The 1,044,501-nt window shown below is 36.0% G+C and overlaps 1 protein-coding gene, 3 long non-coding RNA genes and 3 pseudogenes across 12 annotated transcripts, besides 12 other annotated features; 4 read left to right on the top strand and 3 right to left on the bottom strand.

Annotated features, from left to right (window-relative positions):
* Positions 41,701 to 42,422: an enhancer, noted in NCBI's record as "H3K4me1 hESC enhancer chr4:99125201-99125922 (GRCh37/hg19 assembly coordinates)". NCBI's record gives its function as "activates a minimal SCP1, AML or CMV promoter by ChIP-STARR-seq in naive H9 embryonic stem cells {active_cell/tissue: H9 hESC(naive)}" and the evidence as "EXISTENCE:reporter gene assay evidence [ECO:0000049][PMID:30033119]".
* On the top strand, positions 42,341 to 65,741 carry LOC105377340 (uncharacterized). Of its 3 annotated transcripts, none has more exons than XR_001741771.2 (4): positions 42,341 to 42,772; positions 59,955 to 60,049; positions 61,236 to 61,341; positions 65,540 to 65,741. It is a non-coding gene; the product is annotated as an uncharacterized LOC105377340 (long non-coding RNA). The 3 variants fall into 3 exon arrangements; XR_939013.3 differs by lacking the exon at positions 65,540 to 65,741 and adding an exon at positions 62,700 to 62,941; XR_939014.2 differs by lacking the exons at positions 42,341 to 42,772; positions 59,955 to 60,049; positions 65,540 to 65,741 and adding exons at positions 59,873 to 59,912; positions 62,700 to 62,941.
* Positions 65,742 to 102,995: 37,254 nt separating this feature from the next.
* Positions 102,996 to 805,223, top strand: STPG2 (sperm tail PG-rich repeat containing 2). 7 transcript variants are annotated; one of them, XM_011531886.4, is made up of 14 exons: positions 102,996 to 103,430; positions 112,013 to 112,125; positions 113,869 to 114,027; positions 117,880 to 118,044; positions 137,167 to 137,279; positions 140,408 to 140,519; positions 259,479 to 259,586; positions 265,154 to 265,313; positions 274,032 to 274,192; positions 302,465 to 302,575; positions 405,540 to 405,699; positions 533,658 to 533,773; positions 797,584 to 797,732; positions 804,938 to 805,223. In XM_011531886.4, exons 1-13 carry the CDS (start codon positions 103,322 to 103,324, stop codon positions 797,719 to 797,721), a joined length of 1,725 nt encoding a protein of 574 aa, XP_011530188.1. In that variant the 5' UTR covers positions 102,996 to 103,321; the 3' UTR covers positions 797,722 to 797,732; positions 804,938 to 805,223. The 7 variants fall into 7 exon arrangements, with proteins under 7 accessions (XP_011530188.1, XP_047306074.1, XP_016863538.1 ...); XM_047450118.1 differs by lacking the exons at positions 113,869 to 114,027; positions 259,479 to 259,586; XM_017008049.3 differs by lacking the exons at positions 137,167 to 137,279; positions 140,408 to 140,519.
* Positions 103,170 to 103,269: an enhancer, noted in NCBI's record as "active region_21732". NCBI's record gives its function as "activates an Ori minimal core promoter by ATAC-STARR-seq in GM12878 lymphoblastoid cells {active_cell/tissue: GM12878}" and the evidence as "EXISTENCE:reporter gene assay evidence [ECO:0000049][PMID:35858748]".
* Positions 134,876 to 135,701: an enhancer, noted in NCBI's record as "OCT4-NANOG-H3K27ac hESC enhancer chr4:99031922-99032747 (GRCh37/hg19 assembly coordinates)". NCBI's record gives its function as "activates a minimal SCP1, AML or CMV promoter by ChIP-STARR-seq in primed H9 embryonic stem cells {active_cell/tissue: H9 hESC(primed)}" and the evidence as "EXISTENCE:reporter gene assay evidence [ECO:0000049][PMID:30033119]".
* DUTP8 (deoxyuridine triphosphatase pseudogene 8) lies at positions 197,360 to 197,973 on the bottom strand (annotated as a pseudogene).
* Positions 220,148 to 221,129, bottom strand: RPL5P12 (ribosomal protein L5 pseudogene 12; annotated as a pseudogene).
* Positions 222,183 to 222,682: an enhancer, noted in NCBI's record as "H3K4me1 hESC enhancer chr4:98944941-98945440 (GRCh37/hg19 assembly coordinates)". NCBI's record gives its function as "activates a minimal SCP1, AML or CMV promoter by ChIP-STARR-seq in naive H9 embryonic stem cells {active_cell/tissue: H9 hESC(naive)}" and the evidence as "EXISTENCE:reporter gene assay evidence [ECO:0000049][PMID:30033119]".
* Positions 322,203 to 322,404: a silencer, noted in NCBI's record as "fragment chr4:98845219-98845420 (GRCh37/hg19 assembly coordinates)". NCBI's record gives its function as "represses an EF-1alpha promoter that drives an FKBP-Casp9 reporter gene in an ReSE screen in K562 erythroleukemia cells {active_cell/tissue: K562}" and the evidence as "EXISTENCE:reporter gene assay evidence [ECO:0000049][PMID:32094911]".
* Positions 329,048 to 332,054, top strand: CRYZP2 (crystallin zeta pseudogene 2; annotated as a pseudogene).
* Positions 342,095 to 342,643: an enhancer, noted in NCBI's record as "NANOG-H3K27ac hESC enhancer chr4:98824980-98825528 (GRCh37/hg19 assembly coordinates)". NCBI's record gives its function as "activates a minimal SCP1, AML or CMV promoter by ChIP-STARR-seq in naive H9 embryonic stem cells {active_cell/tissue: H9 hESC(naive)}" and the evidence as "EXISTENCE:reporter gene assay evidence [ECO:0000049][PMID:30033119]".
* Positions 468,021 to 468,521: an enhancer, noted in NCBI's record as "H3K27ac hESC enhancer chr4:98699102-98699602 (GRCh37/hg19 assembly coordinates)". NCBI's record gives its function as "activates a minimal SCP1, AML or CMV promoter by ChIP-STARR-seq in naive H9 embryonic stem cells {active_cell/tissue: H9 hESC(naive)}" and the evidence as "EXISTENCE:reporter gene assay evidence [ECO:0000049][PMID:30033119]".
* Positions 483,980 to 484,274: a silencer, noted in NCBI's record as "tiled region #6700; K562 Repressive non-DNase unmatched - State 24:Quies". NCBI's record gives its function as "represses a minimal TATA promoter and a strong SV40 promoter by Sharpr-MPRA in K562 cells {active_cell/tissue: K562}" and the evidence as "EXISTENCE:reporter gene assay evidence [ECO:0000049][PMID:27701403]".
* Positions 612,136 to 612,720: an enhancer, noted in NCBI's record as "NANOG-H3K27ac-H3K4me1 hESC enhancer chr4:98554903-98555487 (GRCh37/hg19 assembly coordinates)". NCBI's record gives its function as "activates a minimal SCP1, AML or CMV promoter by ChIP-STARR-seq in naive H9 embryonic stem cells {active_cell/tissue: H9 hESC(naive)}" and the evidence as "EXISTENCE:reporter gene assay evidence [ECO:0000049][PMID:30033119]".
* Positions 612,721 to 613,305: an enhancer, noted in NCBI's record as "NANOG-H3K27ac-H3K4me1 hESC enhancer chr4:98554318-98554902 (GRCh37/hg19 assembly coordinates)". NCBI's record gives its function as "activates a minimal SCP1, AML or CMV promoter by ChIP-STARR-seq in primed H9 embryonic stem cells {active_cell/tissue: H9 hESC(primed)}" and the evidence as "EXISTENCE:reporter gene assay evidence [ECO:0000049][PMID:30033119]".
* Positions 657,441 to 658,640: an enhancer, noted in NCBI's record as "P300/CBP strongly-dependent group 1 enhancer chr4:98508983-98510182 (GRCh37/hg19 assembly coordinates)". NCBI's record gives its function as "activates an origin of replication core promoter dependent on BRD2, BRD4, P300/CBP, MED14 and CDK7 cofactors, with strong dependence on P300/CBP, by STARR-seq in HCT116 cells {active_cell/tissue: HCT116}" and the evidence as "EXISTENCE:reporter gene assay evidence [ECO:0000049][PMID:35650434]".
* Positions 745,759 to 745,888: an enhancer, noted in NCBI's record as "active region_21731". NCBI's record gives its function as "activates an Ori minimal core promoter by ATAC-STARR-seq in GM12878 lymphoblastoid cells {active_cell/tissue: GM12878}" and the evidence as "EXISTENCE:reporter gene assay evidence [ECO:0000049][PMID:35858748]".
* On the bottom strand, positions 756,308 to 879,546 carry STPG2-AS1 (STPG2 antisense RNA 1). The gene is made up of 6 exons (NR_102713.1): positions 879,484 to 879,546; positions 807,051 to 807,118; positions 804,913 to 805,062; positions 782,880 to 782,927; positions 756,660 to 756,698; positions 756,308 to 756,476 (listed from the first exon to the last, which is right to left on the bottom strand). It is a non-coding gene; the product is annotated as an STPG2 antisense RNA 1 (long non-coding RNA).
* A 141,560-nt stretch (positions 879,547 to 1,021,106) lies between these two features.
* LOC124900737 (uncharacterized) lies at positions 1,021,107 to 1,026,535 on the top strand. Its single transcript, XR_007058195.1, has 2 exons — positions 1,021,107 to 1,021,371; positions 1,026,262 to 1,026,535. It is a non-coding gene; the product is annotated as an uncharacterized LOC124900737 (long non-coding RNA).
* The last annotated feature ends 17,966 nt before the right edge of the window (positions 1,026,536 to 1,044,501 follow it).

Genomic DNA, 1,044,501 nt, shown 5'->3' with positions numbered 1-1,044,501 from the left:
CTATTTAAAACAGTAAAACAGCTCAGTAAAACAGTGACTTGGGTGACTAAAGGTTCCAGGTTCTCAAGACACCTGGTATGATAGAGAATTCATGCCAAAACATCTTACTGCAGTACATTTATTAAGTACCAACTACATACAGACAATCGTTTAAACAATGACTTTTTTTTTTTTTTTTTTTTTTTTTTTTGAGACGGAGTCTCACTCTGTCGCCAGGATGGAGTGCAGTGGCACGATCTCGGCTCACTGCAACCCCCACCTCCAGGTTCAAGCGATTCTCCTGCCTCAGCCTCCTGAGTAGTTGGGACTACAGGTGCGCACCACCATGCCCAGCTAATTTTTGTATTTTTAGTAGAGATGGGGTTTCACCATGTTGGCCAAGATGGTCTTGATCTCTTGGCCTCGTGATTTACCTGCCTTGGCCTCCCAAAGTGCTGGGATTACAGGCGTGAGCCACTGTGCCCAGCCAATGACTTTTACATTGAAGGAAAGGAACTGGACAGGAGAGAGAAGAATGAAGAAATTGATACTGGTGGTTTATTTTTCTCACACAAAATTTTTAACCACCAAATCAGCGAGAATTAAAGCTCTTAGTATTTGACAAGACCTCTAGATGATAAAGAGATCTGCTCTAACTCCTAGTCTTCGGGTGTATGTTACATACATTTATTTATTTGTTCACTCATTTACTTAATGTTTGTCCCAGAACTTCTGGCATACATTTTGTTTTTTGTCTTTGTTTCGTTTTTTATATACAGAATGACATTCAAAACACACATTTTAGAAGTGAGACAAATATGGTTCAAGGATTCACCAAATTTTACACTAGTAGTGAACAATAAGCTAAGCACCCAGGTTTTCCACCAAAAATGCTTCTTTTAAGAAGTTCTTCAGTTACTGAGATGGAATTTAATCAGGCATAAAATGCTCAAAATAAAACACAGACATCCCCCCAAACAAAAAAGCACAACAGGACTTGTGCCATCAGGGGAAAAGCATGACGTCCAGTTGCTGAAGTCAGATAACAGTATGCCGAGTTCAGAAATGACTGGTGGGTGGCTTGCAGCACTAGAAGTATCACTCAAAAGAAGAAAGTTCTTGGAAACGGTTGTCTTCTTAAAACAAATAAGCACATTGGACCAGCGTCTTACAGGCAAATCCTAGAATTTCTACATGCAGTAACATAGGAAAAGAAGATCTTTTTGGTTGTTTGGGAGCAATTATAAAATGGGCATTGGATGTAGGAGTCTGCAGCTTAGTGGAGAAGAGTTCATGCTCTGTTTTTTTCTCATAATTCAGAGGCTCCTTCTCCTCTGCTGTCCTCTAAATACTGGTGGCCTCCCTTCCCTTTCTTTCTCTTCTCTTCTCTCTTCTACACACTTTCCCTGAATGTCTCCATTTACTCCCAAGACTATATGTCATCTCTGATCTTGACACTGAGCTCCAGATGTGTATATCCAGTTACCTATAATGATACTTCCTCTTGCATATCATAAACAATTCAATTTTTAAGTGGTCAAAATAGACATTTTGATTATCCTCTCACCCTCAGTCTGCTCCTTTCCCATTCCTTACCATCTCATTTTATTTAAACCAAAAACCTAGAAGCCATTGTCAGGTATTTTTTTCTTTTTAGACAAAGTTTTGCTTTTGCTGCCCACGCTGGAGTGCAGTGGCACCATCTTGTCTCACTGCAACCTCTGCCTACTATGTTCAAGTGATTCTCCTGTCTCAGCCTCCTGAGTAGCTGGGATTACAGGCGTGTGCCACCACACCCAGCTAATTTTTGTATTTTTAGCAGAGACGGGTTCACCATGTTGGCCAGGCTGGTCTTGAATTTCTGACCTCAAGTGATCTGACTGCCTTGACCTCCTAAAGTGCTGGGATTACAGGCATGAGCCACCGCACCTGGCCTTAGAAGTCACTGTTGATTTTCCTTTTTCTTTCTCTGTTGCCCTCACATTCGATCCGTTGAATTTCTCCTTCTTTCAAAACATATTTTGCATCTATCCAATTCTACTGTTATACCACCTTGGTCCAAGCCACCATCTTCTCATGTCTAAACTTTTTGAAGAGCCTCCCAGTTAGTCTTCGTTCCTTTTATCTTGCCCACTTACAATCTAATCTCCATAGAACAGTCAGAACCATCATTATAAAATATAAATCAGGTCCATCACTCCCAAGCTTAAAACCTTCCGAAAACCTCCTACTTCACTGATGTGGTTTGGATTTGTGTCCTTGACAAATCTCATGTTGAAATGTAATCCCTAGCATTGGAGGTGGGAGATGTTTAGATCATTGGAGAATATCACTCATGAATGGCTTAGCACTGTCCTCTTGGTGATGAGTGAGTTCACACTAGATCTGGTTGTTTAAAAGTGTGCAACACTTCCCACTCTCTTTCTCTCTTGTTCCTGCTCTGGCTATGTGATGAGCTTACTCCCACTTCACCTTCAGCCATAACTAAAAACTTGCCGAGGCTTCCCTAGAAACTGAGCAGATACAGGAGCTGTGCTTGTACAGCCTGCAGAATTGTGAGCCAATTAAACCTCTTTTCTTTATAAATTATCCAGTCTCAGGTATTCCTTTATAGCAACACAAGAACAGACTAATACACTCACTTAAAAGAAAACCCAAATTTTTTACCCTGCTAGTAAGACCTCAAGTGATCTATCCTATGCTTGTATTTTTGTCATCATTTTAAATCTTTTCCCCTTACACTTTGTTTCCCGAACATGCCAAGCACATTCCTACCTTAGATATTCTCTCAGTAAGGAATGCTCTTTCCTCAGATATTTCTATAACTGCCTCCTTCTTGTCATTCCCATCACAGATCAGGTATCTTGGAAGAATTCAGTTGCCTCATTTTTATAATGTATACAAACAAACAAATCTAAAATCGTCATTCTATCACATCATCCTATTTTATTGTATTATAGCCTTATTCTTTACTGGTATTTTGTTATTTTGTTTGCTTGTTTGTTTTTTCTCTGTGCTAGAGTGAGACAACAATGAAAACAAGGATTTTGTCTTTCTTGTTAACTGTCACTGTTAGAACAGTGCCTGGCATGATTTTCTTTTAAACATCAATTGCATGCTCTAACTGACTGCAGTGGAAGAGACAGCTTTAAAGATTAAATAATTATTAAAGAATTAAAGAATATTATAAGCCTCATTAAAAAGTATCTCAAATCTAATGTTACTTAATGTGAGAATGGACCATATTCAACAACATTTGTTTGGTAGTGGGAGAGATGTCTAATGATATACTGTTTTCTAAAATATCTTCATAGCTTTAGACTTCTGATTCAGAGAATGAATGAATAGGCTCAAGGAGCACTTCTGAGCATGTGCCATGCTGGTGACATTGATAGGATTATATAGGAGATACCATTGTGGAATGGAGCCACCTCATTTATCCAGCTTCTTATAAGGGGTTGGGAGAAAAAGACCACAGAAATAGTACTAAAATAGCAATTGCAGTAGTCCCCCCATTATCCAAAGAAGATACATTCCAAGCCCCCCCAGTGGATGCCTGAAACCTCAAATAGTACTGAACTCTATATATACTGCACTACGTTTTTTCCTGTAAATACATACCTATGATAAAATTTAATTTATAAATTAGGCACAGTAGGAGCTTAACAACTTCTCCTTGGCATATGTTTGGCTTCTCTTTGGCATATCTGAAATGCCAGCAGCATTACTCTTGTACTTTGGGGTCATTATTAAATAAAATAAGGCTTACTTAAACACAAGCATTTCCATACCGATACCAAAACAGTTGATCTGATAACAGAGACAAGCTGACTAAGGGGCAGGTGGGTAACATCTACAGTGTGGGTACACTGGACAAAGGCATGATTCACATCCCAGATAGGTTGGAGCAGGAAAATGAGAGAGTTCATCCTGCTACTCAAAATGATGGCAATTTAAAACTAATGAATTGTTTGTTTCTGGAATTGTCCATTTCATATTTTCAGACCACAGTTGACCACAGGTAACTGAAGCCATGGAAAGTGCAACTGTGGATAAGGGGGAACTATGTACAAGAGAAAAACAGGATAGAGCTGGATAGAATTCAAATCAATTGCCTAAACAAAGATCAGTTATTATAAATATGATTAATGCCTTTAAAGAAAGTTTCAATGTAAACATTGAGGCAAACATAGTTAAAAGGAATCACTTCACGTATACCTTCAGGCCAGGCCACTAGGTTTTTAGCTCTTAAATAAACCCAACTGTGAGATACTGCTTAGAAATATAGACTCACTACAAGTTTAATGGGAAAACAGAGGAAGGAATGATATAGCAAACAGCATTAAACTGCTGTTTCTGGGAAGTTTTTCTCATATAACTGCCTTATTTCTTTTGGTTCTGGCTCAGAACCTCCTCAGCAGCCTTTCTAACCACCTTACTGAGGTCCTCCTTTCCCTTTCCCCCTTCTCAAAATCTAGCCAGCTTGCATATATGTCTTAGCAAGCAAAATCTAATTGCCAGCCAAACTATGACCACCTATTTTTCCTCAAGTGCATTGTAGGATGGTTAGCACAGGGGTGCGGGTGGGGAGTATGACTCAACTCTTCAGAACATAATATAATAGACATATATGAACATATTACAGATATGCTCAGAAAATGAAAAATAATCCAGTGCTGTCAGAGTTCAAACTTTATGTTGGAGATTAGTTGGTAATAAACCTGAAAAGGTAGCTTAGAGCATGATCACCCTTGAATGCCACTCCAAGCATTTTGACTTTGTAGGTCAAGGAGAATCTTGAAGATTTTTTAACAGAGATGTTTCATGATCTGATTTGTGTTATAGGAAGATAATTCTGGGAACAATATGAAAGATAAATTAGAGAAATAGCCCAACCAAAACAGGAATACGGTTGCAGCTATTTTGAAGGTATTCAATGATGACAGTATAAAATAAAGTATTGGAAACGACATGGAGGAGAAAATTTCCAGATACATTTTAAACTCAAGAATCTTTAGAATTTTATGTTTGGTTACATGTAGATGGTGAGAGGTTCTCTTGTTTCTAGTTTTGGCAACTGGTAGGAGAGCGATGCAATTAACCAAGTTAGAGAACGTAGACAATGAACAGCTGTGCTTTTTTTTGAGACAGAGTCTCGCTCTGTCGCCCAGGCTGGAGTGCAGTGGCGGGATCTCAGCTCACTGCAACCTCCACCTCCCAGGTTCAAGCGATTCTCCTGCCTCAGCCTCCCGCGTAGCTGGGACTATAGGTGCGTGCCACCACGCCCGGCTAAATTTGTATTTTTAGTAGAGAAGGGGTTTCACCGTGTTAGCCAGGATGGTCTCGATCTCCTGACCTTGTGATTTGCCCAACTTGGACTCTCAAAGTGCTGGGATTACAGGCGTGTGCCACCGCGCCCGGCAGCTGTGCTATTTTTGTGTATGGTTTATGATTTGTTTTTGTGGGCAGAGATAATGATTTAGATGTCAAACCAGACAAATGTGAGTAGGAACACAACATACCCACATGAAGATTTACAGCATTTGGAAATGCGGGTATGGGGTTTAAAGTAAAGGTTAAAGTGAACGGAAATTAGCTGTACAGAATGATGGTGAAAGCTGTGGAAAAAGATAAATGTTGCATGAGCAGGTATGGAGCTGGAAGAAAATAGTGCTTAGAACACGTATTGCATTTAAGAAATCTGTGGGAAAGGCTGGGCGCAATGGCTCACAATCCCAGCACTTTGGGAGGCCGAGGCGGGCGGATCACAAGGTCAGGAGTTTGAGACCAGTCTGGCTAACAAGGTGAAACCCCGTCTCTACTAAAAATACAAAAAATTAGCCGGGTATGATGGCGGGCGCCTGTAGTCCCAGCTACTCGGGAGGCTGAGGCAGGAGAATCGCTTGAACCCAGGAGGCGGAGGAGGTTGCAGTGAGCTGAGATCGCGCCACTGCACTCCAGCCTGGCCGACAGAGGAGACTCTGTCTAAAAAAGAAAAGAAAAGAAAAGAAATCTGTGGGAAAATAAGAGCAGAGAAACAGGTTGACAAGGAGTGATCAGGAGAAGGATTGTCAGTGAAAAGGAAACTATTACTTTTGAAAAAAGAAAGAACAATGTGAGAACTCAAGGAAAAGAACTGGGATAATTTAGAAGTGGTTAGATTTTTAATCACAAATTTTAATTACCATAAACTGTTTACTTTTGATGTAAATATTCCAAAGTATAGAAAAAAATAAATAAACTATTCACAGTTGTAAGCCTTGATTGTAGTGAAGTGAGGAAGAGGGAGGATAGAGGAAAAGTTTCAGCTCTGAGAGTGAGCTGGATGGAGCAAAAGAATTATCATTTTCAGGGCACTTTTGTGTGGGTCCAGAAATCTAAATTAGACTTCTCTTCTTTCTCCATATCTTTTTTATTAAGGGTCAGTGAACTTTTTCTATAATGGAGCAGGTAGTGCATATTTCAGGCTCTTTTTGGGATACACTCTGTCCCCCAGCTACTCAACTGTGTCATTGAAGAGCAAACGCAGCCTTAGACAATATATAAACAAGTGGGTATGGCTGTGTTCTAGTCAACTTTTGTTTACCAAAACACATGATGGGCTGAATTTGTCCCACTGATGACAGTTTGGTGATCCCGGTTCTTGATCAGTAACAGCAGACAGATTGATATCTGGTTAGGTTGGGACATGTTGATCTTGATTTTTCCTATTTAACTCTCAGTCTTCTACAGAGGAGGTTCAGTTTTGCCCAGCTAAAAATCACTTTTATCTTCAGATTTTGATCTCAGTATGGTAAACATCAATCTGGTGATCTCTGAAGATCCAGAAAGTGTGATGATCTTGTTACACGGACAAGATCAGTTTGACTTTGTTGAGGTAAAAACCTGTTTGATTAACTAACTATTCACCGGTCTTTGATGTTTCTTGGGATCCTGACAATTACATGCAGTTTTTGTGACTCCTTCATTATCTTTTTAGTCTTCAATTTAATTGATAAATCAATGTATGTTAACAAATAGACCAATCCCATTGATAAATATTAGTTATGTCACAATTACTTGTCTTATTTGTTTGTATTATTAATCAATACATTGCTTATATAATATCTATTGCTGATCACTGCATTAAAATGGGCTCAAAATGCTCAAAATAGGTGACTGTCACTTTTTCACCCTTTGCCAATATTTCCTGTGTGCTTTATTCAATTAGTCTTTCTCTTTTCATCATAGTTAAAAATACAATATGTATTCATTCATTTATTCATTGAAATCTTGAGTGTGATGTGTCAGGCAAAATGCAATGTGCTGGGAGTACAAAGACAGTCCTGCTAAATTTGTGCCCTCAAGATGTTCCCTGTTAATAGATAATAAAGATTCCAGGAGGAAGGAATGTTCAACAGCATCAAATATGGCAGAAAATTTAAACATGGGAAGTTAACAGAGGCCATTAGATTTAGCAATGAGAAAGTCATAGGTGACCTCAGAGAGAGTTTTAGTAGAATATCAGTGTAAGTGGACATAACTCTTAAATTCTTCATACCCTCACCTATACTACTATGCTCAGATTCCCAACACAGCATGAGAGCAGTCTGTTTTTCAATAGAGCTTGTTTGTTGAACTCTTTCTTTACTTTCCTGGTGGATTGGATCTCAGAGCTGTATCAATAAGAATTCTTAGTTGTAAGCAACAGAAACAAGCTCTGCTAAGAATAAGTAGAAAAGGATTTCGTAAAGGATATTGGCTACCCCCCAGAATCTCTAGAATGGAAGTCAAACCAAGCTTGGAGGTTACACAGGAAACCAACTCTGAAGTCTGAAGCCAAGCTAGTCCCATAAAGGCACCACTGCCCAGATGCTGCATCTCAAATAGCTGCCAACATATAAGAAACACTAACTATGGCTACTATAGAACTGCTACCACTGCAGCTTCTGGATTGGATTCCGCACAGTGCCTGCTTCCTTGCGCCACTAACTCCTGAGTCAAAGTGGAGCCTGGGTACATTTTATTCTACCTGCAAAGGAAAGTAGGAAAGAGAGTATCTAGCTTCTGTGTGGGGCAGGGAGTCTTTGTCTCCCATCAAGATTTATAAGGTAGAGAATTCCCCAAATCCAGAGAAGGACTCCAATGCTGGGCAGTCAAAAGAAATGACAAGTGTCTGCTACAAGAATTCAGAAAGACATATACAGGTATCCTTCACTTCTCTTACTTCAGCCTGAGGCTGAGAGTCAATCTCAAACAATTCGTTCTGTACTTTTTCCATCCCTGTATCTGTAAAACAATAGCATTCCTCAGTCCAAGAGAGAAAACATAGCCCCAGAATTCCAAAGGTCCAAAAGACCCACAAACTTTCTTAGCCCCAAAAGGCAAAATCCTGAAAGCTCACAGGCTAAAAGATTTAAAGCCACAAAAGCCAACAGACCAAAAATCCATGACTCCCTCAGCTTCCTTTAATGCTCCTATAAAAGTTTTAATCCAGTCTTTTTACCCAAAGAGATAAAGGGAGAAGAAAGGAAAATATCTGTTCTTTGCTCTTCTAGGCAAGGTGTTCTCCCCCAGCTTTTCAGGATATTTTCCTATTCCTCAGGCTCACCTTTACCGTTGTTCCTGGTTTGGGATATTTTATGATGACGCCATACTCCTCTCTCCATACCTTCCTCTACTGAGTGATTTTAATGCCTTCTTCCTTCACCCTTTTCTGAGGTTAATGAAAGGATAGGATGTGGGATGAATAGTGACCACAATATTCATTCAATACAATAGTCAGTGAATACCAATTTTTTAGAAAGGTAGGTAGCATTTGTTTTCCCAGATCCTCATCCCCTTATGGTGCAAAGTGAATTATATTGGATTGACAGGATTTTTTTTTGTTTTATATTGTATATAACTTATCCATAGGTGGGAGTTTGTCTTTGCTTTGTGTATGAGGTTCCAAACTGGCATCCCTCAAGTCAAATTCTGCCTGCAGATTTGTTTTGTGCAGCACATGTGGTTTTAAAACATTTTAAAATCTGAATACCTTTTGACTGGTGTAGCCTCTTCAGTTCTCTACAGGCTGCACCACTCTCTGCTGCTTCACGCATTTATGTTTTCCACTTTGATCTTTGAAAGCCTTTGCATAGAGGCCCCTGCTAATGCTAATCTACAGTGATCAGATCTCACTTCCACATTGCGGCAGTTAGCCTCGATTGCCATTAGATATTAGTCTGTAGCTAACTTGATTTTTTAAATTATCCTTCTCATTCTTGGAGTAATTTGCTAATGAGTATATAAAAATGTTATTTTCTTTGTTTTTTTTTATTGCCTTTCCATTGGATTCCAACTGTGGCAACTTTAGATTCCAACTGTGGCAACTTTAGATTTTCTAAAAATTATTTTTATTTAGCCACATTGTTTACCTCCTTCTGCAAGATAGATACCTTTATCCCTAGATAATTGGAGGTAATGTAGCTGATCGAATGTTATCAACTCCTCCTATGGAGCCAGTAAGAGGTCCAGGCTAAATCTGAACACAGGTCCACCTGTCTTCGGAGCCTGTTCTCCTTCAGCACCTCTTTGCTTCTCGTCATCACTTTGTGAGCACTGTGATCACTTCTTCCAGCACTGACAGCTACTTTTAGATTTCCAACCAATTCCTTCCCATTAGCAAGAATCAGACACATTGTTCACAGAGCCTTCAAAAAAGATGGGTAAACTATGGTTATCTCAGTTGATTTCAGAGGAGATATTTTGGAAGTAAATATATTTTGTTTTTTCGAGACATTAAAAAAATAATTTTCTCCTTCTCTCTCCATCTGCCCTAAAAGAGGAGGAGCTTACATATGGGTCAAGGACATAACTTGCCAGGTGCCAAGTTACTCTAAATGCCGTTGGACTGTGACACATGTTCCTGCAGCTCTCTTCTGCATTGTCTTCCCTCTTGGCCCTTCCTTTGTGCTTTGCTTTCTTCCTGTCATGTCACTGGAATAATAAAATGGAGACTGGATGCGTTTTCAGACCTCCCTGACTTTGAAAGGCAATGTGGAACAGAGTGTTGGCCCACCTTTGATGTGAGCCTTAAGATAAAGCAGTAAAAGGAGTTTTTGAGGCTTTCACGTGAGTCCAGCATACTCCATCAGAGTGAGAGACGAGATCATACACAATAAAGAGTGCCTTTGCCTGAAATGCACCTCAGGATTTGAGCATGGCAGCTGGCTAGGAAGCGGCCTTCAGGATGCTGGCCATATGTCTGTCTTCAGAGATGGATCTAAAAACACATTCCATTTCCTGGACTCTAAATCATGGTTGATTTGCTTGCTATAAAAAATTCATTTTGTCTTATTGTTTTAGATTTTCTACTCTGCATTTTTAATTTCTATTACCAAATAATAAGGTTACTCCACCATAATTCCAATGTGTCCTAATTGTGTTATTGAGCGTAATTTTCTGATTTGCTATGCTGGCATTGCTATAAATTCTGAGAGACATCGAATGTTTCTTTTATTTCCCCTTAATTGCGTCTTACATATTTTTCTTTTCTTTTTTTAAATTATAGTGGTGAGGCATACTGACTATTTACTTTCATGATAAATTTCTATCTCAAAAAATTAGACTTCTTTCAATGCAAGTTTTATGTTTTTTATGTTAATCTGTATCTAATAAATTTAGGATAAAATTCCCCTCACTGTCTTAATTGACTGCCTATAGTGTACGAAACAGTTTGGCTTTGGAAATAATTGTTGTATATATATAAAACTAGATTTTTCTTATTGTAGAAGACTCCTGATTTTAATTTCTGTATCTTTCTACTTTAAATTCATCAAAGATAAGTGTCTCTCTGAAAAAACTGTAACAGCACTGTCCAGTAGAATTTTCTACAGTGATGGAAATGTTCCATAGCTATGATGTTCAATATGGTAACCACCAACCATGTGTGGGTATTAAGCAGTTGGATTGTGGCCCATGCAACTAAAAAACCAAATTTTTAACTTAAAATTTTAACTAATTTAAATTTAAATAGCCATATGTAGCATGATTAGACAGCACTGACTAGAACATGCCTTCTAAAGTTGGTTTTGATAGAAGAAATAAGACCTTGTGTTTGATAGATCAGTAGGGTGACTATACAGTAATCTATTTGTAATAATCTATTGTATATGGCAGGATAGCTAGAAGAGAATAATTTGAATGTTTCTGGCATAATATTTAAGGTGATAGATATTCCAATCACACTGATTTGATCATTGGAAATTATATAAATGTATTCAATTATCACATGTACCTCTAATAACTTTATTATTGGAAATATGTACATCTACTGCATAGCAATGAAAAAAGTAAGTTTTTTAAATGTATGCCTTCTATTTCACTCCTTCACATTTCAAACTTGATACATCAACAAAATATTAACACTTTATTACCCTTGAGCTTGTGTGCACAATGGAAGTAAAAATGTAATATTCCTTGACATTAAAGGCCGCAGTCTAAAAGACCAAGTTCAGATCTGAATAGGTTCTTTTGTTTCTCTGTATCCCCAAGAACAACTGAATTTAAAAACATGAATAACTTCGTTTCAAAGTTGAGTGATACAATCATGGTTTCAACTTTTCTATCAAACCAGCATTATTTTACTCTTGTGCATGATGTACCAGAAAGAATATTGGCTTAGCGTTGTAAGATTCATGTTCCATTTACAGCTCTCTCATCTAGTAACTAGGTGACCTTGGCCAGGTCACTTACCTCAGTTTAAGTTTCCTTATCTATAACGTAGAGATAATGAGCCCTATCCTACCAGACTTAGATGCTTGGTGAACCATTAAATGTTAAATAAATATAAAGTATTATTAATATTGTTTACAATGACTATTGTAATTATTAAATCAATCTGTCTGGGAGCTTTAAGGCTCTTAGTTCAAAGCTACTAGATTTTTTTTTTTTTTTTTGGCTGGTATTTCTCAAACTATCTGTGGGGACAACCAAGTTTTTGAATTTCCAATTAGTTGTGGACCAATACCAACATATTAGAAATGAATTACTTGAAAAATTAAATAAGAAATAATGTTTTTAGATTTAATAGACATAAAATTGTTGTTAAATTGCTATAAAAGTTGCCAAAACTATATTCTGGGTTTTTGAGCTTACTACACCGCAACCACTAACAGCTTGTAGATTAGCACCAGTACACAAAACTCACTGTGAGCAGCATCGTTCTAAGCAATCCAGGGCTACATAGTTAATAAAGTATTTAATATAATATATGCATTAACTTACCCATTACATTTAAGCCATCACATTAATTGGTTGGTACAAAAAGTAAGAATTATAGGCGAATTAAGAACTTCTATCCTTAAAAAAAAGTATTTAGCTCAGAATCTTAATGATTTATTTGTGTGGAATTTGTCATTGAGAGGGAGATATATATCCCCATATAATATGAAGAAACGTAAAATCCATAAGATCTGTGGAAGCATGTAGTGATAAATATATAGTCTACTTATTTATCATTTATTTAAAAACACACAATCACACCATATCAAGTAATGTGTTTGTTTACACAGAAATTAATATGCTTTATCATGTACAATTCAAAAGATGAGGCAATTGTTTGTGTAATAGGGCTTAACACAGTTTCTGTTAGTTTATTAAACAGTCTTACCTCCCCTGCATTTTGTAATCCTTCCAAATCTAAATAAGTACTTTCATGATTAAAATTTGTAGCTGGTTTAAAAGCATACATTTTCACTGATTACAATATAGTAAATTAAACATATGTATTTGCCAGCTTCTTGATTTCTTATGAAAAAACTCAGTTCTGATGATAGGACTATACAAATCTTTCTTTTTAATTAAAATTTATGAATTAGACCTCTTTAGAGAAAACTATGTATGTGTTTGATTTGAGTAATTGATTTGTCCCCTCTAATTAAGTGATATGGATATGGACTGGATACGTTTCTTTTCTTAGATCCTCTTAGTTGTCTACCTCCAACCCTCCTTGCATATAGCCCCTTAAAACAGCTGTCGCTCACCAAAAAGAGATGAAGCCAAGAAACAGACTGGGTGGATGTGCTTAGGGCAGTTCGGCCTTCTCAGATTCACTAAGAAGGCTAGGCTGTAGTTGTGCTTTAAGGACCTCAGGTGAACTTCAGCATTTTAAAAATACTTAAAATGGGGGGCTGAGTGTGGTGGCCCATGCCTGTAATCCCAGCACTCTGGGATTTCAGAGGCAGGCAGATAACTTGAACACAGAGGTTACAGACTAGCCTGGGCAACATGGTTAAACCAAACCTGTCTCTACAAAATATACCAAAAATTAGCCGAGTGTGGTGGCGTGTGCCTGTTGTCCAAGCTACTTGGGAGGCTGAGGTGAACTAAGCCCAGGAGGTTGAGGCTGCAGTGAACCAAGATTGCACCACTGCACTCACAGCCTGGGTGACAGAGTGAAATCCTGTCTCAAAAAAGTGAAAATATGTAAAATGTTTTTAGTATGCACAGTTGATTATTTAGAAAGACTGTAATGCTGGTTTTGTTGATTTAATTATTACAATATATTCGGTAAACACTTAATGTAGATGAAAATTGTATTATATGGCAACTACAACTACTATCTACTTATTTGTTCTTTTGCATATCATTATTCACTTACCAAAGGTACTTAAAGGCTATTTGTTTATTTATAAAATATTTCAAACCTGTGAAAAATAGGATAATGAATACCTTTATCTCCATCACTCAGATTTAAGAAATTCTAACATTTTGTCAGATTTGTATTCATTTTTTAAAAACTTATTTATTTTTCCCTTTAAGCTCTGTTGAACTTGATATTCATTATTTTTTTAAACATCACATTTAAAACTTTCTATGTAGGCTCCCTCATTTCTTTCCCTTCTCTTCTTTCCTAGAGACAAGAACTCTCATTCCCGTGTCTGCTTTTATATTTTTACTATTGTGGCTGAGACATCTGGTGGGCTCAGTGCCTTATTTACTCCTTCTGTACATTATTTACTCCTTGGGCATGTGGCCACATGAATAAACTGCATTTCCCAGCCTCCCTTGCAACAAGACATGACTAAATTTAGGGACAATTGCACATAAGTGGAAGTGATGATGCAACTTTAGATAACCTCTTTAAAGATGCTTCCTTTTTCTCACCGGCTGGAAAGTGGTAACTCAAACAGCCTTGGAAGCCACATGTGAAGGCAGAGCCACCCTGCCAGTCAACGTCCTTGGGTAACCTCATGGAGCAAAGTGCCTCTGTCTGCCCTGAAAAGACAAATAACCTTTGGTTTAATTAAAGAAACTTAGTTTATGTAAAATTTATATATCCATAGTTATATAATTATATGCGTTTTTATTATATATATACGTCCATAAACAATTTTATGTAAGTATTTTGCATATTTTAAAACTTTACATAAATGGTCTCTGTAGTATCATTCTGCAACTTCTTTTCACTCAACATTAGATTTTTAAAAGTTACCTATGTTAGTTTATGTGGTTCTAGTTTATTCAATTTAATTGATGTGGTATTCTGTTATTTGAATATACGCTTGACTTTTACATTCCTCTGATGAATTATATTGACACTTTTTTCACATTTTTTACTATTACGAAAAATGCCACAATGGACATCCTTGTACCTGTCTCATTTTTTACTATTATGAAGAATGCTGCAACGGACATCCTTGTACATGTCTCCCTGTGCACATATCTGAGATTTTCTCTAGAGGATATAAATAAAAGTGTAATTGATAGGTTTATGCATCTTCAACTTTAGATTTAGCCTGTTCTGCTACCAATCAAGTTTCTGTGATGTGAATTAGATTTATAAATTGGTATATAAAGAAATGATGTCAGTAAAATCGAGTCACATTTTCTCCAATCTTTTAATGTTTTGTGTCATCAAGTAATAGCAGCTGAATGCAAATTACACTGATGCCACTGCACTTACAAACTGTGGGAGAATACAGTGTTGTACACTGTGCTCACCCACTCATATTCTTCCCCTTGGCTTATATACTGGCTGTTATTGGTTTTTAGCTTTCTTATTTTATTGGTTTTATTCTTATTGTGTTGTTTTAATTCTTATGTCTTATTCCTTCTAAGATTTTTTTCATTTGAATTACCCACAACTTTTTTCTGCTAAGTTGTTTGTTAAGACATATATGAGTATTTACATATACATATATATGTTTTACATCTATGTATCAAACATTTCCTTCATGGTCTGTAATTTGGCTTTTGATAATCTCTTTCCCTATCCTCTCTCTGTTTTATTCTAAGTTTTGCTTTTCATAGTATTCCTTCTTCAACTTAGAACAGATTTTTCTGTATGTTGTGTGATAATTTTAACTTTCCATATGGATAGCAATTGTACCAACAAACTCACTGACGGGCCCATAACTCCCTCACTAGTTTGCAATGCCATTTCTGTCATAATTAAGTTTCCATTTAGGCATGAAACTGCTTCTGTGATCTTTATGCTTTTCATGATCTATCACCGTGTGTATGGCATGCTATTTGGCATTCATATTCTTAAAAGAAGTTATGCTGGGCGCGGTGGCTCATGCCTGTAATCCCAGCACTTTGGGAGGCCCGAGGTGGGTGGATCACGAGGTCAGGAGATCCAGACCATCCTGGCTAACACAGAGAAACCCCGTCTCTACTAAAAATACAAAAAGTTAGCCGGGCGTGGTGGCGGGCGCCTGTAGTCCCAGCTACTCGGGAGGCTGAGGCAGGAGAATGGCGTGAACCCGGGAGGCGGAGCTTGCAGTGAACCGAGATCGCGCTGCTGCACTCCAGCCTGGGCGACAGAGCAGGACTCTGTCTCAAAAAAAAGAAAAAAAGTTATGCTATCTGGGAATGTAAGTTTTCCCAATTTGTCCTTCCTGAAAATTATCTTGCTTAATTATGATCCTTTGCTCTCTGTGTGAAATTTTAGATCAGCTCTCAGGGTCCATGAAAAATCCATTTGGATACTTTCATTAGAATTACATCGAATTTATAGATTAATTGGGCAAGGTTGACATCTTAACAACATTAAATTTCTCTAATATGTGCATGGCATATTTCTCCATTGAATCAGGTCTTCTTTGTCCTCTTTCTTGGTTGTTTTGTGTTGTTGTTCCCTGAACAATAAGATAGTGAAATTCGTTAATAGTTTTTTAATAATCTTTGACAATTTCCTCAAAAATTATTCTCTATATATACTGATAAATTTATTCTTGTATGTTCTTAGGCTAATATGTATTCTTAGGCCCAATATATGTCTTTAGGCTTTTGTGACTACATTTTCAAATTTTTTACAGCTATATGGAATGCTATTGATTTTTATATGTTGCTTTAAAATTTTTTTCTTTTATTAATTCCTGCTGTCATTATTTTATTACTTTTCCTTTTCATTTATTTTTTTGAGACTGAGTTTCGCTCTTGTTGCCCAGGCTGGAGTGCAGTGGCGCAATCTTGGCTCACCGCAACCTCTGCCTCCAGGGTTCAAGTGATTCTCCTGCCTCAGCCTCCCAAGTAGCTGGAATTACAGGCATGTAATTACATTACGCCACTACACCGGCTAATTTTGTATTTTTACTAGAGACGGGGTTTCTCCATGTTGGTCAGGCTGATCTTGAACTCCCGACCTCAGGTGATCTGCCTGCCTCGGCCTTCCAAAGTGCTGGGATTACAGGTGTGAGCCACCGTGCCCGGCCTAGTTTTGCTTTTTAAAAAGTTTACAACACTGTTCTTTCCCTAGCTTCCTGAGTCAACTTAAGGCATTTAAAATCAGGTTTACTTATTTTTAAATAAATGCATTTAAAACTGTACAATTACTCTACAATTATTGTTTTGGTTGTATGTCACAGGGTTTTTTTTTAGTATATTACATTTTTTTCATTTAATTATAAATATTTCATCATTTTCACTTCCATTTAACTTATGAAGAACTTAGGAGTGCATCCTTTAGTTTACAAATGTATATCTATTTTTGCCATTATTGTTGATTTATTATTTAATATACATTGTTATTGTTTTGTCACCTAATAGATGCTCAATTTTTGTAAATGTTCTAAGCATGCAAGAAAAGAATATGTAAACCCATAGGGAGCAGGACTCTATACCTTACATCATGTTGTTAGCTTTATTGTTCAAATCTTCTATATTCTAAATTTTTTGGCTGTTTGTTGTAGTAGTTTCTGATAAAGAGGCATTGCAATCTTCCATAATGACTATAGATTTTGTTAATTTTTGCAATTCTATTTTACATGTTTCATGGCTGTTTTGTTATTGTAACGTGATTATTTTAACATCCAGGTGGCTGTTTTGTGTTACTATTTTGTTATATCATTTTTTTCTATTAATGTTCTATTTTGTATAGCCCTTTATTTATTTTTTATTTATTATATTGCTAAAATAACCTTCCTCTGGTTAGTATTTGCATAGGGTATCTTTATCTTTTCTTGTTAACTGTGTGTACGGTCTTAGTTTAGTGTATTATTAGCAGCCTAGAGTAAGGTTTTGTTGTTTAATCCAATCTAATAATCTTATTTATTATTATTTCTGGTATATTTGTACTGATTTTTACTATCTTATTTTATGTTTTCTCCCTACTTCTTTGTTGTTGCTTTAAAAATTTTTTTCTGTCTTCTCTTGGACCAAAAGTTTTCCATTTTCATACTTTTCCTCTGCTGAGTCATGTATTAGTGATTTTATATATATGTATTACATACAAATTATACTAATTTTATATATGTATTACATACCATACACATATGTATGTTAGTGGTAATCCTTATTCACATAATATTTAACTATAATTTTTTATACGTTTTAAGTTATTTGCCATTTCTATGCTTCTCCAAACATGAAAATATTCTTAGCATGCTTGAGTTATTTACTGACTACACTCTCCCATCCTGTTATGATTGTTATTTTATTTTATTTTATTTTATTTTGAGAGTGATTTTTCCTCTTGTTGCCCAGGCTGTAGTGCCATGGTGCGATCTTGGCTCATTGCAACCTCTGCCTCCGGGTTCAAGTGATTCTTCTGCCTCAGTCTCCCGAGTAGCTGGGATCATAGGTGTCCACCACCATGCCCGGCTAATTTTTTGTATTTTTGGTAGAGATGGGTTTTCAAAAGTAGTGTTTTTTTTTTTACAGTCAATACTAATATTAATTAACTTTATTTTTATTAATTTTTGAGCGTATCATTTAAAAAATATAACTTGCATCCCTGCTGGTTTTATTTGTTGCTGAAGGACATTCTTTGTTAGTTCTTTTAGTGAGAATCCATGGATAAAAATCTCAGTCTTTGTATATTTGAAAATGTATTTTAACCCAAATAATAGTTTAACTGGATATTAAATTTTAGGTTCATAATTATATTTCCTCATTGCTATACAGGTATTACTTCATTGCTTTTTGGCACCTATTATCGCAGAGGAGAGGCCCGCAGGAGGACAAAATGTGTTCTTTTTCTCTCTGGTAGCTTCTAATATTTTCTCTTTATTCTTGTTTTTAAAATTTAAGCTTACTGAGGTATAGTTTATATAGAATGAAATTTACTGTTTAATGTGTACAGCTTGATAATGTGATAATATAGAACATTTCCATTGACCCAAAAATTATTTTATGCTCCCTGTTATTTAATCCCTCTTCTACCTCCGATCTGTTACAATGATCTGATTACCATCTCTGTGGATTTACCTTTTTCAGAATGTTATATAAATGGAATCATACAGAACTCAGCGTTTGACTTCTGTCTCTTAGCATGATGCTTTGGAGGTTTATCCATATTCTTACATGTATTGGTACTTTGTGCCATCCTACTGCTGAGTTGTATTTCATTGTATGAATGTACCACAATTTGTTTACCCATTCATTATTCACTAGTTGATGGACATTTGAGTTTTATCCAGTTTGGAGGCTATTATAAATAGACTCACTACAAACATTCTCCTACAGGAGTTTGTGTAAACATGTTTTTATTTCTCTGGAGCCAGTATTTTGGAATGTGATTGCTGAATCATACAAGAAATGCTTGTTTTACTGTATAAGAAATTGCAAAGATGTTTTCCAAAGTGGTTGTCCAATTTTACATTGCTATCAATGATGTAGGAGGGTTCTAGTTAGGTATGCTAGTAGTGTGCAGTTGTATTTTATTGTATTTATTTATTTATTTATTTATTTATTTATTTATTTATTTTTGAGGCAGAGTCTCACTCTGTCGCCCAGGCTGGAGTGCAGTGGGGCAATCTTGGCTCACTGCAACCTCTGCTTCCCAGGCTCAAGTGATTCTTCTGTTTCAGCCTCCCAAGTAGCTGGTATTACAGGCATGCATCACCATGCCTGGTTAATTTTTGTATTTTTTGTAGAGACAGGGTTTCGCAATGTTGGCCAGGCTGTTCTGGAACTCCTAGCCTTAAGTGATCCACCTGCCCTGGCCTACCAAAATGCTGGGATTATAGGTGTGAGTCACTGTGCCTGGCCTCTATTTTTAATTTTTATAAGTTCTATAATTGTCACATATATCTATTTCTTCTTTTATTTTTGTATCCTTTATTTTTTCTCCTTTTGTTTAAAATTTTTCATTTTTGAAACTTTACCTTCATATCAATTAACTTACTAAGAATTTATTTTAATATCTTTTTTAGACTGTTCTCTAATTTCATCTGAGATCAGTTCATCTGATTTTTTATTTTATTGAGTGTTGCTGTTGGCTACACACACACACACACACACACACACACACACAAATATGTATTTTGAAGTTTCACTTTACGTTTCTCTCTTACTCTCTCAACCTCTGTGTTCACATCCGCTTGTCTGGTGGTTGTATGGTCGCCTCTGCTCAGATCCCCTGGCTCCCAGGCCAAAATCAGATATCGTATGAGTTTGGAGTCTTTGGTACACAAATATTGACTTGGTAATATTGCAGATTTGTTTATCAAGCCAGCTGGTGTCTTGCTTTGCGTCATATTCAAGGAACTGTGCCTATTTTTCTCCCTGCCTGAGCCGAAAGCTTCAAATGAAGTATGAACAAAGCAGCAGATACAACAATGCTTTGTTATTCCCTTTTAGGAGGTGAGTTCCACCTCAGGATTTAGCTTTGGGCAATGGATGTAGTTTCAGCAATGGATGTAGTTTCGGTCTTCTATCTTGCATGGTATATTTTCTGGCCCTGTTAGCCTTCAAAAACCAAATTCCAGCCACCAGTGCCTATTCTTGGGTTCAGAATCTAGCAGAGGTTGTGGCATTTCTCTTCTGGTTCTTATCCATGGATATTTATCTTGTGTTTTGGTCTGACTAGGTCTTTTTGGTTTTCTTTCTTAATGTTTTTATCTATTACATATACATTTTTGGTGCCGTATGTTGCAATGAACACCTATATTTAGTGTCATCTTAACTATAAATCTCTCAACACTCTTTTAAAGCCTAAAACTTCACGCTTTCTCTGCACCAGAAGGATGAGATGAGAAAGGAAGCACACTTAGAAAGATTCTCTGCATAAACTACACTTTTCACTTGTATAAGAAGTTCTTCTGTCCAACTTTTGTGTGGAAAGGAAATCATAAATTGGGTAGAAATGTAAGGTTCCATAATCTAGAAAGCTTCATTATTTCTTATAAGCAAAAGTTCATTTTATGGCATCCTAATTGTGGCCATTATTGTGTGGCTCTGGAAATTCTAAAAATGTCAAGTACATCCATACAAATTATACTCTATGTCTGGATGCAGTGGCTCACACCTATAATCCCAGCACTTTGGGAGGCCGGGGCGGGAGGATCGCTTGAGCTCAGAAGTTTGACATCAGCCTGGGCAACACAGCAAGACCTTGTCTCTACTAAAAATTAAAAAGTTAGCTGGGTGTGGTGATGTGTGCCTGTAGTTCCAGCTACTTAAGAAGCTGAGGTAGTAGAATTACTCGAGTCCTGGAGGTCAAGGCTGTAATAAGCCATGACCGCACCACTGCACTCCAGCCTGGCTGACAGAGTGAGGCCCTGTCCCAAAAAATAAAGTAAATTATACTCTAAAGTTAAAAAACAATATGACTGTCCAGTCCTTAGAGTTATCTGCCATAACTTTCCATAGTACTGTTGAATGGCATGGTAGTTGCCTTCTATCTTTTAATAGTTTTATTTGTAGTTCACTTCAAATATTTGTCCTTTTTTTAAAAGTTTTAGCTTTCTCCTTATTCCTTTATTAATTATAAAAGTAAGTGCTTTAACTGTAAGTACATACATAAAAGTAAGCAGCCCTCTATATTAACCAAGTTTACTATCAATTAGAAAATTAATGTCACTTTATCTATTTCCTTGTTTGTAAAAGAAGCCATCTTTGTTTTCTATTGCTGCCTCTTCTGCCAGATGCCTATTGACTTCAATATGGATGGCATCGTGTTCGAGAGGCCAAAGAGGAGACCTGGAACCAGCAAATGAGACATAGGGCTTACTGAGAGGACTTACATACAGGGAAGTGCAGTGGTGGTGGGCTGGATGGGAGAATTGCAACCAATTGTAAAAAGCATGCAGTTTATATTGCACTTTCACTTAGCACCCTCCCCCTAGCAACCTCCACTAGGAAACCTTCCTTTAACCCAAAACAAAGGGCCTTGATCCTCAGTATGGCCTGTGCTCCATGGAATGGACTGGGGGTTCAGATGTTCTTCATAGAATAAGGAATAAATTTTCAGGTTGGCCACTCCTGGATTCCTTAGCTTGAAACTTGGAACACACCCTCTTCTTAGATTGTAAGGTCATTCTCAGGGTAAGCTTAAGTTAAGCTATTGTTGACAGGTGCATCTGCTATATATTGCCGTAACAAACTGCCACAGACTTACTGGCTTAAAACAATACAAATTTATTATCTTACAGTTCTGGAAATTAGAAGTCCAAAGTGGGTCTCTTTGGGTTGAAATCAAGGTGTTGGCAGTACTGCATGACTTCAGGAGGCTCTGGGGAGAATCTGTTTCCTTGCCTTTTCCAGCTTCTAGAGACTGCCTTCTTTGCTTCTCTCATGACCCTTGCCCCCATATTCAAAACCAGCACCATAGCATCTTCAACTCTTTCTCTGGCTCTGACCCATTTGCCTCCCTCTTCCACTTTCAAGCACTCTTGTGATTACATTGGGCCCACTTGGATAATCCAGGGTACGTGCCACATCACAGGTTCATCTGATTAGCAACCTTAATTTTCCTTTGCGATGTGACCTAACATATTTACAGGTTTTTGGAGATTAGGATGTGGGCATCTGTGATATATATCTTCTGTCTACTGCAGAAGATATTATCACTCCAAGTGAGAGGAAAAAAGTGATTATAAATGATATTGAAATAAGTGGCTAGACACTTGGAAAATTAGGGCTATCTACCTTATTCTTAACAACATAATCCAAATAGCTGGATCAAAAGCTTAAGTTTTATTAAACAAAATTATAAATGTATAAGAAGAAAATGTGGCTGAATAAGGTAGACTTTTAAAAGAATATCATGAAAATTAGAAGCTACTAAATGAATAATTCTAAAGTTACTACATAAAGATTTGTACGAAAAATAATCTCAAACATAGTAAACAATAATCAGTAAACCACAAACTAGAAAAAAAATTGCCAAACATCTGCTAAACAAAGGACCAGTATCCATAATAAACAAAGAGCTCTTAAAATCAATAGTAAAAAGGCACCGAAACCAGTAGAAGAATAGAAGTGAATGAAGACAGTTGCAGAAGTATAAATGAATATCAAACATACACTTTTTTAAACTTTTGCTTTGAGCATGTTTGATTTTATAATTCAGAAACAAATTTTTAATGTAGATTTCAGAGTAGGTAACTTATAATTGTCCTTCCTGGTCTATCAAGGATTCTAAATTTTATAAGTATTCTATGAGATTCCTATTTGTACCAACATAAGAAGATAGTATATACCTACTGAATAACGTATAACAATTTTGACTCCATAAATAATCACAAGTATTTACATCTTGCTAAATTCATATAACTAAATTTTTATTGAATACATTAAAATATAGAAACAAAGGCCGGGCGCAGTGGCTCACACCTGTAATCCCAGCACTTCAGGAGGCCAAGGCAGGTGGATTCAGGAGATCGAGCCCATGGTGAAATCCCATCTCTACTAAAAATACAAAAAAAAAAATTAGCCTGGTGTGGTGGCGGGTGCCTGTAGTCCCAGCTACTTGGGAGGCTGAGGCAAGAGAGTGGCATGAACCCGGGAGGCAGAGCTTGCAATGAGCTGAGATCGCGCCATTGCAATCCAGCCTGGGTGACAGAGCGAGACTCTGTCTCAAAAAAAAAAAAAAAAAAAAAAAAGAAAAGAAAAAATATCACAATGATTACTTTCTAATAGTAATTTAGAAGGTAGCCTAATTACCATATATTAACATTTTGAACTGTAAACTAAGATTAGTGTGAGGATTCCTTATACTTTTAGAAAACTACTTAAAATTAAAAAGCTTTTTTCTATCTTAACTAGTCATTGAGAATATTATCACAATGGTTTGGTAGGCATTCAAGAATTACAATTTAGTAAAGTGTTTTAATTAAATTCTATCTTAATTACAATTTGCTTTATTTTATTGCAGTGGCAAAATGCAAATGTTTCTCATAGGAACTTTCATATTCAAATTCAAAAATATTCTCAAATCCAGTGGGATTTATTATAAACATTAATCTTTCCTTATTTTTAGGTGGGTGTGGCCAAAGTAGGAGCTATTTATATACTACTATGCATTTATGGGAGTCTTTTGTTTTATTACTCTTATTAAGCTAAATGCTGTCATGAAAATGATACTGTTTTTACCCAAGGCAGACAAAAGTTTCATTTCAGATAAGGAATATATTCTTGAAAGGAACTACTACAGTTCCCAAACAGAGAGAATGATTTAAAATGATAATGCAAAATAATTTTACTTTCATAATCCAGTATTGCTCTTTTAGCTTTAACATTTTCGTTTAAATTCTTGAACAAAATTCATTTGATACACTTGTTATGTAGATGTTCTTTTCCCTGGAGGATTTTTCAGAATATTACATCAGCTTGTGTTTTCCAAGTTCCCATATCTGAGAATTTGAATAGAGGCTCCCAAATAGATTATAGCTAAGTGAGACCTCATTATCGAAATACATTTGATTTGAATTTATGCCCTAGGATTTGAATCTATTCATCATCATTTCTTTTCTGGCCCCATTTATCAAGGTGGCTCAATATTTTCCACAATTATCATTTTTAGTTAACATAAACAATTTTTTAAAAACACACCTATCATCAGAAATGCAACCAATTCTATCTGCATTAGAACTGTCATTTAAAGAGAATAATTGGTGACTTAAACTATCTATTTAATCATGTATATATTATACAACTTCTTAAAAATACTCAGAATATTTTAATACATAATTTCCCACAACTTCCGAATTAGACATTCACACAAATTAATTACTCTTCTGTAGATGTTCCATAGACCCTGTCTACGCTACAAAGAGATGCACATGTCTGTAGTTTTCAAATTATCAAGGATGATAGGAAAACAGCATGTCACAGATGCAAAACTGTCTTCATCTTTAGGAGCACCCCTCTTTAATTAAGTTTCCAAAAATGTCTAATCACCTAGGTTTTCTTAACAGAACTACCATGTGTTTGCAGGATGATTGAGAGCTTTATGAATTCGTGGTCTTTTGGTCCTGAGATATTTTTTAAGTGAAGATAGATGTTAAATTTTTATTTCCACTGTAGCCTGGATTATAATTTTTTTTTTTTTTTTTGAGACGGAGTCTTGTTCTGTCGCCCAGGCTGGAGTGCAGTCGCGTGATCTCGGCTCACTGCAACCTCCGCCTCTTGGGTTCAAGCGATTCTCCTGCCTCAGCCTCTCGAGTAGCTGGGATTACAGGCACATGCCACCATGCCCGGCTAATTATTATTATTATTATTATTGTATTTTTAGTAGAAACGGGGTTTTACCATGTTAGCCAGGCTGGTCTCGAACTCCTGACCTCAGGTGATCCACCCGCCTCAGCCTCCCATAGTGCTGGGGTTACAGGTGTGAGCCACCACACCCGGCCTCTTTTTTTTGAGAGGAAGTCTTGCTCTGTCACCCAGGCTGGCGTGCACTGGTGAGATCTTCGCTCACTGCAACTCCGCCTTCCAGGTTCAAGTGATTCTCCTGCCACAACCTCCTGAGTAGCTGGGATTACAGGCGCACACCATCACACCCGGCTAATTTTTGTATTTTTAGTAGAGAAAGGGTTTCACCATGTTGGTCAGGCTGGTCTCGAACTCCTGACCTCAGGTGATCCACCCGCCTCAGCCTCCCAAACTGCTGGGATTACAGGCGTGAGCCACCACGCCCAGCCGGATTATAATATTTTAGATTTTTTCTATTAAATAAAAGTAGAGTGTATGAGTGTGTGTGTTAACTAGGATTTGCGTCTAGGGGCAAAATGCAGAAGTTCACACAAATTTTGGTTTTTCAAACTGTGAGTTAGAAAAGAGTAGTGATTTATTTATTAAAAGTATATTTGAAATATGGTTTTCCAGTGAAAATTGCAAAACATGGAAAATATTTCCCATTTGTCCTGAGTTGATGCTATGACTCCTGGCCAATATTGAGTGATTTGAAGATGCATGTTGTGAACATCATTTGGCCATGTTATAGGAAGAAGAAACTTAATTTATCCATAGATTTTTATAACTCACCAAAGTTCACTTTAGTAATGCCCTCCCTTTTGTTCTGATATTTTTTAAGACTTTATCTTATTCAAAAAATTGCTCCACCAGCTTTTCTTCACGAGGTACGACTGAGGAGGGAAAGATTCCCTTGGGATACAGTCTCCATTGGGGTATGAGGAGCATTGGGTAATCTCAGTCTTCCTGTGTACTGGTGTGGACCCTCAGGATTTGGGCTGAGGACCTGCTAATTTTGCTGGAACTGATCTGCAATTTTGTTAGATTGGGTGTTCGCTTTCCTAGCCTTAGAAAGATTGTTGGTCTCATACAATTTTTGAAAGAACCAACATGAGAGGTTTTTTGTTTTTTTTTTTTTTTTGAAGTGAGGTCTTGCTCTGTCACCTAGGCTGGAGTGCAGTGGTGCAATCACAGCACACCGCAGCCTCCACCTTCTGGGCTCAGGTGATCCTTCCATCTCAGCCTCCCGAGTAGCTGGGACCACAGGCGTGCACCACCACACCCAGCAAATTTTTCCTATTTTTTGTAGAGACAGGGTCTTACTATGTTGCCTAGGCTGGTCTCAAACTACTGGCCTCAAGTGATCCCTCTGCCTTGGCCTCCCAAAGTGTTGGCATTATAGGCATGAACCACCAAGCCCGGCAGTACATAAGACTTTTAAAAGAACAGTTACTCTTATGGCCCTGCTAAGAGTTAGGAGTGTTTGGTAATAAAGAGTCTGAATTTAAACAGGGAAAAAGATTTGTTTTATTTTTTTCCCAATGAGTTCAGCTGTGGGCATTTTTTATCTATGGAAGATGTAACAGCTCTGTTCTCCCATGAAAGCCATGATGGATCATAAAGTTTTCAAGCCTTGCTCAAAGATCACAAGACAATGGGTGAGGAAATTGGACAATAGGTCATTTCAATACTTTTTTCAACCAGTGTCATATCCTACCAATGCAGAGGGACATAAAGAAATATGATTGAGAAACTGGGGAGCATAAAATTTGCTGGTGCCTTCCACTCAAGGATCATCTCTTTACTGCCCAAATATAGATCAGCCTTTCTCTGGATGTCAAACTATTGCACTTATCACAACTTCACTAACAACAATTATAACTAGAGAATTATATATATAATTATTGGTAAGTCTTTCTCATTAAATGCTATGTTCCTTGAGGACAGGGAACATGACTGTCTTACTGCCACAGACCCAATACCAGGCAGACAGTCGATAATGCATACTTGTTGAATGAATTAATGATAGTAAATTAGGTGGAAGCAAAATCACCCTGCAGTTCCTTCAAGCTATACGTGCATGAAATTGAATTTAACTTGTCTTCTACCCCCATGTCCTTCAAATCTGTTTTTTTCCTGTATTTATTAACACTATTAATAGCATTATAATTTTTTGGTCTTCTAAGTTAGAAAGCTCAGAGCCATACTACATTCGAAGTCTTCCTGAATCTATGTCTAATTGACCTTTAAATATTTTACATTTTGCTTTAGACTGTCTCTAGATTTGTATTCTTCTCTCCCTTTATAATACCATGATCTTAATCTAGCTTTTATCATCTATTATCTGAAGCACTGAAACAGCCACTGAATGTAACTGTTGGCCATTAATTTCCACGCATTTCAATCTATATGATGCCATTGGTAATATCTTCCAAAACATTTGTGTGTGGACACATTTCTGCTTATCATATTTTCATTGATTCTGTATTAACTAAAACATAGTCTTACATCACTTAAAGAGTAGTCCTCAGTGGGAACGATACTGTTCCCTAGGGATATTTGCTAATGTGTAGGGACATTCTTGGTTGTCTCAGAGATTAGAAGTACTACTGGCTTTTATTGGGCAGGGGCTGGGAAAGTTAGATCCTGCAGTGTGTGAACAAAGAGTCTTTCTCAACAAAATATTGTCCACATCCTGCACAACTTTCAAGTGTCTCCCTAGCAATTAATGTAGGTGAAAATCTGTTTCAGCATATAAACAAGAATTTTCTAGAAATGGAAGTATTGTGTAAATTGAGGGAAGCATTTACTTTTCTTTGTTCAGAGTTTTACAAAATTTGTTCACCATTTTGGAGAATCTTACCACTGGCGGTAGATGCTGCTTGGGATATTTGAGTTGCCAAAAATGTACCTGCATTGTGGCTGTCACATTTATGATATGTAACTATAAATAGATGCAAGCATCTGACTGCTTCATGTTTTCTAGTATAGCTGTGCCTGAGCATTGACATACTGAAATAAATACTATTTTATTACAAATTACTTTCCTCTCTTTTCTCTTATACAGATATGATGTTAAATATTATATTGATTGTTTTTGAAACTATGCATAGGTTCGTTTTATTATCCATGAATTTCATTTCAGGGGAGTAATAGGAGCAGATATTTGTTAATAGTAAGAATTGTTGCATTTAAAATTATATGTGATAAAAGATCTTAGATTTATTCACATTATATTCAGGGGAGCAAAGAAAATGGAATTTCTTTATTTTCTCTAGGGCTGATCCTATATTTCCCATAAGCCTTCACTTACTGTGTGGTGGGTAAAAAATTTTATTCTAAATCTGTGGACATAATCTAGTAAAACAATTTTAAATATCCCTTTGGATTAATGCATAGTCACTTAAGGTAGCATGCTTAGTCTCTCAGATTTCTTCTTTCTCCACTGTTCCTCTCCAAGAGTCTCTAAGGTGGGAGGAGAAGGCTGTGCACTTCACACAGCCTTTGGTAGTGAGGAAAGAAGTTCCTCACTCCCTGTGTAATTGACCTCATCCTAGGTAATGCTTGGCTTTAAATGCCATTTATATGCTGCAGATGACCTGTAGACTGATCTCCCATCTCCAATTCTAAATTCTTCTTCTCTAGACTTGTATATCTTTCTCCTAACTTGATATCTCCTCCTGGATTAATTAGCATCTCAAACTTAACACAGACAAGGCAAAACTCTTGATTCCTCTCTGTCTCAAATTCATTTTCTACCAAGCCTTCCATGGCATTAAAGGTCACTGTACCCCATTGCCCACGACAACAACGCAAACCCACAGTCTCCAGTCCCCTCTTTTTTTTTTATGTGAGACGGAGTCTTGCTCTGTCACCCAGGCTGGAGTGCAGTGTCGCCATCGTGGCTCACTGCAACCTCTGCCTTCTGGGCTCAAGCGATTCCCCGCCTCAACCTCCAGAGTAGCTGAGATTACAGACATGGGCCACCATGCTGAGCTAATTTTTGTATTTTCAGTAGAGAAGGGGTTTTGCCATGTTGGCCAGGCTGTTCTTGAACTCCTGACCTCAGGTGATCTGCCTGCCTTGGCAAAGTGCTGGGATTACAGGCAAGAGCTACTGCACCCAGCCTTGTTTTACTTTTTCTAAGTGCTCTTCCCTCTTATGCCCCACCCTTTACCTCCAATCCCTCTGCTGCCTGAAAGCATGAACTGGAAGGAGAGGGAGACATTACCGATGCCTGCCTTCCTCACTCTGCCTGTTTCTTTACTTTCTGCTGTAATCCACGAAGATGCAAAGGGGCAGCTCTCCCAACTTAGCCTTTCTGTCTGGATCAGATCTCCCTCATACAAACTATACAGACTGGCTTTTGAAATATTAAGGGGAGAAACCAAGAAATTTAGTAAATCCTTTTCTGTCTCTTACAAAACCTTACAAAACCTTGCTCTCACAATTACTATCCTCTCGTGAAGGTCAAAAAAAGTCTGCTTTGAGACTCAAAGCAAATCAAAAGCCACTTTACAGTATTTCCTCTTCATTGGTACGATAAATCTCATGAGTTGACTTTGAAATGAGAAGAATACAAAGGAGCATGCTTTTACAGAGACATTACAATGCATTAATTTAATATTTGTAAAATATTATCTCTCCTACATGGATAAAGTACATCATAACTTCATCCCGATCTGCTTTATTATCTTATTCTCATTTCCTAGTATTTTCCATCTGCTCACAAACTCTCTTCTTTTTTTTTTTTCTTTTGTGACTGAGTCTCCCTCTATTACCCAGCCCGGAGTGCATCGGCTCACTGCAACCTCTGCCTCCCGGGTTCAAGTGATTCTTGTGTCTCAGCCTCCCGAGTAGCTGCAACTATAGGTGTGCGCCACCAAACCAGGCTAATTTTTAAATTTTTAGTAGAGATGAGGTTTCACCATGTTGGCCAGGCTGATCTTGAACTTCAGCCTCAAGTGATCCGCCCACCCCAGCCTCCCAAAGTGCTAGAATTACAGGCATGAGCCACCACGCCTGGCCCAAACCCTATTCTCTATACACATAAGTTTCTTACCATTTTCTGAACACTACCTACTCCATGAATTAGCACAGCTGTTTATTTTGCCTAGAATATCCTTATTCAACTTACTCTCCTCTTGGCGAAGTCTTATCCTTTCAAATTTAGCTCAAATGTCACCTTCCAGTGAAGCTTTCTCCTACCAACTTGTATTCTATAATGTCATAGCAATATATAAATATCACCACTGTATCACATTACTGATATATTGTAATTTTTTCTCTTTTTTTTTAGAGACAGGGTTTCACTCTGTTGGCCAGGCCAGAGTGCAGTGGCACAATCATAACTCACTGCAGCCTCAAACTCCTGAGCTCAAGGGATTCTCTTGCTTCAGCCTCCCAAGTGGCTGGGACTACAAGCATGTGCCATTCCACTTGGCTAATTTTTCTTTTTCTTTTTTTTTAGACTGAGTTTCGCTCTTGTCTCCCAGGCTAGAGTGCAACGGCATGATCTTGGCTCACTGCAACCTCCACCTCCGAGGTTCAAGCGATTCTCCTGCCTCAGCCTCCTAGGTAGCTGGGATTACAGGCATGTGCCACCATGCCTGGCTAATTTGTTGTTGTTGTTGTTTTTAGTTTTTTTTTTTGAGACCAAGTTTCGCTCTTGTTGCCCAGGTTGGAGTGCAATGGCAAGATCTCAGCTCACCGCAACCTCTGCCTCCCAGGTTCAAGCGATTTGCCTGCATCAGCCTCCCAAGTAGCTGGGATTACAGGCATGTGCCACCATGCCCGGCTAATTTTGTATTTTTAGTAGAGATGGGGTTTCTCCATGTTGGTCAGGCTGGTCTCAAACTCCCGACCTCAGGTGATACACCCGCCTTGGCCTCCCAAAGTGCTGGGATTACAGGCATGAGCCACTGCACCTGGCCTTGGCTAATTTTCCTAAAAATTTTTTGTAGAGACAGGTGTTGCTATGTTGCCCAGGCTGGTCTCAAACACCTGGCCTCAAGTAATCCTCCCACCTTGGCCTCCCAAAGTGCTGAGATTACAGGCGTGAGCCACTGTACCCAGCCTATAATTATTTCTTTACCACTAGTTTGTTCAGTCCTTTAATAGCAGGGGCACAGTTTCTCCCATCTCTTTGCCAACAGCCCCTAGTATTCTGGTGAAACGTATCTCCTCTGTTATTATTTAATATAGATAGCAGAACAAATTTAAACTTATTTAGGAAAAGGTTACTGAATTCCTGCAATAATGTAATTTTTCCTTTAATTTGCTATGTGAAAATGTGAAAGCAACAAAGAATAATAAGAAAGATAGTTTTATAAAATTACCTCTTTTTTATGCAAACGATAAATAATTCATGTTAGGAAAAAACATCGTGATGAATTTTTAAAAATTCACCATTCTATACAAACTTCAAAAAGAATTATAAACTAATATTTTAAAAGTCTCACCTATTCTATTCTATATTAATAAACAATCATAATGTTTTAGATAAAATATTCCAATTATGCTTCAATGAATGAATATACAAAACTAGATTAAGAAAGGAAAAATCAAGATAATAACTAACTGTACAATTTAAACATCAATTAACAACAAAATAAAAGGTTTTTGTTTTATGAAAAGAGTCAGATAACATGCCCATGGAATTGTATCCTATCTTCTTTCCTTCATTTTCTTCTTTCATAATGAAATAAAAGCAGGACTTTATCACAAGTAGGAAAAAGTACATCAAAACAATGAATGTGAAAGTCATTACTCAAGGGAAGGCTATGTTCTCAAGAGGTTAAAGCAGGAGCTTGGAGACATTGACTTTTCTTTGATGCCCTGTGCTGCTTTGTTCAACCAAAGCATTTTTGCTGTAACCCACACCCATTGTGGTCTTGAGGCTGTTATTTTTTTATTTGAGCTTTAGAATCTGAACATATTGCATCTTTACCTTTGTAAAACTCAGCAACTGTAAGAGGTAGCATTTTCTTTAAAAGACTTGAGAGCATGGCCTGCAAAATATTTAGGTTTTTCACATAGATATATGTAGTAGATTAGATAATGTTCCCCCCACATTTGTGTTCACCCAGAACCTCAAAATGTAACCTTATTTGAAAGGGTCTTTGCAGATGTAATTAGTGAAGGATCCCAAGACCAGATCATACTGGATTAGGATGGGTCTTAAATCCAATGATAGGTGATTTTATAAGAAAAGGTGAATATGCATAAAGACACAGAGAAGAAACCTATGTAAAGAGGAAGGCAGAGATTGGAGTGATGCAGCTACAAGCCAAAGAATGCCATGGATTGCTGAAAGTCACCAGAAGCTGGGAGAGGCAAGCAAGGGTTCTTCCCTAGAACCTCCAGAAAAGACATGGCCTGTTGACACCTTGGTTTTGGAATTCTAGCCTCCAAAACTGTAAGAAAATAAATTTATGTTGTTTTAAGCCACAAGGTTTGTGGTAATGTTACAGCAACCCTAGGAAACTAATATAGTAGAGTAGATCATTCTTAGCCCCTACTTTATCTTAGAAAGCAGAGAGGCTCAGGGATTTTGTAAGGAAGAAGAACTCTTCTTTCTATGAACTTTCCCATCACTGTTCACAGCAATATAGTCCTCTTGTTTTTCCTCCTCTTATTGTTATCTGATATATAGATGACTGTCCCTTGTGAATTATAGAGTCTTTAGAAAACATCCCTGAAGTCATCTTGAACTAGATAATATCTGAGGACTGAATAAGTGGGGTTTCCATAAGTTTTGCTCAACTGTTTTCAGAGATATATAGATGCTACAGTCCATGACTACTGTGTACAGTAGGGTAGGTTGTATACTGCACAACTCTAGGTTGTGCTATAATTGACATTTATATCAGTGTCAATATGCAGAAGAGTCAAACAGTGCACAGTGTGAACAGACATATAGCGGATGTTATTTATAAATATATATTCATCTAAAAGCATTATTGAGTTAATAGCAATTATTTGTTAAATATTTTTCTCCATCATTGGATTTTTAAATTACGACTATGATCTTGTAGGTGGCTATGAATTTCTCAAAAAGATGTCCTTACATAAAAAATATTTGTTGACTTTGCTACCCTAATAAGCCCAGAATCAGGGAGTCCTTTTTATCTGTCCCTATCATTTGTTACCCATATCAATCAGTCCAAAAGCTTTGCCCATTCCTTCTTTATAACATTCCTTAAATACTATCTGCCTTCTGCATAATAACCACTTTACTCCAGGTGTTCAGGACCTCTGGCTAGAATAACTATAATCAGATTCCTATATTAATTTTGTTTTCCATCTCTTGACTCCTGTTTATTCATGACAGAGTTGCAGATTAATCTTTGCAAAAATAATTTTTTTATTTTGTCAGTTCTCTGGTCAGAAACTCTCACTGACTTCCTTTTACTTGTAGAATTAAATCCAAGTTTCTCAGTCTTTCATTCAAACCTCTGTTTACTTATTCTGTCTGATCTCTTTTTTTTTTGCCAGTTCCTATCACTGTTCTTTTGAAGTTGGTGAATTGACTTCACAATAATGTTAAATAGCAGCAGTGAAATTTTGATTTCCCTCTATTGCTTCCCATTTCCATCTTTTGGCCTGTCATCCCTTCAAAGGAAGTTCTAAAAAGAACATACCTGAGTTAAGAAAGAAGACCTGGCTTAAAATTATTTATTCATTTATAGCTTTAGAGAACCCGTTTTATAAAGACATTTGAAAAGAAAACAATGTAATGAAAGTAATTGTTCTTTGTGAGAGCTGATAATATGATATAGTTATTAAAGAAGCAAAAAACTGTCAGTTACATATTTATTAGTAGTAATCAATTATTATTATTATTATTTTTAGAGACAAGGTCTGGCTCTGTTGCCCAGGCTGGAGTTCAGTGGCACAATCATAGCTCACTCAGCCTCACTGTAGCTGGGATTACACGTGTGTGTAACTATGCCCGGCCACATCAATTATTTCATTTGATCACAAAATATAGTGATGACAAAACATTAATTAAAATTAGATTTCAAGGCTGGGCGCGGTGGCTCACGCCTGTAATCCCAGCACTTTGGGAGGCCGAGGCGGGTGTATCACGAGGTCAGGAGATCAAGACCGTCCTGGCTAACACGGAGAAACCCCGTCTCTACTAAAAATACAAAAAATTAGCTGGGTGTGGTGGCAGGCGCCTAGTCCCAGCTACTCAGGAGGCTGAGGCAGAGAATGGCGTGAACCTGGGAGGTGGAGCTTGCGGTGAGCCGAGATCGCGCCACTGCACTCCAGCCTGGGCGACAGAGCCAGACTCCGTCTCAAAAAAAAAAAAAAAAATTAGATTTCAAGAAACTTCCCATCCAAATTGCATATTGTAGCTTAACTTCAAGAACTTATTTTTAGGCCAGGTGTGATGGCTCATACCTGTAATCCTAGCACTTTGGGAGGGTGAGGTGGGAGGATTGCTTCAATCCAGGAGTTCAAGACCAGGCTAACCAACATGGTAAAACCCCATCTAAAAAAAAAAATACAAAAATTGGCTGGGTGCAGTGGCTCACACCTGTAATCCCAGCACTTTGGGAGGCTGAGGCAGACAGATCACAAGGTCAGGAGTTCGAGACCAGCCTGGCCAACATAGTGAAACCCCGTCTCTACTAAAAATACAAAAAAATTAGCTGGGCGTGGTGGTGGACGCCTGTAAACCCAGCTACTTGGGAGGCTGAGGCAAGGAGAATTGCTTGAACCTGGGAGGCAGAGGTTGTAGTGAGCCGAGATCGCACCATTGCACTCCAGCCCGAGTGACAGTGAGAGACTCCGTCTCAAAAACAAAACAAAACAAAACAAAAAAACCCACAAAAATTAGCCCGGTGTGATGGCACATACCTGTAGCCCCAGCTACTAGGGAGGCTGAGGTAGGATGATCACCTGAGCCCGGAAAGTTGAGGTTGCAGTGAGCCATGATCATGCCACTGCACTTCAGCTTGGGCAACAGAGTGAGAGCCCGTCTAAAAAAAACCCTTATTTTAAAAACATTAAAAACATTTTGATTTCTCATCTAATCATAATTTTGAAAGCATTATTGTCACTTTCCAATGATCATTATACTAACCAGTAAAATTTCAGTCTTTTCCTTTTACATCTCAGATGAAAACAGGTCTTCACATTAAAAAATATTTGCAGTCCTTCTAGCTGAAGTTTTTTCTTTCTTTTTTTTTTTTTTATCAGGCAGCATCCTGAGCCAGAGTAGGCTCAGAGAGACTCCAGGCTAATTGAGTATTAATTAATATACTGTTGCTAATAATCCATACTTTCTATATTAATAGTGAGGTTTATTATATATGAAATGTTACTCATAGTAGATATCATTCATTACTTAATAAATGAAACTTCACACTTACAAAATTGACAAAATAGGGAGCTAACACATTATCTGAAGTTAAGATATTTGCTGGAGGAATACAACATGTATTAGTCACCTATCTGTTCAGGTCCATTAACATATTTTATTTTATTTATTATTTTTTAATATTTTTAATTTTTAACATTTAAAAAGTATAAAAGGTAGGAGAATTCTGTGAAGAACCTGGACATACTCAGGCAAAACAGGATTCTGCAATAGAAAGAAATAATGAAAGAGCAGATCATGGAGTAGAGAAGGCATTGCTAAGGTCTGCCCAAATGTTCAAAAACCGAAGGCAAAAATTGCTGATCACTAGGTGCCTTGCTCATCTGGAATGCTATTATCTGACGATAGCCAGCAAACCACAATAATGATCACCATAGCAATCTTTTCCTTCTTGAAAGCTCTGGACTCAGCCAAATGGAGAATTTGTTTTCCATGGTAATACCTCTCCAATTCTGTAATTAAAATAACAAATATCATTTTGCCAAATTAGCTTTTCAGACAGTTATATAGAATCCCATCTGTCCTTAAAGAGTTGGGTACCTGAATAATCATTTTAATACTGTTTTAATACAATTGCTGGAAAAATAATAATTGTGTTTTGGCTGCAACAATCCACATTTATTAATTGAAGCTGCAATAATACTAGTGACATTGGCAGAGTAGGAAAAAAAAAACCCGTATGTTAGTTAGGCTGGTTCTGAATATCTGTTTTCTTTCCTTGTTAGTGTTTATCCACTTGGAGCTGAATGAAGCATAAAGGCCAAATGAGAATCTGGCAGTTATTCAACCAGAAAATGTCAACAAATCAGGAAGTTTTCATCTAGAAAACTTTGCCCAGAAATAGATGTTAGAAATAATGGCAAAAAATAAAGGTTAGAAAAAGCATGAAATGAGTTTGGACATCAAAAATTGACATGTACACCTATATACATTGTTTTATTCCTTGTGAAAATGTCGGGAATGTCATCATTTATTATTGGCTACATGTTAACAACTCAGGGTAACCTATCACAGTAGCAGAGATGAAAAGTACTCACGCTAGACTTAGGAGGTGGAAGTAATGGTCAGGAAAGTAGTGTATAAAAATGGTGAAAGAAAACCAACCACGGGAATGAGGGGTGGGTAAGAGACAAATAAGAAACTCTCCCTTGCAAACTACATATGACCCCAAGTCTATGCGAAACAACATTCCCATATATTCTCTGACCAGGGTTGCACCAAAAATGGGCCCATTGAAGACCAGTAAGAAAAAAATTACCAACTTCAGCTACTATTTTGCAATAATGCATGTTATATGGCGTAAATCTGAACTAAGCGTGCATCTGCTCACACAGCCTTAAAGCATATAAAATCCATAATAATATTACCATTCCACAACAAAAACATGGCCTGGCACAGTGGCTAACACCTGTAATCCTAGCACTTTAGGGCTGAGGTGGGAGGATCTCTTGAGCTCAGGAGTTCAAGACCAGCCTGGGCAACAAAGTGAGACCCTGTCTCTACAAAAAAATTTAAAAAATTAGCCAGACATGGTGGCATGCACCTGTAATCCCAGCTACACAGGAGGCTGAGGCAGGAGGATCACTTGAGCCCAGGACGTCAAGGCTACAATTAGCTATGTTTGTACTACTGTACTCCAGCCTGGGTGAGAGAAAGAGACCCTGTCTCAAAAACAAAAACAAAAACAAACACAAAAACAAAAACAAAAACGTGACAACTACCACCAATTCTAAATTGGATGTAATGCAGTTATTGAGCATCTTAATGAAGTCTATTTCCATAAAATATTACAGTAGCATTTCCTGCATGACAGTGTTGCCTGTATTGGGCAGTTTTATGAAAGTTTTATCTTACTCCCTTTTATGGAAGGCCAGGTTTGGGTGCTAGTTAAGCAGACAGATGGACTACGGGTTAGATTATGCAATGGTTACCTGAAGTAGGAGGAACAGGAGCCAGAGTGAAAGCAAGTGGAGTCTCAGAGAACTGAAAATAAAAACCAAGAAAACCAAATTTGTTATCCTTTTCAAGAGATAATCCTAGGCCAGGAATAGGAGACAGGCCTGGGGACAAAAGTTCAGGGCCACTAGTGTAGGGATCACTTATATGATGGCACTGGTATTCAGGAAGATTCTCTCGTTTTAATTTAAATTATTAATTTTATAGAAAATATGCACATGATAAAAAATTAAACAAGTACATAGAGCTATGAAATGAAATGTGAAGTCCCCCACCCCCGTCTCACTTCTACTTCCACTCTCCAAATCATTGTTACTAGTTTCTTACATATCCTCCCAGGAATTTTCTATCCACATGGAAATATGGAATTTTTACTTTAAAAATTATTATATTTATGATGAAGTTATATTAAAGTGTAAATGTAAGTCAGGTAATACCTCAACAAACAAACAAAACAAAAAACAGAACAAAACAAAAAAAAACCCACGAAAAGTTCCCCAGTAAAAATCTACAAAATAAGCATAGTCCTGAGAATCAAAATCCAAACAAAATGGAGCATTCATTACTAGTCATTTTTTATTATGGTCAATGAAAATTATAGGGAACAAACCAGTTAATTGAAACCAGATAGAAAGACATTGAATATCCTTAAAGCAAACATGCATGTGCCTTTTAAATTCTTTTAAATAACAATGGAATCATGCTGTTAGCTGCTTTTGTACCAAGCTTTATTTTCTTTAACAATATTTTTTTTGGAGAATTCCATATCAGCCTATATAGATTTATCTTAAAGTTCTTGATTACTGAACCATTTCTATTATACAGATTTGCTGTAATTTCTACAACCAGTTCAATATTAGTGAACACTGAGCTAATTGCAATTTTTGCTTTCAAACAATGTTGCAATAAATATTTTTTTTTTGCACATTTGTGTGAGTGTATCTGTATAAGTTCCTTTTAAATGTAATTACTGTATCAATTTTTTTTTTTTTAAGACAGGGTCCTGCTCTGTCACCTGGGCTGGAATGCAGTGGCTGGATCTCGGCTCACTGCAACCTCCACCTCCTGGGCTCAAATGATCCTCCTACCTTGGCCTCCCAAAGTGCTGGGATTACAGGCATGAACCTCTGCGCCCTGCTGGCCTACTGTGTCCATTTTAACACTTAAAATTTTAAATTCTAACAGGCCTGGTGTGGTGGCTCATGCCTGTAATCTCAACACTTGGGAGGCCTAGGTGGGAGGATTTCTTAAACCCAGGAGGTCAAGACCAGCCTAGGCAACATAGTGAGACCCTGTCTCTACAGAAAATAAAAAATTAGCCAGGTATGGTGTTGCATGCCTATGGTCCCAGCTACTCAGGAGGCTAAGGTGGAAGGATTGCTTGAGCCCAGGAGGTTGCAGCTGCAGTGAGCCATGATCACACCACTGCATTCCAGCCTGAGCTGGAGTGAGACCCTGTTTCAAAGAAAAAAAAATTGTCTGGGCCTGGGGTGGCTGATGCCATTAATGCCAGCACTTTTGGTCGCCAAGGTCAGGGGGATGGTTTGAGGCCAGGAATTTGAGACTAGCCTGGGCAACATAGTGAAACCCTCTCTCTACAAAAAATACAAAAATTAGCCAGGCATGGTGGCACATGACTATAGTTCCAGCTACTTGGGAGGCTGAGGTAGGAGAACCACCTGAACCCGGAGAAGTTGAGGCTGCAGTGAGCCGTGATCACACTACTGCACTCCAGCATTGGTGACGGAGTGAGACCTTGTCAATAACAACAAAAAAACTAGATAGATGATAGATGATAGATAGATAGATAGAGAGAGAGAGAGAGAGAGAGAGAGAGATAGAGAGAGAGATAGATATTGACAATTTGTCCTTCAAAGAAATTGTACCAATTTACATCCATTAATGCAGAGGAATGTGCCTGTTTCCCGAAAGTTTCCCCATGACTGGGTATTTCAACTTCCAATTCTTTGCTAATGTCCTAAGTGAGAAAGGTGGTATATCAATTTTTAAAAGTCTTTCGAATTAATTGCAACTGGTTGATTATTTTTTAATAAGATTCTCAGCTATTTTTATTCCTTTTTTAAAATAGAGGAATAAGATAGACCACATCCATCTTCTCTCAAAACCCTCCTATGGTTTTCCATTTTATCCAAAGTAATGTTCATAGTTCTTACTGTGTTCTACAAGACCCTAAAAGACTGGCTCCTGACGTCCTCTCTGACCTTATCTTTCAATCCCACTCCTTTTCCCTCTGCTCCAACTATACTGGTTTTCTCACTATTCATCAAGCATGTCAGACATGTTCATGTCTCAGGTTCTTTGCTTTTGATGTTCCCTCCGCCTGGAATTCTTTTCCCTCTGTAGCAGCGTGGCTCACTCACTTCAGCTCACTGCTTGGTGCCAACTTTTCAGAGAGCTCTTACCTTACCATCCCACTGAAAGTTGCCTATGCCTCCCTCATTCTGTCTCTTCTCACCCACCTTTATTCTTCTTCATAACACTCTACCTGAAATGTTATCCATATATCAGTGGTTGTCAACAGGGGAGAGAGGTATTTGGCAATATCTAAAAATATGTTTGGTTTTCACAAGTGGGGAGGGTGATTGCTACCATGGGCATCTAGTGGGTAGAGACCAGGGATGCTGTTAAACATCCTACAATGCACAGGACAGCCTCTCACACAAAGAATTATCCATTCTTAAATGTCAATACTGCAGAGGTTGAGAAACTCTGCTATACATTCTTATTGGTTTATTGTCTGCCTACACTCTGCCAGCAGTGACGATACCTAAAATATTTAACAACTAAAAGGGGTGTGGGCATTGACCAATAAGAGTAAGCACAAGTCATAAGCAACTAGTATGGCTATACAAGTATTCACCAGCTAACTGTTAGCCTTCCTACTAGAATTAAGACTCATGAAGGAGACTTTTTCTGTGCCTGCCTCATTTCTTAGTGAAGTAAGTATTTTAAATTGATCTACAGGTCTATAGACCATGCCATTTATTTTGTCTATTTGATTGCCTTTTTTCTTATTGATTAGCAAGTCTTATTTGTATATTAAAGAAATTAAGATTTTATTGTCATATGTTGCAAATAATGTTTTCTTCAGGTGGTTTGTTGTATTTTGTCTTTGTAGTAAGATTCTCTTTTTCTTACAGGCACTTAGTCTTACAGGAGATCTTAGTTTTTATGCAGTCAAATGTAAACTATTCCTTAGTGACTTCGGATTTTCAGTCTTCCTGTTAAAAGCCTCCTAGTCTAAGGTTGTAAAAAAAAAATTCTCTGTTTTTTCTTTAAGTTCTCTTATTATTTCATTTTTACAATCAAATATTTACATATCTGGGATTCATGCCCAGTTTTTCAATATTGGTCTGTTGAACAACTGATTTTCTCTCAGTAATTTAAGGAGATATATTTATTAATGCACTGAATTCCTATTTGTTTTTGGGCTTACTTCTGAATGCTTTAGTTTCACAAATCTGCCTGTTCTTTGGCTATTAATAACATTCATTAATATTAAAGCTCTACACATATTAATACCTGATAGAAATATTTTCCCCATATTAATTTTCTTTTTAAGAAATTTTCTGTCTTTATTCACACATTTATTTTTATAGGTGAGCTCTAGTATTATTTTTGCAAATCAAAAAATAAAAGAAGACAACTCTTTGGAATTTTGTTAGGGATTACACTGAATCAACTTATTAAACTTTGGGAGAATTTTCATGTTTATAAGATTGGTCTTTCTATACCAGATCAAAGCATATCTCCATTTATTTAAAGTTTTAAAAATTCCCTAATTTTTTCTCCAAGTAGATTCTCAGTTTTTACTCCTAAGTATTTTAATTATGAAATCTGATTTTGTAAATGGGATGCTTTCTTTCATTTTATTTTCCAACACATTTTTGTCCAGAGGGTTTTTTTTTTCTTTTTTTTTAAACTGGGTACCAGGCACATATGGAATAGAAGTGTGAAACTGATTTAAAAGCACAGAGTTAAGACATCAGTTTACGTTTCTGGCTATATTTGATTTTTTTTTTGGGTCTAGATCTCATCTTACTTCCCAGTTCCCCATTCCAAAACTAAGAATGCCTTATCTTACCATTCAGCCAATCTTGTATCTCAGCATCTTTCCCAGTTAGCCAACTTCCTACTGGCCACCGAAATACTTTGAGACTTGTAAAACAGGCTACATTGTTGTGTTTTGGGTTTTTTTTTTTTTTTTTTTTTTTTTTTTTGAGACGCAGTTTCGCTCTTGTTGCCCAGGCTGGAGTGCGATGGCGTGATCTTGGATCAACGCAACCTCCACCTGCCAGTTGCAAGCGATTCTCCTGTCTCTGCCTCCCGAGTAGCTGGGATTACAGGAATGCGCCACCATGCCCGGCTAATTTTATATTTTTAGTAGAGATGCGGTTTCTCCGTGTTGGTCAGGCTGGTCCCGAACTCCTGACCTCAGGTGATCCACCCACCTTGGCTTCCCAAACTGCTGGGATTACAGGCGTGAGCCACTGCCCCTGGCCAAACCAGGCTACATTGTAAATCTACATACTGATTTCTATGTTTTAATTCATTTTGTTTTCTAATACTTTGAGTTATGTGGATTTTTAAAAAATAAATTAACTCTATTTTTCTGCTCAATTTTTATGCTCCCACGGAATCAACAGAACTCTTATCTAAGTTTTGCAATATACGCAGCTTATACTCAGAGACACAAGAATACAGGGAGTCTGCCGAAACTCTAAAACTGAGCAGATCTGGAAACCACAACTTTTATTTACCAGTTTGGTCTATATCTATTAGCAATCTCATTCTTGTATTTGCAGAAACGTCAATGTCTGCCTACTGTGGCCTCCCCACAAAAAACTATTCATAAAAAGAAGTGAAGAAAGAGAACTGAAAATTATATGAAGGCCTTTAGCATCAGAGGTTTTCTGTTATTGTACTTGGTTTTTCTACCAAGCACTTGTTTTGCAGTCTAAGGAACGCCTATTTATTACTGCTGCAATGATATCCTTTCTTTGTTCAGATCTCTTCAGCACTGTACAGTTATACCATAGTTTGGTTTCAAGTTTATACAGACACACGTTTAGCCTTGGATCTCCAAAACTGACTATGTGCTAGTTTCTTAGGAATTGAAGTAGCTTAGGAACTTCTCACTTCTCACATGTGCTTTAACCAAAACTGCTTATTCTAGATGGCTAGGTTCGTGAGTTGGATGGGTCTTAAGCCCAAAGCACTGAGGGAGACTTCTATTTCAAAACCTTTGATGCCATTTTCCAATTAAAAATCTTGAGCAGAACCACCTCAATCTGTCAGAAATTTTCTAACGACGTTAAACCTCAAAAGGGAAGTTAGTTGTTCAGATCTTCACTCATTTTTTTCTCCAAGTGGCTCCTTCATTAGTATGCAAATTTTCCACACCCTACCCTAGAGGCAAGCTCTGCATACCAAGAAATCTTGACAAACATCAGGTTATGAGACTTCCCCCCAAGAGAACAGGTGCCTAACATCTTACACAACTAAGAGCAAAAGAGAGAAAATCTCCAAGAGGATAGGCTACAGGTACGTAAAGCAGTACATGCTGCCAGCTTGTCACTCAGCGTTCTAAATTCAGCCTCACTTGGAACTCTATTACACATGCAGGCCATCAAAAATCAGAGCAGGCCAGACGGAGATGAGAGTTTCGAGAGAGAGAAATGGAAATCTGTGGAGGTAATTGCCTAAAACTTCTCTTGGTGCTTTCACTTTGTCTTTATGGTGTGTGGGAGGATCAGCCAGGTGTAAAAGATGACAGACAGAAGGGACACTATGAAACTGTAATGGGCCTAGTGCTCAAGTTTTTAAAACAGTCCACATAAGCTCTGTTATGGTTAGAATACAAATGCCACCTTTTTTTAGCATTAACATAATTATATTCTAACTCCACATGTTGTTTTAGGCATCTCATTTACCAACATACTTGGACATCAGATAGGCATAAATTAAAGTATATAATTTGTAGTGCATAAAAATCACAGAAATGCTTATTGATTCCTAAATTAGGATAACATATTTTCACTGGTGCAGTCTTTTTATCAATAAATCGTAATTGAATTTCCAAGTTAGAGCCTGCAGGGCAAATGTGCTCTAGTTTTTTTAGGTTTCCAGAGACACTGAGCCTAAACATGAATATTCCCTCACTAAATGTAACTGGATCACTTTGCAAGAAAGATGCTTCAATTCTCTTAATTTATTCAAATGAATATCATTCATATATTCTAAGTCCAAGATTTTCAACTACTCTGTAAATGTAATTAGCTTTTCTTATAAGCTATATTCCAACCAGTAGAATATTATTGAATATTATTGTTTCTCCTTTAAATGCATTCTCAAATTTCAGTCCTATTTTTAGTACAGTCACACATTAAACCTTTACCTGTGTGTTATAAATAAAGTTTCGGTGCCGCAAAAGAAATAGCACTTGAATATAAAATTTTCTTTTAATTCTCAGCAAGGCAAGGTACTTCTATAGAAGGGTGCACCCTTACAGATGGAGCAATGGTGAGCGCACACTTGGACAAGGGAGGGAAGGGGTTCTTATGCCTGACGCATGTGGCCCCTGCTGCTGTGTCATTCCCCTATTGGCTCGGGTTAGGCCGCACAGGCTAAACTAATTCCAACTGGCTAATTTAAAGACAGTGATGGGGTGCATGGTTTGGCGGGAAAAACGGTTATGCAGAGTAGAGAATGAGTTAGGGCAGAGCAGGTAGCAGGTAATCGGAATGAGTCAAGGTGGGGCAGGTGATTGAAATGAGTCAGGGTGGAGCAGGTAATCAAAAAAGGTTGCTTTATGTGGAAGTTAAGTTTAAAAGTAGAAGGCAAAGAACTGAACATACTGATATATTGATTCTTTGAAAAGAAATTTAGAACTCATATCTAACATGTGGGATAAATAAAAATTAAAAAAAAAATTTAAATGACTATTCCCTTTAGGGAATTTTGCCAACATTTTTTAGAAAATAAAAAACATATGCCAAATACATTAATGGCATAGAAAGCCATTGGAATAATACCAACATTTAAAAAGTAATATTCAGTATTTTAACATTTTGACTAGAAGAAAACAATGGTTGATGCAGTCACTTTGGAATTTTAGTTTTAAATGCCTCTTTTTATGGGAAATATTCAAGGTTAATATATAATATTCTTAAAATTGTGCTTCCATTAATATGGTCTATTTTCATTGTATTTCCTCAAAAACAGACCCTGAAACAAGAGCTTAGGTGCAGATGGTATATTCAGGAGATAATTCCTCATGGCAGGCAAATTGAGGAAACCAAACCAAGATAGAGAAGCAGGGAAAGCCAATAAAAAGTGCATGAATGAGCAAAGTACAGTAGTGGGCAACTGGGGCTTAATTTTGTTGGGATCCCCAGAGAAAGTGTGTATGCCATATATGGAAATAAATGAAGACCAAATGAGAACAGACAAAGCATATATTCAGACCTTGATATAGCAAGAGAGTCAGGCATCATCACTTGTGTTTTGGTAGAGACTCATCACTTGTGTTTGGTAGAGGCAGGCATAGGAGTGGAAAGCTTTATAGTGGTAAAAAGAGAAGGTTTCAGGTATGCCCTGATTTGAAGCTGTTGGCTTAAGAAAGCTATAGGTAGGCTAAACAGATTTGGGGCTTTCTGTGTGATTGATTGGGGTGCATATTTGGCTTTCTCTGGCTGGTCCTAATTTGGAAGCTGGGACAAAAATTAGGGAAGCTGTCAGTTATTAATCGAGTCCTGGCCATTTTGGGCCAATTGTTATAGGGATTATTGCTTGACTTACTGGACTGATTTCTGGAGATAGTGGTCTGACTTCCTACAAATCTGACTTACAGATAATATCCTAGCTTTCTGTAGATATGGTATGATTTCCTAGGGTGCTTGCTACAGATTGTAGGTCAGAGTTCTATTTTCATATATGGTCTGGCCATTGTCTATATATATATATAGAGAGAGAGAGAGAGAGAGTCTCTCAAATGCTTTAAAACTGTCCTGTGGGAGGCTAGAAAGCTTGGGGCATTTATCCATCTACTTCAAACTCATATTGATTGTTGTTGCTTTGAGTGACTTGGGTGGAGCAGACTCCCACAGTTAGTCCCAGAAAAAACCCTAAGGCAGAGAAGAGACACACAACATTTGAGGTGGTAAGCTGTCAGCATGTTGAAACTGTCTCCTACAGGTGACCTATTCATAAGTTGATTACATCTGCACAGACCCTATTTTCTTTTTCTTTTTCTTTTTTTTTTTTTTGAGACAGAGTCTCACTCTGTCACCCAGGTTGGAGTGCAGTGGCACGATCTCAGCTTACTGCACCCTCTGCCTCCCAGGTTCAAGCAATTCTCCTGCCTCAGCCTCCCAAGCAGCTGGGACTACAGGTGCGCGCCACCACGCCCAGCTAATTTTCTTGTAGTTTTAGTAGAGACGGGGGTTTCACCATATTGGCCAGGCTGGTCTTGAACTCCTGACCTCATGATCCACCTGCCCTGACCTCCCAAAGTGCTGGGATTACAGGCATGAGCCACCGTGCCTGGCCTGACCCTATTTTCAAATAAGGACACATTCTGAAACTCCAGGTAGACATGAATTTTGGGGGAACACTATTCAACCCAGTCCAGGAGGTAAGAATTAACTTGCCCAAATATGATTCCCCTGTGGCCTCCAAAAAAAGAAAAGGAATTGACCTTCTACAAAGCTGTATGAAAACTGGCCACAGCCAAACATCGAGGCAGTGAATCCTGGTCAACCATAAGACCTGCCCTTAGGCTCCTGATTATGCCAGGGGAAGGGCTCATGTTTGCTGCAAATATGAAAGCTGAGTTCACAGACTAGGGCTGGAGCCAAAGTTTTGCAATGTCATCTTGTTATAGTATCCTGGTCCCTGATCGCCTGAGAGTAGGAGACAATGCTTCCAAACAGGCAAAAGTCCGCACACCGGGGATTAGGGGCCCTATCCCAGAATGTGACATTAGACCATGCTAGCACTCTGTGTTCCACTTTACAATGCAACAGGGGACTGCATGCTTGTTACTGCTCCTGTCTTCATGAATTTTCCCCAGTAAATTTTGCTCTAGCAGATCTGGTATGTGTACTGACTGGCCATTGGTCCTTTTTTGCATAACAATATCTTATTTTGTTTAATTGCAACATCACTCTCTGAGATAAATATATAGTGATCACTTTTTTTTTTTTTTTTTTTTTTTTTTTTTTGAGATGGAGTCTGGCTCTGTCGCCCAGGCTGGAGTGCAGTGGCGTGACCTCGGCTCACTGCAAGCTCCGCCTCCCGGGTTCACGTCATTCTCCTGCCTCAGCCTCCCGAGTAGCTGGGACTACAGGCGCCTGCCACCACGCCTGGCTAATTTTTTCTATTTTTAGTAGAGATGGGGTTTCACCGTGTTAGCCAGGATGGTCTCGATCTCCTGACCTTGTGATCCACCTGCCTCGGCCTCCCAAAGTGCTGGGATTACAGCTGTGAGCCACCACGCCCGGCCTCATCACTGTTAATATTACTTAACTGAAGCAAACTCTCTTTAGCCGATGAAGCAGAAAAGGGAGTTTTGAAAAAAAGACTATTGGTTAGCTCACAGAAGCATTTGGAGGCCTGGAGAGCTAGACTTGAAGTTAAGCTCCTAGGAACAATTCTGAAAATCACATGGCAAAGTTGGCGCGGAGAGGAAACTGCTGCTTCTCTTGCTGTCCCACAGAGCACTAGGGAAGGTGTTGCCAACTCTCAACTCCCTGCCTGGGCCACATCTGTGCCTGGAACTTGACCTTGAAATCACTGAGAAACTAAACTGCATACAGTGTTGTTGCTACCACCACAAGACGGCAGCATTGTTGTCCACTGTACCAGAAAAATGGATTCTGACTGGAGCCTTCTTCTTGTATGCAAGATTTTAAAACAGTCCACATAAACTCCGTTACTTACCTGTCAAATTCTTACATGTGTGAATCTCACAGGAGAAGTCAAAGTCACTGTCATATTCCTAGGCCCAGCAGTAAGAGAGGCTGAGAATTCAGTTTTCTGCATTCTACTTTGTGGAAGCGGGACTCTAAAGACTGAGGATTTTCCAGTATGGTAAAATTGTTTTCAAAATATGCTGGGTAGTCAGAAAACATGACAAATATCCGTGTCCAATATAGTAAGCAACTTTATTTTACCTGTGAGGCATCTGAAAATCAGGAAATTTCAATAACATGTCTAAAATGTTACACAGCTAGAAAGGGTAGAGTCAGGCTATAAATCCAGGTCTGTCTGACCTTAAATCTCGCATTCTTATTCGTTGCTTTTTTGGTCCAAACCAAAAACATATAGACAGGTATACATCCTCATACATGGAATTTTCAAATAAGAACAGTTCTGTTATTATTACCAGAGTATTGACAGTGTTGTTCTAATGGGAATTCGTAGTGTGCCTCTGCTTTTTGTGCGGGTTTTTTTTTTTTTTTTTTTTTTTTTGGTGAGGGGAGAGGGGAGTCTGCTCATAATCCCTTCTTTATTCTTCTGGTAATAGCAACTCTTCCTTTGGAAAGCCATCCCTCTCCAAATACATATAGACCCAGTGGGACCGTTGTCACAGCATTCTCATTACATCCTTCAGGAGTGGTCATGCAGATTAGGCTGTCTGACCATCAACATCACCCCCTTGGCCATAGTGATTGTCTTGGGGATGGGCATATTACCCAAGCTGGGCCAATAAGAATTCTTCCTGGTACTTTTGCTAAAGTTAGTGTTCTAAGAGACCCTCTGTGTTTGGCTGAATAATCACCTCCCCAAATATGTTGATATCTGAATCCCTAGAACCTGTGAATATGTGACCTTACACCATAAAACAGATTTTTTAGATATGATTAAATTGAGAATCTGGAGATGAACAGATTGTCTTGAATTATCTGGATATTTCATTTGGGGTGTGCTTGATATAATCGTAGGAGTCCTGACAAAAGAGAAATAGGAGATCAGAGTTAGTTGAAGGCAACATGACCATGGAAGCAGAGACAGGAATGATGCTGCCACAAACCAAGAAATGCTGGCAGCCTCTAGACCATGGAGAAGTCAAGAAATAGATTCTCCCCTAGAACCTCCAGAAGAAACCAGCCCTGCCCACATCTCAAGTTTTAGCCCTGTAAAGCTCATTTTGGACTTCTGACTTCTGGAACTTTAAGAGAATAAATTTTTGCTGTTTTAAGTCACTAAGGTTGTGGTCATTTATTATAGCAGCAACAAGAAGACCAATACCTCTTCTTCCCAGAACAGTAAGAGAAAGAGGCACAGAGAGAACAATAAATATGATAATAATTATAGTGATGATACTGTGGTTTGAAACCCTTGATTTAGTTGTGTCTGAGCTAGCACCGTCTCTGCATATTGCAGTTAGTTGGCCTATACATTTCTTTTAAGGGACAAGTAATTTGTATTATATTTCCACTACCTAGAACAAAAAGAGTCTTGACAGCACAAGGTAACTATTTCATTTTCAAAGTTTCCAATTTGTAAAATATAAGGATCATCACCATAAGAGAGGGTGAAAAAAATATATATATATATATATGAGGAAAATGAGAGTATAAAGCAAACAATTTTCTTCTCTCCCTTGCACACAAGTAAAATGGATTAATTGAAAAAAGAATGTTTTCTGAATGCATTAGTACATTCAAACTAAGAACATTCAGATGGAGACAGTATTAGAAATGAAAAATGCTAAAAAGATTTCTAAAGGCAAGAGAAAGTAAAGTCAATGTTTCAGTTAGTACTGAATTGAACTTGCTTATTGTCTTTGGATAAAATAGCAAGCACTTACCTTGTGAATCATTAAGAATCACTGACTTCAAGAGTGAAGTTGGTATCTTGGCCAAATACAAATTTTGTTCTTGGTTTAGGAGAATTCATTTCCCAGAAATATTTGACTGATGTGGAATTTAAAAAGGAGAGTTATGTAGATCTTTAGGTAGCATGATTGATTGCAGCCCAACACATGGTAAATACAGGATACAGTTTTACATTAATAAGTCACTTCAGATAATACAACTTTTATCTAGTTTGGAAGGCATTTATTACTTTAGTTATATGTGCAAAAGCAATTCAAGCAAAGGAACACAGGTACATATTTACTTTGACAAAAAGACGGTTTATTTCTATGTGGGAAGTTTGCATTTATTTTTATTTTGGGGGGCAACATATAGAGAAAGAAAATATTCCAGGTTGAATCAGTGTTGGTAATCAAAAGAATGAAAAATATTACAACTAGATTTACTCTGCCATTTAAACATAGGTAAAAGGTGTTTAAAACTTGAATTCAATAGTGATTTAAATGTTCGTATTAATTTTACTTTAGTGTAATTTAGCTGGTCTGAAGCTATATAACTTTTCATATTTATTGATAGTTTATTATATGCCAGACACTATGCCAAGAACTTTACACACATTATTTCATTTCATTGTCATAGCAACCCAATGGAATAGGTATTGTTTTTATTTTTATTGTATAAATAATAAAATTGGAGCTTTGAGAGATTAAGCATCTTCCCTAGTATCACACAACTAGGAAGTAGAAAAGGTAGGTTACAAATGTGGGCAGTAGGATTCTACAGCTGGTACTTCGGAGCCTACTCCCTAAATCAGTAATACCAGACCAACTCCAGCCTGAAATTACGTATATTACCTTTGTTTCATTTATATCCTTCTGGTGTTTCTGCTGTATGTTCCAGATATATACATCTTTGTGGAAATACATGACTAATGACTGTCTTATGGACCTATAAAAATACTAATTTGTTAAACATCATAAAGGACCTAATATGCCCAAGTAATTATTTTTCATGGAATAATTTTTAAAAATTGGACTACTTACCATTTTTCTATATAATTAATTGAGATTGATTCTAAACTGATATTTATATATCTCCTTCCTCTTAAATATTTGAGTTTCTCAGAGGTGTGTCCAAGGCTTGTTCTCATATTCTACTTACAGAACGCTACCTGCATGATTGCATCTGACTTTATAATTTTAACCACCACTTATATTCAGATAACTTACAACTCTGTTTCAGTAGCCCAAATCTCTCCCCCCAATCCAGTTGCTTAATGATCATCTCTGCTTAAAGATCCACAGACACCTTAAGCATGATTAAACCAGAATTCATTATCCCTTCCCCCTTGACCACATCCTTTTTGATTGTGAACCCCTCTTTTTTTTTTTTTTTTTTTTTGAGAGAGGGTCTTATTCTGTTGCCCAGGTTGGAGTGCAGTAGCCCAGTCTCAGCTCACTGCAGCCTCAACCTCCCAGGCTCAGGCGATACTCCCACCTCAGCCTCCCAAATAGCTGGGATTACAGGTGTGTGCCACCACCCCTAACTATTTTTTTGTATTTTTTATAGAGACGGGGTTTCACCATGTTGTCCAGGCTGGTCTTGAACTCCGGGCCCCAGTGGTCCTCTCACCTTGGCCTCTCAAAGTTCTAGGATTACAGGTGTGAGCCACTGCACCTGGCCTTGTGACCCTCTTAATCCCTTTTTATTTTCTGCATGCCTTGTTCAGCTAGTGCGGCCACTATCCATTATCTAAGCATCTTTGATTTCTCTCCTCTCTTTCACATCTTTCTTACATATCCAATCACTAAATTCTAATAATTCTACCCTCCAAATGTGTCTCTTATTTTTCTATTTTTTTTTTAATCTGAAATGGAAGAAAGTTTAGTAGTTCATATTTTCATTATCTCTATAGTAGCTCTTCTTTTCTGGTTTCCTCTTCTTCACAGACATCCTGCACAGAGATAGGTCTAGAGGATTTTTTACTTCTGACCAGGCAGAATCATCTTGTGTTTGTTGTTGTTTTTAATTTTGAAAGGAGAGCTTTATTTCTCATAAAAGATTGTAGCTGGCAGGGTGGCCATTCTAATAGGCTGGGAAACATGCACAGCCTCCAGGCAAAAACCAACACTTGGAGGGAGGGGAAAAGGGAACGGGAATTCATGCCCGAACTAGGTGGCTGAATATACGTATTCAATAAGTTATTGGACTCATGAATATTTATAAAAGGAGAAACGCACATGCGCAGTTGAGCTTCATTCATCTTCATGGGTAACATGTTTAAAAGATGGCGATGTTAGCATAACTCAAGGGTGGAGTTTTCCGCCCTGTGATGTCAAAAAGTGAGGCAGAGGACATAAAATCCCTTACTACACATTCTCACATTCTTCAAAGACTGGCCAGAACCACTTCTTAGTCTGTGGTCTCTTAAGCAAAAAAGAAGGGCAATCTCAGGAGGTTGTTTGAGATCAGTGGTGCAGCCTTTTGAAAGGGCTGGTTTTTGTTTACCCCTTAGGGAAGAAAAGGCTAATGGTGGTTAGTGAGGGAGATAAGGTATAAGGAGGTGTGTCTGACCTCCAATACTATCATGGCTGAGAACTCAGTTTTCAAGGTTACTCTGGTGTCTTCTTGGCCAAGAGATCGTCTGTTCAGTCTGTTGGGGGGTTAGAATTTTATTTTTATTTCTCATTTTCCCCCTTTGTCTGAGATTTGCTAGAGGCAGCATCTACAGCTAAAATTTATTTTTTCCCATATTGTTGCCAGGGTGGTGTGGCTACCTATCCTGGTTCCAGTCTGTCCCTCAGTGGCCTGGAAGTTCAAGGGACTTAGAGCTAAAAGATTTACAGCAAATTAGACATTCTAGGCTAGAAGGGAATGGAGGTGGACAGGCACTCATGAACCCTTAAAACCTTTTAAGCAACACAGGAGTCAAAAACTAAACCCAAAAGCAGGATTACAAAGTTGACTTATCTATAAAGTCTATGCATTGAGCTACTGTAATCTTGGTTTTAGTTAGATTTGTAGCAATTAGCTATATAAAACATATACATTTTGCTAAAACATTAAAGCTAAGGAATTTAGAGACTTTTGTTGTGCTGCAATGTGTTTTGTGGTCTCTTTAGCAATTTGTCCTAAAGTGGCCAATAAAATATTTTTTGTCATCTCTATTTGCATAAACTGCACAATTAGGAACAATTATACCCAGAAGGCTCTGTCACTGTTGTGAAAAGTAAAAAGTTCCTCTTCAAAGTTTCCCTTTTCGTTAAAGAATAAATAAGTGTTAGAAATAATAGTTTCTTTTAAAAACTAACTTCCTTCAAGCTTCCTTGCTTTTTGCTAATAACTCTTTGCTAAGCCCTGTGTAGCTGTTACATATAGTAAGGGAATAAGTACATTCTATGTCCTTGTACTTCAACCAAGTTATTTATTCTGGCCTATAACCTGCTCAGACGTATCTGAACATGCCCAGGCATTTCCTGGCTTACAGCCTACGCCCCTTCCTTATTTGGAAATGTTATTGTTCTCCTAGTTTCCCATAAACAACCCCCTTCCTTTCCTTGTTCTCTGTCGCACATTTGCCTGTTTAGGAAAGTTTTAAGTTTTTAGCTAATCGGGATCAGTCTAGATTGTGCAGTCCAGCTCCAGCCAATGGAGATAGGACACAGCAGTAAGGACCCAATGCGTCAGGAATAAAAACCTCTGCTTTTCTTTGTTCAAGGTGCTCTCGTGACAATCAGGCTTCCAAAAAGCACCCTTTCTGCAGAAAGTAAAATTGCCTTGCTGAGAAAATTCTTTGAGCGCTAGTTCTTCTTTTTGGCACCAAGGAACAAGCATTTATTTCTAACACTAGGTATCTTGATATCGTCTTGGTAATTCTCTTTTAAGCAAATAGACTAGCTTTTATCAGACCTACCCCCAATGTCAACAACAGCTTTAAAAGAAACTGAATGAAATAAAAAAATTTGGTTTGAAAATATCAGAGAACTAGGCAACTGGGAACTAGGAACCCATCAACCAAGATCTTGGAAAGAAGACACAGAAATTGAGATGATCCTAACAGTCTTTGTTATTTATCCCCTCAAGGAATTTGCTGATTGTGGGTGGTATAGAATGAGGGGATTAGAAATTAAACAGAAAGCCAGGCACGGTGGCTTACGCATGTAATCCTAGCCCTTTGGGAGGCCAAGGCAGGCGGATCACCTGAGGTCAGGAGTCAAGACCAGCCTGACCAACATGGAGAAACCCCATCTCTACTAAAAATACAAAATTAGCTGGGCATGGTGGCGCATGCCTGTAATCCCAGCTACTCAGGAAGCTGAGGCAGGAGAATCACTTGAACCCTGGAGGTGGAGGTTGCAGTGAGCCGAGATCATGTCATTACACTGCAGCCTGGGCAACAAGAGTGAAACTCTGTCTCAAAAAGAAAGAAAGAAAAAAAAGAAATCAAACAGAAAGCATTGACCAAGAGATTCATTAAGCAGAATTTTTATCAGTCTTATGATACTGGGGAGACAAAATTTGGAGTTCAGCATCCATCCAAGGCAAATGACTCTTGTAAACACTCCAGATTTTTTAGTGAAACCTATGGAAGGATAATCCTAGGAGTGGTGTAAACTGAAAATACAGAGCCATTGCAAAGACTAAAACTCAGCTGTTAGGCTGGGCATGGTGGCTCATGCCTGTAATCCCAGCACTTTGGGATGTAGAGGTGGGAGGATTGCCTGAGGCCAGGAGCTTGAGACCAGCCTGGGCAACATATCAAGACCATGTCTCTACAAAAAAATTAAATTAAATTAAGTTTAATTTTTAAAAAAGAAACTTAGCTTTGAATCAGTACCATCACAGAATATATTCAGGTGATCTAGCTCTATTTGACTGCCTACCAGAAAAATAAAAAGTAATCTCCAGAGAAAGAAAACATCATTGAAAGCTTCAAGTTATTACTACAACTTTTCATACACAATGCCCAATATTTAGTAGAAAATTGTAGGCATACCAGGACACAGAATAAATGACCACATCACAAGAAAAAAACAAAAACCGGCCAGTTATGATGCCTCATACCTGTAACCCCAGCACTTTGGGGAGCAGAGGCAGGAGGATCATTTGAGGCCAGGAGTTCAAGACCAGCATGGGCAACATAGGAAGACCCCACCTCTGAAAAAAATAAATTAGCTGAGTATGGTGGCACATGCCCGTGGTCTCAAATAAATAAATATATAAAAAGAAACAGGTGGCCGGGCACAGTGGTTCACGCCTGTAATCCCAACACTTGGGGAGGCCAAGGCGGGCAGATCACAAGGTGAGGAGTTCGAGACCAGCCTGACCAACATGGCGAAACCCCGCCTCTACTAAAAATACAAAATTGGCCGGGCATGGTGGTGTGCACCTGTAATCCCAGCTACTCAGGAGGCTGAGGCAGAAGAATCGCTTGAACCCAGGAGGCAGAGGTTGCAGTGAGCTGAGATTGTGCCACTGAGCAACAGAGTGAGATTCTGTATCAAAACAAACAAACAACAAAAGAAACAGGCAAACAAACACATAGAGATCCACATATTGTGTTTATTGCACATGGGCTTCTTTTATTTTTATTTTTTATTTTTGAGACAAGGTCTTGATCTGTCACACAGGCTGGAGTGCAGTGGTGTGATCATGACTCACTGCAGCCTCTACCTCCTGGGCTCAGGTAATCCTACTGTCTCAGCTTTCAGAGTAGCTGAGATTACAGACACTCATCACCACTCCCAGCTAATTTTTAAATTTTTTTTGTAGAGAGAGGGTCCCACTCTGTTACCTAGGCTGGTCTCACACTTCTGGCCTCAAGGGATCCTCTCACCTTGGCCTCTCAAAGTCTTGGGATTACATATGTGAGCAAATGCACCTGGCCCTATGATCTTTAAAATAACTATCAATTAATATGTTCAAGAAAAAAATATGAAAAGATAAGGAATTTCAATAGAAAACTGGAGTCTATTAAAAATTTTGTGGAAACTGTAGAAGCAAAAATTATAGTAACTCAAACAAGAATTTGGTAAACGGGCTTAATAGCAGATTAAACATGGTTTAAAAGAGAATAAATAAACTGGAAGAAAGGACAGAAAAGAATATCCAGATTGAATTATGGTGAGAAAAAGAGGTTAGACATGCGGAAAACAGCATAAGAAAATTGTGGGACATGGTGACACATTCTGATGTACGTGTAATTTGAGTCCCAGAAGAAAAGGAAAGAGAATAAGCAGAAGCAATATTTGGAGAGATGTTGACCCAAATATTCTAAAAGTTATGGAAGATATCAGGTCACAGAATCTAGAAGGGTTATGAACTCCATTCAGGATAAATTCAAAGAAAACCATATCTAGGAGCATTACAGTCAAACTGCTGAAAACCAAACACAGAGAAAAATCTTAGAAGCACCCAAAAGAAAGAAAAAGTCTTTTTAAGGAAGCAACAATATGACTTCTCAACAGAAATAATGGAAATGACAAACACTAGAATAGCTTCTGTAAACAAATGAAAGCAAATGCCTTAGAATTCCAAACTAGCGAAAATGTCCTTCAAAATTAAAAGAAGATGAATCATAGACCTAAATGTGAAAGTTAAATAAGATTTCTAGATTAAGTTATAAGAAACTGTCTTAATGATCTTGGGATAAGCCATTATTTCTTAAACAAAACATAATAACCAGAACAAACAGACTTTGAAAAATTAGAAAGTCTGTTTTTTAAAATTACATTTAGGAATTTTAAAATTAGACTTTTTAAAAATTAAGTACTTATGTTCAGCCTAAGACATCAAGGAGAAAAAAAAGCCAAAAATCAGAAGAATATGTTCACAATACATATCCTCCAAAAGACAGTTATACACCAGAAAAGCTAAGAATAAAAAACCTTACTATCCCAAACTGTTAAGTGACGATGTGGAGAAACTAGAACTCTCATCCATTGCTGATGGGAATGTAAATTGGTACAACAACTTTGGAAATTGTTCGGCAGTATCTACTAAGGAGTTTACCATGTGACCCGGCAATTTTATTCCTAGTATATTGAGTGCTTGTGTTCACCAAATACATGTACAAGAAAGTTCATAGCAGCTTTATTTATAATCACATACATCTGGGAACAATGATACAGCAATGTGATACTGGAAAAACCAACTGTGGTGTATTGATACAATGTAATATTATTCAGAAAACTACTGCTACATGCTACAAAAATGGACAAATTTCATAGACATAGTGTTGTACAAAAGAAACTAGGCACAAAAGGCTACTGTATAAGCCTGTTTATATGAATGCCAAAAGAAGGCAAAGCGAATTAATGTTTATAGAAGTCAGGATAGTATTCCTTTTGGGGAAGTATTCATTAGAAGAGGCATGAGGGAGCCTTTGATAGTGCTGAAACTATTCCATGATCTGGGTTGTGGTTATGTGAATATGTTCATATGTAAAAATTCACTTAGCTGTAATGAAAGACTTTAAGAAAAACAAAAATTGAGAGAATTAATCAATAGTAGGTATGCAGTAAAAAATAATAAAGGGAATTCTTCAATCAGAAAGAAAATGATTCCAAATGGAAGCATGAAAATTCAGGAAGCAGTGAAGACAGCAACGTAAAAGGTCAAATGTAGGTGAATATTAGCGATATAGAACAATATTATTAATGTGAAATGGCATGTATAATTATAGAATTAGAATACTTGAGGTCAGGTATGGTGGTTCATGCCTGTAATCCTAATCCAACTGGGAAACCTAGGTGAGAGGATCTCTTGCGGCCAGGAGCTGGAGACCAGCCTGGGCAGCAAAGCGAGACACCCATTTCCACAAAAAAAAAAAAAAAAAAAAAAAAATAAACAGAAAGAAAGAAAAAATTAGCCAGACATGGCAGCGTGTCTGTAGTTTTAGCTACTCAGGAGGCTTAAGTGGATTGCTTGAGCTCAGGAGTTTGAGGTTGCAATGAGCTATGATCACACCACTGCACTCCAGCGTGAGTAACAGGGTAAGACTTTGTCTCTGAAAACTAAACCAAACCAAACCAAAAATCCCTTGACAACAATAGCACAAAAAGAGGAAAGGAATAGTTAACAGAGTTAAAGTGAGGTGTTCTAAAGTTCTGTTTTTTTTCAATCATACTAAGTTTTCAAAATCTAGAGCCTTTTACCTTTTATAACATATCTCAATTTATACTAACCACATGTCAAGGTCTCACATGTGACTACTGGCTAACATATTGAACATCCCAGATCTAGAGCAGTGGGTCTCAAGAGAGGACATTTTGTCCCCCAGGGGACATTCATTCATGTCTAATGACATTTTTTATTATTATAATTAGGGGAGGGAGAGTGGTGCTAGTGGTATCTAATGTGTAGAATCCATGAATGGTGCTAAAAATCTTACAATATACACAGAATGGCCCTCCCCAAACCCAAGAAAGAATTATTCAGTCCAAAATGTCACTTGTAACATGGTTGATAAACCCTGCTTTAACATAACCCATGAAATAAGAAAAAGTATATAACCAACAAGCAAATAGTGGGAAGGGGGAAATAAATAGCAACAATCACTTCATTAATTCCAAAGAGTAAAAGAATGGAAAGAAAAAATAAATATAGAACAGGTGGGACAAATAAAAAATAAATTATAATAATACTGGTAAAATTACATTAAATATTAATGGATAAATATTCCAATTACAGACTAAAATTTTTAGATTGAGGCCGGGTGCAGTGGCTTATGCCTGTAATCTCAGCACTTTAGGAGGCCAAGGTGGGTGGATCACCTGAGGTCAGGAGTTTGAGACCAGCCTGGCCAACATGTGAAACCCTGTCTCTACTAAAAATAAAAAAATTAACCAGGGATGGTGGTGCGTGCCTGTAATCCCAGCTACTCAGGAGGCTGGGGCAGGAGAATCACTTGAACCCGGGAGGCAGAGGTTGCAGTGAGCCGAGATCATCCCACTGCACTCCAGCCTGTGCGACAGAGCGAGACTCCATCTGAAAAAAACATGTATTATTAGATTGAGGAAAAGGTTTCTAATTATTTGCTGCAAAGATGAAGGTAAAATGGTTAAAAATTCTAGAACATGCAGATTCTAACCAAAACAAAACTGGTAAAGCTATACTATATCAAAAATATTTTAATGCAAAATGTACTACTAGAAGCAAAAAAAAAAATCATAATGATGCAAGGGTCTTCCATCAGTATGATAAAAATGATTACTTAAAATGCCATATGACCACATGACTTCACTGATATATATTTTTCAGTGTCTCTCCCAATGACCTTGGATAAGGCTCAAACTACAATATGGCCAAAAAGATCCTCTGTGAATCACCTGCTTCATCTCTAACAGCTCATGTCATTTTTTCCTCAAAATTTATGTTTAGGAGTGTTGAAGAACATGCAATTCCTCAAAATCACCACATTATTTTATATTCTCTATGCTTTTGCTTATATTGGTCCCTCTGCCTGGACTGCTTTTCTTTGTGGAAATTATCTGAAAAAGTTCTATTTATCTTTCAGAGATGTATTCTGCTATATCCTATGTAAAGCTTTTCTGATTGACTCCTGCACATAATCTTTCACTCTTCTGCATACCGCTGTACCTCATAAGCATTTTTTAAAAATCATTTTTTGTAATATATTTGCTCCTGTATTCTGCCTTTTCTTCTAGCCAGCAGGAAGTATCAGACAGTCATTAACTTTTACAGAACTCAATTTATTTGTGTTGGTAAATTGCAGTAACCTTAGAGAGATACTTGCTATAAAATTGTCTGAATTGTATTTTGCTGAGAAATATATTTCTTTTAGATTCAGCTAAGATAACTTATAAATCATTTGTCTAATGATTTCAATTAGTATTTTTTAAACTAAAACCTCATTATTTTTTATTCTTCTCTCATTTTATTAATTTTATACTTAAGAATGAAGTCATGCAAGCAGTTAATACAACTAGTTATTCCAGTACAATAACTGAGAAAGAGTGTCTATTTATATTGCTCTTTTGTTATGGATTACTTGACTTTTTTCATAGCATTGTTAGTTTTCTAGACTGATTTAGCCAAATTGTAATTAGTAAATGAATTAACTTGAAAATTTTGCATTTGTATATATTTTTATAAAATGTATGAATCCATACTATTTGAGAATTTATAAAAATTGTTTAAAGCAGAACTATTAACCGGGGTGCCATCATTAATAAAAGCTGCAATGACAAGGTTTGAATTTCTGGATGTGTTTCGGCTGATTCTACAGTTCTTTCTGCTAGACTTGCAAATTAAAATAGCCAAAGTAATTTCTTAGACGAATTGATTTATAAGCAGGCTAATGATTTTTCATGATGTTAAAATAGAGGACTTTCAGATTCATGTTGTAGGAGATTGGTTAAGAATGAAAAATTTGTGTCAAACTGCCTAGCTCTAAATTTAAGCTTTGCCACATTTTGCCTTATATAATCTTGAACAATTTGCTTAACCTCCCTAAGCCATAGTTTTTTTTTTCCATTTGCATAATACAGATAATAATTTATCTATTTCATAGATTATTTTGAGGTTTACATGACAATATAAGTAAGATATTTAGCAGTTTCTGTTACATAGTAAATACTCAAAGATGAGCTAATATAACAGATATAGCTAAGTAAAGTCAATAAAACATATAGTTAATTTAAAGACTATTTTACAACTACCATGTATCTAAGTACTATTTATTTATGTATTTATGTATTTATTTATTTATTTAGTGAGACAGGGTCTTGCTCTGTCGTCCAGGCTGGAGTGCAGTGGTGCGATTACAGGTCACTGCCATCTTGACCTCCTGGGCTCAAGTGATTCTCCCACCTCAGCCTCCTGAGTAGCTAGGACTACAGGTATGTGCCACTACACCTGGCTAATTTTTTTTTTATTTTTAGTGGAGATGAAGTCCCAGTATGTTGCCTCGGCTGGTCGCAAACTCCTGAGCTCAAGTGATCCTGCCACCTCGGCTTCTTAAAGTGCGGGTAGTACTGTAAGCCACTACACTCGATCTTAAGTACTATTAATAAAAGCTACCATATAGTGAGCATTTGTGCTAAATATTTTATATACATTATCTCATTTAAACTTTACAATAACTTTGGGAGTAGTTATAATGTCCTTATTTTATTGACAAGTTAACTGAGGCTCTGAGAGTATATGTCCAAAGTTATATATTTGGTAAGAATATTTTGACATGATCATTTGGAGCAGACATTTTAAGGTCAGGAATATTTTGGTGCAGTCTATAGGAAAAAATCTCTAAACTTTCTACTTTCCCCTGCCAAATCGAAATAGCTTTATTATGCTTATTTCCAAATTTTTTTTAAAAAAGAACATACATTTTGAAAACAACTCAGGCAATATAATAAGATACAAGAATCACTTATAATTTCACCACTCAATGGTAGTCACAGTTAATATATTTGGTAAACATAAATTGTAGACACTACTTGCCTATCAAATATCCATTCTCTTCTTATTTCTTAATAACAGATCCAAATTTTTGTTTGGATCTAGCTAAAATACTTACCTCCCCAGACAAGCAATGGCCCTGAGAACCAGTTCTGGCCAAGGAGATGCAAGCAGGAATCACTGAGTACGCGCTATTGGGAAGGCGGCTGACTTGCCTAGCAACCACCTCTTGTCTACATAGTGTGCAAATATGCTAGGAGTGCAGTCATTTTTTTTTGGCCCAAAAGACAAAAATTGCATGCAGTCTGGCATAATGAAGCCTGAGTCCCTCATGGCATCATGAAGCCCTTTGATCAGTCCTGAACTGCCTACAGTGGAAATTCTTGTTATAAGGAAAAAAACCTTTCTGATTAAGCATTTAAATTTTAATCTGGTTTCTGTTACATGCAATTAAAAGCAATCTTAACTGATACACTATCATTCTGGAGTGCTTTTTCCTATTTAATTACATTAAACATTAAAAGATAACCTTCAAATAATTCCTATTATAAAAGGTAACCTTATTATATAATTATAATTTTGCAATAAACAATATTCATTTGTATGTCATTCAGGCAGACTCTTGGCTGCCAACCCAACAACCATGTCTCCTACATTTATGTTAACAGAATTCTAATTTTGTTTAGATAGCATTTTGTTCAGCCCCTGGGATAAATCTTGATTGGTGTATATAAAAATTATAGCTATCCTTTCTCTCTTGCCAGTAATTTGTCTAGAAATGACAGTGTAATGCCACTCTGGTCAATGAGACCTAAGAGGAAGTCTACTGGAAGACATCTGGGAAAGATTTACCATCCTGAAAAAAGACATGTGAGAGCATTTTTTTTCCCTCCTTCAATTTCTTGAGGTTGTATTGTATGAAGACGTACTGTTTGGAGCTACAGCAGCCATCTTGTGAAAATAAAGAGAAATATTATTGGCACTGTAGTGATGACCTAATGTAGACAATCTGTGACACTAACCAGGTTTTCTTGTAACATAAACAATAAGTGGGGCAGGCGCAGTGGCTCATGCCTGTAATCCCAGAACTTTGGGAGGCCAAGGTGGGCAGATCACCTGAGGTTGGGAGTTCAAGACCAGCCTGACCAACATGAAGAAACCCCGTTTCTACTAAAAATACAAAATTAGCCCAGCATGGTGGCCCATGCCTGTAATCTCAGCTACTCGGGAGGCTGAGGCAGGAGAACCGCTTGAACCCGGGAGTCAGAGGTTGTGGTGAGCCAAGATCGAGCCATTGCACTCCAGTCTGGGCAACAAGAGTGAAGCTCTGTCTCAAACAAAAACAAAAACAAAAAACAATAAGTGTATTTATATGCTTTAAGCTTCTGTTAATTTTTTTTATTTGTAGACAAAAGCATTCCTATTGACATGTTTATTCAGAAAACATTTATTATTCATTTTCCATGTGTCAGAAACATTATCAGTAAACATAATCAATTATTTTGCCTTCATACAGCTTACTTTTGAAGGGAAAGTAATATTACATAAATAAATTATATCATAAGTAAGTTATAGTATATATTAGAAAGCAATAGGGGCTACAGAGAACAGGAAGACAGGAAAGACATGGAGTGTGCAAGTGTTGGTTGGTCAGGGAAGGTCCACTGAGAAAATAATGTTTGAGGAAAAACTCAGAGTTGGTAAGGGAGTTATCTTTGTGGATTTCTAGACAAAGAGAGTTTCCGGCAGAGAGAACGGCAACTGCAAAGGAGCTGTGATGGGATGGGAGAGTGCCTGGCACCTTCAAAGAGTGCCAAACAGACCCCTATGGCTACAGCGGAATGGGAGAATATGAACAGAAACTGGCCAAACAGACCTGGGAGGACAAGATTGCCTGGGACCTAGTTAAGACCTTGGCTTTTATTCTGAATAAGCTGAATGGTCATTCAAGAATTTTGCATAGAGAAATAACATGATTCAACTAACATGATTCAACTAGAATCATATAAACTACTGTTTTGAGAATAAATACAGAGGAGTGTATTGGGGTCATGGCAGTAGTTATGCTGAAACAAAGAGACCTGCCAAATTACAGAGGCTTGAATAAGGTTTACTTCTTGGGATGTTGGTAGTGTGGTTCTGTTCCATGTGGTCAGTCAGGGACCAGATTACATGTTTTGTTGTTCCCTATCCTTTCAATCATGTTTTTATCTTGCTTGTGTTCACAGGATCATGACATCTTGCAGAAAAGAGGAAGAGAGAATTTCTAGGACAAATGGCTTGTTTTTTACATTAGAGATGAACCAAAAGTTGCACACTTCACCTCTGCTCACATCCCATCCTTCTTAATCATATAGCCACAACTTGCTTCAAGTGAGACTGAAAATACAGTCCCTAATGGGGGAAGAGGTGATGACCATGTGTACAGCCTAAGTTTTTTTTAAGAAAAAAAAAAAAAAGGGCCGGGTGTGGTAGCTCACACCTGTAATCCCAGCACTTTGGGAGGCCGAGGCGGGCAGATCACAAGGACAGGAGATCGAGATCATCTTGGCTAACATGGTGAAACCCTGCCTCTACTAAAAATACACAAAATTAGCTGGGCATGGTGGCACGTGCCTGTAGTCCCAGCTACTCAGGAGGCTGAGGTAGGAGAATAGCTTAAACTTGGGAGGAGGAGGTTGCAGTGAGGCAAGATCGCACCACCGCACTCCAGCCTGGGTGACAGAATGAGATTCTGCCTCAAAAAAAAAAAAAGAAAAAAATTAAAAAAGAAAAAAAGAGAAACAAATTGGTTGGAGGCCTATAAGTTTATGCTACAAGGACTAAAGATAGAACCAGAGGGAGCCTTGGACACCATTGCAATAACATCCTAGTACATGACAGTGTCTTGGACCATAGTGGTAGGAAAGGAGATGAGGAGAAGTGGTCAGATTCTGGATACATTTTGAAGGTATATCCACTAGGATTTGCTGATAAATTGCATGTGATATATGAAAAATATAGAGGAATTAGGAACCTGTCTACTGTTTTTAGTCTGAGCAACAAAAATAATGGACTGGCTAAAACTGAGATGGAGCAGAGTATGGGTGAAGCTGGTGGCTTAAGGAGGAAAATTATGGGTTTTAGATATAATAAATATATGGCTAATTCAATATATAAATGAAGATGAGAAGTAGAAAGTTGAATATTATATGTTAATGAATATATATAATTTTTTTTTGAGATGGAGTTTTACTCTTGTTACCCAGGCATGTGTGCAATGGTGTGATCTCAGCTCACTGCAACCTCTGCCACCCGGGTTCAAGCAATTCTCTGCCTCAGCCTCCCAAGTAGCTGGGATTACAGGCACCTGCCGCCACACCTGGCTAATTTTGTATTTTTTTAGTAGAGACGAGGTTTCTCCACGTTGGTCAGGTTGGTCTCAAACTCCTGACCTCAGGTGATCCACCTGCCTTGGCCTGTCAAAGTGCTGGGATTACAGGTGTGAGCCACCATGCCCAGCCATGAATACATGTTTGTATTCATTTGAGAGAGCTATTGTTTTTTTATTTTATGGAGACATAATGTGTTATTTAATAAGCACCTATTAATGGAAATATAGTTTTTCCCCAGTTTTTAGAAAAACTAGTATTAAAAGTGCTCTGATTAACATTTTTCAACATTTATTTTTGATATGTGCCTTCCTGAAAATAGTTAATATAACAGGACTGAATTCCTGTCCTTAGAAAGGCCTGCTTATAAATTTGACTTTTGGTTGATGTCTGGTAACAGATTTTGCAAGGGTTCCTATTATTAACTGATAATAGTAGCTCACTATGCCTAACCTTTTTGTATAAACAATATGGTTTTTACTGAACACCTATTTTCCTTGTGTGTCTGGAATTTTGGTACATGCCAAGCAAAGGTTGCCTATGTGATCCATCCCCAGTAAAAACCGTGGGCATTGAGTATCTCAAGAGCTTCTGTGGTTGGTGTTTCACATAAGTTATTGTAACTTGTTGCCGGGGAAATTAAGCATATCCTGTGTGACTCCTCTGGGCGAGGACTTTTGAAAGCTTGTGCCTGGTTTTCCCTGGACATTGCCCCATGCACATTTTCCTTTTGCTGATTGTGCTTAGTATTTTTTCACTATAATAAATTATGAGTATGAACATATGCTGAGCCCTGTGAGTCCTCTCAGTGAATTACTGAACCTGAAGGTGGTCTTGGGGATTCTCCAATTATTTCCTTAGGCTACATTCTCAATGCTAAAATTGCCACTCATTTAAAATCTGATATACAATGCTAATCTACTCCTACCAGCAATGTTGGCATTATCAACCTTTTAAATGATCTATCTAATAGGTGAAAAATTATATTTTTGTTAATTTTCATTTTAAATTTCTATTTGAAACCTCTTCTTTGTACCTATTAACTAAATTTTTTCTTTAGCAAAGATATATACTTTTCCTGTTTTAAGCTTCATTTAAAACTCCAATTAATGTTTTTAATCCTATTATTTAGCTTATTATTTTTCTTCAAGGATATTTAGGGCTCAGGAAGAAAGTTAGAAGCCATTAAGTTCTTTAAAAAGTGCTTTTTAGGCTAGACATAGTGGCTCATGCCTGTAATCCCTGCACTTTGGGAGGCCGAGGCGGGCGGATCACCTGAGGTCAGGAGTTAGAGAACAGCCTCGCCAACATGGCAAAACCCTGTCTCTACTAAAAATACAAAAAAAATTAGCAGGGCGTGGTGGCATGTGCCAGCTACTAGGGAGGCTGAGGCAGGAGAATCGCTTGAGCCCAGAAGGCGGAGGTTGCAGTGAGTCGAGATTGCACCACTGCACTCCAGCCTGGGTGACAGAGCAAGATTTTTTCTCAAAAAAAAAAAAAAAGTGTTTTTATTCCTCCTTTCATGTACTGCTATTTATTCAAGACCTAAATATAAAGATGCAAGACAAAGGGAAGTTAAGAATCTTCTGATTCTTAACTTTGTGTTGAGGAAGGATGCCATAGTTAATTTTGTCCTGCTATAAAAGAGTACCTGAAACTGGGTAAGTTATAACGAACATAAATTTATTTTCTCACAGCTCTGGAGGCTGGGAAGTCTAAGATCAAGGATCTGGCATATGGCAAGGACTTTGCTGCATCATCAGATGGAGGGAGACAAAAGGACAAAGAAGCAAAAGGGGTTCAAATTTGCCTTATTATAATGGCATTAAGCTGGCTCGTGTAGGCAGAGCCCTCATGGCCTAATCACATCTCAAAAGTCCCACCTCTTAATACTGTTACAATGGCAATTAAATTTCAACATGAATTTTGAACAGAACAAACATTCAAACCACAGTAAAGGAAAAACTATTCTCTATTTCTATTTCTATTGGTATTAGGATGAATTTAAATGATTTTCTGTGCTTCTGGGTAGCTGAGAAGGTAACAGGTATGCTCTTTAGGAATTCCAAGTGAAAGGAGTTAATGAAGGTGCTTCGTCATGGAGCAGTTCTCCCAAAACTTTGTTGCTCCAACAGTTGTGAAGTGGAAAGTACTATATGAAAGTTTGAATTATTGGTCCCAGCTTTTAAACCCTCTGCCCATGATGAGAGTATTAGCCTTCTCATCTGATCTGTTGAGTCTCCTCAATTCTCCAACATGCTGACCCTTTCTCAGTTCTCCAAAACAATGGTAAGAATAGGCTGTATGTTTTTAATGTTTGATTCTGATAACAACACAGATAACTTAACACTGGACAACTGGCAGGTCTCAAAGTAAGTAAGCTGAAGCCCTTTCCTAAGTATATCCTACTGAGCTCCTTTTTCTGATATCCTGGCTTAATTATTGTGGCAGATGTTTGTTTTCTGTCCCACATCTAATTAGCCTGCTCTAATTCTGCAGAAACAGTTTACTTCTCAACAGAAACCTGCTGCCCCTTTCCAAAGCCAAGTCCCCTAATTTCTGACTGCCATAAAAGAAAAACCTTTTCCTTTCACCTCTTCTAAGAACTACTGTTTCAGTCTTTTCCTTTGTCATGATGGCCTGTTCCCAGGAAAATTAACAATGGGAACATGGTGCAGTAAACCCTACCCTCTGATATGTGGTCTTATTCTTTGGCTTTCCCAAAATGAGTGCTCTGTGGTGGAGCAGGCAGTACAATTTCCAAATGTGGGTTATTTAGTCTTGAAAAATAACTTGTGTGAGACCACATTACTACATTACATCAGTGTGGGTCAAACCCAATCTAGCTGCTTTACAGTCTTGTTGAAATGGGAAGCAGTCTGCACAAATTTCCAGTTCTTGCTTTGTCTTCCTGACTTCATTTGAGCAACATAAGCTCTCTCTCTCTCTCTCTCTCTCCCACAAACACACACACACACAAACACACACACACACACAAACACACACACACAGAACTAGCAATAATATATTTGGTGCAAGTTTATCTCATTGGAAACAATCTGCTGCAGGCATAGATTTGGCAAAAGATATACGCCATTTACATTACAAACAGAACTCCTAATTTCTCAGGCTGAGGGGTTTTACTTTCCATCTCTTAGTAGGTAGAAACTTATTGCAAACTTTAATGAAGTAATTCTCAAAAGGGACTCTCCTAGAAAGTATTTAGAATTTGTGAGAGATGTTTTTTCGTCACAATGATTGGGTGGCACTACTGGCATTTAGTGATTGGGAGCTATGCATCTTAAATACCCTGTACTATGAGAAACAGTCTCATTAAACACAAAACTGCTCTGGGTCTTGCACCACTTTTAGATGTCTCACTGCATATTTATGATTTGGAAAGCCTGTTTATAATTTTCTGAGCCTAGAATCCAATACCATTCTACCTATGAACAAAAGTATGTTCAGAAGATTTTTATATGCTTGAAATTTTTTAGGAATGCAACTATGGGGCAAATCTAGGGAAAATTGTAGTTTTTTCTTGTAAATCTTTTCAAGGGTTGTTCACCATTTTGGAAAATCCTGTCACTGACATCCAACTCTACCCCTGGTATTTGAATTGCTGGTATAACTTACTCTGATCAGTTAGCATTTATTGCCTCTCTCATGGTGATTTCAAATGTCAAACAAATATAAAGAAAAGTATCCACATTTCAGCTGAATATTTTCTTATGTCTTTTAATTGCAAACTTTTCATGGTAATAGGTGCAAGAATCGACCTACTTTATAGGTCTTCTTGTTTAGCTGTGCTTATAAATTTACAACAATAAAATGTATTATTTTATTTTAAACTTAATTCCTTTTTTTGTATTACAGACAGGGTACTAAATTGTCTTTTTATAGTGAAATTGTATGCTTCTTCATCATGCCAACAATGAGTTGCATTTCAGGATAATAAAATGGTTACTTCGAAGCATTTGTTCTAAACACAGCGTGTTAGGTCTGATAGGCTGAAGAAGCACTGGTTTGAAGGATGTTTTTTCTCGTCTGTATCAGGAATTCTAAATAGTCTTGGTATCCATTCTCAACCTAGAATTATTTCATCACAAATGTAAAACATCTTAAGAAGTTTGCAATCTAGTTGGGAAGGTAAAACAAAGACATGTAACATTAGACAACAATGAGGTACTCATGACATACTAACCTAGGCTTTCTCTAGTTTTGGGTTTTTGTTTTGTTTTGTTTCATTTTACAAGTGTGGGCAGATTTAAATCTTGACGATATTTCAGAACTAAGCATCAGAAGCACATAGAATTTGCAAAAGTAAATTTGACACGTACTTAATCATAATGCATAATTTTTATTGTCCTGAATGATAATTAGGAATCTGTAGTAAGACATTTTTTAATGACTGCAATTATATTATTGTTATAAAATCAAACTGTTTTTCTCTCTTTTAAAAAGTTAGTTTTCCTGATATTTTTGAATATAAATGATAAATATTAAGTTTATCTGACTCTATAGGCAGTTTAAATTTGATCACACTCATACCAACTAACGCATTTAAAAATCCAAAATCTTGGATTTCTACTTTACAGACTTATAAGGATTAAATTGTTCAAGTTTATATTGTTGAAGATGAATTATGTCTCTCAAACCTTTTCTCTTATTTTTGAGCCACAACTCAGGACAAGCAAGACCACACTGCTCCTACCTGTCTCCTCTGCCCTAAGTGACCTCGTCACATGAAGAATAAGAGCAGAGTGAACAAAGTGGTTAAGGGGAAGGTCCAGGGTTAGGGAACAATGCATTTGGTACTTTTATTCATGTCTTCATTCACGAATATTTGTGTGTCCTTCTTGGTGCTAGTGGACAACATGCCTGTTCTTTCTTTCCTTAAGGGCCTGTCTGAGAGTACAAGGGAACACAGATGGGGCTCTGAAGCTATGGATATATGCCCAGACTTGGGATAAAATATTTTTTCAGCTTTTCACATACTGCAAGTGCTAGCTTTTGTTTTTAGTTGTCAAGTACGTTAGTCAGGTTACTGGTCAACTCCCATCACTTCTTCTAGTGGCAAAGGTTATCTCCTTGGGTGTATGGCTCAGACCAGGTCAGTGAGAATACCTCTCCCTATGGTGAGGTAGGTCATGTGACCCAAGTCAGTATTTTACCAGGAATGTTGTAAATGGAACTAACTTTTGAATACCAGAGTTAGAAATTTATGAAAATAGATGCCAATAGTTTTTTTTCTTGATCTTGTGGAGAATGCCTATTTGCAGTAGGAGATAATAAAACACCAGAGAGGGCATAGATCAAAGGAAAGAGAGAGAGAGATAATGGGAGAAAGAGAGAGAGAGAGACAATTGCGGGGGAGAGAGAGAGAGACAATGGGAGAGAGTGAGAGAGAAAGAGAGACAATGAGAGAGAGAAAGGGGGGTAGAGAGAGAGAGGGGGAGAGAAAGAGACAACGGAAGAGAGAGAGAGAGAATGCATTGAATACCATTTCCAGGTCTGAGGTTCTAAAACCTGACACTCCTTAGTGTTAGTGTATTAAGGATTCTGGACAGAGGAGGCTGCCTCTTCAACTCAGTATCACACTTCACCATCTGGAGCTCAAAGCAGCACTGTTCATGCCCAGGGCACAGAATGTGTCTTACATAAGCAGTTCCTTCAACCTCTGGTCCCCAGGTCCTTATCTGATACCAGCAATGTCCTCAACTCACATCTCCCAAGAAAGGCAACCATTTTCAGGTTTAGAGGAGTCTTAATCTCAGGAGAGACATTCCCTCAAGGGAACTAAATCTGTGGAAATGCAATTCTTGTCTACCAAGTAAAAAAGCTTTTGCATAACTAAACAAAATCCTGTCTTCTTCTAATTCTGCCTTTGCTGTACATTTACATAACATTCAAGAGGTTTAATCAGAACAAAGTAGCCAGTTGTCTCTGATCTATTTCCATGTTTTTGTGAAACAAAAAACTGTTGGCGGTTTTGAAATGGCAGTTCTTTCAGCTCTTACTCTTCTAAAGCAAAGTGTCAAGACTCAGTTCAAGCTCGAGCTCAAGGTACCATCATGCCCCTTTCTTCCCCTTAGGAGTTTGTGCAAGGAGTTCTTCATAGCTTATGCTCTACAAATGGGAACTGAGCCCATAGGGATGGTAGTGTAGGTGACTTTCTTTCCCATTTTCCTCCAGATATCACTGTAATGTTCCTGGGAAGATGATGAACATCTGAGTGGGGTTATTCTGTGAATAGTTAGAAATGTAATACTGAAATATCATGAAATGACAAGGTAAGAAAGAGAAATTTAAGAGCAAATGCAGTGGAGGTAAGAGTTAATTAATCTGTCATGTGGTGGATTCAGAGTGCTGTGACTTTAAGAATAATTGTGGCACACTTTTGGGGACAGATCCAGAAGCCTTTAAATGAGACCAAGTTAGGGCATAATGTAGTTCATTAGTTCTCCTTGGTTGGACTTCAAGGCCTCCTAATTCCTTGTCTCACCTCTTCATATCATTGCCAAATAATAGCTGCAATCCTGATCAGCCCCTTTCAACTTGAGTTCTCACAATAGCCCTCTCCTCAGTCTTTATGTTTTTGCCACTTGCCTGGGTTCCTGAAATGGCCCTACTGCTCTTTCTGCTTTTGCTATTGACATTAAGAGCATAGAGGAGATTCTGGCATGACATATGACACAACACAGCTTTAATATTAGGTTTTTATTTCCTATGATGAAAAGCAATGGGCATTTAAAAGAAAGATGCATAATAACTACAATTAGGTTTATTTTAGGATGTCACTGGAAGGGAAGCTTAAAATACACTGGATTTCAATTAGAGTGTGAGAATTAATAATGGAATTGACCTCAGTCTTTCCTCATTATCATCTCATTCTTTAGTAAGAGGCTGGGAGCACACACTGAGGTAGATTCAGAGTTGGGTGTGATGCCATAGGTACATTGCATGGTTAGGAGAATCTAGGGTGTAGGACTTCTGCTAGGGATGGCTGTATTAAATATTGCCATTTTGGAGTTGTGGTGTGTCAGATTCTATATGTTGGTTCCTGTGTTAGGGTTCTCTAGAGGGACAGAACTAATAGGATAGATATATATATAAAGGGAAATTTATTAAGTAGCATTAACTCACATGATCACAAGGTCCCACGATAGGCCATCTGCAAGCTGAGGAGCAAGGCAGCCAGTCTGAGTCCCAAAGCTGAAGAACTTGGAGTCTGATATTCAAGGGCAGGAAGCATCCAGCACAGGAGAAAGATGTAGGCTGGGAGGCTAAGCCATTCTAACCTTTCCACATTCTTCTGCCTGCTTTTAATCTGGCCACGCTGGCAGCTGATTAGATTGTGCCCACCCAGATTAAGGGTGGGTCTACCTTTCCCAGCCCACTGACTCAAATGTTAATCTCCTTTGGCAACACCCTCACAGACACACCCAGGGTCAATACTTTGCATCTTACAATCCAATCAAGTTGACAGTATTAACCATCACAGCTCCCATAATGCCCACTCCACTCCCTCCATTTCCCACCTGCCTTTTTCTTTACTTTATTAGGGTGTCTGTAAAACCTAAAGACTCAATTGCTCACCCTTTCTTGAAACTATGGTGGCCATGTGATATGTTTCTAGCCAATGGATTATAAGCAAATGTGATTTGGTGCCATTACTTTCCCTCTCTTCTTTTTGCCTGGTTTGTGGTTTTGAGGCCTAGAGGCACTGATGTCATTTGGTACCATGAGGCAAAGAGTAAAAGAAAAATGACAGTATGGTAAGGATGGCAGACCAAAAAGGTAGAGAGTGCATGGGTGCCCAATGGCATTGTAAGTATCAGCCCAGAACTTCTACCCTGGGATTTGTGTCACCTTGTGGCAGGCCAGGTCTCACTAACACAGGCCTTCATAACAACTGTTTCAGTACTAACTGAGTGGTTAAGTTAAATATTAAAAGCTGATAGAGCCAGTGCCCTTATACAAAGGCTGGAATGTAACAAAAGCCCACTAAGAGTTTTGCCTAGGCCTTTTCTGGGCCTTAAAGCATGGTAAGGTAATGAAGGAATTTCTTAATGGGACCCATTTAGGATTAAACAAGTTTTATTGGGGGCCTGAAGAAACTCCCCAGACTTCCACAAACAAGTTTACTGGGGACTAAAGGAACTCCCCAAACCTCCATAGCTTAGCAGTAGACAAAATAAGGATAATCACCCCAGGATCTAGACCCATTTAGATTAAGTAAATTTACTGAGGCTCCAGAGGAAGGTCTTTAGGATTCACATCTTAGTTATAGATTATAAGAAGTTAATCACTTTTGTCTTTAGATGAATATATATAAGCTCTGGAAAACTTTGTAATTTTGATTTGGTCGGTGACAATTTCCAGGCCTTCTCCCTGTAACCAGTTACAGATATAAACTCTCTTCTCTCCCAGTTCATCTGCATCTTGTTATTGGGCCATGAGAATAAGCAGCCCGACCCTCGGTTTGGTCTGGGAATAAAATGAGCCAGTAAACTCCTATTTCTTTAGGCCAGTGCTTCCGACCCTTTTCCGTGTCTCACCACACATACTCATATGCTACATGTGGGTAGCTAGACAAAGCTGCTTAGAACTGGAGACAATCTGTGCCTCAAGCGACTACCCAAGACTAAATGATAAATATCTCAGCTTACTTTTAACCATTTCCTATTCTCAGAGAATTTTGATGTGAGCCACTTTTTAAAAATTTTTACTTATTTATTTTTTCTTCTTAAAATCCAGTCCAATTTAGCAATGGGGGGTTATATACCAACTTTAGTGACAACAGTGTTAATAAATTCTGATAACCCACTACCATCAGACTAGCCTGGTTTAAGCCTCTTTTCGTTATGGTTTCTCTTCTCTGAAGCTGAACACATCACAAATACACTGGAATTTGAAGAGGGTGTTGGGAGGCAAGGAGGTAAAGGTTAGCCTGAGAAAGAGGGAATGGTTTGGTAACTTAAAGTCATGATGAAGGTGACTACCTAGTTAATCTTTGTGAGGTAAAAGCAGGAAATGTGGCATGTACAAAATAAATTATCTTAAAGGATAATTTCTTAAAGGATTTCTGATTTAAAGAATTCAGGGGTCAGTTATTGTGAAGAGAAAAACAAAGTAAAGGCTCTGCAGGAGCTTGGCTAGTGGAATGGGGATGAAGGTCTACAGAGTCAAGGAAGGAAAGAAATATGAACTAAAGAAACTGGAGCTGTGAAATTCCCTCAGTATGTAGAAGATACTGGTGTACAGAAAGAATATGCTGTTGAAGGATGAAGGTATCAAAGGAGAAGGAAGAAGATTTTGCTAGAGGAGAACTATAATGCTTTGAAGTGGGAGAAGAGATTTGGACTGAAGATATACATTTCTTTTTTTCTTTTTCCTTTTTCTTTTTTTTTGTTTTGAGACGGAGTGTCACTCTGTCGCCCAGGCTGGAGTGCAGTGGCGAGATCTTGGCTCACTGCAAGCTCCGCCTCCCAGGTTCACGCCATTCTCCTGCCTCAGCCTCCTGAGTAGCTGGGACTACAGGCGCCCGCCACCTCGCCCAGCTAATTTTTTTGTATTTTTAGTAGAGACAGGGTTTCGCCGTGTTAGCCAGGATGGTCTCGATCTCCTGACCTCGTGATCCGCCCGCCTCGGCCTCCCAAAGTGCTAGGATTACAGGCTTGAGCCACTGCGCCCGGCCAAAGATATACATTTCAAATGATGAGATTGGAAGGGAGGGTGCTGGCTCTATTATCTGGAAGTAGCATTGGGAATATAGGAGAAAATCAACCATATATTTTTCCTTTTCCTACCCTTGTTCTCCCACTTACTCACTTGACCTTTTCTTGCTCCTCCTGTGGTCAATTTAGTTCAGATTGCAACACTGGAAATAAAATATACGGATGAGTAGATTTCTCTGAACTGTCTTTCCTGATTAGGAGTTAATAACAATTAAAAATAATTATTATAATTATATGTAATTAATATATGTATAATATATACCTATGTACCTATAGATAATTTAGGTATTATGGATAACACATTGTTGAACATATAATAGGTGTCTGACACCATTCGAAGTGCTATACACTCATGTATTAACTCACTTAACCCATCAACTTTGTGTTAAAGTGGCATTGAGCATTATGATTTGGTTTGTGACAAGGAATGCTGGACAATTAAGGGGATGATTTTATTTGGGCAATTGCAATAGGGAAAACATTCATTAATGAAAAACATTAAAGCATCTCAAAGAACAGGGAGAGGCTTGGGGTTTTATAGATGCAGATAAACAAAGGAGCCATATGAGAGTTATGAGGAAGGATGGAGACAGCTTCAAACATGTGAGGCCAAGGTTGTATTTTGTAGTTAGCCATTTCCTCAAATACAAAATGGTACAAGGATTTCTTTCTTTCTTTTTTTTTTTTTTGAGTTGGAGTCTTGCTCTGTCACCCAGGCTGGAGTACAGTGGCATGATCTCAGCTCACTGCAACCTCTGCCTCCTGGGTTCAAGGATTCTCCTGCTTCAGCCTTCTTAGTAGCTGGGACTACAGGTGCACACCACCCCACCCAGCTAATTTTTGTATTTTTAGTAGAGACAGGGTTTCACCATGTTGGCTAGGATGGTCTCGATCTCCTGACCTCATGATCCACCTGCCTCAGCCTCCCACGGCCTGGGATTACAGGCGTGAGCCACCGCGCCTGGCCCAGTACAAGGATTTCTTAACAATTGCTGCTTAGAACACAGGGCTCAGAACACTATCAGGCAGTGGAAGAATGCAATGAGTGTATGAATGTAGCATACAATTTAATGAAAACTTTCAAACTCTACACCCCTAACTCAAACATTTTGACTTAAATTAAGGGTTATTATTCTACAAGTTAACTAAAATTATCTACTTAGGGTCATCCTCACTGCTACATTTTTTAAAAAGCCAAATAAAATTGAGAAGTTATTATAATACAAAATGACTACTTAAAATTTTTAGCTAGCCTCCCAAATGGTCTATTTTTGGTAATAGTGTCAACAGTGAGAGGCAAATCAAGAAATTATCAATAAGAAAAATAAGATTGCCTTCTGAGAAAGCTACTCTTAGTGGCTTAAAAACAAAAAACCGGGAACAGTGTCGTCTAAGTCATCCCCAGACCTAAGCAATAGTTATCCCGTTAGGTTATCCCCATACCTAAGCAATAGTTGAGTACCTACTCTATGCAAAGCACTATTTGCATAAATTTGTGACCTTGTAGGAATCGACTTGGAGACTTTGTAGAATTGCAGAGCTAAAGAATTTGAGAATACTCCAAAACTCCAATCAAAATAACCTGGCCGCAGTCTCAAGAGGCAGGTCTAGAATATGATTAACATTTAATAAGTAAAACCCTAAGCAGTGGTATTATGCCTTATTTGGAGAGACTGTATAAACAAAAAGGTAAATTCTATCTGGAGTAGAGAAAATGGAAACCCAAAATGAAAAGTTGCTAATACCCACTCAAGCATTGTCAGGGCAGAGAATGATCAGGCTGATGAAAGTGTCCTGGTGAGGTGAGAGCGCCAAGCTTCTTTAACCTGATTCCATTAGCCATTTGAATTCTATAACTAATGTTCCTATTCTAATTCCATGCTTATTAAGCAACATTGTAATTCTAATTTGGCTTCCTGTGGCTGTCAGAGCGACAAATCTTGGACTTAGTGAGATTTGTATTGTCTGTACTAACCATGGCAAAATTGAACTGCAACCATGCATTTAGCTATTTCTTTACAGATACATTATTAACTATTCCACCCTGGAAACTGAGAGACTGAGAAACAGAAGCAGTAAAATGGCTAGAATTATATTTCAGGTATACTGTATATCTCAGGCTGCAGTGTGAAGATGGGATTTAAAAAATACAATACTGTAATCAGGCAGACAAGTTAGAAGTGTGTTGCTGAGATTGTCCAGGCAGGGGATAATGAGGGCCTGAACTAGGGGTGTGTAGGATTATAGGAATGTGGAGCCAAAACAGGAAATATTTCTCTGCACCTGATGACCAGTCCTAGATACTATTTTCTAAATCTACTCACTTGATAAGTGAGCAATATTTTCTCATTATTTAGATTTTAATCACTCATTACTTATGAAGATGCAGGTTTATTACTTGATTGATTATTTTGCTTAACTACTATTTAACTTTTTAAAATTTAATTTTTCTTTCATAAAATTCTTTAGATTTTGAATAACAACAGAGTCAAACTATTGAGAATAACCAACAATGGCAATAGGGGCGTTTAAACACTGAAAACCAAATAGAACAAATTGAAATACAAAGCAATCCTATTTTACTTTAATGTAATGCATTAATTTTGGTCTGACCTTCAGCTTTGATTTACACAAAGTTGCCTGGGAGACAGAATTTACTGACTCAGCATAGACCAAAGGACTTGTGTTGTAAGAATCTGAAGATTTAATTCTAAGGAATAGAATAAATTCCTCCAGAATTCAATCAGTTCAAAGGCTCAGAAAAATAATTTTTAAAATAAGACTAGAAGAGCAATTCATAAGCAAACTCTATGGAAATATTTTTCTTCCTGGTGTTTATTTATTGTACAGTAAGCAAAGATAATAGCAACAAAGGACTTACAATTTTTTCCATGGACCAAAGATTTTTATAACCCAAACTCAAATTCGAATGATGTACAACTAGCATCTCTTAATTACCTTACAAATCATCTTTTTCTCATTTTCTTTTCTTTTGTTACTCTCAAATACTTCTTAGTATGAAAGTAACATGTAAGCACTATAGCACTGTGAAAAGGATTCTGAAATCAGATCTGGGCTTTTACAGTAGCCCTGTAACTGACACATCACATGTTCATAGCATTTTTTTGAACTTTAGTTTTCTCTTCCATAAATAAAAAATTACATGATTCTTCTAAGGATTAGATAGGGCCAGATTATACATTAAGCACACAGTGGATGTAATTCTCTCTTATTCCACAAGTTGTTTTTAAATATGATAATCATTTACACTGAATTTTGAATTGATTTTACAGGTGTGCTCCAAAAGATCAATGCAAAAAAATCCATACTTGGGCCAGGCACAGTGACTCATGCCTGTAATCCCAGCACTTTGAGAGGCTAAGGTGGATTGCTTGAGGAGTTCAAGACCAGCTTGGGCAACATAGTGAGACCCCATCTTTACAAAAAATAAAAAAAATTACCTGGGCCTGGTGGCACACATGCCTGTAGTCCCAGCTACTTGGGTGGTGAGGTGGGAGGATCACTTGAGCCCAGGAAGTTGAGGCTGCAGCGAGCCATGATCAGAACACTGCACTCCAGCTTGGGCCACAGAACAAAACCCTGTTAAAGATATAAAGAAATAAATAAATAAACAAATCCATGCTTACTTCAGCTTTCCTGAGCACATGTGAGGCTGCCCTTTCATTAAAGTCTATAATCTATACCTGAAATATCTTTACCTTTTTGTTCAGTACTGCCTCCAACTCATAGGAATGCTTAATTAACTGCAGACCAAAACCAAAACAATTTAAACCTTATAATAAGCAAAGGGGAATTTAAGAAATTACAAAAATTCTTGAAAACGACAAGTACTAATTATCCCTAAAATTTCTTACAGTCTTCTTATTTGTGTTATCTGTTTTTTGTTTTCCAGCACCATGCTGTGCCTAACACAGTGGGTATGACTTGAAGGAGCCCTGTAAGTAGGCAATTTGCTGCCCATCTCATGGAGGGAAAAGGTGAAGAACATCCAACACTATTTGCAAAAGTAGATTCTTGCAGCCTGAGATGAATTTTGGGTCCCACTGCTGCTAGAACCAATAGAATCTTTAGTCCCTTGCAGACATCCCCTTTTTCTCTCTGAGCACAAACCACAGATGGGCCGCTCCTCAATCTAGGTCAGAATCATACTGGCCCTAGATCTGTGGTCACCTTGTTTTTCTTTTTTGATAGATGTTAAGGGTCAGAGCATCTTAAGCTAATACTTGATCTTAGTATGTCTTCTGTTCTTTTTGATTTGCCTCAGGAATATTCTTTAGCCAGAGGCGTATGTGAGTTTTTTTTTCAGGTAGAGTTCAGCTATTTGAACAATTGATTTAAACTAGTGTGTGAACCTCTTCTCACTAATGGCCAAATAGCCCATAGTAGCAGCAGGTTCTTCCAAATTTGAAATGTTTGCTTCCTTTAAAATCTCCAGCATAATTCTCATTTTTGGTCTGCAGGGAATGGTTCCTAGAGTTCTCAGCTCAGCTGTCTATCAGAGACAGATGAAATACCATGAATTCAAGGAGTCTCTGACTATTGCCTCTTTTAATTATTTCTCTGCAATGGAAAGTAAAAAGTCTATTATTAGGTGACAACTGATTCAGGTAATCAATTGGATGCTAAACTATCCCATACACAACAGGAAACTTACATGGTCTCAACTTATCCAGTCACAAATTACCAATTAATTATAAAAGGAAAACTAGTAACTTTATAGGGGAGCAACCTGGCAGACAGCACCTTAATTGAGTGATCAAAGTTAACATCACCAATAATGGGACTGAGTGGAGAAAACTCAAACGGTTTTCCTCTGCTTTCACACTACAACAACACAGAATATTTCTGTGACCAGATGTGTGGGTTCCCCCTCTCCCTGCCACACCAAGGAGTTCTGTAGCGGACACCAGCTGGATATCCTCTAATTCAATTCAATTCATTTCTGACAGTATCTTCCTGGAGATCCCATGATTGAGGGCTCAGTCTCCAAGACTGCCTCCCACTCCCCACTTCAGATGTCAGTCTCAAGTCCTAGGTTGTTTTACCTGTGCTTCTGACAATTGGTTATAAATTGGGGTCTCATGACCGCCTCCTCAGATTTGGTTAATTTGCTAGAGCAGCTCACATAACTCAGGGAAACATTTACATTTACCAGTACACTATAAACGATATTACAAAGGATATAGATGAAGAGATGCATGTGCTGAGGCATGGGAAGGGGATGTGGATGCCCTCCCCAGGTGAGCCATCCTCCAGGAGCCTCTATGGTTTTGGCTACCTGAAAGCTCTCTGAACCCCGTCCTTTTGGGTTTTTATGGGAGCTTCATAATATAGGCACTATTGGTTAAATCATTAGCCATTAATGATCAACTTAACTTTCCTCTACCCTCCTCAGAGGTGAAAGTCTCAACCTCCTAATCCTGCCTTAGTTTTTGCAGTGACTAGCCCCCATCCTGAAGCTACCTAGAAGCTGCCAACCATCAGTCAATTATTAGCATACAAAAAGACTTTGGGGATTCTAAGGATTTTAGTTGTATGGGTTGGAGATCAAATAAAGCATATACTTTATAATATCACAGTGACAAATAGTCATCAAGTGCCTCCTGATGAGAAATACTGCTAAGAACAACATGAAACTTATATAGTATTTCTGCCAAAAATACATAACCTTAATGAAACCATGAGGACAGCTCAAACAAATCTAGAGGGAGGGATGAAGCAAAATGGCTGAATAGAATCCTCTACTGATCATTTTCCCAACAGGAACACCAACTTTGACAACTATTGACACAAAAAAACACTTTCATAAAAAACAAAAATCAGGTGAGTAACCAATACCTAGTTTTACCTTCATATCGCTGAAAGAGGTACTGAAGGGGGTAGGAAAAACAGTCTCGAATCACTGATATCACCCCTCCCCAGTCCCCTGGCAGTAGCTTCATGGCAAGGAGAGAGAATCTGTGCTCTTGAGGGAGGGAGAGCACATTGAATTCAGTGTTGCCCTGTTACAGTAGAAGGCAAAACTGGGCTGAACTCAGCTGAAGCCTACCTACAGAGGGGACATTTAGACCAGCCCTAGCCAGAGGGGAATTGCCCATCCCAGCAGTCAGAACCTGAGTTCCAGCAAGCCCTGCCACTGTTGGCAAAAGTGCTCTGGGACTTTAAATAAACGTGAAGGGCAGTCTGGGTCATTGGGACTGCAGTTCCTAAGCAGATCATAGTGCTGAGCTGGGCTTGGAGCTGGCAGACCTGGAGGGCATACAACCTACTGGGACACCAGCCAGGGTGACTAACGGAGTGCTTGCATCTCTCCTCCCCCAACCCCAGGTAGCACAGTTCTCAGCAAAGAAAGTAAGTCCTTTCTTCTGCTTGAGGAGAGGAGAAAGAAAAGTAAAGAGGACTTTGTCTTGCATGTTGGACATCAGCTCAGTCATAGCAAAATAGGGCACTGAGCAGAGTTGTGAGGCCCCCTTTCTAAGCCCTAGCTCCTGGATGACGTTGCTAGATGAGATCCTGGGCCAGAAGGGAACCTTAGGCCTTGAAAAGAAAGACCCAGTCCTGGCGGCATTCATCTCCCGCTGACTAAAGAGCCCTTGCACCCTGAATAACCAGCGGTGATAACTAGGGAGTATGCCATGTGTGTTGGGCTGTGAGACATGCTGACTTTAGTGGTGACCCAGCACATTCCCAGCTGTGGTGGCTGCAGTGAAAGACTCATTCTGTTTGAGAAAAGCAGAAGGAAAAGTAAAGTGGACTTTGTCTTGCACCCTAGATACCAGCTCAACCACAAAGGAGTAGAGTAAAAAGCAGGCTTTTGGGGTCCCCGCATCTAGGCCTAGGCTGCTGGACAGCATTTCTGGACCTTCCCTGGGCCAGAGGGGAGCCCACTGACCTGGAGGGTGAGTCTCAGGCCAGGTAGCATTCATCATAAGTTAACCGAAGGTAACCCTTGGGCTTTAAGGGGACATCGGTGGTAGTCTACTCCAATCAGTTGCAGGCTTTAAGAGAAAAAGACAGAGGTACCTCATAGAAGAGAGAATTCTGGCAGCAGACGCCCTTTGGACTCCAATTCTTCCTTGCCAGTCTTCCCTGAGTCTCTAGCCTGCTTGCCTACCCTGAAGATTTTGGAAGTTATAACCCCCACAACTGTGTAGGCCAATGCCTCACAATAAATCTTTCTCTTTCTTGACACAGACAGACACACACACACACACACACACACACACACACACACACACACACACACACACACACACACCTATTGCTTTTGTTTCTGGAGAAACCTGACTTACATAGTTCTCTCAACAGGAATAGCCTTGCCAGCAAGACAAATGTACACACCCAGTGCTTAGATGGGCTTACCTGGGTGATTCCTCTTTTAATCTACTTCCGTAGCCAATCAATATCTCCCTTTCCTTTTTCTGGATACATTCATTCATCAGCTATATTAATATAGTTAATAAGGAATAGTCAACTGTTGCTTACTTGTCTTGGCAAGAAGTCTGTCTTTCGAGTGACTTGACCTATAAATTGACTATATGTAAACACATAGTTTACCTCTTTAAGGACAATCTTATTTACCCAATATTCAAATTCTTGTGAGACCATCACTGCAGCACTTTGTACTAATGACAGTAGAAAGTAAATTAATGTTTTACTTATAGCTGCATTTGAAGTTGGTATACCAGACATTTCCTAGACATCAATGGCTAGTCCAATTGTGTAAGATGATGTTTGGGAAATCTCTTAAGCATTGTTCTTCCTTGTAATTATTTCACTTGAGCTTAGGTATCCTGCTGTTGTATTATTTCCATGTGCCTGCATTTGCATATTTCCATTGTGATAAACATCTGCACTCATCTTTACTTTCTTTTCTCCTGTCTTAGAAAATGAAGTGTCCCTCCTACTGCTCAACCCACTGCCATTTGCCTTTTGCCTTTTCCCCACCTAAAGACTGAAACGATCTTTACTGAAATAATGTATTAAAATTGCCAAATTCACTGGAGTCTTGTCAATCTTTATCTTACCAAATCTCTCTTTATTTCTGATTGTTGAACAAACACTTTTCAGAACTCTATCCTTTCTGCTCTTGGCTTCCCTGACATTATTTATTCTAATTCTAACCACATATGCCTATAAGCCCTGGACAATTTTATTATTTTCCTTGATAGGCTCCTCCTCTTTTGCTGCCAAATCATTAATCATGATTTGTTTCTGTCTTCAGGCACTGCTTTTCTCTCTTTTTCTCCTCATGTTGGATGACCACTAACATGTTTTTTATTTATTTATTTACTTTTTTGGGGGGAGACGGTATTATTACGGATTTGAGTTTTATTATTACTCAAATCCGTCTCCCTGAGCGTTCGAGGACAGGAGTTTTTAAGGACAACTTGGTGTGTGACAGGAAGCTAGTGAACCGGGAGTGCTGATTGGTCAGGTCAGAAATGAAATAACAGGAAGTCGAAGCTGTCCTCTTGCACGGAGTCAGTTCCTGGTTGGGGGCCACAAGATCACATGAGCCAGTTTATCAATCTGGGTGGTGCCAGCTGATCCATCAAGTGCAGGGTCTGCAAAATACCTCAAGCACTGATCTTAGGAGCAGTTTAGGGAGGGTCAGAGTCTTGTATCCTCCAGTTGTGTGACTCCTAAACAATAACTTCTAATCTTGTGGCTAAATTTGTTAGTTCTACAAAGGTAGTCTAATCCCCAGGCAAGAAGGGGGTTTGTTTTGGGAAAGGGCTGTTACCATCTTTGTTTTAAACTATAAACTAAGTTCCTCCCAAAGTTAGTTCCGCCTATGCCCAGGAATGAACAAGGACAGCTTGGAGATTAGAAGCAAGATGGAGTTGGTTAGGTTAGATCTCATTCGCTAAGTTATAATTTTGCAATGGCCGTTTCAATCCCTCCCTGTGGGTTTTATAACACTTTAATCTCAAGATGTTGGCTAAACAAGATGAGAAACAGGCAGAGACCACCCTAACTTCTTCCTGCTGATCAGGGGCATAGTGGTGGTAGGCGTTGACCCCAAGGTAAGAGGAGTGGAATGTCTTTGCCACTGTCTGAGCATACTCACTTAGGCCTGGCTGTGGTTCCAAGGCTTGCATGGCAAAAACGTTAGTATTGTCACCTATAGTTTTAGCACCACATTTAAAGGAAAAGCATACTATAAGATAAACAATGGGCATGAGGGTAAAGAGGGCAATTCCCAGTTTTAAAGTAAAGATTTGAAAACATTAGTTTGGGGACTTGTAGTCCACAAAGAATTTAGGATTTATTCCAAACTGCAGGGAAAAAACAAACAAACAAACAAAAAACAACCCAAGAACAGCTAAGAATGTATATTATAGTCTTTTTTAAGCACAATTTTTCTCTCTCCAGTCCCCATTTTTATTAAAAGCAAGTCATGATAGGATTGATTCATTTGCAAACTAAACTTCAGTCTTATACTTGGCCTGATTATTTGTATAAAGTACAGCAAGAATAATTATTTTTCACATAGGCTCTTTAATATTGGCTTTGCTGAAACTTTGTTCTATAAGGAATCTGAGGTTGTACTTTTTTTTTTTGAGACGGAGTCTCGCTTTGTCACCCAGGCTGGAGTGCAGTGGCATGATCTCGGCTCACTGTAACCTCTGCCTCTCAGTTTCAAGCAATTCTCCTGTCTCAGCCTCCTGAGTAGCTGGGATTACAGGTGCGCCGCCACCAAGCCTGGCTAATTTTTGTATTTTTTTTTTAGTAGAGACGGGGTTTCACCATATTGGTCAGGCTGGTCTCGAACTCCTGACCTCAGGTGTTCGCCCACCTTGGCCTCGCAAAGTGCTGGGATTACATGCATGAGCCACCATGCCTGACCAAAAAAAAAAAAAAAGTACTTTCTAAAAGCCTTGAAGCCCAGCTACAGATTTATCTATGCCTGCAAATGCCTGTGAACTCCTCACTTTAAGGTCCCAAGATAACCTGGGACTTCTGGGCCTATCAGAAAGTGACATTCCTCACTTATCACAGGTCAGGAACCCTGTACAGGGACTGTGTAGACAAGGCATGAGGCCAGTTTTCCTGAGGGGCTTTTATTGGCTCTATAAGTCCACTTTGATTCCTTAAAGAATGAATGACATTTTAGTGAAAGCCTTGCTAAAATAACCAGTTTCTCCAATTGTGTCCTGTTAGTAAAGAAGACAGATTCTTATTGCACTTATGCAAATAATCATACTGCCATAAGTTGAGAATACTCACAGAAAGTTTCTAAATCCTGAAGAAATCACAGAGGGAAAGCAATATGCTCCAAATGTTGTTCCCAGGAGTACACTTTACTCACTTGTTAAAAGTTGCAAATAGGTCAAAAGAAATAAGTTCTCTTGAGTCTGAAAACAAGAGGATTAGCAATGTTTAACACATCAGCTCTCCATGAGAGTCCTAGAAATTCCATTTATTTCCTCTATTCCAATAGCACAATTTTTAAAGTTATCAGAGATCTGCACTTAGAGTCCTATATCTGATTATAAACCACCTTTTGAAAAGGACCAAAGCAAGACAAAATGTCTGTGGATGACAAAAGTTTTAGGACAGCCACTATTAAAGCTACAATTGACTAGGAATTTTGGTTGCTTTTGTGACATACAACAAATTTACATAACTATAGCTGTTAATAACGTACACTAAATCATATCAAAATTATTGAAGTTTCCCATAATTTTGGAACACGTTCTAATAACATATTTATACAAATACAGCCCAAAGAAAGCCAAGCACCATTTCATATTTGACAATGCTTCCTGTATAATTTTTATACCAAATAAGCCAAACATATCATTTTTGAACTTCTGGGGACCTAATGTCTAAAGGATTAATTAGGTCAGAAAATGACATACTATATAATTTGATTTTAGAAAATCTGTCAACTATCAAAGGTTTAAAACACTGAATATCACAAAATAGAATAACAGGTTATTCATTTATCCAAAGTGGTAACTCAAAAAAATTTTTTTAAAAGGCAAAAACCTTTACTCTGATAGAAGAGACTTAGTTTTCCAAACAAGACCCAGTGAAGACAGAATGAGGCCAACTGAATGTGTCTCTTCTCTCTCCTCCCCTTTTTTCCTCTGCCATTTACCCAAAGGGGCAAACAAAAACCTTTCATTTTCTTTTAATATTACATAAAAATCTTTTTTGAAAGAAAAAACCAGATTTTTTGTTTGCTTTAATGCATCTTTAATGCTAAAACGAGTTTCTAAATAAAACTTTGTAACCCTATCCAGTTTTAATTAGTTTGACTGCTGGGCACAGTGGCTCATGCCTGTAATCCCAGCACTTTGGGAAGCCAAGGTGGGTGGATCACCTGAGGTCGGAAGTTCCAGACCAGCCTGACCAACATGGAGAAACCCCGTCTCTACTAAAGATACAAAATTAGCCGGGCATGGTGGTGCATGGCTGTAATCCCAGTTACTCAGGAGGCTGAGGCAGGAAAATTGCTTGAACCCAGGAGGCAGAGGCAGTAGTGAGCCGAGATCACGCCACTGCACTCCAGCCTGGTGACAGAGTGAGACTCTGTCTCAAAAACAAAACAAAACAAAACAAAACAAAACAAAACTAAACTAAACTTAGTTTGACCATAAGGTAAGATTTTCATAAAGTTTTTGGAACCCTTTACAATTTTTCTGTTAAACAGTAGAACAATTTTCTAAGAAAACCCTGTTATTCAGACACATGGGCCCAGGTTCTGGCCCTGCATTAATGTGCTTGTACTTTAATGTTCAACCAATGGAAAAAAATTAAATTATCCCCTTAAAATCTTAGCCAAATTGCTCATATCCACCAAACTTTCTTTCCAAGACCAATCCTTCACAAACCCTTTTCACCTTGCTTAAACCTTCAGTTTTGTCCCATTACTCTTTTAGGTTAAGACAATCTTTAAAACCCTCTGAACTAGACAAAATTACATTTTAACAAAAGCCACATTCCCATGCCTTCTTATAAGCTTTTACCAAAAACACATTCTACTTTCCTTATGCACCTTGTATGTAAAACTGTCTCTTTAGTAGTCTCAATTGCATGTTACAATGTTAACTTTTAACAACTTTTATTTTTGGGGAAAACCTGATAAGTAAGCTACTTTAATTATGTACTAGGTGTGGAGCCTAGGATGTCAGACAGAAATGAAGATAAGGTTTGTCTCTTTCCAGCATAGCCAGGGGGCATGGTTAACTCCACATGTCCTCAGGCCTCATCTAGAATCTAATGCTCTAAAGGAGGTAAATGGAACAATTTTCAAAAGTCAAAGAAGCAGTTTATGACCTTAAAGCATTTAGCAAATCTGATATCTGACCTTAATTTAGACCAAATGTCTACATTTGGAAGACATTTTCATTTTGTCAATAATCTTTAAAACTGTCTTTATTTCCAAAAGATTACTAAAGTCACATGAACAAAAAGGCATTAAAGTTTCTATTTTTCTGACAAAATATTTGACTTAAGTGCTTATTTTTCTAAGCCAATTAATCAGAGCTCTTTTTATATAAACACCACACACATAACACATATTAATACATAGACAGAAAGAGAGAAGATTCAGCACTTGTAAGATTTTTCATTTACCTGTTTCTGTTTCTTTTCATTTTTTTTTTTTTTTGAGACTGAGTTTTGCTCTTGTTGCCCAGGCTGGAGTGCAATGGCACAATATTGCCTCGCCGCAACCTCCGCCTCCCAGGTTCAAGCGATTCTCCTGCCTCAGCCTCCCGAGTAGCAGGGATTACAGGCATGCACCACCACATCTGGCTAATTTTGTATTTTTAGTAGAGACGGGGTTTCTCCATGTTGGTCAGGCTGGGGGGTCTCGAGCTCCTGACCTCAGGTGATCCACCCACCTCAGCCTCCGAAAGTGCTGGGATTACAGTCATGAGTCACCACACCTAGCCCATTTAGTAGTATCTTAATTGGATTACTGGCTTCAGGGTAGAGCCCTTGGAGGAACAGGGTCAGGAAAGTATGTAGTTTCTAGAGCCCAATAAGCAGGCACAGCTGGAAGGCAAAGACAGATCCCCAAAATTAAGGGTGCCATTTTATACTGGATCCTGGATACCCCAAAAGGAGGGAAATACTATGGGAGAAAATAGTGCAGTGCTTCTACCATGCATTTCATTGCAAGGCAACCCAAAGCTAAACAGTCCATTTTGTAATCAGCTCATCCTCCATTGGAGTCTCTTTCAGTGGGGATTGGGGATGTTTCCATATATTTTAGGTGGCTAAGAGCATGCTTCTCTAATTGAAACATCAAAGAGCTGTGTATCCCCCCATAAATGCCATTAGCCATCCCCAAAAGTATATTTCCTGCCTAGTTAGTACACACCAAGTTTCCCTTATAATGTGAAGTAATTTCTGATACCCACAAAAGTCAAAAGCATCAGTTAAAACAATGCAAAACAGAACAGAGCCTTCGATTTTGAGAGGGATCTATTCTCATTCAATTTCTGGGCTTCTGTGTGGAAAACAGAGGTTTTTCCCAGAATGGGGTCTGTGGTGCCTCCTCTGCTTTTCCCCAGGAGTCCCAGGCTGTTAGAATTTATCTTAGTTTCTCTGATGTGGGTATCAAGAGTGGCAAGAAGACAAAATGGAGAAGAACAATTTAGTCTTCTGAGTAGAAAAAACTTTTTTTCGGAAAAACACGATTCAAGAAGAAAAGAAAGATAAAGTCCTCTTAAATAGATACAGCTTGGATATTTGTTTTTAATTAAGCTGATATTTACTATAGAGCTTTGTTTCTAAAAAAAAAATTATTTTAAGTCTCTTATTACCGACTCTAACCAGGGCAGCCAATATTTCTGGCTTTTGAATTCTACCACAGGTAACTTCCCACATGAAATTAATAAGTTGTAACTAAGGTTATAACTTAACCATGCACGCATAAAGTGTCTCAGAGAGATGGTAAGCAGTTTCTTTTTTTCTACAAGATTTAGAATCTCCCCAAGGGTAGTTTAGAGAAAGGAAAATCCAAGACCGAAAATCAGAAGCTATCCAAGGGGGAAAAACCCTCAACAAATGGCAAAGTTACACAAATAACAAGCCAGAAAGGATTCATTCCAGTAGCCAAGAATTGAACCCAGGCCACCATTGTCAAAAGACAAAGGCTTAGCTACTGAGCTACACAGCATGGAGCAGTTTCTATTGCTCTTCCCAGAAGAAGTCTAGAGTGGCCAATTTCAATCTTGCAAAGGCTCTTAACTGCTCAAGACAATTTTTAGGGCTAACTATGACATGAACCCCCAAATTCTTGTCCTCTGGATGGCAGAAACCAAGAGAAAGTATCCTCATATGGTCACAATGTTAAGCTCTTAAAAACACAAAACTAGACAGAGAAATTTCATTCGGTATTAGTTTCAGGGACCTGGAGAAAAAATTGTAACCGATCACCTTTCTGGGCTGGATGGAAAGCAGGCTTATAGAGGTCCTAAGCACATGTTCTATCCTGTGATACCCCTGTCTCCATTACAGACACATTCTTAGCACAAAGTAAACCAGATTTGCTGCAGCCTAAGACTAGTCTCACAAATCCTTTTATTTCTATTAATCAAACTCTTGCAGAGGAGACAAATAATGATGTTTATCATTACACACACACACACACACACACACACAGAGACACACACGAGAGAGAGAGAGAGAAAGAGAGAGAGAGTAGAAACGTGGCTGGTAAGAATTTCTTACCCTTTTTGCTGGCACACCAGGTTTCTGGGTTTCCTTTCTCTGCAGTTTCCAGAAGAATGGAGCAAGCTTTTGATGGCCCTGCTTGCTGTGCTCAAGCCACCTTACAAAATGAAATTACCCTTTTCTGTTTCATGAAACCATAGGCAAAAGATTCTCAATTTTGCAAGATGCTGCCCAATGGGCTGCATGGGGCATTGAATTAGCATTTTCCATCCCAGTCAAAGCAAAATGCACATAACAAAATGGACACTAGTCACCTTGTTCAGCACCCAATATGGACTTGGCAAGGCTCATACTTTCTCCTGTTGGTCCCTGTTGTCTTTGATCCACTCCAGGTGGGGAGGGATGATCTCTGACTGGTAATTCAATAGGTGGCCTCTGGGCAAGATGAAGAGCAGATACTTGCCCCAACTCAGGCCTGTTGAACTTTCTTCAGGGCTCACCAAATGTGACTAGACAAGTAAGGAGGGTTCTCTGAGTTAGGCCTGGTGGAGTTCTGTCAGTAATTTCTTTTGAAATCCCCTCCACGTATACAAACACACACAAAGACAAAATAGACAGAAGGACTTCCAAATCAAGGTCCTTATCCAAGAATTCCAAGAGTATCCCTTCCAAACTATCCTCCTATTCTCCATTTGAGAACTCTCCCTGAAATCTTCCTGACTGAGAGCTTTCCCAAGACTCTTACTACTAATTAGAGAGAGCCAACCAAGACTCCTGAAGGAGCCAAACCGAGACAGACACTCTACCATGGGGGAGCAGAAAAACTGAGACATCCGAAGGGGCCAAAGTGAGACAGACACCCCTGAATGGGGCCATAGACAGACATCTCACCATAGGGCTACAGAAAAACCAAGACCTCTGAGGGAGCCAAACCAACTGGGAGGAGGAAGGAGGCATTGGCAGCACCTAAAATACTCACCAAACCAGACACCCCATAATGGGGCTACAGCTATAAACACTCCGTGACAGGGCTATAGACAGGTACCCTGTGATAGGACTACAGTTACATATACTCCATTGTGGGGCTACAGACAAAGACACCCCACCATGGGGTACAATTATGGGATGTCTCCCAGGACTATTTCTCTATATCAATGAAGTCCATGCACACTGGGTCAGCAGCACCCTGCCAGAAGAGACAGTACCAGAGTCAACCTTAGTCCAAGAGAACTAGGCCACTTAAGGAATGCACTAGTTGTTCTGAGACTAAAGAGGTATCACACCTTAAAAATAACCAGTTATGAAGCACCTGCATGCTTCAAGAACTGAGTTGCCAGCTATCTGTATTAGTTTGCTAGGGTTGCTGTAACAAGTAAATACAATCCAGGCAGCTTAAGCAACAGAATTTATTGTTTCACAGTTCTGAAGGATAGAAGTTTAAAATCAAGGTGTCAACAGGGTTGGTTCCTTCTGAGGGCTGTGAGGGAATAAGTTCCGGGCCTCTGTCCTTGACTGGCAGATGATCCTTTTTTCCCTGTGGCTCTTCACATCATCTTCCCTCTATGTACACCCGTGTCTAAATTTCCTCTTCTTATAAATACCCCAGTCATATTGGATTAGGGACCACACTGAATGCCTTATTTTAACTTCAGTACCTCTGTAAAACCCCTCTCTAATTAAGGTCACATTGTGAGGTACTGGGAGTTAGGACTTCAACATATAAATTTGGGAGGACACAATTCAACACATAACACTATCTGAAACATTCTCTGGAAAGCTCCTCAAGGAGCTTTCAGCCTAGTATGTGATATATACATTTATTCTCTATCTTCTATTCATTCAACTTTGAATTTAAAGAAAAAACACTCAGTTGCTTTCGTAATGATGATAATATGAAGTATTCACATTGCACTAATTGTAGTTTCAGGTGTGTCTGGTATGGCTGCACTAATTGTAGTTTCAGGTGTGTCTGAAACTACATTGCACTAATTGTAGTAATTGTAATACATTGCACTAATTGTAGTTTTAGTGTAATTGTAGTGTAGTGTAATACATTGCACTAATTGTAGTAATTGTAATACATTGCACTAATTATAGTTTCAGGTGTGTCTGTAGTTTCAGGTAGTGTCAGGTGTGTCTGGCAGTTTCAGGTGTGTCTAAGTTGGTACTTTCTAAAAATAATGATCTTAAATACATGTCTCAATCACTTGAGCTGGCCTCTGGATCCATCACTGGAGGGAGGCTACTGAACCATGGGCAGGTAGCCACAAGGGCAATCCTAGACAAGTCACCAAATTTGCAACTACCCAATGGGTTCACCTTGCCTGCTGCCTAGACAGCTGATTTATCAAGATAGGGGAATTGCAATAAAGAAAGAGTAATTTACACAGAGCTGGCTGTGTGGGAGACTGGAGTTTTATTATTACTCAAATCGGTCTCCAAACATGGTTTTTATTTTTATTTTTTTGAGACAGAGTCTCGCTCTGTGGCCCACCCTGGAGTGCAGGAGGGCAGCCACAGCTCACTGCAGTATCGAACTCCTGGACTCAAGTGACCCTCCCACCTCAGCATCCTGAGTAGCAGTGACTACAGCCATGTGCCACCATGGCTGGCTAACGTTTTTTATTTTTTGTAGAGACAGGATCTTGCTATATTGCCCAGGCTGGTCTTGAACTCCTGAGCTCAAATGATCCTCCTGTCTCGGCCTCCCAAAGTGCTGGGCTTACAGGCATAAGCCACTGCACTCAGCTCCTGCTAACATGGTTTTTAATATATCTTGTGAGCTGACTTACAAGTCTATATCTCAACCCTGACCTTTCCTGTATTTATACTTATTTAACTAACTAGATACAAATTCCTGAGTATTGGCAATGTTTTGGCATTTCATACTATGAAAATAAAAATTCACTTTTGTTGACCAAACTTTAAATTTTGTAACCATATAAATTGGTATTAGGTAGAATTTTTTCATGTCATTACAGAGATATCTTCCTTATAATCTTTATTGAATTTGTTCAATTTAATTAGATATGCAGATTTAAAAGGGAAGAAAATTAGATACATGTGTGAGAAATTAAATAAATATATAACTACAGCTGGATATATCAGATTTAAATCAATTCCCCAATATGAAGGAAACAATAATTGAATTCAAGCAAATATTGAGACATATATTTAAGATAATTATTTTTAGAAAGTACCAACTTGGTATTATACGAAACACAACTGAAACTACAATTCATGCAATTTGAATACTTCATATTATCATCATTACAAAAGCAACTTAGTGTTTTTTCTTTAAATTCAAAGTTGAATAAATAGAAGATAGAGAATAAATGTATATATCACACATTAGGCTGAAAGCTCCTTGAGGGCAGAGAATGTGTTTCAGATAGTGTTTATGTGTTGAATTGTGTCCTCCCAAATTTATATGTTGAAGTCCTAACTCCCGGTACCTCACAATGTGACCTTACTTAGAGAGGGGTTTTACAGAGGTACTGAAGTTAAAATAAGGCATTCAGAGTGGTCCCTAATCCAATATGATTGGGGTACTTATAAGAAGAGGAAATTTAGACATGGGTGTGCATAGAGGGAAGATGATGTGAAGAACCATAGGGAAAAGAGGATCATCTGCCAGTCAAGGACAGAGGCCTGGAAATTATTCCCTCACAGCCCTCAGAAGGAACCAGTCCTGCTGATATCTTAATTTTGGACTTCTATCCTCCAGAACTGTGAAACAATAAATTCTGTTGCTTAAGCTGCCCAGGTTGTGGTTACTTTGTTACAGCAACCCTAGCAAACTAATATAGACATCTGGTGACTCAGTTCTTAAACCATACAGGTGCTTCATAACTGGTTATTTTTAATTTGAGATATCTCTTTTAATCTCATAAAAACTAGTGAATACTTTAAAATTTAAATCAATCAGATGACATGATGGAACAAAATAGTCAATGTAAGTTGGTTACATTAATTGCTTTGGTTGCAAACCGTATTTATGACTTTAAGACAATCTTTTATCTTTCCTTTAACATTAGTATTTGGTTTGTAACATAGCAAACATATAATCTTTTAAAATTGTCTCTTTCTGAAAGTTTTGTATACTTCAATAATAAATCATACCAGACAATAAAACAATAAAATTAGAATACTTGGCTTTCATATTTAACATTCTATGCATTTATCCTTTACCATACCTTTAAGAAAAAAACCTTTTAAAAAAACTTGTCATTTTTCTTGATTAACTTTTTTCTTCCTGAACAAATTTTTCTCTTTTGCTTTACATATTATTTTAGGACAAAGACCCTTTATTGAATAATTATGGTATTTCAGATGCTATGCTACATAACTTCATATTTTGTATCATAGATAATTCTCACAATAACCCAGTGAATTGGGTATTAGTACTTCTGCTTTTTACCTGAGGAAATACAGGATCAGTGAGACTAGGTAACCTGCCCACGGTTATACAGGTAATAAGCAACCAGACCACCAGACCATGGTGTTATCTTGTGTCTTGTTTCTATGCCCAGTGTTCTTTCACCTAAAACTGTGTTTCTAGATATAATTTGACTAGTTTTATGTCAACAAGCCCATCAGTTAAAATATTTTGTCTGTAAGTAATAGAAACCCTGACTCAAACTCATGTAGACAATAAAGAAATTTATTATCTCACATATTAGCAGCTCCAAGGTTAACCTCTTCAATGGCATGAGGATCTAAAGTTGCCCAATTTCTATTCTGCCTACGTCCTATACATTATTGCCACATAAGGTTTATTCTGTGATTGTAGGGTGATCTAGTTTTCAGAAATTCTGTCAACATAATCCTCTACATCGACAAGTCAGCTCTAGCCATTAGGTCTAGACAATGCAATATCTAGAGAAAGAAGAGACAACATTTTGTTCTGCGGCTCCTTCTTAGAAATAAGTAAAATAAATACCTAGAAATATTTACTTAGAAATAAGTAAAATTTCCCTAGAACTCCTAGAAGTCTCTATTTTACAGCTCTTTGGCTACTGTGTTAGCTTTCTACTGCTGTCATAACAAATTACCACACATTTTGTAGCACCAAACCACACTTATTTATTATCTCGCAGTTCTGTAGGTCAGAGTCCTGGGGGGCACAATTGGGTTCTCTATTTAGTGCCTTACAATGCCCAATCCAAAGTGGAGGATGGGCTGGGCTGGGAGGATTTGAGGAAGAATCTACTTCCAAGCTCACTAAGTTCATTGACAAAATCCTGTTCTCTGTGGTTGTAGGATTTTGTCCTTGTTTCCTCGTGGGCTATCAGTTGGGGATTCCTCTCAGCCCCTTGTGGCTCTCTGCATCCCTCATCAGGTGGTTCCCTTGAATCCTTCTCATGCTTCAACTCTCTCTGACTTTCCATTCTGCCATCAGCTGAAGAACCTCTCTGCTTTTAGTGCTTATGTAATTAGATGTGGCCCACCTGGATAATCTCCCTATTTTTAGGTAAGCTGTGCCTTATAACATAACTTAGTCATGAGAGTGCCATCTCATTATATCTGTAGTTTTTAGGAATTTGAATGGGAAATCTCTGGGGAGCCATTTTAGAGTGATGCCTACCACAGCCACAGTTGGGTCCTATGTCCTTTTCTGAACTAATCAATGACAAAGGGAATGAATTACCATAATTTGCTCACATAGTCTTCTGGGATGGAATGGAAATGTTGGGGAATAAACCGCAATGTCCATTATATAACCACATTATAATGCTTCTCTTAAAAGTGTTGAATGGGTTCATATATTCTCTATACCATATATTGATATTTTATTTTTACAAATACTATCATCTGGATAGTACTCTTTTCCTCATTATTTTTCATGATGTTTAATACATGGTGGTTAGAATACTGGTTAAAAATTATTTTAGGAGAGACAAAAAAGAGGCTGTGTAAGTACAGTTTTAGTATTCAAAAACAAAAAATTCTCTCCATCCTATCATGGTAAATTATCTTAAAAAGAGAGAGCTGGCCGTGCACGGTGGCTCATGCCTGTAATCTCAGCACTTTGGGAGGCCGAGGCAGGCGGATCATGAGGTCAGGAGATTGAGACCATCCTGGCTAAAACGATGAAACCCCGTACTAAAAATACAAAAAATTAGGCGGGCATGGTGGCGGGTGCCTGTAGTCCCAGTTACTCGGGAGGCTGAGGCAGGAGAATCGCTTGAACCAGGGAGGTGGAGGTTGCAGTGAGCAGAGGTCATGCCACTGCACTCCAGCCTGGGCGACAAAGCAAGACTCCGTCTCAAAAAAAAAAAAAAAAAAAAAAAAAGAGGGAGAGAGAGCTGATTAACTTGTTGAGCTTATAGATAACAGCAGCATTATGGCTATAATTTGGGTTTCTTACAAGTCTTTCTGTAAAACATTTAATAGGATTATGGCAGATATAGAGAGAATATTAGTCCAGCTGTTATAGATAAGCTGCCTTAGGTACCTGGGAACAACTTCCTGTAAGAAACCGCTGCCCACTTAGTATTACCATTGAGAAACCATTTACAGACACAACCTTCAACAGTCTCCGGTACTTCTTTAAGAGTTCCTCTGTAGGAATTGTAACTTCTTTTCATTCCCCCTCCCCTCCACATCCACCACCCTGCTCTGTCTAGTTTGTTGCAATGTAAAAGAAATCTAGCTGTATACCATGTCCCTCCATTAATATGTAGAATAACTTGCGACAGTGTATTTAGCAAGGTAGATGTCATTTTCTCTACTTCCTCTTTACATGTGAACTTCTAGAAGCTGTTACTTTTGCCCAAGATGATGACTTTCCTCCTAAGAGAAGAGTTTTTCATCAGGCAAGAATATCTAAGTAGGGGCATTTCTCTCTTAGAACCTCTTTCTACCGCTGTTGATTGCACCACCTAGCAGGAGTGTTTGCCATCTAATGGCAAGGTAGGACTACTCCAAGAGCCTAAGCCACAGTTGGAAGATGGTCCAAGTGCAGTGTACATTCTGTTTGTTTGGCTGATGTGCTGTGTCTTATATGTCAAAATGTAGCTTAAGGACTGATAAGTTTTCTGAACTATAAATAATCCCAGGGAATGAAGTGATAGTAAAAACACTGGACAGATCTGGGACTTTTGTGGTAAATATGGTACTTTAAAGGAATAAGAGGTCGACTGAATGCTAAATCAAGTAGACCTTAATCATTTCTGATTGTTTCTAGATCAACTTTTTCATTTTTAGGCTTGAGGAAACTAAGGTCTAAGGCAAGCAGTTAGTAAAAATAAATCAGACTTGTGAGCGTTTAGTCTTTCTAGTACCTTATTTTAAGCATTTGTAGTCAATGGAACCACCAGTTCACTTTATTGTTGGATAGAGTTTTATTATATTATCAGTAATACTATAAAATGTACATTTGATACAAATTAATGTTCAATATCTGTAAGTTTTTGCTGCATTTTATTATAGAGAGATACCTATTTACTTTGGGTAACAAATTATTCATGCAGGGTTGGGATTCTGGTTATTCTGTTAATGAATAAGGATATAAAATGTGGTATATTAGAAATATTATATTTTCAAGAACTTTTACCTTTGTTATATAGGTTTTCTGTCAAATTATTTAAGTGTAACTGTAAAGTTAAATTATTTTATATGTGAATAAAAGGATGAGTGATTTTATTAGCATAAATTGGTGGAATTGTGCCATCTAGTGCCCTTTACTAAAAATAAAAAAACCTTTTTTTTTTAAGATTTATTTTTCAGTTCTAGAATCTCAAAGTTTGAAAATTAAAATAAGTCTAGACATCTATTTGTCTATCCCCTAATATTACAGATAAGAAATATGATTACAAAAATAAAAACAAAATTAGGACACATGTTACTGGAAGAGTGTATTTCAGGCACAGGAAAATATTCTAGCTAATCCCTAGGAATTAGTGTGGTCATTCCAAGCATTTCCTAAGATTTGTTTGCTTCATCTAGTATAACATTCTCTGAGGAGTGTACTAGTGAGGAGGGGACTGAGAAGAGTTGTAAGGAGGCTGAAGACTACTAGATTATGAGATTCTTATTGGAAGGGAGGAAAGATCCACTGGAAGGGAGGAAGGATCCCTTGATGGCTGAAGCCTTTTCTTCCCTTCCTTGCCTTTCCCCTGTCTGCTGTATTGTTACCCCAGACCCTACTATGAGAACTGGGAGAATCAGGGTTGTGTGTGTGTTTTGATAAGAGCAGGAAAAGAGAAGTTAAAGGTTGCATTATGATAAATAGGGGGAATGTGAGAGAGAAGGTAGAGAAAAAACATTTTATTTTAGTATATTGGTAGCTGACACTAATTGGTAGAATGCTTTGCACTTACATATTCCAAGGTTTGTTTGCATGAATTTGAAATTACCTGATTACTTTTGAGACCTAACCTTTATATATTAAAAAAAAAAAGGTGGGGGTGGGAGCTAATAAGGGTAAATTTGAGTACCATATATAGAAGAGTTGTGCAGAAACCTAATGATGTGTAATGAATATCAATTCTTTTCTACTACAAATATGTTAGGAAACATTTCTGCAGCTACCTACCCATATATGTAGGACATATGCACATCACTTATATTAGTTATTACACCTGTTAAATTAGGCTAAAGATTTATCTAGTAACCTTCACTTAACTATTAATCATATACTGTGCTGTGACTTCTATTATGTTCTTGACAGTTTTTGTCTCTTGAATTGTCATTTAATTTATGTTTTTGGGACTTGTGCCAACAACTATATATACATATCTACATTTCTATAGAAATGTTATGCATAACTCTCAATGTCTTGTTCATAGTAGGCAATTAATAAATACTTGTTATTTACTGGGCTTCAATAGAATTTTCCATTACCCTGGAAAAAACATGTTGTCAACAAATCCTTTATATTACAACTGTGAAAATAAAGTATGCTTTATCAAACATCAGAGATTTTACAAGCACTCATGTAACTTAAGGTAATTTTTTTTATTTTTAATTGTGACAAAAAACATATAACATAAAATTTACCATTTTAAAATGTGCAGGTGTCTAAGGTTATGCACATTTACATTGTTGTGCAATGGATCTCCAGAATTTTTTCATCTCATAAAACTGAAACTCTATACTCCTCAAACAGCTCCTCATTTCCTCCCCCACACACCCTGTCCTCTGGCAACCACAATTCTACTTTATGTTTCTATGAACTTGACTACTTTAGATACTTCATATAAGTGGAATTACACAGTATTTGTCTTTTGGTGACTAGCTTATTTCACTTAGTGTAGTGTCCTCAAGGTTTATGCATGCTGTATCATGTGACAGGATTTCCTTCCTTTTTAAGGCTGAATATTATTCAAGGTAATTATTTTTAAAGTACTTAGCCTGAAGTCAGGCTATCCTTAGCCTCTAAATCAATGAGAACTACAAATCAATTTAATACGGTTTGTATATATAATAGAAAAATATAGCTACCTATATTTAGTGAAACACTGTACCATGCTGAGACAGAATCCCAACAATTGAGAATCTCCTAAAACTATAATAAACTCCTTTGGGACCATTATGCAAGACAGTAGCTTTTTACAAATGCCATGTAAATATATTCTTAAACTTTGTTGTCAACAATTTATAAGTTGAGCTACATGAGATTTGAACCTCAATATAGAGTTTCCATTTTTAACATCCTGAATTAAAAGAATGAGAAGTGCCAAATTCATCCATTTTCAGTTTCTAAAAGCACACATCATACTTTAAAAAGACTTTTTATTTATTATTCATTCGACGTTCTTAGAAAGAAAAGTAAAATGCCTTACCATTCCATTCATATTTTTAAAAAGAAAGTACTGCATTTTTTATTGTTTTCCTTATTCTCATACCATTACAAAAATGTTTTTTACATTCTTAGGTGGTTGAAAAGATTTTTTTAAAGAATAATATTTCATGACATGTGAAATCATATGAAATTCAAATTTCAGTGCCCATAAAGTTTTATTGGAAGATAAACACACACCACACAGACTCACACACGAGCAAATTAACATACATACACTAGAAAACATTTCCGGATTCTTTCTTTAGTTCTCCTGATCTATTTGTCTTTTTCTATGCCAATGCCACATTGATTTGATTATAATGGCTTTATAGCCACTGTATCTTCTGATTCATGGAAATCAGAGTTATTCTTCACTATTCTTTTTTTCATACTCTCTATTCCCCCACATTATTATATCAAAAAATCAGAGGGATTCTAATTGGAATTATATATTAGTTTTGGGAGAACTGATATTTTAATATTGTTTTCCTATTTAACTTTGATATCTTTCCATTTGTTCCTATCTTCTTTGTTTAGATTCTATGCCTTTCCTTTGCATAATTCTGTCATTATTTTTGTCTTTATTGAAAATGAGATTTTTTTCCAATTTCCTTTTTAGGTAATTGTTAGGATAGATAAAAACTACTGTTTTTTATATATTTAACTTTAATATGGTCACTGCACTTAATTCTTTTATAATCTTAGGGTAATTTATTACATTTTCCTGTACTGTTTTGGCATCCAATTACATCATAGGCAAAAAGAGATATTTTTATATCTTTCTTTCCAACTAATACCAGTTATTTTACTTAATTTTGTTGTATTCAATGGACACACCACTATTTTAGTATATGTACTGTCGAAGCAAGCATGATACACCATTACTAGATAATAGTAATAATGATAGAGGCATTTCTATTTATTTTTTATTTTAATTGAAATAGTTTTAGTATTTGCTGGTTGGGATAATACTTTATTGATTTTAATTTTTAAGGTATTTTTTATTATATTAAAATAGTATTCCTCAAATTCCATTAAATGTAGAATTATCATTACAAATAGCTCTTTAATTTTATCAAATGCTTTTCCTTTTTTTTTTTTTCACTTTGGGAGGCCTAGGTAGGAGGATCACTCAACTGTCCTTTCTTCATCTATTGATATGAACATATATTATTTTCTTTGATAATTTATTAATGTAGAAGATTATGTAGTGGTTTTCTAAAACTGAATTATCCAGGCAATTAGAGAATTTACTTATTTGGTCTTAATATATTATCATACAAAAGCATTGCTAGATTCTGGTTGCTAATGTTTCATTTTATTTGTTAGATACACATTTATGGTAGAGATTGATTGTATTATTCTTTTTTGGTGGATTCTTGAACATGTTTTAGTATTAAAGTTATATACATTCATGAATAAAATGGAAGGAATTCTTTACAATATGGAATATTTTAAATAACATTGGAATTATCTCTTTTTTAAGTTATGTAAGACTTAGTTGTAATTTTCATCTGGTATTCATGCCTGTTTTTTAGGTAAAATTTTATTTCAGAAAAGTTTTAGATTTTTAGAAAAATTATAAAGTACAGAGAGAAACTCAATCTATAACCCATAGAGAGTTTCTGCTATTTGCTCCTATAGCAGGCAGGAGTTTGAGATTACAGTGAACTATAATGGTACCATGGTATTCCAGCCTGAAAGACAAAGCAAGACCCTGTCTTCAAAAAAAATTTTTTTTTGTGTATGTGTAGATGGAATTAGCAAATAGGAAGAAACAATGAAACAATATTAATACATTATTAACTAAACTCCATACTTTATTTGGATTTCTTTAGTTTTTACCCAATATGCTTTTTCTCTTCTTCACTGCAGCCAACATATTCAGTATTGAATCAGTTTAATTTCTTGGACCTTATTCTTGTTCAAGCTTCATTTTGAAGTTTATTCTGGTATAAGCCAGCAGGGAGAAATGGAAAGAACCTAAATTTTGAACTCCAATAAATCTTAGCTCAAACAAAAATTCCATCTATGGAATTACTAATACAGTAAAATGTTTACATAGTGTGGTTAATTAGCATTAAAACTTTTGGAGGAATTGAGAAATGCTGAACCAAATTATTTCATATTTATATGTAATTATAATTCTGTGTTAACATATTTTTTTTAGTATACTAATTCCAGACTATTGAAGAAATATTTACAATGAGAGATAATGAAAAAGATTTATTTTTCTCATTAAAAAATATTTTCCAATCTTGAAATACTGTGTACCATTCTCATTACTGAACCATAAGGAGGAAATAATAGCTGGGAAATATAGAGAGTAGCCACAGTCATCAAGGAAATAGAAATTTTCATACTATTTGAATTGTTTGAAAAGGAAATTCAAACAATTTTCTTTTTTTTTTTAATTATACTTTAAGTTCTAGGGTACATGTGCACAACGTGCAGGTTTGTTACATATGTATACATGTGCCATATTGGTGTGCTGCACCCATTAACTCGTCATTTACTTTAGGTATATCTCCTAATGCTATCCCTCCCCCCTTCCCCCACCCCACGACAGGCCCCGGTGTGTGATGTTCCCCCTCCTGTGTCCAAGTGTTCTCATAAACAATTTTCTTTTAAGACAGGGTCTTGCTTTGTCTTCCAGGCTGGAGTGCGGTGGTACCATCATAGCTTGCTGTAATCTCAAATTCCTACTTGGCTAATTTTTAATTAAAAAAAAATTTTTGTGTGTGTGCAGGTGGAATCTCCCTATGTTGCCCAGGCTGGTCTTGAACTTCTGGCCTCAAGCAATCCTCCTGCCTGGGCCCCCCAAAGTGCTAGGATTAAGGATTACAGGTGTGAACCACTGCACCTGGCCTCATAGAAACTTTTAAAAGAAAGATTTTTTTTTGTTAAGAATGCAGAATTTTGAGAGACCAATTACCAAATTATGAAGAGTATATAGGTTGCACTTCAGTGTGTAATATTTAGGTAGGATCTGGCCAGAAGACCCACAAACACTGGGGTCCTGCCATTGATCAGCTACCCATCTCTGTGAAGTCCTTGAGGAAAAAGCATTCACTCAGGAGGCAGGCAAGGTAAATAAACAGTGTTTTCCTAGCTGGTACTCAGAAACTCTCCCATAGAGGTCTGCAAATGAGCTAGGAAGGGTGCTATGAAGAACTCCCTTTGTCTAAATTAGGTTACATTCAATGGCTGAAAATCAAATCAGACAGAAAGCATATAAAGCCAGCTTTACCATTTCCATTTCCAATCTCCAAAAATATGTATATTCAAGCAAAGAGTAATGTAGACTACTGCAGACAGAATGGCCAGACAGGGCTTGAAATTCTGCATCAATGCTTACGGCAACCATGGCCTAGACCTGAGTATGCAGTTTGGGTTGATATCCTTGTTTGGATCATCAAGGTCAAATGATGTCCTTAAGGACATAGCGGGCAAATTTACAAGCACCACTGGATTATCATACACAGCACATGAATTTTTCTCTTTCATCTCTGTGACTCTTTCTAATATGTCATAGTAAATATCTAGATCTTCTGAATGGGTATAGGTGGCAGCTTGGAAAATAAGGTTAAAACAACATTGAGAGAATTATGAGGGTTTCTGACAGAATGCAGGGAGAATCGAAGTTGGTGAGATGTTTCCAAAATATTGCAATATTCATTTTCCTACCATTAAAAAAAATCTTTGCCACCTCTCGTTTTGGATTATACGTCTCTTTCCCCATTAGAGAGAGAACACCTGAGGGCAGGGACTTTCTTATGCCTTTGTATCCTCATAACTTAGCAGGGATGGAACCTACAGTATATGCCAATTCGTGTTTTTTAAGTGCATAAATAATTTAGCTAGCTATTGAACAGAAAAAAAGGTACTACAGATACATCCTTGAGAAGCATATAGCCTCGCAAGGAGAGGGTTCCGACCTATATGGCACAATGAAGCCACAGTAAATGTTGCACAGGATTGAGTGGCAAATCGTGTATTACAGAGTATGAAAACTATAAAAACTTGTAGTAGGAACAAATTAACGTACTGTAGACCATTTGGAGGTGAGGTATGATCAAGGTAGGATTTGTCTAAGCCTCTGAGGATATTTATAATCTGGACAGAATTCTTGCTAGAAAAAACAGCCTGCGAGATGCAGAGGTGGATTCTGACATAGATTCCTTAAGCCCCAAGGACAAGCAAGGTTTCTTTTGCCCAAGGTTCAGAATCATTGGTTTGGTGGGGTGGACTGGGCTTTTTCAGTGCCTTCGCTTTGCTTTTTAAATATTGATGAATCAGTATTGTGGTTACCTGGCATACGACAAAAGAGGCAGCTTTCAGTCACTTCCACGGCTTCAGTTGGTGAGCTTTTCGCCTCCTTGCCTGGTGTCCTCATTTCTTTTTTTTTTTTTTTCTTTTTTACCCTTATCTTATTTGTTATTTTTTTTTCTGGGTTCTCCATTTCTTGTCACTGCCCTGAGCCCTGGGTTTGTCTTAGCAGTTTGGACTATCTACAGGTTAAGATCAGAGGTGCCTTTTCTCTGTGAGTACGAGTGGGGCTGCAGTAGAAGCGGGGGAGAGCTTGCGGAACCCCAAGCTCTCTGCTTCATGCTACTGCATTTTTCTTTACTAGGTTCTGTTGAGTCGGGAAGCAGATCAAGGTCAAGTTAGTCCTCACCCTTCCTAACGCGTTTTCTAAGGTTCTTCTGCATACTTAAAAAAGTTCGGGACCTAAGTAGTTACCGGGACCCCAAGAGCTACGAGGTTTAGGCCTGCCTTCTTCAAGGCGCGCCGGGTTCCGGGTAAAAAGAGCCGGGAAAGGGTGGCTGCTCGGTGCGCATGCTCCGAGGGCTCGGCCCAGGAAGGCACCTCCACTTCGCTCCCTAGAGACTGGGCCCGCCTCCTCCCCAGAGACTGGGCCCGCCTCCTCCCCAGGCTTCCGGGCGGAGAGAAGTGGGCGGAGTCAGGGCCGGAAGCACCGGGGCGAGCGTCTAATCCCTAATACCCAATTTTGGTGGCGTGCACCTGGCAAACTGATGATTGTGTGGGACGTCTAATCTCTAGTCGCTCACCCCTCTACTTTACCACAGAGCTAGAAATCGATTTGAGGAAATCTGGTATCAATGAGCGGGCGGGGAGACAACCCCACCCCTAATTTCCCTGTTTACGGAAGTTCTTTCCCGGCCTCCTCAGACTGGTGTCGGCTTCCTTTTTCTCCACACTTCTAGCTACCTTGTTTTTATCGTTTTCGGCACCTGCCCTTCCCCAGCGCCCCCACCACCCCGAGCACTATGTATGATCGGGCTCCCCGCCTGCTCAAATTGGCTGAAGGTGGCAGCACTGAGGCCCATGTGGGTCCTGGATCCTACCAGGTACCTTTCCTGAAGCAGCAGGCGACAGGTAAGATGTAGGAAGAGGCAGAGCTCCTGTGACAGGCATCCTATCTTCAGCCTGCTCCGCTTCTGCGTGCTTGTGAGTTAAACATAGAGCGGAATAGTACCATTTTGTAAACATAACAAAACATGAAGTAGGCAGGGAAAACACTATACTTTTATTTTACAGATGAGACTGATAGTATCACTTGTCCCATTTCAAAAGGCTGGTGAGCATATGGCTAGGACTTTTGATTCCGCAATAGTTGTCTACATCCTACTTTTGATTGTGCAGTTTAGGTCTAGGATTTTGATTTCCTGGCTGTGTTGACATAATATATGAGTCTCCAAATCCTGTGCCCTTACCTCCCGCTGTCTCGTTGCTTTGTAATCCTGCCTGCCTCACATCTTTCCTCCCATTAACCAGAGACATTTATTTATTAAGATGTAGCTTATATTTCTATTTTGCAGTATTATTTAAAGATAGTTCCGTTTTTTTTTCAGACAGATTTTTCTGACCGTCCTCATCTCTTTTAACACACTTCAGGGGAGCCCCTTTTCTCCACATTCTGTAAAGAAAAATTATATTTTTGACCAGTGGAGTGGGGATGGATAATTTAAATAATATTTGCTCTCCTCGTTTGTTTGCAGTTAGTGACTTAGTCAAAAATAAATACATCAATTTTGCTTTCTACTTTTTCTATTCTGGTGATTTTCTGGAGCTTAATACCGTCCAAATGATAGTTTTTCTTAACCTACATTTTCCCCATACCTACACTATGTATTTTCAAGCAAATGCCAGGATCCATTATTCTGTTACATAACTGATCAGATAAGGGAAGGTTTAGGTTTCTTGGGGTGGAGTACAAATTTGACTTCTGTCAGTGTTTCACATGTTGAATTGTACTGCTTCACAGTATCTGGTATCACTATTCTTGCAGCTTATTCTATCTTTATTTTAATGGAGTTGGGCATTATAAGCATTAATTCCCCTAACAATGGCTAACAATGACCCCCTGTGACACTTTGCAATCCTTAATTTTGACATAACTGACCACTTTATTCTTGGAAACACTTCTTTCCAAAATGTAACATCATTTCCTCCTGTTTTTTTTTTTTTTTTTTTTCCCAACTACTGTCTTGGAAGAGTGTCTGGGAACATGATTGGGACCTAATAAACATTTGTTAAATGCCGAATCAGGGCATCATCTTCTCCCCCTCTCCAAGCAGTCCTTCATGGCCTTCTTTAAATGTTTTTATGTTTCTTGTTGATGAAAAGAGTCAAACTCTGTAAAATATTTTAAGAGATTTATTCCGAGCCAAATATGAGTGACCATGGCCTGTGACACAGCCCTCAGGAGGTCCTGAGAACATGTGCCCAAGGTGGTTGGGGTACAGCTTGGCTTTATGTATTTCAGGGAGGCATGAGTTATTAATCAAGTACACTTAATAAATACATTGGCTTTGTTCAGAAAGGCGGGACAACTCAAAGTGGGGGCTTCCAGGCTATAGGTAAATTTAAACATTTTCTGGTTGACAATTGGTTGAGTCTATCTGAAGACTGGCATCAAAAGAAATGTTCAGGTTAAGATACAGGATTGTGGAGACCAAGTTTTGTTGTGCAGAGGAAACTCTCAGATAGCAGACTTCAGAGAGAGGGAGCAGGTTGTAAAATGCTTCTTATCAGACCTAAAAGAGTGCCTGGCTCTTAGTTGATTATCTCCTGCATCTGGAAAGGAAGGAAAACGAAGGGGAAAGGGTATTCTCTATAGAGTGTTGATTTTTCCCACAAGAGACTTTGCAGGGCAATTTCAAGGTATGGCAAGGAAATATATTTTTAGGTAAAACATTTTGATTTTTTTTCCTTGTCTCATAATGTTATGCCAGAGTCAGATTGGAAAGTAAGCCACTATATATAGGATTAAATAAAATCCATCTGATAAGAATGTATAGTTTGTAGGGCGTGACTCCCTAGACCCCTTAGATAGGAATTTGGGCAAAATAAAAAAAATCAGAGCTTAGTCCTCATTTGACACATCTTTAAATGTTTATGTACTGTACTTCCAATCCTTTGCTTGTTACTTTTCTCGTGTGTACTTTCTCATTTGCTATCCATATTCTGATTCTGATGACTCCCAGAAGGAAATCTTAAGAGATACAGGTGATTTATGTCTCTAAGGTGAGCTTTCTCCTAATCTTTCGGCTTTCAACACTGCCAATCACTTTTGTTTGTTTTTCTCTTCTTTTTAATTCTTTTTTTGTTGCTGTTGATGTCCTTGAGTCATAACCAGTTACTTTTTTGAACATCTCTACCTAGATGGTCTCCGGTATCTGAAGTTTTAAGTGTCTGAGCTCATAATTTTTTCCAGCAATACTGGTCCCTTTTAAAATTTTTTTCCAGCAATACTGGTCCCTTTTTAAAAATTCCCTATTAGTCTATAATAAACTTTAAGTTTTGGAATTATTCTAGACTCTTTTCTCCCTGACTACTCCTGTTGATCATTAACACCTAATGATTCTATCTTCTCAGTGCCTGTTTGATTAGTTCCTCTTTTCCATTTAGCTGTCCTTGACTTAGTTCAAGCTCTCATTATTTCTATTTTGAATTAAACATATAAAATATTACTTGTTTTTCCTTATTTCAGTCTTCAATCCATCTTCTATCTTGTGGCAAGAGTGATCTTTCTAAGATATATTACATTATTTGTGAAAAAAAAATCCTTTGTAATATCAAGGTTAACATCTAAACTCCTTAATGTTGTTTATAATGTTCTTCATGTTCTGGGCCCTGACCTCATCTCCCACACCTCCACCTCCACCTGACCTACATTTCAGCAATTTCAACTTTACAGTTTTCCTAAGTTCATGCTCACTCACCTCTGTGCCTCTGTATCTGCTGATACATTTGTCCAGTACACTGTTTTCTTTCTTCACTTGGCTAATTTGTATTTATTCTTTGAGATTCAGCTAAAGTGAAGTTGTTCACTGACTACTCTTTCTCAGGTTTTTCTTCTCTGACTCCTTAATGACCTTTATAGCACTTTGATTCTATATTGTAATTAATGTTAACTTATCTGGCAGACCCACTAAAATGTGAGCTGCTTGAGGGCAATAACCACGATCTTTACTCCATTATTCCTAGTTTTTAGGTGAATACCATAACACATAAGTTCAAAAACAAACAGTAATCTTGAAATAAAATTAAAATATAATGAGCCACATATAGCGTAATTTAAAACTCTTGTAACTTGTAACTTTGCTTAGAGAGAAGTAAGGAGCGTGTGGTAAAACCCTTTTACTGTTTTATAGGATAGTGTCTTGTTGATCTATGAGATAAAGTAGGAAATTCCATGCTGGGGAAATTTGAGCAGCTGCATCCTATACATTTTGTTTTAGCAATACTAAGAATATGCTGATAATCAATAGAAGGAACAGGTATCTCTTTAGTGATTTCTCTGCTGGATTCTCTGAAAGATAATTTAAAAGTAGCTACCATCTCTTTCCTAGGTACAAACTACCTCACCTACCTTTAGGACCAGTAACACGTTGGACTATGCAGAAGTGTACAATTATTTCAGCTAAGGGTCAGGTTCATTTTATGGAGTATGATGTGAGAAGAACAGATGTAGGGACTTTATATAACTTACTTGTTATTTTGAATTTCACAAGAGGAAAAGACCTTAGAGCCTTAGATACAGATACTCTTTATTTCCAACCGTTCTCTCCTAACTGCTGTTCTCCCACTGTCCCCTCACTGTAGCCTGCTTGGCCAGGCCAGTCCTTCAGGGTATTGTCTCTACATTTTCCCCAGGAAATTCTTTTTACCTTAATTGAAACTCGATTTCCGTGGCTGTAGGCCATTTGATCAGGGAGAATCTCTCCTACCCAGGAATTTCAACCTGAAGGGACAGGACTAAGCTGCTTTTCTTTCTGCTTTCATGAGGTAGGAGAGAGTGGATACTCAAATTCGAGATTAGTGAGAGCTATGCCTGAATTTCTTAAGATTACCTGAGAAGCAAACATCTCTTATTAAAGTAAATATTCCCCAGAGACAACCAGCCTAGTATAATGTGATAAAAACATACTCCTTTTACTAATGTGACTACTCCTGGCATTATCGTGCCAAGGAGTATTTCATTGCTTTTTGGCTTATTTATGTAATAAATATCAGCTGTATATCAGTTATATCTATTGGTTCTCTATTAGTTAGCTAAGCTGGGTGACATCATCTCCTAAAAATATTCTTTCCCAGATTTCTTTTTTGGTGGGGGAGTGGTTAGCTTTATCTGCCACAGAAGGATAAGCTGGCTATGGTCTCATACCTGTGCCTATGTGCTTATGCCAACAATGATAATTTTTTCTTATTTGCCTATCAGAATATAGCTGCATCAGGGAATGCAATCTATCTTTTTTAAAGTTTAGATAATAATATGTATGTGATTGCTGTATATGTTGTTGTCCTGAAGATGAGTACATATTTCAAAGATCTAATTACTGCTTATATGTGAAAAATGCCGTTTTCTTTGTTTTGTGGCTGTAGTTGTGACTATAGAATTGGTCCTTTAATCACATACTGCCCACCTTCTTTCTCAGCGTAGACTGACTTTTATTGCTTCATACCAGTTTGATTTATCTTCCTCTGTTGGTGCCTCAAACTCAATATATCCCAAACTGAACTCATTTCTTTCTTCTCAAATCTCCTCTTCTATACACTTAATTTCTTCTTTCTGTCAGTTTGATTTATAATTTGTAGTTAGCACTTCACTTGTCAATATATCCATATGTCCCATATCAAACTCTACCATCTCTAATTCCCCAGAACACTCTTCTATATTTTATACTTTAATTATTGGCAGTGATTTTTGTAGCATAATTGTCTATTTGTCAGGCTTACCCACTACTTGAGGGCAGAGTTTTATCTTATTCATTATTGTACTCTCACTGCCTATCATACATGCATGTCTCCCATACATAATAAAACATTCACTATTACAGAATGGATGACTAGTTTAGAATATCATTTGTTAATTGGTCACCCTCACTGTAAACATTAGGCACACAGCTATGAATAAATAAACAGGTAAGTTCCTTCTCTCATGGAGTGTATCATTATAAACATTTAAATTTTTTGTAGTTTTACTTGTGCTCAATATTTCTCGTATACTTTTATTGACAAAAGATTCTATATAATTAATTTTGGAAAACTTCAATGAAGATTTTATGAGTACCAGCTTTCTTGATTCTCTTTATTGCCCAATTATTTCATATATATGTATACTCTACCATTAATAATATTAATAATATGTTGAGTACATGGCTAGTGTATTTTTTTTAACTTTTATATGAATTTCAGTACTCTGCAACTAATTTTACATTTGTTTAAGGTAGATTCATTTAGGGGCCCTGCTGTGTTCTGATGCCAACTACCTCAGAAGTAGCCTGGGTTTCACTTTCTTAGTTTTCATATTTATCTCAGATTACCTTAGTGTTCATATGAACCTAAACTTAAAACCCTTTTATTGTGAGATAGAATACTTACATAGAAAATCACATAAAATATAAATGTAGACCTTAAAAAGAAGATATTCAGTTAAAAAATAGATCTGCCATCAGTGGGAAGAGGAAAACAAAAACAAAAAGCAAAAGAAAACAGAAATAGAACATTGCCAAAATTTTCTTTTTGGCCTTTTTTATTTCAATGTTTTCTTTCTGCCCTACAGTTAAACACTATCCTGATTATTATGGTAATAACTTCCTTGCTTTTCTTTATGAATTGTTAAATACTGTTGATGAAATGACCCCTTTATCATTATGAAGTATATCTTTTATCCCTGTTATTCCTTGTTCTAAAGCCAGCTTTGTCTGATTTTAATATAGGCACTCCAGCTTTTTGGATTCATGGATGCATGTTATAACTTTTTCCATCCTTTTAATTTCTGTTTTTATGTCTTAAGAGAGTTTCTTATAGACAGCATAAAGTTTGGTCTTACTTTTTTATTCAATCTGACAATCTCCGCCTTTTAACTGAGGTGTTTAGAACTTTTATAGTTAATTTCACTATCAGTATCTTCGGGTTTTAATATGCTCTTTTGCTATTTGCTTTCCATTTATCTCATCTGTTCTTTTTCCTTTTTCCCTACTTTTGTTGCAGGAATAAAGGTTTTTAAAAAATAATTCTTTTTTTATGTCCACTATTGGCTTATTTGCTATACCTCTCTTGTTTTATTTTTAAGTGGTTGCCTAGGGTTTACAATATGTATTTCTAATTTATTGCAGTCTACCTTCAAATAATATTGTACCACTTCATATATAGTAAATAAGCCTCACAAAGTATGCTTCCATTTCTCCCAGCTCACCCTTTGTCCTATTGTGGTTGTACATTTTACTTCTACATCTGCTATAATGCCTCAATAAATTGAGACTATTTTTTGCTTTAAGCAATTGCAGACAGTCCTTTACTTATGATGATTCAACTTACATTTTTTTAAAATTTTGCACAATGGTGTGAAAGTAATATGCATTCAGTAGAAACCAAACTTCCAGTACCCACACAACCATTCTATTTTTCACTTTCAGTACAGTATTCAATAAATTACATAAGATATTCAACATTTTATTATAAAATAGTCTTTGTGTTAGGTAATTTTCCCCAACGTTAGGCTAATGTAAGTGTTCTGAGCATGTTAAGCTAAACTAATCTATGCTATTATAGGTTACGTATATTACATGCAGTTTCAATTTACTATATTTTCAAATTACAATGGTTTTATTGGGAAGTAACTCCATCACAGGTCAAGGAGCACCTTATTTTTTAAAGGGATTAAGAATTGAGAAAAAATGTATTTTATTAATCCACAAACATTTGTTATTAATTTCATCTAGTGTATTTTTTGTTTTATAAGTTTGATTTGGGTCTTTTTTATATCTTCCCTTTATCTTCTCATCATGTTCATCTTTTTTCTACCTTGTTGAATATATAAAGGATATTTATAATAGATTATATATAGTATTCTTGTCTGCTAATTCCACCTTTTCATTTCTCAATCTGTTTCTTTTCATTGACTTTTCTCCTCTTTATGGGTCATATTTTCCTGAGTCTTGAAAGTACACTCTCTGGTAATTTGTATGATTCATTTTATATGTAGTTTGAGTGTGTATGTGTGTGTATTTATATATGTATTTGGAATGAAATCTGGTTCTTGTTCTCTGGCTATTTACCCTGAGTAAGTAGAATGTTTCATTGGTGTCCTGAATTTCTCAGCTCTACCAGACAACTGTTGCCTTTTCAAAATGAACCTTGGCTTACTTTTAAGGATTTCTGGTCTTGTGGTCTTTGTAACTTATTTGAAGGTCAGTCTGCCTTCTTTCCTCCCTTTCCCTTCCTTTTACCTTTCCCTCTCCTCTTCCCTTCTTCTCTGATTTGGGATAACCAGCTAAAACCATCAGTCACTAAATTAACACCTTGAATTTTAACATCATCCATGAAGTTTTTCCTGATCATCTCAATGTGGATGAGAACTTCTCTTCTTTCTGAATTTGCATGTGTCTTCCATTATGGCATTAGAGATGTTTTTCCTTTTTTAAAATTATTTCAATACTTTTCTCAATGCTTCAAGATATTACTTTTTTAGAGGTAAGATCTATATTTTGCTCACCTCTTTTATGTTGCAATACCTAACACAAATAAATAATTCTTGACATTGGTTGCATTTTAATACATGTGGGCCTCAAAAGAAACACATTATTTTATTTTAAATAGAGTATCTTTTATTATTAGTCCAGATTAGCAAGATTTTTTACTATATTGATTATCACCATACATTCTTACAGTAGCACACATTTTCCTTTAGTATACAAGATTTAGTGCAAAAGTTTTGAGTCTTCACTTGCATTCTTTTATTACCTGTTTGAATATAGCTGCTGCTCTATTCTCTCCCATCTCTTCTTTGATATCCACATTGCTTAAACACTAATAATTTTTCCAATACAGATCTTGAATTTTTTAGTACCAGTTTTTCAGTAGAGTGTTCAAGTTTGTATAATCTTATAATTACTTGTTCCAAAGAAATTTGTGTCTTGTATTTGTAAACCTTTGTTTAGGGTCAGCCAATCAAGAAATATTTACTGATACAAACTATGTGCCTAGGCAAGGAGACATGACCAATTATCTGCTGTAAACCCACTTTAAATTATTTCCATCTAGGGTGTCTTTACAAGTTTATATATGATGTTTTCTGCAAATAATATATGCTATTTAAAAATATAAAACAATGGTCTTCTGAGGATGAAAATGTTTTATCAGCTAAATATAATTGCCATTTTCATCCCCACCAAAAGTGATTAGAAGATAAGAGTGCTTTATTTTCTTTAGTTTTTTTTTTGTTGTTGTTCAATAAGTCAAGTTCTTTAGGTTCTTATATTTAATATATTAATAAAAATTCTGATCTTATATCAGATTTTAAAAAATGTAATAACTTCTCTGACTAGACAGTTCTGAAAATAAAGTCTTAACAATTGAGGATACTCATGATTATATATATTTTGAGCGTTTTTCTCTGAAATCCTTGGACTCTTATCTTATCTGCTGGTCATATGATTTTATTTTTATAGGTAGTAATGCACCATTTCTTTCTTTGACTGCCAGAGAAAGTACTTTTACCATTGCCTCTAGCATTGAGAAAGCTGTTCCAGGTCCAGGACACTATAATGTTTCAGAAGCACAGGTAACTTTATAGTTACTATAATTGACTTAATAAAACCATGTTTTCTTCCCTGAATAGACCAAATGTCATTTGTTGTATTTTATTTTCTGCTTATATTGTCTTCTTTCACTTTCAATTTATATTTTATAATTTGAATAATAGAAAATAAATTTATTCAATGTTGGTTGCATGATTGGGTTGGATGTTTTTCATTATTCTACATATTCTATAAGACACAAAACATTGTTACATGCTATATGGTCCTTGAGAATGAGAGAATAGGACTCTTGAATGAATTATGGCCCATGGAAGTTGTGCAGATAGTAAAAATGCGTAGAAGAGGAATGGCATTAGAGTGAAAGAATTGGTTTTTGTGCCATGCTTTAAAGCTATAGCCATTGCCATTGTCTCATCTGTCTCCTGTTTCTGCACAGTCTCAAGAATCTGTGACCAGATTATCTTCAATGGTTCATTCATGTTTAGAAATAGTAGATATAACTCTGATATCTTCATAGTCATGAGTATCACCTTTTGCCATTTTCACATAAATTTTGCATTTATATGTATTGGCTCCTAGCTGATCCCAGCAGACCTTTAACTCACCTGTTGGAGGCTCAGATAAAGTCCTTGTTGAAGTGATCGATATAGATGCAGGTTGCAGTTTGATTTGTATGATCATAGAGCCTATGGTAATGGCTTTTAAATTATCAAAATTTGGAAAGTTCTCTTTTCACAGGATTTTACTTTTTGTTCAACTTGTTAGTGTTTTTGTAAAATAAATCATTAAAGTTATTTTTATACATCTATTCTTTAAACATAGAAATTCTGATCTTTTTAAAATAGTAATCAAGTAGTGAATTGCCTATTTAAAAATAAAATTTGACTCAGTTTTTAAAAGAAGGCCTCCTTGGTATATTTCTTAAAAGCTGAGTGAAGTTGAATAAGGTACCCGCTAGAGATAGGCTCTGTGAACGGTGACTGTGAACAACTGGACATGTGAAAAGGGCTATTTGTAGATCAATGACTTAAAATCTTAGCTGATCAATCAAATGCCAGCCACTGTTATCATAAATCATCTTTTTGAAATGATTGCACTGTAATTGTTTACAGGAATCTTTATGATGTAATTTCACCCAAATTAATTGGATATTAGTCAATTGATAATTTTCAGATTCTGGAGAATCCAGATAGGTAGCATGGAGAGCCCTGGAAGATTCCACTCAAATGTTTGCTCTGTAATAAACAATGTTTAAAATTAATCTGAACATAAAACCAAGCTGTTGCTAATAAGTCTTTATAATTTTTTCTGGAAATGACCAAAATGTTATTCATGAAAATAATTAACACTAAACAACCTTGAAAGGTTTGCTTTTTCCCTGCAATATGAATGCCAACTTTTTTTTTTTTTTTTTTTTTTTTAGTTCATTTCAGGGGTAAAAATTTTTCTAAGGGCCTTTATTCTTGCTCTACAGCTTTACGAATTCCCATCTCTGATTTCTGTTTTAAAAACAGTTTTCTTGCACTCTCTCAAAGTGCTCCAAGTACAGCAAATTTTAGTTTTGAGTTTCAAGTTAAAACTGACAACTATAATTGCTATCTTCTCTTACTATCCCCTTTTACTAGAACTATATCCTCAGTCAATAGTAAACTTTCTTAGCTTGCATTTTAAAAATATTTTCTGATAATGATTAATATTTATCAAGTAGAAATTAATTGTAAAGTGCTTCTTTTATATATCAGAAGGTTTTTTTCCCTCCATTTTAGTGTAACATAAAAGGAGGCCATAGTCTACAAAACCGGGAGAAACGTTTTAAGAAGTTTATTTCAGATAATCCAGGACCAGCAAGCTATGATCAGTTTTATCCTAGAACACAAGATATCATGAACAGAAAAGTATTAGAGACCAGAGAGCATCTTCAGTCAGTACGTTTATATTTTAAATTATACTTGTTAATGACATTTTTTAGTTAAAATAGTAAAGGTTTAATATTTTATGTGATATGAAGTACATTTAAAAAGCCTTCCTATAAAAATTTATTAGTGTTTACATTTTAGTTATTTTATAAGTAAATAAACTTTAGTTTTTAACTGTATTCATATCTAACTTCATTTTTTGCTCCTAGCAAATCTATAGTCACTTTCAACATCTGTGGTGAATAAAAAGTAAGGGAAATTTTACAAACTACCTGAGTGGTTTACCTATGTATAGAGGAAACTCTGTGTTAGTACTGTTAATAATATATTTCCTTCCTGGTGGCAAGGAAGGAAAAAATATAAATAATATAAGTTAAAAATATGATTCCTGAAGTAAAAAAGCTTAAAATTTATATGGGAGGTAGACAAATAGGTAGCTGCTAATTCAAGACAAAATGTGACAGTTGCTAAATGAATGATCATGTAATGAAATGCCATAGGAATTTAAAGGTGGACTACTATATTATGTGAAGGCATAATTTATGGAAGATTTATAGAGGAGGTGGGTTTTGACATGGCATTGAAGAATAGAGTTGGAATCTGGATCCCAAACTGGAGTATTACATGAGTGAAGATACAGAAGTGGGATTTTTATGGAAGGTAGTGAGAAGGTTATTTTAATTGAAATGAAGAATTTGTGCAGAATACTAGTATGTGGTATGTTTAGAAAGGTACATTGGGTGCTATATAATTAATAATTTTTACATCAAAGGCTACCTCTTTGAAATAAATGCTATTATTGAGCAGATTTGGTCACTGTTTGTTTAGAGTGGTTCCTTCTCTTGTCATAACTTTTTCATGTAGCTCATATTACATTTTAATCAGCTTTTTGCTTAGGAAGATATGTTTTAAGGCTAAGTACTTTGTTGAATAATATCAGTGCAATGACAATGAGGTTAAATTTTGTAAGTATATTTAAATTGCAGATATTTCGTGTGTGGGGACAAAGTAAATGTTCATTTACTTAGGGAGTTTATCAAATATATTTTGAGTGACTGTGTGGCCATACATAATGCTAGATGTTGGTAATACATAGAAAAAATCATTGCTTCCTGAGATGTATAATTTTAACAGGAAAATAACGAATGAAATTCAGTATAATACTGTTAATGAAATGCTATCTTAGAGCCATAATACAGTGTTCACTAGTAGCTCAAAGTAGAGAGTCTTTGGAGGGAATGGGGGAAACAAATTGGACCTGATCTTGAAGAAGGATTCACCGAGTAGTTAAAAAGAATGGGAAAAAATAGTAGTTAAAAAGAATGGGAAAAAATATTTTTTCCCACTTTATGTGCAGAAAAAACCACATGAATAAAGACACTGAAGTGTTTGATAGTGTGATATATTCCAGGAAAGAACAAAGTTCTTTAGAATGGAGTACAGGAGCGAAGGGAGAGTTGTAGGAATAGAGACTGGAGGTAGGGGCTATATTTTGGAAAGTCGTTTTTTTTTTGTTTTTTTTTTTTTTTTTTGAGACGGAGTCTCGCTCTGTCTCCCAGGCTGGAGTGCAGTGGCGTGATCTCGGCTCACTGCAAGCTCCACCTCCCGGGTTCACGCCATTCTCCTGCCACAGCTTCTTGAGTAGCTGGGACTACAGGCACCCGCCACCATGCCCGGCTAACTTTTTGTATTTTTAGTAGAGACGGGGTTTCACCGTGTTAGCCAGGATGGTCTCGATCTCCTGACCTTGTGATCCACCCGCCTCGGCCTCCCAAAGTGCTGGGATTACAGGTGTGAGCCACTGCGCCTGGCCTATTTTGGAAAGTTTTGACATCACACAAATTCTTTTTAAATATATGGAAAGGAGGGAAAGCCGTTCAATGGTTTCTTATTTTAATTTGGTAATTAATCCCATAGGTATTACTGAAACTACTTAATGGTTGTCTTTAATTTGATAAAAAATAAAATTCTGGCTGGGTGTGGTGGCTTATGCCTGTAATCCTAGCACTTTGGGAGGCCAGGGAAGTGGGGGCAGATCACTTGTGGCCAAGAGTTTGAGACTAGCCAGGCCAACATGGTGAAACCCTGTCTCTACTAAAAAACTACAAAAATTAGCTAGGCATGGTGGCACATGCCTGTAATCCCAGCTACTTGGGAGGCTGAGGCACGAGAATCACTTGAACCCGGGAGGCAGAGGTTGCAGTGAGCCAAGATCATGCCACTGTACTCCAGCCTGGGCAACACAGTGAGACTTTGTCCCCCGCCCTCCAAAAATTATATTAAAAAAGAAAAACGACTGGGCACGGTGGCTCGTGCCTGTGATCCCAGCAGTTTGGGAGGCTGAGGTGGGCGGATCACCTGACGTCAGGAGTTCAAGACCAGCTTGGCCAACATGGTGAAACCCCATCTCTACTAAAAATACAAAAAAATTAGCCAGGTGTGGTGGCATGTGCCTGTAATCCCAGCTACTTGGGAGACTGAGGCAGGAGAATCGCTTGAACCCAGGAGGCAGAGGTTGCAGTGAGCGGAGATCATGCCACTGCACTCCAGCCTGGGCAACAAGAGCAAAAACTCTGTCTCAGAAAAAAAGAAAAAGAAAATTCTGCCAGTGATAGTACGTTTATAACATAATTCTACATGGGCATGTGAACATGCAACTATAGCATTAATTTATTCATGCAGAAACTTCAGGAATCAATATATTCTTAATAATTTCAGTGTCCCAGTAACTAAATGCTTTAAATGCCAGTACTTTTATTTGATACATTTTATATTAATATTTGTAATATATATTACACCTTCATGTTTTTATTTAAATTATAAAATATTTTCCATTAATCCAAATTTCGATAAAAGGATAATCACCCTAAAACTTCTGACTCTAACATTAATTTTCTGTTAATTTTTGTATAGCTTCTTTTGGTATTAAATTATATATGTATGTGACTTTATACATTTATATATAATTTCACATAACTTAGCTATATTCATAGTTCACTTTTATATTTTGCTATTTCCATTTAGCATTACATCATAGATATTTTCCTGCTATATAGCTTGCATACTTAGGACATTTATACAAGACTCAGGAAATGTGGAAACAAAAAGTCAGGAGCTGGGAAGGAATGAAGCCAGAAAGTATTACTGAAAAATACAAAGTTTGTTTTTGCATAGTAGATAGTATAATAGCATGATTGTTGATGTGAATAGGATTGCCTGTTTTTAGAATTAGTAATGGTGGCTTTACTAAGCAAGATAAATAACTGACCCAAACGAGAAAGAATCTTTGCTTCTTATGATGACTTTAATAGTTATCTATTCTATTCTATTCTAAATTTAATAGAAATACATTCTCTTGGTTTAAAGGTGAAGCAACAGACTTGAATTCACTCCTTTAAATTACTTTTACAAAACATTTTTGGCCAGGCACAGTGGCTCATGCCTGTAATCCCAGCACTTTGGGAGGCCGAGGCTGGCAGATCATTTGAGGTCAGGAGTTCGAGACCAGCCTGGCCAACATGGTAAAACCCTGTCTCTACTAAGAATACAAACATTAGCCAAGCATAGTGGTGCATGCCTGTAGTCCCAGCTACTTGGGAGGCTGAGGTCGAGGGGAGAATCACTTGAACCTGGGAGACAGAGGTTGCAGTGAGCCAAGATTGTACCACTGCACTCCAGCCTGGGTGACAGAGTGAGACCCTATCTCAAAAAAAACAATAACAAAACAAACATTTTTGTTTTATATCATGAAACTCATTAAATCAATATTTAATAGTTGCCTTTTAGTAACTTTTAATATTTGGTTCTTCATTCCCCTTCCTCTTGCCTTGGAATAAATAATATAAAATGTTTTCCTTGCAGAAAATTTCAAGATCACCTACACTTACCAGAAGTGTTGATGTTCCTTCAATTCCTTCTTGTGGAAAGTCATATGGTTATCATATTAATGATGATGGCAGTATTATAAAATGTTTTCCACCTGCTTGTGACAGTACACTTGGTCCAGCATACTACAAACCTCAATTTGTAAGTATAATGTATTTCATATTGACAATTGGAAAATTGTTTATGATTTACATATGGGTTTCTTTTTTTCCTGGCTTATTTCTCCAAGAAAAAAATGATTACACGTTTTAGTTAATGGAACACTAATTGTGGTAACAAATAGACCCCCAAATTTTAGTGGTTTAATACAGTAGAATTATTTTTCCTCATTCACATGGACATTCTCGTTAAGTGACTTTCCTTCATGCTGAGATTCAGGGACACAGGATTATTCCAGTTGTGCTTCTGTCATCCTCTAGGGCCTTGTTGTCAAGTGTATCAAGCTGGCAGAAGAGGATGGGGAATTATGCTTGGAAGTTTTTGTAGGCCAGGCTTGGAGCTATAGCCAGTCACATGGCCATACTTAACTGCCAGGGAGAATGGGAAATATAGTCTGTGTATCTCAGAAGAAGAAGGAATGGGTATAAATTATTAGGAGTCTCTGCCACAGTGTATAATCATAAATAATACATAGATATTATTTTTCTTAATTTGAAAAGAAAAAACATTTTATTTTTAAAAGAATTTGAATCTGAGAATGTAAACATCATTTATTCCAGAAATGATTATTAAAAAAATAAGGAGCTTCTCTCTGACTGAAATATCAGTTACAATATAGCTAATTCATTTCATCCAGAGTTTAAATTTCAAACCTGACCAGAGTTGTCAAGATTTCACTGAGACAGTTGAAATGTATGTGTTATCCATGAATACAGACAATGAAGATAGATGGTATGTCTGATTTTACTCAATTATAAGACAGAAATACATAGTACTTCGAACCTATGGTATTTTTGTGCTTTAATGAGATGTAGAAGAAGTAATTCTAGTGAGGAAAATTCTAAAACTAAGCATATATTTAAGGAAAGGCTGAAGAGACACCTTGGGCAAAGAAAAGGCATTCTCAGTATTTATCTTGATCTTTATTCCCAGTATTCTATAGTTATTTGTTGGTATGTGACTACATCTTTGGGCTTAGACATAAGCACCTTCAAAAACCATTTGGTTTGTGGCAGTAGCTACACTGGGAAGTTTTTGGGGTTTTAGATCCTTTGAACCATTAAAATCTTTTTTCTTAAAACATTTTAATTGTAACTTATTTCAAACACATAGATACTGTGAAAATAGTAATGGATACCTATGTACCCATCACACAGATAAAACACAGGTTAAAATTTCGTCACATTGGAATGAGCTTTATTTTAAAAAAATATGTTATTACGATGTTTGCCCCATTCTCCTGTCTTCATTCCTCTCCCTTTGCCACAATAAACATTAAACCTTCATTACATATTCATATATGAATAATAATATATATTGTTTTATGATTTTAAAAATTTAAATAAATATTATCTGGTGTATATGTTGCTTGGTTTTTTGCTTACTGTTATATTTTCCAGATATAACCGTATGAGTATATTAGATCTAATTCATTCATTGTTCCCAGTTAGATGTTTCTTTTTAAAAAATAATTTAATATTTTGAAATAGTTTCAGACTTATAGAAAAACTTACAATAATAATAATCCTATCCTTCACTCAGATCCTGCAGGTGTTAACATTTTATCACATTTGTTGTATCATTTTTTCTCCCCATATATTTATATTATTATTTTTATTAAATCATCTGGGAGTACATTTTGGATATGACGCCTCTTTACCCCTAAGTAGTTCAGTGTAAGTGTTCTAATAACAAGACATTAAACACTAGCTGAAGATGGCCAATTAGAAGCAGCTGTGGTCTGTGGCTCTCACTGAGAAGAATGAAAATGGCAAGTGAATTCACCTTCAACTAAGGTATCCAGGTTCTCTCATTGGGACTGACTAGGCGGTTGGTGCAACCCACAGAGAGTGAGGAAAAGCAGAGTGGGGTGATGATGGCCCACCTGGGAGCTGCATGGGGCAAGGGGAGCTCCCTTCCCTAGCCAAAGGAGGCAGTGAGTGATTGTGTTACCCTGTCCAGGAAACTACACTTTTCTCATGGATCTTTGCAACTCATGGACCAGGAGATCCCCTCGTGAGCCCACACCACCCGGGCCTTGGATCCCCAAGCACAGAGCTGTGCAGGCTGACGGGGGCCACTCAGGTTGGCAGCCACTCAGGCATGTGGCCACTTGGGCAGGCACTGAGATGCAGGAGTTGTTTTTCATACTCTGGCCCAGGGAATTCTGGTGAGGCAGGAGATCATCCACTCCTGTAGGAAGGGGGCTGAAGCCAGGGAACCAAGCAGCATCATTCAGTGGGCCCCCCTCCCATGGAACCTCACTAGCTAAGACCCACTGGCTTGGAATCTCTGCTGCCTAGCAGCAGCAGGCTGGAGACTGCCTAAGATGACTGAGTTCCCCAGGGGAGGGGTGGCTGCCATCTCTGCAGCTACAGTTGGCTGTTTTCTTCTGCCAGTGCCAGAGAGACTGGTCTGTACTGGGAAGAATTCCCCACACCACGGCACAGTGGGTGTGGCAGACTATAGCCAGACTGCTTCAAGTGGGACCCTGATCCATCCCTCATCACTGGTCAGGGCCTCCCCATGGGAATTTCAGCAACTCCAGCCAGGGGTTTATGGACAGGACTCTGATCTCCCTGGGACAGAGCCCCTGGCGGGAGGGGCAGCCACAATCTCTGCAGTGCACTGTATTTACTCTTTCCTGCCAGCTGGCCCTGGAGAGTCTGGACAGTCTAGACAAGGGGGATTCATCCCAGTTCAGCACACCTGCTCTGCCAAGGAGTGGCCAGACTGCTTCTTTAAGCAGGTCCCTGATCTTGTTCCTCCTGTCTGGGTGAGACCTTCCAATAGGGGTTGCCAGACACCTCATACAGGAGTGTTCCAGCTGGCATCAGGTCGGTGCCCTCTGGGACAGAGCTTCTAGAGGAAAGAGCATGCTGTCATCTTTGCTGTTTTGCAGCCCCCATTTGTGATGCCTCCAGGTGGGGGAGGGACCTAGGCAAATAGGGTGTGGACCCCCAGAAAACTGCAGCCCTACAGAGGAGGGCCCTGATGTTAAGAGACAAACAAACAGCAACAACAACAACATCAACAAAAAAGACCCCACAAAAAACCCCATCCAAAGGTCCAGCAGCCTCAAAGATCAAAAGAAGATAAGCCCACAAAGATGAGAAAGAATCAATGCAAAAATGCTGAAAACTCAAAAAGCCACCATGCCTTTTCTCCTCCAAATGATTGCAATACCTCTTCAGCAAGGACACAGAACTGGGCTGAGACTGAGATGGATGAATTGATAGAAGTAGGCTTCAGAAGGTGGGCAATAATGAACTTCACTGAACGAAAGGAGCATGTTCTACCCAATGCAAAGAAACTAAGAACCATGATAAAACTATAGGAGCTGCTAACCAGAATAACAAGTTTAAAGAGAAACATAAACACCTTGATGGAGCTGAAAAACACAACATGAAAACTTCACAGTGCAATCACAAGTGTCAATAGCCAAACAAACCAAGTGGAGAAAAGAATCTCAGAGTTGAAGAGTATCTTGTTGCAATAAGACAGGCAGACATGATTAGAGAAAAAGAAATGGAAAGGAATGAACAAAACCTCTGAAAAATGTGGGATTATGTAAAAAGACTGAACCTATGACTGACTGGCATACATGAAAGAGATGGGGAGAATGGAACCAAGTTGGAAAACATACCTTGGGATATCATCCTAGAGAACTTCCCCAAACTAGCAAGGCAGGCTGACATTCAAATTCAGGAAATCCAGAGAACCCCAGTAAGATACTACATGAGATAAACCCAAAGACACATAATCATCAGATTATCCAAGGTCAAAATGAAAGAAAACATGTTAAGGGGCAGTCAGAGAGAAAGGCCAAGTCACCTACAAAGGGAAGCCCATCAGAGAAAGAGTGGACCTCTCAGCAGAAACCCTACAAGCTAGAAGAGATTGGGGGCCAATATTCAACATTCTGAAAGAAAAGAATTTCCAACCCAGAATTTCATATTTGGCCAAACTAAGCTTCATAAGTGAAGGAGAAATAAAATCCTTTACAGACAATCAAATGCTGAGGGAATTTGTCACCACCAGGCCTGCCTTATCAGAGCTCCTGAAGGAAGCACTACATATGGAAAGAAAAAACCGTTACTGGCCACTACACAAACACACTGAAGTTCACAGGCCAATGACACTGTGAAGCAACTACATAAAGGAGTCTGCAAAATGACTGGCTAGCATCATGATGACAGGATCAAATTTATACATAACAATGTTAACCTTAAATGTAAATGGACTAAATGCCCCAATAAAAGACACAGAATAGCAGGCCACATAAACAGTCAAGATCCATCGGTGTGCTGTATTCAAGAGACCTATCTCAGGCAAAGACACACACAGGCTCAAAATAAAGGGATGGAGGAACATTTACCAAGCTAATGGAAAACAGAAAAAAGCAAGGGTTGTAATCCTAGTTTCTGACAAAACAGACTTTAAACCAACAAAGATCAAAAAAGATAAGGGCATTATATAATGGCAAAGGATTCAAGTCAACAAGAAGAGCTAAGTATTCTAAAAATATATGGGCCCAATACAGGAGAACCCAGATTCATAAAGCAAGTTCTTAGAGACCTACAAAGAGACTTAGATTCCCACACAATAATAGTGGGAGACTTTGACATCTCACTAGCAATATTAGATCATCAAGACAGAACATTAACAAAGGTATTCAGGACCTGAAGTGAGCTCTAAATCACCTGGACCTGATAGATATCTACAGAACTCTCTACCCCAAAACAACAGAATATACGTTCTTCTCGGCACTACATGGCACTTTATCTAAAATTGATCACATAATTGGAAGCAAAACACTCCTGAGCAAATGAAAAGAACTGAAATCATAATGAACAGTCTCTCAGACAACAGCGTAATCAAAATAGAACTAAAGATTTAAAAAGTCACTCAAAACCACACGACTATATGGAAATTGAACAACCTGCTTCTGAATGACTCCTGGGTAAATAATGAAATTAAGGCATAAATCAAGAAGTTCTTTGAAACTAAAGAGAACAAAGAGACAATGTACCAGAATCTCTGAGATGCAGCTAAAGCAGTGTTAAGAGCGAATTTATAGAAATAAATGCCCACATTAAAAAGCTAGAAAGATCTCAAATCTACACTCTAACATTACAACTAAAAGAACTAGAGAATCGAGAGCAAACAAACCCTAAAGCTAGCAGAAGACAAGAAATATTATCAGAATGGTACTGAAGGAGATAGAGACATGAAAAACCCTTCAAAAAATCAATGAACCCAGAAGCTATTTTTTGAAATTAATAAAATAGATAGACTGATAACTAGAATAACAAAGAAGAAAAGAGAGAAGAATCAAATAGACACAATCAGAAATGATAAAGGAGATCTCATCACTGACCCCACAGAAATACAAACAACCATCAGAGGATACTATAAACACCTCTGTGCAAATGAACTACAAAAATCTAGAAGAAATGGATAAATTCCTGGATGCATACACCCTCCCAAGACTGAACCAGGAAGAAGTTGAATCGCTGAATAGACCAATAATGAGTTCTGAAATCGAAGCAGTAATAATGAGTTCTGAAATCGAGGCCTACCAACCGAAAAAAGCCCAGGACCAGACAGATTTACAGCTAAATTCTACTAGAGGTACAAAGAGGAGCTGATACTACTTCTTCTGAAACTATTCCAAAAAAAATGAAAAGGAGGGACTCCTCCTTAACTCATTTTCTGAGGCCAGCATCATCCTGATACCAAAACCTGGCAGAGAGATAACAAAAAAAGAAAACTGTAGGCCAATATCCCTGATGAGCATTGATGCAAAAAATCCTCAAAAAATACTGGCAAGCCAAATCCAGCAGCCCATCAAAAAGCTTATCCACCATGATCAAGTTGCAAGGTTGGTTCAACATATGCAAATTAATAAATGTAATTCATCATGTAAACAGAACTAAATACAAAAATCACATGATTATCTTGATAGACACAGAAAAGGCCTTTGATAAAATTCAACATCCTTTCATGTTAAAAACTCTCAATAAACTACATATTGAAGGAACATACCTCAAAATAATAAGAGCCATATATGACAAACCCACAGCCGATATACTAAATGGGCAAAACCTGGGAGCATTCCTTTTGAAAACTGGCACAAGACAATGATGCCCTCTCTCACCACTCCTATTCAACATAGTATTGGAAGTTTTGGCCAGGGAAATCAGGCAAGAGAGAGACATAAAGTTTATTCAAATAAGAAGAGAGGAAGTCAAATTATCTTTGTTTGCAGGTGACATGATTCTACATCTAGAAAGCCCAATTGTCTCAGCCCAAAAGCCTCTTAAGCTGATAAGCAACTTTAGCAAAATCTCAGGATGCAAAATCAGTGTGCAAAAATCACAGGCATTTGGTCGAGTGTGGTGGCTCACGCTTGTAGTCCCAGCACTTTGGGAGGCTGATGCGGGTGGATCACGAGGTCAAGAGATTGAGACCATCCTGGCCAACATGGTGAAACTCCGTCTGTACTAAAAATACAAAAATTAGCTTGGCATGGTGATGCACGCCTGTAGTCCCAGCTACTTGGGAGGCTGAGGCAGCAGAATTGCTTGAACCCTGGAGGTGGAAGTTGCAGTGAGCCGAGATCATGCCACTGCACTCCAGCCTAGTGACAGAGTGAGACTCTGTCACACACACACACACAAAAAAAATCACAGGCATTCCTATACACCAACAAGAGACAAGCAGAGAGCTAAATCATAAATGAACTCCCTTTCACAATTGCTACCAAAATAATAAAATACCTAGGAATACAGCTAACAAGGGAAGTGAAGGACCTCTTCAAGTAGAACTACAAACCTCTGCTCAAGGAAGCCAGAACGGACACAAACAAATGAAAAAACATTGCATGTTCATGGATAGGAAGAATCCATATCATGAAAAAGGCTATATTGCCTAAAGTAATTTATAGATTCAATGCTATTTTCTTTAAACTACCATTGACATTCTTCACAGAATTAGTAAAAGCTATTTTAAAATTCATATGGAACCAAAAGAGTCTGTATAGCCAAGACAATCCTAAGCAAAAAGAACAAAACTAGAGGCATCACACTAGCTGACTTCAACCTATATTACAAGGCTACATTAACCAAAACAGCTTGGTCCTGGTAGAAAAACAGAAATGTAGACCAATGGAACAGAATATAGAACTCAGAAATAACATTGCATATCTGATCTTCAACAAACCTGACAAAAACAAGCAATGGGGAAAGGATTCCCTATTTAATAAATTGTGCTGGGAGAACTGGCTAGCTATATGCAGAGAACTGAAACTGGACCCCTTCTTTATGCCTTATACAAAAATTAGCTCAAGATATGGATTAAAGAAATGTAAAATCCAAAACTATAAAAATCCTAGAAGAAAATCTGAGCAATACCATTGAGAACATAGGCACAGGCAAAAATTTCATGACAGAAATGCTAAAAGCAATTGACACAGAAGCAAAAATTGACAACTGGGACCTAATTAAAGAGCTGCTGCACAGCAAAAGAAACTTATCATCAGCACAAACAGACAACCTACAGAATGGGAGAAAATTTTTGCAATCTATCCATTTGACAGAGGTCTAATATCCAAAGTCTATAGGGAACTTAACCAAATTTACAATAAAAAACAACCCCAGTAAAAAAGGGGCAAAGGACATGAACAGACACTCCTCAAAAGAAGATATTTGTGTAGCCAACAAGCATATACAAAAAAGCTCATCACTGATCATTAGAGGAATGCAAACCAAAACCACAATGAGATACCATCTCACACCAGTCAGAATGGCGATTATTAAAAAGTCAAGAAACAACAGATGCTGGCAAGGTTGCAGAGAAATAGGAATGCCTTTACACTGTTGGTGGAAATGTAAATTAGGTCAATCATTGTGGAAGACAGTGTGGTGATTCCTCAGAGATCTAGAAGCAGAAATACCACTTGACCCAGCAATCTTATTACTGGGTATATACCCAGAGGAATATAAATCACTCTATTATAAAGATACTTGTGGCTGGGCGTGGTGGCTCATGCCTGTAATCCCTGCACTTTGGAAGGCCGAGGCAGGTGGATCATGAGGTCAGGAGTTCAAGACCAGCCTGATCAATATGGTGAAACCCCGTCTCTACTAAAAATACAAACATTAGCCAGGTGTGGTACCATGCACCTGTAGTCCCAGTTACTCGGGAGGCTGAGGCAGAAGAATCGCTTGAACCTGGGAGGTAGAGGTTGCAGTGAGCTAAGATTGAGCCACTGTACTCCAGCCTGGGTGACAGAGCAAGACTCCATTTCAAACAAAAACAAAAACAAAAACAAAAAAAATGCATGAATATGTTCATTCCAGCACTATTCACAATAGTAAAGCCATGGAATCAACCCAACTGCCATCAATGATAGACTGGATAAAGAAAATGTGACACATATACGCCATGGAATACTATACAGCCATAAAAAGGATTGACCATAAAAAGGAACAATGTCATGTCCTTTGCAGGGACATGGATGGAGCTGGAAGCCATTATCCTCAGCAAATAACACAGGAACAGAAGTCCAAACACAACATGTTCTTATAAGTGGGAGCTAAATGATGAGAGCACATGGGCACAAGGAGGGGAACAACACACACTGGGGCCCATTGGGGGTAGGTTTGGGGGATGGAGAGCATCAGAAAAAAATAGCTAATGCATGTGGGGCTTAATATGCAGCAAACCACCATGGCACATGTTTACCTATGTAACAAACCTGCACATTCTGCTGATATACCCTGGAACTTAAAAAAAAAAAGGCATTCTTTTTTATAACCATAATGCAGTTATCAAAATCAGGGCATTTCATTCATTATTATGAAAAATATTGCTAATTACCTCAATTGTATCTTTTATAGAAAAAAAGATTTTTGATTCAGAGTTCAGTCTGATATTACATGTTGCATTTAGTTGCATGTCTCTTTAGAATCTCTTAATTTGGAACAGTTCTTCAGTATTTGTCTTCTTTAATCTTTACTTTTTTTTTGAAGAGTACAGTTTATTTATTTTGTAGAATATGCTTCAGTTATGGGTTTGTATATATTATGAATATCTGAAGGTTTGTTTAATATTTTGGCAGGAGTACTATAGAAGTGATAGGTTCTTAATATATCATGTTAAGAGTAACAAGGTATTTATCTCATAAATGATTATGTTAACTTGAGGTGGTGACTTCTAGTTTTAACTCATGTAAAGTGAATATTTTTTGAGGATTACTTTAAGACTAAATAGATATTTCATTCCTCATCAAACTCTTACCTATTTCTCATCAAACTCTCACTTAATAGTTTTAACATCTATTGATGATTCCTGAACCAGTTTTACCATGATGCTTATCAAATGGTGATTTTCTAACTCTATTTTTTAACCTTTATTTGTTGGCATTTTACTATAAAGAAGAGCTTTATTTTTTCCCCATTTATATATTTATATCAGTATGGATTTGTGAATTCCTATTTTACTCAAAGTGCTATAATTTATTTCTTTATTGTTTATTTTGAGGCATTAGTGATTCCAGATTTGACCCTTGGGAGCCTTGTAAGCCACTTTTTGTGTCCTTTTGACATGTTCATATCATTCTTTGAAAATTTCCTTACTTTCTGGCATAAAAAGATATTCCAGGTTCATTTTATTCATTTGCTTGCCTGAGCCTTGCAATCAGCCACTTCTTTAAGGAGCCCTACTTCCATAGCAGCAGAATGTATTTCAAAGTAAGATCTGTATACTAGGTACATGCATTGTTACTGGGTGTTATGGCTTCTAGGTCATCTCAATGGACAGAGTAAGAAATCTATACTTCTTCTTTGTCTGTTAAAACCTGTGAGTTTATACATATACCTCCAATTTCAGTCTAACACTACAGGTTTATTCTAGACTTTCTCTTTCCATATTTGACTCGCTACTTCCACAGTAAGAAACCTAGCTCCCATTATCCAGAATTATGTACCTATTTGCTTAATCCCATAGTACATTGAAAGTAGTTTTAGAATTGGTAAACTATCACTGCAAAAAAAAGAGTTGAGATTCTACAAGCTCTTACCTTTGGGTGACCTTGAGGCTCTACACAAGCAGGAAGTGATGGCTAAACACAGATTTGTAAATTGACCGCTTGAGCATTAAAATTATGCCTCAACACATGTACAGAGGGCCTTGGCAAAGGTTGGAGATTTATTGGTTCAAGGCACTTAAGAAAATTTTTGTCCAGACATTACCTGACCACTCAGCTAATTAGGCTGAGATTTCAGTGTACAAAGAATACAGAGTTTAGAGAATTAGTCTTGGAAAATCACTAAACAAACCCTCAGGGTAGGAATTCTGATCTTCATAGTTGTCACATTATATCATACAAAATATCTGGTTTCAGCAAAGAATTTTGAGACATGCAAATAATAAAAAAATGGCCCATATACAGAAAAAGAAATTGTTCTTGAGGAAGCCAAGGCATTAGACTTCTTAGATAAAATTTTTAAATTAGCTATTTTAAATATGTTCAAAGAAATAAAGCAAACTATGTCTGAAGAACTAAATGGAAGTATAAGAATAGTGCCTTACCCAATAGAGAGCATCAATAAAGAGATAGAAATTATAAAAACAAACCGAGTAGAAATCTGGATTTGAAAATTACAATAATGGAAATGAAAAACTTTCTAGAGGAGCCCAAAAGAAAATTTGAATTGGCTGAAGAAAGAATCAGTTAACTTGAAGACATGTCAATTGATATTATGCAGTCTGATGAACAGAAAGAAAATAGGATGAAGAAGAGTATTCAGAGCCTCAGAGATCTAGGGGACACTGTCGAGTATACCAACATACACATAATGGGAATCCCAGAAGCGGAGGAGAAAGAGGAAGGAGAAAAGAGAATATTTGAAGAAATCATGGCTGAAAACATCCCAAATTTGATGAAAAAACATTACAGAAAGAAGAAGCTCAACAAACTCTAAGTAAGATTAATGCAAAGAGATGCACACCTAGACACATCACAGTCAAGCTGTTGAAAGCCAAAGACAAAAAGAAAATCTTGAGGGCAGCAAGAAAAAAGTGACATATCATATAGAAGGAATCCTCCAAAAGGTTAATAGAAATCATGAGGTCAGAGGGAGGGGGATGACTTATTCAAAGTGTTGAAAAAACAGACTGCCAATCAAGAATTCCAGAATCAGCAAAGCTATTCCTTGAAAATAAAGGAGAAATTAAGACATTTTCAGATAAATGGAAGCTGACAGAATTTGTTGCTGGCACACCCCCTAAAAGAAATACCAAATGGAGTCTTCAGGCTGAAATGAAATGTTATCAGACAATAACTCAAATTCACATAAATAATTAAAGAACAATGATAAAGGTAAATATATAAGCCAGTATTATTTAATTTTTGATTTTTAAGTTTTTAGAAGAATTCCTATTGATTATGGAACAAACTAGAAATAATACATTTTGTGTTTAAATACAGTAGTAGGCAGATATTTTAAGACTAATGGATTGTTTCATGCTATAAAACTTTTGAAGAACCAGATTAATTCTGGTAACATGAAAAGTAAGGATAATATAAGTTACATGTTTCCTTTTCTAACCATAAGAATTCCCATTTCTTTCTGGCCATGGGAGTTTTTGTCTCAAGAATATTTCATTCTCTCTCTCTATGACATACCTGGTCTTCTAGGCCTTGACTGTCCCATCATCCTATTAATAACAATGTGACAATTAATCTTCATTAAGATATTTAAGTATCTTAAATATTTGAGTAAGATATTCTTATGTGAACAATAGGTTCAATTCTGTAAAAACTCCAGTGAAATGGTCTTATGATTTGATATTAGGATATTCTCCCCAAGGTGACGGACAAGTTATGCAAAGAAGTGTAATGGAGCCAGACTTCCTGGTTATGTGTCCTGACTCTACCACTTAATAGTTATTAGTCCTTGGCCAAGTTACTTAATCTTTGTGCTCAGTTTCCTTACCTAAAATATCCTGAGAAAAATAACTATGGTCTAACATATTGGAATAAGTATTCTTCACAATTAGTCATAGATTCTTGGCTTTAGCTTAATAATTCCCTAATCACTCATAACTTACATCTCAAAATGTAATTCTTGCTTTAAGCTATTTTTTTTTTGTTTCAGAATAATGTGTCATCTATTAGAAGGCCACAATGATGCCTCCAAGCTTCCCTGCATGTATAAAATCCTTTCCCCACATGAATAAGCATTACTTAGACATATAAAACTTGATTACTTCCTGGCTAAATTATTATTTATAGAAATAAGGAAGAAGAAGAAGACATTTATTTGATGACCTAATTTATTTGATGGCCTAATTTAATAAGTATTGAATCAATACAACTTATTATTTATTTATTGGAATAAAAATCTAGATGTAATTTAAAAACATATAAAAACGTAGTTTTCTGTATCAGTTAAAGACATAGTTCATAATATTCAAGAAGATTCAGCAAAGTTTAATACAAACGGAATTGTGATATTTTTTGAAATCCTCATCTTGTATTTGAGAGAACTAGAGATAGCGTGGCAAAGCTCAGTAGCTGAAGGCTTTATTTTCTTCTGTTTCTCCTGCAGAAAAACACAGGTTCTTCACAAACTACTGCCAAATTGATACTGTAATAATGTTAATTCAAATCTTATCTGAATTTTCGATAATTCTGGGTAACTCTTTGCTTGCTTTTTGAAATAATATTTAATACTATATGTGGGTTTAGTTTCCAGAGGTGCATATTGATAGAAAATTAAGAAAATAATCCAATAGATGGGTAATTATTGTGATTCTTTCTTAACTGGTGAATCACATCTGCTGAAGCTGTCTAATAAAGCTTAAATACAGAATTAAGAGTTGTGTAAGACTCTAAGTGACAAATGTTAAACTTTAGCTAAATTTAATTTGTGAAGAGAAATTCTACAAAAAAGTTATTTTATATAACATTTTGAATGATAAAGTTTAGCTTCTTTCTTCTTTTAGAAGAGCCCAGGTAACTATTAGAAATCTATTTTTCAGAGGTGTATTTCACAAGCAAAGTTTGTGATTGGAATGATGATACTGACATATTTGCTAATGATAACATGCTGGGAACTACCTGTGTGCTGCCACACTGGAAAACAGTTCATTAGTGTTTGAATTATTGCACTTTGGGCCTTTTAATTCTTCACAAATTCTATTTCCATATTTAATTATGGAAAGACATGGGGGAAAGTTGCATAGCCCCATCTTCATTTATTTAATTGTCAGTGAGAGTGGCAGTTAGTAATTCTTCTTCAAATTATAATATAGCATTTACTTAAAATAATGCAGTTCCATGCTGAGTTTGCTTCAATTAAGTCATATTTTATTTGCTAATGATTTTCAAAATTGACAGTGACCTTGAAGTTGGTATTGCCAACACTTCTTGACATAAAAGAAACTGTAATTTAGAGATAAGAGTGCATCAATTTATCCTTTGTTTTCTGTCTGTATTTTTAAAAGCCTTTTAAATTTCTGATTCAACATCTACCTGAGTACCGCAGAGGTTAATGAGTTAAGTACTTGTCAATTCATGTGGTTTAAATGAAATGGATATTATTGTAGACACACACACACACACACACACACACAAAAAAAAAAAAATGGATATTATTGTGGGGTCTTAAATTGTGTGTGTGTGCACATGTACACATACATAATCTTTCCTCCTACTGGATTACTATTAGAATTGTGAAACAATTGAATCATAAAATCTCAATAATGTAAATTCACTTAAAGAAAGCTTCTTCAATAGAATCCTGCTCAAGGTCTTGAATCCTTGCATTAAAAGAGTTAATACAAAACCTTAACATGATTTTAGGCTATAAAAATGTGATGTAAAAGATGACATCAAAATGCTGTATTTTAAAATACTGATTTTTTGACAAATGTATAGGCTATAGTAAATCAACATATTAGATATGTTCTTGTGTGAAATATATACAATGTCTAAAATATCCAGCATGACTATATTATATTAGAATGTAGTTTCACATTTTGTACTTCACTGTCTGTTATGGTCATAATATAGTAGAAAAAAATATGCACAATTATGATGTTCTGCTTTATTTCTGAGTTAAAAATAAACTCTAACATAAATGGGAAATTTCATTCTTTCTGCCATCAAAACTGCCTATGTACTTTAAAATCCATGGTTGTATTAGGTAATTGCATTTGAAAGGTGATCTGGAGCACTTACTTTAGCAAGAGAAAGTGTTGTTTGGCTAGGTTCTCTCTCTTCCTTAAGTTCTGTTTGGCACAGCAGTCTTTGGAATTGCCACTGACCCTATAAGAAGAGGAGAGAGGAGTGTTTTCAACTACTCTAGTGGATGCTAGGGTTTCTCCGTGCTCTTTTACTGGCATGTACTGCTGTGCTGGACATGTCAGACTCTGCCACTTTTGTAAGTCATTCTGCTAAGTTTTATAGCATTTGTCTCTGCCCCCCTACACCCACCAAACCCAATGCCTTTGGATGGTCTGACTCCCTTATTTCCTTTTGTGTTATACTTAGGAATTCCAAAGTAGTGTATATATACCCTATGTGTTGCAGAGATTTGTGGGATAGCTCTTTCAGTTTTTATTCATAGCTTTGTTCCTTCAAGGACATGACAAGGGGCTGGGCTTTGGAATTGTGTATCAAATTAGAATCCCTACTTGTAATAATAATAATAATGCTATTAAGAATAATAATATATTACTTTGAGATAGTGCTTTATAAGACTGTCACTCATCACTCAGTGTTAAAGCTGAATGTCCATAGTGAAGAAGGGCAAATGCCTTTCTGCTCTTTGTGTTGCAGCAGAAGGGATTTGCAGATCAATAATTCAAGCCCACTGAGACCACGTACAGTGCTGGAAATATTCCTAGAGGAAATAAGGATTAATCCTTTTTATTTATATAACACATTTTCCCAGGCTTCATTGGATTGGAGTTACTAAAGAGAGTTGCAATAATGTTAATAACTTAAATACCATTTTTTTTTGTCTGTAACTATCAATGTAGAGGACATATAGCCTTTTGCAAAGTTCTTCTACCCATGTATTTCTAGACATCCCTGGGGGCTGTCTCAGCTATGCTCCCGAATAAGTCTCTTTCCATTGAGTACAGCTGCTGTTCCACCAGGCACTTCAGTCTCTTGCCATATGGTGCTCTCTGCTGGGCATTTCCACCAATGTTCTCTTTCACAGCTAAAGCTGCCGGATTAGCTGGGATAAAGTAGGGGGAGGATGATGATGTCTTTCTTCGTGTTATACTCTGTTAGAAAGGTTCAAAAGTAGTGCAGGTTTTTTTTTTTCTTTTAGCCAATATTTTAATGAAACAGTTGTTTTAGTTTTTTTTTTTTTTCATAGTTTCTTCACACTCAAAAGGATATGAGGCATAAAGTCATTGAGGATTGTCTGTGTTAGAACGCAAACCCAGTTGACAGAAAATCCCCAGTATTTAGCATTGCCACTCTTTTGACACTAAGATTTTCTTACTAGGTGTGGGGCATCATGATTATCTCCTTCTTCTCATAGGATTAGTTTTTACATTTGCCTTTTGGTTGTTTTGCTTTGTTCACCAGGTATTCCAAAACATGTCTGAATTCTACTTGGACATAGCAGACGACTTCTTGTTTCTCTCTTCTCAGCTCCAATATTCTCTACCACCAAAGAAAGAAACAATCAAGGGGATTTACTAAAATCAAAGCAGGATAACTCTTTAGAAAAACTATAATTTTCTGTACACGTTTGCATCTATGAAAAAAGAATCAACAAAGGTCTCATTTTACTTCATGCAAACATTAAAGTTCTGTCAGAGGTTGTGTTAGTCTTTGTATTAGGATTCTGCAGAGAAACAGAACCAATGCTTACACAGTCATGTGTCAATCAATGATAGGGATACGTCCTAAGAAATGCATTGTTAGGTGATTTTGTCATTGTGTGAACATCATAGAGTATATTTACACAAATCTAGATGGTATAGTCTATGACACACCTAAGCTATATGGTATAGCCCATTGTTTCTGTGGTTCAAGCCTGAATAGCATGTTATTGTACTGTCTGGTACAGATTACAAAGATACAGATACACAATGGTATTTGTGTATCTAAATACATCTAAACATTGAAAGGGAACAATAAATATATGGTGTTATAATCTTACGGGCTCACCATTGTATATCTGGTCCATTGTCATATATGCAGTCCATCATTGAAACATCATTATGTGGTACATAACTATATATGTGAGATGGGGTTTATTCTGGGAATTGGCTCATGTGATTATGGAGGCTGAGAAGTCCCATGATATGCTGTCTGCAAGCTGGAGAAATAAGGGAGCTGGTGGAGTAGCTGAGTTCAAGTCTGAAGGCCTGAGAACCACGGGAGCTGATGGTATAACTCTTAGTCCAAGGATAAAAGCCTGAGAACCTGAGGGGCTGCTGGGGAAAGTCCAAGAATCCAAAGGCTAGAAAACCTGGAGTTCTGATGTCCGAAGGTAGGAGAAGATGGGCATCTCAGATCCAGAAAAGAGAACAAATTTACCTTTCTTCTGTCTTTTTGTTCTATCTGGGCCCTCAGCTGATTGAAAGGTGCCCACGACATTGGGTGAGGATGGTTCACTGATTCAAATGCCTATCTATTCTGGAAACAGCCTCAAATACATACCCAGAAATAACACTTTATCAGCTATGTGAGTATTCCTTAACTCAGTCAAATTGACATCTAAAGTTGACCATCACAATCCGCATTTAATTTTTTCAGGCCAGGCAGATGTAGAAGGGAAAGTTAATTCTATTGTGCTTATATATTATAATGTGTGGGGGCTAGGTGTTAGTGGTAAGTTCAAGGAATTTTAGTGTGCGCCAGCTTCTTTTTGGATTTTGTTGTGGCACCTCAAAGCTTTCTGGAGTGGTGCCTCTCTAACTAGAAAGTCACTAGGGGCAGGGGAAAGTGCTTTCAATTTAGTTTCAACTACATCTGCCAATAATAAAGTGGAGGTTAGCATTCTCCTCATCACTTAATGTAATGGCACTGGTGCACATCTCCAAAGGTGCTAGTAGTTTTGAGAATTGCCCCCTACTCGCTACCTAAGAGTTTATCTCCAGTTTCTGTTTTTTTGGGGATGTTAAGAGGGTTCAGCTGAGACTCTTTTCAAATGTAATGAGGTCCTTTTCTGGTTCTGGGGATGTTAAGAGGGTTCAGCTGAGACTCTTTTCAAATGTAATGAGGTCCTTTTCTGGTTCTGGGGATGTTAAGTGGGTTCAGCTGAGACTCTTTTCATATGTAATGAGGTCCTTTTCTGGTTCTAGTCTTTGCTGTGCTATATCTTCCAGAAAGTCCTTAAAGTTTCTGGCATGTGAAGTTTCTAGCACTTACTTGTGTCTATTTGATATACTTCTTTTAAAATTTTGGAGTCGGGTGGGGCAGGTATGGATTTGATTCACCATTTTGTACTGAAATTATGCTTTTGTCACTAATGTTGCTACTTACTGCATTATTATTGCTTATAATGGTAACTGAGAGAGGTTGGTTCCACTGCTGTAGAATAGTAATAGCCACCTAGAACAACTTAGCGGTTACAAATCCTTATGGGTATGCAGCCAGCTCAATTCTTGCCTCCTCATAAGAGAGAATTCAATCGAGGGGCATAAGGCAGAGTGAGAGACCAAGGCAAGTTTTAGAGTGGGAGTAAAAATTTATTAAAAAGGAAGTAAAGAACACTTGGAAGAGGGCCCAGCAGGTGATTTGAGAGATCAAGTGCATGGATTGACCTTTTAACTTTGGGTTTTGTATGTTGGCATGCTTCCAGGGTCTTGCATTACTTGTCCCCTGAGTCTTTCCTTGGGGTGGGCTGTTCACATGCTCAGTGGCTTTCTAGCACTTGAGAGGGGCCACGTGTGCAGTGTGTTTACTGGAGTTGTACACATGCTCACTTGAGGCATTCTTACCTTTCCAGTTGAATGCGCCTAGAGGGTCATATGCTGGTTAAACACGGCCATTTTGCCTTTTAGTGTGCATGTGTGAGCCCATTCGCGCAACTCCTGAGATGTTATCTGGAAGCTGCTGATCACCAGCTTCAGGATTTTTCTCTTGGGAGACTGCCTTTCCCTGGTGCCAGCTGCAATGAATTATTATTTTAGACTGTTAACAACTGCCTGACCATCACCTGATGGTCGCCTGACATTCTTGGCTGGGGGGGCTCTCTCTTACCCTGCTCATGTCAGGCTGTCTACCTGCTGTAACAACTTGACACATTGTTAAACTATATGTTATGGAAATTATAGTAAATACCATTAGCTTAAAAATATGTTTTAAAATATTCTTAAATGATTTCTCAACTAAGAATGTTTTAGGTCAAGAGGATTCCTGTAAAAAAGAAGCTACTGTTGTGTTATGCTTTATTGTTTTAGTTTCTGGTGAAACAGTGTGCTTAAACTTTTTATGGTTCATGCTTAATTTTAACATTTATTGTAGTGGGTATAAAGGAAAGATGATTATTTCTCATGTCACAAATAATTTCTCTGTCATTAAAAGACTGATCCTGTCTTTAAGCATTAGCAATAAAATGAACTAGGGTAGTGTTTAATTTATTGTTAAGTATTTCTAACTCTGTTTAAAGGTTACATTAATATGAAGTTATGTAATGACCATTGGTGATGTTTGCATTTTTTCAATCTGTTTAGTTAAGGTAATTTTTAATAGGTATTTCTATTTCCCAAATAATGTTATCCCCTCTCTCTTTTTTAAATGATGAGGAGCTAATTTTCATTTTTCTTAAGGTTTTAGATTACTGGGTGTACTGCCAAGAGCAAAGCTGTTCATATTGGTTGAGAATATGCTAATGTTAGAGGTACTTCTCTGGGAACCCTAGCTGACTCAGGAGTGGAATGGGAACCAACAGTGACAACTTAGCCTGGGATCTATCCAAGAGCACTTTAGCATTTACCAGTGGAACCCCCTTACTGAGGCTATCCTTGCTTTAGATTTAGACTTAGGTAAAGCCAAACATTGTTTCATGACTTATTTAAACTATGTTTCATCCTCACTTTTTAAAACTTTTTATTTTTTAGGATGTTTCCAATGCAACTTTGAAATACAAAGGTATACATTTTGGCAACTCTTCAGGAAGACAAGAGTTACCTAAAAAGTCAGGTCCTGGTCCAGGACAGTATGATATAGTCCAGTAAGTAAAAAAATATAGTATACCTTTAATGTAGCTCTTGACTAGAAAAGTATTTTAATAATTCAGACTAGGCTATGCTGTAAAGAAAGGAAAAATTAGTATGAAAAACTCCAAGAAGTATTACATTTTGGTGTAATGTATATGAAAGTTATTGATTTTTTAAATTATACTTTAAGTTTTGGGATACATGTGCAGAACATGCAGGCTTGTTACATGGGTATACATGTGCCATAGTGTTTTGCTGCACCCATCAACCCATCATCTATATTAGGTATTTCTCCTAATGCTATCTCTCCCCTAGCCCCCCATCCCCCCAAGTTAATTGTTTTTTTATAAGCCAAATCTTGTGCTATCTACTATATATGCATTAACTCATTTAATCTTCACAGCAAGCTTTGCATAGTTAATATTGTTACATCTATTTTATCAGTAAAAAATGCAAGGGTTAGAGGGGATAAATAACATGTTCAAGATCATGCAGCTATTAAATGGCAGAGCTAAAGTTAAATTGAAGCCCGTTTGATTATACAGCACATGTAGCCATGTACTAAAATATACTGTCCTTAATTATAAAGTAGATAAAAGATCAGAGAAAATGTAAAAGAAGGTGACCCAGAATTCTCCATTTTATCCCTGGCTCTCATCTTCAGTCCTCTGACTACATGATGGATTTAGAAGGCATTCTCAGTCAGTGTAAGTCCGAGAATATTTATGAAGAAATACATTTCTGGCAAAATAACTCTATTTTCTCCTACTGCCACAGTCAGGTTTTAGACATGAGTTCATGGAAGGCAAAATTGAGTAACAAATACCACGTTGTCCTCAGAATCTACTACCCTTTCTTATAATTAATTTTTTAAGGGTCCAGCTTATCTGCCTGATTCTTTTTCTTTCATAGCATAAATTTTCTCCCAAGAAGCCCCAGAGTGATTACGTACTCAATTAATTTGCTAGACAGATCAGATATTTCTGTTTACTAGCAGTGGATGTATTTTAGGATCTTGCTTGGACTCCCCTGCTACTGTTCATTCATTGAGTAAACATTGTTTGAATTCTTGCTATGTGCCAGTTCTGAACTTAGTAACTGAGAATAACAAGAATAAAACATGGCGTTTGTTTTTGGGAATTTATACTCTAATCCATTATGCTGTTCACTTTTTCACTCTCTTAATATGGAATATATACCTTTGTATTTTTATTCTTTTAGTAGTTATGCTAGAACCTTAACATGCATATTTAGCTTAATTAAGTCTTTACTTAATATTATTATTATTATTCCAAGCAAGACAAGGTCTGTAGAATACTCTAACACATATCATAGTCTTCTTGACATATGCTTTTGTTCTTCAGTATTTTAATCCTATCCTTTTCTTCTGCCATATTGGCTGATTTGTGCTCATGCTCTCTCTCTCTCACCGTCTCTCTTTCCCCTCTTCTCAGTTTTATTGAGGTTTAAATAGCATAAATCAAAATTCATCTTTTAAAATGTATATCATTCTGTGATGATTGTTTTCATTCCATTTCACTATACTTCTGCCTGAGTACCCCAGGCATACCCGGGACTGTAAGCAGTGTTAACTGATTCTGCTTGGTGGTTTTTCCTACCAGTCTGTTTTACTTCTCAACCTTGTCCCACTCTCATTCCTCCCCCATTTGTTGTGCTGTTGCTTTATTTGATCTTTGTTATTTCTCCTGTTTTTCCTCTTCTTCCATTTGTGTTTTAACCTGAAGAAATGTATGAATATGGATTTCATTCCTGACTGCTTCAGTTACTTCACCGTTTTTGTAATTTGTTTGCTCTTTGAGTTAGCTGCTTTCACTGTATCTTTGACTTGTAGTTGTCTCAGTTCCTTCTGGCAGTTGATATTTTCTACTTGTTTTTTTCTTTCTTAGACTTTTTGTTTTATTTAGTGAGTCAGAATTATTCTTGGAGGCTTGATTCAGTATAAAAGTGGAGATATTTGGTTACTCTAAATGAAAGATAAGTGTATAGGTCTCTTTTTGGTAAAGATACAGACCTAAATGATATGTGACATTTCTGATATTCCACATATAAATTTCTTATCCATAAACCTTTCTGAGGTTTGAAAGCGGTTTATTTGTTGAGTTTTTAGCAAATAACAATCAGTGAGGAGGTGAGCCTTTAGCAGTGAGCGGGGATGGTAAGTGCATATTAAATCATAGCACTGCTGAACAAAGAAAGTAATAGCAATTACATAACTTTGTATTATATATTTTTTAATCTGCATATGTTTGGTATAGTTTGTTGGAAATGTTGGGTATCAGATTTTTTTTGAAATTATCTTTACAAAATAGAAAAAATAGTAGTGTGGTCTGTATAGCCTGTTTAAATGTGATTCTTGCAATAATAATAGCTAACAGTTACTGTGTGCTTATTATGAGCCATGTATGGCATTAACCACCTTACATATATTGTCTACTTTAATCATTGCAACCTTGAGAATTGGTTATTACTATTTCCAATTACCAGTTTCCAATCACCAGATTCATTGGGTGATGAATCTGAAGCTTAGAGAAGTTAGTTTGCATAAGGTTATATAACCAATAGGTAGCAGTAGGTAGCAATGCTGGGATCTTATTAGGCTGTCTAACTCCAAAGCTGGGGCTCTTGCTCACTGCTTATTTAGTTTCTGATTCTTTCTTGAGGTTGTCTGAATTTCAATGAAAAGAAGCTTCCTTTTTGTTTTCATAGATCTTTATGCCCTTTTCTGATTATTTTATGATATAAATAGCATAGGGCTATTTTCCTCTTATTTTGATAATAGTTGATTTGGAATTTTAGACTTTTAATGGTACATAGACTACACAGGAAACTTTTTTTTAGGGTTAGCTTTTTGTTCAATAAATACCAGATCTTATTTTCTTTTTGTAATAATTATTCAGATAGGTTTATAATAATGATCTGAATTGGAAAAAAATCATAACTAACCAAGAAAACTAATACATTTTACAAAATTTTGAATATATTGGTCTAATATACCTAGATAATCTTATTATTCCATAGTTTAATTGCAGGACATGTTGCTGTAGAAAGAATTTCTTTGCTTACATAAATATTTATAGGTTTAAAATTGAGAATTCTTAATTTCTATTTGAATTTTCTGAAGGAAAAAGACATCATATTATGAAAATGTTAACATCAAGAGAGATCAACAACAAAATTATTGTTCATTTATCCCACGACTATATGAAATAATAGTATTGCAGGAGAAAAAAAAGGTAAGTTGAAAAGTGGCTAATGCATATATTTTCCCAATTTTAAGATCATTGAATCCTGTTATCACAAGGTTACTGTGCTCTTTGATCTAATGTGCCTGATAGCTAATCGTCATTCAATGAATATTGTAGAAGGAAGTATTTATTATTTCTGTCAAGTGGTTGCTGTCTCTGCTTGAAAACCTTCTTGCAAAGAACTCATGACTCCTAAGTTGGTTTTTTAAATGATTTAAATGCAAGAAAAATGAAACAAAGGGTAGAACACAAAAATCCCTGTGAATTTTCAAAAGCCAAATTTTACAATCCCTACATTATTACCATTTACTGCTGGTTTTTTTCTGACCCAGTCAGATGTAAGAGGCCTCTAACTGGATCCAAGCCTGTTAATTAAGGGATCAAATCCCATCCTGGACCCAGTCCCATTTCTGTTAAAACGTCCAAACCCAGTTTGGAAGAGAAATTTGCTCAAAGAAACTCAGAGAGCTCAAAACACAAATTCTTGGAGCTCTGAACTTGGGAGAGAGAACTTACCACAACCCTCAGCCGCTCTGAGGAATCAAGGACACAAGTGGGTCCTTGCAGGGTCCTTGCAGCTACCTTGCTTGTTCACTCAGCATTCCTGGGGTCATTAGAAGCTCTACTTTGGACCCCGCTTCTGACACCATCTGTTAAAAGGAAAACTTTAACCGAATTTAAAGGAGTGTGATTGAGCAATAAATGATTTGTGAATTGGGCAGCCCCCAGAATCACAGTAAATTTAGGGAGACTCCAGGGATGCCTTTTGGTCAGAATAAATTTATAGACAAAAACAGGGAAATGACACACAGGAATTGAAAGTGAGATACAGAAACAACTGGATTGGTTATAGCTTGGCATTTGCCTTATTTGAACACAGTTTGAACACTCAGCAGCGTATGAGTCTTTGAAGTATGGCTGCTGGGATTGGCCAAGACTCAGCTATTGTTACAGGTACATACTACTAAGTTAGGTTTTCAATCTTGTCTGCCTATTAAGTTAGGTTGCAGTTTGTCCACAACAATGGTAATACTAGATATCTTGGGGTGTTGGGGAGTAGATGGGGAAACATGTGAATGTTCTAAAAAGCTGAAGATTTGATTGCTTCTTAGTGTGTTCCTTTCTAGTGAGATCTAATGTACAGTTTAAATTTGACCTTACATAAGGGTAATTTACCTCTAATTACATATATGCTCTGAAATACATAATTTAAAAAATGTGAGCTTACCCAGAGGCTTGTTTATTATTAAATGTAATGTGACTCTTTCTTTTGAAAATCAACTCTGTGAAAACAAGTCTGATAAAATAAGAATTTTGAAGTATCAAAGAGAATTTATAATTAAAGCAGAAATGTGAAAGTATTGTTATTTTTGCATATTTAGTATAATATAAAATAAACGCTTTGCTTAAAATTGAAGATTTGTACAATCACTTTTTCTATCACAGTATCTTAAAACTAGAGAAATAAAAATCAGAAGAATCACTTTTTATTTCTTTACCTTATACATAGTAAAAAGAATAAGGAATTAAACTGAATGAACTGGTTAAAATATAGGGGCTTTATTGTATGTAGCATTTTCTCAGTGCTTTATTGTCATAGCAAATATTTGTTCCTAAGGTGTAAAAAATTTTAATTTAAATTTTCAGGCAATGAGGGAAGATGGAACCTTATTCATTCCCTAAATTCCAAATTTTTTGGCTTATAAAATGCTAAATGGTAGTTTCTCCTGATTATTTTGACATGGAACCATTAAATTTTCCATTGTTTTGTTATATACACAACTAAATGCTGACACTGATTGTGCATGTTTGCATGTGTTTGTATAGGCAAGCAAGTAGGAAAAGGCAGGGATGATTTAAAAGTGAATTTGGATGACTGTGTCACTAGCAGAGGTGGTCATCACAGAAGCTACTCATTATGATGAGCAGATAATGAGTTCAGCTTCAGACAATTGAATTTGGAGAAAAATTACCAATGGACAGTAGAAATTTGAAAATAGAATTTGTAATAGAAATTATGGGTAGAGATACTGATTTGGCAGTCATACTCATGAAGGTGATAATTGAAGTAATGAGGTTGCTATAGAAGAGAATACAAAGATGAGAAGAAAATTAAGAACAGATCCTGGAGGAACACAGATTTTGAGAGTGAGGCATGATAGAAGAGCTAGAGGAGAGATAATTAGTGAAGTAGGAAGTGAATTAGAAATTTAGATACCAAGGATAGAGATTCAAAAATGAAAGATTATAGAAATATTTTTATTTTTATTTATTTTATTTTATTTTATTTTATTTTTTTGAGATGGAGTTTTGCTTTTCTTGCCCAGGCTGGAGTGCAATGGTACGATCTCGGCTCACTGCAACCTCCGCCTCCTGGGTTCAAGCGATTCTGCTGCCTCAGCCTCCCAAGTAGCTGGGATTACAGGCGTGCACCACCATGCCTGGCTAATTTTGTATTTTTAGTAGAGACAGGGTTTCTCTATGTTGGTCAGGCTGGTCTCGAACTCCTGACCTCAGGTGATCCACCCACTTCAGCCTCCCAAAGTGCTAGGATTACAGGTGTGAGTCACCACGCCCAGCCCTGAAATATTTTTATAGAAAGATGGTCATGATAGGTTAGTAAATAAAAAAGCAAATGCATAATATGATTTTTATTACTATTAATAAGTGTATGTACATTTAGTCATAGTAAAATATTTATACTGTTTAACTCAAAGTGGTGAAATTATGGGTGACTTTTATCTTTTCTGCTTAGTTGAATTTTCTGTTGTTTTATAATGAACATGTTAATTAAAAAGATAATGAAATTGCAATAACTGTTTAAAAGAAGAGCTCATGGAGAGGAATGCAGGACAAGAACAAGGCTTTATATTTAGTTAATGAAAGGTATTGAGAGAGTATGTATTTTAATTATTGTGAGTATTGAGAGAACAGTTTTTGTAGCAGATAAAAGTTAGATTCCATGGAATAAGGGAAATGGGACCAGGCAATAGAAACATTGAATATATAATATATATGATTATAATTATTTGTTATATATTATATTACATGTTAATATATTACATGATATATTCCATATTAATATACATTATGTTGTATTGTTATATATTAATATATGTTATATATATTATGACAATATTATATATAATATTCAATGCCTCTACCACCTTCTACCACCAGAACTTTGATGGTAAAGGGAAGAAGAAAAATCAGATGGTCGATTGAAAAGATAACAGAATGAGAGACATTTTAATTTTGGGGGGAGCATATTCTTAGAATAGTTGAAGGATCCAGTGGGAATAGAGGAGCTACAGAAATGCATTGAACTGATAATTAATAGGGTAATGTTCAGAAGCAGATGATCAAAGGGACCCAAGGCATAAACAGCTAGTTTATATTAAAGAGGAACAGAAATATCTCTTTTTTTATGAAAAGGAAGAAAGAATGGATGATGAAAGAGATCAGGGATTAGAAAGCTTTTTCTGTAAAGGGGCAGATATTAAATATTTAGAATTCGTGGGTCATATAATCTCTTCCACAGCTACTCAACTGCTGTTGTAGCACAAAAGGAGCCGTGGACAATATATGGATGAATAATATTCCAGTAAAACTTTCATTTACAAAAGCAGACAGTAGCTGGATGTGGGTTACAGGCCACAGTTTGCAGATCCCTGAAAGACAAATATAGAGGCATATAGGAGATCCAGTAATTTTATTTGGATAACCTATGTTGTTCTGGTGATGTATTCAATGAAGTCCTCTTCAGAGGTGAGGGAGGTAGGTATTCAGTAATTGAGAAGAATGGAATACATATCATAATGAATCATAAGGAATGTGACAAATAAGATAAATAAAATAGTTGCAGGTGGAAGAAAAAGATCCCATTTTACAGTGGTTAGCACAAGCTCATTATTGACAATATGAGGGCAAGAGTAGAAACCTGTATTGTAGGGCTAAGCATTGCCAGAGGTTGGAGCTATAAAGATTGTTAAGTGGCAAGGGTTTGAGAGAATCAGAGCTTCCAAGGCCAGTATGGTTAATCTTGGAATCAAGGCTAAGGTCGGGGGGGAGGGGGAAGATAATGAAATCATAAGGGGATTCATGGCTTGTAAGAACAGGGAAGAATTGAGAATTGTGGTTACTGAGGGTAAATGTTAGAGTTCAATGTCATGGAGAAGAAATTGTTTCTAGTGGCCACAAATCTTGAGTGTTTTCTGTCTATAGGTAGCTGAATTGGAGATTAAATTTGTGATCAGGTGATAAGGGAACTGTAAAAATTTTTTTTAGTTCTGTTTACAAAGCTCTCGCAGGAATTGCTACGCTGCTGCTCTTGCGTTGTACTGGGCTATATTTAAGGTTGGGTGATTCTGATGACTGGCCAGTTTTCTGGCTGCTACCTAGAAAATGAGGCTCAAGCTCTTTTTTTTTCTTTCTGGGAATCACAAGCCTATTTTGGATAGATCACTCCTTCACACCTCTCAGCTTAGCACTTAGCCTTGGGATGGGCAAGTAGAAAACTTAGGGCCCATTCTCAAATTATTATGTTTAAATCTTTTGCTTTTCTTCCAACTCCCTTACTCATGGGATCTTTCTCTAGGCAAGGAGAGAAAATGCATGGGAAAAATGTCTCTCCCATGGTGCTTTCTTCTTTTGCTTTCATGCTTGATCCCTAACTTTTTATGATTTCTGGAAATTGTCTCTTATTCTGTATATCTTTCATAGTCTTAGCTGCCTAAATGCAGCTGAACAGAAATGAGAATATGGGAAGAGATTTCAGTGGCAAAGTGCTGCAGAATTTTCAATAGCTGCTATGAACAAAGAAAAAATCTGGTAGGCCAACTGGAGAAATGTCTTAATGTGGGATCCCAGGGGTGGTAAAAGGCAAGAAGAAATAACCAGTTTTAAAGGTCCAAGGAAAATAACACTTTGGAGTACCTCTCCTGCACATTAAGAGCAGCTGAAGGAGGCGGGGTGCAGTGGCTCACGACTGTAATCCCAGCACTTTGGGAGGCCAAGGTGGGCAGATTGCTTGAGGTCAGGAGTTTGAAACCAGCCTGGCCAATATGGTGAAACCTCGTCTCTACTAAAAATACAAAAATTAGTTCAGCATGGTGGCACGTGCCTGTAATCCCAGATACTCAGGAGGCTGAGGCACGAGAATCACTGGAACCTGGGAGGCAGAGGTTGCAGTGAGCCGAGATTGCACCACTGCACTCCAGCCTGGGCGACAGAGCAAGACTCTGTCTCAAAAACAAAAAAAAAAAAAAAAAAAAAAAAAGAAAGAAAAAGAAGATATGACTTGGGAAGGTTGGTAAATTTGGTGTGTGATAGGCCTAATAGCTTCACTCCATTTCTTGGCTCTTTAAGTTCAGCAGATGCACCCTTACAATAGATGGTACATAAAAATGAGTTATAGGTAGTAAGTCCTTGAAATTGTCTTGGAATGCTCTTTGCTTATATTGAACCCATTCCTCTTTCTCTTGTTTCTCAAGATTTCAGATTTCCAGGTTGTTTTGACCCTTAATGCTTAATGGTGTTTTTGTCTGAACTTATGATTAATTTGAATAATATTATTTCTTGTATATGGAATATTTTTTGATATATTTATCTAACATCCTCAATTAAACCATAGTTCTTAGAGGACAAATATCTTACATTCTCTTTTTAAAACATATAGTGAAGTGAGGTACCTATGTTTAGTAATGCTTTCTGAATGAATTAATTACAGATCTGAAAAATGGGCAGTTTTATTTAAAATTTTGAATGTAGAGAAATAATTCTTGGGTTTTTTTTCTTTCTTTGTATTTATCCTATTGCCTAAGCAGTATAGTTTTAAAGTAGTAAAATAGTTTAAAGAGTAAGTGCTATAGTATCATCATTTTTTATGTTTTTAATTTAAAATTTTTGTGGGTACATTGGTATATATATTTATAGGTACATGAGCTATTTTGATATAGGTATGCAATGTGTAATAATCATATCATGGAAAATTGGGTATCCGTCTCCTTAAGCATTTATCCTTTGTGTTATAAACAATCCAATTATACTCTTGTAGTTATTTTAAAATGTACAGGTCAGTTGTTATTGACTATAGTCCCCCTGTTGTGCTATTAAATACTAGGTATTTAAAAACATTAAAAAAAGTTTTTTAGAATTTATTTTGATTTTTAAACTTTGCAGGTACATAGCAGGTATATATATTTTTATGGGGTACATGAGATGTTTTGATACAGGCATGCAATGTGAAATAAGCACATCACAGAGAATGGGTTATCCATCCCCTTAAGTGCATATCCTTTGAGTTATACAATCAAATTGTATTCTCTAAGTTATTTTGAAATGTACAATTAAGTTATTATTGACTCTAATCACCCTATTGTGCTATCAAATAGTAGGCCTTATTCATTCTTTCTATTTATTTTTCGTACCCAGTAACCATCCCCACCTCCTTGTGAGCCTCATCCCCTGGCCATCCCAGCATCTGGTAATCATCCTTCTGTGATCTATCTATGTGAGTTCAGTTGCTTTGATTTTTAGATCTCACAAATAAGTGAGAACATGTGATGTTTGTCTTTCTGTGCCTGGCTTATTTCAGTTAACATAATGACCTCCAGTTCCATCCATGTTGTTGCAAATGACAGAATCTCATTCTTTTGTATGGCTAAATAATTCTCTGTTGTGAATATATACCACATTTTCTTTATCCATTCATCTATTGATGGACACTTAAACTGCTCCCAAATCTTAGCTACTGTCAAGAGTGCTGCTGTAAACATGGGAGTGCATATATCTCTTTGATATATTGATTTCATTTATTTTGGCTGTATGCCTAGCAGTGGGGTTGCTGGTTCATATGGCAGCTCTATTTTTAGTTTTTTTTTTGAGGAACCTCTAAACTGTTCTTCATAGTGGTTACACTAATTTACATTCCCACCATCAGTGTACAAGGGTTTCCTTTCCTCCACATTGCCACCAGCATTTGACTTTTAGAAAAGGCATTTTAACTAGGGTGAGATCATATCTCACTGTAGTTTTGATTTGGATTTCTCTGATGATCAATTATGTTCATCACCTTTTCATAGGCTTGTTGCCATTTGTATTTCTTCTTTTGGGAGCTATCTATTGAAATCTTTTGCCCATTTTTAAATTGGATTATTAGATTTTTCCCTATAGGGTTGTTTGAGCTCCTTATATGTTCTCGTTATGAATCCCTTGTCAGATGGGTTTGCAAATATTTTCTCTCATTCTGTGAGCTGTCTCTTCACTTTGTTGATTGTTTCCTTTGCTGTGCAGAAATCTTTTTAACTTGATGTGATACCATTTGTCCATTTTTGCTTTGGTTACCTGTGCTTGTGGGGTATCATTCAGGAAATCTTTGCCCAGTCCAATGTCCTGGAGAGTTTCTCCAATGTTTTCTTTTAGTAATTTCATACTTTGGAGTCATAGATTTAAGTCTTCAATCCATTTTGATTTGATTTTTGTGTAAGGCAAGAGAGAGAGGTCTAGTTTCATCCTTCTGGATATGGATATCCAGTTTTCCTAGCACCACTTATTGAAGAGACTGTTTTTTCCCCAATGTATGTTCTTAGCACCTTAGTCAAAAATGAGTTCACTATAGGTGTGTGGGTTTTTTTTCCGGGTTCTCTATTCTGTTTCGTTAGTGTACATGTCTGTTTTTATGCCAGTACCATGGTGTTTTGGTTACTGTAGCTCTGTAATATTGAGGTTAGGTAACGTGATTCCTCCAGTTTTGCTCTTTTTGCTTAGGATAGCTTTAGTTATTTGGGTCTTTTGTGATTCCACATACATTTTAGGATGTTTTTTTCTTTTTGTTTCTGTGAAAAATGTCATTGGTATCTTGATAGGGATTGCACTGGCTCTGTAGATTGCTTTGGGTATCATGGGCATTTTAACAGTATTGATTCTTCCAATCGATGAACAAGGAATATCTTTCTATCTTTTGGTGTCTGCTTCAATTTCTTTCATCAGTGTTTTATAGCTTTCATTGCAGAGGTCTTTCACTTCTTTGGTTAAGTTAATTCCTAGGTATTCAATTTTATCTGTGGCTATTGTAAATGGGATTACTTTTTTTGATTTCTTCTTCAGATTGTTCACTGTTGGCATATAGAAACGCTACTGATTTTTATATGTTGATTTTTACCCTGCAACTTTACTGAATTTATCAGTTCAAATAATTTTTTTTGTGGAGTCTTTAGGTTTTCCAGAATATAAGATCATATCGGCAAACAAGGATAATTTGACTTCTTCCTTTCCAGTTCGGATGCCTTTTATTTCTTTCTCTTGTCTGATTTCTCTAGCTAGGACTTCTAGTACTATGTTGAGTAACAGTGGTGAAAGTGGACATCCTTGTCATGTTCCATGTCTTAGAGGAAAGGCTCCCAGTTTTTCCCATTCAGTATGATATTGACTGAGGGTCTGTCATATATGGCTTTTACTATGTTGAGGTATGTTCCTTCTATACCTGGTTTTTTGAGGGTTTTTATCAGGCAAGTATGTTGAACTTTATCAAATGTTTTTTCAGCATCAATTGAAATGACCATATAGTTTTTGTCTTTCATTCTGTTGCTATGAGGTATCACATGCATTGATTTGCATATGTTGAACTGTTCTTGCATCCCTAGGATAAATCCCACTTGGTTATGATGAGTGATCTTTTAAGTATATTGCTGAATATGGTTTGCTAGTATTTGTTGAGGATTTTTGCATCTATGTTCGTCAGGGATATTGACCATCAGGCATAGTTTTGTGTTTTTGATATGTCCTTGTCTGATTTTGGTATCGGGGTAATACTGGCCTCATAGAATGAGTTTGGAAGTAATCTCTTCTTTTCTATTTTTTGGAATAGTTTGAGTAGGATTGATATTAGTTCTTCTTTTAATGTTTGGTAAAATTCAGCAGTGAAGCCATCACGTCCCAGGCTTTTCTTTACTGAGATACTTTTTATTATGGCTTTGATCTTATTACTTGTTCTGTTCAGGTTTTGGATTTCTTTGTGGGTTAACCTTGGTAGGTTGTATGTGTCTAGGAATTTATTCATTTCTTCCGGATTTTCCAATTTACTGGCATATAGTTGCTCATAGTAGCCACTAATGATCCTTTGAATTTCTGCAAATTCATTCCTTTGCATGATCTTTGAATTTTCTTTTTTACCTCTGATTTTATTTATTTGGATCTTCTCTTTTTCATAGTTAGTCTGGCTAAAGGTTTGTCAATTTGTTTATCTTTTCAAAAAACCATTTTTTGTTTCATTAATCTTTTGTATAGTTTTCTTCATTTCAAATTCATTTATTTCTACTCTGATCTTTATTATTTCTTTTCTTTTACTAATTTTGGGTTTGGTTTGCTCTTGCCATTTTAGTTCTTGAAGATGCATCATTAGGTTCTTTATCTGAAATTTTTCTACTTTTTGGTGTAGGGGCTTATTGCTATAAACTTTCCTCTTCTTAATGCTTTTGCTGTATCTCATAGGTTTTGGTATATTTCCATTATCATTTGTTTCAAGATTTTTTTTTTTCTTTTTTTGAGACAGGGTTTCACTCCTGTTACCCAGGCTGGAATGTAGTGGCATAATCATGGCTCACTGCAGCCTTGACTTCCTGGGCTCAGGTGATCCTCCTACCTCAGCTTCCTGAGTAGCTGGGACTACAGGTATATGCTGCCATGCCTGGCTAATTGTTTTTGTGTTTTTGTAGAGACGAAGTCTCCCCATGTTGCCCAGGCTGGTCTTAAACTTCTGGGTTCAAGCAATCCTCCTGCCTTGGCCTCCCAAAGTGCTGGGATTACAGGTGTGAGCCACCATGCTCAGCCCATTTCAAGATATTTTTAAACTTTCTTCTTAATTTCTTCATTGACTCACTGATCATTAAGGAGCATATTGCTTAATTTCCATGTGTTTGTATAGTTTCCAAAATTTCTCTTGTTATTTATTTCCAGTTTTATTCCATTGTTGTCAGAGAAAATACTTGATATGATTTCATTTTTTTGAATTTTCAAAGACTTTTTGTGGACTAACATATAGTCTATTCTTGAGAATGATCTATAGGCTGAGGAGAAGAGTGTGTATTCTGCATTGAGTGAAATGTTCTGTAAATATCTCTAGGTCCACTTGTTCTATAGTGCAGATTAAGTTTGATGTTTCTTTGTTGATTTTCTCTTTGGGAGATCTGTCTGGTGCTGAAAGTGGGGTGTTGAAGTCTCCAGCTGTTATTGTATTGGTGTATATCTTTTCTTTAGCTCTTATAATATTTGCTTTATATATCTGTGTTCTCCCATGTTGGGCACATTTGTATTTATAATCATTTTATCTTCTTGCTAAATTGACCACTTTGTCATTATATAATGACCTTCTTTGTCTCTTCTTACAGTTTTTGTTTTGGAATCCATGTTGACTGATGTAAGTATAGCTACTCTTGCTCTTTTTTGGCTTCCATTGGCATGGTGTGTCTTTTTCCATCCTTTTACTTTCAGTCTCTGTGCATCTTTATAGAAGTGTGTTTCTTGTCGGCAGCATAACACTGGGTCTTTGAAAACATCTGTTCAGCTGCTCTATGTCTTTTAATTGGAGAGTTTAGTCCATTTACATTCAATGTTATTATTGATAAGTAAGGACTGACGTCTGCCATTTTGTTATTTGTTTTCTGGTTGTTTTGTGGTCTTCTCTTCCTTTTTTCATGCCTTCCTGTCTTCCTTTTCGTGGAAGTGATTTTCTTTGGTGGAATGCTTTAATATTTTGCTTATATGTTGTATGTTTTTTGATTTGAGGCTACCATGAGGCTTCCAAATACTATCTTGTAACCCATTATTTTAAACTGTTGTAATTCTAATTATATAAGCAAATAACATGCAGAAATAAACTAATAAAAGCACTACACTTTAATTCTCTGTTTTTTTAACTTTTTGTTGTTTTTCCTTATGTCCTATTGTACTACCTAGGTCTTGTAGTTGTTATTTTTTATTGGTTCATCATTTGGTCTTTATACTTAGTCAAGTATAAGCTTATTTTAACAAGCATAAACAACTATATACTTTGTTAAGTATAACACTGTAATTTCGTGTTTGGGAATTTACCTGATGTTCTATTATACTGTGGCTAAGCTAGCACTCAAACTATAATATGAAGTCCTTCTTGACCTACACTCCCCTTTCCACAGGCAGAGGAGCCTCTCCCTGTGTCCACTACCACCACTGATCCATGGGGGTTTGAGGTGGAGGGGTTGTGCTAGGCCACTGCCAATGTTCACTTAAAGCCCAAGGGCTCTTCTGTCAGTTTGTGATGAATGCTGCCTGGCCTGGGACACACCCTTCAGGTCAGTGGGCTCCCCTCTGACCCAGGGCAGGTCCAGAAATGCTGTCCAAGAGCCTAGGCCTGGACTCGGGGACCCCAAAAGCCTGCTTGTTGCTCTACTCCACTGGTCGAGTTGGTGCGAGACAAAGTCCCCTTTACTCTGCTTTTTAAAAACAGAATGAGTCTTTCACTGTAGCCACCACAGCTGGGAATGTGCTGGGTTGTCACTGAAGCCAGCACATTTCAGAACCCAAGGCACAAGGCAAACTCCCTAGTTATCACTGCTGATTATTCAGGGCCCAAGGGCTCTTTAGTCAGCAGGTAATGAATCATGCCTTTGCTTCAAGGCAGCAGGTTTCCTTTTGGCCCAGGGTGTGTCTAGAAATATCATTCAGGAGCTAGGGCCTGGAATGGAGGCTTCACAACTCTGCTCAATACTCTATCCAAAGTCCTCTTTACTCTTCACTCTCTTTAAGCAGAAGGAAGGAGTCACTTTCATTGCTATAAGCTGCACTGCCTGGGATTGTGGGAGGCACGGCACAAGCTCTCCTTTAGCTGCACCAGCTGGTATCTCCCTAGGTCCTGTGCTATCCTAGCTTCCTGGCTCTAAACCCAGTCTACTACTATGAATTGCCTAGAAATTGCAGTCCTTCTGTCCTAGACTGTCTTTCAAGTTTACTTAGGACCCCAGAGCACTTCACTCCGTGTAACAAGACTTCCTGAGAAACTCTAGTTCCAACCACTGGGATGGGTGATTCCCCTCTGGCTAGGGCTAGTCCAAATGCTCCTTCTATGCATGGGTGCTGGCTGAGCTCAGCATGGCTTTATTCTCCACTCTGACAGGGCAGCACCAAGTTCAATGTAAAGTCCCCCAATTGCTGTGCTTTGCCTCTCCAAAATGTACTGATTCTGTCTCTGTGCTGCATGGCTACAGTTGGGGGATGGGGAAGGAGTGACATCGATGATTCAAGACTATATCCCCTGCCTTCCTCAATGCCTCTTTTAGCGTTATGAAGTCAAAACCATGTACTGTGATTGCCACCTGGGTTTTGGTATTTGTGACGGTGCTTTTCTTCATGTAGATAGTTGTTAAAATTTTGTGTTCCAGCAGGAGAGATGAATGGTGTAGGCTTCTATTCCATCATCTTTATCCCCCTCCTATAGTATCTTTGGATTTAAGCATTTTCTGATATTGCAACAAAATGTGTAATAATATGAATATAATATTTTAATCAATGTGAGTTTTTTAAATCATAACTGTCCTTGAATTTACTTAATTTGTACATGTAGTATTGTTTTAATATATCTTTTGAATATTTATGACATTATAATTTACTGAGAATTCCTGTTAAAAAACACAAATATTAACTTTTATGCAACCTGAATAGTTCACTAAGGAATGTCTTGCCTTTGGCAATGAAAAATTTTTTAGTATCTTTCTTAATATTAACAAAGTCTTTAAGATAAATCTTTACTATGCAAAAACATTTGGTAATTGTTTCTATTGAAGTTCTTTAATTTGGTAATACAAAATATATGAAGTTGCTGTGTTAGCTTTGTATTAGGTCAAATAACTGAGTACAGTTTCACTAGGTGGCGCCAATACTTTGGCTCTTTATTGACATAACACCTTATTTATTCATTCATTTCTCAAATTCATTAAAACAAATGCCTAAAAATTATGTGGCAAGATACGAAAATTTGCCTTGAAGTTCATTTGAGCAAATCCTAAACTGGAAATTTTAGTTCTTTTGGCAGTTCTGCCAAATGAAAATACCTTGGAACTATTTAAAAATATTATTTAGATTCTAGCTGCAAACTAAGTTATTTCTATTCATCTATATAAATTTATCAAAATTATTAGACTTTTAAAAGTTATATTAAAAGATGTTATTTATAGACTAGGTTATTCTCTTGATTAGTATAAAATTTTAGGTTACATAAAATAATTTACTAATATAGATCTTAAATAGAAAGTTTTAGTTTCAAATAAGTAAAATTATGCTAAACAGGTTAATAATAAGGACATGAAAGGGAGAAATAATTTAAAACTTTCTGTGTTTTTTTCTTTAATGGGTGGATTATTCCATTAATTTCAATGTAAACATTTTTACTTTCTTCCTTATCATTGTTAGTCTTTAATATTTATTAAATTATCTGGTTACTTGGCTTTATAACAGGCACTTGGCAATTTATTACTGTTAGTAATATGTGGTAGTGGCCTTGGTTTTGAGGGTGAACAGAGACTTAAGAAGACTTGCACATAATTAAACACGCTTTTCCCCCCAAACCTAAATTAGTTGTTCATGTTACAGTTACTGTATCTCAAATTCTGATTGCTCACTTTTCCCATTTTCTAAGGAAAGTTTTTCAATTTTTAAATTATGGATTTTAAAGAAGTGAAAAAAGTGTCAATAAAGATGGAAGGGTTGAATTATTAAAAGATAAATGGACAAAATTATATGTGAGAGAAGGAGTGAGGAAGAGATTGAAAATATTTAGTTATTGCTTAAACAATAATTCAGTATCTTTTGGGAGAGCACCTTATCTCTTCAAGTCTTATTGTAAAATAGTTTGTACTGCACTGAGTGAGTTTTATATACCAAAGTCATACTCATTCATGGTAAAATTTTAAGATGTGTATAAAATAAATAAAACCTTTTGTATTTATTTATGGTTTAGTGGTAAAGAATTCAGACTTTGGAATCACACTGCATTCAATTTCTTGCTCCATCACATACTAGGTGTGTGATATTTTGCTATTCTAAGCCTCAATATTCTTCCTTTTAAGTCTCTAAAATATGAATAATAATACTCTACAAAAAGGTTATTGTGAGAATCCAATGATATCTGAATATATATGTATATACACACAATGCTTAACACAGTGTCTGACATTTGTTAATATTCAGTAAATGATAGTTATTATTACTCAATGAACAATTAATTGAACACCTATTATATGCTGTGGATAGAAAGATGATGAATAGGGCAAAGCTTCTTGAATCAAGGAGTTCACATTCCTCAATGGAAGATACAAATATCTAAACAATTATACAATGAGATCCAAATAAAGTCAATGAGGCTTAAAAGGAGAAATGCGTTGATTTTGCTTGGGGAATGATAGAAATCAAGAAAGGATTCTAAAGTGTGTTAGAGTTATATTTTGAAGGACAAGTAGCTATTTGTCAGACGGAGTACAACATTCCAGGCAATGAGGATTTGTAAAGCCACGAAGGTGTGAGAAAGCAACTTGTATTTTTATCTATAGGAGATTTTGGGCCGGTAAACATTTTAAGCAGTTGATTCATGAACAGATTTGTAATCTCAGAAAGTTAGAACAGGTAATTGTTAGGCAAATGGATGGGATCTGAGAGTAGAGAGAGAGAGGGAAATCATGAGGTAATGCATAGTGGTTCACATAGTGAATGCCTGTATTAAAATAGTTAAATGAGACTGATAATGAGGGGAAAGTACAAATACTTAGGTGTTAGCATTGATTTTATCTAGTGATTAATTTGATGTGGGAGGATGAGTGAGAAAGGAGTATTGATGATGACTCTTAGATTTTTTGCTTAGAATACTAGGTAAATGATGATATGGAGATTTGGACAGAGAGGATATAAGAAGCATGTGACATTTTGTGTGTGTGTGTATGTATTTGTGTGTGTGTGTAGCTGTGTGTAGTATTGGAGAATCAGGTTATTTTTAGCATCTATTATATAGGCATAAGTGTCTTGAAGGTAGTAAGAAAATTGAGGAGGATCTCAACTAGAGATTTAGGAACCAGCCTTTGCATTAAATTACACAATCTATAGGGATTAGGGACTTAATCTGGGATATTTAGTGGTAAGTGGAGGAAGGGGGACCTAAGAAAGAAATAAAGAAGAAGGATTGAAAGTGTCAGGATTAATAGATGACACAAACAAAAGGAAACATATCCCATGCTGATGGTTGGGGAGAATCAATATTGTGAAAATAACCATGTTGCGCAAAGCAATCTACAGATTCAATGCAATTCCCATCAAAATACCATCATCATTCTTCACAGAATTAAGGTAAACAATTCTGAAATCCATGTGGAACAAAAAAAAAGCCTGCATAGCCAAAGCAATACTAAGCAAAAAGAACAAATCTGGAAGTATCGCATTACCAGACTTCAAATTATACTACAAGCCTATATGTACCAAAAATAAAACATGGTACCAGTATAAAAATAGGCATGTAGACCAATGAAACAGAATAGAAAACCCAGAAATAAAGCCACATACTTACAGCCAACTAACTAATCTTTGACAAAGCATACAAAAACATAAATTGGGAAAGGACAGTCTATTCTATAAATGGTGCTGGGAAAACTGGCAAGCCACATGTAGAAGAATGAAATTGGATCTCCATCTCTCACCTTATACAAAAATCAACTCAAGATGAATCAATGACTTAAATTTAAGACCTGAAACCATAAAAATTCTAGGAAATAACATCAGAAAAACTGCTTTAGACATTGGCTTAGGCAAATAATTCATAACTAAGACCCCAAAAGCAAACGCAACAAAAACAAAGATAAATAAATGGGACCCAATTAAACTAAAAAGTTTCAGCACAGCAAAAGAAATAATCAGCAGAGTAAACAGAAAACCCACAGGGTGGGAGAAAATATTCACAAACCATGCATCTGACAAAGGACTAGTATTCAGAATTTACAAGGAAGTCAAACAAATAAACAAGAAAAAAATAAATACTCCCATCAAAAGGGGGGCAAAGGACATAAGTAGAAATTTATCAAAAGAAGATAGACAAATAACCAACAAACATGAAAAAATGTACATCGCTAATTATCAGGGAAATACGAATTAAAATCACAATGAGATACCACCTTACTCTAGCAAGAATGACCATAATTAGAAAGTAAAAAAAAAAAAAGATGTTGGCATGGATCTAGCGAAAAGGGAATACTTTTTCACTGCTGGTGGGAATGTAAATTAGTACAACCATTGTGGAAACAGTGTGGATATTCCTTAAAAAGCTAAAAGTAGAACTACCATTCAATCCAGCAATCCCACTACTGGGTATCTACCCAAAGGAAAAGAAGTCATTACATGAAAAAAAACACATGCACATGCATGTTTTTAGTAGCACAGTTCGCAATTGCAAAGATATGGAACCAACCTAAGTGCCCATCGACCAACGAGAGGACAAAGAAAATCTGATATATATACACCATGGAATACTACATAGCAACAAAAAGGAACAAATAATGTCTTTTACAGCAACCTGGTTAGAGCTGGAGGCCATTATTCCATGTGAAGTAACACAGGAATGGAAAATCGAATATTGTATGTTCTCACTTATAAGTGGGAGCTAAGCTACGAGGCTGCAAAGGTATAAGAATAATATAATGGACTTTGGGGACTCAGAGGGTAAGGTTGGGAGGGGGGTCATGGATAAAGACTACCTACTGGGTACAGTATACAATGTCTGGGTGATGGGTGCACCAAAATCTCAGAAATCACCACTAAAGAACTTATTCATGTACACAAAATCATCTGTACTCCAAAAACTATTGAAATTAAAAAAAAATGGCAGGATTAGAATGAAGAAGGAGTGATCTCACAGGAGCCAGAGGGGGACTGAATTTCAAGAGAGTTGTTACTACCTGTTTTATATATTAATACCTTGGGTTAGTTAATAAAAGTGGGATCCAAAGGCATCCAATGAACTTTGCAGAAGTTCGATATTATTGGTTACTTTAGCAAAGCACTGGACTAAGTTGAAGACAGCAGATAGCAGTGGATTGAAAAATGGATGGGTGGAAGAGAAGAATGGTTGGATGGAAGAATGGATGGATGGTAGGGAAAAGAATTATATGAATATAAACAGCTCACTCTTTCAGGGAGCTTGCCTGAGATGGAAGGCAGAGAATAAGCTCTTGAATGGCTAGAGTTTTTTTTTTTTTTTTTTTTCCCCTAAAGGAGAGATTTTATAGTCCTTACCAGTATAATTTTCTATGTATATTATTTACCGTTTGCTAATTTAGGAATACTGCCAAAATAAGATCTAGGTTTATGATTTTAAATAACTTAATAATAATTGAATTATTATTATTTAAATTCAAGAAGCATTTATTGAAGTGAGTATTTTGTTCAGCATTACACTAGTTTCATTAGGGTTTTAGAAGCTAAAAAGAAACTTTGTTTTTATTTGTCACCTAGTTGGAGACATACATCACATACAGGAAACAATTAGAAAAAATACATAGTGTCTCCTTTAAACATTTGGTGAATGAATGACATAAATCTCTAAGGTTTAAAAAGAGCATATATGTGAAATATAGGGCTATATTGAGTGAGATAGGCTTTAGTCAGAGAATACTTCTTATCATGAAATACTAAACTATTGTAATCTGATCCTAATTACCTCCCCAACTTCTTCTTTCACAGTTTTTCTGTATGCATCCTATACTTTAGTCACATTGAACTACCTTCAGTTTCCTGAACTTAGCATTATTTCCCTCATCCCATCCCTCTCCCTCTGCATAAGCCAGTCTTTGACCTTGAATGCTCACTTTCTTGTCAGGTGGCTGATTCCTGCTCATTCTTTGAGATTCAACTGCTGGTATTCTACATATATTCCACTCATGGCATTTATGATGTTATATTATTATGGTCTATTCCCATGTCTGTTTCTGCCACCAGATCATTCCATTCTTGGAGTCAGGGATTAGGGCTTATTAATTTTAAATCCCAAACACAAGATGGATTAAAAGAATTATTGGAGGCCGGGCACGGTGGCTCACGCCTGTAATCCCAGCACTTTGGGAGGCCGAGGCGGGCGGATCACAAGGTCAGGAGATTGAGACCATCCTGGCTAACACGGTGAAACCCCGTCTCTACTAAAAATACAAAAAATTAGCCGGGCATAGCGGCGGGCACCTGTAGTCCCAGCTACTCGGGAGGCAGAGGCGGGAGAATGGCGTGAACCCGGGAGGCGGAGCTTGCAGTGAGCCGAGATTGCGGCACTGCATTCCAACCTGAGCGACAGAGCCAGACTCCGTCTCAAAAAAAAAAAAAAAAAAGAAAAAAAGAGAGAATTACTGAATTAAGGGATACAATTATATTGATCTGAATTTTAAAGGAAATCTTGGATTGATGGAGACAGTGGATGAGGGCATTTTGAGTAGAAGTAGAAAACGTGTAGCTGGCAGACTAATATGGTTGGCTAGTGAGACTGTCTTGGTGAGTACTGAGAACCCTGATTAAATAAATAATGGAGGGCTTTTAATAGAAGCTGGGGATGTACAGATTCTATATAAATTATTTTAGTCATTCTTAAGCAGGAAAACGTGAAGTTTTTAGGTTATTCTGATAGTTGTTCATTTTACAGAACTCTCTTGTTGTTCAAATTTAATGCATTCTTGAAAACATGTTGGATAGCATATTTTTGGGTAGCAGGAACCTGTATTCTATTATCTTAAATGAGACGATAATAATATATCCAGCCCATGCAAGATTCTAGGTTGATTCCTTAAATAAAACGCTCTTATGTGTCTGTATAACAATCACCCAAGGATTTCTGAAAGTTATTTAAGACATGTTATTTAATTTTTCAAAAATGTTTATTGAGCTCATTAGTATGTTTGTGTGCTGTTGACAACGATACTATTCTATATCAGATATTATTTTGTAATTTGCAAAAAAATTCTATAATGTAAGTAAACAAAATAGTATGTTATAGATAGTGAAAGTATCTGGATTGTTTGGGTTGGTTGTATCCTTAGTCATTTGGCAGACCAATAAAGTGCTAAGCCTGAGGAGCAGGGAAAGAATGGGAGGAGGAAGAAATATGATAAGATGGTTGCAATAATGCACTATACTTTAAACAAAACCAGTGGCAATATCATCAGGACAATGGTTAAGACTGGAAACTGCTTAGATTTGTGCAGGGCACCTTTTTTTTTTTTTTTTTTTTTCTGGCATGCATCTGTGGATTCATTATAACAGGTTTCTATTTGTCTATTAAGTTTTGGATGTTTGGCAAATCATTATTTAAATATTTGGATTCAGGTAGTGAGAATTTAGATAGTGATGGAGACCTATATTTAATGATTTTCTTTTAAAAATGAAATGAATTTGTTTTGGTGGAGTTGTAGGTGTTTAAAATTTGCTAAATCTTATTATATGTACATTTATATATATGAAGCAGAGTGCTTTCTTACTATTGTGTATTTTTAAAAAATATTTTTCTTCCTCTTTTTTATTTAAAGTCATCAGCACTGAAAAACTATAGCACGGACTTTATGGAAGGCAGATTTTGGTTTGAGTTCTGCTCTAATTTTACCTAGCTGTGGGCCCTTGGGCAAATTACTTAACTTTTATAAGGCTCTTCTGTGAAATGAGGATTATCTTATAGCTTGTGAGAATTAATTTCAACCAGTGCAAATGTGCATACTTTAGTATATATTATAGTGATAAAGCTTACTACTTTATTCAATAATTTATATTTTCTACAATTCTGCAAATATAGCAAGTTTAAATTAATGGTACATATAATACTTTTCTTTTGGATTGTACTCCACTGATACACATTCATTTAACTGAGTCAAGGTGAAACATTTAAATTCTGTTTTAAATTTTTTTATGTGCTCATCTGAGCCGTTGCCTACCTTAACACAAAACTGTTTCATCTTTATACTGGAACAAAATATTTATAAAAGGAACATGAGGACTGTGATAACTACTGATTAGGCTTGATCAATATGTATGGATGTGATAATTTTAATACTCTTGAAGAACCCATATTATAGACTCATTTCCTTGGATTCCTTTTTTAATTTAATGAAATAACATATTATGATTGCTTAGAAAAAAGCTACCGGAACTAATAAGTGAGTATAGGAAGGTCACACAATATGAGATTAACATAGAAAAATAAATTGATTTCAATATTCTAGTAATGGAAAAATAAAATAAAAACACCATTTAAAGTAGCACCTCAAAACATAAAATACTTAGGAATACATTTATCAAATTATGAACAATGCCTCTGCACAAAAAGTATAAAACATTGCTGAGAGGATTCTGAAAAGATCTAAAAAAGTTGAGATATATGCCATATGTTTATGGATTGAAAGATGCAATACTATTAAGATGTCAGTTATTTCCAGATTAATCTACGGATTCAATGTAATAGTATCAACCCAATCAAATTCCTAGCAGAAGTTTTTGCAGAAATAAACTGATTATAATGTTTAGATGGAAAGGTGGCAGATTTATACTACTTGATTTCAAGATTTATAATCAATCAGGTAATCAAGATAGTGTGTTATTAGTATTAGGATAAACATATAGACAGTAAAAATTAGAGAGTACAGAAATAGATGCACACATACAGGTTAACTGATTTTTGACAAAGGTACCAAAATAATTCAAAGAGGATGGAAAGTCTTTGCACAAATAGTGCCAGAACAACTGGATATCCAAAGAAAACCAAACCAAACCAAACCTTAAAACATAATTCATCCCATACAAAAAAATTAATTCAAAATGGGTCATAGATCTATGAAACTTTTGAAAGGAAAAATACTGGAGAAAATCTGTACAATTTTGGGGTAAGAAAATGTTATTTAGATAGGGTACAAAAAGTATGAACCATAAAAGGAAAAAGTTGATAAAGTGGACTTCATCAAAATTAAATACTTATGCTCATTGAGTCATTATTAAGATAATGAAAAGTCTAGCCAAGACTGGGAGACAATATTGCAACATATCTATCTGACAAAATAATTGTATCTAGAATAATAAAGAATTCTTATAACTCAATACGAAGACTAAGAACTCATTAAAAACAGGCAAAATATTTGAACTGGCACTTTATAAAAGAAGACATAAGAATGGCAAATAAGCACAACAAAAGTTGCTCTAAACCGTTTGTCATTAGGAACATGCAAACAAAAATGACAGTGACATACCAAGGCACCCCCATTTAAATGGCTAAAGTAAAAGAGACTGGAAATATCAAATACTCATAGCAATATGTAGCAACTAGAACTCTTCATACATCCCTTATGGGAATGTAAAATAATAAACTCACTCTGGAAAAATTTGGACAGTTTCTTAGAAAGTTAAAATATACATACTGTGTGGTACCACAATTTCACTCCTATTCGTGTAACAGAAATGAAAATATATGTTCACCAAATACTTATACAAATATTTTCATGGCAGCTTTATTTGTTATTATGACTATTTCCCCAAACTGAAAACAACCCAAATGTTAATCAGTAGGGGAATGGATAAACATAAATTGTGGGATATTCATACAATGTAATACTATTTAGCACTATAAAGAACTACCTATAGAATGACTCATTCATAAAACCACATGGCAAATCTCAAAAATATACTCTTGAGCAAAAGAAATCAGACATTAAAAATACTGTATGATTTCATTCATATAAAATTCTAAAAAAGACAAATCTATAATAACAGAAAACAGGGCAGGCAGATAGTTCATGCCTGGAATTCAGCACTTTGGGAGGCTGAGGCAGGAGGATTGCTTGAGCCCAGGAGTTCAAGACCTGGCCTCTGCAAACAAACAAACAAACAACAACAACAAAACAGCTGGGTGGGGTAGCTCATGCCTGTAGTCTCAGCTGCTTGGGAGACTGAGATAGGAGGATTGCTCGAGCCACCCAAGAGTTGGAGGCTGCAGTGACCTGTGCTCATGCCACTGTATGCCAGTCTGGGCAACAGAGTAAGACTGTGTTAAAAACAAAAAAGAAAATAGATTAGCTGTGGAAGAATTGTCTGAGAATTGGCACACGGAAACTTTTGAGGTGATATTAACATTCTATATCTTCATTACGGTGATGGTAATAGAAATTATGGATCTGTCAAAACTCATATTGTTTGCAAATTACATTTGTGCTGTATGTAAATTGTATGATATGTATAGAATATAAGTGGTGAGAAGGCATAGATTTTTGTTTTTCATATTTTGTTCACTGTGGTATCCCCTCTTCCTGGAATACTCCAATATTAATAGAATTGTATATTTGAAGAACGAATTGATAAATGTGATGGAAATTTGGGTTGGATAACCTATAAACACTTGCTTTTTGGCAGTATTTTTATACAGTCTTTTTCTGCTTGTCAATCTTGGGTATTTTCCCCATTATAATAGTGTTTTCATATTTTCCAAGAATTTCTATATATGAAAGGGTTAAGCTCCACCAAAGATTTGCTTGGCTTATTTACACTAAAGGAAAATTTATATCAATGTGACATTCTAATTATTTGGAAAAAATTAATTCTGATATACCTAAATTCTTATTTAGTAGTGAATTCCAAAGTTATCTTTTCATCAGAATTTAAATTCACAGATTTACCATTTATTTTTCAGGATTTTAGTGTTTAAGAGTCATTATTACATGTGTTAGTTTTCTGAGATGGGACTGATTAAGGTCTTGAGAGAAGGCTAGTGGAAGTGGGGTGAAAGAGAAGAAGAAGTGAAGGAGAAGAATGGTACAGGATGATATTGGGAGGTAGACAGAGGCCAAAATAGGGCTTTGTAGGTCTTGATAAGAAATTTTGATCTTATTCTTAGGACAATAAAGGGTTTTATGTAGAAGAGAAACATGCTATTTATACTATAAGGGCACTAGAATGGAGAGATCCAGAGTAGAAGATTATGGCAATAGTGGCAATACACATGGAGTAGATTTATTTAGAGTACTATTTGGATTGTGGTAGAAGGGCTTTGTGTGCCAATGTAAGGGCTTTGTGCTTTACTGTATTGGCAAAAGGGAGTCAATGAAGAGTTTATCAAGAGAGTGGCATGATTAGATTTGTTATTTAGGAAATGTTTGACTTATTAAGAGTGGACCAGCCGGGCGTGGTGGCTCACACCTGTAATCCCAGCACTTTGGGAGGCCGAGGCAGGCGGATCATGAGGTCAAGAGATGGAGACCATCCAGGCCAACGTGGCGAAACCCCGTCTCTACTAAAAATACAAAAAAATTATCCGGGTGTAGTGGCGGGCGCCTGTAGTCCCAGCTACTCGGGGAGCTGAGGCAGGAGAATGGCGTGAACCCGGGAGGCAGAGCTTGCAGTGAGCCGAGATTGAGCCACCGTACTCCAGCCTGGGCGACAAAAAAAAAAAAAAAAAAAAAAAAAAAAAAAAAAAAAAAAAAAAAAAAAAAAAAGTGGACCTGCACATGGGAAAGATGGGAAGAAAAGCGACCAGGTACACGTTTCTTTAATAGTCCAGATAAGAAATGCTGCAGCTCTGGGTCTCCTGTCTGTGGCAGTACTTTTCTCATATTTCCTTTAAAATAAACAAGGTCTTGAGTTGCTCCTTCTGTGTAGGGGTTATAAAGTGGGGTAGGACTAAACCGAGATGTATCCTGGCTTGAGCGCTGTCATAAGGTGAGTGTCTCTTAATGTAGGAAGTGGTTTCAAAATAAAGGCCTAGAGAAATTCCCTGAGGCACTAGAGTAGAACATAGTTGCAGGGGGTTTGCATTGGGTTCAAGTGACCTCATTGGTGGGTTGGAAGTATATTGGTAAGGATGTCTGACTGTCTTCATAACTTTCTCATAAACTTGCTTCCTCCTATGAGACAATGCTTCTCAGTTCTTAATACTTAATTATTGTATTTCTTGGTAAGGGCTTTTAGTATTTACTGCACTTAAACTTTTATCATAGCCTCTATTGAACTAAACTATTTGTCATGGCCCTGTTTATCAGTCTTGGGCTGAACTAATTAATAACTTCTTTTTGCTTCCTTTGCTAAGTTTATAAAGCTCAAGCTTTAATCCCTACTCAGTCTCCTTTATCTTAGTGTTATGCATTAGAAGAGTTTGCAGCATTCTAGCCATCCTCAAGATTGAAATGTTTTCAAGGATTGAAAATACTGACTTTTAAGACAGAGAATCTTGCCCTGCTGGCAAAGATATGGGGAGCCATGACCCATGAACACAAGTCATGTCTCTAAGCAAAATGAAGTGTTTAGCCACGTCTTTAACTTTCAATAAAATCTGATGCCATGTCAGAATAATAGTTCATGTAAAGCTGAATCAAAGCTATCCAGAAATTCTCATGGTTATTTCCATTGCTTATTCTGGGATTCTCCAAATAATGGTCTCCCATCAGTTTTTTTTAAAATTTGTTTTGAAGAAAAATTGATAATTTTTTCACAAGAGAACCCCCTTAGCTTTTATCTCTCATTTTCCCTTGACTCATGCATCTAGAAATGGAAACTCAATGGACGATGACTACCTTGCATTAGGAAAAAATACACTGTATCTTCTGACTTTGAAGGAGTTGTCAGCCAGGGATTACTATCAGGAGGAGGGCTCAACACACACTGATACTCCAAACTGACCTCACAGATAAATCAATATCGTAGTTCCTTAAAAAAGTTGAAGTATTTGCTTTTAATCTAGAACACTTAATTCTGTGTCAACACCCTTGGTTAGCCTCCAGGAGACTTGACCCTCACAGAATACCTTTCATTTCAGTTGATTCTCTTATCTGGAAGTTTTGCAATCATTAATTTTTCCTTGCTCTCAGAGCTGAGGGGACATGGTAGAGGGCAGCAGCTTTGAGAGGCAGGACAAGGACATAAAAGTGGCCAAGGCAGCTTCTAAAATTTAGATAAGGATGGAGGGGAAAGCTCAAAGGTAGAAGCTGATTATTGAGTCTGAGGAATAAGGTTAGATTATTAGTAGGAAAGTGAGGAAATAGTTTAGTATCTAGGAAAATCAATAATTGGTTGGTAAACATAATAAGAAGTGGCTTAGGCAAGGAGTCAGAATGGAGATCATGAATCGTGTAAACATGTTGAGTCCCATTTTAAAGCACTGCTGGTTGCATGTTTTGAAGATGGGCATTATGGCTTAAAGGCTAGACTATATCACACCACTGAACTTGGCACTTCACCTTTTTCTTTTTTTTGAAAAGTACGAAGACATCAACTTATTTTTTCAATGTTTCCAACTCCATTTATCATTTGAGATGGGCCTCCCTTGTTGATAGCCTGCTACACATACATGTATATATGTGTGTATGTATGTATATTTGGTGCATGTGTTCACATGAATTGTGACTGTTAATTATTGGCAGGTAATGAAGTTTAGTCATGGGTACCTACTTCAGTAAACTGATTTGCTGTAAGAATAAGTGGTCCATTTGTGACTGAAGCAACAATAGGTTATCTTAAGTCTTTACATAGAAAGTGAAACTGGCCAGATGTGGTGAGGCATGCCTGTAGTCCTAGCTCCTTGGGCGACTGAGGCAGGTATATTGCTTGAGCCTCAGGAGTTTGAGTACAGCCTGGGCAATGTAGCGAGACCCTGTCTCTAAAAAAAAAGGTAAATAAAGTAAAATTTATAACAATATAGTTTATAAACTATAAGAACTTTAAACTTAATTGAAAATTATTTTACATTAAACAATTTTTACGTAATTTTCTTTATATGTGAAATGTGCTTTTTATGTTGTGTTTTTACTTTTGGATTTTATATATTTACTTTTTATACATACTAATTTTTCTAAGGACCTATTTTAACATTAGATTTTCTTTAAGAGCTTAGGTATAATGTAATACATATTTTATTCTGAAAAACAACTGCATAAGTTATGATTCTTAAGTATTACCCACAGCATATTTCCGAAAGTAAAATGACCATCTCTATAAATTTTTAATAGATATATACATTTTTCATAGATTGGTATCTCTAAGTGAATATTCTTTTTGGAATCTTGAGTAAAATCATTTTATATTGACATTTAAAAATATTTTAAAAGCAACATTTTAGAGAGATTGATATTGATTATAAAATTACATGTAAATGTACCTAAAGAGTTTTATGACATAGAAAATATTACCTTTTTTGTTTCTCATATGGAATATTGCTATATCACATTATGAAGTTGATATCTTGTGGGCCAGTCAGTGGAGAAGTTTTGGAGAAATTAATTTCTCAAAAATGCTAGCAAGGTTATTTTTAAAGACAATCTAATAAACAATAGTAATATTGTTTAAGAATTAATAAAGAGAAGTAGTAAAGAGTGAGTATGTAAGTGAAAGTGAAAAGAATTTCTTGGTAGGACAAATGAGTACCTGAAATACTCATCTTTGCTTTTCAAATTAAACTGTTTAGGTTATCAGTCAGTCAAAAGTGGCAGGTAGTGACCATTAGGAGGATTCATTAACACCCTGCAGCCAGCTTATACTGGGTGACCCACATCTGTCTTCATTAGAAGTTTTATCATTGTCAGTAGTGAACAGATGGATCATTATTGCCAACACTGCCCTTTGGGCCTACCTGGAGGACATGCAAAGTCATCCTATACAGGATACATATCCACATTTGCCTACTATGGTGTGAGAACAATATTTTTTGTAATGGTGATATATTGTTTATTTTAATCAACAGGCTGCCCATGTAGATTAATATTTGTAAACAGTTTATGCAAAAGTATTATTTTGGCAGAGGGAGAAATTATTTAAATGTATATATATAATATAACTATTTTGAGCATCCAAAAAAGCTAGGATATAATTGAATTGTAAATTAGGCATGGGCCAATCATAAATTTTCATTCAGATAATCTGAATTTAGTAGTATATTGAAAGGCTTTAGTAGAAACATAATATGCAATAATATGGTTATTATTCGTGCTTCTACATCATAAATACAGTATATTTCAAGATTTCCTTCCATTATCTAATAGACTTACAATACCTTTTAACATATGATATTAAATTCCAAATTTAAGATATTTAAAATCTTAAAGACATATGTATATATAATCAGTCTAATTGGTTAATATGAAAGGGAAATCATTCTCTTAGTCTTAAAATATGCAATTTTAGCATTGAATTATATCTTTTGAAAGATTGTCTATTTCTTTCTGTGGTGGCAAGCACTTTTGTAAGAGCAGATTAATTCCATTTGTTGTAACATCCTGGGTGTAAATGATGGGAAGATATCAACTGTGCACATTTATCTTTGCACTCTTTGCACACCTGCTTTTCCTTTTTCTTTTCTTTTTTTTTTTTAAATCTATTGCAAGGCTTTGTTCATTAACGTTCAGGGTCACCACAAGTGCCAGCCACTTGTATATACTTAAAACACTGAAATCATGAAAACTATTCTATGAGATAGTTACTCTTTACATAATACTGTAGAATATTGTTTTAAATATAGTATGTTTTATTTAGAAATCTGAAGACTAGGGTCCTGGGGAATTGGAATACTTAGCTATTCAAGGAATTTATTTTTTCCTTAAATGTTATCTGCTAACTAGTGGTGGAATTTATGTTTTTTCATATAAGTTTCCAAGAAAAATATATTATGAAAATTCCCAAATTATAATGATAACAAAGGACCAGATTTCCTTTAACAGTATCCATAGGTGAAGATATTTGCCTAAGGAGTTTAATGAGTGTTTAGTAGAAACACAGTTCCCTACTTTTTGTTCAAAAATGTATGTTTTCTTCATGAGCGTTCTCTTTTGCTCTTTTTTTTCTCTCTCTCTCATTTTGTGGTAATCAACTTGCTTTACAGTTGGAGAGAAACAAACATTTTTTTAAGGATCATATTTGAAATGACAGTCAAATTCTGTGTCTGAGATAACATTTATTTTATTTTGGGGAAACTGTCCTTGTATTGACATTCAATTTATCCAGGAACAAAGAGAATGAAAGAATTAAGAATATGTTGGAGGGCAATTGCACAATATATTTTTTCTACCATAGTGATTCTCTCTGAAATAGCTAAGTGTAATAGGAGATCACATCAATAATATGAAAATCTTTAGCGCTGTCGGGGTAGGAATTTTAACATTGGTGAACTTTGCTTTTTAACTTCTATGATATTTGACTGGTATAATTGGACACTTAGGATTTATCAACGCAACATGTAATACATTTTTAGCATTTTTATCTTGTGTGATAGTTTTAAAAATAGTTCTACATATGTAGTAACATTTCTTTGTTTATCATTTTTCTGTCTAAATTTATCTTTTAGGTTGTGGGGCACTAATTCTCAAACTTTTTGGCTTCAGGATCTTTTTATACTCTTAAAAATATGGAGGGCTGGGCATGGTGGCTCATGCCTGTAATCCCAGCACTTTGGGAGGCCAAGGCAGGCGGATCACCAGGTCAGGAGATCCAGACCATCCTGGCTAACACGGTGAAACCCCGTGTTAAATACAAAAAATTAGGCGGGCGTGGTGGTACGCGCCTGTAGTCCCAGCTACTCAGGAGGCTGAGGCAGGAAAATTGCTTGAACTGGGAGGCAGAGGTTGCAGTGAGCTGAGATCGTGCCACTGCACTCCAGCTTGGGCGACAGAGGGGGACTCTGTCTCCAACAACAACAACAACAACAACAACAACAACAACAAAACTATTGAGGACGCAAAAGAACTTTATGTGGATTACATCTAGTGTTTCTTATTGTATTAGAAATGGAAAATGAGAAACATTTAAAATACAAAAATACACAAGTGTTTATGAGAGAACAAAAGTCAACTAGGCAAACAAAATCTTAGTATTAATATGAAAATAATTTTGATCTTGAGGATTATCTGAAAGGACATCAGGAATCTCGAGGGGTCGCTGAAGATACTTGAGAACCATGATTGTAGGGTGTTTGAAGTTAGAAATAGTATCATTTTGTTTGTTGATTAAATGTCTAGACCAGAAAGTAGTTAATACATATTAGTAATAGTAGCAACAATTCTGTTACTGTATTTGTTATAAAGTTGTAGTTTTAATGTATATGTAGGTTTTAATTGAACTGTTTTTTAGTTAAAAATGTAAAATTGTATCCTTTCTTTAAACATATAGTGAAGTTGTAATTTGGAATAAGAATAGCTTTTCTAACTATACCTGTTAAAATTATAGTGACCTTTAGAGATATTGCTGGCATTTGCGACTCTTACATCAAATGTCTTCCAACATTATATACTGTCAGCAGGGAACATGAGGATTGACTAGTTTGAAATGGCAGTCTTAGGGAAGGACATAAACTTTGAAATATCTATAACTGCTTTTAATGTCAAAAATCACACATGACCAATCTCAACATTTATTTTAATTCTTCTAAAATCTCTACAAATTTTAAAAATTATCAGTTTAAGGATTATCTTCTTACTTAATTTCCATCAAATGTTTATGTGGAAACAAACATGTTGATATTTTCAATTGTGATTAAAAATATGAGTCAGAAAGTAGCAAGCTGTTTATGAGATTAAAGTTACATCAATTTTAATAAAATTTTGAAAGACTTTTACAGATTAATCTGGATTTTTAGTTCTTTCAGTTTTTCATATTGGATTACGTGGATGGTTCACTACTCATTTGCTGCTTCTTTTTTTTTTTTTTGAGACAGAGTCTCGCTCTGTTGCCCAGGCTGGAGTGCAGTGGCATGATCTTGGCTCATTGCAAGCTCCGCCTCCCAGGTTCATGCCATTCTCCTGCCTCAGCCTCCTGAGTAGCTGGGACTACAGGCGCCCGCCACCACGCCTGGCTAATTTTTTGTATTTTTAGTAGAGATGGAGTTTCACCATGTTAGCCAGGATGGTCTCAATCTCCTGACCTCGTGATCTGCCCGCCTGGGCCTCCCAAAGTGCTGGGATTACAGGCGTGAGCCACTGTGCCCAGCCTCATTTGCTTCTTTAATTCTTTTAAAAATTGTATGGTCTTTTCTTCTCGAAGATTTTAAAGGTGCCCTCAAGGGTTTCAGACCTCATAGTTAAACTCCCTAAAAAATATAACTTTATGTGATATTATGCAGGATAGAGTACTTTTCTTAATCTCCAGAGTATATTCCTATTTTTGAAGCTGCATTTTATTATTATGTAACTATTTTTTTCCTTCTCATTTAATACTATTCAGTCACATACTTAAGTATCTTAGAAAGAATGGTGAAGGTTTTTGTTTTTGGTGATGTTGGAGTAGCTTGTATCAGACCAAATATCCCATTGAGAGAACAACTATAGAAGCTTGATAAATTATATGACTACAAAATAGCTGAATGCAGCAGAAGCAAATAAAGGAGATAAGACTTAAGGGATAAAGATTCCAGAGAGGAGGGGACATGCATTGATGTTAACCTGACATTCTCTGAAACTTTTTCTATCAAGGCATCTTTTTATTTGTAAGTGGCATTGGACAAATGGCTAAGATACTAAGCATAAAAGGCTAGTAAAATCTTCCAGCAGTTTCACAGGGTTAGGAAAGCAAAACTTGAAATTTAGTCAATGATTCAGGAACCAAGAGTATTAAGTAAAGGGAAGCACAGAAAAGCAATCCTCACATGCTGTGCTGCTTTTCCCCTTGGGACATTTGTTTATTTCTAAGCTAGGCAGGCAGGAAGTTACAAATCCAAGTAGAAAGAAAGTGGGAGCTAAAAATGTAGGCTAGATTTGGTGGTCTCATGGTGCTCCTGGGAAGACAGAAAACAGGAGGAGGCACTACCCAGAAAGAGGGACGCTGGTAAACACTTCAGATTTTCAGGAATAAGAACAAATGGGAAATACATCAGCAATCACAAAGATTTAAACTCAGTGTCAAAATTTCTCAATCCCTGATGGACCTAAGATGTTCTGCCCCTATTTAACCTCAAGACAGACATTAAATCCTCTCTGGAGGTAGATAACATAATTCAGAGTTTATATTTTTTTCTGTATATAATATACAGCACTTAATTATAATCCAGGAAGACACCAGAACCCCTAGTTGATCAAGATATTTAACTTCTCAAACTTTAAGATAATTGTGATTAAGCTGCTGAAGAATTAGGAAAGAGATGAAGAATTTAACAGATAACTGAGTTTATAAAAACATCAAACAGATTTTAGTAATTATAATACATAAAACGAAGAATGCCATTGGTGGTTTTAACAAAAGATTAGAACTGGAGACCTCTTTGTCATTTCACTAATCCTAGTGCAAAAGAGAGAATTAGTAAGCTTGGAGACAAGTTCAGTGGAAAATATTTAGACTGAAAAACTGAGTAAAAGAATAGAAGGTATAGAAATGACTGCAAGAGACATTGGAACATATGTGTAATTAGAGTCTCAGAAGGAGAGAAGGGAGAGAATGGGACAGAAGTATGATGTGAAGATACGGGATGGTCATATGCCAAAAGGGATGAAAGACATCAACCTTTAGATTCAAGAAGTTCTACAAACTTTAAGCAGGATAAATACAAAATAAACCCCATGAAGGCACAACATATTAAAATTGCTAAAAACCAAATACAAAAAGGAATTCTTAAAAATGATTGGAGAAAAGAGACAGCTGTCTTCAAAGGAGCAAATATAACCTCTAGATGACTATTCAACTGAAATGATGGGAGACCAGAAGACAATGGAATATTATTAAAGCGATGAAACCAGCTTATCATTTTATACCCAGAGATATCATTCAGAAATGAAGGTGAAGTAAGGATGTTTCTTTATCATGAATTACATTTTAATAAAGTAATCTAAAGAACTATAACAGGCAAAGTAATTTCAGTAGGAAAGTTATTTTTGTGTCAGTTGTTTTCAGCGGGAACTGAAAGAAAAGAACATACCAAATATATACACACAGATCCTCAGCACCTCTAAATAAAAACAAAAATTATCTAGGGGAGCAAAGATCTGAGGGGAGAGGATTTCTATAGTTTGAAAGAGATTTGCCAATGATTCTGATATTATTCTCCTTTACTCCTATTTTAGAAGTTGATTTTTTCTCTTATAAGCAGTGATATATATTGTCTCCTTCCAAATTTTACTTAAAATATACTTGCAATGTGCCTATAACAAGGCAATAATGCTTTAAAATATGCAGTGCCAAATTTGTGTTGTATTTTATCCTTAATTTTATTATTATTATTACTATATATATTTTTTGGGATGGAGTTTTGCTCTTGTTGCCCAGGCTGGAGTGCAATGGCACGATCTTGGCTCACTGCAGCCTCCGCCTTCCAGATTCAAGCAATTCTCCTGTCTCAGCCTCCTGAGTAGCTGGGACTACAGGTGCCTGCCACCACGCCCAACTAATTTTTTGTATTTTTAGTAGAGATGAAGTTTCCTCATGTTGGCTAGGCTGGTCTTGAACTCTTGACCTCAGGTGATCCACCTGCCTCGGCTTCCCAAAGTGCTGGGATTACAGGCATGAGCCGCCACACCTGGCCAATTTTATTATTTTTTCTATCATCAAAATTATTTATTGAATTATCAATGTTATGAACACTGCTGTGATATTTTGAGTATTAGACATACATTGATAATACACAGTATGAAAATTCTAGCATAGTGCCTGTCATGTATATATACTATATTCTAACTCAGCTGAGTTAGAATCTGTGTATTAGACTCTATGACTGGATTACAAAGGAGTAGGAGAAATAATTTTTAAATATGTGTTTTATATTAATGTACAAGACAGGACAAGTGGAAAAAATTCTAATACCTCTTTTATCTAGCAGTATTAACTATGTGAAACATAGCAAGACATCTGCAAATAAGTATAAAAAAACTCCTTAAGCAGCATGAATGAATGAATAAATAAATAATAATACCTGTGATAACCACCACGTTTTTCAGGCATTTTAACCACCTGCGTCTCATATATAGCATTCATTCTTCACAACAGTCTTTTGAGGTATTATTGTACACGTTACAAATGAGATTACTTGAGATAAAGAGATTAAATAGCTTGCTCAACCTCGCACGACTAATACGTGTGGAACTAAGGTCAAGCAATAAAGCAGGTTCAAAGTAGTAGTGTGTTTAGAGCTGCTAGGTTGGCTTGCTACTCTTCCACAGATTTGGCTGATAAGGAGATAATAAGCCCAAATGGATTTAGACAGTTTAATACAGCAATAGTAACATCTTGGCTCTGGTTTCCTGATCTCCTAGCCTAATGGGACAATGTGAATAGGGTCAAATGTTGTCTGCACACACAGTTGGGGATGCATTATAGGAGAGAATTACTGAAATTAGTGGACTCTTGTTTTGTTTTATTTTATTTTATTTTATTTTATTTTATTTTATTTTATTTTATTATTTTCCCTTCAACTTTTATTGTAAGTTCTGGGGTACATGTGCAGGATGTGCAGGTTTGTTACATAGGTAAACAAGTGGTTTGCTGCACAGACCAACCCATCGCCTTGGTATTAAGCCCAACATCCATTAGCTGTTATTCCTGATGCTGTCCCTCTCTGCACCCCACAGGCCCCAGTGTGTGTTGTTCCCTGCCATGTGTCCATTTGTTCTCATCGTTTAGCTCCCACTTGAAAGTGAGAACATACGATGTTTGGTATTCTGTTCTTGTGTTAGTTTGCTGAGAATAATGGCTTCCAGCTCCATTCATGTCCCGCAAAGGACATAATCTTGTTCCTTTTTATGGCTGTGTAGTATTCTGTGGTATATATGTAACAACGTTTTCTTTATCCAGTCTATCATTGATGGGCATTTGGATTGATTCCATATCTTTGCTATTGTGAATAGTGCTGCAGTGAACATACACGTGCATGTGTCTTTGTAATAGAATGATTTACATTCCTTTGGGTATGTACCCAGTAATGGGATTGCTGGGTCAAATGGTATTTCTGCCTCTAGATCTTTGAGGAATTGCCACTCTGTTTTCCACAATGGTTGAACTAGTTTACACTCCCACCAACAGTGTATAAGTATTCTTTTCTCTCCACAACCTTGCCAGCATCTGTTGTTTTTTTGACTTTTTAATGATTGCCATTCTGACTGGCATGAGATAGTATCTCACTGTGGTTTTGATTTGCATTTCTCTAATGATTAGTGATGTTGAGCTTTTTTTCATATGTTTGTTGACTACGTGAATGTCTTCCTTTGAGAAGTGTCTGTTTAGGTCCTTTGCCCACTTTTTAATGGAGTTGTTTTGTTCCTGTAAATTTAAGTTTCTTGTAGTCGCTGAATATCAGACCTTTGTCAGATCGATATATTGCAAAATTTTTCTCCCATTCTTTAGGTTGTCTATTCACTCTGATGATAGTTTCCTTTGCTGTGCAGAAGCTCTGTAGTTTAATTAGATCCCACTTGTCAATTTTTGATTTTGTCTCAATTGCTTTTGGCATTTTCATCATGAAATCTTTGCCTGTGCCTATGTCCTGAATGGTATTGCCTAGATTTTCTAGGATTTTTATAGTTTTGGGTTTTCATGTAAATCTTTAATCCATCTTGAGTTAATTTTTGTATAAGGTGTAAGGAAGGGGCCCAGTTTCAATTTTCTGCGTATGGCTAGCCAGTTCTCCCAGCACCATTTATTAAATAGGGAATCATTTCCCCCATTGCTTGTTTTTGTCAGTTTTGCTGAAGATCAGTTAGTTGTAGGTATGCAGTCTTATTTCTGACTTCTCTGTTACGTTTCATTTGTCTATGAGTCTGTTTTTGTACCAGTACCATGCTGTTTTGGTTATTGTAGTCTTGTAGTATAGTTTGAAGTCGGGTAGCATGATGCCTCCAGCTTTGTTCTTTTTACTTAGAATTTCTTTGGCTATTTGGGCTTTTTTTTGGTTCCATATGAATTTTGAAATAGTTTCTTCTAATTCTCTGAAGAATTAGAAGAACTTCTAGAGTTCATTGTTTGAGTTTGGACCCAGAGAGCCCCTAAACATGTAAATGGTAGTTTAATGGGAATAGCATTGAATCTGTAAATTACTTTGGGCAGTATGGATGTTTTCATGATATTGATTCTTCCTATCCATGAGCATGGAATTTTTTCCATTTGTTTATGTCATATCTGATTTCCTTAAGCAGTGGTTTGTAGTTCTCCTTGAAGAGGTCCTTTACTTCTCTTAGCTGTATTCCTAGGTATTTTATTCTATTTTGTAGCAATTGTGATTGGGAGTTCAATCATGATTTGGCTCTCTGCTTGCCTGTTGTTGGTTTCTAGGAATGCTAGTGAATTTTGCACATTGATTTTGTATCCTGAGACTTTGTTGAAGTTGCTTATCAGCTTAAGAAGGTTTTGGGCTGAGATGATGGGTTTTTCTAGATATAGGATTATGTCATTTGCGAAGATAATTTGACATCCTCTCTCTCTATTTGAATACCCTTTATTTCTTTCTCTTGCCATATTGCCCTGGCCAGAACTTCTAATACTATGCTGAATAGGAGTGGTGAGAGAGGGCATCATTGTCTTGTGCCAGTTTTCAAGGGGAATGCCTCTAGCTTTTGCCCATTCAGTATGATATTTGCTATGGGTTTGTCATATATTTCTCTTATTATTTTGAGGTATGTTCCTTCAATATGTAGTTTATTGAGAGGCTTTAACATGAAGGATGTTGAATTTTATTGAAGGCCCTTTCTGTGTCTGTTGAGATAATCATGTGGTTTTTGCCTTTAATTCTGTTTGTGTGATAAATCACATTTATTGATTTGTGTATGTTGCACTAACCTTGCAACTTGAGGATGAAGCCAACTTGATTGTGGTCGATAAGCTTTTTGATGTGCTGCTGGATTTGATTTGGTAGTATTTTTTTGAGGAATTTTTGCATTGATGTTCATCAAGAATATTGTGTTACATCTCTGCCAGGTTTTCGTGTCAGGATGATGGTAGCCTCATAAAATGAGTCAGGTAGGAGTCCCTCCTTTTCAATTTTTGGAATAGTTTCAGTAGAAATGGTACTAGCTCTTTTTTGTACCTCTGACTCTCGTTTTATATCAGAGCTGCTGGCAAACCTGCCCATCCTTACTTCCAGGGAATGACATACTATCTTTATTAACCTGGAATGTAGCACTTCTACCCTTGGAAGTGGAGGTAGGTATTTTTACTTTCATTACCCTTAAATGCTTTTGGTGGAGGTGGTGTCTCTATATTTACTATCTGAGAACATGAATAAATATGTGCCGTAAGTTACTGTCTTCATCTTTCTAGGGCCATCTGCTTATACAAATCTTGAAAAGAAAATCCTGGAGCATGTTGACTGTTAATGTCTAGATGTGTATGGAAATGTGAGAGATTCATGGAGAATTGTCTCTCAACAGTTAGAACTCAAACTCTGTTCTGTAAGCAGCACACGTTTTTGCCTCTATTTTTCATGCTTTTTTTAGCTTAAGAGGGGCCGTTAGGACTTACTGCTCTTTAGGCATCTGTCAACAAACTTTCTGATATCCCAGCACACAGACAATTAAAATTGCTGATTAAGGGCACACTAATTGCAACAAATCATGATGACAGATGGGGAAAAGGCAAAACTTTATAAATAATATATACAAAAATTAAAATATAGTTTCCTACAGTTATTTATTGTGGCGTAAAAGTTTGCATATCAGTCATTTCTAAGATAATTACTACTCGATGTCTAAAAAAACTTAAAAACAATTATTTAAATGACTCTTTTCAATTATGTATAGAATATATGTATGTGGAACACCAAATTCTCCTATGAAGAATAATAAATTAGATAGTACAGTGCAAGTGTTTTACAGCTTATGATCAATATATTTATATAGATGATCCATTATACTAAATTGCACAAACATACTCATATCTTTATTTATACATTTTAATACATTTTTAAAAATGTAAAAATGTTTGGTTACTTAAATTCTGAAATTCAGTGGCATAAAGTGGTTGTCACCCTACAGTCTTGTGCTGCATAATGATATTTTGGTCAACAATGGACTGCACGTATGATGATGGTCCCATAAGATTATAATACTGTATTTTTACTGTACTTTTTCTATGTTTAGGTATGTTCAGATACACAAATACTATTGTGTTACAATTGCCCACAGTATTAAGTACAGTAACCTGCTGTTTGGGATTATAGCCTAGGAGCAATAGGCTATACTGTATAGCCTAGGTGTGTAGTAGGTTATACCATCTTGGTTTGTGTAAGTACACTCTATGATGTTTGCACAATGATGAAATCACCTCACGACACATTTCTCAGTAAGTATTCCCATCGTTAAGTGATTCATGATTGTACTTACACTCCTACACACAACTTCTGGAACACATTGTTTGAGTCTGGACCCAGAGAGCCCCTAAACATGTCTAAGGGAAGAAATGGATAATTTTCTTCTCCTGATTTTGGTTCATTTTAATATTATCATGAAACTCAGGAGCAATTCAGATTAGTGGTCATTTTTAAATACTTGCGTTTCATTCAATAATTTATTCAACAGATATTTAATAAGCTTCTAACAAATCCTAGGTACTCTGTTAACCTCTGGAGATACAATGGTGAACAAATGTACATGTAGTCTCTGTCCTTAGAGGTTTATTGTCAATCTAGCAAAAAAGCATCACAGAAACAAATGCTAAGAAGGGATACTCTAGGGTTTTTAGAGTTTAAATAAAGGAATTTGACCTAGTCAAAGAAAAGGAAAAGAAAGCTCTTCTTTAGAAGTGATGTTTGAACTGAGATCTCAAGGAGAACTTGAAATAGAGGAAGAGGTAAGGAAAGTGTGTTCCAGGTAGAGGGAACATCAAAGGCCCTGTGGTGGCAAGGGGGATAGGATAGCCAAGGGAGCACAGCCTGGATGTTACTTGATGTTCATACAAAAAGGAGGTATACAAAAGATTATGAATTACTTTGAAAAACCAACAACTTTTTGTGAAATAAAGATTAGGTTTGGACGCCTGGGTCATCTAGGATACACAATCAGGAAAATTTATCAGAGAAGTAAAAAAAATAACCCTGCTTTTGTTTTCTTCTAACTCAATGATAAGTGACAGATGGGATTTGGGATAATGATAGAAAAATATCTTACTACAGAGACTTAAGAATGAGAGGGTTCTTTTTTATAATAACCAATAAAGCATGATATGAGCAAGACTTCAACCACCAAAACTAAGTTTAAAGATACATGTTTATCAGAAAACTGCTTTTGTTTCAGTGCTTATTGTTGAAACCTTTAAAAAACATATTAGCCCTATCCTTCGTCTCTTTTAACTTTATGCCTAATAATTTAGTACAAACAATACATTATCTGGGTGAGAGTTCTTTCAAGATATAAAGTAAGACATTAAACATATTTTTCATATTGATATTGCATTCCTTTCCTGCTCCAAAAACTTTACGAAGCAAATAAATCTTGATATTATCTGAAAGCCTGTTAAGACATTAACTTATTTTAGTATCAGAAGCACAGGCTCTCTGGCTTCTGGCTGTATAATAATCAGCAATACTGTTCAAAAGGTTAAATCATTTAAATACTTATCTTTAATAGCTAAATAACCCTGGTTGGCTCATTGGATTGGCATTTTCTTTAAAATTGAATATATAGGAACTATATCCATATTTCTGCTGTAAGTTTACTTCAAGCTCAAATAATTTTTTTAGTGTTTACATTGAGGAGTTTCAGAGCTTTATCAATCACTCTTCTAAGGTACAGTTCCAGCATTGCTTTCTGTAAAAAGCCTACCTCTCTCTAATAACCACATATACTTTTAATTTTCCACTGTGTAAGTGTTTTCATATAAAGAGAATGATTGACTCTTAGAGAACTACACTAATTGTTTAGATTTCTAAAAATGAGAGGGGTGAGAAGGAAACATTTTCTGAATGTGTTGTTTTAGTTGATGAGGCCATGTTTAAATGTTAGAAACATTTTCTCGATGTGTTGTTTTAATTGATGAGGCCATGTTTGAATGTTGAGTCTTTTGACATCCATAAATGCCAACCTCTTAAAAAGAGAATTGGATTTCTCTGTGTTTCTGAATACATATTATATATTTAATAAAAAGAACCATAACTGATATTGATTGTCAGAAATAATAAGCTTGTAAATAAATAAAGCAGTCACTCGAACAGTTACAGGTAGAGAAAATGAATTAGGCAATTTGAATACATACAGTACTCTTAATAGTGAAAGTGATTTATGGATATTACATCTTTTTGACTCACAAACAACAGTAGTTGCTCTGGTAGAAAGAAGTATATATTTACTGTCATTTTTGCCGTCTTTTTTCAGTGTTCCTACAGATTAAGATATATTTTCTTGTTAGATATGGGTAAGGGAATGTGACATAAGCTCTTTTTTTATTTTATTTTTTTTTAAAGATGGAGTCTCTGTCTGTTGCCCAGGCTGGAGTGCAGTGGCACGATCTCAGCTCACTGCAACCTCTGCCTTCCAGGTTCAAGCGATTCTCCTGCCTTAGCCTCCCGAGTAGCTTGGATTATAGGCATGCACCACCATACCTGGCTAATTTTTGTATTTGTATTAGAGATGGAGTTTCACCATGTTGGCCAGGCTGGTATCAAACTCCTGACCTTGGGTGATCCACCCGCCTCAGCCTCCCAGTTGTGAGCCACAATGTCCAGCCAAGCTCTTTTCCAAATAGAATAAATATTAAAGTGTGACTTTTCTCTTTATGTTTTGACAAATAACTTATGCATTAATACATACTATATCCCATACTGAATTTTCCTTTTATGAGAGTCAGGTTGGATGACATTTGCTAAATATGTAATTTTGTAAAATTTTTAGCCACTAAAGTACTTTACATACTTAGATAGGTTATATGTTTAAATATATTATAAACAATATATTTTTGATATATGAAACAAACTTCTCTCAGCCTTGATAGGTATATATAATATACATATTTGATATACCTACTTGATAGGTATATCATTAAATTATTAAATTTAATGATGTTAAATTATTAAAATATGTATTTTCCTACTTAATTTTGAAGCAATTTTGGAAAGTTGTTCCTAGAATATACTTCTCTAGGTAGGTGTATCAAGATATATACTTGGTAGGTGTATCAGGTGACAGTGAAATGAGCTTAGTCCATCTTAAATATAAAGGAAATTTATTGGTAAATTTTTGGATAAATTTAGCTCAGGCCCTGTTTCAGGACCCGAAGAAGTCATCAGGATCTGGGTTTTTCTCTTTCACTTCTGGGAACCTCTTCTGTACTTGTTTTATTCATAGATTGGATTTTTCCTTATGGTGGCAAGGTGGTTGTTGCAGTGATAGCCTCACAGTCTCTATTGTTCAAGTATAGTTGAAAAGAGTGAGTCTGGCTCCTCGCTAATTCAAACAGAAGTCAATTTTGAATAAGTTAATATCTTATTTGTTTGTGATGTTCATTCACATGTATTAAACTCTAATATACATTAGGATCAGTTTCTGGGCTATTTGAATTGTTCATGCAGTGAATATTGGGCAGGGCTATTGTGGAAGAAATCTATTTTTTATTGTCGTTATAACTTCTAAGTGGCTATAAGTGGTATAGAAAAAAGATTTTATTTTATATAATTATCCAGTTACTGGACCCCTTACAAACTATTTTTTCTTAATTTTAAGAAATATTTAAATTATTATCTTAGCTTTTCTAGATAATCCTGTCATTAAAATGGTAATTTGCCTTCCACCCTTGTCAGTATTATGTTTGGTTTCCTATTTTGTTGCCTTGAATAGAAATTATAGCATAGATAATATTAAATAATAATGGTGTTATCTGGCATTTATTCTCTTTTTTATGGGAATGCCTTTAGTTTTTCCCATTAAGCATAAGGTTTGCTTCTTGTTTAAGATGAATATCCTTCCTTTAAAAAATACCTTTTCAAATTAGCTGGTCTTAGTGGCATGCACTTGTAGTTCCAGCTACCGGGGAGGCTGAGGTGGAAGGAAGGCTTGAGCCCAGGAGTTTCAGGCTGCAATGAGCTATGTTTGCACCACTGCACTCCAGTCTGGGTGACAGAGTGAGACCCTGTATCTAAAATAAATAAATAAATAAACTTTTAGTACTGATTTTATAAAATTTTTTAATTTGGAATGTATGTTTTGTGTTTTTTTGTTATCTAATAAGGTCATCATGTGTTGAATCATGAATCTCACTAAACCTACTGACAAGACAGATACATTGAGAAATTTTCTAACATTAAGCCACTCTTGAATTACTGAATGATGGTAGACAATATACCGCTGAATTTATTTTGCAAGTATGCAACTTTCTTGAAGAAGGTCTGCCAGGTTATTGTTTTCCCAGTAGAGAATGCCTCATGTTTATGAATACCTGAAAGCCATATAATGTATATCCTCTAAACCCAATATGAAGTTTTAAACAAGATGATGTGCAGGAAAAGGAAATTGTTTGAATATAAGGAATCTGTTTTAACATTTTACATCTTAAATATAGTTTGTTACATATAGGGTCTTAGTCACTACACAAAAATGTAGGTTTCAGGTTGATGTATGATAGATTATAACTGTTTTTAGCACAGAACATTTACTTTTTAGGAAAGAATTAATGATGTTATGCAGCTGAAGTCTGTGTTTTATTTGGATTTTTGCGCCTGTGATATTAGTCTGTAGTAGCGATAACAAGAATGTCAAACTATGGTGTCAAAGTTGTTTATTTCATAAAATAAATTAGGTAACTTCATGAACATTTCAGAGAGCTTCGTGGCAAAATTTTCTTACTGAAATCATTTTTGAATTATTTGTTGACTTTTATAATTTAACTTTTACATCTATTTTTTGTTTAATCAGATTTTCCTACTTAATTTTGAAGCAGTTTTAGAAAGTTGTTCCTAGAATATTCAATTTAATATATTCATTTTTATTAGCATAGCTTTATATAGAGTTAGATGTTTAAAAACTTCCATATCTTTTATTATATCACCTTTCTCATTCCTAAAATTGTGTTTATTCGTGGTTTCTGTTTTCTTCTACTTGTCTTTTTTTTGAGGCAGGGTCTCACTCTGTTACCCATGTGCACACCACCACACCCAGCTAATTAAAAATATATTTTTTTTGTAGAAACGTAGTCTCACTGTGTTGCCCAGGCTGGTCTCAAACTCCTGGACTCAAGAGATCCTCCCACCTCGGCCTCCCAAGGTGCTGGGATTACAGGTGTGAACCACTGTTCCTGGGCTTCTTGTCATTTTTTTATTGTCATTTTTGTTATTATTATTTTATTTTGATATAGACTTGTCTATATTTTTTTCCCTCAAAGTGGTGAATTTACTTACCAATTGCTTAATTTTAGAGATTTATTCTTATCATTTTCTTTTTCCTGCTTTAAACATCTTAACTTGAATGCTTTTTCATTATTTCCATAAAAGTACAATTCTATGATTTAATGTCTTGGAATAGTTTTGGCTACATTGTATAAAATTTGATAGGTTGTGATTTTATTTTCAGTGTTATTTAAATGTTTTACTTTAGATTGACTTTTTTTTTTTGGGATGGTGTCTTGCTCTGTCACCAGGCTGGAGTGCAGCGGTGTGATCTCAGCTCACTGCAATCTCCACCTCCCGTGTTCCAGCAATTTTCCTGCCTCAGACTCCTGAGGAGCTGGGACTACAGGCATGTGCCACCATGCCCAGCTGATTTTTGTATTTTTAGTAGAGACGGGGTTTCACTGTGGTGGCCAGGATGGTCTTGATCTCTTGACCTTGTGATCCGCCCACCTAGGTCTCCCAAAGTGCTGGGATTACAGGCGTGAGCCACCGTGCCCAGCCTAGATTGATTTTTTTTAAACAATAGGTATATATAAGACTTTTTCATTTTCAAAGAGGTTGTATTTTTTGATATTAAAAAGAAACTTTGTTATTTCTGGTTTTACTGTGTTAGAAGATGAAGCCTGGTGTGCTGGCTCATGCCTGTAATCCTAGCACTTTGGGAGGCTGAGGTGGGAGGATCACTTGAGCTGAGGAGTTTGAGACCAGCCTGGGCAACATGGTAAGACCTAGTCTTTACAACAAATTTTTATAAAATTAAAAAAAGAAGATAATAACTATATAATTACTACTTTAGGCAGTTTAATGAATTCTTCTTTGTGGCTTGAAATATACTTAATTTAATTAATATCCAATGGATGCTTGAAGTGGTATATTATTAGATTAGTACAAAAGTAATTGCGGTTTTTGCCATTACTTTTAATTATATAGTTACCATCATCTTCTTTTAATTCAAAGTAACGGCAAAAACTGCAATTGCTTTTGCACCAATCTAATAATTTAATCTTATTTTTTATATTATAAAATTTCTAAATTGTATCTGTGAAAGGTTGAAAAAGTTGTGGATATCTCCCAAATAATCTTGTATATGTGAATTTTCTTTTGTATTTCCAACAGTTTTTGTGTTACCTATTTTGAAGTTATGTTTTCCCCTGTGAAGGATTCTCGACTATTATATCTTTATTCCAAATACAAGTTTTTTTGTTTTTTTATACAACTTTTATTTTAGGTTCTGGGGTACATGCGAAAGTTTGTTACATCGGTAAACATGTCATGGGGGTTTGTTGCATAGATTATTTCATCACCTAGGAATTAAGCCCAGTACCCAATAGTTGTCTTTTCTGCTCCTTTCCCTCCTCCCACCCTCCACCTACAACTAGACAAACAGCAGTGTCTGTTGTTTGCTTCTTTGTGTTCATAAATTCTTATTTTGCTCCCACTTATACGTGAGAACACATGGTATTTGGTTTTCTGTTCCTGCATTAGTTTGCTGAGGATAATAGCCTCCAACTCCATCCATGTTCCCACAAAAGACATGATCTTGTTCTTTTTTATGGCTGCATAGTATTCCATGGTGTATATGTACCACATTTTCTTTAACCAATCTGTCATTGATGGGCATTTAGGTTAATTCCATGTCTTTGCTCTTGTGAATGGTGCTGCAGTGAACATTCATGTACATGTGTCTTTATGGTAGAATCATTTATATTCCTCTGGGTATATACTTAGCAATGGGATTGCTGGGTCAAATGACTGTTCTGCTTTTAGCTCTTTGAGCAATCACCATACTGCTTTCCATAGTGTTTGAACTAATTTATACTCCCACCAACAGTGTATAAGTGTTCCCTTTTTTCCACAACCTCACCAACATCTGTTATTTTTTGACTTTTTAATACTAGCCATTCTGACAGGTGTGAGATTGGTATCTCATTGTGGTTTTGATTTGCATTTCTCTAATGATCAGTGATACTGAGCTTTTTTCATTTGATTGTTGGTTGCATGTATGTCTTCTTTTGAGACTTGTCTGTTCATGTACTTTGCTCACTTTTTAAAATTTTTTTTTTCTTGTAAATTTGTTTAAGTTATGATATGGTTTGGCTCTGAGTACCCACCCAAATATAATGCTAAACTGTAATTCCCAATGTTAGGGGAGAGACCTGGTGGGAGGTGATTGGATCATGGGGGCAGATTTCCCCCTCACTGTTTTCATGTTAGTTCTCATGAGAGCTGGTGGTTTAAAAGTGTGTGGCACTTTCCCCTTCACTCTCTCTCTTCCTCCTGCTCTGCAGTGTGAAGAAGATGCATTCTTCCTTTTTGTCTTTCACCATGATTGCAAGTTTTCTGAGGTCTTCTGGCTATGCTTCCTGTACAGCCTGTGAAACTGTGAGTCAATTAAACCTCTTTTCTTCATAAATTACCCAGTCTCAGGTAGTTCTTTATAGCAGTGTGAGAACAAACTAATACAGCATCCTTATAGATGCTAGATATTAGACCTTTGTCAGATGCATAGTATGTAAATATTTTCTCCCATCTGTAGGTTGTCTGTTTACCCTTTTCATAGTTTCTTTTGTTGTGCAGAAGCTCTTAAGTTTAATTAGATCCCACTTGTCAATTTTTGCTTTTATTGCAATTGCTTTTGGCATCTTCGTCATGAAATCTTTGCCCATTCCTATGTACTGGATGGTATTGTCTAGGTTGTCTTCCAGGGTTTTTATAGTTTTGGATTTTACATTTAAGTTTTTAATCCATCTTGAGTTAGTTTTTGTATATGGCAAAAGGAAGGGGTCCAGTTGCAGTCTTCTATATAAGGCTAGCCAGTTATCTCAGTACCATTAATTGAAAAGGGGAGTCTTTTCCCCATTGCTTGTTTTTGTCAGCTTTGCAGAAGATCAGGTGGTTTTAGGTGGTGGAGTCTGATTTCTGGCCTCTCTATTCTGTTCCATTGGTCTATGTGCCTGTTTTTGTACCAGTGCCATGCTGTTTTGGTTACTGTAGCCCTGTAGTATAGTTTGAATTTGGGTAGTGTGTTGCCTCCAGCTTTGTTCTTTTTGCTTAGGATTGCCTTGGCTATTCGGGCTCTTGTTTGACTCCATACCATTTAAAAATAGTTTTCTCTAGTTCTGTGAATAATGTCTTCGGTAGTTTGATAGGAATAGCATTGAATCTGTAAATTGCTTTGGGCAGTATGGCCATTTTAACAATATTGATTCTCCATATCCGTGAGCATGGGATGTTTTTCCATTTGTTTGTGTTTTCTCTGATTTCCTTGAGCAGTGTTTGTAGCTCTCATTGTAGAGATCTTTCACCTTCCTGGTTAGCTGTATTCCTAGGTATTTTATTCTTTTTGTGGCAGTTCTGAATGGGATTGACTTTCTGATTTGGCTGTTGGTTTGGCTGTTGTTGTGTATAGGAATGCTAGTGATTTTTGCACATTGATTTTGTATCCTTAAACTTTGCTGAAGTTGTTTACCAGCTAAAGGCAGTTTTGGGCTGAGACTGGGGTTTTATAGATATAGAATTATGTCATCTGCAAACAAAGATAGTTTGACTTCCTGTCTTCCTATTTGAAGAGAGGATGCCCTCTATTTCTTTCTTTTGCCTGATTGCTCTGGCTAGGACTTCCAGTAATATGTTGAGTAGGAGTGGTGAGAGAGTTCATCTTTGTCTTGTGCTGGTTTTCAAGGAGAATGCTTCCAGCATTTGCCTATTCAGTATAATATTGGCTGTGGGTTTGTCATAGATGGCTCTTATTATTTTAGGGATGTTTCTTCAATATCTAGTTTATTGAGAGTTTTTAACACAAAGGGGTATTGAATTTTATCAAAAGCCTTTTCTGTATCTATTGAGATAATCATATGGTTTTTGTCTTTCATCCTGTTTATGTGATGAATCATATTTATTGATTTGTGTATGTTGAATCAACCTTGCATCCTGGGGATGAAGCCTATTTGATCATGGTAGATTAGCCCTTTGATGTGCTTCTGGATCCCATTTGCCAGTATTTTGTTGAGGATTTTTTTTTTTTTTTTGCATTGATATTCATCAAAGATATTGGCCTGAAATTTTCTTTCATTGTTGTGTCTCTTCCAGGTTTTGGTATGAGGATGATATTGGCCTCATAGAATGATTTGGGGGAGGAGTCTTTCCTCAATATTTGGGAATAGTTTCTATAGGAATCGTACCAACTCTTCTTTGTAAATTTGGTAGAATTTGGCTGTGAATCCATCAGGTACTAAGCTTTTTTTTATTGGTAGGCTATTTATTACTGATTCAGTTTTGGAGCTCATTTTCAGTCTGTTCAGGAAATCAGTTTCTTCTTGGAGGAATTTTCTTCTTGGAGAAGAAAACTCCAATTTCTTCTTAGAGAATTTCACCCTCTCTCCAGTCTTGGGAGGGTGTGTATGTCCAGAAATTTATCCGTCTCTTCTAGGTTTTCTAGTTTGTGTGCACAAAGGTGTACATAGTAGTTTCTGATGTTTATTTTTAATTCTGTGGCATCAGTGGTAACATTGTCTTCATCATTTTTAATTATGTTTATTTGGATCCTCTCTATTTTTTCTTTATTAGTCTAGCTAGCGGCCTATCTATCTTACTAATTTTTTCAAAAAAAACAAGCCCTGGTTTTATTAATCTTTTGAATGGGTTTTCATGTCTTGATTTCCTGCAGTTCAGCTCTGTTTTTTTTTTTTTGTCTTCTGCTAGCTTTGTGGTTGATTTGATCTTGCATTTTCTAATTCTTTCAGATGCGATTCTTTAGGTTGTTAATTTGAGATCTTAATAAACTTTCTGATGTGGGCATTTAGTGCTATTGGTATGATTTTGGTTTTTCTGAACTTGCTGAGGATTATAAGTTTTAAGTCCAATGATATGGTCAATTTTAGAGTATGTGCCATGGAGTGATTAGAAGAATGTATATTCTGTTGTTTTTGGGTGGAGAGTTCTGTAGACATGTACTAGATCCATTTGGTCCAATGTTGAGTTCAGGTCCTGAATGTCTTTGTTAATTTTCTGTCTCAATGAACTGTCTAATACTGTCAATGGAGTGTAGGAAGTCTCCCACTATTTTTATTTGAGAATGTCTCTGTCTCTTTGTAGGTGTCTAAGAACTTGCTTTATGAATCTGGGTGCTCTTGCATTGGGTACCTGTATATATAGGATAGTTAGGTCTTCTTGCTGAATTGAACCCTTTACCATTATGTAATGTCCTTCTTTGTATTTTTTGATATTTATTGGTTTGAAGTCTGTTTTGTCTGAAATTAGGATTGCAACCCCTGCTTTCTTCTGTTTTCCATTTGTTTGGTAGATTTTCCTCCATCCTTGTATTTTGAGCCTATGTGTGTCACTGTGTGTGAGATGAGTCTCTTGAAGACAGCATACCAATGGATCTTGCTTTTTTATTTAGCTTGCCACTCTGTGCCTTTAAATTGGGCAGTTTAGCCTGTTTATATTCAAGGTTAGTTTATGTGTGCAGATTTGATCCTGCCATCATGATGTTAGCCGATTATTTTGAAGACTTGTATATGTGGTTACTTCAGAGTGTCACTGGTCTGTGTACTTCAGTGTGTTTTTGTAGTGGCTGGTAATGGTCTTTCCTTTCCATATTTAATACCAGAGGAGCTCCTTTGGGTACTCTTGTAAGGCAGGTCTGGTGGTAACAAATTCCCTCAGCATTTGCTTGTCTGAAAAGAATATTATTTCTTCTTCACTTTGAAACTTTGTTTGGCTAGATATGAAAATCTGGGTTAGAATTACTTTTCTTTAACAATGTTGAATACTGGCCCCTGATCTCTTATGGATTTTAGAGTTTCACCTGAGAGGTCTGCTGTTAGTCTGATGGACTTCCCTTTGTAGATGACCTGACTTTTCTCTCTAGCTGCCTTTAACATTCTTTCTTTTATTTCCACCTTGGAAAATCTGATGATTATGTGTCTTGAGGATGATCTTCTTATGAATATCTTACTGGGGTTCTCTGCATTTCCTAAATTTGAATATTGGCCTCTCTAGCTAGGTTGGGGAAGTTTTCATGGATGATGTCCTATGTTTTCCAAGTTGGTTCCATTCTTCTTTTCTCTTTTGGGGACACCAATCTGTCATATATTTCATTTCTTTACAATATCCCATATTTCCCAGAGGTTTTGTTCATTCCTTTTCATTCTTTTTTTCTCTATTCTTGTCTGCCTGGCTTATTTTAGAAAGCAAGTCTTCAAGCCCTGAGATTCTTTCCTTCACTTGGTCTATTTTCCTATTAATACTTGTGATTGCATTATGACATTTTTGTAGTGTGTTTTTCAGCTCTATCATGTTGGCTATGTTCTTCTCTATACTGGCTATTTTGTCTGTCAGCTCCTGCATTGTTTTATTATGGTTTTTAGCTTCCTTGCATTTGGTTTCAATGTATTCCTGTTGCTCAATTAACTTCATTCCTATCCATATTCTGAATTCTAGTTCTGTCATTTCAGCCATCTTAGCCTCAGCTTGGTTCTGAATCCTTGCTGGAGAGGTGATGTGGTTATTTGGAGAAAAGAAGGCACTCTGGCTTTTAGAATTTTCAGCATTCTTCAGCTGATTCTTTCTCATCTTTGTGGGCTTACCTACCTTCAATCTTTGAGGTTGCCTACTGTGTTAGTCCATTCTGCACACTGCTGTAAAGAACTACCTGAGACTGGTTAATTTATGAAGAAAAGAGGTTTAACTGACTCAAAGTTCCACAGGCTATCCAGGACACATGGTTGGGGGGGCCTCCGGAAACTTACAATCATGATAGAAGTGTGAAGGGGAAGCAAGCACCTTCTTCACATGGTAGAGTGGCGGGAGAGAGAGAGAGTAAAGAGGCAAGTGCTACACACTTTTAAACAACCAAATCTTATGAGAACCTACACACTATCATGAGAACAGCAAGGGGGAAGTCTGCCCCCATGATCCAACCACCTCCTACCAGGCCCCTCCTCCAACACTGAAGATCATAATTCAAGATGAGACTTGGGTGGGCACACAGAGCCAAACTATATCAGTTGCTGACCTTTGGATGTGTGTGTTTTTTTTTTCCTTTTTGATGACCTGGAGGGTTTGATGGTATAAGGTAGATATGGCTTCATTTATGGGAGATATTAGGGGGCCAGCACACAGCTCCCAACCTCTGGATGGTGTGCTCTAACTCTGGGGAACTTGTATTGGTCCCCGACTTTGTTCTCTGGCTTGTTGAGGCTTAGAGTTCACTGCGCTGGGGGCACCAAGGTGCAGCAAAGTGCTAGCTGATGCAGGAGTTCCTTCTTCCTCGTGGGCATTCACCACAGTGGTGGAGGCCTGGCAGCTGGCGGGGAAGCAGGGGGCCTCTGCTGGAGACTGTGTGCTGTTGCACTGGAGGTGGTGTTGGCTTGGGGATGGGTACTGGCTGGAGAGCTCTGGGTGCCTTCTCTGTCCCCCACAAGCAGGAGTGATCACTCAAGGTGTGGGAGTTCTCTGTGCAGTGTTAGCACTAGGGTGTGGTGCTGGTGGTGGTGGGGCTTGTTGGCTCTGTGCCTGCCAAGGCTTCCTCTGCAATAGCTGTTTATTTGGGGGGGGGCAAAGCAGACTTCACTCACATGTGCTGGTGTTGCAAGTAAAACAAAACCTGCCTGTGCAGACACATACCAGCAAAGTGACGTGGGGAGTTGCCATGGGCTCTGGGGGAAAGCTGCCGTATGGGGAGGGAGTATGTGGGCTGGTGTATGGCTGTAAGGGCTGCCTCTCTGGAGCTATCCAGTGTTCGGGCATGGTCCACCTGTGCAGAAGCTATGGTGTGGGCTCCCAGAGCATTCAAAACTGCCCTGTTAACAGGCATGGCCAGGCTGGGCCCTGAGAGAGGCCAGCAGACCAAGGGTTGCTCAGGTCAGACCAGGCCCGTCTGATTTCCAAGACTTCCCTGAACAGATCAAGTCTGACAGTTCTCCTAGGGCTAAAGTCTCTTATGGGAGCAAATCAAGCCTAGAGGGATGGCTGTCCCTGGCTGTGTTCTACTACAGATGCTCTGGCATCAAATCCTCTGGGCTCTACTTCAGCTGGCTTGCTGCCCCACCACTTCTCTAAGCAGCTCTCTCTGCCACCTCAAGTGTCCATAGTAGTTGAAGGGTCCCTTCCTGCCATGGTTTCAAAGGCCCATGGTGAGAGTGGGTTGCTCCTTGCCAGTTTAACTCACCCATTCCCTCAGTGCTGTTGCGGTTCAAAAATGAGTCTGGTGCTCTTAGCCCATGTGGGGTTCCTAGCTTTCTCTCCGTTCAGCCCAGCTTCTGGGTCTTTCCTCCATACACTTTCAGCACCTTCCCTCTGAAGATCTGTTAAAAAACATGGCAGTCATCTCAGTCCCTCCATGGGAGCTGTTTCACTTGTCTGCATCTAGTTGGCCATCTTGCCTTCCCCATGCAAACACTTAATTTAAATCTCCTCCACTGCTGTCTTGAAATTCTTAGTGAGTTTTGAACAAGGAATTCCACATTTTCTTGTTGCATTATGTCCCAAAATTATATTGGCAGTTCTCTTTTGGTTTCTCTGCTATAATCTAGGATTCTCCCATTGGCTGTTTCAGGTCTTCATGATCTAGTCCTCTCCCAGACTTTTTGTGATCCAGCCTAGTCTCAGCTTTCCCTACCTCAGCGTAGCTTCTAGGAACATTCCAGTAGGAGTGCCCTAGCTGTAGACTCTATTTCTGGAGAGTGAAGGGCTAACAGCTATACATTTTTCTGGAGAGTAAAGGGTTAAGTGCTATACACTTAATGTAGGACATTAGTTTTGTCCTAGCTGTAGACTTCAGAGGTTTTTGACTATAAGACATTTTGCTCAAAATTATAATAAAAAATTTTATTAAATATTTAGCATGTTTCAGTCATTTTATGGCTGAACTTATAACTTATTGAAATATTGTGAAAGAAACTCCACCAAAGGAAAATTGCATCAAATCACTGAATAGAATATACACAAGCCTCATTATTTTAATTATTTTCAGAGCTAGTGATTTGTTAATATTTTCAATAACAAACTTTCTGGATGGATGCAAGATGGATCTCAGTTATAAGAATTTTATTTTACAGTAAATGTAGAATTTATTAAGATTAAAATTTTTAATAACAATTTTTGAGTTAAAACATTAGCAGATAAAATAAAGATGATTTACCAAAGAATTTTGAGCTCTAAGTATCTTGAGTGGTCACATTTAATAGTCTGTAACAAAACAAGCTTGTTATATTAGTTATTTTTGCTCACAATTATAATCCAATGCAAAGGTTATTTTTCCTCACATTCATAATAATTTAGGGGTGTTCCTTTTGAAGAACAACTGTCCTCATTTGTATTTTGATTCTTTGGAGTAAATTGTAAAAAATGTAAATTGCAAAATTAAACTTTATATGGAGTAACACCTGTGCTTTTTGTACCCTGCTGCATGGGGTTATGCGTTGTGATTTGATTATTGCTAAATACCAGCTGTTTTGCATGAAAGTTATAAAAACATAGTGATCATAAAGTGATGGTGAAAAATAAAAATTGGAGCATGACCTAAGCTGTTTTTCTCTTTAAAAAATTTATGTTCTGAACTATGATATTTTCCCCTGTATCATAAAAATTTGTTGTATTTGTAAGGAATATGTCTTAAAGAGACCAGAGAAAGATTTAGCCAGAAGTTAGAGGCTTCAGGATAAACCAGATAAGTAGATAATAAATTTGGTTTGAATTATAATGAAAGCTCAAAATGGAACTGCTACAAAATTCAGGACTAATTTAAAAGTCTTTAGTAGTTTATTTATTAGAAGCATATCATCCAACAAATGAATTTGCGGATTAAAGCCTCTGAAAAAAATCATATATAACTATCTTTGTTTATTTTGTGAAATGAGATATATACACAGGATTTATATATCTTTAGCTTTCAGTGAATGAACATTTACCATAAAATGTTGCCAAAAGAAACCAGTTAATGTTTCCACAATTATGTCTCAAGGCAATTAATGCAATTCTTGTGAAGGACAAAGATAAAATTATTGGTCATCTAAACTGATGTACAGAAGAAAATGGAAGGAGGAAGTACATTTGAAGACAGGCACTAAATAAAAGCCTAAAGTCAGAGAAACTGTGTTTACTTTTACTCAAATTTAGATTTTTTTTTTGTTATTTGCTTTTATAAGTATTTAGAGATTGATTCTTAAAGGTTTTATATAGCTATAGTTAATGGCTCTAATAGAGTTTGTCTCTGCTGGAAGTGTCTATAGAATCCAGAATATTAAAGGATATGGAATGACTATGCCTATACTCTAAGCAAGGGATTCTGAACGTATGATTAGCAACAGATGTGTTTACATGAAGGGTTGAGAGTGGATCTCTTGTTGCATGTTTACATTAAGTTCTCATAAAAATCAATTATATTTTTGGGAGACTATTTTGATGTTATTTTGGGGGTTAATGGAGACTAAGTCCTATTAATTATGATATACCTAGATTTTTATACCACTTTAATTATTTTTTCAAATTCCTTTTGATCATTTTGTTGTAAGAAATTGGAAAGGTATGGTATAAATGGGCCTCAGGCCTTCTGTCTGGCCTAACAAACTGTCAGGAAAACTAACCAACTAGCCAGCCATTGAGAACTACTGTTTTCTAATGTTTCATCAGTCCTTTTATATTCCTCAAAACTTGAGAGGTAAGGTATATCTTGATGTGATTTCTTTCTGAGAATAAGACTGTATTTTCCCTTCCTCAGTGAGGTTAGGGAGGGAAAGGACAGGATTCAGTCACCGAATTTACTATCTCTTTGAAAGCCAGTCAAATTTAGCATCGGGTGGTTGTTACTAGCTATCTTTTAATAGGTGGTACTTATTTATGAGTATATAGACATACTATACAGATTCTTCTCCAGAATGGGTCATTGGTTCAATGCCTACTAAGTAAGTGATAGCCACTGTGTTAAGTATTTTAAATATGTGATTTTATTTAATGCTTTCTAGTCACCAAACATTTGCTTCTGTTAATTATCCTAATTACTGCCTAAGGTATATATTTTTAGCCTTTTATATTTTCACATTTATATTGATGTATATTAAAATGGAGTGCTAAATGTGAAGAATGTATTATTGAACTTTAAAAAAGTCATCAACAAAACATAAAAACATATTTAATTTAAAACTCTATCATACCTATATGTATATCCTTAGACAGAGATCTGAAAGGATGTTGACCAAAATATTAACAGTGGCTAGTTACCACTTGGGGTGGAGCAGGAGGCAGGTGTGAGAACTCAATTAATAGATAATATTTTTAAAATGAAAAAAACTAATGAGCTATTTTTATTGTAATACAAGACTAAAGTTAGTGAATATTAGCTTTGACTTGATAAGTTCAGGTATATTCCTCATCTCAAGAGATAAACAAATAAGAGCCATAAGAAACTTGTCTCCAATAAATGCCTTAAGCAATAAATTACATGGATTGCCAAAAAGAAGGGCTTCTGGGGATAGAGGGTTTCAATCTCTATCATATCCTTTTTCCCCACTTGAGAAATTTTTGGGAGATAATAGGTTTTATAGTTGAATGTGAATTTGTTTCTTTTTTTTTTTTTTTTTGAGACAGAGTTTTGCTCTCGTGGCCCAGGCTGGAGTGCAATGATGCAATCTCAGCTCACTTCAACCTCCGCCTCCCGTGTTCAAATGATTCTCCTGCCTCAGCCTCTTGAGTAGTTGGGATTATAGGCTTGCACCACCACACCTGGCTAATTTTGTATTTTTAGTAGCGACAGCGTTTCACCATGTTGGTCAGGCTGGTCTGGAAATTCTGACCTCAGGGAATCCACCTGTCTCCCAAAGTGAGGCTTGAGCCACTGCGCCCAGCGTGTTTCCTATTTATGTATATTGGCCAGAGCTTTTGTTCCTCTATGATGCTCTCAAGCAATATGTCCTCTCTTCTTCTGCTTGACAATATGCAGAACCTCCAAAATCTTTGTCTTAGGTTTGTTTCCCATTGCTATAACTGATTATTACAAACTAGGTAACTTATAAAGAAAATAAGTTTATTTGGCTCATGATTCTGGAGACTGGGAAGTTGAAGAGCATAGCACAAGCATCTGGCAAGGTGTTTGTGTTATATCATAATATGGTGGAAAGTATCACGTGATGAGAGCAAGGGAGCATGTCAGCTCAGGTCTGTCTTCCTTCCTATAAAGCCACTAGTCCTATCATGGGGTTCCCACCTTGATGACTTTATCTAATCCTAATTGCCTCCCTAAAGCCCCATTTCCCAATGCCATCAACATATGAATGTGGGGATTAAATTTTCAGCAGAAAAAATTGGAAGGACATATTCAAACCATAAAAACCTTCATTTTGTGATCGTTTTTCTTCTGTGCTAGAAAAAAATTTTGCAAATATTGATAAGGTAGCATCAGTATAGATGATCAGGTAGGTACTTCAGTTTTGTTAGGATCATCTTTAACTTTGATAGAATTAATTTTAACTTTGGCAGATTAGGGAACTAACTTCCTTTGGCATTTCTAGCTAGCTACCTAAGGTGGATCTCTCATTAGTTAGGCAAAGATGTGAACAGGATTCAGCAATTGTTTGGATTTCTGTTGATGGGGAGTGAAGACAGAGAATTCCTATTCTGCCATCTTCCTGACATCAATTTTTTTCCTTTTTTTTTTTCTTTTTTTTGAGATGGAGTCTCTCTGTGTCGCCCAGGCTGGAGTGCAGTGGCACGATCTCGGCTCACTGCAAGCTCCGCCTCCCAGGTTCATGCCATTCTCCTGCCTCAGCCTCCCGAGTAGCTGGGACTACAGGCGTCCGACACCACGCCCGGCTAATTTTTTGTATTTTTAGTAGGGACGGGGTTTCACCATGTTAGCCAGGATGGTCTTGATCTCCTGACCTCATGATCCACCCGCCTCAACCTCCCAAAGTGCTGGGATTACAGGCGTGAGCCACCGCGCCCGGCTTCCTTTTCGTTAAAAACATTGGTATGATTTTTCTCTTTTATTAGCCTCACTTTTTTGATGATTGTCTTTTAGCAGATCTAGTTCAAGGTGGAAACCTTAGAGATGAGCTTTTGTAGGAATTCAGGCTCTCCCTCAGATTCAATGTTCCTCAACTCCTGTGAGTATGGTCAGAGGCTGTAATGAGCTCTCTGTCAGATGCCTTCTCACTGAAAAGCAGCCTGGCCAGTATAAGCAAGGATTCAGGAAGAGAGAGGGGCAGAACCCCCTTTTTTTTAAAAAATAAAAAACTTAATGTGAATAATGCAAAACAAACACAAAAGTGGAGAGACTATTATCATGAATCCTCATGTGCCCATCACTCAGCTTTAATAATTTTCAATTCATGGTCAACCATGTTTTATTTCTACTTTCCTTCTTCAATTATTTTGATGTAAATACCAGATATATATTTTAATCTGTAAACATTTTAATATGTATACCTCAAACATAATCACAATGCTAATATCATACTTATAAAATGAAAATAGTTTAATATCCTCAGCTAGCTTCTTTGTGTTCAAATTTTCCCAATTGCCTCATATTTTTAATAAATTTTGTTTTAATCAGAATCCAAATAAGATCCATACATTGTAATTGGTTGATATAGTTCTTAATTTGTAAAAATACATATGCTTCCTCTCTATCTCTTCATTATATTATATTTATCAAAATAAGTTTATTATTCTCTTGAATTTCCTAGTCTGGCTTTTCTGAGTATTTCCCAATGGTGTCTTTTAGTATGTTTCTTTGTCTTTTGTATTTTCTATAAATTTGTAGACTAGAGGCATAATCAGATTAATGCACAATCCTTTCAGCAAGACTGCTTTGTAGATGGTATTGTGTACTAAAAAAATCAGGAGGGACATAAATGTTTGTTTTCTCTCTCTTTGTAATATTGGTGGCCATTGATGATCAAAATCTAGACCTATTATTTATTAGGAGTTGAAGAATGGCCATAGCCTATAAATTTTAGTCTTATTAGTTGAAATAAAACTGTTTACTGTTGGAACTGTGGTATAGTACATATAGAAAAGGCAAGATACATGCTTGATTTTTAAAATTTATTGCTTTTCAAAAGATAAATTGTTGCTTAGCATCCTCCAATGGTGATCATTTATTTTTTAAAAACTATCATTATGGATTCATAGAGTTAAATATATGTGTTTCAATAAGTATTCTTACTGCTGCTCAATATGTTCTGTTTTTGATAGTTGGGAGCCTTTGGATTTAGCTCCTGGGTTCTTTTTACATAAACCAAGCAATCTTTGATTCCTTCCTTGCTTTCTGGTATAATAAAATGTTTAGTGTTATCCTTAGTGTTTATTTTTATTCTGAAGCTGAGGAAGCTCAAGCTCATGCAGGTTAAGTAATTCAACCAAAGTTTTATAGGTAGTAAACAACGGGCTTGATATTCTGACCCAGCTACATTTTATTCTAAAACTTCAAGTCGAGTGTTCATTAGAGACCCTTCTACCCCACAAATTTAATTCTTATTTAGCATTATTTAACTAATTATAATTTTGACAAATTCTGCTTTAAAGGAAAAAGGAATTAAGTTTTTTTGTTTTTCTTTTTAAGCAAAAACTCTTTACTTTTAAGAAAAAGGTATAATTTTTTCATTTACTATTCTTGGCATAAATTTTGATTTTTTCCAGTGAAACCAAAATCTCCTGAACCCCCTTCAGTATCATCCAAGTCTTGAATATCTCTTTATGTATAAAAAATTCATTCATAAATGAGCTGTGCAATCCAATCATTTTTTTGACTTCAAACTTTTCTTTGCCAAAATTAAACATTATATCACCAAAATTTCCTCTGTAGTCTTTATATGACACCAGCTCCTACATCTATAAAGTGTTTTGCAGCCAAGCCAGACCATAGAGCAACTATTCCATAACATCCACATGCAAGACATATCTGGATGTCTGTTTTCACAAGAACTTTGTCCATAGGTAGTATTGTATAATAATAGGCACTGTATAGGTCATAGTCTGTGGTCCCTGTGGATCCCTGAGTTGAGTCTGCGGTGTGCTCAGGGAGCCAGGCAAAGTGGGGCTGCATGCCACTCTCCTCCGCAGGGCTGGCCTGCTTCTTGAGGGAAATGGCAGGTGTCTCTTCAGAGCAGGGCATGGTAGAGCCAGAAAGCAAGCGGAGGAGACAGCCCAGGGAACAAGAGAGCACAGGATGAGCACTGCAGCAGGGAACCCACCAAGATCTCTCAAAATTTTTTATGTGTACTTTCTTTTGTTTTCTGCATCAAAAAGCCTACATATAACATTAACTGCTCTTTCTAATTTAAGATAAACTTTGTTCTTCAGATAGGATTAGTTGCTTTGCTACTTTCTCTAATTATATGAACTCTAATCCAGGATAGTGTCTTATTATTCTTGAAAACCTGGAGTTCCTCTGTAAATTCTTTTTCCTATTTTATCTTATTTTATCTTGTAGATTAAAAGAGAAAGCCAAGAGAATCTGGGGAAGATTATAATACATTGCTTCATCCTTTCCAAGCTGGAGAGTTATGCCTTCTGCCCCCTTGGTCTGTACATTCCCCAGGATATTTATGTGCACTAGAATTACACTTAAAAAAACCATACTTTTGTCCCTAGCATCTGAGTCAGTAGGGTTGGTAGTCACTTGTATAGTTTTAGAGTTCTTCTGGTGACCTTAATACTACGTTTAGTTGAGAAATACTGTCTCCGGTCTCTATAATCTCTGTGAGAGTTTTCTTTTTATCAGGAAAAATGTTGTCATCTACATTTATGTATCACGTATCCACTTATTTTTTTAGCTCGTGTTTAATCCATACTTTATTAACATTTTAAAATCTCAGAATAAATTCTTGAAAAGTTTGCAATGCAGAAAAATATGAAGAATATTATAAAAATTGTTGTATTTAAATACAGAAGTTTCCTTTGGTTATTTCTAAAAATACAAGACCTACCTTTTCCTTGTGGCTGGCTCTAGCAATAAAACCAGGTCTTCAGCTTGTCTTTCAAAGGAGTTTGTTCACGTATTGAGTGCTCCAACTTTTATAGCTCCTACATGAGGGATTGGCTTCTAAATCATCTAGCTGTGGGAACTGATAGGCCTCTACACTTGTGAGTCTTCTAGGACCACAGAGAATAAAGATGTGGATTTAAACAGGCGCATGAGCACTTCCAGCAGCTATCCCATGAATTTAATGCAGAGTGAATAGGCAGAAACTCCTAGATCCCCGTTTCTCCCTGGAAGGGATTTGCCTGCACAATTTCCAAGCTGCTGCCTGTGGGTCAGGTTTCTAACTTGCCTGCATCTGGGAGCTGATGAAACAGGTAGACCTCTAGGGAAGTTTAAATAAGTGTATGGGCGCTCCTCATGCTTTTTATCCCTGTCCTGCTTCAGTGATAAAATCAGGTCTCCAGCTTCTCCTTGTCAGTTTATCCACACATAAGCATGCAGCTTTTAAAGCTCCTACTTGAGGGGCTGGCTACTTGAATCACCTAGCTCTGGGGCTGAATGGTTCTTGGCATTTGGGAGTTCCCTGAGACCACATAGAACGAAGAGGTGGGTTTAAATGGATGTGTGAACATTTCTAGTGGCTACTCCTTCTGGCTAGTGCAGAGCAAGAAGGCTACAACAGCTAGCTCCCAATTTCTCCCTGGAAGGGGTTTGACTACACACCTAATGTCCTAACATTACCAGCTGCTGCCTGTGGGTCGGGCCTTTAATTAGCTCACATCTGGCAGCTGATGAAACAGGCTATTTGTATTTCTCTGGGAGACTAAATGAGTGTGTGGGAAATTTCTGTAGCTCCTCCTTGTGGTTCACTCAAGAGATAGAACCAAGACTCCAGCTATTCCACCTGTTTCTGAGAGCAGATGGAAGCCAGGGGTGACAAAAAGCAAAGCAGTGGGTTTAAAGAGTGTGTGGTCTGAATGAGAGTGGAGATGTTTGCCACTGATCCTCTCTCCATCTTAGAGCAGAGTGAGTGAGATAAAATTAGCTACCAGTTTCTCCCTGAGGAGAAAAGGAACTGGAACACATGTCTAACTCCTCAACTTTTTTGGCCGCATCTTGAAGGACTTAATTCCATACTGACTTTCTAGGGGCACTGAATGGGCTTGGCACACCCTAATCTCCTGGGGGACGGTAAGAGCAAAGATGAGATTTTGGACAAGCTCACTGGTTTCAGAGGCACCCAGAATCTCTGGCCAGGCTGATTGGTTAGGTTCATCTCCTACACATGGCCAGTCTGACGAGACTGGGAGAGTTATAGTCTAATATGCCAAAAGCAATAAAGAGAGTCAAGGAAGATGAAGAAATAGGGAAATATGTTCCAAATGAAATAACAAAGCTCCAGAAACTGGCCCTCATGAAATTTAGATAAGTAATTTATCTAACAAAGAATCCAAAATAATGGCCATAAGGATCCTTACTGAGATCAGGAGAGCATTGTATGAACAATGTGAGAATTTCAACAGAGATAGAAAAAAGTCAGACAGAAGTGATAGAGCTGAAGAATCCAGCAACTGATCTGAAAAATTCAGTGGAGATGTTCAATAGCAGACTAGAGAGAACAGAAGAAATGATCAGTGAATTTGAAGACAGGTCATTGGAAATTTTCTAATCAAAGGAGCCAAAAAAAAAAAAAAGAATGAAAAAACTATGAAGATCACTTAAGGGACTTATGGATACCACTCAGCAGAACAATGTATACATTATTTGAATTAAAGAAGGAGAGAAGAGAAAGAGGAAGGGATAGAAAGCTTATTCAAAGAAATAATGGCTGAAAAATTTCCAAACCTAGGGAAGAAAATAGTAATCCAGCTCCAGGAAGCCCAAAGGACACCAAATAAAATGAATGCAAAGAGGCACAACATATACAAGTGGTCAAATGCTAGAGAATTTTGAAAGCAGCTAGAGAAAAGCAACTTGTGTACATGGGAGCGCCATAAGACAATCAGCAGATTTATTAAAATAGATAAATAAATAAATAAATATTTTTTAGCAAAAATCTTGCAGGTCAGAAGGGAGTAGGGTAATATAATCAAAGTGCTAAAAGAAAAAAATGGTCACCCCCAAATACTATATGAGCAAACCTATCCTACTAAAATGAAGGGGAGATAAGGACTTTTTCAGGCAAATAAAAGCCAAGGGAGTTTATCACCACTAGACTTGTTTTACAAGAAATGCCAAAGGGAATTGTTTTTTCAAGTTTGGTGTTAAGTTTATTCTATTTTCTGTATAACTTTAAGTACATGAAGTTTATTTCCACAGGCCTCAGGAAATGGATAGAAATCACAGGACAATCTCTCTTCCCACCAAAAAAAGTTGGATATTTTGGTGTTTGTCTTAGAGGGAAAAAACTGAAATTTACATTAGCAGTGCTATGCAAGATTCTGACATAAATCAAGACCTAAAACCAGCGTGCAGTGGAGGTTCTAGTCCTCTGTTCAGGTGCTTGGACAGAAGCCATAAGCTGATGAGCATGACAGGGAAAAGGAGGCAGTGAAGACAGGTGACAGGCACCTAGCAGGGAAGGAGGATTCAGGAATGCCAGACTCCTTGGAATGGGGTGTTGTTTTTCCTTTTTTTTTTTTCCTTTTAAAGTCATCTCTGTAGGAAGGTGCTGGGCAGGGATCCCAGAGAAAGCAAGGGTCCAAGACTCCTTTAGCTGCCCTGGATGAAGGGCACTGCTACAACAGCTAGTACTGGAGGCTTTCCTGTCTCATGGTGAGGCAGACCTAGGATAGAATAGAGAATAAAAGGAATGCTTATGGGAAACAATTTTGTGTGGAATGCTAGATGGCCAAGCCTCAGCCTTCGGTCCAGTGCAACCCTTGCCTCACTTGTCAACAGTGAAAAATTAGTTTGATTAGAAGAACCATCTGGAAACATACCAGCTTCTGCTACCTTTCATGCTCATTGTTAGAAAAAGATTAACCAGTGTGAACATTCTGATCTGTTAATTCCTGGGACTGTTTTCTTCCCAATAGACTGTTTATTGGTAGAATAACCCCCAAAAACTCAAAGCTAAAATGCATCATCATCAGTCCTGGTCAGCAGTTCCTTAAGAATGGACTGGCGGCATGGTTGAGCTGATATGGAAAAGCTGCACCTTCCTGCAGAAGATGAACTGACCTGCTCTCCCACCCCAAATCTCTCAGCCTGAGGTATATTTCAGTGAAGGCAGGTAGCTGTGCTTCTCAGAGCAGAAAGGTAAGTGCAGAAAGGTAGAGAAAATCTAGAAAAGAACCATCTTGATACAGATTTATCCCAAGGTGTGAAGGGAGGGCAAAGAACCCAGTGGCACTTCGCTTATCCAGCAATTTCTGTCACTGTTGTGACCAAATTGCTAAAGAGAATTTTTAAAGTTGAGATGAAAGGATGCTAAACAGAAACACAAGAGTGTAGGAAAGTATGAAACTTGTTGGTAAAGGTAAATACATAGATCAAAAGAAAGTAGTATATTACTATAATAGTGATGAGTAAATCACTTTTAATTCTACTATAAAAGTTAAAAAGTATTAAAGACAATGGTAACTAAATTATGCTAATATATACATAACAAATATATGTAAAATTTGACAGCAATAGCATATATTGTGAGGGGAGGAGAGGTAAATTGTAGCTGGAGGTCATTATCCTTAGCAAACTAATGCAGGAACAGAAAACCAAATTCTGTTTGTCCTCACATATAAGTGGGAGCTAAGTGATGAGAACTCATGAACACAAAGAAGGGAACAACAGACACTGGGGCCTACTTGAGGGTGGAGGTGGGGAGGAGGGAGAGGAGCAGAAAAAATAATCACTGGGTACTAGACTTAGTGCCTGGGTGACAAAAAATAATCTGTACAACATACTCCCATGACATGAGTTTACCTATATCACACACCTGCACATGTACTCCCAAACCTAAAAGTAAAAAATAAAAATAAAATAAATTCATAAAAGAATTTAGACAAATAATCCTAATTGTTTTAAGTAATTTTTATTAAAGAAAAAAGATGAAAGTATTAAAGACAATGATAACTAAAGTATGTTAATGCATATGTAATATAAATACATGTAAATTTTACATCAATAGCATATAATATGCGGGAGGAGAGGTAAATTGAAGAGTACTTGGATGCAAGGGAAGTTACATTGTTATCAGCCTAAAATAGACTATTATAAAATATTTTATGTAAGCCCCTTGGTAACCACAAGGAAAATACTTATAAAAGTTACACAACAGATAAAGTAATCCAAACTGTCAATACAAAAAAACACAAAAGACAGCAAGAGAAAAAGAGGGACAAAAGAACTACAAGACAAATAGTTAATAAATAGCTAAGAAAATAGCAATAGTAAATCTTTATTAATAATTATTAAAGATGTATATGAAATAAGCTCTACAATTAAAAAGATAATGGAGTGATGACTAGATTAAAAACAACATCCAACTGCGTGCTGTTATAAGAAACTCACTTTAGATTCAAGGATACACATATGCTAAAAGTGAAAAGATGGAAAAGGATATTCCATGCAAATTGTAAATGAAATAAAAGAGGAATGGCTGTAGTTATGTTAGAAAAGTACGCTTTAGTAAAAAAACTATCTTTAGAGACTAAAAGGTTACTTCACAATGATGAAAGGGTCAATTCAGTAGGAAGATATAACCATTGTAATATATGCACCCAACATTTGAGTCCTTAAATATATATAGCAAATATTGACAGATCTGAAATGATAAATTGATAGCAATATAATAATAGTAGGACACTTCAATACCCTTCTTACAATTTGATAATAGTGGGGGACTTCAACACCCCACTGACAACACTAGACAGATCATTGACACAGAAAATCAACAAAGAAACACTGGACTTAAATTGGACTTTAGACCAAATGGACCTAATAGAATATTCTACTCAATAACTGCAGAATATATACATTTTTTCTCATCAGCACATGGAACACTTCCAAGATAGATTTTTTCAGGTCAGAGAAGAAGTTTCAATAAATTTTTGAAAATCAAAATTATAATACATATTTTCTTAACCCATATTGAATTAAAAGAGAAGTCAATAACAATAGGTGCTCTTGAAACTTTACAAATACATGGAGATTAAACAACAGGCTCCTGAAGAATGCAAAATTAAGATAAAAATTGATTTTTTTTGAAATGAATAAAAATGGGGACACAACATACCAGAACATCTGGGACACAGCAAAAACAGTGTTAAGAGGGAAGTTTATAGTGTTAAATGCAAACATAAAAAGAAACACCACAAATTAGTAACCTACTGTTACACCTTATGAGTCTAGAGAAACCAAAGCAAACCAAACCCAAAGCTAGCAAAAGGAAAGAAAGAACAAAGATCAGAGTAGAACTATATAAAATTGAAGTAAAAAAAGTACAAAAAAATCAATGAAATGAAAAGTTGTGTTTTTGAAAAGACAAAATTGATAAACCACTCACTAGACTTACCAAAAAAAACAGAGAAAATCCAAATAAAGAATCAGAAATGAAAAAAGACACACTTATGAATGATCTCATAAAAATACAAAAGATTATCAGAGACTGCTATGAATGACGATATGCCCACACACTTAGAAAACCTAGAGGAAATGGATAAATTCCTGGAAACATATTATTTCCAGATTGAACCACGAAGAAACAGAAATTCTAAACAGAGCAATAACAAGTAGTGAGATTGAATCAGTAATAAAAAATCTCCTAAGAAAAGAAAGCCTAGGACCAGATGGATTCATAGCCAAATTCTACCAAACATACAAAGAAGAACTTGTACCAATTCTGCGGAAATTATTCCCATGTGTTGAAGAGGAGGAAATCCTCCCTAACTCATTTTACAAAGTCAATGTCACCCTGATAGCAAAGCCAGACAAGGATATAACACAAAAAGAAAACTACAGAACAATATCTCTGATGAACACAGATGCAAAAATCTCCCACAAAATACTAGCAAACTGAATCCATGAGCACCTCAAAAATGTAATACACCACGATCAAGTGGGTTTTATTCCAGAAATGCAAGGAGGGTTCAACATATACATATCAATAAATGTGATTCATTGCATAAACAAAATTAAAAACAAAAAACTATATGATCATCTCAATAGATGCAGAAGCAGCATTTGATAAAATTTAGCATCACTTCATGATAAGAACCCTCAAAAACTAGGCATAGAAGGAACACATACCTCAAAATGATAAAAGCCATAGGCAACAAACCCACAGCCAACATCATACAGAATGGAGAAAGGTTAAAATATCCTCTTCTCCCACAAGAAGTGGAACAAGACAGGATGTTCAATTTTACCACTCCTATTCAACATAGTATGGAAAGTTCTAGCCAGAGCAATCAGGCAAGAGACAGAAAGAATACATCTGAATTGGAAAAGAGGATTTCAAATTATCTCTGGTTGCTGATATGAAATTGTGTGTAGAAAACCCTAGAGCCTTCTCCAAAAGACTCTTAACATTTGATAAATGAATTCAGTAAAGTTTCGAGATATGAAATCAGTGTACAAAAATCAGTAGCATTTCTATATACCAAAAATAAGCTGAGAACCAAATCAAGAAATCAATCCCATTTACAATAGCTACAAAAATAATAAAATACCTAGGAATATATTTAACCAAGGAAGTGAAAAGAAAGGAAAATGGTGAAACACTGATGAAAGAAATCGTAGATGACACAGACAAATGAGTAAGTATCCCATGCTCGTGAAATGGGAAGAATCAATATTGTTGAAATACTGATTCTTTTGATTCAATGTTGATTCTTAAAGCAGTCTACAGATTTAATGCAATTCCTGTCAAAATACCAATGTCGTTTTTCACAGAAGTAGAAAAAATAATTCTAAAAACTCATATGGAAACAAAAAAGAGCTCGACTATCCAAGGCAATCCTAAGCAAAAGGAACAAAGCAGGAGACATCACATTGTCTGACTTCGAATTATAGTCTTAATACAAGGCTAAGTAACCAAAATAGCATGGTACTGGTATAAAAATAGACACATAGATCAATGGAACAGAATAGAGAACCCAGAAATAAACCCACATACCTACAGCCAACTTATCTTTAATAAAGTCAACAAAAACATATATAGGGAAAAGGTCCTTAGTCAATAAATGGTGCCGGGAAAATTGGCTAGCCATACTAAAAGAGTGAAATTGGACCCATATCTCTCACCATATAAAAAAATCAACCCAAGATGAATTCAAGACTTAAATGTAAGACCTGAAGCTCTAAAAATCCTAGAAGAAAACCTAGGAAAAATTTTTCCGGACATTGGCCCAGGCAAAGAATTTATGACTAAGACCTTAAAAACACAAGCAACCAAAACAAATAGGCAAATGGGACTTAATTAAACTAAAAAGCTTCTGCATAGCAAAATAAATAATCAACAGAGTGAACAGACAACTTGCAGAATGAGGGAAGATATTTTCGGACTATGCATCTGACAAGGGACTAATATCCATAATCTACAAGTAACTCAAACAAGAACGACAAACCCTAAAAGCCCCAATAAAGAGTGGGCAAAGGGCATAAAGAGACATTTTTCAAAAGAAGATATACAAGTGGCCAACAAAGATATGAAAAAATGTTCAATATCACTAATCATCAGAGAAATGCAAATCAAAACTACAATGAGATATTTTCTTACACCAGTCAGAATGGCTATTATTAAAAAGTCAAAGAATAACAGATGTTGGCAAGGATGCAGAAACAAGGGAACAGTTATACACTATTGGTAGAAATGTAAATTAGTACAGCCTTTATGGAAAATAATATGGAATCTTCTTAAAGAAATAAAATTAGAATTACCATTTCATCCAGCAATCCCACTACTAGATATCTACCCAAAGGAAAATACATCATATATAAAAAAGATTCCTGACATATATTTATCACAGCACTCTTCACAATAGTGAAGTCATGGAATCAACCTAAGTGTCCATCAGTGGATGACTGGATAAAGAAAATGTGAGATATATATATATATATGTATCACATATGTAATTTTAAGGGGTGCAAAGGCAGTTTTGTTACATGAATATACTGCACAATGGTAAATATTGGGCTTTTAGTGTAACTGTCACCCAAATAATGTGCATTGCACCCATCCCTCATCCCTCTTCCACCCTCCACTTTTGTGTATACATATTTACACAAAAGAAATATGGTATATATATATGTATTTCTTGTATATATATATATACACAAAAGAAATATGTATATGTACACAGACATTGGACACTCCCAAAAGTGGGAGGGTGGGATAGATATTTATTCACAAATGATCTATTTAGAAAGTTAAATAAATGGTCATATTTTAAATATTTTTAAAACTTTTTTTCTCCCACGGGGGATTTATTCACATTCATACAAGTAGGATTGTTTTAATTAGTTTTCCTCCAGTGTAGAATTCTATTGTATGACTAGTACAGTTCATTTATATATATACATACTAATATACATTTAGTTTGATTCTAATTTTTTGCTATTACAAATAATGTTGCACTAACCGTCTTTGCCTGTGTCTTTGATACACAAGGGTATATAACCAGTCAGCAATTGCTGGTTTGTAAGGTATGTGCATTTTCAACTTTATTAGCTATTACCAATTTCTTTCCTAATGTGGTTATACTTACTTATTATTTTAACGTTGGGCAGAGTTCTTGTCTCAGCAATCCTCATCAACACTTAGTATTTTCTGACTTCAGAGTGATGGGTATGTGTATCTCTTAGGTTCTATTTCTCTTTTTACTATGTAAGTTGACATTGTTTCCTATGTTTATTTGCTGTTTCTATTTCCTCTTCTATGAATTCCTGTTCATATTCTCTGCCTGTTGATTTTTAGGCAGTTGTTATGTATTCTGGATACCAGTCCTAATGTCTTTTAGATGTGTTTAATATTTTCTAATCCTTGGCTATTCGTTTTACTTTGTTCATGGACTTTCTCTACAGATTTTTTTCAGTATGATCAAATTTATTAATTTTTTTATTCACAGGTTTTATTTTTTGGTATCTTTTTTGAGAAATATTTTTCCTACCTTGTTGAAATAAGGCTATTTTATATTTTCTTTTGAATTCTTGCTGAGATTTGACATTTATGTGGAACACTTTTTTTTGTGTGCATGGGATGTGAGATTCTCTTATTTGTGTTTAAAAGCAGTTACCAAAATATGCCTACGTTACATACTCTTTTCTCCACTGATTTGTAATGGTGCTTCTGTAATATACATTGTACTAGTAAATGAAATAAAATAAAAAAAAATTGTTTCCACTTCTGAGATTTCTATTTGGTTCTACTGATCTGTTTCTAATCTCAAACCAATACCACACTATTTTTAACTTTACAGTTTAACAAATCTTGTATCAAATGGACTAAGATCCCCTATACTGCCCTCACCTTTAATTCTTCCATATGATATATTTCTTGGCTTTTCATAGACATATGATCTTCCGTTATTAATTTTAGAATCTGTTTGTCTCAGTCAAAAAACCAAAACAAGCCAGGTGCAGTAACATGTGCCTGTAGTCCTAGGTACTTGGGAGGCTGAGGTGGGAAGATAGCTTTAGCCCAGGAGTTCAAGGCTAGCCTGGGCACCATAGCAAGACCCTGTCTTAAAAGAAAAATTAAAAAAATAAAAAGCAAAAGCAAAAAACAAAAGCTTCATTTGGATCACATTTATTATACAATCGTCACATCTAAACCATGCTATATCTCTCTGTTTAGATCTATATTTATCTTCTTTCATGATATTTACAAATTTTTCCTCAAAGGTCTTGTACATATTTGTTAAATTTATTTCTAGACACCATGTAGGCTTTTATTTGCTGTTGCAAATTACATCTTTTTAAATCTGTATTTTCTTATGAATTATTGTTGGTATGTAGGAACAATGTTGATTTATGTATTTTGTTCTTTGATCCAGCAACTCTTTAACTTGCTTATGGTTTTTCTATAGGAAGAGTTCCTTAAAATAATAACTTTGAATATTCTTTTTTAATTCTTTTGTGTTTTCCTTGAATTGTCTTCCTCTTTGCTTTCTCACTCCCTTACTCCTTTCCTCTTTCCCTTTCTTTTTTTCCTTTCATTACATCCACTAAGACATACTATGTTGCGTATCAGTGATAGACATCTTTGTCTTCCTGATAAATAGAAATGCTTATTAAATTTTACTTATAGGTATGATGCTGTGGGTTTTTGGGACATATCTTTTATTATCTTCTAGCCTTAATTTTGCTGGCTTAAAAAATACTCATTAGTGTGTGTTGAAATTTATTAATTTTGTATATACATTAAGATGTTTATAAGACTTGTCTCCCTTAATTTGTTTGGGTCATAAAGTATGTGAATACATTTTTCTTGATATTAAAGCATCTTGCATTTGTTATATATTAGTAGTTTTTAAATTTACTGGTACGTTTGCATATGTGTTCATAAGTGGGATTGCTACATGCTTTTCTTGTGTTCTCCATTTTTGGTTTTGGTATGAAGATTTTATAAGTGTTCCCTCTTTTTTTCACTCATTGGAAAAGTTAGCACAAATAGGGAAATTTTCTTCCTTGAAGAATTATTAGAAATTGTTTATAAAACTACCTGGGCCTGGGTGTTTCTTCTTGGGAGAGATATTTGTCTATTACTTCAGATTATTTAATCGACATTGATTTATTCAGGTTTACTATTTTTTAAAGTTAATTTTGCTAATTCTAGTTTGCATAAAGTGGTCAATTTTCGCTAACTTGAAAAATTTTGTGGCTTAAAGCATACAATTTTTATGACTAAGAAAACTATATTTTTAGTTGTGTTGATTTTTTATTCTTAAAATAATTTTTTATACCTTTAATCTTTGTGTCTTCTTTTTTAACTTTTATTTTAAGTTCAGTGATACAAGTGCAGGTTTGTTACATAGGTAAACTTGTGTCAAGGGGGTTTGTTGTACAAACTATTTTATCACCTAGGTATTAAGCCTGGTACCCGTTAGTTATTTTTTTCTCATCCTCTCCCTCTTCCCACCCTCCACCCTCTGAAAGACCTCAGTATGTGTTGTTCCTCTCGGTGTCCATGTGTTCTCATCATTTAGCTCCCACTTATAAGACAGAATACGTGGTATTTGGTTTTCTGTTCTTGTGTTAGTTTGCTGAGAATAATGACCTCCTGCTCCATCCATGTCCCTGCAAAGGACATGATCTTGTTCTTTTTTATTGCTGCATAGTATTTCATGGTATACATGTACCACATTTTCTTTATCTAGTCTATCTTTGATGGTCATTTAGGTTGATTCCACGTCCTTGCTATTGTGAATGGTGTTACAGTGAACATATGCATGCATGTATCTTTATAATAGAATAATTTATATTCCTTTGTGTATATACCCAGTAATGGGATTGCTGGGTTGAATGGTATTCTGTCTTGAAGTCTTTGAGGAATCACCATACTTTCTTCCACAATGGCTGAACTAATTTACAGTCGCACCAACAGTGTATAAGTGTTCCTTTATCTCGAAAACTTCACCAGCATCTGTTATTTTTTTGACTTTTTTTCTCTTTTTTTGAGTATTGTGTTTTTAAAAATTTATTTATTTTTATTATACTTTAAGTTCTGGGGTATATGTGCAGAACATGTAGGTTTGTTACAGAGGTATACATGTGCCATGGTGGTTTGCTGCACCCATAAACCCATCATCTACATTAGGTATTTCTCCTAATGCTATCCCTCCCCTAGCCCCCACCCCTCGACAGGCCCTGGTGTGTGATGTTCCCCTCCCTGTGTCCATGTGTTCTCATTGTTCATCTCCCACTTCTGAGTGAGAACATGCAGTGTTTGATTTTCTGTTCTTGTGTTAGTTTGCTGAGAATGATGGTTTCCAGCTTCATCCATGTCCCTGCAAAGGACATGAACTCATCCTTTTTTATGGCTGCATAGTATTCCATGGTGTATATGTGCCACATTTTCTTTATCCAGTTTGTCATTGATGGGCATTTGGGTTGGTTCCAAGTCTTTGCTATTGTGAACAATGCCGCAATAAACATATGTGTGCATGTGTCTTTATAGTAGAATGATTTATAATCCTTTGGGTATATACCCAGTAACTGGATTGCTGGGTCAAATGGTATTTCTAGTTCTAGATCCTTGAGGAATCACCATACTGTCTTCCACAATGGTTGAACTCATTTACATTCCCACCAACAGTGGAAGAGCGTTCCTATTTCTCCACATCCTCTCCAGCATCTGTTTCCTGACTTTTAATGATCGCCTTTCTAACTGGCATGAGATGGTATCTCATTGTGGTTTTGATTTGCATTTCTGTAATGACCAGTGATAATGAGCTTTTTTTCCCTATGTTTGTTGGCCGCATAAATGTCTTCTTTTGAGAAGTGTCTGTTCATATCCTTTGCCCACTTTTTGATGGGGTTGTTTGTTTTTTTCTTGTAAATTTGTTTAAGTTCTTTGTAGATTCTGGATCTTAGCCCTTTTTCAGATGGAGAGATTGCAGAATTTTTCTCCCATTCTGTAGGTTGCCTGTTCACTCTGATGATCGTTTCTTTTTCTGTGCAGAAGCTCTTTAGTTTAATTAGATCCCATTTGTCTATTTTGGATTTTGTTGCCATTGCTTTTGGTGTTTTAATCAAGAAGTCTTTGCCCATGCCTATGTCCTGAATGGTATTGCCTAGGTTTTCTTCTAGAGTTTTTATGGTTTTAGATCTTACATTTAAGACTTTAATCCATCTTGAGTTAATTTTTGTATAAGGTGTAAGGAAGGGATCCAGTTTCAGCTTTCTGCACATGGCTAGCCAGTTTTCTCAACATTATTTATTAAATAGGGAATCCTTTCCCCATTTCTTGTTTTTGTCAGGTTTGTCAAAGATCAGATGGTTGTAGATGTGTGGTGTTATTTCTGAGGCATCTGTTCTGTTCCATTGGTCTATATATCTGTTTTGGTACGGTAATATGCTGTTTTGGTTACTGTAGGCTTGTAGTATAGTTTAAAGTCAGGTAGCGTGATGCCTCCAGCTTTGTTCTTTTTGCTTAGGATTGTCTTGTCTATGAGGGCTCTTTTTTGGTTTCATATGAAATTTAAAGTAGTTTTTTCCAGTTCTGTGAAGAATGTCAATGGTAGCTTGATGCGGATAGCATTGAATCTATGAATTACTTTGGGCAGGATGGCTGTTTTCACAATATTGATTCTTCCTATCCATGAGCATGGAATGTTCTTCCATTTGTTTGTGTCCTCTCTTATTTCCTTGAGTGATGGTTTGTAGTTCTCCTTGAAGAGGTACTTCACATGTCTTGTAAGTTGTATTCCTAGGTATTTTATTCTCTTAGTAGCAGTTGTGAATGGGAGTTCACTCCTGATTTGGCTCTCTGTCTGTTATTGATGTATAGGAATGCTTGTGATTTTTGCACCTTGATTTTGTATCCTGAGACTTTGCTGAAGTTGCTTATCAGCTTGAGGAGATTTTGGGCTGAGACGATGGGGTTGTCTAAATATACAATCATGTCATCTGCAAACAGAGACAATTTGAGTTCCTCTTTTCCTAATTGAATACCGTTTATTTTTTTCTCTTGCCAAATTGCCCTGGCCAGAACTTTCAATACTATGTTGAATAGGAGTGGTGTGAGAGGGCATTTTTATCTTATGCCGGTTTTCAAAGGGAATGCTTCCAGCTTTTGCCCATTCAGTTTGATATTGGCTGTGGGTTTGTCATAAATAGCTCTTATTATTTTGAGATGCGTTCCATCGATACCTAGTTTACTGAGAGTTTTTAGCATTAAGGGGTGTTGAATTTTGTCAAAGGCCTTTTCTGCATCTATTGAGATAATCATGTGGTTTTTGTTGTTGGTTCTGTTTATGTGATGGATTACATTTATTGATTTGCCTATGTTGAATCAGCTTTGCATCCCAGGGATGAAGCTGACTTGATCGTGGTGGATAAGCTTTTTGATGTGCTACTGGATTCGGTTTGCCAGTATTTTATTGAGGATTTTCGCATCGATGTTCATCAGGGATATTGGCCTAAAATTTTCTTTTTTTGTTGTCTCTGCCAGGTTTTGGTATGAGGATTATGCTGGCCTCATAAAATGAGTTAGGAAGGATTCCCTCTTTTTCTATCATTCGGAGTAGTTTTAGAAGGAATGGTACCAGCTCTACTTTGTACCTTTGGTAGAATTTGGCTGTGAATCCATCTGGTCCTGGACATTTTTTGGTTGGTAGGCTATTAATTACTGCCTCAATTTCAGAACTTGTTATTGGTCTACTTAGGGATTCAACTTCTTCCTGGTTTGGTCTTGGGGGTTGTATGTGTCCGGAAATTTATCCATTTCTTCTAGATTTTCTAGTTTATTTGCGTAGAGTTGTTTATAGTATTATCTGATGTTAGTTTGTATTTCTGTGGGATTGGTGGTGATATCCCCTTTATTATTTTTTATTGCATCTATTTGATTCTTCTCTCTTTTCTTTTTTATTAATCTGGCTAGCAGTCTATCTATTTTGTTGATCTTTTCAAAAAACTAGCTCCTGGATTCATTGATTTTTTTGAAGGGTTTTTTTTGTGTGTGTGTGTGTTTCTATCTTCTTCAGTTCTGCTCTAATCTTAATTATTTCTTGTCTTCTGCTAGCTTTTGAATTTGTTTGCTCTTGTTTCTCTAGTTCTTTTAATTGTGATGTTAGGGTGTTGATTTTAGTTCGTTCCTGCTTTCTCTTGTGAGCATTTAGTGCTATAAATTTCCCTCTACACACTGCTTTAAATGTGTCCCAGAGATCTGGGACATGCGTCTTTGTTCTCATTGGTTTCAAATAACATCTTTATTCTGCCTTCATTTTGTTATTTACCCAGTAGTCATTCAGGAGCAGGTTGTTCAGTTTCCATGTAGTTGTGTGGGTTTGAGTGAGTTTCTTAATCCTAGGTTCTAATTTGATTGCACCGTGGTCTGAGAGACAGTTTGTTATGATTTCCGTTCTTTTGCATTTGCTGAGGAGTGTTTTACTTCCAATTATGTGGTCAATTTTAGAATAAGCACGATGTGGTGCTGAGAAAAATGTATATTCTGTTGATTTGGGGTGGAGAGTTCTGTAGATGTCCATTAGGTCTGCTTGGTCCGGAAGTGAGTTTAAGTCCTGGATATTGTTGTTAATTTTCTGTCTCATTGATCTGTCTAATGTTGACAGTCGGGTGTTAAAGTTTCCCACTATTATTGTGTGGGAGTCTCTGTGTCTTCCATTATGACTTGTGTTAGATGGTATCTCGTGATTTTTAAAATTTTTTATTTTTTCATAAGTTATTGGGTTACAGGTGGTGTTTGGTTACATGAGTAAGTTTATATATACCAGAGTTTCTTTTTCCACTCGTTGATTCATAGGCATTTGGGTTGGTTCCATGGTTTTGCAGTTGTGAATTGTACTGCTATAAACATGCATGTGCAAGTATCTTTTTTGTATAGTGACTTCTTTTCCTCTGGGTAGATACCAATAATGGGATTGCTGGATCAAATGGTGGAACTACTTTTAGTTCTTTAAGGAATCTCCACACTGTGTTTCATAGTAGTTGTACCAGTTTACATTCCCACCAGCAGTGTAGAAGTATTCCCTGTTCACCACATCCATGCTAACATCTATTATTTTTTGATTTTTTGATTATGGCCATTATTGCAGGAGTAAAGTGGTACCACATTGTGGTTTTGATTTGCATTTCTCTGATCATTAGTGATGTTGAGCATTTTTTCATGTTTGTTGGCCATTTGTATATCTTCTTTTGATAATTTTCTATTCATGTCCTTAGCCCACTTTTTGATGGGATTGTTTGTTTTTTGCTTACTGACTTGTTTGTTTTCTTTGTAGATTCTGCATATTAGTCCTCTGTCAATTGTATAGAGTATGAAGATTTTCTCCCACTCTCTGGGTTGTCTGTTTACTCTGCTTACTGTTCCTTTTGCCACACAAAAGCTCTTTAGTTCAAGTCCCAGTTATTTACTTTTTTTTATTTTTTATTTTTTTTGAGACAGAGTTTTGTTCTTTTTGCCCAGGCTGGAGTGCGGTGGCATGATCTCGGCTCACTGCAACCTCCGCCTTCCGGTTTCAAGCGATTCTGCTGCCTCAGCCTCCTGAGTAGCTGGGACTATAGGCTGGGACTACAGGCCACCACGCCCAGCTAATTTTTTGTATTTTTAGTAGAGATGGGGTTTCACCATGTTGGCCAGGATAGTCTCCATCTCTTGACCTTGTGATCCGCCCATCTCAGCCTCCCAAAGTGCTGGGATTACAGGTGTGAGCCACCATGCCTGGCCCATTTACTTTTTTTAAAATTGCATTTGCTTTTGGGTTCTTGGTTATAAAATCCTTGCCTAAGCCAATATCTAGAAGGGTTCCTCCAATGTTATCTTCTAGAATTTTTAGTTTCAGGTCTTAAATTTAAGTCCTTAATCAATCTTGAGTTGATTTTTATATAAAGTTAGAGATTGGATCCAATTTCATTCTCTACATATGGCTAGGCAATTATCCTAGCATCATTTGTTGAAAAGGGTGTCCTTTCACCACTTTATGTTTTTGTTTGTTGAATATCAGTTGGCTTTAAGTATTTGGGTTTATTTCTGGGTTCTCTATTCTGTTCCATTGGTCTATGTGCCTGTTTTTATACCAGTACCATGCTGTTTTGGTGACTCTGGCCTTAAAGTATAGTTTGAAATCAGGTAGTGTGATGCCTCCACGTTTGTTCTTTTTGCTTAGTCTTGCTTTGGCTATGCAGGCTCTTTTTTGGTTCCATATGAATTTTAAAATTTAAGTCTTTAATCTATCTTGAGTTAATTTTTGTACATTGTGTAAAGAAGGGGCCCAGTTTCAGTCTTCTGCATATGACTAGCCAGTTATCTCAGCACCGTTTAATGAATAGAAAATCCTTTCCCCATTGCTTGTTTTTGTCAAGATTGTTGAAGATCAGATAGTTGTAGGTGTGTGGTCTTATTTCTGGGTATTCTTTTCTGATCTGTTGGTCTATGTGACTATTTTTTTGTACCAGTATCATGCTGTTTTGGTTACTGTAGGCCTGGACTCTAATTTGAAGTTGGGTAGCATACTGCCTCTAGCTTTTTTCTTTTTGCTTAAGATTGCCTTGGCTTTTCAGGCTCTTTTCTGGTTCCATCTGAATTTTAGTTTTCCCTAGTTCTCTGAAGAATGTCAATGGTACTTTAATAGAAATAGCATTGAGTCTATAAATTTATTTGGGCAGTATGGCCATTTTAACAACATTGTGGAAATTTCTCCCTTGATAATGTATAAAGCCAGATACAATACTGAATTTCTGGGGAATTGCATAGATTATTGCCACCATCAGAGACTTGGAAGACTCAGGAGTAGAGATAGTTATCACATCTCTATGTAATTTGCCTATGTGAGCTGTGCAGAAGCCAGATTAATTTTGGGAGGTGACTGTGGGTCATTATAGACTTAATCAGATGGTGGTGATAGAGACTGCAGCTGCTTTCTCAGATACAGCATTTTTACTGGTGCAAAACAACATAGTCTGGTATATTGATGGCATTATGCTGATTAGATTTGAATAGCTGTAAGTAGGAAGAATCTTGCAAACCGGATAATGGAAGATTAACCCCATGAAATTTCAGGGGCCTCTTACTGCAGTGAAGTTTCTGGGGTCCAGTGGCCTGGATAATGTCAAAATATCCCCTCCAAGGTGAAAGACAAGTTGCCATTCCTTCCACCATCTACCATGAAAAAGAGTTACAACTCTTGGTAGGTCTTTCTGGGTTTTAGAGATAATATATATTGCATTTGGGTGTGTTACTTTGGCCTTTCTACTGAGATACTGATAAGTGTGCAGTTTTGAGTGGGAACCAGAAGAAGACAAAGCTCTATAGTACGTTCAGGCTGCATTGCAAGCTACTTTTTCATTCAGGCCTTATGATTCAGCAGATCAAATAATACTTGAAGTGTTCGTTGCAAACTGGGGTGCTTTAGAAAGCCTCTGGAAAGTACCAATATGAGAATAAGAGCACGCAACCCTAGGATTTTGTAATACTTCTATGTCCTCTTCTGCAGATAACTAATATAAAATATAAAAGCATGATACAACTGTGCTATTTCTAATTAATATACTTTGAATGTGTAGATACCCATGGGCTAAAAGTAAAAGCATGAAAAGTGATATATTGTGCAAGCATCAATAAAAATGCTGTAGTGGCTATATTAGTATCAGATAAAATACATATAAGAATAAAGAGTATTACTAGAGATAAAGAGGGATATTTCATAATGAAAAAGAAAGAGATCATCGAGAAGACACGGTAATCCTAAAGGTATATGCATGTATAGAGATTCAGAATGCTTGAGGGAACAACTGACAGAATAGAATGGAGAAATAAAGAATTAACAATTATGGGTAGCTATTTCACTACTCTGGTCTCAATAATTGATAGAGTGAGACCTCAGTGAGGTTATAGAAGATTGAACAGGACTATTAGCCAAGTGTGACCTAATAAGCACTTATAGAACATGCCACCCAATATGTTTAAATATGCATAATACGCATATTTCTACATGCACATAGAACATTTACCAAGATAGAACATTTTTATTAATAAAACAAGTTTTAATATATTTAAAGTATTGAAATAATAGAAAATATGCTCTCTGATCACAAAAATGTTTACAAAAAATAAATCACAGAAAAATGTCTGGAAAATTATTATAATTTGGAAATTGAGCAACATACTTCCAAATAAACCATAGGTGAAAGAGGAAATTATGAGGAAAATCAGAAAATATTTCAAGCTATGTGAAAATGAAAACATAGCATATTGACATTTGTAGGATAAAATCTTGTATTTAGTGGGTAATATATAGAATTAATGCTTATATTAGAAAAGAAGAAAGATGTAAAATCAATGTACTCAGCTTTCACACTTAGGAAATAGAAAATAAAAAAGAGAAACTAAACTCCAAAGAGGAAGAGAGATAACTGAGTGGAAGTAGGTGAAATAAAATTCTGTAGCTCTGTTCTCCACAACGAAACAAGGAACTATTAAATGAGGTTCAAAACATCTACTATAAGAAAATAAAACTAATTTATTCATATCTCTAAAAAGAAAATTATCCTAAACAGACTGTTGGTAGAAATATGGACGTTAAAGATACTTACTGCTAGTGAAGGATCAGAAGAAAATGAGGAAGACATTATTTGAAACTATTGGAAAGGGGATTCTTGTTATAGAGTGGTAGAAAGTGTAGCTAAATTGTGTCCTACATAATTATGTGGAAACTAGACTTTGTAAGGAATGTCCTTGGATTTGGATAAGGAGACTGCCAAGTGTTGAAGGTGTGCTGAGGTTTCTTCTTTCTGCTTATAGTAAAATGTGACAGGAAAAGCACAAATTGAAGGAAGAACTGTTAAGCCAAAAGAAACCAGGACTTGATGATGCGGGAAATTTCCAACCTATCCAATTTGAAAAAGACACTCAAATTCGAAGATTCACTTTCAGGAAAGCGAGTTCTGGGGAGAAAACTGAGGTTGTGGTTGAATTATCTTTTGCTAGTGCCTTGGAAGGATCTAGAGCCAGAGTATTCAGTCACACAGAAGCTCTTTGAAGAAATCAGGTGTATGACTCATGGATCCCTTCAGCCATCTCTGAAGAGGCCAAAAATAGACCTGCATTATCTAGGAAAGACCTGTAGAGGAGCTGTTGTGTGGAGTGAATTCCCATGACAGATGTAGGAGACTCAAAATGTTCATGAGATTTTATATCAATAGCAGCACTGCCAGCTTGGACTGAAAGGGACAGAAAGAAGGATACATGAAGGAAGACTATTGAGACTCTGGAATTCTAAAGGCAGGAAGCAGGCTGATAAAACTACTTATGCTGAAAGCAATGCTATTCTTCATGAAAAAGGAAGATTGACTCCAAAGTCAGAGCCATCCTATTCTCTGAGGGTGAAGCTGTGAACCACACAGGTTATTCCTAGGCCTTGAAACTCAATGGAGTTTTCCTTACAGGGTTTTGAGATTGCTTGAGATGGCTGATTTCTTTTTTCTTCCCATTTTTCTTTTTTGAATGGAAATGTTTGTCTGGTGTTCTACACTTATTCCATCTTGTATTTTGACAGCTGTTAACTTGTTTTCTAGTTTTGCAAGTCTACAGATGGAGATGAATTTTGCCCTAGATGGATCATATCCAGAATTTCATCCATATCTGATTTTTATTTTTCAGATGATGTGAATTTGGGTTCTTTGAGCTGATGAGATTTAGATTAGATTTCAGACTTTGAGCTGCTGTTGTAATGAGTTAAGACTCTTGGGAATATTAGGATGGGATGAATGCATTGAATGTGAGATGAATGAATCTTTGTGGGCTAGACTGCTTACTGTGGTAGAATTATATCCCCCTAACGATGTTCATATCCTAATCCCTGGAACTTGTGCATATGTTATTTGACATGGTAAAAGAGACTTTCCAATGTGATTAAGTTAATAAATGTATGTTATTTTAAGCTACTAAATTTGTGGTATTTATTAGAAGAGTAATAGAAACAAATACCTCTTGTCTTTGGAATTGCCTTTCCCCTGGGAACATTGGCCATTTTCAAAGGAAGAGCCGTCTGCATCTTACCAGTCTGAGAATCTGCCTGATAAGTTTGACAGACTCATGTGGTCCAGAGGGCACAACCTGGTGAATGTTCCTTGTGTATCTGATAAGATTCAGGCAAGAGATAGAAAGCACACCAATAATGTGAATGTTGATAATTTAATATTTAAAAATTAGTTAAAAATGGTCAACTACTTATAATGGAAAACTAGACTCTATACTAAAACAGCTTATGTAGGAAGCCTCTACAAATGTACTGTCTTTAGTGGGATTGGGTAAAGAGAATGAGAAAGAGAGAGAGAGAAGGGCAAGAAATACACTAAGAACTTGGAAGAATCACCTCCCGCTCCTAAGATTGAGATCTCACTGGAGAGGGCATAGCTATGGTTCACTGGGTGGCAAAGAAGTTCACTGGAGTCAGTGGACCGGAGTTTATCTGTATGTAGTTATCAACTGAAGTAATGGCAGATTGGGGCTTGTCTACAGGAAGCTGTCCTTGAGGGTTCCTGAGAAACTCAATGGGCCTCCAGCATGTCACTAGCAGGCACACCACAGAAGGAAGAAAATACACTAGAATTAGGAAGTGAAACCCCTTCCTTTACCATGACATACAATGTCCATCTGGTGCCCTCTCTTGCCAACTAATATTAGACAAGCTGGCAAAAGAAATTTGTACAGGGTCCAGATCCAGTAAAACCTAGGCCAAAGAGGATAAATGTCGAGGCAGAGGAATAAATCGGTAACTAACACGGTACACTCCATTTTTTTTTCTGTCCATACTTTTATTGTCTTTATCTGAAAATCTTCATAGAAAATTGTTTGGTTTAGCTCTCAGCAGCCCACTCCTGAGCTCTTGAGGGGGCTTGCTTTCTTTTGAGCTACCCGATCTTTCTTCTGAGCAAGGGACATTTTGGGACGATTCCACCTCTTTTTAACTTCTTTCTTGGGCTTCTTTTCATAGACTGGATTCTCTCGTATAGCAGCATGAGCTTTCCTATACATCTCCATCATGTCTGGAGTTACTCTGTTCTTTATGTATTGAGAGAACTGTTTCTTGTAATTATCTTCATCTTACATGTAATCTGCAACATTCTGCAACATTCTGGCCCACAATGTGCTTCCTGTGTAGTTCTACATAAATTCCTTGCTTTCAGAATCATAACCAGGGAATCATTTGGTACTGTGAGGGATAGACAAGCCTCCATCCACAGCTCCCTTCAGGGTGCCAAAAACTTTATTGCCAGTGGTAGTTCTGGCAAGGCCTGCATCCAAATAGCAGGTAAAGGCACCCGGCGGACCATCAATGCTTTCCACATTGTATTCATCGCCAGTCACCTCCACTTGGCCTTCATAGATCTTGTCCATGCCAAACCTATTGAGTAGCCTGCAGGCCAGCAGGAGGCCAGTACAATACGCTGCAACATAATTTGTTAGGCCATCCTTCATACCATATTTTGGCAGTTCGTGTGCATATGCTGCACAGACTATTATATCCCTGTCTATATGGGCATAAGCAATCTGACAAATGATATCTCTGTTTGTTACACGAACTATCATCCTGTATTTGGGTGTTTTATATTTATTTTTATCCTGTATCACTAAGTGTTTCCAAGCATGGTATTCAGTTTTACCCTTTCCTCGTCTTCTAAATTTCACTTGGTATCTCTTAAAGCAGGCCTTATTCTTAACAACTTTAACAAACTGTGGAACAAAGGCCTGCAGGCCCAGCAGCACTAGGGGGTGGAAAGGGCCACAGCCAATACACTCCTTTTATTAGTCAGCTTCTGTTTCCTTTTACACAACAACGAAACAACTCTGTTTCCACCTAACAAAGCAAAGCTATTCTTTATACAAGTAAAAAAGGTTTGATACTTTCCTTACGAGGAGATATACATTTCCAGTAGTTGTTGTATAAATTACTTGCCAGCTGTATTAATTAATCCTTAAATTCACTTGAACTGCAAGTGAATACTCTTAAAGAGTAAACTAAAGTAATCCTTGATAATAAAGGAGAGCCTTTTTGCTATCCTCCCCATTTTTATTCTTATACCTTTTGGAATACAGATGGGGGTAATTACATTTGCAGTAGTCATTTTATGACCATGATATAGCAAAAAGAAAAGATGTTCAAGAGAATCCTAAAGACCTGAGTTTTGACATTGTTGAGTCTTGAATTAATATTTACATAGCCTATTTCTGGACTTCTTGCTTTATAATACAAATAAAACTTTATTTTTAAAAACAGTATTGGGTTTGTTGATATTTGTGGCCAAATGCATTTCTTCTGGATATTCTTGTAAAACAAACTGAAAAGCCAGTGAAAGTAATTATATTGAGAGAAAGCACAGTGAAAGTAAAATTCTGTCATGAAATGATGCTATCAAATGTTATATAATATCAGTGGCATATGTTTACAATAGCATTTACAAATATGTCAAATATCTGTACAAAAATGTGTAGATACTTTGGTTTATTCTTGTATTAAAATACTAATTCAGAGTATAAATTAACCCTTGCTTATGTGTGCTACATATATATGTGGAGATGACTTTGGCAACATTTGGTTATATTTATCATTGAAAACACAAGCAATGGGAGAAATGGTGTTTCGTTGATTTAATTTTATAGGACATATGGATTTGAAAACTTTCATTGAGATCAGCAGTGACCTATTAATGTTATGGAAGGGTGTTATGTAAATAATAGGTGTTCCAGTTGGGTAGCTATCCACACTCTGATTTGTTCATGGAAAACATTTGATAATCAGCAGTGAAACTACTAGACAAGAGGAATGATGATAGCATGATGGGAGAATAGGAGTTTCCAATGCACACTCCTCTGTATTAGTCTGTTTTCACAGTGCTATAAAGATACTACATGAAACTAGGTAATTTATAAAGGAAAGAAGTTGGTAAGGAGCCAAGATGGCTGAATAGGAACAGCTCCGGTCTACAGCTCCCAGCGTGAGTGACACAGAAGACAGGTGATTTCTGCATTTCCATCTGAGGTACCAGGTTCATCTCACTAGGGAGTGCCAGACAGTGGGTGCAGGACAGTGGGTGCAGCGAACTGTGCGCAGGCCGAAGCAGGGTGAGGCATTGCCTCACTCGGGAAGCACAAGGGGTCAGGGAGTTCCCTTTGCTAGTCAAAGAAAGGGGTGACAGACGGCACCTGGAAAATCTGGTCACTCCCACCCTAATACTGCGCTTTTCCAACGGGCTTAAAAAACGGCACACCAGGAGATTATATCCTGCACATGGCTCGGAGGGTCCTACAACCATGGAGTCTCACTGATTGCTAGCACAGCAGTCTGAGATCAAACTGCAAGGTGGCAGCAAGGCTGGGGGAGGGGTGCCCGCCATTGCCCAGGCTTGCTTAGGTAAACAAAGCAGCCAGAAAGCTCGAACTGGGTGGAGCCCACCACAGCTCAAGGAGGCCTGCCTGCCTCTGTAGGCTCCACCTCTGGGGGCAGGGCACAGACAAACAAAAAGACAGCAGTAACCTCTGCAGACTTAAATGTCCCCGTCTGACAGCTTTAAAGAGAATAGTGGTTCCCCCAGCACGCAGCTGGAGATCTGAGAACGGGCAGACTGTCTCCTCAAGTGGTTCCCTGACCCCTGAGCAGCCTAACTGGGAGGCACCCCCAGTAGGGGCAGATTGACACCTCACACGGCCAAGTACTCCTCTGAGACAAAACTTCCAGAGGACTGATCAGGCAGCAACATTTGCGGTTCACGAAAATCCGCTGTTCTACAGTCATCGCTGTTCTGCAGCCACCGCTGCTGATACCCAGGCAAACAGGGTCTGGAGTGGACCTCCAGCAAACTCCAACAGACCTGCAGCTGAGGGTCCTGTCTGTTAGAAGGAAAACTAACAAACAGAAAGGACATCCACCCCAAAAACACATCTGTACTTCACCATCATCAAAGACCAAAAGTAGATGAAACCACAAAGATGGCGAAAAAACAGAGCAGAAAAACTGGAAACTCAAAAAAGCAGAGCTCCTCTCCTCCTCCAAAGGAATGCAGTTCCTCACCAGTAACAGAACAAAGCTGGATGGAGAGTGACTTTGATGAGTTGAGAGAAGAAGGCTTCAGAAGATCAAACTACTCCGAGCTACAGGAGGAAATTCAAACCAATGGCAAAGAAGTTAAAAACTTGGAAAAAAATTAGATGAATGTATAACTAGAATACCCAATGCAGAGAAGTGCTTAAAGGAGCTGATGGAGCTGAAAGCCAACGCTCGAGAACTACGTGAAGAATGCAGAAGCCTCAGGAGCCGATGCGATCAACTGGAAGAAAGGGTATCAGTGATGGAAGATGAAATGAATGAAATGAAGCAAGAAGGGAAGTTTAGAGAAAAAAGAATAAAAAGAAACGGACAAAGTCTCCAAGAAATATGGGACTATGTGAAAAGACCAAATCTACGTCTGATTGATGTACCTGAAAGTGATGGGGAAAATGGAACCAAGTTGGAAAACACTCTGCAGGATATTATCCAGGAGAACTTCCCCAATCTAGCAAGGCAGGCCAACATTCAGATTCAGGAAATACAGAGAACGCCACAAAGATACTCCTCGAGAAGAGCAACTCCAAGACACATAATTGTCAGATTCACCAAAGTTGAAATGAAGGAAAAAATGTTAGGGGCAGCCAGAGAGAAAGGTCACGTTACCCACAAAGGGAAGCCCATCAGACTAACAGTGGATCTCTTGGCAGAAACTCTACAAGCCAGAAGAGAGTGGGGGCCAATATTCAACATTCTTAAAGAAAAGAATTTTCAACCCAGAATTTCATATCCAGCCAAACTAAGCTTCATAAGTGAAGGAGAAATAAAATACTTTACAGACAAGCAAATGCTGAGAGATTTTGTCACCACCAGACCTGCCCTAAAAGAGCCCCTGAAGGAAGCACTAAACATGGAAAGGAACAACCAGTACCAGCCACTGCAAAAACATGCCAAATTGTAAAGACCATCAAGGCTAGGAAGAAACTGCATCAACTAACAAGCAAAATAACCAGCTAACATCATAATGACAGGATCAAATTCACACATAACAATATTAACTTTAAATGTAAATGGGCTATATGCTCCAATTAAAAGACACAGACTGGCAAATTGGATAAAGAGTCAAGACCCATCAGTGTGTTGTATTCAGGAAACCCATCTCAGGTGCAGAGACACACATAGGCTCAGAATAAAGGGATGGAGGAAGATCTACCAAGCAAATGGAAAACAAAAAAAGGCAGGGGTTGCAATCCTAGTCTCTGATAAAAGAGACTTTAAACCAACAAAGATCAAAAGAGACAAAGAAGGCCATTACATAATGGTAAAGGGATCAATTCAACAAGAAGAGCTAACTATCCTAAATATATATGCACCCAATACAGGAGCACCCAGATTCATAAAGCAAGTCCTGAGTGACCTACAAAGAGACTTAGACTCCCACACAATAATAATGGGAGACTTTAAGACCCCACTGTCAACATTAGACCGATCAATGAGACAGAAAGTTAACAAGGATACCCAGGAATTAAACTCAGCTCTGCACCAAGCAGACCTAATAGACATCTACAGAACTCTCCACCCCAAATCAACAGAATATACATTTTTCAGCATCACACCACACCTATTCCAAAATTGACCACATAGTTGGAAGTAAAGCACTCCTCAGCAAATGTAAAAGAACAGAAATTATAACGAACTGTCTCTCAGACCACAGTGCAATCAAACTAGAACTCAGGATTAAGAAACTCACTCAAAACCGCTCAACTACATGGAAACTGAACAACCTGCTCCTGAATGACTACTGGGTAAATAACAAAATGAAGGCAGAAATGAAGATGTTCTTTGAAATCAATGAGAACAAAGACACAACATACCAGAATCTCTGAGACACATTCAAAGCAGTGTGTAGAGGGAAATTTATAGCACTAAATGCCCACAAGAGAAAGCAGGAAAGATCTAAAATTGACACCCTAACATCATAATTAAAAGAACTAGAAAAGCAAGAGCAAGCACATTCAAAAGCTAGCAGAAGGCAAGAAATAACTAAAATCAGAGCAGAACTGAATTAAACAAAGACACAAAAAACCCTTCAAAGAATTAATGAATCCAGGAGCTGGTTTTTTGAAAAGATCAACAAAACTGATAGACTGCTAGCAAGACTAATAAAGAAGAAAAGAGAGAAGAATCAAATAGACGCAATAAAAAATGATAAAGGGGATATCACCACCAATCCCACAGAAATACAAACTACCATCAGAGAATACTACAAACACCTCTACACAAATAAACTAGAAAATCTTGAAGAAATGGATAAATTCCTGGACACATACACCTTCCTAAGACTAAACCAGGAAGAAGTTGAATCTCTGAATAGACCAATAACAGGATCTGAAATTGTGGGAATAATCAGTAGCTTACCAACCAAAAAGAGTCCAGGACCAGATGGATTCACAGCCGAGTTCTACCAGAGGTACAAGGAGGAGCTGGTACCATTCCTTCTGAAACTATTCCTATCAATAGAAAAAGAGGGAATCCTCGCTAACTCATTTTATCAGGCCAGTATCATCCTGATACCAAAGCCGGGCAGAGATACAACCAAAAAAGAGAATTTTAGACCAATATCCTTGATGAACATTGAGGCAAAAATCCTCAATAAAATACTGGCAAACCGAATCCAGCAGCACATCAAAAAGCTTATCCACCATGATCAAGTGGGCTTCATCCCTGGGATGCAAGGCTGGTTCAATATATGCAAATCAATAAATGTAATCCAGCATATGAACAGAACCAAAGACAAAAACCACATGATTATCTCAATAGATGCAGAAAAGGCCTTTGACAAAATTCAACAACCCTTCATGCTAAAAACTCTCAATAAATTAGGTATTGATGGGACATATCTCAAAATAATAAGAGCTATCTATGACAAACCCACAGCCAATCTCATACTGAATGGGCAAAAACTGGAAGCATTCCCTTTGAAAACTGGCACAAGACAGGGATGCCCTCTCTCACCACTCCTATTCAACATACTGTTGGAAGTTCTGGCCAGGGCAATTAGGCAGGAGAAGGAAATAAAGGGTATTCAATTAGGAAAAGAGGAAGTCAAATTGTCCCTGTTTGCAGACGACATGATTGTATATCTAGAAAACCCCATTGTCTCAGCCCAAAATCTCCTTAAGCTGATAAGCAACTTCAGCAAAGTCTCAGGATACAAAATCAATGTAAAAAAATCACAAACATTCTTATACACCAACAACAGACAAACAGAGAGCCAAATCATGAGTGAACTCCCATTCACAATTGCTTCAAAGAGAATAAAATACCTAGGAATCCACCTTACGAGGGACGTGAAGGACCTCTTCAAGGAGAACTACAAACCACTGCTCAATGAAATAAAAGAGGATACAAACAAATGGAAGAATATTCCGTGCTCATTGGTTGGAAGAATCAATATTGTGAAAATGGCCGTACTGCCCAAGGTAATTTATACATTCAATGCCATCCCCATCAAGCTACCAATGCCTTTCTTCACAGAATTGGAAAAAACTACTTTAAAGTTCATATGGAACCAAAAAAGAGCCCGCATCGCCAAGTCAATCCTAAGCCAAAAGAATAAACCCGGAGGCATCATGCTACCTGACTTCAAACTATACTACAAGGTTACAGTAACCAAAACATCATGGTACTGGTAACAAAACAGAGATATAGATCAATGGAACAGAACAGAGCCCTCAGAAATAATGCTGCGTATCTACAACTACCTGATCTTTGACAAACCTGACAAAAACAAGCAATGGGAAAGGGATTCCCTATTTAATAAATGGTGCTGGCACCTGGCTAGCCATATGTAGAAAGCTGAAACTGGATCCCTTCCTTACACCTTATACAAAAATTAATTCAAGATGGATTAAAGACTTACATGTTAGACCTAAAACCATAAAAAGTCTAGAAGAAAACCTAGGCAATACCATTCAGGACATCGGCATGGGCAAGGACTTCATGTCTAAAACACCAAAAGCAATGGCAACAAAAGCCAAAATTGACAAATGGGATATCATTAAACTAAAGAGCTTCTGCACAGCAAAAGAAACTACCATCAGAGTGAACAGGCAACCTAGAAATTGGGAGAAAATTTTCGCAACCTACTCATCTGACAAAGGGCTAATATGCAGAATCTACAATGAACTCAAACAAATTTACAAAAAAAAAACAAACAACCCCATCAAAAAGTGGGCAAAGGATATGAAAAGACACTTCTCAAAAGAAGACATTTATGCAGCCAAAAAACACATGAAAAAATGCTCATCATCACTGGCCATCAGGGAAATGCAAATCAAAACCACAATGAGATACCATCTCACACCATTTAGAATGGCAGTCATTCAAAAGTCAGGAAACAATAGGTGCTGGAGAGGATGTGGAGAAATAGGAACACTTTTACACTGTTGGTGGGACTATAAACTAGTTCAACCATTGTGGAAGTCAGTGTGGTGATTCCTCAGGGATCTAGATCTAGAAATACCATTTGACCCAGCCATCCCATTACTGGGTATGTACCCAAAGGATTATAAATCATGCTGCTATAAAGACACATGCACACGTATGTTTATTGTGGCACTACTCACAATCGCAAAGACTTGGAACCAACCCAAATGTCCAACAATGATAGACTGGATTAAGAAAATCTGGCACATATACACCATGGAATACTATGCAGCCATAAAAAATGATGAGTTCATGTCCTTTGTAGGGACATGGATGAAACTGGAAATCATCATTCTCAGCAAACTATCACAAGGACAAAAAACCAAACACCGCATGTTCTCCCTCATAGGTGGGAATTGAATAATGAGAACACATGGACACAGGAAGGGGAACATCACACTCTGGGGACTGTTGTGGGGTGGGGATGGGGGGAGGGATAGCATTAGGAAATATACCTAATGCTAAATGATGAGTTATTGGGTGAGTACACCAACATGGCACATGTATACATATGTAACAAACCTGCACATTGTGCACATGTACCCTAAAACTTAAAGTATAATAATAATAAAATAAAATAAAAAAGAAAAAGAAAAGAAGTTTAACTGACTCACAGTCCCACATGGCTAGGGAGGCCTCAGGAAACTTACAATCATGGCAGAAGGTGGAAGAGAAGCAAGTATTTTCTTCACAAGGTAGCAGGAGAGAGAGAGAGAGAATGAATGAATGCAGGCTAAACTGCCACTTTTAAAACCATCAGATATCATGAGAACTCCCTCACTATCATGAGAATAGCATGGGGGAAACCACCACCATGATCCAGTCTCCTCCCACCAGGTCCTCCCTCAACATGTGAGAATTACAATTTGAGATGAGATTTGGGTAGGGACAGAGCCAAACCATATCACCTTCACAGAAACATCAGTTGAAACAACCATCTGTGCATAAAAATATGTTCACAAGCGCTAAGGTTTCCAGATAAGAGTTTACAGTATCTACATGGAGCACATAAATAAGAAAAGATGCATTAAAGAGGGTAGGAAGGACAGTTTCACATTACTGGCATAACCCCTCACCCCAACCTGAGCAGGATAGTGCAGAGAAATGTGTTGGGAAAGGAAGATGAAGTAAGGACCTCACTTTGCCTCATAGTCATGTCACCAGGCCCAACCCAGTAAACCCCAGTGCCAGGATGTACCCAACAAACCTACACTTCAAGCTTGTCATAGCACCAGGTCACCCTGGCAGATCCAGGCTTCAGGCCAACATCAGTGGGTACAGGCTCCAGTACTGCCCTTACAGGCAAGTAACTTTTGTCTGTAGCACTGTCTGTAGCAGTGATGGCTACAGACTCTAGTATGGCCACTGAAGACCCAGGCAAAAAGCCGGTACTTGCAGATCCACGCTCTAGGCCTGTCCTAACACCAAGCCATCCTCAGTAGACTGAGGTACCAGTCTGGCCCTTGCAGATTCAGGCTCCAGGTCCAACAAAGTGCTAGGCCAGCCCCTGCAGACTCAGGCTTCAGGCTAGCACCTGTGGACACAGGCAACAGGCCTACCTGCCCACTGACTCAGGAACCTGGCCAACCTGACCAAGGATTCAGCAGTAAGCCTACCTGACCTGTGGACCTCACCAGTTTGCCTACCAACTGAATATCTTGGTGGGCTGAGTAATGATGGATGTTCCCTGCTGAAGCTTGTTTGTAAAGAGTAGAATAAGAGCCTGTTCCTTCAAATGCACAGACACCAATGAAAGACAGCAATTATGAAAAATCAGGAAAAAGTCATACCACTAAAAGAATAAAATAAAGCTTCAGGAACTAACCCTAATGAAATGGAGATCTATGAATAGCCTGACAAAGAACCATTGTGTTAAAGAAGCTTAGTGAGCTACAAGAGAACACAGATGGGCAAGTAAACAAAATCAGGAAAACAATACATGAAGAAAATGAGAAGTTCAACAAGAAGATAGAATGTATAAAATAAAACCAAACAGAAATTGTGGAGCTGAAGGACACAATGACTGAACTAAAAAATTCCACAGAGAACTCTAATGGCAGACTTGATCTAGCAGGAGACAAAAATCAGTGAACTCAAAGACAGGTTATTTGAAATTACCCAGTTAGAGAAACAAAAAGAAAAAATGAAAAAGAGTAAAGAAAGCCTGTGGGATACAATCAAACAGAACAATATATGAATAATGAAGTTCCAGAGGAGCATAGAAAAAGAATGGGACAGAAAACTACTTAAAAACATAACTACAGAAGAATTCCTGAATTTGGAAAGGAACACAAACATCCAGATCCATGAAGCTCAAATAGCCTAAAATAGATTAAACACAAATGGATAGTCACCAAAAACATTATAATCAAATTCTTTCTGTTTTTAGTTGTACTTTAAGTTCTGGGATACATGTGCAGAGCGTGCAGGTTTGTTACAGAGGTATACATGAGCCATGGTGGTTTGCTGCACCCATCAACCCCTCATCTACATTAAGTATTTCTCCTAATGCTATCCCTCCCCTAGCCTTCCACCCCCACACAGGCCCTGGAGTGTGATGTTCCCCTCCCTGTGTCCATGTGTTCTCATTGTTCATCTCCCACTTCTGAGTGAAAACATGCGATGTTTGGTTTTCTGTCCTTGTGTTAGTTTGCTGAGAATAATGGTTTCCAGCTTCATCCATGTCCCTGCAAAGGACATGAACTCATCCTTCTTTATGGCTGCATAGTATTCCATGGTGTATATGTGCCACATTTTCTTTATCCAGTTTGTCATTGATGGACATTTGGGTTGGTTCCAAGTCTTTGCTATTGTGAACAATGCCGCAATAAACATATGTGTGCATGTGTCTTTATAGTAGAATGATTTATAATCCTTTGAGTATATACCCAGTAATGGAATTGCTGGGTCATATAGTATTTCTGGTTCTAGATCTTTGAGGAATTGCCACACTGTCTTCCACAATGGTTGAACTAATTTACACTCCCACCAGCAGTGTAAAATGTTCCTATTTCTCCACATCCTCTCCAGCATCTGTTGTTTCCTGACTCTTTAATGATTGCCATTCCAACTGGCATGAGATGGTATCTCATTGTGGTTTTGATTTGCATTTCTGTAATGACCACTGATAATGAACTTTTTTTCCTATGTTTGTTGGCCGCATAAATGTCTTCTTTTGAGAAGTGTCTATTCATATCATTTGCCCACTTTTTGATGGAGTTGTTTGTTTTTTTCTTGTAAATTTGTTTAAATTCTTTGTAGATTCTGGATATTAGCCCTTTTTCAGATGGATATATTGCAAAAATTTTCTCCCATTCTGTAGGCTGCCTGTTCACTCTGATGATAATTTCTTTTTCTGTGCAGAAGCTCTTTAGTTTAATTAGATCCCATTTGTCTATTTTGGGTTTTGTTGCCATTACTTTTGGTGTTTTAATCATGAAGTCTTTGCCAATGCCTATGTCCTGAATGGTATTGCTTAGGTTTTCTTCTTGGGTTTTTATGCTTTTAGGTCTTACCTTTAAGTCTTGTATAATCAAATTCCTAAACGTAAACAACAAAGAGAATTTGAAAGTAGTAAGATAAAAACAACTGATTGCATACTAGGGAACAATCATAACATGGTCAGTGGATTTTTCATCAGAAACTTTGCAGGCCAGGAGACAGTGGGATGATATATTTTAAATGCTGAAAGAAAAAAAATGTCAACGAAGAATATTATACCTTCCAAAGCTGTCTTTCAGAAATAAAGGAAAGGTAAATAATTTCCCAGGTGAGCAAAAATTATGGGAGTTCATCACCACTATACCTGACTTACAAGAAACACTAGAGGGATTTCATCAAAGAGAAATGAAAGCAATAACTAAAAATATGACAACACATGAAAGTATAACATTGACTATAAGGAATATAGTCAAAGTTAGAATACTTGAATATTATAATGATAGTGCATACATCACTTGTAACTCTAATAATATAGAGGTTAAAAGTATTTAACAATAGCTACAACAATTTGTTAATGATACATAATATAAACAGTTATGTGCACAGGGCCAAGATGGCTGACTAGAAGCAGCAGCGGTGATGGGAGGCTCCCATCCAAAAAAACCAAAACAGCAGGTGAATTTTGCACTGGCAACCGAGGTATCCAGGTTCTGTCATCAGGACTGACTAGGCAGCTGGCATGACCCATGAAGAGGAAGGAAGAGCAGTGTGTTGCCGCAGCCCACCTGAGAGCCACTGACTCAGGACTGATAATAATAGTCTCTCAGACCACAGTGTAGTCAAATTAGAACTCAGGATTAAGAAACTCACTCAGAACCACACAACTACATGGAAATTGAACAACCTGCTCCTGAATGACTCATGGGTAAATAATGAAGTTAAGGCAGAAATCAAGAAGTTCTTTGAAACTAATGAGAACAAAGAGACAATGTACCAGAATCTCTGGGACACAGCTAAAGCAGTATTAAGAGGGAAATTTATAGCACTAAATGCCCACAAGGGAAAGATAGAAGGATCTCAAATCGACACCCTCACATCACAACTAAAGCACCTAGAGAAGCAAGAGCAAACAAATCCAAAAGCTAGCAGAAGACAAGAAATAACTAAGATCAGAGCAGAACTGAAAGAGATAGAGACATGAAAAACTCTTCAAAAAAATCAGTGAATCCAGGAGCTGTTTGTTTTGAAAAAATTAACAAAATAGATAGACCACTAGCTACATTAATAAAGAAGAAAAGAGAGAAGAATGAAATAGACACAATAAAAATAATAAAGGGGATATCACCACTGACCCCACAGAAATACAAACAATCATCAGAGAATACTATAAATACCTCTGTGCAAATAAACTAGAAAATCTAGAAAAAATGGATAAATTCCTGGACACATATACCCTCCCAAGACTAAACAATGAAGAAATCATATCCCTGAATAGACCAATAACAAGTTCTGAAATTGAGGCAGTAATTAATAGCCTACTAACCAAAAAAAAAAAAAAAAAAAAAAAAAAAAAGCCCAGGACCAGATGGATTCACAGCCGAATTCTACCAGAGGTACAAAGAGGAGCTGGTACTATTCCTTCTGAAACTATTCCAAACAGTTGAAAAGGAGGGACTCCTCCCTAACTTGTTTTATGAGGCTAGCATCACCCTGATACCAAAACCTGGTGGAGACACAACAAAAAAGAAAACTTCAGGCCAATGTCCTTGAAGAACATTCATGCGAAAACCCTCAATAAAATGCTGGCAAACTGAATCCAGCAGCACATCAAAAAGCTTATCCACCACAAGTAGGTTCCATCCCTGGGATGCAAGGCTGCTTTAACATATGCAAATGAATAAATGTAATCCATCACATAAACAGAAGCAATGACAAAAACCACACGATTATCTCAATAGATGCAGAAAAGACATTCAATAAAATCCAATATCCCTTCATGTTAAAAACTCTCAATAAACTAGGTATTGATGGAACATATCTCAAAATGATAAGAGCCATTTATAACAAACCAACAGCCAGTATCATACTGAATGGGCAAAAGTTGGAGGCATTCCCTTTAAAAACCAGCATGAGACAAAAATGCCCTCTCACATCACTCCTATTCAATGTGGTATTGGAAGTTCTGGCCAGGGCCATCAGGCAAGAGAAAGAATTAAAGAGTATTCAGATAGGAAGAGAGAAAGTCAAATTGTCTCTTTTTGAAGATGACATGCTTGTATATTTAGAAAACCCTATCATCTCAACCCCAAAACTCCTTAAGCTGATAAGCAACCTCAGCAAAGTCTCAGGATACAAAATCAGTGTGCAAAAATCACAAGCATTTCTATACACCAACAATAGATAGGCAGAGAGCCAAATCATGAATGAACTCCCATTCACAATTGCTACAAAGAGAATAAAATACCTAGGAATACAGTTAACAAGGGATGTGAGGGACCTCTTTAATGAGAACTACAAACCATCACTCAAGGAAATAAGAGAGGACACAAACAAATGGAAAAACATCCCATCCTCATGGATAGGAAGAATCAATATCATGAAAATGGCCATACTGCCCAAAGTAATTTATAGATTCAGTGCTATCCCCATCAAGCTACCATTGACATTCTTCACAGATTTAGAAAAAACTACTTTAAACTCCATGTGGATCTAAAAAAGAGCTGGTATAGCCAAGACAATCCTAAGCAAAAAGAACAAAGCTGGAGGCATCATGCTACTTGACTTCACACTATACTGCAAGGCTACAGAAACCAAAACACCATGGTACTGGTACCAAAACAGACATATAGACTAATGGAACAGAACAGAGACCTCAGAAATCACACCACACATCTACAACCATCTCATCTTTGACAAACCTGACAAAAACAAGCAATGGGGAAAGGATTCCCTATTTAATAAGTGGTGCTGGGAAAACTGGCTAGCCATATGCAGAAAACTGAAACTGGACCCCTTATGCATTATACAAAAATTAACTCAAGATGGATTAGACACTTAAATGTAAAACTTCAAACCATAAAAGCCATAGAAGAAAACCTAGACAATATCATTCAGGACCTTGGCATGGACAAAGATTTCATGACGAAAATGCCAAAAGCAATTGAAACAAAAGCCGGACAAATGGGATCTATTTAAACTAAAGAGCTTCTGCACAGCAAAATAAACTATCATCAGAGTGAACAGGCGACCTACAGAATAGGAGAAAAATGTTGTAATCTACCCATCTGACAAAGGTCTAATATCCAGAATCTACAAGGAACTTAAACAAATTTACAAGAAAAACAAACAATCCCATCAAAAAGTGGGCAAAGGGTATGAACAGACACTTCTCAAAAGAAGACATTTATGCAGCCAACAAACATATGAAAAAAGCTCAACATCACTGATCATTAGAGAAATGAAAATCAAAACTACAATGAGATACCATCTTATGCCAGTCAGAATGGTGATTATTAAAAAGTCAAGAAACAACAGATGGTGGTGAGGCTGTGGAAAAGTAGGAATGCTTTTACGCTGTTGGTGGGAAAGTAAATTAGTTTAACCATTGTGGGAGACAGTGTGGCAATTCCTCAAGGATCTAGAACCAGAAATACTATTTGACCCAACAATCCCATTACTGATTATATATCGAAAGGCATATAAATCATCCTATTATAAAGACATATGCACACATATATTTACTGCAGCAGTATTTACAATAGCAAAGACATGGAACCAACCCAAATGCCAATCAATTATAGACTGGATAAAAAAAATGTGGCACATATACACCATGGAATACTATGCAGCCTTGAAAAGGAATGAGAACATGACCTTTGCCGGGTCTTGGATGAAGCTGGTAGCCATCATCTTCATTAAACTAACACAGGAACAGAAAACAAAACACCTCATGTTCTCACTCATAAACAGGAGTTGAACAATGAGAACTCATGGACATAGGGAGGGGAAAAACACACACTGGGGCCTGTCTGGGGATAGAGCACAGGGGGAGGGAGAGAATCAGGACAAATAGCTAATGCATGTGGGGCTTTAAAACTAGATGATGGGTTGATCAGTGCAGCAAACCACTAAGGCATGTATCAAACCTGCACGTTCTGCACATGTATCCCAGAACTTAAAGTCAAATAAAAAAATTACAAAGTTATATAACATCAATAATATAAAATGTGGGGGTAGGATAACTTAAAATATTGAATTTTTATATGCAGTTGAAGTTATGTTCTTATTAGCTTAAAATAAACTGTTATAACTTCAGACATTTTATGTAAGCCTCATGATAACTACAAAGGTAAACAGATGTACACAATATAAAGCAAAAGGATTCGAAGCATAGCACTGCAAAAAATCATCAAATCAAAAAGAAAGACAGCAAGAGAGAAAGAAACAATGGATTCTACAAAACAACCAGAAAAAAATCAGCAAAATAGCAATAGTATATTCTTACCTATCAATGATTACTTTAAATGTAAGAGTATTAAATTCTTCAACCAAAACACATATAGTGGCTGAATGATTGAAACAAAAAACCACAAACCAAGATCCAAGTATATGCTGCCTACTAGAGGCACACTTTAGGTTTAAGGACACACATACATTGAATGGGAAGCGTTGGAAAGTATAATCCATGCAAATACTAAACAAAGTAGAGCAAGAGTGCCTCTCTTTATATCAGGCAAAACAGACATTAAGTAAAAAACTGTCACAAGAGACAAAGAAGGTCATTATATAATGATAAAAGGGCCAGGTCAATGAAGAAATTAAGAAGGCAATTAAAACGTTTCTTGAAACAAATGAAAATGGAAATACAGCATACTAAAATCTATGGGATACAGTGAAAGCAGTGTCAAGAGGGAATTTTATATCAATAAATACCTACATCAAAATAGTAGAACGACTTAAATAACTTAAAAATGAAGCTCGGGGATCTAGAAAATTAAGAAAAAAACCAAAAGTTAGTAGGAAAGAAATTATGGAGATCAGAGGGCAAATAAATGAAATCATGACTAAGAAAATGCAGAAGATCAATGAAATGAAATGAAAAGTTGGATTTTTGAAAAGATAAAATCAACACACATTTAGCCAGACTAACTAAGAAAAAATGATAGGAGACTCAAATAAATATAATCAGAAATGAAAAAGACATAACAACTGAGACCACAGAAATCCAAAGAATCATTAGAGGTTATTATGAATAACTATATGCCAACAAACTGAAAAACCTAGAAGAAATGGATAAATTCCTGCACACATACAACCCTGAGATTGAACTATGAATGATAAAGGGGCCAACTCATCAAAAGGATGTGATAATAGTAAAATTATCTGCACTCAACATTGGAGCACATAATTTGATATTAACAGATATCAAGGGAGAAATAGGCAGCAATACAGTAATAGTAAGGGACTTCAATACCACACTTTCAACAATGGATATATCATTATCATTCAGTCAGAAATTCAGTAAGGAAACATTGGATTTGAACTGTACTTTAGGCCAAATGGACCTAACAGACATATACAGAACATTCCGTTCAACAGCAGCAGACTACATATTTGTCACAAGCACACATGAATAATTTTCCAGAATTGATCATATGTTGGACTACAAAACAAGACTTAAAAAATTAAAGAGTGAAACTATATTAAGTATCTTTTTGAATCATAATGATATGAAAGTAGACATCAATGACTGGAGGAAAACTGGAAAATTCACAGATATATGAAAATTGAATGACACACTTCTGAACAACTAACAGGCCAAAGAAGAAATTAAAAGGGAAATAAAAAGATATCTTGAGATAAAAAAATGAAAAAAACTAACATATCAAAATTTATAAGATGCAGTGAATGCAATTCTAAGAGGAAAGTTTATAGCAATAAACGCCTACATCAAAAAAGAATGATCTGAAATAAACAAGCCCAAAGTTAACAAAGAAAGGGAAAGTAAAGATCAGAACAGAACACTGAAATAGAGACTAGAAAATTAATAGAAAGGATAAATGAAAATAAGAGTTGGGTTTTTAAAAAAAGATAAACAAAATTGACAAACCTGGGCTACACTGAGAAACAGAATGTACTCAAATAAAATTATAAATGAAAGAGGATACACTATAACTGATACCATAGAAATTCAAAGGATTACAAGACACTATTGTGAACAGTTGTATACCAACAAATTGGATAACCTAGAACAGATTGATAGCTTCCTGGAATATACAACTTACCAAGACTGAATAATGAAGAAATAGGTAATTGAACAGACCAATAATGAGTAAGCAGCACACAGTTGGTTCATGCTTTTTTAATTCACTCCACCAATTTAAGTGGAGAATTTGGTACATTTATATTCAAGGTTAAAATTGATATGTGAGGCTTTATTCCTCTCATAATGTTGTTACCTAGTTGTTTTGTGGAGTCTTTTTTTTTTCTTGTTTATCTTTGTGGTTTGGAGGAGTTCTGTCATGTTATAATTTTATTTCTTTATCTTTCTCCTTTGTCTAGTGTTTTATAAAACCTGTGAGTTTTTATAAAACTATTTATAAAACCTGTGAGTTTTTATAAAACTATTTATAAAACCTGTGAGTTTTTATACTTCTGTTTGTTTTTATGATGGTGAGTATTGACTTTTTGTTTTCATGTTTAGAACTCCTTTGAGCATTTCTTGTAGGACCAATCTAGTGGGGACCAGTTCCCTCAACATTTGCTTCTCTGGGAAGGACTTTTTTCTCCTTCATTTGTGAAGGTTATTCTGACAGGCTGTAAAATTTATGCTTGATAGCTTTTTTTTTTAATTTCAGAATTCTGAAAATAAGTTCCCAATCTCTTCTAGCTTGTAAGGTTTCTGCTGAGAAGTCTGCTGTTAGTTTGATGGGCTTTCCTTCATATGTGACTAGATGCTTTTCTCTTGCTGATTTTAGGGATTTTTTCTCCACAATGACAGCCTGATAACTGTATGGCATGATGAAGTTCATCTTGTAATTTAATTACTGGTGTTCTTTGGGCCTCTTCTATCTGGATGTTTACATATCTTGGAAGTCTAGGGAAGTTTCATCAATTATTTCTTTAAATAGATTTTCCAAATATTTTGCTTTATTTCTCCCTTGGGAATACCAAGGATTCTTAAGTTTAGACACTTTATTTAGTCCTATACTTCTCAAAGGCTTTGTTTATTGTTTTTATTTTTGTCTGACTGGATTAATTCAAAAGACCTGTCTTCAAGTTCTGAAATTCTCTTCTGCTTGATTTAGCCTATTATGGAAGTTTTCAACTATATTTTATAATTTTTTAATGCATTTTTTATTTCCAGAAGTTTTATTTTTTTTTCCTTAAAGGATATCTATCTGTTTGGTAAATTTCTCATTCATATTCTGAATTGATCTTCTGATTTCTTTGTATTGATTTTAAGATTACTCTTGGATCTCATTGAGTTTCATTAACATCAATACTTTGAATTCTTTATCTTGCATTTCACAAATTTTATTTCAGTTAGGATCCATTGCTAGAGAGTTAGTGTAATCCTTTGGGGTGTGTCATAACACTCTGCTTTTTCATATTCCAGTATTTTTATGCTTATACTTCTCCTCTAGAGAAGCAGTCACTTCTTATTTTTGAATTCACTTCCATTGTGACAGGACTTTGTTTCCTTTAGGGTGTGATTATAATGTATGCTGAGTAGGGGTGTTTGGCTTTGCTTCTGGGTATGTTTGGTGGTGAAGAATCTATGAATTTTTTGATTATAGGTAGACTTAGTGTGATGGCTTTCTCAAATATTGGTTGTAGTGGTGGTGTACCAGGCGGGTGAGCAGGCTCACAGCTTCCTGAGAAGCTGGAGTGGCAGAGGTCACTGGATTGTGTAGACTGACCTCTAGGACAGTAGGTCACACTTGCAGGTAAGATCTGGCTGCAGTGGTGCAATAGGTTTTATGTTTGATCTTTGTTTATCAGAAAAAGCACTCTGGTGTCCCAGGCATAGGCTTGGCTGTGGAACACTCAGTGTTTGGGTTTTACATTCAGCCTTGGAGCAGGGGGTGAAGCTGTACAGAGCTGGACCAGGCAAATCCATACTCGAGTTCCCCAGTGGCAGCTGAGGGAATTGGCTCTGACAGGGATCTGGGGGGCAGTTGCCAGATGCCTGGAGATAAGCCTAGGTGAGGACTGGAGAAACTGCTTCTGCACCAATTTCTTTGCACAGGAAGGGAAGGATGGCCCAAATGCATGGTCCATGTGAACAGGTGTGGGACCCACCTTTTTCTCACACTTCGGAACTGATTGGGCTCAGTTCCCAGTCCTGACCAAGGGAGTGAGTTGGGAAGCTCAGTAGAGTCATACACAGTCTGGCTTTAGATCACAAAGCTATCCTTGGCCTCAAATCTTGCTACCTAGGTAAAATCAGAGCTTGTCAGCAAATCTCTTCCTGTTCTTGTCCTGTGAAGTGGTAGAGTCCAATTACAGTGTCACAGCTGGAATCCATACTCATCTCTCAGTTCTGAGTGTGGAGTCCTCTCCCCTGCTCCAGACCCAACACTCCAATCTCCAGCCTGAGACTCTAATGCCAGTGGCAGTTGCTGCTGCTAGGTTGCTAAATTCTTCCCAGCTTGATATGAGGCTGGATTGAGAATGATTTCCTCCTATCAGTTTCCAGATCTGAGAACATGCATAGGGAACCTCCTAGTGCCTTCACTTCTCACAGTCTCTCACAGCCTTTACTTCTCACAGCCTCTCCTCATGTTAGCTTTAGGTATTGGGAGAGACAATGTGCTTTCCTGTGGCCTGGGTTGCACTGTTCCCCAGTGGAAGGGTGAATCACAGAGGGACACTCTCTTCCTCTTTCCTCTTTGGAACTTTACTCACAGTTCTCAGCCATATCCTGTTGTGCAGGCTGTCTGACCAACTTCTCTTCCCCGTGATGTAAAGTGTCCTTTACTTTTTGGTTGAATTCCCATGATCCTTCATGAATAAAGTTTCACAGTGTGAATCACTACACTACCAGGTGGGTGAAGCATGCTGGAGAACCTTCTAATCTGCCATCTTGGAAGAAAAACAATATTGAGTAAGGAAATTGAATAATTGATTAAAAACCTCTCAACAAAGAAAAGCACAGGACCTGATGGTTTAATTGGTGAATGATAGTAAACATTTAAAGAGTTAACACCAATCCTTCTTAAACTCTTTCAAAAAATGGAAAAAGAGGGAACCATTTTCAACTCATTTTGTTAGCCCAGAATTATCCTGATAGCAAAGCCAGACAAGGACACTATAAAAAAGAATATTACAGGCTAACATTTCTGATGAACAGAGATATAAAACTTCTCAACAATATACTATCAAGTCAAATTAAATAACACACCAAATGAATTATTCACAATGAACAAGTGGGATTTATTTTGGATGCAAGGATGGTTCAACATATTCAAATTAATAAATAGGATATATCACATTACAAGAATAAAGGAAAAAAGCCACAGTATCTCAATAGATGCATAAAAAGTGTTGGACAAAATTCAGCAAAAGTCTCAGCAAATTAAGTGTAGAAGGAATGTACTTCAACATAAGAAAGGCTATATATGACAAACTCACAGCTAACATTATAGTCAATAGTGAAAAGCTGAAAACGTTTTTTCAAGATCCAGAACTAGACAAGGATATTCATTATCATGACTTCTATTTAATGTAGTACTGGAAGTCCTATTCAGAGCTGTTTGTTCTTTAGAGCATGTGATGATTAATACTAAGTGTCAACTTGATTGGATTGAAGGATGCAAAGTATTGTTCCTAGGTGTGTCTGTGAGGGTGTTGCCAAAGGAGATTAACATTTGAGTCACTGGACTAGGAGAGGCAGACCCACCCCTAATCTGGGTGGGCATCATCTAATCAGCTGCCAGTGTGGCTAGAAAAAAGGAGGCAGAAGAAGTTGGAAAGATTTGACTTGCTGAGTCTTCTGGCCTTCTTCTTTCTCATGTGCTGGACGCTTCCTGCCCTTGAACGTCAGACTGAAAGTTCTTCAGGTTATTGACCTTGGTCTGGGCAATAATTTTTTTTTAGCTATTATCCCCTAAACAGGAGCAAACAAAACTAAAAATAAGCAAATGGGATTGCAATAAACTAAAAAGCTTTTTTTTTTTTTAACAGCAAAGAAAATAGTCAACAGAGTGAAGGGACAACCTACAAAATAGGAAAAATATTTTTAAACCATACATCTGATAAGGGCTTAATATCCAAAATATAGAAAGAACTCAAATTGATGGCAACAAAACAAATAACCTGATTTTTAAAATGGGCAAATAACCTGAATAGACTTTTCTCAAAAGAAGAAATACAAATGGCCAACAGTTATATGAAAAAATGCTTAACATCACTAATCATCAGTGACATGGAAATCAAAAGCAAAATGAGATATCATCTCCCACCTCTTAGAAAAGCTATTATCAAAAAGTCAAATGACAGCAGGTGTTGGGAAGGATGTTGAAAAAAGAGAATGCTTATATGTTGTTGTTAGGAACATAAATTGGTACAGCCGTTATGGGAAACAGTATGGAAGTTTTTTAAAATATAAAAATCGAACTACCATATGATCTGGAAATCCCACTTCTGAGTATATAGACAAAGGAGATGAAATCAGTATGTTGAAGACATATCTGTACTCCCATGTTCATTGCAATATGATTCACAATAGTCAAGATATGGAATCAACCTAATGTTCATCAATGGATGACTGGATAAAGAAAGTGTGACACACATACACACACAGAGGAATATTATTCAGACTTAAAAAAGAAGGAAATCCTATTATTTGTGATAACATGGATGAACATGGAGGACATTATGCTAAGTGAAATAAGACAGACACAGAAAGATGCATGATCTCACTTACGTGAAATATTAAAAAGTTCAAGAAGCAGAGAGTAGAATAGTGGTTGTTAGGGGCTGGGAGGTGGAGAATATGGGTCAAAGGATACAACATTACAGGTATGCAAGATGAATAAGTTCTGAAGATCTAATGTTATAGTATAGTAACTCTATTAATTCAGTTTACACTTGAAAGTTGCTAAAAGAGTAGCTCTTAATTGTTCTCACCACACACACACATACACACACACACGTAGTTATGTGAGGTGATGTACATGTTAATTAGCTTGATTATTATAATCATTTCACAATGTTTTCATACATCAAAACATCACATTGTACATCTTAAATGTATAGAATTTAAAATTTGTCTATTATACTTCAATAAAGATAGAAAAAATAATAAAAACTCCAAACCTATATGCCTTCTGATTTTAAAAATTGAATTTGAAACAAAAAGTGAAAAGTATGAATACATTCAGATTGCATTCAGTATGTTGGGGTTTTAAAGTATGGATAATGAATAAATGAATAATTGATACAACCATTTGACCACATTGAAGTAAGCATGTTGTCCAGAAAACACACGATCATATGAGCTTTTGAAATGAAATATAAATCTAATGCCAGTAAGAAGATTATGATTTCATGTAGTCTTTTTAAGTGGCATATATTATTATCCTGAGTGGCCTGAACTCATTACCTCCAAGCCAAAATATTGTGCTTTTAATGTTGAGAATAGTTTCTCAGGATTTTTTAAAACAATCAAACTCTAATACAAATAGCTTGAGTCTGGAATTTGGACTTTTTCCCAGCTCAATGTGTTTTTTTCGTCTTTGGAGAAAAAAAAAACTGATGATGTATTATTTAGCTAATTTGTAAGCCAATTCCAAATGTTCCAACAGAGCATGAGCAACTAATTTCCAGGACTGAAAACCACTTAAGAGTGGATTAGAAATGTAGTCAGTGTTGTCTTCCAAGTTGAAACACCCAACCTTCCAGCTTCTGCCTGTAAAATATTACAACTTTTCATCTGTTAGAGTGCTGACAGTAGTCTTTGAGCCAGCACTCCATAATTTCTGGGCCATTTATGTTTAATATGAATATCCAGACTTATCAGACAGCCATTAAACTGTTGGCACTATTTGTAGTGATCAATGATTGTGAATTCAGAATTTTCTAATTAAGTAGAAGCTAGCAAGAGAAATGAACTGCAAATATAACCTAAATTATAAATTAAGCTGCCCACCATTGAGTTGCATATAGCTGCCTTGGTGAAAGACTGCAAACAATATTATCCTTCTCATTGAAATAAAACTTATTTTTATGCTAATTTAAAAATGTATGGCTGGTTTTTATTACCAAAATTAAGAAACATTTTTTAAAAAGTACTTAAATTGATGATCTTCATGTGCACTAATTACCCATTAATGAGTGTGCACTTTAAAAAACTTTAAAAAACGCTGTTATTAAAGACATAAGCAAAGAATTTCCTTCATCTTCAGTGTTAATTGCCTTGTTGTTTGTCTTAATGTTCTTAGGTAATTACAAGTAGTCTCAATTTAGGGAATGAGAATTTCTCCATCATTTTCTTGACCCTACATCCATATGAAATCCATATTGACATTCCAGCACACAGAGTCAGAGAAAGTTCTTATTCTGGTACTTTTATTACTTGATGACCTCATCTTCATTTTAATAAGATGAATAAGATGACCTTATTCATCTGCTTGAGGGGTCTATACATCTGGCCAGCTGAGCTACTTTCCTACTTCTTTTTCTGATTGCCATTGCCCATCCTCCGTATACTTCTTTGAGCAGAAGATATGGGAAATTCTAATTTATTATGTTCACTAACTTGTGAATATAATAGGAAGTTAGGTATTATGTTTTATAACAATGAGAATTGCAAAGACAAAATCAGTCTTTTTACGCTATCAGGTATTATTTGATGTCACTCAGTATTCTTATTACCACATAATAATTTACTTAAATAAATATGAGTAATTGGGCCCTTTTCCTATACAGCACTTCAGAGATTTCTTCAGACCAATGCAATCCTAGTTTCAGAGCTATTAGTGTGTGTAAAGATCATGAAACCCTGCTACTACTTATAAACATGGACATTATAATTTCATCATGATAATACTATAACTAGGCTTAGAAAATGCCAACTCATTGATCAAACCTCTTTTAGACTTTGATTTCACTAGATCTGGAGTTATGTATATGGAGTAATATATATTTTTTTGTCAGCCCTTATGTCATCCACGTAGAAGAATATTTTTAAATATACTTATACTCTAAGATATTAAAGAGCTAAGTGGGGAATCTGGTGGCTTATGGGCTGAATTTAATCCACAGGTGTATTTTTATAGTTATTTCATAGTTGCTAAAAATTGAGTTAGTTGCCAATGTTTGTAACTTGTGAAATTTCACATACAAATCCAGACTTCCAGTTTGACTTAAAAGTGAACAAAAGAATTTAATAATAGCCAGTTGGGGCTGATTAAATGCTGCTCCTGAGGATAAGCATGAGTGATTTCCTGTACGCCGTTTTCCATTTAGCACTTATTTGCCTGCCTTGTCCTAGCAGGCATTTGAATTCTCTGTCTTTGCAAGTGTAATAATAATTAATCTTATATGGGTACTTTAGCTTCATTTGAGATTTATAACCCTTAACATTATTTCATTTGGATGTGTTTAATTGTCTGTGTATTATTCATTAAGTGATAATGTTTCTTTTCCTTTTAAAAAGAGGAATTTGGACTTGTAAAGAGCAGGAAGACTATACTGACATTAAGGAACTCTGTGGAAGTTCACGTTGCATTGCATAGTAATAAATGTTAATGAACTCCGAACATTTACATAGCACCATTTTACCAAAATAGACATTATAAATCTTGACTGCTACTAGATAGTGTACCACATAGGGTATAGTAATTACAGGAAACCTATACAAGCTATTTGTATAGATTTCCTCTTGGTGAAAAAATTTTGAGTACAAAAGCCTTATATAATTCTTGATTATTGTGGTGAGATTTTCAGGATGGCCACATTTACTCATATTTACTTTACTTCAGAACTTGGGAGTGTAGCTTCAGATTTACGATATTAAATTTTTGACTCAGCTGAATTACTAATACCAGTGGTGACACAAATTGTTACTCAGCAGATGTAATACGGAATCAAAGTGGCTTTTCATCAGTTTTACTCAATTTCATGTTTGGTTAAAACTGCATAAGACAACCATCAACTCCAAAGCAATACTAATATACAGTAAAACCTAGCAGCTTACATTTAAATTCTGCCTTTCTTGATTTACTTGCCTAAATTTATATGGAAAAGCTACTTTTGGTTTCCATTTCTGTTACTGAACATATAGTCAGCTAACTAGTATATGATTTATCCTGCAAAACATGCCCTGTCACCAATTAAATTTTTCTCATTTGAATGGCATATACCCTAAGTGCTGCATCTGAGACCCAGTGACACTTGCAATGGTATTATTGATTAATACAAAGTTAATTTTCAAATTATTTATTTTTACTTAGAGTTTTCCTTACCATGTTTATGTGATTTTGTTTAAATTTAATCAGTTTAAAAGGAACCACATAGAGCATGTTTGTTTACTGAGAACAGAAACAAAGAATGCATTATACTTTCTAAATTAACCAAAATTTACGTTGCAATTATGCAAACAATTGTAATAGATATATGTTCTTTTCTACAGTTTCAAGTCAAATTTATATATTTCTGTATTCAATCAATCATGAGGTTAGATCACTTAAAGAGTTAACTGTATTTAGCACATACTTTTAAAATATAGTCCATTTAAAATAAAAGAACTATTTTCTTTTGTTAAGAAGATAGTGTCAAGTATAATCATATAGCAAAAATTAGGTTGATAGAAGTAGCCTGAAAATATTGTAAGTTTCAAACTTTCATTTTAAGTTGCTTATAAGTTTGTTTTTCCTTATTATAAGATGACATAACAGAAAGAGGATGCTGAATATTATCTTGTTTTTAGGAATTAAAATTGATATATTTTCATTAGCTCTGGAAAATGGAATAGTTATCAGTCTGATGAAAATATTCAATCTAGATGTTAGCTGGAAAATATAGTAAATGATATCAAGATTATATTAGAGTAGAGTCTAAAGAGTAGAATGATCCACAGGTTCATATGGGCCATTATAAAGAGATTAGTGATATTAACAATATAGTATTAAAATGGATATAATACTGAGAACCACATAAATATTACATAATATTATTAGCCGTTTTCACTTTTTTCTCCACAGAAATTCTCTGGACACCACATTTAATTTCATGGCCTCAGATGCCATGTATATACAATAATCACTTCCAAATATACAGATCACTTCCAATGTGTATTTACAGCCCTGACCTCTCCACTGAGCTCCAGACCTCCATGAATTATTGTCTATATGACACCTGCCCCTTGGTTTACAGGAACTACAAAACTAACATTTCAAAATTAAATTAGTTTTTCTCCCAACCTTGCCCTGGTTTCTTTTTTGTTTTTTGAGACAGAGTCTCACTCCGTCACTTAGGCTGGAGAGTAGTGGCATGATCTCAGCTCACTGCCACCTCTGCCTCCTGGGTTCAAGCGATTCTCATGCCTCAGCCTCCCGAGTAACTGGAATTACAAGCCCATGCCACCACGGCTAATTTTTGTATTTTTAGTAGAGATGGGGTTTTGCCATGTTGGCTAGGCTGGTCTCCAATTCCTGACCTCAAATGATCTGCCCACCTCGGCCTCCCAAACTGCTGGGATTACAGGCATGAGCCACTGCGCCTGGCCTTGCCCTGGTTTCTCTTTTCTCTATCTGATAATTGCTTACATTCATTAGCCAGGAGTGTGTCATAGTCACCTCTATGTGAAAGATGGCTAGGAAAAGGGAAGTTGGTAACTAGGATTGTGCTAGAAACCAATACTATCTGTCCCAACCACTTGCAAGCTATGTTGTTTTTGAAATAATTTCTTTGTGGCACAGTTTTTAAAAATCTGTGAATTGAAATGTGCCTGGCAAATACTATGTTCTTGGTAAATATTGTTTCAGTTATTTGTTTCTGCATAGCCAGTCACTCCAAAATGTAGTGCCTTAAAACAAATTGTTATTTTCCATGATTGCCCCAATAATGTCAGACAGGGTTCGATTACTAAAGCAAAATGACAATGCTTAAATCTATAGTTTATTACAGAAAAAAAAATACAAATAGAAAGAGCATTAAAGTTAAGAATATTCTTTATAGTCAAAGACCGTAGGGTTTCAGAGAGGCCAGCGTGAACTTTTTCTCCCCTCTCTAAGGCCATAACAGGACATGCTTTCTGTCTTGGATCAGGAACCACTGACATGTGCATGGAACACCACAGAATCAGGGAGCACAAAATGGAGTCTTGCCAGGGTTTTTTACACTCTGCTGGACATTTAGGTATATTATTACCTAACTAGCACCAACAGTAGAGCCCTCCATGGGTCTCACTGACACCAGGTACAAATAATCACTTTCACTGTTATTGATTAGCAGTGCTCACAAGCTGATGCAAACCACTCCAAAACTCATAGGACCCATACTTACAAAACAATAATATTAATTAGTAGTTTCGTATTTTGACCAGGGATCAGTGCCTTTTAGGTACTTTAGCAAAATGGCTCATGCTGATTCCAAACTTACTGGAGTTAACCTTCTCAGTAGAATGCTTCTCTGGGTTCACTGGGCTTAGGTAGTTTTTCTGATGCATGTAGTATTTCTAGTCCATGTCGTATCAGCTGGGGTGACTCATTTGGCTGCATTCATTTGGTGCTGGGGCTGGAATATCCAAGATATTTACATGTATGACACCTCAGAGGGGTTGGCTGTAATAACTGGGAGTTGGCTGGGCCTCATTTTTTGTCTAGGTAGTTAGACTACTTGTAAGGACGCTCTGGGCTCTGAGAGTGCAAATGTGGAACATATGCATGTTAAGGCCTAGGCTCAGAATTGGTGCTACATAATTTTCACTGTGCCAGTCAGATTCAAGGTGAGGGAAATGGATTCCATCTTCTAATGGAAGCATGGGATTACAGGGATAAGAGGCATTTTTGGTGACCACCTTTGTAGACAATCTATCATGACTCATTATTGTTCTAATTATTATTTTATCATCACCGAACTATTTTCTAGTCAAAGAAGATATTGTCTCTTGACCGCATTTTTGAAATAGCCTTTTTACTGGTGTCTCCGCTTCTTTTCGCACTCCGTTCTTTAATATCTTCTTCATAGGCAGTCGGATTTATCTTTTAAAAAAATTTTTCATTTTAGGTTCGGGGTACCTGGGCAGGTTTGTTATATAGGTAAATTGCGTTTCACAGGGATCTGATGCAAGTAGACCCCAGTGTCTTTTGTTCCCTTTTTTGTGTCCGTATGTATTCAATGTTTACCTCTCACTTACAAGTGAGAACATGTAGTATTTGGTTTTCTGTTCCTGTGTTAGTTCATTTAGGATAATGACCTCCAGCTCCATCTATGTTGCTGCAGAGGACATGATCTTATTCTTGTATTGTATGGCTGCATAGTATTCCATGGTGTATATGTACCACATTTTCTTTGTCCAGTGACATAGTTTCGATATGCATTATCACCCAAATCTCATATTGAAATGTAATTTCCAATGTTGGAAAGTGGGACTTGGTGGGAGGTGATTGAATCATAAGGAAGGATTTCTCGTGAATAGTTTAGCACCACCCCCTTGGTACTGTCCTCATGATAGTGGGTGAGTTCTCGTGAGATCTGGCCATTTAAAAGTAACACCTTCCCCATTGCTCTTTTGCTCCTTTCTTTTGCCATGTAAAGTGCCTACTCCCCCTTTGCCTTCTGCCATAATTGTAGGCTTCCAGAGTCCTCCTTAAAAGCAGATGCTGGTGCTATGCTTCCTGTATAGCCTGCAGAACTGTGAGCCAATTAAATCTCTTTTCTTATAAATTACTCAAGAATTTCATTATAGCAATGTGAGAATGAACTAATACATCCAGTCCACTACTGATGGGCATTCAGATTGATTCCATGCCTTTGCTATTGTGTATAGTGCTGCAGTGATCATATGCATGCATGTGTCTTCATAGTAGAATGATTTATATTCCTTTGAATAGATACCCAATAATGGGATTGCTTGGTCAAATGATAATTCTGTTTTAAGTTCTTTGAGAAATTGCCAAACTGCTTTCCAGCAATGGCTGAACTAATTTACATTCCCACCAGCAGTGTATAAGCATTCCTTTTTCTCTGCCACCTTGCCTGCATCTGTTATTTTTTGACTTTTTAGTAATAGCCATCCTGACCAGTGTGAAATGGTACCTGATTGTCATTTTTATTTGCATTTCTCTAATGATTAGTGATGTTGAGCATTTTTTTCATATGCTTGTTGGCTGTGTTGCATGTTTTCTTTTGCAAAATGTCTGTTCATTGCCTATTTTTTAAAGTAGGCAAAAGGGGGCTGTTTGTTCTTTGCTTGTTAATTTGTTTAGGTAGTTTCCTTATAGATTCTGGATATTAGATCTTTGTCAGATACATAGTTTCCAAATTTTTCTCTCATTCTATAGGTTGTCTGTTTACTCTGTTAATAGTTTCTTTTGCTGCACAGAGCTCTTTGTTTTTGTTGCAATTGGTTTTGGCATCTTTGTCATGAAATCTTTGCCAAGTCCTATGTCCAAAAGGGTATTTCCTGAGTTATCTTTCAGGAATTTTATAGTTTTAGATTTCACAGTTAAGTCTTTAATCCATCTTGAGTTGATTTGGTGTAAGAAAGGGATCCAGTTTAAGGAAGGGATCCAGTTTCAATCCTCTGCATGTGGCTAGTTATCCTAGAATCATCTATTAAACGAGGAGTTCTTTCACCATTGCTTGTTTGTGTTGACTTTGTTGAAGATCAGATGGTTAAGATGGTAGTAGGTGTGTAGCATTCTTTCTGGGCTCTCTATTCTGCTCTATTGGTCTATGTGTCTGCTTCTGTACCAGTACCATGCTGTTTTGGTTACTGTAGCCTTGTAGTATAGTTTGAAGTCAGGTAGTGTGATGTCTCCAGCTTTGTTCTTTTTGCTTAGAATTACTCTGACAATTCAGTCTCTTTTTTGGTTCAATATAAATTTTAAAATAGCTTTCTTTTTTCTAATTCTATGAAGAATGTCATTGGTAGTTTAATAGGAATAGTACTGAATCTATAAATTGCTTTGGGCAGTATGGCTATTTTAACAATATTGATTCTTACTATCTCAGAGCATGGAATTTTTTTTGTCTGTTTGTGTCATCTCTGATTTGTTTCAGCAGGGTTTTGTAGTTCTCATTGTAGAGAAAGAAATCTGCCTCCATTATCCAGTTACCTCCCACCATGCCTTCCTTCAACATGTGGGGTTTACAATTCAACATGAGATTTGGGTGGGGACACAGCAAAACCATGTCTGGTGGGTTCAGTTGACTGGCCTCATTTCTGTTTTCTAGGAGTCACTGGGGACCAGAAATGAGTCCTGGTGTGTGGTAACCCCATGCAGGGTTCCCAGCTTCCTCCCACTTTAGCTCAACATCTGTATTCTCTATCTGTTCATTTTTAGTGCCTTCCCTTTGAACATCTACTCAGGGTGTGCTAGTCTTTTCCCAATATCCTGGTTTCTCAGTGGCAGATGTTCCTCTTGGCTGTGTCTAGTCAGCCATCTTAGTTTCCTATCAATTTATCTTTTTAAAATGTAATCTGACTTAAAAAAGACAACCCAAAAGGAAAATGGTGGATAGGAGGCAGGACTAACTTGCAGCTTCCACTTGGACAGACAGAGCCGTGTGGAGAGACCCACATTGTATACTTTTCCTCCAAGAACTATCACAGAAACATACCGGGAAAGCCATGAGAATTCACAGACACATTGAAGGAGGTGATTGCCACTGCAGGCTTTGTGGGACAGCCAAGGAACTGTGAGTCAGCTTGCTTTCTCAGCTGGGAGGCTTGTAGCCTTGGGCAAGTTCTCATCCCTGTTCACTGGCTTCCTGGAAATAAACTCAGTGCTATTGCAGGGGGTGGGGGGGTGAGGGGGCAATGGTGGGAGTGAGACTGGCCTTTCGGGGTGCAGGCAGCATGGGGGAGTAGGGTGAGACCTGTGGATGCTGGCTTTCTACCACTTTCCTGGTGACCTGTGTGACGCAGCAAAGACAACCATAATCCCTCTGGGAACATAACTCCATTGGCCTGGGAACCACATCCCTATTATCTCACAGCAGCCACAGCAAGTCCTACCCAAGGAGAGGCTGAGCTCAGACACGCCTAACTCTGCCCCAACCTGATGATCTTTCTCTACCTGCCCTTGTAGCTGAAGACAAAGGACATAATCTCTTGGGAGCTCTATGGCTGCATCCACTGCCTGATCCTCCCTATGCAACTGCAGCTGATGTGCTCTTGAAAGTGCCACCTCCTAGCTTGGGGCCGACCAACACAAAACCAGTACACTTAACAAAAATACAATCAAGGACCCTCACAGAGTCCACTTCACTCCCCTGCTACCTCCACCAGAGTAGGTGCTGGTATTCATGGCTGAGAGACCTGAAGATGGGTCACATCGCTTTGCACATACTCCCCTGTACCAGCCTGGAGTTCAGTATCTCTGCCGGGTGGCTAGATCTGGAAGAGAAACAATAATCACTGCAGCTCAGGTCTCAGGAAGCCACATCCCTAGGGGATAGGGGAGGCAATAGAGTTAAACTATACCCTACAACGAATGGACTTAACAGATATTTACAGAGCATTCTACCCAACAACTGCAGAATATACGTTCTGTTCATCAATGCATGAAACATTCTCCAAGGTAGGCCATATGATAGGCCACAAAAAAAGTCTCAACAAATTAAAACAAAATGAAAATATTGCAAGTATTCTCTCAGACCACAGTGGAATAAAATTGGAAATCAATTCCAAAGGGATCCCTCAAAACCATGCAAATACATGGAAATTAAATAACCTGCTCCTGAATGAACGTTGGGTTAACAATGAAATAAAGTTGGAAATTAAAAAATTCTTTGAACTGAATGGTAAGAATGATACAACCTCTCAAACCTGTGTAATATAGAAGTAGAAGAAAAGAAGTAACAAAAATCAGGGCAGAACTAAATGAATTGAAACAACAACAACAACAACAAAACAATACAAAAGATAAATGAAACAAAAAACTGGTTATTTGAAAAGATAAATAAAATTAATAGATCATTAGTGAGATTAATGAAGAAATGAAGAGAGAAGATCCAAATAAGCTTAATTAGAAATGAAACAGGAACTATTAAAACTGATACCACAGAAATACAAAAGATCATTCAAGGCTATTTTGAACACCTTTACGCACATAAACTAGAAGACCTAGAGGAGATGGATAAATTCCTGGAAATAGGCAACCCTTTTAGATTAAACCAGGAAGAAAGAGAAACTCTGAACAGACCAATAACAAGCAGCAAGATTGAAATGGTAATTAAAAAGCTACCAACAATAAAAAGTCCAAGACCAGATGGATTCACAGCTGAGTTCTGTCAGACATTCAAAGAAGAATTGGTACCAATCCTATTGATACTATCCCACAAGATAGAGAGGGAATCCTCCAACAATTATTCTATGAAGCCAGTATCACCCTAATGCTAAAACCAGGAAAGGACATAACAAAAAAAAAAAATAGAAAAGAAAACTAAAGACCAATATCCCTGATGAACACAGATGCAAAAATCCTCAACAAAATACCAGCTAACAGAATCCAACAGCATATACAAAAGATAATCCACTATGATCAAGTGGGTTTCATACCAGGGATGCAGGGATGGTTTGACATCTGCAAGTCAATAAATGTGATATACTACATAAATAGAATTAAAAATCACTTGATCATCTCAATAGACACAGAAAAAGCATTTGACAAAATCCAGCATTCCTTTAGGATTAAACCCTCAGCAAAATCGGCATAGAAGGGACACACCTTAAGGTAATAAAAGTCATCTATGATAAACCCACAGGCAACATTATAGTAAACAGAAAAAAGTTGAAAGCATTCTTCCTGAGAACTGGAGCAAGACCAGGATGCCCACTTTCATCACTTCTACTCAACATAGTACTGGAAATCCTAGCCAGAGCAATCAGACAAGAGAAAGAAATAAAGGGTATCCAAATTGGTAAAGAGGAAGTTGTCAAACTATTGCTATTTGCTGATGACATTATCATATACCTGAAGACCTGAAAGATTCATCCAAAAAGCTCCTAGAATTGGTAAATGAATTCAGCAAAGTTTCAGGATACAAAATTACTGTACACAAATCAGTAGCTCTGCTTATACCAACAGTGATTAAGCTGAGAATCAAATCAAGACTCAACCCTTTTACAATAGCTTAAAAAATACTTAGGTATATACTTAACTAAGGAGGTGAAAGACCTCTCAAAGGAAAACTACACTGCTGAAAGAAATCATAGATGGCACAAATAAATGGAAACACATCCCATGCTCTTGGATGGGTAGAATCAATCTTGTAAAAATGACCATATTGCCAAAGCAATCTACAGATTCAATGCAATTCTCATTAAAATACCACCATAATTCTTCACAGAACTAGGAAAAACAATCCTAAAATTCATACGGAACCAAAAAAGACCCACATAGCCAAAGAAAGACTAAGCAAAAAGAACAAATCTGAAGGCATTACATTACTCGACTTGAAACTATACTACAAGGCTATAGTCACCAAAACAGCATGGTACTGATACAGAAATAGGCACACAGACCAATGGAACAGAATAGAGAACCTAGAAATAAACCCAAAAACTTACAGTCAACTGATCTTTGACAAAGCAAACAAAAACATAAAGTGGCGAAAGGACACCCTATTCAACAAATGGTGCTGGGATAATTGGCAAGCCACATGTGAATGAATGAAACTGGATCCTCATCTCTCATTGTATACAAAAATCTGCTCAAGATTCATCAAAGACTTAAATCTAATACTTGAAACCCTAAAAATTCTAGAAGATAACATTGGAAAAACCCTTCTAGACGTTAGCCTAGGCAAAGACTTCATGACCAAGAACCCAATAGCAAACGCAACAGAAACAAAGATAAATGGATGGGATTTAATTAAACTAAAAAGCTTCTGCACGGGAAAAGTAATAATCAGCAGGGTAAACAGATAACCCATAGAGTGGGAGAAAGTCTTCACAATCTATACATCTGAGAAAGGACTAATATTCAGAATTTATAAGAAACTCTAATCAGCAAGAAAGAAAACAATTTCATAAAAAGTGGGCAAAGGACATGAATAGACAATTCTCAAAAGAAGATATACAAAGGGCCAACAAACATATGAAAAAATGCTGAACATCAATAATTGTTAGGGAAATGCAAATAAAAATCACAATGTGACACCACCTTTCTCCTGCAAGAATGGTCATAATAAAAAAATTTAAAAAAATTAGATGTTGGCATGGATGTGGTGAAAAGGGAACAGTTTTCCACTGTTTGGTGGGAATATAAACTATTAAAACCACTATGGAAAACAGTGTGGAAAGTCCTTAAAAAACTAAAAGTAGATCTACCATTTGATCCAGCAATCCCACTACTGGGTATCTACCCAGAGGAAAATCAGTCATTGTACGAAAAAGATACTTGCACACACATGTTTATAGCAGCACAATTTGCAATTGCAAAAGTATGGAAGGAGCCCAAATGCCCATCAATGAGTGGATAAAGAAAATGTGGTATATATACATATATATATATACACACACACACACACACACACACACACACTGAGTAGTATTCCATGGTGTATATATATACACATATATATACACATATATATACATATATATATACACCACACACACATATATACACACATATATATATGTGTATGTGTGTATATATATGTGTGTGTGTGCGTATATATGTATATATGTGTGTGTATATATACACCATGGAATACTACTCAGCCATAAAAAGGAATGAAATAATGGCATTCACAGCAACCTGGGTGCAATTGGAGACCATTAATCTAAGTGAAGTAACCCAGGAATGGAAACCCAGTCTCACTCATAAGTGGGAGCTAAGGTATGAGGACTCAAAGGCATAAGAATGATACAATGGGCTTCGGGGACTCGAGGGAAAGGGTGGGATGGAGGTGAGGGATAAAAGAATACACTTTGGGTACAGTGTACACTGCCTGGGTGATGGGTGCTCCAAAATCTCAGAAATCACCACTAAAGAATTTACTCATGTAACCAAATAACATCTGTTTCCCAAAAACCTATTGGAAGAAAAAAATGGTAGTAATAATCATTACTGATTATGGTATAGGAATAAAGTTTAAACTGTATGTTTTTTCCCCAGTTTTCCAATCCCTGCACATAATGTGATCAAATGGAAGATTATACTTCAGTTTTTAAAGAAAGAAAATCATTTTTTGTTAGGTTACAGATGAAAAGATGCCATAAATAACCTGTTTCAATAAATTTTAAGCTTTGTTTCCACGGCAGTATACTTTCAAGGTCTGGGTCTTTTTCCTTAGAATAGATGTGATTACTAAAAGATGCTATGGTAGTGATTCATTTTGTGCCAGTCTGTGGTTCTTTACTGTGCTTGAGAATCATATGTGGGGCTTATTAAAAAGTAGATTCCCATACTCAACAAGATTCTGATTCATTAGGTCTAAGATGAGAACTGGGGGGCTATGTATTTAATAGGTTGATATTAATGCAGGTTGTCTTTTGGTCACAATTTGGAAAACAGGATGAACATCACAGCATTTTCAACTTTGAGGGTTGGTCTCCTCAAAGTGTTTTTTCCTTCTTTATAATGTCATAAGTGGAAACCTGCCCTTTAGTGGTCAGTTGTCACAGACTTATTTTGGAGCTTATTTCTAAGTGGCTTATTAAATCTGAAACCTAGCTTTTTAGAAGCAAGGACCTCATTTGATTGTTCTATGTTATTTTAGTGAAGGAAAGTTCAATAACATTAGGATCTTTACAAAAAAGCAGAAGAAAAGAAAAAGGAAGTATTTCTTGAAGGATTCAAGATTTCATTTGTCCATTTATGCAAAAAATTCTTCTTAAGTTGAAGTATATTCATTTATAATTCACATGTAATCTTTTCCCTATGACCTCTAGTAGTGACCACTTACACAACTGTTGAAAATAGTAGAAAAGTAATTCTGGTTTGTTAGTAGGTGATTGTTTTGATCATGTTGGCCTATATAGCACTCTCCCTTTATCTGCACCTTCACCTCCTGTGGTTTTAGTTACTTGTGATGAACCACAGTCTGAAAATATTAAATGGAAAATTCCAGAAGTAAACAATTTGGTTTAAAATTGCATGCCATTCTGTGTAGTGTGATGAAATCTCTCAACTTCTTGCTTTGTCCCACCTGGTAGGTGAAGCCCATTAGTCACTTAGCTGTTTTGGTTATCAGATTGACTGTTGGGGTATCCCAGTTCTTGTGTTCAAAGAACCCTTATTTTAACTAATAATGGCTCCAAAGTGCAAGAATAGTGATGCTAGCAAGTTGGATATGCCAAAGAGAAGTTGTAAAGTGCTTCCTTTGGAAAGGTGAAAGTTATTGACAATAAGGAAAGAAAAAAATTATATGTTGAGGTTGCTAAGATCTGCAGTAAGTATGAATCTTCTATCTGTGAAATTGTGAACAACATTTATTATAATTGTTCTATTTTATTAATTATTGTTATTAATCTTTCTGTGTCTAAAATATGTTAAACTTTATCATAGATATATATGTATAGAAAAAAACATAGTGTATATAGGGTTTCATACTATCCTCAGTTTCAGGCATTCACTGGGAGACTTGGAACCTATCCCTTCTGGATAAGGAAGGAGTACTGTATAGGGAGAAGAAGAATACGGCATATCTGTATAGCTTCAGAAAATAGGCTAACGCTATGTATTTGAATTTATGCTCCCCATATTTCTATATTTATTGCATATTTTGCAGGTTTATATAGCCACAGAATTGTGTAGAAGTTTCTTTTCTTCTGAACTTAACTTACTACAAGTTGATAGATAAAAAAAATCTTACATATCATTGCTGAAGTGCCTCTTTTCTACCAGCCAGCAAATAATGGCAAGAATCTGCTCATTTAAGCCAAGGTGTCATGCACTTTTGGATAACTTTTTAGAATCTAACCTATTTAAAATAAAAGATACTTCTGTATTAGTTTCTCGTAAATTTTTAGTTTCTCCTAATTTTTTTTCAAATTATTATCAGTTTAAAAAAATACATAGGATTTACATATTTTATCATAATTAGAAATGGCTGGCCAGGCGCAGTGGCTCACGCCTGTAATCCCAGAACTTTGGGAGGCCAAGGCGGGCAGATCGCTTGAGCTCGGTTCAAGACCAGTCTGGGGAACCCAAGATCAACATGGCAAAAACCCATCTCTACCAAAAATACAAAAGTTAGCCGGGCCTGGTGGCGCATGCCTGTGGTTCCAGCTACTCAGGAGGCTGGGTTGGAGGACTGCTTGAGCACGGGAGGCGGAGGTTGCAGTGAGATGAGATTGGGCCACTGCACTCCAGCCTGGGTAACAGAGTGAGAGCCCATATCAAAAAACAAAATATAAGAATTAGAAATGGCTAATGCACTTATTTGGAGCCACATTATTTTCAATAGGAACCCATCATCAAATTCATAATGTAGTCAGTGAAAATGTAGGATTCAATTCATGTACCCATCCATTCTTCTTGCAAATATTAACTGAACCCTACTGTGTTTCAGGTACTGTTTTATACTCTAGAGATATAGCAGTGAGCCAAACAGAAAAAGAAAATGACTTGACCTTTCTGGAGCTTAGAATATAGCAGAAAATTTTATTTTGGATAGCAATAAATAATAAGGTTAAAAAAAGCAGAGAAGGGGACATAAATTGTTTGGAGGTGGTAATGAAATTTTAGATTAGGTGGCCTGGAAATGACTCATTGAGAAGGTGACATTGTATAGTGACCTGATTATAATGAAGGAGAAATCTGAAGAGAACATTTGAAGCAGACAGACTGCCAAATGCCAAGGTCGTGAAGCAGATATATGCCTGATCTGTTTGAGGAAGATATGTAGCAAAGTGAATGAGGGGAGATGGTAGTAGGAGATGAGGTTAGAGAGGTAATATGTGTGTGTGTGTGTGTGTGTGTGTGTGTGTGTGTGTGTGACATTCAGACCATATTAAGGATTTGACTTATGTTCTGAGATTGGCAACCACTGGGTGGGTTTGAGAAGCGGAGTGATACAATCTGACTCGGATTGTGGAACAGCTGCTTCACTGGCTGCTATGTCAGTAGACTGAAGATGGACAAGGATGGGAGCAGGGGACAGTTAGGGGACTTTTAAAATAATTCAGGTAAGAGATGGTAGTGGCTTTGATCAGAGTGGTAGTTGTGGAGGTGGAGAGAAGTGGTTGGATTTGGAAATATTATAAAGATAGAAATGACAGGATATAATGATAGAATTTCATTATACATCTAATTTATAAGCCAATTATTCAATTAGTAACTCAAGGAGTAATTCTTTCAGACAAAGAAAAATAGTTTAGGTATGTATGAAGCAGACGATTTGAATTGATAAGTATAAAAGGTACTTATCAATGTAATTAAAATATTTGATGATGAAAAAATAGTACTTCTTAATATTTATTTATATGACTAAGAATATAAAAAACTCAACCTCAGAACTTACTGAATTAATTCTTATCTGTTATAAAGTATCTAGTTAAAAGCTTAATTTCTTACAATTAACATATGTAGTTAAACTATTTCCTAAAGCCTATTTGATGGAAAAAACACGTTGATTTACATACATTTAAAAAGACAGTACAAAATTTTTTAGAGACAAGCTAGCTGTATACTTTTAAATGGAAGAACTAGAGAAGTCATTTTTCATTTTTCTTTCTTCATTTTAGTATTTAATCATGTGAAGAGCTGGATAATTTTTTCTGAGCTTTATCAGTAGAGGGCAGCAAAGTTTCAGGTAGTGTGTTTTCAGGTTCAAGGGCTGCTTTGCTAAGGAAATTTTTTTTGCTGCTCTTAAGTTTGTTCCAGCTTGCCTTTTAATGAAGTGCTTTGGTAATATTATGTAGGAATTCACTTAAAAACTCTGTGGCTGTGGTTCAGATATTTAGCCAACTCTTCCCTTAGGTGCTATAGATACTTTCTTAATGAGAACATGTATTTCTTTTTGTGATTTAGGGAGTACCAGGGCCTGGAAAATATGACATTAAAAGTCAATTTCAGAAGATAGAAAGTATGACACCAAATGCAAATGATGCATCTCCTGCTTTTCTTTCTCAATCCCAGGTAATGGTCTACAGCCATTTTCATATATAGAGTCTAATAGGCATAGTGTGAGGCCAGCAACACATTCAATGATGTTTAAAGGTTATAAGAAGAAAAGTGATATTTAAGCAAATTGGAAATAGACATGGTCTAGGAAAAATATATTGCCAAAACATATGGGTAAAATGAAGTGAAATAAAATTAGAAATACACAGATGAATATTTGAATAGAACCATCTATTAAACATTTTCTATTAAGCAAATTTGCATATATGAATGTTCAGTTCAGTTTATAAGAAATGTCTTCTTTAGTCTGTTTTAAAATATACTTTGCCAATGAATGTGTGGAGTGTTAACATGTAAGCTATATAGGCTTGCATCTCTTTCTGAAAAGGTTCTGAAGGCATTCTGTGGAGCCTGGCCATAGGTCATTTCTACAGCTGCCACTGGGACCTTCACTAGTGATACAACAGTCATAGAGTATATTTTGCAGTAACCATTTCACATACTCCCAGGAATATACTAAGAGGAACTGAAGGTATCTAACATATTTGTAAGGCAAGACAATTATAATACTAGCAAACCTTTATTATGTGGCAGCCTCCAGACCAAAGTGATTGTGATATTTATCCACCTGTGGTATGTATGGCTCTGATTATCTTATTTAACTTGGGAAGAATATTAACCTTCAGGTGACTATAGACGACTACTTTGATTTTATTGTACTTAAGAGACACCTCCTTGGAGACAAGTAGATAGATTGCAAGTATATTTGGAGATAAAATTAACATGATTTTTAATGGGCTAGATGATGTTATAAGGGACTGAGAGGAATCAAGAATGAATACTAGATTTCTGCATCAAGCAACTTAATGATGCTTAAGGTACTACAAGAGATGGATGTGGGGAAGACAGGATATTTTCTGTGTGTGTGTATGTGTGTGTGTGTGTGTGTGTTTGTGTGCGCTCACGTGCGCTTGCGCATGTGCCTGTGCATGCATGTGCGTGTATGTGTACCCTTGATTTTTTAAAAATATGATTTTTACAAATAAAATCTCAGGTTTCATACTATTTCTGTTAATCTGATATATAGCCCTAACCTTACATCACTTGACAATAATCATATTTTAAAATATATTTTTAGAAATAGAAAAGAATATGATATCAATTTGGTTTAAGGGGATGATGGGGAAAAGAATAATGGTTCTGCAGTAAAAGATATGGAAGAGTTTAAACAGGATAACCTGCTAGGGGTAATGTTAATGTTTATTTGAATATGAATAGATACATATAAGTGATTAAGATAGAAAAAGAAATAACACAATTAACAAAGTAGACTTAGAACACAGAATTTCTGGTTTGTAGGAATAAAGACAGATACATTTCTGAGATGCTTATTTTAGTCATTGATTTAGGAGTTGTCGGGCATTTTATCTAAATGCATTGAATTGCCTTATGTCTTCAATTATTAATTTTAAATACACAATATTTCCTTTATGGCAATGGCCCTTACCCCTGGATGCATATTAAAAACATCTGAGGAATTTAAATACATTCTGATACCCAAGTGCCAACATGCCCTTTGCTCTTCCTTCCAGAAATTGATTCAGTTGGTTCAGAATAGGGCCTAAACAGTAATATATATATTTTAATTCCTCAAGTAATTCTAATAAGCAGCCATGGTTGAAAACTATCATTTTATAAACATTATACTTAGCATCTAAAATAATAAGATAGTATTTAGGATAATAAATTTCAGAGTCCTTTTAGTACTTCCAATAATAAATTATTATTTTAGTAGTGTTAATATTTACCTACTTTACACAACTCAAAAGAACATATATGTTGTACTATATTTTTGTTTAAAAAAGATAGGAAAATAGGAAAACATACACATAACTACTTGGCTATATAAACACGATGAAGATAAACCAGAAAACAATGATGTTAGTTATCTACAAGGGATGGTGAGGAGGTAAAGTGCAAGCACTGGTATGCTGCTGTTTATTTGTACTGGCTTGCAAGACCCAATTGTTAAGTTTCCAGGAGTTTTGCAAGCTGGCTGACATTATGTTGGTAGTGTGAAATTAGCCACTGTTGCGGGTAATCAGCAAATGTTGCAAATTGAGACTTTTCTGTCCCAAGTAGCGCAGCATCCCCAACAGGGGGCGTAACACTTCTTTGACTACACTTCAAAAAATACGTATTTATCTTTTGGAAAGATTTCAATGTTTCATATATTAAAAAATAAAAATAAATCAGTAAGAATGGGAAAAGTTAAAAACTAAACTGAAAACAAATGGAAACAAATGAGCAGTTTTATTTCAAATGAATGCCCTTAACTACACTGAAGGGAAAAAAAGAAGTAATAATCCAGGTAACCATAGTATTTGACTATATCAGTCTTCGATGGGGGCTGGAATTGGAGGGTGAGTGGGTAGTGAATGTAAGAATTGGAAACAGGGCGGGTGCGGTGGTTCATGCCTGTAATCCCAAGACTTTGGGAGGCTGAGGCGGGTGGGTTACTTGAGGTCAGCAGTTTGAGACGAGCCTGGCCAACATGGCAAAATCCAGTCTCTACTAAAAATACAAAGATTAGCTGGGCATTGTGGCATGTGCTTGTAATTCCAGCTACTCAGAAGGCTGAGGCACGAGAATCCTCTGAACCCAAGAGGTGGAGGTTCCAGTGAGTCGAGATTGCGCCTGTGTGATGGAATGAGACTCTGTCTCAGAAAAAAAGAAAAAAAGAAGAATTGGAAACAAATTCTTAATTATTTTTAGTAGGTTGGTTTATTGGGATGGTATGGGTAAAGCAATTATAAAACTATCTTAGAATATCACAAGTTTGAGCAAAAAAGTTGATAATCTGAGGTATGGTTTTCATTGTTAAGGAAGGTGCATACAAATATGGATTGGAGGAGGTGAAAGAGGACCTTGTGGGATGGATTTGAATTGAAGGCTTTTATGTGAACTCATGATTTTTAATATATATTTATATGTATGAATATATGCATATATATGTGCACATGTAAATGTATATATGTTCACATGTCTATGTATGAGTGTATATATGTATGTGTGTGTTTCTCCCTCTCATTCTCTGTGAATGTGTGTATGTCCTAGCTCTGTCTGCTAAATGAACTAAGAAGCAAAGATACCCCAGTAGCAAGGGACACATCAAGTGCCCAGATCTTGGTCTCTAATTCTATTCCTACTGAAAGAAAAAGGATTCCTCAGAGAAATAACTGATTCCAGGGTAGGTGGAAGAGGACAGTGTAACATTTTATTTCAGAAAGTAAGTTCTAAACGAGATAATGATGAGAGCATATCACAGGGACATAGGAAACAATATGAAGGGCCCCCCACCTGCTCAGTAATGAATTATAAATCGTTAACATTGGCATTCATGAGTCAATGTGGATAATAAATAGATAACTAAGTACAGTTGACCTCTGAACAATGTAGAGATTAGGGATGCCAACCCTCCAAGCATTTGAAAATCTGCATGTGGCTTTTGACTCCTCCCAAACTTAGCTACAAATTGGCTATTGTTAACTGGAAGCCTTACCAATAACATAGTCAAATAACACATATTTTGTATGTTATATGTGTTATGTACTGTATACTTACAATAAAGTAAGCTAGAAAAAAGGAAATGTTATTAAAAAATCACAAGGAAGAGAAAATATATTTACTATTTATTAAATGGAAGTAAATTACTATAAAGCTCTTGTCATTACATTCAATAGACTAGGAGGAGGAAGAAGAGGAAGGGTTGGTCTTTCTATCTCAAGGGTGGCAGAGACTGAAGAAAATTTGTGTATAAGTGGAACCACATTGTTCAAACCCGTGTTGTTCAAGGGTCGACTATAGATAGGTAAGTAGATAGCTAATGAAATAAATAATTGAAGGAGAAGGGAGAGCACTTGCTTACAGTAGAATGCTAAGTACTTATTATAAATATAGAGGCAGTGTTGAATTTGATCAAAATTAAAATTACCAGTGAAGACCAGCAGACATCACATCTCCAGATATGATATCCTGGGAAAGCCACACATCACCCACCTAGTAGTATGTCCAGAAATGTATAACCTGGATATAATTATGAGGAAATATCAGGTAAGCCTCAAGTAAGTAAGGTTCTATTATACAAAAGGGTGATTCTCCCAAAATGTTAAAATCACAAAACACAAAGGAAGGCTGTAGAAATGTTCCTACATTAAAGGACATAAAAGAGACATGATGACTAAAGCAATATGTGACTCTAAACTAGATTATGTACTGAAGGGGAAAAATGCAGTAGAGGCCTTATTAGATCAGCCGACGAATTTGGAATACGAATCCTAGATTACATGAAAGCATTAGATCATTGATACATTTACTGAAGTTGATAACTGTACTGTGGATATGTAAGAAAATATCTGCATTTTTTTTGTAAATACATACTGAAGTATTTGTGGGTAAAGAGCCATGAAATATGCAACTTTCAAAATCTGTGTGTGTGTGTGTGTGTGTGTGTGTGTGTGTGTAGAGTAAGAGAGACAGAGGAAGAGAAAGACAAACAGACAAAACAGAGATAGAGTTGGCAAAGAAAAAAAGGCAAATGAGGTAACATGATAATAGAGGAATCTGGGTAAAGGTTATACACATATTTTCTGTATTATTTTTATTCATGCATCTTCTCTGTAAATTTGAAATTCTTTTCAAATGAAAAGTTAAAAAGATTATACAATGCTAGCTCACATCTGTAATCCCAGCACTTTGGGAGGCTGAGACGGGCAAATCACAAGGTCAGGAAATTGAGACCATCCTGGCTAACACGGTGAAACCCCGTTTCTACTAAAAATACAAAAAAATAGCTGGGCATGGTGGCGGGTGCCTGTGGTCCCAGCTGCGTGGGAGACTGAGGCGGGAAAATGGTGTGAACCCGGGAGGTGGAGCTTGCAGTGAGCCGAGATCGCGCCACTGCACTCCAGCCTGGGCAACAGAGCGAGACTCCGTCTCAAAAAAAAAAAAAGATTATACAGTGCTATATCTCATGAATTTATAGTTATATATATATATATATATATAAACATTTTATATATATAATGTTAATAAGTTTAAAAGTTAAACTGAATTGATAAACCACTGAATCTAAGATTTTTTTTGAGATATCTAATGATACTGTTGAGTTAATTGAATATACATGTTGAGGAACTTTTTCAATAAATATAATTTGATCACATAAAATAACGTGTTAGATCATATAGTTTTTTATTTATATTAACTGGCAGAATATTTTAAGTATGATCATTATCCCTACACTATCATCTAGAGTCTCATGTTGAGATTATTTTCTTCTAAAAGTCTGTCTGCCTTAGTAAGGCACATAATACATTACTATATTAGTATACAGGTGATTTTACTAAAAGCTATATATTTTATGTTTTGATGGGTACAAGATCTTAGTTCATCTACATTTTCTTCACTCCATTAAGAAATAAATTAACTCCAGATGTTATATTACTCAAAAGGCAGGTTTTAACTCATGAAGTATCAAAATGTACTATACTTTCTTATTGGCATATTTTCCTGTTCTTCACTAGAGATTTTTACCTATGAAATCAATCACCCCGGCTCCTGGCACATATAATGAACCTCGAACTGCTCTCAAGTCTTTGAAGAAAACATCAGGACTGAAAAATATTCCATTTGGTCAAAGTGCTGTTCGATTCACACAGGACATCAGGACAGAGGAAATGCCAGGTTAGCAATTTATCTATATATGTCTACTCTTTGGCTTTATAAAGAAACTTAATGTTCTTAACAAGATGGATACACCAGAGAGTATGTTTTCTTTTTTGTCCTATGGTTGGTGTCATTTTAAGTCAACATTTTTTAAAGCATTCACTATACATTAAACACAGATAAATCAAAATAATATACAGTTTTAGTAAGATTTCAGTTTAACATTCTGCACATCCTAATTATAATTTTCTGTTGTTTTTCTTTATTTGGTAAATTTTCTGATTTTTTTCTTGGCAGATGAACAACATAATATATCAACTATGTGGTCACCATTAGTAATATAATTTATGATGTTCAGTTTTGTTAAACTTTTTTATTTCAGAGGTTTTCAATCATGTATTCTGGTATTCTCAGTGGATATTTTAGTGTTCAGAGCTAAGAATATAGAACCAAAATAAATTATAAAATTGCTGACATACAGTTCTGGGCATCTATTGCTGTTCAACAATCTTAGTCGCTTAAAACAACAGGCTTTTCTATTATATATCATTATTTTGTGGGATGGCTAGAAGGCAAGGCTCAGATGGGTCTGTTATTCAAAGGATGTACTTAGCTCCAGCATGGCTGCCTGAGGGCAGCCTAACATTTAACATGGTGGCCCAGGGTTCCATGAGACCTGACCAGATGCTGCAAGATTTTTTATGACCCAGCCACAGAACTCCCAGGATATCATGTCTTCTGCATTCTATTAGTTAATTAAGTCACTCAGAGTAGCACATATTGATTGAAAGGACATGAAACTTTATCTCTCAGTGAGAAGAGTAGCAAAGAATTGATGGCCAACTTTAATCTACTGTATGATCAATTCCCTGGCTACAAAAATATTTACATTGTTCCTACATGCACCTACTCCTTCTCAAGGACCCAAAAGTTTCATGTAATTATGTCATAATTTCAAACTCCAGGATCATTTTTTAAAAAAATTTTTGAGGCATGATCTCTCTCTCTCTGTCATCCAGGCTGGAGTTCAGTGGCATGATCATAGTTCACTGCAGCCTCCAACTCCTGGCTCAAAGGATCCTCCTGCTTCAGCCTTCTGAGTAGCTGGGACTACAGGTGTGTGCTACAATGCCTGGCTATTTTAAAAAAATTTTCGCCTGGCACGGTGGCTCACACCTTTAATCCCATAACTTGGGGAGGCTGAGGCGGGTGGATCATGAGGTCAGGGGATCGAGACCATCCTGGCCAACATGGTGAAACTCCATCTATACTAAAATACAAAAAATTAGTCGGGTGTGGTGGTGCGCATCTGTAGTCCCAGCTATTGGGGAGGCTGAGGCAGGGGAATTGCTTGAACCTGGGAGGCGGAGGTTGCAGTGAGCCGAGATAGTGCCACTGCACTCCAGCCTGGCAACAGAGCAAGACTCCGTCTCAAAAAAAAAAAAAAAGAAATTGTGGAAATGAGGCCTCATTTCGTTGCCCAGGCTGGTCTTTAACTCCTAACCTTAAATGATCTTTCCACCTCGGCTCTCAAAGTATTGGGATTACAAGCGTAAGCCACAACTCCCAGCCCCGGGTCTTGTCATCTAAGTCAGGTATAAGTGCAGATGAGGATTCTTATTTGTGGTTCTTAAGATACAGCTCCTTCTCTATAAGCAGAGCTGTGAACCAAAGAGAGGATTGTTTCATCCATCATACAGTGGTGGGAGAGATATAGGATAATCAGATCAGACACTCCTGTTCAGGAAGAGGGAAAACTGGAGGCCCACAACAGTCACAGTACCATAGCAATTCTGAAAATCAGCTGGGCACATGTTAGCATTTCCTTGATGAGGATCCAGTAAGGCTCTCTGGGGGGAATGATTTTCTGTGGTTGTTTGTTCTGCCTTTTAGGCTCTTGGTTCTGCTGAGTCATCCTTTTTTCTCTATGAAATAGGCTGTGTTTGCCGCTGTAGCTTTCTCAGCCTGCTTCTATCAGCTTCTTTTCCTTTTTACTCTCATTGTCCCTTTTATCCCAAGATGATACGATTCTTATAAAACCTTTGAGTTTCTTATTGTTTTAATTTATAATCAAATCCACTAGACAAAAGCCACAGTTACATTTTCTTAGAAAAACTGTTTTAAATCACCTGTGAGGCTGTTACATGTTTTGTGTCACCTTTGTCTATTTTGTATCACCTTTGAGGCTATTATGTTTTTAACACCCTTAAGTTGTTAGGGCACCATTGTCTAAGTGAAAAGGCCCAGGATAAAGACCTTAAGATTCTTAAGGCCCCTTTTTGAGAAGTTCTATGAGGGATTACCATAAATATTTCTAAAGGTCTTACAGCCAAATCCTGCTTTACATCTTTTCCTTTAAGCCCCTTCTTACTTTGAGAGATTTTTGTTATCTGGATAGACTGGGGATGAAAAACAGTTTATTTTCAAATCTAGGAAATTCTAGTTCCTTTTTATTTCCTATACATTCTCCTTGAAAAGTTATACACTGTATTACTTTTTATTTATTTTTAACTTTTATTTTAAGTTCAGGGGCACATGTGTGGGATTGTCATATAGGTAAATTTGTGTCGTGGGGGTTTCTTGTACAGGCTGTTTCATCACCAGATATTAATCCTAGTACCCATTAGTTATTTTTCCTGACTCTCTCCCTCCTCCCACCCTCCACCACTGGTAGGCCCCATTGTCTGTGGTTCCTCTCTATGTGTCCATTTGTTCTCATTATTTTGCTCCCACTTATAAGTGCAAACATGTGGTATTTGGTTTTATGTTTCTGTGTTAGTTTGCTAAGGATAATGGCCTGTAGCTCCATCCATGTTTCTGCAAAGGACTTGATCTCATTCTTTTTTATTGCTGCATAGTATTTCATGGTGTATATGTTCTTTATCCAGTCTACCATTGATAGGCATTTAGGCTGATTCCATGTCTTTGCTGTTGTGAATAGTGTCTCAATGAACATACACATGCTTGTGTCTTTGTAATAGAACAGTTTATATTCCTTTGGGTATATACCCAGTAATGGAATTGCTGGGTCAAATGGTAGTTCCAGAAAACTGAACACTTTATAAACTCTTTTCCTTCTATCTATCTATACCTTCTCACACATGGATGAAAGGAACTATTGGCACTTTGAAATTCAGCCTGGAAATTTCCTTAGTTAGAATCTAGCAGTTCATTAGGTATTTTCTTCATTACCTCAAGTATTAGTGTTGCTAAAATTTCTGCCATTGCATAATACCAGTTATCATTTCTCCATGCTCTAATAACGTTTTCCCCGCTGTCTTTCAAGTCATCACCAGCAGTCTCCTCAAGGCCTTTATTCTAACTCATCAGGTCGCTCTAGTTTCTGACCGATTGTCTGATTCCAAAGTCGCTGCCACAGATTTTAGAGTTTGGTTATAGTAATACACTTCGTATAATTGTTTGCTACTCATTCCATGGAGAGATTGAGTCTCACTCTTCTCCCCTTCAGTCTTGACTAGCCCTGGTGCTTTCTTGACCAATGCATGGAGTGGAAGTGATATTCTAGCACTTCTCAGATAAAACCATTTGCTTTACAGATTGATCTGGGCCTCTTGAAACAGTTGGTCTTGGAGCCCTGAGCCCCTATGTTGAAGTATGACTACTTTAAGAATGCCATTTGAGGCTAGCTCAGTAGTATTTATTATTGTAAACTTGAAATAATCAAAAGGGTCAGAATCCAGTTTAAGAGAGTTTATTCAGGTGCAAAGGCTAGAATAGCTATTCAAGTAACACAGACTCCAAAGGAATGGGGTCAGTGCTCCAAAGGTGAAAAGGTCTTGCTCTTATAGTCAGAAAATAAAGAAATTTAATAGGATTATAACATTTTTTTAAAAAGCTGGTTTATGAGTTATAGCAATTTGATTAGTTATAGCAGTTTAGCTATAGCTGTTTTCCTTTTCCAATTTAAAAGAGTGCATTTAATATTCCATCTTAGACAATGTGATAGTCATGCGATCTTTGTGTCAGAGAAGTAAAAGGGAAGTTAAGCTATAATGAAGATCAATAGTGGAGAGGCAAGGGGTCTTCTCTGGCACTTTTTAGTCTTTTACAGTATTTTAGAAAACAACGTGGATAAAGAAAAGGTCAATCTATAATCAGAGGAACAAAAGTTACAGCTGCCTGTCATGTGATTCAGGTTGCATAAGCACAATCCTTTAAGGCTCAAAATAATTTAAAGTTCCAACAGCTTTGATTTTGAGTTGCTTATTTATATATCATGAATCTGAAATCCAAATTATTTCTAAGTATTAACTTATTGAGTGGCCCAGTTACTCTAAGATTGGGTCTTACCGTCAGTCTGATGGTCTAGTATATTACAAATAAAATATTATACATCCTTCAAAGTTAGTTTATTTATAAAGGGCAAGTTAAATTAAGAATGACCTCTAAAACGTAATCTAGAATCTTACATATTTTAAGGATTAGTAAGAATGGCCATCATGGAAATTTGATTTCTTTTCATGTAATTATTAGATTAGAGTAAAGAATTGGACTTGTAAAGCAGTCATAGAGCAGATTTGACCACCTACTGTGGAGCTCCAAAATGTTTGCAAGTTACTACTATAAGGCACCCCTAAACCTTTTAACTCTCCCATAGCAGATCTGATCTGGGGTTCCTGGGCATTTCTATACTTAATGACTCTAAGATAAATATAAGAAAGTTCTAATGTGAGTGAACCATATGATCAGAATGGCTTTGCAAGTCAGATTAAGGTAGTACCTGAGATGTGTATGTCTGAGGTCCCTAGCCCTGAGGATGATATATTAAGTACTTAAGCTCACCTGCAAAGTGCTATGTTATGCTCTTGAGCCAGAAGGGAGATAGATTTGACATAGTTACTTGTTATTTATATATCTTAAGTGGTGGCTCAAATAGTTTTCATTATACTTTGTGTTTATCTTTTTCCTAAACATTACCACTGTAAGAATGTTGAACAGCAGCGGGAATAATATATATTAGCACTTAGGTTTTCTGAGAGTTGGCACAACAGAATTTTTGTAGATATTTTTAGGGAATAGACTAGAACTGGAATATTTGAAAAATTGGGAAGAGTTTGTTTACAGTTAGAGAGAAATCTTATATGTGTCAGAAGTATGAAGGATATTTCTATGCAGAAAGATTTAATCACTTTTAGATCTGGAGTGAACCAAAGTAACGTCTAACCTAGTACTACCCAGTGACACTCTTTTGTCAACTGTTTCTTGCCTATGATGAGAAAAGAGATTCTACCAGAACATAAATCAGCACAACCCTCTCTTCATTCAGAAGGACTAGTTACAAAATGCTTAGTGAAATAGTCAATTTACATTTAGTTGTAAACCCCTTATCTTGTAGATTGTTCTTGGACAAACACTGATCTAATCGATTCCTATTATTTTTAGATAAGGAACTTGAAGCCCAGAAAAACAAATGAGATTTAAGTGAAGTTTCATATCTATTTAGTGGCAGGACTAATTAAGTAGAATGCAGATAACATGAGTACAACCAAGTTAAGTGTTCTTTAAGTATATCATATTGAGTCTGATGGATATTGCTGCTCACTAGAATTGATTTTTTAAACAACATACTCAAATGTTTAAGTATTTGACTGTCTTGATAAAAACTTTTGAACAGCATAGAAAGTTGTATTATTTTAAATGAAAAATATATGAACCTAAATTCACTCAGAACTACCACTGTGGAAAATATTCCAGGTTATGAATATGCACAGAAAAATAAAAGACAAAAATTAAAATAACTTTTGTGACAGGGAGGTCAAATGATAGGATATATTAATTTTTTTGTGAAATGTATTTTATTGCTGCTGTATTATTTGAAAACTTTTTAGTGTTGAGATTTATTTATTTATTTCTGCTCTATTGAGGTATACCTATACATAATAAATATTATTCATTTAAATGTACAATTTGATGAATTTTGGTAGATGTATGTAGTCAGGCAATCAGAATTACAGTAATGTTTTGGAGCACTTTAATCATTCCTAAAAAGTTTCTTCATGTTCCTTTGCAGTTAATCTCTATTCCCACTTCTGGCCCTAGGAACTGTTTCTGCTGCTATGATTTTATCTTTTCTAAATTTACATATAAATGGAATTATACATTATTCAAGCTTTTGAGTCTGCCTTTTTTTACTTATGATATTCTAGAGAAACATTTATATTGTTGTGTTTGTCTTTCTTTTTTATTGCTGAGTAGTATGCCATGGTTTGGGTGTAGCACATTTTGTTTACTTATTCATCAGCTGATGGACACTTGAGTTCTTTTCATTTCTTTTGGGAAAATACCTAGAAATAGAATTTCTGGTCATATGGCAAGTGTATTAGCCCATGTTCATGCTGCTGATAAAGACGTTCCCGAGACTGGGCAATTTACAAAAGAAAGAGGTTTAATGGACTTACAGTTCCACATGGCTGGGGATGCCTCACAATCATGGTGGAAGATAAAAGGCACATCTCACATGGCAGCAGACAAGAGGAGGGAGCTTGTGCAGGGAAACTCCAGTTTTTAAAACCATTAGATCTTGTGAGACTTACTCACTATCATGAGAACAACACGGGAAAGACCCACCCCCGTGATTCAATTACCTCCCACCAGGTTCCTCCCAAGACACATAAGAATTGTGGGAGCTACAGTTCAAGATGAAATTTGGGTGGGGACAGAGCCAAACCATATCATTCTACCCTGGGCCCCTCCCAAATCTCACGTCCTCACATTTCTAAACAAATCATGCCTTCCCAACAGTCCCCAAAAGTCTTAACTCATTCAGCATTAGTTCAGAAGTCCACAGTCCAAAGTATCATTTAAGACAAGGCAAGTCCTTTCCACCTATGAGCCAGTAAAATCAAAAGCAAGTTAGTTACTTCCTAGATACAATGGGGGTACAGGCCTTGGGTAAACACACCCATTCCAAGTGGGAGAAATTGACTGAAACAAAGGGGCTACAGGCCCTATGCAAGTCTGAAATCCAGTGGGGCAGTCAAATCTTAAAGCTCCAAAATAGTCTCCTTTGACTCCGTGTCTCACATCCAGGTCATGCTGATGCAAGAGGTAGGTTCCCACAGTCTTGGGCATCTCCATCCCTGAGGCTTTGCAGGATACAGCCTCCCTCCCGGATGCTTTCATGGGCTGGTGTTTTGTCTGTAGCTTTTCCAGGCACATGGTGCAAGCTGTCAGTGGATCTACAATTCTGGGGTTTGGAATATGGTGGCCCTCTTCTCATAGCTCCACTAGGTGGTGCCCCAAAAGGGACTCTGTGTGGTGGCTCTAACTGCACATTTTCCTTCTACAATCCCCTAGCAGAGGTTCTCCATAAAGGCCCCACCCCTGCAGCAAACTTCTGCCTGAACATCCAGGAATTTCCATACGTAGCTGCCAAGGCTTGGGCTTGCACCCTCTGAAACCACGGCCTGAGCTCTACGTTGGCTCCTTTCAGCAATGGCTGGAGTGGCTGGGATGCAAGGCACCAAGTCGTTACGATGCACATAGCACCAGGAGCCTGGGTCTGGCCCACAAAATCACTTTTTCCTCCTAGGCCTCCAGGCCTGTGATGGGAGGGGCTGCCATGAAGACCTCTGACATACCTGGAGACATTTTTCCCATTGTCTTGGGGATTAACATTCAACTCCTCATTACTTATGCAAATTTCTGCAGCCAGCTTGAATTTCTCCTCAGAAAATGGGTTTTTGTTTTTCTATCATTGTCAAATTTTACGAACTTTTATGCTCTGCTTTCCTTATAAAACTGAATGCCTTTAACAGCACCCAAGTCACATCTTGAATGCTTTGCTGCTTAGAAATTTCTTCTGCCAGATACCCTAAATCATGTCTCTCCAGTTCAAAGTTCCACAAATCTCTAAGACAGGGGCAAAATGCCACCAGTCTTTTTGCCAAAACATAACAAAAGTCACCTTTGCTCCAGTTCCCAACAAGTTCCTCATCTCCATCTGAGGCCACCTCAGCCTGGACTTTATTGTGCATATCACTGTCAGCATTTTGGTCAAAGCCATTCAACAAGTCTCTAAGAAGTTCCAAACTTTCCCATATTTTTCTGTCTTCTTCTGAGCCTTCTAAACTGTTCCAACCCATGCCTGTTACCCAGTTCCAAAGTTGCTTCAACATTTTCAGGTATCTACAGCAGTGCCCAACTTTACTGGTACCGATTTACTGTATTAGTCTGTTTTCATTCTGCTAAAAAAGACATACCCAAGAGTGGGCAATTTGCAAAAGAGAGGTTTAATGGACTTATGGTTCCACATGGTTGGGAAGGCCTCACAATCATGGCAGAAGGTGAAAGGCATGTCTCACATGGCAGCAGACAAGAGAAGAGAGGTTGTACAGGGAAACTCCTATTTTTAAAACCATCAGATCTCGTGATACTTATTCACTATCAAAAGAACAGCATGGGAAAGATCCACCCCCATGATTCAATTACCTCCCACTGGGTTCCTCCTATGACAGTTCCTCCCATGGAATTGTGGGAATTACAATTCAAGCTGAGATTTGGGTGGGGACACAGCAAAACCATATCAGCAAGTATATGTTAACTGTATAAAAATTTGACCAAATTTTAAAATGCGACTATGCCATTTTACATTTATGCCAGAAATATGTGAGGGTTTTTTATTTAGAAAAAAACCCTTAATTAAAAATTACTCAGTTCAAAAGGTGCATATAAAAGCATGCTTATTCTTATATATGATACTTCTAATAATTTTAGGTCCTGGATTTTATAATGTCTTGAACAATACTATAATTGCCAGTGTTAGAAATATCTGCTCAAAGAAACAGAAGAAAAGTGCATTTGGTTCTTCTGTTCCTCGGACTTTCTTCTCGGTTCAGAAAGAAGCTTGTGCTACCCCTGGACCTGCTGATTATCAGGTAATACATTCATACAAAAATAATATTCTTTATGTTGAATATCAAGCTCTTAGGGTTCTCTTGAAATTACATGTTATAATTAATAGAAAAGGATGTCAAATAGTTATTATAACCATGTTCCATATGTTAAGGAAAGTAGGAGAAATATTGAACATATTACATAATAGAGAAATGGCAGAAATAAAAAACACAAATTGAATTTCTAGAGATGAAAAATATAGCGTTTGAAAAAATATGCTCTGGGGATTTGTTCATGGGAAGGTGATCAGAAAGGTGAAGGCACATAAGTTTAAACCACGTAGCACAAAGAACATTTGAAAAAAATGAAGATGCTTAATATAGAGAAGTAAAGACTTAGGGAGAATAAACCAGACAATTGGTTTTAAAATGGAAAGCTTTCTAATATGGAGAAAGTTCTGTGTGACATACGGGATTCTATTTTTTTAAATTATGATTTTATTTTATTTTGTTTATTTTTTTTCATTATACTTTAAGTTCTGGGGTACATGTGCAGAACGTGCAGGTTTGTTACATAGGTGTACATGTTCCATGTTGGTTTCCTGCACCCATCAACTCATCAGTTACATTAGGTATTTCTCCTAATGTTATCCCTCCCCCAGCCCGCCACCCCACGACAGACTACAGTGTGTGATGTTCCCTGCCCTGTGTCCAAGTGTTCTCATTGTTTAATTCCCATCTATGAGTGAGAACCTGCGGTGTGTGGTCGTCTTTCCTTGTGTTAGTTTGCTGAGAATGATGGTTTTCAGCTTCATATCCATATAAAGGACATGAACTCATCCTTTTTTATGGCTGCATAGTATTCCATGGTGTATATGTGCCACATTTTCTTAAACTAGTCTATCATTGATAGACATTTGGATTGGTTCCAAGTCTTTGCTATTGTGAATAGTGCTGCAATAAACATATGTGTGCATGTGTCTTTATAGTAGCATGATTTATAATCCCTTGGGTATATACCCAATAATGGGATTGCTGGGTCAAATGGTATTTCTAGTTCTAGATCCTTGAGGAATTGCCACACTGTCTTCCACAATGATTAACTAATTTACACTCCCACCAACAGTGTAAAAGCATTCCTATTTCTCCACGTCCTCTCCAGCATCTGCTGTTTTCTGACTTTTTAATGATCACCATTCTAACTGGTGTGAGATGGTATCTCATTGTGTTTTGATTTGCATTTCTCTGATGACCAGTGATGATGAGCAATTTTTGTGTCTGTTGGCTGCATTACTGTCTTCTTTTGAGAAGTGTCTGTTCACATCCTTTGCCCACTTTTTGCTGGGGTTGTTTTTTTCTTGTAAATTCGTTTAGGTTCTTTATAGATTCTGGATATTAGCCCTTTGTCAGATGGGTAGATTGCAAAAATTTTCTCCCATTCTGTAGGTTGCCTGTGCACTCTGATGATAGTTTCTTTTGCCATGCAGAAGCTCTTTAGTTTAATTAGATCCCATTTGTCAATTTTGACTTTTGTTGCCATTGCTTTTGGTGTTTTAGACATGAAGTCCTTGCCCATGCCTATGTCCTGAATGGTATTGCCTAGGTTTTCTTCTAGGGATTTTATGGTTTTAGGTCTAACATTTAAGCCTTTAATCCATCTTGAATTAATTTTTGTAGAAGGTGTAAGGAAGGGATCCAGTTTCAGCTTTCTACATATGGCTAGCCAGTTTTCCCAACATCATTTATTAAATAGGGAATCCTTTCCCCATTTCTTGTTTTTCTCAGGTTTGTCAAAGATCAGATGGTTGTAGATGTGTGGTGTTATTTCTGAGGGCTCTGTTCTGTTCCATTGGTCTGTATTTCTGTTTTGGTACCAGTAGCACACTGTTTTGGTTGCTGTAGCCTTGTAGTATAGTTTGAAGTCAGGTAGCATGATGCCTCCAGCTTTATTCTTTTTGCTTAGGATTGTCTTGGCAATGCAGGCTCTTTTTTGGTTCCATATGAGCTTTAAAATAGTTTTTTTCCAATTCTGTGAAGAAAGTCATTGTTAGCTTGATGGGGATGGCATTGAATCTATAAATTACCTTGGTCAGTATGGCCATTTTCACAATATTGATTCTTCCTACCCATGAGCATGGAATATTCTTCCATTCATTTGTGTTCTCTTTTATTTCGTTGAGCAGTGGTTTGTAGTTCTCCTTGAAGAGGTTCTTCACATCCCTGTAAGTTGGATTCCTAGGTATTTTATTCTCTTTGAAGCAATTGTGAATGGGAGTTCACTCATGATTGGGCTCTCTGTTTGTCTGTTATTGGTGTATAAGAATGCTTGTGATTTTTGTACATTGATTTTGTATCCAGAGACTTTGCTGAAGTTGCTTATCAGCTTAAGATTTTGGGCTGAGACGATGGAGTTTTCTAAATATACAAGCATGTCATCTGCAAACAGGGGCAATTTGACTTCCTCCTTTCCTGATTGAATACCCTTTATTGATTTCTCCTGCCTGATTGCCCTGGCCAGAACTTCCAACACTATGTTGAATAGGAGTGGTGAGAGAGGGCATCCCTGTCTTGTGCCAGTTTTCAAAGGGAATGCTTCCAGTTTTTTCCCATTCAGTATGATACTGGCTGTGGGTTTGTCATAGATAGCTTTTATTATTTTGAGATACGTGCCATCAATACCTAGTTTATTGAGAGTTTTTAACATGAATATTGCGGGATCTGGCCAGCAGCCCGCAATGCAACGGGGCTGTCTCTTTGTTCCCAGGTGGATCGGCAGGTCAAGAAATAAAAGAAACACAGAAAATAGTGAAAGCTGGGTCCAGGGGGGTCACTGCCTTTTGGTCCTGTGATGCTGCCAATGCACTGGATATGCCAGCATTTGTTATTAAGTTTAGTGAGGGCAGGGGTAGGTTAGTGAGAGATTTACGGTCATTTGATTATGAGGTGAGATGGTCACATGGGGATGAAGTAATTCTTTGACATAACATCTGTGCAGAAGTACAGCATACAGAAATAAGAATTTACGACATAGTGTGTGCATCAGCAATTCCTAACAGCCTTAAAACAGAAACACTGTCTTTCCATAACCTATGATTAGCACGATATTAATCAGCAGTAACAGTTGCAGCAAAAGCTGTTTACAAACAATCCATAGATACAGGACCTGAAACTAGACAACTGGTTAGACCAGAAATTCTCAGAAGGGAGTATGTCTTAACCCTAAAAAGACCTAGAAGAGCCGTGGCAAGATGAGGGTGTTTATAGCCCTATCTTATCCATATGAACAGGCGCCCTTCATGCGTCTGTTTATAGGCTCTCCACAAGGGTTGCATTCCATTCCCAGAGCTATGAACCTTTGCTTTTTTGGGATAGGAATCTTGGTGATGTGAAACCTCCCTGACTGCACATCCGTTCATAGGCTCTCTGCAGGGGGAAGCACATCACGCGCTGTTGGCTCATTCTGGCAGCCCAGCCTGGCATTGTCTTTACACAATCCTGCATGCAATTTTGTATTTACAATAATCAGTTGCATTTCATCTTTTATTCCATAGCAATAGTTTCAGGGGGTCTCCCTACACATGAAGGCTGTTGAATTTTGTCAAAGGCCTTTTCTTCATCTGATGAGATAATCATGTGGTTTTTGTCATTGGTTCTGTTTATGTGATGGATTATGTTTACTGATTTGCATATGTTGAACCAGCCTTGCATCTCAGGGATGAAGCCAACTTGATCTTGGTGGATAAGCTTTTTGATATGCTGCTGGATTTGGTTTGCCAGTATTTTACTGAGGATTTTTACATTGATGTTCATCAGGGATATTGGTCTAAAATTCTCTTTTTTTGTTGTGTCTCTGCCAGGCTTTGGTATCAGGATGATGCTGGCCTCATAAAATGAGTTAGGAAGGATTCCCTCTTTTTCTATTGATTGGAAGTTTCAGAAGGAATGGTACCATCTCCTCTTTTTACCTCTGGTAGAATTCGGCTGTGAATCCATCTTGTCCTGGAAATTTTTTGGTTGGTAGGCCATTAATTATTGCCTCAATTTCAGAACCTGTTATTGGTCGATTCAGTGATTCAAAATTCGTGTAGAGGTGTTTATAGTATTCTCTGATGGTAGTTTGTATTTCTGTGGGGTTGGTGGTGATATCCCTTTTATCATTTTTTATTGCATCTATTTGAGTCTTCTCTCTTTTCTTCTTTATTAATCTTGCTAATGGTGTCTCAATTTTGTTGATCTTTTCAAAAAACCAGCTCCTGGATTCATTGATTTTTTGAAGGTTTTTTTGTTTCTCTCTCTCCTTCAGTTCTGCTCTGATCTTAGTTATTTCTTGCCTTCTGCTAGCTTTTGAATGTGTTTGCTCTTGCTTCTCTAGTTCTTCTGATTGTGATGTTAGGGTGTTGATTTTAGATCTTTTCTGCTTTCTCTTGTGGGCATTTAGTAGTATAAATTTCCCTCTACACCCTGCTTTAAATGTGTCCCAGAGATTCTGGTATGTTGTGTCTTTGTTATCATTGGTTTCAAAGAACATCTTTATTTCTGCCTTCATTTTGTTATGTACCCAGTAGTCATTCAGGAGCAGGTTGTTCAGTTTCCATGTAATTGTGCGGTTTTGAGTGAGTTTCTTAATCCTGAGTTCTAATTTGATTGCACTGTGATCTGAGAGACAGTTTTTTTGTGATTTCTGTTCTTTTGCATTTGCTGAGGAGTGTTTTACTTCCAACTATGTGGTCAATTTTGGAATAGGTGCAGTGTGGTGCTGAGAAGAATGTATATTCTGTTGATTTGGGGTGGAGAGTTCTGTAGATGTCTATTAGGTCTGCTTGGTGCAGAGCTGAGTTCAAGTCCTGGATATCCTTGTTAACCTTCTGTCTCATTGATATGTCTACTATTGACAGTGGGGTGTTCAAGTCTCCCATTATTATTGTGTAGGAGTCTAATGTAGGTCTCTAAGGACTTGCTTTATGAATCTGGGTGCTCCTGTATTGGGTGCATATATATTTAGGGTAGTTAGCTCTTTTTGTTGAATTGATCCCTTTACCATTATGTAATGGCCTTGTCTCTTTTGAACTTTGTTCGTTTAAAGTCTGTTTTATCAGAGACTAGGATTGCCATCACTGCTTTTTTTTTTTTTTTTTTGCTTACCATTTGCTTGGTAAATCTTCCTCCATCCCTTTATTTTGAGCCTGTGTGTGTCTCTGCATGTGAGATGGATCTCCTGAATACAGTACACTGGTAGTCTTGACCCTTTATCCAATTTGCCCATCTGTGTCTTTTAATTGGGGCATTCAGCCCATTTACATTTAAGGTTACTATGGTTATGTGTGAATTTGATCCTGTCATTATGATGTTAGCTGGTTATTTTGCCCATTAGTTGATGCTGTTTCTTCCTAGCATTGATGGTCTTTACAATTTGGCATGTTATTGCAGTGTCTGGTACTGGTTATTTGTTTCCATGGTTAGTGCTTCCTTCAGGAGCTCTTATAAGGCTCTTGTAATCTCTCAGCCTTTGCGTTTCTGTTAAGGATTTTATTTCTTTTTTACTTATGAAGCTTAGTTTGGCTGGATATGAAATTGTGGGTTGAAAATCCTTTTTCAGAATATTGAATATTGTCCCCCAGTCTCTTCTGGCTTGTAGGGTTTCTGCTGAGAGATCCGCTGTTAGTCTGATGGGCTTCTCTTTGTGGGTAACCCGACCTTTCTCTCTGGCTGCCCTTAACATTTTTTCTTCATTTCAGCCTTGGTGAATCTGACAATTATGTGTCTTGGGGTTGCTATTCTCAAGAAGTATATTTGTTGTGTTCTCTGTATTTCCTGAATTTGAATGTTGGCCTGCCTTGCTAAGTTCAGGAAGTTCTCCTGGATAATATTGTGAAGAGTGTTTTCCAGCTTGGTTCCATTCTCCTCATCACTTTCTGGTACAACAATCAAAGGTAGATTTATTCTTTTCACATAGTCCCATATTTCTTAGAGGTTTTGTTGGTTCCTTTTACTCTTTTTTCTCTAAACTTGTCTTCTCACTTTATTTCATTAATTTGTTCTTCAACCACTGATACCCTTTTGATTGAATCAGCTATTGAAGCTTGTGCATGCATCATGAAGTTCTTGTGCCATGGTTTTCAGCTCTGTCAGGTCACGTAAGGTCTTCTCTACACTGTTTATTCTAGTTAGCCATTCGTCTAACCTTTTTTCAAGGTTTTTAGCTAGCTTGCTTGTGATGGGCTCAAACATGCTCCTTTAGCTCGGAGAAGCTCATTACTGATTCTTTTTACTGATCTTCTGAAGCCTACTTCTGTCAACTGGTGAAAGTCATTCTCCACCCAGCTTTGTTTTGTTGCTGTTGAGGATCTGCAATCCTTTAGAGGAGAAGAGGCACTCTGGTTTTTAGAATTTTCAGCTTTTCTGCTTTGGTTTCTCCCCATCTTTGTGGTTTTATCTACCTTTGGTCTTTGATGTTGGTGACCTACAGATAGGGTTTTGGCATAGATGTCCTCTTTGTTGATGTTGATGCTATTCCTTTTTGTTTGTTAGTTTTCCTTTTAACAATCAGGTCCCTCAGCTGCAGGTCTGTTGGAGTTTGCTGGAGGTCTACTCCAGACCCCGTTTGCCAGGTTATCACCAGCGGAGACTGCAGAACAGCAAATGTTGCAGAATAACAAATATTGCTGCCTTATCCTTTTTCTGGAAGCTTCGTCCCAGAGGGGCACCAGCCTGTATGAGCTGTCTGTTAGCCCGTTCTGGGAAGTGTCTCCTAGTTCGTCTACGTGGGGGTCAGGGCCCCATTTGTGGAGGCAGTCTGTCTGTTCTCAGAGTTCAAATGCCATGCTGGGAGAACCACTGCTCTCTTCAGAGTTGTCAGACAGGGACATTTAAGTCTGCAGAAGCTGTCTGCTGCCTTTTGTTTCACTATGCCCTGCCCACCAAAGTGGAGTCTATAGAGGCAGTAGGCCTTGCTGAGCTGCAGTGGTCTCTGCCCAGTTTGAGCTTCGCAGCTGCTTTGTTTACCTACTCAAGCCTCAGCAATGGCAGACACCCCTCCCCCTGGCTGGCTGCAGCCTGGCAGGTAGATCTCAGATTTCTGCACTAGCAGTGAGCAAGGCTCTGTGGGCATGGGACCCATCGAGCCAGGCACAGGAGATAATCTCCTGGTCTGTCGGTTGCTAAGACTATGGGAAAAGCACAGTATTTGGGCTGGAGTGAAACAATTTTCCAGGTACAGTCTGTCACGGCTTCCCTTGGCTAGGAAAGGGAAATCCCTCAACCTCTTGCGCTTCCTGGGTGAGGTGATGCCCTGTCCTACTTCGGCTTGCCCTCTGTGGGCTGCACCCACTGTCCAACAAGTCCCAGTGAGATGAACCAGGTGCCTCAGTTGGAAATGCAGAAGTCACCTGCCTTCTGCCTCAATCACACTGGGAGCTGCAGACCAGAGCTGTTCCTATTCGGCCATCTTGGAATGGCACTACATATGGGATTCTGTCAAGACCAATAGGTGAAAACTGCAGAGATTCATATTTCAATTCAGTACAAGTAATAACTGAATTTTGTGTAGTACAGTTTTAAGATGTATAGTGTGATTTTAAGACAACAACAGAAGGAACAATGAAAAGCAAACCAGAAAAAATATGTGTAACAATTTAAAGGTAAGAATTGTTATATAACTACTTTGAAATCTGTTGCCCTTAATTGCTGATACATGAATTGTTATTTATTTTATTATATTTGTGGGATTCTTATAATTTAGATATTAGTTTTTTCAGGTTTTTAATGTTCATTAAAACTTATTTTTCTGAGGGTTTTCTATGTAAGTGTGCTCAAATAAGTCTATATTCTGTGCAAACATCTATTTTTATTCTTTTTTTATCATTAAGAGACAATTCTCTGTGTGTTTTGTGTTTCTACACACCTTTGCTTGCACCTCCTTTTTAAGGATGATTGTACATCCTTTTTAAGGATGATTGCCTTCAAAGATACAATGTCTCCCTCCTCAGCAAAGGGTGTGCTTACTGCTCATTATAAAAGATCCACGTTCCCAGAACTCACAGTTTTTCTCCCATTTTGTGTGCTAGTGTTTATTTTGCCCCATCTGCCTTGTCCCCAGTAAGACTTTAGGGCAAGGAGGACTGATGCAAGTGTGCTGTTCTCATGCTGTTTGTTATGCCATGAGGAATAAAGTCCTTTGTCTCTGACTCAGGAGTTTTGCATTTTTCTGTGAAACTGTGGCAGGTCACCTTTGTAACTTGAAGTAGGGCAAAATTTCAGACCCATCATAGTCCTTCCTATTCACATATCATTAACTTACAGACATTTTTCTTTTATTATATTTTGCTCCCACAGGTCCCAGTGGTGCATCTGATAGCCTCCTCAAAATAGCTCTCTAGTTTCTGCCAATTTAATTTATTTTTCATTAAATTTAAGAACATTAAATATAAGAACAAGTTTAACATACCTACATGTACTCTAAATTAATTTTTTTAGATTGCTAGATTTCTAGACTTTCAGTTTGAGTTTCTATCTGTCATCAACCTTTGATATTTGTCTTTAATTTCTATTGTTCATTTAGTCCGATATAAGTATAAATAAATATATATGTGTGTATGTATATTTCAAATACATATATATGTGTGTATATATATTTCAAATACATATATATGTATTTATATATATATGTATTTCAAATAGGGTCTCACTCTTGCCCAGGCTGGAGTGCAATGGTGCAGGTATGGCTCACTGCACCCTTGCCCTCCTGGGTTCAAGTGATCCTCCTGCTTCAGTCTTCTGTGTAGCTGGGACCACAGGCATGGGCCGTTACACCTGGCTATTTTAAAAAAATTTTTCATAGAGACAAGGTCTCACTTTGCTGCCCAGGATGATCTTGAACTCCTGGCACGAGTCCCCCTGCCTCTGCCTCCCAAAGCAGTGGGGTTACAGGGGTGAGCCACCACGCCCAGTATATATTTTTGTGGTAAAAAACATAATATTAAATTTATTAACTATTTTAAGTGCTGATATAAGTATATTTTAAATCCATCATGAATGTTAATAGTTTTTGGAACATTTCTGCTATATTTTGTTTAAAATGTACTAACAGTTCATTATTCTTAGTAACCTGACATTTAGATAAAAATAATTATTGTTTTTTTGTTTGTTTGTTTGTTTGTTTGTTTTTGAGATGGAGTGTTGCTCTGTTGCCCAGGCTGGAGTACAATGGTGCGATGTCTGCTCACTGCAATCTCTGCCTCCCGGGTTCAAGCATTTCTCCTTCCTCAGCCTCCTGAGTAGCTGGGATTACAGGTGTGTGCCACCATGCCTGGCTAATTTTTGTATTTTTAGTAGAGATGGGGTTTCACCATGTTGGTCAGGCTGATCTCGAACTCCTGACCTCATGATCCACCTGCCTCAGCTTCCCAAAGTGCTGGGATTATAGGCGTGAGCCACCACACCCAGCCAGAATTATAGTATTTATTCTTCACTGTAGATATTGAGAAGCCTAGCACAGTGATTATTAGCATGATCTCTGGACTCAGAGTGTTTGAATATACTTTTTTGCTCTGCCACTGATCTCGTGCAAGTTATTTAAACTCTTTGTACTTAGTAAAATGAAGATCATAATAGTACATACCTAAAAGTGTTGTTGCAATACTAAGTGAATCAAAAAACACTTTGAATATCTTCTGGAACACAGTAAGGACTCAGTAAATTTGCTATTCTTGTTGACAATTTAAAACTATCTACAGGTGTAACTAAGACTCAGTTTATAGAATATTTGACAAAATCTAAAATCAAGAGTGAAATATAAACCCTAAACATGTCTGATTTTTAAAAATTCAGTCTGGTAAACCTTGTGTTTAATTGCAGTATCAATTGATTTATGTTTAATTTGATTATCAACATGTTTGTGTGTATACGTATTACACTATTTTATGTATTGTATTGGTCCATTTGTTTTGCCACTTAATTTTTTTTTAAATTTCCACAGGCTATTGGGGACTAGGTAGTGTTTGGTCACATGAATAAATTCTTTAGTGGTGATTTGTGAGATTTGGTGCATCCATCATCCCAGCAATATACACTGCACCCAATTTGTAGTCCTTTATTCCTCTTTCCCTTCCACCCATTCCCCCTGAGTCTTCAAAGTTCATTGTGTCATTCTTATGCCTTTGCTTCCTCGTAGCTTAGGTCTCACATATGAATGAGAACATAAGATGTTTGGTTTTCCATTCCTGAGTTACTTCGCTAAGAATAATAGTCTCCAGTCTCAACCAGGTTTCTGTGAATGCCATTAATTCATTCCTTTTTATTGCTGAGTAGTATTTCATTGTAGACATGTACCACAGTTTCTTTATCCACTCATTGATTGATGGGCATTTGGGTTGGTTCCACATTTTTACAATTGCGAATTATGCTGCTATAAACGTGCGTGTGCAAGTATCTTTTTCATATAATGACTACTTTTCCTATGGGTAGATAACCAGTAGTGGGATTGCTGGATCAAATGGTAGTTCTACTTTAAGTTTTTAATGAAATCTCGATAATGTTTTCCATAGTGGTTGTACTAGTTTACGTTCTGACCATCAGTATAAAAGTGTTCCCTGTTCACTGCATCCACACTAACATCTATTATTTTTTGATTTTTTGATTATGGCCATTCTTGCAGGAGTAAGGTGGTATCACATTGTAGTTTTGATTTGCATTTACCTGATCATTAATGATGCTGAGCATCATTTTCATATGTTTGTTGGCTATTTGTATATCTTCATTTGAGAATTGTCTATTCATGTCCTCAGCCCACTTTTGGATGGGATTGTTTGTTTTCTTGCTAATTTGGTTGAGTTTGTTGTAGATTCTGGATATTAGTCCTTTGTCAGATGTATAGATTATGATGATTTTCTCCCACTCTATGGGTTGTCTGTTTACTCTGCTGACTGTTCCTTTTGCCATACAAAAGCTCTTCAGTTTAATTAAGTCCCAGCTATTTATCTTTGCTTTTATTGCATTTGCATTTGTTTTTGGGTTCTCCTTGGTCATGAAATCTTTGCCTAAGCCAATGTCTAGAAGGTTTTTGCTGGTGTTATCTTCTAGAATTTTTATAGTTTCAGATCTTAGATTTAAGTTCTTGACCCATCTTGAGTTGATTTCTGTATAAGGTGAGAAATGAGGATTCAGTTTCATTCTCCTACATTTGGCTCGCCAATTTTCCCAGCACGTTTGTTGAATAGGGTGTTTTTTTTTTTCCATTTTATGTTTTTGTTTGCTTTGTTGAAGACCAGTTGACTGTAAGTATTTAGGTTTATTTCCGAGTTCTCTATTCTGTTCCATTGATCTATGCACCTATGTTTATACCAGTACCATGCTGTTTTAGTGACTATGGCCTTGTAGTGTAGTTTGAATTCAGGTAATGTGATGCCTCCACATTTGTTCTTTTTGCTTGGTCTTGCCTTGGCTATGTGGGCTTTTCTTTGATTCTATATCAATTTTAGGATATTTTTTCTAGTTCTGTGAGGGTGATGATGGTATTTTGATGGGAATTGCATTGAATTTATAGATTGCTTTTGGCAATATGGTCATTTTCACAATATTGATTCTACCCATCCATGAGTATGGGATGTGTTTCTATTTGTTTTTTGTGGTCTATGATTTCTTTCAGCAGTGTTTTGTAGTTTTCCTTGTAGAGGTCTTTCACCTCCTTGGTTAGGTATATTCCTAAGTATTTTATTTTTCTTGAAGCTATTGTAAAAAGTTTGAGTTCTTGATTTGATTCTTAGCTTGTCACTGTTGGTATATAGAAGAGCTACTGATTTGTGTACATTAATTTTGTATCTGGAAACTTTGCTGAATTCTTTTACCAGTTCTAGGAGCTTTTTGGAGGAGTCTTTAGGGTTTTCTAGGTATACAATCATATCATCAGCAAACAGTGACAGTTTTATTTTCTCTTTACCAATTTGCATGCCCTTTATTTCTTTCTGTTGTCTGATTGCTCTGGCTAGTACTTCCAGTACTATGTTGAATAGAAGTGGTGAGAGTAGGCATCTTTGTCTTGTTCCAGTTCTCAGAGGGGGAATGCTTTCAACTTTTCCCCATTCAGTATTATGTTGGTTGTGGTTTGTCATAGATGGCTTTTATTACATTGAGATTTGTCCCTTCTATGCTGATTTTGATGAGAATTTTAATCATAAAGTGATGCTGGATTTTGTCAAATGCTTTTTCTGCATCTATTGAGATGATCATGTGAATTTTCTTTTTAATTCTGTTTATGTGATGTATCACAATTATTGACTTGCATATATTAAACCTTCCCTGCATCCCTGGTGTGAAACCTACTTGATCATGGTAGATTATCTTTTTGATGTGTCTTTGGATTCAGTGAGCTAGTATTTTGTTAAGGATTTTTACATCTATGTTCATCAGGGATATCCATTTGTAGTTTTCTTTTTTTGTTATGTCCTTTCCATGTTTTGGTATTAGGGTGATACTGGCTTTATAGAATGATTTAGAGAGGTTTCCCTCTTTCTCTATCGTTTTGAATAGTGTCAAAAGGATTGGTACCAATTCTTCTTTGAATGTCTGGTAGAATTCAGCTTTGAATCCTTCTGGTCCTGGACTTTTTTTTTTCTTGGTAAGTTTTTATTACCATTTCAATATCACTATTGGTTTGTTCAGGGTATCTGCTTCTTCCTGATTTAAGCTAGGTTGGTTGTATCTTTCCAGGAATTTATCCATCTCCTCTAGGTTTTCTAGTTTTTATGTATAAAGATGTTCATAGTAGCCTTGAATGATCTTTTGTATTTCTGTGGTGTCAGTTGTAATATGTCCCATTTTGTTTCTAATTGAGCTTATTTGGATTTTCTCTCTTCTTTTCTTGGTTAATCTTGCTAATGGCCTATCAATTTTATTTATCTTTTTTCTTTTTGTTTCATTTATCTTTTGTATAGTTTCAATTTCATTTATTCTACTCTGATCTTGGTTATTTCCTTTCTTTTACTGGGGTTAAGTTTGGTTTTTTCTTGTTTCTCTAGTTCTTTGAGGTGTGACCTTAGATTGTCTGTTTGTGCTCTTTTAGACTTTTTGGTGTAGGCATTTAGGGCTATGAACTTTCCTCTTAGCACTACCTTTGCTGTATCCCAAAGGTATTGTTAGATTGTGTTACTATTGTTCTGTTTGAGTAATCTTTTAATTTCCATCTTGATTTCATTGTTGACCCAGTGATCATTCAGGAGCATATTATTTAATTTCCCTCTATTTGCATGATTTTGAAGGTTCCTTTTAGAGTTGATTTCGTGTTTTATTCTACTGTGGTCTGAAAGAGTGCTTGTAATAATTTCAGTTTTCTTAAATTTATTGAGGCTTGTTTCATGGCCTATCATATGGTCTATCTTGGAGAACATTGCATGTGCTGATGAATAGAATGTATAGTCTGCAATTGTTGGGTAAAATGTTCTGTAAAGATCTGTTAAGTCCATTTGTCATAGGGCATAGTTTAAATCCATTGTTTCTTTGTTGACTTTCTGTCTTGATGACCTGTCTAGTGCTGTGCGTGAAGTACTGAAGTCCCCCACTGTTATTGTGTTGCTGTCTATCTCATTTCTTACGTCTAGTAGTAATTGTTTTATAAATTTGGGAGCTCCAGTATTAGATGCATATATATTTAGGATTGTGATATTTTCCTGTTGGACAAGGCCTTCTTTGTCTTTTTAAACTGCTGTTGCTTTAAAGTTTGTTTTGTCTGATATAAGAAGAGCTACTTCTCCTGGCTTTTGGTGTTCATTTGCATGGAGTGTCTTTTTCCACCCCTTTACCTTAAGTTTATATGAGTTCTTATGTGTCAGGTGAGTCTCCTGAATGGAGCAGAGACTGCTAGTTGGTAAATTCTTATTCCTTCTGCAATTCTGTATTTTTTAAATGGAGCATTTAGGCAATGTACATTCAATGTTAGTATTGAGATATGAGGTACTATTCCATTTATCATGCTATTTGTTGCCTGTATACCTTGGTTTTTTTCTTTACTTTTCTTTTTTTTTGAGACACATCCTCACTCTCTCACTCAGGCTGGAGTGCAGTGGCTCAATCTTGGCTCACTGCAATGTCCACCTCCCAGGTTCAAGCAATTCTTGTGCCTCAGCCTTTCAAGTAGCTGGGATTAGAGGCACTCACCATCACACCTGGCTAATTTTTGTATTTTTAGTAGAGACAGGGTTTTACCATGTTGGCCAGGCTAGGCTCAAACTCCTGACCTCAAGTGATCTGTCCCCCCTCTGCCTCCCAAAGTACTGGGATTACCAGTGTGAGCTACTGCACTGGGCCATTGTTTTTTGTTTTTAGTTGTATTTTTGTTTTGTAGGTCCTGTGAGATTTATGGTCTAAAGAGGTTCTGTTTTGATGTGCTTCTGGGATTTGTTTTAAAATTTAGGGCTCCTTTTAGCAGTTCTTGTAGTACTGGCCTGGTAGTGGCAAATTCTCTCAGCATTTGTTTGTCTGAAAAGGTTGTATGTTTCCTTCATTCCTGAAGCTCAGTTTCACTGGATACAAAAGTTTTGGCTTATAGTTGTTTTGTTTAAGGAGGCTGAAGATAAGGCCCCAATCTCTTCTAGCTTGTAGGGTTTCTGCTGAGAAATCTGCTTTTAATCTGATAGGTTTTCCTTTATAGGTTACCTGGTGCTTCTGCCTCACAGCTCTTAAGATTGTTTTTTTCCTCTTAACTTTAGATAACCTGATAACATTTTCCCTAGGCAGTGATCTTTTGTGATGAATTTCCCAGGTGTTTTTTCAGCTTCTTGTATTTGGATGTCTAGGTCTTTAGCAAGGCTGGGAACGTTTTCCTCACTTACTTCCCCAAGTATGTTTTCCAAACTTCTAGATTTCCCTTCTTTCTCAATTATTCTTAGGTTTGGTCGTTTAACATAATCCTAGACTTCTTGGAAGCTTTGTTCATATTTTCTTATTTTTTTTCTTTGTCTTTGTTTGATTGGGTGAATTAAAAAACATTGTCTTCAAGCTTCAAGTTCCTTCTTCTGCTTGTTACATTCTATTGCTGAGACTTTCCAGAGCATTTTGCATTTCTATTAGTGTGTCCATTGTTTACTGAAGTTTTGATTGTTTTTTATTTATACTGTTTATTTCATTGAATATTTCTTCCTTCATTTCATATATATATTTCACATATATATTTCATATATATTTCACATGTATATTTCATATATATTTCACATGTATATTTCACATGTATATTTCACCTATGTATATTTCACATATATATATATTTATTTCCTTAAATTGGGCTCTGACTTTCTCTGACGCCTTTTTGATTAGCTTAATAACTTTCCTCTGAATTCTTTTTCAGGCAAATCAGGGATTTCTTCTTGGTTTGGATCCATTGCTGGTGAGCTAATGTGATTTTTTGAGGATGTTAATGAACCTTATTTTGTCTTATTACCAGAGTTGGGATTTTGGTTCCTTCTCATTTGGGTAGGCTCTGTCAGAGGAAAGGTGTAGGACTCAAGGCTGTTTTCAAGGGAAACAAGATTAATTTGTCCCATGGGGTGTCCCCTTGCTGTATTATTCTCCCCCTTTTCCTAGGGGTGTGGCTTTCTGTGAGCCAAGCTGTAGTAATTGTTATGTCTCTTCTGGATCCAGCCACCCATCAGGTCTATTAGGCTCTGGGCTGCTACTGGGGGTTGTCTGCGCAGAGTTCTGTGATGTGAACCATATGTGGATCTCTCAGCCATGGATACCAGCACAATATTTGGGGTGTCTCCTGGCTCCTGCAGGAGCAATCTGCTTTTTTCAGTGGGTCTGTGTGTTCTCTCAGCTTTCTTGATTTATTTCTGTGGTAGGTCTGGAGCAAAAGTTCATGGTCTGAGACTCCACACACTGCTCTGTCCTTCCAAGTGGGATGCCATCTAGTTCTGCCTCCTGTCTGCCATGATTCCCATTATCCACTTTTTCTTATCTCTTTCTGTGTGGATTAATCAAATATTATAATCAAATAAAATATTAATCAAATATTTTATTTTATTTCATTTCATCAATATTACATTTTTAGTTTTTTTACTATTCTTTTAGTTTTTGCCATGAAAATTACAATAAGCATTCATGTATTGCAATCCAATAAGAAGGATGACCTTTACCACTTTCTCAATAAGACTGACTCAGAACATTTTAACTCCATTTTGTTATCTTGTATTTTGTTTAATTATTGTCAAACATTTTAAATCTACATATTTTAAGTTTTTTGAATATTATTATTTTGTTGTGTGGATTACTTTTTTTATTTATTTCTCTATTGTGCTTCATTCCTTTTTGCATTTGCATTTTTATGAAAAATGGAATCGTTTTTCTTCTGTCTGAAAAACTTCCTTTAGCATTTCTTCTGGTCCAGGTCTGCTGCTGAATTATTACAGTTTTTGTTTGTCTGAAATGTATTTTGTTATTTTTGAATGATTTATTTTTGAGTATAGATTTTTAGGCTGGTGATTATTTTCAGCACTTTAATAATATTTTGTTTTTTTAGACTTTCCATCTTTTCCATTGAGAAGTAAGCTGTCCAGCTTATTGTTTCTCCTTCCAGAGATATTGTCTTTGGTTTTTAACCTTTGATGTGTCTGAAGTGTTGTTTTCTTTTTAATACATTAGCCTGAGGTTTGCAGAACCTTTGAATCTGTGGGTTTATGTCCTTTATCGGTTTTAAATAATTCTTGGCTATTATCTTTTATGTATTTTGTCATATTTTTTCTTGCTGTCTTTCTGAGACTCTCATAAATATATGTGTTAGAACTATTCACCATGCCTCGAACACTCTTAGAATTCTTCTGTATTAGGCCGGGTGCGGTGGCTCACACCTGTAATCCCAGCCCTTTGGGAGGCCGAGATGGGTGGATCACGAGGTCAGGAGATCGAGACCATTTTGGCTAACACAGTGAAACCCCGTCTCTACTAAAAATACAAAAAAATTAGCCAGGCATGGTGGCAGACACCTGTAGTTTCAGCTGCTCAGGAGGCTGAGGCAGGAGAATGGCGTGAACCCATAAGGTGGAGCAAGCCGTGAGCCGAGATCGTGCCACTGCACTCCAGCCTGGGCGACAGAGTGAGATGCTGTCTCAAAAAAAAAAAAAAAAAAATTCTTCTGTATTACAACTTTTTTTGCTTTCATGCTACAGTTTAGATATTTCCTACTGAGTTATAATTTAATTCACTACTTTTTTTCATCTATTTCAACTACCATTAAATCAATCTATTGAGTTCTTAATTTCAGATATTGTATTTTTTTATTTCTAGAATGCCTGTTTAATTCTTTCTTAAATAATTCATTTCTCAGGACAAATTATTTACGATTTCAACTATTTCTTTTCTATTTTTTCATCTGTTTTATTGAACACATTAATCATAGTTTTAAAAAAGTTCTTGTCTGCTAACTCTAATATCTGGATCATCCATTAGTCTGTTATTTTATGTTTTTTTTCTCTTGATTTTTGACCATGCCTTCTGTTTTTTGGCATGCCCTATAATTTTTAATAGCTTGCCAGATACTGCATATAAAACATTGTAAAGATTCTAAATGATGTTATTTTCTACTAGTGAAATTTCACACTTTCCTCTGCAAGGTAGATACAGGTGAAGATAAAATTACATTAACCCAATTATGAACTGTGCTGATTACATTTTTGCCATTACTTAATTTACCTCTTGGTTGTTTCATTTTCTTAAGTGTAGTACTATGGGGATATCAAACATGAGCCTGATGTTTTTGAGGGTCCTTCTATCAGGTTCTTAACTTTACTCTTTGATGCCTCTGTATTTCAGTTTTTTGGCTTAGATTTTTAGCTTCACACTGCCTTTACTCCTTACAAATACCTTGATCAAGAAATAGGCCATGTGCTTTGAGGCTCCTCAAATGTGCAATTTTGTCATTCTGGCCCAAGAAGACACAGTTGCTTAGCAGCATTTCTCTGCCAGGCTAATCTCAAATTTTTACTCTGTTGCCTTTATCAGAAAATGCCCTGAGGGAGAGTGCACCTGCACACCAGTAGCTCACCTCTCAGAGGTCTACCCTCATCAGAATCGTAGGCTTCTGGTCTATGGTACTTCTACAACTCAATGAGGTCTTTAAAAATAGGATCTTGTTACATTTTGCCTGAATTTCTTTTTAATTATTCATGTAGAAATGTGGTCTTTTGTAAACTACTCATTTCCTCTAGAGCCAAAGCCATCCAATAAGTAATTAATTTCTTGGTAATTTCATTCAAAGTTGGTAACTTTTACCTCCTAAGTACTAAAAACTGCAAAATGTTTTGGAAATTTTTAACGTAATAATTTCTAGTACCATATATATGACAGTAATAAAATTATTGTAGTTTCTTTTTTCCAAGATGGCAGATTGGAGGCAAGTGTTACAATGCCTATTCTATTTGGAAAGACAAAATAGTGTATAGCAATTCTCACTGTGAACTTTTTTTCTGAGAAGCAATGCAGGAACTTAACAGGAAAACTGAAATAAATCACAGACCCTTTGAAAGAAGTGGCAGGCTGGCAGCCCACACTGTGAGCCATGTGAAAAACTTCTTCCTCAGAGTGTGAAAGGCAGAGAGAATGCCTCCAGGATACACACCCCAACTGGGGAACCTGGCAATCTGCCCATGGGGGAACACCTTAACTCTACCCAGTGCTAGAACTGATTTAAGGAGCAATGGGGAATATGAAAGTAGGAGCAGTGTGGGAAGAGCCTTGCAGGCATTTTTGGTCTCCAGTGTGAACCAAGGGAAGCCATTCCTGATTCTGTGTCATGGGGGGATCTCACAAAAATCTTCTAGTTAACTCAGGCAGGGAGAAGGTGGGAAGTGTGCTGCAGCCACAAGTGCAGGAGCTGCACACCCTAGCTTTACAGGCAGACTGGGAGAAGCATGGCCTGAAAGCTGTGGTTGCAGTCTCTGTGGGGAAGGCTTATGGCCTGGGGCATTTTGAGTTCTGAGCATTAAGTGCCTAGAACTTAGACAGCTGTTGCTAGCAGGTGTGAGTTTTGCTTTGCCAAGTGCATGGGAGCTGGACGGGGTTTACTGCCACCTGCTACTCCTGACTCCCTGTACAAACTCATTTGTACATCAGAGGCAGATATGCTCCTCCATAGAACATTACTCTAGTGGCCAACGAATTCCTCTGATGCTCACTGGGGCCACTGCTGCCCTGCATGGGTAGAGTCAGAGCGTGGAGCTACCTGATGGAGCCCCCACCTGGCTTTGCTCCTCCGTTTGCCCTAATAGCTTAACACAAAGGACAGAAATGTTTGGGAGCTCTATAGCTCTGCCCGTCACCTGAGAAACCACAGTATCTCCCCTGGGTAACATAAGGCAAGTACAAATCCCACCACTACTACCACAACTGAGACTCTTTTGCAAGCACCACCTCCTGGCTGGAGGCTGACTGACACAATGCATTACAGTATCTCCAAGTAGAACAACAATGTGCCCAGAAAGGAGAAAACTTGTGCATGACCTCTGCTATCACTATTGTCTGTATCATTCTGGCTACCAACCTGGCTAACCAGAGGTCCTGAGTCTGTCCATGTGACCAGTTCATTACTACCACCACCAGCATTTGAGAAAACCAACACACTAAGGCTATTTATAACGAAGGAATCTCATAGAGTCTATGACCCTCCCCTGCCATCCCCATCAGAGATGGTGCTGGTACCTGATGCTGGGAGACTTGAGGAACTGTTACATCAGTGGATCCCTTGCAGACTTTCCCAGCACCAACCTGGAGTGTGGCAACTCCACTGGGTTACTAGACCCAGAGGAACAGCAGCATTCATAGTGGCCTGGCTCTCAGGGACTCCTGGTCCTAGGCGAAAGGAAAGTATGCCACATTAAGGGGACGCTCCATGGGACAAAAGAATCCAGCTGGCAGGCCTTGAGTCCCAGATCTTTTTGCTGTTGGGAAGTTTCTTTCTTCAGAGGCACAGTTGCAGTACTGGGTTCAGCAGGGAAAGTCTGCAGCTGTACCCCAACAGTCAGGCAGCTCTGGTGCTCATGAAGGGTCTTGGAGAAGGGGAATTCTTTTTCCTCCCATCCACCACTGCAAGACACAACTGGGTCTTCTCTTACAGGTGTTCAGCATGGGTGCACCTAGACAACCTTTTTCAAACATTTCAGGGTGACTGCATCCTGGAGGATGCACCTTTCAGGTTCAGGTGTGGTTGAGAGGTAGAGTCAGAACTCCTCTATACTTGGAACATCAACATTCCTGAAGATGAAAATAGGTGCCTGTCTGATGGAATAGCAGGAATACTGGAACAATGGGTCATGAGTGTGTCTGGAATGTGGATTGCTTTTCTGCTGCCCTGACACAGGGGCGGAGGTAGCTCCCACCCTTTCCCCTGATAAGACCTCAGTGTACTTCTCTGAGAGCTTCTCCCAACCTCCAGCCAGCTCTGTCAAGGCTGGGACCTCTGCCTACCATTACATATTGCATTTACCCACCTGCTTTAATCACAACCAGTTTCTTCCCTGGGACGCCTATCCTACTAGCCTGAAGCCTGAGTTGTTCAACCCAGTAAATAAAATACTGGTGAATAAATAAATTAATTAAAAGCACACATCATGGGGGAATGAAGTAGGCTTCAAGAGACCTCTGCTATTCCAACTCCGTAGGATATAGTGAACTTGCTCACACACTGAGCATGTTGCTACCGAGAAGCATCTGAGAAGGTTATCATGCAAAGAGTCTCTATAACTAAAGCTCTCACACAGGGTCTTCACTCCTGAATGCACCAATTACTGAATTAGGCTACATTAAACTATAAGCTTTAAAGTCACAGTCTTAAGGGGGGAAAAAGAAATAAAAAAAAACACAGTCAAATAAAACATAATTTCAAGAATAATTAGAAGAAATAGTATACCCAAATGAGAAGGAACCAGAAAAATAATTCTGATAATATGACAAAACAAGGTTCTGCAATACACCCAAAGGTCACACTAGTGTAACCACCCAATGGGTTCTCCTTGCCTGCTGCCTGGAGAGAGCCAATTTATCAAGACAGGGGAACTGCAATAGAGAAAATGTTATTAATGCAGAGCTGTCTGTATGAGAGACCAGAGTTTTATTATTACTCAAATGAGTCTCCCCCAAAACTTGGAAATTGGGGATTTTAAGGACAATTTGGTGGGTAGGGGACAGTGAGTCAGGAGTGTTGATTGGTTGGGTCAGAGATGAAATCATAGGGAGTCAAAGCTGTCTTCTTGTGCTGAGTCAGTCCCTGGGTGGGGGCCACAAGACCAGATAAACCAGTTAGTTGATCTGGATGGTGCCAGCTGATTCATCAAGTGCAGGGTCTGTAAATATCTCAAACACTGACCTTAGGTTTTACAATAGTGATATTGTCCCCAGGAGCAATTTGGGGAGGGTCAGAATTGTGTAGAGGTAGCATGAGAGGAGTCCAGCTGCATGACTCCTAAACCATAATTTCTAATCTTGTGGCTAATTTGTTAGTCCTACAAAGGCAATCTAGTCTCCAAACAGGAAGGGTGTTTGTTTTGGAAAAGGGCTGTTATTGTCTTTGTTTCAAAGTTAAACTATAAACTAAGTTTTCCCAAAGTTAGTTCAGCTTATGCCCAGCAATGAACATGGACAGCGTGGAGGTCAGAAGAAAGATGAAGTTGGTCTTTCACTGAAATAATTTTCTCAGTTATAATTTTGCAATGGCAGTTTCACTAGCTCTCTAGCAATAGATCCAAACCAAGATGAAATCTTGGAAATACCAGAAAACGAATTCAAAAGATTAATTACTAAGGTATTCAAGGAGATACCAGAAAAAGGTGAAAACCAACATAAAGAAATTTTGAAAAAATCAGCATATGAATGAAGAGATACATATTTTAAAGAGAAAAAAATCAGAACTTCTGGAAATGAAAGACACATTTAGGGAATTACAAAATGTGGTAGAGGTTTTAACAATAGGCTAGAACAAGTAGAAGAAAGAGTTTCAGTGCTTGAAGACAAGGCTTTTAAGCTAACCCAGTCAGAGAAAAATAAAGAATAAAGAACAGAAATGAACAAAGTTTCCAGGAAATAATAGATTATGTAAAATGGCCAAACCTAATAATAATTGGTGTTTTGAGGAATAAGAGAAAGTATAATGTTTGGAAAATTTATTTGAGATACTAGAGAAAGGTGAAAATTAACATAAAGAAATTAAAAAAATTTCAGGATATGAATGAAAAAATTTCTAAAGAGATAAATATTTTAAAAAGAAACAAATCAGAACTTCTGGAAATGAAAGACACATTTAGGGAACTACAAAATGCAGTGGAGGTTTTAACAATAGATTAAAATAAGTAGAATAATTTTTTGAGGAAATTGAGGAAAACTTCCCTGGCCTTGCTGGTGATTTAGATATCCAAATACAAGAAAGTCAAAGAACTCATGTGAGATTCATTGCAAAAACAAAAAACAAAACAAAAAACAAAAAACAAAACACAAAGGCATATAGTCATCTAGCTATTTAAAGTCAATGTGAATGAAATAATTCTAAGAGCCATGAGGCAAAAGCATCAGGTAACCTGTAAGGGAAAACCTTTCAGACTAACAGCAGACTTCTCAGCAGAACACTTACAAACCAGAAGGGACTGGGGTCCTATCTTTAGCCTCTTTAAATAGGATAACCATCGGCCAAAAATTTTGTATCCAGCAAAACTACGTCATTTTCAGACAAATAAGTGCTGAGAAAACTTTTTACTACCAGACCAGCCCTACAAGAAATGCTAAAAGGAGTCTAAATCTTGAAACAAAAGCCCATTATGCACCAGAATAGAACCTCTTGCAAGCATAAAACTCACACGGCCTATAAAACAATAATACAATGAAGAAAAAAAAGTAAGTAACAATTCACATGTTGATTGGAACAGTATCTTGATATTATGTTGAACGTAAATGGCGTAATGGTCCACTTAAAATATACAGATTGGCAGATTAGATAAGAAAAATCACAAACTAGATATCTTTGGTCTTCAAGAGACTCACCTAACATTGAGGGATTTATATAAACTCAAGGTAAAAGGGTGGTAAAAGTTAATCCATGCAAATGGAAACCCAAAGTGACCAGGAGTAGCTATTCTTATATTAGATAAAACAACAACAAACTTTAAAGCAACAGCAGTAAAAAATGACAAAGAAGATCATTATATGATGATAAAAGGATCAATTCAACGAGAAGATATTATAATTTTAAATGTATAAGCACTTATCCCTGGAGCTCTCAGATTTTTAAAACAATTACTACTTGACTTAAGAGAGGAGATAGAAAGCAACACAATTATAGTGGGGGACTTCAACACCCCATTGACAGCAGTATACAGATGACTGAGACAGAAATTCAACAAAGAAACAATGGTCTTAAACACTCTAGAACACATGGACTTAACAGATATTTACAGAACATTCTACCTAAGAATTTCAGAATATACATTCTTCTCATCAGCACATGGAACATTTTCCATGATAGACCTATATGACACACCACAAAACAAGTCTCAATAAATGTGAAAAAATAAAAACTGTAGCAAGTATCTTCTCAGATCACAGCAGAATACAAATAGAAATCAACTCCAGAAGAAACCCTCAAAACTATACCTATACATAGAAATTAAACAATCTGTTCCTGAATGATTTTTGTGTTAAAAATGAAATCAAGTTGGAAATTAAACAGTTCTTTGAAATGAATAATAGTGACATGAGTCATCAAAACTTCTGGGATACAGCAAATGCAGTGCTAAGAGGAATGTTTGTAGCACTAAATGCCTACATCAGAGCCTGAAAGACCACAAACTGACAACCTAATGTAACACCTCAAAGAATAAGAGAAACAAGAACAAACTAAGCCCAAATCTAGAAGAAAAGAAGTAACAAAGATTAGAGTAGAACTACATGTATTTGAACAAAAAATCAATACAAAATATCAATGAAACAAAAAGTTGGTTCCTTGAAAAGGCAAATAAAATTGATATAACTTTAGCTAGATTAACCAAGAAAAGAAGAGAGGAGATTCAAATAAGGTCAATTAGAAATAAAATTGGAGACATTACAACCTACACCACAGAAACACAAAAGATCATTTGAGATAGCCATGAACACAAACTAGAAACACAAACTATGCACACAACCTAGGAAATCTAGAGGAAATGGATAAATTCCTGGAAACCTACAACTTTTTTAGATTAAATTGGGAAGAAATAGCAACCCAGACCAGACCAATAACAAGCAGCAATATTAAATCAGTAATTAAAAATTGACAACAAAGAAAAAAGCCCAGGATCAGATGGGTTCACAGCTGAATTCTACCAGGCATTCAAAGAATTGGTACCAATCCTACTGGTGAAACTATTACAAAAGATTGAGAAAGAAGGAATCCTCCCTAACTCATTCTGTTAAGCCAGTGTTACCCTGATACCAGAACCAGGAAAGAACATAACAAAAAAAGAAAACTACAGACCAATATCCCTGATGAATGTAGATGCAAAAACTCTCAACAAAATACTAGATAGCTGAATCTATCAGCACATCAGAAAGATAATACATCATGAACAAGTGGGCTTCATTCAAGGGATGCAGGGATGGTTTAACATAAGCATGTCAGTAAATATGATTCATCACATAAACAATTAAAAACAAAAACCATATGGTTATCTCAATAGCTGCAGAAAAGCATTTGATAAAATCTAGCATCTTTTTATGATTAAAAACCCTCAATAAACTAGGTATAAAAGGGACTTAGTTCAAATTAATAGACACCATCTATGACAAACCCACAGCCAACATTATATTGAATGAGGAAAAGTTGAAATCATTCCCACTGAGAACTGGAACAAGATGAAGATCCCCACTTTCACCACTTTCCATTCAGCAAAATACCAGAAGTCCTAGCCAGACCAATCAGGCAACAGAAGGAAATACAGTGCATTTAGATTGCAAAAAAGGAAGTAAAACTATTGCTGTTCACCAATGATATGATTATATATCATAGAAAACCCTAGAGATTTCTCAAAAGTGTTGACTGGATAAGCCTAGAGATAAGATTAGATTTGATAATCAAATTCAGTAATGTCTCAGGTTACAAAATCAATGTACGCAAATCAGTAACACTGATATACACCAACAATGACCAAACTGAGAATGAAATAAACTCAATCTCCTTTAGCTGCAAAAAAGATAAAATATCCTGGAATATACTAACCAAGGTGAAAGATCTCTACAAGGAGAACTACAAAACACTGCCGAAAGAAATCATAGGTGACACAAACAAATGGAAACACATCCCATTCTCACGGATTGCAAGAATCAATATTATGAAAATGACCATACTGCCCAAAGCAATCGACAGATTCAATGCAATTCCTATCAAAATACCAGCATCATTTTTCACAGAATTAAAAGAAACAATCCTACAATTCATATGGAATCAAAAAAGAGCCTGCTTAGCCAAAGCAATACAAAGCTAAAAGAACAAATCTGGAGGCAGCACATTACTGGACTTCAGATTGTACTACAAGGCTGTAGTTACCAAAATACACAGTACTTATATAAAAGTAGACATATAGATCAATGGATCAGAATAGAGAATGCAGAAATAAAGCCAAATATTTACAACCAACTGATCTTTGACAAAGCATAGAACAGCATAAATTGGGGAATGGACACCCTATTCAATAAATGGTCCTGGGAAAACTGAATAGCTACATTTAGAAGAATGAAACTGAATCCCTACATCTCATTTTATATAAAAAGCAACTCAAGATGGATTAAAGACAAATCTAATACCTGAAACCATAAAAATTCTAGAAGATAACGTAAGAAAAACTCTTCTGGACATTGGCTTAGGCAAAGAATTCATGACTAAGTCTCCCAAAGCAAATGGAACTAAAACAAAAATAAACAAATTAGACCTAATTAAACTACAGAGCTTCTGTATAGCAAAAGAAATAACCACCAGAGTAAACAGACAACCCACAGAATGGGAGAAAATATTGCAAACTATGCATTGGGCAAAGGACTAATATGCAGAATCTACAAGGAACTCAAACAAACCAGCAAGAAAATAAAACAGTTTCATGAAAAAGTGGGCAACTGACATGAATAGATATTTATTAAAAGAAGATATACAAATGGCCAGCAAATATATGAAAAAATATTCAACATCACTAGTCATCAGGGAAATGCAAATTAAAACCGCAATGAGATACCACCTCACTCCTGCAAGAATGGCCTTTATTTCTATTATTATTTTTTTGAGACAGGGTCTCACTGCCTTACCCAGGCTGGAGTGCAGTAGTGTGATTATGGCTCACTGCAGCCTTGATCTCCCAGGCTCCAGGGATCCTCTTACCTCAGCCTCTCCAATAGCAGGGACCACAGGTATATGCCACCACACTCAGCTAATTTTTGTGTTTTTTGTAGAGATAGGGTTTCACCATATTGCTCAGGCTGATCATGAACTCTTGGGCTCAAGTGATCTGCCTAATTTGGCCTCCCAAAGTGGTGGGATTACAGGTGTGAGCCACTGTACCCATCCAAGAATGGCCAGTGTTAAAAAGTAACGAACAAAAACCAATAAACAAACCCAAAAAAACAATAGATGTTGGGGTCTTGAAAAGAGAATGCTTATAAATTAATGGTAGGAGTGTAAGTTAGTACAATCTCTGTGGAAAACAGTGTGGAGATTTCTTAGATAACTAAAAATAGATCTACGATTTGATCTAGTAATCCCACTACTGGGTATTTACCCAATGGAAAATAAGTCAATACATTAAAAAGACACCTGCATGTGTATGTTTATTGTAGCCAAATTCACAATTGCAAAGATAAGGAACCAATCTTAGTGCCCATTGACCAATGAGTGGATAGAAAAAATGTGGTATATATACACCATGGAATACTACTCAGCCATAAAAAAGAATAACATAATATCTTCTGCAGCAACTTGGATGGAGCTGGAGGCCATTATTCTAAGTGAACTAGCTCAGGAATGAAAAACCAAATACTGTATGGTTTCACTGATAAGTGAGAGCTAAGCCATGGGTACGCAAAGACACACAGAGTGATATAATGGACTTTGGAGACTTAGAAAGGGGAGGGTGGGAGGAGAATAGGGGGATAAAAAACTACTTATTGGGTACAATGTACACTACGTGGGTGATGGGTGCACTAAAATCTAAGAATTCACCACTGTACTATACATCCATGTAAGGAAAAACCACTTGTACCCCAAAAGCTATCGAAATAAAAATTATTATAAAAATAAGTTATTTTTCAGCTTCAAACAATTTAAAAACTACACAAAAATAATAATGCTGGCTTAGATGTTCTATATTCAAAGGCTTTCACATTTTTAAAAGATGTGACTGTGATTGTTCTATTTTTGAAAGTGATAGAAGCTACCTATATTATCTGGAGTGGATAGGTTGGAATAATATCATGTGGAAAAAAGTGGAGAAGTGCCATCTTCAGCATTTTGGGTAGAGGCAGATCATGTCACAGATACATTAGGTGGGTAATGGATGTTTTAGTAAATTAATGTTACCAAAAAATGGGCCAAGAAAGAAATATGTCTATTAGCTACTATGTGTCAAATTCTGAAATATTAACTATGAATATCAAATTCTGAAACAAAAACAGTAAAATGTGTAAAAAAATGGGAAAATAGATTCTTACCCCTTTTGCATATACAAAGGATGTTGCTGCTGTTTATTCTATTTAATTAAATGAATACAAATAAATTGTATGACAAAATAGAAAGTATCACAAGGATTAATTGCTCATTGAAATATTACATTACTAGATTCCTCTAGCCTATTAATTTAAATCTTCAATGCATATAAAGAATTATGATATTTAAGAGAGTGAGTGGATCATTTTGCTTAGAAAATATATTAACCCAGAATTGCCACAAAATTAAATGGTTAAATGTAAATATATTTTTATTAATAATAAATTGTTAAATAATACTATATAATTGGCTAAGTATCTTATACTAATATATTATTGAGACAGAACTTGCTGGTTATGAAATAGAACATAGCTAATATGTTTAAGTAATGTGTGCAGATCCATTATACTTACCTAGAGGTTCATATAATCAATTCTTTTTCCATTTTAATATCTCATTGACTTACAGCTTTTTCTTTCTGTGTCATATTTTGAAAATTTTATTTGTTTATGAATATGTGTCTTTATTTAATGCCAGATAATACTGATGAACTTCATTGCAAACTTATTATTTATAGTGCCTCTTGTATTGATAAAAATAAATGATGTACTCTTTTTAACCCCTTCTTTCAACAGGAATTTTGGCATTCACAGGGTGTGGGAATTTCTGATGAATTACCTAACTTGACTAACAAATATGCTGCTTTCTTGTCAAGAGCCAAAAGAACTATGAAAGTACCAGATATGGTAAGAATACTCCTACAATCAAATATTTTCATTATCTAGAAATCATGGAGGAGGCTGCATAACATAAACATTATATTAGGACCTGAGTGAGGTAACTGGTAGCGTGCTGTAACCTCCTTGGCTAGACCGATACTTTTATATTTTTAAAGTTCAACAAAATTCTTCAAGCTATGCCAAAGTCCAGAATTGCTATATGAGAGATTATTACATGCAACATCCCTTGTAGGGTCAGAGAACATTCATTCTTAGGACATATATGAAAGCTGAACTTGCTGTGTTGTATATGGAGCAAAAGATTTACTAGGTTCAACTCATTTTACTCATAGTGCAAATGTTTTCTCTTTTCAATGGAATTCGTCTTGAAATCTAAGACTCCCGAGTGATTTATTTTTACTCCTGTTGACCTGTATGTTAAATGGTATGGCTATAAATTTTTCTGAATTTCCATTTTTTAAAATAAATACCTAGTAGTGAGTAAATTGAAAACAGTGAAGCAGATTAAATTAAAAAATTAGTAGTTGAGCAATTCAGATTGAATTTACAAATATATCAAAGTAAAATTTAGAGTTAAAAAGTTGGACCCAGTGATAATGTTGCTAGAGTCTAAATGTTTGTATCCTCTTAAAATTCATATGTTGAAATCCTAACTCCCAAGGTGATGGTATTAGGAGGTGGCACTTTCTGGGAGGTGATTATGTCATGAGGGTGGAGACCTCATAAATAGGATTAGTACTCTTATAAAATAGGCCCAGGCAGGCTCGTTTGCCCCTTTTACCATGAGGACTCAGAGAAGATACTGTCTATGAGGAAGCAGGGCCTCTCCAGATACTGAGTCTGCTTGTGCCTTGGTGTTGAACTTTCCAGCCTGCAGACCTGTGAGAAATAAATTTCATTTACAAGCTACCCAGTTTATGGTATTTTGTTATAGCACTCCAAACAGAGAAAGACAAATGTTACAGTGTAGCCTTTTGTGAACAAGGTGTTATTAAAATACATTTTTGTAGAAATTGGACTATCTTGAGAAGATATTGTTAATAACAAATTTCAAAACAGGATTATTAAACAAGGTTTAAAATGTAGCTAATCAATGAAAACAGAGTATAACTTGCTGAAATAAAATTCTGCTACGTGAGATAATGCCAACAGTTGATTTGTAATATTTTTGATTGTAAAATAACTGGTACAAGATCATGATGAACTAATTTAAGGGAATGACAAATGCAATGCTAGTTAATATAACTCTGAATGTCTTGGAAATAATAGCAATTAGATTAATTTGGTGAAAGCTATTCAGGAGTGGACTTATTATTTTTTTTTCTGAGGCATTATTGGAATCTGAGATGTAGTCAAAATCAGCATCAGGTTCTATTCTATGAGATTTTTGTAATTATAAATTCAAAAGACAGTTTAAAATCATCTAGCAATATTCTTTACATGTAGTAGATTCTGAGTAATTTTTAACTAATAGTGCTGTTTTAATGGATTATTTCTTCATCTTGAGGAATTTTAGAGTTCAACTGTATTTTTCAAGTGAGTCATTGTTGTACACACCTCAGGATCCATTGTGAAGTATGCCATGACTAATTTATTACTAATATAATGCTTTTATGCTTAGGAGTCATTGAATGGATTCAAAGTTATTTCTATCATAATATCACAGGTAGTAGGAAAAAACAATGGAAATTTCTGAAAGCATCCATAGGAAGGCAGTATGTGTATATATATGTATAGATACGTTTTAAATATATATATATATACACACATATATATATTTAAAACGTATCTATACATATATATGTTAAACTTTGTAGTGAAAAAAGATGGTGCACATCTGCTCTAAAGGAAGACAAGTTGCTTCACCAATATTTTTGACTTAATTTACATATTTTTCTTTTAACTTTGTCCCTCTTTAGATCTGAAAACTTCTTTTTAGTGTTCTCTTTTCTGACATGAAACATTTGCAATTAAAATTATTCAGTGGGACTCTGGTTACCCAAGAAGCAGAATAGTTTAGTCACATAGAAAGCTTGGTTTTTAAATCTCTTTTGCAAATGACAATACACTTCAAACAGGTGGGTGTATAATGTGTATGTAATGAAAAATCCAAATTATTGATCTCAAAATAAAATTGAAATAATATCTCAAATGTATAAAGTAATGGAATTAATTTTATTATTTACTTTAAATAAAAATAAAATTTACCTCCCAGGTATTTTACTTATGGATATGCTGCAGTCTTAAAAGATGATTTGATAGCTTAATTTTCCCAGTTGTATCTTTGCATAAAAAATATAGCTCCCTTCCAGACTTCTGGTTTCATATCAAAGACTTATTTCTTTTACAACATCCCAGGGAAATATTTTTTATTCTTTTAAAAAAACCATGACATAAGCATTAGATGATTATAAATAGAAAGAAAATGTGACAAATGGAGGATGAACATAAACAAAACATCTGTTTACTGAGCATTCTAGAAGCAGAATGTTGAGACAATAATTATTTGATATAGAAAACAGAAAGTTGTTTCAAGCTGAATAAAAACATAAGTTACTGATTTGAGGAGCTTAACAGAATGCCAAGGAGGATAAATATAAAAATACCTATGTCCTTTTCACTTTTTTTTTCATTTTCAGAAGATCCTAACTAAAGCAAATATCCTTGAAGCTTCCACAGAGTAAAGTCGCTGGGTAACCCACAAAGGGATGAGAAATATAACTTATGTCAGGTACTAGCTTAGCAACATTAGCCGCATTTCAAGGCTAGGAGATGGTGAAGTAATATTTTCTTAAATTTCTCAGGGGAAATGATTTTGGATATAGAGTTCTCCCTCTACCTAAAGTTTCAATTAAATGAATCAAGAAAATAATTTTCTGACATGCAATAGTTCATAAAGTTTAGTAACTCTATGTCTTCATATGTGGAGTTGCTCCAGTGAAATAAAAAAAGGAAACAAAAGAATGGTGACATAAAGACAAAGATGAATATGAACCGAGCATTTCCTAGACAAAGTAAAGTGAAAATAATTAATGAAGAAGTCATTTTAGCTCATGTATGACATATTCTTCAAGAGGCAGGAGTTTGATGACATAAAATTTGTTACTTGTGTATGGCCACACTACTTGGCTCTGTAGGGAATAATAATGATAATATAAATCCTGCTTTAAAATTGGTTTATTTTAAAATCACAATAAAGTGATACAGGAGCTGAAGGATGAAATAGCTGGTATAAAAAAGAACCTAACAGGTCTAACAGAGCTGAATAACACAATACAAGAATTTCACAATGGAATTGCAAGTATTAATAGCAGAAGAAACCAAGCTGTGTAAAGAATCTTAGAATTTGGAGACTGGTTCTCTGAAATAAGACAGTCAGACAAAACCAGAGAAAAAAGAACAAAAAGGAATGAACAAAACCTCCAAGAAGTATGGGATTATTTTAAGAGGCCAAGTCTGTGAATCACTGGCATCCCTGAAAGGGAAGGGAAAAAAGCAAACAACTTGGAAAACATATTTAAGGATATAATCCATGACTACTTTCCCAATTTTGCTAGAGAGGCCAACAGTCAAATTCAGAAAATACAGATAACTTCTGCAAGATGCTACACAAGAAGATCATCCCTGAGACACAGAAACCTCAGATTTTCCAAGGTTGAAATGAAAGAAAGAATGTTAAAGTCACCTAGAGAGAAAGAGCAGGTTACCTACAAAGGGATCTCTATGAGGCTAACAGCCGACTCTCAGCTGAAACCCTATAAACCAAGAGACTGGGGGCCTATATTCAACTTTCTTAAAGAAAAAATCTTCAACCAAGAATTTTATATCCAGCTAAGTTAAGATTCCTAAGTGAAGGAGAAATAAGGTCCTTTTCAGATAGGTAGATGTTGAGGGAGTTCATTACCACCAGACCTGCCTTACAAGAGATCTTGAAAGAAGCTCCATGTATAGAAAGGAAACACCACTACCAGCTAATATGAAACACATTTAAACACACAGGACCAGTGTGACTGTAAAATAACCACATGAACAAGCCAACATAATAACCAGCTAACAGCACAATGCCAGGATCAAATCCATTCATATCAATACTAACTTTGAATGTAAATGGACTAAATGTCCCAGTTAAAAGGCACAGAAAGACAAGCTGGATAAAAAAGCAAGACCCAATTGTATGCTGTTTTCAAGTGACCCATCTTACATGTAATGACTCTCATAGGCTCAAAATAAAGGGATGGAGGAAAATCTGTCAAGCAAATGGAAAACAGAAAAAAAGCAGGGGTTGCAATCTTAATTTCAGACAAAACAGATTTCACACCAGCAAAGATCAGAAATGACAAAGAAGGGCATTACATAATGGTAAAGGTTTCAATTCAACAAGAAGACCTAGCTATTCTAAATATATATGCACCCAACAAAGAGAACTCAGATTTATAAAGCACATTCTTAGAGACCTACAAAGAGACACAGACTCCCACACAATAAGACTTCAACACCCCACTGACGGTATTAGACAGATCATTGAGTCAGAAAATTAACAAAGATATTCAGGAGTTAAATGCAACATTGGACCATGGATCTGATAGACCTTTTCAGAACTCTCCACCCCCAAACAAGAGAATATATACTCCTCTTATTGCCACATGGCACATACTCTGAAATTGACCACATCATTGGACATAAAACAATCTTCAACAAATGTAAGAGAACTGAAATCATACCAAACGCATCCTTGGACCACAGTGTGACAAAAATAGATGTCAAGACTATAAAAAAATCACTCAAAATCATGCAATTATATGGAAATTAAACAACATGCTTCTGAATGACTTTTGGGTAAATAATGAAATTAAGGCAGAAATCAAGAAGTTATTTGAACATAATGAGAACAAAGATAACACATACCAGAACTCTGAGATACAGCTAAGGCAGTGTTAAGAGGAAAATTCATAGTACTGAATTTCCACATCAAAAAGTTGAAAAGGAGGGGCAGACCCAAGATGGCCTACTAGAAGCAGTGGTGGTCAGAGGCTCCCACTGAGAAGAACCAAAACAGCATGTGAATCCTATACTGGCAACCAAGGTATCCAGGTTCTCTCATCAGGACTGACCAGGTGGTTCGCATGACCAATGGAGAGCAATGAAAAGCAGGGTGGTGTGTCGGCCCACCTGAGAGCCACATGGGGTAAGGGGCACCTCCAGCACCAGCCAAGGGAGGCAGTGAGTGAGCGTGCCATCCAGCCTGGGAAGCTCTGCTTTTTCCACAGATCTGTGCAACCCACAGATCAGAAGATCCCACTTGTGAGCCCACACCACCAGGGCCTTAGGTCACAACCACAGAGCTGTTCAGATTCTCAACAGTCAATTGGCTGGAATCTGGCTAAGAGTTCCTGCAGGGGTGGGTGGCCATCGTCACTGTGGCTGCCTGCTGTCTAAGCCTTCTGACTTAGTCACTGTGGCTACTGACTGCCTAAGACAACTGAGCTCCCCGAGGGAGGGATAGCCATTATCACTGCAGCTGCCGGCTGCCTAAGACAGCTCAGCTTCCCAGGGGAGGGATGACAGCTATCACTGTGGCTGCTGGCAGCTTAAGACACCGGACTCTTGGGGGTGCTGGGCAGCAGCCATCGCTATAGCTCCAGGCAGCTGTTTTTTTCCTGCTGGTGCCAGGGAGACTGGACTACTTGGTTCCAGGAGATATTCCCCACAGCGCAGCATACCAGCTGTGGCAGATCATGGCCAGGCTGCCTTCGTAGGCCAGATCCTGACCCATCCCTGCTCTCTGGGTGAGGCCTCCCTGCAGGAACTCCAGCAACTCCAGCCGGGGGCTTAGGGACAGAACTCTGATTTCCTTCAGTCTGAATCCCTAGGGGAAGGGGTGGCCATGGTCTCTGTGGACCTGCAGACTACGTCTTCCTTCCTGCTAGCTCTGAGGAATCTAGCAGCCCAGATGAGTGGGTTTGCCCCAAGTGCAGTACACCCCCTCAACCAAGCGACAGCCAAAGGGCTTCGTTAAATGGGTCTTGGTTCCTGCGCCCACCCCAGTTGTGCAGCAGCCCCCAACAGGGGTCAGCAGACACCATATACAGGAGTGTTCCTACTGACATTAGGTTGGTGCCCCTCGAGGTCAGAGATCCCAGAGGAAAGAGCAGGCACCCATCTTTGCTGTTCTTCAGCCTCCTCAGGTGACATCTCCATGTGCAGGAGGGACCCAGATGAATAGAGCCTTAAGTGAACCCTCAGCAAACCACAGCAGCCCTACAGAAGAGTGACCTGACTATTCAAAGGAAAACAAACAAACAGAAAGCAACAATAACAGCATCAACAAAAAAGTTCCTACAAAAACCTCATCCAAAGGTCAGCAGCCTGAAAGATTGACACTAGACAAACTCACGAAGATGAGAAAGAATTAACAAAAAACCGCAAAAATTCAAAAGGACAGAGTGCTTCTTCTCCTCGAAATGATCACAACACCTCTTCAGCAAGGGCACAGAACTGGACAGAGGATGAGATAGATGAATTACAGAAGTAGCCTTTAGAAAGGTGGATAATAACATACTTTGCTGAGGTAAAGGAGCATGTTCTAACCCAATGCAAAGAAGCTGAGAACCATGATAAAAGGTAACAGGAGCTGCTAGCTAGAATAACCAGTTTAGAGAGGAACATAAATGGCCTGATGGAGCTGAGAAACACACCACAAGAACTTTATAATGCAAACACAAATATCAATAGCTGAATCGATCAAGCAGAAGAAAGAATATCAGAACTTGAAGACTGTCTTGCTGAAATAAGGCAGGCAGACAAGTTTAGAGAAAAAAGAATTAAAAGGAACAAACAAAACCCCCAAGAACCTTGGGACTATGAAAAAATACTGAACCTATGACTGATTGGAGTACTTGAAAGAGAAAGGGAGAATGAACCAAGTTGAAAAACACAGTTCAGGATATCATCCAGGAGAAATTCCCCAACTTAGCAAGACAGGCCAACTTTTAAATTCAGGAATCCAGAGAACCCCAATAACATACTCCATGAGTAGATCAACCCCAAGACACATAATCATCAGATTCTCTAAGGTTGAAATGAAAAACAAAATGTTAAGGGCAGCCAGATATAAAGGCCAGGTCACCTACAAAGGGAAGCCCATTAGACTAACAGTGAAGCTCTCAGCAGAAACACTGCAAGCCAGAAGAGAGTGGGGGCCAATGTTCAACATTCTTAAAGAAAAGAATTTTCAGCCCAGAATTTCATATCTGGCCAAACTAAGCCTTATAAGTGAAGGAGAAATAAAATCATTTTCAGACAAGCAAATGCTGAGGGAATTCATTACCACCAGGCCTGCCTTGCAAGATCTCCTGAAGGAAGCACTGAATAAGGAAAGGTAAAACTGGTACCAGCCACTCTAAAAACACATTAAAGCACAAAGACCAATGAAACAATGAAGAAACCGCATTAATTTGTGGGCAAAATAACCAGCTAGCATCATGATGACAGGATCGAATTTAATAACATAACAATGTTAACCTCAAATGTAAATAGGCTAAATGCCCCAGTTAAAAAGCACAGACCCGCAAATTGGATAGTGTCCCAAATCATCAGTGTGCTGTATTCAAGAGACACATCTCATGCAGAAAGACACACTTAGGCTAAAAATAAAGGGGTGGAGGAAAATTTACCAAGCAAATGGTAAACAGAAAAAAGCAGGGGTTGCAATCCTAGTCTCTGACGAAACAGACTTTAAAGCCAACAAAGGTAAAAAGACAAAGAGGGGCATTACATAACGGTAAAGGGATGAATTTAATAAGAAGAATTAACTATCCTAAATATATATGCACCCAATACAGGAGCACCCAGATTCATAAAGCAAGTTCTTAGAGACCTACGAAGAGACTTAGAGTCCCATACAATAATAGTGGGAGATTTTAACACCTCACTGTAAACATTAGACAGATCATCAAGACAGAAAATTAACAAGGATAGTCAGGACTTGTGCTCAGCTCTGGATCTAGTGTAACTGATACGTATCTACAGAACTCTCCACCCCAAAACAACAGAATAGACATTCTTCTCAGTGCCACACAGAACTTACTCTAAAATCGATCACATAATTGGAAGTAAAACACTCCTCAGCAAATGCAAAAGAACAGAAATCATACTAAACAGTCTCTCAGACCACAGAGCAATCAAATTAGAACTCAGGATTAGGAAACTCATTAAAAACCGCACTACATGGAAGTTGAACATCCTGCTCATGTATGATTCCTGGGTAAATAATGAAATTAAGGCAGAAATCAAGAAGTTCATTGAAACCAATGAAAACAAAGAGACAATGTACAAGAAGCTCTGGAAAGCAGCTAAAGCAGTGTTAAGAGGGAAACTTCTAGCACTAAGTGCCCACATCAGAAAGCTAGAAAGATCTCAAATCAACACCCTAACATTACAAATAAAGCAACTAGAGAAGCAAGAGCAAACAAATCCAAAAGCTAGCAGAAGACAAGAAATAACTAAGATCAGATTGGAACTGAAGGAGATGGAGATGCGAAAAATTATTCCAAAATCGATGAATCCAGGAGCTGGGTTTTTGAAAAAATTATTGAAACTATGAAGAAACTTCATTAACTTCTGGGCAAAGTTAATGTAGCTAGCATAATAAAGAGGAAAAAAGAGAAGAATCAAGTGGACACAATAAAAAGTGATAAAAAGGATATCACCATTGAACCCACAGAAATATAACAATGATTAGATAATACTATAAACACCTCTATGCAAATAAACTAGAAAATCTAGAAGAAATGGATGAATTCCTGGACACATACACCACACCATACTACAGTAGGAAGAAGTCGAATCCTTGAATAGACCAATAACAAATTCTGAAATTGAGGCAGTAATAAATAGCCTATCAACCAAAAAACGCCCAGTATCAGATGAATTCACAGACAAATTCTACTAGAGGTACAAAGAGGAGCTGTTACCATTTCTTCTAAAACAATTCCAAACAACTGAAAAGGTGGGGCTTCTCCTTAACTAATTTTATGAGGCCAGCATCATCCTGATACCAAAACCTGTCAGAGACAAAACAAAACAAAAAAACTTCAGGCCAATATCCCTGATGAACATAGATGCAAAAATCCTCAATAAAATATTGGCAAACCAAAACCAGCACATCAAAAAGCTTATCCACAACGGTCATGTCGGCTTCATCCCTGGGATTCAGGGCTGGTTCAACATACGCAAAACATTAAGTGTAATTCATCACATAATCAGAACTAATGAAAAAACTATATTATTATTTCAATAAACACAGAAAAGGCCTTCGATAAAATTCAACATCCCTCATGTTAAAAACCCTCAATAAACTAGGTATTGATGGAACATATCTCAAAATAATAAGAGCCATTTATGGCATACCTGCAGCTAATATCATACTGAGTGGGAAAAAGCTGGAAGCATTCTCCTTAAAAACTGGCATAAGATGAGGATGCCCTCTCTCACCACTCCTTTTCAACATAGTATTTGAAGTTCTGGCCAAGGCAATCAGGTAAGAGAAGGAAATAAAGGGTATTCAACTAGGAAGAGAGGAAGTCAGATTGTCTCTGTTTGCAGACAATATGATCCTATATCTAGAAAACCACATTGTCTCAGCCCAAATCTCCTTAAGCTGAAAGGAACTTCAGCAAAGTCTCAGGATACAAAATCAATGTGCAAAAATCACAAGTATTCCTATACACCAACAATAGACAAGCACAGAGCCAAATCATGAGTAATTCCCATTCACACTTGCTACAAAAAGAATAAAATACCTGGGAATACAGCTAACAGGGAATGTGAAGGACCTCTTTAGGAGAACTACAAACCACTGCTCAAGAAAATAAGAGAGGACACAAACAAACAGAAATACATTCCATCCTCATGGTTGGGAAGAATCAATGTCATGAAAACAGGCATACTGCCCAAAGTAATTTATAGATTCAATGCTATTCCCATCAAACTACCATTGACATTCTTCACAGAATTAGAAAAAACTACTTTAAACTTCATATTGAACAAAAAAGAGAGCCCGTACAGCCAAGACAATTCTAAGCAAAAAGAGCAAAGCTGGAGGCATCACACTGCCTGCCTTCAAACCACACTACAAGGCTACAGTAACCAAAACAGCATAGTACTGGGACTAAAGGAGACACATAGATCAACGGAACAGAATAGAGATCTCAGAATAATACCACATATCTACAACCATCTGATCTTTGACAAACCTGACAAAAACAGGCAAGGGGGAAAGAATTCCCTATTTAATAAATGGTGCTGGGAAAACTGGCCAACCATATACAGAAAATTGAAACTGGATCCCTTCCTTACACCTTATACAAAAATTAACTCAAGATGGATTAAAGACTTAAATGTAAAACCCAAAACCGTAAAAACCCTGGGGGAAAATCTAGGCAATAACATTCTGGACATAGGCTTGGGCAAAGATTTTATGATGAAATCACCAAAAGCAATTTCAACAAAAGAAAAAATTGACAATTGGGATCTAATTAAACTAAAGAGCTTCTGCACACCAAAAGAAATTTTCATCAGAGTGAACAGGTAACCTAGAGAGTGGGAGAAAATTTTTTTGATCTACCCGCCTGACAAAGGTCTAATATCCAGAATTTACAAGGAACTTAAACAAATTTACAAGAAAAAACAACCCCATCAAAAAGTGGGCAAAGGACATGAACCGAGAATTCTCAAAAGAAGACATTTATATGGCCAATAAACAAATGAAAAAAAGCTCAACATCACTGATCATTAGAAAAATGCAAATCAAAACCACAATAAGATACCATCTTATGCCAGTCAGAATAGTGATTATTAAAAAGTCAAGAAACAACAGATGCTGGCAAGACTGTGGAGAAATAGGAACACTTTTATGCTGTTGGTGGGAATATAAATTAGTTCAACCATTGTGGAAGACAGTGTGGCGATTCCTTAATGATCTAGAACCAGGAATACCAATTGATCCAGCAATCCCATTACTGGGATATATATCCAAAGGAATACAAATAATTCTATTATAAAGATACATCCACACATATCTTTATTGCAGCACTATTCACAATAGCAAAGACATGGAATCAACCCAAATAACCATCAATGATGGACTGGATAAAGAAAATGTATTATATATACACTATGGAATACTATGCAGTCATAAAAAGGAATGAGATTATGTCCTTTGCGGGTGCATGGATGGAGCTGGAAGCCATCATCCTCAGCAAACTAACACAGGAACAGAAAACCAAACACTGCATGTTCTCACTCATAAGTGGGAGCTGAAAAATGAGAACACATGGACACAGGGAGGGGAACAACACACACTGGGGCCTGTTTGGGGCCCAGGGGGAAGGAGAGCATCAGGAAAAATAGCTAATGCATGTGAGGCTTAATACCTAGTTGATGAGTAGATAGGTGCAGCAAGCCAACATGGCACACTTTTATCTATGTGACAAACTAGCATGTTCTGCAAATGTGTCCCAGAACTTAAAATAAAATTAAAAAAAAATTTGGAAAAATCTCAAATTAACAACCTAACTTCACAACTTGAAAAATTAGAGAATCAAGGATAAATCAACCCCAAAACTAGTAGAAGATGAAAAATAGCAAAAATCGGAGCTAAACTGCAGGAAATCAAGACACGAACAAACATTCAAAAGATCAAAGAATCCAGGAGTTGGTTTTTGAAAAAATTAATAAAATACATAGGCCACTAGCTAGACTTATGAAGCAAAGAGAGAATATTCAAACTAACACAATTGGAAATGACAAAGGGAATGTTACTACAGATCCCACAGAAATAAAATCAGCCATCAGAAACTACTGCAAACATCTCTACACACAAAGTACAAAACCTAGAAGAGATGGGTAAATTCCTGGACACATACATCCTCCCAAGACTTGAACCAGGAAGAAATTGATTCCCTGCACAGACCAATAATGAGTTCTGAAATTGAATCAGTAATAAATAGCCTACCAACTAAAAAAAAAGACCAAGACCTGATGGATTCATAGCTGAATTCTACCAGATGTACAAAGAAGAGCTGGTACAGTTTCTACAGAAACTATTAAAAAAAATTGAGGAGAAGGGACTACTTCCTAACTCAGTCTATGAGACCAGGATTATCTTGATGCCAAAACTTGGCAGAAACACACACACACACAAAAAGATAAAAAAACAACAAACAACAACAACAACAAAAAACAAAAAAACCAAAAACAAAAAAACTTCAAGCCAACATCTTTATTGAATATTGATGCAAAAATCCTCAACAAAATACTTGCAAACTGAATCCAGCAGCATATCTAAAAGGTAATCCACCATGATGAAGTAGGATTTATTTCCAGGATTCAAGGTTGTTTCAACATATGCAAATTGATAATGCGATTTATCACATAAGCCAAACTAGAGACAAAAACCACATGATTATCTCAATAGCTTCAGAAAGGCTTCTGATAAAATTCAACATGCCTGCATGTTAAAAACTCTCAATAAACTAGGTATTGAATGAATATTTCCCAAAATAATAAAAGCCATTTAGGACAAATCCACAGCCTACCTTATACTGATTGCACAAAAGCTGGAAGTATTCCTTTTGAAAACTGTCACAAGACAAGGAAGCTTTCTCTCACCACTTTTATTCAGCATAGTATTGGAAGTCCTAGCCAGAGCCATCGGGCAGGAGAAAAAAATAAAAGGCATCCAAATAGGAAGAGAGGAAGCCAAACTATATCTGTTTGCAGATGACATGATCCTATATTTAGAAAATCCCATAGTATTGGCCCAAAAGCCCCTTCAGCTAATAGAAAACTTCAGATAAATTTAAGGATATAACATCAATCTACAAATGTCATTAATATTTTCATACACCAACAGTAGTCAAGCTGAGAGCCAAATCACAAATGAACTCATTCACAAAGGCCACAAAAAGAATAAAATACCTAGAAATACAGCTAATCATGGAGGTGAAAGGTCTCTAAAATGAGAATTACAAAACACTGCTCAAAGTAATGAGAGAAGACAGAAGACACAAACAAATAGAAAAACATACCACGCTCATGGATAGGAAGAATCAATATTGTTAAAATGGCCATACTGCCCAAAGCAATTTGTGGATTCAATGCTATTTCTATGAAACTACCAGTGACATTCTTCACTGAACTAGAAAAAAACCTTTAAAAAGTCATATGGAACCAAAAAAGAGCCTTAATAGCCAAGGCAATCCTAAGCAAAAAGAACAAAGGTGGAGGCATCATGTTACCTGATTTCAAATTATACTACCAGGTTGCAGTAACCAAAACAGCATGGCACTGGTACAAAAACAGGCACATAGACCAATGGAACAAAAAAGAGAGACCAGACATGAGGGCCATACATCTACAACCATCTGATCTTCAACAAATCTGACAAGAACAAGCAATGGGGAAAACATTCCCAATTCAATAAATGACACTAGCATAACTGGTTAACCATATGCAGAAGAATGAAGCTGGACCCCCTTTTTATACCATATACAGAAAACAACTCAAGATGATTAAAGACTTACATGTGCAACCCAAAATTCTAAAAACGCTTGAGAACAACCTAGCCAATACTATCTTGGACATAAGAACAGGTAAAGATTTCATGACAAAGACACCAAAAGTAATTGCAACAAAAGTAAAAATTGGGCTGGGCATGGTGGCTCATGCCTGTAATCCCAGCACTTTAGGAGGCTGAGGTGGGTAGATTACGAGGTCAGGAGATTGAGACCATCCTGGCCAACATGGTGAAACCTCATCTCTACTAAAAATACAAAAATTAGCTGGGCGTGGTGGTGCTTGCCTGTAGTCCCAGGTATCGGGAGGCTGAGGTGGGAGAATCGCTTGAACCTGGGAGGTGGAGGTTGCAGTGAGCTGAGATCATGCCAGTGCACTCCAGCCTGGTGATAGGGTAAAACTCCGTGTCAAAACAAACAAACAAACAAAAAAACTGGAAGATGGGATTTGATTAAACTTAAGAGCTCCACAGTAAAGGAAACTATCAACAGAGTGAGCAGACAGCCTACAGAATGGGAGGGAATTATTGCAATCTACCCGTCTGACAAAGGTCTAATATGCAGCATCTATAAGGAACTTAAACAAATTTACAAGAGTAAAACAAAACCCCATTAAAAAGTGGGCAAAGGACATGAACAGACACTTATCAAAGGAAGACATACATGTGGCCAACAATCAACTGAGAAAAAGTTCAACATCACTGATAATTAGAGAAATTCAAATCAAAACTATACTGAGATACCATCTGACACCAGTGAGAAAGGCTATTATTAAGAAGTGAAAAAATAAAAGATTCTAGTGAGGTTGCAGAGAAAAAAGAATGCTTGTAGAGTGTTGGTGGGAGTGTAAACTAGTTCAACCATTGTAGAAGACAGTGTGGCAATTCCCCAAAGATCTAAAAACAGAAATCCCATTCAACCCAGCAATCTTATTACTGGGTATATTCCCAAAGGAATATAAATTGTTCTACCATAAAGACACATGCATGCAAATGCTTATTGCAGTACTATTGACAATAGCAAAGACATGGAATCAACCCAAATGCTCATCAATGACAGATTGGAGAAAGAAAATGTAGTACATATACACCATAGAATACTATGCACCCATAAAAAAATGAGATCCTGCCTTTGTGGGAACATGGATGGAGCTGGATGCTATTATCCTTAGTAAACTAATGCAGGAACAGAAAACCAACTACTACATGTTCTCACAAGTGGGAGCTAAATGATAGTTACTTATAAACACAAAGGAGGAAACAGTACACACTGGGTCTACTTGAGGGTGGAGGGTGGGAGAAGGGATAGGAGTAGAAAAGATAAACAGTGGGTACTGGGCTTAATACCTGGGTTGTGAAATATCTGTACAGCAGATCTCTGTGGTACAAGTTTACCTATGTAACAAACCTTCACATGGACCCCCAAACCTAAAATAACAGTTAAAAAAAATAAAATTGGTTTATTTTAAATCAACTACACAAATAAAAGAAGACTTAATTATAAGACAGAATATAAACTTTATAAACCTTAATATAAAATAATAAAGAGATTGGGAGATAGTATATGTTCCATATTTCTCATTTCATAATGCAGAGTTAACAGATGTTAAAAATTCACAAATCAGTATTAGGCCTTATATTAAACTTGTAATGGTACATGCAACAAAACTAACCCAAACAAAATAAAAACAAAAACAACCCCACAACAAAAATCCCTTAAAGACCTAATTACTTAAAGGAATTATTTCTTAGAATGGACCCAGGGAGAGGTCAAAGGAGGACATTTTTACTGTTTATTTTAGACCCTTGTATATGATTATATTTTTGTTTATGAAGTGAAGGTATTATTTTGAAATAAAAGTAGAAGTAGTACTCAAATGATTTAATATGCATTTGGAATGGCACTATGATGTACTGGTATCTGTATTGACCCACTCTCTGAAAATAACAAAACTTCTACACAAAAGAAACAAAACATATTAATGAATTTTTCCAAGAGTTAGAAAGTAAGGAGTACACAATACACAGGCTAAATTAAGGAGGAACCCAGAGTGGCAAGTAAAGTTCTAAAGCTAACTTTCACCGTAAGGGCATTTGCCCTACCAGATGAGTTTAGGTTTTAATTTTTATGGCCAAGGAGGGCCTCTCAGATGGAAACCAAGTTTAAGACTCTTGTAGTGGGTAGTCTCAAAGAAAATTCATTAATACACTAAAACTCTAGTGGTCAACCTATGCAGGTTAAAAGTGAAATGCAAATAAATTTACCCTTTCTACTTACCAGAGGATTGAAAGGAAGATTGCCTGTGTTGAATGTTTTGGTTTTGAGTATGTGTTAGGGGAATCACCCTGAGAATATGTTATATTTCACTTTCATTTAATGAATTAAATTATTAAAAACCACAAAACACTGTGTATCACAGACATTGGTGACATTGATTTTATTAATGAAAATAAGAGCTAATGCTTATATAGTACTTATTCCATGCCAGGCACCATTCCAAATGCATATTAACTCATTGAGTACTATAGTTATGGTAATCTTTAAAAATGAAGAAATGGAGGCGCAGAGTTTAAAGTTTAAGTTGCAGAGCCAGAATTCAAACTGAGGCAATCCAATAGAAGTCACTCTCTTTAGGGTGATTTCATGGCACTTTCCTCTGGCTTGAAAAATTAGGGTTGACTAAAATGAATATGATAGTATTATAAACTTTTTTTGTGATTTTTTAAAAAGCTATATAAGCATAAAGATCTCGGATGTTATTATAAGGTATATAACTTTTTTTAAAAAATGTAATCACTATTGTTTAGCATAAACTGAGAGAGGATTCAGCATCATAAACAATACTGTTGAAGTTAAAACTTTCCTTTAGTTATTGAGAAACTAAAAGTTGACTATCAGGTTAGTGGGAAAGGCAGTAGAAGAGTTTGATATACTTTCTTAGGTCAATTTATGGCTCAGAAAGGGCAATCATTGGCTAGTGACGACTCATAACAAAATATATCACAAAAATTATACCAACATTTTCTAAAAGTTAACAAATGACTTGAAATTTCTTAGAATTATTTAGTGAACAATTTGTGCTACCTTTGTATCACTTATCAGTTATAATACATAGAGTTGAGAATGAAAAGGAATTTAAAAATAAATTTTGATTTATATATTAATTTGTTAATTTGAGTTGTTAAATATTTTGTGTATCATCTCGAGCTAGGTTAAAGTTTAACAGCAAAAGCTTTGGAATTAGAAAAATACTTTTTAAATCTCAGCTCCACTGCCTAGTTGCGTGAGTTTAGGCAACTTCTGTAAATTTCAGTTTCCTTAACTATTAAGTAAGGATAACAAGACGTACCTGATAGGGCCATGGTAAGAATTAAGTGTGTTATTACGTACAACATTTATTTCACTGTGTTGCCTATAGTAGGCTATAAGCCTACTATATTTTTAGCTATAAAAATTGTAAAAATGGTAGAGTTATGTTTCAAAGCTAAGTCAGTCTCATGCCTGTGGTCTCTTTTCATCATTCTATTAATATAATATTAATGAAGAACATGTCTCTTTTCATCATTCTATTAATATAATATTAATGAAGAACATGTTAAAATTTAGTGATGTCTTTTTGTTTTTCACACTTCCTTGAAAGTGAAACTCATCTTTTTAAACCAGAAGCTCCTTTGTCTTGCAGAGGATTAGAATTTCTATGTCAGAAATGCAAAGGCATGGAAAGAATAAGTGTTTTACTTCGGAAACATTTCTTAAAGTTCATTTCAGAGACAATAGTTGTGGGGAGCCATGACTTTATAATGGTTCTTGGGACCAGCAGGATAGGTGGAGCATGTTCTTCTAATGGTGATGGCAGAGATATAAAAGCATTTCTATGAGAAAGAGAATAGGAAAAGTACAAGATAGGGGAAGTCTGGTAAAATGAAAGAGAGAGCCCTTCTTGGATGGGAAGGACATGGAAGGATCAAAAAGAGTAGAAAAACAAGGGAATTGAGATCTGAATTTGAGGTCTGTTTTATGCTCTCTCACATTGTGGGTGAACCCTGGTAAGACTGGAGTTTGGGAAGTAGTGGTAGGATAATCACAGACTTGGGTCTAGAAATCCCAGGGATGATGAAGTATGAACTTCATTTTCTATCTGAAAGTCTGGAAAGGTGTTAGAGTAACACCCTCCTTGTCTCATGCAGTAGGTGGCTACTGCAGATCAAAATGCATAAAGATACATTTAGGTAGAGAGGGCCTATGATCAGTCAGGATCTAGTCAGAAGACAGAACCATACTAGTAGTTTTGAGATAAAATTGTATAAGGAATTATGGATATTGGAAAGCTGAAAAGGTGAAGGAACACTAAGGTATCATGGAGGTAGTGATACAGGAAATGCCACCGTCATTAAGCCTTGAGGAATAAAAGGTATAGGTTAGAATTACTAAAATTTGAAAGCTTGCAGAGATCTTATGGAGCTGGGATTCAGAATTCAGACTTCTGAAGAGGTGTCACAGGTCAGCTGGTAAAAGTGTCTCAGGAGCTCAAAATAAAGATCCCCTGGGCCTGGGACACAGATCCTTGGGATCCTGAAGATAGTAAAAACACATTAGAAATGAATTTCAGCTGAATAAGAATCAAAGTTATTCTGACTAAAAACTGTATTTTGTTACTCTCACTTCTTTCTTTTGTTATACTTTCTCATTGAATATGGAAAATTCTTAGATTCTTGGACAGTTTTTAGGGTTTGCTTTGTTGGTTGGTCTGTTGTTATCTTATTATACAACTAACCACTGATGGGAGACAGCACATTATAATAAATTTTCTTACTGCAGGGCCATCAGTACAAGTAAAGGATTTTAGATAAATGATTTCTGACACACTGAAGAGTGAATTGGTCATAGTGAACTTATATACTTCCTGTACTTCCATTACATTTTAAACTTTTTATAAATTTTTTATTTAATTGTCTAACTTCATTAGCTCAGAAAATGGGTTTGATAAGCAAACAGCAGGAATAAGTGCTGATAGTTGCCATCTTCATCAAGGCCGAGAAGGAACAGTGAAGGAAACTGCTGAACATGATGCACTGTGATAAACCAGATTCTAACAACTTAATTCCTGATTGAGTGCTATTGCCTGTCTGGTTATATAGATTGTGAAGAGAATGCAATTCAGAACTTCTAGGTTAGAACTTTTAGTTCTGGTTATTTTTATTTGCAGTACATAAATCTCAGAAGTAATAGATTTGCAAAGAAATAATTTTATCTTTACTCTTTGGTTGATAACATTTTCTCATGTGTTTTGAGAATGCAATCTGTTCTAATTTTGAAGGTGCCATATTCATTTAGAATGAACAACAACAAATGATTCATATTCTACATAATCTCTGAGAAATAAATTCTGCTGCTGCATCTATGGCATCCATCCAACATTTTGTATCAACAAGTCATTGTTTGGTAGAAAATGTGGGAGTGAAAAGAGGGACAATATATTAAAAATGATACAGAGATGATTAGCCAGGACTTTTAACTCCATAATTTAAGGTCCCTGATGCAAACATGACTTATCTACTACCTCTACATATGTTATAATATGGTATTATTATCATTAAAACCTCTTTATATCAAATTTATGACGAATAAAACATGACATTTAAAAATTGACTTCAAATGTCTAATCATCTTAAGATGAACATATTCATGAAGAGTAAACCTTGCATTAGTATATTTAAACATTTAAGAACTCATATCCCTTTTCAAAATTACCTCCCCTAATGAAGAAGGCTGTCATCTTTAATGCTGGATTTACATGTAGAAATATGAGTCACTGATATGCTTAACATAGTTATACTTTGACCAATTCAGAATATTAAAATTTTGAGCATCTGCTCCTAATTATATACAAAACTATGTACTAATGACCTTCCCATTGGGAGTTTTTAGGGGCAGACAAAAGTCCTATTGTATTACTATAGCATGTGTAGAGGAAAAGGCATTTTCCATCACATATGTTTAAAATGTTTTTATTAAGTAACATCCTATTGTGTCTGGAATTGGTGGGTTCTTGGTCTCACTGACTTCAAGAATGAAGCCGCGGACCCTCGCGGTGAGTGTTACAGTTCTTAAAGGTGGTGTGTCCGGAGTTTGTTCCTTCTGATGTTCGGATGTGTTCAGGGTTTCTTCCTTCTGGTGGGTTCGTGGTCTCGCTGACCTCAGGAGTGAAGCTGCAGACCTTCGCGGTGAGTGTTACAGCTCATAAACGCAGTGTGGACCCAAAGAGTGAGCAGTAGCAAGATTTATTGCAAAGAGTGAAAGAACAAAGCTTCCACATTGTGGAAGGGGACCCAAGTGGGTTGCCACTGCTGGCTCAGGCAGCCTGCTTTTATTCTCTTATCTGGCCCCACCCACATCCTGCTGATTGGCCCATTTTACAGAGAGCCGATTGGTCTGTTTTACAGAGAGCTGATTGGTCCATTTTGACAGGGTGCTGACTGGTGTGTTTACAATCCCTGAGCTAGACATAAAAGTTCTCCACTAGATTAGCTAGATACAGAGTGTTGATTGGTTTACAAACCCTGAGCTAGACACAGAGTGCTGATTGGTGCATTTACAAACCTTGAGCTAGATACAGAGTGCCGATTGGTGCATTCACAATCCCTTAGCTAGACAAAAAGATTCTCCAAGTACCCAACAGATTAGCTAGACACAGAGCACTGATTGGTGCATTTACAAACCTTGAGCTAGACACAGAGTGCTGATTGATGCATTTACAAACCTTGAGCTAGATACAGAGTGCCAATTGGTGCATTCACAATCCCTTAGCTAGACATAAAGATTCTCCAAGTCCCCACTAGACTCAGGAGCCCAGCTGGCTTCATCCAGTGGATCCAGCACTGGGGCCACAGGTGGAGCTGCCTGCCAGTCCTGCGCTGTGCGCCTGCACTCCTTAGCCCTTGGGCAGTCGATGGGACGGGGCGCCCTGGAGCAGGGGGCGGCACTTGTCGGGGAGGTGGGCCACACAGGAGCCCATGGCGGGGGGGGTGGGAGGGGAAGCGCTGCGCACAGCCCCTGTTCCCACCTGTGCCTCTCTCTCCACACCCCCCCGCAGGCTGAGGGAGCTGGCTCCGGCCTGGGCCATCCCAGAAAGGGGCTCCCACAGTGCAGCGGCAGGCTGAAGGGCTCCTCAAGCATGGCCAGAGTGGGCGCCCAGGCCGAGGAGGTGCCAAGAGTGAGCGAGGGCTGCGAGGGCTGCCAGCACGCTGTCACCTCTCAATATTATTATTATCAACACAAGTACATGGGAAACCAGTGTGGAAAACTAACAGTTTTATATAGTTGAAATGACTTTGGTAGAAAAATAAAATGACATTTGTAGAGAAAAGAGGGGAAAAGGAAAAGGCCAGAGATGCAAGGAGGAGTATAAAGAAGGAAAATAATGAGAGAAAGAAATACTCATGTTATAAAGTTTCATAGGGTACATAATGACACCGGGAAAAAAGCAGAAGCATGTTGGAAAAATTGCAAGTGGATTTGGAAAATTGCAATTATGGGAAGGAACTGCTGCTTCCAGAATGTAGAAGCCTATTGAAAAGGGGAAATCCCTTCTTCCCCTAACCTTGCATATGCTGTCTAGCATCTCCTGTTTGCAGGACCTAACAGAGAGCCATCTGGCAAAGCATAAATATGGTTTGCAGATTCCTAGGTTTGGAGCTGAGAGACAGTAGTTTAAAATTTCATACATTTCACCCCATTGGCTATTCAGCATACCTGTGCATTTTTATACATATTTGAACTTCCACACAGCACTACAAACAACTTTTTTTCTTAGTAATAAGATACAACCATTTTTTGTACAACAAAGGCATTCTCAGTTTCTTCAAAATGAGGAGACACAAGTTTTTAACAGTCATTTTTTTCATCTCTGGCCAAATTTAGTCAGGCCATCTAAATATTCTGTTACTTAAATGCTGAATTATACATTTTAAATTTATGGTTGTTGTTAACTGTTACATTATTTTTTCCTTTTTTTCTCCAGCTTTTCTAAGGAATAATTAGGAAATAAAAATTACATATATATATATATGACATACAATGTGATGTTTTGATGTATGTATTCCCTGTAAAATGATGTAATAAAACTAATTAACATATTCATCACCACAAATACATTTTTGTGGTTAGAACATTTAAGATCTTAACAATTTTTAAGTATATGACCTATTATTATTAACTTCAGTCATCATGCAGCTTATTCATCAGAACTTACTCTTCCTATCAGAAACTTTGTAACCATTGGCCTAAATCTCTCCATTTCTTCACCTGCCCTCCAGCTCCTGGAAACCACCATTCTACTCTCTGCTTTTAAGAGTTCAATTTCCTTACATTCAACATATAAGTGAAATCATGCAGAATTTGTCTTTCTGTATCTGCTAATTTCCCTTATCATAATGTCCTCTAGGTTCATTCATATTGTTGCAAATGACAGGATTTCCTTCTTTTTAAAGGTTGAATAATATTACATTGTATATATGTGCCACTTTTCTTTATCCGTTGATGAACACTTAGCCTTGTCGATCTGGATGTTCATTTTCTACTCCAGATCTGCGAAGTTTTCTGTCATATTTTTCAGTAACTTTTCTATCCTTTTTTTCTCTCTGCTCCTTCTGGGAAGTGCATAATGCATATATTGATTCAGTTGATGATGTCCCATATATGTCTTGTAGGTTTTTTGCTTTCTTTTTGTTCCTCTGGGTAATTTCAAATAACCTATCTTCATGCTCACTAATTCTTTCTTCTGCTTGATTTAGTGTACTATTGGAGCTCTCTGTGGAATTTTTCAGTTTTGTCATTGTCCAGAATTTCTTTTTGGGTTCTTTTCCATGGCTTCTATCTCTTTATTGAACTTCTAATTTTGTTTCCATATTGTTTTACTGATATTTGCTTAGTTGTCTGTGTTCTCTTGTAGATCACTGAATTTTCTTAAGACAATTATTTTGACTTGTCAGGCCACTTTGGAAACTGGGGTAGGTCTGGACTATGAGTCTGCAGGAATTGAGCTGGATCCTGGGGCTGCCGGAGCAGGATTGGTAGTGGAGTGGGCCTGGAGCCTGAGGCCATTAGTGCCTGCTTGGTCAGGGGTGCATGGCAAAGTTAGGTGATCACTTCACTCTCCTTCCCCCTATGAGGAGACTATCTCTGCCCACAGTATGCTGCCTGGGCTTGGGGATGGGAGTGACACAAATAATGTAAACCGGTACTTTCTAACCTCAATGCATCTTTTATTATTTCTGTGTTACACCCAGGTGCTGTAATGTCTCACCTGAATTCTTTAGCTCTTGTTAAGGTTATCCACAACATTTTGCTTGTGGACAGTTGTTCAAGTTGATGTTTCTGTAATGAGATGAGTGTTGGAAAGTCCTATTCTCCCATCTTGCAGATACCACTCTTCGTTGTTAATTTCTTGTAAGACTTTTAGAAAATAAAAAAAGGAGGGATAAGAGGAAAGATGAAAAAAGTTAACACACACACTAGGTAAAAAAGTTAATATGCATAGTTGCCACAGTCCTTATGTGTTAACTGGTCAAAGACCATAGGTGATATTTCTTACTTCTCACGTCTATGGTCCTGTCTATGTTTCCTTTACTCTCAGCCAGGTTGTCAGCTGTTCAGGGTTCTTTATTTGTTGGAATAATCTACACCCTTCATTTTTGAAGGATATAAATCCTCTGTGGCACTGCTTTTTTTTTTGGTTGATTTACATTTTCATTAACTCTTAATAAGGAGATAAAATTATTAACAGGAACCTCAGAGAATCCACTGACACCTGCCCTCACTACGTAACATCAACCCAATTTCCACTTGTTAATTGTGATAAGTCACCCCAGTCGGTAGAGAAACTTTTACTTTGGTCCAGTGGCACGAGTAGCATAAAATACTAGTTGGCAGTCTCAACTTTTAGTTTTGTAGAATCAGAGTGTGGAAACATTCCTTCCTTGAGAACCAAGACTTCTAAACAAGTACAGCTCAAAGTTGTAGAGACAAGAGGCAAAAATTTTGTGAGTGTGTGACAAGGCGAAATAGTGAGAAGAGCTATTTGAACTTCTATTCCTTGGTTGCTGGACTTATGAGTTCTGGATATGGGGAAAGACTGCACTAGATTGATGTCTGATACAAAGCCTGTTTTAAATTCTGTAAGCCAGAATCCTGTCCTCTCAGTGTTTTGTCTCTCAATTGGCACCATAATCGAGTTTTTGGCAGTCCTTTCTGTTCTTTTAGGCCAGCTACTTTTAACTGATGAAGATGTGTTAGACCTAGTAAATTCTATGGACATGAGTCCATTGTTACATTTCTTTTCCTCTGAAATTGTTCCTTGATGGGAAATAATATACTGCCTAACATGGCAGTACATAGGCTATTCAATAAATTCAAGGAGGGCAGTGTTGGCAAAAGTAAAAAAAAGTTATAGACAGGGAATGCAAATGTCCTTTCTTATAATGACCTTTTATAGGTTTGGGGGTCAAGGTATTCTGGGTTCTTAAAAAAGAGTATCCCCCTGAATTCACTGGAAGAGTTTTTACTAGGTTTTTTCCAAGATTGAGTTATTCTTTCTTAAATATTTATAAGAATTCACTGTTAAAGTTTCTGGACCTTAGATTTTTCTCCGTGAGAAGGTTTTTGAAAAAAATATTCAGTTCCTTTAATAAATATTGAACTATTTCTTCTTTTGTCTACTTTTATTCATTCAATTTTTGAGAAATATATCCATTTTTCAAATTGCCAAATATATTTGCTTAAAGTTAATCATAACATTCTCTTCTTTTTTTTGTGTTTATGAAAACTATAGTTAAGTTCCCTCTTTTCCCTTTGATGTTGGTGATTCGTATTTTCTTTTTTTTAATTTTTCTGTAATAAGTCTTACTAGGAGTTTATCAATATTTATACTCTTTTTAAAGAAAAACTTTTGACTGTTGATATTCTCTATTATATATTTAATTTCTATTTCTTTATATTTTTTCTTTTGCATTTCTTGTGATTTTCATTTGTTTTTTTTCTAGTTTCTTAAAATGAACCCTAAATTGATAATTTTCAGCTTCTTTTCTTTTTGATTATGTATATATTTGAAGCAGAAATCGCTTTCCTTAATGTGCTACATTAGCTGAATTCTACAAATTCTGTTATGTTGGTTATTTTCACTTAGTGTAAGATGTTTTTTAATTCATGTTTGTTTTTCTATTTTGACATATTTAGAAGTGTGTTTAATCCCTATGTAGTTTTATTTTTCATTATTTGTTATTGATTTCAAGCATACTTCCATGATTGAAGTAGAGCATACTCAATTATTTCAATCTATTAAACCTTGCTTTTAATTTTTAAAAATTATTTCAATAGTTTTTGGGGAACAGGTGGTGTTTGGTTACATAAATAAGCTATTTAATGGTGATTTCTGAGATTTTGGTGTACCCATCACCCGAGCAGTGTACACTGCACCCAGTGTGTAGTCTTTTTTCCCTCACCTGTCTCCCACCCTTCCCCCGAGTTTCCAGAGTTCATTATATCATTTGTATGCCTTTGTGTTCTCATAGCTTAACTCCTACTTATAAGTGAGAACATAGGATGTTTGGTTTTCCATTCCTGAGTTACTTTATTTTGAATAATGGTCTCTAACTCCATCCAGGCTGCTGTGAATGCCATTATTTCATTCCTTTTTTATGGCTTAGTAGTATTCCATGGTGTGTATGTGTGTGTGTATATATATGTGTATACATATACACATACACATATATATTTATTTATTTCCTGGTGAAAATTAAAAAACTAGTTTTTTATTACACATACACAGCATGGACCTATGGATCAGCATGTGACCAATGTGTGTGTGTTTGTGTGTGTGTATGTGTGTGTGAAAGTAATGACCCATCATCACTTTGTGATATATAGAGAGTTCTCCTTAATGCATAAAAAATTCTTAACAGTATACACAATTTCCTGTGCTGGCTTTCTCTGTATTGTTACAATATCAATTCAGAATCCTGAATTTATCTGGAACATCTTGGTTATCTCTGACAATTGTTTTCATCTATTTTGAAGTCTATTTTTATGAACTAGTTTTTTATTTTCACCAGGAAAGTTACCTTTTGTTGGAAAAGATAGGTATAATATAGGAGTTTAGTAATTTTTCTTTCTCAGTCTAATAAGTCTTTTATGAATATAATTACTCAAGAATTTTCACAAATTTACTGAGGAACATTTGCCATGAGATTTAGGTTTTTTTTTATCTTCCTTATATACGCATGCCTTAATTTTAGAAAGATTGTTTATTTGTTAAATGCAGAGTTCTCCATTGTAGTTTTGGTATCATGCTAGGTACACAGTAGGTTCTCAGTACATACTTTTATATTTAAGGAAGAATGCAAGTCAACAGCCACTCTTTTTTTTCCTATGAGTAGTGTCCTACCTCAACGGTGGAATGGATATAGTTATGAAATATTTAATAAGCCTAAAAAGATGAAATTTAGAGGATGTAGTCTAAGAGAAATCCTTTATCTTGTCTAAAAAAAAGTGTCCAGAGAGTGGGTTTTCTTTGACATTGTATTCTGCACCTATTTTAGTGTGCTTTTGTCCCCAGAGTTTATGAGATTAACAGCTCTTTGAGGTTATTTCTATCCTCTGTATCAAGATAGCTTTTAAGATATATTTTTACCTGAATATATTTTTAAAAGCTTAAGTTTATTGTATCTATTTGAAATTGCTACTATATTATTTTAAGTTTTAACCATTATGTTTTGAATTTTTTTTTTAGCCAGGGGTAAATTATGTTCTTACATAAAAATGAAAAAATATGAAAGTCATTTATTGTTTGCTGGTGTTGAACCCGTATTGAGATCTTCTCAATTTGTTCTCTTATTTTAAAAATCTTTTGCTTGCCCCTCGCTTGGCCTGGCTATGGCGGCAGTGCTCTGCAGGCAGTGCCTCTCTCAGTCGTTGCTCTGCAGGAGAGAGAGGCAGGACTGCGGCCGGCACTACCGCGCTGTGATTTGCGCAGAGCTGAAGAAGCCCCTGACGGTTGAAGAGGTGGCCCCCCGCCCCGTCAGGCCTCACGAGGTCACAGTTGATGTCCATTTCTGTGGAGTTAACTTTGCTGATGTTTTGGTCTGCTGTGGTGAATATTAGGAAAGGCCCCATCTTCCCTTCATACCTGGAATGGAGTTTTCTGGGACAGGATTGGAGACAGACACAGATGTCAGCACAGTTAAAGAGGGAGATAGAGTTATTGGCATAAGAAACTTTAAATGTATGGCTGAAGAATGTGTCACTGATCAGAAGAACCTGTGGCAGATTCCAGAAAAGTTCTCCCTACAAGAAGCTGCTGTCCTCCATTTATCTTATGGCACTGCTATTTTTGCTCTTGAGCATCGGCCCATACCCAACCTGGAGAAATTGTTTTAGTGATGGCAGCAGCTGGAGCCACAGGCCTTGTAGTGATAGATGTGGCAACAAATGCTCTTCAGGCCAAGGTAATAGCTGCTGCTGGAAGTGGCGAGAAGTGCAACCTGGTGATGCAGAGGGGCACACAGTTCAGCGTGAACTATAGTCAGAGCAGCCTGAAGGATGCAGTGAGGAAGCTGGTGGGCAAGGGTGGGATGAATGTGGCCATCAACATGGTGGGAGGAGACGTCTTCCTGGAGGCTCTCCACAGCCTGGCATGGGAGGGCAGGATTGCAGTGGTGGGATTTGCTGGAGGGAGCATTGTTTCGGTGCCAGCCAACCTTCTGCTCCTGAAGAAGGTCTCTGTGATGGGCCTGTACTATGGTCAATACAAAGAAATGAACTTTCCCGTCTTCTCCAGGAGCCTGTCTTCAGTGCTTCAGTACTGCCAACAAGGGCGCATCCAACCATATGTTGGAATGGTTTTCAAGCTGGAGGAGGTCAGTGATGCCTTCCTTCATGTGATACAGGGGAAATCCATGGGCAAGGTGCTTCTTGCTGTTAAATAAATCCTCACCTCAGCAGCAAAGTTAACATGTCCAGATCAAAACTCAACATATTTCCCCAAAACCTGATTTCCCTTCTGTGTTTCCAAAGGTGTTACCACTTTCCTTACTAATCCAGGTTTAAAGTCTTGGAGTCACCTTTGATTCCTTTTACTCATTGCTCCTAATTAATATGATAATATAGCTTATTGTCCAAACATGGACCTTTTGGAGAGTAAAAGGGTGCCATTTGTAATTACACTAGGAAAACATATCCCAGGCAAATCAGGATATATTGTCAGCCTACTTGATGCATTATGAAATGCAGTGATTGCCGAGTTCTGTCATTCACACCTCTAAGATATCTCTCACGTCCATATCCTCTTTTCCATTCTGACTAATTATGCCCCATCTGCTATCACCAGTGACCTTCTAACTGCTTTTCCTACCTTTAAATTACTCTCACCCCCTCTATCCTTGCAATGCATTATTGCCATGGTGATCTTCCCGAAGCATAGCTCTGACTATGTCCCATCTCAAAAACCTACAGTGGCTCACCATTGCCTGATGGTGGAGTTCAGACTCCTTGAGCTAGCATTTCATTATGACCATGATTTTTCCCTGCATCACTTTCCAGCCTTATGGTCCACAATTCCACTGGGCCCTAAGTATGTACTGAACTTTCCTGCCTCCGTCATTTTGCTCTGCTTGTACAATTTTTTTCCACCCTCTATCTCTGTCAAACATAAGCCTTCCTGACCTCTAAGACCTACCTTTGTCATGTGCCTTTACCCTCAGGCAAGGGGCAGTCTCTTCTCTTCCTCTTCTACCTTCCTGGAGCTTCCCCAGGATTTGTCACATTCTGCCTTGAATCATAGGGAACAACATGTATAGTGGAATGAACACAGGCCTCTGAATCCAAGATGTGAGTTTAAATCCCAGCTTTGGAGGTGGTTACTTAAGGTCTCAGTGCCTTCATTTTTCTCCCTATATAAAATGGATGTTACAGTATCTACCTCACAGAGTCATTGGGAGCTATATATGCAGTGATTGGGTAAAACACTTGGCACATGGCAAGCAATTAGTAAATGCTGGTTACGTCTACTTCCTTTTCTTCTCTTTTCCCAGTGTATCGTAAATTCCTTAAGAGCAGGCACCATGTCTGATTTACCCTTGTACTTCCCACAGTACTTCCCATAGTGAGTTACCCTTAGTAACTACTCAGTAAGTTGAATTTAATTTAAATTACCTGTAAGTCTTAAACTGTGGGATTAAATTAAGAATATGTTGTCCTGGAAACACCCAAATATCTATCACTAGATGAATGGATAAACAAATTGTGGTATACACATAATGGAATATTATTCAGCCTTAAAAAGGAATGAAATTCTGACGTGCTATAATATGATGAACCTTGAGGACATTATATGTGAAATAAGCCAGACAGAAAAGGACAAATACTATATGATTCCACTTATATGAAGTACCTAGAGTAGTGAAATTCATAGAAACAGAAAGTACACGTTGACATCCCAAATCTGAAATGGGAAACGCTCCAAAATCTGAAACTTTTTGAATGCCGACATGATGCTCAAAGAAAATGCTCATTGGAGCATTTCAGATTTTGGATTTTTGGATTTGGGATGCTCAATTGGCATAATGCGAGTATTCCAAACTCCAAAAAAATCTGAAGTCCAAAACACTTCTGGTCTCAAGAATTTTGGATAAAGAATACTCAGTGTGCAACTTGTAGAATGGTGGTTGCAAGTGGGGAGGAGAGAATGGAGAGTTATTGTTTAATGGTACAATGTTTCTGTTTGGGAAGATGGAAAGTTTTGGAGGTGTGTGGTGGTTATGGTTATGCAACAATGGTAAGGTACTTAGTACTGCTTAACTGTACACTTAAAAATTATAAAAATGATACATTTTATGTGTCTTACAACAATAAAAAAAGTTAAAAAAAATCTTTTCATGACCTAGTATTTTATTTTCCTGGTGAGCTATTTGATGCCTGTTTTCTTAAGTTTAGTTCAGTATGCTGATTCTTTTTTTTACAGTGATGGTGGACCACTATTACAATGTTTTCAATTGGGCTTCAGAGAATCCTCAGATTAGTTGTGTTTACCTTAAAAGAAATTTCTTGGAATATATGATGAGCAATCAGTTTAACTTGGGGTAATAATTTACTTTCAGACAAAGATTACTCTGAAAACAGCTCTATAGAGGGAGATTTTCGTGCTTGTTGGTGTCAAGCACTGTGTGTATCCAGTTCAGATAAATCATTTCAAAGGTTTGATTGTATTGCATGTGTAGGTCTATGTTTCATAGCTGTTACGTATCGTAGAAATTTTACTTTTAGTACCTTATTCTGAATGTACAGCTTTGATTTGAGCTTGAATATTCTCAGGATTTGCAATTATAATTTTATGTTATTTCTGATTGAAATAAACACTCAAAGTCAGGAAGTATCTAAAAATTATATTATTGTAAATGTTAAAATTTTTCTTCAACTTGCTCATTTAAATTTGCTTATTAAATTTAATATATTCACACTTAAATTTCAAATTTAGCATCAGATTATGTAGAACATTTTGGGGTTTATGTATGCACTAGAAAGTTTTAAAATTTGAAACCTATTGATTCTGATATTTGTTTTATTTATCAACATTATGAAGCCCCTATAAGGAATGAGGATTTTTACTCTTTATTCCATAATGTGGAGGTGTGTGTTCCACTACTGATGACCCTTGGGAATATTGCCAAACTTGGAATTACCTATCACTGTGCACTGTAATCTTAATTGATAATTTAAAGCTATACTATCATTATTATATGCGCAAGGAGGAGGAGCTGTTCTATAGGTTAGGAACCCAATAAGTTATTTATGTCTATAGCCTATCGTCTTCCTTGACTTCAGACATATTCATACTTGTCTCTCTGATGTCTCAACTTGGATTTCTAATTGGTATTTCTAATTTTAATGCATCCAAAACCAATCAGTTTTTGTAACTTCTTTATTTGCTCTAATTCCAAACAAACAGCATGTAAGTATTGGAAAATACAGCTCAAGTGATGGATTAGGCAGATACCGGTTTTGAGGGAAGTAAAATTTGAGCTTGTTCTTAAAGTTAATAAAGTGATTGATAAAGATGAAGAAAAATAGAATCATTTGTTAACTTCCCAGGACAGCTTATTTATTCTCCTTCATTGCCTGTTTCTGTCTCTGTCACAACTCTGAATTTTCCTTGAAGCTTATATTATACAAACTATTTTCAGAATAAAGCTGAATTTTAGCACAATTATAAAATACCTATTATGTTGTTAGCATTCTTGGAAGATAGACATCAGCGTAAATTTGTTCTGCTAAAAGAACTTTTTGTTAGAAGCTATCAGGTCCTTCTAAGCTTTATCATAAAGGTATCTCTTTCCTCTTTAGAATTGTATTATTGGGTCATTAGTACAATTAGATGTCTCCATTTTATGGTAGGTCAAAATTATTTGTCACTTATTTAGGCCAGCGTTTCTCAACTCTTAAAAAGCTTCTTAGAATCATCTAGAGAACTTTACAAAATGCCAATGCATGGCATCTCCTAGATGATATCCTGCAGTATGCTTTCCAACTTGATTCTGTTCTTTCTGTCTCTTTCAGGCACCTCAATCATTCATAGGTTTGGTCTTTTTAAATTATCCCAAATTTCTTGGAGGCTTTGTTATTCCTTTTCATTCTTTTTTGTTCATTCCTTCTCATTCTTTTCTCTCTATTCTTGTTTGCCTGTCTCATTTCAGAAAGGTCATCTTCAAGCTCTGAGATTCTTTCCTCCACTTGGTCTATTCTGGTATTGATACTTGTGAGTGCATCGTGAAGTTTTTGTGTTGTATTTCAGCTCCATCAGGTTGGTTATGTTTCTCTCTAAACTGGCTATTGTGGCTGTCAGCTCCTGTATTGTTTTATCTTGATTGTTAGCTTCTTTGTGTTGGGTTACAACATGTTCCTTTAGCTCAGCCAAGTTAATTATTATCCACCTTCTGAAGTCTACTTCTTTCAATTCAGCGGTCTCAGCCTCAGCCCAGTTCTGTGCCCTTGCTGGAGAGGCATTGTGATCATTTGAAGAATAGGCGCTGTAGTTTTTTGACTTTTCAGTGTTTTTGTGTTGATTTTTTTCCCTCATCTTTGTGGGCTTATCTACCTTCGATCTTTGAGGTTGCTGATCTTTGAATGTTTTTTTTGTAGGGTGTTTTTTTTTCTTTCTGTTTTTCTTCTAACAGGCCGCTCTTCTGCAGGGCTGCCGCGTGTTTTGGGGGGTCCACTCCGGACCCTAATCGCCTGGGTCCCTCCCACACCTGACGGTATCACCAGTGGAGATTACAACACAGTAAAGATGGCAGCCTGCTCCTTCCTCAGGGAGCTTTGTTCCAGAAGGGTACGAACCTGATGCCAGCTCAAATATTCCTGTAGGAGGTGTCTGGAGACTCTTGTTGGAGGTCACCCAGTCGGGAAGAACGGGATTAGGGACCTGCTTAAAGAAGCAGTCTGGCTGCCTCTTGGTGGGGTGACTCCGCTGTGCTGGAGAACCCTTCTCCTGCAGACCGCCCAGACTCTCCACAGCCGGCAGGCAGGAAATGCTATGTCTGCTGAACCGTGAAGACCTTTGTCGCTTCTCCCCACCAGGGGCTCCCTCCCAGGGAGATCAGAGTTCTGTCTGGTAAAACCCTTGCTAGAGTTGCTGAAATTCCTCCAGGAAGGACTTGCCTGGTGAGGAGGGATGGATTAGGGTCCCACTTAAAAAAGCAGTCTGGCCACGATTTGCCACAGCAGCTGTGCTGTGTTGTGGGGAATTCCTCCCAATCTGGACCACCCAGACTTCCAGGAGCTGCAGGCCAGGATGGCTGACTCCAGCTGCAGAGATGGCAGCTGCCCCTGCCCCCCGGGAACTTGGTAGTCGCAGGCAGTCTCCAACCTATTGCCACTGGGCGTCTGGAGTTCCAAGCCAGTGGGTCTTAACTTGTGAGGAGCTCTGGGAGTGGGGCCTGCTGAACGAGCCTGCTTGGCTCCCTGGCTTTTCTACAGGAATGGACGGGTGTCCTGCCTCATTGGAATTCCCAGGCACGGAGTATGCAAAAACTCCTGTGTTTCTGTGTGTGCCAGATCAGCCGCTGACAGTCTGCACAGCTCTGTGCTTTTCACCCAAGGCCCTGGTGGCCTGGGCTTGAAGGGATCTTATTCGTGGGTTGCAAAGATCTGTGGGAAAAGCCTGGTTTCCCAGGCAGGGTCGCACAATCACTCACCCCCTTTCTTGGCTGGAGCTGGGAGCTCCCCTTGCCCATGCGGCTTGTGCTTCCAGGTGAGCTATTGCCCCACTCTGTTTTTCCTCTCTCTACATGGGTCACGCCGATTGCGTAGTCAGTACCAAACGAGAACCTGGATACCTTAGTTGAAGGTGTAGAATTCACTTTCCATTTTTGTTCTTCTCTGTGAAAGCCGCAGTTCGCAGCTGCTTCTAATTGGTCATCTTGGCCTGCCCCCTAATTTTTATTTTTTTCCAAGAATTTATAATTGCTTGTTGATACTTTCGTATGATACCTGCTTTAAATGTCTTGTCAGATACTTCTAGCATTTGTTCCATCTTGGTGTTGTCATCTGTTGACTGTCTTTTCTCATTTTAGTTGAAATTTTTTCTTTTTATTGTTATGATGAGTACTTTTGAAATGCGTTCTATACATTTTCAGTATCGTGTTATGAAATTACAGTTTCTATTTACATCTTCTGTTTTAGTAGAAAGTCAGATTATTTGGGTTTAAAGCATATATCCTGGACCACTTTTGTGGGCTGTGGTTCAGATGTCAATTTGGTGCTTAAAAACGCCACAGTACTTTTCTGTTCTGTTTATATGGTACCCAGTGGACTTTTTGAAACATGGACAGTATTCCACATGATAATTTAATTTTCAGAGCTTTTGCTATATTGATTTTAGTTTCACCTATGAGTCTTTTGGGAGTATATGCAGGATTTCATACACAGATTTGAACATTTCCTTTATTTTCCCCGACCTTTCCATAATCTACCACTTCTCAACTATTATCTAGCTGGGAAGAGGCAAGGTGCTGCCTTTTGCTGTTATTTACTTAGTACAGGATGAGTTCGATGACATGGCTCTGCCCAAGAGTTTCTGCAGCACCCGGTGGTGAGTGGGAGGAATGTCACCTTGTTAGTACAGTACCTAGGGAGTCAACAGGACTCTGCATAACAATCTCTACAAAACTTGGTGGGGAAGGGGCAGGATGAAGTTCCTTTTGTGGTATTTCTGTGGAGCAGAGAGGGTATAGTCACAAGTTTTTCTGCAGGGATTTACTTCAGAATATTTACATACAAAGTCATATAATCTATGGAAAGTGACTTTACAAATCCTATGAATATTATTATTATTATCATGTTTTAGTGTAGTGGCATTGGCATCATCAGTAGGATGCTGGATAAAACTGGTGCAAGTGAGTATCCTTAGCTTGTTTCTGGGGGAAAGTTTTAATAATTCACTATACTGTATAATATGCTTAGTAATTTAAAAATATTATTTACCATTTAAAGAAGTCTGCTTCTATTTCTAGTTTATCAAGTGTTATATTAGGAATATATTCTAAATTTTATTAAGCATTTTTTCAAATCTATTGGGTTACTTATGATTTTTTAATTCTCTTATCAAGTAAATTATATTGATTACTTTTTAAATGCAAATTTATTTTTGCATGTGTTGAATAAAATGTAGGTGTTTTTGATGTATCCTTTTAATATGTCACAGCACTATTTACTAATATTTTATTTAGGACTTTTGTTTCTATTTTTGTGGGATGCATTGGTCTGTAATTTCCTTTTTAGTAATTTCCTTGTTAGGGTTTGATGTCATGGTTATGGTCACCACATAAAGTTGGTAAGTGTTGCCTGTTTTTCCATTTTCTGAAAGAATTTGTGTGAGATTGTTGTTGAATTTACTGGTGTAACCATTTGAGGGTAGATTCTTTATGTAAGATAGCTTTTAATAACAGATTAAATTTGGTAGATTTGGTAGATTTAGAAATTATTTTTCATTTTTTTCTTCTGCCAATTTCTTTTCATTTTATTTAAATTTTCAAATGTATTTGCATAAAGTTGTTCATAATGTGCTTTTATTATTTTTAATGTTTCTAGGATATATAATTAACAATTGCTTCTTAAAATTCCTGATTAGCTTATGCTTTTTCACTCTTTCTGTTTGTTTTTGTTTTTGTTTTTGTTTGTTTGCCTTTTGATTGTTTATTGGGGCTTGATGGGTTGTTTATTATAGCAGCTGCCACAACTTATTATTATTATTATTATTATTATTATTATTATACTTTAAGTTTTAGGGTACATGTGCACAATGTGCAGGTTAGTTACATATGTATACATGTGCCATGCTGGTGCGCTGCACCCACTAACTTGTCATCTAGCATTAGGTATATCGCCCAATGCTATCCCTCCCCCCTCCCCCAACCCCACAACAGTCCCCAGAATGTGATGTTCCCCTTCCCGTGTCCATGTGTTCTCATTGTTCAATTCCCACCTATGAGTGAGAATATGCGGTGTTTGGTTTTTTGTTCTTGCGATAGTTTACTGAGAATGATGATTTCCAATTTCATCCATGTCCCTACAAAGGACATGTACTCATCATTTTTTATGGCTGCATAGTATTCCATGGTGTATATGTGCCACATTTTCTTAATCCAGTCTATCATTGTTGGACATTTGGGTTGGTTCCAAGTCTTTGCTATTGTGAATAATGCTGCAATAAACATATGTGTGCATGTGTCTTTATAGCAGCATGATTTATAATCCTTTGGGTATATACCCAGTAATGGGATGGCTGGGTCAAATGGTATTTCTAGTTCTAGATCCCTGAGGAATCGCCACACTGACTTCCACAATGGTTGAACTAGTTTACAGTCCCACCAACAGCGTAAAAGTGTTCCTATTTCTCCACATCCTCTCCAGCACCTGTTGTTTCCTGACTTTTTAATGATTGCCATTCTAAGTGGTGTGAGATGGTATCTCATTGTGGTTTTGATTTGCATTTCTCTGATGGCCAGTGATGGTGAGCATTTTTTCATGTGTTTTTTGGCTGCATAAATGTCTTCTTTTGAGAAGTGTGTGTTCATGTCCTTTGCCCACTTTTTGATGGGGTTGTTTTTTTCTTGTAAATTTGTTTGAGTTCATTGTAGATTCTGGATATTAGCCCTTTGTCAGATGAGTAGGTTGCGAAAATTTTCTCCCATTTTGTAGGTTGCCTGTTCACTCTGATGGTAGTTTCTTTTGCTGTGCAGAAGCTCTTTAGTTTAATAAGATCCCATTTGTCAATTTTGGCTTTTGTTGCCATTGCTTTTGGTGTTTTAGACATGAAGACCTTGCCCAAGCCTATGACCTGAATGGTCAGGCCTAGGTTTTCTTCTAGGGTTTTTATGGTTTTAGGTCTAACGTTTAAGTCTTTAATCCATCTTGAATTGATTTTTGTATAAGGTGTAAGGAAGGGATCCAGTTTCAGCTTTCTACATATGGCTAGCCAGTTTTCCCACCACTATTTATTAAATAGGGAATCCTTTCCCCATTGCTTGTTTTTCTGAGGTTTGTCAAAGATCAGATGGTTGTAGATAAGTGGCGTTATTTCTGAGGGCTCTGTTCTGTTCCATTGGTCTATATCTCTGTTTTGGTACCAGTACCATGCTGTTTTGGTTACTGTAGCCTTGTAGTATAGTTTGAAGTCAGGTAGCATGATGCCTCCAGCTTTGTTCTTTTGGCTTAGGATTGACTTGGCGATGTAGGCTCTTTTTTGGTTCCATATGAACTTTAAAGTAGTTTTTTCCAATTCTGTGAAGAAAGGCATTGGTAGCTTGATGGGGATGGCATTGAATCTGTAAATTACCTTGGGCAGTATGGCCATTTTCACAATATTGATTCTTCCTACCCATGAACATGGATTATTCTTCCATTTGTTTGTATCTTCTTTTATTTCCTTGAGCAGTGGTTTGTAGTTCTCCTTGAAGAGGTCCTTCACATCCCTTGTAAGTTGGATTCCTAGGTATTTTATTCTCTTGGAAGCAATTGTGAATGGGAGTTCACTCATGATTTGGCTCTCTGTTTGTCTGTTGTTGGTGTATAAGAATGCTTGTGATTTTTGTACATTGATTTTGTATCCTGAGACTTTGCTGAAGTTGCTTATCAGCTTAAGGAGATTTTGGGCTGAGATAATGGGGTTCCCTAGATATACAATCATGTCGTCTGCAAACAGGGACAATTTGACTTCCTCTTTTCCTAATTGAATACCCTTTATTTCCTTCTCCTGCCTAATTGCCCTGGCCAGAACTTCCAACACTATGTTGAATAGGAGTGGTGAGAGAGGGCATCCCTGTCTTGTGCCAGTTTTCAAAGGGAATGCTTCCAGTTTTTGCCCATTCAGTATGAGATTGGCTGTGGGTTTGTCATAGATAGCTCTTATTATTTTGAGATACGTCCCATCAATACCTAATTTATTGAGAATTTTTAGTTTGACGGGGTGTTGAATTTTGTCAAAGGCCTTTTCTGCATCTATTGAGATAATCATGTGGTTTTTGTCTTTGGCTCTGTTTATATGCTGGATTACATTTATTGATTTGTGTATATTGAACCAGCCTTGCATCCCAGGGATGAAGCCCACTTGATCATGGTGGATAAGCTTTTTGATGTGCTGCTGGATTCGGTTTGCCAATATTTTATTGAGGATTTTTGCATCAATGTTCATCAAGGATATTGGTCTAAAATTCTCTTTTTTGGTTGTGTCTCTGCCAGGCTTTGGTATCAGGATGATACTGGCCTGATAAAATGAGTTAGGGAGGATTCTCTCTTTTTCTATTGATAGGAATAGTTTCAGAAGGAATGGTACCAGCTCCTCCTTGTACCTCTGGTAGAATTCGGCTGTGAATCCATCTGGTCCTGGACTCTTTTTGGTTGGTAAGCTATTGACTATTGCCACAATTTCAGATCCTTTTATTGGTGTATTCAGAGATTCAACTTCTTCCTGGTTTAGTCTTGGGAGGGTGTATGTTTCGAGGAATTTATCCATTTCTTCTAGATTTTCTAGTTTATTTGCGTAGAGGTGTTTGTAGTATTCTCTGATAGTAGTTTGTATTTCTGTGGGATCGGTGGTGATATCCCCTTTATCATTTTTTATTGCATCTATTTGATTCTTCTCTCTTTTTTTCCTTATTAGTCTTGCTAGCGGTCTATCAGTTTTGTTGATCCTTTCAAAAAACCAGCTGCTGGATTCATTACTTTTTTGAAGGGTTTTTGTGTCTCTATTTCCTTCAGTTCTGCTCTGATCTTAGTTATTTCTTGCCTTCTGCTGGCTTTTGAATGTGTTTGCTCTTGCTTTTCTAGTTCTTTTAATTGTGATGTTAGGGCGTCAATTTTGGATCTTTCCTGCTTTCTCTTGTGGGCATTTAGTTCTATAAATTTCCCTCTACACACTGCTTTGAATGCGTCCCAGAGATTCTGGTATGTTGTGTCTTTGTTCTCGTTGGTTTCAAAGAATTGCAACTCCTGCCTTTTTTTATTTTCCATTTGCTTGGTAGATCTTCCTCCATCCTTTTATTTTGAGCCTATGTGTGTCTCTGCACGTGAGATGGGTTTCCTGAATACAGCACACTGATGGATCTTGACTCTTTATCCAATTTGCCAGTCTGTGTCTTTTAATGGAGCATTTAGTCCATTTACATTTAAAGTTAATATTGTTATGTGTGAATTTGATCCTGTCATTATGATGTTAACTGGTTATTTTGCTCGTTAGTTGATGCAGTTTCTTCCTAGTCTCGATGGTCTTTACATTTTGGCATGATTTTGCAGTGGCTGGTACCGGTTGTTCCTTTCCATGTTTGGCACTTCCTTCAGGAGCTCTTTTAGGGCAGGCCTGGTGGTGACAAAATCTCTCAGCATTTGCTTGTCTGTAAAGTATTTTATTTCTCCTTCACTTATGAAGCTTAGTTTGGCTGGATATGAAATTGTGGGTTGAAAATTCTTTTCTTTAAGAATGTTGAATATTGGCCCCCACTGTCTTCTGGCTTGTAGAGTTTCTGCCGAGACATCCGCTGTTAGTCTGATGGGCTTCCCTTTGAGGGTAACCCGACCTTTCTCTCTGGCTGCCCTTAACATTTTTTCCTTCATTTCAACTTTGGTGAATCTGACAATCATGTGTCTTGGAGTTGCTCTTCTCGAGGAGTATCTTTGTGGCGTTCTCTGTACTTCCTGAATCTGAATGTTGGCCTGCCTTGCTAGATTGGGGAAATTCTCCTGGATAATATCCTGCAGAGTGTTTTCCAACTTGGTTCCATTCTCCCCGTCACTTTCAGGTACACCAATCAGACGTAGATTTTGTCTTTTCACATAGTCCCATATTTCTTGGAGGCTTTGCTCGTTTCTTTTTATTCTTTTTCTCTAAAGTTCCCTTCTCACTTCATTTCATTCATTTCATCTTCCATCGCTGATACCCTTTCTTCCAGTTGATTGCATCGGCTTCTGAGCCTTCTGCATTCTTCACGTAGTTCTCAAGCCTTGGTTTTCAGCTCCATCAGCTCCTTTAGGCACTTCTCTGTATTGATTATTCTAGTTATACATTCTTCTAAATTTTTTTCAAAGTTTTCAACTTCTTTGCCTTTGGTTTGAATGTCCTCCCATAGCTCGGAGTAATTTGATTATCTGAATCCTTCTTCTATCAGCTCGTCAAAGTCATTCTCTGTCCAGCTTTGTTCCGTTGCTGGTGAGGAACTGCGTTCCTTTGGAGGAGGAGAGGCAGGAAACTGCTTTTTAGAGTTTCCAGTTTTTCTGTTCTGTTTTTTCCCCATCTTTGTGGTTTTATCTACTTTTGGTCTTTGATGATGGTGATGTACAGATGGGTTTTTGGTGTGGATATCCTTTCTGTTTGTTAGTTTTCCTTTTAACAGACAGGACCCTCAGCTGCAGGTCTGTTGGAGTACCTGGCCAGCCGTGTGAGGTGTCAGTCTGCCCCTGCTGGGGGGTGCCTCCCAGTTAGGCTGCTCGGGGGTCAGGGGTCAGGGACCCACTTGAGGAGGCAGTCTGCCTGTTCTCAGATCTCCAGCTGTGTGCTGGGAGAACCACTGCTCTCTTCAAAGCTGTTAGACAGGGACATTTAAGTCTGCAGAGGTTACTGCTGTCTTTTTGTTTTTCTGTGCCCTGCCCCCAGAGGTGGAGCCTACAGAGGCAGGCAGGCCTCCTTCAGCTGTGGTGGGCTCCACCCAGTTCGAGCTTTCCAGCTGCTTTGTTTACCTAAGCAAGCCTGGGCAATGCTGGGCGCCCCTCCCCCAGCCTCGCTGCTGCCTTGCAGTTTGATCTCAGACTGCTGTGCTAGCAATCAGCGAGACTCTGTGGGCGTAGGACTCTCTGAGCCAGGTGCGGAATATAATCTCGTGGTGCGCCATTTTTTAAGCCCGTTGGAAAAGCGCAGTATTCGGGTGGGAGTGACCCGATTTTCCAGGTGCCATCTGTCACCCCTTTTTTTGACTAGGAAAGGGAACTCCCTGACCCCTTGCGCTTCCCGAGTGAGGCAATGTCTCGCCCTGCTTCGGCTCCTGCACAGTTTGCGCACCCACTGACCTGCGCCCACTGTCTGGCACTCCCTAGTGAGATGAACCCAGTACCTCAGATGGAAATGCAGAAATCACCAGTCTTCTGCGTTGCTCACGCTGGGAGCTGTTGCTATTCGGCCATCTTGGCTCCTTCCCCTCTTTTTTTGTTAATCGGTCTTACTACATGAGTTTTATTGGTCTTTTAAAATAGCCGTCTTGTGGCTTTATTTTTGATTCTATATTTATTGTACTCACTGTCTATTATTTTTCTCCTTTATTTACTTTATTTAATTTGCTGTTTTTTTTTTAGATTTTTAATTGTATGCTTAGATACTTGATTTTTGGCCATTTTTTAATTTTAATTTTTTCCAGCTATAATGAAGTGTAATTGACAAATAAAAATTGTGTATATTCAAAGTGTACAATGTGATGTTTTGAGATACACACATATATGCACATACATTGTAGAATAATTGCCACAACTAATCATATTATCATATCCATTATCTCATATAGTTTCCTTTTTGTGTGTATGTAATTAGAATAATTGAGATCTATTCTCTTGGCAAATTTCAAGTATACAATACACTGTTATTATTACAGTCACTATGCTGTGCGGTAGGTGTCCAGAATATATTCATTTTGTAACTTCGAGTTTGAACCCTTTGACCACCATCTCATTTTTCTGATATCCTGACTCCTAGTAACCATCCTTCTACTCTGTTTCTATGAGTTTGACTTTTTAAGACTATATATAAGTGAGATCATGCAAACTTTTTCTTTTTAAAGGCTGAATAATATTCATTCATATAAATATATATATCACATTTTCTCTATCTGTTCATCCATTAGTGGCCACTTATGTTGATTTCATATCTTGGCTCTTGTGAATAATGCTGCAATGAAAATGGAAGTACTGATATCTCTTCAACATACTGATTTTATTTCTTTTGGATGTATAGCCAAAAGTGAAGTTGCAGGATCATACAGTAGTTCTATTTTTAATATTTTGAGGAGCCTCTATACTGTTTTCCATAATGACTGTACCAATTTACATACCCACCAAAATATGTAAGAGCTTTCTTTTCTACACATCCTCAGCTACACCGGTTACCTTTGAGTTTTTTGATGATAATCCTTCTTAAAGATGTGAAGTGGTATCTCCTTGTGGTTTTGATTTTCATTTCCCTGATGATTAGTGATGTTGAGCATTAGTTCATATATCTATTGGCCATACAAATGTCTTCTTTAGAAAAATATCTTATTCAAGTATTTTGCCAACTGTTAGTTATTTGTTTCTTTTTGTTGAGTTTATGAGTTCTTTGTATGTTTTGAAGATTAACCCTTATCAGGTATGTAGTTTGCAAATATTTTCTTTTATTCTGTAGGTTGCCTTTTTGTTTTGTTGATTGTCTCCTTTGCAGCGCAGAAGCTTTTAAGTTTTATATAGTCCCACTTGTTTAATTTTGCTTTTGTTGCCTGTGCTTATGATCTCAGATCCATGAGATTATTTCCAAGACCAGTGTCATAGAGCTTTCCCCCTCTGTTTTCTTCTAGAAATCCTGTGGTTTCAGGTCTGACATTTAAGTCTTTAATTGATTTTGAATTGATCTTTTTATATGGTGTTAAGGATCTGATTTTATTCTTTTGCTCATGGATACTCAGGTTTCTCAAGACTATTTATTGAAGAGAATATCCTTTCTATATCATTCATTTTTGGTGATTTTGCCAAAGATTTGTTGATAGTATATGTGTGGGTTTATTTCCAGGCTTTCTATTTTGTTCTATTTTTCTATGTATCTGCTATGTCAGTACTATACTGTTTGATTATTATAGCTTTATAATATATTTGAAATAAGGATCTGTATGCCTGCAACTTTGTCCTTCTTACTCAAGTGTGCTTTAGTTATTTGGAGTCTTTTGTGGCTCCATATGAATTTTAGGATTTTTTTTATTTCTGTGAAAAATGTCGTGAAATTTTGATAGGGATTGCATTGAATCTGTATATTACTTTCAGTAATGTTTTGACAGTATTAATTCTTTACATTCATGAATATAGGGTATCTTTTCATTTATTTGTATCTTCTATTTCTTTTATCAATATTTTATAGTTTTCAGCATACAGATCTTTCACCCTCTTGGTTAAATTTATTCCTAAATAACATTTTGATACTATAAGAAATAAGATGGTTTTCTTAATGTCTTTAACAAATAGTTTGTTGTTAGTGCAAGCATGTGATTTTTGTATGTTAATTTTGTATTCTGTAACATTACTGTATTATTAGTTGTAACTTTTTTTGGGGGGGCAGTAGTCTTTAGAGCTTTCTATATGTAAGAACATGTCATCCTCAAACAGAAACAATTTTGCTTCTTCTTTTCTGAGTTGGATGCCTTTTATTATTTTTTTTCTTGCCCAATTGTTCTGGCTAGAACTTCTAGTACTAGATTGAAGTGGCAAAGTGGGCATCTTTGTCTTGTTCCTGATCTTAAAGGAAAAGCTTTGAACTTTTCCCCATTGAGTATGATGTTAGCTGTGGGCTTGTCATACATGGCCTTTATTTTCATTTTGAGGTACATTCTGTAGTTATGGGACACAATGATATAAATATGTCAATCATCCTAAATTTGTTAATTCTGTTATTCAAGTCTTCCATATACTTATGTAAGTTTTGTTTGTTTATTCAATATGTTACAAGGACAATTGCATTAAAATCTTGAACTTGCAATGTGGATTTGTTTTTTTCTTTGAGTGTTGCCTGATTTGCAAAATCAAAACAAAATAAGAAAGTTTAAAGGTTATTTTCACCTCTTATGTTTTAAAAAAACTTTTATTTTCAGTTTGAGGATACATATGAAGGTTTGTTACATAGGTAAACTTGTGTCACAGAGGTTTGTTGTAAAGATTATTTCGTTACCCAGGCATTAAGTCCAATACCCAACAGTTATCTTTTCTGCTCCTTTCCTTCCTTCCACCCTCCACCCACAAGTAGACTCCAGTGTCTGCTGTTATCTTCTTTGTGTTCATAAGTTCTCATCATTTAGCTCCCACTTAAAAGTGAGAACATGTGGTATTTGATTTTCTGTTTCTGTGTTAGTTTGGTAAGAATAATGGCCTCCAGATCTATCCATGTTTCTGCAAAAGACATGATCTTGTTCTTTCTTATGGCAGCATGGTATTTCATTGTGTATATACACCACATTTTCTTTATCCAGTCTGTCATTAATGGTCACTGAGGTTGATTCCATGTCTTTGGTATTGTGAATAGGGCTGCAGTGATTCATTCATGTGCATCTGTTTTTATGGTAGAATGATTTCTATTCCTCTGGGAATATACCCGGTAATGGGATTGCTGCGTTGAATGGTAATTCTGCTTTTAGCTCTTTGAGGAATTGCCATACTGCTTTCCACAATGGTTGAACTAATTTACACTCCCATTGACAGTATATTAGCATTTCTTTTTCTGCAACCTTGTCAGCATCTGTTATTTTTTGACTTTTTAACAATAGCCATTCTGACTGGTGTGAAACACTATCTCATTGTGGTTTTGATTTGCATTTGTATAATTATTAGTGATATTCAGCATTTTTTCCCCAAATGCTTGTTGGCTGCATGTATGTCTTCTTTTGAAAAGTATCTGTTCATGTCCTTTGCTAACTTTTTAATGGGGTTGTTTTTCTGTTGTAAATTTGTTTAAGTTCCTTATAGATACTGGATATTAGACCTTTGTCAGATGCATAGTTTGCAAAAATTTCCTTCCATTCTGTAGGTTGTCTGTTCACTCTGTTGATAGTTTCATTTGCTTTTGTTGTGATTGCTTTCAGTATCTTTGTCATGAAATCTTTGCCCATTCCTGTGTCCAGAATGATATTGCCTAGGTTGTCTTCAAGGGTTTTTATAGTTTGGATTTTTACATTTAAGTCTTTAATCCATCTTAAGCTGATTTTTGTATATGGTATAAGGAAGGGGTCCAGCTTCAATATTCTGCATGTAGCTGCCAGTTATCCCGGCACCATTTATTGAATAGGGATTATTTTCCCCATTGCATGTTTTTGTCAGGTTTGTTAAAGATCAGATGGTTGTAGATGTGCAGCCTTATTTCTGGGTGCTCTATTCTGTTCTGTTGGTTTATGTGCCTGTTTTTGTACTATTACCACACTGTTTTGGTTACTGTAGCCCTGTAATATAATTTGAATTTGGGTAGTGTAATGCCTCCAGCTTTGTTCTTTTTGCTTAGAATTACCTTGGCTATTTGGATTCTTTTTTGGTTTCATGTGAATTTTAAAATTTTTTTTCTAGTTCAGTGAAGAAAATCATTGGTAGTTTGATAGGAAAAGCATTAAATCTGTAAATTGCTTTGGGCAGTATGGCCATTTTAATGATATTGATTCTTCCTATCCATGAGCATGGGATGCTTTTTCATTTGTTTGTGTCTTCTCTGATTTCTGTGAGCACTGTTTTGTAACTCTCATTGTAGAGATATTTCACCTCTCTGGTTAGTTGTATTCCTTGTTATTTTATTCTTTTTGTGGCAATTGTAAATAAGATTACATTTTTGATTTGGCTCTCAGTTTGCCTATTGTTGGTGTATAGGTAAGGTAGTGAGTTTTGTATATTGATTTCATATCCTGAAAGTTTGGTGTAGTTGTTTATTAGCTGAAGGAGCTTTTGGGCTGAGATTATGGGGTTTTCTAGATCCAGAATCATGTAATTTGCAAACAGAGATAGTTTGACTTCCTCTCTGTTCCTTTTGGATGCCCTTTATTTTTTTCTCTTGCCTGATTGCTCTGACTAGGACTTTCAATACTATGTTGAATAGGAGTTCACCTCTTAAAGTTATCCTTTTCAAAGTCATTCTCCCATTTCCTTTCATTTTCATTATACAAATAATAATTGAATTTTTATATGTGTAAAATGTAATTTAATTATAAAAGATACGAATTTTGCTCATCATTTTTCTCTCTTCCCCATATCCTTTCAGAATTTTAAAATTTTAATTTATCAGCATTTTGATTCTAAATATATGATTCTTTCATTGCACTTAAGTTGTTTGTAATCTAATAATTAAAGCTTTTAAATTATATGGTAGGCAGTGTCATGTAAAACTAAATGCCTCCTCATGGAGATTATGTTAGACAAGGGCTAGATGATGGTTACTGAGGGTACTGTGAAGTGTTTTCTTGTATAGAAACATTCGAGATATTGATATTTTCATTTGTTTTAAGCATTGAAATAACATACCTTTGACATTTATACAAAGAACATTCACACAGATTTTATGATTAAATATTCAATTACTGGAAAAAAAATCTAGAAGTTCAAGTATTAAAATGAAGTGAAGGATTTTTGAGAGTTTCTTATTTTCCTCATTTCCAACAATTCTGTAATTGGACAACTTATTGGTAATTAAGATTTTTTAAAATTTATAAGAGTAACACATGATCATTGAAGAAATTTTTGAAGATAGAAAAATGCAAAGGATACAAAAGCAGACACATATTCCAATGGAACAACTAGAGAGTCCAGAAAGAAGTCTGGATACCTACAACCATCTGATCTTTGACAAAGCTGACAAAATCAAGCAATGGAGACAGGAGTCACTGTTCAATAAATGCTGCTGAGATAACTGGCTAGCCATATGCCGAAGATTGAATCTGGACTTCTTCCTTACGCCATAATCAAAATTTAACTCAGGATGGATTAAAGACTTAAATGTAAAACCCAAGACTATAAAAAACCTTGAAGACAACCTGGACAATACTATTCTGGAATAGGAGTGGGCAAAGATTTCATGACAAAGATACTGAAAGCAATTACACAAAAGCAAAAATTGACAAGAGGGATCTAATTATACTTAAGAGCTTCTGCATGGCAAAGGAGGCTATCAACAGAGTGAACAGACAACCTACAGAATGGGAGGAAATTTTTGTAAACTATGCACCTGACAAAGGTCTAATATCCAGCATCTATAAGGAACTTAAACAAATTTACAAGAGAAAAACAAAACCCCATTAAAAAATAGACAAAGGATGTGAACACACACTTTTCAAAAGAAGACATACATGCAGCTAGCAATCACATGAAACAGAGCTCAACATCAGTGATCATTAGAGAAATGTAACTTGAAACCACAGTGAGATACCATATCACACCAGTCAGAATGGCTGTTATTAAAAAGTCAAAAAATAACAGATGCTGACAAGGTTGCAGAGAAAAAAGAATGCTAACACACTGTTAGTGGGAGTGTAAATTAGTTCAACTATTGTGGAAGACAGGGTGGTGATTTTTCAAAGACCTAAAAACAGAAATACCATTCAACTCAGCGATCCCATTACTGGGTATATATCCAAAGGAATATAAATCATTCTGTTATAAAGACACATGTATGCATATGTTCATTGCAGCACTATTCACAATAGCAAAGACATGGAATCATCCTAAATGTCCATCAGTGATAGACTGGATAAAAAATGGGGTACGTATATACCATGGAATACTATGCAATTATAAAAAAGAATGAGATCATGTCCTTTGTAGGAACATGGATGGAGCTGGAGGCCATTATTCTTAGCAAACTATTGCAGGAACAGAAAACCAAATACTGCATATTTTCACTCGTAAGTGGGAGCTAAATGATGAGAACATATGGACACATAGAGGTGAACAACACACACTGGGGCTTATTGAAAGGTGGAGGGTGGGAGGAGGGAGAGGATCAGGAATAATAACTAATAGGTACTAGGCTTAATACCTGGGTGATGAAATAATTTGTGCAACAAACCCTCATGACACAGCTTTACCTATATAACAATCCTGCACATGTACCCAGAACTTAAAATAAAAGTTAAATAAAGAAAAGCAGAAGGAAAAAGATAAGTTTATATAGTCTTCCCAACTAATAGTAGCAACTGTTAATGTTTTAGTGAATTTTTCTTTCATTGTAATACTGTGAAAATATCTTTTTTTGTAGTTTTTCTTTAATAAGACTATATCATAAACATTTTATGCTATAAACCATTTTCATTAACATTTAATTTTTACAAAATATAAAAATATTTATTTGATGTGAAATTTGCATTCATAAAGATGTCCCATAATTCAACTCTCAATTAAATTAATCATTACTTTTATGTAGGAATAAATAGATAGTGATGGGTGTATTTAAATTCGGCAACCATCCATTATAACTTAAGAATAGATTAGTAACATAGATTTTTTTAGCCATATCTCTCACAGGTTTAATTTTTTAAATTTTCTGTCATCCTTACCTACTTATGTAGTGCTTTTTGCAAATTAAACATCTGCAGCAACTGCACTTGTTTACTTTTGACACTGTTTACTTGGGGTTTTTCTCTTATTTTCCATTTGTGTTCTAAGTTATATAGGCATCCTTAAGTGGTAGTTGACATGTTTGCTTCAGTTTGTATGTAATAGGTTTCATTCCTTCTAGACACAAAATTTTATATTAATTCTATGTTTCTTCATTTGGGTTAGTTATGATGATTACCATAATTCTGTCTCTCTTGCCACAGTGATGAGTTCAGGTGGAATAGGAGCTATGGTGGCCCAGAGAATAACCCCAGATTGTGTTCTATGTTTGGAGAAAAAGCTTGATCTTTTTCTGAATTGTGTAACATATGGATATAAGGCTGCAGCCATTATACTATCATGAGGAAAGCCTTCCTGCAGGAGATGACACTTGGAAGGAAATTGGGCTTACAGACTCAGAGAAAAATGGAATTGAAAAACTTTTAAAGTCACACCTGAAGCCTCTTTACTTTCTTCTAAAGCAGGGATGTTTAGCCTTGTGTTCACACTTGATGTTATCTGGGAACTTGTGAAATTATATTTTAAAGTACCCAAGACCACTTAAATAATTTCTGGGGAGGATGCCTTGGGATATGGGCAAGGGAATTATTTTATAAACCTCTCCAAGTGATTCCCACAGACAGGATTGAGAGCCATTGCTCTAGGTTTTTCAGTAACATGAGCCCGTAACTTACTGTATTATTTAAGTCCATTTGTTTCTTTGTCTGTTTTATGCAACCAGAAGAAATCTCACTGATAGACAAGGGAAGGGGATTTTATTAGAAGAACTTAGGAAAGAAAGCATCACTACAGAATTCTTATGCCAGCATGTAAAATCTAGGTCTAGGATTTATTAAAAATTCTGGTAGCTATTAAGTTCAATTTGTTAGCAAAATTGGAAAAAAAAGGGAATCATGCAAACCATTGCTATGAGATAAGTACATGTCAAGCCATATTTCAGAAGGAATAATTATGACTTTATAAAAGGACTTATTTTGTATTGGCTAATTAATGGAGTGTATACAGAATCGACATACATCCTCCATGCTTTTTTCAGTTGCATAGGAGATACTTTGCAATAAATTAGACTATATCTCTTGAAAGTTTATGTGATATCAGTGTTGATTTATAATTTCTTACTCTTTACGTTATAGACAGAGATTGCCTTTTTGTTTCCTTTGTCATGTTTTAGGTGTAGATTAGGCAGTTCAAAGGTAATATCTTAGCAACAAGCCCTGTTTTTACATTTTTCTGGCACAATGGTAGATTTCTTCTATTATTATTATTACCGTGTCATCACTATCATACTTTATTGCAATTGCTTGGCCCTATATCTAGATTGAATTTTCTTTCTGGGTTATACCTTGAGCCCACAATTATTGTGATTCTTGAAATAAACACAGTATTCTTATGTTCTGTTTGAGCTGTGTGATTTTATTTAACATTTGGTCATATTTATTTAAAAACTTTAGAGAGTGGTTGAAAATCATCAAATTGAGACTGCAAGTGATAGATCAAATATTCTTGCTAATTTTTAAATATTTTTCTTTGCACTGTCACTTGAATAATTTTTAAAACAAATTTAGAAATCCATTTCTTACTCTTTCTCTCAGCTGCTTTTGCTCGCTAGCCTTAGGCTGACAGCTATTGTTGAGACCCCAGTCTCTGAATTAGGATACCAGCATTTGGAAATTTGTGCAAGCTTCCTGAACTGACATAAATTTAGATCAAGGAAGATTTCAATTTAGACACGTAAACTAGTAGGGACAGTGACAACTGAAGATCATATTGAGCATTTGAATATGCTCAATATTAAAATAAGCTGACAGCTGAAGAGCATGGTTAAGATTGAGTAGAGCAGTTAATTGGGAATCCTGAGATAAATGAACTGAGGAGAGAAAAGTTGAACCCATCAGAAATGATCATAAGAAATGGGAGTTGCTAGAAGACAAAGTTACAGCCAAAGTAGACAGAAGGAATTTCTTATCTTAGAAAGGAAATTTTCTTCTATTTTTGAAACGAGGAGGCAGAAGCAGTTGCTTTTGTTTGAATAACCTATATTCAGAGTAGTTACAATGGGAAATTGTACTACATTGTATTTTTTCGTAGATGAATGTTGTGAGGAAAATTGTAATATTTTAATGTAGGAATTTAACACCTTAAATTTCATTTGATATAAGGTGATGTATAAATAAATATTAAAGTTATTCATGAGTCACCTGTATTACAAAAAAGGCATGTGAAAAATGGATTTCAAAAGTGAATTCATATTTAGAACTGGATTCATTCCTACCACAAATCTAGAATATGGTTCATCTTTCATAGTTACATAAGGCCAAACTTTTATACATCTAGATTTCTGCAAAGTATCTTATACTTTTGTTTCTAAACACATAGACCTTTATACTCTATATAATTGAATAGCTACTTTGTTGTTATTGGCACGGAAGAAAACATATTTTAATTTTCCTCTCTTACATTCTGTTTCATACCCCATCGACTTTTACCCTTTCTGTTCCTGATACTAGGGTCCATTATCTTTGCTTTCCAAATTTATAAATAATAGATTTTAGGGGACTCAGACAAATGTAACACAGGTGTCTAGAGATTGCCACCTGTCTCCCTCAACATCCATTCTTTCCTTTCTTCTTATTGGCAGAACCTCTGAATCTTCTGTTATAATAATGTACCATTTGTAACTACATGTAGTTGTAGACTAAGTTTTGGCCGATGAAAGGTAATTTAATTTACTTCCTAACTCTGAATCTGATTTTCTCTTTAGTAAAATAGTCTCCTTCCTTACATTTTCCTGACAGCAGTAAGTTTTTTTACTCTGAGAAATTTCTTGAAAATTGAGGGGATGATTTTTCTTTTCCATTGTTTAGACAATGAGGACAAGGGCCTCATCTAGGGACTGCAAAGCAGTGAGTTGGAAGAGCTTAAATCCCTTACAACTTCTAGGAGTGTTATATCAGCCCTGAATTTCCTACCCCTGGAATTATTTTAAACGAAAGAGAAATAAACTTCTATTTTACTTAAGCCACTGTATTTTGTATTTCTATATTTAATGAAATCTATATTTGATTACCAAATGTTTCAGTGTGAGTCATGTTTTAGTCAAAGTGCTTCAGTCCAAAAATATCATTTTGATCCTTTTTTGGGATCTTTTTTTTGTGGTTCCAAATGAATAGTCCATTATAATTCTTTATATAATCCCACTCATCCTCCTACTCCCAGAAGAATTCTCTCTTTCACCAACACCCTCCGTATAGCACTTAGGATATAGGCCATGCAGTACCCCTGCTATGAGGAACCTAATGAGGAATGTAGTTAGTTTCCCTCCCTAACTGGAAGAAGCTAAGCAGGTGGTATCTGAATGTTATGGTCAAAGGAGAAGGGTAAGGTTGTGGACTTTCAGACATGAATAATTTGATCTTTCCACCAGTTATCTTTTTAATTTAATTCTCTGTTGAATACTCATCTCTTTCTGTTGTTTTTGGATTGGTTCTGGTTCTTGATTTTGCTGTACAAAAGAATTTGAGAGTGAGTCCAAAGTAGAAGTAGGCAAAGAAGTTTATTGGAGAGTGAAAGTACACTCTGAGAGGCAGAGTGGGCTATGCAAAGCAGGTGACAGCTGCTAGTGCCTTAGGGGGATTCTCTTTATGGGAGCTGTACATACATATGCATAAAATACTGGTGAGACCAAATATGCAAAGGCAGCCCTGTGGTTGGTGCATGTGCTCAGCATCTACATGCCCTAACACACATCACAGGTATCATTAGCATATGAAATTTCCACCTAGGTTGTTTTTTAAACTATTAAATGAGGAAAAGGTCACTATAAGCTAAACCTTAAGCTTAGCTGTGCATGTGGGACCTAGGAGAAGTCCCTAGCTCCTCCAAGACAGGAATTTGTAACTGATAGCTTATGCGGTCTTTGGTACTGATTGACTGGAGATTAGGGAAGTGATAACATAAATAAGGCATTTTGTTCTCTTTCCTGGGCCATATAGGGTATTAGGAACTTGTAACTATCTGGCAATAGACTGTTATTCTGTAGGACTGCTTATCTTGCAAAAGAATTAGGTGCTGATGCATGAGAGTGCAAGTGATGTGAAAGGAGCTCACAGGGCTTCACACAAGGGGACAAGTCAGTATGGACTCCTGACCTTACTTATCTGGCCTCATTTTTTCATCTTCTTAAAAATGGACTTATTGTTCTAAGAGTAACTTGCCCACATTTTTACACTGAGTAAATGACCAAGTCAGAGCTTGAACTTGCTTTTGTCTGATTCTAAAACCCATGATTATATCTCTATATTTTATTGCACAAAGATTATAATAGGGTGTGATAAGTACGTTGGTAGAGAAAATTTTAGAGAAAAGTAGATACCTGAGTGGAAGTTATGCAGATGACTTCTGGCAGTGAGGAGCACTGGAGTGGGGTACCATGGGAATAGAAAGGTAGTTCAGGATGAGGAAACCTCTACTACATACCAGATAGCCAGCAATGGGGGATTGGCTGATTTACTGAAAAAGGTAGACATAATGGTTTCTGACTTCATGGAGTTTAAGCATTTTTTCTGCTTTTGTAATTAAATTTATTGTTCTTTCCATTCAAATGAAATATTGCTGTATTATAGTTAAATTTATTCTTCCTTTAGAGATTTAGGTAATTCCAATCCAGAAAATTCATCCTCTTCTTCAAAAAACAAGACTAGAAATGCAGTGCATGCAAAGTTTTACATTATTTTTCTATATTTTCTTTAAGATTTTTTTTCTACTTGTAGGAAAATGAATAAGAGCAAGATATATTTTTGGCTTTCAGATAGGACTGAAAGAAATACCTAAGCAAATTTAAAAAGACCCCAAAAAGCAATACGTTTATAATTTTCATAAAATAACAACATACTATTTATTTATCAATTGTTCTTGCTATTTAGATATATCATTTTTTTTTAGTTACCTGCTTTGGTAAATAAAGCTTTATTTCTTAAACATGCACTCAGGAGAATATATGAAAAGTGAGAGATATTACTGTTCTCAAAATGTCTGTTACACAAAGTTCTCTCATAACCTTTATAGCAGTGAGAATTTGGCATGTGTTTTTAGCTTCCAGCTGATTGAGTTTCTCACATTTTTCTTTTATAAAAGTCAATTTATTTATTTACTTATTTTTAAGAACTTATGTTCTTATACAGATAAACTTTTAATGATCACAAAGTGAGATTAAGTAATAACTTTTTTGACATTTAAGTAGGTTTTGCTTATTAAAAGTTACTCTAGCAAAGTAATGCGTGCACAGAATTTAGTATGTCTAATAGTTGTACAATGCTTTTTATAAAATCAGGCAACCCCTGTTCTGTTCTCCCTTGACTTTCAATTTTTAGAGACAATTATTTCTAGCACTTTTTGGTTTCAGTTCTCCTACCAATATATTTCTAAATTATATGCCTATAATACTAATTCTTAATTTTTTTCAAGAGTCAGTATTATGTACTGACTTATTTCTATGAAAAACGTGAATTTTGATTATTTTGTTTTTATATATTAATTTGTTTATATAGTTTGTACATGTGCTGATGTATATTTCATATCTTGTCATAAGTTTTTTCACTCTCAAAAATTGATATGTAGTAGTTGCACATATTTTGGGGGCATATGTGCTATTTTGATACCTTTATATAGTGTATAATGATAAAATTAGGGTAACTGGGATAGCTATCACTTCAGACATTTACCTTTCTTTGTTTGTGGAACAATCCAACTCTTCTTTTAGCTGTTTTTTGAAATATATAATAAATTATTAACTATAATTCCTTACTGTAGTATTGAATATTAGACATTATTCCTTCTGTCTAGCTGCATTTTTGTACCCCGTCACCAACTTCTCTTCAGTTTTATTAACTTTGTATTAAATGTGGGTTGCCTTTTAAGCTAATGTTATCATTTCTATTTGGATTTTTAAATAATAATTAAATAATTTTTTAAAATTTATGCAACATTTAGAAGTTCTGTCCTCCAAAAGAATCATAAGGACTTGTTCTTTTGCTAGCATGCTTTTCACTCTTTTACAAAATAATTTAAAAAAAATTTTTTTAAATTTGGTGTTGGCAAGTCTTGTGAGTGGTAATGCTGTATTTTGTTTTTTAGTTTTTAGATATGATAACATTTTTACAGGCCCTTTTAAGATACCTTCACCCATCAATCTCTCTCCTAGTGATCTTGTTATGGTAATCCTGGTAGACCTGATTTTTGCCACATTTCTTTATTTTGTGGGAAACATTCAGGATTATCATGGTAACTCACAGGAACTCTGTGACTAGTTCTTGGTTTGAGAAGCTTAGAAGAAAAGTTAGCTAGAAAAAGATTACTCTTTTGAGAATTATGCCACCAATCTGGAAAAACTGATTGCCTTTAATAGCTCCTTATGTCTTTAATTTTCCTTTTATCTTCTAATGTATTTCAAATTAATTAGATTTCTGAAAATTTTGTCTTCCAACTCTTTTTGAGGGAGGGCAAGCATTGCTTGAACTACTTTTAAGAATAAAACAACAAAACTCCTATCCTGTAGCTAACTAATGTGTAGTACCTCACATTATTATCATTTTCGTACTGAGAAAATATTGTATGTCACTCTCTTAGGATTTTTCAAGAATAATATATTAACTATAGTCACCATGTTATACAATAGATCTTTTGGACTTTTCCTACTGTCTGAATGAAATTTTGCAGCATTTGACCAGCACGTCCCCAAAACTCTCTTTCCCCCAAACTTTTTCCCTTACTACCAGCCATTAGTAATCACAGTTCTACTCTCTATTTCTATGAAATCAATTTTTTCAATTCCACATATTAGTGAGATCATGCAGTATTTGTATTTCTCTGCCTGGCTTATTTTGTGTAACATAATGTCTTTGAGATTCATCCATGTTTCTGTGAATAGAAGGGTTTACTTTTTATGGCTGAATAGTTTTCCATTATGTATATATACCGCACTTTCTTTATCTGTTCATCTGCTGATAGATACTTAGGTTTATTCCATATCTTGACTACTGTGAATAATGTGGCAATAAACATGGGAATATAGTTATCTCATCAACATACTGATTTACTTCCCTTTGGGTATATACACAGCAGTAGGACTGATAAGTCATATGTTAGGTTTAATTTTTTGAGAAACCTCTTTACTGTTTTCCATAATTGCTATACTAATTTACATCCCCACCAACAGTGTGCTAGGTTTCCCTTTTCTCTGTATGCTTGCAAACACTTAGTGTCTTTTGCCTTTTTGATAATAGGTGTGTATTAGTTTGTTCTGGCATTGCTATAAAGAAATACCTGACACTGGATAATTTATAAAGAAAACAGTATTAATGGGCTCACAGTTCTGCAGGCTGTACAGGAAGCATGATGCTAGCTTCTGTGGAGGCCTCAGGAAACTTACAATGGCTGAAGGTGAAGGGGAAGCAGGCTCATCTTACATGGCTGAAGAAGGAGGAAGGAGTGGAGGGAGGTGCCATACACTTTTAAATAACTGTAACTTGTGAGAACTTTATCATCAGAATAGTACCAAAATGGGAAATGTGTCCCAATGATCCAGTCACCTCCTACCAGGCCCCACCTTCAACACTGGGGGTTGCAATTTGACATGATATTTGGGCAGGGACAAAAATCCAAAGCATTTTATTCCACCTCTGTCCCCTCCCAAGTCTCATGTTCTTCTCACATTGCAATGTACAATAATCTCTTCTTAACAGTTTCCCAAAGTCTTAAATCATTTCAGCATTGACTCAAAAGTACACAGTCCAAAGTCTTATATGAGACAAGGCAGTGTGTTCTGCCTGTGAGCCTGTAAAATCAAAAACTAGTTACTTCCAAGATACAATTTTGTTCTAAATCTCCTTTTGTTCTAAAAGGGAGAAATCAGCCAAAAGAAAGGTGCTACAGGCCCTGTACAAATCTGAAACCCAGCAGGACAGTCACTGAATCTTAAAGCTCCAGTATAATCTCTCTTGACTCTATGTCTCACCTCCAGAGCACACTGGTGCAAGGGGTCTGCTCCCAAGGTCTTGGGCAGCTCCACCCCTTTGGCTCTGAAGGGCTCAGCCCCCATGGCTGCTCTCAAGGGCTGGCATTGAGTACCAATAGCTTTTCCAGGCTGAGGGTACAAGCTGTCGGTGGATCTACCATTCTGGGGTCTGGAGGATGGTGGCCCTCTTATCACAGCTCGCCTAAGCAGTGCCCCAGTGGAACCTGTGTTTGGGGTCTCCAACCCCACTTTTTCCCTCTGCACTGCCCTAGTAGGGGTTCCCTTTGAGGCTCTGCCCCTGCAGCAGGCTTCTGACTGGACACCAGGGCTTTTCCATATATTCTCTGAAATCTAGGTGGAGGTGCCCATGACTCAACTCTTGCACTCTGTGCACCCACAGGCTTAATACCATGTGGAAGCTGCTAAGGCTTATGACTTAAATCCTCTGAAGCAGTGGCCTGAGCTGTACCTGAACACTTTTGAGCCATGACTGAGGCTGGAGTGGCTGGGATGCAGGGAGCAGTTTCCCAAGGCTGCACAGGGCAGTGGGCCCTTGGGCCTGGCTCACAAAACCATTCTGTTCTCCTAGGCTTCTGGTCCTGTGATGGGATGGGCTGCCCCAAATGTCTCTGAAATTCCTTAGAAGTCTTATTTTCATTGTCTTTACTATTAGTACTTGGATCCTTTTCGGTTATGCAAATTCTGCAGCCTGCTTAATTTTTTCCCCAGAAAATAAACTTTTCTTTTCTTACCACATGAGCAGGCTACAAATTTTTCTAACTTTTAAGCTCTGCTTTTCCTTTAAATATAAGTTCCAACTTTAGGTCATTGATTTCCTCATGTATATGAGTATAGGTTTTTAGAAGCAGACAGGCCACATCTTGAATACTTTGTTGCTTAGAAATTTCTTCTGTTAGATACCCTAAATCATCACTGTTGTGTTCAAACTTCTATAGATCCCTAGGGAAGAGGCACAATGAAACCAAGTTCTTTTCTAAGGCATAACGAAAGTGATTGTTACTCCAGTTCCCAATAAGTTCCTCATCTCCATCTGAGATCTTGTCAACCTGACCTTCACTGTTCATTTCACTACCAGCATTTTGGTCATAACCATTGAACCAGTCTCTAGTAATTTCTAAAATTTCCCTCATCTTCCTGTCTCCTTGTGAGCCCTTCACACTCTTCCAACCTCTGCTCATTACCCAGTTCCAAAGTTGCTTCCACATTTTCAGGTATCTTTATATTAATACCCCACTTCTGGTTCCAATTTTCTGTATTGGTCTGTTCTTGCATTGCTATGAAGAAATACCTGAAACTGAGTAGTTTATAAAGAAAAGAGGCTTAATTGGCTCACAGTTCCACAGGCTGTACAGGAATCCTAGTGACTTCTGCTCCTGCGGAGGCCTCAGGAAACTTACGATCCTGGTGGAAGGCAAAGGGGGAGCAGCTGGCTTACCTTATGTGGTGTAGCAGGAGCAAGGGAGAGAACAGAAAGGTGCTGCACACTTTTAAACAATCTTATCTCATTATAACTTACTATCACCAGAACAGCACTGAGGGGATGGCGCTAAAGCGTTCACGAGCAACCACTGACATGATTCAATCACCTTCCACCAGACCCCACGTCCAATACTGGGGACTATAATTTGACATGACATTTGGGCAGTGACACAGATCCAAACCATATCAATAACCAAATTAGTTGATATGAAAGAGAAGGAAAGTAATTACCTAAAAAGCAGATTGATAGTACTTGTTTAATAGTTTGACGTGAAGAGTAGAAAAAAGAAGGCATAGTCTTTTCCTTAAAATTATTCTTTAGTTTGAGTTCTTCCAGAAACATACGTTTACAGGTTTCCATTTAGTCATATGTGGATATATCTCCATTCATTTTGGCTTTTTGAAGCTTGTTCTTCAGTAGATTTCTTTGAAAGTGCTCACAGGAATTTTGTTCCCTTAGATTTTGCATGTTGACAACACATTTTATTGCCTTTTTACTTTAAAATAATATTGGCTGCATTTAAAATCTTTGGTTCCTGTTTTCTTTTCTTGACTATCTTAAATATGTTAGTTAGTCTGTTTTCTACTGGCATAAAGCATTACTGTTGAAAAGTCAAATAAATGTTTTATTTTTTCCCTTTTAATTGATTTAGTCTTTTTTGCCTCGATGCCTAAATTATTTTTTTCTATAAAGTTCAGTAATTCTACTAGAATACACTTCGATTTTGCCACTCTAGGAAGATTTTCCCAGATGAGTACTATGCTCTTTACATATGTAGCTATAAATTTTTTTCCTCAAGAAGATTTTGTTGAATTATAAGTATTAGTATGTATTCTATTCCACTGCTTTGATTATTTATTTTATACATACACTTTGATCTTTGCCTATTGCATATTTTTGTCATTTCACCTTGAACACTTGGTCATTTCTTTTTAATTGTGAAAAATTGACCTCACTTTAATCTTAGAACATTTTATGACTTTTATTTATCTTTGTGTTTCTTTAAGTTTATTCTTCTCTTCTTAAATAGTTTTTATCTTTGTATTTTTCTTGAGTTTTCTCAAGTTGTTTGTGAGTTTTGCTAATTTTGATTTACAGTTGTACCACAATATGCATGGGGGATTGGTTCCAGGGCCTCCTGCGTATACCAACGTCCATGGATACACAATTCCCACAACTGACCTTCCAGAAACTATGTTTACAAATGCTGGCCCATTGTATTTGTGGAATTCACATCCATGAATAGTATTTTCAATTTGTGTTTGGTTGAAAAAAATCTGTGTATATATGAACCTGTGCAGTTCAAACGCATGTTATTCAGTGGCCAATGGTATATTGTTCATTTATATATTATGCTATTTTCTTCATCTTTAGCTTGCTTTGAAACACTAGGTATCCTGGATTTAATGTGGTCAATTGAATATCACCAATATTTTCTACTAGGTTGGAAAATACATTTTTCACAATTCTATTTTCTCTTTGTCTTTAGGTAAGAGTTTGACTATGGTAACACGTGATATTTAGAAAGTGGAAGTAAAATAGAATTTGTTATTCTGGGGATGTCATGATGCCCAGTTGCAGTGGCATTAGAGATCTTTTCACATACTATTTTATGGTTGTGGCAGCTGGACCCAACAGTCTCTCACTTTTAAATTCTTGTTCTCACTGTTCTGAGTTCTGGTATCTTCACCAACTCCAGGGTTTCAGGCTGAAGTTGTTAGTTACTATTTCTCCAGTTCACTGACTGGAGTCTTCTAAATGTACACTGTCTAGACTTTCCCACATTGATATAAGCTCTAATTTCTATGTTAAGCGTTACGTTTCTGTAGTACCTTTAGTAGCTATTTTTTTAATCAAACCCAGACATATACTGAGGTACAGTTTTAAATTGTTTTTATAATTATGTCTTTCCTAGAAGGCTATCTTTGTCTGTAGGGATGCTTTTCTGCATCTTGTTTTCTTTTGTTTCATAATATCTTTGTGTAGGTTTCTGTAACAGTCTGGTTTTTTTTGGTCATTATGATACCAAATTTGAACCGTGAGAAGGAAAAGGTAGGTCAGAAGAGCTTTTCTAATTTATAACACTAAGGTTCCTCCTCTGGTTGTTTTTTAGAAGTGTTTAAAACTCTTCCCTTGTCTTTTCTATAATTTCTTAGCTCTATAACCCTTCTTTTTTCTAGACCCCTCTTTTTTTGGCCCTTACTTTTTCTTTGCTTCTTTTTTTCTTTACCCAATGTAGAGCTATGTCCTAAAATGAAGCTTTGTTTGTGTATTAGTTTGCTAGTGCTGCTTGAACAAATACCACAGAGTAGATGGTATAAACAAAATAAATTTATTTTCTCACAATTCTGGAGGCTAGAAGTGCAAGAGCGAAGTGTGGTCATGATTGGTTTCTTCTAAGACCTCTCTTCTTGGCTTTCAATGGTCATCTTTTTCTGGTGTCTTCACATGGTTTTTCTGTAAATTGTTATCTGTGTCCTTTTTCTCTTTTTATAAAAAGAATCTCAATTTGAACTTATATTGGATTAGGGCCTTCCTTTACAACACCATTTTAACTTAATTACCATTTTAAATGCCTGATCTGCAAATATAGTCACATTTTGAGGTACTGAGGGTTAGGGTTAAGTTCATTGTAAAAATTTTGGGAAGACACGTTTCAGCTCATAATAGTTTGTTTGTTTTGAAGAGTTTATTGGACCCTGTCTGATTCAGTTGCTTATAACTTATTGTGTACTCCTTGCAATTACCCGTGAATGTGCAAAGCAATTCTCCCTTCCTTTCCCCCCTCTCTTCCCATAATAGTTTGGTTTGTTTTGAATGAGTTTATTGGGCCTGGACTGATTCAGTCTCCAGAACGTATTGTGGACTCCTTGCAGTTGCCCATGAGTGTGCAGAGCACTTCTCCCCACCCCCGCAAAAACTTCTTCCCCATCTTTGCCTCTCAGCCACCACATCCTCTGTTCCTATCTGCCTTCCTTTCTTCCTTCCTTTTCCTATTTATCCTGCATGGTGTTCTCTGAGGTTCTTTGATCATTACTTTTTGAAAATTCTTGGTTATTCTCTCTTAACTATTTCTTCTGAAATATGACGAGAAGCCTTCTTTCTCTCTCTTCCCCTTTCTAAGAGGATTTCAATTACATGAGTATTAGAACATTGACTATTGTCCAGCTCTTGGATTCTGTCTAAAACTTTTTTTCTTCTTCTTGTAATTGACTTGGAATAATTTTTATTGATCCATCTTTAATGCAGTGATTCTTTCCTTGGCTCTGTCGAGTCTAATGATGAATTAATAGGGTGCATTCTTTATCTCTGTTTCTGTTTTTTTCATTTCTAACACTTGTTTTGTTTATAATTTCATGTTGCTGCTAAAATTCTTCATCTGTCCATTCATGTTAGTCACCTTTTCCACTAAAGGCTTTATCATTGGTTATAGTTATTTTAAATTCCCTGTCTGAAAGTTTCAACATCTGGGTCATAACTGTATCTGAATGCTTTCTCTCTCTCTCTATTTTTTTTTTCTTAAAAATTTTAGACAAGGTCTTGCTCTGTCACTTAGGCTGGAGTGTACTGCCACAATCACTGCTCATTGCAGCCTTGATCTCTCAGGCTCAAGCAATCCTCCCACTTCAGCTTCTCGAGTAGCTGGGACTACAGGAGCACACCAACAAGGCCAGTTAATTAAAAAAATATATACATATATGTATGTGTGTATATGTATATTTATATACATATATGTATATATGTGTATATATATATATTTCTGTAGAGACAAGGTCTCCCTATGTTGCCCATGCTAGTCTCAAACTCCTGGGCTCAAGCGATCCTCCCACCTTAGCCTCCCAAAGTGTGGGGATTACAGCGTGAGCCACCATGACTGGCTTGCTTTCTCTCTTGATAATTTTGTGTGTACTTGTGTGTGTGTGTGTGTGTGTGTGTGTGTATGTGGTATGTATGTGTAGATTCTTTACAAAATTTATTTATGTTTTGTAAATTTTGGTTGAAAACTAGACATGTTGTGTAGCAGAGTAGAGAATAAAGTACACAATAATTATGCTTTGATTTGCATACCTTTGCCTTACCTTTTCTTCTGATAGGGCTTAACATGGAGGGTTGTGTCAGTCTTGTTCAGGATTTGAGTTGGTTTGGAGGCTTGGCTTGTTGTTGCTGGAATTTACCTCAGTGCATTGCTAGTTTCATGTTTTTTCATCATTACCTTATGTTTTGGGTGGCTGTTCATTGCCAGAAGGTTTTTCTTCAATATTTCTTTTCCACCCTCAGTTTATGCCTCATATTACTTCTTGCTTAGGTCTTGCTAGTGGTATGAGGGGCATTGGGTAGGTAGTCTACATTGTCCTAGCTTAGCCATAGCTTTAGTCAGATCCATGACCTTGGGTATCTGGCTGGATCTTTCACAGTTGTTTTGAACTTCTACAAAAATGCTATCATTTCCCAGTCCTCCCTCAGAGGAAAGTTTTCTTTCTCCAGGGATCTGCACCTGTGCCCTTGAGGCAACATGGTTTACTGCCTTTCTTCCTGTAGGTTGAGTCTTTTATATCACATGGGAGAATGACCTGGGTGGAGTTTGTGCTTGTTTCACAGTGGCAGCTATTTTCCTCCCCAAGGTCTACACAGTAAGAAATGCTTTCTCTAGTTTTCTACCCTGTCCCTTAATATTCCTTGTGAACATACAGTCCATAGTGTAGTGCTAATTCTCTTTGTATCTTCAGTTCCCCGGCATTCCATATTCTTACACTAGCTAGCCCACACTTAATCTTAAGCAACCCACTGAAAATTTCTCATACCAGCTTATGTGGTGTTTCTCATCATCCTCCTGTACTGCACTCCAGATAAACAGGTGCTTGTGACATGGTATTTTTTTTGTGTGTGTGTGGGGAGGGGGGCACCTGCCTTTCATTAAATTTCAGGCTAATTTATTGCTCTTTTATAGGTTTGAGAAAAAGAAAAGTCAATTAGATTTTGTTGTTAGGATGGTAGTGACACTCATTCCAGCTTTCAATACCCTAAATAGATGCTGAAAATCAGTTTTGAAATTAAAAACATTAAGTCTGACTAACCAAGGGTGAACAGATTTGGAGATTGTGATGGAGTACTATTAGGATATTGTTTCAATAATCTTTATGTTGGACAATGATGGCTGAAACTAGAGAAATGGGAAAAGTATGAAAGTCTGAGGAGTTTTTATGATGTAGCATTTTAAAGTGCACTTAAGTAGGAAATATTTTAGTCTAAATCTTCTCTGATAAAGCCAGTCTTTTAAACCATACAATTTGTTTCTGAATGTTATTTTCTCATGGTAAATGAGGCAGAATATTATTTATGTCATTTCCCAAAGAATCATCTAAGTCATTTTATTTATGACTATAGGAATGTTTTAAACCCTGAGATATTTTCTTACTTGCCCATTTATGAGTTTGGTTACTTCCTTAAAGAATATTAGCCAAAAGTATAGAAAATGCTTTTGCAAGGTCATATTAATGAGTATTTAAGGGAAGAATAACTACTAAAATAACAGCATTTTAGAGATGGAATAGACCTTAGGGAACTTTTAAAGTAACATTTTTACCTTTTAGAGATGAGAAAATTAAGGGGTGAAAAGGTTAAGTGACTTATGGAAAATATTGGAAAAGGATTTCTTGTAAAAAATGAGAGGGTTGGCTTAGATGAGCTCTGTTAGAGAAGGAGCTTTTTGTTTTGTCTTTTAATTTTTAAGACTTAGTGGCCTCTTCTCAGACTTTATTTTATTCACTTTGCACTCTTTACTAGTTTTTACCAGATCCAGGGGACTAGATCCCATTTTTTTTTTTCTTTACATGTATGCCCACTTCCTTTATTTCCTGGGCCTTCTTTGTGACTGAGATCACCTGTTATCTTCTCAGTTTTGCTCTTTTTATTTCTTCAAAATTGGTAAATAAATCCTTTCCTCATTAAGAGTAATTTTTATAGGAGAACAGTTTGAGAATAGCAGCAATAACAAAGAATATTTGAAGCTCTCAAATATTAAAATTATGTTAACAAAAATGCCAGCATCCTTCTGAACTGGTATTGGAAGTCTTGGTGGATGTATAGCTCAGTTACTCCTAAGTGTGTGATATATTCAATCCTGCTCTTCAATTTGAGTATATTCCCTTTCTCCTTGAAGGCTCCTCTTACCAGCATGCAAAAATGCAAAAATGCTCAGGAAAAAAAGTGTTCTTTAGCTGAAGTGGGTAATTTGTATTTCTTAGAAATGACTTCTAGTAATGTCAAGTCTTTATCTACCTCATATATGATCAATTCTTAAAAGACATATTTTCTTAACCACCAAGATCATTTTTAATGTAGGATTATCTAATTTGCGGACTTCCCTAGTGTTCCAGTTATATTGTAAGGGACTCTGAACTAGAAATCAGGAATTCTGATACCCTTCTCAAGGGTTTATTTTCTATACTCTGCTGCTTCTAAATGAAATAGATCTTGCCATTTTTTGTGATGTGTGAAGACAATCTTCTTTCATTCTGTACGACTTTCTATTTGGGCATACTTGCTCTGTCTTTGCCAGTTGCTATTTTGCTTGCTCTGCTTTTTTATTGTTATTATTTAAATATCTATGCATGCAAAATGAGAAGCTTCAAATGAACCTGATCCCATTGAAACAAAATGTAAAGGATCTTTTTTATATTTCACATGTAAGTGAGATCATACATTATTTGTCTTTCTGTTTCTGGCTTATCTCACTTAGCATAATATCTTCCAGTTCCATCTGTGTTATAATGAATGACAGAATTTCCTTCTTTTAGAAGGCTGTACGGTATTGTATTCTGCATATGTATCCCATTTTCCTTATCCATTTGTTCACTGATGGAGACGTAGGTTGGGTCCATAATTTAGCTATTGTGAATAATGCTGCAAAAAGCATGGGCATGCAGATATTTCTTCAACATAACCATTTCAGTTCCTTTAGATATATACTCAGAAATGGGATTGCTGGATAATATGGTAACTCTATTTTTAGTGTTTTGAGGAACCTCAACATTATTTTTTCATAATGGCTGTACTAATTTATATTCCTACCAATAGTATACAGGGGTTCCCTTTTCCTCACCTTGATATCATTTGTCTTTCATTTGATTACCATTCTAACAGGTGTGAGATGATACCCTATTGTGTTTTAATATGCATTTTCCTGGTGATTAGAGATGTTGAGAATGTTTATATGTATCTATTGGCTGTGATGTGTTTGGCTGTGTCCACAACCAAATCTTATCTTGAATTGTAGCTCCCATAATTCCCATGTGTTGCAGGGGGGACCTGGTAAGAGACAATTGAATCATGGGGGCAGTTTCCCCCATACTGTTCTCATGGTATAAGAATAAGTCTCATGAGATCTGATGGCTTTATAAGGGGAAACCACTTTTGCTTCATTCTCATTCTCTCTTGTCTGCTGCCATGTAAGACATGCCTTTTGCCTTCCAGCATGATTGTGAGGCCTCCCCCAGCCATGTGGAACTATGAGTCCATTAAACCTCTTTTTCTTTATAAATTACCCGGTCTCAGGTATGTCTTTATCAGCAGCAAAAATGGACTAATACAGTAAATTGTTACCAGTAGAGTGGGGCACTGCTATAAAGATACCTGAAAATGTGGAAGCAACTTTGGAACTGGGTAACAGGCAGAGGTTGGAAGAGTTTGAAAGCCTCAGAAGTAGACAGGAAAATTTGGGAAAGTTTGGAACTTCCTAGAGACTTGTTGAATGGCTTTGGCCAAAATTCTGATAATGATATGCACAATGAAATGCAGGCTGAAAAGGTCTCAGATGGAGATGAGGAACTTGTTGGGAACTGGAGTAAAGGTGACTCTTGCTATGTTTTAGCAAGGAGACTGGCAGCATTTTGCCCATGCCTAGAGATTTATGGAACTTTGAACTTGAGGGAGATGATTTACGGTATCTGGCAGAAGAAATTTCTAAGCAGCAAAGCATTCAAGGGGTGACTTTGGTACTTTTAAAAGGATTCAGTTTTAAAAGGGAAACAGAGCATAAAAGCTTAGAAAATTTGCAGCCTGAGGAAGCAATAGAAAAGAAAAACCCATTTTCTGAGGAGAAATTTGAGTTGGCTGTAGAAATTTGCATAAGTAATAAGGAGCCAAATGTTAATCCCCCAGACAATGCAGGATAATGGGGAAAATGTCTTCAGGGCATGTCAGAGGTCTTCAGAGCAGCCCCTCCCATCACAGACCCAGAGGCCAGGAGGAAATAATGGTTTCATGGGCCTGACCCAGGGACCTCCTGCTCTGTGTGCCTAGGGACTTGGTGCCCTGTGTCCCAGCTGCTGTAGCCATGGCTAAAATGGAGCAAGGTACAGCTTGGGCTGTGGCTTCACAGGGTGCATGCTCCAAGCCTTGGCAGCTTCCATGTGATGTTGAGCCTATGGGTTGCACAAAAGGGGCAAGAATTAAGGTTTAGGAACCTCTGCCTAGATTTAAGAGGATGTATAGAAATTCCTGAATGTCCAGGCAAGAGTTTGCTGCAGGGGTGGGGCCCTCATGGAGAACCTCTGCTAGGGCAGTGCAGAAGGGAAATGTGGGGTGTGAGTCCCCGCACACAGTTCCTATTGGGACACTGTCTTGTGGAGCTGTGAAAAGAGATCCATTGTACTCCAGACCTCAGAATGGTAGATCCTCCTACAGCTTGCACTGTGCACCTGGAAAAGCTGGAGACAATGCCAGCAGTGAAAGCACCTGGGAGGGAGGCTGTACCCTGCAAAGCCACAGGGTTGGAGTTGCCCAAGACCATGGGGACCCACCTCTTGCATCAGTGTGACCTGGATGTGAAACATGGAGTCAAAGGAGATCATTTTGGAGCTTTAATATTTAACTGCCCTGCTGAATTTCAGACTTGCATGGGGCCTGCAGCCTCTTTGTTTTGGCCAATTTTTCCCATTTGGAATGGCTGTATTTACCCAATGCCTGTACCTCTATTTTATCTAGGAAGTAACTAACTTGCTTTTAATTTTACAGGCTCGTAGGTGGAAGGGATCGCCTTGTCTCAGATGAGACTTTGGACTGTGGACTTTTGAGTTAATGCTGAAATGAGTTAAGACTTTTGGGGACCGTTGGGAAGGCATGATTGGTTTTGAGATGTGAAGACATGAGATTGGGAGGGGCCAGGGGTGGAATGATATAGTTTGGCTGTGTCCCCACACAAATCCCATCTTGAATTGTAGCTCCCGTAATTCCCCCATGTTGTGGGAGGGACCCAGTGGAAGACAGTTGAATCATGGGGGCAGTTTCCCCACACTGTTCTCATGGTAGTGAATAAGTCTCTTGAGATCTGATGGTTTTATAATGGGAAGCCCCTTTCACTTCATCCTCATTTTCTCTTGTCTGCCACCATGTAAGACATGCCTTTGCCTTTCACCATAATGATAAGGCATCCCCAGCCACGTGGAACTGTGAGTCCGTTAAACTTCTTTTTCTTTATAAATTACCCAGTCTCAGGTATGTCTTTATCAGCAGTGTGAAAGTGAACTAATACATTATTTATGTGTCTTCTTTTGAGAAATGTGTGTTCATGTCCTTTGCCCATATTTTACCAGGTGATTTGTTTTCTTGCTATTGAGTTGTTTGAGTTCCTTGTAATGAATTTCATAGAAATGAGTAAAGAGGTGGTTACCAGAAGCTAGGGGAAAAGGGAGAGGGTTGAGAAAAGGGAAGATGTTGATTAAAGGGTACAAAGTTTCAGTTAGACTGGAGGAACTGCATGGTGACCATAATTGTAAATGTATATTTCAAAATTGCTAAAATAATAGATTTTAAATGTTATTACCACAAAAACATGATAAATTGTTAAGGTGATGGATTTGTTAATTAGTTTTATCAATGTTTCTACAATGTATACATAGATCAAAACATCACATTGTACCCCATAAATATACATAATTATTATTTGTCAACTAAAATAAATAAAAATAAATTGAAAATGGACAATATCTTTTATGGAAGATCTTACCTATATTTTAAAATTCTGCTATGACATGGTCCAAATTTTTTCTATTCTCTCTTGCTTATTTCCAGGCTAAGAAAACATAGAGTCTCTTTGCAGAAAATAAATATATTCAAAATTCTCATCGATATAAAATGCAACCTTTAATGAAATACTGTTTATGTAGAAATACCAAGAAAAAATGATATTTATGCATTCTATTGTTTCATCTTCTTTTAAATAATTAAAAAAACTTTTTAAAAAATGTTTTAAAACTTACATAGAGTAGAATATCCTTAGCTTTTTATGTATGTGATGATTAGTATGGAAAAGATATTCAAAGAAAATAAAGCAGTTCCCTAAACTCTAGAAAACAAAGGAAGCAGCATGTAATTTAATGATAAATATCTCTGAGGACTTTATAATTACCTTCTAATATGGCATTTATATTTAGAAAATTAATTGACTCCTTTTTATGGTCCCACATCCAATTCTATAAATATGCTTTTAAGACATCATTGCTTAATTATAAAAGAAGCATTAACAAAGTAGACTTTTAAAATCTGAATTTGCACATTTGAGCATTTCCACTAGGGTTTAAGACCTTTTCTAGACCTTTGATTTGCTATATAAAAAATCGTATATTAAACATTTGCCAACAATTTTCTAATGTGCATTGTAAATACACGATTACATCTGTTTCTTCATATGAGTCTCATAGTGCATACTTAAGGGGATTTTCTTCTACTGATATTCAATTGATTTAATTAGGCAAGTTCCACTAATGTCCTAATTGGAAGACAGACTTTTTAGCATTCGCTTGAGATTAGATTGCATTCATGGGATCATAATTATTCTGATGTCTTGCCACAGTTCATACAGTAGACGAACTGTGTACTGGCTGAATTTTTAATGAAGTCAACTTTTTACTTTCATTTTCCTGAAATTTTTCCCTTTATTTTGCATATAAGGTTGTTTCTCAAAGTGCCTGTTGTTGGTTTTATATTTTTTTCAGTGGTAACTCTCTTTCTAATATGTCCCATCACAAACACTTTAATAACATTTTGTTGTATATTTATGATTGTGAAATGAAAGAAAGACAAATCAATCTTGATCTGAAGATAATGTTGGAAAATAGCAATAAGAAAAATTATATATTAGAGCCCAACTGTGGCATAAAACATTTTGTTTTATAAGTTCTTAATATTTGCATACTAATTATAATTTTTGTCCAATTGTGTCTTATACTAGCTCATCTAAATTTATAATTCTAAAAAACACTGTTATGACCTTGCTATGTTCTAATCACTGTGTTAGCACTGGGGATATAAGGATAACTATAATTTTTCCTCTGGAAGAATTTCATCCAAAAGTGGAATTAATGTCTTAAAAAATTCTGTGGAAAATAACTTGTTTTTTAAAATTATTATTTGAAATAATTTCCTTTTTCATTTATATGTATATTCTACCTATAATTTAATGTCATGATGAATTCCCAGTGTGTTTTTTTTCCTTACGAGTCATTAGGCTCTGATCTTTTTTTTTCTTAGCCCAGCATTTCAGAGGTCTTTGGCCTTTAAAAAATATATAAAATGATGTATGTAGTTGCAATATACGTAAGTATATAAAGAGACAATTATGTATAGCCGCTATGGAAAAACAGGCAGTTTTATTCAAAAGTCCAATAGTTAAAATTTCGCCTACCAAAGACCCAGATATTCTACTCCTAAATGTTTATTCAAGGGAAATGAAAGCAAATATCCACAAAACATCTAGGTGAACGTTTATGGCAGTCTTATTAACCAAAGCCATTATTATTAACCAAAAACTGGAAACAATCTAAATGTTCATTAACTAGTGAATGATCAACAGACTAGCATATCCATATGATGGAATACTAATCAGCAAATAAAATAAATGAAATATAATGTCTTATTTTAGGCTGCTATAACAAATTACCTTCAATTGGGTGGCTTAAATGACAGGCATTTATTTCTCACATTGCTGGAGGCTGGGAAGTTCAAGGTCAAGGAGTTTTCTTGCTGTATCCTCATATGGCGGAGAGAGTCATAACTTTTCTCATGTCTCTTTTTTTTAAATGATCACTAGTCACAACATATGGGCTCCACCCTCATGACATAATTACCTTTTAAAGGCCCCATTTCGAAATACTGTGACATTTGGGATTAGGGCTTTAATGTACAAATTTTGGGGGGGCACATTGAGTCCATAGGATATACATATATACAAGAACATCAAGAACATGAGTGAATTTCAGCATCATAATGCTGAGTGAAGGAAACCAGAAACAAAATACTATGAAATATTTGAATCTGTTTTTATAAAACTCTAGAAAATGCAAACTTATATATAGCCCTAGAAAGCAGATCACTGTTTCCACGTGGATGTCTATGGAAGGTGGGATGGATTACAAAGGAACATAAGGAAACTTTTATTAAAAGGGGTGAAAATTTTTATTGTTTGATTGTTGTGATTGTTTCATGCATGTGACATATGTCAAAACTTAATTGTATACTGTAAATATGTGAAGTTTACTGTATGTCAATTATACATGAGCAAAGTTGCAAAAAAAATTACTTGGGAGATAAGAGAAATTGATGTATGTTATAAAAACACAGAGAAAACCACAGCAATGACAAGCAAAAATAAGTTATTGAAATGATAATGAACATGAATAGTCAACCCCAGGAAATAATGGATTCCCTAAGTTTCCAGTGGAGTTTTAAATAACTAATTTTCATTTCAGTTGGTCAAAGCTTTAAAATTAACCCTTTATTTTGATTGATAAAATTTACTTTTGATATCTGCCTTTACTATTTTGTTTCTGATGGAAAATTCTTCACTGCAAAAGAGGCTATATTAATGTTTTAAGCTTCTCTTTCATTATGTCCATTCTACTTATCCATTGTTTTATTTTAATTACATAATTAGAGAAAAAATATAAAGAAAATACTTTGACTTTTTTTCAAAAATACAATTTTCTTGGCCAGCTTCAGTAATAGAAACTTTCAAAAAATAAAAAATAAAAAGGTGCTGTGAACTTATTAAAGCCCAAGGCTATTTATTGACTGAATAGCTCCATGTATTTAATATAATTAATGTGTTAAGTTACTAATTAGAATTTTAATTTTGCAAGAGATGAAAATATCTTCAATTCAAACATGGTAAGGGCACTGGAGTAGAATGATTTTGTTTTTGTTTCTGTTTCTGTCTCTGGGAAAATCAATTGGATCTAAGGATATGAGGATCTTAGTACTAGGATACTTTTGAGTAGTTTGAAATGAAAGAAAAGGCATGACACATTGACATGTTGTTTCTTCTATATGATATGATATTTTTTAGGATTGTACAACATTACATATTAAAAGAGAAGATACATATGAGAGAAAGCTTTCATGTTCAATAGTGCTTTTTGTTATTGTAGTGTAATTTTTCTACAGTTAAAATGTTATTAGTAATAATCTAAAACTTTTGAACACTGTGTTTTCAGACTAAAATAAAAAAGAACTATAAACAAATGTTGCACTGTATTTAGGAGGTCTGGTTTTCACAGTGGTTTAGGTTAACAATTTTAAGCTACTTTCTCTGTGATCTAGGAATAAATGAAAGAGTAAATATTTTGAAAATAATGGAAACTGTTTCTTATTATTAGAGAAAGGAGTTATAAATGTGGAAAGGAGAAAGAAGGGAAGGAAAGGAGGAAGGAAAAAAGGAAAGAAGGAAGGAAGGGAGGGAGAGAGAAAGAAAGAAAACTAGAATTAAATTGAAATTGGAGATATAATTTGGTTGTATGTGTGGGTACGTGAGGATATAGATATAGGTAATAGGTGTGTACATACGTATATGTGTATTATTTTTTCCTAGCTCTGTGTGCTGAAAGGGTCCCAGTAGCAATGAACATACCTAGTTCTTAGACTTGGAGTTCTGAAATCTATTCATAACTTAAAAGTTTCCAGAGATCCTTAGAGAAATTACTGCTTTCATCGCAGGGACAGGAATATCTGGCTATGTTAAAAATTAGCACACATGAGAAAATAATTAGAATATGACAAAAGGACACAAGAATTAGCTTGAAGGTGCCCCCAACTGACTATATCTGGGGTAATTTGAGCATCAAAATTAAGTAATAATTGTAATAAGTTATAATATAGAAAAAAACAGGAATCTGTGAGTCAAAATGTGTAGATTCATAAAAATGATTGTTTTTATTAAATTTATTAATTAACCTATGATCTGTCATGTTTATGATGCCCATTCATTTTATACAGATTAAAGATATCTTTCCATATTTTGAAATCTAATTTTGCATATTTCAGAAATATTTTAATTTTTGTGTGTGTTTTCCAGATTTTTTTGAATACTTATTCTTACGTGTTTTTTCATCTTCTTTGTTGTTATTATACATAGGGGTTTTCTACTTAGAGTGTCTTCTAATTAATAATTGTTTGTGTATGTGAAGGATATTTGTTTCTGTGTGTTAATTTTGTATCCTTCTACCTTACTAAATTATTTTATTATCACTGAGTCTTTAGGATTTTCCAGATGTGCTATTATATAATTTGCAAATAGATACAGTGTTACTTCTTTAAAAATGTTTAAGCCTTTAGTGATGTCTTTTGTTTTCCTGCACAGGCTAATACTTTCAGTACAATATTAAATATTATTGGAGGTAACACTTACCTTTTTTCTTCCTGATGTTAGTGAAATACCCCTAGCACTTCCTGATTGAGTGAAATCAGTAACTTTGTAACTAAGCATATATATTTTTATCAATAAAGTATTTTATTATTCTCATTTTATTGAATGCTTTTGTTAAAATTGTGAGTAGGTATTAACCTTTGTTAAAGGTCTTTCTAACATTTATGAGATGATCATATGACTGTTCTTTTTAGAGATATTAACATGGTGTATTATGATCAATTTCATAATCTTAAATAAGCATTACATTCTTAGAATAAGCCCCATTTGTTCATGGTTTATTATTTTCTTAATGTTGTATTGAATTCTGTTCACAATTATTTTATTTAGTATTTTTGCATCATTTTCATAAGTGTGATTGGTCTATAATTTTCTTTTTCATATCACATTTATAAGATTTAAGAATCAATATTATATTTCCTTTATGAAAATAATTTGGAAGTTTGTTCTTCATTTTCTATGCCTTAGAACAATTTATGTAGCTTTGAGACTAGGTTTAACAGTAATAACAACTTCGTAGTTAGAATTCCCCAGTGAAATCTGGGTCTGATGCTTTCTTTGTAACTGTTTTTTCTTTTTCTACAAAATTTGACATTTTTTAGCTTTGTGTTTCTAACAAAACTGATGTTAGTAAACTGTATTTTCTAAAGAAATTATTCATGTTATCTAAGTTTTCAAATTTATTTAAATCAAGGTCTGAAAAGTAGACTAGTATGACTTTTTTCATTTCTTCTGATTCAATAATTATTTCCCTGTTTTCAACTGTCAATCCTTACTTTTAAAAAATTATGATTCCCCCCCTTTTTAAAAAAAAATTAGATTAGCTACTGGTGTGATTATTTTGTTAATTCTTTCAAAGAACCAGGATTTTGATCTTTTAAAATTAGATTTATTATTTAAAAAATTCTCTACCTTCAAAATTCCTGCCCTTTTTCTTTATTTCCTTTCTTTGCTTTCTTTTGCTTTATGTGATTGTTATTTTCCTACATCTTTTATATGAGAATTTAATTTATTTTTATTATTTCCTTTAATTGAGTTTTTAAGACTTTAATCACCACTTTTTATATTCCATACATTATAAGGTAGTGTTTTCATTATCATTATTGTTTTCAGAAATTCTATAATTTGAATTTGTATTTTCATTTTCACTCGAGCTATTTAGTATTACGTTCTTTAAATTTTGGATGGAAAGGTCTTTATGGCTATTTTTTTCTATTTTAAAATTTCTTGTTTTATTTCATTATGATCAGGAAGTGTCATTAATATTTCTATTTTATGTACCTTACTGTAGGCACATTCTTTGTGACATAAAATGTATGATTTTTTGGGGGTGAATTTTTTATATGTGTTTGAGAAGTTGTATTTTAGAGTATCAGGCTGTAAAGTTCAACATATATCCTTAAGATTTACGTTATTGGTGTATTGTTTATTTCTACATCTCTGTTTATTTTGGGACCATTGGAACTGTCTTGAACTGAATATTTGAGTTTAATGACTCCTACTAGTATGCTTCTACCTATTATTCTCAAGTCTCCTGCAATTTTTGTTTTATAATTGTCAATGATACATTATTTAATACATGAAGTCATAGTTTTATATCTTCATAGTAGATTGCCTTTTAGCCCAGAAAATGTTCTTCATTACAATTAATACTTTTTGGATTGAATTGTAATTTTTATAATATTATGATCACAGACTTTTTATTATAATGTTGATTACATTTGCCTGGTATACATGCTTCATCTTTGCTTACCCTTTTATTTTTCCCAGACTTTTGAAATCCCTTTGTTTCATATATGTAGTTTTGTTCATATAATTGTATGTATTTTATTATTTTGTTACCTATATGAAAATTATTTTATTTTAACAAGTGAGTTAAGTTTATTCACATTTATTTCTGTGAGTAATATATGTAGTTTCTATTCTGTCATAATATTTTGTTATATCACATTTTCGTGAAAATGTGTAGGCAGGAGCTTTCTTTTTCCTGTCCATACCTTTTGGCTTAGATATTCCTTTAGCTATGAATGTATTATCAAGAACATACATATTGTGTTTTCTGGGAGAAATAATTTTAATCCCTTAGGATATGACATGATTTTAAGAGAGGACAGGGCAGAAGTTATCATATTTGAATAGGACACATCAGATTATTTTGATGATGTTAAATATAAATTAGCACATAAGGAGAAATAATTGTGTGCTGGTTGAAAGAAATACCTGAGCAGAATTTTAAATGAAGGAAGATGTAATTTACAGAGCACTGAATTGCAAGTGGAAGACCCGGGTTCTTGTCCTGACTCTGCCAAACAGTGATGTAAGCAAGTCATATTATTGGTGAGAAGATGACCTACAACTTGTAGACAAATATTTGAGGCTCAAACCATGACTAGATATGAAAAGAAATTAAAAATTATATTATCTGAAATACTCTCAGGAAATTACTGAATACTACTTCATTAGCTTCTTTTTGGAGGGCAGGGCAATACTTCTAAAGGTTATGTTTGACTAGTAGTAGATAATGACAGAACTGCTTTCTAAAGTGGCAGGGTCTGGTTGACTATAGTAGCTTGGCTGCTGAGTAGACTTATATAAGTTTAAGGTTACAGATGCATCATTCTAGATGAAAAACAAAGGCTGAACCCTGCTAATCAAGGGTTGTCTTTTCCATTTATCTCCTATAACTGCATTCAACTCCTAATCTAAATAAATATTTTTTAAAAATCTAAATGTATCAAAATACCTAAATGCTGAAAATGTCAAAAGCTTATCTGTTTAAAAATGCACCAAAATATTTACCTTCTTGTATTGCTAAATAGTTAGTCTACCTGGGCTCTGTAGAACTCTGTAACTTACCTAGGCTCTGACCTAGGTAAGTTAACAGAGCCTTTAACTTTTAGTTTTTTCATTAATAAATAAAGATGACATTTTAGAGGGCATTTTAGAGCTAATTTTAGTTTTAAAATTATAAACTAATTGAATATAGATTATTCTATTCTAATTTACTACTTATTAAATTCTTGAAAATAATATTAAGGTGTTTTGTGTATCAACTGAGAGTATTGAGGACTTAGTAACACTTTTGACGTTAAACTCATCAACAAACAATTTAGCAAAATAACTTATGAGCTCTTCAAACTTTCTTTGTTTCTGGTCCTAACATCTGTTGACCATAGCCATATTTTTCAGAAAAGTCACATGCTCAAGATACAAAACTAATTAACATTGAAAACTATATCAAAAGACTTCTGGTTCTGGCATAATGTGAGATAAGATAACTCGAAATTTCTCTTACTGCAAAAGCTTTGAAATGCTTGATAAATTATAACAAAAAATGTAAGGATGACCTTTTAAAAGAAATTGAGAATATTTATCAGGCAACAAAAAAGGCAATTAAAAATTGGTTTGGTAAACACATGGTTTGACACTGTGTTTATCTTTGTGTTTGGAGGGAGTAGGAGATTTACAGATCTCAGATATACATTCTAACAGCTGTGCAGGAAAAAAAGATGTAGACTTGGAGCTGTCTGAGATGGGGAGTTGTAAATGAGACGGCACAAACCCAGAAAATGTAAAGGAGTACACTCTATGTGAGAAAGCAGACCGGCAAAATTTACTAGCCAAAACAGAAATTTGACAGGAGAGCCTTTGGTTGGAATCTGAGCTCCAAGAATTAAAAAATAACTTCCCTGAGAATTATAACCGTGGGCCTATGCCTCACACAGGCTTATGATCTTAACTTATGCTACCTCTAATGTCTGGGAATCCGTATGCTAAGAAATTAATATAAAAATTGTCCCTGAAAGGAAGTTCCTGTGATAAAAATACGCAAGTCTCCTGAAAAGACATGATCTCAGGCCTGGATGCCTAAGATTTCCACAGATGAACCTCCGCCAAAGATGAACTCACCATCAAAATTATAATATCAATGAGGAAATAATCCACCATGAATTTGATTCAGATGGTACAGTAAATAGCAGAGATAGATAGAAGAATCAGATAAAAACTATGCAAATATTTTTAAATGGCTAAAGGCATAAATAAAAGAACTGAAATATGAGGCAAGCAAGACACTATGAAAAACGAACAGGGAAATTGAAGACAAATCAAGTAGACCTTAAGAATTAAAATATATGGAAGTTATAGTAATAATGTTTTTAAAAAAGTTCAATGAATATGTGTGGCAGATACTTCAAGTTGCTTTTACAATACCCATTTTCTCTTTCTTTTAAAAAATAAAACCCCTAATTTTGTTTGGGTTGGCAATATAATTATTAAACAAACAGACACTGCATTGCTTGGCATCCTTCCAGCAGTGTATCCATGTGATAATGTTTTGGTCAAATTGCTATCCATGATTCCTTCCTCTTTGTTACTTTATTCTTATTTCCTGAAAGGCAACAGAAGGAATAAAATGAAGTATCCATTTTGCTATCATAAGGCAATCATGAGAATCAACCACATGTTAAGGTTGGCAGAGTAGAAAACAGAAGAGCTTGGGAACTGATATTACTATGGGACTGCTGCATCAGTCCTGGACTGCCAACTTTCCGTTGTCATGTTGTGTGATAAAAATAAATTCCTGTTTGGTCAATACTGTAATAAGGCTTCTGTTATGTGTAGCTTTATAACATCTAAAATGGGTAAAACAAAAAGGCAAGGAGAAAGTTAATATACTGGAAGATAGATTTGAAGTAAGTTCCTAAAATATACTAGAGATAATCAGTTGGAAAATGTAATGGAGACATTAGGAGAAAAAAATGAGAATTTACAGAATGCATCTGATAAGAATCTCACAAGGAGTTAATTGAAAATTTGGCAGAGATTATATCTGAAGAGGTCATGGCTGACATTTTTCCAATATAAATGAAAATGTGACTTCTCAGATTCAGTGGTGCTGAATCTAGTTCCAACAAAGATAAGTAAAAAATACACATCTAGATGCAGCATAATGAGACAGCAAAATACCAAAGGAAAAGGAGATTATCTATAAAAAAGCAGCCAAAGATAAAAGATTATCAACAGTTGAGGAGAAAATAATATAATCTAAAAGGCTTAAACAGAAAGTTTATTACAGCATATTACAGGCTTGTGTCAGTACTAAATGGATCAATAAACAGATTCTAGGCTGCACTTTCAGGAATGCACCCAAAGCTACTCCTCAGATCTGGGCTAGCATGGGAACTGCTTGCTGCTCCTGCACAATTAATTATTTACTTGTTTAACTGAGAGGTTGCCAGTATAGCTGCTGGCCCCCAGACCTAGCTACTGCTGCTTGATCAGGAAGCCAAATGCCCAAGTTTTTTTTACCTTGCTGCAACTGTCAGTTTGGGCCACACTGCCTTTAATCTATTCTCCCCAGCAAAGAAATTCTGATACCCTGCCTCCTCTTTCACATAACTCAGTTCCAAATTCAAGCTTACACAAATGCATTTGAATACCAAAAAATCTTATTGAGATCACTAGCTGTGAAAGTTTCCAGGAAATACAGTTTTCAGCTTTATAGTCTCCAAAATACAGCAGGACAGAGCAGAAGAAAGTTGAAAAAAAAGTTTATGATCCCATCTATATTCTGTATCACACATACCAAAAAGGGATAATTAGCTCAACATCACAATTTGCAGTACCAAAAACAAGCCAGAAGACAATGAGATAATACCCTCAGAGTGCCAAGAAAACAGATTTTTTTCAAAAAGAATTTACCCTAATAGACCCTTTCTGAAAGAACTACTAAATAATATACTTCATTAAGAAGGATATCAAACCTAGAGAGGAAGAGAAATATGTAAGGATAAATGATTTTCTTTTAAAACATTTTTTAGTTTTTGTGGGTACGTAGTATGTGTGTGTATTTATGGGGTATATGAGATACTTTGATACAGGCATACAGTGCATAATAATCAAATCCTAGTAAGTGAGGTATTTATCACATCAAGCATTTATCCTTTTTTGTTATGGACAATTCAATTATACTCTTTTAGTTATATTAAAATGTACAATACATTATTGTTGACTGTAGTTACCCTGTTGTACTATCAAATACTATTATAGATCTTATTCATTCTATCTAACCATATTTTTACCACTAACCATTCCCCCTTCCCTCCACTCAGAACTACCCTTCTTGGCCTCTGGTAACCATTGTTTTACTTGAAATCTCCATGAGTTCAACTGTTTTAATTTTTAGCTCCCACAAATAAGGGAGAACATGCAATATTTGTCTTTCTGTGCCTGGCTTCTATCATTTAACAATGACCTCCAGTTCCATCCATGTTGTTTCAAATGACAGAATCACACTTTTTTATGGCTACCTAGTATTCCATTCTATATATGTACCACATTTTCTTTTTTAAATATATATATATTTTTATTATACTTTAAGGTCTAGGGTACATGTGCACAATGTGCAGGTTTGTTACATATGTATACATCTGCCATGTTGGTGTGCTGCACCATTAACTCCTCATTTACATTAGGTATATCTCTTAATACTATCCCTTCCCCCTCACCCTACCCCACAACAGGCCCCGATGTGTCATGTTCCCCTTCCTGAGTCCAAGTGTTCTCATTGTTCAATTCCCACCTATGAGTGAGAATATGTGGTGTTTGGTTTTTTGTCCTGGGTATACACCCAGTAATGGGATGGCTGGGTCAAATGGTATTTCTAGTTCTAGATACCTAAGGAATTGCCACACTGTCTTCCACAATGGTTCAACTAGTTTACAGTCCCACCAACAGTGTAAAAGTGTTCCTATTTTTCCACATCCTCTCCAGCACCTGTTGTTTCCTGACTTTTTAATGCTCACCATTCTAACTGGTGTGAGATGATATTGTGGTATTGATTTGCATTTCTCTGATGGCCAGTGATGATGAGCATTTTTTCATGTGTCTTTTGGCTGCATAAATGTCTTCTTTTGAGAAGTGTCTTTTCATATCCTTTGTCCACTTTTTGATGGGGTTGTTTGTTTTTTTCTTGTAAATTTGTTTGAGTTCTTTGTAGATTCTGGATATTAGCCCTTTGTCAGATGAGTAGATTGCAAAAATTTTCTCCCATTCTGTAGGTTGCCTGTTCACTCTGATGATAGTTTCTTTTGCTGTGCAGAAGCTCTTTAGTTTAATGAGATCCCATTTGTCAATTTTGGCTTTTGTTGCCATTGCTTTTGGTGTTTTAGACATGAAGTCCTTGCCCATGTCTATGTCCTGAATGGTATTGCCTAGGTTTTCTTCTAGGGTTTTTATGGTTTTAGGTATAATATTTAAGTCTTTAATCCATCTTGAATGAATTTTTGTATAAGGTGTAAGGAAGGGATCCAGTTTCAGCTTTCTACATATGGCTAGCCAGTTTTCCCAGCACCATTTGTTGAATAGGGAATCCTTTCCCTATTTCTTGTTTGTGTCAGGTTTGTCAAAGATCAGATAGTTGTAGATGTGTGGTATTACTTCTGAGGGCTCTGTTCTGTTCCATTGGTCTATATCTATGTTTTGGTACCAGTAGCATGCTGTTTTGGTTACTGCAGCCTTGTAGTATAGTTTGAAGTCAGGTAGTGTGATGCCTCCAGCTTTGTTCTTTTGGCTTAGGATTGACTTGGCAATGCGGGCTCTTTTTTGATTCCATATAAACTTTAAAGTTGTTTTTTTCCAATTCTGTGAAGAAAGTCATTGGTAGCTTGATGGGGATGGCATTGAATGTATAAATTACCTTGGGCAGTATGGCCATTTTCACGATATTGATTCTTCCTATCCATGAGCATGTAATGTTCTCCCATTTGTTTGTGTCCTCTTTTATTTCACTGAGCAGTGGTTTGTAGTTCTCCTTGAAGAGATCCTTCACGTCCCTTGTAAGTTGGATTCCTAGGTATTTTATTCTCTTTGAAGTAATTGTGAATGGGAGTTCACTCATGATTTGGCTGTCTGTTATTGGTGTCTAAGAATGCTTGTGATTTTTGCACATTGATTTTGTATCCTGAGACTTTGCTGAAGTTGCTTATCAGCTTAAGTAGATTTTGGGCTGAGTCAATGGGGTTTTCTAGATATACAATAATGTCATCTGCAAACAGGGACAATTTGACTTCCTCTTTTCCTAATTGAATACCCTTTATTTCTTTCTCCTGCCTGATTGCCCTGGCCAGAACTTCCAACACTATGTTGAATAGGAGTGGTGAGAGAGGGCATCCCTGTCTTGTGCCAGTTTTCAAAGGGAATGCTTCCAGTTTTTGTCCATGGAGTATAATATGGGCTGTGGGTTTGTCATAAATAGCTCTTATTATTTTTAGATACATCCCATCAATACCTAATTTATTGAGAGTTTTTAGCATGAAGGGCTGAATTTTGTCAAAGGCCTTTTCTGCATCTATTGAGATAATCATGTGTTTTTTGTCTTTGGTTCTGTTTATATATGCTGGATCACGTTTATTGATTTGTGTATGTTGAACCAGCCTTGCATCCCAGGGATGAAGCCCACTTAACCATGGTGGATAAGCTTTTTGATGTGCTGCTGGATTTGGTTTACCAGTATTTTATTGAGGATTTTTGTGTCAATGTTTATCAGGGATATTGGTCTAAAATTCTCTTTTTTTGTTGTGTCTCTGCCAGGCTTTGGTGTCGGGATGATGCTGGCCTCATAAAATGAGTTAGGGAGGATTCCCTCTTATTCTATTGACTGGAATAATTTCAGAAGGAATGGTACCAGCTCCTCCTTGTACCTCTGGTAGAATTCGGCTATGAATCCATCTGGTCCTGGACTTTTTTTTGGTTGGTAAGCTATTAATTATTGCATCAATTTCAGAGCCTGTTATTGGTCTATTCAGAGATTCAACTTCTTCCTGGCTTAGTCTTGGGAGGGTGTATGTGTCAAGGAATTTATCCATTTCTTCTAGATTTTCTAGCTTATTTGCGTAGAGGTGTTTATAGTATTCTCTGATGGTAGTTTGTATTTCTGTGGGATCGGTGGTGATATCCCCTTCATCATGTTTTATTACATGTGTTTGATTCTTCTCTCTTTTCTTCTTTATTAGTCTTGCTAGCGGTCTATCAATTTCATTGATCTTTTCAAAAAACTGGCTCCTGGATTCATTGATTTTTTTAAGGGTTTTTTGTGTCTCTATCTCCTTCAGTTCTGCTCTGATCTTAGTTATTTCTTGCCTTCTGCTAGCTTTTGAATGTGTTTCCTCTTGCTTCTCTAGTTCTTTTAATTGTGATGTTAGGGTGTCAATTTTAGATCTTTCCTGCTTTCTGTTGTGGGCATTTAGTGCTATAAATTTCCCTCTACACACTGCTTTGAATGTGTCCCAGAGATTCTGGTATGTTGTGTCTTTGTTCTTGTTAGTTTCAAAGAACGTCTTTATTTCTGCCTCCATTTCGTTACGTATGCGGTAGTCATTCAGGAGCAGGTTGTTCAGTTTCCATGTAGTTGAGTGGTTTTGAGTGAGTTTCTTAATCCTGAGTTCTAATTTGATTGCACTGTGGTCGGAGAGACAGTTTGTTATAATTTCTGTACTTTTACATTTGCTGAGGAGTGCTTTACTTCCAACTCCGTGGTGAATTTTGGAATAGGTGTGGTGTGGTGCTGAGAAGAATGTATATTCTTTTGATTTGGGGTGGACCGTTCTGCAGATGTCTATTAGGTCTGCTTGGTGCAGAGCTGAATTCAATTCCTGGATATCCTTATTAACTCTCTGTCTCATCGATCTGTCTAATGTTGACCATGGGGTGTTAAAGTCTCCTATTATTAATGTGTGGGAGTCTAAGTCTCTTTGCAGGTCTCTAAGGACTTGCTTTATGAATCTGGGTGCTCTTGTATTGGGTGCATATATATTTAAGATAGTTAGTTCTTCTTGTTGAATTGATCCGTTTACCATTATGTAATGGCCTTCTTTGTCTCTTTTGATCTTTGTTGGTTTAAAGTCTGTTTTATCATAGACTAGGATTGCAACCTCTGCCTTTTTTTGTTTTTCATTTGCTTGGTAGATCTTCCTCCATCCCTTTATTTTGAGCCTATGTGTGTCTCTGCACACACACATAGGCTCAAAATAAAGGTGAGATGGGTTTCCTGAATACAGCACACTGATGGGTCTTGACTCTTTATCCAATTTGCCAGTCTGTGTCTTTTAATTGGGTAATTTAGCCCATTTACATTTAAGGTTAATATTGTTATGTGTGAATTTGATTCTGTCATTATGATGTTAGCTGGTTATTTTGCTCGTTAGTTGATGCAGTTTCTTCCTAGCCTCGATGGTCTTTACAATTTGGCATGTTTTTGCAGTGGCTGGTACCAGTTGTTCCTTTCCATGTTTAGTGCTTCCTTCAGGAGCTCTTTTAGGGCAGGCCTGGTGGTGACAAAATCTCTCAGCATTTGCTTGTCTGTAAAGGATTTTATTTCTCCTTCACTTATGAAACTTAGTTTGGCTGGATATGAAATTCTGGGTTGAAAATTCTTCTCTTTAAGAACGTTGAATATTGGGCCCCACTCTCTTCTGGCTTGTAGAGTTTCTGCCGAGAGAGCAGCTGTTAGTCTGATGGGCTTCTCTTTGTGGGTAACCCGACCTTTCTCTCTGGCTGCCCTTAACATTTTTTTCTTCATTTCATTTTCTTTATCCATTTGTCTCCTGATGGACGCGTAAGTTGCTTCCAGATTTTGGCCATTGTGACTAGTGCTGCCATAAACATAGGAGTGCAGATATCTCTTTGATATACTGATTTCTTTTCTTTTGGTTACATGGGTATACACCTAGCAGTGGGATTGCTGGATCATGTGGTAGCTCTATTTTTAGTACTTTTTAGGAACCTCCAAGCTGTTCTCCAAAGTGGTTGTACTAATTTACATTCCCACCAACAGTGGCCAAAGGCTCCCTTTTCTCTGCATCATTGCCAGCATTCGTTATTGGCTATCTTTAGGATAAAAGCCATTTTAATTGGGTTGAGATGATATCTCATTATAGTTTTTTATTTTCATTTCTTTGATGATCAGTGATATTGAGCATTTTTTCATATGTCTATTTGTCATTTGTTTGTCTTCTTCTGAGAAATGTCCTATTCAAATTTTTGCCCATTTTTAAATCAGATTATTGTATTTTTCCTATAGAGTTGTTTGAGGTCCTGTATCTGGTTATTAATCCCCTAACAGATGGATAGTTTGTAAATATTTTCTGCCATTCTGAGGGTTGTCTCTTCACTTTGTTGATTGTATCCTTTGCTGTGGAGAAGCTTTTTAACTTGATGTGATCCTATTTGTCTATTTTTCCTTTAGTTGTCTGTGCTTGTAGGGTATTACTCAAGAAATCTCTGCCCATTCCAATATCCTGGAGAGTTTCCCCAAGGAAACATCATGTTGAATGGGGAAAAGCTGAAAGCATTTTCCCTGAGAACTGGAATAAGACAAGGACTCACACTTTTACCACTTCTATTCCACATAGTAGTTGAAATTTTAGCCAGAGAAATCAGAGAAGAGAAAGTAATAAAATGCATCTAAATTGATAAAAAGGAGGTTAAACTATCTGTTTGCTGATGATACGGTCATGTATCTAGAAAACCCCAACGACTCATCCAAAAAGCATGTGGATCTGATAAATGAATTCAGTAACATTTCAGTATACAAAATCAGTGTTCACAAATCAGTAGCATGGCTCTACATCAACAGTGACCAAGCTGAGAAGCAAATCAAGAACTCAATCCCTTTTACAACAGTTGCAATAAAATAAAATAATAAAATAAAATAAAATAAAATAAAATAAAATAAAATAAAATAAAATAAAACTTAGGAATATACCTGACCAAGGAGGTGAAAGACCTCTACAAGGTAAACTACAAAACACTGCTGAATAAAATCATAGATGACACAAAGAAAAGGAAACATATTCCATGCTCATGGATGAGTGGAATCAATATTCCGAAAATGACCATACTTCTCAAAGCAATCTACAGATTTAATGCAATTCCCATAAAAGTACCATCATGATTCTTCATAGAACTAGAAAATACAATTCTAAAATTCATATGGAACAAAAAAAGAGCCTGCATAGCCAAAACAAGGCTAAGAAAAAGGAACTAATTTGGAGGCATCACATTACCGAACTTTAAATTATACTACAAGGCTATGGTTAACAAGACAGCATGCTACTGGTGTACAAATTGGCACGTAGACCAATGGAACAGAATAGAGAACTCAGAAATAAAGCCAAATTCTTTCAGGCAACTGATCTTTGACAATGCAAACAAGAACGTAGAATGGAGAAAGAAGGAACCCTGCTCAACAAATGATGCCAGAATAATTGGCAAGTCATATGTAGAAGAGTGAAACTGGATCTTCATCTCTTACCTTATACAAAAATAAAGTCAAGATGGATCAAATACTTAAATCTGAGACCTGAAACCATAAAAATTCTAGAAGATAACATCAAAGAAACACTTCTCAGCATTGGCTTAGGCCAAGAGTTGATGACCAAGGACTCAAAAGCTAATGCAGGCCAGGCATATAATCACACATATAATCCCAGCACTTTGGGAGGCCAAGTTGGCGGATCACGAGGTCAGGATTTCAAGACCAGCCTGGCCAACATGGTGAATCCCCATCTCTACTAAAAATACAAAAATTAGCTAGGCATGGTGGCACGTGCCTGTAGTCCCAGCTACTTGGGAGCCTGAGGCAGGAGAATCACTTGAACCTGGGAGGCAGAGGTTGCAGTGAGGGCAGATCGCCCCACTGCACTCCCTGCCTGGGCGACAGAGTGAGACTCCATCTCAAAAAAAAAAAAAAAGAAAAGAAAAGAAAGAAAAAGTAAATGCAACAAAACAAAATAAATAGATGAACCCAATTAAACTAAAAATTTATACACAGCAAAAGAAATAATCAGCAGAGTAAATGTACATCCCACAGAGTGGGAGAAAAGAGAAAATATTTGAAAACTATGCATTCAACAAAGGACCAATATCAAGAATCTACAGGTAACTCAAACAAATCAGTAAGAAAACAACCCCATGTAATCCCATCAAAAAGTGACCAAAGGACATGAATAGACAACTCTCAAAAGAAGATCTACAAATAGCCAACAAACGTATGAAAAAAAAGATCAACATTGCTAATTGTCAGGGAAATGTAGATTAAAATTACAATGAGATTCCACCTTACTCCTGCAAGAATGGCCATAATTTAAAAATTTAAAAGTAGATGTTAGCATGGATGTGGTGAAAAGGAAACACTTTTACACTGCTGTTGGGAATGTAAACTAGTACAAACACTATGGAAAGTAGTATGGAGATTCCTTAGAGAACTAAAAGTAGAACTACCATTTTATCCAGTAATCCCACTACTGGGTATCTACCCAGAGGAAATAAGTTGTTATGTGAAAAAGACATTTGCACACACATGTTATAGCAGCGCAATTCACAATTCCAAAAATATGGTATCAGCTTTAATGTCCATCAACCAATGAGTGGATAATCAAAATGTGGTATACGTACACCATGGAATACTACTCAGCAATGAAAAGAAATGAAATAATGGCATTCACAGCAACCTGGATGGAGTTGGTGATCATTATTCTAGGTGAAGTAACTGAGGAATGGAAACCAAATGTCTACGTTCTCACTTATAAGTGGAAGCTAAGCTATGAGGACACAAAGGGATAAGAATCATGTAATGGACTCTTGGGACTTGGAGAGATGGTAGGAGAGGAGAGAGGGATAAAATACTATTGGGTACAGTGTATACTGCTCAGGTGACGGGTACACCAAAATCTCAGAAATTACTGCTAAATAACTTCTTTGTGCAACTGAAAACCACCTGTTTCTCCAAAACTATTGAAATAAAATAAAATAAAATAATAATATGTCATGCTACTCTTTCATGGCCTGTAAGGTTTGCACTGAAAATTCTGCTGTCAGACATACTTGAGCTCCATTCTATGTTATTTGTTTTTTTTCTCTTGCTGCTTTTAGGGTTCTTTCTTGATCCTTGACATTTGGGAATTTGATTATTAAATGACTTGAGGTAGTCTTGTTTGTAGTAAATCTGCTTGGATTTCTGTATCCTTCTTGTAATTGAATGTTGTTATCTCCTCTAGATTTGGAAAGTTCTCTGACATTATCACTTTTATTAAACTGTCTACCCTTATCTCTTACTCTACCTCCTCTGTATGGCCAATAACTCTTAGATTTGCCCGTTTGAGACTATTTTATAGATCTTGGAGGTATGCTTTATTGTTTTTTATTAATTTTTTTATATCATCCAACTGCATATTTTCACGTAGCTTTTCTTCAAGCTCACTAATTTTTCCTTCTGCTTGATCAATTCTGATATTAGGAAAGTGTGATGCAATCCTCAGCATTTCAATTGCATGTTTCAACTCTAGAAAGTCTACTTGATTTTTTAAATTATTATAATCTCTTTGTTAAATTTATCTGATAGAATTCTGATTTCCTTTCCTGTGTTCTCTTGAATTTCTTTGAGTTTCCTCAACTCAGCTATTTTGAATTTTCTGTCTGAAAGGTCATATATCTCTGTTTTTCCGGGATTGGTCTCTTGTGCCTTGTTTTGTTTATTTGGTGATTTTCTTTTATCAGAGCATAATTGAAGGAGATAGAGACATGAATAACTCTTGAAAAAAATGAATGAATCCAGGAGACATTGTTTTGAAAAAATTAATAAAATAGACTGCTAGTTAGACTAATAAAGAAGAAAATAGAGAAGAATCAAATACACACAATCGGAAATAAGGGGATATCACCACTGACCCCACAAAATATAAACAATCATTAGAGAATACTATAAACACCTTTATGACCATAAACTAGAAATTCTAGAAGAAATAATTAGATTCCTGGAAACATACACCCTCCCAAGACTGAAACAGGAAGAAATGGAATCCCTGAATAGACCAATAGTGAGTTCTGAAATTGAGGCAGTGATAAATAGCCTACCAACCAAGAAAAAGCCCAACACCAGATGGATTCACAGCTGAATTCTTCCAGAGCTACAAAGAAGAGCTGGTAACATTTCTATGGAAACCATTACAAAAAGTTGAAAAGAAGAGACTCCTGTCTAACTCATTCTTTGAGGCCAGAACCATCCTGATATCAAAACATAGCAGAGATACAAGAGAAAAAGAAAACTTCAAGTCAGTATCTTTGGTGAACATCGATAACAAAAATCCTTAATAAAATACTGGCAAACTGGATCCAGCAGCACATCAAAATCTCATCCACCACTATCAAGTTGGCTTCATTTCTGGGATGCAGGATTTGTTCAACATACACAAATCAATAAATGTGATTCATCACATAAAGAGAATAAAGACAAAAACCACATGATTATCTTAATAGATGCAGAAAAGGCCTTTGATAAAACTCAACATCTCTTCATGTTAAAAACACTGCATAAACTAGGTATTGAAATAACATACTTCAAAATAATGAGAGCCATGTATGACAAACCCACAGCCAATATTGTACTGCATGAACAAAACCTGGAAGCATTCCCCTTGAAAACCAATCAAGACAAGGATGCCCTCTCTCACCACTTCTATTCAACATGGTATTGGAAATTCCGGCCAGGGCAATCAAGCAAGAAAAAGAAATAAAGCATATTCAGATAGGAAGAGAGGAAGTCAAATTACCATGTTTGCAGATGACATGATCCTATATCTAGAAAATCTCACTGTCTCAGACCAAAAGCTTCTTAAGCTCATAAACAACTTCAGCAAACTCTGGGGATACAAAATCAATGTGCAAAAATTGCCAGCATTCCTATACACCAACAACAGGTAAGCTGAGAGCCAAATCATGTGTAAGCTCCTATTCACAATTGTTACAAAGGGAATAAAATACCTAGGAATACAGCTAACATGGGAAGTGAAGGATCTTTTTAAGGAGAAGTACAAATCACTGCTCATATAAGAGAGGACACAAACAAATGGAAAAACATTCTATGCTCATGGATAAGAATCAATATCATGAAAATAGCCATTCTGCCCAAAGTAATTTATAGATTCAATGCTATTTCCATTAAACCACCATTGACATTCTCCGCAGAATTAGAGAAAACTATTTTAGAATTCATACGGAACCAAAAAAGAGGTCAAATAGCCAAGAAAATCCTAAGCAGAAAGAACATAGCTGGAGGCATCATGCTACCTGACTTCACACTATAGTCCGGGGCTACAGTAACCAAAATATCATGGTACTGATACAAAAAATGGACACACAGATGAATAGAACAGAATAGAGAACTCAGAAGTAAGACCACACACCTACAGCCATCTGATATTTGACAAACCTGACAAAAACAAGCAATGGAGAAAGGATTTCCTATTTAATAAATGGTGCTAAAAGAACTGGCTAGCCATATGCTGCAAATTGAAACAGGACCTTTTTCTTACATCATATTCAAAAATTAATGGAAGATGGATTAAAGACTTAAATGTAAAACCCAAAACTATAAAAACCCTAGAAGAAAATTTAGGCAATACCATTTAGGACACAGGCATGGACAAAGATTTCATGATAAAAACACTGAAAGCAATTTCAACAAAAGCCAAAACTGACAAATGAGATCGAATTGAACTAAAGAGCTTCTGCACAGCAGAAGAAACTTTCGTCAGAGTGAACAGGCAACCTACAGAATGGGAGAAAATTTTTGCAATCTATCCATCTGACAAAGGACTAATATCCAGAGTCTACAGGAACTTAAATTTACAAGAAAAAAAAACAACCTTATTAAAAAGTAGGCGAAGGACATGAACAGACACTTCTCAAAATAAGACATAAATGCAGAAGACAAACACAAGAAAAAAAGCTGAACCTCACTGATCATTAGAGAAGTGGAAATCAAAACCACAATGAGATAATGTCTGTTGGGGGCAGTATAAATTAGTTCAACTATTGTGGAAGACTGCGGCGATTCTTCAAAGACTGAGAGGCAGAAATACCATTTGACTCAGCAATCTCATTACTGGGAATATACCTAAATGAATATAAATCATTCTGTTATTAAGCAGGGAAATACATTCATGTGTATATTTGTTGCAGCATTATTTACAATAGCAAAGACGTGGAATCAGCCCAAATGCCCCTCAATGATAGACTAGATAAAGAAAATGTGGTACATATACACCATGGAGTACAATGCAGCCATAAAAAGGAATAAGATTATGTCCTTTGCAGGGACATGAATAGAGTTGGAAGCCATTATATTCAGCAATCTACCCCTAGAACAGAAAACTAAATATCGCATGTTCTCACTTGTAAGTGGGAGCTGAACGATGAGAACACGTGGACACATGGTGGAGAACAACACACACTGGGGCCTTGTTGGAGGCAAGACGTTGGGGGAGGGAGAGCATCAGGAAGAATAGCTAATGGATACTGGGCTTAATACGTAGGTGATGGGATGATCTGTTCAGCAAACCAAAATTGCACTTGTTTACCTATGTAACAAACCTGCACATGCTGCACATGTACCACTTAACTTAAAAGTTGGTGAAAAGAAAAAAAATCTAATAAAATTGGTACCTGCCTTTTGTTTGGATTGAATGGACATACATTCACATGTAATGTCATTATTGATATGGTAGAATTGATACCTTGATACCTGCCATTTTGTATTTTGCTATGTTTCTCATGTCTGTTTTATTCCCGATCCCCATGTTTTTAAAAATACTTTTTATTGAATGAATATTTGCTAGTGTAAAAAAAGAACTAAATAAATGAGGTATAATAATTATAAATAATATATAAATTATATATATTATATATGATACATTATATTATATTGTTATTATTTAATAATAACTAAAGTTTAAGTAGTGCTTATCTATGTGCCTTGTGTTATACATATTTTAACTCATTTAATCTTTACAACCCAAGAAGGTAGGAACTATTATTATTATTAGACTCATTTTACAGATGAGAAAATTGAGAAATATAATTTGACCATGGTTATATGGTTATATAGCCAGCAAAAAAGCTGACTTGGGGCTTGACCCCAGCAACACAGCTTCAGAGGCCATAACCTTTACTACTGGTAGACATTAACTCCAGTGCATAGGAAAGACTATAAATGTTTGTTGTTAGGCTGATAGACGGATGCTAAAATAGAGTATCATTTAAGAATAGTGGCTCATGCCTATAATCCCAGCACTTTGGCAAACTAAGGCAGGAGGATCACTTGAGCCCAGGAGTTCAAGACCAGCCTGGGGAAGATGATGAGACGTTATCTTTAAAAAACAAACAAACAACAACAATAAAAAACACACAAAACTCCCCACAAAAAGCCCCAAATTAGTTAGGCATGGTGGCCTGTGCTTGTAGTTCCAGCTACTCAGGAGGCTGAGGCGGGAGGAGCTCTCGAGCCCAGGAGTCTGAGGATGCAGTGAACTGTGATCATGTCACTGCACTCCAGCCTGGGTGAGAGAATGAGACCCAGTTTCTAAATAAAAAAATAAAAACAGTATCACTTCCGTAGCATTTTGTTTATACAACAGGGGAAACAGCCTACCAAATTCTTCAAGAGAAGGGAAGGAAGAAGTAAGGATATTCACAATTTTTTTAGATGATCTCTTTTTGATTCGTATGAAGTTAAAAGTATTTTGGATGTTTTTAGATAATTATAGCTTTTAAATGTGTGATGCTGAGAAATAGTAATAGTGCCCTTGGAGCCTTTTTATTGAATGTTTTATTCTTTTTTTGTTTATTTAATCAAGAAACATTTAGTGTCACTAAAAAATGTGCTATTGAATTTGACATGAAATGTAAGCTAATTTGCACAATTCTGTTTTTTCAATATTCTTTTAAAATTTTTTTATTTTACTTTCAGTTCTGGGATACATGTGCAGAATGTGCAGGTTTGTTACATACGTATACATGAACTATCACAATTTTTTGGTGTCACATAAGCACTATAAATCTGGCAACAGATGGGAGTATTGAAAATATATTTCATTCATTAGAAAATATATTTATTTGGCGGGGCGCGGTGACTCACGCCTGTAATCCCAGCACTTTGGGAGGCCAAGGTGGGCGGATCACGAGGCCAGGAGATCTAGACCACGGTGAAACCCCGTCTGTACTAAAAAAATACAAAAAATTAGCTGGGCGCGGTGGCGGGTGCCTGTGGTCCCAGCTACTCAGGAGGATGAGGCAGGGGAATGGCGTGAACCCGGGAGGCAGAGCTTGCAGTGAGCCGAGATCGCTCCACTGCACTCTAGCCTGGGTGACAGAGTGAGACTCTGTCTCAAAAAAAAAAAAAAAAAAAAAAAAAAAGAAAATATGTTAATTTATAGGAACATTAATGTAGAATAATTAGATTTCCTACAATTCAAATGTGCAATTTGCCTTTTTCTATTGAGATCTACAATCTATGTGTCATAACATGGAAAACATAGTTACCTTGGGAGTATGGTAAATATTATTGGGGATCTATATGTCTCTGTCTAGACAATGTTCCTTTCTTCTTGTTCCATACCTTGTCTTACTCATCTTGATTTTTCTCCTTTCTCTTTACCTTTTGCATAGTGTATTTCTCCCTGTTATCACCATTATTATTCTCAGTCTCAATATAACTACATAATTGTTTTTGAAGTAGGTAATGGGATGCTGAGATATTTATAACTTAGAAAAGCAAGGCTGGATCATCCTGCCCACCATTACCCTTACTATTTTGGAGGCAGCTTCCAAATATGAATAGTTCTACAATTCGTCTCACTGACAATCTCACAGGATAAAGAATACAGAGAAATGCCTTGTGCACAGTGTCCTTCCACATACTTCATGGTGAGGGGTGTAAATGAGCAGGTGAGGTTCTTGAGGGCCTCTTAAAGTTAATAATAAGGCTATAAATATAACCCAGCAATTCTGACTTCAAGTTCTGTGGTATTTTAGTAGCACTACCTTAAAATGGTCCCTATTTATATACAAGGGATAGTTCTTGCCATACTGAACCAAAGTAGATGACGTTAAGATTCATTTGATTTTAAAAAGTATGAACATAAATTGATTGGAATCCTACTTGTAGACATTTCTCTAGGGTTAATGAATAATTTTCCTAACTCTGCTATTTAAATTCACACATCTCTCACAACTCATGTTCAAAATTTACTTCAAGTTTATCAAGGTGATTTTTAATGCCATATCCAAATCTGTTCAACTGGTACTAGGAGCAATTATGTCCTTTTTAAAGAATTTCTCTGTCTTTACATTCAACATTGCAAAAGAATTAACTTTTAGACTAAAAGTAGAACTCTGAAGAATGGATATTATGTCAATTAGAGCTATTATAATTGGAGATAATCTGCTTATTCTCTGCCTCAGTAGCATTAGCATTTGCTGGAAGAGAAAGGTTATACAGGCCATTTCTGTTCTTGTATTTTACTTTAATATGCTGAGATACACATTTTTTTCTATAAAACTAATGTCAAAAGTGGTCATGAAAACTTAAGCATTAAAAGTCAAAGTCTACTTTTTGATAGCAAAGAGAAGAAAATGCATCTCACATTAAATATTAATCAAATTTAACTACCTGGAGACACTCTGTAATGATTTTGTGAAAGTTAGTACTTGATCAAGGTTTTAATGGACATATTTCTACTTCTATATCGTTTCTGAGATTATAAATTGTATCCACCTTTATTAGAAACAGGAACATCTTTAGCAAAAGCAATATTTGAAAAATATTTATACAACACAGAAAGGTGAACAAAAGTAAAAGCCAGCTTTGTATTTTTAGGCTTTGCTAAATAAAGAATATAGAACTGATTACATGTGAGGTAAATTTAAGCATTGTATGGGTTGAAAATACTTTCAAGGCATAGTGTCAGCCCTACTGTCATGGAAGAACTTAACAACAAGGCTAAACAAAAAGAAAGCCTCAAGGTAGACAGATACTGTTAGACTCATTCATGCACTTATAACTGACATATTCATTCATTGATTAAAAATATGTGTCAGTCACTTACTGTTTGCAAAGACATTTACCATTCTGGGAGATACAATGGTGTGCAAAATAGAGGCTTTCTGAACACTCAAGGAGCTCTCTCATTCCTATGGTGATGGGTGATATTAAACACGTCATTAGAGACTTGTTTAATTGCAAATGTAATAACTGCTACAAACTTAAGAGCTGTGTATTCTGAGAACATATCAGAGCTGAAAGAGCTAATGAATTCAGGGAAGATTTGAGACCCAAAGGATTAACAAGAATTAGAGACTAAAGTGAATGAACAAACCCTGGTCAGAAAGCTTTTGACAAAGATAGTTCAATATTACACATAGTTTCTGAAGTGAGTTAATTTTTTACAGTTGTAATGACCTCAAAAACAGAGAGCTATTATGACTGAGATTATTAGTTTCTTACCCAGTATTCATTCATTCTTTCTTTCTTGCTAACAGAACCCAATTTTATTTAGAATATCAATGTGCCCAAGTAAAGCAACTACTTTTTTGGGGTTCCCTTGCAGCTTGAGGGTAGTTATTTGGCACAGTTTTAACCAATGCAAAGAAAATAGAAGTTACTAGATTAGGCTTTCAGAAAAGACTTCAGAAAAGGCTTTTATAGTTGTTAAACAATTTTTGGTTTTTACCCTTTCTCTTCTTTATTTTATTTTATTTTTTGCAAGAAGTAGAAAATAAAATTTTAATGGAGGATCAGAAATATAAATAATGACGTGCATATACAGATCATTATAAAGTCTAGATACTTCTTATGAAAAAATTTATAAAGTATAGATAATTTTAGCTAAATTCTGTATAACATTTTAAAAACAAAACAAAAAAAAATGGTAAAATTACTTCAACCTCTGGAAATAATACGTTGGTATTTACAACATCATAAGAAGTATACATTAAGTTTTCTTTTTCTTTTTTCTTTTTTTGCTCTTTGTCTTAGTTTTTTACTGTGCTCTACTTCTTTATTTATTTATTTATTTATTTATTTTTCTTTCCCTCCCCCCTCCCCCCTCCCCACCACAGTCCCCAGAGTGTGATATTCCCCTTCCTGTGTCCATGTGATCTCATTGTTCAATTCCCACCTATGAGTGAGAATACGCGGTGTTTGATTTTTTGTTCTTGCGATAGTTTACTGAGAATGATGGTTTCCAATTTCATCCATGTCCCTACAAAGGACATGAACTCATCATTTTTTATGGCTGCATAGTATTCCATGATGTATATGTGCCACATTTTCTTAATCCAGTCTATCATTGTTGGACATTTGGGTTGGTTCCAAGTCTTTGCTATCGTGAATAATGCCGCAATAAACATACGTGTGCATGTGTCTTTATAACAGCATGATTTATAATCCTTTGGGTATATACCCAGTAATGAGATGGCTGGGTCAAATGGTATTTCTAGTTCTAGATCCCTGAGGAGTCGCCACACTGACTTCCACAATGGTTCAACTAGTTGACAGTCCCACCAACAGTGTAAAAGTGTTCCTATTTCTCCACATCCTCTCCAGCACCTGTTGTTTCCTGACTTTTTAATGCTTGCCATTCTAACTGGTGTGAGATGGTATCTCATAGTGGTTTTGATTTGCATTTCTCTGATGGCCAGTGATGATGAGCATTTTTTCATGTGTTTTTTGGCTGCATAAATGTCTACCTTTGAGAAGTGTCTGTTCGTGTCCTTTGCCCACTTTTTGATGGGGTTGTTTGTTTTTTTCTTGTGAATTTGTTTGAGTTCATTGTAGATTCTGGATATTAGCCCTTTGTCAGATGAGTAGGTTGCGAAAATTTTCTCCCATGTTGTAGGTTGCCTGTTCACTCTGATGGTAGTTTCTTTCACTGTGCAGAAGCTCTTTAGTTTAATGAGATCCTATTTGTCAATTTTGGCTTTTGTTGCCATTGCTTTTGGTGTTTTGGACATGAAGTCCTTGCCCACGCCTATGTCCTGAATGGTAATGCCTAGGTTTTCTTCTAGGGTTTTTATGGTTTTAGGTCTAACGTTTAATCATGAGTGAACTCCCATTCACAATTGCTTCAAAGAGAATAAAATACCTAGGAATCCAACTTACAAGGGATGTGAAGGACCTCTTCAAGGAGAACTACAAACCACTGCTCAAGGAAATAAAAGAGGATACAAACAAATGGAAGAACATTCCATGCTCATGGGTAGGAAGAATCAATATCGTGAAAATGGCCATACTGCCCAAGGTAATTTACATATTCAATGCCATCCCCATCAAGCTACCAATGACTTTCTTCACAGAATTGGGAAAAACTACTTTAAAGTTCATATGGAACCAAAAAAGAGCCCACATCGCCAAGTCAATCCTAAGCCAAAAGAACAAAGCTGGAGGCATCACACTACCTGACTTCAAGCTATACTACAAGGCTACAGTAACCAAAACAGCATGGTACTGGTACCAAAACAGAGATATAGATCAATGGAACAGAACAGAGCCCTCAGAAATAACGCCGCATACCTACAACTATCTGATCTTTGACAAACCTGAGAAAAACAAGCAATGGGGAAAGGATTCCCTATTTAATAAATGGTGCTGGGAAAACTGGCTAGCCATATGTAGAAAGCTGAAACTGGATCCCTTCTTTACACCTTATACAAAAATCAATTCACGATGGATTAAAGATTTAAACATTAGATCTTCTTTATTTTTGAAATAAAAACATTATGACAGGAGCTACAGTCAATATCTTGAGAGAATATAAGGATGAGGGTCACAACCTAAATACGATGCAGCAAAAAACATGAAAGGACCTATAAATACTTGATGATATTATGGAGCTTGTATACCCCTAGATTCCTACTGTCATTTTTCACTAATTTGAGAGAATAGTGGAAAAATTACTCGATAAATTTGAAGGGTAAATTGAATCTTATCTGAGGAAATTTTGTCTTCCTTCTCATCGGACAGCTTTATCTTTTTCTTGCCCTTATGTAAGCAAAGTAGTAAATTTCAAATATATATGGTATATTTGTTCAGTGTGCTATTTATGTTTATGTATTTATGCAAATAATGAATAATAAAATAATTCAGAAGAGTAAGATATCACTTCTAGCTAGGGTTCTCAAGAATGCTTAATGAAAGAGATACTACTTGAACTGGCTTTTACAGTTGTAAATTTGCCTTCAAATTGAAAAGAGGCTTTGGATGCCAAGGAGAGTTTCCTGAAAGTTTTTCCCATAGGCACTGGGGATCCAATGAGGGTTTTTAGCAGTTTATGTCATTTTTAGTACAACAGTTTATTGGCTACTAGCATGCAAATGGTTGGGGACTAGAAGACCTAAAGCTAAAATAAGCAGTTAGTACAACTGCCACGTAATAAGTATTTTGGAGCTCATGCCAGGATCTTTTTGGTAGTAAAGGACAGAAAAGTCTAAGGTGAGAGAGGTTACAATAGATATAACCTTGGTCATTTTTAGATATGCGAGAGAAAGGTGAACAAAAGTAAAAGCCAGCTTTGTATTTTTAGGCTTGGCTAAATAAAGAATTTTTGTAAGTCAATGAGGAAAGAACACATCGTTTGGTAGTTGCAGGTAAGGGAAGATAATAAGTTTTATTTTAAGGCTATCTGAGGATAATGATGTGCAAATGTCCAGAACACAATTGAAACTTTGTGATTCAAATATGACTGGTATAATGTTATGCTGCAGGAATTAGGTTAAGTCTGTTGTGTTATTCCCTATGTGATTTTGACTATCAGCACTTTTTGTTATTATTTTACTGAGCTTTGAAGTATCATGTTTTCCAGTCAATTCTAATTCCTTTCATAAAACAGCATTGGCCTAAATGGTCTTTTCCAGTGTGCCAGGAGAAGATGGAAATAAAGTCAGTATTTTCCATTTTTACATACTACTTACAATTAATACTATAATTTTATATCTATATTAAAATACTTTTTCCTATCAAAATAACACATTCCTTTCTAAGTCATGTATTTTACGAGGCATATGTTTACAATGATGAATATTAGAGATGCTTAAAATGGCAAGGATGACCTTAGTAATTATAATTTGCAACATGTAAAACAAAGATAATTTGATTATCATCTGAAATGCCTTTCTTCTTTATAGAACCAAATTTAAGTAATTTGGATAAGCAGATTGGCAAATTGCTTAAACAAAGTTTTCTGAATATTTAGGCAAACATAACTATATTTATAGCCTATAAATTTTTTCACCATATATATTTGGTTAAAGATTTTGCTTGAAAGTTTTGATTGAAAGTTTGAAGTCTTCTTAAGTCACTTCAATGATAATGACAAGTTTCATTGTAAAAGAAGTTCTATATGACTTAAAATTATGTATTTAAGAATTTGAAATAAAATTTTAGACTAGAATATACTTAACTATGAAATAACAGCTAGAACAAGTTATAAGATATATATGCACAGAAATGGAAGAACATTTATTTCATAACTTGAAAGAGGAAGTAGTTCTGGCTTAATTGCTCAGAATTTTAACTCTAGTGTATTGCAAGAATTTCTTTCATATACCTCTTGCTATTAGACCTAGACCTACTGCATATTTTCGCAGGCCCTTCTCTCCAGTAAGAGTTTGTCTCCTAAGCAAAGACTGAGATTTCACTCTGCCTTTGTGGTCCTGTGCCCTCCATGTTGCCTTCCTGTGTTTTTTTTTTTTTTTTTTTTTTTGAGGTGGAGTCTCACACTGTTGCCAGTCTGGAGTGCAGTGGCACCGTCTCGGCTCACTGCAACCTCTGCCTCCTGGGTTCAAGCGATTCTCCTGCCTCAGCCTCCTGAGTAGCTGGGATTACAGGCACATGCCACCACGCCTGGCTAATTTTTGTATTTTTAGTAGAGATGGGGTTTCACCATGTTGGTCAGGCTGGTCTCGAACTCCTGATCTCGTGATCCAACCGCCTCGGCCTCCCAAAGTGCTGGGATTACAGGCATGAGCCACCACACCCAGTGGCCTTCCTGGTTTTTTGATTGAGAGTCTGAAGTTCCTTTTCCCTTCTTTCCCGTATATTCCACCCTTCAGTGTTTTCTACTTTAGCTTTGTATCTCATTTAGATTCAAAATATGGCAACTATCTTGAGTAAGAAGCTTGTAGTTGTTGTCAGTCATTGCTCTAGTGTGACTTTGTCTCCTAGGCATCACTAGATTACAGGAGATTTTACTCTGTCTTTCCAGTCCAGACCTCTATCCTTTGGCCTGCTTCAGTATTCAATAAATACTTCATAGTAAAGAATCAGTGATGCTGAGTTCAGGCTCCTCTGAGTTCAGGCTGAGGTTCAGGTTCAGAAGTTCAGGCTGCCTTCTCTCAGCCTTTATTCTCTCATAGTCATGCTGTACTATGTGACTTTCAAAAGACCCACAAATTCTTTCTTTTTCTCTTAGAATAATCTGTGACAATACCAGTCTTTAGTCCTTGCCCAGACTTAGTAAATGGCTATGCAAATGGAACACAGCTTGTAATCTCAATTTACATAGGAAGGTCTCTTCTACTTTTTGGAATTTAGCATAAAAATCCTCCTATTATTACCAATCTCTGTTATCTTTCAAACAATAATTTTAAAATTTTACTATTTCTGAAATTTAATGCAGAGGTTTATCAAAATGTACTGTTTATCAGTAATAGTTTATCAAGACTTACTCATTGGTGTAGCTATTTTGATTCCAGATAAAATATGTTAAAACAAAAAGCAATTTAGAAGTAAATAGTCATGGTCGGTCAATAGTTTTAAAATGTTTAATTAACCAGAATAATATGATAATTTAAATTTGTATGCACAGCTCCACATATATGCAAAGCAAATATTGACGTAAATAACTTTAAGGAGAAAAAGACAAATTCAAATGTAAAGATAAACCTATTCTATTTATTTAGATAGATCTATTCTATCTTAAGAGATCGAATAGAATAAACCACCTTATAATGTTGCTTACTAAGAAAAAATGAGAAATGGCTTAAATGAAAAATTTCAGAAATGAAAATAAGGACATCTCTACAGATTCTGAAAGCAAAAGGCAAACAGTTTGCATTATTAACAAGTTTGAAATTTGAAAACTTAGGTGAAATGGACAACAAATCTCATTAAAGAAAAAAAATCCAGAGTTGCTATCTTATCTTAAAATGTCCACTTTTCAAAAAAAAAACTTATTAGATATGTAAATATCAGCTATTAATTTTTTTTCAAAGAATTAATGGAACTTATGATTAAATAATTAAAGAAAAACATGCTAGCAGTGAGCCAATAGAGAATCTTAATAGATAATAGAAGCAAGCAAAGAAACAAAAGAACAAAAATAATTCTAGAGTTGTAAAGTACAAAAACATAAATAAAAAATTTACTAACTTGACTCAGGAGATTTGAGAGGGCAGAAGACATAATTAATTAACTGAAAGATAGATCAATAGAAATCATTGAATATGAGAAACACAGAACAGGATTGAACAATACGAGTAGTTTGAGACCTGTGGGTCAATGTCAAGTATTTTAGCATATGGATAATAAAAGACCCAGAAGGAGAGGTGAGAAAGAAAGGAGCAGAAAAAATATTTGAAGATATAATTGCTGAAAACTCTCCAAATGTAATAAAAAAAACCACTATATCCATGAATCCATGAAGTTCAGTGAACTCCAAGGTGAATACATTTAAGGAGAATTCACACTTAGATACATTATAGTCAAACTAGTGAAAGAGAACAAAGGTGACATCTTGAAAGCAACAAGAAAAAGGAAACTTATATAGTGGAAACAGTATCACTAATTGTAGGCTTCTCATCAGAATCAGTGGAGGTCAGAAATTAGTGAAAAGACATGCAAAAGGCTGAGAGTAAAAAATTTCAAGCAAAAAAATCTATATTTAGTAAAACTATTATTCAAAAATGAATATGAAATAAAAATATGTCTGGATCTTTTACCATTGCATGGTAAAGGAAAATTTTTTTCTGAGACTAAAACTTGAGGTCAATCTTTATTTGCAATATGCTACAACATGGGAGACAATTTAGGGATTGAATGCTCCATTGCTCCATTCCTTTCTGTGGCTGAGGGGTTTACTTGTTGCTGTTTTGTAACCAAAGTTTTTGAAGATCAGAACCTACATGCAGTTTCACATGTCTGAGATCAGAGAGTATACGAAATTTCATATGTCAAAATAGCAGTGAGCCTTGAATGAAATTGAAAAATTCTGAATTTGTATGAAATTAGGAGGTTTCATGCCTCCTGAAACCTCTTGATTCTGGAAAAATTCTGAATTTGTATGAAATCAGGAGGTTTCATACCTCCTGAAACCTCACGATTTCATACAAATTCACAGTTTTTCCAATTTCATTCAGTTGGAAATTCTGAATCCTTTTCATACAAATTCTGAATTTTGTATGAAATCAGACCAAGAAATGTTAATCTCTTGGTCTCTGGGGTTACAGGTCAGTCAGGCTTGAGTTTTAAGTGAGTTATTGCATGGGTATTGAGCAAGTAGAATTTTATAGAGACTTTGACTTGACAGAAATGAATAAAATCACAAAGTATGTGAAATGGTTTTGCCAAAATACAAACAGGCTGACCCACCTTCCTTTGAAGTAGGTTGAAACCAGTGAATTCTTTTTAAACTTCCTGGAACACTGTCTTTATGTGATTCTCAACAACTTAACTACTTTTGATTTGTTTGTAGCTTAAAATACTAGGGAATTCCGTTTTGATATCCCATTAGCATCTCTCTTCAGGCAAGGGAGATATCACTGAGGGGTTCGTAAGTCCTATACCCAATAAAGATATTAATGCCAATGGCAATGATGATAGCAATGAAAGCCAACACTGCTACTCCTTATGTGTCAGAAAACATTTTAAGAATTTTATGCACATTAATCATACAAATTCTATGCTTCTTTATGTTATTTTAGGGTAGGGCTTTGGTTTTCCAGATGAGGAAGTCAGGACACTAAGCCTATGACCAGGATTCATGTTCTAGCTAAAAAATGAGACCAGGAAGATGAGAGCCAGACATTTTTAGCTTTTGTGTTGGGACCCAGATTCTCTGCTGTATAATGTGGAATTTCCCAAATGCAAGAACAGGATTTAAATATTGGTATGAGAAAAAAGTCATGCAATAAGCCAAAAAGAGAAAAAAAAAACCACCAAAAAACCATGAGAAATGTCTATTATATCCATTCTTCATGTCCCTTCTTTATTTTCTATGATGTATAAAGAATCGCCAACAAATTTGATGATCTCATCTACAAATACTATTTTTCCCTGACAATGGTATTCAGCTCATTTAGGGTACTATATGGTATATAGGTGTTGTTTAAATTATTGTTATTAGACAGAGTTTCAGATTTGTCCTATTAATCATCAGCTTAGGATATTTACTTGAAATGTTAATCTCTTGGTCAGATAAAATTAGAATTTAAGATGAGTAGGAAGAGGAGGGAACATCAGTAAAGTAGACAAGAAGGGAATAAGTTTCAGAGAAGAATAAATATACATAGCAGCAGGTGGTCATGAACAAGGGTAGTATACATTGGATTGGTAAGAGAGGCAGTGAATCTACTGGAATTTAAGGAACTAGTTTGACAAACTTTTCCAGGTGTGAACAAACTATTGTTGAAGAACACTGATCACTGATGCAGTTTCTTGTCTTTGCTTCAAGTTATTAAAAAAAATAGTTTCTGTGTGGCAGTAGCCAAACTTATCAATTATATCCAGTCTAGGCACTGGAAGAAGAAATAGATGGTGACACCACGTAGGGTGTTACAGGAAATGGGAACAATAATGTCTTCTGATAAGAAAACTAAAGTGTATAGTAGGCACAATCAAGATCTTCGCAAAGCTTTCCTATTTACACTAGGCATATTGTATGCACAGGATCTCTTTGTGTTTTTATAATCTCTTCCGGTTTCTTTTCACATACCATAGAGGCAGCCCCAAAAGATACACAAATAATCCATGGAAATATTGCCTCTGTTGCTTATTTTCAGCCTAGTTTTACTGTATATACTCTTGATGCAGACAAAAAGAAAATGGTGTCCAGCATTTCTTTGATGACTTACCTATCATGACATTTCATGTTTAACATGGGACTCAAACCAGAAGTGGGGTTTTCATGTAAGAATCCCCTCCCCTAGTCATGATCTTACCATATTTTGTGATTCTTTGGAAGTGGAAGATAATGTTGTTAGCATATGCTTGAGGGTGATAATATGGATGTAAGGAACAAGAAAAAATGTGTTTTCTAAAATATGGCTCCTAGAGGGACTTCAAAAGTATGCTTTCTCAGCATCCAAATTTGTTTGACTTATTTGAAACTTTAAAATACTTCCCTGTTAGCTCAAACCCTGATTGGTCAGGCTTTGTTTTTGCATTGAAATTAGCTTTTCTAGAATAGTAAGATTCACTTAACCCTTTTATAGAAACAGGTACCAAGCTAAGTACTTTACTCATTTTAACTAATTTAATCCTCAGAATAATATTATAAAATAAGTACTATCATTTTTCTCACTTTTCACATGCAAAAACTCAGGAACACAGAGGGTAAGTGGCTTGCTTAAGGTCACATAGCTAGTAAGCAGCAGATATTTGGAACCTAGGAAGTCTAGTGCCAGAGTCCACATGCTTAGCCATAACACTTTCCTGCCTACTGGGAAATCATTAACGCTTAAAAAGTTTTTGTCTTTATACATAATCTAGGTGAATAGATTTCAAAGGAATATGTTATAATTTGAGGAAAATGAGTTTAAAAAAGTTTTCACTGAGATAGTTAGCTAATTGTTTAAGGCATTACTTGTCCAACAAATATATGGCACTTATATTTCATTTAGTTTAGAATTAATTATTATATTTATTAATATCCATGTGGGTTCATGTTGATTAAAAATGTTACTATGACTGCAGTTCATATAAAGAACCATAAATGATGAAAGAGGAAGCCTTCTAACTTAATTGTAATCTATTAAAGATGAAATAAGCAGTCTCATTTTGTAGAATAAGTAAAACAATGTTCACTTACAACAATAAAGCAGGAATAGTTCTGCTGCTTAGGAAAACAGGTAATCATTGCTCTCATTCTTATAAGCAATTTGATTTTCAGGATTAAATTGAATATATTTGATCTATATCATGAAAGCTATTTTTTAAAGAATATGATCCTAAAGTTCATACTTGTGTTTATTTTACTTTAATTTTGGCAAGTAAATTTACATTTTTATTAGGCAGGCTAGATTTAAGAATTCCTTTTTAAGTTTCTATTTTTAATGTTTAATTAATAAAAGTATTAGGATTTTTCTATTCATTGCTTACTGTAACCATCCATCTGGTATCTTCTTGGATATTTTCAGTATAAGATATATTTATGCTCATCTATTAAATTTTTTTTCAGGTTATTCCAGCGCCAGGCAGCTATGATGTTCACAAATCATATGAGATGTCCCAAGTTAAGCATAAATATATGCCACCTCGTAGTTTAGTGGCTAAAAGAAAACATGCCTCTTTTCTTAGTGCAACTCCTCGGTGCCTAGAAAAAGTGACTGATGGGCCAGGTAAGTCTAGAAGTCCTTATAAAGCTATGAGGAAAAAAATTCTAAGGTTTCCATATTAAAATATCTAGAATCATTGATAGGTTCTTGGAGACTGAAAAGTTAAGCAAAATAATGTATAACAAAACCATTTTTCTCATCAGTGCTGTAACAAAATAACATTGAACTAAACAACATTATTTGAGGACCTGCTGTGTTGTACATCATTTTGCTTAAAGTTGCAGTTTCCGAGAAACCATCCATGATGTTATGTGAGGACTTACTGTGATTGTAAACAACATTTGCATTTACCCTGACTCTCTTAAGTGTGTAGGTCAAAAACCAAAAAGGAAAATACTTATTCAGTAAAAGACTTAAGTTATTTTTTTCAAACGTAAGAAGATTTTGGGGGAGGGTGGGTTATGTCTCTTAATTTTACCAAAGACAATTTTACCAGTTTTACTAAAGCTAATAAAGTCATTCAGCATTCTATTAGGGAAAAAAACAGAACTCATAACATGCTAAAGTTGTTAGAGGAGAAAGGCACTTTACCCTGATTTGGAAAATCAGTCATATAGAAGATATACATCAAGGCAGTTGTACAGAATTATTTTTATTTTTTTTCAAATATAAAGAAAGAAGCTATATTAAAAAGATAAACATTTATTTGAGCATTTACAATTCCAAAATTAATTTTAATTTTTAAAATTTGGATGGTCTTAGCTATCAGTAACAGCATTCTTGTTCTAAAGCAGTAACACTTGCTGGAAATGAAGATAAGTCAGTTATTATGCTATTTTACACAGGAAAACTAGATAGAGAACAGGAACAATCATTTTCAACAATAAATTACAGGTGTATTCCCACTAAACAACCATACCATTGTAATGAATTTTTATGAGAATATGGAGAAAAAAATGAAACAGAATGAAGAAACTCTTTTTTCCAAAGTTTTTAATGAAAAACTAAAACAGGAGAATATAACTTATCCAGCAAATAATACTTGGACAGCCTGAGATCCAGAGGTTTGCTTTGTTTCTCATTGCCTTTTAAGAATCAGGCATATTGCCAGCTTATAGATCCATTTTAAGTTGAAATTTCACTTTTTATTTTCTTTTTCTTCTCTTGAGTTATTACACCATGTTGATTTTGTGAGGTTTTAGCTTTGCTGTGAAGTAGGATTCAAACTCCTGTAGTGTGTCCCTGATTACACTCAACTGTGGTCACCCAGGGAAATAAGTTCTTTGAAGTTTCAGCACCATCACCATCATCAAGCACAATCAATTAAATAAGAAATAATATTAATCTCAGGGTCTTATGAAGTAAATTATGTTGAGTATCATATTTCCTGATATTTTTTGTCTGTATTCCTTTACTCTCCTCTGCATAAAAATTCTTACCGATGGAATGCAAAATAAGAGTTTCAGTTAAGTGCCAGGATTGACACTATGACTTTTCATTGCTTCAGTATTTAGCATAGGGCAAGTAAATTAGCTAATTGTTTCATTAGTTTCTGTTTTTCACAGTTGAGATATTTGCCACCTACTTGCCTCATGAGAATACAAAAGATTAATGAGAAATATATTTCAGAGTCATTTTCAGAACCTTTGAAGCTCCTTTGAAGTATAAGATCTTATCATAATATGAAACATGTTTCTTCCTAATGTTAAGCCAACACTAACTTCTAAAATAATTTGAGAGGTAAGGGAAATGTATTCATTTGGAAGACAGTTATTATTTGGAAGTCAAAGACATAGTGACTGTCAAAGTCACTGTACAACTGCAGAGTAGACAGCTTGTGAAATGAAAAGAGTTTATCATGTTGGTTAATACCAGTAATTCATGAAGTTTGCTATCGTGCATCTTAAAGTGGCCCATACTTCAAAGGGATAATAACAGAAACCCCATGTGCCTCTATTATCAACACATTGGAAAAAGCCATATGGACCTCTGAAGCTATTATCTGATACCATGATATATGAAATTTTGTATCTTCTGACATGTAGATATTGTAGTAATTATGGAATTATCCTTTTAAATTTAATCTGCTACCTTAAGGTATACCATCCAAAATTTTGCTCTAAAATAGATTTAGTAGGTGCCCAGGGCCAATTCAATTAATATCATGCCGTATTCTGGTAATTGAAGATTAACTTTCCTTTGTCTAGACTCTGTTACATTGATCTAATCAAGGACAAGATTTAAGTGCGATATTATCAAGTCTCTAAATAGATTCCTAATTTTTAAATAGAGTTTTACGTTTTTTTTGATCAATATAACCAAAAAATTGTCTATTCTTTTTAATATTAATATATACATATTAATATTGTTTTTGCTTTAAAATGAAAATAGCCTGTTTCTGTTTGTAATTTACACCCTAACTTTTGCTAGGGACAACTAATACATGACATCATTTGATTTTTAAAACATCATTGTATAATCAAAAGATTCAGTGATAATAATTCTATTTGTTATATGGTGTGGGGAATGTTTATCTTATGAATGATGGCCTTTCATATCATAATGTTCTTAGTAACAAAATAAGAAAAGAAGTTTCTTTACCCTATTATTTCTCTTTTAAACATTGGTAATTTTGTTTTGCTTTAATAGCAATGGAAAGACCTTTTTTGGTTGGATGCAGAATTTCTTATACATCAGATAAAATTATTTAGTATTGTTATATGTATATATGTGTGTACACATAAATAAAACTATAACATTGTCTGACTTAATTTGGAGAACATGATATGCATATTTGTTACTTGGGTCATGACATTACTAGAAAGAATGCTGTGCCTCATTGAACTTAAAAAACGCACATCGTTTTCTTTCTATCTATATAGAGAATTATTGGAAAATTAAAATTGATTACTGGATATCTTACATTTGTAGGTAAAAGTGTTAAGAACTGAAGTTGATGCATATGTGAATAATTGTAATCTCATGGGATTTATGGAACTTATAAGACATTCAATAACTCATGTTATAGCCATGTATTTATTTCAAATTATTTTACATCTTTATTTAGAAATATGAAAATGGTTTTATTTATAAGTAAAGTTTTTTGGAATATACTTAAGAGGGATAAAACTCATTTTCATTAGTCTAAATTAAAGAAGGAAATAGTACATCTAGACTCAGTATATTGTATACCCTTTAGTGTTGTGTGACTAATAAAACACGTTAGAATTGTCTAATGAAGAAATAATTAAATGAGGCTTATCACATTATAAAGCAGTCTTTTCTTATTACACCAAGTTTTAATTCATGGATATGTAATTGATTTTGTGATTGATCCAACTCCGGTAAGTGAAATTGTTAAGTGGAAAAGTATTTAAGCATCACTTTATCTCTCACATTGACCTGTTTTTAGTCATGGGTTGGGGGCAGGGGTATGCTCAACAAATTTAAAAAGAAAATAGATATAAACATTGTTGAGAGTGTGGAAAATTGAGGAGCCTCATACATTGTGTTGAAAGTATAAATTTATATCAGTGTTTCTTAAGGGCAGGTTGGCAAAATGTTTCAAGCATTCATGCCATTTGACCCTAGAATTCTGCTTCTAAGATCATCCTAAGGCTATTATTGATACCAAAACTTAAACATCAAGGACTTCATTAAAAAAGTAATAAAAACTCCAAAATGTCCTAAATGGAAAGAAAAGTGGAGTTTAGTTAATTTTGATATATCAGCTGACTAGAGTCCTATGAAAATATTAGAAATGTTATATGGTTTTTTTAAACATGGGAAGATCTTGGTAACAAGATAGGATTAATCTTTTCAATCAATTAACAAATATGTATTGAGACTATCTTATGTATTAAGCACTCTTCCAGGGACTTGTGATACAGTAAATATTCTTGTTTCATAGAGCTTAATATTAATGTTAATTAATAATATAATTTATTAACTAAATATTAATTTATTGTTATTAATTATCATTTATTAATTAAATATTGTTAATATTAATTATTAATTAATGAATAATATATGCTGTGATACAGTAAATATTCTTGTTTATAGAGCTTCATTTCAAGTATAAGACATTTAATAAATGAAGAGGTAGATTGACAGATTAATAGAGGAAGAAGGAAAATCAAGCATTTTTAAATTCCATGGGGACAAACAAGAGGTAAAAGGATTGAGAGTTTAGAGTGGATAGTGAATCAATTCCAAATAATGTTAATGGGGAAGGCTTCACTGAGAAATTAATAAAGGCATACCTTGGCAATATGGCTTGGTTTGGTTACATACCACTGCAGTAAAACTAAGATTGCAATAAAGCGAGTCACATGAGTTTTTTTGATTTCCCAGTACATAAAAAATATGTTTAGACTATACTATAGTCTATTAAGTGTGCGATAGCATTATGTCTGAATAAAACAACGTAAATGGCTTAATTAAAAATACTGAATTGCTAAAAAAAACTGCTAACAATCATTTGAGCTTTCAGTGAGTCTTCTTTTTCTCCTGGAGGGTCTTGCTTTGATGTTGGTGGCTGCTGAATAGTCAGAATTTTGGTTACTAAAGGTTGGGGTGGCTCTGGAAATTTCTTAAAATAAGACAACAATGAAATTAACCACATTGATTGACCCTTCCTTTCATGAGATTTCTCTGTGGCATCTGATGTGGCTTGATAGCACTTGACCCACAATAGAACTTCTTTAAAAATGGGGTTAATCCTCCCTAACCCTACAACTGTTTTATCATCTAAGTTTATCTAATATTTGAAATCCCTTGTTGTTACTTCAGCAGTGTTCACAGCATCTTCACCAGGAGTAAATCCCATTTCAAGAAACCACTTTCTTTGCTCATCCACAAGAATCAACTCCTCATCCTTTCAAGTTTAATCATGAAATTTTAGCAATTCAGACATCTTCAGGTCCCACTTCTAATTCTAGTTATTTTGCTGTTTCCACCATACATGCAGTTATTTCCTCTTCTGAAATCTTGAACCCCTCAATTCATGAGGAATGGAATCAACCTTTTTCAAACTTCTGTTTGTGTTCATCTTTTGACATCTTCCCATGAATCATGAATGTTCTAATGATATCTATAATGGTATAGCCTTTCCAGAAGGTTTTAAATTTACTTTGCCCAGATCCCAGAGGAGTCACTCTGTATGGTGGCCATAGCCTTACAAAATGTATTTTTAAACTAAGACTTGAAAGTTGAAATTAGTCTTTGAACCATGGGCTTCAGAATGGGTGTTGTATTAGCAGGCATGAAAATAACACTAATTTCCTTGTGCATCTCCATCAGAGCTCTTGGGTGACAGGTGCCTTATCAACAAGTAGTAACATTTTTATTTTGTAAGTGAAAGCAAGTTTATTAAGAAAATAAAGGAATAAAGAATGGCTACTCCATAGACAGAGCAGCCCTAGGGGCTGTTGGTTGTCCATTTTTACAGTTATTTCTTGATTATATACTAAACAAGGGGTGGATTATTCATGCGTTTTCTGGCATTTCTTAGAACTGAGAATTCCTTCCATTTTTAGACCATATAGGATAACTTTATGACATTGCCATGGCATTTGTAAGCTGTTGTGGCACTGGTGGGAGTGTATCAGTGAGGATGACCAAAGGTCACTCTTTTCACCATCTTGGTTTTGGTGGGATTTAGCTGGCTTCTTTACTGCATGCTGTTTTATCAGCAAGGTCTTTATGACCTGTATCTTGTGTCGACCTCCTATCTAATCCTGTGAGTTAGAATGAGCAACTTAACTGGGAATGCAGCCCAGCATGTCTCAGCCTTATTTTACCCAACCACTACTTAAGATGGAGGCACTCTGATTCAAATGCCTCTGACATTATCCCCCTCCCTTTTATAAGAGAACCCTTAATCCTAAGGGTTTGAGAGGGATGAAGATCCATCTTCTGTAACTTCAGGCTGAACAGGGGCAATAATATTGCTGCCTAACTATTGGGTCTCTTGCATTCAGGGTAGAGAGGAGCTCAGTCAGAAAGTGTAGGTATGGTCAGGGCAATACATAACTCTTCAGTACCAACAAAAGGTGAGATCCATCCCTCTTGTTTCTTCTGAGCAGCAGCCAGAGATCACTGGTTGAACACAGGAATAAGCAGGGTTAGTCTAAATTGTATAAAAAACTCGAAAACAACTGATGAGACTAGCATCTAATAACATGTGTACCATATTTCTTGAAACATATTTTTTTCTCTCTCCAGTCTCCCATTTTTAATAAAGACAAATCATAGTACGACCAATTTGCTTTATTATATTTGGCCTGATTATCTGTATAAAGTGCAGCACGAATAATAATAATTTTTTATGATACTTTAAGTTCTGGGGTACATGTGCAGAGTGTGCAGGTTTGTTACATAGGTATACTTGTGCCCTGTTGGTTTGCAGCATCAATCACCCCTTCATCTACATTAGGTATTTCTCCTAGTGCTATCCCTCCCCTAGCGCCCCACCCCATGACAGGCCCTGGTGTGTGATGTTCTCCTGCCTGTGTCCATGTGTTCTCATTGTTCACCTCCTACTTATGAGTGAGAACATGTGGTGTTTGGTTTTCAGTTCGTGTGTTAGTTTGCTGAGAATGATGGTTTCCAGCTTCATCCATGTCCCTGCAAAGGACATTAACTCATTCTTTTTTATGGCTGCATAGTATCCCATGGTGTATATATGCCACATTTTCTTTACCGAGTCTGTCATTGATGGGCATTTGGGCTGGTTCCAAGTCTTTGCTATTGTGAAGAGTGCCGCAATACACATACGTGTGCATGTGTCTTTATAGTAGAATGATTTATAATCCTTTGGGTATATACCCAGTAATGGGATTGCTGGGTCAAATGGTATTTCTGGTTCTAGATACTTGAGTAATCGCCACACTGTCTTTCACAGTGGTTGAACTAATTTACACTCCCAACAGTGTAAAAGCATTCCTATTTCTCCACATCCTCTCCAACATCTGTGTTTTTCCTGACTTTTTAATCATCACCATTCTAACTGGCGTGAGATGGTATCTCATTGTGGTTTTGATTTGCATTTCTCTAATGACCAGTGATGACGAGGTTTTTTGTTTTTCATATGTTTGTTGGCTGCATAAATGTCTTCTTTTGAGAAGTGTCTGTTTATATCCTTCACCCACTTTTTGATGGGGTTATTTTTTTTTATTGTAAATTTGTTTAAGTTATTTGTAGATTCTGGATATTAGCCCTTTGTCAGATGGATAGATTGCAAAATTATTCTCCCATTCTGTAGTTTGCCTGTTCACTCTGATGATAGTTTCTTTTGCTGTGCAGAAGCTCTTTAGTTTAATTAGATCCCATTTGTCAATTCTGGCTTTTGTTGCCATTGCTTTTGGTGTTTTAATCATAAAGTCTTTCCCCATGCCTATGTCCTGAATGATACTGCCTAGGTTTTCTTCTGGGGTTTTTATGGTTTTAAGTCTTATGTTTAAGTGTTTAATTCATCTTGAGTTAATTTTTGTTTAAGGTATAAGGAAGATATCCAGTTTCAGTTTTCTCCATATGGCTAGCCAGTTTTCCCAAAACCATTTATTAAATAGGGAATCTTTCCCCATTGCTTTTGTCAGGTTTATCAAAGATCTGATGGTTGTAGATGCGTGGTGTTATTTCTGAGGCCTCTGTTCTGTTCCATTGGTCTATACATCTGTTTTGGTACCAGCACCATGCTGTTTTTGTTACTGTAGCCTTGTAGTATAGTTTGAAGTCAGGTAGCCTGATGCCTCCAGCTTTTTTTCTTTTTGCTTAGGATTGTCTTGGCAATGCGGGCTCCTTTTGGTTCCATATGAAATTTAAAGTAGTTTTTTCCAATACTGAGAAGAAAGTCAATGGTAGCTTAATGGGGATAGCATGGAATCTATAAATTACTTTGGGCAGTATGGTCATTTTCACGATACTGATTCTTCCTATCCATGAGCATGGAATGTATTTCCATTTATTTGTGTCCTCTCTTATTTCCTTGAGCAGTGGTTTGTAGTACTCCTTGAAGAAGTCCTTCACATTTCTTGTCAGTTGTATTCCTAGATATTTTATTCTCTTTCTGGCAATTATGAATAGGAGTTCACTCATGATTTGGCTCTGTTTGTCTGTTATTGGTGTATAGGAATGCTTATGATTTTTGCACATTGATTTTGTATCCTGAGACTTTGCTGAAGTTGCTTATCAGCTTAAGGAGATTTTGGGCTGAGACGATGGGGTTTTCTAAATAATCATGCCATCTGCAAACAGAGACAATTTGACTTTCTCTTTTCCTATTTGAATACCCTTTATATCTTTCTCTTGCCTGATTGCCCTGGCCAGAACTTCCAATACTATGTTGAATAGGAGTGGTAAGAGAGGGCATCCTTGCCTTATGCCAGTTTTCAAAGGGAATGCTTCCAGTTTTTGCCCATTCAGCATGATACTGGCTGTGGGTTGGTCATAAAGAGCTCTTATAATTTTGAGATGCGTTCCATCAATACCTAGTTTATGGAGAGTGTTTAGCATGAAGGGTGTTGTCAAAGGCCTTTTCTGCATCTATTGAGCTAATTATGTGCTTTTTTTTGGTCATTGGCTCTGTTTATGTGATGGATTACATTTATTGATTTGCATATATTGAACCAGCCTTGCATCCCAGGGATGAAGCCAACTTGATCATGGTGGATAAGCTTTTTGATGTGCTTCTGGATTCAGTTTACCAGTATTTTATTGAGGATTTTTGCATCAATGTTTATCAGGGATATTGGCCTGAAATTTTCTGTTTTTGTTGTGTCTCTGCCATGTTTTGGTATCAGGATTATTCTGGCCTCAATAAATGAGTTAGGGAGGATTCCTTCTTTTCTATTGTTTGCAATAGTTTCAGAAGGAATGGTACCAGCTCCTCTTTGTACCTCTGGTAGAATTTGGCTGTGAATCCATCTGGTCCTGGATGTTTTTTGGTTGGTAGGCTATTAATTGCTGCCTCAATTTCAGAACTTGTTATTGGTCTATTCAGGGATTCAACTTCTTCCTGGTTTAGACTTGGAAAGGTGTATGTGGCCAGGAATTTATCCATTTCTTCTAGATTTTCTAGTTTATTTCTGTAGAGGCATTTATAGTATTCTCTGATGGTAGTTTGTATTTTTGTGGGATCAGTGGTGATATCCCCTTTATCATTTTTTATTGCATGTATTTGATCCTTCTCTCTTTTCTTCTTTATTAGTCTGGTTAGTGGTCTATTTTGTTGATCTTTTCAAAAAAGCAGCTCCTGGATTCATTGATTTTTTGAAAGGTTTTTTTGTGTCTCTATCTCCTTCATTTCTGCTCTGATCTTAGTTATTTCTTGTCTTCTGCTAGCTCTTGAATTTGTTTGCTGTTGCTTCTCTAGTTCTTTTAATTTTGAGGTTAGGGTGTCAATTTTAGATCTTTCCTACTTTCTCTTGTGGCCATTTAGTACTATAAATTTTTCTCTACACACTGCTTTAAATATGTCCCAGAGATTCTACTACATTGTGTTTTTGTTCTCATTGGTTTCAAAGAACATCTTTATTTCTGCCTTCATTTCGTTATTTACCCAGTATTCATTCAGGAGCAGATTGTTCAGTTTCCATGTAGTTGTGCGGTTTTGAGTTAGCTTTTAATCCTGAGTTCTAGTTTGATTGCACTGTGGTCTGAGAGACTGTTTGCTATGATTTCCATTGTTTTGCATTTGCTGAAGAGTGTTTTACTTCCAATTATGTGGTCAATTTTAGAATAAGTCAGATGAGGTGCTGAGAAGAATGTATATTCTTTTGATTTGGGGTGGACAGTTCTGTAAATGTCTTTTAGGTCCACTTGGTCCAGAGCTGAATTCAAGTCCTGAATATCCTTGTTAATTTTCTGTGTCATTGATCTGTGTAATATTGACAGTGGGGTGTTAAAGTCTCCCACTATTATTGTGTGGGAGTCTAAGTCTCTTTGTAGGTCTCTAAGAATTTGCTTTAGGAATCTGGGTGCTCCTGTATTGGGTGCATATATATTTAGGATAATTAGCTCTTCTTGTTGCATTGATCCCTTTACCATTATGTAATACCCTCTTTGTCTCTTTTGACCTTTGTTGTTTAAAGTCTGTTTTATCAGAGACTAGGATTGCAACCTCTGCTTGTTTTTGCTTTCAATTTGCTTGGTAAATCTTCCTCCATCCCTTTATTTTGAGCCTATGTGTGTCTTTGCACGTGAGATGGGTCTCCTGAATACAACACACCAATGGGTCTTGACTCTTTATCCATTTTTCCAGTCTGTGTCTTTTAATTGGGGCATTTAGCCTGTTTAAATTTAAGGTTAATATTGTTATGTGTGAACTTGATCCTGTCATTATGATGCTAGGTGCTTATTTTGCCCCTTAGTTGGTGCAGTTTCTTCATAGAGTTGATGGACTTTACAATTTGGTATGTTTTTGCAGTGGTTGGTACTGATTGTTCCTTTCCATGTTTAGTGTTTCCTTCAGGAGCTCTTATAAGGCAGGCTTGGTGGTAACAAAATCTCTCCGCATTTGATTGTCTTTAATGGATTTTATTTCTCTTTTGCTTATGAAACTTAGTTTGGCTGGATATGAAATTCTGTGTTGAAAATACTTTTCTTTAAGAATGTTGAATATTGGTCCTCACTCTCTTCTTGCTTGTAGGGTTTCTGTAGAGAGATCTGCTGTTAGTCTGATGGGCTTCCCTTTGTGGATAATGCGACTTTTCCCTCTGGCTGCCCTTAACATTTTTTCCTTCATGTCATCCTTGGTGAATCTGAGGATTATGTGTCTTGGGGTTTCTCTTCTCGAGTAGTATCTTTGTGGTGTTCTCTGTATTTCCTGAATTTGAGTGTTGGCCTGTCTTGCTATGTTGGGGAAGTTATCCTGGATAATATCCTGAAGAGTGTTTTCCAACTTGGTTCTATTCTCCCCATCACTTTCAGGTACACCTAACAAACGTAGATTTGTTCTTTTTACACAGTTCCATATTTCTTGGAGGCTTTGTTCATTCATTTTCATTTTTTTCTCTCATTTTCTCTTCTCGCTTAATTTCATTAAGTTGATCTTCAATCTCTGATATTCCTTTCTTCCACTTGATCAATTTGGCTATTGATACTTGTATATGCTTCATGAAATTCTTGTGCTGTGTTTTTCAGCTCCATCAGGTCATTTATGTTCTTTTCTAAACTGGTTATTCTATTTAACAATTCGTCTCACCTTCTTGCAAGGTTTTTAGCTTCCTCGCATTGGGTTAGAACATGCTCCTTTAGCTCAGAGGAGTTTGTTATTACCCACCTTCTGAAGTGTACTTCCGTCAATTCATCAAACTCATTCTCCATCCAGTTTTGTTACCTTTCTGATGAGGAGTTGTGATCCTTTGGAGTAGAAGAGATGTTCTGGTTTTTGGAATTTTCAGCCTTTTTACGCTGGTTTCTCCCCATCTTTGTGAATTTATCTACCTTTGCTCTTTGATGTTGGTGACTTTTGGATGGTGTCTCTGAGTAGATGTCCTTTTTGTTGATGTTGATGCTATCCCTTTCTGTTTGTTAGTTTTCTTTGTAACAGGCCACTCTGCTGCAGGTCTGCTGGAGTTTTCTGGAGTTCTACTCCAGACCCTGTTTGCCTGGGTATCACCAATGGAGATGGCAGAACAGCAAAGATATTGCCGCCTGTTCCTTCCTCTGGAAGCTTCGTCCCAGAGGGGCACCCACCGGATGCCAGCCACAGCTCTCCTGTATGAGGTGTCTGTCGACCCCTACTCGGAGATGTCTCCCAGTCAGGATACACAGAGGTCAGGCACCCAGTTGAGGAGGCAGTCTGACCCTTAGCAGAGACTCAAACGCTGTGCTTCGAGATCTGCTGCTCTCAGAGCCATCAGGCAGGGATGTTTAAGTCTGCTGAAGCTGTGCCCATAGCCACCCCTTCCTCCCAGCTGCTCTGTCCCAGGGAGATGAGGGTTTTATCTATAATCCCCTAACCAGGGCAGCTGCCTTTTTTTCTGTTCAGAGAGGAGGAATCTAGAGAGGCAGTCTGGCCACAGCAGCCTTGCTTAGCTGTGGTGGGCTCCACCCAGTTCGAACTTCGTTTACACTGTGAGGATAAAACTGCCTACTTAAGCCTCAGCAGTGGTGGATGCCCCTCCCGCGATCAAGCTCGAGCATCCCAGGTCAACCTCAGACTGCTGTGCTGGCAGCAAAAATTTCAGGCTAGTGGATCTTGGCTTGCTGGGCTCTGTGGAGGTGAGACCCACTGAGGCAGACCACTTGGCTCCCTGGCTTCAGCCCCCTTTCCAGGGGAGTGAATGGTTTTGTCTTGCTGGAATTCCAGTTGCCATTGGGATATGGAAAAAAAAAAATCTCCCGCAGCTAGCTTGGTGTCTGCCCAACCAGCTGCCCAGTTTTGTGCTTGAAACCCTGGGCCCTGATGGCATAGGCACTGGAGGGAATCTCCTGGTCTGCGGGTTGCGAAGGTCTTAGAAAAAGTGCAGTGTCTGGGCCAGAGTGCACCATTCCTCACAGCACAGTCCCTCATGGCTTCCCTTGAGTTCAGGAGAGAATTCCTCAACCCCTTGCACTTCCTGGGTGAGGCGATGCCCCAGCCTGCTTTGGCTCGCAATCCATGGGCTGCACCCACTGTCCACCCAGTCCCAATGAGATGAACTGGGTACTCAGTTGGAAATGCAGAAATCACCCACCTTCTGCATCGGTCTCACTGGGAGCTGCAGACCAGGGCTGTTCCTATTTGGCCATCTTGCCATCAAATCCAAGAATGATTATTTTATAGAGGCTTTTTAAATTGGCTTTGATGGAACTTTGTTCCATAAAAGGAATATCAGATAAAATTTTTCTTTTTTTTAAAGCCAAGTCTGGTCATGGGTTTGTACCCTTAAATACCTATAAGTTAGGTAAATTCCTCTCCTCTTGAGGTCCCAGGATAACTTGGGGCTCCCGGGCCTGTCAGAAAGTGACATTCTTTACTTACCACAGGTTAGCAACTCTGGATAGAGATTGTATGGGCAAGGTATGAGGCCATTTTTCTTAAGGGTCTTTTATTGGCTTTATAAGTCAAGTTTGATTCCGTAAAGGAAAGTGTGCCATTCCAGTCAAAGCCTTGGTAAAATAACCAGTTTCTCCAATTGTGTCCTGTTACAAAAGAGAAAATATTCTTATTGCACTTATGCAATAACTATATTGCCATAAGTTAAGAATACCCACGGCTTGTTTTCCAATTTTGGAGAAATCAGGTGGAGAGAAACAAATATGCCTCAAATTTGGTTCACAGGAGTATACTTTACTTGATTGTTAAAAGCTGTCTAGGCCGGGTGCAGTGGCTCATGCCTGTAATCCCAGCACTTTGGCAGGCCCAGGTGAGTGGATCACGAGGTCAGGAGATTGAGACCATCCTGGCTAACACGGTGAAGCCCCGTCTCTACTAAAAATACAAAAAATTATCCGGACATGGTGGTGGGCGCCTGTAGTCCCAGCTACTCAGGAGGCTGAGGCAGGAGAATGGCGTGAACCCGGGATGAGGAGCTTGCAGTGAGCCGAGATCATGCCACTGCACTCCAGCCTGGGTGACAGAGCAAGACTCCATCTCAAAAAAAAAAAAAAAAAGCTGTCTATAGCTCAAAAGTTTCCTTAACTCTGAAAAACAAAACAAAGGATCAGCAACATTTTAAGCAAAGAGTCAAAAAGATTACTTTAGACTTCTATCTTAATTTAGTCCATGCAGTTTAACCCCTGTTTGATGTTCAGGAACATTTCAGCTGTGCCTGAGATTCCTCTAAGTTTTTTCCTCTATTTTACTGTTATAATCTCCAATGTTATCAGAAACCTGCATTCAGGATCACCTGTCAAATTCCTGTAGCTGATTTTAAAACCTCCTTTTGAAGGGGACCAAAACAAGACAACAATTGTCTGTGAATGACAAAATGTCTTAGGGCAACCATAGTCAAAAACATGATTGACAAAGAAATTTGGTTACATCTGTGGCATACAATGATTTTATGTAACAATTACAATTATTACTGATAATATACACTGTGTCTTATCAGAATTATAGGAGTTTCCCATTATTTTGGAATACATACCAATAACATATTTATACAAATACAGCCCAAAGAAAGCCAAACACCATTTAATATTTGACAATAGTTCCTGTATCATTTTTATACCAAATAATACAAATTTCACTTTTGTGTTAGTGCATTATTGATGTCAAATTCAATTCTTAATAAAACCTTGTCGACAAATATATTCAATCTTAATCAGTTTGACCATAAGGTAAGGTTCTTATAAACCTTTTATAACCTTTTACAATTTTTTTAAAGAGCAGATCAGTGCTGTAAGTAACACTTGTTGTGCTTTTATTTCTATGTTCAATTTATGGAAGAACTGAATAATACCCCTTTAACTTTAGCCAATATGTTTGCACGCAGAATCTCTTTACAATTAATTTTTTATAAACTTTCCACAACTTGTTCAAACCTTTATATATATTTTTCTATCTCACATAAAACAATCCTTTAACCCTCTAAATGTAGACAAGAAATTCACATTCCCATGTCTTCTTATAATCTTTTACCAAAAGTACATTCTACTTTCCTGATAGGCCTTGCATGTAGAACTGTTTTCTTAGTAGTCTCAACTACGTGTTACACTGTTAACTCTTAGCAACTTTTTCTTTTGGTGAAAAACTTGGTTAATAAGTGATTGTAATTATGTACCAGGTGTGGAGCCTATGACATCAGACAGAAGTGTAGATAAAAGCTGACTCTTCCCCGCATAGCTAGAGGGCAAGGCTCTCCACATGACCCCAGGCCTTATCTATTATAGAATCTGATGCTCCAAACTAAGTAAACTGAATAATTGAGAAAAGTCAAAGAATCAGTTTATGACCCTAAAGCATTTAGCAAACTAATACATCACCTGCCTAATTTAGACCAAATGTCTAAATTTTGAAGACTTTTATTTTACCAATAATCTTTAAAACTTTATTTATTTACCAAAGATATGTTACATGAAGTAAAAGGCATTACACTTTTTATTTTTCTGATAACATACTTGATTTAAGCTCTTATTAATTTTAAACCAATGAATCAAAGCTCTTTTATATTTCACATACACAATATATATAAATACCCAGACAGACAAAAGATTCAGTAGTTGTAAGATTTTTCATTTACCAGTTTCTTAATTGGATTACTGGCTTTAGAGTGGAGCCCTTGGAGGAACAGGGCCAGGAGAGCATACAGTTTCTAGGGCCTAATAAGCAGGCACAGTTGGGAGGTAAAACAGATTTCTAGAATTTAAGGGTCCCATTTTTATACCAGATCTTGGATCTCCTAAAACAGGGAATCAATGCATCTCCCACAGGAGTCTTATCTCTCAGTAGGGGTCGGGTGGGGACATTTCCATAACTTCTAGGTGTCGAAGAGCATGCTTCTCTGATCAAATGTGCAGAGCTTAGTATTTCCCCATAACTGCCATTAGCTATCCCCAAAAGTAAATTTCCTACCTAGTTATTACACACCAAAGCTCTCTCATAATGTGAAGTAATTTGTGAACTAATTTCTGACACCCCCAAAAGTTAAAGTTGTCAGATAATGCAATGCAAATCAGAACAGAGCCTTAGATTTTGAGTGGGCTCTTATCCACTTCTAATTTCTTGGATTTCATGAGGAAAAGAGAAGTTTTTCCTAAAATGGGGTCTGTGGTGCCTCTTCAGTTTTTTTTACCAAGGAGCCTCAGGCTGTTAGAGCTTGAATATCCACTTTCAATTAAGCTGACTTTTAAACATAGCACTCTTAAAAAAAAAACTTTTAAATTTCTTATTACCTGATTTTAGCCAGGCCAAACAGCCAATATTTCTGGCGTTTGAACCTTACTAAAGGTAACCTCCGATATGCTCAGAGAAAGGACAATTCAACATGGTTTTTGGAGGGGAAGAAAATTAACAAATGGTAAATGTCATGCAGGTATCAACCCAGAAAGGACTCATTCCCTAAGCCAGAAATTGAACCTAGGCTGCCCCCGTAAAATGGCAAAACTTTAGCTGCTGAGCTACAGCATTGGGCAGTTTCCAATGCTCTTCCCAGAAGGAGTCTAGAGCAGCCAATTTTGAGCTTGTGAAGTCTTTTAGCAAGATAATTTTTAGGGCTGACTATTTCATGAACCCCCAAATTTCTGTCCTCCAGATGGCAGAGACCAAGAGAAAGTAGTGCCACGTGGTTACAAGGTCAAGCTCCCAAGGACATAACTGACCAGTTTGCTGTGCTGTCTTGAACAGAGGGCTTATGGGGCCCTAAGCCCCTGTTCTATCCTAAGGTACCCCTCTTTCTGACAGAAAGATACAGAAAGACAAATTCATAGCACAAAATACAACAGATTTGCTACAGTTTAAGGCTAGCCTCACAAATCCTTTTTCCAATTAATCAGAACTTTACAGAGGAGATAAACCATGATTTTTACCATTCATTCAATTTTGAATGATTTTCAAAGTTCATTCATTCAACTTTGAATGAATGGTAAAAATAACTGTTTATGAGAGAGAGAGAAAGGAAGGGAAAGGGAGAAAAGCATTGCCTGCAATGGGATGGGGAAGTCTAGGAGCTCAGGGAGGCCAGAGAAAGACCCATTCACTGCAGCCACACTGAAAAGTTTAGGCAGCTGCTTGTCAGTCACACAGGGATTTTTCCCAGCAGCCCCGTCAACTCTCAAATTTCCCCTTTTAGGGAGAAAAACTCCCCATGTCCCATGATCCTGTACATGCCTAATTCTGCCACCCATAGCCGTCAGCAAAGAGTGAAAGACAGATTAATCCAAAGAGAATAGCAATTAATATCCCATAGTGCCAAACCTGTTGTTAGCCAAGAGGGACTTTACTGAATGGGGCCTCTCATCCCCTAAATCTTAGGAAGGACTCTCACCTCCCTAAGTTGGGTCTCAAACCCAGGTTCAGTCAAGTGTCCTTGCTTTTAGTAAGAGGGGCCTTTAACTCTCTCTGTCTTAGGAGAGACTCTAAATTTCCTAGGTTGGGCCTCGGATCCAGTCCCATCTTTTACCTGGGTAAATTCATCCCACTTACCCGGAGTTAGCCAATTGGTGTTTCACACAGATGATTTTCCTTTGGGTCGGGTGTCTCTTCAGTATCATCCCTTCTGTGGTTCGCCAGAAAGATATTACCAGAAAGGGGTCCAAATCCAGACCCCAAGAGATGGTTCTTGGATCTCACACAAAAAAGAATTCAAGGTGAATCCACAGAGTAAAATGAAAGCAAGTTTATTAAGAAACTAAAGGAATAAAGAATGGCTACTCCATAGGCAGAACAGCTGTCAATGAGTAGTAATACTTTGAAAAGGAATCTTTTTCTAAGTACTAGGTCTCAACAGCAGGCTTAAAATATTTAGTAAACCATGCTGTAATCAGATGTGCATTCACCCAGGGTTTGCTTTTCTATATCTACAGCACAAGCACAATATATTTAGCATAATTTTTAAGGATCCTAGGATTTTCAGAATGGTAAATGAGCATTGACTTCAACCTAAAGTCACCAGCTGCTGCATGAGCTCCAGAGTCAGCCTATCCTTTGAAGCTTTGAAGCCAGGCGTTGACTTCTTTCTAGCTCTGAATGTCCTAGATAGCATCTTTTTCTATTATAAGACTGTTTTGTCTACATTGAAAATCTTTTGCATAGTGTAGCCACTTTCATAAATGATGTTAGCTTGATCTTCTGAATAACTTGTTGCAGTTTCTGCATCAGCACTTGCTTCACCTTGTATTTTATGTTATGAAGACAGCTTCTTTCCTTAATCTTTGTGAATCATCCTCTGCTAGCATTCAGCTTTTCTTCTACAGCTTCCCCACCTCTCTTGGCCTTCAAAGAATCAAAGATAATTAGGGTCTTTCTCTGGGTTATGCTTTGGTTTAAGGAAATGTTGTGGCTGGTTTGTTATTTAATTTAGACCACTCAAACTTTCTCCAGAGATGTAATACCCAGTTTTGGAGATGGTGCCTGGTGGGAAGAGTTTGGGTCATGGGGGTAGAGCCGTCATGGCTTGGTGCCATCCTTGTGATAGTGAGTGATTTATGAGATCTGGTCATTTAAAAGTGTGTGGCACCCTTACCCCCTACTTGCTCCTGTATTTGCCACATAATGTGCTTGCTCCTGCTTTGTCTTCTGCCATAAGTAAAAGCTCCTTGAGACCTCCCCAGAAGCCAAGCAAGTATCAGCACTATGCTTGTACAGCCTTCAGAACACTGAACCAATTAAGCCTTTTTATGTATTACCCAGTCTTAAGTATTTCTTTATAGCAAGAATAGCCTAACACAGAAAACTGATACTAAGAAGTTGGGCATTGCTATAAAGATAACCTTTAAATGAGGAAGGAACTTTGGAACTGAGTAACAGACAGATGCTGGGAGAGTTTGGAGGGCTTAGAAGAAGACAGAAAGATGAGGAAAAGTTTGGAACTTCTTAGAGACTGCTTAAATGGTTGTAACCAAATTCTGATAGTGATATGGACAGTGAATTCTGGGCTGACAAGGTCTCAGATGAAAATGAGAAACTTATTAAGAACTGGAGCAAATGTAACTCATGTTATGCCTTAGCAAATAACTTGTCTGTATTTTAGGGTATCTAGCAGAAAAAATTTCTAAGCAGCAAAGCATTTAAGAAATGGCCTGTTTGCTTCTAACAGCCTATGCTCAGATGCAGGAGCAAAAAAGTAACTAAAAATTAATTTGAATTTACATTTAAAGGGGAAGCTGAGCATAAAAGTTTGGAAAATTTGCAGCCTGGCCATGTAGCAGAGAAAGAAAAAGCATTATTAGGAGATGAATTCAGAGGGGCTATGGAGCAACCACTTGCTGGAGATATTAGCATGGCTAAAAAGAGTCAAGTGCTAATAGCCAAGACATGGGAAAAAGGCCTCCAAGGCATTTCAGAGATCTTTTTGGCAGCTCTTCTTAGAATGACTTGGGGGACCAGGCCTGGGGCTTGGCTGCCTTGTGCAGCCTTGGGACACTACTCTGGCATTCAGGCCACTCAGACCAAGCCTCAGCTCATAGGGCCTCAGGTATAGCTCAGGCTGTAGTTCCAGATGGTTCAAGCTGTTAAGTCTGGAAGCTTCCACGTGATGTTAAGTCTGTAGGCACACAGAGTGCAAGAGTGAGGGAGGCTTGGCGGCCTGTGCTTAGATTTCAGAGGATATATGAGAAAACCTGGGTGCCCAGGCAGAAGCCTGCTATAAGGGTGGAGCCCTCACAGAGAAACTCTACTAGTGCAATGTGGAGGGGAAATGTGGGGTTGGAGGCCCCACACAGATTCCCCGCTGGGGCACTGCCTACTGGAAATGTGGGAAGGGGGCCATTGTCCTCCAGATGCCAGAATGATAGATCCACTTGCAGCTTGTACCCTGCACCTGGAAAAGCTGCAGGCACTGAACTCCAACCTGTGAGAGTAGTTGCAGGGGCTGTATCCTGCAGAGACACAGGGGCAGAGTTGCCCAAGGTCTAGAAAGCCCACTCCTTACTGCAGTTTGCCCTGGATTTAGGATATGGGGTAATAAGGGATTATTTTGGAGCCTTAAGATTTTATGACTGTCCTGCTGGGCTTCAGACTTGTGTAGAGGCTGGAGCCCTTTTCTTCTGGCCAGTTTCTCTCTTTTGGAACAGGCATGTTTTCTCAATTCCTGAACCTCCATTGTACCTTTAAAGTAACTACCTGTTTTTGATTTTATAGGCCCATAGGTGGAAGGAATGCATCTCCAGATGAGACTTTGGACTTGGGGCTTGGGACTTTTGAGTGATGCTAAAATGAGTTAAGAGTTTGGGAACCTATTGGAAAGCATGATTGTAATTTGCAATGTGAGAAGAACATGAGATTTGGGGGGCAGAGGGCGAAATGCCATAGTTTGGATGTACCCTCCAAATCTTATTTTGGAGGTGGGGCCTGGTGGGAAGTGTTTGAGTCATGAAGGAGGATCCATTCTGGCTTGGGGCTTTCCTTACAATAGAGAATGAGTTCTCATGAGATCTGGTTTTTTAAAGTGTGTGGTAACCTCTCTGTGCCACCTTGTGCTGCTCCCACCATGTGATATGCCTGCTCTTGCTTACCTTCTGCCATGAGTAAAACTACCTGAGACCTCCCCACATTGAAGCAGATGTCAGTGCCATGCTTCTGCAGCTTGCAGAACTGTTAAGCAATTAAGCTTCTTTTCTTTATAAATTACACAGTCTCAGGTATATTTTTATAGCAATGGAAGAATGGCTTAACAACTTTCTTTTGATTTGTGTATTTACTGTGGTAGCATTTTTAATTTTCTTCAAGAACTTTTCTATTGCATTTACACTTGGGTAACTGTTTGGTGCAAGAGGTCTAGCTACTGTCGTTTTTGCTTTCAACATGCTTTCCTCACTGAACTTAATCACTTATAGCTTTTAATTTAAAGTGAGAGACCCCTGACTCTTCCTTTCACTTGAACACTTACAGGTCATTGTTGGGTTATTAATTAGACTAATTTCAGCACTGTTATGTCTTATGGAATAGAGAGGCTGGAGGGGAGGGAGAGAGATGGGAGAGTGTCTGGTCAGTGGAGCCATAGGAACACACACCACATTTATAGATTAAGTTTGCCATTTTATATGTGCATGGTTTGTGTTGCCCTCAAAGAATTACAATAGTAACATCAAAGATTGCTGATCACAGTTCATCATAACAGATATAATAATAATAATGGAAAAGTCTGAAATATTGAGAAAATTACCAAAATGTGACGTTGAGACATGAAGGGAGCACATACTGTTAGAAAAATGGCACTGAGAGCTGATAGACTTGCTAATGCAGGGTTGCCACAAACCTTCAATTTAAAAAAAAACAAAAAACAAAAAACCAATCCCAACAGTATCTGTAAAGCACAATAAAGCAAGACACAATAAAATGAGGTATGCCTGTATTTGAGTAACAGCCTTAGGCTTACTAAAAAGTTATGTTTTGGTTTTTCAATTTTTTCATTGTGTTCTCTATGTGAACAAATACTGCTTTATAGTAAGTCAAAAATATATTAAAAATTTAAATGTTTTAACAATAAAATTAAATAATTTAATTTAAATAGTTTAAATGGTTTAAATTTTACAGCAAAATATTTAAATGTTAAAATATTAAATTATTTTTAGATTTTAAATAAATGAAGAAAAACAGTTGATGTTGACAGCATAATTTTTATTAGAAACCAAATATTTAAATGAATGATAGACTCAGCAATGCATAGCATATAAGACAACATTTGTAGGCTTAACCTATCAGGTACTGAGACTTACTTTACTCAGTAATGAGTAGATCATTACTCATGAAAATAACATTGTGATTTCCGTATCACATTCCCACAGGAAATTATTTTAGGAAACAGGTATAATTTATCTTAGAAGTTAATTGAACATATCTCATGAAGGTAGTTTTGCTCACTTTTTCAATAAACATAAATAATACCTTTGATGTAAAAATCACTGTTGTGTAAAAATTAATTATTTATTCTGTTTTCTCAGTGACTTATAATATTCTAGCTTCAGAAGTACTAGAAAGTGTTTCAAAATGCAGTTCATCACTCTTGCTGAGTGCTGTTAACCTACTGCAAAAATGTATAACTTTTTTGGTCATTTTTCTATAGCTGCCAGAAATGCTTCTGAGGTGATAAAATGCAGGATAATTCTGAGTGTGGGCAAAAGCTGGTCAGATCAGTTTTGGGGATTTGTGGATTCTATATCTTTATTCGAAATGATAGAAATTTTATTATTAAACATGAACTAACTTTATTAATTTTCAACCTCAAATTATTTTTGTTTCTTTGGACACTTTTTATATATAATATATATTTATTTATATTATATATAAATATGTATATTTATATAAGAGATACATAAATATATATACAGAGAGAGTAAATTCTCTACACATAATTTGAGAATGATTATATTTGGTAAGAAGCATATATTATAGATAAAATTATTCCATGTATAGTACACAGATTATTAGTTTTCTGATTTAGAATAAAGTAATTCACTTTTTGAGTACTTCTAAAGAACTGAAGACTGGGAAAAGCTTCATTTGAGGAGAGATTGAATATGCAGGGTGGAGTGGGGAGGAGAAAACTGATGAAGTGGTATTTTAGAACATAAATTAGGATAATAGAATTAAAGTCTAAAATAGAGTGGTAAGCCTCAAAGCAGAAAGTGGACTTGGTTTATTTATTGAGATGGGAAGTTAAGTGCCAAGAAAAATTGAAAATACAGCAGTCTTCTTTTTTTTAATGGTTTCACTTTCTATGGCCTCAGTTACCTGAATCAAGTGCAGTCTGAAAATAGGCGAGTACAGTAAAATAAAATATTTTGAGAGAGAGAGAGAGACCATATTCACACAACTTTTATAACAATATGTTGTTGTAATTGTTCTACTTTATGATTAGTTACTATTGTCATTCTTACTATGCCTAATTTAGAAATTAAACTTTATTATGGATATGTATATATAGGAAAAAACATAGTATTTATAGGGTTCGATACTATCCTTGATTTCAGGCATACACTGGAGTTCTTGGAACGTGTCCCCGTGGATAAGAACAGACTACTATAAATAGGTTTTATATCTCTCTATATAGATAATATATAGAAGAGAGCTTTTCTCAAACATCTTGTGGTGTGGCTTTGCATAATGGAGTGATTTATAAATCAATAAAAGCTCACATAGTTTTAAAAATAATAGGGTCAGCTTGGCCTAAGAGGTACAAACAGTATATAAAATGAAAAGAGGCCTTTGGACTCTCAGATTTCTACAGGAAGGAAATGGCCAAAAAAACTCTTTAGCTGTAAACATGGGCTACTTTTTACGGAAAAGGAAGGATGACTCTGAGGACAGAGTATATATATATATATAATTCTGAGTAGATCTGATGCATATAAAAGACAGCTCTTCTACTGACCTTCAAATCTGAATGAAGCTAGTCAAGTTAAGTCCTAAGAAAAATGTGGGGAAATTAGGAAAAGAAAATTTTAAGAAAATATAGAAAATTTTAAATAGGCTTGCCTTTTAATGGAAGAGTTGCCTCTAGAGTTAAAAGGCTTCTTATCACTAAAATTATCCAAGTATAAGCTATCTAATTTAATTTTCAGGAATGCTCTGGGATAGATTTTCTGCAGAGAGTGAGAAGCTGAACTTCAGAAACTTTAAGCACATTTCACGATGTCTAAAGTCTAATAATCCTCTAGATAATGGGGAAGCAGCCAGTGTAAAATGCAACAGTAAAAACTGTGATAGACTATAATGAAATAATTTATTCTATTTATAAGGAAAATTTGGATTTATAGAGAACAGTTCAAGGGGAAATGGCACCATGTCTAAGCAAGTATTCTAAAGTTAAGAAATGTTTTTGCTAATTCTTACAATTTTATCGTGACATTTAAAATAATTCAATACCATTTTTATTACTAATGTAGTTTATAGTAATAGATTGTGAAGAGTAATCATTATTAGTAAAAACAATAATTTATCAGATAGTTCATAGTGCCAGTAGGATCTTTAAAATAAATTTATATTTATTATATGTATATATCATATATATACACACTAATTGAATCTTCATAACAACTGTATAATCACCATGCTTTACAGAAAAGATAACTGAATCATAGGGAAGTTACATAACTTGCTAAAGTCACACATTTCCAAGGTGGAATGTAGCTGGGATTCAAATATAGGCAGTTTGGCATGTGGGCCTGTTCTTTTAACTTCTATTCTTTGTTAAGTACACCCTGTATTTGTCAGAATTCTCCAGAAAAACAGAACCAATAGGAAATATATGTATATATAAAATAATATATAATATATAAAATATATAATATATATTTTCTACACACATGTGTATAAATGTATATTTATATTTATGTATGTGCATATATGAGAGAAATAAAAAAGAAAAAGAAAGAGTGAAAGAGAAAGAGAAAGAAAGGAAGGAGGAAGGCAGGAAGGGAAGGAAGGAAGGAAGAGGGTCAGAAAGAGAGAGAGACAGAAAGAGAGTGAAAGAAAAAGAAAAGAAAAGAAAAAGAAAGAAAGAAAGGTAGAGAAAGAGAGGGAGGGAGGAAGGAAGGAAGGAAGGAAAGGAAGATAGATTGATTCTCCCTTTCTCTGCCTTTTTGTTCTATTTAGGCCCTGAAAGGATGCATGATGCTCATCCGTGGTGAGGAGGGCAATCTGCTTTACTCAGTCTACCAATTCAAATACTAATCTCTTCAGAAACACTCTCACAGACATATCCAGAAATGATCTTTAAACAGGTCTCTGAAATAGGAATGCTTTTACACTGTTGGTGGGAGTGTAAATTTGCTCAACCATTGTGGAAGACAGTGTGGTGATTCCTTAAGGATATAGATCCAGAAATACCATTTGACCCAGCAATCCCATTATTGGGTATATACCCAAAGGATTATAAATCATTCTACTATAAAGACACATGCACATGTATGTTTATTGCAGCACTGTTCACAATAGCAAAGACTTGGAACCAACGCAAATGACTATCAATGATAGATTGGATAAAGAAAATGTGGCACATATATACCATGGAGTACTATGCAGCCATAAAAAAGGATAAGTTCATGTCCTTTGCAGGGACATGGATGAAGCTGGAAGCCATCATTCTCAGCAAACTAACACATGAACTGAAAACCAAACACTGCATGTTGTCACTCATAATTGGGAGTTGAACAATGAGAACACATGGACACAGGGAGGGGAGCACCACACACTGAGGCCTGTTGGGGGATGGGAGGCTAGGGGAGGGATAGCATTAGGAGAAATACCTAATGTAGTTGATGGGTTGATGGGTGCAACAAACCACCATGGCACATGTATACTTATGTAACAAACCTGCACATTCTGCACATGTATCCCAGAACTTAAAGTAGAATAATAATAAAAAAACAGGTATTTGGGAATCCTGTGAACCAGTCAAGTTGACACATGAAATTAGCTATCACAAGTCTACCTCTTGTCAGCTTGGCATTCATATGAATCTACTTAAACCATACTTAATCTCCAAATAAAGATAACAAGATCATACTTCTGCCTAACATAGTGCAGCTATCCTGTGTACAACCAAAAATGCACTAACCTTTTCCCAGAAGAGAAGGTAAAGTCCCTGAGTGATATTTACCCTTCTTCCCAACATCTTGTTACTTAAATGGTATTATGTAAAATTAACAATACTTAAATACCATAATATAAAGTCATTACATCTTATGTTACATGACAAGAGAGTGAGGAAAGAAAACAAAAGATTTTATATATACAGGTTGAGTATCCTTAATCTAAAAATCCAAAATCCAAAATGAAAAATATTCGGAAAGCTGAAACTTTTTGAGCACTGAATGACGCTCAAAGGAAATGCTCATTAGAGAATTTCAGATTTTGAATTTTCTAATTAGGGATGCTAAACCACTAAGTATAATAATGCAAATATTCCCAAATCTGAAAAATTCTGAAATCCAAAACATTTTCAGTCCCAAGCCTTTTGGATAAGGGATAGTCAAGCTGTATATACAAACGTGTGCACACGCATGCACACACATACACACACACACCGGTAAATGTTTCTGTAACTGGTCACATAGTCAAAGCTGGTATTTGTAATTACTTTCTTTCGCTACCATTATGTTTTCTCTTTGCCTTTAGCAAAGCTGACTTCAGCTAGTCATGGTTCTTTACCTGGTGATATGACCCATACCTTCGTTTCTGAAAAGTGCAGGACGTTGGTAGTCCTGCTTGAATTGGGTGGTTGTGCTTTTGCATTGACCTTAATAACAAGGCACAGTAATACTAAGAAATACTGTATTAGTCAGGGTTCTCTAGAGGGACAGAACTAATGGGGTGGGTTTATTAAGTAGTATTAACTCACACGATCACAGGGTCCCACAATAGGCTCTCTGCAAGCTGAAGAGCACGGAAGTCAGTCCGAATCCCAAAGCTGAAGAACTTGGACTCCAATGTTCAAGGGCAGGAGGCATCCAGCACAGGAGAAAGATGTAGGCTGGGAGGCTAAGCCAGTGTAGTCTTTTCACGTTTTTCTGCCTGTTTTATATCCTGTCCATGCTGGCAGCTGATTAGGTACTGCCCACCCAGATTAAGGCTGGGTCTGCCTTTCCCAGCCCACTGACTCAAATGTTAATCTCCTTTGGCAACACCCTCACAGACACACCCAGGATCAATACTTTGCATCCTTCAATCCAATCAAGTTGACACTCAGTATTAACCATCACACTGACCATTTAGCCAACTATTGTCCACAGCCCATAATAAAAATAAAAAAATTACCCAGGTGTGGTGGCATGTACCTTTAATCTCAGCTACTTGGATGGCTGAGGCAGGAGAATCACTTGAACCTGGGAAGCAGAGGTTGTAGTGAGCCGAGATTGCACCACTGCACTCCAGCCTGGGTGACAGAGTGAGACTCTGTCTCAAAACAAAAAACAAAACAAAACAAAATGTATCTTAGAAAGTCCTAAATTAATAGCCTAAGCATAATGGCTACCAGAATAACCAGTTATTTGACATTTTGACATTTAAGGAAGGTATTGTTTTGGTCATTTCATCTTTCATAATAATGTAAGTCACTAAAGTGAAATTAATAAAATATATCTCAACAATACAAACAAAATACATTTGTTATAAATATATCAATAATGTTATGTCTGTTTGGAGGAACTATCAGATCCCATTACTGTTTTTGATTTTTCATGATCTCATTAGGTGTATTATCATTGTAATAATTTAATGGTGTGAGTATATGCAATTCTTTTTAGAGTACATTCTACTGAAAGCAACTTGATATGCTGGAATAAAGATGGACTCTGGATTCTAACAGAATGCATTCTAATTGTGACTTTCTGATTACTTGAATGACCTAACCTTAGCTGAATTTTGCTTATTAGCAGGATTCTCAATTTTCAGAGCTGTAGTTTCTCAACCCATAAAAGGAAATCATTAGTATTTTTTCATAAAGTTGTTGTAATGCTTAAGTTAAAAATATATTAAATATATTTTAAAAATTTAAATGAAATAAAATTGTGTACATTTTTTATTTATAAAACATGCTTTTTTTTTTTTTTTTTTTTTTTTTTTTTTTTTTAAGAGACAGGGTCTTGCTATGCTGCCCAAGCTGGACTTGAACTCCTGGGCTCAAGCAATTCTCCTGTTTCAGACTCCTGAGTAGCTGGGAATATAGGCATGCACCACTGCATCTGACCTAAACAAATTTGAAATCTGTATACTTCATGGAATAGTTGAGTCAAGCTAATTAACATCTATATGACCTCACATACTTATTTTTTATGGTAACAATAAAAATGGATTTAAATCTCCTAGCATAGTACCCATAGCATAGTAAGTGCTCAATAAATGTTACTTTCTTTTTTTAAAAAAGTATCAGATTTGGGAGTACATGTGCAGCTTTGTTACACAGGTTAATTGCATATTGTTGAAGCTTGTTGCACGAATGATCCTATCACTAAGGTAGTGAGCATAGTACCTGATAGGTAGCCTTCCATTTATTTTATTTTATTTTTTTTACTGTTTTTACTTTGACCCTGCACAGTTATACCTAGCGTTATTCAAGGAAAGATTCTTATAATAAGAGATAGGAGGCTTAAGTGGAAGCAGGGAGACAGATGAGAGACTAGTGCAGAAAAGATAGGATGATAGTTTGCAAAAAAGCAGTAGTGGTGAAAGAGTTAAGATTGGGATATTTTTGAAAGTAGAGGTAACAGAACTTGATAGCAGATTGTATGTGTATGGAAATGAGGGAAAGATGACTCCAAGATTTTTGACTTCAGCAACTGGTATTGCCATTTAAGATAGCGACAACTGGTGGGGAGGATGTTTTAAGATGAGATGTAAAAAGAGAAAGATATTCTGTTTTGGACCTGTTACATGTGAAATTCTATTTGAATTGTAAGTAGTTATTTGAACATATAAATACAAAGCTCAGGGAGAATGTCTGGCCTGAAAATAAAAAGTAGGGAATCATTAAATACAGATGCCATTCTATCCATGAGATTGTAGGTGATCTTCTGTGGGGAGAATATTGATTAGGAGGAAAACGGGGCCTAGAACTAAGCTACTGGGGCATTACAATTTTCAGATGTTCAGATAGGGAGGAGGAACTAATATAGACTAGACGTATATTTTGTTCTATAGTTTTTCTTTTAAAACTCTTTTTTACTTTCAAAATCAAATCAATTAACATTTTAGTGATCTGGAAAACATATAACTCAACATGTTCAAATTATTTCAATTCATTATACAAAATAAGTATGAAAAGCCTCTTAGATATACTGAATTAAAATTACTTTATGATATCCAATTTTAGAAGTAAATGTGGAACAGGTTATAAATGTGACTTACTTTTCAGAAACATTTCTGTGAGTTTGAAGGAAATGCTTAGAGAATAGTCCTAATCTGTCTGAACACTAGTATAAAATATTCAAGTAGAGATAAAAGACTTGAAAATTATGACTCATAATCTAACAGATCATCTGTAATTTTTTGAATCTTAGGCCATTGTAAGTAAGATCTGGTAATATGTAAGAAAGTAAAAAAGTACAGAAAAGATAATTTGATTCAAATCTGCATTCTTAATTATCACTATGTTATGGTTAGAAATAAATTAGTATTTATTTTTATCTTTTCACACTGCATTTAACTATTTAGCACTGTGACATTTGTTGGTATTGTATTTCTTCAGTCTTTGATAAATTTTCTAATTTACTAACTTATATTTGTCAGTCGCTAAAAAGGCCTGTACTTTTTTTCTAAAAATATATTAATGAAAAAGTTATCTTTCTGTAAACATTTCATTATACTACAAATGAAACATCTGAATCCATTACAGAACACTTCTGAATTCTTAAAAATCAGAAAACATACTGAAGTTTTAAAGTAATTTTGAATATTTAGATAGGCTAACAATCCTTCCATTACCCTTGCACACTGGCATGCTTATTCACTAATTTGTGACTTTACTGGAACTCCAAGAGATACTGTCAATTAGGTTTCAATTTGTGACTATTATATACTGGAACTCTTAAAACCAAGCCTATTTCAATTAGTTACTTAACAGATATACTTTATTACCACATATTCTCCTTTAGGACATGAGTATAAATTCAGCTTTTTAGAAGTGTAATATTAGAAGCAGTAACCTACAAATTGGTTTAACAAAATCAGTTAAATCTGCCCCAACCACTTATATAACATTTTTTTTTTTACTGCTGCTACAACTTATGAGAATACTGTATTTTTTAGAAATGACAATGGAACTATGTTTAAATAAAATAATTTTATTTCATAAAAAGAAATGAACTAGAAAGAACAATGCCCTTAAAAAATAAAAATGTTTGCTTCACTAAAACCATGTTATGAAGGAAATTCATCAAAGGCTGTTACTTTATTCAACACATGTGTAGATATTGGGTTCTGATATAGATACAGAGCCAACCAGTCATTTTCTGAGACTAAACACTGGCAGACTGCTTTTTCTTGTAGGGAACTGATAATTTAGAAACTAGTTTGCATTTTCAGTATTTGTCTCCAACGGATTTTTTTTTTTTTAAGTAAACTAACCGCCTAAATTGTTAAGCCTTTTTGGGGCAGCAAAAACATCCCTTATTACCCATCAACAACCTGTTTGAACAGTAATTCGTATTCTTTGGGAAAATGTCTTTTTACAAAGGAGCACTGATTGGGCCCCCACTGCTTAACAGATGAACCAAAACAAAAAAGGAACTAAAGGCCTGTACTTTTAAGAAGTGAACAAAAGAATATATAATCTGATCCTTACCATCATAATTCCTGATGAAAAATTCTTAGGAAAAATGTGTTTTATGCCACCATTTACTAATGTTTGTAAAATTTGTTGGTGATTTGTAATGCTTTATAATGGTTTTAAGTACCTGGTTTCTTAAAGCAATAAAATTGCTTGCTTATCCTGTGATAATTTTTGTAAAGAATAGCTTTCTGTAACATTTTATATAAATGTGGAAATAGCATAATATTCAAATTATGGCCTTTATCCCAGTATATTGTCATTATGAGATGCATGTTTGCTTTCCTATTACACTTTATTTAGAATTCATTAATTTAACATAGGCTTATTGAGTAACCTGTGCTGTGCCAGGCACTGTGAGTTCCTGGAAGGCAGGATCTCTATGTCTGTTCATCTTTGTGTCCCAGAGCCTGACTCATGGGAAGGCTTTAGGAAATATTAGAGGAGTGATAAGTACATATTCAGATAATTTTTTCCCAATTTTTAAAATGTGAGCATTGCTTTCTTTTTTTTTTTTTTTTGAGACAGAGTCTCACTCTGTTGCCAGGCTGAAGTGCAGTGGTGCAATCTCGGCTCACTGCAACCTCTGCCCCCCGGGTTCAAGCGATTCTCCTGCCTCAGCCTCCTGAGTAGCTGGGACTACAGGCACACACCACCACTCTCAGATAATTTTTGTATTTTTAGTAGAGACGGGGTTTCACCATGTTGGCCAGGATGGTCTCGATCTCTTGACCTCGTGATCCACCTGCCTTGGCCTCCCAGAGTGTTGGGATTATAGGCCTGAGCCACCCTGCCCGGCTTGCTTTCATTCTTTAGGTATTAGGATTTAGTCCATATGTAAATATGGGCAGCAAAAAGAACATTTTTTGTTAATTCACCAACTATGATATTTAATTTATGTGTTATTTCTGTTTTTGAGTTTTGAAAATTAGTTTTGTTTGATCTTTAATTATGCTATATGTACAAATAGTCATCTTAAGATATATTATTATTCATGACATCTGTGGGTCAAAATATAGCATCATACATTACAATTGTATTAGTTTTTTTATTTTTTTAAATACTAGTGCATTTTTTTTTATTGCTGTGTAACAAATTGCCACAAATACAGTGGCTTAAACCAACACCCGTTTATCAGCTCACAGTTCTATAGATCAGAGGTCTGGGCAGCTCTTTAAAGTTCCCTTCTTTGTCTCTCAAAATGTTGAAATCAAGATGTTGATCAAACTGGGTTCTTATCTGTAGGTTCTAGGGAAAAGTCAGCTTCCAAGTTCAACTAGATTGTTGGCCGAATTAAGTTCTTTAGGACAGAAGTCCATGTTTTCTTTCTGATTGTCAGCCAGTGGGTCTCTCTGAGCTCATAAATGCTGTTTACATTCCTTGAGATATGGCTACCTCCATCCTCAAGCTAGCCAAGGCACATCAAATCGTTCTCATGCTTCAAATTCTGACTTCCTTGTCAAAGGAAAATTCTCTGCTTTTAAAGGGTTCACCTAATTGGGTCCAGCTCATTCAGCTGATCTACATATTTTAAAGTCAAATGGACTGATAGTTTAATTATGTCTACAAAAATCATTTCAAAGTAGTAGGTAGATAAGTGGTGATTTAAAAAATCAGTGATGGGAATCTTGGGGGGGTTTCTTTAGAATTCTGCCTGTCACAACTAGTTTACTCAGTTTTAGTTAAAACGTGCTGCTCTCTCTGTCACCATTATCCATTCCTATAGTCCTTCCTTTTTACAATGTGTTTTCAATTTCTAGTTTCTGTGTTTATAGGACTTGAGATATTTCTATCTTAGTGCTAGTTAGAGCATTTTCATTATTTAATTTTTGTGTTTATTTCCTTCTTCCATATGTCACTCAACAAGTTTTAAATTTAAATTATCAGTTGTAGATGTTTCTTATTTTCCAATCATGTTGTCTAATCTGCATTTTAAAAACATTCATTGTCTTGTCTTTTCTGTTACTGAGAGAAGTATTTTGAAAACTGCTTTTTTTGCCCACTTGCCTATTTCCTAGTAATTCAGTCCATTTTTCTTTATATATTTTGAGACTGTTATTAATTATTTTAACTTCCTGGCAAAGGAAGTTTGAAGTATCACTTTTTAGTTTTAGCTTTTTTGCTTGAGAGTCTGTGTATGCATGTGTGTTTACATATGTATTCTGGTATCAATGAAGCTATATAAACTTTCTTTGGTTTAGTGTCTTTTTTGACATTTTTTTCTTCCTTTTACTTTCAACCTTTCTGTATCCTTGTGCTTTTGTTGTTTCTGTGGGTTTTTTTTTTGGTTTTTGTCTTTTTATATCTAATTTAAAAATTTTTATCTTTTAATTAGAACTTTTTAGTAAATTTAATAATTTAAGTGTTATAGTTGGGTTTAAATCTTCCACTGATGAAGTGTTTCCTATTTCCTCTCACCTGCCTATCTTCTATTTCTGCGTTTTTATTGCCTTTATGATTTGAGTATTTTTAGGATTTTGAAAAATTATTTTAAAATATTTTTATATTAGCTTGGAAATTATACTGTTTTATTTTTATCGTAGTGGATAGTTAGCGATTACCTCTTTCACTTATCAAAGTCAGGTATTAGTTGATGACTTTTATCTTATTCCTCAATAATGCCAGAACACTATAACATTTTAATTTTGTTTATCGTTTTCCTCAATTTCTGCTATTATTTTCATATATTTTGATTTATTTATACCTTAGAACCAAGAACATTAGTATTGGTTTGTATAGGCAGTCAATTGTCATATAGATTTGCCCATTTATACATTTGTTATTTCATTGCTCTGTTTTCTTTTCATCTAAGATACTACCTGTGTTCATTTACCCTCTGTCTGAGGTATACTCTTTAGTCTTTTAGTATGGTTCTGCTGGTGAAGAATTATCTTTTTCTTTTTATTGTGTCTAAAATATTTAAAAATGCATTTTTGGATTTAGAATTATATGTTGGCAGCCATTATTCAGCACTTTAAAATATTCAATTATATTTGGCTTCCATTGTTTCTGTGGAGAATTCAAAAACATCTAAATACTGTCTATTTAAATATTGCTTGTTTGATGATAGTATATATTTGCTTTCATGATGCTTCCAAAATTTTCTCATTGTCTTTGGTTTTTGAAAATTTTACTATGATGTACCTAGCTATTTTTGTTTTTTGTATCCTTATCCTGCTTGATTTACATACTGCTTCTTGAGTCTGTGTCTTGATGTATTCTTTATTTTTCCAGTTTTAGAAAGTTCTTAGTCAGTATATCTCTTCTTTTGCCTCATACTCCTGCCCACTTTTCAATTCCAAATAAATACTTCCTTTTTTTTCCTCTTACAACTTTTTCATTTTCTATCCTTTTGTTCCCCCATGTTTCATTTTGGTATTTTATTGAACTACTCTTCCAGTTCAGCAATTCTCTCTTCTGTGTATAATCTGCTGTTTGAATAATGCATTAAGTTTTTCATTTTAATTATTTTATTTTTATTTCCACGATAGGCAGTATATCACAAAATGATCAACATTTTGGGGCAGTCTGTTCAACTGGGAATCTGTTGTCTATTCATAATGCTTAGTATAACCACAGGGATTTAAGGATTGTTTTTAGATAGAGTTGTGGTATGTAAAGGAAGTAAAATAAGCATATTCTTTCTTCTTCAGGAGCTTAAAGGCAAAAACAGAAAATAGGCAGAAGGAAAGATTAAAAATGCATAAACAAATTTATATACTTTTTAAATGAGTAAATAAACATATTAAAGGAATTAAGGCATTTTGAGAATGAAAGCAAAATTGGTGAAAATCTGAATTATATTATTAATATAATATAATTAATATTGACTTAATATTATTCCAATATTACATCAATGGAAGAAAATAAAGTACAATATCATTTATATTATAGAAAAACATTGGAAACAAATTAACTAATAATAATGGAATATGTAACATAACACAGAAAATCAAGCAACTGGAATATTATTTGATGATAAAAATTGAACAGTTTATTCTACTGCCATGCTTGCTTCTTTAATGTGAATTAGCTCACCTGTTATTTGAGAAAAGGAGAAAGAAGTCAGTAAGGCTCAGAAGTTGTCTTGGTTCATATGCACTTATGTTTTGAGGCAGCAATCTTTGTGATAAACAAGGTTTCTTATGATTAAAGATAAAGGCTTAGCAATTTATGAAGGTCTTAAGAAGAGCATAAAGAAGTGCAAAGATATTTCTTTTTGTATTAAACAAAACAAAACAAAGCAAAACAATGCCTCTCCTCCACAACTACCCATTGATTGATAAAATCTACCTCAAATGATATTTTTATCATTGATGAACCTAGTTTATATTAGGGGTGAATGCACTCACGACCTAGTTCCTGTGAAAGGAGGCATAATTTCCCAGCAGAGGATGGCATGATTGTGATGTCTGTGGAGACTGACTTTTTAAGAGAGCTTTTTTATTTATTATTTATTTTCAACTTTCATTTTAGATTCAGGGGGTACATGTGTAGATTTGTTTTATGGGTATATTGTGTGATGCTGAGGTTTGGGGTATGAATGATCCTGTCACCCAGGTAGTGAGCATGGTACCCAAGCGATTGTTTTTCAATCCTTGTGCCTTTCCTTCCCTCCTTCTAGTCCCCAGTGTCTACTGTTCCCATCTCGATGTCCATGTATACCCAGTGTTTAGCTTCCATTTATAGGCAAGAACATGTGGTATTTGGTTTTCTGCTTCTGAATTAATTAACTTTGGATAACAGCCTCCAGCTGCATTCAAGTTGCTACCAAGGACACAGTTTCATTCTTTTTTATGGCTGCATAGTATTCCATTGTGTTTATGTACCACATTTTCTTTATCTAATCCACTGTTTTATCTAATCCACTGTTGGGCATCTAGGTTAATTTCATGTTTTTGTTATTGTGAATAGCACTGCGTTGAACATACCAGTGCATGTATCTTTTCGGTAGAACAATTTATTTTCCTTTGGTTACATACCCAGTAATGGTATTCCTGTGTCAAACGGTAGTGCTAATTTTAGTTCTTTGAGAAATCTCCAAACTGCTTTCCACAGTGGCTGAAACAATTTACATTCCTACTAACAATGTATGAGTGTTCCCTTTTCTCTGCAGCTTTGCCAGCATCTATTTTTTTTTTTTTTTACTTTTTAATAATAGGAATTCTAACTGGTGTGTGATGGTATCTCATTATGGTTTTGATTTGCATTTCTCTGATGATTAGTAAGCTGCTGTAAAGTGAAAAAAAAAATTAACAGAGTAAACAGCCTACAGAATGGGAGAAAAGTTTCACAAACTATTCATTCAACAAAGACCTAATATCCAGAATCTATAAGGAACTTAACAAATCAACCAGCAAGAAAGGAATAACCCCATTCTTAAGTGGGGAAAGGACATGAACAGACACTTCTCTAAAGAAGACATACAATTGGCCAACAAACATATGAGGCATCTTTTAAATAGATTAGAACAGGCTGGGTGCGGTGGCTCACGCCTGTAATCCCAGCACTTTAGGAGGCTGAGGTGGGCAGATCACTTGGAGTCAGAAGTTTGAGACCAGCCTGGCCAACATGGTGAAACCCCATCTCCACTAAAAGAAATAGAAAAATTAGCAGGGTGTGGTGGTGCGCGCCTGTAATCCCAGCTACTCAGAGGCTGAGGCATGAGAATTGCTTCAACCTGGAAGGCAGGGAGGTTGCAGTGAGGGGAGATCGCGCCACTGCACTCCAGCCTGAGCAACATAGTGAGACTCCATCTCAAAAAAAGGTAAATAAATAAATTAGAAGAGTATTTGTTAGTGTACAGGTTATGAAGTTCTTTTGGTTTTGAGGAGTTCTGTTTCAACCCAATATTTCCCACAAACACTGTTATATTTACTGGAAGAATTTTTAAAATACAGAGATTTTCAGGAACACATATAGTCATGTGTTGGTTGGTGATGGAAATATGCTCTGAGAAATATGTTGTTAGGTAATATTGTCCTTGTATGAACATCATAGAGCGTAATTACACAAACCTAGATGGTATATAGCTTACTACACAGCTAAGCCATATGGTATAGCCTATAGCTCCTACATTACAAACCTGCATAGCGTATCACTGCACTGAATACTATAGGCAACTGTGACACAATGGCAAGTATTACCCCCATAGTGTATCTAAACACAGAAAAGATACTGTAAAAATACAGTATAAAAGATGAAAAAATGGTACACCTGTATAGGGCACTTACTGTGAATGGAGCTTTTGAGACTGGAAGTAGCTTTGGATGAGTGAGTGAGTGCATGTTGAGTGAATGCTGTACCCTTAGGCTACACTATATTTATTAAAATTATTTTCTTCAATAATAAATTAACCTTAGCCTACTCTAACTTTTCTACTCCATAAATTTTCAAATTTTTAAAAACTTTTTTGATTATTTTGTAATAATGCTTAGTTTAAAGCACAAACACATTGTACTGTGTACAAAAATATTTTCTTTATATCCTTATTCTGTAAGCTTTTTTTCTATTTTTAAACTTTAAAATAGAAAAAAAAGTTTCAACTTTTTGTTGTTGTTGTTGTTAAAAACTAAGACACAAACACACACGTTAGCCAGGGCCTACACAGGGTCAGGATAATCAGTATGTCACTAGGCAACAGGAATTTTTCAGCTCCATTATCATTTTATGGGGCCACTGTTGGATGTGTGGTTCATCATTGACCAAGACATTGTTTTGCAGCTCACGATTGTGTATGTTACTCTAGCAGAAACACCTAACTTAATAAAATTATTAAAAGCATGTAGATTACGTTAGATTAAAAGAAGGTATAACATTATATTATGATGAGAATTAATTGGAAACTATGTTTTATGCATATGACAAAGACTGGAAAATAAAGGCAGAAATAAAAACGTTTGGATTTTCATGTTTAGCAGCATCAGTATTGTTATTGTGTCAGAGATAACTGCTACAGATAGGAACCTCTCCTTCTGTGGCGCATAGTTGTCTCTGGAAAGCAGCCTCCCAACCAGTGACTGCCTTTTTAAATGTCTTGTTTAGGTGGGGTACTGTGATTTGCTCTTGCCCACAGAATTGAAATAACGTGACATCGGAGATGAATTGATTAAGAAGTCAGTATTCCCAAGAAGTCAGTGTTCTGGCCAGGCGTGGTGGCTCACGCCTGTAATTGCAGCACTTTGGGAGGCCTAGGCGGGCAGATCATTTGAGGTCAGGAGTTCGAGACCAGCCTGGTCAACATGGTGAAACCCTGTCTCTACTAAAAATACAAAAATTAGCCAGGCATGGTGGCACGCACTTGTAGTCCCAGCTACTCGGGAGGCTGAGGCAGGAGAATCGCTTGAACCCAAGAGGCAGATGTTGCAGTGAGCTGAGATTACGCTATTAACACTTCAACCTGGGTGACAGGGTTAGACTCTGTCTCACCCCAGGAGAACTTGGGAAGTCTCCTGTAGAAGATGGCAAAGCCATTGACAGCCTGGGTCCTAAATACCTGCTTGGAATAGATCCTCCCCCACCTCCACCTCCACCCTCACTGACCTGAATCATGTGGTAAAAAGTTAATGTTTTATTGGGATTTTTAAATTTTTTGGTCAAGAACCTAGTATTTTTCCTTACAGATACAATCACATTGTTTCTAAAAATATTTAACATCTATTTCTCATTTTGAAATACATGGAGTAACTTGTATCAGTGGAATATCTTTGGTGAACATATTTTAAAGAGAATTTGAAACAAACTTCTTATCAAGTGACTGAAAGAACCCCTCTTCCCCCTCCATATATATTTTGGAGGATGGTGGCCATGGTTACATTAATAGAGCTTTAAATAATAATGGATTTCAAATATTGGGTCTTAGTATTGAGTAGGCCTGGAAGCCAAACTGAAGGTATATTTTCCAATAATAGTCTTATTTCTTATTCCTGGCACAATCCAAAAACAAAAACAAGAGCATTATATTTTATGGGGTGGTGAGGGCAGGTGAGTCAGATTGTTAGTTGAAAGGAAGTGACACTGTTATATATAACTAAGTTCATTGTAATAGAGGTGGCTTTGCAAATTATAAAGGAAGTTCATAATACTTGAGTTGATCTTTTTTTACTTCAAATATATTACTGTCACCTAGAATTTATGTTGGTGATGAAAGTGTGTATGTGGTCGTGTGCATGTGTGTGTCAATATGTATACGTGGTTTAATATTTACTTGATAGGGCCGGGCGCGGTGGCTCACACTTGTAATCCCAGCAATTTGGGAGGCTGAGGTGCGTGGATAAACTGAGGTCAGGAGTTTGAGACCAGCCTGGCCAACATGGTGAAACCCCATCTCTACTAAAAATACAAAAACTAGCCGGGTGTGGTGGTGGGTGCCAGTAATCCCTGCTATTTGGGAGGCTTAGGCAGGAGAATCACTTGAACCTGGGAGATGGAGGTTGGAGTGAGCCCAGATCCCACCATTGCACTCCAACCCAGGCAACCAGAGTGAAACTCTGCCAAAAATATATATATTTAACTTCATATATATATGTATATTTACTTGATAGAAAACTAGAAGGAAAATGAGGAATGTTTATAACTCCTTGTCAGTGTAGAGAAAACACTGAAGGAGACCAGAATGGAGTACTTCTGACATCCTTAGTGTGTGCTTTGAGACTCATGGGAGAATGCCATATACAGTTGTCAAATGTTCTCTAGAATATGTTTTGAAAGTAATTTAGATATGCAGAGATGAATCTGAGGTGAAACCACATCATTCAAAATGTCTCCTAAAGGATAGTGGTTTTGAAGAAGAATGTGCTCTTATGGAGAGATGTGGGCCTGAGGATAGGGCACAAAATTAGACTAAAACAGTGTTTCTCAAAGTGTGGTTCCTGGAGTAACAGCATCAAAATCACCTGGAGCTTTATTAGAGATTCAAATTCTTAGACGCTTACCTGACCTAAAGATTCAGACACTCTAGAGGTGGAGTCCAACCAACCTCTGTTGTAACAAGTCCTCCTGGTGATTCTAATGCATGCTAGTTTGAGAAACACTGAACTAAAGCTTAGTCTTATTTGATGTAAAGTTAACGTTACATTGTAATTCCTGTTATGCCAATCCTTTATTAAAGTTTGAAACATCTGTTCAGTTCTAATTGATGGCATTGCAGAGAATAAAGGGATAGGATAGGAAAGGTGAAGCAAGTGAATAAGGGACTAGTGCAAAACTGAGAATGGGTCATGGCCTGCTATGCTGTGAAGAAAGTAAAAAAAAAGGAATGTGAGACAATCCCCATACTGCCTTCCCCAGTGTTCCCCAGTGTATATTATGGGGAAGAAGAAAGAAAAAAAGAGACATTTTTTAAAGGGTTTTAATATGAGCTACTTTCTGCTATAATTTTATTTCTGAACAGCACCCAGCCATGTCATTGGCCAAAATACTGCCCTAGATTTGTGCCTGGTTTGCATACTCACCATAGCTTCTATATTACTGGCAAAAGAAATCGTTGTGCAAGTTCTTCAAATACCACTTCAAACAGAAAGGTTTTTGTTTTTGAGAATGATGTGATAGTAGTATTAGGGTTGATGAAGGGATGTAGAAAGGATGAAAGGGGAAGTAGGAAGGGAAGGAGATAGATTTTCTTAAGCTGGGTGGATGATAAAAAAGTGTAGAAATGGGGAGGTTCCAAGATGGCTGAATAGGAACAGCTCCAGTCTACAGCTCCCAGCGTGAGCAACGCAGAAGACGGGTGATTACTGCATTTCCAACTGAGGTACTGGATTCATCTCACTGGGGCTTGCTGGACGGTGGGTGCAGGACAGTGGGTGCAGCCCACTGAGCATGAGCTGAGGCAGGGCGAGGCATTGCCTCACCCGGGAAGCACAAGGGGTCAGAGAATTCCCTTTCCTAGCCAAGAGAAGCTGTGACAGACGGCACCTGGAAAATTGGGTCAGTCCGACCCTAATACTGCAATTTTACAATGGTCTTAGCAAACGGCACACCAGGAGATTCTCTCCTGCACCTGGCTAGGAGGGTCCCATGCCCACGGAGCCTTGCTCATTGCTAGCACAGCAGTCTGAGATCCAACTGCAAGGTGGCAGCGAGGCTGGGGGAGGGGTGCCTGCCATTGCTGAGGCTTGAGTAGGTAAACAAAGTGGCCAGGAAGCTCAAACTGGGTGGAGTCCACCACAGCTCAAGGAGGCCTGCCTGCCTCTGTAGACTCCAACTCTGGGGGTAGGGCATAGCCAAACAAAAGGCGGCAGAAACCACTGCAGACTTGAATGTCCCTGTCTGACAGCTTTGAAGAGAGTAGTGGTTCTCCCAGCATGGAGTTTGAGATCGGAGAATGGACAGACTGCCTCCTCAAGTGGGTCCCTGACCCCTGAGTAGCCTAACTGGGAGGCACCCCCCATTAGGGGCAGACTGACACCTCACACGGCCGGGTACCACTCTGAGACGAAGCTTCCAGAGGAACGATCAGGCAGCAACATTTGCTGTTCAGCAATATTCGCTATTCTGCAGCCTCCACTGCTGATACCCAGATAAAAAGGGTCTGGAGTGGATCTCCAGCAAACTCTAACAGGCCTGCAGCCAAGGGCCCTGACCGTTAGAAGGAAAACTAACAAACAGAAAGGATGTCCACACCAAAACCCCATTTGTACGTCACCATCATCAAAGACCAAAGTAGATAAAACCACAAAGCTGGGGAAAAAAACAGAGCAGAGAAACTGAAAATTCTAAAAATCAGAGCACCTCTCCTCCTCCAAAGGAACGCAGCTCCTTGCCAGTAATGGAACGAAGCTGGACAGAGAATGACTTTGACGAGTTGAGAGAAGAAGGCTTCAGACGATCAAAGTACTCCGAGCTAAAGGAGGAAGTTCAAATCCATCGCAAAGAAGCTAAAAACCTTGAAAAAAGGTTAGATGAATGGCTAACTAGAATAATCAGTGTAGAGAAGTCCTTAAATGACCTGATGGAACTGAAAACCATGGCACGAGAACTACGTGACAAATTCACAAGCTTCAGCAGCCGATTTGATCAATTGGAAGGAAGGGTATCAGTGATGGAAGATAAATGAATGAAATGAAGCGAGAAGAGAAGTTTAGAGAAAAAAGGGTAAAAAGAAATGAACAAAGCCTCCAAGAAATATGGGACTATGTGAAAAGACCAAATCTATGTCTGACTGGTGTACCTGAAAGTGACGGGGAGAATGGAACCAAGCTGGAAAACACTCTGCAGAATATTATCCAGGAAAACTTCGCCAACCTAGCAAGGCAGGCCAACATTCAAATTCAGGAAATACAGAGAATGCCACAAAGATACTCCTTGAGAAGAGCAACTCCAAGACACATAATTGTCAGTTTCACCAAAGTTGAAATGGAGGAAAAAATGTTAAGGGCAGCCAGAGAGAAAGGTCGGGTTACCCACAAAGGGAAGCCCATCAGACTAACAGCGGATCTCTCGGCAGAAACTCTACAAGCCAGAAGAGAGTGGGGGCCAATATTCAACATCCTTTAAGAAAAGAATTTTCAACCCAAAATTTCATATCCAGCCAAACAAAGTTTCATAAGTGAAGGAGAAATAAAATCCTTTACAGACAAGCAAATGCTGAGAGATTTTGTCACCACCAGGCCTGTCCTACAAGAGCTCCTGAAGGAAGCACTAAACATGGAAAGGAACAACTTGTACCAGCCACTGCAAAAACATGCCAAACTGTAAAGACCATCGATGCTAGGAAGAAACTGCATCAATAACGAGCAAAATAACCAGCTAACATCAGAATGACAGGATCAAATTCACACATAACAATATTAACCTTAAATGTAAATGGGCTAAATGCTCCAATTAAAAGACACAGACTGACAAACTGGATAAAGAGTCAAGACCCATCAGTGTGCTGTATTCAGGACACCCATCTCACATGCAGAGACACACAGAGGCTCAAAATAAAGGGATGGAGGAAGATCTATGAAGAAAATGGAAAACAAAAAAAGGCAGGGGTTGCAATCCTAGTTTCTGATAAAACAGACTTTAAAACAACAAAGATCAAAAGACACAAAGAAGGCCATTACATAATGGTAAAGGGATCAATTCAACAAGAAGAGCTAACTGTCTTAAATATATATGCACCCAATACAGGAGCACCCAGGTTCATAAAGCAAGTCCTTAGAGACCTACAAAGAGACTTAGACTCCCACACAATAATAATGGAAGACTTTAACACCCCACTGTCAACATTAGACAGATCAACGAGACAGAAAGTTAACAAGGATATCCAGGAATTGAACTCAGCTCTGCAACAAGTGGACCTAATAGACATCTGCAGAATGCTCCACCCCAAATCAACAGAATATACATTCTTCTCAGCACCACATCACACTTATTCCAAAATTGACCACAGAGTTGGAAGTAAAGCACTTCTCAGCAAATGTAAAAGAACAGAAATTATAACAAACTGTCTCTCAGACCACAGTGCAATCAAACTAGAACTCAGGATTAAGAAACTCACTGAAAACCGCTCAACTGCATAGAATCTGAACAACCTGCTCCTGAATGACTATGGGGTTCATAACGAAATGAAGTCAGAAATCAAGATGTTCTTTGAAACCAACGAGAACAAAGACACAACATACCAGAATCTCTGGGACACATTTAAGGCAGTGGGTAGAGGGAAATTTATAGCACTATATGCCCACATGAGAAAGTAGGAAAGATCTAAAATTGACACCCTAACATCACAATTAAAAGAACTAGAGAAGCAAGAGCAAACACATTCAAAAGCTAGCAGAAGGCAAGAAATAACTAAGATCAGAGAAGAACTGAAAGAGATAGAGACACAAAAATCCCTTCAAAAAATCGATGAATCCAGGAGCTAGTTTTTTGAAAAGATCAAGAAAATTGATAGACCACTAGCAAGAGTAATAAAGAAGAGAGAAGAATCAAATAGATGCAATAAAAAACGATAAAGAGGATATCACCACTGATCCCACAGAAATACAAACTACCATCAGAGAATACTATAAACACCTCTATGCAAATAAACTAGAAAATCTAGAAGAAATGGATAAGTTCCTGGACACATACACCCTCCCAAGACTAAACCAGGAAGAAGTTGAATTCCTTAATAGACCAATAACAGGCTCTGAAATTGAGGCAATAATTAATAGCCTACCAACCAAAAAAAGTCCAGGACCAGACGGATTCGCAGCCGAATTCTACCAAAGGTACAAGGAGGAGCTGGTACCATTCCTTCTGAAACTATTCCAGTCAATAGAAAAAGAAGGAATCCTCCCTAACTCATTTGTGAGGCCAGCAACATCCTGATACCAAAGCCTGGAAAAGACACAACAAAAAAAGAGAATTTTAGACCAATATCCCTGATGAACATCAATGCAAAAATCATGAATAATACACTGGCTAACCAAATCCAGCAGCACATCAAAAAGTTTATCCACTGTGATCAAGTGGGCTTCATCCCTGGGATGCAAGTCTGGTTCAACATAGGCAAATCAATAAACGTAATCCAGCATATAAACAGAACCAAAGACAAAAACCACAGGATTATCTCAATAGATGCAGAAAAGGCCTTTGACAAAATTCAACAGCCCTTCATGCTAAAAACTCTCAAGAAATTAGGTATTGATGGGGCATGTCTCAAAATAATAAGAGCTATTTATGACAAACCCACAGCCAATATCATACTGAATGGGCAAAAACTGGAAGCATTCCCTTTGAAAACTGGCACAAGACAGGGATGCCCTCTCTCACCACTCCTATTCAACATAGTGTTGGAAGTTCTGGCCAGGGCAATCAGGCAGGAGAAATCAATAAAGGGTATTCAATTAGGAAAAGAGGAAATCAAATTGTCTCTGTTTGCAGATGACGTGATTGTATGTGTAGAAAACCCCATTGTCTCAGCTCAAAATCTCTTTAAGCTGATAAGCAACTTCAGCAAAGTCTCAGGATACAAAATCAATGTGCAAAAATCACAAGCATTCTTATACACCAATAACAGAGAGCCAAATCATGAGTGAACTCCCATTCACAATTGCTTCCAAGAGAATAAAATACCTAGGAATCCAACTTACAAGGGATGTGAAGGACCTCTTCAAGGAGAACTACAAACCAGTGCTCAACGAAATAAAAGAGGACATAAACAAATGGAAGAACATTCCAGGCTCATGGATAGGAAGAATCATGAAAATGACCATACTGCCCAAAGTAATTTACAGATTTAATGCCATCCCCATCAAGCTACCAATGACTTTCTTCACAGAATTGGAAAAAACTACTTTAAAGTTTATATGGAACTAAGAAAAAGCCAGCATTGCCAAGACAATCCTAAGCCAAAAGAACAAAGCTGGAGGCATCATGCTACCTGACTTCAAACTATACTACAAGGCTACAGTAACCAAAACAGCATGGTACTAGTACCAAAACAGAGAGCTAGACCAGTGGAACAGAACAGAGCCCTCAGAAATAATACCACACATCTACTACCATCTGATCTTTGACAAACCTGACACAAACAAGAAATGGGGAAAGGATTCCCTATTTAATAAATGATGCTGGGAAAACTGGCTAGCCATATGTAGAAAGCTGAAACTGGATCCCTTCCTTACACCTTATAAAAAAATTAATTCAAGATGGATTAAAGACTTCAATGTTAGACCTAAAACCATAAAAACCCTAGAAGAAAACCTAGGCAATACCATTTAGATCGTAGGCATGGGCAAGGACTTCATGTCTAAAACATCAAAAGCAATGGCAACAAAAGCCAAAATTGACAAATGGGATCTAATTAAACTAAAGAGCTTCTGCACAGTGAAAGAAACTACCATCAGAGTGAACAGGCAACCTACAGAATGGGAGAAAATTTTTGCAATCTATTCATCTGACAAAGGGCTAATATCCAGAATCTACAAAGAACTCAAACAAATTTACAAGAAAAAAACAAACAACCCCATCTAAAAGTGGACGAAGGATATGAGCAGACACTACTCAAAGGAAGACATTTATGCAGCCAACAGACACATGAAAAAATGCTCATCATCACTGGCCATCAGGGAAATGCAAATCAAAACCACAATGAGATATCATCTCACACCAGTTAGAATGGTGGTCATTAAAAAGTCAGGAAACAACAGGTGCTGGAAAGGATGTGGAGAAATAGGAACACTTTTACACTGTTGGTGGCACTGTAAACTAGTTCACCCATTGTGGAAGACAGTGTGGCGATTCCTCAGGGATCTAGAACTAGAAATACCATTTGACCCAGCCATCCCATTACTGGGTATATACCCAAAGGATTATAAATCATGCTGCTTTAAAGACACATGCACACATATGTTTATTGTGGCACTATTCACAATAGCAAAGACTTGGAACCCATCCAAATGTCCATCAATGTATGATAGACTGGATTAAGAAAATGTGGCACAGATACACCATGGAATACTATGCTGCCATAAAAAAGATGAGTTCATGTCCTTTGTAGGGACATGGATGAAGCTGGAAACCATCATTCTCAGCAAACTATCACAAGGACAAAAAACCAAACACTGCATGTTCTCACTTATAGGTGGGAATTGAACAATGAGAACACTTGGACACCAGAAGGGTAACATCACACACTGGGGCCTGTCGTAGGATGAGGGGAGGTGGGAGGCATAGCATTAGGAGATATACCTAATGTAAATGACGAGTTATTGGGTGCAGCACACCAACATGGCACATGTATACATATGTAACAAACCTGCACGTGGTGCACATGTACCATAGAACTTAAAGTATAATAAAGAAAGAAAGAAAAATTAATAAAAAAAGTAGAAACACATGTGTTTTGGAGCAAGGAAGAGCCCTTTTCAAACCTAGGAAATATAATCATAGAAATTCAGAGAATCAAGGAATGAAATGTCATTAACTAAATGACAAAAAGTCATGGTTAAAGAAATAGGGTGAGATACAAAAACTGAAGATTGTCATTATTATAGTGGCTGTATTTTTTTTCTGTGTATTATTACAAGCTTTGTGGCCAGAAATTATCATTTTTGCAACCATTAATTTAGTCAAGGAATTACAAAACCTGGTTTCTAATTTAAGTTTAATCATTTCCATGTAGTGCACTGTTGTAGTTGAATTAAACAAAAATATGTTCCAGTTAGATATAATATTCTTTTCAAGCAAGCCACGTCTAATTTTGTAGAGCCAATCTTTGGAAAAACTGCACTATTGTTCTAAAGTGAAATTAAAAATCAAACACTTGGAACACAGAAAGAACTTCTTTTATAGTAGAAGCTATAATAAAGGTTTTAAAATAGTTAAATATAGGATAATTGTTATATAAAGTGCAGCTAGACAATGCTGCACATTTATTAAAACTCAACACTCTATGGTATGGTAGTTTCATATGGTAGCTTTAGAGAAGGCTCATATTATCCAATTTGTTATACTTATTGGAGCTTCATTTCAATTAAAACACTTTGCAATTTTCTTATTCTTTTTGAAATATTTTAAAACCCATTAGTGTGTCAGTGACTTGGCATTGCACTCTAATTGCAATAGATTTCAAGTGATAAAAATTGATTTTAGTAGCATACTTTGTAGAGTCAGCATTGGTTACCTGAATACATTACAGTTCTCTATAACTTAAGACATCATTCTGTTTTGTTAGAAGCTTTCATTGTCTGAACTTGAGATTATATGGGTAGTTTATTCTTCACTAAGAGAGGGATTTGCATTTAGAGGAAATGTAATAAAATGTGAAATTCTAAGAAATGCAAAGATATTGAAAATATATTTTAAAAGTCTTTTTTACACATAAAGAAAAATTATACTAACTTAGATTCAATATAGCCATCCCTTAAAGTATAGCATTTGGGGAATGTTATTTTATATGTAACTTTTAATGATAAATATATTACAAAGCAATAACAGAGAAGAGCTCAAATTTTATATTGCTATGAAGCTTTGTGGCTTTACCTATTAGTTACAATCAACAACCTCCAAGCCATGCATTTTTTAAAATAAAAAATTATTGCATTAAAATATATATGGAAAAGTATATGAATTATTAGTGTATATCTCTTTCTTTTTATTGAAATGATTCAGGTCTTAGCCACAATTCTACATCTCCACCCCTATTTCACCTGTTTGCTTTACTGATTTGGGACATATAAACTCTACTTTTGCTTTTTTAGTAAATACTATTGGTGTTGCTACATGCACACATAATAGAGTTTGTATTTCATCAATATCCATGTTCTTTGACTGAACAGTGCTTTAGCTTTACTTTTACTTGATCTTATAAATTATTTTATATAATATATTGCTGTTTAGATTCATGTATATTTATTATTTTCTTCATTTATTGTTTCTTTTTGCATTCAGACCTTTCTAGGGTCATTTTCATTCTTGAAATATATCTTTTAGAAACCCCTTTGGTAAAAGATTTTAGTAATAAGCACTCTTATTCACTCATTCATTCAAAGCTGTACATATTGTGTACTGGGCATGAAGTTTTATATGTATGTAAGTGCATGTAAATATACACATAGATATATGCATATGTAACTTTAATAATTTATATGTATGCTATTTCTCTGTGTGTGTGTGTGTGTGTGTGTGTGTGTGTGTATATATAAAACTCTAATTTTATATATATAAATCCCTGCTTTCATGGTGCTAAAATTCTGAGAGATAGGCAAAAAACACAATAAAATATAAAATACATAGTATGTAGTATGTTACATAGTTGTTAGCAGAAAAAATAAAGCAGAAAAATGTGAAAATGGAACAGATTAAATGACGATTTTAGGTAAGGTAGGCAAGGAAAGTCTTACTGCGAAAGTGACTTTTTTTTTGAGATGGTGTCGCCCAGGCTGGAGTGCAGTGGCATGATCTTGGCTTACTGCAACCTCTGTCTCCCAGGTTCCAGTGATTCTCCTGCCTCAGCGTCCCAAGCAGCTGGGATTACAGGTGACTCCCCACCAAGCCTGGCTAATTTTTGTATTATTAGTAGAGATGGGGGTCTCACCATGTTGGCCAGGCTGGTCTCGAACTCCTGACCTCATGCAATCTGCCAGCCTGGGCCTACCAAAGTGCTGCGATTACAGACGTGAGCCACTGTGCCCAGCCAGGAAAGTGACTTTTGAATGAAGACCAAAAGAATTGAGGGGATATGCAGGTATATGATGAAAAAGCACTGCAAAGAGAACAGGTATTGCAAGAAGGTCTGGCAAGTTCAAGATAATATAGCAAGGAAGCTAGTAAAGTTACAACAGAAAGGAGATTTGGAGATTAGATGTGCCTAGACATGTAATGTATATCTAGATATTGTATGACTTGGTAGGCCTTGCTTCACAGTGGGATGGAAGGCTTTTAGAGGGTTTTGAGTAGACCATTGATAAGATCTGATTTATGTTTTGGCCAAGTCACTCTGGTTACTATAGATTATAGACTGAGGTGATCAACAGTAGAAGCAATTAATATAGGCTATTGTCATAACAGTGAGAGATGATGGTGGCTTCAAGTAGAGTGCTGGCAGTGAGGGTGGTGAGAAGTGTTACAGTCAGTATTTTTTGAAAGGTAAAGCACGGAGTATATGCCAATGGTTCTGATTAGACTGAGAAAAGGGAGAAGTCAAGGATTAATTAAAGTTTTAGTGTCTCCCTAGCAGGGGAGATTTGCCATTATCTGAGATAGAGAAAAACGTTAAGAGGTGCTGATTTTTGAGGGATTATCAGGAGCTTATTTTTGGACAATTTAAATTTGAGATAGCTAGAACTATATAGTATATACTATAGCTTTTTAAACATAAAAAATCTTAATTTCATCCTTATACTTGCAATATGGTTTTGCTGGCTTTATCACTCTATTTAATGTTTAAGTTTTCTTAGCACTTTAAAGAGTCATTCCACTGATTTCAGACTTCCATTATCACTTCCATTTTTACACTTTAATTGTCATCTCTTTACAGGTGATTTGTCTTTTCTCTACCTGTTTTCAAGATCTCTTTGTCTTTCATATTATTTATTTGTCATCTTGCAGCTTAGGCTGGTATTGAGCATTCTTCTACCAATGTAATTTTTTTTCCTTTTGCTATAATCATTTGGGAAATGTTGTTTCTCCTCAGTTTTCATTAGCTTGAATAGCTATGGTGGTTTCATCAACGTACTTTTTTTTTTATTTGTTATGCTTGGTTCTAGATGCATCATATGTATATTTGCAGAAAAAATAGGCTCCTGTATATTGAGATCATCATAAAATAGTTTTTATATGATTACTGTGTCATTAACTTCAAAACAGTTCTATATATGTAATAATAATCCTGATAATAGTAGAGGTATTGAAGTTTGCCTAATCTTTGTTAATCAAAATTGAATACAATGAGAAAAAAATAACACTGCTATATTTGTAAAAAATTTGTAAGGAAAACTTATCAGCTTGAGACTTCAATGTGACTTTAATATATAAACTATATTTCACAGGGATTATTTGTATTCTAAAGTATTTCTGACTTTGACAACTTTAAAATTTCATTTAGTGCTAGGCAGAAAAATGATGTTACAAAAAATTGTAACATCAGTGTCATATATGAAGTACAGATTATAGTCATACTCGTAGCAATTTTATTTCACTATAAATGAAATTCATTGTTCAGCATGGCCTCCTGAACTGTGTTTTCCAGTCAAGTTGTTTTGTAGAAATTAAATTAAATTCATTGCAGGGTACATGCTTTCAGAGATTGTAACAATTCCTATATGTTTGAACTATACAATATATTTTTTTTAGTGTGGGAAAAAGTTCAAAAAGACAGTTTTCCATCTCATTGCACCTTTTCCAAAAAGCTCTCATACCTTACCCACAAGGTTTTATTAAATACAAATTCAAATGAACCTATGTCAGTAAGAAATAATGAAAACACACCTTCAGAAGTCTGCTTTGCTTTTTCAGAGTAGGGACATAAACTGAACTCCCAGGATTACTTAGAGAGTATGCAAAAGTTTGGTAGAATTTGCGTAACTGATGGAATATTAGGAATGCTGAAAAACTGAATGCTATAAGCTTTTGGTTTTGTAGAAAGAATGGTCCCCCTCAACCTCCATGTTCATATCCCTGGAACCTGTAAATATATTAATGTTATGTGGCAAAGGGTTTTACAGATGTAATAAAAAGTTGCTCACCAGCTGTGCTTAAAATAGGGCGATTAACCTGGACTATTCAGGTGGGCCCAATCTAATCACATGGACACTGAAAATTAGAAGAGGAAGGTAGAAGAGCAGTGAGAGAGATGCAACAGAAGAGGGAAGTAGAGGAAAGATTGAAAACACGAGAGAAGCTTGACCTTTCCTTGATGGCCTCGAGGAGGGAGGAGGGGAGTCAAGATCAAAGCAATGAGGGCAGCCTCTAGAAGCTGAGAATGACTGCTGGCCAACAGCTACCAGGAAAATTAGGGCTCCTATGTCTTCATGGAACTCAATCCTGGCAAAAATTTGAATGTCACTTCAAACACATTCTCTTCTAGAATCCAGAAAAGGAACAAAGACCTGCAGACACTTTCATTTTGGCCTTGTGAGACACAGGCAGAGAAACAAGCTGAGATCACCAGATTCTGACTTAAACAACTTTGAGATAATAAATTTGTGTTATTTTAAGCCAGCAAATTTGTGGTAATTTCTTACAGCATCAATAGAACACTCACACAATTGGCAATATTTTATTTTTCAAAGATAAGGGATCTCTGGAAAAGGCAAAAATCTCATCATGCAAAGTAAATAGAAATGATAGGGAAATAATGCACTGAGCACTTTGCTCCAGATGTGCCGTTGTTCCAGATGTAATCGTGAGCAAAAGCAGAAAAGATCCCCGCCTACATGGGTTTACAACTAGTGGGAGTTACAGACTAAAAGCAAATAGAGACATAAATGCAAAGTCACAAGTTACTGTAAAGGCTGATAATTATGTAAATTTTTTTTTGTTGTTTAAACTTTTCATGTAAGGCCTCCTTTCATGGATTAGGTGCCATCATTTAAGTGGAATATCAGTTATTTCTTTAATGATCTGAAATGTTTACATTTTTAGCGGCAAAAGGAGAGAAGACTAAAAAGAAAGAAAATTTGCAAGGAGATCAGAAAAGATTGCTTGCTGTCTTTGCAAAGTTCAGTATCTTAGTGTAATGGGTACAGGCCTAGCCCGCTTTGTACAGTAAGTTGGCTGACGTTTTCCACGATGGTCTTTATTAGTAGTTTAGGAGAGAAACACATTAGAGAATTATGACATCTAACAAGCCTTATAAAATGTTTGTAAAAGTTTTCATTCAGTCAGTCTTAAAACTGAGACTTAATTTTAGTTTTTATATAAATAGTTCGTATATAATCATTTGTATTTTCAGAATTTGAGAATTAATAAAATTTGAATATAGTAAGTGTATGGCACTTACAGTTTATCACTGATAGATGTGATGATGTAAAATGTAGATCGAAGAAAAGACTATAACAATTGTAAATTGATTTTCCCTAGTTAATGGAAACCAAGAGGCAAAAGGAGAGAAGTCTTGAAATAGACTGAAATTACTCTTAACTTTTTTATGTTTGGCTTTAGAAAATGTTATGTTCTAGGTGATGAAACACCTGCATATTGCGAATGCTATATTAGTTATAATTTCTCCTTCATTATATTTTTATTAGTATAAAAATTAAGAAAATTGATATATGAGTATTTTAGTTTTTGATGAGGCACATTTTATTTGAATACCATAATCAAAATAACTAAGAAGCTAGGTATACCTCTTTTTTTCTCTTAATTTCCCCAACTATCCTATGAGAAAGGTAACATTTTCTCCATTTTATGATGAAGAAAGCAAGAAATAGTAACATAGCTATAAACTAGTAATATCAAGCTTGGAACCTGGGTCTGTCTTAACTTCAAAATCAGTGATTTTCCCATGTACCATTCTGCATATCATCAGTTTTTAACATTTGTATTAGAAAAGAAAAAAAAAGTTTGAAACCCAATGGAACAAAAAGTGATACTGAAAAATAAAATGAAAGACTAATTATTTTTAAGAGTTAGTAAAATTGTTAATTCTTTATTTACGTTCAAGACAAGAAGAAGACACACACTAAAAAGATACAAAGGATATATCGAACAAAACATGTCTGTATTTCTGTATAACAATAAATATTTTAAAATTGAATTAACAAAAACTATATAATATCAGGAATTAAAAAGTGGGCATCTTATATGTTCTGCACACATTAAAAAAGCAAGAATGCTAGCAAGGATATAGAGAAAAGGGAACCCTTGTACACTGTTGGTGGGAATATAAATTAGTATAGCTACTATGGAGAACAGTTTGGAGGTTCCTTAAAAAACTGAAAATAGAACTACTATATGATCTAGCAGTCCCACTGCTGGATATATACCCAAAAGAAAGGAAATCATTATATCAAAGAGATATCTGTACTGTGATGTTTATGGCAGCACTGTTCACAATAGCCAAGATTTGGAAGGAACCTATGTGTCCATCAACAGATGAATGGATAAAGAAAATGTGGTACATGTACCTGATGGAGTACTACTCAGCCATGAAAAAGAATGAGATCTTGTCATTTGCAACAACATGAATGGAGCTAGAGAACATTATGTTAAGTGAAATAAGCCAGGCAAAGAAAGACAGACTGCATGTTGTCACTTATTTGTGGGAGCTAAACATTAAAACAATTGAATTCATAGAAATAGAGAGTAGAATGATGGTTACCAGAGGCTGGGAAGGGTAGTGGGTCATAGGGGAAGCGGGGATGGTTAATGGGTACAGAAATACAGTTAGATAGAAAAGATCTAGTTTTTGATAGCACAACGAGGTGATCATAGTCAACAATAATGTATTGTACACTTTTAAAATAACTAAGAGTCTAATTGGATTGTTTGTAACAAAAAGAAAGGATAAATGCTTGAGGTGATGGATACTCCACTTACTCTGATGTGATTATTACACATTGTGTGTTTGCATCAAACTGTGTTATGTACCCCATAAATCTATACACCTACTATGTACCCAGAAAAATTAAAAATATAATTAAAAAGATAAGAATGAATATTAGGAATAGCTATATGTCAATATCTAGTTGCCAAAGAATTTGACAGCTTATATAAAATAGCTAAATTCGTCAAGATACATAAGTTACTGAGCTATCTCAAAAAAATTAGAAAATCTGAGTAGTTCAGTTCTGTATTTACCAAATAAATTGAATTCTTCATTAAAAGTTATCTGATAAGAACATATCAAGCATAAACATTTAAGAAGCAAAAAATAGAGATTCTACTAATTTTTTATAAATGACAAAGAAGAAAATATTACTTAACCTTTTAATGAGGCCAGCATTTCCTGAATAATAAAGCCATACAGATAGATTACAATATAAGAAAACTACAAATTAGTATCTCTCACGAACAGACACAAAATCTTTAACAAAATATCAAGTTGAATTTAGCTTAATATAAAAAGGTTAAATATATTCACATCAAGTCATGGATCCCTGAAATGTGAGGTTGTTTAACAATTGAAAATAAATCAATGCAATTTAACATACTAATGGAGTAAAAGAAAATAAAAACCGATGAGCATAGGGGCGAAAAAGGCATTTAACAGAATTCAACTCTGATTAATATTAAAAATTCTCAGCAAATTAGGAATAGAAGTAGTCTTCCTCAATATGATAAATTGGGAATATGGCAGGAATGCCCACTCTCACCATTGTTATCCATCGTTTTATGTGAGGGTCTAACCCAGGCACAAAAGAAAAAAAAAGTACGAAATATTCACAGGATGATTAAACTGTCTTTATTTGCACATGATACGATTTTGTATGTAGTAAATCTCAAGAGATCTAAAAAGAAGCTGCTAGAACTAATTAGTAAATTCCACAGGTTCACAGGATGAAAGGTCAAATAAAACATCGGAATACAGTAGTCTCCTCTAATCCAGGAAGATACGTTCCAAAACCTCCAGTGGATGCCTGAAACCATGGGCAGTACTGGAATGTACCTATACTATACTATGTTTTTTCCTATAGATACATACCTATATATAGTTTAATTTATAAATTTCCACAGTAAGAGATTAACAACAATAGTTAATAATAAAGTAGAGCAATGCTGCCATAGTCAATTTGATAACTGAGATGGTTACTAAGTGACCAACAGGTGAGTGGCATATTAGCCTGTGTAGCATGAATGCATTGGACAAAGAGATGGTTACTAAGTGACCAACAGGTGAGTGGCATATTAGCCTGTATAGCATGAATGCATTGGACAAAGAGATGATTCACCTACCCTGGAATGGAGCAGGATGGTATGAGATTTCATGCAGAGTTCTTTAAACTCTTTCACCCTACTCCGAACAGTGTATAATTTAGAATGGATGCGTTGTTTATTTCTGAAAATTTTCATGTAATATTTTCAGACTACACTTGACTGCAAGTGACTGCAACCACAGAAAGTGAAACTGCACTAAGGGAGAGCTACTGCATTTGAACTTGCTAGCAATGCAAAGACTGAAAACTGAAATTTAAAATGTGACTTATGACAACATCAAAAATGTCGACTCTTTAGAGTAGAACTTAATGAAAAATATACAAAATCTGAACAATAAAAACTAAAGAAGATCACTGAAAAAAATTAAGAAAGTAAATTAATTGAGAGATATACCATGTTATACATTGGAAAGCATAATATTATTAAAATGAAAATTCTATTCTAAATTCAAAGCAATTTGAATCCAAATCCTGGTAAGATTTTTTTTTTTTTAATTGGCAAACTCATGTCTATGGCAGGGAAAGGGTGATTGGCTAGAAAGTGACACAAGGAAACTTTTTTGGGGTGGTAGAAATATTCTATATCTTGATTGTTATATATAAGCTTGTCAAAACTTATTAAAGTGGCAAATGTTTTATTGTGTGTAAATCATAGCTCAGAGTTGATTTTTAAAAATTGAATATTAGACACCTGTGTTCTTAAACGTTATTTGATTCTTTAGCCACAGCTATGGTAGCAACTCTCACCGACACTAAGTTGAGTAGCTCCTTTCTTGGAGCTTCACTCCTTACTCTCCCTGCTGATTCTCATACTCCACACATCCCTCTTAAACTCATATAGTTTTTTTTTTGCCATGTCTTCTTTTTATGGTCTTCATAAAGATTATGCCTATTGAGTTTTCTCTTTCCAACTCTAAGCAGCTAATCAAAGTATTTCTATAACCTAAAGCAGTTATCGGAGGTCTGGAGCCAGGTGGGAACGAAGATATTTTTGTTGTTGTTTTTGTTTTGTTCTTGTGTTTTATTTTTTATATCCTGATACATGTTTTACTTTTATCTTCTTCCATTTTCTTCTTCACATTTATCTTTCTGTCATAACCACTATAACATTTGAACAAAACTTTTAAAGAGATCCAATCTCCTATTCTAGTCATCACCTTCTTCATTGTATGAACACAAACGTATATACAATTATATTTTACTACAAATTATTGTATAATTTGAAATAGAAGATGCTTGGGGAAACTTATATCAATGACATGAAATCATTCTTTTAATGGTGGTAAAAGTAAGTGGTACGACACTGTAAAGGGAAACCCTCTAATAAAAATAGACTGTAATTACTTTCTCGTGTTTTGACTTAGTACATCTTTATAATATATTAAAATGACTTGGAATTGTTATTGCATTTCACAATACCTACTGTCTAGGGTATATATACTTCTAGGTGAACAGTTTTTAAATATATGCCAAATTTGGTTTTCATTTAATTTCTATTATCAAAAATTTCTTACTGGAAAAATATTATATGACAGTACAATTATAACATACTTGAAAGACTAGTAAAATTATGCTGCTTTTATTTTAAAAGATATATATTTTTGTTATCTAGGCAAGGTACAGAAAAGTATAAGAAAATTGTAGCACCTCTATCTTTTCACATGTAAAACATTTTATCTTTAATTAGAAAGCTCAAAAGCATCTCAGGCAGAATTCTTTAAAAACACTTTTATAGTTGGTGGTTCTTTGAAGAGATACAGAAAGATTAAATTTTGCCAGAAATTATAGATGTAATTCTCATAAGACTTCTCAGTCTCAGGTACATCTTTATTAGCAGTATGAGAACAGACTAAAACATCTAACAAGAATTCATGCATAGATTAACTCATTATATAGTTCTCTTTAATCATTTCCAATTGATTATAAGACCAAACTTATATAAATATTATTTTCTATGTTAATTTTTAGTGTTTTTTTTCTTTGTAATACTATAGTAATATTAAGCAACATGTATCATTGAATAATAGGGCAAAATATCCCAGAGTCAAGTTTCTGCTGTATTCCTACTGATTCAATATAGAACTATACTTTTCTACTTTTTTTTCTTTTTTACTACTACCATTTATACTTGTTTCATTTGGGACAAAAAATATTCAGAAATGACGAAGGAAAGTTTTTTTGGCACTGTATCTTGGTGTCTTAATTCCCTTAGTGATTTTTTCCCATATTCAATATCACAGCATTACTATAGCAAGATAAACACCATATTCAGATCTCTAATAGTGAAATGTTATAAATAATTGGCTAAGGCAATTTGAAAGTGAATCAAGAAACTTTGGTTTAGAAAAAGTAACAAATAGTCTTTTAGTAAAAAGTAGAATTTTTTACACTTAGAAAATATTCCAAACTATGGAGATGTTCTATTATTTTAGACCTAATTTAATGCAATTAAATTTTAATTTTATAAATAAGGAATAGGCCACAGATATAGCATATAATCTTCATTTTTGGCTGATTGATAGATTCTTTTTTGTTGTTGTTGTTGCCTAGGCTGAGTGTTTTTATTTTTATTTGGTTCCAGATACTTTCTGATTTCCTTTTTCTTTTTCTTTTTTTTTTTTTAATTATACTTTAAGTTCTAGGGTACATGTGTACAACGTGCAGGTTTGTTACATATGTATACATGTGCCATGTTGGTGTGCTGCCCCCATTAACTCGTCATTTACATTAGGTATGTCTCCTAATGCTTTCCCTCCCCTCTCCCCCCACCCCATGACTGGCCGCAGTGTGTGATGTTCCGCTTCCTGTGTCCAAGTGTTCGCATTGTTCCCACCTATGAGTGAGAACATGCGGTGTTTGGTTTTTTGTCCTTGTGATAGTTTACTGAGAATGATGGTTTCCAGCTTCATCCACGTCTCTACAAAGGATGTGAACTCATCCTTTTTTATAGCTGCATAGTATTCCATGGGGTATGTGCCACATTTTCTTAATCCAGTCTATCACTGATGGACATTTGGATTGATTCCAAGTCTTTGCTATTGTGAATAGTGCCGCAGTAAACATATATGTGAATGTGCCTTGATAGCAGCATGATTTATAATCCTTTGGGTATATACCCAGTAATGGGATTGCTGGGTCAAATGGTATTTCTAGTTCTAGATCCTTGAGGAATTGCCACACTGTCTTCCACAATGGTTGAACTAGTTTACAGTGCCACCAACAGTGTAAAAGTGTTCCTATTTCTCGAAATCCTCTCCAGCACCTATTGTTTCCTGACTTTTTAATGATCGCCATTCTAACTGGTGTGAGATGTTATCTCATCTTGGTTTTGATTTGCATTTCTCTGATGGCCAGTGATGATGAACATTTTTTCATGTGTCTGTTGGCTGCATAAATGTCTTCTTTGAGAAGTGGCTGTTCATATCCTTTGGCCACTTTTTGATGCGGTTGTTTTTTCTTGTAAATTTGTTTGAGTTCTTTGTAGATTCTGGATATTAGCCCTTTGTCAGATGAGTAGATTGCAAAAATTTTCTCCCATTCTGTAGGTTGCCTGTTCACTCTGATGGTAGTTTCTTTCACTGTGCAGAAGCTCTTTAATTTAATTAGATCCAATTTGTGAATTTTGGCTTTTGTTGCCATTGCTTTTGATGTTTTAGACATGAAGTCCTTGCCCATGCCTATGTCCTGAATGGTATTGCCTAGGTTTTCTTCTAGGGTTTTTATGGTTTTAGGTCTAACATTGAAGTCTTTAATCCATCTTGAATTAATTTTTGTATAAGGTGTAAGGAAGGGATCCAGTTTCAACTTTCTACATATGGCTAGCCGGTTTTCCCAGCACCATTTATTAAATAGGGAATCCTTTCCCCATTTCTTGTTTTTGTCAGGTTTGTCAAAGATCAGATGGTTGTAGATGTGTGATATTATTTCTGATGGCTCTCTTCTGTTCCATTGGTCTATATCTGTGTTTTGGTACCAGTACCATGTGGTTTTGGTTACTGGAGGCTTGTAGTAAAGTTTGAAGTCAGGTAGCATGATGCCTCTAGCTTTCTTCTTTTGGCTTAGGATTGTCTTGGCAATGCAGGCGCTTTTTTCGTTTCACATGAACTTTAAAGTAGTTTTTTTTGAATTCTGTGAAGAAAGTCATTGGTAGCTTGATGGGGATGGCATTGAATGTGTAAATTACCTTGGTCAGTATCGCCATTTTCACAATATTGATTCTTCCTATCCATGAGCATGGAATGTTCTTCCATTTGTTTGTGTCCTCTTTTATTTCGTTGAGCAGTGGTTTGTAGTTCTCCTTGAAGAGGTTCTTCACATCCCTTGTAAGTTGGATTCCTAGGTGTTTTATTCTCTTTGAAGCAATTGTGAATGGGAGTTCACTCATGATATGGCTCTCTGTCTGTTATTGGTGTATAAGAATGCTTGTGATTTTTGCACATTGATTTTGTATCCTGAGACTTTGCTGAAGTTGCTTATCAGCTTAAGGAGATTTTGGGCTGAGATGATGGGCTTTTCTAAATATACAATCATGTCATCTGCAAACAGGGACAATTTGACTTCCTCTTTTCCTAATTGAATACCCTTTATTGATTTCTCCTGCCTGATTGCCCTGGCCAGAACTTCCAACACTATGCTGAATAGGAGTGGTGAGAGAGGGCAACCTGTCTTGTGCCAGTTTTCAAAGGGAATGCTTCCAGTTTTCACCCATTCAGTATGATATTGGCTGTGGGTTTGTTATAAATAGCTCTTATTATTTTAAGATACGGCCTATCAATACCTAATTTCTTGAGAGTTTTTAGCATGAAGGGCTGTTGAATTTTGTCAAAGGCCTCTTCTGCATCTATTGAGATAATCCTGTGGTTTTTTTCTTTGGTTCTGTTTATATGCTGGATTACGTTTATTGATTTGCCTATGTTGAACCAGACTTGCATCCCAGGGATGAAGCCCACTTGATCATGGTGGATAAGCTTTTTGATGTGCTGGTGGATTTGGTTTGCCAGTATTTTATTCATGATTTTTGCATTGATGTTCATCAGGGATATTGGTCTAAAATTCTCTTTTTTTGTTGTGTCTTTTCCAGGCTTTAGTATCAGGATGATGATGGCCTCATAAAATGAGTTAGGGAGGATTTCTTCTTTTTCTATTGATTGGAATAGTTTCAGAAGGATTGGTTATGAGCTCCTTCTTGTACCTCTGGTAGAATTCGGCTGTGAATCCATCTGGTCCTGGACTTTTTTTGGTTGGTAGGCTATTAATTATTGCCTCAATTTCAGAGCCTGTTATTGGTCTATTAAGGGATTCAACTTCTTCCTGGTTTAGTCTTGGGAGGGTGTATGTGTCCAGGAATTTAGCCATTTCTTCTAGATTTTCTAGTTTATTTGCGTAGAGGTGTTTATAGTATTCTCTGATGGTAGTTTGTATTTCTGTGGGATCAGTGGTGATATCTCCTTTATCGTTTTTTATTGCATCTATTTGATTCTTCTCTCTTTTCTTCATTAGTCTTGCTAGCGGTCTATCAATTTTCTTGATCTTTTCAAAAGACCAGCTCCTGGATTCATTGATTTTTTTGAAGGGTTTTTTTGTGTCTCTATCTCCTTCAGTTCTTCTCTGATCTTAGTTATTTCTTGCCTTCTGCTAGCTTTTGAATGTGTTTGCTCTTGCTTCTCTAGTTCTTTTAATTTTGATGTTAGGGTGTCAATTTTAGATCTTTGCCGCTTTCTCTTGTGGGCATTTAGTGCTATAAATTTCCCTCTACCCACTGCTTTAAATGTGTCCCAGAGATTCTGGTATGTTGTGTCTTTGTTCTCGTTGGTTTCAAAGAACATCTTTATTTCTGCCTTCATTTCCTTATGTACCCAGTAGTCATTCAGGAGCAGGTTGTTCAGGTTCCATGTAGTTGAGCAGTTTTGAGTGAGTTTCTTAATCCTGAGTTCTAGTTTGATTGCACTGTGGTCTGAGAGACAGTTTGTTATAATTTCTGTTCTTTTACATTTGCTGAGAAGTGCTTTACTTCCAACTCTGTGGTCAATTTTGGAATAAGTGTGATGTGGTGCTGAGAAGAATGTATATTCTGTTGATTTGGGGTGGAGCATTCTGCAGATGTCTATTAGGTCCACTTGTTGCAGAGCTGAGTTCAATTCCTGGATATCCTTGTTAACTTTCTGTCTCGTTGATCTGTCTAATGTTGACAGTGGGGTGTTAAAGTCTTCCATTATTATTGTGTGGGAGTCTAAGTCTCTTTGTAGGTCTCTAAGGACTTGCTTTATGAACCTGGGTGCTCCTGTATTGGGTGCATATATATTTAAGACAGTTAGCTCTTCTTGTTGAATTGATCCCTTTACCATTATGTAATGGCCTTCTTTGTGTCTTTTGATCTTTGTTGTTTTAAAGTCTGTTTTATCAGAAACTAGGATTGCAACCCCTGCCTTTTTTTGTTTTCCATTTTCTTCATAGATCTTCCTCCATCCCTTTATTTTGAGCCTCTGTGTGTCTCTGCATGTGAGATGGGTGTCCTGAATACAGCACACTGATGGGTCTTGACTCTTTATCCAGTTTGTCAGTCTGTGTCTTTTAATTGGAGCATTTAGCCCATTTACATTTAAGGTTAATATTGTTATGTGTGAATTTGATCCTGTCATTCTGATGTTAGCTGGTTATTTTGCTCGTTATTGATGCAGTTTCTTCCTAGCATCGATGTTCTTTACAGTTCGGCATGTTTTTGCAGTGGCTGGTACCGGTTGTTCCTTTCCATGTTTAGTGCTTCTTTCAGGAGCTCTTTTAGGGCAGGCCTGGTGGTGACAGAATCTCTCAGCATTTGCTTGTCTGTAAAGGATTTTATTTCTCCTTCACTTATGAAGCTTAGTTTGGCTGGATATGAATTTCTAGGTTGAAAATTCTTTTCTTTAAGAACGTTGTATATTGGCCCCCACTCTCTTCTGGCTTGTAGAGTTTCTGCTGAGTTATCCGCTGTTAGTCTGATGGACTTCCATTTGTGGGTAACTCGATCTTTCTCTCTGGCTGCCCTTAATATTTTTTCTTTCATTTGAACTTTGGTGAAACTGACAATTATGTGTCTTGGAGTTGCTCTTGTTGAGGAGTATCTTTGTGGTGGTCTCTGTATGTCCTGAATTTGAATGTTGGCCTGCCTTGCTAGGTTGGGGAAGTTCTCCTGGATAATATCCTGCAGAGTGTTTTCCAGTTTGGTTCCATTCTCCCCATCACTTTCAGGTACACCGATCAGATATAGATTTGGTCTATACATAGTCGTGTATTTCTTGGAGGCTTTGTTCATTTCTTTTTACCCTTTTTTTCTCTAAACTTCTCTTCTCACTTCATTTCATTCATTTGATCTTCAATCACTGATACCCTTTCTTCCAGTTGATCGAATCGGTTACTGAAGCTTGTACATTTGTCATGTAGTTCTCATGCCATGGCTTTCAGTTCCATCAGGTCATTTAAGGACTTCTCTACACTGGTTATTCTAGTTAGCCATTCATCTAATCTTGTTTCAAGGTTTTCAGCTTCTTTGGGTTGGGTTCGACTTTCTTCCTTTACCTCGGAGAAGTTTGATCGTCTGAAGACTTCTTCTCTCAACTCATCAAAACCATTCTCCACCCAGCTTTGTTCCATTGCTGGTGAGGAGCTGTGTTCCTTTGCAGGGGAGGAGGTGCTCTGATTTTTAGAATTTTCGGCTTTTCTACTCTGTTTTTTTCCCCATCTTTGTGGTTTTATCTACCTTTGATCTTTGATGATGGTGACGTTCAGATGGGGTTTTGGTGTGGATGTCCTTTCTGTTTGTTAGTTTTCCTTCTATCAGACAGGACCCTCAGCTGCAGGTCTGTTGGAGTTTGCTGGAGGTCCACTCCAGGCTCTATTTGCCTGGGGATCAGTAGCAGAGGCTGCAGAACAGCGAATATTGCTGAATAGCAAATGTTGCTGCCCGATTGTTCCTCTGGAAGCTTTGTCTCAGAGTAGTACCCAGCCGTGTGAGGTGTCAGTCTGCGCCTACTGGGGGTGCCTCCCAGATAGGCTACTCGGGGGTCAGGGACCCACTTGGGGAGGCAGTCTGTCCATTCCGTGATCTCAAACTCCATGCTGGGAGAACCACTACTCTCTTCAAAGCTGTCAGACAGGGACAGTTAAGTCTGCAGAGGTTCCTGCTGCCTTTTGTTCAGCTATGCCCTGCCCGTAGAGGTGGAGTCTACAGAGGCAGGCAGTCCTCCTTGAGCTAAGGTGGGCTCCACCCAGTACAAGCTTCCTGGCTGCTGTTTACCTACTCAAGCCTCAGCAATGTTGGACGCCCCTCCCCCAGCCTCGCTGCCACCTTGCCATTCGATCTCAGACTGCTGTGCTAGGAATGAGCGAGGCTCCGTGGGCATGGGACCCTCCGAGCCAGGCATGGGACCCTCCGAGCCAGGCATGGGATATAATCTCCTCTTGTGCCCTTTGCTACGACCATTGGAAAAGCACAGTATTAGGGTGGGATTGACCCGATTTTTCAGGTGCTGTCTGTCACCCCTTCCTTTGGCTGGGAAAGGGAATTCCCTGACCCCTTGCGCTTCCCAGGTGAGTCGATGCCTCACCCTGCTTTGGCTTATGCTCGGTGGGCTGCACCCACTGTCCTGTCCCCACTGTCTGACGAACCCCAGCGAGATGAACCCAGTACCTCATTTGGAAATGCAGAAATCACCTGTCTTCTGTGTCGCTCATGCTGGGAGCTGTAGACTGGAGTTGTTCCTATTCGGCCATCTTGGAACCACCCCCCTGATTGATAGATTCTAAAAGCAGAACATTGATAGATAGTAATTTGATATCTCAGTTTGATACTCTATCAGAGATATAATATGAGAAATAAAGTAGAATGGTTAATCCACTATGAATGAAACAACTGAAGAGCAATGATTTTTATCCTAGTTAAAGCAAGTATTAGGGCTCAAAGTATCTAATCTAAAATAATGAAATCTAGAATAGAGAAGTTAACTGAATTTATCTTTTTATGCAACAGAACGGTAGGGATTTATAATACTTCATACATTTGACTGTAAAACCAACCAAGGAGTAGCTTTTATATGAAATAAGAAGGTAAGAAACTGAAAGTTTTTCATTGATTTTGCAATCCTTTTGTCCATTCCCTAGAGCTAATAGAACCAGGTATAGCAACATGGCTGGGAAAATCTTGTGGTGGTCCAGAAAACTGCATTGCTTTTCTTATAGCATAGAGTCTGTATGAGAGATTCCTGATAGGAATTGGAATTTTTGGCTCAATTTTATGCTGCCTGGGAGGCATGCTTAAATTTCCCCTTGGATCAGTTTTTAAAGTCGCATCAGAATAAGACCTTTCTGTCTAATTTAAAGAAAGAGATGATTTTATGGTATAATATTGGCTAAAAATCGACAGAGAAAAAACTGACAAACCTAAACAAGCTGTTGTTGTTACAATTTAAGTATAAGCTATAAGCTGAAGGCCTAACAGTATTCTCTCCTTTAACTAAATAGGAACATCTGTTACTGCATTTTTGTGAAGTTTTTCTTGGATGGATTTTTCAGTACGAAGTGCATTTTAACCATCCTGTAAATATTATTTACTGAGCTCCTGTATAATAGTGATTAATCATCACAACCTAATATATTTGTATAGTACTTAATAGTTTTCAAAGTACTTAAAATCTCTTTTAATTCTTAAAAGAAACTTGTGAGGTAGGCAGCATAGATTGACATTATTATTCTCCTATTACTCCTAAAATTAGTAAACGGAAGGAAACCAGCAAAAAATTGTAGATTTTTGGCATGCACTGCAGTGCTCTTTTAGTTTCACAGTGTTGCTTCTTCAAATCCCACTATACTGAAAAACAGAAGGCAATAGTAATAAAGAACATTTTCTAGTTTTGGAGATTTTTCAGAGATTATCTTTCTGTGATTTATCTATTCAATTTTATTAAAGTACATAGTAGATATTAATGGCTTTAGTGCTTTTTAAGAATATTTGTCTTTCCTATAGGCAATGTCCTTCTGTCCACATTTCCTATTAAAATTTCACCTATCATTCCAATACCATATTAAATGCCACTTCTTCCGAACACTAGACAGATCTCATCAAATGGAACTTTGTTCTCTTTACTGTTCTCCCTAATCCATTCATCTCGCTGTAATATTTTGTTTAGAGAATAGCCTCTTTATAGTTCCTGAGGTTAAAGAATATTTATTTCTAATAAAATTAAAGTAATGGGAGTGGAAAATAAGTTAAAGGAGACAATGAATAGGCAATGGAGGGGAAGCATAATGAGTTGGTTACAAGTACAGACTTTGGAACCAGACTTCCAGAATTGAATCTCAGCTTTGTTACTTATTGGTTGTGTGACCATGGGCAAAGTTATTACCCAATAAATTGTTATTCAATATTGTCATCTGTAAAATTTCATGATACTATTAGTGCCTACCTTATAGGTTTAACTTATAATAATGTTCCTAGTACATTTAAATATATATGTGTAAAAGTACAATTTATGTGTATATACATACATGTAAAATGAATATAGTTAATTCCTTTTAAAAATTTTTACTGAAATACAAACAGCATTCAAAAATTAAAACCATCAATGATATTTTGCATATTTTAAAACAGTAATAATTAGCTGGATGCAGTAGCTCATGCATGTAATCCCAGCACTTTGGGAGGCCGAGGTGGGGAGGTCATGTGAGGTCAGGAGTTCGAGACCAGTCTTGTCAATGTGGTGAAACCCCATCTCTACTAAAAATACAAAAATTAGCTAGGCATGGTGGTGCATACCTGTAATCCCAGGTACCCAGGAGGCTGAGGCAGGAGGATCACTGGAACCTGGGAGGCAGAGGTTGCAATGAGCCAAGACTGTGCCACTGAACTCTAGCCTTGGAGTAAGACTCTGTTTTAAAAATAATAATAATAATCAATACTGATTTCTTTACCATATTGCTCCCACTAGCAATTTTAAAGTCTCTTCCTCTGCTAAAGTTTTAGTGACAGTTTGAGGATTTGTTTTGCTTTGTTGTGAATATTTTAAAATATTGAGGCCAATTTATTCTGTGGCTGGTCCTCCAACTAACAATTTAGACACATTGTGCTTTCATTGCTCTCAAAGTACTAGAATATGAATTTCATAGAGGCAGAGATTGTATCTCTCTTGTTTGCCATTGTACATTCAGTAACCAAGTGTAGTGTTTGGTAAATAGAAGGTGAATAAATAATTGCCTCTGTTTTTATTTTATTTTTATTTATTTATTTATTTTTGCATTTTTTAAAATTATACTTTAATTTCTAGGGATAGCATTAGGAGATTTACCTAATGTAAATGACAAGTTAACGGGTGCAGCACACCAACATGGCACATGTATACATATGTAACAAACCTGCACGTTGTGCACGTGTAGCCTCTGTTTTTATCCTATTCTCTTCACCTTCATCCCTCAGTTAATTTCTCTTTACATTGCAATGCTACTCTCCAAGGGCCATATTTACTTTCCTTCATCTCTTTTTATTATTCCCAGTAATCTACCCTTTCTCTATCATATGCTTTACATTCCTTTCTATTTATGCGCCCTTTTTATCACAACAGGATGGTAAATAGGATAGACTGACTACATTTCAATTTCCGGTAATCAGAATTTAATTCTATTCAAAAGACTATTCATCCAGCTAAAAGACTACAAACCTAGTGGTCAGTCATAGCCAGGTGTAACCATTGCCTGTGTTTGGACATCACTGAGCCGGTCATATGGGAAGACTCCTCAAAGTGGAGACAGACAGCTGGCAGAGGATGCACTTTGCACCTTCCACCTCTTTTTTCTTCTCCCTGGAACCTCAGTAGCCATTTTTACAGTCTTATGTGGTTTTGAGGTTAGAAGATAAGTACTGTGTATTGTGGGAAAGGAGGATGGAAAGGAGATGGGTTCTTCACTAGTGTGGAGCCAACACTATGATCCTATACTGCTGATTTTGTGTGTGTGTGAGAATGAGTTAAAATTCACTTTTCTTCTGGGTTTTCAGATATACTCACCCAAACCTAATCCTAACTGTTAGAGTGAACAAAGTACCACCAAGAGAAAGCAAAAGACAGCAGTGAAGTTGTGGACAACAGCAGGCACCCTGATTTGCATCCTACTCCTTACTGTAAACCTCACCTAACCATTTTAGCAAGAATATAACCATGATATGCTTGGTGTGAGTGAATTTCTTAGGCAAGCCACAAAATGGTACAACCGAGTTGTGGTCAAACTGTTTATTTGTTGGTTTTGACTTGAGGAGGAGGAGTGATGAGGCTGAAGAAAATAAAATGGTTCACTGGGCCATAAAAACAGAATTATAAGGAATTAAGTCCTAAAATTTCCAGAGATGGTAAGAAGGTCCTGTACCCCAGACATTGTGAAATATGGTTTTATGCCAAATTTACTTAAAACTCAAAAGGGTAGGTAATCCACAAAGTAATATAAAGAGAACTGAAGTTACTCCAAGAATAAGTTACAATTACTATATCATACGTAATAGAATACAAATCTTGAGGACTGCTACAAAGTGCTTAATAAGCAAAAGCTTATCTTTAAAGAAATTTTTGTAAATAAAAGACCAGTTTGCTTAAAATGGGAGGAATATAATTACTGAAGGTCCACTGTGGCATTTATTGCAGTCTTTCTGACACACACACACACACACACACACACACACACCCTATATTTTAGAGGCAGAGTCTTGCCATGTTACCCAGGTTGGACTTGAAGCCCTGGGCTCCATAAATCCTCCCTCCTCAGCCTCACAAGTAGCTGGGACTACAGGCATGTATCGTCATGCCAAGCTTTCTGATATTTTTAATAGTTTATTTGTGCCTATCTTTCCTCAATGGGTTGTGAGAAATTTAGGGGTGGGGCATTGTGCTATATTATTCTTCCTTGCATTTCCTACATCACCTTGCAATGCTTAATATTATATAAATGTTTATAAAATTGATGTTTTGGCTTTTTAGTTGAACTTTTCAAAGTATAAATACAGTATAGTAATTTTAGGATAAAATGTGACTATTTTTGCCAACATATTTTCTATTTATTTAAAAGCAGGCTGGGTGTGGTGGCTCATGCCTGTAATCTCAACACTTTGGAAGGCTGAGGTGGGGAGATTACTTGAGCTCATGAGTCTGTGACCTGTCTAGACAATATAGTGAGATTCCAGCTGTTAAAAAGAAAAAACATTTAGCCAGGCATGGGGGCATGCACTTAGCTACTTAAGAGGCTAAGGCAGAAGAATTGCTTGAGCTTAGGAGTTTGAGTCTGCAGCGAGCTATGATTCCACCACTGCACTCCAATCTGGGCAACAGAATAAGACCCTGTCTGTAAAAATAATAATAATAATAATAAATTATACAGTAATTTCAATGTACATATTAGAAATAGCACCAATAATGTAATTTGGTTTTGAATCCAATAAATTCATGATTAAAGGTACAGTCAATTTCTATCATGGAGTTCACTACTGTGTTTTATAAAAAAGAAAATAGGAAAGAATTATTTCTGAAAGGAAATTAAAAGTGAGCTTGAAACTAAGAAAGCATAAAATAGAAAAGGCATATAAAAATGTTTGTTGACGTAATATAAAAGGAGTGATGATACAATTTCATTAATGTAAAATACATAGCTCTTTTTGAATATTGTTGTGTAAGCAACAATTTAAAATTTAAAATTGTTGCCTACACCTGCTACTTCACAATATCAGTTGAGAATAAATTATCTTTAACCTTTCCACCCTTGGATCTAAAAATACAGCAATGGTACAGGCTTCCAAAATGACAAGTTGTCTCTGAATTTCCACCTGTCTCTCTAACATTTTATTTATGTTTATATCCTGTGTTATGTTTAGTAGAAGACAATTGAAAATAGATTAATTTACTTTTGGATGTTTTCTTTTTGATTAAATTTTGAGGTAACAAAGTTGATAATTCTGTTTTTATTTTATTGTTATAATTTTGAGAAGAATTACCAGATAGAACTTTTTCTTGTAGGACTCATGGTCTAAATAAAATTAAATGACTACAAAATAAATATATACTGAGAGGTTATTTGATTAATGTTTTGAAGCTAAGACAGCAAACATTTTACAAAAATTACAATGTAAGCTTATATACAAATACTGTTTTTTGATTTATTGTTTAAATTTTGATAAGCCTTTATTGTTAAAAAAGGATTTATTCTTCCTAAAGTTATCTGCCTAACAAACTCTCTGGTAAAAAGGGTATTGACTGTCAGTATATTCACTATTTACATTAAAAACTGACAGTTCTTAATAATTGTTTTGTATAAACCATTACAAATTGTACAATCATTTCTTAGTCTTGCAACAATAAACATACAATTAAATTTTGATTGATACGATTTCAACATATGTTACACATAGTGAATTTTACTAAAAGTTATTTCTAGAATGCTTACCTGAGAGTAGTCATTCAGATATTAATTATAAATCTTAATGGCATATATCCCAGCTCTCAATTTATTGCCTCTTAGCTCCAAAATTTACCTTTTAATACATGCTCTTCAAATGGACCAAATTCCTTTTAAGAATTTCTCCTTGACAATGAGCATGATGTTGTGTTTTCTCAGCAGAGGGTGCTGAAGGGACATTTCAGGAGGAAGGGGCTCTCCAGTTTCTGGCTGCTGCATGGTGGGTCAGTGGTATGGGTAGTGTGCATCTGCAGCCATCCATTCAGAATGTACAGGCCCTCAGCAATCTCACAGCCCTTTATGGTTCTGGTGATTAGTTTCCTGCTGCCCTTTCAATATAGACCACCACAAGATCAAGCCTACTTTTCCACACTGACACTCTTATTTCTCCCTTTGCACATCCATATCCCAGATCTGTTTCCCATGGTACTCCTGACATAGGCACTTTGTGCTCCAGGGCCTTCTGCCATGCCATGGCTTCTTTCCCTCTGCATGCCCATTTGTCTAGCCCCACTAGCTGTCATTAGTCTGTGCCCCAGCTCCCCATTCCCTCTGCATGTCTGCATACCTTGCTCTGGGCAGTGGCTCACCTCATGGGCAATGTGGGCTCCAAGCCCTCTCCTGCATCGGAAACCCCATTCCTTCTACATGCTCACGTGCCTAGCTATGCTCACCTATGTCCCACCTGTGTCTCCTCTGTGCCCTTCCTGTACTCCAAAAGGATGCTTCCTGCTTGCCCACCAACTACAGACCAGCTCTGGTCTGGGCAAACTGACAAACTTCTTTGTCATCCAGTAGACTGAACTTCACTTTCTCCACAAAGGTCTGAACCCCAACCTTAGGAAGGAGAGTCCCCCTTCCAAGTTTGTCCTTCGTTAGGTACTCTATCTTAGTCCTAGAGCATGGCACAGAGTTTTCTTATATCCTAGAGTTACTCTTTTATCATAGTTTAATAATTCTTCATATTAAACTTTTTCTGTTTAAATCCCCGTGTGCTTCCTATCCCTCTGGATTGACCTGATATTGACATAGTGTGCCTTATTTTATTACCTTGTTATGCCAATAGGATTTGATGACAAATTCCTTGTTCACAAGTACAAGAAATAATGGCAGCATTCAGTATATTCACTTTTCCAAAGTTGAATAATAGAATTTTCCTCAAAACCAAATCTTAAGCTGAACTTTAGAGCACTACTACTATTAGCTTTCCATTCCAAATGTATATATACAGCATGCACTTCTTTCCTGAACTTCAGACTTGTATATCTAAGTGCCTATTAAACATTTTTGTTTGGGTGGTTAATAGGTCTCTCAAAAACACAAATCAAAATACAGACAAAAAGAAAAAAGAGCTTCTAAAAAATCAACTGCCTGACTCATCCCATCCCTGCCTCTTACATCCTGATCTCTGCCTTCCATGTCTCAATAGCGACAATTCCATTCTTCATGTTTCTTAGAACCTTCAGTTTTAGTTCCTCTGGTACTCTCAATCACAAATCCCAGTTCATCAGCAAGTGCTGTGGAATCTATCTTCAAAATACATCCAGATTCCAAGAACTTTTTAGCACTTCTAATGTTAACATTTGGTCTAAAGATCTTAGCTGGATTTCTGCAAGCTAACCAGTATACTTGCTTCTTCCCTTGCTTCTACAGTTCATTCTCATGTTAATTTTTTCTCAAAACCTCTAATAGCATGCAATCTTGTTTAGATTAAAAAAACAAAATCCTTATCCTAGCCTGCAGCTGCCTCTCTGAACTCATTTCCTTCTTTTCTCTCCGCTGCTCATTGCACTCTAGGCACATGGCAGTTCTTTGTGCTTGCCAAATGAGCTTCACCCTGTAATGTTCTTCCTCCAAACATCCACCTGACTCAGTTCTTGATTTCCTTCAGGTCTCTGTTCAGATCTCAGCTTACAGTGAAGCCTTTCCTGATAACTGCACATTTAGAACTCACAGTCCCCTTTACCCTACTTTATTTTATCTGTGGTACTTTTTTCATGTATTTTATTTTATTTTATTTTTTGAGACAGATTATCACTCTGTCGCCTAGGCTGGAGTCCAGTGGCGTGATCTCAGCTCACTGCAACCTCTGCCTCCCAGGTTCAAGCGACTTTCCTGCCTCAGCCTCCTGAGTAGCTGGGATTACAGGCACCTACAACTATGCCCGTGTAATTTTTGTATTTTTAGTAGAGATGGGGTTTTGCCATGTTGACCAGGCTGGGCTCAAACTCCTGACCTACAGTGATCTGCCTGCCTCAGCCTCCCAAAGTGCTGGGATTATAGGCCTGAGTCACCATGCCTGGACTCTTATTTCATATTTTATGTTAATTTATTTATTATTAGTATGCCACCTCCAGAATTTCAACTTTATAATGGCAAGATGTTGTCTGGTTAGTTCATTTCCATATCCTAAAATGGTGCATGGGATGTGGTAGATGCTGTCTATACATATAAATATGTACGTATTCATAAATTTGACATATCTGTGTATTCACATATATATACAGACATATATATGTTTTCATAAATTTGACATGTTCATATATGCATGAGAAACTCTTGTGTTTTCTATATATATATATAAAATAATTGAAACGAAGATGATTTTTTTAATAACTTTTTTTGTGAGGGTAGGCTCCTTTAGTGCTTAAGTATTAGGTCTATTTTATTGTAATAAGGGTACCAGTTGTACTTCAGAATATCCAAAAATTATATCTGATAATCACAAATTATCTGCTATTTTTTTTACTTTTACTACATAACAAACTAGCCTAGAATTTGGAGGCATGTGTTTATTGCCCTTTTGTCTGGGAAAAGCTGGGGGTTGATGAGGAAGTTCAACTGATCTTGACTGGGCTTGCTCACATGTCTGGGAATCAGCTGGCTGTTGGCTGATTGAAGCCGCCCATTGCTGCAGCAACTGGAACACTTATATGTACTCCATGTGGCTCTCATTCTGTACTAGGTTAACCTGAGTGTGTTCTGTCATTGGCAAAAGTGGAAGAGTGCAAGCTACCTTGTGCATACTGTAAACTAAGTATAAAACTCTAAGTCCCCCAACTGACTGAACAAACCATCTCTTGGCCATAGAGACCCCAGAGTAACCTTGGAAACTGAGTTCTCAGCCATGTCAGGATAGGAGGTTGGACACACCTCATTCCCTCTCTGCAGCTTTGCAGCTTTGCTAACTGCTGTTAGGCTTTCTTCTCTAAAGGCTAAACAGAAACTAGCCCTTTCAAATAATGCCACCACTGTTATCAACCAACTGCCTGACACTGCCCCTCCTTTTTTGCCTGGTAAGAGACCACCATCGAGACCAGCCTGGCTAACGTGGTGAAACCCCATCTCTACTTAAGATACAAAAATTAGCTGGGCATGATGGCACATGCCTGTAGTCCTAGCTACTCTGGAGGCTGAGGCAGGGGAATTGCTCGAACTCGGGAGGTGGAGATTGCAGTGAGCTGAGATCGTGCCACTACATTCCAGCCTGGGTGGCAGAGCAAGACTCCTTCTTGGGAAAAAAAAAAAAGAGAGACCACCAAACTATGGAGTGGTTCTGGCCAGTCTATGAGAATGTGCAGTAAAGGTTTAATGTCCTTTATTTTACCTTTTGACATCAGAGGGCCAAAAACTACACCTTCCTATTACTGCCAGTTTTGAACATGGAGAAGCATGAAGCACAATTGCACATGTGCACGTTTCTCCTTTCATAAATATTCATGACTCCTCCTATACCTTATTAAATAAGTATATGTGGCCACCCCACTCAGCATAAATTCCTGTTCCCTTTGCCCACCACTGTCTCCCAATAAAATATTTGTTTCTGGCTTCTGGCCAGAGGCTATGCTTCTCAGCTTGTCAGAATGGCCACCTTGCAGGCTGTAACACTATAAAAAATAAAGTCTCCTTTTCTCTTTTTTCTAAATTTATAAATTGGATTTTATTTAAGTTAACAATATCCACCCATTTTAAGTCTTTGCATTGTGTCTTTAAATTCTCATTGGCCTGGCAAGTCATTTGCATGAACCTAGTATCAAGAGGTTAACTCTTATGTTTTTTTTTTTTTTGAGACGGAGTCTCGCTCTGTTGCCCAGGCTGGAGTGCAGTGGCGTGATCTCGGCTCACTGCAAGATCCGCCTCCTGGGTTCACGACATTCTCCTGCCTCAGCTTCCCGAGTAACTGGGACTACAGACGCCCGCCACCACGCCCGCTAATTTTTTTGTGTTTTTAGTAGAGACGGGGTTTCACCATGTTGGCCAGGATGACCTCAATCTCCTGACCTGGTGATCTGCCCGCCTTGGCCTCCCAAAGTGCTGGGATTACAGGCGTGAGCCATCGTGCCTGGCCAACTCTATGTTTTATCTTCATTATTTCAGATTTTCTCTTCTCATCTCTTGACTCTTAACCTCTGTTAAGTTTCAATCAATTTTTGTTTTCTCAAAAATGCCAGATTGTTAGGAAAAAGCCAAATCAAACACTAATTTTTGTGTGGGCTTATCATATATATAATATGGATAAACTGATTAAAATAACACATTCAAATACTCATTAAGTAATGCAGTCTTCTAATTTAGAAGACAAAACGAATCATTATTTTTATTAAAAATTGCTTCCAAAATTGCAATTTTATGAATGCCAAATATGAATAACAAACTGCACAGAAACATAAATTATGTAATATTTATTTCCTCCCTTCCCTTTGTAATTAAGTACAGCAAATTGTATTTATATTGTAAAATTTAAACTCTAATAGAAGCCAGTTTATTATTAAAACATGCCACCATGTTTAATTGTCAGAGAGATTCAGACTCTCTGTATTATTGTTTCCTATCAAGTGAAATCCATTTTGTTGAGGATAAATGGTAAAAATCTTTAAAAAATTAGCAAGGATGGGACAAAATGAAATCAAATCTTCCCTGTTTCAGTGACTGCACTTCTTCATGGGGTTGTTATAAATATAAAATGAAGGAGCTGATTAAACAAACACATTGTATTTGGTATTTAATCAACATTTTGGTAGAAGAGAAAAATAAACATAATTGGTAATGGGATAGACACTATAAAGCTTCTTTCTCAAATTATCAACAACTGAGTTTCATTTGCCTTTTAAGTCATAAAATAACTGTGACTTCTAAATTTGATGCCAAAAAGTTTTCTTATGACTCATCAAAAATTGCTTGTGTTGCTTATGTTGAATATTTTGAAATTTTAGACATATAGAAAATCTTGTTCAGATTTTAAAAATACTGATTCTTTTAGTTATTTTAAATTCATTATTGGGATTTAATAAATGTTTACTTATTTAGTGGTTGTACACTACCTGCTTGAAAAAATAAATTACAGTGGGTGATACAATTAAGCATATGTTACAATAACTAAAAATTAAATATAATAAAATTAATTAGAAGAGATAGAGGAAACAGATGCTGGCAGCCACAGTTTGTATGTTAATTTTTAAGATGACATTGAATTTATTTATTTGACAAAAACAAAAGCAAAATAAAACTTACTAAAGAGTTATTTTTCTCATAAAAGCAAGCATGAAAATTCTTCTGAAGATGTGATTCATTGATTTTTAATTAAAGATTGGCTTATCTTGCTATTAAAACTCTTTAGTTTTACAAATCCTATATTGGGTGGAAAAATTAATATTACTCAAATGTCCCATTAGTTGTTATGATAAGGCCTACAAATACACATAGACTGTAGATAGATAAGTAGAAATTATGTTGGGCTCACATGCAATAGACGATCATTTCATAAATCTTTGTGTACTCATTAGTATTTTTATTTTTGAATAATGTTTGGGATAAAAGGAATTTTATATTTATTATACCCTATTTTATTTTAAATGTTTAAATCTTTGGGAATAACATGTTTCTCAATATTTGATTGCCACATCCAGTCTGAGACTTAATTTTTGAAGCCTCTGACTTAAAAAGAAATCCTTTCCTCCGTTTGCCAATTACTATTCACAATGGTTGAACAAGAACAGAATGAAAGAAGAAAACCAAGACATAAAGGACAGTTGGTCTATAGGACATGGGGAAAGTCTTTGGTACTTTGTTATAAATTTTGTGCTTTGTTTTAAATAGAGATCATATTAGTTTATTGACCCAACCAATATTTGAATCCTCTTAAACCATCCCTGACTAAATATATTGAGCTATCAGTACCTCCCAATATCAGTAAACCCTTTAAAGCATCCTACAACTTCCAATTTCATCTTTGACCACCTCTGCAAGTTAGAAAGTTCCCTCTAATATTGAGCTCACATAGATTTCCCTAAAGCTTCCAGTAATTGGGTCTAATTTGACATGATAAGAATACTCAGAACAGTTCTCTTACTCTTATATTTGCCCACTCATTAAATATTTAAAGGGTATTACAATGTCTCCACATCTGTTATTTGACAAATAGAACATCCCAGTTCCTTCAACTATTCCTAATATGAAGTTCAAAGTCTTTAATTGTTCAGGTTGTCTGACTCTGAATTAGTTTGTTTGTATGCATTAGTCAGTTTTCTCTAAGCATTGCTGTAGTAGTAAAAACCCCATAATCTTAGTGGTTACAACAATATTTATTCTCATTCACATAAAACATCAGCTATTGGTTTGTTGAAGTTCTTCTCCATATATCTTCATTTTAGGACTCAGTTGGAAGGAGTACCCCCTAAGTTATGCCAATCTAACAGAAGGAAAAAGTGCAAAATTTGTTGAGGAAGGGCATAAATCACTTTTACATATTTTTTAAGCTAAAGCAAATCACATGTCCAAATCTATCATTGATGGGGTGGGAAAATATAAACCTCCCACTGGGATTTACTGTCACATATCAAGTTAAGACATCTACAAGCCTCTTATAGGGAGGACAGCACATAATTAGGAATAATAATGCAATTGTGAACAGCCTCAAAACATGCCCTATCTTTCTCAGTATATCACTTAAAGTGGAGTTTCCTGGATTGAACAGTACACCAAGAGTGTTCTGAGCAGTTCTGAGTAGAATGTGCCTATTATTATTTTTGTTCTACATTCTGCATTATTCAGTCCAAGATTTTAACATCTCTTCAGCAATTGTATTGAATATATCTGTTACTGATCATGGCTAATCCTCATGACCATTCCAAAAAATATTCCTGTATTATACACCAGGTAATTTTATGTTAGCTACATCCTCCATGCTAAGTCAATTGAACACAAACATAGTACCCACTGAGAATTATAATAGAGTATCAGCACTTATAATATTGATATTAAAACTAACTTCAAAACTATGATGGGGCCCTGCATAGTCATTCTGTATGGAGGAGGTTCTAGCACCCCTTTTTCTGGATTCAGCTATGTCTAGGATGCAAAGAAAAAGAAAGTAATGCTTTTCCAATGCCATGTCCTTTGTTGCTGGCTGAGACTCCATGGAATTTAGATTCTGTCCATCATATGAATTAAATAACATACTCTTTCTCTTGTGGGGAGGAATAAGGGAAAGGGTAGAAAGAAAAAAACAGAAATATTTCTTACTATTTTGGTAAAAAAATCCTGTCACCAACTTTTAAACATATATATACTTTTAATTACTCCACCCTCTTCTTGTATAATTGTTTCTTTGGTTTAAACTGGGGGATCTAAAATTTATCTCTGCTGCATTTCATTTGTTGTAGGTTACCTCTCTAATCTGTGAAGGTTATTTTGATTACTAATTCTCTCATCTAACATATTCTCATCTTTCCAGCCTTGTATCCTTTAACCTTCAGAAAACAATTTTTATGCTGCATTTCCTTAGTAATAGACACTATGCTGAGTGTATCAAATACAATAGTGCACGAAATTCATATAGCCCCAACCTAATGTATCTTATAGCTTAAAGGGGAACATCAGCTATTATACAAATATTTTCTAATTGCAAACTGAAGTAAGTGCTGTAAATAAAAAACAAGGTGTGCTGTGAGAGTGTATAAGATGGAATCTGTTCTAGTCTTGAGGTTAAGGTGGTCCACCCTAGGCAAGTTCCATTTGAGTTGAGGACTCTAAAAGTAAGTTCACTCTGCATGTGCATGTGCCTATGTGTGTGTGTGTGTCTGTCTGTGCCTCTGTGTGTGTGTGTGTGTGTGTGTGTGTGTGCATGTGGTGTTGTGGAGGTTGGATTTGAAGAGGGATCCAAGCAGAAGCTCTACCATGTTCTGTGATTCTGAGCATGGAATTCAAATAACTAAAAAAGGCACATGTGGCTAAAATAGGGAGGGGTTAGGAAAGTGGTGCAAGATGAGGATAGAGAAATGAACTTGGGTCAAATTTTGTAGGCCTTGAAGACCATATTAAGGATGTTTCATGATCATCATTATGCAATAAAAATGTGGCTGATATTATCATCTTAGAGTTAAGAAATGTTGAAACCAGCAATGTCAAGAAAAATCAATAGAAATATCCATACTGATTGCTATTGATAAGTAATCAGCAACATTTGCATAATATCACATGGAATGAATTCCCCTTGCTGGTAGGGCTGGTCATAGTTTCCCTCCATGGGCCTGGAGTCTCAGGAGGGAATGCCTCTCTCTAGAATGCCAGAAATGTCTTCATTAGGGGAACAAGACCCCAAAATAAATTGTGAAGCTGTGTTCTGTTAATGATGCCCGGACAATAGGCATAAAATAAGACTATCCTGGCCAAACTGGAATATTTGGTCCCTACTTGTAGGTTCTCTATTTGCCTTAGTTACATGTCACCTATCATAGAAATTTGTGCTGAAATCCAGTAAACTAAATACTAGAAACATGTTGGATGAATTGATATTTAAATATGCTCACAAACTTTAAAATCCTTCCTGCTAGATTTAAATTGTTTCTTGTTTTGTAGACTTCTAGCTTATTTTTGTGTGTAACATCATTAGTCTCTTCTGTTTTAGAATCCAAGGTGCAAGGTTAGGGCAGCATGCTTAAATTGACTACTTACCACCTTTATGCTACACAAGTAACTAACACTATATAGACAACTGTATGCTGGGCTTTATTTCATACTGATCATGGCTAATCCTCATGACCATTCCAAAAAATATTCCTGTATTATGCACCAGGTAATTATATGTTAGCTACATCCTCCATGCTAAGTCAATTGAACACAAACATAGTACCCACTGAGAATTATAGTAGAGTATCAGCACTTATAATACAAAACAAATTTGTCTTCTTTTAATCCACTGTATTTGTGGTAGTTTGTTACGGCAACAATGGGAAACAGAGGTATGTTAAGATTTGTATCCAAAATATAACGTAGATTATTTTATATTCTGAAGGTCAAATTGAAAGAACGTTAGGGAAGATTTAATCAGGAAGCTTTAAATATCAGAGAAAGGAGATATAGTGACATTTATGCAAACACTATAACTGATTATTCCTCTTTTTTAGCCATATAATTTTAGGAATAATATCTTTTCATAATCTGATAGTAATATCTCAGGAAATGAAAATATTTCACAAGAAATCAAAGCATTCTTGAATGACTTATTTTATTGTTTTGAAGCTTTTTTTGCTTCTAATTTGGAATACTTGAAGTTAGTGTGGAATACTTTCCAAATATCAGAGAGGCAATAGCTTTGATTTTCTTTTCCATTGCTGTTGTAAAATAAGATTTTCTCCCTGTATGTTTTCCCCTGAGGCATTTTTAGCTACATGTGTCCCATAATTGAAGTAAGTGTGCATATTTGTTAATGGTGCGCACATCTCTAAGGCAAATGGGATTCTTTTCATAGGGAGGAAGCATCCTGTTAGGCCAAAAACTCTCATTCTTTTAACTGTCCCCATGAACATTCTCCTGTCCCTTCTGTTATCAGCTACTAGTTGTGTGGGCAGAACAGGTCTGAGTCTAATGTTCCCGTAAAGATTGGTCACTAGGGAACAGCACAGAGTGTGCCTTATCTCAAAAGACAAATGTGTTAATCCTGCTCTATTAAGAAAGGAAAAAGATAAATCTGACAGAACAAAAAGATGGAAAATGAGTCATTTTGCTTCTGTGAGGTTAAAAGATCTTTGGAAATATATATTTCTTTCAAAATAAGGAAAAGGAAAGAACTCCTGCCACTTTTAAAAGTATTGTTTGACATTAGCTTCACTGATACAAATTTAGAGACGACTTTAAAACCTCCAAAAATAGAAAGCAGAATCTTTTCTTTTCCTTTCTGAAAACTCAAGGACACTGAGCTGGCATAGATTTTTTTTTCCCAGTTCACTTAGGCTCTGCCATAGTGACTAGTCTATGCTTCAGCTATGCATTTTCCATTTAAATCCCATGTTTGCCTAAACTGAACTTAAAATAGCCACACATATGAGGTAAGCACTTAACATAATAGTAAATCAGCAAAAAAAGCTGTGGTTGAAAATTGTTGCTAAGTGATCTGGAATACTTAATAGAAGTTCCAGGAAGATAAAAGCCTCAGGACAGTATGTAAATTAAAAGGAAAAAAGATCATCATTTCCATTTCTTCAGAAAGAGATTTATCTTGTTCTTTCTTAATTAGAGGGCAAAAGTCCTCTATTTTTATCACTTCTCCCACTGACTATGGCAGGCAGAAGAATAGCTTCCCAAGATATCCATGTTCTAATCCTCAGAACCTGTGAATATGTGTTATATGGTGTATTGGTTTGCCAGGGCTGCCATAACTAAGTACCATAAGCTGGGTGGCTTAAATCAACAGAAATTTATTGTCTCACAATTCAGGAGGCAAGAAGTCTTCAACCAAGATATTGGCAAAGCTTTGGTCACTCCGAAACCTATAGGAGAGAATCCTTCCTTTCTTCTTCTAGCTTCTGTTGTTTGTTGGTTATCCTTGGTGTTTCTAGGTGCATCAATCTCATCTCTGCCTCCATCATCACATGGCCATCTTCCCTCTGTACGTTTGTGTCTTCCTTTCTCTGTGTCTTCTTTTATTGTAAGAACACCAGTCATATTGGATTAAGGGCCTGTCTTACCCCACTGTAAGCTCATCTTAACTAATAACATCTGCAATAAATCTATTTCCAAATAAGGTACATTCTGAAGTACTGTGAGTTGGAATTTCAAGGTATTTTTTTGGGGGGCACAATTCAACCTGTAATATAAGGCAAGGGATAATTAAAGTTGCAGGTTGCTAATTGGTTGACTATGAGATGGGGAGATTATCTTCAACTATTGGAGTGAGTTTGATGTAGTCTCATAGGTTTTTATAAGTGAAAGAGGAAAGAAGCAGAGTCAGAGCCAGAGTGATGCATTGTGAGAAAGACTCAACCTGCCACTGCTGGCTTTGAAGACTGATGGGGGCCAGTAGCCCAGGAATGTGGGTGATTTCTAGAAGCTGGAAAAGGCATGGCATGGATGCTGTCCTAGAGCCTCCTGAAAGAAATGCAGCCTTGCAGTCATCCATATTTTAGCCCATTAAGACCCATTTCCATTTCTGACCTCCAAAGCTGTAAGATAACAAATTTGTCTTGTTTTAAGCCACTATATTTGTGGTAGTTTGTTACAGCAGCAATGGGAAACTAGCATACTGACCCTTGCTCAGAGGTATGCACATAGACAGTAAGGATTTGAGTTACAGTATCTTCTCTTCCAAGATGACCTTCTTTAGATGCTTAGTATTATATTTCCTTTCTGATTCTCATCTGTTTCCATTTCTAACTTATTAACCACAGAATTATTGACTTGTAGGGTTGGATGGAATTTTAAAGACTATATATTTCAACCTACTGTTTTAAGCTTGTGGCTTCTCTATATAATCCTTGAGAGATTATCATATTTCAACTTGTGTATTGTATAAACTGAAATTTACCTTTTCATGAGAATTATATATATCCAGATATGATCTTGCCTTGGCTCATTTACTTACCAGAATAAAGGTACTTATAGCACAGTGGTTCACTTATTTAAAAACATTTACTGAACATATACCTAGAGCTAGATTCTGGGAAGGGTATGGAAGGTAGGGTGGATATGTAAAATCTAAACCACAGTTCTTGTCCTTGATCTTTTAGTCCAGTGGGGAAATCTGAACTTCAGCAGCTGGAGCTATTGTGATAAATTTGCTGATAAAATAAATTGTGAAAAAAGCTTTAGGAGTAGTACATTCTATTTAGATGTGCGAAAATCAATAGATTAACATGAAAGAATTTCCTGTTTGAGCGATAGCCCATAATATAATATGGTAAGTGGTGGTGAGAGTGGCAGAAGATTATACTATAACTATATTGGCTTATGAATGATCTTGGTGTGCCATGAGAGGCTGTAAATAAGGAAGTGACACAGTCTGATTCATACTTGAGGAAACTTATGTTAATTTTAAGAATAGATTGGAAAGAGGAACAGTGGAAGCAGATTAATAGTTAGGAAGCTCTTGCAGTAGTTCAGTTGCCTATAATTCCTAGAGTCTCCAAAACTGGCATCTCTAAAACTCTCTGGCTTATTATAGGTAGAAAAAGGAATGCCGCCTCCTTCCTTAGGATGCACTTTTAGACTGCACCTGAAACTCCAGCAAACAAGTATTTTGCTGGCCACCTTAAATATTTTTTATATTTCCTATGAGTACCTAATTTTTTCAGTTTTATATGAATTCCCCAAATATTACCACCTGGGAATTGCTAAATCCTCCAACCTTCTTTTCTACATACATTGAAACATCCAACCCCTTACTTCCTGACCTTGCAATATTGCTAAAAGTTCTTGATGGCTTACATTCTTTCTGACCACCTCTTGTTTTAATTTCCTCTTTCTGTTCAATTCTTAATATCTCACCACCTGGATTATTTTTTCTTCCCTCTATTAAATTGGTTAAAACATAGAATTTAACTCTCTTTTCCTTCAGTTCTCTCAAAGTACCTTATACAGCAGAATTTACTAAAGATGGATGGTAAAAAGAAGGGGGATTATTTCAGAGACAAGTGACAATGTTATTTTTTTTTCTGAGCCCTGCGTTGTGGGAAAGCAGTGCAAGTTAAGATGTCCTCCCAATTTTTGTGTTCAGAATAAAGGCTAGTGGCAAAGTACCACCACACTGCCCTTACATACTCTAACACCAGTCTCCATTCTTTCTCATGACTCCCATAAGACTTGTGGATGACTTTGTTTGCCTGCCTCTATAAAACTTCTGGCACCCTTCCTTTTCTTTGAGACTTCCCTCACTAATGACATCATCTCTGTAATAACTTGAATAAAACATCTCATTATTTGTTCAGTGCATTTTGTCTTTCTCATCAGCAAGAATTTAATATAAATATTATACGTTCATTTTTTTTCTGTCTTTTGCAGGGCTTCCCTGGCATCTTTATTATCCCCAGCTTCCTGCCATCTTGCTAAATTCTTTTTTTTTCTGTTTTTCCATCTAAAATTTCCTTGTGTCTTTAATTATTGGGTTCTTTACCCTTTTCATATCTGAAATGCCAGAACAAAATAAAACCAAATGTCTGTCATTTTTTTAAAATTTTACTTTAAGTTCTGGGATACATGTGAAGAATGTACTGGTTTCTTACATAGGTTTACATGTGCCATGGTGGTTTGCTGCACCTGTCAACCCATCATCTAGGTTTTAAGCCCTGCATGGATTAGGTATTTGTCCTAATGCTCTCCGTCCCCTCTCCCCGCACCCCCCTGACAGGCCCTGATGTGTGATATTCCCCTCCCTGTGTCCATTGGTTTTCATTGTTCAGCTCCCACTTATGAGTGAGAACATGCGGTGCTTGGTTTTCTGTTCCTGTGTTAATTTGCTGAGGATAATGTTTTCCAGCTTCATCCATGTCCCTGCAAAGAACATGAACTGATTCTTTTTTATGACTGCATAGCATTCCATGGTGTATATGTGCCACATTTTCCTTATCCAGCCTATCATTGATGGGCATTTGGGTTGGTTCCAAGTCTTTGCTATTGTAAATAGTGCTGCAATAAACATACATGTGCATGTGTCTTTATAGTAGAATGATTTTTATAAATGTCTGTTATTTTATAAGAGTCCTTTTGCTCCTCCCACTTTCCCTTTCCCTTTTCTTTTACACATTCCTTGCAGAATGCCCTCTAGGGCCTTTCTATTCTTACATAAATGGCCCCTTAAGGTACTTTAATAAACAAAAATTATTTTTCCTGAAATACCTGTCACTACCTCTTAATATACCATTTTTATTCCAATTAAAAGACTGTAGGCCAGTAATTCAGAAACCCCTAGAGCCTAGACTAACACCTTCAAATTATGTAGGAAAATAATAACCATAATAATTTTAATTAAAATTGTTTAGTATTCTACAATTTATCTCATTTAGCAACATTTACAAGCAACTTTGTAAAGCAGAAATTTCATTCATTGTAGGTGGCTAAGTTTCAGAAAGCTTAAGTGTCTTTCTCTAATTTTGTATGGTAAATTGGGGCTAGTATAGGACCAATGATACAGTCACACATTTTAACCTCACAACTTATTCAAGCTATTGTCTATCTACAACTCTATTAAATATGTACAAGAAAATGACAAAGAAAACATACACCATACAGAAACAGGATGAACTTACTGACCGTTAATAATGCATGAATATATTTGTTTGGAAACTTGATATTTTTGAGCTAGTGGAGGTTTTAGTGTATTTGTATATTAGAGGTGGTTAATATTAATCAGAAGAAGATCTATTGTTTTGTGTTACGGATATATATTCAGATTAGGAGTAAAAATAGAAAGTGTTAATTCATTCAATTCTGGAATGCATTGAGTGACCTAAAGAAGATTTCAAGGACTTTGCAAAGTGTTTATACTTTCTTGTGACCAGAAACCTGAGTTAAGACCATATTGCACTTGAGACTCAATCTCATGGAACAGAGCGTTCACCTAATTGTTAATCACAGTATCTCATCTTGGTGTTAGTGATAATAAAATGAGAAAATGCATTTGTGGTTGAAGTAAGCTTAATTAGAAGAGCTGCTCGTGATCTAATTAACTTTATATGGGGGGAAGGTCTGGGAGGCATTTGCAAAGGGTTTTGGTTATAAAGAACAGATGAAAAGGATGAGATAATGAGGAGATGGACTTGAATTGTAAATAAGAGGGACCATACCAAGTTTTCAACTTCATGGGCAATACGTGTAATATGGCTGTCATCAGTGTAAATACAGAAAATATCTATGAATTCATATTTCTCGTATCTTTCATCTGGTGTTTTTACTGCTTGAAGGGAAGTTCAGGGGGCTTTAAATGATAGAGTGCCTTCTTACAGTGCCTCTTACACATGATTGGTGTAGGGTACAATCTACAGTTGTAGCTTGCTGCCTTGATTATTTTTCTGCAACTTGCTGATAGCAAAGAGGGGTGCATCTACCAAAAGAGAATAAGATAACAAAAGAGGGAGTCAAAGTGATGAGCACATAGAAATTTAAGCAGATATATGTGAAACATTCTTAAATATGTTTTACCTTTTTACCACCGAAATCAGTGGCCTGCAATCAGTTTTTTTTTTCCATTGAAATAAAAAGGAAGAAAATAGAAATAATAGAAATGCTCCTATGCTTCTTGGAGTGATAGGAGGGGACAAGTAATTGAGGGAGTTCTTGCTAAAAGACACTAATTTCCCCCTTGAAGTAGCAGGCAAAATCATTTGTTGAAACTACAGGGAGGCCGGGCACGGTGGCTCACGCCTGTAATAGCAGCACTTTGGGAGGCCAAGGCAGGTGGATCACCTGAGGTCAGGAGTTGGAGACCAGCCTGGCCAACATGGTGCAACCCCATCTCTACTAAAAAAATACAAAAAAATTAGCCGGGCATGGTGGCGGGCACCTGTAATCCCAGCTACTTGGGTGGCTTAGGCAGGAGAATCGCTTGAACCCAGGAGGTGGAGGTTTCAGTGAGCCAAGATTGTGCCATTGCACTCCAGCTTGGGCAACAAGAGCAAGACTCCATCTCAAAAAACAAAACAAAATAAAACAAAAACAAAACAAAACTACAGGGAATTGGGATAATTTATTAAGAAACGCAATCTCATTTTTTCTCTTTCAATAATTTTGTTTATCTAATGGTTTCTCAACAACAAAACATCATAATGTACCAAGGTAGAAGATGTCATTGAGTGACTCATTGATGTCCTTCAACAAGTAGAAAAATTTGGAATAATTCTAGTTGGGGGGAGGAACAAGAGAAAGAGAGGAAAACAACAGAGAGAGAGAGAAAGAGAGAGAGAGAAGAAGGGAGGGGGAGAGTTAGAAACAATCAGAAAGATAGATAATTTTGATTGGTCCAATCGGAAGCATAAAACCTGAATTTGAAGGGCTTATCTATGTCATGGTGCCAGCTTTTTGTCACTCCTCTGACCTGCTAGTGCCATGAATATTTATTCTAACTCTTTAGAGAATTTTTCATCAGGCTGTCTTTCCTAAGACTTCTATCCAAGGACTTTTTAAAATTCAAAACCAAAGAACATGGAATAGATACAGGAACCCATAAAATAACATGAATTTTGCACATCTTTCATAGAGGGTCATCTTCTAAGAAAATAAACTTAGAGAGAGCTTTTGATCAGTCTGTAGCGTATTCAGGGAGCCCAATAAATACAACTTAATATAAAGGTTTAGCTCATTTCTTTAAGAAAGTATTGGTCAAATTTGGGTATGCACACAATTGACAGTCTATTCTTGAGAGCCAGATAGTTTATAAACATATCAAATAAAGTTGAAGAGAAATGAAGGCAGTATGAAGTACATCTTTGCTTTTTTTCTTAAAGAAATTGGCAATTTATAGTCCTAGAGAGAAGAAAATGAAGGATGTCTGTGGAAAATAAGCATATGTGAGTGTAATTAAAGGTAACTCAGTTGCAGAACATGGATGAATTCTTACAATAGAAAATAATACTAGAGCTTGCAAAAGAGCACAGTTTTCCCTCTTTGAACCAGGGTTGCTTTCTATGAATGAGTAATTCAGGTTGAATGTTTTTCAGAGTTTTACATGTTAGACTCTGCTTGCAGTTACAAGTATATTGTTAGTGGGCATGCTTGAATTTCTGATAGACATGGCTAACCATTATCTGCTAGATTTTGAAATATTTTATATCTGACAAAATATAATTAAAGATGCCTGTTTATTAGTTATTTATTAGAGAAATGAAGCCGATAAATGCGAGAAAGTATGCTCTTCCCTCCTCCAAACTTACCACAAAAGGATTTTGTTGAAGTTTGAAGATAAGCAGAAAACTTGATTTAAGTTTATTTTCTGTTTTTGTTTTTTTGCTTTATTTGACCTCGTTAACCTTAGTCATCCATTCACCAGAGTGGTGTTTTGAAAACTGTGGTCAGCAAAATTATTCAGAATTTATTTCTGTGTCATGGTTGTGGTTCGTAGGTTTCTAGGATGGCCTCAATGATTTCCACCTCCTGATATTTAAGGCCTTGCATAATCCCTTATTCTTAACTGTGAATATGAGGTATGTGCAGATGCTGGTAGTTGGGCAGATGGCAGTGGAGGTCTGTAGAAATCTCCTCAGATTGCCTCAATTTTTTTGACAAGATAGGAAGTACTGTAATTGGCTGAGAGTGGTGATTTATGGGGTGAGAAGAGAGAAATTGTGAAATAGTCATTTAGGAGAGTGGGCATCTACATAGACCAGACAGATAAGTATAATTGACTAACAACATTTGGAGTTCATAGAAGTGGGAGTTAGCTACCTGAGTATGGGGATTCAGACTCTCATGCAAAATTTAACTCCAAGACTGCTAAAACACATAATTATAACAAATTTAGTTCAAATACCTTAATAGACTTTTATTTGCAATTCTAGAATCCAGCAACATCTTATTCTATAAAATAGAATGAGTGTTCTGATGAGCTGAGCATAGGAGCTTGGCTTTATAGACAGAAAAATGCTGAGGAAAGCAGCAACAAAAAACAAAAGCGGATTGGGCATTACAGAGTTTTCCTTGGAAAGATTATAGCAGAGTAGACTTTCTTAGCATTCCAGCTAAAACAGGGACTGTTTGAGGATTTGGCTGTTATCTCTTTCAATTTCTTGGAAGCTCAGATAAACCACTCAGTTTTAGCTTGGTGGTGTGGAACTTCTGCATGAGAAACTCCATTTTGGTTTGGTTTATTGAACCTAGTGCAAGAGCTCAGTCCAAACCAATGGCCTCCTATAAAGTTTATTCAAGACCTAAACTTAGTTAAAAAATATAAAATTATTAGAAGAAAACACTATAGGAAATCTTGATTGCATTGGCAGTGATTGCATGGATATGACATCAAAAGTGCAAACAAGGAAAAAATTGATAAATGACCTTCATTAAAAGGCAATCTACTCAATGGGAGAAAATATTTGCAAATCATATATCTGATAAAGAATTAATATCCAAAAGATATAAAGAACTCTTTAAACTCAAAAACAACAACAACAACAAAAACAACCCAATTTAAGAAAATGGGCAGGAGACATAAATAGATATTTCTTCAAAGTAGATATACAAATGGTTAACAAACACATGAAAAGACCCTGACCATCACTAGTTTAGGGAAACACACAATGAGAGAACCACTTCACACCTACCAGGTTGGCTATAATACAAAAAATGGAAAATAAGTGCTGGCTAGGAGGTAAAGAAGTTGAAACCCTCGTGCATTACTGGTGGGAATATAAGATGGTTAAACATAGAACTACCACATGTCTCAGCAATTCCATTCCTAGGCTTATATCCAATAAAATTGAAAGCAGGAGCTCAAATAGATATTTGTATACCAATGTTCATAGCCAAAAGATGAAAACAATTTAAGTGTCCATCAATAGATGAGTGGATAAGCAAAATAAATTATACACATTCAGTGAAATGCAATTCAGCTGTAAAAGGGAGAGAAATTTTGATATATGCTACAACATGGATAGAGCTTGAAAATATGATGCTTAATGAAATAAGCCAGACACAGAAGGACAAGTATTGTACAGTTCCACTTGCGTGAGGTACCTAGAATAGGCAAATTCATAGAGTCAGAAAGCAAAATGCAGGTTGCCAGGGTCTGAGGAGGAGAAAAGGTAGGTTACTATTTAATGGATGTATAATTTTTATTGGGCATAATGAAAAAGTTTTGGGAAGTGGTGGTGGTGATGGTGATAACACAACATTTTGAATGAATTTGATGCCCTTGAATTGTGCATTTACAAATGGTTAAAATTATTAATATTATGCTATGTATATTTTACCACAATGAAAAATAAGAACCCATCTGAGGTTTTTATTTATGAATTTGAAGTGAGTCTAGTCAGTATGGTTGAATATTTTCTTTGCATCACATTTGCAGAGGAGATTGACATGGCAATGAATAATTGAGATAGTTTACATCTGATGGGAAGACACTCTACTATTCATATGGAAAAGGCTTTATGAATTTAGAGAACTAAGAGTTTAGAGTGAGTTATGGTGGGTGGAAAAGGCTTTATGAAGGATGTAGAATCTGAATAGAGCCCTGAAGGGTTTTAGTATTTGGGCATATGAAAGAAGAGGAAATTAAATCTTGGCGAGGGAAACAAGATATGTAAGTCTTGGATTCTGTAATTAGCATACTATATTCCAGGGTAATGGTATGGGCTAAGTATAAGCAAATAATTAATGTAAAGTGGTATGGGATTAGGACATGGAAAGTGATGTAAAGCTGATTTGTAAAAAGACCTTGAATACTAGGGTGAAGAGTTTGGACATTTTCTTCTATGCAGTTGGGTGCCTGTGTGCTAAAGCAGAGAGGTGATATGATACGTTCAATATTTGAGGACAGTTATATGAGTGGCACTATACAGGGTAGATTAAAGTGAAGTAATAAAATATTAAATAAGAACTTTAGAGAAATTGTTTCTCTTCCTAAATCTAACAAAACTAGCTCTGTGACTTTGGAGAAGTCACTTAACCTCTTTAAGCTTCAGATTTCTCATCTGTAAAATTAAGGGATTGAATGCTTCATTATGACAGAATATTATAAAGTCATTTAAAGGTTATACCTTTAAAGCATATTTAGCATTCACTGGTAATATGCTTATAGTAAATATTAATTGAAGGAAACTGTACACTAAAATTTCTATAGAGGAGTCCCATTAAAAATTAAAACTGCTTGTAAGTTTATGTGTAATTATGAACATTATCACTTTAAAAGGGATGTAAGTAAATGCAGCAAAATCATAAGGGTTTTGTATAAGAAGTGATTTCTTCATTATATTTAATGTTTTTAGTTTTTCTAAATGTAATGAGTATGCACTATTTTTTAATTAGAAAAAGTAGTGTTTTTATTGCAGATTAGAACTTGGGAGTCCGGAACATTATCATATTATTGTCAAGGTGTGATAGGGATCCAATGTGGGAAGATGGTTATGTGTATGCCTAGAAAGAGACCCTAAGAAACATCTGAGGGCTATCGGCAGTAATTAGAAGTCCTAATTAGTAATTAGGTGAGAATTAAAAGTCCTCTCACAATCTGCTTTCCTTTCCTTTAGTTCCTTTACTGAAGAGGACCTCTGGAGAAATTTCCATTTACTGAGCATATCTGACTCATTCCAAATTGATTCTCATAAATCCAACTGGGCTCTGACCACTCTTTGGCAATTCAGTTATGTTTGTTTATTTGACACAGTGAATACTCTTCACACTGTCTATTCCAAAGTTTTGGCTCTCTCCTTAAGATACCTAATTACTAAATTCTTTTGTCTTTATTTTCACTTATGATAAAAATTTCCTCGTAAAAATATGTTCAATTTGAACCTTAATCTCCCCCTTATATTGCATGTAACTATTAATAGTGCCTCATTTCACTCTGAAGAGTACATGCAGTTTGGAAAATGAGTTGCATGTCACCATAACTTTAAGAAACATATAAAACTATTTTGTAGTTGTGTTGGGGGTTCCCAAGAGCAATTTCAATACTGGTGATTCACTAGAAGGACTCCTATGCCTCAGAAAAACTGTTACACTTACAAAATTATTTATTTATTACAACAACAGGATATCGACTAAAATCAGCAAAAAGGAAAAGGGAAATGGGGCAAAATCCAGGAGGAACTAGGCACAATGTTCCAGGTGCTCTCTCCTAGTGGAGTTTCCTAGATGTACTAATTTCCCAGTAATCATGTGTGACAAGGAAGAAGTGTTGTTAAACAAGGAAGCTTACTTGAACCTTGATATTCAGAGTTTTTATTTGGGGTCAATCACATTAGATAGGTCTTTCTTGGGAATGTGCAGGGTTTGAGCAACTCAGACCTGCTGTGTGAACACTTTTCTGCATGACACTTTCTGTGAGAATTCAGTTTTCTAAAGTTCTCACCTTGTAGCATCTTAAAGCATTTGTATTATTTTTCTCATGGAGGAAGGAAAGACATGGTGAAAGTAACTGTGATTATTAAGTGTCCGCAAAGCACCATGCTTAGGGTTTGCATGAGTTATTTTATTTAATTTTTACAATAATTCCATTAATGAAGTGTTGCCTGCTTCAAGAGATTATCCTAAGTCTCTCTTCTTTTCTTTTCTCTCTGCTTCTTTTCTGCTGATTTCTTCAAATTAATACATTATATATTTTTCAGGGATCACCACCTAAAATATTGTTCTGAAGTTACTTTCCTAAGTTCCTAGCAGTCATTTACATGAAGCTAATGTTCTTTTTCTCACTTTTTATCTTTCTTGTTACTGCTGCAACAGGTGGTTGATCAGGTCCTTCTTGGAAATCTCTCCTCCCTTAACATCAGTTACATTCACTATTTAGGCTTTCTTCTTACCTCTCCAACTTGTCCTTTGCTAGTTTTATGCTTCTCTTTCCCATTTTTATTCCATTTGATTCCTGGAAATACAGGATATTAGATCATTTGAAACTCCTCACACTATAAAAATGCTAGATAATATATGGCAAGCATCCTTTGAAATGAAGAGATGAGTTTTCTAGAAAGCAAGAACTTTCTAGAGGTGTCCTCTCTTGAGGGCTAAGTAGTTGTTAATGCTTTGTCTTGTGGAATGTAGACTGTTTGGGTTTTGATAACCATGTCAGCTAGATGCTGGTGAGTAGAAACTGATGCCTATATATAAAGCAAAGATTTTCTAAGGGCTCTATCAGTGAAAGGACAGGTTGGCAGAAAAAATCCCATGCACCAGCAAAGAAAAACTGCAAGAAAGCATTCTATTTTGGCCTGGATTTAAAATATAATTCTTTTCTGATAACTCATAATAATAAATCTGCACTTATGCAAATAGCATTTGTATTATATGCATGGTTTTGGAAGGCTTTAACCTGAGAAAATAACATATAAAGTAGTTTTATGGTGGTACCATCCCTAGGATGCTTGGCAGAAGCAAAACCTGTCTGGACGGGAACTGTCCTCAACCAAGGCCTCACAAGATTCTCAGAAATAAATCCTACTGAACGTGACTTCACATTCCATAATTCAAAATTTCACAAGTAAATAGCATTTCTGCAGAGAGAACAAACATCAGAATTAGGCTCTTCTAAAAACTTTAGAAAATAGAATGATCAGATAGACACTACAAAATAGTCTCTTATGTTTCCTAAAATTACAACCACCATACAGTTTGTTCTCCATGTGCATGTGCTTTTCAGAATGAAATGGGGCACTTATTAATAACTGTACACAGGACAAGTGTTCTAATTTGGCATTGTTCCGGGTCAACTGAGATCTATGGTTACTCTAAAATAAATCACTCAAATATTTTTTTACTTTGGCCTACTTTTACATTGATAAAATAATAAAGTATATTCACTTAAATTATTCTATTTCATTTATAATTTTCATTAATTCAGATTGAGATGTTTCTTAAGTTGGCAAGTTCTTACTATCTTGCTATTGCTTTTTTGGCATACGTATTTTTCTTAAGATGACTAGATAGCCAAATATACAGAATAAAACAGTGAATAATGGGTGAGTGAAGCCACTCTTATGGTGATATCAAATAATAAAAAGTAGTGGCAACTTATACTCTATAGTGTTAGTATGACAAAGATATAAAGGGTGAAGGCGCTTGCCTCTTTTGCTTTATTTTGGCTAAAAGTTTCCAAATTTTTAGGTTTAAGTAAAGCAAGATACAATTAGTAGTGGGAAGAAGAATGGAGGATTCTTGAGTTTTTTCCATGTAACCATGAATCACTTTATTTATTTTGTCCATAGACATTGTTTTATGCACACACTAATTTGAAGTCCCTTGTCATGAATCCTCTAGCAACTGATTGGGAACATCTGCTTTATATAAGAGCTTTCCCTAGAGAACAGACACCCAAAACGGATTTCTCCAAAGCCCAGGGTGTATATGAAATTCTATTTATTTTCATGGTAGTGGGGAAATAGCTGAAAACAAATTGGACTACAAGAATTATTTTTCTATCTCCAGGAGTTGGCAAACTCTAAAGACTGCAAAACAAACCCATTTTTGTACAAATCTATTTTTGTACAACTCAGGAACTTAACACGGTTTTGAAGTTTTAGATGTTTGAGAAAGAACAAATCAAAATTAGAATACTATTTTGTGTCAAATTGTATGAAATTCAAATCTTAGTGTCCATAGATAAAAATTCTATTAGAATATAGCCATGCTCATTCATTTATAATTGTCTATGGTGGCTTTTGTGTTACAATATCAGAGTTGAATACTTGCAACAGAGACCATATAGTCTGCAAAACCTAAAATCCTTACTATCTGACCCTTTGTAGCAAAAGCTTGTTGGTCCCTGATACATTTAGTCAGGAAAATGATATGTTCCCTTTCTCTTTTTGTTCTATGACTTTTATAATCAGAAATTTTTACAAATCTGAAGTGAAGTTAGTCTTGTGAGAAAGCTTTGGGTTAGTGTTATAAGTCAGTGAGCTATTCAATTTTCTTTCAATGCACTAACCTTTCTGTTCTTTCTAACTTATAGTTCTAATATCTGGCATCTGAAGTACATTTTAATAAGATTTCCTTTTCACTAAATTGTTTAAATAATGACAAAATAGTAACATTCACATGAAAACTATGAGACACATCTTAACATTTGTATTTTTGAAGAGTTTATCTTCCTCATAGCAGTAATACTGTAAGTTTGTGCTTCCAGTTTCACATGATTCCGCAATAAGAATAAAGGAGGCAGGTGCTTTCCCTCTTTCTGATCTGTCAACCTCAGAGGATTGAATTATGTCCTGAGGCCTTTAACTTCACCGTAGCAAGGAACAGAAGCAGCTCATTTTCAGTTCTCACATGAAAATGAACAAATGTAGAAATGGGGAGGACTTAATTCGTGTAACTCTTTTATGAAGGATAAGACTTGCTCAAATCATCCTAGAAGATTTCCCCTTATGTCTTACTAGCCATGGTTTTAAAAATGACTATATCTAAGTGATCTGCTGGGAAATATTAAACAGAACACATCAAAGGTCATCCACTTGGATATTCAAACGTCTGAATAAAACCAAGAATTTCTAAGCAAAGATGAGAAACTAGCAATGATTGTTGAACAAGAAATCAAGAGTATCTGCCCTAACTTTTAAATTTATATTCCTATTTCAGTAAATTTCCATGTAAAAATGCACGCTTTGTCTTGAAGTAAAAGTAGAAATCATGCACATTAATAAAATATGAGCTTTATGAAATCCTAAAAGAGGTAAAATCTCATGAGTAAAAAGATACTCCCAAGAATGTACAAATATGAAACTGATCCCAATAAAAAAGAAAAGGAAAAGGAATGTTAACATATTTGCATGGCCAGAGAATTGGCAAAGAAAGGTCCTTAAATTTGTAAAAAGTTCAAGTAAAAGGATGTAAAGGAAGGCACACAACCAAAAAAATTGGGACAGAAATTAAATTGTATGTCTTGTGCTGACCTCTTTGATTCTCTTAAAAAATGAGTGTAGTCGTTGAGAGTAGATAGGAGTTTGACAACATGGATTAAGCTCCATTGCCACTATTCATAATTGTGAGACCTGAGAGAAGTTGCTTAATAATCTTAATTTTTGAGTTACTCATTCAATAAATGGGTGTAATAAAAATAACTAATATGAAGTTTTGAAACTTAGCTGAAATAATAGATTGCAGTGCATGGAAGTTTCTGTTGGTTGGTTGACATGATACTTATTTCCAATGTCTCTTATCCCTTGCTGTCTCCACTATAGAGATTAGACAAGCTAAATACTCTCTTTTCCATCCTTTCTTACAGCTAAGGTTGGTTCTATAACTCTACTTTAACTATGAAACCTAAAGAGAAGACTTTTGGGGATATTACTGTAAAAGATTTTTTTTTTTTTTGTATAAAAACAGATTGCACATGCTATCCTTCCCACACTTTTCCTGACTTCAAAATAGATTCATTTATGCATTTAGCATATATTTACCGAGTGTCTACTATTAGAAAGGCACTGTTCTACATACCTGGAACATGGTATATAGCAATAGACACTGTAATCAGAAGATGCAGAGGGATATTTTAGCTTATGAGTTTCTCATTGCTGTGATTATTTCTGGGATACTTTCGAGGTGCACAGAGAGCTGAATCTGCTGTTCCCTTTGCCATATTTAGGTAAAGAAAAGTTATTTAACAGCAACAGTGCTGTCAGTATAATTAGTTTAAACCTCTTAAACCCCTCCTTTCTTTTATTCCACTGCTAGTCATTAATACCTTTGTGATTTAGCTGACTAGATTTTGGATATGTGCTTATCTCATATTATATGCACTCTCTACTAAATCCTGACACAACTGTGACCCAGGACTTTGTCTTTTGTATGTACTCCATGACTGAATTAAAGCTACTTCTCAGTATTATTCTTTAATGAAAAAGTTTTGTCCCTTCTGTTTCTGTCAATTGGAGAAATTATTGGAGACATTCAACTGTTAAGTCAGATAATCACATTGTGAGTATGTTGCAGAGGCAGTCTCAGTGGATAAAACAGGGGAACAAATAATTTTTCAGTACTTTTAGCTTTAAAATTCATGGACTTAAATATGAATATCATTCCAGCAAAGTTATATATAGCTGTGTTTTTAATGTTTTAATGGTGTCTTTTAATTTAGTGAGTTAAAGATACACATTTATATGTTTTATGTGTATACAAGGTAATAGAATATATAGAAGGCTTAGCAATAAAGTAATTATACTGTCTGTAATTCTTATGAATCTGTGTGTTTCATAACTTTTTATTCAGACATGCTTCATCTATCATTATCAAATGACCATCTGTGGAGAGAAAAATAAACCTGATGTAAAGGTTATAACGTTACACAGAAATCAGCTATTGAAACATCTAAAAACTTTCAGAGAAAAAGATGAGATACTTAAGCCTGAAAGATAAATTAGCTCAAACAACTCTCATCTTCCATTACTACATCTTATGTAGAAAACTAGAAATCCAGATGTTAAGATTAACTCTTTATTTTTCTACAAGTATTGAAATGCAATGACATTTGAGAACTTTTATTTTGTTAGTCTTCTAGCTGCTTTTTAATTGACTCAGAGAAATGTTTCATGAAGATAAAATCATAAGCACATATGGTATGAGCTTTCCTCAAGTTTTCTCAACTGAATTTTAATCTAGATTCATTGAAAAATATAGTCCTATGTAAATCAGCATAGCACTGTTTTATTCACCCAAGGTTTTACTAAACTCTAATAGAACACATAATGTTTTCTTATAAATTAAGAGAACAGTTTTTTAGACATTTTATTTATGACTATTAATTTTACTAAAGCTCTTTCATGGTAAAAATGTTTATCTTAATGGAATATATGAAGCTGTGATATTTCATAATTATAGCATAGTTTAAAGTCCTTGTGAATGAATATAAAAAATGATTTTCTAAAATCAGTAGACTAAGGGGGAAATGAAGAGGAAAAAGTATCTTTAGTTTTTAAGGCTATCTTCTGTAGAGAGATTAACACAGAATTTTATAGATTGATTTAAAATGGAATAAAATTAAATATGTCATAATTGCTTTTTATTGATTTGAATTTGATTTATTGGACCAATTTAGGGCACTTTTCTGCAATTGTTTTTTTTTTTGTTTTTTTGTTTTTTTTTTAGTTTTATGCCATGGTTTCTGAAAGAAAGGTAATAATGACTTAAATTTGACTGAAAGTAGTTCTAGCTTAGACTCACGTTTTGAAGTATCAATACAAGTTCGTAATTTATACCATATTATAGGCAAATTTTTCAATCTCTTCTTACAACATTGGTGGCCTAATTTTAGATTGACCAAATAGGCAATTTTATAAGAAACTACTTTTGGAAGTACCACTCAGTATAACCAAGAAAAATGAACATCTCATTAGTAACTGGAGTAACACTTTTTAAAGCATTGCAGTGTTGTTTTATGTGAAGAGCAGATGATAAAGAAGAGAAAGAAATTTACTGGAGCCTTCCATTTGAGCCTTGTAATTTGATTTAATTTTCTGAATACAGTAGTCCTTCCTTAACCACTCTTTCACTTTCTGCGGGTTTCCGTTACTTGTGGCCAACAGCAATCTGAAAATATTACAGTATATTTATAGAGAGAGACAGACAACATTCACATAGCTTTTATACAGCATAGTGTTATCATTGTTGTATTTTATTATTAGTTATTGTTGTTAATTTCCTGCTGTGCCAATTTATAAATTAAACATTATCGCAGCTATGTATTTATAGGAAAAATCATGGTATGTACAGGGTTCTGTAGCATCCACAGTTTCAGGCATCCACTGGGGGTCTTAGGAAGTATCCCCTGAAGATAATGGGGGGACTAATATATAGTAATAAGAATCTAATAGTAAGCAAAACCAATTAAAACTATTATTAAAAATAAAAAATTATATTGCCAAATGTTTAATAGAATTAAACACCTTTATTTAAATATTTATTGGAATTGAATACACATGAGTAATGAGACACTTCTATTCCTCAACTCCTCCCTACTTCCTCCCAACAATTAAAAAGCCATTTGACATCAAGATAAGACCACACAATAATTACCTAGGGGCTTATTTTCATCACAGCTTATTCTACATTACTCAAAATACTACATATTATATATTATGAGTAATATAAATGAAATTATTTTTATAGGAAATAATGTTACAGAAGAAGAAAAGAATATTGTCATCTGGGAAACCATTGTTTCATTATTCTCATATATATGTGGAAAGATGTGATTTAAGAGTCTTCTATAACACAGCTCTGATCATGCCATTCCCTAGCTCACCAGCATATCAAGGCTCACTATTGACTATTATATAAATGCAAAGGCTTCGACCTATGTATTATAGCATCTAACTCTCCTTTTCAGTCCTATTATTTTTTATTCTTCATTCCCTCTGTATTCTAATCCTCTACTGTATCCTCTACATGCCTTATGCTTTGCTATGTAAGAACTTCGCTTATGCTCTTTCTTTCACCTATGAATACTTGCACCTATTTAGCAAAATCCTACTAGCTTTTCTACTCCTATCTAAAATGTCCTCTTTTGGGAAGATTTTTCCCATTCTTCCAAGCAAATGAACTTTCTCACTATTTAGAACCCCATGGAATTAATGGTACTAATCTTCTATCTTGCATTACAGGCATATATGTGCATTTGTCTCATTTCTACTTTCCATTCCATTGAAATTTCTTTGAGGTAGAACTTGAATATTTTTCCTCTTTGTATCCCCTCTAGCACAAAGATGCTAAATAAATTCTGCTTTATTGAACAAATGATATGAGATATGGCATCTTCTTTAACTTGTTTCCTCAGATTAGTCCTCCAGAATGTAAAATGAAAGATCAACTATTGACAGGTGATTCAATTTGGACCAAAATGATTACATCTTTTGTTTATCATACTCTTCCAGAAGAAAAATGACTTAAAATTCAGATGTCTTTGGTTGTGTAAATAACAATAAGTCTATGTAAGTGAAAGAATGGTCAAAATGTAAACATTTCCCTAAAACCTGGAGCTGAGTGTATTTAATGTAATATATCATCCCTTTGCTTACTCTGATAATATTAAAAAGCAACTACTCTGAACAAAGGCACAGTGCTAGGTGTGGAGAATAATAAACTAACCTATTGGGCAACATCACTCTCAAAAATGACTTGTTCACAGTACAACCAAAATCTTCCAGATCTTCGCTCTTGACACTCTGTGATGTATACCTTAAGAGGAAACAAAATAAAAGAAAACTAGAATTGCTTTTCTTACTGTCTCACTGTATACCTGAAACAAAAGGCACTTTATGTTTTTATGACATAATAGCTTTTTTACTTTTAATATATTTCTATTATATATATTTAAGGTATACAACATGATGTTTTATATGCATATACATAGTGAAATGATTATTACAGTGAAGCCAATTAACATCTCCCTCATTTTACATATTATTTTTGTGTGTTATAAGAACCACTAAAATCTACCCTCAGCAAATTTCTAGTATACAATGCAATATTATTAACTATCATCCTCATGCTGTACTTGAGATCTCTAGAAGTCTTCATCCTATATCACTGAAACTTTGTACCTTTTTGCCTACATGTCTCCATCTGTACCCATATCTCAGGTTACCAACTGTTTTACTCTGTTTTTGTTTTTTTTTAAATATTCCACACGTAAGCAAAATCATGCAGTATTTGCTTTTCTGTGACCAGATAACATTATTTGGAATAATGTCCTTCAGTTTCATCCATGTTGTTGCAAAAGGTAAGATCTTTTTAAAGACCTGATAGTATTCCATATATATATAGACACACACACACACACACACACACACACACACACACACACACACACAGTTTATTCATTCATCCATTGATGGACAATTAGGTTGTTCCCATATCTTGGTTATTGTGAACAATGCCAAAATGAACATGGCAGTGCAGCTATCTCTTTAAGAAGTACTGATTTTATTTTCTTTTTATTATTATTATTTTATTTTATTTTATTATTATTATACTTTAAGTTTTAGGGTACATGTGCACAATATGCAGGTTACTTACATATGTATACATGTGCCATGCTGGTGTGCTGCACCCATTAACTCGTCATTTAGCATTAGGTATATCTCCTAATGCTATCCCTCCTTCCTCCCCCAACCCCACAACAGTCCCCAGAGTGTGATGTTCTCCTTCCTGTGTCCATGTGTTCTCATTGTTCAATTCCCACCTATGAGTGAGAATATGCGGTGTTTGGTTTTTTTTTCTTGCGATAGTTTACTGAGAATGATGATTTCCAATTTCATCCATGTCCCTACAAAGGACATGAACTCATCATTTTGTATGGCTGCATTGTATTCCATGGTGTATATGTGCCACATTTTCTTAATCCAGTCTATCATTGTTGGACATTTGGGTTGGTTCCAAGTCCTTGCTATTGTGAATAGTGCCACAATAAACATACGTGTGCATGTGTCTTTATAGCAGCATGATTTATAGTCCTTTGGGTATATACCCAGTAATGGGATGGCTTGGTCAAATGGTATTTCTAGTTCTAGATCCCTGAGGAATCGCCACACTGACTTCCACAATGGTTGAACTAGTTTACAGTCCCACCAACAGTGTAAAAGTGTTCCTATTTCTCCACATCCTCTCCAGCACCTGTTGTTTCCTGACTTTTTAATGATTGCCATTCTAACTGGTGTGAGATGGTATCACATTGCGGTTTTGATTTGCATTTCTCTGATGGCCAGTGATGGTGAGCAATTTTTCATGTGTTTCTTGGCTGCATACATGTCTACCTTTGAGAAGTGTCTGTTCATGTCCTTTGCCCACTTTTTGATGGGGTTGTTTGTTTTTTTCTTGTAAATTTGTTTGAGTTCATTGTAGATTCTGGATATTAGCCCTTTGTCAGATGAGTAGGTTGCAAAAATTTTCTCCCATTTTGTAGGTTGCCTGTTCACTCTGATGGTAGTTTCTTTTGCTGTGCAGAAGCTCTTTAGTTTAATGAGATCCCATTTGTCAATTCTGGCTTTTGTTGCCATTGCTTTTGGTGTTTTAGACATGAAGTACTTGCCCATGCCTATATCCTGAGTGATAATGCCTAGGTTTTCTTCTAGGGTTTTTATGGTTTTAGGTCTAATGTTTAAGTCTTTAGTCCATCTTGAATTAATTTTTGTATAAGGTGTAAGGAAGGGATCCAGTTTCAGCTTTCTACATATGGCTAGCCAGTTTTTCCAGCAGCATTTATTAAATAGGGAATCCTTTCCCTATTGCATATTTTTCTCAGGTTTGTCAAAGATCAGATAGTTGTAGATATGCGGTGTTTTTTCTGAGGGCTCTGTTCTGTTCCATTGATCTATATCTCTGTTTGGTACCAGTACCATGCTGTTTTGGTTACTGTAGTCTTGTAGTATAGTTTGAAGTCAGGTAGCATGATGCCTCCAGCTTTGTTCTTTTGCCTTAAGATTGACTTGGCGATGCGGGCTCTTTTTTGGTTCCATATGAACTTTAAAGTAGTTTTTTTCCAATTCTGTGAAGAAAGTCATTGGTAGCTTGATGGGGATGGCATTGAATGTATAAATTACCTTGGGCAGTATTGCCATTTTCACGATATTGATTCTTCCTACTCATGAGCATTGAATGTTCTTCCATTTGTTTGTATCCTCTTTTATTTCCTTGAGCAGTGGTTTGTAGTTCTCCTTGAAGAGGTCCTTCACATCCCTTGTAAGTTGGATTCCTAGGTATTTTATTCTCTTTGAAGAAATTGTGAATGGGAGTTCATTCATGATTTGGCTCTCTGTTTGTCTGTTATTGGTGTATAAGAATGCTTGTGATTTTTGTACATTGATTTTGTATCCTGAGACTTTGCTGAAGTTGCTTATCAGCTTAAGGAGATTTTGGGCTGAGACAATGGGGTTTTCTAGATATACAATCATGTCATCTGCAAACAGGGACAATTTGACTTCCTCTTTTCCTAATTGAATACCCTTTATTTCTTCTCCTGCCTAATTCCCTGGCCAGAACTTCCAACACTATGTTGAATAGGAGTGGTGAGAGGGGGCATCCCTGTCTTGTGCCAGTTTTCAAAGGGAATGCTTCCAGTTTTTGCCCATTCAGTGTGATATTGGCTGTGGGTGTGTCATAGATAGCTGTTATTATTTTGAGATACGTCCCATCAATACCTAATTTATTGAGAGTTTTTAGCATGAAGCGTTGTTGAATTTTGTGAAAGGCCTTTTCTGCATCTATTGAGATAATCCTGTGGTTTTTTTCTTTGGTTCTGTTTATATGCTGGATTACATTTATTGATTTGTGTATATTGAACCAGCCTTGCATCCCAGGGATGAAGCCCACTTGATCATGGTGGATAAGCTTTTTGATGTGCTGCTGGATTCGGTTTGCCAGTATTTTATTGAGGATTTTTGCATCAATGTTCATCAAGGATATTGGTCTAAAATTCTCTTTTTTTGTTGTGTCTCTGCCCGGCTTTGGTATCAGGATGATGCTGGCATCATAAAATGAGTTAGGGAGGATTCCCTCTTTTTTATTGATTGGAATAGTTTCAGAAGGAATGATACCAATTCCTCCCTGTACCTCTGGTAGAATTTGGCTGTGAATCCATCTGGTCCTGGACTCTTTTTGGTTGGTAAACTACTGATTATTGCCACAATTTCAGAGCCTGTTATTGGTCTATTCAGAGATTCAACTTCTTCCTGGTTTACTCTAGGGAGGGTGTATGTGTCGAGGAATTTATCCATTTCTTCAAGATTTTCTAGTTTATTTGCGTAGAGGTGTTTGTAGTATTCTCTGATGGTAGTTTGTATTTCTGTGGGACCAGTGGTGATATCCCCTTTATCGTTTTTTATTGCGTCTATTTGATTCTTCTCTCTTTTCTTCTTTATTAGTCTTGCTAGCAATCTATCAATTTTGTTGATCCTTTCAAAAAACCAGCTCCTGGATTCATTAATTTTTTGAAGGGTTTTTTGCGTCTCTATTTCCTTCAGTTCTGCTCTGATTTTAGTTATTTCTTGCCTTCTGCTAGCTTTTGAATGTGTTTGCTCTTGCTTTTCTAGTTCTTTTAATTGTGATGTTAGGGTGTCAATTTTGGATCTTTCCTGCTTTCTCCTGTAGGCATTTAGTACTATAAATTTCTCTCTACACACTGCTTTGAATGTGTCCCAGAGATTCTGGTATGTTGTGTCTTTGTTCTCGTTGGTTTCAAAGAACATCTTGATTTCTGCCTTCATTTCATTATGTACCCAGTAGTCATTCAGGAGCAGGTTGTTCAGTTTCCATGTAGTTGAGCGGTTTTGAGTGAGTTTCTTAATCCTGAGTTCTAGTTTGATTGCACTGTGGTCTGAGAGATAGTTTGCTATAATTTCTGTTCTTTTACATTTGCTGAGGAGAGCTTTACTTCCAACTATTTGGTCAATTTTGGAATAGGTGTGGTGCGGTGCTGAAAAAAAATGTATATTCTGTTGATTTGGGGTGGAGAGTTCTGTAGATGTCTATTAGGTCCACTTGGTGCAGAGCTGAGTTCAATTCCTGGGTATCCTTGTTGACTTTCTGTCTTGTTGATCTGTCTAATGTTGACAGTGGGGTGTTAAAGTCTCCCATTATTATTGTGTGGGAGTCTAAGTCTCTTTGTAGGTCACTCAGGACTTGCTTTATGAATCTGGGTGCTCCTGTATTGGGTGCATATATATTTAGGATAGTTAGCTCTTCTTGTTGAATTGATCCCTTTACCATTGTGTAATGGCCTTGTTTGTCTCTTTTGATCTTTGTTGGTTTGAAGTCTGTTTTATCAGAGACTAGGATTGGAACCCCTGCCTTTTTTTGTTTTCCATTTGCTTGGTAGATCTTTCTCCATCCTTTTATTTTGAGCCTATGTGTGTCTCTGCACGTGAGATGGGTTTCCTGAATACAGCACTCTGATTGGTCTTGACTCTTTATCCAATTTGCCAGTCTGTGTCTTTTAATGGGAGCATTTAGTCCATTTACGTTTAAAGTTAATATTGTTATGTGTGAATTTGATCCTGTCATTTTAATGTTAGCTGGTTATTTTGCTCGTTAGTTGATGCAGTTTCTTCCTAGCCTCGATGGTCTTTACAATTTGGCATGATTTTGCAGTGGCTGGTACCCATTGTTCCTTTCCACGTTTAGTGCTTCCTTCAGGAGCTCTTTTCGGGCAGGCCTGGTGGTAACAAAATCTCTCAGCATTTCCTTGTCTGTAAAGTATTTTGTTTCTCCTTCACTTATGAAGTTTAGTTTGGCTGGATATGAAATTCTGGGTTGAACATTCTTTTCTTTAAGAATGTTGAATATTGGCCTTCGCTCTCTTCTGGCTTGTAGAGTTTCTGCCAAGAGATCCGCTGTTAGCCTGATGGGCTTCCCTTTGTGGGTAACCCGACCTTTCTCTCTGGCTGCCCTTAACATTTTTTCCTTCATTTCAACTTTGGTGAATCTGGCAATTTTGTGTCTTGGAGTTGCTCTTTGCAAGGAGTATCTTTGTGGCATTCTCTGTATTTCCTGAATCTGAATGTTGGCCTGCCTTGCTAGATTGGGGAAGTTCTCCTGGATAATATCCTGAAGAGTGTTTTCCAGCTTGGTTCCATTCTCCCCGTCACTTTCAGGTACACCGATGAGACGTAGATATGGTCTTTTCACATAGTCCCATATTTCTTGAATGCTTTGTTTGTTTCTTTTTATTTTTTTTTCTCTAAGCTTCCCTTCTCGCTTCATTTCATTCATTTCATCTTCCATCACTGATACCCTTTCTTCCAGTTGATCACATCAGCTCCTGAGGCTTCTGCATTCTTCACGTAGTTCTCGAGCCTTGGCTTTCAGCTCCATCAGCTCCTTTAAGCATTTCTCTGTATTGGTTATTCTAGTTATACATTCGTCTAAATTTTTTTCAAAGTTTTTAACTTCTTTGCCTTTGATTTGAATTTCCTCCTGTAGCTCGGAGTAGTTTTATCGGCTGAAGCCTTCTTCTCTCAACTCGTCAAAGTCATTCTCCGTCCAGCTTTGTTCCGTTGCTGGTGAGGAACTGTGTTCCTTTGGAGGAGGATAGGCACTCTGCTTTTTAGAATTTCCAGTTTTTCTGCTCTGTTTTTTCCACATCTTTGTGGTTTTATCTACCTTTGGTCTTTGATGATGGTGACATACAGATGGGGTTTTGGTGTGGATGTCCTTTCTGTTCATTAGTTTTCCTTCTAACAGACAGGACCCTCCGCTGCAGGTGTGTTGGAGTTTGCTAGAGGTCCACTCCAGACCCTGGTTGCCTGGGTTCCAGCAGCGGTGGCTGCAGAACAGCGTATTTTTGTGAACCGCGAATGCTGCTGTCTGGTCGTTCCTCTGGAAGTTTTGTCTCAGAGGAGTACCCGGCCGTGTGAGGTGTCAGTCTGCCCCTACTGGGGGGTGCCTCCCTGTTAGGCTGCTGGGGGGTCAGGGGTCAGGGACCCACTTGACAAGGCAGTCTGCCCATTCTCAGATCTCCATCTGCGTGCTGGGAGAACCACTGCTCTCTTCAAAGCTGTCAGACAGGGACATTTAAGTCTGCAGAGGTTACTGCTGTCTTTTTGTTTGTTTGTGCCCTGCCCCAGAAGTGGAGCCTACAGAGGCAGGCAGGCCTCCTTGAGCTGTGGTGGGCTCCACCCAGTTCGAGCTTCCCGGCTCCTTTGTTTACCTAAGCAAGCCTGGGCAATGACAGGTGCCCCTCCCCTAGCCTGGCTGCCACCTTGCAGTTTGATCTCAGGCTGCTGTGCTAGCAATCAGTGAGACTCCGTGGGCATAGGACCCTCTGAGCCAGGTGCGGGATATAATCTCCTGGTGTGCCGTTTTTTAAGCCCGTTGGAAAAGCGCAGTAATGGGGTGGGAGTGACCCAATTTTCCAGGTGCCATCTGTCACCCCTTTCTTTGACTAGGAAAGGGAACTCCCTGACCCCTTGTGCTTCCTGAGTGAGGCAATGCCTCGCCCTGCTTCGACTCGCGCACGGTGTGCTGCACCCACTGTCCTGCGCCCACTGTCTGGCACTCCCTAGTGAGATGAACCTGGTACCTCAGATGGAAATGCAGAAATCACCCATCTTCTGCGTCGCTCACACTGGTAGCTGTAGACTGGAGCTGTTCCTATTCGGCCATCTTGGCTGCTATCACCTTTCTGAATTTATTTTCTTTGGGTATATATTCAGAATAGGAATTGCTGGGTCATATGATAGTTCTATTTTTAATTTCTGAGGAATTGACATTTTACTTTTCATAAGGGCTGTACCAATCTACATTTCCACCAACAGTGTATAAGGGTTCTCCTTTCTGCACACCCTCACTAACACATACCTTTTATCTTTTTGGTATTTGCCATCCTAACAAGTGTGAAGTGATATTTCATTGTGGTTTTGATTTACATTTCCCTGATGATTTGTGATGTTGAGCATTTCTTATATATCCATTGGCCATTTGCATGTCTTCTTTTGAGAAATATCTACTTAGGTCCTTTGCCCATTTTTAAATCGAGTTATTTGTGTTTTTGCTATTGAGTTGTATGTGTTCCTTATATATTTAGGACATTAACCCTGTGTCTATATATAAGGTTAACATACATACACACACAGACACACATATATATAAGGATATACACGTATCCCTATATATTGTAATGATATACACATATCCTTATATATTGTAAGGATATACATGTATCCTTATATATTATAAGAATATACACATCTGTAGATATGTGTGTGTATATATATATGAATATAAATGTATAAATATAAATATATAAATATATACATATATATAAATGTAAATATGTATATGTATAAATATTTTCACCCAATCCATATTCTCCCTTTTCGTTACAGGGATGAATTATATAGCACTGAATTCTGAGATTTTACTGCATCTGTCACCTGAATAGTGTACATTGTACCTAATGTGTAGTTTTTGATCCTATTTCCCTCCCAACCTCTCCCTTCTGAGTCTCTAAAGTACATTGTATCACTCTATTTGACTTTGCATACTCATAGCTTAGCTCCCACTTATAAGTGAGAACATATGGTTTTTGGTTTTCCACTTATGTGTTATTTCACTTTGTGTATGTATATATATATAGATACACACCTATTATATCTGTATACACATCTATATATCTATATATATAACCCTGCATATATGTATATAGAAGTATATATATGAACTATATATAAATATGTAGTTCACAAATATTTTCACCCACTCCATATTCTGCATTTTCTTTTTATTGATTGTTTCCTTTGTTGTGCAGAAACTTTTTTTTTTTTTGAGACGATGTCTCGCTCTCTTGCCCAGGCTGTAGTGCAGTGACGCCATCTCAACTCACTGCCAGCTCCGCCTCCTGGGTTCATGCCATTCTCCTGCCTCAGCCTCCTGAGTAACTGGGACTACAGGCGCCTGCCACCATGCCCAGCTAATTTTTTTGTATTTTTAGTAGAGATGGGGTTTCACCATGTTAGCCAGGATGGTCTCGATCTGCTGACCTTGTGATCCACCTGCCTCGGCCCCCCAAAGTGCTAGGATTACAGGCATGAGCCACCGCCCCCGGCCGTGCAGAAACTTTTTAGTTTGATGTTGTCCTACTTGTTTATGTTTGCTTTTACTGCCTCTTCTTTTGGTGTACTAGCCAAAAAAATCATTGCCAAGGCCATTTTCTTAACTTTTTTTTCCTGCACCACATTTGATCCTTTTAGATTTATCCTTGGGAGGCATGGATGGTTCAATAAACACAAACTTATCAATGTGATATACCATATTAACAGAATAAAGTATAAGAAATATATGATCATCTCAACAGAATCATATGGTCATCTCAATAGAAAAAGTATGTTCTCACTTAATAAGTGGGAGCTAAATGATGAGAACACATGGACACATAGAGGGGAACACCACACTCTGGGGCCCATTGGAGAGTGGAGGTTGGGAGGAGGGAGAGAATCAGGAAAATTACTAATGGGTACCTGGCTTAATACCTGAGTGACAAAATAGTGTGTGTAACAAGCACTCATAACACAAGTTTACCTATGTAACAAACCTGCAACTGTACTCCTGAATTTGAAATAAAAGTTAAAAAATAATTAGCTAAGTGATAAAAAATAAAGCCTATGAGAAAATTCAATATCCTTTTATAATTAAAAATTCTCAACAAATTAGGAATAGGAGGAATATTCCTTAATACAGTAAAGGCCATATAACTCAAGTACACAGGTAACATTATACTCAATGGTGAAATGCTGAAAGCTTTTTATTTAAGATCAGGAACAAGACAAGGATGCCCACTTTTGGCACTTTTAATCAGTATAGTGCTGGAAATTTTGCCCAGAGCAATTAGGCAAGAAAAATAAATAAAATACACCCAAATCAGAAAGGAAGAAGGGAAAATATCTGCTTTCAGATGGCATGATTTTGTTTATAGAAAACTAGAAGATGATCAACTAGACATAGCCAGGAACTGCCTCTCCCACTGAGAGAAACCAAAATATCGAGTAAACCGTCACACTTCAAACAGATCCTTTGAGAGCAAACATTGAAAGTGGATAGAGAAGTGATGCTGACCCTGAGGTAGAGGAGGGAGGGAGCTGGGAACCCTGCATGGAGTTGCTGAGCAACCGGACCAGCACCTGGCCCTGAATAAGTTCTAGGGAAGGGGTGAGTGAAGGAACTGCAGGACAACACACTCTCACCATGGGCCTCTGGGATCCTAGCTACAAGAGCTTCCATGACCTCCATAGACATTTTGTTAAATTAATTTTTGTTTTAATAGCTTTTGGGGTACAAGTGTTTTTTTTTTGTTACACGAATGAATTATATAGTAGTGAATTTGCGATTTTATCTGTCACCTGAGTAATGTACATTGTACCTAATGTGTAGTTTTTGATCCCTATTCCTCTCCCACCCTCCCCCTTCTACATTCTAAAGTGCATTATATCACTCTGTATGACTTTGCATACTCGTAGCTTAGCTCCTACTTGTAAGTGAGAATATATGATTTTTGATTTTCCACTCCTGTGTTATTTCACTTAGAGTAATTGCCTCCAGCTCCATCCAAGTTTCTGCAAAAGACATTATTTCATTCCTTTTAGTGGCTGAATAGTTTTCCGTGGTGTATATACACCACGTTTTCTTTAGCTGCTCATTAGTTGATGCGCATTTAACATTGGTTCCACATCTTTGCAACTGTGAATTATGTGGCTATAAATATACATGTGCAAGTGTCTTTTAATATAATTATTATTTTTTTCCTTTGGATAGATACCCAGTAGTGGGATTGCTGGATTGAATGGTAGATCTACTCTTAACTCTTTAAGGAATCTCGATACTGTTTTCCTTAGAGGTTGTACTAATTTACATTCCCAAGAAGCAGTGTATAAGCATTCCCTTTTCCTCACTTCCAGGTCAACATCTATGGTTTTTGTTACTTTTTAATAATGACCATTCTTACAGGAGTAAAGTAGTATCTCATTGTGGTTGTAAATTGCATTTCCCTGATGATTAGTGGTTTTAGCATTTTTTCATGTTTGTTGGCCATTTTTATATCTTCTTTGGTGAAATGTCTATTCATGTCCTTCACTCACTTTTTAATGTGATTATTTTTTTTTTCTTGCTGATTTGTTTGAATTCTTTTTAGATTCTGGATATCAGTGCTTTGTCAGATGCGTAGCTTGCAAATATTTTCTCCCATCCATAGTTTCCAAATATTTTCTTGTGGGTTGTCTGTTTACTCTGCTAATTATTTCTTTTTTCTGTGCAGAAGCTTTTAACGAGGTCCTGCTTATTTATTTTTCTTTTTGTTGCATTTGTTTTTGGGGTCTTATCCTTGAATTCTTTATGTAAGCCAAATATATATAGCCAACTGATCTTTGATAAAGCATACAAAAACATAAATTGGGGAATGGACACCCTATTTAATAAATGGTGTGCTGGGAAAACTGGCAAGCCATATGAAGACGAATGAAACTGGATCGCTATCTCTCACCTTATAAAAATATCAATTGAAGATGGATCAATGACTTAAATATAAGACCTGAAACTATAAGCATTCTGGAAGACAACACTGGAAAAAACCCATAGAAATTTGAATGGGCAGTGGGAGCTTCCCAGAGAGGAGATGGAGGGAGAGCTCCAGCCTGTGCCAAGCCCAGAAGATTTTGTGAATGGGGCAGCTGCGGCAAAATGCGACCATAGGTGCCTGTCCCTTGAGGCTCTCCATCTTGCTCTGAGCAGCTCTGGCCCCTACTAACTGCAGGGCTGAGAGAGAGCAGGGCTGTCTTTCCTATGGGACTGGGGCCCATCTAATCTTCATGCTTACCTGTCTGTGGGCCCCTCCCAAGGACCCTGCCTGGCTGCCCCTATAAGAGCATGCACAACCTCCACTGCCCTGCCTTAGTGCTATGCTGAGGCATGGGAGCATTTTGGCCCCATGGGGGCCAAAGGACAAAGGGACCAGAGGACAAAGGGGCCAAAGGACAAAGCTGCAGGTCTGGTCCCAAACCCCCAGGTTCGTGCACACAGATCAGGAGTATCTAGCTGAGATCTGTAGATGCAGCTTAAGTGGGGAAGGAGCCCCCATCCTCAGAACACTGAGAAGAGTGAGTCCCAGGTTTCATGGACTGGTGTGGGAGCTGGACGTGCCCCTCTTCTCAAGAGCAGTCTATGAAAGGTGAACCCTCTTTGCCAACTGCAGCCTCTGCCTGAGGGAACCCAGCAGAACACCTAACAGCCCAGGCATCTGGGCACAGAAGGCTTGGGACAAAACTAGATGTTCAGGCCAGCTTCTGGGGCAGACACCGGAAGGAGACCTGGTTGGGGAAGCATGAGCTTCCTAGGCTTCATCTCTAGGCTTCCCAACCTTCCTCTCTAGGCTTCCCAACCCTCACCCAGGAGCATGCTGCAAACGCACTGAAATACAGAAGAGGCACGTGGCTAAAAATCTGTCTGTTGGCCCTTACTCTTAAGTGTAATATACTGGAGGTAGCCTAAATGACGCCACCGAACAAAAATTCTTTGAGGACACATCACCTGTGAAACCCAATGCAGGAATCTAGCCACAAATGAAGATCCTATAGAGAGGTTTGGCCCTCTGAAGCACCCAGAAACAAAGCCAATTGACTATACTCAGCGTACACCACAGTCAAACCCTCAAGGGAATTAAAGAATATAAAAACAAAAAGCTCCATCTCAATGACAGCAACTTGAAAATGATAGAGGAACACTAGCCCTCTCAGATGAGAAAGAATCAGTGAAAGAACTGTGGCAACTGATAAAGTCAGAGTGCCTCCTTGCCTCCAAATAATCACACTGGCTCCCAGCAATGGTTCCTAACCATATTGAAGTGGCTGAAATGACAAATACGGAATTCAAATCTGGATGGCACAAAAGCTCAAGATTCAGGAAAAAGTTGAAATTCAATCCAAGGAAGCTAATAAAATGATCCAAGAGTTGAAAGATAACACAGCCATTTTAAGAAAGAAGCAAACTGAACTTCTGGAGTTGAAAAATTCACTACAGGGATTTCATAATGAAGTTGGAAGTATTAATAACAGATTAGAACAAGCTGAGGAAAGAATCTCAGAGTTTGAAGACTGATTCTTTGAATCAATCCAGTCAGAAAAAAAGATTTAAAAAAAATGAACAAAACCTTTCAGAACTATGTGATTTTGTAAAGAGACCAAACCAATGACTCATTGGCATTTCTGAGAGAGGAGACAGGGTAAGCAATTTGGAAAACATATGTAAGGATATATGGCCACTGTGGAGAGCAGTTTGGAGATTCCTCAAGGAACTAAGAGTTGAACTACCATTTAACCCAGCAATCCCATTACTGGGTATTTACTCAAAGGAAAACAAATCATTCCACCAAAAAAACACATGCATCCATATGTTCATCACAGTGCTATTCACAACAGCAAAAACATGGAATCAATCTAGGCATCCATCAGTGGTGTATTGGATAAAGAAAATGTCGTACATATATACCATGGCATACTACACAGCCATAAAAAGAATGAAATCATGTCCTTTGCAGCAACATGGATGCAACTGAAGGCCATTGTCCTAATCTAAGTAATGCAGAAACAGAAAACCAAATTCCTCATGTTCTCACTTGTATGTGGGATTTAAACACTGGGTACAGGTGGACATAAAGATGGGTCAGTAGACACTGGGGAATACAAGACGAGGCAGTGAGGGAGGGAGGCAAGAGTTAAAAAAACTGCCTACTGCTTACTATGCACTCTGCCTGAGTTATGGGTTCAGTCACACTCCAAACCTCAGCATCACACAACATATCCATGTAACATCCGCATATGTACCCCTGTATCTAAAATAAAAGTTGAAAAAGAAAAGCCCTAAAGACTTCACCAAGGAACTCTGAGAACTAATAAATGAATTCAGTATAGCTGCAAGATACAAAATATACATACAAAAATCAGTAGTTTTTCTAGGCAATAACAGCAAACTATCTGAAAAAGAAATCAAGCAAAAAAATCCCATTTACAATAGCAGGAAAAAAAGGCACTTTAAAATAAATTGGCTTTATAAAGTCTATGCTTCTAAACACTTGTGACAAATTGTATTGCTCTTGTCTGGGTCCTTTAGTATTTTTCCTATGGTCTTTTACCTTAATTCCTTGTTACTCTTGTTAGGAGGGTTTATGATGTTGGATGCAGCCTGGCTTTGAATCTTTTATCTGTGGGCTAGTTCCAATCCCCTTTACTCACCTTGTACAGTTTCAAATTCCTGATTGTGTAATAGGGGAAAGAACTCCTCCCTCAAAATTCAGAGTCTGCAGAGACAGCATTATCAAAGAGACATGCCAAATTCAGTTTCTAATATATTTCTATTTTGATAACCGTTGACAAAATTAATCTGATTCCAAAGTTCTGACTAAATCACTCATATAGGTGGCTTCACCAAAATAAAAGAAACTGTGACATGAGTTATTAGATTGATGCAAAAGTAATTGTGGTTTTTGCTATTGCTTTTATTCATGGGAATTAAAGAATGGCAAAAAACATGATTACTTTTCCACCAACCAAGTACATTCTATTCTCCAAATCTGAAAGATAGCAAAAGTCATATATTCTTCCCTAAAGTCTACCAGTGTCACTCAAAGCTCCTCCAAAAGTTGATAATAGATGCTTTTTTTTTTCAACAGAAATTAGATGAGGGCCTGAGTCTTAGAAATTGGATGAGGATTTTAAGATCTAGAGTTATGACTCTTTTCTGTTTCCTCAGTGAGCCCTGAGAGAGAGAGAGAGAGAGAGAGAGAGAGAGAGAAATTCTTGGGGCCTTGTCATCAGTGGAATGAAAAGCCATTTTTTTCCTCTGTCTTTGTCTCTGTCTCTTTCTTTCTCCCACTCTGCTTCTTTCTCTGTCTCTCTTTCTTTGTCTCTCTGTATCTTTCTTTCTCTCTCTCTCTTTCTCTCACACACACACATGCATGCACATACACACAAACACACAGATTTCTTTGATAAAAAGATTTCTGGAGATATTTGTAGGGATAAGTTAGTTTTTCTTTGCTTGTTTGTACTTTAAATAATATTTTCTGTAGCCTGATGTGGATGTAGTATTTCTATAGGATCTTCTGAGTGGTTTGATCAGGTTAGGTAGGTTGTATGACTCCAGCTGAGCATTCTCCTTATGAATTTTTTTTTTTCCTCAGCTCTGGGTCAGACACTTCAACAGGTATGCTCAGATTTGAAAGTGACTCTCTTTCTGGGCCAAATAAGGCTTTCACCAAGGTTGGATCCTAAATTTTCTTCTGTTTGTGATGATCAGAAATAAATTACTCTGGTCATACAAGAGAGGAAGTAAATACATTGTCAAGAAAACAACAACTTGAAAATAATTCTGCATATAGATTTCTTCAATCTAAAGGAAATAATTTCTACCGAGTTACGTCATATTTTTTGCTTCATAGGAAATTTTAAAAATACTAGTAAAGGTAAATACTGTCATCAGTAAAATGGAAGGTCTTTTTACTAATACTTAGAAATAAATGAACTCCTTGACATCAAAATTATCTCATTTCTTTGGTTATCAATATTTGCTTTTATTGTGTAATTCTATCATACATGTTTCAGACTTACCTCAGCCACTATGCTGCTGAGATTTTTTTTTTGATTAGAGGAGAAAGAGGTTGAAGATAACATAAATGAATAAGTTTCTTGCAGCTGTGGCCAAGTATAGACAATACCATTCCCTATTAACAGAATTCTTTGGTTCATACTTTATGGCCATCTGAAGTTATTACATGCTGAACTGATGAAGCTATTGTCTGATTAGATAATATGCATTTGCTAAAGATGACAGATTATGCAAACTAGGAGAGCACAGTTCCATAATATCCAAAACCAAAGATGATATAAATGGCTTTTTGATGTGAACTATTTAACTATAATTTACTTGGAAATTTTTTAATAACAGTAGAAAAAAGTATAATGATTCTATCTCTGCTTTCATTTGTGCTTCTTAACTGGAATCATAGCTAAAATTTAAATTATAATTTTAGACTTAGTATGTTGAAAACACTAATGTGGCTATCCTGGAAATCAAAAATTTTTAAATTAATTTACACAAACACTAGTTTTGTAAGAAAATTGTGAAAAAAAAAAAGGAATCCATGATCATACGTGTTGGAAATGCACAAGCTGTATTTTTTCTTTATGTGTGAATTAGCATATCACAGGCTCTGATATGACCTGTAATAAACCTGTTTGAACCTTGTTTAATCTAACCTTCCCCAAATTTGACCACAGAATGCTTTATAGTGTGTTATATCAGCTAACATTCTATGAAAACTTGCATTCTGCATAAAAAACCTGGGGGTATATTGCTTCAGTGCTTAGAAAAGCTAGTTTCTGTTTTTTGTGTATGGCTGATAAAATAAACGTTGTCATCTTTACCTGTTTTATCCTATTCATATAGTAAACATATCAACTTTTCACTGACATACAACAAGACCCATGATGGAAAATTAGGTATGGATAATCATACTCATAAAAAAGGTGATTTATTTTAATTTCTAGATGGTTTTATTAAGGAAAATAAATATTAGAAAGATAAATATAAAACTAATATGGAATCATGAGATAGACACATTATTAATTTATAAATACATTTACATATACACATTATATGCCTAATATACTTATTTACATAATTCTACATTTTCAATGACATTTTACTGTAGAAGCCAAACTATAAGTAATTATGTGTCTAATTTTCACCTATTCCTTCTGATGACTTTGTGAATTTCAGAATACACTTAAAGACTCAGATATTTCAGAATGAAGTATAATTCCCTTCTTTTCAAAACCTTGTTTCTATCTCTACAGAACATATAGTTTTAGAAACAGAAGCTATAGAGATAGAATAATGCTTAACAATAATTTCATTTTCAATGAAACATCACAGCAGATGGAATGAAAAGAATCAGTTGGAGGAGGCCTCTTGCCAACATAGGTATATTCTCTGTGTGTGTGTGTGTGTGTGTATGTTTGTATTATGTGTGTGTGTGTGTGTATGTTTGTATTATGTGTGTGTGTATGATATATGCACATAGTACCAAACCAACTTGTATAGAAGAGCTTAGAGAAAAGCAATAAACTTTTCCTTATTAATTCAAAGTCCCAGAAACAAAATTTAAAAATTACTCAGTGATGAGTGAAGTAGAATGCAAGGATTAATTTTCTTTCTGTGGCACCAAAGCCATAATCTTTAATATTCTCAAAGTAGAATATTTTGGCATAAGAATCACTTGGATTTCCACTTCTGCATGTCATTAGTTGCTTAAATTTTGTCACTTTTTAATTTAGTTTCAGATCTAGATCATTACTTTCTTACACAGTTATCTGGAATTTTATCTTTTTAAAAACTGTAGCAAAATACACGTAAGAGAAAATTTACCATCTTAATCATTTTAAAGTGTACACAGTGGCATTAAGTACATTCACATTGTGTGCTTCATCACCACCATCTATCCACAGAACTCTTTTCATTTTGCAAAACTTGAAACTCTTGTCATTAAACAATAACTTCCTCTCTAGCCCCTGACCACTACCATTCTATTTTCTGTCTCTATGAATTTGACTACTTTAGCCACCTCATATGAGTACAATATCATACAAATTGTCTACTTTTTTCTTGAGTTGATTCTCATTTTATCCAAAGTTTCAACCCCTCTGGAGACCTCTTTTCTGGAGCCCATTGATCTGTTTTTGTTTGGATTGATTTTTCTCTAGGCCTGATTTGTATTAAACCTGGGCTTTCATTTTATAGAGGTGGTGGCAGGACTTTATATTTCAAGATATCTTCCTTTTGATCTTACTTTTTTTTCTTTTGCTTCATTGTCTTCTAGAATCTGGTTTTGCTGATGCCAATACGATCAGAAGGCATTTTGATTTTTTTTTCCTTTGTGGGGGACTTAAGACCTTCCTTTTTTTGGAAACATTTAGAATTTTAAAAACTTCTTAATGTTCTACAGTTTCACAGTAATATATCTACGGCTGAATATCTTTCAATGCCTGGACTCAGGTCGTTTATGTTTTATAGTGTCCTTTTACATTTGAAGAATTCTATCTTTTTTAAGCAATCTGTATTTTGTAATTTGTTTTCAGCATTTTAATTTTGTCTTTCTGGAAACATGGATTTTGGTTCCAATAGAATTTTTTTTTAAATATCTTTTTATCTTTCATATTTTTTCTCTCTCTCTGCCTTTTTACTCTAAATTCTGTAAGGGTTTTTGTAAGCTATTTTTCTTATAATTTTCTATACCAACAGTTATGTGCTCCTGGAGTACATTGTTCTCAGAATGCTGTTTGTTTTATAGATGCAATATTATTGTGAATGTATTTCATCATACTATTCAATTTTGAAAGTTATATATTTTCTATATTTTCCTAAACTATTTTTTTTTCTTCAGGGTCAGTTTTTCTATTTATTTTGGTCTTTGTCTTTCATGTGGCTATTTCTTATCATACTTAAGGAAACAAAGACTAAATATTTATCTAGTTTGGGTGCTCTTTGGGTGCACTAAAAAAAAAAGTGGTACTATTCTCTTCTTGGTCTCCCTTTCAGCAACAGTTCTGACTTGCAACTCTGTGTAGGTTAGCAGAGGAAGGGATGTATGTATTATTGGAATTTAAGATGAATTTATTAGTGGACTTTAGGATGAATAAGTAGAACACCCGACTGCCTTCCCACTATCATACCTCATCCTCATTTGCACATGCTCTTTTCTCGTAATAGCAAGTATTAAGCATAGTAGGGGGAGATAGGCAAAAATATATTGCATTCTAAACTGCCTAGTCACCTAAAAGCAAAGATAAATCAACAGGATTTGAGTCAAGAAGAGTTCTGGGAGCAGTGTTTTCTAGGGTATTCTCATATTTCTGTACTGTACTCTTTCAAGAAGTACTTGAATAAAGACCTGCATAAGCAATTTTTAAATTAAATATACCTATTGTGATTTAAAAATCTCAGAAAGTTATGAATACAAGTAACTTTCTTAACTTGATAAAGGCTATAATACTAAGATATTATTCTTAAAGAAAGGAAGACAAGGATACCTACTATTACCACACCTTCTTAACAAAGTAGGTGGTTCACATCAATACCTAAGGATAGAATACCTAATAACACAAAAAGAAGGAAGTATTGGAAGAAAAGATATAAACCTACTTTAAATTGCAGATTATAGCATCATATAGCAAATTTAAAAAATATCCAGAAACTACTAGAACTGATAAGAAAATTCACCACACTTGCTGGATAGAGAATGACTTACACAGCCAGTAACAGTTCTCAATACCAGCAGTGATCATTTTCAAAAGAGTAATGAAATAATGTACAACTCACCGTAAAAATAACGTTCCTAGGATTAAATAAGAAAAAACAATTTCATAAAGAGAATTTTTAAACTAATAATAGACATAGATAGTGGTCTGAATAAATGAAGAGCTATTCTAGGCACTTGAATGTGATGACTTTATATAGTCAAGATATCAGTTTTACTTTTCTTAATCTATAAATGTAACCCCACTTAAGATTCCAGTTGGATATTTTGAAGAAATTAATGATCTCATATAAATGTGTGTAAAAATAAAGGTATATGAAGAGCTTAAAAAAAGGAATAGAGAAGGGGAGAAATTCCAATACCATTTATTAAGACACACTGCAAATCTATATTAATAAAAACTTTGCGGTTTTGTCACAAAAGCAAGACAAATGGATAAGGAAACAGAAAATTCAGAGACAGATTAATGTATATGTGAAGACAATTTATTGTAAAGATGTCACTGCAACTCAATAGGTAAACAAAAATTATTTAGTTGACATACTGGGAAAACTGACAAACTTACTGATATGGTTTGGCTCTGTGTCCCCACCCAAATCTCATCTCAAATTGTAATCACCACGTGTTGAGGGAGGGACCTGGTTGGAGGTGATTGGATCATGGGAACAGTTTCCCTTATGCCATTCTCATGATAGTGTTATCACAAGATCTGATGGTTTAAAAGTGGCACTTCCCTCTTCATGCTCTCTCTCCTACTGCCTCGTGAAGAAGTGCCTGCTTCCCTTTCACCTTCCACCATGCCTGTACATTTCCTGAGGCCTCCCTAGCCACATGGAAATGTGAGTCAATTAAACCTTTTCTGCTTATAAATTACCCAGTCTCAGGCAGTTCTTTATAGCAGTGTGAAAATGGACCAATACATTTACCAGAGAAAATAAGATTAGATCCTTACAAAATACCATGCACAAAAATGGAATCTATATGGATTAAAGACCTAAATGGAAAGGTAAAACTACAAAGTTATTTGAAGAAAATATCAGTGAATACTGATTTTTTAATTAAAAAGAAATCAGATTCAGTGGGTACACTTGCATGTTTGCTGCATGAATATATTGCATAATGGTGGGGTTTGGTCTTCCATTGAATCCGTCATCCCAATAGTGAACACAGTATCCAATAAGTAGATTTTTACCCTTAACCCCTCCCTCCCCCCTTTTGGAGTCCTCAGTGTCTAAGAGAATACTGTTACAACCTAGAAAGTGGGGAAATACTTCTTACTAAAAACTCCAAAAGTAACGACTATAAAAAAAAAATCTAAGCTTAACTATTTTAAAACGAAGGATTTCTCTTCAACATTTGGCATCCTAGGAAAAGCTCAGTAGATGACAGAAAGAAGAAATATCTCCAATATTTAAAATTGGCAGGGACTCGGCCGGGCGCGGTGGCTCACGCCTGTAATCCCAGCACTTTAGGAGGCCGAGGCTGGCGGATCAAGAGGTCAGGAGATGGAGACCATTCTGGCTAACATGGTGAAACCCCGTCTCCACTAAAAATACAAAAAAAAAAAAAAAAAAAAATTAGCCGGGTGTGGTGGTGGGCACCTGTAGTCCCAGCTACTCAGGAGGCTGAGGCAGGAGAATGGCGTGAACCCGGGAGACTAAACTTTCAGTGAGCCGAGATCGCACCACTGCACTCCAGCCGGGGCGACAGAGCAAGGCTCCGTCTCAAAAAAAAAAAAAAAAAATTGGCAGAGACTCAAATATGGACTAAAGAAATTTATGATGTAAAGGAGAACAAAACAAGATATCCCAAAAGAAAATGAAAAAAGTATACAAAAGTGTTTTATAGGTCTATTAATTATTGCTTATTTTATTATTTTCAATAGAAATTCAACTTATTCCAGAAAGACTCATGTTCCCTCTTAAGACTCATCTATTCATTTTTATATTCAGAATATAAAAATGAATATATGTAGAATATCAAAATGAATGTTAACATTTTAAACCCTAAAGAATGACAATTATTCTAACAGACACAAAATAAAACCCCTCAAAAAGTGTGGCAATTATGTGACAAACACATAAGGCTCTGATTTTAATGATGAAGTTCTCTAAAAAGACTGGAGTTACAATTATCCAGTCATTTTTAAGGAAAGGATAAATTCATTTTATAAAACATATTGGCATGGGAAATAATGTAGTATCAGATTTCATCTAAGTGTAGAACTCACCATTTCCCCTCCAGGCTTAAGCAAATATTACATGAGTGAGGGCTCTTGTAAAATGTTATGTTTTGAAATAGATTTCATTAATGGCTTCTAGTGATAATTTATGTCTCATTTATACACAAGTCTTTTCTCATACTAATCATGGATAGCTTATTTGCATATAAATAGATTTCAGTATTTGCTGAAGCAAAGACCAAATATGCTTCTTTTTTTTTTTTTCCCCTCCTGGACATTGTTAAAAAGAAAAAAAAAGGAGGGGAGGGGGACATTGTGATAATTAGCAATCAGGATATATAATAATTTTCTTAATAAAAAATTTTTGTAGGCAACATTCTTTGGTGTTTTTATTGATATATTTCATGTCAAAGGTTGTGACCTCTATTAAAATTATAAAGAAAAACAATCTGCACAGTTTTTGCAGTGATATATGTTTTAAAAAGAGTATTTTGATATTGGTTGTTTAAATGTTTACTCTGAGTCTCTGGATACTGTCTCCTAATTAGGTTTTACAGTTTCTGATGTGTACCATGTTCTGTTTTAGAGAAGGTAAATGTAATTTTTGTAACTGTATTACTTAGCTAAATAAATTCTTTACTTCTGAGCTGTAACAAGTCATATGTTTATTGTATAAATATGTTTTGTTTATTTCAGTTAATAGTGTACAAATGCTAAGCTTTCGGTCATCATATAGTTAAAAATACCAAAATCTTAATTTTTTTTATTATAGAGTATACTTCCTTTCAAAATAAGTCTTATAATAAGAAGACCTTTTGAGTCTACTTTTATTTCAACTAACAATGGACATTAGTGAAGAAATAACAATTAACTCAATGTTTGTAAAAGATATCCATTTGATATTTGCTTCTTGACTTTCAGTATTTGAAATAGGATATGCTCCTGTATTGTTGCACTGTAAGTGAATAACCAACTTCCTCTTATGACACACAATATATCTGAGTAATTACTTGGGGAAATTAAGATAACAGCTGCTTTCTGGTAGATATGATGTCCATTAATATGTGTCTTTCTGACCAGCAGAGGTCACTCCGTGTAAAGTGAATAATGACTTCAGCTTTCAAAAAAGACAGCAAACATGACTGTTCTTTTTGAGCAATTCGTTTTTACTTGATTTCTGTTACTAGCAAAAAATGCTGTTTTCATCTCTTGCTATACGTGCTTGCCTAAATGAGTGAGGCTGTTCCTTGCAGTTGAAAGATTTTTCTAAACATGAAGGCAAAAGTATAATCCTGAAAGAAATGGTTAAGGCACTGTATTTAAATCTGTATGTTTTTGAATATTATACAGATGATTTCTAGTTAAAAATATGAGGGAGAAGATTGTCTCTTAGGGAAGACGTCACATTGCATTCTACCACAGAGAGGCAGCCTTCACCCAAAGATAGGATGTAGTGCTATTGGATTCTAGAAAAATAGCATTTAACTCTAGAATTTGTTTTATTGTTGTTTATAACAGGCTTTGAAAGTAGCAGTGTGTGGCAGCCTTGACAACTAGCAGTGTGGTAATATGGAGATTTGAAGACAACTTGATTTTTAGAATTGTGATATTTGTGCTTTCCTTAAATGTGTTTATACTTACAACTTTTAAAATATATGGGTAAAACAAAAATTACCTCTATTTTTGGTATGCTAGTGAATTAGTAATTAATTCAAAAAAAAATTCCCTAAATTTATCAACTATGCTTATTTATTCCATCTCCTAGACCCAGTTCACCTTTTAGAGAATTGTCATGCTGTGGTAAAAGCATAACATTGTCATTTGATTAATATGATATTTGTTTGGCAAATTTGATGGTTTTGGAGGTGCTGAGACATCTAATGGAGATTAAGAAGGCAGCATGAAGTAGTAAAAAGAGCTGTTAAAACCATAAAGTGAAGCCACAGCTCTGCTATTTAACTCTGTTTCCTGTGAAGTTTAAATAATAATTTTCCCCTTTCTACCCTCTCAGGGATATTCCAAGGATGAAAAGCAGGTACTTTGATCCTTACTCATTTTATAGCTTATGAAAGTTGTTTAACTTCTCTGAGCTGGTTTTTTTAATTTCTATTACAAAAGAGAAGACTAAAGGTGAGCATGATTTAGAGAATTAATCAAGGTCACATGGCTATAGAAAGCTTGAATTTCAATTTAGGTTTAAGATTTATTCTAGAAATAATAGGCTAAAATAACATAGAGATGAAAATATACTTGCAAGCATTGCCTCTTCAGTTATCATGAAGTAAGTTTGCCAATTTGGTCCAAGATTAAAATAGTATGACATCCACATAACAGAATTCATACTGAGTGAAGGATGTATACTGAAAAGAAAGTCTTTTTCCTAGCTTAATACTGCCAGCCTCATGTTAATCTCTTTCCTCCCAGGTAACAATTGCTCTAACATGTTTACAAATATTTATGTGATGTATCATCTAAATGCTATTTGCATATTATAAATAGAAATGCGACTTCAATCCATCTATTTCTTTTCATGGACAATTACTAAAAAGAAAGTAAAATGACAAGAAAATGGTTAAAATGCTTAAAGTCACAGAAGTAGATTCTAGGTAGCTTATAAATTGATTCTTCCTTTCTTGATTCAGTTCAGTTCAGCTCAATAAGCATTTATAGAGGCTCTACCGTAGGCAGGCACATAAGATTCAGATATATTTCAGAGAAAATTATAGTCTCATCCAGAATTTCGGAAGGTTTATTCTTTGTTTGGATCACTGGTTACCAAGATTATTTGAGAGAAAACTGATTTAAAGTATAAATATTTTTAAGAACAACAACACACTAAATTGTAGTTTAGAGGTCAAAACCAATGGGTTTTATTGAAATTGTTTTCTTGGTCCCACTTTCAGAGAATATGATTTATTATTTTGGGATGAATCCAAGGAATCTTCATTTTTACACTAATTGGGATGATTCTGATGTCTGTGGTCCATGAACAACATAAAATATATGATGCTGCATATGATTGTTTTTGTTTTTTAGTCTGATGTGTCATGCCCTACAACAAGTTCAGCCAGAGACCAGTGGAGTAACATTTCTAAAGCTATAGAAGGGTAGTGAATAAACCCTGTGAGCTGTAGGTACTAAAGCCAGATGAAGAATCCCTTAATTATTTGAAAGTAGACATTATTAATGTAAAAAATTCCACTGTTAGTTATCTTGGTTGTAATTAACCAGTGGTAGTCTTATCCAAAATGATTGAGACCAGAAGAGTTTCAGATTTCAAAGTTTTTGGATCTTAGATTTGCATTACTTATACTCAACAGTTCAACATCCCTAATCTGAAAATCCAAAATCTGAAATGTATCAATGAGTATTTTCTTTGAGCATCACGTTGATGCTTGAAAAGTTTCAGATTTTGGAGTACTTTGGATTTCAGATTTTTGGATTAGGAATATTCAGCCTTAGTTGATGAGAAGCTTTGAAAGGGAAGAATGCTGCTGAATTCTCACAGTAGTCTGCTGTCTCTTATTCTAGTAGGACATAGGAACAAGGTTAAGAATATTTACATTACATGATTACAGGATCATAGTGACCAAAGAATACTGTAAGGGTGAAGAAAAGCATTCTTATTTAGATTTAAATCTATATATAGATTTTGGTTCACTAAAAAGGAGGACAAAGGTTACTGAAATATTCAATGGTTAATCTAATAGTTCTTTTTTAATATCCAATGAATGTAAAAAAATTTTGATGACATCAAAGCATGAAAAGTATTGTATCATTCATTTCATCTATAACATATATTTGCTTTAGGCTACAGAATTTGTTCATTTAAGTTGTAAATGAAATATTAATCTTTGCTTAATTGGCTTCTCACTAAATAAATAATGTAGGCTCCTCTTTCTGGAAACTCTAAACTCTTTGACTCTAGCTTTTTCCTAGCAGACCTATACAGGTAAAGATGTTAGCAGCAGATTCAAATCCAAACATATTTAGAAACCTTACAATTTTTAACAAGTTGAGAAAATGGAAAATAGTCACAATTTAAATGGTATAAATTAGTGATTTTCTTTAATGTTTGTGAAGAATTTAGTTTATTTAAATCAAGTGTTTTAATTATTTTTAAAATAAAGTTGGTATTTTATTTAAAGGATTTTATGTGACTTCATCTGTGATGTGACATGTTTTAGCATTATCCTGATTTGTACATGTAATATTCCCAGAGATAAGTATCAGTCTTGACAGAGGGAATGCCTTGCTAAATAGAGTGGTGCTAATTTAGCCCTGAGAATGGTGATCTAAGGGAACTTCAAATATATGTTGAGACTTATTCTACTTTTTTGCCTTGATAATTTTCTTGGTAATATGGCTCCAAACCTTTATGTAAGAACTGTGAAGTATAAAACCAAAATTTAATTATGAGAATTTGCCACTAATATTTCAGGACAATTGTGAAGTATTCTGTTTACCTCGAAGACAACTTCATATTTTATTATTTGGTAATTCTGTTCATTCTTACAAATAATTCATGTGTTACATATTTATGTACTGCCTACTCAAAGTGGTTTTAGGTGAAGGGTGATTATCCTTCCTTCCAGTTGGTTCCTGTAATTCACACAGAAACTGTATTACACCCACATTTATGACTGGTGAAAGTCATTCAAATTTATCTACAATGTATTTACGTTATCACAGAGTGGAAGTATCTTTTTTATAGCAGCAGTTGAAAGACTTCACTTGACAGGGCTTATGGATGTACATTTTGATAAGTATGTATTAGAGGTACACAGATAAACAGACATTGCTGTCTGAAGAGATATTTCAGTCAAGCCAAATCCATATGACTTTGTATTTATATGTCATAACAGTGACAGCCCTATAGCTTAATCAGTGCTAGGAACACATGTTTTAACAGGTGCATGCTTTAGGTAGATGCCAGGAGATGAATTTCTCAGTCTACTTAGTTTGGAGTGCATTAAAATAGTTCATTTCTTAGGGGCTTTGTACACAATAACTTCCAGATACTCTGTAATAACTTTAAGATATCCTTGAACATGTAAAATCTTATTTCTTAAAATATGAAATACCCTTTTGGTTTTTGAACAGATAATTTAAAGGGATGGCAAAAATAAACATGGACATTTTGTTTAAAATTCGTGTAGTATTGGGACTCTTTTTTCTCTTACCTATAGCTCAATTTAATAGACTGTGCAGTTCTATGGTCATCTGAAGTGCCATTTAATCAAATCTAGTCTTAGAGGTAGTGGAAGAGCATTAAACCTAAATGTGTCTCTGGCATTGATGATGATACTTCTTTGTGTACTAGTCTTTTCTCTTTGCTATTACTTCATTTGTAAAGCTGAAGAATAAAATCAGTATGAGAAAATGTGTTCCATAAATGTATAAACTTTCTAAATGACATTTTAAAACCATGAAATTTCAATGGACAATTTCCTAACTGATTTTTAACCCCTTTTTAAAAATTGTACTTTAAGATCTGGGATACATGTGCAGAACGTGCAGGTTTGTTTCATAGGCACCACCATGGCACGTGGCCATAGGCACCACGTGCCATGGTGGTTTGCTGCACCCATCAACCCATCACCTACATTAGGTATTTCTCCTAATGTTATTATCCCTCCCCTAGCCTTCCACCCCCCACCCCCACAGCCTCCAGTGTGTGATGTTCCCCTCCCTGTGTCCATGTGTTCTCATTGTTCATCTCCCACTTCTGAGTGAAAACATGTGGTGTTTGGTTTTCTGTTCCTGTGTTAGTTTGCTGAGAATAATGGTTTCCAGCTTCATCCATGTCCCTGCAAAGGACATGAACTCATCCTTTTTTTATACCTGCATAGTATTCCATGGTGTATATGTGCCACATTTTCTTTATCTAGTCTATCATTGATGGGCATTTGGGTTGGTTCCAAGTCTTTGCTATTGTGAACAGTGCTGCAATAAACATACGTGTGCATGTGTCTTTATAGCAGAATGATTAATAGTCCTTTGAGTATATACTCAGTAATGGGATTGCTGGGTCAAATGGTATTTCTGGTTCTAGATCCTTGAGGAATTGCCACACTGTCTTCCACAATGGTTGAACTAATTGACACTCCTACCAACAATGTAAAAGCATTCCTGTTTCTCCACATCCTCTCCAGCATCTGTTGTTTCCTGATTTTTTTAATGATCACCATTCTAACTGGCATGAGATGGAGATGGTACCTCACTGTGGTTTTGATTTACATTTATCTAATGACCAGTGATGATGAGCTTTTTTTCATATGTTTGTTGGCCACATAAATGTCTTCTTTTGAGAAGTGTCTGTTCATATCCTTCGCCAACCTTTTGACAGGGTTATTTTTTTCTTGTACATTTGTTTGAATTCTTTGTAGATTCTGGATATTAGCCCTTTGTCAGATGGGTAGATTGCAAAAATTTTCTCTAATTCTGTAGGTTGCCTGTTCACTCTGATAATAGTTACTTTTGCTGTGCAGAAGCTCTTTAGTTTAATTAGGTCCTATTTGTCAGTTTTGGATTTTGTTGCCATTGCTTTTGGTGTTTTAGTCATGAAGTCTTTGCCCATGCCTATGTCCTGAATGGTATTGCCTAGGTTTTCTTCCAGGGTTTTAGTATGCTCATATATGGGATATTTAATTTTTAGTAGATTTGTGTCACCTTCATATGAAAAAAGTATTCATAGTAAGAATGATTACATTATTTATAATTTTAGCTCATTATAAAGCAAACAACTTATGAAATCTGAGATTTTGTAGCTTTATTTATAGAAGTTTTTTTTTCTGAGGCCACTCTAATGTACCAAGATGTTCATATTGAAGGGACAGAAACATAGGTTTTTATTTTAAATTACTCACTGTTCCTGTTATGTTCCATTTTTGCCCTGTAGCATTGGTTGACATTTCATAGAGACTGAGTTGTCACAGGGCTGGAAAATATGCAATTATAAGAATCACCTACTCTTGAATTTCCCATTATACACTAGCCATGATTCAGGCAGACTTTTCATAGGTGTTTGATTTGGAATGAGAAGTTTTCTTCCTTATTACCTGTGATTAAAATGTGACATTTTGGTATCTAAAAAGAAGATAGTTTCTGCATAATCTAGCTATGAATGAGAGCTGATGAAGCAATGTAAGTCTTTGACCTGTATCATATAAGCAATAGCATATGTAATTGAAAATGTATTTCAAGACTAAGTATGATAAGGCTTTGTTTTATTTAAAAAATATTCTGTAGCTTAAAGCAGGCTAAGTGCTAAAATGGAGCAAGATGCATATTGAGAAGTTTTGCCTCACTTAATGTTCCTCAAAGGAATTCCAATAAAAAGAAATCTACAATTACATTTGAATAATTTCTTTTCTTTTAATGAGTTATAGCTGTGAATGTAAATATTTATCAGTTGCTGTAGCCTGATGGTAAGGGTAGAGAATAGACTATATTTCTTCATAATTGAAAATGAAAATTACAGTTACAATAGTGTTTGGATAATAGCCTTACCTGTTGCATTAACCTTTATATATCTTTACGGTTAAAACTACAATTTTCAATTAACTGACTATGGAATTATGATGTACCCAGCTTCTGGTGATAGTTTGTGTTTTTTTAATTCTGAATACTATGGTCGATGATATATTTTCCCTTACATAGTTTGTGTTTGAATGTCTGTCAGTAAAGATGTTATGTATGTATATGTGCATTATTCCTCTGCACTATAAATATAAATTATATTATTCCAAAGTTGTGCATGCTATTGTTTTATAGTAAGATGGCATTTGCAAAAACACTTTCCTTATCACTTGGTATATCAAAACACATTAGCTTCCCACAAGGAACTTTAGATAGCTATATCTTAATTGAACTAATATTAAAAATGACTGGGCTAGAGCCTGGATGTCCTCCCTTATTTTAAATACCAGCTTTTCACTTGATGTATCAAAACACATTAGCTTCCCACAAGGAACTTTAGATACTATGTCTTAATTGAGCTGATATTAGAATGATTGGGCTAGAGCCTAGATGTCCTTCTTTGTCTTAAATTTTGAAATGTCCTATATTAATGAAGCTAAAAACATTAAAAATGTTTCATACTAACCTATTAATTTAAAAATATTTTAGATTTTAAAGCATCAACAAGAATGTATTTGCCAAAGTAGGTAGATTGAATTGCATGCTTATTAGGGAAATACAGATAAATTAATTTTGTATTTTATTAATATCATTATATCTACTCTTCTATTTCACTGTTTATATTTATTGTCAATATTCTGTGGCCAAAGGTTTTATTTTCTCTCCCCATACATTGCCTCTCTGATGCCCCCAATCTAATTTCATTCACTACCATTCTTCTGAAATTATATTCCACATATTCTACAGTGTCCTTCCTAAGTCTTCTCTCCTCTTGAAACATTTGATATAGTAGACCTCTAACATTCTCTTGAAACACAAGGTTTGGCATGTGATAGACACTCAATAGTATTGTTTAAAATATGAATGAAGAAAAAAAATTACGTCTCCCTATCTTCTCTCTGTGAAGTCATACTAGCTAGGTTCCATTCACTAGACCACAGGTCCCGTACCCTGGGCCAAGGACCTATACCTGTCAATGGCCTGTTAGAAATCAGACTGCCCAGCAGGAGGGGAGCAGAGGGCAAGTGAGTATTACCGCCTGAGCTCCACCTCCTGTCAGATTAGCCTGACATTAGATTCTCATAGGAGCTCGAACGCTATCCTGAACTGCACATGCAAGGGATCTTGGTTGTACACTCTTCATGAGAATCAAGAATCTGCCAGAATTTACTTTCTAAACTACCACTTTTCATGACTATTTAATCTAAAACTTTTAAGAGCTACCCATTGTCTATGAAAGTGGTTCTCAAAAGTTTTTAGAGATGTTGTGAATAAAAATAATTCAAACCTTTTCAACTTGGGCTTTACCTACAAATTATCCTCTGGTCACTTCTGTAAGAATTTGGGGGCATTGAAGAATACAAGTTGGAACCCATTGGCTTAAGTACAAAAATCCTTATTTAGGATTAGGCCTTGTTCCATGCAAACCATCTGTTTACTACATTTGATTGCTCCATGTGCATTCCATCTTTGCGTCTTGATTTCCGTAATGTTTACTGCCCAGAATGCTATTAAAGCACCTTTCTGCTTCTTTAAATCCCATTTGTATTTCCAAGTGCAGCTCAAGCCCTAACTCCTCACTGAACATGTGAATGAATATTTAGGATATAAGAGTTAAGCATCTTCATTCATGATATAAAAGTATATTGAGGGAGTACTATTTTCTCCTTTTTGGAAATTATTGCTGTAATATATTTAATTATTAGGTAAACAGATGCCACTATCTTATGCTTATTATATTTCAAAGACATAAACCAAATGATTTTAAGCATTCAAAAACAATGGGTTCAAGATTGTTTCATGCTAATTTTATACATTAAGAGCACAAACCTAATATTCATATGACCAAAATCAATAATTTTAAAATATACTTTATCATAATTTTTACATTTGTTGTCTCTCAGGTCCTGCAGCATACAATCCTGTTTTAAGGAAATCTTGCCCCATACCCTTATTTGTGAAAGCATCAAAGCGCTTTGAAGAGTCCAAAGAGATTACTCCAGGCCCAGCAACATATGAGGTTTGTCAATATTTCCTTCTTAACAGTGACACAAGAATAGAATTAATTTCCAGAAAGTACTACAAATGTATATATTAAAGTCCTTTCCATATATTTTATTCACATTGCTGATTAATGAAAATATTTTGACTAAGGAGATTTTTGAAGATGTGGTCTGACATTTAAAAAGAATTATTTAAGAATTTAAGAATTATTTAAACAACTTTTCTATCTCTAAATATGCTTTGCAGTATTCATATATATAATTTATTTATATTACTACAAATATTAAAGTTCACTTGCTTACATACTTGTTTGTATTCATACATTGAAATCTCTTAGTATTTATTGAAATAATTATTTATCAGAGAGCTCACAAGAAAGCCCTGTGGATCAAATAAAATTGTGTGTTGCTCTTTTATTTTCTTTTAATGAACATGGATGCTGTATTTAAGTTCATAATAAATAAAGGTGTCTTTTAACCTATGGACCTTCTGATCATAACCTGAAAGATTTTAGAAACTGTGTTCACAATAGCCCTTTATTGCCCTTTAGAGAATTAGAATGAAATAGGTTCCCCATTCCTACCCTACTAACTATTGAAAGTAAAATATTTTATAGTGATTTGTAACAATTAATTTAAGAGTTAATTCTGAGTGCAAACCAAAATGAATGTTCTTTTTGGGGCTAATGACAAGTTTATTTATATTAAATACATGTTTTTCTCCTTACTTAAAATGTCACAATCTAAGGCCAGGCACAGTGTCTCATGCCTGTAATCCCAGCACTTTGGGAAGCTGAGGCGGGCAGATACTTGAGGTCAGGAGTTTGAGACCAGCCTGGCCAACATGATGAAACCCTGTCTCTACTAAAAATATAAAAATAATCCAGGCATGGTGTCATGCACCTGTAGTCCCAGCTACTCGGGAGGCTGGGGCAGGAGAATCGCTTGGATCTGGGAGGCAGAGTTTGCAGTGGGCCAAAATTGCACCACTGCACTCCAGCCTGGGTGACAGAGCGAGACTCCTTCTCAAAAAAAAAAAAAAAAAAGTAAGTAAATAAAAATAAAATGTCACAATCTAAATACTTTTCAGCATTCCATCAAAGGAGAAAATAAAACAAATGAAAATGAGTAATCAAAGAATTGTTATCTTGTTGGCTGTTGATTCCTCCAAAAGACAAAGACTAATGCCTGCTGGTTAAGCAAAGCTAATTTTATTAGACTTACTTCAGAAAGGGAGAATCTCTTGAGAGTATTAGTACTATTTTCGAAGGTGGAAGTCAAGGGTGGGTATTTGTATGGTTTTAGGATCTATGCTAGGTGACTTAAGGCAAGTCTTGTAAGTGGGGAACTGATTAGGACTGGGCAAAGTTTATGACGTTTGTTTACTTTAGATTGATGAGCATAGTGAGGGAAGGTCTTTAAGTATTGATTAATAAGGTATTGGTCTTGATAAGTTGGGTACTTTAGTTGTTCATAGTTTGATGATATTAAATCATATTACATCTTTAGTTGAGCAATTTCTCTCCTTTAAAAAACTCATTTTAATGGTATCCACAAATAATAAATGTCAGCCAATCTAATGGTATCCTGTTTCATTTTGTGATGCATTCTTCGTAAAGGATGTTCCCACTAGTCTTTCTAGTATTTAAGATATTCTTGCTTTTTCTTTCTTAAGATTTTATAAATTTAATATTATATATTTATACTTTATGATAGATGTTTATTATGCAAAATTATTTCCCATGTCAGAGAAAACATTTATGGGTTTTATATTGTTGTTTGTTAAGGTATTCTTGAAATTTCAAACTATTACATCCTATATTTACTGAACTTCAAGGTAGCTTTTCTGTTGAGAACTGAGTCTGTAATTTTGTTTTTGTCTTCTCAACACCAATTTATTTCCTTGAATAATTAAAAACCTTTTTCAATAAATACTTTTTTCATAATTTTCCTTCTTTAAAGAAGTTACTTTTAAGTTGATGGGTTGATAAATTACTAGGTCTCTTTATTATTAACTTGTTCTTTTATTTTAATTTGACAGTCTCTCATGACTTTAATAAGTTTAAGTTGGTGACTCTTGAGAACATATTTGCTGTAAACTTTTTACGTTTTTTAACAGGAAAAGATAATTCTAGAAATGCATGATATTGATTTAGAATTGCAATTCAGTTATACTTGAAAATTACTTAGCTGTATGATCTGCCATTGAGATAGTTATACATTTTTAATGTCTTATGTCCACAAAGGATCCCCAACTGTCCAATGCTGGTGGTCCATACAATTATATTTGCAAAAATCTGGAGGCTTCTTAAATTGTACACCTATATTTGTAATGTCTGCTTGCTATTTTCATTTTTTTGTAAATTATCTCTGGAGTTCCCCAGGTAGATTTAGTTCTCTCTCCATTTTTGATGGGTGGAGGAAGGTCAGAGTTGCTTTTGGAATATATCTTACTTTGCCCATCTTATTTCAATTACTAGCTAAGCTGTTTGTCTTTGCTCCTTTTAGTTATTGATATTTATTGGATTACTATCATTGACCTTTTTGAAGATCTAATAAAAGCTAGGGAGAAAATGTGTGTATACTCATAAAAAATGTGCATACAATTTTAGAAGGTTTATTAATCTATAAAAGTTCACTTATAATTTCAACTGAGAACTCTCAATATTACATTATGAGCTTCATGAAGGCAATGATTTATTTAATTGTATATGATTCAGGTTCCACCCACAGAATCTGGCACCTAATACTATATTAATAAATGTTTATTGAATAAATTAGCAAAATGGAAAATCAGGATTTTCTTTTCATAAATCACTAATTTTTATCTAGACATAAATTTTTCCTCATTGACTTAGTTCTCAGTGAAAAGAATATGTGTATATTCATTTAAAATAACAGTAAATTTTATTGATTCATTCACATTCTCTTGTTGAATCAGTCTCTTGACCAAAAAACTGTTTTTTTAAGGTTTAGATAAGGCTTCAAATACAATGATCGAGTCAAATATACTGATTTTTTATTTGCTTCAAATATATTGATTTTCTGAAATTTAAATTATACAGTGACTATGTGAGAATATTTTAAAAAGCTAAATAGAAGAAACTTCAATGAATTTAATGTCATAAAATCCTTTAAATATTAGAAAAGATTTAAATATATCTCTTAAAAAAGCAAAAATTCTGCTGAAATTAATTGAAGTTCAATAACAATTCATTTTATGAGTATAATTTTTAATTTTTGCAGGTTACATAATTGCTTGAAAAATCTCAATTAGAGATTAATTTCAGAGTGAATTTTTAATAGCAGAATTGGGTAGGACAATATAAGTGAGATAAAATATTAACATGTATAAATCCAGAACATGTTGAGAATTGGAATCACACTGTAGGTTTAGTTTATTACTTATTTTCAGTTCTAAATTTAAAAATTGAGATTCTTATTGTTTATTACTATAGATTAACACCTTTTTGTTAAAGTCAACTGTATTTAAAAAAAACACTTATTTGGCTGTGATTTTATAAACTAGAAATTGATGCATATGTGATAGTACTAATTAATTCAATTGAGTCATTTACTTTCTATTACTTTGAAATTCTTTTGATGAAAATTGTGCACTTAGAAGTTTGAATTCAGACTTCACATCACATTTTAGATTGATAAACATCCCATGAATATGAAAATTTAGAAAAGGCACAAGAGAAAAATCTGTAGTGCAATTAGTTTCATTTAAATATCTATTCAAGTAGTACAGAAATTAACAAAGATATATTTTTATGAAAAGAAAATTTTACTCAAATGAAAAAATTATAAAGGAATTTATTTAGAAAATCCTTTTGTTAGCAGATTACCCACTTGTCTAAAACCCTCATTCTGGGTAATTTTAAAGAAGGAATTAGTAGGTATTTTTTTTTAATTATGGGATAGAATAATTTTATACTATAGAAATGAGAAAATGCATTAACATATATGTAATTTAATTATATTTTCACCAAAAAATAGAAAAAAGTATTTTCTCTATTGCATATTCTCAGAAAAATAATGTTAAATGGCAGAAAGATATTTTATTGGGAGTATAGCAAGAGATCTTTAAAAAGTTTTCAATTTTTCTATTATTATAAATAGCCTTATAAAGATAGTTTTATACCTGATCTTTGTTCCTACCTTTGATTATTTCTTAAGGAAAAATTCTTAGAATCACTGGCAAACAAGGCTTGCTTCCTATTTAAGCCTAATACCTCTAATTACATGCTAGAACTCATTTACTTCATCTGCTCAAAGAGTGGTGCCAGCCATATTTCCCTTTACTTCATTGGTTTGGATATTATAAGGCATTTAATACATATCTGTAATTTTTTTAGAAATTATTTTTAGTGTGGTAATACTTTAATATCTTTTCATATTTCTTAAATAATTATTGGTCTATTTACGTTGTTTCCTTTGCCAAGTGAATTTTTTTAGATTTTATTTTTCAAAAAAACCATTTGATTATGAAAAGTGGTAATATTTTAAAAAAACATTCCCACATTGCTTTAGTTGTGTTTTTGTCCCTTTCACATTATTAGCTTTAGATGAGTTGCACTTTCATGTTTGTTTTTGCCGTGTATCAAAGACATCAATCTTGGAATACCCTTTATGTCATTAGCTTAGAGTATACATTTAAGAGAGTAGAAAGTCAGACCAAAGTACTTGTATTTGAATTTCAACATAACCACTCATTTGCTGTATAGTAATGGTTACCAACTTATCTAAGAAATTTTACCATGTTTTGCATGCTTGTTTGGTAAAATCTATTAAAAATTGTCTTTACTTTTAAAAATCATTTTGTTAGGCTTAGTGTTTCTTCATACCTAAGTTAATTTATTTAATGCCTTTATATTTTCTTTTGATTTGGATATGGTTTTTATTTTTGTCTTCGATTCTATGCTACCTTATATTTTTACTTTGGTATTAGGTTTGACACATCAATCTTTCTTTCCTTCCTTTCACTTATAATTTGGACTATCATCTTTATTATTCATCCAATTACTATTCAGAAGGCCCTTATTGATGCCCACCAGTCAATATTTCTTTCTAGTGCAGTTATTCTCATACTCTCATAGGTAACTCTTTCATACCTTCTCTGTTCTAAAATCTCTAGTACTTCCCCCCTCCCTCCATCCTCTTTTATTTATTGAAATTATTTTCATTTTTTTGAGACAGGGTCTCACTCTGTTGCCCAGGTTGGACTGCAGTGGTACAATCACAGTTCACTGTAGCCTTGACCTCCTAGGCGCAAGTAATTCTCCCACCTCAGCCTCCCAGGTAGCTGGAACTACAAGCACGCACCACCATACCTGGCTAATTTTTTGTATTTTTTGCAGAGATGGGGTTTTGCCCTGTTGCCCAGGCTGGTCTTGGACTTCTGGAAGCAATCCAACTGCCTTTGCCTCCCAAAGTGCTGAGATTATAGGCGTTAAGCCACCGCACCCAGCTCTCTCATTCTCTTTTAGTTAATGCCTTCAGACATTTTACTTATCATTTCCACATGGTCCTATCAGCACATCACTTTCCCCAACAACATTTCTACATATTTACTCCACTTCTCCTCCTGATGCTGAACTGTCTTGCCTCCTACTTAAGCCTAATACCTTTAATTACCTGCTAGATCTCATTTGCTTCATCTGCTCAATGATGTTGTACCAGCAATTTCTCCCTTTACTTCATTTTTCCCTCTCTGCCAAATCATTCAGGTAAACATACAACCATTTTGCCTATCGTCTCATCTAAAAATATCTCTCAGCCTCATTTTTCCTTCAATTAAACCCCTGTTTCTATATTTTCTTCTTTAAAAAGCTACTCAAAGTACTAGCATACATTCATCGTTTCCATTTTCTCTTTTCTTATTCTCTTTTAATTTGACACTTGTAAGGCTTTCTCCCCAACTACTCCACAGAAATGGCTCATCAATGACTTTCATAAATCTTTTGCCCAATCCTGTGGTAGATCCTGTGTCGAATCTCCTTATTTTACTTAACCTAGCAGCAGCATTTAATATAGTGGATTATTCTTCTTGGAAATGTTCATCCTGCCCCAAGTTGGGTTTTCAGACTACCATTCTCTCTATGTCTGAGTTGGTTTTGGCTGCTTTAACAAACTAACAGAGACTGGGTGGTTTATAAACAACAAAAATTTATTTCTCATAGCTCTGAACACTGGAAAATCCTAGATAAAATTTAGTGTTTTGTGAGGGTCTTCTTCCTGATTCACAGACAGCTGTCTTCTTGCTGTGTCCTCACATGGCAGAAGGGCAAAGGAGCTCTCTTTTATAAGGGCCTAATTCCATTCACGAGGGCTCTACCTCAGGACCTACAAATGCCAACTTTCTAATACTATCACACTAGGGGTTACTATTTCAACATATGGATTGACAGTAAGTAGAGATGGAAACAAATTTTTTAGGGCATTAGTCTCTATATTGGTCCCTACAAGCTACTCGCAGAGGGGTGCTGAGTATATGTGTCTAGTCCTCCGTTATCTGCTTTTTTCAGAAGGGCTACCCTTCCTATGCTTTATATATTATATATGTTAGAAAAAGAGTTCCACTACTTACGAATAAAAAGAAAAATTCAAAGCTACAGTTATAAGGAAAAGGTAGATTCATTGGATCAAGAGAAAATAGTATAAATTGCACTTTGATCACTTGATAGCTCAGATACAAGGATAAAAACTGCTATAAATGTAGTACAAATCTATACTGAAAAAAGCATGTATTACAGTACTTGATATACAGTGGGACTGTATGTTATAGTTATTATATATTAGATATGTTATATATGTTATTGTTACTGTTACCTTTGTTTCATGGCTATATTCATTTATTTCTAGTTTATAAATATGATCCTAGTATGGTATAGGCTCTGAGTCCAAAATGAAAAATCTCTATTCTCAACTATATAGCAATCTAGTAAGGAGAAACTATATATAAACATTTTAATTATAATAAAATAATTATTATTTGTTAATAGGTGAAAGGTACCAATATGATAAAGAATTTCTGGGCTGGGTGCAGTGGCTCATACCTGTAATCCCAGCACTTTAAGAATTTCTGGGCTTGGCACAGTGGCTCACACCTGTAATCCTAGAACTTTGGGAGGCTGAGGTGGGCAACTCATCGGAGGTCCAGAGTTCAAGACCAGCCTGGTCAACATGATGAAACCCCGTCTCGACTAAAGATACAAAAATTAGCCAGGTGTGGTGGTGTGCACCTGTTGTCCCAGCTGCTTAGGAGGCAGAGACACGAGGATCGCTTGAACTTGGGAGATGGAGGTTGCAGTGAGCCGAGATCGCGCCACTGCACTCCAGCCTGGGTAACAGAGTGAGACTCCATCTCAGAAAAAAAAAAGAATTTCTAAGTTAGACAAAGGGAGTAAGACTTCAGAAAGTATTTTATATGAAATATAAAAGAGTAATGGGAGTTTTTTACTTAGACAAGCCAATGGGGCTTTTTCTAGGCAAAGGAAACAGTATATGCAAAGTCAAAGAGGCACTGGAGAATAGAATATCCTTGTCAAGCTTATTGTTAGTATTACTAAAATATAAAATGAATAGAATGATATTAGATATGTAGATAGTATTAGATCACAAAGAGTATCAAAATATGCAGTTTTAATTTTCTCCTCTGAGCTATAGACACCAAAGATTTCTGAGTAGAATTATAGTGTTATATATTAATACAAATCAAGCAACACCCAGTGTTTTATTTTTTAATATTTTAAGATATTTTTTCCATATTTTTTCTTGATAAATTTCTTATAAGGAATGATAAAGCATGATTTAAATTATATATGCTTTTTAATATTGAATGACAGTTTCTAAGTTTATTTCTAATGTTCATATTATCTTTGTGGAAAATTTTCAATTGTAGCTATGAAATATATTTTAGAATGTGACTTAAACTTCTCCGTTTACAAACTCACTTTTATACTGTAGTTTTAATATTTGTGGGACAGTATTTTATGTTATTTGAAAATGTGATTTAAACTTTTGGTTTTAGAAATTGGTTTTGCACTTCAATTGTAAAGGTCATGGCACATTACTTAATACCCCAAAGTGAATGTTTAAAAGCTACCTGTCATTTGCCATTCTAAAAAGGTCTTTGACTCTCCATGGACTACAACCTTGCTTTAATTCTTTTCCTTCATTTCTTCTGACAGAACTCTTGATATTCTTTTGAACTTCCTAGGTCATTAAATTTTAGGAGACAGATTATGTTCTGTCTGGGAAAATCTATTTTCAGCCTATGGTATTAGGCCTTGGGATATCTGTCAGAGGTATGAGCTTCTCTGGGTTGTGTTGAGAGGAATCCAGACATATTATGGAAGTATTTCTTGTATCGGAATAGAGAAAGATCTTTGTATCTTAAGGATAGCTTTCAGCCCAGAAAGATCATTTGGATAATTATATGTTATGGATCATTTACATGGAGTTCATAAACTCTTTCATGGTGTGATGGTTAATACTGAGTGTCAACTTAATTGGATTGAAGGATACAGAGTATTCAAAATACTGATCCTGGGTGTGTCTGTTAGGGTGTTGCCAAAGGAGATTAACATTTGAGTCAGTGGGCTGGAAAGGCAGACCCACCGTTAATCTGGGTGGGTACCATCTAATCAGCTGCCAGCACAGCTAGAATATAAAGCAGGCAGAAAAATGTGAAAGGATAAGACCAGCCTAGCCTCACAGCCTATATCTTTCTCTCATGCTGGATGCTTTCTGCCTTCAAACTTCAGACCCCAAGTTCTTCAGTTTTGGGACTCAGACTGGCTCTCCTTGCTCCTCAGTTTGCAGACAGCCTATTGTGGGACCTTGTGATTATGTAAGTTAATACTTAATAAATCCCCCTGTGTATATATGTATATATACACACACACACACACACATATATATACACACACACACAAATATACTATGCTAATATACTATATATATACGATAATATATTATATATACTAAATATATATACTATAATATACTATATATACTAAATATATATACTATATATATTTTATATATGTTTTATTTATATATGTTTTATTTATATATATAATATATATAGTATATATACTATACACTACTTATAGTATATATATACTATATATACTAAATATAATAGTATATATAGTATATTATAGTATATAGACTTATATATAGTATATAGTCTATATACTATATACTGTATATACTATATATATACTATATACTACTATATATATAGTGTGTGTATATATATAGCATATATCATATTATATATAGTATATATATATAATAGGATATATATATATATCCTATTAGTTCTGACCCTCTAGAGAACCCTGACTAATACAGATTTTGGTAACACAAGTGGTTCTAGAAGAACAGAATATTAAGGATCGAGTTCTTTTGCTGGTTTTGGGGTTCTAGAGTTGGCTGCTTAATATGATTAGATCCCAAAATGCTAAGATTCTACTTCTAATAATATGGAGAACACTGATAGTCCTTGGCATGAACTGTTTAGAGAGCTGTGCAAAATAAATGCATTTGACACTCCTGATTCACTGCTCGTGAGAAGCAAGGAGTCTAGTCAGTCTATACCTAATACTTTTGACCATATGCGGAGAACCAAGGAACATAATGAAGCTGGTTGGTTGCTCCAAACTTCAGTGAACAAAGTAATGAAAGAAAATGATGAATCTACGGATTCTAACTCCCAGCCTCAGAAGCAGATACTGAGCCTCAAATCTGCTAAGATTGCCCTGAGTCAGAGTCTTACCTCCTGTAGAGAAAGACCTGAAATTGTGGAAAAATAGACACAAGCTCTTATCATGCAAGTGGCTGACGTGCAACGAAAGGTGCAGGCACAGCCTCACCAGGTGTCTACTATTAATGTGAGGGCATTGACTGGAAAAGAATGGGACCCTACAACTTTGAATGGGGATGTGTGGGAGGACCCTGATGAAGCTGGGGACACTGAGCTTGTAAACTCTGGTGAAGCTTTTTTGCCAGAACAAACAGCTTCACCATCCCCAGTAGTGGCAATATCTCCTTCTTGACCCATGCTGCCATCAGCCATTCCACCTTTGTCTGAGGAGATAAACCCTGCACTACCTGAGGCAACAGTGATGGCCTCCGGTGAGACAGTTGCCAGGAAAGATAATATTGATTCTCTTCAGGAGCCACCCCTAATGCCCCCATTTGCTTCTAGACCTATAACTAGATTAAAGTCCCAGTGGGTCACTAGAGGTGAGGTTGAGGGTTTGACCCATGAGAAGGTGTGTTACACTTGAAAAAACTGCTTGAATTTTTAACTTATATAAACAGAAATCTGGAGAACAGGCATGGGAATGGATATTAAGGATGTGGGATAATGTTGAAAGGAACATAGAGTTGGATCAAGCTGAATTTATTTATTTGGGCCCACTAAGTGGGGACTCTGCATTTAATGTTGCAGCTCAGGGAGTTAAAAAAGGTTCTAATAGCTTATTTGCATGGTTAGCTGAAATATGGATTAAAAGATGGCCCACTGTAAGTGAGCTGGAAATGTGTGGTATCCCTTGGTTTGATGTAGAGGAAGGGATCCAAATGCTTAGAGAGATTGGGAAGGTGGAATGGATTAGTCTTTAGACCTACTCATCCCAGCTGGGAGGATCCAGAAGACATCCCCTGAACAATGCGTTGTGAAACAGATTTGTGAGGGTAGCACCTGCATCTTTGAAGAGCTCTGTAATTGCTCTTCTCTGTATGTCACATCTAACAATGGGAACCACCGTCACTCAACTACAAAATTTAAATATAATGGGAGTAATTGGATCCCAAGGTGGCAGGGGCCAAGTGGTGGCACTCAACTGTCAAAGGCAAAGTGGTCGTAGCTACTGTGATGGACAGCAGAGACAAAGCAGCAGTCAGAATAGTCTGACTTATGTAGAGCTATGGGATTGGCTAATTAATCATGGTTTTCCTAGAAGTGAAATTGACAGGAAGCCTACTGCATTCCTACTTAATTTATATAAGCAGAAACCTTCTAGGTTGAATGGACAAAAGACTAATTTGAATTATAAAAACAGAATCACGGCCCCTCAATCAATTTCCAGACTTGAGCAGGTTTACAGATCCAGAACCCCTTGAATGATGGGGAGGCTGGGTCCCCTTGAGGGAGGACCCCACTACACTACCAACAATTTATGCTGTTAATCTTTTTTCCATCCTTCCCCATGGAGACCTCTGGTTAACTGTGCATTGGGGAAAGGGAAATTATCAGACATTTTGGGGACTACTGAACACTGGCTCTGAGCTGACATTGATTCAGGGGATCCAATATGTCATCGTGGTCCTCCAGTTAAAGTAGAGGCTTATGGAGGTCAGATAATTAAAGGGGTTTTAGCTCAGGTCTGACTTACAGTGGGTCCAGTGGGTCCCTGGACTCATCTTGTGGTCATTTTCCCAGTGCCAGGATGCATAACTGGCATAGACATACTTAGCAGCTGGCAGGACCCCCACATTGGCTCCCTGAATGGTAGGGTGAGGGCTACTATGGTGGGAAAGGCCAAATGGAAGGCATTAAGAGCTGCCTCTACCTAGAAAAATAGTAAATCAGAAACAGTATTGCATCCCTGGAGGGATTGCAGAGATTAGTGCCACTATCAAGGATATGAAAGATGCAGGGGTGGTGATTCCCACCACATCCCCACTCACCTCTCCCATTTGGCCTGTGAGGAAGACAGATGGATCTTGGAGAATGACAGTGGATTATTATAAGCTTAATCAAGTGGTGACTCCAATTTCAGCTGCTGTACCAAATGTGGTTTCATTGATTTGAGCAAATTAACACATCTCCTGGTACTTGCTATGCAGCCATTGACTCAGGAGCTGCATAAGGCCCTGTCCATAAGGCCCATCAGAAGCAATTTGCCTTCAGCTGGCAAGGCCAGCATTATACCTTTACAGTCCTACCTCAGGGGTATATCAACTTCTGGCTTTTTGTCATAATCTTATTTGGAGAGACCCTGATCACTTTCCACTTCCGCAAGATATCACACTGGTCTATTACACTGATGACATTATTTTGATTAGATCCAGTGAGCAAGAAGTAGGAAACACACTGGACTTATTGGTGAGACACTTGCATGCCAGAAAATGGGAAATAAATCTGACTAAAATTCAGGGACTTTCTCCCTCAGTAAAATTTCTAGGGGTCCAGTGGTGTGGGGCCTTTTGAGATATTCCTTCTAAGGTTAAGGATAAGTTGCTGCATTTGACCCCTTCTACAACCAAGAAAGTGGCAGAATGCCTACTGCACCTATTGGGATTTTGGAGACAACACATTCCTCATTTGGGTGTATTGCTCTGGCCCATTTGTTGAGTGACCCAAAAGGCTGCTATTTTGGAGTGGAGTCCAGTACAGGAGAAGGTTCTGTAACAGGTCCAGGCTACTGTACAAGCTGCTCTGCCACTGGGGCCATATGACTCAACAGATCCAATTGGTTGTGGTATCAGTGGCAGATAGGGATGATGACTGGAGCCTTTGGCAGTCCCCCATAGGTGAATCACAGCAGAGACCTCTAGGATTTTGAAGCAAGGCCCTGCCATCTGTGGATAACTACTCTCCTTTTGAGGGACAGCTCTTGGCCTGTTACTGGGCTTTGGTAGAAACTGAACGTTTGACTATGGGTCATCAAGTCACCACATGACCTCAACTGCCTATCATTAACTGGGTGCTTTCTGACCCATGTAGCCATAAAGTGGGTCATGCACAGCAGCATTCTCTCATTAAATGAAAGTGGCATATAAGTGATCAGGCTCAAGCAGGTCCTGAAAGCACAAGTAAGTTACATGAGGAAGTGCTCAAATGCCCATGGTCTCCACTGATGCCACACTGCCTCGTCTCCTCCAGCCTGCACTGATGGCCTCATGGGGAGTTCCTTATGATTAGTTGACAGAGAAAGAGAAGACTAGGGCCTGGTTCATAGATGGTTGTGCATCATAAGCAGGCACCACCCAAAAGTGGACAGCTGCAGCACTACAGCCTCTTTCTAGGACATCCTTGAAGGACAGCAGTGAAGGGAACTCTCCTCAGTGGGCAGAACTTTGAGCAGTGCACCTGGTTATGCACTTTGCATGGAAGGAGAAATGGCCAGATGTACGATTATATACTCATTCATGGACTGTAACCAATGGTTTGGCTGGATGGTCAGGGACTTGGAAGAAGCATAAGAAAATTGGTGATAAAGAAATTTATGGAAGAGGTATGTGGATGGACCTCTCTGAGTGGTCAAAAATTGTGAAGATATTTGTATCCCATGTGAGTGCTCACCAATGGGTGACCTCGACAGAGGAGCATTTTAGTAATCAATTGGATAGTATGACCCATTCTGTGGATACCACTCAGCCTCTTTCCCCAGCCACCTCAGTTATTGCCCAATGGGCCCATGAACAAAGTGGCCATGGTGGCAGTGATGGAGGTTATGCATGGGCTCAACAACATGGATTTCCACTCACCAAGGCAGACCTGGCTGCAGCCACTGTCGAGTGCCCAATTTGCCAGCAGCAGAGACTGACACTGAGCCCTCAGTATAGCCACATTCCTCAGGGTGATCAGCCAACTACCTGGTAGCAGGTTGATTGTATTGGACCTCTTCTGAAAGGGCAGAGGTTTGTCCTCACTGGAATAGACACTTACTCTGGATATGTGTTTGCCTATCCTGTATGCAATGCTTCTGCCAAGACTATCATCAGTGGACTCACAGAATGCCTTATCCACTGTCATGGTATTCCACACAGCATTGCCTCTGACCAAGGCACTCACTTTATGGCTAAAGAAGTGTGGCAGTGGGCTCATGTTCATGGAATTCACTAGTCTTACCATGTTCCCCATCATCCTGAAGCAGCTGGATTGATAGAATAGTGGAATGGCCTTTTGAAGTCACAATTACAACGCCGACTAGGTGACAATACTTTGCCGGGCTCTGGCAAAGTATTCCAGAAGGCCATGAATGCTCTGAATCAGCCTCCAATATATGGCATTGTTTCTCCCATAGCCAGGATTCACAGGGCCAGGAATCAAGGGGTGGAAGTGGAAGTGGCGTCACTCATCATCAACCTTAGTGACCACTAGCAACATTGTTGCTTCCTGTTCTCACGACATTACATTTTGCTAGCCTAGAGGTCTTAGTTCCAGAGGGAGGAATGCTGCCACCAGGAGACACAACAATGAATCCATTAAATTGGAAGTTAAGATTGCCACCTGGACACTTTGTGCTCCTCCTACCTTTAAGTCAACAGGCTAAGAATGGAGTTACAGTGTTCGCTGGAGTTACTGATGCAGATTATCAAGATGAAATCAGTCTACTACTCCACAACGGTGGTAAGGAAGAGTATGGATGGAATACAGGAGATCCATTAGGGCGTCTCTTAGTATTGCCATGCCCTGTGATTAAGCTTAATGGGAAACTCCAACAGTTCTGCCAATCCAGGCAGAAATACAAATGGCCCAGACCCTTCAGGAATGAAGGTTTGAGTCACTCCACCAAGAAAATAACCACGACCTGCTGAGGTTCTTGCTGAAGGCAAAGGGATGCTGCTGAGACCAGATCGGTCATGGAGACCCTAACCCAGTGGTGCTAGAGGAATTAAAAACACACACAAAGAAATATAGAGTGTGGAGTGGGAAATCAGGGGGCTGGCAGCCTTCAGAGCTGAGAGCCATGAACAGAGTTTTACCCACGTATTTATTGACAGTAAGGCAGTGATAAGCATTGTTTCTATAGATTATAGATTAACTAAAAGCATTCCTCACGAGAAGAAAAGGGATGGGCCGAAACAAAGGGATGGGTTCTGGCTAATTATCTGCAGCAGGAACATGTCCTTAAGGCACAGATAACTCATGCAATTGCTTGTGGTTTAGGAACACCTTAAGCAGTTTTCCACCTTGGGTGGGCCAGGTGTTACTTGCCCTCATTTCGGTAAACTAACAACCTTCAGCATGGGTGTCATAGCCATCACGAGCATATCACAGTGCTGCAGGGATTTTGTTTATGGCCAGTTTTGTGGCCAGTTTATAGCCAGATTTGGGGGCCTGTTCCCAACAAGTTCCCCCTTTTTGTTTTTGCAAGACAATAAAAGCAAAGGTGGCTTTATCACAGTGAGCTACTTCTCGCAGGAATCAGGATTCGCATCTGCAGACTATACAAAGACAAACAACAGAGATTAAAAGCACAATCATCATTGAAATCACAGAGCCTCCAAGTGTTTTTATCCATTGTAATGGGTTACTAGCTGCTAAGCCATCTGCAGCTCCTTCAAGCACTCCAGTTCCTGGCATTAAGGTCAGGGGTGCCTGGGATGCTTTTAATATTTGTTCTTTTAGTTTTGCAACATCCAAAGACAAGTTTGTAGAGTGTCCTTATAGATGCTTTTTAATTCTTTCCCAAATTTTGATCTTATTAAGAGCCATTAATAGTTATCACAAATCCTTATATTTAGCTCCCACAGTGGGCCATATTATTTGAGGTTGAGGTGCCACTATACCACCATGTTTCCAGATAATAAGGTCTTGCTGTACTTCTCACCATTTCTACTATCTGACCATTTTGTTTAGACCAGGTGAACATAGTGTGGCTGTGGCATGCAGACAGAGAGGTGCAATTCAAGCTAAACATTCCCTTAGGGGACCAATCAATAATGATTCCACAGGAATCCTTGCACAGCACCTATGCCTGTTCTGCAATGCAATCTTCCCAAACAAGTATGTTCATTTTTTCTGGCCAGGTCCAATCCTGTTTACAAATAGTTTTTTGAGGGTGGTATGCCTCAATTATAGGAGCAGAAAATTAATTTTTTTGATTATGGGCATTCTTGCAGGAGAAGGTGGTATTACATTGTGGGTTTGATTTGGATTTCCCTGATAATTAGTGATGTTGAGCATTATTTAATGTCTGTTGGCTATTTGTATTTGTATATCTTCTCTTGAGAATTGTCTGCTCTTGTCCTTTGCCCACTTTTTGATGGGATTGTTTTCTTTTGTCTTGCTGACTTGTTTTAAGTTCCTTGTAGATTCTGAATACTAGTCCATTGTCAGATGTATAGATTGGGAAGATTTTCTCCCACTCTGTGGGTTTTGTGTTTACTCTGCTGATTATTTCTTTTGCTGTGTAGAAACTTTTTAGTTTAATTAAGTCCCATCTATTTATCTCTATTTTTATTGTGTTTGCTTTTCTGTTCTTAGTCGTGAAGTCTTGGCCTAAGCCAGTGTCTAAAAGGGTTTTTCCAATGCTATCTTCTGGAATTTGTATGGTTTCAGGTCTCAGATTCAAGACTTTGATCCATCTTGAGTTTATTTTTCTATAAGGTAAGAGATGAAGATTCAGTTTTCTTCTGTGTGTGACTTGCCAATTTATTACAGGACCATTTGTTGAATAGGGTGACCTCTCCACACTTTATGTTTTTGTTTGCTTTGTCAAAGATCAATTGACTGTAAGTATTTGGCTTTATTTCTAGGTTCTCAATTATGTTCAATTATGTTTCATTTGTCTATGTGCCTATTTTTATGCCAGTAATATGCTGTTTTGGTGACTATGGCCTTATAGTATAGTTTGAAGTTGGGTAATGTAATGCCTCCAGATTTGTTCTTTTTGCTTAGTCTTGCTTTGGCTATGTGGGCTCTTTTTTTGGTTTCATATGAAATTTAGGTTTTTTTTTCTAGTTCTATGAAGAATGATGGAGTCTCCACACACAATGCAGTTTGATGGGAACTGCATTGAATTTGTAGATTGCTTTGGCAGTGTGGTCATTTTCACAATGTTGGTTCTATGTATCTATGGGCATGGAATGTGTTTCCATTTGTGATGTCTTTCATTACTTTCAGCAGTGTTTCGTAGTTTTCCTTGCAGAAGTCTTTCACTTCCTTGGTTTGGTTAGATATATTCCTAAGTAGTTTCTTTTTTTTTTTTTCCATCTGTTTTAAAAGGGGTTGTGTTCCTGATTTGATTCTCAGCTTGATCAGTGTTGGTGTATAGCAGACTACTGATTTGTGTACATTGATGTAGTATCCTGAAACTTTGCTTAATTCATTTTTCAGTTCTAGGGGCTTTTTGGATGAATCTTTAGGGTTTTCTAGGTATACTGTCATATCATCAGCGAACAGCAACAATTTGACTTCCTCTTTACCAATTTGGATGAAGAAATAAATTTCCTACTCTTATCTAATTACTCTGACTAGGACTTCCAGCACTATGTTGAATAGAAGTGGTGAAAGTGCGCATCCTTGTCTTGTTCCAGTTCTCAGGAAGAATGCTTTCAACTTTTCCCCATTCAGTATAATGTTGGCTGTGGGTTTGTCATAAATGGCTTTTATTACCTTAAGGTATGTTCCTTCTATGCTGATTTTGCTGAGGGTTTTAATCATAAAGGGATGCTGGATTTTGTCAAATGATTTTCTGTATCTATTGAGATGATCATCTGATTTTTGTTTTTAATTCTGTTTATGTGGTATATCACACATATTGACTTGCAGATATTAAACCATTCCTGCATCCCAGATATGAAACCCACTTGATCACGGTGGATTATCTTTTTTATATGCTTTTGGGTTTGGCTAGCTACTATTTTTTTTTTTTGGAGGATTTTTGCATCTATTTTCATCAGGGACATTGGTCTATAGTTTTCTCTTTTTGTTATGTCCTTTCATGGTTTTGCTATTAGGGTGACATTGGCTTCATGGAATGATTTAGGAAGGATTCCCTCTTTCTCTATCTTTTGCAATAGTGTCAATAAGATTGGTACTAATTCTTCTTTGAATGTCTCGTAGAATTCAGCTGTGAATCTGTCTGCCTCTGGACTTTTTTTGTTGCTAATTTTTTTTTTTTTTTTTTTTTTTTTTTTTTTTTTTTTTTGTGACAGAGTCTTGCTCTGTAACCCAGGCTGGAGTACAGTGGCATGATCTCGGCTCACTGCAAGCTCTGCCTCCCGGGTTCACACCATTCTCCTGCCTCAGCCTCCTGAGTAGCTGGGACTACAGGTGCCTGCCACCACACTCAGCTAACTTTTTGTATTTTTTTTTTAATAGAGACGGGGTTTCACCGTGTTAACTAGGATGATATCGATCTCCTGACCTCATGATCCACCCGCCTCGGCCTCCCAAAGTGCTGGGATTACAGGCGTGAGCCACTGCACCTGGCCTGTTGGTAACTTTTCAAGTACCATTTAATCTCGCTGCTTGTTACTGATCTGTTCAACATTTCTATTTTTTTTTCTGTTTTAATCTAGGAGGGTCTTATATTTCCAGGAATTTATCCATCTCCTCTTTATGCATGTAAAGTTGTTCATAGCAGCCTTGAATGATTTTTTTTGTATTTCTGTAGTATTGGCTGTAATATCTCCCATTTCATTTCTAATTGAGCTTATTTGGATCCTCTATCTTCTTGATTAATCTCACCAATGGTCTATCAATTATATTTATCTTTTCAAAGAACTGGCCTTTTGTTTGATTTATCTTTTGTTTTTTGTTTGTTTGTTTGTTTCAGTTTCATTCAATTCTGCTCTAATTTTGTTTTTTCGTTTCTTCTGCTGGCTTTGGGTTTTGTTTGTTCTTACTTCTCTAGTTCCTTGAGGTGTGACCTTAGATTGTCTATTTGTGCTCTTTAAGACTTTTTGATGTAGGTGTTTGATGCTATGAACTTTCTTTTCAGCACCACTTTTGCTGTATCCCAGATGTTTTGATAGGTTGTGTCACTATTATCATTCAGTTCAGAGTCTTTTAATTTCCATCTTGATTTCATTGTTGACTCAATGATCATTCAGGAGCAGGTTATTTAATTTCCATGTATTTGCATGGTTTTGAGGGTTCCTTTTGGAATGTATTTCCAATTTTGTTCCACTGTTGTCTGAGAGAGTACTTGCTATAATTTGATTTTCTTGAATTTTTTTGGAACTTGTTTTGTGTTCTATCATATGGTCTGTCTTTGAGAATGTTCCATGTGCTAATGAATAGAATGTATATTTTGCAATTGTTGGGTAGAATGTTGTATAAATATCTGTTAAGTTCATTTGATGTATGGTACAGTTTAAGTCCATCTGTCTTGATGACCTGTCTAGTGCTGTCAGTGGAGTATTGAAGTCCCCCAGTATTATTGTATTGCCGTCTATCTCATTTCTTGGTCTAGTAGTAATTGTTTTATAAATTTGGGATCTCCAGTGTTAGTGCATATATATTTAGGATTGTGATATTTTCCTTTTAGAGTAGTCCTTTTATCATTTTACAATTTCCGTATGTCTTTTTTAACTGTGTTTCTTTAAGGTTTGTTTTGTCTGATATAAGAATAGCTATTCCTGCTTGTTTTGGTGTTGATTTGCATGGGATACCTTTTTCTACCCTTTTACCTTAAGTTTATGTGAGTCCTTATACTCACAAGCAGATACTTGGTTGATGAATTCTTACTCATTCTGCCATTCTGTAACTTTTAAGTGGAGCATTTAGGCCATTTACATTCAATGTTAGTATTGACATGTGAGGTACTATTCTATTCATCATGCTATTTGTTGCCTGAATACCTTTCTTTTTTTTTTTTTTATCATTGTTATTGTTTTATTGGTCATGTGAGATTTGTGCTTTAAGGAAATTCTATTTTGGTGTATTTTAAGTTGTTTCAAGGTTTAGAGCTACTTGTATCAGTTCTTGTAGTGCTGGCTTAGTAGTGGCAAATTCTCTCAGCATCTGTTTGTCTGAAAAAGATTGTATCTTTCCTTCATTTATGAAGCTTAGTTTCACTGGATACAAAATTCTTGGCTGATAATTGTTTTGTTTAAGGAGGCTACAGATAGGACACCAATCCCTCCTCGCTTGTAGGATTTCTGCTTAGAAATCTCCTGTTAATATGATAGGTTTTCTTTTTTAGGTTACCTGATGCTTTTGCCTCACAGCTCTTTAAATTTTTACTTTTGTTTTGACTTTAGATAACCTGATGAACTATGTGCCTAGGCAATGATCATTTCACAATACATTTCCTAGATGTTCTTTTAACTTCTTGTAGTTGAGTGTCTAGATCTCTAGCAAGGCTGGGGAAGATTTCCTTGATTATTCCCTCAAATATCTTTTCTAAACTTTTAGATTTCTCTTCTTCCTCGGGAATACCAATTATTGTTAGGTTTGGTTGTTTAACATAATCCCAGACTTCTTGGAGGCTTTGTACATTTTTTAAAATTATTTTTTCTTTGTTGTTTTCAGATTGGGTTAATTTGAAAGCCTTGTCTTTGAATATCTGAATTTCTTTCTTTTTCTTGTTCGATTCTATTGCTGAGACTTTCCAGTGCATTTTGCAATTCTCTATGTGTGTCCTTCATTTCCAGAAGTTGTGATTGGTTTTTATTTATGCTATCTATTTCACTTGAGGTTTTTTTTTTTTTTTTTTCATATCCTGTATCATCTTTTTGATTTCTTTAAGCTGGGCTTCACCTTTCTCTGATGCCTTCTTGATTAGCTTAATGGTCAACTTTCTGAATTCTTTTTCTGGCAATTCAGAAATTTCATCTTGGTTTTGATCCACTGCTGGTGAGCTTGTGTGATCTTTTGGGAGTGTTAAGGAACCTTGTTTTGTCATATTACTGGAGTTGTTTTTCTGGTTCCTTCTCATTTTGGTAGACTATATCAGAGGGAAAATCTGGGACTTGAGGGCTGCTGTTCAGATTGTCTTTTTGTCCCATAGGGTGCTCCTTTCATGCAGTGCTCTTTCCTTTCCCCAGGGATGGGGCTTTCTGAGAGCATGTTATTTCTCTTCTGGATCTAACCACACAGTCAAGCTACCAGGCTCTGGGCTGGTAATGGGGATGTCTGCAAAGAGTCTTGTGATATGATTCGTCTTCACGTCTGTCAGCCATGGATAGCAACACCTACTCCCGGTGGAGGTAGCCAGGAAGTGAAGTGGACACAGGGAGGGTCCTTAAACCTTGTTACGTGGACTGGTTTTGTATCGTTTTGCCTCCAGCCAGGAGTTGGTGATTTCAAGAGCATATCAGCTTTGGTTGTATAGGGAGGATTCAAGCTTGCCCTAGGGTTAGGTGGTGGGTAGGGCCATAGAACTTTCAAGGGATTAAGTCTTTTTTCTTGTGCTACCAGGGCGGGTAGAGAAAGATCATCAGGTGGAGGCAGGGTTAGGTGTGTCTGAGCTTAGACTCTCCTTGGGCAGGGCTTGCTGGGTCTGCTGTGAGAAGTGGAGTTGTGGTTCCCAGTACAATAGAGTTATGTTCCCAGGGGGATTATGGCTGCCTCTGCTACATCATACAGGTCACCAAGGAAGTGGGGGAAAGCCAACAGCCACAGGCCTCACCCAGCTCCCACGCAGCCTGTACCCTGAAAGGCTGGTATTACTTTCATCATGCCCCCACAACAGCACAGTTTATTTCGAGGCAGCTGGTGAACAGGGCTTAAAACTTGCCCCAGGCCATAAGACTCCCAGCTGAGAAAGCAAACTGACTTACTGTCCCATGGGACAGTTCCTCAGCTGTCCCATGGAGCCTGCAGTGGCAATCCACCTCCTTCAAAGGGTCTGTGGATTCTCTCAGTTTTCCTGATAGCTTCCTGTGGTAGTTCTTGGAGAAAAAGTTCATAATGTAGGTTTCCATATGCTGCTCTGTCCATCCAAGTGGGAGCTGCAAGTTAGTCCTGCCTCCTAACTGCCATTTCAAAAGTCACACTAATTGCGTTCTTACAGGATATTGACACTCGGGTGCAATAATGTTTCATCTTCATGGATTCTGTCATTGATATTGACCTAGTCATTTCTGAGAGGATTGATTCAACCTGTTTAAGTGCATGGTTAACAATTCTACTCTTGAAGAACAGTGGGTATGGCAACAAAATAATATGTTCTTCTACTCACAGTTTTTCAGAGTCCCAAGTTTTGCTATTTGCCTTTCTGTTTCTTTCTTTTTTTAATGCAGCTTTCTTTCTTAGCTTTAGAGGAAGTTGAAAGAAAGAAATATTAATGGAATCATGTAAATTAACAGCCACAGATCTAAATGAATAGCACCTATATTCAACCAGGGTTGCTTAAACAAGCTTGAACACCTAAACTCTCTTTCTCCCGAGTGAGTTGTTTGCTAAATATGTTATGGAGAGAGATGTTAGGTGATTGCTTTTCTCAGTACTGGTTAAGAATATTGGACCTTGGAGCAGATTGTCCCTATCAGTTTGTATAATCATTATACATCAGGAATGGTCCTCAGTTTATATACATAGGACCTATTGCCTACTCTTGGTGGTACTATATTAGTATTGATTTGCCCGTATAGATTTCTGGTTTTGCCCTGAGGACTAAAAGTGGCTACCTTCTGGCTACCTCCTGTTGTCAGTGGCCTACAGTTTTGTAACATAGTCCATTTTGTGTCCTGGAAAACATTAATTTCTTGATAATTGACTCGGATATGATAGCTTGAACTTAATTATCCTGAGTCTGAAATATATAAGTCATTTTGAGTAGCTGTTGTCAGTAAAATGTAAAAAAAATCAATTACTCTAATTTACTGAGAAAAAAGGTGATGACAGTTTTCACCTTGTAAAAGTAAAGTGCTACTTTTGTATCTTTAATTATTGGAAGCTGTATTTAGAAAGTGCTGGTCTAGATAAAGTGATATTGCTTCAGTAACTGCTTTATTGATTTAAATATGCTTAAAGTGTAAAATTAGTTTTCAGTCCCCTGAACTCTGAAATATTAATGAGGAGTTTAGAGAAATTATTTCCAATTATAATACAAAAGAAAAATGGAAAATTCCTTTTGAGTATGATTTTATGCAACATAAAATTATGGAGAGAGAAGATATATATTGTTTTAGAGATTTCTATGCTTGTAAAATTTTGAGGTAAAAAAATTAAGACAATCTTAATTATCTTTCTAATTTGTTTTTATGAAAACTGAAGAATTTTCAAGTTAAGACTTCCTTTTGAGAGACTTGTGTCTTAAATAGTATTAAATGATTAAAAACTAAATATGGTTCTTAAAGGTTGTTTATTATGAACAGTTTATTTAGAACATTTCTACAATTAGAATTATGATATCATTCATTCTCTCTATTGTGCCTTGTGTTATTATTAAATTTTCATTAACATTTGTTTTCTTCCAAAGAGGAGAAAAAACTTTTCTAGCAAATGCACCATTTAATAGTCATATAAAATGTCAATCGACTTCCCTATTTGAAAGTTATTAGTAATTGTTTTTGTATACAAAATCGCAAGTATCACAACCCTGATCAATTGTTGCAACATTTTCCCCTTGTAATTAAAATAAACTGTTAAGAGAGAGTAAGAGAGAGAGAAGTAAATCTCCTAAATATACTTCCTGTATATATGACAGTTTTAAATATAACTTTTATCTACATGTGACACATGCTGCTTTATATTTAGTCAAAATATTTATTGTGTTTATTATAAAAAATAAACAGCAAAATATTTACTATGTTTATTAGTTTCTTGATGAGAAGGAAGATAAGGATAAGTAGCTTTTTATAAATACAAAAAGTTTTACATCATTTCTTTTAAAACCTTAAGTGCTTTGCTCTCAGTTTTGTATTATTTTCTTTTTTGTGACCAAAAAGTTGACTAGACAAGTAAAACCACCTCAGACAGCACATTCAGTTGTATGTAGAGGTTATTTAGCCTCTTTTGTGAGAAAGTATAGCACTCAGTACTGAAGTAACAAATAGGGTTTAAAATTATTTTATTTCTATAGCAGAAAATAGGTTAGTTGCAAAGATTAGTGTTTTAGTTTATTTTTAAATTAATTTCTAAAAATGCTATGTATATATCTTTCTGATCTCTTTCCAGAGTGAAGGAAAGACCTTAAATTGGTAGATTTATTATACCAGAAAATAATTTTTTAATTATTATTTGGTGAATGAATACATTTGCTGTCAGTTTATCCTGTAATAGTTAATCTTTATTTTCTTCATTATTCTATAAGATTCTTACTATATTCATTTCTGTACATCCACTAATTTCATTTGACTGCTGAAAGATCAGAGAAACATGTGACCTGAACTTTTGACATAATCTGATACCTATTGGACATAAGTAAGACCTAAGATCTTATTAAAAACTTTGGCATGTGGATCACAAGGTCAGGAGATTGAGACCATCCTGGCTAACATGGTGAAACCCCATCTCTACTAAAAATACAAAAAAATTAGCTGGGCATGGTGGCGGGTGCCTGTAGTCCCAGCTACTTGGGAGGCTGAGGCAGGAGAATGGTGTGAACCCGGGAGGCAGAGCGTCCAGTGAGCCGAGATTGCGCTACTGTACTCCAGCCTGGGTGACAGAGCCAGACTCTGTCTCAAAACAAAACAAAACAAAAAAACCTTGGCATCATTATCATTTTCAAAAAACTCTGAATTGTTTTCTTAAGAATCTAATGTTTTTGTATTTATACATTTATTTTCTTTAATGTGAACTTGCCCTAATTGAACTTTATTATATTTAAGATATTTGATGAATATTTATAATTCCACCTATGTATAAGCTACTCAATAACTTGGTAGAAGTAGTACATTAAAAAAAGCAGATTTTCAGATTTCTTAATTTTCTAGCTAAACTCACTTTTAGAAATTTACTAAAGATTTTCATCATTTGGGTTTTAAATAAATATTTGTTCAAACTATATCCTAGTGTTTGAATAAATGTTATAAGTTAAACTCAGAAGCACTAAATATTAAGATTGAACAACTTCTCGGTTATATACATTTATGAAGATTGCATTTAAGTCATAAAATTTGGGAGTTTAAGAATACTTAATTTTATCCTTTAATATACTCTCTAATTTTATTCTTTTATTGAACATCCATGGCATGCAGAAGACTAAACTAGCACTGTAAAGGAAGTGCTTCCAAAAAATTAATTTAGAACATATACAGGTTCTTTTCCTTTTATGTTATATATAAATTATAATATATTCTAAAGTTCCCTTTTTAGTTCTAATTTTGTCCAGCTAATTTTTTAAGAAGTAAATTCATCCTCAAATCTCTCTCATTTCACACAGTCAGGTGGAATAAAAAGGCTGAGAATCTTAAGATTCAATGCATGGAGCTGGGTGTGGTGGCTCATGCCTGTAATCCCAGCACTTTGGGAGGCCAAGGCTGATGGATCACCTGGGGTCAGGAGTTCGAGACCAGCTTGGCCAACGTGGTGAAACCCTGTCTCTACTAAAAATACAAAAATTAGCTGGGCATGGTGGCATGCGCCTGTAATCCCAGCTATTCTGGAAGCTGAGACAGGAGACTCACTTGAACCCAGGAAGCAAAGGGTGCAGTGAGCCGAGGTTGCAGTGAGGTGAGATTGCACTACTGCACTCCAGCCTAGGTGACAGAGTAAGACTCTGTCTCAAAAAAAAGAAAAAAAAAAAAGATTCAGTGCATACACTTGTACTTATTCTATTGGTTCTGAACTTAAATCAGAGAGCTTATTAAAATGTTAGGGCCGGGCACGGTGGCTCATGCCTGTAATCCCAGCACTTTGGGAGGCCGAGGCGGGTGGATCACGAGGTCGGGAGATCGAGACCATCCTGGCTAACACAGTGAAACCCCGTTTCTACTAAAAATAAAAAATAAAAAAAAAATTTAGCCAGGCGTGGTGGCCAGCGCCTGTAGTCCCAGCTACTCGGGAGGCTGAGGCAGGAGAATGGCGTGAACCCGGGAGGCGGAGCTTGCAGTGAGCCCAGATCGCGCCACTGCACTCCAGCCTGGGCGACAGAGCGAGACTCACTCTCTCTCTCAAAAAAAAAAATAATAATAATAATAATAATTAGTAAAATAAAATAAAATGTTAGCTATGTCATTTGAGAGAAAATGAAAATTTACGCTTGGGAAATTAGTTATAAAAAATAATAATTTTAGAGAAAAAGTAAATATTAGTCCATAACACTAAGTGCAATGGATTTACTACCGTGATATGTTTTATCAAATGGGGTTTCAGAATCCTTAGCTAATGAAAAAATGATTTTAAATTATGATTTTAAAATCATCCAGGAAATAAAAGTATTATTTGTGAACAAATAATTTTAACATTGTCAGAATTTAAAGGGGAGGAGTCACGTTTCAAAGATTGGGGAGTATGTGAACGAATACTCATTACAACTTGAGAATACCAGCCTTCTCCCAGTTTGCCTCTGGAAGGCTGGCATTCCAGGATTCTAACCTCCAGCAGAAGAACGGAAAATTCTTCTCTGAGGAAGTGAACAGCCCTAATTAAAACAAGAAGCAAAAACAAACTGAAAGGTGTTAACATTGAGGTTTTTGCTAATGAAATGGCTAAGCCACAACATCCAAGATTAGGCTGAGAAGCCTTAGCCATGCCCAGAGAGTTTCTAATCAACTTTTAGTTTCCTACGGGTGTGGGGCAAAAAATCAAATGAGCCCTCCAGGATCAATAGACAATTGAGTCCAATATGAAAGACAGAGAGAGAGAGAGAGAGAGAAAGAGGAAAAGAAAAAGAAAAAGGAAAGGAGCATCTTGGAAGACATACATCTTGAAAGGAGAAGAAAACTTTAATCCAACATTAATAATTTTCAGACAGGACACCGTGTTCATGACATGAGAACATTTAGTGGATTTCCATTTTATAAGGAGTGCATTTGAAGACTGAGTGGTGTTATCTGAAATAAGTAACATGCTTTTTCTTGCCCCTAAACAGTCCACGTTCTCTGACCTCATCTACAATTCAATTATACAAATCATATGACATTATGAATTTTGAGGGTCAACCATGTTAAATATTGACAATTTAATATAGTCTGACCTAATACTATTCTCTATTCTTTGTGTTGCACACTGTATTAGTCAGACTGCTCTCCTTGCCTTTTTACAAAAATGGACATTATTTTTAGAGCAGTTTTAGGTTTACAGAAATATTTTGCTGAAAGCACAGTCTTCATATTAGAACCCCAGGTTCTGCTGTTATTAAATTCTTGCAGTAGTGTGATAGTTTTGTTACAACTGATTAACAATATTAAAACATTATTATTAAATAAATTCCATAATTTACATTAGTGTTTACTCTGTGTTGTAGAGTTCTATGGGTTTCTACAAATACATAATGTCCTGTATCTCCCATACAGTATCATACCTACTAGTTTTACTGCCTTAATAAAGCTCTATGCTCTACCTATTCATGCCTGCATCCCTTCCTCTGACCACTTGGCAATCATGATCTTTTTACTATCTCTGTAATTTTGCTTTTTCAAGAATATCATACAGTCACACAGTATATAGCTTTTTCAGACTGGCTTTTTTCACTTCATATGCATGTTCCCCCATGTCTTCCCATAGCTTGATAACGCATTTATTTTATCACTGAGTAACACTCCATTGTGTGGATGTTCCATAGTTTATCCATTCACCTGTTGAAGGACATCTTGGTTGTTTCCAATTTTGACAATTATGAATAAAGTTCTTATAAACATTCATGTGCAGGTTTTTTGTCTATATAAATTTTCAACTTATTTGGGTAAATACAAGTGTGATTTTTGCATCATATGATAAGACTATATTAGCTTCATAAGACGCTGCCAGATTGTCTTCTAAAGTGGCTGTACCTTTTGCATTTCCATCAGCAATGAAAGGATCCCTGTTGATTCACATCCTCATCAATAATCTTTATTATCAGTGTCTTGGATTTTGGCCATTCTGATAGGTATGTAGTTGTATTTTATTATTGTTTTAAAATTACAATTCCCTGATGGCATATAATTTTGGGCATCTTTTTATATGCTTACTTGCCATCTGTATATCTTCTTTAGTGAGGTGTCTGTTCATATCTTTTTCCTATTTTATAATTTTTAAAAAATTGTATATTTTGGATAAAAGTCCTTTGTTTAAAATATATATGTTTTGAAAATGTATTCTTCCAATTTTTGGCTTGTCTCTTCATTCTCCTAATAGTGTTTCTCTCAGAGCAGAAGTTTTTAATTTTAATGAAGAGCAACTTATCAAATTTTTGCTTATATGTGTTGTTTTTAGTGTTGTATCTAATATTCATTGCAAACGCAAAAATTTGCTCCTAGACTTTCTCCTATATTATTATTTAAACGTTGTATGGTTTTGTATTTTATACTTAGGTCTACGATCCATTTTGAGTTACTTTTTGTAAAAGATGTAAGGTCTCTGTCTAGGTTCTTACTTATTATTTTTTGCGTGTGAATGTCCACTTTTTCCGGAACCATTTTTCTTTGTTGAAAAGATTATCCTGTCTCCACTGAAATGTTTTCTCCCTTGCCAAAGATCAGTTGGCTGTACTTGTGTTGGTCTATTTCTGGGCTCCCTATTCTGTTCCATTAATTTATTTAGCTGATACCACACTGCCTTGATCACTGTAGCTTTATACTTTATAGTTAGACTTGAAGTAGGGTAGTATTAGTCCTCTGACTACTTCTTTAGTATTATGTTGACTATTCTGGATCTTTTTCCTTTCTATACAAACTTTAGAATGTTTATTGATATCCACCAGGTAACTTTCTGAGATTTTGACTGGGAATGCATTGTATCTATAGATCAAATTGGGAAGAATTGGCATCTTAATAAAGCGTTTTTACTCATGAACTTGAAATATTTCTTTGTTTATATCTTCGATTTATTTCATAAATGTGTCATAGTTTCCCTCATATATCTCTTGTACCTATTTTGTCAAGTTTAAAGGTAAATGTTTCTATTTTTGCAAGCTAATATAAATGGCATTGTGTTTTAATTTATAAATTCAATTGTTTATTGCTGTTATATAGGAAAGCAACTGACTTTTGTGTATGTTTTGTATCCTGCAACTCTGCTATAGATGCTTATTAGTTCCAGAAAGATTTTGTTTCTTTGAAATTTTCTACATAGACAACATATAATTTTCCAACAAAGAAAATTGTATTTCTTCCTTCCCAATTTATATACTTTTATTTAGTTTTCTTTTTTATTGTATTAACTAGGACTTATACTATTATATAGAATACTAGTGGTGAGAAGAGACATTCATTTCTTGTTCCTGATCTTACGAGAAAAGCATCTCGTGTCTCAACATCAAGTATGAGGCTATCTTTGGTTTTTTGTAGATGTTATTTTTCAAGTTGAGGAGCTTCCCATTTATTCCTAGTTTTCAGAAAGATTTGTTATAAATGGATATGGGTTTTGTCAAATGTTTTTCTGAATATATTGAGATGATCATATGATTTTTTTCCTGATCCAAACTCTTTATAAATATGTTAATGAGAGATATCATTGCAATCACACTAGTGGTATTTACTAGGGACAGAGTCCTTATCTATGTAATGCTTTTACAGCAGAATGTACTGTAGCTGTTTGTCATTGTTGCTAATTGTAAATAAATCTGAAATTATTGATTTATGAAGCATGATTCTCTGGAAATGTCACTTAATTGATGCAATTAGAGGAGTATAAAATGCAAAGCTTTAATGACTGTTGAATAGCTTCCTTTTGTGTATGTAATTCTATGTATGCATCATTTAGAAACCACTTACTTTAAATCTGGGTAAGGGCTCATTGTAATGTGACAAGAAAAGAGAACTGATACAAATATACTTTTGACCATACTGCTTGCTGTGCTTTGAGTAACAAAGTTAATTCGTATCTGACCCAGGAATCTCTTTTTCTTTTTGCCAGTATCATGAAATAGTAACCAGTTAACTTACTAGCTTATAGATAGGGTAAAATGAAATACTGACCCAATACATTTCTACATGACAACAGTTAGCTGGAACTGCATAGCATCTGCTTCTTTCAGTGAATCATATAGTCTCCAGTTTCCCATGGTCCTACTACTGTGGACCACTGTCAGTTACTTTTCTTTTCTAATTGAGTTTTTATTTTCTTATTGTAAAATTAAGAGGGATGATAGAGTAATGGTTAGCACCAAGGACTTAAACTATGATGCCCATGTTCAAATCTGAATTTCACTACATAAACCTGTATGACTTTAGACAAGTTACTTAAGGTTTATATGGCTCTGTTTCCCCATCTGATAATGGTGATGGATATAATAATAGTGCTTTCTTTATAATTACTGTTAAAATTTACCAAGTCAATATACATAAGTACTAAGGATAGTGCTGGACATATATTACAGTAAATGTTAGCTGTTACTATTATGAATTATGTCCCTATTAAAAATGAGAAAGTAAAAGAGAAATATTTGGGTCAAAAACTGCAAATAGGATATTATTCATGGCATAGTTCTGTGTGCTTATGCAAAGTGTATCTGTATTGGAGAATTAGTTTAGTAATATTCCAGATGGTTACAGGAAGCTAGAAACATAACATTACATGGTTGTCTTTGTGATGTAATTTTTGTAATTATTTTTAGGTTTCATGGAAGTTGGCAATAGAAACCTTAATTTTGAAGAAACTTAAAGTAACAGAAACTTAGGTGTAATCTCAGCAATGAGAAAGGACCATCTTATAGAATATTCTAAGCTATCACAGTATGTTATCTTGACTCTCTTGGCTGTGTTCTTTTTTAAATGACATATTTTTTGAGGTTAATAGATCTTTTGTATGCCTAGTAGAGAGTTTACTGTGACCTATATAATTCATTAGATTTGGTAGCATATAACTTTCTGCTTTTAACGTTAACTTGTGGGAAAAAATACACAGAATAGACAAATATCAAGCAGACACATGTCTATATTACAGAGATACTGGGGATTTGATCCTAAACATTTTCAATAATATTGCTTATTATTAATAATCATTTAGAACAATTGTAATTGATATAAATGTTTCTTCCTCAATGATTGCTTGATTCAGATTGGATAGTTGATTATATCAGCAGAACTAACACCGCAAATGCTAAACTGGTAACAGTGCTGTGTGCAGATCATTATGTGATTGTATTGTTACATCACAGAAGAAAAAGACAGACATCAACAGGACATAAAAATACATTAAATAGACAATAATGAATAATATTAGAGCAACTCTGCCACACCTAGAAAATCTATTTTAAATAATCTTCACATAATGCTATTTTAACACATAGATTGGGTTTCTAAAATGAATATGATGACTACCAATTTGATTAAAAACAAAAGTCATGTCTTTTGTAAAATGTTGAGTTGCTTATACAATTAGTTCCAATTGACAAGAAGGAGTTTCCCCTGTCGTGCTATCATTTACCATAAAAATGGAGAATTAAAAAATTAAATTCTGAATGTAGAGTGCCAATTAACGAATATATAGATAATCTAGTGACATCTGTCACAGATTAATTTAAAAAATTTTTTTCTTTATTTTAGGCAGTGAAAATGGCTATAAAATCAGGCTTCACTGATACCTACCATAGCACAGAATTTTTCCCATAAATGCTATTGTTTTGTACTAACTAGAGCACATCCTGAAATATTTTAGTAAATTTCTTTTTCTTGTTCTATATCGAACATAAAATGAACCTCTTCACCTCTGAGGTCAGAGTTACTACTAATTTCAACACTCAATATCATTCAAAATTTGTATTTTATATTTAAGAATAATTATTTTCTTAGACCTTTCACTTTTAAAAAAATTTTCATCATCACTAATAGGTTTCTTTTTACATCTGTATTTCACCAGGAAATTCAGTTTTAATAATCACTGTGTTACTACATATGCAGTTTGAATTGAAATGCAGATGCCAACAGCTTAAAAATAAGTAATACAAATATGTGCCGGAATAAAATCACAAATAACATAAATAAAAACATAGATTTTTATAAATTTTCAAAGTAATTAGAACTTTATATGGTAAATTCATTAAAGTCAAATTCCTATTTTAGTTGTTTCTTCCTTTCTATTATTAGCTGAGTAGGATATAATCTTGGAGGGGAAGAAGGCATAAATAAATGCAACACATTTTATATATTGTTATTATTCAGGTCTTCATGGGTAACAGCGTAATGGTTAAAAATTTACCTTTTCTGATAAGACAGACAAAGGGGGTCCACCTGGCTATTCCATTTCTTCTTACTCTACTCATATCCAGAGAATTTGAGAACTGAGCTCCAGATTCCTCACCTTTAAAATGGGCATGATATAGTGTTGGAAGTTCTGGCCAGGGCAATTAGGCAGGAGAAGGAAATAAAGGGTATTCAATTAGGAAAAGAGGAAGTCTAATTGTCCCTGTTTGCAGATGACATGATTGTATATCTAGAAAACCCCATTGTCTCAGCCCAAAATCTCCTTAAGCTGATAAGCAACTTCAGCAAAGTCTCAGGATACAAAATCAATGTACAAAAATCACAAGCATTCTTATAAACCAGTAAAACAGACAAACAGAGAGCCAAATCATGAGTGAACTCCCATTCACAATTGCTTCAACGAGAATAAAATACCTAGGAATCCAACTTACAAGGGATGTGAAGGACCTCTTCAAGGAGAACTACAAACCACTGCTCAATGAAATAAAAGAGGATACAAACAAATGGAAGAACATTCCATGCTCATGGGTAGGAAGAATCAATATCGTAAAAATGGCCATACTGCCCAAGGTAATTTACAGATTCAATGCCATCCCCATCAAGCTACCAATGACTTTCTTCACAGAATTGGAAAAAACTACTTTCAAGTTCATATGGAACCAAAAAAGAGCCTGCATTGCCAAGTCAATCCTAAGCCAAAAGAACAAAGCTGGAGGCATCACACTACCTGATTTCAAACTATACTACAAGGCTACAGTAACCAAAACAGCATGGCACTGGTACCAAAACAGAGATATAAATCAATGGAACAGAACAGAGCCCTCAGAAATAACGCCACATATCTACAACTATCTGATCTTTGACAAACCTGAGAAAAACAAGCAATGGGGAAAGGATTCCCTATTTAATAAATGGTGATGGGAAAACTGGCTAGCCATATGTAGAAAGCTGAAACTGGATCCCTTCCTTACACCTTATACAAAAATTCATTCAAGATGGATTAAAGACTTAAACATTAGACCTAAAACCATAAAAACCCTAGAAGAAAACCTAGGCATTACCAATCAGGACATAGGCATGGGCAAGGACTTCATGTCTAAAACACCAAAAGCAATGGCAACAAAAGCCAAAATTGACAAATGGGATCTCGTTAAACTAAAGAGCTTCTGCACAGCAAAAGAAACTACCATCAGAGTGAACAGGCAACCTACAAAATGGGAGAAAATTTTTGCAACCTACTCATCTGACAAAGGGCTAATATCCAGAATCTACAATGAACTCAAACAAATTTACAAGAAAAAAACAAACAACCCCATCAAAAAGTGGGCAAAGGACATGAACAGACACTTCTCAAAGGTAGACATGTATGCAGCCAAGAAACACATGAAAAATTGCTCACCATTACTGGCCATCAGAGAAATGCAAATCAAAACCACAATGAGATACCATCTCACACCAGTTAGAATGGCAATCATTAAAAAGTCAGGAAACAACAGGTGCTGGAGAGGATGTGGAGAAATAGGAATACTTTTACACTGTTGGTGGGACTGTAAAGTAGTTCAACCATTGTGGAAGTTAGTGTGGCGATTCCTCAGGGATCTAGAACTAGAAATACCATTTGACCCGGACATCCCATTACTGGGTATATACCCAAAGGACTATAAATCATGCTGTTATAAAGACACATGCACACGTATGTTTATTGCAGCACTATTCACAATAGCAAAGACTTGGAACCAACCCAAATGTCCAACAATGATAGACTGGATTAAGAAAATGTGGCACATATACACCATGGAATACAATGCAGCCATACAAAATGATGAGTTCATGTCCTTTGTAGGGACATGGATGAAATTGGAAATCATCATTCTCAGTAAACTATCGCAAGAACAAGAAACCAAACACCACATATTCTCACTCATAGGTGGGAATTGAACAATGAGAACACATGGACACAGGAAGGGGAACATCACACTCTGGGGACTGTTGTAGGGTCGGGGGAGGGTGGAGGGATAGCATTAGGAGATATACCTAATGCTAAATGACGAGTTAATGGGTGCAGCACACCAGCATGGCACATGTATACATATGTAACTAACCTGCACATTGTGCACATGTACCCTAAAACTTAAAGTATAATAATAATAAAATAAAATAAAAGAAGTCAAAAAATAAAAAATAAAAAATAAATAAAATGGGCATGATAATAGTGTCTATTCCTGTGATACTATGGGTTACGAAAAAAGTATCTAGGCTGTATGGTGCATGGTAAGTGCTGATTACATTGTTTAATACTTTTCTTTTTATAATCAGTAGGTACCTTTTTAAAAAAGAAGACATTTGAATATATCTACCCTAAACTATTAATAAATAATTTGAATTTGATTGTACTTACATATGAATAGTTTTTAAATGTTTTGTGTGCTAATTTTATTCTTACTAAGTGGATCCTTCTTTAGTTTCTCTTCTGTGTTAGTAGAGAAATCTGTAATTTAATGTACATCTATTAATTAGCTATGTGTGCTCATTACTGGCCTTATTTCATAGTGATCCCAAATGGAAAACTGAAAAAAACCCTGTAAGTGTAAATTCTAAATCATGTGTTAAAATACATATGATTAAAATGAACTTGGATATTTTTGTTGAAGCATGTATTTCCTTTTAGCAATTTCATTTATTTTTTTTTTTACTGATATGTTCACACATATAATTACTAACATCTACAAAACATTTAAAGAAACAATTATATGGCTTTTTTCCCCAAAGAACAGTATTTAATGATGTATATATAGGTTTTTCATAATTTTTTAAAACAATTTATACATGCAATTTGAATGAGAACTACAACAATCTCCTAATCTTGAAAATACCTATGCTGGATAAGAGTAGGCTCAGTTGCATATAAAATCAAGATAAAAGTAACTATAGAAATGTCTTCTTTGTAACAAGAGGTAGGGAGCTTAAGGCTCATATGGAGGCTCCATGAAGTCACCAGCATCATGGGCTTCAGCCAGCTCACCATTTAGGAAGCCTGGCCATGTGTCTTCACCCTTCCGGTTCAAGATGGTTGTTCTCGACATAACATCTAAGTTCTATATGCCAGGAGGGAGAGAAAGGAAAGGGTTGCTCTTGTCCTTTTGAAGGAAATAATCCCAAATTTGCCATAAAAATTATTTTTGTAATTGGATAATGATTTTCTTTACTTGCTAATGGCCAGTACTTAGAGATCCATAGCCACCATCCAGCTGTAAAGGGGCCAGTTAAAAGCAGGAATATTAAAATTAGCAGTCTCTGCCATATATGTTTTGGAGAATACAGGTACACATTCAAAAGTGTTGCAGACATCTATTAAATCTGGCTTTATAAACTATCAGAAATTGGTCAGACTATTACAACCCAGTCATCATTTTTTTCATGATTAAATTGTTATAATAGCTATAATTGGTTCTGCATCACCTGCTAAGAAAATGGTAGAGCTATTAAAAAACAGTAAATGCCATGTCATACTACTCAATTGTTCAATACATCAAACCATTTTAGAGTTCTTTTAAAGTGTTTTTACTGAATAGGTAACAATCTTCAGTTTCAAAGAACATTTTATGGTTTATGAGCAGATAGTACCTGACTGTCCATTAGGAGTATTGCTTTAGAACAATATTTATACTAAGTAAAATGCTTCAGTAATTGACTTTAATTTTTTTTACCTCATACTTTTAATTTTGAAAAAACAAAAAGTAAAAACTACTACTATAAATTTGTTAAGGCTTTAAATTGACATAGCTATCTAATTCAGAAAGTTGTTCATATGAGTAACTGTCTGCCTCTTCTTACTCTCTGATAAAAGTACTAAGATATGGGAGAAGCCATCAGAGAGTTTAAAAATGCAGGTTTTTGTCTGTTCTGGTTATAAGTGAAACAGGTCATTTGCCTTGGGATTCAAGAACCTTGTGGCAGTGCAGCTAATGATTTAAATTTAATTAATTTATCAAGGCATAGAATTTTAGAATTCACAGAAACCATTGAGAATACATCCTCCAATATTGTCATTTTATAGTTGAGGCACTGAGGTCTGGAAAGTTTAAGTGACTTGGTAAGGTCATATTAATGAGTTAGTGGCAGTACTGAAACCAGGGCAAGGGTTTTACTGCCTTTTAATCTAATACAGTCTTGCCCATCCCCCCTCCCTCCCTCCCTCCCTCCTTTCCTTCCTTCCTTCCTTCCTTCCTTCCTTCCTTTCTTCCAACTCTATTTTCTGCATTTTAGTAGTATTAGCATAAAAATAGTTGTGTATCACACAGGTTTCAGATGCGGAAAAAGAAAATCAATTTGTTTGGGCAAAAATTAATTTAATACAGGGAATAAGGTGCTTATTATCTTGTTGGAAAAATTGATGTAGGGAACTCCAGGATGGATTTTCAGAAATAACTTGCAAAACACCATGATATAGTCCAGCAGAGGAGCTGAGGCTGCTGCCACACATTTTCACATTTTTAAAACTAGTGACTGGAATCTGAAATAGCTGGTAGGTAAGCTACTGTCACTAACTTCATAGCTGTCGTTTGACATGCATAAAGCTTCTGAATAGTCTCGAATCATACAGCAGAAAACTCCATGTATCAACTATGTGTGCCAGTAGAGCTAAGCAAAAAAATATATATATACACTACATATATATAGTATATATTTAGTATATACTATATACTATAGTATATATTTAGTATATATATTTTAGTAATTATATATACTAAATTTATAAATTTAGTAATATATATAGTATATATATGTTTTATATATATAGTATATTGTCTATATATAGTATACTATATATACTATATATATAGCATATACATATATGTATATATATACACTATATATATATGTATATATACCTATACTGTATATACAATAATGGCCTGTATTTCAATGTTATTACTCTCCCACATGTGTACATTTAATTGTTGGGACCCTATTCCAGAACTCCAACTATAAGAAAGTCTGATAAATGCTGTCTTTAAGTTTGTGGCCACTATAGTGCAAAGTCAACCCAGGAGGGAAGGTGGCTTCATATATAAAGCACGCGCGCGCACACACACACACACACACAAATGCACCCACACATGGAAACAAAACAGAACAAAGAAGAAAATAGAGCTGCAATTTCAGCTGGAGAGCCTTCTCTTATTCTTGGCACACTCAAGGAATACCATTTTAAAAGCAGTGCAGGGCACCGCATTCAAATTTGGAATATGTTGCTTCAAAGTTCAAAGAGGCCTGTCAAGCTGTGTATGATAGGGAATACAGAGTTTTTTTCTTTTCTTTTCCTTTTGGACTTTGCCCCAGGTCGGTGGATTTCCAGGGCTTTCATAAATGTAGCAGGCCTTGAATTTTTATGAAGTTTCAGGCTTGCAAATATAATTAATTCATATAATCATAGAAACTTATACTTCATAGAAATCTTGGAGAATGTATACTTCAGGCCAGGCGCGGTGGCTCATGCCTGTAATCCCAGCACTTTGGGAGGCCGAGGCGGGTGGATCACCTGAGGTCAGGAGTTCAAGACCAGCTTGACCGACATGGAGAAACCCCATCTCTACTAAAAATACACAATTAGCTGGGCATTGTGGTGCATGCCTGTAATGCCAGCTACTCGGGAGGCTGAGGCAGGAGAATCGCTTGAACCCAGGAGGTAGAGGATGCGGTCAGTCGAGGTTGCACCATTGCACTCCAGCCTGGGCAACAAGAGCAAAACTTCGTCTCAAAAAAAAAGAGAATGTATACTTCAATATTATCAATATATACTTGGTACATTTGAGGTCAAAAGAGATTGCATGGCTTTACCTTAGGTAATAACAGTTAGTAAGAGGCACTGTAGAGGGTAGAACTAAAGATTTCTTCCTTCAAATGCTTTTTTATAGTACCGTTTCCCCTACATGTATTATAATTATTAATATGGTGAGAATTTTATGCAACATTTTAATTTCAGGACTTAGATCAAAGTTATTTGAAAATACATATTTTGAATATGAATAATGAATACTTGCTTTGGTTAATCTCTTTAAAACTGGCAATAATGTCATCAATAGCAATGCAGTGCTTTGTGGTTTTAGGCAACTAGTGTTGAAAGGATTGATTGTTTGAATCTAGGGAAATTTGAGAGTTCATGCATTCTAGAACTCTGAAAATATTTTAAGGGTTTGATTGTAGAGGATTCAGCACCATCTTTTTTTATCATGCTGTTCTGTTTAACAGTGAGGAAAAATTCAGTTTGGGCTCCAGAAAATTATACATGGAATAAACATACCCACATGACCATTGCTTTAGCACTTTGGATTATTTTGACCAATTTACTGCTCTTTTGTATCAGGTTTCCAAATACCACCTAGATTTCTACTTCCTCTTATTCTGAATATTATGAATCACATTTAAAATTTACAATATCCCTGAAATAATACGTTGAAAAATTTTCTGCTTTTGTTTCTTCTCTTTTTCTTCTCTTTTTTCAGTATCATCAATGACTCAAAAAATGTGTGAACCTCTGTTACGTGAAAGACCTATTACTCTCACTCTTGCCCTCAAAAGAGCTTTTGATCTGATTAGAGGGACCACACATACACTTGCACAGAGTAGTTAAGAGGAAAAAAGAAGGCTTGAATGGTAAGTAGTAGAGAAGATCAGAGAAGGGAGAGATCACTAGTGAGTGCTTAAGGCAGGTAACACATTTCAGAGAATATTTCAGTCTAGACTTGAAGGATACATTATAATATGCATAATTTGTGTTAAACCCTTTAGGTCAATGTTAGATCCCAAGGACATTTTAAGTAAATTTGTGATAAACTGCTTGACATTTTAAATTTATGGTGATATAAATCATCTTTTAAAGAAAAATTAAATTTAAAACATAAAATGAGAAATTTCATTGCAATGATATAAACCACTTACAAAAAGATACACTTAGAATACATACATATATATAGCAAAATGCCAGAAATATTTTATACACCAGAGTAAAGATATAAGATGTGATAGAAAAATCACATATGTTTCTGAATTTTTATTCTTTTCATATTTAATTATGGGACATTGCCAATGCAGGAAAAAAAAAAATATAAAGCCGTATATTCTTTAATTTAATCCTGGTAGAAAATATAACTGAAGCCAGAGGTTACAAGCCTCAGTTGACAATTTAATGAAGACTTTTGAAAGAAGGGGAGATTCTGGGTGCTTTGGGAAGACAAGCCCTGAGTGAATAATTACATCAGTTTAGACAAAGAAAAGGTCAACAAATACTTATACATTGGTTACTAAAATATTTGTTAAATATATGTTTATTTTTTATCTAATTATGATGAATTTGAATTTTTCCTTAAATCCATTTGCTGTGAAGGCAAAAGATCTTTTCAGTAATAATTGAAACATTTATTTTTTAAAGTTCTAATGGCTGTTAACTTGTTACCATGAACCCATAAATATTCTCTATAGATGACAAAAATGTTTGTTGTGGAATACCTACTTTTTGTTTAAAATTGTTAAGTGCTGTTGTTCATTGGATGCAAGTTTTACCCACCACACTTGTAACATCAACTGACATTGTAAAATCACTGACATTGTTTCCTGTAATTTTCTTAGCATATATGTGGCTTGAGTTGGCTTGTTAGCAGTTTGCATCAGGGTTTTCTCCCTACAGGCTTATTTATAAAAATGTAATGCTTCTAATGCATTCACTTCTGGAAAAGCAACACAGATGTACCTTTCTCTCAGACATTAGGATGTGTTGTACACAATGTAGGTCATTACTCAGGTTCAGGACAAGAATCTGCTGCTAACGTAAAGGGAACTGGGGAAGTTCTAAAAGCCAGTGATTTCCTGATTTTAAAAACAGCACATAGAAAGAAGTAACAAGAAGCCTCCAACTGCCTTTTCTTTTGGATTTTAATGTGAATTTTACATTCTGTTGTCATCTTACAGTCAACATTATCACGTGCCTTCGTGTGACAAGAGAAGATAATGCTCTCCTTCCCCCTGGCAGTTAAATGCATACTGATCTCCTTAGAATAAACTCAGTCATGTTCTCCTGAGATGCACCCCTAAAAGTCCTTTCCTTTGACCCTATATATCTTAATACCTCTGGAAAGTTTCATTGTATTCCTATCTTATGTCATAGCTATTTGTGGATATATACCCACATAACTCTCCTTACTGTATTGGAAGGTTTTTGTTAATAAATAGCTTGCATTAATTTTTACATCCCCTGGAGTTCTTAATACTGATGTAAAGAAAATACTTTAGAATTACTAGTTTGTGACCGGGCGTGGTGGCTCATGCCTGTAATCCCAGTACTTTGGGAGGCTGAGGTGGGCAGATCACCTGAGTTTGGGAGTTCGAGACCAGCCTGACTAACTTGGAGAAACCCTGTCTCTACTAAAAAAAATTACAAAAATTAGCTGGGTGTGGTGGTGCATGCTTGTAATCCTAGCTACTCAGGAGACTGAGGCAGGAGAATCGCTTGAACCCAGGAGGCAGAGGTTGCAGTTAGCCAAGATGGTGCCATTGCACTCCAGCCGGGGCAACAAGAGTGAAACTCCATCTCAAAAAAAAAAAAAAAAAAAAAAAAGAATTACCAGTTTATGTGAAAAATTTAACTTTTTTGAGACAGTTTTTTACCATGTAAAATGGAAATGAAAACCTTCTGTTTAATTTTTTTTGTGACAATCAAAATAATTGAAAATACCTTATAGTGTCTGGCATGTAGTATAGCAGGAGAAGCAGCAGCAACAGAAATAATAGTAATGACAATAATAGTAGTAGTACCAGCAGCAGCAACAGCAATAGTTACTGGATAGAGTTTTTATTTTTTAATGTTTTAAAGAATATATTTTCACACTTTAGTTTTTAGGAATATAGCAATAATAAAAAAAATTCTTCAGGGTTTTCTTTTTGTGAGGCCACTGGTCTAGGTTCTCCTCATAACAATCCTAAGAGATGGATGTTGTTACCATGCCCACTTACAGAGTTGAACTTGAAGCACAGAGAATTTTAGTAATTTTTTCAAGTACATGTAGGTGACAAAGTAACAAAGCAAGGATTCAGCCTCCTTTAGCCCAACTCCTCCAGAGGCCATCTGACACTAAAAGGGTACTCAATAAGTATTCATTGAATGATTGATGTCTGCATGTTTTCAAATTATGTATTTGACTTTACTCTTCTAATTTCTTTGTATATGGGTGCATTTACAGTCTTACACTATACATTTAGTTGTTTTGTGGAGAATAACTAGTGCAACACAAAAACAAGATGCATAATTTGTTGCTAAAAGGCATTATTGTTTTATTGCTGGGAAGCACTGTTATTACACAGTGCAAAATTTAAAAAATGTTATTGGTAAATACGAGGCCTACATATGTAAGTTTATAAGCATGTAGCCATATATTGCTGTTGCCTGTATAATCCACCCAAGAATAACAGTCTCATTGCTTTTCAGTCACATTTCCTATCTAAATATTGGTAGATATATATGACATGAACTAGGAGAGCAAAATATGTGAGATGTTACAAAAATATTATTTGCTTTTCTAGTGGAATCCTTTGATCCTTTTTTAAAATCTCAATTGAGTCCATTTTTAGAAAAGCTGAAAATAAGAGGTTGGGGTATTGTATCTATTGTTTGGTCTTATTACAGTCATTAACTGTAGTCAAGGTGCCTTTCAGGATGAGAGGATGATAGATAGGCCACATTCTCACGATCACATTCACTGTCATGGAGAACAAAAGTCAGGGAGGTGGGAGGTAGCAGAAGACAGAGTGCAGTGGGATACAGGTGCACCTTTTCCAGAGAAGAACAAGATGAATGTTCCCATTGTCACAGCTCCCTGCATTTCCTTAGTCATTAGTGTGACAGGTCTGTTATTGATGACATGACATGGGACCTGTTGTGAAGCTTCATTCCCCTTCTTTGAAGCTACTCCTGTGTCCTTTAAACAGTATATGGTTATCTAATGTGTCAGTACATCTGCCTTCATATCCCAATCTAAGCTATCTTGGTAATGACAGAAAATCACACCACTTGTAAAAAGGGAAGATGATATTAAAGTTTCATAGCTGTGTTAACTGCAATTCTTAGCAGTGGTTTCTTATGTAATAATAGGCAAGGTCAAGAATAAATTTATCTGAGTAAGAGAAAATAGCATAATTTGAGCTCTCAATCTGCTGCAAAAGAATGCTTTGTAGTCTAAAGCTCATCATTTTACTTATATGCTTTCTCCAGTTGCACTATTGAGATTAAGAAACAGTTTCAAAGTTCTGTTTCAAGAAATACTGCATGATATAGATCATTTGAATGGATTATTTAAATTAACTACTTGAGAAAAATAACTGAATGTCCAAATCATGACCAACCACTATTGATTCCATTTTAATAATTATTTGAAAATTATGGAATCTTTTTGGAACTGCTAGGAAATATATTTGATTTTAATTATATGTGTAGGCTTATTTTATAATCACTTATTAGATAATCAATATTGTCCCACTGAGAAGGTATGGGGAAAATCACTCTGAGAAACCACAGAGGTGAAGCATATATACCATTACAGGAAATACATGTTAATAATTTCTAATTTGAATCCTTAAGATTGAAACTTTATTGCTCATCAAAAAATGTTATCAACAATTTAATGAAGTTTATTTTTCTTGGATAGGGTTTTTTTTAAATTATACTTACAATTTTTTTAAAAAAGGATACCTTTTTACCTTTGTTAGGAATATAGCAATAATAAAAAAATGTGCTTTTCAGAGCAATTATCTATAATGAGAAGCCCTTCACATTGGGAATAAATCCAATTTGTTATATATTAAATTTGGCTTCTGTACATGCAGAGTTGCTTTACTGTAACTCTTTTAATATGTATAACCTCATTAGCATTATAATGACTTCATGCTGAAACTTGATGCAATAAACTTTCTTTTTTTTTTTTTTTTTGAGACGGAGTCTCGCTCTGTTGCCCAGGCCGGACTGCGGACTGCAGTGGCGCAATCTCGGCTCACTGCAAGCTCCGCTTCCCGGGTTCACGCCATTCTCCTGCCTCAGCCTCCCGAGTAGCTGGGACTACAGGCGCCCGCCACCGCGCCCGGCTAATTTTTTGTATTTTTAGTAGAGACGGGGTTTCACCTTGTTAGCCAGGATGGTCTCGATCTCCTGACCTCATGATCCACCCGCCTCGGCCTCCCAAAGTGCTGGGATTACAGGCGTGAGCCACCGCGCCCGGCCGCAATAAACTTTCAAAGAAAAAGTTAAAATAAAAATAAAAATAGAACAGAACATCAGTGGTGATGCAAGTCAAAGCTACATTTTGTCAGTACATTACTGGTTTTCTTATTATTCTCCAAACTAAACCTCCATGTTTGATTCTGCAAGATTGTGTCTTCAATAGAAGCATTATTAGTCAATTCCTTCATACATATGCCTAACTTTTAATATACTGGGTATGAGACTATAACATATAACATCCATGCGACATCCAGGTGGCCTTTAGGAGTCCCAAAATATACATGAGTATATATATTTTTGCAGACTAATTAGGTCAGAGTTTGTAAAGTATTACCTTAATAAAAATAAACTCAGCCATCAGAATGTTTGAAAAGATCCTTAAAATACATTTGGCTAGTCTCTTCTCTATTTGCCAAGTATACATTTTCTTCCCTTGTTTCTGAAACACGACTTCTTCCTGATTTTTTTTTTTAACCTCTCTGGATCATTGTTCATGTCCTCTGTAATATATCTTTCTTCTTTACCTGCTGCTTAAATGCCAGCCTATAGCAGTTCCTCAGAATTCTGCCCTGTCCTATTTTCTTCTCAAGTGCTATACCTTTATTATCAGTTTTATACCACTTAATCCAAACAAATTTTTATATAATTTCATTTTTCTTATGAGGATTGGATGTTTCTAGTCTACTAAGATCAGCTTCGGAATGACCCGCTGATAATGTAAACTCTGCTTCCCCCATTAAATCTACTCTATCCTATACATTATTTCAAATTAGAAATCCTGATATCAACTTTAATTTTTCTTTTCTTTTGTTTTTCTTTTCTTCTTTCTTCCTCCCTCCCTCCCTCCCTTCTTTCCTTCCTCCTTTCTTCCTTCTTTCCTTCCTTCCTTTATTCTTTGACCGTGTTCTCATTTCTGTTGACCACTAAGCCCTGTGAATTTAGTCTTTACAGCTATTCTTGAATTCATGCTATTCTTTCTATTCTCACAGTCATTTTTAATCTTTTACCTGGGTTACTGCACAGGCTTCTCATTCTGTTACAGATTTCTCCATCTGACAGTCACAGTTATCTTCCTAAGCCATAGATCTGATCATTTCAATGTTCATTGAAATGACATTTGTATTTCTTTAGTTCAAATATGGTTAATCCCAAATTCCTTAGCCTAGCCATCAAGATGTTTCACAGTCTGGCCACTTGTCTATCTTTCCAGTCTCATTTCCTAGCAATTTCCTATGGAGGACTGCTGGCTAATTCCAGAATATGGTATCTGTCTCTGTGCCTATCTTCCTTTATTTTGGCTTTGCCTGTTGCCTTGAATACCTTACCCACTTTTTCACCTGACACTCTTCTTATTCTTAAGTGCAGTCCTTAAATACTCATTATATATTGCTTTTTAATATATTTAATTAGTTACGTGAATTGACTCATACTATAAATAAACTTTTGCAGTTGGCTCTTTTGAGGCAATATTTTTGAGATATAGTCATGTAAAACATGTAGATGTTATTAATTTAAATTACTGATAATATCCTGTTATATAAATAAATCACTGTTTTCCACTCTACTGAGGGACAAATAGATTATTTTAACTTTTTTCTTTTATGTAAAAAAGGCTGCAATGAGCAATCTTGCCATTGTATCTTTCAGCATATGTGCACGATTCATTAAGTAATTAATGAATTAGTTTCAAATGACTAACCTGGGAACTTTTGAAGAGTAATGAGAGAATGGCAAAATGTAGACACCTGCCATCATTTTCCAAATTTTCTTACTTGAAATGTCCTTGTGTGAAGTATGATAGTATCAAAATACCCAGGTTATACTTGGTTTGGCATGTAGTTATATGATGCAAATAAATGTAAGGAAGGAAGAGTTTGAAAAAAATCTCAATATGAGTTTTTTTGTGCCATATTAAAGTGTGAGATAACATCTTACCCAACTCTCGTTAACATGCCTTACCTGCAGGTAAAAATACAAAATTTGGAAAGTAAATCCATAGCTTTCTTTGTTCTAAGTTATGGAGATAAATTAGTACTTTGGGAATCATTCCTTCCTTACAAATCAAATTGTTTTAACCTCAAGTCTTACTATATACTTGCTTGAAAACTGCACTAGGTTCTACTGTTCCAACTGTCACAAAATACAAAAAAGTTAGCAATTGCATCTGTACTTAAAGTAGTAAGTTTATTCTTCTTTGTTTATGTTTTTATAGCCTTAAAAATGTTTGTTGAAGTATTTTAGTTATTGAAATACACTGAATTAAATTGAAGCCCTATTACATATTGTCGTGGTCCTTTCACTTTACTTTGTATAAGAATTGCCTGAGGAATGTGTTAAAGTTTATATTTCTAGTTTCCACTGTGGATGATTCTGATTCAGTAGTTTGGGGATATTTATTTTCAATTTTTAACTTCCTTTATTTACCACAACTACCACCACCAAAGTGTGCACTGGAAACTGACTGCTTTAGAAACATAGGTTGAGGGCAAGAAGTGGGATGGTGGTAGTGATGATGGTGGTGGTGGTGGTGATAGTGGAGGTGGTCACAATGATGTCAGTGATGGTGATAATGGTGGTGGTAGTGGTAACTATAAAGGTGGTTGGAGTAATGGTGATTTAGGAGGTGGTGGTTCTGGTGGTGGATGAAATGAGCTGACATAGTTCAGGTCTTTGGAATCAAATAGTCTTGAGTTAGAATCCCAGCTCTAATAATATCTTTATGATCTTGGTCAGATTAGTTAACCTCTTTAAACTTTAGCCTTCTTGCTTGTATAACAGATATAATAATTTACCGAGTTCACAAGGCTTAGCATGATACCTGCCCTCTAGTAAGTACACAATAAATGTCAATTGTTATATATCCTAAAGTGGCTTTGTTCTTTTCTCTGATTTTGTAAACAACAGTTTGAGGATGGATTATCTATGGAAGAATGGAAATATGTTTGAAACTCAGGGTCTCTGAAACTCATAAACAAAAGCCAAGAAATATGTGGGCATCTTCTTATCCTAATTTCTGTATATATTACTTATTGATCCTTTAACATCAGAAAATCTAAAAGGCATTTCTTAAAGAAGTATTATTTATTAGGTGTCTGTTTTTTGTCCTGAATCTTAAATCAATGAGAGAGTTGCATGGTAACATTGCATGTTCTAGGAAATGAATTTCATCTTCTCTTGCCACTCTATAACTGATGGCAGTGGTAGGCATCCCATCTAGAGAGGCCACTGCCATGATGCTGGCTGTAGTGTGGGAGGAGTAGCAGGGGCTGCATGGTTCATGGAGCCAATGGGAGCCAGGAACAGGTGGAAGCTCTGACCCCTTCTGAATTTGCAGGGTTGGAATCTTATGCTCCCTGGGTGCAACTGCAGCCACCTAAGCTATGGCTGTGGATCTGGGCATTCCTGTGCTCTTGGGGGCTGGGAGCAAGCAGAGGCCCTGCCCTCTGGGTACAACTGCAGCCACCCATGCCATTGCTGCAGACACAGACATCTCTGCACTCTTGGGAGCCCAGGAAGGCCTCCCCTACCCCCATAGGCTTGTAAGTGCCTGCTTCTGCTGCTTGGCCTCTCCCTACTCCCGGTATGTACCTGCTTCAATCTTGGAGCAAAGTTGAGGCTGAGCCTGGGCACTGTCTCACTCCAGCTGGGTGTGTGTGTGCTCAGGGCAGTGATAACAGGCCAAACCCCTGGCACCTCAGCCCCTTCAGGACTTTGGGCACCAATGAGCATGGGAGGGAAGCTGACGGAGTGCTGAGGGCAGCTTGGTGCTGGTCTGCAGGTACCCCTCCGCATGAACAGCCTGGGCACCATGAACAGTGCCAGGAGGCAGATAGGCCCTGGCTGGAAAAGGGTGGGTCCCAGGTGGTCTAGCCTGAAGTCTAGGGGCCAGGATTCCAGCCCTGTGGACGGGAGTAGGAACTTATAGTACTTTTTCTGGGCCTGCCCATGGCTGTCCATGGACTGATAGCATGTAATTCCTCTCCTCTGATGCCCATAAAAACCTTGGACTCAGCCAGACTCAAAAAGATGACAGGATGACCAGCTGCAGAGGGGAGCTACCCACCCCAGGGTCTCCTCTCTGCTGAGAGCTGAACACTTGTTGGGACATCCTCGCTACAGAAAGGAGCTACGCACTGTTGGTCTCCTCTGAGCTGTTCTATTGCTCAATAAAGCTTCTCTTCACCTTGCCTACCCTCCACTTGTACCTGTACCTCATTCTTCCTGGGTGTGAGACAAGAACTCAGGAACTGCCGAATGGTGAGGCTGAAAGAGCTGTAACGCAAACAGAGCTGAAATACTCCTGTTGCTTGCCATGTTGCAGGCAACAAGAAGAGAAGAGCTACAGACCTTTGGGGAGCCCAGACCTAGAAGCTTCCCAAGCCAGCACTGTGACACCCTCTTTGGGGCTCTGCAGTTCCTGGCATCTCCGAGCTTCTGGGCACCACTGCATTCTCTGATGCCAGCTGTGGAAGCTGCTTACAGTACACCTGGTCCAGCCACAGCCTCACAGGGAGCCAGCACTCATGCAGGCACCTGGTGCTATCCACCCTGCCGCAGCCAGCCTCCCTGCCTGTGTGCAGTGGCTGGACCCCACGCTTGCTCACTCACACACCCCTCGCCACTCTGCTTGCCCTTGGCAGGCATGGGATCCAGGCCAGTAGCACAAGCCAAATACAGCCTGCCCAGCCGAGTGGGCCCAGCAGACCTGAGCAAAACTTGGGCAAAGGTGCCACTGGCCACAGAGGTTTCTGGCTGGTGAAGCATCACCCCAAGGATCCCGTGACATAACTATCCTGCTTTATCATAGGAGATACTGAGGTAAAAAAAATAGCTTCTTATCAGAAACATACACATACACAATTGAAAACTGTGGAGTACCTCACAAGGAAACTTCTTAAAAATGCCTTGCCTAAGATGGATCAAACCTGTAATCTGGAACTAAAGCTGAAAATCTGACCCTTTAAATAGTGTCTGGTGACTGAGATGGGTAGTCCATTGGATATACTGTAATAAACACTGAGGAAATAGAGAAAGAACTCTGGAGCTTTAGCACTTACAAGTAACCTAACCTCTGTGAATTTCTTCATCTTTGAAAATGAGAAAGTACGTGAAGTGCCTGGCTTATATTAGACTGTCATTGATTGTATTCTCCTTGTGAAAGGCAATATGCTTAGTGGTTAAGAGCATGAGCTTTGGAATCAGACAGAATCAATCTTAAATTGTATTGCTGCCACTGCTGATGTCAGTGAGTTTAAGCAATACTTAAGCTCTATATGTGTAGGTTTCTTATTTGTGAAATGCAAGTAATAATTGCATCTACATTTTTGGGGTTTTGTGAAGATTAAATGAGATAAAGGATAGAAAACACTTGGAAAACAAGGACTGCTATATAGTAATGCTTAATAAGTTATACATATCTAAGAATCATAAAAATTACTATCATTTTCTATTTTACCATATGAATATCTATGCCATATGTATATATACCTACTGTCACATCAAGCATACCCATGCATATAAATAACTTTAATTCATGGTATACTATTTTAATAATAACTTTAGGAAATTTTGCATGTAGGGTGCATTATATCATCAGTAATTTAAACTAAGTATTAACATAATGCTTTTGATTATTAACTATAGAATTTGTGTCAAATTTTAAGATTACAAATTCATCATTTGGCAAGGAATTTCTTATTGTTTTAGTTTCATCGCCTTTGCTGGCCGTTTGAAATAGCACAGCAGGCCTACAGATAAAAGGCTAACTTCAGATGAAACAGCTCTCAGATATAGTGAAAAGCTTCCAGAAAAAGTCCAATGACACAGAACTGCCTTTGGGATTGGCAATGATTTGTATCTGTTTTTGATGATTATTATTTTCAATATTAGAGTTAAATATGTCTTAAGCTTTTCTATATGTTATTTTCAGAAGTTTTTAATTCAGCTGTAAAAGATTGGTTTGATAATGGTTAGAGAAGAAATAAATTTCAGAAGCCCTTATAAGCAAGAAAAATTTACTTTTTTGTTATAAAAATGCAATATTTAAAATTGTAACACAATTGTTGGCTATTTTCTCTTATAAACAAATTTTAGGATATTTGCTGAATTGAAGTAATGATTGCAATATTTTGAATTAGTTTTTGATATCTGTAATTATTTGTTTTTTAAATTTTATTTTACTTTTGAAAAATTCCTTTTTCTTTTTCTGTTGTACCAACTCAGATTTTAAAACATGGGTTTATATTTCCAGCCCAAGCTCATATTAACAATAGCAGTTATGATAATAGTGACCTACATATAGTGAGTATTAAATATGCTTGGGCATTAAGCTGGGACTTCACCAACTTTTTCAGTTTATCATCTCAATAATACTATGATATAGATACAATTATGATCCCATTTGGTATGATTTACAGTGACAGAACATTTATATGATTTACAGTGACAGAACATTTATATGATTGCATTATTTAAAATGACAACATGAAATGTTAGTAGTTGGTAAATCATAAAAGATAAATTTTTCTTCAAGATTTGCATATTAGTTCTAGTATTTTATTTATTTTTAAAATAATTTCAACTTTTATATTCGGGGTACATGTGCAGGTTTGTTACATGGATATATTGTGTGATGTTGAAGTTTGGGGTACAGATCCTGTCACCCAGGTAGTAAGCATAATACCCAATAGATAGTTTTTCAACCCACAGTCCCCACTTCCTCCCCACTCTAGTAGTCCACAGTGTCTCTTGTTCCCATCTTTATGTCTGTATGTAGTCAATGTTTAGCTCCCACTGATAAATGACAACATGCAATATTTAGTTTGCTGTTCCTGCATTAATTTGTAGTATTCCATGATGTATATTACCACATTTTAAAAATCCAATCCACTGTTAATGGGGACCTAGGTTGATTCCATGTCTTTGCTATTGTGAATAGCATCGCAGTGAACATACGGGTACATGTGTCTTTTTGGTAGAATGATTTATTTTTCTTTGGGTGTATACCAATAATCAGATTGCTGGGTTGAATGGTAATTCTCTTTTAATTTCTTTGAGAAATCTCCAAACTGCTTTCCAGAGTGGCTGAAATAACCCACATTATATAAGCATTCCTTTTTGCAACCTCACCAGCATTTTTTATGTTTGACTTTTTAGTAATGGCCATTTTGACTCATGTGAGATGGTATCTTATTGTAGTTTTGATTTGCATTTATCTGATGGTTAGTGATGTCGAGCATTTTTTTCATGTTTGTTGGCTGCTTGTGTGTCTTCTTTTGAGAGGTGTTTATTCATGTCCTTTGCCCACTTTTTAGTGGCGTTATTTGCTCTTTGTTTATTGATTTGTTTAATTTCTTATAGAGTCTGGATATTAGACCTTGACAGATGCATAGTTTGAAAATATTGCATTCTGTAGGTTGTCTGTTTACTCTATTGATAATTTATTTTGCCATGAAAATGCTTTTTAGTTTAATTAAGTCCTATGTGTCGAGGTTCATAGAACTGATAAATAACTGCAGTAAAGTTTCAGGATACAAAATCACTATACAAAAATCAGTAGAACTTCTATACTCCAATATTGTTCAAGCTGAGTGAGCCCTCCTTATTCAGTTTTAATTCAAGGTCTTATAATCCACCATTCTTGGCAATGCTTGCCAAAGCTCTGTGGAGACAACTAATACTTGTTCTTGATAGATCAGGCCTAGGAAAAGTAGCATTGGATTGGGAAAAGTAAAGTGTGGAACATAAGTCTAGAGTGGAGAAGTTCTTTTTTTTTTTCTTTTCTGTATCCATGGCCTTTTCTCCCCTATTAATATGACTTTTCTTTTCACTTAAAGTACTTATTATGGAGAGCATTCCCCTTTTAGGAATTAAGATTATAAGGAGTATAGAGAATTTCAGCTATACCCTTTTTATCTCCATTTGTAGAGATATTGATGGCCAATATCCTGTATCTTCTAATTCAGTGTTTGCAAATTGTTTGAAATCCTAGGTTGTTCTTCAAACTTTCAGCCCCAGACAGTATAGCATTGTTTTGATAAAATTTATTTTAGGAAATGATATGATGGATATGGATTGTGGAGGACTGGCCATGTCACAAAGGCCTTAGGACACAACTATTAATCCTAAAACAATCATGCAGTTCAAATACTGGGATCCTCATTTTATTGATAATGTAATGGGCTCAGAAAGGTTAATTAACTTGCCCAAATGTATTCATCTCAAAAACAGCAAAGCCAGGTATCTCTAGTTCAAAGCCCATTTTTGTGTTTCTTTTGTTTTGCTTTTTTACTATATGTAACTTTTTCTCTTGTTATAAATTGTTTTCCTAAACTATCAAGGATGATTCTATATTACCCACGGAATCATTACTGTATTTGTGCTGGCTATAAGTGCATTTTATCTGGGATTTCTTTCATCATTTACTATTAGTTGGCATTTAAGTCATTTGTGTCTTGATGGAAACTTATTTTTTTATATCGGTTTTAGAGAATAATCTTTCTATCCCAAAGCATGTTTTTGTTTATTATTCGTGACTTAGCCAAGTGTGCTCATTCATGCTAGGACTGTGAACCCCAAATCTGAACAAACCTTACTAGCTAGAATATAGCTAATAAAATAATATATATACGGATTATGAAATTATTGTAATTGAAAACTTCATCAATCTAAGCTCTGTAATTTACTAATTTTGTGACTCAAGGCAATTTATTTAACCTTTTGGAGCCTGCATTTCGTTGTCTATAAAACTGGGATAATGACAGTAACGCATTTCTAAAGTTTTTTGGGGATCACATGAGATAATACATATAAACCACTTTGTACCATCCCTGACCCAGACTAAGTGCTTAATAAATCTTATAACCAGATTATACTTGCCTTGCGTGTGAATTGAATGATTATAGCAAAAATCCTAGATCTGGAAATATTGCCATTTTTTAGTAGTCATATTTCAGTAAAGAGTTATCAAGAGAGAACTCATCCTTTCCCATTCATTCTAGAAAGTGTTTAAGAAGTTTCTAATAAAATGTATCACATTTCCTCTTTAATTCTGATAGGATTGTTACAGTATTCTGGTTCTAGTCATTGTATGTGATGAAGCATACAATAATTCTTGTCAAGGCAAGAGGGGTATCTTAGTAGTTCAGTTGCTCAATAGCTGCAAGGCAAAACCTAATTTAACAGATCCGTCAATATAATATAAAGATTCATCTACAGGCCGGCGCGGTGGCTCACGCCTGTAATCCCAGCACTTCGGGAAGCCGAGGCGGGCGGATTGCGAGGTGAGGAGATTGAGACCATCTGGCTAATACGGTGAAACCCTATCTCTACTAAAAATACAAAAAATTAGCTGGGCTTAGTGGTGGGCGCCTGTAGTCCCAGCTACTCAGGAGGCTGAGGCAGGAGAATGGTGTGAACCCGGGAGGCGGAGCTTGCAGTGAGCTGAGATTGCGCCACTGCACTCCAGCCTGGGCGACAGAGCGAGACTCCGTCTCAAAAAAAAAAAAAAAAGAAAGAAAGATTCTTCTACAAATGTCTCTCTCTTTTAGGAGGATCATGTCCAAACTACTGACCAAAGGCTGGAAGGAACTGTATTGTGATGAATTGTTGTTGAAGTGATGGATGTACTCTGTCCCAAGTTCACAGAACATACACTAGTGGGCTGTAGCTTATTTTTCCAGTTATTTTAAAATATGTGTCCACCAGGTCAGCTAAGCTTTAGCAACTCAACGTTTTCTTGGCCACTTACTATTTATTATGTAACAAAAAGGGAGTTATGTCCAATCTCACAGGCAAACTGTTCAGAAGCCCAAAATAGTCATTATTATATCACTGAACTGGTACTGAAACCTACAAGGATTATGTAGTGTGCCAAAGCACTTTGCTTTTTCTCTCCTTATTGCACAGGTAAAGCTTTATCTGAAATAACTCCTTCAAAAGTAAAAAGGTCATTTGTTCCCTAGCTTTCCAGCAAGGTTCATGAGCTGACATAAAGTGTGAGAGTGTAAGAACACACTACCATCTGAGAGTCATCTTATAAAAGACTACTTTGCTTCTTTTTATGAAGTAGATCCCTTCCAGTTCTGTAGGGATCTAAAGTCTATTTTTGTAAATGAAATGATACAACTCCTGAATTAAGCTGTAATTCTATCTTCAGTGCTTTGTAGAAGTTAGTCTAGAGCCTGAATATGCTCAATCCAAGCCAAATAAGATTAAAATGTTACACATACACTGAAGTTATTTTGTTTTTTTACATATATAAATGGCTAATGGATTTATATTTCTGAGGTACAGTCTCTACAAATCCTCTTTAGTTTCACCCAAATAAAGATATGGACTCATCTTGATTCCTGGAGAAGTGATTCCAACAAAACAAATTTTGTTTTCATGGTTACTTTATACTCTTAAAAGCTATTGAGGACCTCTAAGAGCTTTTCTTTATATGGATTATACCTATTAATATTTACTGTAGGAATCAAAACAGAGGATTTTTTAGTATTAATTAATTGTTTTCTCCCCAAAGGAACGTGAGATGCCTAACCAAATAAGTAGGAGAGAGGCACCTGGGGTAGAAGAGGATAATAGGGACAGAGAACTGTAGGATTTATATTCTTAAATGATATTTCTATAGCATATGCATTTATTTTTCAATGTTTGTGTATATTTCTTTAATACTCTCACTGGCTACAATAGGCCCTGCTATGTTAGATTTTAAATTTAGTACGTATGCCCCATATACATGTGTATGTAACTTTTTAAAGAAAATTTAATTTCTTAGAAAAAGCAGTTTTCTACACAAATCAAGTACTCCTTGCAACACAAAGTGTCCCACTCATGTCCACATCCTCTTAGTCTGGCCTCGTACCCAGTCTCTCTTGGCCTCTTTCTTTATGCAGGAAATGTGACTACTGCTGAGATATCCTTTGCTACTTCCAGCTTTTTGAAGAGTCTAAACTCTTCCAACAAAACAGCTGGGATAGTCACTCTACAACTTACCCTGCCCTGAGAGTTGAGGGATCTATTTCTAGGTATTGGTCCTTCACCTATGTCACACTTTCCTGCAGCCTACTAGGCCACGCCTGTCTCTTTACCAAAGTATGACGTATTTTCTGCATATTGTCAAAAGCATAAATTATCCTGCTTTATCTTTAAAATGTTTTCAATTGAACTTAATATATTTGGAGCTAGTGTTGTAAAGTTACTAGTGATTCATCTACTAGAGGACAATGGCTGAAATTTATTGTACATTTTTCTTTAAGAACACAATTTCAAATTTAAAGATTGCAGGCATATGTCATATTTAATCCTGACACAAGAAACAAAGCACATTATAGCAGCTATCTTCAGTTTCTTTATCACTTGAAATATTGACACTCTAATTGTTACAAAACATACCTGTGAAATGGGAGGAAGGAACTGATAAAATCTGGACATTTTAGAAAAATCCATCATCATAGAATTCTCCATATTGGAATGGAAAAAATTAAACAAATCACATATGTTCTTCTTGTAAAATCTCATCATTTTATGCAAGTCACATTTTCTGAAGAAGGAGCAGTTTTGACCATGTTTCTCACACAGTCTTCAGCAGTTTACATGGTACCTCTACAAAGTGAAAACTAATAGATGTTCATAGACGTGTTCATGGATGAGGTTTTCATTATTTTAGCAAGTTCATTTTGAAATCATGTCTTTGCATAACATTCTATTTACAAGTGATCTAGTTCACAAATTTTAGATTTAAATCAGACTCATGGAATACCATAAAAATAAATGACTTGAACTGGATTGGCTGGAGTAATACTTTGAGTTCACATCAAACAATGTTCTAAACCTAAAATCTGTAGGTAAACCACTGCAGTGACCTATTAGTTGAGGAGTAGATATCGGTCAATTCTTGAGCAAGGCAGACTGAGGCAAAGTACCCTAAGGGAATTCACCACCTGAGACTAGGATCTTCAGGCCCACCCCTGTGTGGGGATTACAAGTGGAGGCCAATATTCCTTCTTTCTAAATATTTTAAAGTTATACATCAAGCTAGTAAACTTCTAAATAAAATATTTTATGTCATCCTGCCTTAATAGATATTCCCTTATACTCACCAAAATAAAGAAGAAATATGTGTAAAGCTATAGTTTTATGTTTTAGAGTTGGCATCATAGCAAAGATGATGGAATTTAATTACTCTGCCTATCTGAATGATGATTGGCCAGTAGTATTTGCATGAGTAATAAAATAAAGATATACATAATTCACAGTTACTAGAATTAGCAACTCAACTTTTTTTTGGCCACTTACTATTTATTATGTAACAAAAAGGGAGTTATTTTATTTTTTTATTCCATTAAATTTATTCCACTTATTTTATTCCATTATTGCATTAAATTTATTCCATTAAATTTATTTTTCTTCTTATCGTTTTGGCAAATCACTAATTATGTTGTTATAATCAACATCTTTCACATTATTTTGTTCCTTTGACAGTAACAGTTTAAACTATGATTGAAAAATAAACTGCAATTGCATTAAAAATATACCAAATATGGCTATGTTTTCAAAATTTTAAATCATGTGTAACAACTCATTAAAATTATTTTTCATATATATTTTCAAAAAAGTTTCCTTCTAAACTCATTTAAATTATTTATTAAAATTACAGGGCAAATACAACTTGTAGCTAATTAATATTTACAAATTTAATGAAATCTATAGAGCTGAATTTTCATTTAGTAATCTTAAAATTTAATTAAATCTCATTAAATATTTCCATAAAACTAAAACTATGCACAATACTAGTATTCGATGTCCATCTAGTTGCCAATCTAAAGAAATAATTTCATGCCACGTGCATGTTATGTCATATATTTATATTTAAGGGTAACATGAGCTGTTAATACTCTAAAATGTTCCTGAGCCACCATGTGATGTGAAACTTTTGTGAAGACCATGCTAATTTGTGGTACACAAAGAGAAGCAAGAAGGGGAATGCTCAGTGATATTGAGCAACAATGACTTGTTATATAAGACTCTATTGCATTTGTCCTAATGGAGAGAAAAGATTTGAAAGGGAATTAATATGTCTTTTCTCTTACTTAAGTAATTACATTACTCAAATCCTTCCCACACTCTGAAGCACATCTCTGTTCAATGTTGTCAACAGTACATGCCACAAACCTTCTTGGCATTTGAATGGAATCACCTTTTATTTTGAAGACACAGGGAAAGAAATGTGAATATTTTCCCTTGGGCAAATGGTGTTAGTCATGAGTTGGTTTGTGTTGTGTCATGAGTCAGGATGTGGCAATACTGCAACACTGCAACCCAAGTTACTGAGATACCCATGTGTTCTTTAACACATGTATTTGCAGACTTGAGAAATTCAAGGCCTCTAAGCATAGGGCTTCAGGCAGAGACCCTTCTTGTTTGTGTTTCTACGGGTAGTCCTAAAGATTTGTGTTAATATTACATGGTTGCTGTGACCACTACTTACAGATCCCTGATCTCATAATATGTTTTAAGATATACATTTATGTAGCTCTTGTGATTACTATCAAATGTGGCATCTTAAAAATATGAAATAACAGTATTACTTAATAATTTAGAACAAAAGGTGTGTCCTAAATTATGTTCTAGCTTTGTATCACTACTTGGTCTTAAAAGTGTCTATATTTGTATATATTTACGTATTTTGTTAAAATATGACAAGGCATTAAGAAGCTACATTAATTTGAAGAATTGTATAATTCCCAAATTTAAGAAAAACTAGCTTGTAATAGTGCAGCAAGATGAGTCATGGATATGCTATTAAAACTGAAATAGGAAATAAATAATTCTGCCAGCTCTTTCAAGTGAATACTTCAAATCTCTTGTTTGGTGCTGTAGGCATTATTAAAATATAGTTATAGTGGTTTTATACATTTTTGATCTCGATAAACAGTGGAAATGTTTTCTTGGGCTTTTATTTCATCTCTTCATCCAAAATAGTAATGAAAAAAATTGACATTAATATGAATCAAGACACTAACCAAAGTGAAAAGTTCTACTTTTGTTTAATAGTTCTATCATATCCCTGAAAAGATAAGACACAACAACTTAATTTTAGTGTTATCTACAAAATATACATAAGTAGATCCCACTAGAGAGCTTTATTTAGTAAAACTACTTTAGTCCCTTTCCCACCATTTCTGCACCTCTAATATAGAAAGTCTAGGTCACCTAAGAATTCACGAGGTAGTACTATCAGATAATATATACAAACGTTTGGTCATTTTCAAATGTTTTCACTTTGGCCAATTCACTATGTTCTAAAAGTTTAAGATTCAGCCCTTTAACCACAATAGATTTTCTATATTAGACTAACCATGTTTTATCAGTGAAAATAGCTTCATAATTCATTATGAGTGTAAAACACATACTATATAAAATGCATAGTAGAAAGTAGTGAAAATCATTTATAATTCTATCAGCCAGAGATAACCAGGGTTAATATTTCTCTGTATGTTATTCCAGGTTTAGATTTATACTAAAAATGTATTTTTTAGCCAAAATTGAGTCATACTGAATATGCTGTTTGTTAAACTGTTCTGGTGACAATGATAAATCATGTATAGTTTTTCATGCCCAATATATAGATTATATCATTTTTAATCTGTACAGTATTTATGTATATTATATATACCACATCATTTGATTATTGTTATTTATGATTTTTTTTACTATTGTAAACAACATTAAGATGAACTTTATTTGACCATTTTTTCTGTTGTTGTCTAATGATACATTCAAGAGATTTTATTGACTGCCTGTTGTGTTCTGGCCGCTCTTCTCAGTTCTAGGTGGCAGTGAATAAAGTAGACAGAAGTCATTGCTCTTATGTGGCATATGTTCTAGTGAAGATAACTAATAATAAACAAAATAAATGAGTGAACAAACATGTGGTTAGTACATAGTGATGTGTAATGTGGAGAAAAGGATGCATGGAAGGGTAACAGAAGTGTCAAAGGGTAGAGTTGCAATTGTAAATTGTAATCAGGATGGTCAGGAAGTGGAATTGTCGGATTGATGCATATCAAACCTTGTGAAACACCTTGGCTTATTATTTCTCGGAAGTCTTTTACCAATTATATTTCCACTAATAATGTATGAGAGTGTATTTTTCTCACATCATAAAAAATCACTTTAAAAATATAATTTTAATATGCAAAGTCCAAATATTTTAAAATGTGTATTGCTTGGTGATTTATGATGTTCTTTATTTTTTTGTGACTGTTGAACATTTGTGCATTTTTAATATATATTACCAGTTCATGTCATCTGCTCCATGTAGCCAATGCTGTAGATACCTTCCATTTGTCTGGAGGTGTACCATTTTATTGAGTTCCAGCCAACTTTCAGCATCTCTTTCCTTAAAGATATTCTCCAAAGCTACTCTGCCTTCTCACATAGTAAAACACAAGCACCCTGGAATGAACATTCCATAGGGGCTGCTTTGCAGCAATGGCAGGCAGGAGTTGGTGATAAAAACCTGTCTTCCTTAACCCTTGCATTTATATCTCTGAGGCCAGAGTTCTACACCATTTCCCCAAGTTTCCCTGTGGGATCAAACTGTTACCACCTGCAGTGGTAGCCGATATGATAAAGCTCCCTTTATTAGCGGTCTTTCTTCCCTTCACTATCTCACTTTCCCTCCCCTGCCATTGCTTACAGCACCTCCCACATAAATTACTCACATGTGAATTCTTTTCTTAGGGTCATCTTCTGGACACTAAACACCATTCTCAGTCAACAGTCATTCTACTTGTCCTTAACTGCTACAAACTTTTTCCATTATCAATAACATAATTTTGTCAGTTTCATAGCTTAAAGATATTTTTCTAGTTTGTCCTTTTTCAAAAGTAGTGTTTTCTTGGAGGGAATTTTTGCATTTTTGTTAGATCCAATGTATGTAATTGTTTTCTTTATGTTTTCTGGCTTTAGAGTCATTTTTTGAAAGCTCCCATTTAAAACATAAAAAATAAATTCTTTTGATGCCTTTTAGCACTTTATTGTTTTGTTTTATTTTATTTTACTTTCCATGTGGAATTTTGGTAGAAGAAGAGAGACGTAGAGTTTCAAGGTTTTTTTTTTTCTTCCATATTGATAGCTATTTGTTCCACTACTGTTCATTGAGATGTTACATTATATAAAGTCAAAACTAGTCTTTGGATATGTTGTTAAATAACAAAATTAGACAAATAAGGAAAACTAATTTATCTTTCTTTTCTCATTCTGTGCTGCTACGTGGTTCCCTAATACCTGAGTCTACAATGCCTTTAATACTTGCAATACCTCAGTCCCTAATACATAATACCTGCCTATAGAAGTGAATCTGATAGTATCTGTCTATCTATCTATCTATCTACCTATCTATCTATCTATCTATCATCTATCAATCATCTATCTACCTAATCACTTTGCTAATTTAGGTTACCTTATTACTAAGGTCTCTACTTTTGTTTACATATTTAAATTTAACTCCTACTGTTGAAAAAATTTCTATCTCCTGCTAAAGGTATATGAGGAATCACTGCATTATATTTGGACAAAAACTCCTCTCTTAGTACCCAGTAACTCATACCAAATGATGATGATTTTAGTCTATCTAAGTTTAAGGGCAACCTTAGTAACATTAGTAAACTGAGTTGTTGTGTAATCTACTTAGCTATGGCTAATCTCATCTTTGAAAATTTTCTTTTCTTTAAAACTTTTCATGTTCTTATGAAACTTCACTTATTGTCTATACCATTCATTAAGGTGTTAATGATAGAAGAATTTCTGCTACTTTTTTATGTGTATGTGTATTACTTCTCCCATGACCTACTGGTATCCTTTAGGGCATAATTTCATTTTATTTCTGATTATATCCCCAGTGTACAGTGCTAAGAATGAGGTAGGAAAATTATAATTTTTAGGTAAAAGATGTAAATTTAAAAGATTTAAAATCATGTTTTATAAAATATCATACATCATAATCTAATTAATCTATGGGTATCAAATTGTAGTACTTTTTTTTGTAAGAACATATACTAGCAAGTTTCTCTTTATTTTTTGAATCTTGAGGAGAGCACTCAATGGTCAGAGACAAAAAGGACTGATTTTAAAGGTGAAATCTCTTAATATAAGGAAAACAAGGTGCTTGATATTGTCCATAGTTTCATTGAATTTTCATTTTTCCCTTAAAGTTGTAAAATAGCTCTAAAATAAAGTGTATTTGTAGGACATGTTAGAGGACATGCTAGCACTTTTAACTGTCTTTTCTATGCTTTGCTTTCTTCGTTACAATGTGTAAATAGAAATATTTTTTATAAACTCCATAAAACTTTTATCATAAGTGATGTTTCACGGCCTTTAGATAAAAGCTTTCCTTTAGGCTTATGCAAATTTTTGATACTAGTATTACTATCAGAGTATCTGTTTAAGATTCTACAGCTGTTTTTATTATATGTCAGGCAGTGCAGTTACATTAATAAGCATTACCAAAAATTTCACTCAAGATATTTTTAGCATAACTATATTCACAATATGTATTTTCATATGGCAAGAATAATTTTCCATGAATTTACTAGGAATTATTAAAGACACTTCAAATGTATTTTATATTATGCAACATCCAATGTTTTCAAAAGTGTGGAAAAATCTTTTAAATAATGTGAACTTGTTTTTCATTTCTTGTTCATTTACTTTTCATATTCAAACTTCTCTTTTTTAGTTCATACAACCTTCATCAGTTTGCTCTTAACTATTTCTCATCTTTTACTATCCTGTCAACCATCTCCTATCTTCTTTGCTTTTATCATGTTATCTGTAAAGTGATAAAAGAGGGGAAAATGTGCTTTTGTTAGTTGGAAAATAAAGAACTTGTAACAAAGTCTGAAATGTAAGTTTATTTGATCAAAGTGTGTTATTCTGATGTTTAAATTTTTATTTTCAAACATCTGCATCATTTAGGTATTTAAGTTCAATTCAAATTCTACCTTGATGATATTAATTTTTAATGTTCCAGATAGCTTAATTAACAATGTAAGTTGTAGCAAAATAATTTATTTTGAAATCTCATGATTTTAAGTTTGGAGCTATTTTACACTCAAGATTGATTTTTATAATAACAGTTTAACCTGTTGATACTCTGAGGCTGAGCATTTGTCATAATCTTTTTCAACTGTAAGTTTTCTTCATATTTTTAGATTTAGAATTTTTTTTTTCAAATAAAGACATACAAACAATAATGTCTGCTTTGTATTGGGAAATTATACTGGTCTAACAGGAAAACTGGTCTAACACAGGTAGTCAAGAAACTTATTGATATGCAGGGTTTAAAAATTGAAATGATTTTAAGGCCTCTGTATCTCTACATTTTTAGGAAAAAGTGATGGGAGTGTCTTGTGCCTTTTGTATAGTCTTTTGCTTATATTCAGCAAGAATGTTTTACTATACTCACTGAAGGCTAAGCTCTGATTTTTTTTTTTAATCTTGCCCAAATTCCTATCTAAGGGGCCTGGGGAGCCATGCCCTACAAAGCATAAATTCTCATCAGATGGGCTTTATTTAACCCTATATATCGTGACTTACTTTCCAGTTTGACTCTGACATAACATTACTTGACAAAGAAGAAAATCAAAATATTTTACCTGAAAACATGTTTCTTCTCCATATTTTGAAATGGCCCTACAAAGCCATCTTTCGTGGGAGAAAATACGCACCTGTAAAGAATCTCTATTAACATAGCTGGATCTTATTCTTCTAGGCCCTCCCAATCCTGAAGAGATTAACTGAGAGTTTAGTACCTTTTAAAGGTCTGAATAGGAAACATGTGTCATCTATTGTCTCTAAGGGCAGCCACTTTGAGACTTCAAAAAACTTTGGTCTCCACAATCTTTTATCTCAGCCTGAACATTTCCTTTTTATTGATCCCAGGTCTTTAGACAAACTCGACCAATTGTCAACTAGAGAATGTTTAAATTTACCTATACCCTGGAAGCTCCTGCTTCAAGTTGTCTTGCCTTTCTAGACCAAACCAATGTATTTCTTAAATGTATTTGATTGATGTCTCATGCCTCCCTAAAATGTATAAAACCAAGCCTCACCCTGACCACCTTGGGCAGGTCCATGGTCACTCATATTTGGCTCAGAATAAATCTCTTCAAATATTTTACAGAGTTTGACTCTTTTCATCGACATCTATTTGGTCTTCTAGGATAGAGATCCCCAACTCCTGGGCCACGGACTGGTACTGGTCTCCCTGTTAGGAGACAGGCTGCATAGCAGGAGGTATGTGGCAGGCAAGTGAGCAAAGCTTCATCTGTATTTACAGCCACTCCCCACTGCTTGCATTACTGCCTGAGTTCTGCCTCCTGTCAGATCAGCGGTTGTGTTAGATTCTTGTGGGAGCATGAACCCTATTGTGAACTGTGCATGTGAGGGATCTGGGTTGCGTGCTCCTTATGAGAATCTAATGCCTAATGATCTGTCACTGTCTCCCATCACTCCAACATGGGACTGTCTAGTTGTGGGAAAACAAGCTCAGGGCTCCCACTGATTCTACATTATGGTAAGTTGTATAATTATTTCATTATATATCACAATTTAATAATAATAGAATTAAAGTGGATAATAAATGTAATGTGCTCGAATCATCCTGAAACCATGCCGTCCCCCCTGGTCTGTGGAAAACTTGTCTTCCATGAAACCGGTCCCTGGTGCCAAGAAGGTTGGGGATCGCTGCTCTAGGAGTAGCACACAAATTTAGATACAATTGAACTGGTCTGTTACAACCATTTTCAATTTCAAATGGTTACCTTGGTTAACTTCCTATCTCAAGACAGTGATCTGAATGTCTGCTCCAAACTACATACTGAAACATCTTTTAAGCTTCTTCACTCCCCATTGGTGGCCCATCCTCATCTGCAGGCAAAGCCCAGCAAATCCCTCTGCTGTTTTCAGCTTCTACTGGCTAGAGATTAATCTTCCAACTTTGATAATATATCTCTTTTACATACCTCTAAGGCCATCAATAAGTTAAAAAATCTTCAAGACTATTTTTTTGCCCTAAAAACAGCCTGTGACAGCTAAGACTATTTCAAATTAAAGCCAAAACAAGAACTAAAGAGAAAGAAATGTTTCAGAAAGCAGAGTGTTAAAGAATACCTGTTTTTCCCATTAAATGTTAATATTATTATAGAAACAAAATAACTTTTTCTTGAAGCATTTAACCTGGACTCTGGGTCCACAGGTCTACAAGGTGAAATAATTACCTGACTTATAGAAAAATACTACACATAATTAAGATAATAAATGTTATTGCTCTGTAGTAACAAGAATGGTCGGGATGCCTGGCAGATCAGCAGGATATACATCAGAAAGCATGTTTTTCCTGCTCCTATTCTTTCCTCAAAGCATTTTCTGACAATTAGTGAGGAGTTCTGTAATTACATCTAGCTTTTAGTGAAAAAAGAAGTCAAGTACCATGTTCTGAATTATCATCAGACAATTAGGGTTTGGTTCTATGTATGCAGCAAGTTTATAACCTGGATGTGTAGGATGGAAAGGAAAACCAGAATTTAGCTAATTAAAGTAATGGGAGCTTGACCTGAGTATTAAGACTTGTCTTTTCCAGAGAAGGAGATGCTGACAGTATAATACATTGTATTAATAACATCACCAATAATAATACAACTACAATAACAAGGACTACTTATTTTTTATTTCTAGTTATGAGTTTACTAAGTTTGTATACATTTCCTTGATCTGTCAACAGCATATAAGGAAGACATTATTACCCTTAATTTTGAGAAAATGAGTCCCATTGTCTCATAACCTCAGAAAACATAAATTATGTGTCCATGATCACTAAAAATGGTAAGAACAAAAACTGGAATTTGATTTATGATGTATCTGACTTCAAAGCCTATGTTCATTTTAGTAGTAATAAATTTCATTGTTGCTGAGAGAGTGTTCAGCATACCTTAAGCATAAGATCGATTCAAGTAAACACAAACACTGATAGTAAGTGGTCCAAACCTTTCAGGAAGTTAAGACAGGAAAAGATTTCTTTCTATAGGTACATTTATTCGTTCACTTATTCAGCAAATATCTGTTGAGCACCTTCTATTTACCAAGCTATTTTAAAGCCAGGTAGATACCAGCATTACAATTCTTTGAGATCTGCATATTGCAGCAGATTACTAGCCCACGACTGAGGGATGGGAGAGTAGTGGAAAGCACATGCTTCATCTAGATAGGACTGATGTTTAGCCACCACACACTGGGATGGCTTTACCTGTTGTTGAAATATGTCTATATCTGTTGAAAAGTGCCATTGTTGCAAGCTCACTTTACTCCAGGGCCTTTGCCACCCAGCCTTCCCCTAGGATTACTTCAGACCACGCCAGCAACTAAAGGGTTAATGCCTATCTTAAGTGGGGAGACTTTAGGACCCTGCTTTTTGCCTAAGCTATTATAAGTGGTCAGTCAGTGCCATTGCTGACCAAACTCTCAGATTAGCTCTTAGGTAACAACATGGGATCTCCCTCCTAGTAATGCCCAAGGGTCTTGCCTATCCCATGTTCCAGGGACCTCAGAGTGAACACCATTTAGACCCACACTGGCCCCTGCCAGCCTGCTGGACTACCAGATGGCTCACTGTAGCTCTTTGACTGGCCCATTCACACCTGTTTCCCTCTGCCCAGAACAGACCTAAATACCAAAAGGAAAGGTGGTATTCCTACAGACAGTGCTAGCATCTTGGCGGACAAATGCTTAGTGTCATTTTGGCCCCATGAGGTTGTGGCCACCCACCACTGCTTGGCCCGTCCCTTACCATCCTCAAATTGTGCTTGAGTAGACTGTAGCCCCTTTTGGGACCTTGACTCCAAGAAAGCAGATAGACAGATAGAGAATGGAGCAAACTGGAAGATAGGGGATAATGGGACAGCCTCAGGCAAAGACCAGGGACTGCTGAATCTCCTGGCAGGGTGGGGATTCTAGCAAAGGAGGAGGAAGCAGAGGATGGAGGTAGGCTGCAGTAGTAATATCAGGCCAGGAGGTGTTAGAAGTGCAAATTCTTGCTTTCAGCCTTCTCAGTTAAATATCATCTCTATTTAATTCACTACATGAAAGCAAGTCACAGGCATTAATAGCAGTGATATTAACAATAAATCCAGGATCAGACACAATTCTAAGACATTTGAGTCTTGCTCATTCAACAGGAAAGGAAACTGAAGCATTTGAGTGCTTATTTATAACTTAAATGGCAGAGCCAGAACTTTAACTCAAGCAGCCTGGCAACATGCCCATGCTCCCAACAAGCATTTATGCTACTTCTCATCTGACCAGAATGATTCATTTAATCCAATTAAATGTGAGATTCAGATTTATTATTGTTATGTTTTAGTGGGTGATAGAAAATTGAATATATAAGGAACTCAGACTTGGACTAGAAAATATTTACATGCCATTGCTATTTAGTTGAAGCTGAAAGAAGAGTCAGCACTATGAACAATGTTATTGATCTGAAGAGAAATTCTCTGCTTATCGAGACGCCTAATGACTATCCAGATGGCACCTAATAACTGTCAATTTAATGGTAGAAATTTAATGTCAGAAAAGTTTGGTGCAGTTCTCTATGTCAAATCATAGACTAGACAGAGGCATTACTTAGTGATGGCCACGTCAAACAAAATATTACACCAAATGTTTATAAAAATTAACAAATGATTTTGAAATTATTATAACTTACACTATAATGTATATCACTTACTAAGCAGTTGAAAACATTTTCTGTTAATTTACAGAATATAAATCAATAAACTTTATTAATAAACAGTATATGTATATATTGGTTCACATAAAGCATCAAAGCTTTTGGAATCTGTGAGTGCTTAGGGTGGGGAGTTAGAAAATGCTGATATGAATTATATGTATTGATGCATATGGGAATTTCCCAAAGGTCCTAATGTTCCTGGTTTCCATTATAGATCTATGTTCAGTTAACCTCAATGTATAATTCACACTTTATATAAAAGACTAATTTTTCAAAGTAATAGGATATATTACATTATTGATTTCCTTCATGAAATGAAAGAAGATATACTAAAAAAGAAAAATATTAAGTGGCCGCTTTGCAACCGTAATAAGACTGATAATGAGAAGATAACATGCAACTACATTGATATACAAATGGTGGATAGAGGACTAGATTTTCTTATAATAAATCCTACTTTCCTGCATATAGCCTTGCACTGTGTGCAAATAAAATTTGTTCCTAAGCAAAACTAAAAATTGCTATTTGTCATAGAACTTCAAGGACTCTCACAAATCTTCAAAACCACATATTTTAATTTTTGAAAGCCAAGTTAGGGTCTACTTAAACCAGCATAGAGCTTGTGATGGATTGCACATGGGAAGACTTAGAGCCCATGGTCTTCTCTAGTTGGAAAGAATCAGATCATTGAGCCCAATATTTATTTATAAAGATGAAGCAACTGAGTGAGAGTGATCTCTGGGCTCAAGGAGTGTGTTTGTGTCAGAGTTTGGACTGGAATTTATGTATAATGGAGATAACTTTTTGTAGTATACTGTGTTGTCTTTTCACTAAGTTAAATATAGGTGAGAAAACTAAACTATTTACAGTACTAATTTTTATCTCAGTGAAGTTTTAGAGGGAATCTATAAACAACCTATGCAGTTAGAACTAATTAAGTAAAACTGTAACTAATTTAACTACTGCAGAAGCCATGAAGTTGGCCAGAAAGGATTTGAAAGTGTCCTGAGAAGGATGTCTTCCACATTGCAGTTTGGTGGTAGGACATACCATCTGGCTAATTTCTCAGAGTCTGGAATGAAAGCAACAAAGGGTTGCCAACCCCCCATGATCATAAATGAGAATCTCTGACAATGCCTATTAATTATGTCATAAAATTCACTAAACAAGCCACATTCATATGCCACATGGCAAAGGTTAAAAGGCAGCTAGTGAAGTCTAAGATTCTGGATACAGTATTTGCAACTCTGATAGCCGCAGTCTCTTAGAATATCAATGGCAAAATAAAAAGCCTTCTTGATACTATTTTATGAACTCTATCTTTAAAATTCCAGCTTCACGTCCTTTATCTGAGGAACACCATAGAGCTTAACTAATCACATTGCTGTACTGCTGAATTCTTTTTTTTTTTTTTCAGCAAGATACTTTCTGCTCACCCTAGTCAGCAGCTGCCATGTAGCAGAGGCTTTTTGCCTTGTGAGTGGGGATTTTTTTTTTTAAACTGTAGCTATAAAAAACAATTGGCCATGCTCAGTTCTCCATCTGTCTTTTATGTCCCTCTGGATTACATAAAAAGGCAACAGTTTATTTATAACCTCCAAGTTATACTCTAAATAATATTTGATTAAGGCTAGTTTTTAAAGTTATCAGAGAAATTTCATAATTGTACGTTTAGAATATGAGAAAAAGCACATCTCAGCTTCCTTTAGCTTTCCCAGTACTGCTGAGCCATGCAATTTGCTTGTGCACTTTATCCAATTTTGAGCATGACATTGTGAAGGAAAAAATAACAGCATCCAAAATCTAGTGTTGTCACTGACAAAAGCTTTAATATCTCTTAAATCTGTGTTTGAGAAGAGGGAAGCAAGGTAACTTTACCTATCTTGACCAAAAGTTTAAAGTAAGGAGGCTTTAGAAAACTAGAATACTAAAGGATATGTTACTGGTCTGTTAATTATGCTCTGGTAAGTCACTTTGGTTGTTCTTAAAATGAAAGGATATTGAACATCATTGCACCTTTCCCAAGTGAGATCTGCCTGATTGAAAAATAGATCATGTTATGTTTCGGGTTCCCAAACTCCTGAAAATCAAATGTCCCCTAGTAGTTCCCATGAGTGGTTAGAGCCATGCGATGTTTGCTTGCCTTCTGATTCTTTCCATTTGGTATTAAAAGGTAGGACACGTCAAGTCATTGATCAAATAATAAAACATTCCTCCAGCACAACTTCCAGACAGTTTGTCACAAAAAATGATCCATTTGTTGAGTGTTCATCTGTTGCTTTTAAGGTTCTTATTTGTTTGGCTGGGGACTAACAAAAGGTAATTCATTTGTCAAAAGCAGTGACATGGGAGAGACAGAAGACTTATTTTCTCCATGAGTTCTTGTAACAATTTGTGTTTGGTTTTCTTTGAAAGGGAAAGAAACTAATGTATCCTGATGCTGTATGTGTTTGAGATGCTTTACAAACATTTTTTTTCATTTTATTGTCAAAAGAAATATGTCACTCAGGTACTTCTCTTAAATAATATATAAGCATGCCCATTTTAAAAGGAAAGGTTTTCCTAAAGCTCTATTTGTTTTTCATAGGTTTGTCAAAAGATCAAAGGTTACATCAAATAAGCATCACCCCCTCTTTAAATTTCATTCTCTTAAGTCACTGGACAGGTGGCAGGTGAACTTTGCCATATCAATTCAAGTCTAGACTTTCAGAATTTAAAATACTTGAGATTAGAAAGATTGAAAATCATGTTTAAAAGACATTCATCTCCTTCTTTGAGGTAAATTTACTATAACTTATTTCCTGGTGATTCCCAGTTTGTAAGGCCCAGTTTGTAGGCTATAGGTATTGTTGGAAAAGTAACTATGCCCAAAAATAAGGTGAATTTTACCAAAATTCTCTTTATAATAAAAGAATCTCAAATTCTCTTATAATATCAGACACTCGTAATATAAAGTCCCTTTTGGAAATGACACAATAAGACAACTTCAATCACTGCTAGATATGTATGCTTATAGAAGTAAACTGAAAGAGTTCTTTAAACAAAGAAGGAAATTAGTTTAAAGTCAATTTAATATTAATAAGTATGTCTGGATATATAGCCTCACAACTGTATATTTAATGTTGTTGCAAATAAGCCCTTTAAAGTAACTTACAGAGCTAAAGAGTTAAATGGTTGTATTTTGGAGATTACTTATATATGCAGAATAAATGAAATAAAACTATTGTTCTATGATGCCATAAGAGTATCAAAATCTGTTTCAAAAATGCTGTACTTAAACTACTTAGGTGGAAATTAAGATGATATGCATCAGGAAACTGCTATATGACTAAAATGTGACTGTACAAAGAGGAAGTTATTAATGCCTAAATGCATGTATAGAGTTTGTTTCATTGAATGTGAGAGCAGCACCAAAGAATTTCTCCATAATAATTTAAATAGCCTGTTAGAAAATGGAGATAATTTTGGCAATATCTTTAAAAGGTTGTTCACTGAAATTGAACAACCTCTTTTTAAAAATTTTTCCATTAAAATTTCTACTAGATTAAAAGCTCCATGAGGTTACATTCTAGTATTTCTGGCATATAATATGCATTCAGTAAATGTCTGTTATATAATGAATAAGGAGTTATTTTTAGCAGTTCCATGAAAAAATATATAATTATTCCAAGGAAAAATACATAATCACATGATTGATTGATTCATTCATTCATCAGATATTTATTAGTATTCTGGTCTAGGCATTTTTCAAAGTCGTGGTTAATATTGCTTTACTACTGAAAAGTTCCAGAGCTCTTCAGCTCTTTTGAATTTATTTGGCAATTGTTCTCTAAGGCTTAATTTTCTTTTTTTGTTTTGATTATTTTTTTCTAAAATTTCAGTTTACATATTCCATTGCAGTCTAACATATAAACGTGTAAGAAAAGTTAATATATAACATGAATTTTCTTATATTTTATTGGTTGTGTGATATTTTCAATAAGTTCAGCAATTCAAAAATGGAGAATTAACGTTGTGCCTACGTGAATTGTTTATAACTAAAATCAGTAAAATAATTATGTTACATTCAGTAAAACAACTTAAAATTTTACCATGATCTTTATGAAAACAAGTTATATGCTGCTTTGATTTTTCTAGAAAATGATTTAACATTAGATAGAATGTGCATTAAATATTTTCACTTCCTTGGTCCTGAGAAGTTGATATAATATGTAAATATTTCTATCAGATTTGTTATAAATAATATTTATAGATCAAAATTCATGGCAAAGTACATTTTATATTTTTTACCAAATGTTATTTATCATAAATGCTATCAATAGTACTTCCTAAACCTTAAATATGTCAATGTTTATCACAGAATATGTGATACTAAAAATATTAGTATATTTTCAGTTTATAAAGCATATTCATTTCATAAAGCATGTTTAATGGCATATACTACATATAAAATGTATGAATTATGAGGTTTATTGATGTTAATGTAGACAAAATAATATATTACATGGGAGCATTTTATTTTTATTTTTATATTTATCTGCAGTTTCCATCTTCCTATAAAACACTCTACAAATAGGTCTAATGTATTTTCTTTGGATCTGTTTATGTTGCATAGTAAAAGTCACAAGCAAGTCACTTTCATTTGTCATTATTGCCAATACAATAATTTGGAGAGAAAACAACTTTATGATTTATTGGTTAGAGCATAATAAGTTAAATGCCAAATAAACCATGGAGAATAAAGAATAGGTGTTATTATTTTATGCATGTAATCATGCTTTGATCAAAAACAACTATGCTTACAACTTTCTTATGTCATATTTGCTCCAGGTATTGATGACAGTGAACTATCAAATAAAGAGATAAGGGAAGAGATATTTAGTAGGCATTATTTCATCTTTTAGCAAACACTTCTTAGGAGAAAAATAAGAAATAAAGCAATATAAAATATTGTTTAAAAGACATCAATGAATTTCCTTTTTTATTATAGTACTATATATTTGTATGTATGTTCAATTTTTTTTTCATTTTTTTCCATTTGGACATACAAAAGTTGAAAGAAGTGAGTTTTAGGTTTTAAAAAAATCTGTGTATAACTGCTCTGCTGTCATGGTCTTTGATAAAGTGAAATAATAAAAGTTATAATGAATTCAAAAATTAGCTAAAATTATATTCTATATCTTTGATATTGGTTACAACATGTTCTGCTTCAGACACAATAGAAATAACTAAAATAGAACTGATAGATATGAATGTTCATATATGTCTGTGTGGGTATGTTTATATATATGCATGAGTATACATAAGTGCTATGATGTATCATTAATGTTGAAGGATTGATTCATATGATTAATGCATATTATAAGTAGAATTATTTTATTTTTAATTATTTTCTGATAATATAAATATGGCCTATTTGTGTATGTTGATTTTAAATTTTACAGTCTAACTAAATTAACTTCTTAGTTCTAGCAGTTACATTGTATATTCCTTAGGTTTTTTACATTGATAATAATGTGTGCTAAAAGAGAAGTTTTGCCTCTTGCTTTAAATATTGTGTAGCTTTTATTTCTTTTATCTTTCTTTGTTGTCCTGGCTATCATGTCTAGCACAATATCAAATAGAAAGGGTGAGAGCTTTGCCTTTCCCCCAATTTTAGAGAGAAAGATGCTAATATTTTACTTTATTTATTGAAAGTAGGTTTCACATAGACATTATATATTCATTATAAGATTACTTCTTTTATAAAACTGTATTCTTTTGTTCCTCATAATTCTTTATCTTGCAGGATATGTAGTCTATGTTTATGCCTAACCTTGTTTTTAACCTATTTTCTTGACTGTGTCTCTTTTTTCCCACCCATCCTTTGACTATATCTGTATCTAAATTTTACTATTTATTCTCTGTTTTTTTGACTTAAACATGTGTTTTGAAACGTATCTAAATCTTTAATTTTCAATATGAAAGTTTAACAATTTTATATGTGTTGTATTTAATATATTATAAATTTTTTGTTTATATTTACTTCTTCATGTTCTTTTACCTTTTGAATATTTTTGTGTTTGTTTGGCTCTTTTATTTTCTAAGTTAGAGTTTTGAATGCCGTATATCCTGTTTTTCAATCTACTAGTTTTAACATTAACTATTTGAACATGAAAACACTTGAATCCATATTTGTCAAATTATCAATATCAATATGAAATCATATGATTTATCTCCCTTATTAAAGGTTAAAAATTATTGACTCATTTTAAATATTTATTAAGTAATTCCTTATTGTAGAGAATGTTCACTTTTCTGTACCAATTTTTGGCTTGTAAATTAATTAGTCCTTTAAAGTTAGGTTATTTTCAAACTTAAAAAAATATATATGTAATATAGCATCACTTCTTTCAACAATGCATTTTGACTTTGGCATTCAGTTTTGCAATTACAGACTTATTTATGATTTCATTTTAAGTAATTTAAATGCTGATCATTGTTCCTTTGAAACCACAGTTTCAACTCTAGTTCTTCTCTTGGAAGTGTGTTCATTTACTCAGTGAAGTTATTTGGCCAATAAACTTTCTGGGCACATTCTATATAAACATGCCTTTCTACTGGTGTCACATGTCAATGGCAAGCTCATCTTTAGATTTCCTACTAAGCCCATAGTAAACCCTAAATAACCATTTTTTATTTTTACATTATATTTATCTCTTGTACTATATAATTAACATGTTAACAAAAAATGAACCTATCTCATACGGTTGCTACAAAATGTTAAATAAGTTACTATATGTGAATATTAGAGCTCCTGGCGTAGAATAAAGGCTAAATAGTTATTAACTTCCATTATTATTGTTATCATTACTATTATTTATTGTTATTGTTAGTTTTATTTTTATTATTATCATCATCATATTCCCAAATGGTTCCTTTTGGGAACCAATAATTGATAGGGATTTAAAGAATATAGATTATGTGTATAATCACTAAACGCATGTTTTCCCAAATTCGCTGTCACAGAAGAAACCCTTAAAAATTCTGGAAAAACTTTGGAATAATTTGCAATGTTCAATATTATATATTTATAAATGTTTGTATTCCTTTCAACCGTAATATGTAGCTATGCTTTGTTTAAACCATTTTAATTCATTAAATATCAAAGAATTCTACAATTTTGTCTTAAGACTTTTGAAGTTCTTACGTGAATCAGTTTTTTTTTTTTAATTTATTTTTTTAAATTATACTTTAAGTTTTAGGGTACATGTGCACATTGTGCAGGTTAGTTACATACGTATACATGTGCCATGCTGGTGTGCTGCACCCACTAACTCGTCACCTAGCATTAGGTATATCTCCCAATGCCATCCCTCCCCCCTCCACCCACCCCACAACAGTCCCCAGAGTGTGATGTTCCCCTTCCTGTGTCCATGTGATCTCATTGTTCAATTCCCACCTATGAGTGAGAATATGCGGTGTTCGGGTTTTGTTCTTGCGATAGTTTACTGAGAATGATGATTTCCAATTTCATCCATGTCCCTACAAAGGACATGAACTCATCATTTTTTATGGCTGCATAGTATTCCATGGTGTATATGTGCCACATTTTCTTAAGCCAGTCTATCATTGTTGGACATTTGGGTTGGTTCCAAGTCTTTGCTATTGTGAATAATGCCGCAATAAACATACGTGTGCGTGTGTCTTTATAGCAGCATGATTTATAGTCCTTTGGGTATATACCCAGTAATGGGATGGCCGGGTCAAATGGTATTTCTAGTTCTAGATCCCTGAGGAATCGCCACACTGACTTCCACAATGGTTGAACTAGTTTACAGTCCCACCAACAGTGTAAAAGTGTTCCTATTTCTCCACATCCTCTCCAGCACCTGTTGTTTCCTGACTTTTTAATGATTGCCATTCTAACTGGTGTGAGATGGTATCTCATTGTGGTTTTGATTTGCATTTCCCTGATGGCCAGTGATGGTGAGCATTTTTTCATGTGTTTTTTGGCTGCATAAATGTCTTCTTTTGAGAAGTGTCTGTTCATGTCCTTCGCCCACTTTTTGATGGGGTTGTTTGTTTTTTTCTTGTAAATTTGTTTGAGTTCATTGTAGATTCTGGATATTAGCCCTTTGTCAGATGAGTAGGTTGCAAAAATTTTCTCCCATTTTGTAGGTTGCCTGTTCACTCTGATGGTAGTTTCTTTTGCTGCGCAGAAGCTCTTTAGTTTAATGAGATCCCATTTGTCAATTTTGTCTTTTGTTGCCATAGCTTTTGGTGTTTTAGACATGAAGTCCTTGCCCATGCCTATGTCCTGAATGGTAATGCCTAGGTTTTCTTCTAGAGTTTTTATGGTTTTAGGTCTAATGTTTAAGTCTTTAATCCATCTTGAATTGATTTTTGTATAAGGTGTAAGGAAGGGATCCAGTTTCAGCTTTCTACATATGGCTAGCCAGTTTTCCCAGTACCATTTATTAAATAGGGAATCCTTTCCCCATTGCTTGTTTTTGTCAGGTTTGTCAAAGATCAGATAGTTGTAGATATGCAGTGTTATTTCTGAGGGCTCTGTTCTGTTCCATTGATCTATATCTCTGTTTTGGTACCAGTACCATGCTGTTTTGGTTACTGTAGCCTTGTAGTATAGTTTGAAGTCAGGTAGTGTGATGGCTTCAGCTTTGTTCTTTTGGCTTAGGATTGACTTGGCGATGCGGGCTCTTTTTTGGTTCCATATGAACTTTAAAGTAGTTTTTTCCAATTCTGTGAAGAAAGTCATTGGTAGCTTGATGGGGATGGCATTGAATCTGTAAATTACCTTGGGCAGTATGGCCATTTTCACGATATTGATTCTTCCTACCCATGAGCATGGAATATTCTTCCATTTGTTTGTATCCTCTTCTATTTCCTTGAGCAGCAGTTTGTAGTTCTCCTTGAAGAGGTCCTTCACATCCCTTGTAAGTTGGATTCCTAGGTATTTTATTCTCTTTGAAGCAATTGTGAATGGGAGTTCACTCATGATTTGGCTCTCTGTTTGTTTGTTGTTGGTGTATAGGAATGCTTGTGATTTTTGCACATTGATTTTGTATCCTGAGACTTTGCTGAAGTTGCTTATCAGCTTAAGGAGATTTTGGGCTGAGACGATGGAGTTTTCTAGATATACAATCATGTCATCAGCAAACAGGGACAATTTGACTTCCTCTTTTCCTAATTGAATACCCTTTATTTCCTTCTCCTGCCTAATTGCCCTGGCCAGAACTTCCAACACTATGTTGAATAGGAGTTGTGAGAGAGGGCATCCCTGTCTTGTGCCAGTTTTCAAAGGGAATGCTTCCAGTTTTTGCCCATTCAGTATGATATTGGCTGTGGGTTTGTCATAGATAGCTCTTATTATTTTGAAATATGTCCCATCAATACTTAATTTACTGAGAGTTTTTAGCATGAAGCATTGTTGAATTTTGTCAAAGGCCTTTTCTGCATCTATTGAGATAATCATGTGGTTTTTGTCTTTGGCTCTGTTTATATGCTGGATTACATTTATTGATTTGCATATATTGAACCAGCCTTGCATCCCAGGGATGAAGCCCACTCGATCATGGTGGATAAGCTTTTTGATGTGCTGCTGGATTCGGTTTGCCAGTATTTTATTGAGGATTTTTGCATCAATGTTCATCAAGGATATTGTTCTAAAATTCTCTTTTTTGGTTTTGTCTCTGCCCGGCTTTGGTATCAGGATGATGCTGGCCTCATAAAATGAGTTAGGGAGGATTCCCTCTTTTTCTATTGATTGGAATAGGTTCAGAAGGAATGGTACCGGTTCCTCCTTATACCTCTGGTAGAATTCGGCTGTGAATCCATCTGGTCCTGGACTCTTTTTGGTTGGTAAGCTATTGATTATTGCCACAATTTCAGATCCTGTTATTGGTCTATTCAGAGATTCAACTTCTTCCTGGTTTAGTCTTGGGAGAGTGTATGTATCAAGGAATTTATCCATTTCTTCTAGATTTTCTAGTTTATTTTCGTAGAGGTGTTTGTAGTTTTCTCTGATGGTAGTTTGTATTTCTGTGGGATTGGTGGTAATATCCCCTTTATCATTTTTTATTGCATCTATTTGATTCTTCTCTCTTTTTTTCTTTATTAGTCTTGCTAGCAGTCTATCAATTTTGTTGATCCTTTCAAAAAACCAGCTCCTGGATTCATTAATTTTTTGAAGGGTTTTTTGTGTCTCTATTTCCTTCAGTTCTGCTCGGATTTTAGTTATTTCTTGCCTTCTGCTAGCTTTTGAATGTGTTTGCTCTTGCTTTTCTAGTTCTTTTAATTGTGATGTTAGGGTGTCAATTTTGGATCTTTCCTGCTTTCTCTTGTGGGCATTTAATGCTATAAATTTCCCTCTACACACTGCTTTGAATGTGTCCCAGAGATTCTGGTATGTTGTATCTTTGTTCTCGTTGGTTTCAAAGAACATCTTTATTTCTGCCTTCATTTCGTTATGTACCCAGTAGTCATTCAGGAGCAGGTTGTTCAGTTTCCATGTAGTTGAGCGGTTTTGAGTGAGATTCTTAATCCTGAGTTCTAGTTTGATTGCACTGTGGTCTGAGAGATAGTTTGTTATAATGTCTGTTCTTTTACATTTGCTGAGGAGAGCTTTACTTCCAAGTATGTGGTCAATTTTGGAATAGGTGTGATGTGGTGCTGAAAAAAATGTATATTCTGTTGATTTGGGGTGGAGAGTTCTGTAGATGTCTATTAGGTCCACTTGGTGCAGAGCTGAGTTCAATTCCTGGGTGTCCTTGTTGACTTTCTGTCTCGTTGATCTGTCTAATGTTGACAGTGGGGTGTTAAAGTCTCCCATTGTTAATGTGTGGGAGTCTAAGTCTCTTTGTCGGTCACTCAGGACTTGCCGTATGAATCTGGGTGCTCCTGTATTGGGTGCATATATATTTAGGATAGTTAGCTCTTCTTGTTGAATTGATCCCTTTACCATTATGTAATGGCCTTCTTTGTCTCTTTCGATCTTTGTTGGTTTAAAGTCTGTTTTATCAGAGACTATGATTGCAACCCCTGCCTTTTTTTGTTTTCCATTTGCTTCGTAGATCTTCCTCCATCCCTTTATTTTGAGCCTATATGTGTCTCTGCACGTGAGACGGGTTTCCTGAATACAGCACACTGATGGGTCTTGACTCTTTATCCAATTTGCCAGTCTGTGTCTTTTAATTGGAGCATTTAGTCCATTTACATTTAAAGTTAATAGGGTTATGTGTGAATTTGATCCTGTCATTATGATGTTAGCTGGTTATTTTGCTCGTTAGTTGATGCAGTTTCTTCCTAGTCTCAATGGTCTTTACATTTTGGCATGATTTTGCAGCAGCTAGTACCAGTTGTTCCTTTCCATGTTTAGCGCTTCCTTCAGGAGCTCTTTTAGGGCAGGCCTAGTGGTGACAAAATCTCTCAGCCTTTGCTTCTCTGTAAAGTATTTTATTTCTCCTTCACTTATGAAGCTTAGTTTGGCTGGATATGAAATTCTGGGTTGAAAATTCTTTTCTTTAAGAATGTTGAATATTGGTCCCCACTCTCTTCTGGCTTGTAGGGTTTCTGCTGAGAGATCCGCTGTTAGTCTGATGGGCTTCCCTTTGAGGGTAACCCGACCTTTCTCTCTGGCTGCCCTTAACATTTTTTCCTTCATTTCAACTTTGGTGAATCTGACAATTATGTGTCTTGGAGTTGCTCTTCTGGAGGAGTATCTTTGTGGCGTTCTCTGTATTTCCTGAATCTGAACATTGGCCTGCCTTGGTAGATTGGGGAAATTCTCCTGGATAATATCCTGCAGAGTGTTTTCCAACTTGGTTCCATTCTCCCCATCACTTTCAGGTACACCAATCAGACGTAGATTTGGTCTTTTCACATAGTCCCATATTTCTTGGAGGCTTTGCTCATTTCTTTTTATTCTTTTTTCTCTAAACTTTCCTTCTCACTTCATTTCATTCATTTCATCTTCCATTGCTGATACCCTTTCTTCCAGTTGATTGCATCGGCTCCTGAGGCTTCTGCATTCTTCACCTAGTTCTCGAGCCTTGGTTTTCAGCTCCATCAGCTCCTTTAAGCACTTCTCTGTATTGGTTATTCTAGTTATACATTCTTCTAAATTTTTTTCAAAGTTTTCAACTTCTTTGCCTTTGGTTTGAATGTCCTCCCGTAGCTCAGAGTAATTTGATCGTCTGAAGCCTTCTTCTCTCAGCTCGTCAAAGTCATTCTCTGTCCAGCTTTGTTCTGTTGCAGGTGAGGAGCTGCCTTCCTTTGGAGGAGGAGAGGAGCTCTGATTTTTAGTTTCCAGTTTTTCTGTTCTGTTTTTTCCCCATCTTTGTGGTTTTATCTACTTTTGGTCTTTGATGATGGTGATGTACAGATGGGTTTTTGGTGTGGATGTCCTTTCTGTTTGTTAGTTTTCCTTCTAACAGACAGGACCCTCAGCTGCAGGTCTGTTGGAGTACCCTGAAGTGTGAGGTGTCAGTGTGCCCCTGCTGGAGGGTGCCTCCCAGTTAGGGTGCTCGGGGGTCAGGGGTCAGGGACCCACTTGAGGAGGCAGTCTGCCCGTTCTCAGATCTCCAGCTGTGTACTGGGAGAACCCCTGCTCTCTTCAAAGCTGTCAGACAGGGACATTTAAGTCTGCAGAGGTTACTGCGGTCTTTTTGTTTGTCTGTGCCCTGCCCCCAGAGGTGGAGCCTAGAGAGGCACGCAGGCCTCCTTGAGCTGTGGTGGGCTCCACCCAGTTCGAGCTTCCTGGCTGCTTTGTTTACCTAAGCAAGCCTGGGCAATGGTGGGCGCCCCTCCCCCAGCCTGGCTGCTGCCTTGCAGTTTGATCTCAGACTGCTGTGCTAGCAATCAGCGAGACTCCGTGGGGTAGGACCCTCAGAGCCAGGTGCGGGGTATAATCTCGTGGTGCGCCGTTTTTTAAGCCCGTCGGAAAAGCGCAGTATTCGGGTGGGAGTGACCCGATTTTCCAGGTGCTGTCCGTCACCCCTTTCTTTGATTAGGAAAGGAACTCCCTGACCCCTTGCGCTTCCCGAGTGAGGCAATGCCTCGCCCTGCTTCGGCTCGCGCACGGTGCGCGCACCCACTGACCTGCGCCCACTGTCTGGCACTCCCTAGTGAGATGAACCCGGTACCTCAGATGGAAATGCAGAAATCACCCGTCTTCTGCGTCGCTCAGGCTGGGAGCTGTAGACTGGAGCTGTTCCTTTTCGGCCATCTTGGCGCCTCCCTCAGGTGAATCAGTTTTATTTTAAATATCTTTTTATGTTTCATTTATAAACAAATGAAATTTGAATTAAATTTCATTACTTTATTGAGTATGTTTTCATTTTTCCCTGGAATTGCCACATTAATATAGGGACATATAATTTTCTCTTGGCAGCTTGTTTGTAGCAAACAATATTCCAACTTTTTAATTTGTATATTTAATTAAGTCAATAAAAACTGAAAAATTAATAAAACGTTAAAGTTTTGTATTTGACACTTAGAAGCATCAAAGACTGTCATCCAATGGCAAGTCCTTCTATAAGTTTTAGATCAATTCAATTATTATATTATTATAAGAATGTAAATGGCAGAGAAACTAAAACAACTGATGTGTGTATACATATATACACATGTACATATACACATGCATGCATATTGTAACATGGTTGATAATATTTTCTTATATATTTGGGAGAAATATCTATCTCTGTCTATCTATTGATCTACCTACCTACCTACCTACCTGCCATCTATCTACCATCTTTCCATCCCCCTTCTAAATATAATTAGAACAGTGCATGGCATATAATAAGCATCCAATTGAATTGTTGTTGAATGAATAATTGATAATGTCTGAGGTCATGTTAATAAGCTTCTAATTATAGGATATAAGCTTACTTACCTTATTCTGATCACTTCAACATTTTAGCACCATATTATTGATGGAGAAATTAGTTCTATTTCCACTTCCCTTCCTGGTCTTGGTCACATTGAAAATACATTCTGTATCTCACTGCAGTCTCATATTGTCATTCTTTAGCATGGTGGCTGGTACAGTATTTTTTGTTGGCTCATATTAATTATGAATGTATAAAGCATATTGATATCTGTGAGTCAATAAATGTGTTACATTCTTTTTGAAAACTGCATTTGGTGTATATGTACATTACATTTCAGAGCAAGAACTCAGGATTATAAAAAAAGGTATTTTATTGAAACATGTAAGGCATAAAGTCATTATTAGGTATTAGAATTTCTTCTCACATTATGAGTAAATAGTGATACTAATTGATGATTTTATTAGATTTTTTATTATTATGAACATTAACAGACATTTAGTCTTTATTGCAGCTTGATAGTTTTTCCTTGTAAAACATAGCTGTGATCTATTTTACTTTTCCCATGCCAGTGGGAAGCTCAGAAATAAAAAAAAAAAAAACCAATAAGCTTGTTAAAATTTGTGTGAAATTTTAGTAAACCTAAAAACAAAAAAATCTATTATTACTTGTATATTTTAAGTTTGATAGTGATTTTAAGGATGAAATGGAGTTTATTGCCATAAAAAGGATAACTTACTTTTAACTTTAACCTTTTTTGAAGGTATCAATAAGGAAAGAGAGATTTTATTCTTCCTAAATGCCTAGATTAAGGAGTATTTTAATGTTTATCTCTTTTGAATATAGACTAAATCTATGTGATATACTTTATTAATGTATTCTGATTTGGGAATGTGTTTTTGCATGTGATGGACAAGCATCTATTATTCAAGATAAGCTTTTTCTAACTGTTTTTGTCTTTCATTAAAACATTTAATCTATCTTTTCTTATTTCTATTATAAATTGAGAGATAGAAAAGAAAAAAGTAGTCTACTTTTTGCACAGCACATACCCTTGCATTGTCAAAAATGTCACAGGTTAATGGTACTGCTCAGCTCCATTTATCTTATTCTGACAACTCAACAACCTAGCACAATCTAACAAAAACATTCTTGCTAGACCAGGTGACATTCTCAGGCTTTGTTCCTTTAATATGGTGGCTGTGAGAGCATTTAGTGTGTAATAACTTTGTACAAAATTTTGCTTTAGGTGTCTTCAATATTTTCCATTAAGGGCAAGTGCTTTTAGAATTTCAAATCACTCATCAAATACAAATTCACAGAGTTCTGTTTTACTTTCAACTAACCTGATGATTATCTAAAACTACAGAGATCTTGAAAATTTGTATCAGTTGAGAGCTATAAAAATTACAGAATATATTCTTAATTCTCAAGCTTTTTGTTTGCATGAACCCAATATTTTTTAATGTTGAAAAAGCTAATTTTAACTTCAGAATTGTTACGAAGTCTTGTAAGCATTGTCCAAGTCATTTGGTAAATGATTCTAAGTGTCTGAGGAATATTTTTGCACTGTGTTGATGGAAATTTAAACAAGTTATGACACTTGAATATTTCTAAACTAATTTCTTTCTTCTGAATTTAATATTGAATAATGTCTTGCCTTCTTTGTCAAGGAAATAATAACATTAAGATAGTGGTTCTGTAATACTTTTCTTCTCTATTTGTAATTGCTTATCCTTGATAGAATCTTTTTCCCAATGTAATAGAAAATCAATTCTTTAAAAAGGAAAGCAGTGTCTGGTTTCAGAAACAATATGTACATAAATGTGTGTGTGTGTCTTGTTATCATTTTCAGAGTAGTTTTTAAAATACTTTAAGACTATAGTTCAAAAAGTCTTTGCTTCTTATCTGATCACAGAACCACAAACATTTTATCACTTTCTGCATTCATTGCTTTATATAGTCCATTTTATAAATGTTTTCATGTTTTATTTTTCATATGAATCATGTAGTCTATTAACTGGAGAAATTGCATTTCTGAATCAGTTATTACATAATATTATTCTTTGTTGTATTTTAAATGATTTTTTAGATTAAAAAAACAAACATGAGAAGCCACCTTGAGATTGACTACCTCCTTTAATAGAGCACTCTGTCTTATCTATAATATTTTTACAATACACTTAATTTAATTGTTTTGATATTTCTGCTTTCAATCCATTTGTTTTATGTAGAAAGCTAATATTTATTTTTGCTAAAGGAAGAATGTGTTTTTCAAAATCTGAATTTCAGATTAATCTTCTGATAAGATGTGTGAGATGCAATGTGTTTTAAATGTATACATAAATAACAGATGCTAAAATTATTTTCTATGATTAACAATAAATATCAGAAGAATATAACATTAAGCTAAGAAGTGGAGTCAGTTTTCAGAATACTTTATAGTAATTTATTTTGTTTAAAAAAATTGATCTGATTTCATCTTTGCTACATTGTATGTAATAGTGCTTTTTAATATAATGGAAGTTGGAAGACAGTAGCTAAAATTGCTTCAAGTATACTTTTAAAACAAAAAGTATATTAAAAATAACCACAATTGTTTTGTTTCAAAATTAATAATAACTCTAGGAAATTAATAAAACAAAGCAAATAGAGCCCTTGGACTTTCATCTTTTTGGTAAATCTAAGCATTATTTTGTAGTTCCACAGCAAAATTTGCATATCCTACTGCATCATCATTTTGTGTTTTTAAAATTAGGCAATGAGTCCCATTATTATTTTGCACTGATAAACTTAATTAGTTTTGTCTGAAAGCTGCTCACATATTTATATGGATTATAAACCTAACAGCTGGTGCTTAATACATGGATAATTGTTAATTTATTTAATAACAACTCAATGTCAGGAAAGATTGGTTTCTTGTCTGATTAACAGTTTGATATTGTCTATGGAATAATGGGCATATCAGTTTCACATGGAGCTTTCCAAGGTTTCTGTGCCTTTGCAAATTCTATTTCACTTACAAAATTTCCATTATCTTGGCCATGTTAGTGATTATTCCCACCTTGTCAATTTTGCAATCCTAATTTCTAATCCTACTTTCATTCCTTCTATTACCCTAACATATTTCAAGATGCTACTGCTACTCCCAGATTTTACACATGAAATTAGATTGTTGTCAAGTATTTTCCTTCTTTTCAAGGTTAGTGTTGTAACTTTTACTGTTTCAGACATTCATTCAACCAATAATTATTGAATACCTACTTTGTGAAAGTTAATGTGTTCATGAATTCACTGTATTGGCTCAAATCATTCTTATAATTTTTTTTGTTACGTAATATGAGCCCTGTCATTCTTAAAGTGCATGTTCAAGATTCACAACTGAGTAAATGTTGGAACAAAGCCATTCCTTCCTGTTATCTTCATCTTGTTTTGTTTCTAAAGGAATCCACACTTGTCTATCAGAAGTCCTATAGTGCGTGCACGCACATATGTGTCTGTTTAATCCAGTTTTTTATCTTAAGTAGCAAAAGTGATACTTTTTTCTGCATTATTAATAAAAGTCATTGATTGTAAATGCTTTTTTTCTCAGCAGTTTTTACTAATACTACCTTCATAAAGTAGTTTGCTTTCTTATATAAAATTTGCATGTTAAAATAATTATTTGGCTCTTTCAACAACATATGATATTGATGGCTTTTCAAGGTCTATTACTATTACTCTTATTATTATTATTGGAAAATTCTGTCTCCAATTTTTTTTATATCTTTGCAACCTATGCTACACAAAACTTATTTAAGGTAGTTAACCTACTGAATTAAAGTTTATGCATATACAAATGAATATGGGAAATCAAAGTCAGATAGTAGTGATATTTAAAGATTTAAATATCAAGCTGGAGACAAAATATACTCAAAGTCTTTGCTTTGGAAAGCTTAAATAAGACATTTCCTTTAAAAAATGATGAGCAATTGGGATTGCTACCCCTCAGGTTGTGTATAGATTCCACTTACCAGCACGAAGTTAATCTAGAGTCAAATTGACCATGAGTGACAATATTGTAAAAATCAATATTATTTTATCTATCAGTAAGAACAAAAATATGCTACCAGTTTAACTCTGGTACTTAGACTGTTGGTTGACTGAGGGGTTTTATTTTTGCAGTCATGCCATTAAAAATAGCGATGTTTGTGTGTACACAGGCTGTAATAACTGAATTCTGCTATCTGTAATTGTAAGGTAAATACATATTTAGAAGCATTAAAATATAAACATAAGCTTCTTGCAATTGATGAAATATAGTAACACATTAATTGCTAAGCACAGTGATAAAATAAACATTTAATAAATATTAGAGTATTATGATTTTAAAATACAAATCACAAATTATAGGAGTGTATTTAGTTTCCATTTCTTCAGACTTTCAAACTTTCAGTTTAGTTTTGGTAATATTTATTGAGAATGTTTGCAAAAATCTAGGCTTGTCAATCAGAACTATGTAGTTCAAATTATTCACTCTGGCACAGCTTTATTTTTTGAGCAAGGTAACATGGTTGGTGAAAAATAGACTCATGCAATCAATTTATTATCCACCTTTAAAAGGAGATGTTACGATGTCTTACTCAGTCTCACAGGATTCTTACTGATAATCCTGCTAATATCAGGAGCAATACCTCCTTACACACAGTTCTCCAAGAATACTGTTTGCCTGACTATACTACACACTGAATAGAATGCAAAATTATAATGGCTAATTTTATGTGTCAACTTGACTGGGACATGAGGTGCCCAGATTAAACATTATTTCTGATGTGTCTATAATAGTGTTTCTGGCTGAGATTAGCATTCGAACCTGTGGTCTGAGTAAAGCAGTTTGCCCTCCCCAATGTGGGCGGGTCTCATTCAATCCTTTGAATGTCTGAATAGGACAAAAAGACAGAGGAATAGGGAATTCACTGTCTGCCTGAATGCTTGAGCTCAGACATCAGTCTTCTCATACTCCCAACTAAAACTTATCCATCAGCCCCGTTTCTCAGAATTACATCAACCAGTTTCCTGGGTTTCCATGTTGCAGACAGCAGATCATGGTACTTCTTAGCTACCAGTGTTATGTGAGCTAATTCCTTATAACGAATCATTTACTATTGGTTTTGTTTCTCTGTGGAACTCAGATTAATGCCAAAATTCTCTATGTATCTGTAGATAATTATATCCTTTAAACATTTTACTATAGAAAATGAAAAGAGAAAGGAAACCCACTTTTGGAAATGTTTGGCTAATCACAGACTGTCTCTCAATATGTATGTATAGGAAAACTATTCAAGATACTCTACATTTTGTACTATCTTACATGAGAGCTTCAGAAATGCAAAACTCTCCTCACATCAGTACTTTTCTTTCAAATATAGCTTAAGTATGTTAAGTATCCTAGTTTAACTTAATGTGTTAGCATGGAAAAATTACTTTGCAATTTCATTTTTTAAAAACAGTTTTGTAACACCCAATGCTTTACTAAAATAAATATTTTTTATATTTTTAGAATTCCATATTGAGCAGCACTAGGCAATGAATCTCAAGGTGATGCAAATATTAAGTCTTAGAAGATCAGTGATCTTTTATCTGTTTTGACTGAGTAGGGAATGCCTTTAAATGTTCTTAAATTCTCCAAATACGGACTCTTCAATTTACCAGATATCTGTTTTTTAAAACTTTCTTTATAACTTAATAAAGATTGGAAGAGAAGGACAGGTGGCATTTTAAAGAACAAAAACTGTGACTAACAAGGTTATCAGATGCATTTTAGTATTTGAAAAACAATATTGGTAGATGTTGGATTTGGTAGAGCATGTGAGAAACATTAGTGATAGAACATAGAAAATTAATAAAATGAAAGAATAAGTCAACAACTGGTATTATTTGAAGATGATGTCGACAACATAGAAAAAAGGAACCTATAGACAATAAAATGTGTAAGAAATTTTGCCAACCTGTAGTCATAAGATCTTTATATAAAAAGCAATTGCATTTCTATATCCCAGTAGTGATTAGGCAATGTAAAATTACTTAAAAGCTACTATGTAAATAGCAAAAAATATGCGGTACATAGAAATAAATCTAACACAAGAATTATAAGTAAAAGTATATGGAAAGACATTAAAATTATCTAAAAATGAAAATGGAAGAGGAGGATAAGCAAAAGAAGAAAAGGAGGAAGAGAAGGAGGAGGAAAAATCCAATATATTTGGTTAAAATATCTACATATATTTGAAAATATTGAGACTCCCCATAAATACTAGAATATTTTGGAATATTTCAAATTCCGAAATGAGTGAGACAGACTTTGCCCTGGGGAGAAGTGTACTTAAAAAGAAGACTAATTACCAACTTATGATATAGCAGATGTGTGTACAAAGGGGTGAAGTGTACCAAGAGGTTGAAGACGCTAATTATGTTTAGGTGGAAACAGGAGTTAGTTAAGGAAGACTCCATAAAGGAGATAATAATTTGAGCCTTGAAGAATAAGTAGGTGTTTACCAATAGAGAAGAAGAATATATTTCAGGAAAGGAAAGAAAGTGTAAAGTCTGAAAGAGCATTGTGTATACTGGGGACTGCAAGTAAATCAATATTACAGCTACATATGGCCAGGGTCATTATGGTATATCTGGGTCAATGTACTCAAGGATTTCTGGAAAAAGAGAGTTTATGATATTTTTCTTGACAATAAATAAAAATATTATTTTATATTAAGACACATGTAAATATGTTATAGAGTGAATAACATTTATGGGATTTCATGTAAATTGTGTACTTGAAGATGACTACTTTGCCCATATGATAACTTCAGACCGTGTAAGTAAATGTTAACTTTTCACAGCAGTTATGGATAATTTGCCATCCAACTTTAAGAAGCTCAACTGTAGGTGATAAGTCACTTTCCAAGTATTATAAAATCATCATTTGACCTGGGATCAGTAATATCTGTGGACCAGAATTTGGATAACAGTATCTAATGGATGTCCACAAATGGCTTAAAAGCTAATGTTTCAGGCTGGTGGGAGGCTTGGTTCATGGAATCACAGTGGTTATCACTCTAGTCATCTCCACTCCAGCTATAGGAAAGAAGAGAAGAAATCCTTAGTTAGAGATTCTTCCTTGCACCCATTTGTGTCATTCATATTTCACTGGAGAGAGCATAGACACATGGACCATATTTATTTATCAGATAGACTGAGAAATACAGTCACAGCCTTGTGCCCAATAAGAAAGGAAGAGGCGGCCAAGCATGGTGGCTCACACCTGTAATCTCAACACTTCAAGAGGCTGAGGCAGGCGGATCCCGAGGTCAGGAGTTCAAGACCAGCCTGACCAATATGGTGAAACCCTGTCTCTACTAAAAAGAAAATACAAAAATTAGCTGGGTGTGGTGGTGCACACCTGTAGTCCCAGCTACTCGGGAGGCTGAGGCAGAAGAATTGCTTGAACCCAGGAAGCAGAGGTTGCATGGGCCGAGATTGTGCCACTGCACTCCAGCCTGGGCAACAGAGAGAGATTGGAAGAGGCCAGTTTGCATCTATATACCTCCAAAATGCATTTACTTTAATTATTATAAAGCCCTGTTTATTGCAGCCAAATTCATTCAAGTATATCTGCCAGCATTATAAATGTTTTTCCGTATTGAAAAACATAAAGCTGAATTTTCTAAGATGTCTATTACATTAGTCTGTTTGGGCTACCATTACAAAATATCTCAGACTACATGGTTTAAACAATAGAAATTTGTTTTCTCACAGTACTGAAGGCTAGAAGTCCAAGATCCACGTTCTTTCCAGTTCAGATTCTGGTGAAGGCTCTATTTCTGCTTTCCATATGGCCACCTACATTCAAACATGGCCTTTTCTTTCCTTTTCTTATAAAGGCACCAGTCCTGTTGGATTAGGATCATGACCTCATTCAACCTTAATTATCTGATCTTTGACAAATCTGACAAAAACAAACAATGGGGGAAGGATTCCCTATTTAATAAACGGTGCTGGGAGAACTGGCTAGCCATATACAGAAAATTGAAACTGGACCTTTTCCTTACACTTTATACAAAAATTAACTCAAGATGGATTAAAGACTTAAATGGAACATCCAAAACTATAAAAGCCCTAGAAGACAATTTCAGCAATACCATTCAGGACATTGGCACGTGCAAAGATTTCAGGATGAATATGTCAAAAGCAATTGCAACAAAAACAAAAATTGACAAATGGGATATAATTAAACTAAAGAGATTTTGCACAGCAAAAGAAACTATGAAGTGAACAGACAACCTACAGAATGGGAGAAATTTTTTGCAACCTATCCACCTGACAGAGGTCTAATATCCAGAATTTACGAGGAACTTAAACAAATTTACAAGAACAAAACGAACAACCCCATTAAATAGTGGGCAAAAGACATGAACAGATACTTCTCAAAAGAAGACATTTATGCGGCCAACACACATATGAAAAAAATCTCAACATCAGTGATCATTAGAGAAATGCAAATAAAAACCACAATGAGATCAGAATGGCAATTATTAAAAAGTCAGGAAACAACAGATACTGCCAAGGCTATGGCGAAATAGGAATGCTTTCACATTGTGGGTGTGAATGTAAATTAGTTCAACCATTGTAGAAGACAGTGTGGTGACTCCTTCAAAGACCTAGAACCAGAAATACCATTTGGCCAAGCAATCCTATTACTGGGTATACACCCAAAGGAATATAAATCATTCTATTACAAAGATTCTTCTACATATACGTTCACTGCACCACTATTCACAGTATCAAAGACATGGAATCAACCCAAATGCCCATCAATGATAGACTGGATAAAGAAAATGTGGTACATATATACCATGGAATACTATGCAGCCATAAAAAGGAATGAGATTATGTCCTTTGCAAGGACATGGATGGAGCCGGAAGCCATTATCCTCAGCAAACTAATGCAGAAACAGAAAACCAAACACTTCAAGTTCTTACTTATAAGGGGGAGCCAAACAATGAGGAAAAATGGATACAGGGAGGGGAAAAACACACACTGGGGACTGTCAGTGGGGGTGTCGGGGGAGGAAGAGCATCAGGAAAATAACCTATGCATGCTGGGCTTAATACCTAGGCGATAGGTTGATAAGCACAGCAAACCACTATGGCACATTTTTACCTATGTAACAAACCTGCACATCATGCACATGTATCCTGCAACTTAAAATAAAGTGAAATTTTTTAAAAATTTTTTCTCCACTACCTCTCCAGCGCTGGTTATTTTTTGACTTTTTAATAATAGCCACTCTGACTGGTGTGAGATGTGTTTATGATTTGCATTTCTTTAATGATTAGTGATATTAAGCATTTTTTTCATATGCTTGTTGGCCACATGTATGTCTTCCTTTGAAAAGTGTATGTTCATGACCTTTGCCCACTTTTTAATTTTTTTTCTGTTGTAAATTTATGGTTCTTATAGAGTCTGAATATTAGAACTTTGTCAGATGCATAGTTTGCAGATATATTCTTCCATTCTGTAGGTTGTTTTTTTCATGTTGTCCATAGATTATTTTGCTGTGCAGAAGCTCTTTAGTTTAATTAGGTCCCATTTATCTGTTTTTATTTTTGTCACAATTGTTTTTGGTGTCTTCATCATGAAATCTTTGCCAGGTCCTATGTCCAAAGCATATTTCCTAGGTTATTTTCCAGAGTTTTTATAGTTTTAGGCTTTACTTTTAAGTCTTTAATCTATCTTGAGTTGAGTTTTGTATATGCTGTATGAAAGGGTCCAGTTTTAACCTGCATAGGGCTAGCCAGTTATTCCAGCACCATTTGTTGAATACGGAGTCCTTTCTCTATTGCTTGTTTTTGTCAACTTTGTTGAAGATTAGATGGTTGTAGGTGTGTGGCATTATTTCTGAGCTCTCTAATCTGTTCCATTTGTCTATGTGTCTGGTTTTGTACCAGTATTGTGCTGTTTTGATTACTATAGGCTTGTATTGTAGTTTGAAGTCAGGTAATGTGATGCCACCAGGTTTATTCTTTTGGCTTAGGATTACTTTGGCTTTTGGGGCTCTTTTATGGTCCCATACAAATTTTAAGATAGTTTTTTTTAAAAAATTCTGTAAACAATGTCATTGGTAGTTTGGTAGGAATAGCATTGAGTCTGTAAATTCCTTTGGGTGGTATGGCCATTTGAACATTATTGATGCTTCCTATCTGAGCATGGAATGTTTTTCCATTTATTTGTGCCATTTCTGATTTCTTTGTGCAGTGTTTTGTAATTCTTGTTGTACTGATCTTTCAACTCCCTTGTTAGCTGTATTCCTAGATATTTTATTCTTTTGTGACTATTGTGAATGGGATTACATTCTTGATTTGGCTGTCAGCTTATATGTTGTGTATAGGAATGCTGTTTTTTTACACTGATTTTGTATCCTGAAACTGCTGAATTTGTTTATCTAATCAAGAAACTTTTGGGCAGAGACTATGGGGTTTTCTAGGTATAGAGTCATATCATTGGTAAACAAGGGTGGTTTGACTTCCTCTCTTCCTATTTGGATGCCTTTTATTTCTTTCTCTTGCCTGATTGCTCTTGCTAGGACTTAGAGTACTATGTTGAATAGGAATGGTGAGAAATAACATCCTTGTCTTGTTCCAGTATTCAAGGGGAATGCTTCTAGCTTTTGCCCACTTAGTATGATGTTGGCTGTGAGTTTGTCATAGGTGGCTCTTATTATTTTGAAATATGTTCCTTCAGTGCCTAATTTGTTGAGATGTTCGATATGAAGCGATATTGAATTCTATTGTAACTGTTTTCTGCCTCTATTGAGATAAATAATCATGTGGTCTTTTAAAGTTCTATTTATGTAATGAATTACATTTCTTGATTTGCATGTGCTGAACCAAATTTGCATCCCAAGGATAAAGCCTACTTGATATGGTGGATTAGTTTTTTGATGCACTGGTGGGTTTAGTTTGCTAGTATTTTGTTGAAGGTTTTTGCATGTATGTTCATCAAAGATATTGGCCTGAAGCTTTCGTTTTTTGTTGTGTGGCTACCAGGCCTGGGTATAAGGATAATGCTGTCCTCATAGAATGAGTTAGAGAGGAGTCCCTCCTTCTTAAATTTTTGGCATTGTTTTAGCAGGAATGATACCAGCTCTTCTTTATACATTAGTAGAATTTGGCTGTGAATCTGTTTGGCCCTGAGCTTCTTTTCACTGGTAGGCTTTTTATTACTGATTTAAATTTGGAACTCACTGTTGGTCTGTTCAAGGATTCAGTTTCTTTTTTGTTTAGTCTTGGTAGGTTGTATGTGTCCAGGAATTTATCAATTTTCTCTAGTTTTCTAATTTGTGTACGTAGAAGTATTAATAGTAATGTCTCAGCGTTCTTGTATGTCTGTGGGGTCAGTGATAACATCTCCTTTGTCATTTCTGATTGCATTTATTTGAATCTTCTCTTTATTAGTCTAGCTAGTGGTCTGTCAATCTTAGTAATGTTTTCAAACTACCAACTCTGGATTCATTAATCTTTTTATGTTTTATTACATCTCAATTTCTTTCAGTTCAGTTCTGATTTTAGTTATTTCTTGTCCTCTGCTAGTTTTGGGGTTTATTTGCTCTTGTGTCTCTAGTTCCTCTAGTTGTGATGTTAGATTGTTAATTTTAGATCTTTGTATCTTTTTGATGTGGGAATTCAGTACTATAATAAATTGTGCTCTTAACATTGCCTTAGCGTGTCCCAGAGATTCTGGTATGTTGTATCTTTGTTCTCATTAATTTCAAAGAGTTTCTGGATTTCTGTCTTGATTTTATTACTCTCCCCACCCTCGGTCATTCAGGAGCAGGTTGTGTAAAGTCCATGTAATTATATAGTTTTGAGCAATTTTCTTACTATTGATTTCCATTTTTATTACACTGTGGTCTATGAGTATGCTCAGTATGATTTTAGGTTTTTTTTAAATTTGTTGAGGATTGTTTTATGTCCAATTGTGTGGTCAATTTTTGATTATGTGCCATGTGGTGATGAGAGAATGTATATTCTGTTATTGTTGGGTGAAGAGTTCTGTATGTCAATTATGTCTATCGTTGAGTTCAAGTCCTGAATATCCTTGGTAATTTTCTGCCTTGATGATCTGTCTAATATTGTCAGGAGGGTGTTGAAGTCTCCCACTGTTACTGTTTGAAAATCTAAGTCTCTTCATAAGTGCCTAAGACCTTGCTTTATGAATCTGGGTACTCCTATGTTGGGTGCATATACATTTAGGATACTTAGGTCCTCTTATTGAATTGAACTCTTTACCGATATGTGTTGCCCTTCTTTCTCTTGTGATCTTTGTTTGTTTAAAGTCCCCTTTATCTGAAATTAGACCAGCCACCCTTGATTTGAAAAAAACATTCTTCAAGTCTCAAACTGAGCCAACTAAATAGGGAGAATCTTTGTGGAAATATAATGTGAAATCAAAATATTGAGGCCTTGTGTTTTCTCACTCATTAAGTTTTTAAAGCACTACATAATTATAGATTAGTGCTCAAAAATAATTTCTTTGAAAAACCAACCAAAATATCACAAAGAAGGGAATTTTCCTGCAACTTTTATAACTCTTTCAAAAATATTTATTAAGACTTTGTTACATGCCAGTTATTATCCTAAGCATTGATAATGTTATTTCGGAACCTACCTTTAAGAAGCTTGAAGTCTAGTGGGTGAAATAGTATGTGAATAAGAAATTATAATAATGTGGCTGGGTGCAGTGGCTCACGCCTGTAATCCCAGCACTTTGGGAGGCCGAGGCAGGCAGATCACAAGGTCAGGAGATCGAGACCATCCTGGCTTACACGGTGAAACCCCGTCTCTACTAAAAAATACAAAAAATTAGCCAGGCATGATGGTGGGTGCCTGTAGTCCCAGCTACTCGGGAAGCTGAGGCAGGAGAATGGCGTGAACCCGGGAGGTGGAGCTTGCAGTGAGCCGAGATTGCGCCACTGCACTCCAAACTGAGAGAGAGAGCGAGACTCTGTCTCAAAAAAAAAAAAAAAAATAGAAAAAGAAATTATAATAATGTGATGAAGACTCTGATGTGAAAAGCACAAGGCACTTTAGTAGTACTTAGGAAGGGCAAGAGAGAAGAACTTCAAGGGGTATTCGAAGCTTCTTGGAATGACTAACAGACGGCTTCTGAAGGAGAAATGTTTAATCTGGAAATTATATGTGTTGAGTGGAGGGCATGGGGTGCATTTTGTGTGTTAGGAAAAAGATAACAGGGTACAATTGTTTTTATCAGAGAAACAGCATATGGGAAGGCCCTAGAGGTGCCCAGAGGTGAGAAAAAAAAAAAAAACACTGGAATCATGTCAAAATATTATCTTCCTATCAGCCCTCAAATCAAAACATATAATAGTTCTCTAGTTAATGTTTCAAAAATTTAAAACCCATATTTAGGTTTGCATAAGCTTATGAAGTTGAGCAGGTTACCATGATAAAGCTTCCAGATAGAACATGAAAGTAGTGTCCAGGTACTGCTTTTTTATATTTTCTCTTGGACAAAATGAGGTTTTCATTTGAATTTTGAGATAATCAGATAATAGGCATTAAATACACATATAGATATACACACACACACACATACACACACACACAACCTTTAAATTTTTTCTTTTATTCCAACCATTGACCACTATTTGAATAGGGATACTTTGACATTTATGCAAAAACAGCTTTTCAGATGATCTTCAGCACTTACTGTTTTATCCTTAATAGAAGGGGTATATGTAGTTTTAGGGGAAATGAGAAGGAGCATCTGTAATCAGCCTAGGAAATAAGAAAACAAGAACAAATAACTCCCTAGTTAGGTCCTGTGCCAAATTATATGTCACTTTTGAACTGATGTTTGTAAGTTACTTAGTAATAAATCATTGAGCTATGTTATGTATCTCTCATATGTATGAAGATAGAAATTTACACCCCACTTATATCTAACACCACTCTGTTGATGAATGTCAAGTAACAACTCATAACAATAAAAGGCTTACTAGTAATGGGTGCTATTGCTGCTGTTCTACTTACCTAACAACAAAAGAGAATAAAATACACAGCAAAACAGACACCACAGCATGAGTCCTCAAATTGAACCTAGCAAGTAAACTCCTTGTAGTGAATGAGAAGTCTTGATTAACAAGAAAACAGCATTATATTGAGAAACACAGTGCATCATGTATTTATACACAGGTCACTCTTCAGATGATATTAAAATGTTATGGATGAGCTATTTTCTGAACAAGCTAGAACCATAAAAGTACTCATTTATTCAAGGTTTGTCATTTTCTGATCTATTTTATATTCATGATGTGTTAAAAGCACTGTATTTCCATATCTATTACCTACTGCTATATATTTAACAACTCAAATGTTTTGTGGCTTAAAACATTTTTTTTTAATTTCCCATGATTCTGGGAGTTGACTGGGTTCAGTTGGGAAGTTGGAATTTCCTACTGTGTTGCAATAAGATGTGAGCTGCAGCTGATATAATCTAAAGACTTGACAGAGTCAAGAAGGATCACTTTCATGACTGGAAGTTGATGCTGGCTTCTCACAACATAGCAACTGGGTTACCAGAGGAAGCTTCCCAAAAAGGCGCATTCTAAGAGACCCAGGCAGAAGCTGTAGATTTTTTACAGCTTAGCTCTGGAAGTCCCAAAATATCTTGTCTGCAACATTCTATCAGTAAGACAGGCCAAGAAAGCCACCCTAGATTCAATGGCAGGGAAGTTAAACTCCAACTCAGTGGAGGATTGACAAGTTCATATTGCAGAAGAGCATGTTGGATGCTCTTTGGAAAATATATTCTGCTGAAGTTCCTTAGGGTTACTTACTTTGGTTGATAAGTCTAGACTTTTACAATAAAGATTAACTGCCATCAATGCTGATTCAACAAAACTGAATAATAATAGAGACCTATCTAACCACTATTCTTAAAGACTATGATGTATATCATCATAATGTAGTATAGGGTTTCCCAGTTTCTAGCATATGTATCTCCCTCTATTATTCTGGCACTCTTTCTTAACACTATCTGGACTATATCCGGTGCTGGTATCTAACTCACATTTCTTTCCTGGGCCAACTTGCTAGTGTATCACTTTCTTTTTCACTTAAAGAAAGTTCCATTGCTCAGAAAAGGGAAAGGAATAGTCTGTGTATCTTACTAGCATATCCTTATTCTGTCTGGTTCTTCACTTAGTGAGAAAAAAGAGAGGGAGTGCAAAAAATATTTTGGTTCTGGGAGTTGTCTCTGCTTAACCCTTGAATCTCTGTCAAACCTACTAACGCCACCAAAGCATAAAATCTTAAAAAGTGTTTGCAATGCAAGTGGATCTTCCAGAAAAGTGGGAAAGTTCCTGTGTACTTCCCGGCAAATATAGTTCCTTTTAAATATTAGGGAAATGTAATTGATTCTAATTCTGAACCTTAAACTTGGCCACAGAATAAAACATTTCCAATCTGAGAGCTAGTATTTTTCTTACAAGAATTCAGAAAATTGAATCCCAACAATAAAATATGTACCTTTTTTTTAGGCTTGTAATGGGGTTGATGACACTTTTTTCTGCTTGTTATTTATTAATGTGTGCACTTAATTAATGCCAGATATTGGGTATACAGCTTTAAACAAAACAGACAGAAATCCTTGCCTTCATGAACAACAGTTTAGATTTACATACACACACACACACACACACTTTAAATTATATAGTTAAGTGTCCACATTTTACCTAATTCTTTCTAGCCTTCATTTTCTGCTACAAGAGAAACAAATATAGACTAATTTGGTTAGTTAGCTTTATAAACTAACATACTGGGACAATATACAGTGGCATGCATTTTTAGAATTTGAGAAAATTTGATAGGATAGATTAATTGTATTTATGTTTTTAAACTTCATGAATTTAAAATAATATGCCCCCTTTCTTCCTGAAAACAAAATCATTTTTACCTCTTGCTTATTTTATAATCTGGTAAGGGTCTTTAGAGGGCACATATACATTGGCATACATTGGTTAAATTTTGTTAAGAAATAATTCACTAAAATGTAACCTCCATTATTGTACAAATTTCAAGTCTTTTTGGGGAGAGGAAATTTAGATGTAACATATAGTTGAGCCAAAGTTAACCAAGCCATACTGACATCATCACTAGTGATGTTTTTGACAAACAACAAATTAAATAATCAGTTATCATGCAATTCTGAGTTCCAGCATAAATGGAGTAGAAACAAACCAATAATGCCAAATAGAAAAAGATAAAAGCAATACTAAAATAAAAGTGATATCCTAGTCTCCAAGAGAATGTTACAATGAAAATGAAACTCTAAAGCCTTCTGTTTCTAGATAGATACAAAATCATGTTATTTTTCAAAATCTGTTGTGAATAGTTACAGTTCTAGTGCTACTTTGCCTATGAAAATTGAAGTATAAAAGTTGAAACCTTGGTAGGAAAGAAATGAAAAGTTAGACAGGAAGTATTGATCCCATTCTTTCCTTGCTAATTAAGGTTACATTGCTTAATATTTTTTCTTCTTGATCTCACTAAAAGCATTTAGGAAATAATATGGAATATTTCCAAAAACAAAACATTGGATATTTTAATCATCATGACTTCTTTAGGAACCTTCATATTTCTCTATGGTTTTCCAAATGATCTCATCTTTATATCACCTTCCATGAAAACTGCACTTAACATGGCTTTATTTTGTCTTACTATTAAATATACATACATATATATATATATATATATATATATATATATATATATTTATATGTATTTTTTTTTTTTGAGACAGAGTCTTGCTCTGTCACCCAGGCTGGAGTACAGTGGCGTGATCTCAGCTTACTGCAACCTTTACTTCCCAGGTTCAAGTGATTCTTCTACCTCAGCCTCCTGAGTAACTGGGATTACAGGTGTGTGCCACCACACCTGGCTAATTTTTTGTATTTTCAGTAGAGATCGGGTTTCGCCATGTTAGCCAGGCTGGTCTTGAACTCCTGACCTTAAGTGATCACCTGTCTCGGCCTCCCAGTGTTGGGATTAGAGAAGTGAGCCACTATCTTTTATTTTTGGTCTGCTCAATGGTACACAGCTTTTCATTGTATAATGAAATTCATGAACCATTCCAACATTTCTGCAATATCTGGCCACAAACAATTGATATATCGGTAAAAATATACATTATATATTGTATCTATCATATCATGTACCATGGTAAGTTTTGGGATTTTAAAAATACTATGATTAAGCCAGATGCAGTAGTCATCCTCGCTACTTAGGAGGCCAATATGGGAGGATCTCATGAGGCTAGGAGTTCAAGGCCAGCCTGAGCAATACAGCAAGATTTCGTCTCTAAAAAATTTTTAAAATTACTATCATTAAAACAGTGAATGGGAAAGATTAGTAAATGAAAAATTTTATTATATCAAAAATGCCAATATATTGTCAAATCAAAGATTAATTCTCTACATATGAGGGGTTTTCAAAAAGTTCATGAAAAATGTGTATTTTGAAAAAACTATGCATGGATCTTTAAAAAAATACATTCAAATAAATTCATGCTAACTTGTTTTAATATGTCTGAACAAGATCTAGTTTGAGGCATTAAAAAAGATAAGTCATCAGTTTAAAAAGAGACCCTTTCAAAGCAACATGCATTCTGCTAAAATTGAAGCAAGAACAAACATCACATTTATGGCGATGCTTGAGTGGAAGAATGGTGAAACCATTAATGCTTCACAAAAGGTTAATGGGGACAGTGCCCCCAAAGAAATCCACAGTTTACAAATGGAGAACTCCTTTTAAGAAGGAACAAGATTATGTTGAAGTTGAAAACTGTAGTGGCAGAGTATTCACATCAATTTGCAAGGAAAAAAGTTCACCTTATTTGTACCCTAACTGAAAAGGACTGACAACAGCAGGAACAATAGCCAACACCATAGACATTTCAATTCGTTTAGCTTACACAAGTCTGACTGAAACATTAAAGTTGAGCAAAAACTTTCCATGTTATGGGTATCAAAACTGTTGGACCCTAATCAGCTGCAGACAAAAGCAGAGCTTTCAGTGAAAATTTTCAACAAGTAGGATTCTGAAGCATTTCTTTGAATAATTGTAACAGGAGATGAAACATGACTTTACCAGTATGATCTTGAAGGTAAAGCACAAAGTGATGACTATGGAGAGGTAGAAGTGGTCCAGTCAAAGCAAAAGTGGATAACTGGTCAAGAGTGAAGAGCATGGCAACAGTTTTTTGGGATGCTCAAGGCATTTTGCTTGTTGACTTTCTGCAGGGCCAAAGACTGATAACATCTGTGTAATATGAGAGTGTTTCGAGAAAGTTAGCCAAAGCTCTAGCAGAAAAATTACTGGGAAAGCTTCACCAGAGAGTCTTCTCTACCATGACAATGCTCCTGCTCATTCCTTCTGCAAGAATTTCTATGGAAAATCCTTAGCCATTCACTTTATAGTCCTGATTTGGCTCCTTTGACTTCTTTTTGTTTCCTAATCTTAAAAAAAAAAAAAATCTCTTTAGAGGGCACATATTTTTCTTCAGCTAATAATGTAGAGAATACTGCAATGACATGGTTAAATTCACAGGACCCTCAGTTCTTTAGGGATGGCCTAAATGGCTGGTATTATCACTTTAAAAAGTGAGTTTAACTTTATGGAACTCATATTAATAAATGAATTTTATATTTTTTATTTTTATCTTTTGATTCCCTTTTTCCATGAACTTTTTGAAATCCCCTGGTATACAAGTATATACACATAATACACATTCATTTGAACTAATTGTCATTGATGTTATATTTTATTTCACCATAATGAACAATAAGCCATTATTAGTTGTAGCTGTAGATGAAGCTAGGCTTGACCCAGATCTTATTTTCTAAATACCATTTTTTAATAAAATAAGCCAGAGCTCATTGGGAAAATTATTGATTCTAGGACTTGGGCAATACAACATGAATCTAGAGCATCTTACATAGTGCCAGAAAATAAGAAAGTGGTAGAAAAAAACCTCAAAAGGATAGAAGCATCTAAATGGTCAAAACTGGAGAAACTTGAGCAATAAATAATAATATAGATTATATTTTTGTATTGTACTGGAGTATAATCCATAATATGAAATAAATATACATCAGTTCAGACTGACACAAATTAATGATTTAACAAATGAAGCAGAAGAGATAAATTGTCAATAGAGAAAAATTTAAATATTCTATATAGAAACTTCCACCTCCAGGAGATGGAATGTAAACCATGCCCCCCATTCCCTAATACACACACACGCACGTGCATACACACACACACACACACACACACACACACACACACACACACACGGGTGATGACTAGACAGTGGCTCACTTCCAAAGAATAAAGTTATCATGTACTTTCTTATACAGTGTGATAATAAGGGCATTTCACCTTTTTATTATTCTTCCTCAAAACCCATAACCCCAGTTTAATTATAAGAACATCACACAATCACGCAATCACACACTGAAGGACATTCTGCAAAACACCTGACCAGTACTCTTCAATACTGCCAAGGTCATGATAAGGAAAGACTGAGGAACTATGACAGACCAGATGAAACTAAAGAAACTTGACTAACTGCACTGTTATATTCTGGATTAGATCCTTAAAAAGGAAGAGGACATTAGTGGAAAAACTGTTGAAAAAGAAAATTCTGGAGTTTAATCCATAGTGATGTACCAATGTTAACTTTTTAGTTTTGGTAAATGGTATGTAAGATGTTAACATTAGGAGAAGTAATAGATCAAACACAGGAACTGTGTACTATTTTTGCAATTTTTATGTGAATTTAAAGTTATTAAAAAATAAATGTTTATTAAAATTGGCTTGGTAAACTTTTCTCAGTATGGATTATTATTATAAAATATATTTTTAATTATCATTATATAAATAGTTGAAATAACTCATTGTCCTAAGGCTCATGACATCATTTATTATTACTTTGGAGTACTGCTCCCTCATTATTTTTTGTTTTATTTATGCTGTAGTGTAGTTAAGTATATTTGCATTTACACTATCTACACTTGACTACTTATAATTGAGATCCGTGGTGTGGCAGATTTTCCTCTGTCTTAACTAAAATCTGTCTGATCCTTTTTCTGGGCACACGCCTGGGCTATATTCCCCAGCCTCCTTTGTAAGTGAGACTACATGACTGCCTTCTGGCCACAGTATGGTCAGAGGTAATAAAATGCCAGTTTTACACTAAGGCCATTGAAACTTCCCATATATGTTCATCGTTCTGTTCCCCTCTACAAGCTGAAGAGAGAGGACACCAAAGATTTAGAACTGTTTACTTTGGTACACCTATTTGCAAGAGGATTATAGGGTCAATCGTCTGAGTATTTATAGTGTAATTTACATACATTGCCAATTTGTTTTCTTTTTTTTGCTGAATTATTTTCTAGAATGGTTATACTGATTCCTTCTGGCCAGCAGTAAATGAATCCTTCTGTTTCACAAAATCCACAATGTTGACAATTCTGTTTTCCTTTGTGTGCATGTTGTGTTTTTTTTTGTTTTTTTTTTTGCCATTTTACACATTTTACAACAAGAAAATGTATCTTGTTTAAGTGTGTGGTATTATGGGATAAATAATGATGCCATTCTTAAATATTTATTAACCAATTTTATTTTTTTTGTATGTGAAATGTCTAGTCATGTATTAGTGCCATTTTTCAATTATTAAATTCTTTTCTTGATTTTTAAAGACCTTCAGATATATTAAGCAGATTAAAACATTTGTAATCTTATGTTTTGCAAATATTTTATAACTTACTTGAATTTTATATTGATTTGTAATATATGATTTACATAATTTCAGAGATTCACTCTTTCTCTCTGTGAGTGCTTCTTCTACTTTTGTTCTTACAAAGACCTTTCATAACCTGAAATTCAATACATATTCATTTACATTTTCTCCTCTTTTTAATATTATACTTTTTTTGCATGTAACTATAATCCATATGAAATTTATTTTATTTTGTACTGTGAGGTAATTAATTTTCTTTTTGGTAATAAATAATTAATAGTCTCATAACTGATTATTTACTCATATTTTCCCCACTGATTCATGTCACCTTTATTGTAGGCTATGTTAGATCTATTTATTCTATATTTTTAAATGCTCAGTTCTTACATTATTACTTTTGACACCTTATTTTCTGCAAATTCTAGCTAATTCTAGTCATTGCTTTTGCATATTTAGCTTTCCTAAATCTATTTTACTTCTTAGCTAAACACATGGTTGGCCTAAATGTAATATATTTTTTAATATTATACCACAACTTTAATATTGGAATAAACCAAACTTGCTTTTGGTATAGTCTTTTATTATAAAAGCCTAGATATTGTTTACTGGAATTTTTATTTCCCAAATTAGCATCTCTGTTCATAGGTGAGTTTTATCTGTTTTTTTGTGTGTGTGTTACCATCATCTGGCTTCCTTGTTTTGTTTTCTGTGCTCTGAATCTGTGATCTCTCCACATACTAGATTTGCAATTTCCATGAGGTTAGGGATCATGGTTTTCTTGACCACCACTTTATTATTAGTGCCTAGCAGCCTATCAGCACCTAGTAGGTAACACAGAATGAATGAATTTGTTAAGTTTGTACTTTATCTGTTATTTGAAAGATTAAAAACACACGTTTGAAATTCTTATGTGATAAAAGCCTTGTGAAGGCAGAAATTCTATGACATTAAAAAAATTCTTCATAAATGTTTACATTTTATCTGAGAATTGATTTTTTCCCAGAAAATATTTTAATTCAAATTTTAAAATATCTTAGTGGATACTTATAAATAGTATTATATTATGAATGGAAAAATATTTCACCTATGTGTTTTCTAAAATTTACTTTTATTTTACTGTAGTTCCAGTTACTCAATAAGAATATTTTTATTCTCACAACGCAGTTGCACTATTTTCCTTCATTTATATTATAACTGGCATGTTATTGTTTTTGTTCCTACTGTTTAATGGAAATAGTCGTATTTGCCAGTCATCAAGTATATTGATCTTACTTGCTCTGCCTCACTAATATCCGGTGGTCATTACAATGTTCCTGCCTGATCTGAAACTAAAAGGCTCTGCTACTTAGTCATTACTTTAGTGAGATGTGCTGGACTGGTGCCGGATCTCCTGCTTTCACTTCCTGATCAGCTATGTGACTGTGTAGATTGGAATTAATTTTGGATAATTTGAAGTAATCATGAAAACTATAGCCTAGAAAGTGTGCACTCTTCCCATGGCTACTCTTGCCTTTATTTCCCTCTGCTACTGGCTTCTTTCTAGTAATTTGTTATGTCCAGTACAATTCTGTTTTGAGCCCTGTTAATTATTGGTTTTGTAGTCTCAATTGTAGTAATGGTGGTCAACAGAGAATGGCTTTGAGTTGCACAGAACACTGTTGTTACTCATTAAAGCAATGAATTGTTTACTTTACTTAGTGATAGTTCCATGTCTCTGAGGTAAGAATATGCATTAAGATTTGATTGACATAATTTATTTCCTTCTTTCTAAAGGATTCCACTTAGTGGCTACATGTAAGCTTTAATTATCAGACACTCCCTTTGAAATCAGACAGATGCCTGGCCACTCATCCTAATTTTCACTGCTTTGTTGGTTTTATTTTCTTTCTTAATTTTTAATATCTTTCTATGGAAAAATTGAGGAAGCAAAATTAGGACTTCCTAGCTAGCCAGCATTTAAGCCTGAACCTTCTCAGGAAAATTATCTTTTTTCAATGGAAGATTTGCTTAGTGAACTGTAAATGGTCCTATTATATGATGTTATATGTGTATACACATGTATAACATCAAAAATACACATATAATATATATATACATATACATTTTTGCTCAGTTTTTACTGATGATAAATCAAGATAAAAATGTATATATGATCTTTAATATAAACCCACTTAGGGACAGACGTTTGAATTTGAAATGAATTCAACATGTACGTAACATTAATTCAAATATAAATTCTTACATGATTTAATCTGAATTATATTTGTGATCCTCTAAATTTTTAGAGATCCCTTGAAGAGAAAAATTTAATTTTAATTTCGAAATATATGGAAATTATAAGTAATTTTATTAGAAGCACTTTTTATAGGGCATTACAAACATCCCCATTAGACAGATTCCATGGACAAGAGAGATCATAAAGCTGCATACAATAAAGTTCTTCCTTTCATCTGTGAACTGTGGTTCTTTTGAGCCTCTAGTTTCTCACTGATATGCTCAGGATGTTATGATGATACTTACCTTAATGGACATTTGCTATTTCTGTCTTCTACCTCTTCCTCCTTTCTTATGACAGCAGAATCTCTTCTCCTGAATAGGGAAATGATCTATGCTTGGTCAGAGAACTACAATCCCTTGGCCAGAATGATTAAAGTAGGGATGACCAAATGACTTGGGAAGGTTCTGTGAGACACCACACTGGGAACTTTCTATTTCACATAGTGGGAATACTATCTACTTCCACTACCGGAGTAGGTAAACTAAGAAGATATACATGTAGCTAACATGCTAAGAAAGCACAATGTGTGGATTTTTGTCTTTTACTGTCCGTTTAAACTTAATCAGCAACAATATTCCCTTGCCTCTAGATTAAAAACTCAAAAAGTTCTGTAAGTTTTTTAGGTATTAAAACTTTGTTTTGAAATTTAGTTAAAATATATTTGTAAACATATAGAATTAAGGATAAAAAAATGCTTATTTTAAAATGTAATCATTTCATATTTGCAAACCTAAACAGATGGTATAAAATCCATACCATTAAAAATGTTCATGATGCAGTGTTGTGCTCATGGAATATACCTTGCTGTAATTCTAGAGTTTGTTGTCTCCACATTTCAGGGAGCTGAGAATCTGGTACACTGAAATTCATGAGAGCGACATGCCAAAGCAGTAATGCAGCATAAAAAACCTTTTAGAACACATATTTAAAAAATACATTTCTGCAGGAATGCCTAGATAAAAGGGCAATACAATTTTTCTTTTTCCTGGCTCAAAATGAATGATATTGCAGCTTAGCATTTTAAATGAAGATTTTAAATACAAAACTGAGAGTGAAACATCACATATATCTCTCCTGCTTAATTTTCTGAAAAACAGACTCCTTAAAGTCCCAGCCCACTCTGGTCAGTGTTCTCAATTACAGCTTTTGTAAAGCCGAGGGAAAGTTGCTTTACCCTGTTTACATTTCAACATTTTAGGCACTTTAAAATACAGGACACTGTTGACTCCAGAAGATACTTTGAACACAACCGAAGAAAACCAAAGGTAGGCAAGAAAGACACGTGCACAGCAGCAAATGTACAGCAAGGATGCAGCGATTCCTCCCTTCTCTTCACACGGGCTCAGCTCACTTATACCTGTGCCACTGTTCATTCCTCTGAGCATTACAATGTGATGGCCAAATTTTTTTTTAATCAGTTAGGCACCTTCAATTTTATGCTACATTATTAGTAATACAATGGCAAGTACTAGCCCATGAATTTTCTGCCCACCTTTAGAAAACAGGCCATGTTACAATGTAGTCAGTTTGTCCTGAAACAAGCCTCCAAAGAGAGATTAAAATGTTCCAGTCCCATTTATAATCCCAAAACTGTGAAACTGACTCGACTGCACTTGTTTTTCCTTCCTTTCTCCAGCAGTGTGAAGAGGATATTGTGTAGTTGCTATCTCTTTTCCTTTAACTTGAGCTTCTCCTTGCCTCCTTTCCCCCCACCTTTTAGCTGTGGTTTGGACTTTATAGGGATGGGAAGTATGGACAGGGAAAAGAGAATAGTTCCCACGTGTATTGAATAATTAGTTGGCTTTAAGCCCTCTGGGCTGACAGGTGTATAAAACTGAACCTCATGTGTACTTGTGTGGGGTCTAGGGGCTCTTTCCTAAACCTCTATTTTCATGACCCAGGCAGATACCTATTTATTCTCCTCTGCAGCAACTGGGTAACATCTAGCCTCTTTCTGCTGATGTCCACTTGCCACTCTAGATGGCTGTATTAGACAACAGTCAACACAATTCTATTACGGTTTTCCATCTCTTCTGACACATATTTGATTTATGAGAAAAACTTGTGCATTTCTAGTCTTCAAGGTCTGGCAGTACATGCCAATCCCAATATCCTATCTAGGCATCTAGTTAGTTCGGGCAATGTATTTCCAAAACCTGTAAGTCATTTTCCTAAGGCTCCTTTCTAGACTTGTTAAAAGGATAGACCCCTAACCTTTCTCTAAATGGATGGAGTGAGGGATTTATAGAACAGTGATAGTTCTTTTAACCAATATTTTCTTCCACCCTCTGTGATGCCTTTTACTGTCTTTGATTTGGGTGGTGAATCCAAGAGTTATGGAACAAGTTCTTCAACAATGTTCTTGTAAATTCCTTACATCTACAAGATGGTCCCAGGAAGATCCGCTCCTTATATAAGTCTGGGATCCTAATGAAAGAGAGAGAAATTGAGAGAAACAGTTGCAGAGAAAAAGAGAGGGAGAGAGAGAGAGGAAACACAGCTGAGATAAAATATTCTGAGGCATTGGATTCTGTAGCAGCAGCAGCAGCAGCTGATTTTACCATTTTTATTGTGGCTGCTGCTATTATTGCAGTAATACAAAATTTTAAAATAATGTATATCAAATTGTGGGCAAAATCAATACCTTTTTAAAAGGAAAATCTCAATGAAGTTATTTATTGAAGGTTTCTTTCTGTTTGAAGGAAAACCAGAAGTATTTCCAAAATTTTTAAGTTATAATTATATCTTAGTTTTATTCCTATTCTTTTATCATGTAGAATGGAGATAACTGTAGTTCCATGTCAGTACATCTGATATGAATTTTAGCCTATAAGTGCCAGTACATTTGAAATTTAATTTAAAATATGTCCAACTGTTTTTCATTTCTCTTAGCACTATCTTTGTAAATTGTATTTATAGAATTATAGGCATTTTTTACATAACAAGAAAGATGGTAAAATGGAAGTACTTAAAAACACATATGTTTAGAGGTAAAAGACAAAATAGCATAAAGAGTCTTAAAGCTAAATAATCACCATCATTAACAATTCATTTGGACTCAATAAAAATAATTACAATATATACAAAATAACACATTGTGATTTTTAAAGAATATCTTTCACAAAAATTGCTATGCTAGAAATAAAAACAGCCAGTGAATGACTCAAACTTGTATTACATTTAATTAGTTTTCTTGTTGAAGCACATCTCAGAGAAAATGTACACAGAATTTATATGTATCTCTGAACTTGATCTATCTCTCTCTCTATATATATTTGTTTTTTCCAATAAAATATTTTTACACTTTCTGTATTTTTGGTACAATGCAGCTCACTGATAGAGAGTACCACTTATAGGATTTGCAGAAAATATGTATTCACAGGACAGCAGGCCTCTTAAAGTCTCATGGTTATAGTCATATTCAGTAAGGAAACCAGTTAAAGTCTAAAATAAAATAAACAAAACTTACTTAAAAATAGGAATATTTAACAGAGTCTTTATTTAGAAAATAGTGTTCATTTTAACGAGCATTGCTATGCTTAAGAACACATACAATGATGCAGCCAAAGGTCATGCAATAAAATCACAAAATGCCCCACGTGATGGGAAAAGCACACATTTAAAAATAGGCATCATCAGCATCCTGTATTTTGAAAGGTCCTAAATCATTTCAAATCATTCTAAAGAAGGTGAATAGAGCTGAGCTGCTGCTTTGAAGTAGTTTGTTTTTCAGTTCTTATCTAGGAATAAAAATTAGATCTAAAAATTCCATAGCAGGAGGCTTTATGACACCTATAAAACTCACAGCAATTAAATTGCCATGGCTTTGAACTAGTTTTTTAAATAATTTTTTTTGTGGAACGTTTTGAGATGAGACTGAGGAACTTGTAGTGGGTTTGTTCTTTGTTTCTAAACACAGATTTTTTTTTTCTTTTTTTTGTATTAATGCAAATATTATTGAAATCCCTGATTTGGCTTTGAAAAATGTCTAAATTGTCTGATAGGTATTGAAACTCTCTAAGTTTATAAATACAACCTGATTACAGTATAGGAATCATAATGATTCTAGTATATTTACATATATTGTTATTAATTTCCTATTAGCATCAACAACTTACTGTTAAAACACAATACCTCTATGCAAAACTTCCAAGTCACAGTCATTTCTCAATTATTAATTTAATTGTTAAAATGATATTAATAATAAGTGGCAACATATTTTATTCAATATTCAAAGTGCAGGTCTTAAAACCATGAACTGGATCTTAGTCCCAAATCTATCTATTCATATTTTTGCAATTTTAGACAACTAGCACAAACTTTTTAGGCTTCTGATATTTCCTTCTTAAATGTTTCATAGAGATAGTGTGTGTTTCAAATGCATGAAAGCATATTTTAAACTCTAAATGCTTTCAGCACTACTAAGTATATTGTATATTGAAGTACTTTATGTAAATTTTTCACTAGTTTGGGAAGTTTCCTATGATTTTGGAAATTCTTTTCTTTAGAAAAGTATATTTGATATAGAAGTTCACATCCCTATGCTTGTAAAAGCTAAAAAGGTAATGAAATACAGTGTAGAGCTGAATGTCGTTTCTTTTTATCAAGAAAGAAAAGAAGCAAATGGGTATAACTGTCAAACTAAGTAAATGCATACATGATAGAATTAAGCATTGTTCTTTAATGGGTTATTTTCCGTTACTGAAGGCAGTTTAAAGGTTAATACAGCGTCTTAGGCCAATGGGAGAAGCTTTGGTTTATTTTTTAGAGAGTATAAGGATATATTCTAAAGTTCTATTTTATTTACTTTTCCTTAAGAAGACGAGGGAAAAGGAGAAGATATTTGCTGTCTGTAGTATTTCTTAAAGAATACTAGACAGATTATCTTGCCTTTGAAATGGAGAAGGGAAAGGCATATTAAATATGATTATGCTCAGATACTTAGTATGTTTGGTTTAGAATGTAAGATAAATCAGAAGCAGCCTTTTTGGCAGCCAGACCTGGCCATTAAAATATTTCATTTCTCAAGTATTATTAACAAATTTATCTCTCTTCACATTCTAAAGCCTTATTTCTTTGAATTTTCTAGAAAAAAATGAGTCAACGAAATATGAGCTTTTACACTAGAGAGAACCGGTAAAGATTGGGCTCTTTTCTTATGGGTAGCAGAAGGGTAGAGGAGAACTCTAAGAGGATTAAACTCATTCAGATGATATTTTGACTCTCAGTCAAATAATTGCTCAAGAGGGGCATCCTGTCATTCAACATCACATCTGTTTTGAGACAGAATGCTCAGACTGTGCCTTGGAACTAGGTATTGGAAACTAGAAACCTAAATTGTTGGTGCCACTACATCTCTTTTCTCCTTTTTGTTTCAAGGAGCACTCTTCAATTGTCTGTTTAGACATATGCTTCTTTTTTAAATGCCAATTATTAAAGCGTTCCCAGTTCAATTCAATGTGGATATACTATAAAATATTTTTGAAATGTCATCTTCCCTTTTCCAAATTTCTCCCTAAAACTCAGATGACTTGAAAGATATGAGGCTATCCTTCTAGAATATGGATTACTAGATTACTATTTCAAATACAGGGCTGCCCTAGAGTAAAACTGAGTCCAAAAATTAATATAAAAGCATACCCAGATTCCGAGTTTCATGACTAAGTCTTTTCAACTATGGAAAAGATTTTCCCATATAAAGTTTTCAGAAATGGAGAGTATATTTTAAGATTAATTTTCACTTTTATTTTCAATTGCGGTGCAATATATATAACATAAAATTTACCCTTTTAACCATTTATAGTGGTTTAGTAATGTTAAGTACATTGACATTTTTTGTGCAACCAATCTCCAGAACTCTTTTCATCTTGCAAAACTGAAACTTTATATCCATTAAGCAACTCACCATCTCTCCCTTCAGCCAGCTTGTGGCAATCACCATTCTACTTTCTGTCTCTATTAATTTTACTATTCTAAGTACTTCACATAAGTGAAATCATACAGTATTTGCCTTTTTGTGACTGACTTATTTTACTTACCATGAGACCCTCAAGGTTCATCCATGATTTAGCATGTATCAGAATTTCCTTCCTGAATAATATTGCATTTTATATATATAACGATATATATATGTGTGTGTATATATATAGATATATCACATTGTGTTTACCCATTCATGTGTTGATGAGCACTTGGGTTGCTTCCACATTTTAGCTATCTTGAATAATGCTACTGTGGAGGTACAGCTATCTTTTTGAGACCCTGCTTTCAATTCTTTTGGATATATACCCAGAAGTATAATTGCTTGATCTTATGGTAATTCTATTTTTAATTTTTTAAGTAACAGCCATACTGTTTACCATAGTAGCTACACTATTCTACATTCCCAACAGCCATGTACAACTGTTCCAATTTGTACACATTCTTGCCAAAATTTGTTGTTTTCTATTTTTTTGATAGTAGCCATCCTGTTGAATGTGAGGTGGTATCTCATTTTGGTTTTGATGTGTATTTCCCTGATATGTAATATTGAGCATCTTTTTGTGTGTTTGTTGGATATTTGTATATCTTCTTTGGAGAAATACCTATTTAAGTTTTTTGCCTGTTTTTTAAATTGGTTTGTTTGTTTTTTGTAGTTGAGTTTTAAAAGTTTTTATATATTCTGGACACAAACTCCTTATCAGATATATTATTTGCAAATATTTGTTTCTATTTCATAGGCCATCTTTTCTGTTGATTGTATTCTTTGAAGCATGCTTTAAAACTAATTTAATGTAAACTGTTGAAATTGATAAACCAGCCAGAAATGTAACAGAACTACATTGGTTATGTCTAGATGATGTTATGTATTTCTATTTTGTTTTTTCTATCCTTATGATTTACATTTTCTGGTTAAAAATGGCCAATTGATTATGTGCACTTTAACTTCTCTCAATTCCAAAATTTTACTATGCAATAAAGGCGTAAAATAATGAATCCTTGTACAGACTAAGATAATGGAGGATTAGAAAATACATTTGTGCATTAATATGTTAGAAGAAATAAGAGAAAATCATGCAATAATCTCAGTAGATGCCAAAAAACCATGACAAAAAGTGTCCCATAAAACTCAACATACATTTTTAATAAAAATTCCTAGGAAATCAGTGTTAGAAGGAATTTTTGTTAATGTAATTAAGAGTATCTATCCAAAAACATAGAGTAAACATTGTATTCAATGTTATAATGTTAGAAGCATTTTATTTAAATTCAAGAAAGAGAAAAAGATGCGTGATATTTTTACTTCTACTTAACAAAGTAATAGAGGCACTATCTTGAGCAGTAAGAAAAAGGGAAAATAAGTGTGTGTGGAGATTGGTATGGAATAGGTCTATACAGATTGGAGCAGGAGGATGGATGGAGTTTTAAAGAACAAAAACTGTCCTTTGACTGACAAGGTCATCAGATGCATTTTAGATTTTGAAAAATAAAATTGATAGCTATTAGATTTGGTGAAATATGGGAAACATTAGTGATAGATACATAGTACATGGATAAAATGAAAAAATAAGTTCAACAACTGACATTATTTGAAGATGATGTTGACAACATAGAAAAAAAGTAAAATAATCTATGGGCAAATAATAAAATTTATGAGAGATTTTGGCAATCTTCAGTCATAAGATCATTATATTAAAAGCAATTGCATGTCTATATCCTGGTAGTAATTAGAATATGTAAAATTATTTAAAACCTACTATGTAAATAGCAACAAAATATGGGGTACATAGAAATAAATCTAACAAAAGAAGTATAAACATATATTTAAATGACCAAAATAAATGGAAAAATGTGCCATGTTCATGAGTAGGAAGATTCTCAAGTTTCAATTCTCCCAACTTGATCTATAAATTTAGTAACTAAGGATTTCTTGAGGAACTTGACAAGTTTGTTTAAAATTTATTTGCAATTATAAAGAATATATAACACACTCCTAAGGAAGAACATTCTGGAGAAATTTCCATACCACATTACAAGATTTTATAGTGCAATAGTAATTCAATCAGTGAGATATCAGACCTATGGAATAGAATTCCTCAAAACAGATGTATGCATATATGGATCCTTGATATGAAACAGGGACATGGAGCCCTTCCTTACACCATATAGAAAAATCAGCTCAAGATGGATTAAAGACTTAAATATAAGTCCCACTTACAGATCAGTGGGAAAAAGATGGACTTTGAGAGTTATACCACAAAAAATTCAATCACCCATACGGGAAAAAAAGAAATTGGATTTTTACAACATGCCATATGCAAAAATCAATTCTGGTTAGATGAAATAACTTGAAAAGCACAATTTAAAAACTTTGATAAGAATATGTAGAATCTATACTTATATAAGATTCTTTTTTTGCTTAACATATTAGAAGAAGTCTGGGATACTAAATATCTAATATAAGCTTTAGAATGAGCAAATAAAATAAGGAATTTAACAAAGAGACAATATGAAAAATTCTCCCTTGACTTAAAGGCATTCATCTCTGGAGTGAAGGAACCTGCCAATGTCCTGGTACACTTAATGGAAAAGCAAGCAAAAACAAAAGCACAAATAAATACGAAGGCACATTATTTTGAAGTTCCTGCAACAATTGGAATAATGAAACCATGAAAAAATCTTAAGGTCAATTTTGTCTTCATCTCATCCATCCCACTCCTATCCCAATCACTTTCATCACATTTTTTCACATCATCTTTTCCCTTCTATTTCTTCTTCTGATATGTGATAGTCATCCTCACTTTGCTAGGTTATTTCAATAACCTCCAAAATAACCTCTTTGGCTAAAATTTCTCTGCATTCCAATTTATGAATCCTATGTGTAGACAAATCCTAGGATTTGTCAGTCCTGGAAATTCAGATTAGCTGTGCCCCAAAGTACTGACTGACTTTCTGTTACTCTTTAAACTAAGTCTAAATTTCTCATTTTAGGCTTTAACGGTCTATATAAAACTATTGCGCTATTTTTGAACTTTCCCCCACTATGCATATGCATAGCCTGTGCTATAGCTATTTTTTGTGTGTGTATGTGTGTGTCTGTGTGTGACTATATCTTCTAGACACTGCCTCATTAGTTTGCTCACACAGTGTCATCCACAGATAAATATTATCTGCATAGGTCTGTAAAAATCCAATCTAAGCTTCAAAGCCCAATTTAAATGCTGTTTCTTTTATGAAATCCATTATGAGCCCTCGCCAATGTAAAATAGGCATTAACGTCATTGGAGATCAATATTTATTTGAACTCTTTCAAAACATTTCCTTTTTTCTGGTTTTTGCTTTGTAACTATATGTATGCTTATTTTATACATAGTATTTTATTTTAAGCCCTTTGAAGAAAGGACTTTATTTTAGACATGTTTATATTCTAGCACCTAGCATGTTCTGGTACAAGGGAAAAATGATTTGATAAATACTTGTTGCATTGAATTAAATTCTTTTTACATGTGCTATTATTATTTTTTAATTTTTATTTTAGGGTTGGGGCACATGTACAGATTTTTGCATAGATAAATTGTGTGTCATAGGGGTTTGGTGTACAGATTCTTTCATAACCCAGGTAATAAAGCATATTATCTGATAGACAGTTTTTTGATCCTCACGCTCCACCAACCTTCCACCCTCAAGTAGGTCCTAATATTTGTTGTTTTTCCCTTTGTGTCCATGTGTACTCAATGTTTAGCTTCCATTTATAAGTGAGGACATGCACTATTTGGTTTTCTGTGTCTGTGTTAGTTCATTTAGGATAATGGCCTCCAGCTCCATCCATGTTGCAGCAAAGAACGTGATCTCCTTCTTCCTATGACTAAGCAGTATTTCATGGAGTATATGTGCCACATTTTCTTTTCTTTTTTTTCCTTTTCTTTTCTTTTCTTTTTTTTTTTTTTGAGACAGAATCTCACACTGTCACCCAGGCTGGAGTTCAGTGGCACGATCTCCACTCACTGCAAGCTCCACCTCCGAGGTTCACGCCATTCTCCTGCCTCAGCCTCCCGAGTAGCTGGGACTATGGGTGCCCGCCACCACGCCCTGGTAATTTTTTGTATTCTTTAGTAGAGACGGGGTTTCACCGTGTTACCCAGGATGGTCTTGATCTCCTGACCTGATGATCTGCCCGCCTCGGCCTCCCAAAGTGCTGGGATTACAGGCATGAGCCACCGCACCCGGCCTATATGTACCACATTTTCTTTATCCAATCTACCATTGATAGGCATTTAGGTTGATTCCATTCTTGCTACTGTGAATAGTGCTGTGATGAACATATGTATGCATATGTCTTTATGGTAGAATGATTTATATTCATTTGGGAACATACCCAATAATGGGATTGCTGAGTCAAATGGTAGTTCTGTTCTAAGTTCTTTGAGGAATCACAAAACACTGCTTTCCACAAGGGCTTAACTAATTTCCATTCCCACCAGAGGTGTATAAGCACTGCCTTTTCTCTGCAACCTTGCCAGCATCTCTTATTTTTTGACTTTTTAATAATAGTCACTCTGACTGGTGTGAGATGGTGGTTTAGACTTGCATTTCTCTAACGATCAGTGCTGTTGAGTGTTTTTTTCATATGCTTGCTGGCCGCAAATATGTCTTCTTTTGATAAGGGTCCTCTGCCCACTTTCAATGGGGTTACTTGGTTTTTGCTTGTAGAATTGTTTAAGTTACTTATAGATGCTGGATATTAGACCTTTGTAGAATGCATAGCTTGCAAATATTTTCTCCCATTCTGCAGGTTGTCTGTTGAAATCTTTTGCTGGCAGAAGCTCTTTAGTTTAATCAGGTCCCATTTGTCATTTTTTTGTTGTTGTTGTTGCAGTTGCTTTTGGTGTCTTTGTCATGAAATCTTTGCCAGGTTCCATGTCCAGAATGGTATTTATTAGGTTATCTCTCAGGGTTTTTATAGATTTAGGTTTTATATTTAAGGCTTTAATCCATCTTGAGTTGACTTTTCTATATGGTGTAAGGAAGGGCTCCAATTTCAATCTTCTGTATATGGCTAGTCAGTTATCCCAGCACCATTTATTGAATAGGGAATTATTTTCCCGTTGCTTGTTTTTGTCAACTTCTTCAAAGATCAGAGGGTTGTAGGTGTGCAGCTTGATATTGGGCTCTCTACCCTGTTCCATTGTTCTATATGTCTGTTTTTTTTTTTTTTACCAGTACCATGCTGTTTGGGCTACTGTAGTCTTGTAGTGTAGTTTGAAGTTGGGTAGTGTGAAGCCTGCAGCTTTGGTTTTTGCTGTTGTTGTTGTTGTGTGTTTGCTTGTTTTTGCTTAGGATTGCTTTGGCTATTTAGTTTCTTTTTTGGTTCCATATGAATTTTAAAATGTTTTTTTTTCTAATTCCGTGAAGAATGTCATTGGTAGTTTGGAATAGTGTTGAATCTATAAACTGCTTTGGGCAGTACTGTCGTTTTAACAATATTGATTCTTCCTATCAGTAAGCATGGACTGTTTTTCCATTTGTATGTTTCATCTCTGATTTCTTTTAGCAGTCTTTTGTAATTTTTCTGTAGAGATATTTCACCTTCCCTGTTAGCTGTATTCCTACGTATTTGTTTCTTTTTGTGGCTATTGTGAATGGGATTGCATTATTGATTTGACTCTCAGCTTGGATGTTGTTGGTGTATGAGAATGCTACTGATTTTGTACATTATTTTTGTATCTTGAAATTCTGCTGAAGTTTTTTTTTTTAAATCAGATCAAGGGGCTTTCAGACAGAGATGATTGATTTTCTAGGTATAGAATCATATCATCTGCAACCAGAGATAGTTTGATTTCCTCTCTTCTCTTTGGATGCCTTTTATTTCTTTCTCTTACCTGGTTTCTTTGGCTAGGGTTCCAATACTATTTTGGACAGGAGTGGTGAGAGTGGGCATCATTGTCTTCTTCTGATTCTCAAGGGAAATGCTACCACCTTTTGCCCATTCAGTATGATGTAGGTTGTGGGTTTGTCATAGATGGCTCTTATACTTCCGATGTATGTTGTTTCAATGCCTCATTTGTTGAGAGTTTTTAACATGAAGGGATGTTGAATTTTATCAAAAGCCTTTTCTGCATCTAGTGAGATGATCATGTGGTTTTTTATTTTATTTCTGTTTATGTAATAAATCACATTTATTGATTTGCATATATTGAAACAACCTTGCATCCCAGGGAAAAAGTCTACTTAATCTTGGTGGATTAGCTTTTTGATCACTGCTGGATTTTCTTTGCTAGAGTTTCGTTGAAGGATACTGGGTAAAAGTTTTCTTTCTTAGTTGAATCTCTGCCAGGTTTTGGTATCAGGATGATGCTGGCTTCGTAGAATGAGTTAGTGAGGAGTCCATTCTCCTCAATTTTTTGGAATAGTTTCGGTAGGAATGGTATCAGCTCTTTCTTATACATCTGGTAGGATTTGGCTGTGAATCCATCTGGTTGTGGGCTTTTTTTCATTGGTAGGATTTTTATAACTGATTCAATTTTGCAACTCATTATTGGTCTGTTCAGGAATTCAGTTTCTTCCTAGCGCATTCTCAGGAGGTTGAATGTGTACAGGAATTTATCTATTATTCTAAGTTTTCTAATTTTTGTGCATAGAGGTGTTCGTAGTAATCTCAGAATTCTTGTATTTCTGTGCAGATGGTGGTAATGACTCCTTTGTCATTTTTTCTTGTGTTTATTTGGACCTTCTCTGTTTTTCTCTTAGTCTAGCTGGGCATCTGTCCATTTTATTTATTCTTTCATGAAAACAAACTCTTGGATGTATTGATCTTTGTGTGGTTTCTCGTCCCATTTTTTTTTCAGTTCAGCTCTGATTTTGGTTATTTCTTGTTTTCTGCTAGCTTGGGGATTTGTTTGCTCTTGTTTCTCTAGCTCCTTTAAATTTAATGTTAGGTTGTTAATTTTAGATTTTTCTCACTTTTTGGTGAGGGCAGTTAGTGCTATTAAACTTCTCTCTTAACTCTGCTTTAGCTATGTCCCAGAGGTTCTGTTATGTTTTATCTTTTTTTCTCATTAGTTTCAAACAATATTTTGATTACTGCCTTAATTTCATTGTTTATTCAAAAGTCATTCTGGAGCAGGTTGTTTCATTTTCCTGCAATTGTATAGTTTTGAGCAATCTTCTTACTATCTATTTCAGTTTTTATTGTGTTATGATCTGAGAGTGTGGGTGGTATGATTTTGGCTTTTTTGAATCTACTGAGGATTGTTTTATGGCCAATTATGTGGTCCATTTTAGAATATGTGCTATGTGCAAATGAGAGGAAAGTATATTCTGTTGTTTTGGGTAGAGAGTTCAGTAGATGTCTGTTAGGTAGCTTGGTCAAGTGTCAAGTTCAGGTTCCAAATGTCTTTGTATATTTTTAATTTATTTTTTTCTGTCTCAGTGATCTGTCTAATGGTGTCAGTGTAATACTACTATTATTGGGTGGAAATCTAAGTCTCTTCTTACATCTCAAAGAACTTACTTTTTAATCTGGTGCTCCTGTATTGGATGCAAATATATTTAGGACAGTTAGGTCTTCTTGTTAAATTGAAGCCTTTACCATTGTGTAATGCCCTTCTTTTTTTATCTTTGTTAGTTTGAAGTCTGTTTCATCTGAAATTAGAATAGCAACCCCTGATTTTTTTCTGTTTTCTGTTTGCTTGGTAGATTTTTCTTCATATATTTACTTTGAGCATTTGTGTGTTATTGCATGTGAGGTGGATCTCTTGAAGAAAGCGTATTGTTGGTTTTTGCTTCTTTATTGAACTTGCCAGTCTGTGCCTTTTACTTGGGGCATTTAGCCCATTTACATTCAAGGTTAATATTGATGTATGTGAATTTGATTCGGTGATCATGTTGTTAGCTAGTTATTATGCAGACTTTATTGTGTAGTTGCTTTATAGTGTCAATAGTCTATGTACGTAAGTGTGTTTTTGTGGTGGCAAGTAATTGTCTTTCATTTTTATACTGAGCACCTCCTTCAGGACCACTTGTAAGATAGGTCTGGTGGTAACAAATTCCCTTAGCATTTGCTTACTTGAAAAGGATCTTTTTTGTCCTTTGCTTATGAGGCTTACTTTGGCTGGATATTAAATTCTTGGTTGGAATTTTTCTTTTTTTTTCTTTTTTTGTTTTTTTATTTTTATTATACTTTAAGTTCTAGGGTACATGTGCACAACATGCAGGTTTGTTACATATGTATACATGTGACATGTTGGTGTGCTGTACCCATTAACTCATCATTTACATTAGGTATATCTCCTAATGCTAACCCTCCCCTCTCCCCCTACCCCATGACAGGCCCCGGTGTGTGATGTTCCCCTTCCTGTGTCCAAGTGTTCTCATTGTTCAATTCCCACCTATGAGTGAGAACATGTGGTGTTTGTTTTTTGTCCTTGCGATAGTTCGCTGAGAATGATGGTTTCCAGCTTCATCCATGTCCCTACAAAGGACATGAACTCATCCTTTTTTATGGCTGCATAGTATTCCATGGTGTATATGTGCCACATTTTCTTAATCCAGTCTATCATTGTTGGACATTTGGGTTGGTTCCAAGTCTTTGCTATTGTGAATAGTGCTGCAGTAAACATATGTGTGCATGTGTCTTTATAGCAGCATGATTTATAATCCTTTGGGTGTATACCCAGTAATGAGATTGCTGAGTCAAATGGTATTTCTAGGTCTAGATCCTTGAGGAATCGCCACACTGACTTCCACAATGGTTGAACTAGTTTACAGTCCCACCAACAGTGTAAAAGTGTTCCTATTTCTCCACATCCTCTCCAGCACCTGTTGTTTCCTGACTTTTTAATGATCGCCATTCTAACTGGTGTGAGATGGTATCTCCTTGTGGTTTTGATTTGCATTTCTCTGAAGGCCAGTGATGATGAGCATTTTAAGAATACTGAATATATGCTCCCAATCTTTTCTGGCTTGTAGAATTTCTGCTGAAGGGTCCTCTGTTAACCTGATGGGGTTCCCTTTGATGGTGACCTGCCCCTTCTCTTTATCTGCCTTTAATGATTTTTCTTTAATTTCATTCTTGGAGAATCTGTGTGTTGGGGATGGTCATTTTGTATAGTTTCTCAGAAGTCTTATCTGGATTTCCTGAATGTGAATGTTGGCTTTTCCGGTGAGGTTGGAGAAATTTTCATGAACAATATTCTGAAGTAGGTTTTTCAACTTGCTTGATTTCTCTCCCTCTCTTCCAGGGATGCCAGTGAGATGTAGATTTGGTCTCTTTACCTAGTCCTATATTTGCCAGAGGTTTCATTCTTTCTTCTTTAATCTTTTTTCTTTATTTTTGTTTGGCTATTGTGGAGAACCAGTCTTCGAGCTCTGAGATTCTTTCCTCAGCTTTGCTGATTCTGCTGTTAATACTTCGGATTATATTCTGAAATTCTTGACATGAGTTTTTCAGCTCTATCAGATCAGTTTGGTTCTTTCTTAAAATGGTTATTTTGTGTTTCATCTCCTGCATCATTTTATTGTATTCCTTAGAATCCTTGAATTGGGTTTTCACTTTCTTCTGAATCTTGATGAAGTTCATTCCTATCCTTATTCTGAATTCTATTTCTGTCATTTCAGCCATTTCAGCCTTGTTAAAAACCATTGCTGGGGAACGAGTACAGTTTTGGAGGTTAGAAGACACTGGCTTTTTGAATTTCCAGAGTTATTGTGCTGCTTCTTTCTCATCTGTATGGGCTGACGTTCCTTCAGTCTTTGAAGTTGCTGGCCTTTGGATGGGGCTTTATGCTTTTATCTTCTTTGCTGTCCTTGGGAGTTTTGATTGTGGGTTCAGTTGACTGGCTTCATTTCTGGAAGAACTTAAGGCATCATGGCTCGGCTCAGCATTTCTGGGCTACATGCTCCAAATCTTGGGGGGCGGTTACCTAGCCCCTGGTTTTGTTCTCTGGCCCCTCAAGGTTGTGAACCTTCTGCATTTGAGGGGCTGAGGTGTTCTTGTACCACTGGCCACAGCACTCTGATGTGTAGTGCTCGCTAAAGTGCTTCCTTAGAGCAGTGTCAGTGGGATCCATGCTCCTTCATGCGTTCCAGCATCAGTGACAGTGTGGTGGGGTACAGGGGCATTGGCTGGGGTGGTGTAGCAGTGGGTCTGGGGCTGCAGTGTTTCTGCATGTGCTCATGCCCACAGTGGCAGCAGGGTGCTGACAGGCGTTGGGCTGCTGAACTCCATGCTCACCCATGCAGTGATGGTGGTGTTGGCATGGGGAGGTGGGGTTGTTGGCATCCGTGTACAAATTCTCACGTGCAATGGTGGCATAGCTAGGCAAGAATTGCGGTTGGGTGTGCGAGACCCAGGATGCGCTGACACCAGGATGCTAGCATCAGTGTCATGCAGGATGTGCACACACGCACACCATTGTCGGAGGGGAGGTGACGTCTGCCCATGTACACTGGCAAAGCAGTGGAAGGGGTGGCTGTGGACAAGTGCTTGCTGGCAAAGTAGCATGAGGAGGCTACTGTGGGAGAAGAGTGGGGGTGGGCTGGTGCCTGTCGGCAGGGGCTGCTCTGCTGGAATTCCCTGATGGTCAGACATAATCTCCCAGTGAAGGAGCTATGATGAGGACTCCTGGGAAGCACCCTAGTTGGGCATCTGAGGCTGCACTGCAATAGGTGTGGCCAGGCTGGGACCCTGGGGAAGGCCAGCAAACAAGGGAGTGCTCAGATCAAACTGGCCTTGTTTCAAAGGCAAGACTGTTCTGTTCTGTCCAGGTAGTCCCTTGTGGTTAAAGTCTCTTAGAGGAGCATGATGTGCCTTGGGCATCCCTGGTAATGCTCTACTGAAGACGCTCCCACCACAAACACTCTGGGCTCTACAGAGGCTGGAGTCCTGTCCCTACCACCTCTCTAAGCAGCTCTCTCTGCCACCTCAAGTGCCCTTGGGGGTTGTGGGGTCTCCAGCTGCCAGGATTCCAGTGGTCTATGGTGAGAGGGGATCATCTTGCCTATTTAACTCACCCATTCCCCAGGAGTCACTGGTGGCCAAAAACGAGTTCTGGTGCACAGTAGCCCCATGGTGTGTTCCCAGCTTCCTTGCCCTTCAGCCCAGCACCTGTGTCTTCCCTCTGTTGACTGTTAATGCCTTTCTTCCAAATATCTGCTTGGAGTGTACCAGTCTTCCTGATGTTCAGGTCTCTTAGTGGGAGATGTTCTTCCTGGCTACAGCTAGTTGGCTGTTTTGAATCTGCCTGAGTTAAATTCTTAACTTTGTTTAATTAGAATATAGTTTTAATATAAAAAAGAGATTTGATTAAAATTTTCATAATAAAAGTAGGCTTTATATGTGTGAATTAATTACTTGAGCTTGATGTATTGAGATCTCAAAAAACATATTGGCATGGGCCTAGGTATAAAAAAATGTGTATAATCATTTCATTATCATAATACATAAACAACTGTAATGAAGCAGACCTTTTAAGTGAGAATTCTAATATTTTTTGGCTTTCATTTATTAGATTTTAAGAATGGATTGATATATTCTTTTACATAATAAATAAAAAATGAGTATTAGTTTGGGTTCTCCAGTCCCAGTATGGTAATTAAAAAATTTTACCAATTTTTATGTTATTATTTAAGTGTTAATTATATTTATTAAGATGGCGATTTTTCTATTGCCCTTTCCAATTACTGTTTCTTCTCAACTTTTGTTAAATGTAACTTACTTATTAGAAGACTACATGTTAATATATTTCCTTTTTGTACAATTCACATGTTTTTAGTTTTAGGCATATCATTTAATCACAAAAATGATTTTCAGGTACTGGGATATTTTTCTAAATTTTTCAAAGATATACTATGTACAGGGAATTCATAAAAAGAACATCTAGTTAAGAGCATATTTTTTAGCATTTCTTATGAATCGCAACAAATTCTACTCTGGAAATCTTAATGTACCTCCTCTGAGAAGGCATTTTGGGTTAGCTACCAACATCCTGACTGATGACATTCACAGGATTAATGAGAAGGTTAGTGTATGCCTTCTGAGGAAACCATGATTTGGATATTGATGCAAGAAGAGAAAACCAATTTGGTTGCAGTGAACCATGGCAGACTGGGGTACAACATTGCTTGAAAGAAATAAAAAAGTACACTGGTCAGAATTTTATCCCTCTATCTCTTATTTCACATCATTTTTCACCTTCAAGTGTGGTGATCTGTGGAAGAATCAGGTTATCCAAAAAGGGCACCATTTATTTATAACTACAAAAATTCTCCAAACTGCTAAAACTTCCTTTCCTTTTGCTTCAGAAATCAAGCAAGTCTGCTTATGGAATGATTCACATGGAAATAATATATAACTTAGCCTTTATTATTATGTAAACTGATTAATGTTAAAGAAAATTGAGCTACATATATTCATCCATTGCTACCAGAGTAAACCCTTATGTTATATATTCAACTATTTTTTTCTGGCTTAATTTCAAATCCAGGGTTTACTAATGGAAATTGATTTATAAAATAAAAATGTTAAATTTTTATTTAAATTCATTTTAAGTAATCTGACAAATGGATCTTTTCTCTTTAGTTTTAAATTTCTTTATCATCATACAGTTATTTGTTAGTTACATGCTTATCATTTCATCAACTAATATTAATATCTTCTGTCTTTTAACTATTTTTACTGTTGGTCTGTGAAGAACTTGCAGGGTTATTCTGCATGCTTTTGATATTGAAGTATGCAACTAAAATAAATATTCCAGAAGCAACTTCAATATAATTGTTTAGTGAAGAATTCACTTCTTGGTTTTGATATGAGATGTCTTGTACTTATCAGAAAATAGCAATGGCCTATTTTCCTGATGCATTTTAATGTCAATCCAGAAAGCAATTAATTTGCTTTACATTTCCATCCCCTCTTTATGCAAAATCTGAGAATAAAACTGCATCATGTTTTCTTCTCTAATTTCTTGTGTTGTAGTAACTTATTTGTGCAATATATAGGCATTAATATTATTAATTTCTTTATCATTCTAATTTTTACACCTGCATTTTTGTTAATACTTGAGTCAGGTATACTTCTTTGTTGGTCCTTTAATGTTTCTCTCTGTGTGTGTGTGTGTGTGTGTGTGTGTGTGTGTGTCTGTGTGTCTGTGTGTATGTAGGCCAAAGCAACTCCATCTTGGATACTAATTCACCATATTGACTTCTGAATAACCCTAGTTCAAGAAAGACCTCTAAGATTTCCAGTTTGTCTATCATTTCTTGTGTAAGAATAGGCACTGACTGTAAATCCTGCCCTTAGGACAAACGACCTCGATGTTATCATGCTTCAGTTGTCCTACACATACCTTCTAATTTACCCTTTCCCTATAGTATATAAGCCCTGGATCCAAGGAATAATGATACAGGCATCCCCCATCTTGTCTTGCTGCTGACCGAGACACAGATGATTGCTTCTGTTCGTAAGTCTTTATTAAATGTTTCCAAGAAACTGAATTTGTCAGCTTCTTTCTTCAGCCTTTCAGCTTCCTTGGACTCTTGGGGGTAGGTTGCATAGACCTGCCCTCCATGGAACAGTGTCCCCTATGCATATATAAATTATATGAGAATGTTTTCTATATAAGTATATGTATTTATTGTATTTTTAGGCTAAAGACACCTAGACAGACTAAATTTAAGCACCTATAACAGGAGTTAGCTGACTATGACTCATGGGCTAAATATGATCTGATGCTAAGTTTTGTAAATAAAGTTTCATCACTTAATGATGAGCAAACATTCTAAGAAATGCATCCCTCTTTAGTCAATTTCACCACTATACAAACACCATAGAGGGTTTAATAAACTTAGATGGTATAGCCTAGTGCTCCTAAGCTACAAACTTGGATAACATCTTACTGTACTGAATACTACAGGCAATTGTAACACAGTGGTAAGTGTTTGTGTGTCTAAATAGAATTAAACAAATGGAAAAATAGAACTACAGTATAAAAGATTAAAAAATGATACACTTGTATGTGCACTTAATATAAATGAAGCTTGAAGGATCACAGTCACATTTGCGAACCGTCATTGCCGGGAACATTCATGACGTGGCACATTACTGTATATTGCCTATGGTGCATTTGCACTACAAAGGCTGAGTTGAATAGTTATGACCAAGACAATAGGATTTACAGAGGCTAAAATATTTGCTATTTAGCCTTTTACAGGAAAAGCTTGCCAACTCCTGACCTAGAAAATTGTCGTATGGTTAAGTATTTAATAAATATTTGTTAAGGGAATGAATTATTAAATTAATATATGAATCAATGAATTTAACAATTGTTAGGTTAAAAATTACTGATCATGGATTATTAACATTGCTTTTATTACTTTAAAATATTTATATATTTTTTAATTCACAAAACTACAAAGATGTTAATAAAAGTAGGCTATTCCCTACTATATAATGGCTTTCCCATATAATGGCTATTGATGTTGCTAAATAAAAACAACACACATATATAATGCAAAAACTGGGTAATTGGTTTTTTTTTTGGTGATTTTATTCAGCAAATAAACTTCATGTATAATTATATGCACATACAAAAACATACAAGAGAACATACCTTTCACTACATTTTATCCCTTATTTTTCCTCTTGGAGATTTTTCCATATTAACACATAGATATCTATCTTCTACCTGTTTTTAACTGCATCGTATTTACTTAAGAGTAGGCACTCTGGAATCAGACTGCAGTGGTTTACATCCCATTTCTACCAATTCAGAGTTGTAGAACACTGGGCAAGAACTTCCCATGTTTGCATTTTTCATCTGCAAAGTAGAGGTATAATTCCAAAATTTTGTGTGGGTTATGTAAAACTATACAAATTAAATGCTAAGAAGAGTAGGTAGCATAGAAAATGCTAAGTGCTAGCTGCTGTTTTTGTTTTTGATAGTATTTTTGGATACTTTAATTGTTCCCAGTATTTTTGTTATTTTTGTTTTGCAAAAGATATCTTTTAAAATATATCTTGGAAAACTTTGATAATCATATCGGTAAAACAAATCCAAGTTGTGGGTTTTCTGAGTCAAAAGGGATATCCCTGTCAATTTTTAAAAAATATTGCCAAATTATTTTTCAGAAATCGTGTTCCAACTTACATTCTCTCTGATGATATGAGCTTCTTTTTATTGCACTCTTGCCTGCAGTGGATAGCATCAGAGTTTTTAAATTTGCCAATTGGATTGGTGAAAATGATTCCTTTTTAATTTCCTTTTTGTAATAAAGGTAGAATATCTTTTCAGGTATTTATTATTGATTTGTACATTTTGGTCTGTAAATACCTGTTCATATCTCATATTCAATACACACTAAGATAGTTTATCTCCTTCCAATTGGATGTATAAGCTCTTCATAAATTAAGCAAAATACATCTGCCTTGTGTAATATAAATAAGCTTTCCTTGGATAATGTATTTTTTTCAGTTGCATTTATGGTATTTTTTTCCTGTACAGAGTAGTTAATTTTTTTAATCAAATTTATCAGTCTTTTGAGGAAGCTAGTTCTGATTTATTTCTCTAGAGATGGGGTTCGTCATATTGGCCAGGCTGATCTTGAACTCCTAACCTCAAGTGATCTACCCACCTTGGCATCCCAAAGTGCTGGGATTATAGGCGTGAGTCACCATGATTGGTTCTGATTCACTTCTTACACATATACTTTCTGTGTCATTTTACTATTTGTAATATCATACATTTGATTACCTAAGTTGAGAAAGCAAATTTCAGCCTAATTTCAGAAAGCAAATCTCAGGGTCATCTCTTCCTCCTATCACAGCCATGATGAAAACTACCTGAAGATGAATGGGATTCTGAAATTAATTTTTATTTAGGGATCCCTGTAAATACACTGATGCCCACAGCTATCAGGAATTCATTCAGACTTAAGGAGGGTCAGGATTATCCCTAATGTTTAATTCCTAGTTTCTAATTCCTTTAGAAAATAAACACTAATCCATTTTAATATTCTGTAACATGTTGGGGCCAGAGTTATAATAGGGGTGGGGCCTTGAACTGGATGTGAGAAATATGAAACAGAAATTTAAGACATTTTAGGACTACAAAGACTATTCTGTAAAATACTTCCAAACTTCTACAGATCTCAGACAAAGGAATGGAATTGGGCCACTATTAAAAACACCGTAAGTTAAAAATAAGGCCACAGGACTTGTATGCTAAGTCCTGTGACCCACCTCAACTGTTAATGTTACCTATATTATCAAACTTGAAGGTTCTTATTGTTTTTAAAATTCTGGATATTTTTCTCATTTCTGAAATATCCTCATTGTACTTCTTCAGTTACCAAGAAGCTATAAAGCCACATATCCATGGAATATTATTGAATGTTATCTTTAGAATAGTATAACACAAAGAAACCTGTTGGTCCAAAGTAATGTGGGCTACAATGGTACCTAATTATAAACAATATAATTTCTTAGGAAATCAGAGCTTTAAAAAATGCTTTGCATAATAATTACTTTAATATTTGAAATATTTAACTAGTTATTTAGAGGAAGAGGGAAAATGATGGTAAATAAAAATTTACCCATTTCATTCATCCATTTACTAAATATTTATTAAACACTAATATGTGTTAATCATTCTGAAAAATACAATGGACATATTAAGATGAGTGAATTATGAAGTTAATTCTCTAGATACTTGTGTTTTACTAGCAAAGACAAACATTACCTTTATAGCCACTTTGATAATTGCCATACATAAGAGTGGCATAAAATCTGAATGATATTTGTTATAATTTTTGTTTTAATCATCAAATGTGATTTATAAAACTCATGAGAAAAAGGAAAGTCTATTGAGTGTATCCATATTTCTGCTCTGTGGTTTCTTCTTCCTTGCCGATGCTCCAAGATTCTTTTATTATTTCCTTTCTCTCTACAGAACTTCTGTTACATGATGTTTAATGGTAAGTTGATTAGCAACAAATTCTTTTAGTTTGCCTTCACCTGAGAATATCTTTAGTTCCCCTTGATTCCTGAAGGATAATTTTTCCAATATAGAATTCATGTTGATGGTGTTTTCCTTTCAATACTTTAAAAACATTATTCTATTTCTTTCTGGCATCCTTTGTTTTATAAGACAAATCTGCTGGCCTTCAAATTGGTGTTTCCCCATAAATAAGATGCCTTTCTCTCTAGGTGCTTTAAAGATTTTTATTTTGTCTTTCATTTTCAAAAGTTTGATTAAGATTTGACTTGCAGTAATTTCTTTGAGTTTATCCTGTTTGGAGTTTACTCAGCTCTTTGAATATGTAATTATGTGTCTTCCATCAAATTTTGGAAGTTTTAAGCCATTAATTATTTGAATATACTTTTAACCTTATTGTCTTTCTCTTTTCCTTCCAGGACTTAGATGATATAAATATCGGTTATTATTATATAGTCTCTTGGGTCCCTTAGACTTTGTTCTTTTTTCAGTATATTTTTCTTATTGCTTAGTGTTAGATGAATTGTATTGGTCTGTCCTCAGTTTCACTGATTGTATTGTCTGTTATCTCACTCTATTATTGTGTCCATCCAGGGAGTTTTCTATTACTGAATTTTTGGGTTCTATAATTTCCATTTGTTTCTTTTAAATAATTTATTTGCTGAAATTTTATATTTTTTATTTGTTGTAAGAGAATTTACAATTGATTGTTGAATCATTTTATGATGGGTCTCTTAAAATCCTTACAGATAATTGTGACATCTAATTCTTCTCAGTTTGGCATCAGTCTTTTCTCTTTATGGTTTTGAACATCTTGGTTTTTGGTATGATGGGCGATTTTTAATTATATCTTAGACATTTCATCTATTTTTTTCTATTTTGTCTGGGTTTTATTTAAATTTTTTTTTATTTTAGCAGACAGTCACTCTGTTTAGGTTCAGCGCACAGTACCTGATCTGTTTTTGAGGGTTAAGGCTCTAATAACAGTTTAATTTTTAGATGCTTTGCAGTGTTACATTAAGCTTTTTGGTTTATCTGGTATCACTGGATATCCTACTTGTGCCTTCTGTTTCTAAATGAGAAGATAGGAGCTGATTCCTGGACTAGGCCATGAGCATTCTCCCAGAGTGATAGGGGAACCTAAAACATATGAAAACAGTGAGGCTCCCTTGCTGTGGCACAGTTAGCTGTCTGAAAGATCTAGAAAACTTTCCAGTCTGGGTTCTTGCTGTGACAAGATTCTCTCTACCAATACACTTTGGCCACATTAGTTTTTTTTAGATGGGCAAGGGAGGGGAGTGTTAGACCCACAGGATCAAAGAGGCTTCTGTGTTGGGCTTCTTGTTGTGGTTAGATTTTTCTTGCTAATGCTACCTCAGCCACCTTGGTGTTTCTCACTGGATGAGGGAAGTTTTGGATCTGGCAGTGAAGGAGAACTTTTTCCTGGTTGCTTAATGTTGATAAGGTTCTTGATTGATCCCATTGATGGTGTTCACTGGATATCCTGCATTTATGATTTTTGTTTTTAATTCTGTTCATGTGATGTATCACATTTATTGACTTGCATATGTTAAACCATCCCTGCATCCCTGGTAGAAATCTACTGGATCATGGTGGATTATCTTTTTGATAATGCTGTTGGATGTTAACTTGTAGTTTTGTTTTTTTTTTTTTTTTTTTTTTTGAGAATATTTTATGTCCTTTCCTGGTTTTAGTATTAGGGGGACTTTTATGTCCTTTCCTGGTTTTAGTATTAGGGGAATACTGGCTTCATGGAATCATTTTCAGAGGATTCCTCCTTTCTTTATATTTTGGAATAGTTTCAGTAAGATTGGTACCAATTATTCTCTGAGTGCCTGAAAGAATTCAGCTGTGAATCCATCTGGTTCTGGACTTTTTTTGTTGGCAATTTTTGTTATTACTATTTTAATCTTGCTACCTGTTATTGGTCTGTTCAGAGTTTCTATTTTTTTCCTGATTTAATCTAGGAGGGTTGTATATTTGGAGGATTTTTTCCATCTCCTCTAGATTTACTTGAGGTCTTCATAGTAGCCTTGAATGATCTTTTGTATTTCTGCTGTATTGGTGTAATATCTCCTGTTTCATTTCTAATTGAGCTTATTTGGATCTTCTCTGTTTTCTTGAGTAATCCTGCTAATGGTCTATCATTTTTGTTTATCTTTTCAAAGAATCAGCTTTTTGTTTCATTTATCTTTTGTATTATTTTGCTTCAATTTCATTTAGTTCTGCTCTGATCTTTGTTATTTCTTTTCTTTTGCTGGGTTTGGATTTGGTGTGTTCTTGTTTCTCTGTTTCCTTGAGGTGTGACCTTAGATTGTCTGTTTCTGCTCTCTCAGACTTTTTGATGTAGGTATTTAATGCTATGAACTTTCCTCTTTACACCACTTTTGCTGTATCCCAGAGGTTTTGATAAGTTTTGTCACTATTATCATTCAGTTCTAAGAATTTTTAGATTTCCATCTTGATTTCATTGTTGATGCAAAGATCCTTCAGGAGCAGATTATTTAATTTCCATGTATTTGTATAATTTTGAGGGTTTCTTTTGGAGTTAATGACCAGTTTTATTACACTGCGTTCTGAGAGGGTAGTCAATATAATTTTGATTTTCTTAAATTTATTGAGACTTGTTTTGTGGTCTATCATGTGGTGTATCTTGGGGAATGTTCCATATGCTAATGAAAATAATGAGCATTCTGCAGTTGTTGGGTAGAATGTTCTGTAAATACCAGTTGAGTCCATTTGTTCTAGGGTATAGTTTAAGTCCATTGTTTCTTTGTTGACACTCTATCTTGATAACCTGTATATCTAGTGCTGTCAGTGGAGTGCTGAAGCCCCCCACTACTATTGTCTTGCTGTGTATCTCATTTCTAATGTCTAGTAATAATTGTTTTATAAATTTGGGAGCTCCCATGTTAGGTGCATATATATTTAGGATTATGATATTTTCCTGTTGGACTGATTCTTTTATCATTGTATGATGTTTCTCTGTGTCTTTTTTAACATTGTTGCTTTAATGTCTGTTTAATCTGATATAAAAATAGCTATACCTGCTCACCTTTGGTTTCCATTGCATGGAATATCTTTTTACATCTCTTTACCTTAAGTTTATGTGAGTTTGTATGCATTACTTGAGTCCCTGGACAGTGTTTCCTGTCTTTTTCTCCAACCAAATAGTCCTAAATGGCCCATTGCACTGGGAATAATAACACTCTAAGTTGACTATGAGAAGCAGTGATTACACTAGGATGTTTTTCTGTCAGTTCATGTGAAAATAGCAGGAACTCTTGGTTAAGCAAATATATTTTCCAAATTTGTAAAGTGAAGGCTCAATGCTGCTAATTTTTAAAGGTTCTGTTAATTCAATTTCTGTTAATGGCTGCATCATGATGAGACTAGTTCTCTACTTTAGTGTAGCATTGTAAAGGGCCTGCTAGTTAACTGACAGTGTACAGTAGCTATTCTTTTAATTTGTTCTGAGGGATCCTAAAAACACCTCTTCCATTGCTACTTTAGAAATTTTTGTAGTTGATAATGGGGTGGAGCTGGTAGCTGGCTATTGTGAAAATTAGTGTTCTGGACACTTATCTCTTCTTCTAGTGGTTAGAAATTTCCTATAAGTCTGTTTGCAGTCTTGGCAAGAAACCATGACAGCTGAAATCATCAAATCTACATTTGCTTACAAGTTGACAAATGATGAGACTTAACAAGTAGAATCACAGTAATAATGTAAAGGCATTTTCATCAGTAATGTCAAGAATTTTATGTTTCTGCAAAAAAATACATTTCCCAGAATGTTTTACCGATAAGCAAACTACAGTGTTCAAAAAGATCAGGAAATTGTCACATTCTTGGTAATATTTGGCAGTTTGCAGACCTTTTTTCCTCCCAGCTTATGATAGCATTTCACATAGCACTGACCTCATTTATCTCCACTCTGCAGTGTAAATAATATAGAGCTTGCTAGTGAGTCAGTTAACCTAAAATTTATATTTTGATAGCTTTTAGGATTACTACTGGCATTTGTTTGCATTCAGTAAATACAGCAGTTGAACTTATAATTGTGCCACAAATTTACTTATCATTCTAGCCTATATCTTTTGCTCAGTTATGTGGACTGTGTTCTGATTTAGGCTTTTTCTTTCCCATTTCTCAAAAATACTCTTTCTGAGAAATCATATTTCATATTTGTCAGAGAAATAGATTTATTGATGGTTGACAAAAACATAATCAGAAAGATAAAATTATGAGTATGATTAGCAGATGAAAGAGAAACATTAGAATATATAGGCAAACAAATTTTTATTATAATAAAGATAATATCTTCTACTTATTACTGAATTGACTCACTTTTGTCTTCATTCACTATTGCTTGCCATGACATTTTTACCAAAAAAGTGTTGTTTATATTGCATCATGATGTTTACTATTTTTTCAAGCTTATCACTGAATTGATTTTCTAATCCACTAACTGATTCAACCAACAACGCGTATTTGACAAATACACTGATTAGGTGTATGCACATTATATAGATATTGGCAGTTTGTTGTTTAGAAAACATTTGCAGAAAGTATTGGTTCTAAAGTCAATGTCTGACTTCTTGCATAATGAGAGGGAACCATAGAGCAGAAGTAGGAGATGGGGTTGGGGCAGAGGGGGTGGTTCCAGGAGCCAGTGTTGAATGTAGCTGCAGATGCTTGGCAAAAAGAAAATTATTTTAAGGTTAAATTTCTATTTAAAATAGTTATAAAATAATAAGACCAAATAAGAAATAATTATAAACTCGGAACAGAATAAGTGGAATAATTTTTTTCCCATTGTGGACACTGGAAAGATTCCTAGAGCTACTAGATGTAGGAAACAGGAATTTATGGCCAGGCTGGAAGGATAATGTGAAGCTTTCAGATCAGATCAGCCAAAATACAATTATAATTCTTTGGAACTTTAGATCCTTTGACAGATGTTTTATAAAATAATCTCATTTTCTGAATATTTTCTAAGCACGTTATAGCTATTTTGAAAAGAATTTCAAGGATCTGGTTTCAGAGCATACAGTTCTCCTGTCCCATTTGTGTTTGACCATAATATTACAATAATCATTTTTCTCCTGGCTGAACGGCAAGGTGAAATTTAATTGATGAGTTAAATGATAAATGTTCTAATAAGATGCTAGATATTTAGACTTTATAGTGTAATTAATAGTTCCAAATTATTTTTGAAAGTAGGCTGAGTCCAGACTTACATGTAACTATCATCATTATTAGTTAAGTATAAATTAATCTAAACTTACACTGCCTAATCTGCTTTTAAATGATTTCTGCATTGTTCTCCGTAGCTACAGAGTTAGGCCAAATATAATTTTTAGTAAGTGTTATAAATTTTCCTAAAACTAGTTGGCTAATGGGTAAAAGCAGAGACTCCAGAGATATGCCTGGGTTTGAATCTTGGTTATGTTACTTAAAAGTGCTAACTGCCCAAGCTTGTAATCCTTTCACTCTTTGTGGTGCTTCTGGAGTGGCATTGCTCAAAAAAACTTTCTGAGAGAATGGAAATATTTCTTATTACCTGTCAGTTGAGCAACTAAAGTGTGTTTAGTGTGACCAAAGAAATGAATTTGTAATTTATTTTAATATTAATTCATTGAAATGGAAATAGCCACAAATGGCTAGTGGCTACTCTATTAGACACCACAGCTCTAGAGTGTAAAAGTGAAAAATTAACCATCATTACAATCATATCCAAATAAATATAAGTAAATAAATGAAAAACCTTAACTTTTAATCAAAATTTATAATTGTATTTTTTCTGATTAAAAAACCCTGAATTTACTCATAGGAAAATGCAAAGGAACGCATATTTTTTACAAAGCAGGCTTTAAAATGAGCCTTGATGTTTATTTGAAATACCTGTATCTCCATGAAAATTTAATTATATTTCACATAATGAATCAGACTCTTCATCAACATACCTGAAAAATTAGTGAGAATAAAGTATTTTGTTAACTGACCCAACCCACATCAAATGGTGGTTGTCTTGCACTTAAATATTTAGCTAGGATAGAGTAGGATTATAGTCATAAACTTTCCTTTTTCTTTAAAGCAGTTTGTCGTTATTTGGAGGCTGGAAGTTTTCTTGATTAGTAATTAAAATAGTATTTCTTTGAGGAATTTAAATAATTCTCTTTGTGTGTGTGTGTGTGAGAGGGAGAGAGACAGAGACAGAGAGACAGAGACAGAGAGACAGAGAGGGTGAAATGTTTACCATGGCTTCTAATAATCTATGTAGGAAACCATTCATGATTGATCCTTCTTAAACAATCAAGTAAATAAGTAGGAGAATCTTTAAATTTCCTTTAGAGATATGTGTACAAAATTTATTCTAAGTAATATTCTGTCAGATAATCTTTATGTCTTGTTCTATAGCAGTGATAATATTATTATATCATATAATCATTATAACTTGTATTATATAAATTATATGTGTATGTCACCTGGTGATTCTGATAAGGTATCTTCTAAAATGAGTGAGTTAACGCTGTCTTATGACTTTATTGCAGAATAAATACGGACAATGAGTGTCTTCATTTTGACTGCTGCTGAAGAGCTACCTAATTCTTATAGTGTAATAATTGGCTATTTGGAATGGTATTATTTTGACTTCGGTTAATTAGTATAGTTTATTACACACCAGTGCATTAAATACCCACTGAAAAAGTTAATATATTTACCAGAGTGATGAAGATCATGAGTAAGCTGTCAATCCAAGCTTTCTTTCATTATTTCTATTTTCTATCAGTTAGATTGGGCATTTATAATTAGTGATAGATAAATAAAGTGTTGATATATAACACTTAATTTTGATGGCTATATGTATAAGTCTACAACTTATGGGATTAGTGGTTTCAATAAAAGATTTGGTCAATTGTAAAATATAATTGGTTTTTTAATTGCACAGTTTACCTCAATTAGTGTGCAAAATTTTATAAATCTGATTAAATGAGAGAAAATCAAGCTCCATTATTGGAGACCAGAGCATGAACTTAATGAATGTAGATCACCTTAGTGTGGTACACTTTAAAACACAGCCAAAGGGAGATCTATGCAAGTAAATAGATGAATTAAAAGTTTGTTTCTTTTGTAAAGGTGGCAGAAGTTCCAATTTAGAAGATGAAGGGCCAGAGTTTTGAAGTTTCACCAGCAATATTTAATTTTAATCCATTCTTAACTTTGTGATTATTTTAAAATGGAGTTTAAATATAAATGGACCTTGTAAAATTAAGTAATAAATTTAGCAGAAAATTTTTCAAACAAGATAAGTATTTTATTCACTCCAAAACTCCTATTTAGATATATTTCAAATTTTGAGATTAAATTTTTTCTAAGATGCTTAGAAAATTTTTTAAGATGCTTTCCTGAATAGGATAATTAGTCAAAATAGTTAATATTTTAACTCCCATAGATAATGTTTTGTATATTCAGGGTGTGTATGTATGTGTATTCACATATATACTATAAAGCTCCTGTGTATCTCAATATGTACTTTTCTACTAATAGGAAAGCAACATTGAACACACTTAGATATCATTTAATAGCCATAACTAATGATTATTATTATCAACTTACTAAAAATTCATGCAAGTTCTTTGCAGAAGTAGGTGTTTTGTCTAAAAGTCACTTGCAATTTAAAGATTGATTATTGTAGATATTTTCTTCTTTTCTCACTTAAACTTGAGTTCTTAGCTGAAAACAGATGAGTGATTTATTTTTTAGATGGCACTGATATTGTTCGTTTGATGCTAAATGAGTAGGAAAATTTAAAATTCTTAAATCTTAATTAATTCTGCTCCCAGACATTTTTAAATTTTCAGTTCCTAGCCAGTGGAGGCCTGACTATGCCATAGCTTTGAACCCAATACCTAAGTAACGAGGTGCTTAATATAGGTAAGATCAATTTTAGATTGCTGTAAGAAGAAGAACTACTCTCACAATTAGAACTTCTGATTTAGTTAATATTTACTGGAACCCTTTCTTTTTGGTTTAAACCATTGTTGAAAATTGCAGGGAAATTGGCTATTATGTGGATAAAGGGGAAAAAACTCAACAAACCAAAACTCTTGGTTTTTCTCTCTGCTATGTTCATGCCAATAATTCTGGCAAAAAAAAAAAAAAAGTGTGGGTTTGTTTTCACACCAAGTAAGTCTCCAATTCTATGCAGACATCAACTGGGTGTCCTACAACTCAGTTCAATTCTGACGTTATCTACCTGGAGTTAGCTTTAGATTCCATGGATTAAGGGCTCAGTTCCATAACACTGCTCCCTTCTTCAGATGCAATTGAAGTATTGGATCCTCAGGCTACCCACTACTTCTGTCTCAGTTGGCTACATATTGAAACTTCCCATGACCTCCTCTTTAGGCCAGATAATTTGGTCATAGAAAACAGTAAAACTCTAGTTTCACTCACTAGAAACCCCATATTTACCAAAAATACACAAATTTAGCTGGGAGTGGTGGCACACATCTGTGGTCCCAGCTACTCGGGAGGTTGAGGTGGGACAATCGCTTGAGCCTGGGAGGTGGATGTTGCAGTGAGCCTTGATCACAGCACTGCACTCCAGTCTGGGTGACAGCATAAGAGACTCCATCTCAAAAAAAAAAAAAAAAAAGAAAGAAAGAAAGGATAAATTATTTTCCTTTGGTAAACTGAGAGGTTAATTAAATCTAACAGGAGGCGTGTTATATTCGTAATATCTTCTTGCCAGTGTGTAATTCTATAAATTTCTGAAAATGGATATATGTCTGCAAAGATAATAACTTTATTTTTTGAGGACCTTTAGTATATTTTGGATTATAATTTTTGAACATCCATGATCATTATTAACTGTATTGTATACATTACTGACAGTTATTGTTGAAATTAACAATTAACAATTAAAATAGTTTAGTTAAGTACTTTATAATTAGTGTTAAGAGAAATCTGTCCTGGTTAATAGATGTGAAAAGAAAGAAAAAGATGAACTATTTATTTTTATATGTTTGTTTTAGATTCAGGAATACATGTGCAGGTTTGTTATATGACATATGGTATGAGGCTGAGGTTTGGGGTATGATTGATCCTGTCACCCATGTACTGAGCATAATACCCAATAGGTAGTTTTTCAGTCCTTACCACCTCCCTCACTCCCCTCTCTAATAGTCCCAGTGTCTGTTGTTCCCATGTTTAAGTCCATGTGTACCCAATGTTTAGCTCCCACAACTGAGAACAGGCGGTATTTGTTTTTCTGTTTCTAGGTTAATTCATTTAGGATATTGGCCTCCAGCTGCATCCATGTTGCTGCAAAAAGTGTGATTTTTTTTTATGGCTGTTGGTGTTCCATAGTGTATATGTAACACATTTTATTTGTCCAGTCCTCCACGTATGGATACCTAGGTTGATTCCATGACATTGCTATTGTGAATAGTATTGCAATGAACATAAAAGAGCATGTGTCCTTTTCATAGAATTATTTCTTTTCCTTTGGCTGTATACCCAGTAATGGGACTGCTAGGTTGAATGGCAGTTCTAATATTAGTTCTTTGAGAAATTGCCAAACCACTTTCCACAGTGGCTGAACAAATTTACATTACCATCAACAGTGTATGAGTGTTCCCTTTTCTCCTCAGCGTTACTAACATCTGTTATTTTTTTACTTTTTAGTAATAGCCATTCTGACTGGTGTAAGATGGCATATCATTGTGGTTTCAATCTGCATTTCTCTGATGATTAGTGATGATGAGCATTTTTCATATGTTTATTGGTAGATCTTCTTTTGAGAAGTTTCTGTTCATGCCCTTTGCCCAGTTTTTAATGAGGCTATTTGCTTTTTACTTGTTCAATTGTTTAAGTTTTTTATAGATTTTGGACACTAGACCTCTGTGAGATGCCTCATTTGTGAATGTTTTCTCTTGTTCTGTAGGTTGTATATTTTCTATGTTGATAGTCTGTTTTACTGTGCAGAATCTCTTTAATTTAATGAGGTACCACTTGCCAATTATCATTTTTGTTGCAGTTGCTTTGGAGGACTTAATGATAAATTCTTTGTCAAAGCCAGTGTCCAGAAGGGTATTTTCTAAGTTTTCTTCTAGGATTTTTTATAGTTTTAGGTCTTTAATTTAAGTCTTTAATCTATCTTGAGTTAATTTCTTTAGATGATATGTAGAGGTCGATTTCATTCTTCTGCATATGGCTAGCAAGTTATCCTAGCACCATGTATTGAAAAGGGAGTCCTTTCCCCATTGCTTATTTTTGTCAACTTTGTCTAAGTGTGTGGCTTTATTTCTGGGTTCTCTATTCTGTTCCATAAGTCTGTGTGCCTGTTTTGGTGCCAGTTGCATGCTGTTTTGGTTACCATAGCCTCGTAGTATGGCTTGTAGTCAGGTAATGTGATGCCTCTAACTTTGTTCTGTTTTGTTAGGACTGCTCTGGCTATTGGGGCTTTTTTTTTTTTTCATTCCATATATATTAGTATAGTTTTTTTCTAATTCCGTGAAAAATGACCTTGGTAGTTTGATAGCAATATCATTGAATCTGTAAATTGCTTTGGGCAGCATGGCCATTTTACCAATATTGATTCTGCCTATTCATGAGCATGGATTGTTTTTCCATTTGTTTATATCATCTATGATTACTTTCAGCAGTGTTTTGTAGTTCTCCTTATAGAGATCTTTCACCTCCTTGGTTAGATATATTTCTAGATTTTTTTATGCATGTGGCTATGGTAAATGGGATTGCATTCTCTATTTGACTCTCAGCTTAAACATTGTTGCTATACAAAAATGCTAGATTTTTATATATTGATTTTGTGTGCTAGTACTTTACTGAAGTTATTCATCAGTTCTAGGGGCTCTTTGGCAGAGCCATTAGGCTATTTGAGGTATAGAATCATATTGTCAGTGAAAAGAGATAATTTGACATCTTCTTTTCCTGTTTAAATGCCTTTTATTTATTTGTCTTGCCTGATTGCTCTGGCTAGGACTTCTAGTACTATGGCAAATAAGAGTGGTGAGAGTGGGTATCCTTTTCTTGTTTTAGTTCTTAAGGGCAATGCTTTCAGCTTTTGCATGTTTACTATGTTGTTGGCTGTGAGTTTGTCATAGATGGCTCTTATTATGTGTTCCTTTGATGTCCCATTTGTTGTGGGTTTTTATCATGAAAATATGTTAGATTTTTATCAAAAGCTTTTTCTGCATCTATTGAGATGATCATGTGGTTTTTGTTTTTAATTTTGTTTGTGTGGTGAATCACATTTATTGACTTGTATATGTCGGACCAACCTTAAATTTTAGGAATAAAGCCTACTCGACTTTGGTGAATTAACTTTTTGATGTGCTGCTGGATTTGGTTTGCTAGTATTTTGTTGAGGATTTAGATATTGGCCTGTTGTTTTCTTTTTTCATTGTGTCTCTACCAGGTTTTGGGATCAGAATGATGCTGACTTTGTAGAATGAGTTGGGGAGGAATCATTCCTCCTTGATTTTTTCAGAATGGTTTCAGAAGAATTGGTACCAGTTCTTCTTTGTATGTCTGGGAGAATTGGGTTCTGAGTCTATCTGGTCCAGGGCTTTTATTCATTGTTAGGTTTTTTTTTATCACTGATTCAATTTTGGAACTCATTAGCAGTCTGTTCAGCATTTTGATTTCTTCGTGATTCAATCTGGGGAGCTTGTGTGTTTCCAAAAATTAATTTTTTTTTCTGAATTGTCTAGTTTGTATTCATAGAAACATTCATAGTAGTCTCTAAGGATCTTTTGTATTTCCGTGTGATTTTTTTGTAATTTCACCTTAGTCATTTCTGATTGTCCTTATTTGGACCTTCTTTTTTCTTTGAAGATTAACTATTAAATAAAATTTTTTACATATACATTGGAAACTTTTTAGAGTTCTTAAAATAGTGATGAAGTGGGATGCAAAAAACACTATCCCAAAATATGGCATCTTAGCATACTTAATCATTTAACCCGAAAGAAAGTTAAAAATCCACAGAAGCAGAAAGGTCTTTCTGACCTCCTCCCACCACTTTTTTGCTGAAAAGGATCATGAAAACCAGAATTCTACCAGCCCCTTTCACCCTGAAACAAACCATAAAACCTGGGACGGTTACTCTCTGATGTAATCCCTCTCTTCTCCTAAAGGCCTTCATGTGACAAGTGTCTGTCCTAAACCCAGAGAGATGGAGTTTGACACAGAGATGCCAAAAAGAATCTGAACAAGCAAGCCTTGCTGAGTTCCCCTCAGTTTATTATCATTAAGTCATACTCTTTTGTCTGCCAATCATACTTTTTTTTTTTACAACTGTCTATAAAGATAAATTGTTTTCTCTGGGTCTTTTCTATCTTCATTTCTGAAGGTTCCTGTGTCACATAAAACTTATATAAATTTGTATGTTTTCCTCTTGTCAATCTGTCTTTTATTTTAGGGATGTCAGCCATGAACCTTGCAATGAGTGAAGGAAGAAATATTTTCCCTTCTACAATAGTTGTATACTTCAGCTCTCTAGAAGTGACTTTTTTTTAACAGAGGGTTTCACGAGTTTATTTAAACACATAATTATTATTTCTTAGAGATTAATAATTATGTTCCTCAACTGCAGTCACATGAAGTACTCTGTGATAGGTAGAATAAAGTCCCCTCAAAACTATCCATGCCCTAATCCCTGGAATTAGTAAATGTGTTACCTTCATGGCAAATGAAGATTCTTCAGATCCGTAAGAAAACTTGTTGAATCCTAGAGGGGTCCTGTTAACAATTCCTTCATTATCTTGTCATGCTTCAAGGCCCAGGAAAAGCCTAGGCAAAACTCTTGGTGGGCTTTTGTTACATTCCAGGCTTTGTATAAGGGCACTGGCTCTATCAGCTTTTAATATTTAACTTAACCACTCAGTCAGTGCTGACATATTTGTCACAGAGGCCTGCCATTTCAGCTGTTAGTGAGACCTGGCCTGCCACATTAGCTCATAATGCTTTATAATTTCCACTAAGCCATGCTTCCTATAGATGAAGAAAATGATAATTAATATATGTGGATATGTAGATATTGAGGACATTTTAAAATTTATTTATTCATTTATGTTTCAAATATCATTGTTTTAAATTGTCTTTTTCTCCCCATAGAAGAGTGCAGACAATTTCAATTAAAGTTCAAAACTTTAAAATTTGTTTATATTTCCATTTTTTATATTATAATTTAAAATGATTACTATGTTAATAATAAATATATAATAAATCCTTGTTTCTACCATGCAGCCTTTATAGCTAACACTGAATGTTTCCTTCTTTTCTCTTCAGATTTCACACATGGTGATTTAAAGCTATCTCGTTTTATTTGACTTTAGGCATCTGACAGAATTGCCAGAATTGGTCTGTTACTTGTGCGGTTTGGGTGAATAAATATGCTATTGAGTTGTAGAGCTTATTTAAAACCTTATATTAGCTATAGTTTTTATTTTATAATACATATAACAATTTTCATTTTATCAAAGTAAGTTTTATATAACGTGTATAGTTATTTTCCAATTATAAAAAGTTTGCTATAGAAATTAGGAAGAATTACAGAAAAATAATAAATTCAGAAACTTGAGGTAAAGAAGAAAATTAAAAATTACCCATATAGAAGAATGAAAATGCATATCGTATTTAGGCTCAGAAAATGTCTGAGGCATTTTTATTAAGCCACTGCAGAGGGACGATAACAAACTAGGCTTCTGTCTTAACAACTACAAATTACCCTGAGGATTTTTCTAGTGTTAAAGATAAAATACCTAACTCTACATGGGATAAAACTAGTTAAACGCCTATTGAATTCATTTTGCATTCATTTACATATGAATTTGAATAATAGTAGGTAAAATTTATTAAAAAATTATCATCTCTAATACTAACCATGTTTTCTTATTTCTCCTATTTAAAGTATGTTTCACAAAACCTTGACATCCATATAAACCAGAAATGAATGGAAATTGGGATTCTGTTTTAGTGTTCAGTGCTAAATGTACTATTCACCTTCAACTTCAGGTCTCACAGTTTGGAGGATAGAATGGGAAAATGCTGATTGCAAGTTATTTCCGACATCCTTGAACTTACCTGTGAGTAGCAGTCATGGGATCATGTGGGTTTACAAAAGCACACTATCATTTGCATAAATAAGGCATGATATTTCCCTTATGTTAATAACCAAAGATTCATTTTCAAATATAAATAAACATACAAGATGTCATTTAGAATGTGCATTATATTTTGAAATTTTGTCATGACTTTAGAGATTTCAAAAACTGTTCTTATATGAGATGTTCAACTTATACAAGATCTTCAACCAAGATATAATAGCTGCTGCATGTAAAAAAGTTACTTGAAAGAAAGAGAAAATCTTAACAAATCTATGATGACAGGAATGAGTAATAAGCAGTGGTTACTAACAGAGAAAATAGTTTGTTGGAAACTGCTGAAGTAACTGAATGGCTGTATCTTGAGAGTACAGGTATTTCTTACATGATACACAGTCCACAGATCCTCCTGCCATTTCACTCCATGGTCATACTGAAAAAATGAATCAAATGAAAACTGAAATGCAGACAAGTGATTGTGTAAACAAGCAAGTGCATGCAAAAGTATTAGAAATAAAATACATAGTTAAGACCAATAGTCTGATGAGAACCTTAAAAATGTTCAGAAAGCATTGTATTCAAGCAGTGTACAAAACTTCATTTTGAGCGATTATTTCACTTAATTTGCCACACCATTGTGTAGCAAATGGTGAAGTCCAGGAGTTAAGAAGAACATAGATATATACCTTGGATAGTTACTAATCAAGTAATAAGCTTGGTGACAATGTCATACATATACTTGCAGAAAAAGCCAAAAGATATGTCAACGAAAAGAGTCAAACTAAAATATTTGAAGAGATTTATTGTGAGCCAAATATGAATGACCATGGCCCATGACACAACCCTCAGGAGGTCCTGAGAACTTGTGTCCAAGGTGGTCGGGGCGCAGCTTGGTTTGATACATTTTAGGGAGGCATGATACATCTATCAAATACATTTAAGAAATACATTGGTTTGGTCCAGAAAGGTGGGACAACTCAAGACAAGGACTTCCAGGCTACAGGTAAATTTAAATGTTTTCTGGTTGACAATTGGTTGAGTTTATCCAAAGACCTGGGATCAATAGAAGGGAATGTCTGGGTTGCTATAAGAGGTGGTGGAGAGCAAAGCTTTACCAGGTAGATGAAACTTTTAGCTGGCAGGCTTCAGAGAGAATAGGTTGTAAAATGTTCCTTATCAGATTTAAAGTCTGTGTTGATGTTAGTGCCGTAGAGGTATAATGAGGCACGTTCGACCTCCACTTCCCTTCATGGCCTGAAACAGTCTCTTGGGTTAAATTTTAAGAGCCCTGGCTGTCAGGTGCTGCATTCAGATGGTTGGGGAGCCTTAGAACTTTATTTTTGGTTTATGGATACTAGTCCTTCTACCAGTTTCAGTCGAAGGCTATCATCTATTGAATTTCACATATTTACAGTAACAAGACTAATTATTTTACCTGTGCTATAATGTCAAACTTTTAATAATTAATACTTATATTTGGGGAAATAAAAATTTAAAAATAATTAAAATTATTTTAATTACATTTAAATACTATACCATCCAAGAAGTTCAACTTTAGCATTATATTAAATGTTTTAACCATGTATTTTTAAATATTTTACAGAAAGATGGCAACAAAAGTAGAAAGTTTTTGGAACCAGTTGAGATTAAGTTCTGCAGGGGAAAAATAAACCCCATAGGACTGAAATGAACCCCTGTAACGAAAGACTGATTAACACAAAAAAGACAAACAGAAGTTTATGAATGCGTATATTTCACAGATATGTGGAAGACACCCAAGGAATGAGTAGTTCTCAGATGGCTTTGGATTCCAGTTTACATAGCATCTTCAATAAAAAATAACAAATTTTTAGAGAAGTGAGAAATCAAAGGAAAAAAACCTTTGAGTCTGTTGAGGCAGCAACTTGGGGGAAGGCTAATAAGTGGTAGATAAAGGTTAGTGAGTAAACCTTGTTAATGTAGATTCCTCTGTACCATCTCCATTTCCATAAGACTCCAAAATTGTCTTCAGTGGTTAACCTTTGTTCCCCCTGGTAGCAGTGGGAGTGGGGGCAGGAAAAAAAAAAAAACTTTTGTTTTTGCAAATCTAGAATACCTAGAGTGGGCCAGGATAGCTAGAGTAGAGAGTGGTATCTTTTATCTTTGGCCTGCTTTTAGGCAAATTGAGGACGGGCAAGGAGATTTCCTGTGTCTTCTTGTTAGTTGTCTTCAGCTCAACAATCATTTATATTTTGGGGAAGAAAATCCTGACTTCCCATAGTTGTATACATCATGCCACCCCAATGCCTTGAAATTTTAGTGTGCATTTCCAAAGAATAACAATATATGTATTATAAAACCGAGTTTAGCTATCAAATTTAGAAAAGGTAACACTGATAGAATAGCTTTAGGTAATTAATAATTCACACTTTAATTTTGTCCATTATCACAATAATGTTATCTGAAGCATTTTTGGGAAATACAATATTCAATCCAGGATCTTATACTGCATTTAGTTTTCATGTATCTTTAGTTTTCTTTAATCTGAAAGAGGCTTTGTCTTTCATGACAGTGACAATCCTTAAAAAATTGAGAAATGTTTCTCAATTTGGGTTTTTCTGGTATTTCCTTATGATTAGCATCAGATTATGTACTTTTTGTTGGAGTAATATATAAGTAATGTATGTACTTTTCAGGATATATTACATATGGAGGCACATAATTACTATTTGTCTCTTTTTGATGAGATTAATTTTCATCATTTGGTTAAAATTTTGCTCATTTTCTCCACTGTATAGATATCATTTCCTTTTATAATTAATAATTTATAGGGAGATACTTTGAGACTGTGTAAATATTCTGTTCCTCATTAACTTTTCCTTACCTATATTTAGCATCAATTGATGATTTTTATCCACTCCAATCCTTAATATAATGGTTATCAAATAAAATCTTTTCCAACCCTGCCACTAATTTCAATTATATTATTAGCTATTTACTATAAAGAAGAGCCCTCCCTTCTACTTTACTTGTTAATCTACTATCAATTTATTATCAGTATGAACTAATGGATTTCTGTTATATTCAGTTGATTCTAATCCATCACTGTGTCAGAGGCCTTTGAATCGAGGCGATTCCATCTTGAATAGGGGCTGGGTTAAGGCTGACACCTGGGCTGCATTTCCAGGAGGTTAGGCATTCTTAGTCACAGGTTAAGATAGGAGGTCAGCACAAAGTACAGGTCATAAAGACGTTGCTGATCAAATTGATTGCAGCAAAGAAGCTGGCCAAAACCAAGATGGTGACAAAAGTGACGTCTTATTGTCCTCACTGCTCATAGTACACTAATTATAATGCATTGGTATGCTAAAACACACTCCCAGGAGCACCATGACAGTTTACAAACGCCCTGGCAATGTCCAGAAGTTACCTATGTGGTCTTAAAAGGGGAGAAAACTTCAGTTCCAGGAATTGCCCACTCCTTTCCCAGAAAACTCATGAGTAATCCACCAATTGTTTAGCATATAATCAAGAAATAACTACAAGTATACTCAGTTGAGCAGCCCATGTCTCTGCTCTGCCTATGGAATAGCCATTCTTTTATTCGTTTACTTAATAAACTTGCTTTCACTTTATGGACTTGCCTCAAAGTCTTTCTTGCACGATGCCCAAGAACCCTTTTTTGGGGTCTGGATTGCTACCCCTTTCCAGTAACAACTGCAAAACAAAACAAACAAACAAAAAAAAAAACAAAACAAAAAACAAAAGAAAGAAAAGAAAAGAAATTAATGTTCATTCACATTTGGCCAGGGCTAACCCCTTCAAACAACTGCTAGGATCTTTTGACATGCCTCTACCCATCATTTGTTGTTGTTGTTTGTTTGTTATTAGCACTTTTTGGGAATGTAATTTCTGGTACAAGAGAATGTTTGGGATCATTTTGTATCTTCCTTGCTCAAGTTCTGGACTCAGTCATTTGTTTGGGTAGCCTGTTTTTTTTAATTATTATTATCTATTGCTCTTTGCTCCTTTGTTTTTTAGTGGGTAATAGTATTTAGAAATTAAGATCTGGGTGCTAAATGTGCTCATTGCTACTGCAGTATGTATGGTTGTTTCCAGCCCTCTCAGCAGAGTGCATGTGTGTGTGAGAGAGAGAGACACACACACACATATATATGTCAATACTTGTCTCCATTCACATGATCACCCACTACAGGGCTCTTGTCTTTCTCCCTTCCACTATTACATACTCATAACTTGATTCTTCCAATGTGAGATGTAACATCAACACATTTACTCATTTGCTTAACCATGTCCTGAAATCAACAACACATTTATTCACTTTATCAACAGTACCATGCACAAAAAAAGTTTCAGGATGGTAATACCCAATATATCTGTGAAAAAGAAAAAGAAAAAACAACCTACTAAGACGAGTTCAAAATTTGTTTATGTTTTCTTTTCTTTTGGACTAATTTTTTTTAAAGTATGTTCAAACGCTGGGCATTAGTTTTGTTTATGTTTTTGTTTTTCCCTCTCAGTGTGGCTATGTTATTCATTTGAAATGAAAGTTGGTTCATTTGTCACTGTTTGCATCCACTATGTTTCTAATATGAAAAACACTGCTGTGCTTCTAAAAGTCAAAACTATGCAACAGTGTATACTTGGAGAAACTGTATTCACTCCAACCTTTTCCACCTGGTTCAATAGGGCTCCTACTCTTTGTAGGTAAATAATTTCTTGATTTCTGGTTTATCATTCTTCAGTTTCTTTTGTTAAATGCACATATCTATATATTCTTTTGCTCCTATTTCCTTACACAAAGGTCATATAATGTACATATGCTATACACATATACAACATGCGGTATATCTTTTATTCTTTATTTTATCTATATGTAATATACAATATATCTTTTGTCCTTTGATGTTTTACACATGTTAATGAAGAACCCTCCATATCAATTCATAGAAAACTTCCTTACTCTTCTTACAGCCACATGGAACTTCAATGTGTAAATCCAGCATAGTTTATTTAACCAATTTCCTATATTTGGACATCCCAGTATTTTGCAATTGTAAATATTGCTGAAATTAATAGCCTTGTGCAAATCTCTTTTCTTATTGTTGGCCTAATATGTTCAGGATAAACTCCTGAAAGTCAGATTATGGGGAGAGGGGAGAAAGGGAATATATATATATACATATATATATAAAATTATATATATAGTATTGTTAGATATTGCTAAATTCCTCTATTTCGGGATTGCACCAATTTGCATTCTCACCAGCAATATATGGGAGTGCATATTTCCACACAGCCTCACCAACAGTATGTACTGTTCAGGTTTTAAAATTTCCCAGTCTGGTAGTTGAGAAATAGTTTCTCAGTACAGTTTTAATTTAGCAGATATGTAATTTAAAGGGTGTGTGTGTGTGTATGTGTGTGTGTGTGTGTGTGTTACAGCTATGACTACCTTAAAGTAAGCTATTGTTTTGGGATATGGGGCAATAAAAATAGTGTAAAATCCAGCCTGATAAACTATGTAAGGATTAGATTAATGTTATGAAATTTTAGGGGCCATTTCTTTCTTTTATTTATTTATTTATTTTATTATTATTATACTTTAAGTTTTAGGGTACATGTGCACAATGTGCATGTTAGTTACATATGTATACATGTACCATGCTGGTGTGCTGCGCCCATTAACTCATCAATTAGCATTAGGTATATCTCCTAAAGCTATCCCTCCCCCCTCCCACCACCCCACAACAGTCCCCAGAGTGTGATGTTCCCCTTCCTGTGTCCATGTGTTCTCATTGTTCAGTTCCTACCTATGAGTGAGAATATGCAGTGTTTGGTTTCTTGTTCTTGTGATAGTTTACTGAGAATGATGATTTCCAATTTCATCCATGTCCCTACAAAGGACATGAACTCATCATTTTTTATGGCTGCATAGTATTCCATGGTGTATATGTGCCACATTTTCTTAATCCAGTCTATCATTGTTGGACATTTGGGTTGGTTCCAAGTCTTTGCTGTTGTGAATAGTGCCGCAATAAACATACAAGCCAAGATGGCCAAATAGGAACAGCGCCAGTCTACAGCTCCCAGCGTGAGCGACGCAGAAGACGGGTGATTTCTGCATTTCCATCTGAGGTACCGGGTTCGTCTCACTAGGGAGTGCCAGACAGTGGGCGCAGGACAGTGGGTGCAGCACGCCATGTGCTAGCCGAAGCAGGGCGAGGCATTGCCTCACTCGGGAAGCGCAAGGGGACAGGGAGTTCCCTTTCCTAGTCAAAGAAAGGGGTAACAGACGGCACCTGGAAAATCAGGTCACTCCCACCCCAATACTGTGCTTTTCCAACGGGCTTAAAAAATGGTGCACCAGGAGATTATATCCCGCACCAGGCTCGGAGGGTCCTATGCCCATGGAGTATCACTGATTGCTAGCACAGCAGTCTGAGATCAAACTGCAAGGTGGCAGCGAGGCTGGGGGAGAGGCACCCGCCATTGCCCAGGCTTGCTTAGGTAAACAAAGCAGCCTGGAAGCTCGAACTGGGTGGAGCCCACCACAGCTCAAGGAGGCCTGCCTGTCTCTGTAGGCTCCACCTCTGGGGTCAGGGCACAGACAAACAAAAAGACTGCAGTAACCTCCGCAGACTTAAATGTCCCTGTCTGACAGCTTTGAAGAGAGCAGTGGTTCTCCCAGCATGCAGCTGGAGATCTGAGAATGGGCAGACTGCCTCCTCAAGTGGGTCCCTGATCCCTGACCTCTGAGCAGCCTAACTGGGAGGCACCCCCCAGTAGCGGCAGAATGACACCTCACACGGCCGGGTACTCCTCTGAGACAAAACTTCCAGAGGAACGATCAGACAGCAGCATTCACAGTTCACGAAAATCCGCTGTTCTGCAGCCACCGCTGCTGGTACCCAGGCAAACAGGGTCTGGAGTGGACCTCTAGCAAACTCCAACAGACCTGCAGCTGAGGATCCTGTCTGTTAGAAGGAAAACTAACAAACAGAAAGGATATCCACACCAAAAACCCATCTGTACATCACATCATCAAAGACCAAAAGTAGATAAAACCACAAAGACGGGGAAAAAACAGAGCAGGAAAACTGGAAACTCTAAAAAGCAGAGTGCCTTTCCTCCTACAAAGGAACGCAGCTCCTCACCAGCAATGGAACAAAGCTGGACAGAGAATGACTTTGACGAGTTGAGAGAAGAAGGCTTCAGATGATCAAACTACTCCGAGCTACAGGAGGAAATTCAAACCAAGGGAAAAGAAGTTGAAAACTTTGAAAAAAATTTCGATGAATGTATAACTATAATAACCAATACAGAGAAGTGCTTAAAGGAGCTGATGGAGCTGAAAGCCAAGGCTCGAGAACTGCGTGAAGAATGCAGAAGCCTCAGGAGCTGATGTGATCAACTGGAAGAAAGGGTATCAGTGATGGAAGATGAAATGAATGAAATGAAGCGAGAAGGGAAGTTTAGAGAAAAAAGAATAAAAAGAAACGAACAAAGCCTCCAAGAAATATGGGACTATGTGAAAAGACCAAATCTACGTCTGATTGGTGTACCTGAAAGTGAAGGGAAGAATGGAACTAAGTTGGAAAACACTCTGCAGGATATTATCCAGGAGAACTTCCCCAGTCTAGCAAGGCAGGCTAACATTCAGATTCAGGAAATACAGAGAACGCCACAAAGATACTCCTCGAGAAGAGCAACTCCAAGACACATAATTATCAGATTCACCAAAGTTCAAATGAAGGAAAAAATGTTAACGGCAGCCAGAGAGAAAGGTCGGGTTACTCACAAAGGGAAGCCCATCAGACTAACCATGGATCTCTCGGCAGAAACTCTACAAGCCAGTAGAGAGTGAGGGCCACTATTCAACATTCTTAAAGAAAAGAATTTTCAACCCAGAATTTCATATCAAGCCAAACTAAGCTTCATAAGTGAAGGAGAAATAAAATACTTTACAGACAAGCAAACACTGAGAGATTTTGTCACCACCAGGCCTGCCCTAAAAGAGGTCCTGAAGGAAGCACTAAACATGGAAAGGAACAACCAGTACCAGTCACTGCAAAATCATGCCAAATTGTAAAGACCATCGATGCTAGGAAGAAACTGCATCAACTAACGAGCAAAATAACCAGCTAACATCATAATGACAGGCTCAAATACACACATAACAATATTAACTTTAAATGTAAATGGACTAAATGCTCCAATTAAAAGACACAGACTGGCAAATTGGATAAAGAGTCAAGACCCATCAGTGTGCTGTATTCAGGAAACCCATCTCACATGCAGAGACACACATAGGCTCAAAATGAAAGGATGGAGGAAGATCTACCAAGCAAGTGGAAAACAAAAAAAGGCAGGGGTTGCAATCCTAGTCTCTGATAAAACAGACTTTAAACCAACAAAGATCAAAAGAGACAAAGAAGGCCATTACATAATGGTAAAGGGATCAATTCAACAAGAAGAGCTAACTATCCTAAATATATATGCACCCAATACAGGAGCACCTACATTCATAAAGCAAGTCCTCAGTGACCTACAATGAGACTTAGACTCTCACACAATAATAATGGGAGACTTTAACACCCCACTGTCAACATTAGACAGATCAACAGACAGAAAGTTAAAAAGGATATCCAGGAATTGAACTCAGCTCTGCACCAAGCAGACCTAGTAGACATCTACAGAACTCTCCACCACAAATCAACAGAATATATATTTTTTTCAGCACCACACCTATTCCAAAATTGACCACATCATTAGAAGTAAAGCTCTCCTCAGCAAATGTAAAAGATCAGAAATTATAACAAACTGTCTCTCAGACCACAGTGCAATCAAACCAGAACTCAGGATTAAGAAACTCACTCAAAAGCACTCAACTACATGGAAACTGAGCAACCTGCTCCTGAATGACTACTGGGTACATAACGAAATGAAGGCAGAAATAAAGATGTTCTTTGAAACTAATGAAAACAAAGACACAACATACAAGAATCTCTGGGACTCATTCAAAATAGTGTGTAGAGGGAAATTTATAGCACTAAATGCCCACAAGAGAAAGCAGGAAAGATCCAAAATTGACAACCTAACATCACAATTAAAAGAACTAGAAAAGCAAAAGCAAACACATTCAAAAGCTAGCAGAAGGCAAGAAATAACTAAAATCAGAGCAGAACTGAAGGAAATAGAGACACAAAAAACCCTTCAAAAAAGTAATGAATCCAGGAGCTGGTTTTTTGAAAGGATCAACAAAATTGATAGACCGCTAGCAAGACTGATAAGAAAAGACAGAAGAATCAAATAGACGCAATAAAAAATGACAAAGGGGATATCACCACTGATCCCACAGAAATACAAACTACCATCAGGGAATACTACAAACACCTCTATGCAAATAAACTAGAAAATCTAGAAGAAATGGATAAATTCCTTGACACATACACCCTCCCAAGACTAAATCAGGAAGAAGTTGCCTCTCTGAATAGACCAATAACAGGTTCTGAAATTGTGGCAATAATCAATAGTTTACCAAACAAAAAGAGTCCAGGACCAGATGGATTCACAGCCGAATTCTACCAGAGGTACAAGGAGGAACTGGTACCATTCCTTCTGAAACTATTCCTATCAATAGAAAAAGAGGGAATCCTCCCTAACTCATTTTATGATGCCAGCATCATCCTGATACCAAATCCAGGCAGAGACACAACCAAAAAAGAGAATATTAGACCAATATCCTTGATGAACATTGATGCAAAAATCCTCGATAAAATATTGGCAAACCGAATCCCACAGCACATCACAAAGCTTATCCACCGTGATCAAGTGGGCTTCATCCCTGGGATGCAAGGCTGGTTCAATATACGCAAATCAATAAATGTAATCCAGCATATAAACAGAAGCAAAGACAAAAAACACAGGATTATCTCAATAGATGCAGAAAAGGCCTTTGACAAAATTCAACAACCCTTCATGCTAAAAACTCTCAAGAAATTAGGTATTGATGGGAAGTATCTCAAAATAATAACAGCTATCTATGACAAACCCACAGCCAATATCATACTGAATGGGCAAAAACTGCAAGCATTCCCTTTGAAAACTGGCACAAGACAGGGATGCCCTCCCTCACCACTCCTATTCAACATAGTGTTGGAAGTTCTGGCCAGGGCAATTAGGCAGGAGAAGGAAATAAAGGGTATTCAATTAGGAAAAGAGGAAGTCTAATTGTCCCTGTTTGCAGATGACATGATTGTATATCTAGAAAACCCCATTTTCTCAGCCCAAAATCTCCTTGAGCTGATAAGCAACTTCAGCAAAGTCTCAGGATACAAAATCAATGTGCAAAAATCACAGGCATTCTTATACACCAATAACAGACAAACAGAGAGCCAAATCATGAGTGAACTCCCATTCACAATTGCTTCAAAGAGAATAAAATACCTAGGAATCCACCTTACGAGGGACGTGAAGGACCTCTTCAAGGAGAACTACAAACCACTGCTCAATGAAATAAAAGAGGATACAAACAAATGGAAGAACATTCCATGCTCATGAGTAGGAAGAATCAATATCATGAAAATGGCCATGCTGCCCAATGTAATTTATAGATTTAATGCCATCCCCATCAAGCTACCAATGACTTTCTTCACAGAATTGGAAAAAACTACTTTAAAGTTCATATGGAACCAAAAAAGAGCCCGCATAGCCAAGTCAATCCTAAGCCAAAAGAACAAAGCTGGAGGCATCACGCTACCTGACTTCAAAGTATACTACAAGGCTACAATAACCAAAACAGCATGGTACTGGTACCAAAACAGAGATATAGATCAATGGAACAGAACTTAGCCCCCAGAAATAACGCTGCATATCTACAACTATCTGATCTTTGACAAACCTGAGAAAAACAAGCAATGGGGAAAGGATTCCCTATTTAATAAATGGTGCTGGGAAAACTGGCTAGCCATATGCTGAAACTGAATCCCTTCCTTACCCCTTATACAAAAATTAATTCAAGATGGATTAAAGACTTAAATGTTAGACCTTAAACCATAGAAGTCCTAGAAGAAAACCTAGGCATTACCATTCAGGACATAGGCATGGGCAAGGACTTCATGTCTAAAACACCAAAAGCAGTGGCAACAAAAGCCAAAATTGTCATATGAGATCTAATTAAACTAAAGAGCTCTTGCACAGCAAAAGAAACTACCATCAGAGTGAACAGGCAGCCTACAAAATGGGAGAAAATTTTCGCAAACTACTTATCTGACAAAGGACTAATATCCAGAATCTACAATGAACTCAAACAAATTTACAAGAAAAAAACAACCCCATCAAAAAGTGGGCAAAGGACATGAACAGACACTTCTCAAAAGAAGACATTTATGCAGCCATAAAACACATGAAAAAATGCTCACCATCACTGGCCATCAGAGAAATGCAAATCAAAACCACAATGAGATACCATCTCACACCAGTTAGAATGGCAATCATTAAAAAGTCAGGAAACAACAGGTGCTGGAGAGGATGTGGAGAAATAGGAACACTTTTACACTGTTGGTGGGACTGTAAACTAGTTCAACCATTGTGGAAGTCAGTGTGGCGACTCCTCAGGGATCTAGAACTAGAAATACCATTTGACCCGGCCATCCCATTACTGGGTATATACCCAAAGGACTATAAATCATGCTGCTATAAAGACACATGCACATGTACGTTTATTGGGGTCATTTCTTTCTAATGACAAGAATGAGTCAAACACATTTCCTTATAGATTTGCTTTTCTGAGTCGTTCCCCCCTCCCCTCAATTTTACTCATTCATGTTGTCACCTTCTGAGAATACATCTTGGGTATAGGTCTCTGATCTTCTTTACTATGTTGTACTGGCTCTTTCGAAACAAATGTTCCATGCTACCAGATGTTGAATCTCTGGATTCATGCTTTCTCATTGTTTTGTTTTGTTTTACTTTGATTTTTGCCTATGGGTACTTCTCTCTTCTCTGGTAAATGGAGAAAAGGAGAATTTAGATCTATGGCTTTAACAGTGGACACTCATCTCCTTCAATCCAGTGTTAAAGAGGAACATGTTTTCATTGCTCGTGTCTGATAAGCCCTCTCTTTTTAAATATTCCCTTACATTTACAAAGAGTACCTAGTTCTTTCCCTCTCTTAAAGGGCATGGAGTCTCATTAAACAGTCATGTTCTTCAAATGAGATTTATTTGCCCTTGTCTAGACACTTCTAGTACTCCAAAAAGGAAAGGAGAGAGTCTTATGGCTGTACCCAAAGTTTTACAATATGATTGATGACAGAGCACATTAGATTTTCTATTTAGCCAATTTTCCTAGTTATATTTCAGCAGAGAAGGGTACTATTTCATAGTTAGGAAACAGAGTAATTTTCCGATGATGTCATAACTCCAAAATGTTGGAATAAGAATTTTGACTCAGACTCATCTGCCTCCAAGACCAATTTCCACTGTACTACACTGCTTTGGAATAAAAATTATCCTAAGGGTCATCATGGGAATCTGTAGTCTGGGAGGATATCAGATATTAAGGCCTGATCAATGAGAGCAGACACTGTTTAAATATGATCACCCTACCGTTCAGATTTGTCTGTTAAGTAGAAAAGATTGAGACTTGTGGAGGACAAATGACTTGCATCAGTTGAGGAAGGCTGGAGAAGGAAAAGGCAAGGAAATTAAAGAATTGAAAATGCTTTGCATACAGTAGGCTCTTACTATATATTTATTAAATATTTGTTATTGAGTAATGAAGTGTTGGTTAAAATATTTTGATCTTTTTGTCAAAAGGACATTAGGAATTGGAAATAGCATAGAATACTTACAGGTAAGATAACTTAGGCAGGAGCTGAAACTGAATTGGTCAAAACTCCAGAGTAGAAAAGAGAGAATTGAAGGTTAAATATACTGTAGTAATCAGTGCAAAATAACTAATGTTCTGGAAATCAGAAAGTTAGGACAAAGGTCAGTGAAGTCATACTTTAGAGTAGTCAAAAAAGCCTGGAAATTAATTGAAGCTGAATAGCTTTTGCAAATTTCAGAGGAAAAATAAAGAACAAAAAGAATTGTAGAAAGGTTTGACTTGAAACAGTTTCATCTATAAATAGAAACACCAAGTAAGCCATATCCTATTAGGATAGGAATGCCTGACCTTCACTCACTTGATGCTGTTTGCTACATGTGTGGGCCTAGACAACAGACTATTACAAGTAAATAAGTGCACAACAGACCTACTTGAAGTAAAAAATAAAAGTACTAGACTTAGATATAAAATTAATATTGATTATATTCACAACACAATTAATTTTTGAACGAAGTAATAAAACAAGCTCTATCGATGTAAGTAGATTATATCATTTTATATATTTAACTTCTAATTTTGTAAGAATCGTTATTCTTTGGTAATGTTTAAATAATGAATATTATTTTTCTTTTTGTAAGTAGATGTTTTCCTCCTTTTTTTCTCATTCTTATTAAACAGATATCCCAGGAGAAAAAGAAAGGAAATCTCATTGGTGAAATGGCTGCTGATATAATGTGACATAAATTTATGGCAAAAACTTAAAAAACAACTTCATGGAAGTCAGTTTATTTCTTTGTCATTTTAACAAAATTTATTCCAAATATAGGAGTAATAAAAGCATAATTTTCACTTGTTCAGGCATTCGCTCAGGCTTTAGTGACTATATGACACAACCACGGAGAAATAAACCTTGTTAAGACAAAATTCTTTAAAAAGTCATATTGTATTATTTATCTGTTATTGCTTAACAGTTAACCCCAACATTTTTTGGCTTAAAGTAACATTTATTATCTCATAGTTTCTTTGGTCTGGGAATTTAGGTGCAGCTTAGCTGTGTCATCAGGCTCAGTCTTTTGCAAGTCTGCAATCTAGGTGTCTCCTAGGCTCAGTCACATGGAGGTTTGGCGGGGAAAGGATGCCACTTCCAGTGGGAAGGATTCACCTCCACACGGGCTGTCAGACTGAAGCTTTAGTTTCTCCTTGGCTGTTGGCTGGAGGTTGTCCTCAGTTCCTTGCCATGTGGATCTCTCTATAGCGTAGCATACAATAAGGCAGCTGGCTTCCTTCAGGGGAAGTGAGCAAGAAGAGCCAGAAAGAATTTGAATAAGTGAAGTCAGGCTTTTTTGTAATGTATTCTCAGAAGTGAGATCCTATTCACCTTTTTCCTTAAGGGCGAATCACCAGGTCCAGCCCACACTCAAGGAGGGGAAGGTTGTAAATACAGATGGGAGGAAACTGTCTTAGAAGGCTGCCTACCACCTATGTTTCACTGTTTCCTCCCCATTCTGAGATTTTTACTAATTATCAAGTAGGATTTATATAGTCCACAAATCAGTAAGTAACATTTCCCAGACTGGCACATTCATTCTCAACTTTATTAATTAAATATTTATTGAAAAAACCTGAATCCATACAATGTCACTGTATATGCTACTGTGTGTATTTTATCATAAGGGTATGTATGAGAGTATATGGATGTATTAGGCACAGATATATGCAGCCACTCTGAAAGATATACCAGAGGGTTCTTATGTAAAGTGACAACTATTCCTTGTTAAGAAAATGCAGGAAAGGCTCGTTTGGCTTAGGAAGTAGTCTGTGTTCTGCTTTAATCTGGATTTCTCATTTGTGTATGTCACTTTGCTCTTGTTTCTATGCCTTTCTTCGTTGGTGTTGATATCTCTTACTTCAGGATCCTTATTCTGTTTGCAAGAAACTCTTAGTATCTGCTAATGCAATTGCTGAAAGGTCATTTTAAGTATAGTCTTTATAAATTGATTTCTGCAGAGTCTTTGCTTCCTTTGCTCCAATATGCCCTGCAAAATCCTTTCCGCCTGCATTAGTTGTTAACCTCAAGAATAACTTTTGTCTATTTGCTTGGCCCTGTAGCTCTTTCTCTTGCCTGAGAAATCTGTGCCTACCCTTATGTCTTTTCTGCCACCTTATTTCTTTTTGTGATGCTAAGGTTAAGGGTATGTTTTACATCCCATTCATTTTGGCCAGATGAGTCAGTTTTTCAGTGGCTGAGTTGAAATGTGACCCTGCCATGTTTGCAGTACCAGGATATCAACAAAAATTTAGGAATAATTTTCTTCACAGTGTTTTATTTTCACTATTTTGTATGCTACATGATGATGATAAGATAGAAATGATAGATACTATACATCTTATTTGAAAAAATTCTGAAAAACTTTTATTGTTTATCATTATGGCAATATCAAGGACTGTTTTGACTCCCTTTCTCTCTCTCTCTGATTGCTAACTAGGGAATTACAAATCAAGAGGCCTCCTTTATAACTTTAATTTTCTAAATGAGTAACTGTATCCAGTTTATTCAATTTCGTTTTATGCTGGCACAAACTTCCTAAGAAGGTATGACAGTATTTTGTTTTTTTTTTGATGGAGTCTCGCTGTATCACCAGGCTGGAGTGCAATGGCATGATCTCAGCTCACTGCAACCTCCGCCTCCCAGGTTCAAGTGATTCTCCTGCCTCAGCCTCCTGAGTAGCTGGGACTACAGGCGTGTGCCACCACGCCCTGCTAATTTTTGTATTTGTAGTAGAGACAGGGTTTCACCTTGTTGACCAGGATGGTCTCGAGCTCTTGACCTCTTGATCTGCCTGCCTTGGCTCCCAAAGTGCTGGGATTACAGGCATGAGCCACCAGGCCTGGCCAGGGTTATTTTTTAAGGAAAATTAATGTACTCTATTGGTATATAGGTCTTTTCTCTTTGGTCCTCTTATTTAGTAACTTTAATCCTTTTATTCTTTCAATCTTATAAAAAATAACTATAAAGACAAGGAGAGACTTTTAATTTTATTCCAAATATAGGAGAGAAATTATTATAGTTTTTTATAGTTATTTTTTGTTTCTCAAATAGAGCTAGATGTTTTATCATTCTATTTTAGTTTAATGCAGTAAAATCTTCAAGTTAGTGTTCTGGCTTATTAAATACTTGGGTTTTTTTGTTGAGAGAACAGAATAAAAATATGCAGATTGTGTGAATTCAGGTGTGTGATGTTTTCAACAGCCTCCAAATCATAAAATGCAATTTTCTCCTTTTAGTGCCTGGTTCATGATACTAAATGGCTTAGAAAATTGTATTAGGTAATTTTCTCTAGTGCATTTGATGCACATTGCACTAATATTGTGAAGTGCCTTTGTTTTAACACATTTTCTTATAAGTTAGATAAATTAAAATTTCTGAAGGATGGAATTGGATCAAGATGATTATGATTAGGAAGATGGCTCATTCCTCTCCAATAACATTAAATATGGTTAATTCCATGCATTACTGATGTAAACCTAAGTAACTTCACCATTTACTCTAATGACCACTTTCTTGCTTATATATTAGTAGATGAAGAGTGCTTTGTCTAATATTTATGCAACAAAGGCTCTTTATTCCTGCGAATGTATGTAGGAGATGTTACCTATATCTTCCATAAAAATATTTTTATTACTCAAAGTAGCTATTTTCAGAGACACCTAATAATGACTCCATTCATTTCAGGGGTTTTAAAAATTGTACTCAAATCTTAAGCAGGATAAGATTCTTTTATGCCTTCTAATGCTCAGGTAAATGATATGTGTTATGGTAAAACATTTATGGAGTGATAAAGACCTTTGTGGAATGATAAATACCTTTGTGGAATGATAAATATATGTAGCTGATGGAATGATACAGGCAGATAAGAATGACTTACTCAGAGCAAGAGCTTATCTTTGTGTCTTCTATTTATAAAGATGAGATTTCTATTGTATTTACCCATTTCTAGTAGATTATTTTCTTCATGCTACTCCCAATCTGTTCTATACTACCTATTTTGGGTTTCTGTTTAGGTGGGACTTGGCATATGTTGAGTGCTTAGCATATAGTGAACACTCAATACATGTTGATTTTACAAATTAATCTATGGAATTATTATGTCCCCTTACTCTTATGGTAGCACAACCATAAATAATTGTTCTGAGTTACATTTTAGGTTAAAAAATTAGCATTAAGTTATTAATGACAGATAATGTGATGTCTCACCATCATTCTTTCTACAGTAATCTTATTTTACAGGGAAGAAAACTTAACATGGTAATTAATCTTATAGAAATTTCATCCCCTTAGGCAGATTGAGGTTTAAGGAGATCCTACTGGTATCTTCAGTAGGATCACATTACCCAGTATAGGAGAGGAAAAATAATTTTCTCCTCCCAGTTCTTTGCTGGGACTCCCTGTAACATAAGATGGACTAACAAGGCAAAAACAAATGGTTGAATTACATGTATACTTCCTGTATACATGGGAAATAACCCAAAGAAATGAGTAAATATGTAGAGTACGTTTCAAAGAGTTTACTTATACTTCAGGCTTAATTACCATAGTTCTCTGAAACAAAGAAAGAAGGGTATGGGGGAAGATCTGGTTAAGACAAGCATGCCAGAAAAGCACCATAGAACAAGGGAGAAGTATGTTTTAAAAATTTAAGTTGATGCTTTCTCCTTTGATTAAGAGGCTCTAGTGATTTTTTGCTTTAGAGAGACACCATCACAAATGGATATTTACTTTATAGATGTAAATTTTACTTGTAAAAGGGTGACTTTTCAGAGCTTCTTTTGTGTCTGCAGCTTCTCAAAATAACCAGCTCAAAATAATTCTTATTCCATAAAGGCCTATTTCAAGTGACATATTCTGGCCTCTTACAGTCATACTTTAGGGTGGCATATTCTGAGCCCCATCACTAGCCAGTGTCTTCTGTTGAGATGAAATGAAGTTCAAGACAGTTTGCAACCACACCTATTCAAAGCAAAAGTGACAAAATCATTAAAAACAGATGTTGGGTAGCATAACTATTTATAGTATTAATAGTATTATCATTGGAGTTTTATACTCTTCCTTTTCCATTCCTGAAGTTTAGAAAACATAGGCTTAGATATGAATGTTGTTTATAGCTCAAGAAAATTCTATATTGTATCACTTCATTGAAAGAGAATTAGAAAATAAGACAGACAAGAAGCTTAGATTTAACAGTAGAGAAATGAGAGAGTAACCTAATGGAAAGGCTCCTGCAACTGTGGCGATGGCAAACCAGACTCACCAAAGCCAGAAAGAAGGTTCAGGACACACTTCTGCCAGAATGCCTACCCTGGCACAACACTGTACAATCAGAAAAAGATATCCTATTTTCCAGCCTCTCTCAGAGAAGGGAAGAATTTGGTTCGGGACTCCCCTGAAGACTGGATTCTTTCTTGTCAGGTTTGGGCCTCTGACATGATTGGCACAGTCTAGCTGTCAAGGGGAGAGTAGAGATGATGATTTGTACTGGTAGATGCCATAAGTCATACTCACTGCTCAGCATAGAGTGAGCTGATGAGAAACCCCAGCTCTCACCTTTCTTTTGAGGAGGAAGAAGTTGCTCTGTTGTCCAACACTCCAACTTCTCTGGGACTGCTCAAAGGATAGAAAAATGAAACTAAAGCAATTGGAAACATAGGTTTGGAAATGGAAACATAGGTCAGAAGTTATTTATAATGACACTTTAGAAGAGTTAAAGATAACGGTAAGAAATTAAATACAGACCTTAGAACTGTTAGAAAATAAAGAGTTGAAGTTTGAACTTGAATATATTAAAGTGTCTGTCTGTATGGCAGGACTCAATAAATCAAGTCTTAAAATTGAGATAATGAGATTGAGCCAATACTGAGAAAAACAGCTTATCATTGTCACTCTCATGAGGTTCGGTTTGCAAATACTGTTGAATAGACTAATCCAAAGATTGAATAGTCCAAACCAAAGAGAGGGCTATACCCATAGTTAATCAGAGCTGCCTGCTGTTGTTAGACAGACTTGGGCTAAGACAAAATAGTCTTACCAAGTTGAGAATGTGTCAAGAGAGGTAGAAGGATTTTCCTAAGATATTGCAGATCTTGAGAAGCAGAGTAAATTTGACCCCAGTTAGGTGGCATCCAGTCCTCTGTTCTTTTCAATATGTCTAGAATACTTTTTTTTACCTAAAACATAAGCAGATACTGAGAATCTGAAATAGAAAAGGAGACTCATAAATGATGTGTTTAAGTGAAAGCAGTCCTAGGAGACACTGACAGTTGTCACAATTTAGAGCCTACATTCATAAAACTGCTTGCATAACTTATATCTCAGTTTCACAGGAAGAAATGTAGTAATATTTAACAGTGATGAAAAAGGGATGACTTGTCCTCATAGCATCTACAACAGTCTGATGACTGTTTTCCTGAGCTTTGCAGCAACATATTATTATGTAACAAAAATAAAATGGCCATGATATACCAATGTGAAAGCAAGTAGAAAAAAACAAAAACAATTTCATTTTCTGCCATAATAGGAATGTGTTCAACAAAACCACTCATTGCAGTTTAGCCACTTATCTCCCAGATCCTTGCTATTAACATTCATGTCATAAAGAAATAGAATGTAAGCCATTAACTGCTACCATAGTAGAGAAAATTAGAGATGTACTTGAGAACTATAAAGAGGAACATTGCCATCTCCTTCTATAATGGGTGTAGATTATTCAGAAAAAAGGATCCATGGAAAAGAGTCTTGTGATTGCAAGTTATTACTCTAATAGAAAGTGATTAAGTGTTAAGACTACCAATCTGGTTTGATTTGCTTTAAAACAAATAACATGGCTTGATCTTTCTCAGGACTCAGGGCCTAGTATTAGTAATGTCAAATAAAATGATTTCACTGAACTACTAGTATCGTGGAAAATAACTGCTCGGATGCATTGAGAACTTGAAAAAAGTGTTCTTGTATTTGCTCCACAGTTAGTATTTGTATCTGTAAACTCAATATCTTTCATTTTTTTCTTTACATTAGAGTTTGCCATCAAAAGTATTACACTTCAGTGTATAGTTTTCTTGGATTTTAAAAATTAAAATTATACAAATATTTCAAATTTCAACATATATGTTTTGTGTGTCCTCTAGCATATATATTCAATTCATTTTTTAGGCTTACCTTTTCTGAAAAGAATTTAGCAGCAGAAGAATCACATTTTGGTAATTGAAAATTATCAAATATGATATGATATCTAGTTCTAAAAAGTATTACTTAGAAATTAGAATTAAACCTGATGAAAACATGGCAAAGAAGGGACAGAAGTGAGCACCAATTAGCTAGAAAAATTACTTACTGTCCCATAAATTTCTAGACCCATCATGATTCTAATTGCTAATATAATTTTTTATTTTATAAACACTTTTTTGGCACTTATCCTATGTAAGAACTATTATGTTTTTCATATATTTACTCACTTCTCACAACAACTTTATGTTGTAAGTTCCTTTATTATACATATTTTATAAATAAAAAACTGAGGCAAAAGGAGGTGAAATAGTTTGCCCATGTTCTCCCTGATATGGTCAGAGATATACCGAATAGAATGAAATACAAATCTGTCTTGATTTGAATATTGGCTATACAATATGTTTTTTTTCTATTTATGTAGGTAAGATTAGATTATCTTTTTGGTCACTTCCAGTATTTTCTTGGCCCTAATAGGACTTGTAGACAATCCAATCTCCAACCCTTTTTGAAGTGAACTGAACTAATTTTGATATGTATTAGGTTTTATTTGTGTTTTTTAAAAAGCATGTGTCTTTACATTTATCCTCATTGAATTTTGCATTATGTGTATCATCTCATTACCTAAGGACCCATAAGCACATAACTAGGATGTGAGACACCCCCCAGTCCTAGGTACCAGCTTGAGTGCTTCCCTGAATCAATGTCTGTATACTTAACAATTGTCAAAGAGATCTAGAAAAATATTTTTGTAGCAATAATAAGTGTTATTTTTTCTATGTACATGAGCGAGAGCTCCTCATCTTGATATTATAATTTGCAAAATAATAACTACAGTCATATAGTTATCAATTAGAAAGCGGAGACTAGAATTTAGGTTTCCCTTGATATTCAATAGAGATGAAAATTTCTTTTGTTCTAATTCAATCTGATCAACAGAAGATGATGTTGATGAGAAGTAATTATGAAGCCACATTCTCAGAAGAAGTTTTAAGTAAAATCTATCAGAAATGGCATAATGTTGTATTTAGTTGTGTGAATGATCTGAGTAAACTGAAAGCCCTATTTCATATAGATAGAGCTTTGTACACATTACTCAGTTTCAAAATATCTTTAGTTACTACTTTTATTTGACAATTACAGAAGTATTTGGATGCTTATTTTCTTTTTTTCTTGGAGGCTTATTAATTTTTAATTATACTGACTTCTCTTTTAGAAATCATGAGATACTCTATTTTTCTCTGTAGTCTTTATGAGAGGTGAAGCCAGCTGGGCTTCCTGGGTCAGGTGGGGACTTGGAGAACTTTTCTGTCTAGCTGAAGGATTGTAAATGCACCAATCAGTGCTCTATGTCTAGCTAAAGGTTTGTAAACGCACCAATCAGCACTCTGTAAAAACGGACCAATCAGCACTCTGTAAAATGGACCAATCAGCAGGATGTGGGCAGAGCCAAATAAGGGAATAAAAGCTGGCCACCTGAGCCCACAGCGGCAACCCAATGGGGTCCCCTTCCACGTGTGGAAGGTTTGTTCTTTCCTTCTTCGCAATACATCTTGCTGCTGCTCACTCTTTGGGTCTGCACTACCTTTATGAGCTGTAACACTAACTGTGAAGGTCTACAGCTTCACTCCTGAAGTCAGCAAGACCACAAACCCACCGGGAGGAAAAAACAACTCCGGAAGCACCACCTTTAAGAGCTGTAACACTCACTGCGGAGGTCTGTGGCTTCACTCCTGAAGTCAAGCGAGACCACGAACCCACCAGAAGGAAGAAACTCTGAACACATCTGAACATCTGAAGGAACAAACTCTGGACACACCATCTTTAAGAACTGTAATACTCACCACAAGGGTCCGCAGCTTCATTCTTGAAGTTAGCGAGACCAAGAACCCACCGGAAGGAACCAATTCTGGACACAGTTATAGTAAATAATCTTAATAACATAGGTAATTAAAACTAACAGTGTTATAATATTCCATACAAGGTAGTAAATATATGTAGAACTAGCATAAGATTTTTCTAAACTAGGCTATTCCGTATTATAAGCCCAAACCACTCTTCCCCGTATCCTTTTTCACTCCACACATGCCACTGAATTTACTTACAAGATTATAATGTATTACTCTAAATATTTTTTTGTGTTTCTTGATTCTTTTCTTCACTTATTTGTTAGGTACATTATATCTTTGCCCTACTAGATTACAAACATTAAGACACTATTTTTCTTCATTTATACATATCCTTCTATACAAAATACTTTTAAGACCTCATACCACAGATCAGACAACATAATAAATCTTTAGTAGTGAGGAGCACTTCATAGTTAAAAATACTTTCGTACACATCTTTTCATTTAAAAGTATCATTTAGAAGGGAGATAAAGCAAGATAAAAGTATTTTTATATACATCTTTTAACTTTTGAACTATGAAGTGCTAGTTTATAGTTAAAAATACTTTAATATACATCTTTTTATTTAATTGATATTAAATGTGACAAGATATAATTTTATTATTTTATTCAGAATAAAATTGAAGCTCATATAGCTTAGATGGCTTATTCAAAGTCATAAATATACTGTATTAGTTTCCTAGGGATTCTTTAATAAATTATACCTGAAACTTGATAGCTTCAAACAACAGAAATATTTTCTTTAACAGTTCTGGAGGCCAAAAGTACAAGATCAAGGTGTCAGCAGGGTCACACTGTCTCTCAGTGCTCTAGAGGAGCTCTGTCTTTTTCCAATTTCTGGTGGCTTCCAGAATTCCTTGATTTATGGAAACATAACTCCAGTCTCTGCTTCCATCTTTACATGACCTTCTTCTCTGTAGTTGCCCTTCTTCTCTTTATAAGGAACTTATTGTTAGATTCAGGGGCCACCCTAATCAAGCGTCATTTCTTCTTGAAATGCTCACCTGAATTATACCTGCAAAGACCCTTTTTCCAAATAAGGCCGATTTCACAGGTTCTGGGGGAATGTATCTTTTGGGAAGCCATAGTTCAACTCATCACCCCTACATATACTAATTAGAGACATCTCAGGACTTGAATCTAGGCATTTGCACTCCAAATCTATTTACAGGCCTCAAAAGCTAATTATGGCAAGGGAAAACATAATATTTTAGAGTGACTATGAAAGTGAAAGACTTAGATATAGTGAAACTAATTTTGAGCAAGTCAGAGAAAATTTACATTTTCTTTAAACACTCATTTAGTTTTAACTAGGTCTAGGCAACAGGCTAGAGAATTAAATATATGTATGAAATATTATTTTATTTAATTTTCACAACAATGGTGTAATGTATACCTTATCCTAACTGCAGATGGAGACATTGAGATTAAGCTGGGCTAAATAACATTTGAAGGCCACAAGTTGGTAAATAGCACTGATGAAACTGGTACTCTGATCTGTTCACCACAAAAGTCATTCAATACCATGTCTGAACTCATTTTATTCCATTTCGTAGGCTGAGTACAATGATATGTTAGATATCTCAGAAGTTCTCATTCAACATTATTGTGGTGGATATAGTTTAAACCATAATAAAATATCACAATAAAAATGAGTTTTCAGGTATTAAAAAATACTTTTTATAATCTGGTATAGTAGGGCAATTTTAATACATGGATATTTTAAAATAAAATTGTCAATAGTTAAGTATAGCGCAATGTCAGAAATTGTAAATAAAAATATGAAATTTTCTCTAACATACCTTGTGTATCTTTTAGTAGTATCATCAGAATTTGCAAAGTGTCTTTTTTCTGTTTAGAAACAAAAAGTATTTTCAAATTCTAAACAACTACATAAATCAGTTTCCTTTGCAAAAATTGTATTACTATTATAGCAAGAATTCAAGAATAAAAAGAAAAGAATTCAAGAACTAAATCAATTTAAAATATAGACTCCAAATAAATGATTAATTAAATAATGATGTTTTATTATTTCATACTATTATTATTTCATACTAAGTTTATTATTTCATACTAAGTAAATGCTTACTCTCTTTGGCTTGGTCCCAAGCACTGGGAATGTAGTTGTGAACAAGGCAGACTAAATAACTGACTGATGGAGCTGACATTCTGGTGGAGAGACAATGACTTACTTCACTACCTGACTCTATAATTGGCAATGCTGATGCTCCATTTTTTGTTTTGTTTCGTTTTTTGTTTCAGCTTTCATGACATCAGTAGCACACTCAGCTGATTTTTCTTCTATCTATCTGCCTGTTTTTTCTTAGTTTTCTTCTCCACTTCATACTAAAAAAGTTGATATCTCCCAGAGAGCTCTTTTCTAGGCTCCCTACTCTTTTCATTTTCACGAGGAGTCTGTGCAGACTACTCATGTATTTTGTTTTGTTTTGTTTTGTTTTGAGACAGAGTTTCACTCTTGTTGCCCAGGCTGGAGTGCAATGGCGTGATCTTGGCTCACCACAATCTCCGCCTCGAGGGTTCAAGCGACTCTCCTGCCTCAGCCTCCCGAGTAGCTGGGATTACAGGCATGCGCCACCACGCCCGGCTAATTTTATATTTTTAGTAGAGAGAGGGTTTCTCCACGTTGGTCAGGCTGGTCGTGAACTCCCGACCTCAGGTGTTCCGCCTGCCTCAGCCTCCCGAAGTGCTGGGATTACAGGCATGAGCGACCATGCCCGGCTCATGTTTCTCTTTATACAGCTAAATCTTTATGTTCAATAGAGCTCCCTTCCTCGAATTAGAGTATGACAAATTTAACTGCCTGGACACATCACTTGGAATGCTTTATCCTCACTACCAACTCTCCTATTCAATCAATTGTTAATCCACCTAGTAAACATTTCTCTAGTTTGTCTGCTTCTATCTATCCTCAACGTCAACACCTTACCCATAATCACCTACCTGATCTTTATAAACTCCCAGCAGCCTTCAGTCTTTCTCCGCATCACCCACCTTCAGTCTATGTTTCACGTTGCAGGCAGAGTACTTTCTAAAATTAAAGTTTAAAAATATGCATCTACTGATTTAAAGCCATTTAAAAGGCCGGGCGCGGTGGCTCACGCCTGTAATCCCAGCACTTTGGGAGGCCGAGGCGGGTGAATCACAAGGTCAGGAGATTGAGACCATCCTGGCTAACACGGTGAAACCCCGTCTCTACTAAAAATACAAGAAATTAGCCAGATGTGGTGGCGGGCTTCTGTAGTCTCAGCTATTCAGGGGGCTGAGGCAGGAGAATGGTGTGAACCCAGGAGGCGGAGCTTGCAGTGAGCCGAGATCGTGCCATGGCACTCCAGCCTGGGCGACAGAGCGAGACTCTGTCTCAAAAAAAAAAAAAAAAGTTTCTCGTCTTTCTCACAATAACGTCCAACTCCTTATTATGGCATGATGACTGGGCCTTGGTTTATCTCTCTAGCCCTTTTACCCTTTTCATTTTTAGTTCGTACGTATTGAACTTCTTTCATTTGTAAGAATCTACACATGCAACTGCTTCTAGCTCTTCTAACTCTTGCCCTTCACTTGAAAAATATTTTTTTTAAAAAAACCTATATTAGGAATCAGGTATTCCAGAAAGCTTTACATAATGCCCTAAATTTGGATTATATGTCTCTTCTATATTTATTGCATCATATACTCATATGCTTCCTCTGTTGTTTCACTTCTCACATTGTAGTATGACTGCCAGTGAAGTTGGCTTGATGAAGTCAAGAACAAGAGCTTTTCTGTTCATCAGTTTAGTTTCAGTATCTAGCAGTTATTGGCATACAGTATGTATTACTTAATTAGTGATTATCATATCTTGATTTCAGCTTTTCAATGATATCTATTTAATTTTAAATCTATTTCCTTTATAAGATTTGGTTCATGAATTTTTAAAAGTGTTTTTTAGCAACATTGGATGCAAATAATTAGATCCATTCTGCTTGTCAGGTTGAATACAGCAAGGTTTTTCTTTCTCCATTTTCTTTTTCTACTCTATTCTGTGAAGTATAGTAACAAAGAAAAATTTATCTTCCTACTTCTAACTTATCAGATTACTGAATATACTCTATAGCATCTTCAGCTATCACTATAGGTCATTATTTTTAAACAATGTCTGCCAATCTTATTCTGTCATTTTATTTACCTTGATAGTATAATACCCTTTACAATGGATTTTTCATGGAAAAGCATTGTTAAGAACCAATATACTCTTTATCTGTAATATCTGTCTACTTTCTAATATAATTGGATTTTTTTTTCTATTATTAGAAAATGGCCTTTAGAAATGTAGGTAAATTAAAGTGCTCAATTGGTTTTGTCATTAGTATTCATTATTTTATATATAATTACATTTTCTTTTTAATTTTCCCTTTTTCAACTAAATGTGCCCTTCAGTCTTTTTATCATAAAGTATGCCTCATTTTCCTTATGAGTGTAGTAGTTCTCATTGCTTTTCTGGTTCTCTATTTTTTTCTATATAGCCTCCTAAAGATGAGATGACTAAGTTGACCACCTTAGTATTATATTTAAGATAAGAAGATATTATTGATTCAAAATTGAGGTATTAAACTATGTGTGTCCTACTTCTGGCCTCTTTTAATATGGCTTAACACCTCATTCCATTTTTATTGCCTCTAGGTAGTGAACAAATGTCTTCATGGAATTGCACAAAGAGATACATAAATCTTATTCCTGAGAAAATTACATTTAGTGCAGAGCTCATCAATGTGTATGAGTAATTTAAATTTATTTTTCAAATGTGCTTTGCCTTTACATATTTTAAATGGATTTTATCAACCTTTGTGTTTCTTAATTACCTCATATTGTTAGGTTTTTTTGGAATTCAACCAATTTCCCTAATCTCAAGAAAATTAAAATAATTATTTTTTATAAATTTTGAAACTTCACCTTCTTTCCAGATCATTAACGAAAGTATTGAATAGGAGATACACAGTTCTGGGTCCTAGACTAACCCTGGTAATTAACCTCTTTGCTTTCTGAGGATTTGAAACTTATTTCCACTCCATTTCTACCACTTAACTTATTTTTAATGGCTTAGGGCCATCACCAGGGGGGTTGAGGGACCTGAGCTAATCTTTTTGCAATCTCATTGCTTAACATTTTTATTCATATGAAATCCTTTGAAAATTAACATCAAGGGTATTTCTTAAAGTGAAAAGCTCCTGGGACTCTGTGTGAAGAAGCTTGTTTATAGTTTGCAAACCCATTTCCAAAGCTTCCTCCCAGCCCTTTTTTATGAGCCAATGCTTCTCTAGTTTTAGAATTCATAGAAAATCACTTTGTGTTTAAAATGTAGGTTTTTATGCCCCTCCTTGGATGCACTAAATCAGAATATATCATGATTTGGTTGACTCACTTTACCTTTTTAAGAAAAAAGCCTAGCTGAATCCTAGTTGTCCAAGCTTTACTTCTCAGAACGTAGTCCAAGGATCAGAATAATCAGCATCACTTGGGTGTTTTTTAGATATACAGACTTTCAAGCCTTTGAATCAGAATCTGAATTTTTGACAATAATCTTATTGATTACTTGCCCGTTAAAATTGGAGAAGCACTCTCTAGAGCACACGTTGGGAAGCTACAGTGTAAGAAAACAATCACTTATGTCATTCGTAGTACCAGATTTTAATTCTTCCTTAACTCCTTTCTCTCCCTTAGCATTTACCAGTTTACCTAGATTTAGACTTTGAAATATCTATGATGTGTCTGCTTTCTGCTGGGTAATAAGCTATATACTGGAAATAAATAATTCTTGCCTGAAAGAACGTAATATCTGGGACAGCATGTTTAACTTTCTGTTTTAATTTCTAAAAGGTTTAAGTAGAGATTAGGCACTATGTCACCTTTATCCTGGTGTTTTATATGTATTTTACAGCCTTTAATATGTTGGGAAATTTTTTAAGCCATGTTAATTTCCTGCTTTCATAATATTCTGGCTACTTAAAAATCACCTTGTCTTCATTTTTGTAAATATTTTTATATGATTTTCTTTACTGGATTGCTCTAATTGCTGAAGGCTATTTATATTACACAATTCCCTTCCTTATAACTTTCTTTAATTTTTCTAGTCCTCTGGAACATTTTATATGGTTTCTGTGTTTCCCTCATGAATGTTTTTGAGTGTTTGAAGACACCTGTACTATTCCTATGGTCCATTTTTTAAATCACTTAATCCATTTATCCTAAATTTCTTTTAACACATAAATCCCACAATAAACACTATAGCATATACAACATAAATATAATCTGCAAAGCCCACATACTCAGTGGCACCGCTATCTGAATCTGGTCTGTATACTTTTACGGATATCTCCATGGATTGCATTAACTTTGAGATCATGCATTCTGAGATACTTGTAATGTAATTAACTGGAATTGTATCTTTATAATTTTGTATGCATACAGTTTTATTTCTTAATTTACTTCCTAATGAAGTGTTTTTGCTTAGTTAAATTTGTTAGGAAGCTATTTTACAAATATGTTTAATTTTAAATTAAACTTCCCATGACCTCTCTGTACAGTTTTCTTTTTGTTGAACCACATTCTATTATGATTAAGGTTTTTCAATATTCGTACCTTTTGGAGGTGTTTCTCATTGAAGTATACTAATGTGTGGTAAGTAGATTACATGTGTCAAGAGTCTGCTAATCATGCAAATATTTGAGCTCTACCAGGATCTACTGAAGCTAACCATCTATGAGTTTAATAAGTTCCCCAGGTGATTCTTACCAAGATTTGATGACCTTAAAAGCCTTTATTTATGCTCTCAAAAAGACTGGATCAAAATTAAGGGTCATATAATCAATTTATTGTGCTGTAGAATAAAATTATGTAAATCTTAATGTATCTGAAAGCATGAAAAGAATGATGGTTTTAGTAAATCATACATAATTTTGATTATCACATAAATCTAGGCAGGATATATTTTCTTATCAGAATTTTGCTATCCAGTATAGTGACCTAAATAAAAAATATCCAAATATCTGGCAAAATAGAAGCTTGTTTAATTGTTTGGCGTGTTTCTTCATTTATTAATATTTAGGATTATATAATTTTTAAGTTTCTTTAAGCTTAGCATTTTATTTTTTTTCCCGTAAGGAAAAAATTGGCATGTTATTATTACATTAAAACTATATTCTCAGAGCTAAAGCAGAAGCTACTTAGGTAGGAAAATTGACTCCATAGACTTATGTGGCTTTCTCTTTTCATAAGCGTATTTCTAAACTACAAGTAATCAGTTATTCTCTTTAATAATAAGTCAGAAAAATTTATTTTTTCCCCATGTTTCTGCCATAGGGAGCTTTTTCTTTATAAACGAAATTTCTTTTCCAGGCAACTATGTCTCAAGTGGGTATAATAAAGCCCCAGACCATTGATGTAGGATTTACTGGTCTTTATTTTTTTATTATTATTTATATATATATTTTTTATTACACCTTAAGTTCTAGGGTACATGTGCACAATGTGCAGGTTTGTTACATATATATACATGTGCCATGTTGGTGTGCTGCACCCATTAACTCGTCATTTACATTAGGTATATCTCCTAATGCTATCCCTCCCCCTTCTCCCCACCCCACAACAGGCCCTGGTGTGTGATGTTCCCCTTCCTGTGTCCAAGTGTTCTCATTGTTCAATTCCCGCCTATGAGTGAGAACATGCGGTGTTAGGTTTTTTGTTCTTGCTTCCTTTAGTTTGCTGAGAATGATGGTTTCCAGCTTCATCTATGTCCCTACAAAGGACATGAACTCATCATTTTTTATGGCTGCATAGTATTCTACGGTGTATATTTGCCACATTTTCTTAATCCAGTCTATCATTGTTGGACATTTCGGTTCGTTCCAAGTATTTGCTATTGTGAGTAGTGCCACAATAAACATACGTGTGCATGTGTCTTTATAGCAACATGATTTATATTGCTTTGGATATATACCCAGTAATGGGATGGCTGAGTCAAATGGTATTTCTAGTTCTAGATCCCTGAGGAATCGCCACACTGTCTTCCATAATGGTTGAACTAGTTTACAGTCCCACCAACAGTGTAAAAGTGTTCCTATTTCTCCACATCCTCTCCAGCACCTGTTGTTTCCTGACTTTTTAATGATCGCAGTTCTAACTGGTGTGAGATGATTATCTCATTGTGGTTTTGATATCCATTTCTCTGATGGCCAGTGATGATGAGCATTTTTTCATGTGTCTGTTGGCTGCATAAATGTCTTCTTTTGAGAAGTCTCTGTACATATCCTTTGCCACTTTTTGATGGGGTTGTTTGTTGCTTTCTTATGAATTTGTTTGAGTTCTTTGTAGATTCTGGATATTAGCCCTTTGTCAGATGAGTAGATTGCAAAAATTTTCTCCCATTCTGTAAGTTGCCTGTTCACTCTCATGGTAGTTTTTTTGAGTGCAGAAGCTCTTTAGTTTAATTAGATCCCATTTGTCAATTTTGGCTTTTGTTGCCCTTGCTTTTGGTGTTTTAGACATGAAGTCCTTGCCTATGCCTATGTCCTGAATGGTATTGCCTAGATTTTCTTCTAGGGTTTTTATGGTTTTAGGTCTAACGTTTAAGTCTTTAATCCATCTTGAATTAATTTTTGTATAAGGTGTAAGGAAGGGATCCAGTTTCAGCTTTCTACATATGGCTAGCCAGTTTTCCCATCACCATTTGTTAAATAGGGAATCCTTTCCCCGTTTCTTGTTTTTGTCAGATTTGTCAAAGATCAGAAGGTTGTAGATGTGTGGTATTATTTCTGAGGGCTTTGTTCTGTTCCATTGGTCTATATCTCTGTTTTGGTACCAGTACCATGCTGTTTTGGTTACTGTAGCCTTGTAGTATAGTTTGAAGTCAGATAGTGTGATGCCTCCAGCTTTGTTCTTTTGGCTTAGGGTTGACTTGGCAATGCAGGCTCTTTTTTGGTTCCATATAAACTCTAAAGTAGGTTTTTCCAATTCTGTGAAGAAAATCATTCGTAGCTTGATGAGGATGGCATTGAATCTATAAATTACCTTGGGCAGTATGGCCATTTTCACGATACTGATTCTTCCTATCCATGAGCATGGAATATTCTTCCATTTGCTTGTGTCCTCTTTCATTTTGTTGAGCAGTGGTTTGTAGTTCTCCTTAAACAGATCCTACACATCCCTTGTAACTTGGATTCCTAGGTATTTTATTCTCTTTGAAGCAATTGTGAATGGGAGTTCACTCATGATTTGGCTCTCTGTTTGTCTATTATTGGTGTATAAGAATGCTTGTGATTTTTGCACATTGATTTTGTATCCTGAGACTTTGCTGAAGTTGCTTATCAGCTTAAGGAGATTTTGGGCTGAGATGATGGGGTTTTCTAGATATACAATCATGTCATCTGCAAACAGGGACAATTTGACTTCCTCTTTTCCTAATTGAATACCCTTTATTTCCTTCTCCTGCCTGATTGCCCTGGCCGGAACTTCCAACACTATTTTGAATAGGAGTGTTGAGAGAAGTCATCCCTGTCTTGTGCCATTTTTCAAAGGGAATGCTTCCAGTTTTTGCCCATTCAGTATGATATTGGCTGTGGGTTTGTCATAAATACCTCTTATTATTTTGAAATAAGCCCCATCCATACCTAATTTATTGAGAGTTTTTAGCATGAATGGCTGTTGAAAACTGTCAAAGGCCTTTTCTGCATCTATTGAGATAATCATGTGGTTTTTCTCTTTGGTTCTTTTTATATGCTGGATTATGTTTGTTGATTTGCGTATGTTGAACCAGCCTTCCATCCCAGGAATGAAGCCCACTTTGTCATGGTGGATAAGCTTTTTGATGTGCTGCTGGATTCAGTTTGCCAGAATTTAGTGAGGATTTTTGCATCAATGTTCATCAAGGATATTGGTCTAAAATTCTCTGTTTTTGTTGTGTCTCTGCCAGGCTTTGGTATCAGGATGATGCTGGCCTCATAAAAGAGGGAGGATTCCCTCTTTTTCTATTGATTGGAATAGTTTCAGAAGGAATGGTACCAGCTCCTCCTTGTAACTCTGGTAGAATTCGGCTGTGAATCCGTCTGCTCCTGGACTTTTTTTGGTTGGTAAGCTATTAATTATTACCTCAATTTCAGAGCCTGTTATTGGTCTATTCAGAGATTCAACTTCTTCCTGGTTTAGTCTTGGGAGGGTGTATGTGTCGAGGAATTTATCCATTTCTTCTACATTTTCTAGTTTATTTGCATAGAGGTGTTTATAGTATTCTCTGATGGTAGTTTGTATGTCTGTGGGATCGGTGGTGATATCCCCTTTATCATTATTTATTGCATCTATTTGATTCTTCTCTCTTTTCTTCTTTATTAGTCTTGCTAGCAATCTATCAATTTTGTGGATCTTTTCAAAAAACCACCTCCTGGATTCATTGATTTTTTGAAGGGTTTTTTGTCTCTGTCTCCTTCAGTTCTGCTCTGATCTTAGTTATTTCTTGCCTTCTGCTAGCTTTTGAATGTGTTTGCTCTTGCTTCTCTAGTTCTTTTAATTGTGATGTTAGGGTGTCAATTTTAGTTCTTTGCCACTTTCTCTTGTGGGCATTTAGTGCCATAAATTTCCCTCTACACACTGCTTTAAATGTGTCTCAGAGATTCTGGTATGTTGTGTCTTTATTCTCATTGGTTTCAAAGAAATCTTTATTTCTGCCTTCATTTCGTTATGTACCCAGTAGTCATCCAGGAGCAGGTTGTTCAGATTCCATGTAGTTGAGTGGTTTTGAGTGAGTTTCTTAATCCTGAGTTCTAGTTTGATTGCACTTTGGTCTGAGAATAGGTGCGGTGTGGTGCTGAGAAGAATGTATATTCTGTTGATTTGTGGTGGAGAGTTCTGTAGATGTCTGTTAGGTCCACTTAGGTCTATTAGGTGCAGAGCTGAGTTCAATTCCTGGATATCCTTGTTAACTTTCTGTCTCATTGATCTGTCTAATGTTGACAGTGGGGTGTTAACGTCTCCCATTATTATTGTGTGCGAGTCTAAGTCTCTTTGTAGGTTTCTAAGGACTTGCTTTATGAATCTGGGTGCTCCTGTATTGGGTGCATAAATATTTACGATAGTTAGATCTTCTTGTTGAATTGATCCCTTTACCATTATGTAATGGCCTTCTTTGTCTCTTTTGATCTTTATTGGTTTAAAGTCTATTTTATCAGAGACTAGGATTCCAACCCCTGCCTTTTTTTGTTTTCCATTTGCTTGGTAGATCTTCCTCCATCCCTTTCTTTTGAGCCTGTCTGTGTCTCTGCATGTGAGATGGGTTTCCTGAATACAGCACACTGATGGGTCTTGACTCTTTATCCAATTTACCAGTCTGTGTCTTTTAATTGGAGCATTTAGTCCATTTACATTTAAGGTTAATATTGTTATGTGTGAATTTGATCCTGTCATTATGATGTTAGCTGGTTATTTTGCTCGTTAGTTGATGCAGTTTCTTCCTAGCATTGATGGTCTTTACAATTTGGTATGTTTTTGCAGTGGCTGGTACCAGTTTTTCCTTTCCATGTTTAGTGCTTCCTTCAGGAGCTCTTGTAGGACAGGCCTGGTGGTGACAAAATCTCTCAGCATTTGCTTATCTGTAAAGGATTTTATTTCTCCTCCACTTATGAAGCTTAGTTTGGCTGGATATGAAATTCTGGGTTGAAAATTCTTTTCTTTAAGAATGTTGAATATTGGCCCCCACTCTCTTCTGGCTTGTAAAGTTTCTGCTGAGAGATCAGCTGTTAGTCTGATGTGCTTCCCTTTGTGGGTAACCTAACCTTTCTCTCTGGCTGCCCTTAACATTTTTTCCTTCATTTGAACTTTGGTGAATCTGACAATTATGTGTCTTGGAGTTGCTCTTCTTGAGGAGTATCTTTGTGGCATTCTCTGTATTTCCTGAATTTGAATTTTGGCCTGCCTTGCTAGGTTGGGGAAGTTCTCCTGGATAATATGCTGTAGAGTGTTTTCCAACTTGGCTCCATTCTCCCCATCACTTTCAGGTACACCAATGAGACGTAGATTTGGTCTTTTCACATAGTCCCATATTTCTTGGAGGCTTTGTTCATTTCTTCGTATTCTTTTTTCTCTGAACTTCTCTTCTTGCTTCATTTCATTCATTTGATCTTCGATCCCTGATATCCTTTCTTCCAGTTGTTCGAATTGGCTACTGAAGCTTGTGCATTTGTCACGTAGTTGTTGTGCCATGGGTTTTCAGCTCCATTAGGTTATTTAAGGAGTTCTCTGCATCGGTTGTTCTCATTAGCCATTCATCTAATCTTTTTTCAAGGTTTTTAACTTTGCGATGGGTTTGAACTTCCTCCTTTAGCTCGGAGAAGTTTGATTGTCTGAAGCCTTCTTCTCTCAACTCGTCAAAGTCATTCTCCGTCCAGCTTTGTTCCATTGCTGGTGAGGAGCTGCATTCCTTTGGAGGAGGAGAGGCAATCTGATTTTTAGAATTTTCAGTTTTTGTATTTTGTTTTTTCCCCATCTTTGTGGTTTTTTCTACCTTTGGTCTTTGATGATGGTGACGTACAGATGGGGTTTTGGTGTGGATGTCCTTTGTGTTTGCTAGTTTTCCTTTTAATAGTCAGGATCCTCAGCTGCAGGTCTGTTGGAGTTTGCTGGAGGTCCACTCCAGACCCTGTTTGCCTGGGTATCAGCAGCGGAGGCTGCAGAACAGCGAATATTGTTGAACAGCAAATGTTGCTGTCTGATCGTTCCTCTGGAGGTTTCATCTCAGAAGGGTACCTGGCCATGTGAGGTGTCAGTCTGCCCCTACTAGGGGGTGCCTCCCAGATAATCTACTCAGGGGTCAGGGACCCACTTGAGGAGGCAGTCTGTCCATTCTCAGATCTCAAGCTGCATGCTGGGAGAACCACTACTCTCTTCAAAGCTGTCAGACAGGGACAGTTAAGTTTGCTGAGGTTTCTGCTGCCTTTTGTTCAGCTATGCCCTGCCCCCAGAGGTGGAGTCTACAGAAGCAGGCAGGCCTCCTTGAGCTGAGGTGGGCTCCACCCAGTTTGAACTTCCCAGCTGCTTTGTTTACCTACTGAAGCCTCAGAAATGGTGGACACTCCTCCCCCAGCCTTGCTGCTGCCTTGCAGTTCGATCTCAGACTGCTGTGCTAGCAACAAGGGAGGCTCTGAGGGTGTGGGACCCTCCAAGCCTTGCACAGGATATAATCCCATGGTGTGCCATTTGCTAAGACTGTTGGAAATGTGCAATATTAGGGTGGGAGTGATCTGATTTTCCAGGTGCCATCTGTCACAGCTTTGCTTGGCTATGAAAGGGAGTTCCCTGACCCCTTGTGCTTCCCGGGTGAGGTGATGCCTCGTCCTGTTTTGGCTCACACTCGGTTCACTGCACCCACTGTCCTGCACCCACTGTCCGACAGGTCCCAGTGAGATGAACACGGTACCTCAGTTGGAAATACAGAAATCACCCGTCTTCTGCATCGCTCACACTGGGAGCTGTAGACTGGAGCTATTCCTATTTGGCCATCTTGGAACTGCCCTAATGGTCTTTATTAATAGAGAATTCTAAACCTGGAAACAGTTTTCCATAGTGAACTTCTAGTAAATATATTTACACAAGCTCTTAATGTGACTTCTAGGAAAACAGAGGCTAGAAACCGATGATTATGTATGAAACACTTGAGCTAATGTCCTCAGAAGAGAAGTTGAATAAGGACACCCTTCATTGTTTATAGCAGTGTTACAGGTGGGCAGATAATTCATTCTCCATTGTGAGATATTTAAGATGTATGAGTTCCATGATGGAGCACCCTTTAGATTATTAGCAGAGAGACTGGCTGTGAAGGGCCAAGCCAGGTCCTTTGATTCATCCACAGGCCTCTTCCAGCCCATGTTCTTCCTAAGAGGAAGCTACAGATTAGAATAAAATGCAACCTTTCTAACATGTCTCTGAAGCCTTTACGTCATCTGACACCCACCTAGTTTGGGACCATTCTCTTCCTTGCTTGGTATGCACTAGCCAGTGATGTTTGAATGTCTTTTTTCTTTAATTCATAAAGGAAATAGGTTTAATTGACTCAGTTCTGCATGGCTGGGGAGGCCTTAGGAAACTTACAATCATGGTAGAAGATGAAGGAGAAGCAAGTACCTTCTTCACAAGGCATCAGGAGAGAGACAGAGCTCAAGGGGAATTTGTCACTTTTAATCCATCAGATCTTTTGGGAACTCCCTCACTATAATGAGAACAGCATAGGGAAAACTGCCCCAATGGTCCAGTCACTTCCCACCAGCTCCCTCCCTTGACATGGTATTACAAATTCTGATGAAGTCTGGGTAGGGACCCAGAGCCAAACCATTTCACCCATAGATCAATGAACTCAAGAAATCATGTTAAGTGCAATGACACTGCAGAAGGAAAGATCAGTGACCTTGAAGATGAAGCAATAAAAATTATTTAATTTTGCAGGCATGGTGGCATGCACCTATAATCTCAGTTGCTGGGCAGTCTGAGGCAGGAAGATCATTTGAAGTTAGGAGTTCAAAGCTGCAGGGTGGTATGATTACACTGAAGAAAACCACTGCACTCTGGCCTGAGAAACATAGCCAGGCCCTGTCTCTAAAGCTAAAAAATTCAAAATTCAAAATAAACTATTCAACTTAAACCTAGAGAGAAAAACACAGATGGTGAAAAATCACAGAGTTCCAGTGACTTGCAGAGCAATATCCAGCAGTCTAACTCATATGGAACTATAGCCTCAGATGGAAAAGCAGTGGGGGAGTATAAAAATATTAAAATAAATAAACTGAAAATTTCTAATTTTCATGAAATATAAGTGCATAGACCCAAGAAGGTCAACAAATCTGAAGCAGCATAGGCATAAAACACCACCAAGTGCATGATAATTATTTTAATCAATGTAAAAGAGAATATCTGAAATCAGTCAGAGAAAAAGGGTCACACTTTATACATCAGAACAAGAAAGAGGTAACTATCAACTTCTGAACAGAGACAATACAAAATAGAGAAAATGGAACTGTGTTTTTACCATGCTAAAAGGAAAAGTCACTCCAATATTCTATATAGGGGGATAATACCCTTCAAAAATGGAAATGAAATAAAAGACATTGAAGACAAATAAAAGTTCAGAGAATTCACTGCCAGCAGACTCAAAGATAGGCTAAATGAAGTTCTTTAAACTGAAGTTCTTTATAATGATTGTGGATGGAAATTTAGATTTACACAAAGGAAGAAAGACAGCACTACATATTCATGGACTTGCTTTAATACACAAACAACAAACTTGGTGGTGGTACTGGTGAGAGCTGCAGAGCAACTGGAATATTCATAAATTTTTAGTGGGAATTTACCATAATACAGCCACTTAACAAAAACAGTCGGCAGTATTTTATAAAATTAAATATCTACTTACCATACAAACTAGCAATCCATCCTAAGTATTTGCCCAAATGAAATGAAAAGCTATGTTCATAAGAAAACCTTTACATAAATGTTTATGAGCCTTACATAAATGTTGTTCATAATTTCTCAAACTTGTAAACAACTCAGATTTTCTTCAACCAGTGAATGGATATACAAATTGCATTACATTCATCAAATAGAAAAGTATTCAATAACAAAAATGGATCAATGTTTGAAACATGCAACATCATGGATGGATTTCCAATGAACTATGGTAAATGAAATAAGCCAACTTAAAAGGGCTACATACCTTATGATTCTACTTATAAAACATCTGGCAAAGGCAAAATTATGAGCACAGGAAGCAGAGTAGTGGTTGTCAGGGCTGCATGTGTACAGAAGGGTTGTTTGTAAAAGGACACAAGATTTTTTTGGCCAATAAAACCACTCAATATCTTCATTCTGGTAGTGGTTACATGACTGCATACATTTGTCAAAATTCATAGAATTATGTATAAAGGGTAAAGTTTAATGTATGTAACTTATACTTCAATAAAATGAAAATTTTAAAAAGAGAACAGAATACAGTAATAGTCCTATAGTTGATTTGTGCAAATAGTACAAAGGAAATTCCATGGGAAAAAAAAAGTCTTTTCAAAAAATGTTGCTGGAGATACTGAATATATATCCATATGGAAGGATATGAACCCAGATCCTTGATTCACACTATATACTTAATTTAACTTGAAGTGGATTATAAACTTAAATGTAAAAGGTAACAGTATATAACTTCTAGAAGACATAGGAGAAGATGTGTAAGTCTGCATAGGGTAAGATTTCTCCAGACTTGAAAAACCGCATATAATGGAAATACATAGAGAATTCCTGTAATTCAATAACACAGAATGTAATAAAAATTACACATAATATTTGAACAGATACCTCATGACCATGTATGACCAATAAACAATATAAAAAGTATGAACATAAACAATATGAAATATGAAATGATGCTCAATATATTTAATTGCAGAAACATGCAAATAAAAACCACAATAATATACCATTATACACCCACTTATATGCCTAAAATTTTAAAAAGTAACAAATGAAGTGTTGGTTACAATGCGGAAGAATTGGAACTCTCATATGTTGCTTGTAGGAATGTAAAATAGTTCAACCTCTTTGGAAAATGATTTTTGCAGTTTCTACTTAATAAAAAATACTTATTATATAACCTAACAATTGCATTTCAAGTCATTTATCAAAAGACAGGAAAGTATGTATTCAAAATATTTATTCATTCATCTTATTTACAAAAAGACTTGTATACAGATTTTCACACTGTTTTGTTAAGATACCACCAAATTCAAAGTAACCCAAATGTATGTCAACAAAAATAGGTATCTTAATAAAATTATAGTAAGTTCACACAATGGAGGGTTACTCAGCAATAAAAAGAACTTATTGATACATGCTATAATATGGAAAAATCTCAAAAATTTGACATAATAGTACATATTTTGTGATTTCATGACACTAATCTATAATGCTAATAATCATGATATCAGAAATTTCCTATACCTGGAGGCAGGCAAGACGAACAGACTGCAAAGGAGTATGAGAGAATATTTTGGCATGAAGGAAATGTTATATATGATTCAAATGATGGTGATATGGATGTTTATATTTGTCAAAACATCAAACTATATTTTAAATGTATTTTATTATATATAAACTACACTTTAATAAAATGAATTAAGAAACAATAACGACAACACACAGAAAAAATGTAATTTGATAAATTTTAAAAAAATTCATTCCATAAGGAGTTTGATATTTCAGGATAATAGAAATACTAAGTCAAAAATGAGAGTTTATTCTTTCACTAATTATTATTTTTATTTTTTCTCTGAATAGTATTTTGAGTCCCTAACATGTGCTTTTTTGACTCTTTATGTAATTATATTTCTAAATTCTATAAGAAAATATGCTAAGTAGGCCGGGGGCAGTGGCTTATGCCTGTAATCCCAGCACTTTGGGAGGCCGAGGCGGGGGGATCATGAGGTCAGAAGATCGAAACCATCCTGGCTAACACAGTGAAACCCCATCTCTACCAAAAATAAAAAAATTAGCCGGGTGTGGTGGCGGGCGCCTGTAGTTCCAGCTGCTTGGGAGGCTGAGGCAGGAGAATGGCATGAACCCGGGAGGCAGAGCTTGCAGTGAGCTGGGATTGCACCACTGCGCTCCAGCCTGGGTGACAGAGCGAAACTCCATCTCAAAAGAAAAAAGAAAAGAAAATATGCTAAGTAAAATGGGCATTTCTCAACCATTGTTGAACTGTGTCAAGCATTCATTTTTAACGTTATGAGTGTTTAAATGTGTATCTTCTCTTTAAAAATTGAATCTGCTTTCTTATCCATTGTTTTAGTAGGATAAGCACATCTATGCCTATCTATATCAATCATATCTAACCAGTATAAGCACATTTTAGTGAAACAAATCATTTCTGTCACCCCATTAAGGCATTTTCCATTTTCCTCCTGAACCGCCATGAATACAGTTAATTTATATTATAACTCAGGATGTCTTTCAAGAAGCTATCTTTCCACTTGGTTTTCTTAATTTGAGGAAAGCAAATTCTTATTTGGGTTATGTGTCTGATGACATTGCAATTCATTTCATTTTCTTGTGTATGCCACTTTATATCGTCAAGTAGAAGAAAACTTTTCTGATTTTTTTTGAAAATATACAGTCAAAAAATCCAAGAAAAGAATTTATTTAAAATTAAAAGGAATACAATGCTGATTTAGTTGGTAGCAGAATAAATCAAATGAAATAACATATTTCAAATTCTTTTATAGGTTGTGTGAACATTTTAACTGCAAATATAGATATAGTAAAATTTAAGAAATCTGAAGTATATAAAACATATATTGAACTATGAAAAAATCACTAAATATATTTCTATATGATAAGGTAATTGCATTATTACTACTGGATTAAAATAACATAAAAGTCTATTTAACCACAGGGCTAGAATTTTCTTATGTCAAACATTACATACAAAATTATTAGAAAACACCTAGATAAATATTTCCTAATGAATTCAAATTGTTAAAATTATTGTTGGGCTTTTTCTTCTTTTTTAACTTTTAATTTGTATTTTTTTGTGGGTACATAGTAGGTGTTTATATTTATGGAGTACATTAGATATTTTGATACAGGCATTTTATGTGTAATAACCACATCATGGAAAATGGGGTATCCATCACCTCAAGCATCTATCCTTCTGTTACAAATAATCCAATTATATTCTTTTAGTAATACAATGTATAGCTTTAATGTACAATGAAATTATTCTGACTACAGTCACACTGTTGTGCTATCAAATAGCACATATTACTCCTTTCTATTTTTGTACCCATTGACCATTCCCACATATCCTCCAATCCCCCCATTACCCTTCCCAGCCTCTGGTAACTATACCTCTACTCTCTTTCTCCATGTGTTCAATTGATTTAATTTTTAGCTCCCACAAATAAGTGAGAACATGTGATGTTTGTTTTTCTTTGCCTGGCTTATCTCACATAACATAATGACCTCCATTTCCATCAATGTTGTTGCAAATGACAGGATCTCATTCATTTTTATGACTGAATTGTTCTCCATTGTGTCTAAGTACCACATTTGCTTTATTATTTCATCTGCTGATGGACACTTAGGTTGCATCCAAATCTTGGCTATTGTGAACAGTGCTGCAACAAGTATAGGAAAGCAGATATATCTCTTCAGTGTACTAATTTCCTTTCTTTTAGGGATATACACAGCAGTGAGATTATTGGATTGTATAGTAGCTCTATTTTTAGTTTTTTAAGGAAACTCCAAACTGTTCTCCATAGTGGTTGTGCTAATTTACATTCCCACTAACAATGTCCAAGTGTTCCCTTTTCTCCACATCCTCACCAACATTTATTATTGCCTATCTTTTGGATAAAAGCCATTTTAACTGGGATGAGATGATATATCATTTTAGTTTTAATTTGCATTTTTCTGATAATTTCAATGCTGTTGAACATCTTTTCATATACCTGCTTGCCATTTGCTTGTCTTCTTTTGAGAAATGCCTATTCAGATCTTTTGTCCATTTTTAAATCAGATTATAAAATTTTCCTAGATTTGTTTGAGCTCCTTATATATTCTGGTTATTAATCCAGTCAATGGAATGGGTGATTCCCCTCTGGCTACTTCTAGCCCAGATGCATCCTCCATGTATGAGCACTGGCTAAGTCCAGCATAGCTTTGCTGTGAGTTCACTGTGAAATCTCCAGTCCCCCTGCTCTCCCTCCCCAAAGTGCACAAACTCTGCACAGCTCACCGCTGCTGGGAAATGGGGGAGGGGTGCCATTGACAATTCAGCACTGTCTCTCTGACCCTTCTCAATACCTGTTTCAAAAACATGAAGTTAAAACCAGGTATTGTGATTGCTCACCTGATTTTGGTTCTTGTAACAGTGCTTTTCTTTTCAGTGCAGATAGTTGTGAAAATTTGGTGTGAGCTTCTACTCCACCATCTTACTTTGTCATGCCTTTGATTTTTAAAAAATATTGATCAGTGAATGATATTCACTTTTTTAATCCATCCATTTGAAATACAAACACACACACACACACACACACACATTTTGGTTTTCAAACAAAATTTCCCTAAAAGATTTAAAATGTTTAGAATTTTTAAGACATTTACCTAAGCATTGGCTTTCATGTCAGTGTATAGACTCAGTGATATAAAACATATTCATTCCTTCGCACAGTTATTTACACAGTACAGCATAACCTTTGCTTTCTCAGACTATCACAGATAGAAAAGTAAAAGAATGTGACAAACAATAACAATGTCACAAAATAATCACTTATTTCTGAAACTATCTGTATTATCACTAGGAGAATTCAACAGAGGATTCCAAGTTCCTAGGGAATGGCAGAGCCACAAGTTGCAAGCAGTCTAGGTCCCTAAATCATCACATGGAAGACCCTCCTACTGACCAGAAATATCACATTGGAATATTGTAAAATCAAGGATTAAATTTTTATTTTGTACAATACGTTATACTATTTGTTTAATTTGGAGATTTATTTCACAGGAGTTAACTAATAAACTTGCTCTCACAAATCTTAAGTACTAGTGAAGGGGGAAGAAAAAAGAAAAATAAATAATAGAAGTAAACAAATAAAAAATTAGTATAAATAAATATTACAGAATGACATAATAGCAGCTACTTCAGATTGAGTTAAATGAAAAGTCTCTTTGAGGAATTGATAGTTGAGACACTAACACTTTAAGGAAACAGCCTGGAAAGATCCTGGGACGAACCTATGAGAGACCAGCTATTGCCAGAACAAAGACACCTCTACTCAAATAAACTAGAAAATCTAGAAGAAATGGATAAATTCTTGGATACATACATGCTCCCAAGACTAAACCAGGAAGAAGTTGAATCCCTGGATAGAACAATAACAAGTTTGGAAATTGAGGCAGTAATTAATAGCCTACCAACCAGAAAAGCCCAGTAGCAGATGGATTCATAGCCGAATTCTACCAGACATGCAAAGAGGAGATGCTACCATTCCTGCTGAAACGATTCCAAACAATAGAAAAAGAGGGACTCCTCCCTAACTCACTTTATGATGCCAGCATCATCCTGATACCAAAATCTGGCAGAGACACAACAAAAAAAGAAAATTTCAGGCCAATATTCCTGATGAATGTCAATGCAAAAATCCTCAATAAAATACTGGCAAAACGAATCCAGCAGAACATCAAAAAGCTTATCCACCATGATTAAATCAGCTTCATCCCTGGGATGCAAGGCTGGTTCAACATACGCAAATTAATAAATGTAATCCAACACATGAACAGAACCAATGACAAAAATCACATGATTATCTCCATAGATGCAGAAAAGGCATTCGATAAAATTCAACAGACTTCATGCTAAAATTTCTCAATAAACTAGGTATTGATGGAATGTATCTCAAAATAATAAGAGCTATTTATGACAAACCCATAGCCAATATCATACTGAATGGGCAAAAGCTAGAAGCATTCCCTTTGAAAACTGGCACAAGACAAGGATGCCGTCTCTCACCACTCTTATTCAACATAGTGTTGGAAGTTCTGGCCAGGGCAGTCAGGCAAGAGAAAGAAATAAAGGGTATTCAAATAGGAAGAGAGGAAGTCAGATTGTCTCTCTTTGCAGATGACATGATTGTATATTTAGAAAACTCCATCATCTCAGCCCCAAATCTCCTTAAGCTGGTAAGCAGCTTCAGCAATCAATGTGCAAAAATCACAAGCATTCCTATACACCAATAATAGATAAACAGAGAGCCAAATCATGAGTGAACTGCTATTCACAATTGCTACAAAGAGAATAAAATACCTAGGAATACAACTTACAAGGGATGTGAAGGACCTCTTTAAGGAGAACTACAAACCACTGCTCAAGGAAATAAGAGAGGACACAAACAAATGGCAAAACATTCCATGCTCGTGGATAGGAAGAATCAATATCATGAAAATGGCCATACTGCCCAAGGTAATTTATAGATTTAATGCTATCCCCATCAAGGTACCATTGGCTTTCTTAACAGAGTTGGAAAAAAATACTTTAAATTTCATATTTAACCAAAAAGAGCCCTTATAGCCAAGACAATCCTAAGCAAAAAGAACAAAATTGGAGGCATCATGCTACTGGACTTCAAACTATACTCCAAAGCTACAATAACCAAAACAGCATGATACTGGTACCAAAACAGATATATAGACCAATGGAATAGAACAGAGGCCTCAGAAATAGTGCCACACATCTACAACCAACTGATCTTTGACAAACCTGACAAAAACAAGCAATGGGGAAAAGATTCCCTATTTAATAAATGGTGTTGGGAAAACAGGCTAGCCATATGCAAAAAACTGAAACTGGATCCGTTTCTTACACCTTATACAAAAATTAACTCAAGATGGGATTAAAGATTGAAACATAAGACCAAAAAGCATAAAATCCCTAGAAGAAAATGTAGGGAATATGATTCAGGATGTAGACATGTGCAAAGACTTCATGACTAAAATGCCAAAAGCAATGGCAACAAAAGCCAAAATTGACAAATGGGACTAATTAAACTAAAGAGCTTCTGCACAACAAAAGAAACTAGCATCAGAGTGAATAGACAACCTAAAGAATGGGAGAAAAATTTTGAAATCTATCCATCTGACAAAGAGCTAATATCCAGAATCTACAAGAAATATAAATAAATTTACAAGAAAAAAACAAACAACCCCATCAAAAAGTGGGCGAAGGATATGAACAGACACTTCTCAAAAGAAGACATTTATGCAGCCAACAAACATATGAAGAAAAGCTCATCATCACTGGTCATTAGAGAAATGCATATCAAAACAACAATGAAATACCATCTCATACCAGTCAGAATGGTAATCATTAAAAAGTCAGGAAACAACAGATGCTGGAGAGGATGTGAATAAATAGGAACAATTTTACCCTGTTGATGGGAATGTAAATTAGTTCAACCATTGTGGAAGACAGTGTGGCAGATTCCTCAAGAATCTAGAACCAGAAATACCATTTGACCCAGCAATCCCATTACTGGGTATATAATCAAAGGATATATCATTCTACTATGAAGATACATGCACGTGTATGTTTATTTCAGCACTGTTTGCAATAGTGAAGACTTGGAATGAACCCAAATGCCCATCAATGATAGACTGGATAAAGAAAATGTGGCACATATACACCATGGAATACTATGCAGGTATAAGAAAAGGATGAGTTCATGTCCTTTGCAGGGACATGGATGAAGCTGGAAGCTATCATCCTCAGCAAACTAACCCAGGAACAGAAAACCAAACCCCACATGTTCTCACTCATAAGTGGGAGTTGAACAATGAGAACACATGGACACAGGGAAGGGAACATCACACACCAGGGTCTGTCAGTTGGTGGGGGGCTAGGGGAGGGATAGCACTAGGAGAAATACCTAATGTTGATGACGGGTTGATGGGTGCAGCAAACCGCCATGGCATGTGTATACCTATATAACAAAGCTGCACGTTCTGCACATGTATCCCAGAACTTAAAGTATTAAAAAAAAAAAAAGCTTTGGCAGCATCTATTATTTCTGAACTTTTTAATAATCAGCACTCTGACAAGCAATGGGGAATGGATTCCCTAGTTAATAAATGGTGCTGGGAAACCTGGCTAGGCATATGCAGAAAACTGAAACTCCATTCCTTCCTTACACCTTATATAAAAATTAACTCAAGATGGATTAAAGGCTTAAATGTAAGACCTAAAACCATAAAAACCCTGGAAGAAAACCTAGGCAATACCATTCAGGACATAGGCATGGGCAAAGACTTCATGACTAAAACACCAAAAGCAATGGCAACAAAAGCCAGAATTGACAAATGGGATCTAATTAAACTAAAGAGCTTCTGCACAGCAAAAGAAACTAGTATCAGAGTGAACAGGCAACCTAGTAGAATGGGAGAAAATTTTTGCACTCTACCCATCTGACAAAGGGCTGATATCCAGAATCTCGAGGAACTTAAACAAATTTACAAGAAAAAAACAGCGCCATCAAAAAGTGGACATAGGATATAAACGGACACTTCTCAAAAACAAACAAACAAAAAGAAACAAAACTCATTTGCTTTATTTTTCTACTTTATAGTAGTCCTGACAGAAACATACTGAAGCAATCTGGGAGACAACCTGTGGTAGATTTTATGCTAAATGTTAATGTTACCTCTGTTGATTAAAAAAAAATGTGTTTATATATCATAGTTGAAATACAAACTTTAACACAGGCTAGAATAAGGAATTTTACAAATTCTCTTTAGAGAAACTAACTCTAAAGTGTTAGAGTTGAATTGTGCTCTGTTTCAACTCCCTTACCTCTCTAGTTTTCAGTTTATATTAGTTAACTTTTAATAACTTTGAAGGACCCTGCAAATTAATAATCTACATGAAGTATATTATTAGAGGGAAACTAATCTTACTGCTAAGCAGTGTGTTGAACTACATAGTGAATATTTGTGTTTTGGAATTTAAAAATTATTTAAGGTAATGGTGTTATGAATGGTTTAAGAATGTCTGGTGACTTGCTTATTTTAAGTTAGAAAAAATGTATTTGTAAGTGTTTCTTAAATTGCCTTTTGAACATTTTTAAACAGTGAATTTAAATAATGCATAAAATAAATTGCCATGTTCCAAAAAAAGAAGACATTTATGCAGCCAACAAACATGAAAAAAAGCTCATCATCACTGATCATTAGAGAAATGCAAATCAAAACCACAACGAGATCTATTTACTTTTTTCTTTCTTTTTTTGAATATACTTAGAATTGTTCCTTTAATGTCCTTGTGGGCCAAATTTATCAGCTTAGACATTCTGGTTTCATTTCTATGAACTGATTTTCCTGAGTTATGGATCAGAATTTCCTGCTTATTCACATGTACAATAGTTTTTGTTTGGCTCCTGAGCAGTATGAATATTACGTTGTTTAATACCTTGATATTGTTATTTTTCTTCGAACAGTGTAGATGTTTATTCTGGCAAGCAACTAATTTGCTTGTAAGTCAGCTTCTTTTGGGGTTTTTTTGAAGAGTTTTGAAGCCCTTTTTAGATTACAATAGCCTTTGGTTTACAGTTATTGTTCCTGCTGCTGAGTCACAACCCTTCTGCATTGTACCAAATATCCTAGTTGTTCAACGAAGTATGTAGGCTCTGGCTTGTCTACATGTAATCTTCTCTTAGTCCTGTGTAAACTCTGGGTACTATTGAGGTTATAGCTGCCCCATAAATTTTCTTTTGTGATGGTTCTTTGCAATCATAATTTTTAAAATAGCAGTAAAACCTGGATATTTTCAAGTGAAAGTTAAATATATTAAATTAAAAATATTTAGATAAAAATGAATTTAATATTTATGGTTGTGCTTTTGAAAGCATATCACAATACAATTAGAGCAAAATGCTAGAGTGGTCCAAATGTTCATTCTTTTATAAATAACATCTTCAAATAATCACTCTGGTAAATTAGAGAAAAGTGGTTCATTTCAATAATGTGAAATATAAGAAGGTCTCTATGAAATATAGTATGTTTTGACTGTTAAATGTTGAATCTTTAAATAATGTTCAGGTCCTATATTAAAACAATTTTATACTTTAAAAGTCAACTTGATGTTTCAATCAGTTTGAGGCACTGAAGTTGAATTCTTGAAGAGAAAAGACAGAAACACAGGCCACTATTTAAGAAGAAAAATTCTCAAGTGTGAAGAATCATTCTCAGAATATTAGCTTGCTTTTGCTCAGAAGACCAGTTATTGGTTGTACAAAACTTTTCCAAGAGAAACTCAGGACTGGAGACCAGATGACCCACACTAGGAAGAAATTCAGAAAAATTATTCTCCAAAAAAGAGGATTGCTGTAAGATGAAAGATATGTTAGTCCTTCCGTTAAAAATAAAATGAACTGGCTGGTTCAAATGCCATAAAAATAAGATGGCTGGGATAAGAACCTTGATGATCCTTTGGGTTTCAATGAAACTACAAGAAGCAAGATATCATTAATGTGAATAGAAGGCAATAAGACATTAAGGAAATGAAACAAGCAGCTGTCTGTTTGTTGAGAAAAAGAATCACAATAATAAAACAGCAAATGAATCCTGCTCATCAAGATATTTTAAATTTGCTTTCAAGAAATTTAGCACTATAAATATTTGTACTTTTTGTTTATTTACTCTGCATTACAAAGTTCAGACCACCAACTAAAAAGAAACAAGTCTGGCATAACTGTAGTGATAAGTTGAGGAATTTATTGAAATAATTTTACTATAGGGAGATCATATCAGTAAAAATTATAAGTTGGACACATTAAACAGTAGGTAGCCAAGTTTATCTTAATTTCCTTTGCTCCCTATTTTGCTGGCTTTTATATTGTAAGATAGACAGACCTCTTACATATTTTGCTATAGTTCAACTTTCCAGTATTTTGGGATGTGTATCTGGGGTTTCCATTGTCTACTCCTGTCACGAAACTTTATAACTTTGTTGGATGCCTGATCAGCAAAAGTCTCTTCATTCAGAAATCTTCCATGTCCCTTGAACCCAGGTCTGAGTCCTCCTTCAGAGATTCAGTTATCTGAGGTTTTAATTCTGTACTCATCACTGTGATTATTTTAATCCTGTTTGTGTCTCTCACTTTACTGAAAGTCCTATGCCCTCAGCATCTGTAATAATAGATATTTATTTGGCATTGTTTTGCCAGCATTAAGTGCTGCAGTGACTGCCACATAATAGGTGCTAAATAAATAAATTGTGAATTACCATAATTTGTTGTTGGATGAAATAAGATAGTTATTTCAGCTTACAGGGGACACATTCACTGCCCAGTGTTTTTTCCTTCTGATGCTAAGGAATATTTTTCTAACCTTTCCAGTTTTACAAGTGGAATCTGGTGGAAAATCAAGTAGTTGCATAGAAAACCATGTTGTTACCTTATAAACATTTTTTTCTAATAAACACTCATTCCTTGAAGACTGTCAAATCTAATAAACAATTTTTAACTGTTTAATCACCCTTCACTGCTACTAATTTGCTGATAATCACAAATTACATTTTACATAGCCTTGCCTTGAAAGGGTTTTGAAAAAATAGTAAAGTAAGAGAACTCATATTTATTGAGGATCTATTATGTGCTTGCTAGGCCTTTATATAATAATTATACTTAATCATTGTAACTACCCTAGGATGTGCAGATATGACCTCTCTTTTTATAGATGATAAAAATGAGACTACGTACTTAAAATATTTATCCGGCTTGGGGGTAGAAGAGACTCTATTACAATCCAAATCTATCTGATATCAAAGCTCCTAAATGCTCGGTCCACTCTTATAGTGTAGTGCACTAAATTTTTGTTCAAATTATGCTTCTAAGCTATAAAATAGTAGAAAAATGTCAAATACCATGTGCTATTTATACAGTGGATGAAAATGCTTTGCAATATATTAAAGGTGTAACTTTAAAAATCATGACATTTTAAATTGTTTGACTAGCTGGCTCCTTTCAGGAACTACTTCAGGATAGTGGAAGAAACTCTCCCATTCACATGTGACAAATGTCTTAGGTGGTACAGAGGTACATGACATTTCAAAAAATTAAAATTGTAATATCATAGCTGTGAAGACTTATGAATGATTATTCTCTTCAAGCCTCTACCTTGAAACATGAATTTGTTTAAGTTATTCAATATAGATGGTGAACCATTGTGCTTAAGTTTAAAACCCCTCCAGGACATGCCAGTATTTCATTTATTCTTCATCTGCCCAACCAAAACATTTGCCAGTGTAATTGAAACCTTTTCCTTGTCCATATGTAAGACAACTTCCTAACATCTCTGTGTGTCTGCTTAAATCAGTAAGACTATTACTTAAGATTAGACAAAGATGCACATACTCTGCAGGTTGGTTTGTCAGATTAACCTAGTAAAATTTGTGTTATTATAAATGACTCAAGTCCCACTAATGACCCTAAAAGTAAGTATATATTAACATATTGAGTTCAGATAGCTAAGTGAGTATTACTTGCATAGTGAAAAAAATAATTAAGTTTACTAAAATTATTTCATTTCGACCATATTCCATTGTAAAACACTGGGAAAAGTGTCTTAACTAGTTGAAATTATGAGTTTAAAAACCTACAAAATAAACCTTCTAAACTCTACACTACAAGAAAAGTAGTAATGATTATAACAAAATAGCAACATTTTCTTCTTACTCCTCAATGGAAGAAAAACACATGTAAACTCTAATGATAATGCCAGCAATGCTAAGATGTGTTTTAATGCTGACATTCTTTCCCTATTTTAGTAGTAGCATCAAATTATTAAATGAGACTCTAATGTATTGAACTAATTATTTGTATAAATATTCAATTAATTTAATATTTGTAATTATCAAGTTTTACTATCTTTTCCGCACTCCCACGAATGTAGGTAGAGTCAGGTTTAAGAAAAAATTGTATATTTGGATTATAGGAAATAGCAAAATTCAGGCTTTATTTTTAAAGCATATTTACTTTGGCATTTTTGTAGTACTGGTAGCTATCTCATTACCACTAATATTTTTAATAAGATATACTTGGATTTTTTTTAAGAGACAGTATCTTGCTATGTTGCCCAGACTAGATATGAACTCCTGGGCCTGGGTTATTCACCTGCCTCAGCCTTCCCAGTAGCTGATACTACAAGCATGCATCACAGGGCCCAGCTTGGGTATCTTGTTTTTAACCTCCCTATTTTTAATGATAATTAAGTTGGGACATGGAAGATATTTTTCTTTAAAGTGAATTTCAATTCATCCTGTTTTTAACTTCAGGATTCTATTTTACATATTTTAAGTTGTATATGAACAAATTACTTCATAGGTGTATTTCTGTTGAAGATGAGATTCTTAATCATTTTTCAAAAGTTCTTCCAAAAAGAGCAAAATAATGTAAAATAAGTAATGGGTCTTCATTATCATTGTTGTTAGTACCAGTTTCACTGTCATATTCGCGTCATCTTGTCTAAAGTACATTTCTGAGTATCAGTTTATGCATTTGTCAGTTCTGGGTAATGATCCCAAATGATCTACAGTGGTGCGCTGCTCTGGGCATTGGGAACCTTCTAATACTTGTTTCTTATCCTAGCTCTGTCTCTAACTATATCAAACTGGATAACTGACTCAACAGAATATGAGTAGTTTCCAATCAATTAAATTAGAGATTGACCCGGCAAATTTCTTAAGTTTCCTTGATTCTTAAAATTCTTTGATCTTCTGCTGTTGATTTGTTGGTCCTGTGTTAAGTCATTCATTATTTTTTTAAGCAAGAATTAAAGATCAGCTCAAGGTAAAAAGGACTATTTCACATGACACACTGATCATGGAATGATCATGGAATATTTGAGGAAATGATATGTTTTATTCTTTGCAATATACTGTTTAATAATGTACAATAGTAACAAACAGTGGAGTATTTTTTATCAGAATGTACATATTATAACATCACATGTGGAACATTTAAAAAATTTAATAACATAAATATCAAAAGTCTGAACTTAATTTTCAGACTCCTTTGTTTTAAAGAAAAATTTGACCCCACATTTATCTAATCAAACCAAGAGTAATTTTAATATTTTTCTTTTATATTTTCACAAACTCTATAACCAAAAAAACCCCCAAACTCTGTTATTTGAAAATACATTTACCCTTTACACTTAAATACAGCTGAATTATCATTAGCTTTGTATTCTCCATGTAAGATCATTTTTTAAAGAGAAACAATATTTGTGTTTCTCGTGAGTGCCTATAAAGATTAATTTAATTTTATAACAGATCTGTGAAGTGGAAATATTGTGATCACTTTTTCTGAAATAGCATCTTCTCTAGAGCACAAAACTAAAACTGTCTTGGCAGGTTGGGTAGCATTCTTTAATATTCTAGACCAGGAACTTAAAAAGATTCTATAACCAGTATATACACAGAGGAAATTTACAAGAGCCTGACTTAATTACTTGTGACTAAATGTTATGGTAAAATCTGAACCTTTTTTTATTCTCATAAGAGGATCCAAAGGTGGTTATTATTTGAGTTTTTCTGACTTGTTCACTTAATCATACAGAGTTCACAAGTAGAGACTGGTACAAGCTATCATACTGTTGACTTGGCGATTGGTCAAGGCTAGTTTATAGTGTACAATTAATAGCCATCATTGACATCATTTGTTCATGCATTGAATGCATACCTACTTGTACTAGACTTTCTGCATGTAGACTACTGAGGATGTAATGCCAAGTCCTTGTCCTGCCCCTTTAAACTCAGACTCTAAATACTCCATACTTAGCTCATTTTCTCCTCTATACAATTATTTCCCTTCCACCAACTGTCTTTCACTGTGGCTGGAAATACCATAACCATTCCATTGTCCTTGGCCAGAATGTCCTCTCCACTTACACAAAAGCTTTACTCTTCTTATGGTTTTTCCCCCACTTTGTATGTATTGATTCATTTAATTTTCTAGCATCCTGATAGAGTAGGTACTATTTTTATCCCTATTTTACAGATAAGGACACTGAGGTACAGAAAGACTAGGTAACTTACTCAAGGTTACACAACAAATAAGATAAAACTGGGAATTGAAATGGACATTTCGACTCAAGAGCCTGATCCTTCAACTAGTTTATTTCAGGAATTACCTATCCCTTGTCCTTTCTCCTTTTTCTTCATCTCTCCACCTCTTGTTCCCTCTTCCTTCTCTCCTCTTCTCCCCTTTTAATCTTCCCTCATTTTTTTTTCTGAAATAATCTAGTTCCCACCAGTGTTGTGTCCTGGCTAGAGATGTAACATGATATTTGCTTAAATGACATCCTCTATTCAGAGCTATCATTTACTGAGTTAGTACATTCTTGACCAGGATCATCCCTCTATGCTAGAGTTTGCAGAGGTGTCTGCATCTGTATTTGATCCCACTTTCCTCTACAATGTCCTTCATTATGATAACAAGGGTGCTTCAATATCTGCTGGATCTATGTTTCATTTTTTAAAAATTTTTCTCACAATAGGGGAAATTTGGCAGTCCTTCCATACCTTGCTGGAGTTCTGGGTATCTCAGTGGGCTTGCCTATACTGATCTCTCCACATAACTATCTCAATTCTGTTTTCCTGTGACATGAAATTCTGGGGAACTTTCTAGACCTTGATGCCTTCCAGGGCAAGCAGATGGGAAGACAGTACTGATGTCCTCCACTCTGGATCCTCACACTTATCAGAGATGATAAGCACCCTTCCCACCATCTTTGAAGATTTCCCTGTGGTGGATAGTGAAAAGCAGGGTACAGGATCTTTATTGATTTCTGTTTCACTTTTCTATCTCTTCTATGCTCAGCTTTTTAATTACTTCTCCCATCTGTATTGGCAGCTCTGTAATTATTATTATTTTAAATTATTCGGTCTTAAATCTAAACCACTGTTTTTATTAATTTATTGGCTTTACATTTTTTAAACTTGAGAAAATATCTCGATTTTTGGTTCTACTGTCCCTTAGAATCTAAAGTTCTACAAATAGTTGGGTCATTCATAGAATAAGAAGAAAGTGAAGGTGAAAAGCACTTCTATGAATAGTTTTGATAAGGTAACATCAAAACTTGTTAATGTTCCCTGGCATTAGCATCAGATTGGAAGTAAAAAAGGATGGTGTTGAGCCTGAGCTGGTAGGGAGCCAGGATGGTGAAAATGTTGTTTTAATGTGACAAAATAGATAGTAGGAAGGCATTTATTATTTTTGACAGAAGTAACATAACAGGCAGTTCATTTGGAGGACTTTTGTTCATTTAACCTGGTATGAAATGGAGAAGGGAGAATAGAGAAAGCAAACTAAGTACTTTATTGTCAATAGCCAATTTTTGTCGCCCTGAATGGATCGTATTTACCAATTTACATTAATACAGTATTTTTATTTTTCATAAAAAATTTATGTCTATCTTCCCACCAAAGATGAAATTATTTTTGAAGGCAATTTGATTTTTCCCATATTATATACTTCTTAAATGTATACTCATTGCATTTAAAACTGCCAGTAAGTCATAGGGTTTTAGTGGGTGATTTGTGTTATCATGTCATAACTTTTAACCTTGTTTTATAAAAAGAAAATGAATACTTGAATGTATCTGCCCTCATTTCTAAGTGACTGTCTCTTTTATTCATGGTTTGTTTCCTCTGATGAGGTTCTCAGCAGATAGTTTTTATCTTGGTGTTTTTATAGTTTCTTAATTATTCACTGTCATTTTTAAATGAATGCTTCAGGAATACTTGAGTATTTACATACTCTTTGTCACCTTGCTTAACTTTGTATGTCTCATAGAAGGGTCTTGATAATTATTGTAATAGAACTAGAGAGAAGTTATGTCAGCCTGCACATACCATTAGTGCATTAATGTGTCAAAATAGCAGTGAATGACACAGCTCTAGGCAGTCTTAAAAGCTACTAATGGCAGACCAACTCTAAGGAATTGATTTGTAAGCAATACTAAAGCTATAAAACTTTCTCCTTGATATATAGTTTTAGAAAGCCTTTATTATTCGCCTTATTTTTAGTAGATGAGTAATAGCTATTTGAATAAGTGAGCAATCCATAAAGACAACATGGTTGATATTCTTTTTGTTAAAGTAGCAATAGAAAATTTCAAACAGGAAAATGAACAAGGTAGCAGCATATTGAAATTAATTCAGTTGTTAACATTTAAACTGCAATTTAATCATGGGTTGAGTCTTTTAAGTTATTGTTTTGTGGTTAATAGGAATGGATTTAGTAATGTGGTTTGTCAAATCAATAGCTTTTTGACACCTAGAATAATTAAAGAGAAAAATATTTGAAAAGTGAAGGAAACTTTATAAATAGAAATTTATGATAAATAATGTAATAAATAAAATTTGTTGGTTTTAAAAACTGAAAAAAATTGACACTAAGAACATACAAAGTTTAAAAGCTAACTGACCTGATATTTTGTATGTGGAATTATAGATAAAAACGTACTGGTATTATTCTCCAAATAGCAGTCAGAGATTCTTATGGCACTTTATTGTCCTTAATTGAGCCAAGTTGTCTCACTCCCAGGCAGCTCTGTTAGATCAGGAGCCATTTCCTTCATGTTTGTCATTGTAGCTTCCTGAATTAATGTCAATGTCCAGAACAAATTAGAAGCCCAGTAATTTTTTTGATACAGGGTCTTGCTTTGTTGCCCAGGCTGGTTTTGAACTCCTGGCTCAAGCAATTTTCCTGCCTCAGACTCTCTAGTAGCTGGGATAAGCACGAGACACTGCAATAAAAACAGCCCAATAAATATTTTTAAATGGGCTGGGTGCAGTGGCTCACTCCTGTAATCCCAGCACTTTGGGAGGCCAAGTCGGGCGAATCACTTGAGGTCAGGAGTTCAAGACCATTCTGGCCAACATGGTGAAACGTTGTCTTTACTAAAAATACAAAAATTAGCCAGGCATAGTGGCACAGGCCTATAATCCCAGCTACTCAGGAGGCTGAGGCAGGAAAATCACTTGAGACCGGGAGGTGGAGGTTGCAGTGAGCAGAGATCGCCCCACTGCATTCCAGCCTTGGCAACAGAGTAAGACTCAGTCTTAAAAAATAATAATAATAATTAAATGAATGTATGAATATATGCTCTCTCCAGGGCCAGACCATATATATATATATATTGTTGTTGTTGTTGAGATGGAGTCTTGCTCTGTCTCCCAGGCTGGAGTGCAGTGACACCAGTGGCACAATCTTGGCTCACTGCAGCCTCCAACTCCCGTGTTCAAGTGATTCTCCTGCCTTAGCCTCCGGAGTAACTGAGATTACAGGTGTGTGCCACCACGCCTGGTTAAATTTTTTTTGTATTTTTAGTAAAGACAGGGTTTTCCCCATGTTGTCCAGACTGGTCTCAAACTCCTGACCTCAGGGGATCCACCAGCCTCGGTCTCCCAAAGTGCTGGGATTACACGTGTCAGCCACAGCACATGGCCTATAATTTTAATAAAAATAATTTCTTATAAGTGTCGCAAGAAGGGCACAAAGGATAATGCAAGTAAGAACATATGTTTTGTGTCTCATATTTCCTAAAGCTTGCTCCAAGTGTACAGCTATTGAAAGAACAAGCGACAATGTAGTATGGTACACTGTGCATTACAATTGACATTCAAATTTGCACTTAAAATGAATGGGTTAGATGAGTCTGTTTCCTAGGTTACCTTTAACCTTAAAATTTGTGACTCTGGTTTAGTTCATGGCCAAAGTTACTGCAAATATATAAAATGAAAATTACTACAAAAATTGATATTTTGAATGAACCTAGAAATAGTTCTTTCACTGAAAAATGAACTGACCTCAGAATCAGGTAGCTCCATAGCTCAAGGATTTTATTCCACTGTGAATGACAAGTGAGGGAAAACAAAAGGGAGATCCTAAGGAACTTTGAAATTTCCCTGTGTGCACTTAGGGACAATGCTGGACAAAAAAATTATGGGTTGCTTCATTTAATTTTATTTCTTTCCTTCACTACCACTTGCATCATCTGTTTGCATTAAGTGTTAAAAATATGGTGACTTTTCGAAACAATCTCTTTAATTGGGCTGAAAATACAGTATTACAATGTAAAAACAAAATGTAGAAAATATTCGACATAACATTTAGGTGTCAAGTGTGCTGTGTGTGTGTACATATATACATACCTCTCTCTCTATATATATACACACACACATACACACATAAGTATATGTGTATAAAAGTTTGTCTGTATAAAGGAAACATAGTTTCTAATATGTTCTAGCTGATGGAATTCATAAGGAACTTTATACTCAGTAGTACAAGTACCTTTTTTAAAAGTTAAAAAAAACAATATGGCATAGTTCTAAATTTTTTCACACCTTAAGATTACTTTAAATTTCTTATTCTAACTTTACAATATTTTAACTTTACAAACTGCATTATATCCTAACTTCCTGTTTTAAATTGCTCCCTCAACTTACAATTTACTACTCTGGAGACAGTGGTTGACTTTTTATGGTGTGATTATTTTCTAGTTGTTTCTTATTTCAATTCCCTTTTCTGCTTTCCCACTCTAAGCACCCACAAACACATGTACATATCTTTTCTCATTTACTTGATATGTGGTCTTTACAATGAGGCTGTCTTTCTGTGACAATGAAATTTTATATCTTGTTAAAAATTCCAGAATATTGTTTCCCAAATGGGTATACATTTCTGAATACAAGACCCTAAATCTGAAAAGCCAGAAGGAAAAATGACTTACTTGTAATATCCATAACTACTTATTATAATGCAACCTTATAGATTTACTGAGGTCATGATTTACAAGCGTGCAAATTCTTATAAGTAAGGTTTTCATCTCTGAAAGTGTTTTACACCACAACAAAATAGATTTGTAGTTCACTTAATTATAACTGTATATCTTTATAGAACTTATTAGTCACGTCTCACGTTCATCTTAGGGTGATCAATTCCAGATAAATTTTTGATTTTGTCAAAAGTTCTGATTATTTTGAATTTAGCTTGATTTCACTAACATCTTGGGTTTAAAGACCCATGCATGTTTCAAACAATTCATCCTCAGTGTTGTATTTTAATGTTTATATTCATCATATTTTATGAACTTTTAGATAAGATATACCAATTGGTACCCCCAGGACTTTGCGAGGTAATGTTAAGTTCAGGAGAAGCCAGCTGCAACTAAAGAAATTCAGACTTGACTGTGTATATGAGTTCTGGTGGTAATAAAAAAGATAAAAGTACAAAGTAATTGAAGGCTGAAAAAAAAATTGAGCCAACTGGCACAAAGAACTGTGATTTTTAACTTTTATTTAAACATCTACAGCTAGCATTTTCAAGTATGTAAAAGCCTATACCCTTGAAGCTAATAAAATATAAGGATATATGTAAATGATTCAGTTGTGTTTACTCTTCATTTAAGTCATAGTAAATCATATGCTTTATGAAAAATACTTTTATTACTAATAAAATGCAATTTACTTTTTCTTCTTCATGAGAAATTAGAAGTCTTAGGAAGAACTTCAATTCCTCCTTTTATAAACATTCTTTGGGCATCTACTTCCTTAGCGAGAAGAAAATCACTCCTTGGGTTTGAGGACAATACTCAACTCAGTGCTCTAGACATGATCCCCCTCCAGGTTCTCACACTTTATCAATTTCCTCTAAATTCTGTTTCTTCAGACTCCTTTCTCATTCATCTCCTTTCTCTTATTTCTGTAATCTCTCCAGCTGCTTACTCTCTCTCTTCAGTAATGCAATATATTCATGACGCTGGGACGTTTAGAACAAAAACAAAACCTCCTTTCATAGCATATTAGGAACTCTCAACCTCTCTTTCCTCATGGCCAGGCCTTAGAGAATAGGCCAAATTTACCGTCATTATCTGTTTACCTTCCAAGCTTGCATAAACCTGTTGTGGTCTGTCTTCTACCACTCAGTGGCAACTGATTTTGTCAAAGCCAGCAGTGATTCCTAAATGCAAAATCCAAAGACCATGTTTTTGAAGCATTGTTTCTGACTTTATATATTTTGTTTGTTTTATTTTGTTTTTACAGCACTGGGCACTGTTAATAATTTCCTCAATTCTTTTTTGGGGACTCATTTTGGCCTAGATTTGTGACATTGGCTAGATAGGCACTACTGCATAGTTTCTTATCATGAAAACTGTCAGAAATATCTGGATTTAGTGCCCTTGTTTTGCTGCTTATGGTCTAGATTACTTTGGTCACATTAATTTAATTTCTCTAAACTCAGTTTCCTTTTCTTTGAAGTGAAGATGATAATCATATCCACTTCATAGGATTGTTAGAATTAAATTTTTGAAATATTAAAAGGCTTTGAGATATGATCTATAATAAGATATATATGTATATGTGCATATGTATATATTTGGACTTCATCTGGTTCCCTGGCACACAGTAGAACCCTTGGGATCTCTGGAGTGATAGGAGAGTCTTCTGTATGTGAATGAGATGACTGGTGGCTGGGGACCCTAGATAGCTTCAGGATGGGGGCTGGTCACTTGAAAGACCAATGCATGATTAGAGGGTTGGGACTTTCAGTCCCATTTCCCAACTTCTGGGAAGCATGGGGAGGATGAAAGTTGAGTTGATCACCAATGACCAATGAAATCAATCAATCATGCCTATGTAATGAAGTCTCCATAAAAACCCCAAAAGACAGGATTTAGAGGGGATTCTGGATAACTGAACGAGTGGCAGTTCCTGGAGGGTGCCATGCCTAGAGAAGCCATGAAAGCTGTCTGCCCCTTCTCCCCTTCTTTACCTTGCCCTGTGCAGTTCTTCCCTCTGGCAATTTATCCTTCGTAATATTCTTTATAATAAATGGTTAAATGTAAGTAAATTGTTTCCCTTAGTTCTGTGAGCTGTTCTTGGAAATTAATCAAATCCAAGAAAGGAGTCATGGAAACCCTAATTGATAGCTAGTCAATAAGAAGCACAGGCCACAATCTGTTCTTGCAACCAGCATCTGAAGTAGGGGCAGTCTTGTGGGACTAAGCCCTTAACCTGTGGAATCTGACATGCTCTCCAGGTAGATAGTGTCAGAATTGAATTGAACTAGAAGACATCCAGCTGGTGTCTGCTGCAGAATCATCTGCAGAATTGTATGAGGTGTGTGTGTTGTGGGGAAGCTCCACACATCTGTAGTCACAGAATTATTCTGTATTGTGAGAGTATAGTATGAAAAAAAGATTTTAGATTTTCCTGTATCACAGGATTATTTTACTGTCTGGTGTACGCTAAGCCCTCAATAAGTGATAGCTATTACTAATATTTTTAAACCATGAAGATACTCTTTCGTCCCCCTTCCTTCTTCTTCCTCCCACCCCTATCTTTTCTTTATTTTTGCTTTCCCTTCTCTTCCATTCATTTTCCTCTTTTCCCTCCCTTTCCTCTTCTCTCCTCTGTTCTCCCTTCTTCTCAGTTTCTTTTCATTAACACTCACATACTTCAAACACAATCCTAGCTTTAGCTACTATGATATCCCAAATCTGTTGATCCAGACCACATCTTTCCCAAGTGCTTCCAAGCTACATATGCATTCCATGCTAAACATTTACAGTCAGGGATTTCATAGGCACCTTAAAGACAGCATGCTCCAAACTGAAGTGAACGCTTCTCACAATTACCCTCTCATTTGCTCATTGCCTACCTTTCCTATCTTAGTTATTGATGCCAATCATGTAGTCCTGGTAGTTCTTTAATTTTACTATGTGTCATCTTTTATATGACCATTCTTATATCCTCTAGTTTATCATCTCCTTATTTTTCACCTAGATTTTTATAATGGCCTGTTATATGGGCTCACTACCTGTGGTTTTACACACTTCTAATTCAATGTTCAAACTGTTGCCATTTTGAAACTTTCAAAGTGCAAGTCCAATTTTCTTATATGACTTGTTAACTTCTTACATTTTCCTTATACAATTTCAAGATTATAAGAAAAAAAAGTTGAAAAAACAGCAAAGCATGCAGGTCCTTTCCTAGTAAAGTCACTACCTATCCCTCCAGCCTCATCTCTCACCACCTTCCACATGTAACAGCTGCTCTTTAAGGAACTTGCAGCTCTCCAAATATGGCATGCTTTTCACAGGTATCTCTCTACACTAGGAATTTTTTTTCTTCCTTTTTTTCTTGCAAAATCGTACCAGCTCACAAACATTTTTTTTTATGTAGGAAATTAATTATGTTAATTACATAATTGCTCTGTTTTCTATATATTTTTATTTTGTTTGTTATTATCTATGTATGGTAAGCGATCCTCAAGTAATACATTTTGATAAATGCTTGACATGCTTGAAAATAATTTTTATTCTGCAGGTATTGTGCATAACGATGTTTTATATATACCAATTAAATAAAGTTGGTTAATCATGTTTAAATCTTCAAAAGTGTTACTGTTTTTTTGTTGTTGTTTATTTCTGTTTATTCTACCAGTTACTGAGAGAGGTATACTAAAATCTCCTACTATGACTGCAAATATATGGATTTCTTCTTACTCCTCTGTTAAAATTTTCTTTATATATTTTGGAACTTATTATAAGTTACAAAGAAACTCAGGATTGTTTTACTTTCTTATTGAAATTATTATTGTATCCTTATGAATTATCTTGCTTTTTATCTTTAGTTTTTTTCACCATAAATTCTTCTTAATCAGATATTAACATAACCATTCCTCTTGATTTTAATTAGTATTTTGTAGTACAGTTTTTTCTGTTCTTTTACTTTCACTTTTCTGTGTCTTCATAATTTAAGCATGTTTCTTGTAAATAGCATGTACTTTGGTCTTACTTTTTAAACCTATTCTGATAGTGTCTCTGTTTTGATTATAGTTTTTAGTACTTTTTGAATTTACATAATTACTAAAATAGTTGTGTTTAAATCTTACTATACATTTTCTATTTCTTCCATGTACTTTGGCATTTTCACTCCTCCCTTTTCTCTTTCTTTTGGATTAATTGAATATTTTTATTCCAGTTTTTCTCCTTTGTTAGCTATTATTATTATTAGAGATGGGAGTTTGCTCTGTTGCCCAAGCTATAGTGCAGTGGCATTATCACAGCGATGTACAGCCTCAAACTCCTGGGCTCAAGCTATCCTCCCGCCCCAGCCTCCTGAGTAACTGGGATTACCGGCGTGAGCCACTGTGCCCAGCAGCTTTAATTATATATTGCTATATATTATCGATTCTTCCCTGTATTCCTTTTTAGTGTTTATACTTAAGATTTCAACATACAGGGGCACAAACCCTATTGTGAACTGCACATGTGAGGGATCTAGGTTGTGTGCTCCTTGTGAGAATCTAACTAATACCTGATGATCAAGGTGGAACAGTTTCATCCTGAAACCATCTCTCCCACCCCCAGTCCATGGAAAAATTGTCTTCCATGAAACTGGTCCCTGGTGCCAAAAAGATAGGGGGCTGCTGCTCAAGACTATAGAGTTTTAGGTTCAGTAACCCCAGCATTATATCTGTGATGTATAGAAGGTAAAGTGTACATGTGAATGAATCAATGATTTGCAGTTATCTACACACTACCACACAGATTATTAGATAATTTAGAATCTTATGTTCCACACTTTTACTTCCTTTTCCTTCTACTGTCCTAATGCAAGCCCTTATCAGTTGTTGCTAGAAAAAATTAAAATGGTTTGTTGTAATGATTTGCTATAAACACTTTCTCCATATCAATATATAATTTAGGGCCAAAGATGCAATATTGAGCCTGACAAGAATGTATCAACTTACCCTGGTAATGTTAACCCTTCTTCATATCATATCAAAGGAGTAAAACTGTGGAACACAGATTCTAAATTCTCTAATAATCTGTGTGCTAGTGTGTAGATAATTTCAAATCATTGATTCATTTACATGTAGACTTCGCCTTCTACATATCACAGACATAATCCTGGGGATACCGGCTCTAGAAACTCTATAGCCTAGAGCAGTGGTCCCCAATCTTTTGGCACCAGGTGTCAGTTTCGTGGAAGACAATTTTTCCACGGATTAGGGGTGGGAGGGTTGGTGGGGGTGCTTAGTAGAGTGTTCTGTTCTTACTAGGCACTTAATGGTATATGTAAAGTCATTGATAAGGTTTCAATGTTCTTAAATTTTTGAAAATTAATTCTAATAATCAATTGAATAACATTTTTACCCGGATTACCTTATTATGAGATGTTATCTGTAATTCTGAAGCACAAACCACTATTTTTCCCCTTCAAAGTGGCTGCCTCTTTTCATCTCTTTGAAGTGTGGCAAAAATAGAGAAAGCCTTGTCAGTATTTTTTGTTTTCCCTTATATTCCATAATATTAAAAGTGCATATTTGTCTTTATTTAAAATCAATTTCCGTGAGTAACTTTCTAGTGTTAACACCTAAAAAAAGGCTTTGTTTTTAGATTTTTGTATATTGTATACCACAAATCCTCATTAAGCTATTCTTTATCACACTTTTCTTTCTCATTTGTAACTTCTCTATGATTCTCTGAACAATGTGCTAATGAAACTTCACTGTTCTTTATGGTTTATGTTAAGGCAAGACATTATTACAATTTCTTGTAAGATTTTTGTGAACCTAATTGAAATTTAGAACGTCAGTTGTCATTTTTATAAATTGGGTGTCTAAAGCTCATAACAATGAATAAAGTTTTATCTTGAAACCTTGAATGGAAACTTGCTGTATTATATAAATTTCCATCTGAAGTTTCCACACTGACCTCTTAAGAATTCTGGGGAAAAAAAAAAAGTCAAATTCTTTTCCACCTTTGGGAAGGAGCTACAGACTGTCAGGAGTGCAAAGACAGAAACGGACCAGGTTCAAAATCGAAACCCTGGAGAGACATAAGCCCATAGAAATATGTAGGGGCCAGATTGGGCCTAACAGTGAAGGCGATGCTGTAGAGCAGGAATTTAGCTCTGAGTACATTGGTAACACATTAAAGAACTCAAATACACAACAATAGGAAAATAGGAAAATGGTTAATTAATTACAGTTAATTCACTCAGAAGAACATTATGCAGATTTTAAAAAGACAATGAAAACAGTGTAGCAAAGGGAAGAATTTTTATGATGCAAGAGATGGGTAGTTAGAGTGTTTGCTTCTCTACAGATAATCAGAATACTTTGGCCCTCTAGTATAAAGCACTATTAAAGTATATTTTCTGTGCTGATTATTTTTAATAGGTAAATTTTAGTTCATAATCGTGGATTTATATTTTGTATTTTCATGCTATAATTAATAAAAATTATTTTTTGTTCAAACAAATTCTACTTATTTTGATAACATCATTATGTCGTTATAATTCTAAACATACTTTTTATTAAGTTAATGAAATGGTGAATAATAAACTATTTTGAATAACACAGTAATACTGAATTAATAATTAATATTTGTTGATATGGTATGTTGCATTTTTATTCTCATTCAATCCAAAATGTTATCTAATTTGCATTCTGATTTTTTTACCTGTACATATATTGAAATGTATTGCTTAATTTCAAAACATTTGAGGAAAAGAGTCTAGTTATTTTTTATTGATTGATTTCTATATTCAAAGATAGTGAATAACCATATTTTGAATAATTTTTGTAGTATGAAATGTGCCATAGATGTGTCATGTGTCCATTATCTGTCATGAACCAATATATGGTAAACTCTGGTGAATGTTCCATGTACACCTGAAAATAGTGTGTATCTTTTTTTAAATAGACCAATTCAGTATTCTCAATATTTCAGTCATGCCTATTTCATAAATTATTTTGTTTGGATTTCCTATACCCTTATGGATGTATTTGCTGTATTGGTTACTATGGCATAATAAAGAATTTGCCTGGTCTTTGTTCCAGGTTCCTTCACAAACCTCTGGAATTTCCTGAATGATAGAAATAAGGTGACTCATAGTGGGCTCCTATATAGCTTCAACATGGGGACAGGTCATGACACAGACTAACCACATGGTTAGAAGATAGGGACTTTTGGCCACAGGACCTCTGGGGCTGGGGAGTAGCGGGCGGCTAAAGATTGAGCTTAATCATGTGACTGATGATTTAATCAATTGTGCCTATGTAATACAACCCCAATAAAATCTTTGGATGTTAAAGCCCAGTGGAGCTTCCTGATTGGCAAACACTTTGATGTGTGGCAATGGTAACATGCCCTGACTCTTTGTGGGGAAGGCATGGAAGTTCTGCATTCAGGACTTTCCTAGACCTTACCCTATGTGTATCTTTCATAATATTAATAAAACTGTCATCATATGTATAGCACTTTTCTGAGTACTATGAGTCTTTCTAGCCCCTTATCAAGCCTGAGTGAATCATGGAAACCCCTGAATTCATAGCCAATTGGTAAGAGTGCAAGTGGCATGGGGACCCACTAGGGCTTGCAGCTGGCATCTGAAATGAGGGCAGTCTTATGGAGGATTTTGCCCTTTAACCTGTGGGATTTGCACCAACTTTGGCTAGTTAGTGCTGGAATTGTATTGCAGTTGAAATTGGATTGTAAAACAACTGAAGTGGAGTAGTTACTGAGAAAGATGTGTTAAGAGCTGCAATCAGTTTTGGATTCATTATTTTCGTTTTGTCAATTTGTTCTGTGTATATTTTGAAGCTATGTTAGATATATACAATTTAGAATTGTTATATCTTCCTGGGGGGAGTGATTCTTTTATAATTATGAAATATTCCTAGTTATCTCTAGTCATAATTCTGGTGTTAAAGTTACTGGCATATTTTGGTTTGTGTCCTCGTGGTTTAACTTCTTCTAACTTTTTTCTTTCAATTTTTGATGTCCTGTTTGTTTTATTCTGTTTTTGTTTTTTTAGAGAAGGGATCTCACTATGTTTGACTACTTCAAACTCTTGGGCTCAAGTCATCCTCCTGCCTCAGCCTCCCAAGTAGCTGGGATGATAGGCACATGCTACCACACCCAGTCCTATGTCCTTATCTTTAAAATTTGTCTCTTATTAGCAGGATATAGTTGGATTGTAAAAAAATTCAAGTCTTATGATTTTCAAGTTTGGATTACATATTATATTATGACAATATATTTACTGATATATTTGTATTTACATTCTCCTTTGTATTATTTTTAATGTATTGCTCCATCTGTTTTGTCTTTGCTTTCCTTTTTTCTTGCTGCATTTGAAATGGTCAAGTTTTTTTTAATTCATTCTCTCTCTCTATTAGCTTATTAGTTATACATTTTATACTACTTTGTTAGTGATTTACAGATCATAACATGCATCTTAACTTACTGGAGTCTAATATAACAGTCCATTTGCCATTTTCTAGGCAATTCTAAGAGTTTAGAATACTATGGTTCCTTTTATGATTGGTATTACTTTTGTAATGCATTTTAATTCTCCATGTACATCATTATTTATTATAGTCATTATTTATTTAGATTTAACTATATAAAACACTTTCCATTTGTGTTTTCAACTTGGATAGTTTTTTTTTATTTCTGCCTAAAGAATGCCTTTTAATTTTTCACTTAGTTTATTGACATCAATTTTTTCAGTTTTTATTTGTCTGGAATTGCCTTTATTCTGCCATCGTTTTTGAAAGCTATTTTCTTTGCATGTGTAGAAGTTCAGGTCGGCGCCTCCAATCTAAACCTCCATGTCCCAGCTGTAAGCCTTGTCTCTAATGCATCTTTGTACTGTTGATCCTATTTCTTGATCAGCCTATTAACTTTTTGTTCATCCAGAGATTGCCCACAAAAATTGTAGAGTCTCTAGATAACAATTTTCTTTCTTCAGAGAAAATTTACACTGTTCTATTGTAGGCAGCTAAAGTAGGACAGATTACCTCAATCCAGTCAGTGTCTAAGCTGTCTTGAAGTGAGTTTGCAGTTTTTGTAAACATAGGCTATGTTTGGTTCACACTCACTCCTACATTTCCACAGATCTAACACAGTGTCTGAAGCCTTTTTTTTTTTTTTTTTTTTTTTTTTTGGTCTCCTATTTTCTGGTCCTGAATTCTTGCTGGTCCTCAGACCATGACTGCTGAAACTATGTAACAATAGTAGCTAGTCAATTTTATATAAAAACCTCTTCGAAATGAAAATACATAGGATAGCCATTGTACAACTAAATATCCATAATAAATAATAATTAATTAGTTGATAAGCCACTAATACATCCACTAATAAATTAATATACATGGCACAATGTCAAGACCACCACTTAGGATACAGCATGCCTCCTGGAGTTGCACAATATAGTAGTACTGACCTGTAGTTAGGTTAATTTTACATTTTGAGAAAAGGAATAAAAAATATAAAGTAGTTTATTCAAAATACATGCAACTGTTACACACTATGTGTCAAAATTACATATTCAAAGTAGATAACTCATTATAAGGACAATATCAGTGCACAATTTCAATGCATAGCAGTCCAAACAATGCCATTGAGAACTTAGGAACTTTGCATTCTCCAGCATGCATCCAATTAAATCTGCCTTTGTCATCCTATACTCCTGTTTGTATCTGAGTCCCTCTTTCCTTTTTCTTCTCTTTTCTCTCTATTAATTTTTCAATAATCAATATCCCCAGAAATCTTCAGCCAAGGACTATCAACTTCTATTTTCATATTCTGGGTTAGATAAACTAAGTTTCTTAAAAAGTACATATTTGCTGAAGTTGTTCATTATTGGGACAATAGTAAGCAAACATCACCTGAGGGTACTCATGATAAAAATGGTAGGAATGCCATTTGGGGTGATTTGAGTCATTTTAAACACAAGGATTTTCCAAACTATGAAAAGACAAAAGAAAAAAATGAAAGCATTAGCTCCTTCACATATCTTAGAGGTCATCTTCAGTAAATGCTTTGACTGCAAGTTGGATTGGTATTTGAGTTCAGTCTTATTTTATTAGCTATTTCTAGGCTAAAGATCCTACTTAGATTATCTAAATGAAAAAAAAAAATACCACTGTAACAGACAACCATTTGTGACTGTCCTTTTGTGCCTGGTCTTCAGATTTCTACTTTTTGGTTCTTTCAATTTGGGCAAGCCTAATTCCTACAAATGTTGAGCTTGCCTTGTCTGTACCATGGTGACAACAATAACTTTTTTTCAGAATTGTAAAAACAAAACATTTACATCACAGTTGCCATTGAATAGTCCCTGGGACATAGTAGGTTTTTCTTTTGACATTCTGGTAAAACAAAAGGATTTCTAAGTAACATGTCAAGCCCATTTCTTTTTGCTTTGTGTGCATTTTAACAATCCCATAGGAAGTTCCTTATAAGCACTTTCATTACTTATCTGCTGCATTGTGTGTGATTTGGGTTGTTGTTTTCCTATGTTTCAGATGTTATAGATGGAGAAAATAGAATATTCAGACTTCAGGATTTTAAAGAGTGGAAAGTTTTACAAGAAAATATATTTTTCAACTGAATATAATAATTGGTTATATGGAACATAGCTTAGAATTTAAAAACTACAAGAGATGTTACTTTTCTCACATTATTTCCCATAGGTACTATTTAAATTTTTCTCATTTTCCAATGCTGTTCCTTTCCCCCACATTCTCTCCCTACCACAAGTTCTATAAAGTTTATTTAATTGCAGAAATGTAATTTTGATGTCAAGATTAGAATCAGTTGAGTAGACTATAAACTATAGATGAGTTTTAGTTATATATAATAAAAACTTTAAAAGAATTACTATTCCTTTCCCATGTAATCCAAATTCTATGATACATTTTAAGGAAATAACCAGAAAAGAGGGGGTAACAGGTAATAATTATTGAAAATATTTAAATATAAATATTTAAATAAAAATAAAATAAAATATTTAAATAAATATTTATTTATTTATTAAATATTAAATAAAATAAAATATTTAAATAAATATTTATTTATTTATTAAATATTAAATAAAATAAATATTTAAATAAAAATAAAATAAAATATTTAAATAAAAATAAATTAAAAATAAAAAATATGTTTATATGAATATGAAAATATATTTTTAAAATATTTAAATATATTTTTAAAATATATTTATATGAATATGAAAATATATTTTTAAAATATTTAAATATATTTTTAAAATATATTTATATGAATATGAAAATATATTTTTAAAATATTTAAATATATTTTTAAAATATATTTATATGAATATGAAAATATATTTTTAAAATATTTAAATATATTTTTAAAATATATTTATATGAATATGAAAATATATTTTTAAAATATTTAAATATTCCATAAACTCAGGACAATTTGCACACACTGTTATTTCCATGTAGTGGATTAGCTTATTAAAATGCTACTTAATGTATATTTAAACATAAGGAGATATTTGCATTATAATTTATAGTATAAAAATCAGAATTACAAATTCCATTTTAACTTTTAAAAACATACATACTAGCCAGGCACGGTGGCTCATGCCTGTAATCCCAGCACTTTGGGAGGCTCACAGTGTGAGACTCTGTGTCAAGAAAAAAAAAATACTAAACACATATAAGGAAATACACTAGAATATTGGCTGCAATAAGAATTAGTTGGTACATTTTGAAATATTAAATATATTTTCTTTTTTCTGATATTTTGTTTTCAAATGAGTACTTTTTAAAAAGTAAGCATTATTTTAAACTATGCGGTCTTCTCACCAGAAACAAATTTAACTTACTATTAAATATGTTATCCATAAATTCTGTTCATAGCATTTGACTATTTCCATGGTGTAAATACTTCCACAATGGCTGACTTTAAGCTACCAATGTTTGAATAACTAGCTTATAGAGATTCTGAAAATTTAATAATTGGTCCGTGAGCCAGTATGAGCCATTCTAACACACTATTTCAGGGATCCCATTAATCATCCTGAAAACTAGGTAAATAAAAGGAAATAATCAAATATTTATAATCCTATTATAATTGAACTATCCCTTGGGTAACCAAATAGTATATAGGAAGTATCTCTTTATAAATGATTACTTTATAAATAAAAACAAGATAATAAAATTAAATATCACAAATTTATATCCTCAATGTATTAATGGATCTAGGCTTCGAGCTTCAATTGGAGGAAGTAAGAGAGTGAATGAGAGAGAGAGAGAGATTGCTATTCACAGCGTAAGGGGCAAGAAAACAGTGATTAATTAAATGTTTTAAACTGTGTGTTTCAATTTAATCTGCATGCAATTATTCCCTGTTCTATAAATTGTATGTTTTAGTATTCCTCCCACTTTCCAGTCTGTTCCTATTATTTTTTTTGTCAGGGTTTATATTAAAGACTGCCTTGCAACTCTATTTTTTTTTTCTAGATGGATTGCTCTAGTTTTCTAAATAAATTCAATATTTACCACCATTTCTTTACTAAGTATGGCTATTTCATTTTTTTAAATTTTTGAATTCTTGATATTTGAATCATCTTTTGTTTGTCTGGATTTAAATACTAGTTTGCTTTTTAGCCATCCAAGCACCCATGCATACTCTTTTAAGTTGTCTCCTGTGAATGATAGCCATTTGCCTTTATAGTCGGAAGTCAACATTTTGGATAACAATTTTCACTCACACATTGTTTTCCCCATCAGAAAATTGAAGACAGTGTTTCACTGTATTTTGGAATTGAATGTTGCTGTGATGAAATTTAAGGCCATCTTGAATAATTTCTTTTTGAAGTTGACTTGTTTTTTCTGCCTGTTTGCCTAAGGTATTTTTTTTTATCAGGGACGCACAATAATTTAATTATGATTTGTGTTATTTCTGAATATTCTGTTAAAGTTTTTTCCTGATATATAATATAACCTCTTCATATTCAGATCCTCAGGTCTTAGAAATATTACTTTATTATATTCCTTAAACTTTTTATTTCACTCCTGTTTCTAATAAGTAGTTTTTCATATATTCAATTATCTTTGTGTGTCTATTTATCAACTCTCAATGAGAATCTATTTCCCTTTTCTCTGAATTTCCTATATTTGCTTTGAATCTTTTCTTTATGTCACTTATTTGACTTTTTATTTTGTTTCTCTTGTTTCTTGCTATTTCTAATCTATCCAATCAATTTGACTATTTTGGTCCTCAATTAATTTTCTTAGTTGTGAAATCTTATATTTCAACTCATTTTTGTTCTCTTTCATCTCATCTCTGTGATCCACTTTATTGACTTCTACTTACTCTTATCAAATTATTTTGTATTTCAAAATGATCTCTAGAGTATGCTTTTAGTTTTTGGATTATGTTTCATGCAGGTAGTTCTTTGTCCTTATTTTGTATATAATGTTATTGTTTACTCTTTCCTTTTTTTTTTTGAGACAGGGTCTCACTTTGTCACCCAGGCTGGAATGGAGTGGCACGATCTCGAACTCACTGAAGCCTTGACCTCCTGGGCTCAAGCAATCCTCCTGCCTCAGTCTCAATGTAGCTAGGACTACAGGCATGCGCCACCATGCCCAGCTAATTTCTTTTGTGTATTTTTTTTCCATAAAGTTGTGGTCTCACCATGTTAAGCTCAGGCAATCTGCCTACCTGGACCTCCCAAAGTGCTAGAATTACAGGCATGTGCCACTGTGCCCTGCCATATATAATGCTTTATTTTTTTTCTCTTCCACCTCTAACCTTATCCTTCTTTTCCTTTTTTTTCTTCCTATTGCGATATGTTTACATAGTTCATGTATGCTATTTCTTTGAATTTTTAAAATGAGCAGCTTGGCTCAGATCTTGTATCTGCACTGACTTTATGTGACTGAATTATCCTAGACACATTTTCCACCTTTTAAGACGATTTTCTCTACACTACTATATTTAAAGGCTAGATATTTTGATCTAAATATTTTCTCTAACTTGTGTATTTGGTAGTATTCATGAACCTTTCCTGTACGTATCCACAGTCTCTCTAGTTGTGAACTGGATCAGGTCCCAAAGACATCTCTTCAGCATTTCCCACTCTCCCTCCATCATCAACATTTTCTATCTCTTCTAGATGATCCCAGCAGTAGAAAAACAGGTTCTTACATGCCATAGTTTTGAAAGTGCTTGATTGATCACCTTTCTCTCCAGTCATTGCTACATACCCCTGTCTCCATTTACTGCAAACTTCCTTAAAATATTTTCTATAGTTAGTTGCCCCAACTCTTTCCCTCTTATTCTCCCTGCAACTCAGTAGGCCTTCACTCTTTACGTTACATAGAAACCACTCTTGTCATGGCCAACAGTAATCACCGTGTGGCTACATTCAGTGGTCAATTCTCGGTCCTCATCTTATCTGATTATTAATTAGCAATATTTAACATAGCACTTGACACTCATTCTTACTTGAGTCATCTGCTCTTGACATCCAGGACACCATCCTGTCTCACTGACCAGCCATTTTCAGTTTCCTTTTCTGGTTCCTTCTGATCTTCTTAACTTATTAAAGCTGTAATGCTCTTAGGCCCTGCCTTTTAACTTCCTCTTTTCTATTTCTCACAACCTTGGTGAGAGCTTTCAATGCTATCCATATGTTGAGAAGACCTTATATTTTATCTCCAGTCAGGCTGTCTTCACTAAACTCCACACATCAAATCTCCATTTGGATGTCTAATGGGCATTTCAAAATTTACATATCCAGAGCCAAACTCCTGATCTTTTTCACAGTTTCTGCTTCTTTAATAGTCTTCCCCATCTCAATTAATGGCTACATTTTTATTTTCTGCCCCATCTCAATTAATGGCTACATTTTTATTTTCCGGGTATAATTTTGCAGACATACTTGACTCACTTCTTTTACACCCTCATCTAATCAGTCAGAAAATCCTATTTGCTCTACTTTCCAAATACATCCACATTTCAGCCTCTTTTTATAACCTCTTTTGCTACCACTATCATCATCTTTTCTCTGAATTATTGATATATCTTCCTAATTGGTCCCCTTGCTTCTGTTCTTGCCCCTCCTATTGCCTTTTTTTGAGACCATAGTCAGAATGGCCCAATTAAAATATGTTAGATCAAGAGTATCCTGTGTTTGAAACTCTCCATGGCTTCACTTCTCACTGCATGTAAAACTTAAAATACTCAACAATGATATGAGGCCTATGCAATAGACCTGCCTCCAGGCCCAGCCCAATTACTCTTTTATCCCATCTTCTATTTAATACTAACCTCTACCTAGCTCATCCCATCTAAGTGGCCCTGTCTAGCTGGCTGTTTCTCACGCCTGCCCTTGCACTAGCTGTTTCTGCTGCCTGGAATCTCCACCTCCACCTATCTACATGGTTCATTCTCTCACTTCCTTCCAGCCTTTGTTCATTTGCCACCTTCTCCCAGAGGCCTTCCCTGACCATGCTATTAAAAATTGGAACCCCTTTCCCCTCAGGACTTTTCTATCTCTTTTTTCTCCTTTAATTTTCTTCATACCATTTAAAATATTCTAATAAGAATATGATATCCTATAAGAATATTGAATATAAAATTTATATTAGAACATGATCAATGCCATGAAGAAAATTAAAGGAAATTTACTTGGTTTGTTTTTAATATCTGTCTCTATTTTAGTGTAAATTCCATAAAACTAGAGATTTTTGTCTGATTTGTTCACTCGTATTTCCTCAGTGCTTAGAACAGTGCCAGATACATAATAGTTTTCCAATTAAGAATGGTTGAGTAAACAAATAAATCAATGAAAAAATAAATTGTGGACGGGTGATGCCTTAGCTGCAGCTGAATGTAATTCATGCTATGAGATGTGGGCTTTTTCATATTGTTTCATAAATTGCCATGTCAGGGCACTCTCATCCCATCTAAAAGTCTGACAATCCCTTGGTTTTTTGCTCTTTCATTCAGGCACACTTATTACAGTGTGCCTGAAGATAGAAACTCTTGATGATACTTTCTCACTGATATTTCCCTGTATTACGTAAGTTGTTTGTAGTTAGACTTATCCTGATTTTCCTAGGGCTCGTGAGTCACTCCCTCAGTTAGGTTCACTAAAAACTACAGAGTATTGATGAGAATTTACAGGATTTTTGTGACTCATCATTCCTTAAGTACTGGCTTCTTGAGAGATGGGGCAAGGCGTGATGGTGCTGAGATCATCTGTTTTCTTGCTTTGGCATTCTACTTTTTCTGGCTGCATATTCTGTTGTACTCCTTTCATAATTTGGGTTGTGCTTGTGAGTTTTGTTGTTATTTTTACTTTTTTTTTATTTTGTTAAATATTGTGGGAGAGAGACTTTTCACTTCTGTTTTTATCCTATCTTTGCAAGAAATCCAGATATTATTTTTTTAATGAAGCAATAGTTAAAAATAAATCGACAATCCATGCTATTGTTGTATTTTTGTTTCTTGTTTTTTTATTTTAGTTAAAATGTGCAACTATTTGTTGCAGATTTCAAGATCATTATTTTTTTTTTCAGGTTGCTTTTTACCTTTCCAGCTGTAGATTTTACTGTGGAAATTTCTAAGTAACATTTGCCTAAACTGTATAATCATGCACTTTTCTTTAGTTTCAATGTGAACATCCTTGTTTTGTGATATATAAAAGCTTTTATAATTAAATAACAACAAAATTCAACAGTATTACATATAATCAAGAAAAAAGTAAGTTTTCTCAAATGCTAAAGCAGATCTTTATGAGGAGATTTTTCTAAATCTTAAATTTATTATGAAATTTGAGGAACATGGACTTTGTATTAAAATTCTTTTAACATCTTACATAAAAATGACACATACCTTTAAATATTTCAGCCACTCTAGGAACATGATGCCTCATTAACAAGTTCTCTATTTAAAGGTGGTCAGCATGGTTTGCATCCGAAATAAAAACTGAGTCATTATATGAGAGCCTACCTGACCCACAGTGGACTCATGGGGACTAGACTATGTTTTTCTTTCTTGAAATTCTTCAATTTACAAAACAAATGCCCTAATCACACACCCTTGTTTTCAGGAAAGAGAAAAGTTCTTATTGAATTTTCATCTTTCACTAGAGTTCACTTAGTAAGGGCTGTCTATAGCTGCTTGTTCCTGTTCCACTTCCTGCACACAGTCAGGGGAACTGGTTCTCAGGCTGTCATCATTAAAATTTGTTAAGCCTCAGCCTTAGTAAGTTATATTGAGGCAATAACATAAGAATGGAATAAATAATAGAAAACCTAGGGATAATGAGAAATGTAGGCATCAGAAGAATGTGTATGTAGATACAAAAAGGATGAAAAATGTTAGTGATAACTTGCTAATTTATGTTTTCCTTATTAATATTTTGAAATCATATGCATTTCTCCAATAGATTCTCTAAAAGTGTTGCAAACAGAAGGCAAATAATGGAATGAACACTTACAGTATTACCACCCTTTCTAAAAATTCTAACTCAACATAACAATTTTTAAATCATAGTTTCCAAGTAATTATCTGATATTGAGTGTAGGATAATTGAAAGTAATTTTAGCTAACAAAATGAAATTGGCAGAAATGTATGCTTATTTTAACTAAAGATTTTAAATAACAGAAGTATAACTTTCTCTACTAATTGGGAGATTTCCGTTGGTAGATGATTTCTCAAAATTTGAAAAATAAGTTAGAAAACACAATGGGGAGAAAAGTATTGCCTTTTTCTGTCATACTAGAACTTAACTGAAGCATTTGTATTGAAGTCACATATTTTGTTTATGTAACATAATCAATAATGTTAAATAATTGACATTTTTAAGTTACTAATTCCCTTACACATTATAGTGAAATGATTATAATTGGGCATGTAGCAAAGGATGTATTTAATCAAGAGTTTTGCTAATTATTTTCTAGCTTTTCTTAGATTGAGATGGCAAGTAGTCGTTAGTGTATATGCTGCCTGCTTGTGTTATTTTCTGTTTTGATTTTCTTTAATGCTTGAGAAGTAAAAGGAATAAGTAAATTTTAAAACTATTTCCTCATTTGTATTTTAAAGAATGCTTATTTTTCTTATACAACTCAGCTTTAATAATGCTTCTTTTTTCCTGTGTAAAATGCTCACAGGAACTCTGCTTTTTTTAAAAAAAAAAAAAAAGGAAAAGATGGAACTAACCAGGAAAATTGATTATTTTTAATAGCATTTTAATATGGATATTATTTTCTCTTTCTTAATGGAGTCATGAACTTCTGTCTAAAGTATAACAGCAGAGAAACAAACAACTCCTGAAGAAATACTTGGCAGACAAAATGAATGCCACATGGTGAGTCTCACCTTTCAGCAAAGTCAAAGCATAACCAAAGGTACATTTGTAGGAGATTATTAGATAAGAGAAATGATTCACACACTGCCGGGATACACATATTGCTCTGTGGGAACTTCCTTCAGAGTTAGGATCTTCTGAGAGAATGGGCTAAGCTGTACAGATGCCTACACAAACATAGGGGGTACACGTTATGATTTTCCAACAGGAAGATCATTTTATTTTCCAAACCTAATGTTTTCTTGCTACCTTCTAGGTTATGCAATCTATTTTGCTGGGTAACCATGGCAGTGCAGTAATTCTCAGGTTAAAGCTTTTCATGAAACAAAGCTTACATTTTTTCTAGCAGCGGGAAACATTTGACTGAAAAGCAAATCAGAATCTTTTGAGACTAGATGCATGCTGTGTAATTTTGAGTTCAGCATGTGTCTTGGGGAGTGTGTTTAATAAATTCTTTTCCCTGAGGCAGCTCTATTTTGTCTGCCTAGGGATACAAAGGACATTCTGTTCAACTGTTAGAATTCCATATTGACCTAGGCAAGTACTTATAATCGCTAAAAAGCAAATGAAAAATTGCAAGTTATTTTTGCTATTCTCTTTACGGTATATTCTTATTGAAAATACTTTTGGGGGGGCATATAAATAGGTTATTTTAAGATGTTTTTAGGTTTAAGGCAATACAATAAAATTGCTGAAAATGATATTACTAAATATTTTGCCTTTATTAAAGTGTTAGTCATCTAATTTTTAGGACATATTGGTTGTCATTGATTTTCAACATATTTATGCATGTTTGTGTGTGTAAATCATTTTGGAGTATTTGTTTAATGTACTCATGAAACTTGGAAGCACAAAAAACATTTCTTTCTTCTCACAATAGTAAAATTTAAGGAAAAAACAGCAAATATTTAGATTCATGTGGATAATAGCTACTTACTGATATATACAGATGTTAATAAGCTCAATAAATTAATTCAGCCATTTATTTACTTATTTTATTTTATTTTATTTTACCAAACTTCTTATGTGGAATTTATGTAGAATTTCAATGGAAAGTTAAAATTTTAGAATTTGGCTTACTTTGTAGTTCTGTGTTTTTTTTTTTTTTTTGTCTTGACCATCCCTTTCCCAAACATTTAAAATTATAATATTTGGCAAAATAAGTAGCTTGACTACCAAGAAACTGAGTTTCCTTTGAACACTGTAAATACAGATAATTAATATAGAGTTTACCTGCATTTCCTTAGTTTTTGAGATCTATTTTTTTCAAACCGAACTGCATAATATATTACTCCCTTATATTGCCTTATAGAATCTGAACACTAAATGCGATACTAGAAAGCAAATTCAGAAAGAGTAGCTTGTCACATAAAAACGAATACTATACAAAAACTTTGTGTGGGTGGTTTTAAGGCTAATATTTCATTTCTAATATTTAATTTGATATTTGAGCATTACAAACTGATGTCTTGTGTTTTTAGATATTAGGTTTTATGCTATACTTTAGCTTAGACAGAAATAGAATTGCATAAATAAAATTTGGTGACTTAAAAAAGAAAATAGGGATAAACTACTAGGAATAATAGGATAAAGGAAAGGAAAAATAAAAGCAGAATAAGAAATATTCTATGTACAAAATGAAAAGGACTCAACCAGAAGAACTATATGTTCTGTCACAATTCATTTGCCTTTTAAAATGTTTATTATATATCTATATTCAATATAGATATTCAATTGTTCTCTGAAACACTAAAATATGAGTTCTGAAGATTTATGTTATAGAGATTAATGGGAACACTGTCATTTTTTAGCTATATCAGAAACATTTGTTAATTATTTTACATTATCATTTTTTCTTTTTTCTTTTATCAGCAATAGGTGTGGTTTAATTTAGGATTTAGGAAAACAGTGTAAGTATGTGGCGTATATATTTTCTTAATGTTGCATCATTCCATACATTTAATTATTATGATGGCAAAATGCTAATGTCACATTGTGTAAAAGCTTGTGGAATGAAAGATATTGTTGTAGCCATCTTTGACCACTGGTTGCTTCCTGGTCATAAATATTCAAATATGTCCCACAAAAAAAAAATCCTTACTCCTTCCGCAAAACTCTCATCCCATTACAGCATTTGCTTGAAGTCTATCATCTCATAATTTAAGTCATATCAATTTCTGAATGATGCTTCCCAGGGCTGGTACCTCAGGATCAGCTACTTGGACGTAGCTTCTCTTAGTCCAAAGGCAAACCAGGAAGTTAATTTATTTGCCCTCCATTTATCAAACATATAATGTGGAGACAAAGACAAGATGACTTCTAGATACATATAAGTAAAAGAGAGCAGAGCTGTAGGCACATAAACATCACAGGTTCACAGCAATTCTAAAATTCAGCCAGGCAAATGAATTTGTGAGTTCAGTTCTTTGATTAGGGCAATTCTGCTCCCCTGGATTGCTTCTTTGTTGTTCTTTGCTCTTCCCACTAAGTAAATGTTCATTTTCTGTGAGGAAGGCATTTATGAGCAACTGAAAAGCTTCTCAGCATGCTACCTGCCTGAAGGAATTTGGAGGCAAAAAGGCAACTTTTTAATTTTAAAATGTCTGTATCTCTCCAGCTCATGGATATATAAGTTATTTTAAAACCTCATAGGTTTTCTAGATACCAAATTATAAATTTACTCCATTTGACATAATTCATACCCCCAAATCTCTTTGAGATAAGCTTGTCTCTGCTATACTTCAGAGTTCTGTGGGACAATTTTCTTAAACGTTTTTTTGTGTTGAATCAAAGGTGAGTCATTAAGAAATTCCTTAGGACTGATAGAAGCCCATTTGTCTAGCTAAAATGTAGGGCACCTTGTTAAATCTGTTTAACAACTTATCAAAGGATTTCACAGTAGACCTTTGATTTGATATTTATTCCTGAAACATTATGGATTCCATCTTTGCAAAGAGTCCTTTTTCACTAGGGTAGTTGTTTGTTAGGGGGTGACCAAGGAGGAAAAACAATTTCATCTTTGATCTCAGCAAATACTGGCTTTTTAATATTTTCACCAAATTCTGCTTGAAAATGGAACAGTATCTCCTTTAGTACATCTCGTTTCTTATGTACTTTTTCATGGGAATCTAAAATAAGACAGTTGGCACTTACATCATTTTGTATGAAAATCTTAGCCAGAACTAAGTACATTGGGTACACTTTTAATATTCCATGTTATTCCTGGCCACACTTTTGCTAATTTTGCTGTGCTAGCAGCATGTGATAACTTGTATATCCCTTTTTTTTTCTATAATTTTATCTGTTGCAGGCAATAGCAGTTTTCTCACTTCCCTTAAAACTCCACTAATATTCTCCTTGAGTAACTTTAGACCTGTTCCCACTAACAATTCCCAAAGTCAATGCTACATGTTTTAGGTTTCTATTACAGCGGGATCCTGCTTCCAGATATTAATTATGTTTTAGTTATCCATTGCTGCACTACAAACTACATCAGAAGTTAGTAACTTCAAACAATAACAATAACCAGTTTATTTGTATACACTTCCTCAATAAGGGCTGGGCTGGGTTCTGTTTTGTTTTGCTTTTTCCTCAGGGTCTTACCAGTGTTATTCTTGTGGCTGTGTTTCACTCTTCAGTTTGGAGGCTGTAATAACCGACGTTTTACTCTTTCTATACAGACTAAATGTCTCTTGGTCTCTAGGTGGCCTATCCTGCAAAGTAGCTAGACATATTATAGGATGAGTCAGTACTACTGAGAACTGAAAAACGGATGTTTTCAGGCCTTCTTAAGGCCTGGGATCAGAAATCTCAGGACATTACTTTTGCCATGTTCTTTGTCAAAACAGTCCCTGAGGGCATTCTAGATTCAAAGGGAAAAGCAGACTCTACCTCTTGACTGGAGAGTGCTAAGGTCACATTTCAGGAGAAGATTAGGAATGGGAGATTTTGGTGTGGCCATCTTAGAAATACAATCTTCCAAAATATATAGTATAATACATTAGTATAGATATTTGAACTTCTAACCTCATTGGGTGTTATAATGATATAGTCTCATAAGTTATTCAATTTAGTATCCTATACCTTGCAAGAATCTCTTCTTCTGGTGGAAATATAATAAAATATAAAATCTGCCAACCCCCAAATTTCTCCTCACAAATATAGAAAAAAAAAAAGTTTTTATCATTGAATGAGCATTCAACTGACTACAATTCACATTCTAGGCAATCCCTAAAGAGATGGCAAAGAACAAAGGAATCTAACTATTTTCTATAGCCAAGCTGATGCAATCCATTACATACATGTTGGATTCTATGTTTAAATGTTTCCATTCAAAGGAAAAATTAAACTTGCATGTTTTCAACAAATAGGAAGTTACATCTTGGAGTCAAATATCTAGGCTTAAACTTCTGAGGAGTCAGGGAGAAAGAGTGCCCCTCTCCTTGATGTTTATATTTCAAAAAAGATGTTTTCAGAGGTCCCCATGAAAGACATTCCTGGGATCAAAACTGGCAAGAGGCTCATTGAATTTTAGAAAGATTTGCATATATCTCAAAGAGACAGAAAAAAACATTTACAATTTCCGGTGTTCTAATAGAAGACAAGTAGTTCTTCGATGGGTGGGAAAGGAGTTCTCTTCCCTTTGGCACCAGGGAAAATTTTTAATGTAAATATTTTTTAGATTTGTATCTACCCTATATTCAGCACCATTCTTACGAGATGACCATCTAGGTGTGCACTGAGTGCTTTAAAGAGAAAATTGCTATAGCATTGTAAATCATACTTTATTGGCTACTAGTCATCATGAAAGTATTCTTTACATGTAATGATAAAGTTGGTACAAATTTTACCCATTTATCCTAGGGCACCATTTATTCTCTTCACTATCCCCTTGCCTTTTAATTGCTTGCTTTCATTATCATTGCCCCATTGAGTTCATCTTTATCACTGCCACTCAAGAGTTCTTTGCAAATCTGATCATGTTACTTTTCTTCTCAAATTGTCCATTAGGTTTTCTGTGCTTTCAGAATAAATTTCACATTTGTTTTCAGATTATACAGAGAGTATTGTAAGCTTTCCTTTGCCTACCTATCTGACTTTCTTCCTTACACTTGCACCACTCTTTAGCTGTAAGTTAAAATCTTTAGTTAAGGGCATCATGCCTTCTTAAGTCTCTGTGCCTTTGCATGTACTCTTGCTTTCATGCTAAGCATTCTCCTATCCCTTCTTCATATAAACTAATATAATGCCTGTTTATTATTCAGAGATTCAGCTGATGCTTTATCTCCTCTGAGAGGCCATTTCTTTCTATGTATAGCTTCTGCCAAGTGACCCTTTTTGATACTCTCTACTATGTCTTCTGCATTTCTGTAAGTCTGGCACCAAGTACAAAGCATTTGGTGCCCAAATTTTACCAAATAAATGTTTGATAACTTTAAAAAGGAATAAGTTCTTTGAGGTAGGTAATCTAATGCTGTTGTGGGGGTGAGGTAAGAAGAAGCTGGAAATTTATTTAACATCTTTTGGATTTTAAAGAGGAAAATTAAGAAGCTGAGGGCAAGTTGTTTTCTCCTTGGGTAAAAAAGCCCAAGATTGCCAATATGTGGGCTTTCTGTGGAGTAACTTTCTTTTAAAGTTACTCCATCTCAGGGAGTATGGATTTGGAGTAACTTTAAATGAAAATTTTCTGCCAGAATTTGAAATGGTGGACTTAGGTCTCAGTCAAGATGAGGTTAACACCTCACCAGAGTTAGAATATGTTAAGAAAGACAGTAATCCTAAGTATAAAAATTAGGAAAAAATAATCCAAAAAATTGCAAGTTAGTGAATCAGAAAGAGAATAAAATAATGCATTTGCTGAGTAAACTGAGGTCATATTAACTAAATTCCTTATGCTGTAAATGGGTTTAGCTACATATTTACTTGCCTTTTAATAGGTTTAATTGTGTGCTTTTTGCCAATGACTGGTGTTTAGGAAATGGGAACTTCAACATCAGAAAAGAGAAAAGATATGGGAAGTCCTAAATCTAAGCTCTTTGAAGGAGAGATGTTTAGAAGTGTTAAAGGTTAGGAACACAGAAAAGGGGCAGTGGAAATTGGCATGTTAGTTTTCATATTTCATGCTGCATATGTTGCCTATTTGGTACCAACCTATACATGCAGACAGTACTTTAACTGTGAACTGTTTTGTATTGTTACTTCAATTATAACAGTGAAACCAGGAGGTACAGGGAAGCGAGTACTCCTTCACTGAGTTTTTAAAAACTGTTATCCTAGTGTCTCTATAATGTAACCAATTACTTAGTGGGAATGTACAGATAGAGGCTGAGAATGGCTATCATTTTTGGGAGGGATGGAGGAAGAGAATCTAATAAAGTGGCAAACAGAGTAGTAGAATATAAGTAATGGCATGGAAATTAGGAAGAGAGAGAGGGAATAATTAATATTGCCAATGGCTGAAGAGAGGTTAAGTAGAAAGAAGACTGAAAGAACGCATTGGCTTTGCCAAGTAGGGAACTATTGGTGGTCTTAGCAAGAACAGGTTATGTAGAATGATGAGGGTGGAAAATGTGGAAATCAGCCTGTCATAAATTAGAATAAATGGGGGGAGGGGTGGGAATATCAACATCAACACTATCATATTTATGTATCCATAACCAATGTGTAATATTGGATTGTATTTTTTAAAAAATTACTAGGTTATATTTCTAGATAATATTTATACTAGCTGCCATTGAAATCTATTCTTTTCTTCTTGAGCCAACACAGAGGTGGGAAAATAAATCTTCCCTGGATTTCTTGGTGTTGTTATGAGGTCTTGACCATCTAAAAGACAGACATTGATACACTATGAAGATAATGTTTGCTTTATTTCCCCCAGAAAAAATAAATGTTCTCTTCATATAGTATGGATACTAGATCTGCAATCTTTTGTCTCCTTAATTGTAGCCAGTTGATCCCATCTGGAGATTAAGATTTCTCCTAATTTACCCAGAGCAAAACACTTACATTTCGGGGTAGAGATCTTCACCCTCTTCAGAAGGAGACCTTTGAAGGAAATAAGAGAATTATTTCCCTGTATGTTTACATTTCAAATGAAGAGAAAACCCCGAGTGGTAAACTTAGAGATGCTAGTATTTTTTCCATCTAGAAGCATATTTACATTCAAAGTATAAGAACTCAAAATTCTTTCCCTTTTCTTCCCAAGGTGAATATGCTTACATTAGGAATAAAAGGTTGTCCTCCCTTCATTTAAGAGGGAAGGAGAGACAATTGTTCCTCTACTAGATCCATATTTTCAGAGTCTCCCTTCCACAGTACAATCTTGGCATATGTGTGGAACTATCTCTTTGACTATATGTAGCCTCTCATCTGGTCACCTAGGTGGTACTAGCCTTGGGGAACCAGTGCTACGTTACTCTGGCTGCTGTTATTGTAAGAAAATAAACCTCTGATTTCTGACCCAGATGCCTGATATTTCTACTAGTATCGATTTATCTGTCTCTCTGTCTATCTAATCCATCTGTATTAGTCTGTTTTCACAATGCCAATAAAGACATGCCTGAGACTGGGCAATTTATAAAAGAGGTCTAATGGACTTATAGTTCCAAATGGGTGTGGAGGCCTCACAATCATGCTGGAAGGCAAGGAGGTTCAAGTCACGTTTTACATGGATGACCCCAGGCAAAGAGAGAGAGCTCGTGCAGGGAAATTCTTGTTTTTAAAACCATCAGATCTCATGAGACTTATTCACTATCATGAGAACAGCATGGGAAAGACCCGCCCCCATGATTCAATGACCTCCCACTGGGTTCTTCCCATGAACTGTGGGAATTGTGGGAGTTACAATTCAAGATGAGATTTGAGTGGGGACACAGGGAAACAATGTCACCATCTATCTGTCTATCTATTTGTCAATATATAACTGTGAAAGTAGGGTAACATCTCAGACCTATCACAGTTTCTGACTTACCATCAGCTAGACCATGTTATCTTGACCATCATGTAGTTACCATAGATGAACAACTGAATTCTAGTTATTGCAATGTGAGTGGAAATGATGTCTGTCACTTCCAGGCCTGATTCTTAAACATTATTTGTTTTGTCCTCTATGTATTGTCTCTTTCTGTTCAACTGGGATTGCCAGAGATCTTGGAAGCCAGTTTTTGAAAATGGCTGATTTGCTATGAGTCTGGGTTTCTGAAAGACTGCCTACTTACCCACTCCTCTCACCTACTTTACCTTGCTGGCCAGAAACATTGATTCTTCACTACTATTTGAGTGAGACATAAATTTCTATTTTGTCTATTTGTTAGAGCAGTTAAGAACAATACTATATTTACACATAATAGAGTGGGTAAGAGTTTATTTTAGGGACAGATTGCATGTAAATAAATTACTGTTTGATCTTCAGCAAAATAGTTAATCTTTCTGTTCCTCAGTTTTCTCATCTGTAAACTGGGATAACTCTTAGGACTTTTCTTGAGATTAAATTAATGTATTTGAAGTGCTTAGAACAATGTCTAGCACATGGAAAATAGCCTGAAGTACTTTGTTATTGTTATTATTATACATTCATTACTTGATTTTTCTCTTAAGGTAAGTTTTCAAGAATATTCTCTGTAGATAAATGCAGATTTGGTTCATTTATTTTGATGATTAGATTGTATTCCATTATATTAAGGCCCATACTTAGTTATTTCTTGAATACAAACTATAAGAACATAAGTGTGAAGAACATGTAACAACTTCAGAATTGTAGTTATTTCTGTGGGAAAAGGAAAGAGGGGAGGGGATGGAATTGTATATCTTTTTCTAAATGGCAATTTTGATAATTATGGGTGATAAATACATAGGTTTCTTTTATATTACACATGTATTTTCTCTAATTTTGAAATATTATATAATTAAAATAAATTGCAAATTACTTTTTATGACCTTTTACTAATAAACAAAAAACTTTCCTATAAATTGGTGCATTTTACTCATTTATAGCTTTTTTTCTAAGTCATTTATAAGATTTGTGTTTTTATGTACCATTAATGGAATAGTGCAGTTTTGAATATAGCCCAAAGTATTCAATTCTTAAACACGGATGGTATAAACATGACATAGTAAACTTAATCCAACCATTAGTATTGCTATAATTTATTGAATCTAATATACCATCAAGTGTAAAAAGCCTCATTTTACATAGCATTCAGAAAGAAAAATATTCTGATTTTAAGAAACCATGAAGTGTAACATGCATTCTAATTTTAGAGATGTTAAGATGTAAAAAAAATGGTGTGTTGGAAATAATAAAATATATTTTTTCTAATAGCAGTTTTCATTTCTTCAATAGACATAAATATCATCAAAGAATTTTGTTTCTTAGCTTTATTGAAGTATGTTTTATATAAAATTTTTAAAACTAAATTTAAAGGTTCAATTTGATTGAATTTTGATAGTTATATTGTGTAATAGATCATTTTCATCTCCTCTTTACTATAAGTTTCCTTTCTGTGACTCCTTACCTGTAACAGCCACTTCTGGTTTCTATAGTTATATTTTTCCTTTTCTAGAAGTTCATTTAAATGAAATAATACCATATGTAGTCTTCCTGGTCTGGGTTTTTTTTTTCCATAGGTTATTGGGGTATAGACAGGTGATATTTGGTTATATGAGTTAAGTATACACTGCACCCTATTTGTAGTCTTTTGTCCCTCCCCCTACTCCCACCCTTCCTCCCAAGTCCCCAAAGTCCATTGTATCATTCTTATGACTTTGCATCCTCATAGCTTAGCTCCCACATGTCAGTGAGAACATACAGTGTTTGGTTTTCCATTCCTGAATTGCTTCACTTAGAATAATAGTCTCCAATCTCATCCAGGTCACAGAAAATGCGTTAATTCATTCTTTTTTATGGCTGAGTAGTATTCCATTGTGTGTGTGTGTGTGTGTGTGTGTGTGTGTGTGTGTTTGTATACATACATATATATATATATATATACACACACACACACACACACACACACCACAGTTTCTTTATCCACTCATTGATTGATGGGCATTTGGGTTGGTTCCATGATTTTGCAATTGCGAATTGTGCTGCTATAAACATGCATGTGCAAGTATCTTTTTCATGTAATGACTTCCTTTCTTCAGGGTAGATACTCAGTCATGGGATTGCTGGATCAAATGGTAGTTCTACTTTTAGTTCTTTAAGGAATCTCCACACTGTTTTCCATAGTGGCTGTACTAATTTACATTCCCACCAGCAGTGTAGAAGTGTTCCCTGTTCACTGCATCCACGCCAACATCTACTGTTTTTTGATTTTTTGATTATGGTCATTCTTGCAGGAGTAGGTGGTATTGCACTGTGGTTTTGATATGCATTTCCCTGATCATTAGTGATGTTGAACATTTTTTCATTTTTGTTGGTCATTTGTATATCTTGTTTTGGGAATTGTCTATTCATGTTCTTAGCCCACTTTTTGATGGGATTGTTTTTTTCTTGCTGATTTGTTTGAGTTAATTGTAGACTCTGGATATTAGTCCTTTGTCAGATGTATAGATTGTGACAATTTTCTCCCACTCTATGGGTTGCCTTTTACTCTGGTGACTGTTCCTTTTGCCAAGCAAAAGCTCTTTAGTTTAATTAAGTCCCAGTTATTTACTCTTTTTCTATTGCATTTGCTTTGGGGTTCTTGGTCATAAAATCCTTGCCTAAGCCAATGTCTATTATCTTCTAGAATTTTTTGTTTCAGGTCTTAAATTTAAGTCCTTAATCAATCTTGAGTTGATTTTTGTGTAAGGTTAGAGATGAGGATCCATTTTCATTCTCCTACATATGGCTGGGCAATTATCCCAACACAATTTGTTGAAAAGGGTGTCTTTTCACTACTTTATATTTTTGTTCGCTTTGTTGAAGACAAGTTGGCTGTAAGTATTTGGGTTTATTTCTGGGTTCTCTATTCTGTTCCATTGGTCTATGTGCCCATTTTTATACCAGCACCATGCTGTTTTGGTGACTATGGCCTTAAAGTATAGTTTGAAATCAGGTAGTGTGATGCCTCCAGGTTTGTTTTTTTGCTTAGTCTTGCATTGGCTATGCAGGCTTCATATGAATTTTAATTTTTTTTATAATTCTGTGAAGAATGATGGTGGTATTTTGATGGGGATTGCTTTGAATTTGTAGATTGCTTTTGTCAGTATGGTCATTTTCACAATATTGGATTCTATCCATCCATGAGCATGGGATATGTTTCTATTTGTTTGGGTTGTTTATGATTTATTTCATCAGTGTTCTGCAGTTTTCATTGTAGAGGTCTTTTGCCTCCTTAGTTAAGTATATTCCTAAGTTTTTTGTTTTTTGCAGCTATTGTAAAAGGGGTTGAGTTCTTCATTTGATTCTCCACTTGGCCGCTGTTGGTGTATAGAAGAGCTACTGATTTGTGTACATTAATCTTGTATCCAGAAACGTTGTTGAATTCTTATACGAGTTCTAGGAGCTTTCTGGAGGAGTCTTTAGAGTTTTTGAGGTAAACAATCATATCGTCAGCAAACAGTGACAGTTTGACTTCCTCTTCGCTGATTTGGATGCCCTTTATTTCTTTATCTTGTCTGATTGCTCTGGCTAGGACTTTCCAGTACTACATTGAAGTGGAGTGGTGAGAGTGGACATCCTTCTCTTGTTCCAGTTCTCAGAGGGAAGGCCTTCAACTTTTCCCCATTCAATATTATGTTGGCTGTGGCTTTGTAAGAGATGGTTTTTATTAAATTGAGGTATGTCCCTTGTATGCTGATTTTGCTGAGAGTTTTAATCAAGGGATGCTGGATGTTGTCAAATGCTTTTTCTGCATCTAGTGAAATGATCATGTGATTTTTGTTTTTAATTCTGTTTATGTGGTGTATCACATTTATTGACTTGTGTATATCAAACTGTCCCTACATCCCTGGTGTGAAACCCACTTGATCATGGTGGATTATCTTTTTGAAGTGTTGTTGGATTTTGTTAGCTAGTATTTTGTTAAGGATTTTAGCATCTATGTTCATCAGGGATATTGGTCTGTAATTTTCTTTTTTTGTTATATCCTTTCCTGGTTGGTATTAAGGTGATGCTGGCCTCATAGAATGAATTAGGTAGGGTTCCCTCTTTCTCTATCTTATGGAATAGTGTCAAAAGGATTGGTACCAATTCTTCTTTGGATGTCTAGTAGAATTCTGCTGTGAATTCGTCTGGTCCTGGACTTTTTTTGTTGGTAATTTTTAAATCAGCATTTCAATGCCACTGCTTGTTATTGGTGTGTTCAGAGTATCTAATTCTTCCTGATTTAAGCTAGGAGAATTGTATTTTTCCAGTAATTCATTTATCTTTTCTAGGTTTTCTACTTGATGTGCGTAAAAGTTTTCATAGTAGCCTTGAATGATCTTTTGTATTTCAGTGGTGTCAGTTATAATATCTCCTGTTTCATTTCTTAATGAGGTTATTTGGATTTTCTCTCTTCTTCATTAATCTTGCTAATGATCTTTCAATTTTATTTATCTTTTCAAAGAACTGGCTGTTTGCTTCATTTATATTTTGTATTTTTTTGTTTCAATTTAATTTATTTCTGCTCTGATTTTCATGTTTCCTTTCTTCTTCTGGGTTTGGGTTTGACTTGTTCTTGTTTCTCTAGTTCTTTGATGTATGACCTTAGAATGTCTGTGCTCTTTCAGTCTTTTTAATGGAGGCATTTGGGGCTATGAACTTTCCTCCTAGCACCACCTTTGCTGTATCCCAGAGGTTTTGATAGGTTGTGTCATTATTGTCGTTCAGTTTGAAGAATGTTTTAATTTCCAACTTGATTTAGTTTTTGACCCAATGCTCATTCAGGAGCAGGTTATTTAATTGCCATGTATTTGCATGGTTTTGAAGTTCCTTTTGGAGCTGATTTCCAGTTTTATTCCACTGTGGTCTGAGAGAGTGCTTGATATAATTTCAAATTTCTTAAATTTAATGAGGCTTGTTTTATGACCTATCATATGATCTATCTTGGAGAAAGTTCCATGTGCTCTTGAATACAAATGTGTATTCTGCAGTTATTGGATGGAAAGTTCTGTATATATCTGTTAAGCCCATTTGTTTCATGGTATAGTTCAAATCCATTGTTTCTTTGTTGACTGTATGTCTTCATGACCTGTCTAGTGCTGTCAGTGGAATAGTGAAGTCCCCCACTACTATTGTGTTGCTGTCTATCTCATTTCTTAGGTCTAGTAGTATTTGTTTTATAAATTTGGGAGCTCCAGTTTATGTGCATATATGTTTAGGATTATGATATTTTCCTGTTAGACAAGGCCTTTTTACCATTATATAATGTCCCTCTTTATCTTTTTAACTGCTGTTGCTTTAAAGTTTGTTTTCTCTTACATAAGAATAGCTACCCTTGCTGGCTTTCAGTGTCCATTTGCAGGAAATGTCTTTTTCTACCCCTTTACTTTAAGTTTATGTGAGTTCTTATGTGTAGTCTCCTGAAGGCAGCAGATAGTTGGTTGGTGAGTTCTTATCCATTCTGCAGTTCTGTACCTTTTAAGTGGAGCATTTATGCCATGTGTATTGAATGTTAGTATTGAGATGTGAGGTACCATTCCATTCATCATGGTATTTGTTGCCTGTGTACCTTGGTTTTTGGTTTCTGTTTTTGCTTTTCAAATTGTATTTTTGCTTTATAGGTCCTGTCTGATTTATGCTTTAAAGAGGTCCTGTTTTGATGTGTTTCCAGAATTTGTTTCAAGACTTAGAGTTTCTTTTAGCAGTTCTTGTAGTGATGGCTTGGTGGTGGCAAATTTCTCAGCATTTGTTTGTCTGAAAAAGACTGTATCTTTTCTTCATATATGATACTTAGTTTTGCTGGATACAAAATTCTTGGCTAATAATTGTTTTGTTTGAGGAGGCTGAAGATAGGACCCCAATCCCTTCTAGCTTGTAGGGTTTCTGCTGATAAATCTGCTGTTAATCTGATAGGTTTTCTTTCATAGGTTACCTGGTGTTTCTGTCCCATAGGTCTTAAGGTACTTTCCTTTATCTTAACTTTAGATAACCTGATGACAGTGTACCTAGGTGATGATCTTTTTGCAATGAATTCCCCAGAAGTCCTTTGTACTTCTTGCATTTTGTCATATAGGTCTCTAGCAAGGCCAGGGAAGTTTTCTTTGATTATTCCCCCAAATATGTTTGCCAAACTTTTAGATTTCTCTCCTTCCTCTGGAAAACCAATTATTCTTAGTTTGGTTGTTTAACATATCCCAGACTTCTTGGAGGCTTTGTACATATTTTCTTATTATTTTTTCTTTGTCTATGTTGGATTGGGTTAATTAGAAGATTTTGTCTTTGAGCTCTGAATTTCTTTATTCTACTCATTCAATTCTATTTCTTAGACATCCCAGAGCATTTTGCATTTCTATAAGTGTGTCCAATGTTTCCTGAAGTTTTTGTTTTTTCTTTATGCTATCTATTTCTTTGACTATTTCTCCCTTCACTTTTTGTATCATTTTTTGCTATTAATTAAAGAAAACAAGAGACCAATATCTTTTTTAACGTAGATCCAAAACTTTTTTTTCAAAAACTGTTTAAATCATATTCAATAACATACAAAAGAATAATACATTATGACTAAATGGGATTTGTCCAAGAATGCAAGAATTGTTTAACATTTGAAAAATCACTCAGTGTAATTTACCATAGTCATAGATTAAAAAAGAAAAAAATGATTATCTTAAAAGATACCAAAAAGACCAACAAATTTAAATACACTTATGATAAAAATTAGCAGCCAACTAGAGATAGAAAGACTCATTTTCAAGCTAATAAATGATTTATACGAAAAGATTACAGATCAATGTATTTGTTGATGAAAGACTGAGTGTTTTTGCCCTCAAATGAGAAGCAAGACAAGGATGGCTGTGTTCACATCTCCTATTCAACATAGCACTGGAGTTCCTAGCCACTTTAATAAGTCAAGAAAAATATAAGCATACTGATTGGAAAAGAAGTAGTAAAACTGTCTTTTTTTCACAGACAAAAATAAAAGTCTATGTGGAAAAATAAAACAAGCTTACAAAAAAGACACTAGAATTAATAAGTGAATTTTTCAATGTCACAGTTATAAGGTCAGTGTTCAAAAATTAATAGTGTTTCTAAATACTCATCAAGAAATGTTGAAATTTGAAGTTGAAATTGTGCCACCGATAATAGCATCAGAATGTATAAAAAAATTAGGGATACATTTAACAAAACATGTTAGACCTGTATGCTGCAAAATACAAAACATTGGTGAGAAAATCTTTAACATTCCTAATAAATCTTTATACTTTATTAATAGATTAGAAGATGCAATGTGAATTCTCTCCAAATTGATCTACAGATGAAACACAATAGAAAGACCAGCAAGCTTCTTTTTCAGAAATTGCCAAGCTGATTCTAAAATTTGTGTGGAAATACAAATTACTCAAAATAGCCAAAACAATTGTGAATAAAATTCCAAAGATTTAGGACTTAATTTCAAGAATATACTCTATAATTACAGATATCAAAATAGTTTGAATACACGTAGATAAGGGAAGCAGAATTCAGGGTTCAAAAATTGACTATTGTAGATGGTCTGTTAATTTTTTACATAGATGCTAAAGTTATTCAATAGAAAATGGAAACATTTTCAACAAATATTGCTGTAATAACTTTATATTGGTATGCCAAAAAATGTGTTTTTTCTCTATGTCATGCCATGTAAAACAATTAAACTTGAAATAGCTCTGAGATATAAATGTAAGTACTAAAACTCTAAAACTTACTGAAAATAAAATTCTAGTAGGAAATCTTTGTGTCCTTAGGGAAAGCGAAAATTTTGAACCACACAATAAAAAGTTGATAATTTTGACCACATTGAATTTTTAGAAATTCTCTTCAAAAGAAATCTTAGAGAAAATAATAAAACAAGCCTTATCCTGGGAAAAAAAATGTTTTAAAAACATATAGTTTATTCAGATTGTAACCAGAGTATGCTAAAAATACCTATAGCTCAATAATAAGAAGGCAAAAACTAAAGTAAGCAAAATATTTGAATAGGCATTTCACAGAAGGCTATAAGCAACAAATAGGTATATAGAAAGGTATTTAACATTATTAGTCACAGGGAAATGCAAAATTAAAACCACATTACATACCTACTACAACAGCTAAAATTAAAAAGAAAATATCCAGTATTAATGATTAATAGCAACTGATACTCTCATACATTTCTAGTGGGAATTATAATGTTTTTATAATTAAAGAAAACTAGAGACCAATATGTTTTTTATAATGTTTTTATCTGGTTTTTGTATTGAGGTATTACAGGCCTCTTAAAATGAGATAAGGAGGTCTGTCTCCTTCACTTTTCTGAAGAGTTTCAGTAGAATTGGCATTATTTTCTATTACACGTCTGATAAAATTCATCACTGAAGCAATCTGTGCCTCCCATTTCATTTTTTGTTTTCTTTTTTTAAATGGGTAAACCGGAAAGACTTTTAAATGATATTCAATTTCTTTAGTAAACTGGGCTATTCATGTTAACTCAGTCATATTGAGTGAACATTGGTGGTTTGTATCTTTCATGGAATTTGTCTATCTTTTATATATTGTCAAATGTATTAACTTTGCATAATTTTCCCTTATTTGTCTAATATCTATAGATCTGTACTGAGGTTCTCTTGCTTTATATTATTTTTGTCTTTCCTATATTTTTGATCATTTTGAAGTTTGTCAGTTATACTGATCTTTTCAAAGAACCAGTTTCATTTAACTTGCTAAGTATATTTTATTACAAGTGTGCAAAATAGTTTTTCAGCTCTATGCTTATTTGTGCAGCTTCCTGGATCTACAGAATTATAGTTTCAGCAAATATGGAAACAAATTATCCATTACTGCTACAAAAGAATAAGCTGGTTCAATTGTAGGAATCACTTTGCTTCCCTTTTCTTGAGTATCACAGTCCTGTGCCTTCTGTTGTTCAATAGCTGAAGACAATTGTTTCATATATTTTGCCTAGTTTTCTAGGAGTTGAATAAAAGAGAGTAAATTTTGTCTTTGTTATTCTGTCTTGATCTATAATGGAAACCTTAATCTATTTACATTAGTCACAGATATTCAATTCTAAAATCTTCCTAAAGACTCTAAAATCTGGTTAGTGTAAAATCTGTGGAATGTCTTAATGACTCCATTTGAGAAATCTAGATGCTAATCAATTCTACAGCAATTTCTATTGTGCAATCCAGTATTTAATATAGAATGTCAGATTCGAAAGGACATTTATAGTCCACTAAATTATTTATCTTTATGTAGTATTCTTTGAAGACTATTTTAATCAGGGATTTTGGATAGATTTTGAAAGCTTCTTATCTTTTATGCAGAAGAGTTTGTACTTTATACCATTTATAGTCTGGTGCATTTTGGTGAGAATAAGGTTGTCATGCTAAGTGTAATCTGAAGGATATTCAGAACAATCTTTCTCCCTTAACCTTAGAATTGATAAAAATCAACTATTTGTATGCATATATAGACCCACACCCATATATACGATCAGTGATTTGGCAAATTGGCAATCTCCTTATTTATTGTAAGTATTTTGATTCCTGTTTGAGTAATCATTATCTATGCCTAAGTGTTTGTGTGTGTGTGTGTGTGTATACACATGCATAACCACACACATATTCTGCTATGTATATCCTTCTAATAGTTTCAAATTTTTTGTTTTTATATTTAAATATTTAATCAATCTAATATTTGTTTGAGTGTGTTTGTATGCTGTTGTTGTAGGGATCCAATTATTATTAATGAGGATGAACAATTGTCTTTGCATCCATCATCCAATTACTTATATTGCCTGGTCTTTCACATATAAAGTACACACACACACACACACACACACACACACACACACACACACACACATATTTGGCTTGGTTTCTAGGGTTCATTTTGTGTTTATCATTGGGATACTTGTAAATCAATTTAACAAATTAGTAATGTATGGTAAGTCTAGCGATACAGTTAACAAGCCCTTCCTCATTTTTTTTAGTCATTTTGAATTATTAGGCAATCGTGATAGCATAATGAAATTAAAATTTTAGCAAAAGAGAAAACCTAACAAACTTATCATAGAGTTAATTTCATTAAAACTAAACTATAACTAAATGAGTACAAAAATAATTAAAAAGTAGCATTTAAAAAACAATCTACATAATTTAGAGACTATGTTGAAATAATTTAAGATTCAGGACAAAATGGTATACAAGATAAAAACAAATACTGCCCTACTAATTGGCAGTCATCAAGGTTATCATAAGAAAATTACAGTGATCGTCTATTATTAATTTTTCCAGTTCATATTTCAAGTTGCTGTCCTTTTAATCTATCAGAAATAAAATGATCAGGTCACTGTAAAAAGTAAAAAGTCTTAATTTACTCCTAAGCCCTACATTTTTCTGATTCCAATGTGCTTTTTAAATATGACTTTCTATTAGTTCGTTTTATATTTATAATTTTAGCTTAATAAAAGTACTTGTGATTCTCCATACTACTTGACTCAGTATTTCCACTTTATTTACTTTGTGTATTCTGTTTACTCTGCTTTGTGTATCACTTACCTATCATTTCCAAAATCAATCCATGTTTCAAAACCCAGTGTAAATGTTAGCTTGCCTGTCACTCCATGCAGAAATACCAGCAACCTCATTTGAATCTGTTTAACGTTTTCATCCTTTATATCATAAATGTGTTAGTTTCTACCTTGTATTATTACTTATGCGATAGCTTAATCTCTTTAATTAGACTTCCTATTCTTCACAAGCCTTACCTGTGCATGATGCATTTTTATTTAGTTAACATGCTAGTTTTTATCACGTAGTAGCTGATTTACAAATATGTGTTGAATTAATGTAAACTAGGGATAAGATTTGTCAAAGGATATAGAAAAGCAATAGTAGATAATGACAAAAACAAGGAAATGAGGAGGTTTTAATTATTTAAAAAGCGAGGCCAGGCGCGGTTCCTCACGTCTGTAATCCCAGCACTTTGGGAGGCCAAGGCAGGCAGATCACGAGGTCAGGAGATTGAGACCATCGTGGCTAACATGGTGAAACCCCATCTCTACTAAAAATACAAAAAGAAAAAAAAAAAAAATTAGCCGGGCATGGTGGCAGGCGCCTGTAGTCCCAGCTACTTGGGAGGCTGAGGCAGGAGGATGGCGTGAACCTGGGAGGCGGAGCTTGCAGTGAGCCGAGATCGTGCCACTGCACTCCTGCCTGAGCAACAGAGCGAGAGTCAGTCTCAAAAAAAAAAAAAAAAAACAAAAAAGGAAGGTAAACCATCATAAAGAACACCTGATGATTGGGGATAGATTACAATGATATAAAATTTTTCTTTGCATACTTTTCTAGGAGGATAAGGACAAATAAATCCCTAGAACTAATGGCATCCACTCAGGTGATTAGGAGTTCAGAGCTGAAAATTGGAAACTGTTATACGAAATGATAAATTGTCATTATAAATGACCCCTGTGTCAGAGAACAAATGTGACTGGTATAAATTAATAGAAATAATGACAGTTACTATATAAGCTACTGTAAAATAAAATAGTAACACCAAAAAACAAAGTTAATATTTACTGAGGGGTTACATACCAATATGTGCATGCATGTGCACACACATATACACACACACTCAGAGGACTCTAATAGAGTAACTGTTCACAACCCAATGACAGGACCTTTAAATTGTTATAGGTTGGTCTACTCCATGCTGGTGATTCCCAAATACTATCTCCAATCTGGCTGTGGTTTTGTCCCCAAACTCCGAAATTAATTATCCAACTGTCTTTTTGATATATCCATTTGAAGATGTCATTTGGAAAAGTGTCAGGTGTCTACTCATGATCAGTAAATATTTACTGATTCAGAAAGAGAATAATATTTGGAACCACTTAGAGTTTATTGTTGGGATGAAAGAAAATATTCCAGTGTAACTAATTGCAATAGTAACTTAAGTGATAACAACAATGTAATTATTTTAAAGGATGCTGCAAAACTGCTTCCAAAATTCAGGGACCTGTCCTAATAATAAGCTCAACTAAAATATAATTTGATAGCACATTAAAACAATTTAAAGATTATATGGAAAATGTTCATAGCAAGCATAATATTAAATGTTAAAACACTAATCTTATTTCCATTAAAATCTGGATGGATACAGTGATATCCTCCAGAATCACTATCATTCAATTCTGTTTTAGAGATTCTAAACAATGCAATATGGAAAAATAATCAAGTAAGCAGAGAAAATGTTACAATGTGAGATATGAATAACATGTATATGGCAAAAAGAAAAAAGAAATGGTATTAAAACTATTAGCATTAGTAGGAGAATATTGCAAAGTCAGTTGAACAAGCTATATATAGAAAAATTTTTTAAGTTAAAATAACAAATTAGAAAATTTTGATTATGAAAGTATAACTAGGCATTATAATGTCCCAAATAAAACTAGATATATTAGGAAGTAAATTTACTAAGTTACTGGATACATATGAAGAAAACTATAGAAGTTTGTTTTAGGATACCAAATAAAACCTGAACATATATGGAAAACATGCCACAATGCTGTATAGGAAAACTGAATATTATTCAAATATTTACCACATTAAAAATTAAATACAATATATTAATTCATACATTCATTGATTTAACAAATTTACTAAATGCCCACATGTCTTTAGCACTAGGTATACAGGCATGAGAGAGATGGACAATATTTCTTCCTCCAAGAGCTTACATTCTAATGGTACAGAGAAAAAATAAACATATAAACAAGTTAACTTTTTTTTTAGGTAGTAGTAAGTGGCGTAAAGAAAAAAGAAACCAAAATCACACAGGAATGAGCCTGATGGTGGTGGTTGGCTGGCCTTTTAGATAAGCGGCCAGGGAAAGTCTCTGTGAAGAGGACCTTTCAGAAGAGGCATCTAAGCAGTCAGCGGTCATTCCAGGCAACAATCTGAAGAAAAAGCCTCTGTTCAACAAGATCAACAAGTGCAAAGCTCTAAGGTCAAAGTATTCATGGTATGTTAGGGGAGAGCAGAGCAATTAACAGTGAAGCAGTGTGAACAAGGGTGATAGTATGACAGAAGATGAATTTTATGGAATATTGAAAAGAAAACCCATGTAGGACCTGTACACACATACCAACCATACATATGTAATACACAGTACACAATATTATATGGAATGTAACATACGTTGAATATGGTACATATATATTATATACATATTTTACATATATGCATATATTATATATGTATTATATATAACATATATACATATATGTTAGATTAAGTGAAAACTTTTTGATAAACATTGTATACATTATACATTGTAGTTAAAGAGTGAAGATTTCTAAGAAAAAGTCATAACACACCTAATATACAAATATGCAATTCATTTGGAGGAAGGGTAAATGACCTATAAACATAAGAAATTCAAATTATTTGGCAAAGAAATATTAATCAAAACAATTATATACTGTTTTCAACAAAAGTTTGGCAAAATAAAGAATGAAAACATTCAGTGCTAAAGTATTTTTGGAAAAACTATTTGCCCCCAGCAAAATCTATGTTTTAGAAACTATCCCTAATAATTAAATTATATATGAGGCTCTATTTTCAAAGATGTTTATTCAATATTTTTATAAGCAACACCCTCTTATCCATAGGCAAGATTTGAATAAATTACAGTAGTATATTTTTAACAAAAAATATGCTAATAGAGTGAATGAATAAGAAAATGAATTAATGCTGTATGAATTAACTTGTAGAGAACCATATATATCACTAAACTAGCATGTTAAAGAATTATATATACTACATAATGCCATATATTTATATAAGTTAAATCTTTATGTGTATATTTGTTTTAGTAAGAGAAAAGTATGGGTCAACCCACACAAAAAGTTATTTGCTACCTGCTAGGTAAGAATTTTGTATTTGAGGAGAGTTAGTGGTTTATTAACTTTTAAAAATACAGCTCTGTGGGGTTTTTTTTCTACTGGCTTCAGTGAGCATTCTTCTTTATAATTTTATAAAAATTCAATAAAATAAATTAAAAAGAAAGTAATGACATTAATGTAGGCTTTTCTCTCTAAAAGTCATAAGGGATTCTGGCTAAACTTCCTCCTTCCCTGTAACCATCTTCCTTGTCCCTGATATATACCAAGGGGTAGTATGGAAAATTTGCCTTACATGCAAGCAATAAGTGAGTATATTGTAGAAAAATTTAAAATCATGTTCAAAGCCACTAAAAGTTAGTTGGATTATTATCACCATGAGCTGGCAATTCTACATAATACTAGTGATAAAATGACCATCCCACAGGAATCCTTACTATCCACCCCCCAACCTCCATCATTATCGCTTTTTCGTGTTCTCATTTCAGCCTTGACCATTGCTTTTAACAATGAAATGGAAAATGCAAGAAAGCCAACATTTTTAATGTCTTCTTGTCTTTTTTTTTTCCATTAATACATTTTATTTTCTAGAGCAATTTTACGTTCACAGAAAAATTGAACAAAATGTATGGAGAGTTCCCATAAACTCCAGTTCCCACAAACAGACAACCCTTCAATCAACATCCTAGACCATAGTAGTACATTTGTTATAATCAATAAACCTACATTGAGACAACAACATTATCATCTAAAGTCCATAGTTTACATTAGGGTTCACTCTTAGTATACATTCCATGGGTTTTGACAAATGTATAATGACATGTATCCAACATTGTTATATAGAATAGTTTCAGTGATCAAAAAAAAACCCTCTATTCTCCACCTCCTTCCTCCCTAACCTCTGGGACCAATTATCAGGGGAAACTCAGCCAGATATCAGGCAAAATTCACCCCCGATATTTCATGTAGGTTCTTTTCTATTTTCCCTAAGCATCGGCTGGTTTGAGAAATAAAGGGACAGAGTACAAAAGAGAGAAATTTTAAAGCTGGGCATCCGGGGGAGACATCACTTGTCAGTAGGTTCCGTGATGCCCCCTGAGCCGTGAAACCAGCAAGTTTTTATTAGTGATTTTCAAAAGGGGAGGGAGTGTTTGAATAGGGTGTGGGTCACAGAGATCACGTGGTTCACAAGGTAATAGAATATCACAAGGCAAATGGCAGGGCGAGATCACAGGAGCACAGGACCGGGGCAAAATTAAAATTGTTAATGAAGTTTCGGGCACGCATTGTCATTGATAACATCTTATCAGGAGACAGGGTTTGAGAGCAACCGGTCTGACCAAAATTTATTAGGCAGGAATTTCCTCATCCTAATAAGCCTGGGAGCGCTATGGGAGACTGGGGCTGATTTCATCCCTACGGTTTCGACCATAGAAGACGGCCACACCCAAGGGGGCCATTTTCGAGGCCTACCCTCAGGGGCGCATTCTCTTTCTCAGGGATGTTCCTTGCTGAGAAAAAGAATTCAGCGATATTTCTCCCATTTGCTTTTGAAAGAAGAGAAATATGGCTCTGTTCCACCCAGCTCACCAGCGGTCAGAGTTCAAGGTTTTCTCTCTGTTCCCTGAACATTGCTGTTATCCTGTTCTTTTTTCAAGGTGCCCAGATTTCATATTGTTCAAACACACATGCTCTACAATTTGTGCAGTTAACGCAATTATCACAGGGTCCTGAGGTGACATACATCCTCCTCAGCTTACGAGATGACAGGATTAAGAGATTAAAGTAAAGACAGGCATAGGAAATCACAAAGGTATTGATTGGGGAAGTGATAAGTGTCCATGAAATCTTCACAATTTATGTTTAGAGATTGCAGTAAAGACAGGCATAAGCAATTATAAAAGTATTAATTTGGAGAACTAATAAATGTCCATGAAATCTTTCACAATCTATGTTCTTCTAACATGGCTTCAGCCTGTTCCTCCATTCAGGGTCCCTGACTTCCCGCAACAACCAATGATCCTTTTATTGTCACCATAGTTTTATCTTTTCCAGAATGACATATAGGATGAATCACATGTAGCCTTTCCGTTTGACTTCTTTCACTTAGTAACATGCATTTAGGGCTCCTCCTTGTCTTTTCATGGCTTGGTAGCTCATTTAATTTTCTTGCTGAATAGTATTCCATTATCTAGATGTACCACAGTTAATAATTAGGTAATAAAATAATTAATAATTAGTTTATCTACTGAAAGACATCTTGGTTGCTTTCAAGTTTTGGCAATTATGAACAAAGCTGCTATAAACATCTGTGTGCAGGTTTTGTATGGACATATTTTCTTCCTGAGAGCAGGCCTTGCTAAGAACAGAATACTCTCACATGTTGCAAAATGGCTCCTTTTCCCCTTTCCCTGCTGAAAGCACTAGATGTTTCTTCAATATTCACTGTGAGAACCAAGGCAAGCTCCTGGAGGTGAAACTCACCAAAGTTTGGGGATGCCCACTGACTGCGTCTCCCTGGAGTTTTTATCTCTTAAACTTGTCCACACTGAGCTTCCAGCAATTCATCAATTACAGTTCAGATTTTCCTACCATAACACTGGTTCCCACAGAAATTTCAGAATGAATTTCTGCCCCACTAAGTTGTGGTTCTCTGTTTCTATTTATCCCTTCAGTTTTCTGGGCAATGGTTTGTCTTGTAACTTCAGTTCTCTGAAGAAACTAAGAAAGAGTTGTTGATTTTTTTATTTTTCTAGTTGTTGTTATGATGGAGGAATGATTTATAAGCTTCTTACAAAGTACTGTTCACACTCAATATGCACATAAATGTTCTCAAATAAATCAGTCTTCATATGATTTTGTGTGATGTATATTTAAAACTAATTTGTGAATTTGAAAGAAAGAAAAAATTTTATTTACCATTGGGATGTACCTGCTGTATGAAAACTTGTTTTCGAGTCATATGAAACTGAAGGAATAGCATTACTCAGATAAATCTATAAACACTCAGAAAATGTTTTTTTCAAATTCCATTCATATTGTATTTATAATATTAATCCTTAACTGATATAAACTTCTTCTTGGAATATTAAGTTTTATTTTTCCCAACATTAAAACGTTGTCTTAAAATGAATTTTAAAATAAGAAGTCAATAGGATGAACACACAATTGCAGCTGTTCTGGGAGAAAGTTGGGTGCTGATCTTTTTTCCCACTTCTATTTAGTTCCTCCCCTAAGATGGTCCCTCAGGCACCTTCTCAGAATATCTATGGATCTCCAGAGAAGTATTTCAGTATTTTGCTGCAGATAAAATGTATACCATGTACAAGAATCACTTCAATTACTTAAAGTATTCTAAGATTATTTGCAAAACATTGAATTATTAGCAATAGCATTATTATTCTAATAATATGAATATGACTATTTTTATTGTTTCAACTAGAGATTGTGGCCAGGAAACATTTACTCAGATAACTGACACAGTTTAAACTCTGTGATAATCAATATATTGTACATGACATAGTAATATGTAACAATTCTATAAAGATGCACATTTCACCATAAATCAAGTACAGTAGCTCCCCACCCCTTGTCTGTGGTTACGTTTTCTGCAGTTTTAGTTACTTACCCAAAGTAAACTGTAATCCAAATATACTAAGTGGTAAATTCCAAAAATAAATAATTAGTAAGTTTTAAATTGCCATTCTGAGTAATGTGATGAAATCTCAGGCTGCCCTGCTCCATTCTTCCCAGGATGTCAGTCATCCCTTTGTCCAGTGTATCTAGCTGTATACACTACCTACTCATTAGTCATAAACATTGACATCGACACTGTCTGCTCCTAATACCCAACCATCGATATTGTAATGGCTTGATGATCCAGGATCAACCAAAGCAGATGATCCCCAATCTGACATATCATCAGAAAGTCAATAGTAGCCTAATGCTACAGCGCAATGCCTATGTCATTCACCTCACTTCATCTCATCACAATGCCTATGTCATTCAGCTCACTTCATCTCATCACAATGCCTATATCAGTCATTCACCTCATCTCATCTCATCTCATTGCATTTTATCATCTCACATTATCACAAGAATTGTGCATACAGTACAATAAGATATATTGAGAGAAAGAGAAAGACCACATTCATATAACTTTTATTACAGTATTTCATTATAATTGTTTTATTATTATTGTTGTTAATTTCTTATTGTCCCTAATTTATAAGTTAAACTTTATCATAAGAATGTGTATAAAAACAACAACAACATAGTATATACAGTGTTTGGTATCATCCATGATTTCAGACATCCACTAGGGGTCTTGAAACATATTCCCCACAGATGAAGGGGGACTACTATATATTAAAGATTACATGTTGTATAATGTATTTTGAAAGCTAGTATAATATATTTTAGGAAAAATATATAATGTGCCAAATTCTTCCTTGCAAAATAATTTTACCCCCACACTATAAAACACAGAAAATGTTTAGTGAAAATCTTTGAAAATGTAGTACAAACCAGAAAGGCAAATGTGCCTCCAGTCTCAGTCAGCTGTGTTTTAAAATCACCCAACTCTCATTAAGAGGATTCATCTATCATATTTCTCTCATCTCAATGCCTTCTTACTTTATTTTATTGTTAATTCTCTCTCTCCTGAGGGAGAAGGCTGGAATTAAAAATCAGAAAATAATTGTCCTGAATCTGACTTTCATTTTATTTTATAAGATGGAAATAAGCATAAACCATCTACAATCATAGCTCATCATATGCAGTGGTTTCAATAGGATTCACTGTTACATAAGGATATTTTTTACTCATGTAAATTTCTATTTCTTTATTTACACATAGCTCCTAGAAATAAGACATGCTCAAATTAAAATCTCTTTAATTGTCTGTTCATTTGGTTACTGGTCCTTTATACTCTCTCCAGTCGCTCTCTCACTACGTCCTGACCTGCACATAAAACACAACCTTTTTTTGGCACACATGTTCCCACTTGCCTTTTTGACTTCTTGACATGGAGATTTCTGCCTCTATGTTTTAGTTTCTGTGTCTGTGTCTTTCTGTGGTATTTCTTCAGCCTCCCTTTTTGGCTCTATGAGCTTGGTCTTTCTGCTTGGTTTTGCTTGGGTCTCTGGTTTTTGTCTTCCTTGAGGTCTTGGGTCAGAAACAACTAATTTTATATCTCATGAATCTTAGATGCAAATGTACGACTGCCGCTCTCTTCCTTATCCTAGCATCCCTCAGACATATTATACTCAGAATGTCCAGAACTGAACCTAGTATCTTCCTCTCTGATTCTGCTCTCTCACTGTACTTTCTCTGTTGGCAACATCCTACCAGTTATATTTGGTTCCTTCTTCTACATTACTACCATTAATAATGGGGCAACCCAATGTTTCTGTCAAGCCTATCATCAACATTTTCTTCCAGCTGTTACAGATTAGCTTTATCAATATTCCTTCATTTCTGGTTTTGGTTCATTTCATTCCAAAAAAAGTAGAGAATGACTACAGTTATTTCAAATCCAAATTATTTAGCATGAACTCAGTTCTTTAATGTATTAACATGCATTTAAAAAATTTATAAATGTCACTGGGTTGTTATTTTAGAAAACTGAGCATTCCCTTTAGCCAATAAACAGGTGGATTTTAATAGCACTACCTGAATACCATGGTGGTGCATGTTTGCCTGAGTTTAAAACAAAATGCTTCCAGATATGTGAGAGTATTACCAACCTTTGTTTTTCTCATCCATATTTCATAGAAAAGTGGCAGCTAATTCAATTGTATAGACCAACATACTATAATATTTTGAAGGCAGTAAACTTTGGTTGTATGTGTTTTTTATTTTGGTTCTGTTGTAGTTTTTATATCTGTGTGGAAAGAGAAGCCAGATAATCAAGGGGGGAGAGCTTGTGTTTCTTAGTTATCTGTGAGAAACCTTAAAGTAGCCTGACTAAATAAAACTGCTTTTCTTAGGTATCTTTTTCTTCATTCTCCCATTCCACTGCATAGGCCAAATCACTATGAGGCTATTTGACACATGGAAGAATTTTCTCTGCCTAAGGAGAAGGAAATAGTATTCATCTGAACTGGGAGGGAGTAGATTTGCTGTTCTATAGTGTTTATAGGGCATAGGAAAAAATTTAATAGTCTAGGGATTCTATTTACAATGACCACCTCCAGAAAATCTGCTTGGACTGGTTATTACCACGTTTAACTATCTTTTCTTCTGAAAAGCGAAGGTGCCAGATACAGAGCGTTATAAAGTAGTGCATGCAATACATTTAGGAATGTGAGAAAGAGAAATGGAATAAAGCACAAAAGGAGATGACTGATGCTTGTATGGAGCTCCCATTTAGGTGACGTCAGTTATAGCAACCTGTGCAATTAAGCTCATTTTCGGATAGCACAGAAGGCACTAGAGTTTTCCTTTCTTCTTGATAATCAATCAGAAAAGAAAAGAATGTGCTTATTTTTGATTAATTAAAAAATAAACAAACTTGGTTAGGTATAGATATGTATTTTTAAAACCCAAAGAAATAACTTTCAATCATTGCTTTCAAAGATTAATAAAACGTAATGCACGAGTTTGTCACTGTCACAAATTTTTGAAGAAACCATTACATTGGAAAAAAAGTTTGACAAATATTTTGTGTACTAACTGATCTCTTAGAGTCTTATAAACTTTAATCTAGATATAGAAGCTTTTCTTTTACTTTTTGTTGTTTAAACAAGAAATTAGTGACGGACTGTTAAAGTATAATTTAATCACTGGATTAATTGTTTATGAGGATATGTAGCAAAATCTTTAAACATGCTAATGCCTCTCTTTTTCCTATCAACTTACTCTCTTAGAGATAATATAATGTTTATTCTCTACAGTCTATGTAGTATGCCACATAAGAACCTCACCTAGGAACAAATCCATTCTTAATGCAGTAGGTAGAGTCCTATCCCATCTTAAAAAAAAAAAAAAAGCAAAAGCAGCTTTAATAACTAACAGCCATATTCTTACTCAAACTATGAGATGACTTATAGAGTACCTGGTAGTGTTCCTTGCTCTCTATCTAATTATTTTGCATTAGCCTACTCTGTGTTTGCGTTTATCTCCTGATCCAGTCAACAAAACAATCTAAATTTTTAGCCTATTTGCCTACTTTCTCATAATGGTTTTTTCTCCATTTCCATTTTGAGTATAGTCAGTTAACAGACTGGTTTCTTTTTAATAGGCTTTATGAATCACTTTATTATTAATGTGCCTTGTGGTTCATATAACATGAATACTGTATGAATGTAAAATGAATTCTTGAACTCATTATATATGTAATTTATTTTAAAGTTGAAAACTTCATTTGGCGAATCATCCTCTGGTTATTCTGTTTTACTCTTGCCATTAGTATTGAATGATGATGCTTGGGATTTTTTTTTCTATATGAATAAAGGAAGAAGAGTATTTGATTATGGTAATATATGATTAAGAATTTATATGCTTTTTACCCAATTTAAAATATTAAAATCATCAAATTAAAATCATATACTTTTAACATTTTAATTTATCAAATGATAAACCTCTTTTATGATTGCCATGAAAATGAAAAATACTCATTTTGTAAGGTTTTAAATATACTCAGATTTTGATTGTAATAAAGTCAAAGTAATGTCTGGTTAAGGCTTCCCCAAAAGATAGGGTTAAATTCAGTGGCTATGCAATTCTTGTGACCTTTTTCAGATATTGGAGATAACTTAGTCATTTTCCATTTCTCAGCTGTAGTATTTCTTTTGAATGTTGTGAACTTTTTAAAAATGTCACTAAAATGTTAACTATTTTTTTTCTTCACACATTTGTCGGTTTTGACTATAGTAGCTTGGGTGCTAAAAAGTCTATTGCAAATATCTTTAACAAACTCTGTAACTATTTCTCAACTTATAGGTAATCCTGTTTCACACTTGAATGCATGATATATGACATCAAATAATCTATGATCTAGTTTTCTGAAATGACATGGAGAAAGATCACTAGTTTCTTTTTCTAATATTCATTAATTTACCAACTTATTCAAGCAGCTCATATTTTGTTCTTATATTTCTGCTATGTTTACCTACATTTTGGATGATTTTGTTAAACTCTGGGAAGGTATGAATAATATAACCATAAACGATGGAAGAAACTCACAAAAGAAAAATGTAATAGACATTCATCTAAAAAGTTAAAACTTTTATATGAAAAATAAATACTTAAAATCCACAGAAAGAAGTAGAAACAGAATATTAGTAAATACCACAGATAACTAACAAATGTTGATGAGTTGCTACGTCCCAAGCCCCTTTCTAAGAACTGCTCACTTCCATTAATGGAAAAGGAAGCTGAGCACCTAGCCCCATTCACAAAACTATTAAGAGGCAGTGCTTGACTCTAAATGTAGACAGTATAGTTCAAGAAACCATACTCATCTTAACCATTATCACTAAGAGTTAACTGATTAGGGCATATCTAGATAGTTGGAAACAAAAGTGATGCAGATGTATCCTAACTTCTATTAATTACACACTCAGAAAGGCTGTATAAACACAAAAATTTCTATCTCAGACAAATAGACTCTACGGCCTTGGTGCTACAAGTTGGATATGGCTGGATATTTTGTACAGGAAAAATTCAAATGGTGGGCTTGCATAAATCATAGGTATGGATATGCTTTTTTATTACCTTTTGGTATTATAATACATAGATATAAAGGATTTATTTAAAACCCTGGAACCTTGTAGAAGCAAACACAAAACTTCTCCATTGGGCTATTTTTGGTTTTGAACAAATTTTTCTTTCCTAAACTCTAAAAATGAGTTAACAACAACAACGACAACCAAAAAGTTACAAACCACTGTAAGGAAGAATAAACACATGTAAACAACAGGAGAATTAATATACTCAAGAACATTACAGTTCACCCTCTGTCTCTGTGGGTTCCTTATCCACAGATTTCACCAACCATGGATCAAAAATATTGGAGAAAAACATCAAAAAGTACAATTCAACAGCAAAAATGATACAAATAAAAATATACAGTATAATGACTATTTATATAACATTCACATTGTATTAGGTATTATAAGTAATCTAGAGATGATTTAAAATATATGAGAGGATGTGCATAGGTTATATGCTCATATGATGCCATTTTATATCAGGAACCTGAACATCTAAGGATTTTGGTATGCACTGGGGTTCCTGGAACCAATCCCCTATGGATACAAGAGAATACTGTATAAGATAAAAGAATCTGATAAGAGTTTATGAAATATATGATTCATATGATTAAACAAATGATATAATAGAACACAGAAGGAAAAACCTGGAAAGCATATATACACAAAGAACAGATATATTTTTCAAATATCCAAATAGACTTCTGGATTCAGCTCTAATATATAAAGAGCTTGAAAGTCATCACTCTTGTCTTTACAATAAGAAAAATCTGGACAAAATGAAAAATAATGACTTCATTTGGACCCATCTAAAAACAAGTTGCAGTAACAGCCACGACTTTGAAATCTGGATAGAGACAAATACAGAGTGATACAGCAAATGAGATCAGGAGTTGAAGCCATTGGATCCATCAACTGAGAGGAATAAGTACAATGGTAATTTTGACAAATTGCTGGAGGCTGATCCAGAACTAGCCTGGTAATTAGAAAGCGCCAGGCTTTCTAACCCACATATTCATGTGCTTTCTCTCTAGTAGCTCACCAACAAGTTCTCCTAGCCTGAATCCTGGAAAGTTTCCTTCAAGGGAGAGAAGAGTAACCATTATGAAGTAAGACTGTAACCTTTTCCAAAAAAAGTTATGCTTTCCAGGGGAAAGAACTTAACCTAATACAATTCTGAAACTATTCCAGCTGAAGAAAACAGAGGAGCAGAAAAAAATCATGACTTTTTTTAAGGGTGTATGTGTTGAGTACTATAATTGAGTGGACATAAATATGATCTTTTATGACTGTTGATATATACCTATGCAAGAATACATTTAGATTTCTTGCAAATATTCTGTTAAAGAATAATTCAATTCACCCACTATTTATCCCTACTATTATATGGTGACATGTACCAGGCAAGTACCAGTGACAGGGTAAATAAGCATGTAAAAATATGAGGAACATTTGGGAGGCCAAGGCAGGCAGATCACCTGAGGTCAGGAGTTGGAGACTTGTCTGGGAAACCTTGTGTCTACTAAAAATACAAAAATTAGCTGGGCATGGTGGTGTGCACCTGTAATTCCAGCTACTTGGGAGGCTGAGGCAGGAGAATTGCTTAAACCCAGGAGGAAGAGGTTTTAGTGAGCCAAGATCACACCACTGCACTCCAACCTGGGTGACAGAGCTGGGTGAACTGCTGGTGAGGATGAAGAACAACACTGACTGGAATAGAATTAATTCCAGAATGAACAGTGGCACCACTACTAGTTTGGAAGATAGTTTGGCATCTTCCAAAGTATTAAGTAATCTCTAGATTACTTATAATACCTAATGCGATGTAAATGCTATATAAGTAGTTGTTATACTGCGTACTTTCATTTGTGTCATTTTTTACTGTTGTATTGCATTTTTATGTTTTTCCCCCAAATATTTCACAAACTTTTTATAAAATTTTTTACAGAGCTAAATGTAGCTTTACTGTACAATCCAATGATTGTGTTCTTAGGTGTTTACCCAACTGATTAGAAAACTCATGTCCATATAAAAACCTTCATGCAAATATTTACAACAGCTTTATGCAAAATTGCCAAAGACTTGAAGAAACCAAGATGTTGTTCAGTAGGTGAATGGAAAATCAAATTTTGGTACATCTATGTAACGGAATACTATACAGCAATAGAAAGGAGTGCGGTATAAAGCCACACAAAGACCTGATCTACTAAATGTAATATGGTATCAAGATGGGATCTCAGAATAGAAAAAGAACATTCGATGAATGCTAAGGAAATCTGAAAAAACATATGGTGTTACTAAACAGTAACGTATCAATATTGATCCATTAGTGATAACAAATATACTAATGTAAGATAATAACAATAGGAGAGGCCGAGTATAGTGGCTCACGCCTGTAATCCTGGCACTTTGGGAGGCCAAGGCAGGCAGATCACCTGAGGTCAGGAGTTCAAGAACAGCTTGGCCAACATGGTGAAACTCCATCTTTACTGAAAATACGAAAATTAGCCAGGCATGGTGGCACATACCTGTAATCCCAGCTAGTTGGGAGGCTGACACAGGAGAATCGCTTGGACCTGAGAGGAAGACGTTACAGTGAGTCGAGATCACATCATTGCACTCCAGCCTAAGTGACAAGAGTGAAACTCCTTCTCAAAAACAATAAACAAAAAACAAACAACAAAAACACAATACAAGAAAGTGGTATAGTATATACAGAAACTCTCTAATATCCTTTCTACTACTTTTCTATAAACCTAAAGGTATACCTAAATAAAATGTTTATTAAAAGCTAATAAAGCGTCCGAAATTTATATATAAACATGTGCATAAATTCATTTAAATAAAAAAATTGTAGTGGCTAGGTACAACTGAGCAAAGAAGTAAAGGTAAATGTGAGGTATCGGTTACAATACAATTCAAAAAGATAAAGAGATGAAAAATGTAAAAGACTGCTTGAAAGCTGGATAATATTTCAGAAGAGCAAGGGTAACAAAAATAAAACATGAAAAAATTATAATTTACCACATTTGCATACAGAATAATGGTGAAAAATTATGTGATCATCTTAATAGATTCAGAAATAAAAGGATAAAATTTATGCTCATTTATTGTAAATGACTTAACAAATGAATAGAAAGAAATATATAATCAGATAAAGAAATTTTTAAAAATCATAATGGTGAATTATTTTCTGTGTGTCACTGGGAAGTCATCAGGAATGCCAGTTATAACCACTGCTATTCAATTCTATACTGGAGTTCTCAGTCCATACAATAAGGAAGAAATAAAATTGCAAACATCTGCTGATAAACACATTTTGAAATTTAAGAGTCCAAAATAATCTGTAGGTAAGGTACATGAAAATAAATGAGTTTAGCACAGTCAGTGAACAAAAATAAATTAAAATTTATAGCTATCAGCAACAAATTATTGGAAAATAAAATTTTAAAATGTCATGCCAATGATATAAAAAAAAATACCAAAAAGAACTAACAAAAGATGCACAAGACCTCCAAACTGACAACTACAAAAAATTATTGACAAAAACTAGGAATTATATAAACAAATAGAAGAAGGTATTATGATTATACATTCAATATTTTATGGATGCTAGTTTTCCAAAAATTGACCTTTAAATAAATTCAATGTAATCCCAATTAAAAATCTCAGCGGATTGTATGTGTGTGTGAAAATTGACATGCTGATTTAAAAATTTATATGAAAATTTATATAGAATTTGATAATGAGAGCAATTATGAATAAGAAAATAGCTTAGAGAATTTACATACCAAATATTAAGATTTATATAAAACTAATATAAGTAAGACAATATGACATTGACATAAAAATAAAGAGACCAATGGGAGAAAAGAGCACAAGTAACAAATAGAGCCATAAATATGTAGGACAATGGAAAGTTGGTCTTATCAATAACCAGTGCTCATTCAACTGGGTTTCCATATGGAATGAAAAGAATTTTGAGTACTATCTTACACTACATACAAAATTGATTCCAGATGTGTTGTTGATCTAAGAATGAAAAAAAAATCAAGATTCTAGAAAAGAAGAAGTAGGAGACTATCTTCATGAGGTTAAGTTAATGAAATACTTCTTTGAGAGGACACAAAAAATGCTAACTAATAATAAAAAGATGATATATTGAATGACATTCAATAAAGAGTATCTATTGATTAAAAGATACCATTAAAATGAATGGAAGGGCATGACACAGAGAAGAGTGAAGATATCTAATTATAGATATCTAGAAATGAATCTAGAAATGAAGTTCTAAAAATAGATTTAAAAGAGGCAGACAGCCAATAAAAATGGACAAAGACTTGAACAGGCACATTAAAAAGAAAAAAGGATATGCAAATGGAAAGTTAACATATGAAAACGTTCTCAACTTCATTATAAGTGATAAACAAATTAAAACTACAGTGTTTTTGTTAGTCAGTTTGGGCTGCTGTAACAGAATACCATAGACTGGGTGGGTTATAAACAACAGAATTCTTTTTCTCGCAGTTTGCTAGAAATCTGAGATCCATGCGAGCATGGTTGGGTTCTGGTAAGGGCCCTCTTCTGGGTTGCAGACTGCTGACTTCTTGTTTTCTCACATGATGAAAAGAAAGCTAGCTAGCTCTCTGGCCTCTTCATAGAAGGGCACTTATTTCATTCATGAGGGCTCAACCATCGTGATCTAATTACCTCCCAAAGTCACCACCTCCTAATAACATCACATTGCAAGAGGTAGGATTTCAACATATGATTTTTGGGTGAAGCACAAACATTCTGACCATAGCAGTGTTATACTACTTTATTCCCATTAGCATGGCTAAAATGCAGAGAGAGAGAGAGAGATAAAGAGAAAGAGAGACAACCAAATGTTGGAAAAGATGTGGAGAAAAATGAAACTCTCATATGCTTTACTTGGTAGATTCTGTAAAACTAAATGTATAAATAGTTTATGACCCAACAGTTACTCTTTTGGGTATATAATGAAATGGAATGTGTATATATGTGCACCAAAAGGCATGTGCAATGATGGATAGAAACACTATTTTTAATAGCTAGAATTGGAAACAACCCAGAAATGGCCATCAGAAATAGAGTGGATAAAATACATTGTGGTGTATTTATAAAATGGAATGAAGAGGAGAACTGAGCATGAATGTTATATGCAACCACATGGATCCATATTACAAGCATAATGTTGAATGAATGAAACCAGACTCAAGAGCAAATTTTCTGTGTGATTCCATTTATCTAAAGTTCAATATTAGGCAATGGTGATCTAATAATAGTGTTAGAAGTCAAGTTTCTTGTGGCTATTGCAGGCTCAGGAGTGCATATGGGAGTTGTGACTGGGTGTGGGAACATAAGAGCGTTTTGGAGGACTGGTGATACTTTGTTTTTGATTGGGTGCTGCTTACACAGCAGTGTTCATTTTTTGAAAATTCATTAAATTATACTTGTGCAATTTTCTATATGTATGTTATGCTTTTAATAAATGTTTCCTTGGAGAAATACATGAAGAATAGTTTAAGAAGGTTAAACATGCCTAATAGCAGTTCCAAGAAAAAAGGAAAGAAAATGGAGAAGAGATGCACAAAATAATCTTAGTTGAGATTGTCCCAAAATAAGTGAAGACCTAAAGTCTCCAGAATTACAAAAAATAAAAATAAAAAAAAAAGAAAAATAATTCAAATGTCTATGTCAAGAATAGATCTAAGTACTATAGAACCAATAGACAAAAACAGCTTCCAGGAAGCTAGATAAGAACCAAAGCAAAATACAAAATAAAATATATAACATGCCTATTGTAATAAATAGAAAAAAATAAAGCAGAGAAGGAAGCTATCACAGGTCTGAGGAACAATATTGAAATTTTAAATGGGGCTTCTGGGGAAAACCCTACTGAGTATAAAGGGATATAATATAGGGGTGCAGATGCAGGAAAGTGGGTGGTTGTACTAGTGGGGGGTTGATGGAAGAGGAGAAAGTGGAACTTTCTTCTATAACCACTGTAGCTAATTCTCTGTAGTTAAACTATAATTCAATTACTAATTACCTGATTGTGATGTGAATGGCCTAGTGTTATAACTCTGTAGAGCTTTAGTAAGTGAAGCATAATGTTGCTTCTACTATCATTCTCTAATTATTTGAAAGAGTGAAATATCCAAGAAACATAGCAAGACTGACAGAGAGGAAACAGAAAATGCTTCTCTGTAGTACATGTGGATAGAGTTTATGCAAATAAACTCGGTGATTAGAAGGACCCAATCAACACACTAATATAGATTTTACAAAACTCGAAGTGAAAAATAAATCTGAAGCCATCTAAAGTAGAAACTGACATTGTTAAAAAGAGGCATCCTGGCCGGGCACGGTGGCTCACGCCTGTAATCCCAGCACTTTGGGAGGCCGAGGCAGGCGGATCACGAGGTCAGGAGATCGAGACCATCCTGGCTAACATGGTGAAACCCTGTCTCTACTAAAAATACAACAAAAATTAGCCGGCCATGGTGGTGGGCAGCTGTAGTCCCAGCTACTGGGGAGGCTGAGGCAGGAGAATGGCGTGAACCCGGGAGGCGGAGCTTGTAGTGAGCCGAGATCACGCCACTGCACTCCAGCCTGGGCGACAGAGCAAGACTCTGTCTCAAAAAAAAAAAAAAAAACAAAAAAAAACAGGCATCCTTTGAATTGCATGATACTGGATTGAATAGAGGACTTCTGTTTCTAGGGAAGATGAATTGTAACCAGAATATTAGCGAAAGAGAAGTTGACCACTTGAATGTCTAGAAAAGTGACTTCATGTTTACAGTTTAAATTTTGTTTCAACACTTATTTTGAAAAATCCAAATGTTGAAACACTAATTGTTAATATATTGTATCATTTGCACTCTTCCTTTCTGCCTCTTTGTGTGGGCGTCTCTCTCTCACACAGTGATACACATATATTTATAAATTATTATTATTATTGGAGAATATATTCGTAGGAAATTATATATTGTGTAACCGTTTGAATCTACCAGATATAATAATTTTTACCTTCAAATACTTTCGCATGTATCTCCTAACAATGAAGATAATTTTCCTCTGTAACCATAAAACATTATCAAATTCAGGAAGTTTTTTATTGTTACATATTATTATCTATAATATAGTCTTTATTTTACTTTTGCTAATTGCCCTGATAATATTCTACACCCAGAATTATCCATTGAATTTAGTTATCATGTTCCTTTAATATCCTTTAATCTAGAACACTTCCTCAGTCTTTCTTTGTCTTTCAGGGACATCAACCTTTTTGAAGCTATTTGGTATGATTAGTTTCAGTATTTGTTGATTTTCTGTCCTAACATGTCTGTATCTAATCAGAACTACAAAAGTTAACAGGTCATTATCCTCTCATCCTTCTTTGACAGGGAACAATGTAATGATTTTTTTAAACATTTCCATTGTGCTTTGAAAAGGCATTAATCACTCCAGGGGAAAAATATATTTAGTTACTATTCAATCAAACGTATGAATTAAATCACTTTAATAACCTCTTGTGACTGAAAAGTTTTAAGCAATGTGTTTTTCTTCACATAATGAATATATACTATATATTTATAATTTCAGTGAGAATTATAAACCATGGAAAATTAGAATATATTCATTTTGCCTTTCATTTCATTATGAGTTTGAGAAAGAAAGCATAGCTCTTTAACATTGTATTGATTTTACCTCAATTATAATTCATATTTCAAACTCATTCATCATAATTTCAACGAAATGACAAATGAATTGTTCTTCAGTTCATATTAATTTTAAACCAATTTTGCATCCATAGAACACAGAATATAAAAATTCTAAGTGGACATTAGGCTACTCTTTGCTGCAGACAAGTACTTTCAGATACTTTTGTATTCTGAAAGCTACAATTTGAACATGGTTTCAATGAAGATCAAATACACTTAGGAGCCATCTCGTATTCATTCCTATTTTCAGGTGAAAAATGCTTTGAATACCAAATATCTGTTTTCATCTCTCTAGTAAGAACGCTAGTCTTTTTACTTCTCCCACTTGCACATGATTTAAGAGAAAGTACGTTGTTAATTGGAAAATGTTTTTGCATAGTTATGAACCTCTGATTATGTGCTGTCATCCATATCACTTTATTTTTTTCACCTAACAGTGCAATGAGTGTTAAAGTTTAGTTCTTTCATCACTGCCACCTCTTCATCATGGTTATTTAAGCCATTAAATTTTCCTCTAGGTTTCTTTTAACATCACCCCATTCCTCAAATGCTCTGCAGTTTAAAATTTCATGCTTAAGTTCCAGATTTTTAGTCTTTTCCAAACCCAAGCTGTCTCTTCATATACTTATTCTACTTTCACGTATTATTTGCAGCAATGGTGATTTTAACCCTTTATTTTTTGTTGCAAACTGTTAAAAGACAAACTTAGGCACATTAAAATGTTAGAGGTTTTTTTTGTTGTTTGTTTTTTGTTTGTTTTGAGCAAACAGTGATTTGGGAATTGGGCAGCACAACACCAGAAGTGGTTCAGAACTCCACCTAGGGGGTGTGAGGTGAAAACTTATATAAGGTGTTCATGGAAGCATGACAATGAAAATATTTGCTTGGCTAAAGGGGAATGTTCCTAGTTAAATGTTAATTGGTGGCCTATGCCTAGTTAAGCTTCAGTCTTGTTTCACTGTTTACACTGAGTTGGGTTTGGTTTGATTACATAGGCACTGGAGTTGCGTCAGCCTAATGGCCTCCTAATTAAGTTTTGGCAATTATGAACAAGATACCTGTAAGCATTCATGTGCAGGTTTTTGAATAGACATAAGTGTTCATTTCATCTGGTTAAATAACAAAGAGTATGATCACTGGGTCATATGGGAAGAATATGTTTAGTTTCGTTAAAATACTGCCAAAATACTTTCCAAAGTGGCTGTGTCATTTTGTATTCCCACCAGCAAGGAATAAGAGTACTTTTGCTTTACATCCTCACCACTATTTGGTATTATCAATGTTTTGCTTTTTGATCATTCGGATCAGTAGGTAGTGGTATCTCACTATTGTTTTCATTTGCAATTCTCTAATGACATATGATGTGGAACATCTTTTAATATGCTTATTTGCCATTATATAATCTTCTTTGGCAAGGTATCTATCTATTCAGGTATTTTACCCATCTTTTTTTTTTTTTTAATTTTCTTTTTTTTTTTTTTGAGACGGAGCACTCTGTTACCCAGGCTGGAGTGCGGTGGCGCGATCTCAGCTCACTCTAGCTCCAACTCCTGGATTCACGCCATTCTCCTGCCTCAGCCTCCTGAGTAGCTCGGACTACAGGCGCCTGCCACCACACCTGGCTAATTTTTTGTATTTTTTAGTAGAGATGGGGTTTCACCATGTTAGCCAGGATGGTCCTGATCTCCTGACCCCGTGATCCACCCGCCTCAGCCTCCCAAAGTGCTGGGATTACAGGCATAAGCCACCGCTCCCGGCCCCATCTTTTATTTTCTTATTGTTGAGTTTTAAGACTTCTTTGTATATTTTGTATAACATTCCTTTGTCAGTAATATGGTTTGGCTCTGTGTTCCTACCCAAATCTCATGATGAATTATGATCTTCTGCATTGGAGGAGGGGTTTGGTGCTTGGTGCTTGGTGGGAGGTAACTGGATCATGGGGAGAGGTTTCCTCCTTGCTGTTCTCATGATAGTGAGTGAATTCTCCCAAGATCTGGTTTTTCAAAAGTGCATGGCACTTTCCCCCTTGGCTCTCTCTCTCTCTCCCCTTCCTGCTGGCCATGTGAAAATGTGCTTGCTTCCCCTTTGCTTTCCGCCATGATTGTAAGTTTCCTGAGGCCTCCCAGCCATGCTTCCTGTACAGCTGTGGAACTCTGTGCCAATTAAAGCTCTTCATAAATTACCCCGTTTCGGGTAGTTCTTTATGGCAATGTGAGAACAGACTAATATAATCAAATATGTCTTTTACAAATGTTTTCTTGGAGTCTGTAGCTAGTCTTCTTATTTTCTTGACAGTGTCTTTTGCAGAACAAAAGTTTTTAATTTTAGTGAAATTCAGTTTGTTTTTTCATGGACTATGCCTTTGATATTGTTGTATGTAAAATATTGACACGGGAAACATTCCCTTGTTCCCCTCGCGGGGTGTGCAACAGCAGGAGTGGCTCACTTCTTCAGTGCCCCACTGCTCAAACCTCTGGGAGGAGAATGTAGATGGGCAGGTTGTGGGGCTCCAACTGCATGGCAGTGTCTAGGGGTGAATGCTTAAAGCTCCTGAAGCCTCAGTTGGGCATGTGTTACAGCGTGCTCTTTCAGTTTAACCATCCATAAGTGGCTTGTGTTTATAAGCTCAATTAGACCCTCTGCCTCATTGCAAGGACAGAGGGCTTTCTGTATCCTGGGCTTCTTGCCTTGGTGTACTGGAAGAATTATATCACATGTGAGCTTGGAGAATGAACGTAAGGTTTTATTCCGTGGAAGTAGTTCTCAGCAGATGGGAGAGCCAGAAGGGGATGTAGTGGGAAGGTGGTTTTTCCCCTGGAGTCAGGCCGCTCAGCAGCCAGGCTCTCCTCTGACCACCCTGGCAAAACTCCATGTTCTTCCATTGGTTGATGGCCTGCCAACATCTGCTGGTGTCTGCTGGTGTGTTCTTCCACTGTTGTGTTCCTCTTGACATCCAGCCGCTTGTGTCTCCTCCCACTAGGGTCTCGGGGTTTTTATAGGCACAGGTTGGAGGCATGGTGGGCCAGGGTGGTCTCGGGAAATGCAACATTTGGACACAAAAACAAATGCCTGTCTTTACCTAGGTCTGTGGACACAGGGCTGGGAGTGGAACCCTAACCATAGGCCCTGCCATTCTCTTCCCAGCACTTCCCTGCCCCACTCCTGTATCAATGTCATTGCCAAACACGTCATCTAGATTTTCTTTTGTGTTATCTCCTAGGAGTTTTCTAGTTTTGCATTTTACACTGAGGTCTGTGATCTCTTTTGAGCTATTTTTTGTGAAGGTTATAAGATCTGTGTCTAGATTTTTTTTTCTATCAATCTGTTTGTTTCTTTTTTTCACCAATAACATACTGTCTTGATAACTGTAGCTGTATAATAAGACTTGAAGTGCTGTAGTAGGAATATTTTTGCTAGTAAACAGTAGGCATGTTTTAGAACCAAATATACCAGCTTTATATAATGTTTGTTGCAGCATTCTATTTTTTCTATATTAGGAATAATTTCTAAAACATTGTCAGGAATTCTTTCTAGACAGTTTGAAAGACTTTACTGGCTTTCTTATTATATAAAACAACAACATAAATATCATCTCAGATACTTCTTTGTACATAGTCATGATATATTCCTAAAACAAAATTCTAGGCATGATATTCATTTGTATTTTCTTTTAGTTATTCTAATATTCCAGATTTTTTTTTAACATTTAAACATTTAACTTTGCATGGGCACATAACATGAAGATATGCTATATATTTATTTTTACAAATACAAAACTGATTATTCCAGTAGTGGCAACTTTTGAATCCCTTTTCTTTTTTTTTTTTTTTTTTTTTTTTTTTTTTTTTTTTTTGAGACGGAGTCTCGCTCTGTCGCCCAGGCCGGACTGCGGACTGCAGTGGCGCAATCTCGGCTCACTGCAAGCTCTGCTTCCCGGGTTCACGCCATTCTCCTGCCTCAGCCTCCCGAGTAGCTGGGACTACAGGCGCCCGCCACCGCGCCCGGCTAATTTTTTGTATTTTTAGTAGAGACGGGGTTTCACCTTGTTAGCCAGGATGGTCTCGATCTCCTGACCTCATGATCCACCCGCCTCGGCCTCCCAAAGTGCTGGGATTACAGGCGTTAGCCACCGTGCCCGGCGAATCCCTTTTCTGTTGATTGAAATGCCAGCTTATACACTAAATGCCTATTTTTAAGCCTGGCAAGCTTCTTTTTCATTAAATTTACCACCTGTTTTTAAGCTTAAGCCATGTTGTTTTAAATATTATATATTTATATTGTTTTATAATGTGTGGTACTATCTCAGTTTTATAAATCTTTCTAAGAACAATCTTGAGTTTTAGTCTCCTTCAGATCTAGGAGCCTTTGGGGAAGAGTATAGGGAGAATGGCTGCAAGGAATAACTTAGGAAGAGTTTCATTTCTTTCCTCTGCTCTACATAAAGCCTTATACCTCCACCTCTCTTCTACTTCTCTAGTGCCCAAATTCAGACATCCTAGTGTCTCCTTTTGGTCTGATTTCTATGTCTGAAACAAAGTTGACTATGCATACTTCTAAGTTTGTGCTGAGCGTGGTGCCAGGACTGAAACCTGGGACCTCTCAATACTAGTCGGACTCCAGTATATTGTTTTCAATGATACCACACTAATTCCTCATTTTTAGAGAATGGCAAACTTTCAACTTCCTGAAGTCAATATTTTTTCTTGGAAGTCATTTGGGGATGGGAAACAGGAGGCCTGAATTGACTCTCTTACCCTCCTTTCAGTCTATTGCTGTCCCTGTTATGTCAAGGAGTAATTCTTTGAAAATTTCAGCAGATCAGTATCCCATTGTCACAGGATCTTTGAGGTCTTGCTTTTCTGACCTGAAACCTCTGGCCGGTGGTGCCTTTGCCCGAGTTTTGCTCAGGCCCGCTGGGCTGGTTCTGCCCACTCAGCCTGGCAGGCTGTGCCCAGCTCACTCTACTGGCCTGGATCCCATGCCTGCCAAGGAAGAGTCAGGCGTGGAGCAGCAAAGGGTGTGTGAGCAAGTGTGGGGTCCAGATACTGCACAGTCAGACATACTGGCTGCTGTAGCAGGGTGGGCAGCTCCAGTGCCGACATGGATGTCAGCTCTCTGCGAGGCTGCAGCTGGACCAGGTGCACCACAAGCAGCTTCCCCTGCTGGCTCCAGAACATGCAGTGGCACCCGGAAGCTTGGAGATGCCAGGCACTGCAGGACCCCAAAGAGGGAGTCACAGCCCTGGCTCAGGGAGCTCCCAAGTCTGGGATCCCTGAAGGGCCACAGCTCTTCTCTCCTTTTCTTTGCCCACAAGGTGGTAAACAAGTTCATGTTTCAACCCTGTTTGTGTTCTAGCTCTTTTAACTCCACCATTCGGTGGGTTCTGAGTTCTTGCCCTGTGACCAGGAAGAATGAGGTACACAGACAAGTGGAAGATGAATAAGATGAAGAGAAGTTATATTGAGCAATAGAACGCTTGCAGGAGACCCACAGGGGATAGCTCCTTTCCACAGTCAGGGCGTTCTGATGAGTGTTCAGCTCCTAGCAGAGAGAAGACCCTGGAGTGGGAAGTTCCTCTCTGCAGGCAGGTCATCCCATTGTTTTCCCAACTCTCAGCAGAGAGGAGACCCTGGAGTGGGTTGCTCCTCTCTGCAGCTGGTAGTCCTGATGTCTCTGCAGGTCTCTGAAGCTCTCAGCAGATAGGCGGTCCTAGAGTGGGTAGCTCCTCTCTGCTGTTGGTCATCTTGACGTCTCCTGCTGTCAACAATAAGGGTTGCTCCTCTTTGTAGTTGGTTGTCCAGTTATCTGCTCAGCTCTGGCTGAGCCTGGGGCTTTTATGGGCCTCAGAGGGGAGGAAGTACATGCCAACTGGTCCATGGGCAGCCATGGGCAAGCCCAGAAGAGGCACCACAAGTTCCCACTCTAGTTTGTAGGACTGGCAGCCTGGCCCAGCCTTCAGGCCGTTCCTGGCCTAAAAAAGGTGGGGCCTCTCTGGAGACCTGCCCCATTCCACCCAGGAATCTGTCTGTCTCCACCTGTCCTTTATGGTGCCCAGGCTCCACCTGACTTTGCTCCAAAATTGGAGAAGGTGTGGAGAGCCGGGAGAAGCCAGGAAGCAGGAGCAGGCGTTTCTGAGCCTGTGAGGGCATGAGGGCCTTCCTGGGCCCCCAGGTGTGTAGGGATGCCTGAGTCTGCAGCCAGGGTTTGGATAGCTACAGCTGCAGCTGTGCTGGGGGCGGGGGGGGGGGGGGGTGGGGGCGGGGCTCCTGCCTGCTCTATGGAGCAGGAGGACTGGCTCTGCAGCTGCAGTTTGGGTAGCTGCAATGGCACCCAGGGAGCTCCTGCCTCAACTTAGCAGGGGTAGAACTCCTGCTTGTCCCCAGATCCTGCAGGCTCCATGGAGTGTGCAGTCCTGGCTGCACCTCCCTGGTGCAGCATACCTGATGGCAGCCACAGGCTGTCTGGAGCAGCTGCTGCCATCACTATTTCTGTTCTTCAACATTAACACATGATTTTCTCTAATTGCATATTTTATTAGTAATTTCTATGGGAATTTGAGTAGGAAGAATTATTGATGGCAGTAATAGAGAAAAACAATAAGATATCAGATGGAGAGTCTCTCAATTCCACTATATTTTATTCATAATTTATATACATCTGGATTTGTCTTATAATCCTTTGCAACTCTTGGAATAGATCACTCCTTTTCACTAATTCTGATACCTCCAAATATACTTTAGATCTTATTTCCTTCTGTATTTTCTGGCACATTTCACTATGTTATTTATCTCTCTTTCTCAAGTACAAGGTGATCCCTGTTGTCTTTAAATAGTTTTGAATCTTTTCTGTTAACAAAAGAAAAATAAAATTATAAAAAAGATCTCTATTTCCTATTTTTGAAACTAAACTTCTTAAAAAGAAGTTCATTGCTGTTCTACCTCCTCTCCTTTCCTCTCCTCTCCTCTCCTCTCTTCTCCCCTCCTTTTCCCTTCCTTTCTCAATATTCTGCAGTCTGGATTATATGCACTTTAATTTACCTCAACTAAATTAATTAATATCCATTTCTCTTAATATAATGGGCATATTTCTGTCCACTTCACCACTTTTCAGTAGTACTGAAATCTTAAAACCAGACAGATACATTCACTTCTCTTGGCTTTCCTAACATACCACTCTCTGACATTCTAATCTGTTTTATAGGCTTCTACCCCATATCTGGCTATGAATTTGAGAGTTCGTAAAGTCTTGACCCTGGGTCTTTCTCTTATTCTATAATCTCTCAGTAGTCTATTTGTAGATAACCTGCACATTTTCATTTTTAACCCATACTTCCCCCTCTGAACATTGGTCTATAGTGTCTTCCCTGCCTCCAGAAGGTAATTCTAACCTGAAAAACATCTTGATTAGTAATTCTTATTTAAAAATATATGTAAATAAATATTAATAATTCCCTTTGAAATTAGTAGTACACAATTATTTTAGTAGTTAAATAAGTGCATGTAGGATATTTAATATTTATACAAGAAAAACATTAATGTAAAATACAATAATGTGATTTTCCAAAAAGCAATAATATCTTAAAAACTTTGTAATAAACTTTAATGGCCTCTCATTACTTTTGTCATCACCAAAATCCTTAACATGGCCTACTTAGGTCTGTGGCACTATCCCTCATGAGGCCTATCTTGCTCCGTGCCATTCCAGGCTTATTAGCCTACTTTCAGTTACTAAAACATGCTACAGGATCTTTGCCTGTGTTGATCTTTGAGTCTGGAGTGCCTCCCCTGACCCTATTCCCCACCGTTGCCTGATTAAGTCCTATCTTTACTTCATATTTCCTTTCAATTGTCACATCCTTAATGAACCCTCTGATCTCCTTTACTTGGTCCATTCTTCTTATTTTGTCTCCATGTACCTCTTCTTGGGAGTTCTTATCAATGTTTGATTTTATATGTATTTTATGATTATCTCATTATTGGTAATAGATTTTGTGAGACCTGGGATTATGTATTTTTGGCTGACAATTTTATTATTAGATCTTTGTAGAGTGCCTGATATATAGTAGGCACCTGATGTTCACTCACAGAATAAATAAAAGAAGGAGGGAATAAGTGGAAGTTTCCCAGTTTTTCTTCTATAAATCATGAAATATTTTGGATTATGACTGAAGCTTGGGGGTAATTCTATGAATGTTGATTTTTTATTTTTTATTATTTTTCTAAGCAATCGGACTTATATGTATAATTCTCTTTAGTTCAATAGTTATTCGAAAGGCTCTCTTTAGACTTTTTAATGATTGAAGGATTACCCCACAAACTTTATTCAGTTCCAATTTTATATTTTTTCTGAAACTAATTTTTGTTCATATTATAAATAAGTATTGGTGACTTTTTACAATATATCTTCAAATTAATGTTACTTTCCTTTAGGCTACATTGTTTGCATTGGAATTGTGTTTCTGTTTGTTTATGCTGTTAAAAGAAGACATCTATGCAAAATCAAAACAATAGGATATGTGGATTGCCCTGGCTGTGTGCTCTCACTCTGATCATGGAAATACATGAAGCTGACTTTAAACCTGTAACTCTCATTCTATTACATGAAGACAGTCAATGAAAAACTATAAATCTAAGAATGCAGTATTCTCAACTTGTACTTACTAACTATGCATCTCAATTTCTAACTTTTTAATCTATCCTATTATATGGCATTCTTGTGGAGGGGAAGATTAAAAAAAGAGGATCATTGATATAGCTATGTTAGGACTAATACATATCACATAGGAGGCACTCAAATGAATACTGATTGAGTGACTTCCATTAATTTCGTTCTTTAATCAGCTCCTTTTTGCAAAAAATTTGTTGGACATTCCTCACAGCAATGGAAATCAGAGTTTGTTTTACTTTTAAAAGTTCCTTTGAAGTTTTGTCTTTCTTGATGTTTTCATTGATATGTTGAATGGTGAATGGAAATTGTCTTTATCTTGTTACTGCCTGTTAATAGTAGGAAAATAGGCAGATAATATGCATTTAACAAACATTTGTTGAAAGGATAAATGCTGAGAGAAGGCACATCTGGAAAGTCAATATCTGCTTTCATTGGAAGCAAAATTTATTTTGGGAACAAAAATTATTTGATATTAATACATGCAAAAATGTACATATTGCTTTTTTTAAAAGAAATTTTAGATTTCATCAAAGGTTTTTGCCTCTACCAAATATATATGACTTTTAGAAGAATATTTAATATGCATTAAGTTCATGACTTGTAACTTTTATATATTTTATTTTATTTTTTACTTTTGTATAGTTTAAATTATATTTATATATGTTAGCCCTAGGAATCCAAACATGTAAGATATCAATAAATGGCATTGGTAAGTTAGTTTATGTTAATGAGTTCATTATTAATTAATGTAAAATAATATTTCAAAGTTTATAAATGATACAATTAAAATATGCTATTCTTTTTTTAATATCCTCAGCTCAGTCCATTTTTAAGGCATACTGTTCTGAAGAGAACATTTAATGTAACTCTGCCAAATTCTTTCTTGATTGATAGAGAAATCACTCCTACTCTAGAACAAAAAGCCAAACAAAAACACCAAGGAGGCAAAATATAATCTACTAAATGGTGAGTGTATCAGTTCGTTCTCACACTGATATAAAGAAATACACAAGACTGGGTAATTTATAAAGGAAAGAGGTTTAATTGACTCAGTTTCACATGACTGGGGAGGTCTCAGGAAACTTCCAATCATGGTGGAAGGCATATGAGAAGCAAGTACCTTCTTCACAAGGTGGGAGAAAAGAGAGAGGGAAGAGGAACTGCCAAACACTTATAAAATCATCAGATGTCATGAGAACTCAGTCACTATCATGAGAACAGCATGGGGGAAAACACCCCCATGATCCAATTACCTCCCATCAGGTCCCTCCTTTGACATGTGGGGATTACAATTTGAGATGAGATTTCGGTGGGGACACAGAGCCAAACCATATCATTCTGTCCCTGGACCCTCCCAAATCTTATGTCCTTTTTACATTTCAGAACAAATCATGCCTTCCCAACAGTCCCCCAAACACTTACTTCAGCATTAGCTCAAAAGCCCATAGTCCAAAGTCTCATTTGAGACAAGGTAAGTCCCTTCCACCTATGAGCTTGTGAAATCAAAAGCAAGTTAGTTACTTCCAAGATACAATATGGGGACAAGCACTGGATAAATGCTCCCATTTCAAATGGGAGAAATTGGCCAAAACCAAGGGGCTATAAGCCCCATGTGAGTCTGAAAGCCAACAGGGCAGAGATTAAATCCTAAAGTTCCAAAATAATCTCCTTTGACTCCATGTCTCACATCCAGGGCATGCTGATGAAATGGGGAGGGGGCTCCCACAGCCTTGGGCAGTTCTTTCACTGGCTGGTGTTGAGTGCCTGCAGCTTTCCCAGCTGCAGGGTGCAAGCTGTCAGTAGACCTACTATTCTTGGGTCTGGATAAGGGTGGCTTTCTTCTCACAGCTCCACTAGGAGATGCACCAGTGGGGACTCTGTGAGGGGGCTCCAACCCTACATTTCCCTTCCACACTGCTCTAGCAGAGATTCTCTAAAAGGGCTCTGACCCTGCGAAAGACTTCTGCCTGGACATCCAGGCATTTCCATACATCCTCTGAAATCTAGGCAGAGGTTCCCAAACTGCAATTCCTGACTTGTATGCACCCTCAGGCCCAACACTACATGTAAACCACCAAATCTTGGAGCTTGCACCCTCTGAAGCAACAGTTTGAACCATACCTTGCCCGTTTTAGCCAAGGCTGGAGCTGAAGCATCTGGGTCATAGGACACCATATACTGAGGCTGCACAGAGCAGTGGAAGACTTGGTCCCAGCCCACAGAACCATTTTTCCCTCCTAGGCCTCTAGGCCTGTGATAGGAGGGGCTGCCACTAAGGTCTCTGACATGCCATGGAGACATTTTGCCAATTTTCTTGGCAATTAACATTTGGCTCCTTATTACTTATGCAAATTTCTGCAGATGGCTTGAATTTCTCCCCAGAAAATAGATTTTTCTTTTCTACTACATGGTAAGGCTGCAAATTTTTCAAACTTTTATGCTCCACGTGCCTTTTAAATGTAAGTTCCAATTTCAGATCATCTCTCTCAAGTTCAATGCTCCACAGATTTCCAGGGCAGGAGCAAAATTCTGCCAGTCACTTTGCTAAAGCATAGCAAGAGTAATCTTTACTCCAGTTCCCAATGAGTTCCTCGTCTCCATATGAGACCACTTCAGCCTAAACTTCATTGTCCACATCACTATCAGCATTTTGGTCAAAACCATTTAACAAGTCTCTAGGAAGTTCCAAACTTTTCCTCATCTTCCTATCTTCTTCTGAGCCCTCCAAACTGCTCCAACCTCTGCCTGTTACCCAGTTCCAAAGTTGCTTCCACATTTTCATGTTATCTTTATAGCAGTACCCCACTTCTTGTACCAATTTCCTGCCCAGTCTCATGCTGCTATGAAGAAATACCTGAGACTGGGTAATTTATAAAGGAAAGAGGTTTAACTGATTCACAGTTCAGCATGGCTGGGGAGGCCTTGGGAAACTTACAATCATGGTGGAAGGCGAAGGAGAAGCCAGTACCTTCTTCACAATGTGGCAGAAAAGACAGAGGGAAGAGGTACTGCCAACACTTATAAAACCATCAGATCTCATGAGAACTTAGTCAATGTCATGAGAACAGCACAGGGGAAACCGTACCCATCATCCAATCACCTCCCACCTGGTCCCTCCCTTGATACATGGGAATTGCAATTTGAGATGAGATTTGGGTGAGAACACAGAGCCAAACCATATCAGTGAGTATACCTGTCCTCCCTAAGTTATATGGTTACTACATTTTTATAATCCATAAGTTAACTGCCATACACAATCTGTTGGTCAGAATATATTTTTCTGTCCTCAAAGCAATATATTTGTATCGCTCTTCTAGAAACTGGTTGTGTTTATGGCTCCAAGGTGTAATTAACAGATTATAATAGAAGACAATCTGTGTTCCTCTAGAGATAAGTTCTAATCTGGTCAAGAATAGCCAGTACATGATCCTTACATTTTTATAAAGTCTGTTTTTCATTTGCCTTTAATAACAAGATAAAATAGTTACCTTAATCAGGTGAGTTGCTTTTTAATTAACCTATCTTTTTAATACAAATAAATTTCTGTAATGTTATGCTTTAGTCAGTTGTTGTAGGATTATATCTTATTTTAGCATGTAGACTTTTTTAGTTAAATTGCATTATCAAGCAGTTTTGAATTAAAAGTTGGCATGTTTATATGAAAAGTTAATATATATTGAACTATGGGTTACACACTGAATATATAATAAGGACTGTAACAGTGGCTTAGACTTCAAGGTTTTTGTAAGATAAGACTGGATTTGAAAAATTGGATGTTATTATTTCCCAGAAAAAGATTCCTTTTCTTTTCAGTATCCACACCATTAATTGGCTTTGTATTTCAGGAGGAAACTACTGAGATTATATTAATTCCTAGGGAACTAGATTCTAAACAGAAAATTATTTGCTAAAGTAATAAAATATAAAGTTTAATATCTGATATATCATTAACCTGCTTATTAGAGTAGTAGATCAAATTCATATAGATGCCATCAGTTTATTCATGCCATAGACTATTGCTGTCCATGATGGTAGCCACTAGCCACATGTGACTATTTGGCACTTGGAATATGGCTATTGCAAACTGCAATGTGCTGTAAGTCTAAAATGAATACCAGATTTTGAAGACAGTTTTAGAAAAAAGTGTAAAATATCTCATTAATAATATTGTGTATTTATTACATGCCAAAATGATAATATTTAAGGTTTACTGGATAAAATAAAATATACTATTAAGATTATTTTTGTCTGTTTATTTTTACTTCTTATGTGGTCGTTAGAAAAATAAAATTACTTTTGTGGCTCAAATTATAGTTCTATTAGACAGTGCTGGTCTAGAACATTCATAATTTAGAATAGTTAATTCATCAGTAGATTGTATAGAAAAACAATGTGTACAATAATGTCAATTTTAATTTCGTCTCACAAATTATACTTTTGCTTCTATTATATATCTTGTTATGGCAGAGAGAAATAGTCCATTGACTTTACTTATAATCTTTATTAGTTATCAATATGTAGTACATTCTTTACAAGGCAAAGATTTTTAAATGATTTTATTTAATTTAAAACCACAGCCTCAACTTATTATTTTTATCATTTTCAATTTTATATCTGTTGACTCCACAATAGATTATTATCATCATTACTTAAGTTATTATTATTATTTGAGATGGAGTCTTGCTCTGTCACCCAGGCTGGAGTGCAGTGGCACGATCTCCACTCACTGCAAGCTCTGCCTCCTGGGTTCACGCCATTCTCTTGCCTCAGCCTCCTGAGTAGCTGGGACCACAGGCGCCTGCTACCATCCCTGGCTAATTTTGCTAATTTTTGTATTTTTAGTAGAGACGGGGTTTCACGATGTTAGCCAGGATGGTCTCGATCTCCTGACCTCATGATCCTCCCACCTCGGCCTCCCAAAGTGCTGGGATTACAGGTGTGAGCCACTGCACCCAGCCTACTTAAGTTATTTTTATTTTGATTTACCCACATATTTAACTCTTTCATTGTTCTTCTTTCCTTCTTTCATTTCTGTGCTTCTCCTTAGATTATTAGTCTTCTGTCTAATGAACTCCTTTGAATATGTATGTTTGCACAGGTTTGCTGTTGATGAGTTTTCTCAGTTGTTTGTCTGAAAACATCTTTATTTCTTTTCCCTTTTTGAAGGATATTTTTGCTGAATAAAGAAGTTCAGGTTGGCATATTTTCTTTGAGCATTTACAAAATGTCATTCTATTGTTTTCTGCCCTCTATAGTTTCTAATGAAGTGTCTTTCCTTTGAAGGTAATGTCTTTTATTTATCTGACTGCTTTTACAACTTTTTTATGCGTTAAAAAAAGTCAATTTTACTCTAATCCTCTTAGATTTTCCTACCTTCTGCCCCAATTCTCCTTGGTGTTTGTTAATACTCTGGATTGTGTGGATTGATGTCTTTCTATTGGCTCTGAAAGTTTCTCATCTATTATCTTTTCAAATATTGCTTCTTTAACATTTCTCTCTTCTCTTACACAAATGCAATTACAGATATTAAATTGTGTCTCATGTGTCTTGTATGCTCTTTTGTATATTATAGATTCTCTTTTCTTTTTGAACTTCAGTCTGTATATTTTATAATAATCTCTCCTTAGTTCAAAAATCCTCTCTTTAGCTGTTTAAACACATCTATTGCATTCTTAATTTAAATGTTAACATTTTCAGTTCTGTAATTTCCTTGGGTTATTATTTGTAAATTCCAGTTACATAGTGAGATTCTTGATCTTGCCAACAATTTTGTTAAGCATTTTATTCTTTATTATTTTAAAATCTGTGATAGATATCTCCAACTCTAATTCACCTTTGGTTCTGCTTATGTTTTAGTTTTCTGTTTTTTGATTATATCTCCTGACATGCCTAGTAAGTTTGATCAAATGTAGAATATTGCTCATGAAAAATTATAGATATAATTTGATGTTTTGTCTCATATTTTCTTCCTTCAGGGAGGATTTCCTTTAGATTTTTCTCAGGTACCTTAAATATGGGGCAGACCTACTTTTCCAGTGTGGGATTGTGCCTGTCCAGAACTGAGTTTCACATTTTTGTTAAGAGTTGATGTAATTCTTATTACCCATATTTTTAGAGTATAACCTTCTCTTATTCTAATAATAGGAAGTCAGAGATATTAACTAGAGTCCCTTCTCCAATCTTTTCTTCTTCCATCCTGGGAAACTGCCAAATACCCCGTTTTGCTGCCTATATCTTTAGCTGCTACTCTTGATTCCATTTGATATCCTGATAACCCTATACCAGATAAAATTTAGCAAATGTCTTAAGGAGGAACATGACACGATGCCAGAATTCCCTTATTCTTCTTCCTTTTTCTTTGTAATTTAGTTTCTTGACATCCTGCCTTATTAGACTACAAGTTTTATCTTTAGAGATCCCGATAAGGCCAAAGTCTCAGCTTAGGTTTTTATCCGCCTTGTGGCTGTCTTCTTGGTCTTTTGGCCTTGTGCTATTTAGAAACTAAAAGATTCCTCGAGGGAAATGTAAGGCTCACTTCAGTATTACACCTGCCTCACTATTCTCACCAAATTTCTGGCCCTTCAAAACTTGGTTGTCTGTATAGTTTTCCATTCAGTTAAATAGGTTTAAGCCGAAATAAATTCTATAGATTTTATTTGTTGCATGGACTGCAACAAGTTATTCTTTGCCATGTCTGAATTTCTTTACCAGTTTGTCAAGCTCCTTTCCTTTCAACTCTCAATTTATGAAATCCTATACCTTCAATGAATAGTTACAATTAAGAAAGAATATCTCCTAGACATGAGGTATCCTGCCATGTAACTATTTACTCATAATTCTATAAAAAGCACACACCCTTTTAAGGAAATATATTTATTAAACTTACTTGCAGATTTATTTTTTGAGAATTACCATTGTCACATTAGAAACTAAGAATATGTTATGGTTGTATGTTTCATTATTTAACTATTTTTACATGGTGTCACACAAAAATAAGCCCTTAGAAATGCTTTAGTATTCCAGGCATGCTCACTTCCATTCGAAGCCCTCTGTTAAATAAGCCTTCAGCAGGCAAAGCCAGACTAGCCCCCTGTCTAACTTTATCATTACAGATGGACACAAAGACCCAATTCTATCTTTTCTGTTTCTACACTCTCGTATTATTACCACTGAAGACCCTCAAAAAGCTACCAGAGTTGCATTCAGAATTATTCTGCATTTCAGTAAATATAATATCATTTGGAGTCTCCCTACTTTAATTAACTTTAATTAAAAACAATTTTTTTCTACAATTAGAGATAAGTTTAATGCTTGGCTGAGCTACTACACCAACTCTAAAGAAAATGAGTGAGTTAACATGTTCAAATAGCTGTTATCAGCTCTAATTATGTTTGCATGAAGAAAGAACAAGCTAGATAATAGAAGAGTATTGGATGATTGAAAATGGGGAAAGAGTAACCATCTGAATAAAAAAAAAACAAAAAAAAACATGTCATGTAGTAAAAGTGATATAGCCAGAAAAAATTCTGTGCAGTTCACAGGTTTGCCCTTGGGTCAAGCCACATTTTCTTCAACTTTTCCTAGTCATAATGGACATCAACATAAAATATTTTCATATAGGTAGTCTCACGTACCTGAAGCTTAGTGAAAAAAAAGGTATTTCTGCTAAGATAATATCTAGTAGAGCCTCTAATGTGTTACAAGTTTATTTTATAACTAAATTTGTTATAAAATATTTTTATTCTCAAAATACTTGTCAGTGGAGAAAATAGTGTATTAAATTATATTGTGAAAGTTTTAACAGGTTATTTGATTTCTATTTCTTTTTTGCTCTGTCGTAACATTTTATCTTATTAGACTCACTATTATCATGATGTAATGTCTAAACAATTGCAGAATATATACTTCTATATATGCCTTTAAGTACTCAAATCTTCAGCAGAGTCAAAAGGACAATAAATACAGAAGCCAGAATTATGACATAATATGAACTACTTGATATCAATGAGATTTAGTTAATTTGGTTAGAAAAAAAGAGTATTTTGTGAAATTTTATATCTTTTTTATTAGAAGTAATTTAACTAGAGAAGCCATCTGAAAGAATATTTTGACTTAGGTGGAGAAGTAAAATAGAGATACCACTTACTGAAATAGCTTTTCTTTTCCCACAGATATAGTCCAAAGGTAATATCTATTAATATAAACGTAAGCTGACAGTTCTCTCACAAAGAAGTACTTCCATGTTGATAATGTCCTCCATCAGCTGCTCACAGGAACATAATTGCTCTTCTAACATCTAGAGATAAAAAATACGTTCTTATATAATATTTGTTTTTTTCAGAAAATGTTTCCTGTTACAAAAGCAGTATGTATATATATTCATTGCATTCTTTCTAAGCGTGTACTACTGATGCATCCATATAAAATATAATGCTGAATAAAGACATCTGATGAAAAGCCTTTCTTTTTTACTTTAGAGTCTCATTCTCTAACCAGAGAATGCAATTACTTTCCAAATACTAGGCATGCTGAAACAAAGTGAATGATGTTATTATGCATATGTGTTATTCCCTTGACTTTTTTCTTACTCTTCATTTCTCTGAAATGCTAAAAGTAGAAAATAAAAATCATAAAAGGAATATTCAATATGTTTTACTTTGTATAACTTTTATGTGCAAATAGGAAAAAAAAGAAAAAATGATTAAATTGTGGCAATATACTGAATTATCTTCAATATCCTACATATTTGAGGAAGATGGGTAAATTCAAATATCATGTCCCAAAACTTTTGGCATTAATGCTCTACTTCTAACATGGTCTTGTAAAACAAATTAGTTGGAGATAAGGATTTATCAATAGTATTTAATGTTTCTAGAGGAGCATACCCTCTTTGAAATTTTAACAAAAGCTATGGAAACTTCAATGATGAAAGTGGATTTATGCAAGCAATCTAAAACTAACATAATTCTAAAAGATTCAAGTACTCCTGAAATTTTCAATGTGTTCTGATTTAAGAAAAGTGTATCTAAAATATCTCCATTAATGTGCCTAAAATTAATCATTCAAGATTGGAGCAATAAAACCCCCCAAAATGGCCAATAAATACTTGCTCTTCCATTGAATTGGATGATTTGAATTGAATTGAATTGGGAAAACAGCACAGAACTGGTGGTTGATGGAGAGGAGACTTTGAGCTCATCTCCTAATTACATAACCCTAAACTAACTAGTTAATCACCTAGTTCTTTGTTCTATGGCTCCAAAATGAAGCAGTTGATGTACTAGATCAGTAGATGTCAAACATAGAGGACACTTCGCAATCACCAAGTGAGGTGGTAGAATAACACAATTTTCTAACATCTAACAACTCTCCACCTAGTAGTGCCTGTATTCTGAAATAGGTCCTGAAACCTATGTTTTTCTATAGGTATTTATGTGATGTAGTTAAGCTCTAGCTACATGATCCCCAAGGTTTCTATCATCCCTATAGTATTTCTTTTGGAAATTACCTTTTTATACGTCATATAAACCATGCAAAATATAGTTGTGGTTGCAGAAAACTCAGACAACCAGGAGTATTTGAAGTGCATTACATATGTTGCAACACCCTTGCATGTATTCTTTTTTTAAAAAAAGAAAAAAAATAAAACCGTATGGGATGATTTTTACTTTCGTATTTTTAATTCTTTTCCTCTATAATATATTATGTAATATGCAAAACTTGTTCATGAATAAAGAATAGAAAGATGAAAATTCAGAATGTGGGAGAGAATTGCCAGTCAACTTTTAAGACAATGTTTTAATTATTCAGTAGAATAATTCTTATGTCTATAATCTTCTTATGTATTAACATATTCTAAACCAGAACTAGTAAAAATGCATAAATTTTCATTCTACTATTATAACAAAATAATATAAACTTCTTGTCACCTAAAAACAAAGTTGAGAATTCAATATGTGAACACTGCATGGGAAGCATAATTATTTTGATATTTTTGGAAGAGTAAATGATCTTGTTTTTAAAATGATAGCCTTTCTGTAATATTAAATTAATAATTTTAAGAGAACTACAGAAGAGATAAGCAAAAAAAATAAAATAGTAAAATAGAAAAGGCATTTTATATATATGTATATATACACACACATATATATCTCTTTGGAAAGATGAGTAAAAATATAAATAGAATCAAACAATACAAAAGACTATGAAAAAATTATATATTATTAAAAATATGAATAGGATAGAGGGTCTCAGAATATTCATTTTTCTCTGAAACAAACTTACCACAAGAAGCAAGAAATTGTTGGAAGAAATCTGCTTGGCGTCAGTGAAGCTTTCAAAAGACATTTCCTCTGTGAAAAAAGAGCAAATAATTCTGAAGCTGGAACATGTTGAGGCAAAGAAAACTCAGCTAATCGAACTAAAAATGACATTATTGATAATAGGGAAATTTAACAATTTATAAAATAAAATTGATGATGTAGCAGTTCAGCTTTAGTAACACAGAATTCACAGGGAAACAAGTAATAAAAATAATGATTAAGTTGGGATGGTTAGGAGATCCCAGGTATGCCCCATTTTGCATTCCTAACCATGTCAGTGTAGACCAGTCACTGGCAATTAACTTTTGTAAAACTGGAAGATTTCTCCTTTTTCAAAGGCTTGGAACCAGAGATCCCAAGGGAGATAATGATTTAACCATTCTCTGAGAATGTATTCTGCAGAACACAGTGATTGCTTCAAATTAGAAAGATTGAAAGGGATGGCTAATTTCCATAACTTTGACAAAAATGTTTGTAAAAATACTGAACAGCTGCCTTCTTCAGCTCAAAATTCAACACAACTAAAATAGTATTATACTGATCCATTAAAATTTTTTATGCCCAGTATGTTAGTCTGTTTTGCATCATTATAAAGGACTATCTGGACTGGATAATTTATAAAGAAAAGGAGGTTTATTTGGCTCATGGTTCTGCAGGCTGTTTAAGAAGTGTTGTGCTAGCATCACCTTCTGGTGAGTCCTCAGGAACTTACAATCATGGCAGAAGGCAAAGGGGTGAGAGGTGACAGCGTGCTGGCAGCCCTTGCAGCCCTTGCTCACTCTCAGCACCTCCTCAGCCTTGGTGCCCACTCTGGCCACGCTTGAGGAGCCCTTCAGACTGCCGCTGCACTGTGGGAACCCCTTTCTGGGCTGGCCAAGTCTGGAGCCAGCTCCCTCAGCTTGCGGCAGGTGTGCAGGGAGAGGCACAGATGGGAACCAGGGCTGTGCATGGCGCTTGAGGGCCAGCATGAGTTCCGGGTGGGCATGGGATCAGCGGGCCCCGCACTCAGAGCAGCTGGTGGGCCCCACCGGCCCCCGCCAGTGATGGGCTTAGCACCCAGGCCAGCAGCTGCGGAGGGTGTGCCAGGTCCCCCAGCAGTGCTGGCCCACCAGCACCACGCTCAATTTCTTGCCAGGCCTTAGCTGCCTCCCCATGGGGCAGGGCTCAGGACCTGCAGCCCACCATGCCTGAGCCTCCCCAATCCCCCGCCGTGGGCTCCTGTATGGCCCGAGCCTCCCTGATGAGCGCTGCCCCCTGCTCCACAGTGCCTGGTCCCATCAACCGCCCAAGGGCTGAGGAGTGTGGGCGCACAGCACGGGACTGGCAGGCAGCTCCACCTGTGGCCCCGGTGCGGGATCCACTGGGTGAAGCCAGCTGGGCTTCTGAGTCTGGTGGGGACATGGAAAATCTTTATGTCTAGCTAAGGGATTGTAAATGCACCAATCAGCACTCTGTCTAGCTCAGGGTTTGTGAATACACCAATCAGCACTCTGTATCTAGCTGATCTGGTGGGGACTTGGAGAACCTTTATGTCGACCTAAGGGATTGTGAATGCACCAATCAGCACCCTGTGTCTAGCTCAGGGTTTGTGAATGCACCAATCGGCACTCTGTATCTAGCTCGAGGTTTGTAAATGCACCAATCAGCACTCTGTGTCTAGCTCAGAGTTTGTAAATACACCAATCGACACTCTGTATCTAGCTAATCTAGTGGGGACATGGAGAACTTCTGCGTCTAGCTCAGGGATTGTAAATGCACCAATCAGCTCCCTGTCAAAACGGATCAATCAGCTCTCTGTAAAACAGACCAATTGGCTCTCTGTAAAATGGACCAATCAGCAGGATGTGGGTGGGGCCAGATAAGAGAAAAAAAGCAGGCTGCCGCAGCCAGCAGTGGCAAGCCGCTCGGGTCCCCTTCCACACTGTGGAAGCTTTGTTCTTTTGCTCTTTGCTATAAATCTTGCTGCTGCTCACTCTTTGGGTCCACACTGCCTTTATGAGCTGTAACACTCACCGCAAAGGTCTGCAGCTTCACCCCTGAAGCCAGCGAGACCACGAACCCACCGGGAGGAATGAACAACTCCAGATGCGCCGCCTTAAGAGCTATAACACTCACCGCGAAGGTGTGTAGCTTCACTCCTGAGCCAGCGAGGACACGAACCCACCAGAAGGAAGAAACTCCCAACACACCCAAACATCAGAAGAAACAAACTCTGGACATGCCGCATTTAAGAACTGTGACACTCACCACAAGTGTCTGCGGCTTCATTCTTGAAGTCAGTGAGACCAAGAACCCACCAATTCCGGACACATGGGGAGCCAAATATAACCAGGTCTCCTGTGAACTCTTTACTGAGGGGAAAGCATTAAACTATCCACGAGGCATCAACCCTCATAACCCAACACCTCTCTCTTAACCCCATCTCCAACACTGGGGGTCACATTTTATCATGAGATTTGGAGGGAACAAATATCCAAATGGTATCACCCAGTTTTTTCGATTATGTCTAGGTACTCACTTTCTCTTTTATACCTATAATAAAATGACCTGTTGGGTTACTTAACGTGCAAGTAGTTACATGAATGAAGTTTGTGTGTTCTTTGTTTTCAAAGGGAAGGTTATAGCAATTTGATTATATAGTAAAGTTGTATGACTATGAAAAGTTTTGGTGTCTCCTCATTCAGCAGACTTGCTTTTGTTAACCAAACCAGTTTGCCTTTTCACCTAATAGTTATTTGCAAAATATGATTGAGTTATGGCCAATAAAATATGAGCAGAAATGACATATGCCACTTCCAACTTTAGCCTGTAAGCAGCTTCCAATAGTCCATTCTCTTTTTTTCCGTCTTCCAACTTAATGCAGAGGAATTCAGGGGAGTGCACTAATGAAGCACCCAGAAGCCTAAAAATGGAAGGAGGCTGTGTCATGAATGACCATTTGGATAACACCCTGGATTTTACAAGAATAAGAAATAAACTTAAGCCACTAAGATTTGAGAAATGTATGTGTTGTAGCATGACCTTAACTAATGTGCTCTAGACACTCCCATACATGCATAACAAAATGGGTCTCTACACAGGTAGGACATAAAAGCTCAGATGGTGCCTGTACCTTAAGGAATCAGACATGATAAACCAAGGGACTATATTCTGGGAGAACAGAAACAAGTTAGTCATCCCTTAGAGCCCTCTCCCTCAGAGCCACGTGTTGGATTGGAAAATATCTGTTTCAAAGTGCATTACATATGTTGCAATGCCCTTGCATCTATTCCTTAGAAAAATGATTTAGTATTCAAAGTGTACAGGCCGTACATCTTCTGTCATTTTCATGATTGAAATTAGCTGTCTGAATGTGTCTCCTCTCAGCTTCAAGAGACAGTTAACTAAAAACAAGCTAGCAACATAATTGTAAAGTGAAATATTCAGAAAATGAAATTTAATTTGTTGACAAAATTGATCATTTTGTGGAATTTTGCTAGTTTCCAATTATACCAACTGCCCTTCATTTTAAACAGCTGAGTAGGTTGGTTACTGTCACATATGTGAATGCTGTCAGCCCTCCCAAAATGAAGCCATTGATTAGAAAATTTCATGGGTGCAGGTCTTTGTATTAGTCCATTTTCATACTGCTGATAAAGATATACCCAAGAGTGGGTAATTTACAAAAGAAAGAGATTTAATTGGACTCACAGTTCCACTTGGCTGGGGAGGCCTCACAGTCATGGCTGAGGGCAAGGAGGAGCAAGTCACATCTTACATGGATAGCAGCAGGCAAAAAGAGAGCCTGTGCAGGGAAAATCCCGTTTTTAAAACCATCAGATCTCATGAGACTCATTCACTATCACAAGAACAGCACAGGAAAGACCTGCCCCCATAATTCAATCACCTCCCACTGGGTCCCTCCCACTACATGTAGGAATTGTGGGAGTTACAATTCAAGAAGAGATATGGGTGGGGACACAGCCAAACTGTATCAGCCTTTAAATTATGTTCCAACATTTATTTGTTGTTTGGAGTGGACCTTTATTTTTTACTGTATTTTAAAATACATTTATATTGGCCAGATGGGGTGGTTCACACCTGTAATCCCAGTACTTAGGGAGGCTGAGACAGGCATATCACCTGAGGTCAGAAGTTCCAGACCAGCCTGGCCAACATGGTAAAACCCTGTATCTACTAAAAATACAAAAATTAGCCAGGCATGGTGGCGCGTGCCTGTATTCCCAGCTACTCGGGAGGCTGAGGCAGGAGAATCACTTGAACCTGGGAGGTGGAGGTTGCAGTGAGCCGAGATCATGCCATTGCACTCCAGCCTGGGCGACAGAGTGAGACTCCATCTCAAAAAAACAAAACAAAACAAACAAAAAAAACCCACATTTATATTAATTTTGTTATTTATATACATTTAGATATTTCAAATATATTTACAGTTTATATTTGATTTCTATTATATTTTCCATTATATTTTTGCTCCATAAGTAAAAGTTTGTTATAGCTATTGCTTTGGCTATTCAACACATCCTTTCTCTCTCTCAGCCTCCCTCCCTTCTCCCTTCCTTCCTTCCTGCCTGCCTGCCTGGCCCTCTCTCCTTCTCTCTTTCTCTCTCTCAAATAAACACACACACACAGACAAATATCTGACAGGAGCCTTCCTCTACCACCAATTGATCTTTTCCAGTAATGTCCTCCAGTAAGTCTCCTATTTGCTTCAGCTAGTTTGTTTTCATCTTTTTCAATTGAATTATCACTATCACTTGACATTCAATTTTTTTTAGAAAATGCATCTCTTATTTGATAATTACACAACTCATTTTGATGAAGCAGTTTTATTCCCTAGGAATATTATATATGTTTATTTTTTTCTCTTCTATATTTCCAGCTTTCTGGAGGAATAATTGACAAATAAAATTGTGTATATTTTTGGAGTACAATGTGATGTTTTGATGTATGTATACATTATGAAATGATTACTACAATTAAGCCAGTTAATATATCCATCACTGGCCAGTTGCAGTGGCTCACGCCTGTAATCCCAGCACTTTGGGAGGCTGAGGCAGGGGAATCACAAGGTCAGGAGATCAAGACCATCCTGGCTAACATGGTGAAACCCAGTCTCTACTAAAAATACAAAAAAATTAGCCAGGTGTGGTGGCAGGTGCATGTAGTCCCAGCTACTCAGGAGGCTGAGGCAGGAGAATGGCATGAACCTGGGAGGCAGAGGTTGCAGTGAGCTGAGATTGTGCCATTGCACTGCAGCCTGGGTGACAGAGCAAGACTCTGTCTCAAAAAAAAAAATTATATATATATATATCTCCATCACCTCACATAGTTAATGTGTGTATGTGTGTGTGATGAGAACATTTCAGATCTACTTTCTTAGAAATTGTCAAATATACATTATCATTAACTATAGTCATGATGCTGTGCAATAGATCTCCAGAACTTATTCATCCTTTCTAACCAAAACTTTAACCAACATCTTCCCCTTCTCCATATCCTCATGATCCACTGAATACCACCTTCTTTTTAAATTAAATTCATTCATGTTTTTAATTGACAAATAAAATTGTACATATGCATTACCTTACATATTTATATTTTTTTGGTGAAAACACTTGAGTGTACTCACCTTTGATTTTTAAGAATATAATAAACTGTTATTAGCTATAGTTATCATATACAAATTGATCTCTTGAACTTATCCCTTCTACCTATATGAAATTTTAGATCCTTTGACCATATCTCCCAACCTCTCTCTTGCAGCCCATGGTAACCACCATTCTACTTTGTTTCTATGAGTATGACTTTTTAATATTCTACATAAAGTGAGATCATGTGATATTTGTCTTTCTGTGCCTGGTTTATTTCACTTAATGTAATATCTTTCAGGTTCATCCATGTTGTTGCAAATGATAAGATTTCCTTCTTTTCTAAGGCTGAGTAGTATTCCATTGTGTATACATAACCCATTTCCTTTATCCATTCATCTGTTAATGGATACCTAGGCTAATTCCATTATCTTGGCTATTGTGAATAATGCTGGAATAATCATGGGGGTGCAGATATCTCTTCCACATACTGATTTCATTTTCTGTGGATATATACCCACTAGTGTGATTGCTGGGTCATATGGTAGTTCTATTTTTAATTTTTTGAGTAATCTCCATACTGTTTTCCATAATAATTGTCCTTATTAACACTCCCACCAACAGTGTGCAAGGGTCCCCTTTTTTCTATCCTCACCAACACTTGTTGTCTTTCATCTTTTTAATAATAGCCATTCTAACAGGTATGAAATGATATCTCATTATGGTTTAAAATTGAATTTCCCTAATGATTAATGATAGTGAGCATTTTTTTCATATGTTTGTTGGCCATTTGTATGCTTTATTTTGAGAAATATCTATGCAGGTCCTTTGCCTGTTTTTTTAATTGGATTTGTTTTCTTGCTACTGAATTGAATAGGAATATTTTAAGTCGTCTGTGGTCTGTTAGTGTTACTGACCAATTTAGCCTTTGCTTAATGTGTTAATGTTAAGAATACTAAATGTTATTACAAAAGCGATTTCATGAGCAAGATGACTCATTATGTGGGCACTATCAAGATTTATGTCATTACTGTTACAGTGTTAGACTTTTCCTATATTTTCCTGGTTTATAATTAACTTCAGTGATATAAATAAATCCATTCTCTTACTCACACTAGGGCATGTTATCTAGAGTTCCCCAAGTGAGAAGCAGCTAAATTGCAAACAGGAACTAAAATTTGAATGGTCTTCCCTTGTGACTTCTAATTCTATGTCTGATTTTAAAGATACTTTTGTTTTGTTTTGTTTTGCTTTAATGGCATATTGCTATAGTATATTTCTCCCAATCAACAGCTATTAACAGTTCTGAAAAATGATTACTTACCTCTTTGAGATGTCTCCAAGATTGCTGAAAGTGTATTTTATGTGTAAAATTTTCCACTATTTAAAATCAGACCTTCCCAATGAGTATCCCTAAATTTGGCATGGGATTTACTAATAAACCTCCAGAAATGGAAAATGTAACTATGCTAAGAAATTGTAATGGCATTTAATGTAGACCATTTATATAAAAATTATATATAGAGATTGACCATATTTGTTTGTGTAGGTCAAGTATAATCCTTAAAGTTAGTTGTACCTAGAATCTCATAAATGTCACATATTAAGAAAATTTTTGAGTCATTTTTTACTCACAATTTTAATATAAGTTACATACAACATAAAATTTGCCATCTTAACCATTTTAAGTGTACACTTCAGTGGGATTAAAGACATTTATAATGCTGTACAACCATAGCCTCCATCCATCTTTATAACTTATTTTGTAACCCTGAAAGTCTATATCCAACCTTTAACCCCTGGCAACCACCATTCTACTTTCTGTCTGTATGAATCTGACTACTCTAGGTACTTCATATAAGTGGAATCATACATTTATTTGTCCTTTTGTGACTGGCTTATATCAAACAGAATAACGTCCTCAAAGTTCACCAATTCTGACATGAAATATGTCAGATTTTCCTTTTGTTATAAGGTAGAATAATTATCCATTGCATGTATATATCATATTTTGCTTATCCATAAATTCATAATGGACACTTGGGCTGCTTCCCCATTTTAGCTATTGTGAATAATGCAGCTATGTACGTGGTTGTACAAATATCTCTTTGAGACCATATTTTCTTTGGAATATATACCCAGAGGTGGATTTGCTGGATCACATAGTAATTTTATTTTTAATTATTTGAGTAACTGCCATACTGTTATCCACAGTGGCTAGACTATTTTGCATTTCCACCAGCAGTGCACAAGGGTTGCAATTTCTCCACATCCTTGCCAACACTTGTTATTTTCTGGTTATTTTGATAGTAGCCATACTATTGGGTGTGAGCTGCTATTTCATTGTAGTCTTAATTTGCATTTTCTAATTATTAGTGATGTTAATTATCTTTTCATGTGCTTATTGGTCATTCATATATCTTCTTTGGAGAAATCTATTTAAGTCCTCTGTCCATTTTTGAGTTGGATTGTTTGTTTTTTGTTGTTGAATTTTTTTACTTCTCTGTATATTCTAGATATTAATTCCTTATTGGATATATGAACTAGGTTGCTTTTTGTTGTTGTTGAGTTTTAGGAGTTATTTGTATATTCTGGATATTAATTCCTGATCAGATATATGATTTGCAAATATTTTCTCCCATCTTGTTAGTTGCCTTTTTACTCTGATACAGTCTTTAGATGCATACATTTAAAATTTTTATGAAATCTAATTTGTCTGTTGTTTTCTTTTGTTGTCTATGCCTTTGGTTTCATATCCAATAAATCATTGCCCAATCCAATGTCATGAAGCTTTTGCCCTATGAAAAATCTTGTAGTCTTTTCTACAGAATTACTCATATATATACAAACACACCCACACATGCACACACATATGTATATGTGTATATATGTAGAATTTATAGTAGGCTGTCTCCAACTTTATTTTTTTACCTAATTATTGAGAAGATAGGGAGTATGTTTTCTTCATGCTCTGTTGAAAGCAAGGTAATTAATAGAGAAGAAAGGATGCAAGTTTGGGGAAATACCTTTGAGCCAATGATGTTCAGTTGTAGGGGTTCAAAAGTTTGAATGATTATGTTGAACACAGTGAATAATAAGTTATTCTGGACAGTATTAAAAGAAATGCCACATAGAAAATAACGTCCATGAACTCATGTTATATCAATTACAACCCGTGCTTTTTCATAAGGCAGCTTCTGTAATGAGGCAACAGATTAAAATCAAATTGACATCAAGAAAACAAAACTCAGAACGCACATCTTAGTCAGGGCTCCCCTTAAAATGAACTCTGAATCAGCAAAATTGATAGACCACTAGCAAGACTAATAAAGAAGAAAAGAGAGAAGAATCAAATACACGCAATAAAAATGATAAAGGAGATATCACCACTGATCCCACAGAAATACAAACTACCATCAGAGAATACTACAAACACCTCTACGCAAATAAACTAGAAAATCTAGATGAAATGGATAAATTCCTCAACACATACACCCTCCCAAGACTAAACCAGGAAGAAGTTAAATCTCTGAATAGACCAATAACAGGCTCTGAAATTGTGGCAATAATCAATAGCTTACCAACCAAAAAGAGTCCAGGAACAGATGGATTCACAGCCGAATTCTACCAGAGGTACAAGGAGGAACTGGTACCATTCCTTCTGAAACTATTCCAGTCAATAGAAAAAGAGGGAATCCTCCCTAACTCATTTTATGAGGCCAGCATCATCCTGATACCAAAGCCGGGCAGAGACACAACCAAAAAAGAGAATTTTTGACCAATCTCCTTGATGAACATTGATGCAAAAATCCTCAATAAAATACTGGCAAACCGAATCCAGCAGCACATCAAAAAGCTTCTCCACCATGATCGAGTGGGCTTCATCCCTGGGATGCAAGGCTGATTCAATATATGCAAATCAATAAATGTAATCCAGCATATAAACAGAACCAAAGACAAAAACCACATGATTATCTCAATAGATGCAGAAAAGGCCTTTCACAAAATTCAACAATGCTTCATGCTAAAAACTCTCAATAAATTAGATATTGATGGGACGTATCTCAAAATAATAAGAGCTATCTATGACAAACCCACAGCCAATATCATACTGAATGGGCAAAAACTGGAAGCATTCCCTTTGAAAACTGGCACAAGACAGGGATGCCCTCTCTCGCCACTCCTATTCAACATACTGTTGGAAGTTCTGGCCAGGGCGATCAGGCAGGATAAGAAAATAAAGGGTATTGAATTAGGAAAAGAGGAAGTCAAATTGTCCCTGTTTGCAGATGACATGATTGTATATCTAGAAAACCCCGTTGTCTCAGCCCAAAATCTCCTTAAGCTGATAAGCAACTTCAGCAAAGTCTCAGGATACAAAATCAATCTACAAAAATCACAAACATTCTTATACACCAATAACAGACAAACAGAGAGCCAATCATGAGTGAACTCCCATTCACAATTGCTTCAAAGAGAATAAAATACCTAGGAATCCAACTTACAAGGGACGTGAAGGACCTCTTCAAGGAGAACTACAAACCACTGCTCAATGAAATAAAAGAGAATATAAAGAAATGGAAGAACATTCCATGCTTATGGGTAGGAAGAATCAATATCGTGAAAATGGCCATACTGCCCAAGGTAATTTACAGATTCAGTGCCATCCCCATCAAGCTACCAATGACTTTCTTCACAGAATTGGAAAAAACTACTTTAAAGTTCTTATGGAACCAAAAAAGAGCCCGCATCGCCAAGTCAATCCTAAGCCGAAAGAACAAAGCTGAAGGCATCACACTACCTGACTTCAAACTATACTACAAGGCTACAGTAACCAAAACAGCATGGTACTGGTACCAAAACAGACAGATAGATCAGTGGAGCAGAACAGAGCCCTCAGAAATAATGCCGCATATCTACAACTATCTGATCTTTGACAAACCTGACAAAAACAAGCAATGGGGAAAGGATTCCCTATTTAACAAATGGTGCTGGGAAAACTGGCTAGCCATATGTAGAAAGCTGAAACTGGATCCCTTCCTTACACCTTATACAAAAATCAATTCAAGATGGATTAAAGACTTAAACGTTAGACCTAAAACCATAAAAACCCTAGAAGAAAACCTAGGCATTACCATTCAGGACATAGGCATGGGCAAAGACTTCATGTCTAAAACACCAAAAGCAATGGCAACAAAAGCCAAAATTGACAAATGGGATCTAACTAAACTAAAGAGCTTCTGCCCAGCAAAAGAAACTACCATCAGAGTGAACAGACAACCTACAAAATGGGAGAAAATTTTCGCAACCTACTCATCTGACAAAGGGCTAATATCCAGAATCTACAATGAACTCAAACAAATTTACAAGAAAAAAAGAAACAACCCCATCAAAAAGTGGGCAAAGGACATGAACAGACACTTCTCAAAAGAAGACATTTAAGCAGCCAAAAAACACATGAAAAAATGCTCACCATCACTGGCCATCAGAGAAATGCAAATCAAAACCACAATGAGATACCATCTCACACCAGTTAGAATGGCAATCATTCAAAAGTCAGGAAACAACAGGTGCTAGAGAGGATGTGGAGAAATAGGAACACTTTTACACTGTTGGTGGGACTGTAAAGTAGTTCAACCATTGTGGAAGTCAGTGTGGCGATTCCTCAGGGATTTAGAACTAGAAATTCCATTTGACCCAGCCATCCCATTACTGGGTATTTACCCAAAGGACTATAAATCATGCTGCTATAAAGACACATGCACACATATGTTTATTGCGGCACTATTCACAATAGCAAAGACTTGGAACCAACCCAAATGTCCAACAATGATAGACTGGATTAAGAAAATGTGGCACATATACACCATGGAATACTACGCAGCCATAAAAATTGATGTGTTCATGGCCTTTGTAGGGACATGGATGAAATAGGAAATCATCATTCTCAGTAAACTATTGCAAGAACAAAAAACCAAACACTGCATGTTCTCATTCATAGGTGGGAATTGAACAACGAGAACACATGCACACAGGAAGGGGAACATCACACTCTGGGGACAGTTGTTGTGTGGGGGGAGGGGGGAGGGATAGCTTTAGGAGATATACCTAATGCTAAATGATGAGTTAATGGGTGCAGCACACCAGCATGGCACATGTATACATATGTAACTAACCTGCACATTGTGCACATGTACCCTAAAACTTAAAGTATAATAATAATTTTAAAAAAAGTCATGCATTAACGAAAAAAAAAAAAAAGAAAATGGTGTCAGATACAGAATTGGAATTTGAACCCATAGTTTACACAATGTGACATTATATTACACAGAAACAAACTAATACATGTATTTACTTCAAAAAAAAAAGAAATCTATTATCCATCTGTGTCTAAAAACACATTTTTCTATTTAAAAACAACTGTTATATACCAATGACTATTGTTTTAGGTAAATTTTATTAAACATCTTCTATTAACAGTAAAATGCCTAAAAGAGTTAAGTAATGTATTCATTGAAAACAATTAAATATTTTAGTCGATAATATTTACAGCTCAGCTATCTAGATAATGTAGATATCCAGAATGATATATACTCTGAAGATTATAAGTTTATCATCATGTGAGGTAGATCTAAATGATCAACTATATCCACTTTACCTTGGTACTTAAATATATAATTTTCTCTAGAGTCAAATAATAAAAGATCTGAAGTTGTATTTAACATCATTCTTAGTGGATGATATCATAGAGGAGATAAGAGTTCAGTGCTGAAAATCAATAAATGTAATCCATTATATAAACAGAACCAAAGACAAAAACCACATGATTATCTCAATAGATCCAGAAAAGGCCTTCGACAAAATTCAACAGCCCTTAATGCTAAAAACTCTCAATAAACTAGGTATTGATGGGATGTATTTCAAAAGAATAAGAGCTATTTATGACAAAACCACAAACAATAGCATACTGAATGGGCAAAAACTGGAAACATTCCCTTTGAAAACTGGCACAAGACAGGGATACCCTCTCTCACCACTCCTATTCAGCATAGTGTTGGAAGTTCTGGCCAGGGCAATCAGGCAGGAAAAAGAAACAAAGGGTATTCAATTAGGGAAAAAGGAAGTCAAATTGTTCCTGTTTGCAGATGACATGATTGTATATTTAGAAAACCCCATCGTCTCAGCCCAAAATCTCTTTAAGCTGATAAGCAACTTCAGCAAAGTCTCAGAATACAAAATCAATATGCAAAAATCACAAGCATTCCTATACACCAATAACAGACAAACAGAGAGCCAAATCATGAATGAACTCCCATTCACAATTGCTTCAAAGAGAATAAAATACCTAGGAATCCAAGTTACAAGGGATGTGTAGGACCTCTTCAAGGAGAACTACAAACCACTGCTCAACGAAATGAAAGAGGACACAAACAAATGGAAGAACATTCCTTGCTCATGGATAGGAAGAATCAATATCATGAAAATGGCCATACTGCTGAAGGTAATTTATAGATTCAATGCCATCGCCATCAAGCTACCAATGACTTTCTTCAAGAATTGGAAAAAACTACTTTAAAGTTCATATGGAACCAAAAAAGAGCCAACATTGCCAAGACAATCCTAAGCCAAAAGAACAAAGCTGAAGGCATCACGCTACCTGACTTCAAACTATACTACAAGGCTACAGTAACCAAAATGGCATGGTACTGGTACCAAAACAGAAATATAGACCAATGGAACAGAACAGAGTCCTCAGATATAATACCAAACATCTACAACCATCTGATCTTTGACAAACCTGACAAAAAAAAGAAATGGGGAAAGAATTCCCTATTTAACAAATGGTGCTGGGAAAACTGGCTAGCCATATGTAGAAAGATGAAACTGGATCCCTTCCTTACACCTTATACAAATTTAATTCAAGGTGGATTAAAGACTTAAGTTTTAGACCTAAAACCATAAAAACCCTGGAAGAAAACCTAGGAAATACCATTCAGGACATAGGCAAGGGCAAAGACTTCAGGACTAAAACACCAAAAGCAATGGCAACAAAAGCCAGAATTGACAAATGGGATCTAATTAAACTAAAAAGCTTCTGCACAGCAAAAGAAACTACCATCAGTGTGAACAGACAACCTACAGAATGGGAGAAAATTTTTGCAATTTACCCATCTGACAAAGGGCTAATATCCAGAATCTACAAAGAACTTAAACAAATTTACAAGAAAAAATCAAACAACCCCATCAAAAAGTGGGCGAAGTATATGAACAGACACTTCTCAAAAGAAGACATTTATGCAGCCAACAGACACATGAAAAAATGCTCATCATCACTGGCCATCAGAGAAATGCAAATCAAAACCACAATGAGATACCATCTCACACCAGTTAGAATGGCGATTATTAAAAAGTCAGGAAACAACAGGTGCTGGAGAGAACGTGGAGAAATAGGAACCCTTTTACACTGTTGGTGGGACTGTAAACTAGTTCAACCATTGTGGAAGTCAGTGTGGCGATTCCTCAACGATCTAGAACTAGAAATACCATTTGACCCAGCCATCGCATTACTGGATATATACCCAAAGGATTATAAATCATGCTGCTATAAAGACACATGCACACATATGTTTATTGCGGCACTATTCACAACAGCAAAGACTTGGAACCAACCTAAATGTCCATCAATGATAGACTGGATTAAGAAAATGTGGCACATACACACCATGGAATACTACGCAGCCATAAAAATGATGAGTTCATGTCCTTTGTAGGGACATGGATGAAGCTGGAAACCATCATTCTGGGCAAACTATTGCAAGGACAGAAAACCAAACACCGCATGTTCTCACTCACAGGTGGGAATTGATTAATGAGAACACCTGGACACAGGGTGGGGAACATCACACACTGGGGCCTGTCATGGGGTGGGAGGAGTGGGGAGGGATAGCTTTAGGAGATATACCTAATGTAAATGACGAGTTAATGGGTGCAGCACACCAACATGTCCCATGTATACATATGTAACAAAACTGCACATTGTGCATATGTACCCTAGAACTAAAAGTATAATAAATAAATTAAAGAAATACAAGCAGAGACACTTAGTAAACCTAAAAAAATAAAGTTCAATGCTGAAATTTATCTTCTCAGGGTTTAAATATGTCTTAAATCTGATAGCAAAATGATTTATAAAACATACACTATTCCAAAAATAAAAATTATCTTATTTTAAAATTAATCTTGTAGATTGCTTTAGAGGTCAATAGGATCTGTGTAATCTATAGGATTACGTGGAACATGACACAAGCCCGTCTTCTTAGAGAGTGGTTCTTATTTGCCTAAATTATTATTCTTTTTTAAGCCATCGTGAGACAACAAATTGAGCATAGCATTAATCATGCTGTGTTTTATGTAAGAATAATAATGTATTGCATGTTTTTTGGTAAGGGGTCACAGAGCAAATTTTTAGCAGAAAATTACTTATCCAGATTCTATGCCTAAAACTTCACTCTCCGCTAAAGCCATGACGCTGATACCTTGGAATAATTTTTCTTGAGTGTCAAATAAATGTAACTGCTGGTCTTAGAGCAACAAAGAAGTTTAACAATTTAAAACTTTGTGCAAATAGATCATTATTTTATTTTATTTAAACCACAATAAAAAAGTTTTTATTTAGCAGAAAGTTACTTACCCAGATTCTATGCCTAAAACTTCACTCTCAGCTAAAGTCATGAAGTTGATACCTCGGGATAATTTTTCCTGAGTGTCAAATAAATGTAACTGTTGATCTTAGAACAACACAGTAGTTTACCAATTTAAAGCTTTGTGCAAATAGATTATTATTTTATTTTATTTAAACCACAATAAAAGTTTTTAAATTTAACAGTTGATAAATGCTTTTTCTATTACTGTCCTTCTCAATGTAATTAATGGTATAAATTCATAGAATTTCAAGATTCAAGGAATTTTTACAACTTTAAGCCGTCAGGGTACAAATACATTTTGCAGTGATGAGATGTGGGCCAAACTGAAGAACTATGTAACATTTTTCTGAAACGGCAGACAGTGAACATAAATGCCTTTCGTATCTTCGGTGTTTTTTGTTTTTTAAAAAATACTTTTCTTTAGGCTCAGGGGTACATGTGCGGGTTTGTTATATAGGTAAACTCGTGTTATGGAGGACTGTTGTACAGATTATTTCATCACTCAGATACTAAGCCGAGTACCCACTAGTTATGTTTTCTGATCCTGTCTCTCCTCCCCTCCTCCACCCTAAAGTAGGCCCTAATGTCTGTTGTTCCTCTTTTTGTGTTCATGAGTTCTCATGATTTAGCTCCCACTTACAAGTGAGAACATGTGGTAATTGGTTTTCTTTTTCTGCATTGATTTGCTAAGGATAATGGCCTCCAGCTTCATCTATGTTCCTGCGAAGACATGATTCAATTCTTTTTTATGGCTGCATAGTATCCCATGGTGTATATGTACTATATTTTCTTTATCCAATCTGTCATTGATGGGCATTTAGGTTGATTCCATGTCTTTGCTATTGTGAATAATGCTGCAATGAACATTCACATGCATGTGTCTTTATGGTGGAATGATTTATATTCCTTTGGTTATATACTCAGTAATGGGATTGCTGGGTTGAATGGTAGTTCTGTTCTTGCTCTTTGAGGAATCACCACACCACTTTCCACATAGTCAAACTAATTTACAGTCCCACCAACAGTATATAAGCATTCCTCTTTCTCTGCAGCTTTGCCAGCATTTGTTATTTTTTGACTTTTAATAATAGCCATTCTGACTGGTATGAGATGGTATCTTATTGTGGTTTGGTTTACATTTCTCTAATGATCATTGATGTTGAGCTTTTCTTCATATGCTTGTTGGCCATATATATGTCTTCTTTTGAAAAGCGTCTGTTTGTGTCCTTTGGCTATTTTTAAATGAAGTTTATTTTTTTCTTGTATATTAGTTTAAGTTCCTTATTGATGCTGGATATTAGACTTTTGTCACATGCATAGTTTGCAAATTTTTTTTTTGTTCTATGGGTTGTCTGTTTACTTTCTTGATAGTTTCTTTGCTGTGCAGAAGCTCCTAAGTTTCATTAGATCCCATTTGTCAATTTTTCCTTTTGTTGTGATTGCTTTTTGGTGTCTTCATCATGAAATGTTTTCCCTTTCCTATGTCCAGAATATTGCCAAGGTTATCTTCCAGAATTTTTATAGTTTTGAGTTTTACATTTAAGTCTTTAATCCATCTTGAGTTGATTTTTGTATATGGCATAAGAAAGGAATCCAGTTTCAATCTTCTGCGTATGGCTAGCCAGTTGTCCCAGCACAATTTATTGAATAGGGTGTTCTTTCCCCATCACTTGTTTCTTTCAACTTTGTCAAAGATCAGATAGTTGTAGGTGTGGCATTATTTCTGGGCTCTCTATTCTGTTCCATTGGTCTGTGTGTCTGTTTTTTTTTTTTATCCTTGGTGTTTATATAAACACAATATTATAAAGTTTTCAAAAGGAAAGTCTTCCATTTATATATCTTCATATTACCCAAAATACATAGCAGAATATTTTGCATGTTACAGTAAATCAGTCAATGTATGTTCATTTGTTGAGTTAAATTTTCTCATGCCAGGTTATTGGTAACATAAGAAATGCTGCACAACAAAGTAAGATGTTTTCCCTTTTCTTTTGCTGAGGCTAAATATTACAGCAATTTGGATGAAGCCCATCAGAAAAAAAATATATATATATATAAATATTATAGCCATGGTATTGGAAATATTAGGCTATTCTCAATGTATGTATGTTAGTAGAACTTCTTGCAACTTGTACAGATGAAAAAATATTTTCATATATGTTTGCAGATGATTAAGTTAATATGTGGTCATTAGAGTAGGTCCTAATCCAATATGACTGCATCCTTATAAAAAGGGAAATTTGGATACAGAAACATACACACATGGACAACACCAAGTGAAGATGAAGGCAGAGATCAGGGTGTCTTAGTGTTCCTGAAGACAAGAAACACTGACGACTGCCAGAAAATGCCAGAAGCTAGGAGAGAGGATGGAACAGATTCTCCTTAACAGCCCTCAAAAGTAACCAACCGTGTCTATATCTTGATCAACTCCTAACCACCAGAACTACTAAACAGTAAATTTCTGTCATTTAAGACACCACCCAATTTGTGGTACTTTGTTATGGCAGTCCTGGAAAACTACTACAATATGTATGAATCATAAACAACTTAAAACTTAGATATAGCTACTTAGGCTGTATAAGAATGGATTCCATGTTTAAACTTTACAATGTGCTCCTGAGGCAAGAATACATGTTTGTGATTCAATGTCAACAATAATCTGTAGGCAATGTCGATTTGGTAAAATTAGAAGAAAAAAAGAGTCTCTATATAGAACAGGACCAGAAGTGAATATTGAAAAGAACCATGGATGAACTGGTACAGCAAAATGATCATAGAATTTTGCCCTTTCCTTGTTTCATTTTTCCACTTTTTTCCCTTTTTTCAATTTTATTAGTATTTCTTATTTTATTTGTCAACAATAAAGTGTATATAAATTATATTTTCTTATAGATGGGAGGAGGTAAAAGGAATACCTTGTTTTACTTCCAGTAATATAATTTAAAAATTTGAAAGGAATATCATTTAGATTATACATATACATTTTTTAAACTACTGTATTTAATTAGCTTGAACCTTAATTCTATACTCCATAATACCTAAGTCCTTCATTTTTTTTTTCATTTTTCTTCAATCTTCTAGTATCTCTGATGCATTTTCTATAATGTTATGTTGGGCTCTCTGGAAAATAGCCTCTGGTATGCAGTGTAACATGAAGAATGTTTTTAAGAATCTTTGAGATCAACACTCAGAACCGAGGGGGAGGAAGAAGGATTGAGCAGAAGTTGAGTAGTAATCCAAACTCAACAGCAGGCTCAGTCAATCCTAGGGGGCACTCTGGAGACAGACTGGACCTTCAGAGTCTGTCTCTGAATTGGGCTAAGATAGGTGGCCTTTATACCTTTGCATAGATCAGTCACTGGATGTGGGCCATCCCCAAATGTGTGTGACATAGTGCAAGGTGGCTCTCTGCAGTTGAGTCAATCTTTTGAAAGCACTGACTGTTCAAAGCTGTCAGTCAACATCACTCTCCACCAGCTGAAGCTGTAAGTCCTTCATTGAAAGGAACCTCAGGATTGCATTACAATGTCCACTAGATGGAAGAATGAATATCCTCCTGAGTTTATCTCACCTTACAGTAAAAGATGTTTTAATAATCTATGAAAAATTTTTTAACATTGGGATCATTTCAATTACTAGAAGAAGGATGTCATATTTAAAAATTTTGTAAATGAAAAACCATTTCATGAAAGAAATAATCATCCACTAATTTAAATTTTTAGTTTTAAGATAACCAATCTATTCCCATGTTGACTGTGCTGGAGGCAGAGTTCACCTCTATGTATAAATGTCCTCTGAAATTTTGAGTGCTAAATGATTTTCTACATTGGTGGATGTTGACCTGAACTTTCTTTTTTTTTATACTTTACTTTCTGGGATACATGTGCAGAACGTGCAGGTTTGTTACATAGGTATCACGTGGCATGGTAGTTTGCTGCACTCATCAACCCATCATCTACATTAGGTATTTCTTCTAATGCTATCCCTCCCCTAGGCCCCCACCTCCCAACAGGCCCTGGTGTGTAATGTTCCCCTCCCTGTGTCCTTGTGTTCTCATTGTTCAACTCCCACTTCTGAGTGAGAACTTGCGGTGTTTGGTTTTCTGTTCCTGTGATAGTTTGCTGAGAATGATGGTTTCCAGCTTCAGCTACGTCCCTGCAAAGGACATGAACTTATCCTTTTTTATGGTGACGTATTATTTATCCAGTATATCATTGATGAGCATTTGGATTGGTTCCAAGTCTTTGCTATTGTGAATAGTGCTGTAGTAAACATACATGTGCTTGTGTCTTTATTGTAGTATGATTTATAATCCTTTGGGTATATACCCAGTAATGGGTTTGCTGGGTCAAATGGTATTTCTAGTTCTAGATCCTTGAGGAATTGCCACACTGTCTTCCACAATGGTTGAACTAATTTATATTCCCACCAACAGGGTAAAAGTGTTCCTATTTTTCCACATCCTCTCCAGCATCTGTTGTTTCCTGACTTTTTAATGATCACCATTCTAACTGGCGTGAGATGGTACCTCATTGTAGTTTTGATTTGCATTTCTGTAATGACCTGTGATGGTGAGCTTTTTTTCATGTTTGTTGGCCACATAAATGTCTTCTTTTGAGAAGTGTCTGTTCATATCCTTCATCCACTTTTTGATGGGGTGGTTTGTTTTTTTCTTGTAAAATTGTTTAAGTTCCTTGTAGATTCTGGATATTAGCCCTTTGTCAGATGGATAGATTGCAAAAATTTTTTCCCATTCTGTAGGTTGCCTGTTCACACTGATGACAGTTTCTTTTGCTGTGCAGAAGATCTTTAGTTTAATTAGATCCCATTTGTCAATTTTGGTTTTTGTTGCCATTGCTTTTGGTGTTTTGGTCATGAAGTCCTTGCCCATGCCTATGTCCTGAATGGTATTGCCTAGGTTTTCTTCTAGGGATTTTATGGTTTTAGGTCCTACATTTAAGTCTTTAACCATCCTGAGTTAATTTTTGTATAAGGTGTAAAAAAGGGGACCAGTTTCAATTTTCTGTGAATGGCTAGCTAGTTTTCCTGACACCATTTATTAAATAGGGAATCCTTTCCCCATTTCTTGTTTTTGTCAGGTTTGTCAAAGCTCAGATGGTTGTAGATGTGTGGCATTATTTCTGAGGCCTCTGTTCTGTTCCATTGGTATGTATATATGTTTTGGTTCTAGTATCATGCTGTTTTTATTACTGTAGCTTTGTAGTATAGTTTGAAGTCAGGTAACTTGATGTCTTCAGCTTTGTTCTTTTTGCTTGGGATTGTCTTGGCTATTCAGGCTCTTTTTTGGTTCCATATGACATTTAAAGCAGTTTTTTCCAATTCTGTGAAGAACGTCAAGGGTTGCTTGATGGAGATATCATTGAATCTATAAATTACTTTGGGCAGTATGGCCATTTTCATGATATTGATTCTTCCTATCCATGAGCATGGAATGTTCTTCCATTTGTTTGTGTCCTGCCTTACTTCCTTGAGCAGTGATTTGTAGTTCTCCTTGAAGAGGTCCTACACATCCCTTGTAAGTTGTATTCCTAGGTATTTTATTGTCTTTGCAGCAATTGTGAATGGGAGTTCACTCATGATTTGGCTCTCTGTCTATTATTGGTGTATAGGAATGCTTGTGATTTTTGCACATTAATTTTGTATCCTGAGACTGCTGAAATTGCTTATCAGCTTAAGGAGATTTTGGGCCGAGACAATGGGGTTTTCTAAAAATACAATCATGTCATATGCAAACAGAGACAATCTGACTTCCTCTCCTCCAATTTGAATACCGTTTATTTCTCTCTCTTTCCTGATTGCCCTGGCCAGAACTTCCAATACTATGTTGAATAGGAGTGGCAAAAGAGGGCATCCTTTTCTTGTGCCAGTTTTCAAAGGGAATGTTCCCATCTATTGAGATAATCATGTGGTTTTTGTCATTGGTTCTGTTTATGTGATGGATTACTCTTATTGATTTGCATATGTTGAACTAGGCTTGCATCCCAGGGATGAAGCTGACTTGATCCTGGTGGATAAGCTTTTTGATGTGCTGCTGGATTCGGTTTGCCAGTATTTTATTGAGGATTTTGCTGTTCATCAGGGATATAGGCCTGAAATTTTCTTTTATTGTTGTGTCTCTGCCAGGTTTTGGTATCAGGATGATGCTGGCCTCATAAAATGAGTTAGGAAGGAGTCCCTCTTTTTCTATTGATTGGAATAGTTTCAGAAGGAATGGTAGCAGCTCCTCTTTGTACCTCTGGTAGAATTTGGCTGTAAATTCATCTGCTCCTGGGCTTTTCTTGGTTGGTAGGCTATTAATTACTGCCTCAATTTCAGAACTTGTTATTGGTCTATTGAGGGATTTGACTTCTTCCTGGTTTAGTCTTGGGAGGGTGTAAATGTCCAGGAGTTTATCCATTTCTTCTAGATTTTCTAGTTTATTCACATAGAGGTGTTTATACCATACTTTTATGGTACTTTCAAGCACTAGTAGATCGGCATGATAAAACAGCTTATAGCAACACCAAAAAACAAAACAAAACAAAAAACAAACAAACAAAAAAACTAACCTCTCACCTCTTACTACTACTATTAAAGGGAACTTAGGCTTAACAAAAAGTTATTTTAAACAACATGCCATTTTTGCCGTAAACTTCATCTTTTTTACTTTCGTTTCTCTACTAAAGTGTTTTACGTAGTTACTTCACACTACTGTGTAGGGACATCAGGTACTACCAGTGTTATAATAAGGTATGTTATATGTTCACAATTATGTGGTTTAAGCTCCCTATACATCGCTTACTGTGTTTATGAAGCTCTTAATTTGAAATCTGGTTCTACTCAGGTTTTTGTCTCCTGTATTTGGCCATTAACCATCTAGCTCCTTCAGTTTTTCTTTGTGATCAGTCTTATCCCTGAAGCAATCTATTTCTGCCTTCATTCTTTTTCTTTATTGCTAGAGAATTAAATTCTCATTTCCACCCTTTCTAAATCATAAAATTAGCTCCAAGCTAGATTCTTTCTGTGACTTGGCCATTTCTCTCTTATCGCTAAGATTTTAAATGTTTTATAAATAATCTTTGCTTATTGATCAAATTTTCTTAACCCTTTAGGACCTAAATTTCATGTATTTGTTTTCTTTGTAGTGGTAGATTTTCTGGTGCTCTGGTTTTAGCTTGTGTGTAAATACTATAAAGTTTCTGCTAGTAGATCAGCAGAGAAGGCATACAGCCTGACATGCACCAAAGTGCTTTTTTTTGCACAAGAAATATCTGCAAGTTTTAGAGTGTTAAAATAGGCCTTTATATATTTTTAAAACTGTTCCTTTTAATTCAAATATATTTTGCTTAACTCCTAGGTTTTTTTAAAAAAAAATTCTTCAATGATTCGTAAGTTTGGTCTGGCGGCTTTATTATTTATCCACCAGACAAACAATGTTTTGTTGACATAAAAAATAGTCATTCTGAAAGCCAGTGTACATTATGATTATTTTGGTCACAGCCAGAGAGTTTGTCTTAAATACAGTTTTATTGTGTGAAAGAGATATATGGTGACAGATATAATATTAATTTAAATGAAAATATAAGAAAATATTTCTTTTTTTTAAATATAGTAGTTTTTTTTTCTACTAGCCTACTGAACCCAAATTATTAAGCCATTCTTTACTGTGTGTTTGATTAGTTACTATAATATAAAAAATTGATTCATGAAATTAATTCAGCAAAGTTGCAAGACATTAGTTCAACATACAAAAAAAAGTTGTAATTCTATATACTAGCAATGAACAATCCAAAAAGGAAATTAAGAAAACAATTCCATTTATAATAGCCCAAAAGAATGAAATAGAAGGAATATATTTAACTGCAAAGTTACAAGACTTGTGCATTGGCAACTAAAAAACACTGCTTAAAGATATTAAAGAGGACTAAATAAATGGAAAAATATATTGTGTTCATTGATTTGCAGACTTAATATAGTTAAAATAGTAATATTTTCTAAAACAACATACAGATTTACATAATCCATTTCAGACTTTCAGTGACCTATTTTTTGCAGAAATAGAAGAGCTTATTCTAAAATTCATATGGAATTGCAAGGGATTTCAAATAGCCAAAACAATCTTGAGAAGGAAGAATAAACTTACAGAACTTCATTTGTTAATTTCAAAACTTACTACAAAGCTACAGTAATCAAAAGAGTATGGTATTGACATAAGGACAGACATATAGACCAATGAAATAGAATTGAGAATCTTTGAACAAACCAATACCTGCTCAATTGATTTTTGACCAGGGTGCCAAGAAAATTCAATGGGAAAAAGTAGTCTCTTTAAGAAGAGGCTATTTGGTGTTGGGACAATTTGATACTCTCAAGCAAAAGAATGAAATTGAAGCATTTTTCATACAACATACAAAAGTTAAGCAAAAATGAAACAAAGACCTAAGTGTAAGAGCTAAACCTATAAACTCTTAGATAAAACAGAAATAAACATTCATGACCTTGGATTTGAAAGTCTTAGATATGACACCACAAACACAAGCAACCAAAGAAAAAATAGGTAAATTGGACTTATTCAAAAATGGAAACATTTGTACATTAAAGGACAGTATCAAGAAAGTGAAAAGACAACCTACATAATATGAGAAAATATTTGCAACTCATATATTTATATAGGGTATAATATCCAAAATACATAAAGAACCCTCACAACTCAACAACAGAAAGACAAATAATCCTATTAAAAATTGGGTGAAGTACGATGGGGGCTCCAGAGTAGGACCAGTACTGCTCTGATAGTGTACTGGCCCTAAAATAGCATGTGGTTTATCTCCCAGGGGACTGGTGGAGAGGGAGCTATATTGTTGCAGGTATGCATGACACTTTTGTAAAGTGGAGGCCTGGTCAATAGCTGAGGCAGACCTGGCAAACAACCCTTCTATCCACCCTTTTATAGGCAGGCCTGTTTTTACTGTTACCAGTAAAGCAGCAGTTGTGGGTTTAACTTGCTGCAAGGCTTGTGTACTCCTAGGATCTGTTGCTCAGTTGGGGAATAGTGGATTTTAGCCTCCTTCCATAGTTGTGATCAAAATCCTTGGGGAACTTCTTTCCCAATGATGGACTTGTCAGAGGGCCCATCTGGTTCATTCAGGAATAATGATCCCATTTGAAGACATTGATATTCCAGGAAGAGAGGAAAATAAGACTTTTCCCTGAGTCACTAGTAAATTAGCCTTCTCAAATGCTTCCTCATGTTTTTTATTCCAGCACCCACTAGATCCCTGTTCTACTAGTTGGTATAGAGCTAAATGTAGAAGGAAAGCCCACCAGTATCCCAAAAAACCTAGGAAACTTTGTTACTATTTAACTATTTTAAGTATGAAAAATTGTTGTATTTTTTCAGTTACTATGCTTGAGATAAGGCATGTCTTACCTGACTAAGTGACCCCTAGGAAATTCACAGCTTGTCCTGGGCCATATATCTTTTGTGGTTCAATGGCCCCTCCTCTGGATTAGAGAAGAGTACACAAGGCATGAAGGTGTTGCTGTAGCAATGACAAGTCTTTGGAGGTTAGCATAATATCAGCAATATAATGAAACTATTTAACAGCATGTGGCAGTGGACTGCAAGTTAAATCTCTAGCAATTATTCCACGACAAATAGTGGGCAAACATTCCACGATAACCCTGGGGCAACACTTGGAATGGCCATTGATGGCCACTCCAAGGAGAAGCAAATTAGTTCTGTGAGTCAGTGTATAAAGGGTTGGTAAAGAAGGCATTAGCTAAATCTACCACAGCACAAGTTAATGTGCATTATTCACCTGTGTCCACTAAAGCTAAGCTTTTCTGCTTGTTTTTGGACTCCAATAGATTTTGGATGCCACGTGGGGCCTCCGGTTGCCTCCTACTGCTCACACAGGAAGGCAACCTTGGCCCCAACCCTAATCTGTAATCTGAGGAGGAGTACACCCCTGGAACACAGAGATTGAGGTTCTTTTAGGTATAGTTTCTTTTGCTCCTTCTACCTCTTTTTTTTTTGATGGGGCACTAGTAAGGAGGTTAAACTGTTCATCAGGAGTTGGATCTTTCCAAAGGCAACTAATACTGCATTTGGTTGATCTATCCTTTCTTTGTCTATCCAGGAAGAAATCAGATGATACCATATTTGTTTACTAGTAATTCTAACTGCACATTTTTTACCTCCCTTTTTTGGTCCAGCAGACTCTATTTCTCTCCTTTTCCCTTTCTCTTTAATGACCAGTTGGACCTTATCTCTTCCTTTTCCCATCTTTCCAAGATCAGCTATGGCTTCTCCCATATTATATTCATCTTGTCCCACAAGAGGCCTCAAGACGGATATGAGAGGGTCATGCCACTCCCAGGGAGAATTTTGTAACAATTTGATTTTCTACATGAATGTTAGCAGCAGTATTCATATTCATACTCATATTCAGGCAAAAGATGGAAACAACACAGATGTCAATGAACTGATGAATGGATAAACAAAATGTGGTATATCCATACAATAGAATATTATCCAACCGTAAAGTGGAATGAAGCACTGGTGCATGCTATAACACGGATGAACCCTGAAAACATTATGCTAAGGAAAAGTTTAAGACAGACACAAAAGGTCACATATTGTATGATTCAATTTATATGAAACAGCTAGATTAGGCAAATCCATTGAGATAGAAAACAGATGAATGATTTCCAGGGTTTGGGGATAAGGAGGAAAGAGAAGTGATTACATAATGGATACAGGATTTATTTTGGGGTGACGAAAGTGTTCTGGAAATGGATAGTGAAAATCGTTGTTCAACATGGTGAATATACAAAATGCCACTGAGTTGTACACTTTAAAAACGTTAAAATAGTGAATTTAATGTTATTAGTCAACCTTTGAGTCTCAACTGAAATTTTGGGCCTTAGGCTGTAAGGTCAAGGTGGCTGGCCAAACAGAAAAAAAAAAGAAAAAAAAAATTCAAAAAAAAATGCAAAATTGATCATTTACATTCTTTTAAAGTTTAGTTTCTCCTTAAAGTAGAAGCTTCTTGCCAAACATTTGCAATGGGTGTGATTTTATCTTAAAATCCAAGTAAAAGAACATTTGAGGACTCTTCCCCTTTTATTACATATAATAGCATATGATGGTAATCAATTTGCTTGTTCTTTCAGAAAGTTATTTAGCTCAGTAGATACTAAGAGCTGCCACCAAATAAAAAAAATTCTATAATTGATTTAAAAGCAGTGATTTGGATCAAACAATTAGGTCTAATTATTGCATTTATTTTATTAAATTGTAAACTTACTAAAATAACATTGGCGTATTCTCTGTCATAGATTTGTGGCAGCTGTTTCCACACTTGTTACTCCCCCAAAAATAATTTCTATTGGTCTTTTTGCCAGTAGAATCCTAGACCTGAATGACATCAATTTAAATAGGTTATCACACTGATTCTAAACTCTTCTACCTCACTGTAGTAAAACCTGGTCCAACTCAAAGAGGCCACATCTACACAGCAGCTTGCCTTGAAAGTGCAATCATGCTCTCTAAGCACTGGCAGCACAATCATTGATTTTAGAATCAATGGGACACCAGGGTCACACTGGATGTCTGCTTGGCAGCCGGAAAATGGGTTAGAACATTTTAAACTTTATAAAATCAAAGGAGGTAAACATTAAATTACATAAAGTCATATCTATTTTGGCTGCTTGTATCTTAGAAGTCAGCTGAAAACAGACATGAAATATCCAACATTCAACTTCAGGAATTTGAGAACTAGCCAGCCATCCCTGACCTTGTAGTCTAATGCCCAATTCCAGTTGAGAGCCAAATGTTGATTTCTGCTAAATAACTCTTTTTTAGATATTTCATTTTGAAATTTTTATCAGTTTTCAAAAACTGGAATCCTGGGTTGCAGGCTGAAATATGAGCGTATTCCCTCAAAACACTCACAGCAAAAAGCCCAGCATTGTTTTATAAGCAACAACTTGACAAATGCTGAGTTTATAGCTGTGATAGTAGGTAAAATATGCTTGGTGGAATAAATGCCAAGTGGCAGTTTGATCTCATAATTAAGTGACAAGGTAGATATATTAATTTTTTTCAAATTCATATGGATTTAGGTGAGATTATATTAAGTAACAGAAAATTTGTTCTTTAAATTTTTTCTAAGCAACTCCTGGCCCCTCCATTGATGCTTTTAACTGGATTAACTTGTGAAAATAGTGGCAAAGAGTAAAGAATATTTGCCCTTAGTCTTTGTGACATAGTTTAGGAGAGTCAATTTTAAGTTACAATGTATTTTATTTTACTTTTGTAGACATCTCTAACCCTGAATAGCTAAAATTCTAACACACTGTACGCAATTTGTACTTAACTTTCTTTGTGGCTTTAGTTTTTTTTTTGACAGATGGCTGCTGCCAAGAATCAGCTTGGGTGGGGATCTAAAGTTCCAAGAAATGTAAGAATGTGCGTGAATAGCTGATATCCCTTAGGTTTTTTTCCTGCACTCCAAATGATAAACAGAGACCTGAGCCAGAGCTCCTGCCTTCTGCGTTGGCCCTTACCAATGATGGCTTTGTCTCTTGACTGAGTCCCAGGTCCCCAGTCTGTAAATCAGACATAATTTTGTTTGTCATCTCCTTTACTTCACCAAGGGATTTTAAGGCTTGCAAAACCACATAGCATTTGACAATACAAAATGCTATGGTAATGGTTAAAATGAAGAATTACCGAGTCCTGCCAATGAGTAATCTACTCTCAGGGAGTAAGTTAAGCATCTGGGATGTGAATTAACTCTCTCCTCCCGTCAGGGCACCATTTTTAGCTGAAGGCTGGAGGGTATAAAAACGTATATTATTCCTACATGAGGCCAAAATACTTCTGCCCTTCCCACTATACTAACATTTTATAACTAAAAATTTACAAGGAGATACTAGACAGTCTTGGCAAATTCTAAAAATTAAGTCTAGAAAATTATTATAGCTTAATATGTAATTATTGAAGCAATCTCCAATGTTTATTCGTTTAAAATAAAATAAAATAAAATAAAATAAAATATTTTCATTCTTTCAGGTTTTCCTCCCTGAAATTTTCTTCAAAGACTGAAAGCATGAACAGTAATATTGCAGTTGTCCTTTGCAGCTCATTATAGCTTTATGATTTATGAATTTATACAAACTTATTTTTATTCTATTAAGTTATTATCACTACAAAGTGATATGTGTTCTTTACATTTACAATATATTTTCTAAGTTAATGATCCATTTATATTTGTTAGCTAAGGCTGCTGTAACAAAATACCACAAACTAAGTGTCTTAAACAACAGAAAGTGTTGTCTCATGATCTAGAGACTAGAAAACCCAGATCAAGTTGCTGACAGAGTTGGTTCCTTCAGAGGCCTATGAAGGAGGCTTCCTCCAGGCCTGTCTCCTAGCTGCTAGTGGTTTGTCTGCAATCTTTGAAGTTTCTGAGTTTCTTCTCCATCACCCTGATCTCTGTCTTCATCTTTACATGGTGTTCTCCCTGTGTGCATGCCTGTGTCCAGATTTCTCCTATATATAAAAACATCCAACATAATGGATTAGGGACCCCCCTTACTCCAATACGACCTCATCTTAAATTAACTAATTACATCTGCAACAACCCTATTTCTAAATAAGGTCACATTCTGAGGTAGTAGAAATTAAGACTTCAGCTATGAATTTGAGGAGGGGAGACATAATTCTAATCATAACATAATTTTATTAACTCTAAATTAAATGTATTGATATAACAGGAGACCATAACTGATTACAGTTAAATTTATATTTGAGACTTTTATTTTTTTACAGTCCACATGACTTTTTAGATTTTAATTGTATCTCCTTTCAGATTTCACTTCTCATGTCTATAGTGTTCTCTTTGATTTCACTCAGGTGTCTTAGGAAAGATGCTCTTTTCTATGCCTTTTAGAGTAATTTCTGCATTTTTAGAGTCCATAGTTCCATTACCATTTTGAGGGTTACCACTTAGTACATATGTTATGCATTATCTATTCACTCCAAAATTCATAAATTCTTGAAAGCCAGGCACTTGAAGGCAAGATTTTAATCTGTCTGGCAGTAGATATAATTCTGGGTGAGTTTCTGTATCTATAAAGAAATTAATAATGTTTTAATGGAATTTTGGAGAGGATTAAATAAGACACTGAAAATAAAGTAGGAAACACTCTTAGCATAATGCTTGAGACTTGGCTCAGGTAATTTTCTTGTTTTTATTTCATTATTCAAAATGGCCTAGTGTTATCTGCAAATTGAATGGAAAACTATGCAGCCCTTTTTCCAGGTCATTTAACAAAATTTACATAACATCGTGTCAGTTGTTTTTTTCTTCATTAGGTTGCTATACCAAATGATCTCTTCTCAAAATTTCAAATAGCTTTAAAGAAAAAAGACTTTTTTTGTTGTTTTATCATTTTTTGTTTTCCTTTTATATTAGCTGTATTTCAGCAGCTCCTGCCACACATTTTTTCCTTATTCCAGAATCCAGACTGAAAATGGAGCCTAAAGGCCTTATTGAGAATGTGCTATCTTTGTGACAGAGGAAAGGAGACCAATCCAAAACCAACAGTGTACCTTGCAGCTTCTGCACACAACTGACATACTATTTCTTCTACTCACATTCCTTTGGTTAGAGCAAATCATTTGAACAAGTATGGTGTAAGAGATTGGGAAGTATATTCCTTCCATAGAAAGGCACTGAAAGTCACATGATGAATGTAGAAATGTTTAATCTTCCAACAGGGGAGGAGGCAGAAAATAATTTGGAACATAACACAGCCTACCACAAAAACCAATAACAATTCTGATACCTGAAAAACATCAATATTAGCAATTTTCTTTTCATAGGTGTGCCCTTTTATTTCTACTTAGGCTTTTTTTTTTTGTTTTTAATCTCTTAGAAAAACATAATCATTGTAGCCTTGAAATGACTACAATTCATTGCCCTCATGGAAGCCTCTTCAAAAAACATTTGATCAGCATACTTTCATCCACATGCACGATTACTTTCTTCAAACTCCTAAACCAACATAATGTTTCCTTATATGGAGATTCATATTGACTTTCCTGTAATTTATATCCAAATAATTAGTGGTCTGTTAGACATCTTTTGCTATTGCCTACTTTGGAAAACTTCCTGACTTTTGGTAATAGTGCCCCATTTAAAAAATTACCCATTAACAAATCCAAACCAAAAATAAAATTCTTAGGATCCCCCAACCATCTGAATGGACTTTCTCCTGGGCCAGGGCACTCTAAAATTTAACCTGAAAGCTGGTTCAGGCCATGATGGGAAATGAGGGGGGGTTAGACATGCCTCATTTACCCTCTAGCATTAACATCAACACAGACCTTAAATCTGATAAAAAATGTATATATATTTACAATCTATTTCTCTGAAGTGTGCTACCTGGAGGCTTCATCTGAGTAATAAAACTTTGGTTTCCACAACCTTTTATCATAACCCAGACATTCCTTTCCATTCCTTTCTGTTGACAATAACTCTTTCAACCAATTGCCAATGAGGAAAATTTTGAATCTACCTCTAAGTATAACCTGGAACCCTCCCTCACCCTATCCTCCCACTTCAAATTGTCCCACCTTTCTAGACTGGATGAATGCACTCAGGATCTCCTGAGCTGTGTCATGGGTCATGGTCACTCATATTTGGCTCAGAATAAATCTCTTCAAATATTTTACAAAGTTTGACTCTTACCATCAACATCATTTTCAGTCTTCGTGTCTCATTTGGGTATTCTGCACTCTAAAGTGTCACAATAATTGGTTCTTAGGCAGATATATGACTCAAATTGAGCTAATCAGAGCAAATAGAGGTGAGCCTGACAACTTTTACAGAAACTATGAGGAAAGACTATCTCTCTCAGGGGGTTTATTAACTACTAAGATTCATCCCTGGAGCTACTGGTGACCCTCTGGCCACCATGAGAATATAGCTTATGTGAGAATAGTTCATATCAGAGAAATAAATTACTGACAGTGGAAGAAAAAATGAAAAGATTAACAGGATTGTTTAAGCACCTAGATACAACCTTAAATGAAGCTCAACCTCCTTAACTTCGTTTTTTGCTTAAACTGATTAGATTTCTGTCATATGCAACCAAAATGGTCTTGACTCATGTATTCAACTTTCTAGTTTTTTCTGGATTATCAGGGAGATGTGAATATATGCTTCCTGTTTCATTCCACCCTCCCTTTTCTTCTGTAAGATTTTTGATTTGATCAAAGTCATATAGAACTGTTTTTTATTCTTCACTCATTTGATATCAAATTAGTATAACCAAAAATTATTAAATAAATCTACTTTATGATAAGAAAATTTTATTTCTGATCTTCATGATGGAAATAAATCAAACTAATTTTAACAATGAATTATTTGCTATATATTATATTCAAGCTCTAAGAGAGTGCAGTGGCAGTATGGAATCAAGGAAAAGAATAGAGTTTGGAATTGTAAATCAAAGAAAATGACTGAGGTGAGTCTCCATCATTTTAGAGGTTTATTTTGTCAAGATTGAGGATGTGCCCAGGATAAAAGGAACACAAAACCACAAGAAACATCTCTGATTCGTGCTTCTTCCAAAGAGGGTTTTGGGATGTATATATTAAAAGGGAAAGGACAAGCAGTAGGAGAAAGAAGAAGGAAAAAAAAAAAGGAAGGGTAGATAAGGTAGATAAAAAGGGCAAACAGTTTCATTTCTTTTAGTCTTTGATCATTTACTGAATCCACATTTTACATGTATGAGAAGGAAGTGGGAAAATAGTTACGCATTTCTCTTGTACTCAGTGAATTTTTACATAAGTCAGCATAGAGCAGAAGAAGCCGTCAAATATGCATTTGTCTCAGGTGAATTGTGCGCAGGGGAGGGTTGATTTCTAAGTCCTGTCCTTTGTCCAGTACTCATGAAAATAAGCTGTTAACTTACATTGTCAGGGTGAAATTCAACAGAACTGTTTTAGGGAAAAGACCCTGGGACCCACAAGGAATTGTGAGCAAATTGTGAGACAGGTATGTAGTCTTTTATCTTTGTAGCTATCTATTTTGGAAGAAAATGAGAGACAGTTTTGCATGATGCAGCTCCCAGATTGACTTTTCCCTTTGGCTTAGTGAGTATGGGGTCCCAAGATTTTATTTTCCTCTCACAGAATTAATGAACATGAATTAGAAAACTGGCTCTCCTACTTATTAGCAGTGTGACCAGAGAGAATGATTTATACTTCATACATAAAATCTTAATTTTTTTATTGGGGATAATACTAGAAATTTAACAGCTATTGTAGTGAGCAAATGAAATGGTTTTTGTGACAAATATTATCAAGTTTTATAAAAATAACCACTATTCTTACCACTGGACCAAAGTGTAGTCCTAGGATTAGGAGCATTTACTTCACCCAGGAGCTCATTAAAAATGCAGATTCTCAGATCCCTGTCTTACTGAGTAAGACTTTTAGAGTGGTGCTCTGGAATCTATGTTTTAAGCTTTCCATGGAACACTTGTGAGAGTTACAACTGAAAACCATAATGTTAAACTTTCTATATGAATAAAAGAAGCCAGTCACCTGGATTTGCTATGATCTATGTTGGTAAGCAGCATTTGGTGAACTTAAGTCCATGTACCAATAACGTTCTTTCTAGCCACAAAGATAAAATGAACACAGATCTTAAAAATTCAATGCATAAGATAATGGTAAACGCATGGGAACAATGCACAAAGTGACACCTGCAACCTGGGCTGGAATAGTCTGGGTAATGTGGCATTTAGCTTGCCTACCTCAGCCCAGGAAGGCACATTGGGAAAAAGTTAGAATAAACTTTGAAGGAACCAATCTACATTATCGTCGTCTAATTCCCAGAATTACTGTGAGGATTAGATTCAGTTCTCTGTATCAAGCTTTCAGGATGACACAGAATATGCAGGATATAGTAGATGCTCAGGAAGTGGTAGCTTATACAAGATTTTAGGATCACAGTTTTGAATAAAAAGAAAAAAAAGCAATGGAGCCATTTAGAAGACAATCTCTGCAGTTTAGAGTAGAAGAAATAATGACACAGAATGAAAATGAAGGTTGTACATATGAACAAATGAATAGATACTCATGTTATTTCAAAGGCATCATGGACCGGACTCCATGACAGAATGTAACTGGTAGTTGCAAAGTTGATTGTTCAGATTGCTAGTGATTTTCAGTATGAGGCTACTTGTTTTATTTCAAGATAGATGCTGGAAAGGGAACCAAATCAGTTTCAAATGCCACAATTGATTGTCCATAGCCATTTTGTGTTCTTAGAACTAAAAATTGTTAGGACAGACATCTGAAGAGTTGGTATCAATTTGGCATTCTCTCCGAAACAGTAAATCTCAATAAATATGTCCTAGATGGGTCTTTTGTAACCTAAATGGGTCCTAGATGGGTTGTTTGAACACCTAAATAGTGATTACCTGTAATAAGAAATGAAATCAATACACTTTTTAAATTGTATAAGCTCAAAATATCTCCATTTTAAGGTAGAAGAAGTTATTAGTAGAAGCGCTTTAGACCTATTTTCTGCAAGGGATTTATTTCCCTGAAACATGACTACCAGCAAGACCAAAAAATGTGTTAAGTCCAAATGCTCAGTAGGACATCCAACTTAACCATATCATAAAATCTTTCAGGAAGCCAGTAATAGAGTTCTCAGTGTTTTCTTACGGTTTACAAGGGAGAAACAATCATTCACTTAGCACCTTGTTCATGTACTTAGTACATGAATAACGGTCCTTTTCTCTGATCGCTAGTTAGAGTCTTTGGCTCTCAATCTTCTGCTGACTTCTATTTAGAGCTTTTTCTTTTTTCCTTTCTTCCATTCACATACAAGCAATTCAGGCTAGTAGCTTAACTAATGTCTTTTACTGATCACTGATTTCTGTCTGCCTCAAGGATTGTTTAGTTAGTGCAAAGTACACTTAGTGCATCTGGTTACCCTGACTCATCCTCTGAAGAATGCTGATTCCTCAGGCGTGTCTTCAAGACTTTTATTTGAGATGGTTCTAACCTCTGAACCCCCAAGTATCTGGGCCAGGTTGGAGGAGCATTACATCTTTTCTCTTAAGAGCATTCATTTTAGAAGGAATGAGAAGTGAATTCTCCATTTCTATACATGTTTTCCTCTTCTACATAGAAAAAAATATAGTCAGAATTAGTTTAATGATGAAAATTTTAGATGTTATGTGAAAGATAAGAAAATGGTTATATTGCATCAATAAGTTAATTAATATAGTTATAGAAAAACATAAAATATAATACAAATAAGAAAATGAACACGTATTGAACACTTTCTATATACCAGGTATCATGTGGACCACTTCAGATATATTCTCTCAATTATTCCTTTTAACAATCATGTATGTGAGAGACTATTATCTTAATTTTATAAACAAGCCAACTGCAGATCAGAGATTAAGAAACTAGTCCAGTGTTTCACACATGCAGCTAGGAAGAGCAGTTCAGGTATTCAAATCAGGCAGCCTGATTCCAGTTTCAGGGGAAATGTGTGTGTGTGTGTGTGTGTGTGTGTGTGTGTGTGTGTGTGTGTAATGTGAACTAAGATCTTAATTTCTTAATGCTAATATGAAATTGATTCACTAAGCAGTTTCTCAGAAAAAGCAAATACTAAATGTCACAACAGATGGAGTGCTAGTTTGTTGTCTTATTCTGCCCTTTGGATGTTTCAAACTGCTGTTTCCTGCTTCAAAATATCAGTTAGGAAAGTCAAAGTTACAAAAAGTGAAAGCAAAAGAATAGAACCAATAAAGGGCAAGTCTATCAGAAGAACACATTTAGGAGACTCTTCAATAAGGGAATGAAAAAGGAATATTGTTTTTCTCTAAACTACTTTTTTTTTTTTTTGAGACAGAATCTTGCTCTGTCGGCCAGGCTGGAGTGCAATGGCACAATCTCGGCTCACTGCAACCTCCGCTTCCCAGGCTCAAGCAATTCTCCTGCCTCAGACAACTGAGTAGCTGGGATTACAGGCGTGTGCCACCACGCTGAGCTAATTTTTGTATTTTTAGTAAAGAAGAGGTTTCACCATGTTGGCCAGGCTGGTCTCGAACTCCTGACCTCAGGTAATCTGCCTGCCTTGGCCTCCCAAAGTGCTGGGATTACAGGTGTGAGCCACCGTGTCCAGCCTCTCTAAACTACTTTTTAAAGACCAAGAGTTTTTGGTCATTGCTGGCAAGATGGCCAAATAGGAACAGCTGTGGCCTGCAGCTCCAAGTGAGATCGATGCAGAAGGCAGGTGATTTCTGCATTTCCAACTGAGGTACCCGGTTCATCTCACTAGGACTGGGTAGACAGTGGATGTAGCCCAAGGAGAGCGAGCTCAAGCAGCGTGCGGCGTTGCCTCATCCGGGAAGTGCAAGGGGTCTGGGAATTCCCTCTATTAGCCAAGAGAAGCCATTAGGGACTGTACCATGCACTCCAGAACAGATACTGCACTTTTCCCATGGTCTTCTCAACCCACAGACCAGGAGATTCCCTCCAGTGCCTATGCCACCAGGGCCCTGGGTTTCCAGCACAAAACTGGGCAGCCATTTGGGCAGACACTGAGCTAGCTGCAGGAGTTTTTTTTTTTTCATACCTCAGTGGCACCAGGAATGCCAGAGAGACAGAACTGCTTACTCCCCTGGAAAGGGGGCTGAAGCTTGGGAGCCAAGTGGTCTGGCTCAGTGCATCCCACCCCCACAGAGCCCAGCAAGCTAAGATCCACTGGCTTGAAATTCTTGCTGCGAGCACAGCAGTCTGAGCTCTACCTGGGATGCTCAAGCTTGGTGGGGGGAAGGGCGTCTGCCATTGTTGAGGCTTGGGTAGGCGGTTTTACCCTCACAGTGTAAACAAAGCCCCCAGGAAGTTCTAACTGGGCAGAGCCCACCGCAACTCAGCAAGGCCACTGTGGCCAGACTGCCTCTCTAGATAGGTTCCCTCCTGTCTGGGCAGGACATCTCTGAAAGAAAGGCAGCAGCCCCAGTTAGGGACTTAGAGATAAAACCTGCACCTCCCTGGGATAGAGCAACTGGGGGAAGGGGTGGTTGTGGGCACAGCTTCAGCAGACTTAAACGTCCCTGCCTGGAAGCTCTGAAGAGAGCAGTAGATCTCCCAGCAAGTGTTCAAGTTCTGATAATGGACAGACTGCCTCCTCAAGTGGGTCCCTGACCCCCTCGTATCCTGACGGGGAGACACCTCCCAGTAGGGGCCAACAGACATCTCATACAGGAGAGCTCTGGCTGGCATCTGTCAGGTGCCCCTCTGGGACAAAACTTCCAGAGGAAGTAACAGGCAGCAATCTTTGCTGTTCTGCAGCCTCCACCAGTGATACCCAGGCAAACAGGGTCTGGAGTGGACCTCCAGCAAACTCCAGCAGACCTGCAGCAGAGGGGCCTGATGGTTAGAAGGAAAACTAACAAACAGAAAGGAATAGTATCAACATCAAGAAAAAGGATGGCCACTCAGAGACCCCCTCTGAAGGTCAGCGACTTCAAAGACCAAAGGTAGATAAATCCACGAAGGTGGGAGAAACCAGCACAAAAAGGCTGAAAAGTCCAAAAACCAGAATGCCTCCTCTCCTTCAAAGGATCACAACTTCTCGCCAGAAAGGGAACAAAACTAGATAGAGAATGAGTTTGACAAATAGACAGAAGTAGGCTTCAGAAGGTGGGTAATAACAAACTACTCTGAGGTAAAGGAGCATGTTCTAATCCAATGCAAGAAAGCTAAGAACCTTGAAAAAAGGTTAGAGGAATTGCTAACTAGAATAACCAGTTTAGAGAAGAACATAACCGACTTGCTGGAGCTGAAAAACGCAGCACAAGAACTTCATGAAGCATACACAAGTATCAATAGCTGAATCGATCAAGCAGAAGAAAGGATATCAGAGATTGAAGATCAACTCAATGAAACAAAGTGAGAAGACAAGATTAGAGAAAAAAGAGTGAAAAGAAATGAACAAAGCCTCCAAGAAATATGGGACTACTTGAAAAGTCCAAATCTACGTTTCATTGGTGTACCTGAAAGTGACGGGGAGAATGGAACCCAGTTGGAAAACACTCTTCAGGATGTTATCAAGGAGAACTTCTCCAACCTAGCAAGGCAGGCCAACATTCAAATTCAGGAAATACAGAGACCACAACAAAGCTACTCCTCCAGAAGAGCAACCCCAAGATACATAATCATCAGATTCACTAAGGTTGAAATGAAGGAAAAAAATGTTAAGGGCAGCCAGAGAGAAAGGTTGGGTTACCCACAAAGGGAAGCCCATCAGACTAACAGCAGATCTATCTGCAGAAATCCTACAAGCCAGAAGTGAATGGGGGCCAATATTAAACATTCTTAAAGAAAAGAATTTTCAACCCAGAAGTTCATATCCAGCCAAACTAAGCTTCATAAGTGAAGGAGAAATAAAATCCTTTACAGACAAGCAAATGCTGAGAGATTTTGTCACCACCAGGCCTGCCTTACAAGAGCTCCTGAAGGAAGCACTGTACATAGAAAGGAACAACTGGTACCAGCCACTGCAAAAACATGCCAAATTGCAAAGACCATCAATGCTAGGAAGAAACTGCATCAACTAATGAGCAAAATAACCAGCTAACATCATAATGACAGGATCAAATTCACACATAACAATATTAACCTTAAATGTAAATGGATGGAGTGCCCCAATTAAAAGACACAGACTGGCAAATTGGGTAAAGAGTCAAGACCCACTGGTATGCTGTATTCAGGAGACCCATCTCAGGTGCAGAGACACATAGGCTCAAAATAAAGGGATGGAGGAATATTTACCAAGCAAATGGAAAGCAAAAACAACAACAACAACAAAAACAAAACAAAACAAAACAAAACAAAAAAAACAAAAGCAGTGGTTGCATTCCTAGTCTCTGATAAAACGGACTTTAAACCAACAAAGATCAAAAGAGACAAGGGCATTACATAATGGTAAAGGGATCAATGCAACAAGAAGAGCCAACTATCCTAAATATATATGCACCCAATATAGGAGCACCCAGATTCATAAAGCAAGTTCTTAGAGACCTACAAAGAGACTTAGACTCCCACACAATAATAGTGGGAAAATTTAACACCCCACTGTCAATATTAGACAGATCAATGAGACAGAAAATTAACAAGGACATCCAGGGTTTGAACTCAGCTCTGGACCAAGTGGAACTAGTAGACATCTACAGAACTCCCCACCACAAATCAACAGAATATATGTTCTTCTCAGCACCACATCACACTTATTCTAAAACTGACCACATAATTGGAAGTAAAATACTCCTTAGCAAATGCAAAAGAATGGAAGTAATAACAAACAGCCTGTCAGACCACAGTGCAATCAAATTAGAAATCAGGATTAAGAAACTCACTCAAAACCACACAACTACATGGAAACTGAACAACCCGCTCCTGAATGACTACTGGGTAAATAATGAAATGAAGGCAGAAATAAAGATATCCTTTGAAACCAATGAAAACAAAGACACAACGTGCCAGAATCTCTGGGACACATTTAAAGCAGTGTGTAGAGGGAAATTTATAGCACTAAATGCCCACAAGAGAAAGCAGGAAAGATCTAAAATCGACACCCTACCATCACAATTAAAAGAACTAGAGAAGCAAGAGCAAACAAATTCAAAAACTGTCAGAAGACAAGAGATAACTAAGATCAGAGCAGAACTGAAGGAGATAGAGGCACAAAAAAACCCTTCAAAAAATCAACGAATCCAGGAACTGATTTTTTGAAAGATCAACAAAATAGATAAACCACTAGCCAGACTAATAAAGAAGAAAAGAGAGAAGATTCAAATCGATGCAATAAAAAATGATAAAGGGGATGTCACCACCGATCCCTCAGAAATACAAACTACTATTAGAGAATACTATAAACACCTCTATGCAAATAAACTGAAAATCTAGAAGAAATGGATAAATTCCTGGGCACATACACCCTCCCAAGACTAAACTAGGAAGAAGACAAATCCCTGAATAGACCAATAACAAGTTCTGAAATTGAGGTAGCAATTAATAGACTACCAACCAAAAAAAGTCCAGGACCAGATGGATTCACAGCTGAATTCTACCAGATGTACAAAGAGGAGCTGGTACCATTCCTTCTGAAACTATTCCAAACAATAGAAAAACAGGGAATCCTCCCTAACTCATTTTATGAAGCCAACATCATCCTGGTACCAAAACCTGGCAGAGACACAACAAAAAAAGAAAATTTCAGGCCAGTATCCCTGCTAAACATCCATGAGAATATCCTGAATAAAATACTGACAAACCAAATCCAGCAGCACATCAAAAAGCTTATCCACCAGGATCAAGTCAGCTTCATCCCTGGGATATAAGGCTGGTTCAACATGAGCAAATCAATAAACGTATCCATCACATAAACAGAACCAATGACAAAAACCACATGATTATCTCAATAGATGCAGAAAAGGCCTTTGATAAAATTCAACAGCACTTCATGCTAAATGCTCTCAATAAACTAGGTATTGATGGAGCATATCTCAAAATTATAAAAGCTCTTTGTGACCAACCCACAGCCAATATCGTGCTGAATGGGCAAAAACTGGAAGCATTCCCTTTGAAAACCTGCACAAAGCAAGGATGCCCTCTCTCACCACTCCTGTTCAACATAGTATTGGAAGTTCTGGCCAGGGCAATCAGCCAAGAGGAAGAAAGATAGGATATTCAGTTAGGAAAAGAGGAAGTCAAATTGTCTCTGTTTGCAGATGATGTGATTGTATATTTAGAAAACCCCATCATCAGAGCCCAAAATCTCCTTAAGCTGATGAGCAACTTCAACAAAGCCTCAGGATACAAAATCAATGTGCAAAAATCACCAGCATTCCTATACACCCAATAACTGAAAACAGAGAGCCAAATCATGAGTGAACTCCCATTCACAATTGCTACAAAGAGAATAAAATAGCTAGCAATACAACTTACAAGGGATGTGTAGGACCTCTTCAAGAGAACTACAAACCACTGCTCAAGGAAATAAGAGAGGCCACAAACAAATCGAAGACATTCTATGCTCATGGATAGGAAGAATCAATATCCTGAAAATGGCCATACTGCCCAAAGTAATTTATAGATTCAATGCTATCCCATCAAACTACCCTTGACTTTCTTCACCGAATTGGAAAAAAAACTACTTTAAATTTTGTATGGAACCAAAAAAGAGCATGCATAGCCAAGACAATCCTAAGCAAAAAGAACAAAGCTGGAGGCATCATGCTACCTGACTTCAAACTATATTACAAGGCTACAGTAACAAAAACAGCATTGTACTGGTACCAAAACAGATATATAGACCAGAAATAATGCCACACATCTACAACTACCTGAACTTTGACAAACCTGACAAAAACAAGCAATGGTGAAAGAATTCCGTATTTAATAAATGGTGTTGGGAACACTGGCTAGCCATATGCAGAAAGCTGAAACTTGATCCCTTCCATACACCTTATGGAAAAATTAACCCAAGATGGATTAAAGACTTAAATGTAAGTCCTCAAACCATAAAAACCCTAGAAGAAGACCTAGGCAATACCATTCAGGACATAGGCATGGGCAAAGACTTCATGACTAAAACACAAAAAGCAATGGCAACAAAAGCTAAAATTGATAAAGTGAACAGGCAACCTACAGAATGGGAGAAAAAGTTTGCAATCTGTCCATCTGACAAAGGGCTAATATCCAGAATCTACAAAGAACTTAAACAAATGTATAAGAATAAAACAACCCCCTCAAAAAGTGAGCAAAGGGTATAAAGAGACACTTCTCAAAAGAAGACATTTATGTGCCCAACAAACATATGAATAAAAGCTCATCATCACTGGTCATTAGATAAATGCAAATGAAAACCGCAATCAGATACCATCTCACACCAGTTAGAATGGCGATCATTAAAATGTCAGGAAACAACACATGCTGGAGAGGATGTGAAGAAATTGGAACACTTTTACACTGTTGGTGGGAATGTAAATTAGTTCAACCTTTGTGGAAGACAGTGTGGTGATTCCTCAAAGATCTAGAACTAGAAATACCATTTGACCCAGCAATCCCATTACTGATTATATACCCGAAGGATTATAAATCATTTTACAATAAGGGCACATGCACATGTATGTTTATTGCAGCACTGTTCACAATAGCAAAGACTTGGAACCAACCCAAATGCCCATCAATGATAGACTGGATATACACCATGAAATACTATGCAGCTGTAAAAAAGGATGAGTTCCTGTCCTTTGCAGGGACATGGATATAGCTGGAAGCCATTATTCTCAGCAAACGAACACAAGAACAGAAAACTAGATACTGCATGTTCTCACTCATAATTGGGAGTTGAACAATGAGAACACATGGACACAGGGAGGGGAACATCACACACCAGGACCTTTCAGGGGTTGGGGGTGCTAGGGCAGGGATAGCATTAGCAGAAATACCTAATGTAGATGATGGGTTGATGGGTGCAGCAAATCACCATGGCACGTATATACCTGTGTAACAAACCTGCACGTTCTGCACATGTACCCCAGAATTTAAAGTATAATAATAATAAAAAAAAGTTTTAAGGGTAAAAAATTTGTTTATCCCATTCTTTATGCAGAATTTTGTAATATGTGTTGCAATATAATGTAGCATACATTAGCAGCTCCTGCATTTGAAGAATTCAGATACTTAACTATCAGTTCTTTGCTTTTCTTTCCTTATTTCATATTTAATCACAGGTAGTGAGAAAGCAGTAAATTGAGGCCAATGAAATGCCTACTCCAATGCCTACTCTGGCCAAGCAAAGCAATTTCCAGCATATTCAGCACTCCTAGAATTCATATGGACACTTTCAAACAAAGAGACACATGAGCTACCAGCTAGCATCTTAGGCTTCATTCCACCAAACTATTCTTGTAACTTCTAGTGTTCACTACCAGAGAAGGCATCTGTGCAACTTCCCTTTGATTTCTTGCCATTTCCAGGTTTTGCAATAGTTCATGGCAGCTTAGCAAGCTAAAGGCTTTGTCTTATTAAATCCTAGGTTTCTTTTTGTTTCTTTTTGGCCCAACTTATGACAGTGAAGCCAGCTTGAAGGGCCCAGCCTGGCAGGGTACATCCCCAGTGATTTATGCAGTGTCACTTTCTTGATGATTAACCTGAATAAATCATGCTGGTCTTTTCAGCAGTGATATAGCTGCCCTTTATATGCTTATCAATTTTCAGGGCAAGGAGAAATTAGCCCAGTTCTCCCATTGATCTTGTGAAGAAAATTGTACCTCACAGCAAGGATTCTACTGATAAACAACGAACACTACAAATAACTTACTGGTTTACTTTTTAATCAATAAAGTTTCTCACAATGCATTATTCTAGCAATCGGCCTAAATCACTGTGCCTATAACTTTTGTTTTCAAAACCTTTTAATCTAATTGGAAAATCTTCCTTTGTACTAGTAATAAACAGTCACTAAACTGTCTGCACCTAATTGAGCTATAGTAATTTATGGGTGCTCCCTACTGTTTTTCCCCTCTTTAATCAGAGAGACCACTTTATGTCTTTAACTAATGAATTCTAAGAATCCACCCAGTAGATCTGATCAAATGTCACTGGTGAATAAATCTTCATTAACAGTGGCAGGTTCTGAACCTGGTCTCCATCTTGATTTAATTATTGTCTCACAACTGTACTCTCATCAGGTTTTCTCCATTTCTTCAAATAATGCCTTCATCACCAGATCTACTTGTAAAGCACAACCCCCTGCCGTCAAGAGTCTGTGCCAGTCCTAGGAATGAAAGCAGGGCCGACTCACTAGTGTAATCAAGACCACATCACCCGGTTGTGGACATTGTAATTGCTATTTCAGCTTCCTCTGCATTCTTCTCTGCATCCTTTCACTTTTGCCTGTATAAAAACATGCATGTTTCTATCAATTAATCCAGTAAATTAATTTATGCTACCCCCAATCAGAAAAGTACATACACCAATAAACTGTTAAGAGGAAAACATATATTCACAATAGGTCATTATCTCCATAGGAAAGTGTTCTTGGGAAATCAGTTTGATGTCATAAATTTGTTTAAGGTCAGAGCAAATGGAGTTAGATGATACTGAGTGTGGTGGGGTGTCACAAAGCTGGCACCTACCAATGACCAGCCAGATCCACTGAAAGGACTCCATCAACTATGTTCATGTTAAACTGACAGATCTCTTATTTTCCTGAACTGTTTTCAGGAACACTGACTGATAAAGTTTGTTTTGAATGCTCCTTGTTATCCCACCTGCTTTATTTGAAATCATGTCCTCATGCTATCATTTATATAGTCCTCATGCTATCATTTATATTGTCCTCATGCCATCATTTGTATAGTTCTAAAAAAGTATGCCGTCCACAAATGACTCACGTACATTAAATTGAAAAAACAGAAATAGATGCTGACGTGCAGGAGAGAGCAACAATATTAGCCATGATAGTTAGTTTAATTGCTAGTTAACAAATATTTATGTAGAATTTACTGTGGGCCAGATACTCTTCTAAACACTTTGCAGTTTTTAATCATCAACACAACCCTAAAAATCTGCTCTTATTTTAAAATCTTTTTTCCCAGATGAGAGAACTGAGGCAAAGAGAGTTTGAGTGTCTTGCTATAGTCACACAATTAACAAATGGCAGAACCGGGATTTGAGTCCAGGTAGACATGTTTTGGAAGTAATTAGTTTTTCTCTAAACTATGCTGTTTGCACAACTGAACACTTGACTTGATTCTGAGTTCTAGACTATAGGACAAAAATGGAGCATACTGATAGCTCAGGAAATCTTGATATTTAGTCATAAAAATATGTTCTAGCACTTAACCCATGAACCCTGGTCTTTCACAGTGATCCTCCAAAAAGAGATTCCATAGTTCAAAAAATTTAGGAAACTTTATCCATGTTATGACTCCCTTGGACATTCACAAACACATTAGCATGCTAAAGGTTCTGAGAGGATGTTCAATGGAGACACAAGCATAACTAGGTGCAGTCTAGTACTTGCACACCTACTGGACAGCAAAACAATGTTTTCTGGAAGAGTCACTAAAATCTTGCCAATCTAATGACTCATCATGAATCACCATTATGGAAAAGTAATACTAAAGTCTTGTTTAATGTGGGTCCTTAGAGGAACATTGAATAATCTTTTCAACATTTTCTTGACACAAATCCATAAAAGAAATGCCAAAGTGGTTTTTACATGGCATGGCCGTCATTCACTCTTTTTTTTTTAACTGAATGTTTAGCACAGAAATAAAATGTGTTAAAAGATGGTCCTGAGGGAAGCTAGACTACATATAACCTTAATATGGTCATTAGATGGAATGAAGACAGAATGCCCGAGCTAGTGGCCACAATTTCCAAGATGTTAGCTGATAAAATGTGTTTTAGATTAGTTGCTTCTTAACTGAGATTTTGGAAAACACTTATTACATTACATTTTTAAATGGTACAGCTATTTTATTTCATAGTATAGAAGCTTTTATTTCTTTAAGAGTGGTCATTTTTCTAAGCATTGGGTCAATTGCTGACTTCCAGAAAAATTGTATGTAGCCTTCTTTGTGTTGGGCCTTCAGCTGACTTTTCTATAGTCCCTACAGTATATCTATGCACAAAATTAGGGAAGTTCTTTTCTTGTCTTTTTCTGGTTAGGTATTCTTCAGAAGCTAAAAGTATGAGCATTAGACTAATCAGAATGTAGTTAGAAACTCTAGTTTCCATGTGTTAGCTTTGAGACTGTAGCCAAGTTACTTTTCATTGATAAGCCTCTGATTCTTTACCTCTGCAATGGGGGTAATGAAAGAATATATTTTGCGAGGTTATCATGATGTTTAACTGACCTAATGCTAATAAAGCACTTAGTATAGTGCTTGGCATTATCCAGTAACTGGCGTCTATTCCTAGTATCACAGCTTAAATCATTAGTTTGCATCAGATATACTAGACAGCTTAGGCCAGGTGTGGTGGCTCACAGCTGAATCCCAGCTCCTTGGGAGGCCAAGGTGGGCAGATCACTTGAGGTCAAGAGTTCGACACCACCCTGGCAAACATGGTGAAACCTCGTTTCTACTGAAAATACAAAATTAGCCAGGTGTGATGGCAGGAGCCTATAATCCCAGCTACTCAGGAGGCTGAGGCAGGAGAATCACGTGAATCCAGGAGGCGGAGGTTGCAGTGAGCCGAGATCGAGCCACTGCACTCCAGCCTAGGTGACAGAGAGAGACTCCATCTCAAAAACAAAACCAAACAAAAAGAAATACTGGAGGGCTTGTTAAAACATGGATTTCTGAGACCCACCCCTAACATTTCTGATTCACTGGATCTGTGGTGGGGCTAGAATCTGAATTTCTAATAACTTCCCAGGTGATGCTGATGCTGCTTGTTTGTGGGCCACATTTTGAGAATCACTGCCATAGAGTAAGTGACAAATGTTCTATATAAACAGAAGTTGTCAAAAGTGATCAAGTTCTGTGAGGTCATTTTTTTCTGGACACATTTGTCAAATGCACATATCAGACATATTTAATCTCTTTTGGCAGAGCAATAATTGTCTTGCATAGATCCTGCTGAGTATGTGAGTTGTGAAGAGATATACAAAATCTTCAACTGTTCTACACTGCTCTTGCATTTGCCTCGGATGATTTCCTTCTTCCAAAGAGTAGTGCATTCATGCTGAATGCTAAGTAGCAATGTTTTGTGTCATTGTTGTTTTGTATCAAATTCCCTTGCTGTGACATAATGGCCGTCTGACATATTGGAACCCATTTTCATTCTCGCAGGTCTGTTTTAATGGTACAGTTAGGATAGTTCTCCCCTAAAAGTTATCCAATGAGAAGTAACACTTATGAGTCACTGAGGGCCTCTGAGTATGCAGCCTGGAATAGAATCATTGAAAAGTTCATCTTTTCACCTTAGACCAGATGGAAATAGTAAGAGTAAATGATAGACAGAAGGAAAACAGATTTCATTAAACTTTCCAAGTTAATATCGACCTGGGAACATACAATAATTTCAAAGTTTGTCTTGATAGCTGAGAAAGACTTCTTAATTGGAGATAATGTCAAAAAGGTAGTTATTTCCCAAATTTCCTGCTCACCTACCATCTGCTACTGATAAAGTTTTGGCAATTAAGGAATGTTAAGAATAAGTTCTAATTATCTTCCTTCTCCTGTATCTTGTTCCCTTGATGCTCTTTGATGGCCTTGACTGAAGCCCACATGTGAATCACAGCTTCTACTGCATGCCCACTCCTTTTGCCTAAATATGCAGTTATCATCATACATCCAGAATTGCCCTCTGGTAAGTGTCTGATGTTTGAAAACATAATCTTATACTTCTCTCCATTTTGGTGGCCACTCATCTTATTTTACCTTAATAACTCTGAGTGTGGCATTGATAGCAGTTGTAAATTTAATTTCCCAGTAATGGCTGGGAATGATTGGCTTAGTCCACTTTGATAAACATGATGATGTAGAAGTGGCAACCTTTCTCACCAACTGTGTGTATTGAGATTTGTGAGGTCGTATCCTATTGGTAGCAACTCTTCTCTCAAAACTCATAGGAACGAATTTTAGAATCTCTATTTTCAGTAGGGAAATTTTGCTTCCTGTGCTTTGGGTACTGCCAGTAGAGAACAGAAAAGAATCACAGCATTATTTTAGAAGTAATTTTTGACTGGAGCCTCTGCTTGTACAGGAATAAGAGTTTCTTTTCCCTCCTACAGCCAGATAAAAACGATGACATTCAGACTCTACATTGCTATGGTATTTTCGAGGTGAAAGATTCACCTCACTGCAGTGACCTGGAAAAGTACAAACTAATTGTTTCACTGCGGCCATCATAAATATATCACCACAAGTGTGCCCAGAGTGCACAGAAAACCCCAAAATATCTGAGTTTATAAAATTTATTTATACCCAGCATCTGTTCAATTTCTTCAGTAATTATTTTAGTCAAAACTGGAGAGCCAGATCCTGATAATTTTCCACTTTATTACACAATCCAAAAATGCATGAGAATACAAGCAGTTATTCTTTGTGAAGCACTTATAGGAGCAAAACCATATGTTGTTCTTGTTTGGGATAATTATAAATCTTTAAACATCTAAATGTAGTTGTCTCTAAAACTGATATTAACTCCAAAACAAACAACTTAATGTGAACAGCTCAACACCTAGAATGTCAATGTGCAAAACAGTTCATTAGGTTTATGCATATATCCATGCAAATAATTACAAATGTCTTTCATGCACTTGCATGAATAATCAAGGTAGGCTTATAAATTAACACACTTAAAAATATTTTACTAGGACTTGAAGCCATTGACTTTTAGATTTAGGACTACAAAATCATCTAGTTCAGAGGTTCTCAAGCTTGACTATGTATCATAAGCTTTAGAGTTAAAAATGCATATACCTGAGCCCCACGTTTGAGATTGTTATTCATAGTGTCTTCAAGATAATCTTGGCGTGTATATTTTTAGATGTTTTACAGGTCATTCTTATGGGCACCTGTATTCATTTCCTAGAGCCACCATGACAAATTACCACAAACTGAATGGGTTAATAAAACAGAAATGTATTCTCTCACAGTTTTGGAGATGAGAAGTCCAAAATCAAGATGTTGACAGAGCCATTGTTCCTCTCAAGGCTCTTTCTTTCTTTTCCTCTTTCTGCCTTCTGGTGATTGCTGGCCATCCTTTGTATTCTTTGGCTTTCAGCTGCAACACTTTATTCTTAGCCTTTGTTGTCACATGGGATTCTTTCCTGTGTGTCTATGTCTCTGTGTCTCCTTATAAGGACAACAGTTATTGAATTTAGGGCCCACCATTTGAGGGGCTAGGGGAGGGAAGTAACACAATTCAACCCTATATAGCATCCAACTGAAAAGCAGTGATCTACTTGTTCTAAAACCTACAGACATTATTGAGTTTAACATAGAGAAGTTAAGCAACCTGCACTGGTTGTTACCTATTTCTTCATAAGAAACTATCCAACCAAATTAAAACAATAAAGCTTTATTATTGGTTATTATTATTGTTATGAGTTTCTGAGGATCAGGAATCTAGAATTTTAGTAGCTTAGAATCTAGAATTCTAGCTCTGAATCTTTCACAAGGTTGTAGCAAGTTACCATCTGGGGATACATTCAGCTGATGGTTTGAAAAGGGCTGGAAGATCCACTTCTGATCTCATTTAGTTTCTCACTGTCTGTTGGCTTTGGGCCTCAGTTCCTTGTCATGTAAGACTTTCCATAGGAATGTTCCCAATGTGGCAGTTAGTGCCACCAGAGTGAGTGAGAGAGTAGAAAATAGAGATCAACCAAGACAGAAGCCAAAGTGTCTTAGGTAACTTAATCTTGGAATTGACATACCATCACTTCTGCCATATCTAATTGATCACACGGACCAATCCAGATACAGTATTGGTCTGTGTACAATGCCGTCAGGTATGAATCAAAGGGGCCATCTTGTAAGCTAGCTACCATAGTAGGGAGTCAGGAATTATGATATTAGGGCCAGGAGACTAACCCATTGCACATCAAGGTGTAATCCAAGGGTTGGCATCACTTGGGAGCTTAGTAGCAATGCTAAATTTCAGGCCTTACCTCAGACATACTGAATTAGAAACTATAGTTTAATAAAATTCCCAGGTGATTTGTATGCACATTAACTTTTGAGAAGCACTAGATGAGAAAAAATTACTAATTCAGACACGTTGCCCTTTCAAAGTAATTGCCTTGGGTAGTAACCTAGTCCAAAGAGATTGCCATTGCTTGAAATCTGCTATGAACTTTGCTTTGGGCCAAAGCAGAAAACAGTCTAAGAAATCAATATCTTCCCACTGCCGTCACACCACCTTACTGTAATCATAACATTTTATCCTTTAGTCATACTAATTTTATTTAACAGAGTTGACTGAAAGGTTTTTTACTTATTTTTTAGAACACCAAAAATACATTTAAAGAGTAAAAATATATTCTACAGTAAGGTTATTAAAATTGTATTGCATCTTCCAAAGACCATCCCCAAATCATATTGCTGTTTTCAGAAACAGTGTCATGCGTTTCTAGCCTCTTCTTGGAGAAAGGCCATCATGTTGCCCTGAAATTGAAGCCAGTAGTGACCTAAATCTAATTACAAGTATAACTAAGCTCAGACAAAATGAAATACAGATTACATTAACTTAGGCCCCCATATCTGGCAGTCTGACAGAACAGAGATGTGATATGGTTTGGCTGTGTCCCCACCCAAATCTCAGGTTGAATTGTAATCCCCATGTGTAGAAGGAGGGGCCTAATGGGAGGGGATTGAATCATGGGGTTGGACTTCCCCCTTCTTGTTCTCATGATAGGATTATCATGAGATCTGCTTGTTTGAAACTGTATAGCTCTTCCCCTTTGCTTTCTCTTTCCTGCCACCATGTGAAGAAGGTGCTTGCCTCCCCTTTTCCTTCCACCATGATTGTGAGTTTTCTGAGGCTTCCCAGACATGTTTCCTGTACAACCTGTGGAACTGTGAATCAATTAAACTTCTTTTCTCCATAATTTGCCCAATCTCAGGTAGTTCTTTATAGCAGTGTGAGGACAGAATAACACAAGATGTAAACTTTTCTGGGCTAAATAATACTTATTTAGCATTATACTATTTTGTATTTTTAACACACAATAACTATCATGTGATCCAAACTTCTAAGACAAATAAAACATCAAAAAATTAATACATCCTCAGAAGGGAAACCGTTATAAAGTCTGATGCAGAGATGGCTTAGATGTTGGAATTTTCAGACAAGAGCTTTAAAATAACTATGAGAAATATGTTAAATGCTTTAAAGAAGAGGTTAGCAACATTGGGGTACAACAGGAGAGAGATGAAAACTATAGAAAAGAAACAAATGGGATTATTAGAAATAAAAATATATGATAAAAAACCTGAAGAATTTATTTGATCAGTTGATGCAGTCTGGGCACAGACAAGGAAAGAGTCAGTGAACCTGAAATGATGTTAACAGGACTTATAAAATCTGAAACCTATGAACATACACACAAAATTCTTAACAAAACGTTAGCAAATCAAATCACATGACAAAGGAGAAGAATAATGCATCATGACAAGAGTTTATCTCAGAAATGCTCTTTGTTGAACACTAAAATTTTGACTGATTTAATTCACCATATTAAGAAGAAAATATCATAAAATAACTTCAATAGAACCAGAACATGCATTTGGTAATATTCAGCACTCATTTTAATAAGAACTTTCAGAAAATGAGAAATAGAAAGAAACTTTCTCAGTCTAACTTAGGGCATCTATGAAAAACCTACAGACAAATCTGAAACCTATGAACATACACACAAAATTCTTAACAAAACGTTAGCAAATCAAATCATATGACAAAGGAGAAGAATAATGCATCATGATAAGAGTTTATCTCAGAAATGCTCTTTGTTGAACACTAAAATTTTGACTGATTTAATTCACCATATTAAGAAGAAAATATCATAAAATAACCTCAATAGAACCAGAACATGCATTTGGTAATATTCAGCACTCATTTTAATAAGAACTTTCAGAAAATGAGAAATAGAAAGAAACTTTCTCAGTCTAACTTAGGGCATCTATGAAAAACCTACAGCCAACATCACACATGATGAAACATTCATCACTCTCCTTTGAGATCAGAAATAATGCAAGGGTGTCAACTCTGATCACTATATTTTAACTTACAGCTGTTTTACATATATATTAGGACCAAGGTTCTTACTAAGTAAGCTGAGACATTCTTATCCAGCAGTGTCTTGTCCTCTACTTGCCCCTGCAGCCCTGGGATTTGAAGATAACACTATACTGTAGTGATAGTCTCAATCCTGATATTATTCAACATCTCAATAATTCATTCATTTTATTAATTCAGAGTCCAGTATGTGTCAGGAACTGTGCTAGGTGAAGTCCTTACAGTTGTTCTTAAGTAACATACAGACAGGTGGAGGAGGAACATAATAAACTAGAATTTAGAATAAAGGTTGACACATGCTGTTACAGAAATAATCACAGACTCCCACTGGCACAAAGAAGAACACATCACCTAGTCTTGGAAAGAGGAGGAAGTAAGGAAAGTCTTCCAGGAGCCCGTGAGTATTAATCCTCAGATTTGACTACTAGCCATTGTTTCTTGCTATTAGGTCCCAAACCACAAACACTAAATCCAGTGCAACCAGAGGAACTTGCCAGAGACCCCATGTGTCTTTGGCCTTCTTTACTGTTAATAAGGCAGAGACAGCATAACAGGAGGTACATTCATTTATCCCAACTTGAGAGAAAGGGAGTGTGTCTTCACCCCAATAGTACAGTAAAGACAAGGATCAGTGGTGCAGTAAACTTGCTGTTGGCCCTTTCTTTCAATCTGGCTGTTTGTGTGACCATTTACGGTGATCAGTCCTTCCTGGTCTTGGTACTGCAGCTACTTTTTCTGGAATTATCTGACTTATTCATAATTTTCTGTATCCACTATCCCCAATGAATGCATGTAGAGAAACTAACTAGATAATGAGCAGATACTGCACCACACTTATATTTCCCTCAAGCCAATGGAGAGCTACTGAAGGAGTTTAAGAAGGGAAAGGTGTCACTGTATGATTCACATTTATTTTAAGAAATATTACTCCAGTGACAATGTGAAAAGTGAACTTAAGGGGGCAAGACAGGAGTCTTGGAAACCATTTAGGAAATTGTTACCATAGTGGACTGCAAAATGATGATGGCATAATTCAAGGTGCTGGTGCTAAGGTGGAGAGAAAAGGACAGATACAAGAGAATGAATAAATAGCACTTAGTGGTTAATTGGACTTGAGGAGTGACATAGGATAATTATGTTTTAGCCCTTCCTCCTTCATCATTCATCAAAGGACATTTTTGTAACATTATATATTACCCTCCTGAATTTTATACTTCTTCATGAAAGCATGCATTTCTCAATTACCTTGTTAAAAGCCTGAAAATGTTCATCCATTTATAATTTTTTTGTGTCAGCTCCTACGATAGCAAAAATAAAATGTATCTTTGAACAAACTATTATATCATGTTACAGCACAAAACTTTGAACATTATATTCAAGTATGCATAAGATAAATACAAGATGCAATTTCCATCTATCGTAAAATAGCTTTATGTGTTTATTTCAGTGGAAACTTGAACTAAAAGAAATCAAAGAGGTATTTCAAGTTGTTTTCTGGTTAACCCTAAATTAACCAAGATTCTCTCTTTATATCAGTATCTATTATTGAAAATCTTGTTAGAAATAAACTGTTCATCTCCTACCTCACTAACTACACCATACCAAACATAATTCAATTTCTTTCATGAGTTAAAGATGTTTTCATACCCATAAGTCATTATAAACATCAATGTGTCCTCACTCTTGAACTCACTTTATATTTAGTGATGACTTGATCCATTAAGCGAAACAAGGAAAGAATAAGATCAAGTTTCCTTATAAAACTAATAACCTAGTAGAATAAATAGCATAGTTTCAGGGGGGAATTTTAGATTTAACTTTCAGGAACGCTATTGAATGCAGACAATGTGCATGTTGCGGGAGGGAGCATTTTCATGTATCGGCCTAGAGGGAACAGTAGTGTTCTGAAAGAAGAAGCATGTCTGGCTTTTCAAAGAATAACAAGGAGGTAAGTATGGCTGCAAATGAGTGAGCAAGAAGTGGGAAATGAGGTCTGAGAAGTGATCAGCTACAGTGGTTTTAAAACATAACTCTCAAGTTATTTGGCACTCCTCCCATTGAGGAAGAAGGCTTAGACCCCATCCCTTGAATCTAGGCCTAGCAACTGCTTGACGAGTATCATAAGGTTGACTTGAGGCTGTGCCAGTTTCCAGGTCAGACTTTAAGAAAATGGCATCTTCTACTTCCTGTTCCTTGGGATGCTTACTCTTGGAGCACAGCCACCAAGCTGTGAGAAGTGCAATCCATACGGAGAGGCTACGTATGGGGGTATGGCCAACAGCCCACTGGCTGCAAGCATCAATTGCCAGACTTGTAATTGAGAAGGCCTGTCAGATGATTCGAGTCCCTTCCAGCCACCATCAGACTCTGAATGCATGAGAGGACCTGAGAGAGAACTGCCAAGCTGAGCCAAATTAACCCCAGAAACATAAGGTATAATAATAAAATGATCACTGTTTTCATTCATTAACTATTGGGGGTGATTTGTTACACAGCCATAAATAAATAATCAAAACAGAAATGTCTACATCCAGCAAGGATGTTTAGGCCATTACAAGGCTTTCACACTGAGTGAGAGATTGCCAAATTTGAGCTGAAGTTTGCTTTGGTTTGATTTATATTTTAAAAGGATATAAGTGCTGATTTGATAGAACAGTGTGAGGGTCAAGAATGAAAGGAAAGGACACTGATGTAACCTAGGTGTGAATTCGTGGGTTTGAACCAAGGTGGTGAGCACTGATCATAATCAGGGTATATTTAAATGTAGGCTTAACAGGATTTCCCGGAAACATTGATGTGAGTGTAGTCCATTTGTATATGTGCATTCTCTCAACAATGATCTTTATTTATAAGCATTTCCTCTTAGCACAGACAGAGTAGGTACACATGTTTCTGGCTTCTGTCAGTCTGTTAACACATTTAAAGGGAACATTGTTCAGGCACTTGCTGTTTCTTGTACATTCAGTTTCATCCTATGGAAAATATTTCATTGGTCACTAGTGGCCACTTTTATAGTTTTCTTTAAACTTCCAAAAGTAAGTACTCCTTCTTCCCTCTTTAGTTAAAGTAAGATAAATGAAAAGTAAAACAAACAAACAAAAACCCACAGCAGACTGGATACTACCTGGAGCCCATCTAGATGTATTTACCTGGTCTCTCATTTAAGGGAGCGATTTAGTTGGATGAGTACTGTATTAGTCAGGGTTCTCTAGAAGGACAGAACTAATGAAAAAAATATATATATATATACACACACACACATATATATAATATATATATATAAAATATATATAAAAATCATATAATCCAATATATATAGTCCATTATGATCATATATATATATGGAAGTTTATTGAGTATTATTAACTCACATGATCACGAGGTCCCACAGTAGACTGTCTGCAGGCTGAGGAGTAAAGAGAGCCAGTCCGAGTTCCAAAACTGAATAACTTTGAGTCCAATGTTCGAGGGCAAGAAGCATCCAGCACGGGAGAATGGCATTGTAATTTTGACTTCAAAAGGCCATTCCACCCTTCCATCAGTCCGGCTCCTTCAGGATGATGAGGAACATGGTAAGACCAGAGAATTCCATGAGCATGAGCCCACTGCTGCACTTCTTTAGCCATATAGTGAGTGCCTCGGTCAGAGGCAATGCTGTGTGGAATACCATGACGGTGGATAAGGCATTCTGTGTGTCCATGGATGGTAGTTTTGGCAGAAACATTGTGTGCAGGATAGGCAGACCCATATCCGGAGTAAGTGTCTATTTCCAGTGAGGACAAACCTCTGCCCTTTCCATGATGGAAGAGATCCAATATAATCAACCTGCCACCAGGTAGCTCGCTGATCACCCTGAGGAATGGTGTCATATCAAGGGCTCAGTGTTGGTCTCTGCTGCTGGCAAATTGGGCACTCAGCAGTGGCTGGAGCCAGATCAGCTTTGGTGAGTGGAAGTCCATGTTGCTGAGCCCATGTGTAATCTCCATCCCTGCCACCATGGCCACTTTGTTCATGGGCCCATTGGCCAATGACAGGGGTGGCTGGGGAAAGAGGATGAGTGATGTCCACAGAATGGGTTATCCTATCCACTTGATTATTACAATTCTCCTCTGCTGAGGTCACCCATTGGTGAACACTCACATGGGATACAAATATCTTCACAGATTTTGACCATTCAGAGAGGTCCAACCACAAACCTCTTCCCCAAATTTCTTTACCACCAATTTTCCAATCATGCTTCTTCCAAGCCCCTGACCATCCAGCCAAACCATTGACTACAGTCCATGAATGAGTATATAATTGCATATCTGGCCATTTCTCCTTTCATGCAAAGTGCACAACCAGGTGCATTGCTTCTAGTTCTTCCCACTGGGAAGATTTCCCTTCACCACCTTCCTTCATGGATGTCCTAGACAAGGGCTGTAGTGCTGCAGCTGTCCACTTTTGGGTGGTGACTGCTTATCATGTGGAACCATCTGTGAACCAGGCCCTAGTCTTCTCTTCCTCTGTCAACTGATCATAGGGAACTCCCCATGAAGCCCTTGGTGCAGGCTGGAGGAAAGAAGGCAGGGTGGTAGGAGTGGAGACCATAGGTGTTTGAACCACTTCCTCATGTAACCTACTTGTGCCTTCAGGACCTGCTTGAGCCCGATCATGTATATACCACTTCCATTTGATGATGAAATGCTGCTGTGCATGACCCACTTAATGTCTAGATGGGTCAGAAAGCACCCAGTTCATGATAGACAGTTCAGATCACATGGTGACTTGATGACCCATGGTCAAATGTTCAGTTTCCACCAAAGCCCAGTAACAGACCAAGAGTTGTCTCTCAAAAGGACAGTAGTTATCTGCAGAAGATGGCAGGGCCTTGTCCCAAGACCCTAGAGCCCTCCATTGTGTTTCACCTATGGGGGCCTGTCAAAGGCTCCAAGCCGCATCCCCATCTGCCACTGATACCTCAAGCACCATTGGATCTGCTGGATCATATGGCCCAAGTGGCAAAGCAGCTTACACAGCAGCCTGGACCTGTTGCAGAGCTTTCTCCTGTTCTGGATCCCACTCAAAATTGGCAGCCTTTTAAGCCACTTGATAAATGGGATGGAGTAACACACCCAAACGAGGAATGTGGTGCCTCCAAAATCCATGTTGTGCCTTTTTCTTGATTGTAGGAGGGGCCAAATGCAGCAACATATCCTTCACCTTAGAAGGAATATCTCGATGGGCCTCACACCACTGGATCCCTAGAAATTTTACTGAGGTAGAGGTCCCTGAATTTCAGCCGGATGTATTGCGCATCCACTGGCACACAAATGTCTCACCAGTAAGTACAGTGTGTTTATTACTGCTTACTCCCTGGATCCAATCAGCATAAGGTCATCAAGGTAATGGACCAGTGCGATATCTTGTGGAAGTGAAAAGTGATCAAGATCTCTTCTAATAAGATCATGACAAAAGCCGGACTGTTGATATATCCCTGAGGTAGAACTGTAAAGGCATGTTGCTGGCCTTGCTAGCTGAAGCCCAGTTGCTTCTTATGGAACTTATGGACAGGAATGGAGCAAATGCCAAGTCATTGGCTGCATACCAGGTACTAGGAGATGTGTTAATTTGCTCAAATCAATGAAACCACATATGGTAAAGCAGCTGCAATTGGAGTCACCACTTGGTTAAGCTTACGATAATCCACTGTCATTCTCCAAGATCCATCTGTCTTCTGCACAGGCCAAATGGGAGACTTGAATGGGGATGTGATGGGAATCACCACCCCTGCATCTTTCAAGTCTTTGATGCTGGCACTAATCTCCACAGTCCCTCCAGGGATGTAATATTATTTTTGATTTACTATTTTTCTAGGTAGAGGCAGCTCTAATGGCTTCCATTTGGCCTTTTCCACCATAATAGACCTCACCCTACCAGTCAGGGAGCCAGTGTGGGGGTTCTGCCAGCTGCTAAGTATGTCTATGGCAATTATGCATTCTGGTACTGGGGAAATGACAGCAGGATGAGTCCGGGGACCCACTGGACCCACTGTAAGTCAAACCCGAGCTAAAACTCCATTAATTACACAACTACCATAAGCCCCTACTTTAACTGGAGGCCCACAATGACTTTTTGGGTCCCCTAGAATTAGCATCAGCTCAGAGCCAGTGTCCAGTAGTCCCTGAAATGTCTGATCATTTCCCTTTCCCCAAGCCACAATTACCCTGGCAAAAGGACATAGGTCTCCTTGGGGAAGAATGGGAGAATGATTCACTGTCTAAATTGTTGGTAATATAATGGGGTCTGGCCTCCCCTTTATTCAAGTGTTTCTTGGTCTGTAAACTGGCTCAAGTCTGGAAATTGATTGAGGCTATGATTCTGTTTTTATAATTCAAAGTAGTCTTTTGTCCAATCGATCTAGAAATCTTCTGCTTATATAAATTAAGTAGGAATGCAGTAGGCTTCCTATCAATTTCACCTTTACGAACAGTGTGATTAATTAACCAATGCCAGAGCTCTACACGAGTCAGACTGTTCTGATTGCCACTTTGCCTTTGCTGTCCATTATGGTAGCTATGCCCAGCTTGCCTTTGACAGTTGAGTGACACCACTTGGCCCCTGCCACCTTGGGATCTAATTATTCCCATTGTGTTTAAATTTTGTAGTTGAGTGCCTGTGGTTCCCACTGTTAGATCTGACATATAGAAAACAGCAATCACAGAGCTCTTCAAAGATGCAGGTGCTGCCCTCACAAATCTATTTTGCAAGGCATTGGTCAAGGGTGTATCTTCTGGAGCCTCCCAGCTGGGATGAGTAGGACTAAAGTGACTAATCCACTCCACCATCCCAATCTCCCTAAGCCTTTGGATCCCTTCCTCTGCATTAAGCCAAGGGAGATCAGGCATTTCCAGCTCGCTCACAGTGGGCCATCTTTTAATCCATATTTCAGCTAACCAAGCAAATAAACTGTTAGAACCTTTTTAAATTCCCTGAGCTGCCACATTAAATGCAGAGTCCCTACTTAGTGGGCTCAAATCAATAAATTCAGCCTGATCCAACTTTATGTTCCTTCCACCTAATCCCATACCTTTAATATCCATTCCCATGCCTATTCTCCAGATTCTGTTTATATAAATTGGGAAACTCAAGAAGTTCTTTCCGAGTGTAGCACAGCTCCTCATGGGTCACACTCTCAACCTCACCTCTATGGGCCCGCTGGGACTTTAGTCTAGTTATAGGTCTAGAAGCAAACAGGGGTGTTGGAGGTGGCTCCTGAGGAGAATCAACATTATCTTGCCTGGCAACTGCTTCAAGGGAGGCCATCACTGTTGCCTCAGGCAGTGCAGGGTTTATCTCCTCAGACAAATGTGGAAAGCTGATGGCAGCATGGGTCATGGAGGGGATATTGCCACTACTAGGGATGGGGAAGCTGTTTCTTCTGACAAAAAAGGTTCATCAGAGTTTACGGTGTCCCCAGCTTCATCAGGCCCCCCCACACCCATCCCCATTCCAAGTGGCAGAGTCTCCATTCTTTTCCAATCAATGCCCTCACATTAACAGTAGACACCTAGTGAGGCTGTGCCTGCACCTTTCATTGCATGTCAGCCACTCACATGATAAGAGCTTGTGTCTGTTTTTCCACAATTTCAGCTCTTTCTCTACAGGAGATGAGACTCTCACTCAGGTCAATCTTAGCAGATTTGCTCAGTATCTGCTACTGCTTCTGAAGCTGGGAGATAGAATCCCTGAGTTCATCATTTTCTGTCATCACTTTGTCCACTGAACTTAGGTGCAACCAACCAACTTCATTATGTTCCCTGGTTCTCCACATATGGTCAAAGGTATTATGTATGGAGTCACTAAACTTGCCTCTCGCGAGCGATGAATCAGGATTGTCAGTGCACTTATTTTGCATAACTCTAAACAGTTCATGACAAGGACTATCAGTGTTCTCCATACTATTAGAAGTAGGGTCCTTAGCATTTTGGGGTGTAATCATATAAGCAGCTAACTCCAGAAACCCCCAAACCAATGAAAGAACTCAATCCTTAATATTCTGTTCCTCTAGAACCACTCCTGGTAAAAATATCTGTATTAGTCAGAGTTCTATAGAGGGACAGAACTAATGTAATATACATATGTGTGTGTGTATATATATGGAAGTTTATTAAGTATTAACTCACACCAGTCACAAGGTCCCACAATAGGCTGTCTGCATGCTGAGGAGCAAGGAGAGCCAGTCTGAGTTCCAAAATTGAAGAACTTGGAGTCTGATGTTTGACGGCAGGAAGCATCCAGCACAGGAGAAAGATGTAGGCTGGGAGGTTAGGCCAGCCTCTCTTTTTACATTTTTCTGCATGCTTATATTCTAGCTACACTGGCAGCTGATTAGACTGTGCCCACCAAGATTGAGGGTGGGTCTGCCTTTCCCAGTCCACTGACTGAAATGTTAATCTCCGTTGGCTACACCCTCACAGACACACCCAGGATCAATACTTTGTATCCTTCAATCCAATCAAATTGACACTCAGTATTAACCATCTCAGGTAGTGTTTTCACAGTAACACTGTGACAAAGTTTATTGCAGCAGATCACTTTCTTCAATTAAAATAAATATATAATTAAGGCCTATGGAAAACCATGTGTACTTGGTAGGGGAGTCTGCATTTGTTACATTCTTGTGAAATGACAGGGTGCCAATGCCACTATGCATTAAAATATAGTTTTCCTTTTGTGGATTCTTTGTTCAAAAACTGAGAAAAGAATGAGTAAGAATGAGGGTCCAGGAAATAAAAAATGACAATAGAAAGAATGCAAAAGTAACACAAAAGCATATCCCAGAAAAAGGAAGGAACCTGTGATTCTGGATAAGAGTGTGTTTAGGAAAGAAAAGCTAATAATACCTTGAGTTGTCATAAAAAAGATAAATAAGTCCTTTGAGATCAACAGCTCACAAACTGTCCACTAAGGCTGAAGGGTAAGCATGAGGTTTGTCATATTGTGTCATATCAAATCAGAGTTTGGCTTGTCTCACCCGGGTTGAGGGCCTGAGTCATTTCAACAATCCTCCTCAGAACTTTCAAGTGCAGCTTCTCAAGCAGGAGACTCACCAGTCTACCAGGTCATGCTTAATTTTGCTGGATGGGATCTCAAAATTCAACCCATAAGATGCCAAATGGAGAGGGTCCTTTGTAGCTTGGATCTAAAAACATTAATCCTGGAAATGGGAAAGTAGTATTTTTATTTTGACTTTGCATTTAAAGATAAGATTGACTAAATCAGAATTTCAGTGAAATCCTAAATAAAGGTGAAAGTTGATGCCTGGTTACAACAGCCGCTGGACCATGTGTAACATCATTTCAGGTGGGGGCAAAAGATGTGATGTGTGAAAATATAGTAAAGGCACCATCAGAGAATCACTTGAAGAACCCTTTGAAATTATAACTTAATTAGGCCTCTTGGAAGAGAATGCCTTGCCAAGTGCAAGTATTCATTCATCATAATCTGAAATATCATTTTCTTATCTTTATTATTCTAATGTATTTATTGAGAAGAAGCTGTGTAATTCTTGTTGTCAGTTAAGAAAAAAGGTGAAACACCATATGGTGGAAAGAATTAGTAGAGTGCTAGACCTTTCTCTGCCATTGAAGTGTAAACCTGGGCAATTCATGATCTGTCCAGTAACAGTTCCCCCATGAATAAAATTTTTCTTTAAATACCCTCTTCTCATATTCCTCCCCAATCTCCTGTTTATTCATTTGAGGGTGGCTTACCCTAGACTGTGATCAGGAAATTCAGGTACTAGTTCTTGGTAGCCTTTGATTTGCACATGTGCCCAACATCACTGGGTTTCCACTCCTGACAACACTGTTTACCTTCTAGAAACTCCCTCTTTCTGTAGGGTGCAGCATGTTGTCCAGAGAGCTACTGGAGAAATGGAGGCAGATGAAATCCTTCCTCCTTTTTGTCATCTAGGTCCTTCAAATAAAACCAACACCAAAATATACAGGTCAAAGGAACTGTTTTATTGAAGGACTGGGATGCATTAAAAGGATAATTATTATATAGGAGGGCAAGAGTCAACATTATACATTGAATAATATATATTTTTTAAGTAAGTACTGCTCAGGGAGAAAGTACCATTCATGAGTGCATCCTCCTGCTTTATCCTGGCTTCCCAGCCCTCTGGCTCTGTAGAAGAGTGGAAGTGGGAGCCAGAGAAGTGGCTTTGTGACTTAGGCATTTTCAGCAAGAGTAGAGATGAGTCTTTGAGGTCCTTTCACATTTGTAGTGGTGTAAACTGTAGTCGTGTTCATCTCTAGAGATTTTAATTCTAAATTTCGAATGGTTACGTATGTTGAATTATCATACTCACACCTCCCCAAAACAAGTCTTATTTATTCAATTATTCATGCATTCATTCATGCATGTATTCATTCATTCATCAAGTATTACACAAGCACCTACTGTCTGCCATGTTAATAGTGAAACTGTAAACAAGTCATTTAAGCAAGGTAATCTTTGATTGTGATTAGTATTCAAGATATTAAACAGGGAGGGAATTTGAGTTCCACTGAGGGAGTGCTACTTTAGGTAAGATGATCAAGAATGATCTCTCTGAGGAAACAATATTTGAGATAAGATTTTGTGCCATAAAATCAGGATAATAATTTTATCTACCTTGAAGATGTTTGGTGAGGAGTAAATGACATCATGTATGCAAAGTGATTACTATGTGGCTTATAGTTAACACCTAATAACTATTAGCAGTCATTATGTGTATTATTTTTATTATTAATCTTTATAACATCCTTACAAGATAGGTAGAGAATATACTATTGATCTATTTTACAGATGAGGAAACTAACTTAGAGACATTAAAAGATTTTTCGGGGCCCACACAGCTAGTAAATGGTAGAACCAGGATTTAAACCCTAATCTTTTGACTACTCTTCCAGTGTGCTTTCAGCATACAATTTCAAACCACTTGGAAGGAGCATTTCTTTATCCATGTATCCATCTCTTCATTCACATCCATCCATACATTTATGCATGCATCCATCTATCTACTTACCCATTTACCTGTATTAGTCAGGATTCTCCAGAGAAAAAGATCCAGTAGGATCTTGATCACTTTCTCTCGGGGAGATATTTATATTTAAGAATTGGCTCTCACAATTGTGGGGGCTAAAAAGTCTGAAATTTATAAGGCAGTATGGCAGGTGGAAATTTCAGCAAGAATTGATGCTGCAGTCTTAAGTCCAAAGGCAATCTGGAGACAAAATGCCCTTTTTGTTAGAGAACCTCTCAGTCTTTTCTCTTAAGGCCTGCTGTGGTCTGAATGTTTGTGCCCCTCCAAATTTATACATTGAAATCTAACTCTCAGTTTGATAGTGTTAGAAAGTGAAGACTTTGGGGAGGGAGTAGGTCACCAGGGCTCTGCCTAATTAGTCCTCTTGTAAAAGAAGCTCCAGAGAGCTAGCTAGTCTTTTTCTCATGTAAGGACATAGCTAGAAGGCACCATCTATGGAAAAGAGGGCCTTCATAAGACACAGAACCTGCCAATATCTTGATTTTGAACTTCCCAGCCTCCAGAACTATAAGAAATACATTTTTGTTGTTTATAAGCGACCTAGTCTCAGGTGTTTTGTTATAGCATTTCAAAGGAACTCAGACAGGGCCTTTAACTATTGAATAAAGCCCAACAACATTATATGTGCTTTACTCAGTCTATTGATTTAAATGTTAATCACATCTAAAAAATACCTTCACAGCAACATGTAGACTGATATTTGACCAAACAATTGGGCAACTTAGCCTACTCAATTTGATGCATAAAATTATCATGCTTTCTTTCTCTCCTTTTCTTTCTTTCTTTCTTTCTTTCGTTCTCTTTTTCTTTCTTTCTTTTCTTTCTTTCTCTTTCTTTCTTTCTTCTTTTCTTTGCTTTTTCTCCTTCTCTCGCTCTTTTTATTTATTTCTTTCTTCCTCTATCTAGGAGTGAATGCTACCATTTGTCATGAAATTTACATTAAGCTATTGAATAAATAGAAGTTCCCTATTAATTTTCACTTTCAGTTTGGGAGGCACAGGCAGACTCAGGTTCCAAGCAAGCGTTCTTCTACATACACTCTTTGATAGAATGTGCTTGTGTTCTAAATGCCATTATAAATCATATTTTATTTTAGTTGCCATGCATCACAGTGGATTTGCACCACTGTTTCAGGTATTTACTGTAACTATTTTACTTCTGTTCCTCAGTTCAACTGAACAAACCAAGTACTTTCACAAAATAATTTCCCACAAATTTCATGTAACATCACAATATTAAAGAGCCCCAACAAGAAAAAAATAGCCTTCAAAAAGAAGTTGGAAGCATATATGGGAATGATGATTCCTTGGTCATTCATTAAAAAATATAAAACAAATATTTTACAATTTTGATAAAGAAGTTGATGGTCAAGATATGTCAGTTCCATTCATTGATTCTATAATATAATACCTGTAAATTTATTGTAAGGTAACGATATCCAATGTAGACAATAATTTATGCACATAAGTATTACTTGGAATTATGGAAATGAACACAACTGAATTGTTAATAATAGACAAATGTCTAAATATAGTAGAGTATGTTTTGCAGTCCTTCAAAAGGTTTTATGGGACTTTTTAAAACACATGAAAAACTGGTTATAAATGTATGTAATTAAAGCAGAATTCTCTCTCTATATGTCTCTATCTGTAGCATCTCAGTTATGTAAAAAGTGCAGACTAGAAGGTTTTTTACTGAAAAAAATATGGTTATTATCTATAGTAGTTTCTATCTTTGGATGGAAGTAGTATGAGTGACTTTTTTCTATGTATTATCTTTATTAAAAATAACTGTTATATAGCCAGGAGTGATGGCACAAGCCTGTAGGTCCAGCTACTCAAGAGGCTGAGGCAGGAATATCACGTGAGCCCAGGAGTTCCAGAATAGAACTGGGCAAAGCAAAACTCTATCTCTAAAAAATTTAAAACGTAGAGGAAAAAATAAAAATAAAAAATAATGTTTATATTATATGAGTACACTTTTATGATAATTAAAAATAAACACAATTATCCTACAATTTAAAAATAAAAGGAAAGGAAATAAATGTAAGTATCCTAGTTCCATGTAATGAGTTTAAGTACTATATTTTGTGGCACATAATCTTCCCTTGTTTATACAATAATAAAATAAAGATACAATAGTAAATTAAGGAAAACATGGCAATATCTCTCAGTCCATTCGATTAGCTACAAAACTCTTGTAGTTTAATTTATGGGATACATTCTGGAAAAAAAAATTTCTCAAGTTTCAGATTTTACTTTTATATCCTCACACCATGAAGCTTCTCTGAAATTGATGAGTAATTTGTGTGACCATCCTTGCATTGTTTGCCTGGAATGCTCTTGCACCTTCTTTCTCATTAACTTTGGTCTGCATTTAAGCTCCTGCACAAGCCTCGAGACCTCCAGGAATTTCTCTCAGATTCCTCCAGCCCAGAGTAATCTTTCTTTCACATATTCAGCACATCATGTATTCACATTAACTGTGAGGCTTCACCCTCCCCCTAAACTCTTGAATCCATCTCAACTCTTTTCCATTAGTGGTTTTCTGTATCCATTACTCTGTCCTTCACATATGCAAGAGTGCCTTTTTCTGTAATCTGCACACAGGTTCAAGCCTCTCACTGTATGCTTTTCAACAACTTCTGGTCTTTTCAGCCAAGCTGGACTGTGCTGTCTCCATTTACTTCTTCTTCAAGTCATAGGGGTCAAGCTTTAACCCTATGACACAAGCTACCCATAACCTTTAATTCTTAAATGCAATTTACAGTTTTCAGTGTTTTTTATGTGACTTTCATGTGGTAATTGACATTGTTAGCTGCCACTTTGGGAAAAGCTTTTCCTTTGCCTGATACCCCACTTTCTCCTTATTTTCCTTCTACTTTTTAGCTTGTTCTTTATGTCAATCTTCTTTGCAGGATTGTCTGTCTATTCCTTCTCATTTGGAGTTACTGTTTTTCAGGATTATGGATTGATTTTCTTCTTCATCTTCCATTTATCTAATCTATTTTCTCAGGGTGATTTCATCTACTCCTAGGCTTCAACTAGAATCAACATAATATTGACCCTCAACTATTAATAAATAAGTCACAATGTAGTTTTTCTTGTTTCTGAGTTTTATGCTTATCTCTCTATCTACTTTATGAAGATGCACACTTGAATTTTCCAGATACCTAAAATACCACATAATAAAACTGAACTAATTATAAGACCACTTTTACATGTCCATTTGGACTGCTGTAGCAAAATATAAGCTATGATGCTTTTAAACAACAGACTTTTATTTCTCACACTTCTTGAGGCTGGGCTGTCCAAGAACAAGGCACTGTCAGATCTACTGTCTGGTGAGGGCCCATTTCCTGGTTCATAGATGGAGACTTCTTACTGTGTCCTTGCGGAAGGAAGGGAGCTTTCTCAGGCACTTTTTATGATGGCACTAATGCCATTCATGAGGACTCCACTGTCATGACCCAATCACCTTCTAAAAGTCCCACCACCTAATACCATCACCTTGAGGGCTAGGATTCCAACACATACATTTTTAGGGAAAGAAAACTTTCAATCTGTAGCCACCACCTCCAACAACAACTTAGTCACCTTTTGGTGTGTGTGTGGGTGCACATGTTTTATGGTTGATACCATCACCTTATCACTGAGAAATAAAATCCTTGTATTATTTTCAATTTCTACCCTTTTCTTCACTGCCGTTGGCCTGCTTCCATAAAATCAATTATGGACTCATCATTTAGCAAATTATTGCAATAAACTTCTAACTTGTTTCCTTGCCTCTATTCCACTCCCATCTAATTGTCTTCCACATTAAAGCCAGTCTTTTTCTATTTTTAACAATTATTGTTCCTGTTAACCCTTTACTTGGCTTCCTTTATTGAACTTTTCTATAGCTTTATAAAGGTCAATGGGTTTAACTCTTGACTTATGGCCAGATACTGCCTGATATGATTTGGCTATGTCCCCACCCAAATCTCACCTTGAATTGTAATAATCTCCATGTCTCAAGAGCAGGGCCAGGTGGAGATAATTGAATCATGGGGGTAGTTTCTCCCATACTGTTCTCATGGTAGTGAATAAGTCTTATAAGATCTGATGGTTTTATAAATGACAGTTTCCTTGCCACGATGTAAGATGTCCCTTTGCTCTTCCTTCATCTTTCACCATGATTGTGAGGCCTCCCCCACCATGTGGAACTGTGAGTCCGTTAAACCTCTTTTCTTTATAAATTACCCAGTCTCAGGTACATCTTTATTAGCAGCATGAGAAAAGACTAATACACTGCCCTGCTATTTTCTATAGTTGTCCGACTTTGTCTTTTAATCTGTGCATCTACTACTTCTTTTCTTCAAATATACCATACTTTATTCTGTCTCTCCAAAATATGCATCCTGTCATGATATTCCTATAACATTGCTATGTTTCTTTCTCAGAAATAACCTTATGTAAAAAGCTTTCCTGAAACACCTATCCAGAAAGAACTAGTGATTTTAAGATGTTTCTGTACTTGTTCATCTTTTTTCACCATCTTTATTAGAATTAATTATAAATTATAAATGTAATTATATATAATTCTAACATAATTATAAGATTCCTGAAAATAGTGTGATCCTAATTTTTCCTTTGAATACCCTATAAAATATAGTACAAGGGTGAAATATGGGTACTGCTCAATGAATATTTAATTCATGAGTTTCACAACTCAGAACTCCCTTTAGTGGACCACATGAGTCTGCTTCACAGTTATTCGGTTCATTTGTCTATAATTCAGCAAGTATCTATAGCAACAAATAAAGGTCATTGTGTTTTACTGTTGGTTTATGGCTTGGGACTGCCATGCTATTTTCATGTTATCTGTTTTAAGGAGAATAAACATAAGAGGGCTTTTTTACAAAAACAAACAAACAAACAAATATGCATTTCATCTTATGGGAATTTTGAGACTGGAGATTTTTCTTTCAAAATGTATTGCTAGCCCGAAGAAAAATGATAAAGCTGGTGATTTGCTTTGGGGACACTACCACTCTACTCTTACAGCATTTTCCCCCACTCTTTACAATCTCATTCTTCCACCTACATCTCCAGAGTACATAATGCCCACCAGGGCTCCTCATGAAACCCTAACTTGGAAAATTGTCTCAGGTTACTATCTTTTCTTGAAACTCCTATTCTTTCACAATGTGATTGTAGGTTGCTTTTACTAATCTAATAGAATAAATAGCATTAGGTATGGGTGATTAAAAACATTTGATACATTACCAATCACAGGTGCATTTGAATTTTAAAAGACTTCTCCGGAGATATGTGGTTTTTCATTGTATTATTCTAATGGTAGAATTTAAGTTGCTTGTGGTGGGAGAGTGGAAGTACTAGGGCAATTCTAGCATGTAGATAACCAGTTATCTCCTTTGTCACACAGTATTTGAATAGGCACTGGAATTTGTCAAAACTGGAGGGTAAAAGCTCTGTATTAGTCTGTTCTCACACTGCTGATGAAGACATACCTGAGACTGGGCACTTTACAAAAGACAGTGGTTTAAGGGACTTATAGCTCCACATGGCTGGAGAGGCCTCACAATCATGCTGGAAGGCAAGGAGGAGAAAGTCACATCTTACATGGGTGGCAGCAGGTAAAGAGAGAGAGAGAGCTTGTGCAGGGAATCTCCCATTTTTAAAACCATCAGATCTCATGAGACTTATTCACTATCACCAGAACAGCATGGGAAAGACCTGCCTCCATGATTCAATTGCCTCCCACCAGGTTCCTCCAATGACACATGGGCATTGTGGGAATTACAATTCAAAATGAGATTTGGGTGGGGACACAGCCAAACTATATCAGGCACAGTTCTCTACAAGACTGCCCTCACTTCAATTATCAGCTCCAAGTTTGGGGATTCTAGAGCCACTCTCAGTTCTGACCAGCTACCTCAGGGTTTCCCATGACCACCCTTAAGTTCAACAATTTATGGAAAAGACTTACAGAACTTACTGAAAATGCTTCTTATATCATTACAATGTTATTATAGCAACAGGATACAAACGATAACAAGAAAAAAGAAGAGATGCGTAGAACAGAGTTTGCAAGAGTTCCATTTACAAAGTCTCCATTGTCCAAAGGAATGTCTTACTCTCTCAGTATCAAAGTACAACAATGCTCAAAGAATACTGACAACCAAGGTAGTTCACACAAGCTTCAGTGTCCAGAAGTTTTGTTGACATTTCACTGGGTACACATGATTGTTGAAACGTTGGCCATGTGGATAAACTCAATCTCAAAGCCTTCCCCAGAGGAGGGGTTGATGTCACTTGGCTCAAAGCCCAAAATCCTCTAATTACGTGGGTGGTTTTTCTGACATAACTAGTCTCCATCCTGAGTAATCTCATTAGCATAAGCGATCTGAGGGCCTGCCCTGAGTCACCTCATTAGCATACACATCAATTGTGACTGGGGTCCATCATGGATAACAAAGATACCCATATCACTCAAGAAATTCCAAGAGTTAAAATGTTACCTCCCAGGAAATGGGGATGCCAGACTAATTCTTCATTACACAATGATAAATACACAAATTTAACAACTTTCTTACAGAGCAGAAAAACATTTAGCTCTTTGGATTTCTGTGTGTGAATTTTGAAATGAAATGAGAAAAAGTTGGATGGCCATAGTTTATAAAATATCTATAACCTTCATTCTCCACTACCTTTATTAAAATAGATAAAACCCAATACCATACTATTCATTTATTAGACTTCCACTTTTTTAAAAAAGGAGGAATTCCTTTCTGCTGCCAAACCATTAACATAATAATAATAATGTGAGCAATATATTTTTTGTCTGAATCAAAAGCTTGAAAAATGAAAGCATAAACTATAAGCTTAAGAATCAATGAGAACTCAAAATTGATCAAAGACTTGAATTTAATAGCTAAAACCATAAACTTTTCAGACAAAAACTTAGAGGGATAATCTTCATGTCCCTGGATTTGGTAATGAGTTTTCAGATATAATACCAAAAGTACAGGCAACAACAACAAAAGTAGATTAATTGAACTTATTTAAAAATTTTTGTGCATCAAAGATTATTATCAAGAGAGTAAAAAGACAACCCATAGAATGATAGAAAAATTTTGCAAATCATATATCTAATATTGGTTTAATATTGAGAATAAATGACTCATACCCTTCCAAAACAAAAACAAATCAACCCAATTAAAATGAGGAAAGGATGTGAATAGACATTTCTTTAAAGAAGACATGCAAATGACCAACAAACCATTAAAAAGATATTCAAAATCATTCATTGTCTCAGTGCATTCAGGCTGCTATAACAAAATACCTTAGACTGGGTAATTTATAAACAACAGAAATTTATGGCTCACAGTTCTAGAGGCTGCAAAGTCCAAGATCAACACACCACCATATTCAGCATATAATGAGGTCTCTCAGCTTCATAGATGATCTTTTCTATGTGTCCTCATATGACAGAAGGGGTGAACAAGCTTCCTCAGGCCTCTGTTATAAGAGGACTAATCCCATTCATGACAGTAGATGCCTCATGACCTAATCACCTCCCAAAGGCCCACCTCTCAATAATGCTACATTAGTGATTAAGTTTAAACATATGAATTTGGGGGCTGGGAGGACACAGACATTCAGACCACAGAACTAATCATCCTAATCATTAGGTAAATGCAAATCAAAACTATGATGAGCTACCACTTCACACCGAGTAGGACACCTACTATTAAAAAAAAAAAAAAAACTAAAACAAAAAAACTCAGCAGAAAATAAGTATTTAAGTATCGGGAAGAATGTGGAGAAATTGGAAGCCTTGTGTATTGTTGGTAAGAATGTTGAATAATGTAACCACGGTGGAAAACAGCTCCTCAAAGTATTAAAAATATAATTTGCCACATGACCCAGCAATTCTACTTTCGAGTATATACCTGAAAGACTTGAAAGCAGGATCTCAAAGAGTTATTTGTGTGCCCATGTTTATAACAACATTATTCACAATAGCCAAAAGTGGGAGCAATCCCAGTGTCCATCTACAGATGAATGAATAAACAAAATTTGATATACACATAATGGAATGTTATTCAACAATCAAAAGGAATGAGGTTCGGATACATTCTACAACATGGATGGACTTTGAAACATCATGCTAACTGAAATAATCCAGACCTAAAAGGAAAACTATTACGTATTTCAACTTACATGAGGTATGTAGAACACGAAAATTTTTAGGGACAGAAAGTAGAATAGAAGTTACTAAAGGTGGGGTTGGGGAGGGGAAATGGGAGTTTTTGCTCAATGGGTATAGTTTCTATTTCAGATAACAAAAAATGTTATAGAAATAGATAGTGGTGATGGTCAAACAACATTGTGCATATATTTTATACCTCTGAATGGTACACTTAAAATGATTAAAAATTTAAATTTTGTATTACTGTGATTTTTTAAATGTCAGTGAATTAAACATTCAGGGTAAAGGGAGAAAAATACAAGAATGTGTCATTGTTAGACAACTAGCTATTAAAAGCATAAGGTCAAAGCTTTATAAATTTTTGTAACTATAGAGAAACTTTCAGATGGGTCTTTGTACAGGAAAGAGAGAACGTGCTATAAGAAATTATTTGCTTTTCTGCTTTGTACTTTTTACATTATGTGTAATCAAGATTGTGTGCCCTATTCTAGGCTGATCCAATTAATCGCCCCTAACTTAAAAATGTTTGTGGCTCTATACAACTGTCTGTTACTAAATTATAACTTTATCTAAAGAGTAACATGGTAGACAGAATGCTGACTCCCTAAAATGCCTACTTCCTGATTCCCAGAACCTGTGAATGTATTATGGTTATATGGCAAAAGGGATTTTGCAGACATAATTAAGGTTATAGTACTTGAGATGGGGAGGTTATCCTGGGTTATCCAGGTTTGCTCAATCTAACCACATGAACCCTTAAAAACAGAGAAATTTCTCTGCCTACAGTCAGAGATCCAGCAGAAGAGAAAGGGAGGAGATAGATGAGGCAGAGAAATTTGAAATGTGAGAAGGGCTTGAGTCATTGTTGCTTGCTTTGAAGATGGAGGAAGGTGGCAATGAGCCAAGGAATGTAGTCAGCCTCTAGAAACAGAATGACCTTCATTCAACATCCAGCAAAGTAACAGGAGAGAGCCTCAGTACCTCAGTAGCACAACTCCATGGAACTGAACTCTGTCAAAAGATTGGATTCTAAGTGATCAGGGAAATGGATTCTCCCCAAGAACCTCCAGAACAAATAAAGCCCTGATGGCACGTTGATTTTGGCCTTGTGGGACCCAGAGCAAAGAAACCAGCCAAACCTACTGATTTTTAACCTTTAGAACTGGGCAATAATTTTATGTTGTTATAAGGTACTAAGTTTGTGATATTTGTTATGGCAGTGATAAAAACTATACAGACAATATCTGGAAACACTGCAGTGCTTGTCAATGCATCTGGCTAAATTTCTCCCAAACATTATTCAAAATGCAATAGCAACCAAAAGAATTCCATTACCAAACATATTCACCTTCCTTTCAGGTGGCTCTCTGACATTTAATAGTTTCTGAAATTAAGCAACATGACCCCAAAGTCTCTGAAATTCAGTACCTTTTCCCTGAGTATATCTTGACTTTTTATAAAGGGCACTCAAAAAAATCAAGGGACAACAAGAAAAATAAAAGAACATTGTTATTTTTTTTTCCTGGCAAGTTAGCAAAATCTCAATTCAAATATTGCATATTTGATGTTGAATAATAATGACTCAGGAGATGATTTCTCACTTGCAGAATAAAAAATACTTTAACTTGAAGAAAGGAAAACTTCTATCTGTACACTTTACAAGATGACACTCTGAACACTATTCGTTTTGGGATTTGCTCCAAGTCTCAAGGTCAAGACAGCTAAGGTAATCCCAGAGGTCTAGAGTATACATTTCAAGAGAGGAGAATTCACACAGATATGATTCAGATGCAAGTGAAATGAAATAAAGATTTTTTTTTACTTTCTGAAATATTGCTGACAATCCGGTTTCACATCCAGAATATTAGTTTTATTCTACTCCATAACAAGTTTCTATAAACTTAGTGGATAAAACAACACACATTTCTTACCTCTTATTGTCCGTAAGTCAGGAGTCTCCAGTCACAACTTGGCTGGGTTCTCTGCTCATTTTTGCAGGGTTTCAACCGAGCTGCATTTTCATCTGGAGGCTTAGCTGGGAAAGCATCAGATTTCAAGCTCAATCAGGTGGTTGCAGAATTCATTTCACTGTAGCTGTGGACTGAGGACCCTGACTTTTTTCTGCCTGTCAGTTTTCAGCTGGAGGCTGCCCTCAGGTCTTACAGGCCACCAGCAGTTCTTTGCCATGTGGACTTTTTCAACATAGTTGCTTACTTCATTGAACCAGCAAGGAGAAGCTCTAAAGCAGTCGACTAGCAAGATTTATATAATGTGATGTAATCATAGGAGTGGCATCCTATCACTTTTTCATATACTATTAGGCACAAGTCACACAGGTGCCACCTACACTCAAGGGGAGGGATTAGGCAGGAGTGTGAATATCAGCAGGCGGGTATTTTACTGTGAGGCCGGAGTCACCTTAGAGTCTGTCTGCTAGTCAAATTTCATGATTGTCTATGCTTAGAAAATTAAAAAAAACAGACCTTTGTTTCTTTTTAAAAGTTTCCTATACTCATTGAGAGACAAATATGGTAAATATTGGTTAACAGCACTTATATTGGAATATTTGCATATACCTGGGATCAAATACCAATTCTAATGTGTGATTTTGGGCTAGTTGTTCAACCGCTGTAAACCTGAACTTACTTTTATGGAAAATGCAGACAAAAATGCCTATTTACTAGTTTTTCTGTGAGAACTAAATGATAGAATACAAGTTAACATATTTAGTAAAGTGAGACAAAATTTGAGAAAAAAATGTTATTTATACTTTTTTTGTTTTTATAAAAACTTCCTTCTGATTCTCAGGCAAGAGTCAAAATGTGTATACTAGGAAAAAACAGTATCTATTTGAAACAATGTCTGTAGCATAACCCAGTCTGCCTAACAGATGAAATACATGCTCTATGGAGAGATTTTTCTGACTATACATTTCATTTTAAGTCATTATTATTCCATTAACACTAGTTTTTGAACATTTGAATTTTACAAATTTTTATTTTAAAAAATACCAAATTTATACTCAAATTTAAAATAATTCTCTCAATTTGAGTTGAACTGGATTGACTGTTTAGTAGATATACAAAAATAACCGAACATCTCAATAATTTTGAGGGGTTTATTTATTGGCCCCCGTTTAAGTAACGAGTTTGCCTGCAAGAGGCATAAAACCATCCAAGTACTTAGGATACAAACAAAGTGGCAATGGAGAGTGTTATGTTATGCCGTGTGGGCTGCATTCAGTTTCACATAAATTGTTGAAATATAAAATATGGTTCATGGTATGAGTTCATGTACCAGCTGAATTTATTTTTGTCAATTAACAGCTGCATATGCTGCTGAGATCCTTTGGCTAATATACTGCATTACTTTCATATTGCAGCATCCAATACAGATCACACCAGGCCACTGCTGTCTTGCAGAGAATAATTTTATTGTAGTCATTATTGTGATCATGGAATATTTCCTTTAGCTTTTGATTCTTGCACTTCACTCATGGTAGCCAAATAAATAGCTAGATAGGTAGGTAGGTAGATGATAGATAGATAGGTAGATAGATAGATAGATAGATAGATAGATAGATAGATAGATAGATAGTACCTGTGAGTGATTCATGCCAGATACTTTTGGCAATTGAGCTATATTGAAAGTTCCCTAGTGATAAAATTTATTAAAATGAATGTATATAAACCAGAAAAAGTATATATTAGAATTGGAGAAGAACATGGAGTCCCGATTTAATGATTTAAGTCCATTCTTGTCTATGCCTTAACTACTTTTCCTTTCTAATTCTTTGTCCATCACAACTATTATTAAGACAAATAAAATTCAGAAAGGAGATTTAGACTTGTTAAAAGATGTGGGACAGGGTCTACCACTTAACATTTTATTATTTTATGGCAATAATTTAATTCTTTTTAGCTTCAGATTCCTCCCCTGTAAAAATGAGATTGCTAAATTTCTGCCCTGACTACCATACACAGTTGTTAGAACGTTTAGAATAATAAAAACAAAATAAGGTATTCTGTGTGTCTCAATTTCTACCTAAGTATGTCTTGAGGCCTTATGGATGTAAATATATAATACCGAGAGTCTGTGGCTAAATCTGAGTTAGCCACACAAACCACAAAATTTATTTAGTTTATTAATTTTTCTATGAAAAATGCATATAACTTTAAAAATTCTACTCCTTAATACATTGCACTACCTTTAATAAAATTTTTTTTAATCCTGATACCAAAACCTGGCAGAGACACAATAAAAAAAGAAAATTTCTGGCCAATATCCCTGATGAACATCGATGCGAAAATCCTCAATAAAATACTGGCAAACCAAATCCAGCAGCACATCAAAAAGCTTATGCACCATGATCAAGTTGGCTTCATCCCTGGGATGCAAGGCTGGTTCAACATATGCAAATCAATAAACATAATCCATCACATAAACAGAACCAAAGACAAAAACCACATGATTATCTCAATAGATGCAGAAAAGGCCTTCAACAAAATTCAACAGCCCTTCATGCTAAAAACTTTCAATAAATAGGCATTGATGGACCATATCTCAAAATTGTAAGAGCTATTTATGACAAACCCACAGCCAATATCATACTGAAAGGGCAAAAGCTGGAAACATTCCCTTTGAAAACTGGCACAAGACAAGGATGCCCTCTCTCACCACTCCTATTCAACATAGTATTGGAAGTTCAGGCCAGGGCAATCAGGCAAGAGAAAGAAATAAAGTTTATTGAAATAGGAAGAGAGAAAGTCCAATTGTCTCTGTTTACAGATAACATGATTGTATATTTAGAAAACCATATCATCTCAGCCCCAAACCTCCTTAAGCTGATAAGCAACTTCAGCAAAGTCTCAGGATACAAAATCAATATGCAAAAATCACAAGCATTCCTATACACCAATAACAGACGAACAGAGAGCCAAATCATTAGTGAACTCCCATTCACAATTGCTACTAAGAGAATAAAATAGCTAGCAGTACAACTTACAAGAGATGTGAAGGACCTCTTCAAGGAGAACTACAAACTACTGCTGAAGGAAATAAGAGAGGACACAAACAAATGCAAAAACATTCCATGCTCATGGATAGGAAGAATCAGTATTGTGAAAATGGCTATACTCCCCAAAGTAATCTATAGATTCAATGCTATCTCCATCAAGCTACCATTGACTTTCTTCACAGAATTGGAAACAACTACTTTAAAGTTCATATGGACCAAAAAAAAAAACCCCTTATGGCCAAGATAATTCTAAGCAAAAAGAACAAACCTGGAGGCATCACGCTACCTGACTTCAAACTATACTACAAGGCTACAGTAACCAAAACAGCATGATACTGGTACCAAAACATATATAGAGAGCACTGGAACAGAACAGAGGTCTCAGAAATAATGCCATACATCTACAACCATCTGATCTTTGACAAACCTGACAAAAACAAGCAATGGGGAAAGGATTCCCTATTTAATAAATGGTGTTGAGAAAACTGGATAGCCATATGTAGAAAGCTGAAACTGGATCCCTTCCTCACACCTTATAAAAAATTACCTCAAGATGGATTAAAGACTTAAGCATAAGACCTAAAACCATAGAAGCCCTAGAAGACAACCTAGGCAATACCATTCAGGACATAGGCATGGGCAAAGACTTCATGACTAAAACACCAAAAGCAATGGCAACAAAAGCCAAAATAGACAATTGAGATATAATTAAATGAAAGAGCTTCTGCACAACAAAATAATCTTTCGTCAGATGCAGGGGTTCGTCCTGCAGACCCTGGCCCAATGATGGATGAATAATGTACAATGACATGTAGATATTCTGCTTTGCCAGTCCAGCTGAGTGATCCGGCCAATTAGTAGCAGCCATGGCCATGGCAAGTCTCTCAGTCAGTGAGACTTGCATTTATTTAGTAAAGATTAATTGACAAAAGTCATGAGTAAACATCACTAGAGTGTAATTGACATTGCGGACCTCCTGAGTAGAAAGTAATTAAACACCCGCAGTAGATCAAAGGTTAGTCTTAGGACCACATGAGTAAACAAGCTAGTTAGGTAAACTATTCTGCCTTCCTTTGTACTAATTTTAAGCTATTTACTTAAGTTAAGGATCAGGTTGCCTTCAGCCATAACCCTTACTAAAGCTATGCAAACTTCTTGGCCTTCCAAGGTTTGTGGCTATTACTATAACTATCTTTTATATTTTTCCCATCAGCCTGATTGAACACCCACAATCGGAGTGACCAGGCATCCTACAGAATGAGAGAAAATTTTTGCAATCTATCCATCTGACAAAGGGCTAATATCCAGAATCTACAAAAGCTTAAATTTACAAGAAAATAAAAAAACAAGCCCACCAAAAACTGTGTGAAGGATATGAACAGACACTTCTCAAAAGACATTTATGAAGCCAGCAAATATATGAAAAAAAGCTCATCATCATTGGTCTTTAGAGAAATGCAAATCAAAACCACAATGAGATATCACTCACGCCAGTTAGAATGGTGATCAATAGAAAGTCAGGAAACAACAGATTCTGGAAAGGATGTGGAGAAATAGGAATGCTTTTACACTGTTGGTGGGAGTGTAAATTAGTTCAACCATTGTGGAAGACAGTGTGGTGATTCCTCAAGGATCTAGAACCAGAAATACCATTTGACCCAGCAATCCAATTACTGGGTATATACCCAAAGGATTATAAATCATTCTACTATAAAGACACATACACATGTATGTTTATTGTGGCACTGTTCACAATAGCAAAGACTTGGAACCAACCAAATGCCCATCAATGATAGACTGGATAAAGAAAATGTGGTACATATACACCATGGAATACTATGCATCCATAAAAAAGGATGAGTTCATGTCCTTTGTGGGGACATGGATGAAGCTGGAAACCATCACTCTCAGCAGACTAACACAAGAACAGAAAACCAAACACTGCATGTTCTCACTCAGAAGTGGGAGATGAACAATGAGAACACATGGACACAGGGAGAGGAACATCACACACCAGGGTCTGTCAGGGGGTGGGGGGCTAGGCGAGGGATAGCATTAGGAGAAATACCTAATGTAGATGATGGGTTGATGGATGCAGCAGTCCACCATAGCACATGTGTATCTATGTAACAACCCTATACATTCTGCACATGTACCCCAGAACTTAAAGTATAATAATAAAAAAATTGTTTTATATTCACTTTTGAGTAAAATTGATGTCCTGAAAAGATTTGGTTTGACTTTAAGAATTTTATGTCATATAACTGCTTTGTAAATACAACTGCTTTATAAATTGTAAATATTTTACATATCTGTATTCTTATAAATAATAAGGAAGGATAGCATTGAATGTTTCTGTGAAATATGCTAATGATATTTTTATTTTTTAATAAAATAATATGCATGGATGAGATTCAGGAAAGCTAAAAATATGTGATAGAGAGATAAATAGGAACATCCTGTGATGCTACTCCAAGTAGACAAAGTAGTTATTAGCAACAAACAGAGGAATATCTTAAAAATTATAAATCAGAACCTTATGAAATAAATGTCTTCTTAGCAAGGTAATGGCAAATGCTTCATGTATCACATTGTGTAATAGCTTAGACATCACCTTATGAAATGCAGTCAGCTTTTTCTCTGATCATGACAAAGTAATTGTCAGGGGCAATTCAGTGGCAATTTAAATAATCTAGTTTTATCAACAGTAATCATGGATATTTCTAAGACCCATGGATATATTAGCCACCTTAATTTGACACTCAGAATGAGGGATTTGTTCAAGCTACAACATGATTTATTTTATTTGGTAACTCATAGGATTAGCCATGACTTCTATAAGCAGCCCTATGAAATAACTAAGACTCCATTGCTTTCCAAATGTACATATTTGTCCAGACTTCTTCACCCAAGAAAATCTTAGGTTAGTGAATATTTAAATGTCACCATTTGAATGAGCTCCATAGGGCTTATTTGCATTTCAGAAAGATTGAAGAAATCATACAAGGCCATCTGGAACACATATGAGGTCATGTATCCTTAACTTCCTACTCCACATTTACCATAGCTGTAACATAGTGCTAGTTTTATAAAAATGGGTTTCTGAGGAAGCAGAATCATTTGATATATGACACAATAAATAGAGGAGAGAACATAAATATGAAATGGAGAAAATTTACAAGGTGACTATACTCTTTCAATTTTTATGATTCTACATTATATCATTACAATTCAATTCAGCTGTTCATTCTTTTAAAGTTGGTTAAACTGCTCCATTTAAGGATTTATGTACTAGATTCCTTACAAATATGGAACATAATTATCTATGAATTATATTCTGAATATGGCACTTCTGAATCATTGTCACTTGGACCTCAGAGATAGAAATGGAAGGTTACATTTATGTTTGCTTGAGCTTACTGCATCTAACAGATGATTTTTATAAAACATGGTCAAAAAATTCTATCCAGTTATCTTGTTGAAATAAAAACTAAGTGTAACATGTGTTTTCTCATTTTCTAATTATTTGTCCCTATCCTTAGCCAGTTACTGAAACTGGTAGATACATCAACACTAAATATACAATCTCTTTTCCAAACATATTTCCAACTCAATTAAAGTAATGCAAATGTAAATGGCTCCAATGATTGTATTTATTCTCTTCAGCAATTTAAATCTCTATTACATAAATCTGGACATTGAAAAATGTAGCCTGCATGTCCAGATACTGTTAAAGTATTCCCTTTCTAATTCATATATTAGCTGGGAGAAGGGGGCTGTGAAAGCAGTTTGGTTGTGACAAGATTGCCAGAAACTCACCAATACAAAACAAGGAGGTTTCTGAAGATATTTTTACAGTGAGACTGGTAGGTAGAGAAAGTGAAACAACAAAAATAGACCGATAGTGGTTTATTTTCACTATCTGTTAATCCATTTGATGGGCAAATTGTAGCTATACTCCCCAGATGTTCTTAAATAAGTATTTTTTTCTTCCTTTCTTTATTTCCTTTTTGACTCAGATATCTTCCCAGGTTACTACCATCATTCTATGGGTAATGCGTTCATTAATTTAAGAAATATTTGTTGTGTATCAACTATGTGCTGCCCACCTGTATTAGCTAGGCACTATGTGCAGGCCATCTCTATTAGAATAAAACAGACAAAAATACCTGCCTTCATGAAGCATATATGGGTGGAAGTGGGATGCTGGATAATAAAATAACTAAATAAGTGCTAGGGAGGAAATTAAAGCAGAGAGGGGGATTAGGAAATTTCAGTATGGAATGGGGGTTGCAATTTTGGTTAGGGTATCCAGGGAGGTCTCAATGAGAAGGGGACACTTGAGGGGGGATCAAGAGGAGGAATAGGGGGAGCCAGGTGGCTGTGAGGAGAAAGAACCCCAAGGCACAGTATAAATGCCCTCAAGCTAGATCATGCTGCTTCAGTAATGGCAATGAGAGTGATGCATTAGAGCAGAGTGAGCTAGAATGAGGTGAATAGGAGATGAAGCCCTAGAGGTGATGGGAGAGGGCAAATCACAAAGAGACTTGGGGGCCTTGTGAGGGCTTTGGCTTTTAATCTGAGTGAGGTGGGAAATCAGTGCAGAGTTTTGAACAGTGATGAGGTACTTGATTTAGGTTTGAACAAGATCATTCATGTGTCTTTTTGGGGAAGAGAATAAGAAGAGAGTAAGGACAGAAACTGGGAGACCATGTTTCAGGTAAAAGGTAGGTGATAACAATGGAGGGAGAGGCAAGAGGTCAGATTCTGGACATATTTTAAGAGTAAAGCCAACAGGATTTAGTAACAGATGAGATATGAATATGAAAGAAACAAAAAGAAAAAAAAAAGGTGACTCTCAGGATTTTGGCTGAGCCCTTGGGGAAAATAGAACTAATAAACTGTGAGAGGAACAGATCTAGGAGAAACTCTCTCGGGAGCCCAGTTTTGGACATGAAAGGTTTGAGATGTGTACTACATATCTGAGTGAAGAGAATAAAGAGCTGGTTAGATATATGTCTGGAATTCAAGGGAATGATCTAGACTAGATATAGAAGGCTGGAAGACATGAACTTAAAAATGGTATTTAATCCACTGAACTGTATTGGACTACCTCAAGAGTGAGTGTATAGTGACAAGAAGTCCATGGATGGATTATACTCCCTGTTTGACTTTGGTGTGCTGTCTTTTGTTTCTTGAATGTTTTGCATCCTTTAGTTTGATTATTTTGGGGATGGGAGGGGATGGTAATATGAGCATGCTTTTTATTACTTATTTTTAGGCTGACAGTGCTAAAATATCATTTGGAACCTGATTGTAACATATATTATATTGATATTTAATTGGGAGTTATATATATCTATATAAAACTCCCAATTAAATATTTATTCCCAATTAAATATTTCTCTTTACTCTCTAATGTATAGAAAGAGACAGTACACATTTTAATAACCTAGTAAAAATTACCATAATACATATTACTATCATAACTCATAATACATATGATTGTCATGTGTATTCAAGACCTTATATCTTTCCCTGGGGGAAAGGAGGAGAGGAAGGTAGGCAAGGAGGCAGAAACATTTATGTGATAATAAATCTAGTCCCTATCACATTTTTCCCTAATCATTTTTTGAAAATGTATGCAGAGAGGCTGATATGGCTTGGTTCTGTGTTCCCACCCAAATCTCATTTTGATTTATACTCCCATAATTCCCACATGTTGTGGAGGGATGTGGTGGGACATAATTTGAATCGTGGGGGTTTTTTCCCCTATACTGTTCTGGTGGTAGTGAATAAGTCTCACAAGTTCTGATGGGTTTCTCAGGTGTTTCTGCTTTCGCTTCTTCCTTATTTTCTCTTGCTGCCACCATGTAAGACATGCCTTTTGCCTCCCGCTGTGGTTCTGAGGCCTCCCCAGCTATAAGGAACTGTAAGTCCAATTACACCTCTTTTTTTCCCCCGCGAGTCTCAGGTATGCCTTTATCAGCAATGTGAAAACAGACTAATACAGTAAATTGGTACCAGTAGAGTAGGGTGTTGCTGAAAAGATACCTGAAAATGTGGAAGCAACTTTGGAACTGGTAACAAGCAGAGGTTGGAAGAATTTGGAGGGCTCAAAAGAAGACAGGAAAATGTGGGAAGGTTTGGAACTTTCTAGAGACTTGTTGAATGGCTTTGACAAAATTGCTGATAGTGATATGAACAATAAGGTCTAGGCTGAGGTGGTCTCGGATGGAAATGAGAAGCTTGTTGGGAAATGGAGCAAAGGTGACTCTTGTTATGCTTTAGCAAAAAGACTGGTGGCATTTTGCCCCTGCCCTAGAGATTCATGGAACTTTGAACTTGAGAGAGATGATTTAGGGTATATGGCAGAAGAGATTTCTAAGCAGCAAAGCATTCAAGAGGTGACTTGGGTGCTGTTAAAAGCATTCAGTTGTAAAAGGGAAACAGAGCATAAAAGCTTGGAAAATTTGCAGCCTGACAATGTGATAGAAAAGAAAAGCCTATTTTCTGAGGAGAAATTCAAGACAGCTGCAGTAATTTGCAAAAGTAACAATAGCTGCAGAAATTTGCATAAGTAACAAGGAGCAGAATGTTAATCCCCAAGACAATGGGGAAAATGTCTCCAGGCCATGTCAGAGGGCTTCACGACAGCCCCTCCCATCATGGCCAAGAGGCCCAAGAGAAAATGGTTTCATGGGCAGGGCCCAGGGTCCCTGTGCTGTGTGCAGTCTAGGGACTTGGTGCCCTGTGTCCCAGCTGCTCCAGCTGTGGCTGAAAGAGGCCAACATAGAGCACAGGTTGTGTCTTCAGAGGGTGCAAGCCCCAAGCCTTGGGAGTTCCATGTGGTGTTGAGCCTGCGAGTACATGGAAGTCAAGAATTGAGGTTTGGGAACCTCCATCTAGATTTCAGAAGATCTGTGGAAATGTCTGAATGCCCAGGCAGAAGTTTGCTGCAGGGGCAGAGCTCTCATGGAGAACCTCAAAGGGAAATATAGGGTTGGAGCCCCCACACAGAGTCCCTACTGGGACACCACCTAGTGGAGCTGTGAGAAGAGGGCCACTGTCCTCTGTCCTCCAGACCCCAGAATGGTAGATTCACTGACAGCTTGCACTGTGTACCTAGAAAAGCCACAGACATTCAATGCCAGCCTATGAAAGCAGCGAGGAGGGAGGCTGTACCCTGCAAAGCCACAGGAGTGGAGCTGTCCAGGACCATTGGAACCCACCTCTTGCATTGGCATAACCCAGATGTCATACATGGCATCAAAAAAGAACATTTTGGAGCTTTAAGATATGACTGCCCTGCTGGATCTTAGACTTGCATGGGGCCAGTAGCCCCTTAGTTTTGGCCAACCTCTCCCATTTGGAATGGCTGTATTTATACAATGCCTGTATCCAGTGTATCTAGGAAGTAACTAACTTGCTTTTGATTTTATGGGCTTATAGGTGGAAGGGACTTGCTTTGTCTCAGATGAGACTTTGGACTGTGGACTTTTGAGTTAATGCTGAAATGAGTTAAGACTTTGGGGGACTGTTGTGAAGGCATGATTGGTTTTGAAATGTGAGGACATGAGATTCAGAGGGGCCAGGGGTGGAATGATATGGTTTGGCTGTGTCCCCACCCAAATCTCATCTTGAATTATACTCCCATAATTCCCACGTGTTGTGGGAGGCACCCAGTGGGAGATAATTTGAATCATGGGAGTGGTTTCCCCCATACTATTCTCATGGTAGTGAATAAGTCTCATGAGATCTGATGGTTTTGTTAGGGGTTTCTGCTTTTGCATCTTCCTCATTTTCTCTTGCTGCCACCACATAAAGAAGTGCCTTTCACCTCCTACCATGATTCTGAGATGTGTCCAGCCATGTGGAACTGTAAGTCCAATTAAACCTTTTTTTCTTCCTAGTCTTAGGTATGTCTTTATCAGCAATGTGAAAACGGATTAATACAGAGGCCCAATATTTAATTGTGAATTGTCCCCCTAAAGTGCACACATCCTTTTCTTCTGGAGTAAATGTAATTTCATTCGGTCACTTCTGGAAGTGCAGCCAAGCTCAGCCTGCTTGAGGCAAATTCCTTTCTCTGGGACTTTGGAAGTGAGTGTCAGGTGGGAAGGAAGAGGGACTTTGAGTTATCAGGGTTTGATCTAGAGTACTGGAGGGCAATGTATCATCAAAAGTTCCTAATGGCCAAACACACAGACACACACAACTTTTGGGGTGTGGATTTGTATCTGCCACATGCCCATTCCTGAGAGTAGACCTGTTTTCTAAGCCACATTGCCATGCAGAAAGCAAATGACCAAGCGGAACTATTCAGGGCTGACTCTGAAAACTCCCTATTGAGGTTCCTTTTCTAGCTTTTTTTTTTTTTTTTTTTTATGGTGTCTCACTCTGTCGCCAGGCTGGAGTGCAGTGGTGCAATCTCGGCTCACTGCAGCCTCCAACTCCATGGTTCAAGTGATTCTCCTGCCTCAGTCTTCCGAGTAGCTGGGACTAAAGGTGCATGCCACCACACTCAGCTAATTTTTGCATTTTTAGTAGGGATGGGGTTTCACCATGTTTGCCAGGGTGATTTCGATCTCTTGTGATCCGCCCACCTCGGCCTCCCAAAGTGCTGGGATTACAGGCGTGAGCTACCGTGCCCAGTCTCCTTTTCTACTTTTTTACCACCCATGGGTACCTCACTTAACAGGAGTACAATTTCTTGTCCCAAGCCTGAACCATCGAGCATCCTGTGTAAGTAGTTTTCTTCACCAATGACTAGAGTTCAGATAAACCACCGGTGGCAAGAAAAACTGGATATAAAATAAAAATCTTGAATTTTTGTTTTTTGTGCTTTATCTACCATAAAAGTTTATCCACTAAGGTTATACTCTGGTTAAATTATAGGTGTTTAGACATTGTACATATTAAAATAACTATGTGAGAATTTTTACAGTAGATTTAAGATAATACTAAAAAGAGGCCTGGGGGTGTGTAATATTTTAGAATAATCTGAGAAGTTAAAAGAAAATTCAGTATTAAAAAAATGAAAATTTTCAGCTAAATGGTAATCTCATTAGGTTTTGTCCATATTAAGTGACATTAAATGGGTTTCCATGGAATTCAATAAATATTACTTTTGTGAACAAATTAATCTCCTAACACAATTTTAAAAATTTCTTTTGGAGATTTACATGAATAAAATAGCCATTTTGGTTCAGACATGGTGGCTTATCCCTGCACTTTGGGAGGCAGCGACGGGAGGATCACTTGAGCAGAGGAATTCAAGACCAGTTTGGGCAACACAGTGAGACCTTGTCTCTATTTGGAAAAAAAAAAAAATCCATTTTTTGGGATGAAGAATTTGGTACTCTTTTTCCTGAGAAGCCAAAAAAAAAAAAAAAGACACTTATCTTGAAATCTCATTTAGCCTTATGATTTTATGTATAAATTCATTTTTCTTTATTTTTTTAGCATGTCTCAGTAACTTTCTGGGAACAGATGTTGATTTGTCAGGATTTTTGTAAAGTCTCAAAATAATTTGCAAACTTGATTTCTATTTGCATTTGTTATCAGCTATGAATTTTTCATTTGTTTTCAATGCACAATTTTCTAACAAATAGGTTATTACAGAAGAAGTGATAGTCATGAGTACAGAGAAATAATATTTATTTAACTTTCTATGTCATTCCTCTAAGAATTAATAGTATTTAATATGTCAAGTATCTCAGAACCCTGCCCAATACACATACAGCAATGAAAACATTGCAAGTACTATTAATTGATAACCATCCAGGCCCCTCATGAATGAATTACTCCAGTGCCAAGATTTGACACTCAGTGGGTGTTCAATAAACATTTGTTGAAATTAAGTGAATTGATTCAATGAACTTGAATTGAGTCTCTAGTGGGTTGTTCATTTCTCTTCATAATCTGCATTTTATAAAGAAAGCAACAAATTAGCTAAGAAAATTCACAGTGTTTCTGAATTCACACATTGTAGCTCAGACGGTCATAATTAAATAGGATGGTATTCTCTTGTATTACATGTTGAGTGTACCTTATCTGAAATGCTTGGGACCAGAGTGTTTCAGATTTTGGATTTTTTCAGATTTTGGATATTTACATTACCAGTTGAGCATCTCTGTTCTGAAAACCCCAAATCTGAAATGCTCCAATGAGCATTTTCTTAGAGCATCTTGTAAGAACTCATAAAATTTTGGATTTGGGGGCATTTCAGATTTCACATCTTTGGATTAGGGATACTCAACCTATATTAAAGTTACACATAACATCTTTTGAAATAAATTCTGATATATGTAAAATATTTTATCTAGGATTCAACAAGTAAGTACAGTCATGTATTGCTTAATGACTGGAATAAGTTCTGAGAAATGTGTTGTTGGGTGATTTCATGTTTGTGTGAGTGTACTAACACAAACCTAGATGATATAGCCTGCTATACTCCTCAACTATGTGGTATAGCCTACTGCTCCTAGGCTACAAATCTGGATAGCATGTTACTGTACTGAATATTGCAGGCAATTACAATTGCCTACAGCAAGTATTTGTGTTCCTAAAATATTTAAACATAGAAAAGGCACAGTAAAAATACAGTATAAAATGTTCAAAAATGGTATCCTTTTATTGGGTACTTAGCATGAATGGACCTTGCAGGACTGAAAGTTGTTCAGGGTGACTCAGTGAGTAAGTGGTTAGTGAAAGTGAAAGGCTAGGACATTACTGTACACTACTGTAGACTTTATGAACACTGTACACTTAGGATACACTAGGTTTATTTAAAAATAAGTAATTGAGCTACAATATTATGACAGCTATGATGCCTCCATGTGATAAGAATTTTTTAGGTCCATTATAATTTTATGGGCCCAGCCTCATATATATGGTTTGTCATTGACCAAAACATCTTTACGAGGCACATGGCTGTATTAGGATAGTTCCATCTTACTTTTCCTATTTCTCTCTACTGTATATGAGTAACGGGAATGCTGTCATTGTAATCTTTTAAAATAATATTCAAATAAAATCTGATAGCCCAAATTTTATCAGTTGAAAATAAAGGAGAAAATAAAAGAAAAAATACCCTTACATGAGTTCAGAGATATATAGTCCTTTGATTACAATATTTTTATTATTATTTTTCAGTTGTTTATTGCATGTTATTCTCCTGTAGTGATTGAGGAGAAAAGTAATGCAATTAGCATTTCTTTCATTATCAGATTCTTTCAATCGTTAATAACACTTAGTTTTAGATAGCAGTTGACATATTTAGCCATATTTACATTTAGGCTTCAATTCCAGATGTATGCTTAGCACACAGTTGACATTACATAAATATTTCTTGGATCAATAAAGGGAATAGTGACCTAGCATTGATTGCTGTGCTTCTTGAGTAAAAAATGAGATAGGAAACCTTAGCAAAATAAGCAAGATAAATGTTACTCTTTGGAGCTGGATGATGTGTTTTGCAACAGTTTTTCAAAAAACAAGGAATATTCAGAATAATTTTTCTCAAAGGAGAAGGTAGACCTAGGAGAGGACCTCAGATTTCAAAACATTTTTCTCCATCTTTACAGTAGCTCACCTTACCAACAATGAAGAGAATAGAATATAGGATAAAGAAATAAGTAATTAGGTAAGATTTAATTTACCTGGTAATTTACCTATTATTGTCAAGGGAGTGTATGATCCAGGTAGACAGGCATTAACATGTACCACTTTAAATGGTAAAGTGTGTCATTATTATAATTAAGAAATATATACTTGTCTTCAATTTGGAGTACTTATATAGTGTTCAAAAAGTAAATAAAATACATTTATTATTGAACAATTAAAGGAAGTAATAAAATAATAAACCAACTAAAATTTCGCTATCTAGAAGTAACAACTGATAAAATTCTTTACATATATTTTTCTATACTTTAAATAATGCATATGTTTTAAAACTTCTTATAAAATGGTGTCATTGTGTAAGGATCACTTTAAATCTTTTTAAAAATTTAACAACGTATGAAGTCTTTTCATGTAATTAAATCAATCTACCCTATTATTGGCAATGAGTGTGTTATAGTCCATTATATGCATGTACAATGAATTATAGCACTGAATTTTATATGCTTAGGATTAATTTTTGCTAATATTAGAACATTTTAATTTTTTGCTAATAATAGAAAATTTTTAGCTAATGATAGAAACAAATTAGCTAATAACCTTGTGTATATGCTTTTCATCTTTAAAAATTTGTTTATTATGGAGACTACATGTGTAATTACTTGCATGGTTGATTCATATTTTCAAGTGTGGGAGTTGATTTTACATGCCAACTTGACCAGGTTAAGGGATGCCCAGATAGCTGGTAAAACATGATTTGTGGATGGGTCTGTGAGAGTGTTTTCAGAAGAAATTAGGTTTTAAATAAGTAGACAAAATGAAGATCACCATTAATCACATGGGTAGGCATTATTCAATCTGTTGAGGGCTCAACTACAACAGAAAGATGGAGAAAGGGCAAATTTACTTTCTCTTCTAGAGCTGGAACATCAGTTTTCTCCTGCCTTCTGACATCAGAGCTCTTGGTTCTCAAGCCTTTGGACTTGTACTAGGAGTTACACTATTGACTTCCTTGGTTCTCAGGCCTCCAGACTTGTAGTGAATTACACCATTGGCTTTCCTGTTTCTCTAGCTAGCAGATGAGATATTGTGGGACTTCCTGGCTTCCATAACTGCGTAAACCAATTCTCATAATAAATCTCCCTATATCTATATCTATATGTATCATATTGTTTCTGCTTCTCTGGAGAACCTAACACACCAAGTTTCCTTCCAGTTTGGCAATATGATTCAAGTTGGAGTTCCACATATCATGAGGTATGTTTATTGCTCAAAATCATGCAAACAGTAAATCATATCATTTAAATCTTTACATCATAAATAAAGCTATCTCATTGTTATTTTAATGTTCATTTCTATACTAGCTAGCATTTTTTGAAATCTTGCCATATGCCAGCCACCAATGCATTCATTTTGTAGTTTTCACGGAACACTGTAAGGTAAGAACTATTATTGTTTTTCTTTTATGAAAAAAGACACTGAGATTTAGAGTGCCTTAAGTACTTTGCTGTAGGTCTTTTCCCCTCCTGACCTGGCGTTCTCAACCCTATGCCGTTTGGTCTCCCCACAGAAAATAAACATTTAAAAATTTTATGTTCTGCCTGCAGGTATTTTACAAAACCTCATCCCTATTTTTAGTTGTTGCCCACTATTTTTTACTTTGATTATCGTTTTATTTTTTTCTTTCTGATTTGGAAGAATTCTTAAAATGTAAGAAAATGACTCTGTCATACCACACTTTGCTTTGCATTTGGATCTTATTTAACTTTGTGCAAAAACTCAGTACATCTAAATAATTCTGCAAGATTCCCGTAGGTTGGAAATTACTGCTTTAGATTGTTCAAAATTTGTGACTTCCAAATGAGTAAAATGCTGCTTGAGTTGACATGGTTTAATGCATGAAATCCTTTTGAAGCACCTCTTTCAACTAGGTCCTGGTTTTCAGGACATTCCAAATTACAACCCATACATTAAACAACTCTATTAATTTGTCTTTCACAATTTTTCTTCTATGAATAGTAAAAGTTCTTAGTGGCCTCTTAAATCTTTCCAGATAAAATGCACGCTATTCTTTTTCTAAAGTGCTTTAAAAAAAGCACTGGTTAAGAGTTAACACTTCATTTTGAAAAAGTCATTTCAAGCATTCATTTTTAGATCAAGGAATAATCATCATCTTTAAATTCTTTTCCATGAGACTAAAAACATGGATTATTGATATATATTTTAAGCTAGTAAAGAGATCTGCATCATTACCAGATTAGAAGTTGCATTGATGAAATGGCCCAAATGAAGGGAAAATGAGTGACAGTAAGGGTCATAAAAACTGCTTAGCCTTTGCATGAGCTCTTGAAAGCAATTTTTACATTGAATTAAGTTTTTCCTTTATTGAGTGCCACCTTAAATTTATTGGAAAGCTTCCTGAAGTTTTTCAGCAGGAGCTTTATAAAATGTATCTTTAACCCCATTTCTCCTTCTTTTCTCTAATTTAAAAACAGCTTGAGGATACTTGCCCAGTTGGTTGTCATTTTGAGAGGGCCTTTAGTGAACATTTTCTGAGCAGGAATACCCTGGCTCTGTAAGAGACAGCTGGCTCTTATTAACAAACTTTGCATTACAAAACAGGCAGACACAACACTCGTGGGGGCTTATGAGTCTATTTTCCTCTCATTCCAGGCAGGTGTTCCTCTCACAAAGGCCAGCTCCCAAGCACTTTTATTTTAACTATAAATGAATTATAGGGAACATGTGCTCTCCTTTAGAGAGTACTGACTAACCTAGAAGCATGGTTACCCAACTTTAACCACAACATGGAATGATAGACCCCTGGAGCAGAGATAAAATCAGAATCAAATACTCCTGTGAAAAGCGAAAACAAATAACAAATAAGCTGTGTGAAAAAATCCATAATAACACTATAAATACAAGAAACAGTTTATGTGTGTGTGTGTGTGTGTGTGTGTGTGTCTTTGCAAAGACTGTTGGTAAGGGTATGTAATAGAGAAATTGTCTCCATTTGTATGGCAGAATTTTAATTTAGGGAGGTGACTGAGTGACAACAAAAAGAGAGGCTAATATCATTTTTTAAAAAAGAATTTATCACTCATATTTCCTGAAAAAATGGGGGACACCAGGCATATTACATAGGGCCATCTGATGGACATCAGGATGGGGAGGAGGCAGAAGATGAGTGAGGAGAAGGCATAGGACAGAGCCTTTATTGGGATTTCTGTGGAAAGATAAGGCAGGTTTGCATAAGATTAGCTAGTTTGAATGATTCTGTCAGGCTTTGAGTGATAGTCCTGCTCTCTAGTTGCCTGATACCTGGCACTAAAAGGATATAGCGCGGAGGAAATATGGGCTTGGTGTGTGAGAGTTAGATAAGGAGATGGATGAGGCTGTAGACTCCCCATTGGTTGGTTTGTATATGAAAGACATGCTCGTGAATAAGTTTAAGAATTAGCTAGCCCTGAGAGGAGCAGTCTTTCCCAGGTCTATAAGGCTCCCAAATACCAGAGAATCAAGAATGTTTATTGCAGCATTGATTATAATAGAAGTAGTTTAAATGTTCATCCATATGGGACTCATGAAATCAGCCAACACATCTATACTAGGGCTACGAAGTGCCTAATAAAGAGGAGGAGGTCCTTTGTTATTCTACTTCTTAGTGAGGTAACCTTCTCGGAGGGGTCAGAAAACAATACCCTAAAGTAAAGGCCTCAGAAGCAAAGTTTCTCTATGACCTTCTCCTGTCCTCCTGTCTCTCACCCCTCAGTCTCCTCTGAGGATAGCCATAGAGATGAGAATCCCTCTTCCCCAAGGTGCATCATAGAAACTGGAACCTCTTTTCCCCCAAGCCAGCCATAAAGCCTAAATATATTACTCTAACCTTCCCCCACCTTTCTGGGTAACTAGCCATAAAGAATTTAAGATCCTCATTCCAGAGGGATCATATCCTATAACCAGGATAGAGGAATGTTGAACAGAGAGGAATCTGAACAGGCCTTGCTGAGTTTCCACATTCAGTCTATTAGCATTAGATCATACCCTTTTTGTCCACTTATATTTCTACATGGCTGTCCATGCATTATCAAACCTAACCATAAAAATGGATCAATCACCCTGTATCTTTAGGTCTTCATTCTGAAGCCTGCCATATCTCATAATAGTATGATCAAATAAATTTGCTTTTATCTTGTTAACCTGTCTTTTGTTAGATAGGGCTATCATCTATGACCCTTAAGATAAGGAGAAAAGGGGTCATCACCTTCTGCCTCTACACCTTGGACAATTTACCTCTTTACACTTGATTTTTCTCACATGTGCATGAGGATAATGATTGTATCTAACACACTAGTTATTGTAAAGATAAAATGAGTTAATTAATGTCAAATGTTGAAAAAGATGGCCAACATACAGCTATTATAAGCACGAGTTTATTATCTATAATATATTATAAAATATAACTTCACTGTATTAATGATGTGAATAAATCAGATTACGCACAATCTGTATATTTCTCTGTATAGTCACTTATAATTATATGCACACATAATAAATGTTTTATACACAAACATCCACACGTACATATATCTCCAATTTTGTCTGTGTATATAAACAAATCTGAGGGGATACTACTGACTGTTAAACAGTGATGGTCTGTAGGGTGACTTAAGGAGGAACTTCAGTTTCTCCTCCATATATTTCTTCTGTTTAGACATTTCTATATATGATATTTTGAGTAATTTCCACGAATTATTTTTTAAAAATGGAACAATAAGGTTATTTTGATTATAGAAACAATCTGAAGAACAATCTGAAGAACAATCTTCTAAATAAGGGAGAAAATTAAATCACGTATGCAAACATAAGCCCAATACTTACTAGTAATTTAAGAGAAAATATTGTGATCTGATATTATTCAGTAGATATAAAGTATTACAATCAGATGTTAACTCTTGATTTTTGTGTGCTTTACCAGTTTCCATCGAATATTCTTAAGGAGGTCAAATAAAATAATTTTATGCACATGAGTTTCATGGAGCTGCACTTATTTATTGAACAATGCATCATAGGCTTTTATACTGTATTATTTGCATAACATCCCAATCTTTGCATTTGTTTGTCTTGCTTGATTATAAGATGTTTGGTTAATACTAGAGAACTTATTTTTTTTTAACTACGCCAACACTCCATTACCTAAATTATGACTGTGAGCATGATTTGACTACATTAATAACATTAATTCCCAGAGTCTAACATTTCCTGTAACTTTTCTGTAATTAGAATGATAACATTTGCATTCTTGATTCCTGGAGAAACTAAATATATTTGCCCCCTCTGACTCCTGCACTAGTATAGTACACTGTTTTACTAAGGATAAAAAATAAGATGGGGAATTGCAGAGAAATTATAAAAGGATTCTCCAGATATAGCACAGAAATGAGTAGCAGAGTTGATCAAGGCTCCAAGAAGTATTCAATGAACTATCAGTGATCATGAAACCTAAAAGAACACTTTTACATCACATTAGAAAGACCAATCATTTCCTTGTGCTATTAAATGAAAGGTTATCAAATATATAGCTGTAGACTGACAACCTTGTTTCCTAGCAGCATCTGAAAGTTTGCCAGATTGATCCAGTTCTGCATTTTGACCATGGGCTATTTAAAAAGGTGTTTTTATTTTCACATATTTTGTGATGTTCTTGATATCTTATTGTTTGTAATTTTTAATTAATATTATTGTGGTCAGAAACCCTATTTTGTATTATTTTGGTCCTTTGGAATTTATTGAGACATTCTCCCAGCATACTGTCCTTCTTGGTGAATATTCTATGTATGCTTGTAAAAAAAAGGTGTGTATCTATAGCTGTTGGGTAAAATGTTCTACAAATATCAATCAGGCTAACTTAGTTGATAGTGTTGTTCAAGTCTTCTATAATGAAACTGATAATTTTATCTACTTTTCATATTAAAGAAAAGGTTCTTAAAATATCCACTAAGTGTAGATTTTGTCTATTTCTTCCTTTAGTATTCAAGTTTCAAGTTTTGCTTCATGTACTTGAAAGCTTTTTTTTTTTTTTTTTTTTTTCTAGCTCTATCGCCCAGGCTGGAGTGCAGTGGCGCGATCTTCGCTCACTTCAAGCTCAGCCTCCTGGGTTCATGCCATTCTCCTGCCTCAGCCTCCTGAGTAGCTGGGACTACAGGCACCTGCCACCGTGCCCAGATAATTTTTTTGTATTTTTAGTAGAGACAGCGTTTCACCGTGTGAGCCAGATGGTCTCGATTTCCTGACCTGGTGATCTGCCCACCTTGGCCTCTCAAAGTGCTGGGATTACAGCCGTGAGCCACTGCTCCCGGCCCAAAAGCTTTGTTTTTATACATTGTTAAGTCTTTTCGATGAATTCACATTTGTCATTTTGAAATGTCTTTAGTTCTAATGATAATCATTCTCTAGAAATATATTCTGATATTAATGAAGCCACAACATCTTCCCTGTGCTTAGTGTCTGCATAGTATATTTTTCCAAGTTTTTATTTTTACCATTTTTGTTAATATTTAAACTGTTTATTGTAAACAACATATAATTGATTTTTTCTGCCTTACCCAGTTTAACAATCTCTGCCTTTTATGTGGAGTGATTATGCTTTTTTTTTTTTTTTTTTTGATGGAGTCTTGCTCTGTCTCTAGGCTGGAGTGCAATGGTGCGATCTTGGTTCACTGCAACCTCTGCCTCCTGGGTTCAAGCGATTCTCCTGCCTCAGCCTCCCAAGTAGCTGGGACTACAGGCACACACCACCGCACCTAGCTAATTTTTGTATTTTTGCTCACGTCTGTAATCCCAGCACTTTGGGAGGCCGAGGCGGGCAGATCACGAGATCAAGAGAGCCAGATCATCCTGGCCAACATGGTGAAACCCCGCCTCTACTAAAAATATGCATTTTAAGTAAATATATTTATCAATATGTTTGAGTTTGTCTATCATCTTCATTTGTATTCTTTATTTGTCCTTTGTTTTTTGTATCCTTTTAATTTTTCTCTGTCTTCTCTTGGGTAAACCAAGTATTTTTTAGTAGGCCATTTTATCACATTCACTGGTATTATAACCATATCTCCGTATGTTGCAATATGCATCTTTAATTTACTGCAGCATACCTTCAAATATCATATTACTTCATTAACAAGGTAAAAAAGTACAACAGCATAACTCTGTCTTCTTAGTGTCATATATTTTACTTCTATATGCTAGATGTATATTGCTTTAATAAGTCAACATTCTTTTTAAAACATTTAAAAATAAATTTATACATCTATTTGTAAAAGAAAAACAATCAGGAATTGGTAACATTTGGCAGAAACCAAAAAGGGGACCAGATAGGGTAAAAATACATGTAAATATAAAATATATTTTTACTCATATTTCTTAGCATTACATATAATGAATAAATATTCTGAAGAATAATTCATAGCATTAAATATAATGCAGGCCTGCTAAGGATGAATTTGCTCACCATGTAATGGTCTGAAAATATCTTTCGTTTGCCTTGATTTTTGAAGAATATTTTCACTTGATACAGAACTTCAGTTTGACAGTTCTTGTTTCCTTTCTTTCAGCACTTTAAAGATGTCAACCAATCATACGTGGTACTCACTGTTTCCGGTGAGAGGTCAGCTACAATATTAATTCTGTGTAATCATAGAATTTTTTTTTAGTTCCAAGATTGTTTTCTTTTATATTTGATTTTCAGCAGTTTGATTATTATGAAACCAGTTATACTTTACCTTGCATTTATGCTGCTTGGAGTTTGTTGAGTCTTCTCAGACTATGAGTTGATATGGTTTATCAGTTTGGAGAAAAACCTCAGTCATAATCTTGTCAAAATAATTCTTCAGGTTCATATTCTATTTTCTCTCCTTCTGGGACAGCAATTATACATGTATTATACCATTTGCTATTGTTCAACAGATTTCAGGTGTTCCATTCTTTTTCTTCTTCTCCTTGTCCCTTTGGTTTACACTTTGGATAATTTCTATTGACAATGATCTTCAATTTTCCTTATTCTTCTGTTGCATCTGTCTGCTGTTAATTTCATAGAAAAAATCCTGACATTGTATTTTTCATTTCTAGATTTTCCATTTTTATAGTGTCTTCCTCTTTGTTAAGATTCCTCATTTGTGCGTGTAAGTTGTTTACCTTTTCTTCTGGGCATACTCCCCCTAGTTATTTTGAAGTTCCTGTCTGATAGTTCCAGCATCAGAGCAAATTCTAGTTCTGTTTCCATTGATTATTTCCTCTCTTCACCAAAGGTAACACTGCTTATTTGTTTCTTTGTGCCTTTATTTGTTTTTTCATGACACTGTATGTAATACATTAATGTAAATAATATTTATCTCCAGAAAAAGGTGACTCTTCTTTTGTCAGTGATGTGGGTTAAATCAGCCTAATCCTTATTTGACTTCCATCTAGGCATTTGTGCAGTTTTAATTAAATTCAGATCATTGCTGACTTAAAACACTTTGAAGAGCTGACTTAATATGCTTCCTTTTACCAAGGCTTGGCATCCAATCACTGGCAAGAGTCTGCTGATGTCCTTTATATTTACATCCAGCTTCCAGCTTTCTGGCATTAGGGAGTTCTAGTCCTATTATTTGGGAGATCTCTTTCTGTCCTGCCACCTGCCCTTAGACTTCAGAGGCCTGGTGCTATGTACTTGGTGAAGGGTCAGAATTTCTCAGTGGGATTTCTCTCTGTTCTCCAGCCCAGTCCCCAGCCTTTGGTATTCTACAGTGCAGTTGACAAAAGTCAAGTATCATCTTTATGAATTTATCTCATTGCTCTCTCCCCACACCCACCTTTCAGGGCATAGCTGCTTTGTCCTTGGAAAAGGTCCCAGGCACCTCAGAGAGGATGTCTCTCAGCTATCTTTTCCTGGCCTCAGGCTTAAGTATACCCCATCATGGGGAATAACTAGGGAAGGACTTGGCAAGTGGCTATGGACTGACTGTAGCTAAAGCTCCAAGTGATTCTCATCAATTATAGCAGTCTACATACTGCTGAGAACATTCATTAAAGATTAGTCAATGTTCTATATGCCTTGATCTTATCTCTGGAAAATTCCTCCTCTCATTTCTCTGTCAGGGGTGAAAGTGGCTGTCCAAGCGCACATAACTTTCTGGATCCTTGGTTCATTTTGGTTTATTTGTGTACTCCATTCTCAAATTTAAATTTTTTTAAATGTTTTAATTTGTTTACTTTAACTTCCAGGATACATGTGCAGATTGTGCAGGTTTGCTACATAGCTATATGTATGCCATGGTGGTTTGCTGCACCTATCAACCCATCACCTAGGTTTCAAGCCCTGCGTGCTTTAGCTATTTTCCTTGATGCTCTCCCTCCCCACCCTAACCCCGCCACCAACAGGCCCTGGTGTGTGTTGTTCCCCTCCCTGTGTCTGTGTGTTCTCATTGTTCCACTCCCACTTATGAGAGAGAACATGCAATGTTTGGTTTTCTGTTCCTGTGTTAGTGTGCTAAGGATAATGGCTTCCAGCTTCATCCATGTCCTTGCAAAGAACATGATGTCATTCCTTTTTATGGCTGCATAGTATTCCATGGTGTGTATGTACCAGATTTTCTTTATCCAGTCTATTATTGGTGAACATTTGGGTTGGTTCCATGTCTTTGCTGTTGTGAATAGTGCTGCAATAAACATACATGTGCACGTATCTTTATAGTAGAATGATTTATATTCCTTTGGCTATGTACCCAGTAATGGAATTGCTGGGTCAAATGGTGTTTCTGGTTCTAGATCCTTGAGGAATTGCCACACTGCCTTCCACAATGGTTGGACTAATTTACATTCCCACAATGTAAAAGGGTTCCAATTTCTTCACAGCCTTACCAGTATCTGTTGTTTCTTGACTTTTTAATAATCAGCATTCTGACTGGCATGAGATGGTATCTCATTGTGGTTTTGATTTGCATTTCTCTACTGTTCAGTGATGTTGAGCTTTTTTTTCATATGTTTGTTGGCTGCATAAGTGTCTTCTTTTGAGAAGTGTCTGTTCATATTCTTTGCCCACTTTTAGATGGGGTTGTTTTTTTTCTTGTGAATTTGTTTAAGTTCCTTGTAAGTTCTGGATATTAGACCTTTGTCAGATATGTAGACTGCAAAAATTTTCTCCCATTCTGTAGGTTGCCTGTTCACTCTGATGATAGTTTCTTTTGCTGTGCAGAAGCTCTTTAGTTAGACTCCATTTGTCAATTTTAGCTTTTGTTGCAATTTCTTTTGGTGAATTCAACATAAAATATTTGCCCATGCCTATGTCCTGAATGGTATTGCCTAGGTTTTCTTCTAGATTTTTTATGGTTTTGGGTTTTACTTTTAAAGTCTTTAATCCATCCTGAGTTAATTTTTGTATATGGTGTAAGGAAGGGGTCCAGTTTCAGTTTTCTGCATATGGCTGGCCAGTTTTCCCAGCACCATTTATTAAATAGGGAATTATTTCCCCATTGCTTGTTTTTGTCAGGTTTGTTGATAATCAGATGGTTGTAGATGTTTGGTCTTATTTCTGATGTCTCTATCCTGTTCCATTTGTCTATTTTGGTACCAGTCTGTCTGTTCTGGTACTAGTGCCATGCTGTTTTGGTTACTGTAGCCTTGTAGTATAGTTTAAAGTCAGATAGCCTGATACCTCCAGGCTTGTTCTTTCTGCTTAGGATTGTCTTGGCTATGTAGGCTTTTTTTGGGTTCCATATGAATTTTAAAGTAGTTTTTTTTTCTAATTCTCTGAAGAATATCAATGGTAGATTGATGGGAATAGCATTGAATCTATACATTACTTTGGGCAGTATGGCCGTTTTCACAATATTGATTCTTCCTATCCACGAGGATGGAATGTTTTTCCATTTGTTTTTGTCACCTGTTATTTCCTTGAGCAGTGGTGTGTAGTTCTCCTTGAAGAGGTCCTTCATGTCCCTTGTTATTGTATTTTTAGATATTTTATTCACTTTTTGGCAATTGTGAATGGGAGTTCATTCATGATTTGGCTCTCTGCTTGCCTATTGTTGGTGTAAAGGAATGTTTGTGATTTTTTCACATTAATTTTGTGTCCTGAGACTTTGCTGAAGTTGCTTATCAGCTTAAGGAGTTTTTGGGCTGAGATGGTGGGGTTTTCTAAATGTAGGATCATGTCATCTGCAAACAGAGACAACTTGACTTCCTCTCTTCCTATTGGAATATGCTTGATTTCTTTCTCTTACCTGATTGCCTTGGCCAGGACTTCCAATACTATGTTGAATAGAAATGGTGAGAGAGGGCATCTTTTCTTGTGCCAGTTTTCAAAGGAATGCTTTCAGCTTTTGCTCATTAAGTATGATATTGACTGTGCATTTGTGATAAATAGCTCTTATTATTTTGAGATATATTCCATCAATACCTAGTTTATTGAGAGTTTTTAACATGAAGGGTGTTGAATGTTATCAAAGGCCTTTTCTGCATCTTTTGAGATAATCATGTGGTTTTTGTCATTGGTTCTGTGATGGATTACATTTACTGATTTCCGTATGTTGAACCAGCCTTGCATCCCAGGGATGAAGCCAACTTGATCATGGTGGATTTGTTTTTTGTTGTGCTGCTGAATTCAGTTTGCTGGTATTTTGTTGAGTTTTTTTACGTCGATGTTCATCAGGGACATTAGCCTGAAATTTTCTTTTTTTGTTGTCTCTCTGCTAGGTTTTGGTATCAGGATGATGCTGGCCTCATAAAATGAGTTAGGGAGGAGTCCCTCATTTTCAATTGTTTGGAACAGTTTCAGAAGGAATGGTATCAGCTTCTCTTTGTACCTCTGGTAGAATTAGGCTGTCAATCTGTCTGGTCCTGGGCTTTTTGTTTGTTAGGTTATTTATTACTGCCTAAATTTTAGAACTTGTTATTGGTCTATTCAGGGATTTGACCTCTTCCTTGTTTAGTCTTCAGTGGGTGTATGTGTCCAGGAACTTATCAATTTCTTCCAGATTTTCTGGTTTATTTGCATAGAGGTGTTTATTGTGTTCTCTGATGGTAGTTTGTATTTCTGTGGGGTCAGTGGAGATATCCATTTTGTAATTTTTTATGGTGTCTATTTGATTCTTCTCTCTTTTCAGCTCTATTAGTCTATCTAGTGGTCTATCTATTTTATTAATTTTTTCCAAAATACCAGTTCCTGGATTTATTGATTTGTTTGAAGGAATTTTTGGTCTGTATCTCCTTCAGTTTTGCCCTGATCTTAGTTATTTCTTACCTTCTGCTAGCTTTTTGATTTATTTGCTCTTGCTTCTCCTGTTCTTTTAATTGTGATATTAGGGTGTCAATTTGAGATCTTTCTAACTTTCTGATGTAGGCATTTAGTGCTATAAATTTCCCTCTTAATACCTCTTTAGCTGTGTCCCAGAGATTCTGGTATGTTGTCTCTTTGTTCTCATTGGTTTTGAAGAACTTCTTGATTTCTGCCTTAATTTCATTATTCACCCAGGAGTCATTCAGGAGCAGGTTGCTCAATTTCCATGTAGTTGTGTCGTTTTGAGTGAGTTTCTTAATCCTGAGTTCTAATTTGATGGCACTGTGGTCTAAGAGAGTGTTTGTTTTGATTTCAGTTCTTTTGCGTTTGCTAAGGAGTGTTTTACTTCCAATTATGTGGCCGATTTTAGAGTGAGTGCCATGTGGCACTGAGAACAATGTATATTCCATTGTTTGGGGGTGGAGAGTTCTATAGATATTTATTATGTCCACTTGATCCAGAGCAGAGTTCAAGTCCTGAATATCCTTGTTAATTTTCTGTCTCAGGGATATGTCTAATACTGACAGTGGGGTGTTAAATTGTCCCACTATTTTTGTGTGGGAGACTAAGTCTCTTTGTAAGCCTCTAAGAACTTCTTTTTAGAGACTTACTGGTCTGGGTGCTCCTGTATTTGGTGTATATATATTTTGGGTAATTAGCTTTTCTTCTTGAATTGATCCCTTTACCATTATGTAAGGCCCTTCTTTGTCACTTTTGATCTTTGTTGGTTTAAAGTCTGTTTTGTCAGAGACTAGGATTGCAACCCCTGCTTTTTTCTGTTTTCCATTTTCTTGGTAAATTTTCCTCCATCCCTTTATTTTAAGCCTATGTGTACCTTTGCACAAGAGATAGGTCTCTTGAATACAGCACACTGATAGGTCTTGACTCTTTATCCAGTTTTCCAGTCTGTCTTTTAGTTGGGGTATTTAGCCCATTTACATTTAAGGTTAATTTTGTTATGTGTAAATTTTATCCTATCATTATGATGCTGTGTGGTTTTTTTGTACAGTGGGATACCTCTTCTTCATAGCATCATTGGTATTTATATTTTCATTTCTTTTGCAGTAGCTGGTATAGTTTTTCCTTTCCATATTTAGTGTTTCCTTCAGGAGCTCTTGCAAGGCAGGCCTGGTGGTGAAGAATTCCCTCAGCATTTGCTTGTCTGGAGAGGATTTTATTTTTCCTTCACTTATGAAGCTTGTCTGGGTATGAAATTCTGCATTGAAAATTCTTTTCTTTAAGAATGTTGAATATTGACTCCCATTCTCTTCTGGCTCATAGGGTTTCTCCTGGGAGATATGCTGTTAGTCTTTGTAGGTACCTGGCCTTTCTTTGTAGGTGACCTGGCCCTTTGTAGGTGACCTGGCCTTTCTCTCTGGCTGCCCTTAACATTTTTTCCTTCATTTCAACCGTGGATAATCTGATGATTATGTGTCTTGGGGTTGATCTTCTCGTGGAGTATCTGAGTGGGGCTCTCTGTATTTCCTGAATTTGAATGTTGGCCTGTCTTGCTAGGTTGGGGAAGTTCTCCTGGATAATATCCTGAAGTGTATTTTCCAACTTGGTTCCATTCTCCCTGTCTCTTTCAGGTACTCCAATCAGTTGTAAGTTCTGTCTTTTTACATAGTCCCACGTTTCTCAGAGGTTTTGTTTGTTCTTTTTTCTCTAATCTTGTCTCCCTTGCTGATTTCAGCAAGATAGTCTTCCATCTCTGATACTTTCTTCTGCTTGATCAATTTGGCTATTGATACTTGTGTATGCTTCACGAAGTTCTCATGCTGTTTTTCAGCTCCATCAGGTCATTTATGTTTCTCTCTTAACTGGTTATTCTCTTTAGCAGTTCCTCTGACCTTTTATCAAGGTTCTTAGCTTCTTTACAGTGGGTTAGAACATGCTCCTTTACCTCACTGAAGTTTGTTATTTCTCACCTTCTGAAACCTACTTCTGTCCATTCATCCATCTCATCCAGTTCTACGCCCTTGCTGGAGAGGTGTTGTAATCATTTGGAGGAGTAGAGACACTCTGGCTTTATGGGTTTTCAGCATTTTTTCATTGATTCTTATTAGTCTTCATGAGTTTGTCTAGTTTTGTTCTCTGAGGCTGCTGACTCTTGGATGAGGTTTTTGTGGGGACTTTTGTTGATGCTGTTGTTGCTTTCTGTTTGTTTTTCTTTCAATAATGAAGTCCCTTTTCTGCAGGGCTGCTGCGGTTTGCTGTGCGTTCACTTCAGGCCCTTTTCATCTAGTTTGTTCCTATGCCTGGAGATGTCACTCAAGGAGGCTAGAGAGCCACAAACATGGGTGCCTACTCCTTCCTCTGGGATCTCTGGCCTCAAGGGGCAACAACCTGATGCCAGTAAGAGTGCTCCTGTATAAGATGTCTGACAACCCCTTTTGGGGAGGGTCTCACCCAGTTGGGTGGCACAAGAAGCAGGATCCATTTAACAAGGCACTTTGGCTGTCCCTTGGTGGAGGTGGTGTGCTGTGCTGGGGGAAAACTCACTCATCTGGGCTGCCTGGATTCCTGAGAGCAAGCAAGAGGAAAGACTAAGTCTTCTGGTCTGTGGAGACTAAAGCCACCCCTACCTCTAGGGGTTTAGGCCTAGGGAGATCACAGTTCTGTCCCTGAGCCCCTGGCTAGAGTTGGAGTTCCTGCTGGGAGGCCCTGCAGCCAGAATGATGGTTCCTGTCCCTCCTCCATGAAGCTCAGGTGGCTTAGACCACAGGCAGCCATAGCATTGGTGATGGCCACACCGCCCCCAAGGAACTCAGCAGGCTTAGGCTGATTCCAGCCGATTAGGTGTTGAGAAACTGCATGGCTCCATGGTTGGGACCCAAGGCCTCAGTGGTGTTGGCTCCCAAGTGGGATCTTCCAATCCGTGGGTTGCACAGTTCTGTGGAAAAAGCATGGTTTCCCAGTTTGGGTAGCACACTCACTCACTGCCTCCCTTGGCTGGGGGTGGGGGCTCCCCTGCCCTGTGTGGCCCTCAGGTGGTCCGCTGCACCACACTGCTCTTCCTTCCTCTCCGTGGGTCATGTCAGCTGCCTAGTCAGTCCTAAGGACAGAACCTGGATACCTCACTTGCTGGTGCAGGATTTGCATGCTGTTTTAGATCTTTTCAATGGGACCCTCTGTTTGCCACTGCTTCTAGTTGACCATCTTGGCCCTGCCTCCATTCTCTATTTCTTTTAGGCTGTAGTTTTGTAGCTTGCCCAGGTTGTTTTAATTGTTTCTATTAAACGACACTCACTTGTAAGTCTCTCTGTCCTAACTCGAGTTAGTGAACTTCTGTGGACAACCTTTAAAAATTAGTAGTACTAATTTGAACTCTGGTGCTCTGGAACACTGAAATTCACAGTCAAACTCAGGAAATTGTAAGGAAAATATTAAGCATGCAAATTTATCTATTTCCAGTCTCTCTGTTTCATACCATGTTTCTTTTCCATACTCAGTGTTTGCCTTTAAAAATTCCAGTTTGTTTCTTTAGTATTTTTCTTTGTGCTGACTTCCTCAATTAATCTGAATTTACAGTTTCTTTCTTTGGGCTGGCTTTTCTTTATATAAAGACGTGACTTTTCCTGATCTTAAATCTGGGTCTTACAGTAATTCTCTTCTGTTTTAAACCCTTTTCTTGGCAATTCCATGCTATTAGATACTCAGTGCAGTTTCTACTAAGAATGTTTAATAAGATATGTTTCAAATAATACATGGATCTCTCTTCCCTGTGGATCTCTCATATAAGTATGTTGCTATGATTAATCAACATATATTTTCTCAGATGTCTTTAATTGAATTCCATCAAATCTATTCATCAAGAATAACATAAAAACGTAATCTGCTCTAGGGAGTTTCTACATATCTTATTTTTATATTTTTCTAAATTTTATTACTATGAGACTGAATGCTGATTATTTGATTTACAGATTTAAAATTTTTATTTTCAGTTTTATTGAGGTGATTAAATATCTGATTCAACACTACAAACATAGATGCTCATTTTAATCATTATACATAGTTTAAGTGTGGAATTGTTCAAATGAATATGAGAAAATGAAGGCTTCTTTTCATCCAAGTTGAAATGTGGTTATGCTGGAGAGTTCACCCCACCGTATGGATAGCCCAGATTCTAAACTGTTAGAATTAAAAGGATTTAGAGATTACACTGTGCATCACCTAAATATGTGATGCACTTACACAATTTGAAATGAAAAAAATGGGTTTGAATAAGAAAAACGTCATATAACTTTATTCAATAAAATATCACTTAGCTAATTCTTAATCTAATTAAAGATCAAAATTCAAGTATTCGGTTCTCCCATTTATCCCATTATTACCCATTTTCAGGAAGCATATAATCCAAAAATACTTAAGATTTAAAAAGAATTTAATAAAAATTGACAATTGTTCTAAATTTTAGATGTTTCAGCCTCACTGATTACTATTCAAATAGGTGTTTGAAAGTGTGTGTGTGTGTATGTGTGTGTATTTTCTTCACTTCATAGTTCTGACCTAATCAAAGAATAAGATGTCTACTTGTGATAGCATTTTTTAATTTCTTAGTTTTCAGAAGAGAGGAGACAAATCCTAATCCTCTATATCAAATAAAATATTTTGAAATGAGCAGCTCTTAGTGAAGAATGAAATTAGAGTTCCCATAGATTATGATCTGGAGAAATGTCCTAGCAAGAAAAATAGAAGTTGTTGAAACATCTGGGTTTGATTTTTGGCATAAGCAACCAAACATTGTACTCATGAGAACCAAACCTTCTCCCCAAAAAACACAACTGAAGCTGTCTGCCTTTATTAATGTGCCTCACTGGTGAATCTCCAGTGGTGATGTATCACCCTCATTTAAGGAATGATGTGCTGGAAAAATGCATTATTTTCAAGAGTAAGAGACTGGATTAATGCAAGGGTGTGCTAGATAAAAAATTCAAAACTGTCTCATGATATATGCCGACTTTTGGGTGTTCCCTATTTGCATGGCTATTTAAGCAAGCACTCTAAATGGAAATGCACTTGACATTTTTGCTACTGGATGTGATCAAACAACATTAGAATTTAGCTGATTTCTCAGAAAATGATTAAACCAATTTATTTCTCGTTTTCAATCCTTGCATGAGGAAAAAGATGAATAAAAACACACATTTATAAAATAGACCTTCTAAATGAAAAACTGCCAGGGAACAATATAAGGAGGTATGTATATATATATATTTCTTTTTTCTTTCTTTCCCTTCTGACACAATAGTCCCGGGCTGCATACATCATCAGAGGAGAATGTTGATCACCTGTTTCCAAGCCTTGGCAAGGCAATTCAGGATAAATGTTCCATAAGGTATCTTGAGACTGAATTATGCTTTCCATTAGTGTTTATGTCACAAGGACTTGTTAATACAGAAATATTCTTAAATGCTCTACAATAAATGATTCTGGCCTTGCAGTGCCTGCCTGTAGACAAGTGAGCATTGAATTCTGCCAGGGAGATAAGGGAGAACACTGTAAAAAGACGGTGTCTGCTGCACAAATCACAAGTGCTTATTACATGGCCCAGTACAAGTTAAGGCAGCATATGAAATAAGATGATGAGAGTGAATATAACTGTTAGGCCTGGTGATAGCTTTTACCTGTAAGAGAATTCCTGTTATTTTATTTAAAGGAAAATGGATCAATTACTGTTTTAGTTATCTAGTGCTGCACAATAAATTGTCACAAACTTAGTGGCTTAAAAAACCCACACATTTATTACCTGACCATTTCTGTGGTCAGGAATCAGGGCATAGGCTACCCTAAAGTATCTACCTTGATGGGGATGGGGTTACATCCAAAGTTTGACTGAGGCAGGATCCTCTTCTAGGCTTACATGTTGTTGGCAGAATTCAGTTCTTCGCTGGCTGTTAGCTGGAGGTTTCCTTTAGTTTGTTAACATGTGCCCTTTTATATGGCAGTTTGTTTCATCAAAGCCAGCAAGAGAGAGAGAGCCAATAATACAAGTCTACTGTAGTATGGAAACCTCAATCTCATGTAATGTAATAATGGAAGTAACATCCATCACCTTTGCTGAATTTTCCTGGCTAAAAGGAAGTCACAGATCCTGCCCAAACTCAAAGGAAGGGGCTTACAAAAGAGTATGAATACCAGGTGGCAGGAAACATTGGAACCCATCTTAGGAGTCTGCCCATCACAATTATTAAGCCCTAAAGTATTTCTATGTTTTTGAATCTAGTTATGTCTAAATAAGGCCATATTCCTGCAAAATTCTGTATAAATATTATAAATATTTCTCTAAAGGAGAATTTGTAGGCTTAAGGAACTCTAAATTATTCTAGACTTAACAGTCTAGAAATTAGGGAACGTATCTTTTTAATCCTTCCCCAGTTTTTGCCAGCTATATAACATGGAGATAATTCTAGCCTTCTATGCTTCAGTTTTCTACATGTAAAATAGAAAATTATGGTTATCTTGCTTACTTCACAGATATGGTCTTATAATTAAATGTTATAAACCCCTCCCAAATGCTTTGCACAAATACATTGTTTATAATATATATGCACAGGTAACCTAAACTTCTCAGGTTTCACTAGGCTGAGACCTCATATAGAATAACCTGAAGTGTTTTGATCCACAGCTTGCAAGTTCACCTCTGAGTTTTTCCTGAAATATCCCCTCTGAGTTTTTCTGTGAGTTTCCAAAGACTATCTCTCATATTCTCATAAGTATTATCAGTCAACTGCCAAATGCCATGCACAATTTCTGACTTTTTCTTCTGCTTTGGCCTCTCTCTGTGGGGTCCTGGGAACCAGCCACTTCCGGTATCTTCTCTGGGAACAATGCCCTGGAGCTTTAAAGGTGGTGGACCTGTGAGTTGAGAGTTGAAATGGGACCAAGGTAGTGCACAATCCTCCTTTTCCCTCAAGCTTAGAGCTCATTAAAAAATGACACAGAAGCTCAATAAATATACACTAAAATATCATCTTTATTGTCAGTGGAAGTGGATTAGCAAACACAGCTTGGGTTTGTGACTGTACATGGAATTTCTAGTAGCCGTTGCCTAAGTTCTGATTTTGGGAAAGTCCTTTTAGGAATAGAGTATGCAGGTTGTTTACACAGATAGGCTACAAGGGAAAATCAGCCTCATACCCACAGAGCCCTGATAGTAGGGGCAAAGAATGAGGTCCCAGGGCATGTGCCTCACTGCAACGTGGACAACTGGGTGACAGATCCTCCTCAGCTCACCCATCCAATCAATCAATCCCTTTTCCGTGGAAAGGAGGAACTAAAGGAAGGACAGACAGGCTGGAGGAAGAAACTCATATAAACATGGAATAGTATATTTCCTAATACTTTGTAGTGCTCTGAGGCAAATTTGAGGACTAATTAGTGTGTCCCTTTAAAAGGTTGGTCTAAAATTGAATGTACCAATCAGTGCTACTTTTGTCCTAGTGAAGCATTTGAGAAAAGAGTGTGTCAACTAGGGCCTAGCTCTGCCGGCCATATGTAGTAGCAACAAAACATTACTGGTATCAATGATGATGTTTACTCCCTGTGAAATGGACTGGGCCCTAGGCTAAAATGAAACCAAATAGAACCAAGATACAGCAACAGCAACAACAACTCCTTGTAAACGCAGATTTATTTCTGTTGATTTTGTAAGGTCACACACCTTAGTTGAAAGCTAGTGGTCACAGTTAACTGAAAACCTGAAAATAATAATGCATGGTATGGGGCTGTTTACGAAAAATAATTTTCATTTTTTATTATGTCTATTGTAAGTGGCTTAACATGGCTCTCAAGAAGTTTTGGAAAGTCACAACAGTACTGAAGAACAAGAACTATCGAAAAAGGAGATGGTTTGCAAACTATTTTCAAAAGACCAGGTCTGACGTAGGCAATGAAAAGAAATAACATGTGAACCTGTTTATTAAACAACATATAGAAGAAAATCTACTTCTCCTTGTTCCTGTTAAATAGGCACTGAATGGAAAAATATTTTAAATCTATTTGAAGAGGCAACAAATAAAACCAATCCAGGGAACTCTTATGTCCCACTCTGGTCTGCCTGTGTCTTGTCAAGATCTTAGTAAAGCAGACTATTTGGTTTTAATTTATGAGACATTCCACTTAGCTACATATCCAGTGGGACAATTTTAATGAGTGGCTTTCTTTGCTCTGGCCCTCCAAATAATAAGCATTGGTTAGTGTCTCTAAGTCTGAATTATTTCTAAGGAAATTTTTAGTTTCTCATAAAACTAGGTTTTTCTGCTCTGTTGTTTCCCAATTTTGACCAAGAGTACTACCAGCTTACATTCAAGCCAGGACTTCTTTGTACCCCCTTTATTTTTCTCCACTTCTCTTAAAAAAAACTTGGAAAGAGAATAGTATAAATGAGACTGAAATAAGCAGTTAGAAATAAAACGTTTTCATTCAACAGTTTTTTTTTTTTTATGGATGGGATTGAGGAAGAACTGATGTTCTGTCTGCTGTTTTGATTAGATCATTTTGCCAAACTTTCTCCCAATATGTAAACAAGTTGGGATTATCAGATGCTAAGAATTTGTCATAATTTGGCTTATTTTCTTCCTATGATGTCTATCCCATGTGTTTTGTTAGATGGTTACACAGTCACAAGGGCTCCAACAAGCTGAAGGTGGAATCTGATACAGCATTTTTCTCTTATGTGGGATGATCTTGCATTTGAAATTTAAAATGCATTATATTGCAGGTGTTGACCCCACTCCTTGCAATGCAGAGGAAACTATACCCCATGACAGGAAAGGGAGCTAAAAATGTTCCCTGCTGTGCTTATAGCTCTGTCATCACTATCCATTAGTCGTTGTAGATGGTTTTATTGGCTGCTGTGCTCCATAACTCTTCCACTAAGCAGTGCTTATCTCAAAAACAACTCAATCATCCACTTATCCATCACCCATCATGAGTCCCATTATGTCAGGGCTAGAAGAAAAATTTCTGAGTAAAATATTTCACTTTTAATATAGAACCAAAGCAAGACAACAAAGACTGTGTTTTGATCTTTCCCCAAAACCAATAGTGCTGATTGCTGATTCTAACCAGTCTCTACAACAGACGCTGTAGCAGCTAAGAATATTTATAATAACATTGGATTGTAGTCCTATTTTGTACTTCTTCCCCAAAAGTTGGCAAGGCAATTATGCCAAGAGGAAGGTCATACATGGAGTGAATAGGTTGCTTTGTCTTGGGGTTTCAGAGTTTTCCCTTATTTCTTGTCACCTAAAATCATGCATTCAAATCACTGATGTGGGCTAGGATGGCATAAGTGACTGGGTCTAAGATTATTTCTTATAAAGTCACTCTGTTTATTTGATGGATAAATGTAAATTGGACATTTAAATGAGATTGATGCAAAAGAAATAAATGTATAAAAATACCCAAAAGTTTTACTTACAAGAAACCAAAAAATCATTCTTATTTCTAATACAGATCAGAAATCAAATAATTATATTTATGTGTTATATATCCTCACTTGCAAAGCCTTGTTTTCTGAAAAGGACTCAGATGAAGACAGCAGTCATCAGAGTTGCATAACTTGTAACAGCCCTACCCTCAATTAATTCTGTTAACTTTTAGTCACTGCTGTTCTATTTCATTGGTAATGCATAGAAAGTTGTTGGATATGTTGGATAATGCATTCATGGCATAATTTTGAGTAGTTATAGGTTCTGTGAGGTTATTTCTTTATTCAAAATAGAGATAATGCTTAAAATAGGCTTATAAATCCTGGACCACTGTAAATCTTACAATAGATCATATTTATTTTGTTGCCACTGGGTACCTGACACCCAACATTTAGCACCTGAAAAAACATATGCATTTTGTAGACTCACCTTAATGTGGTTTTAGTGTGTGTGTGTGTATGTGTGCTTGTGTTTGCCCCAACCGCACACACACATACTTATATACATGTACATACACGTATATACAAACACATGTATTTTACATGTGCATTTACTAATATTATAATTAGTAATAATAACTAATTAATTAAAGACTGTGAGGCATACGGACAGTTTAACTCAAATTGCCTTCATATTTGGATTAATTTTGTGCTACTGCCACTGTTCAGAATCTCCTGATAGAAGGTACTGATGCTTATTCAGCATGCTAAAAATAGGTCAGCTATTTCTTTGTTTTTTCTTTTTTTCCTCCTCAGATATCATGGGTTTGGTTTTGTTTAATAGATTCTTTCACAAAGGTGGGATCTTGCCCTTGGTTTTTAACGAAGTCTTTTGTTAAAGTCAAGCCCAGTAATCACAAACAGTGTAGAAAGTAATGGTGTGTGATAGACATAGTTGGCTCTGCTAAGGATTTCAGTGACACTTCAGTTTTTATATTCAGCAAAAGAGAATGCTTTTAAAACCTCTCATCTGTATATCAAAGTGAGTAAAAAATAGAAAATAGTAGAGCTACAATCATAGAATTTGTAGTAGAAATATAGAGAACAAGAAAGCAATGGTCCATGATATAAAGATAAATGTGTTTTTAATATTTTTATAGAAAAAAACCTCAAGTTTCAATTTGCATCATGTATGTTTAGTACAGATAATTTCAAAGCATGTTTGCTGGTAGTGTTATCAAAATTAGCCTGTGAGAAAGGGAAGGTAATGATCGGATTGTGCAGACACCGTTTCCTTTCTCATCCTCTTCACTTCCCCACAGCAGGATTGCCAGGCACTATGTTTGACGGTTCCTTCATCCACAGTGCCCAGAAGGACAGGCAGCTCTCTTCAGGTGAGCACCTGGTATTCAGTCACTCTTCCTGACCTAATATTCCTGGGCTCACTGCTGTCACCCTGGATGCTCCCTGAGTCTGTAATCACACACAAGAATATATTGTTGTGCTTAGATTTCAAAGTCCTAATTAAAGTTCCTTAACTTTTTTGTTAATCAGTTGCAGATTTTCTTTCTAAGCCAAAAAGCTCATTAGAAAATAAGTCACACAAAGAGGATTTTGCTAACTTAACCTGTTTTTATTCGTCCTCTGAAAAACTAAAGAGAAATAAGGGAGGTGAGGGACAGGACAGATAGCACATTGGCCCCAAAGTTAAAACTTGGAGGTGAAACCTGTTTATCCTTAAATGCTCCACCAGAGGTGGTAGCCACCCAGTTACAAAGTGAGATCACAAAACAATAAGATTATTCTCTTAGATGCAGAGTGCTCAGCACCCAATGAGGGTCCTGTTGTCTCTATTTTTCTGTTAAACTATATACCCACCTTTCTATTCTCTGGATTAAAGGAATCCAGAATATTTTACTATGGCATAAAAGTTATTTTGAATTGAAGGCATTAGAGTTCCTCAAAATCCCTTATCTGTTTAAAAGCAGAAACTCCCCAAAGAACTCAAAAGATTCAATTGTCATAAGTCCCCTCCCAAACAGCAACCAGGGAAGATTGACTCTTATCACCAAAGACAAAAGATGTTGGCACCACATCTAAACAGAAATTACCACAGAACTGTCATATCTCCTCTCCGTTCTCCTAAGGGCCCATTTATCCTTCCAAAGTCATTTGTTTTCCCATAAGTCTGCCCTTTCTTTCCTTTCCTCACTTCTATGAAGTCATTTTCCCCTCATATGTGACCTTCTCCCTGTCCCCTTCACCTATTAAGTTTATAAGCCCCGAATTCTAACCAGTCTTTTTGAGTCATATTTCTTTGTGAACTACCTTAGGTACATACACAATTAAAATCTGTCTTTTATCTAGCTAATCTGTCTTTCGTACATTTAATTCACAGACCCTCAATTAAAGAACCTATTTGGGCAGAGGAAAAGATTTTCTCCCTGACAGAATTTTATGTTTAACAAATTTTAGCAAATTATTCTCTGTCAATTTTTTAGTTGGCTTCCAGTGGTCAATGTATTATATAATTTTATGTGTATATATAGCTAATATATAAAAGCATATATAGATAAAGTCATAACATATACAGGCATATGTATGTACATATTTAATTTTTATAATTTTTATATGTATTCATTCATATAAAACTTTTATTTTACATGTATTCATTCATATAAAACTATTTCTAAGGCACCCTTGAAACAAAAAGATAATCACGAAAAAAATGTGTTTGTTAAAAACAGAGGTCTCTGGTAAGAAGGAAGATTTTCTCCAAATTTTATCAAACTACAGAACCCAGTGATTCAAAAGAAGATTATATTATTATGAATGCACAGAAATACTTTAAATTCATGTTCATATTATCAAAAAATTTTTCATTTGTTGCTTTCCTTCCCTTTGTGTTTTTCATTAGTTTGATACAGAAGGGAAAGATAGAAACTTGACTTGTCTTATTTACTTGTTACTTATCATCTGTTTGCTTTAGAACCTGGGTAGCTAATTTATGGATGAAGATAAAGAGTATTAGGATAAAAGGAATCAGTGTCATTCTGATGCCAAAATCGGGAAGAGACAAACAAAAAATCGGGAAGAGACACAACAAAAAAAGAAAACTTCAGGCCAACATCCATGATGAAAATCGATGTGAAAACCCTCAGTAAAATACTGGCACACTGAATCCAGCAGCACATCAAAAAACGTATCCACCGTGATCAAGTCAGCCTCATCCCTGGGATACAAGGCTGATTCAACATATGCAAATCAATACATGTAACCCATCACATGAATAGAACCAATGACAAAAACCACATGATTATCTCAATAGATGCAGAAAAGGCCTTCAACAAAATTCAACAGTCCTTCATGTTAAAAACTTTCAATAAACTAGGTATTGAAGGAACATATCTCAAAATAATAAGAACTATTTATGACAAACCCACAGCCAATATCATATTGAATGGGCAAAAGGTGGAAGCATTCCCTTTGAAAACCAGCAAAAGACAAGGATGTGCTCTCTCGCCACTCCTATTCAACATACTATTGGAAGTTCTGGCCAGGGCAACCAGGTAAGAGAAAGAAATAAAGGGTATTCAAATAGGAAGAGAGAAATTCAAATTGTCTCTGTTTGCAGATGACATGATTTTATATTTAGAAAACCTGATCATCTCAGCCCCAAAACTTCTTGAACTGATAAGCAACTTCAGCAAAGTATCAGGATAAAAAATCAATGTGCAAAAATCACAAGCATTCCTTTACACCAACAATACACAAGCGGAGAGCCAAATCATGAATTAACTGCCATTCACAATTACTACAAAGAGAATAAAATACCTAGGAATACAGCTAACAAGGGAGGTGAAAGACCTATTCAAGGAGAACTACAAACCACTGCTCAAGGAAATCAGAGAGAACACAAACAGCTGGAAAAACATTCCATCCTTGTTGATAGGAAGAATCAATATCGTGAAAATGGCTCTACTGCCTAAAGTAATGTATAGATTCAATGCTATTTCCATCAATCTACCACTGACATTCTTCACAGAATTAGAAAAAGCTACTTTAAAATTCATATGGAACCAAAAAAGAGCCTACATAGCCAAGACAATCCTAAGCAAAAAGAACAAAGCTGGAGGCATCATGCTACCTGACTTGAAACTATACTGCAAAGGTACAGTAACCAAAACAGCATGGTATTAGTACCAAAACAGACATATAGAACAATGGAGCAGAAAAGAGCCCTCAGAAATAACAACGCACATCTACAACCATCTGATCTTTGACAAATCTCACAAAAACAAGCAATGGGGAAAGGATCTGCTATTCAGTAAATGGTGCTGGGAAAACTGGCTAGCCATATGCAGAAAACTAAAACTGGACCCCTTCCTTTCACCTTATATGAAAATTAACTCAAGATGAATTAAAGACTTATATGTAAAACCCAAAACCATAAAAACTCTAGAAGATAACCTAGGCAATACCCTTCAGAACATAGGCATGGGCAAAGACTTCATGACAAAAAGTCAAAGACTTCATGACAAATGGGATCTAATTAAACGAAAGTGCTTCTGTATGGCAAAAGAAATTATCATCAGAGTGAACAGGCAATCTACAGAATGGGAGAAAATTTTTGCAATCTACCCATTTTATAAAGATCTAAAATTCAGAATTTACAAGGAAATTAAGCATATTTACAAGAAAAAGACCAACAACCCCATCAAAAAGTGGAAGAAGGATATGAACAGACACTTCTCAAAGAAGACATTTATGCAGTCAACAAATGTGAAAAAAGCTCAACATCACTGATCATCAGAGAAATGCAAATCAAAACCACAATGAGATATCATCTCACGCCAGTCAGAATGGTGATTATTAAAAAGTCAGGAAACAATAGATGCTGGCGAGGCTGTGGAGAAATAGGAACACTTTTACACTGTTGGTGGGAATGTAAATTAGTTCAGCCATTGTAGAAGAAAACAGTGTGGTGATTCCTCAAGGGTCTGGAACCAGAAATCCCATTTGGCCCAGCAATCGCATTATGGGGTATATACCCAAAGGAATATAAATCATTCTATTCTAAGGACACATGCACATGTACGTTTATTGCAGCACTATTTACAATAGCAAAGACATGGAACCAACCCCAATGCCCATCAGTGATAGACTGGATAAAGAAAATGTTGTACATATACACCATGGAATATTATGCAGCTATAAAAATGAATGAAATCATGTTCATACACACAATCTGATATTGTGTGTATCAGTAGGGACATGGATGAAACTGGAAGCCATCATCCTCAGCAGACTAACACAGAAACAGAAAACCAAACACCACATGTTGTCACTCATAAATGGTAGTTGAACATTGAGAACACATGTACACAGAGAGGGGAACAACATATACCAGGGCCTGTTGTGGGGTAAGGGTGAGGGGAGGGAACTTAGAGGACAGGTCAATAGGTGCAGCAAACTGCCATGGCACATGTATACCTATGTAACAAGCCTGCACATTCTGTACATGTATCCCATTTTATTTTATTTTTTTAGAAGATATAAAGAAAAAAAGTATAATATCCAAGTAACACCTAGCAAAGGGCATGTGGATATGAATGCATGGAAATCTGAACTTAAAATGAAAAAATGATTGATACTGTACTATATGAAGTGTTCCTTATTCTGCAATAGTATGCTCTATAGGTGTCTTTTAAAAAAATTTAGCAAAATGTATAATTTCACTCTCTTACAGAATAGTCTTCATAATATTGTCATGTCAGTTAATGTGGTATTCAAGCCTAATTATTTCTTTCCTTCACTCTGTTACGGCTTCATCATAGTTCTATCATTATCTGTTTACTGTTTTTCTCACTAAATTAATATCCCATCAAGACAAGTGCACTTAATGCCTGTATTCCCAGAAACTAACACAAATTTTATCTGTATGCCAGCACCTAACTCTTATGTTTAGCATACAGCAGATACCCAACATATGTGTATTTAATGGACTTGTATCTGGAAGGTCCCCTCTGATCTTTGCACCTGCCTAGGTCTCAGACTTCCATTACTATTAAGTTTAAAATTATCTTTGTAATGCCTTGCCTGGTCTCATAGGCTGAATTAATCAGACGTAAACTATGCTCCCAGGGCACTCTGATGATACCACTCGTATCACATTTAAATGTAGTATTTTAAGTATTAAATATTTGTTTCCATATCTCTATACAGATAAGAACTAGATTTAATTCATTTTTATTGTTCAGAATCTGATATTGTGTGTATCACAAAAGAGTTGCTGAATAAATGAATGTGCAAAGAATAAAAGTATAACCTCCATGGCAGAACATAGAGGTTTTATTTTCCTAGTGTATAGGTTGAATTGTGTCCCTCAAAATAATGTGTTGATATCCTGACTCCTAGGACCTCAGAATATGACCTTATTTCAAAATATGGCTGTTGCAGCTATATTTAATTAATATGAGTTTATACTGGTGTAGGGTGGGCCCTTTAATCCTATATGTCTGGTGTTCTTATAAAGAAAGGAGAGACAGATACAGAGAAATGAAGGCAGAGGCAGGAATTGGGATTATGCTGCTACAAGCCAAGGGATACCTGAGGCTACCAGAAACTGGAAGGGATAAGAAATAGGACTCTAGGGGCTTTGGAGGAGCCTGGCTCTTCCAATACCTAGATTTTGGACTTCTAGCCTCCAGACTGTGACAGGACATATTTCTGTTGTCTAAAGCCACACAATTTGTGGTGCTTTGTTATGATAGTGCTATAAAACTAATACATGTAGAATATTTAAACCAACTTATTTTTAATTACTCTGGGTTAGCTCTCAAATGGAGTTAATTTAAGCAAGAGAATAAAAGTGAATGTAACATTTAAGAATTGCCTCTGTTGTGTAGCTCTCTGGTGCTAAGCATCTCCCAACATGGCATTTGACTGGAATGTTAGAGCTCCTTGAGGTGAACAAATGAAGGGAGATTTTATATATATATATATATACACACACACACACATACACACACATATATATGTATATATATATAATGCTATGTTATTTATAACATATATAGTTATGTTATTTATAACATATATGTTATAAAATGTAATGACCTTTGTTTCCAAATGTCTCAAAATGAGAAACAAACTGTCTTTAGAATTATAAAATTAGTGAAAATATTTTGGTGCATATTTATTTGGATTCTGTAGTGGAGAGGAAAACAAAATGGGAGATAATTGATTAATCTCTCCATTTATTCATTTATCTGTTCATTCATTTATTCATTATCCTGTTTCAGGGATACACCAATGAATACAACAGTCAAGATCTATTTTTATGGAGATTACATTCTATTGTAATCAAACAGAAACAGTAAAATAAAGAACAGACTGTGTGATGCTCTGAGAAAAAAACAAAGTAGGCTAAGAAGATGGAGAATATTGATGAGACATTGCTCTTTTAGTTGGGGTTGTCAGGTGAGATATCTTTCATATAGTGGCATTTGACTGGAATGAGACAATTACCCATATCAGTATATCTGTGTGTCTATATCTTTGTGTACATGTGGTTGTATAGTTATATATATTGTAAGGGGTTGAAAACAGGCCACCCCAAAATATGACATCTTGGCATATTGATTATTTTGAGTTAAAGGCACTTGAAAAACAGCAGATGCAACAAGGGCACCTTGACCTGCTTTTTATTCCTAAAAGCAGGAGATTAAACTTCCATGTAAAGGATGCTCTTCACATGGGAAGGAAGGAAGACATTCTTGTCACCAGAGATGAGGAGGCAAGGCTGAGAGAAATCTGTACAAACTAACCTTGTCAAACTAACTCTTATCTTCCTAGTCATTTTTCCACAGTTAACTGGCCGAGCCCAAGCCCCTTGTCTTGCCATATTTTCACAATTTACTGCTCTTTGTCCAATCTAGTATACAAGCTTTCAGCTCTAAATGCTTCTTTAGGTCTTCATTTTCCTTCTGAAGGCTCCCATGCACATAGAAAACTTACTAAATAAAATGTGTATGCTTTTCTCCTGATAATCTGTCATATGTTAGTTTAATTCTTAGGCCCAGCTAGAGATGCTAATAGGCTACAGAAGAAATTTTATGTCCATGACAGTATTCTAGGAATGTATATATACATATCTATACATCAGATATGTACATATGTGTTGTGTGTATGTAATCTGGAGGTGGAGTTATGGACAGAGGGAATACATCCTAAGATAGAAATGTGTTGTTGGAATAGCAGGTGCCAGTGTTGCTTAAATAATGTGAGAGAGCATGTGAAACATGTGACATGAGACCAGAGAGGTAATTGGAGACCAGATAATATGTGCTGTGTAGGTCATTATAAGAATTTGGCTTTGCCTCTGAGTCCATTGATGGGTTATAAACAGGGAAGTAATATGATCTGACGTAGGATTTCAAGACTCTTTCTGGCTACTATGGGAGGAAAAATACCATGGGGTAAGCAAGGGTAAAAGTCAACAGACTAATTTGATGAATATTGTAGTAATCTATTTGAAAAGTCATGGTGACTTGAACTCAGGTGATAGGAGAAGAGGTGGTAAAGAAATGATTGGAGTCTGAATGTGCTCTGAAAATGGCAGTTATAAGATTTGCAGAGAGAGTATGTGGGTAGACCCGAATAGAGTTTTGGCAGACTAGTAAATATCATAAACATCATGGAGAAGATAGGAAGACAGCATTCTACACATTTTAGAAGGCATGGGGGCTTAAGGACATAATGCATGCTTGAGGAATTAGAAATCTTCTGAAGAAGGAGAAGAAATGGTAAATGAGATATCAAAACTCAGTAGGCCCCAGCTTATGTTGGATAAACTTGGAGTTTATCCTGAAGGTGCTGAGGAGTCATTAAATAATTTTTGAAAGGGAGTGAGGCAGCATCATATTTATGTTTTAGGATGTTCCTGCTGACAGTAGAATGCAGAATGAACTGGAGAGAGCACAGAGTTTGAGGTTAGAGGCCACACTGGAGACTTTTGCAATATTTCATCTGAGAGATGATAGTGGAAATAACACTGGAAACAGAGAGGAGTGGGTAAGTAAAAGGTATTTAATGGGAAGAAGTGGTGGAAGGTAATAATTTGTTTGGTATAGGAGGTGGAAAAGAGTATAAAAGCAAGGACTATTTCAAATTTTCTGACTTGGGTAACTGCTGTATTGTGGTGGGACATCATTAGGATTGCCCACAAATAGCTCCTAAAAGGACATGAATAGAAAACTCATAGGGCTTGGTAGCAGAAGTATAGATCAAGAAGGATTGCTCAAGTGCTGGCACAGTAAGAATGTCAAGGCCTCGGCCGGAAGCGGTGGCTCAAGCCTGTAATCCCAGCACTTTGGGAGGCCGAGGCAGGCGGATCACGAGGTCAGGAGATCGAGACCATCCTGGCTAACACAGTGAAACCCCGTCTCTACTAAAAATACAACAAAAAAATTAGCCGGGCGTGGTGGCGGGCACCTGTAGTCCCAGCTACTCAGGAGGCTGAGGCAGGAGAATGGCATGAACCCGGGAGGCAGAGCTTGCAGTGAGCCGAGATCATGCCACTGCACTCCAGTCTGGGCGACAGAGTGAGACTCTGTCTCAAAAAAACAAACAAACAAACAAAAAAGAATGTCAAGGCCTCGAGGCCCAGGTAACACAGTAGCCTTATATGGTCTATTGTTTCAGAGTGATAAGGTAGCAACAGATAAAGAGCTAGTGATTCCATAGTTTGAGCCAGGCATGGTGTGTTCTTCCTATAATCCCAGTTACTCAGGAGGTTGAGGCAAGAGGATCACTTGAGGCCAGGAGTTTGGGCCCATAGTCCTGTTATTCTCTGACTTGGCATACTTGTTCCTCTCTATGGGTGGTCAAGAACACCAAATTTTCAGCACTCCTTCTCATGAAAGAAGGGAAGAAATAGACCGTCATGTTCACCACTTTTATCCTTTGTACTTCCTATTGTCTCTTCATGAATAGACCAGAGAAAAGTACACTTGTGCCAAGGTCAAATCGTTACCACCTCTAATCTTTCAGCTATTACGAGACTTTATAATCTGGCCTAGCTCGTCTATGGATAATAATGTGTGTGCGTGAATAATAAAGAATGAACATATTCGTATGTAGAGGGGAGAGTAAAGGGGGACTATGTGTTATCTACAAAGAGATTTCCTGGGCCTGTAATTCAAGTTTAAAACCTATGTCTGGAGCTCAAAAAAGAGGCCACACTTCAATCATAGATATGGATGCCATTAGGTGAAATAGGAGATCTCAAGAAGTGGTTAGCATAAGGAGAGAAAAAAGTCAAGGATTGATTTGAGGAAACATCAGAATTCAAGCTATGAGGGCAGAAAGAACATCCTAGAAGAGGAAACTAAGATAGATGGGAAAGCAAGGAGAGAGTGAATCTTGGAAACCAAAGGAGAAGAGATATTTTTACAGTTATAGGGAGGCCAATCGAGGTAAGGAATAAAAACTCTCCTTTGGATTTAGCAACTGGGAAATAATAGATGATGTTAGCTATAGTAACTTTGAAAGTGAAGTAGAGAAATCAGATTTCAGTGGGCTAATTAAATGGCTCTGGAGACAGAGTGTATAGCACTCTTTCTGAAATATAGGCTTTTAAGGAAAGAAGAGACTGGATGATGGCTAGAGGAGATCAAAGAAGATTCATTAAAAATGGCAGAGACTGTAGAATGTTTTATTTTATTTTTATTTCTTTATTATTATTATTATTTTGAGATGGCGTTTCACTCGCGTTCCCCAGGGTGGAGTGCAATGGCATGATCTCGGCTCACTGCAACCTCCGCCTCCTGGGTTCAAGTGATTCTCCTGCCTCAGCCTCCTGAGTAGCTGGGATTACAGGCATGCACAACCAAGCCCAGCTAATCTTGTATTTTTAGTAGAGACAGGGTTTCTCCATGTTGGTCAGGCTGGTCTCGAACTCCTGACCTCAGGTGATCTGCCTTTCTCGGCCTCCCAAAGTGCTGGGATTATAGGTGTGAGCCACTGCGCCCAGCCTAGAATGTTTCTATGTTGAAGAGAGAAGCATATCTTTGGCAAATTTGAAGAGGCATTGTTTGAACAGACTATATGTGGGATTTATTAGTCTGTTTTCTGTTGCTTTTAAAAGAATAACTGAAACTGGATAATTTATAAAGAAAAGGAATTTATTTCTTACAGTTATGGAGGTTGAGAAATCCAAGGTCAAAGCCCACATTTGGTGAGGGCCTTCTTGCTGGTGGGGCTCCTTGTAGGGTTCCAAGGCAGCACAGGGCATCGCATGGTAAGGGGGCTGAGCTTGCTAGTTCATGTTTCTTGTCCTCTTCTTAGAAAGCCACCAGTTCCACCCTCATGGCAACCCATTAATCTTTTAATCCTTTATCCATTAATCTATAAAAAAGATTAATCTATTTATGAGGGCAGAGCCCTCATGACCCTATCACTTCTTAAAGGTCCTTCGTCTCAATACTGCCACAATGGGGATTAAATTTCAACATGAGTTTTGTAGGGGACAAGTATTCAAATCATAGCATGGGATAAGCTATAGAGTGAAATAATAGATAAAGCAGATGATTACATTATTCTGAAGTTTGGATTTCACCTAGATATTTTTGTCAAAGAATATTTGCACAGGGGTGTCAAAGTGATGGTTGGGAGAGTAGTTTAAGTGATAGAATACCAAGTCTAGACTAGTAGGAGTTGAAGCCAGGAAAGGATTAACTAATTAAAAGTATCTCTCTATCTCACAAGTACTGGAAGGTTAAAGTGAGAAAATGATGTTACTACACATAGTGTGTTTTCCATTAATACTAGCTCTCTTTATTCTGAATGCTCAGAAAAAGATATAAGAATACTGAAGAATATGAGACCCCAAAATGAATCAACATTAGAGAGCTCATTATGAGCTCTAAGCAAACTAGTCTCAAATAGGACCCTGTAGAAACTGGACAGAGGAGACACAACAAAGGCAAATCAGGAATTCACAGTCTGTTCATGAACCTTAATAAAGAAAAGGGCTTGAGGAAATCCGTGGCACAATGGTCATGATTCAGACAGCTTATCAAGAGCTCATGAAATGCTGTACTTGTGAGTTCTCTTTGAATAGATACTATAAATGCTACACTCTTAGGAGAAAAAGAAGTGCTAGAAATATATCTAGTGATCTCCGAGACAAATGGAGCAGACCAACTCTGTGACTGATTTTGGCCTTATTCCTAGTTAAAGGCAGATGCCACTAAATATGGACCCATTCACAGTCCACAATGAACTCCTATGATCACGTATGTATTTCAAAATATGCTTTTAAATTTTTTTACTTATCCTTATACTTCATACTTTTATTTTTTTTTTGCATTACATTTTTTTCCAAAAAGCTTTGAAGAAGGAGCCTTTGCTGAAAGAATCTGTATTTCAAATAATTCCTCTCTATCCTCCTTCAGTTGGGTATTACTTTCCTTTCTTTGGCTGTCTTCTCCCATCCTGCTTGATGACTTGCCTCAATTCAGTGTGTGAGCTTTGCCCTTTGCACCTTTCAGGACGTCATTAGTTATTTCAAAGATTTTACACAGAATGATAGAGAAGAAGGTTATTTGAAGGGTTTGGGGCTCTGTATTTTTTTTTGGCATTGACAAATACCCATTGGTAATGAAGACTTCAAAAGCCCTTCATTAACAACTAAGAAAAGAATAGCAGGGGGCGAGTGGGGGGAAGTTAATTACCTGCAACCAAAAATCCTATTTTCACTTTAACAACCCAGGATTGCACTTTAAAGGCAATCAAATGGAGTGCTGTTTGGCAAATAGTCAGTCTTTCTGGAAATGCTGAGTGTAATTACATGCTCTCCTGTCTGTCATTAGAGACAAATTGTTTATAAATGGTTAACATATAAGTACTGTACTGTGTCTTCAACCTTTATCATAATTATATTTCCAGTATTGAACAAAATATGCCAAACTAAGAAATGGGAGCTTATTACAACACTAATTGCTTGATAATGACTTACTGCTGCTCTTAAGAAAACTTACACAATTTTTTTTTTTTTTTGCCTTCACTTTCTTTAGGGGTTTTGATATTTGCAATTCAAATATACTCAGAAGAAGTCTTCTGTGAAAATAATCACCCATCCCATGATAGTGGCTAATTTTGTTCCTAACTGGGGCTGTGAACCATTCAAACAAAAAACTTTCAACCCTGTCCAAAATCCACTGGCTGGAAAAAAACCTAGATGTCGTTAAGGTTGTCAATGCTCCCTGGTGACAGAAAACAATGAATAAAGCATTTTTGACTTTTGGGGATGTTTTGAGACGATGATGTCATCAGCTTCTCTTGCACTTCATAGCAATTTACTTCATTATATTCTAATTTAATTATTTTAATGCACATTCAGTCACTAGTTACCCTACATAAAACTAGGAAGCCCAGACAAAAGGACACTAGATTCAGACTCCTGATCGTATTATGATAATACCAATTCAGAATCTTCTGCATCTTTCAAATTGCTACTTCTGCCTATTTCATCTGAATTACTGGAGAATTATGAACAAAATAATAAGGGCATATTTTTGGTTATAGAGCATATTTTTAAGTGTAATTATCATCATTAAAATGGGATATTCCAAGGTGCAGGTATAAAATCTATTGTAGGGATATTAATAGAACCCAAATGCACATTTCTTCATTGACTGCACAATAAAATTTCTATTTATTAATAAATAATAAACCACACACAATAATTTAGCCAATAGTTATTTAGTGGTTACTACAAGCCAGGGAATGTGATAACTCCTTTTATGTATTTTCCATTTAGTTTTCCTAATAACCATATGAAATAGATATTAATCTTTTTATTTTATAAATAAAGAAACTGAGCCTTGAAGACAGTATTTTCCCTGCACCTACAGCTAGTATGTGGTCCTCAGCTATGAGAACCCACATAAATATTTCTTGTCTTAAAGGAATTTCTTGTATTATTGTTGTAAAAGAAATTATATCAAATGAGTCTAATTTAAATTTTGATCTGATATATAGTGTGTATGTGAAAAAATAAATATTTAGTGGTTTATGTCTGAATAATCATTTTCCTAAATTCTATTTTTAACATTTTAATAGTTTGATCATTTAATGATTAGGTATGCATCCTTCCTCTTTTGTGAATTGTCTCTTAAAATCTTACTGATCTCATAATTAATTATATGCCATATATATATATATATATACATATATACATATATACATAGGTGTGCATTTGCTTTTAATTCTGTGTGCTCTTTTTGTAGCAAGCAGATATTTTGAACACTAGTAACATTTATCTGTATTTCTCTGTATGATTTTTTCAATCACTTGTACTTCTAGTCCTTAATCTGTACTGTAATTTACTGTTAGCTCACATTTTCTTATGATATGATATGATTTATTTTTTTCCAATTCATTCTTTATTAATACATATGAAATTTCTGTAGGAATATATTAAGCTAACACACCTAAACACACATTTTACCTCCTCCCTACCCCAACCACCACCACTCTCTCTACCACCAGGTAGCTCACTAAATGCCATTGATAAAAATGTTTGAAGGAGAATTGGGGAATTAGTGGGAATTCCAAGGAGATGATGAGAGGCAATAGAGGATTCAGAAAAGTTGGGAGAAAAGCAGTAGATCAATCTAATGCTATTTTCTTCACCTTTTGCAGAGTGTAACACAGACCTTGAAAGACTGATTTGATGATTTCACAAATGTTTCTCATTCCTTAATCAATGTCATTACTCATAATATGACAGTAATATATTAAAAAATAGTGAAAATCAGCAACAGTGGTGGATAAAACAAAGCCTCACTTGCACTTCTGAGAAGTTGGAGTAGAAAAAGGCAGACAAGCTAGGGACCTCAGGACTGAGGAACAACACAGTGGTGAGTGCCCTTGGTTTTCTTTTTGCCTCTTATATCTAAGACTTGGAGCAGAAGATGCTGGCAACTGAGAAATATGTGGCCCATCAAAGACCTTAACAAATTTAAGAGAATTGAAATCATACAGAGCATGTTCTCTGACCACAATGGAATCAAATTGGAAATCAATAACAGAAAAACAAATGAAAAAATCCAAACGTGTAAACTACGCCTCTAAGTAATCAATGGGTCAAAGAAGTCTAGGCAAGATAACACATGGAACTGAATAAAAATTTAAAGCAACTTATTAAAATTTGTGTGACACAGCTAAAGCAGTATAGCCCTATGATTATATATATATATGTGTATGTATACGTATGTATGTGTATGTATACACACACACACACACACACACACACGGGTTTTTTGTCCACGATTCCTGGCTCACACTTCCATTGCCCTTATTACAGTCTTTGTTATAATGTTGGGGCATGTTAGGCCTTAGAAGCAAGCTTTAGGAAACAGAATCTTTCTTTCTGACTGTCTTCTGCCCTCCTTTCACCAGCCCAAGGCAAGACTCTAAGTGCATTGTGGGTCATAAGACCCTCATTTGAGAAGAGGTTCTATCCTATACCCTAGAGGAAGGGATGCTGCAGAGAGAGGCCAAGAAGAATCTGAACAGACAGGCCTTGCTAGGCTACCTCACTTGGTCTATTAGTATAACTTTTTTGTCCAGTCAAATTTCTACATAGTGGTCAGTCATGCCAATCCAATGAAGTCTCCATAGCAGGCCCAAGAGGACAGAATTCAGAGAGCTTCTGGATAGCTGAACACATAGAGTTCCTGGAGGGTGCCGTGCCTGAGGAGGGCATGGAAGCTCCATGCTTCTTCCCATACCTCACCCTATGCATCTCTATCTCTATCCTTTGTAATATCCTTCATAATAAACCAGTAAATGTAAGTTTCCCTGAGTTATGTGAGCCACTCTGGCAAAATAATCAGATACAAGGAGAAGGTCATGGGATCCTTAATTTATAGCTGGTAAATGAGGAGCACAGGTAAAACAACCTAGGGCTTGTGATTGGCATTGGAAGTGTGGGAGGGGCAGTCTTGGGGACTGAGCCCTCAACCTGTGAGAGCCGATGCTATCCTCAGGTAGAAGGTGTCAGAATTGAATTAAAGGACACCCAGCTGGTATCTGCTGCAGAATTAATTGTTTGTTTGGTGTGTGGAGAACCCCACCCACCTGCAATGCACACATACACATTTGGTCCCAGAAGTCTTCTGTGTTGATTGTTGTTGTGGTATGAGAGTGAAAGAAAAACTGTTTGAGATCTCTCTCCTCTCAGAGACCTATGACCAATAAAGAAACATAATTCAACATTTTAAATTTCCCCCCAAAGAAATCTCCATGCTTAGATGTTTAACTGAAGAATTTGATCAAAGTTTAAAGAAGAATTAGCACTACTTCTACACAATTTCTTCCAGAAAATAGAAAAGGTGAAAATACTTCCCAATTCATTTTATAAAGCTGGTATTGCCCTGATACCAAAACCAGATAATGACAGTATTAGAAAAGAAAAGGAAAAAAAAAGAAAAAGAAAGTAAACTACAGACCAATGTTCCTCATGAAAATGGATCCAGTCTTTATAAGTATTTACAAATAAAATCTAGCAATATATAGAAAGAATTATATATCATTATCAAGTGATATTTGCTTTAGTGATTCAATAATTGTTCAATATGCAAAAATGTTATCTATGAAATTAACATGCTTTGATATAGATAGATAATTAGACAAAATTGAACACTCATTCATGGAAAAAAAATCTCAAAATCTAAATAGAAAAACTTTACACCAGGGACTGTTGTGGGGTGGGGGGAGGGGGGAGGGATAGCATTAGGAGATATACCTAATGCTAAATGACGAGTTAATGGGTGCAGCAGACCAACATGGCACATGTATACATATGTAACTAACCTGCACATTGTGCACATGTACCCTAAAACTTAAAAGTATAATAATAATAATAAAAAAAAGAAAAACTTTCTCAACTTGATAATGACCACCTAAAAAACAAACAAAAAAACTCACTACAGCTAACCTTATACTTAATGGTGAAAGACTGAATACTTTTCTTTTAAGATCAGGAGCAAGGTAAGGATGTTTGCTCTTACTACTCTTATTTAACACAGTGTTGGAAGTTTTAGTCAGTATAGTAAAGCAAAGCAAAGCAATATAGATTGGGAAAATAAATATTATAACTGTCCTAATTTTCAGATGACATGTCTACATAGAAAACTCTTAGGAATCTACAAAAAACTTGTAGGACTAATAAATGAGTTGAGCAAGGTCACAAGATGCAGGAGAAACAGATTAATTGTGCCTTCATGTACTAGCAGTGAGCACATGGACACCAAAATTAATAACATAATACCACTAATGATCACTCAATTAAATGTTTAGGTATAACTCTAACATAACTTGCATAGGACTTGTATCCTGAAAACTACACAAGGCTGATAAAAGAAATAAAACTAAATCCAAATAAATATGTGGAGAGACACGTTCATAGACTGGAAGACTGACTGTAGTAAATATGTCAGTTCTCCCCAAATCGATATGTAGGTTTCACACTATTCCTATCAAAATCCCATTAAGGTTGTTTTGGCAAGATTATTCTAAAATTTTTATGTAAAGGCAAAGGAACTAGAATAAAACAATTTTGAAAGAAAATAAAGTAAATGAAATTGATCTACCTAGTTTCAACTTGGTATATAGCTACAGGAGCAAGGACTGCATGGTATTGTCAGAGGGTTAGACACATAGATTAACAGAGAATCTATGAACAGAGAATTCGTAAATGTCCTCACACAAATATATCTGCGATATTATGATATAACAATAATTATATATTTGGTCTCTACCCCTGCTTCCTGGCACACAGCTTCTAAATTTCTTGGAATTTCCTGGATGATAGGAATATCTTTTATTTTCATGAGGCAGCTCTTGGTGGAATTCTGGATAGTCTCAAGATGCGGACTTGTGGCCAGGGGAACAAACCGTGTGATTAGAGAACTGGAACTTTCAGCCTCACACCCCAACCTTTGGGGACAGGAGAAAGGTTAAAGTCCTGAGAGTTGGCCACCTTCGCCTATGATATAATCAAATCAACCATGACTGTGTAATAAAGCCTCCATAAACCCTTAAAAGAACAAGATTTGGAGAGCTTCTAGATTGTTGGCCACATGAGGTGGCGTTCCCAGAGAGGGCATGGAAGCTCCACACCCTTTCCATCTTACCTTGCCCTATGCACTTCTTCTATCTGACTGTTCATCTATATCCTTCATAATATCCTTTATAATAAATTTGCAAACCCAAGTAAAGTGTTTTCCTAAATTCTGTGAGCCAGTTTAACAAATGAATGCAACTCAAAGAGGCAGTTGTATGAATCCTGATCTATAGCCAGTTGGACAGAGCACAGATCACAACCAGGGGCTTGAGACTGGCATTGAAGTGGGAGACATTCTTGTGGGACTGAGCCCTTAACCTGTGGGATCTGATGCTATCTCCGGATAGTCAGAACTGAATTGAATTATAGTACATTCATCTGGTATCTGATGGAGAACTGCTTGTTGAGGGGGGAGTCCACAACACCCCCCACCGACACCTTGTATCAGAAATGTGTTGAGTAGTGTGTGAGAATAGAAGAAAAAAAGGGTTCAATTTTTTTTCTTCTGAAATGCCCAGTTGACATTTGACAATGGTGCAAAAATAATTCGTGGAAGAAAATACTGCATTTCAAAACATGGTGCTGGAGCAATTGGACATCCATAGACTTATGCCAAAACAAATAAGCAAGCAAACAAACAAACAAACACCTCAACCTAAGTCTCACATTTTATGCAAAAAATTAACTCAAGATAGTTCATGGACTTAAATATAAAACCTAAAACTATAAAACAAAAAAAGTAGAAGAAAATCTAGGGCTAGGTTAAGTTTTTAAACTCGATGCCAAAGCACAATCCCTAACAGAAAAAATGACAAATTGAACTTCATCACAATTTAAAACACTTGCTCTGAGAAATACCTGTTCAGAGGATGAAATGAAAAATTGCCTATTGAGATAGAATATTTTCAAACCATATATTTGACAAAAGACTAGTATCTAGAATACAATAAAAATTCTCAAATCTCAAAAGCAAAAAATAAATAAATAAAACCAAATCATCACCTCAATTAAAAAATTGACAAAAGACATGAGACATTTTAATTAAGAGGATTTGCAAATGGCAAATAAGGACATGAAACATTATTAGTCACTAGGGAAATTTAAACTAAAACCACAATGAGATATCACTAATGCCTATAAGAATGGCTAAAGTAATGATTCTAAAAATTACGTCAATAAATATCAACAAGGATGTGGAGAAACTGGATCACTCAGACTTGCTGATGGGAATGTAAAAAGGTGAAGCCTCTCTGTAAAACGATTTGGCAGTTTCTTTTTAAACTAAGCATACAGCAACCATATGAGACAACAATTGTATCCATGGGCACTTATCCCAGGGAAATAAAGATGTGTGCACATTACAAACCTGTACACAAATATTTGTAACAGTTTATAATATTCCCAAACTGGAAATAACTCAAATGCCTTCAGTAAGTTAAAGAAACTGTGGTAAATCCATGCCACAGAATACTATTCAGCAAAAAAGAACCAACTATCGAAACAGAACAACCTGGATGAATCTTGAGAGAAATATGCTGGGTGAAAAAAGCCAGTCTCAAACCAAATACCTCATTTTCTCACTTATTAGTGGGAGATAAACATTGAGTACACACGGACATAAACATGGGAAAAATAGACACTGTGGACTACTGGAGGTGTGAGGGAGAGATGGGAAGAAAGAGGGATGTGGGCTGATAAACTACCTACTGGGTATTATGCTCATGATATGGTTAGGCTTTATGTCCCCACCCAAGTCTCATCTTGAATTGTAATCCTCAGGTGTTTAGGGAGAGACCTGGTGGAAAGTGATTGGATTATGGGGACCGTTTCCTCCATGCTGTTCTTTTGATAGTGAGTGGATTTTCATGAGATCTGATGGTTTTATGAATGGTAGCTTTTTCTGTATTGACACACACTTGATCTCTTACCTGCTGCCATGTAAGACATGCCTGCTTCCCATTCTGTCATGATTGTAAGTATCCTGAGGCCTCCCCAGCCATGTGGAATTGTGAGTCAATTAAACCTCTTTTCTTTGTAAATTACCCAGTCTTAGGAAGTTCCTTATAGCAGTGTGAGAATGGACTAATACAGCTCACTACCTGGGTGATGGGATCCATACCCCTAACCTCAGCATCACGCAATATTTCCATACAGTAACCTGCACATGAAACCCTTGTATCTAAAATAAAAGTTGAAATTCATTTTAAAAGGTTATGGTCTATAAAACTCCATTTATGTAACTTTTTAGAAATGAAAAACTTATAGAAATTATAATAAACTACTGTCAGGGATTTGTCAGGGGATAAAGAGGTAGTCAGAGGGTAACGGGTGTGGTTATAAAAGAGCAACAGGAAAAAGAATCCCTGTGGGGTTGGAACTTGTTCTGTATCAGTATTAAGATCCTGGTTGAGATGCTGTGCTACAGTTTTGCAACTGATACCATTGGGGGAAACTGCATGAAGTGTCCATGGGATATCTCTGTTTTATTTCTTATAACTATATGTGAATCTACAATTATATTATAATAAAAAAAATTTAAAAAGGCCTTAACTTTATTTTCCACCAGAAAATGACTCCTGGACAGGGTTTACTTTTGAAGCTGGGTTTACTTTTGAAGCTGTACAGTGATTAATTCCTCTTACAACTTCCAAAATAACATCAATATTTTGGCTTAACAAATATTTTTGAATGCTTATTATAATCAAAACATAGTGATAATTACAATGGTTAAGTGGAATGATGAATTCAAAGTTGTATTCTAGGAGCTTGGAAACTATGGAGAGAGATAGAGATGTGCGTAGTAACTACATTCTATGGCAAGTAATGGCAAACATATGGTTGAAATGTGAGGAAAATATAATAAAATAGCATAGAAAGGATAGATTATCTACACCTACGGGTTATAAATGTCATAGGAATTGGGTGTGGAGAATAGATGGTATGACCTGAACCAGACTTAAAAAGATACAAAAGATTTCCTTAATTAATTACACAATATTTGCATTTCATTAGGCTAATTGGCTAATGAATGCTTCTAAGAAGATCTGGATTGTGCTGAAATTCTTGTAGGATGTTTAATATTTGCCAATTTCTATTCATAGTGATAAGTAACATGTGCCATGATGCCATATGGTGGCAAATCCCTTTCTAATTCTTGGAGAAGGAATGTTAGCAACCTCCTTTCATGTACACTTTTCAGGGTAAATTTAGTACAAAAACCATTTTAGTCACTGTCATGCAATTACATATCCAGGTGGTCAATTAGGACAATGAGTTATAGTAACACTCAAGTCTTTCTTTGCTTACTGCTACAGTGCAAACAAAGGGCAAGAAGAGAAGCCCCAGCTCCCTCCAGTTTCATTTTCCCCATGGAATGGACACAGGGTGAGGGGTAGGTGGACGCAGCACAGATGAGGGGAATCATCTCACTGCTGAGGACACCCAAACAAAAGTTTCATTCCTTCTGATGGACCTGTTTGGGGCAGGGGAGAGAGAAGGGGAAGGGTTAGGTATAGAAAAGTACCAAGTCAAAGTGGATAAAAGTGCCTCAGGCAAGACCCCCAGCAAGGAGACCTCCAAGTGGGAAGCTGGGCTAGGAATGCAGATAGTGTATGAGAGTATGAACATGGTCAGCTGTGGCAGGGCAGAAGTTGGGGGCATGAGGGGAATGTTTTTGACTGTAACTCTCTCCAGAGAACTATGATGTACTGGCTGTGGTATAGGGAGGGTAGTTTCCCCTTCTGAGATGTGCCAGACAAGGCCTTGTGATTGCGTATGGTTGTGCCTGAAAGATCCCCATAGGATTTTGGCCAGGAGCTAGATTCCTCATTGACCCAGTAGCATTTTGACTTCAGGAAAATCTCTTGAGGTCCCACATCTACATATACAATTTTTTGTGTGAATCTTTCAGGTAGTAGAAAAATACTCTCATTGATTATTTCTAGTGTCAAGCAATATACTAGGTCTGGGCATGATTAAGAATTTCCCAATACTGTATTTAAGCATGGATAGCGCATTGATTTTATTTTTCTATCAATGTATTAAGTAATTTAGAAGTTAATTTGGATAAATAAGTACACATTGAATCTAATTTAGATGTTAATTTGGATAAATAGGTAAACATTCGATCATATCAGAAGTTACAATCTACCAAACCATCTTGGCAGAATAACAATAGCCATTAGAATTTATCACATACAGAATACATGTTTCATTTTTCGTGTACCATTGGCACTTCTAATATGGACACTTCAATGTGGACAACACAATAACTGTAGGTGATGTGCATTACTTTAGTGCTTTTGCTTTCAAGAAGGTAAGTTTATAGCAGGAAGCTTATATAAAACTGGTCATAAAAATACTTCTGTGCTACCTACAGCCTAATAATCATAACTAGTAGCATATGTTTATCAGTGGGAACCAAAAACTTAATTTTAGAAATATAAGAATTAAATAATATGTGAATGTGAGAATATTAATGCTTTTCCTTGTATATTCCAAAGGTCCTTATATATGAGCCTAACAAATGTATGTTGTGATGGAGCGCAGGAAATGCTACTTAAAAATGTGGCACCTTGGTGTACTATTTTAAGCTGAAGGAAATTGAGAAAACTGCAGAAGCAGGAAGGTCTCTCTGACCTTCTTCCGCCCTCTCTCCTGAAGTGAGGAGAATTCCCCTTACCTCTTCTTCCCCAAAGCAAACCATAAAACCTAGGAAAGTGACTCTGACCTTCTTCCTCTCCTCTCCCCTGAAGACTCTCATGTGACAGTTGTCCTGCCCTATACGTTGAGGGAAGGCATGTTACACAAAAAGGCCCAGAAGAAACTGAACAAACAGACCTTGCTAACTTTCCCCAACTTTAATATCATTGGATCATTCCTTTTGTCTTCAAATCATACATCTGTGTGACTGTTCACAAAAATACAGTGTTCTCTGGGTCTTTGGGTCTTAATTTCTGAAGGCTACTATGGCATGCAAAACTTAAATAAATGTATGCTTTTCTCTTGTTAGTCTTTTTGTTATAGGGGTCTCAGCCATGAACGTTGTGATGACTCAGGAAAATATATTAATTTTTCTCCCTTATAGTTGAAGAAACGCAGAAATGGTAGTATTTTCGATAGTATTTGATATTGAAGGTGGCTTCTCCTCTCGGCCCCTCCTTCCAGTTTTGGCCCAGGTCTCATCTTTCTTGTACTCCCTTCTAAGACAATACATAATAAATAATCCCTCTTGCACATGTAGTCTTTCATTTAATTTAAAATGGCTTTAATTTCCCATGAAATACATCTCCAATTTCTTAATATTTAAGCTTTGTGAGAATAGTATTCTTTCCTTTTACTAAATATTATAGCTAGCCAAAATTCCTGGAATATGCTGAATACTTCGGAGGATGAATTTTAGATATATACTGTTTTTCCAGTATACAATATTATATTTTTAATGTTTCGGATACTATATTTTCAAATCTCCTTCCAAGTAATTTTTCCCCATATGTTCAAGTTAATCTTAAAGTACAATATGTAGAATTAAAGGAATATTTATTTTGGTGAATGTAGAGTAATTGATGCAGTCCAAGACCAATTACTCCTTTAACAAACATATTATATTGTTAGGTTAATTATGCCTCCCTATTCACAGTTGGCTTCTAAATATTTAGCCTATTGCCAAATACATACTCACAAATGGAATGTTAAAAAGAGATAAAACTATGTGACTTTACCATATTTATCCCCCAGGGCTCTTGGAGCCAAGCGCACATTTGAATGTCTTTAAATTATCTGAATTTTCTTTTTTTAAAAAAGAAAAAAATTTAAATGTGAGTGATGTTTTGGCTGGTGATATAAATCAAACCTTAAAATACCACAAGAAACACTTTTGTACACATCCCTATTGACCTTTGTTGTCTAACATTTACGCATTTTAGTTTCTCAGGATTGTTGAGGTTTTAAACATAAAAACAATTAGTGTTATTTACTGGGGGTCCGATAGAAACCATATATATTTTCTATCTATCTATCTATCTATCTATCTATCTATCTATCTATCTATCTAGTCTATCTGTCTATCTATCATCTATCCATCTATCATCTAATCTATTATCTATTATTTATCTATCATCTATCTATCTATCTATCATCTATCTCTATCTAACCTTTCTCTCTCTTTCCATGTAAAAATATGTGTATTTCACAGTGCTTTCCACTTAGTATAAATGATTTAAAAGAGCTTGACAATGGAAAGAATGCTTCTTTGGCACATTTGTACTGCACATCCCACTTTTTAACTGCTGATCTCCATGTCCAGTCCTGGGGTTTCTATGCTGTCAGCCTTCAAACTGCCTTAAAATCATGCATACCTTGTGGCTGCAGAAAACTGGGAAATAAACTCATGGCTGAGCACACTTTAAGGAGCACGGTAAAAGTCTAATCAATCACTTGCATTCCCATAGTTCCACTTCCCAGTACATAATAAAGATTAAGAGGGCAGTAACAATAATTAAAGAAATCTCATAATAGGAGACATATTTTTAGTGGTCTTTTTAAAGATTCAGCTTGTTTTCACTTTTTTTTCCAGCTTTGGAGCACATAGGTAAAAAAATTAAGAGGACAGAGTATAAGAATCATAGAAAAAGATGATAAAATTGGTTGTTCTAAAGTCAGAGAATTTCCCTAAGAAAATACATTGTAATGAGTAAAACCAGTTTTCTGAGTTTAATAAATGTAAAGTTTATATTCATAATTTCTAATATTATCTTATGAGTAGTTACAATTATCTCATATTTGTAACCTGAGTGACCGTATCATTTCATCATGAATTCAGACCATTTTAAAGTGACTAGATGAATTATTAGGCCTGGGCAATAGGCATAAACACAGATTGCTGCAGACAAATGAACACGTTATGGTCATGCCCTTAGAGTATTTAGTGACTAAGAGGTAATCACTGAATTCAACCACATTTCAAGCTTTTGTTTCTTTGCTTTCCTGGATTTTCCTCTTTTATTCTTGTCTTTTCTACTGCCTGAAATGTTTTTTTCCTGAGATATTCACATGGATGACTGTTTCTTATCACTCAAATTTTAGCTTGCTCATTTTTGGAGAGCTCTTTCAGGGACCACGTTATCGCCACCTCCTCCACTGCCTACTCACACTAATACAGCATCCAGTTTCCTTTTCTACGTAGTTACAATAATGATCTGAAATTATCTGGCTTATTTATTTACTTGTTAATTATTTGTCTTTTTTTCATTCAGTTGTAAGCTCCATGAGCAAGGGAACTGTTCTACAGAGAAAACTGTTTAGAACATGAGAGAATTTCTGGCTCAGTGAAAATGTGTTCAGTTCGTGAACAAATAAGTAACAAAGTGGCAGCAATACCAAATTAGACTGGTGTTTAGATGTGGAACTAGAAAGAATGAAAACTAACTTGAATTTAATGTTTAGATTAATTGAGGTTCCTATGTTATTATGAATTTTGGAAAATGTAGACTTGGTTCTGTTAACTTGATTTTAAGAAGTTTGGGTTCATTTGAATAAAAGATACAGTTTGTGGTTTGGGATGGAACATCTAATGGTTTCTGTTCTCAATCTCATCAGATGACAATTCACCTTAGGTTCTTAGTCCACTTTATAATCACAGAAATAATATATGAGGAATTCCCAAAATGAATATCTTCCACATGAAAGTGTTTACAATAAATGGAAATCATACCAGGTTGTTAGAGAGGTATAAAAATAGCCATGTATACTCTGTACCATGGATGAGATTTAACTTTATGTTTGGAAATGCCCAGATGTTTCTAAATTAGTTTATTTTTTATGGATATATAATAGTTGTATATATTTTTGGGATACATGTGATACCTTGATGCCTGTATACAGTGTGTAATGATCAAAACAGGGTAATTGGTTTATTTATTACCTCAAAAATTTATCTTTTCTTTGTGGTGGGAACATTGCAGTTCTTCTCTTCTATTTTGAAGCATACAATAAATTATTGTCCACTATAATTTCCACACTCTAATATCAAATTCTTGAGTTTATTTCTTATATCTAACTGTGTTTTTGTACACCTTAACCTACTTTTTCAAATCCTCCTTCATCCCTTCCCTTCTCAACTTTTGGTAACCACCATTCTACTTTCTGCATCCATGACACCCACTGCTTTAGCTCTCATATGTAAGTGAGAACATGTAATATTTGTCTCTGTGCCTGGCGTATTTCACTTAACAATGGTCTCCAGTTCTATACATGTTGCTGCAAATGACAGGATTTAATTCTTTTGTATGGCTGAATAATATTCCATTGTGTATATATATTGCATTTTCTTTCTCCATCTGTTCCTGGAGACAGGTTAATCCCATATTTTGGCTGTTGTGAATGACACTGCAATAAACATGGGAGTACAGATTTCTCTTCAACATACTGATTTCCTTTCTTTTGGATATACACTCAGCAGTGGCATTCTTGGATTACATAGTAGTTCTATTTTTTTTAGGAATCTCCATACTCTTATCCATAATGGCTATACTACTTTACATTCCCACCATCAGTGTATGAGCATTCCTCTTTCTTTGCATCTTTGTCAGCATTGGTGATTTTTTTGTATTTTTGATAATAACCATTCTAACCAGGGTGAGATGATATATTAATGTGGTTTTGATTCCCATGTCTCTGATGATTAGGAATGTTGAGCATTTTTTTCATATACATGTGGGCCATTTATATGCATTCTTTTAAATGTCTATTATGGTCTTTTGCTCACTTTTTAATCAGATTACTTGTTTTATTGCTACTGAGATGTTTGAGTTTGTTAGATATTTTGGTTATTAATTGCTTCTTGGATGGATAGTTTGCAAATATTCTCTCCCATACTGTAGGTTGTCTCCTTACTCTGCTGATTGTTTTCTTTGTTGTGCAGAAGTGTTTTGGCTTGATGTGATTCAATTTGTCTATTCTTGCTTTGGTTGCCTGTGCTTTTGAGCCAAAAAATCTTTGCCCAGACTAATGTCCTATAGCATTGTCCAATATTTCCTTTTAGTTTTTTCATAGTGCCAGGTTTTACATGGACATATTTAATTAATTTTAAGTTGATTTATGTGCAAGGTGAAAGATAAGTCTCTAGTTTTATACTTCTGCATGTGGTTACCCAGTTTTCCCAGCAAAATTTTTTCAAGACTGTCCTTTCCCCAATATGTATTCTTGACACCTTCGTTGAAAATGAGTTGGCTGTGGATGTATGGATTTATTTCTGGGCTTTCTATTCAGTTCCATTCGTCTATGTGTCTGTTTTTATGCCAGTACCATGTTGTCTTGGATACTATAGCTATGTAGAATAATATAAGATAGTGTGATGCCTGCAGCTTTATTATTTTTGCAAGGATTGTTTTAGCTATGTTGAATCTTTTGTGGTTGCATGCAAATTTTAGGATAGTTTTTTTCTATTTCTGTGAAGAATGTCATGGGCATTTTTATAGGGATTGCATTGAATCTGTAGACTGGTTTGGGTAGTGTAGACATTGTAACAATATTAATTCTGCTAATCCATGAGCCTAAGATATCTTTCCATTTTTTTGTGTGTCCGCTTCAATTTACTTCATCAGTGTTTTATAGTTTTTCTTGTAGAAATATTTCACTTCTTTGGTGAAATTGACTTCTAGGTAGCTATTGTAAATGAGATTGCTGTCTTGATTTCTTTTTCAGATTGATTGCTATTAGTATATATAAACACTACTGGTTGCTATATGTTGATTTTATATCCTGCATCTTTACTGAATTCATTTGTCAGTTCTAAGAGTTTTTGGTAGAGACTAGTTTATTATAAAAATAATATTGTACCATCTGCAAACAAGGATAATTTGATGTCTTTCTGTCCAATTTAGATACCTTTCATTTCTTTCTATTGCTTAATTGCTCTAGTCTCATCAAGAATTCCAGAACTATGTTGAATAAAGGTGGTGAAAATGGGCATCCTTATCTTGTTTCAGATGTTAGTGCAAACGGCCTTCAATTTATTTTTATACGTGAAGTGAGTTTCTTGTACACAGCCTATATTTGGGTCTTATTTTTAAATGCATTCATTTACTGTATGTCTTTTAATTAGAGAATTTAGTCCATTTACATTCAATGTTATTATTGATAGGGAAGGTCTTAGCACCACCATTTTGTTACTTGTTTTCTAGCTGTTTTGTAACTCCTCTCTATTTTTCTTCTTTTCTTACCATCTTCCTTTGTGGTTAAGTAATTTTCTCTGGTAGTATGTTTTAATTTACTGATTTTTATTTTTAGTGCTATTACAGGTCATTTCTATGTTGTTACTATGAGGTGTAAAAAAACATCCTATAGTTATAAGAAGTTTTTAAGAACTGGTACCAACTTTACTTTGATTTCCAAAAATAATATAACCAAGCCAAAAGAAAAAAAACTAATACTGTACACATTAACTCCCTTCTTCCCCCACATTTTGAATTTTTGGTGTTATGATTTACACTAATATATTGCCTCTCAACAAATTGTTATTATTATTTTTAATAGTTTTAGCTCTCTTAGTAAAGCTATAAGAGGCTTACATAACATAATTACAATATTAGTAGCATTCTTTTTTAAAACTTTTTTGTTTTAAAGAACTCCTTTTAGCATTTCTTGTAGGACAGGTCTGGCAGTTATCAATTCCCTCATGATTTTGTTTGTCTGGGGAAATATTTATCTTTCCTTCATTTCTGAAGGACAGCTTTGCTGAGTACAATATTCTTTGTTGACAGTTTTTTTTGTTTTTTTATTTTCTTCAGCATTCTGAATACATCGTCCTACTCCTTTCTAGCTTGTAAGGTTTCTATTAAGAAGTATGCTGCTAGGCATTTTGGATCTCCCTTATATGTTATTTGCATCTTTTCTATTGCTGCTTTCAGGATCTTGTTTTTGTCTTTGACCTTTGAACCTTTGATTATAATATGTCTTGGGGTATTCTTATTTAGGTTGAATCTGCTTGGTGACCTTTGACATTCCTGTACCTGGATATTACATCTGCTTCCAGTTTTGGAAAGTTTTTTGTTATTATCCCTTTGAATAATCTATTTCTCTGACTTTCTCAGTTTCCTCTTTAACACCAATGACCTGAATACTTGCTTTTTTGATGTTGTCCTATAGACTCTACAAGATTACTTCATTCACTTTCATTCTTTTTTCCTGTATCTCCTCTAACTCTATATTCTTAAATAGCCTGTCTTTGAGCTCACTGATTCTTTCTGCTATTTGATAAATTCTGTCTTTGATGTGCTTCATTGCATTTTTTATTTCATTGATGGTATTTTTCACCTCCAGGATTTCAGTTTGATTTTTTAAAAATTATTTAAGTCTAGCTGTTAAATTTCTCTAATAAAATATTGAATTGTTTCTCTGTGTTTTATTTACATTTGTTGAGCTTCCTTAAAATGGCTATTTATCTCCATCACTTCAGGGTCAGTCTCTGGTACCTTATTTTGTCCATTTGATAAGTTTATATTTTCCTAATGTTCTTTATGACTGTGGACATGTGACAATGTATGTGAATCAGGGATTAGGTATTAATTTTAGCCTTTGAATTCTGACTTTGTGATTATTCTTAGAAGGCCTTCCAGGGATTCTAAGCAGACTGACCATAATCTTCGCTGAACCTGTGACCACTACAGCTGTGTCAGCACTAGAGGATGCTCTAAGTCCAGGCTTGCTGCATGTCTTGCAAGACTGTGAGGTTGATGTAGCTTTCCAGCCCAGATAGGATCTGGGGAAGACCCAAGTAGGTTACTGGGACTGTGTGGACATGCTGGCCAGAGACCTAAGTCCAGAAGACTGTCCTAGTGGCTCGGATGGGCATATTTCCCAGCATGTCATTGCACAAGTGGAATGGGTTCCCAACTGTAGCAAGAAGAGACAAAGTTGAGACTATGACTCTTTGGGATCTACTGTGAGAAGGAGGCTGGTGAGATTGTCTTGTTGGATAAGATGGGGGTGCATCTTCCAGAAGATCACTGCACAGATGAAATAGTCCCCCAGCTGTAGCAGAAAGTCTGAAGTTGAGACTGAGCCCCCTCAGAATCTTCTGTGTGACAAAAGCTAGAGTGACTGGTCTTGTTGGCTCAGAGGAGCATGTGTCTCTTAGCAAGTCCTAGGAAGACAGGATAGGTTCCTGATTTCAGCAGGAGGGCCTAAAGCTGAGTAACACCTCCTTGGGGTATGCTTAGGACAGAGGCTGGAGAGCCTGGTCATGACTCTGAGGTGTGTGCATCGTTAAGCAAGTTCCTGCCCAGATATTATAGTTCTCCATCTGCAATGGAAAAAGCCAGAGCTGAGACTGGGTCCCCTTGAGATGTGCTGTGTGATGCAGGCTGGCATGTGTACCACATTGGCTCAGATGGGTGTGCATCTCCCAGAAGGTTTCTGCACAGGTGGGATTGTTCCTTAACTATAGTAGGAGGGAACAGAGCTGAGACTCAGCACTCTTGGAATCTGCTGTAGGAAGAGTTTGGAGATCCTAGTTTTAGCTCATAAGGGTGCATGCTGCCCAACAAGCTCTTTCACAGATAGGATAGTTCCCTCATTGTGGTAGAAGGGGCTGGAACTGAGACTGGGCCCCTTCAGGATCTACTGTGGGATACAGCCTGGTCTCATTGGCTTGGAAGGCATGTGTCTCCTAAGAGGACCCTACACAGATGAGAGAGTTCCCCAACTATAGCAGAAGGGGCTGAAGCTGCATGTGAACCCCTTCAGGATCTGTTGTGAGATAGAAGCTGGAGCTTCCTTCTTATGGGCTCAGACAGAATCACATCTCCCAGAAGTTCTCACAGCATAGATGAGATAGTTTCCTGACTATATCATGATGGACTAGAGCTGAAACTGGCCCCACCTTGGGATTTGCTGTGGGACAGAGGCTGAAGAGTGCAGTCTTATTGCCTCAGAGGAAATTGTGTCTCCCAGAAAGCCTCTGCAAAGAGGGATAGTTCCCTCACTACAATGGGAGGACCTGGAGCTGAGACTAGGTCCTCTTGGGATCTGCTGTGGGATGGAGGTTGGTGAGCCCATCAGGGAGGCTCAGACTCCTGGGCTACAAGATATGGGTGAGTCTCCCTCTGAATTCTTGCGTGAGTAGCTCTGAGCTAGGGGAGCAACTGAGAGTGACTGGAGCTGAGACACAGGACAACTTTCAGGTTCATAGCTGAAGGCAGACAAGCCTTTCTGCCAAGGCACCAGAGTATGCAATTCCTTCTGGACCCCTTGGCAGATGGCTTTGATTGCATGCTCTAGGCCAGTCAGGGCTATAACCAAGCCCTTTGGGGGACTGCGACATTTCAACATTTGAACCCAGGAGCAAGCTTGGCAGTTCAGCCACTTGGATAAGAGTCTGCACTTTCAAAATGATCCTCCAAGGTTTTGGGCTCCATGGGGCTTTACAAACTTCTATTTGAATCCTGAAGCTCCTGTAGAGAGACTCTTGACTGTGGATGGGTGCAGAATTCTTGTTGTTGGGGGATATGAGCAGGTTACCTTCTATTCTACCATCTTAGTGAAGTCACTCCCTCTCTAGGTTTGTTTTACCAATATGCAATCACAACCCTGAAACTCATTTATCATCTACTGTTAGTAGGAGACAGACTGAAATTTTTACTGGCAAAGTCTTCTTCTATTGTCTTGAATATGATAAAAAAAAATTTTATTATATCAATATTAATTGCATCAACATTTCTTGAAAAGCACATTGTATGCCATTGAAAGAAAAGAAAACATTCTGAAATGGATTGATTTTTCTGGAGACTTTTTTAGAATGAAAAACAAAAAGCATTAAATTCGTACATATATACTACTTGTAAGTTGGATGAGAAAAATACTACTCTTCAATTGAAACATTTTTTATAGACTGAAGGATTCTTGAAACAGCTGTAGGAGAAAAACTGGAAAACAACTTTATCTTGTATGTGACAATTATCTAACTTGGTCTAATTCCAATAACACAGCTACAATTCTAGATAAGTACGTAAGCAACATTCAACATTCGAGGGACATTGGAAGGGTATCCTGCCTAAAATTCTCTTAAGCTCCTATTGTCCTTACTTCCCCAATTTTTTTTCTTTGTACCTGAAATATGACCTTTAGTTAAGGTTCTATCCATGGCCGGTCATTGTGGTTTATGTCTGTAACTCCAGAGCTTTAGGATGCCAGGGCAGGAGCATCGCTTGAGGCCAGGAGTTCAACACAAACCTGGGCAACAAAACTTTAAAAATTTTTGTCTCTACAAAAATTTAAAACATTAGCTGGACATGGTGGTGTGTGCCTGTAGTTCCAGCTAATCAGGAGTCTGAGGCAAGAGGATCTCTTGAGCCCATGAGTTCGAGGTTACAATGAGCTGTGATGCTACTTGCACTCCAGCTTGGGCAACAGAGTGATAGCTTATCTCTAAAGAAAAAAATAAAATAAAACAAGAGGTGAGAAAAACCATAGGCATTTGCCAAAATCAATATTTTAAAAATATTCTATTTACAATGTATTTATGATAAAAGACGTCTTTCTCTATATACTTTTTCCCCAAACCCTTCTTTTCCACACTTACTCTTTCTTACATTATTAATAAAAGCATTTTATGTTGTAAGTTTTTTGTGAATCCTTGGAGATATCATTGTAAATAGTATTTTAAAGGTTATTTCTAGATGCTAGTTAAATGTTAGTAAGCCTTTAGGGACAGTGACAAGGATACTCAGTGACACGGGGTAAGAATCTTTCAAATATGATGAAATTTCCAGTAACAAATAGTTAAAAAGAAAAAAAAATTCTTCTGAGCCCTAACAAGATGAATTTCCATGGCTGCTGGTTTACTCCTCAAACCTAAAACTGGACAAAGAAAAGACACTGATGTATTTTGTGACCTAAGACAAATGGTAATAAACTCCTAGGAAGAGAGAAAATATTTGGGACTCTGTCTGCAATGGAGACACTGGGAGTTGAGGTCAGCAGAGAATTAGATGTCACATACTGGGTGAGCGGCTTTATAGTTGTGCCTTTTTCTCTCCCCTACTTAACCCTGAAGGGACAGTTGCTTGTATATGCACTATTGTGCACATAAAAACTGGTGGTACCAAAGCAGAACCAGCCAGAGGTAACAGGGTGACATCATTACAATGTGGAAGTCTAGCTGAGCTGATTATATTTACAGCAAATAAGTGGGCTAGCCCCTGAGAATTTTCTTCTCCCTATTCTTTATCTAAGTAATTCTAACTGAGAGAAGCAGCTCAGGGCAAAGTACAGAGCCAGGGATCAAAAAAGATATACTGAGAAAATATCAATTCAAGGGAAAGTTTTGATGTTGATTTTAAAATTAAAATATAATCTAAAAAAACATCATATGGGTCAAGTTATGGGAATTTTTGTTTGAGACAGAGCAACTTTGTGAGGGTGGAGTATGGGAAGAGAGTGCACCAGAGGTGGGTGAATAGCTGGTAATAACAAAGACTCTCTTCCTCGAGTTGTGTCCCACATATTTCCCCTAAATTGTCATAGGGGCAAAAATCTCTGTGCTGTGACTGACTATTCCCCTAAGTAACTAATGACCAACCAATGAAGCTGATGCACTCAGAGGAATGTAAGTTTCCAGGAAAATTTGTTTATAAATAAAAATTGAACTGACTGACAGAAATAATTAGAAGAATTAATGATTTAATGTATTTATCCAATACTTATTTATTTATTATGTTAAAAGTACAACATCCATCAAAACATTGAAAAGACAACTCAGAAGATGGAGGCAATTTTTACAAAACATATGTCTAATTATTAAATCACATATGTGATAGACTGACTATATAAAGAACTTAAAACTCAATAATGAAAGACAAAGACAATAATGAAAACAAAATGGGGAGAGCATCTGAACAGACATATTTTCAAAGACGATATATGTACACATGGCCAATAAGCACATAAAATTCTCAACATCTGTAGATATAAGGAAAATGTAAATTAAAACCATAAAGAGATACCACTGCACACACATTAGGATGGCTATAATAGAAAATAAGAGGGCAGAGCAAGATGGCAGAATAGAAGCCTGCATTATTTGTTTTCCACCACCTCCATTCCCACTGGAACACCAAATTTTAACAACTATCTTCACACAGAAAAGCACCATCACAAGAACCAAAAATCAGGTACCAGCTTGGCTACAGTGGGATAGAGCAACAAGCAGCCTCTTGGAGAAATTGAGTCCAGGCTTAGGCTCCTGGACAGCATTTCTGGACATGCACAGGGTCTAGGGAAATTTACCACCCTGAAGGGAAGGACCAGTGCCATGCTAGCTTCAGGTCTGACCCAGTGCAGTCCCAGTGGTGGTGGCCACAAAGGTACTTGCATCACCACATCTCCAGTCCCAGATGCTTCAGAACAGAGAGAGAAATTCTGTATGCATGGGATAAAGTAAGAGAAAAGAACAAGAGTCTCTGTCTGATAATCTAGAGAATTTTCCTGGATCTTATCCAAGATCACCAAGGAAGTACCTTTATGAGTCCACAAAAACCAAGCATTATAGTGCTTGGAGCCCAAGTCCCTTTGAATACCTGGAGAGCTTTCCCAAGAACAGGCACAAATGAACCCAGACTTTGAAGACTATAATAAATAACACACTCTTCAATGCCAAGAGAGAAAAGAACATCTACTAGCATCAACAGTATCCAGGAAAACGTGACCTTACCAAATGAACTAAATAAGGCACCAGGGACCATTTCCGGAGAAACAAGACAGAGAATTTAAAATAGCCATTTTGGGGAAACTCAAAGAAATTCAAGATAATACAGAGAAGGAATTCAGAATTCTATCAGATAAATTTAACGAGGAGATTTTAATAATTACAAAGAATCAAGCAGAAATTCTAGTGTTGAAAAATGCAAATGACATACTGAAGAATGCATCAGGGTCTCTTAATAGAAAAAAATTGATCAAGTAGAAGAATTTGTGAGCTTGAAGACAATCTATTTGAAAATACAGTAAGAAGAGACAAAATAAGAAAGAATTTTAAAAAATGAAGCACACCTGCAAGATCTAGAAAGTGGCATTAAAGGGCAATTCTAAGAGTTTTTGGCCTTAAGGAGGAGGTAAAGAAGGAGATAGAGATAGGAAGTTTATTCAAAACAATAATATCAGAGAACTTCCAAACCTAGAGAAAGATATCAACATTCAAGTACATGAAGGTCATAGAACACAAAGCAGATTTAACCCAAAGAAGACTACCTCAAAGTGTATAATCAACAACCTCCTAAAAGTCAAGAATAGACAAAGGATCTTAAGAGCAGCAAGAAAAATAAACAAATAACATGCAATGGAGCTCCAATACATCCGGCCGCAGACTTTTCAGTGGAAACCTTATAGGCCAGAAGAGAATGGCATGACATATTTAAAGTGCTACAAGAAAAATTGTTTAGCCTACAATAGTATATCCAGTGAAAATATCCATCAAACATGAAGGTGAAATAAAGAGCTTCGCAGACCAACAAAAACTGAGGGATTTCATCTACACCAGATGTGTTCTACAAGAAATGCTGAAGGGAGTTGTTCATTCTGAAAGAAAACGGTGTTCATGAGCAAGAAGATATCATCTGAAGGTACAGAATTTACTGATAATAGTAAGCACACAGAAAAACACAGAATATGAAAACACTGTAATTGTAGTGTATAAACTTGTATTGACTTAAGAAGAAAGACTAAGTGATTAACCAATTAAAAATAATAAATATAACAACTTTTCAAAACATAGACAGTACAATAAGACATAAAGAGGAACAAAAAAAAGTGAAATAGCAGGGGGGATGAAGTTAAAGTGAAGAGTTTTCATTATTTTTCTTTCTTTTTGTTTGTTTCTTTGTTTTGTTTATGCAAAGAGTATTAAGTGTCATCAGCTTAAAATAATGAGTTATAAAACAGTATTGGCAAGCTTCATGGTAACCTCAAATCAAAAAACATAAAATGGATATACAAAAAATAAAAAGCAAGAAATTAAAGCATACTACCAGGGAAAATCACCTTCACTAAAAGGAAGACAAGAAAGAAGGAAAGAAGGAGGAGAATACTGCAAAACAACTGGAAAGAAGATAACAAAATGGTAGGAGTAAGTACTTACTTATTAATAATAACATTGAATGTAAATACACTAAACTCTTCAATCAAAAGATCAAAAGACATAGAGTGGCTGAATGGATGAAAAAATAAGAACCAACGATCTGTTGCCTAAAAGAAACACACTTCACCTATAAATACATATGTAAACTGAAAATAAAGGGCTAGAAATAGATATTCCATCTAAGTAGAAACCAAAAAAGAGCAGATTTGCTATACTTATGTCAGATAAAATAGATTTCAAGGCAAAAACTGTCAGAAGATAAAAAGAAGGTCATTATATAATGATAAAGGGGTCAATTCAGCAAGAGGATATGATGGTTATAAATATATATGCACTCAACAATGGAACACCCAGATATATAAAGCAAATATCACTAGAGCTAAAGAGAGAGGGAAATCCCAATACAATACTAGCTGGAGACTTTAACACCCCACTTTAGCATCAGACAGATCTCTCAGACAGAAAATAAACAAAGAAACATTTGACTTACTCTGCACTATAGAACAAATGAATCTAATAGATATTTACAGAACATTTTACCCAATGGCTGCAGAACACACATTTTTCTTCTCAGCACATAATCGTTTTCAAGAATAGTCTATATGTTGGGTCACAAAACAAGTCTTAAAACATTTAAAAAATTGAAATAATATCAAGCATCTTCTCTGACCACAATGAATAAAACTAGAAATCAATAACAGGAGAAATGTCGGAAACTATACAAACACATGGAAAATAAACAACATTCTCCTGAAAGACCAGTGGATAAATAAAGAAATTGAGAAGGAAATTGATAAATTTCTTGAAACAAATAATGGAAACACAAAATATCTAAACCTATGGGATACAGCAAAAGCATTACTAAGAGGGAAATTTATAGCTCTAACTGCCTACATCAAAAAACAAGAAAAACTTCAAATAAATAACCCAATGATGCATCTTAAAGAACTGGAAAAGCAAGAGCAAATTAAAGTAAAAATTAGTAGAAGAAAATAAATAACAAAGATCAGAGAGAAATAAATGAATTTGAAATGAAGAAAATAATACAAAAGATCAATGAACAAAAAATTGTCTTTTGAAAAGATAAAACTGACAGACATTTAGCTAGACTAACAAAGAAAAAAAGAAGATCCAACTAAATAAAATCATAGATTAAAAAGGAGACATTACACTGATACCACAGAAATTCAAAGGATTATTTGTGGCTATTATGAGCAAATATATGCCAATAAATTGGAAAATCTAGAGGACATGAATGAATTCCTAGATTCATAGAACCTGCCAAGATAGAACCATAAAGAAATATAAAACCTGAACAGACCAATACGTAACAAGATAGATGTCATAATAAAAAGTCATTAAAACAGACACATAGACCAATGGAACAGAATAGAGAACCCAAAAATAAATCTGCACACCTACAGTGAACTCATTTTTGACAAAGGTGCTGAGAACATACATTAAGAAAAGACAGTCTCTTCAATAAATTTTTCCAGGAAAGGGAAAACTGGATATCCATATACAAAAGAATGAAACTAGACCCCTATCTCTCACCTTATACAAAAATCAAATCCAAATGGATTAAAGGCTTACATCTAAGACCTCAAACTATGAAACTGCTTCAAGAAAACATGGGGGAAACTCTCCAGGACATTGGTCTGGGCAAACATTTCTTGAGTAATACCCCAAAAGCATAGGCAAGCAAAGTAAAAAAGGACAAATGAGATCACAAGTTAGAAATCTTCTTCACAGCAAAGGAAGCAGTCAGCAAAGTAATGAGATAACCCACAGAATGGGAGAAAATATTTGCAAACTACCCGTCTGATATGAGATTAATAACCAGAATATATAAGGAGCTCAAACAACTCTATAGGAAAAATAATCTAGTAATCCAAATGTTAAAATGGGCACAAGATCTGAATAGACATTTCTCTAAAGGAGACATACAAATGGCAAAGAGGCATATGAAACCATGCTCGATATCATTGATTATCAGAGAATTACAAATCAAATCTACAAAGAGATATCATCTTAGCACAGTTAAAATAACTTATAAACCAAAGACAGGCAATAACAAATGCTGGTGAGGATGTGGAGAAAAGGGAACCCTCAGACACTGTTGGTGAGAATGTAAATTAGTACAACCACTATGGAAAACAGTTTAGAAGTTCCTCAAAAACTAAAAATCGAGCTACCATATGATCCAGCAACCCTAGTGCTGAGTATATACCCAAAAGAAAGGAAATCAGTATGTCAAAGAGATATCTGCACTCCCAGGTTTGTTGTAGCACTGTTCACAATAGCTAAGATTTGGAAGGAACCTAAGTGTCCATCAACAGATGAAAGGATTAAAAAATGTACATATACACAATGGAATACTTGTCAGCCATAGCGAAAATGAAATTCTGTCACTTACAACAATGTGTTTGCAACTTGGGGTCATTTTGTTAGATAAAATAGCACAGGAATATGAGCATCACATGTTCTCATTTATTTCTGGGAGCTAAAAATCAGAACAATTGAATTTATCAATATAGGGAATAGAAGGATGGTTACCAGAGGCTGGGAAGAGTAGTGAGGGGGGTTCAGGGGGAGGTGAGGAATGTTAATGGGTACAAAAAATAGAATGAATAAAACCTAATATTTGATAGCACAAGAGGACTATAGTCAATAATAATTTAATTTTACATTTTCAAACAAGTATAAGAGTATAATTGGATTGTTTGTAACACAAAAGAGAAATACTTGAGAAGATGGATACTCCATTTTCCATGATGTGGTTATTATACATTGCATGTCTATACCAAAATATCTCACGTACTCCATAAATCTATACATCTACTGTATACCCACAGAAAATGAAATAAAATAAAAATAAAAGAAGAGAAAGAAAAGATAATAATCGTTGGTGAGGATGTGAAGGAATTGAAACCTCCATATTTAGCTGGTCGGAATGAAAAATGGTACAGCCACTTTGGAAAACAGTTTGACAGACTATTCAAACATGGTTAAACATGGAGTGTGCATATAACTCAGCAGTTCTATACCTAGGGGTATATTCTTGTCTACAAGACAAATGAAAACACAAGCCCAAACAAAAGTTTGTATATGAATATTAATAGCAGTACTATTAGAAACAACACAGATGTTGATCAACTTATGAATGGATTAAAAATGTGGAATACCCATAAAAAGGGATATTATTGGCAACAAAAAATGAAGTGCTGATGTATATTACAACATGGATGGACCTTGAAAACATTATTCCAATGAAAGAAACCAGGCACAAAAGACCACATTTTGCATGATTCTACTTACATAAAATGCCAGTATAGGTAAATCTATAAAAGCAGAAAATACATCAGGGTTGCCTAGATCTGATGAAGTTGGAAGGAAACAGGGAGTGACTGCTAATGGATACAGGGTGTTTTGGGGAGGATGATGAAAATTTTAAAAAACTTATTATGGTAATGATTGCACTACTGTGAACATACTAAAAAACCATTAAGTTGTATACCTTAAAAGGATAAATTTTATGTTATGTGCATAATTTCTCATTAATTTTTTAAGAAAGTACTAAGACAAATAGATAAAGCCAACAAAGAAGTTAGTGACTTGAGAGTTTGGTTGAGGAATTTCACAGAAGGAATAGGAACATTAGAGTGGATTAAAGATGGTAATCACAAAATGTATACAGGATAGACTTGAAAGGGTCAATGTTCATGTATAGGAGTCACAGAAGAAGGAGGTAAAATTTAAGGCATATCTAGGCATGAAGGGAGGGGAAGAATAATGAGATGATTGTATGCAAAGACATCTGTTTTGTTGAAAAAATAGATAGCTTAACAAACTAAGAGAGACAAATAACACAAATATGAGTATTAAAAAGTTATCAATAACATCACATAAAATCAAATGTATAATTTAAACTGTCAGTCAAAAAATATATCTTTGAAGAGGAAAAATAGAAACCAAAACTAAAGGGACATAGAAAACATAAGATGTCAGAAATAAATCCCAATAAAACAATAATTACAATATACAATATAGATTAACTCAATGATCTAAAAACAGCAACTCCCATATTGCATGTTAAATCAAAAATAAGGTCCAGTGATATATTTATCGAGAGATACAGATTGATGATATAGGATGAAGAAGGGTTGAAAATGAAGGATGAACTTAAGTTCGGCTTTAGCTGCCACATTTTTTTTTCAAAACCTGTTATTTGATACTGGGTTTTGTCTCAGACTTTGGAAGGACACATAGTTGACTGTTCACTTCAATATTATTCTGCCATTCTTTCTTGATTTATATTCATATGAGATTTTTCAAACAAGATAAAATATCAGGTTTTACGTATCTAAAAGACTGCTTGAGGGAAATGCACTCTTTAATACCAACTTAACAGAACTTATTAACAATGAAGTGTGGCTTGCATAAAAAATAGGTTAGTTGTAGGTATCTGCTGAAATTTCTCTGCCTTTATAGTTCAGGGTTTTTTTTATAAGTCCACCTGCAAAGGTTCTCTCTTGTCAGAAAGATTCAGAGTCAGTTTTATAATCTATCTATTGATCATCTCTCTCTCTATATTTTATATGCAATGATCTTAAGTATGTATTTTTAAATATTCAGAAACATATTCAAAGAGTACACAAAGCCTCTGAGTAATTGCACAAATTATATTGTGCCATCACGTTGTCTAAGTCTGGATTTCAATGAGTGATATGTTTTTAATTTGGGAAATTTGGGAAAATAACTTGATAATATTACCATCAACAGCTGAAATTACCTGGCATCAGACACTTTCACTTTTCTACTAGCTTCAATGGAAAGTGGATATCTATTTAATATCCTAAGTGTGCAGTATTATGCCTGCAGGAGCAGTCTAAGCAGCTAACAGTGCTAAGAAATTATTTCTACATTAAAGTGTCAAACTTCTCAAATTTGACTGCTAAACAAAACTACAATAAAATTATCATTTTGGGATGAAATATCACACTATCACATTTGTTATTTGATGGTGATATTTCATCTTTGCCTCAGTCTTGGTCAAATATTAGTTTTTACATTTGGCTGTTCTCTGTTTGATAAAATTATGTGATCAGTATATTTCTCTAAGTAAATATATAGAAAAATACATTCCAGGCAAATATCATTCAATAGAAAACCTAGGGTAGCAATTATAAAATCAAACTAACACATCTTTATAGCCGGTAAATATATATTCATTTCAAGCACACATGGTCTAGTGAAAAATGTTACTGTGTTTAAGTTTGAAAACAAAGTCTCAAAAAATAACTAGCAAAATGATATAATTTAAAAAACTCATAATTTAGTTGCAATAAAATATGAAACTAAAAAAGAGGTGATAACTGAAAAAATTATACATCTGGGAATTTAAAAAGCACTAATAATTTTGGGGTTTATGCGGCACAGATAAAACAGTATGTGACAATCTGGATGGAAATGGAGGACATTATGTTAAGTGAAATAAGCCAGGTACAGAATGACAAATCTCGCATGTTCTCATTCACATGTGGGAGCTAAAATATAAAAAATTGAACTTGGAGATACAGAGTACAATGGTGGTTTTCAGAGTCTGGGAAGGGTTGTAGGAAGGTAGAAATAAAGAGGGGATTGTTAATGTGGACAAAAATACAGTTAGATAGAAGGAATAAGATCTAGTGTTCTGCAGCACAATACGGTGACTACAGTGAACAATAATTTATAGTATATTTCAAAATAACTAAAAGAATCAAAGTTTCTAACAAAAAGAAATGATAAATGCTTGAGGTAGTAGATACTTCAGTTACCCCAATTTGACCATTATACATTGTATGCTTTTATCAAAATATCATATGTACTCCATATGTAAAACTATTATGTAAACACAATAATTAAAATTAAATTTTTAAAAATAAATAAGCAAAAAAATCACAGAAAAGACCCAACTATTCAACAACAAAAGTTTGGTTAAATCAATTAAAATATAGCTCTATGATGGAACAGTAACAGCTATTAGAACAGTGCTGTAGAATAATAACATGGAAAAATAGCCATGCTATACAATTAACTAAAAAAGAAACCATTTGTAGTACTTGAACACCAATAATAATTGTATTTTATAAAAACATATAGATATATGTGCATAAAATGAAAATAAAATAATATTTTAAAAAACAGCTTGCAGAGAGAAATTTGTAGTTTGTATTTAAAATGATTGAATGCCAAAGAGCCAAATATTTAACCCTAAAAGTAAGAAAATAGGAACAAAATAAACTCATACAATAAAATAGAGAAAAATGTGGAACAGATATAGAAAATTGAAAATCAGTTTTTTGTAAAGAATCATAAGTGAGGCAATCCTACAGCATGACAGATCAAGAAAATATGTAGATAGAGAATGTTAAAAGAGAACTAGTCAGACACAACAAGGTTAAAACATGCTAAAAATATTGAGAACAGCAATACATTTGAAAACTGAAAAGTATAAAAACATTTATTTAAAAATATATGCCAAAATTGGTATAAGAAAAAATGAACACTTGATATTATTGAAAATGCTAAGAAGCTAAATTGGCAAGAATATAATTTAAGGGCCAAGTCTTGTAAAATATATACTAAACAAAAAAGGCTCCAGATTCAGACAGTTTTTATGAATACGTAGTATCAACCAAACTTTTCAGCAAAATGTTATCCCTATCTTCTCTAAGTTGTGCCAGAAAATAGAAATGGGAAAGCTCTGAACTTATTTTATAATGCTAATAAAACTTTAATTTCAAAGCTGATTAAAGATAACGATAAGGAGTGTGTTCAGCTTCTAGTAACAGAAAAAATAATTTACAATGGTTTAAATAAATAGAGATTTATTTTCCCTCATAAAACACCCAGAGGTATGATTTTTTTTTTATTCATTCAGCTACTTAATGATGAAATAAGAGACTCAGGCTCATTTTTAACTTTCTACTCTTGTCACCCTACGGGTTGACTTCCAACCTCATTTTTGTAATCTTATGGTTGCAAGTGGTGTGTTGCAGCTCCACAGTTTATAACCACTTTTAAGACAATGACAGAGGAGAAAGGGCAAGCCAGTCACATTCCTACTTTTTCATTTATACCACTAAAATAAGAGCTCTCCCATAAATCTCCTCTGTATACTTCTGCCCAAAAGTTTGGAAAACTAGGGGCATGACTGTTTTGATTTACTTACATCAGAGGTTCTCCAAGTGTGATCTGGGAACTCCCCTCTTTTCAGGAAATCTGCAAGTTCAAAACAATTTTCATAATAATACCAAGATGTTATTTGCCATTTTCACTCAGTTTTATTTTTTTTTTCAGAAGTGTGTAGTGCAGTTTCCCGAGATTACCTGATGTATGATCATGTCAATGCTCTGATGGTTATGGGATGTATACTCACTCATTTTTGTGTTTTAAACATTTATCTGTTTTAATTTCTAGTAAAACAAGTATCAATAGACTTAGCCCACATAAATAAAAGCTCGTTGGGATTCTTGATACTTTTTGAAAATATAAAAGGGATCTGAAAAAAGAGGTTTGAAAACTGCTGGCTTAGATTGATCAAGATTCATGAACTACTAAGATCATTGTACTGAATACATTAGAATTTTAATAGCAAAGAAGACATGAGGGTTTGGTATTGAATAGGGAGCTAATGAAGTCTGACCAGTTTATAAAGAAAACAAAATTATAGGACTACTCAAATTAAAAACATAGACAATTCCTAAATGAATTATTATAAAAATGACAGTAATATTAATATTACAAATTAATATATCATGACCAAGTAGAATTTATTTCTGAAATGCCTTGATGGTTCATTATCAAAAAAGATATTAATGTAATTCAACATATAAATAGTCTAACTTATTAAAATTGCAATTAACTCAGTATGAGCTAAAGTTCAAAATCAATTTTATAATAAAAATTATCAGAAAATCATGAACAAAAGGGAAATTTCACTTGATACAGAGTATTTACCAAAGTATTTTAAGCAAACACCATGCTAAATGCATTTTTTAAGATTAGGGACAAGATAAGAATATCCTTCATCACTGCAACAGGATAATACAGGTTTGAAGAGCCTGGCTATGTTATCTTCAGATGATATGATTATCTGCATAGCCCAACAGAATCAACAACTAATTAAAGCTAGAAAAGAACTAGCTCAATATGAAATAATCTTACAAATATTATTAGCATTTTTCCAATCTATTACTAAGCAACTAGAAACTTCAATTGAGAACACAAGAAACTGACACTTATTAACTTAGACATCTGAGCTCTTTTTCCTAGTGTAGCTATTAGGAGAGGGATAATATGTCATTTAATTAATGTTTGCTGATAATCAAATATTGCAAAGCACCATTCTAGGTGATTGGCATACAAAGTTGTCAAAAAGACAAAATATCAGCCTTGCTTTAAGGGAACTGCCAAGTAAAATGAGAAAGATAGGTATCAAGGAGAGTACATTTTTATGCTTACATATAATACAATAATAAAACACATTTTTCTTAACAATATTGCTTTTAAAACTAAGTTTTCAACTCAAGTAAAGATTCATAAAACAATATTTTTTTCCGCTTGAGAATACTAGTAACTTTCTTAGAAGTACCTATCCAATTATCTGACATCAATTAAGCATTCATTGTAACCTTACAGCCAGTAGTAGTACGTGCAGGTCTTTTAGACAGAAATTAGAAAATATACTTCTTGAAGATGAGGTCCTTAGAAACTAGCTAAGGAGATAAAACACAGGCACACTAAACAACATGATAGCCATTACAAAATAACGATTATCCTGTGCAGTAAAACCTCTGCAATGAGAGCTAAGTAGAAGCCAATCTAAATTATTAAACTATATACATTTTTCTTCCAAGAGTATGAAGCAACTCACACTAAGCTAAATCATGTTCCATAAATTAAAGTATGCAAAATAATTATGCATGAATAAGAATTATTTAATTTTAAAATATTAAGCCATATGTAAGGATATTTTTTCCAAATTCCAAAACCATGCCTACTGCTCTGGTTAGACATTCAAACCCTAGTTTTTGATATGAATGATGCCATTTAAGTGCTGGCTCCTTAAAAACCTCAAGTACTTTCACATTCCTTGTTCACATGTGTTTCTATTCCTACAGTAATATAATTTCTAGGGAAAAATAAACATCAGTCCCCAAACTTTCTATTTAATGATAATTCATCATGTTATGGTAAAATCCAATTTAAAAGCAGTTTTATTTTTGTACAAATTTAATCTATACAATGTAGAATCCCTGAATTTACTTAGAATAACATTACCAGTTGTTTTTGTATATAATTACATAATAATCTTAATGAAAGATGAAAAATGAAAAAATATTTTATCATTCCACATAGATTTAATGAACAAACAAAACCAGTTACTGAATAGGTTTTTCCTAGTTTTAGTGTTGTGCTTACAAACCAGTCAGGGGGAGGTGGAAAGAGGCATCCTAATTTAGAGCTTGCTGATTTCTTTTTTTTTTTATTGACACTTTATTAGATTTACTTTTTATTTTTTAATTTTTTTTCATTTTTTATTATACTTTAAGTTCTAGGATACATGTGCACAACGTGCAGGTTTGCTACATATGTATACATGTGCCATGTTGGTGTGCTGCACACATTAACTCGTCATTTACATTAAGTATTCCTCCTAATGCTATCCCTCCCCCCGCCCCCACCCCATGACAGGCTCCAGTGTGTGATGTTCCCCACCCTGTGTCCAAGTGTTCTCACTGTTCAGTTCCCACCTATGAGTGAGAACATGTGGTGTTTGGTTTTCTGTCCTTGCAACAGTTTGCTAAGAATGATGGTTTCCAGCTTCATCCATGTCCCTACAAAGGACATGAAGTCATCCTTTTTTATGGCTGCATAGTATTCCATGGTGTATATGTGCCACATTTTCTTAATCCAGTCTATCATTGATGGACATTTGGGTTGGTTCCAAGTCTTTGCTATTGTGGATAGTGCCACAAAAAACGTACGTGTGCATGTGTCTTTATAGTAGCATGATTTATATTCCTTTGGGTATATACCCAGTAATGGGATGGCTGGGTCAAATGGTATTTCTAGTTCTAGATCCTTGAGGAATTGCCATACTGTCTTCCACAATGGTTGAACTAGTTTACAGTCCCAACAACGGTGTAAAAGTGTTCCTATTTCTCCACATCCTCTCCAGCATCTGTTGTTTCCTGACTTTTTAATGATCGCCATTTTAACTGGTGTGAGATGGTATCTCATTGTGGTTTTGATTTGCATTTCTCTGATGGCCAGTGATGATGAGCATTTTTTCATGTGTCTGTTGGCTGCATAAATGTCTTCTCTTGAGAAGTGTCTGTTCATATCCTTTGCCCACTTTTTGATGGGGTTGACTTTTGTCTTGTAAATTTGTTTAAGTTCTTTGTAGATTCTGGATATTAGCCCTTTGTTAGATGGGTAGATTGTAAAAATTTTCTCGCATTCTGTAAGTTTCCTGTTCACCCTGATGGTAGTTTCTTTTGCAGTGCAGAAGCTCTTTAGTTTAATTAGATCCCATTTGTCAATTTTGTCTTTTGTTGCCATTGCTTTTGTGTTTCAGACATGAAGTCCTTGCCCATGCCTATGTCCTGAATGGTATTGCCTAGGTTTTCTTCTAAGATTTTGATGGGTTTAGGTCTAACATTTAAGTCTTTATTCCATCTCGAATTAATTTTTGTATAAGGTGTAAGGAAGGGATCCAGTTTCAGCTTTCTACATATGGCTAGCCTGTTAGAAAACTGAGAAGAGCATCATTTATTAAATAGGGAATCCTTTCCCCATTTCTTGTTTTTGTCAGATTTGTCAAAGATCAGATGGTTGTAATGTGTGGTATTGTTTCTGAGGGCTCTGTTCTGTTCCCTTGGTCTATCTCTCTGTTTTGGTACCAGTACCATGCTGTTTTGGTTACTGTAGCCTTGTAGTATAGTTTGAAGTCAGGTAGCATGATGCCTCCAGCTTTGTTCTTTTGGCTTAGGATTGTCTTGGCAATGTGGGCTCTTTTTTGGTTCCGTATGAACTTGAAAGTAGTTTTTTCCAATTCTGTGAAGAAAGTCATTGGTAGCTTGATAGGGATGGCATTAAATCTATAAATTACCTTGGACAGTATGGCCATTTTCACAATATTGATTCTTCCTATCTGTGAGCATGGAATGTTCTTCCATTTGTTTGTGTCTTCTTTTATTTCATTGAGCAGTGGTTTGTAGTTCTCCTTGAAGAGGTCCTTCACATCCCTTCTAACTTGGATTCCTAGGTATTTTATTCTCTTTGAAGCAATTGTGAATGGGAGTTCACTCATGATTTGGCTGTTTGTCTGTTATTGGTATATAAGAATGCTTGTGATTTTTGCACATTGATTTTGTACCCTGAGACTTTGCTGAAGTTGCTTATCAGCTTCAGGAGATTTTGGGCTGAGATAATGAGGTTTTCTAAATATACAATCATGTCATCTGCAAACAGGGACAATTTGACTTCCTCTTTTTGTAATTGAATACCCTTTATTTCTTTCTCCTGCCTGATTGCCCTGGCCAGAACTTCCAACACTACGTTAAATAGGAGTGGTGAGAGAGGTGATCCCTGTCTTGTGCCAGTTTTCAAAGGGAATGCTTCCGGTTTTTGCCCATTCAGTATGATACTGGCTGTGGGTTTGTCATAAATAGCTCTTATTATTTTGAGATATGTCCCATCAATACCTAGTTTATTGGTTTATTGAGAGTTTTTAGCGTGATGAGCTTGCTGATTTCTAAGGTGTTAATACCTCCACTGTGGTAAATTTCAAATTACCAATGGTTGATTAGCATTTCTTAATATTGACAGCATTTCCTTGCCCATGCCTATGTCCTGAATGGTAATGCCTAGGTTTTCTTCTAGGGTTTTTATGGTTTTAGGTCTAACGTCAAAAAGCAATGGCAACAAAAGCCAAAGTTGACAAATGGGATCTAATTAAACTAAAGAGCTTCTGCACAGCAAAAGAAACTACTGTCAGAGTGAAAAGGCAACCTACAGAATGGGAGAAAATTTTCGCAACCTACTCATCTGACAAAGGGCTGATATCCAGAATCTACAAAGAACTCAAACAAATTTACAAGAAAAAAACAAACAACCCCATCAAAAAGTGGGCAAAGGATATGAACAGACACTTCTCAAAAGAAGACATTTAAGCAGCCAAAAGACACATGAAAAAATGCTCATCATCATTGGCCATCAGAGAAATGCAAATCAAAACCACAATGAGATACCATCTCACACCAGTTAGAATGGTGATCATTAAAAAGTCAGGAAACAACAGATGCTGGAGAGGATGTGGAGAAATAGGAACACTTTTACACTGTTGGTGGGACTGTAAAGTAGTTCAACTATTGTGGAAGTCAGTGTGGCGATTCCTCAGGGACCTAGAACTAGAAATATCATTTGACCCAGCCATCCCATTACTGGGTATATACCCAAAGGACTATAAATCATGCTGCTATAAAGACACATGCACACGTATGTTTATTGCGGCACTGTTCACAATAGCAAAGACTTGGAACCAACCCAAATGTCCAACGATGATAGACTGGATTAAGAAAATGTGGCACATATACACCATGGAATACTATGTAGCCATAAAAAATGATGAGTTCATGTCCTTTGTAGGGACATGGATGAAATTGGAAATCGTCATTCTCAGTAAACTATTGCAAGGACAAAAAAACCAAACACTGCATGTTCTCACTCATAGATGGGAATTGAACAATGAGAACACATGGACACAGGAAGCGGAACATCACACTCTGGGGACTGTTGTGGGGTGGGGGGAGGGGGTAGGGATAGCATTAGGAGATATACCTAATGCTAGATGACGAGTTAATGGGTGCAGCACACCAGCATGGCACATGTATACATATGTAACTAACTGGCACATTGTTCACATGTACCCTAAAACTTAAAGTATAATAATAATAATAATAATAATAATAATAATAAAATATTGAAAGCATTTCCTTAATACTTACAACCCAGCATACCACCATGTATTTTTTTTATTATTTTAAATTTAATTTAATTTTTAATTTTCGTTGGTACACAGTAAGTGTATATATTTACGGGGTGCATGAGATGTTTTGATACATGCCTGCCAAGTGAAATAGGCACATCATGGAGAATGGTGTTTCTGTCACCTCAAGCATTTATCCTTTGAGTTACAAACAATGTAATTATACTTCTTAAGTTATTTTTAAATGTTCAATTTTTATTGACTATAGTGATCTTGTTGTGCTATCAAATAGTAAGCCTTATTATTTCTTTAAACTATTTTTTTGTGCCCATTAACCATCGCCACCTCCCCAGCATCAGACCCCCACTACCCTTCTCAGCTTCTGGTAACCATTCTTTTACTCTTTATGTCCACAGGTTCAACTGTTTTGATAATTAGATCCCACAAATCAGTGCAAACTTACAATATTTGTCTTTCTGTGTCTGGCTTATCTTACTTAACATAATGATCTCCATTTCCATCCATGCTGTTGCAAATGGCTGGATCTCATTCTTTTTTATGGCTGAATAGTACTCAATTGTGTATATGTAGCAGATTTCCTTTATCCACTCATCTACTGATGGTCACTTAGGTTGCTTCCAAATCTTAGCTATTGTAAACAGTGCTGCAACAAGCGCGGGACTGCAGATATCTTTTTGATATACTGATTTCCTTTCTTTTGTCTATATTCCCCCCAGTGGGATTGCTGGATCATATGATAGCTCAATTTTTAGTTTTTTTGAGGAACCTCCAAACTGTTCCCTATAGTGGTTGTACTAATTTACCTTTCCACCAATGGTATCTGAGGGTTCCCTTTTCTCCACATCCTTGCCAGCACTTGTTATTGCTTGTCTTTAGGATATAAGCCATTTTAACTGGGGTGAGGTGATATCTCCTTGTAGTTTTGATTTGCATATCCCTGATGATAAATGATGTTGCACACCTTTTCACATGCCGCCACCTATATTTTAAAAGCACACTCTCTCCATCGCCTCTTGGAGTTACTACATCTCTTCTCATTTGGATTACTAGAAAGCAGTGAGGAACTGTGATTTTTACAGACAATTCAAGTGTGAAAATTTCATATTTCTCATACATTTTTTCAGGAAAAAATGTTTGCAAATATCATCTGAGATATTTAAAATCTTACTATCTATGAAAACCTACCTTTAACCACCATTTGCATTTAAAATAGATTTTGAATTTTGTGACAAGATGTATATATGGATTTTGTATTTGTTAATGACATGTTTTCTGTATTTTACTGAGTTTTCATACTTCACAGAGTAGCCTCCTCTGAGCAAAGACTTAATCTTCTCCTCAGTATCCTTCAGCCAAATTCATTTCTCTCAAATGTTCTTTTTATGTTAGCCTAAAAAACCCCATTGTTTCATAAAAACTTAGCATTTACTTGTTGCAAGACAGTTTGGACTTGGTTTATCTAAGATTCCACTGTATGGGTTATTGATGACAGAAATATTGGAGAGCCAGAGCCAGATCCTATTATTTGTAACAATTGTTCTGCGAATGTTTTTTCATCAGGCTTCAGAAAACTGCCAGTTCTCTGGGGCCCTTTGATATAACTAGGTTAGTGCCACAAACAGGTAGTAGTGCACTGGCTTTGAGCTTCGAGTGTCTGCAAAGCAAGATAAAATCTAGGCAGTTTGATGGCCTGTATTTCCAGCTGTCTGCCTCCTTTGTGCATGGAGAAATAAGGTTGACACCCTGATTATTTTCGTTTTCCAGAAAGACTATGGGAAATGTGCTCTTTTAAATTACAATGGCAGTTTTACATTAAATCTTTTGTTAAGGTCTTTACATTTAGTCTCCATAAATCTTGATAGGCCACTTAGGTAGGTGAACTAAGAATATGACATGCAGTAATGCAACATGAGGGGCCCAATGAGGATTTACAGAGATTAAAATGTTTTGAAAATGTGTTGAAAATAAATGTACATAAAAAAGACACAACTTAAAAGTGTTCAGTTTTGGTAAGAAAAGGAAAAATAACTGATTTATATCCTGGGCCATGGACAAATATATATAACATATATTGAAATCTCAAAGAATGAATTCCCTGTGGGAAATTTTTTCATTTGATACACTATGTTATTAAAAAAAGTACAGGTAATGAGGGAAGGTATGATCTTACATGTATGAGTTTGAAAATATCTGTAAAGATGTTTATACCTTTACAAACATGACTGAATGAAGTTGGTTTTGATGAGATGGCAATTTCAACTTGAACAATGATTTATTGATTATATAACATATGCAAATTATCCTATAGGTTCTATTATGACCACAGATTTGAATAAACTGCATGCCCTTAGCCATTAATAGCTTTTAATTTAGTAGAGGAAATAAAATTACTTGTAACTGTTTTACTATGTGACAGGCCATGTTAAGAGCTTAATGGTAGTGCAAATAAATGGTGAGAATTTGGCAAAGAACTTAGATCTGGGCAGAGGGTACCTAGGAATATTTTGATAAACATCTATCTTTGAAGCAGAATATTAAAAGACACCTTGGGGTTGTATAGGAGATATCTGGGGAGCAGGGACATTCAAAATGTAGAACTTCTCTTTTTATTGTTCATTTATTAATCAAGCTTTATTGATTATTCTATTAGATGCCAGATGCTGTTTGAGGTGCTGGTAGGAAGCCTGAGTAAAGCCTGTTCTCTGCCCTCAAAGATACGATAGGGACTGTTCAAGTTAGGGAAGCAATTTATCTTTGTTCATTTTTCCTCCTGTAGTATAAATGTATTGATACCATTTTTTTAAAATTGTCTTTAAACCAGTTAGAGTTCTAAATGGAGAAGATAATGGAGGGAGCAAAGGTGGGAAATTCATAAATCAGAGAAGATAGCATATAAATGTAATGGAATAGGGAAGAGCTCAGGTGTGCCTTTATTTAACGCCAACAGAATTCTTGAACATTAGCACCAGTGCTGTGAGGTACCAAGCATACAAGCATACTTGACATCTTCCTTTTAGCACTCTTATTGGTGACAATAATTATTTTAGGGGGTATCATGTTATATTTAGTAATAATCTTTCTGTTGATTTGTTCTTAATAAACCAATTTAGAAAGAGAATTACTTGCAATTGTAAAGCTATTTAAATTTATTAAAATATTTTGTGTGTGAACAGAAACTGCACTTAACCAATTGTATTAGTTTCCTGTTGCTGCTGTAACAAGTTACCACACTCTTAGCAATGTGAAACAACACAAATTTATTATCTTACGCTTCTGGAGACCAGAAGTGCAAAATGGGTTTAATGAAGCTAAACCAAGCTGTTGGGCAGGGCTATGTTCTTTCTGGAGCCTCCAGAGGAGAATCCCCTTCCTTATCTTTTCCTGCTTCTAAAGGCTGCGCTCCTTCCTTCTTCAAATCCAGCAATCACACCACTCCAACCTCTGCTTTCCTTATTACAGCTCCTCTCACTCTCCTGACTTCTTTTTCTTTCTTTTTTTTTTTTTCCACTTACAGAGACCCTTGTGATTACATTGGGCACACCTGGATAATCCAGACAACGTTTCCATCACAAGACCCTTAATTTAAGCACATCTTCAAAGTCTATTTTTTTCCCTGTAAAATGATATTTTCACACATTACAGGGATTGGGGCATAGATATTTTGTCGGAGGTCATTATTCTGCCTATCATACCAATTACAAATATTTTATTATTATTATTATTATTTTGAGATGGAGTCTCATTCTGTTGCCCAGGCTGGAGTGCAGTGGAGCGATCTCTGCTCACTGCAACCTCTTCCACCTGGGTTCAAGCAGTTCTCCTCCATCAGCCTGCTGAGTAGCTGGGATTACAGGCGCCTGCCACCGTGCCCGGCTAATTTTTGTATTTTTAGTAGAGACAGGTTTCACCGTATTGGCCAGCCTGGTCTTGAACTCCTGACCTTGTGATCTGGCCGCCTTGGCCTCCCAAAGTGCTGGGATTACAGGCGTGATCCACCGCTCCTGGCCAGTTGTTATGTTTTATAATTTATCCTTTGTCTCACTGGTATACACTGAAATCATAAATGAACAGAATTGAAAAAAATTCAGTTCTATTTCTTTGTAAAATCACTGTATTTTATTTGTTTATTTCTAATCTAACAAACTGAATATAAGAATATATATATATATATATTTCTAGTCTAAATAAACACAGGGTTTTCACAGGCATTAGAGAAATGAACAGCACCAAGAGTGAGCTTGAAAAATCCTGAGCTGCTATGAATTTACACCTGATATGAATATGTATAGTTGAGTTCACATGTATCAGTGGCAACCGTATAAATGGAATTTGCCTGAAATCACTTTAATGTAGAAAATAATATTTATTAAAGGATACACAGTAAAAATGTGCTCATGTTAATCTTATTTGTAGATTAGTAAAACTCAACAGTAACTGTAGCAATTGTTTAAAATTTAGATTATCAAAAGTTTTTTTTTTTTCATGGAGGAGTAATTTACCCACATTCTTTAGAGTCACTGGTGCGTGGTGATGATGAAAAGTAGGCTGACGTGCTTCTCTTTATTGCCTCTACACCAGGGGGATTGTTCCTGTTGCCCCACCATTGGTTTGCTGCTGGATCAATTGTATTCTTTCCAGGTGTATTTTTTTAAACGCATGTTTAGCAAAGTCTTATCTTAGCACTTTGCAGTAAGTGCCGCTATATACTGAGACATATGCATTCCTAAAAATCACTGTAAAAAATCACATAATCAAGATCTCAGTGCTTATAGGAAAAATGAGGTTAGAGACAAAACACTCAAAATCCTCTTCAGTGATACATACAAAAATATATAGAAATCTAATAAAATGGTGGAATAGTTTACAGATTTTAAATGGCAAACAAATAGATAAATAGTTAAATATGACAATTCGTGTTGATAGATCTGAAGTTTACCTGGAAATGGACCTCAGAAGCACTGTAGCTTGAGAATTATCGTGACATGGTGAAGGGAGGATGTTTGAAATCAGATGGAAATTTGTAATGCCAGATATGGACAGATGTGGCTCCTAACACACTCGGTGAATTGAGATAATGGGTCAATGTTTGAGGTGTGAACTCTTATGCATTTTATTTTTTATTTTTTTACTTTTTGAGACAGGGTCTCACTCTTTCACCCAGGCTGGAGTGGAGTGGTGCAACCTTAGCTCACTGTGGCCTCAACCTTCCAGGCTCAAGTAACCCTCTCACCTTAGCCTCTTGACTATCTGGGAATAAGAGTGCACACCACCACACCTGGGTAAATTTTGGTTTTTTTTGCAGATACGGGGCCTCGCTATGTAGCCTGGGCTCGTCTTGTACTCCTGGGCCCAAGTGAACCTCCTGTCTTGGTTCCCAAAGTGCTAGAATTATAAGTGTGAGACACAGTACCTGGCCCTGTATCTACATGTGCATATATATGGCTATGTGCCTTGGTTCAGGACAGTGCAGCTTTCTGCCATCACCTACCTTTTCTTCACTGATGAAATTGTGGATGAGCAAATATGAAATGTATATCATGCTCACATTGTTTGTTAACATAGCAATCTTATTGGAACAAACTTGTGTTTTCAAAGCAAGCATTACAGCAGAACCTACTAGAACATCACTTAATCTGTGAGTGGCAACATGAAGAAATATAAAACCCTGTTTTCCAATCTGTTGTTTGGAGAACAGGCTTTGTATTGGGAGATCAAATGGTTTCATGTAAGCAACACAGCACCCATCATAAAATTTCACTTTCTGTTATTGGTGTATAAGAGTGCTTGTGATTTTTGCACATTGATTTTGTATCCTGAGACTTTGCTGAATTTGCTTATCAGCTTAAGGAGATTTTGGGCTGAGACGATGGGTTTGTCTAAATATGCAATCATGTCACCTGCAAATAGGGACAATTTGACTTCCTCTTTTCCTAATTGAATACCCTTTATTTCTTTCTCCTGCCTGATTGTCCTGGCCAGAACTTCCAACACTATGTTGAATAGGAGTGGTGAGAGAGGTGATCCCTGTCTTGTGCCAGTTTTCAAAGGGAATGCTTCCAGTTTTTGCCCATTCAGTGTGATATTGGCTGTGGGTTTGTCATAAATAGCTCTTATTATTTTGAGATATGTCCCATCAATACCTAATTTATTGAGAGTTTTTAACATGAAGCACTGTTGAATTTTGTCAAAGGCCTTTTCTGCATCTATTGAGATAACCATGTGGTTTTTGTCTTTGGTTCTGTTTATATGCTGGATTACGTTTATTGATTTGCATATGTTGAACCAGCCTTGCATCCCAGGGATGAAGTCCACTTGATCATGTGGATAAGCTTTTTGATGTGCTGCTGGATTCAATTGGCCAGTATTTATTGAGGATTTTTGCATTGATGTTCATCAGGGATATTGGTCTACAATTCTCTTTTTTTGTTGTGTCACTGCCAGACTTTGGTATCAGGATGATGCTAGCCTCATAAAATGAGTTAGGGAGGATTCCCTCTTTTTCCACTGATTGGAATAGTTTCAGAAGGAATGGTACCATCTCCTCCTTGTACCTGTGGTAGAATTCGGCTGTGAATCTGTCTGGTCCTGGACTTTTTTGGTTGGTAGGCTATTAATTATAGCCTCAGTTTCAGAGTCTGTTATTGGTCTATTCAGAGATTCAGCTTCTTCCTGGTTTAGTCTTGGGAGGGTGTATGTGTCCAGGAATTTATCCGTTTCTTCTAGATTTTCTAGTTATTTGCGTAGAGGTGTTTATAGTATTCTCTGATGGTAGTTTGTATTTCTGTGGGATTGGTTGTGATATCCCCTTTATCATTTTTTATTGTGCCTATTTGATTCTTCTCTCTTTTCTTCTTTATTAGTCTTGCTAGCAGTCTATCAATTTTGTTGATCTTTTCAAAAAACCAGCTCCCAGATGCATTGAATTTTGAAGGGTTTTTTGTGTCTCTATCTCCTTCAGTTCTGCTCTGATCTTAGTTATTTCTTGCCTTCTACTAGCTTTTGAATGTGTTTGCTCTTGTTTCTCTAGTTCTTTTAATCGTGATGTTAGGGTGTCAATTTTAGATCTTTCCTGCTTCCTCTTGTGGGCATTTAGTGCTATAAATTTCCCTCTACACACTGCTTTAAATGTGTCCCAGAGATTCTGGTATGTTGTGTCTTTGTTCTCATCGGTTTCAAAGAACATCTTTATTTCTGCCTTCATTTCATTATGTACCCAGTAGTCATTCAAGAGCAGGTTGTTCAGTTTCGATGTAGTTGAGTGGTTTTGAGTGAGTTTCTTAATCCTGAGTTCTAGTTTGATTGCACTGTGGTCTGAGAGACAGTTTGTTATAATTTCTGTTCGTTTATATTTGCTGAGGAGAGCTTTACTTCCAACTATGTGGTCAATTTTGGAATAAGTGCGATGTGGTGCTGAGAAGAAAGTATATTCTGTTGATTTGGGGTGGAGAGTTCTGTAGATGTGTATTAGGTCCGCTTGGTGCAGAGCTGAGTTCAATTCCTGGATATCCTTGTTAACTTTCTGTCTCGTTGATATATCTAATGTTGACAGTGGGGTGTTAAAGTCTCCCATTATTATTGTGTGGGAGTCTAAGTCTCTTCATAGGTCTCTAAGGACTTGCTTTATGAATCTGGGTGCTCCTGTATTGGGCGCATATATATTTAGGATAGTTAGCTCTTCTTGTTGAATTGATCCCTTTACCATTATGTAATGGCCTTCTGTGTCTCTTTTGATCTTTGTTGGTTTAAAGTCTGTATTATCAGAGACTAGGATTGCAACCCCTGCCTTTTTTTGTTTTCCATTTGCTTGGTAGATCTTCCTCTATCCCTTTATTTTGAGCCTATGTGTGTCTCTGCACGTGAGATGGGTCTCCTGAATACAGCACACTGATGGGTCTTGACTCTATCCAATTTGCCAGTCTGTGTCTTTTAATTAGAGCATTTAGCCCCTTTACATTTAAGGTTATGTTGTTATGTGTGAATTTGATCCTTTCATTTTGATGTTAGCTGGTTATTTTACTCGTTAGTTGATGCAGTTTCTTCCTAGCCTCGATGGTCTTTACAGTTTGGCATGTTTTTGCAGTGGTTGGTACTGGTTGTTCCTTTCCATGTTTAGTGCTTCCTTCAGGAGCTCTTTTAGGGCAGGCCTGGTGGTGACAGAATCTCTCAGCATTTGCTGATATATAAAGGATTTTATTTCTCCTTCACTTATGAAGCTTAGTTTGGCTGGATATGAAATTCTGGGTTGAAAATTCTTTTCTTTAAAATTGTTGAATATTGGCCTCCTCTCTCTTCTGGCTTGTAGAATTTCTGCCAAGAGATCCACTGTTAGTCTGATGGGCTTCCCTTTGTGGGTAACCTGACCTTTCTCTCTGGCTGCCCTTAACATTTTTTCTTTCATTTCAACTTTGGTGAATCTGACAATTATGTTTCTTGGAGTTGCTCTTCTTGAGGAGTATCTTTGTGGCGTTCTCTGTATTTCCTGAATTTGAATGTTGGCCTGCCTTGCTAGGCTGGGGAAGTTCTCCTGGATGATATCCTGCAGAGTGTTTTCCAACTTGGTTCCACTGTCCCTGTCACTTTCAGGTACACCAATGAGACATAGATTTGGTCTTTTCACATAGTCCCATATTTCTTGGAGGCTTTGTTCATTTCTTTTTATTCTTTTTTCTATAAACTTCTCTTCTCACTTCATTTCATTCATTTGATCTTTGATCACTGATACCGTTTCTTCCAGTTGATCGAATCGGCTACTGAAGCTTGTGCATTCATCACGTAGTTCTCATGCCATGGTTTTCAGCTCCATCAGGTCCTTTAAGGACTTCTCTACACTGCTTATTTGAGTTAGCCAGTCATCTAATCTTTTTTCAAGGTTTTTAGCTTCTTTGCGATGGGTTCGAACTTCCTCCTTTAGCTTGGAGAAGTTTTATCATCTGAAGCTTTCTTCTCTCAACTTGTCAAAGTCATTCTCTGTTGAGCTTTGTGAACAGAGCCCTCAGAAATAATACCACACGTCTACAACCAACTGATCTTTGACAAACCTGACAAAAACAAGAAATGGGGAAAGGATTACCTATTTAATAAATGGTGCTGGGAAAACTGGCTAGCCATATGTAGAAAGCTGAAACTGGATCCCTTCCTTACACCTTATGCAAAAATTAATTCTAGATGGATTAAAGACTTAAGTGTTAGACCTAAAACCATAAAAACCCTAGGAGAAAACCTAGGCAATACCATTCAGGACATAGGCATGGGCAAGGACTTCATGTCTAAAACAGAAAAGCAATGGCAACAAAAGCCAAAATTGACAAATGGGATCTAATTAAACTAAAGAGCTTCAGCACTGCAAAAGAAACTACCATCAGAGTGAAAAGGCAACCTACAGAATGGGAGAAAATTTTTGCAATCTACTCATCTGACAAAGGGCTAATGTCCAGAATCTACAAAGAACTCAAGCAAATTTACAAGAAAAAACAAACATCCCCATCAAAAAGTGGGCGAAGGATATGAACAGACACTTCTCAAAAGAAGATATTTATGCAGCCAACAGACACATGAAAAAATGCTCATCATCACTGGCCATCAGAGAAATGCAAATCAAAACAACAATGAGATACCATCTCACACCAGTTAGAATGGTGATCATTAAAAAGTCAGGAAACAACAGGTGCTGGGGAGGATGTGGAGAAATAGGAACACTTTTACACTGTTGATGGGACTGTAAGCTAGTTCAACCATTGTGGAAGACAGTGTGGTGATTCCTCAAGGATCTAGAACTAGAAATACCATTTGACCCAGCCATCCCATTACTGGGTATATACCCAAAGGATTATAAATCATGCTGCTATAAAGACACATGCACACGTATGTTTATTGTGGCACTATTCACAATAGCAAAGACTGGGAACCAACCCAAAAGTCCATCAGTGATAGACTGGATTAAGAAAATGTGGCACATATACACCATGGAATACTATGCAGCCATAAAAAATGATGAGTTCATGTCCTTTGTAGGGACACGGATGAAGCTGGAAACCATCATTCTCAGCAAACTATCGCAATGACAAGAAAACCAAACACTGCATGTTCTCACTCACAGGTGGGAATTGAACAATGAGAACACTTGGACACAGGAAGGAGAACATCACACACCGGGGCCTGTCATGGGGTGGGGGGAGGGGGGAGGGATAGCATTAGGAGATATACCTAATGTAAATGACGAGTTAATGTGTGCAGCACACCAACATGGCACATGTATACATATGTAAGAAACCTGCACATTGTGCACATGTACGCTAGAACTTAAAGTATAAAAAAAAAAGTTCCTTTTCCAACTTGCTCAGGTGTCACTAACAGATCCTAGTACTTTCCCCTCTTAGGCCGTAACTTGACTTCAGAATCTTTTTAAAGACAAACTTCCTGGAAGCCATTGCCAATCAATTAGATATGACATCAAAAGTTGAAAAATTTTTTTTGCCGTCATTGATGGTAGAAAAAAGCATGAGTTCTGAAGTCATTTAGACCTGGGTTCAAATCTTGGCCCTTAGCTCTTACTTGTGTCTTGAAGAGTTACCTAAACTCTCTTGGCTTTTGTTTTCTATAAAACTAAGCTAATAATACCTATTTTACATGGTGTGAGAATGAAATAAGAACATATAGACAGAGTACCTGGTACAGTGCCTGCAGGTCTGCCTTGAGTAGTTTCCTTAAATTTCCCTTAACCAAATAAAGAAACAGAGAAACAAATTGACTTTGAGCCTTGGGCTGGGAGTAGAGGGTAAAAAGAAGGTGTGTCAGAAAACACGTAAACCAAAGTGACCATCTTTATTTCAGCATGGGTGCTTTACTGTGCCCTGTTCATAAAGACAGATCAATTTGAGTGAAATGTTCCCAAACCACAGACACATGGAACATGTTATCTGAGTTCACATGGCAATCCTGGGTGAGATACAGATCCACTGAAATTTTGCTTATCACTTCTTATCATCTGCCCTAGCCACAAACCAAGGCTCTACAAAACTCAACTTTGAACAAAATATACTGGCGGCTCCTCATGACAGGTGTCTATGACATGAGCTTTAAAGCTAAACCCAAAGCCAAAGATGCCAGTGGAAAATGCTTGGTTCTTCTCATACTATAAATGTTGATAATTCATTATATGAACTCAGGCACGTAGACTGAAGTTGAAAGGTCACAATCATTCCTTAAGGATACCACAAAAAATTAAGCAAAGGCACCAGAGAAACTCCTATTTTATTCAAGAAATAAATAGCTAAGCATTCAAATAATCTTAAAAGATACTGATGAAAGGTAATCTGCATATTTCTTTCAGTAAAATAGAGACCATTTTAAAACTGATTACAATCTGGCAGAAAGGTAGGTACTAATGCTCTAGGATGTAAATTGCCTAGCAACAATTTTTGCTATCAAAGACACCACATTCTAAAGCTTTAGTCCTCATTTCAGAGGCAGAGACCTCTTTTTTGTAGTGTAATCTTTAGACAAGAAGATCCATGCCCATAAACATATGCACAATAATAAAGCTGCCCAGAAAAGACGAAATGGAATGTTGGCAGAACGCAGTGTTGTTTCTGCCATGGCTGTGCCAGTTACATGATACCTACTGGAATTGTTGGTTGAAACACTTTTCCAATTCAGGGGAAATGAATACCAGTGAGGGTTCACGTTCTGGTATAAAAATGGCAGTGCTCAGCTAAAGTCAAATAAAAGTCAGAGCTCTAGGAAAGTATAAGAGGAAATTATTTCTGCTCCAAGCTAGGGCTAAGACTATAGGAATTCAGGTCAAACCTAGCCTGAGTTTAAACTAAATAGGGCATCAGACATGCTTTCATTTGGGAAGAATATAATAGTGAGGAGGAATTTTATACTTTTAAAAATCTTTTTTACTGTGAAAGTGCTGATTTTCAATTATTCTAGGCAACTATACTTCATGGGATGAAGAAAATACAGTATCACTGTTTTTTCAACCAGACAAAAGTTGTGGGTTAAATGTCTGATGCTATAGAGAAGACACATACAAGTCTGCCAACCTAGTAGTTCTTCTAGAGTGTGGAATGAAATTATACTCACTCCCCTGAACAGTTAAAGGGCAGAAATTCACCTGGAGCCTGGAGTGTTTTTGTAATAAATCTCTAGGAGTACACTGTTAGAATATTCCAATGACTGCCCGAGATTCTCTATTTTCACGTGTTCTCTATTTTCATGTGGCAACAGGTCTGATGGAAAGCAGCAGATAGTTTAGTGGTGTGTCAAGGTGGCACCAGCGTCTGGTGAAATTGACATCCTGCTGGAAGATGTCACTTAATATGGCATAATCTAGACTACCCACCTAAACCCAGTTGACTTGCCATCTGCTCCACAGTGAAACTGGCATGATCTCTAAGAGGAAACGTACTGCCATCCTATATAATGGCCTTTGGGATGGGAAGCCAATTGACCATGTTAAGTTATGTTGATTAATTGTTGATGCTAAAATCAAGATTCCAAGCCAAAAACAGAAAACAATTATAAGACTCTTGTTCATTCTGGATTTGTAGTCTGAAAATGTGTTATAAATTTAGAACTCATATTTATAGTAAAATACTTATGTCTATACATATTTGCCACCAATAATTACATGCTTCCAGGTCTTGAGATAAATTACTAATTTTGTAGTTTTCCACACACTACACATACACACATGCACACATGCATGCACATATATTTGTGCTTGCACTTGCTATACTATGACTTATCCGAACATTTTAAGATATAATCCTCATAGGCAATTATTTCTCTGCTAAAAGAAAATGACCTCTATAGCTATACTGGTTAACTCACATAAGCGTACTCCTCTCCATACAGTTCCCTTTCAAAGGGATCACTGTGTCAGAAGCAGCATAGCACCAGGAACACAGAATGAGGTTTGTGATTATCATTCTTATTTCATACTACATAAAATGATCTCCATGAACTTCTTAGGCTATAATTTGTTGACACTTAAACTCTGCAGTCATCAGAGCTGCAGTTTTTCTCAGTGTGTATGCTTTACCTCTCCACGATGTGCTATTAGATCTAAGTCTTTATTCCTATAGTTTGTGGTTAGTATATACTTATGCCCATCTATTTTATGTTTAAATACACACCCATATTATCGTTCACATAGAGAGATCAGTTTTTCTTTTGCCTGTATCATATTTAAATTGGTTGTATTGGTTTCTTCATGAATTTTGTAACCAATCTATGTTTCATCTAAATGATAGGTGAACCTATGTTTGGGGCTAAAGGCAGCTCTACTCCGCAAGTAGAGTAGGTCAGACATGGGCAGGTGCACCAATCAACCCCACAGTGAGAGAGCTATAATGATGAGATATATTGTGGACTTGTTGGCTTCATCTCCATCAATCGTGGGAAACCCTGAGAACAATTAGATTTGACACTGACAGACCCTCATACTCAAAACTCTAGGGGGAGGGATCCCTCCTGCCAACTGTTTTCCCAACAGGAGTCAACTGTTTGTCTAAAATGTCTGGCTCCTAAGCCAGTGTCCAGAAGAGCGCCTTAAAAAGTGAAAGTGTCCAAATTAAATCTAAGCAAGGGACTGTGTTAATTTAGAAATGTAGCTTTAATCTAGGCAAGAAGAAGTGGCATTTGGAAAGGATTTTAAGATAATCCTTGAAAATGTTTCTGCATTTTATCTTTCAACATGCAGATAGAAAATTATAAAAGGTAAGGGAGGCAAACTGTGTCTGTAATTTATCTAATTCTTTTCTGGTTTTACCAGTGCCTTTGAAATTTGTGTTTCTGTCCATCCAAGGAGTGTAAAATCTTCCATGTTTGTTTATATATTTATAAGTACATAGTTGTTTTTATTTCCTTCTATTACAGAAAATTTTGCATATACGTATTTACAATATTTACATACGTAATATAGATATATAATGGAATGAAGACAAAAAGCAAGAAAACATAATAATTTCTGAAGTTATACACATAGTAATTTTATTTTAATTTAGTGACTACTTTGAAGATAATGTGAACTCTTTGAACATTGAAAACATAATTTAGTAATTGTGGTTCTTAAACATTTAGGGAACATTTATTCCAAAAAGCAAATTTTAAAAAATCCCCAAATTCTTCTATTTTGTTGTTTGCTTAAGACTCCCTGCCTAAGAGAAACTATATTGTATAAATAGTTGAAAGATGATACAAATTGTTTTCTAGTATGCCTTTTCTTTATTAAGCTCTTAAAGAAACCTGCGTTGTCATTTCTGTTGGTCAAATACTTTGAATATGTTGTTTTTCACCTCTGTGCCTTTATATGTTCATATTTTATTAAGAAAAATTCAATTCAAAGCTATTTCTTGATTTTTGGAATATATTTGGGACAAAATATATAACAATGAAAATTCTTTAAGCCCAGCTGACCTCTGTTTCACAGCAAAACTGACACATATGAAAGTAGCCTCTGTCTTATCATTGCAAAAGAACCCAAGTCAATCAAATTTATTGCACCTTCAAGATTATCTTAGGAAAAGATATCAAGAAAAGAAACAATATTCTTGCTCAGCATATTTTTCTTCTCTAGAAGATGAATCTGCTCTCTCTGATAGCAGATGTAATCTCTTTCATATTCTTCCTAAAGCAACCACTTCAAAGAAAACAACTTATTTTAGTCCCAGGCAAGAGCTCTTACCTTCCCTATTGTCATGTGTCTCTATTGTAGGTTTAGCTGTATTTTTTAATGGTGGTAATGTAAACAAGATAGAAGTTGATTACTATCTTATACAAAAGAAGCCATCATTGATTCTGTTTCTGTTCGTAGAATGATGGCCATCTTAGTGTCATAATATTTAAATTTCAGGCCCACAGAGGGAGAAAGCAAAAGGAAAAAGGGTTTCTCTTCCAGAAAAATTATGTCTTATGAAGCAACCTTCATAGAAGTTCTATAATTTTCAAGTTCATCTTACATTTGATTGGCCAAAACTTAGTCATATGACCACATCTTGCAGGAAGGTAGGCTGGGAAATGTAATCTTTTATTCTGGGTGGCTATATGTTCTATATTAGAGGTTGTAGTATGTTCCTAATAATCTGTTATCATAGCTGTTAGACCTCTATAATTCTACCTCTTTCAGAAAAAAATTTTCCAATCTTTCCCACATTGTAAATTTCTATATCTACACTTGGAATCAGTTATTTTGCGTGTAACAAAATACTGAAAATCATCACTACTCACTATAATTCATTTATGTTATAATTCATTTATGAGTGCCTTGTCTACTAACAGTGACATATTCAATTCTTTGAAAGGGGACTCATATTGTAAGCTCCCTTTGATTCTCCATAGAATCCTGCTTTGTAAGAAATACTGCTTATTTTAAATTAGGCACTGTAACACCATCGATTAATATTTTTGGATCAATTCATTTCATGACTTAACATTTCTATTCTTAACTGTACTTTGACTTATGACTTTATAAGGACAACAGGAACTATTTGAAAAGGACTGAAATCATATTAGGGAATGACAAATAGTCACTTTACTGACAATAATCTTATGCCTAAAATATGTCATATACTATAGTAACTCCTTCATCAGAATATTTATAAAACTGTTCATTAATACATCATATATAATATACAAAGACAAATTCCTACAACTTGACAGGATCTATTTATTCTTTGCCTGGATTTATTAAAATTATGTGGATATGATGGATATATATATATTTGTAGTTTTCCATGTTTACTTATGCTTTTGTAATATGAATAGAAAGTCAGTTCACTCCAAAACAAAGATCAAACAAAGTTTTTATTTTTCTTTTCATTCCTCATGCAATAACTCCTATGTGGAGAGAATCTTTTCAGGGCAACCTAAGAAGTGGCACATGGACGCTGGCTCCCTACTCTGCCAATCGGATTGGCTTGAGCAAGTAAATACCACTGTTCAAATGATACCCAAGAAGTAAAATCCCTGTTGAACTATGTGTCCTCACAAATGAACACATCTTTCCTCCTGCTTACTGCTGAAGCTTGAAGTAGAAACAGTGTCTGAATGTGTCTATCTGCAACTTCAAGGACCTTGAGGGGGTTAGATGCCCTGAGAGCATATCCAAAGCTAGGGATTTGTTGTAATTTACAGTTTCCTTGAGAAATCTGTTGAGAATCAAAGTTTACATGGAGAAACTCCTGAGAAGAGGGTCAAAAGTAATATTTCTTTCTTCCTACAGCAGTTATAAGAAAATCCAAGGTATGTTGATCCAACTAGAATCTCAGTTATACTTGAGAACAGTATTCCTTCATGTAATTGCAATATATAAATGTAAAAGGTGGAAACTATTCATATTAGCTATCAAAATTTTCAGTGACAAGATATTCAGAACTATTATATTGTGCAAATAATTAAACTACCCACACAAGCAACTATGCAAATTTTATAAAAAAGAACTATTTGTATGTCTGTCTTTCAACCTGATCTATATTTTAGGAATCTATGTCACTAAATATGAAGGAAATCCATAATTTTATAGTACACTAGAATTCCAAAGTACACTTCTTGGACTTCCGTTGCCCTCTAAAAGCCTAATTCCTGAGGATTTAATGGGTAGCTGCAATATGAATATGCTAGAGATGCTGCTACTTGTCCATTGTATTAATTTTATCAAGTCAGAAAATCTGTCCTTTGTGTACTAGAAACAAGTGGACACAAGTTTACAATCTTTGCAGAAGCCTCAATTTTATCATGTGCAGCTGTGAAAGTAGGTTGGGTGCATTTAACTAGGTTATTTGCACCATGCTATTGAACCAACTGGATGCTTCTTTCAGCATTCCACTTTATTTTTTATTTTTTGTAGATCTGCATAGATATCTGGGCTGAATTAAATGTTTAGCATACAGAGCAGAACAGTATACTTTAAAATGTAATTTTTTTTCTTTACCCAGGATGAGTGTGTTAATCTAGGAAGACAAAAAGTTGATATTTATCATTGGGACTGAGATAAAATTTACCCTTAATATGTATTCCCTTAATATGTAAATGATGTATTCCCTTAATATGTAAATTATGAAAAGTTGAAATGTGCATAAGACATTATTTCTGTGCTTAGAGTTATTTGACCATGTTTTGCCTGCTTCTCTGTTTTATTTTTTAAACATTTTTATGTATGTCAATAAAGCGTAATGCAGATCTTATTAGTTGCCTATCTGGTATCTATTTCTCACCTTTCTTTTCTGTTACAGAACTCAAATTTTGTTCATGTAAACATGTGTTCCCAGTGTAACTGAGAGGAAACTGACTGAGCCACCAGAGCCTGATTTATCTAAACCAATAAATGCATGGCATTGCCCTGGTGATGTTACTGGTGCAGAAGTGGGCATTTGAGCTAAGTTTGCCCAATTATAGTCCATGATTGGGGGAGAGGTTTCTCCATCTCTTTCAAAAGATGTGAAAAAGAAGGACAATGATTCACTTGATGCTGTCAACCCTGGACCCTGAGGGCCAAAGTAAGGAAAAGCCGACAGATGAAAGATGACACAGAGGAATTTTAAAAACCTCGGTTCTTGATGACAACACTGAGTTAATGAATCTATCAGCCTAGGAAACTTCCTTATTTCTGAGCGTCTTGTTATGTGAGATGATAAATATCCTTATGGTTTAAGTTAGTTTGAATCATTTTTTTCACCTTGCAGTCAAAAGTAATTTAAAAAAAAACAACATTAATAGAAGTTCATCATAATCACATGAGAAAATATGGAAAAGTAAATGAAAGAAAATAAAAAGATCTGTAACAGCAACACCTGGAAATGCCACTGTTAACACTGAGGTATGAATAGAAGTTTCTTAGTTTTTGCATATACACATTATATCTATTGTATATGTGATTTGAAAGACTATATTTTTATATATTTATCAATCAATTTTATTGTTTTTTTTCTGTCGATATATTTTGTTCATCTTTCTAATGGGTGCTTCAATGCTTCTCTTTCTGATTGACAGGTTTTTAAATAATCTGAAGATGTGTATTCAATAAATATTTATTAATCACCTACTAGATATTTTGTTAATTAATCACCTGCTAGACATTTTGTTGAGTCTGAGGGTACAATAATAAGTGAATGTAGGTAATGTCCTGAGTTCATGGAGCTTCTTGAACTTAGAATTCAAAGAAGAGCCATATTTATAAAATAATCATTCAGATACATGCATTGTTACAAGCTAATTGCTGCGAAGGAGAGACACATGATATTAAAAGTGCTTCTAATAAGGGAACACTACTTATTAATCAGTCATGGCAAGTTTTGGTGACGTAACCAGTGAGCCAAAATTTGAAGACTGATTCACACAGTGGGCAGGCGAGAGTATCTTCAAATCTCTGTGTATGAAGGGCCCATGGTACCTTTGAGCAACTAAAACAAGGCCATGAAAATCGGATCACAAAGAGTGCTATACAAGAAGCAGACAGGGTTCGATCATGCGGGGCTTAGAAGAAAGCTTGCCTTTATTACACAATCAGTGGAGAATAACTAAAAGTTTGAGATTAGAGGTAGGGGCTGAGATAAGATTATTTTTTGAAAAATAATTATTCTGGCTTCAGTGTAGAGCTGTACTGAACAAAGGAAAGTATAGATAGGAGCAAAACTAAAGAGGAAAAGAAATTAAATTTGATACATAATTGGGGATTAAAATTGGTGCTAAATTGGTGGAAAGGGATTACTGTTAATTCTTAGGTTTTGTCTCATGGAAAGAAACAATGGAACATTTTACTGGATAGCTGAATGTATCAAACTTATTCTCTTCTATCTTTTTATATCAATGTTGTGCTCCTTAATCATAATAACTTAGATATTTCCCTATATGTTCCTGTTACATGCTTTTTTTTTATATTCCTTGACATTGACTGTGTCTCCAAGTTTCTCAGGATTATGGTAAGAGGCAGTGCTGTACTTCAAAAAATAATCTATAGTTTTTTTGTCTGATGATGCTAATTGTGGGAGATTTTGAAATTATGAAGAGTATAAAAACAAAATATAAATATTAATGACTTCTTATCTCAAAGATTACTATTATGCTGCTTTTCCCAAATGCATATCTATAATATAGACAATTTTTTAAGAAAATTAAAATCCTGCAATATAGTCTTTCTTATTTATTTGTTTTCACTCAATTTTATGTTATCAGTGATTTTAGTCTTTAAAATGTGATGTTTATTACTTGTATCCCTCTATTGTAATAATATACCTTGAATTATTACTTTATTTAGACATTGTTATTATAAATGATGTTGCATTGAACATCTTTAAACAGCAATATTTTAATACTTCTTTTGAGTAGGTTTTTGGAGTTACTAGGTCCAGAAGAGTTTTATGTGCCCAGTATAAGATGTTCATTTGTACATCTAAAAATAGAGATTTTTATTTCATACCCGCATGTGATCTGGTATGTATACAAAGACATGCACTTAATATTAAGTACATTTAATTAAAAACTTACTTGGATTTTCTGATTTTAATATTATAGAAAGTCAAAGGATTATATGGCTTTTGTCCTTACAGTCAGTATATAGCTTGAGAGCAAACAACTTTATCATGACTTGATTTGCTTCTCCTGTCTATTTTACCAGTGGTCTAAATTAGCTTAGACTGCTATAACAAAATACCAGGCTGGGAGGCTTTAGCAACAGAAATTCACTTTCTTGCAGCTCTGAGGGAGTCCAGGATCAAGGTGCCAGTAAGGCCTGTTTCATTCTGAGGCTTCTTCTCTTGGCTCGTAGGCAACTACAGTCTCACTGGGTGCTCACATGGCCTTTCCTTGGTATATGCTGAGAGAGAGAGAGAGAGAGAGACAGACAGAGAGGAGATTTCTAGTGTCTTGTCTTATAAGAACACTAATTCATTGGATCAGGGTACACACATATGACTTCATTTGACTTAATTACTTCCTTACAGACCCCATCTCCAAATATAGCCACACTGAGTTTTAGTGCTTCAACAATTTTAAGGGGCCACAAACTTTCAGTCTATAACACTAACCAAATGTTTTTTTCTGTCAGTAGATATTCTGTACCCTCACATGGATATGGAAAACTAACAGAAATTTATTGTAGACAATATAGAATATAAAAGAGTAATTAAAAATAGACAAACAAAAGAGCAAATCTATAAATATTTCTTAAAGATTACACTGCTAACACATAGGTGTAATCTCTTCAAGACTTCTATAAATAATTATTTTGATTTTTTCCTTTCTAAAGTTATAATTAGGTACTCTATATAGTATTTTATGTGCATATACACTTTTACTTTAAATATGATGCTGGTTGTTGATTTGCCTCAGTTGTTCTTGACAAAGTGAAGGACATGTCCTTATATTCATCATGGCACATAAGAGTTTCTATTTACCCTTCATTCTGCTAATATTTATTGGACATCCACCATGTGCCAGACCTTGTTGGAAAGAAGGTAAATAATACATACACAAAAATGATGATTTCCCATTGATATACATGTTTTAAAGAAAATAAGGCCAAGTTGGAAAGTACCTTAACATGGGGAGAAAGAGGAAAGACCATCATTTCTCACAGGAAGGTCAGGAAGGCTTCGTTAAGGAATGTTACTTGAACAGAAATACGAATGACGTATTTCTTTTCCAAGCTTTTTCAGGAAGTTAGGAGAAATTGAAGCAGGTGCTGCCAAGTTAAAGCACTATATAAACTGACCATCTTATTGATAAATATTTGCAAGTTTCAATCTGATTATTTCTCACTGAAACATAACTTAAAAAGTGACCAGAACAAAACTTGCACATGTAAAACCAAATTTGAATTAGCAGGGTATAATTTTTTTTTTTTTTTTTTTTTTTTTTTTGAGACGGAGTCTCGCTCTGTCGCCCAGGCTGGAGTGCAGTGGCGGGATCTCGGCTCACTGCAAGCTCCGCCTCCCGGGTTCACGCCATTCTCCTGCCTCAGCCTCCCAAGTAGCTGGGACTACAGGCGCCCGCCACTACGCCCGGCTAATTTTTTGTATTTTTAGTAGAGACGGGGTTTCACCGTTTTAGCCGGGATGGTCTCGATCTCCTGACCTCGTGATCCGCCCGCCTCGGCCTCCCAAAGTGCTGGGATTACAGGCGTGAGCCACCGCGCCCGGCCAGCAGGGTATAATTTTAAAATGAATAGGTTGTCATAAATATTACTCATCCTTTGCTTCTAGATGAGAAGTGAGAAGTCACTATAGCATCTGAAACAATACAGAGGTTTGGTAATCAGTGTTCTACTGATTTAGATGACTTCATTCTTTAGTAGAATAAAGCAATAAATAAATAAATAAATAAATGCATGAATGGATAGGTGAATAAATGACTGCCATTTACAGAGTACTTTTCAAAATAAAAAACTCCTTTAACCAACATTATTTTATTAAAGATGTGCAACATTTTAAAAACAATAAATACTTTTTATAGTTAGCTAGAAGAGGCAAAGAAGGCTTCAGATGATCAAACTACTCCATGCTAAAGGAGGAAGTTTGAACCCATGGCAAAGAAGTTAAAAATCTTGAAAAAAAATCTGACGAATGGCTAACTAGAATAACCAATGCAGACAAGTCCTTAAAGGACCTGATGGAGCTGAAAACCAAGGCACGAGAACTATGCGATGAATGCACAAGCCTCAGTAGCCGATTCAATCAACTGGAAGAAAGGGTATCAGTGATGGAAGATCAAATGAATGAAATGAAGTGAGAAGAGAAGTTTAGAGAAAAAAGAATAAAAAGAAACGAACAAAGCCTCCAAGAAATATGGGACTATGTGCAAAGACCATATCTACATCCAATTGGTGTACCTGAAAGTGACAGGGAGAATGGAACCAAGTTGGAAAACACTCTGCAGGATATTATCCAGGAGAACTTCCCCAGTCTAGCAAGGCAGGCCAACATTCAAATTCAGGAAATACAGAGAATGCCACAAAGATACTCCTCGAGAAGAGCAACTCCAAGACACATAATTGTCAGATTCACCAAAGTTGAAATGAAGGAAAAAATGTTAAGGGCAGCCAGAGAGAAAGGTGGGGTTACCCACAAAGGGAAGCCCATCAGATTAACAGCAGATCTCTCGGCAGAAACTCTATAAGCCAGAAGAGAGTGGGGGACAATAATCAACATTCTTAAAGAAAAGAATATTCAACCCAGAATTTCATATCCAGCCAAACCAAGCATCATAAGTGAAGGAGAAATAAAATCCTTTGCAAACAAGCAAATGCTGAGAGATTTTGTCACCACCAGGCCTGCCCTACAAGAACTCCTGAAGGAAGCACTAAACATGGAAAGGAACAACCAGTACCAGCCACTGCAAAAACATGCCAAAATGTAAAGACGATCGAGGCTAGGAAGAAACTGCATCAACTAACGAGCAAAATAACCAGCTAACATCAGAATGAAAGGATCAAATCACACATAACAATATTAACCTTAAATGTAAATGGGCTAAATGTTCCAATTAAAAGACACAGACTGGTAAATTGGATAAAGAGATCACATGGACACAGGAAGGGGAATATCACACTCTGGGGACTGTGGTGGGGTGGGGGGAGGGGGGAGGGATAGCACTGGGAGATATACCTAATGCTAGATGACGAGTTAGTGGGTGCAGCGCACCAGCATGGCACATGTATACATATGTAACTAACCTGCACAATGTGCACATGTACCCTAAAACTTAAAGTATAATAAAAAAAAAAAAGAGTCAAGACCCATCAGAGTGCTGTATTCAGGAAACCCATCTCATGTGCACAGACACACATAGGCTCAAAATAAAGGAATGGAGGAAGATCTACCAAGCAAATGGAAAACAAAAAAAGGCAGGGGTTGCAATCCTAGTCTCTGAAAAAACAGACTTTAAACCAACAAAGATCAAAAGAGACACAGAAGGCCATTACATAATGATAAAGGGACCAATTCAACAAGAAGAGCTAACTATCTTAAATATATATGCACCCAATACAGGAGCACCCAGATTCATAAAGCAAGTCCTTAGAGACCTATGAAGAGACTTAGACTCCCACACAATAATAATGGAAGACTTTAACACCCCACTGTCAATATTAGACGGATCAACGAGACAGAAAGTTAACAAGGATATCCAGGAATTGAACTCAGCTCTGCACCAAGCAGACCTAATAGACATCTACAGAACTCTCCATCCCAAATCAACAGAATATACATTCTTCTCAGCACCACACCGCACTTATTCCAAAATTGACCACATAGTTGGAAGTAAAGCTCTCCTCAGCAAATGTAAAAGAACAAAAACTATAACAAACTGTCTCTCAGACCACAGTGCAATCAAACTAGAACTCAGGATTAAGAAACTCACTCAAAACCGCTCAACTACATGGAAACTGAACAGCCTGCTCCTGAATGACTACTGGGTACATAACGAAATGAAGGCAGAAATAAAGATGTTCTTTGAAACCAATGAGAACAAAGACACAACATACCAGAATCTCTGGGATACATTCAAAGCAGTGTATAGAGGGAAATTTATAGCACTAAATGCCCACAAGAGGATGCAGGAAACATCTAAAATTGACACCCTAACATGACAATTAAAAGAACCAGAGAAGCAAGAGCAAACACATTCAAAAGCTAGCAGAAGGCAAGAAATAACTAAGATCAGAGAAGAACTGAAGGAAGTAGAGACACAAAAAACCCTTCAAAAAATCAATGAATCCAGGAGGTGGTTTTTTGAAAAGATCAACAAAATTGATAGACCACTAGGAAGACTAATAAAGAAGAAAAGAGAGAAGAATCAAATAGACACAATAAAAAATGATAAAGGGGTTATCACCACCAATCCCACAGAAATACAAACTACCATCCGAGAATACTATAAACACCTCTCTGCAAATAAACTGGAAAATCCAGAAGAAATGGATAAATTCCTTGATACATACACCCTCCCAAGACTAAACCAGGAAGAAGTTGAATCTCTGAATAGACCAATAACTGGCTCTGAAATTGAGGCAATAATTAATAGCTTACCAACCAAAAAAGTCCAGGACCGGAGGGATTCACTGCTGAATTCTACCAGAGGAACAAGGAGGAGGTGGTACCATTCCTTCTGAAACTATTCCAATGAACAGAAAAAGAGGGAATCCTCCCTAACTCATTTTATGAGGCCAGCATCATCCTGATACCAAAGCCTGGCAGAGAAACAACAAAAATGAGAATTTTAGACCAATATCTTTGATGAACATCAATACAAAAATTCTTAATAAAAAACTGGCAAACCAAATTCAGCAGCACATCAAAAAGCTTATCCATCATGATCAAGTGGGCTTCATCTCTGGGATGCAAGGCTGGTTCAACATATGCAAATAAATAAACATAATCCAGCATATAAACAGAAGCAAAGACAAAAACCATATGATTATCTCGATAGATGCAGAAAAGGCCTTTGACAAAATTCAACAACCCTTCATGCTAAAACCTCTCAATAAATTAGGTATTGATGGGACATATCTCAAAATAATAAGAGCTATCTATGACAAACACACAGCCAATATCATACTGAATGGGCAAAAACTGGAAGCATTTCCTTTGAAAACTGGCACAAGACAGGGATCCCCTCTCTCACCACTCCTATTCAGCATAGTGTTGGAAGTTCTGGCCAGGGCAATTAGGCAGGAGAAGAAAATAAAGGGTATTCAATTAGGAAAAGAGGAAGTCAAATTGTCCCTGTTTGCAGATGACGTGATTGTATATCTAGAAAACCCCATCGTCTCAGCCCAAAATCTCCTTAAGCTGATAAGCAACTTCGGCAAATCTCAGGATACAAAATCAATGTGCAAAAATCACATGCATTCTTATACACCAATAACAGACAAACAGAGAGCCAAATCATGAGTGAACTCCTATTCACAATTGCTTCAAAGAGAGTAAAATACCTAGGAATCCAACTTACAAGGGACGTGAAGGACCTCTTCAAGGAGAACTACAAACCACTGCTCAATGAAATAAAAGAGGATACAAAGAAATGGAAGAACATTCCATGCTCATGAGTAGGAAGAATCAATATTGTGAAAATGGCCATACTGCCCAAGGTAATTTATAGATTCAATGCCATCCCCATCAAGCTATCAATGGTTTTCTTCGCAGAATTGGAAAAAACTACTTTAAAGTTCATATGGAACCAAAAAAGTGCCCGCATTGCCAAGCCAATCCTAAGCCAAAAGAACAAAGCTGGAGGCATCATGCTACCTGACTTCAAACTATACTACAAGGCTACAGTAACCAAAACAGCATGGTACTGGTACCAAAACAGAGATATAGACCAATGGAACAGAACAGAGTCCTCAGAAATAATGCCACTATCTACAACCATCTGGTCTTTGACAAACCTGACAAAAACAAGCAATGGGGAAAGGATTCCCTATTTAATAAATGGTGCTGGGAAAACTGGCTAGCCATATGTAGAAAGCTGAAACTGGGTCCCTTCCTTACACCTTATATGAAAATTAATTTAAGATGGATTAAAGACATAAATGTCAGATCTAAAACCATAAAAACCCTGGAAGAAAACCTAGGCAATACCATTCAGGACATAGGCATGGGCAAGGACTTCATGTCTAAAACACCAAAAGCAATGGCAACAAAAGCCAAAATTGACAAATGAGATCTAATTAAACTAAAGAGCTTCTGCACAGCAAAAGAAACTACTGTCAGAGTGAACAGGCAACCTACAGAATGGGAGAAAATTTTTGCAATCTACTCATATGACAAAGGGCTAATATCCAGAATCTACAAAGAACTCAAACAAATTTGCAAGAAAAAAACAACCCCATGAAAAAGTGGGCAAAGGATATGAACAGACACTTCTCAAAAGAAGACATTTATGCAGCCAAAAGACACATGAAATAATGCTCATCATCACTGACCATCAGATAAATGCAAATCAAAACAATGAGATACCATCTCACACCAATTAGAATGGCAATCATTAAAAAGTCAGGAAACAACAGGTGTTGGAGAGAATGTGGAGAAATAGGAACACTTTTACACTGTTGGTGGGACTGTAAACTAGTTCAACCATTTTGGAAGTCAGTGTGGTGATTCCTCAGGGATCTAGAACTATAAATACCATTTGACCCAGCAATCCCATTAGTGGGTATATACCCAAAGGATTATAAATCATGCTGCTATAAAGACACATGCTCACATATGTGTATTGTGGCACTATTCACAATAGCAAAGACTTGGAACCAACCCAAATGTCCATCAATGATAGACTGGATTAAGAAAATGTGGCACATATACACCATGGAATACTATGCAGTCATAAAAAAGGATGAGTTCATGTCCTTTGTAGGCACATGGATGAAGCTGGAAACCATCATTCTCAGCAAACTATTGCAAGGACAAAAAACCAAACACCACATGTTCTCGCTCATATGTGGGAATTGAACAATGAGAACACATGGACATAGGAAGTGGTGCATCACACACTGGGGCCTGTTGTGGGTTGGGGGGTGGGGGTAGGGATAGAGTTTGGAGATATACCTCATGTTAAATGAGAAGTTACTGGGTGCAGCACACCAACATGGCACATGTATACATATGTAACTAATGGCACGTTGTGCACATGTACCCTAAAACTTAAAGTATAATAATAAAAACAAACAAACAAACAAAAAATAAAGTAAGTAAAAATATTCAGAAGCCAGGTTACAAATTCCACCTGTGTCTGTTACCACGTGAAAAATTTCTGGTAAATAATCCCTTTGCCCCTCAGTTTCCTCATCTGTAAGTTGAAGGTGGTAACATTTCAGGATTTTTTAAAACATTAAATGAATAAGGTATTTAGAATAATGCCTGTAGAATAGTATGTGTTTGATAAATATTAACTTATAAAGATGGCAGAGATAGTATTAGATGTATGGAATAGAACTAGCCTCAAATTTAGACAGAAGTTGTCTCACAGTTGTGTTTTTTCTATTTAAAAAAGCTAATAAAACATAATAACAAGGGATATGCTGAAGAATTTGTTCTATCAGCTCAATGTTCTCATGTAAAAGAGACATAATGAATGTTTAATATTTTGCACACTAACTGGCATATAAGGGTTACGGTTATTATAAGTACATTCAGCTAAATTAAGAACCCAGTTATTTTAAGGCCAAAGCATTTATATAAATAGAGTATGTTGTTAGAGGGACTATAGCAAGCTATATAATAGCCAGAGATTTGCTACTTGTCTCTACTGGCTATGGACAATTCCTCTCAAAGCACAGCTTGCTGTATCTCCTTAAAAACCATTCAGCCTAGTTTTCCTCTAACGTGCCCATATGGACAATGTTATTTTGCAGTGTTACTCATCTGATTGGGAAACAATGTCATTTTTAGATGTCATTGGAAATGACTATGTTATCTGGCCAGGGCTGTTAGTTTCTCCCCCACATTCATCAGTAAGCATGGCAACCGGGGATTTTGCCTGCAGTGGCACCTGTGTATTTAAAAGCTTTTACTCCCCTTTGCTCAGCGTTTGGAAGCATGTTCAAGCTCTAAAAGTCATATAGCAGCTGGGTGGGAGGAAAAGATCATAGGCCAGAAAAATTCATCCCAGACCACTTGAAGATGAATGTCTAAACCTATCACCTGACCTGAAAATGTTCTACCTGAATTGAATGAATGTACTACCTAATATGAATGAGTGTACATTGCAGCACATTTTTAATGGTATAATAATATTAAATGCAAGAATGTGAATAATTAGTCCTGTTTATGCTATCGTTTCAAATATTTGATTGATAATTATAGCTAGTCTTACTAAAACTTGACCTTTAAGAAGGTTTTGCCATAACACTCAGTCATTGTAACTTTGTGTGTGTGTGTGTGTGTGTGTGTGTGTGTTCAAATATATGTCCATTTCAGCTGAACATATTGTTGCTTCCAGAGGTTTCTCTCTCTTTCTCTTTTCTTTTCTTCATTTTCTTTTATTTTTATTTTTTTGTCAGCATGTCAGGATTTCAAGTTTTTTCTTATGCTTAGGTATTCTGTCTTTTACGGTAAATTCTTTATGATGTACTTTCGGATACCCTGTTAATAGTGAATGAATGCATTTAATTTAAATTAATAAAAATGGAAGCTCAAATAGGTTAAATGACTTAAAAATATACAAGCTCACATAGAAATTATAACATTTCTTATTATTTTTATCTTCTTGAAATATCTCTATAACATCTTCCTATTACTTATTCTTCTCTGTAGAAATATGATTTATCCAATAAATCACTCTGCAAATATGAAGTCGACCTCAACTACTTATTGAGTTTGTTTTTAAATTTAATTACTCTTTGTGTTCTTTAAAATGTCTTTTGTTAAAACAGTTTTAATCATGAGAAAATTGGGTGAACCCATGACTAACACTCTGTAGGGAATAGTCTTGAATGTCTGGCATCATATTTCCCAAGCAGTCTTTCTGCCACAGAAAATGATTTATTAACCAGAGTTCAGCTGCCTTTTGCTTTTGTTGTTGATGACAAAAGGCATGTTTAAGCATGTGAAATTGGCTTAACATAGTGGACAGAAATGATGGTCAACCATAGGAGAATTTGCTGCCAATGCATATTTTTTCTTTTTGTTGCATATAAGGAATAGTTCATCTGACCTCAAAGAAAAGAAACATATGCTCCCCCAGATAAGGTTCTAGAGATGAATGAGTCTGTCTGTTATATAGCATTTGTTGGTCAGGGAGAAGGGAAGAAAAAGGAGGGTGGAAAATAAGCAGAAAATGAGACTCATCGAAAACCTGATTCCAAAGGGAAAAGTGAAGTAAGACAGAGAAATGATCTGTAAAATGGAATGAAAGTGGGGTGAATGGATGGCGAATGTAAAATAAGCACAGGTATGTTGGCAGTCAGTAGTCCCTCTGGGGCCATATTTGTTATGTGTCCCTCAGCAAATGATTCTGGAATGTTAAACAGTCAATGTGTTTGCTTTAATGAATTAGGCTGTCAAAAATAAATAAATAAGCTCAATTTGGGGACTATGGCACATCAATTATAAAATTCCAACACACGCGAACATTATCCAGGTTCTATTTTGGGTTTTGTCTACACATACTGAATGAATTGAATTAAGACTGTAGAGTTCTTGGCCTAGTTTGTTGTGCTTCATATAGTTGGAAGGTCAAAGTGGTGGTTTCACCTTTTCATAGCATTAGGACAATTCTGGATAGCTGTTTTAAAGTTCCACAAAGGATTACCCTCTATGACACTGTTTTATTGTGTGCCTGCATCTCTTACTCACTACCCTTTTCCCATTCTGTTCCATTCCAACCCATTTTCTAAACTGGTTATATTTTGTTTTGTTAGAAATATTTATACTAGTCAAATCCTTTTTGATATTCCAATATTACTTGATTTATTGAACACCATTTTATTCTTGATTCTTTTATTTTCATGATGCTTCACTTACCAGTTTTCCTTTGTACCTTTGTTACTATGTTTCCCTTATCCTCTCTTTTTGTTTCCTCTCTAAACATATATAAATCAGTGATATTCAGTGAGAAAAGTGTTCTTTGATCAAATACATTTTAAAAATATATGCAAATTATAACCTCTTCTTGAGGATTCACCATAGCATGCTAGAGTCTTTCCAAGTCCTAGAATAAAGAAAGGTGTGTAAATGTATGTAACTCAACATCTAGCACTATTTTAAACTCTCTTATTGGTTTCTGGCTTGTTGCTATGCTTTAAAGGAGCATGTGTTTGCAAATAACATATATATTATAATATATATAATATTATATATATAATACATATAATTATATATATATATATAAAATGAGTCACATTTTCTATCTGAAGCATCAACTCAACATTTGTAGTTAACTTTTGAATATATTGGTCTAAATATTATGCCAAAACTTTGAATTCAATATTTTCAAATAAAGATTCATGATTTCCCTCCTTAATTAAAATAGTTATCAGTTGGCTTCAGTGAGCCAGGCACAGCTAGGTGCTAAGGATGGAGCAATAAACAGGATATTGTTTCTGTGGTAGACACAAGTAAGTAGAAAGTGGGATGAGGTTTGAGATCGATGAGGAAAAAAATGGGAGACTGGAGAGCTAAACTGAGATCAAATCATGAAAAGCATTGAACATCATTCTGTGGTGTTTGAAGTTTGTCTTGATAGCAATGGAAGCCTTTGATGGGCTTCAAGGTAAGCAATGATCTAATTTGCATTTTTAAGATCATTATGACTCCATGACAAGGTGTACATTAGAAAAGGCAAGGCTGGAAACTGAAATCTGATACCATAAGCCAATGAGATGACAGTGTTATGGAACTTACCAGAATCTGTCTTTCAGTATTTTTTAATGTGAGTACTTTGCTATTTTCTCTACTAAGTGTGAGGTCCCGAAGGACAGTAACTTTATCTTGTTTATCCTTGTATATTTGCCCATCCTTAGCTCAGTTTTTTGCACACAGTGCATGCCTTCTTAATGTTTGCTCAGTGAGTAAATAAATATAAACCTGTTACTATTTAAAACATTTTGTGGAGCACAGTCCTCATACGACTGATAATCAAAAAGATATAAAGGAAGAAGTTAATGAGAACCAGGAAAAATAGGGAATTAGCGATGGGTGAACTACAATCATAAAGAAAGAAAATAAAATTTGATGATAGGAATTGCCTATTTAGGAGACATGTTAGTTTAAAAGACAGGTAATTTAATACAAAGACTTTCACCGTGAAGTCACAGAACCTCAGTCCTACTATCACCAATGTGTATGTGTGTGCATGCATATATTTATGCATAGTCTAGTTCTTACAAGCTATCATATGTAAATTATTTATATATCATTAATTAATTAATTTACATAGCACAGCTTATAAGAACTAAAATATGCAGTAAAATTATGTAGGCAGAACAGTCCCAGTTTGGTTGCTGTTCAGTAACTCCACCTGAAGTGAATTTCAGTCTAGGGTACAGAAAATGGGTAAACAGGAGCCTTAAAATGCTGATGATTCTATTTTGCACTCACAGAGTGTAAGGTGGGGTGAATGTTTTGAACACCCACTCATTATTGTGTTATTGAATTTAGGCTAAGAGTCTAGAAATATTGTTCAGTTTTGGTGAAATTGGAGGAACTCTTCATGCTCTTGGCAAAAGTTAAGAAAAAATAGTTTAGCATCAACAAAGTTTACCTCTACTATACGTTTATTATGTGCCAGGCTGTGTGCTATCCCATGGGAATCATCTCCACCTGCTCGTTATTATCCCTACAGTAGAGGCACGAAAATTGAAGATCACATAGGGTTAAATAATAGTTAATAACTGGCAAAGTATAGCTGACTTCAGTATGTGCTCTTAAACTATGTATTTCAAGCTTCTCAATTTTATTTCAAAGAAGGGAAAACAATTGGCTTCCTCATGAGTTTAGGGTGCCTGTGAATTGTCTTGGCCTCAGTTTGGATTAAAGCTGCTAAAAAGCCACCTTACATCAACTGTGTTTATTAGAAATTCTGCTGTGCTAGTCAATGTGTTAATAAAACTGACAGCTACAGTTTTTGTTAGAAAATATTATTTCCCTTGGTTATGTGTTCATCTAGAGCAAAGATATTATCTTCCCAATACCAAGAAACATGACTAGGATTTGTTCAACACAAGCCTGGGAATTGCCACACCTAAAAAGAATATTGCTAATAGCCATATCACCAAAGTAAGTTAAAATCAAGGTGCAGAAATCTCTGGTGATGATAACAATAAATAGCTAACATTGTTCCTGATGTTTAATGAGTATCCTAGACACAGCCAGAATTAATGCTTTGTGTTTTATAATATATATTTTAAAAGATTCTTCTATTTTTAGCTTTTGAAATATGGTCTTGGTCTCTGTGTGGATGGAGCTTCTACTGAGCTTGATTTTGTGTACTGTGCTTAAAAGAAAACAAGCACATTGTTTTAAAGTGTCAGCAGGGATATATGTAAAGACTGTAGGTGAATTACTCCTATGAAGAGTAGAGGAGTCAAGCAGCCCAAAATTGGCTCATTAAAACCAACCTCATCTAGCATCACAACCATTGCTCTGAGAAAAAATCTGTGGTAGCTATTCTGTGGGCAAGAAATAGCTATGTCATATTTTAAAGGAAAATCATTGATCCTGCCTTTTTTGTCAACCTTGAAACACATAATAAAGTACAGAAAAGAGAAAAGGAAGCTGTTCTGATTATTTTCCCTGAGACAGGGGATAGAAAGGCCTAGACCTAATAGGCAGGCTGTTTTGGAAAAGCTATGACTGCTTCAATTGCAAAGTGGTGTGAATAGATGCTCAACCTTGAACAGCTTGAATGAAACACTGCAAAACTTCTAGATGCCCAGGGAGCACATACAGAAGACTCACTGAACAAGGCCTTTCAATACAGGTAGTTCATACATTTTCTCTGAAGTTTTTTCTGAAGCTGAAGGCTGAAGTAGAATAAAAATAGACAATTCTCACCTTGGTGACATTTACTGACAGCAAAAGCGATATTATGAATAGAGTTTATTCTGCAAACTATCAAAAACCTAGCCTTTTACTCTTAGCTGGGAAATATTTGTATAGGCAGAGGCTTTGTTGAATTAATACATACAGCAAGGACTATGTTCTTATTTAATATAATCCTGGTCAGAGTTGTCCTTTGGTAGAAGTGTTTCAGAGGGCTTTGCTTCTATCAGCCATAAAATTTCCCACCTTCACCCTACTGGATCAAGTTTTATGTTCTTTTTAATGAGGTACCAGGAATTTTTGTTTTCAGGATTAGAGAAATGGCATAACTATCTATGGAAGCATAATTCATTCATATTAACCTAAAGTTGATCTCTTTTACTTTGCTGATTGAGGAAAATAAGAGTAAGACAAGAGATACCTTCTTGGAGTTCAGTTGTTGAATGAAAGATGATAAGCATTAGGGAAAAGCATGTGGAGGAAAAGATCATCTCCTTAATATGGGAGCAGTATGTACTTCTCTGATGCTTATAAAAGCATGTGTAGGCTGGGCATGATGGCTTACTCCTGTAATCCCAGCACTTTGGGAGGCCAAGGCGGGTGGATCACTTGAGGTCAGGAGTTCAAAACTAGCTTGGTCATAATGGCGAAACCCCATCTCTATTAAAAACACAAAAATTAGCCAGGCATGGTGGTGTGTGCCTGTAGTCCCAGCTACTTGTGGAGCTGAAGCAGGAGAATCACTTGAACCTGGGAGGCCGAGGTTGCAATGGGTGGAGGTTATAGTGAGCCAAGATCACGCCTCTGCACTGCAGGCTGAGCGACAGAGTGAGACCTGTCTCAATAAAAATAAAAATAAAAATAAAATAAAATAAAAATAAAAATAAATTAAAATAAAAATGCATCTGCAGAATTCAGTGCCACTGGGATGGGTGAGTTGATGAAAGAGCCAAAGTTCAAACCCATTTTGCCTGATGCTCATAGATGTCAGGCCTTGTTTTTAGAATGGAAATATATTTTTTAAAATGTTAAGATTGCAGAAATAAAGTCAGCTCAGCTTAATACATAGGCAGATATTTTCCCATGGCAACATCAACAGCTTCACTAAAAGAAGGACGCTAATGCTGACAGTTGTGTGAAAACACGTACTCCCATCCTCATACACAAAACACAAGTTACTTCATAGGTCAATAAGAAAAGTGACCATTTTCCTGCAGTATTCTATTAGAATTCAGTGAAAAAACAACATTTCTTTTCTGTTTTTAAAAACGTACTGGTATCAGATGACCCCAAAGCAGTTTGAACTTCATTAAAAATATACTAGTCTACAACCATTATGGAGAACCGTTTGGAGGTTCCTCAGAAAACTAAAGATTGAGCTACCATATGATCCAGCAATCCCACTGCTAGGTATACACCCATAAGAAAGGAAATCAGTATATCGAAGAAATATCCGCACTCTTATGTTTGCTACAATAGCTAAGGTTTGGAAGGAACCAATTACAATAGCTAAGATTTGGAAGACATCCATCAGCAGATGAATGCATAAAGCAAATGTGGTACATGTATTATGATGGTTTGCTAGATTGAGATAGCATCCTCTATGGAGAGAGGGTGCTTTACATATTATTCAGCCATAAAAAGAATGAGATCCAGTTATTTGCAACAACATGTATGGAACTGGTGATCATTATGTTAAGTGAAATAAGCCAGGAAAAGAAAAACAAACATTGCATGTTCTCACTTATTTGCGGGATCTAAAAGTCAAAACAATTGAACTCATGGCCATAGAGAGTAGAAAGATGGTTACCCAGAGACTGGAAAGGGTAGTAGAGGGTGGGGATGGGGATGAGTATGGCTAATGGGTACAAAAAATAGAAAGAATGAGTAAGACCTATGATTTGATAGCATGATAGGATGACTATAGTCAATAATAACTTAATTGCATTGTTTAAATAACTTAAAGAATGTAAAAGGATTGTTTGTAACTCAAAGGATAAATGCTTAAAAGGATGAATACCCCATTCTCCATGATGTGCTTATTTCACATTCCAGGCCTGTAAGAAAACATGTCACATACCCTGTAAATATATACATCTACTATGTAATCACAAAATTATTTTTGGCCGGGTGCGGTGGCTCATGCCTGTAATCCCAGCACTTTGGGAGGCCGAGGCAGGTGGATCACGAGCTCAGGAGATCGAGACCATCCTGGCTAACACGGTGGAACCCTGTCTCTACTAAACAAAATACAGAAAATTAGCTGGGCGTGATGGCAGGCACCTGTAGTCCCAGCTACTCGGGAGGCTGAGGCAGGAGAATGGCGTGAACCCGAGAGGCAGAGCTTGCAGTGAGCCAAGAATGCGCCACTGACTCCAGCCTGGGTGACAGAGTGAGACTCCGTCTCAAAAAAAAAAAAAAAAAAAAAAAGACATGCACTTATATGTTCATCAGAACACTATTTATAATAGCAGTGACATGGAATCAACCTAGATGCATGTCAAGACTAGACTGGATAAAGAAAATGTGGTACATATACATGATGAAATACTACACAGCCATAAAAAGAATGAAATCGTGTTCTCTGGAGCAACATGGATACAGCTGGAGGCCATTTCCTAAGCAAATTAATGCAGAAACAGAAAACCAAATACCACATATTCTCATTTATAAGTGGGAGCTGAACACTGAGTACACATAGACACAAAGATGGTAGCAATAGACCTTGGGGACTACTGGTTTGGGGAGGGTGGCAGGGGATCGAAGGCTGAAAAACTACCTTTTGGTTATTATGCTCATTACCTGGGTGATAGAATCATTCATACACCAAACCTCAGTGACCCACAATTTACTCATGTAATGAACCTGCACATCTACCCCTGAGTCAAAAATGAAAATTGAAAAAAATATACTAGATGAATAGTTTCGTTTTGTAAATATTGAGTATGTTTTAATTTTTATTTTAAAAGCAATTACAAGAAGGTATATATGTAGAATTAGCCCAGAATCCTGTTATATTCAAAAGTGTACATTGATTTTGTTGTAAATCATTTCCTTGTCTTAGATTTGGGAAAAGTTCTCTGTACTTCAGGAAGTTGAATTACCACACACACACACACGCACAAACACACACACACGCACACACACACACACGTTTTTATCTTCCAAGTTGCCTTTGCTGAAACTTGTTTCTCAGTAGGCTTCCAAGCGGGTGCATGTGGCTCCACGACAAGGTGTGTCAGATTATATCAGTCATGATGCTCCACATGATATCATGAATCAGAGTAGAGTATAGACAATGAAAAGCAAGGTGTCACTTCCCAACATGAGGTCTCAGTTGGGAAAGTCTCAGAAACCCTCAAACCTATTATTAAAAGGAACACAAGTTGGAGATGAGAAGTTCAGCGTGCTGGACTCCTTAAATTTATTTGGTACAGAATTTTATCTCCAAAAAGTTAGAACATGTGGGAGTAAGCAAAAATGACAAAGTTGGGTCAAGAGATGAGTCAGTTTGGAGATAGATTAAAATTCTCCTCTTAACTCAGTTGAAGTTTCATCTCAAGTGTCACTTGGTAAAATCTTTGACTTATTTGAACATTACTTTAAAAATATGTTTCAAGTTAGAAAAAAATCTATCTTGGCTTTTCAACTGATGATACAATCTATTCTAATATTACTTAAATCTACATAGTGCTTATTACTTTTTAGAAACAAATATTTTTGTTTTTGCATTATTTTGTTATGTTATTTGTATCAAATGGCACCTATGATCTTCACAACAACTCTGTGTTTATGTGATATCATTTCAAGTAGAGAAACTTGAGATCTGGCTTGGTTAAAAAGCAGATCCAGATGTAAAGAGAACAGAGATCCAGTTAGTAAAGTAGTAAAACTATAGAATTGGAAGTTTTCTTGGAAATCATCTAATTCCTTAGAATACTATTTCCACAATATGTTCTGAAAAAATAGTTCTGCTACCATAGAAATATGAGTAATGATGCATTCTATACCCTCATCTGGAGAGGCTCATTGTATTTATGTTCAAGACCTAAGAATTACTAAAAAAATTAATAAAAAGCTTATTTAACTTTTTTATTCATTGTTTCCCCAAGGAACTACAGTGTGATGGTGACAGCTCAAACAGATTTGGCTTAGAATCCTAACTTTACTATTAATTAACTGTATGTACTTGGCAAATCAATTTGTATCCCTAAGCCTCAAATTCCTCATCAATTATCCCTCAGATGAAGACTAATATTACTTACCATCTAAGGTAGGGGTGACGATTAAATTTAAAAAAATGATGAAAGTGTTTTTAGCTTTATAGGAACTCAGGAATAGTATGTTCTTTTCAAATGGTAGCTTAATTATCTACAAGATAAATCTGTGATGAAAATGTCACAGGATAACATAGTTTTTGTAGGTGTGAACTGCAATACATAATTTTGCAAGAAAAATTTAACAAATTATCAGGGAAAGTAAGTGCCATTTGCAATACATTGGGCCACTAGAAAGACATGAAGTCTTTTGACTTCTAGTATCATCTTCTATCCATTGCAGGTTAGTCATTTTTCATGAATTGTGGATTAGGTTGCATACAGTATTGATAAGGATATTCTATTTGGTATTGTATCATCTAGGTTCAGTTTCTAACTTGTCATTTCCTAGTAGTATAAACTGAGGCAAGTGACTTCTCTTTTGAGCCAGTTTGTCTATTTGCTAACCATAAACTACAGTATTATTTCTCCTTATCTGATGAGTTGTAGAAGATAATTAAACTATCAAAAAAGTACTTATGAAGGGCTTTCTGTATCTTAGACATATTCTCAAGTGTCTCACATAAATTGGTGACTGTTCATGAAAATGCTGTACATGCTATAAAGGAATATGTAAACATTAGCTAATATCAGTTGTGTTCTGAGTAGTTAACTAAATATCTGTATGATTTCAATGCCCAGTAATTATGTGGAGGAGGAAAATAGGATATACTCAGTCCTAAGTAATTTTTAACTCTTAAAGAAGATTTTAAAATTTATTCTATTATCAAATTTCAAACCATCCAAGAGTCCAGGCTCATTTTGCCCTGTGCTTTATGTCTTTTCATAGCTCAAAACCTCAGGGTATCTGTCCCTAAGCAACTGTAGATGCAGACTTACCAGAGCTACTTAAAACATTTGTGAATGAGCCTAACAGAAGTTAGAATACAGGGTCGGCGTGGTGGTTTACGCCTATAATCTCAGCACTTTGGGAGGCTGAGGTGGTCAGATCACCTAGGGTCGGGAGTTTGAGACCAGCCTGGCTAATATAGTGAAACGGCCGTCTCTACTAAAAATACATAAAAATATTAGCTGGACAGGGTGGAAGTTGCCTGTAATCCCAGCTACTCGGGAGGCTAAGCCAGGAGAATCGCAGACGTTACAGTGAGCCAAGATGGCTCCCCTGTACTGTAGCCTGGGCGACAGAGCAAGACTCTGCCTCAAAAATAAATAAATACATAAATAAAAAATAAAAAAAGAAAAGTTAGAATACAGGTTATTATTCTGATTTTTCAGGTGAGGAAATCGAGGTTTCAGACAGGCTAACTGACAGAAAATTGTAGAGCCAGGACATGCATGGAAGTTTCAAATTTAAAGTGTAAGCCACCTTATACTATGTTTGAGGTATGAAGAAGAAAAAATAACGACAGATGATTTCTAGAGCTCAAACTCTATAAGATCAATTTTATTTAAGGGTTAAGCTAATTTACTTTGTAAAATGATCCCTGCACATATATTATTGATTTAAAAGATATATATATATATATTTGAAAAAGTTTTATATAAATGACAAATGATCCTCAACTTACAAAGGGTTACATCCTGATACATCCATCATAAGTTGAAATAAATTGAAAATGCGTTTAATATACCTAACCTACCAAGCCTCATAGCTTAGACTCGCCTACCTTAAACATGCTCAGAACGTTTACATTAACTGACAGGCAAAATCATCTAACACAGTCTATTTTATAATGAATTGTTGAATATCTCATGTGATGTATTGAATATTGTACTGATAGTGAATGAAAAACAGAGTGGTTGTATGGGTACTCAAAGTCCAATGATGTCTACCAAATGCATATCACTTTTACCACATCATAAAGTTGAAAAATCCTGTTTAACCATCTTAGGTCAGAAATCATCTGAACTTTATTTATTTATTTATTTATTTTTAGCAATTTAGGTTCACAGCAAAATTGAGAGGAAGGAATAGAGATTGTCCATATAACCAATGATTGTGCATCTGTATAGCCTCCCCCACTATCAACATCTTCAACCAGAGTGGTACATTTGTTACAATTGATGAGCCTACCTTGGCATATCATCACCCAAAGTCGATAGTTTACATTAGGATTCACTTTTGCTGTTGTGCATTCTATGGATTTGGACAAAGGTATATCCACCATTATAGACTCATGCTGTAAAATTTCTCTATGCTCTGCCTATTTATCCCTTCCTCTCCCCTAAACCCTGGAAACCACTGATCGTTTTACTGTCTCCACATTTTCCTCTTCAGAAATGTCATATAGTTGGAATTAGATAATATGTAGATTTTCTGATTGGCTTCTTTCACTTAGTAAGATGCACTAAGTTTCCTCCATGTCTTTTCATGGCTTGATAGCTCACTTTTAGTGCTGAATAAGAGTCCATTGTCCGGATATATCACAGTTTATCCATTCACCTACCGAAAAACATCTTGGTTGCTTCCATGTTTTGACAACTATGAATGAGACTACTATAAGCATCCATGTGCAGGATGGATAATGTTGAGTCTTCCTGTCCATAAACAAGAAATATTTCTCCCTTTATGTAGTTCTGCAATTTCTTTCATCAGACTTTTATAGTCTTCCTCATATAGGTCTTATACATGTTTTCTTAGACTTATACTAAGGTATTTTATTTTTTTAGGGGCTTGCTGTTTTTGTGTGGAAATAAGTTTTGAACTCCTTTGCATGGATGCCAAGGAGCATGGTTGCTGTATCTTGTGGTAAAAGTATGTTTATTTAGTAAGAAACAACAAAACTGTTTTCCTAGGTGGCTGTACTATTTTATATTCCCAGAGATATTTCTAATAATGTTGCTTCACATCATTGACAACATTTGATGCTGCCAGTCTTCTGAATTTTGGCCATTCTAATAGGTGTGTAGTCATGTTTCATTGTTTTAATTTGCATTTCCCAGATGATATGTGATGTGGAACATTTTTTCATATGCTTATTTGCGATTTGTTTCTCTTCTTTAGTGAAGTGTGTGTCAAGGTGTTTGACCCACTTTTTAGTTGATTGTTTGTTTTCTCATTGTTGGGTTTTAAGAGGTCTCTGTATTTTTTGGATAACCGTCCTTTGTGAGATATATTTTGTTTGAAAATATCTTCTCCCAGTCAGTGGCGTTTCTTTTTATTCTCTTGACAATGTTTTTTGCAGAGCAGAGTTTTTAACTTTAATGAAGTCCCGATATCCATACTTTCTGTCATGAATCATGCCTTTAGTGTCATACATAAAAATTCACCACCAAATCCATGGTCGTCTAAATGTTCTCCTATATTATCTTCTAGGAACTTTATAGTTTTGTGTTTTACATTTAAGTCTGTGCTCCATTTTGAGTTAATTTTTGTGATGGTTGTAAGGTTTTTGTTCAGATTCATTGTTTTGCAGGTTGAGGTCCAGTTACTGCAACATCAGTATTGAAAAGATGATTTTGCTTCATTGCACTGCCTTTGCTTCTTCGTCAAAGGTAAGTTGGCTATGTTTTTGCAGATCTATTTCTGGGCTCCTTTTATGTTTCAGTGATTTATTTGTTTATTCTTTCACCAATAAGACTCTGATTACTTGATTACCATAGCTTTACAGGGAGAAAGTCAGGTAGTGTCTGTCCTCTAACTTTGTTCTTCTCCTCCCATGTTATGTTGAATAGTCTTGTTTTTGGCCTCACTGTATAAATTTTAGAATCAGCATTTCAATATCCATATATGAACTTGCTAGGATTTTGTCTAGGATTGCATTGAATCTATAGATCAAGTTGGGAAGAACTGACATTTTTACAACATTTACGTGAATGTGAAATATCTCTCCATTTATGTAGTTCTTCTGCTATCTCTTTCATCAGATTTTTGCAGTTTTCCTCATGTGGGTCTTGAACATATTTTCTTAGATTTATACAAAAATATTTTATTTTGTCAGGTGTTAATGTAAATGGTAATGTGTTTTTAATTTCAAATTCCACATGTTATTTTTTGGTATATAGGAAAACAATTGTCTTTTGTATATTAACGCTTTATCCTGCAACCTTGCTATAGTCACTTACTAGTTTCAGGGGATTTTGTTGATTCTTTCTCCTCTGCTGGAAAAATGAGGTTTTCTCCAATATTTACTGTGAGAACCTTTTAGAGCTCCAAGAGATAAAACTCACAAAAGCATGGAGGTTCACCAGTGCATTTAATACACCTAACCTACCCAACCTCATACGGTCTCCTAGAGTTTTGAACTCTCAGAATTGTCCATACTGGACCTTCAGCAATTTGTCCACTATAATTTAGATTTTTCTACATTGGCAACTGATTCCTCTGGAAGTTTCTGCTTGTGGGCTTCTGCTCTTAGGACTTTTAAATTATTGGGGAAGTTTAAAATAATGGCACATTGATTTTCTATTGAGTAATTGATAGAAGTGGCTCCTTCTCTCAGGAATACCCTTAAAGAATGTTCTTTTCTGGGATGATGCCTAGATAAACACAAAAGTAAGCCAATGCATATTTGATTTGCAATTTATTTTTATTTCTTCTTTTGTATTGCTCCCTTTAACCCTCACTTATTTTTTATTATTCATTGTCTCTCACCCTGAATATGAGTTTCAGAAGGGTCATTGTCATCTTGTCAAGGACTGAAGAGCTGTTTCCCTTGAGTTTCTCAGAACCTGAGGCACCAGAGTTAACACTGATTCAGATTAGCTCTGGGTCAGTTGTGCTGCAAGGAGAGGGTTTTAACTCCTTGTAGACCTGGTTTCTTTCTTTGAGTGAGTCTAAGGAAAACCTATTCACAGAATTTCTTTTTCCCTGATGTTTCCAGCTCACTTCCTGCCCTCTCTACTGAACAGGCCATATTTTCTCTCCTCAGCCTGCAAGCTTCTGTTCTCTGCCTGGCTGCACTCACCGTCTTCCTATGGCACCTCAGGGAATTGCCCTCTTATTACCACAATTACAATCTGTACACATTTCATTAAACTAATATCGCTTTGCACAGGCTTTCTTCACAGAACTGCACAGCTGGAGGCCCATTTCTTTTCCTCAGCTTAAACACTTTGACAGGTTAAGAAAGCTATTATGGCTGAATAACAGGTGTTGCAAAACAATGTGCATTTGATGTTTAAATGAGAGCGCTTCTTTATTGACTGCCTTTATTGCAGCTAAGGCTCTCCTTTTTCATGATGACTGAATTTTTATTGTTTTTACTGCTTTTTAAAGTGCATTCTGTTGTTTCAGAATAGGTCCGAAATGACTATATGTGGTTATTTGTTATTCTGCTGTCCTTTGCTTTTTTTATTATTAGTATTATTTGTGCTTCTTGGTTTCCTTTCCAGGTGAAGAATAGTTTCAGAAATGCAAGGATCTTATTGGGTGTCTATCTCTATACAGAGGCACACCTACTCATAAACAACTCTCAGAGGGCTTCTAAGGGTATCTGTCTCCATTATTTTGCCTCTGTTTATATTGTCTACCTCAGTCTACTCCTCCACCTTCCAGTGACCCAATGAATTGGTTTCCAAATGAGAAACAATAAAATGCAGACAGAAGGATGTCTTCCTGTTAGAAGTTCCTTATCTGAATAGTACTATTGCATTCTTTGTCCAAAACCTTACAGCATAGAACATTAGTATTTATCCTTTATCTCTTGACATATTGTATATTTTTCTTTACCTTCACCAGTGTTAACCAAGTCTTTATTCCTTTTCTCTATTTCCTTACAGAATATCATGCTCAGCAGGATATGGTTGGTTTTATTATTTCAATAAGATGACTTTTGCTGAAGAGATAGTCAAGTGTTAAAATACTATTTTTAAAGGCAAGTGTTCAGTGAGAGAGAACATATGATTATGAAAGCATGGAAACAAATGGAAATAAAAGATGGCTTTGAAATATTTAGATTTGTCCTTTTACAGTATCTAGCATAGTGCTTTTCATATTACAGTCACTGAAAAATGCTTATTAACTCAACTATAATGCATAATGTACTTTTTAAAAGCAAAATTTAGATTTCATGTTTACTTACATTTTATGATAGTAAAAAGCAGGAAGCAAAAAAGAGGGGACGAGAAAAAGCTCATTGTTTCATTTAGATGAATATTTTTAATTCTCTACTGTATTCAACATTCAACTGTAATCATTATAATTACTTCCCGTTCATTTTTGTGAGGTCAAATGCAGTCATTTCTGTGATGAAGTAAGATACACATTTTACCCAACTTATGTGTACTGCCACCAGCACTGGGACAGTGCCTCTTTCACTGTACGTCTTCAGGATCTACAGCATTTCTTAATATAAAGCAAGTGCTCAATAGTGATTGTTGGATGGATTATCCTTACTCCTTTCGGATATGATGCATTCTTACCTAGATTTCAAATGGTTTGAGGACTTCTTCAGATTCTAAGTACAATTTTGTAGACATGCCTAGAAATGAGGGGTAGTGAGATTCTTGGTTTTTATTTGATTCTTAAAGGAATCTGTGATTCCAAAAAGTTCATAAACCCCTACTTTAGAGAGAAGTACTCAGAATGGCAGTTTAATAAACATTTGGTAAATAAAGAATTATCGATTGAGCCAGTAGCTTGAGTACTTTTTATTTTATTTTAAAGTTATGCCTAGTTGGACATGGCATTTAGAAAACGGGGTAAGTTTTATCCGACCTGATTTTATTTATTTATTTATTTATTTTGAGATGGAGTCTCACTCCGTCACCCAGGCTAGAGTACAGTGGCGCGATCTCGGCTCACTGCAACCTCTACCTCCCGGGTTCAAGCGATTCTCCTGTCTCAGCCTCCTGAGTAGCTGGGACTGCAGGTGCATGCCAACACATCCGGCTAATTTTTGTATTTTTGGTACAGATGGCCAGGATGGTCTTAATTTCTTGACCTCGTGATCTGCCCGCCTCGGCCTCCCAAAGTGCTGGGATTACAGGCATGAGCCACAGTCCCTGGCCGCCTTATGTGATCTTATAAAAATATGCTCTTAGATTGTTTGTTTCTCTCCAGAGCCAGAGACTGACTGATTCTCCAATCTACAGTTGTGAGACAGATGTATATTTTTAATAATAGTACTAAAACTTATATTCTCTTTAAGCTCTTTACAGTTAAAAATTCTTTCTTATTTAAAATACTACCAAAATCCATCTCACTAGAGTATTGATTCATCAATATCCCTGGAAACAGGAGAGGCCAGTTTTATTTTCAAGGATTTCCAAGTATAGCATATGTCTAAATCTCTATGATATCTAACTATATTATTATTATTTTAATGTTAGTAACCTTACATTTATGAGGCACATTTCCTCTAAGAATTTCAATGAATTTCATGAAACTAGTGTAGAGCTGTTATTCTCCTCACTTAACAGTAAGGAAACTAAAATGTAGATATTGTTCAACCATTTTTCTCATGGTTATTTGGACCATCAGTGGGGATACAAATCAACTAATAACGCTGGGTTTTTAGTTTGTTGTTTATTTCTAAAATAATAAATATGAAAATAATTTTATTTTATCTTTTTTTAATTTTTTGAGACAGAGTCTTACTCTGTTGCCCAAGCTAGAGTGCAGTGGTGTGATCTCGGCTCACTGCCACCTCCACCTCCTGGGTTCAAGCAATTCTCCTGCCTCAGCCTCCCAAGTAGCTGGGACTACAGGTGCGTGCCACCACGCCCAGCTAATTTTTGTATTTTAAGTAGAGACAGGATTTCACCATGTTGGCCAGGCTAGTCTTGAACTCCTGTCCTCAAGTGATCCACCCATCTCAGCTTCCTAAAGTGCTAGGATTATAGGTATGAGCCACTATGCCCGGCTGAAAATAATTTTAAAAATACGTGTTTATAACTTTAGAAATATCTTTACCAAAAAACCTCCTAATATATATTTGTCTTTCTGGTTTAAAACTAAGAAAAAAAATACCTTAGGAAATTTGTTTTAAAATCAAAGCAAAAATATTTTGATATCTTTTAGCCAAAATGTTAAATAAAATGTTACAAATACCTACCAGTATATTCAGATATAGTAAAATAGTAAGTGATATAGTAGTTTGTGGAAGTACATTATAATAGCTTCTTAAAATTATCTGCTTTCCTCAGATAATTCCATAGATGCGGGTAATGCATGACTTTTTTGGAAAGGCTTGGCTTTAATGAAAGATAATATCAGAGTGAGAGGATTTTGATTTTTTCTTTAAGTTTCAATTATATTAACTAATGCTTTAGTATGACATGGATTCCTTTTATTAGTGTTATACTTTAGGTCGTTCTGAAACTTTGCATCTTTGGATATTTATGTGAAGGAGTATGAAAACGTTCAATTTGGTTTTGCCTCTGTACATCCCACCCTTCTGAATGTTATTATAAGGTATGACTATGTTTGAACAGATTCTCCGATTCAGCCTATTGAAAATAATAGAATCAGTTGCCCATAACAGTTCTGTTAATTAGATTGTATCTGTGCTGTCTTTCTCTTGTCCTAGAAATTCATCTTCTTGAAAGCATTTGTGTTACTGAAAGCAATGGAGCCTGGTACTGCTGGCCATTACCTTTACTTCATTTACATTATTGTCCAATATTTTTTCCCCAATTTCACTTCTCTCCCCTGAATTCCCCATCACTCCACTGCATCTCATCAAGCACTATCTCAGCCACACAGAGGTAGCCTGCTGTGCAAAAATGAACTGGGTACAAAACACAGGTTCCCACGTCTGGGGCTTTCCAGGCTTGTTCCTAAGCCAGCAGCAGCTGGGCTGACCCAGATACAGGAACTGTTTTTCTCTCTGTGTGTTTGAACTGTTCCAGGAATGACCATTGTTGCATTACTACTGGGATTTGAAAACACAGCGTGATCCCTGTGGGTGGTACAATTTCCTCTGAGGAAGAACGAGGGCACAATGAGAAACTTAAAGCCCCAAAGAGCAAGAGGGTGAGTGTAGCAAAGCAGAAAATACTTGCTTGGTGCTCCACTGTGGCAGCAAGTATTCCTTTCTGCATGTGTTGGAACAGTAAGAGAATTACACTCACTTGCTTGGTTATGGGCAACAGGCACGAAGAAAATGCTGTTCTCAAATACTATAAGGGAAACTGGAGAATTTATTCAGTCTAGGGGTTAAGTCTAAGCAGACAAGATGGAATAAAAAATATGATTCATTTCATAGTAAAATTCATTTTCTACCCAGTAAATGCCAACATAAAGAATCCCTAGTCATGGAATGAAAATAAATAAATTCCTTTTTTGTGTGTGTGGCTTCTGTTGAAAAACAACTTTAGCTATTAGTCAATATCCCTAAGAGGTATTCTTTATCTAAACCAGTGGTTCTTTTTTTTTTTTTTTTTGAGACGGAGTCTCGCTCTGTCGCCCAGGCTGGAGTGCAGTGGCGGGATCTCGGCTCACTGCAAGCTCCGCCTCCCGGGTTCACGCCATTCTCCTGCCTCAGCCTCCCAAGTAGCTGGGACTACAGGCGCCCGCCACTACGCCCGGCTAATTTTTTGTATTTTTAGTAGAGACAGGGTTTCACCGTTTTAGCCGGGATGGTCTCGATCTCCTGACCTCGTGATCCGCCCGCCTCGGCCTCCCAAAGTGCTGGGATTACAGGCGTGAGCCACCGCGCCCGGCCCCAGTGGTTCTTAAACTCAGACATATATTAAAATCACATGGGTACTTGGTGAAACTACAGACTCGAGTTCTATCTGACACACAGGAGCCTGCAACTCTGAACTCTCTGTTAGAGCTCCAGGTGATTTTGCCACACACACAGGTTTGAGAACCACTAATCCAAAATGTGTGGGGGAAGAGCCAAAACCCCTCAAGACTTCACACTAATTTATTTTAAAATTTTTCTACCTTTTTAAGTTATATAATTTAATAATTTTTGACCCATCTTTAACTGTCACTTTCATATGCTGGAAATACGGCCATATTCTCTTTTTGAAAAAATGCAATATGCTATAGCTTTATACCAGATATACATGACAAAAAAGACATATAATCAATTTAACAAACAATTACTTAACTTCTTATCTTACTTTAACTTAGGTACCTTGGATAACCAGAAACCATACTATACAAAGTGATCTATATACTCAATGCAATCTCTATCAAAATTTCAGTGTCATTTTTCACAAAATTCATCCTCTTGGCTCTTTCTTTGCTTTTATTTTAGAGTAAATTGACAAATCATAACTGTTTATGAGATACAAAGTGATGTTATAATACATAAGATTATGATATATAGGTAATACAACGTGGGATGATTAAATCAAGCTAATTAATATATCTGTTACCGCAAATACTTATCAGTTTTGTGATAAGAACATGTGAAATTTACTTTCTTAGTAATTTCAATATATACAATTTTAATTACCATAATCACCATGCTGTTCGATAGATATCAAAAAATGTATTCCTCCTATGTAACTGAAACTTTATACCCTTTGAGTGACATCTCTCCATACCCTCGACCCCCAGCTTCCAGAACCATTTTTCTACTCCCTGCTTCTGGGTTGGATTATTTTAGATTCCATGTATAAGTGAGATCATGTGCTATTTGTCTTTCCATGCTTGACTTATTTCATGTAGCATAATGTCCTCCAAGTTAACCCATGTTGTCACAAATGACAGGATTTCTTATTTTTAAGGTTGAATAGTACTCCATTGAGTATATATACCATATTTTCCTTATCCATTCGTCCATGGATGGACACTTAGATTAATTCCATACCTTGGCTAGTATGAATAATGCTGCAAAGGACATGGGAGTACAAATATCTCTTCAACCTACTGATGTTAGTTCCTTTAGATTTATGCCCAGTTGCGGGATTGCTGAATCATATGGTAGTTCTATTTTTCATTTTTTGAGGAAACTTCATACAGTTTTCCATAGTGTCTGCACCAACTTACATTCTCACCAACAGGGTACAAGGATTCCCTTTTATCTTGCCAACACTTGCTATCTCTTGTCTTTTTGATAATATCCATTCTGACAGGTGTGAAGTGATAGCTCATTGTGATTTTAATTTGCATTTCCCAGATAATTAGTGATGTTGAACATTTTTTCATAGACCTGTCATTTTTATGTCTTCTTTTGAGAGATGTATATCCAGGTCCTTTGCCCATTTTTTAATTAGGTTGTTTTATATCTATTGAGTTGTTAGAGTTCCTTACGTATTTTGGATATTAACCCCTTATCAGATGTATGGTTTGCAAAAATTTTCTCCCACTCTGAGGGTTATATCTTTACTCTGCTAATTGTTTCCTTGGTTGTGTGGAAGCTTTTTAGTTTGATGTAATCTCATTTGTCTACTTTTACTTTTGTTACCTGAGTTTTGGAGTCACAAAATCATTGCCCAAAGTAATGTTGTGTAGTTTCCTCTCTGTGTTTTCTTCTGGTAGACAGTTCAGGTCTTGCATATAAGTCTTTAATCCATTTTGAGTAGATTTTTTGTATGGTATGAGAAAAAGGGTCCAGTTTTATTCTTCTGCATGTGGACATCTAGTTATTCTCAACACACTTTATTGAAGAGACTGTCTTTTTTTTTGTTGTGTGTTCTTGATACTTTTGTTGAAAATCAATTGACTGTTAACGTGTATTCATTAATGGGCTCTCTATATTCTGTTCTACTGGTTGATTTGTCTACTTTTGTGCCAGTATCATGCTGTTTTAATTCTATAGCTTTCTAGTATAGTTTGACATCAGGCAGTGTGATACTTTCAGCTTTTTTCATTTTGCTCAAGATTGCCTTGGCTACTTGGGTTTTTTTGTAGTGCCATAGGAGTTTTAAGTCTTTTTTTCTTCTATTTTGTGAAAAATGACATTGAAATTTTGATAGAGATTGCATTGAATATATAGATCACTTTGTATCATATGGCTTCTGGTTATCCAAGGTACCTAAGTTAAAGTAAGGTAAGTAGTTAAAGTAGTTAAGTTTAAGTAATTGTTTGTTAAACTGATTATATGTCTTTTTTGCCATGTATATCTGGTATAAAGATATAGCATATTGCATTTTTTCGAAAAGAGGACATGACCATATTTCCAGTCTCATATGCTCTTCCAGAACCTTGCCACTTCCTCAATCAAGAGGTAGAGTGTGTTTATTCTCCACTAAAAATCGGGCAGGTCTTTGAAGATAATGTAACTTCTCTCTCTCTCTTTCTTTCTCTGTCTTCCTTTGAATACTCACCATTGTTACCTAGCCACCGTGTCATGAAGAATTTCAGGGTACATGTAGGTATTCTGACCAATATCTCCAGCTAAGGACTCAATTGATATAATAACAATAGCTTCCAGACATGTGAGTTATCAAAAACCTTCAGATGATTAGAGCTTTCAGCCTTTGAGCTACTTTACATGGTAATGAACAGAGAAGAGACAAGCTATCCTTGATGAGCCCTATTCAAATTACATATTCCAGAACAAAATAAATGTTGTTTTAAGCCACTAAGATTTGAGGTAGTTTGTTGTTAATATCAATTAACCAAAACCACACACTCTTCACTATTTTTCATATATTACAATATTAACTGATATGGTGATTTCTCATAATTCTGTTAACTTTTGTTTTCCACATTTTAGAGTTACGTAATTAGGTACATGAATGTTTAGAATTATATATTTCTGCTGAATCAATCAATATTTATTATTCCTGAGAGTTTTTTTTTTTATCTTAGAGCATCATTTATTTCATTTTTATGTAGCCAAATCTGTTGCATTCTGGGTAATATATGCCTAGTATATTTTACCCATTCTGGGTTTAGTTTTCAAACTTTCTTTGGCTTTATTATTTAGGCATGTTTCTTGTAAAAAAAAAAAAACTATAGCTGGATTGTTTAAAAATGTGAATTATTTATTTCCAACTAGTAAATTTAATTCATTTATACTTACTGTGATTATCAACATATTTGTTTTTGTTATACCATTTTATTTTCTACTTTATTTTTATCCATATATCTCCATTCTTCCCAGCTTCCTTTTCCCTTGCTATTATTCATTATCCATTTATTTTTTTTTTCACTTTGGAAAGTCTATTTTTTAGTGTATACTCACATTTTTAGGTTGCATATATAACAAAGTCTGAAGTGAATCCATGTTTCAACTTTCTTATTGAGCAATACAAGAAATAGAAAACTTTAACCTTGCTCATCCCCTTATACCTTTCACCATTGTTCTGTATTTTAATTCCATTTTGTTATTCTAATTTTATAGACTAGTCATATTTTGTCATTGTTTTATGCAGCAAGTATCTAACACAGGCTAGCCAAAGTTTTTTTTTTTATCATTCCTTCTCATGTCACAGTGCAGTCTAGCTTTTGAGATTAAATTTCTATTTTCCTGAGATGGGGCTTTTAGAACATGCTTTAGCAATTTTGTTTGTAGTAAATTCATATTGTTTGTTAATTGGAAAATATCTTTATTTTGCCTTTATTCTTGAGTAATGGTTACAGAAGAAATTGTTAATACTCGTGAAATAACCAAGTACTCACTAATTGTTAATACTCACTAAATAACCAATCTCCAATTCACCAGTTAAATTTATTAATCTATCTGAAGGATTTATCTCAAATATATCCATTCTGCTTCATCAAATCATACTCCCTAATGAAGTTCCTTCTTGTTATTATCTGGATTACTGAAATATTCTCCTAAGTGTTTGCCTTTGCTTGCCTCTGTTGGAGATCAAAATGTGCCACATCAAAATATCACAATAGGAGACCAGAATATGCCATCTGAAAATATGCATTTTTGGCATAAAAATTATTTTGAGCTAAAAGCACTTAAGAAACAGAAACCCCAGGAAAAGTGCTGTCTACTCTTCCTCTTTTCTGCCTGTAGGCAGGATATAAATTCTTCTTTACTGGAAATGACTCTAGGCTTTTATCAATCCAGAGATGGCACCAGAAGAATCTGCAAACAAACCTTTATTAGTTTTCTCTCGTATATTTACCTTCCCATAGTTTGCTACCCTTGGAGACCTAAAACTGCTTTCTCTGTCCTGCCATTTTTCTACAAAGTTATTGTTCTTTTTAAAGATGCTATGTAAGCTGGAGTTCTAAGTCATCTTTTTGAGTTACTCATTTCTGGGTACTCCCTTATGTTACATGTGCAACACACATGTCAATAAACATGTTTGTTTTCCTCTTGTTAACTTGTCTTTCGTTACAGGGAACTCCAGCTGAAAACTCAGATGAATAGAGGAAAAAAATTTTTTCCCTTACACCTCTAATATAGTAGACTAATTTTTTAAAGATGTAAACTACTTTTGCAAAAATCACTTAATAGCTTAGAATAAAATGCATTTAGAGTAAAATCAAATATTTCACTTTAACTTATAAGGCCCTGCATGATTTCTTCCCTGCTCAGCTCTTGCAGCTACCATTCTCAGTCTCAAAATGAAAACTGGATATCCTAAGAAATATCCTAAGAAAACACAGCTAGAAAAATGAATACTAATGACTTTTTAATGTTTTTCAACCTGATATGCAATCCATAATTTGATCCCTCCCTAAATTTATTTTTGTTTCAACTTGGCTTTAACATGCATCATTAAAAGTAGCACTGTAATAATTTAGATCATCAATTGAACACAATTATGAAATATCTGAGATAGCCAATATGTTCCCATTGTTGATGAGCCCACTTATTGAGGCTTAAAGAGTTATCTCTATGATTCCCCAAATGTGGCTACTAAATTCATTATAAATATCAAAGGAGAATACAGACCACATCTGGAAGATGTGCTTCATTCCTTCAGACAATATTCAATTTAATTATTTTTAGCTCAAAGTATTTTTCCACTCAAAGCATATTGAAAAAATTGCCAGGAACTTAAAAACTTAATAGATAATAGACTTAACATTTTAATACATCCCTTTAAACTCATGAAATAAGTAAATAACAATGACAGCATCCTTAAGTAGGTAGATTATTGAAATGCATCATTGAAGTGCTATCTAATTGAACAGTTACTGAATTCCTTTTATTGTTTTTGTGTGGTCATTCTTCTTATATCACTTGGCCCTTCCAACCTTCAATAATATTACCTTCCCAATGAAGGTAATAATATTATCTTGGCCATTTTCTAACATTTGTGTAGCTTTCCATTGGTATGTATTAGAGCAGTGTTGTCTGAACTTATCTAATCATAGAAATTACTTAAAGAACATATTAAAAATACTAATTTCAGGTTCCTTTTCTGGAAATGCTTTCTAGAAGACACTGTCAGTCCACAATCTGTACCACTCTGCACTCACTTTCTAGCCTGTGTCTACTGCTTCCCACTATAAACAAGTGCAACTCTCCACCTGGGGGTTCTATTTTGGCCATGCATGTCAGACCGGAAGTGCTGGGGGCATTACTGCTCTTGAGAACAGCCCTCAACCAGTGACTAATCAGTGTTGGAGTCTCCTCATCCATTGGGTGGGATAAATATGAGATATATTTTACACGGTTCCAGAATTACCCAACAGTATTCAGGCTCAGCTATCCACAGGGGTAACCTGCTCAGTAATACACAACTTATTGCCTTATTGCCTCTCCTTCCCTGTTTCATTTCTCTGCTCCCTGACCATTCCTAGGCTCACCTTGCAAATGTGTCACTCCCTGACCATTCCAGACCTTCCTAGGATCACCTTGCAAATATACTACTTGCACTCAGATAATTTCCTCAGAAGGTTTTTGTGGGGAATCTGAACCTGATTTCAGAGAGTCTGACTAGATAGGTTTAGAGTAGAACAAGGTATCAGCTTATAACGAGCATCCCATATGACTCTTGTGATAAGATAAAAGTGGTATCTACTACAAAATAAAAACCTATATTTTCAATAGCTTTAAGCTTGATTCTCTCCAAAACTTCTGTGTGGTGGACAACTTAGCTATAAACTGTTCTCCTGTATATTTTCTTTGTTATCTTCCTGTATAATCTTCTAAAAAATTCTATATCTTTGCGTTCCAATCACCTTTTATTTTAGACATTTCTACCTCTTTGCGATTTCTGCTTATTGTCATGTCAATCTATAAGTTAACATACATTTAAAAATTTTAAACTTACAAGTTTCTGATACATTTAAAATTGTTTTGTCATATGAAAATCTCAATCTTATATAACCTGTAATACATTGCTAAGGAATCAGTATTGATGGAATTGTGTTCTCACAATTTCAATAAATTCTATGTTTTTTATATGATAGCTCAGATTGTTACATTGAATAAATTTTGTGATTATACAAAGTGAATAGTGGTAGGGAGAGGAAGAGACTTTTATCCAAAATGAGCATATAAAACCTTCCTTTTTAAAAAACATCTCCCCACTAGTGACTGCCGTGATGCATTTTCCAGATACCTCTTTAGGACTGAAAGATATATTTTCCCAGCTACTGGGGGTAGTGCTGACTTAGACAGCACTTATCCATAAGACCTCTCCAGAAATTGCCCTCAGGTAAAGAGAACTGTCTCAACCCAGACCATGTTCCTTTCTCATGGGCAGACTACACTCAATGTCTGATTGATAAATGGGTAGAAAGGTCTGGCCTCCTTCCCACAAGCTGGTCAAATATAAAGGATTATTCCAGTTTCAGAGCTCCCCAAGAGATTAGCTAAATCTGTGTAGACTGCATAACAACATAACATCTCCCTTGCTCAATTCTCCCTCCCTCCTTTTCTTGCACCTGGTGTTGATTCCAAGACCACTCCCCAGTACATATGTTGCATGTTGCTCTCCATCTCGGAATCTTCTTCCAGAAGAATCTAACTTGCAGCATTTGATTCTATGAGTAGTTGTAAGAATGTAGTTAGAAAACATGCTGAGATGAGATTCTGGAGCTGATCAATCTCTGGCTCTCTAGCATGAAGGACTTCCATCACTGATGATCAGTGGAGCACACATAGCTGCTGGCAGAAGGTGGCAAATGCAATCCTTAAAATGATCACTAGCAGTGATCTAGAATGATATGACTGTGGAAGGGATTGTATTAATGGGGCCAGTGTTTCAGGTAATTAAGAACAGTGAAGAAATATTAATTATAAAAATAATGGAATTATATGTCTATTGCTAGGTACAGTTGATGCCTTGGAAAAAGATAACAAAAGACTGGGAGGATTAACTGGGAATTAAAACTAAGTGTGAAAGCTAAGGGCCCTCCTGCTAGAATATAAAGAGGATCTCACTTCTTCAACCTTGAGAACAGAAATCTGCAGACCAAGTCTAGGCCTTAATCATAACTATAGCAGAGCTCCACAAAATGCCTAGTCAAGGATACTGTACAAAGATCAGGGCCCAGAGTCATGCAATGGTACATCCATGTTGAGGCACGCAAATAATGAATTATCAAATGTGCCTAATGCCTCTGAGCCTGGCAAAGTGGCTCACTCCTTCTTCTTAAGGGTTAGTGTTTCCCTTGGTTTGAGGAAGATGCAGTAGCTTCTACCTGCAAGAAAACATGACATACACACCCTCACCCCCACCTCTGAATCTTCCCTACCCCCATTCCTGGACACTAAGGCGATAATTAGGGCTAAGTCCTAATATAATCTGGCTAGGGAAGTGCTGTGCCTTTTAGTGGAGAAAAATAACTACACTTCCAAGAAGTGTGGAAGCTATGCAACATATGCCAGTAGGAACTGGGAGGATACTGACAGAATTAGGTTTTGAGGATGCTATCCCAATGGAAGAGAAGAACATAAAGTTGGACAAGTTATTAAAATGAGCTCACTGCCATGGGACACAGGACTTAACATCCTAACACAGATCTCAGGAACACACTTCTAGAATGTGCCTTAGAAAGTGAAAAAAAAAATCAAGGGACAGCACAAAATGAGATAGAAATACCCAAATACTCGTAGCAGGCAGAAAAGGAGGGACTTAAAGCCTCAACCAAGAGGGCATGTCAGAATAATTATACCATGTAAGGTCTGAAAGACCACCACAGATTCTGCTCCTTAGGAGCATCCAGTATTCATTACTTACTGAAGCAATAAAGAATGTATTGGCAATAAGAGAACCATATCACAAAGAAGCTCAGTCATGCCTGTCTCTGTCAGGCCAAGCTAATGGTAGGATATGCCATTATAGAACGGTGTTCCCTGAGAGCAATGGGAATGATAGAATTCCCAAATAATACAAGGCAGGTGGGGAGGAAGAACCAACAGAATCCAAGTGGATGTAATTATTGTAATTAGTGGCAAGGTAATGGTCAGGGAAAGGAAAGGGTGGCTTGACACATGGAGAGTTATGGAGATGGTTAATGGAGCATGGCTTCTTTAGGAGAAAGACAGGTGAATATATATTGAATATATATATTCAATATAAATAACCGAAAGCAATCAAGGATAATGATCAGAAGGTTGAGCGCAATTGTCCCAGTAAAATTTCATGATGTCTTGCCCAGTGTTCAGAACAGGAATCCATTGCCTGGTCATGCCACATACCACACCATCTAGAAGCTTTCAGCCTGATATAGTAATGGACTAATCTGTTGAAGGCACAGCTAAAGTGCCAGCTTATACACAACACTTTGAGAGCATAGGATGCTATCCTTCAGGATTCGGTGTAGACAGAAGTTGCTGTATCTCCAATAGGTAGATGATATGAATCCAAGAACCAAAGAGTAGAGGTAAAAGTGACTGTAACTCCCATTACTTCCAGTAACTCCTTTGGGAAATTAACGTTTCCCATTCCATCAACTCTGGGCTTCATGAGGTTAAAGGTTCTAATTTGCAAAGACAGAATGCCTCCATCTCAGCACACACCAAACATCTCAATGAACTGTAAGTTATGATTGTTGCCTGATATTGGGCTCCCTGTGCTGAGGGACCACCCTGGCAAGGGCAATTTACTCTGATAACCAGCCTGATTATACAAGAAAAACAGGAAGGAAAGTGTTTGGCACCAGGTGATTCACTTTGTTACCCATTGCTAGTCCCTTGCTTGCCATTGACGTAAGTGGGCTAATGCATAAAACGGCCTAAGAAGGCAGGCTTGCTTCCCATAGGAATCAGTATCATGGTCACATCACCTGGTAAGCCACCTAGACCAGCTGAAGTGCTAGCTGAGGATAGAAAAATCTAAAATATAGGATAGGAGGAAGACCATGAGTATCAGTTGTGATCCCACAATCAGCTGTAGCAGTGGGGCTATAGTTTTTCTCATTAATCTTCCTCTTCTAAGATTTCCTAAGGAAAATGGGCACACCAGAATCCTGGAGAATCTGCTCCAAGAACTGATACCAAGAATTGGATCTGAGAGGTAGAAGGAATGAATCGTAGTGGATGCTGCATTGTCTACATCTCCTTAGGACTCAAAGACTTAGTCTTCCAGGTGCCAGCTGATTACCTCCAGCTGTCAGGCCTCCTGGAAACTGGGCTCAGCTAGAGAGAACTGGCTTATCCAAGATCACACTCCCTTCCTGGGGAAGTCTACATTCAATGGACAGGTAAGTGTAAGACTATAAGACGCAGTTCCCTTTCTGTAACTCTGAAGGGTCATCTAGCTTCAGTTTCCTCTACGATTAGTTGAGGCCTTTTGTTGAGACAGGCATGGAGCCCAACATGTCTCCCTTTGCTCCATCCTGCTTCTTTCTCTTTCCTGCCACAGATGTTGATCCTGAGAACACTCCTCAATGCCAATGCACTTTCTGTGTGCTAATCTCCATCTCTGTCTCAGAGTCTCCTTTCTGGGGAATTCAACACTCTCAAGTTCTCTCTCCTTCTCAACTAATCTCTCTCAGATAGGATTAATTTGTTTCCTGTGTTAAAAATAAGCCACAGTAATCTCTCAAGTCACAACCTTTGCTCAGGATGGCTGGTTTCAATGCTTTCTTTTTCTTTTGTGCCAATCCAAGCTATATCCCACTTAGAAGGCACAAAGTATCAATTCACATTGAAATTTCCATGCTTGGATCATCTATCTACAAGGTTATTTGTAACCCTCCTTTCCACTTTACCTGAAAATAGTTTCTGTTTTCATGTAAATGTGTTTTTCTTCTAAATAAGAGAATTATCCCTTAAAATTTGAGATTATGTTTTATGCTTTCTTGAATTTTCTAATGAATCCTTTGTAAATCTAGGTAAGTCATAAAAGGGCAATACATTTTATTGATTTGTTGATTATCTAAATGAATATCACACACACCTTTACTTCTCTGCCTCTTCTCCCATAGCTATGTTTGAGTATTACCTTGAGGCATAGCCTCCCTCTCTGCCATCCCATTTCTAGCATCAATTAATGAATCAATTGTGGCAGAAAAAAAGCTTCAGCTATTGTGATTTCTCCTACATTTTCACATTTTAATTAGTGTCTGAATGAATAAATGATTAACTATATTAAGTACCCCCAGACCTAGAATCTATGGACTAAACCGTGATTAATGGATTATTTCATAAATGTATACACCCACTTGAACCCACCTCACCCCTGCACCAATTCTCCAATATCCCCATGTCTCATCTGTGGCAATCTAGATAAAAAATCTGGTGTACTAGCCATGAGAATGAAAAATAGTTGGCAGACGAGGTTCATTCTGCTTCTGGTTTTAGCATTTCCATCCTCACATGACACTGACTGTGCGCCTGTTTCCCATTCTACTCTACCTGGTAATCAAGGATGGTGGCCCTGCTCTGAATCTCAACCAGTACTAAGAGGCCTGCCGCTTGACTAATTCCTGCCAACTCTCCTACCCTACACTTAACTCTTTTTTGGCTTACCTCAGGCTCATGTCAGAAGGTCCTTCTCTGTACGGACAAATTGCCTGACACAATACTACTCCGCCTTATTTCAGAACTGATTTACTGCATAACCTTCCTTTATTGCTATGTCTCAGAATGCAGACTGGAATGCCTGGTCTGTAACACTGCCTATGCTTATGCTCCTTGGCACAGGGCTTTAAATACAAACTTGTTCTCTTGTGCTCTTTCTTCCCGGTTATTTGTATGGTGTGAGGGGAACTTCTTCAAGAAATATTACTTCCTCAGTTCCATTTGGGATGCCATTACCTCCCTTCCCTTCCCTTCCCTTCCCTTCCCTTCCCTCCCCTCCCCTCCCCTCCCCTCCCTTTTTTCTTTCTTTCTTTCCTTCCTTCCTTCCTTCCTTCCTTCCTTCCTTCCTTCCTTCCTTCCTTCCTTCCTTCTTTCTTTCTTTCTTTCTTTCTTTCTTTCTTTCTTTCTTTCTTTCTTTCTTTCTTTCTTTCTTCTTTCTTTGATGGAGTCTCACTCTGTAGGCCAGGATGGAGTGCAGTAATGTGATCTCAGCTCACTGCAATCTCCACCTCCCTTATTCAAGTGATTCTCCTGCCTCAGACTCCCAAGTAGCTGGGATTACAGGTGCCTGCCACCACGCCTGGCTAATTTTTGTATTTTTAGTAGAGACGGGGCTTTGCCATGCTGGCCAGGTTGGTCTCAAACTCCTGACCTCAAGCAATCCATCCGCCTCGGCCTCTCAAAGTGCTGGGATTACAGGCGTGAGCCACGGCACCCAGCCCCATTGCACTGATTTCTAATGGGTCTTCAGCTTTCTAGGATGTTAATTTGGTACGGCTTCCATAACAAAATACCACAGGCTGGATGGCTTAAATGACAAACATTTATTTCCTCACAGTTCTGGAGGCTGGAAGCCCAAAGTCAAGGTGTCTGCAGGTTTTGTTTCTTCTGTGGCCTCTCTCCTTGGCTTGCAGATGGCTGCCCTTTTTTTTAACTGTGTCCTCACATGGTATTTCTTCTGTTTGTGTGCTTCCCTGGTGTCTCTTCTTGTGACTTCATCTCCTCTTCTTAAAAAGACACTCATCAATTTGGATTAGGGCCTATCCTAATGGCTTCATTTTAACTTAACTCCTTAAAATCCCTATCTCCAAATACAGTCACATTCTGAGGTGCTGGGTATTAGAGCATCAACATAGGCATTTTAAAGTGGAAAAAATCAGCTCAGAACACCCAGTATGCACATTGCTCTGTGTTGCTGAAGTCTTAGCAGTTCTTACATTTAAGCAATCCCACTTAGCAATCTCTTATAAAGAAGCTTATAACTATTGAAAAACAAACTAAATAGCTGCCCACAATGTTTTGACAGTATTTCTATTATTAATGCAGTTTAGTCTCTGCAAATAAATTAGATTAATTTGCTAGCCTCCATTTTGATTAGTCAAATAAGCTGTTAATAACTCAAATGTACAAAACTCTTGCTTCCCTCGAATCCCACGTTTTTCTGTACATTCCAAGGAAACATACTATATTATACTTAAATGAATACATACTCATTTCAAAATCAGCAAATTGCTAATGGTTACAATGTGTGGCTTTGACTTCCGTTAGAAATTTTTCCTCTTCAAAATATGTCTACTCATTCTTGGTGTACTCTCAAGGAAAATGTAAGTATGAGTTTTCTGTGTGAGTGAATAAAAAAATCTTTTGTTTATATAGTCAAAGTATGTATAAAAGATTTATAATGACATAATGAGAATTTGAGAGGCCATGGAGATCCTGAAAACTTGGAAATATTTTTCTAAGATATCATATATTTATATATTCCTTTATAAGTTTATTGAACCTATGAATGAATTTTAATCCTACAGTATTCAGATACACAAACATTAAGATTATACGAATATAGCATCACAGTGAGATCTGTAAAGATTGTCTCTTTGTCACAGTGCTAAGGGAAGTACCAGGATTTGTGCTATTTTATCAATGCTCAGAGACTGACTATTCCTGATGGTAAATTATAGATGATAGATTTGTCAGGAAATTAAAATTCCCAGGAGTGAATATGAGAGGGCTATCTCTGAAGGATCTCTATTATTGACATCAGAGAAGAGAAAACTTGCAATGATATATAATTTTAATTGGACTCTGTTCTGACAGGCTGACCACTTGCCAATGGTTATCCTGGGAAAAAAAATAACATGAAGGGGTATAAAATTTGCTATACATCTTCCCAGGTTGCTTAGAAAAGCTGCGACAGTTTTTAATTCGTTCCAAATGCCCTTTGTTCTGGCCTTTCATCTGTAAAGTTACTTTGACAAAAAAGTAATAGACAGAGGGTCTGTCTGGCCAGTGTGAAATTGTCTAATGAGGAATCTGTACACTAGATTTCATATGAGTAATGGAAACAGTCCTTAGTCTGTGTACTATAATAGTATGTTTTCTTATTTCACTTTTTATTATGTGTTAACTGGAGAAAATACTTTAAAATAGCTTACTCAAAACTTCTTGTTTCAGGACTGAAAATCAAGAATGGAATGCAGTTAAATAAAACACTGAATCTACCTTGATAACATCATTATTACTGGGGCCCAGAAAGCCCTAAACCCTGGTGAACTTAATTATTAAGTTCTCTGATAGTTTCTGGAGAACAGAGGTGGCTCTCTAGGTTTCAGGTCCATTTGTTTTGGCCCTCAAGATGTTGGTTCTTGTAGGACTTAAAAAAATTAGCCAACTATTTTCACATAGGGCCTATTTTCCTTGTAAAACGAAATAGAAAGATTTGAGAATATTGTTTCCTCATTCCTGCATTACCTGTAAGACATCACCTCTGGGTTATCCTTAAAATATTAAAGGTAAAATGAAATTTGCTTTTATTTTGCAACTGTAAACTCTTTTTTCTAACTCTAAAAAGAATTATCAAAAGTTGAGTTAATTTAATTCATTTTCCTGATATGGTTATAGATGAAAGAAAAGTAGGTGTTTATTACCCTTTGCTCTGAGGTCCTCAAAAAGATATTCTACCTGTGATCAAGCAAGAGTCCATCAATGTAAGCTTGAAGTGATTATAATTATGGGTTTGATCATCATGTTACATCTTCTTCTTTTCACTTCAGTATGTCATTATTGAACACCTATACTAAGGTCTAATTGTGTCATGGCTTTGAGAGATGCAGAAGAGATATGAGACAGTATTTTCAAATGAGGATATTAAACTCTTAGCAAAATAGCAAATGCACAAATGAAATAGTACTAAAATAATATGAGATCTTGTATATTTAGAAACCAAAACAAATTTTATAGGTAATGTTATAACCTCAGGTAAGGAAGATATTAATTCAAACCAGAGCAAGTGGTAAAGATTTCACAGTCTCAGAAAACAGGAAAGAATATTCAAAATTGTCAAAATATGAAAGCTCCATGTCATAAATTCTACAAAAATATACACAAGGAGGCTAGTTTGCTATTAATAGTTTAGGGTAGTAATATGAGAAAAGGATAAATTATGAAACTGGCACAATTGTCCTGTAGAACTGATGTTTATGCTTTATTTTGAAAAAACATAGAAATTGACCTTACCAGTCTTAAAACATGAGAAAGTTACATTTGTCTTATCTGAATTCCTTTCTCAGAGGCCAACAATCAAAGAAATGAGACTTACCAGATCACCACATCTGGACAATGAGACACCAGACACCTTACCTGTCATGATTGCCTAACCGACCACTTGTTTCCTGTTGACCAAGTCCTCTTCCTTACCCCTCTCTAATCTGTGTTTTCCCACACATAGTTACATTTCTTCCCTGCTATATAAACTCCTAATTTTAATTGGTTGAGGAGATGGATTTGAAACTGATTTCCCATCTCCTCACTGAAGCACCTGAATAAAGCCTGCTTTCCTGGAAATACTCATTGTCTCAGTGATTGGTTTTCTGTGTGGCAAGCCACAGGACCTAGACCAAACCCCTGGTGTTTTGATAACAAATACACAGGGTATCAAAAGATTTGATGGAATTCAGTAGTTATTCCAGGCAAAGGAAAGTCTTATTTCCACAGTCACTTTTATTTCATTTTTGAAGATCTTTTGAGACAGGGTCTTACCCTGTTGCCCAGGCTGGACTGCAGTGGCATGATCTCAGCTCGCTGTAGCCTCAGCTTCCTGGAATCAAGTGATCCTCCCCTCTCAGACTCCCAAGTAGCTAGGACTACAGGTGCACACAGCCATGCCCGGCTAATTTTTATTTTATTTTGTTTTTTTGTAGAGACAGGGTTTCATCACGTTGCTCAGGTTGGTCTCAAACTCCTGAACTCAAGCAATCTTCCTGCCTTGGCCTCCCAAAGTACAAGGACTACAGGCATGAGACACTGTGCCCAGCCTATATTTTCAAATTTGGCATAACTCACTTGTGTCAATAGACATTGCATCATTGGAAAATTCATAATAAACTAAAGAAGTTTGGTCAAGGCACTGTAATATGGTTTGGCTCTGTGTCCCCACCCAAATCTCATCTCTAATCAAAATCCCCCTGTGTTGGGTGAGGGACCTGATGGGAGGTGATTGAATAATGGGGGCAGACTTCTCCCTTGCCATTCTTGTGATAGTGAGTAAGTTCTCACCAGATCTGGTCGTTTGAAAGTGTGTAGCACTTCCTGCTTCACACACTGTCTCCTGTCACCATGTGAAGATATATGTGCTCCCCTCTGCCTTACACCATGATTGTAAGTTTCCTGAGGTCTCTCAGTCAAGCTTCCTGTTAAGCATGAAAGCAGAGTCAATTAAACCTCTTTCATTTATAAATTTCCCAGTCTCAGATAATTCTTTGCAGCAGTGTGAAAATGGACTAATACACACTAAAACCATCTTAAGCAGCAATGATATAATGAAAACTATGTGATGTGATATGCTATGATACAGAAGGTGCACTAATGTCTCAGTCATCTCTGACATCTAGAGTAGTGAAGAAGAACTACTCTAAATCTCTTGTTCTTCTTCACTGCTCTAGATGTCATAGATGACTGACAAACCATTCATGTTAGGTCACAAAACTCATGAGGGACATATATGTGCCACTAACTGTGCACACACAGTCATTCAAAGATGAAGAAGACATAGCCTTGCCTTCAAGGATTTTATAATTGTGTTGAAGAGACAAACATACATGTTAACTTCTCTCTATGTAAAGAAAGAAATGTACTATTTATAGTGCAAGGATTAAGTACAAGAAGTGGAACAATGTGGGGATGCCACTCTCTCTGAGAGACTTAATAAAATGCTTCAATGCAAAAGGTAATTGCTAATTAGGATTTAAACTGAAGACTTAAATTTTACAAGGTCATTGAGACTAAAAGGGTATTCCAGGAAAGGTAAATAACATACATAAAGGCAGGGAGGCATGCAATATTTACAATGTTAGAGGAACCACAGGCATTTTGATATTATTGAAACTTGAAGAAAACAGGAGGGTAGTGTTGATGGTCAGCAACCAGATCATTAAGTAGTCACAGCTTTATTCTATAGGCTATGGAGAGCCACTGAAGTGTTTAAGCTAGGAAGAAACATGATCAGGTTTACATGTTAGAAAGATAATTCTGCCCACAGCAAAGAAAATAGATTAAATATAGTCTAGTCTAGAGGCAGGAAACTCAGGTGGCCATTGCAAGAATCCAAGTAAAAGATACTGAGGGCTTGAACCAAGGTACAACAATGATCATGGAGAGGAAATCATGCATCTGAGACCTATTTAGGAAATAAAATTTACAGGACTTAATTATAATGATGATGATGATAATAATCATAACAATACTTAAGGTTTACTGAAGAATTGCTATAGATCAGGCTCCGTACTGAATGCTTTCATTTTCACACTAAACCTACTAGGTAGGTGCTTTTAATTCTCATAAAGCTTGTTCATCTCTAATATCTCCTAGCTTAGTAATTGGGTCCACCTTTTGCCCAATAGCTTGGGTCAAATGCCATCACCTTTAATCTTTCTCTCCCACTCTACATCCAATTCATCAGCAAAGGACATGATTACTCCTTACTACTTTCATGACAGCAGCCCTTATCCAAGTTACTACCATCTCTGTTTAGGATTATTGGAAACTGCCTTCTGACTTGTTTCCCCATTCTTGCGTTGTTTTCCTGCAACTTACTCTTCCTACAATAGTTAGAGTGATGTTTGCCATACGTCAAAGATGCCAATTGATTCCATCACACTTAGACCCGAATTGGAAGTTTTTACGAAGACCACCACTGCCCTACCTGAATTGACAACTGGTTACTTTGCTAATTTATTGCCTACAGTTTCCTCGACTTCTCTTATCCTCCTCTCAGTACATGTCTTTGCTCCTCCTTGAGCATGCACAGGCATATTCCTGCTTCAGGGATCTTGTACTTGTTTTTCCTTCGGCCTGGAATTATCTTCACACGATTTCCTCCCACAGTTTCAAATGTTCAAATGTCATCTCTGAAAATATACCTTTTTTTTAACCATTCGAACTAAAATAGCACTATTCTCCCTACTCTACCATCACTATCCTCCAATCAACTTCCTCCTTCATTACAAGTCTTGCTACCCAGTCTATCTATTATTTCTTCATTAACTGATGGTCTTCCTTGGTAATGTAACTCAGTATTATTTTTGGCTTGTTTCCTGTTATATACGTAGGGCTGAGGGCAGCAGTGTCCTGAATTTTATGGGTATGTAATGCTTGCTGAATGAAGGTATGTATGAATGAATATATTAATGAATCCTCTTTTTATAGCTGAAGAAACAAAACCAGAGATAAGTAACTTTTCTAAGTTTATACAGCTATTAGATATCAAGAGCTGAGTTTCAAACCTGTGTGACATCCCTGTAGAACATGTATGTTTAACCACTGCAGTTACTTCACTGTGTGTACCTAGTAACTCATAGTGGAAACTCTGGTTCACAGATGAAAATATTAGAGGAAAGATATTAAATTCCCTCTCCTCCTTTTTACATATTTTAGTTAAAACTTTGCAATTAGATATGATTCATAGGAAGAGCACATTCAATATGGCAAAAATAGAAGAGGGTCAAAGATGAAGCTAGTCATTGTGATGTATGGAAAAAATGATAACTTAAAGTCACAACATTGCTTTTCTGTTCATGTGTATGATGAAGCCCATCTACATAGTCATGTAGGTGGGCTTCATTCCTCCTATATATAAAATGTGTAAGGATAATTCCTACCTTATATATTGTGAGGATCAAATGAGTAATATAGGTAGTTTGTAAATATATAAGGATATATTTATATTGTAAATATATAAGGATAATTCCTACCTTATATATTGTGAGGATCAAATGAGTAATATAGGTAGTTTGTAAATATTATTAAAATGATGATTTTATCATTATAATGGGGGGATGATATTGTATAGAGTATATAAAATGATTGTGGGTTAGAATGTATCATGTATTCTCTTTTTCTAATGTGCCGTATATCCTATTGTTGTGTATGTGTGTTATATGGCTAAGTACCACTTGCGTAGATGCTTTTGGCTCTTGCAGACTCAGTCACTCTCCCAACATGCCACTTACACAGTGGGGAAATTTTGCTCAATATGTGCTAACTAGCTCATGTAATTGACCTTCTGTCTTACAATGCATAATCGCAGTCCTTGTATCAGGAGTTGCTAATAGTGAGATGGCAAAGAAGTTCAGAGACAAACTAACCCTTTTCACTTTTTTCCTATTAAATTTATTGCAAATTGTTGTGGCTAGATAATTTAAACAAGTTGAAAAATAACCTCTTACGTATGTAAAAGACAGAAAAAGCAAAGCAGTGCTCTAGAACTGCTGTGTTTACTCAGTCAGAGGCGTTTAAAAGACTTGTTTCATGAGAAGCAAAGGGAAAAGTTTAAAAGCTTAGCCGTAGCAATTACAGGGAACATGTTTTCTGTCTCTCCTCGTAGAAATGCCTGTCTCATCTCATAGAAATGCATGCATCTCATCCTCAATGTCTGCCAGCCTTCTTGTCAGACCAATTACTTTAAAACAATTGTTTCATTTGGAATAGATGCCACAGCCCAAGTGATTGTCCCTTGTCAGTGACACATTCAATTAAAACAACTCTGAATAGGAGTTCTGGAGGGCCTACTGTGCCTTGTCCAATCTTATCAGTCAACAAAGAACAACCTCAGAGACTTCAGCACTGACTGGTTCCACTGTCAGGTGGTTTGAACATGTTGCACCTTCCCAGGGTTTCTCAGAGTCTTTCGTCCCTGTGCCTTTTACAGCCAATGACAGGCGCCAACTCAGCAGTGTCTGGGTCCGCAATGCCAAGAAAGCTTATGGCAGTAAATAAGATGGCAGCTGTGACAGTCCTGACAGCTGGCTGGAGCTCAGGGTGGCAGGCTAAACCGGACTGTGAGCAGTTGGAGTAGCAGTGAGGTATGACCACCATTACTGGTAGGCAGATGTCAGTTTCCACACTACTAGTTACAACATGATGTGACAGACACAGTCACATCATTACAGAGACAGACAGAACTTTAAACAAACCCTGAGAACTAGCAAGTTCTGTACCTTTAGGAAAATTTAAACATTCGTATTTAAACAAAAATTCCTTACCATTTCAGTAGTTGTAAAATTAGAGAAGAATCTTGCAAAGTAGTAATAGCAGAGAATTTGCTCTTCCACATAAGAACTAGAATCAATGGTAATAAAACTGATCTCAAAAAATAAAAGAAAGTTTTGTGTGTTGGCCACTGTTTTAGAAGAGCTTCTGTGAGTCCACATTTATGTATCTTAGGATTCCTTTGCCTAGAAATTGTAGGGGTTCCTATACCTTTTGACGATTCTCCCATAGTTTTTTTCCATAGGCAAATTCCCTGCCCTTCTGTCTCTTCATTATCTTTTCTATTTCCGAAGGACAACTGATGATAAAAATACTTTTTATCAGAGGAGATGAGAGGTTTAAAATATGCATTATGGAAAGTTAGGTAAAATGGAAAGAAGCTGTTATATTAAATCATGTGTACCATTGTTTATAGGACAAATGAGTTTCTGTGGCCTCATGGAGTCTGTACAAAACACAGATCTCTTGCTACTTTGTCCTAAAGTCAACCAAGGAGGGCAAGCAAGTTTCAAATCTGGAAATTCATCATGGATCTAAAGTTGAAAGCAGTCACAATAGCTCTGGCAGCAGATAGTGACAGAGATGAACTTAGTCACATAGAAAAGTCAGCAGAATGACACCAGTACAAACTGATGCTGCTGCTTTCACATCCTAACCCTTAAGAAGATTTAAGGTCAGTTCACCTAAAATCAATTCTCCTAATGTCCTGTCCCCTGAAACACACATTAACCTGATAATCAGATTCCTAATAAAAATCTGTCATACATGTAGCATTTTATATATGATAAGATGCCACTCTAAGCATTTTTGAGATATGGTTTTTTGTGTTTTTCTTAAATGTATTTTTATAACACTTTAAACACTTAATCTTAAGTGGGTGAAATACCTTGGAAACCCTCAAAAGTAGACAAAATGATCCCTGTGAAAAATGATAAAAATGCCTCTAAGCTAACACTACTTGAGCACAGATGAAAAGTTGTATATTTGATAAATGAACATTTTAGATGAATGTGTAATTAGGCAAATTGATCATTATGCCAATTGATTTTAAGTACATTAATTTAGGCAATTTGACATTCTCGCCTTAAAGGTGCCTTCCCATTCTGGAATTCTATGATTCCTGATATGCACATCAAAGTCACTGCCCAAAACAGGGTTTGTTAACAAGAGTGGCAGCACTTGCTTCGTTCTATCTATAAGTGAGGTCAATATTTCTGATGGAAAGCAATGTTTTTAACAATAACAAAATCACTGAATAGTAACTATGGGCCAAGAATACACCTATATATTTTACATTTGTTTGTTCAATAAATACTTATTGGATATCTACTATCTGCCAGGCACTTTTCTGAATTAACTCAGGTGATTCTCACCCTGACCCTCTGGGTCATCCCCAAATATGGCAGCAGGTAGAGCTGGGAATTGAAGCAAAGACATGTTAAGTAATTGCCTAATTAAGTGGTAGAGCTGGGAATTGAACCCAGGCAGTTTGGGTCAGTGCTTTACTGCCTCAGCAGATAAGTTCTGCTGATAAGTCATTAACCATGCTGTTTGACATGATTTTTCAGGTTGGTCAAAACACAAGGGCAGCTTTTGGGGATGTAAATGATACTCTTGTATGGTTAAAAAGAAAATGTAAGAGTTGCTCCTTCTCAGTGATGGTATTGCTGGAAAATCTGAAATCATTGCTGGAGAATGGTCCACACCTTCTCTGAATTTATCTAATACTTTCCAAGTCCTAAATTGAGATGAAAGAGACAACCTATCAAAAGAAGGAAGTGACAAGCAAGAAATTCCAGAAAAATCTTATTAAAAGTGTGATAGTATGACATGTTAATAAGGTTCATATTCCTTCTGTCTTCTGTTTATGGAGTTTGAAACTGTTTCTTCACCTCTCTACCTTAATACTTCTGTAATATATGGGAGTTGAATATTTGCAGGATGTGACTCCAAGGGGGACTTCTTTGCTGGCACTGTGAGCAAGGTTTCACCAGCAGGAGCTGGTGACAAGGATCATTGCTGTGTCTTTTATGCTGTTGAACAGGTGAGCATACAGAATAATCAGAAATCTACTACATTGGCTGGGCACAGTGGTCCATGTCTGTATTCCCAGCACTTTGGGAGTCAGAGGCAAGAGGATCACTTGAGCCCAGGAGTTTGAGACCATCTTAGTAACATAAGAAGATCTTGTCTCTACAAGAAATGCAAAAATGAGCCAAGCATGGTGGCATGCACCTGTAGTCCCAGCTACTTGGGAGACTGAGGCAGGAGAATCACTTGAACTCAGGAGTTCTAGACTGCAGCAAACTGATTGTGCACTGCAAACTGCAAACTGATTGTGCCACTGCACCCCAGCCTGGGTGACAGAGCAAGACCCTGTCTCAATAAATAAACAACAAACAAACAGACAAACAACATTGATACAATATGATACAATATCGAGCATTTGGTGCCAAACAGCAGGCATAATTCTGAATAACAGAAACTGTTTAGTCCCAATACTACTGCTGACAGTACCTCTAGTGTCCTTATTCAAATAAATAATCTTTTATTAGATGATAATAGCAAATCCTAATACAGTAAGTCTTCACTTAGCATTGTCCATAGGTTCTTGGAAACTGTGACTTTAAGTGAAACAGCAGAAAAGGAAACCAGTTTTACCACAGGCTAATTGGCATAAACAAGAATTAAGTTCCTGGCCGGGCGCGGTGGCTCACGCCTGTAATCCCAGCACTTTGGGAGGCCGAGGCGGGCGGATCACGAGGTCAGGAGATCGAGACCATCCCGGCTAAAACGGTGAAACCCCGTCTCTACTAAAAATACAAAAAATTAGCCGGGCGTAGTGGCGGGCGCCTGTAGTCCCAGCTACTTGGGAGGCTGAGGCAGGAGAATGGCGTGAACCCGGGAGGCGGAGCTTGCAGTGAGCCGAGATCCCGCCACTGCACTCCAGCCTGGGCGACAGAGCGAGACTCCGTCTCAAAAAAAAAAAAAAAAAAAAGAATTAAGTTCCTATGGCATATTTATGGTTACAAAAACATCACCAAACTAAATAAAGACCAAAACACTACTAACACTGAACATAGAAATAATTGTAACCTGTATGTACATTTAAGAAAGATTAATAAAAACAAGTAAGATGATTATTTAAGTTCAAGGTAGTAGATGGACAGTGCCTATCCCAGCATCTCAGGACACCAGGTGGAAACTGACCCTTGACAGGATGCCATCCTCTTGCAGGGTGCACACACACACACATACACACACACCCATACTCACTCACTTGGACTGGGACCATGTAGACATGTCCATTCACCCAACCCAGAGAAAACCTATGCAGACATGGGGAGAATGTGCAGACTCCACAGGGTCAATGGCCCTGGCTGGGAATTGATTTCTTTTTTCTCATCAACATTACAATAAAAGGACATTGAACAAAGTGACATTATTTGAAGATCTGCTATATATATAATGCCCATGTAAATTTGTTGGTAAATTACTAAGTGAAAATCAAGAAAACCACAAGACAAAAAGAAGAGAGAAAAGAAAGTCTCAGATTAGAATTATTTACAAGTATAAAGCAGTATTGTTTGGTTATTTGAGCTTAAATCTGTAAGATCAAGAAAAAGACAAGGAACACACTTTGGCGTGGCTAAAGAAATATTTGCAAAAGGTAATACATACCTACAATGCAACTGACCCACTGGGAACAGTCTTTCCACAGAAGTGAAATGTCTTCCTGAACTCAGCTGGCGATAAGTTTATGCCCTGAAGCATGATTATAATGTTAACCTTGAAATGTCCTAATGAAATGAGTTTGGGGGTCCCAGCCTATATATTTTTATATGCACTGGTGCATGCTTTGGAACATATCTTGACGGACTGTCAGCAGAATAGCACAGCATGTATCTGAGATTACAGAGTGACCTATAGTCTCCATAATGTGACTCCTATTTTTTCCCACATGATGCACATCTCAAAATTCAGCCCAGAAGGGAGAAATGACTTCTTAATGACAGTCTGTACATTATTGATGGGGCAATAGGGTGGTAAAGAGATAACCGTAGGTGTCTTGTTTGCCAGTTGATAAACCAGAGTGAGTGCATTCCCTCGAGAAAACATGCTTTGCAGAAAACCAGTTATCCGTTCAGTTTCTCACTAATAAAAATATTGAAAATTTGAGATTCACCACCCCCACCTTCTTTCCTGAAAACCTTAGTGGAGTCTGAATCTAAAGTGAGGCTGTGAATTAAGACATAAAATTAAAATTGAGATGCACACATACCACTTGGGTGAATAGAGTACTAGTAAGAACTTAGGTTGAGGTAAATGACAGAGTTCTATTATGTGTACTTCATAGTGATGACAACAGGTCTCCTTGGTGATCTTTCTAAGTTTTAAGGCAAGAGAGCTTCATATAGCTGGAAGGGATAGAAGCTGCTATGGCTATTATATTTGTTTTAAATAAAATATCTAGAAAGGAATAGTCTCCGGAGACATGTATAGGTTAACACCTTAGTATTTGAGGGATTGTCTGGTAAATCTCTGATATGATGGTGCCACTCTTTCACAAAAACAGGGGAGATTAAGTTGTAGCTGTCTAATCTTCTTGTATCAACTTTGGAATCAGTTTGGTAACATCAGCTATTTATTCTGTCTCCTGAAGGAAAAATGTTTAACTTCTCTGGAATCCACTACTTCTTGACATAAACCAGCTCAGGATGACCTTCTGTTGTACTACACAGGAACTGAATGTTGGGCAAAATTCTGTAGCAAAACTTTTTCACAATTGAAAACTTTGTATGTCTCACTCCTTTGAATGTGAGTGTCACGCTGATAAATAGCTTGCATTCCTTATACTTAACTTCTCTGAGTGGAATTAGAGATTTTTTTTCCCCTCAGGGGCCATTATGAATTTATGAACCATTTTTCTTTTCTCTAATCTTCAGAGAAGAATCCACTTGTATGGAGAAGACTCCAAGGCAATTGTCATTTTATGGAGTGAACCTAGTTAGTGTGTATTAAACAGGAAAATTTTAATTTCTGATGAACTGTAGAACAAGGGCATATATATTTGAAGATGACTAAGCACAAAACCTTTTATTCTCCCTCATTGAAAATCATCTTTCCTGGCTTACACAAAACTCAAACTGTGAGATTATTTAGATATTAACAATGTCTTCAAAAAATTTCATTAGTTATCATGTATTGGTAGTGACATCTCCACACACCATTGCCATCACCATTCTCATTACTCTTAACATCCTAAAAGAGTATTGAGTTAAAAATCCCCTGTGACTTCAGCATTTCTCCTCCCGGCTAATGCAAGAAACTCAGACAAGATTGAAATAAAAAAGGGAGATGAATTATTTAGCCTGCAGAAGAGAAGGCTAAGTGAGTTTGAGGATCATGAAGGAAATTTAATAATAGTCTTCATGTATGGAACAGATACAGTACAAAGATTGATGGCTAGGTATTCTCTACATTTACAGAGTTCATAATAAGAGGAAATAAAATAGAAAGCACCTAAAGTAGAAACAAGAAAACATTTTCTGATGTTGAAGTTTGTTGGTTATGAATGTGTTCAGTTCATCATTCAGTATTTATCAAGTATCTAAAATATGAGGTTGTAGTTGCTCAGGGTGATATGGTTTATTTGGGGGTCTTTTTTGCATGTATTTGTATTTTGTTTGAAATGATTTAGCTGGTCTTGTTTAGAGATAGAGAAACAGATTATTGGCTTTATGAGTTTTGCAATTCTGTCAGAGACAAAGCAGAGAAAGTGAGATGCTGATGCAAATGTTCACACAGACATAAAATGGGTTTTCCCATCACTCATCTCTAGAAGCACAGGAAAAGTAAAAGAGATGGGTTCCCATCAATGGAATCACTGGGGCTCCCACATCTCTAGGTCCGTCTTTTAAGTATAGTCCAACAAGGTTGACTAACATCCTTAAGTTCTATTAATGGTTTCCTCTTGCAGAGCTTTGGTGACCTTAGTACCATTCTAGTGGCTCTCTGCTGAATAAATGATGACCATTGACTCGGGCTAAGATATGCTCTCTCTAGTTTGCTACCAATGCCACACTAACCTGCTTGTTAGTCAACTTCAGTTTTGACTTGATGGATGTCATCCTTCTACTCCATATAAGACATTTATTCCTCTGACCCCAAATCTATGTTCTCATTAAGGTCATAGACAGTCCTTTCTTTCTGAGAAAAATCATTACTTATTAAGCACTTGAATGGTGAGAATTTGCTCTTTCAGTCAGGATAGATTCTCTTTTTTGCTGAGTTTGAGAAAAATATGAGTTGCAAGGCTTTACATGGACATAAAACTAACATCCTAACTGACAATTCACCAGTATGAATAACTGACTTCAAGCAACTAAAATCCTATAATTGTGGGTGAGTTCCTGCCTCCCAAGAAACCTCTCTTCTTGTTGGCTATGCCCTTGGCTATCTCCATGGCCAGAGAATCGCAAGTCATCATCTTGGGGCTCAACTATTCATTCCAAAGCCATTTTTGCCATTTTCCAGTTGCAAATTAGGCCCTCTTGTAAATATAGCCCCTCACTGTCAGCCTTTCAACTATGCCTTTCCTTTCTTCTCCCATTTCATTTAGATAAGTAGAAGTACTGAATTTTAAAAGCACCTGTTATAGTTTCTAGGGCAAAGATGACTATCTTAACACTAATAGAACACTTACTTTTTCATATGACTCCTGTAAATAACTTGCAGCCAAGATATAATTAAATAGCATGGACTTAAATGAGGCCAGAGAGAAAAAAGATTAAAAATGTGTGGCTTTCTTAAGGTGACCCCAGTTCATTGATACTGTTCTACTTTTATTGCAGGAAAATATCTGAGTTGACTTAGTGAGAAATAAAATTAAACATTAAAATATCTATATAGGTATTAGACAATACTTTCATCCACTGTATCTTGTTACTATACGGGAAACTGATGAACAATTTCAGGGCACGGCTGGAGGAAGTGCTTTCCTCAGGAATCTGAAGTATAAGCAGGGTTTGCAGCTTGTCCAAGATCATACCATAAGTGACAGAGAGATTTGTATTTAAATAGGTCTGAATCCAAAATCTTTGTGTTTTCCTCCATATTAATTAACTTTTATAGTGAATATAAAATTATCTCATAAGTCCTGTAATGTTTCAATTCAAAAATTGTAAATGTGATGATGGTTCCTGTAATCACTCCCTCTTCTTAGAGACCCTTTATCTCTTCACTTGGCTTCCAGTTTCCTATTTCTCTGTGTTTGCCTCTTGCCTCACCAGCAACTCATTCTGTCTTCCAAACTTCTTGTTCTTGGAGGGGCCAGACCTTAGTACTATGACCTAGTTGTATTAAACATTTATTCTTTTGGGGATCACATGCGGTCTTATGGTTTTAAATGCTATCTGTGTCTAACAGTACTAAGTTTATACATCTGCATTTTGGAACTTTTACTCTGAACTCTAGACTTATACATTCAACTGCCTACTCAATATCTTCTGAGGGCTAATAGCCATCTCACATTCAACAAGTCCAAAACTGAACTGCTAACTCTGCCCCACACAAACTTGCTCCATTTCAGTCTTTGTCATCTACTAATGGCAAGCCTATTCTTCAGTGGGTTACACCAAAGTCCTTAGAGTCCTATTTACTCTTCCAATTTTCTATGCTTCACAGAAAAATTGATTTGGCTTTGCTTCCAAATGCATCCAGAACTAGGCCACACCTAAATATCCATACTGCTTCCACAACTATCACAGCACCACCATCCCTTGCCTGGATTGCCACTGTAGCTTCCCTACATTCTTCCAGCTCCCACTCTTGCTTCCTATATTCTATTCCCAGTAGAGCAGCAAAAGTGATTTTGTTTCACTATAGATTATGGAATAGTTCTGCTCAAACTCTTCAAATCTTCTCAATATTTCTCAGAGTTACAGCTATAATCCTTACAAAGCCCTTCAAGAATCTACCAGATTTGGCCCTCTGTTATCTTGCTACACACATTGTCTATTACCCTCTCTTTCTTCCTTTGCTCCAACTACCTATGCTGGAATTTCTACCTGTTCTTTACACCCCAGGCAGCTCCTGATTCAAAGCCTTTGCACTCACTCTTGCCTCTGCACAAAAAGCTTTTTCAGCAGAGGGATGCATGGCTTTCTCCTTCAGCTCTTTCCTCTTATGTCAGTGAGGCTGACCTTGATCACATCTTCCCTCCCACTCCTCCTTAGGCTACACTATTTTGTCTCCCTCATGGCTTTTATCACTTTCTAAAGTGTGATGTAATTCAATTATTATGCTTATTTGTTTTATGTTTTTTCTCTCCCCTCTAAAATGTATGCCCCATCAAGCAGGTTTTCTACCGCTTTGCTGTTGGATGAATTCCCACAGCGTAGAGCAGTGCCTGGCACACAGTTGGAAGTCAATTAATATTTTGAGGAAGGAAGGAAGGAAGGAAAGAAGGAAGGGAGGGAAGGAGGGAAGGGAAGGGAAGGGAAAGGAAGGGAAGAAAAGAGTGAGAAAGAAAAAAGGAAGAAGAAAAAGGGTTTGTTTTTTGTTATGGGGTCTACCATATATCTCTATTATGTACGGTAATACCTTAGTTTCTGGATAATCTATGGAAATTACTCTTTGGAATAATAATTTGCAGTATTTATACTGAGAATATTTTTGAGGGAGCATTTCTTGAAGGAATTGGATGTTAATAAAAAAGTAAAGCTATTTCATCATATCTAAGAGGAGCCTAAGGAAACATAAGAACTAAATGTAATGAATCCTGGATAGGATTCTGGAACAACAACAAAAGAGTCAAGATAAAAACAAAAGAAATTCCAAGGTATAGACATTAGTTAATAATAATGTTTCAATAGTGGTTTGTTAATTATAACAAATATATCAAACCACCATAAGATGTTAATAGGACAGAGTGAGTTTGAGGGTGTGCGGTATACAGGAGTTTTCTGTACTATTGCAGAAATTTTTACATAAATCTAAAATTATTCTGAAAGAAAATATTTGTTAAAAAATAAGGATGTTGGTTAAAAGGAATTGATTACAAGTTTTATTTAAAACTTTATTTCATCATTATTATTCAGTTTGTATGTGACATCAATACAACTATTTGAAATGTTTTCCAACATAATTTTTTAAAGGATTATGAAAATAATTTCATTTTACATGTATTGATAAATATTTTATGAGGCCAAAGTAGTATAGCATCACAGCAGCTACCGGCAATTAGGAGCATCAGAAACCCTCGATCATTTCCAACCCCCTTCCAAAATAAGAATAGTTTAATATTATTCCTGACCATCTGAGGAAATTTTAAGAATTGTTCTTTTCCTTTTTTTAAGGGGCTAGAAAAAAAAAACATACTCAGATTTAGCCCCTATTTAGGTGAGTTAACTATTAAAAAATAGACAAATATATTAACATATTAGAAAATATACACTTAGTAATCTGAGGAAAACTTTGAAACTAAAACCAGAATAAAAACCAATACAATAAGAGTGAAGATGCAAGAGGTTAGTTTAATATCATTGATGAGTATAAAATATACTGGAATATAGTCAGCTGTGTGTTGCGTGTGTGTGCATGCACACATGTGAATATACTTGATTTTGATCACAGAAGATAATATGTTTTGCACAAACTTGGAAGAAAAGCAAACAATACTAGAGTTATCATCAAAGATAAAGTGTGTAGGCAACAGAAAAGGCAGTCTATGGCAGCAAACTATTGCATATATTATAAGGACATGGAGGTATAAGGTGATATATTGCAAGCATAATTTGCATAATATTAGATAGCCCTTTGAGACTAAAGGATTGTTCTTATAGACCATATTGAGAGAGAGACAGAGAGAGAGAGGATAGAGACACCACCTTGAGATGTGGTACAGATCACCTTGGGAGGAGTTCAAGGTAGAATTTAAAAAGGCTAAAGAAAACAGTGCTTTTTGATTTTGCATTAATATGTAAATTGAAACATTCTTTTTGAAAATTTCTTAAATGCTGCAGAGGAGTTGCTCTCCTTGCTGACTCTGATCAGAACATGCTGGTTAATAAATCACGTAACTGTATATTCACATTGATCCATCTGTTCTAGTAATCCCTTATTGCATCTTGAAGGAAGCCCCAACATCACCCCCATTTTTTACCTATTTGGAAAATGAGGGTGTTCTAAGCAGCCTGTTGTGACACTTACTTGCACCATGTGACCTCCCTATCACTCAGGAAGCAGTAGTAGAACTGGAAGACATGAAAGTCTGCCACAGTGTGTGTGTGCACTGGTCCTAAGAGGATAAGACGGAGGCTGAGGGTATACAGGAACTGGAGGACTTTTTTCAACTCTGCGTGGCTAATTCTTTCCTTTTGGATATATTTGCTGGCTGTGGATTGGGGGAGGGATGGGGGAAAGTTTAATTCATAGGCAAGTTGCACACACAGTAATATCAACCTACTGGATTACTTTGGTGAATGAGATGGGTGACTTATTTTTTACTCTCAGTAATTGCCCTGCTGAGAATGAACATTGGCCAAGAACTGCGGACCTTAAGTTTTGTGGTTTCTAGCTCAGGACTTCAATATTAGGTGATCTTACTTTTAGATGCATTTTCACCCTGCTGAGCTCCAGACTTATCATTCAGATTAGGTTATTTTAATTTAGGCAGAATACTTTATCCAATCCTGTTTGTATCTGAATAGGTTTTTGTTGTTGTTTTTGCTAAAACAGTCTGTTTTCACTGGTACATATACATTATATTTTCTCTTTGTCTTTCACTTTTAAATAAGTGCAGGATTGATGCACTGAAAGGGAATTGGTCAACAGCATACATCAACTTCAGCCAGATAGGCTGAAGTTGTAGAAGGTTGTAGATGTTAAGTCATGTTTTTACAAACCCTTATTGTGCATCAAAGTGGAAGTCCTGAGTTTTCCTTGATCAATACATCTTTACTAAGTGTAATAGCATCCCTTAAATGTTATCTATCCAGGTAATTCAGTAGTTTCTCAAGCCAAGCAACTCCCATAAGACTGCTTTCTGATGGATCTGAAAGACATTACTAGAAGACTTACTGGAATAATGCTGTTATGTTTTCAGAATTTGTGAACAAACTTGGGAGCTAAATTAACAAATGAGCTGATGCTTCCTGTGACTGGAGCTCATAAGATCTACTTGTTAGAACCAGAGCAACCATAATGTCCTCAGTTTGGGACATGTTTAAGCTCCTGGAGAGCCTTTACCACTCCCAAGAGGCCTCTATTTAGCCTAAATATTTCCATAACTATGGGAGCTCACCCTTAGATAGAAAGGATTCGAGATCTTCACCAGGCTATTTGTCTTTTATTGACTACTTTGGAGTTTACTAATATATGTACCTTTAAGAGTATGACCCAGAATGAACACACCACTCCATTTGTCTGTATTCAGACTGAAAGCAATGAAATTATTACTTCCCTTTATTGAGATGATTTTCACATTCTCTGACACTCCAGACCCGCCCTGTACACCTCAAAGTGATGTAATCAACTGCTTATTGTAACTTTTCTCTATCCAACAAGTTTCCTTTAAATATTTCTTCTATGTAGCTAACTCACTGTCTGTTCAATTCCAGTCACCATTCAAAAGCTCCTGAAATTTGTCATTTATTTTTGTCATCTTCTGTAGTTCCTCCATTAAAATACTAACACTGCAGACTAAGATATCCCCCCTGCCCAGCAACGTTTCCAGCATCTAATATACACTAAACAAATATCTCTATTGTGAATAAATGAGAAATATATGGATAATACTATTCCTCAGATTAATATGTGGGAAAGAATAATATACTATTATAATCAAATTCTTCTAAGATTTATTGAAAAATTGATAATGCCTGACATCAAAGGTATAAACACTGATTTATTCTCTTTGTTTCTCCTCATTATAATTTATGATAACACATAACAGAACACAAAAGTGGATTATGCATGATGGTTGTCACTTTTTCCTTCTGTGTACATGATTTTTTTTTAAATAAGGGAATATTACCAAAGGCTATATGTGTGCATATTTTTTCTTCTACTGTGTTTCTGAAAAAATGTCATTGAGATATTTTGTCTTCATTAATTTTTATAGATACTGTTTGTTTTATTAATTTTAAAGTTAAAATATTGAAGCTACCTGTGATAGAATTTTGGAGTCTGGCCAATAAGTTAGAATCCAGTAATTAGTAAAAAGCTAGAGAATCCAATAGATTTCAGACCACAGATTTGGTCAAGTCCTCTATCTTCAATCTTCTTGATGGATTAAGATTTAAAAGCACCCCCTTCAAACAACAATGTCTACGTTCTGTTTTGAAACTATGAAACTGCCCACATTCATTTTTAGGATATATTCTTAAACCATATTCAGTGCCCTCTCTTCCTTGTGCTCTTGGTCAACACCTGTATTTTATTTGTGAACAATCCTGTCTCTACTTAAAGGTAGAAAAAATATTTCTTTTCCCAAGCAATAACTAACATAGCATTTTCTGTGAAACAGATACTAAATTAATATAATTAAATACATTACACATAATTTGTAAAATCAGTAAAGTTAACATTGTACTATTTCTACTGAATTTATGCTTCTTCAATATGCTGCCAAGTGGCCAAGTCTATTCTTCATTGATTTCTTGTCAATCATTAAATATATATTTTACTGTTTCACTTTACCCCATTTTTCAGAATTATCCATTTCAGCCATAATTTATTACTTGCTCTATGCTATTTAGGTCTGCTTGCCAGTTCTAAATGACCACAATATCATTTTACAGATATAATTCGCAATAGATAGAAAGATTAGTACAGATTCTTATCATTTGATCACTTTATATTGTCATGTTTTTGGATTAATGGTATATTGTATCTTATTTCACTAAGCTAAAATGAGAGTCTAATAAAAATTATGGTGTCTAGAAAGTACGATTGTAGTATTTAAAATAACCAAGATAATACATACCTAGGAGTCACATTTTCCCTCAATTGATCACTACAGAAACATTCTAAGTGAAGCTGTTGTTGAAGTGAAGTTTCTGTCAAAGAGCCTGATTTAATATGATATTACATGAATTACGGCCAGATATAAGTTGAAATTGGCTTTTCCAGAATCTTCTTGTCTTTTCTTTCTTCCACTGCAAAAAGATGTACAAGTATCAATTACATTTTTCAATATCACATGAGCTTTATTTATTTGTAACTAGATAACTTGATAGAGATACCTGTAGGAATCACATTTT

This window comes from Homo sapiens, chromosome 4 (genome assembly GCF_000001405.40).
Source record: "Homo sapiens chromosome 4, GRCh38.p14 Primary Assembly".
Lineage (NCBI taxonomy): Eukaryota > Metazoa > Chordata > Mammalia > Primates > Hominidae > Homo > Homo sapiens.
This window is presented reverse-complemented; position numbering and strand designations above follow the sequence as displayed.

Excerpts from the sequence above, each read along its gene's own strand:
- STPG2 (XM_011531886.4), top strand. The coding sequence starts at position 103,322 with ATGTATGATCGGGCTCCCCGCCTGCTCAAATTGGCTGAAGGTGGCAGC. Across the intron at positions 137,280-140,407 it reads GGACAGTATGATATAGTCCA|GAAAAAGACATCATATTATG; the intron begins GTAAGTAAAAAA and ends AATTTTCTGAAG. Across the intron at positions 274,193-302,464 it reads CTGGACCTGCTGATTATCAG|GAATTTTGGCATTCACAGGG; the intron begins GTAATACATTCA and ends TTCTTTCAACAG.